The following is a 1,153,433-nucleotide window of genomic DNA, read 5'->3' as shown; positions in this document are numbered from 1 at the left end:
TCTTAGTTTCTCTACTGATAAAATGAGGTAACTAGACTCTAAGGTCCCTTGCAGACCTGTGACCTTGAGGCATTTGCCAAGGGTACTCAAAGACAAAAACAGGCTGTGAAAGGGAATCTGTGGGCTCTTTCACGGGATACTATAACGCCATACTTCTCTCAGATATCTCCAGCAGCCAAATTCAGGAATGATATTGCAAAAAACATTAGATACACAAAATTTTAGAGTAAAAAAAGATTTGTGGAATGGCAAGTTTAGGGAACAGGACTAAATAAATTTCTCTACTCTAGAACCTCTCAAACCTAACATGCATAGGACTATCCAGAGGCGGGGGCTTCCAAAAGCAGGCTTTCAGATAAAGACTTGGGTACAGGTAGTTTATGTCAGAGACGGAAATAGGAAACACAATGAGACAGGGAAAAATGAGATAGGGAAATGGGAAACACCATGTAGTTCATGTTAATGAACAAGTTACTGCTCTGAGAAACTAGAGCTCAATTCTGCTGGAAACTCTCCACGAAACTATGGTGTGGCTTCAGAATTATTTAGAAGAGGGTGGGGTGGTTTCAGAATTTATCAAGTCCAACTTCCCAAAGACTGAGGGCTGTCCTGAGGGCATGAATACTCCCATGGCTTCTGGGTAGCACCTGGAGGGAGCCCAGAGAAGCTCCCAGAGTGCTGAAGAAAGCCCTCGGGCAAAGAAGAGAGCTGGGTTAAGGTAGGAAGCTATCAGCATGCCAGAAACATATACCATGGCTATATTCAGAGAGGTGTTGAAGAGATAAGGTGTGGCTGTCAACACATTGGCTACAGAGGTAATGGGGGGAGGAAAGGAATCAACATTTCCTAACCTCATGTGCCCTCAAAACACTTTCTTCCATAATTTGACTCCAGAACTCCTTTTTTCATGAAGCATCTGTCCTTAGAGAGATACCAGTTGAAGGTAAATAGAATAGTGCCAGCGACTGGGTAATCTCGGTAAAATTAGAAGATCTCTTCAGGCTCTATTTTCTAAAAATTGATATGACAAAGCATACACTAAATATCAATAAGCCTCTATCATCTCTGGGGCAGAATCTAGGCCAATACGTTTCACACAGTGCCAGGTATGAGATCAACTCCAACACAGAAAAAAAAAAAAAAAATAGCAAAGAACAATTCACCTCCAAATGAGGCTGCCATCTGAAGTGATGCATGTCGGAGGAGGGACAGAATGTTCAAAGTGTAGTTGGAACCATGACAAGGCATCACCATCTGCCATCTGAGTCCCATCTCCCTAGTCTTTAACCATCTGCACACCTGCTCAGGCATGTCACATTGGGGAAAGGACGGCCCTGCCATCATTAACGCAGTGGCAATAAAAACAAAAGCTGGAGAAATAGCTCCAAGGCCTCTGACAGCATTACTTCCTTAAATTTGGAATCTGCTTCCAAGAAGAAATCTATAGAAAAGAGATTCATAAGTCTAAAGTTTAAATCTACAGAGTTGAAATATCTGTGTGATCTGAATTTTTAGACTAACAGGTCATACACAGAAAATCAGCAAATTGTTAAAGGCATAACATAGCAAATGCTAAGTAGAACATAATCTGGAATACATTACACATTCTCATTTTGAACTTTGATCAACACAAGAATCACCTCTCTCTACCTTCATTCAGATTTCATCTCTAGATGCACTTTTCCCAGGAAAGCTAAAATAAATCCGTCTAAAACTAGTTATGGAGAAGTGCCTCTAAGCGCTCAAAGCAATCAGTTCTTTACAGTTTGACTGTTCCAGCTCCTTAGAGTCCGCACACCAGAGACTGGGTTTATGTAAATGTGGCACATCAAAAGAGGGGTAGACCTCATCCAGGATCCATTCTCTAAGGAATGCTATTTACTTGGTCTATCTTCTCTAGGCAACAGGATTTTGATTCTAAATGTTAGATAAGGTCCTCCCAGTTAAAGTGTCTTTCCTTAAAAATAACTGAAAATTCCAAATAACTAAAAAATAACTAACATTGTTTTAACTTGGTAATTAAAAAGACACCACAGGACTTCCCTGGTGGTGCAGTGGTTAAAAATCCATCTGCCAACGCAGGGGACATGGGTTCGAGCCCTGGTCCGGGAAGATCCCACATGCTGCGGAGCAACTAAGCCTGTGTGCCACAACTACTGAGCCCACGCACCTAGAGCCCGTGCTCCACAACAAGAGAAGCCACCGCAATGAGAAACCCACGCACCGCAATGAAGAGTAGCCCCGGCTCACTGCAACTAGGGAAAGCCCACACACAACAACGAAGGCCCAACACAGCCAAAAATAAATAAATAAATATATTTATTAAAAAAAAAAAAGATACCACCAAACACACCATTAATAAGAACTCACTGAATATATTCTATGCCGTGAAATGGATATACCCTTTTCTAATTACTTAGGTTAAGCATATGAACCTATGGGGAGGAAATACCAAATAGCAGTTAGACGAGCTCTGAGGTCAGACTGCATGGGTTCACTCTAGCTTCATCACTTACTAGCTGTGTGACCTGAGGCAAGTCATGGAAATTCTCTGAGAGTCAGTTTCTTTGTATATAAATGAGTAGCGATAATCCATATAGATGAAAATACATATAAAGTGTTTACCACGGTATCTAGAGCATAATAAGAGCTTTAAAATGTTAGCTATTTGTGGTACGCTGAAAAATGGTCCCCCAAAAGATATCTACATCCAAAAACCTGGAACCTGTAAATATTACCTTATGTGGAACAAGCATCTTCACAGATGTCATTAAGTTAAGGATCTTGAGATGGGGAGCTCATCTAGATTATCTGAGTGGGCCCCCAAATGCAACCACAGGTATCCTTATAAGGAAGCAGAGGGTGATTTCACACACATGTACACACACACATGCACACACTGAGGAAAAGCTAATATGAAGACTGAGCAGAGAGATTTAAAGGTGTTAGCCTTGAATACTGGAGTGATGTGGTCACAAGGCAAAGAATGTCAGCTGACACCAGAAGCCAGAAGAGGCAAGGATTCTCCCCTGGAGCCTCCAGAGAGACTGCAGCCCTGCCAACACCTTGATTTCAGCCCAGTGATAAAGATTTTGGACTCCTGGCCTCCAGAATTACGAGAGAACAAATTTCAGTTGTTATAAGGCCACCAAATTGGTGGTAACTTGTTAGAGCAGCCATAGGAAAGTAACAGTTGTTATATATTTATATTGATTCTCTATTGCTACATAACAAAACTTAGTGGCTGATTTATTTATTAAATAACATTTACTAAATAATATATTAATAACAAATTAATAATAAATTAAATAACATTTAATAAATATTTATTACCTCACAGTTTCTGTGAATGTGGAATATGGGTACAGCTTAGCTAGGTATCTCTGCTTCAGTCTCTCACGAAGCTATAATCAAGGTGTGAGCTGTGGTATCATCTTAAGGCTTGAATGAAAAAAAATCCAAGCAGGATTCAGTCCTTCACAAGGTACTAGACTGAGGGCCTCAGATTCTCACTGAATGATGGTCAGAGGCTGCCCTCAGTTCTCTGTCACATGTGCCTCTCCATAATGCAACTCACAACACGCAGCTGACTTCATCAGACTGAGCAAGAGAAAGATCAACAGGGAGGGAGATGGAAGTCGAACATCCTTGTTAACCTAATCTCAGAAGTGATATCCCATCACTTTTGCTGCATCGTCTTTGTTAAAAGTAATTCACTAGGTCTAAGATCATTCACTACCCAGAATGATTACTGCACATGGTAAATACACCCATGTGCCAGAAAGGTGACAACTCCAATTGCATGAGGACAGAAGCTCCTGTGCTGAGGACCCTTCTAGACCTTGCCTTGGGTACCTCTTCATCTGGCTGTTCTGGCTGTTCATTTGTATGCATTATAATGTCCTCTGTAATAAACACTGGTAATAGTAAAGTGCTTTCCTGAGTTCTGTGAGCCATTCTATCAAATTATTGAACCTGAGGAGAGGGCCATGGGAACCCCCAATTTATAGTCAGCTTGTCTAAAGTACAGGTAGCTCAGACTTGAGACTGGCATCTGAAGTGGGGGCAGTCTCATGGGTCTGAGCCTTTATCCTGTGGGGTCTGTGCTAACTCTGGGTAGTGTCAGAATTGAACTAAATTGTGGGACACCCAGTTGGTATCCACAGAAAACTGGAGAATTGCTTGGTGTGGAAAACCCACACATTTGGTGACAGAAGTGTTGTGGGTAAGAACAGCCCATTACTGGCTGTAACAAATTACCACAAACTTAGTGGTTTAAAATAACACAAATGTATTCACTTACAGTTCTGGAGGTCAGAAGTCTAAAATGAGTCTTCTGGGGTGCATTCCTTCTGTGGGCTCTATGGAAGAATCCATTCTTTTTTCTAGCTTCTAGAGATGTGCTACATTCCTTGGCTCCTGGCCTCCTCCTCTATTTTCTTTTTTTTTTTTTTTAATAGATCTTTATGGGAGTATAATTGCTTCACAATAGTGCGTTAGTTTCTGTTGCACAACGAAGTGAATCAGCCATATGCATACATATGTCCCCATATCCCCTCCTTCTTGAGCTCCCTCCCATCCTCCCTATCCCACTGCTCCAGGTCATCGCAAAGCACCGAGCTGATCTCCCTGTGCTATGCAGCTGCTTCCCACTAGCTAACTATTTTACATTCAGTAGTATATATATGTCGATGTTACTCTCACTTCGCCCCAGCTTCCCCCTCCCACCCCGTGTCCTCAAGTCCATTCTCTATATCTACATCTTTATTCCTGCCCTGCAACTAAGTTCATCAATACCATTTTTTTTTTTTAGATTCCATATATATGTGTTAATATACGATATTTGTTTTTCTCTTTCTGACTTACTTCACTCTGTATGACAGACTCTAGGTCCATCCACCTCACTACAAATAACTCAATTTTGTTTCTTTTTATGGCTGAGTAATATTCCATTGTATATATGTGCCACATCTTCTTTATCCATTCATCTGTTCATGGACATTTAGGTTGGTTCCACGTCCTGGCTATCAGTATTATCTTCTCCCTGACCTTGCTCTTGTCCTCACATTTTCTGTCTGACTTGTCCTTCCTGCCTCCCTTTTACAAGAACCCTTGTGATTACACTGGACCCACAAGGATAATCCAGAATACCTCCCTACCTAAATATCCTTAATCACATCTGCAAAGTCTCTTGCCATGAAAAGTAATATATTCACAAGTTCTAGAGATTAAGGTAGAGATCTTTGGGAGGCCATTATTTTTTGTATCATACAATCCTTCCTAAAATTAAAGTCTCTTGAATATTACCTAGTTTTTGCTTCATGTGTACTTTCTTATATAAAAGGATCTCAAAACCTACTTAACCAGTTTCCAAGATGCCAAAATGAGCCACCAGATACCCTTGGTTTCTCTTCAGCTCCCCTAATTTTAATCTACTTTCACCTCCTTGTAATTCTTTTTTATTAAATAACAGATGATACTTTAGCTTTTGAATTTACTAGACCTAATGACACAAGTTTCCTCACAGACCATTAATAACTCTACCACTCTCTCTACATTAACTTGAACTGTCTTCCAAGATTTAGAGGAATTTCTGGATTAATGAACAGTTGGAAATGGCCATTTGGCACACATACACACATACGAAGTCCTACCCCACAAGCCTAAAGTTGCTTACTTTATTTCCCTCTCTGTTCCAAGTACTCTTTACTGTCATTCTGCTTCTCAGTATATGTATGGCAGTAGAGAAAGTGGAATACATAATTAATTCTAGGGCATTGAAAGATTCTCAGGGCAAAGACAGCTTTCAACCAGAATGCAGAGTATCAAAATGGAATTAGGAAACAACAGTGAGATACCACTACATATGTATTAGATGGTCAGAATCCAAAACACTGACACACTGAACGCTGGTGAGGATGTGGAGCAACAAGTACTCTCATTCATTGTTGGTGGAAATACAAAATGGTACAGCCATTCCAGAAGACAGTTTGGCAGTTTCTTACAAAATTAAACATACTCCTATCAGATTATATGATAATCTACCTAGAAAACCCAAAGCACTAATTAGGATAGGTTAAGCTGCTGTAACAAACACCAAAATTTTAGTTACTTAAAGGATAATAAGTTTATTTATAGTTCAGAGGAAGTGCTGCAGGTCAACATGCAGCTCTCCATGATGTAATACAGGAACTTAGGATACTTTCACCCTAGGGCTTCAACATTCCCTGGGGACTTACTAGTATATGCATGGCAATGCTTGCAACATACATAAAAAGTGTTGGTTTCCAAAACATACAAAGAGTGGCTACAAATCAATAAAGCCTTTCCGATAGCTAAATGAAACCTCCTTGGAAAACAATTCGGAAATCACCTATTTCTCTAAAGTAATTTGGAGGTACACCCTCCACCTTAAGAATCTTACCAAATATTTTCCCATCAAAATAGTTGTTTTCAAGGGCTTTGGCAAGGGTTGGGGCAAGAATCACTCTAAGACATAGTTGATAGAAGTATAAATTAATTACATTAGTCACATTTAAAATGCACCTGGCCTTAGACACAGCTATAACACATTTAGGAGTCTATTTTACAGAAATATTAACCCAAGGATATAAAAAAAATCATTGCTGGATTGACTGAAACCCTCTGCTTGAAACACATTCTTTCCAGGTACCTGCTGCCTCTATCCCCTCACCTCCTTCTGTTCTTTGCTCAGACCTCATCTTCTCAGGAAAGTTTCCCTAGACCATCTTATTTAAAGTTGCAACACCCTTATGCCCCTTTCCTACTTTATTTTCTTTGTAGCACTTACCTTCATCTGACATTGTATATAATTTAATTTTTTTAATGGACAGACTCACCCCACTAGTACGTAAACTCCATTTTTGCTGTTGTTCATTGCTGTATTTCCAGTGACAAAACAATTCTTGGTGCCTCAATAAGAATGTGTTAAGTGAATGGATGAATTTCAACATTGTTTGTAATAGTGAAAAGAAAAAATTAGAAACAATCTTAATGCTCTTTAAATAAATAATGGTTAACACCATTGCTAAAAAAAATTATGCTCTCTTAAAATATGTTGTATATCTATGTATACCAACTAATAGACATATCCATGACATGTTTATGATAAAGGAAAGCAATTATTGAACAATATATGAAAACTTCTGGAAGAATATACCATCCATTTACAATGTTTACCTCTGGAGAATGAAACTAGAGAGGAGGAAGAAGGGTGAAGGGAGGTGTCCCTATCTTTTACCAGGTGCTGAGTTTCACTCAGGCCAAAAGACCTGAGGAACATCATTCTACCTTGACTTGAACCTAGTGCCACCCTTAGACCCACGCAAAATGGGTCCCCACCCTTAGTCCCTGCACTGTGCCTGTCATTTAAATGGCCCCTCTCTAACAACCATCATTGGGGCTGTGCCCCTTTTTAAAAGGCAAAGAGTTCATGGGGACATGCCAGTCTGGTGCCTATACCTCCCGATCTAGGCAAGAGTCTACGTACCCAGAACCTTTGAATTCCCTGCTAATAGCCCTGAGCTCATTTCTAGGGCCTGCCTGGACTTTGTACCAGGACATATCTCCTGAACAAGAACTGGGCCAATAATGTCCTCCCCACTGGGCCAGAATGGCAGGCAAAAGCAGTTGTCAGGATTTAGTGGACAAAGCTCAGATGTGTGGGCTGGGGATTCCCCAGGACACTACCTGGTGTACAGAAAAGCCAGGACTGAGAAGACAAGGGGGAGAACAAGGCTGGGGGCCTCAATTCGTCCTTTTGCTCCATGTCCCACAAATGTTAGGAGTGGCCGGTCTGAACTTAACCATATCAACCTTCTCTACCAAAGCCCAAGTGTTTCGAATGCTGGAAATTCTTTCCAATCTCACGTTGGCCTAACTGTGCTTCCCATCCTTTGGGTTGGGCTTTATTAAAACAGAAACCAACTGCTTTCTGAAGGCTACAGTCCACTGACCAGGACACAAACAACACATGTCATCCTGTCTCAGACAACACCAGGGCCTAATGGCTCTGCCAGTCTAAAAGCTGTTTGATGGCAGAAATCCAGTCAGCATCTTGGGGCCAGTTAATTCACCCATGCCTGTCACTGACTGTCATCCTTCACCACTACCCAAAATGCAAGCCCCTCCAGTCACATGTCCTTTCTTCTATGCTCACCCCCATTCAGTTCTGTGTCTCTGTCCCCAATATTCACCTATCATCCTCCCAATACTGACATAGCCATCAGCCCTTCTCATGTTATTCACTGGGATTCCCATTCTTTGTAAACTATCCCTGATTATCCACCTTTCTCCCAAACACTCCCTCTACCTGCCTGTTTCCACCTCCTAATCCTAGGTTGCTCCTTTTCTCACTATCCATATGATGAGGGGAGGGACACACATCACATTTTTCTTGCTCTACATTGCTGCCTTCAGATAACTAACTACCCCTCCTCCTTCATATAGAAACACTTCTATTGAGGATTATATCATCTGTCTATAGCCCCCACTGTTTCCCTTGTCATTGTTATTATTGACTTTATAGTGACTACTCACATTTAATACAGATTAGAGCACCTGGATCATACTTACTACCTTCCATTCTTCTCTAGTGCTGTCATCATTCTAGGTCCTAGGTGAATCTGATGTCCATGTGTACAAGGTATCTAGCATCATGGTTCCTTGACTCTCCCCTCTATCACAGCAATTTACTCTTATTCCAAATCCAGTTCTTTGCCATTTGCTAAATCTATTCCACCTCTTAAACTAAAATCCTGATATCCACTCCAAACTGATCTTCCCACATTCTCTTACTCTTCATTTTCTGTATCCCTATTTTAAACCTTATCAATACCTCTAAAATTTTAATTCTACATTTCCCCCAGTCTGCCTGCCCCTTTCTATTGATTGGACTGTGTTACTCTCCTACTTAAAATTCTTCAGAGGCTCTTTATAAGTTTCAGAAATTTCAAATTCCTTAAACAATGTTTTTTACAATTTGGCCTTGACTGACCACTCCAGCCTTATTCACTGCCCAACACACACCCTGCACTCCAGTTTTACTGGCCTAGTTTCAGTTCCATTTGTCCATCCACCTAGAATGCCCCTCTCTACTATCGCCTCTCAGCTAACCCAATCTTAAAAACAGTTTAATTTTTTAAACTAAACTTTTGACTTTAAGATAATTGTGGTTTCACATGCAGTTGTAAGACATAATACAGAGATAACCCATGTACCCTTTACCCACTTTCCCCCAATGCTAACATCTCGCAAAACTATAGTACAATATCAGAACCAAGATACTGGGTTGGCCAGAAAGTTTGTTCAGGTTTTCTGTAACATCTTACGAAAAACCCGAACAAACTTTTTGGCCAACCCAATATTAATGTCGATACAATCAAGATAGAGAAGCGTTCTACTGCCACAAGGATCCCTCAAAATGCCCTATGATAGTCACACTCACTTCCCTCCCACCCCTATACTCTTCTTAACCCCTTGCAATCACTAACCTGTTCTCCCTTTTTATAATTTTGTCATTTCAAGAACGCTATATAAATGATATCACAACGTATGTAACCTTTTGAGATTGGCTTATTTCACTCAGCATAATGCTCTGGAGAATCATCCGTGTTGTTGCGTGTATCAGTAGTTCATTCCTTTATTGCTGAATAGTATTACATGGAGTGGATATACCTGTTCATCCATCAGCCCATTTGTTCAATCACTGACCCATTAAAACCATCTGGGTTGTTTAAAGTTTTTTTTTTTTCTATTATGAATAAAGCTGCTATTAACATTTATGTAAAGGTTTTTGTGTGAACATAAGTTTTCATTTCTTTGGGATAAATATCCAGGAGTGTAATTGCTGGATCATATGGTTGTTGCATGTTTAATTTGTTTTTGTTTTTTAAGAAACTGCCAAAATATTTTCCAGAGTGGCTATGACATTTCACATTACCACCAGCAATGTATGAGTTATCCAGCTTCTCTGCATCCTCGCCAGCATTTAGTGGTGTTATTTTTTTTATTTTAGCCATTCTGACAGATGTAAGTGATACCTTATTGTGGTTATAATTTGCATTTCCCTAATGGCTAATGATGCTGAACATCTTTTCATGTGTTTACTTACCTGAATATCCTCTTTAGTAAAATGTCTCTTCATGGATTTTTTTCCCCAATTTTTTTAAAACTATTGAGTTTTAAGATATATATTCCAGATATTAGTCCTCTGTCAGATACGTGGTTTGCAAATACTTTCTCCCAGCCTATAACTTGCCTATTCGTTGTATTAACTGAGTCTCTCATGGAGAAAAAGGTTTTAATTTTGATTAATCCCAATTTATCAAACTTTCCTTTTATGGACTGCACTTTTACCATAAAGTCTAAGAACTCTTTATCTTATCTTAAATCCCAAAGATTTTTCTCCTACTTATTTATTTATTTTTATTTTTGGCTGCATTGGGTCTTCGTTGCTGCGCGCAGGCTTTCTCTAGCTGCAGCGAGCGGGGGCTACTCTTTGTTGCGGAGTGTGGTCTTCTCATCGCGGTGGCTTCTCTTGTTGAAGAGCATGGGCTCTAGGCGCACGGGCTTCAGTAGTTGTGGCATGAGGGCTCAGTAGTTGTGGCTCGCGGGCTCTAGCGCACAGGCTCAGTAGTTGTGGTGCATGGGCTTAGTTGTTCCACCGCATGTGGGATCTTCCCGGACTGGGGCTCAAACCCGTGTCCCCTGCATTGGCAGGCGGATTCTTCACCACTGCGCCACCAGGGAAGTCCCTCTCCTATTTTTTTTCCTTAAAGTTTTATAGTTTTACATTTTATATTTAACTCCATGACCCATTTTGAGGAAATTTTTGTATAAGGTATGAGATATCTTTCCTCCATTGAATTGATTTTTCACCTTTATCAAAAATAAACTGGACTTATTTGTGTATACTTATTTCTGGGTTCTCAATTCTGTTCCATTGATTTATGTGTCTATCCCTCCATCAGTACTGCACAATCTTGATTACTATAGCTAAATAATAAGTCTTGAAATCAGGAAGACTGATTCCGCCGACTTACGTTGTCTTTATCAAAATCATTTTATCTATTCTGGTTCTTCTGCTTTTCCATATACATTTTAGAATAATCCTGTCTATATCTACAAAAACATCTTGCTGGGATCTTGACAGAGAGTACATTAATTCTGCATATCAATTTACAGAGAATGACACCTGTACTTTGTTGAGTCTTCTAGTCCACAAAGAGAGTATGTCACTCCATGTAGTTAATTTCTGTGATTACTTTAAACAGCATTTTGTAGTTTTAGCAAACAAGTCCTACACAAGTTTTGTTAGATTTGCACCTTCAGTATTTTATTTTTTGATTGATTGTAAATAGTATAGTATTTTTAATTTTAGTGTTCACATGTTCATTGCTATTATACAGAAATACAATTGATTTTTTTACATAGATCTTGCACCTGCTACCTCACTGAATTCACTTATTAGTTCTAGAAGATTTTTTTTTTTTGTAGGTTCCTTAAAATTTTCTACATAGAAAATCAGGTTATCTTCAAATAGGGGCAGTTTTATTTCTTCCTTTCTGATCTGCATGCCTTTTTTTCTTGCCTTGTTGCACTGGTTAGAACTTCAATCACTATGCTGAATAAGAGTGGTGAGAGCAGACATCTTTGTCTTGCTCCTGATCTTTGAAAGAAAGCATTCAGTCATTCATCATTAAGTATAATGTTAGCTGTAGGTTTTTTTATAGATGTTCTTTAACAAGTTCAGAAAGTTACCCTCCAGTTCTATTTTTCTGAGGATTTTTATCTTGAATGAATGTTGAATTTTGTCAAATGATTTTTCTGCATTCGTTGATACAATTACATGATTTGTCTTTATCTTGTTAACATGGTGGATTATATTGATTTTTTTTAAATATTGGACCAATTTTGCATGCCTGGAATAGACCCTACCTGGAAATGGTATATAATTCTTTTATATATTATTCAATTCTATCTGCCAATATATTGTTAAGAATTTTGCATCTATATTCTTAAGGGACACTGGTCTGTAGTTTTCTTTTTTTACACTATCTTTGTCCAGTTTTGGAATCAGGGTAATTCTAGATTCATAAAATGAATTAAGAAATACTCCCTCTTCTTCTGTCTTTTGGAAAAGATGATAGAGAAATGGTGCTAATTCTTCTTTAAAAGTAAAATTCTCCAGCGAAAGCCTCTGGTTCTAGAAATTTTTGTTTGGAGAGCCTTTTCATTAAAAATTCCATTTCCTTGGGGCTTCCCTGGTGGCGCAGTGGTTAAGAATCTGCCTGCCAATGCAGGGGACACAGGTTTGAGCCCTGGTCCGGGAAGATCCCACATTCCGCAGAGCAACTAAGCCCATGTGCCACAACTACTGAGCCTGCACTCTAGAGCCCGCAAGCCACAACTGCTGAAGCCCACGCGCCTAGAGACCGTGCTCCGCAACAAGAGAAGCCACTGTGATGAGAAGCCCGCACACTGCAATGAAGAGTAGCCCCCCGCTCGCTGCAACTAGAGAAAGCCCGCGTGCAGCAACAAAGACCTAACACAGCCAAAAATAAATAAAAATAAAATAAATTTTTTTAAAAATTCCATTTCCTTAATAGTTATAGGCCACTGTAAGTAACTATTCCATAGTGAATGGAAGTTTTTGTTTTTTGAGGAATTGGTCCATTTCATATTAAGTTGTCAAATCTATGTTTATAGTTGTTCATAGTTTTCCCTTACTATCCTTTTGATATTTGCAGGATCTGTAGTAATATCACCTGTTTCATTCCTGATATTGGTAATTTAAGTCTTCTCTATTTCTTAATCAGTTTTGCTGGAGGTTTGTCAATTTTATGGATCTTTTCAAAGAACTAGCCTCTTTATTGAAATGGTTTTCTCCATTGTTTTCTGTTTTCAATTTCATTGAAATTGAACTTGTTTCTGCTCTTATTTTTATTAGTATTTCCTTCCTCTTGCTTGCTTTGGGTTTATTTTGCTCTTTTTCTCAGGTTCTTGAGGTGTAGGTTTGAATAAATTATGAGACCCATCCTCCTTTTCTAATGTAAACATTTAATGATATAAATTTCCTTCTTAGCATTGCTTCAGCTGTATTCCATAAATTTTTACTTGTTTTATTTCCATTTTCATTCAGTTCAATATTTACTTTTATTCAGTTCAAATTGGGGGCGGTTCCCCTATTATCTGTCATTTAATTGGTGCATTTGAACTTACAGTTAATGTAATTATTAGTATATTAGGGTTTAAATCTACCATGTCATTTTTTGTTTTCTGTTTGTTCTGGGTTTTTTTTCATTTGTTTTCTTTTTCTCACCTTCCTATGGATTACTTGAACTTTTTTTTAGAATTCCACTCTGATTTGTCTATAATATTTTTGAGTATATCTCTTTGTATAGCTTTTTAGTGTTTGCTCTATGTATTACATTATATGTATACATTATATACATAACATCATAGCCTACTAGTCTTTTTACCAGCTTAAGGAAGGTATAGAATCCTTACCACTCTTATATACTTTTACCCCCCTTTGTTTATAATTATCTTAAATAACTCCTCTATATACATTGGGAAGTGTTACAATTTTTGCTTCAACAATCAAATATAATTTAGAAAACTCCAGAGGAGGAGGAAACTCTATTGTACTTACCTATATTTTTGCTTACTGTGTTTTTTTCTTCCTTTCTGATGTTCTAAGATTCCTTCTTTTATTATTTCTATGATAGGAAGAAAGAAAAGATGGCTAAAATTCCTTAAGCTATTCTTTTACGTTAGGTCTACTGACAACAAATTCTTTTAGCTTTTCTTCATCCAAAAACATCTTGATTTCCCCTTCATTCCAGAAGGATATTTTGCTGGTTATAGGATTCTGGGCTGACAGTTCTTTTCTTTCAGCACTTGAAAAAACTGTTGTTATCAGTTCCTTCTGTCTCCATGGTTTCTGATCAATAACTGCTACCATTCAAATCATTCTTCCCCAAAGGTCAGGTGTCATTTCCCTCTCGCTGCTTTCAAGTTTTTTCTTTGTCTTTAGCTTTCACAAGTTTGACAATGATGTACCTTAGCATGTTTTTTGGTTTAAAGTTAGCTCAGCTTCTCGGATCTGTAAATATATTATTTTTTGCCACATTTAGAAGGTATTCAGCCCTTATTTCTTCAAGTCATTTTTAAACACTTCCCTCTTTCTCCTTCCCTTCCAGGACTCTGATGACACATTTGTTACAGTCCCACATGTCCCTAAGGCCCTGTTACTTTTTTTCAGTCTATATTCTCTCTGTTGTTCAGATTAGGTAATTCCTATTGTTCTATTTTCCAGTTCACTGATTCCGTCCTCTGTCCTCCTCCTTTCTTCAGTTGAGTCCATTAACTGAGTTTTCATTTCAATTATTATATTTTTTAGTTGCATAACTTCCATTTGGTTTTTCTTTACATTTTCTATTTCTGTCCTGAGATATTTTTTTTCACTTATTTCACGCACATTCATAATTGCTCATTGAAAGATTTTTATGACGGCTCCTTTATAGTCTTTAGCAGATCATTCTAATATTTGTGTCATCTCAGTATTTGTCTTTTTTCTATTCAAGATGTTAGTTCACAGCGTCTATTGATTGTCTTTTTTCATTCAGTAAGAGATATTCCTGGTTGTTGATATAAGTGATTTTCAATTAAAATCTGGATATTTGGGGTATGATCTTCTCGGACTCTGAATCTTAATTAAACTTTCTGTTTTACCTGGTTTCTTCTGACAACACTCCAGCAGGGGAAGCGGGGGTGGGGATAGGTATCACCAGCTCATTACTGCCAGGTGTACAACTACTCCATTGCCTTGGCAACAGTTTGGTGTTTAAAATATGTATTATTTTTTCAATCAGAGAAAGTAAAATATGTGCTTTGAAAGACTTAGTTCAATTATAAGTTCCTCCAGGAAGCCTTTCCTAATTCTTCAATCCCAGGTTGGGGACCCTTCCTCTATCTGTTCCCAGGTCCACCTATACTTGTCTATAGGTGTCTATAGGACTGTTAACAAATGTGTCTACTATTTTGTAGATGCCTACTTGTCTGTCTTCACTAAACTGCAAGCTTGGTGACAGTACAGATACTGTCTTCCTTGATATTGAATCCCTAGACTAGAATAGTGTCTGGCATGTAATTGTCACTCAATAAATATATTTTGGGAAGCTATCATTTTGCTGTTCAAAACCTTCAGGATCTTATTAGTAACTTTGAAAGGAAAGTTCACACTCAATTGGTTATTGAAGACTTTGCAGTCAGGCCTACTAACCTCCAGAAAGGAAGCTCCCACCACTACCCTATATCTTTCTTCGACCAAAATGTTCACCTTGTCTCCAGAAGCCTCCTACTAGCCTGCATTTCTACCTATCAGTCTGGAGGATAGTGTAGTAGAAGGATCTTATCTCATGTTTGTCACCTCCTTTTCTAGAATCCTTTTCTAACCACCCTGACCTACTTTTCATAGTATTTATGCATTGGAACTATCTTTGACATATTCTGACTCATTTTATTTCTTTCTGAGTATATCATTATTCCCAGGATCTTCACACCTACAAAGTCCATGCAAGTAGGAACTGTCTTTGGACCTTAACATATGGCACAGTATCATAAGCAGAGGTATCATATCATACCTCTCTTACAAAGAAGTACTCAATAAATATTTGTTGTTGAAGAAAAAGAAAAAGAAAAAGAAAATTTGGAGTATTTTAAGAGGATCTAATATTAAGCCACAATTTAAGAAAACTGGCTTCTCCATCTAACTCACTTCCTTACTCAGTGTAACATAGTACCTAGATCCAGTCACTTAACCCCCTATTCTTAACTTTCTTCATCAGTAAAATGGAACAAAACTTGATAATATGTAGACACCTTAAAAGATATTTGAAGTTTGTGAGCAAGTAGTGTTCAACAGAATTGTTTTTGTCTAAGTGTTTGTTAAACATAGCTCAAATAACCAGTTTTATAGGTAACAGGCTGAGGAAGTGAGCTCAAGAGTTTAGAAGTGAATTGCTAGCTTCACATTAATTCAGCCTGTTTCAAGCCTCTTTATATGACAGCTGCCACATGGGATAAGTCTCTGACTTGAGTGACTGGCTCAGCCAGTGCTGATGTTCCATTCAATAATTCTCAGCAAATGCATCTGCCTGTGCAAACTCACTTGTGCTTACAGGTTAATTTCTCTATGAATTGTCTCAAACACAAATATTTTGGAAGAGAGTACAGCACAGGATCTGTTTACAGAATCACTTTTGGGGAAAAAAGTAGTCAAGATAATTGTGGTTGTATAAATGGTTTCTTCCAAAAGGGCAGGGAGTCAAGCATTAACAATCAGTGGGGGACGGAATGTACAGAACAGCAATGAGAGGTGAGAGGCAAGGGGCAGGGCAGTAAACAGCTTAAGAAAACTGCTTTTGCTGCCTGGAAAGGGTCTCCAGCTCACTTGGTACAAAATAGTTAGTCCTACTGGACTCCAAAACTTCTTCCATAAGCTCACAGAATGGACCACAAAGGAATTCTTTGACACAAACAAGAAAGAAAAACAAGAAAGTCAGAAAAATCATCCGAAATAGAGACTTATCTTTGAGCCTATACTCACTGGAACCTAAAGGTGGAGCTTGAGATTCTAGAGAAATACTGTTATACTGTTCAACAGAAAATAATTTTAGCAGTTTCTGTAGGAGGAAAGGAGGAAAGAGAAGCAGATGAATCAGACTAGCTTGGGTGTATAAAAGGACTAGTGGGAGTAGTAATGATCTGGAATAAAGTGGAGAGAAGAGGGAGCCAAACGGAGAGTTATTTGGCTCTCTGTGTTTGACATAATTTTAAATCTTGACCCCCAATGCCAGTTAGGTCTCACTTAGGGTTGCTGTTATATACATAGTATCTACACACACACACACGCATAAACACACACACACACAAACACACACACACACACAGAGTGGTTGCCTGCTGATCGTTCAGTATTCCTAGAAGTGTAATTCAGGAAATCGGTATTGTAAAGTAGATTTCATCACTAATTCAATTCTCTCAGAACTGAGAAGTTTGAAAAGTACTGAATAACTGATGTGTATTTACAAACAAGAGGCTTTTATACCAGTAGGGGAAAAAATGAAGTTTCTTACCGGAGGCAAATTTGCTGCTATAGAACATTTTTGGTTAAATTATCTCAGGCAAGAATTGACTTTTCCTTTGCCACCATATAAAACCTCCTGGAACTCACTCCATTGTCTTCTGGGGTATATAAGAGTTCATACTGGTTTGCCCTTGAGTTGGAGGAAATCTTTATAACTCTTAGGAATTATTTTACTTCCTGTACTTCAACCTCCACAGTAAGGAGGAGCTACATTTGCAAGCTCCCCTCTTCCCAGGGTCTGTGACATAATTTTCAGAAGATTTAGAACAAAGTCAACCTTACCGATGATGTACTTCTACCCTTGTAGCTGAATCCCAGTAACTGGATCAAAGAGACCCAGCCCAGAACTTGTACCTCATTTCTGGTCATCATATCCCTTCCTGCCTTCTTTCGTGCCAGTCGGTCACAGACAATTAAGCCATGATCCTGGGCATTACCCTAAACTTCCTCTTCCCCACCTTCCAACTAATAATTATCAGATTCTAGCAACTTTACCTCCTAAATATCTCGAGTCCAGTTCTCACTGACCCCAATTTGGGCCACCATCAATTTGCATCTGTATTATTCTCATGGCTTCTAAATTCCTCTCCCAGCCTCCACATTCGCTGATTTCAAATTATTCACCATGTGGCAGCCAGAGTAATCTTTCTTAAGTGTGTATTTTCTCCCTAAAGCCCTTTAGTAACTTGCTCTTGCTCCCCAAATAAAGGCCAAACTCTTTAACAAGAATAAAGGGCTCATCCTGATACTGTACTGACTTTATGTTGCTCACCCCTCCACCCACACTCACCTCCAATCTAGACTCCAGACACACTGAATTACTTTCAGTTCCCCAAACACGCCATTCTCTTGATTATTTCCCAGCCTATGTCCATGCTTGGAACATTACCCTTTGCCTACTCATTCTTTAGGTCCCTGCTTAGATGGCACCTCCTCCAGAAGTCCTTTCCTGACTCTCCCGAATGAGTTATGTTCCCTTCTAATGCTCTCATAGAAACCTGCACTTTACCCTATTATAGAAGTTATTATGCTAAAGTGTAACTGCCCACTTATTAATTTCTATGTCCCCTTGAACTGTAAGCTGCAGGTCAGACTATGAGTAGGTCCTCTCACCTCTGCATTCTCACATCTGGTACATGTGGTAGCACATCCAGGCTCTCAGGTAAACATTGGCTGAATGAACTAATGCACACTCAGGCCCTAGGAATGAAGTCATGCCTCTACCTTGCCACTTCCTTACACTCTTCAGTGGCGAGACTTGTAGTCCTGTGGCTAGACTCTGCTTAAAACCCTTCCAAGTCTTCTCATTGTTCTTATAATAAAGTCTAAAACCCTAAATATGGCCTCTAGTCCATCTAGCCTTGTGGTAGCCAGCCTCCAAGATGACCCCAATGACCCTAGCCTCCTGGTATTCACATTCTTTTGTAGTCTACCACACACTGTATCAGTATTAGTTTGTGTGAACAGCATACATTAAAAGTGATGACATACCACTTTTGAGGCTAGATCATAAAAGTCATTGCATCTTCTGTCTCTCTTTCTTTTGTGGATTGCTTACTTTGGAGAAAGTTAGCTGCTGTGTTATGAGGAACCCTATGGAGAGACTTCACCCTTTGGTGAAGAAGCAAGGTTCTAAAGCCATGGAAGAACTGAAGGCTCCAGTCAATAGCCAAATATAAGAGCCTTTTGGAAGCAAATGCTCCAACCCCAGTCAATCCTTCAGATTACTACAGCCCCAACCAATATTTTGATTATAAACCCATGACAGACCCTGAGCCAGAATCACCATCTAAGCCACTCCTCAATACCTGACCCACAGAAACTATGAGACCATTAGATTTTGTTGTTTTAAGGCCCTAAGTTCTAGAGTAATTTGTTACCCAGCAATAGGCAACTAGTATAACACTCTAGCCCCACCATTGCCCACTGCCCCTTGCTAGACTTCCCTCACTTCCAGAACCATGACAGGCTCCCTCCTGCCTATAGGTCTTCTCACATGCTGTTCCCTTGCCTTTTTGTCACCATGACAACTGCTTTTTATATCAGCCTAAACAGCATTTCCTCAGGAGATTTCCCTGTCCCCACAGACCAGGTTAGGCCACCTTTTATATGCTTTCAGGACAGCAGCAATTTTTTCCTTCTTAGCCCTTTTAACATCTGTCATATCATTCAGTAACTATTGGGGGAATCACCAACTATTTGCCAAATGCTGTACTATGTAAGGGACTATGTAAGGGGCAAAACAAGCATTATCCTGCCCTCATAAAGTCCAAAATCTAGAGTAATTCTTCACTTAATTATTCACACATTTACTTGACTATATACATTTGATATTTACAACTACTTGTTAACTTCCATCTTTTCTGCTGGCATAAAATCCCATGGGGAAGTTGGTGCAGCCACTATGGAAAACCGTGTGGAGGTCCTCAGAAAACTAAAAATAGAATTACCATATGATCCAGCAATCCCACTTGGACAGACCACTGTGTGTGATTTACTTGACCAGATTCCTGAAGTGAACAGACCTGTATGTTTGAATCACAATGTATGTGTGATTGGATCTATGTATGTATATATAGATCCACTATGTGTGATTGGATCACTAAGTCAGGATCTCCCACCTCAAGAAATGTATACAATAATAAAACCATAATTCAAAAAGATACATGCATCCCTATGTTCACAGAAGCACTATTCACAATAGTCAAGACATGGAAACAACCCAAATGTCCATCTACAGATGAATGGATAAAGAAGATGTGGTACATATATACAATGGAATATTACTTAGCCATAAAAAAGAACGAAATAATGTCATTTGCAGCAACATGGATGTAACTAGAGATTATCATACTAAGTGAAGTAAGTCAGAAAGAGAAAGACAAATACCATATGATATCACTTATATGTGGAATCTAAAATAGGGCACAAATGAACCTATCTACAAAACAGAAGCAGACTCACAGACAGAGAGAACAGACTTGTGGTTGTCGGGGGTGGGGAAGGACTGGGAGCTTGGGATTAGCAGATGTAAACTATTATATATAGGATGGATAAACAACAAGGTCCTACTGTATAGCACAGTGAACTATATTCAACATCCTGTGAGAAACCATAATGGAAAAGAATATTAAAAAAAGAGTGTCTGTATATGTATAACTGAGTCACTATGCTCTACAGCAGAGACTGGCACAACATTGTAAATCAACTATACTTCAATTAAAAAAATAATAATAAAATTAAAAAAAAAGAAGTTTGGGGGGAAAAAATCCCATGGGGACTACACCTTGCTGTTCCCCAGAATTGCCCGAGTATCTAGCCATGCTTTCATTCATTCAAATCCTGATCAGAGCACTGCACAACAAACCGAGAGTAGAACTGTTAGGAAACCACATCACAAAACTCATTCGCCCTTACTTTCCTAACAGATTCTTTTGTCACGCTTTCATATGCTTATCTTTCTTTTCCTTCCTCCTTTTCTCCCTAAGGACATCAAGTATCCTTACTTATAGCACAAAGGGCTATGAATAGAAGTAGACTAAGTCAATGAACCTAGATTTCTGGTCTTTCTTTGCCACTAAATAGCTGTAAAATTTGGGGTAATTCTCTACGCTTTCTGCACCCTCTCTTTCTTTATTTGGAAAATGGATGAGTCATATTAGATGATCACTTAAGCTCTTCCAGAGCTCTAAGCTTCTATCTGATATTCTTCTACATTAAAGCATTAGAATCAGCCCAATACACTGCATCTGTATAGAACATTTAATTTTTATCAAAGGGCTTCCCTATCTATTATTTTACCGGACTCTTACAATAAACTAAGGATGATAGTATTAATCCTATATCACAGTGAAGGAAATGAACACCTAGAGACATATGAGGACTTGAGATCTGAGGAATTTCCCCCTCAGTCCCATAACATCCTTTGTCTAAATATATTAATGCTTCCAAAAGTCACTATGCTTCTCCCCAGGTAAGACTTTGTTTCACGTGGACATTGAACCCTAGAGTCCTCAGTCTCAGACAGCTTGGTGAGCATAATATGACCAGTGATATAATTAAGAGTCTACATACACAGGACATTGAGTGAGTACAGGAAGAGAACACTTTAACTCTATCTTGCTGCTTTAAGGATCAACTTATGTTTGCCTTTTAGCTTAGGAGAATAAAATTCCTCTAAAATGTCAAGACAAAACGCTCTGAGTCACTCCAAGAGGCTGCTGCTCCTTTGCCTCCTTCCCTGGCTCCACCTCCCAGCCGCCCCCGGGGTTCTGTTCTTAGACCTGCTTCTCTGCTCAGTCCACCTCATCTTCCTAGTTGAGTCCCTCTACTCCCACCATTCCAAGATGATCCATATGCTGCCAACTTCCAAATATTTATATCAAGCTCCAACTTCTCCAAGCTCCAGATCTATGTTACCAATCACCTACTAGACAGTTCCAGCAGGATGCCCCATGGCTGCACCATGCCTAAATGCTGCCAGAAAGGCCCCCTGAGCCCCAAGGTCTAACCAGCTCCAATGTGGCTTTCCTCTGAGTACGACCCTCACCACAACATGAGGATTCTCCAGGCCAGTGGGATGTGTCCACCAGAGCTCATGCCCCCACTTCTAAACAGTGCTCCAGGTAGCCGGGACCCACTCTCAGAGCCTTCAGTGTCCTCCTTCCCACACTGATCCTGCATTGCTTTGTACACATCCCTAGGTGTGAAGGTGGCTCTTTGTTGGAGGTGTGGGCAGAGCTTGCAGGCTGGAGTGTCCACACACGGTATGTGATAGAAAAAGAGGTTTGAAAGGGAAGTGGGGTAAGTGGTGGGCCTGGGCATTTTCACATAGCCACATTCCGGCACGGAACTCAGAGGAGTCCAAGAATTCAACATTCAAATACATACAGGTATGTGGGAGAATGTAACATTTTATTTAATAACGTGTTTGCTTGATTTATAACTTATATTTAGAAATATGAGACGTGAGCCTCCATTTGTAACCTTTAACCAAGCCCCAAATATAAGCAGAGGGTCCAGTCACCACAGACTTAATTCGTCTAAAGCCAAACCAATCTTTGCCTCTCCACCTATCTTAGCTTAGGTTGCTTGAAAAGTCATGCCTGAAATAAGAACTTAGTTGCAAGTAGTTTACTTGAGAGGTGATCCTAAGGAGCAGACTTGTAGGAGTGGAAAGGGTGAGACAAGGTAAAGGGAAAAGACAAGAAAAGCCAACATAAAAGTGCATTATTGAGGTTCCACAGTGAGCATCAAGGCTTGATTCTGACAGACATTCCTGAGAAGGTACAGAATGCATCTTGAGACTGACCACTCACAGGACAGAAGTGGGAGCATTTATCCTCTGGATCCCTTCTGCATTGATTGATGTTGTGCTGTGAGTGTTACCTCCCTCGAGGTATATGCTTGGACTCAGAGCCCCAAGACAGAAAGTGAAGACCTAGTGTGTACACACAGGAGGCAAGATGCTCTCAGCACAAGTGAATTGAAGCTGCCCTACAATGGTCGACCCCAGCCATGGTCAAAAACAGAGGGAAGGCCAAGAGGATATGAATTGGACACCAGATGATTGCTATACCACCCTACCTCCCTTCCTCCCAGCCTAAACTTATATCCTTCTCCTGTATTCTATTTTTATTAATAATGCCACCAGCCAATGAATCACCCAAGGAGAAAATTCTGGACTCACCCTCATTCCCCCTCCCTCATCCTTCTCATCCCATCAGTTACAATATCTTGAAAATTCTACCTCTGTAATTTTCTCAGCTGGAGCCCCTCCTCTGCATTTCTCTCCCTGTGACTGGGCTGAGTCCTAGCCCAATCCAAGCACCTCAAACCCAGATCTACTAATGGAGGGCTCCATGGCAGCTGCCTCCCGTAGGCAGCGTTAGATGTCTTTTTATGGAGCCTCCTTCTGACCCATCTCTCCCAACTGTACTCTCATCTATATACTTCTATTTGTTCTATCTTCCTATCATGTTACTATTCTGTTTTAGGACTTCCACTGTCCCCCACTGCTACACAACAAGCCAGAATTCCACACCCAGTCTACAACATCCTTCTCTCTCCCTAAGCTTCCCCACGCCCAGCTCATCTCTCAGAGCCCATCTCCTTCTCTCTCTCTCTTTCTCACACACACACCCTACACTCCAGTCACACCCAATTTCTCACTATTCTCCAAGCCAGCCGTGTCCTTTCATGTCTCTACATAGCTGTTCATGCTGTTTCCTCAATCTAGAAATCATTTCTGCAGCTGCCACCCCCACATAACTACACATCTGCTAAATTCTTATGCATCTGTCACCACCCAACTGCAACGTCACCTTCTCTGACTCCTCCAGGCTGATTCAGTGCTCCTAGCCCTGCTGGAGCACATAAATCCTGTCATAATGATGTGCTTATGTGACTCTCTCCATCTTTGGATGTCCTTCCAGGTCAGGGAATAATGTTTTATTTATCTTTATATTCTTAGTTCCCAGCACAGTGGTTGGCACAAAACAAACACAAAACAAAGTGACATGATTGTTAGATGAATTCAAGAATGAGTGCCTCTGAGTAAAACAAGAACAACTGGGGCATGTACTAATAACTTACACACTCCTAGTTTGAGACACTTGAGCAGAGACAGTTAAGAGGAGAATTCAGAAGGGAAACAGTGCTGAACAGAATCTGATGCCCGCAGAGGCTTGAGAGCTGAAGTAGATTGAAAACCAGCTAAGTCACTGGTGTTTCTTACGGAAGTAGCAAGGAGGTGTTAATGTGCTATTTAACATGAACAACAAGCAACAGCAAAGAATGAACTGGAGTAGGCAGGGCTAATGCTGTGAAAATTACCTAGCAAAGCCTATCTTTAGGAGGAAGAGAAAAACAACAAATGTTCAGCATCAGCTCTATCTCATTTTAATCCTTATGACAATGTATGCCCTTTACACTTATTTATTTAAAACCTTGCTTTTCAATTTATAATTGCAATGTAAAATTAGCTAATTTCTGTTTGGGTCCAAGTTAACAAGTATATACCTTTATTAAAAGGATCTGTGAAGCATTAGGAATTACAATTGCAGAGCTGGGGGTTGGCAGAGTGATATACCCAACTCAGGAGGGCCAAGGACGCAGACACTCGGAAAAGCAACCAAGACAGTACTTGTCATCCAGAAAAGTCCCACCAGCCGCCAAGAGGAGTAAGTGGACAACAGCAAGTAGAGACTCAAGGACTTCTATTGTGGAATTGGAGACATGGGCAATGGAATGGGGAACTAGGGCAACATGACATCATAAGGTCCCAGCAAATTGCCCGAAGTCAATGGAATCAGCTATGTAAATATAAACATCATCCCTATTGTTCCACAAGCACTTTTTAAAAATCAATATAGAAAATGAAAACAAAGAAAAATGATGAGAATCTATTCATGTAAGGCGCTACCCCTATCCTGTCCAAGTAATCTTTTCTTGTTTCCTAGCAAACTTCTTCTATGATGTACATCACCAAAAAAATGATTCCATCCATCTTATCTCTATTACCTATGACTGGAATATGGATGGCACTGTTGTGCAAATAAGGAGAAACAAAGTTGATTCCACTCTTAGCAAAACAATGTTTTGCTTTTTTTTAATGAGACAATTGGTATGAGACATAGGGAGATGTAATGCCAGCGATGACTGAATCTTCCACTCTACAGTACTAAGTTATCAGACATTCATTTTCCATCAGTTTCAATGGCTTTGTTCCCCAAGTACGAAACTTTCAAGTCATCTGAGGTAGTTATTTAGCTGTATGTTATAAGCAGCGTGACTTTTCATTTTAGTCACTGTACGTTGAGTCATCTATACAGAGCTTGAAATTAAAATCAGATCACAGTTGGAAATTAAAAGGTATTCCACATGTGTCTCTGTGCTACAGGATAAAATCCAGCTCACTCTCCTCACCTAAGTCAGTCAGGAATTAAATGTAACAAAACAAAATGATATGACAAAGGCAGTCAAAAGATTCACATAATCAGCTGTCCCCATCTGTTTGGGGGCAGGTATGAAAGAACACAGGCTTTCACTGAAGAATAAGGGATTTATGTGAGCTATAAGTTAAAATTTCTGAGTGTGAGAGGTGTTAAATATAGAAATGGATGACTAAGAAAGATGGAATAGTCCTAGGTGGGTTCTAAAAATAGAAGTGCTGTTCCCCATGCTGGGACTGTTTGGTTATTATGTGGCCAATGAAGTATAAGGGAAAGCTAGTATCAACTTCAAGCTTATGTCTGCGAAGAGGACTAGGCAAATTAGAACTACTGCATGACTCTATCAGGGCATGGCCTCAAGTTCATGCTTACCCTCTCATCCCTATGGTCTTATATAAATTACTATTACTCTGATTATTGTTTCTTCTTGGAATAGAGTTTGTAGAAATGTATGTGTTCCCTGTAAGTCAGGCAGGCAGAGTGGAACTCCATTTCTTACTTCTGCCATTCTCTTTTTCCCATACTAGAAATTATACCCCAGGTATGGATTACTTCACAGCCACCAAGCACATACCTGACTTATATGACAGTTTAACCTTTTATGATAATCACACTGATAAAGAGGATATTTGCCTTGACAAGGCAACTCGTGGCATCCAGCTCAGATTATATAATGGAAACAAATTCTAGACTTCTGAGTTAGTGTTCTAATGTTGCCTAACAAATTACCACACACTTAGCTGCATGAAACACCACATATTTATGAACTCAGTTTCCAGGGATCAGGGGTCTGGGCACAACTTAGCTGGGTCTTCTGCTTAGCGTCTCACAAGGCTGCAATCAAGGTATTAGCTGAGTGGCATTTCTCATCAAAGGCTTAACTGGGGAAGAATTTACTTCTCAGTTCATTCCCGTTGTTGGCAGAATTCATCTCCTTCCAGTTGTGTTACTCAGGCCCTATTATTTTGCTAACTGTGGTTCTCAGGTCCTAGGGGCCACCTACAGTTCCTTGATACATGGGTTTCTCAAACTTAGCTGCTTACATCATCAAGCCCTCAAGGAGAATCTCCAGTCTGCTAAAACGGAATCTTTCACAGTATAACATTATCACCAAAATGATATCCCATCATTGTCATATTCTATTGGTTAGAAGCGAGTCACAGGTCCCACCCAACTCAAAGAGAGAAAATTACACAAAGACATGAATACCAGGAGGCATGGATAACTAGGGGTCACCTTAGGGTCTGTCTGCCACAACTTCTGTAATGGTGTCTTGATGACGAGGACTACATAAGCACTGAAGAGCTCACCAGGCTACAGATTCTGGCGTTCTCTTGGAATCATAATCCTACTTCTCTCTGAGCAAATGGAGTTACTATATGACCCAGCAAGTCCACTGCTAGGTGTATTCCCAAGAGAAATAAAAACACATGTCCAGGGCTTCCCTGGTGGCACAGTGGTTAAGAATCTGCCTGCCAATGCAAGGGACACGGGTTCGAGACCTGGCCTGGGAAGACCCCATATGCCGCAGAGCAACTAAGTCTGTGCACCACAACTACTGAGCCTGTGCTCTAGAGCCCGCAAGCCACAACTACTGAAGCCTGCACACCTAGAGCCCGTGCTCCGCAACAAGAGAAGTCACCGCGGTGAGAAGCCCGCGCACTGCAACGAAGAGTAGCCCCCACTCACCGCAATTAAGAAAGCTCGTGCACAGCAACGAAGACCCAACACAGCCAAAAATAAATAAATTAATTAACTAATTAATTAAAAAAAAACATGTCCACACAAAATCTTATATGTGAATATTCATAGCAGCATTTTCATAATAGTCAAAAAGTGGAAACAACGCAAATGTCATTTGATGAATGGATAAATAAAACGTGGGATAGTCATACAATGGAATGCTATTTAGAAATAAAAAGGAGTGAAGTACTGAGACATGCTATAATATCCATGCTATATATGGATGAACCTCAAAAACATTATGCTTAGACAAAGAAGCTAGTCACAAAAGACCGCATACTGTATGATTCCATGCATGTGAAACAGGCAATTCTATAGAGAGAAGAAGTAGATCCATGTTTACCAGGGGCTAGAGGGAGGGGAGAATGGTGAATGACTGGTAATGGATTTCTTTACATGATAATAAAATGTTTTAAATTAAGATTGCAGTAATTGTTGCACAACTCTGTGACTATACTAAACAATTTATGTGGGTAAATATTATAGTATGTGAACTATATCTCAATAAAGCTGCTTTTTAAAAAAGGCCCAGAAGAGTGTTATAAAAAAAAAATCTAAAACATAATACTTAGATACTAAAACATAGAAGTATTTGCATTTCTCTGGCATTTAAATGATTTATAGGCACTATAAATATTCAAAATGGGGACCATTGCAGAAAAATCTATGCTATAATAAGATCTTTCCACAGTACAGACATAGAAAGGTAAAAGCAAGGCACATGCATGGCAAGTGTTTTCCCAACAGCCCAGCAAAAGTAAGTTAGGTTTTCCAGAGCATATGCCAGAATTCCTTTCTGCATATTCTTTGGTGAAGGTCTCCTCTTGCTCCTTTGTTAACTCAAATATTAAGTAGACACCAGTACAGTTTAAGAAAACTAGTAATTTCCCAAAAGATATTTCTCTGTGTTTCAGAATACAGAAATTCAACAGAGTATACATATATCAAAACATCAAGTTTTACAACAGTGGGGAGAAGGAAGTGGGGAGGGATAAGATAGGGGTAGGGGATTAAGAGATACAAACTAATAAATAAGCTACAAGGATATATTGTACAACACAGGGAATATAGCCAATATTTTTATAATAACTATAAATGGAGTATAACTTTTAAAAACTGTGAATCACTATGTTATACACCTGAAATTTATATAATATTGTACATCAACTATACCTCAGTAAAAAATAATAATTAAAAAACCACCTTTCTCTCAGGCTTGTTGAGAGAATTAAATGAGGTTTACAAAAAACAAACACAAAAAAATCAAGTTTTACATCTTAAATATATACAATTTTTATTTGTCAATAATATAGGAAAAAAGAAAATTCAAGAGAACAGTCAAGAAATAGTACTAAGGTTATCCTCTCCTCATTCAGAACAACAGGCACCAGCTCCAGATAGTACCTTTAAGGATAAAGTGTAACTAGTTTTCAAGGTGACAATTTCAGCAGGGATCCAGAGAACTAACAGTGCCAGAAACCTTAGTCAGCAAAGCACACCTGCTCATACCTGTTTAGAGACAAATTTAAACTGATACCAGTTTAGAGATGTATTTCCCACAATTATTGACTTGTACATTCATAAGCTCCCTCTCTATCCAACCTACCTCGTGCTTCCATCTGCCCTTTTGCCCAGATCCACATGTGGAAAAAGACCTAATCCTGAGAAACAGTACTTAACCAGAGGCTTTACATATCTGAGTGACCTAACTGCTGCAGATGTGCTCTACAAAACAGTGATATAGCCTGTAAATTCCTTAGTGCTCTAATTGATGCCTGCCCTCCCCCATCCCTTCCCTTATTATCTTTTGGGAAGCAGGAGAAAAATCAAAGTATGTTATAGACCTTGAAGCAATCTAGCCTTTCAAAGAAAACAGTACAGCTTTCCACGCAGAGCTGTTACCTATAAGACAACAACGGTGGCTTTCTAAGGTTGTTCCACAGAAAAAGATATACTTTTTTCTTAGCTGCAGAACATCTATTAGAAAACACCACCACTTTAAAAGAACATTTGTATCCAGAGGAAAAGGGAATGGGTTCAGCCTAAGTCAAGGCTCCAGCTCTTGACAACTCATAGCAGTCATCTAAACATGGAACTTCATCCATCTTTTTAGCACTTGGGGGAAAAATTCAAGGGTATGTCATTCTGTCTTCTGTCTCTAGCAAGGACTGCACCTTGGCCACCTCTGACATGCCTTGATTCATTTTCCAAGATATCTGTAACAAAGGGGATTTCTCCAGCCACATACCCATGATGCTATGTGTACATTTACCTTTCAGAATTGAGCCCTTGGGCTTGTCTCTCAAGCCCACCAAGTTCCCTTGGTGCCATCACTGAATGCGTGAAAAGTCTCCTCCAACCCCTAGATGGTCTTTAGACAGGTGGAAAGTGAAAGCATATTCTTTTCAGATTTCACAAAACAATCACTTGGAATTGTGACAATCTTCAAGTGTTTTTAAAATTCCTACAGATAAAACCAAATTTTTTATGGGATCCTCTTCATAATCTTATTGTAATAATCTTATTATTTAATCATACACATACACACACACACACACACACACACACAGATATTCTCCTGGTATAGACCATCTCCTCATTAGATGGGCCTGCTGCCCTAGGATTTGACCCATGGGAGGAAACGGTGGGGGGCAGGAGAGGAGCTAAGGCCCTGAGAAGGCATCCACCAGAGCCTAGAAATCAGAATTCCAAAACGCAGTTCAGCAGAGCCCCCCGAAGGGATCACTGCAACCCCCTGTATCTCTACAAGCGCCGCATTCCCATTCCTCAGTGGCCACAAGCCCCGGGGATGCTGGCATTACACAGTCTCAGGGAATCTCAGTCCCGACATGCTGTCTCCAGTTCCGCTTTATTGTGCCTCTCAGGCCGGCTGCTTACAAAATTATGTTTGTCCTCCCACTTCCTTTGTCAATACTTCCTCCAGGAGCCAAAACAAACATTCAGCAATACAGAAACAAACCAACCCCAGCACCAGAAAAAAAGAAAGAGAAAGGAAATGAAAACATCACAGCAAACAAGTGGCACAGGAATACAACAGCTCAGTTTCTGGGAGAAAAGAGACAACAGCTATGCTCTGTATCTTTTTTTTCTCCCCTTCTTCCCCACCTTCATCTTCCTTCTCCATATCACACAGATAAACCCAGAGGTTTCAGCCTGGGATCCTGGCCAGAGGGTCAAGGACACTAGATGTTCCAGGCTCACAGCCCTTCCGGCCCTGCTCCGCCAGTCACTTTTGTTCCGGTGGGGCTGGGCAGCTGGGCGGCAGGCTCAAGGTCGGCCACACTAGAGCCTGTGTATGTTCCGGTGTTGGAAGCATTGCAGTGGAGCTTCCAGGAGCCTCACCCTTCCAAGGTTTGACCTTTCCTCACAATGGCTCCACTGCCTGGGCTTAAGAAATGGTGATATGCTGCTTGAGAAGGGAACACTCCGTGCTAGGAAAAGGCCCTTCACTGGGAGGGAGTTGACCTCAATTATGGCCAGCCTCCTCCATCGCTGGGTCCCTCTTCACCCCAACCTGGGTGAGGCTGGGCAGATCATTTAAACCAGGAGGATTTTGTATAAATGCGGAAAGCAAATTCTGACCTGACTAAAAGGAAAGCCAGGGCTTCGTTACATCTTGAGGTCCTTCTGGCTTCAGCATCAATGATTCCTTCATAGTCTAGCCCAGGGATGGCAAACTCAATTGTCAAGGGGCAGGTGACACAAATAGGTGACACCAGCTGGAGAATGTATGCTGTGTCTAAAGGGGCAGCCACTATTTAGCTCCAGCCAAATTCTGGCATTCAAGAATGTAGGCTTAGTTTCACCAGAAATTCTGTATTTCAAGAGAAGGCAGAAATATGTTTTGTCCTACAAAACCTTCTGATTTTAAAATTTTGACACCTACTTTAAACTCACAATTCTGTGAAAGCCAAACAAAACATATGTTCTACCCATTCTACCTCCCACCATTTTGTAACCTCCTGTCTAGAAAGTGATTCTCAACTAGGTATGATCCAGCTGGGGGTGACGTGGGGGAGCCTTGTATAAAAATATCTGTGAGGGGCTTTTTCAACTAACGAAGCTCCCACTTACAATCTACCTTTAGGCTTATTCCCCCTCCACAATGCTCACTTTTGCTCTTGAAATTTATTGCATGACATGATGGGAGTATATTATGCATGTGAACGTTGTGACAACCGAAAAAGATTGACAATTACTAGAAGGGAAATGCTTATGCCCATTTGGACCATGCAGTTTTGCAAGTGTTTTCATGTACTTTTTCTCATCATCATCCCTTTAAAAAAAAAAGGGGGGGGGCGGGGGGAAAGAAAACAAAAATAGAAATTATAGCTCAGAGTAATTAAGTCACTTGCCCAAGGTCACATGGCTGACAAGTGATAAACATGGAATTCGATCCAAGGTCTTCCAACTTGGAACTCTTGAGAAGCCCTGAGTATCTACCTACAGACCTGTAAGTGACAGTTTCCTTCATGGACAGTTTCCTGGTCTATGTTTCCTTCTTCCAGACCCTGGCCTGGCCTTGCTCTACTCATGTTCTTCCCAACCCTGACGTGACTCCTCGTATTCCAGAACTTTTGGAGCTCATGACGCTATCAGCTTGACCACAGCTGACTGGAAGAATATGTACCATGGCCAGACCATTACCTTTAGAGAGCATAGTGGTTTCCCAAATGAAATTAATGTTCGCACTACTGATCATCCTGGGAAAGGAAAGGGGTTTAGGAGAGTAGGATCAAATTTTGGACATGGAGGAAGAGATCAAGGAAACCACCACTGGGGTGAGGTGGACTGGCCCTTTCAACATGACATGGCCAGAGCAGAGGCCAAAGGAAGACAATGAGAAACTCCTTGTAAAAGGCGTGGTCAATGGGCTCAGGAGCTGGGAAAGCTATTCTGAGGTTTTAAATTTGCATTTTATTCATTGTAAACCCCCCTGTTATCTTCAGGCTTTCAGTAAAATATTTTAAATGTCATAATCTCCTTACTTACATTACTTACATTTTAAAGAATTATAAGAGGGATACTGTCCACACTTAAAATGAAGTGATTCAGGGAAAATGGAAAACTTGACACTAGAGGTCTTCTGATTGCCCCTCCAGATCTGCTCTTCATCCTCCTCTACCCTCTGTGCTCTGTGAGGCTGAGCTGTACAGAATACAGCTATGGGCTTCCTTACTCCCAGGCTTCTGGTTGGGTTTGTCCAAGGAGCAGATCAGAGGGACAGAAGGATGAATCTGAGATTAGGGTATTTGTTCCCCCAGTTCCCTCATCATAGGGTTGAGATGTCCTGGCTACATCACTTGACCAAAGATCCCAGCTTCTGCTAAAATGGTCTTCGCCATTTGGCACATTTGGATCCATCACATCTTGCACATCACATTCTGGTAACTGCTCCCTTCCTTTGCCTCTTTCTTATAGGAGTGTTAATGGGACTTAGGTTCCAGTGCTAGGGTACTACACCTTACTGACCCTTTTTTTAAGTTGACCTTTTATTAAACTCTCTTCAAATTACCAAATTGAGTGTTCATCTGTTTCCCATTAGGACTGTGACTGCCATAATCACTTTGTTTTTGTTGTTTTGTTGTTATTGTTAACTAATCATATTAAGGAATAATTTCCATAGATGAAAAACACACAGATTTTAAGAGTCCACTTCCATAAATATTGACAATGTAACCAACACTCCAGTGAGGATAAATGAAACTTCCATCACCCAGAAAGTACCCTCATGTTCCTTTCAGGGCTACCTCCTCCAACTCCAAAGAGGCAACCACTGGGTGAAACCACTTTTCACAAAATGGAAGGAGAAAGACCAAGAACAAATTTTGGCAGATTAAAATTGACATGTAGGGCTTCCCTGGTGGCGCAGTGGTTAAGAATCCGCCTGCCAATGCAGGGGATACGGGTTCAATCCCTGGTCCGGCAAGATCCCACATGCCGCGGAGCAACTAAGCCCATGCACCACAACTACTGAGCCTGCGCTCTAGAGCCCGCGAGCCACAACTACTGAGCCCGAGTGCCACAACTACTGAAGCCCGCACGCTGAGAGCCCATGCTCCGCAGCAAGAGAAGCCACAACAATGAGAAGCCGGCGCACCACAACAAAGACTAGCTCCCACTCGCCGCAACTAGAGAAAGCCCACACACAGCAGTGAAGACCCAACACGGCCAAAAATAAAAACAAATAAATTAATTAATTTTTTAAAAAATTGACATGTAACAAATAGGAAGGATTCGTATCTGAAGAGTAAGTATTCTTCAGATGGGACCCAAAAAACTAGAGAGGAGAAGTTGATAAATGATTTGACTTCCTACGATCATCTGGAACACAAGGCTCAGACTTATTTTTAGTTGGGTATAACAGGTTAGGGTAAACCTGAAGGCTGGAGAACTTTAGGTTACTCGGCTTATACACAGAACATATTTTGTTTACCACAGGACTCTGTCATCCTGAAGATAGAAGACTGAACTAGAGAAAGGAGCCTGATACAAAGTGTGCATCTATATTTATCAGGGATCTATAGCCTGGCCTGGCATGGGGCCTCTAACCAATGAAGGCCCCTAATCATGGAAGGACCCTGGAAGGTCAACTAAAATATATATACTTTCATGGGGAATTCAAAAAGAAGACTTCAGAGCAATTCAGATAGCAGAAGAATACAGAGACTGTAAAACAGCAGAAGCTATTATGACTAAACAGAAGCCATGGAGTAGGTAGTAGAGAAAGAGATTATGAGGTAGAAGAGGAGAATTAGAAAACAGCTGAGTCACCACAGTGGTCACGTACTAGACTAAGAACATTGGATGCCTATTTCTAAGGAGATGAAATTCAGAAATCGCTGCAGAGTAACCCCAGCTACTGCTGGATTATTACAGCTACTGCTACGGATGTATCCCGAACAACACTTCCATTCTCTGTGAGGCCTGGGTAGGTGGGGGCGATAAAGTATTTCTTTCTTTTTTTCCATATAATAAACTCCCAATAATTTAGGAAACTTGATTTATCTCTATTCCTTACCAACTGAACTAGCAAACTGTAGGCAAGGTTTGTAATACAGAGAGATCATAAGACAGAGGCCCAGGAGTCATCAACTCCATGTGGGAGAAACTAGTTTTATTTCCCTAATGTCTTCAAATAGGTCTGGGTAGGGAGGAAACTCCAATGAAGAGGTTGCTGGGTCATTGGTCAGTTGTGGTTTCTAACCACAACCCCCTACCAAATAAGAACACTTGGCAGGCTTGGAAGGAGTTGCAGGAGGTTCACAGTGAGGGCCAGGATCTATGCCTGAGGCTGGAGTGTGGGCAGTGGTACCAATGATTTTAAACAGGGAAACACACTAGATTTTGAAAAGAAAAGGTGACACAGGTCAGAAATAAGATTTGAACGGGAGACATAATATATCTTGAAATAAAAGAAGTCATTTATTCAACAAATACAGTTGACCCTTGAACAACACGGGTTTGAACTGTGCAGGTCCACTTACATGCAGATTTTTTTTTCAATAAATATACAGTCTATATATATCATATATAATATCTGTGGATAGGGAATTCGTGGATATGGAGAACAACTATGGGACTTCTGCTCCCATGGGTTTTGGTATCCATGGTGAGTCCTGGAACCAATCCCCCAAGGATACTGAGGGACAACTATATTGATGAACACTGTACAATGGGATACGAAACAAAACCAAAAAAAAGAGAAGGGGGTGGTGCATGGTTCCTGCTCTTGGGGAGCTCATAGTACAATCTGACAATTCTGCACTGATTTTACTATCAGTAACCACTGCAGCAATAGGTAACCCGTGTGTGTCTGTGTGTGTGCTAAACACACATGGCACCTAAGTACTTAGTAGATGAGAGCAATTATTAATGTAATTATAATTCTACTATAAGACCATTTTGATTTTTGCTGTTCCTCTGTCCCCATCCCCTTGAGAGAATGCCCCTGTGACAAACATCACTGGCTGCCCGCCCAGTGGCCATCTCATTCTCTCTTCTGAGCTAACAGAAGCCAGATTTTGTTGGGGCAGCAGTATATTAAGATTAGTCTTCCAAAGCAAAGCCCTCATAGCCATTCTCTTCTCCTTTGCAACTTTTCCGTTTCCCAAGATCCACTGCAGCTAGGAGTTACCATGTGACCCAGATCTGGCCAATGAGATGTCAGGCCATGTCTGTCGGGGAAAATCCTTTTTCTTCTTGGATAAAAGGAGACTTGAGAGAACAAGACTTGGTCTTTCCCCTTCCAGGTATTAGGACGTGATATCAGAAGCTACTACAGGCATCTTATGACCATGAGATGACAAGCACAAAGAAAGAAAGTCAGTGTGCTGAGGAAGACACATGAGGTAAAAGGCTGGAAAGACCTGGATCTCTGATGACATTTTTAGTCCTCTGAACAACTCCCTACCTCCAGTAACCTTGTTAATTAAAAAAAAAAAAAAATGCCCCCACAGTTCAAGCCTTCTTTAATAAGTTATTCTGTCATTTATAGCTAATAACAAATATTCATGATTTTTAAGAGACAGTATCCTTGCAATGATATCTTCCATCTAGAGCTGCACTGTCCAATCCAGCAGGCACTAGACACATGTGGCTACTGAGCATTTGAAATGTACTTAGTCCAAACTGAGATGTTTTATAAGTATAAAACATATGCCTGGTTTCAAAGACTCAGTATAAAAAAAAAGGAGGGAGAGATGTAAAATACTTTGTTAATAATTTGATATTAATGAAATAATGTTTTGGATATATTGGATTAAATTAAATATTTTATTAAAGTTAATTTCACCTGTTTCTTTTTGCTTTTTTAATGTAGCTACTAGAAAAGTTAAAAACATGCATGCGGCTCATATTATATTTCTATTGGACAGCACTGTCTAGCATATAAACACAGGACCACAAGAGTGTTTAGCTGTGTTGGAAAAATAGAAGTAGAGGAAGGAACAGATTTTAGGACACGGGAGTGGTGGCTCGCTCCATCAGATGGCACTGGTGAAGTTTCTTAGTATTTTCTGTATTTCTAGATTGATTTTTATTTCTATGCATTGGGAGAACCAATAAAGTCAGAACTTGCACTTCATAATGTACCTAACTGATTTATCTCACTTTGGCCCTTTCTATCACATTACCAACAACTTAAGTAATTTTCCTCTCAATAGTTGAAAGGACATATGCCCACACCCCTTTGTAAATTCTCTGTCTTGATACTACGTTAAGCTTACAGTTCAGAACTACACCAAATCAGAAAGTGGAGAGTCTATTTATCTCTGCCTCCTTCACTCTCCTCCTTGTTCTCCTGATGCTCTCTGCATTCCTGAAGACCTGCGATGTCCTACCCTGGGCCTGACTCCACATCAAGTTCCAAGTTTATTTCATCAGAATGTTACATCTTTACTGCAGCTGATTTCAGTTAAGTATACAAAACAGATAATCAATCTGAGGTTGCTTTAAGGTACTAAATGTCCCTCATGCATGTTTGCATTTTGCATTTTTAAAACAGATCTCCAGCTAACCCAAATGATTTGCTCATTGTTCATGTCAGAGCTAAGGCAAATCTAGGCAGTAGGGTGGAAAGGGTTTGACACAGTAGTCACTTCCATCAGCTGAAAGGAGACTAAGTAAGCTTTTACCTACTGGACCTATGCATGATGCTGTTCCTGCTAATGAAAATGAGTGCATCCACTTAATTCCCCCCTGTCTTAGACCATTCAGGGTGCTATAACAATACCACAGACTGGGTGGCTTATAAACAACACACACTTATTTCTTACAATTCTGGAGGCTGGGAAAGTCCAAGAACAAGGTGCCAGCAGATTCAGTGTCTGGTGAAAGCCTACTTCCTAATTCATAGTTGGCTGTCTTCTTGCTGTTTCCTCACATGGAAGAAGAGCAAGGGAGCTCTCTCGGGGTCTCTTTTTAAGGGAACTAATCCGATTTGTGCAGGCCTCACCCTTATGACCTAATCCCATACCAAAGGCCCCATCTCCAAACAGCATCACTGTGGGGATTAGGTTTCAACACATGAATTTGAGGGGACAAGAACTTTAGTCTATAGCACCCTCCCAAACCACAAGCTAGTTTGATGAAAGAGTAAGTGCTGGCCCTTTTTATACCATCTGGATCGATTAACAATCTCCAACCCTGACCAATACACACAGAAAAAGAAGTTGATTAGATTTTATAAAATGTGGGACAAAATGAGAAGGAAGCGGAAAACTAGGTTCCAGCTCTGAATCTGAAAAACATAAAATTTAATATCTACCTAAGAAGGACCAGGAGGCATCAAATGGGAGGGAAATTCTTCCAAAGGACTAGAGAGATACAGATAATGTTCAGTTTTAGATGCTGTGCTGTTCCTATCAACAACATGAAATCCAGTTGACTATTTCAGCAGCATATACAATTCAGCTAATCAGAAAAATATGCAAGCAGTTGAGCAGCTGTCTTCTAGACACACTTTAATATATGGATCTGGAAATCATCCCAAATTCTGGGGCAAAACCAAATCCATCAAAAAGCCATTAGGGTTATCTTACCACATGTCAGCAAGGCAGTGCTATTTTCAAAAGTAACAGCTTTTGGATCCACAAGGAGGTCTCTTGAGTTTCCCTTTATTGCAAGAGAAAAGCCACGGGACCTGAAATCTTGACTTGGATCCATCTCACTAACTCCACTGGTCTTAAAAAAAAATCATTTCACCTTTCCAAAAGACCAGATATAGTCCAAGGTCTCATTTAACTCTAACATTTGATGACTTGATTTTCCTGATGAGTTTTTTAACTTGTGCTAATAGCTATTCATTTAAATTTGAGGAGCAATAAAGAAAAAGTGAGTTAACATTTTTATGTTTAGCCTATCAAAGATCTAGAAGTATCTATACCAAAATGTTTAAAGTGTTTCCATCAAGTTGGTGGGATTGAGGATGGATTTTTTTCCTTCACATATGTGAAGAAGTCTTTACTTAAGGATGGGATAACGAAAGGGATTTATATCTGTGTAGTAAAGAATTTGATCTTGCTCAAAGAAAACATCATCCTATGCCCTCAGCTTCTGAGAGGAAATCTCTGAGCCCTCCAGATAGGAGTGTCTTTGTATGGAAGCCTTGGGTCACACTGGACAGTTTAATAATGTGATTTAGGGGAAGGGCTGGCCACGCCATATAGTCTGGAGAAGGAGGGAGGAGTTGACAAAAAACTAACAATGTGAGTTAGGATGGGAACTTTGGGTTATGCAGGATCAGTCACCTGGAGACTGAGATCAACTATCTGGGCAACAATGAATCATGCCCATGTAATAAAGCCCCCATAAAAAACTCTGGACACCGAGGCTCAGATGTGCTTTTCTGGTTGGCAATACTTTGTGCATATTGCCACACACTGATGCCAGCAGAGGGAAGTGTACTGACTCCACAGGGAGAGGACAACAAAAGCTCCGTGTGTGGTACTTCTCCTGGACTCTACCATATGACCTTCTTTCCTTTACCAATTGTAATCTGTATCCTTTCCCTGTAATTAACCACAACCATGAGTGTAATAACTTTCAGTGAGTTCTATGAGTCTTTCTCACGAATTATCAAACCTGAGGATGGTTTTGGGGACCCCCTGAACTTGGAGTTGCTATCAGATGTAAGGACTATTCCCTCTATTTTGCTGTTGGCCTAAATAAAACTCTATGCACTACCACAGCAATGAAAAGATAATTTAATAGATATTCTTTGTAAAAATCCAGTAGCCTTTGACCATTTCCCACAAATCAGCCAACAGCCTCCCAACACGCTCTTTATTTATTCTTCCTCTTTCTCTTCTCTTTATCGCTCTCCCATGTGTGCACTCTTGTCCCCCAAGAAATGCTTATTTTTAATGCAAGTCATCTTTCCTATTTCTCTTTATTTTTGAATCCTACATATCCATTATGGAATTTCACTTTCCTATTAACAGTTATCTTTATTTATTTGAATTGTTTATGTGTATATTCAAAATTTTCTCTGTGAAAAAAATATATGTATGTGTATACATGTATGTATGTGCATATATATCTTGTTAGTAAAAAATAATATCCTCCAAACCAGGCCCACATATTTTACTATCTTGACACATATTCACATACAAAACTATAATTGTCCAGCAAAAACAATTAATTGAAAGCAATTTATATTTGACAGCTTTTAAATTCTCTCTTGCAATTTTCGACACTATGATATAGCTTACATTCCAGCTTCTAATCCCCCAAATTTTCTCTTCTCTTTCAAAATTTTCTTTAAACTTCTCCTGAGGACTTCCCTGGTGGCGTGGTGGTTAAGAATCCGCCTGCCAATGCAGGGGACACAGGTTCAAGCCCTGGTCCAGGAAGATCCCATCTGCTGCGGAGCAGCTAAGCCCGTGAGCCACAACTACTGAGCCCCTGTGCCACAACTACTGAAGCCCACATGCCTAGAGCCCGTGCTCCGCAACAAAAGAAGCCACCACAATGAGAAGCCTGCGCACCGCAACGAAGAGTAGCCCCCGCTTGCCACAACTAGAGAAAGCCCATGCGCAGCAACAAAGACCAAAAACAGCCAAAAATAAAAAAATAAAATAAATAAATTTATAAAAAAAAAAAAAAACTCTTGTCCTGAGCTCTTCAGTCTTGCCACCTCTTCCTCTTTTCTCTGCATCTACTGTCTTCTTCTCTACTAGTTATTCTCTAACCTTTTCTAAGAAAATCCTGATATCCTATTTACCTTTTCCTCTTATACTTACAGAATACCTCCACTGTATCTTATAAGTAAGAACCAAAACCATCTACACCCATACAGCTTACTAACCATATTAAAAAATCCTTATTATTCCACCGTGTTTCTCAATATAACTTTACTATTCCAAGAAACTTGCCCCCCCCCAAAATAAAAGTTACAAATAACTTTACTCTTAATTCCAGTGACTTTCTGAAAGGCCAATCAATTCTTCAATAGCAAGAGGGCAGATAGCAGAAGCAAGAAGAACTACAATCTTGCAGCCTGTGGAACAAAAACCACATTCACAGAAAGATAGACAAGATGAAAAGGCAGAGGGCTATGTACCAGATGAAGGAACAAGATAAAACCCCAGAAAAACAACTAAATGAAGTGGAGATAGGCAACCTTCCAGAAAAAGAATTCAGAATAATGATAGTGAAGATGATCCAGGACCTCGGAAACAGAATGGAGGCAAAGATCGAGAAGATGCAAGAAATGTTTAACAAAGATCTAGAAGAATTAAAGAACAAACAAACACAGATGAACAATACAATAACTGAAATGAAAAATACACTAGAAGGAATCAATAGCAGAATAACTGAGGCAGAAGAACGGATAAGTGACCTGGAAGACAGAAGGGTGGTAATGACTGCTGTGGAACAGAATAAAGAAAAAAAGAATGAAAAGAAATGAAGACAGCCTAAGAGACCTCTGGGAAAACATTAAACACAACAACATTCACATTACAGGGGTCCCAGAGGAGAAGACAGAGAGAAAGGACCTGAGAAAATATTTGAAGAGATTACAGTCGAAAACTTCCCTAACATGGGAAAGCAAATTGTCACCCAAGTCCAGGAAGCGCAGAGAGTCCCATACAGGATAAACTCAAGGAGAAACACGCTGAGACACATAGTAATCAAATTGGCAAAAATTAAAGTCAAAGAAAAATTACTGAAAGCAGCAAGGGAAAAACAACATACAAGGGAACTCCCATAAGGTTAACAGCTGATTTCTCAGCAGAAACTCTACAAGCCAGAAGGGAGTGGCATGATATACTTAAAGTGATGAAAGGGAAGAACCTACAACCAAGATTACTCTACCCAGCAAGGATCTCATTCAGATTCGATGGAGAAATCAAAAGCTTTACAGACAAGCAAAAGCTAAGAGAATTCAGCACCACCAAACCAGCTATACAACAAATGCTACAGGAACCTCTCTAAGTGGGAAACAGAAGAGGAGAAAAGGACCTACAAAAACAAACCCAAAACAATTAAGAAATAGTAATAAGAACATACATATCGATAATTACCTTAAATGTGAATGGATTAAATGCTCCAACCAAAAGACACAGGCTTGCTGAATGGATACAAATACAAGACCCATATATATGCTGTCTCCAAGAGACCTACTTCAGACCTAGGGACACATACAGACTGAAAGTGAGGGGATGGAAAAAGATCTTTCATGCAAATGGAAATCAAAAGAAAGCTGGAGTAGCAATACTCCTATCAGATAAAATAGACTTTAAAATAAAGAAGGTTACAAGAGACAAGGAAGGACACTACATAATGATCAAGGGATCAATCCAAGAAGAAGATATAACAAATATAAATACATATGCACCCAACATAGGAGCACCTCAATACATAAGGCAACTGCTAACAGCTCTAAAAGAGGAAATCAACAGTAACACAATAATAGTGGGGGACTTTAACACCTCACTTACACCAATGGACAGATCATCCAAACAGAAAATAAATAAGGAAACAGAAGCTTTAAATGATACAATAGACCAGATAGATTTAATTGATATTTATAGGACATTCCATCCAAAAACAGCAGATTACACTTTCTTCTCAAGTGCGCACGGAACATTCTCCAGGATAGATCACATTTTGGGTTACAAATCAAGCCTCAGTAAATTTAAGAAAATTGAAATCATATCAAGCATCTTTTCTGACCACAACGCTATGAGATTAGAAATCAATTACAGGGAAAAAAACGTAAAAAACACAAACCCATGGAGGCTAAACAATACGTTATTAAATAACCAAGAGATCACTGAAGAAATCAAAGAGGAAATCAAAAAATACCTAGAGACAAATGACAATGAAAACACGACGATCCAAAACCTATGGGATGCAGCAAAAGCAGTTCTAATAGGGAAGTTTATAGCTATACAAGCCTACCTCAAGGAAAAAGAAAAATCTCAAATAAACAATCTAACGTTACACCTAAAGGAACTAGAGAAAGAAGAACAAACAAAACCCAAAGTTAGCAGAAGGAAAGAAGTCATAAAGATCAGAGCAGAAATAAATGAAATAGAAACAAAGAAAACAATAGCAAAGATCAATAAAACTAAAAGCTGGTTCTCTGAGAAGATAAACAAAACTGATAAACCATTAGCCAGACTCCTGAAGAAAAAGAGGGAGAGGACTCAAATCAATAAAATTAGAAATGAAAAAGAAGAAGTTACAACAGACACCGCAGAAATACAAAGCATCCTAAGAGACTACTACAAGCAACTCTATGCCAATAAAATGGACAACCTGGAAGGAATGGACAAATTCTTAGAAAGGTATAACCTTCCAAGACTGAACCAGGAAGAAATAGAAAATATGAACAGACCAATCACAAGTAATGAAATTGAAACTGTGATTAAGAATCTTCCAACAAACAAAAGCCCAGGACCAGATGGTTTCACAGGTGAATTCTATCAAACATTTAGAGAAGAGCTAACACCCATCCTTCTCAAATTCTTCCACAAAATTGCAGAGGAACAAAAACTCCCAAGCTCATTCTAGGAGGCCACCATCACCCTGATACCAAAACCAGACAAAGATACTACAAAAAAGAAAATTACAGACCAATATCACTGATGAATATAGATGCAAAAATCCTCAACAAAATACTAGCAAACAGAATCCAACAACACATTAAAAGGATCATACACCATGATCAAGTGGGATTTACCCCAGAGATGCAAAGATTCTTCAATATACACGAATCAATCAGTGTGATACACCATAATAACAAATTGAAGAATAAAAACCATATGATCATCTCAATAGATGCAGAAAAAGCTTTTGACAAATTTCAACACCCATTTATGATAAAAACTCTCCAGAAAGTGGGCATAGAGGGAAGCTACTTCAACATAATAAAGGCCATATATGACAAACCCACAGCAAACATCATTCTCAATGGTGAAAAACTGAAAGCATTTCCTCTAAGATCAGGAACAAGACAAGGATGTCCACTCTCACCACTATCATTCAACATAGTTTTGGAAGTCCTAGCCACAGCAATCAGAGAAGAAAAAGAAATAAAAGGAATACAAATTGGAAAAGAAGAAGTAAAACCGTCACTGTCTGCAGATGACATGATACTACACATAGAGAATCCTAAAGATGCCACCAGAAAACTACTAGAGCTAATCAATGAATTTGGTAAAGTTGCAGGATACAAAATTAATGCACAGAAATCTTGCATTCCTATATACTAATGACGAAAAATCTGAAAGAGAAATTAAGGAAACACTCCCATTTACCATTGCAAGAAAAAGAATAAAATACTTAGGAATAAACCTACCCAGGGAGACAAAAGACCTGTATGCAGAAAACTATAAGACACTGATGAAAGAAATTAAAGATGATACCAACAGATGGAGAGATATACCATGTTCTTGGATTGGAAGAATCAATATTGTGAAAATGACTATACTACCAAAAGCAATCTACAAATTCAATGCAATCCCTATCAAATCACCAATGGCATTTTTTACAGAACTAAAACAAAAAAATCTTAAAATTTGTATGGAGACACAAAAGACCTCGAATAGCCAAAGCAGTCTTGAGGGAAAAAAAGCAGAGCTGGAGGAATCAGACTCCCTGACTTCAGACTATACTACAAAGCTACAGTAATCAATACAATATGGTACTGGCACAAAAACAGAAATATAGATCAATGGAACAAGACAGAATGCCCAGAGATAAACCCACGCACCTATGGTCAACTAATCTATGACAAAGGAGGCAAGGATATACAATGGAGAAAAGACAGTCTCTTCAATAAGTGGTGCTGGGAAAACTGGACAGCTACATGTAAAAGAATGAAATTAGAACACTCCCTAAAACCATACACAAAAATAAACTCAAAATGGATTAGAGACCTAAATGTAAGACCGGACACTATAAAACTCTTAGAGGAAAACATAAGAAGAACACTCTTCGACATAAATCACAGCAAGATCTTTTTTGATCCACCTCCTAGAGTAATGGAAATAAAAACAAAAATAAACAAATGGGACCTAATGAAACTTAAAAGCTTTTGCACAGCAAAGGAAACCATAAACAAGACGAAAAGACAACCCTCGGAATGGGAGAAAATATTTGCAAACAAATCATCGGACAAAGGATTAATCTCCAAAATATATAAACAGCTCATGCAGCTCAATATTAAAAAAACAAACAACTCAATCCAAAAATGGGCAGAAGACCTAAATAGACATTTCTCCAAAGAAGACATACAGATGGCCAAGAAGCACATGAAAAGCTGCTCAATATCACAAATTATTAGAGAAATGCAAATCAAAACTACAATGAGGTATCACCTCACACCAGTCAGAATGGGCATCATCAGAAAATCTACAAACAACAAATGCTGGAGAGGGTGCGGAGAAAAGGGAACCCTCTTGCACTGCTGGTGGGAATGTAAATTGATACAGCCACTATGGAGAACAGTATGGAGGTTCCTTAAAAAACTAAAAACAGGGCTTCCCTGGTGGTGCAGTGGTTGAGAATCTGCCTGCCAATGCAGGGGACACGGGTTCGGGCCCTGGTCTGGGAGGATCCCACATGCTGCGGAGCAACTGGGCCCGTGAGCCACAACTACTGAGCCTGCGCGTATGGAGCCTGTGCTCCGCAACAAGAGAGGCCGCGGTGGTGAGAGGTCCGCACACCGCGATGAAGAGTGGCCCCCACTTGCCGCAACTAGAGAAAGCCCTCGCACAGAAACGAAGACCCAACACAGCCATAAATAAATAAATAAATAAATAAATAAAAAATTAAAAAAAAACTTACTTAAAAAAAAAAAAAAAAACTAAAAACAGAATTACCATATGACCCAGCAACCCCACTACTGGGCATATACCCAGAGAAAACCATAATTCAGAATGACACATGCACCCCAGTGTTCATTGCAGCACTATTTACAATAGCCAGGTCATGGAAGCAACCTAAATGCCCATCGACAGATGAACGGATAAAGAAGATGTGGTACATATATACAATGGAATATTACTCAGCCATGAAAAGGAATGAAATTGGGTCATTTATAGAAATGTGGATGCATCTAGGGACTGTCATACAGAGTGAGGTAAGTCAGAAAGAGCAAAACAAATACTGTATATTAACACATATATGTGGAACTTAGAAAATGGTACAGATGAACCGGTTTGCAAGGCAGAAATTGAGACACAGAAGTAGAGAAAAAACATATGGACACCAAGGGGGGAAAGCAGCGGGGGTTGGGGGGGGGTGTGATGAATTGGGCGATTGGGATGTATACACTGATGTGTATAAAATGGATGACTAATAAGAACCTGCTGTATAAAAAAATAAAATTAAATTAAAAAAATATTCTTCAGTAGGAACTATTAAATGACAGTATACACACTAAAACGCTTGGACTCCCTCTTCAAAATCCTCACATTGTTACGTCCACAAATCCTAGACTATTATATCCAATCCTAAGCAAGCCCCTGCACTGAAAGACCCACCTTTATCTAGGTAGGTCTTCAAAATCTCAAAAGATATCCTGACTTTGCCCTTCCACTTCTGAGGTTCTATTAAGACTATATCAATGTTATGTTCTCCCTTACCATGGTAAGAACAAACTCAGCTTTGTGCTATCAAAGGGTAGTTTTGGTGACATTTTTGGGAGCTAGTATTTGACCTAAGGCCCAGGAGTGAAGATAAAGCAGCAAGCCATGGTTTTACTTTGTGATTGATTGTTTATACATGAACCTTTGGTGGAGGGGGCAGTAGGGAAATGTGTTGCAGGGTGGTAGGGAAGAGAAAGAAATGTACAGATGTATGTGACTTTAAAATTTATAAGAGACTTCCACAACCAATATCTCATTTGACCCTTATGATAATGCTTTGTAGTAGACAGGTCATATATTACCGTCCTTCTTTTAAAGAGAGAGACACTAGACTTATAGAGGTTAAGTGAGTTTAAGATTTGGGACACATAACATGAAACAGATAGAAGAAAATTCTACAGCAGAGGTCAGCAAACTGCATTCTGTAGGCCAAACCTGGCCCCATGGCCTGTTTATGTAAGGAAAATTGTGTTGGAACACAGCCATGTCCATTTCTTTGCATAATTGTCTATGGCTGCTTTAGTGCTACAACAGCATCACTGAATCGTTCTGACAGAGACCATAAGGCCCACAAAGCCTAGCATATTTACTATCTGGCTCTCTACAGAAAATGTTTACCAGCCTCTATTCTAAAGCAAGATGTCATAAAGTTAACTCTCAAATAAATGAGATAAAATGATTAAACACTAAAGGCTTGAAGCTATCAATCAGATAGTTCATCATCAGGCAAAGGGACATTTGATAATATGAAGTGATAAACTGCCAGGTTCTAAGGTTTCTATATCATAGGAAAGCGTCTTCCTGGGTAGTTCTCAACCCAGATACAGAGTGCGTAGATACTATGAATTGAAATTATGTTGGAAAAGAATGATCCATCAGCCAGATTGCAGGCATTCATGCAGCAGCAAGTAGGAACACAAATAGCTACAGTAATAAAAATATTGTTGATGAAACATGAACTTTAGAGAATTCGAGCATCAGAAAATATCAGGAGAATGTCCTATAATCACTGAATCAGCAACAGCTGAGAAAGGAAACCAGTGTGACATAAGCAGGCGTGAATTATCAGGAAATACAATAGCTTAGTGGATAATAGAGTCAGCTTTCCGGGAACTCACAAGAGTTATGTCTGCTTTTTTACTTTCCAGCTATAGCCTGAACTTCAGCCTCTGCACAGATCTCCCTGCTTCCAGGGTTGCTCCCCTATAGTCTACTCTCCAAACAAAATGGTCCTTTCTCAACGGCACTTAGATCATGTTACTGCTTGAAACCCTCCAATGGCTTCACATTTCACCAGAAGAAGATTTTCCTTGAAGCTAATAAAGCTGCAGATTCAGGCCCCTCACTTGCACAAGGACCTTTGGAGGCCCTGGCAATGTATTCACGTGGTCATTTTATTTTTAATTTGTTAATTGTGAGATATTTTAACCACCACTGTCTAATTTTGAATTTCCCTCTGTCACAATTCTCTTTGAGTCGAGTGGTGCTAATAGCCACAGACACTTTGGGATCTAGTTAAGGAGAAGTTGAGTTAGAAAAGCATTTAGTTTGAGTTAGTGGGATATACTATAGTAGTTCAAGGTTATTGCAATGTAAAGTTTATGCTTGGGGGTTTCCCTGGTGGTGAAGTGGTTGAGAATCTGCCTGCCAATGCAGGGGACACGGGTTCGAGCCCTGGGCTGGGAAGATTCCACATGCCGCGGAGCGACTAGGCCCGTGAGCCACAATTGCTGAGCCTGCGCGTCTGGAGCCTGTGCTCCGCAACAAGAGAGGCCGCGATAGTGAGAGGCCCGCGCACCGCGATGAAGAGTGGCCCCCGCTTGCCGCAACTGGAGAAAGCCCTTGCACAGAAACGAAGACCCAACACAGCCATAAATAAATAAATAAATAAATAAATAAATAAAATTTAAAATATAAAGTTTTTGCTGGTATAGGCATGCCTTCTAGGAATACTTCTACTATCCTCAGTGCCAGCATACATTGTGACATTAAAGATCAAAGCTAGAGGTCAAAAGATAGGAACTTGTCCTCATCACACAAGAAATAGTGGCTAGTGAAGGAGAAAAGGGGCTTGAAACATGGAGCCAGAAGCTAGTCTGTGGAAAATTCTTACAAATCTTATAGTTCATATAAAAAAGAAATCTGAGAGAAGCTTTCCCAAATTTTACAATAATCCTAGAAATGTACACAGAATTACCCATAATGAGTTGTGAAATCAAACTTTTCTACACTATGCATAAAAAATAAATAAGTTTTGATCAAATAAGGTAAAGGAAAGACTGAACTGTCTTTCTATTCTTCCTCTAGAAAATGGTATTACAAAATAATACGTAAAGAAGTAATCAAAGGGACTTCCCTGGTGGTGCAGTGGTTAAGAATCCCCCTGCCAATGCAGGGGACACGGGTTCGATCCCTCGTCCGGGAAGATTCCACACGCCACAGAGCAACTAAGACTGTGTGCCACAACTACTGAGTCCATGTGCCGCAACTACTGAAGCCCGCATGCCTAGAGCTCGTGCTCTGCAACAAGAGAAGCCACCACAATGAGAAGCCTGCACACTGCAACTAAGAGTAGACCCCACTCGCCACAACTAGAGAAAGCCTGCACACAGCAACAAAGACCCAACACAGACAAAAATAGAAAAAAATTTTTTAATTTAAAAAAATTTTTTAAATAAAGAGGTAATCAAAGAGATTTGAGCCAGAAATAATGAAATGGAATAAGGTAATACAGAGGGGTGTCTCAGTTAATTAGTAAAATTATTATGGGGTTTTTTTTTTATTTTGTGGTGTGTGTAGTGCAGGGGAGGAAAAAAACATTTTTTTTCCTCTACCCTCCCAGGTTCTGCATCTGGGGCCCTGAGAATTAAATTGACAAAAGACAGATTAACAAGGGGAAAATAAGCAGAGTTTATTAACAGGAGCAATACACAGACACACAGAAGAAACTAAGTAATGAGTAACTCAAAGGGGTAGTTAGAACTTGGGGCTTATATAGTATCTTACCAAAGGATAATAAATTTTTATAGAAGTGGCAAGACAAAAGAAAAGGGATTTGACATTAGGGGCAGCAAATGGGGAAAGTAAATATATGGGGGAAATGAATAGAAGATAAGGGTTGTTTTAGTAGTTTGTTATATAGATTCCTCTCTATCTCTGTACTGATAAGAGTCTCTAATGATTAGGTGTCCTTTTGCCCTTCCTCGTATGATAGTGGGGAAGGCAGGAGCTTTTTTTACATCTGCTGTTCCTCATTGTCTTCAGCTCAAAATAATCCTTATGCCAAAGTGGTATATTTGGGGGTGGCATATTCCTATCCCCTATATTGGTATTTGTCACTTTAAAAAAACTGGTGATTTCTTTTTTTTTTAATAAATTTATTTATTTATTTATTTTTGGCTGCATTGAGTCTTCAGTGCTGCGCACGGGCTTTCTCTAGTTGCGGCGAGCGGCGGCTGCGGTGCGCGGGCTTCTCATTGAGATGGCTTCTCTTGTGGAGCATGGGCTTTAGGCGTATGGGCTCAGTAGTTATGGCTCACGGGCTCTAGAGCACAGGCTCAGTAGTTGTGGTGCACAGGCTTAGTTGCTCTGCGGCATGTGGGATCTTCCCAGATCAGGGCTCGAACCTGTGTCCCCTACACTGGCAGGCAGATTCTTAACCACTTCGCCACCAGGGAAGCCCAAAATTGGTGATTTCTTGTGGGGTCTTTTTTTCCCATTCCAAATAAGTATTCAGGTTTGTCCCTAATTTTGTATTCCTTTACATATATTCAATACAAGGTCTCGAGGGCTAAAATTCCAAACCCCACAAATCCTGGATGCACTCTTAAATCTCAAAGTTAAATACAATGCCCTAATAATTAGCCTGGCAAGGCTTGCACGATGGGGCCCTGCTACTCTCTGACTCCTCTCCAACACTCCCACCTGCTGGCACTCCACTCAAGCTGCTATAGCAAGCTGTTCCTGAGTCGCACTCAGAACCTCCCCACCACAGGACTTTTGCACTGGTTGTTTCCTGTCTAAAATGCTCTTTCCCCAGCTACCACCATGACTTTTCTCTTACTTTCTTCAGATCTCTGTTAAAGTATTGCCTTAATGGAGCAGACTTCCTTGATTACCTTTCTAAAATAGCACTGCCCTCTAGCTCCCATCACTTTCTATTGTCTTTCCTTGCCTTAATTTCCTCCTTAACAATTAGCACCACTTTAAGCTCTAACTAGTTGTTTATTATCAATTTCCCCAAGTAGAGAGTAAGCCTCAAGGAGGCAGAGACTGTTGTTCATTGCTGTATCCCCAGGGCCTAGAGCAATTTCTGGCTCACAGTTGAGTCTTTCAAATTATTTGTTGAGAGAACAAACAAAAGAACAAATGAGTGAGCAGAATTATTAATACCTGAATTTAAAGGGATCAGTAGTAAATGCAAGACTAGGTTATAGCTGTACCTGATTTTATTTGCAATTTGCTATGTATATTATACAGTTTGATAAACTCTATCTGATTCATTGGAGAGCAGGAGTTTAAGCTCTTTTCAACTAGAACTTATGGTTGCATATAAAAGGCCAAAGTAAAGAACCTTTTCAAGTGTTACTGAGGACAAATAATTAAACTGTATGGACACAGTTATGACTCTTTCTGAGAAGGTAAACCAGGCGAACAATATTTTTACCAAACAGCACCTGTTGGAGGCCCATTCCTATTGGTTAATAACATTCCTTTCACGATATCTTAAACTTACAGTGCAAACTGCCTTTTCAAAATGTTTTTAAAACTGTGACTTATTTCTCATAAAATTAAACAGAGGACCTCATATCCTGCAAGCTGGAAGAAGTTTCAGAGATTACTGGGCCTGATGGTTCCCAAGCCAGCTACGTATTAGGAGGACCTGGGTAGTATGTTTCAAGGAAAGAAAAAAAAGAGAGAGAGAGAGATTACTGAGCCCCGGAGCTATATTTTTTTTAACAGGCTCTCCTCCGACCCAGCCTTCCTGACTCACAGTATCTGGGAGCTGCTGAACTTGTTTGCTCCTCTTGTTTACTGTGTCTCACCAAGTGTATATAAACCTTGAACAGGAAATAGAAAGAAAGAATCCAATACCACCTGAGATAGTGGTTCTCATTCTGACTAAACAAGTAGAGTCACCTGGAAAGCTTTCATCCCACTCGCTAGGCTCTGCCCCAGGCTAATTGTATCAGAATCTCTGGGTGGGACCTATAGTATTGCTGTTTTAAAAGCGTCACACAGTGAGTCTAATGTGTAGCCAGGAATACGGAACCCTGATCTAGAAGAAAATTTCAAGAAACAGAGAAACTATTCTTATTTTCTTCTTAGGCACTTTCTATTTCCTGAGTCTGAAAATCATACTGCCAAAAATCAACTTGGAGACAGCCCGTTCAACTGACATTTTTGTAGTTGAGAATCTTGGATTTTAGAGAGAAACTTGCCCAAGGTCAAATCATTAGTTAGAGGCTGATTTAGAACCTGAACCCAGGTATCTCATGTTGAAAGCTGGTATCACTTTTACTGCATCAAAATCTTCTGATCCACCGTACTTCATTCCATAAGCAAGCCTTGAGTAAGATTCTATCAGGTCACTCTATCTCCTGGTCATACTACGGCTTCATTTCTGCAGTGAGTCACAGACAGGGAACAGTTACAGATCAGATTAAATGGTAGGCTAGCTAAGCAGCTCCAGGACACCAATCTCTAACAGTATTTTTCAAACTTGCCTGGTCAAAAGACTTCATATGTAGGGAAATGGTTAATAAAACAGATTCTCAGGGCTCTCCACTGAAGAGTCAGCACAGGAACTTGGAATACGTAATTAACAAGGGTTGCAGTTCATTCATGTGCTGCGCAAGTTTGGAAAAGAATGTACTAAAATATATGATATTTTTATCCCACTTAATTCTGATTTCCACATATGACTTTTTTTTTTTTTTTTTTAAAACATCTTTATTGAAGTATAATTGCTCTACAATGGTGTGCTAGCTTCTGCTCTACAACAAAGTGAATCAGCTACACATATACACATGTTGCCATATCTCCTCCCTCCTGCATCTCCCTCCCTCCGACCCTCCCCACCCCACCCCTCCAGGTGGTCACAAAGCACCGAGCTGATCTCCCTGTGCTATGCGGCTGCTTCCCACTAGCTATCTATTTTACATTTGGTAGTGTATACATGTCCATGACACTCTCTCACCCTGTCACATCTCACCCCTCCCCCTCCCCATATCCTCAAGTCCATTCTCCAGTAGGTCTGTGTCTTTATTCCCATCTTGCCACTAGGTTCTTCATGACCTCTTTTTTTTTTTTTCCCTTAGATTCCATATATATGTGTTAGCATACTGTATTTGTTTTTCTCTTTCTGACTTACTTCACTCTGTATGACAGACTCTAACTCCATCCACCTCATTACAAACACCTCCATTTCATTTCTTTTTATGGCTGAGTAATATTCCATTGTATATATGTGCCACATCTTCTTTATCCATTCATCCGATGATGGACACCTAGGTTGCTTCCATGTCCTGGCTATTGTAAACAGAGCTGCAATGAATATTTTGGTACATGACTCTTTCTGAATTATGGTTTTCTCAGGGTATATGCCCAGTAGTGGGATTGCTGGGTCATATGGTAGTTCTATTTTTAGTTTTTTAAGGAACCTCCATACTGTTCTCCATAGTGGCTGTATCAATTTACATTCCCACCAACAGTGCAAGAGTGTTCCCTTTTCTCCACACCCTCTCCAGCATTTATTGTTTCTAGATTTTTTGATGATGGCCATTCTGACCGGTGTGAGATGATACCTCATTGTAGTTTTGATTTGCATTTCTCTAATGATTAATGATGTTGAGCATTCTTTCATGTGTCTGTTGGCAATCTGTATATCTTCTTTGGAGAAATGTCTATTTAGGTCTTCTGCCCATTTTTGGATTGGGTTGTTTGTTTTTTTGTTATTGAGCTGCATGAGCTGCTTGTAAATCTTGGAGATTAATCCTTTGTCCGTTGCTTCATTTGCAAATATTTTCTCCCATTCTGATATGACTTTTTACATGAGGAGTCAGCAAACTTTTTTCCATAAAGGGTCAGTTAGAAATAGTTTAGGCTTTGCAAGCCATGTGGTCTCATTTGCAACTGCTCAACTTGCCTTTATAATATGAAAGCAGCCATAGATAATATAAATGAATGGAGTGGCTATATTCCAATACGACTAATTACAAAAACAGATAGGGAGCTGGATTTGACCCATACACTATAATTTGGCAACCTCCTGGTTTAGATAACAACCAAAATATAAGTTTATAATTATATCATTTAGAAATATTTGCCTACAAGACATAAAAACAAACAAAAACTAACAGTGACTAAAACAAATGAGGGTTTCTTTTATCCCACATAACAAATTTAGACCCAAGTGTTTGCTAATGTTAGTTTAGCAATTTAATAATATCTTGGAAGTGGCAGCATCTGCCTCCAGAAACCTCTAGAAGACATCTCCTTATGTATCACTGGCTAGATTTGGATCATATACCTATATAAAGTTCATGACTAAGCTCACTATCTCTGAAACCAAGGGAATTCTACCGAAAATGTGTGTGTGCCGGGGAGGAAGGAGAGGGTACAGAGAACTATTAACAAGGAATAAAGCTGGATAAGTAGTGATTTTTGGTAGTCAACTAACAGTGTCCAGCACGGTCCACCCCTTTGGCAATCTAACTTCCACACACATATCCTTCTTCCTACACAGGCAGTTCATAGAGGTGTATTCACATCCTCCCCAAAGGAGATAAACCAGAGAGTCCCATCTAGCTACTACATCCAGGTCCAAATCTAGGATCTCTAGGTGATGCTCAATTTTCTTCATTTGGTCCAAAGATATCTACTTATAGATCTAGAAGTTTTCTCTAAAGAACAGGTTATCTGCTACCAACACATTTAATATACAATGGTGGGAAAAGACTAAATCAATAGTTAATATTTACTATCATATACTCCATCCAGTTAGAAAGGAATAGTGGAAAATGCCTGTCCTCTCAATGGAGAAAGTTCCTTGGTTAATCAATCTGACAGTTCCTATTTCTGCTTGTGAAAATCTATTTTTCTTCCATAGCCTTTGGTTCTTTCCTCTATAAGATATTCTTTAACCACTATTTTCAATACTTAAATCTGAGATGGGCATTCAGGAGAAAGTTCTTTTCTAATTTTAGCAACCTCTGCACCTTGGTACAAGTTTAGACACCTCGGGATTCCCTTTGAGGTTCAACAATTATATGCAGCTGTTGGCAAGGCTTGCTTCATCTTTAACAATGAAGTTCCTCTCAAAAATTTAGTAGATTCTGTCTATTGGTTCTGGTCAATTCCTTGTATTAGTAACCACAGCTAAAGATTTTGTCTAGACGTAGTCTTTGAGGCTAAGGACTCTTGTCTCCCTGCTGCTAGATCCTGTACTCTTCCAAATCCTCTGGCATTTAACACACATAATCAGTTCTTTGTGGTAAGAAGCCCCAGTTTTATCGGTCTTAAGGGTGCCACTTTCTCATCTCTGCTTGTTTTAACTTGGGGTACCAAAGACACCATCTATAACACTACAATGGTATAAATTATGGGACTCTGTTCATTTAGATTGGAGATCCTAGAGTACCTTTGCTTGCAAAGTCATACTTTGCTCTCTGCATGGAGATCAGCTATCTAGCTTAAGTTTGCCTCTCCTAGTAGGACTTCTTTGCTAACAGAGCCCCATCCAACATCTGAACCCAATTTAACCGCTACATTGGTCCTCACGTACATCCATGGAAACTGGAGAGAGCCTTGAAGCATAGCTTGAAAATCACAGATTGAAAACACACAACCATTTATGAAATTTGACCCCATATAAATTACTTATTTAGACTGGCAAGTGGGTAGTATGAGGGACAGATAGGAGTGTCTTGCCAAGGTCATCTCAGGTCCAATACTCCTTATCGTTTGCCCAAGAGACATGGATGCTGGGATATCAACCACGAGGGAACAGAGTAAGTGACCAGCACTTAGAAAGCCAATCGATATATTTAGCATAAATTTAAGAAAATCTGCAGTAGAAAACTTGAGTGATGTTTCTTTTTCAAGGCAAGTGAAGATAAATCCAAGAAGGAAAAAAGTGCAAACTTTCCCTGATGGCCTCATTTAGTTTTTTATACAGTTGAAAAATACATGTATATTTATAAATATGTATATATTTGCAAATTTTTTTTGGAAAGAGGTGAGAAACGTAGAGTAGGAAAGGAGGAGTTCCGGTTCAAAGTGGCGACATAAACGGGTCCTGAACGCAACTCCTCCCACAAACACACCAGATCTACAGCTATATATGGAACACGGTCCTCTGGAAAAAAAAAAACCTGAAAACTGGCTGAATAACTCCTATACATCAGGCCACTGAGAGAAAGCCCACATAGAAGCAGGTAGAGAGGCTGGGACAATCTCGTCATAAACCCCACACTCGGCGCAGCAACCCACAATGGGGTGGGAACTCAAAACCCGAGCTTCTCCCTGAGGAGCAAAGGGTTTGAACCCCACATGTAGCATACGCAGATTTTAAGACCTACACCTGAGAGACAGGCCTCCAAAACGTCCAGCGTTGAAAACCAACAGGGCCTGTGTCCACGAGACCCCCAAGTTATGAGGATCTGAAAATGGGCTCTTACAGAGCTCGTGCTCAGACTCACCTGACCAGGGCCCCGCACAGAAGCAGCAAACCAAGGACCGCCCAGAGCGTGTGGGAGAAGCTCATTTGCTTTGTGCTTGTTCTGGAGCCTCGGCCTGCGGGGCAGGCAGCTGGTTTGACACACACTTGGAGGCCTACAAGGCGCCCGCCGGGACGGAGACGACGGCGCCGTCTTCACGCTGCTGCGGCGCCCCACGCAGGGATCTCTGGGAGGAGATTTTTCGCGCGGCTGGTGAGCCAATCTCTGCAGCCGCTGCCCTGGGAACGCCCCTTGATCACGTGGCTCTGGGGACTGAGGGAGATGAGGGGGCTTCAGCGCCTTACGCTTGGGTCGCACAGGACTGTATAGAGTTGCTCACTTTAAAAAATGTTGCCTTCCAGTCAGCCTAAACCTAGGATCCTACCCCTTTGGGACGCTGACAGGTCTTGGCCCCGTCAACTCCTGGGGGCCATTAAAAAAAAAAAATAGGCTGCTTGGACACTCACAAATGTTTGAGAGACAACCAAGAGCTGGGGCAGAGTTGAGCGAGAAGTTTCTTCTCCTGCACGAGCCCACTCCTTCAAAACTGTGAGAGGTGAGTGACTTTTCTCTAATGCATAGAAACCAACACAGAGAGTCAAGCAAAAATGAAGAAACAGAGGGAAGGAGGGAGGAAAGACAGTGCAATGGCAAGATGGAAAAAGAAAAGCTATGTGTGATAAAACGGATAAAGATCCAGGGGTCAAAATGGATAAATTCAGCCACTCATTCACTATTCAAGAGTTATTAAATACTAACTTTGTTCTAGGGATCTCATGCCAGGTCCTGGGGGTACAAAGGTGGGAGTGCTGCCTTGGTGGTGCCTAAGAGCAGATGGAGACAGGGCTGTCGTGCTGCAGAATTTCAGAGAATGCCCTCTAGAGGCATACAGTGAGGTGGCCCTGGGTGGGCACACTAGGCTTGAACAATGAAATAAGTCCTACAGGAGTCATGAACTCTGAGAGCAAAGGGATAGTGACCAAGACCATCTGGATGAGTTAGGGACAGCCTTACGTAGAAGGTGACAGCTGAGCTGACTTAAGAAAATGAGTGGAGGGTTGCCAGGCAGAGAAAGGGGGAAGGGTCTGCCAGGCACTGGATAAGGTGACCATGTGTCAGAATTCTGATGCCTAAAATCTCTGTGCTCCATAGGATGCCTATATTCAAAACAAGCAACCTAGTGTGTAAGGAACTTTCTTAAAGTCACATAGTGGAACTACACGGAAAAATCAGTGAAAACTCACTTGAATCAAGACTTAAGAAAACAAAATATCCTGCTTTTTTGTTTCTGTAATAAGGACAACCAGCCTGGGAGCCCTCTCTGAACTGCTTGCCCCCTCTCACCATGTAGAAACATCAAATGCTGTGGGAAAACCCTATAAGTTTTCAGTTCCTGCATTTTACCCAACTTTTCTTCCCTTCTGAACAGTGCCAGGAAGGCCAAAGAAGTCACTAGGACAAGTCAGCAATTCTGTGGAATTTGAGGCAGGTTGCAGAGCCTCTGCTTCAGAATTTTTAAATCTAGAGGTAAGAAAGAGTTAGATAATAACTAGCCTCTGACTTACCTCAATGGTAAGGCATGAAATGCATAGCACTTGTGCTGCAAAAATGTCGTCCGGTTTACAAGCAAGCTCAGGATCCAGAATCTGCAGTTCTGCCTTCCCTGACAGAAGAACACTAGACAGAAGAAAGGTCACCTTCTTTATTAACTGCTCAGCATAAAAAGAAATTTGCCTTAAGACCAAAGCAACTTTAAAGACTGAACTTAAATTTAGACCTAAGGAAAAAGAAACATAAACTGAGGGCTCTAGACCCTGATGTTTTAACCCTTTTTAAGTTATTCAAACAATTGCAAAGCATGTTTCCACAGTGTAGCATTTTCTTAATTCCCATGATTTATTATCTGGAACAGATGATAAATATGCCAAATATGCTCAAAACATCAGTTTTATCATTTAAAAATGGTACAGATGAACCTATTTCCAGGGCAGGAATAGAGATGCAGATGTAGAGAACAGACATGTGGACACAGCGGGGGAAGGGGAGGTGGGACGAATTGGGAGATTAGGATTAACATATATACACTACCATGTGTAAAATAGATAGCTAGTGGGAACCTGCTGTATAGCACAGGGAGCTCAGCTCCGTGCTCTGTGATGACCTAGATAAGTGAGATGGGGGGTGGGAGTGGGATGGGGTGTGAGGGTGGGAGGGAAGTCCAAGAGGGAGGGAATATATGTATACATATAGCTGATTCACTTTGCTGTACAGCAGAAACTAACACAGCATTGTAAAGCAATTATACTCCAAGAAAAAAAAAAAAGCAGTAACTGGGGTTTCCCATGAGAAAATATATCATTGTTGCTAAACTTACGGTCTCTGAAATCTGACCTCCTTGGTTTAAATTCTAGCTTCACCGCACCTCCCTGTATAACTTTGGCAAATCACTATGTCTTTCTAAACCATAGTCCCCTCAACTGCAGAATGGGGCTAATGATAGTAGCCACCTCACCGGGTTGTAGTAAGGATTAAAGGAGATGATCTGTGCAAACAACCTACCGTATCTTAACTACTCAATAACTCCACTGTTTATCTCCTCATTTCATTCCTGATATTTTCCCTTTAAATTGTTGGTGGAAAGAGAAACTTATGAGAGTGCTTGGGGTTTTTTTTGTTGTTGCTTTTTTTGGTGCGGTTTTGGGGTTTAATTTTTTTATTGAGGTATTATTGATTTGCAATATTAGTTTCAGGTGTACAACGTAGTGATTCAAAATTTTTCTCGATTATACTCCATTTAAAGTCATTAGAGAGTGCTTGAGTTTTAACGCACTTGCACTCTGGATTTATTTTGAGCTGTCCGTGTTAAGAGCGAGAGAACATCTCTTTCTTCTTTTGCTCCTCGTATTAGAAAGCCTTAAGCAATGAACTACAGTAGAGACTGCAAGGATAAAGTGTGAATGTATGCAAGAATATTTGAGAGAAGGAATAAAAAAGGAAAATAAAGATCAAAGGGATTTACAAAATAATTAAAAAGTGGCAATTGTATTTAGGACAATCTTATCCATAAAGATCACTAGAGAAAGGAAAAAAGAATCAGCTGGCCAATACAGTCCCAGATCCCAGTCTCCCTGCCTCTCCACAGGTTTGGAATACACTGGAATCACAAATTGATGTGTACTGAAGTCACCTCTACCTGATCAGCACCAGGTTCTGAACCTCACCATCAGTGACATGGGCCTAAGTTCACTTGGCTCTCCACAAGGCCACCTAACTCACCTTGGCAGTCTGGATGAGTCTAGGCAGGGAATAGCTACATTAAGGGTTTTCTTGGTTTGTTTTTTGTTTGCTTATTTCTTTGTTTTTTTGTTAAAGGGGAGGTGTTAGTTGTTTGGGAGCAGAGGAGAACTCCTATTTCCAGCGAGCTACTGCTCACTGTCTTTGATTTTAACTTTTTTTCTTTGCTAGTAAGAAAAGTGTCCCCTGATGCAGAAATGACTTATGACATAGAAAAATGCTTGATTAGTAACCAATCTGTCTCCAGCTGTGTAGCAGACTCATCTTAAAAACCTTTGGGAGGTTCTACTTGAAGCTGTGGTTTCATTTCAAAGGAATCCAAAAAGTGGGGGTGGAAGAGTGAGATACTATATAGAAAAATCTCTTCCCTTTGTCTTCTGTACTCTTCTAGAAGGGGAGCACAAAAAGAAAATACACAAGTAAAGGAGGTTCAAACACAGTAAGAATCACAGTTTCTAAAGGATAGTGAGAGGTCAATGATTTGAGAGTCAAGAAATTCATGTCTAATGTTTACTTCAGCTGTGACTTATTATGAAACGTTGGCGAGGGTCACAGAAACCTCCAGCCCTCGGTTTCCCCATCTGTAAAATGAAGATTTGAATAACTGGCCAACCCACGTTACATCTGATGTGTTTTCAGAGACTCAGAATGAAAGTCATGAGCATGTATTAATACAAAGGCGAGAGGTTCGCTTCTGAGAGAGACCAGACTAGCAAAAAAAAATTCACATTTGGATGCTAATTGGATGTCCCAGATTAAAGTAATTGAGTAAAAATTAGTGGGAAGAAAAATCTGTGGTTTGGTGATAAAAAGAGAGGACTTCTATAAGAAGAGACAAGAAAAATCATAGAGGTTCAGTGACTCTCATTTACTTGGAAGAATTAAAATGCTTCCCCTTCATCCTATAAGGGAAATCCTTGAGAAGTTTGCAGACTGTCACCATCTGTTCAGCAAAACATGCATCAACATAATATTTTCCACATGTTACGTTTTTTAATTTTGAAAACATAAATTAATCTTTTCCTAGCCAAATGTTTTACTATAACCATTGCAAAGAAAATTAGGTAGAAGCTCTCTGTTTTGATCCCACTCCTCTCCCTACCCACACCCACCACCAAATCAATTCTTTGCATTTTCTATGGCAATGTATGGTTTAAAGCTAAGAAGAAGCTAGTAATTTGACTTTTTTTCAAAACATAATAAGTCTATATTTCCTAAGTCTGTAGAACTGCTCTGAAGCCCATCTTTCACGTAGTTGCAAAGTCCTATCTCTCCATTTTCTTCCTCAGAACATCATAGTGACTTCCATCAACAACTTGATCAAGGCCAAGTTAACTAACACCACTTGGGTATCCACTCTTGGCTATACCATGGCAGCCAACCACCCCTTTCCCTACTATCCTTCTCCCGCCACCACTCCTCTGACTGATGCACTCAGAAACCAGGCCTACAAGTCAAAGTAGTCAGCCAACTAGTGCTTACCAAGCCCCAGCTCTATGCCCAGTACCATGCAAGGGACAAAAGGACATGGACAAACAATGCTAGACGTACTTCCTACCCACAAAGAGCTCACAAACTTGTTGGGAAGAAGCTAGAACTACTAGAGGATAAGACAATAAAAAACATCCAATGTGACATGGTAAAAATGATGATGACAACAATGATGATGGTGATGATCATGGTGATCGGTCAGGATCTCAAAGTTAACTCCTTTATTTCATCTGTGCCTTCTCTTGCAAGTTTCTAGACATTGGTTGGCCAGAGGAAAATGAACTTTTAATCTTGTCTGGTTTAATGTCTAGCCTGATCCAATAATTTTGATAGTTCCTTTAAGTAAGACTCAGCTATGTATGCCCATTTTCCAAAATGGTAAAATCCTAGAAGACAGTTGTCCTGTCCATTTAGCTGGTTTTGTGTAGCTCTGAGCAAATCTTGGTCCATCTATGACCTTTGATAATATTGTCTCTCCAAAAACTAGATTTATTTCTACCTAACTGCAAGTCCCATAAAGAAAACAGAGTGATGTGCTTATAAAATACATGTAGAGCAGGCATCATTATTTTTAAACAAGTAAACTGAGGCACAATGAGTTCAGCAATACTTTAGAATAATTGATATGAGTTGAGTGTGTCACTCCAAATTCATATGTTAAAGTACTAACTCCCAGTACCTCAGAATGGGACTGTATTTGGAGATAGTCTTTAAAGAGGTAATTAAAATTAAGATGAGGTCATTCAGGTGGGCCTCAATCAGTATCAATGTGTCCTTCTAAGAACAGGAAATTTGAACACTGATGGGCTCAGCGGGAAGACCATGTTAAGAAACAGGGATATGGCAGGCCATCCACAAGAAGACAAACCTCAGAAGAAACTGACCCTGGCAACACCTTTATCTCAGATGTCTGGCCTCCAAAATTGTGTTTAAGCCACTTAGTCTGTGGTGCTTTGTCATGGCAGCCCTAGCAAACTAATACAATAGGCAGCCTCTAAAAACAGCCCTCTCTGATCAGCACAACAAAAAGATAGGTTTTTTAGTCTGTTTTTCCACTGGTATTAGCTCTTTTACATACTTCAACAGTGTCTGGCATAACAGATTTTAAATAACATTTGTTAAACTCATGAGTGAACATTATCCTTTTAGTTAATTCAAGATATAATTTTAATGCATTTTACCAACCAAAATAGAAAATTAAACTGCAAAAGTAACTTCCTCATTTTAAAAAATTCTACACTTATATGCTAGGTAATTTCTGATAATTGTTAAAAATTTTTCTTTTAAGGCCAAAATAGTAACAAGCCACAAAACTCATTATTTCCACAAATGTTAAGCGTTAACTTTCTTGGAATAAAAGCATCAAATTATGGAGAGGTGACTGATAAAAGTATTTATTTGAATTTTCATGTATGTTTCTATAGCCAGAGTCCTCCTAAGATTCAGTGCCCTGTTTGCTTTTTTTCCTGTCATCTCATTGATCTCTTCCAAGTCCTGGTAAAGTTGTCCGAAGTACAGTTTTCCCCATTTTATAAATGGAGAAAATAAACAGGCAAGTCAAGGAATGTTATTCAGTATTGCAAAGCAGGCTCAAAGGGACGGCAGTTAAACCAGATGAAAACAATGAAGCATATGCACTTGGGAGAGGGAGGGGCAAGGAGGGGAGGAAGGAAATGAGGAGGAACACAGTCTTTGTCCCCCCACTCCACCCATGAGTGCGATCATATCTAGAGCCCAACAATTTAGAATCCAAAAGGATTTGGTTCCAGAAGTATCTCCAGGATCTAATTAGAAGGCCTCGGCCTCTATGTAAGCAGCCCAATTCATTCATTCATTTATTCATTCATTCATTCAGTAACTACTCATTGAACACCTACTATGTGCCAGACACTCTTATAGGCTGTCTTGTACACTGTCTTGTAGTGAACAAAACAGACCAAAACATCCCTGCCCTCACAGGGCTTACATTCCAGGGGTGGAGACAGAAAAATAAAAATGATAAGTAAGTAAAACATATAACATGTTAGATAGTATTCAGTGCTAAAGAGAAAAAATAAAAGTGGGATGAAGGATATAAAATGTGAAGGATGGGTTGAAATATTAAGTTAGCCAAGAAAGGTCTCATGAAGATGAGTTAGGAGGCTGACTGCATGAGAAAACATTGAAACACTTTCTTATCTTCTCAAACAGTATCCTGAATTCTTAGATTCCAACAGCTTGGCTTCCATTCACAACTCCACTCTTTATTTACGTGTGAATTTGAGCAAATTTCCCAAGTTTTCTGGGTCTCAATTTCCTTATCTGTAAAATGAAAATTACACTTAACTTGCAGAATCATAAAGAGTTAAGGAAATATATATATATTGCATTATATGTAGATATAGATATAAATATATGCTTCTCAAGTGCCTAAAACAATGCCTGACATATAAGAACTCAATAAATATTAGGTTTTGTAATTCCTTTTTTTTTACTAGTGGTCTTCCTACGACTTGATTTCAACATTGTAAAAATGAGACTACATGCAGACCACCTCACTGGATTGTTGTGGAAATCAGATGAGATAAGACGTATAAAGAGCTCTTGGAGGCTGGATCACAGTAAGTGCTGAATATTTGCCTCTTGCTCTTGTTATGGTTGTAACCAGATAAAATTTTTATTTTCTTAACAACTGCAACAGCTTTCCTCTTGGAAAAATAGCCTTTGGGAATAGAAAGTGAGATCCTAAGGGCACGGATATGTGTGTACAATAATTTGAGCAAAAAAGAAAGGAGAGCTAGTTAAGCTGCTCTGCATTTGAAAACAAGACAGTGGGGGATTGGGAGAAAAATGGGAAGGAGGGAGGATCCAAGGAGCTGTTGTGAGGCTAGGGATTTTACAGGGTGAGGGAACTGGACATATTCTCTAAGGATACAATGGTGTAAAAACATTTTACACATAGGGATGCATGAAATTTAACTAGAAATTATTTGTTTTGTTGCAACATGAACCCTTCTTTGGCCTGCTCATGCCACCAAAATCTGTAGTAAAGCCAATTATACTTACAAGTGCTTTGTATGAATAAATAAGTCTTTTGTACAAATTGGGAAGGGTTTGGTGAGCCAGAAGTAATCATGAAAATATAAACTCCACAAGAATTTGGAGAAATCCTAGAAAGAACTTTGGGCTTCTATAGGGAATGGATGAGGCCTTTGGGACAATCCTGCCTAGTCTCTGACATCTGGATGACAATATTAATAATAACGACCACAGCATTAGAAGGGGGTGTGTGTGTGTGTGTGTGTGTGAATTTTGGTGGTGGAAGGGAGTGGACATTATAGGAACCTTACACAATGGTGGGGGCCGGTCAAACAATCTCTGTTAGTCTTTTGTCTGAGGCTGGAGCTTGAAGTCCACAGGGCAGGTCATCAGAATAAGAAGGTAAGATAGAACGTCGGGGTAAGCAAGTACAATCTGGGACCCACAAGGGCAGGGACAGACTGGAACCCGTGTCAGTCATAGCCGCCTCTAATCTTGATGATGTAGACATCCTGCCTGAAGAAGCCAGGGACCTTTGTCACAGAACTAAATACACATGTGGCCCAAGAGGCAGAGAACTTTACGGAGGATCCCCAGGAAGGTGGCTGCTGCCTGGTGCCAGTGAGGTAAGCCAACAGATAGCAACAATGCCTGCCAGTGTGAGCTACCAGAGTGCCTGCCCTGACATTCTGTTTCACTTTCAACCTCCAAACCTATCAAAAACATGTTTTTTGTGGCCCATCCCAACGAGACACATTCAGAGAAGGGATTTCTCAGAAACATAATTCAACCTAGCCACATTAACATATGACAAAGCTGCCACACTAATAATTCTCACTACAATCTGAGCTAGATACTTCATCCCCATTTTCAATTGAGAAAAATGAGATTTGGGTGAGGGTCCATAACTTGCCTGGAGTCACAGAACTAGCAAATGGCAGAGCCAAAATTCCAAATGCCTCTACATTGCCTAATTAGACATATTAAATAACAATGGTCCAAATGGGAATAGTGATTTAATAGGTATCCCAAAAGGAAGCCTCCAGTATTGTTAATTTTTATGATAATAATCCCTTACAAATGTAAAACACCGTACTTTTCAATATTGTTTCTTGTATACTTTTCCTCTGGATCCTCAGAACACCACTGTGAAAAAGGTAGGTGTTTATTACCTACATTATACAGATGAGCAAATTAATTCTTATTTAGATTTTCCTAAACCACACAGCCAGTGGCAGAGCCAACTCTGGAATCCAAGTCTCCTGACTTAACCCATAATTCCAGAGCCCCATTCAATTCAAAGTAACTGGCTGGAGTTGACAAATGAGACAAGAAGGAAAGGAAAGGAAAGATGATAAAAGACCATAAACAACAGTAGATCTCGTGGGAATTCTGTTAAAAAATTTTTAAACACTTGGCCCCAGACCTGCTCCTTGTCTAGCAAATGAGTTTACCCACTTCATCCTTAACCTCATCTCTATCCCAGTAATAGTGAGAACCAAACAATTCCCCATTACCTGACATGGTTTGCCATGTCCCAGCACTAGGTTCTGAGTCCTGCTGCATTCTGAGGATGGGAGGTGGGCACTGAGTCCATCCAATTTAGGGAGAATCAATGGTGTCATCTGTGAAAGGAGTCAAAATCCCATCTACATATTGCAAAAAAAAAACAAAACAAAACTGTAGTTCTCTCTTGTCCAGACTTCAGGAGAAATTCAGCTATGTTGAATGTTGTAGCTAGATATTATTCATTCCTTTTACAAACATCTGTGGAATTTCTATCATGGGTAAGCAGAGTGTAAGGCACTCCACGGGCACAACATGAATCAAACGTAGATTCCGCCCTCAAGGAACTTACAGGAAATAAATGGGTGAGACATGAGCATAAATCTATGTACCATTCAGATGCCATTAGAGAATCTGTAGATCAAGTGCTATGGGAGTTCAGTTAGAGATCGTTTCTTCTGGTTGGGGATAATAAAGGGAGCCTTTGTGGGGCTTGAAGATAGTGTCTAAAGAAAGCAGCTTCGAAAACATGGAGTCCTTTAGATTAGCGGGAGCATGGGCATGTGAGGATAAGTGGGAAACACTGTTTAGAAGGGAGGGTTGGGAGTAGTAGGAAATAAAGTTAGAAGGGTAAATTGGAGCCAGATTGTAGTGGGCCTTGAAAATCTAGATAAAGAATTTGAAATTTAGGTGTGGGACAACTGAAGTTCTCAAAGAGTTTTGGGAAAACTTGAAACACTTGGGTTAACTCTAGTTTGCAAAGTTTGAAGAAAAGCAAATCTCAACTTATTTACATTTAACAATTTTCTCTCCGAATTAAGTGTCATGGAATAAATAAAGATGATTAATTATTTTTAATCAAAGGTAATGTATTAACTTGGCAATTATCCCTTCTGATTAGTCCCTCATCCTCAATGATGAATGCCTAGGTTTGGACAGAGAAGTCAGAAGAGGCAAGGAAGGGAAAATGTCCTGTTGGTGACTAGATCCAATGCTCAGCTTAACTTGCTCAAACTCCAGGATAATACTGCTTTGTTGTCTTCAATTATTGTTTTCTATAAGCTGATGGCCCTTAATTGGAAGAGAAATTCCTAGTCCATCTGTAAGTTCTAGTACAGGGAAAATAAAAACAGACAAATCAGTACCTAATTTTCTGATGGAGAGAATTCATTACAAGGACGGTTGCCTCTGGAAGTATCTCAACAGGAATCACATCAAGTCTTTTAATTTCAATGACTAGGAAAAGGAACAAACCTAGGCGAGACAGCTCATGAAATTATCCATCCCTGCATCATCCAGCAGTCATATGATAATGTCCCAAGCTATGGTGACTGTATAATACTCATATGAAACTTCATTCTCATGGGAGAGAAGAAATCAAGTCATTACACTGTCACTGTTTCCTAATAAAGATTTCACCGTCTGAGACTGTGAAAGAATGGGGGAAACTTTTCATTGTTCCTTTAAATATACATTTCTTTTTAAATTTTTTTAAATTAATTAATTAATTTATTTTTGGCTGCATTGGATCTTCGTTGCTGCGCGTGGGCTTTCTCTAGTTGCAGCGAGCGGGGGCTACTCTTCATTGTGGTGCGTGGGCTTCTCATTGTGGTGGCTTCTGTTGTTGTGGAGCATGGGCCTTAGGCATGCGGGCTCAATAGTTGTGGCTCGCGGACTCTAGAGTGCAGGCTCAGTAGTTGTGGCATATGGGCTTAGTTGCGCCACTGCATGTGGGATCCTCCCGGACCAGGGCTCGAACCCGTGTCCCCTGCATTGGCAGGCGGATTCTTAACCACTGCACCACCAGGGAAGTCCTAAATATACATTTCTATGGGTATACAAATACACAAGTATATTAAACATATTCTTATGTTTTATTAAACATATTATATTAACATTGTATCAATTTAATAGTATTTTATTATATTATTTTTAATTAAAATAACAAACTTTCTTCATGAAAAGCAAAAATTACCCATTCCCACTAACACATTCCACAGACCAAAGAGCAAATATCCAGTTGTCCAAATTGCTCATTTTTCTAGAAAAAATAGTTTACGACAGTCAGTTACAATACAAATGATGATAATGACATATACATTTTCACACATTTAGTTATTAATTTTGGCTAAAACTACTTTATAACTACCATTGTCTTCTTTGACCGGCATGAAGAGGCAGGCAAAGAACCCCAAGTACTGGTAGCCTGGAAAATTCTCCAAGTGAGGAAGGAAAGGTGAAGAAGCAGAGGTGAGAACTCTGGACCAGCCAGACCAGCAACCAGAGAGTGACAGAGGGTTCCATCCTCCCCATTCCTCACCACCATTACTCCCCACGAGCAAACAAACCCCCTCTCAACTCACCTTTTAAGCTTTTACTTAGTCTTTACTATTATTCTCCTAATATGAATACTATTCTCTATCTAATGAATCCTTCTTATCATGCAAGTAAAACTAACTGAATTCAGAGAACAATCAAATGAAAACAGAAGTCTCCCTCCAGCAAAACTGTTGAAAACACATTCCTTTAAGGTTAAAATTAAACAGCTTCCTCTGACTTTTTTTACTCCATGGCAGCAAACACTGGGTCTGTCTCAAGCCTTCCCTGGCCACCCTGCACTTTTATACCAGCTCAGAGGCCTCCAAGAGGCAAGTAACAAGCAGAATTAAAAAGGAACAAATGATCCACAGCCCTAGTGCTTTGTTTCTAGGAGCAACTGGTGTCCACTTCCAGAATCTCTAAGGCTATAAATGATAGGGGAACTATGTGGTCCAGAAAAAAATACGTGTGGACCTGAACGGCTTGTCATTATTAAATTTCCCTACTGGGCTAACATACTGCCTCCTCGCAGTTTACCAAATTTTGCCTAACCTCATCCACATTTAAAAGTCTATGGAAAAACAGGAGGGCCTTTCAGGGGGAAATTCATTCATGTTTGGATTCAGGCAGACTGAGGAACCTTTAATAGCACTGTCATTATCCTGCAGGGCACACCACAGAGCAGCCAGCGAGCTCTCTCTCAATGGACTTGAAATTTCCTCTGGAATTTACAGAGCAGAAACCTTAAACACACATCGCCATAAGAACCAGATTACATAATGTCTCCATCACCCTTCTGACAGCTACAATTATGAGTCAATCCCTGGTTTAAATATGAAACCGGAAGCTCCATGTTTCCCCTCTGACTATGTGGCAGGCTAAGTGGAGCTTTCTGGGCCTGTCGGTATGGAGATCTGAGCTGCTCCCACAGTCACTAATTTAGCATGAGACCAAATGATGGGGTAATTAAAAGCAGTGCTGCAGAGACCCACTCCAGGACCAGATGTTCTCCTTGTTTAACCATTGCCCACATAAGGAACAGAAATAGTGCCCCCCCCCCTTTAATTTTTCCTTTTCTTTATCCTCCCCAGCTAATTTCCGGCTTCTGATCTTTCAATCCCACAAAATAAAATAAAAATAAAAGCCCCATTACCAAAAGATGACATGTTATTGAACACATGCCTGTAAGTTGTAATGTGCCCTGTAGTCTCCTCTTTGTACTTCTTGAAGCCTTCCAAGCTCAGAAGATTTAAGTTGCCCTGGCAACCGCACAGGACTAACAGCTCTAGAGAGCCCCACCTAGCTGCAAGGACGCGAATTTGAGTCAACACAGGCCACTGTGGCACTTAGTAGCCCAGAGACTAGTGAATAGCATTGCTTTTTGGTTTCTTAGGAGCCACAGACTGGCTGAATGAGGCATCCCCTCCCCTTTTATTGCCAAAAAAGCAGGACAAATAAAAGTCTCCACCCTAACTTCTAGAGTGCACTAGCTAAGAACGCCATGGATCATCTGGTAAATAAAGGAGAGGTCTTCTCTTCATTTTTCTGGCTGCTGGACAAATAACAGGACAGAAAAAAAGGGAAGTTGAGCTAATAATATAAATCTTTCAAAAATGGAAAGGCAGTATGTGATATAGCTACTCCAATCTAACAGATTAGATGAACTAGCTTTCATATGTCCTTTGGGATCCAGGATCTGGTCACTGTCTAAAGTGCAGGCTTCCCTAGCATTAAAACACCAGAGACTGTAATGACTATCTTGCAAATCAAGAGAACAGAGACACAATTGTAATTCCACAGTTTGTGACCATAGACAAGCCACTTTTACCTCTCTGAAATAATTTCTTAATCTGCACTAGGGAATGATAGTTTTTGCTTTCTTCCCTTCAGGTACTTAACTCTGCAAACTTTAACCTCACCAACTATTTCTAGGCATGTGCAGTTCTAGGTTTTTAAAATAAAAGGCATTACCAAATCCTGAGGATTTCCAAATAAATAGGTATAGTCCTTTAAAAACTAAATACATCTAAATGTATGAGACATGACTGTTCCCATGGCATTTTTGGCTCTATCAATGTAATCAGATAAGAACCTCCCATTCTGGCCTTCAGCATCCATTTGGATCATTAATTATCTGGTAGAGTCAGGTAGGTTGATCCAAGTCACTCCCTATTAATGACCCAATCTGAAATAAGGATAAAGCTGCTCTAAAAGAAATACTGTAAATCAGAAGGAAACAGAAATACTCAATAATTTGGAGAAAATTCAGGAGTTCTGTAAAGTGAGGGACACTGCTACTGATACTGTGTATAACTTTTGTTCTATCCGAGAATCATTTCATATGTGGGATTTGATGTGGGTTGTGCCCACCTGGCTAAATAGACAGTAAGGAACAGTCTGAAAAGAGTCTCATCTCTCAAGGATGATATCCACCTCAAGACAAAATGCAACCCAGAATAACAGCCAAGCAGGGCCACATAACAAGAAATAAAGTATGTTGGGCATACTGTACCCTGACACAAACAAGGAATCACTGAGTTTCCATCTTTAAACTGGACTTTATATTTCTCACTATCCTGATCGGGGTGTATGTGTGTGTTAAGGAAGTTTGGGGAGATGAGGGGAACATCCATTTGTTTCTGTCAATGTTACTTCAGTTGTACTTCCTGCAGATACCTGGAGATGTATTTGGAGTAGGATGTCCTCTACTGTCTCATTTATGAGCTTCCTCATTTGGATGCAAAAATGTACTGGTTTTTACTGAATGGGAAAAATATTCATGTATTCAAGCCCTCAGAGGGAAACACTCAAGTTAGAGGTCTAAAGAAGGCCCAACATAACAAGAACCATGGAGACATATTTAGATCAATACATTAGAAACAATGATGGCCATCACACATAGCCACTGTGTCTTACTGTCCCATATCCATGGGATGTTTAAAGAATGAATGATCAACTATGTACACCCCTTTGCAAATATAAAACGTGATTCAAGTTTGCCAGTATTAACTATCCACTCAGGGAAAAAGAATGACTCCTCCACATCAGTGCCCCACTCTGCCTTGGGTCATTTCAGAAAACATTTGCAGCATGTTTGTGAGCTCAGAATGTTTTCCTGCCCTTTCCTTCAAACTTCTACTTAGCCAAGGATCCCCAATACCCACTGAGCTCCTCCTATTTCTTGTTTACATTTTAAGTGACAGAAAACGGCAGCAAGTTAGTATTCTTTATATTCCACTTTGTTGCCCACTTACGATGGTCAGGGACTGCTCTGGGGACAGCGGATGCCAGAATAAAAGACAGTTCCTGTCCTCAAGAAGATATATTCTAGTGGAAACAGACGTTAGACTATTAACCCTAGTAATAAGTGGTACAAAGTCAACAAAACAGGAACTGTACGATATTTTTATATCGACGTTTACGGCAGTTCCAGTCCCATACATCTTCCACATGTGCCAGGAGATAAGGTGCTCACCTCCAATTTAGAAAGAATTCCACCAGCACCCAGAGCTTTATGGTATCAGTTATCTGGCCTTTTTATGTTCATTTTAACAGATGAAAAATATTAAACTCAGAGGGGCTATGTGGGTTTTCTGGGGCCACACAGTTGTCTCAATGGAGGAAGCAGGGAAATCTTAGAGAATAATCCTAGTATCAAATAACTGTCGCATCCAAGAATGTCAAAGTTTTCAGGCTACATCATTTTACTGTGATCAGTTCTGGACCTGCGACATAGCCCACTCCACCTCTGAGAAAATGGAAAACCAGGAGAAATGACCTCAGAAAAACTTCCTCCTCCAAACGCAATTTCTTGTCCGCCTAAATCTTTACAGCAGGGCAGGTGCTGTGAGTCGTACCAAAGAGCCTTTCAAAGCAGGAACTCCGGCCTGCAGGTCGGCCTGGATCTTGTCCAAATTGGGTTCCACCCACGGTGAAAACCAATCTGTTTATGGGTGCGCCTTTACGATGTTACAGAACGTCTGCGAGAGACGGGGCTCCAGTTCCCGCCTTCTCTCTGAGTCGCCCGCCCCACAAAGGTGCACACACAAACACGCTCGAGACAGAAAAAAAGCTGGACGGGCCTTCGCTCCTCCCAGGCCTGCAATGAAATGCGCTTTAATTGCATCAAAGGGCTCTTCTCAATGGGGTTTCAGAGCCGCGAGAGAAGCGTTCCCAGCGAGGGCTCCTTTCCGGCTTGCCAGCATTCCTCCGCTCAGCGAAGGGAAGGGGACGGGGCTCCTTCGGGAGGCCCGCAGGCTCATTTCCATTCCGCTCGCATACAGCCTCCGTTGTGCGGGCCGGGCCTGCCGAGGGCAGCCGCGGCTGCCGGCAAACAAAGCCCCATTCATCCCCGGGGCCGGCTTCCTCCCGGCCGCGCGGCCGCAGATGGGCTGGCCCCGGCAGGCCATCCAGAGACCCGGGCGCGCGGCCCGGCCGGGCGCGCACAAACCCCGATTCAGGAGGCCGGCTCTGGGCAGGGCCACACCGGCTTCTATTTCGGCAGGCTCCGCAAGGAGGATCCGCCGAACCCCGTTTTCATTTCAGGGCGTGGGATCTGCGGACACTGAGTCTTTTCAGGGTGGAAATCCTGAGTTTACTCACGGCTCGTTGAGAACCAAGATGTCAGTTTCCACGGCCCTCTCCCCGGCTCCGCCACCCCTGCCCCTCTGGATGGTACGTCCCAAAGTTCTCCGAGTTGTGAGAGGACTTTGTTTCTCGTCCGCGGCCTCTGAAATCCCGACGAAAGGGTCACTTCCTGACTTTTGTGTCTCTTCAATCCAGTGCCTTGAAAGTTCTTACCCTCTTGTTGTGACTAAGTACATAATTGCAAGCCTTCTCCGTTAATTTTTTTCAGAACTTAAACATTCCTCTAGGTTGAAGTTTGGGACTGTGGCTTCACAACAAAGACCACTGTTTTTCCTCCCCCATCTCACTCCTGGGAAAAAGAAAAACAGAAAAGAGAACGCACTTGTTCACCACCCCAGTTTACAGCCATCAAGCACATTTCCTCTGCCCCACATATTAGACCAACAACAGGTTAATGCCACAGAGAGCTCTAACGTCAAATAAAAGGGTTGCAGCCTCACTCAACTCCCAGGCAGCTGGAGGGGAGGGCGGGCAGGGAGCTGGGGCTTGACTCCTAGTCCACAATCTAAAGCAAAAACAGGCTCCAGATCCACATTCCTATGATGTAGATGAAACAGGGAATGGCAGAATCAAAGAACACCAGATATAGGAAGACTTATCAACCCTAATCCATTCATTTCACAGATAAGAAGCAGATAAGATCTGGGAGGGGAAATGACTTGCCCACCCTCAAAAGGAAGCTGGTTCATCTTAGTAAAAATTGCCCTCAAGCAAACTTGCAAAATAACCCTAAAAATAATTTTCAACAAGAAAAACTCCAAGAAAAATTATTGTTCAAAAAAATATATTTGATGTCTTCTTTTTTCCTCTTTGTCAGAAAGGGCCTCCCCTTGGGTTGGTGGGGGAAAGGTGAGAACCCAGGTTTGAAATGAGGATTGGAAGAGAATCTTCAAGTATTTTCGGAAAGAATACTCCCTGTGTTTCTTTTACTACCTGCATTTTGAACATTGCTGACCTCCCTCCTTAAAGTAAAATATTGCATCCTTGATGTGGTTAAAAAACACAACAAAATAAAAACTGGTTACTCACCACTTTAAAACTCCTTTCCTCTCGCTGGAGAAAACCTTCAGCATCTTCAAATGGTGATAGGGTTACTTTGCAGTGGTTGTTTGTGAAGGTACAAATGAATCAGTAAACAGAAAGAGAGCGTGCTGTGGCATCCCAGGCACTATTCTAAGCACTTGACATACATCACCTTATTTAATCCTCACAGTAACCTCTGAGGTTTACTATTAATCTTACTCTCATTTTACAGAAAAAGAAATCAAGGCTGAGAGAGGTTAACTATAACAAGATCACAAGGATGTTAAGTGGGCAAGCAGGGCAGTGTGATGCCTGGGCCTGATCTCTTACACACTAGGCTTTACTGAAACTTTATGCACAAACACACAAGATCACACCCTGGGCACAGACATCTGGAGTTGGAAGCCTGGGAAGCTCCAGCCAGACATAGGTCTTTGTGCTTCTGAAAGAGGCCACACTGGCAGGCCTGAGGGCTATAGGAGGAAGAAGGTGCTTCATCCAGTCCCACTTGGAAAGAAAGAGGGCCCTTTTGAGGATTTACTAATGTAACACTGAAACTCCCCTTTCAGAATGCAAAGTAGTGTAAGTTAATAGTCACTACCTATTGTGAGCGGCCTTGTGATTTTATCTTTTAAGCAGTGCTCTGTAAACTTACGACAGTGTCTCAGTGTGCCGTGTCAAACAAAACTTGGGTTCGAGTCCAGATCTGCTATTTCCAAGAGATGAGACTTTGGGAAATTTATTTAAGCACGATAAACCTCAGTTTCCTCATCTATAAACTGGAGAAAATAAGAACAGCTACCTCATTTGGTTGTTATGAGGATTAAATGAGATTTTCCATGTAAATTGTTCACTGTAGTCTTTATCCTACAGTCAGCATTTGTATGAATCCCTGTAGGCTAGGTTTAAAACAATCTTAATTCTAACAACATAGATTTATTTCTCGCTCACTCTATATATATATGTCCATTCCAAGTTAGCTGGAAGTTCTGTTCCATTTCTCTTCACTGGTGAAATATCTGCCATGTCAAACCTTGCCAGTTGTCATGGCACAGGGGACAAAAGAGCATTGGAAGGTAATTATTCTGGTAATAAAATGCTCAGCCTGGGAGTTACACACATCACTTTCCCTTATAACTCATCAGCCAGAACTCATACACTCCCTCCCATCTCACAACCCAGCTACAATAAGGCCAAGAAGTACAGTCCTACCATGTGCCTAGAATGGGGGAGGAGGGGGACTGAAAATACATGGTGACCAGCACTAATGACTTCACCACGCTCAATAAACAAATATTCTTCTTCCTTAGGGTAGCAAATACTAGTTCTTTTTTACAACTTCCAAATGTATAGGTAGTCTCTGCATTTTTTAAAAATAATTTTTATTGGAGTATAGTTGATTTACAATGTTGTGTTAGTTTCTGCTGTACAGCAAAGTGAATCAGTTATACATATACATATATACACTCTTTTTTAGATTCTTTTCCTTTATAGGTCATTACAGAGTATTGAATAGAGTTCCCTGTGCTATACAGTAGGTTCTTATTAGTTATCTATTTTATATATAGTAATGTATTTATGTCAATCCCAATTTATCCCTCCCCCCCTTTCCCCCTTGGTAACCATAAGTTTGTTTTCTACATCTGGGACTCTATTTCTATTTTATAAATAAGTTCATTTGTACCATTTTTTTAGATTCCGCATATAAGCAATATCATATGATATTTGTCTTTCTCTGTCTGACTTCGCTCAGTATGACGATCTCTAGGACCATCCGTGTCACTGCAAATGGCATTATTTCGTTCATTTTTATGGCTGAGAGTCTCTGCATTGAAGAGCTGCTTTAATGCAGAAGGCACTGTAATCTCAGGAGTCATGTTTTGATAAGATTCAACAGTAGCTTCTGGCTGCACCAGGGTGCAGAGGTGTTCTGCTTCTTAGGAGCTCCACCCTCTCATAAAAGGAAAAAAAAAAAAAAAAAAAAAAAAACAGTTAAAGTGCTCTGCTTTGACATACCCAACTTGGAGTTCATCGTGGGAGGGAGCAGAAAATATGCTATGTGAATAAGAGCAAACACAAGTTTTGACCACAAAACTAAGAGAGTATCTAGGAAAGATGCTGTAGTGACAAGGAGCATCATGGGTATTCTCTTTCTCGCCCACATCAGATTGGCCCAGCTGTGTCTTGTGGAAATGATTCTTAACCTCTACTCAACATTTCCCAAGTCATTTCAAATGAACTTGCCTTTTTTTCTGAACAATTCAAACCTCATCTGGAGTTAATTTAACACATGCCTTGCTGATTGACTGACCTACATGGAAATGTTCATCTACTTCTCTCTTTTTTGACTTCTGCATATATTCAGTCTCAGATTATCGTATTATATTCTTATTTGGCCATTCCTCTACTGCTGGGTATTTTAGATTGTTACTGATTTTTTAATGTTATAAATATTAAAAATAGCACTAAAATGAATATTATGATACATTAAATTCTATCTGCATATATAATTCTCTCTTGAGGCTGGAATAACTAGGTAAAATTGTGTGAATTTTGCTGCAGAAAAGCAATCTGACCCACGCGATAGCCTTTACCTCTACTTGTAGAAAACACAGAACATAGGGAGGAGCTGCTGTAGGAAACTGCCTAATTACTTGGCATCATGGGAATTCCCTGGCTCACCAGCCTCAGGGATGACAGTGGGACCAAATTCTTCATTGTAATGTATAAAGTGGCCTGGTTTAAAATAATGATTTATAGGATTGTGTAGCAACAGAGAAGAATGTTGCTACACAGCATTAAGCGAAAAAAGGAAACACTCCAATTACAACCATATTTTTTTAATGACTATGAAAAGGATTATTGAGGACTACATAAAAAGTATCCCTGTTGGGCTTCCCTGGTGGCGCAGTGGTTAAGAATCCGCCTGCCAATGCAGGGGACACGGGTTCGAGCCCTGGCCCGGGAAGATCCCACATGCCGTGGAGCAACCAAGCCCGTGCACCACAACTACTGAGCCTGCGCTCTAGCGCCCTCGAGCCACAACTACTGAGCCCACGTGCCACAACTACCTGCGTGCCTAGAGCCCGTGCTCCGCAACAAGGGAAGCCACCACAATGAGAAGCCCGCACACTGCAACGAAGAGTAGCCCCCGCTTGCTGCAACTAGAGAAAAGCAACGAAACAGCAACAAAGACCCAACGCAGCCAGAAACAATAAATAAAATAAAGTAATAAAATAAATAAATTTATATTAAAAAAAAGTATCCCTGTATGAAGACAAGAGGAACAATTTTTTCCTTTAATATTCCAGAATTTTAGACTATGGTTATATTGATTTATAATAATTTTAAAAACATAAGTAGAGCAAGGGACACATCTGATGAAAATGCTAGCTAGGAAAGCTGTGTAGCAACTGCTCTTTTAGAAGTTCCTGGCCATTGTTACACCGGAGCCAGCCCCAGTTGCCAGGATGTGGAGGCCACATTTGGGTTCCCCAGGGTTTTCTTGTAGCTGCTTCCTCCCCCTCAAAAGGGGAACCACCCAGGTGGCTAAGCAAACAATGCAATGTACATCACCGCCAGACCTAACCATGAGGCCTCCTGAAGGCCTGAGACCTCCGAGAGAGGGGACTGAACTTGCAGGAGGGTTTCAGAGCAAGAAACCATTTAAAAGAAACAGGAAATGAGTCCCTCAAACCCAAACCATGTGGGAAGACAGGCCACATCATTTAAACAAACCAACAGCAATACAAGTCTGTATGAATGCCCTGTTACTCCCACATTCCTGAAAATCATTTGCAGTCCAATAGGGAAAATCTGTTTATTTAACAAACATTTCTTAAGCACCTATGTGGATCAGGCACTGGGATCATCTCAAGGTTTCAGATTAAATGTCTTGGCCCTCCCAGGACATACATTCTGTGGAAAGAAACGTGCAAATAACTAATCAATCTGGCAGTGGGATAGATTTAATATGAGGCAGCACACACCTCTATGTTAAGAGTGAGGCAACTGAAAGGGCCCACTAGATTTGGCAATTGCAGAAAAAATTCCCAGGCTAAGGAATGAGAGATAGATGCAATGAGGTGGAGAGGTAAGATGGTATAGACTGAATAAAGACTTGTCTCTCCAGAAGCTTAGCCAACAGTAAAAGAGAAAAAAACAGGATAGTAGCTTAAATTGGAATTCAGGATCAAGGGAGGGTAATTTTGCAGGTAGGAGAGGCCTGAATATGTTTATAGATTAAAGGAAGAATTACACATAGAGGAAGAAATTGAAGACACAAGATAGGGGAGATGGGAGGGGATGGCATTTAGCACATATTTCACTACTGCTATCTCTTCCGCATGGAATTTTTAACACATCAACCATAAGTTGCCAAACATTCCTCCCTGTATAAAGAGCTCATAATTTCTAGCTCTTCTCCTTGCCTGTTTTCAGCAGGACATTAGGTCTAAGATTCTATCTTATGTGAATCCGGCACTTTTAAAATAACAATAATCTTTTAGAATTTATAGATTTTGTCTACTCTAAAAGGCATCAAATTAATAGCTATCTTATACTTCCCTTTGCCTTCTCTTCCTTCCTCAAGATCTTACCTAAGCATGACCTCAGGTGCCAAGAAACAAAGATGCACTGCAAATCACTGTGTTCAGAGAAACCCATTTATCATAAGTTAGAAGAAGAAAAAAGGAAAGCAGTTATCTTAGGGAATATTATATTTTTCTTTTTGAAGTGTTTTAGTCTTGAGTTATAGTTCCTTTTAACCCACTTTAAATTATTTACTCTTTCAAAACCCATTGGTTTATCACAGCTATACATCTGGAGACCAAACATGGGTAATATAAAAAGAATGAAAATATTAGTTGATAGAAATAATACTTTTTCTGTTAATTAACTACCTTTTTTTTTCTTCAGTTAATCTCACTCATGCTAATTTCTTAAAAATAGATCTTTAAGTAGAAAAGACAATAACAAGATGAAATAATCCTTTGCACGGAATTTTTCAAAATTTTTTTCAAATATGAAACTTTCTACAGAATTCTAGTGGTCAAAGGAAATTCTAGGAGACAGGGTCTAGTCAACTTGAATAGCAAATCTTATTTTATCTATTCTCCATCTTTTAGAGATAATGTTAGTCGAAAAACAAACACTTCTTGTTGCTGTGAGCAGTAGATAATCCTTTAGTGCTAACATGTAAGGTATTTATTATTTCACTTTCACTCAAAACCAGCACCCAAACTAGCACTGACAAACTAAGGGGCCATGAAGTCTGGTGTGGAAGCAGAGTAATACCATGTCTTTATTTATACCATAATGGTGTTTCTGAAGGGTAAATGGAAAATTAATATTTTCCTTTTAATTGCTTATTGCTTTAAAGTCATCTCTTATTAGATTGATCTTCAATTGACAGTCTCTTAATAATTTAGCCAGATTTTCTCTACCCAGCTTCCTCTTCCATCATTTAGCAAGAAACTGTCAATAAACAAATGTGTAGTACCAGAGAGGCACAAGAGAAGGACAGTATTTTTACAGAAACCCTGCAGGGAGTTGTTTTGCAAAGTAAGAATGCCCTTGTTAGGTGAATAACCATCCCATTATTTACTATTTTGTAAAATTTGTTCTTCTATATTATGTTTTTTTCAAACAAAACATTCCTGAATAGAAGAAGCCTACCAGAGTAACCTTCAGCTTTGCCACTTCTGAAAACATAAAAACCAAAATGCAAATTATCACAACAGTACAGTGTAAGGGATTTGGTCAAATTTAATCAAATTAGTCATAAGAAAGAAAATGGAGATACTTCTAGATATTTCTCTATTCATCAAATTTCAGACATTTACAGAAGTCCATTCCTTGACCTTTTTCTCTTTCGATTCTCAAATTTTGCAAGACTTTGTTTACTTTTTGGATCGTTAAGGTCTCCAAGTATATTTTCATAAGAACACATTATGTTATTATTTAAGGATTAAAAGGAGTTTTAGGAGGCTAATATCTAGAGCAAACTTAAGAAAAGAAAAGAAAAAGAGTTCCTCTTATACCAGTATATATCAAATGCAATGTATCAAATGCAGTGAGAACCATCTAGGCTTGTTATGGTATCGGAATTCCGTTGGGAAATAAATATAGAATTATGAGTATGCTGCTGAATGCTTAGTGATTAATCATTCCCAAACAAATGGATATCTCATGAAGTTGAAGACATAAGGCTTCTAGGAGGCTTCTAAGAAACATTCACTAAACATCTATTTTGTGCAAGGCACTGTGCTAGATGCCGTGTAGGATTCAAAGACAAAGAAGGCACAGATTGTGTTTTCTAACCACTCTTTCACCCAGAGCCTGGGTTTTTTTGTTTGTTTGTTTTGTTTCTTTTTGTCATTGTTTTGTTTTTGTTGTTTTCTTTTTTTTTGTTTTCTAAGGTAGCCAAAAGAATAAAAAGACCTTTCCAGAAAGAGGAAAAAGAGGGGTGCTAGTAGGGACAAATCTACTTTATCAAGTGTCATGTAAACAAAAGCATTACTTTTTTTATATAGCTTTTATTTTTTTAATATATTTATTTAATTTATTTATTTTCTTATTATTTTGGGCTGCATCGGGTCTTCGCTGTGGGATCTTCGTTGAGGTATGCGGGATCTTTCATTGCAACGTGGGCTCTTCATTGTGGCCCTTGGGCTTCTCTCTAGTTGTGGCGTGCAGATTTTCTCTCTCTAGTTGTGGCTCGTGGGATCCGGAGTGCATGGGCTCTGTAGTTTGTGGCACGCAGCCTCTCTAGTTGAGGTGCGCAGGCTCAGTAGTTGTGGCACGCGGGCTTAGTTGCCCTGCGGCATGTGGGATCTTAGTTCCCCGATGAGGGATCGAACCCATGTCCCCTGCATTGGAAGGCAGATTCTTTACCACTGGACCATCAGGGAAGTCCCCAGAAGCATTACTTTTGAATAGCTTGATGAGCAAGGATTTTTCAAGAGATAAAGACAAAACTTGAAAAGATTGAATGGTTGTTCCTACTGGTCAATCCTGGCATACTATAATCCAAAGGAAGGAATGATGAATTTAGCTGCCAAGATAGTGACATTTTTAGCCCCTGACACTTAGTAAAAAGACGAACAGTAACTCAATCCCATTTGGTTCTGTTTATCTCAAAATTCTACCCCAAAGCTCTTCCAAGAAACCAAAAGGTAACTTTACCTAGGTAGTTCTGTAAACTTACTGAGGAAAGAAACCACGCCCTGAGGTCCTTTTGGTGCCACTGGATTAATGGGAGTCTCTAGATTACTACGCCCTGTTACCCACATGTCAAGTTGAAATGATTTTGAGACTTGTGTTTCCCTGAGTTAAACTCCAGTAAGCATAGAGCCTAGGAACTCTAATTATAGTAGTTTTTATTGAAATACAAACAAGGTAGAGTTTTTAAACTTCCAATAAGTAAAGTGTTAATTCACATGTCTAGAACATTGAAGCCCTCTCTAGAAAACAGACCGCCTATCTCAGAAAAGGTATTTTACTCTCTGAAAGTGCTCAGCTCACCTGTTCCATTGAGGACAAATCACATTATAAAGTCAGCAGGATTGACAGTAAGGACTATTTATTTTGGATGAACAGAAGGCAGGTATCAGTTATTTCACCATCTGGAAGTAACTTGTCTAGAGCAGGATTGGTACACGACAGTCCCTGGGCCAAATCCAGCTTCCCACCTGCTTTTCTAAATAAAGTTTTATTGGAACCCAGCCACACTCATTCATTTATGTATTATCTCTGGCTGCTTTTGTGCTATGATGAGTTGGGTAGCTGCAACAGAGACCATATGCCTCAAAAACCTAAATATTTACGGTCTGGCCCTTTGCAGAAAAGGTTTGCTGACCCTGGTCTAAAGGAGTGTGAAGGCCTATGTCTATTTGAAATATTACATAAACAATTACACAATCTTTTTAACCTGTGGCTCAAAGAGTATTTGTACCTTTACCCAAAAGAAGAAAAACAATGCAAAACTTAGTCCAATAAACAGTTGTTTCTTAAACTTTTTAATTGTCTGTTCATGTCAGCTGTAGTAAAAACTGGTAACTCCTTTTCTAACACACTTCAAAAATTCCTCCAAATCACTCCTTAAAAAGCATGGTTAGCCTTCCCATACCACTCTAGAATTGGAAGAGCCTGATCTACTACTATATATACATATTTTGGTCAAAGTGGTTTCTTCCCACTCTTAGTGTTCAGTTCTACTTTTCAACATTTTTCCTTCTATATGAGCTTTTTCCCTCTGAACAATAGATAATATCTCAGCCCACTTAGCTATTATTTCTATCCTTGGATTCCTTTCAGTGTATTTGGGTTGGGTTTTTTCCTAGTGTGTCTCTGGAAATGTGCTTTTCTATATTTATTCTGCACATGACTGGTTCAGTGTGCTTCATTTTACTTCCTTCCTTAATAAGCTATTTTGTTAACAGTGTTTATTTTTTCCTCCCATCGTTTATCCTGTTGTGGTTATTTTCAAGGTGCTGCTGATACCCTGACACCCAAACTGCAAGATAAAGTATGTCAGATCTATTTCTCACAAGGCTTGGCCAAAGGTCACAGGAATCTTTGCTTTTCTTAAGATATTTTCCCGAAAAATCTGCCTTCTTATGAGTGGTGCTTTCTTACTAGATTCAAACTCCATGTTTTACTGAACATCTAATTAGATTACTTACATTTTTTTGGAAATATGTATGGGTATGTGTTGTTACACCAATAAAAATTCCAAGGGATGAAAAAAAGCAGCAAACCCACTTTATATTAAATCATCTAAGTTAAGTGTTATCATGTGCCATTATATGCAAATCAGAATGAAACAACCATCTTTTCTTTAAGATGGAAAATATGGTCTGGACAATGTTCATTTAATGTGCATACACAAACAGCTGAACAATTATGCCAAGAGAACATTGATTAATTATTTGATGTCAACCTGTTCCAAGGTTGTCATTACTAGTGACAGATCACAAGTTTCCATAATCAAAGCTGCCCTTTTCAACATTTTTATTCTGATTTAAATGAAAGCATCAGAGACTTGCTGGTTATACTGATGGCAAGTTGGAAGGGATACCTAATAGGGAAATAAGCACTATGCTGAAATAAACAAGATGAAATTAACAATGATAAATGTAAAATTCTATCTTTTAAGTTTTACAGAATCAATTGTTTAGTATCCTGTTAGGAATTTATGTTTGTGCATTAACTCATGCCAACAAATGTGTCACGACAGTGCAACTATATAAGCCAAAATTTTAATTTGGCTTAAAAAATTTAAAAACGATCTTTGTGTTCATCAATATTCTGACATTCCTATTAAGATTAGTTGTATTCTGTGATAGAGCAATTCACAAATGTTCCCCTCCCCACTCCCTGCTGCTTCTTCTGTCTCTCTCTTTCTGGGCAAGTGAAAGACATGCATTTTTCTGTCCTATTGAATTCAGTCCTGGTTCTATGATTTGCTTTGGCAAAAAAAAAATGTAAGCAGAAATAAGGTATGTCCCTTACTTATGCCAAGAGGGCAAGCCTCAGGCAGAAGATCTAGTATGAGTTTTACCATGTGTTCATTTCCTTCTGCCACTGTGGCCAGCAACCTGTGCTTAGTGGCTGCCCTATCTGCCTGGGTGCCAGAGCAAGGATGATAGTGACAACATGGAGTTCCTAGCCAATCCAAAATGGCCATGTGGAATGAGCCACTGAGATTTCAGTATTGTTGGTTATAGAATCATAACCTAGCCTATTTTCTATTAGCACAGTTGAGACCACTTCTGGAATATTATGTTCTCATGCTTTAAATCCAGAGGCTGATGTCTAAAATGATAAAAAGACTCCCTTGCGGAAGAAAAATTGGCTTACTGAAAAACACTCCAAAAAGCAGATATAGGTGAAAGTTTGAGTTTATTCAGTGGAGTAGATCTGCAACAAAATGTCTCTCCAAAGATGAAATGGACTGGTTTATCAAGTGGTGATAACAGTGCTAAACAACAGAAGTGTTTAAAGAGTAACTAAATGGCCAGAGATCTATGGAAAAAGCAAAAGCTTTAGTTTAGCTAAACTTCTAATGTCCCCAGATATTCTGAGATTATAAAACTGAAACAGATCTAACAATACTCATGTCACATTTCCAAGGCTGAAAAACTCATTCCCTACAGCCTTATAATATAATATACTGGATGGAAATAAGTACATATATAATTATTTCTTCTTAATAATCATTGCCAATAGCTCTCCCAATGGCTTTCAGAAACCTTGCCTTTCCCACATTAGGGAAAATCCCCAAATAATAGCTTTCAAGCACTGGATGGTTTTTATTGATTTATAGCTCCCTGCTGAGAGATATTTTTACAAAGATTTCTATCGCCTCCAAGGTTTTAGGAATGATGGCTTTGGTTTTGTCTCTGACAGATCCTGTAATTTGCAATTAAATACTGTACTTATTTGCTAAAGTCTCTTAGGTAATGAAGTTTCTTATTTCAGAGATTAGTAATAGTCTTAGAAAAAACTTGTCTGCCTCCTGATAAGGAAGCCTAGGGAATGCCCCCACATAGACCTTGAAACATCCTCCTGGTTTTCAAAATGAAAATTCTTGTGCTGATATAATAATTTCAACTTACCTCCTCCAATGCATTTCAGAAAGATGAACAATCCTAGCTTCTTTACATCCTCTAAGATTTTGATAGCAAAAAAGTGTTGGAAGACTGCATGATTTTTAGACCACAATTTATGTTACGAGTATTAGGTTCATTGAAAGCATTAAGACAGAAATAGTTAATATTTTGCTAAATCTGTCACTTGTATTGGCATAATTCCATTTACTTTACAATATCCTATTTGCTTCTGGTATTTAACAGTACTCTATAACTACTAAAAACAATAAAAGAAAACTACTGCAAAATTAATAGAAGTCTAAACTCTTTGTACTCTCTGCAATATCCTGGGATCATTTGTAAGACAAATTGCCTAAACACTTCATCTCAGTTTTCTCTTCATATGAAAATATCTCAAGTATCAAAGATTGATAATCTTTTCTTGAAGCAAGCAAAAGCCCCACAAGGAGCCAAGTGGAGGATAGGTCTATTTAAGGAAGCAGGAGGAGATAGACCTTAGATGTGGCCAGATTGACAAAGGTCATCACTAAAGCAATACAGGGCAAAGGTTAAGAACTAGACTCTATAATCAGGCCGACCTGGGTTTGCATCTGTGCTCCCTCATTACTAGCTATGTCAGCTTAGGCAAGTCATTTAACCTCTCTAAATGTCAGGTTCCTTATCTATAAGGTAGAGATAATAATAAGGTAGAGAGTTATCCTGTGAGTGAACTAAGACAATACATTAATCATCTCAGTGTCTCATAGTAACTGTATCAATTACTTATTGTTGTATAGCAAATCACTCCAAGACTTAGTGGATTAAAGTTTGTTTGTTTGCTCATGATTCTGTGGATTGGCAGTTTGGGCTGGACTCACCTGGGTAGTTTTTTTCCTCTCCATACAGCAATGGCTGGGCTCATTCATGCATTTACATCAGTTAACATGTTGGCTGGGGCTGGCTGGTCCTGGATGGCCTCACTCACATGTCTAGAGACTTAGGTGGGTTAATTGGAAAGGCCAGAATGGCTGAGATGGTCTCTCTCCAAGTGCTGTCTCCCTCCATATGGTATTGCATCCTAAAGGAGATTAGCCTGGGCTTGTTCACCAGCAGCAGTATTCCAAGAGGGTAAGGCTCAGTGCATAAATGCTTTATCAAGTCTCTTCTTGCATCATGTTTGCTGATGTCCTATTGGGCAAAGCAAGTCACATTGTCAACTTCAGAGTCATTGTAGGAGTATACCGTACAAGTTGTAGATACCAAGATTCATAACTCATTGGGCGCTATTCCTTTTTTAATGCTGCAAAAAATTAGTAAACTACTTTAACTTAGTAAATGATAGCTATCTTCATCATCATCATCACCATCACCATCTATTCAGGATGTATGAGTTATCTTTGAAGAAATAAAGAGTTTGAGATTTCCAAGTTCAGCAACTTGGCAATCAGACATACAATCCACAAGTGTTTATTGAGCACATATGTATATCTGCTTCTTTCCTTGAGGCTGGGGATACAGCAGTCACCAAGGCCCTGCCCTCAAGGAACATACGATATAGTGGGCAGAAAAGAAAACTTGAGAAAGAATGGTAAACATATGGAATGCTCAGGAAAAATGGACAATATTAGAATATTAGGGCTTTCATACTGGACTTCTGGTCCTACTGAGAAGTGTTCCCTATCAAATACTTCTTGAGGAAACTGCTAGTCTTAGCCAGGAGTAAAGGAGATAGAAGATTAGAAAATAGCACAGTGCATGATAACCTGTGTTCAGTAAGCCCTGACCACATCAGTGATCCATTTTACCCCTTTAGGGAACTTAATCCCCTTTAGCCTGGCATATGCCTTCAATTTTGGTATTTAAATAGAGAATCCCATTCTTAGGCTAGATTGGGGTTCAGAAGAAATATCCATGCTCCGGTCTAGAGCAATATAAGGGGATTAGCTCATAAAGCAATGCGATCAGATTCAGTATTCCTTGAAACTCCATCTAGGCAATGTCCCGAAATAAAGGATTAGAAGTCCACGGCCCTCAGTTAAAGATTTGATGAAAGTTCATAATAATGCAGTTGACAAGAAAATTAGTTATTTCTGAGATATACATTTTAAAGTAATAACTAGGATTATGACTTATAACATTATACCAGAACATATAAGATTTTTAGAAATTTCATGTAATGTCTGAAACATTAATATTAACATATTTCCATACAAATAACCCAATGAAAGTTTAGTATTAGTTGTTTTATTTGTTTGTTTTTTTATACTGCAGGTTCTTATTAGTCATCAATTTTATACACATCAGTGTATACATGTCAATCCCAATCGCCCAATTCAGCAATATTATGACACAGTATGAGTGTGTTTCATGTTTGGTAATTGCAATCATTGTTGCTTTTGTTGTGGTCATCCATGTACAATGCTTGGTGTCAGTCTATTTATCTCTTGTAAAAATAAAATACAGTGTGTGTGTGTGAAAAAAAAAAAAATTCACAACCTAAAAAAAAAAAAGAAGTCCACGGCCCTAAAATTCAGTGTGTCTTTGGACCATCACCCTGGAGTAAGTAGATTATCTGATTTAGAAGTAGTCTGAGAATCCCTGGAAATTATAAGGATATCCAAGGACCAACTTGTCATCTTAAGGAATTAAACCCACAGACTCAGGGCAATGAAGAGGCTTTAGCAGTGTGCCAGGTATCAGGAGGAGACAACAGAGCACCAGGAGCCCAGGATTCACTGATTATGTATAGAACTCTGACTGGAAGTGGAGAACCAAAATTTCCAACAAATAATTTACTGTTAATGTTAAAATTGAGGAGAAACATGGGATTAAATACAAAAAGGAAGGTCTCGCCTATACATAAAGGAATGAGATTGGAAGCTTACTGAAGCCATGAGCCTTAGTCATTTCAGCTAACATTGACTGGGGACCTATTATGTGTCCAGCACGTAATCCTGGCCTAGATTCTAGGAGTATACAGAAGAATCGAATAGGAATAGGATAGAGTCTTCAGGTGGACTGACCAACCAAAGGAAATGATCAGAAGCAAAAGTTGGGTCAGTCAGGAATCAGAATATAGGAACAAGTTGGTGTCATACCACAAAGTGTGTTGTTTTGGCATGGGGTGGAGTTAGTTCCTCCGCTTAAGCCTTCCTTGACCACAGGCAATTAGTCATTGCTTCCTCCATTCCTACAGTTCTCTGTTCTTACCTTTAATGTAGAATTTATCCTACCTCCTTATGTCAGGTTTTCCCTAGTTTATATCCCCACCTTCTAGCACAAGGTCTGGCACATAGCCGGCATCTAATAAGTGTGTTGTAATTATAGGTTCGATTAAATAAATAAAAGAGTGAAGCAACCTGCCTTGTTTGAAGCCTTTCTTTAAGGCTACAGGCCTTGCCCTGCTGGATTAGAAAAGGCTGTACTCAGAAACAGGTCTGCATTGAAGCGAAACACACCATGCACTCATCTTACAACATTCTCTTTCCATCTCTTCAATACATAACTTGATGCAACACTGCAGAACTTCATGACTAAATTGATAACTATTCCAATTTAAATAATTTTGATTATCAAGGAACCTATGGGAAATAAATCTTTTAATTATAGTAACAGTTCATTTGTTTACCAGATACTTCTTAAAGGCAATAGTAAAAAAGCATAGCTAAGAGAAAATAAAAGTTAAACATTTTAAGAAAACTAAAACACAGTGAGCCTCATCTTTCTATATGAGGGTTTTCATACCCACTTCAAGGATGGGATTTAGCTCTCGCGCACATACATACACACACACTGTGTTGCTTTAGTCTCATTAGCAGGTGCCTTTCAGCTACTTCCTTTTTCTAAAACAAGAAGCATTGAGTCAGTGATTTGGCCAGGGGGAAAGCTCCAAGCAATGACTATTAATAATGAAGACTTACTAATGTTGGCAAAATCTATTTCCCCTTTAGAAAACAGAGAGTAAGCTACTGAAAGTTAGTATCACTCATGGAGGCAAAAAGATTAGGGAAAAACTACTTCTAGAAGTCTTGGTTTAGTTAAAATTTGGACCACGTATTTTGGGACATGTCCCAGAGTTCTTTATGTTGACTATTAACAGAGGCAGTTTCCATTTCAGGGTAAAAACTAACAAAAAATTAAAATATATTAAGTATTTCTATTGCCCAAGTACTATGATAAGTTCTTGTATAAAGTTATTATTCATCCCCCCCCCCCGCAACAACCCTGAGAGTAAAGCTGGGAGTGGAGATATGGTCTTTCTGATTTAAAGGACATGTTCTTCTCTGTTACTTTATACTGTTGTCTACTGAAAAAAAAAAAAGCACAACCTAATAGTTTAGAATTATATTTTATTCGGCAGACTTTCTGAGGGCTTCAAGATGGGTTGCAGTCTCTTAAATATCTCTGAGGGACTGCTCCGAAGAGGTAAGGGAGGAGCCAGGATATATAGGAGTTTTGCAACAAAGACCAGGTAGTCAGAACATTGAAAGATTAATTAAAGAAAACCAGATATCTCAAGTTAAGGAATTTAGTGCTTTTCTATGTATGAGAAGATGCAAGAGTCTGTACTGACTGAAATCACTCCTTTGGTATATACCCTAGCTATTTAGGGCCAGTATCCTGTTCTTTCCCGTCCTGAGTTCCCTCAGGGTGCCCTGTCGGGCGGCTATAGTGGTTTGATGGATGCAACATCCTTTGATAACTGATACGGCAGGCAACATTTTTCATTCACACCGTATTCAGCTGATATCCCTAATTCAGTATAAATGTAGTTGAACGATGGATGGAGTGTCTATTCAGAAGAACCGTGTTCCACAAATTTCTCATTTCCCTTGCCAAGAGAGGCAGAGAAAGATTGTCAGTTTCCCCAGATGTCCCAGCAATAGGATTCAAGGTTTGGGACTGGATATCAGACAACCTATTACATATTTCCTCATTCTGCTTAAAATTTAAGGTGTTGGTTCATCTCTGAAAGACAAAGGCATTTAAAGTATCTCACTGACAGCCCATGTAGGCCAACCCACCACATCCACTTGACATAAGAAGTGTGTGCAGTGTCTCAGGGTGACCCAGTTACGAGCAGTCTCATTTAAAGCTATTAAGTGTGGTTTCTTTTTCAGTGAGGTCATCCTGTTTAATCCCTCCGGACTGAAAGAGCCTATAAAGCAGTCTGTCTAACAGCATATCTCAGTCCATTTCCTGGTGGACTACAGGGTTCAACTATGTAAGAGTGCTCTCTTCAAGTGAGAAGAAGGAGGAGGTTGGTAGTGAGGATGGGGATAGGAAAGAAGAAGGCAAGCAGTAAAGTGCCAGTCACATGGAGAAACTACTCCAAGGACTGCAAAAGAACACAGAAAGAGGTTGGGAGCATGTACAAGGAGGAAGTTTGAAGAGTCCTCACCCACTTCCTCACCATTCAGTAAATCTTCCCTTGTTTGGAACCAACTGTACAAAAGGGAAAATACAAGAAGGACCGCATTAAGAGCGTGTGTTCCTGTGTTCCACCACGGGAAAAACAAATAGCTGTAACTGCCCGGTGCAATTTCATCTGGTTTGTAAAGCATCATAGGAAACAAGCATAAAATAAAAAGGTACATTTCTTATGAAAGATTTCTCCATTGAGAAGTTTCTGAATCAGAATCTTTGGGTGGAGTGTAGAGGGTATGACCAGCAATCTTTGTTTTAAAAGCCCTCAGGTAAAGTTAGAGAACCGTGGCCTATAGGCCTTTGTCTCTCCCACACAACTCCAGCATGAAAAGATAATCAAAGCCATATGAGCTTTCCTCAATTCAGACTATGAGATGTTAAAAAGATATAATAGATCTATGTATACTCATTGCTAAAGTGAAAAATAAGGTGCAGAATACTATGAAGGACATGATATCATTTATATATATAGTAAAAAGTTTATCTATCTACTATCTGTCTATCCTGTCCATAAACAGAAAATTTCTGAAGGAGCAGTAAACAATAGTTACATCTAGGGATCAAGATACTTGGGATGGGTGAGAGGAGGGGGACATTTACTTTATATATTTATAGCCTTTTATAACTTTGTTTACCATAGGCATTCTTTCTTTTTATACTTTTATATTTTTAAGTTGATTCTGATGATCAGCTGGAATTAAAAACCACTGTAGAGAAATTGTTAGTTTCCATTAGTTTAGTAGTCATTAAGTGACTATTTAAACACGTGTTCGTTGACTCTGTGGATCCTCTCAAGCTCACTGCTTTCTGAAGCTTCTTCGAAGTCCTGCTCCAGAAAATACATATGTTTAAGATAGGACCGTCTTTGTGGTAACACCAGTCTCTGCAACACAGGATCTTCTCAAATCCGTTGAACAGGCAAGTCCAAGGTTCCCCACACTCACATGCAGCAGCAGTGTGGCCAGATTCAAGAAGATACTGAGAAATACAATTTGGTTTACATGGATGAATTCAATTAGCAAATATCAAAACCGTTTCCCTAAGAGGGTCCAGCTTGCTCCCTCTAGAGAGATCAGCATGCCCTGTTAGTATCCAGGAAGGAAAGTAATTTTCAAGAGCAGAACAAATCTGTGTCAGCATTCAAATAGGCTGTCCTTTCCATTCACCTAGAAGCAGGAAGAACCCCAGGCAAAATTGTTATGTACCCTAAACGAATCTTCAGATCTTACTACTCTCCTGTTTCTAAACCTCTCCCATTCACCTACTGCTGGGAGAAATCTGAACCTCCACGTCTGTTCCCTGCAGTCTTCAAAACTGATATCAGATGGTTCAGGAACTCGCCTGTAGCACCCACACATGCCAGCCCACCATAAAGCATCTTCAAAAGTATTCCTTTCCTCCTCCTGGCATCAAAATTTTACCTTCTTCCTCCCTTCCCCATCCCAATGTTTAATCTCCTAATATTCTAGTCTTATGTAGTTGTAACTGAAGAAAGAGATTCCAGAAAGTCACACTGAGTGTTACGTCAGTACTTCTCAACCCCTCAACACACCTGGGAATTTTGACATGTGATATAGTGGGGAAAAGGGGAGAGGTGAGGGACTATATCAGAATTTTAAGGAGGATGAAGCATGTGGTTTGAAAGAGCCCCTATAGTCCTTGAATGACTTCTCTTGAGAGTCACTGGGTTAGCTAGATATTAATTTCATAGTTAACTTCCCAGGGCTATTTATGTGTTAATGGGGCAATTCTTTAAAACAAAACTGAATCTCTAATTATGGAGCTACAGGTATGTTGCTGGTACAGAAGATATTTTGGGATAAGGGAGCCTTCCTGGGTTTCTCCCAAATACGTCATACCGATGGGTGCATATCTCACCTAAACACTGGACTTTCTCCCCTACTCAAAACTTTGCTAAAGACTTGCTAAAATCTTTTTCAAGTGATTAGGTCACTTGAAATTCCACTTAATAGGCCATGTCTGCCAAAGTAAGGCAAGAGAGGAAAACTATGCATTCTATCACCTCTTTATTTTTAATGTTATTGACTCTTGAAACCCAGAGGAATGCTAGCTTCCATCAGCTCCTCTCCACAGACTGATATTTTAAGTATGGAATGCTAGGAACCAACAACCTTCATTTTGCCCTTGTGGACAGGACATAGTTTACCTGACCTAGAATAGGCAGCTTTGTTTTTCTGATGGAAATCTTGGAAACCAACATGGAAAACATAATGAGGGTAGCCTCATAAAACAAGGAAATATCCACCCACAAATATTTTTTTAGAGCCCACAATATCACAGATGCTTTGCTTTCATTTTGAATGGCCACTTTACTTTCCCTACAACACCTCAAAATTACCCATTCCTGGAACCCCTCTGATTCCACTGAAGATATTGAACTCCACTCTCAGTCTTGGTCTACCCATCATCACCTGAACAAATCTCCAAGTATCTTTGCTATCACAAAAACTCAAAATGACACTGTTATTACAAAAGCAAACACCACTCCTATAAGGGACCTATTCCAAAGACGTTACTAAACAAATACTTTGGTTTAGCACAATTTGACTGGGATCATGTAGAATGCGACTAAAAAATAACCTTCCTTAGAGTGAAAAGATAATAGTCTAAAAGACAAATCAGATTTTTCATGAGATGCACAACAGAAAAGCTGAATGTTAATGATTCTAGTCATTAAAATTCCAGCCTGAGATCTAGAGGGTGGATCTAATGCCCTTTCACCAAGAAAAGCTGTAGTCATTTTTTAGAAGCCCAAATGTTGACCAAAGCCTCAGAGTGGAATTCAATTGAAATTCTGGCACTCAAAAACTGTAACCTTGAGCTGTCTAATAGGGATTTAACAAATATCTTAAAGCACAAGTCTCATTGGCTGCAAATAACAGAAGTCCGTTTGAACCACCTTAATTAAAAGGGGAAGAGGGAGTTATTATAAGACTATCTTATGGACCCCAAGTGTAGGGAGAAAAGGCCTTATAAGGACTAGTGTCAGACACCAGAAAATTCTCAGGAACTAAGTCAGTGATTCGATTCCCTGTTTTTTTTTTTCTCTCTCTCTCTGCCTCCTCCTGTCTGTCCCTCCCCACCTCTCTCCATCTTCCTTCTCTCTTCTCCTTCTCTTTTTCTTTTTCCCACTCTCCCCACGGTTTCTCATCTCTGCCTTTCTGAGGCTTTGCCTCCATCTTACCTCTCAGCACTTTCTTTGCTTCTCCTTACACCTCTCAATCAGCAGAGTCTGACCAAAAGCTCAATTGCAAATCCCAGGAGACAATCAGATTGGCCCAACATGGGTGAACTCTCTCTTTCTGATTAAGTCAGTGGAAATACAGAAGGGCAGAGTCTTATAGTATAAACATGACTCTGGGGCTCCACTCCCTGAGGGTGCTGGGAAGATATTAATTATTCCTCTCACTGAAAAATATTTTAAATGTAAAGGTCACAAATTGACAAACGGAAAAAACATTAGGCTAAACCTTTGGGAATTCTTTCTTTCCCTAGTTGGTTTCCACTAACGTAAGAATTTATAAAATATACTTTAATGTTCTTTCATGAGGAAAAAATACATATATACCAACAAGATAAATTTTTGTGTAGTCAAAAAATCAGTAGACTTGGAAGTTTCAGGACACTCAGGCTCCACCACTAACCAACAACATGTAAAGTTGCATGATTCACTGCTGCTCCCCAGTTCTTACCTGATGCCCAATCTCCAAAGCTCCTTCCATCTCTAACATGCTAATTCTCCTAAGAGGTTAACATCTACTCTTACAATAGCTACTTGGAGAAAAGAGCTATCTGACTTGTGTTGTGGCTTTGGGAGGAATATTCATTCAGGGAAGAGATCAAGCAGGTCTGCCTCTTGGTTTTGTAGTTTGCATAGTGTTTTTGTACTCTGGGGATTAGGATTCATGGGGTAAATTAGTTGCATATTAGTAGATTCATTCACTGTTTCAAGCTATTTGGGTGCCAATTATGTGAGTCTCTAAAGGAATTGGAATCTCAAAAGTGAGTTAGTTTACCTTATACTCACCAGCAAAATTAGTCTCCGGGGCATTCAAACACGCTCCTGCTAAATTGGGCATTTTTAGTGTCACTTAAATTCCAATGTGCATTCAAAATTATAACCCCAGTGACAATGCACATGGCCTTATTAAGCTCTGCTCTTAGAATTCATGCAAGAATGATAGTGGAAGAGCAGTAAACGTAGAGAGCATCCTGAAGCCTGCTAACTCATTTCCTTTGATGGAGATCAATAAGCTTTTGAGCATCAGCAATACTATCAAAAAGCAGATGCTCAGCAGACCTGCCACACCTTACATTTCACATCCTTTCCCATCTGAACGGCTGAGTGTGGCTTTTGAACTGAGGCCCGATCAATCAGGATATAACAGAAGATGTTTCTTGTCCTCTCTAGCACAAATTTCCGCTCTAAAAGGAAAATGGGTTCCTATTTTAAAAGGTTGATAATACAATAAATCGGGGAAGTGTTACATCTACTGTGCCAACCATACTTTTTTTCTTACATATATTCTACTTTGCGACTGAAGATATTTAGGATAATCAATTAGGGATTTTACTACTAGTCAATTGGGGATTTTACAAATGGTCTCTCACTCAAGGAAAGACTGTTAATACCAAGAAAAACATATTTCGGATGTATGTTCAATTGTAATGTACATAGTGAATTAAGCACAAATGCCTGGCACATAATAGGTGAGCAATAAATATATGTTTCCCTTCTTTTCCTGAGTTGAATCAAATGTGCAGAAAAAAAGAGAGAAAGAAATCTGGAATTTTTTCAAGAGTTTGTTCACAAAACTATAATATCTTATTTAATTTAATTGTAACTCTCCCCCTGCAATCTCAAAGTATTATCACATTTATCATTTATCTTTTGCAATCGCCACATGATGGAAACAGGGCTAAATATTATTAACTCCATCCTTAATGAAAACATTTAAGCATAGAAAGGACAAGAGACTTGTCCAAATTTTTAACGGCTCAATAATAGGGTAGAACTCAGAGTCCCTGACTCTGTTTTATTACCCAAGTTACAATGCCTCATTAAGAATCCAATTCCAACAAACCCTGTGTGACTGTAAAATGTTTTTCTTAAAGGACTAGATTATATTCTTTAGAAAGTAGGACACCCATATCACACAAATAAAAATTACTTGCCAAATTGTCTCTCTATTACATATATTTGTCTGTATATATAAACATACTTATATATACACATATACACTATCTGATCATATCCCAGAATTGCTTAAGAGAACTCCTGTTCTGAAAAAGGTGAGATAATACATTTAAAAATGAAAAATAAGAAAGATTCTACCATAGATGTGCCATTCATATTGCAGCCCCATCTCAAGACTGGAACCCTCATGATCCACTCTGTTGGAATACTTCAGCTTGAACAGAAATAATACAGAATTTTAATAGTTTGAAAGCTAATAAAGCAACATCAATAAGATGAAAAACTATCAAAGCTGCTAGTCATGTTCAGGGATCTTTTTGAGAACTTAGCAAGTCTTGAATAATGAGCAGGAGGCTGATTTTTACTCTGGTTGGTAACAGACTATTATCCTTATTATACATATTTTTGCCACACGTTCATCACATGAAATCTGATTCACAGCAGCATTCAGCACTGTTATCACGTTTCCCAGACACGCCATTAACCCATAACCCTACCTACTGCCAAAGCCCAAGTATGCATATGATAAGGATTTCAGTAAGAACCTCTCTGTTCCCGTTCAGACTTCCCTATTCTGTCCTTCCCTCAATGCAGTTTGCCTCAGAGACCTAGCCAGCATTCTCAATCTGTGATGAACTGGCACATACCTACGAACTTGAATTTGTCAAAACACACTGAGAGGAGAGGAAATTCATGTTTTGCCTTCAGCCATCCATGAGAACAGCCCTCTGGCCTCTTTCCCACTTCATTATATACCTATATGTGTTTGTTTGCCCTGTACTGCCATTTCGCTTGTTTTCTTTTTAAAATTTTGATTAAAAATTAAAAGTTAAAATTCTATTTTATCAAAAATAATGTATATTAAAAAAATAATGTATATATATCAGGTCATATAAAAGGTCAAGTAATACCAAAAGTCTTATAATTAAAAAATAGCAGTCTTCTGTGTTACCCCTTTCCAGAAGCAGTCACTTTCTCACTCTTTGAACTATTTCTTCTGCTTCTTACTTTATGTCTCTGAATAATTCTCTTACACTGGAATTTCTTAGCTCTTTTCCTTTATATATGATCTACTGGCTTCCTATTGGAGAAGATAGAATTTAACTCTTACATAAACCCCTTACCAAGTACACACACATATTTTCCACCCTTCCAATTTTGAGCTTTTATTAAATTGGTATTTATCAATAATTATTATAATTGTATAAATATCATTCATACATAAGGCATGTAATGTACTTGGACTGTATTTTCTTTCTTGTAAAACTTTTGTTTTTCTTACAGTTAGTAATTGTCACCATTTTGGTTTTCCACGTACTTATCACTAATCCATGCCTAACTCTCTGACAATTACAAAACTCCTCTCAATATAAACAAACACTTCAGCTAACCCATAAATCACGCCCCCGTCCCCCGCAAGGATCCGTTGCTTCTGAAGCCCCCTCCCCTCTTGCTCCAACCTGAACCATGTGTTCTCTAGGCCTCCTGTACAATTGTCATCTTGGGACCTTTTAATCACCATCGTTCTGGAAATTCCCTTATTTTTCTTCTGTACTGAGTCCGTTTTTCAGAATCCCATGTCTTTTTCCTCATGGGTTTATTCCCTCATTTTGATGGAACATGTTTTCCAATAAATTGCTCAGAAAGGCTGCATGAGAGGTAAATGACATGCATGGCTAAAATATCTTTGTTCTACTTACGTACTTGGTTGGTAGTTTGATTGGGTAAAGAAATCTAGTCTGGAAATAATTTTTATGAAGAAATTTAATAGATTGCTCCATTGCTTACTAGCTTCCAATGTTGCTGTTGAGAAGGCTGATGTTATTCTTATTCCCAATCATTTGTGGGGTTTTGTAGGGGGGGTTTGTTGGTGGTGGTGGTGTTTTTTTTTGCCTTCACTGGAAATTCTAGATTTGTTCTTTAATGATCAAGTTCAGAAATGTCATGATGATGAGGCTTGGTGTAGGTTTTTTTATATTCACTGTTCTAGGCACTTGGTAGACCCTTTCAACCTAGAGATTTATAGTCTTCAGTTCTGGAAAGTTCTTTTGTATTATTTCTTTGATAATTCCTTCCTCTTCATTTCCTCCATGCTCTCTTTGTGAAATTTATTTTGGTTGAGGCTGAATCTTGTGGATGAACTCTCTAATTATTTTATCTTTTCCCTCTCACTTTTTCATTTCTTTCTCTGGGAGATTTCTTCAACTTTATTTTCCAATTTTTATTTTGAATGCTTTTAGTTCTGCTCTCATATTTTTAATTTGCAAACAGTTTTCCTTGTTCTTTGTACATTTCACAGTGCAATTTATTCTTTTATCTTTCTGAAGAGACGGATTTTGGTTTTTCTGTTTGTTTTTGTTTGTATTTTTGAAATTTCTTTCTACTGGGAAGAGGCTGCATTGCCTTTTTTTTTTTAATGTCTCTTGGGTTCAGTCTCTTATTCCACATTAAAAGGATCTGGGGATCCTGCACTCTCTGTTCATATTTAAGCAAGGCACCTAAGAGTGGGTTAAAAGCATTTTGGGTAATTCATACTTTTGGTCGGGTTTCATAACTGGTGGGCCTTGCTGTAGTATGATTAGGAATATTTACTGGGTGTACCAAATGTCAAAGCCTGTAAGTCTTTTTTTCCTGGGCCAGATTTCCCAGAGAATAATCCCTTTATCTCCTGCCTGGCTGCTAGGATTCTGCATGTCCTGTGGGGACAGGAGGTTGGGGTCACACTCCTCGCAATGCAGATTGGCATTTATCTCCCAGTTTTTAATACTGCTTCTCACTCATATCCTCACACGTTCCTTGTGTTCCCTAATCCAAAGCCTTGCTGGCTGAACCTCTTTAGCTTTATTTGAGCCTTCTGCCAGAGGAGACGGAGTAGTCACAGTGGAACTGATTTGAGGAGTATCTGGGCATCTAATGCTTCTTTTGTAAACCCCAAGTTTTAGCTCCATCCACACCCACTTCCAGAGTAGCTTGCCTCCAATTCCTGAGTTTTTCTCAAATTCGTCAGCACAAACCCACTTGCTTCCTTTTATCCTACCTCCTGCAGGCACTTAGTTTTTGGCCTCCCTTCTTTACTAAGTTATAATATCTTCCAAAGTTTGATGACATTTCTCTGGCACTTTACATCCCTTTTCTCTGTCAGATGAACTTGAACTTTTGTCATTTCTTTCCTATCATTTTAGTGGAGTCTGAGGAGATGACTCATGTGTTCCACCTGACTACAGGTCCCTCACTCCTCTTTCCACCATGGTTGATTAATTTATTTGGCCAATATTATCTTAACACTGGTATATATTTGTGGAGAGTAAGAGATACAAGAAATTCTTAGCTCTAATGGAACTTATACACAAGTTGAGAGAAAAAATACAGATAGATGAGCAAATTCTAAAACAAATTAATACAAACTTTTAGAAATATGATAAAGTGCTAATGAAGTACTATATCTGATTATCTAACAGGAACTGATAAAGCTAATCACTGCAGGCATTGAGAATTGAAAACAATCTCCTTGGCCTAGAATTCAAGGGCAGGTTTCACCAAGCAGTACTTGAATTCCATAGAATTTGTAAAGTCATTGAGAATGAGGGAATTCCAAGTGAGAGAAACAGAGAAAGCATGGGGAATTGTGAATGCATTTGGCAAAAACAGAAGAGTCCTACAAGGAAACTATAAATAGGTTATCATCAATTCCACATTTTAGGTGAAAAAAATATGGTAAGAAAAACATGGATAACAACAACAATAATAATAAACCCACTGTATTCCAGGTTGTGGGCCTAGCTGCACCTTGGACTTGATGTACAGCGAGAGAGCGTCACTATACTGCCTCACCTCCAAGTTCCCATCTATAGCCTGTGAATTATACCTAACAAAACTGTTCTTTCTTCTTTATGGTGGAATTTCTGAGCACAACAATTAGCCTCTCCTAAAGAAATTAGTAGTTAAAGGAGCAGATCTGCAACATCTGCTTCCTGAACACTTTATAGAGAAGAAGCCAAGATGTGCTAGGCTAAAGGTTTTTAAAAAGGGGAGAGTGAGTGGGTGGATTACAGCTATAAAGGACGTGGTCGTGAATCTTCAGAAAGAGAAAAGGTGAACGTGGGATAAAAGATTCTCTGGGACAGCACACATGCTGAAGATGGTAGTTGCATAAGAGTTCAGAATATAACTTAACAGAGAGGTAATTCACATTATTCAAAAGAGGAGGAAGATGCAAGAGGGAACATTCAAACTGGAACACTGTGCACTTACAAGAAACTAAAGTGCAATTGATTTATGTTTGCAGAAATGTTTATGACTAATTGGTAACGGAAAAAAATTGTAAATATGTGACTATTATAAATATATGGCAGGCCAATATCTTCCATGATGAACTAAAATCTGGATAATCAAGCTGAGCACTAACAAGTTTTGTCCTTAATTTTTTTCTTTATTCTTCTCCCTCCCTCAAAACTGGTGCAGCCCTTTTTCCCACCCAGGACCCATCCAGGATCCTGCAGTGTTCACAGTTTAATATTCATTCTTCCATTTTCTTCTTTTAGTTTTCTTGTTTGTTTTGTTTTGAAAGGTAACAAGAAATCCTTTGTATCAAACTCTCTTGGCAACTGTCTAAATGGGTAGATACCTGCCTCTTCTCTGGAAATGCTGAGAGTAACCCGGTGTTTCTCTAGTGACCTTTCAAGGAAGCTGCCTTTTTCAAAGGGGAGTAAGAAGGAACCCTAGTCTGGGAGGTGACCTAGGGCTATGATCTTTGCCAGATACTTGCTCTAGGAGCACAGCTCGTCCGCTGACAGTAACAGATACAGTTTCCCAAAGTCAGGCTCTATACAATGCAGTAGCCAGAGTCAGGTCCAAGAAAGTCACGTCCATGTGCAGTCACTTCCCTCACATCCTAAGAAACACTGTGTTTCTAAGTTACATCTTTATTCACAGAAAAAGCCAACAGTCTGTAATTACTGTCAGTTCATTTTTCATATGTGTCATTATACTGGATACCCTCTGTCTCTCCAGGTCCTCTCTCCATTTTTCTCCATTCTGCTCTGCATCTTGCTCAGCTGTTCTACAAAAACCATGTCAGTGAGACTCCCATGACCTCTGGTTTCCCATTGGGTTTGGTCAATGAGAGCCTTGGCAGGAGATAAGAGGATGGGATGAGCGTGAGATCAGGGTGTGTATTCCCCTGGCTCCCTCCCTGGGAGGCAGCTTTGGTTGGACATGTCCTTTCAGCTGGGTCAGTGTGCCTTTCTAGGCGACTTTCTCCACTCAGCTTTTCTTTCTGGTCAGTAACTGTCCCCTTCCCTCATCCTTTCAGATCTAGGTGTAGTAACACTTCATCCACGGCTACTAGCCTCAAATTGCTGCATTATGTCTTGTGGTTCCCCTACACTCTACCCTCACCCTTAACACATACCTTTATAAACAGTCTCTTTGCTTCTCGCTCCCACTGCAGGGGGCACGGGTTTGACCCCTGGTACGGGAAGTTCCACATGCCACGCAGCGTGGCCAAAACAACAAAAACAAAAACAGTCTCTTTGTAAATAAATACTCCTGGAATCATCCTAATTCGGGTATGCCACCTGTTTCCTGCTAGGAACTGACAGAGGTCAAGAAATAAGTCATTTTTTAAAAAAGATTTTATCTTTTTTTAAAAGTCTATACTTGAAAAGAGGTGAAACTAATACAGCAAGTGAAAACATTCCAGCTCTGAAGTCAAAGAAAGTTTGGTTCAAGTTCCAGACCATCTTTTTATAAACTGTGTGTCCTTGGACAAGGTACTGAAACTTTCAGAGCAGTTGTTTAATCTTTAAAATGAAGATAATTATAGTACCTACATCACAGAACTGGTATGAAGGTTAAATGAAACAATTTTAAATGAGATTTTAAAGATTCAGAGAAGGCAAGTTCTTCACTCCTACTAGCTAATAAAAACAATCATCATAATATAAATATTTATTAGTTAATAACTATTTTTCTGAAAGGGGCTACATTAATCTTTAATTAGATCTTAAAGATTGGGTAGCTGAAATTTATGTTGGTAGGCTCAGGTAGGACTTACTCAAGATGCATTTCTTCACACAGGATATAGGAATTATTGCTTTCAACTTCACATCAGTGTTCTAATTCCAGACTTCTAAAAGGAAAGTTACCTTGAGATTTTGGCAGAGAATCAAGATCAGAAGTCACTTCATTTGTTGTCAAATATGGTGACCTCTTTGTCCAGAAATCCTCCTTAGGATGGTCATATACAGGTAGCAATGCATATATCTGTAACTTCATTCAAAAACAAAACAAGGGCCATCATTCCCCTATCAGTGCCATGAATTAATCACTAGCTTTAATTAAGAATCACATTCTAGAGGCTTCTGTAATTGGAGAGTTAATTTAATGAGCTATTGCAAGTTAAAGTAATTTCCACTTCCTTGAATTTAACTGTGGTGAATGGAGTTTTTTTCCGGAAATCTTCATTACCTGTCCGATTATCCTAAGCCTTCTACACCATCTACTTTTGACTGTGTTTGCTCCAATCCAGGGAGCACAATCCTGCAGGGGTTTGAAATCAGAAAGATGCTGACAGTACATGCATGAGGCAGATATACTTTTGTTGTACAGAGTTTACATATATTAATAGATTTAAATTGGTCTATGAACAAAGTCAATTGCCATTTCTTGATTATTTATATAAATTAAAGGACGGCTTAATTTCTACCATGTGTGCCCTCTGGCAACAAAAGTTACTGAAGATTTCAGTCCTTCTCTTTTCAATGGATTGGGGAAGCAAGACTACCTACTATCTGCCAATATTTAGCTATACTTCATAGGAGACAGTTTATTTTGGAGCCTGTAATGATCTAATCAAGAAAACCATGGATCTGATGTAACTTCCCCTACTCAGCTCCAGCACCTCTCCTACAAAAGACCATAAACAAACTGCAAACAAAAGAAATAAAACTGTATAGAATTTCACCACCAGGCACAGTCCCAAACCAAAACATGCAATTTTAAGGATCTTGACATCATGACCAAAATAGACAAAGCAGATGTGGTTAGCTTAGTTGACCATGGATTATTGGGATAAAATGGCAGCAGGATAAGTTAACCCCTGTACCCAGAATCAAGGAATGAGGTGCTTCAGTAGTCAAGAAAGACAGGTTTGTGCTTCTTTACCAGTATTGACATGTACATATTTGAAAACAAACATATTTATTGAACACTATAATTAAGTAGCTCTTTTCTGGCACCCTTTCAATAGAGGATCTCCAATATGAGAATTAATAGGAGAAAAAAGAAAGTTTTTCATTTATCTCATATACAGCTCTATCAAGAATGGGTTTCCACAATAAGAGTATGTAGGCTGTTAGGTTCTCGGCCTAGGTTTCCCAACTCAAGAAAGACATATTCTGGTTCCTTACTCTTTTTTTTTTTTTTTTTTTAATTTATTTATTTATTATTTATTTTTGGTTGCATTGGGTCTTGTGCTGAGCGCGGGCTTTCTCTAGTTGTGGCGAGCGGGGGCTACTCTTCGTTGCGGTTCACGGGCTTCTCATTGCGGTGGCTTCTCTTGTTGTGGAGCACAGGCTCTAGGTGCGTGGGCTTCAGTAGTTGTGGCACACGGGCTCAGTAGTTGTGGCTTGTGGGCTCTAGAGCACAGGCTCAGTAGTTGTGGCGCACGGGCTTAGTTGCTCATGGCATGTGGGATCTTCCCGGACCAGGGATCGAACCCGTGTCCCCTGCGCTAGCAGGCGGGTTCTTAACCACTGCGCCACCAGGGAAGCCCCTACTTACTCTTGTACTCCACCTTAATAATAGGTAGAGAGGGAGGACCATGTCATACCACCAGAACTAATTCTAACCCTATCTCTGCCTCTAACTCACTTTGTATTGGGGGGCAGGTATCATCATCTCTGAGTCTCAAAGTTCAAGTGACATTGTTCAGTGTGATGAGATAGTATACATACATAAATTTTAGAAATTCTAAAGTGCTCTACAAATGAGGGTTGAATGATGAAAAACTTAGTTGTGGTTGTGTTTTCATTTCTCAAAAGTGTCCAATTTCAACAGTTCAGTAGAAAAAGGAGTGCAAATTTTCTCATTGATATTCTTGCATTCAGTACAATAGGTAATGATAGGTACAAGCCAGTTATCCATTTTATATAATAAAATATTTTATGTAAAAATGTTGAAATGAAGCTTATAAACTTTTTCTGAATCACTTTCATGGAAGAAAAGTTCTTACCAACAGCTTAGATAAAATCAAGGGTGATAAATCCATGAGGGGTAACTATGAAAAATTGTGCTATAAGGTTATATACTTTACTTAAAAAAAATTTTTTTTTGTACCTGACTGCAAGAATAGCACATGCTCATTGGAGGACAATTGGAAATTATTTTTTAAAAATTATTGACATTTTTTAGTATTATGGTCCCTTTTATCCCCTAGTCAAATATACCTATGTACTACTTCTTATAAAACTTTCTCTCCTTTATGAAAGGTGAGACTATATGGGCAATCAAACCCTCCTAGTGCTAACTACCTGTGCCATAGTTAAAGTGAGAGTACTGGACTCAGCTGGCCAGGTCTATTCCTCTATAGCAGTTTTTTTTAAATAAGCTTATTTATTTTATTTATTTATTTTTGGCTGCACTGGGTCTGTTGCTGTGCGCAGGCTTTCTCTAGTTGTGACACGTGGGCTTATTGCAGTGGCTTCTCTTGTTGCAGAGCATGGGCCCTCGGAGTGCGGGCTTCAGTAGTTGCAGCATGCGGGCTCAGTAGTTATGGCTCATGGGCTCTAGAGCGCAGGCTCGGTAGTTATGGCACACAGGCTTTTTTGCTCCGCGGCATGTGGGATCTTCCCGGACCAGGGCTCGAACCCGTGTCCCCTGCATTGGCAGGCGGATTCTTAACCACTGCACCACCAGGGAAGTCCCAAGTTTTTTGGTTTTGTTTTTGTTTTTATACACTGTTTGACAAAGCAGAGAAAGGGGTGAAGTTAAGAGTTGTGGTAGGCAGAGTGTTAGGTGGCCCTCAAGATTCCCAGCCCCTGGTATAAACACATCTTCTCCCAGGTATCCAGTCAAACACTAATCCAGGTGCTGCTAAGAAGGAATTTGCAGATGTAATGAAGGTCACAAATCAGTTGATCTTAATATAGGGAGATTATCCTTAGTAGGCCTGATCTAATCAGGCAAACCCATAAAAGGGACAGGGTTCTTCCTAAAGAAAGAGATTTGAAGCATGAGAAGGAAACCTCTAAGAACTGGGAATAGCACCTGGCTGACAGTTAGCAAGTCAACAGGGATCTCAGTCCTACAACTGCAAGGAAGAGGATTCAGCCAATAACCTGAATGAGCTCAGAAGCAAATCCTTCTCCAGAGCCTCCAGAAGAGAACACAGCCCAGCCAACAACTTGATTTCAGCCTTCTAAGACCCTGAGCAGAGAAGCCAGTCATTCTGTGCTTGGACTTCTGACCTCCAGAACTGTGAGTTCTGTGGGTATTGCTTTAAGCTGCATTGTTTGTGGCAATTTGTTATATAGCAATAGAAAATGAATGTAAAAGTTCTGTTTGTAAAGGTGTCCAATTTGCTTGGATTAAGGAAAGCAGCTCTTTCCTCTGTATGGCTGCTGCAGTATTCTATTGCATAACTGCACCACCATTTGTTTATCCATTCCGCTGTTGAGGAACATTTGGGTTGTTTCCAGTTTGGGGCTATTCTGAATAACGATGCTATGAACATTGTGTACACATCTTTGGGGGGACATCTGGTGCTACTTTTATGTCCAGCACAGGAAACATATAGGGAACCATTAACTCGGGGATACTTCAGTTTAACATCTTCTGACCTGTTACTCCATCACCCTGTGTTTGAGTTCTGATCCTTGAGAATCAAGCACCCTGGCATAGAGCAGCCACCAAGTGCCCTGGCTGAGTCCCTCTGCCTACCTCTTCACCTAATTCCAGGCCATGCTCCATAATGCCTGCTTAGAACTTTTTGGCAATCCTATAAATATAAAAAGCTTAAAGATATCCAGAGACCACTGTAACTTACATTCAAACTGGCTAGCCGATAAAAAGGAAGCAATAAACAGAACAGAAACCGTCTGATGCCCACACCATGCTCTTCACCATGGATGCTAATTACAGGACATGCACATCCAATGCTCTTAGCAATGCTCTTGAGATCACCAGTTTTCACTGTATTTACCCACCCCTAAACAAGCATTAGAAAAGTATTTCATAGTCACAAACGCCATATGTCTCATTCACTGACAGGAGAGAATAACAATTTCATAGCCCGTTTTTTTGTTGTTGTTGTTGTTGTTGTTTTGTACAAAAGGTGGAGAAGAATAAGTTTGACCACTTACCTAGAAATTCAGTGAGTCAAGGATTGATCGAGTAAAAAATCAGGTGTCGGGAATTCCCATCAGGTACGCTCCACATCAACAGGTGGTCTTTTTCACTTGAAATAAGCCTGGAACCAGAGACACTAGAAATATTGATACATTCAATCACAATGAATACTTACCTAGTTTTTGCTTAAGCTTAATTTTTCGTGGTTTCTTTTGGGGGGGGGAGGAGTTAAATTTTTTAAAATATAGTTGGTCGTTTAATTGAATGTGATTTCTGTTTGCCAATGTGAAGAGCCACAGGAGACAAAATGGGAAAGGGGAGGAGATACCGACTCGGGTAACTGCCCTGAGATGCCTCCTTCCAAATTTATATTGCCTCAAAACCCTCCCTATGTTGATAAAAGGTTATCAAGTTTCAAATATAAACAGGTTTTAGAAATGCTAACTTCAAGAATGGTCATCAGTCATGTGAGCTAGTGCCTTGAGGTAACCAGAATTGGGGAAAGAGAAGTTGTTTATAGAAACTGGCAGGATGAGATGTATGATTTATTTGAGAATAGAGAGAAATTTATCCAGACAGATAGAAGTGGCCTGTGCAAGAAGAACATACTAAAAGAAGTCCTGGAGAAGAAAAAATTGTCTTTTTAGAGTCCAGCTAATTGTAGAACAAGCAGTTTTTACTTAACATCCATTTGACCTCCTCCCTGATTCTTGAAACCCTGGCTGACTGTGAAGTCCTTTCTTCTGTCTGAAGTCAACAAGCATGGTCACAACCTCTCAAAACTCCTGCCTTATTCCAGCATTCACGGTTCCTCAGTGACTTAGCTCATGCCCCTTCGCCCTTATTGCCTGTGTGTTCTCATGCTGCAGGATACCAGGCTTGTTCCCATTTATCTGGTACTGGTTCTTTACCCTGAACCTCTGAACCACTTCCCACCCTCAACCCCTTGAGTGGTGGCAACAGGATGTTCTTGGCAGGAGAACAATTTTCAGTGAGGGGTCCATGACTGCTTTAGCCCCTCTGATAAATCAGGAACATTCTAATTGAGTGGGACTCTGGCACTTCCATATTGGTGGTTAATATGATGAAAATCCAACCACACCCAAGCCCCAGGGAGTGACTGGTTTCCATTTGGGGATGATTCTGTCTCATGTTCCTTTGAGCTTACCCTCCCCACATTGTTATAATGCTTTTAGCATACATGAGATGTGAGTTACAGGTTGTAGAGACTTTATAGCCTAAGGGGCCAATGCCATGGTTTTGAGATTGTCCTTTATGCATTGTACAACTGTCTCACAAGTGATTTTAGGAAATACTACTCTTTGGTGTGCAGAGTTGGGGAGGGCTGGTGCATTTAATAATACCTGGGATTCCCAAGGCACTAACCCCTATACTCCACTGGAGCAAGCAACTGCCTCGGGCGTGTAGCTTTTATAAATTTCCCGCTAGAGCCAATGCCAGTCTGACTGGATTCAGCCTCACAGAGGGAGGTCAGTAATTGGTAGCACATGGCTGGGATGAAAGGATTCGGGTGTGTGTGGGTGTGTGTGTGTGCGCATCTAGGGGAAAGCAGCAGCTTCTCACAGGTAAGTTTCTCCCCCACAGTGAGACCTTGGAACCATTTTTCTTAATCTTTCTTTTCTGTTTGCAAGGGCTTCATAGTTTTCTAAAGGAAAGATCCCACTGAGAGAGTGATATATCATAATGAAAAGGGGAAGTCTCATTTCTAATCCCCCTCTATCCCCAAATAACTTTGTGACCTTGAGCTAATAACTTAATTCATTCGTCTGTAAAACGGGGAAGTCCCTCCTAGACCACGTGTTCTCATAAAGATTTGTAGCTCTATGATCTATCTACCTCCCATATATGCCTAAATATGTGACAAACCTAAGAAAACTCTCTTTTGGCCACTTTTAGGGATGTGGACAAATAAGTCAATGTCTACTCAAAATCTTTACTTAACTACTTAGTAATGCATACATATCCATACAAAATCATATTTATAAAATAATGTATTGATTTTTAAATACTAATATTTGTCCACTGTCACTTCATAAAACAAAATTATTCCTCACCAGTGTTATTTTGTGACTAATCCAACGGTTTTCCTAACACAGAATTGTTAGTTCCTTCTAAGTTTCTGAGAGCTAATACTCATTGAATTCATGTACAATGCTGTCTCCAGAAATGATATACCAAGTCACCCATGTGCATAGCACGTGGTCATTTTTTCATTTCCTATAGGTGCATATTTATTATCTCCATAACATATCGCTCACTGAATTTGTATTTTTGTGTGTTCTCTAAAAGATCTATTTAAAAACACATCTAACACTTACATTTCAGGGCTAATAACTTCAAGAACAATCACTAGACCAATGATAAATTTCTTTTCCTCTTTTTTTTTTTAACCAGTTCTGGTAGATGACCTCCATAAGCCTCCGAAACAGGCATTAACTTAGACCATTTCACCCCGATGCATCTTCCCCTAACAGTAGTCTGTTGTTCCAAAATCAGATATTGAGCAGGCACCAGAGGATGACTTCATTAGGATGTGTATTGAAGGTGACTTCCTTCTTTCTGGGAAATAATTTTGGAGACAAAAAATTTACCTTTTATGGGGGCAAATGGGGGTGTATATAAAGCCGTTCAAATTAATTCCAGAATTTTAGAAGTAGCTTATGCTTTGCTTTTCTTTCTTCATTTGGCTTTGGAACCCAAGGTCACAACACTCTACGTAGAAGATTTTCTTTAAAATTTAAGGAAGGATCAGAATTTAATATATATGCTTAACCAACAAGGCTCACTCTGAACCGCAAGAAAACTAAAAGGAAGCCCTTTAAAAAATAACCACCCCACTGGTTTATCACATGCAGCCCAACACTGACCAAGAAGATAGAAAAAGAAAAGTTCACACACAGCGCTTTATGCTTTTTCAGTTTTTCTTCTGAGGTCAAATTTCCAACAACAACCTGGACCTTGTCTTTCTCTTTTGACTTTGCCCTTTTCATGGAAGGGGGAAAATGCTGGTGCCTCTCTGTGACAGTTGCTGGTAGCTGCTACCTTCAGTTTGCTCTCCTGGTCACACAAGAGAGTGTTGCTACTCCCAAGCGGCCCTCCCCAAGATACTAGGGCATGCCTGCCAGGAGCTGACTATGGAAACTTTTTTTTCGATCAGGCAGGAAATGAAAAGAAACCTGTCCCTCCGTTTGGCTCAAAATAAGAATGAGTGTATATAGAAGAGTCCCAGAAAAAAAGGCAAGAAAAATAAACTCAGCTCTCCACCACCAACACCCTTTTTTTTTTGTCCCCAACAGAAACCTACAGTCAAGCTGTTCTCAGTGGATGTTAAATATCCAAAATTCTGGGAGGGAAGTGTTGCATGATTAAAGCAAAAAAAAAAAAAAAAAACCACACACACACACACAATAACAACAACAAAAAACAGGAGCAAAGCTGTTGTGATCTCTCGAACTCTGTTTCGTTGTCCAAACTTCTCCTTCATCTCCCTCAGCTGGGGCGGGACGGGGGCGGGGGAATGGGAAGAACTAAGAGGTTTGGCTTCAACCATAAATAAGTCAGTTCTAAAGAGACTGAGAGTCACCTTATTAGAGCCTAACTCATTTCCATGTGAATGGAAAGCTCTGTCTGAGGGAAGTGTATCCTCAGGGAGCCAGTCACTGGGATTCCTTCTTCCTAAGCCTTGGGAGTCCCAGGGGAAATCCCATTGATCGGATGCCCCGACCCCCTGTGAAACTGGCTGCTTGATTTCAACTGGCCTCTGTTCCCTGTTTCAGGAAAAAAAAAAAAAAAAAAAAGGAGGAAAACATTTCCTAGTATCCTTATTAGGAGAATTTTCAATAGAATTGTTTAAGGAGAGAGTTAATACTGATTTGGTGTTCAAGATGGCCAACTCCACCTCCATATGAAAATCTGAAAATAATTCTGATAAAAAGAGCAACTCTGCTTGTGAGCAAACCAGATGGCTACACACCCCTTCATCGAGTCTGTTAGTTTTCGCATCGCCACTTTGGAAGTTTCTCCCCAGGAAAACACATGGACATGAGACTTTTTGACTGAGTTAGGAATCTGTTTTAAAACAAGGTCCATCCACACTAACCCCTAGGTCTGCCCAACATAATTGCCTGTTTCATTTTCTTCAGGACATTTTCTCTAGCAGATTGACTACCCTTCTGGATAACTAAATATATCACTTACGGTCAACAAAGTGAAAACATTGAGGCTTCTTTGTGGAGAGTTCAGACCAAAACTTGGTGTTTGCCTGAATTCTCTGGATCCACGCAGTATTTTGGGGCTGGGTGTGCTCTGGAGGGTTGAAGCACTCATATTGGGAAAAGGTCTCAGATTCTCCTTGAAGGTTTATTTATGGAGCTGCTCATTAAAGCATAAGTAGAAAGAACCTCGGAGGCCACTTACTAAGGGAAGCTTCTTGTTTCATCGGGAAGTGGGGATTGAACACTTCATAATCCTACACAATCCCACTTCCCCTAAGTAGTTGTCATATCCCAGAGAGATATGATCATTAAAGTCCAATCTTGGAACTGACAAGAGTTGGTGTGAGGGTGGGTATCCATTGCCCAACATACTGTGTTGCGTGCATTAAAAATTTAGCATTTTGGCAAATGCAGAATTACTGACAAGAGCTTGAATTTACCAAAATGAACATTAGTATGGACTAAACTATTCTTTATATGGTCATGGAGTTCTCAGCATGGGGTGAAGAGTCCATGAATAGATTTCAGAGTGGTCCTCCTAAGAATGCTGTGGAAAAAAGTTGGCATCTGCATATGTGCCTTTTAGAAGGAGGGTTCATAGATATTTTTCATATTCTCAAAAGGGCACCTGATAAAAACTGTTAAGAACCAGAAGCATTAGTCTAGATTTATAAGCACTGTACATTAAGTAACATGCTATACCCTCATGACCTGGTTTTACCAATTCAGTCTTTGAAATGAATTTATTACCCTCTCTCCAAATCCTGATTCTACCACTTACAACCATGTGCTATAGTTCAAGTAATTTAGCTTCCAACTGTGTGAGATCTTGATAAGCAGATTTTCTTCTTAGTCTTTTTTAAAAAAATCTCTCCTTAATAATATCATATTTATTAACTACTAATGAGAATAAGATATATCTTGTGAAACAACTTTGAAAAGAAATGAATGCCAGTGATAGAGTTTGGTACCCTTCTCACTAGTTCTAATTTAACTTTAATCATCACTATGAACTATAATCTGGCTCATGAAAGGTCTAATCTTGTTTAGCATCAAAGCACTCTCAAATTTTGTATTATATGTGAAAACAAAGTTTAAAAAAAAAGTGTTAGTTACCCATTCTACCTGCTAGTTATAATCAAAGAGACCCACTGTATGGTTAAGATTTTTTTTAAAACTCTGGATTTAAATAAAACATCAGCATTTTCTCAAGTTTATCACTTGGTCACTGCTTAATTCAATTTTAACTTCTCTATCTTAGCATACTGGTGTACCAAAATTTTCACAGAAACCTCTCAAATATTTTATTTTTCAAGAACAGCTTAATTGAGATATAATTCACATACCGTAAAATCCACCATTTTAAAGTGTACAGTTCAGTGGGTTTTTTTTAGTATATTCACAAGGTTATGCAACCATCACAGCTATCTAACTTTAGAACATTTTCGTCACCTCAAAAAGAAACCTCATATCCATTAGCAATTGCTCTCCACCCCACCCCCTCCTCCAGCCCCTGGCAACCACTAAATTACTTTCTGTTTCTATTGATTTGCCTATTCTGAACATTTCATGTAAGTGGAATCATACAATATGTGGCCTTTGGTGTCTGGCTTTTTTTTTACTTAGCATAATGTTTTCAAGGTTCATCCATGATGTAGCATCTGTCAGTACTTCATTCTTAGAGGCTGCCTTCCAATATTTTAAATGAGGCGTGTTTGGGGTTTTGGCTATTACTAAGTATTTATAGTATTATAGTGATGTCTGTCAGATGTAATTTTGTTGGACGGGTCCTGTGACCCAGTGACTAGCACGGTATAGGAGTAAGAGGTATAGGCATGGTGCCACACCCATCCTAGAGGGGCCCAGAAAGAGCCCTAAGCCATGGGATCCGCTCACAGACTAGCAGAGAGCTGAAGCCAGTCAGGTGAGAAGAGAGTAGTCACTGGGGGACTTTTTAGGGCATCGAGACATGGCTCTTGGTCCTTCCATGTGTTTTATTTCCTTCGTGTGTGTGCTACCAAAATTCCAGTGTTCAAACATGTTCAGAGGACACAAAACATTGAGAACCTCTATTTTATTTACTCTGGTTTTCTCTGCTTGGCTAGGTGGAAATTGCCATCAACATACACTGAATCCTTTTTGGGGTGAAAACAAAATGTCCTTGATTTGGCTTAATATGAGGTTTGCTTATCTTTTAGCAGAAGGTCATGCTTTGCTGGGTCATGACCGCATGTGGTCCATTTGTCGTAGCTTTTGCTTTCTTTCTCCACAGGCAGAGGAGGAACAATCTATACAGTGCTGTGATGCCACTGAAACCATATAAGGGCTGCCTTCCTTTCTCCCTATCACAAAGAGATCCTTTTCCACTTAATTCTGTTTAAGCACCACACCACCCCCTTCTCTTCCTTATGATGCATCCGCCAGTCATAAGAGTTTCAATTGATTTACTTGGAGCCAGGTGTGATTTTGACTACAATTACAGGATTCTTGCCTATTTTAAGCACAGTCCTAGAGTAATGATTGCCATATGATCCATCTGACCACAGAGAAAGCTTATTAAAAATGCAGATGTCCTTGGTTTGATTCTGAGTAGGTAAACCTGGGGTGGAGCCCAGAAATTTGCATTTTAAGTAAGCACAATTTTCCTGTGTCGATGCAGGAGATTCATTAAGAGTCTGAGAAATACTGCCCTACTGCTTTGTTCAGAAACTGCCTCAGACACTATTTCAAAAATGTCTCTCTTGAATGTTTATGTATTCTATAAAACAAAAAAGTTGGGGAGGAGGACACAAATTTTAATTTTGTTATTGCATCTCACTTAGTATGCCCTTCTGATGCCAGTTTTCATCCATGTCTTTCTCCATCCACCGTGTGAAATCATGGTTATGTTACTGTTGCTTGATGGGAAGATGGAATAAGACCCTAGAGAGAGAAACCTAGTTCAAGAGCAGGAAAAGAAGGAAAGGCAAATTAGTGTGCTTGTACTTTGAGAAAAATTGACTGGTGCACTGAGGAAATGCTCTCTGGTATTTCTATTTTGAGGAAATAAATGTTATTTGCGGCAGGGAAATGCTTTTAGAGTGGGGACTGTGCAATAAGGACTATTTCCTTTTAGACTTTTGCAGAAAGCATTTTCAGAATACAAACTTAGAGTATGAAATGTGTGTGTCTGGAATATTCTACACCAATATTCCCGTTCCTAACCTTGCTGGCCCTTGATCTTTGGCCTTTGGTTCCTTCTTCAAATCAAATCTTCTATCTTGCCCATTGAGGAATTTTGAACAATATACCCACTATGGAACTCACAGCAGGTTTTGGCAACAGGTTTAAGGCATCTGGTGATAGAAACCTGACATCATCTTGCATGTTCACAGATCACTATTAATTTTGTTTAAAGCTAAGGGAATGCACATAACTGTCAACCAACATTTCCTACCTGAGTCTAAAGCATTCCTTTTTCATCAAAAGGCTATTCGTCCAAATGTAATAACCATTAATTGTCAAAGGTTTTTTAGAATATTTCTCTCCCAGAAGTTTTCTCTGGTTAAGGGAAAGCAGTATTTCCATATCTTGGGCTGTATCTTGAGTACCTAGCACTAAGTTCTATCTGCTGCCAAAATTCTAATTCCTAATTGAAACTGTGGAATATATGAGTGCACAAGGCAAAAGGCATGGAGACAGTATGTGAACAAGAGGCAGAAATATATCTAAGGCTAGAGACTTGACTTAGTCTGGTTCAGCAAGTCCAGAAGAAAACATAAATCAAAGGTCAAACTTAGCAGAGAGACAGGAACTAAACAAGGAAGCAGAAATCAGATTTTGTAAATATATGGGAAAACAAAAAGCTAACAAGGGCAAAAGTAGAGGGAAATTCAATACTTAGGGGACCGCTCAGGTAAGTGGTCAGTAACCAGGAGATCTGCCTGCCCAGAAAGCTAAGGCAGCTCAGTGTCAAAACAAATGGGGAGCATCAAATGCAAAAAAAAAAAAAAAAAAAAATCCATTCTGAACAGTAAGAAGCTGTCCTGGTCCAAAGTTTCTTAGGCATTTTCTGTCGAGACTGAACCCAGCATGTCACCTGGGAAGTTAACAAAAAGGAAGACATATGATTGGGAAATAAGAACAGATCATATCCTTAAAGCTAGTACTTATAAATTCAAATGTGGATGAGAGGGTGAGAAGTGATGTGGAAATGGAAAGCAAAAATTATAAAAGATTCCAGTCAGGCATCATGTTCTTAGAGAAGCCATCCTGGAATTCCCTGCCTGGGTCGGGGGGCCGCTCCTGCTGCTCTCAGAGCCTCCTTTTTTTTTTAACCTACTCTGGCATCTACCACACCCTGTGGTGATTGTCCATCTCCCCATCCAGGCTGCAACCACCTTGAAGGTAAGTCTTATGGTTTAATTATCTTTATATACCCTGTACATAGCGGTTTTGCAATAAACATTTATCAAATGTCAATAATTACCTTTGCCTTATCACACCGCAAGTTCCTTCTAGACAGGAAATGCACCTTTATGACACTTCTAGGCACAGTATTTTAGTTGATAAAGAAGATGAACATTTCATCTATTGGCCTTTACTCTCTTAAAACTCATTCAAGGGAATTCCCTGGTGGTCCAGTGGTTAGGGCTCTGTGCTTCCACTGCAGAGGGCACAGGTTTGATCCCTGGTCGGGGAACTAAGATTCCGCATGCTGCACGGCACGGCCAAAAAAATAATAAATAAATAAAATAAGATAAAAGGCTGGCCTGAAACCCACTGGGGAATTTGGACTTTTTAAAAAATAATAATAAAACTAATTCAAGTAGTATTTCATAGACAGGTACTCTACGGTCACAGCAAAGAACCCCTCCTACTCCTACAAGAAGCATATTCCTCTTACTGACTATTTTGTAGAAAGTGCTTGACTGAGTTAGTGGCTAAGTTTCAAGAGCCTGAGTCTTTTGAACACATTCCTGTCAACATTGTTTTCTATAAGGGCCCTTGATCATTTTTCAGAGAAGCAGTATCACATAGCATTTAAGAACACAGGCTCAAGAGACAGACTGCCAGAGTTGTATTCCAGCTCCTCCACTTATTATCTGGTGACCTAGGACAAATTATATAATCTTTCTGTGCCTCAGTTTTGCCATCTGTAAAATGAGGATAAAGGTTGTTGTAAGAATTAACTACATTACTGATAATTTTTTCAAGTATTTAAAACAGTGCCTGGCATATAGTAAGCTATATAAATTATATAAAAATTAACTACTATCATACTTTGCTTTGCCAGATACCACTGATTACTTTGATCAATAATTATACTACCCACAAGGTATATGGGTCCTTCCACAAAGCATTACTGCTCTCTTTATTTCGTATTTTCCCCTAGTTTTTGGTAAAAGATATTCTACTGTAAAAATAAGCAAATATGCTAAAAATGGAGAAGATAATAAGTTATATTATGACTTCACTTATCATAAAAATAAGTTATAATTTTCCGAATCTATATAAAATTCAGAAAATTTATCTGAAGAAACTAAGATGGGGTATTGAGGAAAGTGTGTATCTTTTGTCTTAATCATTTCCTAAGCAGTTACTAAACCTGACGTCATTATTTTTTATACAGGAAGAGAATCTGTTATACTTCTGGAAAATTTCAAAACTTTGCCAACATATTTTTTGATCACCCTTAGTTCCTGTGGTGGGGTTTACAAACCACACCAACTTTCATAACTGCTGAGATTTACAGAGTGAATCCTCACTTGATAATCTTGTAAAAATGAATAGTCAGTACTTCTCTTCCTTTTCTACTGCCACATATGTCCGCTTTTGCAGAATGTTAAAAAAAAAAAAAATTCCAACCAGCCCCAAGCCAGCTCCAAGCAGGTATGCATACTATTTCTCAACTCCATCTCCAGGGTAGCCCGGGAAATCCCTTTCTCCTCATCATCTCCCCTAGATCTCCCCTAGGTTAATCCAACCTAGAATCCGTTTTATAAAGAAAGAGAATTATCTTCAGCCTCCCGGCTTCCCTGGCTAGTGTCTCTGGTATCTAAATAAATTAAAAGTAGGAAAGAATAGACTAAAAAAAAAATAAAATTCATTTACCAAAAATGATCAAGAGCTGGGATGTAATTAAAAGTTATCATTAGTAGATTACCCAGATTAGCAATTTTCAAATATTTTTGAATAAAGGAAGATAGCATATGACACTAAAAATCACACTGGAACATGATTTTTCAAAGACACATGCTGTGCTTTATGATCATCCCCAGGAAGAGCATTCACTGTTTAATAGAATCAGAAAGTATTGACAATGGAACTATAAATAAGTCACTTGCAGAATCCTTCCAAAGTTGCTTTTTAAATCATTAATTTTTTTTTTTAAGCTTGTCATTCGTCTCAAGTTGAGGGGAGAAACAAATTCCACTTATTTGAGGTTTCTTTTTTTTTTTTATGTTGCTCATCTTGGCCTTTATAAAACATTTTTTAAAAATTTTATGCAGCTCATTTTGGCCTTTTTATATAGTACAACATGCTTAATTCCAGTTTAAATGTGTATTAATAGGCATAAGCAATCCAATGATATCTCCTTTGTAAATTAGCAAAAAATAACTGCTTTTTTGAAGTCCAACCAACTTCCACTATTAGAAGTATAGAGCACATTTGAGTCAAAGTCCTCTTCCTCAGAAACCCTGTTGTTACCATGGGAAAACTGTGAAATGCTCAAATGTGGGCAATGTTATAATTAGAACCAAACGTGGGCTTCGTAGGACCTGTCATGATGTTTCTAGGAAGCTAGCTCTGCGTTGGCTTCGTAAGACATCCTTTTCCTACAATCATGACTCACTGTGACTTCCAAGTCTCTCTCTTCCTCCTCCTCCCAACTCCCCCCCCCCCCACTTGTTCTGGGGTGGAAGACTGCCCCCACTCCAGAGAATGACGGACAAGTAGGCGGGTGTGCAGTCCACTAACAAGAATGCACTTCTAGGCATTGTGGAAGTAGGACAAAGGATTTTGCTGGGCATATTCAGAGCTAACGATGTGCTGGGTATATGTTAATCATACGTGGGGAGACTCATTGCTTTGGCAGCCCTAACCCACTCACTAGTCCAGCCAAGCCCTCCCATCCCTCCCTCCTTTCTTCCTTTCAGGAAAGCATGTGCAAGTTCTCCGCAAAACGATGAATCTCTTCTCCTCAGGGGAATGTACAAGTCAGAAATTTTTTTAAAAAGAAAAGAGGAGCCAAAGCCTTTGCATAAGTAGGCCAGCTGCAGAGCCTCAAGGGGGGTGTTGGGGGAGAAACCTCCTTGCGGCCATGGCCCCAAACCTCCCGGCCTCCACTTGTTTCCATTGTCTGCCCACAACCCCAGACAAGCCAGCCCACACCTCGGTAACTGCACCCACTGTCATTTGCAGGAAAAGAGATGTTCTGAGGCCATCTTGGCATTTCTGTGAAATCACAGAAATAATACATTGAATCACAGAACTGAAAGAGATGATCTAATCACTTGTATTTTTTAAAATGATGAAAATGCAATCAGGAAAGCCTATCTGACCTGCCCAAGCTCACACAGTTCTAGATACACACAGCCAGATCTAGAATCTGCCTCTTTTTATTCCCTGTCTTTTGCCTTTTTCACACGAGGCTTGTAATAGCAAACCGGATGGTAGAGATGCTTTCATCTCAGTTCTCTTGCTATGGTTTCCTTTATTGCTCTCTTGTCATTTGTGTAATGTGTAACCAGCATACAGTTGAACTGAGTCTGATTATGAAGACTTATCTGTAGTACTTGTTAAAAATAGAAATTCCTAGGACTTTCCTTGATAGATTCTGGGATGGGTCTCAGGAATCATTTAACAAGTTTCCCAAGTGAATCTTGGGATCAAGTCAGTTCAGGGAAAAACATGGTAGAGCAAAAGTAGAAAAAAATGTATGTTTGACAGGCAGGGTGTTCCAACAAGAATAGAACAGGGGAGTGGAGAGGACCAGGAATTTTGCCTCCTAGCTGCTTTTCTAGTGGGTTAACCACTAGACCACACTTCCTCTCTAGGAGAGGCAAGGAATTAAAATCCAAGGTTTACCACTGATTCATGCTGCCTGCTAATGCTGCTTATTGCGCCATGCTGTGACCCTACACGCTGGCTTGGAAACAGATGTGGGGAGTGAGCAGCCTGAGGTACCGAGGGGTGGGGGAGGTGGGGAGAAGGCAGACAGCCAGGAAAAGAACTTCCTCTGCCGCTAAATTTCAGGCAGGAGTGGAAGTCAGTCTAAATTGTTACCATGCAGATCTGGAATCATTTTTGCAATCGCCTGGCTCCAATTCCAGGTTTGTGCATTCTGCAACAAGGACTGAAAACTTGGTAATGCTCCTGACCTGACTTTTGCCTCTGCCCTCATCTGAATGCATATTATGAAGTTGCACATTTAGTTTGACAGTCATTTCATTAGGCAAAAGAGTTTGGTTACCCTCCTTGCCCTGCTCCCACCCTCCCCATACACACTTTTTAAAAGGAAGTATGGAAGGGTTAAGCAATTCGACTAAGCTTACACTAATCTCAGTATTGTGGTTGTTTGATTAAAAGTGCAACCAAGCCATTTCAACTAAGCTTTCCAGACTCCCTTCAATATATTCTTATCAGGCAACTGAAAAAAACTTGATTTATTTTCTCCCATAAAATGAATACTTAGGTGTGCCTTCAGACAAGCAGTTTACCATGTCAATGTTTATCAAAGACACATAGCTGTTGAGAGTTAACTATTGATTCTAGAAATAGTGTTTGTGACTTCTTTACTAAGCCAGAAGCTCCATGAGGGTGGGGCAGAAATTTCAGCTTTGGTTTTCACTAGACATTGCGATGTGGGAGTGCTTAACTGCCAGGAGGGATAGGAGCTAGATTTCAGGCCCACGGTGGTTAAGGTTCCCAGATTTAGCAAATAAAAATACAGGCCAGTTAAATTTGAATTTCAAATTTTTTTAAATATTAGTATAAGTATGTCCCATGCAATATTTGAGACATACTAAACGATCATTCATTATTTATGACCTTCAAATTTAACTGGTCATCCTGTTGACCAATCTGGCAACCCTAGCAAGGGGCCTCCCCATATTGATGGATAGAGAAGCCAGCAAGGGTTTTTCAGCTGAGTGGCATAATCATTTCTGTTTTTGAAAGATAATTCTGGTGACAGATTGGAGTGGGCAGAACTCGTAGGCAGGGAGACCAATTAGGAGTTTATTGAAATAGCCCAGGCAAGAAAAGATGAGCTTATTTCAACTAAGGCAGTGGTGGTGGAAATAGTGAGGGGAGCAAAAATTATAGAGACATCTAAGTGGTAGAATCAATACAACTTGGTAATTGATTGCATAAGGGCAGTAAGATAGGGGATGGAGTTAATGTAGTATAAGTCTCCAGATAAATAATGGGCATTATTTTTACTCTAATTTTCAATCTGTAGAAGGGACCAATACTACTTACTCTATTTATTTTGTAAGGCTTCTGTGAAAACCAGTTAAGATTATTTATGTGAATGCAGTTTGTCAAGTATAAAGAGATATAAAAATGTATTGCTGCTAACTGAATATGCATCTCTCTCAGTAGGCACTGAACTCTTTTAGGGCAGAGGTTACATTTTATTCATCTTTGGTATTTCCTAGCATACTGCCTTGAATGTATAGACAGCCAAAACATGTTTGGAGCATTAAATCAAATTTGAAATTCTACCGTGCCAAACAAAAATAATGAACACAGTTTGTTTTTTGTTTTTTGTTTTTTTTTACCATCTTGTTGGTGTGTGTCTGGAAGTATATAATGGATCTAGTGAAAATGCCAACAAAATCAGGGCCACAAGTTCTAGGAGAAATACCCACTTAAGTAATGCTGATGCTGAAGGAAATCCCTTTCTCTTCATTCACAGATATATCAAACACTTGGGCCATCTTAACAGTTAGCCCAGATACATTTCCCTCCTTACATTTCTCCCCTTATAAAGTATTTAAAATCCTAAAGGAATTATCTGCTTAATCTGCTTTAGACATCACCTTGGTAGTGTCTGGTAAGTACCACTAGACTCAGCTTAGTTTAGGTGGGGAACACTGTCCTGATCTCTGTATCCAGTATCTAGTACCATGCCTGTGTTGCGGTTGGTGCTTAATGGAATGTTTTAACTGAAAGAAGATGATAACTTCCAAATTGAGTAAGACTCAGACTTCGAATATCACTGAGTCTCTATTCTCAACCAAGCAAAATAAACTGTAATGCTGAATCTTATTACAAAATATGGGTACCACATTTTCAAATAATATATTCATCGGATTTTTCTCCTCCTAAAATAAGTCCATCTCCCTCACTCTTTTTCCTTCTTTTCCTTTTCCTCATTGATTTTGCGGTTTCTTAGGCTATTCTGATTCTAAGAATGATCTTCTTCTACTTCCCCATGACTGTTTTTCTCTCCATTTAGATTCAAAATAATATCCAGAGAGACTGCCATAAGCAGAAGTTTTCTGTTTCCATCTGGTAGAAATTATTATATTATTAGCATGATGATGATGATAATGATGTTATTAACTACTATTCATAGTTATCATTTATTAAGGACATATCATGGGTCATTTATTATACTAGAAGCTTTACCTAAATTATCTCATTTAAATCTTAGACAGTCCTATAAAAACAGCTCCTACTGTCCCCTTTTTATATATGAGGGACCTAAGGTTTTAAAAGTATTAATTACATTATTCCAGGTCAAAGAATTTGACAGAGGCAAAATTCAAAGTGGGTCTTGCTGAACTTGTCAGTCATTCCCTAGCTACTAAACCAATGTTTCTCAAATGTTAGCAGGCAACAGAATCCCCAGGAGTGCTTTTTTTTTTTTTCTAACATCTTTATTGGAGTATAATTGCTTTACAATGGTGTGTTAGTTTCTGCTGTATAACAAAGTGAATCAGCTATACGTATACATATATCCCCATATCCCCTCCCTCTTGTGTCTCCCTCCCACCCTCCCTATCCCACCCCTCTAGGTGGACACAAAGCACAGAGCTGATCTCCCCCAGGAGTGCTTCTTAACCATAGGTTGCTGGGTCTTACCTCCAGAGCAATGCAGAGTGATTCAATAAAGCTGAATGGGACATAGAATTTATAGCTCTAACTAGTTCCCAGGTGATACTGATGTTGCTGATCCAGCGAGCACACTTTGAGAACTACCAGACTAAACAACACTGCCTAATATTGGCCCATTATTATACTCCAACTCTCTGACAGTCATTGACCTGAGCAGTGAGGATACAAAGATGAATCAGGCACTTTTTGCACTTAGGAGTTTACAGTCTAGTTGAGGAAACAGATCAGTAAACAAAATATCAATATTACAAATATGATAAGTTCTGTAAAGTTATATGCATAGAGTGCTATGGAAACACTGAGTAGCAAGTCCCAACCAAGTGGGGGTGGCCAAAGAAGGCATACTGGAAAAAGTTATTCTTAAGCCAAATTTTAAAGAATGACAAGGAACAAGAAAAAAGGAGAAGAGAAGGGTATTTTTTTGGTCTTGGAAACAGCATGTATAAAAACACAAAGATTTTACATTTTTGTTGTAGTAAGAAAATTACAAGCAGTCTGTTATGACTGGAGCCTAAGCAATTGTAGAATGTTAGAGGGTGTCTTACATGTGACCCTGAGTTTGGATTTTATCCTTGAGGAAAGACTGTCCCGTTGAAATATGGGAAGATTCAAAGTGTGAGCTAGAGTTACAGTAAGAAATAAGGGATCAACTAAAAAAGAGTGGACATATGTATATGTATAACTCATTCACTTTGCTGTACACCTGAAACTAACACAACATTGTGTAAATGAACTATACCCCAATAAAATTTTTTTTAAATAAAATAAATAAATACATTAACAAATAAAAAGACATGAGGGATCAAGAAGGCTTTTCAGTATCATAATAATTATCTGTGAGATCAGTCAAAAAAATATATGAAACTCTAGCCAAATTAACCAGGATAAAAATAGAGAAGTATTAATATCAGGATTGAGAGAGGGGATATCCAATAAATTTGACTGCTTAGATGAAATAGATATATTTTTGAAAGACACATTACTATTAAAACTCATTCTAAAAATAGATACTGAATAGTTCAATATTTATTAAAACACTTAAGTTTGTTAAGAGCCTTCCCATAAAGAAAACTCTAAGCCAAGATAACTTTTCTAAGCAGCTCTACCAAATACTTAAGAAAAAATAATACTTCTCAAGTCATTCTATGAGGCCAGCGTTACCCGACACCAAAATGAGACAAAGGTAAATAAGAAAATTTCTTTCAATATTTTGCATAAAGATTGATTCAAAATTTTTAAGAATTTAAAAAATTAAGTCCAACAATATATTAAAAATAATACATCCCAGGAATGCAAGGTTTGTTTAACATTTGAAACTCAATCAATGTGATTACCCATAGTAGCATAATTTTTTTTTAAGTCCTCCCCAATACGTGTGTAAAAACACTTCACAAACTTTAATATCCATACCTGATAAAAAGTCTCAGAAAATTAGGAATAGAGGAAATTTTTTCAACCTGAAATGACAGCGACAATAAACATACAGCTAACATCATACTTAATGTAAAGGCTGAATGCTTTCCCTATAAGACTGGGAATAAGGCAAGGATGAACACTTTCATGACTACTATTCAATATTGTACTGTAATTCTAGTCAGTGCAATGAGGAAAGAGAAAAAAGATATCCAGATTGAAAAGGAAGAAACAGAATTGTCTTTATTAACAGACAATATGATTTCCTATCAATAAAATCCTGCAGAATCTATAAAAATGCTACTAAATAGTGTGTATATTACCAAATGGCATGTAATAGATGAGTTTAGCAAAACTGTAGCACACAAGATTAATCTACAGAAATATATTTCTATATAATAGCAATGAAAAATTGAAAATTGAAATTTAAAAAATACAATTTACAATAGCATCACAAATACTTCAGGATAAAACTGGAAAAGAAGATGTATATGATGTGTACATTGAAAATCACAAAACATTGCTGAAAGAAATGAAAGAAGACATGAATAAATAAAGAGAAATACCACATTAATGTACCAAAAGATTCATTTGTTAATGTAAACTCTCTTCAAATTGATCTATAGTTTCAGTACAATCTCAATCAAACTCCTGGCAGGCATTTTTGGCACTACGAGTTCTAAAATTCATATGGAAATGTAATGGACCTAGAATAGTCAAAATAACTTTTAAAAAGAAGAACAAATTTCAAGGACTTACATTATCTTTCAAGACTTATCCTAAAGCTATGGTAATCAAGATTGTATGATATTGATGTAGAAATAAATAAATACATCAATGGAACAGAATAGAGAAAACAGAAACAGAGCCACACCTGTAAGACAACTGATTTTTGACAAAGTGTAAAGGCAATTCATTAAAGAGGGGACAGTGTTTTTGACAAATGGTGCGTGAACAATTGGATATCCATATATAAAAAATAAAAATAAAATACCTTCAGTCAATACCTCCCACTATATATTAAAAAATAACTAAAACTCAAAGATCAGAGACATAAATGTAAAACCTAACACTGTAAAACTTATAGAAGAAAACATAGAAGAAAATCTTTGTCACCTTGAATTAGGTAAAGATTTCTTAGATACAACAACAGAAGCACAATCCATAAAGGAAAAAAATGGGTAAGTTTGACTTTATCAAAATTAAAAACTTCTGCTCTTTGAAGGACACTGTTAAGAGGATGGAAACCCAAGTCACATATCTGATAAAGCCCTTGTATCCTTGAATATATAAATAACCCTCAAAACTCAATACTATAGAAACAAACAACCCAATTGAAAAATTGGACAAAAGATTTGAACAGACACTTTCCCCAAAAGATATACAGGTAGCAGATAAGCACATGAAAAGATCACTACTCGATATCATCAGCTATTAGAAAATTAAATTTAAATAGAATAAAAGAAGACCACAGTGAGATATGGCTACATACCTATTAGAATGGCTAATATTTTTAAAGACTGACCATACCAAGTATGTGGAGCAACTGGAACTCTCCTGCCTCACAGGTGGGAATGTAAAGTAAGACCACCACTTTAAAAAAAGATTTAGCAGTTTCTTAAAAAGTTAATCATATATTTACTGTAGGATTCTCCTTCCATTCCAACCATTCTTCTTCTAGGTATATAACCAAGAGAAATGCCCATACAGAGACTTGCACACAAATGTTCAAAACAGCTTTATTTGTAGTAGTCAAAAAACTGAAAATAACTCAAACGGCCACCAACATATGAATGGATATGTGAACATATGAACCTCAAAGTTACTATGCTGAGAGAAAGCAGCCAGAGAAGAAAACCAGTACATACTCTATGATTCTGTTTATATAAATTCCTATATTATAAACTAATATATAGTGACAGAAATCAGAGCAGTTGTTGCCTTGGAATGGGGAGGATGTGGGGAAGGTTGAGAGGGGATTACAAGGTGCACAAGAAAATTTTGGGGTGTAATAAATATGCTTATTATCTTGATTGTCATAATGATTTCACAGGTGAATACTTATTTCAAAAGCTATCAAATGTAAATGTTAATGTTTATCTTATGTCAATTTTATTTTATACCAGTTTATTTTATGTCAATTATTCTTCATTAATTCTTATTGAAGAACTTATCTGTGTTGCGTGCTTCCCGTGTCTAGAACAAGAGAGGATAGAACTCTATATTTCACATAGTATGTAATTTCTAGATATTATTTATGGAGAAGAATTTTTCAATATTATACACATATGTCCGTAAATCACAACATCATGGTCTCTTACTATAATCATCTCACAGAAAGGTCTAGCATGAGTCAAAAGGCTATGATTCTAGCTCTGACTCTGCCATTGCCTGACGGGTGGCCTCAGAAATCACAATCCCTCTGGGCCTAGTTTCTGCATTCCTAAAATGAAGGCTTTGTACTGCATGAAGGGGCGTCATATTATGTTGTTACTCAGGAGGTAGAGAGAGGGAGGATGGTAAGAGGAGGCAGGCTGGCAAAGCTCCAGAACCCCTTCTCCTTCCAAAGGACTAAATATTTTTGTCCCCTCTCCCCCGCTGCAATTCATATCTTGAAGCCTTAATCCCCACTGTGATGGTATTTGGAAGTGGGGCCTTTGGGAGGCAATTAGGTTTAGATGAGGTCATGAGGGTAGAGCCCCCATGTTGGAATTGGTCCCCTTATAAGGAGAGGAAGAGACCAGAGCTTGTGCTCTCCCTCCATCATGTGAGGATACAGCAAGAACGAGACTAACTACAAGCCAGGAAAAGAGTCTTCACCAGAAGCTGATCATGCTGTACTCTAATCTTGGACCTCCCAGTCTCCAGAACTGTGAGAAATAAATGTCTGTGGTTTAAGCCACACAGTCTATGGTATTTTGTTATAGCAGCGCATGCTGACGACGTCCTCCAACCAAAGTTGTTCTGCTTCCATCAGTTCTATGTAGTAAGTTTGTCCATAAGACTTATTTTGAAAAACTGGTTTTCACGGACTTCAAGAGAAAATTTGTAACTACTGTAAATGTTAGAACGGATGACCTCTAAAATCTCCTCAGAGATTCCATAATTCTAATTTCTAAAATTAAATCTGCTTCATAGACTATTAAGGAACTCTCAGCAATCCTCCAGAAGTGTCCTACCCAAATCCTTTTGCTATTTTATTCTGATCCAAACAGAAGTGATGCTCTTCCCTGTGTTTATCGGCAGTGTGCTCCTGAGGGTCTGTGTCTGTGCACAGAGGGCCTCGAGATGTGGAGCAGACACTTCCTATTCCTCCGCGTGCAGAATTCAGCTTCTGTCCCAATGGCTCCTCTAGTCACATTGCTCCTCTCCACTCTCATGGTGGTTCTCAGAGCCTCTAGAAGTTTCCATCAGCGAGTCTAAGTAATTCAGAAAATCAGTCTCTCATAAGCCTTTAGACAGTCATGCACCCAGATCTGCTGGTTTGTGTGGGAGTCATGTTTTCCAAGAGACCCCATCTGCCTTGCAGCCTCACAGTTCTTCCTACTGGCTTCTTTTTCCCCTGAGATTTTTGTACATTGTGCCTGTGTTGTTTTTTATTCCCCTAATTGTAGTGACTCAGTTTGTTTTTCTAGTGCCCACATCCTTTCCCCACAAACTTAGAGGATTGAAAATATGGTATAGTGGAAAGGAAACCTAGACTCTAATTCTGGCTTTGCCATTCAACTTCCTGTGTGATTTGGGGGGACTTAAGTCATTCTTCTGGGCCTCAGTTTTCTCATCTTAAAATGGGAGAGTTAGATTCATTTTTTCTAAAGTATTTGACCTACCATTGCTGATGTAGGAGATGATTTTATATTGTCCATAACGTATACTTAATAAGTATGTATTTATTTTAATATATGTTAGAAAAATATATAATTGTTACATCAAGACAGCTTAAATTAGATTTTAGTCTAATTAGGAGATTATCTAATGATAATTAGATTTTTTCAGTGAATTGACTTAAAGTAAAATATTAAGCAGATTCAAGGGGTAACTGGATATGGAAGATGGTACATAATAGTGACCTGGAAGCAGTATTATGTTTTGCCTCCATGTTTCACAGGGAAACTACATTTCCCAGCTTCCTTGGGTTGGAGTCATGTGCCTATGTTCTAGACAATGAAATATGAACACAAGTCATGTGTCTTTTCTGGGAGAAGCCAGTGTGCCCTCTCCCTCTTTTTATTCTCTTGCCACAGCAACTTTGGAAGCTGTGGCATTGTGATATTAAAAGAGCTTAGAACCTTGAATAATCAGATGTATGAAAGTGCCAACCCAAATTAGACATGTGTGGCTAAGAAATAAACTTTTGTTGTGTTAAGCCACAGAGATTTCTGGGTTTATTATCTCAGTATAGTTTATCATATCCTGGTAAACACAAAGCATGATAAGATTATTAGGTTCCATCTAGCTCTAAAATTCTGCACTCTCTTCTTTAGTCTGTTCCCTTCTTATTCAGGTTTAACCTATACTTTTTTCTGGCCCTGTAACTTCAAAGAAGTCCCTTCTAAACTAATTTGCTTATGTTTTGCCCTTCCAACTATCTCTATTTTTAGAAGTGGCATTTATCTTAATGATGGCTGTAGTTCTGGATAACTACATAGAACCCTCCTCGCATCCAAAGAGGACATGGCAATTAGTGTTGTTGCCTGTCTGTGGTGCCTTTCTGAATAGCCTTTGGTGACCATGAGCTCTTTCAGATTACTCACACATAAATATGACACTTTCTGCAGAGCCTTGTTTACTATTGGTATCACCACTTCCAACAGTTATGAGCCTGTGTCCTTGTTTTGAGAAGGTCACTTCTCTTACTGTCTTGTGTCAGATGAGCCATCCTCTAGCTACTGGTTCCCAAAGTCCATTAGCGAAATACATTGTTAGAAGTTGTGCTGTAGGAAGCTCATCTATCAACCCTGCTCGTAGTACCAACCCTTTCCAAGTCCCAAACAGATGAAAGAGCCTGCTTTCTTCCGTCTTCATCATATGCCAGAAGAGCCAAACTACACGATGAAAATCATCATTTTAATCCTTGGAAGTGATTACATTTTGAAACTGTGTTGGCTTATGTTATCTGGTTTTATCATTTAATGAATGGTCGTAGATATTTGTTTAAAAAACAGTATTTTTCAAGAAGCTTCAGGTCTGGATCAAATCACAGCCTCTTAGTTCTAATCACTGCCACTGCACTATATACCTTTTAATTTATATGGTCTACCAAGTTTTTGTCTGCCTGTTCTCCAAAGGACGTTAAATTTAAAAAAAAATTTTTTTTTTTGGCTGCGTTGAGTCTTCATTGCTGCGCACGGGCTTTCTCTAGTTGCGGCGAGCGGGGGCTACTCTTCATTGCGGTGTGCGGGCTTCTCCTTGGGGTGGCTTCTCTTGTTGCGGAGCATGGGCTCTAGGCATGCGGGCTTCAGGAGTTGCAGCGTGTGGGCTTCAGTAGTTGTGGCTCGCAGGCTCTAGAGCTCAGGCTCAGTAGTTGTGACGCACGGGATTAGTTGCTCCGCGGCATGTGGGATCTTTCTGGACCAGGGATCGAACCCGTGTCCCTTGCATTGGCAGGCGGATTCTTAACCACTGTGCCACCAGGGAAGTCCCAGGACATTAAATTTTGATTCAATTCTATTCCCTAGTGCTTGATCAATCAGTATAATCAGTATATTGAATGTGCTGCTCAGGCAGTGGAACTAAGACAGTTTTTAACAATGTAAGCTGATGGAAAATTTTAAATTATGTATAGTGTTTTCTTTGCTCAAGATAATATAGAAACCTAGTTCTCAAGGCTCAATACATATACCAGTGGTGACTCTTCAAATGGTCCAGGAAAGCAGTGGTTTTTACTCTGTGAGTTTACAAATGGAATAATCTTTGGTTTGTTATTTATACCCTAGAAACTTTCCAAACTAATTTGAAGATTATCTTAGAACTGTTTAAAATCATTAGCCATTAAAAATACAGTATGTATGACAATATTGATGTTCATTGGTAATCACAAAACTGTGGAATTATAGAACAGTAGAAATGGAAGAAAACAACCATCCATGTGACTCAGCTCCTTATTTAACAGAAATGAGAAAAGTGGGACACAAAAGATGACATGTTGTTACTTAATTTTTTTAGTAACAAGTTTATTGAGATATAATTCATCCACTATATAATTTACCAATTTTAAGTGTACAGTTCAATGAGTCTTAGTGTATTTGAAAAGTTATGCCATCATCATTACAATCAAATTTGGAACATTTTCATCACCCAAAAAGAAACCACATGCCCATTTAGCAGTCACTACCCATTTGCCCTCAACTCCCCTAGCCCTAGGCAAACACTGATCTACTTGCTATCTCTATTTGCCTATTCCCAACACTTTATTTAAATGGAGCCATGCAATATGTGGTCTTTTGTGATGACTTGTCTCACTTAACAAATGTTGTTGAGTTTTATCCATGTTGTACCATGCATCACCACTTCATTTTTTTAAATTGCTGAATAATATATCATTGTATTGCTATCTCACATTTTGTTTATCTATTTGTTTGTTGAGGGACATTTGGGTTGTTTCCACCTTTTGGCTATTATGAACAATACAACTATGAAAATTCATGTATAATTTTTTTTGTGGACATAAGTTTTCATTTCTCTTGGGTATATACCTAGGAATGGAATTGCTGGATAATGTGGCAACTCTATGCTACCTTGTTAGGAACTGACAGACTGTTTTCCAAACCAGCTACACTATTTTACGTTCCCACCAGCAGCGTAAGAGGGTTCCAATTACTACACATCTTCACCAAAATTTATTATTACCTTTTTAAAAAGATGATTATAGCCATTCTAGTGAGTGTGAAGTGGTATCTTATTGTGGTTTTCATTTGCATTTCCCTGATGGCTAATGATGTTGAGAATATTCTCATATACTTATTAGCCATTTGTATATTTTCTATAAAGAAACATCTATTCAGATCCTTTGCCCATTTTTAAATTGGTTTATTTGTCTTTTTATTATTGAGTTGTAAGTGTCATTTATATATTCTAGATACAAGTCCCATATCAAATATATGATTTTAAAATATTTTCTCCCATTCCATTAGTTTTCTTTTTGCTTTCTTGATGGTGTCCTTTGAAGCACAAAAATTTTTAATTTTACTGAAGTCCCATTTGTCTGTTTCTTTTCCTTTTGTGGCTTATACTTTTGGTGTCTTATCCAAGAAACCATTGCCTAATCCAAGGTCACATTGCTTTATGCCTATGCTTTCTTCTAAGAGTTTTTATAAAGCTTTAATTTTTCTTTTTAAAATTTTTTTTAAAGTTTTATTTTCCAAATTTAGGTATTTGTTTTATTTCTTACAAGTAGGTCTTTGATCCATGTTGACTTGATTTTGTATATTGTGTGAGGTAGGGGTCCAACTTCATTCTTTCACATGTAGATACCCAGTTGTCCCAGCACCATTTGTTAAAAAGACTATTCTTTCCCCCAGTGAATTGTCTTAGCAACCCTATCAAATATCAATTGATTGTAAATATGACAGTTATTTCTGTATATGATTTTATTGATCTATAGTTTTATCATTATGGCAGTACCACATTGTCTTGATTACTGTAGCTTTGTAGTAATTTTTGAAATCAAGAAGTGTGAGACTTCCAACTGCATTCTTTTTCAAGATTGTTTTGGCTATTCTGGATCATTTATGCTTCTATGTGAATTTTAAGAGCAGCTTGTAAATGTCTGTACAGAAGGTAGCTGGGATTTTGATAGAGATTTCATTGAATCTGTATATTGCTTTGAGTACTAATGTCATTTTAGCAATATTAAGTCTTCCAATCGATGAACGTGGAATATCTTTCATTGTATTTAGGCCTTCATTCTTATCTAGGTGTTTAATTTCTTTCAACAATGATTTGTAGTTTTCAGTGCATGTTTTACACTACATCGTTAAATCAATTCCTAAATATTTTATTCTTTTAAATACAATTATAAATGGAATTGTTTCCTTGATTTCATTTTTGGGTTATTCATTGCTAGTATATAGAAATATAATTGTTTTTTGTGTATTGATCTTATTCTATCCTGACATCTTGCTGAGCTCATTTATTAGTTCTAAGGGTTTGTTTAGGATTTTCTATATACAAGATCATGTCTTCTGCAAAAAGAGAAAGTTCTACCTTCTTCTTTCCAATCTAAATCTTTTTATTTCCTTTTCTTTTCTAATTTCCTTGCCTAGAAACTTGGTGCAATGTTAGATGGAAGTGGCAGAGCAGACATTCTTGTCATTTTCCTGATCTTAAAGAGAAACATTCAGTTTTCACCATTAAGTATAATATTAGCTGTGGGTTTTTCCTAGATGTCCTTTGTCAGGTTGAGGAAGATGCCTTCTATTCCTAATTTGTTGTTTTAGTTTTTATCATGAAGGAGTGGTGAATTTTGTCAAATGCTTTTACTGAATCTATTGGCTTGATCAAGTAATTTTTCTCCTTTATTTTTGCATCTATATTCATAAGAGCTGTTGATCTATAGTTTTCTTTCCCTGCAACGTTTTGTCTGGTTTTGATATCAGGACTCATAGATGGCACATTATTTTTTTTTTAAGTAAATGTATTTATTTATTTATTTATTTATTTATTTATTTATTTTTGGCTACGTTGGGTCTTTGTTGCTGCACGTGGGCTTTCTCTAGTTGCAGCGAGCAGGGGCTACTCTTCGTTGCAGTGCGCGGGCTTCTCATTGCGGTGGCTTCTCTTGCTGCAGAGCACAGGCTCTAGGCACGCGGGCTTCAGTAGTTGTGGCTCACAGGCTCTAGAGCGTAGGCTCAGTAGTTGTGGCACACGGGCTTAGTTGCTCCGCGGCATGTGGGATCTTCCCGGACCAGGGCTCAAACCTGTGTCCCCTGCATTGGCAGGTGGATTCTTAACCACTGCGCCACCAGGGAAGCCGGGCATATTATTTTTAAAGTATGAAAATTCCTTTAAAAAGTTCATACAGTAGGGAAGACTGAAAGTTGAAAAGTATAACTCCTTTGCCCTGTCCCAAGTTCACTGTGAATAGAATTAATGTGTGTGTGTGTGTGTACATGAATATATATACAAATTCTATTCAAGTGGACTTACATGTATACATGTGTGTGTGTGTGTGTGTTATTTTAGATGTTTGTGGTTAATGAATGAAAAGTGATTATCTGAGATCACTTTTTTGAAAATTAATACAATCATTTCAGATTCTTGATGTTCTGACTACCAATCAGATGAACCTCACAGGCTTGGGAGTCAATGCATTTTTGGAGATTTTCCAATCCCTTGCGATACATTCAAGCAAGGCTCTACAAAATAGATTAAATTCAATTAGGTTATTGATGGTGAATATTGGATCATCAAGTTTGCTATTAATTTGAATATCAGTATACCATGACAAGCAATACCACTCTACTTTTTATTTTAATGTATTTCTCAGCATAGCCAAACACTCTTTCTCTCTCTCTCTCCCCTCCTCTTTCATATATATATATATATATATATATAAAGCCAAATTTCTTATATCTCATCATAAATTATTGTATTAGATAAAGTGACATGGGTTGGTGGCAGGTCTTCCTAATTAGATGCCAGCTCTCCTCTAAACAGGAGGTCAGGCACTCAGGCTCCTTCCATCTTATAACTCTGCCATCATCAGCACATGGTTTTCAAGACATCTTCAACATATAACTTGCAAAGTTGTCATACTTATCTGCATAGAGCTACAGAGGGAAAGGAGTATGGAAGATCACATGTGGGAGATTTATATGTACCACAAATGAAAGTGATACACATCATGTCACTTGCATCTATTGCCAGACATATGGCAATGCTTAATTGCAAGGAAAATTGGGAATTGTAGTCTCACTGTGAGCCCAGAAAAAAGACGAAACAGGTTTGGTGACCATCTAGCCAGTCTCTGCCACAATTATCATTCTTCTCTATGATAAAGTTGCAGAATCAGAAATTTTTACTCTAAAACCTTTCTACCCAAATTGAATGTCTAATATCTCTCACAAATCTCAATCTTCCCTTGACCTAAATTTAGAAAACTAGAATTTTAGATTCAAAATTCTTTTAGTCATCCTTTATGCATTTTTGAAAAATGCATAACAATTATTTTTATATCAAAATTTAATTGTTCACCATATATGTTGGCAAAGTTTGTGCATATGTATAAATATTTCTAATGTATGTATCTTTACCTATATGTCTTATTTAATTAGACTCGGAATTTCATGAGGGAAGGAAAAAACATGTCTTAGCTTTGTATCCCTGGCACTTAGCATGATATCTAGAACATCATACTCATTCATTTATTCAGCAAATATTTGTTAAGAGGCTACTATGTAACATTTAATGTGCTAGGTATTGGAGCTATCCTCCAAAAGCTTACAGTCAAGAATTCCATATCAACCAACAAGGAGACCTAGAGATCCTGAAACTCTACCCCTACATAGCATCTGGCAATGCCTCATAAAATATTAAAACCACTATTGTGGTGGCTTTGTAATATGTCGATTTGGCTAGGCTGACCCATGTTTTCCAGAAATCCCTTTCCTGTATGACTCCAGTTAGGGGTGGGCCACGAGAGAGGTTTGGAGAGGGGGAGTGAGTCAGCAACAATTTTGTAACTCATACATGTTGCTTCTCTGCTGGATTACCCTATTGGCTTGAGGAAATAACTACAGTAACTGCTCCACCTTAGCTCTTCCTAAATCTTCCTTCAGCTTCTCTGACTCCTGGGCCAGGTGTGTGTGTTTAGCTCTGTGACAAAGGACCATCTTCAGAATACCCATATCACCAATGTCAGAGACCAAAAGAACTGACATGGTCTTCACTCTGTCCTCATGGGTTCTCTCTCATGCTTGTGAGTTCCAAATTATTATTGCTCTCTACCTCTTTATAGCCATCTTTCCCTGCCTGCCCTATGGACTTCAAGCCCTAGCAAAGACAAGAGCCTTACAGAGGCCTCTTAATCAGCTTCTACAATTGCTTAAGGTCAAATCCTTGTAAAACAAAAACAAATCTCTCTCTCTCGCTCTCTCCATCTACCTCTCTTGCTTTCTATTTACCTATATTCTGCTTCTCTGAGCGAACCCTAAACCCTGACTGATACAACTATTTTAAATGAATAGCTGAGCCTGCAATGAAGTAAGAAAAATTTGCGGAGGCCAAAAATTAAACGCAAGTCAAGGAAGCTAAGCAAGAACTGAAGTTTTCCAACCACACAAACATCATATATGAATGCCAACAAAGTGGACTTGCTAGGTGCCAGGCATTTTTCTAAGTACTTTACATGTGTTAATTCATCCTTGTTAACTTCATGAGGTATGTGCTATAATTATCCCAGTTTTGTGGATGAGAAAATTAAGATGGTAAAGGTCACAAAATTAAGGTCACAAAGCTAGCAAGTAGCAAAGCCAAAATTGGAATCTAGGCAGTCTCCTGCAGAGCCTGTGTTTTAACTCTGTACTGTGAGCCCTGTGGCCAAGTACTTCAGTACATATTAGGACTAGGAACAATCTTTAATATTGTGAGGAAAGAATTATAGACTGAAGGCAATTCTATATAAAACCTGGACTCATATGACCATCAATTTAGATGGAAATTCCAAAATTAAGATCTCTCTGAAGACTGCATAACCTGGAGAAATCAAGTCTTCACTTGATCATGAAGCCTATAAGCTTAGAACTGTAATTTAAAGGGCTATAAAGTCCATAGGGCCCTGCAGCATCTATCTAGCAGAAGCAATTAATAGCCCTCTTTGGGAGAATTAGGCCTCAGACAACTTCTATGCATAAGAGAAATAACAGAAATTAATTCATAATTTTTAAATGCACTATACCTACAAGAAAACAAGCCACCATGAACAAAAAATCTCAGAAACAAACACACAAAAAATTTAAAATATACCTGCAACCATTTCAGGTATTGGAATTATCAGATATAGACTATAAAAGATATATGCTCAATATGTTTTTTAAAATTTTAAGGGAATGGGAATATGAAAAAGAGCAAAAGACTATAAAAAAGTAAAAGTCAATTAAAAAAACAAGTATATCTAAGATATAAAAAGTGTAATTCACATTCAGTGATTACCTGTGATCTCACCAATGATCATCTATGTCTTGGTTTCTAATACCATTCTCCAGTAAAGGAAATCAGGGGTCCTTGGAGAAATGGCTGATTCTAGGACTTGAGAAGGAAATATACAAAATGAGATTATAGTGCCAGAAAGTAAGAAAGTGCAAAACAAAAACAAAAACAAAAACAACGATACAGGGACACTGGAGCCAATTGAAAGTGCTCCCAATGGCCAAAGCTGAAACAATTTGAGCAACAAAATAAATAAAATAGTATTGGACTATATATAACTCAAAGTGTAAAATAAATAGTCATGAGTCTATACTGACTTAAAAAAATGGTTGAACCAATAAATAAATGGAGAAGAGACAAATCTCCCATGAAGAAGAATTCCAAATAATTTATTATATATTCCATCATCAAGGAGGTAGAGCATAACTCCCAACACCTCAGGTGTGGGCTGTACGTAGTGACTTCCTTCCAAAGAGGACAGTATGAAAAGTGGATTGTGTGGGGAGAAACTTTATAGTGGAGAAGTCTGACGAACACTACCTCAGCCAGGTGATCAAAGTCAACATGAACAATGATAAGTCCTGTCAATAGTATATACCCTTGATATGATATGATGAGAAATGGCACTTTTACCTCTGTGGTCAGAAAAGTCCTAGTAGAGGGACATCTGCAAAACACATGACCAGTACTCCTTAAAACTGTTACAGTCATCACCAAGCAAGGAAAGTCTGAGAAACTGTCACAAGCTGTGACATGACAACTAAAGGAAATATGGGATCCTGGAACAGAAAGAGAAAGAGGGTATTAGGAAAAAAACTAAGGAAATATAAATAAACATGAACTTCAATTGATAACAGTGTATCAATATCAGTTCCTTAGTTGCAATAACTATACTAATGATAATAGTGTATCAATATCAGTTCCTTAATTACAATAAATGCACTATACTAATGTACTACACTAAATGTTAATAGGGGAAACTGGATTCAGAGTTTATGGGAATTCTCTGTACTATCTTTTTAATTTTTCTGTAAATCTAAAACTGTTCTATATTAAAGTTGATTTTGTTTGTTTTTAAAAGTCTCACTGGATGGATTAAACAGTGGTTTGGACATAGCTGAAGAGAGATTTATTTTTTTGGAAAATAGATCCAAAGATACTACTCAGAATTCAGCTCAGAAATACAAAAGGAGGTTTAGAGACTAGGAAGATATAGCAAGAAGCTCCAACATATGTCTAATTGAAGTTCAGAAAAAAGAATAAGGAGAGTGGATGAATGATGAAAGTGAAAGACAAAAAGTCTGAGAGTTTTCCAGTATTAATGAGAAATACAATTCCTTAGACTCAAGAAGTCCAATAAATATCAAGTAGAAAAAAAAATCCGTACATCAAGACAGATTGTATGCAAAAAGAGAATCTTAAAAGCAGTCAGGGGGGGAAAAAAAAGCCTAATTGCCTGTAGGGTAACATGAATTAGACTAAAAATTGACTTCTCAATCAGAAGATAGTGTAATAATATCTTCAAAGTTGTGAGAAGAAATAATTTCATACTTAGAATTTTATATCTGAAAAAATTATTGAAGAATAAGAATAAAATAAAGATATTTGGAAAAACAAAAATATAACATAAAATATATTGTATGACAGAGGTGGTGTTAAACACGCTGTCCATTATTGGCTATTTAAACCCTCATTTATCAGTGCTACTAGAAGTCCTGACTTGAACAGCAAAAAATGAAACATATCAAACTTAAATATGTCATCCATATTTCAGCAGCCTCGCCAGCCTATGACTGTAAAATAAAGACACTGTTCATATCCAAACTATATTACACATACCCCAACTGGCCTATTTTTGGAAAACAGCCTACTTAGAGCTTCCCCCAGGTATTTCTAAGAGTTTCTCAGAGTACTGCCTCACATAAACTCTGAAAACAAGAACCCCATTTTCTTCCACACCAGCTTTCTAACATTACACTTCATTTCTGCTGTGGATGAACTTATGTACTCACCACTTCAGTAAACATGTCTATCCGCTGCTGGTGAACTACCAATGAGTTCCCCCTACTCTGACCTCAGGAAGTAAGCATTCTTCTCCCTGATTCCCCACATTATAGCTGAGACCAGTCTGTGACTTTCAGCAATATTTCACTGAAGGCTTAATAATGTAACTATAACACAAAGTGGCTATCAGAACATCTGATCATATCCAAAGAAGATATAACCAACAGATATATGGCCAACAAATGGCCAGTGGGCACATGAAAAGATGCTCAACATCATTAATCATCAGGGAAATGCCAATCAAAGCCACAATGAGATACTGCCTCATACCTGTTAAGATGGCTATTATCAAAAAACAAGAGACAGGGCTTCCCTGGTGGCGCAGTGGTTGAGAATCTGCCTGCCAATGCAAGGGACACGGGTTTGAGCCCTGGTCTGGGAAGATCCCACATGCTGCGGAGCAACTGGGCCCGTGAGCCACAACTACTGAGCCTGCGCATCTGGAGCCTGTGCTCCGCAACGGGAGAGGCCGCGACAGTGAGAGGCCCACGCACCGCGATGAAGAGTGGCCCCCGCTTGCCACAACTGGAGAAAGCCCTCGCACAGAAACGAAGACCCAACACAGCTAAAACAAATAAATAAATAAATTTATTTAAAAAAAAAAAAAAAAAAAAACAAGAGACAGCAAGCATTGGTGAGGTTGTGGAGAAATTAGAACCCTAGTATACTATTGGTAGGAATGCAAAATGTTACAATCCACTCTTGAAAACAGTATAGAGGTTCCTCAAAAAATTAAAAATAGAACTACCATATGATCCAGCAATCCAACTTCTGGGTATTTATCCAAAAGAACCAAAATCAAGATCTTGGAAAGGTACTAACACTCCCATGTTTATTGTGGCACTGTTCACAATAGCCAAGATGTAGAAACAACCTAAATGTCCATGACGGATGAATGGATTTAAAAAATGTGATATAAACATGCAATGGAATCAGCCTTAAAAAAGGAAATCCTGAAATATGTGACAATATGGATAAAACTTGAGAACATTATGCTAAGTGAAATAAGCTAATCACAGGAGGACAGATACTACATGATTCCACTTACATGAGGTATCTAAAATAGTCAAACTCATAGAAGCAAAGAATAAAGTGATGGTTACAAGGGGCTGGGCAGAAGGAGAAGGGGAAAGTTGACAATGGGTATAAAATTTCAGGTATGTAAGCTGAATAAGTTCTAGAGATCCGCTGTATAACATTGTGCCTGTAGATAACAATACTAGATTGTGTACTTAAAATTCTGTTGAGAGAGTAGATCTCATGTTCAGTGTTCTTACCACAAAAAAAATAAAAATTTAAAATGCATATATATAGTCATGGAACCCCAAAAGGCTAAACTCAGTCTAAAAACTCAGGCCTCCCTATGGCTTTGTCAGACTCAACAGCCACTAACAAAAATCTTCAGGCCTTTCCACCCTACAAACCCAAGCCTAACTAAACCCCAGCTCTCCTAACCTAAGATTCACTCTCTTTCCCACGCCTGGGTGATCAATAGTCAAACCATAGATTCCCTTGAAAAAGATTCTACTCCATACCCACGAAGTATGGTTCACCCTCAGAGAACAGAGAAGTGAATCAATGATAATATTCTGAAAACTTATTTCCTAATACCTGAATTATTCTGTCTCAAAAATGCCATGTATGAGCTATCAGTGGTTCAACCCATGTTCTGCTGCACCAGATCGATGTCAGTTCCTTTTCACAGTCTCTCCTCACATATTAAGTGAAGAGATGAGCCTATACATGTATGTGGTAGAAGTCCAGTTCCCCAGTGTGCTATGAAGAAGTGCTTAGACAAGAACACTGTATGAATTAGGGTCAGATGAGCTGCTGTAACAAATAAGATAAAAAATTTCAACAAATATACTTTATTTTCCATTCATTTAATGATCAATTATAGCATTCCAGATCTGCAGGTAAGGTTCCTCTCAATTCAGGGACCCAGGCTTCTTTCATCTTGGGGCCCTGCCACTCTCTAGATGCTTTGTCAACTGAATCCATCAAGGGAAAGGAGAAAGAGAGCACGGAGAAGTCCTATACACGTCTTAACAGCCTTGACCTGGAAGCGACACACATCACGTCCACTTACATATTTTTGACAATGAACCAATCACAAGGTCACAACTAATTGTAAGGAAGGGTAAGAAATAATACTCTAGCTCTGTGCCCAGGCAAAAAAAAAAGAGGAAACAGTTTATAAACAGCAGAGTTGTTTGCAAACACACTCACACACAAATAATCAATGAAAAATCAACTTCTGTCCATTAGGCAACCTCCATTCAGATTTCAAGGGAAAAATTATCCAATTCTGCTGGAGTACAGTTGTGCTAGTACACTCGATTTACTTAACAAATTATTTTACAATGCAGTCTGAAGCAAGTACATTTACATTACTTCATTTCATTCAGAGCTCCCCAAACAGTAGGTGGGGAGGCCCATGATTTAAATCTACATGACTAAAAGCAAAACAATCCCTTCCAAGATGAGGAAAAAGGTTTCCCTAGAGACTAATTCCTACCTCTCACTTTATAAGCCAAAACTGAATTCAACTTCAAAATAGCAGTACTCCATCTTCAAAATTTTCAAATTCAGTCTCCACTGGCTCCCTGTTACAATTAAATTGTAAAGTCTTTGGGAATTCTTCATCTTCATATGTCACATGATGACTCACACAATACATTTGACAAACCAGGCTGTCAATAAACATTTGTGGAATTGAACTGATTTGATGTCGAGAACTTTTTTTTTTTAATTTTTATTGGAATATAGTTGATTTACAGTGTTAGTTTCTGCTGTACAGCAAAGTCAGTCAGTTATACATATACATATATCAACTCTTTTTTTAGATTCTTTCTCCATATAGGTCATTACAGAGCATTGAGTAGAGTTCCCTGTGCTATACAGTAGGTTTTTATTAATTAACTATTTTATATATAGTAGTGTGTATATGTCAATCCTAATCTCCCAATTTATCCCTCCCTTCCTTACACGCTGGTAACCGTAAGTTTGTTTTCTACGTCTGTAACTCTATTTCTGTTTTGTAAATAAGTTCATTTGTACTCTTTTTTTAGATTCCACATATAAGCGTTATCATATGATATTTGTCTTTCTTGTCTGACTTACTTCACTCAGTATGAGAATCTCTATGTCCCTCCATGTTGCTACAAATGGCATTATTTCATTCTTTCTTATGGCTAATATTCCATTATATATATGTAGCACATCTTCTTTATCCACTCCTCTGTTGATGGACATTTAGGTTGCTTCCATGTTTGAGGACCTTCTTTATCAGGTATTTTTGAAGTGGAGAACAAGCCCCAGATAGTGACTTACCAAGACTCTTTAATCTTTGTTTTCACTCTGTAATACAGGAGAGCAGCTGTGGGAAAGGCTGATGATTTTCTCTAGGAGGCTGGAACAGGAGCACATGTGCATACAGAGAGGTTACCAAAACTAACTGTAGCATAGCCTCTGTTTAAAAGTAATAATGACTGTACAGGTCTTGGATTCAAACAAGCTAGCTAACCCAAGCCATTTGCATAGGAACTTTGAAGACTTTTGTAATTCTGTTGTGTTAAGTAGGTGTGCCTTCCCACACATATTTGTGAATAGTGTTGATTACTTGTTATAAGCCCATAGTCTATATGTTGCACCAGGCTTTTTGGCTTCACTAGACTCCTATACTTATTTCTTCAAAAATCCTGTACCCAAGGAAGGCCTGCATGCACGGATTCAACATAGTCTCAGCATTTATTAAATAGAACTTCTTGGCATTTAGTCACACATTCTCATGTGACACCTTTTTTCCTCCTGATTCTAAAGTCTAAGTCAGCAGCTATCATATTTTCAGCCTACAATATATTCTCTACATACCAATTAAGTTTAAAAAAAAAAAAACCTAAACCTACAGCTGACACAATTTATGAGGCCTCCAATAAGTCCACTGCATGAAAAAATTGTTTAAAAACTTAAACTGGGAGTAGAAGAAAATTCCTTAAACTGATAAAGCACATCTATCAAAAAGACCTCAAAAATACTTAATGGCAAAACAATAGAAGCATCCCAAGTTTAGTCAGAAACAAGATACGGATGCCTGTTTTCCTGGCTTTATTCAGCATTTTATTGGACTATCTATACAGTACAACAAAACAAGAAAATGAAGTAAAATGTAAGGATAGGAAAAGGAGAAACAAAATTACTGGAATTAATAAAAGTATGTTTCTAGATAGGCAATACACTATACAAAAAATTTGCAATGGTTCCATGTGCTAGCAGTAATCAATTAGAAAATATAAGATCAGTTTTTTAAAAATCTCATTCACTATAGGAATAAAAATCCTAAGTGTACATCTAACCAAATATGCTTAGGATATTTATATGGAAGATTTTAATAATATCTTAAAGGGCATAAGAGAAGCCCTAAATAAATGAAAAATATATGATATTTTGTGGAGAAAATTTAATATCACAAAAGTGGTGATTCTTCTCAAGTTAACCTATAACTTCAATGCAATCAAAATCCCAACAGCATTATTATAAAGCTGATTCTGAGTTTCATGTGGAAAGATAAAAGGCTAAGACAACTAAGATAATTTTGTATAAAAGGAGAAGAGAAGGAGGAATGATAATGTCCCACCAACTGTCAAGACTTACTATAAATCTTTAGTTTAAAAGCCGTGTGGTATATGCAGGGATAAACAGACTACTGGAACAGAATAAAGAGCCCAGGAAAATATCCACATATATAGGAAAACGTGGTATTTGACAGAAGGTAAAAATAATAGACCATTAAATAAACAGTACAAGAACAATGACTTATCCACACGGAAAAATGTAAAATTCGAATTATCTTTATACTATGCTCAAAATATGTTGCAGATGGATTAAAGACTTAAGAAAAGCAAAGTTTTAACTCCTTTAGAAGAAAATATTGGCAAACATAATAAAGTTTTTTGCAAATAAGGCAAATAAAGGATAAGGCTTTTTTAAAAGATCGATAATGAATTTGGTAAAGTAGCAGGATACAAAATTAATGCACAGAAATCTCTTGCATTCCTGTATACTAATGATGAAAAATCTGAAAGTGAAATTAAGAAAACACTCCCGTTTACCATTGCAACAAAAAGAATAAAATACCTAGGAATAAACCTACCTAAGGAGACAAAAGACCTGTATGCAGAAAATTATAGGACACTGATGAAAGAAATTAAAGATGATACAAATAGATGGAGAGATATACCATGTTCTTGGATTGGAAGAATAAACATTGTGAAAATGACTCTGCTACCCAAAGCAATCTACAGATTCAATGCAATCCCTATCAAACTACCACTGGCATTTTTCACAGAACTAGAACAAAAAATTTCACAATTTGTATGGAAACACAAAAGACCCCGAATAGCCAAAGCAATCTTGAGAACGAAAAATGGAGCTGGAGGAATCAGGCTCCCTGACTTCAGACTATATTACAAAGCTACAGTAATCAAGACAGTTTGGTACTGGCACAAAAACAGAAATATAGATCAATGGAACAGGATAGAAAGCCCAGAGATAAGCCCACGCACATATGGTCACCTTATCTTTGATAAAGGAGGCAAGCATATACAGTGGAGAAAAGACAGCCTCTTCAATAAGTGGTGCTGGGAAAATTGGACAGGTACATGTAAAAGTATGAAATTAGAACACTCCCTAACACCATACACAAAAATAAACTCAAAATGGATTAAAGACCTAAGTGTAAGGCCAGACACTATCAAACTCTTAGAGGAAAACATAGGCAGAACACTGTATGACATAAGTCACAGCAAGATCCTTTTTGACCCAGGTCCTAGAGAAATGGAAATAAAAACACAAATAAACAAATGGGACCTAATGAAACTTAAAAGCTTTTGCACAGCAAAGGAAACCATAAACAAGACCAAAAGACAACCCTCAGAATGGGAGAAAATATTTGCAAATGAAGCAACGGACAAAGGATTAATCTCCAAGATTTACAAGCAGCTCATGCAGCTCAATAACAAAAAAACAAACAACCCAATCCAAAAATGGGCAGAAGACCTAAATAGACATTTCTCCAAAGAAGAGATACAGATTGCCAACAGACACATGAAAGAATGCTCAACATCATTAATCATTAGAGAAATGCAAATCAAAACTACAATGAGGTATCATCTCACACCGGTCAGAATGGCCATCATCAAAAAATCTAGAAACAATAAATGCTGGAGAGGGTGTGGAGAAAAGGGAACACTCTTGCACTGTTGGTGGGAATGTAAATTGATACAGCCACTATGGAGAACAGTATGGAGGTTCCTTAAAAAACTAAAAATAGAACTACCATATGACCCAGCAATCCCACTACTGGGCATATACCCTGAGAAAACCATAATTCAGAAAGAGTCATGTACCAAAATATTCATTGCAGCTCTGTTTACAATAGCCAGGACATGGAAGCAACCTAGGTGTCCATCATCGGATGAATGGATAAAGAAGATGTGGCACATATATACAATGGAATATTACTCAGCCATAAAAAGAAATGAAATGGAGGTGTTTGTAATGAGGTGGATGGAGTTAGAGTCTGTCATACAGAGTGAAGTAAGTCAGAAAGAGAAAAACAAATACAGTATGCTAACACATATATATGGAATCTAAGGGAAAAAAAAAAAAAAAAAAGAGGTCATGAAGAACCTAGTGGCAAGATGGGAATAAAGACACAGACCTACTAGAGAATGGACTTGAGGATATGGGGAGGGGGAGAGGTGAGATGTGACAGGGTGAGAGAGTGTCATGGACATATATACACTACCAAATGTAAAATAGATAACTAGTGGGAAGCAGCCGCATAGCACAGGGAGATCAGCTCGGTGCTTTGTGACCACCTAGAGGGGTGGGATAGGGAGGGTGGGAGGGAGGGAGATGCAAGAGGGAAGAGATATGGCAACATATGTATATGTGTAACTGATTCACTTTGTTGTAAAGCAGAAGCTAGCACACCATTGTAAAGCAATTATACTTCAATAAAGATGTTTAAAAATAAATAAATAAATAAAAAAAAATAAAAGATCGATACATTTGACTTCATTAACATTTAAAATTTTTGTTTTTCAGAAGGTATCATAAACAAACAAAAAAAGATATACCATGCACTGGGAAAATGTACTTGAAACATATATAACAGATAAAGAATAGGTACCCAGAATATATAAACAACGTTGACAAGTCAGTTTAAAAACAACAACTCAGTAGAAAATTGAGGAAAGCTATGACCAGGCAAGTCAAATACATAGGAAGAAAGCCAAATGCAATAAAGCATATAAAAATATCATCTATTACATCAGTAACAAAAGAAATGCAAGTTAAAACTGTGACATACCACTTCACTCTCATTAAGACTGATAAATATTTTGAAGTTTTAATTCCAAGGATATATGAGGATGGGGGAAACAGGAGCTCTCATATGTGCTGGTGGGAGGGAAAATTAGTACAATTGAGCAATATCTGATAAAACTGAAGAAGGAATTTTGAGCCAGCCTTCTACTTCTAGTTATATATCCTAGTACTCCATGTGTACTAAGAACAGTATATAAGAATGTTAATTACAGAACTGCTTGTGAAAGCAGAAATAAATTGGAAAAAAACCCTACATATTATCTTTGGAGAATAGAAAAATAAATAATACAATTGAATACTACATTATAATTTTTTTACATTATACTTACATGTATATTAACACGATATTAACATAGATAAAACTAAAAGCCATAATTTGAAACATTTATTAAATCTGGTGGTAGAAATATGAGTATCTATTAGATTTTTATCTAATCTTTTTGTATGCATGAAATATTTTATAATTTAAAGTAATACAAATTACTGTTTTACACAATATTAAGCAGAATCGACTAAACCCAGGAATGTCCCAGATGATTTTCCTCTTGTAAATTAGCCAGTGTGGACAACATTTCATAACAAACTGATCAGTAAATTACTTCACTGAATTTTTACTGATATTTTGTTGTTGTTCAACATTAGGATGTATCCCCAATTAAAATAGTATTTGTTAAATGTTGAAATAATAAAACAACTTTTTTGCCTAAATAGTAAAATGATCACCCTCCTTTGGACACGTTATGAAGAGCTCTAAAATGACAACCCGCAAATTATCTAGGTTTCAGGCCAAATCTCTTTGTTGCTAATGAGTCCTGAGGATTTGGAAAAGTTATATTTCCTCTTTGACCCTCAGTGTCATCTTCTATGTAATGGAAGTTTGGACTAGGGGATTCCTAGGAATACTAATACTCATAACTCAGCGACCTACAATTTGACTTGAGAACAAAAAAGTAAATTTAACTTCAAGCATCCCAAGCTCAAGAGAAAAAGAAAAAAAAAAAAAACCTTTTTGATTACTAATAATTCCTGAAGAAGAGAACAGTTCCTAATTAAGTGATTAAATAGGTGATTAAATTGAGAATTTAAACCTCATCATAAATGCATAGCATAATCTATTGATCTTCTGGTTTTTGAAGGTCAGTGGCTGGTTGAGAAACTTAAGCAAATGAATTTAGAATATTTGCAAATATCCAACTTTCAAAAACCCTGGCTCTTTTTGAAGTCAGATAGCCACGGGCAAACAAAACATAGCTTCGATTTAACTTCAAGATGTGTCCACAACAACTGATTACCCCAAATCCTTCTATTTTTCTCTCCCAATGGCAAAATGCAAAAGTTTTAAATACCTCTATAATTATGGTAAACATAGACAACAATCTCTAAAATTACAGCATACTATTTGGTGTTCCTAACCTATGGGCTGTCTATAAAGAGCTAGATTAAAAGAGGCCATCTGGGAAGTGGAATCAAACACCAGATTCCAGTTGTTTGAGAGGCAGTGCAAAGGCATTTCCTTCTTTTCAGTATTAAATGAAAATGGTTTTCATATAAGCTATTTTCTAGCTTATATACAGAAAATCTGGAAATCTGTCTGAGATTATGTTGTAAACAATCCCCAACTCCCACAAGAAATCTAGAGTAATCCAAAACTCTATAAAATAGGACCCATGATTAAAATAATTTATGTTCAGCAATCATTAATCTTTATACTTTTATTTAGTCTTATTTCATTCATCTTTTTCTGTTTTTTTGTTTAGTGGCCTTCCCCCCACCCCCTTTTCTGTTTTCAGTTAGAATGTAAAGTTTTTCTCTGTTGGTGTGGAAGTTATAGGTTATATTTCTATTCTTCTAGTGGTTCTAGTGGTTTCCCTGAACATATGTACTTACTATATGTTTTTCTAACAAAGTCTAAATTATTCAGTATCTCTCTTCCAAACAAACAAGACCCTAGAACATGTGAACACTTCCCACCCCCATAAAGTTATTACTATCTAGCTTTGGTTTCTTACTTTTTCACACAAGATGACATTATTTTTAACAGTGCAATTGTTCTTTTTAAATTTACCAATATCTTTAACTTCTGTGCTCACTGTTGTTTGTTACATTCCTCCTATCCCCTCTGAATATTCTCACCTGTGTGGTATAGTTGCTGTTTTAGGAAGGATGTGTGGGTGGATGTATGCCTGAAAATATCTTTAGTTTATCCTTACCCTTGAATAACAATTTAGCTGGGAATAGGATTGTAGCTTGTCCATTATTTTTTCTCAGGACTTTTGAAGATGTTCACTTCATTGTCCTCTGAAATCTATAATTACAGATGAGAAATCTACTGGAAATCTAGTTTTCTTGATAGGCAATCTTTCTTTGGGATTAGATAGTCTGTGAGATTTTCTCCTTATCCTTGATATTCTATAGTTCACTCTGAGGTGGATTTATTTTATTTAAGTTACTCGAAACTTGAAATGCACTTTCCATCTAAGGATTCATGTTTCTCTTTAACTCAGGAAAATTCTCGGCCAGTTTCCCTTCAAATATTGCCTCTCCAAGACTGCCTTCTGTCTCATCTTTTATACAAACTAGATTCTCTAAATCTAACCTCCATATACTTTCAGGGTATATGACTTTGGGTAAACTCCTTTAAAATTCTCAGGCTCAGATAATATGGGAAAAATTCTAAAACATGTGTCTTCAAATGGATAGGGCCTATAGATTGCCTGGAAAATGACTTTACAAAGTTCTATAGCAAGGTCTATCATAGTGAAATTATGGGAAAATGGAGATAAAGAAAAGTCTCTAAAATATTTCCTTCACAATAGTACTGGAAACATAGGAACCATAAAATGTTTACTCTAAAGGAAACTTCATTTTTCAAAAGATAAACTTGAGACATAGAAAGATTAAGGATGATTTCATTTTCATTTCAAGCTATTGTCAGATTCACTACTAAACCCCAAATCTGCAGAATTTCAGTATTCTTAATGTCATTCCACATTCCCTTGCCAAAATATTAGAAATATCTTAGCTATCACATCAATTCCTGCTCAGCTCGTTTTCTAATCCAACAGTGGAGGATCATGAATATCAGGGATCCATGGAGCACCAATGGAATAACAAGGGGTTACCCCAGTCACCCAGCAACATGAATAAATTAGCCCTCCAACACTGAGCCCTGCCCAAGCAGCCAAACCAGAGTGATTCACTCAAAGAAAAACTACTGGAAATATTGTGAATTAAAAGGCCTGTTTTGTTGAGGAACTGAGTATTTGCTCACTGTATAAGCAAACCCATACTGATTTTTCTGTGGGTGGCTGCAAAAATAAAGTTTCTACCAATTTCTTAAGAACTGTATTATAAGAGCTAATTGGTGGGAACTGATTTAACTAGAAGAGCGCTTTCGTGGGCTAAAGAGTTTCTAATCATAAGTACCAGAGAAAACTAATGATTGATTAAAGAAAAAAAGAAAGGTAGGGCTTCCCTGGTGGTGCAGTGGTTGGGAACCCGCCTGCCAATGAAGGGGACACGGGTTCTAGCCCTGGTCCCGGGGGATCCCACATGCCGCAGAGCGACTGGGCCGGTGCGCGTGCCATGGCTGCTGGGGCCCGCATGCCTGGAGCCTGTGCTCCACAACGGGAGAGGCCACTGCAATGAGAGGATCACGCACTGCGGCAGAGAGGGGCCCCCGCTCGCCGCAGCTGCAGAGGGCCCATGTGCAGCAACAAAGACCCAATGCGGACATACATACATACATACAAACATACATACATGAATAAAAGAAAGAAAGGTAAATCAGGCATGGAGGTAATTAGGCAGGCAAGATGATCTATGCCAGGAGCATGATGGTTACTTGAAAAGTGGAGCTGAACAAGAGTCATGTACTCCTTTAATTTATCAATTGATGAATAATTTCAGTATTTCAGTTTGTGTTATATGTCCAGCATGCTACTACAGGTACCATGGGGAAAAGGTCAAAAATTAGTAGCAGCTCAGTTAATAAATACCCTACCTTGTGTTTCCTCTCCCTCTTCACAGCAAAGTGAAAAGGAGAGCTTGCAGAAGGGAAGAGATCCCGTTTTGTCAATTCTGGGTGAGGCAAAACAGGATGTAATTGGACTTTGCCCACAAGTATATAAAGAAACAATTCTAAGTCAAATACAGATCCTCAATCTGGTTAAGGAGTTCAGAAAGAACCATTCATAAGCAAGAGAAGAGAAAGGGTATTTCTTAGCTGAGCCTGGAAGGAAGAATCAAATGAAGATAAAGAAACGTGAATATGTTAAGATGAAGATAAAAATAGCCTAATCTTGCTGAAGAAGTACGAGATTGTCAGTATTTCTCTACCATTGTCTGCAGTGGTAAAGAAAGCAAGCTTGGAGGTTTACAGAGAAAGAAATGTATTTGAAACAACCATCAGGGGATGGAGTTAGGCAGGTAATAGAGGAAGAACAAACAACGGAGTTATGTACAATGGCCAAGGAGGAAATATAAGATTTTGCGGGCCATTTGGATTTAATTATGAGTCTTTCTTTAGCAGCTTTTGTGGTTAGGAGCAGTAGACAAAAGAGGTGCCTCTGAAGGCAGGAGAATCTGATTAACATGACAGAAAAGTCAAACAGGCTGAAAAGATCACCCTGAAGTTGTTGAAATTTTAGTCCTTGGTGAGGAGGGAGTCTAACGCGGACAGGGGAAATAAACTATCAAGACTGACAAAACTTTCAGTGAATTGGCGAGGAAGGGGTAAGAGTCCAGAATGGATTGTCCCAAAATGTATGGCTAGCTCCAAAGGAAGCTGGCCAGTAGTGCCAATTATGTTATCCCAAGGGATCTAGAAAACACAAGTCAGATCTGAGGTAGTACCAATATCTATCGGCCTGTGTGAGCATAGGGAACCCCAGGAGGCGTCATCAGGCAGTAACACATAGTCAAAGCAATTAGAGGCCCAAGGAGGTGAGAACCTCCAATTTAAGTAGCAACTCAGGCAACAATGTTAGATGCACTGAGCAGGGTCCGATCCCCAGGGGAAGAAGATGACAAGGAATCAACTCCTCGATCAAGGGATCAGGCATTAGGATTATGCTTGAAATCCAGCATAGACTAGAGTACAGATCAGAAGTCAGGGCAGAAGCCAGTCATAGAGCCTAGGTCTGTGTAGTGGGACCTGGGAGAAAATGCTGAAATAGGAAGGGCACTCAGAGTTCATCCAAGGCATTTTAAACACATAGGCCGTAGACCATTTCTCAATTCTAACATGAATCCTAGGGAATAAAAATATTTTTCTGACTCTAAATATATATATTCAGGCTTGGTCCTTATCAGCTCAGAGGTTGAGCAGAGCTAGCCTCAGGTTGTGAGATTTCAATTTCTATAGCTCAGTGGTTCTCAAACAGGGGCAATTTTGTACCCCAGGTAACATTCAACAATGTATGGAAGCATTTTTGATTGTTATGACTGGGAGGACTGCTACTGGCCTCTTGTTAATAGAGGCCTGGGATGCTGCTAAACCTCCTACAGTACACAAGACAGCCACCACAGCAAAGAAAGATCTGGCCCAAAATATCAATGGCATGGAGTTTGAGAAACTCTGCTCTGGATAGGTATGGGTCTGGCAGGGATTGGCACCAACAATTAAAGATCAGGTGGGAAAACTGCTATTACATTGTAAGTGTTCATTCATTCATTCAATCAACCTTTCAGCAAATATTTAGCATTTATTATGTGCTAAAGACAGTACTGGGCACTGGGGATATATTGATGATTAAGAAATGGTCCCTGCCCTCAAGAAATTGTTAGTCTAAAAGGAAGATCTCAACTTTGCAGCCTTCATTCAGTTTTATCAAAATGCCAAGGAGCCAATAATAAATTATTGTTTCCTTCTAGTCTATCCTTTGTAGAATAATTTAAATTATTCCAATTATTTAAATTTCCAGTAGAAATTATTCCTATTAAATAGGCCAACTGGGTTTGGGCTTAAAATCATAGTGGGATGCCTTCAAAAGATATGTAATATGTCTAACATTTCCAAAGCATGAATTTCAGTGTCCTCATGAAGGAAAAGGCCAAGAATAAGAATGCGGTTAAGAAAAGTGATAGATGGGGCCACCTCCATCAAGAAGACTCCTGAATAGCCTCCACAGTTTGATCACCAACCAGGAAGAGAGTCACTTTTTAAAATGCAGCTTAGAAATATTTTGGAAGACGTGCACTGCTGTTTGCAACTCAGGTTGAAACGCATCAAAATATAATATAGATTGAGGTTGGATAGAAAGATGATAGTTGGGGACTTCCCTGATGGCGCAGTGGTTAAGAATCCTCCTGCCAATGCAGGGGACCCGGGTTCGAGCCCTGGTCCAGGAAGATCCCACATGCCGCAGAGCAACTAAGCCCGTGCGCCACAACTACTGAGCCTGTGCTCTAGAGCACCCGAGCCACAACTACTGAAACCCGAGCGCCTAGAGCCTGTGGTCTGCAACAAGGGAAGCCACCGCAATGAGAAGCCTGCACACCGCAACGAAGAGTAACCCCTGCCCGCCACAACTAGAGAAAACCTGCGTGCAGCAATGAAGACCCAATGCAGCCAAAACCAAAATTAATTAATTAATTAATTAAAATTAATTAATTAATTATTTTTTAAAAAGAAAGATGATAGTTGGATTGAAATGTGAAAAGCAAGAGTTGTACCATGTTAATGGTGTAGTCTAGGTGGTGGGTTCAGTATAAAAATCTTTCAACTTTTCTTTTTGTTTGAAAATTTTTATAATAAAATTTTGAAAAAAGTGCAGCCTACTCCCTTCTCCTTGAAAAACAATGTAAGGCTAAATCATATGTATTTAAGTAGACTATCAAAAAGGTTCTGGCAAAGCTGAGTTAACTTTTGCTTCAGGAGCACAGCTACAGTATAGTACTTGGAATGTGGGCCATGGACCTGAGTCACTGGCATCATCTGAGATCTTCCCAGAAATGTGCAATCTCAGAATTCAAGACATTCTCAATCAAATTTGGATTCTAACCAGATCTCCAGGTGATTCATACGCACATTAAAATTTGAGAAGTGCTGGAGTAATATAAACGTCAATAATCTAGCAGACCCAAGTTCTACTTTTCATTCATTCATAAATTTTAAAAATACATTTATTAAGTCCTTTTATTTTCCTGGCACTATTTTAAATGCTGGAGACATAGCAACGATGAAGATAAATTTTTAGTTAAATTCTAGTAAAAGAGACAGTCAATAAACAAGGAAACAATATTTCAGAAAATGTATGTACAATAAAGCAGGTAAAGATATTTAGAAAAATTGGTCAGAAGCTATTTTAATTAGGGAATTCAATAAATCCTGAGCAGCATCCTGAATAATGAGGTGACAAGCAAAGCAGAGGTAGGGAGACAGAGGGAACAGCAAGTGTAAAAGCCCTGAGGCAGGAACCAGAAGATGCACCACTTCACTTGTCTGGAACAGAGATTCCTCATCGCTAAAATAAAGCTGTCGGACCAAAAGACCCCTGAACTCTTTCTAATGCTCTGATTTCATGGCTATTTTTAAGATGACTATTCATGAGTGTCCCAGGAAGGATAGAGAATCGTATTTTTTTTTTAAATAAATTTATTCATTTATTTATTTTATTTTGGCTGTGTTGGGTCTTCATTTGTGTGCGAGGGCTTTCCCTAGTTGTGGCGAGCGGGGGCCACTCCTCATCGCGGTGCGCGGGCCTCTCACCATCGCGGCCTCTCTTGCTGCGGAGCACAGGCTCCAGACGCGCAGGCTCAGTAGTTGTGGCTCACGGGCCCAGCTGCTCCGCGGGATGTGGGATCCTCCCAGACCAGGGCTCGAACCCGTGTCCCCTGCATTGGCAGGCGGATTCTCAACCACTGCACCACCAGGGAAGCCCAAGAATTGTATTTTTAATGGAAACAAACCCATGGCTATGTTTTTAAGGTAGCAAGGGTTAAAATGGCCACATGTCCAGTGGTTCTAATCATTATTTAAGTTGCTCATCATTCAAAGATTTATTCTTCTGGTATTTTTTTGCCTCCTCATCCCTCAACTCATACAGACAAGTCAAAGATAATTGATAATTATCAGTTACCAGCTAAGTGCTCAGGAAGCCCTTGTATCTAGGAGCTGTTCCCATCATGGTCCCCCTCATCTTCCATTTATTAGTTGATACATTAAACAGTGGATTCCATCTGCCAAGGATGCCAACATCCCAGGAGTTGAGACCTGAGTTGAGGTTCTGATATTTAGCAAGTGGGCCGAGGAATACCTGAATCTTGCCCCATCAAGCATCCCTCGAGTTTCCTTTGGAAACTATTCACACTTGAAACAATAGCAGAATGGGAAACAAGGAATCATTTTACACACCCCTCTTGGCAAGTTTCTGTTAAAGCAGATGACTTGGGCCCAAAATCTGCAGGGAGTTATACCTTCCTCTCGATCCTAAATCCACACCTTACCAGCATCAAGCTGCTGAAAGGAAGACAATAGGTATCCTGCCGACTTCATCTCCAGCTACTTCTCCTGCTACATTCAGATACATTAAAATGAGTTTAATTCCTCAAACCCACTCCACTCTCTCTTATGTCTAAGCCTTAAAATATGCTATTCCCTCTGCCTAGAACACTCTTTGCACCCACAATTCTCTTCATCTGACTGAATTCTGCTCATCCTTTGGATCTCTGAGTCCCTTCCTATGCAGCCTCAAACTTCTACTATCAGGGCCTTTATCACACTGTATTGTAATGATGTGTTTACTTGTCTGCAGCCCCCTAGGCTGTTAAGGAATGAGAGGAGTCAGGTACATCTTGTTCAGCTTTGTTAGCTCAGAATTGTATCTACAATCCCTGGAACACAATAGGTGTGTAATGATTATTTATTGAATGAATGAATGTAATTTCCATTTGTCCTCTTTTTAATTTTTTAACCTTGCTAACCACCTTTAGATCTGTGTTCTTTTCAACAAACTTTTCTAATCTTTTTGACCAAGGAAACGTTTCAGAATTGAGAACTTGCTCCCCTGACATCTTAATGTCCAAAAAAGAATTTCTTTTCAAAAGTCCCTAGAAAGGGAACCGCAGTATTTTTTAAAATACAGGATAATTTTTTTTTTTTAATCCAAGAATCCATGACTCCTATGACAGCGGAAATAAATATACTGTCTTAGTCATCACTATTCTCTTAAACCAGTTTGAGGAAACGTGTTTTGCTTTTTGTTTTAAACAGGAACAGATTGCTCAGGGTTTGGGAGAGCCAGACACGAATCAGAAAGCCCTTCCTCTTTCATTTTACAAGTCCTTGCTCTCTGCCCAGCCCTGAAATATTTACTGAACTGCAGATGAAACAACCTTCTTTCTGCTCTCCTGGCAGCCTTGTGTGGTGTTGAAGAGGGAAAGAAATCGTGAGTTCTTCTCCAGCTGCCAGACTCGGGAGCTTAGCACAGGAGGAAGGCCATGAATTCTGCTCACCCTGGACACAGGAAACTCTGAACCCAAGTGGCCTGAGTCTAAACTTGGAGAGGGAATTGGGGTTGAAAATTAACTCTTCAGATGCTGGACAAACTCAGCAAGTCGTGGAATAATACTACTTACCAGGTCAAAGGAGGAGCAAGCAACTGGTATCTGCTCCAAAAGTCCTTCTAGCATTTTCCCTCTGGCTCTGGACCAACCTGTTCTTTTTAACTTTTTAGAAGTACGTAGAGGGAAACCAACATTTACTGAGTTCTTTTTATGTGCCAGGCACTGTGCTAAGTGCTCTACATGCATTGTCTTATTTACTCATCCATACAGTCAAGTGAGGTATCTATTTTTATCCTCATTGTGGAAAGAAATTGATGTTCAGAGAAAACAAGTACGTTGGCCACTTAATTAATAAACAGTAGAGCCTAGGTTCAGATCCAAATCTAATAAATTCGAAGCCCTGTATTTTTTCCTTCTGCATCTGGGGATTTGTACCTTGAAATCATAGAAATTTGTCCAGCCCTTTGGAGGTAGCACAAAATTTTAAAAGGTTCTACACAGCTCATAACATCATAACAATAACCATTCTGTAGGTGACCAGTAGTTGATCATAGCCAGAACATTGTCTCTTGCTGTATTGATATGACTTTTCTGAAGGACCATTTTGACAAAGGTTAGTTATTTATCCAAATAATCCAGCTTCCCATTACAATTGAGGATGATTCTGACATCCAGAAATTAAGTATTCCCATCTTAAACAATAGCCCTAAGCACTTAGAGTTTTCCTTAACATTATATATCTATGTTTTATAGCCTCTATCCAGGTATATTATAATGATTTATATATCTTCCCCATTGCAGTATGAGCTCCTAAACGACAGAGGAGGTAGAGAGAATGATTCACTTTTGTGTTGCACTCGTGGCCACTCATTAAATGTTTGTTGGATTGATCTGGCAGAGACGATGATTGTGAACACAACTGGTTATAATGCAATTTGATAAGAACTGCCATTAAAATAGGTTCAAGATGAGGTGTAAGCATGTAAAAACAATCAATTCTGTTTAGAGGAAGGATTGTTTGGGACAATTGCACAGTGTAATGAGTTCACCAGGTGGAGAAGGAATAAGAAGAAAGGCATTGCAAAGATAGAAAGCATAAGCAAAGGCAAGATGGCAGGAAATATGGCAAGTAGCTGGAAGAAGCATTCATGGATTTGTTTTCTTGAACTTTTGAGGGAGGCAGAGGAAAAGCAACAAGAGTCAAAAGAGTTAAGAATTTTGTCAGCAATATAAAGGGTACCTACTTATTTTCTTACATTTTGTGCTTAGTATATGATGGAAGGTGTGGCTGTAGTTCACAGGCTATGAAGCCTGGAGCATGCTTATACATAGGCCATCTTCTTAGACTGCTTACTCCAAATATCACTTGTAGGACTTCAGGGGGATGTGAGGTCGAGTGACCTATAAGGGCAAAGGTCATCAATACTGAGGAAACCTTTTTGGAAGATAGAGACAATCTCTTCCTACTAAGAGTGAGAAATGAAGTGCTTCCCATAGTATTTGCACATCAACATATCCCTGAACTAGTTCTTTCAGGGAGCCCCATGGCCAAGGGCAATGAAGGGAAGTGACATTGAAATCATCAGGCTCCCTTCCCACACACTAAGGAGCCCTAGAACAGTGGCTCCAAACCTTGCCTACCTACTAGGATCACTTAGGGAACTTCCAAATACCCTGATGCTCAGGCCACACCACTGACCAATTGACTCAGAATCTCCATAGATGGAACTAGGCATCATTATGCTTTAAAACTCCTTGAGTGATTCCAATATGCAGTTAAGTTTGAGAACTGCTGCTTCAAAGAGTAGACACATTGGTGGTGGGTAGCTGGGATGGTGAGGTTGTGATGTAGTAGATCTGGGATGAGGGAAACCTTTTTCCAAGGTTGAATTTAATATTTCCTTAGTAGTGCTTAAACAATTGACATTAGTGTAGGATATTTACAGAATTCTCAGTCAGGTGGACTGTGGATCATACTAGGGAAAACCCTGGTAGAGCAAATTGGCCTCTGTTAGCTCTATAGTGAGGACCACAGAGCTAAAGTCCATTTGGAGCTTGGTAACCATGTGTGAAAACCACTGTGTAGTAATGGATCATTGTTACATAACAGCAAACTCTAATCTATTCTTATTCCCAAGGACAATAATGCAGATATCCTTCTAGAAGAGCCAGGGCACTATGTCAGAACATGGAGTACGAAATGTGATATAGCACACAATTGCAATTTCACAGACTGCTTGTCTATTTAATCGTATGATTTCTCCTGAATGTTTTGCTGAACAACAGCACGTATTGGTCAAAATAATAAGACTGTGGAGGGAACCTTACTGATTTCAAAAGAAAATGCACCTTTAGGGCAAAGGCAAATACTTTTAAATAAATAGGTGTGTACAAATATGCTTGTGACAGCCAAATAAGAAATACAAGCAGTTTCTTTTCTCCTACTCGGAAGAAGGAAACCTTTTTCCAAGGTTGAGTCAAATGTTTCTTTAATAGTGCTTATGCAATTGATATTAGTGTAGGATATTTACAGAATTCTATAAATCTATAGATTAGGAAAGCAGCATTAGGTTTTAACACATTTAAAGGAAGGTGTGTTATGTTTGTGATTTTCTAAAAGTAGTAAAGATGTTCTTTTACTATCTATCTACCTCTTGAAAGGCAGTGGTCTTCCTGAATATGTTCATGAACTGGTAAGTATTTGATACTTGATCAACAAAGCTGCATTGTAGGTAATTATCTCAAGTATTGGGGTCAGGGGCCAGATCCTTTTAGAAATGGCATGGGACTTCCCTGGTGGTCCAGTGGGTAAGACTCCGTGCTCTCAATGCAGGGGGCCTGGGTTTGATCCCTGGTCGGGGAACTAGATCCCACATGCATGCCACAGCAAAGGGGCCACAGCAAAGGGTTCACATGCTGCAACTAAAGAGTCTGCATGCCGCAACTAAGACGCCCACATGCTGCAACTAGTATCCCGTGTGCTGCAACTAAGACCCAGCGCAGCCGGAAGGAAGGGAGAGAGAGAGAGAGAGAGGGAGGGAGGGAGGGAGGTAGGGAGAGAGAGAGAGAGAAGAAAGAAAGAAAGAAAGGAAGGAAGGAAGGAAGGAAGAAAAGAAAGAGTGAAAGAAAGAAAAGAAAGAGAGAAAGAAAGAAAGAAAACAAAGAAGGAAAGAAAGAGAAGAAAGAAATGGCATGCCAGCTCTTCTTGTGTCTTCCCCATCACTAGAGAAATGAGAGTCCAGGAAGGCAAAAAGATTTCCCAGAGGTGCATAGTGTTGTATTGCAGCAACTTTTCCTATACACCAATATACTGAGGTGAGTCTTTTATACCTTCGGTATTCCCTTTTACAATGCAACCCCCCACCCCCGATAATTCACTAGGCTGCAGCATTTCTGAAGAGAGCAAATGTTTGCTGCCTGTTCATGCAGCACCTCCTGTGTAGAGCCTATTAACCAACAGACCCTTCTTCTGCCAAGAACTGCAGTGGGTTTCGGAATGAAACTTGGGAAGCTATGGATGGTTGAATTGAGTCTAATTCATGGAACCAGGTGGACCCAGCATCTGGCTTACTGAACTATTTTATCACTATGCTTTATAGGAATGTCATGATAAAAGCCATGTACAAATTAGGTAAGTTACATACAAACAGATTTCTCAATGCAATTAATTTGATAGATTCAAGCACTACTCAGTCCATGCTAGTTACCCCTGGCTTCCTATCATCATTTCTAAACAGCTGGCTCTATCTGTAGCGGTAACTATCCTTTATTTATTCTTTCTACTTCTAACCCCAATCCAATGGTAAGGTACTTCCCTTGGTTCTCTCTGTCCCTAGGAAAGCAAAGTCTTTTTCTGTCCATGCCCTTGATAGACTTTTTGGTTTTAGGTCTTCCCGGTCACCAGATCCTCATCGCATAGGTTCTCTGAGCTCCAGCAACTAAGTCACCTTGCAGATGTCCATGGGCTGTGCCCTTTCAATGTCAGTCATCTGAGCCTCTCTGAATTCTAACGATTTTCTCTTGTACTAGTTTTATTAACTGCCCCTATCACCTTCAAATCATTCTAAGCTCTCTCCCCAAGGTTCTATGAGTTCCCTTCTATATCTTAATCAAGCCTTTCTTCCCTTCTCTTCTCTTCCTTTATTGTTGGTTCCAAGGAAAAAAGTCCCATGCACACCTGACAAACATAATGGAGGTTTTATGGAAAGATCTCAGGTAATGAAATCCAATAGTTTCCTCAGGGATGGGGAACTGCGAAATGCAAAGAAGGGGAAATTTTCGTCTCTGGCACTCTTTAATACCTCTTCCCCCTCCTCTTTGCTTTCTTCGACTTCTTTATTGTCTTCCTGGAAAATTACAATCACAGCCATACCACAGCTCCCAAGTATACATCAACTCAGTTCAAATCCCAGAGTCTAGAACCTAAGAACCCACATTTAAAACAGCCAAACTTCCATGAGCTCTTCACTCTTGGTTCAATAAGTGATGGCGTGATCAGGTGGGGAATCATGGTTTCTGGGGCAGCACGTCTATGGAAGCGGATCGTTTTCAAAGGAGAGATCATATGGATACGTATTATGCTTAAGTATTATCCCTTACATTTCTCCGTAATTTCTTTGGCCCTACCGAAATTTAGGTTTTTAATCCAAATCTTTTTAATGGATGCATCTTATCCCAGATGATGTTTTCCAAACATTTTAAAAACAAGGGACCATTTTTTTTCAGTAAAATATTTCACTGTAACCCAAGATGTAAAACAGATAAAAAGCAGAGTTGTTCCAGTTGAATGGAAGAGGGTGGGGAGAAGAGGCCACCTCCTCTGTACATTTTGCCCCCTGAAGCCCTGCTTCAACCCCTAGGGAAGCCACTGCTCTTGTGTTTATAACCAAAGATAGTCACTTCCATCACCACAAAAAATGTTATACTTCTGTGTCTTGACTTGTCGACTTTAGACAGTATTTTTGGCTGTCTACCATAAAAGATAAAGCACTTTAACTCAATTCTACTTCCTCCCCCTCCTTTCCTAGTTTGTAGAGTTAACTTATTTGTAGTCCTTTTCTTCATTACTGTTAGAACTTCAAATATTATACTTAAGGAGTATTATTTTTTTCTTTTGACTTTAGATAATATCTCATCTCTCCACCAACTAAAATAGCACCCTTACACTGCCCTCCAGTCCTCACCCATTCCAATACACACACACACACATATATATGTATACACACATACCCATATATATATCACTTTTAACATCTGAATGCAGAATAATTAATAGGCTTTCTAACCATCATTTCCATTCCTTGAACCCCTCTGTTGCATAGTGTACTTATTCTCTCACTGGTCTGTGAATACAAAGTTCATTTTAGAGCATAAGCTCCTAGGAAGTAATGGAAGAGCTGGTTTATATGCTTTTAAATGGCACCACTCACAGGAGAAAAAGCAGACAGATGTGGAGTGATGGTGGAGGTGGTGGAATTCATCATCACTGGTTTCAAGAAGCTTAAAATCTAATTTTGAGACACTCTGGGGAGAGGGAGAAGAGGAATGGTTTCCTGCAGAAACTCAAGCGTCCCTTAGATTTCATGGTCCATTTTCTTACACAAATACCCCTATTTTTTTTTTTTTTTTAATTCTATACAGTACCACAGAGCAATGCCACATTCAAGCACTGCTAGAATACTTTTCAACTAGCAGCAGCCAGTTTTCCACCGGTTTTGTCAGGGAGATCCCACGCCATAACTACAAACAGATATTGTATTGTCTGTGAGATGCTCATACTGTTTTCCTTGTTTTTGACAAGAAAAGTCATTCCTCGGTCTCTTCCTCACACTCTGTTCTGCTTTCCCAGCCCTTCTATGAGAAGAATGAAGATATTTTTTCAATCAACCTTCTCCATCGACATTCGCTCCCTATGTAAATGATTTTCTTAGTAATTCACTGACTCTCTTGGGCTCACTTCAGTTTCCAAGTAATTGGCCAGCAATTCAACACTCATGTTGGAGAAGGTGCTGAAGAACTGATGAGGGAAGAAAACTTTCTTTGCTGCTAAGTTGTCAATGGCTTTTCTAAGCGGTGATAAACATTAAGAATACTCAGGCAGAACAGATTATCCTGGCAGTGTTAGAAAAAGGAAGGGGCCACTGGGGATTCGGTGGAATAGCCTTCTCTGGAGTTTTCTTCTTCTTCAATTGTTCTTATTTGGCTATGGGTTTAGGATGGCTCAGTCCATGGGCAAAAGGGAAAGGTTTTATGAGCTTTCAAAGTACCATCTAGTCAAGGTACATTAATCATCAAGTACTTAATTGATTTTGAATGTGTACTGGAATTTAGGAACATTTTCAAGTGTGCGATCTTATTTGATCTTCCTAACCATACTGTGAAGTCAAAAAGGCAGATAGTATGTATTCACTTTATTTTACAGATTAGGAAACAGTGATTTGTAGAAATTAGGTGTGTTTTACAAGATCACATAGCTAAAATGTAGCAGAAGTCTCTTTATACCAAACCATGTTGCCTTTTCCACTTACTGACCAGGGTTGCACCAGCAGTTCCTCTGGGAATGACAAAGTTTAACCACTAGTTTACCGAACAGGATTCATGGGGTATAATCACCAAGCAACTTTATATTGTCTCACACTTTAAAGGTTAATCAATCAGGAACATTCTTCTTCTGAGTGGGATGAAAACTGAAAAGTCCTATTATTCTTCTTATCACTCACGTAATTAAAAAAAACCCAACTGTCCTTTCAAGTTGCAAATACAGTTTCAAATTCATAATTGAGTATCTAATTACATGTAATAATCAAAACTTCAAACTGGATATAGAATTAAAACTCCTCCCTCCCTCCTCCTGTAAGGCTTTTGATGGGTAGGAGGTCAGGAAAGTGGTTGGGTAGAGGAGGGGGAGTCCTTCTTCCTTGTATCTCCCCTTCTCCATTTTGCTAACCTAGTTGTGATCCCTTCTTCCAAGGCCAAAGGGTATGAGAAGAGAGAGGAGAGACTGGGAAGAGCAGGAAAACTCTCACCTAATTAGTACTATCATAAAATGGTTTTGCACTCTGGTGAATAACACTGACTCTTACGAGCTATTTAGCAGATTCTTAGAAAGAGCCCTATCACTGAGGATTTCTCATCTGAGATTCCCTTGATATGAGTCATGCACACTCCTCCAATTCATCCATCTAAAGCAAACCAGGCTGATGCCTTTTAGATTTCTCAAACAGGAGGAAAACTCTGGTCTTCTCTCTATCCTAATTTCCTATCAAGTTCAGTAAGGATTGCTAATAAGACCTTTGCACTGAGCTTAAGATAAGGTGAAGGTACCTCATCCTGCCCCCTTGGGGAAAGTTAGAATCCCAGCCCAGATCTCTCCAGAGAAATTTTCTTTAAAATTCTTCTTCAGGCTTATTCTTTTGATCCTCAATGTAGGTAAGTGTTGTAAGTCATGTGATCTGTTTTGAGACATATCCTTTGAAACTTTACCTCTTTATCTGGAACCTCTCCAGGAAATGTATCTATTGACTCTAGGTACCTTAGTCAAAATTTTCAAATGTTACATCCTAATATATTAAGTGAGTATAAAATGTGACCTCTGCTCTTTAGGAGTTTCCTTTCTAATTGGGAAGACAACCAATATATGAAACTACATGAGGGTAGAAACAGCATTAACCACAACTGCTGCAGATATTCAGTAAAACTGAGAATCACCATGGGCTAGAACAATATATTCTATAAGTCTTATATTAAAACAAGCAAAAATCTAGAACAAAGCAGGCATTCCAGAGGGAAAAAAATCACCATTAAAAAAAGAAGAGTATATGATACAAATGATCATGATATTTTAACTAACTCCCCGAATTGTCTCTTCTCTCCATTTCTATCACTGTAGTCTTAGTTCAGGCCACCATCATCACTCACCTTGATTAATGCAATAGCGTCTTGGTTGGTCTGCCTAAGTTTAATATTCCTCTTCCCTGCCACCTTCTCCAAGTCCATTCTCATCATCTGGGTGATCCTTCCAGAAACATCTTTTGTTGTTTTTCCTTTCCAGCCATCCCAGAAATTCCCCAAATCTCTGTGTTATTTTGCCTCCCTTTGATGTACTAATCTCTCCATCTGACCCTCCTACTCCCACCTCATCTTCCCCTTGTATATGTTTTCCTTCCAGTTTTATTGAGATATAATGGTCATACAACACTGTATAAGTTTAAGGTGTACAGCACAATGATTTGATATGACTTGACTTATATATTGACATATTTGACATGACTTGACAATAGATCATGAAATGATTACCACAATAAGTTTAGTGACTATCCATTATCTCATATAGATACAAAATAAAATAAATAGAAAAAAATTTTTCCTTGTGATAAGAACTCTTAGGATTTACTCTCTTAACAAATTTCATATATAACATATAGCAAAGTTAATTATATGTATCACCTGGTATTACATCCCTAGTACTTATTTATCTTATAACTAGAGGTTTGTACCTTTGACTACCTTCATCCAATTCCCCCTCCTCCTACCCACCCCCCTGCCACCTCTGGCCACGATACTGATCTCTTTGTCTAAGAGTTTTTTTGTTTTTGAAGTATAGTTGACCTACAACACTCTGTTAGTTCCTGGTGCACAACATAGTGATTTGATACTTCTATACATTTCAAAATTATCATCACGATAAGTCTAGTTACCATCTGTCACCATAAAAAGATACTATGTAATTATTGACTATATTCTCCACACTGTACATTTCACACCCATGACTCATTTATTTTGTAACTAGAAGTTTGTACCTTTTAATCTCCCTTAGTTATTTCTCTTATCACCCCCCCCAACCAGGCTCCTCCCCTCTGGCAACCACCTGTTTGTTCTCTGTATCTATGACTGTGTTTCTGTTTTATTATGTTTGTCCATTTGTTTTATTTTTTAGATTCCACATATAAGTGATATTGTACAGTATGTGTCTTTCTCTGACTTATTTCATTTAGCATAATACCCTCCAGGTCCATCCATGTTGCTGCAAATGGCAAGATTTCATTCTTTTTTATGGCTGCATAGTATTCCATTGTATATAAATATATATAAAAATATATTTATATACATAAATATATATATTTTTTGGCTGCGTTGGGTCTTTGTTGCTGCACATGGGCTTTCTCTAGTTGTGGCAAGCGGGGGCTACTCTTCGTTGTGGTACACGGGCTTCTCATTGTGGTGGCTTCTCTTGTTGTGGAGCACGGGCTCTAGGCACACGGGCTTCAGTAGTTGGAACACGTGGGCTCGGTAGTTGCAGTGCACAGGCTCTAGGGCGCATGGGCTCAGTAGTTGTGGCTCACAGGCTCTAGAGTACAGGTTCAGTAGTTGTGGCACATGGGCTTAGTTGCTCCACGGCCTGTGGGGTCTTCCCAGACCAGTGATCGAACCCATGTCCCCTGCATTGGCAGGTGGATTCTTAACCACTGCGCCACCGGGGAAGTCCCCCCTTATCAGATATATTGACTGCAAATATCTTCTCCCATTCAGTAGGCAGGTTTTTCATTTTGTTGATAGTTTCATTCACTGTGCAGAAGCTTTTTAGTTTGATGTAGTCCCATTTGTTTGTTTTTTCTTTTGTGTCCCTTGCCTAAAGAAGCATATCCAAAAAAAATATTGTTAGAACCAATGTCAAAGAGTATACTGCCTATGTTTTCTTCTAGAAGTTTTACAGTTTCAGGTCTTACATTTAAGTCTTTAATCTATTTTAAGTTTATTTCTGTATATGGTGTGAGAAAGTCATCCAGTTTGATTCTTTTGCATGTGGCTGTCCAGTTTTCTCAAGACCATTTATTGAAGAGGCTATCTTTTCCCCATTGTATATTCTTCTTCCTTTGTTGTAGATTAATTCACCATATAAGTGTGGGTTCATTTCTGGACTCTCAGTTCTGTTTCATTGATCTATGTGTGTGTTTTTGTGCTAGTGCCATACTGTTTTGATTACTGTAGCTTTCTAGGAGAGTGTGAGGTCAGGGAGTGTGATTCCTCCAGCTCTGTTCTTTCTCAAAATGGTCTTGGCTATTTTGGGTCTTTTGTGGTTCCATACAAATTTTACAATTATTTATTCTAGTTTTGTGGAAAATGCCATTGGTATTCTGATAAGGATTGCACTGAATCTGTAGATTGCCTTGGGTGGCATGGTCATTTTAACAATATTAGTTTTTCCAATCCATGAACAAAGTATATCTTTCCATCTATTTGTGTCATCTTCAGTTTCCTTCATCAGCGTCTTACAGTTTTCTGAGTACAGGTCTTTTACCTCCTTACTTAGATTTATTCCTAGGTATTTTATTCTTTTTGATGCAGTCGTAAATAGGGTTGTTTTCTTAAATTCTCTTTCTGATCATTTGTTGTTAGTGTACAGGAATGATGCAGATTTCTGTATATTCATTTTCTATGCTGCAATTTTACCAAATTCATTGATGAGTACTTTTGGGTGGCATCTTTAGACTTTTCCATATATAATATCATGTCATCTTCAAACAATGACAGTTTTACTTCTTCCTTTCCAATTTGAATTTCTTTTGTTTCTTTTTATTGTCTGATTGCTGTGACCAGACTTCCAATACTATGTTGAATAAAACTGGTGAGAGCAGGCATCCTTGTCTTGTTCCTGATCTTAGAGGAAATGCGTTAATCTCTTTACCACTGAGTATGATGTTAGCTGTGGGTTTGCCATATATGGCATATCTGTTGAGGAATATTCCCTCTATACCCACTTCATGGAGAGTTTTTTATCATAAATCAATATTTAATTTTGTCAAAAGCTTTTTCTGCATCTATTCAGCTGATTTTTCTTCTTCAATTTGTTAATGTGTTGTATAACCTTGATTGATTTGCAGATTCTGAAAAATCTTTGCATCCCTGGGATAAGTCCTACTTGGTCATGGTGTATGATCCTTTAATGTATTGTTGGATTCAGTTTGCTAATATTTTGTTGAGGATTTTTGCCTCTATGTTCATCAGTGATATTGGCCTGTGATTTTCTTTTTGTGGTATCTTTGTCTGATTTTGGTTTCAGGGTGATGCTGGCCTTGTAGAATGAGTTCAGAGGTGTTCCTTCCTCTGCAATTTTTTGCAATAGTTTGAGAAGAATAGGTGTTAACTCTTCTTTAAATGTTTGGTAGAATTCACTTGTGATGCTCTCTGGTCCTGAACTTTTGTTTGCTGAGAGTTTTTTGATTACTGGTTCAATTTTATTACTGGTAATTGGTCTGTTCATATTTTCTATTTCTTCCTGATTCAGTCTTGGAGATTGTACTTTTCTAGGATTTGTCCATTTCTTCTAGGTTGTCCATTTTATTGGCATATAACCATAGTAATCTCTTATGATCCGTTGTATTTCCGTGGTGTCGGTTGTAACTTCTCCTTTTCATTTCTGATTTTATTGATTTGGGCCCTCTCTCTTTTTTTTTCATGAGTCTGGCTAAAGGTTTACAAATTTTGCTTATCCTTTCAAAGAACCAGATCTTAGTTTAATTGATCTTTTCTAATTTTTTTTTGCCTCTATTTCATTTATCTGCTCTGATTTTTATAATTTCTTTTCTACTGATAATTTTGGGGTTTGTTTTTCTTTATCTAGTTCCTTTAGGTGTAAGGTTAGGTTGTTTATTTGAGATTTTTCTTGCTTCCTGAAGTATACTTGTATCACTAAAAACTTTCCTCTTAGAGCTGCTTTTGCTGCATCCCATAGATTTTGACTTGTTGTGTTTTCATTTTCATTTGTCTCCAGGTACTTTTTGATTTCCTCTCATTTCTTTAGTGATCCATTCGTTATTTAGTAGCATATTGTTTAGCCTCCACATGTTTGTGGGTTTTGCAGTTTTTTCCTTGTAGTTGATTTCTAGTCTTATAGCATTGTGGTTGCAAAAATTCTTGATATGTTTTCAATCTTCTTAAATTTACTGAGACTTGTTTTGTGGCCTAGCATGTGATCTATCCTGGAGAATGTTTCATGTGCACTTTGAAAGAATGTGTACTCTGCTGCTTTTGAATAGAATGTTATGTAGATACATACATACATACATACATATTATATATCCATGTGGTCCAACATGCTCTTTAGGGCCAGTGTTTCCTTATCGATTTTCTGTCTGGATAATCTGTCCATTGTTGTAAGTGGGGTGTTAAAGTCCCCTATTATTACTGTGTTACTGTCAATTTCTCCCTTTAAGACTGTTACATTTGCTTTATGTATTTAGGTGCTCCTATGTTGGGTGCATATATATTTACAATTGTTATGCCTTCTTCTTGGCTTGATTTCTTTATCATTATATAATGTCCTTCCTTGTCTCTTGTCTTCTTTGTCTTTGTTTAAAGTCTATTTTGTCTGATGTAAGTATTGCTACCCCAGCTTTCTTTTTGTTTCCATTTGCATGAAATAACTTTCCATCCCCTCACTTTTAGTCAATATGTGTCTTTAGATCTGAAGTGACTCTCTTGTAGGCAGCATATATATGGGTTTTGTTTTTATATCCATTCTGCCACTCTATGTCTTTGGATTGCAGCATTTAGTCCATTTACATTTATTGATAGATATATACTTATTGCCATTTTGTTCATTGTTTTGGGGTTGTTTTTGTAGTTCTTTTTGTTCCTTTCTTCTACTTTTGTTCTCTTCCCTTGTGATTTGATGACTGTCTTTAGTGTTGTGTTTGGAATCCTTTCTCTTTTTTTGTGTGTGTTTCTATTATAGATGTTGGTTTGTGGTTACCTTGAGGTTTATGATTATGATTGTTTTAAGTTGCTGATCTCTTAAGTTCAAATGCATTTTATTTAAGAATCCTGCAGTTTTACTTCCCCCGCACATTTACTGTTTTTGATACCGTATTTTACATCTCTTTGTTTTTTGTTTTGTCCGTTAACTACTTATGTGGATATAGATGATTTTACTATTTTTGTCTTTAGACCTTCCTACTAGCTTTATACATGGTTGATCTATTACCTTTACTGTATATTTGCTTCTACCAATGAGATTTTTCCTTTTGTAATTTTCATATTTCTAGTTGTGGCCTTTTCTTTTCATCTTTTTTTTTTTTAATAAATTTATTTATTTTTTGGCTGCATTGGGCCTTCGTTGCTGCATGCAGGCTTTCTCTAGTTGTGGCAAGCAGGGGCTACTCTTCGTTGTGGTGCGCGGGCTTCTCCTCACAGTGGCTTCTCTTGTTGCGGAGCACGGGCTCTAGGTGCATAGGCTTCAGTAGTTGTGACACGCGGGCTCAGTAGTTGTGGTACATGGGCTTACTTGCTCCGTGGCATGTGGGATCTTCCCGGACCAGGGCTCAAACTCATGTCCCCTGCACTGGCAGGCTGATTCTTAACCACTGCACCACCAGGGAAGTCCTCTTTTCATCTTAAAGAAGTCCCTTTAACATTTCTTGTAATGCTGGTTTCACGGGGCTGAAATCTTTTAGCTTTTGCTTGTCTGTAAAACCCTTGATCTCTCCTTAAAATCTGAATGGTAGCCTTGCCAGGTAGAGTATCCTTGGTTGTAGGTTTTTCCCTTTCATCACTTTAAATATATATTGCCACTCCCTTCTGGCCTGCAGAGTTTCTGCTGAAAAGTCAGTTGATAACCTTATGGGAGTTCCTTGTATGTAACTTGTTGCTTTTCCCTTGCTGTTTTTAATATTCTCTCTTTATCTTTAATTTTTTCCATTTTAATTACAGTGTGTCGGTGTGTTCCTCTTTGGGTTGATCTTTTTCGGAACTCTCTGTACTTCCTGGACCTTGATGTCTGTTTTCTTTCCCAGGTTAGGGAAGTTTTCAGCTATTATGTCTTCAAATATGTTATTCAAAACCAAACATTCTGGGGGCTCAGCTTTCCACTGCAGGCTGGGGAGCTCCATATGGGGCTCAAACCCTTTCCTCCTTGGGAAAAACCTCTGCAGTTGTGATAATCCTCCCATTTGTGGGTTACCCACCCAGGGAAGTGGGTCTTAACTATACCATATCTCTGCCCCTCCTACCCATCTCATTGTGGGTCCTTCTTTATTTTATTTTATTTTTTTATAAACATTTGTTTATTTATTTATGGCTGCATTGGGTCATCGTTGCTGCACATGGGCTTTCTCTGGTTACAGCAAGCGGGGGCTACTCTTCATTGCGGTGTGCAGACTTCTCATTGCAGTGGCTTCTCTTGTTGCAGAGCACAGGCTCTAGGCATGCAGGCTTGAGTAGTTGTGGCACACAGGCTCAGTAGTTGTGGCTCGCAGGCTCTAGAGTGCAGGCTCAGTAGTTGTGGCTCGCAGGCTCTAGAGTGCAGGCTCAGTAGTTGTGGCGCAAGGGCTTAGTTGCTCCGCGGCATGTGGGATCTTCCTGGACTAGGGCTCGAACCCTTGTCCCCTGCATTGGCAGGCGGATTCTTAACCACTGCGCAACTAGGGAAGTTCCATTGTGGGTCCTTCTTTAAATCTTTAGTTGTAGAAGATCTTTTCTGCTAGTCTTCAGGTTGTTCTCATTGATAGTCCTCTGTAAATAGTTGTAATTTTGGTGTGCCTGTGGGAGGAGATGAGCTCAGGGTCTTCCTACTTCTCCATCTTAGCCATTGCCCTCCCCTGGTATGTTCGATGATTGATCTGCATTCTGCATTTATTCCCACCTCTTCCTAGTGTACCTTCCTTTGTTTAGCAAAGCCTAGAAAGCTAAAAATCACATTTCCCAGCCTCCCCTACAGCAAGAGTTTGGCAGGGGTGGGGGTGGGTGAATTAGTTTACATCAATCAGATGCAATAACTCAAAGATCAGAAGGTGGAAATGAATGAGAAGCCATATTCCAGCAGTGTTTATTTTCTATGGGCAAGGAAAGTTGTGCAGATATGGCTATTGCTGCATTCCAGTACAGTTTCCAGCCTCACAGATATTGTTGGCAGCAATGGCTTCCTGATTCCAGCTTCCTGATGCCTGGGTCTCAATCACAGTATTATGTTTTTGAAATCAATAGATCCAGCAGATCTCTTAATTCCCACCTCCTGAATGTGGCAAGATAGTAGCTCCCATAATAGGTGGTATTTGGTGAGGCATTACTGGAGGCTCAGGCTAGAGCTCATTCTTCTAGCTCTTCCAGTAATTTCACAAGAACATAAATCCCTATGTTTAATCCCTTTCTGCTTAAAATACTTATGGTGCTTTCTTTTTTTATATGTAAAACTTGTTTGGTTCACCCTCTAATGTCAAGTCATTCCATAGGCCCCAATTCAAATGTCCCTTCAGCTAGGAAATCTGAGTCATCACAAAACAGACAAAAACAAGCAGGAGGGTATTCCACATGGAAGTTTACATTTTCTCCTACAGACTTTCACAGTACCCTGTACATACTGCTATCATTGTATATATCACATACTATAAGATTTTCCTAATATTTATCTTTCTTCCTTGCTAGACTTCCCTACTTCTCTTTTAGAAGGAGAAACTTTATCATAATCATTTTTGTACCCCAACCTCCTAGCACAGTCCCTAGTACTTGATGAAACTTCAATATATGTTAAATGAATTAATGACTGAATGAATGGATGGATGAGTGGAGTGTAAATAGACACTCAAACTGAAGTAAATGATAATCTTGAATGAATAACTTCTTTTCTGTTTACACATAGCTTATAATGTTTTTGTCTTCATAAATAGAAAATTTTTAGAATATCTCCTATTAACTCATGGAAGTCAAATAGTGAGACTTTTGTTTTCCTTCAGCTGCACCCCACAGCGTACAGGATTTTAGTTCCCCAACCAGGGATCGAACCCAGGCTCCCCGGCAGTGGAAGCACAGAGTCCTAACCACTGGATCACCAGGGAATTCCTTCAAATAGTGGGACTTTCTTTTTTTTTTTTTTTCAATCTTTTTAAAAATTATTTATTTATTTGTTTATTTTTGGCTGCATTGCGTCTTAGTTGTGGCTCACGGGCTCTTTACTGTGGTGCACAGGCTTCTCTCTAGTTGTGGCACGTGGGCTCCAGAGCACATGGGCTCTGTAGTTGCGGCACGTGGGCTCAGCTGTTGTGGCGCGCGGGCTTAGTTGCCCCATGGCATGTGGGATCTTAGTTCCCTGACCAGGGATCAAACCGGCGTCCCCTGCATTGCAGAGGGATTCTTAACCACTGGACCACCAGGGAAATCCCAGTGGGGCTTTCTTAATGTTTCTTTCTGAAGCAGTGTTACAAAGAAGGACGTGTACAATTACATGAATATTTTCCCCAGATTTAGTTTCATAATGAGGGACCAGAAACTCAAACAGAAGTAGAGAAATGTTTTCTTCCTACCTTAATATAAATGACATTATCATATAATAAGGACTACATTGGAATAGCATTTATTTGCAATAAAAATGAGAAAAAACTATAAGAAGATAGATTGCGCAATTGTGTATCTATTAAATACAATAGTTAATGGTACAGTTGTCCCTTGGTATCTGCAGGGGTTTGGTACTAAGACCCCCATGGATACCAAAATCCACAGATGCTCAAGTTTCTTATATAAAATAGTATAGTATAGTCAGCTTTCCATATCCACAGTTCCACAGCTGTGGATACAGAGGACCAACTGTAGTAGTAACTATTATATATATATCCATTTTATAGTCAGGAAATTGAGCTTTAACTAATAAAGGGCAGAAGAATTGAGAGTCAAATCTGACTTTGATGAGAGACACACCTTAAATGTGAAGACTCAGAAAGGTTAAAGTAAAAAGTTAGAAAAGATATACCATGTCAACTTTACACAAAAGAGAATTGATATAACTATAATAATATCTGATTAAGAAGACTCTAAGGCAAGTAGTATGACTAGAAATAAAGAGGGATATTTTATATTGATACAAGTGTCAATTCCACAGAAGTCATAAATTTCTATGCTTTTAATAACATAGCTTCAATGTATGTGTGTATATGTGTATATATAAAACAAAATGGTCAAATTTATAATGATAATTAAATAGTTTAATATATCTCTTTCAGTAACTGATAAAATAGGCAGATAAAAAGATTAGTAGGATGTATGACATTTTAACAATATGATTAAAAATGATATAATTTATACATATATAACACTATACTCAACAACGTTTTTTATAAATGTACATGGAACACTTGCTAACATAGATCATAAGGAAAGTATCAACAAATTTCAAAGAATACAATCACACAGAGTAAATTATTGGACCATAGTAGAATTAACCTAAAAATAAATAACAAAAAAGTAACTAAAATATCCCAAAATATTTTAAATTAAGCAATATACTTCTAAATAACCCATGCATCAAAGAGTAAATTACAATGGAAATTTGAACGTATTTTTAACTAAATGATAATGAACACTTGAAATATCAATACTTGTGGTCTGCAGCTAAAGCTGTGCTGAGAAAGAAATATATAACTTTAAATGCATATGTTAAAAAGAAAGAAAGGTTAAATATCAAAACTTTAAGCTTCCTTCTCAAGAAACTAGGCTGAAAAAAATACATCAAATTAAACCCAAAGGAAATAAGAGCAGAAATCAATAAGATAGAAAGCAAATATACACTAGAGAAAATTAATATAGGCAAAAAAAAGATGATTCTTTGAAAACAGATTTAAAAATTGATAAACCCCAAGAAAGATTAATCAAGGGAAAAAAAGAAAGAAAATACAACTTGCTAATACCAACTATAAAAATGGCAACTTCACTACGAAGTCACAGACATTAAAAAGATAATAAATAAACAGATAATAAATAAATGTGAGTTTAAATGAAATGGACATATTCCTTGAAAAACACAATTTACAAAAAAATGACTAAAAAACCCCAGAAAATCTCAATAGTCCTGTATCTTTTAAAGAAATTGAATCCATAATTAAAACAATAAAAACTCCTGGCCCAGATGCTTCATCGGTAAATTCTTCCAAACATTTAAGGAAATAAGAATAATCTTATACAAACTCATCCTGAAAATGAAAAAGAAGGACTATGTCCCATCTTATTTTATAAGGCCAGCGTAAGTTTGATACCAAACTTGACATTAACATTACAAGGACGGAAAATTACAGGCCAGTGGTTCTCATGGATCTAATGCAAAAACCACAAATAAAATATGAGCAAATTGAATCTATGTATACATCATCATCATCATCATAACAATAACTACATGTCAATCAAGTAGGGCTTATTACAAGAATGCAACGTTAATAAAGATTTGAAAATAATGATAATGAATAAAGGAGAAAATCCATATGATTATTTCAATAGAAAAAGTAATTGAACATCATTGCATGAATAAGAAATGCATTCAGCTAAAAATAAAAGAAAATAATAAAACTTAGTAAAGGGACTTCCCTGGTGGCGCAGTGGTTAAGAATCCTCCTGCCAATGCAGGGGACCGGGGTTCGAGCCCTGGTCCAGGAAGATCCCACATGCCGCGGAGCAACTAAGCCCATGCACCACAACTACTGAGCCTGCATTCTATAGCCCGCGAACCACAACTACTGAGCTCACGTGCCACAACTACTGAGGCCCGTGCGCCTAGAGCCTGTGCTCCGCAACAAGAGAAGCCACCGCTCGCTGCAACTAGAGAAAGCCCACGCACAGCAACAAAGACCCAAGGCAGCCAAAAATAAATAAATATATTTAAAAAACAAACAAACAAACTTAGTAAAGGTAGCTTAAAGAAAAGGGTGTTCATGAAGTTTGGAGGTAAGCAGTTAAAGCTGTTTCAATGTTTAATGATGCCATCTGGGATCTAGACTCTTTTTATCCCTCTGCTCTGCCGCTTTTTGAAGCATCTATAATAGTGCCTGGCACTATAGTAGGTGTTCAGTAAATATTTGCTGAATGACAGAATCAATTTATTCTTCACCCTGAAGCTTATTATCTAGTGACTGTTAGACTAGCCTAATAATGGCCTTCAGGTCCATGTTCCAGGTGCAAAGAAGAACAAAGCTGAAAGGACTATGATGCCTATATCCAGAAAGCCAGAAAGCCTCAGCTTTTAACTCCTTGTACAGAACTGACCCATTTGGCAAGGGAATTTGGAGAGTAAGTATTTTTAGCTGGGCACATTATCACCCTGAAAAAACAGGAGTTGTGTTACTCAAAACAAAGAAAGAATAGGTACTGGGTCCCTCTTTATAGAAGGCACAATGATAAGCACTGTTAAATCCACAGTATGAGTAAGAAAAGTCTTCATCTCTAAGGAGATTGAAGTTTAGCAAGGAGATAAGAGAAGTTGAAAATAGCCATAATACAGGGAACGGTAAGATAACAACCCTGCAAGAGGTTCAAACAAAGTATTCTGGGAAATCAAAGGCAGAAAAGATGACATCTATTAGTGACAACTGAACAGCTTCATAGAATAAAACTTTTGAGAACTTTTAAAGATGGTGAAGATTTTCACATGTAACAATGAGTAGTGGTATATTTTAGCTGTAAAAGAACCAGGGAAAGCAATTAGGCAATATATCTGGTATCTGAGGGACAATAAATATATGCTGCAGTATCAGATATTCACAAGGGTGTACTTGAGATAAAACTAGAAACATATATTTGGACTATATCATAGGAACACTGAATGCTGGGTGAAGAATTAAAACTTAATCCTTTGACAAAGAAGAGACAGTGAAGGATTTGGGACAAGTCAATGACAAGATAGATGTGATACTTTTTCCCTCCAGGTTTATTGAGATAAGACTCTATGATACTATGATTTATAGTAAGAAACATATATTTAGTCTTTCTTCATCCCCATTTCTGGCACAGAGATCCTAAAACCCTTGGAATTTCCTCAGTGGTGAGAGTAACAAAGGTGTCTTTTGTGATGTTTCTGAGGTGACTTTTGGACCGCAGGGAAGGAAGGACTGTGGCTGGTTGCCAAGGGAACCAACCCTGTGATTAGAGGGTTGAAACTTTCAGTTCCACCCCTGACCTCTGGGGAGGAGAGAGGGGCTGGAGGTTGAATCAATCACCAATGGCTAATGACTTAATCAACCATGCCTATGTAATAAGGCCTCCATAAAAACCCAAAGGATGGGGTTCATAGAGCTTCCCAGGTTGGGGAACAGGTGGGGATTTGGGGAGAGTAGAGAACCTGGAGAGGGCATGGCAGCTCTGCACCATGGAAGCTCCAGGCCCTTTCCCCACACCTTGCCCTATGCATTTCTTTTACCTGGCTGTCCCTGAGATATGTTCTTTTATCAATATAATAAACCTGTAATCTATTGAGTAGACTATTGCTCTGAGTTCTGCGGGTGGCTCTAGCAAATTATTCAAATCTGAGAAGATCATTGGAACCTCCAATCTATAGGCAAGTCAATCAGAGGCCCAGGTGACAACTTGGACTTTCAACTGGAGTCTGAAATGTGGGGAAGGACAGTCTTGTAAAACTGAGCCCATAACCTGTGTGACCTGACGCTATCTCCAGGTAGATAATGTCAGAATTGAATTGAATAGTAGGACACCCAGCTGACATCAGAGAATTGCTTGATGGTGTGGGGAATCACCTCTCCCCACCCCAGGTTGGAATTGGTACTAAGAGCCTTACATTTTCAGGTAACATTATATTAGTTTAAGGTGTACAACATAATGATTTGATATACAGTTGATCCTTGAAAAATGCAGGAGTTAGGGGCACTAACACCTGCATGGTCAAAAATCTTTGTATAACTTATAGTTGGCCCTTTGCATAACTTATAGTTGGCCCTTTGCATAAGCAGTTTGTTTCCTCCACATTCGAGGGTGCGCATCTGTGGGTCTAATCAACCAGGAACTGTGTAGTACTGTAGTATTTACTACTGAAAAAAAATCCGCGTATAACTAGACCCATGCAACTCAAAACAACTCTGTGTATATATTGCGAAATGATTATAGATGTGGTACGATTGAAAGTTTATTCCAGTATGTAAAATATTTGGAACAGGGAGACAAATTTCCAGGATACTGTGATTGTTTAGGGGAGAGGCCCACATTCTACGCATGAAGAAGAACAAAGCAGAAAATTCTTAGTGCTATAATGGTTTCAATTAAGTGATAGGGTGAGCAAGGAAAGGAAAGGCTGAATGAGAGAGACCTTGAAGAGGAAGAGCCATTTGGATGTGGCAATTGGCTGGACGCTGAGAATAGAGACAAGGTGGTTACAGTCTTAGACTCTGAAAGACATCAGTGACGTCATTAACAGGAGAAGGGCAGGACGTCTAAGTGAATTGGTTCAGCCAACCCAAAGATGCAGCTTAAGGATTCATCCACATGGACAGGAAGAATTTCTCTGAAGGAACATGCCTAGGGAGAGAGAACCCAGGGCAAACTCTTGGAAGGAGTTTGGTAAGTGGAAAATTTAATAGGAGCCAGTGAAAAAGAGAGAGAGGAGATGTAAGGAGGAGTTAGAACCCTGAACATCAGCAGGAAGGGTCCAGGGCCTTCCTGGCATCAAAAACAGAAGCAACAGATTTTTGTGAAGTACTTGCTTATTACTTATGTGCCTCCCCTGCTCCTAAATTCCTTAAAAATAAGAAGGGTCTAATTCATTCTTGTGTTTCCAGTGCATAGCACAATGCCTGCCACTGAATAGTCAAGTAATGCAGAGGGAGAGAGGGAGATTGGAAGAAAAAATAGGGAGTTAGGAGGAAAGGAGGAAGATACTTTAAAAAGTCGGATTAGTGATTAGGAGGGCATTTTCAGTAGAATGGTAGCAACAGAAGCCAGAAAGCAAGTAGTTAAAGGTGTGACTAACACAGAATGAAGGCAATGAATACAGAAAGGTTGATGGTGGTGAAGAGAACGGGGGGGGGGGGGGGGTGAGTTTGGGAAAATCCAAGACTGGTTTTTGTTTGTTTGCTTTTGTTTTGTTTACTGTGATGGGAATCCCATTTGAGATATTATTCTACGAGTTTTTCCTTCTGATATTTAAAGCATTCAGTCAGCTCTCTCCTTGCTCAAAAGTCCTGGCTTTTTTTTTTTTGAATTTTATTTTATTTTTTTATACAGCAGGTTCTTATTAGTTGTCCATTTTATACATATTAGTGTATATATGTCAATCCCAATCTCCCCATTCATCACACCACCACCCCCCGCCACTTTCCCCCCTTGGTGTCCATACGTTTGTTCTCTGCATCTGTGTCTCTATTTCTGCCCTGCAAACCCGTTCATGTGTACCATTTTTCTAGGTTCCACATATATGTGTTAATATATGATATTTGTTTTTCTCTTTCTGACTTACTTCACTCTGTATGACAGTCTCTAGATCCATCCATGTCTCTACAAATGACCCAATTTCATTCATTTTTATGGCTGAGTAATATTCCATTGTGTATATGTACCACATCTTCTTTCTTTTTTTTTAATTTATTTATCTATTATTTATGGCTGTGTTGGGTCTTCGTTTCTGTGCGAGGGCTTTCTCTCTAGTTGTGGCAAGTGGGGGCCACTCTTCATCGCGGTGCGCGGGCCTCTCCTTATTGCGGCCTCTCTTGTTGCAGAGCACAGGCTCCAGACGCGCAGGCTCAGTAATTGTGGCTCACGGGCCTAGTTGCTCCGCGGCATATGGGATCTTCCCAGACCAGGGCTCGAACCCGTGTCCCCTGCATTGTCAGGCAGATTCTCAACCACTGCGCCACCAGGGAAGCCCCCACATCTTCTTTATCCATTCATCTGTCGATGGGCATTTAGGTTGCTTCCATGACCTGGCTATTGTAAATAGTGCTGCAATGAACGTTGGGGTGCATGTGTCTTTTTGAATTATGGTTTTCTCTGTGTATATGCCCAGTAGTGGGATTGCTGGGTCATATGGTAATTCTATTTTTAGTGTTTTAAGGAACTCCATACTGTTCTCCATAGTGGCTGTATCAATTTACATTCCCACCAACAATGCAAGAGAGTTCCCTTTTCTCCACACCCTCTCCAGCATTTATTGTTTGTAGATTTTTTGATAATGGCCATTCTGACCCGTGTGAGGTGATACCTCATTGTAGTTTTGATTTGCATTTCTCTAATGATTAGTGATGTTGAGCATCTTTTCATGTGTTTGTTGGCAATCTGTATATCTTCTGTGGAGAAATGTCTATGTAGGTCTTCTGCCCATTTTTGGATTGGGTTGTTTGCTTTTTGATATTGAGCTGCATGAGCTGCTTGTATATATTGAAGATTAATCCTTTGTCAGTTGCTTTGTTTGCAAATATTTTCTCCCATTCTGAGGGTTGTCTTTTCGTCTTGTTTATGGTTTCCTTTGCTGTGCAAAAGCTTTTAAGTTTCATTAGGTCCCATTTGTTTATTTTTGTTTTTATTTCCATTTCTCTAGGAGGTGGGTCAAAAAAGATCTTGCTGTGATTTGTGTCATAGAGTGTTCTGCCTATGTTTTCTGAGGGTTGTCTTTTCATCTTGTAGTCCTGGCTTTTTTTGTTGTTGTTCTCCCAAACTCTTAAGCTCTTAGGAGAAATTAGGGAATTTGTGGTTAAAGAACAAGTTTCTTGAAGGAAAATGAAGGGAGACATATTTCCCCTAGACTGGAGTTTTCCACAGTCAGGGCAGGAGGAGTAAATAGAGAGAAAGCCGGCTGTGGATTCCCAGAGCAGAGATATGGGGCCCTGCAGCCCCTCAGAAGGAGGTAAAACCTGTGAGACAGAGGGCTGTGTGATCTGTCTAGAAATACGGGATCCCAGGCAAGCTCAGGGGTGACGCCCACGTGCCAGGGAGAGTGGAAACACACTTCTCAATGGTGACCTGGGAGAGCAGTGACCAAGTGAACAACGGCTGCCCTCTTCATTCTCCCCCCATTCTCAAGCCTTCCTACTGCAGAAGCTCCACTGGGGAGAAAGCATAAGCCCTAAGAAGGAAAGAAGTTAATATATTTTTAACCACATCGGCAGAATGGGGCTTACAGTCAGAAATTAAGTTGCATTATAAGGACAGAGAGGTAGGTAGTTAACTGAGTTTGTGGGCTGAGCTCCACTGGAGCAGGTTTGTAAGCAGAGCAGCAGGGGCCTCGAGACTGCAAAGTACAGTTGGAGGCAGCCCACACACACCATGATAGGGGCAGAACCCCGCACATGTCCAGCTGGGCTGCCCTGAAAGAGAGGCTGGGATGGGAGAGATAGAAGTTAAGGAAAAACTCCTTAGATGGTATCTATTTTTTAAGTAAATGTTGGAACCAATTCACTAAAAGAAAGAACGGGAAAGGTTTAGAACGGCAATCCTGAGGAGCTGTATGAAAAGATAAACCAATATGTATGTAGGTGAGCAGCAAGAAGCACACAGTGACCTTTGGAGAGCGTGCAGTCTGCAATATGTGTGTATGCATTTATGCGCTGATCTGCGTTGTGTATTTATATTCTGCCTTGTTCAACAAAGCATAAAAGTTGCTTTCAGGGCATACATGAGAACAGTAAAGTAAAAAGTAAATCAGAAGCAGAGAAAATACATAAATATAGGCTAGAATTGACAAGGAGGATGCTCTAGGCCACACAGTTCTGTGTGTTTCTCCAGCCAACACTCAGCCACCTGTACAAAGGATCAGGGAATGTTAATAGCTGGGCTGTTCCGTGGGAACAGTGCAGGAACAAAGAAGAAAGCAGGGAAGTGAAGCCATTAGCTGCTTATGGCTCTGAGCTTTGTCAGAAGCGTGAAATCAAAACAGGATGGATAGACTGAAATAACTGGGGGGAGTAGACTACAGAATACAATTAAGACAATAATAGGAAGAGATGGAAGAAGAAACAGAAGCTTGTGATCAAAGACTGCGTGGTACAGACCATATGCTTAGATGCTAGCCAATCAGAGTCTACTTCGGAGACCACTGTGGACTAGTTAGTGATGGCATACTCTACCCTGAAATCCGACCCTTCCCAGCTAGATAATGACAGAATACTCAAGCCAATCCTGTGCTTTTAGCCGTTGAGTCAATAGATATTTATTGATCATCAACTATGTAATAGGCTAAGAACAGGATAAAAATAAATAAGACAAGCCCCTTGAGGTACTCAATGGGGAAGTCAAGTTAAGCAAAGCAAGGGAAGCCAGGCACAGTGATGAGGGCTGTAGTGAGATATGGGCGGTGCTGCAGGACTACAGCCCATGTGGGCGCCATGCACAACTCACCCTGGGAAGTCAGCATCACCAAAGGGGACTTTTGCCCGGTGTCTTGAAAGAAGAATTGGAGTTTCAGGGAGGAAACATGCAGAGTGAAAATGTGTCAAGTCTTGGAGGCACGAATGAGCACTGTATGTTTTGTAAGTAAAAAGACATTCTATGTGGCTTTGTCAGAGTACTTAGAGGTGGGTGCTCAGTGAGGCTGGGGCAGACTGGGAGGGGCCTTGTGTGCTGCCATGGAACCCATGGGACTGAGGAAGATCAGAGATTTTTATTAGGGAAGTGACAAGGTCAGTGGTTGGAAAGTTATGTCTGGCAGCACTATGGAGAATAGCTCAGTGGTGGGAAAGAGAGTAGTCAGGGATACTGCTTAGGAGCTTAACAGAATAGCTCATTTAAGACCAAACTGGAGTGAAGCAATCACAGGCAAAGTGTGTGGATAGGTGCTATGAAGACAGAATTCTCAAGGATGAAGCAAAATCGACCACATTGCTTACTTCTAGGGGGACTGCAAATAAGCATGATCTTCCAGGAGGGCAGCTGCAATATGTACATATAACTTTAAAAATGTTTGTACCTTTTGATCCCATAATTCCTTTTCTAGGGATCTACCTTAGGAAAATAATCAGGACTACAAAAAAGATTTGTGTTCAAGGATGCTCACTACAGTGTTTTCTAAAATTCATAAACATATTAAATGTGCAGTAATGGAGGAACTGTTTAAAAATTTATAGCACATTTACACAATACACTACTATTTAATCATTAAAAATTTTGTTTTTAAAGACTATGTGATAGAATGAGAGAAGCTCACGATAAACTAAGTTAAAATATTAACTTTTATATTAAGTATAAAATAATATACAGTTTGAAACCAATTTTCTAAATAAACATGTATGAATTTGAATATTAGATTAAAATTCACCTCACCTCACAGTGGTAAGACAGTAGATAATTTTTATTTTCTTCTCTCTACCTTTCCATATTTTCCAAATTATATTCAGTGAACATACATCGATTATATAACCAGTTATTTAAAAAAATAAGCGAATAATGTAAAGCAAATTCACAAGTATAAGAAGTTTGAGCTAGGACTTCCCTGGTGGCGCAGTGGTTAAGAATCCACCTGCCAATGCAGGGGACACAGGTTCAATCCCTGCTCTAGGAAGATCCCACATGCCACAGAGCAACTAAGCCCATGCACCACAACTACTGAACCTGTGCTCTAGAGCCTGCGAGCCACAACTACCGAACCCACGTGCCACAACTACTGAAGCCTGCGGGCCTAGAGCCCGTGCTCCGCAACAAGAGGAGCCACTGCAATGAGAAGCCCATGCGCCGCAATGAAGAGTAGCCCCTGCTCGCCGCAACTGGAGAAAAAGCCCGCGTGCAGCAACAAGGACCCAATGCAGCCAAAATGAATAAATAAATTAATTAAATAAAAAACGTTATTGTGTTAAAAAAAAAAAGTTTGAGCTACTAGAAAACACAAGTAACCAAGAGAGAAGTAAGTCCGTCTTGCAACAGTCAAAGATGGAGTGAGTCTGGATTATCACACGCTCACTGACATTGGCATTGCTATTGCCATTGCCAGAGATTCTGAATCTAATTATGTTATCTTTGTCACTTCACTATCCAAGAAAAAGGCAATTGAGAGGAGTGAAAAAAAAAAATTCTGCAATGCTATCATAGGTACAATCAAGACAGAGATTTCTATGAGGATATTCTTATTTAGCGACATCGCTTTTCATTTTCATATCTTTTTAAAAATTCTTGATATAATGTATTCAGATTCCAAACTGCCAGAAAATTCAAATAACCAGATTTTTCCCTAGAATATACAGTAGTCATTACTTTTCATAACAATGACACTAAACCCCTGTGAGATATTTAGACACATTATTATTATTATTATTTGGCCACTTTTTATTTTATTTATTTATTTATTTTTTAACATCTTTATTGGAGTATAATTGCTTTACAATGGTGTGTTAGTTTCTGCTTTATAACAAAGTGAATCAGTTATACATATACGTATGTCCCCATATCTCTTCCCTCTTGCATCTCCCTCCCTCCCACCCTCCCTATCCCACCCCTCTAGGTGATCACAAAACACCGAGCTAATCTTCCTGTTTAGACACTTATTATTATCCCAAAACCATTTGCAGAAATGTTACTCTTGATCAGAGTAACTGAATGGAGGTAGAAGAAACATCCATCCACGCTGACCAGTCTCCCTTTAATTTCATGACATCCACAACTATTAATTTCAAGTGTGCCCTTCATGCTGCCCAGCAATCATAGTGCATTTCCCTAGTCCTAATCCTAGGAAGATGATGCTGTATTTTCTTCTCAAACTTCCAGCACCTCCTCTGCCATCTTCTTTCTCAGCCCTTGACCTTGATTGCTATTTCACTGAGAAAATAGAAACAATCAGAAGAGAACTTCCACAAGTTCCCACCCACACCTCCACCCACCCACCAGCATCTGGACCCTAAACGCTGCCTTCTCTCCTGTTACCAGGGATGAACTCTCCACGTTCCTATCTAAGGCTGAACTCTCCACTTGTTCACTAGATCCCAAACCTTTTAAATATCCAAGAACATTGCTCCAGAAGTCCCTCCTCTTTCCTTCTCCTGCATTATCTTTTTTCCCCTCTTGACTGGATCATTCCATCAGCATACAAACATGATGTTATTTCTCTCATCTATGTGGCCTTCCAGCTAGAAGCTCATATTTCCATTCTTCTTTACAGCAGTTCCTCTGAAGATTTACCTATACTCCTATCTCTAAACCCCATTCTACCATTATCTCTAGAACCCCCTTTAATCAAGCTTTTACCTCTTCTGAGCACCCAAACTGCTCTCCACCACTGGTGCCCACATTGTTAATCCAACAGGCAATTCCTTTATTTGACTCCTCAGTAATGTTTAACACCATTGTTCGCTCCCTCCTTCTGGAAATACTTTATTAACTTGTCTTCCAGGACATTACACTCTCTTGGTTTTCCTCCTACTTCCAGGTCCTTGCTCATTTCTCCTTATTTCATCAACCTCTTAACATGGGGTACCCCAGGATTCAGCCCTTGGCCCTCTTCTCTCTTTCATGTGCATTCACTCCTTAGTGATTGCGTTTGTCATCATGGCTTAAAATTCTACCTATATACTGACTACTCCTAAATTTATATCTCTAGTCCAGACCTCTCCCCTGCCTCCAGACCTGGATGCCCAACTGCCTAATCAACATCTCTACTTGGATGTCTAGTGGGCATCTCTAACTTAACGCTTGATCTCCCCCATAGAAGACTTGCTCCTCATTTCAGTCTTCCTCTTTTTGTTTAGACCAAGGAGTCAACCTTGACTCTTCTTTTGTCTTACACCTTGATCCATCAGCAACATCTGTCATCTCGGTCTTCAAGATGTATCCAGAACCTAATGACTTCTCACCTTTTCTACCACTTCCTCCCTGACCCAAGGCATCATTATCTCTCTCCTGAATTATTTCAAAAACGCTTGCTCCCCTGTGGTCTATTCTCTTAGGAGCCAGAGAGACCCAAGTCTTTACAATGGCCTACAAGGTCTTGCACAATCTACTTCACCCCAAACCTTCCCTCTCTGACATCATTTCCTATGATTTCCCTCCAGTCACACTGGTTTTCCTGTGGTTTGTCCAACATAGCAGGCACACTCCCTCCTAAAGACCTTTCACTATAATTCCCTCTGCTCTTCCCCAGCTATCTCCATGACTCACCCCCTTGCCTCCTTCAGATCTTTGCACAGATGTCACCTGTTCAGTGAGGCATTTCCTGACCATCCTATTTAAAACTACAACCCGCCCTCTCCACCAACACACCCTATCCCTTTTACCTGCTTTATTTTTCTTCTCAGCACTTATCACCATCTGCCATGTTATCTGTTTTGTTTATCTGGCTAGGGGTTAGGCTGTGTTTATTGTTTGCTGTAGCTATGGGTGTCAGAGATTAAATATTCCTGTGGTGTTCTTATTTTTGTCTCCCTTGTCTTTGAGTTCCCCTAGAAGTGTCTTAACTATCATCTGAGATGCACAGTTCTTTCAGTTGTTATTATAAAGGAGCCCTGTGGATGTGGTGGTCAGGTGTGGGGGGAGAGGAAGTGTTCTATAATCCTGTGATTAGGTCTCAGTCTTTCAGTGAGCTTGTGTCCCTGGGCTGTGACCTTCACAGGTGCTTCTGATTTTTTTCACCCCTTAGGACAGACAGGAAGGCTAAAGGATGCTGGAGCTGGGTATTTCCCTTCCCTTAGGTCAGTTCGTAAAACCTGGCAGGTCAGGCTCTGGTAAAATAGTTTCTCTTAAGGGCAGGCCTTGTTAAAAAGAACAGAATGCCCTGGGCATATTTCACAATGGCTGCTTTCCCCTCCACTGCCAGAAACACAAGGGGATTTTTCTCTGATCTTTACTGTGAGAACCTGATAGGGCTCCTGGAGGTGAAACTCACAAAAGTGTGGGGTGCTTCCCTAAGACTGAGCCCCTCTGGAGTTGTTATCTCTCACACTTGTCCACACCGAACCTCCAGCAATTTGTCAACTAGGTTTTCCAACTCTGGCACTGGTTCCCAAGGAGTTTTCTGCTCCTGGGCTTCGGAGTCTCTGTATCTACCTGTTTGTTACTCCAATTTTCACAGCAGTGGTTTGTCCTATGACCTCAGTTCTCTGACGGATCTAAGAAGAGTTGTTGGTTGTCAGTTTGTTTAGCTTTTTGTTGTTGTTGTGTGTGGAGGAGAGAGACAACGTCCAAGCTCTTTACTTGCTGGACCAGAAACCGGAAGTCCATATTACATATTTTATTCGTTTATTTTTGTCTGTTGTCTTTCTCACCCACTAGAATGCAAGCTCTGTGAGTGCAGGGATGTCTGTCTGATATGTTCACCACAGTATCCTCAGTGCTTACAACAGTGCCTGATGCACAGTAGGCACTTGGATATTTCCTTGAAGAAATTGAATAAATGAAAAAACGTATCCCGGTAGTTTCTAGCACAGAAACTTCTTAGTGGACCACTGCACAAGGGCCTTCACCTATACTGTCCCTCTGCCTGGAAAGCTCTTTTTCATCCTCCACTTTACTCTTTACCTGGTTAACTCCTAACTCCTAAGCATTCACTGAGCTTAAATGTCAGTTCCTCAGGGAAAACTTTCCTCACCTTCAGGTTGAGGATCATAAGCCCTCATAACCCTGCTATTTCCTCTCACACTTATTGTAGTTAAATAATTATATAATCATTTATTTGATATTTATATGTATCACAAGTTTATACATTCTTTAAGGGGAGGAATTATGTCTCTCCAATTCACTTTAGTATCCCTGGCACCTAACAGACTGCTTGACACATATTAGATGCTCAGTAAATATTTGTCGTATGAATAAAGACAACAGTTATCTTGTTTTGGTAAGAAAAAGGTATTATTGCTACTTAACAAATTGCCCCAAAACTTAGTGCCTTAAAAATAACAATAATCATGTATTATATCTCACATCTTCATAGACCTTCTATGGGTCAGGAGTTTGAAAGTGGCTTAGCTGAGTGGTCTGGCTGGAGGTCTCTCATGAGGTTACTGTCAAGACATCAGCCAGAGCTGCGACTATGTGAAGGCTTGTCTGGGGCTGAAGGATGGACTTCCATGGTGGATCTTTCATGTGGCTGGCAAGTTTGCAGTGGCCATTGGCAGGAGGTCTCTGTTCCTTCTCATGGCGGCCTCTTTCAAGGCTATGTGGATACTCTTACAATATGTCAATTAGCCTCCCCCAGAGTGGGCAATCTAAGAGAGATCCAATGGAAATGTAAAAAATTTTTTATGATATAGCCTCAGAAGTCACAAGTCATGACTTCTGTCACATTCTGTTTGTGAAAAGGAAGTTCCTACATCTGGCCCCATTTAAAGGGAGAGTTTAGACTCCCCACATTTGCAAGAAATTGTGTCAAAGAATTTGTGGACGTAAATTAACAAATTAATGGATAAAAGAATGTAGTGACTCAAAATCAGTTTTCCTAATTTTGGAAGAGAGAAGGAAAAATAACTCTGCAGTCGTTTAAGAGCAACAAAATAAAGAATCAAACAGTAGATTAATATCTGGAGAGATTACTTTTTTAATATCAACATGGTTGCAGAGGTATAATGTTCATAAATGCTTTTCTACATTAGAATATCTTAGGGGAAAGAAATAACAAATGCTAGAAGGTCAAAGACCAACAGCCAACACAGCTATGCAAAAAAAAAAAAATATATATATATATATATATCATCAGTGTATAAGGTAATGAATGGTAGTTGCAAAATAATTGCTCTTTCCATCCTTGCAGGGGTTATAATACCCCTATAAATATCTGAAAAAATCTTCTTCAGTCTCTCCACACATTTTTGGGATTGTGGGTGGAGGACAAGGAGTACATAGAATTACTTTTTCTTTTTTTTTTTCATATTTATTGGAGTATAATTGCTTTACAATGTTGTGTTAGTTTCTGCTGTACAACAAAGTGAATCAGCTATATGCATACATATATCCCCATATCCCCCCCCTCTTGCGTCTCCCTCCCACCCTCCTTATCCCACCCCTCTAGGTGGTCGTAAAGCACCGAGCTGATCTCCCTGTGCTATGCAGCTGCTTCCTACTAGCTATCTATTTTACATTTGGTAGTGTATATATGTCAATGTTACTCTCTCACTTCGTCCCAGCTTACCCTTCCTCCTCCCTGTGTCCTCAAGTCCATTCTCTATGTCTGTGTCTTTATCCCTGCCCTGCCACTAGGTTCATCAGTACCATTTTTTTTTAATGAATTTATTTATTTATTTATTTTTGGCTGTGTTGGGCTTTCTCTAGTTGCAGCAAGTGGGAGCTACTCTTTGTTGCGGTGCACGGGCTTCTCATTGTGATGGCTTCTCTTGTTGCGGAGCACAGGCTCTAGGCGCGCAGGCTTCAGTAGTTGTGGCATGTGGGCTCAGTAGTTGTGGCTCACGAGTTCTAGAGTGCAGGCTCAGTAATTGTGGTGCACGGGCTTAGTTGCTCCGTGGCCTGTGGGATCTTTCCAGACCAGGGCTCAAGCCTGTGTCCCCTGCATTGGCAGACAGATTCTTAACCACTGCACCACCGGGGAAGTCCCAGTACCGTTTTTATAGATTCATATATATGCGTTAGCATACAGTATTTGTTTTTCTCTTTCTGACTTACTTCACTCTGTATGACAAACTCTAGGTCCATCCACCTCATTACAAATAACTCAATTTTGTTCCTTTTTATGGCTGAGTAATATTCCATTGTATATATGTGCCACATCTAGAATTACTTTTTCTACTGATTCCTATCAGCCAAATATCCGATCCTAGGATTAGAGAATTAAGCAGATAAAGTACAAAGTTAGAATTTGAAAAGGCATAAATTATATAATCTATTGTAATAGTACCACCATATATATTGCCAAGCAGAACTTTAGCACAAGCCAAGATCCTTAACCCACTTTTCGTGGAGGAGAAGTTAGCCTCAGTGTCTTAGGTCTCCAGTTTGGGTGTATACTATCTGTCTGATAAAAATCCTTCTCTAGTTTTAATCGACCGCTGCCATCTCTTTTCCTTCCTTTCCTGGGCCATTTTGAGCATGGAAGAATGGCTTGTAAATTACTTAATAATAAATAGCCCACACCACATAAGAAATATGTGAATATAAGAAATGGTGGTAATTCCTAGGGGATGAAAAGTCCAGTTTAAGAAAATACATGTGTGTGTATGTGCATCTCTCTGTGTATATTCCTTTTTCATCTGACTTCCTACTAAATGAAGATTTCACATAAGTGACTTTTTCATATAACAAAAACTCCTTCAGGTACTCAACATTGTTATTTTAATGTAATCACCATTAACAGACTATAGTAAAATACTATAGTCTCTTTAGTAAAATAAATTTAGTAAAATACTATAGATTTTTCTATATTTTTAAACACAGTATGCTAAACTTTAACATTTGCTTGATGATTGCAGATTATGATTAAGGATTGTTCTATATTTTTACAAGGCAACCTAGTGCAACAGAAAGATTATTAGATTAAGAATCACAACGACTTCATCAAGTTCTTCAACCTCTCTGACACACATTCCTCATCTGTAAAATGGGAACAATATCTTCCCTGGATTTCTCAATGTTTATGATAAATGTTAAATTATATAACATATGTAAATGTTATCAATCAACTATTGAATCAAAGAATATAGATACTAAAATAAAGGACTTTTTAGACCAAGAAGTATTATGCAACTCTGATTTTGATGTTTTTGTGTTTATTGTCTATAAATCATGATTCCCCAAAACAGATTATGTTTAAAGTTACAGTAAATAGATTCTGAGTAAATGGACTCTCCTATGGAAAAAAATATTTACTTTTGATCAATGGTTTTTATAATACCCATATTCAGTATATGGGTTCTCTTTTTGCTTATTTTTTCCTTCTTTGCTCTATCTCTCTGGTTAGTTGAGTTTGCTAGATGAGGGAACTCTGAATAACTGAAGTTTTATATTCTGTATATCTTTTCTTAGCACGAAAGCAAATGTCATGAATGCTTTACTTAATACAATATTCTCATGTTGATTGTCTCTGAAAATATCAATAGCTGTAAAAATATGGCCAATACTGAGCGACACAGAGTGGTCAGCATGGGCACTGATCATAGCCATCATGGTTAAGTTTCCCAAGTATTTGGGAAAAGTACTACATCAATACATTTCTAATATTATCATCAGGCTTTACTACCCTGATTTCTAAGAAAACATAGTTCAACCAGCCACATTACTAAACAGGGTGGATAGTACTGGGGGCATTCTCTCTCCAGAGCTGTTGTGTAAAGCAGTGTGTCTCTCCTCCAGAGAAAACTTTCAACCTCACCTTCCCAATTCCATCACAGAACAAAAAGAACAACCGAGCTATGGAGGCTACAGGCTCCAAATTTGACAGAGATTTTTTTTTTAATAAAATTTATTTTTTAAAAACTTTAGATTTACAGAAAAAATGTGACGATGGTACAGGGAGTTCTCATATACCCACACCCAGTCTCCCCTGTTACAGACACTTTACCTTACTATGGTATGTTTATTACAATTAGTGAATCAATATGGATATCTTATTGTAAGTTCATACCTGATTCCCATCTTTTCAGTTTTTACCCACTGTCCTTTTCCTGTTCCAGGATCCCATCCAGCTCTCCACACTACATTTTGGGGTCATGCCTCTTTGGCCTCTCGTGGCTGTGGCAGTTTGTCAGACGTTCCTTATATTTGATGACCTTGACAGTTTGCTGAGTACTGGTCAAATATTTTGTAGAGTGAGTCTGACAGAGATTTTGAAAGTCATTTCAGGGCAACACTTAAGGTAGTAGTTTCTAAACAGTGAACTGTGGCCCAGGGCATCAGAATCAGCTGGAAAACTTATTGCTCGTTCTGACCTCATACTATTGAAGATGAAGCGTAGGTGTTTGTACTTTGAACAAAACATCCAAGTGGTTTTCCTGAGCAGGTCATTTTTGAGAATCACTGGTCAAAATTGGATGCCTGAGGGTGCCCACCACTCTGCATAATCTCACTGTTGATAGAATGTTCCACAGAGAGGCCCAGGATTCTGCCATTCTCCCACCCCAACCTAGAGGGGTGGGATAGGGAGGGTGAGAGGGAGACGCAAGAGGGAGGGGATATGAGGATATATGTATATGTATAGCTGATTCACTTTGTTATAAAGCAGAAATTAACACACCATTGTAAAGCAATTATACTCCAATAAAGATATTAAAAAAAAAAAAAAAGAACTAGTGCTCTGATTTTCATCCCTTCAGCAAGTATATACCAAGCTCCTACCACACGCAATGTGGTGGTGCCAGCTTTACAGCAGAATAAAGCAGATATGGCCTCTGCCATCACTAAGCTTAAAATCCTGTGGTAGGAGGAGGGGAGGCAGTATATGAAGCAAATAATCAGTCAGATCTCTATATATCATGGGTGTTATAAAGGAAAACAGGCTGTTTGAGACAGTATAACTAGTGCTTCAATACTGATGAGTATGGGAGTGGTCAGAGAAGCCCTCTGTTGAGAAATGACATTCAATTTGAGATTTAAATAATGGGTACCAATCAGTGGTTTGGGCAATCCAAGAGCTATTAACACGAAACCTACAGGAGCAAGGAGTTTCACTTCTTGGACATGATTGTTCTCAAACTGTAGTTTCAGGTCCACTGAGCAGTGTGCCTTAAAGCAGCTTAGGAAAATAACAGTCAAAATCAGGAGGGAGTCCTCATGACTGGTGGGGGTCCATTAGGAAATCCTATTCCTGCTTGTCTGTTTATTTATTACCTGTTTTCAATCTGGGGTTCTAGTAATCAGCTTTTACATAGTTTGACCTAAAACGGTGGTTCTTAATCTTGGCGGTACATTGGATCCTCCTGGGGAGCTTAAAAAACAAACAAACAAAAAACCAATGGCTTGGCGTCACTCCTAGAAATTCTGATTTAATTGGTCTGGAGTATAGTCTGAACATGAGGATTTTCTAAAGCTCCCCAGATGATTCTAACATGTAAACAATTTTGAGAATCATTATTTCAAGAAGAAAAAAAGCTGAATTGATCAATGAGGAAAGTCAATGAAATAGTTAAAAATAATCTGTGTGTTTTGCATCTCCCTGTTGGAAAACAAAGAACAGCTGGTAAAATCGAACCATAGGTAACTAAGGTTAAGGATAGCCTCACTGGCTCTCTACTTCACATATAGATGACCCTCTTTGGCACTCGATTTGTTTGTATGATGCAATCCTTTACGCCTAGGGCTTAGTGTGCTGGGCTGAGGAAAAAGATGTAAGTGCAGGCTAAGAATATCTTGTCCCTCAGAAAATTTGAAGTCCACTGGAAATATATAACTAATATCCACAAAATAATAAAATAAGAGTGTAGGAATTAACTGAGACAACAGAAGTTCAAGAGGTGGAAACAAGCTACACTGAGGCTGGGCAGATTGAAAGAGACAAGAGGATGTGGGTCTTAAGTGATCTTGGGAGCAGGAAAAGGAGTAAACCCAGGCAAGGAAGAAGGAATAACAATCATAGAAGAAAGAGAATAGGGAAGAGACCTGCCTTGTTGCCCCCAGGGCGGGAGTCGGGAGTAGGAAGAAATCAGCTCTCTCTCTAGTTGAAGTTGGCCAGTAACCAGTAGCCATTATTACATCTTGTTTTTCAGAGAACACTTATTCTTGGGCATCTCTCCTCATAGTGAAGAGGACTGATTCTGTTTTTTCCATTTTCCTCCATCAGAAAAGGGACTAATCTTTTTTTTTTTTTTTTAATTTATTTATTTATTTTTGGCTGTGTTGGGTCTTCGTTTCTGTGCGAGGGCTTTCTCCAGTTGCGGCAAGCGGGGGCCACTCTTCATCGCGGTGCGCGGGCCTCTCACTGTCGCGGCCTCTCTTGTTGCGGAGCACAGGCTCCAGACGCGCAGGCTCAGTAGTTGTGGCTCACGGGCCCAGTTGCTCCACGGCATGTGGGATTTTCCCAGACCAGGGCTCGAACCTGTGTCCCCTGCATTGGCAGGCAGACTCTCAACCACTGCGCCACCAGGGAAGCCCGGGACTAATTTTTGATTTCTGAATGCTTTGATGTGAACTGACAGATTTCACAAATTTTAGTTCCTCCCAGGTCCTTCAGTCCTCCTGTCATAGGTAGATAAAATAGCGTTTCATATTTTAATGGTATATTTTTATCACTCAGGTACAAGTGTATCTAAAGAGAAATCAAATCACAGCTATATCGTATTATGTCTTTACTAAGTGCCAGGCATGGTGAGAAGCACTGCACATACAGTATTTTATTTAATTTTCACAACATTTCATTAGGAAACTATTATCCCCCTTTTTTCAGATGAAAATCATAAAGTTCAGAGAAGGTAAGTAATTTGCCCAAGTTCACACAGTAAGTGGTAGAGTCTAGACTTGTGCCATGTCTACCTTATTCTAAAGTTTAACTTGTAGGTACTGCCTTTTACAAAGTTTATAACAGACAAGAAATTAAGATTCTTGATATTACTTTACTACACTTAAGACCTCATGATTACTGTGCAGCAGAACCACCTGTGATACATTTTTAAACTGTAGAGCTTGGATCCCACCTTGCAACTACTGAATGAGAATATCCAGGGCAGAGCCTGGAAATCTGTAATATTCTCTAAGCCCCACAGGTGTTTATGATGTGCATCCTGGATGGAGAACAATGATCCTATTTAGTGGCAAGAGCTGGGAAACGTGTGTGGCCTAGATGCTACTTCCTTTGGTTATATGCAGGTCTGCATAAGGCTCCTCACCTAGAAATAAGTGTAGCATCTTTCTATTCAAACCACTAGAAACAACCATAATAAGGAAAACAGTGATGATGATAATTAATAGAAGCAAGTTTGAGAAGACACTGTACCTTGGAGGAGCTCAACCAATCCCAAATTCAGGGAAATTATGAAATGTCACTATTTCTAGTCAGCAATGGGATTGTTGCATTCTTCCAAAAAATATATTAAAACATACTATACTAGCACTGTTGTTTATGGTTTGCAGATGTGCTTCTGGAGCTGAAGGCTGTTTAAGGTGAATCCAGTTGCTGGCTTTGGTCATTTCAGCATATATTTTTGGCATCCTTAGATATTATTTTATTTAAGTACTAAGAAAGGTCAGATTTGAGCATCATCAAATAATGGCAGTCTTGTTAATCGTGATCTCAATGGCTTTAGTTGTTTTTACAACCAGCATGTGGTTACTTTAGGCAAAGGGGTTTGGGATAACCACAGCAGGCTACAAGAACCAAAGTGGAGAGTATTTGGAAATAAAGTGGGATACATAAGTTTGGGTCAATCCTTCATCCTTTTGGAGAGCAGCAACAATTAATATCCATGTTATTCAGAGAACCATTCTGAAATAATTATGCTTAAAACTAAATTTTCTTTCTTTGGGGGCAAAAGACTATCACTCAAGTGCTGTCTATGTGAAATGAGACCTGTAAAGGAAACTCAGCATTCTTTCATCATCCTTAAGAACTGAGGCACAAAGTAGAAGGCAAAAATGAAACTAAGCTTCATAAGATTTATAAAGCATCTATCAATCATTTGCTTGATTGTGGCATATTTGAAGCTCTGTACTAATACGTTGTTTCATAAGCAATTGAAAACTACCAAGAAATATTTTTGTGTTGAGTTGTTTGACATTCGCTAGGTCTAAATGCAAGAGAATATAAGTGATAAGTCAACTTCTGGAGGTAGGAGGTTTACCTATCATTAGATCTTATGTAACAACTTATAACTGCCTAGGCTTTCAAAAATAGGCAAGGACATAGCAATTAAAGAGCAGTTTTGGAATGCATAAACTCACTCCAAGCAATAAAATTAAGGCCATAAATTTATTTGCCTACCAGCTCCTGCATGTTCATTTGTTGTTACAAATGGTTTAATATAAACAGGGAGGACAAACTACCTAACATCCCCACATTCTGTGATTCCCTAGGAAGTGGCAATTATCAGTGGAAATTAACAGAGAGAGAAAGTGGAAGAGAGCAATTAACATCATAATTTCTCTTGCTTTATCAAATCCGAATTGCAACAGATTTTTTTAGTGGCTAGTTTTATACAATTAGAACCCTCTGCCGTTTGATGAGAACACATTGTTGGAACTTACTCTTAGAGCAGTCTCACCTAGCAGAAACATCTCCAAAGCATCAACTGAAAAATAGACATGTACTTAGCAGAGAAAAACCTAGAATAGCAAGGTATGTAGAACAGTTTTACATAAATACCTTTGAAATCATAGGTTTACAGTTATCTACCAAATACTGATGGCAATTCTGAAAGCACCACTGCTGGATAGAGGATCCGCCGCTTCAAACATCATTACACCAAGACCCACTCTTCTCAGCAGTGATTCTTTGCTCTCAGTAAGTAGAACAGACTCACTTTGCAAAGGTGAAGAAAGGTAGAAGGCCAAGTGACATAACATTTTTTAAAGTGAATTCCACATTTTACATCTTAGTTCTAGATTTATAGAATCATAAAACATTCCATCTGGAAAGAACCTTGAAGATCATCCAGCAACCCGTTCATTTTACAGGTGAGGAAACTCAGACCCAGAGGACTTAAGTGGCTAGTTCAAGGCCATATTCCTAGTTCACTGCTGAACCACTAGGTATATCATCAGTGCCCCAGCTTATTAGAGAGAAAGAGACAGATTTCCCTCTCACATTCTACCAACTAGAAATTCTTTGAGGTTAACAACTAGTTCTTTTTTTTTTTTTGGAAGGCATTCTAAACCCATTGGTCATTCCCATATTAATGCCTTGAGTGCTTTAGACAGGCAACATCTAGATGTTTCCATGAAAGTGTGAAAGGGAGGTTTGTTTGCAACTATGTGGAGGGGAGCAGAGAGACTCTATCCCACAGGAATGTAGGAGGTTTGCTGAACTTGCCATCACATTTTAAAATGTCTATCCCTAGGTCCTAACTTACAACTTGTATGACCTTAAGAAAGTTACTTGATGTCCCTATGCCTCAATTTTCTCATTTAACCAGGATAATAACAATTACTTCCAAGGTTGGTATAAAATTAGATTTCAGGTTGTTAATTATGAAAATACCAAGGAAAATGCCTGGCATTTAGTAGGTGCTCATTAAACATTAGTTCTCTTTATTTTTCTTTTCATTCACCATTACCCCTGCCAGAAAGGTCTAATAAAATCAAAGTGGTTTTTAGATCCCTGGGCTTAAATTTCCTTATCCATAAAATAGAGATAAGATAGCCTACTTCATGGGGTCCTTGTGAAGATAGAACATGATAATGTCTATGAATGTGCTTTGTAAAGTATACACTATTATACACATAGGGGATTGAGGCTGTAATTGTTATGATCCACACCCCAGTACTCCAGACTCAACGCTATGTTTTCCAGTCGGCTTCAAACACCTTCATCTCTCCCCTCCAAGTACCTGACACTCTTCCTTCAGTTCCTAACTTGCCTTCTTCTCTGGTCAAATGAACAGTTGCTCAGTCTTTGCTGTATGCTGGGATGCATAACAAAGCCCAGACTCTCTACTCTACCCAACTCCTTTTCAGTGTATGTGTATTATCTCATTTGGCACTTAACACACATTGTTAGCCATTTTTTGCTCTTACATATTTGGATTCCTCTACTAGATTTCTGTGCTCTTCAAGGAAAAATAATACGTTTTGTTTGGGTTTTTTTTTTTGCAAACTCACAAGTCTAGCAGAGTACTTTGATCTGAGAAGGTTTCACAATACCTATCTGTTGAGTGATCAACAGATTACAATATTGAATTTGGTCAATAACTTTGTTTTAGTTACTCTACTTATATTAAAAATTACCAGAGGAAATTCCCTGGTGGTTCAGTGGTTCGGACTCTGCACTCTCACTGCTGGGGCCCAGGTTTGATCCCTGGTGGGGGAACTAAGATCCCGCTAGCTACGCGGTATGGACAAAAATAAAAATAAAAATAGTTAAAAAAAAAAAAAAACAGAAAACTTAGTGGAGTAAAACAACCATTTATTATGCTTGTGGATTCTGTAGGTCAGGAATTTGGAGAGGGCACAGAGGGAATGGTTCGTCTCTGTTCCTAGGTGGCTGACACTAAAAGGCTTAAAGGCTGGAGGCTATAATCATCTGAAGATTATTTGCTCACAATTAATGGTAGCTGTCCCTGGGAACTTAATAGGAACTACTGACTGGAACACATATACATGGTCTCTTCACATGACCTGAGCTTCTTCACAATATTGTGCCTGCAAAAAAGAGTCAGGCAGAAGCTGTGTCTTTCATACCACCCAGCTTCAGAAGTCACACAGCATCACTTCTGTCATATTCTACTGGTCAGAGAAGTCACCAGTGCACCTAGGTTCAAGAGGAGGGGAAGGTTCACCTCTAGTCTGGTTCTAAAGGAACATGTAAGAGTAGAAATGCCACTGTACCCATTTTTGGGGGAAATGTAATCTGACACAAACCTTTATTATTCTAATGAACTAACACCAAGTTTTTCTGTGTTTTAAATTTAAGGGGCTGTCTTACTTAAGTCTCTAAATAGATGACCGGAAATCTAGAGGTCATTTGTTTTACAAATTGCGAAAGCAAGGCATGGAAAAGACGTGAGCACAGTGAGCATGGGTCCAAACAGCCCTCTCCATTGCTGATCAACTGGATATTCAGGGCAACAGAATCATTAGTTACTATTTAGGTAATACATAAGTAGTCCCATATTTGGCATTGGGTTTGAGCTTCTTTTTCTCCCCCAAAAGATGCCTTATCCTTGTTGATACCACAAAGTTGGCTCCCTGATTGATTTCCCTGCCCTGAGAGCTGACTCTTTCCTTGGCTGAAATAACAATCTATTTCTGATGCTGTCATACTCAATAGCTTACCTGTGATTGCATGGCTAAGGGAGAGTAGAAGACTGTTTTTCAAGTTTATATGTTCTTTACTTTTCTGTAAGAGGTTCAGGGCTCCCTATTATCAACACTTATCCACCCCTAACCACCAAAAAACAAAGAAAAACAAACAAACGTGGATAATGTGGCAAATAAAGGCATTACAGTCCACAGAGTATGAAAAACTAACCTGCAGACATCTATTATCATAACAGTGAAGCAGGCTTCTCTAAGAAAGGTGCACAGTAGAAGTTCTCCATGATCAGTTTAGTACAGAAGACTTGTTCTCTTCCAAGACATGCAGCAGGCAAAACTATGAGACAGTAAAGTTTGTATTTTGCGCTTCCTCCCCATGCATTTACACACACACACACACACACACACACATACACACACACACACACACACACATACACACACACACCTCCTGTTAGTGCTCGTTCCTGCTCTGTCCACACTTAACAGCACAGACTACCATGATAGCTACTCACCCTGTTCTTCTGGTCTGCTAAGAAGGTTTCTTTAATATTCTCCATATAAAAAAACTACATGATCTTCCAGGTTGTTCACCACCCTTCTCAGAGTCCTGAAGCCAATTTGTTCTACTGGTCATGATTAATTGGTTAATTAGTTATTCCTTCCAGTTAAACTATTTGTTATTAAGATCTTCTGGGGACATAGATCCTTGGACTGCAAAAAACAGTAACAAGAATCAGCACTACTTAGCAAAAGCATTAAAAGAGTGAAAATCTTTTGACCTGCCAATTAGACTTCTGGGAATATATGCCAGGTAAATAATTGAACTCAAAGATGTGTGTAATGTAGATGTTTACCACCATGTTACTTATCATAATGAAAATTTAGAAATAATCTGAATATCCAAAAGTAGGGGAATGGTTAAATACAGTAGAGTATATCCAATTAGTGAAATAATGGCAAGGAATTCACATAATGGGATAATATACAAATCTTTAATAAATTAAATATATATTTATTGGTGTGGAAATTCTTTGATAATATATTATGAAATATAAAAAGTAGGTTATATAGGTTATATAGCATAATATAGCCATCTGGTCTTTGTAAATATATTTTTCATATGCATATTCTTCTAGGAAAACCCTGGAAGGACATCCACCAAAATGTGTTATAAAGCCTCTGGCAGATGTTTTGAGATTATTTTAATTTTTATCATTTTTGCTTATTTGAATTTTCTACTTTTACCCAATGATGAGTAATACTTATATTTCTTTTACAGTTAAATAAGTTAAAAATTAGAGGTAAGTCAGTAGAAAATGTATTTTAACCAAATAGGGTTTTCCATTTTCCGTCAAATATAGCATGTACACATTGCTGTATTTAAAATTGATAACTAACAAGGACCTACTGTGTAGCACAGGGAACTCTGCTCAATATTCTGTAATAGCCTAAATGGGAAAAGAATTTGAAAAAGAATAGATACATGTACACGTATCTGTAACTGAATCACTTTGCTGTACACCTGAAACTAACACAACATTGCTAATCAACTATACTCCAATATAAAATAAAAATTTTCTAAAAATTTTATTCCATAATCAGCCATCCATTCTTTCCATGGGTAGTCTAATTTTTAAGGGGCAGTAGGTAATTATTTTATCAAAGTATATCAAGGACACAAATCTTATAGCTCAATACATGTATTACAGTAGGTAATTATCTTAAAATGAAAATGGAGATCAATATCTGTACCTATAACAAAGGATAAATAAGAAGTAGAAATTCAGGTGTCAAGGTGATGTCTCTCCATTCCCCAAGTTCAATCAAAGTCACATGAAGGGACTGCCAGCCAGGGAGTCAACACACTAGGGAGCAATCAACCTTTGCTGCTAAGTAATGAGTGGGAGAACATTGTACTTACAGAAATTTTCTCAGGAAGAGTGAAATATGTGGCTTAAAGAAATACTTGGATAAGGCAAGCACTAGGATGCGGTGTGAGGCCTCCCAAGGGGAATGTTTAAGGCCCATTTTCTAAGGAGGTGGGTCAAGTTAACTTCGGGGTGTCTGATTGCTGAATGGTGTATGTGAATTCAGGGACAGCACTAAAGTGCTTGGACCTTAAAAGAATAGGCCGAGCTCTGCTTCCAGTGGTCTTTCTTCTATACTTTCCCCCTGTAGTGCTCAGACTCTCCTGCACATAAATATTTAAATATTTAAAGAAAGTTGATTTGTAGGGGTGCCAAAGTTTTAGTCTGCCCGGGACACTCATATGCTTCATTCCAATTCTGAATCCAGCATATAAATTCTCAGGACTCAAGTCTCACCAACAGTACTGGAGCTTCTGCCTCCAAATGGCATCTTCATAGGATTAAATTTATAGCCGTTAAGAGATGTGCTATAAAAACGCCTTAAAGATAAACAACAAGGACCTACTGTATAGCACAGGGAACTATATTCAGTATCTTATAATAACCTATAATGGAAAAGAATCTGAAAAATAATATATATATATACACATATATATGTAACTGAATCACTTTACATCTGAAACACTGTAAATCAACTATACTTCAAGAAAAAATAAATAACAACAACAGAACTTTTAAAGAATTCTCATTAATAAGACTTTTGATACCAGAGTGTAAGAGGATATGCTATATTCTCTCATCTTGTATTATATTCTCCCCTCTTGTTTCTTTGAATTGTCCAAATTATTTGCCCTTAATATTTAGGTTCTATATAAATAAAATTTAGGTAATATTATTAGAATTACTAGAAATATTCCCCTTTGGAAATGGTGCAGTACTCCGTACATTCATTGGTTGAACGTATTCTACATGAGTTCAAAGGAGTTATAGACAAGTCAGTTGATGACAGCCTGTCTGGTAGGTATAGTGGCAGAAAGATACATGGCACATGGCGTGTCGTGGGAAGAGAGCATGACCACCTGAAACACCGGAGAACGTGCACGTTAAAAGAAGAGGTGACCACTAGACAAAAGAGGGGGGAAGATCATGTCCCACAGCAACATCTACTTGAGCAATTTCCCAAAGTTTGTTCTACAGAGTAGCAGTTCAAAGGGATGCTAATAGGTAATCATCAATAAAAGGGTCTGTGAAAAAACGTTTAAAAAACACTGGGTTAAGCATCAGACCAACCCTAAATGAAGAATGTACTATTAAAAATAAAGGAGAGGGAAGACCACTGGTCAAAAATGTCAATGCCATAAAAGACAAAAAAAGGCGGTCGTGGCAGTCAGAGCGATGTGCCCATCAGATCTCCTGTCAAGAAAGAACCTTCTGCAAGGAATGGAGTTGGCTTTCAGCCTCCAGCGGCCACAGCTCTGAATCAGCCCTAATGTTTATGCTGAGACCACACTCCCTATAGGCTGTTCCCAGTAATGATTGAGCAAGGAAGGAGAACTATAGCTGGACCAGTTCTGCCCAGTGTAGGACTCCTCTAATGGGAAACCTTTGCTCTGGAGCTGCCAATGGGCCTTGTGACAGATATTTTATCTCGTATCTTTTTTTTTTTTTTTTAGTTTATTTAAAATTTATTTTATTGAAGTATAGTTGATTTACAATGTTGTGTTAATTTCTGCTGTACAGCAAAATGATTCAGTTACACATATATATACATTCTTTTTCATATTCTTTTCCATTATGGTTTATCACAGGATATTGAATATAGTTCCCTGTGCTACACAGTAGGACCTTGTCGTTTATCCATCCTATATATAATAGTTTGTATCTGCAAATCCCAAACTCCCAATCTATCCCTCCCCCACTGCCCTCCCCCTTGGCAACTACCAGTCTATTCTCTATGTCTGTAAGTCTGTTTCTGTTTCATAGATAAGTTCGTGTCATATTTTATAATAGATTCCATATATAAGTGTTATCATGTGGTATTTATCTTTCTCTGTCTGACTTACTTCACTTAGTATAATAATCTGTAGGTCCATCCATTATTTCATTCTTTTTTATGGTTTAGTATTCCATTGTATATATTACCACATCTTCTTTATCCATTCATCTGTTGATGGACATTTAGGTTGTTCCCATGTCTTGGCTATTGTGAATAGTGCTGCTGTGAATATTGGGGTCCATGTATCTTTTCAAATTATAGTTTTGTCCAGATATACACCCAGGAGTGGGATTGCTGGATCATATGGCAACTCTATTTTTAGTTTTTTGAGGAATCTCCAGACTGTTTTCCATCGTGGCTGCACCAATTTACATTCCCACCAACAATATAGGAAGGTTCCCTTATCTCCACACCCTCTCCAGCATTTGTTATTTGTAGATTTTTTAATGATGGCCATTCTGACCGGTGTGTCCTCTTGTATCTTCTGTATCTTAACTATGGTGATGGCTACACCAATCCATACATGTGATAAAATTGTATAGAGCTAGACACACATACACAAATAAGTATATGTGAAACTGGAGAAATCTGAATAAGGTCTGCAGATTGTATCAATGTCCATTTCCTGGTTGTGCTATTGTGCAGGTTATGGGTGAAGGGTATACAGGATCTCTCTGTATTATTTCTTCCAACTGCATGCAAAACTGCAATTATCTCAGAATTAAAAGTTCACATACACACACTCTAATCTTTCCTAATGTGTTAACATTTACCTTTCCCAAGGAATAGATATGTATTTTAATGGCATCTAATGGAGGCAATGCCTTTATCCAGAAAAGCAGTTCCAATAGCTGGCTGCCTTTAAGTATCTAGGATAGACCCAGGGGAAAGATATTTTTATGCAGGCAAGTCTTTCGGTAATGTTCACATCTCACGACATCGGTAGCTGCCTACTCCACCTACTCCATCTCCCTTCAGTGGATTGAAACTAAAAGTTCGTTCTTATTCATGAGGAGCTGTGCTTAGCCTTGTTCAACTAGATAACTATCTATGTACATTTCTCTGGGTTATAGCGCAAAACTTAAGAACACTGTTTTATTCTCACTTCTTCCCTTTTTGAAGGTGAAAGAAGAGGTCTATTCTTGAAATGTATGTCTAGGACCTCAAAGCATGAGAAATTAAAAAGCCAAACTCAGATAGGTATATAAAAGCTTCCTCCCTCACCCTCCTCTCAGCCACTATGGAGGAGTAAAAGCCTTTTTTTTCCTGTTGACCATCAATCAACAAATATTTATTTACAACCTTTTCAACAAGCTTTTTCAACCATTACTAGATCATTAGAGAAGACTTCAAACTCCCTGGCCCTTTAAAGGCTTTAGGGATTTAGCTGCAGAAAGATGAAACCATACACAGTTAATGGAGCTCCCACTCTGCTCCATACTTCAACCGCAGGTAGCTTTTAAGAATCAATTTGTGGTTCTGGATAAACGGGCTGCACTAGAATGGGAACCCCGAAAAGAAGCAACTGAAAAGGAGATAAGCAATTAGAAAATTGTAGTTATTGTTAGAATACTACTCAATTATATTAGACCTCTTTAAATGAAAAAAAAAGTATGTTAAGCTATAAAATAAACATTCTTCACTACTTGTGCTTTGTATTTGAATAACTGAAAATGCTCTGCAATTAGGACATTTAGTAATTTGCCTTTGTAAATAACCTGTGGGCCAAGATGATAAATGATCTACTTAGAATGCTGATTTTATTCACTTCCCTGCATGTCTTTCAAAGCCTCAGCAGGTTAGAAATGTTGTACTTACTTGCAAGATTGCATTTATTCTTTCAGCAAATCATGAATTACAAAATTGAGCACTTCCAACCTCACAGAGTAGGGGGAGGTGGTATATGGCAGCTCTCTGTACTAGCTACTCAATTTTCTGTAAACTTAAAACTTTTCTGAAAAATAAAATCTGTTAATTAAAAACAGAACAAAAACCTCATAAGGAACCAGAGTTAAGGTTAAAAATATATCTGAATAATTTCCTTATGTTGTGTACTGATATTCTGGATTCCTCCCCTTTCAAGCAAATGTAACAAAAGCCACCTGCCTCCATCTCCCTTCCCCAAAGGGAAGAAAGGACGGCAGACCTGCTTGGTTCTTAGGGACCTCACTCCTCAGGAGGAGAGCTGGGTGGGAGTAGCTGACGTGGGAGGCAAGAAGAGAAGAATCCCTAAGAGAGGCCCTTGCCCGGAGGGTCAGTCATCCTCCGCGCCTTCTGTAGCAGAGAAAATGGCCACATCTGCTGGAAATAAAAAAGAGAAAAGCGTTCTGTGTTAGCACATGGAATGTTTAGGCATGCGAGACGGGGCAGACAAGACTGGCATACAGTCTGTGGCCAGTGGCTGGGTCAGGAGACACTGGCGTTGCGAGACACAGAGATGAAATGGTAGGAGAGCCTGCAGGTCCTAAGGCACTCATTCCCCAGGGATTCCCCTCCACTGTCTGAGCAGAGGATCGGACTGAGTTGGTAGTTCCCACAGGGCACGGGCAAGGGGAACAGAAAATCAATTTGCTGCAGTAGGACATCCCAGCTCTATCCCATGACTGGTATGGCTGGAGGGAAATCCCTGTTATGTAAGTAATCTCTGAAATGATTCACTAAATCATGCAGTGTTGTTAAAATGCTGCATCCTTTGTAATAACAATTCCCATTAATTTTTTTTTAAAGTACACTTACTTTAAGAGAGTCAGATGATGCCACCCATTTCAGAAAGTAAAAAATGGGAAGGCTCTGCCATGTTGCAGTTTCCTCACTTTCCAATCCCAAAAAGACTTTTCAGAAACATCAAACCAATTAGACTTAAAATCCTGAGACTCCTGCCTCGGCTATACACACTTTACATGGCCTTGGGCAAGAAGGTTCACTCCAAAGTCTCCTTTTTAAGCCTATAAAATGAGGATAATATCTTCCCAGGAGCAGCCACCACATCTAAAGTGCCACTGGTGACACTTTATCAACTCTGTCAATACATACAGAATGCTAAACTGCATAGGGTACAACTTAGGATGTGAGATGCCAGGAACTAATACGAAACCTCAGACTTTTAGAATGCTTCACATGGACTTCTCAGAAATGTCAGTTAATTCCCTTTCCCCAATCCTAAAAAGCCTAGAAGGGTATATAGCATGGTAATTTCCTATCATGGGTCAACATGGAGGAAGCAACACCTGGGGGTTTCCACAGCTCTTTTACAGTTCAAGGGTGTAGAGATAACACTGGAATTCCCAGCAGCAGCCTCAGTAGTAGAGTTTCAGGATTATAGACGGTGCATGTGCAGAATTGCCATAAACCTTCGAGGTATAAGAAGGGTTTCCAGATCCAGACATAGCAGTCTGGATTGCTAGTCTCTATTGTACTTTCCCAGATAAAATTAGGATAACAAATAATGCCAAAGTTGTAGACCAAACTCCAAGCTTCACTCTTCTCAGTACTCCCTGCTGTGCCCAAGAGATGGATTATGGCTTCCAAATAGTCTTGTCCTGGTGCCTTTCAATGAACCCAGCTCGCCCACACAAATACATGCTACAATCACATGGAACACCTGCCAGCCACAGGAATTTGGAATTTGTCTAGACCATTTCCCTTAAAGAGATGAAGAAATTTCCCCAAGGTCACACAACCAGGAACAGGCAAAACTGGGATTCAAATTAAGTTTACCGAACTGTAGAGATGGTGACCACTGCTACCCGCGGCTCTAAGTGCTTCTTTAAAGGAAAAACAATGCTGCCAATTTGGTTTGACAGGTGACCTGGTCCAGGGTAAGAGCACTAGTGTTCAAGAGGCTAATAACAAAACACACAAAGAATCTCAGGCTCAGGTGGCTCTGTCAATTTCAAGTGTTGTCATTATTTTATCTGCCAGGATTCATCTCTGCCCACATCTCATGTTGTACAGGTCGCCAGTTCCTAAACAGTATTGAAGTCAGTTAATGTGTATTTTGCGTTTGCTATGTTCACTGCAGTTTACTGAGTACTATGTGGAATTAAAAGAGGAATGAAACATCTTTCTGGTCCTCTAGCAACTCAACTGGGGACTGGGGGTGGGAGTGCAGATACGGAGAATAAAGCAAAAACGCAAATGTCTGTTATTCAGCCCACAGTAAGATAAATGCCAAGAGAGAAAAACCAAGTCCTGTGGAAGCACAGGTATTACCAAAATGATTTTTCTTAGAGTACCTGAAGTTCTTTGCCATCAAGTTAACCCTAAACTCACCTAATAATGTGTCTATCAGTTTACTTTGCCTCAGTAGAAGTTGCCTGAAAAAGTCTTAACTTGCTGTTGCCATAAGTCCCTCCTTCTATTTTTATAATAGAGAAGCAAAATTCTCCACTGTTGTTGGGTTTTTTTTCCCCTGAGCATTCTTAACATGTTAGGACTTAGTTCTGATCTTTTTGAGAGCAGCATAATTGGTAGGAATGTGATCAAGGGCCCTATTCACTAGGAATGTACACACAATTTACATGGCCAAATTATGTCAGTTTCGGGGACATGTTCTCAAGTCACGTAGAAGCAGCTTGAAGATTAATGCACACCTAGGGAGGGTGGGAGGGAGGTGCAAGAGGGAGGGGATATGGGGATATATGTATACATATAACTGATTCACTTTGTTATACAGCAGAAATTAACACATTGTAAAGCAATTATACTCCAATAAAGATGTTAAAAAAAAAAGATTAATGCACACCAAAAAAATATTCTTTTTTTTCCCCCTCAGATTGTTGCAGCAATATAGTGAGGCCATTCTCTGCCGGGCTTGTGTCAGCACTTCCCATCTAACTCTGTTTTTTCAAGTCTTTCAGACTTGGCTGTGAAACTGCCCTGTGGGTCTGAAATTCAGGAGACAGTATTGTAAGGCCGTTTTGATTAGATTTTTGCAAGTCTCCCTGTCTGAGCTGTCTGCTTATTACATGATAACCAAGGAAGGTTGCACAATTCTTAAGCTGTTGTTTCTAAAATGAAATGGGATTATCTACCTGACAACCAGGACTGAGTTTAGTATTGCTATTCAGGAACCAATTAAAATCAATTGCTTTGATCCTTTAGAATTATATCTAAAACACTTTAGATATAATTCTAAAACACTTGAGCTGCGTAAAAATTTGAGATATGTGATTTTAATCTCCATTTTTATGAAACATGAAGATATTATACATTTTGTCTGATTCTCTCCTTCATGCGATTTTTTTCACCCTCTAAAATCTGGAACTAAAGAAATTCTTCACATGCTTACTCTCACCTTCAAGTGATATGCTTCACTCTGATGCCTGATTATTGAGAGGCAATAGGTACCCCGATTTCCAGACAATTACTCTGTTTGTTTTCAATCTAAAACACACAGATTTCTCATTTCTCTTAGTGGTGTCAAGAATTGGGGTGTGTTTTTAGAGATGAAGCAATAAGGGAAGTTCACAGATCGGAGTGTTTCCTTTAAATCATTTTGCCCTTGGTTTCTGCAGGCTGCTGAGAAAGGCAGATTGGTGTGGTGGAAAGTGCATGGGCTCTGAGTCAACAGACCTAGGGTGGAATATCAGTCTTACCACTGTGTGACCAAGGGCATATTAATGGGCCTTAGTCCCCTCAACTACTAATCTGTGAAAATAACACTTCATTTATAAGGGGTTCAAGTGGTTAGGATTCACTCATATATTCAATAAATACTGGGGGCGGGGGGTGTTTTCTATGTGCCAAGCACATAAGCATTGGAACTGCAGATACAGTCCCCACCCTGGTGAAGTCTACAGTCAGGTAGACAAGCTTTAATCTGATAATGACCTAAATAAAAGTAAAAAGGTAGAGTTACCAAATGATAAGTGCTAGAAAGGAAAAGTACATGCTGCTTTGAGAGCATATCAACCTCATCCAGGGAACCAGGGAGGCTTCCTTAAGTGAGTGATGTTGAGTGAAGTCTGAAGGATGAGGAAGCATTAGTTAAGCAGAGCTGGGGGTACTTGGGGGGAGTTGTGTTCCAGGCAGAGAGATCAACATGTGCAAAGGCCTTGCAACGAGAGAGAGAGAGAAAGAGAGAGACAGAGTGAAAGAGATTTTAAATAATTGGTTCATACAATTGTGGAAGCTTGGCAAATCCAAAATCTGTAGGGAAGGCCCAGAGTAGAGTTGCTGTTTGAGTCCAAAGGCCACCTGTTGACAGAATTCCCTCTTCTTTGGGGAGGTTAGTGTTTTTTTCTATTAAGGCCTTCAACTGATTGGATGAGGCCCACCCACATTATGGAGGGTGATCTGCTTTATTCAACATCTACAGACTTAAATGTTGATCTCATCTAAAAAGCATCTTCACAGAAACATCTGAAATAATTTTTGAGCAAATATCTGGGTACCATGGCCTAGTCAAGTTGACACATAAAATTAACCATCAAAAGTGCCTACTGGTACAGGTGAATGAGTGAGGTTTTGACCCTTCTGGTTTTTGAAGAGTAAAATGCTTAATCCTAGTATCCTTGGGATCTACTCCCAAGTGTATTTATTTCCGTAGATTCTCATGGCATCTCTGTGCTAGGGTGCCAGCTCAATCGAGACAGTTTCTGAACAGACAAAGCAAAGTTTTACAAGAGACACAATGGGCTTTGTGTTCCCCAGGATTCCCACCTACCACAGGCCCCAAATGTCCCATGTTCCAGAGTGGGGTGGTGAGATGTTCCAGGAAGAGGTATAGCTGAGGGACCTCCCCTCTTAAGAGTTTCCCACCTTGGAAGATTAAGGCAAGAACTGTTTAGTTTGTCAAGGAAATTTCCTAAGGAAAATATTAACTTTAAAACTTCACAGTTTCGACAAGGAAGTTATAAAGACCAACATCTAAGAGCTGAAACTCTTCCCCCACATTCTCATTAAAAAAGAAAAGGAAGGAAAAAAAAAAGACTTCTCATAAGTAGCTTCCCTGTGATACTTTCGTGCTTGTGTGAAGAAATTGGAGTTACGCATTATAGTTTAACCACACTGACTGTGTTTGTGATACCAAGTCATAATTTCCCCATGGCATTAGCATTTGACTTTTTAATTCACAAAACCCCTCCCTTCTGCTCGTGAGGAAAAAAATGGCAGGCTCTGTTTTTTTGTTCATATATCCCCTTATTCAAGAAGTAAACAAGAGGTAAAAGTCAGAGAATTCAGAGGGTATTAGGGACTCTCTGAAGACATTCCATCTAATGCCACACCCATTTTTTGTTTTCTTTTTTTCTTTCTTTGTCTTTTTATAATTCAAAGAGGGGCAGCATATTTAATAAAGGGAAGAGAAAGTTTTCAGTGTTAAGAATCATTCTGCAGACCAGCTGATTTTTTAGTTTCACTCTAGATAGAACAAAAGACAATAGGCTTAGACGTAGCCTAAGTGATTGGAGTTATGGGGATCTGTATGATATTGAGAGAAATGCAAACGAAAAGGGGTGTCTGAGACAGATTGTGGACTCTGCTTCCTGAAAAGATCAGAGTGATGATAGACCAGGATTTTCCACACCAGTAATATGAGGACACACCGGTGTGTTAAACATCTTATCAGTGTGTCTCAGGAAGGATTTTTGCCTCACATACCCCAGGAACCAGTGGCCCCAGATCTGTTACTGTTCAGAACCCCCAAACTCTTTCCTTCTTTCTATTACCCTCTCAGTTCAAAACACAGCCAGAACTTTGAAGAAACAAAAATGGTTTGGACGGCCTGCTCTGAGGTGTGTCCTCACCCCAACAGCCAGCACCACTAGTGTCACTTAGATTTCCTTTCTATAACATACATGATAACAAAACACAAAGACTCATCTATGTTGACACATACCATATAACTACACACACCAACTTAAAGATATATATAAATGGCAAATTGTTCTAAATAATGTTCTATAACTTTTTTCTCTATGTGTAAAAATATACTGATTTTCTTTTACCAAACAAAGTGATAAATTGCTCTTTTAGAGAGCTACAGTATTTCCACCAGATTAGCCGGTTATTTAGAAGTTGAGACAACCTGAAATTTGCAGAGTCTTCGTCACCAAGTACCATCTTTACTTTAGGAACTAGCTAACGCCAACTTAGACCACTGTAGACAGCAAATCTCTGTTCTTCTATAGAGGTAGAACTGAGCAGAAGCAAAGAAACCAATCAGACTTAAGGGAGTAGAAAGGCAGAGGAAGAGAAAAGGGAGGTGAACTGCTTATGGGACCTCGTTTTTTCAATCCCGTGATTTATCACAGTAAATACTTGTCAAAGGACAAACATTTCATTCACCCCCATCCCTCCCCCATCACAGCTTTCCTTTCTTTCCTTCCCTTAATGAAACACCTCCAATCAATTTTTATCCATGACTGTCAGCTCTTATTTCCACACCCTCCTCACGTTGTAGAAGTAAACCCCGGTCACTTCAGAAATGTGTAAATTCAACATAGAATGATTATGTATGATACAGACCACGTCTTACTAGGATGATGTGATGTTGCTCTACCTGAAGTTTGGATAGGATGCTCTAATTGTAAATAATCTGTCAAGGTCCTCGTATGTGTATAGTTTAAACTGAGTTCGATTTAAAAGATATTTCCGAATCCTGGCATATTTGTTTTAACAAGTTTACACTTGTTTGTAAGAATTGAGAAAATTTTATTACCTTGTATTATGTGAGAAAAGGACTTTTTTCCTACCACAGAGGGTCCGACTTTTGTTTTTTGACATGATGGATCAGGAATCAATGCTAAGTCCAGGTTCCAAGGGGGAGAAGCTATTATGATCTGAATTGTATCTCCCCCAGACTCATATGTTGAAGCCCTGTATCTGTAGATATAGCCTTTAGGGAGGTAATAAAGGTTAAGTGAGGTCCTAGGTATGATGCCCTAATCCTCTGGAATTGGTGCCCTTATAAGAAGAACAGACAACAGAAATCTCTCTCTGTGTATGCACATAAAAAGAGGCCATGTGAGCACACAGAGATGGTGACCACCTATAAACCAAGAGAAGAGGCCTCAGAATGAAACCTATCAAGCCAGCACCTTGATGTTGGACTTCCCAGCCTCCAGAACTGTGAGATACAAATGTCTGTTGTTGAAGCCACCCACTCTGTTGAATTTTGTTATGGCAGCCCTAGCAGAGGCAGACAGAGATCACATTCCTAATTGGGAGGACGAGGAGATGGGCCAGGACTCGAAACCTAGTGAGCAATCTGAATAGCTAGAATGCCCCACGGTTGAGAAAACACAAGGGAAGCACCAGTGTACATAGAAATGCGGCCTGCATTTATAGTGAGCTCTGAGAACCAGAGGATCAGCGAGTGCAGAGATTATTGGTTTAGAGCAGAACTGGATTTGAATCCCGGGTCTTCCCAGCTGTGTGACCTTTAGCGACTTTTTCTGAGTTTCAGTCTTCTCGTTTGTGAAATGAGGACAAAGATGGTAACTATTCATTATGAAGATTAAATAAAGTATATAGGTAAAGAGCTTGGTACAGGACCTGCCTCATAGGAAGCACTTACTTAAATTATCCAAAGCAAGAAAGAGTCAGAGCAGATAGGCCAAGGTTGCCACTTAACAGCTAGCATGGCCAGAGGATGGAGGCAAAGCACAGCTCAGAGTGACAGTTCAACGTGGGGGCCTGGGAAGCACATCTCCAAAGGGAGGACGACTACCAGGAACCCACAGCACTCTAAGATATAACTGTTTGGACCCAGATCAGGGGCTGGCTGCTTGCTATCTGTTCTAAGCCGACTTGCTGTTATGGACAGAGGTAACGTCATCATTTTAGAAGAAAACAAAGAGTGTAAAAGACAGAGTAATTGTAGTCAAGGAAAATCAACAAAGGACAGTGAAGCATCTCTGGGCCAGCAAGAGAAGGACACCACCAGCAACCCTAGGCCAGGTCAGGGAGTGGTTGCAGGATCCCAGTGAGATGTGTATTGTAGGAAAGGGTCCCAACAGGAGTGGTGGCCTTTTCTAGAAGAACACGGCCAATGATAACCAGAGGCCTGGCAGGAAGGATGATGGGAAATAGGTAGGTCCACCTCTCTTTCCTGCTGCCCTCTTCCTCCTTTGCCAGTGCCTCCCATCAGCCAAACCCAGAAGGAAGCCAGAGGCAAGGGAGCCCAGGTGGGTTAGTCCATAGACATCAGACTCACAGGGCTCAGTGTGGAGAAGAGTGGGGTGTAAATGTGAAGGGGCACACAGACTATACAGTGCAATGAAACAGGGATAAAAGGAGTGTACCTTTCCTCTAAATAAGAAGAGGGTCTGAAGACATTGTTCTTAGAATTGAGACTAAGTCCTCTTAGGAAACCTCCTCAGTGTAACCACAGACTCATCAAGGCAGAAAGGAGCTAAGAAATCCCTCTGTCTCCTCAGGGACACGAAGGCACCTCCCTAGCTCCATCATCCAACACACATCTCCTCCTCTGACTATATTCCCTCATGTGTGTTTCAGAATCTTCAACACCTGGTTTCTGCCTGGGTGGCTCCTCTTCTCTCCTTCAGCTTCCTGGAAGCTTAAAATTCTTTCTAGAAATTCTGTTTCCAAGTGAGCTCTGATGACCCTATCCTACTATACCTGGGGATAAGTTTGACTTCAAATGTTTTAGAATCTGGTGCATATCTGAACACAATTCAGGGGGAAAAATTTTTTTAATCTTTTGCTTCTTCTTTAACTTGTGTCCTGAATGCTCTTTGTTTTCTGTTAGTCATTGACGACTAATGGGACTTCAGTCATTTTCATCTTGGACTGTATTGCAAAGATGTTGACTTTGGGATCTAGTCCCCTTGCCTCCACCCCACTGGATATGCACTCATAAGTCTTGTTGACATTAATGAATAGTTGTGTGTGCACAGTGCGAGGATAAGAGAGACAACCAAGGGGCCAGAGTGGCAATTTCTTTCCTAGAAGCAAGAGCAATAAACTTTGTCCAACCAAGGAACCAGTGGAGTAGCAACACAGGCTATTCTTTTTTCTTTATTCTATAGGGAAACATTATAAGTTCTCCTAATTGATAGAATCTTTTGTGCATCACATTCAGAAGAGCTTTTCCCTTTCAAGAAGGAATCTAACAGCACAGAAAACATATGCATTTTTGGCTGCTTTTCAAGCCATATTTATTACCTAAGTGCTAGGGTGGAGGATGGTTTTCTTGCCAACAGGATTCATAGGACACAGCACTTGAAAGCACGTCAAGGAATGAACCATTTCTGTGACAAGCACAATCGCTGCCTGTAACTCCAACTGAGCTGGTGCTGTCAGCACTGACCACACAAACCACAGACTAACTGAAGAACTTCAGGCACCTGGGATTAAACACAGTCTCCCAGTATTATGAGGTGCTGAGGCCAATCCCCAGAGCCACTTGAATTTAGAGAAAATAGCAGCTGGTCAGACAGAGACCATTTCCGACTTCTCCCCACCATTTTGGACACAGTGATCTTCCTGGGGCTGAACTCTCCCATATCCTGTTGCTGGAAAGGAGTATCCTATTCACCAGAGGGCCTAGACTACTCCACACACCCTTTGCAAAACAACATTTCTGGAAGAAATCCAATGACCTATGAAACTAAAGCAGGGAATCTGCCAGATACTTAAGACACAGGCAGGTTTTCTTTGGTGCCTCCCCCCTCTTCTGCCCACCTTCTCTCTAGTCTCTTCCAACTTCCAAAGTCAGAAATTCTCCTTCCCTCAGAGGCAGCCTGAGAAGATGAGGTTGGAATAAAAGGTAGTTACAGAGTTCATGCAAGGTGACAAAGCTGGCACACACTAAACACTTAGCATTATACAGCCACCCCCTAAGAGTGCTCTAAATCCATCAGTCATCATGGAAAAATTAGAAGCTTTACTGGATTCCTGCCTCTCCAAACAGATCTTCTGAATTTCTTAATGGACTCTATAATTCAGCATTTGAGCATAGAGCTTCAGACCAGCAAGACTGTCTCTGTAACACTCTGTCAGGCAACTTGGAACAGGCAGAGGAGAACAAGTCAAAACAATCAGCTATTTCATTAAGGGGATAAGATTAACCTTGAATAATGCCCAAGGCTGACTCACATTGTCAAATATTATATATGATCTCTATGAGCAGGCCATTTTCCCAATTCACTGAAACATCTGCACATTTCAATGAGCTAAGCTTTACCCTGTCCACTGCCCTCTGGCTGCTTTTGTTGTGGATTATATAATTTAGTGAATGATGCAATCAGAAGAATGCTTTCTACCTGTGCTTTGTACATGAGGTCTGTTGATTACTACAACAGGCTAGATGGCTCGGAACCTTGGATTTCAACACCCTGAATTGCTCTGTGACCTTGGGCCTGTTACCTCCCCTCTCCTGGCATCCACTGTAAAAATGGGGAGGAGCAAATATTCTTATCTCTCTTACCACTGGATTTGAAAATACATTGTAACTGCCATGAAAATAATCACTAGTCCAAGAGACCAATGCCCAAAGAAGTCAGGCTAAGAATCCTAGAAAGTAGGCAGTAGGCAGAATTTAAAGCAAAAATGTTTTTGCCTTTTTTTTTTTTCACCTGTGTTGGGTCTTTGTTGCTGTGCACGGGCTTTCTCTAGTTGTGGCGAGCAGGGGCTACTCTTCATTGTGGTGCGCGGGCTTCTCTTGTTGCAGAGCACAGGCTCTAGTCACGTGGGCTTCAGTAGTTGTGGCACGTGGGGTCAGTAGTTGTGGCTCACGGGCTTAGCTGCTCTGCGGCATGTGGGATCTTCCCGGACCAGGGCTCGAACCCGTGTGCAGTCAGATTCTTAACCACTGCACCACCAGGGAAGTCCTGTTTTTGCCTTTTTAATTTGCCTTTGTGTTTAACTATGTGAGAAGCTCTGTGTTTAAAAGAGGACTCTGAGTATAACTTAGATTTTCATTCAGTGACGTGAATAAGAGAAAGAGAAGTTAGAAAAGTCTAGGAAGTAAAAAGTTTGCTTTGTTAGATGTAAAAATGCTCACACTTTACCCCAAAATATATTCCACAAGGATCAATAATTTAAATGTAAAAAAATGATGCTATGAAAATACTAAAAGAAAATGGGTGAATATTTTTAGTATATGTGCTGCCGAAGCGAGCACAAAATGGGTGAATATTTTTAGAACTTTGGAGCCTTTCTAAGGATGTTGTGAAATCCAGATGCCACAAAGGAAAAAACTGATGGAATTACTACATAAAATTGGAAAACTTCTTTACAGGAAAAAATTAAAGATACACACAGGGTCAATGTATCAAAGAAGAACAGGAGGGAATGTTTCATTTCACATGTCAGAACAAGGCAAATGTCCTCAACATACCAGGTCCTCTTTAAAAAACCAGTATGAAAATTATGAATACAAAAATGTGCAAAGGAAATGAACAGGCAACTCAAGAAAAAAGATTCAAAAGACCAATAAATGTACAAAGATGTTCCACCATGCTCATAACTAAAGAAATATAAACCAAAATCATACATATATATGTATGTATATATATGTATATATATATAAATATAATACATACATTTGGCATTCCACATTCTAATAGAGTGAAAACTGATAAAAAGTTGGCAAATTGGCAACATATATTCAAAAAAATTTTCAAATAAATTTATTTATTTATTTTTGGCTGCATTGGGTCTTTGTTGCTGTGCACGGGCTTTTCTCTAGTTGCGGCGAGCAGGGGCTACTCTTTATTGTGGTGCGCAGGCTTCTCATTGCGGTGGCTTCTCTTGTTGCAGAGCACAGGCTCAGTGGTGTGGCTCACGGGCTTAGTTGCTCCACGGCATGTGGGACCTTCCCGGACCAGGACTCGAACCTGTGTCCCCTGCATTGGCAGGCAGATTCTTAACCACTGCGCCACCAGGGAAGCCCTATATTCAAATTTTACTTTTGAATTCAAAGTGATTCTTCTTCTAGGAATTTATTCTGCAGATATGCTCCCAAAAGTATACAAAGACTCTGCTTTAGTATTGTTTGTCGTAACAGAAATCTGGCAATAGTCATGTGATGCAATACTCTAGTGAGTTGTACTGACAATACAAGTTGTCGAAGATTTATTCTTAAGAAAACAAGCTCTAGAACAATAAACATAGTATACTTCCATTTGAGGTTAAGAAAGGATCTATAGTATTTAGAAATGTGTGTGTGTGTATATGTGTGTGTGTGTTGCTTAAATGTACTTCCTGTTGTATCAGAATCTGGGCTGAGGTTTCAACATTAATAATAGTAAGCAACATGTTCCCCCATATTTTAAATAGAGATATATTATTACTCATTCAGAACTTGCTAAAAGGTAAACAAAACCTTATACTTCAACTCTTAGCTCATCACCCACCTTCAGTCTCAGAAAGGATGTTAGAGGATGATCAGAGTGAGGAAGAAAAGGATGTGCCATTGGCCTGATAACATTACAGTTCCATGAGGTTCCCTCCCTCATGAGGAGGCTGAATGGAGCGCCAAGAAGAGAGAAAGAAAGAGAAAACCTAAGAAAGAATGGGAGGCTCACCAGAGTGAGAAAAAGCATCTCCCCCACCTTATTGCTTGCCAATCTGCAAAAATTCAGAGGGATCCCTCCATGCTGTTCTTGCAACAGAATGCGGTGAGAGAGCTCTTGGGTGAACTTAATCTGTGTTCCCTGGAACTCAGGGGCACAGAATGGGGTGCCTGCCTCCTGCCTTGAGAAGGCTAAAAGCCAGAGGTTGCCTGGAATGACCTGTAATAGCAGAGCAATGACAGCGGGCTGCAGTGGGAGTGGCCATTTTTCCAGGGTTTAGTGGGGCAACAATGCCAAATTTTCCCATGGGCTAAGCCATCTGGAAGTTAGCCAGGCTAGTGCCATCTTGGAAAGACCTTGCCCCGGAGCTCTGCCGGCTGGGGCAAGATAACCCCAGCAGAAACCTTGGGAGAAAGGAGAGGAATCCTAAGACTGCTCTTGAAGGAGAGTTGTGAGAGGCGAGGCTGAGAGAGAGCATCTCCCACAACAGGAACAGTTCAGAGAGCAGAGAGCAGAGTCCCTGATTGGGCAGAGGGAGTCTCTGAAAAACTCACAGAACCACCCCATGTAAAAAAAGCCAGCACTAGGTATCCACCACCCGGAGGGCTTAGATTTCTGATTACAAAGCACGCGTTGAGCAAGGCCTGTCCTTTACCTCTGATCCACCTCTGCGGTCCGGTGCTAGAGGGGCCAGGGCAGCAGGGTTCAGTGCCGGATCCAGAGGAGTGGAAAAGCACAGCGCAGGAGGGTGAAAAGCCACATTGCACACTCCTCTTTCTCCCTGCAGGTTTCTGAACCAGGCTCAGGCCTAAGCCCCAGGAAGGGCGAGAGATTTTAAACTAGATATAAGAAGGAACTTTTGATTTTGATCAGATTGCCCTTTTAAATACATTTTAAAAATAACAGACTGTTTTTAACATCTAGACATATTTGGAAAAGCTACAGGATCTGCCTGATGTATTGTCCAAGGGCTGTGCAGAAAGATCTGTAGAGTGAGTTTGAAGGGCTTGGCTTAGGGGAAGAAGAAAGCTACTTTTTTTGATTTCACCCCATTTAGTCTAGCCCATTCGATACACCAGTTATCCATGCATTAAACACTCCTGAAAAGATAAACAAGAAACTCCTAGCTGTGCTTACTCAAGGTGTGGGAATAGGGTGTCACACAGGTGGGGGCTGTACTGTCATTCATCTGTACTTTTTGCATTGTTTACAATAAAGACAAGTCACTCTGAAAATTTAAGATGTTTTAAATATGGAGCTAACACACACTTTGAAGCCAGATGAATTTATGACAACTCTCTGCCCTGGGGCATTTATAGTATCTTTCTCAGAATCCTCTCCTTCACCTTTAACACAGTTACCTACTGCCTACTTGGCCTAATCAGCTAGGATTGGGTGGAGTTCCCTGGCCACCTACTTGGCCCCATAGTGCACCAGAACCTTCTGGCGTCTATCCACGGAAGTGTGCTAGAGAACAAATAGCCCCCAAAAGGAGGCTCCAGACAGCCGATGCTGCCGCCAGTCAGTCTCACGGAACTAGGTGCATCCCCAGGTGAATTCCTTAAGCCTTTAAAGATGCTGTCAGGGCTCCCAATACGTATATAAGGTACCAAAAGGAGTTCCCAGCATGAACAATCTCAGGTCTCGAGAGTTTCACATCTTTCACTGAGATGCTCATTCATCCACCCATCAAGCCTTCATTCAATGTATTCTGACACCTAATATTATGATTGACCACAATGTACCATACTGTGAGAAAACAAATTGCTGACAATGCTGAGAAAAGGAAAGAGAAATTTTACTCAATGGCCCTTTTTCCTAAGAATTATTTTGTTTATATCACAGTAATCCTCTCATGTCAATTCAATGGTGTATTTGGTCTACAACCTCACAAATACCCAAGAATATGGTAAGGTAGTTTCTTGCCTTCAGATTAAATGGCCTGTGAGTGGGCTGCTCACCTCGTGACTCCATCAAAGAGATAGAAGGAATCTGGGAAAGACCTTGCTCTAAGGCCTGAGCAAGGGCCTCATGCCTTTGAGTGACAGTAGCAAAAAAAGACAGCCTCTCTCACCTTTGTCTTGCCTTTCCATGGAGGGAAAGTTTGTGTATGTCACTGTATTTACTCTTCTAAAAACTGATTAGAGAGCTAATCCTTCAGGCTCAGGGAGAAACAACCAAGGACCTCTTTCCATTTGCTCTGGAAAATGCTGAGGAGGCAGTGAAGGAAAGGGGCACAGCAGGGGCTGTGCTGCCACCTTGCCCAGCCCCAGACCTGCCGAGTCCTCTTGACATCCGAGCCAATCTGGGGTACCTGCGTATTGGCTCTTCTCAGCAACTGTCACTCATTCCTGTGGGTTACAGAGCAAGAACCTCATAAATCCAAGGCCAGGTGAGAACCATGGATGAGGAGGGTCAGACACTGGGAAGTGAGCAGTGCAGGGAAAGAGGCAAAAATCAGGAATCATTTCTGGTGGTAGAATCCAGACCTGTGGCCATGAGCCAGGATGATGTAGGTACCTGAGGTCAATGCAAAGCAGCAGAAGGAAAAAAGGGGATGAGGGAGGGTAGAGGAAAGAGTATGTCAAGAACTTGATTTTTAAAAAAACAACAGCAACAAAAAAGCAGAGGTAAAGAAGAAAGTTGAAGCAGAGGCAAATTCAGTGTAGGGCTGGCAGCCCGTTTTCTCTTTCAGTATGTTCTCCTCTGCTGAAGACACGTGATCTGCTGGGTCATGCTACGACCGCTCCCCGCCCCCCGCCTCCCCAGTAGTTGGCTGTACTAGGGAAATAGCTAACAGGATCATTAACCTGGATTTCAGAATCTGAGTATGAAGATAAAGGTAGATCCTAACACAGCTCTCTCTGGCTAGTTGTGTATTACGACAAGACTGCTGGGAAAGGAAGTTGCCCAAGGCTGAAATATAACAATTAATTAACAATGCAAAAGAACAGGCTCTGAAAGGTAAGGACAGGAAGCACTCCGTAGTCCTATAAATTATTCCTGTTTATTGAGTGCTAAAAGCACAAGTTCCAGACATATATAAATAATATATTTGTATAAATAATTGAAAACACAAGGAAAATTACATAAGCAAGAACGAAATCTAAATTTAGCAAGGCCCCTGGCTTTAAGAACCCTTATAAACTATGCTTTTCACTGAGCCCCATCACCTCATCCAGGAGAAAATCAAGATGAGAAATATTTTACTGTAGTGTATGGAACTGACCATAGCATTTCCTTTCTTTTTTCAGTTTTCAGTTTCCACACCTAAAAAAACAAAAAAAAAAGAGGAGTGTGAATAAATGAGCTCTAAAATCCCTTCCAGCTCTGTTACCATATTATTTCCTTTAAAAATTACTATAATACTCATTAATTAGGATCCTGTTTATACTTCTATAGTTCAGGATAATAACTTGTTTCAGACTTGATTTTCTGTCTTTATTGCAAAATCCCCTATGTAAATCCTAACATCTCTGAGCATCCCAATCATCTCTGAATTTCAATTTTATAATTTATGGTTTGACTTATCCTTAAACAGCACTTTCTCTAGTAACCTTGGTAATCTTGGTGTTAATTAAGCTAACAAATTACTCTCTTTGGCTAAAAGTGTATACTGTAACTACAACCTTAGTTCATGAATTGGCTAAATTGTTTCTTTCTCTTTGGGATATTAGCTTGTTGGCTGTTTCCTCCAGAGGAAGACTTTATACCAAAAGCTCTGGTGTAAATTAAATAAATCGGCTTCCTTTTCCAAGTTGTATAAAAGGAGCATGTACTCCCTGGTCTTCTTTCCTTTAGAAATGGTTACACTTGATTCTAGGGACAAGTTATCAAGTAGCCAACCGGAAGCCCTGGTTAATGAGAAAAGGAAAAGTCAGGTACTCTCTGAGTTAGACATAGCATTCAGCATTCTTCCTTGATGACTCTGTTTAAACTCAGAGATAACAGTTAAATCAAACTGTCATTTATTGAATAGTGACCATGTGGCAGGCACACATTATCTCTAATCTTATGACAATTTGGGAAAGAAGATAATATTATCTATACCATTAGATACTAGTACTATAGATATCAGTAACTATAGATACTTATAGATACTATAGTACTATAGACACTATAGTATAGATATTAGTGTCTATACTACTAACCTTTGAGTCTCAAAGGTTAAATACCTTGTCTGTGGCCACATAAGAGACAGAAGTAAGATTTAAGCCTGGGTGTCCTCTGACTCCAGTATTCTCACACTATTTCTTAGACCCTTTTCAAGCAACATACCTCAGGGTTGAAGCCTATTGGCCTTAGAAACAATACCTGGTTTCGAATCCTGGATCTAGAATTTACTAGCTCTGAGGTCTTGCACAAGTTTCTTAGCTTCTTTGAGCCCTTCTTCTCTCATCTGTTGATAGTAATAGTACTGAGTAGGGTTGAATGATGCAATATTGCAGTAATACAGTAATGCAAGTACATGCACTTGGCACATTGCTTGGAAGTAATAAGCACTCAGCACATGATGGTGGTTACAGTTGCTATTGTTATATTGGGCTCCACCAGACGCAGAATTGATTCTGCTTGGAATAAGTTATGCAATGGAACAAGGCCCTTGCCACAGTATCCACCAACAGTAGGTCCCTAATAAACGTTTGTTAATGATCTCTGTGGTGGGCTTAATAATGTATTTTTGTCTGGGTAAGGGGGTACGTGTGCATTTATTTTACTTTTATTTACATTTCCTACACTGGAATGAATATCTTTTTTTTTTTTACCTTATACGTGTATGTGCACACGTGCATATACATATATATGTGTGTACATGCTATATATGCAGGGTCCCAGTTTGTCACAATGCCACAGAAATGGTTTATTTTAGAGTTTATCATATGGTATGAAAGAGCATATCTGCATCTGAAATTCCTTATTGACTATTTGGTATCAATACAACACATGTACTTTGAAGAATACCAAAGAATAGAGTTATTTTTTCTTCATTTTCTATTTTTTAAAGATGTTATGAAATGTTTATTTATAATTCAAAAAGACACATGCACCCCAATGTTCATTGCAGCACTATTTACAATAGCCAGGTCATGAAGCAACCTAAATGCCCATCGACAGATGAATGGATAAAGATGTGGTACATATATACAATGGAATATTACTCAGCCATAAAAAGGGATGAAATTGGATCATTTGTAGAGATGTGGATGAATCTAGAGACTGTCATACAGAGTGAAGTAAGTCAGAAAGAGAAAAACAAATATCGTATATTAACACATCTATGTGGAACCTAGAAAAATGGTACAGATGAACCGGTTTGCAGGGCAGAAATTGAGACACAGATGTAGAGAACAAACATATGGACACCAAGGAGGAAAAGCGGTGGGGTGGAGGGTTGGGGGGGTGATGAATTGGGAGATTGGGATTGACATATATACACTAATATACATAAAATGGATAACTAATAAGACCCTGCTGTATAAAAAAATATAATAAAATTCAAAAATTCAAAAAAAAAAAAAGAAATGTTTATTTATCTCTCTCAAATTTTACCTGGAAGCCACTTATATCTTCAAAGAATAGGTTTTGGAGCAAAATGTCACATAGTGAAAATGTGTGTGTGTGTGTGTGCGCCTGTGTGTCTGTGTGTCTGTGTGTCCCATACCATTCGTTTACTATGTAGTTATGATGCTGTCAAATTCATCAGTTCAATTTCTGGGGAGGCAACAATTATTCTTACCGTACATTCATCTTATAGTTGATAAATACAGATGGTTAGCAACAATTGTTCCCTCCCAAGCTGTTTAGTCTAACAGAAAAAAAATTAATACCCGTAATTGAGTTGGTTCCCTATGCTATACATGTTCAAGGAGGCAGGCGAGAGCCATAAAATATGGCCAAGACTGGTCATAGTCACTTTCTGAGCCAAAAATCACAGATGTTTGAGGCATTAGGGGTTATGAACCTTGAATAGAAAGCTGGGAAAAGGTGTCTCTCTCTCCCAGTCCCATAAAGTGGAATACAATATCCTCTCCATGAGTAGAATGCCATTCTCCTTGGATAAAGAAGACAGTGAGGCTTGTGAAAATACTGACCTTAGGACCTTTGCACTGACTGTTCCCTCTTCCTAGAAATGCTCTTCCCATAGAAGCTGCGTGTCTGGCTCTCACTTCCTTTGAGTCTTTGCTCACATGTTACCTTCTCAATGAGGCCTAGCCTGATCACTCTGTTTAAGATTGCAACACTCTCCCCCCAGCACTCCTGATTCCCTTTACCCTGCTGTATTGCTTTATTTTTCCATACTATATACTTCTTTATCAAGTTTGGTACTTATTGTCAGTCATCTCACACTAAAATGTAAATTCCATGAGGTCAGGCATCTCTATTTTGTTCATCATTGTATCCCAAGACCCAAGAGAAGCACCTAGAACATAATAGGTCCTCAACAAATATTTGTTGAATGACCGTTCTGCAGATGATATTGATGACAGTTATTTCCACAGGCAGACATTGCTCCATGCAGACAGGTATTTTCCTAAAAAATACAAAATTTCCATATTCAAACAATGACCCATTATAAAAACAAAATTCTTTGGGGAAAGAAAAAGAATAAAAAATAAAATCTATTATTGTATACATTTCTTTCTTTCTTTTAACTGAAGTATAGTTGATTTACAATGTTGTGTTAACTTCTGTTGTATAGCAAAGTGATTCAGTCATACATATATATATACACATTCCTTTTTATATTCTTTTCCATTATGGTTTATCACAGGATAGTGAATATAGTTCCCTGTGCTATACAGTAGGACCTTGTTGTTTATCCATCTTATATATACTAGTTTGCATCTGCTAATCCCAAACTCCCAATCCTTCCCTCCCCCAGCCTCTCCCCCTTGGTAACCACAAGTCTGTTCTCTATGTCTGTGAGTCTGTTTCTGTTTTGTAGATAGGTTCATTTGTGTCATATTTTAGATTCCACATATATGTGATATCATATGGTATTTGTCTTTCTCTTTCTGACTTACTTCACTTAGTATGGTAATCTCTAGTTGCATCCATGTTGCTGCAAATGGCATTATTTCATTCTTTTTTTTGGCTGAGTAGTATTCCATTGCATATATGTACCACATCTTTTTTATCCATTCATCTGTTGATGGACATTTAGGTTGTTTCCATGTCTTGGCTATTGTGAATAGTGCTGCTATGAACATAAGGATGCATGTATCTTTTTGAATTATGGTTTTATTATTGTATACATTTCTTGAGGTGGGAGATCCTGACATAGTGATCCAATCACACATAGTGGATCTATATACATAGATCTACTCACACATACATCGTGATTCAAACATACAAGTCTGTTCATTTCAGGATCTGGTCAACTAAATCACACACAGTGGTCTGTCCAATTCTTTCCCCAAGTAATATCTATTCATTTTGGGGTGATGCAGGCTAATCTTCATACAATTACATCTATCTGAAATTGTATCACAATTCCCCAGGCCTTTTTTCAATGGCTTTTGCAATCTGCCTCATACAGAATCCTAGTATTCCATGTTGAGGTGCTGTAAAAGCATTTCACAGCAAGAGCATATCAAGTACAATGTGAAAGAGTTGCTCCCCTACCTCCAATATTTGAAGTTTGTGTGAAGGTATAATTTCAGAATCCAGCACCTTTCTCTGTTATTGTTTCCAAGTTATCCTCATCCTTACCCTGTAGGACAGCAGTTCTACCCAACCAAAATTAAGGATGATGCCTCTGGTGACACCAGAGTATCCCCACCTTGTGTCTCCACCTGATTAACTGATATTATAAAAAGAGAAAAAAATAATAAATAATTGTAACCACCACAACTTCCCACCCTTATTTGTCCTTCCTCAATTTTTTACACCTTCCCCTTAAAGTTGACCAATAGTTACAAATTTATATCTTTATTATCATTTGTCATGTACATTTATAATAATTAATAATTAGATTGAGAGATATAAAAGTTAAATGCTTGATCATTTTTCAACAAAGTATACATGTTGTGAATTTCAAAGCATTTGAGAACTTCTGATTTAAGAATTCGCTTGGAAATTAATTTTCCCTAGATTGAATTGGATCTAGCCTGGGATGGATGTTAAAATCAAAGTGTCTTCAAAAAGTGGATCTAGGGACTTCCCTGGTGGTCCAGTGGTTAAGACTCCACACTCCCAATGCAGGGGACCCGGGTTCGATCCCTGGTCAGGGAACTAGATCCCAAGTGCCACAACTAAGACCCGGCACAGCCAAATAAATAAATAAATATTTTAAAAAGGGGGATCTAATTCAAGTGAGAGTAGGCATATATACCCTTACCAAGCATGGATCTAAAATCACTGGAAATGCTGAATGGTTGTTACAATATTTGGAGCTCTCCCTTAGTATAGAATCACTTGCAGTGTTGAACAGAGTATTACTAGGATAAAAATTTTTTAAATCTCATGCAAAAGTAACAGGATTAAATGTGTCTTTGATGAATGATATTTAAAGAAAAAAATTCTTTAACAAAAAAATCTCAACTCATATAAAACCATCCAATCCCAATTGGCCATCGTCACTGTGATTTCCTGATCTGTGACTTCTTTGTCTCCAACTCCATGCTCTGATTGCAACTGTCACTGAGTCACACAGCCTGCTCTAGGCATGGAGCCAATTTGATTACAACAACTGCTTGTGTGACAGAGAAAGGTGGTTTTCAGGGCCCTAGCAAATGGCTCACCCAAGCTTCTGACTCTGGGGCATAAATTTTGACTGTCATTCACAAGATGGAAAATAAAGATCCGCCTAACCTAGTAAACCAGCAACCTGGAAAATACATATGGACACAGAGTTCTACAACCAGGATACGGTAGGAATGATCAGATTGATCCCACTCTAGCCTTGTAATAAGCACAAAAAAGCACAACCACATTCCTCAAAAGCACAATTTCCATGTATACTTAATACGTTTGCAATCATTTTTATTTTCCAAGGTTACAGGTGTGGCTTGCTCACGTTTTAATCCCAGGTGCCTCATACATGGCATATGCATAAAAACAGTTATTTTCATTCTAAGTGACTTGTTATTTCATAATATTTAAAATATTAACAAGTCACTTAGAGGCAGAAAGGTACCTGCTAGGTAGCCTCATCCACCCCAAAACCTGCTAATTCCGGGGGAGGAATCTAAGTATTCTTTTAATCTTTAAGACTGAACTGAATTGTTCTGTTTTAAATTAGTTTTTTTAGTTTCATGGAAACCAAGCCCTGTTTTGTTTTTGGTTTTTTTACTTATCAAATAATATGGTATTCTACTAGTATAGTTAATACAATCAAAAATTATTTATTTAGGGAATTCCCGGTCCAGTGGTTAGGACTCTGCACCTCCACTGCTAGGGGCCTGGGTTCCATCCCTGGTTGGGGAACTAAGATCCCACAAGCTGCGCGGTGAGGCCAAAAGAAAAATTATTTATGTAAATAAGATATCTTAACCATGATGACAACTATGAAGGGTATCATTTTGTATTTATTTTCATGTCTCTATGTTTCTTTTCCTGGTTTTCTATTTTATTTATTTATTTTTGGCTGCGTTGGGTCTTTGTTGCTGCATGCGGGCTTTCTCTAGTTGTGGCGAGCGGGGGCTACTCTTTGTTGCGGTGCGCAGGCTTCTCATTGCAGTGGCTTCTCTTGTTGCGGAGCACAGGCTCTAGGTGTGCGGGCTTCAGTAGTTGTGGCATGCAGTCTCAGTAGTTGTGGCTCATGGGCTCTATAGCACAGGCTCAGTAGTTGTGGCTCATGGGCTTAGTTGCTCTGCGGCATGTGGGATCTTCCCGGGCCAGTGATCGAACCCGTGTCCCCTGCATTGGCAGGTGGATTCTTAACCACTGCACCACCGGGGAAGTCCCTTCTGGTTTTCTAGAACATGAAAACTCTTCAAACCCCTGGAAAGAAGTAAGCCTTTTATTATAATATATCTTTTGCCCTGACTAATGGTATATTTTTTTTCATTCACATAGTTCACCTGACAAAACCTTCCTAAACTGAGTACTTAGGCATTTGTGGGAGAAAGAAAAATAGACTGAAAAATAATCATTGGAGCTACCATATAATGAATAGTTCTTGGGCTCCACTCCTGTGCTAGTGCTTTACATGTATTATCTCAAACAAACCTACATGGCTGTTACTATTCTTATGCCCACTTTCCAAATGAAGAAAGTTAGAGAAGTTAAATAATTTGCCCAAGGTGATCTAATAAGTAGGGAGCTGAAGTTCAACCCAGGGCTCTTTGACCCCAAAGCACAGTTCTTTCCTGTTTACATACAGAGTTAGAACCGAAGGAAAAGATGCATTTTGCTATTCCAACCAGCAATTTGGATGGCAAATGAGACACATGTGCCTGAAACAACTTAAATGATTCTATAGGAATACAAAAGGTAATATAAGATGGTCTACGCGAAGGACCACTTTCTAGTAAAATAAACCAACTACACAAGCAAAGTAGAACTTGGGAAAGTTAATCCCAGACTGGAAAGAATCTGCAATTTTTAGTCATCCCCATTCTTCCTCCCTCTAGAACATTCACCTCCCAGCTCAGCCAGCTTTTTTTGTGCTTTTGTTTTGCAGCTGGGGTGTCCCTCAGGGTATTCAGCTTTCCATAGATTTCTGGCCACAGTAGAAACTTATTCTTCTTTCCTTTTAGCTGAATCAAAGCTGGAAGTTACCAAAAAGTATTCTACTAAGAAACAAAGAGAAAAATGAACAGGGAGGAGAAAGAAGAGGAGGAGAGAAAGTTTAAAAAAAAAAATGAAGAGAGAAGTAAGAAGAACATTTGAAATTACAGAAATTAATGTTTACAAATGCCAGATATTTTTAAGTTTTTGTTTTGTTGCTTTGTTTTGTTTTCCATTCCTAAGGAAAGTCTACTCAGAGCTCTGGCTTTTCAATTTAGTTAATTCAAAGATCTCAAGTTTCTTTGTTTGCCTTTCACAGGGGGTGGGGGTAGGTGGCAGCTAAGGTTTCTCTGTGAATAAAGTGCGTCCATTATCTTATTTCACTAGAGGGACGCAATGAATGTGGTATTATCATCAGCTTTTTACAGAATAGGAAACTGAGGTTCAGAAAAATGAAATACCTTTTCCAAGGGAGCAGAATTTCTGACCCTTCTCCTCTCACAGTTCCACTTTACAGCCTTCAGAACTCTCCCTTTTTTTGGCCCTGAGGCACTTGGTCCTACCACTTTGCATTCTCTCCTCCACCCATAGGTTCTCCAGTAGTGGAAGCAAAAGTCAGCCGTAGGTAGTACACCTAAGACTGGGGCTTAGAGGTTGCATGCAAAGACTCTCAGAATGCTTGGGTTCAAATCCTTGTGGATTATGTGTGTGTGACTGTGTGACCTTGGGCAAGTGCCTCAACCTTCCTGGGGTGAGATTTCTTCATCTGTAAAATGGGGATGAATCGTGGTGCTACCACCTTACGGGTGAGAACTAAATATGTAAATACCTCGGTGAAGTGATTAGAGCAGTGCCTAGCGCAGATAAGCATCACATAATTGTAAAATGCTGCTATTAGGGAAGTTGTTGTGTGGGAAGGAATAAGAAATTAGGACTTTAACACTCTTCCTAAAACTATCGGCACTCACTGAGTGATGATGGGTCAGCTCCATGGCTTGGAACAATAATGATAAACAGCAAGGAATATCTCCGAAAATAGGAATACCTTGGAATTGCCAGTGTTAATACAATCTATTATATTGATCTTTGAAGTAATGGTTCACAAGGAAAAAAACACATCCTGTTGTTGAAAGATAAACAGAGGCATATCACATTTTTAAGAGTTTGAGCAAAAACTGATTCAAATCAGGCAGAGACAAACCGGAAGTGGTTAGGAGTGCTTCACCAAAAGAGCTAGTGGAAAGACTTTTCTAGAGAAAAGGCAGAAGCAAAGTAAAGAAATTATTTGATTGGCTGTAACTTAAGTGTTTGCCTTATTTGGGAAAGCCAAGTTGGCTGTTTGTGGTTGGTCGTCCTTAGGTTTCCTTTTCTTAACCTTGAGGCATTTCAGCTTAAGTTTTGGTTTGCTTACAGGAGTTACTAAGGCATTAAAGCCACCTCAGGGACTTCCCTGGTGGTCCAGTGGTTAAGACTCCACGCTTCCACTGCAGGGGGCATGGGTTCGATCCCTGGTTGGGGAACTAAGATGCTACATGCACAGCGAGACCAAAAAAGAAAAAAGAAAGACACCTCAGTCTAATGGCCTTGTTTAATTAGTTTAACACTGTTGGCCATTTTCTTACTGTGTGTATTTCTTTGAGCAAAAAAGGAACTATAGATAAACAGTTGTTTATCTTGGGGCTGGAGCAACCTTCAGAGGTGATATTTAAATGCTTTCATATTCAACCACAGCCTTCCAACTACCTTTCATTCCAATACAGATGTTATGAAAACACACACAGAGAAGGCAGATTCAAAGACAGCCCCAGATATGAAATTCTTTCCCAAATGGACTGTTCCTCTTGAAGGAAAATGTTATTCATTTATTAAAGAGATATCTATCTATCTATCTATCTATCTAGAAAGAGGATTACATAATTTGGAGGACTGGAGAAAAGACATTTTATAGTGATGCCCATTTAAAGAAAACTTCATTGAATGAGATATAGCTTCAAGTCAGGCCTGTTTTCAATGACCTGAAGGATTTAAATGGGTCCTTTAAAAACAGATGTATTATTTGTGCAATAGACTGGTTAAGAAAAGTCTCCAAGTCTTTGACATAAATAATAATGCTTTAAGCAAAATTAATATTCCTGCTATAAAACTAACTTCTGTCTTACCTATTGAAGCCTAACTTCTGTCTTACCTATTGAAGTTTCCAGTTATTCTTAGAATAGTTTAGATGGGACCTGGGAAACTTTATTTTTAACAGGTTCCTTGGGCAATTCTGATACACACCAAAATTTGGAACCCACTGACATACTTTTTAAAGGCTGCCAAGTAGTATATTATGTAGACATGATACCATTTATTTCATCAATCTCCTTGTCTTGTGCATTTAGGTTTAATCTAAGTTTCTACCATTATAAATCATGCTGTGATAACTTTCTTTATAATAACAGCTAACATTTATTGCTTGTTTCCTATGTATCAGCCACTGCACTACACACTTATTTCCTTAGGACAAATTCTTAAGAGGTAGAGTTACTCAGATAAGTTTTGTGTATTTTTAAGGTTTTTGATGCCCATTGCCAAGATGACACTCCAGAAGGTTTGCTCTGTGGTCACTTTTGAGTGGGAAAACACTGACGGTTATGTTCCATGAAGACTAGTATTCAGCTATCAGCTCAGTAAGCACCGACAAACAGTGGCTCATTCAAGAGACTTAGAAAAGATACAGCACAGTGTTCTGACTCGTTCATCATATCTTAGCTGCTATTGTTGCTAAAAGTAGCACTCCTGAGTGGTTGCTTCCAGGAATGCCTATCCAGAATCCGGCCACAGAGACTGTATGCTGTTTCTGGGAACTGGCACATTTCACATGCTGTCCCTTCCGGGGCCCATCAAGGCACAGCCATCTCTGGTAGTCAAGGGAATGCAAGGCAGTGTGGAAATGCTGGATTCATTTTTTTAAATAGCATTTAATAAGAAAATGTTCTGATATCAGACCAAAAAATATGTACTGACCTATGTGTCCAGGTAATAAAGAAATTAAAGCAGGCCTAAAAAAACTAATCAGGTAGGCATACTGGAGACATCCAGTGAACAAAAATGAAATGCCTTTCCTCTCCATTGCTCTTTTCTTAGATTTTCATGGAATGAAATGTGTGGAGAACTCTGTGGTATGAATTATATATTCATACCACATCCTAGCCTTCTAACGTGGGAAGGGGCAAAAGAAATCATTTGGAGGGATAGTATTTTTCCGTGTAACACCAGTGTGAGATGTTTTTGGCTACCTAAATAGATATTTTTAAAATCACAGCAGCAATCCATTATAATGCTAGCACTGGGAAACAAAGTCATCTTGTTTTCAAATAAATCTGGCTGATTTAATTAACATAAATTAGATCATTTAGGATCTGTGTAGAAACGGTAAAATGCAAGCACTATTTCACCTTTTCAAAGCAGAGGGAGACCACTTGCTATCGTGAAAGTGTGGAATTTTGAAATTGGAATGGATTTTATTTTTCATTGTCTTCTCCAGTCTTTTTCAGAACATAGTAAGAATAGAAATTATAAATAATTTCAATAGAGATTATCTAGTCCCCGTTCTTATTTTATAAATCAGAAAACTAAGGCACAGAGAAGTTAAGTGAACTTCTGAAGGTCACAGAGCTGGCAAATGGAAAGTGTGATGTCTGACTACAAACCAAGACTCGACGTACTGTCTATTTCTATATATTCTTTCCCTCTTGGCATTCCCAAAGAATTTGCAATTGTACATATAAATGTTCCTCCCTTGAGGAAAAGTAGTACATGGGGCATTGTAACTACTAGCTAAAGGTGTTTATTTTTTTTCTCTCTACTTACAATGTGCCTGCTATATGATGAAAACATCTACCCCTTTGAAAGCCTTGTGTAGGTTAAATATGTATCTTATGACTGGGTGTGTCTCAGAGCAATCACTCTTTGTGTGGATTTTAGAAAAGCTGATACCAGAATCAATTGGCATGTAGGAAAGCAATGACGAGGCAGAGAGAAATGGGATATTTTCTTGAGTTTTCAATCAGGAAGATTAGGGGCAGTGATTTTAAAAAAGCAAAAACAAAAAACTAGGCTCTTTAGAAGAAGGGTGATCAGAAGACAATCTGTTTGATCTAAAGAGTGAGGACAAGAACTTCCATGGCTGTTCACTGTTGTAACCACCCTGATCACCTGAAAGCAGCAGTTCTGGCATGTAGTGAATGCTCGGTAAATGTCTGTTGAATAAGAGAACACAAGCCTGGCACTCAGGAAACCTGGAATCCACTTCTAGCTCTCTTACTAGCCTTGATCCACCTACTTTTCTGAGCCTTATTTTCATCATCTTACATTTTCATCATATAAGGCTTGGATTAAAGTATTTCATGGTAGATAACAGACACTTTATTCTGCCACACACCCTCTTCAACTCCATCATCTATATGGTTACAATGGCACCACACTACTAATCACCAAATTCATAAACCCCAACCCTGCCCATGGATAATGTTGATTGATCCAGTGGGGCCCTTATTAGTTTTTTTTCACAAGGAATTTCAGAACTGGAACCAAAAAATTAATATCAGCCTCCTTTTGGTGGCCGAAAATGATGCAATTGAGAGTATACAAACCTACATCTGGTTTGTGGCCACCTTCCTCAATTTGATATGAGTGGTAGAAATAGCCAATAGATAGAAAAAAGAAGCAGACACAGAAGTAGAGCAGAGGGGCTTCCCTGGTGGCGCAGTGGTTAAGAATCTGCCTGCCAATGCAGGGGACACGGGTTCGAGCCCTGGTCTGGGAAGATCCCACATGCTGCGGAGCAACTAGGCCCGTGAGCCACAACTACTGAGCCTGCGCGTCTGGAGCCTGTGCTCCACAGCAAGAGAGGCCGCGATAGTGAGAGGCCCGCGCACCGCGATGAAGAGTGGCCCCTGCTCGCCGCAACTAGAGAAAGCCCTCGCACAGAAACGAAGACCCAACACAGCCAAAAATAAATAAATAAATTAATTAAAAAAAAAAAAAAAGTAGAGCAGAATGACAGAAACAACTTTTAAATCCATGACCCTGAGGCCCAATGCATTCTTGTCCTTTATGTAATTAGATGCCTGAGAATTCTCACATTAAATTCCCCATTTTTAAAAATTAAATAGGACACGTAGCCATTAAATCATCTATTAATTGAGATGAAAAATTATATCCAATATATTCTAATATCTCTTCCATTTCTAAAAGTTGAAGATTCTAAGGACTATGACGCCTGCAGCATAGCCAGATAGGAACATTATACTTTGACAGGAAGCAATTTAACCAGAGCAGACTTGAAAACAAGAAGATGTTCTGCTGATGGGAGATTTCCTGGAGTGGGGATCAAAGGAATATTTTCACTCAGACATCAGGGAATTAAATGAAGTCTTGTCTTGCCTAAATGTGAAGGTAAGTCATGGAGAAACAAGACAGAATGGATGTTATTTCCACAATCCCAAGAAAGCTATAAAACAAACTTCTCTGTGATAATTTAAAATTTTGATGTTTTGTTCACCTGACCTTAATCCCAGGCCTAATACAGAGTTCTGTGTGCACAAAGTGTAGAAGCACGGGTATTGTTAAGAAGTGAAAGTGGAGAAAATTATAGACGCTTTAGTGACATCTTAAGTCAAATTAAATAAAGTAACTAAATGGTATGTTTAGAATTTGCCTTCTTGCATATAATTCATGTCCCCAAGATTTCCTTCCTCTGTAGTAGAATAGTTTTACATTTTCACTGAGTGACCCTAGTATGTACTTTATTGAGTGATTACTATGGAAGAAGCACTGGAGAGGAACTATAAGCATATTTCCTTGGGACTCTGAGATAAAGGTCTTCGTTATGAAGTGTTGGGAAGCTTTTGATCTGTGTGCTGTGGATCTGCTTTGCCATACTCACTCTCTCTCTCTGTCTCCATATATATATATATATTTTTTTAATTGAAGTACAGTTGATGTACAATATTATATAATTTACAGGTGTACAATATAGTGATTCACAATTTTTAAAGATTATACTCCATTTATAGTTATTATAAAATATGGGCTATATTCCCCGTATTGTTCAAAATATCCTTGTAGCTTATTTTATGCTGAATAGTTTGTACCTCTTAGTCCCCTGCTCCTATATTGCCTCTCCCTCCTTCCCTCTCCCCACTGGTATCCACAAGTTTGCTCTCTGTATCTGTGAGCCTGCTTCTTTTTTGTTATATTCACTAGCTTGTTGTATTTTTTAGATTCCACCTATAAGTGCTAACATTCAGTATTTGTCTTTCTCTGTCTGACTTATTTCACTGAGCAAAATGCCCTCCAAGTCCATCCATGTTGCCACAAATGGCAAAATTTCATTCCTTTTTTTATGGCTAAGTAATATTCCATTGTGTATGTGTGTGTGTGTATGTGTATACATATATATATGACATATATATGTCATATGATACATATATATGACATATATGTCATATATATGACATTTTCTTTATCCATTTATCTGTTGATAGACACTTAGGTTACTTCCATGTCTTGGCTATTATAAATAAGCTGCTATGAACACTGGGGTGCATGTATCTTTTCAAATTAGTGTTTTTGTTTTTTTCAGATATATACCCAGGAGTGGAATTGCTGGATCATATGGTAGCTCTATTTTTAGTTTTTTGAGAAACCTCCAGACGGTTTTCCACAGCGGCTGCACCAATTTACATTTCCACCAACAGTTCACACTGTACTTTTATCTTGGTGATGATAATGGGGCAGAAGTCCCCTTCCCGCCATACTCTTCATGTTCTTTTCTCATGAATGAACGTACTATTTTCCTGTTATTTTCAAGTTGTGTCACTTGGTTTTAAATGTAGATCTGAACTGGGTTTGGTATCTAATATTGATCTGACAAAAAGTCATTTCTAAATGGAGTCTCTGAAGACGCACTAATAGACCAGGTCTCTTAGTTAACACATATAGCAAAGAAGAACTGACCCCATTGCTCTAGTGGTCTCCAAAGTGGTGGGAAAACCCCAGGAAGTATACAAATGATGATCCATTGGGGTACAGGAATACAATTTTATAACTGTTACTTTCACTTGTTTTTTATCTCATTTATTTTTAAAATTTTATTTTGGAGTGTTTTATAATGAACATAACATATATATATATATATATATATATATATATATACACATACACACACACACACACACACACACACATATATATATACACACACACACATATATATAATTTTTACATTGATTTATTTGATGCTGTATTTAAACATTACCAATAGGGCTATAGTTCATTCTTTGAATGATCTTGGGAGCAGGGATAATGAGATAAGGAGAATCATGTTGTAAAATAATGCTAGATTTGGTTGGAGTCAGAGAACATGAATTCAAATTCTGATATACTTCTTACTAGCTGTAAGTTTGGGCAGATAAGTTCACCTTTTTGAGACTTCAGTTTCTACATCTGCTAAATGGGTATATGAGGTTTACATGAGGCAATGTACATAGGTTTAAGCAGAGTATCTGGTACATAAAATTTTAAATAGCATATAAATCTCAAATATATTATTAAATACTCATTTTCTTAGACTCTCTAAATATATCACATTATCATTAATCAACACATAGAAAGGGACTATTCAAACCTGTAAAGTATGTTATCTTAAGATAAGGAATATCCATCCAAATATCCTAGTATTTGGGTAATACTAATTACTGAGTAATAATTATTCCTTAGATAGATTCAGTAGAATAAAGGTTTTCCTTTCTTTTCTTCTTTTATTATCCCAACAATACCTGCTCAGTTTCATTTAAATCCATGGCTTTATAAAGAAACACCCAAATAACATCATTCACAAAATCCTTCTGCAAAATATTTCATGACCTGAGGTGGAAAACTCTGGCAAGAAATTGCACCCAAATATTTTGGCTTGGACCTTTATACTATTTCTGTTTTGCACCAATTTTTTTTTTTCATGAATGGCCTGGCCTTAGGCCAGACAGGAAGGAGTTGGAAGGAAAAGAAAGATAGAGTTTGGCTGGAAAGAAAAGTTCCAATTACCTCTGTATTTTCCTTAGGGGACAAATTCCCATGCCGCCAGAGAGGAATTTTAACCTGACCTGGGTAGTGTTGCCTTACCTACCAGGGGCTCTCAACATTGGTACTGTTGACATTTTGAGCTGGATAGTTCTTCAATGCAAGGGGCTGTAGCATCCCTGGCCTCTTCCCACTAGATGTCAGTGGTATAATCCCTTCCCCCACCCCCATCCCAGTTGTGATAACCAAAAATGTGTCTGGACATCACCAAATGTTCTCTGGGCGGGGGGAAAACCACCCCTAGATGAGAACCACTGTCAGAGAATAATCCCCATTATCTTTTCTACTGTGCTCAAGATTGAGTCTAATGAATTAGGGAGAACGTGAAATCAAAATCCAAATTTCACAATGTTTTTTCTAGAATTTTTTAAGGGCACACTTTGTAAATATTTGGCCACCAGCTTGTGTTATGCCTAAAAACACAAATCATATGATGGGCTACAGTCAATCCCATCTTTCTTTATAAGAATCCACATCTCTACAGTTTTTGTGAATCTTTGAAGCACAGCAAGGGAGATGCCAGGACAGTGTTCCCAAGATGGAAGAAGTATGTCTGGATGTGGGTGGAAAGAGTGGCTGAGCCAAAGGCTAGAGAGCATGAGGAACACCAAGCCCACAATGCAGTGCATTTCATTGGTGCTGATGTGAGCCCCATTTAGTTGGCCACTGGGTTGATGGCATGAGAGGGTCAGAGGGCAATTTTCCCCATTTCTTTCTTTCCTATCTCCTTCTTGTTTTTGTCCTTCAGCTTTATTATTTTTTTTTTCTTGTCCTCTTACCCTTCACTTCCTTCTTTTCTCTCCTTGTCCATGTCCTTCTTCCTATAGTTCCTTTCCCATGTTACTATTTTAACCAAACACTGTTCATGTAAGCCCAGCAGTGTGGCTGTGAGTAGGGCTCTTGAACCAGTTAGCCTGAGTTTGAATCAAGGCTCTGCCACTTTCTTGCTGTAAGACCTACTCAAGCAAGTTATTTAACTTATGTGGTTTCATTTCCTCATCACTAAAATGGAGATGATAACTACCTATCTCATGATGAAATTTGTATTAACACATGTGAAGCACATGGAACAGAGCCTGGCATGCAGTAAGCACCCAATATATGTTAGCTATTATGATTATCTTCATGTCCTCTACCAAGGAAGAATGTATCACACTTTTTTTTAAATTGAAGTATAGTTGATTAACAATATTGTGTTAATTTCAGGTGAACGGCAAAGTGATTCAGTTGGGTTTTTTTTTTCAGATTATATTCCAGAATAGGTTATTACAAGATACTGCATATAATTTCCTGTGCTATACAGTAAATCCTTGTTGCTTATCTACTTTATGTATAGTAGTTTTTATCTGTTAATCCCATACTCCTATTTGTCCCTCCCTCCCTCCCTCTCCCCTTTAGTAACTGTAAGTTTGTTTTCTGTGTCTGTGAGTCTGTTTCTGTTTTGTATATAGAGTCATTTGTATTATTTTTAGATTCCATGTATAAGTGATACCATACAGTATAATAATCTCTAGGTTCATTCATGTTGCTGCAAATGGCAATATTTCATTCTTTTTTATGGCTGAGTAATATTCCATTGTGTATATATATACATCACATCTTCTTATGCCAGTCACCTGGGTTTTTTTGTTCTTGTTTTTGTTTTTTTAAGTTTATCTTTTGGATAACTTTTTTTTTTAATTTATTTATTTTTGGCTGCATTGGGTCTTCGTTGCAGTGCGTGGGCTTCTCATTGCGGTGGCCTCTCTTGTTGCGGAGCACGGGCTCTAGGCGCGCGGGCTTCAGTAGCTGTGGTGCGAGGGCTCAGTAGTTGTGGCTCATGGACTCTAGAGCACAGCCTCAGTAGTTGTGGTGCACGGGTTTAGTTGCTCCACAGCATGTGGGATCTTCCTGGACTAGGGCCCAAACCCGTGTCCCCTGCATTGGCAGATGGATTCTTAACCACTGCACCACCAGCGAAGCCCCCAATCACCTGTTGATGGGCACTTGGATTGTTTCCATGTCCTGGCTATTATAAATAATGCTGCTATGAACAATGGGGTGCATGTATCTTTTTGAATTAGAGTTTTCATCTTTTCTGGATATATGCCTTGGAGGGGGATTACTGGATCACATGGTAGCTCTATTTTTAGTTTTTTAAGGAACCTCCATACTGTTTTCCATAGGGGTTGCATCAATTTACATTCCCATTAACAGTATAGGAGGATTCCCTTTTCTCCACACCCTCTCTAGCATTTATTATTTGTAGACTTTTTGATGATGGCCATTCTGACTGATGTGAGGTGATATTTCACTGTGGTTTTGATTTGCATTTCTCTAATAATTAGTGATGTAATTGAGCATCTGTTCATATGCCCGTTGGCCATGTGTATGTCCTCTTTGGAGAAACATCTATTTAGGTCTTCTGCCAATTTTTTTTTTTTTTTTATTTTTTATTTTTGGCTGTGTTGTGTCTTCGTTTCTGTGCGAGGGCTTTCTCTAGTTGTGGCAAGCGGGGGCCACTCTTCATCGCGGTGCGCGGGCCTCTCACTATCGCGGCCGCTCTTGTTGCGGAGCACAGGCTCCAGACGCGCAGGCTCAGTAGTTGTGGCTTACGGGCCTAGTTGCTCCACGGCATGTGGGATCTTCCTAGACCAGGGCTCAAACCCGTGTCCCCTGCATTAGCAGGCAGATTCTCAACCACTGTGCCACCAGGGAAGCCCCAATTTTTTGATTAGGTTGTTTGTTTGTTTGTTTTTATATTGAGTTGTATGAGCTGTTTGTATATTTTGGAAATTAAGCCCTTGTCGGTTGCATCATTTGCAAATATTTTTTCTCATTCTGTAGGTTGTCTTTTTGTTTTGTTGATGATTTCCTTTGCTGTGAAAAACCTTTTAAGTTTGATTGGGTTCCATTTGTTTATTTTTGCTTTTATTTCTTTTGCCTTGGGAGACTGATCAAAAAAATATTACTACTATTTATGTCCGAGAATGTTTTGCCTGTGTTCTCTTCTAGGAGTTTTATGGTGTCATGTCTTATATTTAGGTCTTTAAACCATTTTGAGTTTATTTTTGTATATGGTGTGAGAGATTGTTCTAATTTCATTGAATTACATGAGGCTGTCCAGCTTTCCCAACACCACTTGCTTTCTCCATTTTATATTATTGCTTCCTTTGTTATAGATTAATTGACCATAGGTGCGTGGGTTTATTTCTGTGCTCTCTATTCTGTTCCATTGATCTCTAAGTCTGTTTTTGTGCCAATACCACAGTGTTTTGATTACTGTAGCTTTGTAATATAGTCTGAAGTCTGGAAGGGTTATGCCCCAGCTTTGTTCTTTTTCCTCAGGATTGCTTTGGCAATTCTGGGCCATATAAATAGTACCACACTTTTATGTAAGATTCCAGGAACATCTGCCCATATGTATTTATTGAGAGGGTTATGCTATATTACTGGTCTAATATAGAGGATAAAGTTACGTTTCTGTCTCATAACACCTTTTGAAATAATGCTGGTTTTATTTAATACCTTTGTGCTGGGGAAACTGTGCTAGGGGAACACTATGGACAAAGGTACATTTTATAGTAATAGAACATATGTAGTTCCACTGAATTTCTCCCTGAAGTATATGTATTGTTATTGCTAGTTGAAATACAATGTATACAGTGTTGCTGTGTGACTGGAGAAAAAGCAAATTTTAAAAGTACATAAACAAAAATAGAATATCAAATACAGGAGTGAAAATTTTGAAAAGCCCTAGTTGATCCTTGAACAACACAGGTTTGAACTGTGTCAGTCCACTTATAAGTGGATTTTTTAAAATAATAAATACTACAGTACTACACAATCAGGTTGACTGAATCTGTGGATGCGGAACTTTCAATATGGAGGCCCGACTGTGAAGTTATACACAGGTTTTCTACTGAGTGGGTTGGTGTCCCTAACCCCAGCGTTTTTCAAGAGTCAGCTGTATTTTTATTTTTTTATCTATTATTTTTCTTAGAAAAGATAGCGACCCACGCAGAAGAATGTTTAATAAATGAGTATTTTCATAACAGTTACTTCACAACAATATTCAGCTAAGGGGAACAGCTAAGGAAATTGAGGCATATAGAAATTAATGAGAAACAGTTGGATTAGGAAATTTACTGAAGAAACATGAATAAAAGTAAACCTAATGATTAGAGAAAGGCAAAATAAAACAGCAATAAGATACCATGTTGGGTGGTACTAGACTGGCAAAAATTAAAAGAGATTTTTTTTTTTAAACATCTTTATTGGAGTATAACTGCTTTGCAATGTTGTGTCAGTTTCTGCTGTATAACAAAGTGAATCAGCTATATGTATACATATATCCCCATATCCACTCCCTCTTGCGCTTCCCTCCCACCCTCCTTATCCCACCCCTCTAGGTAGTCACAAAGCACTGAGCTAATCTAAAAGAGATTGTTAATATCCACTTTGAGTGAGGGTATAGAGAAAAGGGCACTCTCATACACTATTGGTAAGAAAATAATTAATTAAAAAAATGGAAGAGCATTTTTGGAAGACAATTTGGTATTATCTTTCATTATTTAAAATATTTGTTCTCTTTGACCTTGTAATTTCATTAATATAAATCTTTCCAAGAGAACTCTTCACTTTTAAGCTCAAAGATAAGTGTACAAAGATATTCATTAAAGCATTGTTTCTAGCAGAAAAATCAAAATCTGCAAACAATGACTGATATCCATTTATAGAGAGAAACAGATAAATTATAGTATACTCACATTATAAAATACCATATAATCATTTACAAGAATGAACTCTACTGTCGAAAATGTACTTGGCATGTTAAAAAGGAAGTAGAATAATATGTAAAACTTGTGTTCATTATATGTGTATGTCTATAAATACATAGAAAAGGATCTGAAATTATATATTCTAAACTGTTAATAGTGGTCACCTTTAGGCAAGCGAGATTGGAGTCCTCACTTTTACTCTGTACTATTTTTCTACAGAGTTCTAAGTTTTTACAGGAGCACTTGTTTTAATTAATTTAAAACTGAACCAAAAAAGGCAATTTAGTAGCACTTGAGGATTACTGTGGTGATATATGGAAAAGGCCATGTAAATGTTCAACTCTGATATATCTGATTTGAGGTAGCTGATTAAGTCTTGGGATTTCTTCATCTTGATATCATTTTGTGCCTTTTAAATTTATAGTTCTGAATTGCACAAGGTACGTGATGACCCAGCTTCACATGAGCTTCCTTCAAATTTTAGAGAGGCAACAGGTAACTTCTGTCAACACTGTTGAGGGTACAATACTAGACATTTTGAGAAGATAAAAGAAATCTTAGAAAGTAAAGCCCCCATTCCCTTAATGTGATATACAGTAGGAATCTAAGAACATTTTTTGGAATAAAATAAATACAACAAAAAATATGTCAGTATAGAATTTTTGCATGCATTCAGAAGAGATGAGAGAAATGGAAGGCTCAGTGAAAACTACCTTGGGGTGGATGACATGAGAAGCAGCCTTGGGCATTTAGTACACAAAAAGCAGCCACAGACAGTTCTTGAGTTGGGAATCAAAACAAAGTGCATTATGTAAAAGATTATTTTCTCAGAGTATTTAGGTACTAATTAGTAGACTGCTGAAATAAACCAAAATTGCCTATATAATAAATAACTGCCAGAAAACATAATTGAAAACAAGCAAGCCACCTACATAGACATCTATTAGGTCACTGGGTGGTATCAAACAGACATTCTCCCAGGGAAAGTGAAGGTAGGTATTAGTGAAAAGGGTGAAATATTTAAATAGGCTGAAGTTTGGGGAGTGGCTGTAAGAGCTTTATCCTCATGGGGCTTCATCTTCAGCATTCTGACCTTATTGTTATATAAAAATGTACAAAAAAGAACAATTTATCAAATCTCTCTTAGCTCCAATTGTCCCTTTGGAGGTAGAAGTTATACAAATAAAAACCATCAGCATTTTTTTTTTCTTTTCACACTCTCCTTGAACACATGGGTAATGACATTTTCAAGGATGGTTTTCCATTTCTTTGTTCTTGCCTATGTTTCTTCACAATAATGTTTTACAGTAACTCAATGTGAAATAATAGGGAAAAAAAGATAGATAGATAGATGGATAGATAGATAGATAGACAGATATATCTATATATATTAGATATATATTGGTCTCTGCCCCTGGTTCCTGGCCCAGAGTGCATAAAACCCTTGTAATTTCCTAAATGATAAGAACACTAGGACCATCTCTTGTTCTAGTATTTGTCTTTGACCCCCATCCCTGACATAGAGCTCCTGAAACTCTTGTAATTTCCTAAACGATAAGACCACCTCTTGTTCTAGTATTTGCCTTTGACCCCCATCCCTGACATAGAGCGCCTTAAACTCTTGTAATTTCCTAAATGACAAGAACACTAGGACCAGGGCGGAGTCAAGATGGCATACTAGGAGGACGCGGAATTCACGTCTCCTCGCAACTAGGGCACCTACCAGGCACTGGTGGGGGACCATGGACACCTAAGGGGAGGGGAGGAACCCCCAGTGACCGGGTAGGACGTGGGGCATGCGGGGAGTGAAGGGGGAGGAGAAGTGGAGGAGGGACAGGACTGGCGCCCCTGAGGGGAGGCTGGGGGAGGGGAAGGGATCCCATACCCGAGGGGGGAAATTGGGGAACCACTGGGAGGGCAGAGGGTCAAAAGGGAGCATGGCCAGGCTTCTCCTGCCCACTTGGGCCCCTGGGAGCCTGCTGAGATCCCGGGCCTGATCCTCTGCCCACTGAGGCCCCCTCCAGCTGCGCAGTCCTGAGGGAGTGGGAGGGAGGGAAGGGGGAGCAAAACTAAAGGCTGGACCTCCAGGACCAGCACCCCTGAGGGGTGGCTGGGGGAGGGGAGGAGTTCCCAAACCCAGTGGGACCCACCCACGTTTAGGGGTCCAGTGGCGACGGGGGAGACCCTGGGGGAGATGGTGGGGGAGGGGCGCAAAGGAACAGAAGGGAACACGGCCAGTGCCTTCCCTGTCCACTTAGGCACCGGGAAGCCTGTTGGGCTTCCTCTGCCCTCGGAGCCTCCCTCCTGCTGCACAGAACCCAAGCCCCACCCCTACACCCCCACCCAGGGCCCTACCTCTACACTCGGAGACCCACTCCAACGGCGCTGGGCCTAAACCCCACCCACACACCCTCACTCAGGCCCCTACCTCCAAACTCTGGAACTCCACACTCCAGAGGCCCTCCTTTCCACATGCTGCCTCTCCCCTTCTGTGCAGGTCCTAAGCAGAGGCCCCACCCCACGCTTGAATGTCACCCAGCCTAGGCCCTGCCCCCAGGGCCTTTTGTGGCTACATGGGTCCTGAGCCTACGCTCCGCCCCATGCTCAAACTTCACCCCCCCCACCTGCCTAGGTCCCACCCCACCCTAAACCCTGCCCCTGCCTAAGTTCCACCCCTGCCCATAGCCAAGGCTTTTTTTTTTTTTCTTCTTTTTTCCTCTTTTAGATTGGGATCCTGTTTTACCTTGTTGATTCATTGTTGTTGATTCTTTTATATCTTTATTTTTCCTAATAAATCTTTTATTTTTCTAATTCTATTTTATTCTTATACGTTATTATTGTTCTCTCCTTTTGGCTTGTTCCCTCCCTTTTTTTCTCTCTTTTTATTTTCCTGTTGTGGTTTTATTTTACCTTGTTGCAGTTGTTTCAATTATAGTTTTATTTTTCCTAATATATTTTTTATCTTTCTAATTTTATTTTGATTTTATTCTTCGACATTGTACTGCTTTCTTTCTTTCTTTCTTTCTCTCTTTTCTTTTCTTTTATTTTTTCTGCACCACGAAGCTTGCGGGATCTTGGTTCCCAGGCTGGAGGTCAGGCCCAAGCTCCTGTGGCGGAAGCTCCAAGTCCAAACTACTGGACTAAAAGAGAACCTCAGACCCCAGGGAATATTAATCAGAGTGAGGCCAGCCGGAGGTTCTCATCTCAGCACCAAGACCCGGCTCTATCCAACTGCCTTCAAAATCCAGTGCTGGACGTCTCAGGTCAAATAACCAGTAAAACAGGAATACAGCACCACGCATCCAAAAGAAAAAGAAAAAAGAAACGACGAAAAATGAAGGCAAAATAGGCAACCTACCTGAAAAAGAATTCAGAGTAATGATAGTAAAGATGATCCAAAATCTCGGAAACAGAATGGAGAAAATACAAGAAACATTTAACAAGGATCTAGAAGAACTAAAGAGAAAACAGTGATGAACAACACAGTTACTGAAACTAAAGATACTCTCGAAGGAATCAATAGCAGAATAACTGAGGCAGAAGAACGGATAAGTGACCTGGAAGATAAAATGGTGGAAATAACTACCGCAGAGCAGAATAAAGAAAAAAGAATGAAAAGAATTGAGGACAGTCTCAGAGACCTCTGGGACAACATTAAATGCACAAGCATTCAAATTATAGGGGTCCCAGAAGAAAACGAGAAAAAGAAAGGGTCTGAGAAAATATTTGAAGAGACTATAGTCAAAAGCTTCCCTAACATGGGAAAGGAAATACTCAATCAAGTCCAGGAAGCACAGAGAGTACCATACAGGATAAACCCAAAGAGAAACACACCAAGACACATATTAATCAAACTATCAAAAATTAAATACAAAGAAAAAATATTTAACGCAGCAAGGGAGGGCTTCCTTGGTGGTGCAGTGGTTGAGAATCTGCCTGCCAATGCAGGGGACATGGGTTCGAGCCCTGGTCTGGGAAGATCCCACATGCTGTGGAGCAAATGGGCCCGTGAGCCACAACTACTGAGCCTGCGCGTCTGGAGCCTGTGCTCCGCAACAAGAGAGGCCACGATAGTGAGAGGCCCGCGCACCGTGATGAAGAGTGGCCCCCGCTTGCTGCAACTAGAGAAAGCCCTCGCACAGAAAACGAAGACCCAACACAGCCATAAATAAATAAATAAATAAATAAATAAATAATTTTAAAAAAAAGCAGCAAGGGAAAAGCAACAAATAACATACAAGGGAATCCCCATTAGGTTAACAGCTGATCTTTCAGCAGGAACTCAGCAAGCCAGAAGGGAGTGGCAGGACATATTTAAAGTGATGAAAGGGAAAAACCTACAACCAAGATTACTCTACCCAGCAAGGATCTCATTCAGACTCGATAGAGAAATTAAAACCTTTACAGACAAGCAAAAGCTGAGAGAATTCAGCACTACCAAACCAGCTTTACAACAAATGCTAAAGGAACTTCTCTAGGCAGGAAACACAAGAGAAGGAAAAGACCTACAAAAACAAACCCAAAACAATTAAGAAAATGGTAATAGGAACATACATATTGATAATTACCTTAAATGTAAATGGATTAAATGCTCCAACCAAAAGACATAGACTGGCTGAATGAATACAAAAACAAGACCTGTATATACACTGTCTACAAGAGACCCACTTCAGACCTAGGGACACATACAGACTGAAAGTGAAGGGATGGAAAAAGATATTCCATGCAAATGGAAATCAAAGGAAAGCTGGAGTAGCAATACTCATATCAGACAAAATAGACTTTAAAATAAAGACTATTACAAGAGACAAAGAAGCACACTACATAATGATCAAAGGATCAATCCAAGAAGAAGATATAACAATTGTAAATATTTATGCACCCAACATAGGAGCACCTCAATACATAAGGCAAATGCTAACAGCCATAAAAGGGGAAATTGACAGTAACACAATCATAGTAGGGGACTTTTAACACCCCACTTTCACCAATGGACAGATCATCCAAAATGAAAATAAATAAGGAAACACAAGTTTTAAATGACACATTAAACAAGATGGACTTAATTGATATTTATAGGACATTCCATCCAAAAACAACAGAATAAACTTTCTTCTTAAGTGCTTATGGAACATTCTCCAGGATAAATCATATCTTGGGTCACAAATCAATCCTTGGTGAATTTAAGAAACTGAAATTGTAGCAAGTATCTTTTCCGACCACAATGCTATGAGACGAGATATCAATTACAGGAAAAAAACTGTAAAAATACAAACACATGGAGGCTAAACAATATGCTACTAAACAACTAAGAGATCACTGAAGAAATCAAAGAGGAAATCAAAAAATACCTAGAGACAAATGACAATGAAAACACGACGATCCAAAAGCTATGGGATGCAGCAAAAGCAGTTCTAAGAGGGAAGTTTATAGCTATACAAGCCTACCTCAAGAAACAAGAAAAATCTCACGTAAACAATCTAACCTTACACCTAAAGGAACCAGAGAAAGAAGAACAAACAAAACCCAAAGTTAGCAGAAGGAAAGAAATCATAAAGATCAGAGCAGAAATAAATGAAATAGAAACAAAGAAAACAACAGCAAAGATCAATAAAACTAAAAGCTGGTTCTTTGAGAAGATAAACAAAATTGATAAACCATTAGCCAGACTCATCAAGAAAAAGAGGCAGAGGATTCAAATCAATAAAATTAGAAATGAAAAAGGAGAAGTTACAACAGACACTGCAGAAATACAAGGCATCCTAAGAGACTACTACAAGCAACTCTATGCCAATAAAATGGACAACCTGGAAGAAATGGATAAATTCTTAGAAAAGCACAACCTTCTGAGACTGAACCAGGAAGAAATAGAAAATATGAAGAGACCAATCACAAGTACTGAAGTTGAAACTGTGATTAAGGATCTTCCAACAAACAAAAGCCCATGACCAGATGGCTTCACAGGTGAATTCTATCAAACATTTAGAGAAGACCTAACACCTATCCTTCTCAAACTCTTCCAAGATATAGCAGAGGTAGGAACACTCCCAAATGCATCCTATGAGGCCACCATCACCCTGATACCAAAACCAGACAAAGATGTCACAAAAAAGAAAACTACAGGCCAATATCTCTGAAGAAGATAGATGCAAAAATCCTCAAGAAAATACTAGCAAACAGAATCCAACAGCAAATTAAAAGGATCATACACCATGATCAAGTGGGGTTTATCCCAGGAATGCAAGGATTCTTCAATATATGCAGATCAATCAATGTGATACACCATATTAACAAATTGAAGGAGAAAAACCATATGATCATCTCAATACATGAAGAAAAAGCTTTCAACAAAATTCAACACCCAATTATGATTAAAAACTCTCCAGAAAGTGGGCATAGAGGGAACCTACCTCAACATAATAAAGGCCATATATGACAAACCCACAGCCAACATTGTTGTCAATGGTGAAAAACTGAAACCATTTCCTCTAAGATCAGGAACAAGACAAGCTTGCCCACTCTCACCTGTATTATTCAACACAGTTTTGGAAGTTTTAGCCATAGCAATCAGAGAAGAAAAAGAAATAAAAGGACTCAAAATTGGAAAAGAAGAAGTAAAACTGTCACTGTTTGCAGATGACATGATACTATACATAGAGAATCCTAAAGATGCTACCAGAAAACTACTAGAGGTAATCAATGAATTTGGTAGAGTAGCAGGATACAAAATTAATGCACAGAAATTTCTTGCATTCCTATACACTAATGATGAAAAATCTGAAAGAGAAATTAAGGACACACTCCCATTTACCATTGCAACAAAAAGAATAAAATACCTAGGAATAAACCTGCCTAAGGAGACAAAAGACCTGTATGCAGAAAACTATAAGACACTGATGAAAGAAATTAAAGATGAAAGAAGCAGATGGAGAGATATACCATGTTCTTCGATTGGAAGAATCAATATTGTGAAAATGACTATACTACCCAAAGCAATCTATAGATTCAATGCAATCCCTATCAAATTACCAATGGCATTTTTTACAGAACTAGAACAAATCATCTTAAAATTTGTATGGAGACACAAAAGACCCTGAATAGCCAAAGCAGTCTTGAGGGAAAAAAAGCAGAGCTGGAGGAATCAGACTCCCTGACTTCAGACTATACTACAAAGCTACAGTAATCCAGACAATATGGTACTGGCCCAAAAACAGAAATATAGATCAATGGAACAAGATAGAAAGCCCAGAGATAAACCCATGCACATATGGTCACCTTATCTTTGATAAAGGAGGCAAGAGTACACAGTGGAGAAAAGACAGCCTCTTCAATAAGTGGTGCTGGGAAAACTGGACAGCTACATGTAAAAGAATGAAATTAGAACACTTCCTAACACCATACACAAAAATAAACTCAAAATGGAGTAAAGACCTAAGTGTAAGGCCAGACACTATCAAACTCTTAGAGGAAAACATAGGCAGAACACTCTAGGACACAAATCACAGCAAGATCCTTTTTGACCCACCTCCTAGAGAAATGGAAATAAAAACAAAAATAAACAAATGGGACCTAATGAAACTGAAAAGCTTTTGCACAGCAAAGGAAACCATAAACAAGACGAAAAGACAACCCTCAGAATGGGAGAAAATATTTGCAAACAAAGCAACTGACAAAGGATTAATCTTCAATATATACAAGCAGCTCATGCAGCTCAATATTAAAAAACAAACAACCCAATCCCAAAATGGGCAGAAGACCTAAATAGACATTTCTCCACAGAAGATATACAGATTGCCAACAAACACATGAAAAGATGCTCAACATCACTAATCATTAGAGAAATGCAAATCAAAACTACAATGAGGTATCACCTCACACAGGTCAGAATGGCCATCATCAAAAAGTCTACAAACAATAAATGCTGGAGAGGGTGTGGAGAAAAGGGAACCCTCTTGCATTGTTGGTGGGAATGTAAATTGATACAGCCACTATGGAGAACAGTATGGAGGTTCCTTAAAAAACTAAAAATAGAACTACCATATGACCCAGCAATCCCACTACTGGGCATATACCCTGAGAAAACCATATCAAAGAGTCATGTACCACAATGTTCATTGTAGCACTATTTACAATAGCCAGGACATGGAAGCAACCTAAATGTCCATGGACAGATGAATGGATAAAGAAGATGTGGCATATATATACAATGGAATATTACTCAGCCATAAAAAGAAACAAAATTGAGTTATTTGTAGTGAGGTGGATGGACCTAGAGTCTGTCATACAGAGCGAAGTTAAGTCAGAAAGAGAAAAACAAATACCGTATGCTAACACATTTATATGGAATCTAAAAAAAATGGTTCTGAAGAACCTAGGGGCAGGACAGGAATAAAGATGCAGACATAGAGAATGGACTTGAGGACATGGGGAGGGGGAAGGGTAAGCTGGGACAAAGTGAGAGAGTAACACTGACATATATACACTACCAAATGTAATATAGATAGCTAGTGGGAAGCAGCTGCATGGCACAGGGAGATCAGCTGGGTGCTTTGCGACCACCTAGAGGGGTGGTATAAGGAGGGTGGGAGGGGGCTTCCCTGGTGGCGCAGTGGATAAGAATCTGCCTGCCAATGCAGGGGACATGGGTTCAATCCCTGGCCCAGGAAGATCCCACATGCCACAGAGCAACTAAGCCCACGCGCCACAATTACTTCTCCTGAGCTCTAGAGCCCACGAGCCACAACTACAGAAGTCCATGCGCCTGGAGCCCGTGCTCTGCAACAAGAGAAGCCACTGCAATGAGAAGCCCGCGCACAGCAACGAGGAGTAGCCCCTGCTCGCCGCAACTAGAGAAAGCCTGTGTGCAGCAATGAAGACCCAACAGAGCCAAAAAAAAAAAAAAATTAAAAAGGCGGGTGGGAGGGAGACACAAGAGGGAAGGGATATGGGGATATACGTATACGTATAGGCGATTCACTTTGCTATATAGCAGAAACTAGCACAACATTGTAAAGCAATATTACTCCAATAAAGATCTTTAAAAAAAAAAAAAAGAAAGAAGAACACTAGGACCATCTCTTGTTCTAGTATTTGTCTTTGACCCCAATCCCTGACACAGAGCTCCTAAAACTCTTGTAAATTCCTAAGTGATAAGAGAGCTGGGAGCATCTTTTGTTCTAATGAGGTGACTCTGGGTGGGCTTCTGAATGGGGGACAAGCCATGATCAGAAGCTTGGAATTTTCGGCCCCATCCCTTATCTTCCGGAGAGGGGAGAGGGAAGTAGAAACTGAGTTAATAATTGATCATGCCTATGTGAGGAAGCCTCCATAAAATGCCAATATTAGGCGGTTCAGAGAGCTTCTGGGTTGGTGAACACATGGAATCTCTACCCCTTTCCCCATACCTTGCCCTACACATTGCTTCTATCTAGAGGTTCATCTTTATCCTTTATCATATCCTTTTATAGTAAACTGGTAAACATGAGTAAATACTTCCCTAATTTGGTGAGCCGCTCTAGCAAATTAAACCTGAGGAGGGGCCTTTGGAACCTCCCATCTATAGCCTATTGGTCAGAAGCCTAGGTGATAACCTGGGCTTGTAACTGGCATATGAAGTTGGGGGGCAGTCTTATGGGACTGTGGCCTTAACCTATGAAATTTGATGCTACCTCCAGGTAGATGGTGGCAGAATTGAGTTAAATTGTAGGACATACACCTGGCATCGCTTGGTGTGGGGGGGGGGGAAAACCTCTACATGTTTGTTAATCAAAAGTGAAGTGTTTTGTGTAAAAGTAACAGAGACACACAGGAGAGAAACATAGTAGGGAAGAACTGATTTTTCCCTACACGAAAGGAAGAAAACTGATTTTTCCCCCCTAAGTACTCACCTACTGTCAATCCTCTATTTTAAGCGAAGCAAAATCAGTTGTTCCTGTAGCACTTTATTTGTAACTCTTATAGCACTTACCATGGTGATTTACCAACTTACATCTTCACCAGACATGAGTTCTTTGAAATCAAGTACTGCTTTAATTTCATCTCTAGTACTTTGCCTGGCATATAAAATAATCAATCAATTAATTAATACTTCTGGTATAGATAGCTTTTGTGTGTTTGTTAAAGATGGATCTTTTGAGAGGTGGACGTAACACCACTCTGCAATGAATTCTGATGATAGTTTTTCTGAAGCTTCTCTCTATCCTTTACTGAGTACTTTTGGTTTTATAAAAGAAGATCAATATCAGAAGTGAAGGTGATGAAAAAGAATAAAAAACCAAGAAATAATTATTGTTAGAATTAAATGAGCTACATTCAAGTGATTTCCAAGGAAATTTGACATTGTAGATATATGAAAAGTATAAAATAAACTGGAATCATACATAAATAGAATTTATGAATTTGAGTGAAAGCTTGGCATAGTCTCTAATATCATTTATACATTTGAATGAATAGGAGCTCCAGAGACAGCTGTCTGACCTATCAGCTCACTTTATAAGTTATTATACAAAAGTAATTTGATACACATGAATACTGAGGTTTTATAAAAACTTGGAAACGATGAATAACTAAATATAGACATTAAACAAATACGTAAGTAACAATAATGTCATGGGACTGTCAAGAGTAACTCATTTCTAAGGTGTAGACTAGACCAAATAGTGTAGGGCTGTAGAAAACAATTTCATTTTACCAAATCAATTCTAAATGCTCTATGGAAACTAGCAGGGGATGTACTTCAAATAAGCCAGGACAATAAGTTAGTAAAGAGAAACTGTTCAAAGTACTTGGCACAGCTTGGCAGGGGACCCAGAAGGAAGACTGGGATGATCCAACCAAGGAAGCCAACTTGAAATAAACAAAGATTGGCTAAGACCCAGAAGATAATAAGGGTGTGAAGTGTTTTAGGGCTTCCTGATAAAGAGCTTTAGAGCTGAGGGTGGCATTCTCTAGTATGAAGGAAAGTCTGTGTCTTCTTAGGATTTTAATTCTTATGGAGAATGAAAGCATCTCTTTCTGGTGATGTAAGGACTGGCCAGATGTCACTGGAACTGAAGTTTTCAGTATCTAATAATTTTTAAACACAGCACATGGTGTATACTTTAGATTTTATCATACAAAGATACTAAAGATATTATCATAGGATTCCAAAAGGGATATATTTGGGGATGCTAATAAGATTATTGTCATTAGAGGGAAACAACAGCAGTTATTTTTACTACTTGCCACGACATTTGTTCATATAACATCTTGTATTTCCTAAATGCTTCCTTTTGGTTTTCCATGTCTTCCTAGCTAGACTGTAAGTTTCTGAAAAGCAGGTTCGCTCCCAGAACCTAAAGTAGTCCTGAATATTCTGTAACCAACATGTATTGCTATTTGTATCCATTCTCTTCTCTCTAGCCCCTGACCAGTGCCCTAATTTTTTTCTTATGTAGACCATTGCAACAGCCTTTTTACTGCTCTCCAAAATCTCACAATATATCTAGGAAGACATGGAAAACCAAAAGGAAACACTTAGATAACACAAGATGTTATACAAAGCAGATAAAAATAACTGCTATCTTTTCCCTCTAAGACTGACATTTCCTCTATAGCTCTCCTTCCTTCTATCACTATCGCCTAAACTTCTATACTCTTTGAATTATAACTATTAAACTATATATTATATATGTGTGTACACATACACACACACGCACACACACACACACACATTGCCAACATAGATGGAGGGCTGGAAGGGCCAATGTTATATGTAAACACAGGGTCTTAAGTTTGTTTTTAGATTATAGTAGAGCAAATAGAAGTTAGGACATGCAAAGTTTTAAGACTCCCTGAGTGGGTTGTGTAGAACCAGCAGGGTTCACTCATGCCTAATAAAGTGTAATAAATTCCAATTAAAGTGTGATGTTGCTGAGTGGGGAAAGGAGGGAACCTTCAGCTTAGAAACAGAGAGTACCCCAACTTGCCTAAAAAAAGAATGTTTTTTAGGAAAGTAGGAAGATTTGAGAGAAAAGAGGGAAACAGGGAGGGGGGGAGGAAAGGGGCAGACCTCAAGGGCACAGTCAGTCCTCTGGCAGGGTCCCCGGACTGCAAGGAGCTCAGAGTGCATAGTAGGCTTAATCCAGATAGAAGCGGAGATAAGGTGCTGGGCGGTCTAAATCCTAGACCAGAAAGAAGAGGCTAAAAGAAAACAGGAACAAAAATCCTCTTTGGGGGGCCAGGTAAAAGGGCTGGAAATAATGGGGGGAATATTTTACTTTTATAAAAGGAATATTTTACTTTTATACAAAATCCTGAAGAACAACAGACCTAGTCAAGGTTAGGAAAGTCCCATAATTAGAAAGAAATCTTCAGCAGGACTTCTTAAGCTTTAGTGTGCAGATGAATTACCTGGGGATCTTGTTAAAATGCAAATTAGAATTCAGTAGGGCTGGGGTGGAGCCCAAGAGTCTGCATTTCTAACAAGTTCCCAGGTGAAGCTATGCTGCTTTGAGTAGCAAGGATTTATGGTATTAAACATGAGCATTTAAAGCATTTTTATAAAAGAAATAGATCAATGAATCAGTATAGAGATCTTCCCAATATAGAGAGATCCCAATATAGAGATCTTCTGTGGGTTTATCAAAGACTTTAATTATGGAATTATCCTCCCTTTTACCTTTAGTTGAGGGCAATGAAGACATTTTTTTTTTATTGGAGTATAATTGCTTTACAATGTGTTAGTTTCTGCTGTAAATGAAGGCATATTAAGATGAAAAGAGAGAATACAGTGCCTCAGTTCAAACCAATAATAACATATTTGATAACATAATTATTGCTAGATGTCTATATTAATAACAAGATAACTACCTGTGTTGGTTACAGCTAGTACATCTGCATGTTAAAGTGCCCCAAAGAACTTTCTGTGATGACAGAAATGTTCTCTATCTGAACTGTCCAATATAGTAGCCACTAACCATCTGTGGCAATTGAGTACTTGAAATGTAGCTAGTATAACTGAGGAGTAAATTTTTAATCTTATTGAATTTAATTAATTTAAATTGAAACAGCCACGTATGGCTAGTAGCTTCCATGATCATCAAAGCTGCTGGGATCACCAAAAGACAATCAGATGTTTTTGCCTTCTGATGGAAGTAGTCTTCCTATCAAGGCTCTAGAATTACCTACCAATCTGCAAAGGAGACCCCAGAAGTGTTCAGATCACATTCTGAGAACTGATAGTATAAGAGAATTTACTACCTGACGCCCACAGAAGGCAGTTGATAAAACAGCCAGGGAATTCAATACTCCCTTTATCTAAAGGAGAGTTCTCCTGCCAGGTCATCATCTACAGTAATACTGACTTGAAATAGAAAGAATATCCCACGAAGGATTCTGCCTTTGAAAAGTTCCATATAATACACACAAACACACACATATGCGGGCTTTTGAAGGAGAAATTTTTTTTTTTTTTTAGTTTTTGGCCATGCCAGATGGCATGTGGGATCTCAGTTCCCCGACCATGGATGGAACCCGCATCCCCTGCATTGGAAGCTCAGAGTCTTAACCACTGAACATCCAGAGAAGTCCCATGAAGGAGAAAATTTGAGTTTCACCTCTAGCTACATCCTCACTAATGTGTGACCTCTGGCAAGTCACCTAACCTCTCTGATCTTCAGTTCTAATTCTCTCTGTAAATTGGAGTTGATAATACATAGTGGGCAAGGGTGTTAGGAAGGTAAGTTCCTGAAGGACACTGTAAGTTTTAAAGTCCTATGCAATGGCTAATTATTTATTACTCACTAAAAGGGAAGTGAAATGCCATATTTAAAACAGAATCCAAGGAACTGCTCAGACTCTTCTGTTGTACTGAACTTGTGTTGCATGCACATGACCTTGGAAATGTTATGTAACGCATATTCAGTCCTTCATTTTTGTTGTAACGGGATATAACCTTCAAGGAACGAGCATTCCAAAGCCATTTGGGAGAATGATGGTAAGGGAGGAGTGCTTTATTTAGTAGTGTGGGGCCTGGTAAGCATCCTCCCTGCTAAGATTATACTGAAAAGAAAGGAAATCGCAGACGGCTCATTTCCCTTGTACTGGTTGTAATCTTGTGGAAACTTCCTGTAAAAGGCAGTTATAGCATTAAACGTAAACTGATTTCACACTCACCGGATACTACCAGGGCAACAATTGCGGTCCTTCAGGAGAAAAATAGAATAGCATACTTATCCTTTATACTTTGTATTAGTTTGGAAGAACATAGAAACCCTAGTGATGGAGAAACAGACTCATGCCAGAGGCAAGGAAACTATTTAGAAACATGGTTACCATTTAGTAATTCCACTGAGAAGCAGAGCTCATTAGCCAAGAGACTGGTTACACTAAAAAAAAAAAACACAAAAAACAAAAAACAAAAAAACCCCAAAACATTCATTAAACAAAGCACAGCATGAAAAAAGAGTCCCCTTTGATCTAGGTACACATTAACTACAGTCTTAAAATACAAAATACAAAATTTTAATAACATCTGCTAAGGGGTAACGTTAAGAGTAAGTTTAGAAATGGAAATGTGTACATATATTTTATGTACTGTTAGAACCTCAAATGTTGGCATGGCTGCCTCCTTTTGGCTTTCCAAGAATACAAATATCTGCTGAGAGCTTATTAGTGCAAGGGACAGAGTGTGTGAAATGCTGAACTGCAGCAGTGTTGAAGTCACAATAGGAAGCCAGAAGGGACTCCTGATTTCCATCACAGTGTCAGTCAACACAGCATCATTTTCATACATACATAAGGCCTTTGCATAATATTTGAAAAGCCTCCATTACTTGAAACCACTGCTAAAGAGAACAGCAAAAAATATGAAATGCAGCCTCTGCCTTCAAGCCACTTAAAAGAAACATGAACTCAAAAAAGTTGATTAGGAAGAGAGAGAGAGAGAGAGAGAGGATTATCAATACAAGTATAAAACAGTGAAGGCAAAACAAAAAAAGAATTTGTGAAGACAAATTCTGAGTACGTAAGAAAGATAATCAGTATGGACCAAGTGGTCTGGAAAGAGGGAGAAAGCCTTGGAGTGCTACATGCTGTCTGTCAGTGCCTCCATGAAGACAGGCTACCTTTGCTATGCTTATGAACCCTGGTCTGACACACACATGGAACCCAGAACACAGTTGTACCTTAATTTTCATGGCATCCTATACTGGCAACTAGTTGGCAATTGTGCTGTTGGTTCATGCATGCTTTTGATAATTAATCATCTATAACAGGTTAAGTGGCTGTGGCTAATTCCTAAAGCTGAGGACAATAGTACTGAGAGCCACCTGTGAGCACCAGCAATTGTGACCAGCCTCTTTCCTAAGACCCACCTGAGAAAACACAACTGAGCAAATACAAGTGTCCCCTGCCCTGCTGACCCCTGACATGGCCATAGATTCCTTCTTGACTAGTGCTCACTGGTAGCTATACCAGCTGAATGAAGTTGGAACTTGGGTGAAATTGTGATCTATATCTTCTCACGTGGCTTATCCAGTCTTATTGGATCTACCTTCCCTAGCTAAACCAGCCCTTTGGCCTTGACCAGTACCTACCTTAGTCTGTGATATACTTTGGACTGCACTTTTTTGTGTTCTGCTGGAATGAGCTCTCAGGGATGTGTTCAGAGATGGGATGACACAAATACTTGCAAGGAAAGAGGGAGAAGCCTGTGAAGGGCTAAGAAGGATCTAGTACCTAGCATGCTTCTGAAAAAGCAGATTTCTTGGTCCCATTGCTGATCTGCTGATCACAATCTCTGGTGTGGTGCCTAGGAATCTGCATTAAAGCAGTACTTGCAGTGTACTTAAAAAACCTTTTTATTATGGAAACTTTTAAATATATAAAATAGTACAGAATAACGAATCTTGTTTCATCTAAATCCCTACCTACTTCTCTCCACTCCTGACCCCACTGGATTATTTTGAAGCAAATCTTAGATATTATGTCATTCATTTGTAAATATTTCAGTATGTATTTCTGAAAGATAAGGACTTTCACAACACCACAACACCAATTCTTTATAATCATCAATTTCCACTTAGTGTTTGTTTTTCGAATTATCTCAAATTTCTTTTTTTTTTTTAAGTAAGATAGATTTTTTTTCCTTTTTTTCTTTTTTTTTTAATTGGGGTAGAGTTGTTTTACAGTGTTGTGTTAGTTTCTACTGTACAGCAAAGTGAAGTAGAGTTTTCTGTGCTATACAGCAGGTTCTTATTAGTTATCTATTTTATACATATTAGTGTAAATATGTCGATCCCAATCTCCCAATTCATCCCACCTCCTCCCACCCCGCTTTCCCCCCGTGGTGTCCATATGTGTTTTCTCTACATCTGTGTCTCTATTTCTGCCTTGCAAACCGATTCATCTGTACCAACTTTCTAAATTCCACATATATGTGTTAATATATGATATTTGTTTTTCTTTCTTTTTACTTATTTTTCTCTTTTCTTTTTACTTCACTCTATATAACAGTCTCTAGGTCCATCCATGTCTCTACAAATGACCCAATTTTGTTCCTTTTTAGAAATATTCCATTGTATATATGTACCACATCTTCTTTATCCATTCATCTGTCAATGGGCATTTAGGTTGCTTCCATGACCTGGCTGTTGTAAATAGTGCTGCAGTGAACATTGGGGTGCATGTGTCTTTTTGAATTATGGTTTTTTCTGGGTATATGCCCAGTAGTGGGATTGCTGGATCATATGGTAATTCTATTTTTAGTTTTTTAAGGAACCGCCATACTGTTCTTCATAGTGGCTGTACCAATTTACATTCCCACCAACAATGCAAGAGGGTTCCCTTTTCTCCACACCCTCTCCAGCATTTATTTGTAGATTTTCTGATGATGCCCATTCTAACCGGTGTGACGTGATACCTCATTGTAGTTTTGCTTTGCATTTCTCTAATAACTAGTGATGTTGAGCACCTTTTCATGTGCCTCTTGGCCATATGTATGTCTTCTTTGGAGAAATGTCTATTTAGGTCTTCTGCCCATTTTTTGATGGGGTTGTTTCTTTTTTTGATATTGAGCTGCATGAACTGTTTATATATTTTGGAGATTAATCCTTTGTCCATTGATTTGTGTGCAAATATTTTCTCCCATTCTGAGGGTTGCCTTTTCTTCTTGTTTATAGTTTCCTTTGCTGTGCAAAAGCTTTTAAGTTTCATTAGGTCCCATTTACTTATTTTTGTTTTTATTTCCATTACCCTAGGAAGTGGGTCAAAAAAGATCTTGTGGTGATTTATGTCAAAGAGTGTTCTTCCTATGTTTTCCTCTAAGAGTTTTATAGTGTCCAGTCTTACGTTTAGGTCTTTAATCCATTTTGAGTTTGTTTTTGTGTATGGTGTTAGGGAGTATTCTAATATCATTCTTTTACATGTAGCTGTCCAGTTTTCCCAGCGCCACTTATTGAAGAGAGTGTCTTTTCTCCATTGTATATCCTTGCCTCCTTTGTCATAGATTAGTTGACCATAGGTGTGTGGGTTTATCTCTGGGCTTTCTATCCTGTTCCATTGATCTATATTTCTGTTTTTGTGCCAGTACCATATTGTCTTGATTACTATAGCTTTGTAGTATAGTCTGAAGTCAGGGAGTCTGATTCCGCCTCAAATTTTAAAATACTTGTTTAAATCAGGATCCAAATAAGACATAACACACATTGCATTGTTGTTATGTCTCTTGTACCTCTTAAGGTCCAGACACTGGGATAGACCAGGGCAGCTGCTGATAGAAAGTCAGACTAGAAGACCCCTGGGCTCTGAGCTTCATTGTAGGACCATTTCTGATGGTTTCAGGGTAGAAGACTAAGAGCTCTGGCCATTCAAAGACAATTTTTCTTTTAAAGTTGGTAAGATCTTCAACAACTGGGTGAGAGGAGAGAGCTACAAATTCACCCTTTAAAGAAGGGCACAAAATTGTCCTGAGAATGGCCTGGGGAACACCAAAGGCAGTGAATGGATGGTGACTGTGTCTTGGTCATGGGACTGGGAGCAATTTGGAAAGCATCAATTGGAGCTGTTGATCATACCTTGTCCCTTTAGGTAAGCAATGTGTGTACAAGTAGCCAGCACAGTGCCTTGCACATGACAGCCAAGATGGTTTTCATATCTTCTCTCAAAGTTTGTAATTGATACTTTTCCTGATGCACTTGAACCTCAAACAAATATGAATTTTCTTCAAAAGAAAAGGAGCCCTTTGCAAGTGACCCAACTTTCCTTGTACTTACTTACCCATAATAACTCTGAGAGCTATGATTTATTGATGGCTTACTAGGGACCAGGCCATGTGTCTAGCAAAAGTGGTACATGGAAGAAAACTGATGGTTATTTGTTGAATGGATGAACAAGGCTACTGAATACTTTACATTGAAACTTCAGAGCAACTGCCACCACCTTGTCATGGAGTTTACTATTATCTCCGTTTTACCAAATCATGGTAAGAGCGAGACACTGAGCTCCTAGTCTGTTCTAAGTGCTTTCTGTATATTATCACCTCGTTAATCAGTACAGCAGTTCTAGGAGTTAGGTACTATTATCCCCATTTACACAGGCACAGAGTTTAAGTAACTTGCCTGGAACACAAATTGTCTAGAACACAAATTACAACTGATGGAACATGATTCAAATCTGAGCAGGCAAAGTCGTGAGTACTGGAAGGAGAGCAGGGTAGTACCAACACTCCCAGTTACAAGTTCTTTGCAGGAACAAGACCAAAAATGCAGCTTCAGTGGTAACAGAGGTAACCTCTGACTATGGAGGATCCCCTTACCTCTTCCTTTCACCAACACTGCCCCTTCCTTGCTCTCAAAAAGGATAATTCTGCTGCGAGGCAGGAAGCAAGAGTTACATAAAGAAACCTCGGAAATCAACGGGACGGTTTTTTGGGCAGACTGACTAAATTCCTTCATTTATTCCTCAAACATTTATTAAACACCTATTATGTCCAAAACACTGTTAACAAGCTAGTGTAGGGCTCCCAAGAACAGCAATCCTGAAACTTTCTGGAGATGGCAAAAGAGGAGTGCTGGCTCGTTCGGGAGTTCTCCCACTTTCTTCTTCCTCAGGAATTGTTCTACCCCTCAAGGTGGCAGGAGCAGGAACCTTCATTCTCAGGTCTCACAAACCTGAGAGTGAAGAGAAAGCACTGCACACAGAGCTAGACTGATATCTCGGGAGATGCGTCAGAAACCTGGGACTCAGTCCGCCAGGCCTGATGATGTATAGGCTGGCTTTCTAGGTAGAGAAGAGATAATAGAATTTGCAGAGACAGGAGCTCTGAGTCTTCTGGTCCCGCAAACCCTAGACTCCGGCGCGCAACCCCAGCAGGTTTCTGTACAAAAACCTTTTGAACTGAATGCATACATTGTCCTCTAACAATGCAAACGCAGCAGCTGCCTATTGAATAATCGTCCCGCCTCCGTTTAGAGCAGTTCGTGCGTGCCACAGAGGCATCTTCTGCGCTATAGTTATGCAACCTCACTCGCAGCGGGAGTTATTTCCTGTGCTTCTGGCTGCGCCAGATTCATGTAACACGCCTACCCAGGGCTCAATGGAAGTCGTTCTCCATTAACAACCAGTCTAGCTTTCAGAGATGAATGCCCCGCACAGCATACCCCTTGCGCGGTAAGAATCCAAGGGATTAAAACTCTTTCTCGCTCTCCAACACACACACACACACACACACACACACACACACACATGCACTCTCTCTCTCTCTCTCCCTCTCTCTCTCTTTCCGTGTGCACGCAGCTAGGAGACTGCAGCAGTGCAACCAGAGGGACAGCAGGCGGAGCTCTCTTTGTACAGTCCCTCTCTCCAACCCCCACCAACTAAAGATGAACTCATGCCAGTTCCATTCTTTGCAAGGAAAACACACACACACACACCCAGAACAGAGCAGCCTCCAGTTTCCTCCTGGAGCACACTGTCATTCTAGCCTCTCCGTTCAAACAACCCGGATATTCCAAAGCGAGTAACGGGGAGCATCGCGCCGCAACAATGCAACCTTCCGAGCTGCTCCCCGTGCAGCTCCCACCCCCGCCCCCTTTCGCGGCGTGCCAAGAGTTTGGAGCGCGCGCACGCACATGAGCGCGGTGCCTGCGTATCCCTCCGCCTCCCTCCTCCTCTCCCCGCTCGGAGGCTCGACAACGATTTGGGAAATGAAGGGAGGAGGGAACTACTTTCCTGAAACTTGCTATGCTGCACACGACTTCGAGTTGCAGTGATTCGCCCGGAGGCCGAAGCTTTTAGTCCTCCTACCCACACGCCCTCTCAGTCCGGGCACCCGGCTCGGCAAGCCCAGCCCGTACCCGCTCTGGCCCTCCGGGAAGCCGGCGTCCCGGAGAAATCACCAGGGACTACTTTGCCTCCTTCTCCCGCGGGCGCCCCCCGGTTCGGGCAGCGGCGGCGGCGGAAGGAGCGGGCGGCGTGAGCGCTTCCGCCGCCCCCCTAGCGGCTCCCCTCTGGCGAGCGTGAGGAGCTGGCCCGCCGAGCTGCTGGTGGGCACTGGCTGGTGGGGGGCTCGCGGCTGCTCTCCTCGCTCTCTCGCCTCTTCTCGGGACCCTGCCCCTCGGGCGCGCCGCTCTTCTCCGGCCCGGGGGCGGACGATTGGTTCGCTCGCCCCTGCCTCACACGCGCCCTGCCGCCCCCTCCTCCCCCCTCTGGAGTCGTTCGGGCCGGAGCGTGTCTGGAGGAATCCGCCGCCGTGAGGCCCCTCGCCCGCTTCTGCTAGTACCGAAGGACCGGCCCGGTCGCCGCCGGGGGCTGAGCGGGCAGCCGGCGGCGAGGCGGGAGATGGTGGGGTGGGCTCCGGCAGGACCGCGCCGCCGCCGCCCGGAGCCTGGGCTCGGCACCCCCCCGCCGGCCCCCACCGAGCGGAGCCCTGCTTCCTCCTCGCCGCATCCCTGAGGGAAGCGCCGCCTCTGCTCCCGGGTTCTCCGCCCGCCCGCCCGCTCGCTCCTTCCTGGCCGGACCCCGCCGCGCTCCACCCCAGTGGCCGGAGGAGCCGCTCTCCAGTCTGCCTTCACAGCCCCCTTCCTTTTTTCCTTTGCTCCCAATCCTCCCCGGCCTCATCGGATCTCTTGGTTGGGCGCTGAGGCGGGGGAAGAGGCTGGGGTCGCCACGGCGGAGGTTGTCGCCGCCACCCCCCTGCGGGGGTGGCCGGGGTTCCCGGCTGGGGGGGCACCGTTCCGGGTGAGGCATCCACCATGGTGAGGCCCCTGAGCCGCTGCCCCCGCGCCCCCCCGGCCGCCGCTGCCTCCTGCCCCTCGGTGCCGCTGCTGCTCCTCCGCCTGCTGTTGCTCCTCCATCTCCAGATCGGATCACGGTGAGGGAAAGATGAGCGAGGAGACGGCGACTTCTGACAACGAGTAAGCACCTCACAGATCTACATTACTTCCCCCCCACCCCCCATTCTTCCTCGGCACCTCCCCAGACCCCCTCGGAGACTTGGGTGCTTGCAGTCCTGGAGAGTTGAGTGCATTCTGTTCTGGAGAAAACATTTGATTTCCTTAGCCATTTTATTTAATGGCAGCAACCCCCGACCCCCACCCCCACCCCCAGTATTTAGTTGCTTGCTTCTGGGAGAAGGTATTGAATGTTGGGCTGGAGTTGGGCTGGAATGGCAATTGTATGTCCATGAGATGGAATAATGTAGACGGATGGAGACGGGGTAGAAATTACCCCAGTGCCTGGAAGACCTCTGACCTGTCCTTTTTCACTTTAGCACACCAGTCAACATACCTTGAATATCCGTCCAGGCTCCTTTATAGCTATTTCACTTGGAAACTTATGTGTGGGAGCACCTCCTGCAGCAAACTGCTCTTGAATCTTAATTCGATGAGTCAGTGACTCTTAAATACCGATTAAGCCTCCCCCCCTCCCCCCCCGCCCTTTTTAAACTTATGACCTGTAAGATTCTTGTAAAAAATGGGGCGAGGGAAACATTTTTATAATTTAATAGCATTAAGGACACCTGGAGTGTGGGAGATGTTGAACTATTCTATTTTGCCTTTGCGAATACTGGATTTGTCTTTATCAGGAGCATAAAAGAATTTTGTAGGCTAATTTTTATCTTTCAGCTATATTGAAACACCGTTTACGTTGATTTAACACTGTTTACATTGCTGAACATGTTGATGACTTCATTCATTAACTTGTAGAGCGTCCCGGCTTAAGTTTTTGTTTATTTGGGCTGTCCTTATGTTTTCCAAACGAAATACTTTGGCTTTTAAATATTTTGCTTTAACATAACAGCTGACTGGAGGAATAATGATGCGGCAACAGTTTCCTATTGAGACGGGGTTTAATTGCATGCGAATATTTGTGTCCTTTTTCTTGTAATTAAATTCAAGTTTTGTCTTCGGAGGGTTGGAAATAGTTAAGTGAGTTAGGACTAGTCCTAGGACGCATTCCTTTAAGTAAAGTGCATTCCTCGAATCAGACCTTTCTGAGAAAACTTTAAAGTCCAAGGCCTAGGCTTGTTTAACATAAAATAGCTTGAGAAATGCCAAGCAGCGTCCCCCCACCCCTCAACACACTCTTCTGATGAGCGGGGGTGGGAGAAGGTGGATTGCTGCAGTGTCGGTGCAGTCTAGAAGCAGAAGTGGCCGCCATGTTCTCTCTCTTTTTGTGAATCGCCCTCATTTGCATAGCACACTCTTCATTCATAAAAAAATAATTAAACATCCATCACCTTGGACATCTTGAAAGGATTTCCCAAGAAAAAAATTCGAAGCTGAACTGTCTGTCTTCATGTAGATTTTTGAGTTCAGAAAGTAAGGAGAATTCGAAGTTATAGGTTAAATTCAAAAATAGACGCCCACACAAACAACTACCCCTGTTCTCAGAATGTTGACACAGTTATGTGGGAAATATCAGTTCGGGGAGGTGCTGGGATCACGTGATCGCCTCCATTCATAAAATACCTGGCTGTCCATTCACAGTGCAGTACACTGTCTCACTGCCTTCCGCAGATTAGACCTACTTTGAGAGAGATCAAGAAGTATCTCAGCGCTTAGTTAGGAGAAAAACTGCTAAAAATCCGAACAGAATGACGATAATTTTTGCTGCTGTCTTCTTTTAAGAAAGTAGCCTGGATTAAAATGTCAAGTTCTATTTTGGAGATGGGAGAAGACTAATTACTATATTTAAAGTAAAATATTGAATACCTCCTTTTTGGGTGCAGCTAATTAGAAACGCTAATATGGGAATGTGAATTGACACACCTGTGAAATACAGTTTTTAAGTGAGCTCTTTTTCAAATACTTGTCATGGACAAATTGAGAGTACAGGTTTTTTGGTGTAGTGATTATCAGTGGATGATACCACTTTTACACTAAAAATGAATAAATATTTCCGGTGGTTTAATTCCAAAGATTTTGATACTTGAAACACCTAAGGGCAGTATTTACTGGTAGGATTGCCTTTTTAAAAAAAAATTTTTTTTTTAAATGTATTTAGTATGGGACAATTTAGAAATTATCTCACTCACCCAGACTTTTAGAATTCTGTTTTCACAAATTTATCCTGGTTTATTCGTAAATTTTTCCCTGCTAGGGGCTTTGTTATGTTAATTTTGATAGGACAAGAATAATATGTTTTAGCGTGTAATTTTTTGCCATGAGATGTTAACTCTTCATGGGGACAAACTCTTGGAGGTGTTACTTTAAAATTTTTTTTATTTTAGAAAGTGATGTGTTCATCTGATAATCAGTTTTATTATAGCCCGCATTGTTTGTGTAATAGCTAAACCACAAAGAGTGAACTTCTTCGGAATGTAGACTTTATTCCGATAACTTACATATTTCATCTTTCATATATATAGTAATGTTTTGAAATGGCAATTTATTATATACAATCATACATATTATGAAGAAACAAGAGATATATTATTGTAGATGCCCTTAAAGCCTTAGCATAGTTTAAAACTGCCCTGTAATATGGATTTTATTTGGGCCTTATGTTTATTTTTTCCTTTTGCTTTTCTCTCTTTTTTTAAATCCACAATCAATAAGTATTTACTTAAAGTAGAGACTCTTCTTAACACTCGAATGTTTTTCCACCTGATTTCGACCTTTAAAAAGAGTGAAAATCACCAATATCTTGGCAAACTGTTAACCTTTTCTAGATAGCCATTGTGGTAAAATCTAGTAAGGCCTTTAGAGGCCTCATTTTGAAATCCTCTAGTACATGCTTATTTGAAATTAGAGTTCTGTGTAGAGAGAGAAATAGTTCTCAGAGGTTGACTGTGGGTATATAATTAATCAAGAATTACTGAAGGATCATATTATAAGTCTATAACACTCTGTCTTAGCAGTGCCAAACTTGGGGAAGGGCTGGTGAAAGTCTGCTTTTCTTCTCTAACCTTCAGTAGGAACTGGAACTGCATTAAAAGTGCCATTAAAAAAAAAAAAAAAATCCCTCCATGCAAGAGTAATAGTTCATTTCAAATAATGTACAAAATGGTCTTTAAAGTGAGTAATAATTTATTAAACAAATATTTATTTAATAAGTCTTAACATTTGATATATAATCAAACTTTACCTTTTCTGTGATGTTGATGATGAATCATATTCATTTATTGGATTTTTACTATGTGCCAAGAATAAAAATATGTGATAAATGCTTTACACATGTATTATGTAATTTATGTATATACATGTAGCTTCAACAGAGTAGAATTGCATAGTAGGTACTATTATACCTTAATATATTGTGAACATTTTCCTGTGTCATTAAATATTTCCTAAAACATAATTTTTAACGCCTACATTATATTCACTGTATAACATATATTAGTTTTAATCAGTCTACTATATCTCTTATTTCTGAACAATGCTGCATTTGATCCTGAGTTCTGTCTTCATCCAAATTTATTACTTTTTCCTTGAAATAATCTAGGAGTGGAGTAAAAGATGCAAATTTTAAGTTGTTTTATTTTTTCTGCTAAATTGCCCTCTAGAAAAGAAACAGTGTCTGAGAGTGCTTATGCCTTGAAATGTCTGTCCAGTTCTCTTTGAAAAAAATTTTGCCAAGTTTGAAGGTGGAAGTGAGATCATGTTCCTACTTTTAAAATGTGATGGATAATAAACTTGATTTTTCAAAAAACTTGTTAGGTGGTTTTGGGGCAATTGGACTGTTTTTAAATATAAGCAGAATTAAAATGATCATACAAAAGGCATCTGCAGATAATTTATTTAACTCTTACCAACTTTTATGCAGTATGGTATAATATAAAGAACATTGGACTTGGAATTGGGAGATGCATTTCTGTCCTCACTGTCACTAATTTATTCTATGATTCTGGGCAAGTGACAGCCTTTGTGGCCCTTAGTTTGCTCACTTGTAAATCAAGGAATTTGAACTAAGCATCATTATGGGCCCTTGTGCTAAATTACCCTAAAGTAATACAGCGATAGACACATTGCAAGTCACTAGACTTGTAACATACATATTTGTTAATTGGTCAATTTTATTAGATTGTTGATTTTGACATATTTAAGCAAATGAAAGACTTCCAGTAGAGATCTTGTAGTATTATGAAGTAGAAGCATGAATTTTGAAGAAACAAGATAAATTTGGAAGCAGTTGGTGCATTCATAATCTTTTAAGACTTTCTCATTTTGACCTTAATTTAATAGCCATGTGTCTTTGATAATATATATACATCACAGATGGAGAACTTTGTAGTGCTCTTTTTTTTTTTTCTTTTAAATAAATATGGTCTCTGGATAAATAAGTGAACAAAAGGCTATTGGGCTTAAACATCAACTTGAGTAGTTCTAAGAGGAATATATTAAGATACCAGCCCTCATGCTTTACTTACTGGCCTAGAAGTGTCCAAGTAAATCTTCTCATTTGGTTATTCATACAAATCATGTTAATCTAATACTAAAGGATAATTTCACATTTATTCAGTGTAACAAATTAACTCAGACAATGAATTTTTTCATTCTTTAACATTTAAGTTTAATTCGCTGTTTATCTCAAGTTGTATGTCATAGCTGCATCTCATTTTAGAGTCCAGTACCAAAGTTATTACAAATCCCCAAGATGTTGTTTTTGTGGCACTCAGAATGGTTTGAAATGGAAAACAAACAAACAAACCTATTGGTGTATTTTTGTTTAAACATAGTTCATTATTTTTGCTAAAACATAGTTCATTAGTAGTGGATCTCAGACTGAGGTGTTAAATTGATTTAGACATAGAGTCTTAGAATTCAGAGTGTTTTTACTAATCTCTAACTGAAACTTGTTTACTTTCATAATTGAAGAAAATACCAGCAAAGCATAGCAGCATCAGAGGTACTTGTGACAGCAACTGTATTAGTTTCCTAGGGCTGCCGTAACAAAGTACCACATGAGTGTCATGCCCATCTTCTCATAAGGACACTACTGGATTAGGAGCACACTCAACTCCAGTATGACCTTCTCTTAACTAATTACATCTGCAGTGACCCTCTTTCCAAATAAGGTCACATTCTGTGGTACTGGGGGTTAGGACCCAACATCTTTTTTGGAGAGATTCAATTCAACCCGTAATACCAATAGAAATCAGATTTTTTTTTTTTCTTACAGTACAATTGCTGTTCAGTTGTTACAGATATCTTGAAATAGCACGGTCATCACTAGTTTGAAATTATTATAGTTATTAAGACATTGCTAGAGCTTGTATTTTAATATGTTAGTACAAAAACATTACTATATCAAAATTAATATTTTAGTATATGTGCTGCCAAAGCAAGCACCAAAATTAAAAATATTTTGATAATTATTTCAATATAATTGATTTCTTTTGTAATTTTATGTATTTTGTTTTAAGCCTTTAATATTCTGAGAAAGGGGGCCATTGGCTTCACCAGACTGCCGAAGAGGTCCATGGCACAAAAAGCTAAAGTCTCCTGCTATGACTGAGGCCCTAAAGACTGAACCCAAAGATAGAGATTATAAAATAGGAAGATTAAGAAACATGAACGATAAGATGAACAAGTCCAAGTTACAGCTAATGGTTGCAAAAGAAGAGGTAATGGGGGAGAGGAAATATTGAGAGATACTGGCTGAGAATTTTCAAAAAGTAGCAAATTAAACCCAATTCAGTGAACTAAAAACAACAAAGCCTCACAGTAAAACCGAGTTTATCGTGAGATTGCAAGAATGTCAACATGAGAAAATCAATGTAGTTTATCACATTTGAAGATTAAGGAAGAGAAATGATAAAATCTTAAATACCAGATTGTCATTCAGTCTCTGCTTATAATATGGAAGTGAATGTCCATAATTTATAGATTTATAATTGTTCATAAATATGGATTTATATTATTTTTCTGCTTCCTAGAAGATTTAGACTTTTAATTTTTCTGATTTAAAATGAGAGTGTTGGATTTGATCAACTTTCAGTGTTGCTTTTAGTTCAAGAATCCTAAGTGATTTTCTTTGTACTTCTGAAATCCACATTTAATCATTCATGTAGCTCATAAATACAGGATTGACTACATAAATTACTTTGTATCTGAAATTTTAAAATTACCTTGGAAGGCATTTTCTTTCTATATTTAGGGTATGAAGAATAAGCTTTGGTAAATTTAAGAGTAATTGGAAATTAAATTTTAATCTAATATCAGTTTTATTATTTTATTTCTAAATGTTATCTGTAAAACAGGGAGTATAGTTTAGATAAAGGCCATTATGACTTGGAATGCAGAATGTAATTGTTCTCCTGGTAGTATATAATGGTACTGTTTCTTATGATTAGACACATTTTGTTTGTCTATTCCCTTGGTTAGAGATTACTTTCACAAATACACCGTATTTGTTAATGTGTTGGTATCCAGTAGTTGCATTACCGAAATTTAGATGGAATTTAGTAAAATGTGACTTTGATGCCACTTTTTCAAAGTTATTGTAACTTTTACCACATCAGAATGTTAATGATTAACTTTGGCATAAAATCACCAAACAGTTTTTACTGTTCTGTTGTGAATTACATTGATATTCTGAGATTGGGATTAGGGATCAATTCTGGGTTTGCCCCCTTAGTAATATGTAAAAACATTTCAGAATTTTAGTTGCTGAATTATATATATGGATTTCTTAGTTTTTCTGGATTTTCTTCAAGAATTTCAGTTCAGTGACATTTGAGTGCCTACTGGGCACTTGACTTTTCTTTAGCCCCGGAGATACAAAGGTAAGTAAAACCTGATAACTGCTTTCACTATCCAGCAAGGGAACTAGATCCCTCTGAAATGTGGTGAGTGCTCTGCGTATGAAGTTCTTCAAGGCTTAAGAAGAAAGTAATTCTACCTTTGGTGGATGGCAGAGTGGGAGTTGTGTGAAGGAAGCCTTCAGAAAAGAGATGGCATTTAGGAGTCAGCCAGAGAAGAGGGCAATGGAAAGAGGAAGGGCATTCCAAGAAGACGGAAAAAAAACCCCAAACAAGCATAAAAGTTATTTCAGTGGTCTAAACCAAACCTGCAGTATCTCCCAAGTATGCCTGTAGTTGAAGTGGAAAATTGACCAAGGAGAGTATTAAATAGTAATAGAAAAATGAATAGGGAGAATCAGGAGTGTTTTTAAGGGAGAGTAAGAAGAGACAACAAAAGAAAAGTCTTGAGAGGTAGGAGAGAAAGTATTGAAGACAAAATGGGAAGTGATGAAGTGGAGACAGCAAAAAGTAAGATTACATAAATTTAGGGGGAAGTGTTAATAGTTGAGATTATTTGTTGGATGAGATGATGTCAGTAATGGAGAGGAAGAGAAAAAAAGATTTAAGGAAAGGTGGGTAATTGGGAGAGCAAGGCCCAGGAAAGAGGAGTCTTGCAAACTGTTTTACTCCTTGTGTCAGATACTGTCCTAGATTTAATCCTTCTAATGACCATGTGAGCTAAGTGTTATCCATAGTTTACAGATGAGATAACTGAGACTTAAGAGAGGTTTAGTAACTTGCCCACAGCCACGCAAGGGAGTGTTAGAACTGAGATTCAAATTGCACTGTATTTATACTACACTATATCTCATATATTTAATGGCCAGACTAGATTTTGAAGAAAATAAGTTTGAAGTGATAGGTAGACGAGTAGAAGTGACAGCTGTTTTGAGGGACTACAAGTTTTGGTAAAGTTAAAGAGCATGTAGAGTGGAAGTGGGGAAAATCGAAAGATAGATTTTGATCAAAGAACACAGACTCCAGAGTGATAACATATGAGGGAAGATTAAAGTAGAAACAGGTTGTTAGAAGTAGAGGAACCAGGATCTGTTAGGATATTTAAAAAGGTCACCACTGTGGCTGTTCAAGTTGCTGGGTTGGTATCAGAAGTTGAGGCGGAGAGGAATCCTGAGCCAGCGCCAGTGTATTTTATAAGTGTGTAGGATGAGCTGCTTAGAGTGGGAGTATGAATATTGACATCTGCCACTGCAATTTAAAGAGACAGGAGTAAGGGTTTTGGGATTGGAAATTGAAAAGGAGTATGCCAAGGGGAGGAGGATAAGAAAAGGGAAGGGCTTAGCCTGGAGGAGGTGAGAGTATTGGAAATGAATAGGATCTCATGTAATAATGGTCCTACCAAGAATGAGGGGTGTTGGGAATTAGGGAATAGAGAGGAAGACAGACATATGAATAAATTATCCAGATTTGGATTTTATTAAGAACTTTGTTTTCTGAGAGGCTGATCAAGATGTTGACTGATTTTGTAGGGCTTTATCCAAATAAATTATATTGTCTTTGACAGAATGTTTTGTATTTTTTGTGTACTCCAATCCTAATGTGGTTAGAAAGGCCTTTTCAAAACAAAATTCACTAATTAAATTTCTACAATTAACATGGTGTTCATAATTAACATGATCCTGTGGTTACTACTGACTGTCCCATTAAGACTTTGGCAAATCATGTAACCTGTCTTTGTGCTTGATTCTCCATCTGTAAAACCAGGATAACATGGCCCTACTTCAGAGCCATGTTAAGATAACATGTAACCTCCCCTCCCCTCCCAATAACATTTTTTGATTAGAGATAAGAGAATATTAAAGAGAACTTTTAGTTCTTGAGAAGAAAGGTACTATGTTCATGAAATAATCAGTGCTCATTTTCATTTAGCCTGAAGGTAAGGTTACTTTTTAAAAAGGATTATTGATCTGCTGGAAAACTTGTATTTCAGTTTAAATGTTAAAAAGCTGCTTTTCAGAAAAACTTAAAATTTAAATATTCCAACAAGCAAAAAAATAATTTAAATCTATATTGTGAACATTTTTAAAGCAATTTTAATACCTGAGCACATTTTGGAAGTACATATGAGTAGATTTGATGTCTCTCCATCAATTTCAGGGAAAAGCCATCTTTCTCAGAGTCGAATGAAGGAGCTTTCAAATTATATGGAGGGAAAAAAAATCTACTTTCATGGGGAGAGGAATTTTTTTTTCAGGTTATTAAAGATTTAGACATTTAATTTTTTGCAACTATCATCAACGAGGATCCCTGTTAGTGGGTGAGATAGGCTAGATCTGCTAGCTAGAAGTTCATTGCTTGTGGTTTAGTGCCGACTTTAATTTGGACAGCTAAAGGTCTGTAAGCTTATGTTTAGTTCATTTTATAGTCATCAACAGCTAAAGGAAAAATTTGTTTATATTTTGATTTAGCCTGATGTTTAGCATTATTATTCTGAAACTATCATTAATTCAAAAATAACAGCCTTAGATACATAATTACTGAAACTTGGTTTACGAATGAATTTTAAGTTATCTACAAATCAAGATTTTGAATGAATGTAAATCAGGAACTTAAAAATACGATGATGAAAAATGTATATGCTTTTTCTCTTGAGAATTATTTGATCTAAAAAACCAAACTTAATTAACTTAGTAAAGGTTAAGAAAATACAGCAAATAACTTTAATAAGTAGCATATCAAATTAAGATATTCTTCAACTCTGCATTATGATTTTTTCAAAAAGGAAGGGGAGAGACAGGAGATGAATGAATAAGACAAGGTGGCCTCTCTAATCATCTTAGTTTTCCTTAGCAGTTTTTCATCTTGATACTTCTGGAGAGAGCCAGACTTAGCTTCTAAGTGAGCCAAAAGAAAAAGAATGTATCTGATGTTATATAGACCCTATTATTGTTGAGTCAAGCTGTGTAATTTGTACTAGGCCCCAGCATACATCAAATAAAAGTCGTTTGATTATGGCTAACTTCTAGTCGTCCCATTTTTGCATTTACGCCGTTTCAGATAGATTTAGCTAGGTACTTAGGAGGAGGAAAACTGAGCTGAATCCTTTTAACTGACTCTTATTGTCTGAATGTTTGTTTGCCCACCAAACTCATATGTTGAAATCCTAACCTCCAAAGACAATGGTATAAAGAGGTGGGGCCTTTAGGAGGTGCTTAAATCATGAGGATGGAGGTTCCACAGAGATCCCTAGCCCCTTGCACCATGTGAAAAGTCCCTAGCTATGAACCAGGAAGAAGGCCCGTACCCAGCCATGCTGGCACCTCGATCTTGAACTTGTCAGCCTCCAGAACTGTTAAAAATAAATTTCTGTTGTTTATTCGCTACCCAGTCTGTCGTATTTTGTTATTGCAACCTGAATGAACTAAGATGCTGACTTTTCTTTGTTTTGGGGAGGACAAGGAGCAATAATTACATCAAAGAAAGAACAAAATCAATTAAAAACCCAACATAGTTTTCAGTTGCTTCTGGTTCCATACAAATATATTTTACTTGTTTTAATAGTGTATGTATGACTATTTATTATTTATTTTCACTGGATATACTTAAAGAATTTCTATGCTTATACATAGTTTTTTAGTAATAATTATTTTAATGCCTATAATAGTTCATCAAGTTGTACCATAAGTTTACGTAACTGTTTTCTTCTTAGTGAACACTTCAGGTGTCCAGCTCTTATAAGTAACATTGTAATGGGCATCTTTTCTGCATATAATTATTTTTTTTCCTGTTCAATTAATTTCTTAGGATGAATTTACAGGAGTGAAATAATTATGTCAAAGAATATAAGTGGCTTTTTAAAAATTCTGGTTATGAAATGCTGCTTCCAAAAATTTGTATTTTTTCTGTTGTGGATTATTTATAAATGACATTCTCATATTTCTTAGATTCCATTTTTGTTCTTTAGTACCTTGCGGGTTTTTTTACATAGCTCCCAGTATGTAATTAAATGATAGCTGATATTTGAGTTATTACCAGCGTTGTCTTAAAATCATTTGATAGATTTAGTCTTCATAACAACTATTTTAAATGTTATTACTATTATTACCACCATTTACAAAGATGAGGAAGCTGGGGCTTAGGGAAGTTGAATAGCTTGGCAAAGATTACATAGCTGGTGAAGACTCCAAAGCCTGTACCCTAAAACAGTAGCTTTTAAACTCTCGACTGTAATAGTAACAAATACTTTATACTGTTTGACACAGTGTACATACATACATACATGCATTCATACACACACACACAAAACCTTTTGTAAAACAACTTAGACTTACTGTGATGACACAGGCTGACTTCTGTATTCTATAGACTAGAATTATATATTACAGAATATTTTATCTATTCTGTGCAAGAAGTTAATGCTGGTAAAGACCCTTGTAGTTAAAAGTACCCAGTTCTGAACTACAGTGCATTATATGGGATATTGTCCTCTAAGGATGTATCTCCTTATTGGTACTAAAGATTTACATTTATGTTCAGCTTATTATTTCATGAAAGAAAGAGATAATATGAAAAGGTATAGGATTCTCAGGGGAGTGCATTTCAAGGTTGAGTTGTGAGGCATTGTAGGGGAATTCAGATTTGAATTGCTGTAACTAGATTATAGATAATAAGCCTTATGTCATTGCTTCTCAGATTTCTTTCACTGAAGTGCCCCGAATGTTAAGGGAGTGTATCCCAAAGCAGCCTGTAAAATTGTATAATTATTTTGAAATCTAGTAAACTATCACAAAGATATCATGTGAATATTGCAGTTTAATCAATAATAGAGTTGTATTTTCAGTATGAAATGTTTTTAGTCATTTATATTAGGAAAAAAAAGAAGAACTCTTAACCATGCAGTCTTTACGTATTTATATCCTATGGCATTATATGTCTCTAACTTGTATGACACATTCCTGGGAGAATGTGTACTCTGGTGAGAGGCAGCATTTGGGGTACGTTAGGGTGTTGCTCAAGGGTAAGTCATGATTGTGCACTGTAATTATAGCAGCTGCCATTTTCAAACAAAAAGTAGGAATGTATGAATCCAGCAAACATTAATAGAAACTTTTTGAAGTACAAAAACAATATAATCACATTGTAGGAAACTTGGAAGACAACTGGAAATTACCCATAGAAGAAATTTTCTTTTTTGCACTCTTATTAAAAGTTTTTTTTTTTTTAATTATTATTTATTTATTTATTTATTTATTTATTTATTTATTGGCTGTGTTGGGTCTTCGTTTCTGTGCGAGGGCTTCCTCTAGTTGCGGCAAGCGGGGGCCACTCTTCATCGCCGTGCGCGGGCCTCTCACTATTGTGGCCTCTCCTGTTGCGGAGCACAGGCTCCAGACACGCAGGCTCAGTAGTTGTGGCTCACGGGCCTAGTTGCTCCGCGGCATGTGGGATCTTCCCAGACCAGGGCTCGAACCCGTGTCCCCCACATTAGCAGGCAGATTCTCAACCACTGCGCCACCAGGGAAGCCCCCCTTATTAAAAGTTTTATAAAGGCAAGAAATATATAGGAAGGATTTGAAATTTAAAATTTGTTGTTTCTCTAAAAACTTCATGTAGATAATATGATTTATATAGATAGTGAATTACCTGGGTCAGAAAGAATAGAATTATGCTAATTGGCACACTAAGAAATCTGCAAAGCTGTGTAGAAAAGAAAGAAAAACTCAGGTTCTAGTCTCAGTTTTGCCATTTACTTATGTGACTTAGAGCAAATCTTTTAGTGTCTGAGCATCTGTGCTAATGAAGACACTAATCTTTTCTCATCCATAAATTACTTTTTGCCTGAAAATTGTATAAAAATGGATTTATGTATGTATGAGTTTTGATTTACTCACAGGGAAAGGTAGTGTTTTCTAGAGGATTCGGGGGAAAAAAAGAGAGGTAAGGCAGAAGACAGAAAAAGAAAAGGTTCTTGCAAAACCTTAGGGAGAGGAGGAAAGCTGAGGAAAATGAACCTAAGCCTTAGAATTGAAATGTCTGGGCCTGCTTGGGGAATTAAAGCGGATTGTACATATAAGGAATATAGCTAAGTTAAAGATTATATAACCTCCATATTGAGAAGTAATGCAAAATATCTACATAGGTTATGTAACCTATATATCGAGAAGCTTTGCGAAATATCTACATAGTTAAAATCAAATTGTGTATTAAATGCACTGGAAAATGCCCTTTTAAAATATTGTTTTCAATAAAACAAGTTCACAAGAATGTTGAGAACCTGAAGTGGGATGGGGGAGATCCTAAACGCTTTAAAGTGATCAGGGGATGGTAAATGAGAATTCGTTATACAAGACCCACTATTTTTGAAAGATAGTTACTGTTGATATTCTGTCCATTATTTGAGCATGCTTTCCTTATTTCTTTATTAATGAAGGTAAGGTAATTATAAGAGTTTTCATAAGCTCATATATTAAAGCAGTGTTTGGTACACAATAAGCACTGTTTGCCAGTATGCCTTCAGATATGACTGCAGTCTCTTACCTTATTTTTGTTCTAAGTATTTAAGTCTTTTCCTCAGTTGCAGTAATAACCTTACCATCTTAGTTGGGGAGGGATTCCTGCCAGCTTTTGTACATCTCCAGCCTTTGAAATCATTATAAAGCAATTGTAGAAAATACATTTTTACCACTAGGTTTTATTTCACTGTCTCTCAGTTCTTTCCAAATGTTTCTATTACTTTATTGAAATACTTTTTTTTTCTCTGCTGAAATTTTCCTTATTTCCATTTGCTACCATTTGGGCCTTATCAGAGTTCTTTGAGAATCTAAAGCAGTGTTTCCGATAGAAGTTTCTGTGGTGAAGGAAATGTTCTGTGTGTGCTATACAGTATGATGCTCCTGTGTGGCTGTTTGGCTTATGAGTACTTGAAATGTGGCTTGAAGGACTGAGGAACTAAAATTTTAATTTAAATTGCCACATGCTAATGATTCCTTTATCAGATAGTGCAGATCCTGAGTGTTTCTAACCCTTCAGTCCCAGCAAATTTTTGAAACCAATGACATGGTCTCTATTCAATCTTAGCCAGTTTGTTGAAGAAAATTCTAATCTTTTAAGTAGGGGGATAGCTAGAGGAAGTGCAGCATTTTCCAGAGTATGGAACTTGCCCCTGGTATGTAAGGTAATTTCAGTTGTTTCACAGATGTGGCATTAAATTGACAAGTTACTCCTTTCTCAATACTTTTTGCATCTTAATTAAATTAAAATTTATTTTTTGTATGTTGTTGTTTTTTAATAAGGAAGGAGTGATGTCAACCTCAGTCTCTGGTAGATAAGGCAATACTGTTTGGCTTTTACTATATTAAATTTTATGGTTACCATCTATGGCTTGTGGTAGTTTTTTTTTTTTTTAATTGGCTGTTGTGATTAAAACCTTTCCTTTTAGGAACAACATTTTTTGGATAATATATATGGTACATATATAAAGCAAAAATGTAATGAAGGTCATGACTATCAAAACAAAATTGAGTTTGTGACATACTGATCTAGTGGAAGGAGAATTGGATTGGTAGGGGATCAGGAGCCCTGCTGTGCCACTAGTTTGCTGAGCAGGTCTGTCTTTTTTAGGGATGGTTTCTGCTTTAGGAGGTGGGAAAGAGGTTGGTTTAGAGTGAGAAGAGATTTTAAATCTTAAAATGTGTTTTATTCTATAATAAATCATACCATTTTAGATAGTAGCTAATGTGTATTAAGCATTTTGCTGCGTGTCAAACATGAATTATGTCATTTGACCCTTCATTCCAAAGCAGGTTACAATTAACTCTCAATTCTTTTTTAAAAAACCTTTGGTGCACAGAATTAGACTAATCATTATCTTGGTTCATACTGTCATCATTGGTCTATATATGGACCTCTGTAGTCTACTATTTTTACTTTTTTATTTAATTGACAAATACCCACTCACAGTACAATCCAAGAATCAGGACAGTGATGATTACTAAAATCTATCTAATGTGCTTCTGTTATATTCCTTTTATCTCGTCTGAGAGGTTACTCTATCCTGAGTTGTGTATTTACCATTTATTTCCTATTAAAAAAAACTTTATCATATATATTTGAACCCTATAAAAGGAATATACTTATGTAAATATCAACTCCTGAACTTGATTTTTTTTTTACACTCAGTAATAGTAAGATGTGTCCATTCTTTTTGCTATAGTTTTTTGCTCATTTGCCCTGACGTATAATATTCCATTGTGTGACATTACCACAATATAGACAATCTGTTGTCTAAGGATATTTGAGTTATTTTCAGTTATTTTGTATCATGAACATTACCACTGTGAACATTTTTGTAATATGCTTCTGATGCATATATGCTAAAGGTTCTCTTTAATATATATTTAGGAGTAAAGTAGTTGGATTTAAGTTATGTTGTAAATTTTCAAGTTTATAAGGTAATGCCAAACTATGTCCCCACATAGTTCCAATTTGTACTCCTACTGGCAATGTAAGAGAATGGGTATAAAAACTGCATTTTTATAGCAGATAATGATATTTGCTAAAATTTTTTGATTGCTGACTATGTGCCAGACACTGTTCTCAGTGCTTATATGAATTATTAAATTCTTAAAATCCCACAACCACTCTATTGGGTACTGTTACATCCATTTTATAGATGAGGAAATTGAGGCATGATGAGGTTAGTTAGTAAATGACTGTTAGGATTCAAACTTGGTTAGGTCGGGCTGCAGAGTCCAGCCTCTGAACTGTTGTGATATTTCACCTCTCCAAATGCATATCTGTGCATTCACCTTCTCTTTCCTTTTTCCCCTATCCCCATCAATTTCTTGGCCTTTATGTGCTTGTGATAGTGAGTGTTGGTTATTCTTTCCTTATATTATTGTGTGTTAGCATTGTCCATTGTATAGTCTTCCTTTAAAAAGCAATTTCTTAGAAAACCTGAGTTTCCTAGAACAAGTAAGATGGCTCAGATGATATCTAGCATTTTTGGCTCTAGTATTTTGTAATTTGACATAATCTCCTATATATTTCATAATTTCAGGGTAATCTTATTCACATTTTCTCTTTTTAAATATTAAAATGTGAAACAGTTTAGTGTACTTTATTTCATTGTATAATTTTATTTAAAGTTAATTATTTTTTAATAGAATCTTTTTAATCTATTAAGTAGTTAAAAAAAATTCTGGCGTGGACATGAATGTATACTCATCTCCACATAGGCTTTTGTATGTACATCTCTTGAACTGAATGAAATTTTTTCCTTTAACATTTGTAGGTATTGTTCTTGAGGTAGTTTGTTTATTAAGCCAATCATCTTTGTAATCTGCTAGATGCTTGGTAGATGTTTTGTTTTTTGTTTTACCTTTTAGGTACTGAGTTAAGATGAAGTGTTATTTTAAAATTCTAATTGTAGTGATAGATGAGAATTTATTTGCTTAACGTTGAATGACAAAATTCTAGACCCAATAATATACACCTAATTATCCATATTTCTTGCCAAAGTAGGGTATCATCTAAACCTCAGATGTTAAAGTGTTTAGGTTCTGTAAAAATAGTATTTAGAACTGTTTCAGTAAAGAAAAGTCTGTTAATTCAAATCCGCTATGTGTATGCTGCACATTTAGTGGTAGTTAAATGTTTTCGGTGCAGTGGGCCCTAAAGGATCAATCACATGTGTGTTGGAGCGGTAGGCTGATAGAAGCAGCCAAACAGATGGAGATCAGGATGTTGCAGCATTTCTTATTAGTCAAATTTAGTCCTTCTTCTGGATTTTACATTGCTCTTAGGTTTGGCACAGTCATTAGTGTTGATACTGAATGAAACAGCTACAATAAACGTTTATTGAGCCTTTCTTATATGCCAGAGAAAGGATTGGAAACTAACATTTTTGAGATTCCAGGTGTTAAGCCTATAGGCTTTGGGGATGTAGATGAGTAAAATCTGGGTCTTTGCCTTCACAGAGTTCTCAGTCTGCTTTTAGAAATACATGATTGGTTCTTTGGTAATGAAGGACTTGATTCTCTGCTAGGAGAAAATACAGTTGTCCCAGAAGAGTGAGGAAAAACATTGAAAGTAAAAATTACTTCATTTTGAAGAGACATGTTTACATGTTATGTGTAGCTTTGTGTATAGTTCAGTAGTCTTGTGATCTGACAAAGTAGCTATAGTCTTGTCTTTCAGTTCACTTTGAAGTAGGATAGATTGTGTAAGAAAGGCAAAAGATTTAGTGTCTTAACAACTTAGAGCTAAGGGTAGATGATTACTGTGAACTTAGTCTTTTTATAACTTCACACATTATGTATTATAAAGTTCTATATATTAATGTTTATTTATAGGATGTGAATGACTTTAGTCTTTCCTTTTTAAAAAATCATGTCTGACTAGCAAGAGCTTTGAAATGAGTAATTTGTAATTGTTTAGCCCAGTTGGGTCAGGCTTTAGTGTAAGAGCATGAGATATGTCATTCAAAGACAGATAAATGGTTCAGACAGCCTAAATTTCTGATAGGAAGACTAAGGGGCATTTTAGGTGAAGTACACAGTTGTGGTTCCAAACTCCTCACATAACTTGTCATGAACCTACTGAACCTACTGTAATTTTTCTCTGTTTCCTCTTAATTATTTGTATTAAAAATTGGAGATTTTATGGGCAGAGATGTCACGGTAGAAGCACTGAAGGGATTACATGAACATGTAGGTCTGTCATTGCCTCTTACCAGCGTACATAATCTTGAGAATTTTTTCACTATTATATACTAAAGAGCTGCTCAAAGATATGTGGCAGTTATTGGTAAAACAAGTATAAGCTAGTCTTCCTCATATTGCTGTGTTTCTTCAGAAATTCATGTGTGTTTATATAATCTCACTTTGAAATAATTTTAGACCTACAAAATAATTTTTTCCTACAAAAAAGTAGGAAAAAATATACAAAGAATATCCATATATTCTTCAACTGGCTTCCCAAAATTTTAGTATCTTACATAGCCAAATCAGGAAATTAACATCGATGTAATATTATCTACTGACCTTATTTCAAGTTTCATCAGTTCCATAATGTCCTTTTTTCTAGTTCAGGATACAATCCAACATTGCATATTGTATTAAGTATTCATGTCTCCTTAGCCTCCTTTAATCTGGAATAGCTCTTCGGTGTTTCTTTCATAATTTTGAAACTTTTTTGAAGAGTACTGGCTAGGTATTTTGTGGAATATTCTTCAGTTTAATTAAATTGAAGTTAAACATTTTGGGCAACAATACTATAGAGTGAAGGTGTCTTCATGCTTTAGGAGGTCTGTGATGGTGATGTATCCCATACTGATGATATGAACTTTGATCATTTGGTTAAGATGATGCCTGCCAGTTTCTCAAATGGTAGATCCTTTGTGTAATAAGCATCTTCTGGGGGGTGATACTTTGAGATTATGTAAATATCCTGTTTCCTATTATACACTTGCTCACTATTTTTAATGTCTGTTTATGAGTCTTGTCTGTAACAAATATTGTGATGTTTGCCAAATTGGTGATTTTGTTTCCATTATTCCTTTCACCTTTATTAATTGGAATTCTATAGACAAGCTTTCTCTTCTCCCCACCATTTATTTATTTATTATTTATTTCTATTAGTATGGACAATAATCCATTGCTGTCATTATTTTGATACTCTGTTGTCCCAGATTTGGCCATTGGGAGCCCCATCAAGTTGGCTTCAAGTTGGCCTTTTGACATGTTCCTTCATTTTTTGAGCGCTTCCTTTTTGTTTTCTTTTGTTTGTTTAAAAAATTTTTTTTGTTTTTTGACAGGGAAGTAGGATTTATTGGTGGGCATGAGCAAGGAGGGGACACTGTTAAGGCTGTCATGAATGCAGGGCCCACCATTTGTCCAGGGGCCACAATTAGGCATGTATTTGACCCCACACCCATCCGGGATGAGCCACTTTTCTGCTACCCTGTTTTCAAATTCATCTGCATTCAACTTAGTAAATCCCCACTTCTTGGAGATATGGATCTTCTGGCAGCCAGGGAACTTGAACTTGGCCCTGCAGAAGGCCTCAATCACATGCTCCTTGCTCTGCAGCTTGGTGCGGATGGACACTATGACTTGGCCAATGTGGACCCTGGCCACTGTGCCCTGGGGCTTTCCAAAGGCACCATGAACACCTGTCTGGAGCCTAGATTGGGACAGCATGCCAGTCATGAATGGCCACTGGAAAGGGCTGTCTCCAAGGTCCCTTAGGGCAACCCATAGAGGCAACAGGCTGCATACACTACCGAGGAGGCTGCTGTTTGCAGCCATTGCACACGGGGCCCCCATGGGGAAAAGGGCGCGGTAGACTTAATTGACTGCAGATGAGCACTTCCTTTTTGGCTTCACAAGATGTTCTAGGCTCATTTCGTATTTTCCCTGCCACAGCTGTAGAGTCATCCTATTTATCCAAGGAACTCTGGTTTCTTTTATTGAAGAATTATATTTAGAAACTATTATCTGAGTGGTAGGTGTACTTATTGGCATTAGGGTGATGCTGGTGGTACTAACCCCATTTTACAGATGAAGAAAACTAAGCTGAAAGTTAGAAGTCTTGTTCATAACAGCCAGGTAAAAGTGATACAGTTGGGACATAAACTCAGGCCTTCTCTGTCCAAAGTCCGGGTTCTTTCCACTTACTCTCCTATATCACTGTAATTCCTTCCTTACACTTGTCTTTTCCGTTAATTTGTTATTTGTCTTTCCTGGCACGGACAGGGCACACTTTAGTTCGTAATATTCAAGAAAATTATTAAACATTATAATAGGTATAGCTGTTTCAAAACAGAAAATAGTCATTACAGTCCCAAAAATATTATATTCTTGCTATGGTTAAGGCAGTATGCTAGACATTGGTAGTATTTGAATATATGTTTTGGGAGGACATTGGGCTGAGAATGTTTTTTTGTTTGTTTACTATGTGGCATTTTTTTTCCCCCTCAGTAGTTAAGGGGTTGAGGTAGGTGGTATGGCTATTGTAAATTGATTCATTATCCATGGCTCTCGGCCTTAGCGCCATCTTCTGAGAAACCTCCGCCCCATGAGAGCGAAGTGGAGGAAGAAGCGCATGTGCAGGCTGAAGCGCAAAAGAAGAAAGGTGAGGCAGAGGTCCAAGTAAACTCGTACCCGTGGAGACCACGGGAGCAGAAACAAAGGGCAGCCAGGGGCCAGGCAAGCTGGTGCAAACTGTCAGACTGCCTGCCTCCTGTCTAGAAGTTGTCTCAACGAATCTGGAACATCCATGGCCATTACGATCACCTCAGCCAACTTCGAGAGACCCACCTTGCTCGTATCAAAACGGTCCCCTTTGGTCCTTTGCCCTGGACCTGTGATATTCTGGACTAGTTCTGTTCTCAGTTGTGGCTGAGAATGTAACATGTGTACAATAAATCATCTCTTTTGCTGTCTTAGCTGAAGAAAAATAAAATAAGTTGATTCATTATCCATGAATCCAAATGGCTTAGAGATTTATATGTTATATATAAATTATGCTAAATGAATATATAGTATTTAGATTAATATATAATATTTATGTGCCTCCTTTTAATACATTGCCACTTAATTTAGTAATATTATGCAACCATATATGATATCTGTTTGCTAAGCACACTTACGTAAGCACTTTATGTTGTTGCTTTTAATTCTTACAGTATCTTCTTGAGTCGATACTATTTTTCCCATATTCCATGTGAGCAAAGAGACTTAAGTGATTTGCCTAAGATCATAAAGTTTAATAAATATCATAAAGTGGTTTTAAAGCCAAGTTTTCTACTGCCTACTGTGTGAAGTACTGTTTCTGTTATATATGTATTCACGCTTTCAGAGTGTCTGTTAGTTGTCATGTTGAGGGTTTGAGGAACGAGTTTATTCTGTATACCTCCATGGGGGATTTTGAGTTCATTCTGCCAAGGTTGGAAGCCCAGTTCTGTCACTTACCAGTTTTGTGATCTTGGACTTTTGTAAATCATGTCTGTAAAATGAGGATAATAATTATATGTTTTGGAAGAATATTGTGAGGATTAAATGTAATCCATGTAAAACATTGAACTGTGTAAATAGCAAGTACTGAAGTGTTAGCTGCTATTAATAGTAGTAGTAGTAGAAGTAACTAATTCGTTGCAAAGAAACTTTAAAAGTTCATACTGTAGAATAAATACTAAGTATTAATTGACAAATATTTATGATGGACTACCTAGGATAGTTTTACAAGTCTTGGATAGTTCATGGAATCAAAGAAATTTAGAATGAGAAAAGATTTCGATTAAATAGCATCTTGTCTAAGTTTTTTGGATGAGGGTATTAAGGCCTGGAATGATAAAATAATTTGCCCAAAATGTTACAGTTGCATTGTATCAATCTCAGTGGAAACTGATTTTTGACTGTTAATTCTGTGTTTTTTCCACTGTAGATTTTTTCCCCAATATCTGTTAAGGGAAATAATTTATTTAGGGATGTCATCCTCTTCTTTATTTTTAGGAATCATTGATACCAGTAATCAACAATAATGCCTAAAATATAGCTAATGTAAGTTGGAAGAGAAATATCTGATTTGCCTTTTTAAAGGGATTTTAAAGGGATTTTAATCAGAATCCCTTCATTAATAGGAACAACAGGTAAATGAAAAAGCATCTCTGAAAGCACAGTTCAGCTCCTCATGCTAGTCAGCAGGATCTTGGCAAGAAATAGTTTATTTAGCTTGTGGGTGGGTAGTTTATTTAATTTTTAGAAAAGTAAAAGATGCAAAGAAGGTAACGGTCATGTAGATTCTTATCATCCAAAGTTAATCACGGTTAATCAACTGTCTTTATCCCAGGTTTTTAAAAAAAATCCATTATTGTTTTTGTGATGGTAATTATAATTGAGTTAGGCTACTAAATCTATTTTATGTAAAAATAGATGAGATGGGGCTTCCCTGGTGGCGCAGTGGTTGAGAATCTGCCTGCCAGTGCAGGGGACACGGGTTCGAGCCCTGGTCTGGGAAGATCCGACATGCCGCGGAGCAACTGGGCCCGTGAGCCACAATTACTGAGCCTGTGCGTCTGGAGCCTGTGCTCCGCAACAAGAGAGGCCGCAATAGTGAGAGGCCCGCGCACCGCTATGAAGAGTGGCCCCCGCTTGCCGCAACTAGAGAAAGCCCTCGCACAGAAACAAAGACCCAACACAGCCAAAAATTAAAAAAAAAAAAAAAATAGATGAGATGAAAAATGTGATGTTTTAGCCTCAATTATTTAGGACATTTGGTTGGGCACTGTATTCAGGAAGTTAATGAGTCTGTATGTGGACCAGCAAACTACATTTTCTTTTGTAAGCAAAACCAACTGTTTGCAAAACCAAACGAGAACGAGTAAGTGCAAATTATTTAGCATCTCTTATAACTAAAAGGACTACTTAGAATGTGAACTCTTGACCATCATTCAGGAATGTGGCTGTAAAATGGATGGCACATTAAAGGAGAAAGCAGTGAACTGCTTTGCCTAGTGAGTGAGCTTAGCCCATCACCTAACATCCATATCTAAAAAGTTGTTATTTATTCTTTTCCCCCACACACATAGCCATTGTGACAAATTCATAATCTACCAGTATGATGAGATATTTCAAAACTAGGTTAGATGAGGAAGAGTCATAGGAACTTGTCATGTTGAGCTTGGGAAGAGTTGATCAGCAAAAAATGTTAGCTATCTCCAGATAATTAAAAACCTCATAAAATATTTGGAGTAAACTTAGATTCTCTTATTCCTGAGAATAAAACCAGATGGAGGTTAAAGGGTGGGGATATAAATTTTTGTTTTATGAAGAAGACAACTTCCTAATGATGTGAGTTGGCTAATAATGGAAAGGACTGTCTCGTGAAGTTGGGAGTTTCTCAACTTGTTATTTTCAAACTGAGTTAAAAAGAATTATGATCATCAATGTAGATCTTTTCAAAATGGATCTTTTCTTTAACCTGTGTTGTGTGTTGTATTAGTCTATGTCTTTCAGGTTCCTTATAACTGCTTAAGTTCTATGCTTTTTAATTTTTATACACTTAGTACACCACTCTGATTTGAAGTTTCCACCTTCTGAAAAATGCACATTTTTCTGTATAAAAATAAAATGCATACCTTTGGAGAAGTACCTCACAGTTTGAGATGTATGGATGAAGAAAAAATCATCTGTTAATCTTTTGGTTTAAAGGAAAGCACACATATTCAATTCATGTTCACTTATAGGAAGTTCCTGAAAATTTTAAATGTAAATTTCCTACCCATTTCAACATACCTTCCTCTTTAGTAGATGCTATGAGCTCTTATAGGGCAAAGAAAGTATGTTTTTGTGGCTGTTTTAAATTTATCTGTGGAATGAAAAAGCTTTCACTCCTTGATGTTTTCGCCAGCATTACTGAGATCATACATGTTCCCATGTATACATATTTTTGGAAATAGGTGTGATTTTACTATATGTTCATTAAGCATTCCTTATTCTGCTCAAGAAACCATGGATGGTATGTTTGATTCATTCCAGCTGTGTCTGATATAAAAGCTGCTGACCTAGATAGATAAGTGGTATTAGACTGGTTTGAGTTTTTGGATATTAGAAACACTTGAAAATTCTTATCTATGCCTATTTCCTAATACTAATGGGAAATATATTCTCTATATCTTAACTATAATCTTTTACTTATTACAGATTTTAAAATGAAAGTTTATAGATTATAACTTGTTTGATGATTAAAATTTGGCGATGGTTGTTTAACTTGATGATTAAAGTTTGGCAATGGTTGTTTTATTTCACCATTCCCTGTTTTTAATTTCTCATGAGGACCGTGGCTTGTAGGTTAGTAGGAGCCTTACTGGCATGCTGTTTTTGTTTTGTTTTTTAAACTACTGTGTATGAGGACCACGATGCTGATTTAAATCCAATGTTGCTCATAATTGAAAAGCATCTCCTAAGTTTTAGTGGATTTCCATGAGGTATACTAGGTTGCTGAACATTTTTGGGGTCAGGGGATGGAGTGGTATTGGGCTTTATATAAAGGGTATGTTGTCAGGGTGGACATGTTTACTTTGTGAAATTAGGATTACGGATTTGAGACTTGTTTCTCTGCAGAAGGGGGAGTCACGATTGTGGAATCATTTTTTTAAGTAGATGCTCTGACCTTATATTTAGACTTATAAAATTGTAGAAAAATGGAAAATATAATTGATAAAGAATATTTATTCCAAATACTATTCTTACTTTTACATAAATGAAGCTGGGAGTAAAGAGCGACTTTTTTTTTTACTTTCTAGTCACAGCTATAAGTTGTGGAGCAGAACTAGAACAGCATGGGTTTTAAATCCTTGCTCAGTCACTTGCAAGTGACGTAAGTTACTTAACCTCTTGAAACTTTAGTTTCCTTATCTGTAATATAGAATAACACCATTTTGCAGGGTTATCATCAGAATTAAAGGTAAGTCCCAAATTAGGCATATGGTAAGAGCTACGTAAATGTTTGCTATTAAATATTTGTTATTAGACCTTGGATTGCTTTGTTTCATTTTGGTACTTTTATTGTTTTTGTGATTATAAAACAAGAGAATAAAGGTAACCTCTAACTCTGCTACTGAGGGATAGCCATGATGACATCATGTTGTGAAGTTTTCCAGGTTTTTTTTTTAAGGTGTATTATTCACATTTTATCTTTTTATTTCTCTAAAACTGAATCTTAGGGCTTAGCCTCTTACCATGAATGAAATATGTAGCTCTTGCAGGGTTTTGAGCAAGAGTCATGTGACCTGACTTATGTTTTTAAAAGATCACTCAAATGTTCTTGGCTTCTAAATATACTTAGACACTTTTTTTTTTGTTACCTTCTTTTTCCCCCAAAAAATCCACTGATATTTTAAACTGAATTTCCAACAAATAAATAGAATTTAGATAGAATTACCATCTTTAAAAAACATACAATAAAATGTCCTTTTATTCATTCAGGTCCTTTATACTCTTCATTAAAGTTTTACAGATTTCTTTATATTGATCCTACACATTTTAGTTTAGTAATTTTATATTTTTTTATTGTAGATTGGCTCTTTTTGTATTGTAATTTCTTAATTCACTGGTAAATAAGAAAGCCAGTTAATTTTTTAATTATTTCTTATATCCAACTGCTACACTGCACTTTTTTTTTTTTTTAAACAGACTTTATTTTTGTAGAGAAGTTTTAGGTTCACAGCAAAATTGAGTGGAAGGTACAGATTTCCCACATACTGCCTGTGCAAACACATGCCTATCTGCTACCATTGTCAACATCCCCCACTAGAATGGTACATTTGTTACAATTGATGAATCTATGTTGATACATCATCATTACTCAGAGTCCATAGTTTACATTAGGGATTACTCTTGATGGTGTAGCATATTAATCACAGTTGTTTTAAATTCTTGGTTTGATAATGCCAACATCTCTGTCATATCTGAGTCTGGTTCTGATGCTCTGTCTCTTTAAATTGTGTTTGTTACCTTTTAGTATGCCTTGTAATTTTTTCTTGATAGCCGGACATGATGTATTGGCTGAAAGGAACTGCTGTAAATAGGCCTTTAATAATGTGGTGGTAAAATGTGAGGGGGGTAGGGAAGTGTTTTATAGTTCTATTATTAGGTCTTCTTTTCCTCCAGCTTTAATGAGTTATAATTGACAAATAAAAATTGGTTATACTTAAGATGTACAGTTTGGTGTTTTGATATTCATATATATTATGAAATAATCACCACAGTCAGTGTAATTAACATATTTATCACAGCATATAGTTATCTTTTTTATATTTCTTTCTTTTTTCTTTTTGGTGGTAAAAACAGTTAAGATGTACCCTGTTAGCAAACTTCAAGTATATAATACAGTATTGTTAATTACAATAACATTGCTGAACATTTGGTCTCCAGAACTTAGTCTTTTGTGATGCTATGTCTCTGGACTGTGAACTTCTCAAATGCTTCTTTGTTTCTCCCTCTCCCCTCTTAGGTAGGACAAGATGGCTGGAGTGGGCTGTAGCTGGGTATTTATTTACCTTCCCTTAGGTCAGTTAGGTTCTGATACAACTTTAGGAGGTTAGACTCTGGTTAAATAATTTCTCCCGAGGGCAAACTTTGTTAAGAACAGTGTGCTCCATGTATTTCAGAATGCTTCCTTTCCCCCTTCTGGAAATACGAGGGGATTTTTCTCTGATATTCACTGTGAGGACTTGGTAGAGTGCCAAGAGGTAAAACTCACAAAAATGGGGGGCATTTCGATGACTGGGTCCCCTTGGAGTTTTTAATCTCAGAATTTTCCACACTGAGCCTCCAGCAATTCATCAATTATACCTCAGGTTCCCCTCCCCCAGCACTGTTTCCCAAAGAGCTCTCTGCTCTTGCGTTTCTGTTACAATAAATTGTCATTCTCTGTATTCATCTGCCTGGCTCTCCAAGTTTGGGGGCAGTGGTTTGCCCTGTGACCTCACTTCTCTTATGGATCTAAGAACTGTTGTTGATTTTTAAGTTTGTTCAGCTTTTTACTTGTTGTTAGCATAGATTGGTGGCTTCCAAGCTTCTTATGGGCTGGTCTGGAAACAGAAAGTCTTCCTTATTTTTCTAATAAATTTGCTTGTTTTTTTGGGGGGGTGGGCTGTGTCGGGTCTTATTTGAGACACGTGAGATCTTCATTGTGGCATGTGGGATCTTTCATTGTGGCATGAGAGCTCTTCGTTGTGGTGTGCTGGCTTCTCTGTAGTTGTGGCGCTCAGGCTTCTCTCTAGTTGTGGCATGTGGGCTCTGTAGTTTGCGGCACGCGGGCTCTCTAGTTGTGGTGCGTGGGCTTAGTTGCCCCACAGCATGTGGGATCTTAGTTCCCCAACCAGGGATCGAACCCACGTCCCCTGCATTGGAAGGTGGATTCTTTACCACTGGACCACCAGGGAAGTCCCTGCTTGTGTTTTTTTAGATAAGCAATCATATAATCTACAAATAAGGATAATTTTTAAATCAATATTTGTATTTCATTTCTCTTTTCCTTCCTCACTCCTCTTTAATCATATAACTGCAATTTTAATTTTTTTAACTTCCTCAGTAATGTCCTATAACTGGCTATAATAGAAGCATCTCAGGTGTTTCACTTAGAGGTATGTGATAATCATTGAGTTTATAATAGCTTTTACCATGTTAGGGAAGTATTTTTCTAATATTTCTAAGAATTAATGTTGAATTAAAAAAAAATTTTTTAAAGCATCGTTCAAGGTAGTAAAGTTTTTCTGAAACAGTGTTTCTTAATTCCCAGATTAGTTCCCTTTTCAGCATTTGAATCTTGGGCTGCAAACTATGTAAAAATAGTATCATCCTACTTTATTAAATTTATCAAATTTATATTTAAAACTCTGCTCCTCTGTTTCTGTGTATTTTTATTTATGGTACACATTATTATGTTGCTATTTGTATTGTCTATCATGCTATTTAATAATGCAATTTAGATGGTGAACTCCTTGAGAAAAAAGTACCCTTTGCATAAAGTAGTCTTCTATCAGGAAAACCACTCTATTCCTTCCTTCACTGTTCCCCTTCTTTCTAATTTACTTATGTTCATCCTTCAGCTCTCATCGGATCCAGAGTGCACTTATTTCCTGGGTAGACAAATCACTCTGAGATCTGAGGTAGTCTTCCCTGAATGACACATAGTTGAGACAAATTTTGTATCTTCTGGGTTTTGCTAGGATTGTAAGAATGTACTTGCTTGCAACTCTCAGTGTCATTAGAGTTGGTTTTGGAGGCTCTTAGGCTTACCTGCCCCAAGTCAAAATTACTTGACCACAAGGGCACAGGGGAATGACTGTTTCTGGAGGAAGGGAGCTCAGAGGAGGAAGGTAGAGGAAGCTAGGGGAAATTTCCTATTTTAATCTTGCTTAGTACTAAAAATTGTATAAAACATTTTATTGTCGTCATAGAGGTTTATCAATGTGCACATTTAAGTTAGAAGTAAAATTGGGGGGCTTTGTATGTTTTTCTGTTCATTTATTCAACAATTACATACATATTGAGCACTTACTATATCTCAGATAACATTCTAGTGAACAAGGAAAACAGTGTCCCTGCTCACATGGAACATAAGTCCTATTAATAGGAGACAGAAAATAAATACCTAAAGAAATAAGTAAATAAGGGACTTCCCTGGCAGTCCAGTGGTTAAGACTTTGCCTTCCAATGCAAGGGGTTCAGGTTCGATCCCTGGTCGGGGAGCTAAGATTCCACATCCCTCGGGGCCAAAAAACCAAAACATAAAACAGAAGTAATATGTAGCAAATTCAATGAAGACTTTAAAAATGGTCCACGTGAAAAAAAATCTTTAAAAAAAAGAAAGAAAGAAGTAAATAAGATAATTTCAGATAGTCATAAGCATTATGAGGAAAAGAAAACCAGCAAAAGAAATAGAGTATAATAGATAAGGGTGGAGGGAAGCTGGATGTTGGGGCTAGTTTAGATTGTGTGAATCTAATTTGAGGAGGATTCATGTTATCTAATGCTTAAGGAGGAAGCCAATAGCATATCTCAGGGTAGTCTCCAAGTAAGTGCAGAGGACCTGGGGTAGAGGGAGACTGTTTAAAGCGTGGAAAGAATGCTGTTATGGTTGGAGAGAGGTAGTCAGAGAGGTGTTGTTTTGTAAGTCATGCTAAGGAGCTATTAAAGGACTTTAGATTGCCAAGCTATTTTAAATGAGTATTTTAGTTCTGACTGTTGAATTCTTGAGTTAGTGCTTTCCTTTGGAACTTTAATTTTTAAGATTATCTAAGGCCTAACACTAGAGTAACCTGTCCGACTATATTGCCTGAAGTGATAGGAAATAAATTATTCTAAGTAGAATTTATAGTGACAGATTTTCAGTTCTAATGTATTCAAAATTAAGATTAGTTTTACAGTTTATTAATATTCTGAATAAGTAGTTATTCCTAAATACAGCTACACATCAGGACTCTTTAAGAAATTTAAAATACAGCTTTCCTAAGCCTCATCCTTTAGGAATCAAGGGAGTAGACCAGTAGACCTTGGCAGCCTGTGTTTTTTTAAAGTTCTCCGGATAATACTCACAGAATGAGCCAACCCTTGGACATGAGTTTAGGAACCTCTGAACCAGTGGAATTTTTATCTGGAGCAAGTTTGGCCATGATTCCTGGTCACTCATGTGGTCATTATTAAATGAATTTGTTGGGATTTTACATGTTTTGTGTTTCGTGTTTAAGAGCAAAGTGTATTCAGCACTTTGAAATGAAAAAATGTATTAAAGTGACATTTAGTTTAGGGAATTAAGGATAAAGTACTAATTGGTTAATTGCTGTTTCTTATTTCTTGCATTGTGTAGGAGATGCCAAATGCTATGTTTATTGCATAGTGTTTTAGTTAAAAAGAGAGATGAATGCAGTGGTTAAAGTGTATAAAAACAATTTTTATTTCGGTTGAACTAAAGATTCATTATTTATTTAGAACAGAAGATGAAAACTGCAGGTGAAACCAGTCCGCATATAAATGAGCCAGTACTTAAGAAGTCAGGGGACTTCATATAGGCAGGATTTCCAGGTTCTCTAAAAAGATCAAAACATTCTCGTAATACTGAGCTTGCATTCCTGCAAGGCAGCTGCTAGAATGGAGTGTTACATATTCCCTTTAGATGGCCACAGTCCCCACCACTACAAGTATTATAAGCACTTTACTATTTTTGTTCATTTATGTTTGTTTTTGGCCTTTGCGTTAAGACCTAAGATACTATTAGACGTATCTTTATAGGCTGAATCTGAGTCTTCTGTGAAATGAGAAGAGATAGAAAATTCAAACTTTGATTTATAGCTATTAATTCCTTTCTAACAGACAGTCTTACTTAAAATGATTTGTTTAACAAAAAGATACTAACAGAATCTGAATTATTACTTTATTCTCTATTGCTGGAGAAATGAGTGTTCTACATTTATTGTATCAATCCATTAGTACTTTTGCTTTCAAATCATGTTTCCAATAAACTAGGCTTCTCTTTTGCATTTTAAGACAAACCATTGTCTTGGTTTTCATTACACTGTATTCCTCAAATTTTCCCACTGATCTTAAGTACTCTGACCCCTATCACTGACTCCTCTCTTCCTCCTTCAAAGAAAGAGTATTTCTCCCAAAGCTCAGTCTCAGTATATTCTACTTTTCTTTTTTTTACAGGCTTCTGTTTCATTTTTGAAGCTTCCATTACCAGAATTAATGGTAATTTAAAAAAATTATTGCCCTTATTACTTATTCAAGTTAGTTGTATTGTGATTTCTTTGAGAACAGGGACTGTGTCTTACTCATCTTTGGATACTTTCTGTTTAATATGATATTTGGCTTGTAAAAGACATCCAATCCATTCATCCATATATCTGATTTTTTATCAAATATCTATTATGTGCTAGGGACTGTTGAATTACTTATGCTCCCCATGGCTTTTTAGTTAATTCCTTTGAGTGTTCTTACCACAATCGATGACAACTCTTATTCTAGATAACGACAGATTCTTTTCTGCATCATTTACACCCTGTGTACTACCACTGGACTGAATCTTTACAAGCTTACAGTATTGGAGGTTATCTTTGACTACTGTATTTTTTGTATACTCTCCTTATTTTCATAATATTTGTTCTGTTTGTGAGTTTTGTTTAAAAGAATAGATTGAGGATTCTACCTTGAACTTCATTCTGTAAAGATACTGCCGCTTTCCCAGGTTTCATTATTGAAATAGCATTTGGATTCAAATAACATCTTCCTAGCTGCCTTTCTCGCTCTGCTTCCTGAATATTCCGAGGTTTCCTGATCCTATTTTTCAATATAATTACTCTTAGATATTAATTTAATTACATCCTCCCTACACAGAAGCTTAGAATAGTTCCCTTTTGAAAACGCAAGGCCTTCACCAGTAGGATTCCTATTTAGTGTAATTCATTTTTGTTGTCTTCAGTAATCTTCTAACTCAAGCAAGAATAACTTTCATTGCATACTTGTATGTCCTCTTTCATGATGTGTAGCCCATTTTGATTAATTTTTTACCTTATCTTGAATTCAAGCCCATGTTACCTTCTTCAATATTGTAACGGTCATCTATTGTTTTAGTATGCCAAGTATACCTTGATTATTCTTCTGTTAAAAGGTCCAAGTAAAAAGTACCAAGAAAAGGTACTTTTCTTGGCGGAAGTCATTCCTTCACTTTTAGGCCTTTTGGTTTGAGTGGGTTGACCCTCCATGGGTGTGATTAGTTCAGGGCAGACAAATCAGAGACATGAGACTCAATTCCACGACTTTTGAACTATGAGAAGAGGCATTCTCTGCTTCAAGTATAAGGATTTTGCATACCTAGAGCTAATTGGGTTGGGGGAGATAAATAAGGAACCTTAACCAGAGTCAACTTTAAAATGAAGTCAGTTTTGTTTAAAATTAAAACCCTTTCGGTTTGAAGCCTTGTCAGTACACTTCAAACAACTCAATAGCAGGGATCCTGCTAAATTTACCACATTGACATTTGTATGTCATGTCCACATACGGGCAGGGGTGTGTGTGTGTGTGTGTGCGCGCACGTGTGCATGTACACGTGCAAAAGAGATTACTTTTTAACTTACTCTACAAGAATCTAACAGCTTCTTGGAACTGTGGAGAAAGATCAAAAAATTTTATTTTTGAGTAAATGAATACATATAAACGTGAATGCCAGAATATCAGTGAGTTATATCAACCATGCATTTGCTTGGTTGTAACAGTGATAAAAAGCATAGGCTTTCTATTCAGACCTTTGTTTGAATCTTTGCTCTGTCACTTACCATCTGTGTAATTGGGTATGGAAAAATTGAGGAGTTAAAGAAATCTCACTGTAAGAAAAAAAAAACTAGTTCTGAAATTGAATCTTAGTTATTTTAGTCTAACTGGAGAAATGTTATCAAGAGAATGTCTTTGTTTTGATCCCCAAAGGGATCCCTTTTCCTTTGGTTAATTGGCAGCTGCCAGACTTTCTTCTCAGAAGGCTTGATTCGGAGGAGCATATGTCCTGTCTTCCCACTTTTAAAATCTACTCTGCCAGCACAGATTGGCTGGCGGTTCTTATAAACTTCCTCACCTGCTCTCTGTCCCCACAACTCCGGATACATATCTGATGCTATTTCTAAATGTTCTGTCACAGTCCACTTTTTAAATAAGGTGTGACTAGAATATTTTTCTGCCTCTGTCAGTGACATTTTAGCTGAGATGTTGTTGGAGGATATTTTACTTGTTGAAAGCAGCAATGTTTTCATCTTTACAACTCATCATTAAAAATACATACATAAGAAACTTTAGTCTTAAACCGAATATTATTACAATGAATAAGTTACATATAATTAGGTAATATCCATAGTCTGATTGTTGATATTAATAAACTGAATTACATTGAGCGAGCACCTCCTTATGTATGTCTGTAAATGTGTCCCCATCTACTTAGCAGTTACTCTGTTTTACATAATAAAGACCTAACCAAATCTGTTCTCCTTTATGGAAAATGACTTTGGGTTAAGCTCTGGTCGTCTGGAATCCTGATGAAGATAGAATGTCAGTTGTGTTAGTAGGCAACATTGCTGATTGGTAAACGGCATCTGCATGCGGAGGATTGTGAATGAACTAAATATATATACCTGGTGGAAAGCCAGAGCTTTGCTCTGCCCTGAACGTGGTGTATTTGTTTACCTGGGTATATCCCTTGTCAGGACTTCAAGGAGCTATGTCCATGGACTGTTTGTTACGAGATACTTTGACTCTTGTATGGAATGTGGGGCTTCTACGCCAGGAGTGTTTCCATGCATTCATGATTTCATGCACATGGGGTGTCAGTCCCTCATAACTGAACTATCAGTTAAGGAGCTAAAGAATAGCCCCTGAATTGCTACGAGGATGTTGCAGGTGTCCTTTTGGTATCATCATTACCTGCATATGAAATATTGTTTATTAGTTGTAGTAGGGAGAGAGTTATGATGGAACAGGAAAATGTTGAATGTTAAGTTCTTGCTGTATACGAGGCACTACATACAGGTGGGCAGGGAAGTTTAAGATGTGATAAATTGGAGAACTGGAAGTTAAATGATAGAAGATAATGTTAGAGGAATCATAAGGGTAATAACTGCCTGAAAGATATGTGATGAATACATTGAATTCACCAGAAGGAGAAGCCTTTATAGTCTCTAAAGGACAAGATGAGAGTTAAGTGATGGTCTTTTACCTAGCTGTAAAGACCATTCCAGGGGAGAAAATATGGTCGAAGGTAGGATTATGCATGTATTTATTTCTTTGGTGGCTACTTCAATTTATAAAAAAGAGAAAGTACTGGCGATTACCTACAAGTGTTGTAAGATAGAAAGTAAGTATTCCAGATTTTAAGAATGTCTTCTTTTAATATATGCTCACCTGACAACTTATTTTTGTAATCTTTTAATAAGATTCCCTGGACAGTATGGTAGCTGTTAGCTACATACGACTATTGAGCACTAATCAGAATTGACATATGCTATATTTGTAAAATGTGCACCAAATTTCAAAGACGTAGTATGAAAAAAATATAAAATACCTCATTGATTATTTTGTATTATCTATTTAAATATGTTGGATATAATGGATTAAAGTATACTATTAACATTAATTCCACCTGTGTTCACTTTTTAAAAATTAAGATGAAATTCACATATAACATAAATTTAACCATTTAAAGTGTACAATTTAGTGGCATTTAGTACATTCATATTGCTGTGCAACCCCCATCTCTGTGTAGTTCCAAAACTTTTCATCACCCTAAAAAAAACCGCAAACCCATGGGAATTCCCTGGCTGTCCAGTGGTTAGGACTCTGTGCTTTCACTGCTGTAGCCCTTGTTCAATCCCTGGTCAGGGAATTAAGATCGCACAAGCTGTGTAGTCCCCCCCCAAAAAAAAAACAACCAAACCCATATCCATTAAGCAGTTTTTCTCCTTTACCATACCCCTAATCCCCTGGCAACCACCTATCTATTTTCTGTCTGTAGATTTGCCTATTTTAGGTATTTCATATAAATGAAATCATGCAGTATGTGACCTTTTGTGTATGGCATTTTTTTTTTTTCATTTAGCATATTTGTGAGGTACCATGTTGCAGCATATCAGTACTTTATTCTTTTCTTATTAGATGATGTTGTATTCATTATTAAAAGTATGGTAGGTATTAAAGTCTCCAACTATTACTGTAGGTCTATTTCTCCCTTCAATTTTGTCAGTGTTTACTTCATATAGTTTGGGACTCTGCTGTTTGGTGCATATATGTTTATAAGTGTTACATCTTCATGAATTGACCCTTTTATCAATATATAATGACCTGTTTCTTATAATAATATTAATATATTCACCCCAACTCTCTTGTTTTATGGAATACTGTTCTCATCTTTTCATTTTCAACCTGTTTGTAGTTTTGGATGTAAAGTCAGTGTCTTATAGGCAGTATATAAGTTGATATAGTTTAAATTGATACTAGCTTAGCTTTAATAGCCTATAAAAGCTCTGCTTCTGTTCATCTCCACTCCCTTTTTTTTTTTTCCACTCCCTTTTATGTTGTTATTGTCACAGTTTACATCTTTATACATTAATGGGCCCATTAATATAGATTTATAATTACTGTAGACAAAAAGAGAAGTTAAAAACCAAAAATACAATAATAATAGCTTTATATTTACCTATGTAATAACCCTTACCAGAGTTCTTTATTTCTTCATATGGCTTTGAGTTACTATCTAGTGTCCTTTCATTTCATCCTGAAGGATAGAGGCAAACTCCCTCAGCCCTTTAGTTATCTGAGAATGTCTTAATTTCTCTTTCATTTTTGAAGGGTACTTCTGCTATGTATAGATTGGTTGACATTTTTTTTCTTTCAGCACCTTAAATATGTCATCCCACTGCCTCTGGCCTCCATTGTTTGCTATAAGTCGGCTGTTAATCTTATTGAGATTCCCTTGTATATGACGAGTAGCTTTTCTTTCACTGCTTTCAAGATTCTTTGTCTTTCAACAACTCCAGTTTCTATCTCTCTGTTTATCCATTTTGGAGTTTGACTTCTTGGATGTGTAGATTTATTATATTTTTATCAAATTTGGAAAGTTTTCTGGCCACTTCAGATATTCTTTCTGCCCCTTTCTCTTCTCTCCTGAACCTCCCCATTACGCATACATTGGTACATTTGATAGCATCCCACAGATTTCTTAGGCTATGCTCATTTTTTCTCATTCATTTTTCTTTCTGCACCTCAGATTGGGTCATTTCAGTTGACATATCTTTAAGCTCACTGATTCTTCTGCTTGCTCAAATCTGCTATTGAAACTTTTTAATGAAGTTTTCATTGCAGGTACTGTACTTATCAGCTCGCAAATTTCTATTTGGCTACTTTTTTTTTTTGAATTTTATTTTATTTTATTTTTTATATAGCAGGTTCTTATTAGTTATCCATTTTATACACATCAGTGTATACATGTCAATCCCAATCTCCCAATTCATCACACCACCGCCATCCCCACCACCCCCCGCTTTCCCCCCTTGGTGTCCATACGTTTGTTCTCTACATCTGTGTCTAAATCTGCCTTGCAAACCGGTTCATCTGTACCATTTTTCTCATATATGAGTTAATATACAATATTTGTTTTTCTCTTTCTGACTTACTTCACTCTGTATGACAGTCTCTAGGTCTATCCACATCTCTACAAATGACCCAATTTCATTCCTTTTTATGGCTGAGTAATATTGGCTCCTTTTTGTAATTTCTGTTTCTTTATTGATATTTTCTATTTGCTCATACATTGTTTTCCTGGTTTCCTTTACCTCTTTGAGTATATTTAAGACAGTTGACTTAAAGTGTTTGTGTAGTAAGTCCAGTATCTCTGCTTCATCAGGGGCAGCTTCCATTAACTTCATCTGTGAATGGGCCATACTTTCATGTTTCTTTTCATATTTCATAAATTTTTGTTGAAAATTGAGCAGTTTGAATATTTTAATGTGATAACTCTGGAACTTGTATTCTTCCCATTCTTCAGGGTTTGTTTTGTTGCTGGCTGTGGGCTGTGGTTGTTTGGTTGTTTTTCTAAACTATTTTTGTAAAGTCTTTATTCTTTGCCATGTGTGGTCTCTGAAGTCTCTGTTCCTGTTGCCTGTGATCCTTTTGTGTTTTGACAAAGATTTTCTTAAACACCAGGAGTTTAAAAAAAGAGAGAGGGAGGGAGGGAGGAAGGAAGGAAAACTCTCCCATTCTTTGCAGATTATCTCTGTATCATGGCACTCCTTTAATGCTTAGCCAAGCCGTTTACAACTCTGCCTTACCCATTACTTCCTGCTTGTGCTGAGCCTAGATGAAAACTTCGGGTCTTCCCACATCTTTTCTGAACATGTGTTCTGCCCTGGGTATGCATATGGCTTCTTAATTCCCTAGAAAAACTGTCTCCCCAGCTTTTCCTCCCAGGCTTTTGGTACATCTATTGTTGGCCTCATTGTGATATTTTGCCCCCAGCAGCAGCTGGTCGTTCATTTGTCTTACGATGTGTTTGAAGAATGCAAATGCCTTGTGTCAGTCCTTCACATAGCTCCAGACAGGATTCTTTGAGACTAAGGTCTGCTGTGCTCTCTCTGGAACCAGGGACCAGGACCCCATACTGAGAATGCAGACTGTCATCTTTAAGACCATTGCTGATGGAACTTCCCTGGTGGTGCAGTGGTTAAGAATCTGCCTGCCAATGCAGGGGACATGGGTTTGAGCCCTGGTCTGGGAAGATCCCACATGCTGCAGAGCAGCTAAGCCCATGTGCCACAACTACTGAGCCCGTGTGCCACAACTGCTGAAGCCTGTGTGCCTAGACCCCGTGCTCCACAACAGGAGAAGCCACCACAGTGAGAAGCCCACACACTGCAACGAAGAGTAGCCCCTGCTCGCCACAACTAGAGAAAGCCCACATGCAGCGACGAAGACCCAACACAGCCAAAAATAAATAAATAAATACATTTATTTATTTTTAAAAAAAAAGACCACTGCTGAGGCAGTGGTGGGAAGTGAGGTTAGACCACTGGCAAGTAAAAGTGCCACAAAGCTTTCCTACCATTTTAAAGTTGCCTTTTGATTTAGCATTTGCTTCATCACTGTAAACCTTTGTTTTCTAGAGTTCTGACAAGTTGCCTGGCAATTTTTGTTCTTTTCTTTTTTTAGTATTTGTGTTGTGGGATGGGCTTTTAGAGCTCCTTTTTCTACCATTTTCACGGCCAGCCTCTTTACTTTTTTACTCTAACTACTGGAAAGTTGAAGATTATGTATTTGGCTTGTGTTGTATTTCGATTGGACAACACTGCTGTAGGGTATTAAATTTTCAGTGAAAATTGAATCCATTTATGTTGAGTTTGGAAGGAAAAAAATGTTCAAAGGTCCCACAATTGCACGATTAGGATTAGCTATTTACCATTGTACTTTCTATTCCCAGACTAATATGGCATTTTCAGAGGAACTCTATAAACTTCCTTCTATAGGATAGTGTTATTAACATTGTGTATTTATGTACCTCCATCACTGAAGGCTCCTAAATTTTGACTCGATTGTCATTTGATTAAGTGTTCAAGCCACCTCGTGCTGTCTACTTCTCTCTTGATAGGTATTGTAAGAACCACTGAACACTCTTGATAGGTATTTATAAGAAGAGCTGAGAAGTCTTCATACTGCTTCATTGGATTTTATTTTTTATTTCTGGATTCAGTTGTACACATATTTATTAAATGCCTATTTTATGGAGGTACTCATAGGACTTATCTTCAAGTGTTAGCCATAACCCGTACTCTCAGATGTTGGTGATTTTTAATATTGAATGTGGAGATACTTTCTTTTTCTCAGGAGATTATTTTGCTGATTAATTTGGGTCCCTGCCACTGATTCCATATCTTTAGCATCCTCAGCTTGTGGCCTGACCCCTGAAGAATTGGCATCCTAGATTTGCAGGGTTGGCAGCTTACCCTTGTTATTCCTCTGTTCCTTGCCATTAAATGCCAAGATGTTATATGCATTCTTAGCATGGGCAAAGCTGCACTCTAAATACTTGCATGCAGGTGCATTTGAAAAAGTGAGCGCCCTTCACCTCTACTAAAAATAAGGTAACATGTACAGAACCATATAGATGGAGTTGGCAACATATTCAGAAGTTGTGGATATTAAATGTAAGGGATTCTTTTGGCTTCATTAGCGAAAGCCATCTTATATTGACAATGAAAGAATTCCCTCTTCAATACTGTCAATTGAATTTCCCTGAGTCTGTTCCCTGACCAGAGAGAGCAGTGATCTCTCACTGAATGTTCTTGCCATTGCCCTGATGCAGTCAAAAGATTATTACTTCATCTCAGGCATAAACCTACAATTGTTTCATTAATATCTCTGGTGGCACAGATAAAATCAGGCAGTATAAATTTACTAAAGACCCTGAGAAACTAGAGTAATAAACTACTGTGCCTTCTTCCTACTTGGTAAAAAGGAACTTCTCATATAACTACATAGCAGTACTCATGAGGATATAATGTTCCTCACCTAAATCAGAAAAAGAGAGCACTGTTTCCTTTTTGCTTTAAATAAGAATTATCAACCACAGCTAACCATCAGATATCAATTATTTGAGTCTCCTGCTCACACTTTACATGATGGAAGCATTTACAAAAGATATCTAGCCCAATGATAGGCATCAGGAAAGACTTTCTGGAGAGTAATAAATAAAACTAGGTAATTGTTATAATTTAGAGATTGTCCATGTTCACCTTGGCATCTGTAGGAATACCTCTCTGCTAAACATGTCTGCTTTCAAAGGGTAGAAATCATTTTTCTCCTACCACCCTGGAACCCCTCAAGCATACCTTTCGTTCTTGAAACCTTGTTCTAAGGTGTGAGAGGACTCTGGAATCCTTTCTCCTGACTGTCCACCTTCTGAGTTTGTATCTCCTCTCTTAGGACATGCCTATTTTTTGTACATCCAATATGAGAATATCCAGCTTTCTTCAGGTAAGACCTTATTTGCTATCTGCCCTTCTACAGAGCAACTACTTTAAGTGTAGTAAAATGAGCCCAACATCTTTCAAAGGAATACATGCATATGATATTATTTGTGGGATGTTCTGTAGAAGTATGTGGCGAGAGCTGGGATGCCAGTCCTTATGTTTGAACAAGTATGTGTGTATGACTGGAGAGAACTATAAATTGTGAACAGGTGGGAACAGAGCAGAGGTATTGCTTCTCTCAGGTTGGTGGTAGGACAGGGTTCGGCAGGTTTTGACATCAGGGAGGGGAACAAGGCTGTTCCAATCAATCTGCATTCTGCAAAATAGTCATCATTGTACTGTTAATGGCAAGTGCTAGCCCCTGTTAGACAGGAGATCATAGCCCTTCAGGGGGTGTGTGTGAAGACCCAACTCAGCCAAAAAAAAAAAGTTGCCAATACAGAAGGAGTATTTTAAGACCTTTATCTTTCTAATTAAACTAATTCCTTAATTTTCATATCTGTAAAATGAAGAAATAACCCATCTCATTGGGGTTGATGCAGTAAACTTCTGTTAAAACACAAATCAGAGTATTCTACTCCTTTGCTTTTGTCACTCTGTGGTCTCTTCATTGTGATAAATTAGAGTACTAACTTTGTTCATGGTGTGCAAGGCTTGATACAGTAAGGTCCAGTAAGTTAAGTATTATTTCATTTCTTACCCTTCTTCTGCTTATGCCTGCCATCCTCTTTTGAACTTAATATTCGTCCTTAAACATGACATACTTGTGTCATGCTCCCTCCATGGAGTGTCCTTTGCCTTTTTCTACCTGATATACTGCTATTCAAAATCCACATCAAATATGAATATTAGTCATTTCCTCTCCTGTACTCCCAATTTGTGTTAATATATCTTTGCCCACTAACTTATGAGCTTCTATAGGAAAGAACCATAACTTTTAAATTTTGTTTATGTGTGAAGCATATAAATAAATGCTTACTGGATAAGTGAATAGTCCTAATGTGGTTATCTTCTAAATATCATCTGCTTCTTTATAGCTTAGAAAGCAAGTAAGTACTTACACTGTGAAGTGCTATATCATAAATTACTTCTATTAAATGCTTCCTTTTTTTATACCCAGTCTCTGTAATAATGTTTAATATTTTGGATGGTAATGTTTACTTAAAATATACTGTAGAGAACATAGGATGTTTTGTCACTGTAAATACCCCTCTATGGGAAAATATCATAAATTCTCATTGTACTGAACAAATCTTAAGGAATTCTAAGTATCTTCTCTTTTTTGTTGTTGTTCTTTGAGGGTATTTTGGGCTATTTTGTTTTGGTACAGTTGTAGTTAGAAATGGAAAATAGTTATCTTTGCCTCCTGTATATGGATTGCTTTCATATCCTCAAGAAGGTTTTTCCCTCATCTTTTGTATTGTTTTCTGTTGCTACTGTAACAAATCACTACAAACTTAGTGGCTTAAAATAATACAAATTTATTATATTGTAGTCTGAAGGTCAGAAGTCCAAATGGATCTCAATGGGCTAAAATCAAGTTATTCGTAGAGCTGCATTCTTTCTGGAAAAATCTAGGGAAGAATTCATTTCCCTGCCTTTTCCGGCTTCTAGAAGCCCTTATTCTTGTCTCACGACCCCTTCTTCCATCTTCAAAGCCAAGTAGTGTAGCATTTTCAACTCTCTGAATCTGACCTCCTCTTCTGCCTCTCTTTTCTACTTTAATTGCTCTTATTTTGGTTTCATTTTCATTTTCTGAGTATTACTTAACATATTTCATTCACTTGGAAGTATAATTTTGTGGTCTACTTAAGAGAATGTGATGTAACTCTTCTTAACCAGCATTCAGGTAACACATTTGTAAGGAATTATCATCTTGATAAATCTGTAAATTATAGGACCTAAAAACCTATTGCAGAGCAACTTTGCCCTAGGGATTAAATGTTCTTAATCTCAGGTTTGTGAACCTCTTGGAAGGGAGTGTGAATTCCCAGAATTGTGTTCAAATGTAAGTTTTTAGCCATATATGTATTTTCTTCATAGGAGGTAGTCTGTGCTTTAATCACAGTTTCAGTAGCATCTAAAATACCTTTCTTTCCTTTGTTTTTCTTCCCTTTTCTCTCTGTTCTTCTTTCTTCTATATATATATATAGACACACACTGTATATATACTACATCTTCTTAATCCAGTCATACATTGACAGGCACACTTGGGTTGCTTCTGTGTCTTGGCTATTGTAAATAGTGCTGCTATGAACATTGGGCTGCATGTATCTTTTTGAGTAAGTGTTTTCATTTTTTCCAGGTATATACCCAGGAGTGGAATTGCTGGATTATATGGTAGTTCTATGTTTAGTTTTTTGAGGAACCTCCATACTGTTTTCCATCGTGGCTGCACCAGTTTACATCCCTACCAACAGTATACAAGGGTTCTTTCCCTTTTCTCCACATCCTCTTCGACTTTTTAGATAAATTACTGGGAACTAGTGCCTTTCAGCTATTTTAAAGAAGATCAAGAATGAAATGCTGAGTTTTTGACAATAAGAGTACATTGTCATTATACATAGCTGTTGTCTCAGAGACTAATAGATTGCAAACATGATACCCAGAGAGAGTAAAAAATCCTACAAATTCTTAAATTTTAATTCCATGATGGCAAATACTATTTTTCTTTATTTTCCACATTTACTAGAATGGGCATCTATTGTCCACATGATCAGGAAAAAACATTTGTTGTTATTTTAAGTAGGAAACTATGATTTCGTTCCTTGCTCTTAAGTCATTTTTATCTAAGTAGGGGATTACAATTACAGATTTTAATAATGCTACAAAGCAGAGTATAACAAAGTTTATAAGAGCTGCCACTAATGTCTTTGGGAGTGGTTGCATGTTTTTAGACAAGAGTTACTGTTTTTATTTGGGGAAAGAAGACATTTGAAGGCAAGGAGGTTATGAGATTAAAAGCACAGGTGAAAGGTTTAACCTTGGCAAGAAGGAAGGTCTTTCAAAAAAAAAAAACCCACATTAAACAACTTGAAAATTTTTGTGTTAAGTATTCTAGTCTTAGAGCTTAAAGTTGAAAGCTGAGTTGTTAAATTCTAAACTAATGAAGGCTGTGGTATAGGGAATACAAATTTATTTACATAAGCTTCTAGAATACCTTAAAGTTTAAAGGATCGACTTGAATAGTTAAGGGAAACAGTTATATATTTGGTATGGTTGAAAACACGAGATTCAAAAAACAGTTTATATAAATTATTGGCCAGCTTTAAAACCTCTTTTGTTGTATTAAGGTGAACAATGAATCAGGCAACCTTATTCTTCCAGTAAGGAAATCTTTATTTTATTCAATTTTCCTAAAAGGGCAGCACATCTCTTCTAGGTGGTACTTTAATAAAACAGAAAAAAAGAAATTGGAGTGGTGAGGAGAATTACATTAGGGATACTTTTGTTTAAAACATATTCCTGCACTGTTAAAAGTAACATTCTAAAATTTCTACAGTATTTTGAGTAAAGCCAAGATATAGTTAAAATGTGAGTTTTTAATTTATTTAAATTACTTTTATTTATAAATATTAATTATAAAATAATTTTTGGAGAAACTGAAAAATGAAGGGAAAATATTCTAATATCACCATCATAAAATAATTTTTTAAATTACTAGGGTTTTTGTGTATTTTCTAATAGTCTTGCTTAAGCACAGTTTTATATTTTTAAAATACAAAATATGCCTAAGAAGCATTATACAAATTGTAAATGAGAATTAGTAATATTCAAAGATGATAAAATAAAGAGTCCATATGCTCTGAAGAGGATAACTGCTGCTGCACTCTGAAGTTAAAATATACACTGAGCTTCTAAATGGGGTTATTTTACTCCTTGGGTCTCCCCAGTCTTGTAGAATCTAGTATAAAATTCTTAAATTTTCTAGTTTACTACATAATTAGGTGAGAAGGAAGAGTCAGGATCCTAGAGTAAAATAAACACTTAAATAATTATGGGGAACTGGAATTTTGGTGTTGACCGAAGTTCTACCTTACGACTTCGTAACTTCACTGAACTTCAAATGTGCTGAGCTTTACATGCATGAGTTCAATTCACACATATTTAATCTGAACCTAATATGTCTAAGTTATGTGCCATGTTTCTGGTATACCCTTAGACTTAAATTCTTAATAAACCGAATAACCTTCATTTACTGTTACTTCTATCCCTCCAAGATGGTTTCCACTGTAATAAGCTTCTCCAGCTTCTTGGGATGCATGTCATGTTTATTTATAGTAGAGGTACTTGTTCCAGCTCCTCCCGGAAGGAAGAATCCAATTTGATATCTACCTCAGCCCAGTTTTTATGCACCCATAACTCCTCTGGTCAGTTCTCTGAACTGAAGATTGGTAAGAATTGGCCCCAGGCAAGAATCAGAGCCTCTAAACAGCTGAATAATAAAAAGCTTAGACAGAATAGTCGTCTGTAAATCTAAAGACTTTCAGAACTTCTATACAAAGAATTATTTTGACCCTAGTAATAGAGAATTTTGTTTGACCTTGTAAATTTTATTTTTTCCCAGCTCCTCCCTGGCTTTGAATTACCAGTATGACAACTACTTCAATTTTAAATTCTTTGGTGTAGTAATAATTAACTTATAATAACACATATAGTGTTTTTTATGTGTCAGGCATTGTTTACGTTTATTAAAGGTAGGTATTGTAACTTTCTCAAGGACATGTAGGTAAGTTGCTGAGCTAGGATCCAACTTAATAAAGTTTGACTTTAGACTCCTTACTCAACCAGCAACACAGTGCAGCTTTAAAAGTATACAGCTCTCTGGCAGAAGACTTGTGTCGAGACTATATGAAGAACTTCTAAAAATCAATAATAAAAGACAGCACAATAAAAAATAAAAGACTGGGACTTCCCTGGCGGTATGGTGGTTAAGACTCTGCACTTCCACTGCAGGGAGCATGGGTTTGATCCCTGGTTGGGGAACTAAGATCCCGTGTGCCATGCGGTATAGCAGAGAAAAAAGAGACTTAAAAAGAAGGCATACAAATGTGACCAATCACATATGAAAAAAATGCACAACATCATGGAAAATGGATATAAAAAATCACAATGGGTTACCACTTACATACTTACTACAATGAGTAAAGTTTAAAAAACTGAAAACAACAAGTGTTGGCGCAGATGAGGAGTAACTGAAACTATCATACATTGTTGATGGGAATGTATAATGGTCCAATCACTTTGGAAAACAGTTTGTTAGTTTCTTATATAGTTAAACCTACTACCCTATGACTCATCAATTCCATTCCTAGGTAATTATTAAAGAGAAATGAAAACATATGTCTACAAAAGACTTATACAAGAATGTTTATAACAGCTTTATTCATAATAGCCAACAGCTAGGAACATTTCAAATGCCCATCAACATAAGAAAGAATAAATGAATTGTGATATATTTATTCAGTGAGAGGACTCTACTTAGTGGTAAAAAAGAATGAAGTACTAATACAACAGCGTAATTAGTGAAAGAAGTGAGACAAAAAGGGTACAAGTCGTGATTCTATTTGATTCCATTTATGTGAAGGCCCATAACAGGCAAAACTAATGTATATATTAGAAACCGGGGATAGCAATGTTACCTAGGTTACCTATTTGATGGGAGGGAGGCTTCAGGGAATTTTCTGGAGTTCTGTATCTTGATTATCACGTTGGTTGTACAGATGTGTAATTTGTCAGCATTTGTTGAATTTTATATTTAATATCAATATGCCTTATTATGTGTAGAGTAAAGTAGAAGAAAGCAAGGGGCAGATCTCAGACAAGCACTCTGACAACAGAAATGACAACTGGCAACCTAATACTTAGAACGTGCAGAGACACTAAGTAGCACATAATTGTTACATTGAACCTCAGTTGATAATAGTAATAACCAAGACATGTTTAAGTTATATTCAGTGTAATTTTCTAAGAAGTCACCAAGGTATACCACTTTTAGAAAGGATTTCATTAATAATTATTATATTAAAAGTTTTACAACTAAAATGCTGAGATGTCAGTTATCTAGAACATTAGTATATGAAACATTACTTAGATTTTATGTAAAAAATAGTTGTGGCTAATACTGGGAAATGATTCTAAATGGAACTAGAATATGGTCTCTTTTAAGAATAGTCTGCCAAAAAGAGGGCATGAAAGACCAATTTACTTGATACCTTACTAAAATAAAACATGTTTATATATATTTGTGATTTAGATTCCCAGGTGTTAGAAAAAATCAAAAATGTGTCTGAGCTAATAAGCATGTTTGTTTCAGCATTTTACTTATATTTCAAAAATGTTAGAAACATACAGATGTCACAATTAAATGTGCTAAGATACAGCAGTAATTTGTCCTGGTTATATTGTAGGAGGTGGACATATATTAGATAACTGTGATGGCAGACTGTGTAGTTTGACCGTGTTTGTCTCTGAGATCCTTTGTTACATGTTCCATGGCAATCACGTGTGCTTGAACTACTCAAATGATGAACTGAAATAAGAGATCTGTAGTCTTTTATTGTGAGATTGGTCTTCAAGATAAGTTAACCTTTAAGTCAGTTACTCTGTGGTTTTTGACCTTTTTCAATTAGGTTACTGTCTGTGGACTGTCATGGAAGTAGTAAACACTTAAGTTACTACACGTTAATTGATGTGGCCTTTGGTTTCTCAAGCAAGACTGACACCTTGGCTGTTTTTTGTTTATGGAAAAGCTAATTTCTAATCTTTGCATCTATTTTAGTAATAGTTATGCACGAGTGCGAGCTGTGGTGATGACCCGGGATGACTCAAGTGGTGGATGGTTACCACTTGGAGGGAGTGGACTAAGCTGCGTCACTGTCTTCAAAGTCCCTCACCAGGAAGAGAATGGCTGTGCTGACTTTTTTATCCGTGGAGAGCGACTCAGGGACAAAATGGTAATGAATAATGCATCTATTGCTATAATTTTAAAATTCTATAGAATGAATTTTCTGTTTAAAATTATGATTAATATACTATTATTTATGAAAATTATTTTTGTCCAGGATCAATGATTGTTTCTGTAGCTCTTTTAAAGTTAAAGACAACAAAATATGCCTGTTTCTTTGCAGCTGGGACTGACGTTAATGTGCATGTGTTAGAGGGGAGCTGCTTTTCTGTTAGGTTTAATGCAAGAACATTCATGAATAGTCCACCTAGTTATTAACCCAGGTGCACCATCTTCCCCTTCTCCCCACTGTTCCCTAGACTGGAGGTTGGCACTATAGTCCACAGGCCACATCCAGGCCTGTCATGTGTTTTCGTACAGCCCATGAGTTAAGAATGGTTTTTACATTTTTAAGTGACTGGAAAAAATCAAAGAGTAATAATTTTATGAACATGAAAATTATATGAAATTCAAATTTCTATGTCCATAAGTAAAGTTTTATTGGAACATAGCCAAGCTGATCTGTTTACATTTTGTCTCTGGCTGCTTTCACACTGCAGTGACAGAGTTGAGTAGTTGCAACAGAGACTGTAAATATCTGGCCCCTTACAGAAACATTTTGCTGGCCCCTACCCTAAACTCTTGTGTTCTCAGATTGTGTCTCTTCATCCCCTATCAATCTAGGCTCATCATATGACTACCTGGTGGCCATCCTAGGTTTTAACTCTACTATCTTCCACCCAGACAAGTGTTTTCTTACATTCATATATTTAAAAATTTGAATCTAACCTTTGATAATGTTAGACATCTACTCTCTCTTAATTAGTGTAGAAAGCTCTTTCTCTTTTATTTCATTCGTGAGCCAAAAAATAATCATATCTAAAAAGCTGAGTAATGTTAATGTCATTCCTGCATTAAGCAGAGAGCATACAACTTAGAAGCAAAAAGAGAATAAAGTGCCCAAAATTTCCAAGACTCTTGAAAATAACTGTTATTCCCTTTAACTATATATCTGTGGATTAGTTTGTGAGCTCATTCAGCATCTATAATATTATTTATATTGAAAATGTGTTTTAAGTGTTGAATAATTCTTTCATACATGAACATTTTGAATAAATCTACTTTTAATTTTGGTTCTTGGTTTCTGGATATTTTTTACTATTGAATTATTTCAGTAATTTTAAAAGTTGCCTAACTTGTCTATGCTCCAGTTTCTGTCTCAGTTAAGTGGAGAGTTTTCCTAAATTGTCTTGAAAGCCTTCTAACTCTAATTTTTTGTGAGTTTAGGATTTACTACTGTGTATCTCAATTAACCAGAATGTGGTTTTAGGACTAGGAAACCCCATTTGAAGTCAGAAGTATATATGATAAATTTAACATGTCATCTCTAAAAGTTTAAATATTTAAATGTGGTTCTGGCCTTGGATAACATGGTGGCTAGCATATACTGATGCTTATTTAAAATATGGCTTGTAGACTTCTAAGAGAGAGCCTATGGTGACCCGTCCTGGAGTGTAGTGCTTTTTGTCTGAGCTGTTGATAATTGGGGAGTGTTGTTGGAGAAGAAGTTGTAGATTTTAGAAACTGAGTAAAATACTGACAATCTAAGGCATTTTTTAATAGTAAAGATGGAAAAAGAGAAGAAAGAAGTCAAAGGTGGAGGAAGGGAGAAAAAAAAGCTTGCTAGAAAAAGCATAAGAACAAGGAAAAGATGACCTAGATGTGAAAAAGAGGAAAAAAAAAAATCAGACTGAAACAGAACACACAGTCGACCCTACGTATCCATGGGTTTCACATCTCTGGATTCAACCAACCACAGATGGAAAATATTTGGAAAAGAAATTACAGAAAGTTCCAAAAAGCAAAACCTGAATTCTCCTTGTGCTGCCAACTATTTACATAGCATTTACTTTGTATTAGGTATTATAAATAATTTAGAGATGACTTAAAGTATATGCGAGGGAGGATGCGTGGGTTATATACACATACTATGCCATTTTATATAAGGACTTGAGCATCTGCAGATTTTAGTATCAGTGGGGGCTGGGGGGCGGGTCCTGGAACCAATCCCCTGTGGATACCAAGGGACTACTCTATTGGCTATATTGATGAGCATGGACAGTTTACTTGAGGAAAATTAAATAAGGAACCAAATCTGTATCACTAGGAGTGAGGCTGGTCAGAGATAAGCTCAGATTAATGTTTTAGGTGGTTGCTCAGAGTGTGGCTTTGACATAAGCTTAGAGAGAGTAAGCCTGGGATTTGGACGTAATACAAACTTATTTCCTAATGTGGGACATAAAAAAGAGCCCTTAACTTAATCCTAAGGTGTAGAATCATAATAGACTAACAAGAAAATAGGTTCTTTTGATAGAAGCACTGACCTAGGAATCAAAACGGTTGTTTCACTTAACCATTTCTCCTTGAGGAAGCTTGTTATTTGTGAAACAGGAATGATAAATATATCTCAGTGTAGACATAAAGGAAACATTACTTTCAATTGGAGGATTGTCTTAATTCTTGTAGGGAATAGTTATAATAAAGCATTTTAGGTTATGGGGAATTGTATGATCAAAGGCAGAGGCAATGCATGGCCATAAATTGAAAATAGCAGTCTTGTGAAGTCTCAAGACAAATGGGACAGTGACATTGAAATAAGCAGATTAATTGGCCCCTTCTGCTGCATAATACACTTCTAAGATACTTCTGAAGCAATTACAGAATTGAAGTATTATTCTTTTACATTATCACCGCATTTTGGGGTCATTAATGTCCATTTCTATAGATATTTTTATTGATTGGCTTTATTTTAATCCATTTTTCTGGGTTCTAGTAATATGAAAAAGGTATACACTGTGACTGTTGAATCTATAAGTTTACAAAGTTAATGATAGTTTTCTTTAATATCCTTCTTGATGAGTAAACTGAATTTTAATATTGTTCCTATGTAATAGTTAATCATGTAAAAGATAGTGCTACAAACTGTGTTCTCTACCCATTTTGTCTGTGGGTCACATCTTAGAGTCCTCTACCTTGGATGAATTCTAGAAATGAAGTGAGATAGCTACCCCTCATACCTCAGGAAAAAACTTGTGTCCTTTAAGAAAGAATAGATAATTAGTAATGAGGTACCTATAGCCACTTGTGTAGCTAATAAAGAAATACTAGATAATATTTTAAAGACGGCTTATAATAGTCAAAATACTAGTAACAGTAGTGAAGATGAAAGGTGGCTTTTCTGAAGAGTGAATGAAGCATTTAGTAGAAGATTTTTCCAGTCTTAGATTTACAAGTACTTATACTAAAAATGTCTTGTTACACTTCCCAGAGGGTTATATTTCACTCTTTTTTTCTTTCTTTTTTTTTTTTTTTTTGATAAGAAAGGGAGCACAGATCAAGAGCAGGCTGATGAGGATTTTTCAAGAAGGTGGCATTTTGTATAATTTGCTCAGTATTCATTCATTCATTCATTCATTCAGAGTGACCTGAAATTATTTCCTATGATGCTTACCTATAACTTGCTTGTTTTTGTGATACTTACAAAGGTAGAGTTTATTTCCCAAGTTGCTAATCTAAATTAGAGCTTCCCAAGCTGTGTGCCATGAATAGGTAAAAGTGGCTGGAGCCTCCAAGTCTCTTTGCCTCTTAACCACTAGGCTCCTTCTCTTTTCTGGTTGCCTTATAATTGTCATTTTTCTGAGTATGCCTGAGGAATAAGTTGGAAAGCACTGCTTTATGTAATTGGCTTTTCATACTTTATTGATAATTCAGGAGAAATTTAAAAAACACCAGGCTTTGGTGTTGTAGCCCAAGATAATGAAAGTACTTTCTCCCAGATACTTAGGGATGTATGGAATGGTCTTTGACAAGGATAGCTTCGCAGAACCCCTTTTCTTGATATGTATGAGTTGTATCCTCCATTTCCTTCTAAATCTTTATAGCTTTGATTTCTCCCTTTAATTCTTTAATATAAATTAGTGTTATCTTGGATCACATTTTTTTAAATGCTAACTAAAACTTAACTGTTAATTTGTATAGATAATCTTTACTGTAGAGCTTCAGATTCCCCATGATAGAAACTTTCTCTTTTGCATTCATTTTTCTATAGTGGCTCTTCTCTATTGGTGTGACATTGCTATTTTATAGGCAAACATTTTATCAGCTTACCATATGTATATGTTAAATTATTTGATCATTTTTAGTTGAATTGTATGTGATAGGAAAATCTAAAATACTGACCTATAATACACTTTTAAAGTCTTTATAAGTACCTGAATAAACTTTCAGTAATGATATTAAATTTTTGCTAAAATATTTACTACTAAACAAAGTTTTTAATAACTGTGGGGATCTAAATTAGCCATTCTTAAGCTTTTCTTGTAGGACAATAAAATACTGTAAATTTACTAATTAATGCTATTGTGCTTTTTAAAGCATATTGTGTGCTAAGAGATGACAAAAATCGAGTGGGCTACATAGAAAGATACAGTAAGACTTACAACCTCTGTACTTAAGATGTTCTGTGGAAAATAGAAGAAGGCACTGTTCAATGTCAAAGCAAACTTACAGCTATCATAAACTTAGAGTTTATAATAAGTATAATAATTGAAACGAAGAAAGGAAAAAGCAGGAAATATCAAGTTTAGGAAGTTGCCAAAGAGATTAAGGAATTGTTGTTTTGGATTAATAAGTAATTAGGTTGTGGATAAAAGTGATCTATAAAAATTAAAATGCCTATGAGATAATAGTTCTATTGTTTAAAAAGATACATTTCTAAAATGGAGTTTCTTTACAGTTATTAGAGCCTAAAGCAAAATTCGAGTATTTTTAAAGAAGAAAATAAAATGATTATAACATAGCAGTAGCTTTATTAAAAATGAGACTCATCCTCCTTTCCACCATGGGAAACCCCAAAAGACCAGGGAAATATCCTTCTGCCTTGGATTGAACTTTATAAAGTACAGAACGACAGTTTTCTGCTTAGCCTTTCCCACTGTGCCTCTGTGATTTATTCCATTGTGAAACATCAGTCCTTCTACAGTACTCTTCCTCCACTAAAAAACCAATTCTATTAACTGGCATTCCCCTTAGGACTCAGCAGCTCTGTCTCTTGAAAGATACTGGTTCTCCTATTCACCATAATATCACAGAGTTGGAAAATAAGTGGGAGTGGGAGTAGAGGTAGTGTCAGCATTTTTGTTGTTCCTTATTCCCCTCACAGAATGTTACTATATAACCCACATATAGACTTTTTTTTACTGATACTCTGTACCATTCAGAACACCATCCTTTGGCTTTTATTTTCATCTACTGATCTTAGCAATTCCTTCTAAATGCCAACTTTTCTACATCTGAGCCTCATCATCATTCTTGGCTACTTTTCTTTGCGTGGTCTGACCTTCTGGTCTTCATTTCAGCAGGCTACTTTCCTGGATCTGGTTGTTACCAGAACTTTTCCACTTGAGGAATTTTACAATTTCCTGTCATTTCTATTTTATTTCCCATCCCTTGCTCTACAGTTTCATGCTTACTGTATTATCTGTGCCTCTCATTTCACTAGATTCCTTCTGGCTTCAGTATCTTTTATTATTTTCTTTTTAAATCCAATCTGAATTTTCCTTGTCAGTCATTTAAACCACTCTTTCATTGATATTTTAGTGGACAATATGTTGCTGAGTTTTTTAAATTTATTTGTTTTATTTATTTATTTTTGGCTGCATTGGATCTTCGTTGCTGCGCGCGGGCTTTCTGTAGTTGTGGTGAGTGGGGGCTACTCTTTGTTGTGGTGCGCGGGCTTCTCATTGCGGTGGCTTCCCTTGCTGCGGAGCACCGGCTCTAGGCGCACAGGCTTCAGTAGTTGTGGCATGTGGGCTCAGTAGTTGTGGCACATGGGCTTAGTTGCTCCGCGGCATGTGGGATCTTCCCAGACCAGGGATTGAACCCATGTCCCCTGCATTGGCAGGCGGATTCTTAACCGCTTTGCCACCAGGGAAGCCCCTGTTGCTGAGTTTTAATCTTACCTTACACTAAAGGAACTTTGTTGAATACACATTATTAAAAGGGACAATTCAGTATTTAAAGGTGTGTCTGTCATGCAACAAATATTTATTGAGCATCTACTATTTGCTAGATACTTGCTCTTCTAGGCACTGAGGATATGTAAATGAACAAAGACAGAAATCTCCGTTCCTAAGGGAACATACATTGTGGTGAGGGCCAGAGAAATACTACCGTAAATAAATAAGTAAATGAATATTATGCTAGACATAATATTAGTATTAAGTGCTGGGGGAAAAGGAGTGTAGGGGATTTTTTGTGGGGAGGTTAGTTAAAGTTTTACATAGAATAACCAAGGAAAGCCTTACTAGGCTTCTCTTCCCTGCGCCACCAGGGAAGCCCTTGAGTATTCTTAAAGTAGGATAAATCTATATTCTTACTTAAATTCTTATGCTACACTGTATAAGATCTTGGGCTTTTCATGGATTTGGTGAATGATATCAAAGTATGCATCAATAATAGTCATAAGGCTTCCATGGTAGCACAGTGGTTAAGAATCCGATTACCTGCCACTGCAGCGGACATGGGTTTGAGCCCTGGTCTGGGAAGATCCCACATGCCATGGAGCAGCTAAGCCCATGTGCCACAGCTACTGAACTTCCGCTCTGGAGCCCGTGAGCCACAACTACTGAAGCCCGTGTGCCGCAGCTACTGAAGCCTGTGCACTTAGAGCCCATGCTCCACAACAAGAGAAGCCACCGCAATGAGAATCCTGCGCACCGAAACAAAGACTAGCCCCGCTCACCACAACTAGAGAAAGCCCGCGCACAGCAACGAAGACCCAACGCAGTCATAAACAAATACGTAGATAGATAGATAGATAGAAAAAAATAGTCATAAACCTAGGTATTAGTGATTCCTCCATTTATTCAATCAGGTCTTATTTATTCTTGATTCTGTTTCATCCTTTTCATCTCGACCCCTCTTCAGTCTTGTCTGTATTATTGCAGATAAGGCTTCTAATATTTTTTCAAGGCCCAGTTTCACCTCTCTCTAACTTTTATATTGCTTACAATACTGAACTTTATGAAGCTTGGGTCTCATATTCCTTTAGTAGTTCCCCCAAAATTCCTAGATACAATTTCATCTCCTTAATTTCACCACAATAAACTCGTATAATCTGACCCTTACTTACTTCCTTGAATCTATCTGCCTGTTTCCCAAAGACAACACTTCCATGATGTTGCCCTACTGAGTTGCTCATGGTTCACTAAAAGCATGCATTGAACTTAGGGAAATGCTATCCCCTCTTTTACATTAACTAAATAACTATAAAGATAGTATACTACAAGTTGTATGTGGAATAAAGAATGTGTACATACAGCTTGCTAGTCCTGAGGAAATAATAATGGCAGGAACAATTTCCCTTTTATTGTCACAGGTAACTCACAGATGGACAAATAGGAAAATTGAGTTAGAGGAAGCACCTTGCGCAAACCAGTTTTGCTGTGAAGGACTATAATTGAAAGAAATGCTAATAATAATAACATTCATCTAGTTTAGAATAACCTGTTCATTTTAGGGTCAATCCATTGAAAAGATAATAAATTATACTATTAATTACTTTTCTGTACAACCATGAATTTTGTGACTTTCTCCCAGCAGTTATAAAATAGTTCATTCTTTAATACTACTAATATTCCTTGAAGGGGAAAAAACCTGCCCGCTGCATTTCTATTCTCTTTCTTTTGGAGCAAAAAATAGCTCTGTGTGTGGGGGGGGGGATGTTAGCGGTTTCCTGTGTTTGTGTGTGTGTGAGCGGTTTCCTGAAAATTAAGATTTAGAATGTAACCCATATTACCTTCCTGGTTGCTATTATTTCCTCTTTTTAGAAAATGTCAGCTTAATACTTATTATTCAGTTGTTTTGAACTAACATCATTTCATTCTTTAGTTATTGATTTATACTGGTTGATCTAGTCTATCAGGTTCATCATGATTATCTTGGCTTCATCTTTCCCTTTTATACCTGATTGTGATATATTTCACAACCTTTCCATTACATTCCCATTGCCATTAAACTATTATAATGGATAATAGCCTCCCTAATAGCTAAAGCCCAAAATCTTTGATCTCAAATTATTGACCTTACTTAATAGTTTTCTAAATATTTCCTTACTAAATTATAATCTGAATGTAGCATGCTTTTAGTTGATTGGTTGATTGATATTATTCTTTTAATTAATCAACAGCTGTTTGAGACCCTTCTGTGTACTAGGCTTCTTTTTTTTTAAGTTTAAGGTGTACACTATGATGGTATGATTTAGACTTCTTGTATCAGTCTGCTCAGGCTGCCATAACAAAACACAACAGACTGGCTGATTTAAACAGCAGAAATTTATTTTCTTACAGTTCTGGAGACTTGGAAGTCCTAGATCTGGGTGCTGACTTTTCTCTGGGATAGATGACCAAGAGTACAGTTGCTGGGTTGTATGGTAGTTTTATGCTGAGTTTCATAAGAAACTGCCAGACTTTCTTCCTGAGTGGCTGTACCATGTTAAATTTCCACCAGCAGTGTATGAGCAATCCAGTTTCTAGGCATTCTTGCCTGCATTTTGTGTAGTCAGTATTTTTTATTTTAGTCGTGTTGATAGGTGTGTAGTGGTAGCTCATTGTAGTTTTAATTTCCATTTCCCTAATGGCTAAGGTTGAATATCTTTTTATGTGCTTATTTGTATCTTCTTTGGTGAAATGTCTGTTTGTGTCCTTTTCCTGTTTTCTCATTAGATTGTTAGTTTTTTTTGCTGTTGAGTTTTGAAGGTTTTTTTTTTATTCTAGATACTAGTCCTTTTCAGGATATATGGTTTCTAAATATTGTCTCCCAGTCTACAGATTGTCTTTTTAACCTTCACGGGATATTTTGCAGAGCAGAATTTTAACTTGATGAAGTTCAATTTATCAGTTTTTCCTTTCATGGATCACGTTTTAGGTGTCAAGTTCGTGAACGCTTTCCCTAATCCTGCGTCCTGAAGATTTATCCTATTTTAAGTTTTATAGTTTTACATTTTATATTTAAGTCTGTGGTCCATTTTAAATAATTTTTATATAAGGTGTGATACTTAGGTCAAGGTTCAGTTCTTTTGCCTACAAATGTCCAATTTTTTCCAGAACCACTTGTTGAAAAAGTTGTCATTTCATTAAATTACTTTTGTACTCTTAAAAAATCAGTTAAGCATTTTTATGTAGGTTCTCCATTTTGTTCCATTACTCTGTCTATCCCACCATACGTATCACATACTGTTTTACTGTAGCTGTATTGTAAGCCCTAATAGTGGGTAAAGTGATTTCTCCCATTTTATTCTTCTTTTTCAATATTTTTTCAGCTATTCTAGGGTTTGTGCCTTTCCATATAAATTTTAGAATGATCTTGTCTATGTCTACAAAAATCTTCACTGGATTTTGACAAGAATTGTATTAAACCTGTTGGTCAATTTGGGGAGAATTGACATATTTACTGTGTTGAATCTTCCAGTCCATGAATGTGGTATGTCTCCAGTTTAGGTCTTTGAATTCTTTCATTAGCATTTTATAATTTTCAATGTATAGATCCTAAAGATATGTTTTGTTAAGTGTATACCTAACTGTTTAATTTTTCTTGGAGCAATTGTAGATAGTATTGCGTTTATAATTTTGGTTAGTGCATGCTCATTGTATGTGTATAAAAATTCAGTTACTTTTCGTGTGTTGATCTTGCATCCTGTTACCTTGCTGAACTGTGAGGTTTTGTGGTAGATTCCCTGGGATTTTTTAATGTAGACAATTATGTCATCTACAAATATGAACAGCTTTATTCCTTTTCAATCTGTATACCTTTTATTTCTATTTTTTTCCTTATTGCAGTGGCTAGAACTTTAAGTTCTGTGTTGAATAAGAATGGTCATAGTGGACATCCTTGCCTCATTCAGATTTTAACGGAAACATATTCAGTCTTTCACCCTTGAGTATGATGTTACCTATAGAGTTTTTTATAGATGATTTTTTTTGTTTGTTTTTTGGCTGCGTTGGGTCTTCGTTGTCGTGCACAGGCTTTCTCTAGTTGCGGCGAGCGGGGGCTACTCTTCATTGCAGTGCGCAGGCTTCTCATTGCGGTGGCTTCTCTTGTTGCAGAGCATGGGCTCTAGGTGCGCGGGCTTCAGTAGTTGTGGCTCGTGGGCTCTAGAGCGCAGGCTCAGTAGTTGTGGCACACAGGCTTAGTTGCTTCGCGGCATGTGGGATCTTTTCATACCAGGGATCGAACCCATGTCCCCTGCATTGGCAGGTGGATTCTTAACCACCGTGCCACCAGGGAAGTCCCTATAGATGATTTTTATTGAGTTGCTGATAATTTTTATTATGAATAGGTGTTGGAATTTGTCAAAGGTTTTTTCTGTGTCAATTGATATGGTCACATCTTTAGCTTGTTGATATCATAGATTACACTGATTGATTTTTTTTAATGTTGACCCAGCCTTGTATTCCTGGAATAAGTCCCACTTGGTCATGGTGTGTAATCTTTTTGTATATTGTTGGGTTTGATATGCTACTATTTTTGAGAAATTTTGTGTTTAAGTTCATGAGAGATACTGGTCTGTAGTTTTCTCTTTTTTTGGTACTGTCTTTGTATGGTGTTGGTATCAAGATATTGGTGGCCTCATAAAATGAATTGGGTAGTATTCCCTCCTCTTCTGTTTTCTGAAAGAGTTTGTGTAAAATTGATGTTAGTTCCTCTGAAAATATTTGGGAGAATTCTCCAGTGAAACCATCTCAGTATAGAGATATCTCTCTCTCTCTCTCTCTTTTTTTTTTTTTTTCTTTTTTTGGCCACGCCCTGCAGCTTGTGGAGTCTTAGTTCCCTGACCAGGGATCAAACCCGGGCCCTTGGCAGTGAAAGTGTGGAGTCTTAACCACTGGACTGCCAGGGAATTCCCAAGAGTGATCTCTTTTTGAGAGCTTTTAAATTACAAAATCAGCGTCTTTAATGGTTATAGAACTATTTAGGTTTATCTATTTTATCTTGGTTGAGTTTTGATTATAATGTGGTTTTCAAAGAATTGGTCCGTTTCTTCTAAGCTGTCTAATTTGAGTGTAAAGTTGTTTTTAGTATCTCAAGTACTATTTTAAAGGCTACAAGGATCTTTAGCAATATCCCGTCTCATTCCTAAAATTGGTGATTTGTGTATTCATTTTTAATTTGTCAATCTTACTAGAGATTTATCAATTTTATTGCTTTTTTTTAGACCAGCTTTTTGTTTCATTGAGTTTCCCCCCCCATCTATTTTCAATTTCTATTTCTATTGATTTCTATTATTTGATATTTTCTTCCTTCATCTTGCTTTGGGTTTATTTTGCTCTCCTTTTTCTAGTTTCTTGAGGTAGGAACTTCAATTATTGATTTGAGACCCTTCCTTGTTCCAACATCCGTAACCTTTTGAAAGACTTCAATTCACTGTAATATGAAGGTTTGAATTTATAAAGTTTAACCTTATTTACTAAATTATTCAAATCTTATGTATCCTTTTTGTGTGTGTGTTTGCTTCAATTTAAAGGCTGAAGATCTACAACTATCATTATGTTTTTGGATATTCTTGTGTTTCTAAATGGTTTTTTTGTTACATAGATATTGCTGTGTAAGTCAGTTAATAAAGGTTCATGACTGTTAAATTCTTAGATCACTGAGATTGATTCCATCAGAATTGTATGGGCCCCTCTCCAAATTATGCAGACCCAGTTGAGGGTGAAGAGAATTGTTTAAGCTTATTTAGTTTTATTCTAGCAATTCAGAGTTCTGACAGCCTGTGGGGACTTGGGAAAGAGCCAAGTAAAGAAGCAGGGACGTATTGCCTGTGCCTAAGAATTTGCCACCAGCAGTTAGAGCAGTATCCTAATTGTGACAGTTCCCTCCTCTGTTTTGTATCTCATCTCCTGTTACCTCATCTTGTCGCCTTTCACTATCATTTTCTACTGATCCAGTTTCTTTAATGGTTACAGGTTTCTAATGGTTTTCTATTTTCAGTCAGTTTTGGTAAGTTATAATTTTTCTAGGAAATTGCTATTTAGATTTTCGAATTTGAGGTCATAAAACCTTACATTGTATTGTATTCTTCGTTTTTTAATATTTATTTTATTATTTATTTATTTTGTCTGTGCCGGGTCTTAGTTGCGGCATGCGGGACCTTCATTATGGCATGTGGACTCTTACTTGCAGCATGCAGACTTCTTAGTTGCGGAATGTGAACTCTTAGTTGCAGCATGCATGTGGGATCTAGTTCCCCGACCAGAGGTCGAACCCGGACCCCCTGCATTGGGAGCACAGAGTCTTACCCACTGGACCACCAGGAAAGTCCCACACTGTACTCTTTATTACTTTCTAAATCTTTGCTCTGCCTTCAGTTTTGATTATGTAGTCACAGTATAATTATCCTATTTAGGAAATTTAACATAAATGTAGTACTTCAGTCTTTAGTCCATATTCCAGTTTCACCACCTGTTCCAATAATGTTCTTACAACATTTTTGTTCTCTCAGTACAAGATCATGTAGCGTTTAGCTGTCATGTGTCCTTATGCTCCTTTAATCTGGAGCAGTTCCTCAGTCTTTCTTTCATGACATAGACATATTTTTAAAATACTGGCTCCCTCCCTTCCTTTTGTGGTAGCTGAACTGTTATTATTTGAGAAGAAACACTACCACTGTTCCTTCTGTTACTTTTAAAATTTTTTCTAAAATCTTATTCATCTCAGAATCCAGCTTTGAACACAAATTTTTATTACTAGATAATTAGTAAAAATGTGTTATTTGATAACAATATAGTTTCATATTTCATAGAATGCACTGGTGTCCTTTATAAAGGATACTAGTTTTTTATGTCATCCAGAAAACTAAAGTTCATAATACAAGGCAACTATTTGAGATACCAATTACTGATTTTGGTTATCAAGTAATTTAACTTGAATATAGAGTTTTTATTTCAAAAATGAAATGCTTTTTCCTTGATTCAAAGGTATTTCAGAAAGTTACAAAAATAATTTGTCTAGTTACCAACTATTACTACATCTTAGATAATACTTTTTGTAAACATGTAATTATCTACTTGTAAGGTAGCATCTATAATAAAGTTACATAGTAGTTTGAAAGTACATTTTTAACTTTGCTCTCCCAAATTATTAGTTGTTATTAGTGAAACAGAAATGTACTTATACCCATTTTTGGCTTGGTCTATTTTAAATTCTTCTGGCAAACAGTCCAGTAATTTGCTCTATATTTCCCAAAATAACTTGGAATATATCTTCAGAAGTTTTGGTTATTTAGTGACTGTGGTGTCCCCTCCCCCACTTTTTTTCTCTGTAATATATCCTAGAATTTCTTTCAGAAGAAGGAAAAGCGTTGGAGATTATGTTTTCACTGTCTTTAGAATCAATTAACTTAAGCTTCACGGAATCTATTCACAAGCTCTTTGAGGTCCTGAGTACCTTTATTTATCATTCAAACTCCTCCCCCTCCCATACTCAAAAAAGTAAATACTGACCTCTCAGGCTTTCATAGCAACTGTACTATTATGGGCTAGTGGCATCACCTTGTGACCAAAATCACCATTGCTACTAGTATGTATTGAAGATCTACTCTGTTGTCAGACACTATTTGAGTTCTCTGTATGTATTGCCTTATTTAATTCTCAAGTCAGATGGGTAATGAGTGGAGGAGAGTGGATGGGACCCAGCTATTCTAAGCTGTAGAACCCACAAGCTTAATTAATTTCTATACCAAAATTCCTCTTACGCTTTAATAACATTTTTCTTCTTGGGAAGTGTATGTGTACTGTTCCGGTTCCTTCTGTTATTCATATCTTAATTATTTTATTTTGGAAATTTTTTACTCATGTGAAGAATATCCATTCTCATTAACCATCTTTCTTCTTTTCCTTTCTCTTTTAACTCTTAGCTTGGTGCTATAAGGAAACCACTTCTCTTCCCTGACTCCCTTCATCTATATCAGATTTTAATATATTTATGCTATAGTAGTTTTGCTTTCCTTAAATTCAGAGTTCACCTGTGCATCTGTTTGTTTGTTCTTTCATAATATCTATTTAACCTTTATAGAAGAAAGACAAAGAATATTCGTTCTTTTTGTTACCACTATCTCAAAAGACTTCAAGATCTTATTAAAATATTCATGGTTCCAAAAGTATTTATCTAGCTAGAAAAGACTTGTATGTCTTAAGCAACTTAGACCTATTTAGCGTCTATAATATTAAAATGCAAATCTGTTCTACCAAATACCCCTTAATATTCTCCCTTCAGTATAGTCCCCTTCCTAAAGGTGGTTCCAGTCAGTCTGTTTGCAGTGACTATATTCTACTCAAACCTAGTCAGGTATATTGGTATGTAAAAGTCTGAAGTTTTTTCTTTTAGAGGCGGTCAGTATAAAAACATTGAAGTGCTTTTGAATTTGTTGTTGCTTTTTCTAGTTAAATTTTGTTCTATTATACTTTTTTATAGTTTATAATAAATAGTGATTCTTTTCTAATCCCAGTATACTTGTAGATGATCCAAAAGTTCAAAATATTCTAGTACTGATTCTAAAACCTGACTCTTTAATTTCTTCTTCGTTAACTAGCCACGTGCTTAGTGGATCCATTAGGGGTTATTGATGTCAAGTTACTTTGGCAGCATATTCTTTTGTAGTTATTCTTGTTGAGTCACTCTTACACTTAATATTCACTTTACAGTTGTTATTTACACTCAATATCTTTTCTGCTTATTAATTTAATATATCACCTGTCTTCTTTAGGGTAGAAGTAAGGGCAGGGCCACTAATCTACTTTCAAATTTATCTTTCTCTAATTTATACATGTCCTTCATGGTTACTATGGAGGTCTGATGAAATTCACATCACTCCTTAACCCCAGAAAGAAGTATAGTCAACTAATAATTAGAATTAGCTAGAGATGTGTTTCAAGTTTGACAACTGTTTACAGACTATTTTTACGGTTATACTTTTAATGGCTTCTGGCAGTTGCTTTTAGGGTAGTCTTAACAGAACTTAAAATTATTCATTTCATTTTGTACTAGATCTTTTCTTGTAAAAAAGTTCTAAGAGTGAGTGCAGGTCATGTATTCTGGGAGAGATGTAACCACTTCAGGCCTGTAGAACACCTGTTACTTTACTTTATTGGTAATTAATAGATATAACTCCCTATTGGCCAGAAGTAATTTATCAGGGTACCTTATTTTTACAACAGCATAAATAATTCACCTGGCAGTGCTGGATTGGTTGATTGTAATCTCTTGGCAAAAATGTAATTGCCATTTTCTACAGTTTGTTTGCTAGTTATTCCAATCACAAATATGGTAAACTTTGAATCTGCTTCCTGTATGCCTATCACTGTTAATATTACTGTGATCTTAAGATACAGAATTAATACAGTGAAAACTGCAGTGAACTAAAGTCAGAGCACATTGTTCTGATATAGTTGAGAAGAGGCAGTGGAAGTGGGAGGCAGCATAATTCACTAACTTTTAAGAATTCTTCTAGCTCTTAAAATTATTTTTGTTTTTTCTGGAATGCAGATTTAGTATTGATCACATGGTAGGTAGAAGCCTTTTGAGACATTCTTTTAACTACTTTTTTTTTAAACACCTTTTTAACCTCATTGATCTTTTTTAAAAATTTGAGATGGACAGTTGTTATCCCTATTACTTAATAAAGGTGTGATTTATATTGTCCTTAGTGTGATGAGAATGCATTTATTTTTTAAATGCTACTTAAAGTCAGAAGCAAAACAACTTTTTAATATATTGTGTGACTTAGATGAGAAATTGTTATGCCTTAAATATGGAGGCTTTGATAATTATGTAAATGCTGAGTGATGCAGAATGTTCTAGGAAGCATAGTTTTTAAATTATCTACAAAGATGGTGAGTGGTTATGTCAGTAGATTACCTGCACTTTTCTTTCTCATTACCTATTCCTAAATTCAGAATAGCTACTGCCATAGTAGCCTTTTCCTAAATGATAGTTATTTTTATGGTACACTAAATACATACTATGAATAGTAAGATATATTTTATTTCCTAATATTACTTTTAGATAAAAGTTAATGACATAAATTGACATCTACTTCATAATTAGGTGGCATTTTGTTTTTGTACCAACATGATGTGTATGATGTGCAACCTCAGTATTTATATGACTTCTAGGTGGAACACATTCTTGCATAGGTACTTGTATGAGTCAAAGAACTAGTTTATTATCCTTACCATTTCCTCAGTGTATTTTAAAGCTCATTTTAAAAATTTATTTTTCTATGTGTTTTGGGAGCCTCTATAAAAAAATAGATGGCCATTTGTAAATAAGTGGTATAGATGAGTATAGATCACGTTGAAATTTTATTTATCTAACAGATAATAGTTGGAAAACAACTTTGGGAAGTTTCAGAGAGGAGCTAATTCAGCAATATTTTCATGTATTAAAGATTAATTTAGTGACATTTTCATGTAATGACTGTAGGACCAAACTCCATTTTTTATGTCCTTCTCTTTTTTAATAATTGCAATTTAACAGTTTTCTAAAATACATATCTCTTTCCCACTGTTTATGAATACAGTAAATATGTTGCAGTAATCCATAATGCCAATTTTAACTTCTTGAATTCCAAAACCTAATTTAATTATGAATTTTATTATTATTATTGCAAAATGGTTGTTGTAACAGATAGTTAAATCTTTGTCAAATGCCAAGTGCTAACACACTTTGCCTGTAAGCAAGCAGGACATTATTTTGTTACCTTCTTTGTTACTTATTGCAGAATAACAAGACTTACTATCAAAGATATTCAGTGACAGGCTGGTAAAATTTAACAATCAGCTTTTGGTGGGGGAGGGCGGGGGGATTGGAGAGAGGAAATGCTTTATAGCTTAACATACTTCCACCATGGCTGTTTTCAGTCAATATAACGTCACTGCATGTGGAGTTGGGAAGAAGTGATTAGTAGTGCACCATTATTTTTTCTTTTGTTACCTGTGCCTTTGGTGTCATATCCAAGAAAACAGTGCCAAGTCCACTGTCATGAAGTTTTTGTCCTATGTTTTCTTCTAGGAGTTTTATCGTTTTAGGTCTTCTTAGGGTCCTTGATACATTTTGAGTTAATTATTGCATGTGGTGTTAGGTAAGGGTCCAACTTCATTCTTTTGCCTGTACACGTTCAGTTTCCCAGTACCATTTGTTGAAAAGACTTTCCTTTCTTCCACTGAATGGTCTTGGCACTGTTGTCAAATATGTTGAGGTAGTTTCCTTCTAGTTCTTGTTTGTTAGGTATTTTTATCATGAAAAGATGTTGAATTTTGTTAAATGCTTTTTCTGCATCAATTGAGATGATCATGTGGATTTTTTTTTCCCCTTTATTCTGTTCAAGTAGGATATTACATTGATCAATTTTCATGTGTTTAACCATCTTTGCATTCATTTGTTGAGGATTTTTTGCATCAGTATTCATACAGGATATTGATACATAGTTTTCTTGTAATGTCTTTGGCTTTGGTATCAGCACAATGCTGTCCTCATAGAATGAGTTAGGAAGTGTTTACTCCTTCAGTCTTTTGGGAAAGTTTGAAGTATTGGTGTTAGTTCTTTAAATGTTTGATATAATTCACCGGTGAAGCCATCAGGTCCAGGGTTTTTCTTTATTGAGAGACATTTAATTACTGATCCAATCTACTTACTAGCTATATATCTATTCATATTTTCTATTTATTTCTGATTTAGTCTTGGTCTGTTTTATGTTTCTAGTAATTTGTCCATTAAATCTAGGTTATCTGACTTGTTGGTGTACAATTGTTCATAGTACTCTCTTATAATGCTTTTTATTTCTGTAGAATTGATGGTAATGTCTCCACTTTCATTTCTGATTTTTATAATTTGTGTCAATTTGCGTCTTCTCTCTTTTTCTTCTTAGTCCTTCTAGCTAAAGGACTTATTAAAATCTTTTTGAAGAACCAACTTTTGGATTCATTGATTTTCTCTATTATTTTTCTGTTCTCTAATTTGTTTCTGCTCTCATCATTATTATTTCCTTTCTTCTGCTAGGTTTGGGTTTAGTTTGTTCTTCTTTTCTAGTTCCTTAAATTGGAAAGTTATGTTGTTGATTTAAGATTTTTCTTTCTTTTTTTTTTTAATGCAGGTGTTTGTACATTTTCCCCTTAGTACTGCTTTCACTGTGTGCTATAAGTTTTGGTATGTTGTGTTGTTTTCGCCCTCTAAGTATTTTGTAATTTCCCTCGTGATTTCTTCTTTGATCAGTTGGTTAATTCCCAAAATTTTTTTAATTTTCCAGTTTTCCTTTTGTTATTGATTTTTAATTTCATCTTATTGTGGCCAAAGATACTTTGTATGATATCCATATTTTTTATTTTATTGAGATTAATTTGTGGCCTAACATATGGTCTGTCCTGAAAAATATCCCATGTGCACTTCAGAAAAATGTGTGTTCTGTTGCTGAGTAGAGTGTTTTGTATATGTCTGTTTGGTCTAGTTGGTTTACTATGTTAAATTCTCTATTTCTTTATATTCTGTCTGGTTCTTCTGTTGATTATGTGAGTGAGGTATTGACGTCTCCAACTATTACTGTAGAACTGTGTTTCTCCCTTCAGTTGTGTCAATTTTTGCTTTATATATCTTGATGTTCTGTTACTAGGTACCTAAATGTTTATTGTTGTATCTTTTTGCCCTATTGAACCGTTTATTAATATATAATATTTTTATTATAATGTTCTTTTTGATTTAAAGTCTATTTTGTCTGATATTAGTATAGCCACCCCTGCTCCCTTTTGGTTGCTCTTTGCATGGAATGTCTTTTTCCATCCTTTCACTTTCAACCTGTTTGTGTCTTTGGTTGTGCTTTTATTTGTTCTGCCAATCTCTGTCATTTGGTTGGACAGTTAAATCCATTTACATTTAAAGTAATTGCTGATGAGGAGAGACTTCTGTCATTTTGCTGTTTTTGTATGTCCCTAATAGCCTTTTCTCCCTCATTTCCTGCATTCCTATCTTCTTTTGTGTTTAGTTGATCGTAACAAAATGTTTAAATTCCTTTCTCATTTCTTTTTATTTATATTCTATAGCTATTTTCTTTGTGGTTACCATGGAGGTTGCATTTAACATCCTAAAGTTATAACACTCTAATTGGGATTTCAACTGGCTTAACTTCAATAACATACAAAAACTGTTTCTTTACAGCTTTGACCCCACCCCTTTCATTTGTTGATAAATTACATCTTTATACATTGTTTGCCCAGAAACATAAATTAATACTTCTTTTAAATGTATTAGTCTCTCAAATTTTGTAGAAAACAATATTTGGAGTTATACACCACAGTTACAGCAATACTTAGCTTTTACACTAATAATTCATTGTTTTCTTTAAATGTAATAGTCTCTCTTAAATTTTATAGAAAACATAAAGTGGAGTTTCAAACCAATGTTAAAAATATTGCTTTTATAATTGCCCTTGTATTTACCTTTATTTCTTTATATGGCTTCAAGTTACTTTCTTATGTCATTTTATTTCACCTTGTAGGTCTCCCTTGTGCATTTTTTGCAGGGCAGAGCTAGTGGAAACAAACTCCCTTAGCTTTTGTTTATCTGGAAATGGCTTAATTTCTTTGTTACTTTTGAAGGATATTTTTGCCAAATATAGAATTCTTGGTTGATAGTTTTTTCTTTCAGCACTTTGAATATGTCCATCCACTATCTTCTAGCCTCCAAAGTTTCTGAAGAGAAATCTGCTGACGTTCTTATTGAGGATTCCTCGTATGTGACAATTCATTTCTCTCTTGCTACTTTGAAGAATCTCTGTGTCTCTGTGTGGCCTGTTGAGTTCATCTTATTCAAAGTTTGTTGAGCCTCTTGGATGTTTATGTTCATGACTTTCATAAAATTTGGGGAGTTTTCAAGCATTCTTTCTTCACATATTCTCTCTGCCCCTTTCTTGCTCTTCTAGTTCCCACGATGTGTATGTTGGTCCTCTTGATGCTGCCCGTAGGTCTCTTAGACTCTGTTTGCGTTTCTTCAGTCTTTTTCCTTTCTGCTCCTCAGACTCTAATTTCCGTTGTCCTGTCTTCCAGTTCACTGTTTATTTTTTGTGCCTACTCAAATCTGCTTTTGAATCCCTCTAGTTGAAGTTTTCATTTTAGTTATTTACTTTTCAGCTTCAGAATTTTTTAGTTTCTTTTTAGATTTTCTATCTCTTTATTGTTATTTCCATTTTGTTCATACATTGTTTTATGTCATACTTTGCTATATCACCTACTGAGAAAAACAAAAAGAAATCAACAGAAAATGTCCCGAAAAAGACCCAATGGCAGATCATTAGACAAAGACTTATTAAAAAACTGTTGTAAAGATGCTCAAAGAACTAAATAAGATATGGAGAATCTTTGAATGCTTTGGGAGTTTTCTGTTGAACACTGGACATTTAAATCATAATATGGTAACTTGGAATATGGTAATATGGAAATCAGATTATTCCCTTCCCTGGAGTTTCCTAATTTTTGTTATTGTTTTTGTTTTCGTTTTTTTGATTGTTGTAGGTTGTCTCTGTGCCAAGGATCAGCCTGAGGTGTAAATTTAAGGTTTTTTCATGTCTTTTCTGAGCCTTTCCCTGGATATGCATAGTCACTTTCTGATTCTTCCTGTATATGTAGTTATTTTTGAATGTCCTAGTCTTCAATGTCTGGCTCCCATCATGGGAAAAAGTGATAAATGACAGATAAAAAAGGGAGCTGGCTTTTTAAATACCTTGGAAGTCACTTCATTCTAATGCAGAGGAACTTGCAACAATGAGGGAAGATACAACAGTGGCAAATGGCTACCCTCCTTTTTGTCTGCACCTCTGTGATCAGAAGCAGCGATTAGTGATGAGAGCACCCATCCCTGATACTTGGAGGATAAGGTCCTTTTTACCTACCATGGCTTCTGTAATTTGCATGTGCACAGCTCCCTGCCCTATGGCTGGGAGTTGGGATGAAGGAGGTGCTGCTACTGTGCTAATACCTGAAATTGACAAAATTAACTGCAATTTACTGTCCATGTCTTCCCTGGAAGTTACAAGCTTTCAACAGACTCTATAGAGTTCTATCATAGTCACAGCAGACAGATTCCTGGTGTTTATTGCCTCCTGCCATCTTCCCAGAATGGTGGGAAGATGGTGCCTCCTGCCATCTTCCCAGAATCTTCTTTAATCCCATCTTAATTTCTGTATTGAGTGACTTTGTGAGTAGATTAAGTAGCAAGACCTCTGTATTAATGGGGTGGGGGTGCTTTTATTAAAATATAACAGCTCTTTTCTCACCTACCTTTGTATTTAAGAGCTACATGCATTTGATATATGTATAGTAATTTTGGCATTTAACTTTTGGCAGGTGGTTTTGGAATGTATGCTTAAAAAAGACCTCATTTACAATAAGGTCACTCCAACATTTCACCACTGGAAGATTGATGACAAGAAATTTGGCCTTACCTTTCAAAGTCCTGCTGATGCTAGGGCTTTTGATAGAGGCATTCGAAGAGCTATAGAGGATATTTCTCAAGGTAGGTTATTTTGACTGTTTTCTTAATTTGTTTATCAGTTATATATAATAGAAGAGACTTCAAGCAAGTCAGCTTTTGTGATATGAGATCAGGCTTTGAAAGCTGACTAGGTGAAGATAAAATAATGGGCTCCTTAATCTGTTTTATGTTTGTCACATCACAGTATATACCAATTACATGTATTATCTTGAAGAGCCCATCAATAGCACACTTCAGATAATTTGAAAGTTTTAAAATAAAAGCTCAAAGAAGAGGGCAGCAGTCAGGTAGAACTTTGAAAATCCTCCGTGAGTATGTTACTCATATCCTTGTTTTGGTAATTATAAAGAGAAAATTTGTAATAATCAAATATATGTCAACTCCAGTTATTCTATGGCAAAACCTTCCTTACTGCTTTATCTGATTTCATGAATAAGGATTGGCAGAGACCTCAACCCAATCTATCCCTTTGTATATCTTACCAGTCTGTTAAGATCATTAACTCTAAAGCTTGCAGGTTTTAAAGGGAGGAAGAATATTTACACATTAAGACTGGCCTCTGCTTAATTAAACAAAAAGAAATCACGTTAAAACCCATTTCTTTCCCCCAAAGAAGTCATAACTAAGATTTGATTTGTTTTTCGTATTGAGAAGAAACATTATCTCTATTAGTAGAAATAACCTTCTTGTACAACATAACTGAATGAAAATGTGTTGACAACATTGTGGCTCATTTATTTTGAAGATGGCATTTTAGTAGGAAAATCAGAAGAAATAAACTAATTATGAGACAAACCATAGGCAAGAACATGGAAATGCTTAGTACAAATATGTATTGCTAAGTGTGTGAAACTGAAGTTAAATAATGTATTTAGCTACTTTAAAAGACTAGAATTTGGTAAACAAACAATCTTTGATTTCTGATTCAGAAAAAAATTCCATGAAATGGTAGCACTCATTTTTAGTACAAGAACCCATAACTTCTTCCTATATCAGGGTTCTCATTGTTCGCTGCACATTTGAATCACCTGGGAGCCTTTTGAAAAATAGCATAATTGGTCCCCACTCCAGCCCACTTGAATCAGACTGCCTGGGGAGTGGTGCTGAGGCATTCCTTTTTTTTTTAAGTTCTGTGCATTTCAAATGTGGTGAGGAATTGTCAAATGATTATATATCATGAATTGAGGGAGGGGCAAGATGAATATGGATCTTCAGATTCTCCAGTAGTAGTTGTGGTTCTCAAACCACTGCAAGAAACTTAAAAATAAAAAAATTTATGATGCCCAATGCCTCACCTCTCAGAGATTCTGACATTATTGGTTTGAGACTGTATTCTGGCATCATTATAATTTTTTTAAAGTTTCCCAGTTAATTCTGATATTTTGTTAGTGTTGAAGAACCAGTGCTTTAAAAAGAAAATCGTTATCCATGGTTGCTGGAATATTTAGTTTTGAATACTTTTATGCCCACATTCATACCCCCATAGGAACATACTTCTTTCACTAGGATCAGATAGATTGGGTTTAACCTTTTAAAAGAAAATTAATAAGGAGAAGCTTACAAACACCTAGCCAGGTAGAATAGACTACAGTACTCAGCCTGTCTCATTGTTTTTGAACATTTTTGAAAACATACTGGTTATAATTATTATCAGCCACTGTATAGGTTTTCAACAATCCCATTAAATTTTTCTTACTTAGCCTCCCATGACAGTAAGAATAAACTATGCACCCTTTCCATAGGGCAGCTTTCTCTTCATCTCCATGCTAGCTATGTCTCAAGGGTAGCATAAACTCAGAATACTTTGCTAAGGTAAATCCTTCCTTATTAATTTACTGGAACTAAAGGCACTCTTGAACGCCATGAAAACTTATATACAGGCATTGGTGCACAAAAGTCAATAGCAACAATTGGCTATTGACTATCAACAGTGGATTAAGGCTCATTTTTTTTCCTTACTAAAGCTACTAAAATCCTAGTTGGGGGTACTAAATACTGTTTCCTGGGTCAGAGTACTTAGAAAAATTGAATAAATCATGTGGGCATCACCTAAACACCAGAAGAGTGTGGTGCATATACTCTTCCTGGCAGTTTCAGTATTTCAGAGAAATCAGAGGCAGGGCTTGCCAGAGATAGCGTACTTTCACAGAAAACACCTCTTTAAGTAAGTAACTGGAAATTTACCTGTAGAAGAGGAAAACAATCACTTTATTCTCTGTTTGTCTAACAGAGGGGCAAGTATGAGTGACCAACATCTGACTGGTTGCCAGGCAGTCCAGAATGATCTCTGATTAGTCTTCTACAGTATCATAGTGATATTATCAATGAGTCAGCAATACTAAAATCTAAAACAAAAATTCTATGCTTAATTAACTTTTACCCATTTTCTTAGGATGCCCAGCATTTAAAAATGAAACTGAAGGAGCAGAAGACAACTTACAAGTAAGTAGTTTGGATTAAAAGGAATTTCTAGACATAAAGGATGTAGAGGAAATCACTAGCCTTAATAAATAAAAAAGTCATATATATTCTTAAGAAATTTCTGGACACTGTATTTGTCAGGAAATACAGGGAAACAAAACCAATAGAATGTGTGTATGTATATATATATATATATATATATATATATATACACATATATATGTATGTATTTATTAATATGTGTAAAGAGGACTTGGTTTTGTTCGGTTTGTTTGTTTAAGGAATTGGCTCATGTGACTGTGGGAACTGGCCAGTCCGAAATTCACAGGGTAGGCAGGTAGGCAGGCATCCCAGAAGTTCTGGCAGGAGTTGATGTTTTGCTCTTGAGTCAGAAGGCAGTCTCAAGGCAGACTTCCTTCCTCCTTGGGGGACCTCAGTCTTTTCTTTAAGTCTTTCCAGAATGAGTCCACCCACTTTATGGATGATAATCTCCTTTACTCTGAGTCTACTGATTTAGATGTTAGTCACATATGAACATTACCTTCACAGTAGTTAGACTGGTGTTTGACCAAACCACCATCGCCTAGCCAAGTTGACAGATAAAATTAACCATCACAGATACCCCACCGCATAGGCAAGGTACTTGTATTAAAAATTCGTAGAAAAGTAATTTCAAGTTATTAATAAGCATATGGACACCCTTCTGTTTTATATCACTAGTAACCAGCAGGTAGTATAAATTAACATTTATTAGTTATGAAATTATCAAGATTTAAAAATTAATATTACCCCAGACTGTGTCTTTCATGAGGTTGACAGATTGATGCTCTGCTAGAGAAAATATAGATTGGTAGATTCTTTGTAGAAAGCAGTTTGGTAATAATGTATTTAAAAGCTTTAAAAATAGAAACAGGACTTCCCTGGTGGTCCAATGGTTAAGACTTCCCCTTCCAGTGTTTCAGGTTCAATCCCTGGTCAGGGAGCTAAGATCCCACATACCTTGTGGCCAAAAAGCCAAAACATAAAGCAGAAGCAGTATTGTAACAAATTCAATAAAGGCTTTAAAATTGGTCCACATTTTTTTAAAAATCTTTAAAAAAAAAAAAAAGAAATATTCATACTTGTTGATCCAGTGAATCAATTTAAGGAAATAAGAGATACACAAAAAATTTGTGTACACAGATTTTTGGGGGTGTGTGTGTATGAAATATTCATAATAAAAAATAAGCTATCTAAATGGAATGAAAATGGTTGAATTAATTAAGGTATCTTTGTCATGCGACCACTAAAAATTTTATTATTAATTTACTTGCAGTGTATTGAGTAGTAAAAACAGATAATTATATGGTGTTGTCATCCATTGTTACTCAGCTAAAATGTTAAATAATTTTGTTACTTTTGGATTGTGGGATTCTGAGCTATATGGCTTTCTTTTTAGTACTTTTAATTTCCTAAAGTATTAATACTTTTAGGATAATAGTGAAAGAACCCAAATTTATATGTATACCTTGTATTAATAATCAATTATTCATATTATTGTAAAAATAGTCATCACCTAAAGGACATGGCAAAATGTTTTATGTACATTTATAATCAAAATAAAAATGGCTTTTATTTCTGAAAATTTGAGAAATATAGCAAAGTTCAAAAAATAAAACATAGATATGCTACCATCCATGATAACCATCATACATATTTTTTAAAATATTTATTTATTTATTTGGCTGCTCCAGGTCTTAGCTGCGTCACGCAAGATCTTTGTTGCCGCGTGTAGGATCTTCGTTGCTGCATGCAGGATCTTTAGTTGCGGCACATGGGATCTTTAGTTGCGGCGTGCAAACTCTTAGTTGTTGTAGCATGTGGGATCTAGCTCCCCGACCAGGGATTGAACCCGGGCCCCCTGCATTGGGAGCACAGAGTCTTAGCCACTGGACCACCAGCGAAGTCCCATACGTATTTATAAATATGGCCTCTGAGTTTTTTTCTGGACAAATAAATGGGTACACATGTGTTATTATATCATTATTCTGTAGCTTTTTTTTTCTTCACTTAAATACATAATGATATTTTGTGACCTTAAATATTTTTTCAAGTTTACAATTTTTAATCTTTTTTGTGTCTATCTAACTTGTTTTCAATAGGTGTATCCTAACCCATTATCCTTATTGTACATTTAAGAGTTCTTATTTGTGTTTTAATATATGAATCTGTTTATTTTATTGATGGTTAATTATTATTTTAAAAACTGAGTTTCAGTTAATTAGGTATAAGAAATAAGTAATAAAATGCAAAATAAGTATACTTTTTATAGTTAAGTGTTTCCTAAAGTTCTGTTCTGGTATCAATGAGAATATGGAGCTGGAAATGGGAATACATTTTCTGAATTGCTCCCTGTGAAGAGAGTAAATTTGGTTAAAATTCAACTTTAAAAAGTTTTTTAACATTCTGCTTTGGTTTTACTTCATTTCTATATATAGCACTGTATAGAGGAAAAACTTTTACAGGACTTAATTGTTTGCAAGACTTTGTGCATATTGCCATCAATGGCTAGTAAAGAGAATTACTGTATAACCAAAGCAACAAGAGTAGTTAATCTGTTGTTAGCTCCTTGGGAATCTCTGCTTCATAGTAAGTTCTCTCCACTGCCCCCAGTCCAACAGGTTATACACACACACACACTCTCTCTCTCTCCCACACGTACACACACACACACCTAAAAGAGTTATTTATATTTTAGCTTCCTTATATACTAAAGCACTTGCTTGGTTTTTATTTTCATAATAAAATAGAAAATGTGCATTGTCACTAGAGACTCTAAAATAGGCTTCCATGTAAATGTAATTTCACTAAGAGCAATTTTTATATCAAGTTTTAGTTCTTGGTTTTTGCTTACTGTGGTGTTTTTAAAATAGATTCTTAAATTATATTCCTTTTGGTGGAATCTTATTCTCCTCCCCTTGAGTGGGTGCTATACTTACTGGGTTGTTTCTTAATAAGGAGCATATGGTAGAAATGACAAGAGTATGGCTTCCAAAGGTAGGCCATAAAAGATATTGCAGCTTCTTTCTGGCTCTCTTAGATCCCCTGTACTGGAGGATGCCAACTGCCATGTCATGGGGACACTCAAGCAACTCTATGGAGATGTCCTTGTGGTGAGGAACTGAAGTTTTGTGACAATAAACATGTTAATGAGCCATCTTGGATGCAGGTCATTCACCCCCAAATGAGCCATCAGATGACTGCAGTCATGGTTGATGTCTTAAATGTAACTTCCCTAGGGTCTGTGAGCCGGAACCACCTTGTTAAGCTGTTCCTGAATTCATGACCTACAGAAACTGTAAAATAACAAATGTCATTTTAAGCCTCTAGGTTTGGGGTAATTGGTTACTAATAGAGATTTTGCTACCCATAATGCGGTGCTGCCATAACAAATACTTCAAAGTGTGGCATATAATTTGAACTTGGGGACAGTAGATGGAAGCTTAAAGTTAAAGCCTTTGAGGAGACTGCTGATGAGGTCTTAAATGAAAATGAAGAACACCATATTGGAAACTGAAAGAAAGGAAATCACTGTTATATAGTAGCAGAAAGTTTAGCAACACTGTCACCTGTAGTAATAAGTGAAGTAGAAAATGTACTACTTCTGGTTATGGTAAAGCAGTGGATGGGAGAAATAGGCTCAGGAAGGGCTCCTAAACAAACAAAAAGAACCAGGACTTGCTGGTTTTGAAAATTCTCATCCTCTCAATATGTCACACTATGCTAAAATTAGGAAATGGCTTCCAGGCAAAGATCATATCCAGGGCACTCTCAGAATAGGTTTGTCTAAAGATGAAGCCAGTGGTGTGACTATAAAATCCTTTGTTAAAACCTCAGAAAGATGTAATGTGAGCCTCAGAGAACCTTTCAATCAAAGTAAGAGGGCTTAAAGCAGATTAAGGGTGTCCTCAGCAGAAATTTAAAGTAGAGAAGAGTTTGTCTCAGAATTGTGACTGTGCTTTTTGTCTAACAGAGTGAATCCCAGTAAGATTCCCAAGAGACCCACAAAGTTTTCAAAAGAGTTAATTGGCAGAAATATTACCAGTCTGAGGAGCGGCCCCTTGGATCCCCAAAATTTTACTGGCAGGAAGCAGGTTGAAAAACATTTTACATGTAAACATGGACTTCCTTTCATAAAACGGAAAGATAACTCAGAAATAGAACCAAAATCTCAAAGGGCAGAGCCAAGAGCTATGGAGAATTATTCCCATATTCAAGGAACTTCTAACATGTTCCCACCTTGATTACAGAATTACTTTGGATCAGTGACTCCATTTTCTCTTATTCTGAACCAGAAGTTTTATAACAGTTATCCTCTGCCTGTCCTACCATTGTATTTTGGTTGTGTGTGGGGCAGATAATTTGTCTGTTTAGTTCATGGGTCCTCACAATGAGAGGAACTGTACTTAAGGAACACCATTCAGCTAAGTTGCTCCCAAATTTCTTACTCAAAGAAACTATGAGATAGTAAAAGTTCTTAGAAGCTGCAGTTTTGTGGTAATTTGTTATGTACCAACAGCTAACCAATACATAAGCAGAAAAGGAAGATGAGTAGAATGAAAGCTAACATTTATAGTCATGTTCATTTTATCTTGCTCCCATTCTCAGCTTTTTTAGATGATACATCTAGCTTAGGTTAAATTCCATTTTTCAGTAGAAGATTGTATTATATCTTGGTTTCATAGCCCCTTTACAACTAAAAGTATGTTCAGGTAGAAAAAAACACAGTTCTTATTAGTTTAAAAAATTCTGAGCCCGATTATGTATGTATAATATATTAACCTTAATTACACCAAAAGGGGCTGGGGGATACTGAGATGCTAGCAAAATGTGAAATTTTTTAAAAAAGAATCAACTTACAGAATTAAACTGCCAAAGAAAACTCTTAAGTTTACTTTAGTACCATTTATTTCATGATATGCTAAAGTTTTCACATACATCATTCTTATTTTGGAATGTATTGGAGGTTATAAAGTATTCTAATTCAGTTAACCACTTTATTAGGAACAAAGTACATTATTGTTTTGTAATCCACCTATGGGCTTGACATACATAAACATTTTGAAATTATTTTGAGTGCAAGTTGACTGTAGTTTATGATAGTGGTTATGTCAGGTTTACTTTATTAGTGATTATTTGCAAAGACAACTAAAATGGCTTTAAAAGAATAACCCATTCTCTAATTATTTTAACCCCAAGGAAGTAATGACTGTTAGTTAGATCATAAATGTCTTTAAGACTTTAAGTATCAGAGTGGAAATCCTCTCCATTTTGAGTACTTATTAATTCATTCAGTAAATATTTGAGCACCTGTTCTGTTCCAATAACTATGCTGAACATTTGATTATTTGCTGGTAGACAACTTTGAGCTTTCAGCAATTCAGTATCTTTATCGGTATCATAAATCATCAGAAAGGTATTTACCTTTTTATTTCATACCTGTCTTTGAAAGCTTTCATAACATCATTATTTGGATTTAAAATCATATCTTGCTCATCTTTTATCCCTGATGTTTAGTACAGTTTTGACCATATACATAGTTGGTAAGAAAGGTTTTTTGAAGAAAAATCTTCAAAATTAAGGAGTTTAAAAAAAAAAAACCCAAGCAGCAGTAAGGTATGAATGTTCTTTTCATTTGGTTTCTTTATTTAACTATTTTAATGAGCCGGTTAGGTGGGGTTTTTTGTTTGTTTTAATGTTAGCTTACATTTGCTTTAAGATTATTTTTACAGTGTTTTTCCAACCAGAGTTGTTAGTCGTAATAGTTCTTATTGTTCAGATAGACTAGATTGCTAACAAAACCCATAAAACTCACCTCACAATTGGTTTGTGATTATAAGAGGAAAAGATCTCAGATTCCATGCTTTGGGGCAGAAGAAAGGTGACACCTAATTGATCTGAAGTGAAAAGGTATCATATTTTCTCTTCGCCACTGAGAAATACTTGACTAACTTACTCTTTTTTAGAATTAAGGTCATTTTTGAGCCAAATGATTAAAAGGATTGTGATTTACATTTATTGTTCAAAGTCATTTGCTTTAGTCAAAGGGGCTATGAATTGTTCATGTACTCATTTTCAGAGGTGGTAACATTTTAATAAGGCTCTATATCTGAAAACTAAGTTAATGGATAGAACTTTATTTAGCTAGCAAAATGGATTTTATATTACCGTGATCTCTCACCATCCTACCTTATAGTTAAGTTCCTGTAACCTTTATATATTTTAGATTGAGTTTAATTATCTAATAAGGGAGTAAAAAAACTCTACATAATCTTTTTGCATAATATTTTGTTACTATTTAATTTTTCCTTGACTCTTAAACTAATCTTCATGTAGAATATTTGGATAGTTAGAAAATTATAAAGAAGAAATCAGGAATCATTTATCCCTACCTAGTGGTAATTGTTATTAAGATTTTGGGTTCTTCTGCTTAAGTTTTCCTTTGTTCTTGCATGTTATATTCAAATACATAGTTCTTTTTAAAAGTACCATCAGAATCAGTCTCTTCTCCATTTTGATTGTGTTTTTGATAGGATTTTTGTTTGTATTGGTAATGGTAGTGATAGTGGTGGTTGGAATTTAAGTAGTACAAATCATAAAATTTGAACCCACACAGTCTGATTTCAGAGTCTTTGAATTTTGCCATTATATTATGTAACTATACTACAGTTTATTTAACCATTCATGTTTCGTTGAACATTTACTTTATTTTCCACAGTCTTGTACATTAATTTTTGTTGGTACTTCTGAATGTGACCTTAGGATAAAATCCTAGGAGTAGATTTACCAATTAAAGGATTGTCTAAAGGTTTATATAGTTAGCAGGAACTATGCAACTATTGCCTGCCTATTAACTAAAAAACAGATTTACAGACAATAAACAATCCCTGAAAACCTAATACCACATTTAAGCCAAACTAACTTTTCATTTAAAGGGTAGTTTCTGTTGATTAATAAGGTGGAGGACTTGTTTTTCTTTTTTGTTTTTGCTGGACATTATATGTTGGTACTTTTCTCATATGCCTTCCATATTATTTCATCACTGATTACTGTGTTCAGGTTGCCTAAACAAAATACTATATATGCTATTAGTATTTTTAGACAAAGCTCATAGACATGCAAAATTGAAAATTCAAGGTTTAGTTTATTCTTAAACTAATAAAAAGTAACTAAAGAAATCTAGCAAACAGAATAGGAGACATTGGTGGTCAAATATAAAATGCATTGCTACTGGGTGCTACATCAAAGTGCAAATAGTGATTTTGTTGGGCTTGTAGAATTGTTAGTAATTTTTTTCCTTTTCTGTGCTTTCTAAGTTTGCATAATTTGACTGTATAGTTTTCAATACCAAAAGAATAGCTTTGATAGCATTTTTAACATATGCAATGCTAAAATATAAGATTTCTTTATCAAAGAACATCTAAAATTTTTTCATCATGCTAAAGTAAACTAATAATATAATTATTTAAAACTTCTCTTGTTGAATATGACCCAGTCACACGTTCAAACCTGAGATTCGTGATATACAACTACAAGAATGAAAGTTTGGAGCAACTGATAGACTGTGATATCACTTTTTTTCACACTATATTGTTTATTGGGAATCATAAATTTTAAAAAGTTTACAGAACAATACTGTTTTCTCTGCCTCAGAATTAATATAGAGAGAAGGGACAAAGGAAGGAGAAAAGCAAAATCTGTATTTATTTTCTCTACAGCTGTCATCTAGACTTATGTTCTGAAAGAGAACTACAGCTAGAATTATTTTATTACTTTATACTGCATCCTTTTGCCTCTACACACAAAATTGCTGTAATAGTCTTAGAGAAATAAAAAGCTAAACAACCTCTGAGCAACCATAGAAGAATAATTATTATACCAGCCTCTGAGAGTGGAACAGATTTCCACTGTACGTGAAATATTGGCATGGTTTACTTTTTAGGTAATACAGATGAGCCAATGCCAGCACAGTACTAAAAGCATTGAATGTGGATGTATATTACTGCTATAGACAACTTTTTAAAAGCTGGAGCTCATGCAAATGTATGTACATCCTTTGTGCATATCATACATTAGATTTTCTGCTCTTGTGGAAGAATTTTTGGCATTTTCCACCACCTAACTTGAGATTACACCCCTTTTCCCATAGTAATTGTTACCTTTAAAGAGTTGTAATCCAGTAAAAAACATTCAAGTTTGACTAAGCCAGAATACTTTTTACTCAGTCTGATCCAAGTTTTAAAAAATGTTTTGGCTACTATTAATTTTAATAATGGAAATGGTACAAATAATCTTTTTTATAAAATAACAATTAAAAATTTTTTCTTATATGAGTTTGGCAGAGATAGTTAAATGATAAGGCCCAGTGTGGGTAGAGATGTGAGGAAATAGTCTTTCTTGAGAGGTTTTCAAAGGGCACATAAGTTTGCTAGAGGGTAGCTTATACTCTCTAGTATTAATGGGAATTAATCCTAAGGAAATAATATTACCAGTGCACCAAGATATATTTATAAGGAGGTGTGTTGCAATGTATATGACCAAAAAATTGGAAGCTATTTAAATGCCCCTAATTCGAGTTTTGCCTACAGAATATATAACATATACAAATATTGAACTTCTTTGCAACCATTTTAAAGCACAGGGTACATCTTTATATATTGACACAGGGAGAGGTTCATGGTATGTTTTGTGGTAAAAGAAAACACTACATGGATAGCCCTAAATATATAAATGGAATCAAATTATATATAGACTATAAACATATATATATGTATTAAGAAGTTTAGAAAGATATATGTCAAATAATAATAGGTGCTATTCCATGCGGGGTGGGGGGGTGTGAAGAATTTTTTGTGTAATTTGAACTTTTAACAGTTATTAAAATTATTTCTTTTGTGGGTGAAGACTTTTCATTGTTGTTTAAGGAGTTCTTTTTCTACATTTTTTTCTATTGCCAAATTTACTCCCAAGGGTCTATATTAATATAATGTGATCTGACTTGTGGTTATTTGCATATCACTGATTATTTATAGGGTACTCACTATGTGTCAGGTATAGTTCTAAGCTCTAGGAGTAAAACAGAGGGAAAGTCTGTCATTACTGGCTCATGGGATAAATACAAATAAAAGAACACTTAGAATATAGGGTGATAGATATAAGTATTTTTGAGGAAGTTCAGAGGAGGGAGTAACTTTGGAGTGGATTAACAGACTTTTTGAGGAGTTTTTGACCGATGTTAAGGAGTTCTTTTTTTTTTAATTTTTATTTTATATTGGAGTATGGTTGATTTACGTTGTGTTAGTTTCAGGTGTACAGCAAAGTGATTCAGTTATACATATACATACATTCATTCTTTTTCAGATTCTTTTCCCATATAGGTTATTACGGAATATTGAGTAGAGGTCCCTGTGCTATATAGTAGGTCCTTGTTGATTATCTATTTTATATGTAGTAGTGTGTATATGTTAATCCCAAACTCTAAAAAGGAGTTTTTCTAGTGGAAAAATTGAAGATAGTCTTTGTGGGCAGAGGAAATGACATGTACAAAGAATCAGAAGTGTGAAATGTTAGACAGTACTAGAGAGAAACAGTACATCTGAAGCAAAAAGAGATGATGAAACAGTAGAGTAGGAGCCATGGTAAAGTAACAAACCTATGCATTCATTTGTTAGTTCTTTTGTTCATTCTCAAAATTTCTTGTTCATGAAAAGAAAATACTATGTAATTTTTAGTAAGGCTAGTCCATTATCATAGAAATTAAATAGCATATCCATAAATAAGAGTGAAAGTTGTGATAATGCCTAGTCTTAGTGAGAATGTAGAACATTGCTTGTGGATATGTGAATTGTTAAAACCACCTTGGAAAATAATTTTTATTTTATAAATCAGAGCATACGTGTATCTTATAATCTAGCATTTCCACCCCTGGATATGTACCAGAAAAATTCTTGTATATATGTATCATGAGGCCTGTAGAAGATTGTTCTTAACACCCTTGTTTGAAATAGCAAAAAATTAAGTGTTTTATCTTAGGCAAGTTACATAATGTCTTTGAGCTTTAGTTTCTTCCTGTGGAATAGAGAGATAATAATGCTAACTACCTCGAGGGGTTGTTGTGAGGATTAAATGAGTTAACCATGTAAAGTACTTGAGACAGTGTCTGCTACATAGAAAATGCTTAATAGGTGTTAGCTATCATCACTACAAAGAAGTGAAAATGAGTGAGCTATTGCTACATATGTCAACATGAATAAGTTTCATGAAAAAAAATGAGCAAAAAAAGCAAGTTCCAAAATGTCCCAAATAGCATGATATATCAGTCAAATAAAATTCAGAAGCATCTAGAACTAAATATTGTTTAGGAATAATACTTATGTGGTAAAACTGTAAAGAACAGTAAGAAATTGTAAAATAAACAGCTACTTGAAGATAATATTTACCTATCCAAGTGGTAGAGGTGGAGGATGCTATTATTTGTTGTCTTGATAATATTATATTTGTTGTCTTGGTTATTTTTCTTTCTTAAGTTGGGTGATAAGTATACACATACTCGCTTTATTACCTTTATATTATTATGTCTATAGTCCTTTATATAAAATATTTCCTAAGGCAAATATCAGTGGTTTGGTGTGTATCCTTACTTAAACTGGTAAAATTTTAAAATACCTATTCATCCATCCTATCAATTTGACAGATAGGATCATGTCATACTGACAGTTCTGTCCCTAGCTTTTTTTCATTTAGCAATATCTTGTTAGTACTGCATACAGATCTTTTTAATGGCTTTTAGAATTCTATCATATATGTATACCATAATTTTTTAACCAGTCCTGTGCTGATACAGCCATAGGATGTTTTCTCCTTTTCTTTTTTTGTTAAAAAGAGTGCTACGATGATTATTTGTGTGTGTATGTATCTGTATATACGATCACTTTCTCAAAGAAGAAATGCACTCCCACCAACAGTGCAAAATATCCTATTTCTCCATACCCTTGCCAGTATTGAGTATTATTATGTATATTTTCCATCTTTTCTAGTCTGTATAAAAAATTGGCATCACATTTTTAAGTCTTTAATTGAAGTCCAGCATCTTCTTTTCATGTATTTATTGTCTATTTCTTTTTCCTGTGAAATAAAATTGGGCTTTGTCTTGTACCTCAGTGCTTCTGGGGTGAGAGAGCCCATTTCTATGGATTGTGTAAATTATGTATCTTGAAAGCGTTCCTCAGACAATAATGATTCTCGGCCCTCTATTCTCCAGTGTGTACAGGGTTCCCCAATAGAGCTTTGATAATTGGATACCTTAGAAGGGTTCTGAGTAGAAAACCCAACAGATTTGCATGCCTAGCCTTTCACAAGACTGGAAACAAGGGGATCGCTTAGAAACCTACTAAAATAAGAGAGGCAAAAAAGATAATGAGAGCTTGCATTAAGAGAGTAGGTAAGTGGATATGGAGAAGAGAAAATGGATTTGAAAGACACTCAGAAGACTAGCTTGTTTAGAAAATTATTTTATTTTACTGACCAAAAGAGATATTCTGCATGAATCCAGAAGGGTTTAGGGCAAGGGCTGAACAATGTCTCAGTTTATTATCTCAGATACAGAGTGGCGGGGGGTGGAGGGAGGAATCTACTTATGCCAAAAAGCAAGTGACTGGTTCATTAGTCAGTTGAATTACTTGACTATTTTGATAGAATATAATTGTATTGTATTTTTAAATATTATGACTCTATATCAAAAGAAGGGGGGAAAGTATATACCTAGATTTTAAAAGAAATTGCCCTTAAAAAAGTAAATAAGCTCTAGAAAAATTGGAAAATCATTCATAATCATACCATCAAGGAATAGTATTAACATTCATTTTATATCCTTTTAACCTTTCATCTTTTTATGGTTATAATACTCTAAATAAAATTTTATATACTGATTTTTTAACATTAAACAATTCTCCACAAAGTAGGTATTATTCATAAACCTAATTTCAAATGACCACTCATTCCATTAAGTGGGCATACCATAATTTATATAACCATTCCCTTAATTTGGGACATTAAGGTCATTTCTTCATTTTTACTATTAAAAAAATTCTGAGAAAAAATATTTTGTGCCTAAAGCTCTTTCCATTTAGTACATTTTTTTCTTTACTAGACTGCATAAGTGGTCAAAATGTGTGAATGTTTTAAAAGCTTTTGATACATTTTACTAAAATTGCTTTTCAGAAATGGTTGGTCCGGATTTTACTCCTGTGTATAGAATAAGCAGTGAATGAGAATGACCATTTTCCTTATCACCACTTTTTTTAATACTTTGTCAACTTAATATACACCTAAATTTAAACTTGCTGAAAGAGACATAGTTAGGTAGTAGGAAAATGCTCTTTTCCTGTTTAGGATTCTCTAAAAATGTTAGTTTCTCACAATTCATGGATAATATGTCCCTTATTGTAGATTGTAGACTCTACATTTTCAAACAGTGAGAGTTTGTTTATTTTTACCGTATCAGACACCTGAAAGATGTTTTAGTTATTTTATTAGCTGAGACACATTTAGGTGTATAGTTATAAATTCACTGTGTAGTATGAAATATTTCTTTTTTTAAAAAATATTTGTTTATTTATTTATTTGGTGGCACCAGGTCTTAGTTGTGGCTCATGGGCTCCTTTGTTGTGGCATGGGAACTCTTAGTTGTGGCATGCATGTAGGATCTAGATTGAACCCGGGCCCTCTGCATTGGGAGCGCAGAGTCTTATCCACTGCGCCACCAGGGAAGTCCCAGTATTTCTAATTAATAGGTTAATTCCAGGTATTTTGGTAAGCATTTTTAAGTTGAACTAAATCATTTATTACCCAAATACTATACACATTTTATTTGTTTAATAATGAAACAATACTTTTGATATTTCCCTTTAAAAAATAATGTATTTATTTTTAATCAAAATGAAATTTATTACTGTTTAATGTAAGTAGAATTAACCTAAGTCAGTACAGTAGAACACTGGGTCATGTAAACATTTTGTATTTGTTCAGATACAGATTTTTAAGTAAGCTTTATTATATTTTACAATTCTTAAATGACTTCTCAGTTAGATTAGAATACAGTAAAGACAACCTAATCAAAATAGTTGTCACCATTAAAAGCATAATTACTTTATGATCACTACTAATACAGTTTATGCTTGTTTATAGTTTTTAATCTCTTGAGTATCTCAACTAACCCTGAGATTTTTAATACAAATACTATACCCAGTTTATAATAAAAAGGAGCTGTGATTTAGAGAAGTTAATTGCTTAAATTTCATACCCAAGTTGGATAAGACAAGGTTCCAACCTAGGCCCTTTCTCTAAACCTTTTTGTTGTTATTGTTGTTTTCTTCTATTCAGTTTGCTTATGATTTTTGACAATTACTTGGGTCATTTATTTTGAAAACTCTCTGGAACAAATAAATATGTTTCCTGAATTCTTTTTACTCTTCCCAATTTTGATCATGCATTTTGAAAGAATGTTTGCTGAATACCATTATTTAGCCACCTCCTTTCCAATAACTTAGCATTAACTGTGATAACACATTGATACAACTATTAGGAAAATTAGCAATTAACTGGGTTTGACATATGTAGTTTTAAGTGACAGTAGACTCTCAGATACATTTTTTAAAGTTTAATTGCTTCCTGATAAAATAACAGCTTTTAGTTTTCAGAGCATTTTCACATATATTATCATCTCACTAAATCCTTATGACAATCTATGTCATGAAACAGTATAGGTATTATAATTATTTAATTGAAAAAACTGAGTTCCAGAAAAATTAAATGTCACAAAGCTTCTTTGTTTCAGAGCAAAGACCAGAACATGCATTTATAAATTTATAATATCTTAGCCATAACTTTTATGAACTTTATTGCTTAATATTAGAAGTAATACCAAATTTTAATAACTTTTATGAACTTTATTGCTTAATATTAGAAGTAATACCAAATTTTAATGTTTTTTATTTTTATAAAAAAGCTTGTAAGGGTTTCTCCTTTTAAAATTATTAGCCCTATAATGATTACTCTAAATTACTTTAGAATGAGCCAGTAAAGGTATTTCTGTCATTTTAGTTGGCTGTCACTTTTTCTTCCCAAATAATGATATACTAACGGGAAAAATAATAGCAAATAGTTATCTCATTTCTTAAAAAAAAAAAAAAGAAACAAAACCTTTTCAGGACTTTCTGTTTTGTAATGTGCTGTTTCACTTATTCAAAATTTATTTCACAGAAATATTATTTATGAAATTCCAAAAGCATTTTGTTAGTGACTCTCATTGATTGAGCATATCTCCTTCACTGAGTCTTGTATATGATTTGAATCCTTCTAAATAATCAGTAAGTTCAGGCTAATTAATCCATTCACTCATTCAATTACTTTTAAAATTACGTGGACTACTGTCTTCCTTCTTCGATCCCTCGTATCACACAGCACAATCCTTGGTACTGTGTAAAAAGAAAAAAGTTCTTTAAAAAAAACTTGCAAAGTAACAATTTTATTGATTTGTATTTTCTTCCTCATAATTTCTTCACTTTCTGTGTACATATATCACTTTTAGTTATAATTAACAGCTTTATTGTAATTAGATATCTTTCTCACTTGGCATGGATAGCCTTCTAATCCTTCCTATGTTATTTTTTTTAAGAAAGTCCATTTTGCTTATAAAGTTGATTCTTTTTTTTTATTCATATTATTTTATTTTGACATGGCTTCCTAACGCACATTTGAGTTTGGGGAATTGCCATACACACTGATGGTGGTGGTACATACTTACTGATTTGCTAAATTCTTGTTAGAGTGAAGGTATCTTATTTTGTTGTTGTTTTTTACATTCTGGTAACTAATGAGTTGGGGATTGTTCCCATTAGGCAGCTGAAGAGGATACTTCCAGTTCTCTAGTGAAAGATCATCTTTTCCAGCAAGAGACAGTTATAACCAGTGAGCCTTACAGAAGCTCAAGACCTTCTCCTTTTGAAGATCTGAATGCCAGAAGAGTCTACCTGCAAAGCCAAGCCAATCAGGTGAGAAAATAAATATTTTTCAATATATTATTCATATGTATAGAAATCGGATGTGTTAGACGAGAACATTAGGACCATCTGCCCTTTACCAGTCAAAGAACAACAGAAACCCAGGAGAATAAGACTTATAATGAATCAAATCCGGAATGAGACAATACATATACGTCATAATGTCCTACACAGGTGTAATAATTGAGTCATAAATTTGACTTTAAATTTTTTGATGATAAAGGGGAAAAGGTGTTAGTTACATTTTCATTATCCAGTAGAGGGATACAAAGGAACATAAACCATAGTTTCTGTTCTAAAAGAGTTTATGATGGCGTAATAGATACGTGCTCATAGTGATGGGAGCACAGGATAGGGGTATTGAAGTCGTTGTGGAAGATGAGAGTTTGTGTTTTTTCTTAAGATACACCTGAACTTTTCAAGGATGAGAAAAATTGTTAACTAATTGAAGAGGATGGGGCTGGTGATGAAAATTGGGGGGAAAACACAGGAGGAGCGAGGGGATGAATGTTTTAAACAGAGGGAATTTTAGTCAGCATAGTCTGCCATAACAAAATACCATAAACTGGGTGGATTAAATAACAGTTTTTTTTCCTCACAGTTCTGAAGGCTTGGAAGTCCCAAGGTTAGGGTGCCAGCATGGTTGATTCCTAGTGAGGGCTCTCTTCTTGGATTACAGACAGCTGCTTTGTCTCAATGCCAGAGAACGCCCAAGTGAGCAAGCTCTCTGGTATCTCTTATAAAGGGCACTAATCCTATCATACCAGGACCACACCCTTCATGACCTAATTACCTCCTGAAGGCCCCATCTCCAAATAGCATCACCTTGGGGGTTTGGGTTTCATATAATTTGGTGGGGGGCAGGGGTGACACAAACATTTAGTCCATAGCAGGGAACAGTATGAGCAGAGGTATGCATGATCTAGGGGGAAAACAACATGGAGGGTGAAAAAGAGAGGCAAAGAGAACAAGAGCCAGACTGTCGGGGTTTTATGTCCTGCAAACCACCTTGGACTTAATCTTGTTTGTTGCTTCACAAACCTGGGTACACATTCATGTGCCAGAAGACACAGAAACCACAGGTTAAACACAGTGCATTTTCATGGAGTGTCACTTTTACTTAAAAACAAAAAAATCCAAAGTGGTGTACCAGGTTTACATTCCCACTAGTCGTGGGAATTTTCCTGAATACTTGGTATTGCGCCCCCCCTTCCCCCTTCCCCTTTTTTTTCCCAATTTAGTCACTTAGTGGAAGTAAAGTAGTATTTTATTGTGATTTTAGTTTATACTGTCCTGATTACTACTGCTGTTGAGCACCTTTTTTTATATGCTTATTGACCATTTAGAAATTCTGTTTTGTAAAGTACCTATTCAAGTATTTTGCACATCTAATATTGAGCTGTCTTTTTCTTATTGATTTATAGGCATTTTCTTTTTGTTTATTTTGGAAATAAGTCCTTTGTTGGATATATATATTGCAGATATCTTCTCTCTGGTGGTCTGTCTTTTCACTCTCTTAATAATGTCTTTTGCTGAATAAGAGTTCTTAATTTTAATAGAAGAGTGATTTAGTGATTGTTCCCTCTGTGGTTAGTGCTTTTTGTGTCATATATAAGAAATCTTTGAGTATCCTCACCAAACCATGAAGATATTTTATGTTGTCTTTCAGAAGCTTTATTATTTTTTCTTTCATGTTTGATTTTTATAAGTGGTATAAGATTAGGAGGTCAAGGGTTCCCTCCCTGCACCACAACCCCCAAATCTGGATAGCCAGTGATCCAGCACCATATAGTAAAAAATCTATGCTTTCTGAAACAGGTGCATTGCATTTTCAGCTTTGTCATGTGACTGTATGTGTGTGGATCTATTTCTATTCTCTGTTCTGTTCCCTTAGCCTATTTGTCTATTTTTGTACCAGTACCACACTTTTAAAATAACAGTAGTTATATAATATTTCTGGGATCTGGGAGTTATGTCCCCCAGCTTTGTCCTTTAAGATCTTGTTGTTCTTGACCTATGTAAATTTTAGAGTCAGCTTATCAATTTCCACAAAACGCCTAGAATTTTGATTGACATTGTATTGCATTCATAAATTAATTTGGAGAAAGTTAACATCTTGACAATACTGAATCTTCTAATCCATGAAATGGTAAATTCATTCATTTACCTTTTGTTAGATTTATTCTTAGGTATTTAATTTTTGTAAGTTTATTTATGTATTTAATTATTATAAGTATATTTTGTAAATTGATCTTATATCCAGAGACATTGTTAAATTAATTTATTAACTCTGTACTTAAAATCTGTAAATTTTTTAAATGTCTGTTTCTTGTCACACTGGCTAGGACTTTCTAGTGCAGGGGGGATTGACTTTCTTATTTTGTTCCTTATCTCAGGGGAAAGCTTTGTATATTCATTGCATTCATCATTAACTATGATATTTGCTGTATGTTTTCGTAGATCCTTGTAACAGATTAAGGTATCTATCTATTATTCCCACATTACTAAGTTTTTTATGACATGCTTCTTCTGCAGTAATTGAGATGATTCTAATTTTTTTCCTTGTTGATTTTGTTGATTGGTAAGTTGTAATAATTGGTTTGCAACCTTGCAGTCTTGGAATAAACCCATCTTGGTTGCCATATAATACTCATTATACATATACATATAAACATATGCACACATAAAATTGGGTTTAATAATATTTTATCTAGGATTCTTATGTCTGTGTTCATGAAAGAGATTGGCATATAATTTTCTTTTCCCATAAAATCCCAGGCAGGTGTTGTAATCAAGGTATGCTAACTCCATGAAACAAATTGGGCAGTGTTTCTTTTTGGCAGTTTGTGGAAAAGTTTAAAATTTGTTGTTTTTCTTAAATGTTTGGTAGAATTTCCTGGTGAAGCCATCTGAGCCCAGAATTTTCTTTATCAGATGATTTTGAGCTACAGATCGATTTCTTTAACAGGTACAGGACTATGCTGATTTTCTAATTCTTTTTAGAAAGGCTTTTTACAGGATTTTGGTTTTTATTCCTTTTTTATGGAAAATTTCAAACATACTAGAAGTTGAATGAATAGTGCAGTCAATTGCTGTGTACTACCCTGCTTCTGACATTAGTCATTGGCAAAATGATGATTTGCCATATTTTCATTATTATTTAGAAATGGATTGATTTTGAAACATTTGGGGTTTTCTACTTTTCTTTTTATTGCAGATATTCTAAGAATATACTCTGAATGATTTCATTCATTAACATTTGTTGAGGCTTGTTTAATGACTCAACATAAGATCTGTGTGCCATGTGCACTTGAAAAGACTTCATATTCTTAGATGTTGTGTGCAGTGTTCTTTCTATGTATTAGGTCAGGTTTGTTATCCTTATTAACTTTAAAAAAAATCTGCTTGTCAGTAACTGAGCAAGGTATGTTTAAAAATCTCCAACTTTGATTGTAGAATCATCTTGTTTTAATTCCATCAGTTATTTACTTTATATATTTTGAGGCTATTATATATTGCTTGTAATTTTATAATTGTCATACCTTTATGTTGAATTGACTCTCTTGTCATTATGAAATATCCTTCCTTATCTTTGGTAATACTTTTTGCCTAAAAGTCTACTATGTCTGATATTAGTATGGTTGCATCAATTTTCTTTTGGCTAACGTTTACACAGTGTGTGTTTTCCAAACCTTGTACTTTCAACATTTATGTGTCATATATAAGATGTCTCTTTTAAACCGTATGCAGTTGGGTTTTGTTTTTTTCTCAGGGTGTTTTTGTCTTTTAGAGTATTTTGTCTACTTACTTTTACTGCAATTATTGATATAGTATAAATCTACCATCTTACTTGTTTTCTGTTTGCCCCATTTTTCTCTGTTCATTATTTCCTCCACTTGGCTTGTTCAGGTATATTTAACTACTTAATTTTTCTTCTTTATTAGATAATTAATAATACAGTTCAGTGCTTTTATTGTAATCCTAGAGATCACAATACGCATTGTTAACTCCTTAGAATCTACCCTAAATTGGTTTTTTTTTAAACCACTTCTGGAAAATGCATGGATCCTGCAATACCTTAATGCCATTTATCTCTTCTTCATTTACCATTTGTGTTGTTGTTGTCATGAAATTCATTCTGTGTGTATGTATGTATAACCTCCCCAAATAATATTTTAAACAGTCAACATTGATTTCAGTTTATCCGTCTACTTATGCTTTTGGCTGTTCTTTAATCCCTTGTTTATTACCATACTACCATGTAGGATCATTGGCTGCTTATTGCTGTTGGTGAATCTTCGTTGTCGTCTTTCTGGAAACATCTTTTATTTCCTCCATATTTGAAGGATGTTTTGCTGACTGTCACATTCTAAGCTATCATTTATTTTCTTTCACCGCTTTAAAAGATGTCACACCATTGTCTACACTTTTCCATCATTGCTATTAAGAAATACTCTCTATCTTTGGCTTTTCGCTGTTTTATTATGCTATGCCTAGGTACTAGATTTTTTTTATTGGGTGTATAGAGCTTTTTGAATCTGGCTGATATCTTTGAACAGATTTAGAAATTTCTCCACCATTGTCTCTTCAAATATTGTTTCTAAATCTGAGGCTCAGGGAGAGATATGGACTGATCTTAAAGTTGGGAGTCATTATCTAATGATGGAAATTAAAACTATGAGAGAAGTTTGAATTAATTTGTAAGAAGAATAGTATTCAAAGCTGGAACACTGAGGATCACTAAATGTTAAAAGACAGGGTGTTGAAGAAGAAGAGTCACACAGATAGGAGAACTAGGAAAGGGCAATAATGTCTCAGAAGCCTGAGAAGGAGAGTTAAAAAGGTAAGTGACGGAGTAGTTAATTAATGTGCAATTACATGGTCCAATAAAGGACCTGGATGAATCCTGGATTCATCTCTGTAAAGGTAATTGATACCCCTAGCATAGTTTCAGTGGGATTAGGAGGCATTCATGACAGGAGAAGAAACAACTTTTTTTTTTTTTTTTTTTTTTTTTTGCCTGAGCTCCTTTCAAAAGTTTGACTACAGAGGCCTTCCTTTAGAAAGCAGATGGAGCTAGAAGGTGGAGGGCCAAGGAAATAAATATGTTTAAAATTTGAAGGGATAAAGAAAGTGAGAAGTTAAAGATTTGGGACAGAGAGAATAATTGATAAAGACCCAAAGGAGACTATCAAGGACACAGGAATTACACTGAAAGAGGAATTACTTCACTTTTCTAGACTGAAGAGAAGTTTAGGTAGAACTACAGATTTATTGAAAAGGAGGTAGAAGGTTAATGAAATTCAGACTTGATCAATTCAGCAGTGTGTGCCCTCGCATTCTTGGATAAACCTAAAATTTAATTGTTATTTTTATCTTAAAAACTTGAATATGGGGGCAGGGGGTAAAGAGAAAATAAAAAACCTTCTGGATCATCTGGGAATTTTTCTTCCAGCAAGTCCCAATACAGCCATACCACAGCAAATAAATATAGTTTGAAATATTCAAGTTAGACACAGATTGTAAAAGTTTCCCTGCTAATAGATCTGATTAATTAGGTTACTTAAGGTCACAAGAAACATATATTCTCAGGCTATGTAAGTTGGTGGGGACTTAATCGTAATGACCTGGGCAAGTACCAGGCTAACAGCATGTATTCATACAACCTCTCTGGTCCTCCCAAAATTGGAACTTCAGTTAGGATTATCCCCCTTCCTCCACTCTCATTAAGTCTAATGCCAGTGTTTCCCATATAAGTTAATGGTATATCACTTATACATTTGCTCAGGGCAGAAACTTGAAGCCATCCTGACTCATTCCTCTCTCAATCTCATACTGTAGATATCAGCAGTCAATCAACAATCCTGTAAGCACTACATTCAAAGTATATTTCTCAGACCGTCATCATTTCCTACTGCTATAGTCTTCTAATTTCCCTACTTCCACACTTATCCTTCCCACCCACTCCAATAATCTGTTCACACAGTAACCAAAGTGATCCTTTAAAAAGATACAAATCAAATGTGTTCAAAACTTTATAAAAGTCTAACATCCTATTTAGAACAACATACAGAGGTTTTACAGAGCTGTGCATGATTTTGTTCGTGGCTTCTACAGATTTATTTTCTATTCTTTCTCACTCACAAGCTCCTTAATACCTCGACCTCCTATGTTTTAAATATATTAAGAATATCTATGCCTCAAGAGCTTTGCATCTGCTCTTCTTTTTATCTGGAACACTCTTCCTCCAGATGTTCCCAGAGCTTGCTCCTTACTTCAGGTCACCTCTTCTGTGAAGCCTTCCCTGAGCACTCTAAATGAAATACCAATCCTTCCATCACTGTATCCTTATGCTATTTTATTTTTCTTAATAACACTTATTTCCTGATTACAGTGTCTCCTATTTGTACTTTTTTTGTTTGTTCACTGATACGTTCAGGAATCTAGAAGTTCCTAAGATAGAGTAAGCACCCAGTAAATATTTGTTGAATGAAAGAATAGATGAATAAATGCTAACAGCATCACCTTGGAAGCATCCTACATCAGAGGAATAGCCTTGCCAAAAGGACTAGACTACTTCCTTGCTGTCAAGAAATATGAAGAGTGTGAGATTTTACCCTAGCTAGCAAGTTATATGAATGCTGCCAGAAGACATAAGACTGCTAGGTCAGAGACAAAGGACTGTTACTCACAGCACAATAAAGTAGCATGAGCTTCATGTTTGTGTCGGTTCCCCTTGCTTCCCAAATCCCATGGGGGTGGTGCTAAGCTGCCCAGGTGAATATTGCACACTCAGTGGGTTTGCATCCCAATATTGGAACCCTGAGTTTTGGGGAACCCCAGTCTTTTATAATGGGCGATAATCCTGCCTGACTTTTGCCAGGGAGGGACACAGTGTCTTTGTTATACTCGTTAACTAAACAAACCTAACTTCAAAGGAGAGATACTATATCTTTCAAGGGTTTCCCTATTCACACATCTTTGAAAAGATAGTCTGAAGCAAAGGCAGATAGTACCTCTACTCACTGTATCTGCAGAAGTGAGACCCATGGAGAATTGTCACCTAACACTAGTTGAGGTTTTTCCCTCTAGCAGTGCTTAAACAGGTATTGTCAGTGTTTGTCTTTGGCTCATTTTCTATGCTTCCATGGACTACTTAAATCCTTTTGATGGATTAGGTACATTCTTTCAAACTGCTAGTGCTCTCAGTCAGGTTTTAGTTAAATCTAATAGGCCTGGAGGCCATTATAGTCCTTTTACTCAATTTCGCTTACTTTCAAGTTCCTGGAGGTCATTTCACTGCAGATGAATAAGACCACATGTATTATGGTCTTACGATCAAAGGTTTATGATGTATTTAATACATAGAAAATAATACATGTAATGATACCTGAGAAACCAAAAAACTTTTAAAAAAGAGCACCCCCAGTCCTGTTCCCTTGCCTTCATCCTAGAGGTGACCTTTACCTTGGACTGTGTTTGCTTATTAGCATTCTTATGCTTTTCTTGGTAATTCTACTACTTTTTCTTCTGCCAGTAGATATTTTAGTTGTTTCCATATTTTTGTTATTAGGCATACTGCTAGTACAAACTTTCTTGCCCCTCAGCTATTCTTGTGCAAGAGTTTCTTTAGGGTGTACAGAAATGGGCCTTTGATATTGATGTGCTATAAAAAGGCTCTTGGGCAAATTAGTCTATAGGATTCATGTGTTCTGTGACTATAAGAGATATATTTTGAGCATTTGAGAGGTTAGAGAAATAACGCTGAATATTCTGTTACAAACTAATTTTAACCATATACTCTTATATAACTTGTTATTGAGTAATAAAATTTTCAGTGACACTTCTTTTTGAATTTTATTTGTGGCCAGTATCTCCTAGTTTATGGTGGTTTTTCACTCTTTTTATGGTGTTTTGGTGAACAGATGTTCCAAAATTTAATACAGTTGAATTTATCATTCTTTTCGTGGTGGTGTTTTTAAAAACTCCTCCCCATCCTTATCTCAAAGATTTTTCTCTTGATTTTATTCTAAAAGTTTTGCAGTTTTGTCCGTAAAACAAACTGATTTTTGTTCCACTTTTATTTTTTCCATATGGATTACTGATTGTTAACAGCACCATTTATTGGATCCTTCCCCCTACTGATAGACAGTGCCGTATCTGTCACATATCAAGTTTCTATTTCTGGTCTCTCTTATCTGTTGGTCTGTTTGTCCTGGCACCAGTGCCATGTTGTCTTCTTTACTATAGAATGTTTTAACTCTATAGCAAGTCTTAATATCTGTAGAGCAAGTGCATCTACCACTTTTTTCTTCTTCTCTTTTTTGTTGGTGGGTGGGGGAGCTGTTTACTCTTCCACAGAATTTAGAATTAGCTTGGGACTTCCCCAGTGATCCAGTGGTTAAGACTCCACCTTCCAACGCAGGGGGTGTGGGTTCAATCTCTGGTTGGAACTAGGATCCCACATGCCATGGGGTGCGGCCAAAAACAAAAAATTAGAATTAGCTTATCAAGTTTGTTGAAAAATCCATTTGCAGTCTGTATTTGAATTGCACTGAATCTGTATATTAGTTTGGGGAAGAATTTGGCCTTCTTTTCCATGAATATATATCCTTCTATTTAGCTCGTCTATAGCACTCAATAAAGCTTTGCATTTTCTTCATGAAAAGATATCATATATCTTTTAAAAGAGTGGATATATGGGGCTTCCCTGGTGGCGCAGTGGTTAAGAATCCGCCTGCCAATGCAGGGAACACAGGTTCGAGCCCTGGTCCGGGAAGATCCCACATGCCTCAGAGCAGCTAAGCCTGTGCTCCACAACTACTGAGCCTGCACTCTAGAGCTTGTGAGCCACAACTACTGAGCCCACAGGCCACAACTACTGAAGCCTGCGCGCTCAGAGCCCGTGCTCCGTAACAAGAGAGGCCACCGCAATGAGAAGCCCACACACTGCAACTAAGAGTGGCCCCTGCTCGCTGCAACTAGAGAGAGCCTGCGCGCAGCAACAAAGACCCAAAATGAGTTAAAAAGTAAATAAAAAAAAAAAAGAGTGGATATATGTATATGTATAACTGATTCACTTTGCTGTACATGTGAAACTAACACACATTGTAAGTCAACTATACTCCAATAAAAATTAAAAAAAAATAAAACATTGAAGAGGTTATAATCATGCAAAAGTAATCCAGCCTGTGCCCTAGAGCCCGCGAGCCACAACTACTGAAGCCCGAGCGCCTAGAGCCTGTGCTCCGCAACAGGAGAAGCCACCACAATGAGAAGCCCGTGCACTGCAACGAAGAGTAGCACAAGCTCGCCACAACTAGAGGAAGTCTGCATGCAGCAATGAAGACCCAATGCAGCCAAAAATAAAGATCTTAAAAAAAAAAAGTAATCCAGAAATCTTACTTCATCCACATCAGTCCTTTAGTCCTACAACATAATTAAAACTGAAATACTTCTATTTCTCTTCATGTTCCTACCATGTGATTAAAGTGCTAATGAAAGTAAAATTCAAAACTGCAGGAAACAAGGCCAGGAATGAGATAACCCCTTCAGTCATTAACTATTTTTATTAAACTTCCTTTCCTGTTTAAGACACTACTAATAATGAGTAGGTGGTTCGAGTTGGATACATCCATTTAAATTGCTTTTTGAATTGAAGCATACGAACTTTTTAATCCAGCATTTTTACTTTTAGCAATTTCTGATACAGATATACTTGGACATGTGTATTAAAGATAAATATGTATAAGGATAATTTATGCAATATTGTTTGTAACAGCAAAAGGTGGGGAAAAGCCTATATATATATATAAATCAGACTAGTTAAATTAAGTCATCCATTCAATGGAATATTAAGCTGCTATTAAAAGAATTAGGTAAAGCTATGTGTATAAACACATATGCACACTTGCATGTGTGTGTAAATTAAATATGTGGCCAAAAAGTGGTAAGTACCACCTGAGTGGTACATTTGTTACAATTGGTGACCCTACATTGATACATCATATAATCACCCAAAGTTCATAGTTTACAGTAGGGTTCATTCTTGGTGTTGTGCATTCTGTGGATTTGGACAAATATATAATGATATGTATCCATCATTATAGTATCATATAGACATTTTTCACTGACCTAAAAATCCTCTGTTCTCTGCCTGTTCTTCCCTCCTTACCTCTCCCTTCTCCCAACCAAACACAGATCCTGGCAACCACTGATCTTTTTACTGTCTCCATAGTTTTACCTTTACCAGAATGTCATATAGTTGGAATCATACAGTATGTAGCCTTTCACTTAGTAATATGCACGTAAGGTTTTTTCATGTCCTTTTTTTTTTAGATACTGAGTAATATTCCATTGTCTGGATATACCACTGTTTGTGTATCCATTGAGCCTACTGAATAGATAAACAAACTTAGTTTCTTCCAAGTTTTAGCAATTATGCATAAGGCTGCTGTAAACATTTGTGTGCAGTTTTTTGTGTGGACATGTTTTTGAATCCCTTGGGTAAATACCAAGGAGTACAATTGCTGGATCATATGGGAAGAGTATGCTTAGTTTTATAAGAAACTGCCAAATTGTCTTCCAAAGTGGCCATACCATTTTGCATTCCCATCAGTAACGAATGAGGGTTCCTGTTGCTCCGTGTCCTCCCCAGCATTTGGTGTTGTCAGTGTTCTGGATATTGGCCATGCTACTGGGTGTGTAGTGGTATCTCGTATTTTTAACTTGCATTTCCCTGGTGACTTATGGCATAGAGCATCGTTTAATATGCTGATTTGCCATCTGTATATCTTCCTTGGGGAAGTGTCTGTTGAGGTCCTTGGCACATTTTTTAGTCAGGTTGTTTATTTTCTTATTGTTGATTTTTTAATAGTTCTTTGTACCTTTTATCTAAAGAAGAATCCTATTAATGAAAAATGTGACGCATATAAAGAAAAAAAGAGGTTTTTGTACATTTTAGGTATCAGTCCTTTATCAGGTATCTTTTACAATATTTTCTCTTACTCTGTGACTTGTCTTCTCATTCTCTTGACATTTTATTTTTCAGAGTAGATGTTTTTAATTTTAATGAGGCCCAGCTAATCAATGCTTTCTTTCATGAATCTTTGATATATCTTAAAAGTCACTGCCATAACCAAAGTCATCTATTCTGTTCCATTGACCTATTTTTTTTTTGCTGGTACCACACCATCTTTCTTAATGTAGCTTTATAAAAGATCTTGAAGTCAGGTAATGTCAGTCCTCTAACTTTTATTCTCCCTCAGTACTGTGTTGGGTATTCTGGGTCTTTTGCCTCTCTATGTAAACTTTAGAACCATTTTGTTAATATCCACAAAATAACTTGCTGGGATTTTAATTGGGATTGCATTGAATCTATAGACCAGCTGGGGAAAAACTGACATGTTGACAGCATTGAATCTTCCAATTTACAAACATGGAATATCTATATTTATTTCTTTGATTTTATTCTCAGAGTTTGATAGTTTTCCTCATACAGATCTTGTACGTATTTTGTTAGATTTATGCATTAAGTATTTCATTTTGGGGGATGCTAACGTAAATGGTTTTTAATTTCAAATTCCATTGCTGGTTTTTTTGTTTGTCTGTTTTTGCCGCACCGCATAGCATGTGGAATCTTAGTTCCCTGACCTTTGCCCCCTGCAGTGGAAGCACAGAGTCTTAACCCCTGGACCACCAGGGAAGTCCCTTGTTCATTGTTGGTTTATAGAAAAGTGATTGTCTTTTGTATATAAGCCTTGTATCCTGCAACTTTACTATAAATCATTTATTAGATGCAGGAGTTAGTTTGTTGATTTTTTCAAATTTTCTATATAGATGATCATGTCATCTGTGAACATGAACAGCTTTATTTCTTTCTTCTCAATCTGTATACTGTTTATGTCTTTTTCTGGTCTTACTGCATTAGCTAGAAATTCCAGTATGATGTTGAAAAGGAATGGTGAGAGAAGGGACATCCTTGCCTCCTTGTACTTGATCTTAGTGGGAAAACTTAAAGTTTCTCACCATTAATTATATTAGTTTCAGGGTTTCTGTAGATATTCTTTATAAGTTGAAGAAGTTCTCCACTGTTCCCAATTTACAGAGTTTTTATCATGAATGTGTGTTGGATTTTGTCAAATACTTTTTCTCAATATAGCGATAAGATCATGTGATTTGATGTGTTACATTAATAGATCTTTTAATGTTAAACCAGCCTTGCATAGTGGGGTTGAATCCACTTGGTCATGATGTATAATTCTTTCTATACATTGTTGGATTCAATGAGCTAATATTTTGTTGAGGATTTTTGCATCAGTGTTTATTTGAGATGTCTGTATTTTTGTTTTTTTTCCTTTTTGGTAATGTTTTTGTCTGGTTTTAGGATTAAGATAATGCTGACCTCTTGGAATGAGTTAGGAAGTATTTTCTGTTTTCTATCTTCTGAAAGAGATTGGAGAGAATTGGTATAATTTCTTCCTTAAATGTTTTGTGGTATTCACCAGTAAACCCCAGCTGGATCTGTGTGCTTTCTATTTTGGAAGGTTATTAATTACCAGTTCAACTTCTTTAATAGATATAGACCTATTCAGATTGTTTTCTTCTTCTTGTGTCAGTTTTGGCAGATTGTGCCTTTCAAGGAATAGATCCATTTCATCTAGATTATCAGATTTGTGGATGTAGAGTTGTTCATAGCATTCCTTTATTTTCCTTTTAAATGTTCATGGAATCTGTAGTGATACCTCCTCTTTCGTTTCTGATAGTGATTTGTGTCCTCTTTTTTTTTCTCTTAGTTGTCCTGACTAGAGGCTTATCAGTTTTGCGGATCTTTTTAAAGAACCAGCTTTTGGTTTAATTAATATTCTCTGTTGATTTTCTGCTTTCAGTTTCATTGATTTCTACTCTAATTCTTATTATTTCTTTTCCTTGCTGTGGATTGAATCTTTTCCTAGTTTTCTAAGGTAGAAACTTATATTATTGATTTTAGGTCTTCTTTCCTAATATATTTAATGCTGTGAATTTCCCTCTATGCACTACTATTGCTGTATCCCACAACATTTGATAAGTTGTGTTTTCATTTCTATTTAGTTGAAAATAATTTTTAATTTCTCTTGAGATTTCTTCTTTGACCCATGCGTTATTTAGAAGTGTGTTGTTTAACCTTCATTTATTTGGTGATTTTCCAGATATCCTTCTGTTACTGACTTCTATGTTAATTCCTTTGTAGTCTGAGAACGGACATTGTATGATTTCTACTCTTTTAAATTTGTTAAGGTTCATTTTATGTTCAAGAATATGGTCTATCTTGCTTAAGGTTCCATGTAAGCTTGAGAAAATGTGTATTCTGCTGTTGTTGGATGAAGTAGTCTTCAGATGTCAATTATATCCACTTGATTGAAGGTGTTGTTTAGTTCACCTGTGTCCTTACTGATTCTCTGCCTGCTGAATCTGTTCATTTCTTTATTGGTTTTTAGCATCTTTATTGGAGTATAATTGCTTTACAAGGTTGTGTTAGTTTCTGCTGTATAACAAAATGAATCAGTTATATGTATACATATATCCCCATATCCCCTCCCTCTTACACCTCCCTCCCACCCTCCCTATCCCACACCTCTAGGTGGTCACAGAGCACTGAGCTGATCTCCCTGTGCTATGCAGCTGCTTCCCACTAGCTTTCTATTTTACATTTGGTAGTGTATATATGTCAATGCTACTCTTTCACTTCATCCCAGCTTACCCTACCCACTCCCCGTGTCCTCAAGTCCATTCTCTACGTCTGTGTCTTTATTCCTGTCCTGCCCCTAGGTTCATCAGAAGCACTTTTCTTTTTTAGGTTCCATATATATGTGTTAGCATACGGTATTTGTTTTTCTCTTTCTGACTTACTTCACTCTGTATGACAGACTCTAGGTCCATCCACCTCACTGCAAATAACTCAATTTCATTTCTTTTTATAGCCAAGTAATACTCCTTTATATATATGTGCCACATATTCTTTATCCATTCATCTGTCAACGGACACTTAGGTTGCTTCCATTTCCTGGCTATTGTAAATAGTGCTGCAATGAACATTGTGGTACATGTCTCCTTTTGAATTATGGTTTTCTCAGGGTATATGCCCAGTAGTGGGATTGCTGGGTCATATGGTAATTCTATTTTTAGTTTTTTAAGGAACCTCCAAACTGTTCTCCATAGTGGCTGTATCAATTTGCATTCCCACCAACAGTGCAAGAGGGTTCCCATTTCTCCACACCCTCTCCAGCATTTATTGTTTGGAGATTTTTGGATGATGGCCATTCTCACCGGTGTGAGGTGATACCTCATTGTGGTTTTGATTTGCATTTCCCTAATGATTAGTGATGTTGAGCATCCTTTAATGTGTGTGTTGGCAATCTGTATATCTTCTTCGGAGAAATGTCTGTTTAGGTCTTCTGCCCATTTTTGGATTGGGTTGTTTGTTTTTTTGATATTGAACTGCATGAGCTCCTTGTATATTTTGGAGATTAATCCTTTGTCAGTTGCTTCGTTTGCAAATATTTTCTCCCATTCTGAGGGTTGTCTTTTCGTCTTGTTTATGGTTTCCTTTGCTGTGCAGAAGCTTTTAAGTTTCATTAGGTCCCATTTGTTTATTTTTGTTTTCATTTCCGTTTCTTTAGGAGGTGGGTCAAAAAGGATCTTGCTGTGATTTATGTCATAGAGTGTTCTGCCTATGTTTCCCTCTAAGAGTTTTATAGTGTCTGGCCTTACATTTAGGTCTTTAATCCATTTTGAGTTTATTTTTGTGTATGGTGTTAGGGAGTGTTCTAATTTCATTCTTTTACATGTAGCTGTCCAGTTTTCCCAGCACCACTTATTGAAGAGGCTGTCTTTTCTCCATTGTGTATCTTTGCCTCCTTTATCAAAGATAAGGTGACCATGTGTGCATGGGTTTCTCTGGGCTTTCTATCCTGTTCCATTGATCTATATTTCTGTTTTTGAGCCAGTACCAACCATACCGTCTTGATTACTGTACCTTTGTAGTATAGTGTGAAGTCAGGGAGCCTGATTCCTCCAGCTCCATTTTTCTTTCTCAGGATTGCTTTGGCTATTCGGGGTCTTTTGTGTTTCCATACATATTGTAAAATTTTTTGTTCTAGTTCTGTGAAAAATGGCATTGGTAGCTTGCTAGGGATTACATTGAATCTGTAGATTGCTTTGGGTAATAGTATAGTCATTTTCACAAGGTTGATTCTTCCAATCCAAGAACATGGTATATCTCTCCATCTGTTTGTATCATCTTTAATTTCTTTCATCAGTGTCTTACAGTTTTCTGCATACAGGTCTTTTGTCTCCTTAGGTAGGTTTATTCCTAGGTATTTTACTCTCTTTGTTGCAATGGTAAATGGGATTGTTTCCTTAATTTCTTTTTCAGATTTTTCATCATTAGTGTATAGGAATGCAAGAGATTTCTGTGCATTAATTTTGTATCCTGCTACTTTACCAAATTCAGTGATTATCTCTGGTAGTTTTCTGATAGCATCTTTAGGATTCTCTATGTATAGTATCATGTCATCTGCAAACAGTGACAGTTTTACTTCTTCTTTTCCAATTTGGATTCCTTTTATTTCTTTTTCTTTGATTGCTGTGGCTAATACTTCCAAAACCATGTTGAATAACAGTGGTGAGAGTAGGCAACCTTGTCTTGTTCCTGATCTTAGAGGAAATGGTTTCAGTTTTTCACCATTGAGAACGATGTTGGCTGTGGGTTTGTCATATATGGCCTTTATTATGTTGAGGTAGGTTCCCTCTATGCCCACTTTCTGGAGAGTTTTTATCATAAATTGGTGTTGAATTTTGTCAGAAGCTTTTTCTGCATCTATTGAGATAATCATATGGTTTTTATCCTTCAGTTTGTTAATATGGTGTATCACATTGATCGATTTGCGTATGTTGAAGAATCCTTGCGTTCCTGTGATAAACCCCACTTGATCATGGTGTATGGTCCTTTTAACGTGCTGTTGGATTCTGTTTGCTAGTATTTTGTTGAGGATTTTTGCATCTATGTTCATCAGTGATATTGGTCTGTAGTTTTCTTTCTTTGTGACATCTTTGTCTGGTTTGGTATCAGGGTGATGGTGGCCTTGTAGGATGAATTTGGGAGTGTTCCCCCCTCTGCTATATCTTGGAAGAGTGTGAGAAGGGTGGGTGTTAGCTCTTCTCTAAATGTTTAATAGAATTCACCTGTGAAGCCGTCTGGTCCTGGTCTTTTGTTTGTTGGAAGATTCTTAATCACAGTTTCAGTTTCAGTACTTGTGATTGGTCTCTTCATATTTTCTGTTTCTTCCTGGTTCAATTTCAGAAGCTTATGCTTTTCTAAGAATTTGTCCATTTCTTCCAGGTTGTCCATTTTATTGGCATATAGTTGCTTGTAGTAGTCTCTCATGATCCTTTGTATTTCTGCAGTTTCAGTTGTTACTTCTCCTTTTGCATTTCTAATTCTGTTGATTTGAGTTTTCTCTCTTTTTTTCTTGATGAATCTGGCTAATGGTTTATCAGTTTTGTTTATCTTCTCAAAGAACCAGCTTTTTTAGTTTTATTGATCTTTGCTATTGTTTCCTTCATTTCTTTTTCATTTATTTCTGATCTGATCTTTATGATTTCTTTCCTTCCACTAACTTTGAGGGGGTTTTTTGTTCTTCTTTCTCTAATTGCTTTAGGTGTAAGTTTAGGTTGTTTATTTGAGATTTTTATTGTTTCTTGAGGTAGGATTGTATTGTTATAAACTTCCGTCTTAGAACTGCTTTTGCTGCATCCCATAGGTTTTGGGCCATCTTGTTTTCATTGTCATTTGTTTCTAGGTATTTTTTGATTTCCTCTTTGATTTCTTCAGTGATTTCTTGGTTATTTAGTAGAATATTGTTTAGCCTCCATGTGTTTATATTTTTTACAGTTTTTTTCGTGTAATTGATATCTCGTCTCATAGCATTGTGGTCGGAAAAGATACTTGTTACTATTTCAGTTTTCTTAAATTTACCGAGGCTCGATTTGTGACCCAAGATATGATTTATCCTGGAGAATGTTCCATGAGCACTTAAGTAGAAAGTGTATTCTGTTGTTTTTGGATGGAATGTCCTATAAATATCAATTAAGTCTGTCTGGTCTAATGTGTCTTTTAAAGCTTGTGTTTCCTTTTTTATTTTCATTTTGGATGATCTGTCCTTTGGTGAAAGTGGGGTGGGTGTTAAAGTCCCCTACTATTATTGTTACTGTTGATTCCCCCTTTTATGGCTGTTAGCGTTTGCCTATGTATTGAGGTGCTCCTATGTTGGGTACATAAATATTCATAATTGTTATATCTTCTTCTTGGATCGATCCCTTGATCATTATATAGTGTCCTTCTTTGTCTCTTGTAATAGTCTTTATTTTAAAGTCTGTTTTGTCTGATATGAGTATTGCTACTTCAGCTTTCTTTTGATTTCCATTTGCATGGAATACCTTTTTCCATCCCCTCACTTTCAGTCTGTATGTGTCCCTAGGTCTGAAGTGGGTCTCTTGTAGACAGCATATATGCGGGTCTTGTTTTTGTATCCATTCAGCCAGTCTGTGTCTTTTGGTTGGAACATTTAATCCATTTACATTGAAGTTAATTATCAATATGTATGTTCCTATTACCATTTTCTTAATTGTTTTGGGTTTGTTTTTGTAGGTCTTTTCCTTCTCTTGTGTTTCCTGCCTAGAGAAGTTCCTTTAGCATTTGTTGTAAAGCTGGTTTGGTTGTGCTGAATTCTCTTAACTTTTGCTTGTCTGTAAAGGTTTTAATTTCTCTGCCGAATCTGAATGAGATTCTTGCTGGGTAGAGTAATCTTGGTTGTAGGTTTTTCCCTTTCATCACTTTAATATGTCCTACCACTCCCTTCTGGCTTGGAGAGTTTCTGCTGAAAGATCAGCTGTTAATCTTATGGGGTTTCCCTTGTATGTTATTTGTTGCTTTTCCCTTGCTGCTTTTAATATTTTTCTTTGAATTTATTTTTTGATAGTTTGATTAATATGTGTCTTGTCATGTTTCTCCTTGGCTTTATCCTGTATGGGACTCTCTGCACTTCTTGTACTTGATTGACTATTTCCTTTCCCATGTTGGGGTAGTTTTCAACTATAATCTTTTCAAATATTTTCTCAGACCCTTTCTTTTTCTCTTCTTCTTCTGAGACCCCTATAATCAAATGTTGGTTCATTTACTGTTGTCCCAGAGGTCTCTGAGACTGTCCTCAATTCTTTTCATTCTTTTTTCTTTATTCTGCTCTGCAGTAGTTATTTCCACTATTTTATCTTCCAGGGAACTTCTCCGTTCTTCTGCCTCAGTTATTCTGGTATTGATTCCTTCTAGAGAAGTTTTAATTTTACTTATTGTGTTGTTCATCATTCTTTGTTTGCTTTTTAGTTCTTCTAGGTCCTCGTCAAACATTTCTTGCATTTTGTCTATTCTATTTCCAAGATTTTGGATCATCTTTACTATCATTACTCTGAATTCTTTTTCAAGTAGACTGCCTATTTCCTCTTCATTTGTTTGGTCTGGTGGGTTTTTACCTTGCTCCTTCTTCTACTGCATATTTCTCTGTTTTCTCACTTTGTTTAACTTATTGTGTTTGGGGTCTCCTTTTCGCAGGCTGCAGGTTCATATTTCCTGTTACTTTTGGTGTCTGCCCCCAGTGGGTGAGGTTGGTTCAGTGGCTTGTGTAGGCTTCCTGGTGGAGGGGACTGGTGCCTGTGTTCTGGTGCATGGAGTTGTTTCTTGTCCTTCTGGTGGGCAGGGCTGCAGCCCGTGGTGTGTTTTGGAGTGTCCATGAACTTAGTATGACTTTAGGCAGCCTCTCTGCTCATGGGTGGGGTTGTGTTCCTGTCTTGGTAGTTGTTTGGCATGGGGCATCCAGCACTGGAGCTTGCTGGCCGTTGGGTGGAGCTGAGTCTTAGTGTTGAGATGAAGATCTCTGAGAGAGCTCTCGCTGATTGATATTATGTGGGGCCGGGAGGTTTCTGGTGGTCCAGTGTCCTGGACTCAGTACTCCCACCGCGGAGGCTCAGGCCCGACACCCAGCCGGAGTACCAAGACCCTCCCAGCCACATGACTCAGAAAGAAAGGAAGAAAGAAGAACAACAGCAACCAAAAAAATGAACAGACAGAACCCTAGGACACATGGTAAAAGCAAACCCCTGGTGAAATTTCAGACCCACAGAAAATTGGGTCTGCTTCATTCAGAAGATCCAGTAGTGAGCCAAAAGAAGCCAAGAAGGATGGATTCCAGGTATGCAGAGATTGTAAAGTTACTTTTGGTTCTCAAGACATCAGTCTGTTCATTTTTGATAGAGAGGGATGTTGAAGTTTCCAGCTATGATAATGGGTGTATCTGTTTCCTTGAGGTTCTATCAGTTTTTGCCTCACGTAATTTGATGCTGTGTTGCTAAACACATACACATTGATACACATTGAGGATTGTTATGTCTTCTTGGGGAATTAACCCCTTTATCATTATATAATACCATCTTTATCACTGATAACTTTCCTTGTTTTGAAGTCTGCTCTGTCTGAAATTAATATAGGAACTCCTGCTTTCTTTTGGTTAGTATTAACGTGGTGTAGTATTCTCCAGCCATTTACTTTTACTCTAACAACACTAAACCACTTTACAGTGAGTGGGAATACTTTATAATAACCATAATCCTAATTCCTCCTTCCACCCCTTGCATCATTGCTGTCAGTCATCTTATTTTATATACATATATATGCATATGTATGTAAATATGTGCATAATCATACATGATCAAATATATTGTTGCTGTTTGTTTTTGTTTTTGGCCACGCTGCTTGGCATGCAGGACCTTAGTTCCCTGACCAGGGATTGAACCCATGCCCCTTGCAGTGGAAGCATGGATTCTTAACCACTGTACCGCCGGGGAGGTCCCCCTCTGTTGCTTTTTTTTTTTTTTTTTTTTTTTTACAGTAGTGGGTAGAAGTGGGATTTACTCTTTTCTTTTTTTATATAAATTTATTTATTTATTTATTTTTGGCTGTGTTGGGTCTTCGTTTCTGTGCAAGGGCTTTCTCTAGTTGGGGTGAGTGGGTGCCACTCTTCATTGCGGTACGCGGGCCTCTCACTATCGCGGCCTCTCTTGTTGCGGAGCACAGGCTCCAGACGCGCAGGCTCAGCAGTTGTGGCTCACGGGCCCAGTTGCTCCGCGGCATGTAGGATCTTCCCAGACCAGGGTTCGAACCTGTGTCCCCTGCATTGGCAGGCAGATTCTCAACCACTGCGCCACCAGGGAAGCCCTGTTGCTATTTTTTGAACAAACTTCTGTTAGCTCAGTTAAGAATGAGAAAATTAAAAGTTTTATTTTATTTTCACTTATTTCTTCTTAAATGCTCTTCCATTCTCATGTAGATCCAAGTTTCTGACCTATATTATTTTCCTTCGCTCTAAAGAACCTCTGTTAACATTTCTTATAAGGCAGGTCTACCAGCAACAAATTTCCTCCATTTTTTTTTGCTTAAGAAAGTCTTTATGTCTTTCACATTTTTTTAATGTTTATTTTTTAATTTAATTTTTCTTTTACGTGATAGCTTGTCTCTCTTAATCCCCTACCCCCATGTTGCCCCTCCCCTCTTCCCTCTACCCACTGATAACCACTAATTTGTTCTATGTATCTGAGAGTCTATGTTTCTTTTTTGTTATATTCAATAGTTTGTTGTATTTTTTAGATTTTACATGCAAGTGGTATCATAGAGTATTTTTCTTTCTCTGTCTGACTTACTTCACTTAGTGAAATACCCTCCAAGTCCATCTATGTTGTTGGAAATGTCAAAATTTAATTCTTTTTTATGGATGAGTAATATTCCATTGTGTGTGTGTGTGTGTGGGCGCACGCGTGTGTGTGTGTATACACACCACGTCTTATCCATTCATCTGTTGATGGACACTTAGGTTGCTTCCATATCTTGGCAATTGTAAATAATGCTGCTATAAACATTGGGGTGCATGTATCTTTTCAAATTAGTGTTCATGTTTCTTTCAGATATATACCCAGAAGTGGAATTGCTGGGTCATATGGTAGTTCTATTTTTAGTTTTTTGAGAAACCTCCATACTCTTTTCCACAGTGGTTGCACCAATACATTCCCACCAGTCTCCTTCACTTCTGAAGGATAATTTTGCAGGGTACAGAATTCTGGGTTGGCGGACTTTTTCTCTTACCACTTTAACTATTTCACTTCACTCTTCTTGCTTGCATGGTTTCTGCAGAGAAGTCAGATGTTAATTACTCTTTATAAGTAAAATATTTTTTCCTCTGGCATCTTTCAGGATTTTTTTCTTTGATTTTTTATAGTTTGAAAATGATATGCTTAGGTGCTTTTTTTTTTTTTTTCCTTTTTCCTTCCCTCCATTTTCCTGCTTGCTGTTCTCTGAGCTTCTTGGATATGTGATTGGACATCTGACATTAATTTGGGTAAATTCTCAGTCATTATTATTTCATATATTTCTTTTGTTCCTTTCGCTCTTTCTTCATCTGTTCTTTCTGTTTTGTGTATGTTACACCTTTTGTAGTTGTCCCACAGTTCTTGAATAGTCTTTTTTTTTTTTTAGTCTTTATTATCTTTCCTTTCAATTTTGGAGATTTCTATTGCTTAATCCTCAAGCTCAGAGATTTTTTTCCTCAGCCATGTCCAGTCTACTAAGCTCATCAAAGGTATTCTTATTCTTAGTACTTTTGATCTCTAGATTTTTTTGGGGGGGGGGTGGTATTCTTTATTAGGATTTCTATTTCTCTGCTTTCATTGCTCATTTGTTCTTGTATGCTATCTACTTTAAACATTGGAGTCTTAGCATATTAATCATAGTTGTTTTAAATTCCTAGTCTGCTGAGTCCATTATCCCTGCCATATCTGGTTCTGATGCTTGTTCTGTCATTTCAAAATGTATTTTTGTCTTTTGGTATGTTTTTTATCATTTTTCTTGATTGCTAGACGTGATGTGCTGGGTAAAAGGAACTGCTGTAAATAAGCCTTTAGTGATGTAGTGGTAAAGTGTATAGGAAGAGGAAGTATTGTACAGTTGTGATTAGGTCTCAGTCTTTTAGTCTGAGCCTTTCCCTCAGGATTGTGAATATCACAATTATTTATCAGTTTTTTCTCTCCCTTTAGGTGCGTCAGATGGTTAGAGTTGACTAGTGTTGGGTATATCCCCTCCTCCAGATCAAATAGACTCTGATAATACCACAGTAGGTCAGACCCTCCTTAACTAGTTTTTCCTGAGGACAGGCCTTGTTAAGAACAGAGTGTTCTGGCACATTTCGTAATGGTTCCTTCTCCACTCCCCTGCTGGAAGCATGTACGGATTTTTCTGATACTTATTGTGGGAACCTGGTTGATCTCCTAGAGGTAAACTCACAAGAGTTTGGGGGCTTCACAATGACTGTCCCCACCCCCAACCAGGAGTTTTTTTTAACTCTCCCGAGTTGTCCATCCTGAGCCTCCAGCAATTTGTCAATTACAGTTGAGATTTTTTTTTTTTTTCCCCACCCTGGCACTGGTTTCCATGGTGGTTTTCACTCATGAGTCTCTGCTCTGGTAAGCAGTGACTCCCTTTTTTTTGCTGTCTCTCTCTGCAGTCTTAGGGGTGGGGTTTGCCCTGTGTCCTCCTCTCCATGGATCTAAGAGGAGTTGTCGATATTTTTTGTTGTTGTTCAGCTTTTTTACTTGTTGTTACAACAGAGTGGCAGCTTCCAAGCTCCTTATATGCCAAAATAGAAACCAGAAGTCTGTATTACTTTTTAAATTAAATTTTAAATGTATAAGGAAAGACCTAAGTTTAAATAATAAATAGGATGACTCAAGTAATGCTTTTTGTTAAAACCATTTTGAAAAACCTTACTGCTAATAGATTATGAAGTTTTGGAATACACATTATATATAGTTTTATTAAAAGTAAGGAATGCATTCTTTTGTCACTTAAGTAGAAATTGTTTGTATTTTAGATAATGTTCAGTCATCCAGGCCTGGACATTCAGGGCAGAAGTATAGAATATGTACAGCGGCAAATACCCAAGGAATGTGGAAGCCTAAAGTCCCAAAATAAGGTAAGTAATCTTAGTTTTATCTTCTGATTTGGAATGTAACTAATTAACATGTGAGTGAAATTTTCCAGTCTTTCTAATTCTCCATATAGTTGTACTAGAATTGTATTTTAGTGTATAAATTTTCTATTTGTTTATATATACTTCTAAACCCCATTACTTAAATTCCCTCCAAATTTCTGGTTTGAGTCTGGGGGATTGTCAGTATACTTATCACCAATAGGAATCGTATGTTGTAATTTAATGGTCTGCATCCACCACTCCACCTTTAGTCCAGACGTGGACTTTTTTTAGCCACAATTCCAAATATATGGGGAATAGAAGTCTGCCCCAATGTGGATCCATGTGCTTACTTACAGAGTAGTCACTGTGTCCAGGGACCGGCACTAGAAGGTACAAATGTGACTACTAGACGCCCACTTATATGGGTGAAGGGAAGCGTCATTTTGATTTATGCCTGAAAGATTTACTTTTCTCCCTGGCCTCAAGGAAACAGCCTACCCAGAAGGATGAGAGAGTGTGATGTGTTTTAAGTCATTTTCAGAGACTTGTATAGCCAACCTATGAACACGTATGTCTTTGTATTAGTTTGCCAGGGCTGTCATAACAAAATACCACAGACAGAGTGGCTTGAACAACAAAAATGTATTTGCTCACAGTTCTGGAAACTGGAAGTCCCAGTTCAAGGTGTTGATGCATTTGGTTTCTTCTGTGGCCTTTCTCCTTGGCTTGCCAATGGTCACCTTCTGGCTGTATTTTTTTTCCTCTGTGCACCCACATCTCTGGTCTCTCTCTCTCTCTCTTTCTGTCCAAATTTCTTCTTCTTATAAGGATACCAATCAAATTGGATTAAGGCCTACCCTAAGGGCCTTATATTTTAATCACCTTTTTAAAAGGTCCTATTTCCAAATGCAGTGACATTCTGATATACTGGGGATTGGGGCATCAACATATGGATTTGGGGGGACACAATTCAGCCCATAACGTTCCACCCTCTGGTCCCTCTTCTCACATGCAAAATACATTCACCCCATCACAACACCCCAAAAAACTTAACCCATTCTAGCATCACCTCTACGTCCCAAATCTCATCTAAATACCATCTAAGTCAAGTGTAAGTGAACTCAAAGTTTGATTCATCCTGAGGCAAAATTCCTCTGGGCTCATGAGGGAGGTGGCCCCACCCCCTTGGCCATCAGTGATAGCATCTTCCTGAGAATTTTCTTGCTCTTCAAATTCTGGTTCATTTTTGTTTCAAAAATTACTATTTCAATTAATCACTTTCTTCTCATATTGTAGTATAAGCAGCAAGGAGGAACTAGGCTGCACCCTCAGCACTTTGCTTGTAAATTTCTGCTAAACATCCAAGTCCATCACTCACAAATTCTACCTTCCACAAGAGACTAGAATACAATTCACCCACATTCTTTGCCACTTTATAACAAGGATCAACTTTCCTCTGGTGTCAACAGTATGTTCCTCATTTCCATCCAAGCACTCACCAGAAGCAGCTTTAATGTTCTTATTTCTACCAAGTCTCTTCAAAGCTACCTAGCCTTTTTATAACATGCACCTCAAAACTCTTTCAGCCCCTACCCATTACCCAGTTCCAAAGGCACTGCCACATTTTTAGATGTTTGTTAGCACAACATCCTACACCTTGGTACTAAAATCTGTATGAGTCAGGGTTCTCCAGAGAAACAGAACCAACAAGAGAGATATATATATAAAGAGAAAGAGATTTATTTTAAGGAATTGGCTCATGTGATGGTAGAGGTACATACTCAAAATCTGCAGGGTAGGCTGTCAGGCTTGAGACCCAGGGAAGAGCTGTAGTCTGTATCCAAAGGCAGACTGCTGGTAGAATTCCTTCTTGCTCCAGCAAGGTCAGTCTTTGTACTATTAAAGCCTTCAACTAATTGGATGAAAGCCACCTACGTCATGGAGGATAATCTGCTACACTTAACGGTCTACCCATTGAAATGTTTATCTCGTCCAAGAAACATCTTCACTTAAACATGTAAAATAATGTTTGCCAAATATCTGGGCACTGTGGCCCAGCCAAGTTGGCACATAAAATTAACCTTCACAGTCATTATTGCAATTTTCATCTCTTTCCTTTTTAGGTCCCTTTGAAATCAATCCGACATGTCAGCTTTCAAGATGAGGATGAGATTGTCAGAATAAACCCTCGCGATATCTTAATACGTCGCTATGCAGACTACAGACATCCTGACATGTGGAAAAGTGACTTGGAGAGAGATGATACTGACTCCAGTATTCAGTTTTCTAAACCAGACAGTAAAAAATCAGACTATCTATACTCTTGTGGGGATGAGACTAAGTTAAGTTCACTCAAAGACTCTGTGGTATTTAAGACACAGCCTTCCTCATTAAAATTTAAGAAGTCAAAACGAAGAAAAGAAGATGGTGAACGTTCTCGCTGCGTATACTGCCAAGAAAGGTTTAATCATGAAGAAAATGGCAGGGGAAAATGTCAGGATGCTCCAGACCCTATTAAAAGATGCATATATCAAGTTAGTTGCATGCTCTGTGCAGAGAGCATGTTGTATCATTGTATGTCAGACTCAGAGGGAGATTTTTCTGATCCCTGTTCATGTGACACTAGCGATGACAAGTTCTGCTTACGATGGTTAGCCCTAGTAGCTTTGTCTTTCATTGTACCATGTATGTGCTGCTACGTCCCTTTGAGAATGTGCCATCGTTGTGGTGAGGCGTGTGGGTGCTGTGGTGGGAAACATAAAGCTGCTGGATGAAAGCATCCAGTGCCAAAATGAGCTTAAAATCTTTGTGTCCAGGAATTAGCTAACTTGGATTTGTGGAAGCTTTTGGCAAGCATTATGAAATCTTGCCTGGTATCATTGGGGCCACACGTGGAGGAAGCAGAACTCATCAGTTCTTGGCATTTCACAAATGCTAGCCATGCCTAACTTTTTCCCTGGAGTGCATGGCATGTTTTGTTGCAGGTTCTAAAGAATATTTGCAAAAGGAAACCATTTCTGGTTATTGGCTATATAAAGTGAGCATAAATATGATCCAACTAAAAGGGATTAATTTTTTGGCATTTTTGTATATTTATGCATTAGGTGATGGGACTTTTAAAGGTTTGAATTCATTAAGATATAAACTTAAAGTGCACTAGGGGACAGTTGATTTCAATCTAAAAAAAGTTAACACTTGGGAACTGTAAGAAGTAAAACAAGTGCAACTAAATCATTTATTAGTTGTTTTTTGAAAGCAGTTTTATGTATAAATAACAAATGTTTATATTTAACTAAATATAAGGTACGAATTATTACATATTAAACTTTTCCTCCCCTTCCTAGTTCTGAAGTAGATGTACATATATCTACTGTCACATTCCATTATATTTTGAATATTTTACTTATCTAGTTAATGACATTTTTGTTCCATGTGAATGATTTGATATTTTCATTGTCATTTCCCTTTGGCTACAGTTTATATTGAGTTATATCTGTACATTCTGGTAATCTAAAATCCTTAAAAAATATTCTAATAGCCTTGAGTGACCAACTTTTTTTTAAAGCACAGATGTAATTGTCTAATGTTATGATGGGAACATAACACTTATTTTTATATGAAAAGAGACTGAGTAAACATTATAGAAAAAAGTAAGGTTTTGGGTTGTTGTTTTGTTTTTTGTGGTATTCAACCAGCAAGTTGTTTTCTTTCAGAGTTTCCTCCTTCAAAAAATTATACTGCATTTACAAATGTTTTACAAGGTGAAAAGTGTAACTGGATAGTTAGAGTAAGTAAAACAGTTTCCTCCTGAGATTTCCACTTATCATTCTGCTAAACCAGAATATGTTCAGCTGTGTTACTAACTTTTTAGCTTAATTCTCAGTGCTTATTATCACATAACAATGATAACTTTTCTCAGTTGCATTTTATTTTATTTAAACTGGCCAAAAGCAAAATTATTTTATGTAAAGGATGTGCTAAACTATCCCAAGAAAGTATTTAATCCAGCATTGTGAGTGAAATATCTTGTACGTATAAATTTATTTCTTTTGCAGAGCATTGTCTTACTGGATGTTTTATTTACAAAGTAGTTGGATAAATGTTCTAGCAAATTGTTTGAAGTACTTTGGGGTCAAATTGTCTTTTTTTTTTTTAAGTGTTACATTAAAACTCTAACCAAGTAAGGGGTTCCTTAAGAACATTCCCTTAAAAAAGTTGAGAAGTGTGCCTTTTTTTAATGGCTTGAAGTTTCAGAAGTGATAAAAATTAAAATCACACTACTGTTAGAAGCTCATTTTCTATGCAGGTTTTTAAATGTCATTTATGTAATCATTCTTTTTACATATCACACTTAAGCTTGTGTTAGCTTTCTTCTTTTGCCCCAGATCAAACTGAACAATGTATATAACACTATCTGTCTGTAAAATACTTTTTTTAAGAAAGCATTTATATTTATATGACAGCTTGAACTGACAACATTGTGTATATAGATCATCTTAAAGTATTATTTCACATTGAAAAGAAGAAAAATATATTGATAACTATAGATGTTATGAAGAAGAGGTTATTTCTAGTTTTGTACTAAAAATTAATTGGATGAACTAAGTCCAAAACATGACACCGTAGCAGCAGTTTTAAGTCTTATTTTTACTGTTTATATATTTGGAAGCTGCTACACCAGATGATCTTCATCCCTGAAGTTTTCAGCTAAACTTGGTTTCCTAGAATAGACTGTTAACTTTCAAAATTACTTTTTATTGGTAAAATGGAAATACTGGTTTTCCTTGTGAATGACTTTTCATATTTGTAAGTGCTGAGTTTATAATTCAGGTTTGATCAGGTGTGAACAACTGAAGAAAATAACTTGCTGGCTATATAGGAAAATGCTGTGGAAATGAACTGTGTATATACTTCTGGGAAGAACAAATTTAATCATTTCTTCTGTTGAGCACTAATCAGTATAGTGCAACTCCTGGTCCTGTACTGTATTTTATATGCAACATATATGCTTTAATATTTTAATGTTTGTGCATTAATATTTTCAATTTGTTTAACCACTTTGCTGCTAAGATTTTTCCGTCCCATCCCCATTTTTTCCTTTACAGTTTTAAACAAGTTTCTTCATTAAAAACTATGGTCATGAAATGGTTTTTATTTTACCTTGGATCTTTATAGTTTAACACACCCAGGTTCCAAATCAGTCTAGAAGACTAACTGATAATATAATGTTACCTGAATCCCTATGTGGAAATTTTCTCTTGAGTAAATTAGAATTCTTATGTGAATTCTTAGGTTAAATTTCTCATTCTTAAACGTGTATAGGTATATTCAGGAACATTTTCTCGTTCTGCATACAGATTTGGCACTGCCAATTGGCTTGTCCTCTAAAACCTTTCTCTTTGGTTTTAATCTGGTAGTAGAAGCAAATGGCTAAACAAAACTGCTTAAGTAATAGTAAATATTGAAAATGAAATCATCTAGATGGCATGACAAGAAAGACTTTCGTCTGATGGCTTGTTCAGAATTGATAATCCTTAAATGATTTGTCTCCTGACTTGACAGGGGAATCATTTGATTTCTGAAGAAATATGAGGTATGTAACTTCAGCACCACCTACTGGATGATTTATAGACCATACGTGAGGTGGCAATTGGGATCTGACAGGGTTCATCATTACTACCAGTAAAGGGCTATTTAAGTGGTGGCCACCTCCAAATGGAGAAAGCAGGAAGAGAAATATCTCAAAGGAACTGTAAAACCAGTCTTTTCCCTAATGTGTCTTGTTGAAAGATTTTAAGCACTTTTTTCTTACATATCCTGTTTTAAAATATTTATCAATATTTGGAACTGGCAATCAAACTTAATGTGCCGAAGCATTTATAGAACCAATTCTTTCAACTTGCAAAAGCCATTACCAAAATGGTATTCTTACTTTTCCTCCCATTACCAGTCAGGGAGAATTTTTTAGAAAAAATAAACATCACTGTATTTCATCATGACAACTTCAGAGAGTGTGTGTGTCTCTGGGATGATGTTGGGCAGGGGTTAAAATTTAAAGGGGGAAACTTAAAACTACCTATTTTCATTGGTTATTCAGCAGTGCCTAAAATGAACTTTTGAAGTAATACAAATGCACTTTCAATTCATGTGTATAGTGCCATCTGATATCTTGGGTAAGTCTTGTCTTTTCGTTTTCTCTCCCCAGCCCTCCCTTAAATGAACACTACAGAGATGTTTCTTAATACCTATATGTCTCCGAAATACAGGAAATACGTACTTTCCTCCAGATTTAAAGAATCTTAAGGATGTTTGTTTTGTTGAAATTTACTTTAGGTTTTGTGATACACTTTGGAATATGTGTTTAAGATTGGGTTTTTTATTTTAGCCTAAAGATATATTAAACAAGTGTAACATTTTTCTACATGAAACTTTGAAAACTTTAGTTACCTGGAAAACATAGATTCTTAACTAAATATTCTTATTCTTAATTTGATTTCCAAGATCACATTTCTAAGTATAAGGAGAAGCACTAGAAACTTGCATCATTGTTACACTAAAAAAAAAAAAAAATTGGTCTATACTCCACAATAATAGCACCATAAGGTGTTTTGCAGTAAGTCAAAACAAAGAAATCACAACCTGAGATAATTTATATAAACCAAAAAATAAGGTGGGGGGGGCTTTAAGTTATTAAGGTACTGTTTGCCTAGCAGCCAGGTGGTTATAAAACTTTGATATGCTTTGAAACACTGATGTTAGCCATTGTTCCTGAAAGCTCCTTAAATTGCATAAGTTGCTAGTTTTGAAATTTTTCAAGAATAATCTAGTTGAAAAGCCTTTGTATTAAAGATACACATAGAGATTTTTGTGAACATTGCCAGTATGTAGTATCATTTGCTTTCTATTTTCGACCTCAAAAGTGCCTCACTTGTATATTATTTCCATTAAAAGCTTGACTGCATCCTTTCCAATAAGCAATGAAAAATTGTTTAACTCATGTCATAATGTATCTCCTTAGATATAGTTGACTAGCTTGATAGTTTTGGATATATAATGTAAATACGCATATATAAGTTTGTAACTGTTTTTGTTACATCATACCCATGTAATTGGACATATCAGATGATATCATAAGAATTTGTTTTAATTACCTGATTAAACCTATCATGAAATATAAAAGGACTTTTTCTTACTCTTCTAGAGATAACAAACTATCACATAAGAGATAATAATTACTAAAGGAGAAAGCAGTAGTAGAAATGGAAGCTTTTGATCATAATTTTTTAAGGTGTATTTTTAACCAAAAGGTCATGTATAGTTCATTTTAATGACTTATTTATTCACCCTTGATTGTATCCAGATTTTTTTTTTATAGTTTGTTACCTGATACATTATTTGGTTTGGGAACATGTTACGACTAAGTCTGAATTAACCGCCTTAAATGATGTGTGGGAAATTTTTAACCCACTACTCTTACTCTTTTTTTTTTTGTATCATAGTTTCAGAGTTTCACTTAACTTGTAATATAAGCAAAATTAATCTAAATGAAAAATTATTAGGACAGTACTCAAAAATCATAATGTATTTCAACACCAGAATAACTTTTGAATTACTTATATTACAGTTGTATTTATTTGAAAAATCAAGAATTAACTGTTTATACCTTTACCATGAATTATGAAATGTTAGTCTTATGTGTTTATTTACAGGTTTTCAGAAATTTACTTTATGTTCTTCACATCAAGTTAATACCCACAAGTAAGTAGAATAGTTTTTACATGAGAGAAATTGAAACTAGGGTTTCTGCTTGGCTGTCAATATAGTGTCATGCACACAGTAGTCCTTAAAAAACATCAGCATTAATAATATGGAAGTTGGAGTCAACTTTAAAATCAACTACTCTAAGATTTGCAGTTTTAGAGGGATCCTTAAAATAATGGCTAAAAAATGTATAATAAAAGTCTAACAAAATCATAGTTGAAATGGTGTTTTCTTTTGTCTAGCAGTCTTTATTTTATGTTTTAAATGATCACTTATAGTCCTCAAATAACCATATAATGTAAGTATTATCCTCATTTTACTAAAGAAGAGGTTTAGGTTTCAAGAGGTTAAAAAATATCCCCAAGATCACATTAGAGGTACCGGGATTGAACCAAATTGTCTTACTGCAAAGCCCATGCTTTTAGTCACAATGCAGTTTTGTGTTTCGTTATAAGAGTCACAGATGTACTTCATAGAATAATCATATTGTTCTGTTAAAATGAAATTTTATTTAAGTTGAACAATATGATTATTCTGTGAAGTACAAAGCCTTTAAAGACAAAGCCTGTCTTTAAACCAGAGTTGCATTTAGTATCAGGGCTACTACTTACACACGTGTCAGAATGATGAGTTTACTGTCCCCTTTTCCCTCAAACTTAATTTTAACTTAGAAATAATACAAAGAGTCTGTGTACAATTTGGAAAGAAGTAGGACAGGAAGAATTCCAGAATTTCTAATACTGAAATAAGATTCTTTCTGGATGATAAAACTGAGACCTGTTTAGCTTTCATTTCCATTACTTATTAATTTTGCATTGTCAAATTGCAAGATACTTGCTTTTAAAAATGTGATACAGGAGATCTTATGGATATTACTTGTCAAACATAAACCCCTTTTGTGCTCTCAATATTTTTTTCTCTCCTGTTATAGGAATAATGTCTCCAACTTCTCCAAATCTATGAAGGGAAGAATTCATGGAGAAGAAATTTCAATAGTGTATTATAATTCATTTTTAAATTCTTGTATTCTTACCAAGAATGACCAGCAAGCTTAAATGTGTGTCTTTCATCAGTAGAGGAATCCACAGTGTTTCACTCTCTCTTAAAATTTAAGAGAAAACAAGGTTGTATGAATGTATAAGCTCCCAGCTAGTTAATAGTTCTTGTTAAATTATCAAAGTAAAGTATACAGATAGCATGAAACCCCAAAGTTCTAAGAAAGAAATAGGGATCCAAACCAAATTATTTAAGATTACTGAAAAAATTGAGTTCACTGACATTTTAGGACTGGAAGGCCCCTTAGAGATCAGTATAACACCCTTATTTTACAAATGTAGAAACAGGTCCAAAGAGGTTAAGATATTAGTGTAAGGTCATTAACTTACATAGAAACACAGCCTGTACTTTAAACCCATACATCCAACTTCCTACAGTGAATCTCTTGCATGCATCTCAAATTCAGTAAGCCCAAAACTTATTTCCCCCATTCCTTAAACCTTTTTTCTCTTCTCTGCCTTGTTAGATGGTGATACCACTGTACATCCAGTAGTCTAAGCCAGCAACCTGGTTATTATCCTTGGTTTCTCATTTTCCCTGAAGTCATCTCACACTACTGAAGTTGAGGCTTAGGCATTGAATCACTTGAACATCTTTATTTTTAACAAAAGATGGTAAATATGACTGGAAGGTGAAAGTAGTCTAGACTGCAACAAAATGGTGATAAATTGAGATCTTCAGGTTGAGATATCCCCAGATTTAGACAAAAGAAGTGGTTTGTGTGGGATTGAGGAATCGAATGATGGTGACTTGAAAGAATACTTCAGCACCTAGAACCAACTAGGGAGTTAAGAGCAACTTGAACTATCGAGTGCAAACATAGAGAAATGATAAATTTTAAACTATATTCCCCTTTCCTTACACCCATTCCCCTTTTTTCAGTAATATAAGCTTGTTGTCTATTGTTTCTTGTGATGGTTGTTTTCTGAGAGTTTGGGCGAAAGAAAAGTCTGTTACTGGAAACCTTTGGAATCTTATTGCTGATAATATAAGTAAATTAATAGCTCCATAATCAGGTGAGCCCATAGTCAAAAGGTTTTCTTTTTACAACTCATTTTTCCCTAAAGCAATGTCAGAAATAGCCATCGTGGTACAGATTTCTTCCTCTTTTGAATGTTACATCTCCAGGCAATGCCAACTCTTTAAAGGATGTTTGGGAGGTGCCATTTCATGTAGAGTAGTAAGGGAAGGCCATGTAAATTTTAAGTAGGAAAAGAACTATCCAGGTTGAAGGAAGAGCAAATGCAAAGGGTCTGAAGAGGAAGGAGTTTGGCTTGTTGAAAAGCAAGGAGGCTTGTTTGACTAGAGGTGGCAGAGTGAGGAAAGTCACAGAGTACCAGGCACCAGATCTCAGGGCCTTGTAAGGCAGGGGGAGGAGTTCAGATTTTATTCTGAGGGTGATAAAAATCCACTGGAAGGTTTTGAACAGAGACATTTCATGATCTGGCTGCTATGTGGCCTATTTTTTTAATGATTAATAGATTTATTTATTGCTTTATATCTACTATTCCTCTCTCTTTTCAAATGAGAGTTTTTATTATAATTAGCCCATTCTTGCTTCAGCATTGTATATTGGATGTGTTGGAGGGAGGGGCAGATCAATTGACTATTAGATATATGGAGAAGAAACATGTCTCAAAGAAGAGAAATACATAGGTCATTTGGAGATCCAGGACATTAAGCTGGATACAACACTAGGATGGTACTTTATGTTGTCTCACTTGGGAATGGATTGATTGTGTTCTTAGTGTGGATAGAAAAGATCAAAGGAATAACTGATGACCTGATTAAAGCAGAGATTGTTAGCACTGATCCAATATCCATGTGCTTCTCTACATCTCCAAGCTTCCCCTGGGGATAGGTTGAGGCCATAAGACTAATTCTAGCCAGATGATTTGAGGGGTAGTGAAGTGTTGGGGCAAGGCAATTAAGAACCAGTGTGCCTCCTTTGTCTCTTGCCCTGCTAAGGATTTCTTGGAAGTCATGTATAGCTAGTGTAACATGATGGAGGAGGACCACCTGAACGTCTCTGGACTTTACCCAAGTAAGGAATAAACCTTTAAGTCCATGGTGCTTTGGGGTTTTTGGTTTGTTTTGTTTTATTTTGTTTCAGCAACATAATTTAGCATTAACTAAATGTTAAGCATAATTTAGCTAAGTGATAAACATTTTCCTGAATCATTTTAGAGTGTTGATTCAACTTTAGCCAGTGAAAGCAATTACAAAGTGAATCACTTTCTATGTACAGTTTGTATCAGTAGACCATTAATCTGTCCCCATCCTCACTAAATAAATCCTAAACTTTAAAGCGTATCTATCTGAAGAAGCAGAACTTTGTTAGCTGTCTTAGGTTGTTTATGTGACTTTGTCTAACACTGAGTACAGGAAAGAGTCACGCCAAGATATGAAGCTGAAGATTCTAAGTTTACTGCCATATCCCCAGTGGCAGTCTCTGGGGATGAATGAAAGGTAATCAGACATTATATTATGAAGACTCATATGTCTTACCAGAAAGTTTAAACTTTATCCTGATGATTATAAAAATCCATTAACGGGAGGAGGATGCCATGATCAGATTTACATTTTGGAGTAATTATTAAATTACTCAACAAATATTTATTAAGGCGATTCCAGGATGAGCAAGACAGACAAGTTACCAGCTTTCATGGAGCCTATATTCTAGGTCGGGGAGAGTGTATTCAATAAACAACTAAATCAGAGAGTTAAAAGTTATATACCTGGGTGGCCAATGACAGCCTAAGAAAGTGGCTTTTGAGATGAAATCCAAGTGTCAATAGGGAGCCAGCCATGTGAAAATTAGAGGAAAGTGCATCCCAGGAAGAGGGAACAGTCCTGTGGTAGAGACTTTGGTATTCACATCTGACTTGTTTCTTCTTGGCACACGGGAGTACACACTTCCCCACTATCTTGCAGGTGGGTGGGCTTATGGACAAGTTCTGGAAAACGGACTGTGAGATGAAGTGATATAAATAATTTCCAGGCTAGTAGAAGACCCTCTAGTACCCTCTTCCTCTACCATAACAATCATGGGTAAGGCCACATATTGAGATGGTAGAACCTCAAGACTGAGGCAGCCTGAATTATTGAGTCTTCTCATGGACAACAGTTGTCTTAGAGAATGACCTAGCCCCTCGGGTTACTTTGTGTGATTTGGGGATTGTGTCTTACAGTAGCATAACCTATCCCCATCCTGTCTAATGCAGGCCCTGAGCTGGGAACAAGCTTTATGGGTTACAGGATGAGCTAGAAGAGCAGAACAGGAACAGAGTGAGCATGGGGAGAATGTCAGAAGCCAGATCACATAGGCTTTTTAAACCAAGGTAAGGAGTTTTTATTTTAAGTATGAGAGGAAATAATTGAAGGGTTTTAAGTGGGGGATGACATTTTATAATTTACAATTCTAAAAGATTACTCTGAGAACTGTACGGAGAACTGATTGGGGAGGAGGGAGGCAAAACAGAAAGGAGGAAGGCCAACTGGGAGACTGTTAGTCTTTGTGAGTTATTCTTTTCTTTTTTTTTTTTTTAACATCTTTATTGGCGTATAATTGCCTTACAATGGTGTGTTAGTTTCTGCTTTAGTTATTCTTGTTTGGATCAGGGTGGAGGTAGCAAGGATGAAAAGAAGTGGACAAAATTTACATATGTTTTGGAGGAGACATCAAAAGGATTTCCTAATGGATTAAATGGGGTGGGTGGGAGAAGGGAATCAGTAGAAGAGAATAATTTGGGGGCTTAAATCTGGAGAAATGTTGATATAGACAAGCCTGGGAAAGGAGCAAGTCTTGGGGGTGGGGGTGGGGAGGCTGTATCACATTTGCAGTGACTATTTGCAGTGGAGAAGTTGACTAGGGACTTAAATATATGAATATAGTTTTGAGGAGCAATCAGGTTTAGAGATGTAAAATTGGTATATAAATTATTTTGCCCTGACCTTTTATGGGGCTCATAGGATTAATTACATAATAAATAAGCTTCATCTAATGAATACATATTGTACCCCCAAATTGCAGAACATACTTTGTTTTCAAACACATTTAGAAAATTTATAAAAATTGACTATACATTGGGCCAGAAAACAAATTTGGTCAAAAACAGATCTCTGATCTCAATGAAGTTAGGAAACAGAAAGATAATTAGAAAAAATATATATAAGGAACATTAGAATCACACTTCTAAATAGCTTGTGGTTACTTAAAATAAAAATTTAAGATTCTTTAGACCAGAACAAAAATAAAAATAACAACTATCAAAGCATGAAAGATGCAGCTAAAGCAATACTTGGAGAGAAATTTATAGCTTTAAATTCTAATATTAGAAAAGAAGAAAGTTTTAAAACTAATGAGCTACTAAAAAGCCAATATGAAAAGTTAGAAAAATAATAGTATAATAAAGATGAAGAAAGTTTATAAAGGAAGAAAATAAGAAGAGTTGACCTGAGATAAATAGACTGCCAGATATTTCTCCAGCAAAAATGAGTTTATTTGGGATCGGCCGAGAATTGTAATTCAGGGTCTGGAACCATGGTTGGCCACATGCATGTCTTGCATGGCAAGGGAAGGAGAACAATGTTACAGAGAGGAAAAGGAAGTTGAGAGAGGTAGAGTCCATGCCTTTTCATTGGCTGAGTCCTTGCCCGGAAAGAAGAGGGTTCATTCTTCTTGTTGGGGTCTGCTCTCACCACAGGACATGAGAGTGCCCCCTTCTGGTCTCCTGACTCTCTTTAACTGAGGTTTCTGTTTATTAAAATTTTTACAGAAGATAAGGTTGGAATTTAATAAACTAGAAAACATGCAATATAGAAGATCAATAGAGCCAAAAGTTGGTTTTGAAAAAGCTAATAAAGTCGATAAACTTTTGGCAAAATTGGATCAAATAAACAAAGGACAAATAAACAAGATCAGCATTCTATATCCAACAAAAATATATTTCAAAAGCAAAGCTGAAATAAAGACGGTTCAGTTATATGAAAGCTGAAAGAATTCATTACTAGCAGACCTACACTGTAATAAATGCAAAAAGTCTTTCAGCCAGAATGAAAATGATACCAGATGGAAATCTGGGTATAAACAAAGGAATGAAGAGCACCAGAAGTAGTAACTACATGATCAAATAAATGCTTTACTCATATTTAATTCTTTTTACAAGAATATTGACGGTGTAACTAATAATAAAAACAATGTAGTGTGTGGTATATAACAGATGTAGAAATAAAATGTATGACAATAGCACAAAAGCTAGGAGGAGAGAAATGGAATTACAAAGTCCTTAGATTGTATGTGAAATGTTATCACATATTTATACTACAAATTCTAAGGTAACCTCTGAAATAGCAGAACAGAATTATGCAAAGATTTCCCCTATCCTTCAAGGAGATAGCCTTACATTATTAGACTGGAAACTATAGTTCTCCAGACTGGGCCCCAGGACCTAATTTGCAAAACAGAAACACTCATTAAGTTGTTTTCTTAAATAAAGGTGCCAACCTCCTGATCCTTGGCTGTCGGCACCACAAGCAAAGGGCTTTGAAATTACAGTTTCCTTAGGCTGGGCTTCTAGCTTCACCAATCTCAAAGGAAGGGGGGTCAATAGAAAATTTTATGTTTGCAATCCAGAGCCATCCTTTCAAGCACATGTGGAATCTTCACTAACAAAGTATAATTTCCACTGGGCAAAGACTGAACGCTATTTAAATGTTGTTTATACTTCAGCCCCACAGAGTACTCTTCATTTTGACTTGTATCTCTGCTTAGAAATTCGCTCAGTATTTGCCAAATAAATGAATGATTGGCTATGTGGAAACTGTATAAATGAATCACAGAAAGGTCCCTGAGGGTCCCCCCACCAACCCACACGTTCCCACCTCACCACGGTTAGAAATCTGTCCTCTCAGAGCTTGTCATGTGATTGGGCTGCTTTTGCCTTTCTTCTTTTGAGCTGCATCATGACACTACTACTTCTGCTTTTCTGTCACTTTTAACCTGGCCTCAATTCACAAAATTATCTGAACTCATTTCTAATACCTTGCTCATAGAATGTTATTGCGCGTCCTGCACAGACCTTTCATGTGCCAAGAGATCTATCATTCCCCGCCCCCCAACATTGAATAAAAAATACATTCATTACTTCAATTATTTACCCAGGGTTAAGGTCTCTTCTCTGAAGAAATTCTAAACAGATTCTTGAAAGACTAAAGAAGTGGAGAAAATGTAGTTAAGCAACTTTCAGTCTCTTTCCAAAAGGCTTCAATTTAGTGCCTCCTTTAAAGAAATTTATTTTCCTTCTCAGTCAGTAAGATGCAGATAATAATGTTTTCAAATACTAACCCATATGGTTAAATTTGTTGGTCTGTTTCTCTATTTGGTAAATTATTATGGTTCATAAAAATCTATTATGCCAGCTTTCTTTAAGAAAATCTTTAAAGTGCAGTAATGCCACCTAGTATTTAAATGACGTACGATTTCACAAATAAAGTTATTTTGTTTTGTGCATGAATGAATGGACGGAAAGGAGGGTGAAAAAATCTCCAATTTCAAGTGTTGTATGCCTTGTTCTCTACCTCTAACTTTGAGAGTAGTGCCTGGGGGTGGGGATTAGGGTTGGGAAAAGGGAAGGGAGGTGAGGACAAGAAGATTGAAATTTAGAGTAGAGGTAAAAGGTGAAACGGGGTCTGGGCTCTGGTCCGCCTCTGGCCTTTCTTCATTGGCTCCTCAAATCACCCCTTGATTGCTGTAGTCCCAAAGATTCCACCCTGACATAACTTGACTTCCCACTCAGTGCCCATTTCTGGGGAAATCCCATTGGTTTGGGGGGCTTCACCTGCCACCCTTGTGCAGATGACACCCAACTCTATAACTCTGGCTCAGACATTTCTCATGAGTACAAAACTTGTGTTTCCGACTGCTAGTGGACATACCCAACTGGATATCTCTCTGGTAGAGCAGGGGTTGGTAAACCATAGCCTGTGCAAGTCTGCCCTGATGCCTGTTCTTATACAGCCTGCAAGCTAAGGGTGTTCTTTACATTTTTAAATGGTTGAAAAAAAATCAAGAGAATAATATTTCACAACACGTGAAAATTATGTGAAATTCAGATTTCATTGTCCATAAATTGTGTTCTTGGAACATAGCCATGCTCATTTAATTGACTGTAGCTGCTTTCATGCTACAATGGCCAAGTTGAGTGGTTATGAGTAGTTGTGGCAGAGACCGTATGGCTCACAAAACCTAAAACATTTACTCTCTGGGCCTTTATAGAGAAAGTTTGTTGATCTCTACTCTGGTGTGATTCCCCAAGCTAGATCAAAAAAGATGATGCAGCTTTTGCACTGTTGACTGGAATACTCAACTTTGAAGCCTTCAGTTATCATATAAGCAGTCTGGGTGCCCTGGAGTCACCATGTTGTGAGAATGCACAAACCAACTGACATGGAGAGTCCATGGGAGAGCGCAGATCCAGTCTCCCGTCCCAGCCATCCCTCCGTCCCCAAACTCCCATTGCAAGTGCATCATAAACTCCCAAACCAGAACCGTCCAGCTGAGCCCTTCTTGAATTCTAGACCCACAGAAACCATGAGCAATACTAAAATGACTGTTGTGGCTACAGTCACCACTACATTTGGGGATGATTTGCTATGCAGCAGTAAGTAACTGAAACACTGCCATTACTTTTTCTTACTACAATAGCCTCTTCTTTGCTCCCTCTCAATCATTGTGGTATCATTTCCAATCATCTGTTCCCTCCCCTGGAAGAGAATTTTACATCATCATTCTTGTTATTGCCTTCCTATCGGCTGAGTATACTTCCCCATTCCTTTGTTTGGCTTGGCCACCTGGCTTGCTTGGGCCAATGGAGATGTGAGTGTGGGTTCTAAACAGAAGCTTTTAGAGATATGCCCTCTGCCATGAGAATAGTGCATCTCCTAGAGGGGCTGCTGGTCTACCAGAGTCCTAGAATGAGGAGATGTGGAGTTTGCACACAGTCCACCTGCAACCTGGGGTAGAACCTCAGAGCCACAGAGCTGCTGAACCCCAGCTGGTTCATTGCTGATATGTAACATGAATGACAAATCACCTTCATTGTTGCAAACCACTGAGAATTTGAAGTTTCTTGTTCCTCAGTGTGACTGTAGCAAAATGAGCTTCTACTATGTGCCAAGACCCTGAGCATATATAGACTACATTGCAGTGGATTGCTTCTGGTCCCTTATCTCCTACCATCACCTGACAGTTTCTCCCTAGCGCGTCCATGTTTCTATGCCCTTTGCACACTCTATTTCCTCTTCCTGGAATGCCCTTGGCTGCCTTTCAAGTTATATGTACTCCTCAAAACTTCACGTCATCTCCTTTGTGATGGTTCCCCCAACATTCCCCAACAATCTTTCCTAGTACCTTCTCCAGCACTTATCTTTGTATGGTGATATCTATTTCTGAGTCTTTGTCCCCTGCTAGACTGCCATCCCCTTAAGCACAGGGAGAGTATCTTTTCCATGTTTGTATCAAGTCCCCAGACCCTCGCACAATGCCTAGCACTGAGAGTACTTAAGGGACGTTTGTTGAAGAATGACCCAAGACAGAGGCAGTCCTGAGGGTGAGGGACTGGATTTAAGTTTGGGGCAAACCCTCTGTTTGGAAATCTCTCATTTCTTGCCTCCAGCATTTTCCTGCAGAACAAATCAGATTCAAATAAACATCAAGAGCAAGCTTGAAGGGTAAAAGAGTCACAGAAAAGTTTGGGGGTTGATTTTATATATGTGAAGCTTGGTTTGTTTGCTGGTTTGTTTATTTGAGTACCACCACACCACTCATCATCTCCTCTCCCTTTAGCAGTCTTCTTGTCCTCAAATCCCCCAACCAGTGAGTTCCAGGCAACCACCCAACTGACAATACCCTAGTGCGCCTTCAAAGAACTACCCTGGGCCTCTGCTAGAGCAGGCATTTCTGATTCACCGACTCCCGCTTTGGGGGCCTCTGTCAAAGCTGGGGCAGCTTTCTGAGGGAAGGCAGTTGAGAAAGTCTAGCACGTAGTATGGAGCACGACACCTTTCGCTGATTGATGAGGACTGCTTGTCAGCAGAACTGGGTTGTCCCGTGAGCGTGATGGGGACACATTTAGGTGAGTCTTGAGTTTTCCGTGTATAAAAACCCTATAAGAAAGTAATAATGTAACTATCAGTGACTGGGAGTATTACTTGTTATGTGTTTGTTTTATTTGACTATAACCCTGACTCTGCCTCTAGCTAGCTCTTTGAGCCTCAGCAAAATGAGTGGTTTAGAAGTAACTGAGAGCTAATGTTCCCTTAAACCTCTGAGAGTCTAAGATTTCATAATGGATTTAGCAGCTGCAGGTTTTTGATGATGTGCCCAGAAATACACACCACAATTGGATCAAGATTGTGAAAGCGCCGATCTTTAAATAAGGATGAGTAGGGGAACTGATGAGATTTTGGTGAGGATAAAATAAAATGCTGGATGTGAATGTGCTTTGGAAATGTCTATGCATTTTGTGAGAAGTGCGGCCCGCATTGAAGAGTGAAACACTGCATTCAGTAGCTTGCTATCTCCTTAACAGAATTGGTGATTATTTCATACTAATGAGAGTCCACAAAGGAGAGAAATGGCTGAAAGCAGGTTCTATTGAGAGATGGTATAAAGAACAGAATGATCCTCACATTGTTTATGGTCTTCTGCCCTTTGTTTGCTTCATGAATCAGTGATCATCACCATCTGACCAGTATGCAAGCTAGAAACTCAGCACTCTTCTGGACCCACCCTCTCCTGCATTCCCACTACCAGGGCTGCTGCTCAGCACCACCTCCTTGGTCCAAGCTGCCATTGCCTCTTGTCACCATTAGTCTGTTCCACCCATATCCATCTGTGCCCTGGCCCATCTCCCTCAGTCCCTTCCCTACTCTTCAAATCAGGTGGAGGGCCTCCCCTGCTCAGATCCCTTCCATGGCTCCCCATTGGCCCTAGGACAAAAGCACAGCCCCTTAATACTGCCATGTGCACTCTACAGCCCCCTTGGCCTCTAGGGCTCCAGACATTCAGGCTTTCTTTCAGTCCAAGCTCCCTCTCGCCACAAGGCCTTTGCTCAGGCATTCCTAAACCTGACAGCTCCCACAAGTCTCCTCCCCTGATGAATTCCTATTCATCTTTCAAGAAGCCCTGGCATCATTTCCTCAGGAAAGCTTTCCCCGGACTCCCTGACTGGTTACGCTCTCTCGTGGCTTCCTGCACGCACTTGACATTTATTTGTGCGATTGTTTGATAAATCATAAACTGTAATTCCCATGAGATCAGGAGCTGTGTTTATTTTTGTTCATCATTTGAATTTCTAGCACCTAGCAAAGTGAGAGCTCAATAAATATTTTTGAAATAAATGAATAGTATTAAGCATTGCCCTCTTCCCCTGGTCCTCCCCTGAGGCCCAAGTACCCCCGGACCAGAACACTCCAAGTTATTAGACCTGTTTTCCTTGTTGACAATAACCACCTAGAGGGGAACTGAGATCATTTCATACTTGGCATTGCAGGTAACTCAAGTGCAGAGTGAACACTGGGAGGGGAAATGAGAAGTGCTGTAGATGAGATAAGACACACCTGTGTCCCCTGGTGCCCAGGAGTGGTTCTGCATGTTTGTGTATGGAGGTCCTACATGGACAGAGGGCATCCACCCATTGGTGCCTGAGCTCTAAGGGCCCTTCCAGGTCTGAAAACCAACAGAAAGAAAATTCAGGAAGCCATGAGTAAGTCATTAATCTGAGAGTGACCAGAAAAATCATGGGCCTGGCTTAAACTGTATCTATGTTGGTGAAACAAAATCAGCCCACTCAAAAGAGTTATTAAGGCAACTGTGAGAAAGAGATTAAAGTTTGTTTTTGCTGTACCTTTAAAGTCCTGCTTATTCAACAGAATGATTACATTTGTGCTTGGTATTTCTTGTCCTTGTATCTCTATACGAAAGAGACTCCTTCTCAACCTCTCAGCTTCATTCAGGACACTAGACTGACCCTTCCTTCTTTCTTGAAACTTTTTTCCTTTAGCTCTAGGAATACTCCTTTCTGGTTTTTGCAGAAAGGAGTAGACTCTTGGTTCTCCTTTTCAGGCTCCTTTGCTAGCTCCTCCTCCTCTGCTAAGCGACTAAATTGTGTCCCTGGGCTTGGACCTTGGCCCTTTTATCTTCTCTGAGTGATCTCAGCCGGAAACATGGCTCTAATTACCATCTGTTAACTGAAGGGCTCCCAAATTTGTATCTCTGATTTCAACCTCTCCCCTAACTCCCAGACTTGCATAACCAAAAAAAAAAAAAAAAAAAAATGTTCTTAACCTCTCCATTTGGATGTGGTGCTGGATATTTTCCATTTCCCCTTCCAGCTTCACTCTCCTCCCATCTGTACTGAGCCCTGCAAAGCTGACCATTATGCACAGCATCACCAAGCTGTCTTTCCCAATGGGAGGCATCAGTGATAGATAGGAAGGAGAGGAGGTGGGGCAGGCATGGCCTTGTCTTCCTCTTTGCCTGTTCACCAGCTACCACTATCTTTTCTGGCTTCTGATAAGCCCGCCCTTCCTCCCCTTGTCCTGGTAGTCCTGGAGCAGGTCACAGTCACTATCTGTGCTGTGGCTTGTCCAGGGAGCTTCCCCACCACTTGTTGGTCTCCTTGCCCCTGCTCTTATAATCGTCCCTTTAGTCAACTCTCCTCAGTGCTCCAGTTTGAGTGTGTGTCTGCTTTTTGCCTGACTGATGGAAATGGATACCTACTAGACATCTCAAACTTAACACTGCCCAAATAAGACTCCTCTCCCTCCTAAACTTCACAGTTCTCCCATCACAGTACAGTGCATGGCACCAGCATGCATCCCCTTGCTCCAGCCACGACCCTGAGACTCGATTCTACTATAAAATGCTGGCATTTTGCTCGGTCCTCATGATTTCTATATGAAGGTTGTTCATCTGTGACTCTCCGTCTTTAACAACTACAATTGTAGTGGTAACACTTCAAAGTCTGGGGCTTGTCCTGAATGCTGTTTAGTCCATTTGCAATGAGAATTTCCTACCATTTCCCACTACCTTGTGAACCCTTCAATGACATAACCTTATTCATCTTTGTGTCATCACCCAGAACAGTATTTGAACTATAGTAGATGACCGAAATATGTATGTTGGATTTTTGAGTTAATTAATGTTTGCTAGATGTTGGCCTAGTTAAAGGGACACTTTTTGTTCTTGTATATTTAAACTTTTAAATAAAAGTGTAAAACTTTTTTCTGATTAGTAAGGTCTTAACTTACCTGAAGTAGTTCTTTCTCAGCCTTAGTATTCTACGACTTTTAGTTTGAATTATTCTAAAGTGCAAGGGATGCGGATTAAGCAGGAATGTTTTTGGCTTTGGGGTTGTTTTTGAGCCGAATAAAGTCCACAGAACTACTGGGAGGCTTCTACATGAACAGATGTTATGTGACCCTGTAGAAGGAAATGTGCATTTGAAAAAAAAAGACAGTATAAACAGTAAACATGCTGGGAGGTCAAACTGAGAATGGGAAGAGGAAGACTGGGAATAGGAGGGCTGAGACAAGGGACTGTTTCACACCAGCTCGGAAAGAGCTAAGCATTTTTCCTGATGTCTTTAAAAGAAGTTTTAGCCGTTTTTGGAGAAGAGCTGATTGTGGCTATTTATGAACATCACGTTGCTAGGTGACAGCATGGGATGAGCACCATGCTAACCTATCACTGATTTCCAGAACTAGCAATGAAGGGATATACGGGGGCGGGGGGCAGAATCCAGGAAGGAATGCAGAGGCATCAGGACAAGAAGGGTCTGGAGTCCATGAATCAGCTTTAGAAAAACCTTCATTTTTCTCTCTCCATTCCGGTAAAATGATCTGTGCAGGATCTTAGGTCCAACCTTTCCCCTGCTCTCTCATTCGGGGGCCCCTTTGTTGCCAGCAGCCTTTTCCTCTCTTATGACATTTGGCCTCCTCTGGGAGAAAAGCAGCTCTGCTTCCTGCAGAAGCCAAGTCGGGAAATCACCAGGGAGGAAACCCAGGAGTCAGGCTCCCCATGCGGCTCGTCTGAGAACCGGCATTTCTTCTCTCTGTGCACGCGCGGCGTGGGAACGTGTGGGAGGCCGCGGGCTGTGCTTGAGTGGAAGCGGGGGCGGCGAGAAGGATGCTGCGTGTGCTGCAACGTGATGAGGCTGCCTTCCAAGCAGCTGATCACCTGCAATTTAAATACATTTTTTAGCCATGGAAATCCTAGTGACTGAAGCAAAGCCAATCACCATTTTGAAAGGGACTCCTCATGTTTAGTTGCCTAATAACCTCGGGATATACAGGTTCACAGAGCTGGCCAGAATCAATGAATAGTCACCGGTGGGATATTAGCCAGCATCCTGGGGCTGTAAGAATTTCTGAATGCTTTGGGGCAGGGTGGGGTGTGCGCGCTTGTGTTCTGTAGGCCTGTGTTTCCTGAGGCTAACCCCCACCTTAGGGACACAGGCTTGAAGATAATTGCAAGGTGGATGCTTTGAGCCTCATCCAAAGCACTTACTGGAACTAAATGCCTTTTATCTCCTCCTGTCACTGAGGCTGCAGTGAGTCTTCTGCACCTCCTAGTGGCCATGAGTTTGCGCAAACTAGGTCCCCTTTTCCTCCTGATGCAGCTGCTGCTACTTGGAAAACTGGGGTTGGTGCTGTTCTCTCTCATCTGGTTTTCCCTGCTTCTGCTGGTGGTATCTGAGCTGCTCTTATAGCTCCATTGCAGTTCTCCAAATTCGAGGTTATCCTCAGTGATCCTAGCTCTTGAATGCAACCCCCAACGAGAGCCCTCTGATAGTTGCCTTTATGCACATTTTTAAAAGGATGATTTCTCGGGACTTTCCTGGTGGTCCAGTGGTTAATAAGACTTTGCCCTTCCAATGCAGGGGGCGCCTGTTAGATCCCTGGTTGGGGAACTAAGATCCCACATGTGGTGCAGTGCGACCAAAAAAAAAAAAAGATGATTTCTCATTATGAATACAAAATGGCTTCTAAGTGAAACATTAAAAAAATACACGTTCCTTCTTCCTGCTGATACCCCTGCCCTCCAAGGCAAATGGCTTGGCAAGAAAGGCCAGGGCTGGACTTCTGTCCCCATTTGTCCTCTTAGCCTGGTTGGTGCCCCATGAACAGCATATGTGGAGGCCTTGTATTTGAGACAGCACGCTAATTTTGGAAAAAAAGTTTTCTTATGAAAAATTTCAAACCTATATGAAGTAGATGGAATAAGAAGAATAAGATAAACATTCAATATACAAAATACCCATCTTCAACAATTTTCAGCTCAGAGCTAATCTTACCTATATATACCTTAACTTTCTCCCCCACATCAAGTATTCTAAAGAAAACTCTAAAAGGATTGGGTTGAATCTGTATCATTTCATCTGTAAACATTTCAGTATGTGTCTCTAAAAGATAAGGACTCCTATAAAAATATAAGTAATACCATTATCACAAACAGTTAAAAACAGTTAATAGTAATTCCTTAATACCAACAAATATCCAAGTTGATGTTCATATCTTCTTGTTTGTCTCATAATTTTAAGTTTGCTTGTTCAAATCAGGACCCAAATAAAGTCCATATGTTGTGATTAGTTGATATGTCTCTTAAGTCTCTTTTAATTTCTTTTCTTTTTTCTGCCTTGCAATTTTTTGTTGAAGAAATGAGGTTGTTTCGTAGTTTTCCACAGTCTGGATTTTACTGATCACTTCTCTGTGGTGATATAACATCTCCCAGTATATATTATTCTTGGTATTTTCTGTAAATTGGAAATTGAGTCAAGAGTCTTGGTCAGATGCAGGGTTTTGTTTTGCTGTTTGTTTTTGGTGAGATGACTTCATGGGTGGTGGCTTATGCTTCTGCTAGGAGATGTGTAATGTGTGGTTGTTTTTCTATCTTTTTGTGATATTATCAGCCAACAGTGTTCTGTCTGGTACCATTAATTCATTAGGGGCTGCAGAATGATGCTTTTCTAACTCCTTTGTTCCTTCTGCATTTATGAAGTGAGATTCTCCATAAAAGGGAAGTTCTCTCAGCAACTATTTGGTTGCTAGGTCATACAGGACAGGCAAGATAAATGCTTGATACTTTCATTTCACTTATCAGTTTTCAAAATAGTGAGGTGGTTTCTAGAATCCTTCAGAAGCAGTCAATGAGATTTTTTTGAGTATTTTTTAAATCCAGGAACTCCTGGATTTAACATATTTGACATGTTTTAATCCTTTACGCATCATTATCTTTATTGATGTTCCCATTGTCCTGTTCTTGGTCAGTAGAAACTCAAGTAGTTTGGCTTCCCCAATATTGTCCTTTTGTTGTTGTTGTTGGTGGTGGTGGTGGTGGTGGTATACTACCATTTATTTATTCATTCATCAAAGTCATCGGACTTTCCCCCACTGGTTTTAACATCCCTTTCTACATTGTTGACATTCCACCGTAAGGTGAAGCTTTCTCTTCCCCACATTTGTTTATTATTTATTTCATTATGTTAAGTGTGGACTCATGATTTTTCAAAGAGTTATGACACCTTATCATCATTTATTTTGATACTCTATTGTCCCAGATTTGGCCAGTGTGAGCCCTTTCACACTACCTTCTGTGCCTTTGACATGTCCCCATCAATTTTTGAGCACTTTTTTACTTTGTGGCACAACAGATGTTCCAGGCTCATCTTGTACTTTCCCTGTACCTGCCATTTCTCCACTAAGCTGTAGTACCTATTAGTGGAGGATGGTACTTAGAGATCAATATCTGGGCAGTAAGTGCTTCACTATTATTGAGGCGTTGCTCACAGACCTTCTCAGTGGACAGACTCAGGAATATATGTATCTATATGCATACGGAGATATACATTTACATCTATATTTCTGTATCTGATTATCTATCTATCTATCTATCTATCTACCAGGGCTCCTTCTCTGATTTTTGTTCCCCTAGTCCTGTGAATCTGTTAAAAGCTTATTTAGGCTTTCAGCCATTATTTTTTAGACTGGCAATTGTTTAGAGGGGAAAGGCAGCGCTAAATGCTGGGCTTACCTCTCTGGGCTCACCTCTCTCTTGGATCTTGGTCCACAATTTCCCACCACCTTAGTAGCTCTCTAATACTTTCAAACACATTTTTTTAAATTGAAGTATAGTTGATTTACAATGTTGTGTTAATTTCTGCTGTACAACAAAGTGATTCAGTTATATATAATACATTCTTTTTTGTAATATTGTTTTCCATTATGGTTTATCATAGGATATGGAATATAGTTCTCCATGCTATATAGTAAGACCTTGTTGTTTATCCATTTCATATCTAATAGCTTACATCTGCTAACCCCAACCTCCCACTCCATCCCTCCACCAACCTCTTTCCCCTTGGCAACCACAAGTCTGTTCTCTATGTCCGTGAGTCTGTTTCTGTTTTGTAGATAGGTTCATTTGTGTCATATTTTAGATTCCACATATAAGTGATATCATATGGTATTTGTCTTTCTCTTTCTGACTTACTTCACTTAGTATGATAATCTCTAGTTGCATCCATGTTGCTGCAAATGGCATTATTTTGTACTTTTTTATGGCTGAGTAGTATTCCATTGTATATATCTACCACATCTTCTTTATCCATTCATCTGTCGATGGACATTTAAGTTGTTTCCATGTCTTGGCTATTGTGAATAGTGCTGCTATGAACATGGGGGTGCATTTATCTTTTTGGATTAGAGTTTTGTCTGAATATATGCCCAGGAGTGGGACTGCTGGGTCATATGGTAGTTCTATTTTTAGTTTTCTGAGGAACCTCCATACTGTTTTCCATAGTGGCTGCACCAACTTACATTCCCACCAACAGTGTAGCAAACACATTTTAAAATATTTTTGTTTAATTTTTCTAGTTGTTATAAATGGGGAAGTAGTTCTGAAACAACCTAGTCCACCAAAACTGGAAGCAGAATTCCATTGAAAGGGAAATATGAAGTATGAGATTTGTTTTATGAAAGATGAAGTGTACCAAATTTGCTGATGTTTTCTCTGATGCCATATAGTTACTGATAGCATGCTCGCTAGCATATTTTTTTTTTAAATTAGCATTCTTGATCTATTCCTACAAGGTAAAAGGTGATATTTAACAGTAAGCAAAGAACCACTTTTCAAAAGAAATTTGTGCTATGGAGAATTGTGAAAAGGAATGTTTGAAAAACATTTCCATCATCTCAAGATTTTGTTGTTGCAAATGATATCAGGTCAACACTTCTAAAATCTCGCATTTGCACAGCCATTAAAAACTAGAACTCTTAGGGTTTTCTAACCTATTAAAATTTTTCTAGCCAAAAAAAATTTTCAGTGAGTCTTGAAGTCATTTGTTAAAAATACAAAAATGCAACATTTTCCAATTGTTTGCCCAACAGCAGCAGAAATGGAAATTTACTAACCAGATTTCCCTCCTCTCCCCCCAAAAAACCCTTTTGTAAACTGGTAGATGAAGTTTAAATAATACAAACCATAGTTTAATAAACATAGCCAATAATGTACTTCTTTCATTTGGATTTACATATCTTTGTAAATTTTTTTCTGAATATAGCTTCCATTAAATCGAGTATAAAAGCTGACTTTAGGGTCAGATATTCGAAGCATATTCAGTACCATTGCTCACATTAATAATGTCTTAATGAAATACAAAATGATTTTGTATTGTTTTAATAAATGTTATTTTAAAATATTATTTCATGTTTTTTAAGATGTTATTTAGAATGCACACAATATATAAATATTGTAGTATATATAACTTATAAATAAACTTACATATATTATTAGGGGAAATGCTCAAAAATATTTGCTGATGGGTATGTGAACAAAAAAGCTCGAATGCTACTGCTCTAGGGAATATATCAGAGGCAGTGCACATACTAAAAAATTCAGTGTTTATATTTCAAAGACAAAACAAACTGTTAAAAAGAAAAACAAACAGCTGGGTTAGCATTCCCTTGAATTGCAGAGCCAGGAGGAAGTTGGAATTTCTGCTTCAAATTACTTCTCCTCTTTGCTTTTAGAGAGGCAACATTGTTTCCACAAAGCTCTCCTGCAGTTGGAGAGATTCTCAGCCATTGTTGTGTGGTTTTTAGCAGCACAAGTTTTGAGTCCTGGTAAAATTGCATGAACTCAAGGAAGTTGTAGAAACTCTGCTCAACTAGTTATCTGCAGGAGGGGCCAACAATAGTATTTTATTTAATTATTTTTGCCACCTGACATCTGACCACCTCTCCTGTTTACAGTTGCCCCCCTGCCCATCCTGGGAATCTGTATGGCAGCCAAAGGGGCAGGTAGACATGAGTGTCTGTGGCAGAACTGAACACCTGGTGCTACCAGAGACTTCTATAGTATCAATTTTCCAGTCCTTGTTCTTTTTGCCCTTCCTGTCAATTCTGTGAGCCAATCAATAGTCTTCAAATTTAACCCTTTTCTGCCTAAGTTAGCGTGAGTCAATTCTGACACATCTAAGAAATGTGAGAGGTACACTGTCTCGCTGTGATTTACTTTGTTGTTGTTGATTCTGTTTTTTAAATTATCATGCAAAATTGTTTTTTGTTGTTGTCGGCTTTCTTTTTGGTGTACAGTGTTATGAATGTTAATACCGCCACAGATTTGTGTTACCACCACAATCAGGATACAGAACAGTTCCATAATGGGAAAAACTCCCTCCTGCTATTTCTTTATAGGCAGGCCTGCCCGCTCGCCGGCATGTGCACCACCTAGTAGTCAGTCTGCAACCTGGGCAGTGGTCTATTGTTAGTTCAGTTTTCCAAGCTTTTGGTATGCCCATTAGGATCAGACCCACGTAAGCACAAGAAGGTGAGCCCAGTAGTTCACAAAAAAACTTTATGGGTTCACTTTCCTGAGCTTATTCCTCTCTGCAATTTTCCTGTAGTTTTTGGTTCCCTGGGCTCCCCTCTTTGGTCCTCTGGCCAGAATGCTGTGGCTTTAGTTGCCCCACTGTATTGTCCACAGGGCCAAGTGGCGGAAGATTGGAGAAAGAGATAAAAGCACAGGCAACCAGGTTCGCCCCACTGTCTTGGGATCACAGCTCCACCCTGGACAGGAAGGGTCCCTTTTCTCAAAGTCTGGCTCCAGTTGAATTGCAGCCTCTGCGGTGCTGCCGCAGGATTGCAGACATAGGAAAATAGAGAGAAGGGAAATAGAGGGAGGGGGACCTCTGCATCCTCTCTGAGCTTTAGGAGTTCCCTTTCTGCTCCGGAGCCAGATCTAGAGGTCTTTTCCTGGAACTCTGTTCACACCAGTGTCCACTTCTGAGTTCCAGGCTGCCTTGAGTTCAGGCCCTGGGGATACCAGAGAGGGAAAAAAGTGGTAAACATCTCCAGTATGGTGGTCATTTTAATCTGGTTTTCTTCCTCAACCCACCTGCTACCATTTACCTTCCAGAGTCCTCAAATAGCTGCTCCATACATTCTGGGAGACTGAGATTTTGTCAAGATTCAATATGATATTACATGTTGTATCAGGATGCCTGTCTGGAACTTAAGGCTCATGAAATGTTGGATATTATTATCTTTACTAACTTTTATTTATATTGGTCGATTAATGTACTAACCAAGATTAATTGGAATATCAAATTTCTTCTGAAGTATGTAAAACCAAAAGACTGACTTAAGAACAATTCTGTCCAGGACAATGTGTGATAATGTCTTCTTTTGAAAAGAGTTTCCGAGAAACATCTTTCCTTCCTCCTGCTACCCCCTTTTCAACTTGACTTAGAGGTCATGTGTATTTACAGTTAGGTTGTGCTATGTTAATGGTATCTATGTCACAGAACAGAGTGATCTGAAGACACCACACCCCTATCATTTGTAGATCCAGATGGAGATGGATGGGGCAGGGAGGCTCTGGTTCATGGATGGTGCATTTCTTCCTTTTGAATCCTCGTTTTTGAGCACAAGCCAATTAGTGTGGAGACTTCCAGAGTTCATATATTTTTTAAATTTATTTGTAACTTAGCCCAGAGAACAGAGGACAGGATTTAGAGTCTAGAGAATTCAGTTCTTCTAGACCAGAGGTTGGCAAACTATAGCTTGTAAGCCAAACAAATCAGGCCCACCTACCACCTGTAAATACATACATACATAAAGTCATAAATAATGTAGTAAGTAAATAAAATTTTATTGGAATAGAGGCATGTTTGTTTCTTTACATATTGTCTACGGCTGCCTTCCTTTTTCTCCAGTTTTATTGAGAAATAATTGACATAGATCACTGTATAAGTTTAAGGTGTACAGCATGATGGTTGGATTTGCATATATGTTGAAATGTAGAGGTTGTCAATCCAGGACAGTTTGGAAACTGCACAGTGTCAGAGACCTGGCCTCCTTCTGTTCTGTTGCCCCACTGTGCATGCCTTCCATTCTCAATGGTCCTATGGCCCTAACTGATTGCTAAAACTGTAATCACTACATCAGAATTCTGAATTTTAGGATTATTTGTTCTAGTTCTGTGAAAAATGTCATGGGTAATTTGGTAGGGATTGCATTAAATCTGTAGGTTGCTTTGGGTAGTATTGCCTTCTTAACAATATTAATTCTTCCAATCTAAGAGCATGGGATATCTTTTCTGGTCACCACTTTTAAAGATTATAGCATGAGTTTGTATCCCTATATTTATCACTTGATTTTACTTATTTTTGGACCATTTTTCTTGGGTTTTGAGGGATAAAATTTAATACTTAGCTTCACCCTGTCACCCTATTCTAGAAGGCTTTATTATCCCTCAGGCTTTGGGAGAAAAAATGAACTATTCAACTGATTACTTCTCAAAGTCAGTGTCTCAATAAGACCTTACCAGTTCTGCATTAATATTAAAGCTAAGAAGCAGTGATAATAGCAATTAAGAAATAATAAAAGACCATGGAATCCATTAGTGCTTTTAGCCAATCGAAAATGATTCCAAGGTCAAGGACAAAACAAGATTAAACTTCCCAAGGTGGATGCTGATGAGTTGCAAAATAGCCTCAAGTCTACCACTCTTCACATGCTTGGGGTCAACCTATTCCTTTTTTTTTAATCATGGTAAAATCGACATAACATAAAATTTACCATCCTAACCATTTTAAAGGGTATAATTCAGTGGCATTAAGTCCATTCACATTATTGTGCAACCATCAGCACTATCCATCTCCAGAACTCTTTTCATCTTGCAAAACTGAAACTCTGTATCCATTAAAGAATAACTCCCCATTCGCCTTCGCCTCCAGCCTCTGGCAACCTCATTCTACTTTCTGTGTGTATGAATTTGTCTACTCTAGGTACCTCATGTAAGTGAAATTAGACAGTAATTGTCCCTTTTGTGGATGGTTTATTTCACTTAGCATGATGTCCTCAAGTTCATCTGTGTTGTAGCACTCCATTGTAAGTGTATATATACCATATTTTGTTTATCTATTCATCTGTCAATGGATACTTGGGGTTGCTTCCACCATTTGGCTTCTGTGAATAATGCAGCTATAAACATTGATGTACAAATATCTTTTCAAGACTCCGTAATTTTTTGGATATATATCCAGAAATAGAATGGCTAGATGACATGGTAATTCTGTTTAATTTCTTGAGGAATTACCATACTGTTTTATATCAATTTATGCCTCTTAACTTAAAATGAAATCTCGGGACTTCCCTGGTGGTCCAGTGGATAAGACACCACGCTTCCACGGCAGGGGACACAAGTTTGATCCCTGGTGGGGGAACTAAGATTGCTCATGCTGCACGGCATGGCCAAAAAAAAAAAGAAAAGTAAAAAAGAAATCTCATGCCAGGGAGCAGTTCACCCTGGATTGGGGTTTGCTTTTGAAGGACTACAGAAAACAAAGTCTAGAAGCTAGTAAGTAATTTAATGGTAGCCCCAAGTTGGAAAAACTGTATCACAGTTGCAACCAACCTAGCAAAGCAAAAGGGGAATAGAACATATGAAATAAATAACAAACAATGGATTTGGATATAATTATTCTTTCCCTACTTGGAACTGTGCTGTGTATAATGCTCACTATTTTCTATTTCAGGTGTCCCTGAAGAGGCTCTGGGTGATTAGCACTTGGCAGAGGCTGGGATGCTCTTTTCAGAGAAATACTTCCATGGGAGTGAGATGGAAACAGTTTAGAGTCTATTCACCATGGTTTGGTGCCCTGTGGATTTCACTGGAATGAATCACTAAACTGGGCTTCCAGAATGCTACCCTGAGATAAGTGGGCAGAGCTCTCTTTGAATTAAAAGCAAGGGTCTGGAATACATCTTGTGTTCCCCTGCCAGGCGGAAGGCTGTCTGTGGAGGAGGTTGAATCTGCAGGATGGTGGGCTTTCTTCCCACAGCTGCTAGGGGCCTTTTCTGGGAAATGAGAGAACATATTTGTAACTTTTCACAGGCTAGGTTAGGCCTGAGGTTGCCTGTTTTCAGGTTCTAGGCTAGTTTTTATTGACAAAATATAAATTCCAGCTTTAGAAGTTGGGGCTAGGGGTGGGAAAGAATGCTTTTAGAGGTTTATATTCAAAAAAGAAAGAAGGAGAAAGCACATCAAGCTTCTTAGACATCAAATGGCTCTAATAAAACTACATTTTGATGGGTTAAGTATAAATGATCCCAAAACATGTGGATTAAATTTTCCAAGAAGCACACATGGATTTAAAAATCAGAAGGAAGGAGATCTTGGCAATGTTAGTTTGGGGCCTTCCCAGACTCCCAATGCTTTCCTGTTCTTGGTGCCTGGTGGGTTTCCATAATCACACTCGTTTTTTTGTGATGGTGACTCACAGGATGGTTGACTGAATGGTTGTCTGAGAAATGAGGCATTGCCAATGGCCAAATTGAGCATTTCAGACTGAAAACTCTACTTGAGCTCTTATCATTCATGTTGGTTCTCTGTATCCCCAGATTCACCAATGACTCAGCCATTCCCATCCTCTTTATCACTGGGCACATCCATGTAAGGAGCACCAACAATTCTGCCACTATCCTCACCTCCCCACTCAAAGGACACTACCTGTGTGGAAGCACCCTCACCTACCTCCTGCTTCACTCAGGTGAAATGGTGAAGGATATGGTACGGAATAGAAAAAGAACACAGGCATTGGGTTCAAATCTCAGTGCCACCACTTCCTTGTTCTTCTTCCTTCAACTCTGTATCCTCATTCTTACCGTAGTATTGTGAGCATAAAAAGAGGGGATGCAGATGAAGTGTTAAAGAGTGCTGGGTACACAGGAGGTGACTAATAAATGGCATTTGGCGCTGGGAGGCGCTCCTGTTTCAGGTTTTTTTTTCCTTTTTGTTGTGCCATGCCCTGCTTCCAGAGGCTTCCTTAACCACTTTTTCCCTAGTGGTCTTGACATCTGCTCCATTCCCCAGACCAGAGTTAGAAAATGCAAGGGTGCATAAAAATTGCCTTGGGTGCTTTTTAAAAATGCAGATCCCAGGAGCTCCAGATTCTCAGGGCTGGAGCGGGAATCCGTGTCTCAAATAAGCGTGATGCTGGTGCAGGGCTGAGGACTGCACTTGGCACACAGGCGGCCTCTAGACGTGGGCCACGTGTCCTGTGAGCCACACACATGTGGTCACATACAATAATGGCTTAAATTCAGGCCTCTCTGGAAACGTATTAGCACTCGATTAATCAACAGGATGTCAATTTTGAAAGTGGTGTCTGTGTGGAAAAGGGGCTGGCTGGCGGCCCCAGAAGACGGAATTCCTGAGCGGGTCCTGCCATACCAGTGACTGCTCCCATTCATGGGGTTCCATTCTTCTTCATTAAATACGCTTGAATGGAGGGCTTTACTCTGGGGCTTTGAAATAATCCATGAGAGCAGTGGTCCTTAAAGAGTGGTCTCAGACCAGCAGGATCAGCAACACTAAGGAACTTGTTAAAATACAAAATATTGGGCCCCTCCCCAGAACTTACTGAGTTAGAAACTGGGGGTAGCACCAGCAGTCTGTGTTTTAATAAACTTGGCAGGTGATTCTGATACACGTTAAAGTTTGAAAATCACAGATTTAGAAGGACATAATCATTATTCTTGAAAGCAAATGTCTATGTTAAAGTTTGAAAATCACAAATTTACCTTTTTTTAAAAATTAATTAATTTATTTATTTTTGGCTGCATTGGGTCTTCGTTGCTGCACGTGGGCTTTTTCTAGTTGCAGTGAGCGGGGGCTACTCTTCGCTGCGGTGCACAGGCTTCTCACTGTAGTGGCTTCTCTTGTTGCTGAGCACGGGCTCTAGGTGTGCGGGCTTCAGTAGTTGTGACTCGCGGGCTTAGTAGTGGTGGCTCGCAGGCTCTAGAGTGCAGGCTCAGTAGTTGTGGCGCACAGGCTTAGTTGCTCCACGGCATGTGGGATCTTCCTGGACCAGGGATCGAACCCGTGTCCCCTGCATTGGCAGGCTGATTCTTAACCACTGTGCCACCAGGGAAGCCCGAAAATCACAAATTTAGAAGGACATAATCATTATTCTTGAAAGCAAATGTCTAACAATAACAACACGTGAATAACAACATGTGAATACATGTATAGAATGTTCGGAATACATGTATAGTGTTTAGAACTGTCTGTTCCAAAATGTGTTAAAATAATTATATGTAGTGCATACACACACATGCTGGCCCATGCAGAAATATATTCTGGAAGTTTGCATAGAACTTATTATAGGAGCTCTGAGAAGTGAGACTGGGAATGGGGGTGAAGAGAGAGAGAACTGAACTTTTCTTTCTTTCTTTTTTTTTTTTTTTTATAAATGTATTTATTTTATTTATTTTTATTTTTGGCTGCATTGGGTCTTCGTTGTTGCGCGCGGGCTTTCTCTAGTTGCAGCGAGCGGGGGCTACTCTTGGTTGCCGTGCGAGGGCTTCTCATTGCGGTGGCTTCTCTTGCTGCGGAGCACAGGCTCTAAGCGTGTGGGCTTAGTTGCTCCGCGGCATGTGGGATCTTCCCGGACCAGGGTTCAAACCTGTGTCCCCTGCATTGGCAGGCAGGTTCTTAACCACTGTGCCACCAGGGAAGCCCCTGAACTTTTCATATTACACCTTTCTGAACTGTTTGGTACATTTTCTTTAAATATGTGCATATGTTATTTTTATTTTAAAATGTTAACAAAATAACAACCACCGAAGAAATTAAAAATAACTGAAAGAAAATACATATAAATATTTATCTGATTATGAGAGGGAAGAGTAATCACAGAGAAAGAAAGATAGATTTACATAACAGAATAAAATTTTTGTAAATCAGTATGCTACCAACACAAACACACACATGTAAAAGCAAAGAGACTAAGAAAATGGATAGTCTCCTGGCAATTAAGGGAAAAAGAGAGATATCACAAGTTACTAACGGTAGGAATGAAAAAAAAGGAACATCAATACATGTAAATTAAAAAGGTAAAAAAGGATATTATAAATGTTTTTCTGGCAAATAATTTGAAATTTTAGATGAAGTGCACAAATTGCTAGAAAAACATAATTTACCAAAAGTGATAAAAAAGAATAAGATCTAAAAATCTATATCTAGTGAAGAAATTTAATCCATAATTATAAATATTTCCACAAAGAAAACTACAGGTCAATATAACATCACCAGTGAATTATACCAAACATTTAATAAAGAAATATATTTCTTCATAGAGAAAGAAATACTGATAAAGGATTAAAATGCTTATTAAATAAAGAGTTCCCTTAAAAGTCAGTGAAAAAAATGCTTCATTAAAAAACTTGAAAATCACAAATAGGTAACTCATAGAAAAAAGGAAAAGGAACTTAAATTACCAATAAACTTATTAAAACGTTCCTTCTCACTAATAATTACATTTAAAAAGTTATCATTTTTGTGCTATTGAAGGTGGTACAAACTGGTAAATGCTGTGAACTTTCTGGCAGGCAATTTGGCAATATGTAAGAAACATCATTTGACCTAACGCTTCCGCTTCCAGGAATTTATTTAAGAAAATGAACATAGATGAAGAGAAAAAGTTTATTTATTAGAATGTCCATCTCTGTGTTGATAGTAATAAAATAATTTTCAGAATTCTAAATGTCCAATGATAGGTTAAATAAAATAAATTTTGACATATCCATACAATGGCATATTATGCAGCCATCAGAAGTAATGTCAGAGAATAGTTTGCAACATGGAGAATGTGGAAAACAGTGAAAGAATAGGTTAGAAAATAGTATTAGCTTGCTTTTCTTCACACACACCCATACCTCCCCCAACCACACACTCATGGTAAGAAAATGGAAAAAACATGCAAAATGTCCAGGTGGTTCTTCTGGATGGTAGAAGTCTAGGTGATTTAATTTTTTTTTTCTTTTTGCTTGACAATATTTTCCAAATGTTATAAAATGAATACTCAATACTCAATAATTGCATAATAAAAATAAAAATTATTTGTTAATACCTATGCAGATAAAAATGAAAACTTAAAATAGCACTAAAAACAACAGTGCTAGGAGTATCTGCATTTACTCTATGACAGATGCTTAACCCAATTATTTCTGACAACATACTGATAGAGTGGATACTATATCATCCCCATTTTACAGATGAGGATAGCAGGCTTGGAGACACAAAGCATCTTTCCAAAGGTCAAAGAGCTGGTGAGTAGAGAAGCCGGGGGCAGACGGAAGCCTTTCTGACTCTAGAAGACTACTTTGAAAACCATCCCCAAACGTTGGTTGACCACTAGTCAACCCAGGGTCAGAATCTGAAAGATTTTTACAACAATTATAAAGCCCAAGAAGCTGATTTGGAAAAAATGACTGGTGATCTATTCCGTACTGTCCCAACCAGAACAAACATGGGTGGACCCACCTTTTTGTCTGTCATTCAGAATTAGAAGATTTGAACCAAATGACAAAAAATGGAGTCTTCCCTCTCCTATGTTGGCACTTTCCCTTGAAGCAGCCAGTGTTGTCCCGGTTTCCCATCTGTACCTCTTTTTTCTGTATTCAGCAGAATAAAACACTTTCAGGAAACAACTGGGCAGGAAGTAAGAGAGGACCGAATTTCATCCTGGGAGGTTTGATTCCCACAAGTAAAGTGCTGCGGTGGGAGCAGTCAGGAAGCATTGTCGGCGCATGGGGACTGTCGTGCTTTATAAACTCCATCTGTTCAGAGCATCTGAGAGTCATGCAATGGGGCAGGGCAAGAGCCTGTTTCATTCCAGCATATCCCTATTAGATGAAATCTAAAATGAATGCTAGAAACTGGGAACTAGCTGAAAACTGTGTGCATCAACTCATACACGGACACCAGATCTGAGAAGGTAACTCAAACCAACCCACTTGGAGTGGGGTCAGGTGGAAAACATGCATTCTATGTATGTATTAGCCAACACAAGATCTGAATGGAGCTCACCTCACTCTAGGATGAGAAGAGAGAGTAACATGTGGGACTCATGGAGAAAAGTATTGCCAAGAATCGATAAAAGGAAGAAAGCATCATTCTCAAGATTCAGAGAAAGGACAAACCTCTGAAAAATGATTTATCTTAAGAACCAGGAGAAAATCATTTGGTGTGCCCCTAGACTGCAGAAAGACATGCCTCTATGAAATGGGAACAAAAAGCTAGAGAGCGAATGTAGCTGACATGAAAAAACACTGGCACTAAATGAAAAGAAGTACATGAAAGGAGAAAAGAGAACAAACAGAAAAAGTAAAAATTCCATAGTAATCGTTCGTTATTTACTCAGGAAACATTTACTGTTCACATATGTGCCAAGCACACAAAAGAAGCAGGATGGAGCAGGTTAACATAGTAAAAATTGAATCAAAGACATGGAAAACAAATTTGAGAAGATTCTTGAAAATGCAGGGAGGACAAAGAGATGAAAATGAGAGAGAAGATGATTGACAGGACAGGAGTAGAGATCTATTCCTGCAGTAACAGAGGCTTCTGGTCACAAAACAAAAACAAAGATTAAAAAACAAGGACAATTGGAGTACAAACTTGATCAAAGATAAATTTCCTAAGCTTAAAAATTAAAAACAAATAAATATGATATGTACATGGAACTAGTTTACCACATTCCAGGCAAAATCAGTGAAAAGAGAATCATCTTTAGGCATAACCTGAATGTTTTAAAAAACGAACAATGCGGAACTTCCCTGGCGGTCCAGTGGTTAAGACTTCGCCTTCCAATGCAGGGGGTGTGGGTTCGATCCCTGGTCAGGGAGCTAAGATCCCACATGCCTTGCGGCCAAAAAACCAAAACATAAAACAGAAGCAATATTGTAACAAACTCAATAAAGACTTTAAAATTGGTCCACATTAAAAAAAACTCTTAAAAAACTAACAATGATTTTTTTAAATGATTTAAAAATGTTTACACAGCAGAAAAATTACCTACAGAGAAACAGCACCCAGGCTGGCCGCACAATTTTCACTTGTAAAACAAAATACCCGATGAAAATGTAGCAAAACTGCCAACATTTTGAAGCTAAATGGTTGTAAATGAGTAAGCTTATACAAAGCACAACTTTATATAAAAGTGCAAAAATAGTTTAAAATATGTTAGAGTTTGGAAAATATCATGAAAATTCCTATAACTATTCCAGCTTATTGAGGGTTTGGGGTAAATAGCACACATCTTATCTGCCCAAGTTCTGCACTGATTTAGAAATAATCAGAACTTGGGGAGATGGGCCAAAATATTTCCTTATGTTGTTGCTACAGTTCATATTGGAGGATGTGCCTTATCTCTATGGACTACTGGCTTTCCTAACTGAACCCTAGGACTAGATAGCTGTACCCACAGATGTCTTCCCAACGTGGGTGTCTGTCTTGTAAACATCCAGCGTGGAGGGGCTGAGCAGAACAGATGCTTCCTGAAGGCAGGCTTGGCTCAGAAAGGATGAGACAATCCCAAACATGACTGGTTTTTAGGCTCAACTTGCTGGACAGATAAGTCACTGCTCCACTCACCCGGGGGAAGTGAGTGAAGGGACGGGAAAGGAGCCAGGAGTGTTCCACCTGTGACATCAGGAGTAAGGGAGAGGCATCCGCCCTCCCCATTACATCAGTTCAGAGCTCTCCTTCCTGCATACCCCCCACCAACAAATGCAGCTGTCTGAGAAATAAGTGAAAACAAAAAAACTGCATATTGGGGAAGTTGTGATATAAATGGTCTGACATGTATGCTCTCTATTGGAATCTATATTAAGGAAAAAAAGGATAAAATTTATGTTATTTCAGCATTATCTACTATATAAAAATAGCTCTGTACTATTCATAATAGTAAAATATTATAAATAACTTAAATGATTATCTTTAGGAAATGGAAAAGTTACTCTGCCTTAAAACTAATGTTTTAAAAAGGTTTTTAACAACCTGGCAAAATGTAGGAGTCATAAGGATAAATAGTACAGAAATTGTATGTAGTTTTATGCTGTGTGTCAACTTGAATTGATTGTGAGTGGCTGTTTTTATTTTTGTTTTTGTGGGTTTTTTCCAGATAAACTTTGAGGCCACATCTGGGCTCAGTGGGAAAGAATGGTGTGAACAAAAGTGGACATGGGATGTTGTTGTTTGGGGTGGGATTGGTGTGATACCTGCCAAATATTTACCATCCATCTTATGGTATAATTTCAACTGTGTCAGAAGAAAAAGATGAGAGGAAGATACACCAAAATGTAAGTAGATGTGGCCTCAGGGAGTCAGGATCACGAGTGGTGTTTTTCCTGCTTCCTCTAAGTGTTGCTGTTGCGGGTCGAGAGCTGGTCTCCCTGGGACTGAAGCCCAGCTCTGCCACTTGCTAGCACATGTCAACCTCTCTGTGCCTCAGTTTCCTTTTCCAAAGAAATGATGATAATAACTGCACCTACCTCATAAGGTCAGGACTCAGGCAGATGGGCCAAAATTCAATGCATTAAAATATATAATGTTTGTAGGACAGTGTCTGGCACACAGGAAGTCCCATACAAGTTTTAGCCATTATTATTAATGGCAGTAGTAGTACAGTGAGCAAATATTATTTTTATAATGAGATAAGAAAAAACAGGAAAGACAATGCAGAAATATGAGAAAAATATTTGACAAAATTGTAAGTGGCCAGAGCCTTAATTATGATTTTACATTTAATTTGAATGCAATTATATAAAACTATGTATGTTACTGAACCAAATTTAGGTCTGCTCACCTGCACACAGTAAAGCCAACCTACTGACACCAGGTTGTGGTGAAGGAAAGTACAGCATTTATCACAAGGCCAAGCAAAGAGTAAGGGCGGCTCAGGCTCAAAAGACCAGAACTCCCCAGTGGCTTTCAGGGAAAGGTTTTTCATGACAGGGTTAAGGGAGAGGGTTGCAGGGTGCGTGATCAGCTCGTGGACATTCTTCTGATTGGTTAGAGGTGAGGTAATCAGGAGTCAACATAATCAACCTTCTGGTTCCAGCTGGTCTGGGAGTCTACGTGCTTGTGTTAACTTCTTCCACCTGGTGGAGGTTTCAGTATCTGCAAAACAGCTCAAGGTATGGCTCAGTATATCATCTATAGCCCTTGAGGAGGAACTAAAGGTCCTTGACGTTGTTTAATGGCTAAACTATTATTGTTTTGTCTTGCTTGACTGTTTTCCTTTGTTTTGGCATTTTCTCACTTCTTTGATTAAATTTGCTCTTTGGGACTTGGGGAAGACCTAGGAGGTTAAAGCTTTTCTACAAACAAGAAGCAGGCAGAGGACATGGGACTGACTGTCCTGGGAAGGCCCCATGGGGTCCTGCTCAGTTACATTTATACATGTGGGAAAATATTTGAAAGAAATATAAAAAAAGAAAAGACTTTTAAGAGATTGAAATTATGGGCTTTAAAAACCGTTTCCTTTTATGTCCACATTAAGTAATTTAGAAATACCATGTGATTAAAAAGATTCCACCCCCCATATCCTTACAGGCAAATAGCTTATCTACAGTAGATGTCTATAATTGTGTTTGCTTAGCATCTTTCTGCCCTTGTTCTGAGAAAAATAGCCCCCTTTTGCTGGGTGTCATCCTCCTCGGCAGCCATGGGGTTTGTACAAAAGCTCTTATAGCTGATTGACCCAACGGAGGGGAGTTGATCCAAGTTGAGCCAATTAGAATCCTTCCTTGGAGAATTTTGAATTTGGAACTGGGAGTATGAATCCACATCTGTCTCTGGTGCTGAGAGTCATGATTTGAGAGCACTGGCAGCCGTGTTACCCACCAAGGGGAGTGAGTCTTTCCTAGTGAGAAAGGGTAATACTGCACACAGAGGGAAGGAGAGATGAATGGAAGTTTTAATATACATGTATATATACATATGTGTATATATATGTACATGTATATGTTTGTGTGGACATATACATGTACATTCTATATCTATCAATGGTGTCCTGATTACAATTATGTCCTCGGTCTCAGTTATTCCGCTTATCCTGCCTTTTCTGCAGTTTCATTGTTTAACCCTTATGTTATTTATGGAGAAACTCCAGTATCATTCCAATAAATTTCCCTTTTTGCCTGAGGTAGTTTTGAGTTGGTTGCAACCAAGAACAGTGACTAATTCATATAACAGCTTTACTAACAACAACAATAAAAAAATAGGGAACAATCTTAATCAACAATTTTAGGGAATGTTTAAATTATGCTGCATCCATACTATGGGAAATTATAGTCATTAAAACAAAACCTTCAAAGAATATTTGAGAACTCATTTGGGATATTATTAAATAAGAACAGGAGAGTACCTGACATTGGCAGAGGGATGGAGATGGAGAGCAATCCAGGAAGAAGGACCAGCAGAGGCCTTGAGGGCCGATGAACTTGGCTTGTGAAGGTATTGACGGGAGGCTACTGTACCTGGAACAAAGAAAGCAAGCGGGGAAATGGAATGAGGCGAAGATGGCAGGATCGGTGCTGTGGGCCACTGGGAGGCGTTCGCATTTTATCTCAGAGCAACGAAAAGTCATTGAAGGGTTTTGTAAAAGAGGAGTAACAGGAACGATTTACATTTTTTAGCTTCTGGGAAGAGAACCTACTGGAACTGGGCAAGAGTGGAGGCAGGGAAAATGGTCAGGAGGCAATTACGGGGGAAACCACATAATTCAAAATCTGGATGATTTTGAGAGTGAAAGGGAGACTTCTTATCATTACAGCAGGACCACAGGTTCAAGCCAGGACTTCCCTGGCCAAATCTGGACAGGTGCTATTATAGTAGTCCAGGCAGCAGACAGTGGTGACTTGAACGAGGGTGGGGAGATTGATAAGCATTCTGGCCATGGGGTGGGGGTGGGGGGGGCAGCTTAAGGATGAATCTCAGTTCCTGATTGGCTACATTTGGCATCATCCTCTCTTGATGTTCCTTGCTTTGCCTTACTATGTTCGATAGGTAGCTTTTCCTGGTGATTTCAATGCCTCTGTATCGATGGTTCTCAAATTTTAGTATGCGTCAAAACATTGTGGGCTTGCTAAGGCACAGATTCTTGGCCCTCACTCCTAGAACCTGTGATTCAGTAGGTCTGAGGTGGAGTCTGGGAATTTGCATTTGCAACAAGCTCCCAGGTACTGCTGGTGCTGCAGGGCTGGGTACCGTACTTGGAGAACCATTGCTTTAGATGTATGCTGATTGAGAATCTGACTCAGGATCTCTCTGTACTGGCTCTGTCCAGTTTCCATTATGTATGTTTTTAGACCTTTTCTGATGCAGGTTTCTTGTTTTTGCTTTTTAAATCTCTAATGTATCTCTGTTTCATTGCATTCATACAATCATGAATTGCTGTATCCAACTGAATGGGGTATCTCTGGATCTAGTCAGGAAAACTACGGTTATTCTTTTTACCTCTTGTACTTTGTTCTAAAATTGCACTGGGCTTAGTTTTTCTTTGATGGTGGTTGCTTTAGAGTTTCTCACCTCTAAATCATTTCTTACCCTCTTTTTTTTTTTTTTTTTTTGGTCATGCTGCAGTTTTCCTGTACTGGTCAATTGCTGACTAAGCTCACATGCTGCTCTTTGTCGCTTGAAGCTACACTCTTTATTCAGCCACAGTTCTTGTTGTCTTCAGCCCTCTCACATCTCAAGAACCTCATCCTTACCTTCCTGGCTGCAAACTCAGCAACCTCTCTGTTCCCAACTTCTTGCAGATCTCTGTGGACCATGGGGCTGCACTAAACACGAGCAGCACCCACTGCAGTACACCGTCTGTCTGTCACATCTCTCTGGCCTGCCGTGACTCTCTGCTTTGTCTCAAATCTCTCCTGGTCTCTGCTGACTTAGGGTCTTGTGAATCCTCTGGATTCATCACTCATGAATCCCGATAAGTCCACGTAGGAAGGCACAGCTTCTGAGAACAGTGTTGCCAAGGAGACTTCAGCCTAGAAATAGCAGCCACTTTTCTCAATAGTCTTTTCCTGTTCCCGCTTTCAAAATCATTCCCCTTTTTCACAGCTTCAGGGTTAGAGACAAAACAGCTGTGCTTTATGTTTGAAAACTGCAACTCACATTCAAAATGCTACAATCCTGGCGGAAAGCCTGTTTTCAGCACTTTTTTTTTTTTTTTTTGGAGAAGTAGGCAAAGCTTATTCTTTGATTTTAATATAAATTTGTGTGTATTTTAATTACACAAGTAATACTTTTTCATTGTTGAAAATGTGGATGATGCAGAAAGCAAAAATAGGAAAATAACCACTGATGATCCAAAAGAAAAAAAAAACCCATCCAGAGGTAACCTTTTCAAAACTTTTAAATCCTCTTATCCATATTTTTTAGCAGCAAAAACTTTCCTTCAAATACAATCATATTCAGAAGCCCAATATGGAAACAGATGAAGCTGCTTGGGTTGGAGAGGAGGCGGGAGACTTGGGGCCCAGCTGCTCCACTTGACCCTCGCTGCCCACGATAGACCAGCAGTCCCATCTGCTGGATACTTAGCCCTAGCCTCTCTAGGTCATTCCTGTGCAAAGCTTGGACCCTACAGATTCTCTGCCAAAGGCATTCTCTGCTTGGCACTCTGCTGCCTGGGGGCACGAGGAACAGATGCTATTTGGGGGGTGATGGGCCCTTCAGCTTCCATATATTTCATCTTTTCTCAGAGTCCATGTCACCTCCAGTCTAAAGCAGAGATTGTTAACCCGGGGCTCAAACATTCCCTGAAAAGTGTATATCCATAGCTTTAATTAGTGCAGGGTTCATGCAAATTCTTTTTTCCTTCATAAATGATATTTTTAACGATCTCAGCAATTTCCACTTCAGCAATACAATCGAAATCTTTGCATTTCAACAGCTAATGGTTGAAGTGCTAAATATTTAGGAACAAAGGAGAAAACAGTTTGAGTAGAAATTTTGTTCCCATGGCTTTTAAGTCTGACCTTAACGTGTCCATCGTGTTTTTTAAACAACTGATTGGCATTTTCCTCCTTAAATTTAAATTCTTACATCTCATATTTGAATACCACCATTATGAGATAATTACATAGCACATAAAACTAAACTTAGAATAAAAATTAATGGTAATGATTTCTTATAAAGATTATGCTTTTTCCCCCCTGTTACTAGGATAATTCAGTATGCCATAAGGTATGTGAAAGGTATGCTTTAAAATTTTTGTAATTTCACCTATTTTAAATGCACTAAGCAGATTTCTTTCAAATGAAATCCCACAACAAGGTCATCCTTTTAAAAGGTGATAGTGCTTTTGTAATGTTAGCGCTTTTACAATGTGACTAGAGGTCTGTATTTTGTTGTTTTATAGTTTCCGTCTGATCTCACATTTATTTTGAATTTTCTGGAAGTTGGGTCCATTGTGTATTGGGTGTCCTCGGCTAAGTACTTGTCCCACACAGGAGAGGCAGGTCTCATTCTTGGACTGATGGAGACGCAGCTAATAGAAACAGCTCTCAGCTCTAAACATTCCCTTGGCCAGGCTGAGGAGTTTGCTGCATTTAAGGCATCTTCTGGGCGGGGCGGGGAAGCAGGGATGGGCGGTGACTGCCTCCACCACGATCCCGTCACCCCGCCTGAGCGTCTCCACCCCCTAACGACGTGCAGAATAGTCTATGCCCCATTTATCTCTTACTTCGTGCTCATGGGAAATTATGACAATTAAAAGGACAGATTGAGATGAGACCCTAAACTTCCTTTCCCTTCATAGAGGCCTCAATTAGCTCGTTTCATTTAATATCCTTTTATTTTCAATGATTGTTTCTAATGTATAAACGCAGCACTGAGTGCTCTCCTGTTAGTGGATGTTCAAGAGAAGAGGCAGAAATCCGTGGTTAAAAATTTTAAAGGACAAAATTAAGGCAAGAGGCAACATCGCTGTGGCTTCCTCGAGCGTGCGGGAGTCTCTCTCTGCTCCCTGGAGCTGAGGTCCCCCCTAGCGGCTCCGCAGCGATTTCTGCTTGTTAAGCTAGGCTGCGCTGCGTGCCAGCTGGTGGCTCCCGAGTGTTTGTCTGAGTTAGAGAATCACAGCAAGTTCTGCATCTCTTTGAAATCAGTTGCATTCAGGGCTTTTTGTTCCATGTTGCATGGCTTTACATGAAAAAAGGTCCCTGAAATATGGCAACAGCAGGTAATTGACATTCTTCATTTTCTTTTATGTTAGTTGCCTGCTCTCTTTAGATTAATCCTTCCCATGTTCTGCCCAAAAAAACACAAGTGCGGTCAGATGAACAGAGACATTAAAGGTGTGGATTCAGGGCACACGGTCCACCCCAGTGGTCCACTCCTGAGAATCCCAGCTCTTTCTGAACGCACCCCTGTTGATCTGTGGTCCAGGGCCCTTATGTTGCAAGAGGACTAAGGATTTCTTTTCACCTCTTGAGGCAATTTGGACGTATCTTAGAGGCCCCGGGGCCCTAGAAATTTTTCCGACTTGTAGACTAGCCCCCGAGTGCTGGACCCCTTTGTCTCTGAGCATAGAGTCTTGCACATCGTATGTGCTTCATATGTGTTGATTGAATAAAATAATGAATAGGTACTTCTGTGTATATGACACCCTGTCTCAACTCTGATTTCATACGGAAAATATATTATTTCCCCTGGCATACTCTCCCTTCAGAATCATTGAATACTTGAAAATCATCCCTGAAGAGATAAACACTGTGTCTAAGGACAAAGTATTTCTGTTTTTCACCCCTTCTCGGGGGAATAAATCTGTAGGTATAGACCATGCCTGCTCCTAGACTGTAACACTGTTTGTTTCAATCTAGAGGGCAGACCTGTGATTAGTAGTGATGTGGGGACATGGAGTCCATGCATTTGGAGTCGTATAGAGAGCCTACTAGCCTGACAATTTGATCTAACAATCAAAATGTGCTGCTATTTGAGGGAGTGACCTCCAAGGAGGGGCCATGTGAGCCTCTGCCAGGGATGGTATAAAGAAAAGTTTAACACAGGAAGTTAGTGGAGAATAGGTAAACTCTAAAGTCCCTGCCAGCTCTGCTATAGGAGTCTGTGATTCTTCCTCTAAATTTTAAAATATTCTGGTCTTAGGAGCCAATCATCTTAGCTTTTGTTTTTTCTTTAAAAAAAAATTAAATGGAGGACTATGAATCATTGCAACTAAGCAGTAGTCTCTGGCCCAGTCTCACGGAGGAAATGGTTCCCTTCTTGAGCTAGAGTATCTCAGGCATGCTCCTACATCCTCCTACCACCCCTTGGGTTTCTTTCCTCTTCTAATCCATCATGTGGCTCTCAGATCATTGCCAGGCACTGCTTTTCTTAGACAAGATGCCCCGCACCTAGGTTGGCACGATTCCCCAGGACCCTCTCCTCCTGCACCCGCCATCTGTTGCCCTGCATTCTCCTGATCTTCTGCTCCGCTCTGACTGCTACCTTGCCAAAGAGGGAGGAGAGCGGTGAGAATAGAAAGCATATCCCCTACTATCTAGTAAACTCTGTCACCAGGTCATAATACAGCCCTCCCTGAGTCTGTCTTCTGATACAGTTCTCTCATTTGGCCAGATAATGTAGTCTGTTGTTGCTTCTCAAAAACTGGGAAGCAGACTGAACTAGAAAGCAAAGCCCCAGGAAAGAAGGTGGAACAATGGGCATAAGGAGACCAAGGTCTCCTGGGGCAAAAGGAACTGATAGCTTAAACTCTATAGCCTGAAAGAGTCAAAGTTAGGCAGCCCTGTGGAGATGGACCCTGGCTAAGGGTCCTTTGAAATAAAGTTGCCCTAAAGCATCAGGGGAGTGCAATTAGTGGACAAGTCTGACACTGGTTTAGGAATGACATATGATCCAGGGCTTTGAGATGGTCCCAGCCCTCCTGGGAGTGGCCAAGTTGTGATCTGAAAGGGTTGGTCTCAAAGAGGCCTGTGAGAGTCTGAGCTTTCTCCATGCAGCAGAATGCTGGGAAGATCTTCCTCTTTCAAAGAGCCCTTATGAAATAATCAGGAGTGTGGTGTGTACTTCTGCAGCCGGAGTCTCTGCAGCCTAGCATGTGACTGAGCTAGGATTAAAACCACACCAAGTTCCTAAACCATTATGAATCCTAGAGCTGAGTGGCATCTGTGTTTTAATGCCTGACACAGGATGTCTGGTGGGATTCCAGAAATCAGCAAATGGGTGAGGATGACTTTGGGTGGGGGGCTGGAATAATGGGGTCTGCCTGGTGCTTCCAAAATCTACACAGGTAATCAGCAATTTAACATTCTCTGCTGGTGAAAAATTGAGCTTGACAGAGTCTGTATATAACAAGACTGAAAAACCTCTCCCAAATTCTTCTGTGATCTCACACCCACGTCCTTTCATTGTTTCTCCATCTTATTTGTGACTCCTGCTTTGCAGCAAACAACATCGCATGACCTCATCATTCCAAGCAATAGGGCCAACATCTATCTCATCATTTCAAGAAAATATAATCCTTGAAAATTTGTCACAAATTGTACAAAAAGAATGGACTAAGGAGACACCTGTGACATACTTATGCTTTTGCTTATTTCAGGTATAAAGATACTAATTCTGTTTTGAGAGATTACTTCATTTCCAACAGTACTAAATATCTAATTTTTTTAGCAAGCACTTTAGAATGACATGAAAATTACTTGGTTCTTAAAAAATAGCTTTACATAATAATTTACTAGACAAGGAATAATTTGATACTATGTCTTTGGGGAAAGAAAAAAGTATGTCTTTAAATATCACATACAGACTTCAGATAAAATTAACCTACTTTCAGAAATTTTTATTATGTTCCCTTCTAGTTTAATGATCATTAGATTTGTCTTGTAATCAATTTGAAATAAACCACGAAACACTAGTGAATAGAACTGGCTATAATTTAGGAAAAACCTGGCATCCCAAGTTAATAATAATAGGATTTATGAGAATGGGATGAAAAATGAGTCCTGCTGTCAACAGTATGATTTCCATAATACTTGGGCTATAGGGTATTGGAAGTTATAGGTAGGAGCTAAAGGACTCATGATAGAGGCATTCTTTCCTTTTAAATGCAGCTAAATATTATTCTCTAACATATACTCCTAAATTTAATGTTGATTTTATTACAGATTTTAGTTTCAGATAAATATTTATAGAATGATGTTTCCATTTGCTTTGGTTGGTTTCAAGCAGCAGAAACTAACTTAAGCTAAAAATAAATTATTAGAGAATTGGGGGTAGTCCATGGAATTGAAGGAAAAGCTGAAATACTATGCTGAAGTTTTAAGGGTCATATATAATACCCCATTCTTTCTCTTCAGAGTTTGGGAACAGGTGAGAGGTATATATAGGATTTATTAAAATGAAGACTGAAAAATCACCTTTATTTCCTAATAAAGCTGATTGCAGCTTTAAATCTGTAGCTAATCATGACCAACTATCAGTTATACTGTAATCTGATTCATGTCTTAGTTCTAGAGTTTGATTAGTATGTATCTTTATAACTTACTCTAAATTCTATCAGACCTTTCCCATCACTAGCACAGGCTCCAAATATTTTTTATCTAGCATAAAACTTTTAAAAAAATCCTTGCATTTTTCTTCTCTTCCTGAATTCAGTGGCAATTTCAATTGAGGGAGTGAAATTGTATATTTATTGCTAAAGTCAATCTTTTCTTCTGCATCTCACTAACTGGATAAGAAATGTTTGTTTAGATATGCTAAGCCTCCAAGAACACAAAATTTCCCTTATGATATCTTTCCAATCAGAAGTTTCACTTTGCTCTAAAAAGTGTGAAACATTCCTCCTCCCAAAAGGTATTTTCAGAAGTTACTGCTCGCTGGGAAGAATTTAAATCGATACATGATAGCATTTGCTTGTCTTTATTTTTGTTTTTAAGCAGTACTTCGAACTCAGACACTGCCGGCTTTACAGTTACAGATTAGAACTATCCAGTGAAATTTAAACAAAGTGCTTTTAATCAATTTGAATTGAGTTCACATGATTCCTAACTCAGGTTAGGAAACCTCATAACTCAAATCCCTCTTTCTTCACAAACCTACCTATAAGAAGGTCTTATCACTTATTTTATGCATGTGGAAATAGATTTTAACTGATGCACTTATTCACGGCTTAGATGTTTGCAGGGCTTCATTGATATCAGTGTGAAGAAATGTGTTTCAGATTGTAAAACTAATGTTTTGTCCCGATTTGTTTCAAAGTCTTCCAAAGGAATAAGGTTTATTTCCTTTAATATCATTCACCTGGAAGGGACACACCACTGTTTGGAAAAGCGAGGTAGGCTATTGAAAATAGCACTTAGGCGGCTGTTCCCAATCTGGCTGATTATCTGCAACACCTGAGTAGCCTATAAAAGCCGGGCTCACGCGGGCGGAGTCACTGGCTTGGGTAGCAAGGATGAGGCTCCATGACGGCGTGGTTGCTGAACAGTGGCTCAGACTGGAAGAAAACAGAAGAGGCAAAGGACTGGAGACATGACAGACACCTGCCCTGTGAATGGTGGCTTACAGGAACCGTGGATGTTAGAAGTTGCACGTGATGACCAATTGGTAAGAGAAGGATTTATACGTGCACATTTTGAGGAGAACTGAAAAAAACCGACGCATAATGCAAGGTACCTCATTGAATCTCCTTACCTTCCTCTCCTCCCCTCACACTTTTGGAATATATTTAAAATTTTTATTAATATTTTTAAAAGTACAACTGAAAAGGGGAAGTTAACTGGTTTATGCTATTGTTTAAATTCAAAATATACGTAAATATTTAGTACAAGAGTGGTTTCCAAACCTTACTGTTCAGTAGAATCATCTGAAAACCTTGAATATATATATATATATATTTCTAGGTCCCACCTCTTTTGCTGGATCAGAATCTCTGAGGACGGAGTCTGGATATGTCTTTGTGGAGCAAGTTCTCCATACGGTTCTGAGTGGCAGGCTTCCCTGCTTCTGGGCCGGCACCGGTGAATTAAGTCAAATACCTGTGTTTTCATATTTTTAATCGTAGAACACAGAAAAGCTAGGAACCAAAATGCAGCTGGAATGATGCCTTGCAGTAGTAGTTCTCAAAAAATGTTTAAGTTAGAAATCTTTGTTCAAAGAAATGTTAGCTTGGTCTGTAAACTGTGAGAACAAGTAGATAAGCTGGAATTACTCCAGCTGATGGTGGTATGGGGGCAGAGGTGGCTGAGATTAGCTGCGTTCTCCCCTTGGCTTAAAGGGGGCTGGCAGGAACCCCCAGGGCTCTTAAGGGAGCATTTATAAATTTGGCTTTCATTTTCTTTCTTTCCCTCTGCCTTGTCCACTGGAAATTTCCCAGTTTTTGTTAATATCACCGTCCTTCTTGTTCTCGGGAGTCAGAAGCCCAGGAGTCAGGAGGCTGCCTATTAGGGGACCCCTACAGTCTCTACCTTTTCTCCATCATTGTTTCTCAGGATATAAAGCCCGTGGTGCTCTAGACATTGTCTTTGTTCCCAGACAACAGGCCCCAGCTTGGATTTTTAACTCCTGATCTTTCCTGCTGAATGAAGCTGGACAAGCTAGAAAGCAGGTTGATGGTTCAAGCCTCTCCAGGCGTCATCCTCTTGAAATGCGCTTCTGAATGTCTTTTCTTCAAGCAGATGTCTCAGAGGGCCCAATCCTACCGGTTCTCGGATATTTATAGTCCCTTCACTCCTCCCATTAGAGGCTCCACTCCCTAATATCCTGATGGTTTTGTCTTAGAGATAGGGGTGGAGTGGTTAGATAGAATTTCCTGCATCCTCCCCTCCTCCCTGGGCTATTATCTCATCTACTTTGAGTGTATCAGTGATTATTATCCATACTGCTGTGCTCTGGGGCCTTCTTGGCCTTCTCTATCACTCTGTCCTATGGCAGTCCTTACTGATCACCATGCCTTCACCCAGAGGAGGTGGGAGCAAGGAGAAGAGGCTTGGGTTTTATGACAGCTGCTCAGCTCTGGTAGTGACTGGAGTCGCACTTGAGCCCGGGCAAGTCACTCAACTGCTCTGGGACTGACAGTTCACCTGTAAAATGGATGTAATTAGGTCATCCCAAGGGCTCTTTAGTTTAAGAAAATGTTATGACTTGATCTATGATTCTTCTTTCTTCCTTTTCCTCATATTTTATCAGTGGTAAGAGCATCTTTCCCCCCCTTTCAGTAAGTACACTAGCTGTCCCTGCCCTTCATTCCTTCTGCCCCAGGACTCATTCACAGCTTTATCACCTTAGGTCTAGACAACAGCAACAGCATCCAGTGTTCCCTGTTCTCTTCCCCAGCCCAAAACATCTTCCCTTTAGAAGCTTATTCCTTTACCATCCTGTTTATCAAACTAACTTAGCAGCTTAAAATATTTCATCATTTTTATGGATTCTATGGGTGAAGAATTCAGAAAGAGGGAATCCCCTGGCAGTCCAGTGGTTAGGACTCCACGCTTTCACTGCTGAGGGCCCGGGTTCGATCCTTGGTTGGGGAACTAAGATCCCACAAGCCATAGCACAGCCAAAAAAAAGAATTCAGAAAGAATATAGTCGGGATGGTTTATCTCTGCTTATCATATTTGGGGCCTCAGCTAAGATGACTCAGAAGCTGGGAGTTGATGCTGGCTGTCTGCTGGGATATCTGCTGAGGCTTGGGGCCAGGACACCCACAAGGGCCTCTTCAGGTAGGCTGTGCTTTCTCATAGCATGGTGGCCTTCAACTTTTTACATGGCAGACCAGAGAACCAAAGGCCACTGTCAAATAAAAACCAGTCATAAATTGTGTGGCCTTTGATCTAGCCTAAATTATAGCATCACTTCCATTGTGCACTACTGGTCTGGCAGTCACACACCCTCCCACATGCCAGGGAAAGGTATAGCCTCCACCTCTCAGTGGAAGTGGTGTCAAAGAATGTGTGGGCACGTTTTTAAACCACCACAATTAATGACTCAGATAATTCTCTTCTGCCCCCACCCCCATGTCTTTATATGCATCCCAGTGGGATCTACCATGTTAAATACACTATATAAATTATAATGGTGTAGTGGTGTCTCTCCAGGAATTTTTCTCTGGAACCCATTTCTCTCTCTTGGACATACAACTATATTTGTGAACGTTTATATATTTGGATAAAATTAAACTTGATAAGGCTGAGAAAAATATTCTGTCAAAGAGTTGAGTTTAATTTATACTAGTGTAACTGGGGATTGAAAAACAAAGGTGTGTCCAATAGAGCAATTTGAGTAATGGTGTTGGCTTCTGTTGTGAGAGAGAAGAGGAAAGTCTATCTTTGCTGTTAGAAAAGTACTAATTAACGAGAAAAGGCACTTACCTATCAGTAACTGTGTGTTTGAATATCCGGACAGTGGGAGAAGATTATTCAAAGGAGGGGTTTCGGGCTCTGATCACATAAGAAATAAAAGAACAGTAACTAGATCCTTTTTTTTTAATTTAATTTTTATTTTATGTTGGAGTATAGTTAATTTACAATGTTGTGTTAGTTTCAGGTGTACAGCTAAGTGACTCAGTTATACATATATCCATTCTTTTTCAGATTCTTTTCCCATATAGGTTATTACAGAATATTGAGTAGAGTTCCCTGTGCTATACGGTAGGTCCTTGTTGATTATCTATGTTACATATAGTAGTGTGTATATGTTAATCCAACTCCTAATTTATCCCTCCCCCCATGTTTCTCCTTTGGTAACCATACATTTGTTTTCAAAGTCTGTGAGTCTGTTTCTGTTTTGTAAATAAGTTCATTTGTATCATTTTTTAGCTCCCACATATGAGTGATATCATATGATATTTGCCTTAGTCTGACTTACTTCACTTAGATGGACCTAGAGATTATCATACTGTGTTGCTACAAATGGCGTTATTTCATTCTTGTTTTATGGCTGAGTAATATTCCATTGTATATATGTACCAAATCTTCTTTATCCACTCCTCTCTCAATGGAGATATAGGTTGCTTCCATGTCTTGACTATTGTAAATAGAGCTGCAATGAACATTGGGGTACATGTATCTTTTCGAATTATGGTTTTCTCCAGATATATGCCCAGGAGTGGGATTGCTGGATCATATGGTAGTTCTATATTTAGTTTTTAAAGGGACTTGCATACTGTTCTCCATAGTAGTTGTACCAATTTACATTTCCACCAACAGTGCAGGAGGGTTCCCTGTTCCCCACACCCTCTCCAGCATTTATTGTTTGTACATTTCTGATGATGGCCATTCTGACCAATGTGAGGTGATACCTCATTATAGTTTTGATTTGCATTTCTCTAATAATTAGTGATGTTGAGCATCTTTGCATGTGCTTTTCGGCCATCTGTATGTCTGCATTGGAGAAATGTCTATTTAGATCTTCTGCCCATTTTTTGATTGGGTTTTTTTTTTCTTTATATATATAGAGAGAGCTACATGAGTTGTTTGTATATTTTGGAGATTAGTCCCTTGTCAGTCACTTTGTTTGCAAATACTTTCTCCCATTCTGTGGATTGCCTTTTCATTTTGTTTATGGTTTCCTTTGCTGTGCAAAAGCTTTTCAGTTTAATGAGGTCCCATTTGTTTATTTTTGTTTTTATTTTCATTACTCTAGGAGGTGGATCAAAAAAGATATTGCTGCGATTTATGTCAAAGAGTGTTCTACCTATGTTTTCCTCTAAGAGTTTTATAGTATCTGGTCTTACATTTAGGTATTTAATCCATTTTGAGTTTACTTTTGTGTATGGTGTTAAAGAATGTTCTAATTTCATTTTTTTACTTGTAGCTGTCCAGTTTTCTCAGCACCATTGATTGAAGAGACTGTCTCTCCTCCATTGTACAGTCTTGCCTCCTTTGTCATAAAATAATTGACCATAAGTGCATGGGTTTATTTCTGGGCTTTCTATCCTGTTCCATTGATCTATATTTCTGTATTTGTGCCACTATCATACTGGTTTTTTTTTTAAATTTTATTTATTTATTTATGGCTGTGTTGGGTCTTCATTTCTGTGCGAGAGCTTTCTCTAGTTGCGGCGAGTGGGGGCCACTCTTCATCGCGGTGCGTGGGCCTCTCACTATTGCGGCCTCTCTTGTTGCGGAGCACAGGCTCCAGACATGCAGGCTCAGCAATTGTGGCTTATGGGCCTAGTCGCTCCACGGCATGTGGGATCTTCCCAGACCAGGGCTCGAACCCGTGTCCCCTGCATTGGCAGGCAGATTCTCAACCACTGCGCCACCAGGGAAGCCCTATCATACTGTTTTGATTATTGTAGCTTTGTAGTATAGTCTGAAGTCAGGGAGCCTGATTCCTCAAGCTCCGTTTTTCTTTCTCAGAATTGCTTTGGCTATTCGGGGTCTTTTGTGTTTCCATACAAATTTTAAAATTTTTTGTTCTAGTTCTGTGAAAAATGCCATTGGTAGTTTGATAGGGATTGCATTGAATCTGTAGATTGCCTTGGGTAGTATAGTCATTTTGACAATATTGATTCTTCCAAGCCAAGAACATAGTACATCTTTCCATCTGTTTGTTATCTTCAATTTCTTTCATCAACATCTTACAGTTTTCAGAGTACAGGTATTTTGCCTCCTTAGGTAGGCTTATTCCTAGGTATTTTATTCTTTTTGATGAGATGGTAAATGGGATTGTTTCCTTAATTTCTCTTTCTGATCTTTCATTTTAGTGTATAGAAATGCAAGAGATTTCTGTGTATTAATTTTGGGGGAGGATTTTTAAAAATACATTCATTTATTTATTTTTGGCTGCGTTGGGTCTTCATTGCTGCACGGGCTTTCTCTAGTTGCAGTGAGTTGGGGCTACTCTTTGCAGTGCACAGACTTCTCATTGTGTTGGCTTCTCTTGTTGTGGAGCACAGGCCTTAGGTGCGCGGGCTTCAGTAGTTGTGGCTCTTGGGCTCTAGAGTGCAGGCTCAGTAGTTGTGGAGCAAGAGCTTATTTGCTCCATGGCATGTGGGATCTTCCTGGACCAGGGATCAAACCCGGGTCCCCTGCATTGGCAGGTGGATTCTTAACCACTGCACCACCAGGGAAGTTCCTGTGTATTAAATTTATATCCTGCAACTTTACCAAATTTATTGATGAGCTCTAGTAGTTTTCTGGTAGAATCTTTAGGATTGTCTATATATAGTATCATGTCATCTGCAAAAGTGACAGTTTTACTTCTTCTTTTCCAATTTGGATTTCTTTTATTTCTTTTTCTTCTCTGATTGCTGCAGCTAGGACTTCCAAAACTATGTTGAATAAAAGGGGCAAGAGTGGACATCCTTGTCTTGTTCCTGATCTTAGAGGAAATGTTTTCAGTTTTTCATCATTGAGAATGATGTTTGCTGTGGGTTTGTCATACATGGCCTTTATTATGTTGAGGTAGGTTCCCTCTATGCCCACTTTCTGGAGAGTTTTTATCATAAGTGCGTGTTGAATTTTGTCAAAAGCTTTTTATGCATCTATTGAGATGATCATGTGGTTTTTATTCTTCAGTTTGTTAATGTGATGTATCACACTGATTGATTTGCAGATATTGAAGAATACTTGCATCCCTGGGATAAATCCTTCTTGACCATGGTGTATGGTCCTTTTAATATATTGTTGGATTTGGTTTACTAGTATTTTGTTGAGTATTTTTTACGTCTATGTTTATCAGTGATATTGGCCTGTAATTTTCTTTTTTTGTGGTATCTTTGTCTGGTTTTGATATCAGGGTGATGGTGGCCTCATAGAATGAGTTTTGGGAGTGTTCCTGCCTCTGCAATTTTTAGGAAGAGTTTCAGAAGGATAGGTGTTAACTCTTCTCTAAATGTTTGATAGAATTTGCCTGTGAAGCCACCTGGTCCTGGACTTCTGTTTGTTAGAAGTTTTAAAATCACAGTTTCAATTTCAGTACCTGTGATTGGTCTGTTCATATTTTCTATTTCTTCCTGGTTCAGTCTTGGAAGGTTGTACCTAAGAATTTGTCCATTTCTTCTAGATTGTCCATTTTAGTGGCATATAGTTCCTTGTAGTAGTCTCTTTTGATCCTTTTTATTTCTGTGGTGTCAGTGAAAACTTCTTTTTCATTTCTAATTTTATTGATTTGAGACTATTTTTTCTTGATGAGTCTGGCTAAAGGTTTATCAATTTTGTTTATCTTTTCAAAGAACCAGCTTTTAGTTTCATTGATCTTTTCTATTGTTTTCTTTTTTTTTTTTTTTTTTAAATATGAATGGCTTTTACATTTTTTTTTTTTTAGTTTTATTTATTTATTTATTTATGGCTGTGTTGGGTCTTCGTTTCTGTGCGAGGGCTTTCTCTAGTTGCGGCAAGTGGGGGCCACTCTTCATCGCGGTGCGCGGGCCTCTCACTATCGCGGCCTCTCTTGTTGCGGAACACAGGCTCCAGATGCGCAGGCTCAGCAATTGTGGCTCACGGGCCTAGTTGCTCCGCGGCACGTGGGATCCTCCCAGACCACGGCTCGAACCCGTGTCCCCTGCATTGGCAGGCAGATTCTCAACCACTGCGCCACCAGGGAAGCCCTATTGTTTTCTTCATCTCTAATTCATTTATTTCTGCTCTGATCTTTATGATTTCTTTCCTTCTACTAACTTTGGGTTTTGTTTGTTCCTTTTTCCCTAGTTGCTCTAGGTGTAAGGTTAGGTTGTTTATTTGAGATTTTTCTTGTTTCCTGAGGTAAGATTGTATTGCTATAAACTTCCCTCTTAGAACTGCTTTTTCTGTGTCCCATAGGTTTTGGATTGTCATGTTTTCTTTGTCATTTGTCTCTAGGTTTTTTTAAATTTCCTCTTTGATTTCTTCAGTGATCCATTGGTTGTTTAGTAACATATTGTTTAGACTCCACTTGTTTGTGTTTTACAGTTTTTTCTTGTGAATGATTTCTAATCTCATAGCGTTGTTGTTGGAAAAGATGTTTGATATGATTTCAATTTTCCTAAATTTACCGGGGCTTGCTTTGTAGCCCAGCATGTGATCTATCATGGAGAATGTTCCATGTGCACTTGAGAAGAATGTGTATTCTGCTGCTTTTGGATGGAATGTTCTATAAATATCAGTTAAGTCCATCTGGTCTAACCAATTTAAGGCCTGTGTTTTCTTATTGATTTTCTGTCTGGATGATTTGTCTATTGGTGTAAGTGGGGTGTTAAAGTCCCCCACTAACAGTAACTAGATTCTAGCACTGATAAATCACATTAATTCATTCTAGTATTCTAAGTATATTTATAATGTCAGTAGATTTTCTTTTAAAGAAAGGAACATGTAGTGAGCCTCCCAGCAAGTTTTCTTCAGGGAGAATCCACTTTAGTGGCAAAGGAATTTTTATTGGTCTTCATCCAAAACCTTTGAAAGCAAGCAAGGCTTTTGGATCCTTAGCATAAGGCTGAGAAGTTCGGAGGAGGGAAAAATGACAGACTTTTGTTTTCACAAAGACAACCAAATCATTTCCTTCTGGGAAAACAGACTTTATTAGATATAATATTTCATTTTTTAAAAATTTCTTATTTATTTATATATATATTTTTGGCTGCATTGGGTCTTTGTTGCTGCACATGGGCTTTCTCTGGTTGCGGTGAGCAGGGGCTACTCTTTGTTGCAGTGCACGGGCTTCTCATTGCAGTGGCTTCTCTTGTGGATCACGGGCTCTAGGCATTCGGGCTTCAGTAGTTGCAGCATGCAGGCTCAGTAGTTGTGGCATGGAGGCCCTAGAGTATATGGGCTTCAGTAGTTGCATGTGGGCTCAGTAGTTGTGGCTTGTGGGCTCTAGAGCTCAGGCTCAGTAGTTGTGGTGCACAGGCTTAGTTGCTGTCCAGCATGTGGGATCTTCCCAGGCCAGGGATTGACCCCATATTCCCTGCATTGGCAGGTGGATTATTAACCACTGTTATAATATTTCTGAATTTGTTTTCCTTTCTAATTGCTTGTTAGTGTTTCTCATAAAATAGGCATCACAATTCACCAAAGCTCCTAGTGGTATGGCAATCACACGACATTGTCTATGAAGATTTTCTACAGTTGAACCAACACAGGATAGAATACTATCCTCCATAAAAGGCAGCATTGAGATTTGGAACCCAAAAAGTTTATGTGCAGTAGGGTACAAAATATGCTGCAGGTGCTTGTAGTTCATGATCATGATCATAATCTTTCTCATCATAAATGCTTGAAATTGAAAAATATAAAGTCAAACTTAATCAATTAGGTATCTGATTTGGCATTTTGTAGCTGTAGGTTACCATGTCTACCATTTAAAAGAAGTTCCTAGCATTATGTATGCATCAAGAAAAGAGAGTGTTTGTAGTTTGAACTGGATAAAAATTACCAGTTAATAACTTACTACTATGTGAAATAAAACAGGGAAATGTCTACTTCTAACTTTATGATAATTCTTTTGTAATACTTTTTTTATACTTCAAAGAAATTCAAGATAATGTCATTAACAATTGTCTACATTTTCACTGAAAACTATGACATTGATGAGAGAAATTGAAGAAGGCACCAATAAATGGAAAGATATTCTGTGCTCATGGATTGGAAGAATTAATATTGTGAGGATGTCCATTCCACCAAAAGCAATCTGAAGATTAAGTGCAATCCCTATCAAAATTCCAATGGCATTTTTTACAGAAATAGAACAAATAATCCTAAAATTAGTGTGGAACAAAAGAGCCGAAGTAGCCAAAGCAATATCGAGAAAGAAAAGCGAAGATGGAGGCATCATGCTTCCTGATTTCAAACTTTATTACAAAGCTATAGTAATCAAAACAGTATGGTATTGGCATAAAAACAGATGCATAGGTCAATAAAACAGAATAGAGACCCCAGAAATAAACCCATGCATATATGTCAATTAATTTTCGACAGAAGAGCCAAGAATATACAATAGGGAAAGGATAGTCTCAGTAACTGCTGTTGGGAAAACTGGACCCTGTCTGACACCATAAACTAATATCAACTCAAAATGGATTAAAGACTTGAATGTACAGCCTGACACCATAAAACTCTAGAAGAAAAACATAGATGGAAGCTCCTTGACATCAATTTTGGCAATGATTTTTTTGGATTTGACACAAAAAGCAAAGGCAACAAAAGCAAAAATAAACAAGTGGAACTACATCAAACTAAACAGTTCTGCACAGCAAAGGAAACCAACAAAATGAAGACAACCTACAGAATGAGATGAAATATTCTGAAATCATGTATCTGATAAGTGGTCAATATCTGAAACATAAATAACTCATAAAATGTAATAGCAAAAAAAAACAAAAAAACAAAAAAAAACCCCAAACAATTTGATTTTAAAATGGGCAGAGGAACTGAATAGACATTTTTCCAAAAAAGACATACAAGTGGCCAAGAGGTCCATGAAAAAATGCTCAACATCACTAATCATCAGGGAAATGCAAATCAAAACCACAATGAGGGCGATTGGGATTGACATGTATACACTGATGTGTATAAAATTGATGACTGATTTAAAAAAAAAAAAACCACAATGAGGTATCACTTCATACCTGCTGGAATGGCTGTCATTAAAAGGCAAGAGATATACACCAATAACAATTTTTAAATATATTAGAAAAGACAAGAGGTAAGTGTTGGAGAGGATATGGAGAAAAGGGACCCCTTGTGTACTGTTGGTGGTGAGGTAAAATGATGCAACCATTGTGGAAAGTAATGTGTATGTTCCTCCAAAAATATAAAATACAGGGGTGAGGTGTTAGTAAAATGGGTGGAGGTAGTCAAAAGATATGAGCTTCTAGTTTTAAGAAAATAAATCCTGGGGATGAAATGTACAGCATGGTGACTACAGTTAATAATACTGTATTGTATATTTGAAAGTTGCTAAGATCTTTTCCCCCCAGTTTTATTGAGATATAATTGACATACAGCATTGTGTAAGTTTAAGGTGTACAGCATGATAACTTGACCTACATATATCATGAAATAATTACCACAATCAGTTTAACATCCATCATCTCATTTAGATACAAAAATGAAGAACAAGAATCTTTTCTTACTTGTGTTGAGAACTGATAGAACTTAGTCTCTTAGCAACTTTCAAATATACCATACAGCAGTGTTAACTATAATATTCAGGTTGTATATTACATCCCCAGTACTTATTTCTCTTTTGACTGGAAGTTTGTACCTTTTGACCATCCAGTCCCTGCCCCCCCACCCCCCCACCTCTGGTAACCACAAATCTGATTTCTATACGTTTAGTGGTTTTGTTTGTTTTCAGATTCCACAAATAAGTGAGCTCATAGAGTATTTGTCTTTCTCTGTCTGACTTATTTCACTTAGCATAATGCTTTCTAGGTCCATCCATGTTGTCACAACCACAGGATTTCCTTCTTTTTTATGGCTAAATAGTACATATATGGATAATATGTATATACATAAATTATATCTTCTTTATCCATTTATCCATTGATGGACACTTAAGTTTTTTTCATGTGTTGGATATTGTAAATAATGCTGCAATGAACAAGGCAGTGCAGATATGTTTTCGAGTTAGTGTTTTTGTTTCCTTTGGATGTATTCCCAGAAGTAGAATTGCTGGATCATGTGGTATTGCTATTTTTAATTTTTTTGAGGAAACTCCATACTGTTTTCCATAGTGACTGTATCAATTTAAAATCCTACCAACAGTACAGAAAAGGGTTCCCTTTTCTTCACATTCATACCAGCATTTGTTATCTCTTGTCTTTTTTTTTTTTAAATTTATTTATCTATTATTTATGGCTGTGTTGGGTCTTCGTTTCTGTGCGAGGGCTTTCTCCAGTTGCGGCAAGCGGGGGCCACTCTTCATCGCGGTGCGCGGGCCTCTCTCAGTCGCGGCCTCTCTTGTTGCGGAGCACAGGCTCCAGACGCGCAGGCTCAGTAATTGTGGCTCACGGGCCTAGTTGCTCCGCGGCATGTGAGATCCTCCCAGACCAGGGCTCGAACCCATGTCCCCTGCATTGGCAGGCAGATTCTCAACCACTGCGCCACCAGGGAAGCCCCTTAATGGTGTCTTTTGAAGAGCAAAATTTTTCATTTTGATGAAGTGCAATTTATCAAATTTTCCCTTTTTGGATTATGTATTTGGCATCACATCTCAGAAATCTTGGCCTACACTAAAGTCATGAAGATTTTCTCCTATGTTTACTTCTAAAGCTTTATATTGTTAGGATTTATATTTAGACCTCTGATCCATTTTAAGGTAAATTTTGTATATGATAAAAGATATAGATCAGTTATTTTTTTCTTTTTTATATGATTATTTAAATTTTTCCAGCACCATTTGTAAAATCAATCTATCCTTTCTCCACTGCATTGCCTTTGTACCTCGGTCAAAAGACAAATGTCCATATGTGTTTAGGTTTATTTATGTACGCTCTTCTCTGTTCTACTGATATATCCGTCTGTCTTTACAATAGAACCATGCTGTCTTCATAAAAGGAAGCGAAATTGAGTTGTTTGTAGTGAGGTGGATGGACCTAGAGTCTGTCATACAGAGTGAAGTCAGAAAGAGAAAAATACCGTATGTTAACATATATATATATGGAATCTAAAAAAAAGAAAAAGGTTCTGAAGAACCTAGGGGCAGGACAGGAATAAAGATGCAGACATAGAAAATGGACTTGAGGACACGGGGAGGGGGAAGCGTAAGCTGGGATGAAGTGAGAGAGTAACATTGACATATATATGCTATCAAATGTAAAATAGATAGCTAGTGGGAAACAGCCACATAGCACAGGGAGATCAGCTCGGTGCTTTGTGACCACCTAGAGGGGTGGGATAGGGAGGGTGAGAGGGAGGCGCAAGAGGGAAGGGATATTGTGATATATATATATACATGTAGCTGATTCACTTCGTTGTACAACAGAAACTGGCACACCATTGTAAAGCAATTATACTCCAATAAAGATGTTAAAAAAAAATTCTGTCTTAATTACTGCACCTTTATGGAAAATCTTGAAATAGTGTTAATTCTTCAACTCTGTTCTTCTTAATTTTCCAGTTTTATTGATATAATTGACATATATTACTATATAGGTTTAAGGTAGACAACATGATGGTTTGATTTACATGCATTGTGAAATGATTACCACAGTAGGTTTAGTTAACATCCATCATCTCATATAGATACAATAAAAAGAAAAGAAAAAAATTCTCCTTACGAGGAAAACTCTGAGGATTTACTCTCCTAACAACTTTCCTTTATATCATACGTCAGTATTGTAGTTATCATGTTGTACATTGCATACCTAGTGCTTATCTATCTTACACTGGAAGTCTGTATCTTTTGACCACCTTCCTCCAGTTCCCCCACCCCCACCCCCTGCCTCTAGTAACTACAAATCAGATCTATTTTTCTCTGAGTTTGGTGGGGTTTTGTTGTTGTTTTAGATTCCACATATAAGTGAGATCATACAGTATTTGTCTTTCTCTCTCTGACTTATTTCACTTAACATGATGACTTCAAGATCCAACCATGTTGTTGCAAGATATATATCTCACAACCTCTTCATCTTTTCATCCATTGATGGACACTTATGTTGTTTCCATGTCTAGGCTATTGTAAATAATCCTGTTATGAACATTGGGGGGGCAGGATACAGATATTTTTTCAAGTTAGTATTTTTGTTTTCTTTGTAAGTACCCAGAAGTGGAATTGTTGGATCATATGGTAGTTCTATTTTTAATATTTGAAGAACCTCCAAACTGTTTTCTACAGTGGCCGTACCAATTTACAATCCCACCAGCAGTGCACAAAGGTTCCCTTGTCTTTTTAATGACAACCATTCTAGTAGGTGAGGTGATATCTCATTGTGGTTTTAATTTGCATTTCTCTGATGATTAGTGATGTTTAGCACCTTTTCATGTGCCTGTTGGCCATCGGTACGTCTTCTTTGAAAAATGTCTATTCAGATCCTCTGCCCATTTTTTTAATTGGATTGTTTTTTGCTACTGAGTTGTAAGAGTTCTTTATATATATACGTGTGTGTGTGTGTGTGTGTGTGTATAGGATATTAACCCCTTATTAGTTATACAATTTGCAAATATTTTCTCCCATTCCATAGGTTGCCTTTTCATTTTGTTGATGGTTTGCTTTGCTATGCAGAAGCTTTTTAGTCTGTTGTAGTCCTGTTGTTTATTTTTGCTTTGGTTGCTCTTGCTTTTTGTGTCAAGATAGATACAATAAAAAGTATCTATCTATAGTATTGCCAAGATGTCAAGGGCATTAAGGAGCTTACCGTCTATTTTTTCTTCTAGGATTTTTATGGTTTCAGGTTTTATGTTAAAGATCTTGTTCCACTTTGTGTTGATATTTGTGTATGGTGTAAGTTTGGAGTCCATTTTTATGCTTTTGCATGTGGCTGTCCAGTTTTCCCAACAACAGTTATTGAAGAGACTATCCTTTCCCCATTGTGTATTCTTGGCTCCTTTGTCATAAATTAATTGATGATAGCTGTGTGGGTTTATATGTGGGTCTCTATTTTGTTACATTGATCTATGTGTTTGTTTTTATGCCAGTACCATACTGTTTTGATTAATATACCTTTGTAATAAAGTTTGAAATCAGGAAGTGTGATGAATTTAGCTATGTTTTTCTTTCTCAAGATTGCTTTACCTATTTGGGATCTTTTGTGGTTCCATACAAATCTTAGGATTGTTTGTTCTATTTTTGTGAAAAATGTCATTGGAATTTTGGAAGAGATTGTAAGGACTCTGTAGATTGATTTAGGTAATATGGACATTTTCACAATATTAATTCTTCCAATCCATGAGCACAGAATATCTTTCCATTATTGACATCTTCTTCAGTTTCTTTCATCAATGTCTTATAGTTTTCAGTGTACAAGTTTTTCGTCTTCTTGATTAAATTTATTCTCAAGTATTTTTTCTTTTTAATGCAGTTGTAAATGGGATTGTTTTCTTAATTTCTCTTCCTGCCAGTTTGTTATTATTGTATAGAAACACAACAGACTTTTGTATATAGATTTTGTATCCTGCAAGTTTACTGAATTCATTTATTCTAACAGTTTTTTTTTTTTTTTTTTTTTTGTAGAGTCTTTGGGGCTTTCTGCATATATTATCAGGTCATCTGTAAATAGAGACAGTTTTACTTCTTTGTTTCTGATTTGGATACCTTTTATTTCTTTTGCCTACCTGCTCTGTCTAGAACTTCCAATACTTTGTTGAAAAAAAGGGGTGAGAATGGGCAACCTTGTCTTATTTCTGATCTTAGAGGAAAAGCTTTCAGCTTTTCACTGTTGAGTGTGATATCAACTGTGGAGTTGTCTTATATGGCCTTTATTATGTTGAGGTATATTCCAGCTATATCCACTTTACTGAGTTTTTTTTTTAATCATAAATAGATATTGAAACATTATGTCAAATGCTTTTTCTGCATCTATTGAAATGATTATATGATTTTTATCCTTCATTTTGTTAATGTGGTGTATCATATCGATTGATTTGCAGGTGTTAAACAAGCCTTGCATTCCTGCAATAAATCCCACTTGATTGTGGTAGAGGATTCTTTTAACGTATTGCTGATTTAGGTTTGCTAATATCTTGTTGAGGATTTTTGCATTTCTGTTCAACAGGGATATTGGCCTGTTTTCCCTTTTGGTAGTGTCCTTGTCTGGTTTTGGTATCAGGGTAATGCTGGTCTCGTAAAATGAGTTTGGACGTGTTCCTTCCTCTTCTATTTTTTGAAAGAGTTTGGGAAGGATTGGTATTAATTCCTCTTCAAATATTTGGTTGAATTCACCAGTGTAGCTGTCTGATCCTGGGCTTTTGTTTGTTGGGAGGTTTTTGATTACTGGTTCAGTTCCATCACTAGTAATCAGTCTGTTCAGATTTTCTATTTCTTCATAATTCACTATTGGTAGGTTATATATTTCTAGGAGTTTATCCATTTCTTCTAGTTTGTCCAATTTGTTGGCATATAATTAAAATTGTTCGTAGTAGTCTCTTATGTTCCTTTGTATTTCTGTAGTGTCAGTTGTAGTTTCTCCTTTTTCATTTCTGATTTTATTTGAGTCCTCTCTTTTCTTCTTGGTGAGTCTAGCTAAATTTTGTTTATCTTTTCAAAAAATAAGCTCTGAGTTTCTTTGATCTTTTCTGTTGTCTTTTAGTCTCTGTTTCATCGATCTCTTCTGATCTTTATTATTTCCTTCCTTCAACTAACTTTGGGCTTAATTTGTTCTTCTTTTTTTAGCTTCTTGAGGTATAAAGTTAGGTTGTTTATTTGAGACCTGCCTTGTTTCTTAATTTAGACATTTACCACTATGTGTTTCCCTCTCAGAACTGCTTTTGCTGCATCCCTTAAGTTTTGGCATGTTGCATTTCCGTTTTCCTTTGCCTCAAGGTATTCTTTGTTTTCTCTTTTGAGTTCTTCTTTGACCCATTGTTGTTCAGTGCCATGTTATTTTATCTCCATGTATCTGAATTTTTTAGTTTTCTTCTTGTAAGTGATTTCTAGCTTCATACCGTTGTGATTGGAAAAGATGCTTGATATGATTTCAATCTTTTGAATTTATTAAGTTTTGTTTTATGGCTTAACATATGATTTATCCTGGAGAATGTTCCATGTGTGCCTGAGCAAAATGTGTTTTCTGTTGCTTTTGGATGGAATGTCCTATACATGTCTGTTAACATGTCTAGTCTAATGTGTCATTTAAGGCCAATGTTTCCTTATTGATTTTCTGTTTGGATGACCTATCAATTGATAAAAGTGGGATATTAAAATCCCCTAATGTTATTATATTGCTGTCTATTTCTCCCTTTAGGATTGTTAACATTTGCTTATCTACTTAGGTGCTCCTATATGGGGTGCATAACTATTTACAAATGTCATATCCTCTTGTTGGATAGATCCCCCCTGCTGTGTCTTATTGATGAATTTAGGTCACATTTTTATTCTCACAAGGAGAATGCGATAAAATTAGACCAAATAACCCTGCCTTTGGACCAAGGCTGTAACCAGCTAACTTTAAAGTGTATGGTTGTATGGGAAGGCTTTGCATGTCTACTGAGTTGAAGTTTTGTTAGGTAGGGTTAATGGAGAATGGATATCAGGGAGGCAACCATCTCTAATATACCTGATTAATTGGAGGATGACCAATCAGATGAAGTTCTAGTTTTATTTCCAGTGGTGGTGGGAAGCAAGCATTTCTTTGCCTTTGAATGTAAATGAAGAAGTATGTAGTTTTGATTGCTACTGGCACCTATCTTGTGACCATGAGGGGAGTCTTCTCGAGGATGAAGCCAACCATGGGGCCAGAGCTCAGGGATTCATAGAGAAATGGATAAGTAGATCTGGAGCTCTGACTACACTATGTGTTTGGCCTGGATTTTGAACGTTTTAGGTACGTAAACCAATGAATTATGTACCTAATTATTAGTTAAGCCAAACTGAGTTGAGTTTTTGTTGCTGATTTATTTTTATTTTTATTTTGTTTTTAGTACATTTCTAAACAACAGAATTCTGAGACCTAGAGGTTGATGCAAAGCAAAGGCCAGTATTACAGTCTCCAATGCTAGAAAAAATAGAACTTTCAGACAAGAGACAATAATGAGAGAGTTATGTCTAGCCAGCAAGTGGGATCAAGGGGATTCAGATACTCCCTGCCAGATGTTCCTAATTGGAGTAATAAGTCTTTTAGAAGAATATTGTGATAGAAAAAATTCAGTGGCTTCACCAACCATTTATTTTTTCTTCTATGCACTTGGGGAGACTATATTTCCCAGCTTCCCTGCAGATAGTTTGGGGTTAATGTGACTGAATTTTAATCTGTCCAATGTGGGCAGAAAGCGATGAGCTTTCTTCTAGATCTTACCATGAAACTCTTTGTATAAACTGCCATTCTCTCAGTTTCCTTTTTATGCTATGTGTCAAAAATAGCAGAGTCATGAGAAGAATACTAGGTCCCTGAATTATGACATGGAAGAATATTTTTCTGGTTACCAACTGCTGCATAACAAACAACCTCAAAACTTAGTGGTTTAAACAACAGTGTATTATTATCTCTTATGATTCTGTGAGTTTCCTGGGCTCAGCTAGTGGTTCTTACTTGAGATCTCTCATGCAATTGCAGGCAATTGTTGGCTAGGACTGCAGTCATCTGATGAATCAACTGATGGACCAAGAGGGTCCACTCACACTGGCAGCTGATGCAGGCTATCTTTTGGAAACCCACTGGGGCTGTCACCTGGCATGCCTCCATGTGGCATCTCCATGTAGCTTGAGTTTCTCTTAGCCTGGTGCCTGGGTTCCAATAGGAAGCATCTCATAAGTGTGCATTCTAAGAGGCAGGATGTGGAAGGAGCCAGATAGTTAAGGACTACACCTGGACTGGCACAGCATCATTTCCACCATATTCTATTGATGGAAGTTACCAGGCCTGCCTCGATTCAATGGAGAAATAAATTCTACCTCTTGATGGGAGAGTGGCAAAGTCACTTTGCGAAAGAGCATATGGTATTGATAACATTGTCATGATCATCTTTGGAAACACAATATGCCATACTCTCCCACCAAACACCTCTTGGACTATGACATGAACTAGATATACACTTATATTATCTTAATCCACTGAGATTTTGGGATTGTTATAGTGGTTACTTTGTCCTGAGTACCATACATAATACTGTATCAACTGAGGGGACCACCCTCTTGTCTCTCAGATTCACAGTAATGCCTCTTCCCGGCTTGCATAAGGAACCTTATCTTACAAATGAGGGATATCATCATTTCAAGCAGAATATTTAGTCCCAGGTGCAAGGAGGTACCTGTTATGTTTACTCACATGGCCATTTGGGTGCACCAAGTTCCAGCTGCCAAGTCAAAGGTCTGGCTCAAGTTCTACTGGGAAATAATCGCATTACAGGCAGAATCATGGAACAAGCACAACTGCCCACCTCCATACATCTGGTTGGTTCAGGTCAGGCATCCACCTCAAATAGTAGGTTCTAGTCTGCAAATCCAAGTATCTTATTTCAATTGCCAAGGTATTTTCCAAATGAACTTACCCCTAATTCCAAGGATATGTTCAAATGAATTTTACATATTGCATTATTTGTAAGCATTCTTCAAGAGATTCTTAGGGTCCTTGCTATACACCTCTTTGTGTAGGGCCTACTCCGAATCATTTGCCTGGTAACTACATATTGGTCAGAGGTATAGTCTTACACTTCTACTTTCCAAGAGTCTTGTTTATGTTGCTCAGGGGCCCAAAGAGCTGATAAAAAAAAAAAAGAGTGTATGGCTACTGATTGTTTTTTTCCAGTTTGTATGATGCCAGTAGAAACTCTCCTTGGATTTCCTACACATGTAATATAGTCTGGGAGGGCTCACCCCACCCCACCCCACCCCACCCCACCCATTCTTGGCAACTAGTAAGGTAGAGGTAGTTCCCTTAGTCAAGAAGATAAGTTTGAACACAGACCATTTTATGAATATATCAGTATGCACTGAGACCAGTCAGACAGGTTCTTGGGGTTGATGCAGAAGAGTACAGTTTTGCTGTACAGCCTCTGATAGTTCAATACTAGAATTCGTAAACTCCTCTGCCTTTTGGTGGGCTCAGGAGGGCCAGCTTCATGGGCATGTGACCTGTGCAGTTGCACTGAACCTACTTTTAGCAGAGCTCCATGCTTGGTTTAATGCCACGCTACGCAGGTTGTGGGATCTTTGTTCCCCAACCAGGGATTGAACCTGGGCCTTCGGCAGTGAGAGCACGGAGTTCTAACCTCTGGACCACCAGGAAATTCCCACCATCTTGAAATTATTCGTAAGTTTTTAACTTTTTAATTTTGCACTGGGACATACACATTATGTAGTTGGCCCTGGGTAAAGGACCATCATTCCTCTAATCAAACCAATCTGTCTAATGATGCTCCTGCACTATTACTGATGTCTTGAAGGTAAAATTAACCTGAATGAAATCTAGGAATTGCCACAGAAGTTAATACCTCCTGATAATAGATGATATTAAGGCCAGAAATTTTACAATATTCACAGAATCCAAAACAATGTATCTGTGGATACCGTGGTTCGGTTCTATTCTGTTCTATACTATTCTTTCTATTCCACAAATAGTTACTGAGTACACTCTGGGAGTGAGGGATGCAGCTCAACAGAGAAAGTGATCAGAGGCCAGTGAAGTGAACAACGTGGAGAGGTAAGCAACAGCCATATCAGGCATGGCCTTTTAGGCCATGTGTATATTGGACACAGATTTTATGTGCCTTCTTGGCTTTCCTCCTGGACTTGTAGCTGCTAGCTTTACCTCAGCTACCACTGCATCTGCCTGACTCCTCTTGGGCCTCTGTCTGAGGCCAACTAGTTTCTTGCCCTTAGAGTTCTAGGTTCTCTTCCTTTGCCATTGTCATGTTTCTTGGCCAACCAGCCATGCACATCTGGAGTTTCTGGCTCCTTCTGTACTTCTGCACTTGGAGGAAACCCAGACCACAGGACATGGGATTTTGGCACCTAGATAGAGTGTCAAAGGGGAAAAATGATGCAACCTTAAGTGCAGGAAATTTGGGACCAATGGGAAAGATATAGAAGGAGATGAGCTGGTAAATACCCTCCTTTTTCTCTAGCTCAGGGACTGTCTTAGAACAGTTTTTCCTTACAGTCCAGCATGTTGGAGGTATGGGTATTGACTCCTGGGAAAGCAAATGTCTTGACTGGAAAATTAGGAATAAAGGAGGTCTGGGGGAGAGATAATGTTTAGATCTAAGGGAGTGGGCCCGATGGAAATGGATCTTTGTGTCTCATCTTAAGGTTGATGGGAACATGTCTAGCACAAAAGATACACTCAACAATCAGGAGGACAGGATGTTCCATCCCATGGTTGTCAGCCAGACCCTATCCTCAGCCACCACAGTGCTTTCCTAAAGAGCCCATGAATGGAGCAGCCCTGGTAGCAAGGATGAGTTATGCATTGACCCAACAACTTGGGTTTCCCTTCATTAAGGCTGAGGAACTCAGTACTTGATTGTGTATGTGTTTTGCTTTTAATTTCTTTTAAAAGTTTAAAGATTAGTAAATTGGTAAAGTGTTTAAAACAGTGGCAGGTACATAGGAAGCACTTAATGCTATCAATTGTCTTAGTGTGGGTTCCCTAGAAAACACAGATGGAGGCAAAAGCTTAGGTACTAACACGTTATTAGTAAGTTCAATCCTAGGGAAGCAAGAATAATTGAAGAGGAAGGTAAGGCAGAAAAGGAGAGAAGATCTATAGAGTACCTCATTGCACTACTGAATGCTAACATGCAGGAAGCTAAGGCCTGAAGATGGTTTTTTCCTTAGGGATTCCACCCAGGCACCTGGTGGAAGGTTGGTTATATTCCATCTTAGAGAGGGTTTTGTTTCTGGATCAGACTTTGCCTTTTCTGGCTACAGTTTCTCTGCTGTCATCACCAATTGAGGACTCACAGAATGTTTTACCGATGACAATATTGTCTTGAAATAAGTTATCCATTTTATGACAGAGATGGTGAGACAATGGATGAAACACAAAAATGTTTAGAGGTGCTACCTACCATGTGCCCTCTGAGAAGCAGCTGTCCTGATAGAATGCTGAAATGGCCTATTGGATATTCAGGTTTGCTGATCATTTTAAAGTCTTTTGAGGAGGTTACAGAGCCTACCACCTTGACAGATTAGTCTTGTATCTCTCCTGTCAAGGAAGAAGGGAGGATATGTAATACATTACAAGTGAGTGCAAGTGGCTCTGAGTGAAGCAAGGGCTGAACTGACTGGACTTAGTTTAGGCATCACCCAGAGCCATGCATGTACATTGTGCTCTGGCCAGAGTGGCCCTAGCAATAGCTTGTGCTGTTAAGTGGCCTCCCTTGCTCCTACAGACTAAAGGCCTCATTGCCTTGCCTGCTCTGAAATCTTCAGGCCACTTGTGGGCACACTGTAGTGTTATTTCCATGTCATGTGCCTGGCATTTTTCTGCCCTGGGGACTCAATATAGCTGCTGAGGTGCACATGTAACCTGGATGTGTGGGGGAGTCATCCTCCTCTTGGAGCAAACTTTGACAGACAGAAACATGAGCTAGCTGATAAATTCTTCATCTTTCACCCAGAGGGATGATTGAGCAATTCAGTAGCTTCATAGCACATCAGTGAAAAGGCAGAGCAATGCAATTGTTGTTACCAAGCTGTGGCCAGCTTGGTGATGCCCTACCATATATTCGCTCCACTTTCCTGCCTCGCTTGCTTCTTCTATCCTTCTTGCTTCTCTAGGGTTGGACCTACCAATAACGTCTTACCACCTAAGCTTTTCCACAAACTCTGTTTTCTACTGAACCCAAGCTAATGGATACCATTTATTATGTGCTTACTGTGTACAGACACTATTTTGGGTACTTTACATTATTCATTTTTTTATTGTGACAATATATATATATAACATAAAAAATTTGCCATTTTAACCATTTTTAAGTGTACGTTATTAATTTATTTCTAAAGTAAACTTTAAAAAAATAAAGTAAAACATAAAAACAGACAAGTACAGAATTCCTAAGTATACAGCTCAATGAATGTCTGTAAATTGAACACATCTGCTCAAGATACAGAACATTACCAACACCAGAGAGCCCCTCCCTCGTACCTCTGCCAGTCATTCTCCCTTCCCAAAGAAGATCACAATTTTGACTTCTATCACCATTTGTCTGCTTTTAAGTCTTTTTAAAAGATTTAAAGAACTCTTGCAGTAGAAAGAACTCTTTTATGCCTGGATAATTCTGCTTAATGTTGTGTTTCTATGGTTCATTAATGTTGTACGTGGCAGTGGTTTGTCCATTTTCACTGCATATAGCATTCCATTGCATGATTACTCCTTAATTTATTTATCCATTCTACTGTAAACAGACACTTGGATTCTTTCCAGTCTTTGGCTGATATGAATAATGCTGCTGTAAACATTCTTGTACATGGCTTTTGGTGCTGAGCTATAGGGATTGTATAGGTTCAGCTGTAATGAACACTGCTTAATTTTTCCCCCTAAATTTTTTTATTTTTTATTTTATTTTTAGCTGTGTTGGGTCTTCGTTTCGTGCGAGGGCTTTCTCTAGTTGCGGCAGGCGGGGGCCACTCTTCATCGTGGTGCGGGAGCCACTCTTCATCGCGGTGCGCGGGCCTGTCACTAACGCGGCCCCTCCCGTTGCGGGGCACAGGCTCCAGACGCGCAGGCTCAGCAGTTGTGGCTCACGGGCCCAGTTGCTCCGCGGCATGTGGGATCCTCCCAGACCAGGGCTCGAACCCGTGTCCCCTGCATTAGCAGGCAGACTCTCAACCACTGCGCCACCAGGGAAGCCCTCCCCCTAAATTTATGTTCCCATTGATAGTGTGTAAGAGTACTAGTTTTACATTCTTGCTGACATTAGATATTGCGTTCTTTTGTAATTTTAGCCATTCTCTCTGTGTGTGTGTGTGTGTGTGTGTGTATGTGTCTATATATATGTAGTGGTATCTCAGTATTATTATTATTATTATTATTTATTTTTGGCTGTGTTGGGTCTTCCTTGCTGCGCGTGGGCTTTCTCTAGTTGTGGTGAGCAGGGGCTACTCTTTGCTCTGGTGTACAGGCTTCTCACTGTGGTGGCTTCTTTTGCTGTGGAGCATGGGCTCTAGATGCGCAGGCTTCAATAGTTGTGGCACATGGGCTCAGTAGTTGTGGCTCACGGGCTTAGTTGCTCCACAGCATGTTGGATCTTCCTGGACCAGGGATCGAACCCATGTCCCCTGCATTGGCAGGCAGATTCTTAACCACTGCGCCACCAGGGAAGTCTTCAGTATTACTTTAATTTGCATTTCTCTAATGGCAGTGAGGTTGAACACTTTCATACAGTTATTTACCATTTGAATACTCTCTTTTGTGAAGTGGCTATTTAAGTCTTTTGTCCAGTTTTTCCCCCTTTGACTTGTTTGACTTCTTTTTATTGATTTGAAGGATTTCTTTACATAGTCTGAATATGAACCCTTGTCAGATATATGTATTGTAGATATTTTCTCTCACTTGTTTAGCTTGCCTTCTCAATTTCTTAATGGGATCTTCTTATGAACTTAATTTTGATAAAGACCAAGTTGTCAATGTAATATAAAGTATCTATATGTCCTGAGGAATAGGCAAAATTTTCTTAAATAGGAGAGAAAAGCCCTAACTAATAGACTAAGTAACATCTGCCTATCCCGATTTCATGAATATATTTTATATTATCTTCTAGAAACTTTGTTTAATCTTGTAATTTACATCTATGGTCCCTCTGGAATTGATTTTTGTGTATAGTGATGATGTATTTAAGATCAATTAAAAATTAAAATGGAGTAACTGGGGTTCAGACATCCAAAATGGAGCCTGGTGGCCATTGTGGATGTGGTTTCAGACATGTTCTTGCATCACTGAGAACGTGAATTTTCTGAACTGTATCAAACTCAAGGATACCACCATTCATTTTCAAAACAGTATCTGCCAGAGGCTGCCAGCTGCAACCTTATGGTCTCAAGGTCTCCCATTGTAATGTGCAACCATTTTGGACACCAACTAACCTTGCTTAACAAGCATCCTTACTTCTTGCCAGCCCCAATCCTAGTTCTTGACAAACAACTTCTATAACTTTGTGGTTTTTCCTATATAAGCCTCCCCCGTTTTGTAGTCAGGTGAAACACAATTCAAGTGCTTCTTGAATCTGTGTCTCCCAGGCTATAGTCCTCAGCCTGGCTCACATAAAGCTGTCTTCTATTCCATAATATAGATTGTTTGTTAATTATTTGCATCAATATTGCTTGGTGTAGTTGGCAGGATATTAGATAAACCCACCTGAGGTTACCTGGAAACTACTTTGAACTGGCATATGGTACCAAGTCTGGGCCCCTGAGCCCCCTGGCTTTACAGAACTCTTCATGTGATTCGGTGAGTTCCTCCTCTGATATCAGGACCTCCTTATTTTAAATTGTTGGTCCTGACTTTTATTCAAGCTGTTAAGATCTTAAGATTAGGAGTCTTAAGGGGTCAGGGTTACTGGTACATTTCCTAGGTGAACAGGACCTAGGGGGAATTTCCTAGGCAAGGAAAGCCTAGGGGGAATTTTGGAATGAACTGGGTTGGCTGACCTCTTTTTACTTTGGATTAAAATTGGAAAGGTTTATCTATATATCTATATCTATATCGTTTTAACAAACTGTTTGACAGCAAAATGAGAGACTGAGTTCATTCAGCTTCAAAGAGAAGGGACACTAGCTCCTTCCAGGCTCAAGGTGTTCTTAGGTGACTGAGAACCTAGCAGAAGAGTCTGAGGATTGATCCTTGCGATGTGTAGTGGTCCCATAGGGAACCCCATCATGACACCTTAAGTAATTGATGGCTTACCAAGGGACACACACATAAGGATTGGTCATCCAGTGCTTCAAGCCCGCATGGTGGCTTTAGACTGCCAGCAGGAAAAACCAAGACACAAAAGAGGTGAACCAAGGGTGCCACCTTGAGAAGGTAAGCTCACAAGCAGCACACTTCTGACCCAATACACTGTCCTTAGAAATTGTTCAGACTTTGTAGTAAAATGAAACTAAAACAAAATGCAAAGTTGTGCTTTTAAAGCCTACCGGCTCCAGGATGGGCAGGCACCCACTGGAACTCTGGCTGGTTTTATGTACAACATGTAGGGAGCCAATAATTGCAAGTACTTGACAAATGGGAAGATTTAACAAAAAATAAGTTAGATCTTAAATGGCCAAAATGGGGCTCTTTTGACATTCCAAAACTGGTTCTTTGCATACACAGTGAGAAAGCCAGCTTGATGAAACGTCTTTTCAAAATTCTGACCCTAAGGGAACAAAAGTCCTTCTAGAGAAAGCTTACATTTTCTTTCTTTCTCCCTTAAAGTTATAAATCTTATGTCTTTGAAATGTAAACACAGCCCACATTGCCTGACACTACAACCTTGGCTTAATAAAGGAACCTAAAACTAAAAGGAAAAAAAAAAAGGAAACGAAGCCTTTTTAAACTCAAATGAGTAAAGTTAACTTATTCCATCTGTTATATATAGACTAGTGAGTTTTATATCGTAATACCTGATTCATGACTAAGTCTTAAAACGAAAACTGAGACCTCTGTCTGTGTCTGTCTGGATGTATGTATGTCTATGTATGTATATTATAAATATATGTCTCTACCTTCAGATGGCATTACCAAAATTAACTTGTAAAAGGGCTATATTTAATTGGCTTAAAGAAAATTAAACACTTGTATAAATTCTCAGAAATATAATGGAAACTACCCAAAGGAATTTCAGGTTCACATGATCTGGGAAATATTCAATATTAAATTAATATTGATTTTACTTTTATTTTTACTTTTTATTGAAATATAGTTGATTTACAATGTTGTCCTAATTTCTCCTGTACTGCAAAGTGACTCATTTATACACATATGTACATTCTTTTTTTATATTCTTTTCCATTATGGTTTATCCCAGGAGAATGGATATAGTTCCCTGTGCTATACAGTAGGACCTTTTGTTTATCCATTCTAAATGTAATAGTTTATATCTACTAACCCCAAACTCCTACTCCATCCCTCTCTCTCCCCCCATCCTTGGCAACCACAAGTCTATTCTCTACGTCTGCGAGTCTGTTTCTGTTTGGTAGGTAGGTTCATTTGTGCCATATGTTAGATTCCATATATAAGTGATATGGTATTTGCCTTTCTCTTTCTGACTTACTTCACTTAGTATGATAATCTCTAGGTCTATCCATGTCACTGCAAATGGCATTATTTCATTCTTTTTTATGAGTAGTATTACATTGTATATATGTACCACATCTTCTTTATCCATTCATCTGTAGATGGACATTTAGGTGGTTTCCATGTCTTGGCTATTGTGAATAGTGCTGCTGTGAACATAGGGGTGCCTGTATCTTTTTGAATTGTAGTTTTGTCCAGATAGATGCCCAGGAATGGGACTGCTGGATCCTATGGCAACTCTATTTTTAGTTTTTTGAGGAACCTCCATACTGTTCTCCATAGTGGCAGTACCAATTTACATTCCCACCAAAAGTGTAGGAGGGTTCCCTTTTCTCCACACACTCTCCAGCATTTGTTACTTGTAGACTTTTTTTAAAAATTTAATTAATTAATTAATTAATTTATTTATCTTGGTTGTGTTGGGTCTTTGTTGCTGCATGGGGGCTTTCTCTAGTTGCGGCAAGCGGGGGCTACTCTTCATTGTGGTGTGCGGGCTTCTCATTGCGGTGGTTTCTCTTGCTGTGGAGCATGGGCTATAGGTGCGTGGGCTTCAGTAGTTGTGACATGTGGGCTCAGTAGTTGTGGCGCATGGGCTTAGTTGCTCTGCGGCATGTGGGATCCTCCCAGACCAGGGATCGAACCTGTGTCCCTGCATTGGCAGGTGGATTCTTAACCACTGAGCCACCAGGGAAGTCCCACTTGTAGACTTTTTAAAGATAGCCATTCTGACTGGTGTGAGGTAGTTTTGATTTGCAATTTTTGAATAATTAGTGATGTTGAGCATCTTTTCATGTGCCTATTGGCCATTTGTATGTCTTCTTTGGAGAAATGTCTATCAAGGTCTTCTGCCCATTTTTCGATTGAGTTGTTTGTTTTTTTGTTGTTGAGTTGTATGAGCTGTTTGTATATTTTGGAGATTAAGCCCTTGTTGGTTGCATTGTTTGCAAATATTTTCTCCCATTCCATAGGTTGTCTTTTAATTTTTCTTTAATGGTTCCTCTGCTGTGCAAAAGCTTGTAAGTTTGATTAGGTCCCATTTGTTTAGTTTTGTTTTTATTTCTATTGCCTTGGGAGACCTAAGAAAACATTGGTATGATTTATGTCAGAGAATGTTTTGCCTATGCTCTCTTCTAGAAGTTTTATGGTGCCATGTCTTATGTTTAAGTCTTTAAGCCTTTTTGAGTTTATTTTTGTGCATGGTGAGAGGTGTGTTCAAATTTCATTGATTTACATTCAGCTGTCCAACTTTCCCAGCACCACTTGTTGAAGAGACTTTTTCTGATTTTATATTTTTGCCTCCTTTATCGAACATTAATTGACCATAATTGTGTGGGTTTACTTCTGGGCTCGCTATTCTGTTCCATTGATCCATATGTCTGTTTTTGTACCAATACCACGCTGTTTTGATTACTGTAGATTTTGTAGTATTGTCTGAAGTCTGGGAGAGTTATGCCTCCTGCTTTGTTTTTTTTTTGTCAGGATTGCTTTGGCAATTCTGGGTCTTTTGTGGTTCCATATAAATTTTTGGATTATTTGTTCTAGTTCTGTGAAAAATGTCATGGGTAATTTGATAGGGATTGCATTAAATCTGTAGATTGCTTTGGGTAGTATTGCCATTTTAACAATATGAATTATTCCAATCTAAGATCATGGGATATCTTTCCATTTCTTTGGATCCTCTTCAATTTCCTTTATTAATATTTTATAGTTCTCAGCATATAAGTCTTTCACCTCCTTGGTCAGATTTATTCCTACGTATTTTTTTTTTGGTGTGATTTTAAAAAGGATTGTTTGTTTACATTTCCTTACTGTTATTTCATTGTTAGTGTAAATAAATGAAACTGATTTCTGAATGTCGATCTTGTATCCTGCTACTTTGCTGAATTCATTTATTAGATCTAGTAGTTTTGTGTGGAGTCCTTAGGGTTATCTATATATATCAGTAGTATCATGTCATCTGCATATAGAGTTTTACCTCTTCCCTTCCAATTTGGATGCTTTTGTTTCTTTTTCTTGTCTGATTGCTAGAGCTAGGGCTTCCAGTGGTATGTTGAATAGAAGTGCCGAGAGTGGGCATCCTTGTCTTATTCCAGATCTTAGTGGGAACGCTTTTAGCTTTTCACCGCTGATTATTATATTGGCTATGGGTTTGTCATAAATGGCTTTTATTCTGTTGAGATATGTTCCCTCTATACCCACTGTGGTAAGAGTTTTTATCATGAATGGATGTCACATTTTGTCAAATGCTTTTTCTGCATCTATTGAGATGATCATGTGATTTTTGACTTTTCTTTGTTGATGTGGTGTATTGCATTGATTGATTTGCATATGTTGAACCATCCTTGTGAACTTGGGATGAATCCCACTTGGTCATTGTGTATGATCTTTTTTATGTGTTGTTGGATTCGGTTTGCTAATATTTTGTTGAGAATTTTTGCATCTATATTCATCAAAGATATTGGCCTGTAATTTTCTTTTTTTGATGGTGTCTTTGTCTGGTTTTGGTATCAGGGTGATGGTGGCTTCATAGAATGTCTTTGGGAGTGTTCCCTCCTCTTCAGTCTTTTGGAAGAGTTTGAGAAGGATCAGTATAAGTTCTTCTTTGTATGTTTGGTAGAATTTGCCTGTGAAGCCATCTGGTCCTGGACTTCTGTTTGTAGGGAGTTTTTTTTTTTTTTTTAATTACAGATTATATTTCCCTTCTAGTGATCAAGGTGTTCAAATTATCTATTTCTTCTTTTTTTTTTTAACATCTTTATTGGAGTATAACTGCTTTACAATGGTGTGTTAGTTTCTGCTTTATAACAAAGTGAATCAGTTATACATATACATATGTTCCCACATCTCTTCCCTCTTGCATCTCCCTCCCTCCCACCCTCCCTATCCCACCCCTCTAGGTGGTCACAAAGCACCGAGCTGATCTCCCTGTGCTATGCGGCTGCTTCCCACTAGCTATCTAATTTACGTTTGGTAGTGTATATATGTCCATGCCACTCTCTCACCCTGTCACATCTTACCTCTCCCCCTCCCCATATCCTCAAGTCCATTCTCTAGTAGGTCTGTGTCTTTATTCCCATCTTGCCACTAGGTTCTTCATGACCTTTTTTCTTTTTTCCTTAGATTCCATATATATGTGTTAGCATACTGTATTTGTTTTTCTCTTTCTGACTTACTTCACTCTGTATGACAGACTCTAACTCCATCCACCTCACTACAAATACCTCCATTTCGTTTCTTTTTATGGCTGAGTAATATTCCATTGTATATATGTGCCACATCTTCTTTATCCATTCATCCGTTGATGGACACTTAGGTTGCTTCCATGTCCTGGCTATTGTAAATAGAGCTGCAACGAACATTTTGGTACATGACTCTTTCTGAATTATGGTTTTCTCAGGGTATATGCCCAGTAGTGGGATTGCTGGGTTGTATGGTAGTTCTATTTTTAGTTTTTTAAGGAACCTCCATACTGTTCTCCATAGTGGCTGTATCAATTTACATTCCCACCAACAGTGCAAGAGTGTTCCCTTTTCTCCACACCCTCTCCAGCATTTATTGTTTATAAATTTTTTGATGATGGCCATTCTGACCGGTGTGAGATGATATCTCATTGTAGTTTTGATTTGCATTTCTCTAATGATTAATGATGTTGAGCATTCTTTCATGTGTCTGTTGGCAATCTGTATATCTTCCTTGGAGAAATGTCTATTTAGGTCTTCTGCCCATTTTTGGATTGGGTTGTTTGTTTTTTTGATATTGAGCTGCATGAGCTGCTTGTAAATCTTGGAGATTAATCCTTTGTCAGTTGCTTTATTTGCAAATATTTTCTCCCATTCTGAGGGTTGTCTTTTGGTCTTGTTTATGGTTTCCTTTGCTGTGCAAAAGCTTTGAAGTTTCATTAGGTCCCATTTGTTTATTTGTGTTTTTATTTCCATTTCTCTAGGAGTTGGGTCAAAAAGGATCTTGCTGTGATTTATGTCATAGAGTGTTCTGCCTATGTTTTCCTCTAAGAATTTGATAGTGTCTGGCCTTACATTTAGGTCTTTAATCCATTTTGAGTTTATTTTTGTGTATGGTGTTAGGGAGTGTTCTAATTTCATACTTTTACATGTACCTGTCCAGTTTTCCCAGAACCACTTATTGAAGAGGCTGTCTTTTCTCCACTGTATATGCTTGCCTCCTTTATCAAAGATAAGGTGACCATATGTGTGTGGGTTTATCTCTGGGCTTTCTATCCTGTTCCATTGATCTATATTTCTGTTTTTGTGCCAGTACCAAACTGTCTTGATTACTGTAGCTTTGTAATATAGTCTGAAGTCAGGGAGCCTGATTCCTCCAGCTCCATTTTTCGTTCTCAAGATTGCTTTGGCTATTTGGGGTCTTTTGTGTTTCCATACAAATTGTGAAATTTTTTGTTCTAGTTCTGTGAAAAATGCCAGTGGTAGTTTGATAGGGATTGCATTGCATCTGTAGATTGCTTTGGGTAGCAGAGTCATTTTCACAATGTTGATTCTTCCAACCCAAGAACATGGTATATCTCTCCATCTATTTGTATCATCTTTAATTTCTTTCATCAGTGTCTTATAATTTTCTGCATACAGGTCTTTTGTCTCCTTAGGTAGGTTTGTTCCTAGATATTTTATTCTTTTTGTTGCAATGGTAAATGGGAGTGTTTTCTTAATTTCACTTTCAGATTTTTCATCATTAGTGAATAGGAATGCAAGAGATTTCTGTGCATTAATTTTGTATCCTGCTACTTTACCAAATTCATTGATTAACTCTAGTAGTTTTCTGGTAGCATCTTTAGGATTCTCTATGTATAGTATCATGTCATCTGCAAACAGTGACAGCTTTACTTCTTTTTTTCCGATTTGGATTCCTTTTATTTCTTTTTCTTCTCTGATTGCTGTGGCTAACACTTCCAAAACTATGTTGAATAATAGTGGTGAGAGTGGGCAAACTTGTCTTGTTCCTGATCTTAGTGGAAATGGTTTCAGTTTTTCACCATTGAGGACAATGTTGGCTGTGGGTTTGTCATATATGGCCTTTATTATGTTGAGGAAAGTTCCCTCTATGCCTACTTTCTGCAGGGCTTTTATCATAAATGGGTGTGGAATTTTGTCGAAAGGTTTCTCTGCATCTATTGAGATGATCATATGGGTTTTCTCCTTCAGTTTGTTAATATGATGTATCACGTTGATTGATTTGCATATATTGAAGAATCCTTGCATTCCTGGAATAAACCCCACTTGATCATGGTGTATGATCCTTTTAATGTGCTGTTGGATTCTGTTTGCTAGTATTTTGTTGAGGATTTTTGCATCTATGTTCATCAGTGATATTGGCCTGTAGTTTTCTTTCTTTGTGACATCTTTGTCTGGTTTTGGTATCAGGGTGATGGTGGCCTGGTAGAATGAGTTGGGGAGTGTTCCTCCCTCTGCAATATTTTGGAAGAGTTTGAGAAGGATAGGTGTTAGCTCTTCTCTAAATGTTTGATAGAATTCACCTGTGAAGCCATCTGGTCCTGGGCTTTTGTTTGTTGGAAGATTTTTAATCACAGTTTCAATTTCAGTGCTTGTGATTGGTCTGTTCATATTTTCTCTTTCTTCCTGGTTCAGTCTCGGCAGGTTGTGCATTTCTAAGAATTTGTCCACTTCTTCCAGGTTGTCCATTTTATTGGCATAGAGTTGCTTGTAGTAATCTCTCATGATCGTTTGTATTTCTGCAGTGTCAGTGGTTACTTCTCCTTTTTCATTTCTAATTCTATTGATTTGAGTCTTCTCCCTTTTTGTCTTGATGAGTCTGGCTAATGGTTTATCAATTTTGTTTATCTTCTCAAAGAACCAGCTTTCAGTTTTATTGATCTTTGCTATTGTCTCCTTCATTTCTTTTTCATTTATTTCTGATCTGATCTTTATGATTTCTTTCCTTCTGCTAGCTTTGGGGTTTTTTTTGTTCTTCTTTCTCTAATTGCTTTAGGTGCAAGGTTAGGTTGTTTATTCGAGATGTTTTCTGTTTCTTGATGTAGGCTTGTATTGCTATAAACTTCCCTCTTAGAACTGCTTTTGCTGCATCTCATAGGTTTTGGGTCGTCTTGTCTCCATTGTCATTTGTTTCTAGGTATTTTTTGATTTCCCCTTTGATTTCTTCAGTGATCACTTCGTTATTAAGTAGTGTATTGTGTAGCCTCCATGTGTTTGTATTTTTTACAGATCTTTTCCTGTAATTGATATCTAGTCTCATAGCGTTGTGGTCGGAAAAGATACTTGATACGATTTCAATTTTCTTAAATTTACCAAGGCTTGATTTGTGACCCAAGATATGATCTATCCTGGAGAATGTTCCATGAGCACTTGAGAAAAATGTGTATTCTGTTGTTTTGGGGTGGAATGTCCTATAAATATCAATTAAGTCCATCTTGTTTAATGTATCATTTAAAGCTTGTGTTTCCTTATTTATTTTCATTTTGGATGATCTGTCCATTGGTGAAAGTGGGGTGTTAAAGTCCCCTACTATGATTGTGTTACTGTCGATTTCCCCTTTTATGGCTGTTAGTATTTGCCTTATGTATTGAGGTGCTCCTATGTTGGGTGCATAAATATTTACAATTGTTATACCTTCCTCTTGGATCGATCCCTTGATCATTATATAGTGTCCTTCTTTGTCTCTTGTAATAGTCTTTATTTTAAAGTCTATTTTGTCTGATATGAGAATTGCTACTCCAGCTTTCTTTTGATTTCCACTTGCATGGAATATCTTTTTCCATCCCCTCACTTTCAGTCTGTATGTGTCCCTAGGTCTGAAGTGGGTCTCTTGTAGACAGCATATATGTGGGTCTTGTTTTTGTATCCATTCAGCCAGTCTGTGTCTTCTGGTGGGAGCATTTAATCCATTTACATTTAAGGTAATTATCGATATGTATGTTCCTATTCCCCTTTTCTTAAATGTTTTGGGTTTGTTATTGTAGGTGTTTTCCTTCTCTTGTGTTTCTTGCCTAGAGAAGTTCCTTTAGCATTTGTTGTAAAGCTGGTTTGGTGGTGCTGAACTCTCTCAGCTTTTGCTTGTCTGTAAAGGTTTTAATTTCTCCATCAAATCTGAATGAGATCCTTGCTGGGTAGAGTAATCTTGGTTGTAGGTTTTTCTCCTTCATCACTTTAAGTATATTCTGCCACTCCCTTCTGGCTTGCAGAGTTTCTGCTGAAAGATCAGCTGTTAACCTCATGGGGATTCCCTTGTGTGTTATTTGTTGTTTTTCCCTTGCTGCTTTTAATATGTTTTCTTTATATTTAATTTTTGATAGTTTGATTAATATGTGTCTTGGCGTGTTTCTCCTTGGATTTATCCTGTATGGGACTCTCTGTGCTTCCAGGACTTGATTAACTATTTCCTTTCCCATATTAGGGAAGTTTTCAACTATAATCTCTTCAAATATTTTCTCAGTCCCTTTCTTTTTCTCTTCTTCTTCTGGGACGCCTATAATTTGAATGTTGGTGCGTTTAATGTTGTCCCAGAGGTCTCTGAGACTGTCCTCAATTCTTTTCATTCTTTTTTCTTTATTCTGCTCTGCAGTAGTTATTTCCACTATTTTATCTTCCAGGTCACTTACCCGTTCTTCTGCCTCAGTTATTCTGCTATTGATCCCTTCTAGAGTATTTTTAATTTCATTTATTGTGTTTTTCATCGTTGCTTGGTTCCTCTTTAGTTCTTCTACGTCCTTGTTAAATGTTTCTTGCATTTTGTCTATTCTATTTCCAAGATTTTGGATCATCTTTACTGTCATTATTCTGAATTCTTTTTCAGGTAGACTGCCTATTTCCTCTTCATTTGTTAGGTCTGGTGTGTTTTGACCCTGCTCCTTCATCTGCTGTGTGTTTTTCTGTCGTCTCATTTTGCTTATCTTACTGTGTTTGGGGTCTCCTTTTCACAGGCTGCAGGTTCGTAGTTCCCGTTGTTTTTGGTATCTGCCCCCAGTGGCTAAGGGTTGGTTCAGTGGATTGTGTAGGCTTCCTGGTGGAGGGAACTAGTGCCTGTGTTCTGGTGGATGAGGCTGGATCTTGTCTTTCTGGTGGGCACGTCCACGTCTGGTGGTGTGTTTTGGGGTGTCTGTGGCCTTATTACGATATTAGGCAGCCTCTCTGCTAATGTATGGGGCTGTGTTCCTGTCTTGCTAGTTGTTTGGCATAGGGTGTCCAGCACTGTAGCTTGCTGGTCGTTGAGTGAAGCTGAGTCTTGATGTTGAGATGGACATCTCTGAGAGGTTTTCGCCATTTGGTATTACGTGGAGCTGGGAGGTCTCTTGTGGACCAGTGTCCTGAAGTTGGCTCTCCCACCTCAGAGGCACAGCCCTGATGCCTGGCTGGAGCACCAAGAGCCTTTCATCCACACGGCTCAGAATAAAAGGGAGAAAAAATAGAAAGAAAGAAAGAAAGAAAGAGGATAAAATAAAAAATAATAAAATAAAGCTATTATAATGAAAAATAAAAAAATTAATAAGAAAAAAATTTATTAAGAAAAAAAATTTTTAATTTTTTAAAATAAAAAATAAGAAAAAAATTATTAAGAAAAAATTTTTCTTAAATTTTTTAAAATAGAAAATAAGGAAAAAATTATTAAGAAAAATTTTATTAAGAAAAAAAATTTTTTAAGTAAAAATAAAACAAAACAAAAAAACGGATGAACCGAACCCTAGGACAAATGGTGAAAGCAAAGCTATACAGACAAAATCTCACCCAGAAGCATACACATATACACTCACAAAAAAAGGAAAAGGGGAAAAATTAATATATCCTGCTCCCAAAGTCCACCTCCTGAATTTGGGATGAATCGTTGTCTATTCAGGTATTCAACAGATACAGGCACATCACGTTGTTTGTGGAGCTTTAATCTGCTGCTTCTGAGGCTGCTGGGAGAGATTTCCCTTTCTCTTCTTTGTTCGTACAGCTCCTGGGGTTCAGCTTTGGATGTGGACCCACCTCTGCGTGTAGGTCGCCTGAGGGCATCTGTTCTTCGCTCACACAGGACGGGGTTAAAGGAGCAGCTGCTGCCAGGGCTCTGGCTCACTTAGGCCGTGGGGAGGGAGGGGTACGGATGCGGGGCGAGCCTGCGGCAGCAGAGGCCGGCGTGACGTTGCAGCAGCCTGAGGTGCGCCGTGCGTTCTCCCGGGGAAGTTGTCCCTGGATCACGGGAGCCTGGCCGTGGCGGGCTGCACAGGCTCCCGGGAGGGGCGGTGTGGATAGTGACCTGTGCTCGCACACAGGCTTTTTGGTGGCGTCAGCAGCAGCCTTAGCGTCTCATGCCCGTCTCTGGGGTCTGCGCTGATAGCCGCGGCTCGCGCCCGTCTCTGGAGCTCGTTTAGGCGGCGCTCTGAATCCCCTCTCCTTGTGTGCCGCGAAACAAAGAGGCAAGAAAAAGTCTCTTGCCTCTTCGGCAGCTGCAGACTTTTTCCCGGACTCCCTCCCGGCTAGCTGTGGTGCGCTAACCCCTTCAGGCTGTGTTCACGCCACCAACCCCAGTCCTCTCCCTGCGATCCGACCGAAGCCCGAGCCTCAGCTCCCAGCCTCCGCCCGCCCAGGCAGGTGAGCAGACAAGCCTCTCGGGCTGGTGAGTGCTGGCCGGCACTGATCCTGTGTGCGGGAATCTCTCCGCTTTGCCCTCTGCACCCCTATTGCTGCGCTCTCCTCCGTGGCTCTGAAGCTTCCCCCCTCTGCCACCCGCAGTCTCCGCCCGCGAAGTGGCTTCCTAGTGTGTGGAAACCTTTCCTCCTTCACAGCTCCCTCCCACTGGGGCAGGTCCCGTCCCTATTCTTTTGTCTCTGTTATTTCTTTTTTCTTTTGCCCTACCCAAGTACGTGGGGAGTTTCTTGCCTTTTGGGAGGTCTGACGTCTTCTGCCAGCGTTCAGTGGGTGTTCTGTAGGAGCAGTTCCACGTGTAGATGTATTTCTAATGTATCTGTGGGAAGGAAGGTGATCTCCGCGTCTTACTCTTCCGCCATCTTGCCCAGACCCCCTCTATTTCTTCTTGATTCAGTTTTGGTGGGATGTATTTTTCTGGAAAGTTGTCCATTTCTTCTAGGTTGTCAAATTTTTTGGCATATAGTTGTTCATAGTATTCTCTTATGGTTTTTTAGTATTGCTGTGGTATCGGTTGAGATTTCTCCTTTTTCATTTCTTATTTTGTTTGTTTGGGTTCCCTCTCTTTTCTTTTCTTCTTGGTGAGCCTGGCCAGAGGTTTGTCAATTTTGATAACCCTTTCAAAGAACCAGGTCTCGGTTTTATTGATTTTCTTTCTATTGTTTTCTAATCTCTATTTTATATATTTCCTCCCTGATCTTTATTATTATTTTTTCCTTTTTCTGACTTTAGGTTTTGTTTGTTCCTCATTTTGTAATTCTTTTAGGTGGTATGTTAGGTTGTTTATTTGAGATTTTTCTTGTTTTTTGAGGAAGGCCTGTATTGCTATGAACATCCCTCGAAGACCTGCTTTTGCTGTATCACATAGATTTTGTATGGTTGTGTTTTCATTGTCATTTTTATCAAGGTATTTTTAAATTTTCTTTTTGATTTCCTTGTTAACCCATCGGTCTTTTAGTAGCACGTCGTTTAGTCTCTATGTCATCATTTTTTTCTTATTTCTTTTCCTGTGGTTGGTTTCTAGTTTCATGCCATTGTGGTCAGAGAAGATGCTTGAAATAATTTCTGTACTCTTAAATTTGTTGAGGTTAGTCTTGTGCCCTAGTATGTGGTCAAGCCTAGAGAATGTTCCATGTGCACTTGAAAAGAATGTGTATTCTGGGCTTTTTGGATGTAATGTCCTGAAAATATCAATTAAGTCTAACTGTTCCATTGTATCATTTAGGATCTTTTGCCTTACTGATTTTCTGTCTAGAAGATCTATCCATTGACTTAAGTGGGGTGTTAAAGTTTCCTACTATTATTGTATTCCCATCGATTTCTCCCTTTATGTCTGTTAGCATTTGTTTTATGTATTTGGGTGCTCCTATATTAGGTGCATATATGTTGATGGGTGTAAAATCCTCTTGTATTGATCCTTTTACCATTACATAGTGTCCTTCTTTATCTTTCTTTATGGCCTTTGTTTTAAAGTCTATTTTTGTCTGATATGAGTATTGCAACTCTTGCTTTCTTGTCATTTCCGTTTGCATGAAATATCTTTTTCCATCCCCTCACTTTCAATCTATGTGTGTCCTTTGCCCTAAGATGGATCTCTTGTAGGCAGCATATTGTAGGCTCTTGTTTTTTTAATCCTCTCTGCCACTCTGTCTTTTTTTAAAATATATAAATTTATTTATTTTATTTTATTTATTTTATTTTTGGCTGCATTGGGTCTTCGTTGCTGCACACGGTCTTTTCTCTGGTTGCAGTGAGCGGGGGCTACTCTTCATTGCGGTGCACAGGCTTCTCATTGTGGTGGCTTCTCTTGTTGGGAGCACGGGCTCTAGGCGTGCAGGCTTCAGTTGTTGTGGCACGCGGGCTCAGTAGTTGTGGCTCATGGGCTCTAGAGCGCAGGCTCAGTAGTTGTGGCACACAGGCTTAGTTGCTCCGTGGCATGTGGGATCTTCCCGGACCAGGGCTCGAACCCGTATCTCCTGCTTTGGCCGGCAGATTCTTAACCACTGCCCCACCAGGGAAGTCCCCACTCTATGTCTTTTGATTGGAGTATTCAGTCCATTGACACTTAAGGTAATTATTGATACATATGTATTTATTGCCATTTTAAACCTTGTTTTCCAGATGATTTGATCTTTCTTCTTTGTTCCTTTTTCTTTTTGTGATTTGATGATTTCCTTCTATTTTATGCTTGTGTTCTCTTATTTTTGGTCTTTGTGAATCTACTGTATGTTTTTGATTTGTGGTTGCCCTGTTTTTCAAGTATGTTAACCCCTTCCTAGATCTGCTTGCTTTAGACTGATAGTAATACAGGCTCAGGTACATTCTAAAAAAAAGATTCTACATTTTCTTACTCTCCTTCCCCACCTTTTATGATTTTGATGTCCTATTTCACTTCTTCATGTTTGTCCTTTTGCTGTTCCTTATGTTTATCATCACTTTCATAAATAGTTTTTTTTTCTTTCTTTCTCATCTGTTTACTAGCTAATTTAAGTGATTTACTTTCCAATTATGATTTCCTCCTTCCTGTATCTTCTTGCTTCTTTACTATTTAGAGAACACTTTCAATATTTCTTTTAGGATAGGTTTAGTATTGCTGTATTCTTTTCATTTTTGCTTGTCTGAGAAATTCTTTATTTCGCCTCCTATTCTAAATGGTAATCTTGCTGGGTAGAGTATTCTAGGTTGAAGTTTTTTTTTCCTTTCAAGACTTTGAGTATATTTTGCCACTCCCTTCTTGCCTGTAGAGAAATCAGCTGATAGCCTTATGGGGGTTCCCTTGTAATTAACTCTTTGTTTTTTTCTTGCTGCCTTCAGAATCCTCTTTAACTTTTGCCATTTTTATTATAATATGTCTTGGTGTAGGTCTGTTTGGGTTCATCTTGTTTGGGACCCTTTGTGCCTCCTATATCTGGATATCTGTTTCCTTCTTTAGGTTTGGGAAGTTTTCAGCCATAATTTCTTCAAATACATTTTCAGTCCTCTTTTCTCTTTCTTCTCCTTCTGGAATCCCTATTATGCATAGATTGACCCAGTTTATATTAGCCCATAGGTCTTTTATATTGCTTTCATTTTTTAAAATTTGGTTTCTGTCTGCCATTTTGATTGGGTAATTTGCATTATTCTTTCTTCCAGATCACTTATTCTTTCTTCTGCATTATTCATTCTACTATTCATTGCCTTTAGCTCAGTTATTGTCTTGGCAAATTAATTTTCTAATTTTTCTTGACTCCTCCTTAAAGTTTCTAATTCCTTTTTACAGTAATCTGCTTTTCTGTTGATAGCCTTTCTTAATTCCTTCAGTATTTTCATTACCTCCTTTTGAACATGGTGTCTATTAGACTGAAGAGGTCTGTTTCACTGTTTGTTCCTTCAGGGGAATTCTGTCGGTCTTTTAACTGGGAGTGGTTCCTCTGCTTCTTCACTTTGCTTATATTTCTCTAAGGAAAAACAATTATCTACTGTAGTCTTGGAGGCTATTTATATGTGGGAGTGGCCCTGTGTAGCTTGTGTGGGTATAATATTTTTTTGGTGTGAAGGCTGTTACTGGTTTGAATGCTTGCCGTCTCTTTCCTCAGTGTGTGCTGGCCGTTATCCCCTTGATAGGGTGTGTGCAGGTGCACAGCCCACACACACTCCCAGGAAGGTGGGGGCGGCAGTTGGCACCCTTTTGTGGGACCCTCAGCGGTGGCAGCAGTCTGCGCCCACCTCTGGAGTCTGAGATGGTAGTGGCAGCTCACGCCTGCCCCTGAAGTTCATGTAGGCAGTGCCCTGCCACCTGAGAGCTTGAGCGGAGAGAGAAGCTCCTATGGCAGTCCCTCCCCTCTTTTCACACCCCCCCCCCAACAATGGTGCCTTGCCTTTTTGGCAGGCCCAGGCTTCTTCCTCTATTCCCTGGGTTATGGTGCACCACACCCTTGCCCTCTCAGGCTGTCTCCACACAGCCAACCCCAGTCCTTTCCCCAGGTCTGACCTCCGAAGTGCGAGCCTCAGCCCCCAGCCCCCGCCCATCCCAGTGGAGGGGCATTTCAGGTTGGGGAGTGCCAGGTGGTGGCACCAATTGTGCAGGTCTCTCTGTGCTTTGCCCTCCGCAAAGCAAACCAGTTGCTGTGCTCTCCTCTGAGGCTCCAAAGCTTCCCCTTTGTCTCGGCTATCTCCCTGCCAGTGAGAGGACTTACAGTGTGTGGAAACCTTTGCTCATCTTATTTCTGTTACAAAATTTTGTCAACAAGAAAAATAACTTGGTATGATAAAATTTTTATAAGTAATGAAATAGATATAAATGATATGAGAGTTTTTAGCTAAAAGAAAAAATATGTTTTAGGGTATGTCTACTTAAAAATAATTTCCTCAAAACTTTTGGTAACTTAAACCTTAGAGTTTTGCTAAGTTAAATTAAATAATGGGAATTCATTGAATGTCTAGATAATTTTTAAATGAGATAAAATACTGAAACTTAATTGCTTAAGAAGTCTATTTTTATCTACTTTTGACCCCTTATTATAGAGAGACTAAATGTGTTTGAGACTATTAATAAATATATTTTGTGCTTTATTGAAATATTGTACTAAAATTATTAGAAATAATAAGATTAAAAAAAGTATGTGTAAAGTAGGATATATGTTGTCAGTAAGAGAAAGTATAAGGAATGGAAATGCATCTTGTTAAAGGAAAAGAAAATAATTTTGTCCTAAGAGAGGTTGAAAAAAAAGAGAAAGAGGGAAAGCATAGGACAAAATCTGAAGGTAAAAAAAGAAGTTATAGAAAGTTTGTGGAAAAGAAACCCTAAGAAAAGAATTTTGTATGTGATCAGGACTGGCTAAGATTGGAATGAATTTAATTAAGTAAATGAGTTTTAATATTAAATGTAAGGGTGGTACAAAACTAGAATCTGATTTTCTCTGTCTATTAAGAAGACAAAGTCTTCTTGGAATAATTATCTTGTTTTGATAAAACACTGTAAAGTTTCTTTAACCTTTTAAGGAATCTGTTGCAACTTTCTGTATTTGCCTTTGAAATCGTTTTCATTACCTTGGTTTAGAGAATAAGTATTGTTTCACAGTGACCTATGACCCCATTTGAGTAAGTGTTTTAAGACCTTTTTGGTATTTTTGACAAACTTCCTCCAAATCAAATTCTAATAAAGTCTTTTGACTTACAACTTTGGATGTCCTCTCTCCTTACAAAAAGAGAGACATTTAACTAATCATGTATATTTGATATGTTAAATTACATAAGAAGCATTATCAGATAAGAAGCAATGTTAAGCCTCCTTTATGTTGTGTCTGTACAGATATAAATGTTCCAGAATATTATGTGAAATTTCTAGAAGGCTTGTATGTCCTGAGGTAAAATGTTATCTGTCATCAAAATTGAAGCTCACACTAAGAGGACTGAACCCAAGTATCAGGGAAATGCCCAAACTGACTTTCATACAAAGGCAGAAACAATAAAAGAATCTGTAAAGAGTGTGACACATGTGGATAAAGCCCATTCCGCTTCTGCAAAAATTTGATCCCTCATTGCCAGACTTTTGCCATCCTGATGTCCTTGTAACATGGCAACAGTCTGCTCCTGAATCAGAGAATTTAAGATGAGTAAACAACAGCTATAAAGGAAACAAACAGCGCAGTGGGAAACCCAAGATGGTCACTTGGTTCTTCCCAGCTCCCTGGCAAACCTCCTTTTTCATGTGATGTGTGAAAGCCTCCTCTTGCCATGAGGCTGATGCCCTCACGATAGCAAAGAAACTGTTTAAAAAATGTGTTTTCCACTTGGGGTATACCTTTCACAATGTCTAGTGTTGAAGGCACCCACTTCACGAGGCAAATCGTGAAAGTGTTAAGAAAAACCTTGTGGAGACGTCCCTGGTGGTCCAGTGGTTAGGACTCTGCGCTTCCACTGCAGGGGGGCGTGGGTTTGTTCCGTGGTCAGGGAACTAAGATCCCACATGCCACACGGTGCGGCCAAAAGAGAAAAAAAGAGAAAAAGAAACCTTGCAAACCTCTTGAAATTATCACTGTCCCTATCACCTTCAATCATCAGGCAAGGTCAATGGAACTAATGGAAAAACTGGACTCAAGCAGAACAAGAATTAATTACATGGGGGACTTCCCTGGTGGTCCAGTGGTTAAGACTCCACGCTCCCAATGTAGGGGGCCCGGGGTTCGTTCCCTGGTCAGGGAACTAGATCCCGCATGCCACAACTAAAGATGCTGCAAGCCGCAACTAAAGACCCACATGCTGCAATGAAGATCCTGCATGCTGCAACTAAGACCCGGTGCAGCCAAATAAACAAACAAACAAATATTTTAAAACAAACAAAAAAAATCCTTTAAAAAAGAATTAATTACATGGCGGAGGGGTAGTGGTGGTGGGATGAATTGGGAGATTGGGATTGACGTATATACACTAAGATGTATAAAAGATAACTAATAACCTGTTGCATAAAAAATAAATAAAATTCAAAAATAAAATGAAAAAAGAATTACATAGGATTGAATGAACTGATAAATATGATTATAATTTTTTATCGTTTTGTCTAAAATACTACTGATTTTTAATCATTCGTTTTCCAGATAAAATTTTAAAGACTTAAAACAATTTGGTAAATTAAACATTTTTAAGCAGAATTGAAACACTTATCTTTTTCTCCCTATCTGATTTCTCCAGAATTCTCAAACTAAGCCCTTTTCCTGAAGCTAAATGACTTGATACAAACTTCAGAGAAATTGCCACAACAGCTCATATTTAAATAATCCTCATGCTTGTTTCTGTATGAGCCACTCAGAAAGTTTACTTGAACACCTGATGACATCATTAGAGACATTTCAAACTGCAAAAGATGCTTTGACCCTGACATCTAGAAATCTTGATTGACTGCCTCTTGGGCCCAGAACCTGGTTTAGAAGTTGCTCTAATTATTAACCTTTGTTTTTCTTTCATTTCTATGAAAGTCCTCTTATTAAATACCTGATTGCTTGCCCCATAGTCCCAGCTTTGGGAGCACACCTGTATCACCACCTCCTAAAATGAGATATAACTATTTAACTAAACTGAGCTGTTTTCAGAACTAAAAACTGGTTCAAAGAAATGGAAGACTCTACTAACCCATTCTCTTCACAGTTACCAGCTCAGCTTTTAATACGTGAAACTTCCAGAGACGTTTCAGAAGAGGAAACTATTGGGGCCCTAGGTAGGCCACCACAAAATGTGCCTCAATGGCATATTGATTATTTTGAATTAAAGTTACTTAAGAAACAGCCAATGCAAGGGGGACGCTCTCACCCTCCTTTCTGTCTCCCTGAAAGCAGGAAGTATATCTCCCATGTGAAAAGTGCACCCCCTGCATCTGGAAGTAGAAGGACACCCTTATCACCAGAGATAGGAAATTCAGGCCAAGATTCCTATATAAACAAATATTATTATATCTTTAAGTTACTATACCAAGCCCAAACTCTGTTAAATTAAAAGTAATTAAATTAAATATAATCAGGTGTAATTCTGGTTATTGTAACCAAGTTTCTTTATTGATTACTCTGTAACCAGATATTTAACAGTGCCTTTTAAGTCTTATTTATAGATAGTTATTATTGTACTCCGATGCTGTTGCAAAAGTGCTTCATCTTCAAGACGATTCATAAGAAGCCTATGGAAGCAGTTAACAACAGTTCCACATCAAGAGGATGGCTGTGCGAGGATTCCAGCCCACAATGACTTAAAACAAGGAGCTGTCCTGCAGCTAGAGCCCCTAAATAAGGCATCCAGAGATTTTTACTCCCTGACAGGCAGGGTCAATGCCCCTGCTCAACACTGAAGCAGCTACAGGAGACAGACCATCTATCGCCCCTCTGCTTCCCATACAATTATAGGGGTAAAATCTCTGAAGGGGGAATGGGGGGCGGGGAAGGGGCAGGGCACAACCATGAAAAGAATGACACAGTTGTTGAGGATATGACAAAAACTGGTTAGAACCAATTAGGCCCAACATGGAGGAAGATTCGACTTCCATTAGACCTTGAGCCTCATTTTATGCTCATTGTAATATAAATATGAGCATCTAAATGACACACCCAGAGGTGCCATGACAGTTCTGAGGCCAACCATAAAAGGCCAAAAAGTGGGTGGTGGCCCAATTCCTGGAAATCCCTGCCCCTTCCCCAAAATATTTGGAATAATCCTCCCAATTATGAGCCTATGGAGTTACCCACCCTATAAAAACTAACCACCGCCAGACCTTTGAGAGGGCCCACACTCTGTCTATGGAGCGTGTATCTCCCGGGGCTGCTTTCCACTTTTGAGACAGACACATATGGAACGTGTATCTCTCTAAATAAACCTGCTTTCCCACTTAGAGCCCCCTTGCCTGCCCACTTGTATCCTTCACAAGCATCCTATATTAATCTACTTCTTGCCTATCTTCTTTGCCTCTTGCAGAATTCCTTCTGTGCTGAGACATAAAGAACCTGAGCTTCATTAAGTCCTGAGACCAGGTATGTGATTTCAGCTGGGAGGTTGTGGGTTTGAGTCCCTTCCTAAGCCAGAGATTGTGGATTCAAGTCCCATCTGAAGTGCAAATGGGTTCGAGTCCCAATCTGAGGTGTGCAGTTTCAATTATATCCCTGAGGGATCAACTAACCTCGATTGTAATCAAAACGCGACCTGCCTGAGACCATACCCTGAAGTCTATCTGGGCTCAAATGTGACCCAGGCGTGTAGCATACTCTTCTTTTTCCTCCTCACAATGTGAATTTCCTGGGGCAAATCTACCCCAGCTCTGAGGAACTCAATGGATCTGGAGCAGGTTATTAGCCATTCCGGCGATGAAAGGGACATGAGACCAAAATTGATCATCAGTGCTTTCTAAAGGAAAGATTTCAATGATGACATATGTAAGATCAATTAAAAATTAAAATGGAGTAACTGGGGTTCACACATCCCAAATGGAGCCTGGTGGCCATTGTGGATATGGTTTCAGACATGTTTCTGCATCCCTGAGAACTTGAATTTTCTGAGCTGTATCAAACTCAAGGATACCACCATTCATTTTCAAAACAATATCTGCCAGCAGCTGCCAGCTGCAACCTTATGGTCTCAAGGTCTTCCTCTGTAACTGTGCAACTATTTTGGACATCAACTAACTTTGCTTAACAAGCATCCTTACTTCTTGCCAGCTCCAATCCTATTTCTTGACAAACAACTTCTGTAACTTTGTGGTTTTTGCCTATATAAGCCTCCCACATTTTGCAGTCAGGCAGAACACAGTTCAAGTGCTTCTTGAATCTGTGCTCCCTGGCTATAGTCCTCAGCTTGGCTTGAATAAAACTCTCTTCTATTCCTTAATATAGATTGTTTATTGATTATTTGTGTTGATAATAGCATGAGGTAGCACGATTTGGATGTCCCATTGACCCAGCACCATGTATTGAAAAGACCTGAACTACAATGGTGACTTTGTCATACTCAAGTGACTGTGTAAGTGCAGGTATCTGTTCATGAGAGGAATTGGTCAATAAATTCTTTTTAATAATGTCCTTATTGATGTTCGTTTTAAGGTAATATCCTCTTAAAAAGCATTGCAAAATGCTACTTGTTTTTCTAGTCTGTGGAAATGTTTGTATAAGATTGGTGTTCTTTCTTTCTTAAGGGTTTGGGGAAATTCATCAGGAAAACACTTTGGGCTTGGAGTGTTCTTTGTGGGTGATTTCTAATTTGTCATTCAATTTCTTTAATAGATGTAGAACTTTTCATATTTTAAATTTTCTTTGTATCATTTCTGTTAAATTGTGGTTCTCAAGGAATTTATCAATTTCATCTAAATTTTCAAATTTATTGGCATAAAATTATTCATAACATCCTCTTACTGTCTAATATCTGATAACCCGTACCAATGTCCCCCTTTTCATTCCTGATACTGGTTATTTGCTTCTTCTTTTGTACTTATTTTTTCTTGATCAGTTTGGCTAAAGGTTTGTCAATACTATTAGTCCTTGCAAAAAGACTCAAATTTGGCTTAATTTCTTTATTGTATTTTCCCTCATTTCATTGATGTCTACTCTTTATTATTTCTATCTTTTTGTTTCTTTGAATTTAATTGGTTTGCTTTTTGGCTTCTTGAGATTGATACTTAGATAATTAATTTTCAATCTTTTATCATTTCTAATATTTGTATTTAATGCTATATATTTTCTTTTAAGAATGGGTCTACCTGCATCCTTCACATGTTGATGTGGTATTTTTTTATCACCATTCAGTTCAAAAATATTTTCTTATATCCATTTGTTGTTTAGTTTAATCCCTAGTTTAATTCTAGTTTAATCTGATTATTTAGAAGTGCATTGCTTAAATTCCAAACATCAAATATTTGGGGACTTGTTTAGTTTTCTTTTTTTCTTAGTGATTCCTTGTTTAATTCTAATGTGGTCAGAGAACATACTTTTTATGATTTCAGTCTTTGAAAGTGATGAAACTTACTTTCAGGTACAGTATATAGTCAATTTTATAAATGACATATATGAACTTGAAAAAATTCATATTCTGAAGGTTTGGGGAGGAGTGATTCTTATATCAGATTTGTAAATCATGTTTTCCAAGTCTTGTGTATGTCTATTGATTTTTTTCTTTTTCTTTTTCTTTTTTTTTTTTTTTTAACTGATTATTACATCAGTTAATGTGTTTAAAATCTTCCTCTGTGATTGTGGATTTGCCTATTTCTCCTTCAAGTTTGTTAAGTTTTTTATTTATATATTTTGAGGCTGGTTATTAAGCAAGTAAACATTTAAGGTTGTTATAGCATTGTGTTGTCTTGACACATTTATCATTATGAAATGTCCTTATTGATGTCTCCTAAGGTTACTAAGAATAGTACTTTCTATGACTTCAACTCTTTGAGAGAGGCAATAACCACTTAGAACATACATTTTCTGTCTTTGGTTTAGAGATGAATTCAAATACATTAAGCTGCAAATAATTTTATACTTAAGCCTGGGTATATGGTAGAGGAGTCATTATTGATATTTGTTCAAATTTATGTGTAAGCTTCCCTCAGGGGATTTTACAAATTTATTGGTAAGCTTTTTATTTGTAACAGTGATTTGGGAGGTGAGAGCATTAGTGTCTTTAGCGCATTAGGGCCAGGGATGTTATGTATTCTGTGAGGCATGGGACAGTCGTTTACAAGGACCAATAGTTACTGTTTTGCACAACTTTCAATAGTTCATTTGGTTATTCATTTGGGTGATATAACTGTTAATGATTTTATGCTCTATGCTGACTCTTTTACATATGAACCCTAAAATATTTTTTGTATTCTTTAGATAGACACTGAATTCTCCGTAATTAGTACACAGAGGGACTACTGTGTTTTGTTTGTTTGGAGTTTTATGGAGAGTCAGTCACAATTTTGGAAAAGCACATCAGCTACCCTATTCTGCCCATGGAATTTTTGTTTTTTATATAAGTCGCCTATATTTTGTCAGCAGTGCAACACATAGTCTGTATGTGTGTTGAAGAGGATTCTATAGATAGATGCAAGCATCTGATCACTTCATTGATCTTCTACATTTCATAATGAAACAGTATTTTGTTATAAATTTCCTTCTCTATTTCTTCTTTAAAGTTGGAGCTTTGTTGTGTATATTCATTTAAAAATTATTTGTGTAGGTACATGATATTATGTACAACTTTAGCTCAAGATAATTAATATTTCATTTAAGGATTTTTGTTATAAAAAGAGAAAGCCGGAATCTGATCGGTTGAGAACTTGGTAGAATCACGATGTTTGCTAAGACAACTCAAAGAAGTCTTTTTTATTTCTACTATTTATTGTTATTATTATTTTTTAAAGTTAGCATTGTTACATAAATTGGTTTTAGGCCGGAGAGCCAATTGCCTCCGGGCCGGGAACGTTTTGTCCTCCAGGGCCAGAGGCACTCCTAGGCAGTCCAGGTTGAGACCCGGCCGGAACCTTGGCGCTGCGACGCCGGTTTCCGGCGGGCTCTTTAGAGCGCGGAACAGCTTTGGGCCGAAGGACCATGAGAGGGCCGGAACCGGGTCCCGAAGCTACGATGGAGGGGGACGTGCTTGACACTCTAGAGGCGCTGGGGTGAGTAGTCCTGGGGCCGCCTTTCCCCCGCAAACGTAAGCTGTCCCTCCGCTTGGCTGCCTCCGTCTCCTCCCCGTGGGCCTTCGCTGAGCTCTTGCCGCTCGGTGCAGGCCTCCGTCCCTGCCTCGCCGCCTCCGGCGCGGACAGAGTTAAGAGGGAGGCGGGAGAGAAATCCGCTTGGGGGGTGGAGCAGGCCCGGAGAGCTAGGGCGCTTGGCCCCCTCTTCCGAACTCCTTGCCTCGGAACTCCGCAGCCGGGACCCGCGGCGAAGGCGCGGAGGGGCCCGGCTGGCAGCACTCCTTTGGGGAATTAGTTGCTGCCCCGCGGGTGGTATTATTGTTGACGCGCCGGGGGCAAGGCGCTGGAAGCCGGAGTGCAGCTGTCGACTGTTGTCTCCTACCTTGTACAACCTGTGGCTTAATTAGGGCGCGGGAGCGAATCTTCTGCTTCCTTGACCCGAGAAAGGGGTTTCAGTTCAGTGCAAGTCCATTCATTTCACCGTTTCTTCCATTCATTAACAACGTATTAATTTGGTGTTAATCTGTATTCATTAATGCGTATTTATGTGCTAGGCCGAGGAAGAAGACAGTTTTCAGATTACTAGTAGGTTACCTAGTCGGGGACGATAAAGAGTCTACTGGTGTTTGCAATTCAGGGTGGTTAAGTGCTATGAGAGCTCCTGGAATGATGTTAATACCTGCAGGCATGGGTATCAATACATGCAAAGTAGTCTCTCCTTCAGCCTCATCCTGTTTTTCTTCACAGCCCTGGGGTCCCTATCCCAAATTACCTTGTCCTGAATATTTATTTATTGTCTCTTGAACATCCACCCTCCCCACCCTCCACCCCCTAATACACAAAAGTCAGCTCTAGGAGAACAGGTACCTTACCTGTCTTGTTCCCCAAAACATCCTACAACCAGATCTGCTACAATAAATAGTGGTTGGATGAATGGGTAAATGAATGAAGAAAAGTTCAAAGCAGAGAGTGCACAGAGGTAAGCATAGGGCCAGATAGTTGCAAGTCAAAAAAATACACATTAATTAAAGACATTGGAGCCATCTGTACAATTGTGTGCCCTGCCACATCTGGAATTTCTTGGATAGGATAGGCTGTGCCTTTGCAGTGCTATCGTGAAGCTCGAACCACCCCCTACCCCCCCTTTATTTTTCTTAAAACTACTTGCTCCTCTATCAGTTGCTTCTTTGGGACCCTGATAGTACCTACTTTGCAGCGACTCATTGTTACAGAGCCTTGCACTTACTAGATCCTGAATAAATATTTGTCAAGTGAAAGAACAGAGCCAGTGATTATTTAGGGGGCATTTTTACTTCTGTGAAATCCCGTGGAAATTTTCACGTAACTTGGTTAAGGAAGTAACCAACACAAAAAGTTAAAGTGTTTCGGACCCAAACAGTTTGAGCTCCCAAGTATTCCAGATAAGACTAGTAGGATTCTATAAATAGTTTTTGAAAAATGGAAAGTCAGTGCTTTTTAAAATTTCTTTCATTCTTTGAATTTGTTTATGTTATAGGTGTTTTGAAAAATGAAGTTTGGTATAATCTTGGCTTTTATCAAGGAAAATTAGTTTCAGATTATTCAATATAGAAAGTAAAACAGTTTACACACTTTAGAACTGATTTTTCCTGGAATAATTAAGGACAAGATTTTGAAGTTTGAATTTTCCTATAATGATAATGAAAAGTGAAAAAAGAGTAATTGTTTATTTACAATATGTGTTGTAACTGAACATGCGTTTCAAAGTCTCCATGTAGATTGTGAATAATGCATTTTCTGTTGTGATTAAAACATTTAGGATATCAGTGAAGGTACTTCAATTTATCAGATAAAATAGGGAATTAAAGGGAGGAATTAAAAGGGAAAATCTATGTGAAAGCACAGTTTAGTGATGTACTACATTATAAACGAAAACAGGGTAGTAATAACTTAGTTTCCTAATCTGTGAAAGGAGCAGGCTGGAACAGACTTCAGAAAGTCTCTTTCAGTTCTGACAGTCTATGATTTTGTAGAACAGTGTATCTCAACCCTGGTTATACATCAAAATCATGTTTGAAGCTTGTAAAAAAATGTTTCAGTCTGGTATATACCACCAGCTGAGTGAATCATGATCTTCAGGGGTGCAATATAAGCATGCATTTTTTTTTTTTTTAAACATCTTTATTGAAGTATAATTGCTTTACAATGGTGTGTTAGTTTCTGCTTTATAACAAAGTGAATCAGTTATACATATACATATGTTCCCATATCTCTTCCCTCTTGCATCTCCCTCCCTCCCACCCTCCCTATCCCACCCCTCTAGGTGGTCACAAAGCACCGAGCTGATCTCCCTGTGCTATGCGGCTGCTTCCCACTAGCTATCTATTTTACATTTGGTAGTGTATATATGTCCATGACACTCTCTCACCCTGTCACATCTCACCCCTCCCCCTCCCCATATCCTCAAGTCCATTCTCTAGTAGGTCTCTGTCTTTATTCCCGTCTTGCCACTAGGTTCTTCATGACCTATTTTTTTTTTTTCCTTAGATTCCATATATATGTGTTAGCATACTGTATTTCTTTTTCTCTTTCTGACTTACTTCACTCTGTATGACAGACTTTAATTCCATCCACCTCATTACAAATACCTCCATTTCATTTCTTTTTATGGCTGAGTAATATTCCATTGTATATATGTGCCACATCTTCTTTATCCATTCATCCGATGATGGACACCTAGGTTGCTTCCATGTCCTGGCTATTGTAAACAGAGCTGCAATGAATATTTTGGTACATGACTCTTTCTGAATTATGGTTTTCTCAGGGTATATGCCCAGTAGTGGGATTGCTGGGTCGTATGGTAGTTCTATTTTTAGTTTTTTAAGGAACCTCCATACTGTTCTCCATAGTGGCTGTATCAATTTACATTCCCACCAACAGTGCAAGAGTGTTCCCTTTTCTCCACACCCTCTCCAGCATTTATTGTTTCTAGATTTTTTGGTGATGGCCATTCTGACCGGTGTGAGATGATACCTCATTGTAGTTTTGATTTGCATTTCTCTAATGATTAATGATGTTGAGCATTCTTTCATATGTCTGTTGGCAATCTGTATATCTTCTTTGGGGAAATGTCTGTTTAGGTCTTCTGCCCATTTTTGGATTGGGTTGTTTGTTTTTTTGTTATTGAGCTGCATGAGCTGCTTGTAAATCTTGGAGATCAATCCTTTGTCAGTTGCTTCATTTGCAAATATTTTCTCCCATTCTGAGGGTTGTCTTTTCGTCTTGTTTATGGTTTCCTTTGCTGTGCAAAAGCTTTGAAGTTTCATTAGGTCCCATTTGTTTATTTGTGTTTTTATTTCCATTTCTCTAGGAGTTGGGTCAAAAAGGATCTTGCTGTGATTTATGTCATAGAGTGTTCTGCCTATGTTTTCCTCTAAGAGTTTGATAGTGTCTGACCTTACACTTAGGTCTTTAATCCATTTTGAGTTTATTTTTGTGTATGGTGTCAGGGAGTGTTCTAATTTCATACTTTTACATGTACCTGTCCAATTTTCCCAGCACCACTTATTGAAGAGGCTGTCTTTTCTCCACTGTATATGCTTGCCTCCTTTATCAAAGATAAGGTGACCATATGTGCGTGGGCTTATCTCTGGGCTTTCTATCCTGTTCCATTGATCTATATTTCTGTTTTTGTGCCAGTACCAAACTGTCTTGATTACTGTAGCTTTGTAATATAGTCTGAAGTCAGGGAGCCTGATTCCTCCAGCTCCATTTTTCGTTCTCAAGATAAGCATGCATATTTTTAAAAAGCTTCACAGCCTAGGTTGAGAACCACCATTGTGGAGGGAAATTTATTTCACATATTTACTGAACACAGCTCTGTATTGGATGCTGTTCTGAGAAGTCATTGGTGAGCAAAACAGACTTGGTTCCTGTCCCAATGGAGCTTACAGTCTGGTGGAGAAAAAGACATGATCACACAAATATTTATAAACTAAAATAAGTGTTTCAAAGGAAAAGAACAGGGTGACATAATGTGGCAGGAGGACCTATGTAGTCTTGGGTTAGTGACAGATTACTGAGGAAGTGACATTTGAGTTGAAATAGGAAGGGTGAGTAGGAGTTAACTAGGTGAAGTTGGCTGGGAAAGGAGGACAAAGGTGTCCTTACAGTGAGAACAGAATATGAAAGACCTTAAAGTGGAAAGGATCTGCCATATTAGGAGAACTGGAAGGAGGCTGATGTAGCCAGAGGGCAGAGAGCAAGGACCAGTGTTAGAAGATTGGATCAGCGAGGAACAGGGCGTGCAGCACCTTTTAGGCCATGTTGAGGATTTTGTTCTTTGTCATGACAGCAATGCGACATGATTGAAGAATTTTAAATAAAAAAGGGAGTGATTAGATCAGGGGTCCCCAACCCCCGGGCCGGGCCGTGGACCAGTACTGGTCTGAGGCCTGTTAGGAAGCAGGCTGCACAGCAGGAGGTGAGCAGTGGGTGAGCGTGGAGTGAGTGAAGCTTCATCTGCTGCTCCCCTCGGCTCACATTACCGCCTGAACCAACTCCCCTACCCCCCCCCCGCCCCCGTCTGTGGAAAAATTGTCTTCCACAAAACTGGTCCCTGGTGCCAAAAAGGTTGGGGACCGCTGGATTAGATGTCTAGTTTGAAAAGTTACCTCTGTCAGCAAGGTGGAAAATAGATTGGAGAATTAGTTAGTAGTCTAGGCAAGAAGTGATGGTTGCTTAGTGGCAGTGGATATAGAAAGAAGTATATTACTGGTCTTAGTGATTTGATTGGATGTTAGAGCTGAAGGAGATGACAGTATAAAGGATTCATTTCTTCAACAGGTATTTATTGAGCAACAAAATAAAATGATACACTTTGGAATCTCGATTGGACAGGGAAGAAAGTGAAGGCAGCCGGGAGCTAGGAAATACAGAGAATGCGGAGGGACCATAGGAACTGAGATAGAGATGATATTAAGTGTGGTCAAAAGAGCAAGCTGGAAGGATAGATAGTAGGCTATGGTCAGGGAGTGACATGTTGAAATTAGTGATTTCGGAAGTGACGTAGTTCCAGGTGATGGCATGATCTGGGCGTGGCTTACTTATGTGGAGTGGCAAAGGTTGGAAAAGAGGAGGTTAGGGAATTGAGAGCTCAGGGTATTGGAAAGGGTATACATATGGACTTTGAAGAAACTCAATATAATTGAAAAAAATAGGAATGGAGAGGAAAAACTGAGCACAGGGAATGTTCAAGAGTGTCCAAGAGATTGATAGATGAAAACCACGAGAGAAAGAGGGTGGCAAATCTGACTGGCCTGAGCGTGGAGAGAGCAGGAGATATTTATAAGATAATGAGGGGGTCGATCAAAAAATGGGCAGAAGATCTAAATAGAAATTTCTCCAAAGAAGACATACAGATGGCCAAAAAGCACATGAAAAGATGCTCAACATCTCTAATTATTAGAGAAATGCAAATCAAAACTACCATCACCTCACACTGGTCAGAATGACCATCTTCAAAAAGTCTACAAACAATAAATGCTGAAGAGGGTGTGGAGAAAAGGGAACCCTCCTACACTGTTGGTGGGAATGTAAATTGGTGCAGCCACTATGGAGAACAGTATGGAGGTTCCTTAAAAAACTAAAAGTAGAACTACAATATGAGCCTGCAGTCCCACTCCTGGGCATACATCTGGAGAAAACCATAATTTGAAAAAATACATGCACTCCAATGTTCATTGCAGCACTATTTATAATAGCCAAGACATGGAAGCATCCTAAATGTCCATCGACAGAGGAATGGATAAAGAAGATGTGGTGTATTTATACAATGGAATATTAGTCATAAAAAAGAATGAAATAATGCCATTTGCAGCAACATGGATGGACTTAGAGATTATCATACTAATTGAAGTAAGCAAGAGAAAGACAAATATCATATAATATCACTTATATGTGGAATCTAAAAAAAGAATGATACAAAAATGAACTTATATACAAAACAGAAATAGACCCACAGGACATAGAAAACAAACTTACGGTTACCAAAGGGGAAAGGGTGTGGGTGGGGAGGGGTAAATTAGGAGTTTGGGATTAACATATACATGCTACTGTATATAAAATAGGTAAACAGGGACCTACTGTATAGCTCAGGGAACTATACTCAATATTTTGTAATAACCTGTAAGGGAAAAGAGTCTGAAAAAAAATAGATATATATGTCCGTATAACTGAATCACTTTGCTGTGCATCTGAAACTAACACAACATTGTAAATCAACTATATTTCAATTTAAAAAAAAGGTAATGGGGGAGCAGTGATATATGGATGCTGTATTGGGAAGCAAGGAGGACAGAAACCCCACCATTTGACTGTCAGGCACTTAAGAGTAAAATACCCAAAGCTAGAGGTAGTGGGGATAAACCTTTCTGAGAAGACATTGACAGAATAGGAGAGTAGTTGTTTATGGATGGAACATATGGAAGAGTTTGGGAAGCAGGAAGAAGTGGAGAGCTGGATCAGAGGCAAGCCAGTAGGGTGGGTAAATGACAGGGGGAAAGAAAGGGTCTAATATTTTATATGTTGGCCGATGAAAATAGAAAACAGAGTAAATTAGACCCCAGCTGTGTCTTCATGAAGGTTTACCAATGGCCCTACTGGACTGAAGGTTTGGTTCAACCAGCTTAGAGCAGTGTCAGATCAGCAACTATGGTTCAAGTGTGCATGGCTCTGGGAGAGTCTAGGCTTAGGAGAGGTGTCCCCAGTTACTACTAAGTTATTACTCTTTGGAATAAGAGTAGCACTTTCCTAATTAAGAATTTATAGAACAAACTAAGCATGATAAAAATACCTATCTTATAGGATATTGTGACAATTAAATAAGGTAATATACATACAGCACATAGCACTGGCCTAAGATTAGTTTATAAATGTTAGTTGCTATATGATTATGATTGTTATTAGATATTCAGGTTTGTTAAATGCATTTATTTTTTCTTTTTACCTATTTTGATGAACTGAGGCATTAAAGCTTGTGTATTCAGGATTTAGTATTTTTGGTGATTTAGTAAATTTTTGTTGAATTTTATAATTGGCATTTCATTAAAAATAACTTACCAATAATATGAATTAGTTAAATTTTTTCAGGAGCTTATGATTATTGCTTTATTGCAGAAGTGAAAGCAAGTAGGGGGAAATAAGATGTTTACTATTAAGTCTCAATGAGAGGTGCTATAAGACATGGTAGAAAGGTAATACAGGGGAACCAGTCTTGGTTGGAGGAGCAGAGACTGGTCTAGTCCCAGCTGTCTTTACCTGGCTGCATTACCTGGCCAGGTTATTTACTTTGTTTTCTTATTAGTGTAGACAGAAGTTTGAGTTCACATGGAGCATTTGGGGTCAAATCTGAATTTAAATCAGAGTGTCGTCATTTATCTTCTGATATTATCTTCTGGTCCTACAGAATTAGGATAATAATAACTTCAAATCATTGCTGTAAAGAGTAGATGAATTGGAATATTCATCTGGCCTGCTACTTAAGGCAGGTATCCTAACCTTGTTGAGCCTTAATTTCTTATCTGCAAAATGGGGTTTTGAAAATACTCACCCTTCATGAAATATGACCAGAGAATTTAGAGAAAAAGAAACGCAAATGGCCTTTAAACATATCAAAAGATGTGCAGTTGTGCCGTAAGAGAAATGTAAATTAAAACTATACTGAGATACCAGATGGTCAAAAATCCAAATGTTTGACATGAGTCAAATGTTTGGTAAGTTATGGATAATGGATACTCTTCTACTTTAATGGTACAACCCCTGTATAGGCAAATTTAACATTATCCAGCAAAGTTACATAGCCATTTACCCTTTGATCCAGTGATCCCACCTCTAGAAATCTATCCCAGATATACACTGACAAAAAATTACCCAATTTTTTTAATAGCAAAGCATTACAAAAAACCAAAATGTCCTTCAGTGGGGGCATAGCAAATAAAATATGGTATATCCAGACAGTGGATACAACTATAAAAATGTTTGAATAGTATCTCGACAGGTCTCTAGTATATATAAATATGTGTCTGTGCGTGTGTATGTGTTTAAAAAAAGGAATAGAACAGTAGATAGTAGGCTGCCTTTTATCTAAAAAGGATACATTTATGTATATATATATTTTTTGTGTGTATATATATGTTTATATTTATATTTAAAAACATTATGGTTTGACAACCCCAAACTAATAAATACAGTTTCCTATGAGGAAGGGAGGAAACAGAGTACTAGATGGAACAGTATTAAGATTGCAAGCTAGAATTGTCTGAATATACCTTGTTTTGTTTTAGACTTTGAAACCGTATAAATGTTTTACATAATTGTAAAGCAAAATTAAAATGAAATCAAAACAGAAAAAGAGAGACAAATCCCTAAAAATTAAAAGCAAAATGAAAAAAATATCTATCAGTGTATTGAGTAGGAGGTTTAATCACATGGAAAGGAATTGTTTTTCTATACATCCTTACTGGAATATATTCTAAAGATAAAAATATAAATTTTTTTCATTAATTTTATTTTTAGTAATAATGCTGGTTTTTCTATTCTGAAACTGTATGTAATTTATGTTTATTTTTATATTTACTAGGATTCTGTAAATGTCATAAAAAACCAGCATTTTCATTGTAAGAGAAAAATAGATAAAAATGTAAAACAAAATAGGTAAAAACCCTATAATTCTAAATTTGAACTGGAAATAGCAGTGTGAACTCCTGATATAATTTCTTTTAAAAAGGTACAGATACAGTGACTAACCTTTACGACCAGATTGTGTATTCTAAATACCATTAAAGAGAATCAGGGCTTCTTGGAGAAATGGCTGATTACAGGTATAGGGGAGGAACATATTGTTATAGAAAACAAGGAAAATATTCAAAGAATAATGGGGACAAGTCAAAGGACTCATTGAGTAACATGAATGGGCTCCCACTAATCAGAGATAGGACAATTTGAGTATCAAAAGAAAAATAAATGCAGTGGATTAAAACCCATCAACTGTGCTAAAACTTATAAGTTTAATAATGTGAAAAAAAGAAAAGCTCAGTTACAGAAAGTACAGTAAAAGTAGAAAACTGGTATCAAATTCAATTAAGATAATATATAAAAATGGTTTGAAAATTTAAGGTTCTATTCAAATATACTTTGTAGCAGTGTTTAAAAGTATAAAATTATAAAAGAAATGGTTAAGGTTAAAATAATCTCATATGTCCTCAGTTTTAATTTTTTAAATTTAAATTTGCATCTGTTCTTTTTTCACTATATTACCTTTTTCTTATTCTTGTAACTAGTATAGTTATTAGACTCTATTCTATTTGACTTTGTTATATGTAATATTTATCTTAAAATTGGTTGATAATTTTACTAAAAAATTTTAAAACAAAGTCAAATGTTAATTATATAGAGCAGAAATCAGCAAACTATTTCAATAACAGACCAGATAGTAAAAATTTTAGGCTTTACTGGCCACACTGTCTCTGTCACAAATGCAGGAAAACAGCCAGAGTTTGTAAATGGGTACATTTGTTGGCTGTGTTCCAATATTTTATTTACAAAGACAGGCAGCAGACGTTGATTAAAAAGTATTAGGTGTATTAGGGTTTTGTTTGTTTGTTTGTTTTAACCTTTTATATCTTCCTTTCTAGGTATGAGGGACCACTGTTAGAAGAGCAAGCCCTTATGAAGGCAGCAGAGGGTGGACTATCTTCACCTGAATTTTCAGAGCTCTGTGTTTGGTTAGGCTCTCAAATAAAATCATTGTGCAACTTGGAAGAAAGTATCACTTCAGCTGGTATTGCTATTGAGTTTTATTTACTTTTCTGTTTACTAGTAAAATGAAATAATAGGTTATGATTTACAGTTTTATCTATAATGTGCTCACTGTACAAAGAAAAGTCATTACTACAAAGAACTTCAATATGTGATTTAAATATCTTTGGATTAAATTTTGTATTGATTAATCCAAAATTGGTTCTTAAACTTATATAAAATTATAAATAATTATTGTTTACCTGCTGTCTTGAACTTAGTATTGTTCTTTAGAAAAAGAAGAGTGAATTTGGTTATTTAAAAAGTTTAATTTTTGAATACTGCTTATTTTGAATTAAGGTGTTTTTTTCCCTAAAGTATCCATATATGTAATCCCTAGTTTAAGTTGTATTACCAAACCTATAACTCAGGACATGGATTCACATAGGAATACGTTTATAAAAAAACTCCTGTACTAGCTCACAAGGTTTATTTAATTCACTACTGTATTGGTAGCTGGAGTTCTTGTGGGTCTTTGATTGGTAGAATTTCAGACAGTGTAATAAAAGGAAAAATAAAATTTGGGGGGCATTTGCTAGGAGACCAGTAGCCTTCCCTTCTGATGCTGTCCTTACTTATAAATTGTTTTTTTCCTTGCCAACTCTAATAGAATTCACTTGAAGCTAAGTAAAATAAGCTGAATTCAGAACTTATGACACAAGTTCCCACATAATTAGATTATGAAAGAAAGATAAGCGCTGAGGCTTAATTTGATGATAGCATTTATTATCCAAATCCATAGAAATACAATAGAAATGGATCATTTGCTCTGAAGCCAATTAATAATTATAGCCATAATAATGCTTTTAATATTTCAGTTACTAACATAAAATATTTCCATTTTATCTGCTTTTATGGAAAGCCCATTGGAAGATATCAGATTTAAATATAAAAATATTTATAATTTCATGATTAGATACTTATGTTCTTGAATTAAGTGTTGCTTTCCATATGTAGAAATATGTTTTGGTTACTTTGACCTAAGCTTTTGGGGTCACACATTTAAGGATTTAATGTCAAAGTGAAAATTTGGAATTGAATATAAAATTAAAATCAACTAGTGGTAGATTTGATAGTATCAGATTACATGGTAAATATTTAGTAAATGTTTTATACCTTTTCTTGTTTAAAGGGAAAGATGATCTAGAAAGCTTCCAGCTTGAGATAAGTGGCTTTTTAAAAGAAATGGCATGTCCATATTCTGTACTCGTATCAGGAGATATTAAAGACCGTTTAAAAAAGAAGGATGACTGTTTGAAACTTCTATGTAAGTTTGTTTCTTTGAACAATTTAAATGCATGTGTTTAATCTGGTTTGCGTTATTTTCAAGTCAAGATTTATGAACTTTAATTAATGAAGCATTAGATATTTTGTGTATTAGAAAGTTTTTAATATTTGGCTTAAAATATGAAACTGACTCAGAGATTTTTATATAAATGTAGTATAAATTCTACTAATGTACTCTTTAAGATTTCTAACACTTATGATTTATTTGGCCAATATAGAATGCCCAGTGTTTGTGACTTGTATGGTACTTTAGTAATTTTTCCTTTACCTAATTCATCTCTTTACATTTATGACTAACTGGCTAAAGTGGTGATCTCCAAACTCCTATTTAATCTTAAAACTCTCTGAAACTAGGCTGCTAAGCAGATTATTAGATGATAGGCACTGAATGATGGTTCAAAAATATTTATTGATCACTTTCTACTGTACCAGAAACTGCTCTAAGCATTAGGGATGTATCAGTTTAAAAAAAAAATTGTGCCCTTGCGCCACTTGAATTTTAGTGAGTGTGGTCTATTTTCATCAGGGGTGAATTTGGAGTACAGATTACCTATATCTAAACGATTACTATAAATAACATCCATTTATTTATATTGGCTCCCTTAAAATTTTTTTTAATTCAGTTAGTTTAATTTCATGCTCTTTTGAAAGTTCTACAAGCGGTGACTATTTGAAAGAATTTTTCTAACATCTTCTGTTATTGAAGATTTCTATTATTTTAGGTTGTACCATTTATAAAAAGATGCATGTGATATATTCCTCTATGTTCTAGTGTTAAAATGTTAGTTTCATTAGAGCAGAAATCATGTTTATGTGTTTAACTAGTGGTGATGTTGGAAGTGTTGACATTTGAATTATCTTGTGTGTTTTGGGGAGGATAAAAATTATGTGCCCTTCCCCCCATTTCTTACACTATTTCCTTGTCTTCCTCCCATTCAGTGTAAGTCACTGATTTAATAAACCATTGTTATTAATGAGAGGTCACAGTAACCCTTAGGTGTATTGGGACAAAAAGGAAGGTAAGAAGCACTGGCCATGAGGAGCTTGCATATAGATATAGGTAATCCTTAGATTACCTTATCCTTACCTTAGATATAGGTAATCTGTAATTCTTTATGTTAGTCAGTGAGAACTGTGTAAATCATCATGTTTCCCTTTTTGCCTTTGCTTCTAAGAAGCTCAGCAATAATGGTAATATAAGTTTCTGGTCCAAATAAAAGTAAAGAGGAGATATAAGAGAGGTTGGTATAGTTTTTTCTGATTATAAAAATACATGCTCAGGAGGTGGGGTGAAATGGGGAATTGTTAAATGAGTACGAAGTTTCAGTTGAGGAAGATGAAAATGTTCTGGAGATGGATGGATGGATGGTGGTGATGGTTATACAACCGTGTGAATGTACTTAATGCCACTGTACACTTAAAAATAGAATGGTAAATTTTATGTTACATGTTGAAAAAATACATGCTCATCATAGAAATCTTACAAAGTAGATAAATATGAAAAGAAGAAAATAATTTATAATTTCACTCCCCAGAGAGGATCATGAATAACTTTTCAGTGTATTTCCTTTTCCTTCTCTTTTTCCTTTGTACACACGTATTTAAATAAGATTGAGATCTGTTACAGATGTAGTTCCTGCTCTTCCTCTTCTTCATTTAATGTATTGTGAGCATTTTCCCATCACTTAGTATTTTTTGAAAAAATAATTTAAATTGGCTACATAACATTCTATGCAATGGGCATTTTTACTTAATAGATTTCAAATTTGGGGGTATTTGGATTTTTCTAATTTATCTATCTATCTATCTATCTATTTATGGCTATGTTGGGTCTTTGTTGCTGCGTGCAGGCTTTCTCTAGTTGCGGTGAGTGGGGGCTACTCTTCGTTGCGGTGGCTTCTGTTGTTGCAGACCACGGGCTCTAGGTGCGTGGGCTCAGTAGTTGTGGCTCGCGGGCTCTAGAGCACAGACTCAGTAGTTGTGGTGCATGGGCTTAGTTGCTCCGCCGCATGTCGGATCTTCCCGGACCAGGGCTTGAACCCGTGTCCCCTGCATTGGCAGGCAGATTCTTAACCACTGCGCCACCAGGGAAGTCCCGATTTTTCTATTTTAAATTAATTTCTTTGTTCATATTTTTGGTTACTTAGACAAAGATCATGAACATTTAAAAAAATTCTCTGGTCTAGATATATTGCCATAATTTGCTCCGGAAAGGTTATACCAATTCACAATCTTACCAGCATCTATTTCATTTTTATCTTTAGTTTGACTACCTTTAAAACATACTGATATAATAAGCTTCTTCATGTTCTTTTAGAATTGTTTGCAACGTGTGTAAAATGAAAAGGGCCACATTCCTTACTATGTGGAGAGCTTTTATAGAGATAAAAACTCACTGGAAAAATATGTAAAGTACATAAAGCATGAAAAGGCATTCTACAGAAAAAAGTTAAAAAAAAAATTGCTTCTAAACATGAAAAGATGCACAGTTATCCCCCAGAGTTAAAGAGTTACAAAAAAAAAAAGACAGGATACCATTTTTCACTTACCAGGCTAGCAAATACCAGAAAAAAAAAAAGTCATAATACAAGTTTGGGGGGAGTAAGCATTCTCATATACTATAGGCATTGTAGTGTGGTGGGAGAATAATTGGTACAATCTTTTGGAAAGGCAAATTTTCAATAACACAATTAAAATTCACCTGTCTTTTGACTTGGCAATTCAATGACTAGGAGTTCATACTAACTGTACAAAGATATATGAAAAGAATGTTCATTATGGCATTGTTTGTAGTAGTTAAATAGAAATGGTACATCTTTGCAGTGATACCATTCTATAGCCATTAGAATGAGAGTAGATAAAATGTGTAAATATGGAATGATCTCTAAGATATATTGGCAAATAAAAAATATACAGAACATTTATCGTATGCTCTTGTTTCTATAAAAGAAATAAAAGTGCATAGGTGGTAGAGACATATATATACATATATATACACACACAAACACATATATGCCTAAAAATATGTCCAAGAAACTAGCACTGGTGATTGCCTCTGGGGAGGGGGAATCTGAGGATCTGTGGTGGGAAGAAGACTTTTCACTGTATTACTTTCCATCTGTGAGGATTAGCATTTTAAATACTAGACTGAACTCTTGTTTGTACTGTTACATACAGCATGTTTCCATAGAACAAAGACAGACTTCAGCCATGGTTCTGCACAAAATATAAATTTTTGAAGAACTGGTGATCTGCTTAATGAAGTTAAAAAATCAGAGGGACCTTGGCATAGTCCTCATACGCAAAGTTTGATACATGTTGGTCTTAACTTTTTGTGGGTTCTTTAGACTATCGTGTATAGATTACATGGAAAAATCTTAAATTAGTGGCTCTCAATCCTGCCTGCCCGTGAGAGTCATCTTGGGTCTAAAACCACACAGATTCCCAGATCCTACTTCAGACCTACTGGTTCAGAATCTCTGAGGGTGGGACCCTGGTACTTGTACTTTTAAACAATTTCTCAGATATTTTTTCTGCTCAGCTGAAGTCGAAACTGCTGTATTAAATTGTGTGTGTGTATAACTTCAAACAAATAAAAACAAACCCCAATATCTTAACTGTACTGTTGTGAAAGTTAATTTTAATTTTAAAGAAGACTATAATGATTTAAGATAATTTTTTGCTTTCCAAAATGATATATTTAATTTTTTTTTTAATTGAAATAGAGTTCACATAATATATTGTTAGTTTTAGGGTGTACCACATAGTGATTTGACATCTGCATACATTATGAAATGGTCACCATGGTAAATCTAGTAACCATCTGTCCCCATACAAAGTTATTACAGTATTATTGACTGTATTTTATATTGTGTGTTACACCCCCGTGGCTGATTCCTTTTCTAACTGGAGGTTTGTACCTCTTAAGCCCCTTCACCTGTCCTATCCCACCCCCACACCCCTTCTCTCCCATTTGTTCTCTGTGTATATGAGTCTGTTTCCATTTTGTTTTGTTTTGTTTTGTTTTTTCCATCTAAGATTTTTGAATGATTTTTAAAAATATGGCTGTTGAAAGGATGAAATAAAATGGTGACAGTGAAAGGACTTGTGAACAGCCTGGGGTGGTCTGTCTTAAAGGCAGTTTTTCAAATTGCTCTATCTGCTTATAGATCAGTTAAAGCTATACATTCTCCCCTGGCTTGAGCTGTGCATATCAGAGAGAGAATATTTTATCAGTCTTACACATTCTTAAGCATTTTAAAATTGTTGAGGTACAGGTGGGTCTCTCCTACTAAGCTTTAAACTCTTTGCAAGTAGGCACTATTTTAAAAAAAAATTTCCTTCTGCCCTCTTTATTATTATTTCTTTTTGTGATAAGAATACTTAATGTAAGATTTACCGTCTTAGCAAATTTTTAAGTATACAATATAGTATTGTTAACTATAGGCACTATGCTGTAAAGTAGATCTCTAGGACTTATTCATCTTATATAACCAGTATGTATCAAACTTTGCTTATGAGGACTATGCCGAGGTCCCTCTGATTTTTTAACTTATTTATTTTTTTTGGCTGCGTTAGGTCTTAGTTGCTGCGCGCGGGCTTTCTCTAGTTGCGGCGAGCGGGGACTACTCTTTGTTGTGGTGCGCGGGCTTCTCATTGCGGTGGGTTCTCTCGTTGTGGAGGACAGACTCTAGGCACATGGGCTTCGGTAGTTGTGGCTTGCAGGCTCTAGAGCGCAGGCTCAGTAGTTGTGGCGCATGGGCTTAGTTGCTCCGCGGCATGTGGGATCCTCCCAGACCAGGGATTGAACCTGTGTCCCCTGCATTGGCAGGCAGATTCTTAACCACTGTGCCACCAGGGAAGTCCCGGTCCCTCTGATTTTAAAACTTCAATAAAACAGATCACCAGTTCTTCAGAAATTTATATTTAACGAATATAAAATTTATATTTAACTAAACTCCTTGTTTCCTCCTTCCCCAGCCTGGCAATCACCATTCTACTTTCTACTTTAGGAGTTTGACTGTTTTAGAGTCCTCATAAAAGTGATATCATTAGTATTTGTCTTTCTGCGTCTGGCTTATTTCACTTTGCACAGTGTCCTCCGGGTTCATCCATGTTGTCACAAATGGCTGGATTTCCTTCTTTTTTAAAGCTGGATAATAATTCCATTGTATACATATACCACATTTTCTTTATCCATTCATCTGTTGAAGGACACTTAGGTTATTTCCAAATCTTGGCTATTATGAACAATACAGTAGTGAATATGGTAGTGAAGATCTCTTTGAGATCCTGATTTTAGCTCCTCTGCATGTATACCCAGAAGTGGGATCTTTAAAGCATTCTTGTGCATTTTAACATTATTTGTTTTTCCCTTTTCTTATTATAGTATTTTTAAGTACAGAGCTTCAAGCTTTACAGATATTACAGAACAAGAAACGTAAAAATTCTCAATTAGATAAAAATAGTGAAATTTATCAGGAAGTTCAAGCTATCTGCGATACCCTTGGTATTCCCAAGTCAGCAACTTCTGACATTCCACTTATGCTGAACCAAGTGGAATCAAAGGTATTGTATTTGTTTTATTTTTCATTTCCCCCAAATTCAATTAAATGCTGATATGTAAATGTTGAATTAAAAATGAAAATACAGTTGACCCTTGAAAAATGTGGGACTTAGGGGTGCTGACCCTCTGCAGAGTTGATAATTAACATACAACTTCACTGTTGTCCCTCTGTATCTGCGGTTTGCATTTGTAAATTCAACCGCCTGTGGATTGGATAGTACTGTAATTTTATTTAGTGAAAAAAATTCACATATAAGTGGACCAGCACGGTTCAAACCCATGTTGTTCAAGGGTCAACTGTATTTCCTTTAAGTACAAGATATACATTCTATTTAAAGAAACATTTATCTTCGTGTAAACTAAATTTTGGATTTGGAGTTAATATGCATGTGACCTAATTTGACTATAAGTAATATTCAAGAATCAGATCTTAATGAGTGAGTGCTAGGCTTTGTGAAGGTTTGCCCTGATAGAACTCCTTTTGCAAATTTAAGGGTCCCTTTTCTAAACAAGGTTGTATTACAGTATAATGAAAGAAGTAGAGTTATCCTATGAAGTCAAAGGCAAACTAAATTTCTTTTTAATGGATGTTGTTAATAGAATTGCAGTGTGGTTGTCTTTGGCAGTGAGCAAAGAAATGCACAATTTCTGGTGGATAAGTGTTTAGTAAATGTTTGTTGTATAGTGAATAAATGAATGAGTACCCTGATGGAGTAGTTAAAAACAACTAAAACCTGTACTTCTAGCTTTTTTTTTTTCCCAATTATTAAACTATCCTTGTTCCCAGTCAAGCCATAGATTAGAGAGAATGATACTCTCACAGACCAAATTCTGGCTTAATTCCTAGGTTTTGTAGGAGTCCTCTAGGGGAATAATACAAGATTCATTTTTAAGGAAAAGAAAATTCTCACCCTCAAGAATAGGTACTAAAACTCTGTTTTTAGACATGCTGTTTTAAACTAAATTCTTGAATAAAGTACTCTTTGCATTGATAATTTATGAACTGAAAAATAAAAAGATTTGTCTTACTGAATGTCAGAGAATTTTAGTATCATTAAGATGAAAACACAGTATAAAAACTTTTTTTGTTCCCCTAGAACTTGTAAACCAAAGAATAAGCCTATGAATCCCAGCTCAGAAACATTGGTGTAGAGTTAATAAATTGCTCTTCAGAATTTGTTTCTCTGGATTAAGAATGATCTGGGGTTGGCTAAAATATCTGGGGCTATTTCAAATTGAGACAGATTTCTAGACTCTTCCTAATCTCCCAGTGCTTCCACATATTGATCCCAGAGAGGTTTTTTTCCTTTTATGAGTTTCAGTTAGAATTTAAAAATACCCCCAAACCTCTTTTCCCTACTTAAAGCAGGCTGTAATGCCTGTGTTCAAGTGCTGGCAGGCTAATTATAAGGTAGTAGTTACTATGGCCATCATGGCTAAATATTTACCTATAATGACTTACTTCTCCATTCAGTTCCTATCAAAAGCAGAAATTTCCATATTTCCTTCTATGTACGATGTGTCCAGAAGACACTTCGTCACCATTGGGGAGGAAATTTATCATTATTTTTTAGCTCGAAGCTGTTCAAATGTAAATCTAAAGTAATTATAGTAATATTAACAGCACACATACAGCATTTACTGTGCTCAATGTTTATATGTAATAACTCATTGCATTCTTACATCACCTATAATGAAGTAGTAATATTATTATTTACAACAGCCATTTGAGAAAATTGAGGTACTGAAAGATTTAATAAATTAGACAAGCAAGTTTCTAAGTAGGAGTAGTGGTAGACTGGAGTTTCAAACCCAGGTGGTCAACCTCAGAGTCTGCTCTTAACTCCCTCTTTATCGCAAGTAATTCTCAAAGTTATTAAAACTGTTATCTAATGTTGAAATACAGGGAATGTGATTATATGTGAGAAACTTAAGCATGCATTCAGAGTCCCTCTTGAGTAAGGGGTTATGACTAAAACTTTTAGTAGTATATGAAATATCAAAATCGAAGGTATTTACAATAGTGAGGAATCTACAGAAATGGTATGTTTTAAGAAAATAATTCTTTTCAATGTGTTAAGAATAGTGTCAGTACTCACTGTTGTAGTGGTAGATTTACTGTGATGTAAAGCTTAAGCTTTGGGACCCCCTAATTTGCACAAGTTCTTCTAAGCTCATTTTTCAAAAATAGCTTTCTCAAGATATAATTTAAGTGCTATAAAATTCGCCCATTTAAAGTGTACAACTCAATGAATTTTAGTATATTTACAGAGTACAACATCATCAAAATCTAATTTTAGAACATTTCCATAATTCTCAGAAGAAACCATGTGCCCATTTACAGTCACTTCTCATTACCACCACCAGTTTCCAAGCTAATTTTGTGTTCATAATTTTTAATTCTTTTTAAAAGAGGTCCCCCAACGTTAAATAAGGTTCATACTCCTCAAAATGTGAACTCTTCCTGATTATTTTCTCTAGTTACTTTATAACTAAGCAACTGTAAATATTTCATTCTGTTTGAATGACCTGTGATATTGCTAAAGCAAAAGCGAATGTCTGAATCTTGTTCACCAAAATAAAAATGTTTCAAGTAATTCAAATCAGTGGCTTTGCAAAAGTAATGAAATGTGTATGTGGCGACTAATTGAGAGGGCTTGCTCTCCTGTGTTGTCTTGCTGAACAGTGGAATGTGTACAAAATATTTAATTGAGTAAAACCAACATACTCAGCAAAGGTTTTAGTATCCCTTTTGAGAATTTGTCAGCATGTAAGAGCGTGCCATCTTAAGAAGAAACTCTGAATTTATTTCACATAAAACATTATAGATTCTCATAATAAAACCTTTTAGTAGCTACTTCTTTAGTTGTCCATGTACGTTATCTCTTACTCTGGAAAAGGTGTGCTATAGCTTGAATTAATGTAACTAATGCTTCTTTGAGAAAGATACTCTGCATTGTAGTGATATTCTTTCCTAGTATGTGAAGGTATATTTTAACTATTTCTCTTTAACATTTTATTAATTCTCTAGCATTCAAAGCGTTTTAAGCAAGAATAAGATTGTTTTAAATTAGGGATATACATTTTCACAATCTTTTATGTTTAATTTTAGGTGAAAGATATTCTCTCACAAGTCCAGAAAAATCTTGTGGGAAAACCACTGCTAAAAATTGATTTAAGTCTGGAACAGGCGGTAAGTCACCCCCCCTTTTTTATTAGCTCTATGTAATTAAAGTAGTGAATATGACTTAATTTTATAGATGGACATCTAGACTTTACGGTGTGTAGCATGCATTTTCTATATTGGAGAATTAAAATGGAATGATATTCTAGAGCAGTAGGTCCTAACATTTCTTCACTAAGATTATTAATTAAAAAAAAAAAACAACCTGGCCAAAAGTATTTATAGTGCCCAATATGTTAGCATAGTTGTAATTTGAAAAGTGTAGTAGTTCAACACCAACAAGATGGGAAGTTGTTGGTATTTTCTTTCCTTATTGGTCCAGACTACTTTGCAAGTAGACGTTTTACTTAAATTAACATGTTTGATTGAAGATCAGGTAAACTGTACCAATTGTAGAGTTTAATTTGTATGTTTAATATCTTCCGAATATTTTAAATGTTCTATCAAATATCTTTATTATTTAAATAATTTACTGTAAAGTCTCATGGGATCAGAAAATGACCATCAAGTACCACCTTTTGAATTAATAGGAAGTATTGACCACAATTCTGAAATTTCTTTTCTGTGCATAATGAGTCTAAAGGTTATGATTTTTGTTTCCAAATTCTTTAGGAACAACTGGAAAGAATCAATGATGCCCTTTCCTGTGAATATGAGTGCCGTCGGCGGATGTTGATGAAACGATTAGATGTAACAGTGCAGTCCTTTGGATGGTCTGATAGAGCAAAGGTAAGGCTGTTTTTCCATTTGTGTCCTGTAGGTGGCACTCTGTGACAGCTCTTCAGGCTCTCTTGTCTGTTAGGTAGCGATGCCACATTTGTACTTTATCACTCTGTCTGAAGCTCCTGCCCAGGCCAACTGCTGGTCTTAAATAATGATCCTGGTCTTGTATAAGTCCCTGTTTGCAAATATCTTAATTTCTCCCCATATCTTTCGCATTTATTTAAAACTCATAGATGTTGTGATTTATGCAAGGATATACATTAAAAAAAGGCATCATATGTGATAGTGAGATAGATATAGTGAGCAACTGGTCAAGAAAGGATTTAGGAATGAGTCAGGTAGCACTGATGCCTGAACAAACCTTCTTAAAGGTGGCTTAAGGCTGTGGAGTGTGTTCCAGTTGAAGAGGGGGTTGGAGGGTGGGGGCATTCCCAAATATGAGTCTCTTCAGATAGTTTTCTAGAGAGCTGTCACCCATCATTCCCATTTTATGCGTGTAATCTGTACCCAGGCGTCGTCTGGGATCCTCCACTCCAGACTGTAAGCTGGGACAATTATAGGAAAACATTTGCTTCCCCTGTTTGAGGGATCATCGTGTCCTGTGCTCCTTGATGTCCAGTGTCTGAAAATCACTGGTTCACATGGGTTGTCCAGTTTTATAGTTGTTTCAGGTAGGAGGGTAAATCTGTGCCTGTTACTCTCAGATATTATTATTACATTCTTTGGATTAACTGGGCAGTTGTCCTGCCCCCATATTGTATCAACTGGGGTCATTTATGCAGCTTCATTCAACTGATACCTGGGCTGGGTTGGGCTGGAACATCCAAGACGGTTGTCTCACATGTCTGTGTTTTGCTAACTGTTTCTTGGGGTGCTTCACTTGTCATCTTGGCTCTTAGGTGGTCTCTCTCTCCATGTGGTGCCCCACATTGGTTTCCTATGGCTGCTGTAATAAATTACCACAAACTTCGTGGTTTAAATAATACACATTTATTTTCTTACAGATCTAGAGATCAGAAGTCCTAAAATGAAGGTATTGGCAGGGTTGCGTTCCTCCCGGACACTTCAGGGGAGAATCTGTTTCCTTGCATTTACTAGCTTCCAGATACCACCTGTGTACCTCGAGTCATGACCTCATCCTTCATCTTCAAAATCAATAGTGTAGGGTCTTCCAGACTTTCTCCTTCTGCTTCCATTGTCACATACCTTCTGCTGTCTCTCTCTTATCAGGAGCCTTATGATTACACTGGGCTTACCCAGATAATCCATCTCAAGATCCCTAACTTAACTCGCATCTATATCTTCACGGTGACATATTCACAGGTTCCAGGGATTAGGATGTGGAGATCTCGGGGGAGCCATTCTGTTTACCAGATGTCTTCTAATTGGAGTTTATTTTTTTCCTGCATTGTATTTCATTATCATATGCGGCTGCTGCTTTTTTCTTTTCTTTTTCTCTTTTTTAAATATACTTTTAAAACTCAAGTATTCTAATGAGTCCTCTTTTCTATACTTTCCCTCCTAAAAGCTTGTATCCTTCTACTGCAAATTGGGCTGTTTGCGTGCCTATATTTGGCTACTCCACTATTTCCTGGATCCCATGGCCTTCTCTTTCATTGTTTATTCCCTCAATCTGCCATAGTAAATCCACAAATAACTTCCTAACAAAGGATGCATAGGAGTGATTTTTCTGAAGCCTTGAATTCTGAAAATATGTTTATTCTGCTGCCACATTTGATTGATAGTTTGGGTAAATATAAAATTCTAGGTGGAAAACATTTTTCTCTAAGAATATTGAAGGCATTGCTTCATTGTTTTCTAGCATATAGTGCTGCTGTTGAGAAACCCAGTGCCATTCCCTGTCCTTTTGGATGACCTTTTATTTTTCTCTGGGAGCTTTTGGACCATCATCTTCTTTTTTTTTTTTTTTTTTTGAGAATTACATTTTATTTGACAGACTTGCTGAGGACTTAAGCCTGGAAGACAGCCTCTCAGATGACTCTGAGGGACTGCTCTGAAGAGGTAAGGGAGGAGCCAGGATATATAGGAGTTTTTGCAAGAAACCAGGTAGTAGGAACATCAAAAGATCATTGTTAAAAAGAAAAAAAGATCATTGTTAATTAAAGAAAAACAGGGACTTCCCTGGTGGTTGGACTCTCTTCTTTATCCTTGGAGTTCTGAAATTTCACAGCATATGTCAGTCTGGGTCTTCCTGAATTCATTGTGCTAAACATTAGGTGGGCATTTCAATCTGTAGACTCTTAGCTTTTATATTTCTCTTTATTAATTTCTTCCCTTTTGTTTTCTCTTTCTGAAACTCTTGTTATTCAGATATTAGACCCCCTGGATAGATCCATTTGAGTTGCTTTATTTTTTTTCTCATTTTCTGTCTCTTCCTTTTTGATTGACTTTCTTGGAAATGTCCTCAATTTTATTCTGTGCTTGGCACTAAATTTTTGTTTCTGCCGTCATTTTTTCATTTCCAGGAATTCTTTTTGCTTCTTGAGTTTTCCTTTTTCATGTTTTTTTTCTTTTTTTTCTTGTTTTATGAACGTGCTGTCTTCTTCAATGGGGATGAAAGATTTATTTAAAAAAAGGTTTTGTGTTTTTTTTTCCCTTTAATTATTTCTGTCTCTTCCAGGGCAATTTTTGGTTTGTTTTTCTTGGTCTCTCTCTCGTGGTGGCTTTCTTCAAATCATGATGGTCCTTTGTTGTCCATATTTAAGAGAAGACACTGAAAAACTGATTGGGAACTGTAGTCGTTGATCAGGATTGTTGATGTCAGACTTTGGAGCTGCCTCCTGTGCTGTGGAAATTCCTGATGCTCACTTGGAGAAGTCTTTTCTCTGTAGCTGCTCATTTTTTCAAGAAGGGAAGCCTCATTTTTTTCTATACATTATTCTCCTTTGGCCAGAGGAGGAGGAGTGGCAACATGGCACCAGGGGTTGGAAGAATAGACTATTCCACATATAGACAGTTAACCCCTATTTTTGGCTCCCAGTTTCATTTTCTGAGATGTTGGTTCCCTTCTGACCTGTATCCCCTTTTCCATTCTCTTTATTGTAGTATATGTGTATTTTTTTTTTTTTTTTTTAATAATTTAGTGTGTTTGAGAAGATACCTTTAGGAAATATCTTGATATTTTATCATCTCATCTTGGTCTTTTTTCATCATGTTTTAGGACAAGGAGGTTGTGTTTTTGTTGTTTTTTCCTTAGTCCGGAAGATTTTTAAAATATTTTTTTTCTCAGAGTATAGGTCAAATTTTGGCCTTTCATGCCATCCTTTTCAATTGATTATATGAGTATATACATTTATACCCTGAGTTTTCTTTTCTTGTTAAATTTAATATATCTTTATCTTATTCTCCCTATTTCATGTGTCTGATGTTGTTGAATGACTCATCAAATATTGTTCTACAGCATTTAAAATCTTTTGCATACAGATATACTCTATTGATTGACATTGAGTTTTCCTTTAATTTTGTCTCCTTTGACCCTGTAATGAAATTTTTGGCAGCTAAATTTTTGTTCATGTCCATGATATATTCCTAAAAGTGGAATTTCTTGATCAAAGAATATGCATTATAATGCTTTTGATGCACACTCTAGAGTTGCCCTTCAAAAAGATTATACATGTTTATTAATATGGTTAATCTGGTTTCTCTGTTATTTTGCGGGTATTGAAATAAGACTGAGTATACTTTTATAGTTTGCTTTTTTTTTTTTTTTACTGAATATATTGTGATCATTGTCCCATATCTCTAAAAGTTCTATTTCGGTGTCCTTTTTAAATTAATTTTTAATTTATTTCTTATTTTTTGAAATATAATTCACCATCTTAAAGTGTACAGTTCAGTGGTTTTTAGTATATTCACTGTATTCTGTGCCATTATCTAATTCCACAACGTTTCCCTCACCGCCAAAAGAAACATGCATCTATTAGTGGTCATTTGCAGTACCTTCACCTTCCTTCTCTGACACTCACTACTATAACCTACTTTCTGTCTCTTTGGATTTGCCTGTCTGGATATTTCATATATATAAGGATTCATACAATATGTGGCTTTTTATGTCTGGCTTCTTAGCGTAATGCTTTCAAGGTTCATCCGTGTTGTCCCATGTAACTGCACAATCAGCCCTCCATGTCTGCAGATGTGAAACCCCTGGATTCCTAGGGATTCCTAAATGGAAATTTACTGTGTGAAAGGTTATGACTCTTAATGCTCTTGATTCACATCACCAAATTGTTTTTTACAAAGTTTGTATGAATTTAAGTTCCTACAAGTAGGGTAAATGAAATTTTGCCTTCACTTTAGCTTCTTTAATATTTAGAATATTATCAATTTTATGGCTAACTTGATGGTTAAAAAAGACTAAATTGTTTTAATTTGTATATTTTTTATTAGTGGTACAGTTGAACTACTCTTTTTCATAAGCTTATTAGTCATTTGAATTTCCTCTTTTTTGAAATTTCTATTTGTGTGTTGTCTTTTTTTCCCCTTAAGGTCTTCCTGTTTTCCTTCTGATTGAGCTTTTTATATATTAAGGAAGTTAGCTAGTTGCTTTATTTGTTGAAAATATTTTCCCCAGTGGTCTTTTGTTTTATGTCTTTTGATGTGCAGAAATTTTAGTCTATAATATGGTTAAGTTTTTCGGTTTAAAATAAAACTTTAAACAGTGAACTCTTTAAAAATTTAGAATTAATTTTTTTATTGGAGTATAGTTGATTTACAATGTTGTGTGGGTTTCTGCTGTACAGTAAAGTGAGTCAGTTATACATATACCTATATCCACTCTTTTTTAGATTCTATTCCCATATAGGTCATTACAGAGTATTGAATAGAGTTCCCTGTGCTATAAAGTAGGTTCTTATTAGTTATTTATTTTATATATAGTAGTGTGTATATGTCAGTCCGAATCTCCCAATTTATCCCTCCCCCCTCCCTTTCCCCCGTGGTAACCATAAGTTTGTTTTCTACATCTGTGACTCAATTTCTGTTTTGTAAATAGGTTCTTTTGTACGATTTTTTTGGATTCCACATATAAGCGATATCATATGATACTTGTCTTTCTCTGTCTGACTTACTTAGTATGATAAACTCTAGGTCCATCCATGTTGCTGCAGATGGCATTATTTCATTCTTTTTTATGGCTGAGTAATATTTCATTGTATATATGTACCACATCTTCATTATCCATTCCTCTTTCGATGGACATTTAGGTTGCTTCCATGTCCTGGCTATTGTAAATAGTGCTGCAGTGAACATTGGGGTGCATGTACCCTTTCTAATTATGGTTTTCTCCAGATATATGCCTATGAGTGGGATTGCTAGATCATATGGTAGCTCTACTTTTAGTTTTTTAAGGAATCTCCATACTGTTCTCCATAGTGGCTGTACCAATTTACATTCCCACCAACAGTGTAGGAGGGTTCCCTTTTCTCCACTCCCTCTCCAACATTTATTGTTTGTAGATTTTTTGACGATGGCCATTCTAACAAGTGTGAGGTGATACCTCATTGTAGCTTTGATTTGCATTTCTCTAATAATTAGTGATATTGAGCATCTTTTCATGTGCTTTTTTTCTTTTTGTTTTGCATACAAATTCTTGACCTTATATATTCATTTTGTCATTCTTTTCCCTGCCTGTAATGAGTTTCTTAACACGAAGTCAATCCATGCCCAGGATTTCTTTTTTTTTTTGTTCATCAACATTAGAATATATTTTGCATTTATATAATAAAATATAGAAGACAGTAAAAATAAGTCAGTATTGCTATAAGCAACAACAGAAATAAAACTCGAGCAATATTCAGCAAAACAAGGCAGACATAAAATGATATACATTGTATGGTTTCTTTTTAAAAAATTCAAAACTGGGCAAAACAAATTTATGGTGAAGGTAATAGTTATTATGGGGGCAGAAAGCAGGGGTCATGACCAGGAAATAGTATAAAGAAGGCTTCCGAGGTGCTGGGAAAGTTCTGTTTCTTGATCTGAGTAGTGGTTATACTAGTGGGAGTTCAGATAACTCACATAAGTCATAAGTTTATAGTTAAACTTATGACTTAATGTACTTTTCTCTGTTATAACTTATTAAGAAAGCTAAGACAAAAGCCTGATTTAGTTCATTAAGATCAACAGTTGGCAAAGAATTACTGAATATTATTTTAGACACCTACAAAGTTCAAGGAACTGTCTTAGGTGATCAAAGATTCCAAGTCCATTCCACTATCAGATATTTTTTTTTTCTTATTAGTCATCCATTTTATACACATCAGTGTATACATGTCAATCCTAATCTCCCAATTCATCACACCACCCCCACCCCCCACCGCTTTCCCCCCTTGGTGTCCATATGTTTTTTCTCTACTTCTCTGTCTCAGTTTCTGCTCAGCAAACCGGTTCATCTGTACCATTTTCTAGGTTCCACATATATGCGTTAATATACAATATTTGTTTTTCTCTTTCTGACTTACTTCACTCTGTATGACAGTCTCTAGATCCATCCACGTCTCAACAAATGACCCAATATCGTTCCTTTTTATGGCTGAGTAATATTTCATTGTATATATGTACCACATCTTCTTTATCCATTTGTCTGTTGATGGGCATTTAGGTTGCTTCCATGACCTGGCTATTGTAAATAGTGCTGCAATGAACATTGGGGTGCATGTGTCTTTTTGAATTATGGTTTTCTCAGGGTATATGCCCAGTAGTGGGATTGCTGGGTCATATGGCAATTCTATTTTTAGTTTTTTGAGGAAACTCCATACTGTTCTCCATAGTGGCTGTATCAATTTGCATTCCCACCAACAGTGCAAAAGGGTTCCCTTTTCTCCACACCCTCTCCAGCATTTGTTGTATGTAGATTTTTTGATGATGGCCATTCTGACTAGTGTGAGGTGATACCTCATTGTAGTTTTGATTTGCATTCCTAATAATTAGTGATATTGAGCATCTTTTCATGTGCTTTTTAGCCATCTGTATGTCTTCTTTGGAGAAATGTCTATTTAGATCTGCCCATTTTTTGATTGGGTTGTTTGTTTGTTTGATATTAGGCTGCATGAGCGGTTTGTATATTTTAGAGATTATCCCTTGTCAGTCACTTTGTTTGCAAATATTTTCTCTCATTCTGTGGGTTTTCTTTTAGTTTTGTTGATGATTTCCTTTGCCGTGCAAAAGCTTTTAAGTTTCATTAGGTCCCATTTGTTTTTATTTTCATTGCTCTCGGAGGAGGATCAAAAAAGATCTTGCTGCAGTTTATGTCAGTGTTCTGCCTATGTTTTCCTCTAAGAGTTTTTTAGTATCTGGTCTTACATTTAGGTCTTTAATCCATTTTGAGTTTATTTTTGTGTATGGTGTTAGGGAATGTGCTAATTTCATTCTTTTACATGTAGCTGTCCAGTTTCCCCAGCACTACTTATTGAAGAGACTGTCTTTTCTCCAGTTTATAGTCTTGCCTCCTTTGTCATAGATTAGGTGACCATGGGTGTGTGGGTTTATCTCTGGGCTTTCTATACTGTTCCATTAATCTATATTTTTGTTTTTGTGCCAGTACCATACTGTTTTGATTACTGTAGCTTTGTAGTATAGTCTGAAGTCAGGGAGCCTGATTCCTCCAGCTTCGTTTTTCTTTCTCAAGATTGCCTTGGCTATTCAGGGTCTTTTATGTCTCCATACAAATTGTAAAATTTTTTTGTTCTAATTCTGTGGAAAATGCTATTGGTAATTTGATAGGGATTGCATCGAATCTGTGGATTACTTTGGGTAGTATAGTCATTTTGACAATATTGTTTCTTCCAGTCCAAGAACATGGTATATCTTTCCATCTGTTTGTGTCATCTTTGATTTCTTTCATCAGTATCTTATAGTTTTCTGAGTACAGGTCTTTTGCCTCCTGAGTACAGGTATTTTATTCTTTTTGATGCGATGGTAGATGGGATTGTTTCCCTAATTTCTCTTTCTGATCTTTTGTTGTTAATGTATAGGAATGCAAGAAATATCTGTGTATTAATTTTATATCCTACAACTTTACCAAATTCATTGATGAGCTCTAGTAGTTTTCTGGTATCATCTTTAGGATTTTCTATGTATAGTATCACGTCATGTGCAAACAGTGATAGTTTTACTTCTTTTCCTATCTGGATTCCTTTTATTTCTTTTTCTTCTCTGATTGCCATGGCTAGGACTTTCAAATCTATGTTGAATAAAAGTGGAGACAGTGGACATCATTGTCTTGTTCTTGATCTTAGAGGAAATGCTTTCAGTTTTTCACCATTGAGAATGATGTTTGCTGTGGGTTTGTTGTATATGGCCTTTACTATGTTGAGATATGCTTCCTCTGTGTCCACTTTCTGGAGAGTTTGTATCATAGATGGCTGTTGATTTTTGTCAGAAGCTTTTTCTGCATCTATTGAGATGCTCATATGGTTTTTATTCTTCAGTTTGTTAATGTCATGTATCACATTGATTGATTTATGTATGTTGAAGAATCCTTATATCCCTGGGATAAATCCCACTTGATCATGGTGTATGATCGTTTTAATGTGTTGTTGCATTTAGTTTACTAGTATTTTGTTGAGGATTTTTGCATCTATATTCATCAGTGATATTGGCCTGTAATTTTCTTTTTTTGTGATATCTTTGTCTGGTTTTGGTATCAGGGTGATGGTGGCCTTGTAGAATGAGCTTGGGGGTTGTTACTTTCTCTGCAAGTTTGAGAAGGATAGGTGTTAACTCTTCTCTAAATGTTTGACAGAATTCGCCTGTGAAGCCATCTGGTCCTGGACTTTTGTTTGTTGGAAGTTTTAAAATCACTGTTTTAATTTCAGTACTTGTGATTGGTCTGTTCATATTTTCTATTTCTTCCTGGTTCAGTCTTGGAAGCTTGTATCTTTCTGAGAATTTGTCCATTTCTTCTAGGTTGTCCATTTTATTGGCATATAGTTGCTTGTAGTTAAACAATGAACTCTTTATTATATTTGGAATCCCTTTAGTTATATGTTGATTATTATTATTATTATTATTTTACAAATAGACAACAGTTCATTGCAGCACCATTTAAAAAATCTATTTCTTTTCTCATTGCTCTTTTTTTTAATGTTTTAATATTCTTTATTTTTAGAGCAGTTAAAGGTTCATAGCAATATTGAACAGAAGGTTTTGAGATTTCCATTTACCTCCTGCCCCCACACACACATAACTCCCCCATCACCATCCCCCATGAGAGTAGTAAATTTTTGCAGCTGATGAACCTACATTGATACATCATTATTATCCAAAGTCCCATAGTTTATATTAGGTTTCACTCTTGGTGCTGCACATTCTGTGGTTTTGAAAAAATACACAAAGACACGTATCACCATTATAGTATCGTACAGAATATTTTCACTGCCCGAAAAATCTTCTCTGCTTTGCTTATTCTTCCCTGCCTCCGCACAACCCCTGGCAACCCATTTAATCTTTTTACTATCTCTATAGTTTTGCTTTTTCCAGAATGTCATATAGTTGAAGTCATACAGATTATTATTTTCAGATTAGCTTCTTTCACTTAATAATAGACATTTAAGTTTCCTCCATGTCTTTTTGTCTCACTGATCTTTGATGCCTCCTCTATCGTTTATTGCATTCATGCATTTATGAGGCCCTGAACCTCAATTGCCTCTTTTGTTTCATCAATCTATTCCCCCCACCAGTTCCATTTAATTAGTCTGAGGTAGGATAGTACGGTGTTATCTATACAACCACTCTAAAAGGATGTTTTGAAGATTAAAGATATGATGTTAGATGAAGAATAGCTTGGCTCATTTAACAAGTAGTCAATGAATGTTAACTGTTAAGGCAGTGATGATTTAGATATCCCCTACCTCCCTGCCCACAACTCCCCCCAAAAAAACATTCCAGTAGGACTGCAGTAAAGCTATAAGTTAATTTTGAGGGAAACCGACAATACTCAATGTCCCCATCCAGAAACTTGGTATTTCTGTTTATTCAAGTTTTACTTTTGTTTTTGTAGATTTACTAATGTTTTCTTCTTAAAGGTTCTTTGTGTGTTTTCGGTACAGCTATTTTTAGGTATTTTGCTTTTTGTTAATATGAATGGAATTTTTTTTTTCGGTTACTTTTTAAATGAGTTGTTACTGGTAGTTATATAGTCTTTTAGCATCTGTTGGGCTTTTTTTTTTTTCTCATTCTACTTACAGATTATCAGATATTTGAATGTTTTGCTCTTCTCTGTTTCTTTGCTTGTGTTATTATCTCCTTTTTTTCTTTCTGAAGATTATGATTGCCATCGCCCTTTTTTAAAAGTAATTAATTTGGCTGCATTGGGTCTTAGTTGTGGCACGCGGGATCTTTGTTGCAGCATGCAGGATCTTTAGTTGCGGCATGCGGGATCTTCATTGTACGTGGGATCTTTAGTTGTGGCATGCAGGATCTTTAGTTGTGGCATGCAGGATCTTTCGTTATTGCATGCAGGCTTCTCAGTAGTTGTGGTGCACGGGCTCTCTAGTTGCGGCGCGCAGGCTCTAGAGCGCGTGGGCTCAGTAGTTGGGGCGCGCAGGCTGAGTTGCCCCACGGCATGTGGGGTCTTAGTTCCCTGACCAAGGATCGAACCCACGTCCCCTGCATTGGAAGGTAGAGTCTTAACCACTGGACCACCAGGGAACTCCCGCCATTGCTGTTTCATTGAAATGTTCTTTAGTTCCTTTTTTCCCTGAATTTTGTCATTTAGATAAAAACAGATGACATAGCAAGAATTTACCAGCCTAAGCGTTACGCTTTGTCACCCAAGACAACAATAACCTTGGCACATCTACTTGCTGCCCGTGAAGATCTATCCAAGATCGTCAGGACTAGTAGTGGCTCCAGCCGGGAGAAGACAGCATGTGCCATTAATAAGGTTGGTTTTTCTTTCAGTAACAGTGGATAATGAATTTATAATATCCTTGTTTGATGTTTTTACAGATTTAATCCATTTTTCTTTTAATCCTAGTGAACTCCTAGAAAAGAGAGTGGTGGAGGGGCTTCAGTCAGTTTAGGCTTAGTAATGTTTTCTGTGTGCATGTTTGTTTGAATTTCTGTATTCATAAATTAAACCACAGTTTTATCTGAATTAGAGGAATTAAGAATTATTTTTATGAATAGCATTAGCAAGAATTATTTGCCTTCTTTACAATAATGTAATCATTTTTTGTCAGTAAAAATCTGTAGGAGTCATTTTGGGCACTCACATATTCCTTAGATCCTTGGTGTAAAGGGAAGAGTACATGCTTTGGGTTCACATCCTAGCTCTATCATTTACTTAGAGCAATCACCTTGGGCAAGTTGCGGAATCTCTTGGAGGTTCCATTTCCTGATTCAGAGTATAGATCCATTGCTCTGACAGTGGTCTTAAATAAGCTCAGAGTCTGAATTTTTTACTTTACGACAGCAGCAGCAACAATAAACTAATTTAGAATGTTTATATCAGCTTGATTAGCATATACTTACTCTTCATTTAGATAGATCACTCTATGACAAACTACTACAAAAGAGCAAGAAATCAGAAGTAAGGGATTTGGGTAATTTTAAAACATCATTTCTCACTCAATGCAGTGAGAAAGGTATCCTGTATCAAGGGATGGCTGTATGTAAAGTCAGTTTTGCTAATTATTGCTAAGTTAGGCACCAGTGTTTGGGCCTTCCTGCTTCCATTTTAGACCAACCTCCTCTCAAAGTGTTCTGTCTTTAAATATGTTACTTAATGTCTTGCATCAGGTTATAAGCTAATCTTGATGGATCAAGAGTTCTGTTTCTTTAAGTGATATTGCCCATCTCTTTTCTGAGTTTGTAATTTATAGTCTAATTATTTGAGGGCAATCTTATTATGAGATCTTGGAACAGCGTCCCTGTATATCCACCAGCATAGCATGTTTGGTGGAGAGATCAATGAAGATAACGACCAAGAAAAAAGCTACTGATATTTTTTGGATTTGGTAATTAGGATGTTATTGCTGACTTTTAAAAGAATGTTTGCTTCTTCGAACCTTGTCCCACAGTGAGGATGTTGTACTTTTTGTCTTTCATTTATGACATAAAGTAGTAAAACATGATTTTGATTAGAGAATCAAAGGAAGTAGAACACAACTGATTCATAGATCATTTTGGTTGAGGCAGTTCTGGTTTACCTTCTTTCCTGAAAGAGACTAGCAGGAAGCTATTTGCTTCCTGTTGGTCTCTGTACACGGGCATATAAAGTAGCTCCTTTCTACAGAAAGTTGGGGACTTAAAGCAAACTCTTCCTTGGTTTATCCTTCAAAACATTATAAAGCATGTTTAAGGAAGTGTATCAAGTCTCTCTTTTCTCTATAATATAGTAACTAGTATCATCATTGAAAGTTAGTGAGCTTAATTTCTCATAAAAAAGGAATAGTTTATTGAAAATCCTTGTATCTTTTTACAATGATAACGTTGGATTATAGCCATTATGTGGGTATAATGCAGTCAGAGATGAACATGTTATCATATATACTTCATACTCTGTTGAAATAAAATGTGCTCAGAAATAGTCTTTTATTGGATAATCTATTACCAAACCAATGGCAATAGAAAGTCCAGAGTTGTTGCATAAACGGATATGAAGTCAATTAATGTAAGGTATGTATTTTATGTATATTGTAAATGTTTTGCTAAAAAAATTTCTTAGTGTGATGGGTACTACATTTGTTATAAAATTTGCTAAACAAATTTAAACAAGTCCTTAAGTTTCAGAAATATTCCCCCACATTGCTTAAAAATAACAGCACATTGTGAGGAATTTCTCACACATCACATTTGTATTTTCAATATTAATTCATACTGCCGTGTCTGATACTTTCATGTCCTTAAATATTTGACTTCTGTTTCTTGATTAGAACAATAACTTCAATATTGCTTGTATCCTTTATGTAAATTTTAACTTTTAAAATATTGGAAACTGAAAGAAAATATTTCTTTACACAGGTGCTGATGGGACGGGTGCCTGACAGAGGAGGACGGCCGAATGAAATTGAACCACCACCCCCTGAAATGCCCCCGTGGCAAAAGAGACAAGAAGGCGGCGGAAGGGGTGGTTGGGGTGGTGGAGGTGGAGGTGGTGGTAGAGGAGGTGGTGGGAGTGGAAGAGGTGGTTGGGGAGGGGGAGGGGGGTGGAGTGGAGGTGGAGGAGGGGGTGGTAGAGGAGGAGGTTTCCAAGGCAGGGGAGATTATGGTGGAAGAGGGGGCTATGGAGGAAGAGGGGGCTATGGTGGAAGAGGTTATGGAGATCCATATGGAGGCGGTGGTGGTGGATATAGAAGATATTAAAAGCTACAGCATTTAGATAGCAGGCTTACTTCTTAATAGATACATTAGGCATAGTGTTCTAAATAACTACTTGAATGTCATCTTTGAAGTAAACACCCTGTTAGATTCCCTGATGATATCATTCTTGAATTGGGTTTAGTATGTAAAGAGCATTGTTTTATACTACTATTTGATCTCTTAGACAAAGTGATGATTTTTTCCATATTCTGTGTACTCTTGAGCATGTTATGTCTTTTTAAAAAACAAAAAAAAACCGAGCAAAAATTATTTTTAAAAGTGTAAATATATTATTACCATCAAACTTGGAAAATAGAAAGTATTTTATTGTCATGATTGAATTTAGATTGTTACCTGTATTTTATTCAGGTCCGAAACACATAAATGACCCCACTTGTAGTGGAAAGGAATATAGACTATTGCCTCATCTGTATTCCTGTGGCTGTGTTTTGTGTTTGTTAATACTACTTTACAAAATAGGGAAAGGGACTGATTGATAGTTGTGTTCAAGAGGAAGGTTTCTTGACTTTTTCTTTCTTTTATATGAGCAATTCCTCTAGCCAGGTTTGTGTTAAAATTCCATTAATTGAAGCTGAAGTCTGTTTTTTGCTATGCATATTTGATTTATTTTCCAACTGGATTTGAAATCTGTATAATTTTGTTTGACTGACAGCAGAATTAAAGACTGAGGTCAGAATTACTCTAAAGGGACAAAGACATGTACTAATTTTACATGATGGTGTGAAAAATATTTCTGTAAATTGGTTTCTTCATCATTTGTGCCATCACTGTAGGTCTCCGAATATTAAAAGGCAGGCTGCACTGTGCTACACAGGATTAGGACACTCATATCCAGTTTCAGTAGATCAGAAGTAGGGCCAGGGTATCCCGTGGTAGTTCTGATTCTCAGCTAGATTTGGGAAACAAAGGGTTGGGGAATGATTAAATGTGGTTTGGTGGTTGGAGCAGTCGAAGGCTTGGGAATCAGGAGTTGTGAATTCAAATCATGGCACTAGCCCAGGGGTGCTATGGGTTGAAATGGCCATAGCTCTCAAGGATTAATTTGTCCTCATTTGTCAAATAAGGAATGTGATACTTGTGCCTTCTCAGGTTGTTTTATAAAGACCTAAGTACAAGTCCAATTTGTTGAGAATTTATAAAGGCCTGTTGTGAATGGTTTAAGAGGTGGCCCAAGTAATGCGTTTTTCTCTTAGTGTAGAGAGAGAAAAAGATACAGTCACATAAATTTTTTCAATCCCACTTTAAAATCTGTAGGCTCCTGGTCAACTCTTGTGCGTAACAACTTTCTGTGGTCTAACCAGCTCAACAGATAGAAGGCTGAGTACCTGTGGACAAATGGTATTTGATATTTGGCAGTGTTATTCTTGTTGTCGTTTTGTTTTACAGTAAACCCTGTGGGGAAATCTAAAATAATGTTAAACCTTTACATATTGTGTACACTGCAGTCTTGGCCATGTATTTTTCAAGCTAACCCTTCGAGGAAGTTTGTTCAGGATGGGAAAACATAAATTTTTTTGGTTATTCGTAAGCTTAGATTTTTAAAAAATTTTATATGTAATGAAGAGATTTAATTTCATTTGTGATAGTTGAAGAAAAGGCTTTCCATATACGGAAACACTTTTATCAGTAGCTATGAACTCTGAAAAATAAATAATTTTAAAAAATATATACACAAAGACCACTGGAGTAAAATATTTCAAAAAAGTTATTACTTAAACTATTCATTTAAAACCTTTACATTTCTGCTTCATTTCTTTTCAGAAGCTTTAGTTGCTGATACAGGACGGGTTTACAACTACTTTCAGCTTCTTTTATTACTAAAGGTTTATGGTGAATAATGGTAGAAACATTAGTTTATTAATTTCTGTAAGATTTCTTTGTACCTTCATAGGAGTGCTGTTGGGTTATCTGCTACTCACTGTAAATCTTATCCAAGTTTAGCACTTGCTCCTGGAATCTTGTTGGAGCCGGAACCACTCTTATTTACACATTCCTATAAACTTCACTTGAATGAAAAGCTGAGTGGTCTAGAACCTAATATCTTACTCTTTCCTGTGAGGTAGGATTTTCATGAAAATCTTCTTTCAGTAAAAATTTCTTTCATAGAAAAGTTTGCTAAGCAATATATAGAATAGCAATAAGGCAATTTGGGGCCTTAATGTGAAAGGCCATAATGTGAAAATGCTTTATAAATTGAGTGCAATACAAATGCAGAGTATGATGAATGGCACTTCACTGCTTCCTAAAATCTAACACCTTCTTCTGTGCCACCTCTTCATCCTTTTTTGCCTAGTTCTTAATTTTATTTTTTCCTACTACCTCATTTTCCCTCCCCTTTTTTCTTCTCCCTGCCTTGGTCTATCCTGTGGTATCTAATAGCACCTATAGACATGATCTTACTGGGAGTTTCTGGATTAAAGAAGTAACTGACCTCTTACCTGGATTTGTCCATCCATACATAATTACCACAACATTACACATAAGCTCTCAGTAAAAGAAGAGATGAAGTATTTCCTTTTAACCTGTTCCCTTGTGTTCTGCAGATCAGGGAAATCTTGCCTCACTAAACAGAAAAAAACATTTTAAACCAAAAAACATTTAATTACCTTTATGTGTGTCAAAAGAAGGTATGATAACTCCCAAAATATTTGTGATGGAGAATGCTCCGAGCAATGATACTATCTATACCTTGTAAGGGGCACAGGGTAGAGATATTTGGAGTGGGAATTGTGGGTGGAGGAGGGGAGGTAGTTTAATCTCTCTTCTAGGGCCAAGTTGTCAGTGTGACTTCATTGTTTTGTATGAAGGACTATGAAATGCCAAAATGATAAATATACCACATCCAAGTGTACCAGAATACATTCCACCATGGAATTTGAGTGATTGGAATCTGTCCCCATTCTCCCCCCTGCCACCCCCCTTCATTGGTCTAGTTAAACAAAAGTTGGCTGATGATTAAGGAAAAATCACAGCTATCTCTAATCACTCTAAATAATCATGAGCCCAATGAATTGCTCTGGGTGATCTGTCCACTAGATTGAACCATCCTCTACCAATTCCATCCACAGCTTCAAAGTTTCTCTTCTTTACTTGCTAGTTTTCTTAGATAGAACTGTGGAATTAAAGCTGAAAGCCACAGGAATGACAGCCTCAGATTTGTCTCCTTCAGTGTTAAGTATTTGTAGACTTAATATTTGGGGATCACTGTAATTCATTATGCAATAAGATGGGAAAAGGTTGAATATTTCTGTATGTTACTACTTCATGTTATAGAAAGATTTAGAAAAATGTATACTGAATAATTAGTTGCTTTGCTTTTCCTTTCAGGAAGACTCAGTTTGGTTAACAGAAGTAGGGAGTGCTCTCAGCTGTCGATTATAGTAAAAATTCAGGTGAGGCTTCTGTATGTTCAAGAACTAGAAGAAACACAGGACACCTATGCCGTAGGGTTCCTAATGTCTTTTATCATACAAATATTACACAAAGAAAACTTACATTAGGTATCAAAAAAAACCCACCTTTACAATCTGTACATTTTGTTTTTTTCCTTGCAGTTCTTTTACATTATACATCTTTAAACAGAAATTCACATTTGGCCAGTAAAACAGCAAATCAATTACCAAAGAAAATAAGAAGTGACATTGTTGTTAACAAGATTTGTCCTTGTTTCAGTAGATAAATATATGCCCAAACTTATTTCAAGTTGATACAAGACACACAAATTTGTATCCTAGGCTTGACAAACAAAAAATTTGTTCCATATTATTTCTGTAGATTCCACTAATCCCATGTAGTTCAGAGCAAATAATATTAATTTATACACTGTACTTATTTGGTCCTTGCTGGACTGTAAAGACTTGTGAAACTACTGCTTCCTATCCATTTCAGTGATAAGTTCTGGAATGCTTGAGACTTTCTAGCCATGTTAATTTGGCTAGTTAAGAAGACTGTGACCTTTTGAATTCCTCTAGATCACAAATTATTTACATAGAAACTAACCTGGGCTCTGTATTTTGGATCCTGGGTAAGAAGAATGAAAAAAATTTAATTGTGTTTCATAACTATGCTTAAAGAAATTGAATTGTACCATCTTTGGACAGAGGAAAAGAATAGGTGAAGAATATGAATTTTAAGGATGATTATAAACTCATGTTTGTTCCACATAAGGTAAGTAAGTAGCAAAGTACTTCTTATAGGATTATATACCAAGTGGTGGACCTAAGCAGCCCTGCCATGGGGATTTCTGAGTTTGGATTTAGAAAAAGGTAGATTTGTGTGTAAAGTGATTCTTTAAAACACTAACTGAAAGCTAGTCACTAGCTTTTTCACTAAAGCTCAGTTCAGTACAAGGAGGTATGCAAATGGGAACTGGTCTTTCATCAAAGAAACTTCTTAAATGATCTGAATTCTCCAAGGAAGCTTATACTATATATATAATTTGTTTCTGATTAAGACTTGGTGTTGTTGGCTTTAGGTTTGGAACTTGTGGTTGTTGAGATTATATGCTTGGCAGTTGGTCAACTTGTGTATGAATTTTAAGTCAGCTTGGTGTCAGGCTTTCCAAGCATGGAAGGTAAGTTCTCCCCACCAAAAGAAAATGATCATATGAATTTTTTTTTAGAGAAATAAAGAGTTTGACAAAGAAGTTTGTGAATAGTTGCCCAGATAATTAAATGAGCCCATTTATCATTAACCTTCATTAACAGAAGACTCACAGGACTCTTGTGATTTTGCCAAACAATACAATTTACATTCAGAGCAATTTGTCTTGTAACAAACTGAACTTTGTGAATTTGTGTACATGACCAAAAGTCGTTTAACTCACACATTTTACTAAGGAAGAAACAGAATTCCAAGCCACATGCATGTCTGATGTTGTATATACATAATATGTACATATATACATGCTGTCAGCTATTATTGAAGCCTCTGATCCAATTAGCTTATTTCTAAATAGTATTAATAGTGAAGACAGTACAATCACAAATTCAGTTCAGAAACTTCAAGAAAAAAAAAATAGGATGGCATATGAGAGTTAAACATTTTTAAAAAGCCATAAATTCTTCATTCTATCCAGTGTAGATTATATGAGGGACAAACATGTTTGCGTTATGTTTGTTTTAGCTAATTAGCCAGCCATGTGTGAGGTGCTAATAGCCACATTTCCGGGTACTTAATTTGGCTACTTCTTTTATGACTCAGACTAAAACTATGAGTTGACCTGTAATTGGATGATGTCATGTTGTTTAATAGCCCCTTCCTGCTCTCCCCAAATTTATGGCTACATCTCTAGAAGTTCTCTTCTAGGTAGATATCCTCATGTGTGTAAGAACGTAGTGAGGAAGAAGGGGAAAAGGCAAATTGATTAGATCTGAGGTAGTGAAGTGGGAACCAGATTCATAAAGAATGCTGAAATACAGAGGAAGCGATTCTACTTTTGGAATGTATTTTTCCATTATAAGCAAGCTTTGGATGGAACAAAATAAATGCCTCAGGAAAAAACGGGAAGGAAACAAATTCATTTTCCAGGGATTTTAGTTCTAAGGAAGAAGCAGCTGGGCAGGCCACATAGATAGAAGAAGCTATCTTGTCAGAAAACTATAGTCATGTTTTTTATCATGCTTTTGATATTAGTCCCAGGGGAAAAAAAAATTTCTGGTATGAATGGCAAATATTTTGCATTCTTCAGCTTTCCTCCCTTTGATTCAACTGGCTGGAAGAGAAAACCATACCGCACAGTTGGAATCTTTTAAGTAACAAGAGTAACCAGCTTTCCTTCTTTAAAGTACCCTTTTGAAAGCCAGTCAGTCTAAGGTTTCCCAGGTCTTCGTGTTAAGAGGTTTAGGAAATGAGATCTCTGATACACTCTGCAGTTGGTGCTGCTTGAGTTTCTGGGCTAAGAACAGTCACCCTGCTCCATCTGTGCCAAGACATGATTGCTTCTTGCAAGCTGGAGGGTTTCTATCTTCTTCTGTGCATATTTCAGTTGGATCTTTAGAGCATTATTATCTGCTTTCAGGGTATTTATTTCCTTAAAAAAAAAAAAAAGAATGAGGTATGTTAATAAAGCAGCAATGAATGGCAAATCAGTTACAGTATTGGGAGTACTACACTTGACTGGCATCTATTCACTGTGGCTGAGAATTAAAAAGTGTTTTCAAGGCACGTATTTTGCCCTGAATAAAAAATAACACATTAAATATCAAATGAGCATGTGTAAACAACAATTAGTTTTGTTATATCAAAGATGTGAGTGGCTAGCAGGCAGAATAAACCATTCCTGGGCAATAGATGAATAATGAGAAAATCTTTGAATATTGTGTAGCAGACCTAAACTTGGCAGAAATAGTCTTGGTCAGGTCTGAGGTATGAAAGCAGTGACTTGGAATTCTATAATATGTGATATTATAGTTCACATGAGATATTACATATATAATCATATTACATATTTTCTCCTCCAAATCATTGAAAACTAACAGACTCTTGAGAAAGATAAGAATTTTATCCCATCCCCCTAAACTGGGATTTATTTAATTTGCAGTGATTTAGTTATAGAGGCAGCTGTTGATTTCCAGTGTTGCAAATGGCAGAATGTCATTCTTTGTTTATGGCTGAGTAATATTCCATTGCATGTATGTATATGTGTATATATATACATACATCTTCATTATCAATTCATCTGTTGATGGACACTTAAGTTGCTTCTGTATCTTGGCTGTTGTAAATAATGGTAACATTGGGGTGCGTGTATCTTTTTGAATTAGTGTTTTCATTTTCTTTGGATATATACCCAGGAGTGGAATTTTGCTGGATCATATAGTAGTTTTTTTCAGTCTTTTGAGAAATCTCCATAGTGTTTTCCATATTGGCTGCACCAATTTTCATTCCCCCCAGCAGTGCACAAGGGTTCCCTTTTCTGAACATCCACATGAGCACTTGTTATCTTGTGTTCTTGATGATAGCCATCCTAACAGGTGTGAGATGATATCTCATTGTGGTTTTGAATTGCACTTCTCTGATGATTAGTGATGTGGAGCATCTTTTCATGTACCTGTTGGCCATTTGTATGTTTTCTTTGGGAAAAAAGTCTATATAGTTCTTCTGTTTTGTAATCAGATTTTGTTGTTATTGAGTTGTATGAGTTCTTTACATATTTTAAAGAACTCCTTACCAGATATATCATTTGCAAATATCTTCCCCCATTCAGTTGATTGCCTTTTCATTTTATTGATGGTTTCCTTGCTGTGCAAAAGCTTTTTAGTTAATGTAGTCTCATTTGCTGATTTTTTGCTTTTGGTGTCATATCCAAAAATTCATTGCCAAAGACCAGTGACAAGGAGCTTCTTCCTTCGTTTTTTTCTAGGAGTTTCATAGTATCAGGTCTCAAACGTTTACCTCTTTGATCCATTTTGAGTGAATTTTTATCAGTGGTGTAAGATGGGGGTTGAATTTCATTGCTCTGCATGTGCTTATCCAGTTTTCCCAACACCATTTGTGAAGAGACTTTCCTTTCTGCTTGGGTGCTCTGGGCTCCCTTGTCGAATATATTAGTTGACTGTATATGCAGGGGTTTAATTCTGGGCTCTTTTCTGTTCCATTGGTTTGTGTGTCTGTTTTTGTGCCAGTACCATACTGTTTTTATTACTGTAGCTTTGTAGTATAATTTGAAATTAAATGTGGTACCTCCAGCTTTGTGCTCTTTCATCAGGATTACTTTGGTTATTCAGGATCTTTCATGGTTCCATACAAATTTTAGGACTGTTTTCTTCTATTTCTGTAAAGATTTCCATTGGTATTTTGATGAGGATTGCATTGAATCTATAGATTGCTTTGGATAATATGGATATTTTAACAGCCTTTTTGAAAAAATTTATTTTATTGAAGTCTAGTTGATTTACAATGTTGTGTTAGTTTCTGCTGTACAGCAAAGTAATTCAGTTATATGCACATATATATTTTTTCATATTCTTTTCCATTATGGTTTATCACAGGATATTGAATATAGTTCTCTGTGCTGTACAGTAGGACCTTGTTGTTTATCCATTCTGTATGTTAATAGTTTGCATCTGCTAATCCCAAATTCCCAATCCACCCCTCCCCCACCCCCCTCGGCAACCACAAGTCTGTTCTCTGTGTCTGTGAGTATGTTTCTGTTTCATGGATAAGTTCATTTAGGTCATATTTTAGATTCCACATGTAAGTGATATCATATGGTATTTTTCTGACTGACTTCACTTAGTATGATAATCTCTAGGTCCATCCATGTTGCTGCAAGTGGCATTATTTCATTCTTTTTTATGGCTGAGTAATATTGCATTGTATATATATACCACTAAATCCATACCACATCTTTATCCGTTTGTCTATTGATGGGCACTTAGTTTGCTTCCGTGTCTTGGCTGTTGTAAATAGTGCTGCTGTGAACAGCGGGGTTCATGTATCTTTCTGAATTATAGTTTTGTCCAGATACATGCCCAGGAATGGGATTGCTGGATCACATGGTAGTTCTACTTTTAGTTTTTTAAGGAACCTCCATACTGTTTTCCATAGTGGTTGCACCAATTTACATTCCCACCAACAGTGTAGGAGGGTTCCCTTTTCTCCACACCCTCTCCAGCATTTATTATTTGTAGACTTTTTAATGATGGCCATTCTGACCAGTGTGAGGTGGTACCTCATTGTAGTTCTGATTTTCATTTCTCTAATAATTAGTGATGATGAGCATCTTTTCATGAGCCTTTTGGCCACCTGTATGTCTTCTTTGGAAGGAAAGAATTCAGGTCTTATGCCAGACATTTTAGCAATCTTAATTCTTTTGATCCATGAACACAGGATGTCTTTCCATTTGTGTCTTCGATTTCTTTCTGCAAAGTCTTGTAGTTTTCATTGTAGAAATCTTTCATGTCCTTGATTAAATTTATTCCTATTGTTTCTGATGCTATTGTGAATGGGAAAGATTTCTTTTTCAGATGTTTCATCTTTAGTGTATATAGAAATGCAACTGATTCTATAAGTTGACTTTGTATACTGCAGTTTAACAGAAAATGTTTATTAGTTTCAACAGTTTTTTTTGCTTAATCTTTAGGTTTTACTATATACAGACTCATCATCTGCAAACAGTGACAGTTTTGCTACTTCTTTCCTGATTTGGATGCTTTTTTACTTTCTTGTCTTGCCTAATTGCTCTAGCTGAGACTGTCAGTACTTGACTAAGTGGTGAGAGTGGGCATCCTCGTCTTGTTCTTGGTGGAAAAGCTTTGAAATTTTCTCCACTGAGTATAATGTTAGCTGTGGGTTTGTCATATATGGCCCTTATTATGTTGAGGTATATTCCTTTTATCCAGTCTGAGCAGGGTTTTTATCATGAAAGGATGTTGTCTTTTGTCAGATGTTTTTCTGCATCTGTTGAGATGACCACATGATTTTTATCTTTCATTTTACTAATGTGATGATTACATTTATTGATTTGCCTATGTTGAACTGTCTTTGCATCCTAGGGATAAACCCCACTTTTCATAGTGTATAAAAATCTTTTTGATGTGTTCTTGAGTTCAGTTTGCTAATATTTTGTTGAGAATTTTTGCATGTATAGTCATCAGTGATACTGGTCTGTAGTTTGGTTTTCTTATAGTTTCCTTATCTGGCTTCGGTATCAGGGTGAAACTGCCCTTGCAGAATGAGTTTGCAAATATTCCCTCTATTTTTTGGAAGGTTTTAAGAAGGACTGGTGTTAATTCTTTGAGTATTGGGTAGAATTTGCCAGTGAAGCCGTCTGATCCTGGGGTCTTCTGTGTTGGGAGGATTTTGATTACTGATTCAATGTCTCTGTTATTGGTCTGTTCAGATTTTGTTTTTTCTTGATTCAGTCTTATTTGGTTGTGTATTTCTGTAAATTATTCATTTCTTCTAGGTTATCTAGTTTGTTGGCATATAATTATTCATAATAGTCTCTTATGGTCCTATGTATTTGTGTAGTAACAGTTGTAATGTCTCCTTGTGTCATTTTAATTTTACATATTTGAGCCTTCTCCCGCCCTCTCTTTCTGGCTGTGTCAGGTCTTAGTTGCAACACGCGGGATCTTCGTTGCGGCATGTGGGACCTTTCATTGCAGCACATGGGCTCCAGAGCACGTGGGCTTAGTTGCCCTGCGGCATGTGGGACTCTTAGTTCCCCGACCAGGGATTGAACCTGTGTCCCCTGCATTGGAAGGCAGATTCTTTACCACTGGACCACCAGGGAAGTCCCTCTTTTTTCTTAGTGTGAATAAAGGTTTGTCCATTTTGTTTATCTTTTGTCAGTGTACATGAAGCTTTGGTTTACTGTGGTGCAACTGGCCGTTTTAAGGGCAGTTACTGTTAAATGATTATTCACAATCGATTTTGTTGATCCTTTCTATTTTTTTTTCTGGTCTCTATTTTATTTATTTCCAGTCTGATCTTTTTCCTCCTGATAGCATCAAGTTGATGTGGGGCAGGCTCACCAACTCCCTTGGCTTCACAGCCCTCTCTGAGGTCCTATGAAGCTATTCTCTTCTCTGACGCACAGGTGGGTAGAAATCTACTGGGTGGTCTGGTGTAGAGTCACTTTTGTTTGTTTATGAACGACCAGTTTAGCTGTAAAGGGGAGAGAAAAAAAGGAGCAACACATGCCACCATGCTGCTGATGTTGCTGGTCTTCAAGACTTTGCATCTCGTGTTTTTACCTTACTTATACCATACTGATTACCCCCCAAAATATGGGGGGGTAATTTGGGATACATCAGTTGCTTCTCAACATAAATTACCTAGATAGCTGTCTATTAGCTACTGTGTAATATTGAGTATTTGCTATGTGCCAGGTACTGCGTTACATGATTAATAGAGGTGGATATAGTATCAGACTGGGGATTTGAACCTCAGAGGCTTTGCATTTTCTTTTGTTCTGTGCTGGTTTAGAGGTATACACATACTTAAAATAATGTATAATATTTATTATGAATATTACATATTATTTTAAATACTCTAAAACATGCATAGTGAATTCTGGTCCTTAGGTCCCAATGACAAGGATAAAAGTAAAGAGGGTTTACCAGCTCTGGTATTACTGGGTAGGAATGAATAGTGGACCTAACTAACTCACTCACCTGAAATGTTTCTACCACCCACTTCTTGCAGCAAGAAGTCATTGTTGCCAACAACTACATTGCTCCTTTTACATGGCATGTAAAATGTCAGGATCTGAAACAAGCTGTAGAGTGCATGGACTGTATTTTACAGAGGCCCAAACAGGTCCCAGAGTTTAACAGCAGGAGTAAGAAAGATCTGGGACTAGAAGCACAGATCTTTGTCCCCAAGACTGAAGTTCTTCCTACTCTATCAAGTTCACTTTTCAAGGTTTCTTTCTTTCATTGTTCTTGAAAGTTGATTGTGGCTGCTTCTACCCCTAGAGAGGGCTTTGTGTCACCCGCATCAGAAGATGTTCTGATTGATTCTTAAAGCATGTCTTAAAATATTCTGAGTACTTTTCATCCAGAAAATCTTCTTTTCTCAAGTGTTCCTCCTAATATTATGTTTTTGTTCTAGGCACCAAACCAAGAGTTTCACATACATTATCTAACTTGTTTCTTCAATTCAATTCCTGGGGGTCTGACAGGGAAGGTGCAACACTGAGGACCAGGTAGGGAATCCTGAGAACCTCTTGGGCAGTTTTACTAGGTAGTGTGTAGAATTATGTAAGGAATTCTAGCCAGTTAGATGTTGGTTTTGTGTTTGTACTGATTGATAGGCCTCCAAAAACACATTGCCAGCCTTGATGTTTTGGGGAAAAAAGGCAGACAGGCCTTACTTACCCTATCTTTGGTAAGAAACTACTGTCCCATGACAAGAGGTCTGTCTAAACCAGCTCTCACTCTGAGCTTTGTACTCTAAACAAACAAGTAATTAGTGATGACCCTATGGAATTGAGTATTTGGACAACTGCCTGTTGTCCCCAGTTGTCCTAGCTCCTACTTTCCTTTCTCTTTTTTTAACCTTATTATCCCCCTTCTTATCAAACCTTGGCATCATATTCTCCTTTTCTTGGTAAACCTTATTTTGTCTTTTCTAATACCTCCATTAGATAACATAATTAGGACATTGTGAGCCTAACAGAAAAAAAGCAACTCTGCTACCACAACTGTTACCATTTACATTATATTGCTATAGATGATAATCAATGGTGCATTTTCCAACTACTGTTGATGATTTAGCTCTGTGTGTGTATGTAAATCAGCACATCCCCTCATGTTTTAGAGAAGAGTTCCCTCATTCTGTATTAAGAAGGAGGCTTTTTCTGCAGTGAGCTAAATACTCTCTTCCGTTTTTTGATAGCACAGTGATCACCTCCCTTCTTTTAGGAAGATGTCCAGGCAACCATGAAGGCCCCCAAAGACGGGAGGGAGGATTTAGGCAGCTTGCTTTTAAGTCTAGAAAAAGGGTGTGGTGTCACCACAGTAAAGCTGATCAATAGAAACTGGTTTTTCTCAAGGAGCCTACTGTGAACAGAGCTTTGGGCCCTGGTACCAACACTTTGAGATTGTACCTTTATGGCAATAGGAGCCCTGTCTATCCTGTCCTAGTTATGTAATGTGAACCAGGGCCCCCACTGGTTTGAGACAAAGCACAATCTTTTTTTTTTTCCCCTTTATTGTTCTAATAATCAACCTGGTCTGAATCTTCAGTTTACATGTTCTTCCCTGGTTTAGCCCCACTTTTCTCAGAGTCTGAAAAAAAGGAAAAGGAAGGTACCTGTTCCAGCTCTTGGTAGGTTGGGAGTCTGAGGTGACGGAGCTCCTCCTCTGATTTTATGAGGGATTCTTTATTCTCCCACTTGACGAAAGCCTGCTTTCTGACCAAGACTGGGCTGGGGCATGGAGATGTAGTGCTGGGAAGTACATACAGAGTATCCTGGGCTGTCTTCCTTGGGGAAGATAGCACAAAGTGACTGGAAGGGCCCTCACTGCCAAGCCAAGACAGTGCTTCAGTCTGGGTGGCCTTGTGGGCAACAGTCCTCTTCAGCCGAACAGAAATCTTCTGTGAGGACACTCCCATGAGCATGATGGTCCGATCCTTACTCTCCTCATTGTGTTCCACAGCCTCCCCATTAGGGAATGTGAAATGTCCTTCCTCTGGTGCTGGAGGAAGGTACGTGACATGTTAGTACTTTGGCTCAGAAAAGCAGAGACTCAATATTGACACGTTAGTTTTAAATGAGACTCTTCTTATTGTTACAGGAGTTCCATAGGCCCAAAGTGGACTTATTTTCAAGCAGGCAGTTTAGGGGGTAAGGGGGCTGAAATCCAGGGGCCTTGCTGGCCAAGCTATGGCCACTGGTGTCAGGCTGCATCCACCCTGAGGAAAGGCCATCCTTAAAGGCTCCTTTTCTGTTGCTTTTTTCTATTTGCTTGCTTTCTTTTGCTCCCCAAAAGGTAGCGTGCCTAAGATTCCGTCCCAAGCTTTCTGTATGTCTAGGGTTTATATTTACCATTTAATAGATAACAGTGATAACCAGTAGTCAGTTTTTTCATTAAAAGCAGACCTTGCCAAATAGCACTTCTACAGCAATTTTCATTTGTTGCCCATGATAACACCTATGTTTAACCTACCTATTAGTCTACTTCCTGGCAGTTCTAGGAAAGCCTTCAGAAGTCCTCCTCTTGTCACTATTGGGCAAAGCTCTGGGGACTGGGGAGAGATGGTCTGGAGAAGAGAAACCTCTAGGTGCAGCCCCTTTCCAGGCTTCACTCTGAGGCCGCAGACCTTCAAGCTGCTCTCTGCCACTTCTCTCCCAAGAAAGTCTGCATTGTGTGTGACAGAATTGTGGTGCCCACAGGTGAAATGGAACTTTTAAAATGCAGGGTGCAAAATATACAGGCATGTCTTCCACAAGCAAGCATATTTGTGGTGGTTTTTATTACAAGTAGGAAGGATAAAGGTAATCTTTCCTCCCTGAAAACTGTATTCTTCCACCTTCACTTTCCAAGATGAATATTCCCAGTGCCTGCTTACCATGGAGCAGATCTTTGGCTCCCAACGAGCAAAGGCTGGACGCTGGCCCCACAGAGGTGCTGTTCTCTGTGGGAGCTGTTGAGTTCTTGGCTCGCTTCTTGCACTCGAACACAACCAGGTCTTTGCATTGTTTGTGGCAGTTCATCCCGCAGTCTGTGGACAAGACACCCTGATCAGGAAGTCTTTCACTTTCTCCTCCAGGGTCTCAAAACCACATGCATGCAGTGCTCTCGTCACACATGCCTGTCCTGTCTTCTGGAGCTAGGACACTTAACACTTCTATTGAACTTAGCATTCTTCTCACTGGGTCAACCCTGGATCTCACAACCTTGTCACAGCCCTTGTGAGTCTGGGAATCAGAAGTGGCATCCTGCTCTCCTAGACAGAACTGGTGTTTTTCTTGGTCATCCTGCACATACTGCCTACTCTAAGGAGCCCCTCTGGAGGCTCCCAGCTGTTAGGTCTTATTCTTTCTTCCTTGCAGTAAAAGGTCTTTTCTCCTTTACTCCTGAACTTTTCTAGTCATAAGGAAGGACAATTATCCTGAGATATCTACTGATAAAAGGAAAGCTGACAAGGGCCTTTGGTAATCACTTATCTTTTGTTTCAGAAGTGATTCTGTGCCTGTCTGTCTTTGGGGACCCATGACCATATGAGAGCATAATCTGCCAATCATCCCTATTTCCAGGGCAAACAAGATGAGGTGGTGAGGTGTGCTGAGAAGCTGTGGACTGAATGGACGACTACTATGGGTAGAACATGCTTTACAGGAAAGCCTCTCAGACCAGGGAGGACAACACACTGGACAAAGCTGGGCCTTACCTTTACACCGATACCCTTGTTTGATCACTCCCCAGAGCTGTGAGACAAAGAAGAGAGTTAGAATGCACCACAGGTCCTTCATCTACTGGGTAGGAGGCTAGACACTGACATCCATTCTTTATTTTCCCTCATTCTACTCTACCTCAAGTGGGAAGGAAACCTCATTTATCTCTCATGTGTCTTAATCCCGCCTGGCCTTAAACTGAAAACAGGAAAAGTTTGTGCTGATCAGAGGTAAATGTTCTCAAGAAGCTTACTACAGTGGATTTATGACCCAGGCCTGAAGTGGATGAATTACAGGACAAATAGGCTTCTTGAGACTCCAAACTAAAGAGCAAGTATACAGAATCCTGGGGTCAGGGACTGAGTTTAGGAGGAAACTGTTGGTCGGGGTGGGACAGAGGAGGGGCAGAGCCCAAGTGACTTCTTAAAAGGCAGTTCCTTTTGAAGGGGTGAGGATGTCTCATATTTCTCTTTTCTAACATCTGAAACAGCCGATGGATATAATACTTTAAAAGTATATCCCAAATTCAACATTTCCTCACCATTTATCCCAGGCCCTTCTACCAGAAGAGAAAAATCAGGAAGAAACGGGAAAAGATGAGTGCAAGTAAAACCCATGCCTTTGAGGACGAGGTTATTGTAGGTGTTTGCTTAGGCTCTAGGCAGGAAGAGTTGATAAAGGTGCACGAGGTCTGTACCTGGCTTAATCACTTAACCTGTCTCATACCCCTCCCCACGTTCAACCCGGAAGCACTCTGAGAACAACTCACAAATCCAGCACAGTTGTCACAGAAAGTGGGCTTCAGGTAGGTTGTCTCTTGGAAGCTGTGAGGAAAGCCCAGGCCCAGCTTGGAGTAGATAGAGCTGGCCCTCATGAAGTAGGCAGTGATCTCTTCTCTGCTGATGAGGCCTTCCCTGCCCACAAATGAGCGACAAGGATGTGAGCGGGGCTGGGTAGCAAGGCTGCTTCTAGCCTTAGAGACTCACTTTCTTTGTATCCTTGAGGGGTAGTACAGTATGTATTACCTGACAGTTACTTCCGTGAGCCCTCCTTTTAATAAGGATGCCTGGGTAGCATGTGTAAGGAGGTGAGATGGCATTACTCATTTCCACAGAGTCACTCTTTGGCTAAACCAGGTTTTCCTAACTAACTTAACCACTATCCACAAGACTTGAAAAAGAAGTGATGGAAATGTGGGTATAGGGAAATATCTTATGCTGAGGTTTCTGACTTTAGACAGCACCTACTATATAACTGGAACCCACCAACCAAACATTTGGTTTCACACAGAGAACCAACTTCTTGAGAAAAGTAAATATGCAAAATATTAGTAAATATTAGTTGTTCCTCCTAATCTGTAAGGACAAAGCAAGAAGGAAGACTAAACTTTTCCTTACTTGCAGTTGACAATTCCTAAACTGGCAGAATTATGGAGTCTTCAACTCTGAGGCATTTAAAACATGCATTTTTCATGGTCTGTTGTGGTCCAAACTGAAGCCGGAGAGGCATTTGCTTGATAATGGCTCTCTTTGCACCGAAATTCATTAAGTGACCACATCAGCAACACATCTGAGTTTACAAATTCTTCTAGTGACACACCCATAAAGCATTCTTACCAACAGGTTCATAGCCACATATTCCCACACACAAACCCTCACCTGTCTTTGTCCATCACACAGAAGGAAAATGGAAAACTCGCAGCAATCTTTTCAAATTCTTCCTGGGAAATGTATCCATCCTGGTCATGATCATAGTTCTTGAAGACAGACTGTGAAAAAGGAGTTTCTTTGGTGATTACCAAAGAGAAGCCAATTATAGTCAAATGACACAGGGGCCCGAACACCTCAGTCTGAGAGGAACAAGGAAACCTGCTCCCTAAGCTGCTGCTGAGATTCAGTGGGTCACATCCCAGGTCTCTGCAGGTACCAGCATCTGGAGGGTGGCCAGATGCTTTCAATTCCATTAGCATGTCAATATGCACTCACCCCAGCTGCTCTGTACTCCTAGCTCACTGCACTGAGGGACGTTCCTCCTTCACTCTGCCCTTTCTTCACTGCACAGCTCAGATTGCCACTTCTCTGTGTAGCTTCTACTCACAGCCCAGTCGGAAGTGCTCCCTACCCCCTCTTAATCCTCTACCAATTGTTCTGTCACTTGCTGGCTCGTACTTTTCTTGTTACACTGGAATGGTTCACAGGATAAATGTAGAAATATGAAGGTATGTACCCCTCCTCAGCATTTAGCACAGTGAATTGAATCAAGCAGTGCCACACTTTTCAATTTTAGATTCTCCTTATCACCCTTACTTACACTCAAACCTTTCCCAACCTCTCTCCACCCCCAAATCAACTGACAACCTTTAAATATATGCTCTCTTGCTAGGCCTTTAAGAGGTACACCTGCCCCCATAAGAGGCCAAAGTGTGTTGGCAAAATGTAACTTCTGAACTGTTCTGCAGCCACAATATGAGAAGTAACAGGTTCCCTGTGCTCACATAGGAACGAGTTTCAAATTTCTTACCTTTGCGTTTCTACCACTGTGCTCCCCTCTCCCCACACACAGAACCAAGCCAGGCAGTGCCTTGCTTTTCGTCTGTGGAAACACAGCTGTACTTACATCCACCATCCTCTGAACATGTTTGCTTATGGTCTTTGGATCAGGTTTGGGAGATACTCCAGAGGCCCAGTCCACTACTACTGGTGGCTTTGAAGGTGTTAGTGGCTAAAATGAAATATTCAGAGAAATCTCCATGACTATAATGCAATGCTATAACCTTCAGCTCCTTCCTTTCCCATTACCTGGTAGCTGCATCTCTGGACAACCCTCAACTATGTGCAGTGGCAAGGAGCAGAGGGCCCACACGTAATTGAAATCTAGAACAGTAACCTTGGCTAACACAAGTATTGTGCTTTACAGTTTACAAAGAGCTCCTCACATACACTGTCTCCATCTAAGATAATTTAAAATTCTCAATATGCCTAGAGTTTCACTTCCCTCTCCATTAAACCTTTTGTTGAAGCTCTTGACAAAGAGTAAAGTAGATCATTTAAATTTTCTCTCTCTAAAGCAACTACAGAAAGAAGAACAAACAAAACCCAAAGTTAGTATAAGGAAAGAAATCATAAAGATCAGAGCAGAAATAAATGAAATAGAGATGAAGAAAACAATAGCAAAGATCAATGAAACTAAAAGCTGGTTCTTTGAAAAGATAAACAAAATTGATAAACCTTCAGCCAGACTCATCAAGAAAAAGAGGGAGAGGGCTCAAATCAATAAAATTATAAATGAAAAAGAAGTTGCAACTGACACCACAGAAATACAGACTACTACAAACAACTCTGTGCCAATAAAATGGACAACCTAGAAGAAATGGACAAATTCTTAGAAAGATACAAGCTTCCAGGACTGAACCAGGAAGAAATAGAAAATATGAACAGACCAATTACAAGTACTGAAACAGTGATTTAAAAACTTCCAACAAACAAAAGTCCAGGACCAGATGGCTTCACAGGTGAATTGTATCAAACATTTAGAGAAGTGTTAACACCTGTCCTTCTCAAACTCTTCCAAAATATTGCAGTGGAAGGAACACTCCCAAGCTCATTCTAGGAGGCCACCATCACCCTGATACCAAAACCAGACAAAGATACCGCCCCCCCCCCCAAAAAAGAAAGAAATTACAGGCCAGTATCACTGATGAACATAGATGCAAAAATACTCAACAAAATATCAATACTAGCAAACCGAATCTAACAATACATTAAAAGGATCATACGCCATGATCAAATAGGATTTATCCAGGGATGCAAGGATTTTTCAATATCCGCAAATCAATCAGTGTGATACACCACATTAACAAACTAAAGAGTAAAAAATCATATGATCATTTCAATAGATGCAGTTAAAAGCTTTTGACAAAATTCAACACCCATTTATGATAAAAACTCTCCAGAAAGTGGGCATAGAGGGGACCTACCTCAACATAATAAAGGCCATATATGACAAACCCACAGCTACCATCATTCTCAATAGTGAAAAGCTGAAAGCATTCCCTCTAAAATCAGGAACAAGACAAGGATGTCCACTGTCTCCAATTTTATTCAACATAGTTTTGAAAGTCCTAGCCATGGCATTCAGAAAATAAAAAGAAATAAAAGGAATCCAAATTGGAAAAGAAGTAAAACTATCACTGTTTGCAGATGACATGATAACTATACACAGAATATCCTAAAGATTCTACCAGAAAACTACTAGATCTCATCAGTGCATTTGGTAGTTTCAGGATACAAAATTAATACACAGAAATCTCTTGCATTCCTACACACTAACAATGAAAGATCAGAATGAGAAATAAAGGAAACAACCTAATTTACCATCGCATCAAAAGAATACCTAGGAATAAACCTACCTAAGGAGACAAAACACCTGTACTCCGAAAACTATAAGACACTGATGAAAGCAACTGAGGATGACACAAACGGAAAGATATACCATGTTCTTGGATTGGAAGAATAAATATTGTCAAAATGACTATACTACCCAAAGTAATCTACAGATTCAATGTAATCCCTATCAAATTACCAATGGCATTTTTCACTAGAACATTTTTATGTTCACTAGAACATTTTTCACTAGAACTAGAACAAAAAATTTTAAAATTTGTATGGAAACACAAAAGACCCCAAATAGCCAAAGCATCCTGAGAAAGAAAAATGGAGCTGGAGGAATCAGGCCCCCTGACTTCAGACTATACTACAAAGCTACAGTAATCAAAACAGTATGGTATTGGTGCAAAAACAGAAATATAGATCAATGGAACAGGATAGAAAACCCAGAAATAAACCTACACACCTATGGTCAATTAATCTATGATAAAGGAGACAAGAATATACAGTGGAGGAAGGACAGTCTCTTCAATAAGTGGTGCTGGGAAAGCTGGACAGCTATGTGTAAGAGAATGAAATTAGAACATTCTCTAACACCATACACAAAAATAAACTCAAAACAGATCAAGACCTAAATGTAAGGCCGACACTATAAAACTCTTAGAAGGAAACATAGGCAGAACACTCTTTGACATAAATCGCAGCAAGATCTTTTTTGATCCACCTCCTAGAGTAATGAAAATAAAAACAAAAACAACTGGGACCTAATTAAACTTAAAGGCTTTTGCACAGCAAAGGAAACCATAAAAAACAAAAAGACAACCCACAGAATGGGAGAAAATATTTGCAAATGAAGTGGCCGACAAAGGATTAATCTCCAAAATAAACAACTCATGCAGCTCTATATCAAAAAAAAAAACAACCCAATCAAAAAATGGGCAGAAGATCTAAATAGACATTTCTCCAAAGAAGACATACAGATGGCCAAAATTCACATGAAAAGATGGTCAACATCACTAATTATCAGAGAAATGCAAATAAAAACCACCATGAGGTATCACCTCACACTGGTCAGAATGGCCATCATCAAAATGTCTACAAACAATAAATGCTGGAGAGGGTGTGGAGAAAAGGGAACCCTCCTACACTGTTGGTGGGAATGTAAATTGGTACAACCACTATGGAGAACAGTTAAAAGCTAAAAATAGAGCTACCATATGATCCAGCAATCCCACTCCTGGGCATATATCTGGAGAAAACCATAATTCGAAAAGATACATGCACCCCAGTGTTCACTGCAGCACTATTTACAATAGCCAGGACATGGAAGCAACCTAAATGTCCATCGACAGAAGAAAGGATAAAGAAGATGTACATATATACAATGGAATATTACTCAGCCATAAAAAAGAATGAAATAATGCCCTTTGCAACAACGTGGATAGACCTAGAGATTATCATACTAAGTAAGTCAAATATATGATATCACTCATATGTGGAATCTAATTTAAAAAATGATACGAATGAACTTATTTACAAAACAGAAACAGACTTACAGATATCAAAAACAAACTTATGGTTACCAAAGGGGAAATGTTGGGGGGAGGGATAAATCAGAAACTTGGGATTAACATACACACACTACTATATATAAAACAGATAACCAACAAGGACCTACTGTATAGCACAGGAAACTCTACTCAATATTCTGTGATAACCTATATGAGAAAAGAATCTGAAAAAGAATGAATATATGTATACGTATAACTGAATCACTTTGCTGTACACCTGAACAGCAGGTACACTCCAATAACATTAAAAAAAAATTTTCCTCTCTGTTCTCTACTTATTATTTAGTAGAGAGAAGGATGAGGAGAAAAATAGCTAAAAGGCAGGAAGACACACAAGGAAAAAAAAAAAGTGAGGCCTAGATGAGCTGAGATGGAATCTATTCCTAAGTATCTGAGACTTGGCCCAAATTAAAATCTCTTCAAAAAACGAAAGAAGGTCCCCTTTTCGTTGGAATGCCCTCTAACACCCTGAAACCTGCCGAATATGTTCAGTAAACATCTTTGGTTACAACAGGATGCTAGAACTTGATTCTTTCTGTATAGAAACAATGAAATTTAGCCATCTGAACAGATAAGCTGAATTTCTCACATACGGGCAACTCTCTACCCTTGAGTACCACTTGCTTTGGAGCTAGGGAGCTGCCCAGGAGACTGGTAATTATTGGATCTTCAGAAGGAAGACTGAAATTATTTCACCTGCCTGTAGGAAGCCAGGGCCAGATAACCTGTGATGTCCCTACTGTGCAGCCAGGACTGTGTACAATTTTGAGGACTTCTCATCAGAAGAGGTCAAAACACCCAGCAGACTGCTCTTCCTGACCCACGTGAATACAAGATGTGGGGGCTTTTCTATCTACCGAGTTGAAAGTCCTCTGAAGCTGAGCATCCGATTAATATACATATCATTATCATCAACAAATCATGAAGAGAAACAACTGCCTTGAGGACACTTTATAATTAATAGGAGGGAGAGGTCACTCCAGCCCACCATGCTATATCCCTTCTCTAACTAGTAAACCACTGGCCGATTCCCTCACTCCTCCTGACACTCGTGGCATGTAGTTATTTACTGTTCACATATTAGTCTTATCCCCTCGAGGAGTGTACAAGCTCTTTATGGTCAGGAACTATTCCTAATACATATGTTGAAGCTTTCCTTATTCCTAGCACAATGTTGGGCACATAGTAAAAACATAATATGCTTTTTAAACTGAACTAAAGTCCATTCCAAGATGGATGACCTTGATGAGAGGCTTGTAAAGCACCTGTTACACACGGGAGTCAATATGAAAAACTCACTGGGGCTTTGTGGTTCCTGGGTTCCCGGGCATAAGAAAGCTCGTAGATTTCATCTTCAGTGTAGTAGAGATCTAGGGATAACTGCAAATCAAAGGAGAACAGAGTTAATTGCTAGGATGCTGTTTGCCTTTCCCAGGGCCGATGTGTTTCTTTCTTGGTTCTTCCTCTCTAGTGGTTTACCCTTTTAGGCTGTAAGTCATTTGTTTTTAAAAATTCACAGAATTTTGGGGGTATAACATCTACTACTGCAGTAGGGCAAGTGTTAGTTCTTGTTAAAATATTTTTAAACTTTGGAGAAGTCTCAAGATGCCCACTTTTAAACTATGGTTTAATAGCTAAGCTTCTACGCAGAGCTTAGGCCAAAGGCCCTATCTAGTCAGATGGTCCACACCTCACGTGTTCTCTCCCAAAGCAGATGGATGATCTGAAAGGACAGTTTGCATGGCCTGATACCATTAAAATTTGATTCCAGCAACAGAACCCAGTTTAAATGATAACAGGTAATATCAAACAATATTAAGAGTTTTATATATCTTAGAACTATAAAATTTTAGAGGAGAGAGGTCTTAGAAATAATCTTGTTCTTAATCTGGATTCATATATGGATGGGCTTCAGGGGTTTCAGAACTCAAAAACATCCATATTTTTGAGTATATATGGCTTATGTATATTTTGGGGGGGAAATGCTTACAGTTTTCCTCACAGAATTTGTGAACCAAGAAAGTTAAGATTCAGTGCCTCTTTCCTCAGATGATGCTGTCTAAGGCTGAAACTAGCCAAGGTCACCTGGACAACTAGCAAAAGGGCTGGGATTAGACACCAGCTGGATGCAAAGCCTGAGGCACTATCAGAATAATCCTGTGAGGTACGAAGAGGCTACAGTGATTATTCCATTCTGCAAAAAAAGCAGATTAAAAATTGTCTAATTTTAGAACTGAAAGAGAAGGGAGAAGTCATCGCAGAGATGAATCCCTCTGATTTTACAGAGAAGGAAACAGAGAGTTAGAGTTATGTGCCCACAGTCAGTCACACAGCTATAACTATAGAATCACAGGTCTGGAAGGGAGTTCATCTGATCTCACCCCGCACCCAAAGTGCAAATCCTGGTCTCCCGCATCACTACAAGTGTTCGCCTGCCCTTGGCTTAAATGTCTCTGGGATCCAAGCCAGTGGTAGCAGGACCCAAATAATGAACCTATTTTTTTTTTTTTTTAAACTCAATGCCTTGTCCTTTTTTTTAATGAAAACCCACTGTCTCCAATCTCTTACCAAGCCTTGTATCCTGATATGCTATCAGCTCCTCCCAGAGAGCTTAGGACTGGCTTTTGTAGGGGGAGGGGAACACTCCTAGAGGTCCAAAGGGCATGGTGCTTAAGACCACAGCCCCGGAGTCCCACCACCCGGGTCTGAGCCCAGGATCTGCTGCTTAATAACGTGTGGCTTCTGGCAAGTTACGTCTTTGTGCCTCAGAATCCCCATCCATAAAATGGAGGTAATGATAGTATCCACTTCACAGAGTTCTTGTGAGGCTTAACTGAGCTGATCTTTGATAAGGTAGCGCTCAGTAATTTGTCTCCCATGGAGCCTCACCGTCAGCAGGTGCACCAGGTCCTTGTTGGCCTCCAGGGGTGGGGCCACCTCTTGCAGCTGGACCAGTTCGTTGATATGATTGTAAAGGGCCAGCAGCTTGTGGACGTTCACCTTCCCCTCCTCCAGATAGTCGGGCATGGCTTCATACAGGGAGATGAGGTCCTTAAGATGTACCCCCAGGATGGGAATCTTGAAGTGGGTGCACTCCCCGTAGGCACGCCGGTAGTTGTCATAGTTTCTGCAGGAGGATAGCAGCTCGGTCATCTCACCCAGAACCTACAAAGCAGAGGAAGAGACCCAGTCACAGGTACCATCCAGGCAGGCTGCGTTTTTGCAGCGGCCGCCTTTTACTCTCAGCTCCTACCATAATTTCACCCCGTCCCTGATTCGTCAGGCAGGGGGTGGTCCATCTAAAGGTGTAGATTCTGACTCCCCAGTTAAAACTCCAGCTTACGTCAAACATCGCAGAGTAGATTTAGAAAACGCAAGGTGTGCTTTACTACATAACTGGAAAATTCTAGATGAGGTTTTATTTACCATTTTTATGCTAAAATTGTTCTTTTAAAAAATAAATAAGCACATGATAAAAAAGATTTAAAAACTACAAGAGTATACAGTGCATAGTAAGTGTCTCTCTGACCTCTACCCCAAGCCATTCAGTCCCCTTCCCTAGTGTCTTCTGAATGATTCCAAAGACACCGCACCGCATAACACTTCAAGTGTGCTGCCCACGCAGCTGGCGTGGGGAAGCGTGTGTTTCCAGCGTGGCGCTTCAGTCACCTATCGCGTGTTGTTATTCCTTATGCTGCGCTCTGTGGGCCTTGGCTCGGTGAGTCTCAAGATGGGCCTATGCCTAGGAAGCAGGCGACATTCCACTCATGGACCGAAACCCTGGATAGGGAGACTGAACAGACTAGACCAACTCCCAGCAGCGGACCTGAGAGAGGACGAGGCGGAGGCCGTGGGGGGCTCTGCGTTAGAGCCTGTGCTCTGCCGCGGCCAGAGGGCGCGTGGCCGCTCCCAGCACAGCAAGGGCACAGCCAGGTCTGCTGTTCCTTCCAATGCGCCTGCTTTAAGTCAGCACGCAGTTCACAGAACCCCACCCCCATGTGTGGTGACCAGCCTTCTCAGAAGCAAAGACAGGAAGGAGAGACTGCCTGCCAGTCACGTCACAACACAAAACCACCATTTTAAACACTGTGCCGGAAATTCCTGTAATAGAATTGTGGCCTAAAGAAGTACCCTTTCTGCCCGATGAAGAGCTTGAGGTCTGGGAGTCAGCCCCCGGCAGTCATGTGGCTGGCAAGAGAGCCTCCTCACACACCCCTAGAAAATAGGGCAGGCGAGTGTGGAGTGTGGGAAATGCTCACAAGACGAGAGACTAGCAGCAAAGATGACAGAGATATTTTTGTTCCCCTTGGAAGGTGAAATAAACTACTGGAGGACACTAGCTTTAATTCTGGACTTAGGAATTCACTATGCAGACCACCCTGAAGGTCAAGCAGCTACAGACAGGAAGCACTGCTATGGAGGGGACCCCAAGCTGCAGAGCAGCAAGCTACATCTTGTAAACGAAATGACACGAAGGCACTTTAAATTCTGTGATTCTCTCCCTCTGAGACACAGGCAATCTTTTCAGTTGTTCTGCCTGCTCCCAGCCAGCACTATCAGGGAATTATAAGGTGACCAGACCACTGGGAGGTGGGGGTGGAGCGGTGTCCCCAGACCCCAGCATTGTCAGAGCAAGGATGATTAATAAGAGGCTTTCCGAAAGGAGGCCGAACACCTGGGAAAACTGATGGGGCAACGAGGCTCAGACATCTCTCCCTAAGAAGAGAGCTCGCGGGGGGACTGGGGTTTGAGTTTAGTAAGGGAGGCCAAATGAGATGAAATACTCAGAGCAGTTGTTATCAAACCCATACCATAAGTAGCTGCATTCATATCTGTACTATATCATAGTGGTTTCCATGTGTGGTAACAGCCGCATGTATAAAGGATTAAAGTCCTTTCTATAAAATCTAATTAATAACGTAGGAAAGTGCATAGGACACTTAAGAAAAATGTTCCTCAATAAAATACCATCTATTAAAAAATGGTACCTGAAAAGCTCATTTCCAACCATCTGGGAAAATTCAGCTCTCCATAATGTCACTCTCCCAGGGTTCCAGCTAGCTAGGTTTCTAACGTGTCACTAAATAACCTCACTTGAAATGCAGACTGAACTATGGTCACTGAACCACTTTTCCTTGCTAGAGCAAGGGAGTTGGTACTAAAGATGGTGACTCCGGATACTCAGTGGCATACGAACATGGGAAAGACACACACATTGTTTCAAATCACCAGCGGGAATAGGTGCAGTAACACTGCGGCCAGACTGAGTCACAGTCACTCTCAAATCTGTGACATCCCCGTTCCTGTCCTGTGGGTTTTCTTAGGGGTTGCTTCCTTGGTATTTTGCCTGGTTGAAAAGGGATGGTGTGGTTCGGAGATGCTCTCTGGGCTGCCCCTCAAGGAGGAAACGCTGACACTGGTCCTAGGAATGCTGCTAAGGGGCCCGGGAGGAGACAGGAGCACTGACCTTATTGATTTCATGCGGGACATGTGAACTTGTCTCCTTGAGCCTGGAGATTGAGCTGTGACAGAGCCCTCCTATCACAGCCATCAACGTATTGAAGTTCTGTAGTTGGTGGAGCTTCTGTGACACAGAAAACAGAGTCACTGTACATGTCAGTTACATTGGAGCTTAGATGCTGCCTCTCATCTCTGTGTTATGAGTCTTCCTAATTCTGGCCAAAGGCTAGCGATCAGGTATTGCAATTTTCTGTCCATTTCTTTCCTAAGGCATAATTCCAGACCAGGAGGTCCCAAATCTAGCAAAGCGTCATGTCTTCCTCCTTTAGTTTCAGCTGGTCTGTGGACCACCCTCTACAGCAGTGGCTTCTAACACCCAAAGTACTTGTTTAACACAAAGATTTCTGGACCCAAGTGCAGGTGTTCTGATTCCCTGGATCTGGGGTTGAGCTTAGGGATCTGTGCTGTTAAAGTACCTTTAGTTAACATCAGAGCAGGTGGTCCATGTACCACACTTTAAGAAACACTGGTCTAGAACATCTAGAGCTGAAAAAATATATTGTTCAGCATAATCCTTTATATCCTTCACCCCAAAGTAGCCAGACTTTTATTTCTGAGGGCAACGCCAGTGCCTATATAGGACAGTAACTGGGACAGAGACGCTAGAATCTCTTGTGAAATTTCAAATACGTGTTCACAGTATCTGCTTTTCTCTTTATCAGATGCCTAAACTCTGCCCCTCAAACACTAAACCCAGCCATTCAACACAACATGGGCTCACAGACCTAAATCAGGCTGGTCCAGCTCCACTAAAACCTGAAATTGCCCTTTCCTTTGCCATGTGGGCCACATTTGGTAAAACAATATAGGCTGGTAAGCATCTTCTGAAAAATGTTAAAGATCTAAAGAGATCTAACCATATCCTGACCTTGAAGATGGCCTGTAGGGCCCTCTCCATACTGCCCTTGTGTGGGATGTATTAGAGTCACCGTATCTAGATCTGGGGACAGGTAAAGGTGCACAAACCCCACCAGGAGGTTCATGAGGAGAAAGCAGCTCTAATGGATAGACTAGGCTGGGGGAAGAGGGGATAATTTACCTCTTAGCCCAGGCCTAAAGTCTTAATCCAGTCACTCACCTGAGCCACCTGGATGAACTTGATGAAGACTTCAGCTCGGAGCTGGGGGGTGGGGCGGCTGAGAACCATCAGTTGTACCCACTGGGAGATGCCGTTACACAGGGCAATGGACCGCTCCATGGTAGGGTTCTCCTTCACGCAGCTATTCACAAGGTAATTCTGATAATCGGAGAACTGGGGAAAAAGAAACTCATCAGGAGTGCCGCTCTGGTATTCTGGGAGACCCAAGGGGCATATTAACCTCTGCTGAGTTGATGGCTAGAATCTGCTAAGGGACAGAGGAGCTCTTGGCCTTCCTCTCCTGCAGACAAGGATGGTAGGAAGGACATCTTTCTTATTCTACCCACAGCATGGTCCCTCTACATCAAAAGTCATTAGGCCTAAATGGATGTGTACACATACAAGTTAACCCAAATATTATGTTGAGTAGATAGGGATAGTGTCCCTTCTAAATTCTAAAGAATACAGTGTACAAGAAAAATCTCAGGGGCTTCCCTGGTGGCGCAGTGGTTAAGAATCTGCCTGCCAATGCAGAGGACAAAGGTTCGAGCCCTGGTTGAGGAAGATCCCACATGCCACGGAGCAACTAAGCCCGTGAGCCAGAACTACTGAGCCTGTGCGTCTAGAGCCTGTGCTCCACAACAAGAGAAGCCACGACAATGAGAAGCCCGCGCACCACAATGAAGAGTAGCCCCCGCTCGCCGCAACTAGAGAAAGCCTGCGCACAGAAACGAAGACCCAACACAGCCAAAAATAAATAAATAAATTTATAAAAAAAAAGAAAAATCTCCGTACTAGTTCCAGCTCTGGTGCTGAAGGTAAGGGGGAAAAAAAAAAGATAATCTCACGAAATCTACTGTGTCACACTCTCTTTTTCTCTCTCTCCTAGCTGTCTTCTTAACTTAAAAATGGGATAACATCTGTCCTATTTAGGACATGGAATTGTTATTAAGATCAAACATGATAACCTGTGAAAGCACTTTAACTTTTCAAAGTGCTACGTAAGTGTGAGGTGGTGCTAACAGGATATTATTAACCTCATGATCAAACAGACCTGTTTGGATTTCCCTCTATTCACCAACTCGAGCAGGGGTGAAGCGAGTGGGGTACATGACACTGGTTAGCTATTATTTGGGGACCACAGCTTCCCATTCACCTGGGCAATGGCATTCACTATGGCTGACAATGAAACAAACAGCAGATGTGAAGCTGGAAATGTCCCTGAAGATCACTGTATAAGTCATGACTGTAGCTACTGTGTCCCTGTCACAAACAATTCTTCTGCTCAAATAGTATAACAGAGGGAGGAGAGTTTGCTCTGCTCCAATGCTCCCATGGGAGTTTTCGGTGCTGTTCCCCAGCTATTTCCAGCTCTCCATTTCTCAACTCTGCCCTTTGAGATCAGGTGTGACCACATGACACAGTTTAGCCAGGAGAATGTCAGTGGAAGTGACGTGATGACTTTTTTTTTTTTTTTCAGAAACAAGGAAACTGTTTTAATATTGATGTTTATATTAGTAATAGGCACATTCCAGAAATAAAGAAAAATCCTCTCGCTGGGATTGTATTGGAACGAATGCTTTTCAGGGAAATTCTTTTAGGAAGTTGAGCACACTATCATTTCACACACTAAAGATCTTTAGATATTTAGGAGTTGCTGAGAGACGTGATGACTTTTGAGATAGAAGAGCCAGTGAATGATTGGCTATGTTGCCTTTCCAGGCTGCAGAGATCGTGAAGATCCATGTCAAGATGAAGCCTCCCACACCCAGGCTCTGAACACCTGTGGTCAGCTGAGGCCCCTGGTCAGATGTGTAGCAGGAGTGAAAAATAAACTTTTGCTTTGTTAGGCCACTGAGATTGGGTGGGAAGGGTTGAGGGGGTTGTTATCAGTGTACATACCTTAGTCCTGCCTGACTAGTAATACGCTGATGAGAAGATCTCATAACTTAAATAAAACGAATGCAAATTAACTGAGCCCCACTTTTCTGTGCTGTGTTTGCTGATAGGTGGAAAAATATGAGTAGACCAAACCTACTCCTTAAGAGAGACATGTGCAGCACAAATCTTACTGGTTCTAAGAAAAAGTTCCCCCGATTCATTCCAGTGGATACATTTATATACCCCTCCCATTCTAAATGTAACATATTGAATCCACTTGTTTTTTAAAAGAATTATCTCAGTATAATTCTTCCCCCCTCCAAAGTATTATAATAATAAGCAGAAAATATCAAATGCCACTCAATTCATAGCAGAGATAAATTTCCCTCCCACCCTACGTGGGGAAAGCTGTTTAGAAAACAGCTGTTTGTAGGGAAAACAAAAAGATCCCCCCAAAAGTCTTCTTCTATGGGGCGACCGTGACCTTCAAAAGAAATAAGGTTCAAGCTGACGTCTTCATTTGCAGCTAGAACCCTGCACCGACACTGGGGGAGCACTGGCGCAGAGGCCTGGTTCTGCACTGACTCTTCCCTTCCACCTCCACTGATCTGAGCCCTGGCAGGGAGCAGACATCCCACAGGCCTGACAGAGCAGTCCTACCAATTGGGCCCCAGTACAGCTCAGATTTCCAGTGTGATAAATGGCTCTTTTCAGTGTCCTTCCCCCGTGACAGGAGAGGCACTGCCAAATGGAAACCCCCCAGGGGGAGCGTTCCAATTGGGCCCTGTGGTTCTGTCTGAGGGGAGCCAGTGAGGAGACTGGAGGTCCCCGTGCAGATGAATGCTTGGAGACGTATTTCCAAATTGGGCTGGAGGGGGCGGGGAGGTTCCTGGCTGATTGGCAAAATAGCTGTGTGAAAACAGGGAGGCTGTCAACATTATGGGAGAAAAGCTATAATAACCCCTGTAACCTGGTTTGCAGCTCTCCTTCCAAACACAAGCAGCCTCAATAAATTGGTGCTGAGTGACCGAGAGAGGCTTGTGTTCCTGGTCTCAGCTCTGACTCTAATAAACTGTGTGACCTGGTCCAAGCCACCCCTGGGCCTCCATCACCTCATCAGGGAACAGGTGCATCTAAGAAATGCATCCAGCAACTAGTAGTCTCTACTTTTAGAGCAAAGCTGAAAACTCTATCTTTCCATAGCGGTGGGGGCTAAGTGGAGTCATTTCTCAGGAAATCGTATCGGCCAGTGAGGCTCTGTTGGCAAGTTCTCTTGTATGGAGCCGGTGTTCTTTGGTATCACATATGGAGTTTCAGTGAGCAAGGTTTGGGTCAGCAGAGTTTCTCTCTAGAATCAGGGGTGACTGCTGGACCATGTCAGCACCACCTCAAGGGTTTAGGTAAATTCTGGGCTGGACCAGTAGCATCTGATTTATTTTGAGATTTCCCACAGCCATCCAAAGCCTATTCTAGAATGAATGCAAGTCCTCTTACAGGACTTACCCTCATTTTTTTGGAGGAAAATTAAAAAAAACCATTCTGGAAGCCTAATGATTATCAGGAGTAAAATGTGTGTGTGTGTGTATGCACATGCATGCTGTGTATACACTCATGTGTGCAGGGTATCGTGTGCCCACAGTATTGCCACTTGAGCGAGTGGTGGGTTGGGTGAGGTGGGCTTGGAGGATGGGAGCGTGGAGCAGAGCTGGAGCAGCAAATAAGGCAGCGTGTCCTGACTTTCCCAATGACACAAAGTCTGATGGGAAAGCCTACCAGCGCTGAGGGGGCTTCTAGGGTTAGGAGGTGGATGGCCTGTTGAATTCCTCTGCTTATTTTCAGAGATATCCCAGGGAAGCTTTTCTCCGGCCCCTCGAGTACATACAGATATCCTCCGGAAGGACTTGAACTCCAGGTAGGTAAGGTGCTCCGAGAGCTCTTCTGGTTCCAGATGGTCAAAGAGCAGGGAGACTTTCCGTTTCTTGCTGGTGTTCGATTTTATCCTTTGAGTCAGTTTCCTGGACCAGTCACGGGCATTGCTTTTGTGGGTAAAAATGAAAGGGAGAAGACAGGGAAAAAGAATAAATCAAAATTGCTTTTTAATGCAAATAAATCCATTAACGCTTCCCACAAGACTACGCAAAGCACCGTTACCTAACTTTCCTTGGTCAGAACAATGCATTAACAGTTTCCCCACATCAGTTTTTCCTATGGTGGCGACTAGGAAGCTTTGATGGTTTTCCTTGAGCCTTCTGAACGTGCCATGGGAACTGGGTAAAATGCATTTGTCTTAAGTCTGCAGGAAGGACAGAGTCTCGGGCATTGTTCACAGTGTCCTGGCTCCTCTGTGTAGCCCTGGCAGGTCTGCTCTCTCCATGCCTTCTGTGTGTTCCCTCATCTCATGAGGGTGACGGGGACTCTATGTGGTTGGAAATCTCAAGGGACTGGGGCAGTTTTCATGCCAGAACAGCACAGAGAACCACAGAGAGGAGATGCCATGCTGGGGAGTCATGTGTAGGAACAGGTGGTCACTCTGGGCAGACTTGTGGCATTTTCCTCAAATGTCCCCAGCCACTGAGATGACCAAGGAAGCCTAGCTAACCCTAGAGTTAGCCCCACACACGTTTTCTTGTAATCAATCCATGTGTTTCTTATTCAGTTTCAATTTCCTACACTAAGGAAGCAAAGAGAAAGGTAGCAGGTTGCAGATCTGTGTTTCCCAAACCTGTATTCCTGAGAACCTTGTCTCTTGACAAAAGGGTTCTGTGGTCAAATGAGTTTGGGAAATGCTACAAATTCTGCAGCCTCCTTAGCCAAAGAGCATATTACAGACTCTGAGATGCACTGCAAAAAGGAAGTTCAACTCTCTCTTTCTCAAGTATATCTGGTCGGGCAATATCCCACTGACTAATTCCTAAAGAATATACTGTGGAAAATACTGGTAGAGGAAAGTCAGCTAGGGGTGTATTGGGATAAGGAAATCAGGGTTTGAGAACTGCCCTGGGCCCTGTGTGCTGCATTTAAAAAATGAAGACATTGTTACTGCAGAACCTTCTTTTATCTCTCAAGTTATTATAATTCTAAGCAAAGAAGTACAGAGAGTCCAACCTGCTATGTAGATTTGACTGCGAGTCTGACATGTGATTTGGAAATCATGTCCCCACGGCCACGGCACAGGGCACCGAGGGCTCTCCCAGTCCAGATTCTGCTCTGCCGTTAACTCAGCTAGCTGTGTGACCCCAGACAAGCAAGCCTTGCTGAGCCTCAGTTTCCCAGGACGTTGGATAAAATCATCTTGAAAATATGTTTCAGTCCTAGAATTCTACGTCCTAGGGATCTGTATTATTCTAAAACAAAGGGGCCACATTGTGGAAACCTTAGCATATGATGAGTGTACTCTCCTCTCCCCAGATTAGGACAGGCGTTCATTTTTCCAGAGTGGGACCATCTCATAAAGAAGAAATCCAAGGAATAATATGCAACACTCCTGAGATCCTTTCCATCTCTGCATAGGTCTAAGTGTCTCTTGCAGAACTTTCTGGCCTACCGAATATGTTATAAACCCTCTGCTCGATCCATTTTCCAGCAGTCCCTTCCCCATTTATAAGTGCAGGGGCCCTCTGGGCATTAGCTGCTGAAGAGGCACCAATTTAGTCACCACACTTTCAGTTTCTTGGGACTTATATAAATTTTAGTCATTATCTGGCTAGCTGATTTCTTTTTCACTGAGACTTCTTTTTTCCTACTCTTGGATAGTAGTCACGTACAGCGTTATCACCAGGGGGCTTCTCTGCTTTCCTGCTACATGTCAGGCTTTTCTCTTTCATGAGGCCATTCGAACCTGCCTGAGGGCTTCCTGGGGTGGGTAGAGCAGACGTCACAGCGGGACACAGAGCCTTGCTGAGCGGCCTGGGTTGTGTTACAGGAGGGAGGTGGTTTTGAAAGAGGCGTCAAAACCACGACACTCACATTTGAGTTGTGTCAATCAGGCGGCAGTGCAGCTCCTGGCCGTTAGCTTTCACCAGTTCCTGAAACTCTTCCATAGTGCTTGCCAAGCTGGCATCCATTTTAAACATGATCCAGAATTCTGTTATCCAATACCTACATGGTGGGATTTAAAAAACACAAGCCAAAACTGAAGCCGAGGACTCACATTGTGGTGGGTTCTTCCCGCAAAAAGGATTCAGAGAAAGACAGGGGCTGGTTTGTTCTATGTTCCTGGGAATATAGAATCTATATTCTCTATACAGAATATAAGGAGCTGGAGTGGGGGTGGGGGGAAAGAGAAGAAAACCACCCACTGACAATCCTCTGCGCCCCACATATTAAATGCTATGCTATGATGAGGTGAATCATAATGAAAGAAGCCACTGCAAAGATTTAGGCACAACCATGTGTATCAGAGAGAATGATAAATAAGACAATGGCAGACAAACCAAACGTCCAAAGATTGGACAATGCATCTTTAAATTACACTTTATTATACCTCAGGATATTATATGGCCATTAAAAATGTTTACAAAAAGTTTTTAATGACTAGAGAAGATTCCTATGATTTAAAGTGAAAACTATAGGATACAAAACTTTGTATGTATTTTGATCTCTACTATGTTAAAAAACCTACTTGGAAAGAGACAAGGGAAATATACCAAAATAGGTAGTTGGATATAAGTGATTATTACTATAGTTATATTCTTCCCTATATTTTCAAAGTGCTCTAATATGAGCTACATTACTTTTATACTTAGGAATAAAAACAAACAAAATAACCTTTCCCTTATGTCACTTGATACCAAAATGCTGTAAGGTTGACAAAAACATTGGTATAAAATATTAAGCTCAGGCACATCAGAAAAAACTGACTATGCTCTTCGAGGAATTTCCAGTACTAACAATTGCCCTTTCTGGTCTGCCCAGAGGTGTTGTACAGATGGTCAGGAAGGGAAAGGCAGGGAGGACAAGGAAAGAGCTAGAGTCTCTGGCTCTTTCATTTCACCCCACTCCACAAGGTCCCAAATGCATGCAGAAATGTTACCTTACAAAATAGCAGATCTTCAGGCAAAGCCCTGGTGAATTCTTTGCCAAGGCATCCTTATAGGTATGGCTGTGGTTAAGGGAAATGGAAACCTCTGTTATAGAAACAAAACAACTTTTCATCTTTGCAAGTATTGCTAAAACTACCCTCCTCCAGCCCCGCAAATAGTTTCTTTTAATGTTTCTTCTCTCCCTGGCCATAGGATAAAACCAACTCAATGTGTGCAGCTGTATGCTTATGAAGGGCAAAGATGGTGACTTTAGCCCATGCTGAAGTCGCTTATGGAAGAAGGCCACAGCATCTCCTCTGCAGATGTAGGAAGTCAACAGCACAGCAATGCCCCCACATAGGTAACCTGTAAGAAGTAAAGAAGGGGCAAGTGACCTCTGCCCATGCCCAAGACTAGGAGTCTGCTGGAGACAAGCTAAAAAGAAGAGCTTGTTCTTATCTTTTCAGCAACTGATAAAAAATCTGTGCATTGAATTAGAAGAAAGGGAAGGAATAAATACTCAGATACATTGTAATGATAATCAAGGCAATAATACGAAAATGATAATATATGCCTAGAAAATGTCAGTAGATTGATCTTACAGGTTATAATAGCAAGTCAGAAAAAGCCATGTGAATGATCCAAATACAACTGGAGAGCACATTAAGGATCAATATCATTTGGAATATTCCACGAGAATGATGCCATTCTAAGAACAAGAAAGAATAGCAAAGTTCCACCAAGTTCACGCATCTCTAGAGATATATGGAAAGAATAAGTGTTTACTGTAAAGGTCATAGAAATGCAAATCCAATCCAGTGATGAACCTGGGTGGTCCTACCCTCTTCCATCAACATACTGAGGAATCAGGCTATGTGGGCTGTGTGCCCCGCAAGACACTGCCCTCTTTCTCCTCTAAAAACCATGTCAAATTAACCACAATCCAGGGCTCCGTGAATTTCGGCAGGGCCCCTGAGAGGAATCCACTGAGCAGCCAGCAGATGTCTCAGTTAACTGGGGCTGTGCAGTCTTCTTTCAGTGGCTATGCATATTTTAACCCTTGGAAAACTCAGACTTAAATATAGCAAAGTAAAAAACAGTCCAAATCATATTACTGATTTTTTTATTAGGAAGGGATCTGTGCCTTTTGAAATCTTATATACCTGTAATGTTTAAGAGCATATTAGAACGAGAGTCTTGAAACTTCAATCTGGAATATACAATTAAGGGATTTACACTTGTGATTTTAAATTCAAATCTTATTAAGTTTATGCATAGCTTTGGAACATCTAAGGTAATGTTAGCTTTACTGTTTATAATTTTAATTTACTGAAGTTATAAAAACTATTTAGAATTCAGAAAAGCCTCTGAAGTATTTAAAAAATCTAAAATATAAGATTTAAAATTACAAGTACATACCTATCAATAATTACTTTAAATGTAAATGGACTAAATGCTTCAATCAAAAGACATGGAGTGGCTGAATGGATACAAAACCAAGATCCATATGTATGCTTCCTACAAGAGATGCACTTCAGATCTAAATAGTTAGACTCTTCAAGAAAAAAAACGGGAGAGGGCCCAAATCAATAAAATCAGAAATAAAAAAGAAGTTACAATCAATACCACAGAAATACAAAAGAACGTAAGAGATTACTACAAACAGTTACATGCCAATAAAATGGACAACCCAGAAGAAAGGTACAAATTCCTAGACATGTACAATCTTCCAAGACTGAGCCGGGAAGAAATAGAAAATATGAGCAGACCAATTACCAATAATGAAATTGAATCAGTAATTAAAAAAAAAAACAAAACTCTCAGCAAACAAAAGTCCAGGACCAGATGGCTTCACAGGTGAATTCTACCAAACATTTAGAAAAGAGTAAACACCTATCAAACTATTCTAAAAAACTGCAGAAGAAGGAACACTTCCTAACTCATTCTACGAGGCCAGCATCACCCTGATACTAAAACCAGTCAAAGACATCACAAAAAAAGAAAATTACAGGCTAATATCAGTGATAAAAATATGATGAACATAAGATTCAAAAATTCTCAACAAAATATTAGCAAACCAAATACAACAATATATTAAAAGAATTATACACCATGATCAAGTGGAATTTATCCAATGAATGCAAGGATAGTTCAATATCCACAAATCAGTCAGTGGGATATACCTCATTGACAAATTGAAGAATAAAATATATAAATAAAGAATAAAAATCATATGATCATCTCAATAGATACAGAAAAAGGATTTGAGAAAATTCAACAACAATTTATGATTAAAAAAAACTTTCCATGAAGATGTATAGAGGGAACATACCTCAACATAGTAAAGGCCATATATTATAAGCTCACAGCTAACAACATACTCAATGGTGAAAAGCTGAAAGAATTTCTTCTACGATCAGGAACAAGACAAGGATGCCCACTCTCACCACTTTTATTCCTAGCCAGAGCAATCAGACAAGAAAAAGAAATGAATCCAAATTGGAAAGGAAGAAGTAAAACTGTTACTGTTTGAAGATGACATGATACTATACATAGAAAATCCTAAAGATACCACCAAAATACTACCAGAGTTCATCAAAATTCGGTAAAGTTGCAGGGTACAAAATTAATATATAAAAATCTGTTGCATTTCTATATACTAACAAGGAACTATCAGAAAGAGAAATTAAGAAAACAATCCCATTTAAATCACATCGAAAAGGATAGAATATCCAGGAATAAATCCAACTATGTAAGTAAAAGACCCAGTGTCTTAAGAAAACTTTAAGACACTGATGAAAAAAACTGAAGTGTCTTAAGAAAACTTTAAGACACTGATGAAAAAAATTGAAGATGACAGAACAGATGGAAAGATATGCCATATTCATGGATTAGAAGAATATTGTTAAAATGACCATACTACCCAAGGCAACCTACAGATTCAATGCAATCCTATTAAAATACCAATGGCATTTTTCACAGAACTAAAACAAATAATTCTAAAATTCTATCAAAAGAAAAGTCCCCAAATAGCCAAAACAATCTTGAGAAAGAAGAACAGAGCTGGAGGTATCACACTCCCGGACTTCAGACTATACTACAAAGCTACAGTCATCAAAACTGTATGGTTCTGGCATCCAAAACAAACAAGTAGATCAATGGAACAGAATAAAGAGCCCAGAAATTAACCCACACACTTATGGTTAATTAATCTAAAACAAAGGAGGCAAGAATATACAATGGAGAAAAGACAGTCTCTTAAATAAATGGTATTGTGGAAACTGGACAGTTACATGCAAAAGAATCAAACTGGACTATGCTGTCACACTATGCACAAATTCAAAACTGATTACTAACGTGAATGTAAGACCTGAAACCATAAAACTTATAGAAGAAAACATAGGCATATGATCTTTGACATCAGTCTTCATAACACTGTTTTTGGATGTCTCCTCAGGCAAGGGAAACAAAAGCAAAAATAAACAAATGGGACTAGGGCTTCCCTGATGGCACAGTGGTTAAGAATCTGCCTGCCAGTGCAGGGGACACAGGTTCGAGCCCTGGGCCAGGAAGATCCCACATGCTGTGGAGAAACTAAGCCTGTGCGCCACAACTACTGAGCCTGCACTCTAGAGCCCACGAGCCACAACTACTGAGCCCGCGTGCCACAACTACTGAAGTCTGCTCACCTAGAGCCCATGCTCCACAACAAGAGAAGCCACCGTAATGAGAAGCCTGCACACTGCAACGAAGAGAAGCCCCGCTCACTGCAACTAGAGAAAGCCTGTGCGCAGCAACGAAGACCCAACGCAGCCAAAAATAAATAAATAAATAAATAAATTTATTAAAAAAACCAAATGGGACTATATCAAACTAAAGCTTTCGCACAGTGAAGGAAAAGAAACCATCAACAAAATGAAAAGGCCACCTACTAAATGGTGAAGATATCTGCAAATGATATACCCAATAAGGGGTTAATATCCAAAACATAGAAAGAACTCATACAACTCAACATCAAAAAACCAACCTGATTAAAAAACTGGCAGAGGATCTGCATATACATTTTCCCCAAGGAAGACAAATGGCCAAAAGCCACATGAGAAGATGCTCAACATTACTAATCATCAGGAAAATGCAAATCAAAACCACAACGAGGTATCACCTCACACTTGTTAGAATGGCTGTTATCAAAAAGACAACAAATGACAAGTGTTGGTGAAGATGTGGAGAAAACAGAACCCTTGCACGCTGTTGCTGGGAACATAAATTGATACAGCCACTATGGAAAACAGTATGGAGGTTCCTCAAAAAATTAAAAATAGAACTACCATATGGTTCAGAATTTCCACTCCTGCGTATTTATCTGAAGAAAACAAAAACACTAATTAGAAGAGATATATGCAGCCATGTGTTCAATGCAGCATTATTCACAATAGCTAAGATATGGAAGCAACCTAAGTGTCCATCAAGAGACGAAAGGATAAAGAAGATGTGGTACACACACACACACACACACACACACACACACACACACACAAATGGAATATTACTCAGCCATAAAAAAGAATGAAATCTTGCCATTTGAGACAACATGGATAGACCCAGAGGGTACATGCTAAGTGAAGTCAGACAGAGAAAGACAAATACTGTATGATTTTATTTATATGTGGAATCTAAAAAAACAAATGCACAAACATAACAAAACAGAGTTATAGGTACAGAGAACAAACAGGTGTTTGCCAGAGGGGAGGGAAGTAGGGGGAAGAAAGAAATAAGTGAGGAAGATTAAGAGGTACAAACTTCCATTTGCAAAATAAATGAGACATGGGTAAGAAATGCACCGTATGGGGAATACAGTTAATAATTATGTAATATCTTTGTAGGGTGACATATCCGTAACTAGACTTATTGTGGTGACCAGTTTGACATGTATAGACATATCAAATCACTGTTATGTAACAGAAACTAACATAGTGTTGTAGGTCAATTATACTTCAAAAACGGGCAAAGAAACAACAAACATAGAAAAATAGATCAGATTTGTGGTTACCAGAGGCAGGGGATGGGAAAAGGGGGGACTGTATGAAGGCAGTCAAAAGATACAAACTTATAAGATCAATAAGTACTAGGGATGTAATATACAACATGATAAAAATATAATTAACACTGCTCGACGTTATACATGAAAGTTGCTAAGAGGGAAAATTCTAAGTTCTCATCACAAGAAAAGAAATTTAAATTTCTTTAATTTTGTATCTATATGAGATAATAGATGTTCACTAAACTTATCATGAATCACGCTTCAAACCTTAAACTTACACAGTATTTTATGTCGGTTATATCTCAATAAAACTGGAAGAAGAAATAAAATTCATAATTGTAGTTTAAAACCATTATTCCAATTAACCAAACATTTTTCAAGGCTCCTTAAAAGTGCTTGGTGGGACATTCTAGACTTATAGGAAGAACAGTAAGATTTGCAAGCTAAACTTGAACCCCTAAAGAAAAACTATGGCTGCGAAATTTGTACGTTTCATAAAATTACTTTAACTTAAAAAACCTAAATTTTGATAGATTTACTGTTATAAAATCTGTCCCTGAGAGCACCAAAATCAAACAGAAACACAAAACACAAAACCACACACGCACACACACACACACACAACAACAAAGGTAATCAATCCAAAAAATAAGCCCAGGCAACTGGCAAATTTCATGAAGTGAATGGTTCCAATGCCTGCCTTTCTTTGGACATAAAAGGGAGGAGTGAGAATGACAGGAATTTACATTTCTTTATGCCACATGGGTAAGAAAATGCATCCCTTCGGTGCAAAGAGATTCAAGCATAAGGCACATTCTAGATAAATACGTCTTAGAGTCTATATTTTTATTATTTGATCTAGCTGTTGAAATTTTTAACTTCTTCCTTATTAATGAGGAAGGCACAAAAAAAAAAACCCCACTTTTCTTTTAAAACAACTGGGTGGACATAAGAATCAACACGGTGCCTTTTATCGTGGAGTTTATCTTCCTTCTGTTTGCTCCCTCTCCTTCTCTTCACATGTCCGTTCCCCAGTGCACAGTGCCAGATGCCATGTGTGGGGCAGGATCTGTGAACCCACTGAGTCTCCATATGAGGGCTGAGCCTGTGGGCACGCAGATGCCATCCAGGAGGGCAGAGCCTCCCAAGGTCGCAGAGCCCTTGTGCCACAGCGGAGGCAGCCTCGAGCGAGGCAGGCACTGCTTCCTCACGTGAGGAGATGAAGCAAACAGCAGCACACGCAGGCCAGTAATCAGGAGCGCAGGCATCTGCTGACCTGGGGTAATCGTCATTGTTTGCTGGAAGCTTCAGGCTCCACATCTTCATAGGCAGTGCTGTGGCCATGAAGTACCAGGACAGTTCTGGCTGTACTTCTCAGGCATCTGAACTATTCAAAGCATGTTGTTAACTTTTTTTCTCTCTCTCTTTTAACAATGGAAAAACAGGAAACAAAAGGAAGCCATCCGAGCTTCTTTAACTGACAGGTAAAAGGAGCCAGTCCAGTCTGGTATGTTGAGACGTTCACCGTGGAGGGGAAAGGGTTTCTGAGAGAGCTGAGGATGGAGCAGGAGGGGCACACTGGGCCAGCCTGTGGAGGGCCATTTCCTGGCAACCGAGGATCTGCCATTACCCTCTATTTGCAGAGGCTCTGGAGCATGGCCTGCCTGATTCGCTTCTCAGGAAAGTAACTGCAGAGGTGGATAAATGAGGGAGAGGGTGGCTGTGCAGATGAGAAGCCCAGGATGGGACAGAGGCTGGGCAGAGAGACCGTGAGGGCCCACACGAAGGCAGAGGCATGGGAATGGAGAGAAGAGAAAGAGTCACTTCTGACGCAGGAACCCTGAGATTGGGTGACGGACTCTGTAGGAGGTGAAAGGCAGGGAGGATTGTGAGTGCTTTGATGTTGCCGCTTTAAGACCATCCCATTGGCAGCAATACCATGAACTGAAACTGAAAATACAGGTGTCAAAGCAGAACTCATAGTAGTAGTAGTTGAGGTGGTGAGTTAATGAGTTACGTTTTAAGCATATTAAGATTGCAGTGTCTGCAGGACAAAGTGGTCCGAACGTTAAAAGAAAAAAAAAATGGTTTGGGTTAGAGAAATATGGACTTGAAAGACCTCAGAGGAATGGTGGTGGAAATCCTGGTGGGGAATCACCCAGGGGAAGTGCAGTGAGAAGAAACCAGGATGTTATCCCCATCTCGAGGAGGTACGCAAAGAAGAGGCTGGATGGAGAGGTGGAGGAAGGCAGCCCAGGAGGAGGGAGAGCCGGGAAGGTGCAGTTCCTGGGGCCCCCGGAGGGAGTCTGGAGAGGCAGGGGGTGTCAACAATGCCTCTACATGGAGATCGCTGTAAACAAGGGTGGAAACAAAAGCCACCAGGCTTGGCAGCTAGGAGGTCACTGGTGACATCAGAGGAAAGTCTGAGTACAGGGGTGGAGGCCGCAGTCGGGTTAAGGACTGAGTGGGAGTTGAGCGATGGGAGATAGTGAGTGCGGACTATTTTAAGAAGTCTGTGCATCACATTTCTAACCCTATCAATGGAATGAAGGGGAGGCAGGGTTGAGAGTTTATTTTTAGGTTGGGGAGACTTGAATGTGTTTTAGGCTGAGGGGCAGGTGCCCCTGAAGAGGCAGGGTTTAAAAGGACAGGAGAGAGGGGAGATAACCGAAAGAGAAAGATTCTGTGAGAGTGGGAGGGAGGACGGGGAGGGAGAGGGCTCTGGTTCCACCGTGGGGGCAGGTACCCGGCGGGGCACCAAGACGGGCACCCCAGGTACAGCTCAGTCCTTAGAGCAACAAAATTTTTTCAGCAAGGAGTATTTAATCACTGACCTTGTTTAGAACTGCTGGTACGTGGAGTTAATAAAAAGTAGACGAACTCTTGAGTCTGCTTTATTATGGTTTTAAAATTCTCTGCAGACCAGACATCCAATTATTACCTGCACCTCTCATCACGTGGACCCCTCCCAAGGCTGCACCCTTGGAATGCCACTGAAAACATGTCCTCTGAGATGAGAGGTAAAGGTTTACGAGTCGCTTTAGGGAAGAGATTCAGTCTTTACGGCTTTTATTTTTTTTCTGTGTGCCATGAGATGAAAAGGGATGGCTGAGGAGAGTGGTAAAGGACGAGAACAGCTACAAAGCATGACTCAGTGCCAGGGACCTGGGCTTCAAGGTGCTAAACAGTCTCAGCCCACTTACAGCCCACAGTGTCATCCGTCATCAGGGAGAGGGAGAAGGCAGCCGTTTTCTCCACCCAACTCCATTCACACCCCCAAAAGAAGGTTAGAATCCAGCAGGGTTTGCTTGGCACGTAGCCAGTGCCTCTGCCTGAAGCAAAAAGGCACCAGCAGACTCTCCAGATGCTCTGGCATCAGGAAGCTCTCTTCAGAACCTGGGGAAGGCTGAAGAATTGCACAGGAAAGCCAGAATGCAGTTTATCACTTGAGTCATGCTTGCACCCTTGTCAATTTGCATGGGATGAATATGAATTTTGATTAATCTACAGGAAAAGTATTTTTCACTAGCAAGAACTAAGAAGACTGTGTTTGCATGTTGATTTCTTTGGCCTCTTCCCAGAGCAATCAGCATCAATAACATTGCCTCGCCCAACAGAAGATACACACACATACATATGCGTACATACATATGTACACACACACATGCACACAGACACGCACACCATTCCCTGAAAGGACGTATGAACCCATTAACCACTCACGGTTATGCCAAACCAACCAAAGTGAAAGCATCCTTCAGATTTCAAGATATTGCTGAACGAATCCCATTTGGGGACTGCCAGGCACTGTGCTAAAGGATATAGAGTGATAACTTTCTGGAGCAGTTCAGCAGAGGAAATGAGAATTCGGTGCATGGTCAGCATGACTTGCAACAGTTGGTTACTTCGACACAGGTTTCCGTCTGCATCTGAAAACATAAAGAGCAGCTTCTGAGCGAGGCCCCAGAGAGGAATTAGTTACCTGGTGGGACACCTGCCAGCCCCCCATCACTCCCGGTGGAAGACCAGAGTGCGGGCTCTGCAGGCCCAGCGCCCCGCCCCCACTGACTCTGGCACCACACATCCCTCCGTTCTTTGCTTCTCTTTATCCTCCTGCTGCATTCTCCCCACCCCCAAGTGTCCATTTTGAGGCTCATTAACCACGCTGCCAGAAAGGTGGTAGAATCGTGGGGAAAGGATAACATTTGCACCGGTACATGCAAGTCTCTGTTGAAAGCAGAAGCAGATCCAGGCTTTGTGATGCCTGAAAGGCATATAACGGGGGAAGGAGGAAGTCCTTTCTGGGGTCAGAGGGAAAAAAGTTATAGTCTTAACAGATTACAGTTAAAATACCTTATTCTTGCTAGTTTTACAAAAACATATGACCATATGAATACATTTCTAGGGCTGCCCCATGGTCTTGGAAGGGGGCTCATGCAAATGAGGGGCCCTGAAACGTAAGCTTCCCTAGTTTTATGGGCAATGCGCTCTGGATGGGAATAAAGGAGGAAGACTATGGGCAAACATGACTTTTGGAGATTATGGGTGGGTTACAAGTACCCATGATGATTTGTATCAGAGATCATGGTTAGCTCCTTACTTGGGTTTTCCAAATCCTGCTGGTACCAAATAACAAGATGCATTCCATACAATGGCATTGGGTGCAAAGATTCCCCCTGGAGTGGTTTTCAAAATCTTTTAACATTTACGGCATGAAGTGTTAGGGGCTGTGCTGGTTTTTCAGTGCAGATCTAGTCTCTGTCCTTCACCATGGACTGCACCAGGCTCCTTGCTAGCCAGCTTCCAGTTGGGTTCAGCCATTGGGATGCATCGGCAAGAGATGGGAGGAGAGAGAAGTAGGTATTTCTTTCTCCTTCCTGCTCTGCTTTGGCACTACTTCCCTGTAGCTGCAGGTCTCTTCAATGAGTGATCACGCTGCTTGGTCCCTCTTTGAGGGCTCTAGCTCTCACTGGGATCTAATACTATATACTAATCTCCCTTGACCCTTTGCTCCTGAGGGTGGTAATGACTTCTGGCTGTTGATAGTCTCTGGGTGCAGCATCTCTTAATTCCACTCTCATTTCTGTAAGTAGTCCCCCATCATTAAAGTGTCTTCATTTAAACAAACCATGTGAATTCTGTTCCCTGCTGGGAACTTGAATGATTCAGGGGAAAATATCAAATGAAAGAATATACATGAATTGTTTTATCATTTGCTAGCTCTTTAAAGCACATTATACAAAAGGGGTTATCATTTTCATTCTTTCCAAGTGTACCAAACGGTAAATGAAGGACATAGTGCATTTGGGCTCAGGATTCAGAAGTTCTGGCTCACTCGCAAATAATGAGTTAAAGTCATAGTTCATTGAGAAAATATAAGCAAACGTGACAAGATCGCTCACCTTCCCACCACCAAATCCACCAATTTACCCGCATTCTATTACTCTTACTGCCTGCCTTCCTCTATTACCATGGAAGGCACTTCACAGGTCAATGCTTCCACTGAGCTCTGGGTCTCCTTTTTCTCAAGGACACTGACACTGTCTTTGTCCACGTTCTCTCCTCCAGTATCAACTTTCCTCTTTCTCTCTCCTGGTTTACTTCCACTGGCATTTAAACACACCCCAGAAACTCCTATTTAAAACGAAATGAAATAAAACAAAACCTGAAACTCTAGGCACCTCTCCATTCTGTTCCCCTTTTCAGCAAAACCTCAGTCATCAATTTCTCATCTCCCATTCCCTTTCATCCATACCATTTTTGACTCCTACCTCTCTTATTCCACAAAATCTTTTATTTTCAAGGTCTCCAATCTTTTATTTTCAAGGTCCACATTGCCAAATCCAAGGGTTCATGCCTCTGTCCTCATCTTACTTTATGACTTGAGTTGCATTCAACCCAACCCAACCCAAGCTGACAACTCTCTCCTCCTTCCTGGAGCACTTTCTTCGCTTGGCTTCCACAACATCACACTCTCTCAGTTTCCCTCTCCAGCTCTTGTTCTGTCTCCTCTTCCTTTGCTGAGCTTTTAAATGTCACTGTGCTCTGTGGCTTAGTCCTCCCACTTCTTTTTTTCTAACAATTTTTAAAGTCTAAAACTTTTTAAGCTTTAAATTTAAAAAATTTAATTTCTTTCTTCTAGGTAGGGGAATTCATCTAGTCCTTTGGCGAAAATACCATTGATATGCTCATGACTGCCCAACAGATATCTTCAGCCCTGAGTACCGAATTCGTATGTCCCACATCCTACTTGGCGAATCCACGTAGATGTGTAATTTCTGACTTAACTCATCCAAACAAAATTCATGACCTCTCCCTCCCCTAATTCACTTCTCCTCCATTTTTCCTCATCTCAGGAAATGGCACCACCAGCCATCCTCTCAGTTACCCAAACAAAAAACCTAGGGGTCATCCTTCATCTCTCACTTTTCCTCGCATCCAATCCATTAGCAAGTCTTGATTCTACTTTCAAAATATGCCTCAAACTTCTCCATGTTTCCCCATCCTTGCCATCATGCTAGTTGTAGCCATTACCATGATGACCTAATTGACCTCCCTGTTTTCACTCTTATCCACCTACCCACAAACTGCTCTTCACACAGCAGCCAGGAGTGAGCTCCTAAAACCCATAAATCAGGTCATGTGCTTAATACGCTTCAATGGGTTCCATTATACTTGTAATAAAACATGGACTCCTTGCTACAGCCAACAGAGCTCTACATGTTCTGGCCCCTGTTAGTCTTCCACTTCATTTCATACCATATTACTCCTCTCTATACCACTGTTTATACCTTGAACCCTCCAAGCTTATTCCTACTTCGCGTTTGTTATTTCCGTCAATGTGGCCTTTCTTCCCTTGGCCCATTCATGTCATTTATGTCTCAGTTTCAACGTCACATCATCAGAAAGGTCTTCCTTAAACTACCTAAGGTAGCCATGATCCTGCCTGAGTTTCTTCACGACACTTATCAGTGATCTCAAGTTACCTTTTTTTATTTGATTTTTATTTTCTGAGTCTCTGCTAGAATATAAGCTTCATGAGACCTGACCTTGTCTGTTTTTTCCACAACCATATCTCTAGGGTCTAGAACAGTGCTGATACATGACAGTTACTCATTAAACACTTCTTGAGTAAATGAGTGAACTACACCAAATAGGAGACCCCTTAACTTTTCATGTATCTTTGGATATTGAGTTTGCTTTTTTCATTAGCTATTTCATTAATGATATATAATATACACACATTTTCTTCTTGGCCACAGTTTATAAAAGGAACAAAGTTACAATTTGATAAATCATTTTTAAGAAGTATTCATCTAGCCTTTTATAGTTTTATAAATCTTTCATTACTTATTCTAAGCTTACACTCTGGTGAGGTGGGGTTAGTACTGCTATCTGTTTTCTGGCCCACATAATTTCTGTAATATTTTTCTCCTGCCACAAAAATTCTGCATAACAAAACACCCCAAAATTCAGTGACTGAAACAGTAATCTTTTTTTTTTTTTTCCTCAAGTGTCTGTAAGTTGGCTAGGGGTTGGCTGATACAGGCTGGGCTTTGCTAGGGCTCCTATCCTACATGCCTCCCCAACTTCCCTGGACCAGTGGGCTAGCCGGGGTATGCTCTTCTCATGGTGATGGCAGGGCGCTGTAGGGCAACTGGAAATATCCAAGGCCTCTTAGGCCTAGGCTTAGAACTGGCACGCTGTCACTTCTGCTTTATTCTGTTGGCCAAAGAAAGTCACTGCTGAATCTCAAGTCAAAGGGCAGGAACCTCAAAGTCATATGGAAAAGATCACTGACACAGAGAAGGTAAAATTGGGCGAGGGGGCAATAACACAATCAAATCTACCACAATTATACAGATGTAAGTTTTCAAGTCAGCATCTGACAATATAGTTTTGATAATGCACCTTTCCTCACAGAATTATATAGTCGTGCTCCTATTCCCGTACGTTATGGTACAAAGCAGGAGAAACTGAAATATATTTGTAGGGTATGCATTAGAATGTTCCTGGAGTTATGGACACAGTCGCAGACTTATTCAGTATGAATAGAATCTAAGACTTGCTATCTCAATTGTTCTTTGTGGCTGGCTAGCATCCTTCCATGGATGCTCATATATTAGGGAAAGGGGCTTAGTAGTATCCTGGGTGAGATGAAAACCAAGTCACATATAGAAGGATTCAAGGACCCAAATAGGTTTACCATGGAGAAGACTCAGTAGAAATATTAAAATTATCTTCAAATATTTGTAACGTTAACTGTGGGAGAATGTTTAGACTTGTTCTGTGGGGCCAGAGAGGATGAATAGAAAAAGTTATGGGAAAGAGAACTGGGCACAACACGTGGCAGAAAATTCTAACCATTAAGCCTGCCCAACAACGGAAGCATTCGCACCATAGACCTCTGTATTCAAGAGGAGGCTGGGGAGGGACATTTAATTCAATTTTTGTAATTGGCATTGCACCTATTATTTACTGAAGTCCTACTCAATACCAGGGGCTACGCTCAGCACTTTAACGACGTTATTTCTAATTCTCACAGCACCTCTGCAGTGTTGGTACTGCTCACAATTTATAGCTGAGGAAATCAAAGCACAGAGAGATTAGGTCATTTGTTTTAGGTCAAAGAGACTATGGGTGGAGGAGCTCAGGATCTGGCTCCTGGTCCGTTTGATTCCAGATCCCCAGCTTTTTCCAAGACACTGCATGACCATTTGTCAGGATAGGGAATTCAAGTATTAAATGGGGGGAGGGGGCTAGAGTAGATGAGTTTTAAGATCTCTTCCAGTCCCTATAGGGCTACAAGTCTAAGAGATGCCACTGGAATATTGGATTGGAACCAATTAATGCACATTTCAAAGGATAGCTTTTTGCATCTGATGATTTCTGAAAAACTCTCACATGCCTTGGTGGATTGATAGTGATCATTCAAGTTGGCTTTAAAATAAGAAGGGTGCTGTGCCTAAGATTCACAGTCACGGTCATTCTCCACTTTTGCCTTGCACCCCCTCTTCCACAGAGTTCTGTGATGGTCCCCCACTATGGCGTGTTAATCCCCACATGCTCTGTGGGAGGGCAGGCTGGCATATGGTAAGGCCAGGAGGGCACCTCTCGGCACCTTGGTTCACAACCCCCTCCTCGGTGCCCCTTCTTCCACAGGAGAACTTCCTGGCATGTTCACTTGCCCTCATTCCCGCCACCACCTCTCCCCAACTCGACCATCGACCTCCCTACAACCTCATCAAGGATGCACTCCCCTCCCGCCCTCATCTCACGGAGCAGCGCTTCTCCCTTCTTCAGGGGAAGAGCCTCCCTTTGAAAGTCAGATTTCAAAGTGGCTGGTCAAGGGGAATCTACCTTCCAGACTGCTGGATTTTATTTTGATAATCTGATATAATTGCTGTAAGCTGATTTAAACATTTCAGTGAATAATTTAATTTTGTTTGCAGCTTTAGGCTTTTGAAAAATGTAGGGTGTCATACTAAAAATTCTAATAAGTAAAATGTGCAATGCATAATAAAATGTGCATATTTTCTCATTACCATCTGCTTCTCCTTCTACTCAGGGGGAGACTTCTTTAAAGGGCTGAAACCTCTGTGGGACATAAAATGCCCATTTTACATACTCCATCACTCAACCTGGGGAACAATGTGTGCTGCTAGGGAAGTATGCTAGTCAAAGATCCACCCGACCTGTGGACCATTTGCTCCACAGAGCAAACAGAAAAGCCATGTGGAGAGTCATTTCTCTGTGAGCCAGCAACTGGTTTTCCATCATTAGACTCAGTGCTGGCGTTAGCTATGCTTCATGGAATCACAGACTCTCACGGTGGAAAAGACTTTAGCTGTCTTCCACCTCAACCTTCTAGCCGTTGCATTACTTCCTCCTAAAGGCATCACAGGTAACTGGCTGACTAGGCTCTACTTACACCCTTCCAACGAGAGGATACAGCTCTCTAACTACTCTATAGAGCAACTTTCATTCTACTTCAACTAAAAACATTTTATAATTAATCGACTCTGTGCAAGGCACTGTCCTCAGTACCAAAGGAGATATGAAGAGCTATAAGAAAACTCTTGTCTAGTTGGAGAATAAGACACACACCCAACATACTTCATAATATCAGGCAGTCAATGTTAGAAGTGAAACCCGTGGAGATCATGCTGAATGGTGGCAAAGTTCAGGGGAAGGAGAGATCCTATCCAGTCGTGGGGATTCAGGAAGCATCTCTTGCCATCTGCAGTGAGGTGACCCAAAGCTTCAGGATTCAAGAGGCCATCTGGTCTAGCCCTCTGTCTCTCAACCTGCCCATAGACTCTTTTCTTCCTTTCTGTGGTTTAATCTTAAATAAGCTGCTTGCCTCCTAGAGTGATGCCCTGCACCCTGATGATATGACTCCTGTGAGAACAAACTTGCAAACGGCTGCATTCGAGGCACTGCTTCTTGCTGACAAGGGGTGGGGGCAACTTTCCTACAGTGAAGGCTTGTCTGGGGGATAAGGCAGGAATGACTCGCTGCAAAATGGACATAAAACATGTCCAACACCAAAGAAACTCCAGTACAGAGTCCTTTCTTCCCCTTTGTTTCGGTTTCCATGGAAATCCCTTGATGTGCGAAGGGATTTTGTATGTACCAAAGACAGAATGTCAGAAATTGGTATCTTGAGGGTAAGCAAGCTATCAGCACTGGGAGGGAATCACACAAAAGAACAGGTGTGTTGAAACCAGGGGCCAGAAAATGGTAATGGAAAGCTAGTATCAGAAAGCCACGGGGCAGGTTTGGATCCAGAGCCTAGAGCAGGGCTGCAGCTGCTAATGCAGGTCAGTATCTCCAGTAACAGGAGAGGCTGGATCCAGGCAGAACCTGACAGATACACACAGAGTTCTGAATGGATTACAACACGATAAATGTTCCAAAGAAATAAACCCTACTTGACAGCAAGACTATTACACTCATTAGATCCTGTTTGGAGAGTGCAGAAAAATTGACAAGCTGAAAATAAGTTCACTGGTTTGTTGTTTGTTTGTTGGTCTGGTTTTTTAGGGCCAACAGCTGCAGCTGGGGTAGGAAGTGCACGTGAAGAAAGAATGTGGTGACGCACACATACTTTGAACTCTCAGAGCTTCTACTACCTGAGCAGCTTACAACATGTATCGGCAGCACCTTAATCTTTTTTCCAACCAGGAGAAAGCAAGTGATTTGCTAAGGACGGAGTCTCGCTTCACAGGGCAAGCGTGAGAACCTGCGTGGCTGCCACTGGGGATGCACTGGTAAGAGTTTAAACAACAGCTCTCCTGGGGGGGTGAGAGGGACCCTGATTTGTAGTGTTTGCAGATTTCTGTGGTATTAATACTCCCACTGGGGTCAATTCCAAGCCACCAATATGAAGTCAGACGGTGGAGCTGGGAGGAGATGCTTGCAGTCAGCTCTCAGCACCACGCTGCCAGTCCCGGGGTCGGAAGGGCGGTGCCTGCTCAGCTTCCATCCTACCTGGCACCTCGTTCCCAGGTGCTCCCAAACCCGCTTTCCTCCTCACCTCACTCCTGATCTCACGCCCCCTGGGCCTTGCCTGGTGACTGACTGACCAGTTAATCCTGGTGATCACGTTCCTCGGGAGGAGGGGAGGACGCACGGGTGAATCCTCTCAGATGTCTGCATAACCCTAACCCTAACTTCTTGGAGTACTTGGTGCTCTAACCCAAGGAAGAATGTTTTAACGTAGGGTGAGAATTTGGGAGAAGGGAAGCTCCCAGCCCTCATAAATCTAAGCCCCGCTCTGGTTCCCTCTGGGATAACCTGGTATGTCATACCCAGACCCATGGCGGGGAGCCTGCCACGTGAGTGAGAAAATGGAGGTCTAGCTGGAGTATTTTCTGTTCCTTGGCACGGCACACTGTCCAGGAGCTCTGAATATCTTGGTGACAATTAGCTTTTAATTACTTATTTGCACCGGCTGGGGGACACCATGACTGGGACAACATGCAGCCTCAGTTTAACCGTGAGCTGCAATTTCAAACTTCTGCAACAGGCCTTTAAGCAGCGTCTGCCCCAAGTGGGTTAGGGCTGGGCGGGCTCACCTCTTCTCTCTGAGGGTGCTGACAGCCAAAGCCAGGGACACAGAGAACAGAAAAACCTGCTAATCAACCCCTACGTAAAGGGGATTTGGTCTAATCAGGCTTCTCTCAACTCCTGTCCCAGAGAGGCTGACCTGGAGGCACTTAGTGAAGGGAAGGAACTGCATTTGCTCCCGTTGTGCTATTGGATTTATTCACCATCCTGCTGGGCCAGGGTGGTGGAGCGGGAGGTGGGGCAGGCATTCAAGTTGCCCGGCATCTAGATACACACAAGCGTGCACACGCACAAAACGTGCGCGTGCACGCACAGCTGTCCTGGAAGCCCCCGGCAGCTGGAGAGCCACTGCTCTCCCTGGACGGGAACGCCTGAGAGCAAGACTTTGTTTTCACAGCACTGAGGCTCAACGGACAGAATCACCTGTGCTGGGCACCTGAGTCGTACCGCTCTGCAGGCACCGTGGGCACAATTTTAAAGAGGAGGACTGAGGTGTCGTGTGTTGGCCACGGTCTAGGGCTGGCGAGTGGAAGGTCCTGGACAGGATCGGCCCTCTGGCCCCCAGCCCAGGGCTCCTTCCTTGGCATCTACCTCTCCTCGGGGGATTGCTGGGAAGTCAGTGGGGTAAGGCCTAGGCGTACTGGGAAGAGCTCTGACTTCCAGCCGTGCATGCTACAAGGCTAAACCTCTTACACCCATATCTCTTTTTTCTCCCCAAAAAGCCCTACACCCACATACCAACCCTGCCCTTCTCGCTGCAGTCACGGTACAGACTAAAAATCTTCCTGGAGACCCGAACCCTTAAACCCACCACTTCTCATGACATCAACACGAAGGCTGTTACTGGCACCATTCAGCTAGGACGACTAGACCCCAGAGAGCCTGTGGCCACGTGGGTGAAAACACCCAGTGCCCTGAGAGCTCACAGCCCCCTGAGCGGCCCACCTCCCCCTCTTCCTGCAACAGAAGCTCCACTCCCTCAGCCAAACCAGAGGGCAATGGGGACGGTCCTCCCTGCGCACGGCTTTGCTTCCGAAGCGTGAAGCTCTATGTAAAGGATGACCTAGATTTTTTGGATGAGCGACTGCAATCTATAAATGTCTAACCATGCGCACGAATTGCCTAAAGTGAAAAAGAGCTTTCAGCTCTATTGCCTCTGCTGAGCAAGGCCGTGGCCTTCCTTGCGGACTGCAGCCTCCATCCGGACCTGTCACGTCTCAAGAATCAGGGGTCTGAGAAGTCGTGAGGGAAGCTGTCCTCTTCAGTTCTGCAAATTGGACACAGTCCCGAGTGTGGAGGTCGGGGGGCTGGGCCGGCACTGAAAGACAAGGGGCGGGAGGGGGCGCGACGGGTGTGGGGTAGGCCCGGTGATGGACTCTGCGACCCGGTGATGGACTCTGGGACGAAGCCATGACCTCAAATTCTAAGAGCCGTTGTTGGAAGGCGGCACCAACTGAACACCCCGGGCAGGTGGCCGCTTCTCCGGGGCCCACCTAAGTCCCTGGGAACAATCGAATTGTCCAGCTGGGTAGAGAAGCTGTGATTTGAGTCCTTGGTGAGCTGCTGTCAGCGCAGCCTACTTGGCTCACACAGTGACCGTCCCGCGCACAGCACCACAAGGGTGTGCCCGGCGGGGGGCGGGCGGGCAGCAGGGCCGCGGCTCAGCTTCCTGAGGACATAGAGAGCTGCCCGCAGGTGGCTGGTGGGAGGCCAGCACAGAGGGAGCGGACCCAAGACAAAGACACAACACAACAGGGAAGGGAATCTGGGGCAGCGCTCGCTCCGCTCTCTCCTTGCTTACTGGAGCGCGTTCCTATCGCTTCCATCTTGTCTGTTAAATCCTGGGCCTTTTTTTGAGTATTTGTTGACAGGCTGGATAGGAATTAAGAAGCAACTCAGGGAACTTTCCAAACCCTGACCTAGTGAAATAACACAAGGCCTGTCTGAGACTTACTGGTTAGCCACGAACTCAGCCTTCTTCAGAAAGTTTTTCTCAATATTGATTTGATCCTAACAGACCTAGACGCCTAGATAATCTCGTTCCGGTGCACAACAGGGCTGAAGCAATTGGTGTACGTTGCCATAAAATGGCACTGCCCCCAACAGTGTCTCACCACAAACTGTGCTTTCACCGTACAAACTGTCCTTGGCTCATAATTCTCTGCAATGAACAGGCCTGGACAAAAGACATCACACCATCATGTATGGCAAAAGGACTGAGTAAAATCTTTTGTAATCAGACAGGAGTTATTCTGAACGCCTCCTCGCCCCTTCTTTGGTTGTAGTTAGGATTAGATTACCTTTGATTAAAGACAGAAAAACGCTTAGTAAACTGGGAAGCACCGTCACAGGGGTGAACTGTTCTTATTACTCTTGCTGGATTTGGAACACTATTTTGCTCCTGCTAGGCTTTGGTTATTCCAGAGTGGAACAATGATTTTTCATGAAATACTTCATTATAACCACAACTCAGAGACGGGCTCTCCACGCTGGTCTGTCACACTGTCCGTGCCAATGAGATCAGATGTGGCTTCCTGCAAGCATGGCTCCAATCCATGGCAGAGTAAGTAGGGGCCTTCCAAACTTCTTTCCAGTTCTAGGTTCTAAGTGCAACCCGCCCCTCAGGTCCTCAAGACAGAAGGATTTCTCAGGGTTTACTGAGGTGCTAGGGAGAAATCTGCATGAGGACCCAGGAATGACTCTGAAAGAGAGAACTTCACAGGTGGGTGAGGAATCTCTTATTAACTGAAGGAAAGAAAAAACTGCCCTCTACTCAGGAGCCAAGAGCCAAATAAGAAGGGGTTTCAAAACAGTCCAAGTCATGAACTGGTGCTGTGTCACCGTCTTACAGAAATAGCCAAAATGCAACTGAAACTCACAAAGTGGATACCAATCGGAAGATGGGAAGGCCGGGAGCACCATTTGGTGTTCTGCCGGAGGAAATACAGCATCTGACTGGAACAAGGGAACTACATTCAAAGTCCAGCCTGACTTTCTCTCCCTCTCCCGCTGGCGGTCTCTGTTGCTCTCCTGCTGTTAAACATACATGGAGTGCAGTACCAGGCCCTGTTCCAAGAGGGTCTTCACATGTATTAACTCTACGAGGTAGGTGGTATTGTCATGATAGATGAAGAAACCGAGGTTAAAAAGGGGGTAAGGCAACGTGCCCAAGTTTAGCTAGTAAATGGCAGTCCTGGGATCTGAACCCAGGCTGCCAAGCCCTGGGATAGCTCTGTCATTTCCGACCCTCAATTTGCTCATTTGCCAAATAAAAGTTTGATAATATCTTGCCTCCATCCCTCCCAGCAGAGAGATAATCAGGAGATCAAAGCACTTTGATATTTTTTGGGGAGAACAAGGTCCTGCACTAAGTCCAAACCACTGTGATATCTGGTTGACTGGCGGGTCCCAAAGATCTAGGCTGCCTGACAGTACAGTAGTCACGTAGCACACGAAACCTCGCGCCACCGCTGAAGTACTAACAACACGCATTTATTAGGGCCTTCGCTCCTCGCACGTTAGCTTATTTGAACCTCACACCAACTCTGCAGGATGGGTGCTATTTTAATTATTTTACAGACGAGGTAACGGAGTAAGGTGAGGTGAGCTGCCTAAAGTCACATGCGTGGTGAGTGCCTGACCTGAGTCCAGGTCTTTAACTCAAGCCCGGCCCTTTCCACCGTATCCCACCGCTGCTCCTTCTGGGTTGAGAAGATTAAAGGCACATCCTTTCCATCTCAGCTCTGGAGGGTTTCTGGTGCCAGCCTACCTGGGAAGGTGCTGAGCATCCCTGGCGCTTGGGTGGGCTAGGCTATTGTGGTGATAGTTGTATTTGTTTTTTCTGTTTTGTAGCGCAAGGGCCTGACCTAAGCTTTGATTGCTGAGGCATCCATTTCAAAGAGGCATCCTTCAAAGACCGCTATTTTTCAAATAAACACACGGCCAGCCACAAGACTAGATAAAGGGCCAGGCCACCTCCCCACACTGAGGCTCCTTGGTTTTAGACATCGTGGTTGATTTCAATAACTGACCATTGGGCTACTTGTCTTTTCCTCTCCTCATGCTTTAAACTCCTGCCCTTATGTTTTAAATTCACCGATAAAGACTGAGCCCATCAAACATTAGACCCACCCTCGAGCCCAATATATTCAGAACCCCTGGCCTGCGTGCCCTTTCTCTTTCTTTCTCGTTCTTTCTCTCCTCTCTCCCTCCCCCCACCCCAACCTTGCTGTGTGGCCCTAGGTATGCTGTGTAATTTCCAGGTCTTGTAAGCAATAAACTTTTATTTTTCCAAAGTTTCCTGATGGTTATTGCTGAACAGTGTCTTGTAATCATAATAAGAACCATCTCCTTTTGAGACGGGCACAAAAGAGCCCTGCTATAGGCATTCTAATTTTCGCCACAGCTCTGCAGGGTAGACTCTGCTGTTTCACACATGAAGAAACAGACTCAAGGGAGGTAAAATAACTCATCGTTACCACTCATTTGTAGTCCCACAGCTAGGAAGTGGCAGGAAGGGACTACAAATTATTGTGCTGGTTATTTTCTCATTCTGAGTCCAGGGCTGTAGTCTCTGGCAGTCCTGCACTGCCTTCTAAATGGGGATCCTCCGAGGATAAGGACACGAGTTTGCTGACTTCCTGTCAGTTCCCTGCAGTCTCCCGTCCCCTGCTGTGCACATTACAATGGGGCCATTTCTTTCACCCAAATCACAGGACAGTAGTCCCCCCCCTTATCCACGGGGGGTACATTCCAACACCCCCCTGCACTTTGGATGCCTGCAACCAAAGATAGTACCAAGCCCTATACTATATACACCATGTATGTTTTTTCCTATACCAACGAGTGGGTAGAGTCTACAGTGTGGATCTGCTGGACAAAGGGATGATTCATGTCCTGGGCAGGATGAAGCAGGATGGTGTGAGATTTCATCATCGTACTCGGAATGCCGTGCAATTGAAAAACTAAAAATAGAGTTACCATATGATCCTGCAATCCCACTACATATATCTAGAGAAAACTCTAATTCGAAAAGATACATGCAACTCATTGTTCATAGCAGCACTATTTACAATAGCCAAGACATGGAAGCAACCTAGATGTCCATTGACAGATGAATGGATAAAGAGGATGTGGGGGCTGTGTGTGTGTACACACACACACACACACACACACGTACACACACACACACACCCCGGAATATTACTTGGCCATAAAAAGAATGAAATGATGCCATTTGCAGCAACATGGATGGACCTGGAGATTATCATACTAAGTGAAGTTAAGCCAGACAAAGACAAATATCCTATGATATCACTTATACGTGGAATCTAAAAAATAGTACAAATGAACTTATTTACAAAACAGAAACAGTCTCACAGACATAGAAAACAAACTTATGGTTACCAAAGGGGAAAGGGAAGGAGGGATAAATTAGGAATTTGGGATTAACAGATACACACCACTATATATAAAATAGATAAACAATGAGGATTTACTGTATAGCACAGGGAACTGTACTGAATATTTTGTAATAACCTATAAGGGAAAAGAATCTGAAAAAGAATATATATATATATACACACACACACATACATATATATATATCTGAATCACTTTGCTGTACACCTGAAACTAACATGATATTGTAAATCAACTCTACTTCAATTAAAAAAAATTTAAAAACACAAATTTAAAAATATCCTATAAAAAAATAAGAAAATAAAACCTATGAATTATTTACTTCTGGAATTTTCAATTTAATATTTTCAGACTGCAGTTGACCTTGGGTAACAAACTTCAGAAAGCAAAGCCTCAGATAAGGGGAGATTGCTCTGTATAAGAACAGATACTGACTAGTAGCCAATGATAAACACAAAGCAGTAGCTGTGCACTTATTGAAAGAGTTATATGTCTTTGGAAGAAAGATGTATGTAGAAAGGATTTTTATGCTTGAGATGTGAGGGGATGCAGGGAGGTGATGGTAAGGGAATAATCACAGTTTTTAAGAAGAAAGGGTAAAAAGACGAATCAAGAAACTGTAAGGACAAAAAGCAGGACCTAATGTTCAGGCTCTTCTTTCAATCTGTGTTAATGCCACTGGCATTTAATTCCATTTACAGATCTAGACAGAGCATCCCCTTGACACGGTGACAATCAGAGATTCCCAGATATCTTTAAGGGTCCTGAAATTTAATGTCATTGTGCAATAGAACAATTCTCCTCAAGTGAGAAAAGCTTAGACTACAGTTCAAAAAGCCTTCCTGGGCTTGCGATCTAGATAAGAATTGCCAAAATATATCCACTGAAAAACTGACATTTTCAGGACTGAAAGGGTAAAGGGAGATGCCTGAAGAAGCTGATATCCTGAGTTTCTGTGGGATCTAATAGGCTGATGCCAAGATTTCTTCGACTTGTGTCCTCAACTGATCAGCAAGTCCTTGGTCAGCCCTGGAGCCTGCTCTGAGCAGAGCAGAGTAGGAGGGGATGCCGAGGGCAGGGCCACCAACCCCACACGGCACTGAAAATACCACTAAACAGCTGGACACGCCTGAGCACAGCACTTTTCACCTTACACAGTACTTCCACATGCTTGGTCTCATTTGACCATCACATCCACCTTGTGAGGTGGGTAGGGACACAGTCACTTTGCAGATGAGAAAGGCACAAAAACAGGGCTGATGTTCAATCTGTCCAAGTGGCATCTGTGTGGACTGATGGGGCCTGTGCCGTACCAGTTACTAAGTATTTTGAATATCACCCTGGATGAACAACTGGCCCGTGGATGATACCACCACCAGTGGCAGGGATGGTGTTCCAGGCTTGGATGTTCTCATAACAAGTCCAGGGTCTTTGTTCTAAGAGAGCTGTGCCTAGTAGTGTGGGGAATGCAGAGAAAACCAGGGTCCTGTCCCAGCAACTGTCCAGAAGCTGCCGGCTATAATATGGTACAGAACACAGAAGGGCCTGGAGGGAGGTACAAACAAAACACTAAGGCAGTGTGGGGAAAGGGGACGGCTAGATTTGACTAGAAGAAATGGCTCAACCTTTATGAAGAGGTGGCATGAGGTGGGTCTTGAAGGAGGGGTCAAATATTGACAGACTAAGATGGAGGTAAAGACATTGTGGGTGAGGGAAGAAATGGTTTCTACTCTTGGAGATTAGAGAGTTAAAAGTATATTCAGGAAAGGATGCGAAGTCCAGTTTGGTTTAATTAGAAAGCATTTGTAGATAGGAAGTATGAAAATGTGGATAAGGGTCACAGTGTTGGGGACCTCATATACCAAACTGGGGAGTTGCCCTTACTCTGATCTTTACTTTAAAATTCTGCAAAAGCAGATGGTCTGTCTACAGAAAGAGGAAAGCAGCACCCTCTCACCTAGCAATCTTTTAAAACTGGTTATACCTTACAACCCGAGCCCTAAAAGCTCTTTTCAAGGTGGATCATTTCTAAAGAACCTAGTACCTTATTTTAATTTCTACTTGCATCTTTTCCCTAACTGCATAGCTACTAAGGGAAGGTTACAGAGTGTGTGAGTGTGTGTGTGTATGTGGGCATGTGTGTACACTTACTGCTACAGTGAGATCATATCAGGGCATGAAATAAAGGTTGGTTTTTGCCTAACACGACTAGTTTTGCTGTTATTCAGGAAGCTCAGTTACTTGAATTGATTATTTTTCCTCCCACACTTGGTCAGCATTAGTATCTTAACTCTCAATTTCCCTCCCTGTCAACATCCTTCCCAGACTGCTTTAAAAGCCAAGGAACCATACAGATGGCCATCTATGATTACAAGAGAGCAATGACTCTAGGGCTTCCCCCATCTGTCACAGGGATGCTGGATCATCCACTTCCAAACAAATTCAGACCCCCAAATGTACAAGAAGTCAGCAAGGATGGGGCTGAAAGTTGGCAAGGCTTTGGCTTCAGCTGGTTGCTCAGAGTTTGGTCACAGTGGGTCAATATCATTATTTCATCTTTGGCCTCTCATGTGCACCAGCTGGCACATGTGTCCCTGATCCATGCTAGTGATTCAGGTAAAATGAGGATGCTGTAGCCAGTCTGAATAGGTATAGAGCAGGCTGTGTAGTAGGAAGCACTTCAATACTTTCCCCATTTGGTGTGTTTTCCCCCTTTACCTCTCACCTTTCCACACACCTGGTCACCTGTGGAAACCATAGGAAAGATCTTCCTGTGTTAAGGTGTTAGAGACTTCAGTATTCCTCTGGTCATATTTGTATAATAATTGTCACTCTGAGAGGAGATAACATAATGAAAAAAAATTCACAATTGGTAAATTTTGGGGCTTTAGTGGGTGATTTTTTTTTTCTTTTTCTAGTGAGGTGGTCTTAATTTAATGGAGAGTTTCAGGAGAAAAAAATCAGAGGTTTTCTATCCTAGGGTGCATATGTTCAGGCTTACCCAGAAGTAAATGAATATATTAAACCTGACTGCCTTTTCAAGACCTCCTGGTTAGCTTAAAAATAAGATGAGACAAAAAATAAACCAAACGACATCCCCCCAAATAGATCCCAAGGCCTTATCTTCATACCTATTGCATCAAAATATTCAGGGATGGACATAGAATTTGTATTTTTAAAAATCTCTCCAATGATATGATGGTCAGTCAAGTTTGATTAGACTGCTTTAGACCACTTAGTTTATTCCGTGCCCTGGGGTAGGTCTATAAGCTACTAAGTGACCTCATGAAGACATTTCCAATTTCAGAAATCAGTGATGAGGTCTTTCAGTCGTTTTCAGGGCTAGACACAAGGGAAGTACTTAACAAATAGGTGATTTGGTGCCAGCGTTACAGACTCCTGGGTGGGGACTCATGAAGCACATCAGAAATCAATGTGGGGTGAGCCAGAGGACCATGATCAAAGGTAACTGATCTGGGCCACAGGCAGTTTCCCGCTGTATATCAGTAAAGCTCCCCTCTCCCTCGGGCCTGCACAGCCATATTCTGAGGGGATATTTTATCCCTGAAGCCGGAGACCAGGGTCCTTCACACTCTCCAACATAAAGATGTCAGTTCTCCTGGGGCCTTCACAGGCTCTGCTGATTAAGGGTCTTTGCCTGTGGTGTCTGGGCAGTCTTCTCTCTCTCCTCTTCCCTGGAACCCTGGGAAGTGTCCACTGGGGTCTATCACTTTCCAGGCATTAATGAAGGGGCACCGAAAGCTCAATCCCAGGGATGACCCTCCTGTACTTTGTCTGGCCAGGGGCATTTTATCCAGGATATGAAAACATATCATTTTCCCTTTCCCACCATCCAACTCTTGGGCCTTTTACCACTCACAATATTTCTGCCACAGAGAGGACCCATAAGGGGATTGAACATTAGTCATTCTATAGTATTTCAGCAACTCTGGTAAAACAACTGGAACAGACTCACAAGTATGATTAAAATGAAATGTGTGGGTTCTTGGTAAATTTCAATGAACCCCTCTTCTACACTGGCATGGTCTCATGAATTAACTTTCAAGTAGTCTGCCATTTCACCTCTGTAGTTCGTGGGGTGTTCCAAAGAGTATTTCACTAGCAGCAGGTCAACTGATTAAATAAGGATGTTCTTGGCAGGGTTTTATTTATCTCCCCACCCCTGCCCAGTGATCATCAGAAGGGGGGTCTGGTTTCTGAGTCACTAGACATTTGTCCCTCAGATCTTGGCCCTCACATATTTGATCACACACAATCGTAGAGGAACCCAAAGGATTAAACCAGAGATGAAACAAAAGTTAGTCATCTTCACTTGCTATCTGGTAGGCCTTGAAAATCTTGGCTTTGCCTTCTAGCAAGCTCTACCACATGGGAATAGATTGTGAAAAGACGTCCTCTCACTTAAAGTTCCTACAGAAGAAATTCCTACCAGTTTTCTGCTAGCCAGTTTTGGTGTTTGTTTTTTGAAAAAAATTTTTCTATCTTACTGAGGTACAGTGGAAAGCACAAATTTTAACATATAGTTTGATGTCTTCTGACAAATACATACATCCTTATAACCCAAACCTTCTCAAGATCTAGCATATTTCTATGACCCAGTAAGTTCCCTTATCTTCCCAGTCAGTTCCTCCAACTCAGTCCGCCATAAAGCCATTTTTCTTATTTTTTTTAAATCATAAATTAGTTTTACCTATTTTAGAACTTCATATATTGGAATCATACAGTATGTATTTTTGTGTGTAATGCTTCTTTCATGAAGCAAAACATTTTTGAGATTAACCAATGTTGACTACATCAGCAGTGCATTCCTTTTTATTGATGAGTAGGTATTCCATTGTATACATAGAGTATTGTTTATTCTTTCTGATGTTGAGTGATATCTGGGTTGTTTCCAGTTTTGGATTTTTATGGCAAAAGCTGCTATGGACATTCTTGTATAAGTCATATCATGGGCATGTTTTCCTTCCTCTTGTATAAGTGCCTAGGAGTACAACTGATGGGTCATAGGGGAGGTGTATATTTATAAGAAACTGCTAAACAGTTTTCCAAAGTGATTGTATCATTTTGCATCCCATTCATAATGTTTAAGAGTTCAAGATGCTCCACATCCTCACCAACAGCTGGTGCTGTCAGTTTTCTGATTTTATTGTTTCCATTTATCTGCTGAGTTACTCTTCTGTTTACCTTACTCTGAGTCCTTCAACATATTTATAACAGCTGTTTTAAATTCCTTAGTTACTAATTCCAACATCTGTGTCAACTCTGAGTCTACTTCTCTTAACTTTTTTTCCTTCTGGTTATGGGTCACATTTTCCTGCTTTTTAAAATGTCTTGTAATTTTATATTACATGCTGGGCATTGTGGATACAATGTTTAGAATTTGGATCGTGTTAATTTATAGACACATTTAATTTACTGGAGCTTTAAACTCATCCTGTCAAGGCCTGGATTTAGGCTTTGTTAGGGTGGCTCAAGAGTAGCTCTTATTCTAGGGCTCTAGTACTCCTATCCCTGTGGTGTGGTCTTTTCCATGTCTCAGCTGAATGCCTCAGGTGTTATATCTCTCCATGCTGGCTGGTTCCAAACTGCAATATTTCCCAGACTGTAAGACTTCCTCTGACTCACAGACCCCCAGTAACAATTTGGTGGCATGGAGTCTTACCATATTTGTACACAGTTTAGCACTTGGCCAAGGACAAAAGAGATTCCTTCTTTCCAATACCCTACTCCACAAATTCCAGCCATCCCAGAAGCCCTGAACACAAACTCTGTTTCCTCTGCCAGGCAAGATGCTGCTCTCTGAGTTCTAGTCCTCTGTACAACAATTTGTATAGTGCCAGGAGAAAGCCAAGATAAGTTTTGAGGTTACCTTGTATCTTTTCATTTTATCCATAATCACAAGTCTGTCCTGTTTTCTAATACCTAAAAATAGTTGCTTCAGACTTCCCTGGTGGTCCAGTGGGTAAGACTCTGCACTCCCAATGCAGGGGGCCCGGGTTTGATCCCTGGTGGGGGAACGAGATCCCACATGCATGCTGCAACTAAGAAGTCCACATGCCACAACTAAGAGTCCACATGCCGCAACTAAGAAATCCGAAAGCTGCAACTAAGAAGTCCGCATGCCCCAACTAAAGATCCCACACGCCGCAACTAAGCCCGGCTCAACCAAAATAAATAAATAAATAAACAAATAAATTTTAAAAATGCGTGTTAAAAAAAAAATAGCTGCTTCACATGTTAGGTCCAGTTTTATAGTTGTTTACAGCAGAAAAATAATTCCAATACCCAATAATCTATCTTGGCTAGAACCGGGAGTTCGTGTTTTGATATTTAATATGTGTATAAATGGGAAGTCCATTTACTCTGTATCTGTCCTCTGGGAGGACATATACATACTAACTCTTCTATGCATAACATTATCAAGACATACATATGCTTAACACTGTTAAGACTAAGAAGAAAGAAAAAACCACTAATTTGTCTTCTTTTCAGGTGCTGCCATCTTATATCCTCATAGATTTTATTTCTATATCATTCCTTAACTATTTATCTCCTCTGTACTCTTTCTAGCCTTCCATTCCTGTCTTAAAACCCAGAGACTAAACCTAAATTTAATAATGCCCTGCACTCTAGTGCAGGTATCTCCTGATGGTGTTCTAGTCCCTAATTTCAGATGTTTCCAAGGCCTACAGGTATCTTGTACTCCTTCTGTGCTTCAGTTATATGAAATACCTGTATTCCTTCAATAAATTCCGTAAGATAGTTCATGTTGGATTTCTGTCATTGTCCTAATATTTTGAAAAATGAGGGAATTACGTTTTGGGGTCTTATTCACTAAACACCTATTAATATAGCTCATATTCATGTAAAATTTAAAATTATAGTACTACGTACTAGGTTCATATCTGCCTGTGTCTATTATGACAACATCCGGTAATTTTTTTGACACAGCCATTTCAACCAGATATCTCCATCCTGTATCTCCAAGATGCAATTATGCACCCTTTGGCAGTTTGCATTATTAATCTGGGAGGATGATACACTAACATTCAAGTCTATGACCTAACCCTAAACCCTAAATCCTAACCCTAACATTCTGATTATCTACTATTTTTGATTTATCTATTTTTGATTATCTACTATAATGGTATTTTGATAAAATTTTACATAAATGATTTCTTTCTACTAAGATATCCACTTCACAACAACATAGAGGATATGTATTAACTTTCATGTTGATAGAAACTGAGTCTCAGAAACATTAAGAAACTCGCTAAGGGCAAAAAGTTCTAGCATTATGAGTAGACCTCATAATTCAATCAGGGTATTAGTCCCTTAACCTGGAAAGTCTATTTCTATTAAGGCAATCCCAGATTACTTTAACTTTTTGAGAAGTCACATGGCACTATAGGCTCATATTGAATTTAAAATCTACTAATATCCTTTGGTATTTTTCATAAGGTGACAATTACCCTAGTTTTTCTCCATCCAGAATATATATAAAGCAATATTATTACATTTCAGCACAAGACATTTATTCCTATTGAAGTGCTGTCCAAGTTCTTTGCTCTTCCTTATTGATCTTCCTGAACTTTGATTTTCATCTAATGTACTTATTTCCATCAGTGTGTCTAACAAAAACATAGATTGTGTTTAAGTCTGATGAAAATGTCCAGAGCCACTCATAAGTGTTTACACCTGCAGAACGACATCCATCCATACCCAAGTCTGTATGTATACACCTTGAGTATGATTATTAACCAGCTCTGAATCTGTCTATCTGGATCTATATGTAGCCTATATTTGCCCATCCAACATTTACTGAGCATTTACTTTGTAGCAGAGCCGTCAGTATCCCACCCACATACTCTCAGGCCCTCCCATTATAGTGTATGCCCGCCCAACTTCAACCTGCCTGAGGGCTTCCTTTGGAGGTCCTTCCCATCCCCACCTGTACGCAAGGTAGCCCAGACATGCTGGAGAAAACATGCTGGAGAATTAACACCTAGAAGCAGCCCTTAACCAACGACTGGAGGTACTTGCCATATAAATACCCCAGCTCCTTTGCCTTTGGTAGGATAGTTCTCAAGTCTTCTACCTTGATTCTAGAGTAATAACCCACTTGACAATGCATCCTTTACAAGCTGCCTTCCCAGTTTTTTCCTAGGATCATCTTCCGAAGTAAACTATTTGTATTCAAATCCTTGTCTCAGGATCTGCTTCTGAGGAAACCTAAGACAAACATTTAATTTTCACCCAAACTAAAATGACCTTTAAAACCTTTCACCATTATTATCTGTTTTGAAGATGAGAAAACTGCAGTAAAATAACTTGCCTAAGGCCAACATTTGGTAAATGGTAGAGTCAGGAGTGGATTCCAAAGACTACCATGCTGCGTGGCCTCCCATGGCCTCCTCTGTAATCTGCTCACTGCCTTCTTGGGATCAGGCTCTACCACGACCATGGCATTTCCCTAATCAAAACTCGTGTGTGTGTGTGTGTGTGTGTGTGTGCGCGTGTGTGTGCGTGTGTGCGCGCGCGCGCATGAGGTGGGGTGGGGAGGAGAGTATTACATTCTCTCAGTCACTTAACTCCAAGTCCTGCCTCTGATAGGGTTGAAGATTAAAGTCTGCAGTTTTTTTGTTTTGTTTTGGTCTTTCTGGATACTGGGAATTCAACATCTCAGTGCTGAAGCAGGGAGTGGGCTGAATGTGATGTGGGATGTCAAGTACAGGACACGAATAAGGTATTTCAGTGCTGTGCAACCAAAGTACCCTATGTTTATTCTTGACTTTCCTCTTCCCTCTTTAAGACAGACATAGCACTCTATTTCATCACCCAAGAAAATCAGACTAGATTCCTTTGAATTTTCTGGAATTCTTAATCATCTATTTTTCTTAGGTTTGAGAATACTTTTCTTTTTAAGATCTCAATATGGAAAATTATAAGCATATACCATAGTAGGCAAAAGCAATGTAAGGGACCTCTATGGACCTATCTGCCTTCCATAATGATCAGAACATGGCCAGTTCACCTATACTCCACTCACTTCTCCCTCCCATATTATTTAAAAGCAAATCCCAAACATGATATTTCATCAGTAACTATTTCAGTATATATTTTAAAAAATAAGAACTCCTAAGAAAAAAAAAACCCAATGCGTCATTAACATGTTTCAAATAAAATCGATAGTAATTCCTTAATATCATTAAATATCCATTCAGCATACAAATTTCCAAGTACATATAATTATATAATAATTATGAGTATGTGTGTGTGTGTACATTTAGAAAACAGGTTCACATGTTATGACTGGTTGAAATGTCCCTTAAATCTCTTTTAGTCCAGAGAATCCTCCTCTATCTTTCTAGCAATTTTCAGGGCACACTTTCTCAGTTAACTGAAGCTAATCCATCTCGGGCAGATGTTGGTGGTTGCTGACCGGGTAACAGGACTCTAAGCCACTGAGGGCAGAGACGGTGGGGGAACCACAGGCACCGTAACTGCGGGGAATAGGTCCTTCCGGGTCTATTTAAAGCAGCGTCAAACAGTCAGGAGAACCCCAGTCACCACGCGCTCGGCTCGTACTTGGCAATAACTGAAGACAAAGTCCAGCAGCCAGGAGTGTGGGAACTACAGCTGTCTTCTGGAAAGCAACACATCAGAAGCCGGAGTGACTCACTGTGTGTCTTGAACTACCTGGGAGTGGAGGGAAATGGTGAACCCACCAAAGGAGGTTTGGGTGGAGTAAATCTGGAACCCAGGATGCAAGTGAGCTGGGGAGGAAGAAGGGGGGAAGGGAGCATGAAAACATCCCTACGCATCTGGCATTAAATAAGTGAATGCAAAATTAACCAAAAGGATTAACTGCTCACCAGACTTAAGGATGCTCTGTAGGCTGTAACTACATTCTAACAAGATAGACTCATAAATCATAATGCTGGGACATTTCTTGGCTTCCTAAATGTCCTGGGTGCCTCCTTTAAATGGGGCTCTTCGCAAGATTACAAAAACAAGTCCTGGGGGGACAGCGGTTCACAGACATCAGTGAAGGGAAGCCAGACAAAGCTACCTTTGCTCCCCTACCCCAGAAACTCCCAAGTGACTTCATCCTTGACTGCCTTACTACTCTGATTATTCCACTCTCTCCTTCACTATAAAACTGTCAATCTCTGCTTCCCCTTCCCCCTCAAGAACAGTACCTCTGGTCCCTACTCCCTTTGTTCATTTCAATTAATTGCTGGTGTCCCTCTAATCCAAGGTCCATCCTGGCAGCATCTTCTGCCTGAATATTTTGGTAAGAACCTCAGCAGTCGCCCCAGAGCCCTTGACCACTCTTTGGAGAAAACCAAAGCAGACAACATGTCCTCCCTCACACCACTGCCCACCATCTCCGCAGAAGAATCACAAACGTACCAAATTGTAGCATCTTTGTGCTTCTACTATGTATCTTTCCCGTTGCTACTTCTTAAGATTCTCTTAGAAAGTTAACAGAGACACAAGATTTTTCCACTGTTTCTGTTTCCCTTCAGCAAAACCCTGCTGACTTTCCCTATACATAAAAGAAAAAAAAAAAAAAAGCTCACCCCTAGACTTTTAAGTTAATGGGAGCATTTTTTGTTTCCTTCATTTATTACAACTATAATCGGTCATGGTTATCATAATTAGCATTTAGCATTGGAAAGAAATGAGTAACTACTTTTCTTGTAATGTCTTTAAGTCCTCATTAGAATCATTTTAGTTGCCAAGCAACCTTCATTTTTATGCCTCACATGTGAAGAGATTATGCCAGAATTATTTTTTAAAATCAATTTTAGGATGGAATAGCAACTTTGTGTGCTAGCACACCTCTTTATAAATACTAATACTGATTTTAAGATCATAATTGTTTAAAATGTGAATTATGAAAAGCAAAGAGGTAATTGTAGTCAATCTACCATAAAAAAGTTAGTAGGATTGCAGTACATAAACATGCATAGAAGAGAATCTAGAAGATATACCCAACTGTGTCGATAGTGCTTATCTTGCTTTTGGTGGTAGAATGGATGAATGCAATTTTCTTCTTTTTGCTAGTCTGTATTTTCTAAGCTTTCTATAGTGAACATAAATAATTTAAAAAGTGATTAAAATTTTAGCAATTATACTCCAATAAAGATGTTAAAAAAAAGTTATTAAAAATTTAAAAGACAGGAGAGCTGAGTTACAATTAGATCTTTGTAAATACAAATATGAGAAGATGGATGTTAGCTGAACTTATTGTGGTAATCATTTCACAATATATGTCAATCAAACCATTATGCTGTACACCTTAAACTTATACAGTGATGTATGTCAATTATGTCTCAAAAAAAAAAAGAAACTGGAAAAAAAGTAAGTATGTGAGCTGAGTTATAGTCAGATCTTTGTAAATACAAGAACTTACAAAGTAGTGGGAATTAAATGAGAATATGTATATAAAAATATTACTATAAACACTGTGTTGTTCATAGTAAATACTCAAAAGGTAACTATTACTAGAAAAAATTTTAAAGTCTATGTACGTGGTAAATTTTATGTTATGTACATTTTACCACAATAAAAAAGTCTATGTAAGTACAACATCGATTCAGTCTATATTAATAATTTAGGGAAAAAATCGATTTAAATTTGGTTGGTCTTTTAAGTCTTCACCCTAAGGATACTGGCTCTTCTAATAATCAAAAGTACTTTCTTTAAAAACAGACAAATTCCCAAAGGACTTACAAGTTCACAGTCAACATCATGATTGAGACCCCATTACGCCTTCTCCCAGACATTTTCAGTCTCAGAAATCATTTCAGGAGTATGACGGTGAGGGGAAATTGAGGCTCTGAGTTACAAAGTGACAGTCCAAGTGCCCTGGGTTTAAGCCAATGACAACCTCAAAAACAAGACTGGGGGCTTCCCTGGTGGCGCAGTGGTTGAGAATCTGCCTGCCAATGCGGGGGACACGGGTTCGAGCCCTGGTCTGGGAGGATCCCACATGCCGCGGAGCAACTGGGCCCGTGAGCCACAATTGCTGAGCCTGCGCGTCTGGAGCCTGTGCTCCGCAGCAAGAGAGACCACGACAGTGAGAGGCCCGCGCACCGCGATGAAGAGTGGCCCCCGCTTGCCGCAACTGGAGAAAGCCCTCGCACAGAAACGAAGACCCAACACAGCCAAAAATAAATAATAAATAAATAAACTCCTATCTCTAAAAAAAAAAAACAAGACTGAAGGCTTCTTTTTTTTTCAGCAAAAACTATTGACAAAGTTCTACTGATCATCCACAATAGTGGAATATGGAATTACATCATACAATGGATTTAATAAAACTCTTATTAAAATGACAATGGAATAGTCATGAAATCTTTGGAATAGGGATTTTTTTTTCAAGTTTCGAGTTAATAAAGGAAAGGATAAAGAAAACATGAAAAATTTAACTACATAAAAATGTAATATTTCATTAATGTCCCCAAAACAACATAAAAACTGAAATGAGAGTGAGGAAAAAAATGCCTGTAGCAAATGCCAATCAAAGAGTTAACAGGCTTTTTTTTTTTTTTTTTTTTTTTACCATAAAAAGCTTTCATAACCTCTAATAATAAAAACATTAAACAAGTGATAAATACGCAAAGATATGGACAGCTCACAAAATTAGAAATATAGTTAGCAAACAAACTTATGAAAACACACTCAACAAAAGCTTGGTTTTATGTATCAATAGTGCCTGTTACCACATAGAGAGAAATGAAGGCAAACGATTAAACAGATGGAATCAGAAATGAAGAGAGACAGCATATAATGCTAGCATTAATGCATTAATGAAGAACAGAAGTCACAAAATTGAGGTTTAGTTGATCAGAAATAAGGGAAAGTTTAATCATGGAGAATTTTTAGAGGAGGTAAACTAAAAAAACAAAAACACAGAATAATTTCGACTCTAAAATGAGAATCTCTCAGTCTTAAATTTCCACTGTGACAGTTTTTTCTTTTTACTGTTACATAAGTTTCAGGTGTATAAAACTATAATTCAATATTTGTATATACACTACACAGTGATCACCCCCAAAAGTCTACTTACCATCTGTCGCCATACAATTGACCCTCTTCACCCCTTTCACCCACCCCCAGCCCCCTTCCCCTCTTGTGACCACAGATCTGTCACTTCAAAAAAATTTCTCAACTTCACTGATATGTGACTCCTTATCTGTAAGATATATGGTTCCTTTTCTTTGAAGAACACATGGAGAGTTGTTTTATAAGATACTTAGATGAAAGAAGCAAAACAACGGCAAATAATACTTTCTCCTAAACAGGTAACACAAAGTAAAATTTCCAGTTTTCAGCTTGCCGCCTTTTCCCTTTGCCGTGTAAGCATCCTCTGTAGCTGGGGGAAGGTGCTGGTAAATGCTTAACGATGGCCTCTCCAGGGGTGGGGTCGAGACGAACCGATTGGTAGTGTTTGCCCATTTCCCTGGAATAAATACTCCCAACACAGGGAACGTCAAGCTCCTGGCGTGACTTCACGGACCACGGAGCTGGGAAGAGACGCAGCTATCTCCACACCACTATATGTCTATGTATGATACGTATGTGCTATACATGTATAGCATATCACTATATAGCATTTGTACCATACAGACACAATGGCCATCTCAAGAAGATGGATGACAGTAAAATATGGTAATATACTAGGAAATGATGAGTTTTGAGGGTTTATTTTTATTTTTAATATAACTGTAAGTTTATATAATTTAATTTTTATTGATGCCTGTATTTAGCAATTGGCCTGCTAAACTCCTGATGATGTAACAACCTGCTCTCACAGAGTAAGACTTTCAAGACTGTGACAGCATCCAGTCAAGTGTGGTGCCCTGTGCATCTGCATAGGACGTGCGTAGCTGACCCTGCTTCTTCTCTGGCTCTTTCCCTGCTGTCTTCCTCATAACCACTCTAGGACAACCCCAACTAGCTGGTAGCCCAAACTACCTGCAGACCAAGGCACCGAGTCCAGCAGCTGTAACAGCTCCAGGCAGAAGCAGGCAGGTCCTACCAACAGGAGGTGGGCCAGGGGTGGGTCTGCACTTCAGATAACCTTCCCCGGTGGTCTCACTGCCAACCACAGCCAACAACTGAACACACCGTTTTTGCTTTCACGTTATTTCCTAATGTGTTTCCATCATGGACTTAACAACCTTCATGTCAATATAGGGCCTTAAAAAGTCTGCTGCAAAAGCAGCACTTTTGAAGAAGTACTCAGAGGAGCACCTCTCCAGTCCCCTCAGCTAAGCCACTACTTCTGGGTCTCTGACCCACGGGGAACTGGCATACACTAGGGAGCCAGGCCCCCAGCACCACAGTAAACTGGTCCGAGTGTGCCTTAAAGGTGGAAATGCGCATTGGGAATGCTGCCTTTGAGTGCAAGGAAGCAAATCATAGTAATCATAGACCACCACTTTCCGTTTATTTCCACGGCCAAAAGACTGACAGGCGGGAAGTTTTCAAGAGTTCCTGCATTTGAAAAGGGATAGAAGTGCAGGAAAATCTGACAGAAGTGGGCCCAGAGTTGCAAACCTGCTCAAAGGCAGGCCTCTCTCTAGTTAGATCTGGACTGATTGCTTTAGAGATGGCCAGGACACTGGCTTCGCCTCGTGATTGTCTAGTTCATATAGTTGAAAACCTATTTGCTCTAACGTTTTTCAGAGGATTTGTATTCTTCAAGTTTTCCGTGTTTCCCTAGAAAGCCTGAGAAAATGCTCTGGGATGTCCAAGAAGCAAGTGTGCTGTAGGATGGTATTTCTCAAAATCAGTTTGTGGGGTCACCTCCTTCAAAACCACGACTGAATGAAAAGCTCTGGAGTTGACCCTCAGGAACCTGAATGTTGAACACACCCCACAATGACTGTTTATGCTGAAGCTGGAGAACCTCTGGTAGAGTGGAGAGAACAGGAGTGCCAGAGTTCAGATCTCAGCGGCTCTCCCACTAATGAGTTTGGCCACTTTCCACAGGTTACTAACATTCCTGAGCTTCAATTACCTGTTAATTAAAAGAGCAAAATAATATCCACCTCACAGAGTTGTTGTGAAGATGAATGGGGCCAATTCAGGTAAAGGCCCAGCCCGCCAGGCCTAAGAAAGGAGGAGATGGGAAATTCCCTCTAGTCACTATACCTCACACCTGGAGAGGGTAGACATGCCAGCCTATCAAAGATACAGCAAGGAGGCTCCTTGCAATATACAGCATCCCAATCATAGAATACGAATTCACTCCAGAGGGCTAAGAACAGTCATGCCCGGGAGCTGCTCTGATGCCCAGGAGCCTCAGGACGTGGGTGCCCCAAGGACCATCCTATACATACGAAATCTTACAACCATGATTCCCAGAGATGGGAGATTCCACTGAGGAGGCTACTGGGACAGCTGTGGTCTTCTTCACAAAGGGCCTGTCCTCACAATGGCCAGCCTTCCTGACCCTACACTTGGCTTTGTTCCTTGAAGTTGCTGGTTCCTGAGTCCGATTGCCCTTCAACATCACGGCCCTTGGCGTCTGGTCTTGTGCTTTTGTTGCCTCTGGGCACAGACTAAGTTGCAGAGTGGTGAGGAACACTGAATCTTCCCTCTGCCATGGAGGGAACAATAGTCCCAACAAGTATGTGTTTGCCTTTTTTGGATCTAACTTTAAAAATAGATGTAGTGTTTTACCCTTAATAAGCTGAGGTCTATACAACGCTTTTAACATCCAACTGCAGGAAATACATCTATTAGTGGTACGGGAAATATACCTATTAGTCTGGAGGTTTTTCTCGTTTGGGAGATACAATGCACACACTAATTTTAATTAATTCAGAATTTGTTTGAGAGAATTTCAAGCAGATATCTGGCATATAGATGGGGTCCAATAAATGTTTCCTACATTGAATGGAGTTTTATTTCTAATCTGGGAGACACCAGGCCTGCAGACTGTGGGCACAGAGTGCAGACTTGTCCTGTGGGGCATGCAGGTCTCCCCCGAGTGGAGGGAGCTTGCCCTAGGAGAAGGACCTAAGCATGGCCCAGCTCAGCTTTCAAGAGGCTTCTGGGAGCGTGTTTTCTCTTTAGACTGGGCTGGGGGGCTGGGGGCATGAGGCAAGTTGTTTCAGTTCTCACAGGCTCCACTTATTGTCTCCTCTGTCCATAGAGACACTAATACCTGACCTATTTCAGAGTTGTTTTGAGTTTAAAAGAAAATCAATACATATAGCCCTCCAAGAAAGAAATGAACAACACACCATAAATAAGATACTAGCTAAGCTGTGTTTCCTTTCTCGCTGTCAGGTAAGACAAAGATGTTGAGTTTCTTCCCACACTCGACCTGGGAGCAGGAGGGCTGTTTGCTGAGGGTCCCTTGCTGGGACATGTTTGCAGTTTTCTTTCTGAGGCTGTCAGAAGTTGTCTTGCATTCAGAGGGGGGCAGAATTGGGACATCTGAAGCCTTCCATTTGGCCCTCAAAGCTGGCAGCCCTCTTACAAAGTGAAAACATTATAAAAAGCCCAGATGATCTCATAGGTCTTTCCTACCTCTGAAACAGATGGTGTGATTCACATACATTTGACATAAACGTACCAGGGTTGTGATGATTTGCCTCATTATGTTCAGTGGAAGAGTGGATTAATAAGCAATAATATGGTGACAATGTAAAGCATGACCTCTGATTAAAACAGAAGGTGGGAGTGGGTTGTTTCATGGTGAAAGCAACGCACTGTGACTCAAGGCTCTGAATTTCTAATCACAGATCTGTAACCTTGTATGTGGCATCGGGACGCTTGCTAGAGGCTTGCTAGAGGCCTTAATTTGTACGTGCTGGCCACCCATACCTAACAGCCTTGTAATAAGTCCTTCCTCTGAGAACAGTGTGGGTGGTAATTAATGGTTAATAATACTAAAGAGAGAGCCATCAGTAAAGACTGCCAAATGCCCAGGATGCCTTAGACAGTATTCAGACTATTAGCTGGAGCTGCTAGAAAAATGCAAATCCCACACTGCTTTTCCCCTTCCGGTCAACCATCTACCCAGGCCAGTGCTATCCAATGGACTTTCTGCAAAGAAGGGAGTATTTTCTATTTACTCTGTCCAGCAGCAGGTACCACTTGTGGCTACTGAGCACTTGAACTATGGCTGGTGAAGCTTAGGAACTAAATTTTACATTTGATTTAATTTTAATTAATTAAAATGTCTACATAAATAGCCACAGGTGGGTAGTGGCTGCCATACTGGACAGCACAGCTGTAGCCAGTTCAAACCTCTTCAAAGCATCTGCACCAAGGTGAGGTTGAGACAGTAGTAAAAAGTAAATGGACTAGTCAGTCTTTGTGTTCAAAAGAGGTTTTATTTCCTCCCCCCTTTTTTTTTCTTTTTCAAGTTGTTGGGAGGAGTGGCTGAAACCTGAGTCTGAAGGGAGGGATGACCCCCGCCCCACTCCCCCTGATAAAAAAACTTTCCCCGTACTTCGGTGGTGTTATTTCCCTCTCTTTCCATGGGTATTCAAATGAGAAGACTTCTAAACTCATGAACAAAAAATTAAGCTAGACTGTTTTACTCTAAAGCAAAAACTCTTCTATACTAACCAGAGAAAATAACCAGTAAGGTAAGTTTCAAGATAAACATCAGCTTCGCTCTTTACTATTCTCGGATCACCTCCAAGGAGACCTACAGAAGCACAAGCAATGTCCTACCGTGGATGGCTGCCTGTCACAATCCGGCTTTGGCCTCCCCGGCCCCCAGCTCTAGCTCCACACCCCTGCCCCACTAGACGCGTCAACTGATAACCAGAGTGGAATTCACAGACAAAAGTGTCATCTCCCACTCCCTCCAGACATAGGGTGTCTTTTCTTTTTTGCCTCTTTCATGTAAATTCTGTGGCAGGAAACCCTGCAGGACCTCAGGTGCAAAGTCTTGCCTTGTGATGGCTCCTTGCTGCCTTTCGGCAGCATTCCCACGCCCTGCACGAGAGGGGTTTGAACAGACCGTGGCTGCTCTCCCTAGTCTATGCCCTCACCCTTGGAGTGAACTCACTCAGAGCCTACATGGTTTAAAGAATTTATTCTTCCTGCACACCTTACCTTATCATTGCCCTGTCTTTGGTACATTTTTTTCTTTCCCCGAATGGTGCACTCCTCAGGTATTCTAAGCTTGAATAATGGAATAGGGGTTCGGTCACTGTAATTCTCTCATGCAAGGCCCAGCCGAATGTCAGATGCAATTAGGGGCTTAATTAGGGGCTGTTGATACCTCATGATAATGGATAAAAGACTATTAGACTCAATGGGTATTTTTTTTTTAATAGCTTTGGGATTTTAAGGTACTTTTCAGTTCAGCATAATCCAGGAAACAGTATCTTTAGCCCTGCTAGGATCCACTTAGGGGAGTGGGTCAGGCTTGGTTATTTTTTATTTTGCAGGACCTGAGAATCGGTCATGTATTTTTCAGGTTGACGTCATGATGATTTGAAGGTTAGGGCAACAGCCTTGAACTGAGCGGGCAGGGGAGGAAGAAAGATGGCATGATAAAGATATTGTTGGACCTTGTTTCCTCGACAGTGAAATGGAAAGAGAACAGAAATGCTTATTCATGAAATAGTCACAGTGCCCTGCTAAAGACCAGTAAATAAGACTATCACGACTGTGTGAGGAACTTTGCAGCTTATCAAGCTGGGAACCAGGTGAAAGTAAAGTGCATGATGAATAATGGCTCATTACAGCCATGCTTCCACCCATCCCCCCCATCTTCTAGCTTATCTCCATGGATGGATATTTTCCAAAGAGATTATTTTGAAATAGAAAACCATTCATTCTGCTCCCAAATTCATCCTCAGCTGAAAGACTAAAGTGTAACTAAATAGAAATTTAATTAAAATTTAATGCTAAACTAGTAAAAATACTCCCTCTTTTCCAAGTTAAAAAATCTAAAATAAACAATAAAGCAGTGATTCTCAACGTGAGGTTCTTGGATCAGCTGCAGCAGCATCACCTGGGAAGTTGATAGAAATGTAAATTCTTGGGCCCCACCCCAGACCTGCTAGAGCAGCCAGCCTGCGGGTGGGACCCAGCAATCTGTTTTACAAAAAACCTCCATGTGATTTTGCAGGAACATTTGAGAACGGCTGCTTTAAACCAAATGGTGGAATCACCAAAACTATTCTTTTTTTTTTTTTAACATCTTTATTGGAGTATAATTGCTTTACAATGGTGTGTTAATTTCTGCTTTATAACAAAGTGAATCAGCTATACGTAGACATATGTCCCCCACCAAAACTATTCTTTTCAATGTTTTGCTAAATTGTACTAAATGAGAATCTCCAAAATGTCAATTTTTCTGAATTCTACAAACAAGGTTTGACTGAGCACTAGACAGGTCCAGCCAATGAATAATCCCTAGCTCTAACAGTCCTGCACGTTGTGCTACCTGGGATCTGATCAAGCCTCCCCTATGCTCCCTGGGAGGCGCCGGGGCAGGGCGGGCTGGCGCTTCTGAGCTGAGACACACATGCTTATCTGCTTCCCGGTGGGAGATGGAGGGGTTTCTAAAGGGGCAAGGAGGGGGGCCAGTGATATTGAAACTCTATGAATTTTCCATCATTTCTTTTTTGGAACGGGAACAAACATTTAGTACTTTTCAATCACTACTTCACATATAACAATCAAAAGAAAGACAGTGCCTACAAATAGGGCATCTTTGTCGATAATTGCTTGTCAGCTGCACTAAGTTGCTCATCCCTCACTGTGAGTACGGGTGATGACAGAGTGCACGCCTAGATAACTCCCCGCCCATGTGTCTGTCTGCTCATTTTATAGATCTTCAATCCTCAATCACACCGCTCATTTGCCAGTACCTTTCAGGCACAGACATCTGGCTTTGCCTGGTCCTCTCCTATTCCTCCACAACCACCCTCAAGATTGTGAGGGGAATTATTAAGACTTTATTGTCCAAATGATCCAAAGGCTTTCGAATTTCTATTTGATAACAGCGTTTGCTCAGGTAACCTAGTCTTTGTGTGCCCCAAGAACACAAGGACAGAAAAGCACCAGATGTACCACTGCATTTTATCATATTTTTCACCACAAGAAAAACCTCCATCCTGAGAAAATTGGAAATGCAAACTCTCCTCAGTAACTTTTCTTGCTTTAAATCGCACTTCTCATCACGACCTATTACACCCACATAGTCATGTGCCATAGGCACTGCACAGTCTCCAACATTTCAAAGGCTCAAGAGCTATTTTTAAACCCCAAATGCAATCTAGGTTGCTATTCTATAACGCACTTTTTAAGGAAGAACAAAGTAAGAGAGCGATTTTTATGCATGTGGGCAGTTCGCCAACTCACCGAAAGATTGAACACAGCTGTCGATGAGATCGTCCAGGCTGGCTCCTTTGGCTAAATGTCCCAGAGACACCATCATTCGGAACTGGGTGATCTGGGCCGGGCTGGGATGGGAGGGGAGGGGGCTGCTGGAGGGCTTCCCCTCTAGTCTGGCTTTAGAGGCTGCTCTGCAGCCATGAGGTTTCCTGGGGAAAGAGAAAAGGCGGGGAGAGTACAGCGCCCAGGGGATGACCACACTGCTCTGCAGGCAGACTGAAGAGGAAAGGAGTAGAGATAAGACAATTAATCCCAGGAGTTGGGCTGATAAGACATACCCCTCCCACTTGGTAAAGGCACCAAACGGACTGGTTAGCTGTTAAAGAGACATCTCTCACACTAATAGCAAGGTGAGACTTCAGGGTTGCAAACAGGGCTCCTCAGCCTGGGGTTAGGATTGCTTTGGCCTGCTTTCTCCAGTTCCCGAAAGGAAGAGGCAGACGCAAGACTATTCTTGGCAGTTTTTAGCTCCTAGCAATAAATTTTTATTTTAGCCCTGAGACCACTGACTTGGGTCTTAAGAATTGTTTAAGTTTGGTCTCATCTTCAGCTAAATTCATTCCTCTTGAGCAACACCAGAGTTACTGGAGAAAGTCAGGTGGCCTCTGAAACATCTTTAAGGATTTTGAGGGAGAAGGCAAAGACCGAGGACCCGCGTGCAGGGGGTGAGGGTTATGGGGGCGGTGTTTAGATTTTAAGCTAGCCCTGTCTTTTTCACAAATCTTGGTTGGTTCTAAGATTCTGTTTTTCATTACTGATAATCATTCTGAGTCATTTTTATCATTAAACATTATCCTATCAAGTCCTTACTTATTATGAGAGCTTTATTCCAGAAGTGAATACAAAAGGACAAGTCTGAATCTGGAAATGGCTTTACAGCCCAACAGGTCACCTTCCTCCACTTTCACTTAGCTTTACCTTTGGTCATGACCTCATCAGTGTAAGTCAAGTTGTTTGCAAAATGATATCAGTAGGTTAATTAAGCATTTTATTTTTCCTTCCATTAAAAAAATAAACATAACATACAGAGACATATCTATCATCTTTGAAGGTTTACTAGTGATAGGTGTTGTTGCTGATAACTCCTTTGAGTATATTCTCCTCTCCTTACTGTGGCTTTGGCTATTTCATGTTTATTACCAAAGAGGAGATGAAGAAAAGAAATATACCGGAGATCCATAACTTTAACTAACCACTATATATTTGATAAACACATGATGGCATTAATTAATCATAAGTACTTATCCTATGAGCAACACATGTGTGATAGGCCAGAGAGGACCAGTGAGATAGTCTGTGAAGGTACTTTGCAAACTGTAAAACATACTCATTTTATGTTAGTTGTTGTAGTATGAAGGTGATCTGGAAGTTCCTTAATACAAAAATCTAGTTGAAGAATCAGAACCAGACCAAGAAAAGATAACTCTATAAATCTTAAATAACTGTCCTGTGAGTGTCAAGGGCAAGACGTGTGATGTTCTCAGAGGAGGGAAAACCAGTTCTAAGTGGAGTGTTGAGGAAAGCTTCTCGACAAGATGTAACCTCACCCAAAAGGAGCTGAAGAAGTACTCAGATCAAAATAAAATGCTAGGGCACACATGGATTTTGGGAAACCACCCTGTTAAAAAGACAGTGGGACCACTTAGTACAAAGCCAGACTCGTGAAGGGAACACCCTGACCTTCGAGTTCCCTTTCAAAGTAGCTCCAGAATGCTGGTCTGGCATTGGCTGCTGCCATCTGTTCCAACCTAGGATGGGCTCAGTGAAATCCAATCAGAAACTGGCTCTTGGGAATCTGCTAAGCCAAGGCAGTGATTTCTGAAAGATCAGGTTGGTGTTACAGGACTTGATCAAGTTTCTGGACATTACTGATTTTTACCCAGGCCCTGTGATAGCCCCAAGATCAGATCAGCATCTGAAAATGAAAGAAAATAATGGCCACCCTGAGTTGAGTACCTTTGATATGGCAGGCTCTGGGCTGGGGATTTACATGGTCTTTAAAGCTTACAGCCCAGAGAGATGTTATCTCCATTTCACGATGTTGAAACTGAGTCTAAAAGAGGCTAAATGACATAGACAAGGTTGTAGAACTCATATGTACTTGACCTGGGATTTGTACTTGGCACCTCTCTGGTTTGGTTTAATAAATATTTACTGTGCCTGGGACTACGCACCTTTCACTACATCAGAATTAGCAAGAGGAGCTGAAAAGGTCAATTCAACTTAAGACAAAAGTAAAATCCTCCAAAAGCATAGCTGATAACATAAAGGCTGAATCTTGGGTCCTACTTCTTTTTCAGGTCCCCAAAAGTCCTCAGACCCCAGAGCTGGATGGCCCCTCCAAGGTCATTCTCCAAGCCCTTCCCCATGCATGTGGAGGTCTGGGCTCGGAAGGGCAATGTGACCGGGCACCAGTGCAGAGCCAGGTAGAAGCCAAGCCTCCTGTGTCCATGCCATGCTCCCTTCCCTCCGCAGAAGTAGTGATGACTCTCTAAACCTGGCACTGGTTGTCCAGTGTTGGGATAAGTCAGCTTTTGGCCTTAGCTGCTGCCTCTTCACCATTAAGACCTCTACCCAAGGCAGACTTGGGAAAGATGAAAACAAAGTCCTTCTTGTTAGAAGCCTCTTTTTCTCTTAGGCCTTCCATATTACTTCTCCTTAGCCCCAAGAGAAGAGGCCACGGCAACTGGAGGCTGTCTCCACACACAGCTCTTCCCGCTGGGACTGGGATGTGGGTGTCTACCTCTGTCTCTCATCTGGCCAATCCAGGGAAAATTCCATTTTCTCCCTCAGTTGGTAGAATCAACTATTCAGGACTCCAAAAACTGCCCTGGCTCTAAGTCTGGCAATGTTTCCTAGTGTCACCTGTAGGGGAAACCACTTTGGTGCAGGAGGTGATTCTCAGAGGTAGATGCTTTTATCAGAACTAGGAGGGACTGGTAAAATACAAGCAGAAAGAATGAACTTGAAGGGAGTATTTAGGGGACGGGGAAGGGAGGGTGAGATGCAGTCGGGGGGGAGGCCGCTGAGACTCAGAGGGCTTGGGCAGGAGAAACCAGGGAGAAGAGAAACTGCTAAAACCCAAATGGCATCCTGAGAGGTCAGGAAGATGGGGGTTATGTGCACCATAAACTAGGAAGCTGGGCAATTTTGCTGTGGAGTCTCTTGACTGGCTGCTATGTGACAAACCTTCAAATCGTTCTCTTCTGGTGAAATGGCTGTAGATAAGGATTTATAAAATGCTTTATTTTAGACATAGAATGAATTCACCTCTAAGTCTGCAAAGGCATATGTATTTTTAAAGGCAAGCAGGCAAACGTCTCCTCACCAGCTCCCTCAAGTATTAGGAAAAAAAAAAAAAAAAAAAGCGCCCTAGAGAAACAACTTGAAAGTGTTTCCTGAGGCTAAAACTTGCTAAGGCCCCATCCAGTTTGCTGAAGGAGACTGTCAAAACTCTGAAGTGGTTCAGGTGCAATCCACTCCAGCCTCAGGTATCTCAGTGGAGGTCACAATTTCGGGTTGAACTTTTCATGAAATTCAGCCCAGAAGAGTAAGGGATGAAATGGACAAGGAGAACGAACGGAAGCTTCCACAACTTTCTTTGCAGTGGAAGATGGCTTTTATTGGCTTCTAGTGAGGATTTCTTCCAGTCCTGTCCTCTCCCCGTTCCCATAATACAGACTCAGTTGAATGTACTGAAGCTCCTCCTCTCAGTCCGGTGCAAGGCAAAGTGCTGGACCTTCACGGTACAGGACGGGGTGGGGGAGGGCATAAAGGACCAAGAACTTTTAGATCCATAAGGTCCAGCAGGGCAACGCTTCCTGCCTCGACTGGGCACGGCCAGGAGCAACAGAGTCTGCGTGGATGGAGGTGGGAAGAGCACAGCTTTCCCGGCCCTATGCTGAGCCCAGGCCGTTGCCAGGCAGTTGTCCAGTTCCGGCTCTTTGGGGGACAAGCTCAAAGTTGCCTGGCCCCTCCAGGCCTCCTTCTCCTGCCAATAGCTTTTTCACTCACGGTCACTTTTCCTTCATCTTCTGTCACCCCCAAGACCCTCCTAAAACACGTCTCTAGGATCACGGTGGGTGGAGGCGAGTGCAGGTTTCCACCCAGGTGGTTATGTGGCTCACTGACCCCTGTGCACTCCTGGCAAAGGCAGCTGGCCTTCTGGGTCCGGCCCGACGTTCGCAGGGCCGGACGGGCCGCCAGGTGGCGCTGCCGGAGCTGCGGCAGGTGCAGGGGGCGCGGAAAGTCCGCGAGTGGGAGTTCCAGGGGCCCGGCGCCGGGGGACCAGGTCGGTAAGCGCGATTCCGGGGCTCGCCGGGCCAACTCTGGCCGCGCGTCCGCACAACCCGGCTCCCTCCCCAGTCCGTCGGGCGAGGCGCGCAGGGCGCTCCGGGCTCGTCCGTCCCTCGCGCCCGTCTCCCCCGACTTCGGCCGAGACCCCGACCGGCCGCCGCCGCCCGCACCCCGGGCCCGCAACTTCCCGGAGGAGGCGGCTCCGTGCCGCCCCCCCACCCACTTCCCATCCCGGCGAGGTCCTGGGGCCGCGCGCGCTGTGGCCCCCGCCCCAAGAAAGGAAACGGACGCCCCTACTCACCGCGGAGCTTCTCTCGCTTTGCCCAGGGTGCCCATGGCCGCGGCCGCGCTCCAGGAGCCGCCTCACCCAGCGCGGCGGGACGGGCTCGGCGGGGTGCGGCGCATCGCCACCACCGCCTGCCGGGCCCCTCCGCCCCGGCCTCCTCGCCCAGGACGCCCGACCGCAACGAACCCGCAGGCACAAACTTTGTGTGAGCGCGCCCCCTCGCCCTCCTCCTTGCGCGCGCGCGCACACACACGCCCGCTCCAACCACCTGACAAACGCTGATGTTATCGCCGAGGAAATGTGTGGCGCTGTTCAGCTCTTCCCCGAAACCTGCCCCCATTACTCGGTAGTCCCCGGAGGCCTGCGCCTCCCTCCAATCTCGCCTTTCACCCCTGGCGGCTACTTCTCCCGGCCCGTGGCTGAAGACGGAAGCGGAGCTGGAAGGGCGGGGAGGCTCCAGGTGCCGTGGATATCACCAAACCAGCGCCAGGAGAGGGGTTGGGAGCCGGGGGAAACCGGCTTCACCTGGCGGCTCTCGGGGCAACAGCCGCCCCCCACTCTGCTCCCGCCTTCCCGAATTTCAGTCCAGTCTCCCGAAGACCCCTCGTGCCCTCGCAGGCCTCTCTGGTATATATCAGAGCGCAGAGTCGGGGGTGGGGTAAAGAACGAATACACGGTTATGGGTCCGCCTTAGCCTGTGCCTTTGGGAGTCTTGTTGGTAGCAATTAACAAGACTGGTCTGGAGATACGTGCTTGGCACCCTGCGGGAGGCAGCGAGTGTGCAGGTGCGCTGCAGGTCAGGCGGGACACAGCTGCCTGGCGTCTGTGGATATGGGAGAGAGGGGGTCAGGGCTGGGGAGGACTTTCTGACGGCAGATCTGGTCAGAAATGGCTGCCTACCCCTGCTTGCCGAAAAGATAGTGGTGACAGCAATAACTAATGTTGACTGAGTGCCTTGTGCTAAGTGCTTTCTGTACATTCCTCATGTACGCCGTCTCCCCCAAATACCAAGAGGTCACTGTTTTAAAGACGAAATAAATGAAGGGTTAGAGAATAATATGCTTCCCATCACACAACTAGTACACAGCAGAGAGAACCACGACCTGGGCTGAGATCTGGCTGACTCCCTGTAATCGCTGTGGGATTGTCCTAATAACATACCCATTATCAGTGTCACATGCTCTAACTCTAGTCACATTAATAAGTCCCTTCCCAGCCATAATGTTCTGGACCTTAAAGCCTCATACGTATATGCCACCTTATCCTAAACACAACAAACAAACAAACAGTCCAAGATAGCTTACAAAGGTGTGTAACTCACGAAGTGTATGAAAAGTGAAAATTAAAGTACATAAAATGGAGCCAGAAATGAATTTTTTTTTTAATGCATTCCATAGAGTCCAAAACACTTGCTACACGTGGGACCAAAGACTTGTCTCCTGGATTTCTAGCAGTCATGTTCAAAAGGGAAGCCTTGTCTAAAATTCAATTTCTGTCACATGCAAGACAAAAAAAAAAAAAATTGCTCAAGAGAAGATCAACTCTTTTGATCCTGAGAGCGGTAAGAAATTTCTCCAGAGAATCCTCATGAACATTGTGTAATAGAACCAAGTCCTCGGTCACAGCCATACACATAGAAGGAACATTTGGATATTTAATAAATATTAAATTATGACACTCTTCCAGACTTACACTGTATATGCATATGTATACATGCCAAATGGATAAACACGTACCTTTATATAAATGCATAAATATATGTAACTGTGTTTAGATAGGCTACTGGGTGTATACACACAATACTGAACACAGTTGCAGGCGGTTGTATGCAGCTATACACCTGCAGTTCATTATGTAATAAGTATAGAAATGATTAGCTATTCGTTCATTCGAGAAACAAGTCTTGTGAGTCTTGCCGAGTTTTCTAAAGAAAGAGGCCTGCTTCTACCTAGGAAGCTTCTTCCTCTCAGGCTTCCTGAGAGCTCTGCATTCCACTTGCACCTGATTGGGTTTCTGGGCCCAGCTGAACTCTTTGAAGAGGCTTATCTGGCTGTTCCTACTTGAGCGATTTGTCTTTTCCAAACACCTAAAAAATTAGAAGTTAGCTCCAACTCTTTCTTCATCTTCTGCCATGTGGTTAGTCTCCATGGTGCTGAGACACCTCTGACCTCAGGAACAAAGTGCTGCTTCTTTTCTCTTCTTCTCTTATCCTCTTTTCTGCTTCTCCAAACTCTTTGATAGGCAGTAGTCAATGTCTCTATAACAGGTGAGAAAGGCTGGGGACCACTGTCATCTTCTGCTCACCCTTTGGGTAAGGTCATTCCTTGGGACCCCTTCTCTGTTATTCTTTCTTCTTTCAACCAGGGGCTCTTAACTGATATCCCCAGACCTTTTACTTGGCTTTTTGATGAGTATCTGCGAAGCCTCTGCAACTAAAAATACCTGTTTTCATCAGATTTTCTAAATGATCCACTACTCAAATCCGGTGGGTTTTTTTTTTCAAATTAGGTATTTTTAATTTCTTCCATGACTTCAACAGGACCCAAATGACTCCCATGTCTGAATATCTAACCTTGATATCTAACATCCCAAAGCATATTTCCAACTGATCGCCTCCCCGAATTGTCCCCCAGGGCTTCCTCTCCATCTCCACAGCCACGTCTTGGCCCCAGTTATCTCTGACCCTGAACATGTGTCATAGCCTCATAAAGGCCTCCCGAGTTGTAGAACCTCCTCTTCTCTGATCCTTTTTTCACGTTGTTTTCAGAATTACCTGATCATGTCATTTCTTTGCTTCCAAACTGCCAAGGAATTCTCCAGTTGCCTACAGAATAAACTACAAACTTCTTAATGTTGCTCACCTTCACAACTAACCTTACCTGTCCAGCCTGGCCTCCAGCCATGCCCTTCCAGGCACCTGACCTGTTAGGTTGTGACTTGGTCACTGCTGGTAATTGCTGTGCCCTGTGCCCTCACAAGCCTCAGTGCTCTTGCTCGTGTATTTCCTTCCGCCTGCCATCTCTTTTCACCTAGATGCACACAGGCACAGTTATACCAAACGCATAGCAGACTGGCAAGTCTCCCCAGAGGGCACACGCAAGGCTGCCTTCCAGGGGCAGGGGGTGCAAACCCACCTTGCAGAATCTGCCTGATGGCTGGTTATGCTTGGAGTACCTATTGGCCACCACAGCTTCCACTCTGTGGTCTAACATTTTTTCACCCATTTGAGATACATTTGCTGGGTCCCTACTTAGTGTCACATGCTGTCCTTGGCATTGAGAATCTGACAGAGAACATGACAGACAAGAGACTTGTTCACATGAGCTTACGTGTCTAATAAACAGACGAGTCCAAATATGCTAGGATGTTATACCCTGACTTCCAGGAGCTGCCACCGCAGAGTTGGGTTACCCCCGCTCTCATGGGGACACCATGGGGTATTCCGGTTGAGGCACACATATGGGCCAATGAGGACAGAGCTGCCACATTTAGGGACACACAGCTCCACGGGAGAGTGAAGAGAGATGGAGAGAGAAAAGGAGGGAGGGGATGTGGCACCATCCTTTCCTCTCCTGCTGAGTGCCGCTCCTGTTTCTGAGACAGGGAGAACTGGCCTCATTATTTTATCATTGTGACTGGCCATCCCACATTGAACACCGTACATCCCTGCTGCCGCTCACTGTGGACCAAAGCTAGAGAAATTGCCCACGTGAGAAGTAGCCACTTTTGCTCTGGGCCTGTAGTTTGGGGGCTTATGGTTGGACTCCTGCATGTTTCTTTGTCCTCGGCATCTTCTTACGGAGGCAGCCCATGCCTCTTTGGGAGTCTCTCTGTCCATGGGCCAGCTCTTCTGGAGAGCGTTCTACCTCCTTAAGGTACCCCCAGGATTCTCTAAAGGGAATTTGATGAATGTCATATAAATGGTATTTTAAGATATCCATTCTTGTTTTCAGCTGAAGGATGCTGCTCGTCTCTGTTGAAGCCCCTTCTCAGGGACCCTCTCTCCGCCACAGGTCATATTTCTTTACATCATGGAGCCCATATGTTTTATTTGATTTTGGAATTGTTTTAGGATATTAACAAACAAACAGAAATACATGTTGTCTCATGGCTTTTGCTCTCAGTGAGATGGGGGGTCCCTGGAAGACTTTGAACAGAGTAGGGAAGGGATCTGACTTCTGCTTTACAGGGTCCGGCTGCTGAGTTCCAAAGTGACTCATGGGAAGTAAGGGCGGGAGGTTCTCTGTGGAAGCGGCCTTCATAATGTCCAACTTCTGGGTCTGCCCGGTCGGTGGCTTTCCAACAGTTTTGAATATTACTCCGTGGTGAGAAGTGTAACATCACATTTTACACTCTGTGACTCAGATGTACATGTCAAACTGAAACACAAGCTGTGTGAAACATGATCCTTTCAAATCTTTTTTTTTTTTAATGACATTAAAAAACAAATGTTGGTCAGGACCCTCAAAATTGATCCATTAGTAGGTTGGGATCATAGTTTACAAAATACAGCTCTAGGGCTACCTCTCATGATGATAATAGATCTCAGTAGTTATCTCTGGAAAAGGGGAACTAGGTGGCTCTGAGTAGGGGAATCTTGCTTTTCATTGTTTCCCCTTTTGTAACTTTTATTTTTGTATTGTGTGCAAGCATTTAGTCCATCAATGAATCCTATTTTGAATCATTCTGGCACAGAACTTCTTGCTTTCTGATTCTGGCCCGAATAGCTTTAAAAAACCAGAAGCTGGGGCTAGAAAAGGTAAGTTGTCAGTGAATCTGCTTTGTTCAAGTTTATCAAAAAATGTCAAACAATATGTTTTTCACAAATATTTGGGAGGCAGAATGGCACAGTAGTTCAAAGTGTGAGCTCTGGAGTTAGACTGATTTTGAATTTCAGCCCTCATGCTTCCTAGTAATGTGACCCTGAGCAAGTTAGCTTTTCTAAGCCTCAGTTTCCATGTCTGTAAAAATGGGTACAAACAAGGCCTACCTCATGCAACTTTGCTAATGATTATATGACATGGTCTATGCCTAGCACGTAGCAACCACTGCGGACGCATTAATGTTTTGAGTGCCAGGTTGTGGGCACACGAGGTCAATGTTTTGGTAACCTAGCAAGTGCTATGCAATCACATCCAAGGGACACCTGCCCTAGTCTTGGTTGATGGGGAGCCGACTTCTCAGAGGAAGTGAGGTGTGGGTTAAGATGTAAAGGATGAGATGCACAGCTCACTAGCCAAAGAGGAGTGAGGGAAGAGGAGAGGCGAGGCCCGTGTTTCAGAGACGAGGAAGATGCAGAGGTAAAGAAGAAGCAGAGCAGAGTGCTTTGCTGAACTACACACAGGAACTTTGATTCTCCCCACCCTCTGCCAATACATAAATAAGGTTCTCAAGTCTGACTTAATCTTAGTTTGCCTTTGCAGAATCTGAGACGCTTCTCACTTTGAAGGGTTCCCCCATGAGCACCTTGAGTCCCTCGCTCCACTTTAGATGTGATTCAATTAACGTCACTTCCCAAGATAGCCTCTGGGTGCTTGAGCTGAGCGCTGCTGGAGAGAGGGCTGAGTTAATTACCATTCAACACTGAGCTTTTCAAACGGCTGCGTTGCAATCAGAACAGCAACAATTTAAAAGCTAAAACTAGTTTAGTAATGCAACCGCTATTTTTAAAACTCCTATTGTGCACCTAGCACCACCCTAGCACTAATACTACTTAATCATTTAACACCTACAAAGACACGGGTAAAAGCTCGAAAAAAAACCCAGTTAATAGAAAGATTCAAGTGGCCTGGACCAGTCAAAGGATGTGGTTTTCTGAGTACAAAAACTGTTTAATATGCATTCAAAAAAGTACTGTGATAAGCATAGTATTAAAATGAAAACTCCTGAGTATTAATAAAGACACTTGCATGTGAGCGATGGAGAAAATCATTGTAAATTAATATGGGTGGGTGCTTCTCACACCGGGATCACCAGCAGTCACATCCTTAAGGGTCTAGAAGAAATTTTTTTCCCCTTTAAAAGGGGTCATATTTTACTCATATTTAAGAAATACTGAAGTAGGCCATTTCATACACAACTTACAAGCATTTTACTTCTTGATTTGACAGTGGAGTTCTAACACCCCAGCCCACTCCCCTGTGCCAAAGCCCAGGTTTCCACCCCACATGGGACGTTAAGTATCTTTTTCTTCACTCTGATTCTTTGTGGTGGGAATAGAGCGTGAAACTCTCATGGACAGATAGCAGGCTTAGGAAAGGATACATTGGGATGGAATAGTCTGTCTTGCCTGTTCCTCTGGATTTGGAGGTGGGAAGTGAGCCCGACTAAAAAGGGTGTGACTTAACCCTGTAGGTAGCTGTGTTCCCTTGGTACAGAGACTGTGTTTCACCAATAATAGTCACACCCAAGACAGCATCATGAAAATCAGAAATTCACTGATTCAAAAACAAAGCTGAAGGCTTAAATTTCCTGCAAGTATTGATCAAGATTGATCTGCCTCCCTGTCTAACTGGTAACAGACTCAACACATTTTGGTTGAAGAAATTTCTTGGCATTCGTCCAGATAGCCAGAATTTACTGTAAAAGAAAACTGTCTTTTTTGTCTTGTATTGTTTTGTTTTGTTTCTGCACCTTGCATCAAACTGAGAAAACTTGCCTCTGTACAAAGTGTACAGCTGGAGTAGTCTACATGATGGCTTCATAAGTATGGATGGAGACCCAACCGTCAACCAAGTGTGCAGCTTAATTGATTTTTCAACTAAATCAATCAGTGGAAAGTATCGCCATATGTTGTGATAAATCCAATCAGTGCCCATTTATGTGTGATTTTCAAGTGCCCCAGAAATGAGGCTTTGTTTCCTGAGGAAGGTCACCTCATGCTGGCTCTTAATTTGGCTCATGCAGGTGTGATCCTGATGTTGTGTTAGTGCTTTGGCATCGTTTGTATTTGGGTAGAGGTGTGAAGAAGTCTGGGTTAGACATATGATGGAAACAGACAAGTTCTATACAATCAGTGTTGGCAGTTGTTTAAAAAATCCTCTTTTTTAGAAAACTGAAGTATAGTTGATTTACAATGTTGTGTTAGTTTCAGGTATACAGCAAGGTGATTCGGTTATACATATATATGATTCGGTTATATGTATATATATATATATATATATTTTTTTTTTTTCAGATTCTTTTCCCTTACAGGTTATTACAAAATACTGAGTACAGTTCCCTGTGCTATATAAAAAATCCTCTTAAAAATCTGAGTCGCTGTGACTTTTTGTCCTGTACCAGACAGAGGAAATAAATGGGTCACGTAGGAGGCAGGGTCCAGGTGGGTGAGTTTGCCTCAGGTTCGCCCCACTTAGGACCACTCTCAACTCAGCAGGAGTGGCAGGGCCACAGTGTATTTGTGAGCCCCTTCCTCCATAAAAATATATTTTAAAGTATATTTTACGATTGTGTTGGCATAAAGATGAATAGAATCCGGAATGGATTCAATGATTATACATACGTTCTTATCACCTTCATTTTCTTCTTTGGTTTTAAAAAGAAATTAGAACCTCTTTGCGGGCCCCTCTAGGTACTGTGGGCTCTTGGCCCCGTGCCTCCTGAGTCCGCCCTCACGGTGAGTCTGGCTCCTTCAAGAAAGACTAAGTGCTCTTTTCTGGCTCTGAGAGAGTTCTGGTTTCTGGCTATTGAGAAATGTTGGTATAAATATAAGGGGAAAGGTGAGTTTCAAGGAGGGGCTCCCTCTGTCCCTTTTGAACACCCGGTAGGGAGGCATATGAAAGATGACCTGGAGGGCAGTGAGGTGAGAAATTGCATGAAAAGTGGAGGTTTGCCTGGGGAGGCGAGATAAAACTAGGGGCGCTGGAGGGTCATTCAAGGCCAGAGGGCCCAGCTTGGAGGAGCCAAGAAAGCAATACTTACTGACCAACTGGCTGTCGGTGCAGGGAATAAGGAATACTAGCTCTGTGCCAGGGAGTGAGTAAGTACCTACTGCTTCCGTGGCAGACTTGAACTTGAAACTATAGTACCCAGAGGCCTAGCCAGAAAAGACCTGGCAGCCCCTGGGCTATTGCAGAAAGTAGGCTAGACTATTGGGCGCAGTTGGTAGGCAGCAAAAACAACCAACCAAACAAACAAAAAAGGGCCGACTTACATGTTAGGCTATGCTGAGCTAGATTCTACAATCAAACAGAATACTTTTTACTTTTTTGTCTGTATTTTCTGTTTACCCTAGATTCCTCACGATGATTCTATAAGCTGACATATTGAGCACTTCCTACATGTCAAGCACTGTGCCAAGAAATAAGTACACATTATTTCATGTCATCCTTACAAAAAGACTTTATGATGATCTACCCTTGTTGTCCTCTCTTTATAGATGGTGGGGTTTAAGGCTCAAAAAGGTTAAGTGACTCATGCAAGGACACACAGCTAGTGAAATGTGAAGCTGGGTTTCAATTCAGTGTGATTCTGGAGCCCAAGCTTATCACCATTTTGTTACACCTCCCACTCATAATATATTAGATTTTGTACCCAAAACAGTTGATCTCATTGGCTATAGCCTATTAGAAAATTCTGGGTGAAGTAAAGAGGATCAGTAACCAGCACTAACCATATTGTTGATGGTCTCAATGAAGTGCTGAGCTTTTAGCTGTCTTATCAACCACAGCCAGAGCATCAGAGGGTCAGAATTTTGGTCTAGTTACACTGATAGTCAGCCCAGCTCAAACTAGAATTGCCTCTGAAAAGACTTGGCCATTGGTTGGGGGAGGGAGAGCCACTGACAAGATTTCTTTAGGTCCAAGTTTTCACTTTCAGTTATTTGAAAAGTGAAAGTATAACTGTTGTCAATGTGCTATTAATACGTTGGTTGGGGCCTTGTTACCTTATTATGTCACTTCTCATATAACATGTACCATACCTCTCGTGTGTGTGTGTGTGTGTGTGTGTGTGTGTGTGTGTGTGCCTACACCTGTGAATGTTTCCTTAGCAGATTGGGCTAAATATGCAGTTCCTACTGTAATTTCTTCTCCATGATTCCTTTTTTAGGGGCTTTGGTCTTCTCTTTAAAAATGGGGAATTATTATATCAAGTGATTCAAGCCTTATTCCTTAGGGCTTCTTTACTACAACCCAAGAGTGTTGCTTTGTTTGCGTGTTTATTCATTTGTGTGAAGAGAGTTTTAGCTCATCATTATACTTCAAAAAAATTCTCATGACTGTACTCCAATCTTAAAATCTACCCTCAATAGGTGTGAATATTTTTCTGAGGTGCCAATGTAAGTTCAGTCTTTTGGTCTAACCTGGTCAAATTAGGAGTTAAGTCTGATTTTGACTTCTGATGTTTAGATTATTTTGCCTAGTCCCTCAATTTCCCATTTGGACCATCCTTTCCTGGAACATCCCAGAAACCCAGTGTTCTCAGTATCCCCCTACCTTGTGGTCCCACCCAACGTGCTTACAGCTTCTGATACAGATCTGGGCACTGAAGAAAAAGGGTCCCTCACTTGCCTTGCTTTCAACACAGAGCAAATCTACATGCTGGGAAGTTCCTGACTCAGCGGTGCTGCTTCTCTTCCTGGTTCCCAGCCTCTCTAAAAGACTCACAGATGACACGTCAACTTCCATTTCTTGCTATTTCCATCAGTGTCTCACCTTTCCTTTTTCTCTTCCAGGACATTTGAGGACCACTTTTTATTTTATCTTCTGTTTAATGTGATGTCTGGCATCTCTGCCAGCCCCAAGAGTGCATGACAAAACCTGTCCTTACAGACACTGGAATACATGAAGGAAGGGTAAGAGGGCCAACTATCCAAGATGCCTATAAAATGGGGGGCTAGAGATAAGGAAATACGTGGATATGCAGTAAGTAGGAAGGCTTGCCTACTTTCTAGCTTCTGCTACAGAGAAGCACGATAGGTCCAGGTTCCTGAGCACTTAACTATGTCCCATCCTATTTCATCCTCTGGGAAAGATTTTTTTCCTTTGAACAGTCTTGTGTTTTTTGCCCTCGTCACCTGGAGGCAGGGGCTTGGGCTGCCTGAGATTGACAACAGTCTTAATATTTGTTGCACCGTAACTTTACTAAGGTTGTGGATATCCCAAACCTAGGCTAGGCTTCTGAGAGTCAGGGATAGCTTTTGATTCAGACTCTCAAGACCCAAAACTTTTGGCAGATGGAGCTCCTTGTGAACAGTAAGTCATTGTTGAGTGACATGAATAGGACCAGAGCTAAAGGAATTTAGGCTTTCAAAAGATTGTCTAAAACAAAAGTCCTTTCAGTCTCTGGTATTCCTGATTTCATCCCTGACTGAACCAAGGTTGCTCATTTTTGCAGGGAGAAAGCACATGAAACTGTGCAGTCTGGAATCCAAGCACACTTTGATTGGCAGGTCAGTCGCCATTTACAGATAGGAAGTGCTCATTGCTTGGCATAAGTGTCATCTGGAAGAGGAAGAAATAGCTAACCCTTTCCTGTCCTATCTATACTTATTCTCATCTTGTATTTCATGAGGGGCATGGCTGTCATTACAGGTACGAAGCAAACAGAAAACACCATCATTCCAGTAGATAATAGAACTCAGGGAAATGGTTGCCAGTTTGCCAGGTTCCTTCTTCCCTATGTCTTTTTTTTTTTATTTCCCCCCACACTTTTCTTGAAAGCTGCTGAGGTCTTAGTTGTTCCCTAAGGAGGTTTAACTCAGATCTCAGCCAGTGCTGATCTAGAGGACTCAGGAAGGTCTTATCAATTGTGGTGTCGAACTTAGAAAGCAAATCCTGTTCTGGGCATGACTAGGAGGACCCAGAACTCTGAGACCTGCAAGAACCCTATTTATGGACACTTAACGATGGACTTGTTTGCTGAGGGAGAGTTAGGGTTGTGAGAGTCCCCTGGAAACATGCCAGACTGAGACTTCATGACTGGGGACTCTCTAAAAGAGTCTAGACTTTCAGGGCTGAGGGGTGGGGAACTGCAAACCTTCCTGAGTTTTTCCTGAGATTTTGGTAGACAGATGGTTCCTCTTAGTTCACAGAGGACTTTCCATCCCTGTTCTTTGCTCATTATTCACAAGAGTCTGTGCCGTGGCACAGAGGTAAGTGACTTGGTTTGGGCCACAAGGTGAACCATTAACTAATTGAGAATTGCATCATGTCTTCAAAGTCTAGCTTGGCCTCTTGACCAAAACAGCACCGAGTCTTTCTAGAAAAGATTATTTCACAGGTGGTAAGGCATTTGTCTTTGCCTTTCTTCATCTCATTTCTGTTTCCTGGTTTCTAGCAGGTATTATCTGAAGAGTCTGGTTAGCTTCATAATATATATTATATTGATTCATATTATACAATTTGATTTTTATATGCTCCCCCTCTGTTGAGTTCTTTTGTTTCATTAAAAAGGGGAGAAATCTATGTAATAAAAACAATAAACTGGTATGTCAAAATTGTCTCTGTCCCCGAAATCATCTCCATTGCGACACTTGCTCTGTGCTGCACCTGGTCTTGTAGTTTAGGGAAGCAAGTACTCAGCTCAATCCCTAAAAGCAGTTTTAGTCTTGACCTTAAATATGTCATTTTTGGTTTTTAATCAGGGACTTGTACATGTAAACTGAAAATATGCATATATTTTACTATGAATATAAATGTTAAAAATCTTCTGAATTTCATAGCTTGTTTTCCTGAGAAAAAAAATTTCCTAAGAATGTCAATCAGAAAAATGATAAATTTCTGGAGGGGCCAAGATGGTCTCAGAGGTTTACTCTCCTCTTCTCTCCTTCTCAGGAGCTGGCCCAGCCAGGATGCCCCTGAACTAGTTTCAAAAGGGGTAGGGCCTGGAAAGGGGTCAGGGGCCATCAGCCTTTGAGTTTTGCAGAGTTTTCCTCAGCTTTTAAGTAAACATTAATGTTAGTTCAATTTTTCATTTCTTTGCTTAACTCACTAGACAAGTCACTTACTTCTAAAGTCTTGGTTTTCCCAGTGGTACTCCAGTTGGAGTATCTGTGATAATTTTCACCTCAATTTACTTTGACTGAATTCCACGCTCTTCAATTAGATAAGTGATACAGTAAAACATCATTAATCCAGACTCTGTACTTTCAGAGATTAGTAATTCCAGAGGTATGAGATGAACTTTACTATTTTAAAAATATGTCTATGAAGAAAGTGTTTATTAAGCCTAAGTAAAAAACAAACAAACAAACAAAAACAAAACAAGACATTGGCCTTTTTCATATCAGCTGGTCCAAACTTGAGAAGTATAACTAGCTGTTATAATGTTTTAAGGTTTGGAGCAACTGATTGGACTAAGACTTTTTGAGGGCAATCTAAGAACTCTGGGATTTAAGTGTGGTCTTCAAGTATGTGAGTCTGTCTAGGTGCATGTGTTTGTTATGTGTCTGAGTGTGTGCACCCATGCAGGTGTGTGTGCTATGAGGGTAAATTTTCAGTGTTGAGATTGTTTAAGGAAGCAAACCTGTGAAAGTGAGCAGGGCAGTAGAAGTTACCTATATGGAAAAGGGAAAGAAATCATCTCAGAACTCTGAAGTTCAGTAAAAGCAAGGAAGAGAGACCTCACAGCATAAAAAACAAAGGGGGAAGTAAGAGGTCAGAATAACTTCATCACAAATATTAAGATCTTTGCCAGACTAAGAAATGGAACCCACCAGAATAGGATTTCTGAGGTAGATGGTTATCTGTATAGTGTCTATGTTTGGGGATAATAAATGAGTTTTGAGGTTTGTGTCTTAGAACAAGAGACCTGTACTCTATTCCTGACTCTGGCAGTGAGTAAAAAAAGTCAATCCAATTCAACCAATGTTTAAGGAGAACACGGGCATGCAAAGCCCCTCCAGGAGCTTTTATTCTAGTTAGTAGAGTCTTCCTAACTCAGCCCTTTGGTGCTAGTTAGACAAAATGTCCAATTCCTCTGAGGCCGAGTTTAAAATGACAGATGTGGATGCACATGTCTGCTTTCTCTTCATCTTACACTGACTGTGGTGCTCCAAGGATGCATGGATATGATTCCAAAACAAATATTTTTGTGGATGTCAAGTGTTCTCCGTCCATGGGGATGACTCCTTCTCACATAATTTGGATTTTTCTACTTCCAGATATTATTTGGGATTTCATAGTTTCAAAGTCATTTCCAGCTGTCACTCAACCGAGCCTGCCCATCTGTCCCTTGCTGGTGGTTCTGTTTGTCAACTCTGGAGCAGTGGTGCTGACACCTGCACAGGGCAAAGGCTTCCTCATCACAGCTCAGGAGTGTGTGGCCAGGGACAGAGGCTTTGGAGAGCCTTTCTCTTTCCAGGTGGACAGATAACAAAATGATATCATCAGGGTTCATTCAACAAAAACTGCTTCCTCACTCGCTGGCTCCTTGGCTTGAGATTCCCGTAGAGTCTTTACCATTCAAAGTTCCCTTTAAAAGGCCATACTAGATGTCCTTTGTGTAACAATTTAAGGCTATAGTCTGTCTGATTATCTATCTATCTATCATCTATCTTAATATTATTTTATAGTAATAATAATTATATAAAATACATATAATTATAAATTTATATATATTACATATATTATATATTATTAATGTGTGATATAATATTTATATATAAAATATTTTATATAATTATATGTAATAAGGGAATTGAAGCTTTCTAAGACAGGGCTACTCAAGTTATATAACTAGTAAATGGAATCTTGATCTTTTGTCTTCAAATTTTGTGTTCTTACTACTAACAATGTTGCTTCCTCTATAAAATATTCTACCATAAAAAATATTTTAACACAATTAGTTCAGCAGATTAAGAGCCTCCAACAGATAAATTTTCCCTGTTTGGAATGGAGTCTAGGGCAGGAGTGTGTGTGTGTGTGTGTGTGTGTGTGTGTGTCTTTTACCTAAGTTTTTATTATCAATTTCAAACATAGAGGGAAGTTGAAAAAATAGTACATAGGACATCCATCTGCCTTCAACCTAGATTCAATAATGATTAACAGTTTGCCATATTTGCTTTCTTTCAAGAACATTTTTTCAAGAATAATTTTCAGACATCATGACACTTTATCCCTGAATACTTCAGCCTAAATCTCCTAAGTATAAGGACACTCTCTCACATACCCATAGTATTTCACTTATAACTAATAATAGTTCTAATAGTATCTAATAACTAGTCCACAATTTTTTTTCCATTTGTCCAGTCCCTATTCAAATGTTCTCAATTGCCCTAAGAATGTCTTTTATAGAACTAGAATCCAGATTACAATTACCCACTGATTTTGGTCATTGGGTCACTTAATTTCTTTTAATAGAGAACCACACTGTCCTGTGCCATAGCTACTAGCCAGATGTGGCTATTGGGCACTTGAAGTGTGGCTACTCCAAATTGAGATGTGCTTTAAGTGCAAAATATACGTCAGATTCTGAAGACTTAGCATGAAATAAAGAGCATAAAATATCTCATCAATGTAATTTTAATATTGACTACATGTTGAAATAATATTTTGGCTATATTGAGTTAAATAAAGTATATTATAAAAATTAGTTTCATCTGTTTCTTTTTATTGTTTTTTTTTTTAATGTGACCACTCAAGGATTAAAAATGACATATGTAGCTTGCATTGTCTACCAGACAGAGCTATTCTAGAAGGAGCCTCCTTCCTTTTTTCCCCCATGACATTGACTGAATTAAGTGTATATGACAGTTATCTTTAGAATGAGTCAGGTATATTTTGGTGGGAAAAAAGGGGGCTAGGAAAAATCTGCAGGAAGGGCTGCTTCCTGGGAGGAACCCTAAAGAACCTGCTGGAAGGCTGCTATAAACCTCCACTGTCACATGTCTGCTCAGTGTGGGCCAGCCTGTTGAGCTTTGCTCTGTCTGCCTCCTTCATACAGATTTGTAAAGTGTCTGAGGATTCCCCTTCATGTTAATATTTTGATTTTTCCTTTTTTGCCTAAAGCATTTTTTCTCATTTTTTCCCCTTCTTCTTCTCGTGCCTGCTCACTTCTCAATTCATTCTCTCAGTTCAATTTGGGGGAAGCCCGGTGTTCCTGAGTGCTACTCTACCCATCCCTCAAGAGTCCCTGGACATTATCACCCTGGGTAAATTAATGGGTATTAGAGACATTCCAGACCACATGCTGTATCTCCCGTTGACTCCGGTTGACCCTTCCCCTCCCACTAAGCTGCAGATGCCTGACTCCTAGCTGGCTCTCTTTTAGGACTTTGATGAAATGTCCTAAAACTCAAGAAGAGTTCTCTTCTTGAAAATAATAACTTCTCATTTTTATTACAAAAGTTATACGTGTTCAATTAGGTAAAGATAAGAAACATAGATAAGCAAAAAAATTCTTACCCCCACCCCCAACCATTATACAATAGGATCGTTCAGCTGCTCCGAGCACAACAGCAATATTCCCACCCTCCTCTATTCGTTTCCTAGTTCTACTGTAACAATTACTCTGAATTTACTGACTTAACACAACACAAATATATAACCTCACTGTTCAGCAAGTCAGAAGTCTGAAAGGATACCCAAACCAGACAAAGACACTACTAAAAAAGAAAATTACAGGCCAGTATCTCTGATGAATATAGATGCAAAAATTCTCAACAAAATATTAGCAAAGAGAATTCAACAACACATAAAAAAGATCATACACCATGACCAAGTTGGATTCATCCCAGGGACACAAGCATGATTCAACATACACAAATCAATCAATGTGATACACCACATCAACAAAAGAAAAGACAAAAACTATATGATCATCTCAATAGATGCAGAAAAAGCATTTGATAAAATTCAACATCCATTCATGATAAAAACTCATACCAAGGTGGGTATAGAGGGAACATATCTCAACATAATAAAAGCTATTTATGACAAACCCACAGCCAATATAATACTCAATGGTGAAAAACTGAAAGCCGTCCTGCTAAAATCTGGAACAAGACAAGGATGCCCATTCTCACCACTTCTCTTCAACACAGTATGGGAAGTCTTAGCCACAGCAATCAGATAGGAAAAAGAAATAAGATGTATTCAAATTGGTAGGGAAGAGGTAAAGTTGTCATTAAATGAAGAAGACATGACACTATATATATAAAACCCTAAAGACTCCACACAAAAACTACTAGAACTTATAAATGAATTCAGCAAGGTAGCAGGATACAAGATTAACACACAGAAATCAGTTGCATTTCTTTACACTAACAATGAAATACCAGAAAGGGAATGTAAAAAAAAATCCCTTTTATAATCACATAGAAAAAATACTTTGGAATAAACCTCACCAAGGAGGTGAATGACTTATATGCTGAGAAAGAAATGGAAAGAAATCCCATGCTCTTGGATTGGAAGAATTAATATTGTTAAAATGGCCACACTACTTAAAGCAATCTATAGATTTAATGTGATCCCTATCAAATTACCCATGACATTTTTCACAGAACCAGAACAAGTAATCCTAAAATTTACATGGTAACCCTCTGCCGAAAACTGGGAAGTGAATGAATCGGAGGTGAACCCACTCTGGTGAGAAGGGGCCCATCTGTTGCTGCCTCCCCGCCCCTCAGCTGCCAGGGGCACTGAGGGACCTCCAGGTCCCTGAGGCACACAGTTTGCAAACCACAGGGTGAGGTGACCTCACATTCCCTCCCACTGACATCTCACTATCAGGTGCTTTGCTATCAATGAACTGCTGGCTGTCTAGATGGGTCTGAGATCACTATTGCTGGGGCCCGCCATGCCTGCTCCCTAAGTGGTCAGTAGGTCCTTGTTAGTCTTAGATAACAGCCGTTTCACAACAGGTTTGAGGCAGGAAGGACTCTGCAGGCCAAGCTGAATGGGAAGAAACTGGGCCACACCCACTTGGGGGAGATGAGTCTGGAGCCTAGATGAGACAGATTAATTAGGGGAATTCCTGTGACTCTGAACTTGGGGAATGTAGATAGTATATAATAAACATATCATCTTAAATATACAGGTGACTCTGAATATTGACTCTAACCTCCTCTTTTTATAGATGAGAAAATGGAACCAGAGAAGGTAAAGGTCTCACCCCAGGGCACACAGCAACTTAGTGGCATAATCAGGCATCCTAAAAACCACACACAGGTTCTTTTGCTTTTACTACATTTGAACATTCCTCCCTACCCCCTATAAAGGGTAAAGGACAGAAGGGAGGAAGAAACTAACATTTAAAACACCAATTATATGCCAGACAATGATCTAGATGCCCTCCTTATACTTTGCTCACCGTCGGGATGGGGAAATGTACTGTTGTGCGTGTGTGGTCTTTGCTTCACAAAGACCTGGGGTCCAGAGGCACCCAGCGGTGAGTGACCATGCTGCGAATTGAACTCAATCTCTCACTCCAAAGACTAACCTTTCCCAACTTGGATCTATTTTATTAACCTAGAAAGGTACCTGTTGCCTAAATATCAGATTGCAGAGGAATTTGGGAAGTAATTTTAAGACTAAATAAGGTAAAAGGTGATAAACAAGAAACTGATAATAGGTAAGACTCTAAATAGGATGTAGACACAGTGATTTGATTCAAAAACATCGACTTAGGATAACATGACCTGAAACCCTGCCCAGAACATGTCCTTGAGGGGGCGTTTCTTGGCATGAAGGTTGGTGCTGCAGGAAGTGGTGTAAGATATAGAGAGAAATCCTCTCCCTTGAGTCAGATTCCTCTGGGAAATTCCATCTAGAGGATGGAATTCCATCAACATTCTAATGTCCTCTCTGCCTGGAAAACTTAGGGTACTCTTCATAAGAACATGAGGTTTGGATGTAGATCTCTAGTCTCTCAGAAGGCTTGGGTACCCAAAATGCAGGCACAGGGATTAATCCTTGGGGAGATGAGGGGCTGTGGAGGCCAGGATAGGTGCACAACTACCTTAAGTTTGAACTCTAGCACCACCTTTGGTCCAGCCCAAGTCTACAGCAGATATTGTGGCTGGAGGCCTGCTCTGCTTCTCCATCTCCGAAGAGTGGATTCCAAAGCCACTGCCCTTTGCCCAAGTCATGTAAGAGTGGCCTTTTATTCCTGAAAACTCCAAGCTGCTACAGCAGTCTGGAATGCTCTCCATTGCCTCTCAAACTCACACCTCCATGGAGGCCCATCCCCTGTTGCCTTCCTGGCAGCATCACCCCCTACTGTCTTCCCTATGTACATTGGTTACATCTTTCCTCTCTTAAACCACAGAGATTGTCACTAGCTGCTATACTGTATTGCTCTCTGATTTTTCATGTGTACGAATCCCATCGAACTCAAAATTTACACATTTCTTGAGATTAAGGCAGAGATGGGGTAATGAATTTGACTACCATTTCAGTGCAGTAAATCTTAGAGAATGAATGCATGAGAGCAGGACTTTAAGTCAGAGTGCCTGAGTTTAAATGCAGACTCTGCCTTGATCAAGTTACTTAACTGACCTGTGCTCCAGTCTCCTCATCCATAAAATGGGCATAATAATGGCACCTACCTCACAGGGTACTAATTAAATCAGAGAATTCATATAAAGTGCCTGGCACATTATAAGTACTCAAAAATGTCAGCTATTATTATTCCCATGTGCCAAGCATTGCGTGAGCCATTTTCATTCACCGTCTCATCTGTTCATCACAAGAATTTCATGGGGTGGTGTAGTAAACACCATTGGTTGCTGCATTAGCCACCTACTGCTTCTTCCTCGTCCACAAAGTCCTGCTATTATTTAGGTTTTTGTCCTCCTATCATCCTGTCTTTGGGGAAGCTGATTCTGCCCTCAGCCTAGGGGTAAGTGCTGAATACTTTAAACCAATCGTGGCATCTGTCACCAGTGATTGGGTCACAGGTGGTCATGTGAACCATTCAAGCCAGTGAGGTATGAGGGAAGCCTGGCTGGTGGGGGTGGGAGTTTGGGAAGGCTTCCTCATTGATGAAAAAGTGGCATTTAGGAAGAGATATCCCTTCTCCCTGCTCTGGACCTTGTGGTGTCTGGATGTTTGCCTGGCACTTCTATGTAAAGGAAGCCAACACAGATGGAGGAGGCCAGAGGCAAGCAAAGCAGAGGCAGGCCCCAGCTCCTGGCATACCTGTGCACTTGCTGATACGTGAGATGGGACTGACCATTATTGTTAAAGTACTTGAGTCATGCTTTTTCTGTAACTTACACCCCCGAAAAAGCATCCTAACTAATACACTTAAGTATTTTGCTCCCTGTGTCTCAGACAAGGAAACTGAAGTTCAAAGGGATTTGCATTATTTACTCAGAGTCAGACAGACAGCAAGTGGTCCTGCAGAGCAGTGTCCTATGTCCCCTGTAGCCTCCAGTGCCCAGGGCATCACAGGACAAATAATTGTTGTTTAATAAGTAGGTAGCATCTCAGAGACTCCTGATGCTCTTACCTGCCTTACCTGCAGGTGTTCTAAGACTTCTGTGGCCAGGAGTGCTGAACGTGACATGCTTCAGCGGTTTTAATGACTTTCCAATGCAGTGTGCACAGCGAGTCTCATGAATTCTCTTAAAAGCAAGAAGAGTCATTATCTAAAGTGATTCTTGTTTCCAGGGCATACTTCAACACACTCAGCTCTGTCATAAGTAATGCTTGCTCTTTATTTAAATGACAGACTTTGGTTTGGTAGTTACCACTTCTTAACGTCATCTTCTTTTAAAGAGACAAGATTCATGCTATAAATGCTTAGGATATCTAGTTCTCCTTTTCTTCTGCAAATTGTGCTGAATTGATCTTGACGTTTATCTCTGCTCTAAGAGTCTTCTAACTGGGGGCCTGGTAGGAAAGCTTGGGGTGGGGTATATGAGAACAAGATCCAGTCGGGGTGGGAAGGGGATGTCTCACATTTTTCTTATCTGAGGAGCCTGTGTCATGTCTTAATAGATGCCTCTGACTTTTGTCAGGGGATAGAACACCAAAATACACCTTTAATTCTATGGGAAGCTCACCAAGGGAAAGTAACTACCAGTGACATACTGCATAGTCTCAGAGGCAATGACTGGGTTCCCCTTTGTGTCCCTGCCTCATGCCAAGGTCTAACCAAGCTCAGTTCCCACTGAACACGCACCTGGGCAGAACTTCAAGGACAGTGACCTTGACTGATAGGGCCAAATGAGGGAGTTATGGGCCAGTGGGCTAAGGTTGTAGCTGGGAAATTGCCTCAGTATTATACCCATGATAGATAAATTAATTGTTAAACCCTCCTCCTACCTGAAGACATAATCATAGGAGAGAAGCCAAGAGTAATAAGGGTGACAGTTAATACTTACTGAACACTTAACACACATCAAGCTCTATTTTAAACTCTATACATATGTTGATTTTTTTTTTAAACAACAGAAAATTATTTTCTCACAGCACTGGAGGCCAGGAGTCTAAGATCAAGGTGGCAGCAGATCCAGTTTCTGACAAGGCTCTCTTCCTGGCTTGCAGATGGCCACCTTTTCCCTGGGTCCTCACGTGGCCTTTTCTCTGCTTGTGCTGGGGAGGGAGTCATATGTATATATATATATATATATATATATATATATATATATATATATATATATATATATATATATATATACACATACATATTTATATATGTAGTAATTTTTAAAATATTTATTTTATATTGGAGCATAGTTGATTAACAACGTTGTGTTAGTTTCAGCAAAGTGATTCAGTTATACATATACATGTATCTATTCTTTTTCAAATTATTTTCCCATTTAGGTTATTATAGAATATTGAGCAGCATTCCCTGTGCTATACAGTATCACAGTGGTTATATACAGTGGTTATATATTTTAAACACTGCAGTGTGTACATGTCAATGCCAAACTCCCAATCTATCCCTCCCCCCGACCCTTCCCCCTGGTAACCATAAATTTGTTCTCTAAGTCTGTGGGTCTGTTTCTGTTTTGTAAATAAGTTCATTTGTACCATTTCTTTTTAGATTCTGCATATAAGCAATATCATATGATATTTGTCTTTCTCTGTCTGGCTTACTTCACTTAGTATGATAATTTCTAGGTCCATCAATGTTGTTGCAAATGGCATTATTTCATTCTTTTTAATGGCTGAGTAATATTCCATTGTATATTTGTACCACATCTTCCTTATCCATTCCTCTGTCGATGAACATTTAGACTGCTTCCATGTCTTGGCTGTTGTAAACAGGACTGCAATGAACATTGGGGTGCACGTATCCTTCTGGGCCATGTTTTTCTTTGGGTATATGCCCAGGAGTGGAATTGCTGGATCATATGGTAGCTCTATATTTTTTTCCTTAAGGAACCTCCATACTGTTCTCCATAGTGGCTGTACCAATTTACATTCCCACTAACAGTGCAAAAGGGTTCCCTTTTCTCCACACCCTCTCCAGCATTTATTGCTTATAGATTTTTCGATGATGGCCATTCTGACTAGTGTGAGGTAATATCTCATTGTAGTTTTGATTTGCATTTCTCTGATAATTAGTGATGTTGAGCATCTTTTCATGTGCTTTTTGGCCATCTGTATTTCTTCTTTGGAGAAATGTCTGTTTAGGTCTTCTGCCCATTTTTTGATTGGGTTGTTTGTGTTTTTTATATTGAGCCCCATGAACTGTTTGTAAATTTTGGAGACTAATCCCTTGTCGGTCACATTGTTTGCAAATATTTTCTCCCATTCTGTGAGTCGTCTTTTCATTTTGTTTATGGTTTCCTTTTCTGTGCAGAAGGTTTTGAGTTTAATTAGGTCTCATTTGTTTATTTTTGTTTTTATTTCCATTACTCCAGGAGACGGCTCAGAAAATATCTTGCTGCGATGTATGTCAAAGAGTGTTGTGCCTATGTTTTCCTCTAAGAGTTTTATAGTATCTGGTCTTACATTTAGGTCTTTAATCCATTTTGAGTTTATTTTTGTGTATGTGTTAAAAATGGTCACATTTCATTTTTTTACATGTAGCTGTCCAGTTTTCCCCACACCATTTATTGAAGAGACTGTCTTTCCTCCATTGTACAGTCTTGCCTCCTTTGTCATAAATTAATTGACCATAGGTATGTGGGTTCATTTCTGGGCTTTCTATCCTGTTGCATTGATATATGTCTGTCTTTGTGCCAGTACCATACTGTTTTGATGACTGTAGCTTTGTAGTACAGTCTGAAGTCAGGGAGCCTGATTCCTCCACCTCTGTGTTTTTTCCTCAAGATTGCTTTGGCTATTTGGGGTCTTTTGTGTCTCCATACAAATTTTAAGATTTTTTTGTTCTAGTTCTGTGAGAAATGCCATTGGTAATTTGATGGGGATTGCACTGAATTTGTAGATTGCCTTGGGTAGTTTTGACAATATTGACAATATTGTCATTTTGACATATTGTCATTTTGACAATATTGATTCTTCCAATCCAAGAACATGGTATATCTTTTCATCTCTTTGTGTCACCTTTGATTTCTTTCATCAGCATCTTATAGTTTTCGGAGTACAGGTCTTTTGTCTCCTTAGGTAGGTTTATTCCTAGTTATTTTATTCTTTTTGATATGATGGTAAATGGGATTGTTTCTTTAATTTCTCTTTCTGATCTTTTGTTGTTAGTGTATAGAAATGCAACAGATTTCTGTGTGTTAATTTTGTATCCTGCAACTTTACTGAATTCATTGATGAGTTCTTTGTATATTGTAATTTGAATTCATATAACCTGTGTTAGTTAAACTGTCACAGCTTGTGTTAATTAGGATACCTCTCACAACAGTAATAGTAGATACCACTATTATAGATGAGAAAACTGAGCCACTGAGACATGAAGTAACTTACCCAGGGTTTCAAAGCTAGGAAGTGGCAAAGTCAGAATTTAAATCCTGGTCCAGAATCCAGCTCTACTCACCACCCTCTAGTGCCTTAATAGTCAAGATAGTTCATGAGAAGGAACAGATGGTTTGAAAATGGTAAGCAGATGGGGAAGAGAAAAACACTTTGATCAAGCCCATTTTATTTCTCCACCTTAACTGTGCCTGAGAGGCAGTGGGGCAGTGGGGAGAGCCTGCATGTCGAGATATCTGGAGCCCAGTTTGAATTCTGCCCTGACTGGTGTTTAAGGCCCACAGAGGATAAGCACCATCCTCCCCTCTTTTTGTTATTTCGACTGAAATGTAATGACTTACAAACTTTGAAGCATACTCAAATCACCACTGGTTCACAATCTTTAGGATGGGGAAAACGCATCTGCATTTCTAGTAAGTTCTCCTGGTGATTCAGATGCAGGTGGGCTTTGGATCAGGCCTGGAAACCAGCTGATTCTTGGGGCTCGTTCTGTACCTTATTTAGTGACAGCAGGCTCCTTGCCCTGCTGGTTATGTTTCTGGTCTGCTTTTGTCTGCAGAGGGGATCAGGGGCAGTGGGAAAAGCAAGGCTGGGGAGTCAGCAGTTTGTGACTGCGGCCCCTGCCTTGCCAGCGCACGGATTCTTCTGAACTAAGATTCACAATGCAGGGGGCGAACGTCCTGGTGCTGTTGTTGTTGTCGTTTAGGTTCTAATTCGTCCCCTCTCCGGTCCTGGTTACTGTACTCAGTAGATTTAGATGGCATGGACTTGAAATAAAGCACCCTTGTGTTTAAAAAAAAAAAAAAGGCCACTGTTCACTGCCTCCAACCTTATTTTTTTTCACGTAAAGTAGGATAAAGGAGACCAAAAATCAGGAGCATGGAATGAAACAGCTGCTCGGTAATGTCGGCGGCCACCCCCTGATCATTACAGCCACATTCTGGTCTATGTTGCCAGGTCTGAATTAAGAACACTGCAGAGAAAAGTTGGAATCTAAACAGTCACTAATTCTTTTTTTTTGAGTTTGTTACTTTTGATTGATTGTGGTAAGAACACTTAACATGAGATCTACCCTCTTAACAAAATTTGTAAGTGTACAGTACAGTATTGCTGACTATAGGCACAGTGGTGTACAGTGGATCTCTAGAACTTATCTTGTATAACTGAAACTTTATACTCACTGTACGGTAACCCTATTTTTCCTCCCCCCTAGCCCCTGGCAACCATTTTACTCTGTTTCTACGATGATTTTAGACACTTCATATAAGTGGAATCATGCTGTATTTGTCCTGCTGTGACTGACTTATTTCACTTAGTATAACGTCCTCCAGGTTCATCCATGTTGTCACCATGTGGCAGGATTTCCTTCTTTGAAAAAACTGAATAATATTCCACTGATCTTGACAATGATTTCTTATATATGACACCAAAAGCACAAGCAATTAAAGCAAGAATAGGTAAGTGGGGCTATAAAAATAAACTAAAGAAACCCCAATTCTTAAGTAACTTAAGTAATACAAGTTAGAACTCTCTTTTGCTCTCTTCATCTTAGTTTTCTGCATCCCTCTCTTTAAGAAGATTCTGTCCAGGCTCCCCTAGTGTGGGTCTAGTGTACACATGGTGTACCGGCAGACATACCTCTCATGTCCTTTCTTTTGCACTGATACTGCTAGTTGATATTTTCCTGTTGGCCCAGGTGCATCTCAATGCTCCAGGAAGTCTCTGCCAATGAATTAAAGATGCTGTATGAGTCCTAGTCCTCAGGGTGGGGGAGGGATGGTTTGGGAGTTTGGGGTTAGTAGATGCAAACTATTGCATATAGAATGAATAAACAAAAAGGTCCTACTGTATAGCACAGGGAACTATATTCAATATTCTGAGATAAACCATAATGGAAAAGAATATAAAAAAGAATGTATGTATATGTATAGCTTAGTCACTTTGCTGTACAGCAGAGATTAACACAACATTGTAAATCAACTATACTTTAATGCAAAAATAATTAAGTCCTAGTCCCCTTGCAAGGAACCTTTTAAAACTTTATTTATTTACTTTTAAAGCTGTCTCTTTTTGAAAGTCAGCATGATCTGGCATCTGGTCTAATCTTAAGGTCACACCCTAGAAGAGTAAGAAAGGATTTTTATTGCTAGCTATCAAATTGTGGAATCTCTACTGTCAGAGAATAATTTTTTTAAAAGGTAAAATTGTGACTCTCATACAAATTGAATACAAATCAAATATTCACTCATGAATATTGAGAGAACTAGTAAGATATTACAACTAGTTCAAAGGCAAAGCTAAAGTCCAGTTCTTTATATAGGCAATCAAAAATGCTGACTTAAATTTGCTACTAGATGCAAAAACAGCCTGTCCCACAGGGTGGAAATCAGTTTTATTTTCCACAGGACAAAATTTGTTTGGTTTTTCATGAACAGGAATCATTTGCATCGCTCTCAGCTCTCCATGAGTTAAAGTCTGTCTCTACAGAGTTGCAAAATTGTTGAAGACCAAGAAAGGCACAGACCGCTAATGAATCAGACAATCCTGGGAGGGTCCTCCAGACAGTATCTTGCATTTCACTGAAAGGATACTCGATAATCTTTTTGCTCATTTCAAAGTTTTTTGCCGTTTTTCTTGACCCTGCTTTGTGCTTAAATCTGCAGGGATGCTAAACATCCTTTGAAATCATGGCAGGAAATCCTTGGTGGCACTGCTTTCCCCTCTTGCCACATTATTATGTAGTTGAAAACCAGTTAAAATGAGCATTAAGTCCTCCTTGAAACTGGTACTTGCTCTGACTCTCCTGCCTCTTCTCCACCTGACCCGGCCACTGAGACCTAGTGTTAGTGACTGGACCCCAGGAGATGGTTCTGTCTTGCTTTCCCCCACCATCCAGGACCTTCTCAGGGAGTTCGTGAAAGAGAGCTCAAGGATGAAGAGGGAGAACAAGGCGGAACTCGAGTCTTGATTAGAACTCAAGTCTTCTGATCCCTAACTTGGCCCAATTTCTTAGAAAAGAAGTAGCACTAGGGGGAATGCAGGAGGGCAAACCTGGTGTGTGTGTGTGTGTGTGTGTGTGTGTGTGTGTGTGTGTGTGTGTGTTGACAAAGACTCTCTCTTTGACCAAACTTTCGTCAGGTATCTCTCTCTGAGCCCCTTTCTCGAGGAAGTGTTGACCTTGTCCTGTCTTGGACCTATTTGGTGCAATTTTAGCAAGAATCCTGCTGAGTCAGTTGAGCAAGAACGCCCCCCCTACCCTTGATATCTGATCAAGTGCCTCGTCCCCCATCTTTGATGTCTAAGTCTTTGGCCTGCCTTCGCAGGTAAGAATCTTGTTAGACCAGTTTAGCAAGAATACCCCTACCTTTGATGTCTCCTCTTAGTAATTTTCCATCCACTGGACCCTCCTGGACTCAGTCCCCACTGGCCCTGAGCACAACAGAACCCAGCAGCCCATTTCACCCTACTGAGAATGCAGGGGGAGGAGGCAGGGTAGCTCCCAACCAGGTTCATGCTCCATTTCTAGGTGGCATCTCAGCTTCCCAGCCCTGCTCTCTTCCCTTCATCTCCATGAGGGGGACACCAGGACAGAGTCCAGGAGGAAAAGGTAACACCAGCTCTGCCACTCACTACACTAGCTGAATAGGGAATTTACTTTACCTTTCTCTTCCTCAGTTTTCTAGTCTGTAAAATGGACATAATAAGAGTACCTATCTCATAACATTGTCAAGTGAGTTTATTAATATTGTATTTATGAAATATAAACATTAATATTTATAAAGCAGTTATGTACATTTCACATATATGTTTGATTTTGTTATTATTTACATAACTATTTATTAGGTAAAAGTGTTACCTTAACCTTTAAGAGAAGTGTCATTTCTAATCTAGGTAGAGTGATATAAATGGTAAAAAGGGCATTACAAGCAGCTGAGAAGGGGAATCATTTGAGTAGGGGTGCTTTTTTTCTGCTCTGGGTGGTTAAATTCCGCAAGAAAGCATCCTTCACTCTGCAATGTCTAGCAAGTTAACTTTGCTCTTGCTCTGAGCAAGTGAGAAAGAGATAAAAGAGATGGTAACAGGCTGGACTTCCCAGAAAGGTGACTCAGCAGTGCTCAGGGTTGGCCGTAGAGTATCAGCCAAACAACGGAGGGGGCAGCCCTCAGTCAGCCGGTTCCCCAAGAGGAACCATTCAGGAACGTACTGTCTTGTTGGGGAACATCGGCTTCAGGGTCCTGGAGATAGTGGAGGCATGGAAGGTGGAAGTGGTGGCTGGGAATCCTCTCTCCATCTCCCAGTGGGCGCTCAGGAAGGCGCTAACTCATCTCACTCTTGAGAAGCCCTCCTGGAAGGAATACATTCCCTGTTTCTGGAGGGCAGGCTGGACTACTGAGGAAGTGATGTCCGCAGCCTGTGGGCCAGAGAAGGGGCTGCTCTCTGGGGCACGTTGTCTTAAACACTGAGGCTGTTTCCTGGAAGAACCGCTCTGATAGTACAGAAGAAACCTTAGAGATAAGAACATGAGTCGGAGAAAAGTTCTGGGAGCACCAGGCCATTTTGGATCATGTGAGAAGGAAAATACGTTACAGAAAGTGGCCAGTCTCCTAAACCCTCCCTCGGCCCCAGGTGAGGACAAAGACTAGAAAAAACATCTTAAAACATGACTGCTTTTGGGAATGGCCACAGGCGAGGAAGCTCGTGCGTTTCCCCAAGTGGGAAATGTGTTCAGTAAATTGGTAACTTGGATCAATGATTTAATCCGGATGTAAAAGGGGTAGGGCCAAGAAGTCTCAAAATTAATTCTTTCAAGGGAAGTTGCTTTGGTAGATAACTGGGGAGCTCCGGCCACTGATAAGAAGGTGTGAGAAAGTAGTTTAATAACGAAAGGCTCATTCTGTGCAGTGGATGTTGGTTGCTTAATTAACAGTCCCTTTCTCCTTAATGCTGCCATCATTGTTCCCAGCAACCACAGGGTGGTTGCTTTCATCTTCATAGAAGATGTTGATCTCCAGAAAGACAATTTTCCCAGGGGATTAGAGAAAGTTCTCTTTAGGGGGAAAGCCACAAGATGAGGAAGGAAAGGAGAACCATCTCACTCCTCACAGCCCTGAAACTGACTTAGATAAATGAAAAGTATGTAGGGGGAGAGAAAAAATGAAGAGAGAAGGCTACCTGGAGTTTCCGTAGGCCACCTGAAGTTGGAGATAGAAACTCTATTTCTATATTAATCTGCCCTCTTAATGCCTACTTCAAATCTTGCAAGTTTCATCTCCCTTTATATGCCTCCTAACAGCACACTGCATGTCCAAAAAGCTTCCTTAGAATTAGTATCACTTCTAGAAATTTGTTTGGGCCTAAGAAACTGAGGATCAAGCAAAACAGAATGAGGCATAATTTTTTAGTTAATTTACTTATGTCACTGAACGATTGTTTTTAACATAGTCTAAAACATTCTCCAAAGAATATTCCACTGTATGATATTAATAAATAACATACCCAAAAAGAGTTTGATGGTCAAATAGGTTTGAGGATTACAGGGTTAATAATGAATTATATAGATTTCTTTGTGTACACTTGCTCCGAGCCTTTAATAAACTAATGTATATTATATATCAAGATGGGCTACTTGGTGAGCAGTAATTCCCAAGCATATTCTCAAAGCATAATGACACAATAGTGATTTAAGGAACACATTTTAAGAGATGCCGATTATTTCTCAGCCAGGTGATTTCACTATTTGGAAGGTTCCTTCTATAGTTTTCACCATGAGCACACCACAGGGAGACATCATGGGGCAGTGAAATGACACGTCAGTCAGGAGACCTGGATTCTAGTCCTCCTAGCTCTTCTTTTTTTTTTTTTAAAGCTTATTTATTTATTTATTTATTCATTTATTGATTGATTGATTGATTGCTGTGTTGGGTCTTCGTTTCTGTGCCAGGGCTTTTTCCAGTTGCGGCGAGCAGGGGCCACTCTTCATCGCGGTGCGCGGGCCTCTCACTATCGCGGCCTCTCTTGTTGCGGAGCACAGGCTCCAGACGCGCAGGCTCAGTAGTTGTGGCTCACGGGCCTAGTTGCTCTGTGGCATGTGGGATCTTCCCAGACCAGGGCCCGAACCCGTGTCCCCTGCATTGGCAGGCAGATTCTCAACCACTGCGCCACCAGGGAAGCCCCCTCCTAGCTCTTCTTACTAGCAGTGGCAATAGTAGTAATTTGCTAGGCCTCAATCTTATCATCTGGAAAATTGGAGAATAGAGGCTTTACTATGTTTGCAGGGCAACAGTTGGGAATCAAATGAAAATTTTGAAATAACACAAATATAAGTTGGTGGCTGTTGTGATGCCTGGGCTGAGAAATACCTTATCTTGTTTGTTTGGATGATGCCTCAGGGCAGCACCGCCTCCTTTTGTTCTTTATCTACTCTTTACAGAAACAACAAAAGTCAGAATGCCTGTTTTGTATAAGGCACTGTTTACATTGATTCTAGAAGAACTATGCTGAGGTTCATAGCAATCCTCTGGAAATGCTTAAATTCCCTAGCTAGGTATGGTGCCATCACTTAGGGATATCGTGTAAATGCATAACTCACTTTGGCTGTCTGGACAAGCTCAGTCTGACAGTCCTTTTTGCCTCTTATTTATGCTCATTAATGAATGATTTCCTTGTTAAATGGGCCAGTGGAGCAAAATCTATGCCTTCAGGAGCAGAATTTGCTGTCGGGCATATCTGCCTATTGCTTCTGTGAATTCTACTTTCTTCCTTTAAGACCTGGTTTTGTAACTACCTTCCCAAAGATAAGAGCTAGCATTGGTTTGGGTCACTTTAGAATAGCCCTGGACATTTTCAGACTGGGAATTATCCACCTTTGTTGTCTAAGGGTGTTATCAAACCAACACCGGAAGAGGATGTGTTTCCAGAGACATTTGAGTTTGGCAATTGTTGAAGCATATGTTTTTTGGTTTTTTAAAAATAAATGTATTTACTATTTATTTATTTTTGGCTGTGTTGGGTCTTCGTTGCTGCACGCGGGCTTTCTCTAGTTGTGGTGAGCGGGGGCTACTCTTTGTTGCGGTGCGTGGGCTTTTCATTGCAGTGGCTTCTCTTGTTGCAGAGCACTGGCTCTAGGCGCATGGGCTTCAGTAGTTGTGGCTCGCAGGCTCTAGAGCGCAGGCTCAGTAGTTGTGGTGCACGGGCTTAGTTGCTCCGTGGCATGTGGGATCTTCCTGGACCAGGGCTCGAACCTGTGTCCCCTGCATTGGCAGGCAGATTCTTAACCACTGCGCCGCCAAGGAAGTCCCGAAGCATATGTTCTTGAAAGAGGTGGGTCAGGCAAACAAACTAAGTTGGGAGTCAAGGGCATAGCATACTAGAATACCAGAGCAAACATGGTTGTAGTACAGCTTGAATAATAAGGCCATTCATAGCAATTACTCTGTACCAGGCACAGAGTAATGCACTATACACTTCCCATGGATTAACTCCTTTAAATCTCATCATAGCACGATGGGGATGTGCCATTATTAGCCTGATTCTACATAGGAGGCAAGCAGCAAATTTACGATGCCTACTCCAGGTTTCTGTTTCCAAGGATAGTAAGTGATGTCCCGATATAATGTACATATCTGGCAATTTATCTATACTACCCATAGTTCTGGGGTGACCCTCCTGGCTATAGTTGATTGGTTCCTGGATAGATACCTGACTCAAATGCAGCCAATTCATTGGATAGTCATATACTCTCAAGAATCTGAATTGGGAGTCATAGAGATATGAGTCTCTATAAAAGCTCTAGGGATGAGGCAGCCATTTTGCATCACGTGCCAGTAGGTGAGAAAGTAGAAGGAGCTCTTCTACTGAGCGAGGCAGAGAAGAAAAGAGCCACGTGATGCTAAGAAATGAAAAGACTGGTTAAACACTCCAACTCTGGGGTCTGACAGGCTAGGGTTCTAATCTGGACTCTGTTATTTGTGAACATGGACAAATTACCTAACTGCTCTAGGACTCAATTTCCTCATCTTTAAGGTAGTAGGATGGTATCGCCATCAGGTGAATTGCCCAGCACAGTGCCTGGCACAGGATAAGCACTCACAAAAGAATAGCTATTATCATTACTATTACTATTTCTGATGGCTTTTCAGTGCTCCTAAGTCTTGACTTTACTTAATCCCCTTTTCTAAGATGCCATCATCTCTGTGTCCTTATCATAACCCTCCTTTTACTAGAATGAGACTTGATGGAAACGCATGAGTTGTCACGCAGCACAGTGATAACTAACCCTCTCCTTCACTTTTTAAAAATAGACTTTATTTTTACAGCAAATTTGAGCAGAAGGTATGGAGATTTCCCATATACTCCCACCCCACACGTGCACAGCCTCCCCCATTACCAACCTCCTCCGAAGTGGGACATTTGTTACAATTGATGAACCACTGTCAACACATCATTATTGCCCAAAGTCCATAGTTTACATTAAGGTTCACTCTTGGTGTTTTTCATTCTATGGGTTTGGACAAATTAGTAATGACATGTATCCATCATTATAGTATCATACAGAGTAGTTTCACTGCTCTAAAACCCTCTGTGCTCCATCTATTCATCCCTCCCTCCCCACAACCCCTTGCAGCCCCTGATCTTTTTACTGTCTTTATGGTTTTGCCTTTTCCAAAATGTCATATAGTTGGAATCACATAGTATGAAGCCTTTTCAGATTGGTTTCTTTCACTTAGTAATATGCTTTTGAGCTTCCTCCATGTCTTTTCATGGCTTAATATCTTATTTCTTTTTAGCACTGAATAATATTCCATTGTTCAGATGTACCATGGTTTAGTTACCCATTCACCTACTGAAGGGCATCTTGGTTGCTTCCAAGATTCGGTAATTATGAATAAAGCGGATATAAATATCCATGATTGGGTTTTTGTGTGGCCATAAATTTTCAGCTTATTTCAGTAAATACCAAGTAGTACCACTGCTGGATCGTGTGCTAAGAGTATGTTTAGTTTTGTAGGAAATTTCCAAACTGTCTCCCGAAGTGGCTGTACCATTTTGCATTCCCACCAGCACTGAATGAGAGTTCCTGTTAATTTATATCTTCATTTGGCATTGTCAGTGCTCTGGATTTAGCCACAACCCTTCCCTTTTAAGACCAGCTCTTTACAGCATGGTCCGGGGCATGTATAGGATTTGTTCTTCATAGAATCACAACAAAAGGAAGACGTATAAGACAATATAAATCATTCACTTTCCCACCATTCCATTTCCTTCTCTCCTCATCAGGTGTGGCAATCTAGCATCAACAATTTATTATATCTTCACTGTGTACTGCACTGAACTGTGTGTGTGTGTGTGTGTGTGTGTGTGTGTGAGTGAGTGGGGAGCCCTGCTCCTGGACAGAGGAGCTGATGGATTGGTAGGAAAAAAAAGGTAGCAAACTCCAAACAGTAAAAACCCTTACGACAGTATATATCAAATACGATATGGTTCTTTAGAGACTAGTGACTCTTAAATGAGGGTCTACAGGCATATAAAAAAACAAACAAACCCAAACCGAAAACAAAAACAAAAAGACAGATTTCCCATCCTGACTCCCAAAATTTCAAGTTCAGACAGTCTGAGGATGGTGATGGTAAATATTTAAAGAGCTCCTCAGAGAGTTTTGTTTTGCCCCAGATTTCAGAACCACCCTACGGATTACAAGTACAGTTAGGATTTCTGGAGTTCAGAGTTGTCAAGGATGCCTTGATAGGAGGTTGAAAGTTAGAGCTGAATCTTAGAAGGTATGAGATAGAGAAACAAAAGGGGGAAACATTCCAGACAAGGAGGAGCATATGCAGGGAATTTGGAATCTCCATGGTATCCGTTAAGGGGTGGGAGGTGGGTGAAGTAACAAGACCTATGAAACAGGAGCAGTAGGTCCAAAAGGGAGAACCACTGAGGCGAAGTATCATGCTTACATTCTGCATCTACATTTGCAGAGTGAACATCAGCTTGGCCTATTTTTGCAGCAGTCTTTCGCAAGGTGGGTGGAGCAGTACTCCTGCTGGTCCTGGTGGTAAAGCTAGGTAGCCTCTAGTTAGCTCTGAGGAGGTCTCATTTCTACTCCTAGTCTCCGCTGTTAGTGCCATAAAGCATAACCAGTCCCAAGTGAGAGGAGAGGACCGGTGGTGTTTGCTGAAGTGCCACCTCATCTTTGCAGGGAAGTTCTGGATCGGCTGGTTCAAGACACCTGGAAAAGTCACTTCAGTCCAACATGAGCCCAGCCTCGGGCTTGGTGATGGTCTCCAGGAAGTTGGCAGCTCAGCTGACTCATGACTTGGTTATGTGACTGAACCCTCTTCTACAGGAAAGGTTTATGGAGGATAGAGGAGTCTTAGCTCAGGAAGGCTTCTGAGAAACTAGAATGACGTTAACAGAAATATTGGCCATGTGTCTTTGTTATACATAGCTCCACAGTGAACACAGGCCTGCCAGCTTCCTTCTTCCCAGGAACCAGCAACCTGTACACTGATCTGATGTGGAGTCTGTCTTTTCTGAGGGATCTCTTCCTCTGGGACCTGGCCTCCCACAACTTTGCCCCATGTGCTCTTCTCTGTGTTACCCCCGAGTCTGGACATGGTCTGTCAACTTTTCCCTTGTCAGGTCTTGCCTATCCTGTGTCCTTTGATGTCAAGCCCAGACTGAATCTATGCAGAGTGAATCCTACAGCAAATATAGCAAAAGCTATAGCAAATTCCATAGTGTTTGGGGCTGTGACTGCTCTCTGAATCAAAATATTGAGGGCCCAAGGACTTACATTGTCAACCATGATTGGAATTTCTGATACCCACTGCCCTTTGTGGCCATCTGAACACAGAGCTTCTAGAGACATCCTACCTCAGCTGAAGTCCCATGGTGAAAATTTCTTGTTTTGTGGTATGGAGGGAGGGGAGAAATGGTTTTTGAGTAGAGGGCCTTCCAGGCCCTATAGCCCTTAGGTCATCCTCTGTGAGGAGACTCTTGTTGTCAATGAGTTTGATGTGTAGTGTTTGCCAGCACTGACAGATTCAGACTCAGGTATTCTTCATCTCCAATGTTCAGGTACGATCTGCCTCATTGTTACTGTCCTCCCCACCTCACACAATCCTCACACAAAGGACTGCAACAGACAGTAGTCCTATAATCCAGAACTTCAGTGAGCCATACTCTCTTATTAGAAGTGAAGACAAGAACATTTGCTATGTGAGCACTGTTTTTTTCTCCCGCTCTGTGTGCACAGACCTGATGTCATTGCTGGGGAGCCCTGGGCTGGGTGTGTACTCAGGTGACTCATGAGGAAGAAACTTTCCTCTGGGGAGCATCATCTTTCTCACAAAGCATAAAGTAGTCACTAGTATTAGACTTACAGGACACTTACCAGGCCTTTTTTGAATAAACTGTGTCACTGAACGAGTGAGTCCACATTAGTGGAACAAGTCAGAGTTCTCCAGAAGTATTTGTGGTAACTGTTTAGAAGTGTGATGGACCTCCATGCTAAGTAGTGAAGAATCTCACTGTGCCAGTTCACTGGGCCACATCTCTGAGGGGCCCAGCACAGATGGGACCTCTGAGGGGTATTCCATGAGGCGCTACAAAGGCATATGAGTTCCTTGAAGTGCCATGAAGGTGAAGGCCTCAACTGTCTTGTTCATCATGGTGTCCTCGGTGCCTGTAGTGGTTGCTCAATAAATCCATGTTGGATGAATGAATTGATTGTCTTTGATGGACCAAGTATGGCGCTAGTAGTGTGAGTTGGCTAAGATATGGGTGCTGTCCTTGAAGAGTTCTCAGGCTACTATGTATGGCAAATAGTAGGAGAAAAAACCAATATATAATGTAGTAATTGATGTATATAAAGGTCCCAAGGGAGTCCAAGGAGGGAGTTAATTGTGTTGGGGGGCATGCAGGTGGATCAGGGCTTTATGCAAGAGGCAGACTTGACAGGGACATGTGAAAAAGGTTGAGAAACATTAAACAGTCAGAAAGACTTCATGCTTCACCAAAGGAATGGGAGATGAGATGGATCTTGAAGGATGTGTGGGGGAGAGAAGAACAACGCAAGCATGATTTCTATTGCTGAGGAACTCTCTGTAAAAGGGAGGGGCAAATCTCTGTGAAGGGACATTAGAAAGCATGTGTTACAGGATGTTACAATGGGACCATTCTTGCCTCTGTTTTGACTGAGGTACCAACTTGATAATTATCAGCTGCCAAAGGGAGTAAGAAACAAAATCTGCCACCTGCACACCCTCTGTAGATTTATGGAAGAAATAACTCTGAGGATGTGTTTCATGTCTCCCAACCCCCTCAGCCAGATCAAGGACTTTTCAGGGCAAGGCTGCCGTAAATGTCGCCCCATGTCCTGTGGACTAGACGAAGGCCACTTGGGAGAGAGATGAGATGGAGCCATCTTGGCTCCTGTCCAAAAGAGGTACTGTCTTGAGAGGAGAGGAGAAACTCCATCAAAAGGGGCCAGAGATGCATTGCCCAATGCCCAGGGGATGAGGAAGGAGCTGTAAGAGGTTACCAAGAATACAGATGTATTCACCAGGTCAAAGGGGCTGCGGGGGAGATGAGCCTAGCAGGAGACCCATGAAGAGCTACAAAAACACTTTATGAGAGAAAGAGTTCACCTGCCCAGGGACACCAACACTAGCAAGTGCCAGGCCCAGAGAGCACAGCTATCCAGACAAGGAAGTACTGTCCAATCCCCACCGCTCTCCCCACTCCTCCTCTCTTTTAGGTATGATGGTGAGGGAGTGAGGAAGATCATGAAGTGGTAGGCTGAAGTGTCAACCCTCCTCCCCCACTGTGGACTCCCAGCCTGAGACAGACCTGAGGAGAGGGGATTCAATACTAAGTTGAGTTCAGCCTCTTGATTATTACACAGGACTGGACATTATCATGACCAAAGTGAGAATGTCTTTGTGGCTTAAAGTGGCTCTAATACTATTCTATTACCTAGGAGTGAGCAAAAATGCCACAATACTTGCCAAGGTTTTTAACTAGGGGCAGGAAAAGTTAACCCCCTGAAAAATCGTTACCGGACAATGGGAAACACCTACACTGTCGGTGGGAATGTAAATTGGTGCAGTCACTATGGAGAACAGTATGAAGATTCCTTAAAAAACTAAAAATAGAACTATCATATGATCCAGCAATCCCACTCCTAGGCATATATCTGAACAAAACTCTTAATTCGAAAAGATACGTACACCCCAATGTTCATAGCAGCGCAATTTACAAGAGCCAAGACATGGAAACAACCTAAATGTCCATCAACAGATGAATGGATAAAGAAGATGTGGTATATATACACAATGGAATATTACACAGCCATAAAAAAGAACGAAAAAATGCCATTTGTAGCAACATGGATGGACCTAGAGATTATCATGCTAAGTGAAGTAAGTCAGATAAAGACAAATATCATGTGATTATCACTTATATGTGGAATCTAAAAAAATGATACAAATGAACTTACTTACAAAACAGAAACAGACTCACAGACATAGAAAACAAACTTATGGTTACCAAAGGGGAAAGGAGGTGGAAGGGATAAATTAGGAGTCTGGGATAAGTAGACACAAACTACTGTATATAAAATAGATAAACAACAAGGTCCTACTGTATAGCACAGGGAACTATATTCAATATCTTATAATAACCTATAATGGAAAAGAATCTGCAAAATTATGTATCTATATCTGTACATATCTGAATCACTTTGCTCTACACCAGAAACTAACATAATGTTGTAAATCAACTATACTTCAACAACAACAACAAAAAAAAAAAAGAGAGAGAGAGAGACAATGGGAGACAAAACCAATTCCGAATACATTATGAGTCATACTTATTCAATATGCCAATTACATATGCAAATGGTGTTTGGCACACAGCAAGTGTTCAATAAATACCTTTTTACTGAGTAATGTCCGCAAGGTTTAATGATTGCACCAGAACTCTCTACGTGGAGACATAGAAGTCACAAGAGCACCAAAAGTCAAACCTAGACGTTGTACTTCGGGTTGCTATGAACTCTTTAAGGGTGGTTAACTACTTGACCTCACACAAAAAGTCACGATTACAGAGGGACATCAGTGACCTCATGGCACTCTGAATGGAGTATCCAGGGAGCCAAAGTCCATAGATGATGTCCCTTTGTAGAAGACAACTAAAGACCAATGACTCCTGCTTTTCTTTGTCCATAGAAAACACACAAAAGTTGTTTTAAATCTCTTCACAAGTGAGGATGCAATGCTACCTTAGGATTGGCTTGAACATGCTTACTTTGCAATTGATAGAAGATAAGAGGATAAGACCTTCTCCGAGGTTTCAGCAAAGGAGAACATGGCGACATGGCTCATCAATTCGTTCTGCCCTCCTCCCACATTGCCTTCTTCTATCCTGCAGAGGCTGGAAGTCTAAAAACTACATTTTCTCAACTCCCTGCAAGCTAGGCTTCCTGAAGTGATTCTAATTTGACCAATTAGTGGCACTCATGTAGATCTGGAGTACAGACATGGGTCATGAGCCATGCTTCTGCTGCTTCTGAGGGCCAAAAAGCATGTGGAGGCAATTGGCCTTTCCAGAGTCTATTACTTACATGGGTGATGAGAGGCAGAGTGTGGGGCATTCATCCATACTGTAGCAGGTGTGTTGTGATCTGGAGCTGGCAGCAGTGGAGGATTCCATGTCTTGGCACCTTCCTGGTTGCTGTGGCAGTGGTGTAGTTCTGGTGGAGGTAGCTTCCTCGTTGTAGAAGAGGCAGCAGCTCCCTTGATGGGCCGGTTCTGCAGTGTGCTTCAGGAATCTTTCCTGACAGCTCAACCTAGAGTCTGTTCCTTCCCGTCCCAGTGATTCTATAAGGCATTTAATAAATCCCTTCCTACTTAAACTAGTTAGAAAGGATTATGTTCTCTACCACTGAACCCCAATGGATGCAGCATGGCATGTAAAGAAAAATACAGAAAACAAAATCAAAATATGTCTGAGAAGATAAACACAGGGAGGAATAAGTGTAAGAAAGAACTGTTTTATCTAGAGGTGGTGGGTAACATTTATCTCTTCATCCATTTATTCATTCATTCCATATTTTTTGAGGGCTTCCATATCCCAGACACTGGGAGCAGCAAGCCATTCACTGAGGGGGAAAAAAATGGGATCCTGTATTCATGGTGCTCAAGGTCTCATGGATTCTTCTTCTTTTTCTCCCCTATTCTCTCTCTCTATCTAGCTGAGAACATTGACTTATACTTCTTTTCATTTAGTGATCAGATAGTTGAGTGACTTGCTTAACCAAAGAATTTGGCTCCTAGAGAGCTAAGAGCTCCAGGAGCAAAGCTTTACCCTCAACTGTCCAGCCATAAACAGTAGCGACTGAGTTTTTCCTATCAGGTACACCAGTAATTAACTAACAAATAGAACCTACAATTAATCTGTTATCTTAAGATCAGGGTTTACTCCCCACACATGGAGAACAAGTTTCTACCATCTATCAGGACAGTAGATTCTCCTCTAAGTTCTTTTACGTCAGGATGATGTGAGTGTTTGGCAGCTGTGGAGATGTATTGCTCAGATCTCCCTTTAAGAGAGAACCTGCCATGAGGCATGCTTTTAGGGCAGGTTCCTTTGGGATCTGCCTCAGCTTTGGAACCCATTAAGCACCGCCCAGGTGGCCCCGGCCATGACTGAGCTCAGGGGGACAAGGGCCAGTCATTTCTTCTCTGTCAGCAATCTTTGCCCCCGAACATTCTACCCAATCCTCTCTTCTGTTCCTTTCCTGTCGGGTGTCAGACCTCCATCATTGTCTGAAGACTTTCCCTACCTACTCCTGCCCTCTTTCCTCTTTCTCTTTCACAGGTCTTACCTCCAGTAAATCTCCTGGACTCTTAACTCTGTCTAGGCATCTGCTTCCTGGAGTACACAACCAGCCCACTGTGCAAAAATACCTTTTCTTTTCGGAGGTTTACCCATCTACTTCTCACTGAAGAGCTTTCCCACTTGCTTTTGTCTCTCTTTTTCTCTGAATGAAGGCTTCCATATCTGAGGCTCTGGTTATTCTAATGTAGGCCCACCTCAATCCCAGCAGTAAAGGAGGTGATAAGGGACCTTTGGAAGTAATCAGAGTAAAACAAGTAAATTAGAGGAAATATTGGGTAACTGGCATTTGGCTCAAAAACATCCCTGACCCTGGTACAGCTTGGGAGAGTCCTGGGCTGCCCGTCATGGAGCCGGATCTTCTGTTGTGACGAGAACAGTCCCCAGTGGGCACGGGTGTACAGCCTCCCCTCCAGCATGTGCTACTGGACTTGTTTGCACAGTGAAAATAAATGACCGAGTGGGAACGCCCTGCCCAACATCAGTACCCTTAGCGAGCTGCTTATTCTTAAAGGTCCAACTCATCGGTCTCCTTTGTGAAGATTTTTCTGCTCTTCCAGGGAGCACGGCCCAGTCCTTAGGTGCTCCTACTGCCAGGTGGACGCAGTTCCCGCAGTGCATGGGGATTAATTGAACACGGGACTCCTCTCTGGCTAGGCTGGGAATCTTAAGGGAGGGATGGTGTCTGTCTCAGGCATCTTAATATCCCCCTCACAGGTGTGGACCCAACACTTTGTAGGCGTCCAATAAGTGCTGGGTGAGTGGAAGGTGCCTGCCTGTCTGGAATAAGGCAATGGGCTAGACACTTGCTAGGAAGTTCTTTGGCCTGTGATTTCAGTCCCAGGCTCAGCCCCAGGGTGTTCCTGTACATCTGGCTGGTTCAGGAGTATTGGCCCTTGTTCACAGCATGGGGAACAGTAAAGAGAAAAGGTAGGAGGCCAGGCTCGGCTCCTCGCTGGGCTTCAGTTTCCTTATTTATAAAGCAGGAGATCTGGTTAGATAGCCGGTAAAGACTTTCTAGCACCATGGCTCCAGGTTTCTGTGTCTGAGGACACATAGCTATGTCATCTGCCAGCCTGTTTGCTTCCAAGGAGGATGTGTCTGAGCTGGAGATGACACCTCCCTCACTGTGACGTGAATATCCTCCATAACTGCTTGCTCAGACCAGGGAGGGAGAGGCTCTTCTGCCTATAGCAAGGAGCTGTCACTTGTGTTCAGAATGAAGGGTCATAAAGAGGAAGAACAAACATGTGTTGGGCACCTACTACGCCTGCTGCTTTCACAAATGTTATCTAGTTTTAGCTCAGTTTACAACAACTCTGCGAAGTTAATAAGATCCCTCATTTTTTTTTTTTAAAGATTGCTTTTATTAATTAATTAATTAATTTTTAATTTAATGGCCGTGTTGGGTCTTCGTTTCTGTGCGAGGGCTTTCTCCAGTTGCGGCAAGCGGGGGCCACTTCATCGCGGTGCGCGGGCCTCTTACTATCGCGGCCTCTCTTGTTGCGGAGCACAGGCTCCAGACGCGCAGGCTCAGTAATTGTGGCTCACGGGCCTAGTCGCTCCGCGGCATGTGGAATCTTCCCAGACCAGGGCTCGAACCCGTGTCCCCTGCATTGGCAGGCAGACTCTCAACCACTGCGCCACCAGGGAAGCCCAAGATCCCTCATTTTAAAGGTGGAGAAATGAGACTCAGTGGTTTAAACAAAATTGCCTTAGATCACACAGCTAGTGAACTAGTAGAGGTGGGATTCCAAGCCAGGTGTCCAGACCTCTAGTCTGCTCCTCCTCCTGCTGGGATTCCAGGCAGATGGCAGATGCGAAGAAAGGTCCCACACTGGAAAGGCATGGAGAGTGTTGGGGAATTAGGGAGTGGTGCAGGTGGAGGCTGGAAAGCGAAGGGTTTAGAGGGGAATGGGGTGAGACAAGGCTGGCATGCTAGAGTGGGCATGCACATCAGCCAGGGACGGTGAACTTGCTGTAACTGTGTGCACCAGGGAACCATGGACAGTTCTGAGGACAGATATGGCATACACAGAATTGTGTATTATGAAGGTTAACCTGGCTTTGGAGTAAAGTATGGATTGAATGGGGAAAGATGAGAGGCTTCTTAGAGAGCCTATGGAAACAGCCTTCCTCCATGATCAGTCATTCAACAGACAGAGTGCCTCTATGTACAAACCCCTGAGCTCCACACTGAAAGATACAGAGATGAAATAGATGTGAGGCCTGCCCTGAAGGAACTTATTATCTCATAGAAGTGATATATTACCAAGAGGACTATGTGGTCTTAACAGATGTTAGTGCTAAGGACTGGCTTTGCAGAGTTTCCCATTAGATGAACCCCCTCATTTTAAAGGGGTCAGAAGTGAGTTTTTGGATAGCTCTGTGTACCAAAAAAGTGGGTTTCCTTTCCTCCTGTTTGCTTGGATGTCTGAGTGTCCACCTCTCAGTATAAAAACAAATTGTGACTCACTGACTTTTCTTCTTCTCCTTTAAGCCTCCACTCTCCTTCTTGTGTGGGTTAGGGTGTCAGAGACTGCGCTCTGCTCAGTGTTTGGACTGCGGTGCAGAGCCCCCTTCCCTCCCATCTCCACCTGGAATTAAGGATCCTCCTTACTGGTTCCTCCTCCCCTGCTCCACCGAGGCCAGCACTTCTTAAATGTCCAGGTGCCCTTAGCTCACTACTGGCCTTGAATCCCTTGATCTCAGGAGATGTGGAGTGGCTCTTACTTGTGTTTTGCCTTTGGCTTAACTCATCTAATGTCTGCTACTTCGCAGGTGGCCCCCGCATTACAGCTGGACCTCACCTTCAGTCACCCTCTGGGTGCTTAACTAACAGTTCTTGGATGTTTAAATAACAGTTTTAGGAGGGACACTCCTAACTTTTAAATAGATCTCCTTTGAGTGGGACATAAAGGCAATAGAGGAAGTGACACGTTATTCTTTTATTTTTCACTTTTTCTTCTTCTCCTTTTGTATGTTTTATCCTTTCCTCTGTGCCCAGGAGAGCTGAGAGATGGAGCAGGAGTCAGGGGTGTTTATTTGCTCATCAAAATTTTATAGAACGCCCTATGCCAGACATTTTCCTCCTTGGGATTCCAGCTCCTCAGCCAGGAGCTGCCACTGGTTAGACTGGTGCCCATGCCATTAGCCCTGAGCGGCTGAGAATCATTCTTTCTTTTTCTTTAGAAGTCTCCCTCTTTTCCCAACAGCCAACTGCATCTCACACAGCAGCTACTAGGGAGGAAACCCCATGGAAAATGAACTCTGAAGCAGAGAGGAATTCCAAACTAAAAATAAACAACAGATCTTTACCCGGCTCTATACCCTGGCTGTTGCCCTTGTCGTTGACTTTTCCTTACTGAAAACTACTCAGGGACCTGAGGAAACATTTGTGCTAATACTGATATGATTGCACTTATCACTACCTGGCTCAGCGTCATTAAATATTTACAGAGTTCCACAGAGTGCGAGGTGCTCTGTTGCACTTAGTTCTATGTGGAGACTTTCACAAAATCCTGAAAATCACAATGTGGAGGAGGAAGAGCTCTGAGAATGACAAGAGCTGGGCTCTGGTCCCACTTGTGCCACTTTGCCTCAGTCTCTATGTTTTCAGAAGGGGTTGGAAAACTGAGTTTGTACTTCTGGTTTGAGATTCGGTGATCCTGACCTCACCACTTTCTTTTCACATTCTATTATCACTGTTTTTTCCTTCTTTATTTAACCATCTTTTCTCCTTGTCTCCCTTCTCTCTCCCTCCCCCATCCCCTTATCAGCCCAGCTTACCATCAACCCTGTTGCCTTAGTTTATAAGGAACAGCTTCTGGAATACAGTCTTACAAAAACACAACTGTTATTCCAAGCTCTGGAACTGAGTCCCTTTTCTCTTACCAGTACCTGAGCAAGTGGGCATTAGCACTGAGCCCCCAATCTACTTGTTTTCCTCTTAGCTGTGAACTTTGAAAAAGGATTTGGGGGAAATAAATGAAGGCAGAAATAAGCTATGTTTTGCTAGATCTTTCTGTTCTCCAGGCCTCTCTCCTTGTCATGTAGTTTACCTGGGCTGTTTGTTACAACTTCTACCCAACAGAGTAGAAAGATAAGCTTGTGATGACCAAAGGTCATTTATTAAGTTTTTAATTGATTTCTAATCAATTGGACCAATTGGGGTTTAGGGTCAGGACCCTGGAAGATTAAGGAAGGAAATGGAATGTCTCACAATACCTATTCCTAGGTATAAAAGAACCTCCAGGAAAATTTTATTCTAACAAGACAGACATCCAGGGCAATAGTCTACTCTGTGAAGGCTTCAATTAAGATGTATTTGTTTGGAGTGGAACCACAGGGGCTGGGAGGATGTCGGCTGTACTTCCCTGATGCTAGGAGGATAGCAAGGACAGGGCCACTCCACAGGGCCCTGCAGCACTAACAGCTCACCGAGTGCTAACTGCCATTTCCTCTCGCCCAGATTGCCGCATTAGCCTCCTAAACCTGTCTCCCTGGTTCTGCTCTTCTCTCCAATCTGTTTCTCACACAGCAGCCAGAGCCTTCCTGTAAAAATGCAAATCAAGTTGTGTCACCTCCGGCATGAAACTGTCCAGTGGCTTTCCACTGCATTTAGGATATAATGTGAGCACATCACATTCTTACTCTGGTCTGGTTCTTATATTCCTACTCTGTGTACAGAGCCCTTTGAAGCCTTGGTCTTCACCCACCTCTCCAGCCTCATCTCGGGCTCCCGTTCCCTTATGCAATGTGCTCCAGGCACAATGGCCTTTCTTCTGTCCCTTGAGCATGTAGAGCATGTCCCTGCCTCAGGGCCTTTGTACTTGCATCCTTTGCCACTCTGACCTCATTTCTTTGAATGGCTGCTTCCTTCCCAACCTTCTGGTCTCAGCTTAATGACACACCCACTCTGAGACCTTCTCTGACCTTATTGCTTCCTAAAATTATTGTGTTTATTTAATGATTCACTAATTTATCAACTGTTTCCTAACACTAGACTGGAAGCTTCAGAGAGTAGGCTTGTAGCTGCACGGTACACTGATATATATGCAGATATAAGTTCCTGGAACATAGTAGGTCCAGAATAAATAGTTTTGGTTGGTGTTGATAAATAATGAGACTTAACCCATTCTCCTACCCCTCCCCTCGTATTGACATGCTCTGTGGATGGGACATACCTTTCCTTTGTAAAGTGGGTTGAAGTGTCTGTTGACCTTGGAGGAAGGGCCAGTCCAGGACACACATTAGCGCACTTTTCAAGCACTTAGTTTTAGGCAGGGCTCATGCACAGCATCTAATATCATCCAAGAGGGGCAGTATGATGGCCTCCAAAGATGACCACCACCAATTCCTTCTCTCCTTGTATATACATGCCACTTCACTCATCAAGAGGTGGAAACCATTTCCCCACTCCTTGAATCTAATCAGTCTCATGATTTGTTTTGACTAATAAATAGAATGCAGCAGAAGTGATATTCTGGGACTTTTAAGCCCAGGCCCTAATAGAATTGGCAGCATCTTTTTCTTCCTTTTTGGAAGCCAGCTTCCATGTAAGAAGGCCAATACCCTGAGAATTCAATGCTTTGAGAAAGCCTGATCTATCCATGTAGAGAAGCCCCAGGGAAGAGCACCGAGGCACCAGATATATGAGTGAAAACTTGGACCTTGCAGTCCAGTCCGTGAAGGCAGCCCACGGCACTTGAAGCAGAATCTACCAACTAAGCCAAGTCAACCTACGGAATCATGAGAAATAAATCATTAGTGTTTCAAGACACAGTAAATTTGGGGGAGGTTTTTTTATGGCGCAGACAGCTAATGTTAGCTAAATCCTGAGACTTGAAGAAATTTTGAGCTTCTCAAGCTTTAATCTGCAAATAAATCATGAGGGCACATTGTTAAAAGGCCGGTTCTGATTCCGTAGGTCTGGGGTGGGGTGAAGATTCCACATTTCTCACTAGCTCCTAAATGATGCCCATACCAATGACAGAGTGCATGGACTATACTTTGAGTGGCAAGGCCAGTTCCCAGCCTCCAGGAAGTTCCATACTTAAATCATCTTAGAAAACCCCAGGTTTTCCCCATGCATATTTGAGCAAAGACCATTATGAAAAGGGTTCTGGTCAAATAAGTTCGGGGACCACCACCTACTCCATTCTGCCACTAGAGACTCACAACATATATTAGCTGTTCAAAGCTCTTAGAGCTCCTCCAGTAGAGAAATCTGTTCAAATCCATTTAGCACAATATTTTCTGAGTATTGATGATACCTGTTAATGTCTTAGAGAACTAGTGTCCTGTGGGACATACTTGGAGAAGCACAAAACCACCCTATGTTTTTGTTTTTGTTTTTTTAAATTAACTCAGCCGGTTTCTCATTGTCCCTCAATAATGAATACTTACGTTACATAGCTTTGCAATCTGGAATCTTTTTTCCTTAGATCTAACCTAATTCCTTACCTCTTGCTGCAGTGTAAGACGTCTCTATTCATTTCTCATAGAACAAGTGGACAACGCATGTCCCTGTTATGTAGCCCCTTCTGTCCTTGAAGGTCTCTCCTCATTGTCAAAGCCCCTGATCTTCCAGTTCTTTCAGTTTTTCTTTCCATTTCCCAGCACTTTTTCCAAGTTCCACCTCTTCACCAGTGGAGTGACCTTAGATTAGTTTCTTGGTATCTCAAAGTATAAATATGCCCATTTGAAGTTACATCTAGTTCGGGGGTGAGTATCAAATGAATCAATCTCTGGGAAGCACTTAGCATAAGGCCTGCAAGTCTTAATCACTCCATAAATGTCAGCTCTTGTCATCACTGTTCTGGGTCTGAGCCTCATCTCTTATAGCCCTAACTCTCCAGTGCTATGGGTATTCATGTCCCACTGAGGCTGGGAGGAGGTAAGAGACTGGGGGGACATGTGGTTGATTGAAACTCATCTAATTCCATAGTCTGATTTGAGCTGCTATTCTTAGCTGCCTTCACACTAAATCTTTCCCCTGGTACTGCTGAGCAGCTTTGGAAAGTTCAGGCTAAAGTTAGATTTTGAATCTGTGTCTCTGGAAGTCCACCCACTCCTCATCTCTGGAAGCTGTTCTTTGAGGCTGACACTGGCATTTCAAGGGTTATCTGCTATTTTTACATTTTAATCATCTCTTTGCTGAAACAAGTCACAAATCGCCCTCCAGAAGCCAGTCTCGATACTGGTAGGTTTTGCACTGAAACGTGGTTCTGAACAACATCACCTCTCCCGTTTACCCGTTTATTCCAGAGATTCCCTGTAAATAGGGTTGAATTCCTTGCTTCTCTTGTTCCTCACTTGCTTAGGAGAGAGCAGGCAGCTTTTCATCCATATTAAAAACCTATGGCACTTTTCTTTTCATTGGCTACTCTCTCCTGACATTTGCAGACCCCACTAAGAGCATCACACTGTAAGTCTCTGCTCCTGTAAAAGATGCACAGGGTAACTCAAGCTGTCCTTAGTTCTCTCTTCCTTGGCCTTAAAAGGAAGTAGCTCTGGTCACAAGACAAACTTCCTTTTCCATGAAGTAGGAGAAAAACCTGTTGGATTTTGTTTGCGTTCAAGCCTGATATGATTTCTTAGTACGTGCAGATATGACGTAGCTATTACTGTATTTCTTTGCGGCCACCAGTTGCTGTCCTTCACATAGGCTAGAACCCAAGCCAGGACAGAGGACAGCATGTGCTGTACTTGAATGCAGTGATTCAGCTTTTCTCTGTAAGGGACATCAAGGCTAGTGTTTCCATTTAACTTAGAGATGGAGGAGAACCCGACACAATAACAGCTAGGGTTTAATGTTACTCATGTGCCATGCACCGTGCTAACCAAACACTTGGCCTGTAATCTCTTCTGTTTTCTTTTTTACAGAAGATATCTAGGAATCTAAGGCTTAAAGCAAGTGACATGACTTGTCCTAGGTCACAGAGCCGCTCAGTGAAAGAGCAGAGATTCAAACCAGAGCTTGGGGAGCTCCAGAGCCTCACTTCTGTCCACTGCAAATGGGAAGTTCCCTTGGAAAGCCAGTTGGGGCTGTTCCAGAGGGGCAGTGCAGAGTTACGGACTTGGGCCGTAGGGCTGCAGGGCCCTCTTGAGGCCACTTAGCCCATTTACATGACTCCAACGAGCATATCACGTGGCCAGTCCACTAAGACATGGTGGCTCTTTTTTGTAAATAGCTGTGAGTTAAGTCATTCCACAGCCGAGCCTGACAGATCTGCTGGGTTTCATGACCCTTAGAAAGGAAACGTCAGCCTGAGGTTTCTGACTATTGGCATCGGAAAAAAAAATCTGTGTGCTGAAACTCGAACCACTGTTATTTTCTCTTTAGCTTCCCACGGATAGGAAATGAATCCAAAGAAGTTGCAACTTGAAACTGAGTGCACATATGGTGCTAGTCTTAGGACTATTGTGGATCCAAAGAAACTTTTTATTACCAGTCTTATTATAAATTTTGCTTATTACATGGATTATAAAGTAAAAAGTAGCAATGACTTTGATTTGAAGGTGGTTTAGTCCTGTTGCTGCTGTTATTATTATTATTAATGGCCTTGCTCCTTAAAGTGTGTCTCAAGGACCAGCAGCAGCACCTGGGAGCTTGTTATCAATGCAGACTCTCAGCCCCCCCGCCCACCCAGAACTATGGAATCAGAATCTGCATTTTGTTTTTAACATCTTTTTTGGAGTATAATTGCTTTACAATGGTGTGCCAGTTTCTGCTTTATAACAAAGTGAATCAGCTATACATATACACACACCTCCATATCTCCTCCCTCTTACGTCTCCCCTCCATCCTCCCTATCCCATCCCTCTAGGTGGTCACAAAGCACCGAGCTGATCTCCCTGTGCTATGCGGCTGCTTCCCACTAGCTATCTATTTTACATTTGATAGTGTATATATGTCCATGCCACTCTCTCACTTCAGATGCCAGCTTACCCTTCCCACTCCCCGTGTCCTCAAGTCCATTCTCTACGTCTGCATCTTTATTCCTGTCCTGCCCCTAGGTTCTTCAGAACCATTTTTTTTTTTTTTAGATTCCATATATATGTGTTAGCATACAGTATTTGTTTTTCTCTTCTTACTTCACTCTGTATGACAGACTCTAGGTCCATCCACCTCACTGCAAATAACTCAATTTCATTTCTTTTTATGGCTGAGTAATATTCCATTGTATATATGTGCCACATCTTCTTTATGCATTCATCTGTCAATGGACACTTAGGTTGCTTCCATGTCCTGGCTATTGTAAATAGAGCTGCAATGAACATTGTGGTACATGACTCTTTTTGAATTATGGTTTTCTCAGGGTATATGCCCAGTAGTGGGATTGCTGGGTCGTATGGTAATTCTATTTTTAGTTTTTGAAGGAACCTCCATACTGTTCTCCAGAGTGCTGTATCAATTTACATTCCCACCAACAGTGCAAGAGGGTTCCCTCTTCTCCACACCCTCTCCAGCATTTATTGTTTGTAGATTTTTTGATGATGGCCATTCTGACCGGTGTGAGATGATACCTCATTGTAGTTTTGATTTGCATTTCTCTAATGATTAGTGATGTTAAGCATCCTTTCATGTGTTTGTTGGCAATCTGTATATCTTCTTTGGAGAAATGTCTATTTAGGTCTTCTGCCCATTTTTGGATTGGGTTTTTTGTTTTTTTGTTATTGAGCTGCATGAGCTGCTTGTAAATTTTGGAGATTAATCCTTTGTCAGTTGCTTCATTTGCATATATTTTCTCCCATTCTGAGGGTTGTCTTTTCTTCTTGTTTATGTTTTCCTTTGCTGTGCAAAAGCTTTTAAGTTTCATTAGCTTCGGCTGCTGCCGCCCCCATCTCAGCGTCACCCCCTCCCGAAAAAGCCAGAATCTGCATTTTAACAGCATCCCGAGCTTATCCATCTGCATAGAAAGTTCGAGAGGCACTACTTTATGGGACTTAAAGCTTGAAGACAGGGTACAGATGGCTTAGGTGTTACGGCAATTGTTCACAGCGTTGGCTGCACCTTAGAGTCACCTGGGGAACTTTAGAACGTGTTAAAGACTGGGCCTCACTGCTCGAGATTCTGCCATCACTTTATCTGGGGTGGGTCTGGGCATGGGCATATTGTAAAGTTTTCTGGGTGATTCTAGTGTGTCATCAGGGCTCAGCACCACTGCCCGTGGAAAAGCAGAGTCCTGGCTCTGTGTCCGCCATTATGAAGGCGTGGATTGGTATGAGGACAGGGGGTCTCTCTTCTGGACTCTGTAACTAAGGCAGCGTGGTTGTAGACGAGGCTCAAGGAAGGACAACAGAATAAATATTGAAGCACACAATCAAGCCCTATCACGTGTAGATATTTTTTTGAGAAGGCCATGAAAGGGGAGCCACGGGGACTATGTTCAGACAGAATCAGGGTTTGGAAAAATGCACGTCTAACTCAGTGGAAAGACGTTCACGGAGAAGATTTAATGTCCTTCATCCAAGATTCTAGCATCTTTCATTCAGCACGTGTGCCTGTTTTAAAGTTGCCAGATTTAGCAAATATAAGATACAGGATACTCACTTAAATTTGAATCTCAGCTGAGCAAAGAGTTATTGTTTAGTATAATTTTCTAGTATGCAATATTTGGGACATACTTACATTAAAAAATTATTCACTGTTTATCTGCAACTCAAACTTAACTGGGGTCCTGTATTTTATCTGGCAACACTAGCCTGTTTAGAACAGGGAATCTCAACACTTCAGGACACCATGCATATCAAAAAAGATGTCCTTGGTGATTGTGAGGGTGAGCATCTCTGTGTGTGTGTGTGTGTGTGTGCACGTGTGTGTAAAGGGTACTGAAGGGCTGGGGTTGCTTGCTGTTGGGAGTGAGGAGAGAAAGACAAAAGTTTCAATAACAGTAAGGAGAACAAGAAGAATTCTCCCAGCATGTCAGGAAAACATTCACCCAGAAGTTACAGACTAAAAAAAAACTGAAGAAGGCTTCACAAAGGAAACTTTTTCCCATGAGAAATAGAGATTTCGGTGTGTAAAATTATCGAAGAGATACATGCTTGTTGAATTTTCCAATGGTTTAGACAGGTGTGGAAAGGAAAACAAAAATATCGCAGCCCCTCGATATCACCCCTAGAAGTTATCGCTCTTAACTTTGACTTCTGTGCCTCCCAGAAATTTCTCGGGCATGGATTAACATCTGTGTACATGAATTATTTAATTTCAAAGAAAATTTAAAATTTTACACACTTCTGCAAGTTGCTCTTATTTTCACTTAGCAGTACATCTTAGATATCTTTTCATATCTGCATATATACACTTACCTCATTTTTTTAAAGAACTATATTATAATTTATTTAATATTAGAAATATTTAAATTTATTATTTATTTAAAGGACACTTAAAAGTACTTTCTCTCTGCAGAGCTTGGCATAAGTGGTTGCTTCCCCTCACTCACTATTTAATTCATCATCATTACTTGGTATCAGTTCAAATATCATCTGCCCAGAGAGGGGCCTCCCCTGCTGCCCTGTAGCAAAAATAGCTTTGTGCCTACCCACACCCTCAGTTTTCCTAACAAATTACCCTGGGTTGTTTTTTTTTTTTTAGTGGTGTTTTTCTCAATCGGAAACGACCTTATATTTTGGTTTGTTGGTTTGTCTATTTCGATCTGTCTTTCCTCACTATCCTATAAGCCTGAGAGCAGATATTGTCTAGTTTGTGGCTGTCTCCCCACCACTGACAACGTCGCAAAATATACAGCAGGTGCACAAAACGCATCTGTTAGTGGATAAACGATTGAATGATTGATGAGCATACTGTGGCCTATGTAGAGCTAAAAAAGGGATAGCCAAGAAGCATATGATTTATGGAATAGGGGGCAACAGATGGCAAGAGCTGTAACTCAAGGATGCTGTTTTTAAGAGAGAGATAAAATCAACTCTGTGGGAGCCCACTGAAGGGAGCAAATCATATACAGTAGGCAGACAGGAAAGGTGTCTTTGGGAAGGTGAGTCTGAAGTGACAGTTTAAGGATGAGAATGACCGGCAGGCAGGGACTGTGGGCCTGGCCCTGCAGGGCAGAGAACACGTGTAGACAAAGTTTGGAGGCAGTAACTGCCTGGCATGTTTGGGGACGGGCACCTTGGCACCATGGTGGGAGCTCAGGATGCCTGTGGGAAGGCAGAGTGGATTGTGGAGGGTTTGAAGGCTGTATGGAGGAATTTGTATTTTTTGCTCTAAGCATTGGGGAGCTATTAGAGGGTTGTTTTTTTTTTCTAATTTTTATTTATTTATTTATTTATTTTTGGCTCTGTTGGGTCTTCGTTTCTGTGCGAGGGCTTTCTCTAGTTGTGGCAAGCGGGGGCCACTCCTCATCGCGGTGCGCGGGCCTCTCACTATCGCGGCCTCTCTTGTTGCGGGGCACAGGCTCCAGACACGCAGGCTCAGTAATTGTGGCTCACGGGCCTAGTTGCTCCGCGGCATGTGGGATCTTCCCAGACCAGGGCTGGAACCCGTGTCCCCTGCATTGGCAGGCAGACCCTCAACCACTGCGCCACCAGGGAAGCCCTATTAGAGGGTTTTGAGGCAGGAGTGATGGGTTCATGATACAGTCAGTCCTTGAACAACACAGGTTTGAACTCTGCGGGCCCACTTACAAGCAGATTTTTTTCAATAGTAAATACTATAGTACTATTGGACCAGCGGTGGGCTGGATCCAGGGGTATGCAGGGGGTTAGCATTCTTAAACCCCGTGTTGTTCAAGGGTTGATTGTGTATTCTAAGAGGATAATATTGTCAGCAATGGAAAATATATGTTGGAGAAGGGAAAGACTGGGTTCAGAAGAGGCATTAATAGAGAAGATGAGGACCTGAACTAGGGCAGGGGTCAGACAGATTTGAGGGAGCGGCCTTTTTCAGATGGGGAGAATTAGCTGTGTTTGATGTTTTCCATCAAGATCAGGAGTCAGAAGACTGTGGCCTGTGGGCCAATTCCTGCCCACTAACCAATTTTTGTGAGTAAAGTTTTATTTGGAGACAGATACACCGTTCTTTTATGTATTGTCTAGGGCTGCTTTGGTACTCCCTTATGGCATGAAAAGCCTGAAATATTTACTAGCTCACTCTTCACAGAAGAAGTTAGCTGATTCTTGGTCAAGATTGACAGTATCTATATATCTTAGATATAGGTCTTACATGCTCAGTTCAGAGCCATCTTAAAAGAGAGCAGGGTCTGTCCCCATGGTCTGGGAACCAAGGGTCACAGTCTTCCCATCAACCAGCTGCTGCTCTTTGCCTTGAGCTTTGTCCTAAATTCTAGTGAAGCTGGCAGCCATAGAGCCAGCACCACGAGATACAGCTCTGAAAGGCTGACTGGGAAGGAGACTGTTGTCTCTGACCAATGACCAAACAGCTCAACCTCCTCAAGAACCAACCTTTGCCTTTGCAGAGCCCACCGGCTTGCCCCTTTCAGGACACTGCCCCCTTCAACCTCAGAGCTGCTTGCAACCCAGTCTCTTGCCCCAGACTGTACTTCCTCCCAAGGACACGTCAAAGTTTTCTGATTTTCCTTAGCAAAAAGGAGGGCAGCAGTGACATGACAGCCTTTCGCAATGCTGATGGTCTCTGTATACACAGGCACGTGGAAACCTATCTCCAACAGAGTGAAGAGCCCCACGTTCACAGCAGACAGCCTTTTACCAGCATCCCTGTTGCTAGGATACGTGCCATCTGATTGATGTTTTCAAGATCCTGTATGAAATCCCTTTGTTTCCTTTGTCTTAAGGATGTGTCTTCAGGTTTTGTGTTTTAAATGGAGTCTGTGGTTGAGGCAAACAAAGTGGGCTGACGCTTTCAACAAGCTGAAAACTCACCGAAACATCATTCCTCCATTAGTAACAGTGATGCAGACTTTCCATTTTGGCAAATGGCACTACAGTTCCTTACTTCAAGGTACTGGGTGAATGGGAGTTTCCTTGCTGACTTTTTTCAGCTTGTTTTTCCCTTTGACCTACCCACTTGAAAATCATCTCTTGCCTATAAATAGCTCACACTTACTTCTAGAGTCAAGAGTTTGTTTGTAGGTTGTTTACTGGGATGTCATCCACCAAACTGCAGTGTCAGGCCACTCAGGGGAAAGCTAATTTCCTTTTGAAAATTGCAATTCTGAAAGGTGCACATATTTTATCTCCATCATCAATAGGAACAAAAGTACACATACTTCATGCTGAGTGATACGCCAGCAGGCTAAATATCAATAAAAATAATCCTACTCTTGCAACTAAAAATAGATAACATTGGTGTGAACTGACCCCACTGTGGCACACATAAAATTAACTTTCGGGATCTCTGAGCCATCATCCTTCAACAAGAGGCCAGGGTGGCTGCCAATCAAGAGAAGCAAGCCATAAGCAGTATGACTCTGAAGAGAGGAAAGAAGCAGTAGTTTCAAATAAGTTCCAAATTGAAAGTGACAAGGACAGATGCTTCAATTTACGGGCAATGATTTGCAAATAAGCTATTTCACACACAGGCAACTCTAGGTAGTATGCTTCAGGGCACATAGCCTAGGGCAGTGCTTTCTCAACTGCGATGGTTTTGCGCCCTCCTGCCCTCACACCCCACCCCCACCAGGGAACATTTGATAATGTTTGGAGCCGTTTTCGGTTGTCATTATTGGAAATGGGGATGCTACTGGCATTTAAAGAGGCCAGGGATTCTGCTAAACATCTTACATTGCACAGGACAGCCTTCTACAACAAAGAATTATCCAACTGTCAATTGTCAAATTAAATCTAGGGATTTAATTCTTTAATGGTGATTAGATATCCTCCTGCGCAGCGCCTAGGTGGCCAGATATTACATGTGTATTTGTAGTAAACTGTCTGTTACTGCAGAAACTTGTCATTGATGGGTAGTACATAGTGAGACCTGTGAAACCCACGCCAGTGGGTCCCACTTGGAGGAAGAGGTGGAACTTCAGGAGTCCTGAGGGTGATGGAAGGGAAAGCCTGTGGAGAGCCAGAGGAGGGGCTGGGCTTTCCATGCCCAGGTTTGTGGAATGAGAAGTTTGGTTTGGGATGAACTGAAGAAGAGTTTGCTAGAAAGTAAGTGATCCTGTAAAGAAGGGAAGGGGAGCAGCTGGTGACTTGGTGACAGGCGGAGAGTTCCCTACTAGAGCACAGATGGCTTCATGTTCACGGAGGCCAGAGCCTCTGCTCTCACTCCTGCTTACAGTGTGACACTCCTTAAAGGAATCCCTTCTCTTATGGAGGGAGCACGACTTCCACCACTCCTGGTGGTCCCTCTGCTTGCCGTTTGAGTCTCCCTTCTATATGAACCTACAGGGAAGCAGGAACATGCTGTTCCCTGGGAAATTCCTGGGCAGCTCTCAGCAAATGAAGACGACTTGGGAAATGAGGTCTTAGACAGTGAAAAAAATCCTTTTCCAAAATGATACAAGCTTGCTAAAACCTTTCCAGTTAGAATCAGAAACAAGTGGGATTGCCTTCCATCAATATTATTATTAAGTATTGGCTTAGAATTCTAGTGAGTGCAATGATATTTTTAAAAATGAAATGATTTGTAAAAACTTTGGGAAAAGAAGAAAAAAATAATCTCTTCTGATGGATATGCAATTGTATACTTAGAAAATTAGAAGATCAAGTTAAAAAAATACTAGAATTAATAAAAGAATTAAGTAGGTGGTTATCTATACGATAAATGCATATAAATCATTAACTTTTCTCCATATTACCATAAGCACCTAAAATGAACATAGAGAAAATATTTCACTTCCAATAGCAATAACGATTATAAAAGATATGTAAAGACATACTTTGTTCTTATAAAAAAGCTTAGAATTGTAAATAAATCTTCCTCAAACTAATGTAAAAATCTGATTAAACTTCAATGAGAATCTCAATAGACTTTCCCCTTGGAATTGGATAAAACAATCTTAAATATCACATAGGAGAATAAATGTCCAAGAATAGCTAGAAAAAGGGGAATAAAAAGAAGGGGGGATTTTCTTGAGTTGGTTTTGCTTTACCAGATATCAGAACATTTTGTAATCATAAAAGAATAATGTTGTTTTAGGAATAGAGAAATAGATTAGCATAACAGAATAAAGAAACTAGAAAACAATTGAAGCATGTAAAGGATTTAATATACTTCTAAGGTGATTCAGTGAGGAAATGATGGATTTTTAAATAAATGGTGTTGGCACAACTGTTTCTTCATCTTCATCTGGATAAAGATAAAATTAGCTCTATCTTACAGAAAGTCAAATAAATTTCAGATGACTAAAGATGTACATGCAAAAAAATTAATGCAACAAAATACAATAAAATCTAGGAAACTTCATGAATAATCTCGGATAGAGAACATTTTCTTAACTAAGACAGGAAAACCAGAGACTATAAAAGAATAGATAAAAGAGTATAAGAATATATATACAGGGCTTCCCTGGTGGTGCAGTGGTTGAGAGTCCGCCTGCCAATGCAGGGGACACGGGTTCGAGCCCTGGTCTGGGAGGATCCCACATGCCGCGGAGCAGCTGGGCCCGTGGGCCACAACTGCTGAGCCTGTGCGTCTGGAGCCTATGCTCCACAACAAGAGAGGCCGTGATAGTGAGAGGCCCGTGCACCGCGATGAAGAGTGGCTCCCACTCGCCGCAACTGGAGAAGGCCCTCGCGCAGAAACGAAGACCCAACACAGCCAAAAATAATAAATAAATAAATTTATTAAAAAAAAAAAAAGAATATATATACATACGTACACACATACAAACACACATACATACACACACACACACACACACAGAAATGACAAGGAGAAGTCGAAGGAGACCATAAACAACATCAAGAAACAAATGATAAATATGGAAAAATATCATTCCAATGTAGAAGATTTTCTCTATAATATGTGAAGAGCTCTCATAAATTAATAAAAGACAAATTATCTAACAAAAATAAGGCAAAGGATATAGAAAAAACAATTCATTAGGGAAAAACCAAAATGGTAACAAACACCTGAAGAAAAGCTTACAATCACTAGTAGCAAGAGAAATGCACCGTAAGTAACAATAAGCTATCTCTTCAGTCCCATCAGACTGGAAACAATTTCTAAGAGCCAGCAATCGCTTTTCTGAGCATACAGCCCACAGAAATAAAACACCAAAATGTGGAGCTCTACATTCAGCCTTGTTTGTAAAAAAAAAAAAAAATCTGGAGACAAGTAAGTGCTCATTAAGATGGGAGTGGACTAAAAAAAAATTGTGGGCCAAGGTCATATCATAAGATATTATGTAACTTTAAAAAGAAGAATTTGGAACTGCACCATTTGACTTGGGGGAATTTCTATGACATACTCTTGACTGAAAAATGCATGATGCTGAAAAGCTTGTATAAATTGGTTCCCATTATTGTTAAATAAGTAATGACCCATTATTGAATATGTATGAGTATGTGCATGGAGAAAAAGATACAGAAGGATACCTACTAGGTTTTTAGCGCTCTGGAGGCAGGAGGTGTGGTGGAGGAGGAGGCCAGCAAAAAAGAAAAAAGAAAGAAAAGACAGCAATACACTCCCCTCTCATATCTATGACTTGATTCAATTTATAATTTAAAAAAATTAGTATTATATTTATTTATGTATTATGTGTGTGTTTATTTAAAAATTTTTATATGTGTGTATCCATATGTGCCCAAGTTAACTGGCTGGGAAAAAAAGAAATTAACGTAAATAATGGTTTTCAAAAATATGCTAATGCTATTTTGAATTTATGCCGCAGTTTTCTCTCAAAGAATTCTTAATACTTTCATGTATGCCATTCATTTCATCCTCTCAACTTCCTAGAAGATGTGACCTTTAAATGTCAGAGCCTGCAGGGTTCTCTGCCTGGCTCCAGGGATGGACATGTGCAGTGAGATGCCTGGGGCAGCTCGCTTCCTCTGTGTGAGCGGATCCAGGGAGCTGGAGTTGGCTGCTGGGCGCCTCCTGCCTGCAGGGCTCTGGGTTTCTCCAGGCTCCTCTGTAGTGTGTCTACTCCTCCAGACACAACTCATCCTCTTAGGTGAAAGGGAGATCTCCCAGGCTTTACCCAGCTGGGGGTTCTGGAACCCGAATCAAATCACAGGTGAAGAGTGAAGGAATATTCTCAGAAATGACTTTTAGCGACTGATGTGGGAGGATCACTGAGAGAGAGAACTCATTCTAGGAAGTAGTAGGTACACTGTTCAGTATAGTAAAAGCAAGGGGCCTCTTCCCTACAGAGGCTGAAAGGGGTGGTGTGAAGAGTGTGAGCTTAGAATGCAAGAATCAAGGATGAAATCCTGGTTTTACCACTTCCTTGGAAAATTATTTAACTTTTCTGAGCTTGATAAGCAAACCCTCCCCAAATCATTCTTATTTATTAGATTATTGCAAGGATTTCATGAGATGATGACTATGAAAGCATCTAATACTGCCTGACACATCGGAGAAGCTTAACTAGCAGATGGTAGGAAACCAGTGTAATGAAATCCTGTTAAGATTAGGCCCTATCTTCTATTTCTCCTGTCTTCCTTCTCATGCTTTCTTCAAACATTTATTGAGTTGCTATTATGCCAAATATTGGGCCCTGGAAGCCTCACAGTCTAATGAAGGAGACTGAGAAGAATATAAATACTCTGTGATTGGTTAAGGGTTTTTCACTGAGGTACGTCCAAAAAGCTGTGGAGACATAGGAGGATACCGTCCGAGGTGAGCAGTAGTCAGGAAAGGCTTAACAGAAAGAGTGATATTTGAGAACTCATCTGTGCGACTGGTGAATGCAGAATAAGTGGTAATGAGTATGTGCTGGTTGGAAGAAAACGTATGCACAGGCAGACAGATATGTAAAAAAAAAAAAAAAAAAAAAGCCCAAAGGTGAAAAACCATTGATATTTATAGTACTATTTTTGGTATAAAAATTAACATGATTTGACAAAAAAATCTGTACAAATGCTATTGCCCTGGGTTAGCTGTAATGGTTTGAACCCAGTAATACTACAGTGTGGAAACAGTTCAGCGGATTATGGGGATAACTAAATAAGGTATTTTAAATCACAACTGTGATAGCCAACCTATCACAGCCTATTACAACCTATCACAGCCAAGATGGCCCCCAATGATCCCTGCCTTCTGGTTTCCAAACCCTTGTATAGTCTCCTTTCACACAGCAGAGTTGGTCTGTGGGACCAATAGAATATGAAAGATGTGATGTATGTCACTTCTGAGATGAAGTGACAAAACTTAGTGGCTGTCTTGGGTTCTCTTTTTTTTTCCTCTCTCTCTCGGATCACTCATTCAGCGGGGAGCTGGCTACCAAGTCATGGGGTACTCAGGCAGCCTTTGGAGACGTCCATGTGGAGAAGAACAGGTCTGCCAACAACCATGGCAGTGAGCTTGGAAACAGAGCCTTCAGCCATCAAGCCTCTGACCCATGGAAGCCGTGAGATAATAAATACTTGCTGTTTTAAAGATAATGTATTATGCAGCAATAGATATTTGTTCTCAACTTTTTACCTTTCTCTGCATCAATGTCCTTTGCTATATGATATTGCAGTTTCTTCTACTAGAGGTAGAATATATTTCTCTGCCCCACTGATGTTGAGCTTGGTCATGTAATGTGCTTTGGCCAATGAAATGTGGGCAATTGTAAAAGTATGTTCATTCGTAGTTATCTACCCTTAAGATGTATCATGTATTTCTGCCCATCTTTCATTGGTTGAAAGGGTTGAACTAACTTGATTAAATTTCCAGGCAGATCTCATTATTCACTCCTCTTGGATCTAAGGAATAAGTACAAGTTAGTCCATAGGAGGTTAGGCAAATCCACTCCCCAAATGCCTGCCAGGGTACATCTGAACCTACGGTGGGTATTCAAGGGTCCACCCTGCTCAAGAGAACATTCCCTTTGTATACATGTAGGTCATGTCCCTCCTCTCTTTGACCCAACTCCACTCATTTCCTCCAAAGTTAGAGGAGTATAGATTAGCTGTGGGTTTCTTTGGTAAATGTACTCTCAGATGAAGTTCAGAGGTTGCCCAAGAGAAAGTTGGTTGGAGTAGGGCCAAAGGCTTCCTGAGAAACTTTTCTAGTTTCTACCACTGGATATGAATTAAAATGAGTATTCCAAATAGGACAGCTTTGGGAGACTTTCCTCTTCACTCTTAAGTCACGAGTTGGGCTAGCAAAGTTTGGATCCATCTGATATCTTCTACACATTAACCTACTAGCTGGGAGGAGTCTTATGTTACCGCCTAAGAGTGGGAGATCCCATAGGCTGATTGTGATGATCATTCCTATGTGTTGGAACAAAGATGTACGTTTCTCATAAGTGGGATTATGCTAAACAAAGCCCAATAAATATTGTTAATATGAAATGTTCATAGAATCAGCTTGGCTTAGTCCATATCTGTCTGACAGAATCATAAGCTTATGTTCTTAACAGTGAAGATGGAGTTTGGGAAATTTGTAAATGGATCAGGGATTTCCAAATGTGAGAGACTTAGAGCCACGGGAGAGAGTATCATGTCACTTTGGTGTCTTGTGATCTAGTCTCAGGCCAACTTGTGATGTAGTAAAGGGTAGTTCATAGGCTCCCTGTCTCAGTTTTGTCATATGGAAAACTGTTTCCCACAGAAATTTCCCTACTGGTCTGTTGAGAGAATTAATCAGCATTGGCAAAGAATTTACAAAGACCCTTGACAACGGGACAGCAGCTAAAGGGTGCACTGTAGCAGCCATTTCCTCCAAGTTAGGGGGAATGGGTTACCTTTGGACCTCTTTGCTAAATGAACTCTGGAGCCAGAGATGGAAGAGATTAGGAACAGCAATAATTTTTGGTGTGGTGTGAAGTAGCAGGTCTTAGAACTGTTGGAAAGATTCGGGGCTTTTCTCGTCCAGGAGACTGCTATGACTTGAAGACAAGTTTGAGTAAGGAAGAGGTGAAGTACAAAGACCCACTCTGAAACCACAAACACCTGTTACCTTGAACATCACAGCAACCATGGCTTAGCAGTAATCTTCTTTGGAAACAGTGCCGTTAAATCAACAAGGGCTGCCAATGCCAGTGATGGCAAAGACCTCTCGAGTCATGTGCACATTAGCCTCAGTGATAAGACTGGATGTGGTTGTTCTAAGGGTTAAACACCACACCTCTACTCACATGCCACTTGCTGGGATTAAAAACAAAATTTCTGTTGCACTTCTTATCTAGATCAGAGGCTCTGCCAGGGGACATTGCACAGTATTGAAAAGCAGGAAAGGTGCTCTGAGGAGTCTCATTTGGGGGATGAAGAGTGAGGACAAGGGGTGAAGTTACTGCCCAAAGTCATACAGCTTATCTGTGGTCAAGCTGGAGCCCAGCACCAGGTCTTCAAATTTCTAATCTATCATTTTTACTGTTTTACCACTTCTGTTCTTGACTTCTTGAAATTGATCATATCCCACTCTGACTCCTAGAAAGAGGCCACCTGCCTCCTTCAAATGAAGTAGATAAACCTGCCCCCAGCTTCCTTTCTCCCTCCCGAGGAGCTGCTTGGATGTCTCCCTGACTCATCTACCTGGGCTTCTCTTCCATCAACCTCATTGGACCTGACCTTTCTCCTCCACACACTTTCCCTTCCCTCCAAACTCCCCCCGCCCCCAGTAACCGCAAATCTTTTACACTTGTATTTGATGTTACCCTTGTCAAGGAATATTTGAATTTTACCAGCTCCTTTTAATATAAGAACCCAAGGGGTGATTAATGGGAGAAAGCAGGTACTTAGAGAATCCAATAAGGGAATTAAGACAAGTTGATTTTCTTGCACTCCTGAAAATCACACCTTATAGCTGGCCCCTTAGCACACAGCTAAACTTGAACTCTACTTTGTCTTAAAGGAAAAGGTGACTAATAGTTTGGGGTATGCTTTGATAAAAAGTAAATTAGTAGTAGTATAGTGATAACCCATTCTGTGAGATACTAAGCCGAGAAGTAGAAATAGAGACAGGCAACCATGAACATGCTGGCTAAATTGTAGTTAGCCTATAGCAAAATGTAAATAAAGTTAGAACATAATTTTTAACATCCTACCACCTACTTGCAAATGTCTGTTAGTTAAATGGGTCATGACACCCTGTCTGAAATATAATCACATTTTTTACATGTCATCACACCAGAGAATAATAACTGGGCACTTTCTAATACAGTAAGTTCCCTACATATGAACCTTCAAGTTGCGAACGTGCATTCACATGTCCAATCACATAAGTTAGTTCACGTGTCTGGCGTACATTGTCACATGCGTGCATCCTCTACAAATGGTTGTGCTTTTGTGTACTTTACTGTACAGTACTGTATAGAGTACAGTAGTACAGTATCTTTATTTCAAGCCCAGGATGTTTGGAAGTGAGTGTAAAAGCAGTGGTGATGTAGCTGGTACTACTGTACTTTTCAAGGTACTGTACTGTAAGATTAAAAATATTTTCTTTATTTTTTGTGTTTGTTTTTTATGTATTATTTGTGTGAAAAGTATTATAAACCTATTACAGTACAGTACTATGTAGTCAATTGTGTTAGTTGGGCACGTAGGCTAACTTTGTTGGACTTACGAACAAATTGGACGTACAAATGCACTGTCGGAATGGAGCTCGTTCGTATGTAGGGGACTTACTATGTTATCCTTTGTGACTTTGGACAAGTAAATTGTCTTTCCCTTATCCTTCAGTATCAGTATCTGTAAATAAGGCTAATGCCTTATTGCATTTAAAAATCAGGCCCTTTGAATTTAATCTCCCCTAAATTTTCTTAGATCAATTATATCAGTTATCTGTTGCCACACTAATGTTGAATAATAAACAACCACAAAAATCTCCGTGGCGTACAATGATGATCTTGTCCGAAGTTAGGTATCCGCTGTGACTACCATGAACCAGACTTGAGTCAAAACTCCCTTCGTCACCCAACCTCCATTAGGACTACTACTACTACCGACTAGTTGACACAGTGGTGTTTTGGATCTCCAGAAATTAGTGAACGTCCAATAATCCTTGAAAAGTCTGATTATTTTTCCTTCTCCAATGCACAGTCACTTTGATAAATGGCCATAGGTGCCTTTGGGGAAAGTTAGGAGGATTTGCAATACAATTTTTTAGTCTGTGCAGCAGGGTCCTTACTCAAGAGGGTCCTTATTCTTAATTCAAGGGGTTCTTTGAACTAGCTCAAGTCTGGGAACTGGCTGTTACTGAGATTTCTTTTGATGTAAAGTGGCAAAATAATCCAACTTTTTTGGTGTTTATTGTACCTCCTCATGAGTCACACTTTGTACCTTGTCTTTTTGGATTTTCTGGGACTCAAGTCTAGGTATAGGAGCAGTAAAGGCTGGTGGGAAGGAAGGAAGATCACCAATTCCTTGCAATGCAAAATATCTCAGGGAAGCTGATTACAGGTTCTTCAGGCAAAAGGACACTAACCTCCTTGGACAGGGAAGGAAGAACTGCTTCTACTGGCAAAGTAGGCTTAGTAGAGTTTCGGAGTTCAAGTTGTCCAGCTTCATTGGAATTTACCCATAAAGCCCCATCCCAATATTCAAGGCCCCACTCTTTGACAATTATTACTCTAACTTTAACTTGGGAAACTATAAGGTAGGGAAGTCAATTTGCATTGTAATTCAGCCACCTGCAAGAGTAGACTTTGGGTGTAATTTTGGAAATCTGGACCCTAAGGCTGTAGGAGATAAAGGTTTCTATTAGGGAAGTTGTGTATTTTAGGCCTCTTCTACAGATTTTGAGTTGGGAATTTAAAGCTCTGAGCTCATTATTTCTTTTTCCAACCCCTCCAGTACATTTAGAAGCAATCGACCAAATCACTCCCAGTATCAAATTTTGTATTAGTCAAGGTTCAATCAGAGAAGCAGAAACCACTATGAGCAATTCTATATCATTATATTATAACAAGGTGTTTCTTATAGAAATTTGGCCTTAAGCAATTGTGGGAGTTTATGTGCAATTGTTGCAGTTATGTATAAATACTTTATATATAAATACATATATATATATATATATATATATATATGTATATATAAATATGTAGACTACATAGAAAACAGAGAAGATTAGAGTATATAGAAAACATATACAAACACATATATGTATATATAAATATATGCATATACACACACACTACATAGAAAATCTATGGCTTCTGGCAAAAGAGTAGACTAAGAGAACCTGAAACTCTCCCACTACAAATTCTGAGAAAAGCTAAATAAAATGTTGAAAAATTCTTTGAAATTTATAGTTGAGTTTACAAGGGAAAAAAAGGGAAATCCCTAGATCCCAGAAATGAAAAAGAAACTGAAAACAAGATCAGTAAGCTTGTAAACGGACCCTGGCTGCCATTGGTATGGGGGTTATGGGTTCCTGCAACAAGGGCCGTGGGCTTTGAGGACCATAGTATGTGAAATAAGGAGCTAGAATTTGCATAATGTGGGGAGTGAACCTGAGGTGTCTGCAAAAGTCAGGACATTCAGAGGCTGAGGCTGTACTCTCAGTGAAAGGACAAAAGAGAAAAAAATCTACACCTTGGCCCAAGACTCAAAAACGAAACTTCTCTGTTTCTGTATGGCTCTTGGTGAAAAATAAAGAGTCTGATCTGAGAAAATGCAATCACAGACCTATGCCTTGCATGGGCTTGCTATCCAAAATTATACTGCCTACAAGGTCTGGGAATTCAAAGTGCATAATATTTGATATGAAACAGTGAGAAATTGATAAGGAGTGATATAGACAATAACAATAATAGCACCAACAAAATGAAGAGTATCGTGGGGATGTAATTTCAAAGTGAAATTAAAGTAGGAAAAAACAATAACATGTAGGATAGGAGAGAGCTTACCGAATTTTAAAAGTTCTAGTGTTTTTCTATTATGTGTGAGGAAGTTGGGAATATTGATTAAATTTACATTTTGTTCATTAATCTGGTATGTAGAATTTAAGAGTTATCCTCAAAATATAGAAATAAAAAATATAACTTCAAAACCAGAAGAAAGCAAAAGAGAAAGTAGGAGATGTGATAAATCCAACAGAATTTAAGAAAAAGCAGCAATGAGAAAGAAGGGGAAATAGAAAGCATAAAATAAAACTATGGAATTAGATCCAGCCAAATAGATCAGTAATCATGATAAATGTAATTGGGCTAAATTCACTGGTTCAAATACAGTGGCTCTGGTTTCCTTCTTTTTTTTTTTAAACTCACAATCTTATAGTCTAGATATATGATGGCTTCAAAATACATAAAGTATAATTCACAAAAAGCTGAAAATAAAATGCTGATAAAAGAGATACCATGAAAACACTTAACAAAGAAAGCTGGGATAACTACCTTAATATAAAATGAAACTGACTTTAAAATAAAAAACTACGTTATTATAATGTATAATAATATATCACATTATGTAGGGATTACGTATTACAGTAGAATTGTTTAAACAATGGTTTTGTTTAACAGCACAGTCTCTGATAATACCTCATAATTGGCTTGACCTTAGCAATGTGATGGGCAATTCTCAAAGTCCATTTGTGACGTTTCTCTCTCCTCTGGGCAGAGCTGGATGAACAGAGTCTGTATTTGACTTGGTGAAAATCACTTTTTAGGCTTTCAAGGCTGAACAAAACCTCTCTTCCCTCCACCCCCAAATATCTTTAGATTAGTTAATAGATGTTCCAGTTGGCTAGGGCTTGAGACATTCTGCTCTTTATGGAAACTTTCCATTTCTCAGCTTTGATCTAATTTGGGTTGATTTCACAATTTTTCTCTAAGTACCATCTTGTTCTCTTATTTCCGAAGAAGTTAAGAAGGAACAATGGACTGTATGCCCCAAGAGAGGACACACTGACCATAGTACTTTCCTGCTTTAAACATTCCAATACTTCCCTTTCTCCTGGGCTAAGGTTCAAGCTCCCTGCAACGGCACGATCTGGCTTCTGCCTACATCTACAGTCTGCCTCTTGTCCCTTCTGGCCTAGCACTTAACACTCAGCTATGTTGCAATGATACTCTGCTTCTCGTTCTACATACGTTGTACTATCTCTTGCCTCTGCCTTGGTTCCAGCTGCTGGAGGGTAAACCTATTATTCACTATTCACTCAGCTATTCCCTTCATTGGACAGCCTTTGCTACCCTCCACACCTCCCATCTTGAACTCACCACCCTCCCTCTGTGCTCCCATAGCCACCTTTGCAGACTTCAGTCTGCACTTACCACACAATATTTGAAATTTTCTGTTTATGTATCTGTCTCTCCAACTGGATTGATTGCTCCAGCAAAGACAAGAAGCATGTCATTTAAATTGTCTATCCTGTAATGTCCTTGATGCTGGTCACTGACTATTTCTAACTCTCTGCTTCTGGGCATGTGGTAGGATTGTACTTCTTGACCCCCCTAAAGCCATATGACTAGTTCTGACCAATGAGTTATGTTGAAAGTGATTTGTGTCCATCCTGGGCCACTGAAGTTATTTGCCAGTGGCAGACCCTTTAGACTCTGGCTGTTCCTTTGCCTGACTGGCCAGGTAGTTATTGGTCTGTCAACCTAGGACCCAGAGTGAGAATGATGAAGATGGTGAGCCGATCCCTATCCAACCCATGGTGCACATTTAATGTGAGTACAAAATAAACTTTCTTTGTTTTAAATCACTATGATGTGGGGTTGTTTGTTACTACAGCATAAGAAAGTCCAACCTGACTGATACACATTCCCAGTACTTGGCCTGGTACTAAAAAAACCAAAAAAAAAACAAAACCAAAAAAAACCACTACTCCAGAAGAAAATGAAATAAAGTAGTGTTTGTGAAAAGTACCAGACATCTAGAAGGCACTCATTAAATATTAATTGAATCTAAGAAGACATTTGTATTTTAGGTTTCCTTTTAAATACTTTCTTCAATTGTGTGTGAGAATAAGTGTCTGCTGGAATGAAAATTAAATTACTAAGTTAAAAATAGTCAACCAGAAGAAGAGAAATGTCATGTATAGCCAAAGATAAAAAGTGATTAGGGAACACGTTTCTCAAGCAGAATATTTAGTCTCCCAAATTAAACAGGCATTCTATGAAGAAAAAGCTAGCATTTGAAATTTTGTCCTAGGTCTCTTATGCTCCTGGCAGGTTGTATTAATTCATTTGAGAATTATTCATTTAGCTCTTCACTGCCCTTTCCAGATTTTACAGGTTTTCCTAAGGTAGGGAAAGACTCATTTACTATCAGCAGTGGGGGGCATGAGGGGTGGGGCTGGTAAAGCATGAAAAATGTTTAGTTTGAATAGTTTTCTTGGCTTCTCTAATTGTTGTTACCACCTGCAATAGTGGCATGGCAGCTGAAATAGGATTTCGTAATAGTGGAACTCCAAGGAAAGTTAATTAATAAACAAGCCGCCACTAATGTTTATTAAGTATGTGATAACGTTCCAAGAATTTACAGAGCGTGCAAAAGATAAATACAACTCTCACAAGAAACTTATAAAGTACCTGGACAAGAAGTACTTTGCACAAGAAGGTGCTTGCAAATGTATGAGGGATTATTATCCATCCGTATTGGGCAAAGACCAGGTACGTGTGTTAGCATGTGTGAACATGTATTTCCTTTATGTGTAGAAAATGAATTGCCTCTTATGTGACTGTGCTAAATGCAGTGGTTGTGTGTGTTAATTGGTAACATTCACACTGCTTTTCTCCTCCAGGAAGAAGAGCTGTCAGGTCCCAGGAGAATAAGAACGGTGCTCCCAATCTCAGAGGCCAAGGTAGAGAATGGGCAGTGAATGGTAGGAGAGAGCCAGTGCTAACGTTGTAAAGTGAGAAAGATAGAGTGAAAATAATTAATGCAATGGGGGGAAACAAATAAACCAGCAAAAAATAGAACTGAGCCACAGGCAAGAGTGGAAGCCAGTTGAAACCCAAGCTCCTAACCCTAACCTAGGAAAGCCTATGTAACCTGGCCCCTGCTGTCAACCTCACCCACCACACTTGTCCCTTCACTCATGGTTCTCCACCTATACTCGTGTTCCTTAAACATTTCAAACTTTTTCTCTTTGAATGACTTAGCGTTTGATGTTCCCTTTGCCTGGAAATCCATTCCCTAGATCTTCATTCACAATGGCTGGCCTCTCTTTTTAGGTCTTAGTTCAGATATTACCACCTCAGTGAGACCTTGCCTGACTGTTACACTCTAACTGGAAGGTGTCCAGAAGTGTTTGTTGAATAAATGAACTTGACATAAATGGAAACAGTGTGCTCTGCTAGGTGTTTTGCAGAAATGGAAACCAAAGGCAACAAGTGTTGAGGTGATGTATTGTGGATTATCCAGGCAGATCTGGAATCTGGCGTCTGACTCTAAATGTGCTGTCATCCAAAGTCTGACATGGAGAACCAGAGTCCAGAGATATACCTCTTGTGATTAACTACTGTTAACCTATGTTTTGTTATCCATGAAATGTGCAGTCTTTTTTTTCCTGGCCTTTAGGAGCTTCTTTTTTTTTTTATTTATAAATTATTCATTTTATTTATTTATTTTTGGCTGCTTTGGTTCTCCTTTGCTGTGCGTGGTTTTCTCTAGTTGCGGCAAGCGGGGGCTACTCTTCATTGTGGTGCGCGGGCTTCTCATTGCGGTGGCTTCTCCTGTTGCAGAGCACGGGCTCTAGGCATGCGGGCTTCAGTAGTTGTGGCATACGGGCCTCAGTAGTTGTGGCTCGCGGGCTGTAGAGCGCAGGCTCAGTAGCTGTGGCACACGGGCTTAGTTGCTCCGCGGCATGTGGGATCTTCCCGGACCAGGGCTCGAACCCGTGTCCCCTGCATTGGCAGACGGATTCTTTTTTTTTTTTTTTTAAACATCTTTATTGAAGTATAATTGCTTTACAATGGTGTGTTACTTTCTGCTTTATAACAAAGTGAATCAGTTATACATATACATATGTTCCCATATCTTTTCCCTCTTGCATCTCCCTCCCTCCCACCCTCCCTATCCCACCCCTCTAGGTGGTCACAAAGCACCGAGCTGATCTCCCTGTGCTATGCGGCTGCTTCCCACTAGCTATCTATTTTACATTTGGTAGTGTATATATGTCCATGACACTCTCTCACCCAGTCACATCTCACCCCTCCCCCTCCCCATATCCTCAAGTCCATTCTCTAGTAGGTCTGTGTCTTTATTCCCGTCTTGCCACTAGGTTCTTCATGACCTTTTTTTTTTCTTTTTTTTCCCTTAGATTCCATATATATGTGTTAGCATACTGTATTTCTTTTTCTCTTTCTGACTTACTTCACTCTGTATGACAGACTCTAACTCCATCCACCTCATTACAAATACCTCCATTTCATTTCTTTTTATGGCTGAGTAATATTCCATTGTATATATGTGCCACATCTTCTTTATCCATTCATCCGATGATGGACACCTAGGTTGCTTCCATGTCCTGGCTATTGTAAATAGAGCTGCAATGAATATTTTGGTACATGACTCTTTCTGAATTATGGTTTCTCAGGGTATATGCCCAGTAGTGGGATTGCTGGGTCGTATGGTAGTTCTATTTTTAGTTTTTTAAGGAACCTCCATACTGTTCTCCATAGTGGCTGTATCAATTTACATTCCCACCAACAGTGCAAGAGTGTTCCCTTTTCTCCACACCCTCTCCAGCATTTATTGTTTCTAGATTTTTTGATGATGGCCATTCTGACCGGTGTGAGATGATACCTCATTGTAGTTTTGATTTGCATTTCTCTAATGATTAATGATGTTGAGCATTCTTTCATGTGTCTGTTGGCAATCTGTATATCTTCCTTGGAGAAATGTCTATTTAGGTCTTCTGCCCATTTTTGGATTGGGTTGTTTGTTTTTTTGTTATTGAGCTGCATGAGCTGCTTGTAAATCTTGGAGATTAATCCTTTGTCAGTTGCTTCATTTGCAAATATTTTCTCCCATTCTGAGGGTTGTCTTTTGGTCTTGTTTATGGTTTCCTTTGCTGTGCAAAAGCTTTTAAGTTTCATTAGGCCCCATTTGTTTATTTGTGTTTTTATTTCCATTTCTCTAGGAGCTGGGTCAAAAAGGATTTTGCTGTGATTTATGTCATAGAGTGTTCTGCCTATGTTTTCCTCTAAGAGTTTGATAGTGTCTGGCCTTACACTTAGGTCTTTAATCCATTTTGAGTTTATTTTTGTGTATGGTGTTAAGGAGTGTTCTAATTTCATACTTTTACATTACCTGTCCAATTTTCCCAGCACCACTTATTGAAGAGGCTGTCTTTTCTCCACTGTATATGCTTGCCTCCTTTATCAAAGATAAGGTGACCATATGTGCGTGGGCTTATCTCTGGGCTTTCTATCCTGTTCCATTGATCTATATTTCTGTTTTGGTGCCAGTACCAAACTGGGCAGATGGATTCTTAACCACTGCGCCACCAGGGAAGCCCTAGGAGCTTCTTTAACTCTTTTGTGTTTTAGTGTTTTTGTATGAGGGTATCAAAATATATGTTTAAAAAGGGTTATTAGATCTAGAAAGAAATATTTGCAACTTAGATAGCAAGGAGCTAATACTGCAATGTAAAAGAGTTTCTGAAAACATAGAAAATAATACACCAATACACCTATGAAAAACGGGCTGGAAATATGAGCAGAAGATTCACAGAAAAACAAAGGAAGATGGTTCTTAAACATATGAAAAGATGCTTGACCTCACAATAACAGAAATACACATGAAAACTTCACTGAGATATAATTTTGTCACCTGTCAGATCAGCAAAAATCTGAAATATTGATAACATATTTTGTTGGTGAGGCTGTGGAGAAATAGACAATCTCATACATTGCTAGTTTGGACAGCAAAATGGTACAGACACAATGGATGGTTGACACATCTAGTAAAATTATATACGCACTTCTCCTTTGGGAAGGAGATATGTTGTAAAAGAAAAATATGTTGTAAAAGAACAACAACAACAAAAAGACTTTTATATATGACTATACATTACAGAATTGTTTTTATAGCAAAAAATTGGAAATTAGTTGAATAAACTATGGAACATCCTTTCAGTAGAATACTATGCAGCTATAAACAGGAAGGCTAGTTTTTTTTATTTGTTTGTTTTTGTTTTTTATAAGCACTCAGTGATTGTTAACTAATATTAACCAGGCTCTGGTTAAATTTGTTCTTTTTCTCCTAAGTGTGCTTTGCTTTCTTTCTTTCTTTTTTTTTTTTTTTAAAGGAATTCCTCTATTTTTATTATTTCTTTCTTTCTTTCTTTCTTTTTGGCTGTGTTGGGTCTTCGTTTCTGTGCAAGGGTTTTCTCCAGTTGTGGCAAGCGGGGGCCACTCTTCATCGCGGTGCGCGGGCCTCTCACTATCACGGCCTCTCTTATTGCGGAGCACAGGCTCCAGACGCGCAGGCTCAGTAGTTGTGGCTCACGGGCCCAGCTGCTCCGCGGCATGTGGGATCTTCCCAGACCAGGGCTCGAACCCATTTCCCCTGCATTGGCAGGCAGATTCTCAACCACTGCGCCACCAGGGAAGCCCCAAGAAGGCTATTTTTATACATGGCCACGGAGTGATCAGCTCAATAAGATGTTTTAGTGGAAAAAGTGAAGATAAAAAAGTGTATATATCAATAGTATTTTAAGATTTATCTCAGGAAGGGTGATATGAGTGTATGGATGACATTTAAAGAACCATAAAATAAATAAAACAATTACTTAAAGGAATAAGAATAGGGAAGGTAAAGAGAATAGAGATGGAAGCTAGACTTTTCTGAATGTACCTTGTTTTGTAGATATAACATTGATACAAATGTAAATGTCTTATATAATTATTTAAGAATTAAATCAAAGTTAATGAAGCAATTCCTAAAAATAGAAAACAAGATTTAAGACAGTCATGTGACGGTACAATCCTAATGTGGTAAACTGTGAAGATAAAAAGAACTGCAAAAGAAACCAAACAATAACAATAGCAATAACAACAAACATACAAAAAAACTTGCTGATGGTATTGTTTGTATCATTACCTGCAATGGTTACATATATTGTAGTATAAAATAAAAGATTATGTTAAAGAGATTAGAAACTTTGATCTTTCATGTAAGACAAAAAAGGATACAAAATCACCAAAGCAAAACCCTGTAATCCTATTAAATTAAAATATCAGTATGAGCCTATGATGTATTTTTTTTTTAATACTTCTTTTCTGGTTCCCTCCATAAAAGAGGTCAACCCATTAGCAATAAGCACCCCTGTGGCTAGATTGTAGCATCTAAATAACATTTTCCAGTAAAAGGAACCAGGGATTTTTGGAGAAATGGATGTTCCAGGTCTGAAGGCAGACAACAGACAAGAGGAGTTTGGATATCCTGTCATACCAGTTTGCAAGGAAGTTATCAAAGACTATTGGGCTTGTGTCGAATTTCCCAAGAACCAACTTGAACTTCACACTGGCCGAAGATAGAGCCATTTGAGCATCAGAAAAGCTAAAAATCACAATGAGTTAAAATATATCAGGTATGTTAAAACCCATGAATTCATAAAGATACTAAAAAAAATGCTAACTGGTCATCTTTGGAGGATGTTGGAGGACCAACTCATTATCCTGAATTATTCGTAAGTAGAGGGAAAAGGTCAAGCATTTATCTTTCTTTTCATGTGAGAATTCCATCTCAGGGTAACCAAATAGTTAAAAATTTTCTCTCTATAGGAGTATTCCAGTAAACAAGGAAGAGCGACAGAACTGGGATAACACTATTTTGCAACTCCTAATTGAAATAATGGATCTAGGTAATGACCATCAATGGCTGCTAATATCACCAAAAGAGAGACAGACATCATATGCCTCCTGATGGATGCACACACCACCACCTATGAAGTATTCTTCTAAAAAAGATTAAATCTGAGTCAAACTAGGCTTCTAGATCAAACATCAATTTGCATAGGAAGTTGAATAGACAAAACCGAAACAAAACTGTGAGGATGCAATCAGCCAAATCCAGAAGGTGAGAATCTCTGCAAGTCAAGCAAACCAGTTTATTCAACAAATAAATCTCAAAAAACCCCATAACGATTAAAATAGACAAGGTCAATCACAGCCAAATGCCAATGTACCCTGTTTAGATCCTGATTTGAACAAATCAACTCTAAAATTAAAAATTATATGCAAAGGCAGTTAGTGTTCAAATTTTCCTGGTCATCTCATGAGAGTGAACATGGTCTGGACGTTTGATGATTTTAAAGAATTAATGTTAATTTGGGGAGGTGTAATGCTGTTATTGTGGTTACGTTTAAAAACTTAGTCATTATGTTTTATACATTTATATTGAAGTTTTTATGGATAAAATGATATGATGTCTGTGATTTCCTTCAGAATAATCCCAAGTATGTGTATGTTCAGGCGTGGAGGTGGCAGAGTTTGACAGTGGTCGGGGTTAGAGATGCAATAAGGGCCAATGAGTTAACCACTGCGGTAGCTGAGTACTTATGGGGTTATTCTTCGTAGTATTGAGTATATCTGGATCTTATTTGTTTGAGACAGTGCCTGGCATATAGTAAGCACTCAACAGATGGGTCCCTCAGGGAATCTGGGGCTTGAACATTCTGGAAGCTCTGGGAAACAATATAGAATACATCCTCTTTTGTGGATTTCCGAAAATCTATGTGTGTAAAAAAGGAAGATTATTTTACACTAGTAGCAGACTATCATCATTCTGTACCTTACTTTTTATCACTTAATAGTATCTCTTGGTGATTGTTCCATATCAGTGCCCAGAGAGCTTCCTCATTCTTTTTTTTTTTTTGCAACTGTTCAGTTTCCCACTTATGGTTACGCCCTATTATATTTAACCTAGGCTTTATTGATGTCTGTTCCCATTTGTTTTTTCATTTTGACCGCAGTAATTAAGAACTCGTTCTTATAGAACACGGAAAGGATTTTATGTCCTGCGAAGAGCCCCATGGCTCCATAACTTGTCAGAGACAAATCAAGACACTCTCCTGACATTGGAAACCCACGTTAAAGGAGTGCCCTCCACAACTCTCTCACAACAACAATTAAATCAACTGATCTTTGAGTGAGTACCTCCCGGGACACACCCCTCCAGTGTGGGTTTAGGTTGGTCGGATTGGGGTGGGTGTCAGGTGGGTGGAGCAGGATGAATACTTCACTATTGTTTGTCATGGTTGAATGCAGATCTTCTTCCCTAGCTGGGGCCAGAGTCTTCAAGCTTCTAACAGGCATTTCTAGAGCCCCTGAAACCTTCAGAGGGAACTGATATCAAAACTCTCAGCAGGTATAAGAGTGTCAGAGGAAGTACCTTTATGCAGGGCTGCTTGGAAATGGGGTAAGCTGCTAGATAAAAAAGTGCAAAAGCAGAAAAGGGCCCCGGGGTATTTTTAAACCTCTTACAAATAGGAGCAAGTCCAAATTTAACACGGGCTGGTTGTTTAATGTGGCTTTCTCTTTCACCCACCTTCCCTTCAAAGGGATAGTTTTTTCCCCCCTCTCTGCCTAAATACATGGGCTCGGGGAGCAAATACTCAGCTCTCAGAAGCAGAGCAAGTTAACACTTGTGAGAGCTGCACCCAAGTAGCAAAGGAAGCTGAAGTTAAGTAAAACCACACCTCCTTCCCCTCCAGGTGACAAAGATAACCCTCCCTGGTCTGGCCTTGATGCTCCAGCACCGAGCAAGCTGAAGTTAAGGGCCGTTGGACAAGAAAGAGGAAGCAGAACCAGGTCATCCCCATGCCCAGTCCTTACTTCTCACTCCCTGCCTCTCCCATCCCCATCCCCGTACAGATCTGGCCCCGTGCAGAGATGTGAGGGAGGGAAACTTTTCTTTTTCTAAAATACTTTCTCAGGCAACCTTAAACTTCTTCTCCCAAAACATGATGGTATAGAAGATACTATAGAATCATCTATAATGTAGATGATTAATGAGCTTTGATGTATCATCCCTTCTGAGGATATTCTTACCCTTAAGCCAAATTACTTAGTGGGCCATTTCAGGAATTAGTGGCTCATGAATGGGAGATAGTGTGGGTAGAGGGTAAGCTCTGGATTCTAAGATCAGAGAATATGAATGGCAAAAACATTAAACACACTTAAATACATGTGTAAAACACTCATGTGTTACTTGACCTGTGTTCCTACACTCCTCTGCAGAAAAGCAAAGGCCCTTTGATATGAGTGAAACTTGCACTTCTGAGCAGTGATCAAGGCCCAGGCAGGCCAGCCCCTCAATCCACAGCATGCTGGGTAGCTCTGGCCTCTAAGCCTTGAGGTTTAAGTAGTATGAAGTCAGCTCAGAGAGCTGAGGTCAGAAGCTTGGTGTGACCGCTTAACACAAACTCTTCATCCACTTCTTTATTCACATTCAATGTTTTATTTGGTCTAAAGCCCAGTGTAACCGGTTTGGATTTGAATCTCTACCCTGTGTCAGCCTCTGTATTCTGGGACTCCCAGAATTGGGACAGAGATGATGCAAGGTGCATGCAGGTCTTTCCTCTGACTACTTCATAAAATAGATGACTCCCTGACTTTAATCTCTGAAACGAATTAACTTCAAGGTTTGGAATGAGAAGGAAATCAAACTGAAAACCTATGCAAAGCAGGATGCAGATTAGAAGAACCATCAGATTAAAAGTGAGGAGACTTGCAGGGCCCCTCGTGCATTCTCCTTTACCCTTGTCTGCAAGCCACTTTCTTGTAACCCAGCTTTGTGTAGCTGTCAAAACCCCAAACTTAAAGCTATTGGTTCAGTGATTAGACTCTGGGTTTTGGGGTCAGGAAGTTAGGTTGGGGAGGGGGTGGAGTTTTCCTGTGGCTGTCTGAGCAACTACAGAAGAATTGTTTGGTCTTTGCAGGCTCCAAAAATGATAACCAGCTTCAGTAAGACTTTGGGTGATAGGTCACGGTGGGGGGACCTTTTACCTGTCTTTGAAGAATGTGAGACTGGGTCAGCTATTTGACATTCAGAGGGGCGGTTCTGAAAGGGAACCAAGCACCAAAGGCCAGATAAATAGCTGATGCAAAGGAGGGTAAGGAAAGGAGTCCAGGCCTCATCATGCTAGCGCTTCCCCAGGCTCTGGCAGATTCTGTAAGCTTGTCCTAATGACCTGGCTTTAAACCATCCAAAATGCTTTAAACTTTCACCGAGAAGAGCAAGAGACTGTAAGAGCCTCAGGAGAAATCTGTGGACAGGTGCTGAATGATGTCACTGTAAGCAAGGTTGTCCAACAGAAGTCTTGTACTCTCTAACTGGCCATTCTGACAGGGGCAATGTATCCAGGAGAAACCTCTTCTCTCAGACCTCATTCAAGGAAAACAATAGATTAAGTCAAACCTCTTCACCTTCTCTGTGCACCCCATCCTTCAAATCCAAGTTCTATGGATACACCCCACTCTCCTGTGTATTCTCTCCTAATTGAACCTCAGCTACCTGAAAATTTCTCTTTCTGGGCCTTCCCCTCCACAAAAGCACAAATGCACAGGCAGCATTTTTTTTTTTTTTAACAAAACAGGCATGGCCCAGCCTCTTTAATGAAGCTCAGCATGGTACTCCATTCTGGTCCCTGTATATAAATTTGAGTCAACTACACAACAACTAGCCAAGGTCAGAAAGACAGTGAGACAGTCAGAAGTCCCATTCACTAGTTTTCCACATCTCTGTGTGCCTTTTGGGTACATTGTAGAATTGTACTTCCTGGTCCCTTTGGGATTTGGTGTAGCCATGAAACTGGTTCTAGCCAATGAAAGGAAGTGACTCATGTCACTTCTGGGTCCATCATTTATTTAGTTATGAGACTGTCCAGAGTGCTCTTCTGCTCTACCTTGGTGGCCAGCAATATTCCAGGTAGTAACTGCTTTGTCAGATTGGATCAGGAGGAAGGATGCAGAGAGAATCTCCCCATCTCCCCAAATCCCCCATTCACCAACCCAGGTCAGATATGTAGCACATGTGAAAAATAAACTTTCATTGGGTAAAGCACCAACATTTTGGGATTCTTTGTTCCTGAAGCAAAACCTAGTCTATCCTGACTGATAAAGACAGCTACTATCATTTCTGACCCTCTCCCACACACATTCTTACAATCTCCTGAAGGATACAGTCTGTCCACCTTGGAAATCACAATCCCACACACATGGTTGTTCAAGCATGAACAACCTCAGCTCTCTGAGCTGACTTCATACTACTTAAACCTGTTCATTTTACCTGTAGGTTTATTTATTGATTTTCTTAAATTTAGATGTCCTTGCTCCTCTATGTCAGGGATCATTGTGTGTTTTTTCCACTGATGTTCCCTGATCAGTGCCTGGCACGTGGCAGGTGCTTAATAAATATCTGCTGAATGGATAACTGCTCTTAGTTCTCTAAAAAGATATAAAATGTAGCTCTTAGAACAATAAAGAGATACTAGGTGAACAGCTCTCTCTACTTGGTTGAAATGCAAAGAGGTATGGATGCTTGAAGATGGAGATGGGTGAAGAGGTTCTTTTAGGCTGATGACATGTATGGACTTGTGGAATCTGAGGAGTCGCGGGGATTTGAGGAGATATCGAACAGGTACCTGGAAAAGTCAGCCTAGAGATGAAGATATGTTTGTGGTGCCACCTTCAGAGGATGTAGCTGAGGTTACGGAAAGGCGGAGTTGAGGGAAAGAGGGCAGGATGAGAGTGGAAGAAGTAAAAGTCAGGGAAACTTGCTGACTCCCTGTTACTAGTAAGCACGTGTGTCTCAAACTGAGCTGTTAAGCCTTTATTCCTCCCCACTGCCAAGCCCTCAGAAGTCAGGTCTGTTCTCTAGCATCCTTTTTTTATGCCATTCTTGACACCTTTTTCTTTCATCTGGACTCACCTTCTCTGTGCACCCCATCCTTCAAATCCAAGTTCTATGAAAATCTCCCTGACCTCAGCTTTTACTGATTTATCTCCCTCTGAATTTCCACTGTTCACTCTTAAACCAGTGATCTTTGCTTTTCTGATTGCATATCCCTACCAGCAGAGCATTTTTGAGCTATTTCCCAATATACGTATTTACTGATTCTTTAAAGTGTATACATACAACTGCTCTTAAACATTATGTAGAAAAGAGGGAAATTTTAAAAGCTGAGATAAAAAGGAAATAAACAATATTTAAAAATATCATGCTAATTATGATGTCTTCATGATATTATTAGTTTATATCTCAAGGAAAAATACTCACTTAGCGACATGGTTCATTGTTAATAACAGTGGATGTAAGTCTATGTTTCAAATGCTTTTTCTTTTTTGATAATTTCAAAACTCTGTTGACACCCTGACATATTTGAAAAGATCATCCTTGTGTTTACCTTATATTGAAGCTGATGAGGAGCTTGTTCCAGGAGAGGTAGAAATGTCAGCCCGGCCACTTTCTTGTAGTTAATTTGTACTAAAGTCATTAATATTATTTTCAACGCATGGATAATTTACCAAAAAAATTCATGGCATTTGTCCATTTTGTGGGAGCTATATTATCTAGTCTTTGCTAACTAATTGATAAATTCATTCAAGCAGGGACAGACAAATCCATTTGTCACAATTATTGGAAATAGAGCAGACACTGTCAACTCTTCCTCCTTGTAAATACTCTATTCTTCCCTCAGGACACGTGACTACCTGACATACAGTCCAGGTGAAGATTCCAGTGTCTCCTTTTGGGGTATATGCACCCTCTATTGGAGAACTGTGGTCCCACGCATAGTCCAAAGCACTTGATTACTTACTTACTGGCTTGAGTTGTTCTGTTTCATATGTGCTTCTCTTTACCTTCTCAAGTTGTTAATAACACTTTAAAAGTCGAGATGACCATGTTGTTGGTCTCTGCTGATGGACTGGTAACATATTTTAGCTCTTTCCTCCTCCTTTATTCATGTCATTTTTTCATGAAGTTTGAGTTAAGGGGAAGCTAAGGTCCAAAGATGAATTGCGTGGCCAGCATTTCCAGTGTGATGTATGCAAACAAACCACAAGAATGGAGTCCAGTTCCTATACCAATATCTATGGTTGTTTCTATGTGGATTTCCCAATTTACATCTCTTTTCAAGGAAGGGTACTCTCCCCTAAAAGCCCTGCACAGTTCTCACTTTATAGCTGTTAATTAGAATGTTCTATTCTTGTACTCTGTCAGTCTCCCCTCCTCCCTTCTCTCCCTCTACTCCCGGCTCCTTCTGCAGCACAGAATATCTCACCTGATGAAGTGTACAAAAAAAAAAAAAAAAAAAAAAAAAAAAAAACCAACAAGAAGACCCCAAACCCACAAAACAACTTGGGACATTACATTTTGTTAAGCACTTTCACGTCTTGTGTGAGATTGAGGCAGACTCACCTGAGCCCTTTACTGTGTACAGTAAAGTCATTGATAATGACTGACATGGATGGAAAGACCCCTCACTGTGGTGACATGGGGTCTTGTCCAGGTTCCTTCTATTCATAGTGGTGGATAAGTCACTTCATTGGTCTGTATATTTCAATGTAGATAAAAATCGTACCCACTTCATAAGCTTGTTTTCAGGATTACTGAGGATTAGTACAGTAAACATACTTTGAAAAACATACATCTGTGAACAGTATCCATTTGTCCAAACCCATAAAACGTATTAACACTAAGAGTGAACCCTAATGGAAACCGTGGTCTTTGGGTGATGATGTTTTGTCACCATAGGTTCATCAGTTATAATGAATGTACCACTCAGGTGGGGGATGCTAATAATGAGGGAGACTATGCTTGTGTGGGGAAAGGGGGAATGTGGGAATTTCTGTACCTTCCTCTCAATTGTGCTGTGAACCTAAAACTGCTCTAAAAAATAAAGTCTGTTGAAAAAAAGTATAAGGTGTTATACAAATGTAAGATGTCGTAACGAATTTCCTCTCTTCTGCAAGTATTCTCCATTCTTCTGCTCTTGTAACCCTGGGCAATAGGCCAATACCCAGGGAGAATGAGATGCATAGGGAAATTATTTCTTTTTAATCAGTGCTTAGAGAGTGGGTTACTGCACAGGAATATCAGTGGTTGCTTAGACTGGTTTGAGGATGGTAGGGGTAGGGGTGGGGATGGGAGCTCCCTAAATTTTTGTTTTCTTATTTATCCTTCATCTATTAGCCCATTCTTTAACAGTTTCCATGTGCTCACTTACACAGCATATTGGCATTCAGGCTAAGGAAATGGTATTACACCATACCGAAGATATCCACCTGATTAATTCTTTATTCATTAGTTAATTCAGCAGCATGTATTAAATACTAATCTGTGCTAGAAATTATTTAAGGTGCTGGGGAGAAAAATACCCATAAAAATACCCATATATAAGAAATATTCTCTGTCCTCCAGAAGCCCTAATTCATGACTTTTGCTGTCCTTCAATACTGAATATGCACACTAAATCATTTTCCCCTAAATAAATGCTGGACTCCTGCAGAAGTCAAGTTATCAGGCTGAATGTCTTATTGAGGTCGGGGTTGTAGTGTGTGTGATGGAGTTAAATTTATTCAGATACCCCGGGAAATAAACCCTCTTGTAAACTGTCTCAGTTCTTACTTCTTCTTCTCCTTTCATGGTGTCCACATCAACCTAGCTAAGAACCTTCCCCAAGAAATCCCCATTGCATCACTCAGTTAGGAAGCAATCCGCATGTAGACTAACCTAAAACAAGCAATGTTTTTCTAGATTGGGACTAGCAAGCGGGGTGCGGGTGTTGCTTGAGGGCCTCTGATTTGTGCTTTTTAGGAGGAAATTATTTGCACCCCATAGAGTTCTATCTTATAAAATATGGTGCTTCTATTTTCAAAGCATTTATTCTAGTCTTGAAATCATCCTATGACAGGGGCAGGACAATTATTATTCTTATTTTTACCGTGGAGAAATTGAAGCCAAGTTGAAGTAAATGACAATCCATTGTCTGAGATTCCTAAGTGGTAGAGTTAAGACTAAAATTCTTCCATAGAAATTATCCTGTGATAACATTCTGCTTCTCATCATTTGTTGCCTGCATTTCATGCTATGTTATTCCATGTCATCTCATGTCATGGCATGTCATGCTGATTAATTTCCTTTCATTTTTAAAATTTACAAGTATTTATAGAGTACCATTTTGTGCAAGGCAATGTTTTAATGGAGAGATGAATGTGGTATGTTCCTTTGGTTCAAAGAACTTGCAGTCTATTGCTTATGTTTCTACTGATGCTTCCAACTTTTACTTGCATTCAGCAAAGGCACCTACTCCTGATGGCACAGTTGGGGTTATTCACATGTTGGAGAATCCAGGGTCCAGCAGCAATTTTAACGGTGAGTGTCCAGCGACACTAGATCCAGGTGGCATCAGCAAAGCAGCATAGATAGCATGACTTACTTATATTTTCTGAGTCTGGTTCTCATCTTTTCTGTCAGTTCACTGTTGTACCCAGTATCCTTCCAAAAATTTATTTTTCTTTTCTTCTTTTTTTTTTTTAATCAGTCTTCAATTTTATACACATCACTGTATACATGTCAATCCCAATTGCCCAATTCAGCACACCACAATCCCCACCCCACTGCAGTTTTCCCCCCTTGGTGTCCATACGTTTGTTCTCTACATCTGTGTCTCAACTTCTGCCCTGCAAACTGGTTCTATTTTTCTTTTTAAATTAATATTAGTTTCTGTTGAATTTGACCAAGCACCCTGATATATTTTCCCCAGTTTATACATACATGTGTGTATATGTATATATGTATATGTACATATATACAACTTTTATTTATATAACTTATAAATATACAAAATTTATATAAATTTATATATTATATATAAGGTAAAAATATAAATTTATATATATATTTCATATGTGTGTGTGTGCATGTAGAAAGAAATATTTATGTAAAGAAATTATATTCCAAAGAAAGATTCTAGTACAAGATTTAAAGTCTAGCTTTCCATGGTCACTCATACATAGAATGCCCCCCATGGGTCACCATTCCATGCTGCTGCCCCTCGTCCTCAGCACTGTCCTCCTTGCCCTCTGTGCCCACCTGATCTCAGAGTCTCCCATCCTGCACTCAGTGCAGACTCAGTTGCAGAATCAAGGTAGAGAAGGAAGTGCTACTGAAAGCAGCAACTGTTATCACATGAGCTTATGCCCTTCTTGAAGCAAAAGGTTGCCTATCTAGTTATAAAACCTAGGCTTTGGGAAGGGATGCATTACATCCATTACCAATACATCCGGCTAGCGCATGCCTATTTTGCAAAAGGAGTTCCAGGGCCACTGTGAATGGGAAGAGCTTGTGGTCAATCTGGGAAAAGATTTTGACAAGAGACTGTCTTAGAAAACCACAGAATGAAGTAGAAAGGTAGCACTTGCTACAGACAAACCAGAGTGCATTGTCTGTATAAGAAAATGGTCCCAGATTTGAAGTAACTAAATTCTGGAATTTTCTATGGACCTTAGAATCATCTACTGCCATCTACAGGTCTTGGTATAGACACCTTTGGTTTTATGTCCCACATGGGGCCTATTTACACATTCAGAACTTTAGACCAAATTAATAGGCAAAACGGATTTTAACTGAAGTTTCTACAGAATGATCTTGTTATACTATCTATAACAAGGATTCTCACTCATGGCTGCACATCAGAAACATTGAGGGAGCTTTCCTAAAAACTGATGCCCAGACTTAGAAATTCTGATATAATTGGTCTTTTTTTTGCTGTTGTTGTTGTTTTTAAGATTCCCCAGGGGATTCTAATATGAGGCCAGGTTGGGAGCCATTGATATATAAGAACAAAAACATTAACAACAAAAACTGTTGATTCAGTCAAAGTTTAAGGCAAGGAAGAGAAAAATGGGATCACCTAAGGTAGGAATTTGAAACTCAGAACAACACTTAAAAATAATACCTTTGTAAATCATGACTCTCTTATTACAGGCATGGCAAGAGCCAGTAGCTAAAATCATAGACCTTCTTAATTCTACAGATAAGAAAAGTCTTTGCTTTCTTGTACTTCCCAAAATGTCCAGCATAGTGCTGTGCTCAGAGAGCTATACAGATAACAGCAATACATTGTACTTTCTCATACTTTGATCCCTTTGCTTCCAGCATTCTTTTCTGTTCACTCTAGGAACACACTCAATCTCTTGTTCCTCAACTAGTTTCATCTGGGGGTGGGCAGACAGCTTAGGACACATAAACTCAAACCACACATCTTCAGGAAGCCTGGAGTGTCTTTAGATGTGTTGAACTGAAAGCTCCAGTTCTTTTCCCTCAAGGATTCGTCCATAAGGGCAATGCTTGCATGTACATTTAGATAGTTTTTTTTCCTTTTTCTTCTTCTTCTTCTTTTATTGTGGGGGAAAGGATACCAGAGCTCTGCATGAACGCTTATAGCCCCGTGGTTTGCCTCAATATGTATGCGCACACATGAACACCTCAAATGTTCGTGAATCTCCATCAGAACAGTACTATTTAAAAATTGTAATGCTCTCCATTGACACCTCCAGCTGAAGAGCAATTTTACAGCATAATTATAATGTATTGCATAATTTGCAAAAGCTTTTGTTCTCATTGCGATTATCCTCGGAGAGCTCCTTTTTCACCTCCCCCTTCCCACATTGACTGACTTAAGAATATCCGACCCTTAAAGGCTGTTTTGCCTTCATAGAATAAAAACGAAGCTTTAAGATGAAGTGCATAAAGTGATGGGTGGGAGAGAAATTTTGGTACATGATTCACTGCTTTATTGTGGTGAAGGTAATTTACTGTTCTTAAGAACTTTCTTCCCAGGATTTCACTAGGGAAAAAGGACCCATGGGAAAGAATTGTAGGCATCAAAAGCCCCCTGAAAGAGGGGCTCCTAGTTTGTTCATGGCCTTGGGCAAGTCTCAGGGCCCCTTGAGGCCCCAGTTTGCTCATCTTCAAACTAAGGGAACTAGACCAGATGACCCTTAAAATAAATTCTTAAATACTAGAATTCTATCATTTGAGAATACAATATGGGAGGGAGCGAAGAAAATGATTAGAAATCAAACATCGGATCAACTTTTTGTAGACCTTGAAAATGAAACATCCTGGTTCCCTTTGGGATTAATGTTTTAACGGTCAGGACAAAGCATTTCAGAATGGTATTATTTCCAAGTCCCCTGGAAATGCTGATTTTTCTGTAAATGAAAGTGCCGACTTTTACTGTTTGACCACAACCCATAGCCCTTAAAAAGGGAAAAAAGAGTGAAGGCTTCAAAATGTACTATCAGTCATGAGGCACCCTATACTGGAACTTGTTTAGCATGAATGAGATGTAAAGAACACCGGAATCTCCTCTTTTTCTTACTAAGTCCTGAATTTTGAAGGAGTTATTGTTCTCCCCCAGCCATACCAAGCACGGATCGTTTAAATGTTCTTCCTCCATCAAATGTTCTGGCCAGGCCTTGCACAGGGTTTCCTTGCTTGCCCCTCCGCTGTTGATGCCCATTCACCACTCCCTCCAAGACACTAGTTTAAATGTCCTCATCCTTGAACAGCTTAACTCAAATTTAAAAGGCGGCCATCCTTCAGTCATTCTTACTCCATACATTCACAATGCTAATGTAATATTACTTTTTATGGGCTTACCTATATCCTTTATAATGGTGTCTGTGCTGGTCCTAACTTCTTCACCCGATCAACTAATTGAGGGCAGACATGATGTTATTTCCAATCTTCCATAAAAGCTTATGCAGATGGAACTCTGCAGTGGAAGTGTGCTCACTACATGCTGCTGATTAAAATAACTAAAGAGACATATTCCCGTCCCCCAAATTACTGTTGACAGTTTTTTTTTTTTTTTTTTTAAACATCTTTATTGAAGTATAATTGCTTTACAATGGTGTGCTAGCTTCTGCTTTAGTTGACAGTTTTGAACTGTCAGTGCCAAGTCACAGTTCTGAAAAAAAAAAAAAAAAAGAGATTCTTTCCAGCCTGGAAGAACACTTCTGTTCACCTTGAGAGAGTGTTAATTAACTGCTGTCTAGTGTGTCTGCAGCATCCCTTGAGAGTTACCACCTTTCCTGGCAATAAACCAAATGGGTTGGCATTAAGCCTTGCAAGGAGTAGATAAAGGCTAGGTGTACTCCATACATTTTTTTGGATGTGGACTTGGTTTCTGTGTTGTCTGGTATAAGGTCTGATGATTCTTGGTTTCGTTTCTTTTTTTAAATAAATTTATTTATTTATTTATTTATTTATTTTTGGCTGCGTTGGGTCTTCGTTGCAGTGCGCGGGCTTCTCATTGCAGTGGATTTTCTTGTTGTGGATGGAGCACGGGCTCTAGGTGTGCGGGCTTCAGTAGTTGTGGCGCATGGGCTTAGCTGCTCTGCAGCATGTGGGGTCTTCCCGGCCCAGGGCTCGAACCCGTGTCCCCTGCGTTGGCAGGCGGATTCTAAACCACTGTGCCACCAGGAAAGCCCTGATGGTTCTTGGCTTCTGATTGATCTTTTGATCTGGGTGGATGAAAGTGAGGAGCACACATTGGAGGTGTTCTTGAGAGAGAAGGAAAAGGGCTGTGCAACCTTGACGTGGTTCTATCTTCACCATGGTAACATGGTAGGGGGGAAACTAAAGATACTGAACTACTGGAAGGTTAGGAATCTTCGTCTGGGATGCAGGATAGGCATAACACATTCAAATCAGCTTGGTAAAACTGGCTTTCCAATCTTCTGATTGTTTTATTCATTAGCTCTTATTCACTTTTTGATGAGGCTTGTTACGAAGAACTGAAAGCACTACGAAGTCTCCAATGCCTTTTAAAAATCATCACGTAAAAATTCAATTCAATTCAACATCGTCCTAAGTTTTTGAACAGTGGCAACCTATTTGGCTAACAGAAAGCATCCCATTTCCTGACTAGGGCAGGTCATACATTTTATTTATAAACTCAGAAAGGAAGTTGTTCCTCCTCCACTCTCTACATTTCATCTGCTGTTTGTGGGTCAGCCAAGTGATGAAGATTTCCAACTGCTCTGTGGTGACCCCACATCAGCACGCCTTTAACTGTGGCCTCACTCTGGCCCACCATTACAACAGGTTCTCAGTTCAAAGGGGTGGGGGTAGAAGTGGGCTGGGTGCTCTGTATTCATGGTAATAGGGGAGCCCCTGGCCACCACTGCTCCACCATGACTGAAAGCAATGCCCATGCACTGAATGGAATTCTATGGGGCAAATAAATATTGGCTCTATATACTATTTTAGTATTTTTTGGGGGGGGGCAGGGGGAGTGGTGGTAAAAGCAGGGGCTTGCCTAGGGTTTAGCCAGCGTAACTATAACTACCAGCCACATAAAAGGGATGTGGTTATCTCCAGCAGAGGGGCTCCTGAAAATCCACGCAGTATTTTTCCAGAGTCCACGACTGCCTATTCAAGAACATTTTCCAGTAAGTGTTCTGTGGGAGGTGGCCACGGTATAGGCTTACTACTGCCTCGGGAAAACTGAGCACATCTCCTTTAACAGTGAAGAGCTGGTCTTCAGCTCTGATGGAGGAAGAAGCATTCCTAATATGGACTCGCAGAGGTGGAAATTGGTATTTATTGGCTTCTAATTTGCTGTCTGTCTACCTTAACACTTATCTGAAATACAAACATGACGGAGGAAGAACTGGTCTCTGCAAAGGCTATTTGGCTTTCGCTCTCAAACCCTGAGACAGCATGACAATGGGGAGGCCATTTCCCTCTCAGCTGGCCATCGGGTCCTCTGTCTAGGCGGCTGCGAAAGGCTTCACCCTGAGGGTGTTAACTGATCAATGCCTTCGGCTGTACGCCTGCTCTGTTCCCACATTGATTGCCCAGATGCCTTAAAAATAATCCTTTCTTTTCACGTGGAGTGCATTTGCAGGTCTGGAGTCTGCAAAGCCAATTTTCATTTTTAATCCGGTTTGAGCTGATCTCATTAGTCAGTCAAGGCCTCCTTTTCATGCTTGCCTTGAGACACAAAGGGAAGCCAGTTATGAGCTGTTAATTAGCTATTAGGGGACTGGGAAACTTCCAATGGGTCATTATTCACACTGTCTGAGGCTAATACTTATTTAATTAGAACTATTCCTTTCCCGTCATAAATCCCTAGTTAAAATGAATTTAGCTCAAAATTTCAGTTCGGCTTAAAAAGAACTGGTGGCTATTTCCAATTCTACTGACTTTTTATGGGACAAATGCTTGAATAACTGCTGTCCTGCCAAGCATAAAGACTAGAAACTGGCCAGAACTCACACTTAGTGGATGTACGTGTGTGCATGTAGATGGAGAACGCTCACGAGACCAAAGAAGTGGGCTCCCCTTGGGTGCATATCATTCTCCCACACATTTTCTTTAGTCTTTTGAAAACTCTGATGAGAACCCAAGATCTGATGACGGTAGAGGTGAGCAGGAGTAGAACAACATCATCCTTACATTCACCTGCTACGTGTCCCCATCGTACTATGTGGTCATACATTCTTAAATCCAGGATTAGCTGAGGCACTGGGGGAATGGAGTGTGCTGACTAATGAAGTTTCTAGATAGACAAGGGTTCAGCAGAAAGCTTTTTGTTTCTGTTACTGAAGCTTGCGAAAAGAGAGTTTCTATATTTTCTTCTCGTTTCAGTTATCTATGGCTGTACAATAAACCACCACAAAACTCCGTGGCTTAAAATAACAATCTTCATTTATTTTTATTTGTGAGTCATGAATTTGCATAGGGCTCAGCTGAGTGTTTCTTAGCTCTCTATGGAGTCTGCTGGGGTTCACTTGGCTGCATTCAAGAAGGTTTTATCATGTCTGGCACCTCAGTGCTACTCCACAGGGTCTGTCTGCCTGTCTGTCTCTTTCTCTCTTATGGTTAGCTTGGGCTTCTTCATGGCAAGATGGTCACAGGATAGGTGGATGTTTTACAGGGTCACTGTGTTCTAAGAGGGAGTGTTCCAAGTGGCATGATGAAAGTTGCAAGTCTCTTAAGGCCCAGCCTCAGAAGTTATCCAATGTCACTTTCACTGCATTGTGTTAGTCAGAAGAGGCCATATGGCCAGCCCAGACTCAAGGGAAGGGAAAACTGACTTCATCTTTCAGCGGCTGCCCAATGACAAAAAATTTGTTCCATCTTTAAGGTACCACACAAAACTTGCCACATCCAAAACCTGGCTTTTGTTTGTTGATTGAGGGTTGTATGGGGTCTCTCAACCATCATTCAAAATGTGAATGATAAGTACACAGTCACGTGGATGCTGGAGATGTGACAGATCCCAGCATCAGTTAAAGATGCTTTCAGCTGTGAAGAACAAACAACCTAAATCAAATCTGTTAACATCGTGTAAAAATGTATTTGCTTATTAGGCATAAAATCCAGAGGTGGGGGCTTCCCTGGTGGTGCAGTGGTTGAGAATCTGCCTGCTAATGCAGGGGACACGGGTTCGAGCCCTGGTCTGGGAAGATCCCACATGCCGCGGAGCAACTGGGCCTGTGAGCCACAACTACTGAGCCTGCGCATCTGGAGCCTGTGCTCTGCAGCAAGAGAGGCCGCGATAGTGAGAGGCCCGTGCATGGCGATGAAGAGTGGTCTCCGCTTGCCGCAACTAGAGGAAGCCCTCGCGCAGAAACGAAGACCCAACACAGCCAAAAATAAATATAAAAAATAAATAAATTAATTAATTAAAAAAAAAAAATCCAGAGGTGGAAGGTTGCCTTCAGGGTTGGTTTATCCAGTACTTTAGTGATATCAGTGAGTGATGTCATATTATTCTCATCTCTCTTCTGTGACATTCCCCATATTGGCTTTATCCTAAGCTCCTCTTCTTATGACTGGGTGGCTGCCAGTAGTGATTGTGGCTGTTTGCTTCCTTGTTCACATACAGTGGGAAAGAGAGAGACACTATTTCTGTTTTTTTTTTTAAGAGCAAAAAAGAAACTTTCAGAAGACCCCATCAAACTTCTCCTCATGTCTTATTGGTCAGAATTGGGTCACATGCTCATTTCTAAGACAATTAGAAATTGTTTTAGACAAGAGGTATGGGATTATTCTTATACCAGTCTGTCCCATCCTGAACCTGAAGTGGAGTTAGTTTCCCTAAGAGATATTGGCTATGTAGAATAAAAAACAGAGTTGGGGTTATATTAAGAAGAAGGAAGATGGCAATTGTTGGATAGGCAGCCAAGAATATTATTGCCTTGCTTCAAAGATAAATCCATGGCATCAATTTATTTTCTTAAGATAGAAAATAAAAATTCCTCTTGAGACACAAGACCCCGAACAGCGAAAGCAATCTTGAGAAAGAAAAACGGAGCTGGAAGAATCAGGCTCCCTGACTTCAGACTATGCTACAAAGCTACAGTCATCAAAACAGTATGGTACTGGCACAAAAACAGAAATATAGATCAATGGAACAGTATAGAAAGCCCAGAAATAAACCCATGCACCTATGGTCAATTAATCTACAACAAAGGAGGCAAGACTATACAATGGACAAAAGATAATCTCTTCAATAAATGGTGCTGGGAAAACTGGACAGCTATATGTAAAAGAATGAAATTAGAACATTCTTTAACACCATACACAAAAATAAACTCAGAATGGATTAAAGACCTAAATGTAAGACTAGATACTATAAAACTCGTAGAGGAAAACATAGGCAGAACACTCTTTGACATACATTGCAGCAAGATGTTTTCTGAGCCGTCTCCTAGAGTAATGGAAATAAAAACAAAAATAAAGAAATGGGACCTAATTAAACTCAAAAGCTTTTGCACAGCAAAGGAAACCATAAACAAAACAAAAAGACAAACCACAGAATGGGAGAAAATATTCCCCAAAACGATGTAACCAACAGGGATTAACCTCGAAAATTTACAAACAGCTCATGAAGCTCAATATCAAAAAACAAAACAAAACCAGTCAAAAAATGGGGAGAAGACCTAAATAGACATTTCTCCAAATAAGACATACAGATGGCCAAGAGGCATATGAAAAGATGCTCACCATCACTAATTATTAGAGAAATGCAAATCAAAATTACAATGAGATACCACCTCACACCAGTCAAAATGGCCATCATCAAAAAGTCTACAAACAATAAATGCTGGAGAGGGTGTGGAGAAAAGGGAACCCTCTACACTGTTGGTGGGAATGTAAATTGGTACAGCTACTATGGAGAACAGTAAGGAGGTTCCTTAAAAAATTAAAAATAGAGTTACCATATGATCCAGTAATCCCACTCCTGGGCATATATCCAGAGAAAACCATGGTTCAAAAGGAAACATGCACCCCAGTGTTCACTGCAGCACTGTTTACAACAGCCAAGACATGGAAGCAACCTAAATGTCCATTGACAGATGAATGGATAAAGAAGATGTGGTACATATAAACAATGGAATATTACTCAGCCATAAAAAAAGAATGAAACAATGCCATTTGTAGCAACATGCATGGACATAGAGATTATCATACTAGGTGAAGTAAGCCAGACAGAGAAAGGCAAATATTATATGATATCACTTATACGTGGAATCTAAAACAAAAAGGATACAAATGAACTTATTTACAAAACAGAAGCAGACTCACAGACTTAGAAAACAAACTTATGGTTACCAAAGGGGAAAGGTGGGGGGAAGGATAAATTGGTAGTTTGGGATTGACATATACACACTACTACATTTAAAATTGATAACCAACAAGGACCTACTGTATAGCACAGGGAACTCTGCTAGATATTCCATAATAACCTAAATGGGAAAAGAATTTGAAAAAGAATAGATACATGTATATGTATAACTGAATCACTTTGCTGTACAACTAAAACTTACACAACATTGTTAATCAACTATACTCCAATATAAAATAAAATTTTCTAAAATTTCCTTTTAATTGAGGATTAAGTTTAGGGAGAAATTATTATAGAATGGGTAACATTATGGAGACAAACCCGTTGAGAATCCTGTTTCTGTACCGAGAGAGTAATCTTCTCTCCAAAGATTCTGTTTTCCTTCTCTAAAATTAGGATAATACTACATGCTTCTTAGGGTCAGGATTAAAAAGTGACAATGTATGTAGGATGCTGAGACAAAGTAAACAGCCCTATGACTGAGACCACAAAAATAGGGGTCCTCTTGAGCAGACAGCAGGGTATTTCTGAAGGACCTGGAAGAGAGGGGATGTGGGCACAGTAGCTTTTCAAGGCAGAATATAAACATATTTGAAAGCCCAGAAGGTAAACTTTCACAATGAGAACCATCTGGAGTGGGGAGGGATGGTGATACAGAGCTGGGGCAGATTCCTCTGGGTGTTTCCTCCTCCACAACATGTTTTTTAGAAGTGAAATCAGGTTATGAAGAGCATCAAGGAAGCTCTGAAGAGGAAGTCATAAAAGGACAGGCTACAGCTTGGGGACATGAGTGTGTGCTGTGTGCTCCTTGGGGAAGGAGGTGGGGGAGAGCAGGCCCAACTCCTTGACCTTCCCTGATGGCATATTAAGTCATTAAGGACGGCCTCACCTTCTCCACACCTCCTGCCTCTCTGACTCACCACTTAGTCCGGGAACCGGTGGGATCATCCCAAACCCAGCCTAGGCTCCAGGCCCATTCTCCCCACCCGAATGATGACTGCAATCCCTCTGACTCCCACTATTTCCTGCCTCCTATCAACAAAGCACAGTTCTCTCTCTCTCTCTAATTCTCCACCCCCCCCCCCCCTTTTCTCCCCACCTTCCTCTCTCAATACTGGCAGGACCTTTATGCTCTGTAAGAGTATTTGGAAACTGAAGAAAGAGATTCTCAGGGAGAAGTTTCCATCCAGGTATCACTCAGTCAGAATTGGTTTCTCATGTGCACTACCTCTAGCCAACATGTCAATGTGTCTGATGTCCCATAAGATGTAAAATTATGAGGCAATATCTTCTTCAAAGGTGAAAAATAAGCCCCAGATGTTTCCAACAGCAGTTAAGAGCCACAAAACACTTTAGAAAATTTCCTCTAACTTTGACTCTAGCCCAGATGATCTAGATGAATAACTTAAAAAAAATTCACCTTAAACTGTAGTATTTTGATGTTGCATGTAGAGTTAGCTAAAGCTTCATATTTTAAATATTTGAGGCAATTTTGAGTATGTTTTGGGGGTGACATTAAACCTGAAATGAATGCCAGAGTCTGGCTAAATGACAGCAAAAGACACAGAAATCTTTACATGGTGAATGTCAAGAAGCACAGGCAATGTGCATGTCCTTTTCCTCCTGTACAGAAGCTGTAAGGGAGGTATTACCGTCCCATTTCACAGATGAGAAAACAGGTTCACAGAGTCAAGGTCAGACATGTAATTTCCCAAGTCAATTCCAGTTCTTCGTGTGTTACACCAGCTTCCCGCTGACGCAATAACCTATCTTATCCATGTTTTAGCTCCTTGCATAAGGTAAGTCATGCCCAAACTGAGAAATGTGGGTTCCTGCCCTAGTCCTGCCTAGTTCTGTTTTTTGTTTTGTTTTGTTTTGTTTTGAATTTCAGCATTAGTTTATTTTCCACCTCATGTGAGGAGCTCCCCTTCCCTCTCCTGCTCTAGTCTTAGGAAGGACATTGGGGTCACAGAAGGAACAGTGCTGGCGGCAGAGAAGGGAGGGAGGTGAAAGAGCCCATGGGCTGCTGATGGGGTGGGGAGGGATGGCGGGGCAGGGGGATGGCGGGTGGAGGAGATGCTGAGCTGGCAAATCCCCCTGGCTTCCTCGAACTGCCCAAATTAGATTTATTTTCCTTCTTAGAGGTTAGAAACCAGGAGACTTTCCTTTCAATGTTTCCACTACCGAGATTGTGCCTCTTACCCCCAAAGCACGTAGAAGTTGGCTCCCTGCCCCATCTGGATCAGCACTATGGTCATTCTATGGCCCTGAGGACTGGCCTTGGCTCTGACTCTGGTTGACCAGGTTGGGAGTGTGTCAGAGGTTACCTGGGCCCTCGCTGACATACTCTTCAAGTCTAGGACTTTACTGTGTTGGTTTGGTATTTAAAAAAAAAAAAAGGGAGAGAGCATGAGAGAGCTAGCAGAGAAGAGAAAAAAAATCTCCTGGAGATGGGGGGCCATTTGCAGGCTGCACCTTAAATACTCGCACTGCCCCGAGAATTCTGGCTGCGCTCTGGGGCCAACAGGTTTTCCTTGGCTGCTCTCAAGGCAGCTTTGTGTTTTTGAGGGGTTAAAGGAGCCCCCAGCTCCTGCCTGTGAGGATAACTGTCCAGCCCTCTGTGGCTCACTCTTTTCTTGCCCATGTGCTGCCTGCCTGCCAGGGTCTGCTGGGTGGCTTGGCCCCGGGCCCTGGGCCAACATTTCCCCAACAACTACATTTTGTCTCTCTTTCTTCCTCTCTCTCGTGTGTTGGGTGGTTTCATCCTATCCTGGGCTTTGCTTCTCCATTAACAGGGAGGAGTTGGAGAAGCCACTTCCCCTCTCTGAGTTAGTGGGCCGGCTAGATGGTCTCTGAAAGCAGAATCAGCTTGGAAGGGCTGAGGTTGCTTTAGCCATTTTGTGTGCCCACCTGAATGCTTAGTTAGCCTAATCCTGCCCATTAGCTCTCCTCAAGGCATGTGACCAGGGCAGAGCCTCACACAAATGTCTTGGGAGGAAGGAGTAGCTATAAAAATCAGATCTTTCTTGGCCCAGAGAGCCACCACCGGGCACGCCTTCTCTGCAGGCGGCATTGGAAGTGTGCTCTTGGTGAACAAATTGGGCTGCAATGTGCTTTCACCCCAACATCGCATTGTCAAGTGTCCGCAGATTGAAAAGTCAAGGAGGTGTTCCTTGAGTCATTATTAGGAAACCTTATGTGTATCTGTAAAAATGACTTGCCTGTGCCCTAAGGCAATATATGAATGAGGTCACACTGGCATGCCGGGCTGTTTACAAGCTGTGAGAGGTGGAGTCAGGGAGTGAAGCAGGTGGGTGAGATTCACTGGCAGGCTGCTCAGAGATGGGCGGTTTTGAGAAAAAAGGGAGGGGCAGACCCAGGCACCGTACAGAAGTGGTTTCCTGATGGATGGGAACTTGAAAAGTAGCTGGGGGAGGCAAAAGGGAAAAGACAAGCTACGAGGACAAAGAAGATGCTTGTTAGAACTGGGATCTGTAGAAGGTGATAAGAGGTCAATTTGGGATCTGCTGGATGATGATCAACTGATTCCCTCTGCTTTCTTTTCTTCTAGGACAGTTGCTTGGGGTGGAGCCAGCATTCAGTTATCCACAGCAGGTGGCTGCCCCTCGGCTTACTGGCAGCGGGCTGGGAGACTGGGGAGGAAGGGTGTGTGCAGATGTTGAAGGCAGATTAAGGAGACCTTTCAGCTCCCTGGAGGACAGCCGCCTTCTCTTATAAATATTTCCTCTCTTTTCATCACCCCTTTTCTGTATTTATCCAGCTCACTGATGGCAGCTCATAAAAGATTTGCAGAGCCCTAATTTTTCATTTTAGTTGCAAGCTGGACCTTGAAGGAGGATAAGGCAGACTCTTCAGTAGCATTTGCCTTTGTGGATGCTGTATTCTTGTTTATCAGGGATGAAGACCTCATACTGCCTGTGGCTATCCAGTAGGGTGCCTGGAGAACAAGGCTGAGAAGGACCCTTTCTGGTAAAGAACGCATTGAAAGTAAGAACACAAAATCCACTCTGGGCCCTCAATACTCAGCCTTAGAAAGTTTTCATGTCAGCAGCTGGTTCTGAGATGCTTGGAGTGAAAACCACATGACCTTGTTGCCAACGTGAAATATACGAGGTAAAAAACCACACTAACCAACTAGTATAAAGTGGAGGTAAAGCCCAGCTTTGTCTAAATTGAAAACCACAGAGTCATAGGAAGATGTCCTCTCCCACCTAATGGGATGTCCTTTAACAGCATCCAAGATAAACAGCTATGAGCCTCTTCTTCAACATCCTCTGTGATGAGAAACTCAACTGCTATTCAAGGTACCCCAATGACCTGTTGTTGAAAGATGTTCCTCTTTATATAGAGCTGAAAAACTGCCTCCCAGTAATTTCCACCCACAGGTTCTAATTCTGGAACTACATACACAAAATCTATTTCCTCTTTCAGATGACAGCCCTTCTAATATTGTGCGACCATTATCTTGTCCCCCTTTTCCTTCTCTATTCTTCCTCATAAAAGTCTGTTTTCTACGTCTGAATTCTCTCAACTGTTCCTTGGTCTTAACTGACTTCCAGACCCTTCTTCTGGAGATGCCCTAGATTGTCAGCGTCTCAACTAAAGAGAATTATCCGAGAGGAATAAATATTACAGATGGGGCTGCCCTGCATAGAGCCTAGCAGGGCTATGATTTCCCTTGATCTGGGCTGAATTGCTATTACGGCTAATCTCAAAATATGTTAAATGAAAGAAGCTAAACATAAAAAATTACATACAGTATGATTGCATTTATATGAAGTCTAAGCAAAACAAACCCCTGATGGAAATCAGAAAGTGGTCCCTCTGTCAAGGGGGACGGGTGAATCCACTGGAAAGAAGCACAAGGGAACTTTCTGGGGTGACGGAAAAGCTCCTTGCTTTGTCTGGGGTAGTGGAAAATAGTTGTCAAAACTCATCAAATCGATCACTGATCTGTGTACTTTACTGTATATAAGTTATACCTCAATACAAAGAAAACTCAAATTTTTCATATAGTAAACCACCTTTTTTTTCCCCTCAAATTTTCCGTCTATTTGTTCAGTTTGAGGTGTTTATAAGACAGCAAAATGTCACAAATGTACATCAAGAAGAGCAGCTGCCAGCTTTTCTATTGTTAGTCAATTAAACATGCACAAATTTGCTTTCTTCATCATGTGATTGCACTTTTATGTATTGAAAGAAAAAAAAAACTAAATCTCAAGCACAAGTAATATTTCAATGCCAATTACCTTCATAAAAACTAATTGCTCCTTGGTATTTTATTAAAATACAAGGATTATAAAGCGATTAGAAAAACATCTTTATTGAGCTGAAATAAGACTTAGGCACCCTTGTGATGGGGGAGGTGGTACCACTCAAACAAATGCTAATTAAATAAAAGCTAATGGTAATTACTAGGTTTCTTTATAGGCTTGGCAGTGCAAAGAGTATGTCTTTTTTGAAAGCAAATATTCCAATACTTTTGCTTCTACTATTTCTGACTCCACTCAGAATTTGAATATTAGCTCAACCCACTAAAGCAGCAGGAAGCTGAGGTTTTCCGGAGATCAGAAAGTGCTCTCTTCAGCCAGTGATCGGGATCATTTTCAAAGTTATCCAAAACAGGATAAAAAAGCCAAGGAAGTCCCATAACCTCAGTCTTACCACGAGGAAACTATCAGACAAATTCCAGTACACAGGGGCATCCTACGATATACCTGACCACCACTCCTCAAAACTGTCAAGGTCATCGAGAACAAGGAAAGTCTAAAACTACCACAGTCAAGAAGAGCCTAAGGAGACATGACAGCCAAGTGTAATGGGGTGTCCTGGATGGGATCCTGGAACAGAAAAAAGGACATTAGGGAAAAACTAAGGAGACTGAGTAAAACATGAACTTTAGTTAATAATAATGTATAAATGTTGGTTCATTAATGATAACAAATGTGGCCTACTAATGTAAGATGTTAATAATAGGGAAACCGGGTGAGGGGTATATGGGAACACTCTATACTATCTTCTTGATTTTCCTGTAAATCTAAAATTAAGTCTACTTAATTTTATACAGCTTAATTACAGCTTGCAGAGCATGGAAAAAATCCAGAAAAGTTACACATTGAAAAGTTTTCAGAGGTTATATATTTTCACAGTGGAATTAAAGGTTTAAAATTTTTTTTAAAAAGCCATGAAAGAAAGGATTCACAACCTGAACCCTTTACATCCTTCTTTGGGTCTGGGGGAGGGACGCGTTAGCTTCTGATCATGCGCTTTGACTACACTAGGTCTACTACCTGATGATTATGAGATTGAGTTTGGATCCCCAAATCAAATGCTCCGCATTTTGTTCAACATTTGGTAATGCCAGTCTTTCATGCCAGGTAATAGCCATTTTAATGGGTGTGAAATGGTGTCTCATCTTGGTTTTAATTTGCATGTTTCTGAAGACAACTGGTATCAGCAGGTTTCCATGAATTGTTACTGGCCATTTGTAGATTTTCTTCTGCAAAGTCCTTCCTTCTGGGAACCCTGCCTTTCCTTCCACCATTGGCTCTAATCTAAAACCTGGGTTAAGTCCAATAACTGGGCAAGTGATCTTGGATTTTTATTGGGGCAATTGCCCTCAGCTTCTTGATCATCCGTTTTTGGTTTATTCTGATGGTAAGTCAGAGAGTAGCTTTGTTGAATCCCATCTATTTTGCCCCGAGGGATGCTGTGTTCTATTAACTATTTCTATAACTGTCTTGGCGAAACCCTCTTGGCTATTACTGCAACCTTGCCACTCATGATAATGAGATTCATTCTGAGAGTTAAACATCATTATCTGGCCTCTATTTTTAAGATGTGGGGTGGGGTTCCTGTTATCTCTATTACTATCAGGTAGCTTAGTTCTGTAATCGCTTTCTTACCATCACCAGCAGTCTACAAAGGAGAGCCACCACTGAACTTCTTAGTGATGCTGGTGTGCCTTGCACCAGTGTACTTATGTCTTCCTGTGAAATACAATTCTGGCATTTTTCTCTCATTTACCAGGAGCCATTGCTTTTTCGTGTATCTAGAATACAGCCTAGTAGCAAGTATGTACCATTTCTTGGGGTCCTTACCAGGATGTTAAAATCTGTATTTCAGAAAAATACTTCCAACTCAATGAACTGCCTCTTATTCAGTGCTATGTTCCAGCCTCCTTGATCAAGTGCCCTCAGAATCCAATCTCACGTGTGTACCTGCTAGGTAGGGCCTGGTGCTCTGTTGGGGGTGCAGTCCCTTTTTTCCTTCCCAGGCCCAGCATGTCTACAGCTGGGTGAGCTGCAACTTAATCCTAGTTGTAAGCAAAGTGGCCAGTAGCTGGGGTGAGTAGAGGCCTCTGCATTGTCTTTAAGTGAGAGAGCGGATCATTTCTTCAGGTTCAGAGGTTTTAGAGGAGTTTGGGAATTAATTCACGTGTTTGGGAGAAATCAACCCAGATATTCCATCCCATGGGTCAGGATTCATTTCCCCCAACCAACTTCCTGACTTTGGTATAACAAACCTGCCTTGACTGGGAGTTTTAACCTTCACTGGAGTTTGGGCTATACTTCCTATTAAGGTCTGGGCCTCAACTTTCCTTGTCCTCCATCTTCAGGTGAGGAAACCCTCTTCATTTGCTTTTATGGAGAGCCTCTGGCTTTGTCACTTGGTTTTCAACTGACTGTTAAATGCTCTCAGCCATACTCTGAGCTATATTCTTTTTGTGGAACTTCAACACAGTGTAGCAACAGGCATCCTCTTTCACTGCCCTCAAGGTTACTCTTTCCCCAATACTTTTCTAACACCAAATACATAACATGAGCTCTTGCATTCCCATCCATCTATGCACTAGCGTTTTTCACCACAGGACAGTTTTAGTGATTGCATCAGGGGCCATCTGTAGTCCAGCCACCCCAGCTGGATGGTGAGTGATCCAGCTCCTACACATAATTCCATTGCCTGCTTCCTTGGGCCACTCTTGGCACCAATTTTTCCAGGCTGGGTTCTCTGGGAAGCTGACACTAAGATGGAGTTTAGTGTGCAGGATGTTTATTAAGGAGTGCCCCTGGGACCGATATCCATAGAAGGAAAGAGAAGAAGGCAGGATTGGGTAGTGGAAGAAGTCATTTAAAATTTTATACTACGAGAATTACACTATCATTGTAGAAAACAGAAAATAAAGAGAAGAAACATGAAGCAAAAATCTACCACAATCCTAACACTGCTAATCTTTTGTTAGAGGAATATGTTTCATACATTCTTAGCTAAATGCATACATAATTCCTAATTTAAAGTGATTTTCACACTGTACATAATATCTCATAATCTGCTTTTTCTCCATCATCTATTATGAACAATTTTCCGTGACAGTGAATATAAATATATTGTCATCTTACTGGCGGCAGAGAGAGGCTTACACACCCTGTGTGAGGTTGGACGATGCATGTCGTAAGAGGGCAGATTCGGGCCAGCCTGCCAGGGTGCCAAGGTTAGCTCCACATTCAGCAGCTTTATGACCCGGGATGAGTTAGTGAGCCTCTCTGCACTTGAATTTCATCATCTGTAAAATGCTGACAGTAATTGTAGTGCCTATTCGTTGGGAGGATTAGATGAGTTAATATATGCAAAGTGTTGAGAACAGAGTCTGGCATTCGGTAAGTGCAATGTAGGTGGTGTTAGTGCTTTGTACGAAACACCATTGTTTATTTCACCAAAGTCCCTACTTTTTGACATTTACTCGGATAAAAATGATGTCCTGATGAATACCTTTCTGTTCAGGGGAGGGTCAGGGGCACCTAGTTGCCTATTTCCCTCAGATAAATTCCTAGAATTAAAATTGCTATATTAAGAGACAAGTGCATTTAAAAAAATTGATTTTTGTTGCCAGATAAGCCAATCAGAAAGTTGCAGTAATTTCCAGAACCAGCACTAGTGTATGAGAGTGTCCATTTCCTCAGACTGTCTCCATTACAAATATTACCACCCATGGAAAGCTTGGTCCGTCTGTTCGGTGGAAAATGAGGTTTCAATTTATATTTAATTACTAGAGAGGTTGAATTTTTTTCATAGTTCTATTTGCCAATTCTACTTCTCTTGTAACTGTCTACTTACAGCCTTTGCCTATTTTTCCAAAGAGTTTTACTTTTTCTTTATGAGTTTGAAAGAACTCTTTACCTCTTAAGGATACTCTGCAAATTTTATAAGTCTTAAATATAAAACTGGTTTATGAAACTAGAATGTTAACACTGAAGTTTGAGTTAGGCATTAAAGCTATGTTTGGTATGAAAGAGATCAGTTGGTTTCTAGAAACCCTTCTGAGGTGGACTAGTGAATCTGGGCAAAAGGGCAAATGAGTGTTCTTTCCACTCTTTTTAGATTTTTTTTTTTCTGTAAGTATGAAATTATATCAGAATAAGAAGTTCCCCCAGGGGCTTCCCCGGTGGCACAGTGGTTAAGAATCCGCCCACCAATGCAGGGGACATGGGTTCGAGCCCTGGTCCGAGAAGATCCCACATGCTGCAGAGCAACTAAACCCGTGCGCCACAGCTACTGAGCCTGCGCTCTAGAGCCCACGAGCCACAACTACTGAGCCCACGTGCCACAACTACTAAAGCCCATGCGCCTAGAGCCCATGCTCCGCAACAAGAGAAGCCACCGCAATGAGAAGCCCACGCACCGCAACAAAGAGTAGCCTGTGCTTGCTGCAACTAGAGAAAGCCCGTGCGCAGCAATGAAAAACCCAATGCAGCCAAAAAAAAAAAAAACCAAAACAATAAATAAATAAATAAATTAATTAATTAAAAAAAAAAAAAAAAGAAGTTCCCCCCAAATACATAACTGAAAAGAAAGCTGGCTGGGGGGTCACTGGTGCCTGGTTTAGCCCAACCACGAAATATCTGACTGCTCTCCTTCATTATGTGTGTGGCAGCTATAAAAAGACCGCATGGTCATCTCTGCGGCCAGCCTGAGACAATAGAATGTGAGTTGGTCCTGCTGAGATCAGCTGCCTGCAGCTCTGCCCTTCCCTGGCCTGACCTGGGTCTGCTGGAAAAATCATACCCTCTGCTCTGTTGTCACGTGCTCAGTACCTGGCTTGGAATGGTAAGAAAAGCTAACCTCCCCTAGCCTCTTGGGTTAGGGAGTCTCCCTTTCTCCCCACTGGTCTCAGGAGGATTGGAGATGGCAATGCAGCTTGCTTGTGCTTTCTCTATCCTCACAAGTCTGTGCTTCTCATGCAAGGCCCACTTACTTAGAGGAAAAGGATCTCACTTACTTCCATCCCTGCAACTAGAAAGCATGGTTATGGTCCTCAGTCAGACGAACATATGTTCTAGGTTATACTGCAGAAACAAATTATTGCGCCCCCCCATCTCTATGGCTTAATTCAATAAAGATTCATGCTACCTACCCACCGTGAGCAGTGAAGGTTTGGGGTGAAGCATGGGGATTAGTGAGGGCTCTGCTCCACAGAGTCACTCAGGGAGTTCAGGTTAACAAAGGCTCGAGCATCTGTCATGTCACCAGCTACCACAGCAAAGGGAGAGAGAAGCATGGAAAAATTACACTCGCTTTTCTCTGCTTTGGCTGTAAAGCGTCACATATGGTTTCCACTCACATCCCATTGCCCTGAACCAGTCACAAGGCCCCACCAACCTGCAAAGTGGCCGGAGCATGTGCAAAAACCCATAGAACATGGGGTGAGCTTTCTGTCTCCGCCCACTCCCAGCATTAGCCTCTTGACGCTTCCTCCCAGCATTGCAATTTAACTATTTATAATATTTTGTTCAATGTCTGTCTTGCTAGACTTGGAGTTTTTTTGGGGGGTTGGCACTCTGTCTTTTTTGTTCACCGCTGCATTCTTCATGCCCAGCCAGGTAGCCCGCACGAAGAACAGCAATAGAACTGGGACCTTTGATGCCATCTAGTGGCAGCACACATATATTACAGGAGTTGTTACTTCGATGTACAGACAAGAACTCTGCCTTCAATTCTTTTTCGGGGAGCCGGGTGCGGTGCAAGCGGCAGTGTGGGGAGGTGGAACAAGAGTGTTAGAAAAGGAGAGATGTGTTAAGATTTCAGTAGACAAATGCTCTAGAATGAGAATCTCCAGACGTCATCTGGTAGTTACCCTATCAGCTCTGACCCCATCCCAGTTTTACCCCATCCCCAGTTTGGCTGGTAAAAGAGCTTTTGGGTTTCAGAGTTGGAAGGCGACAAAATGAGTTAAAATTCCATAAAATACGTAATTCTTTTTACAAATAAAAAAGTTAAAACCTACCTATAGCTGCTAAATCAGTTGCAAAATAAACTGGTTTACTGGTCTATCTCAATGCTGGCCTGACCATCTTCAGCACCTGGGACGGAAAACAGACAAAGCTAGTGACCTTTTCCCCGCCCTCTGGTACATCACTTCTTCAGGATCCATGTTCCAGTGGCTTCTGTCAAAGCTGAAAACGTTCAAGGTAAAGAGCCATGTTAAGGTTTCTAAAAAATTATCTGGCTCCAATTATCTGGCTTCTCGAGGTTTCTGAGAAGTGTCAGGGCTAGCTCTGGCTGCCAACTGCTGCGCTGGATGAAAGCTAATGACCCCGGGGAAGGGGCAGACAAAGGGTTTAAAAAGCAAAGCTTAATTGAAGTTAATCATGGAAGACAGGAAAACTTGGAGGACAGTGATGGAAGGAGTGCATTCGTGTGGTTTCTGTGCTGTCACCCTTTATCCAGAGACTCCGGGCTCTTCTGTGTAAGTGGCCCCTTGCTCTCTGGAATCCATTATCTCCCTAGGATGCTCCATTATATGCTTGGTGAGATGGAAACCATGGTGCCCTGCTGCTGGCTCTGGGGAGGAGGAACCTGGGGCCGACAGCATTTCCCAGAAAATAAGAAACAAAACTAAACTTAGTTAACAATGAAGCAAGAAAGAGGAGGCAGGGTATCCTTTTTTTTTTGATTGCACCGGGTCTTAGTTGTGGCTCACGGGCTCCTGAGTTGTGGCATGTGAACACTCAGTTGCGGCACGTGTGTGGGAATCTAGTTCCCTGACCAGGGATCGAACCTGGGCCCCCTGCATTGGGAGCGCGAAGTCTTAGCCACTGTACCACCAGGGAAGTCCCCAGGGTGTCCTTTTGACCGTAGAGCAGGCTGGGAGGTTTGCTTTGTTTATAAGAAACTGATTAACTGAACGTGGATAAGGTGATGAAGGAAGAATTAAAATATATATACTTAACAAATGCCATTTGTAGACATAATAAAGAAAAAACAATGAGAGAAAGTTCACAAAAGTGACAGACTTTCTTTATGAAGGACGATCTTGAATTTTTAATTAATAATAACATATTAATTGGGCACTTTGTAGGTGCCAGGTACCAGGCGAAGTGCTTCTATGTGGTTTATCCCTCAATTCTCACGGGTACTCTGTGAGGTAGATGTTGCTATGATCTCCGTCTTACAGAGGAGAAATGGGCTCAACAAGGTTCCATAACTTGCCCCAAATCACACAGTTAGACCAGCATTCCACTCTCTCTCCAGAGCCCTGGCTTTTGCAGCAGGTGTATACAGCTGCCACTCTGTCCTTTTCTGTCCCCTGAATCCTAGCTCCTAGCATCACTAGTATTCCTACTGACTCATTTTGTCCCTCAATGCTGCCTTTCCTGCATGACCTCCTTTCTTCCTTGCCTAAGGAAGAGCCATAATCAACATCATCAAAATACATTTATTCTGCTGTGCTGGGGGCAGGGGATGTAGCCATGTGTTGGGCCTCCACATCCACAAGGAGGGGCCCTCTGTCCCCAGAAGTGATATATTTGTCAGACCAAGGTTTTGCACGGCTGGTTCTTCTGTCCCTTGATTGCCCCCCTCCCCCCTCCCTTCCCCCCAACCATCTTTTCTTGGTCCCACCCAGACTTCAAAACTCTGAGCTCAGAGGAACCCAGAGAGAACAGCCAGAGGCCCCAGAGCCGCTCTTTCCTGTGAGAGGGTTCTTAGAATTCTTCAAAGGGTTTACCCAGGGTTACAGGGTTACAAGTATCACTGAGGAGCTAAACACCACACTGAAGTGTATCTTCTTCAATGAAATGCTTTAAACTGGTTGAAACTCAGTTTTCTGAAGATTAATTATTCTTTTTTGATCTGATGTGGACAGGGGAAGTATCAAAGGCAGAGTGAAAAAGGTCAGCTGGGCTCTGAATTTTCTTTCTTGATGTTTGAATAAATGTTTGCACCTACAAATATAAGACCGACCAAAGGTGGCAGGAAATTCTCTGCAAAACTGTGGGAGAGTGTGCAGTGTGAGGCAGTGCAGCGTGAGGGGGCCCTGAGCAGGGCCATGGTGGGTGGGGGCGGCTCAGAGGTCTCTGTATTTTTTAGTACAGGTAAGTGCGCCTGGCTGGCTGTCTTCTTGGACTCAAAATTGGGTCACTGTTAGGGACAGAGTTCAGGACCAGGAGCTGGAAGATTAGGGCGCAGGTTTTGCTTTGTCACTGATGACCTAAGATCCTAAGCATGCCATTTAACTTCTCTGCTTGAGTTTCCTTACCACTACAATGGGGGTGATAGCACTATTATCCTGTTTCATGGGTTTTGTTAATTAACTAAAATCAACCAAAAGTAGTAAATTATTTTGAAATACTCTGGTTAAAGGTCTAAGTAATAAGTAGATCTGATCACATGGAAACTCTGTTTAAAAATCTACTGTGTTCTTGGATTGGAAGAATCCATATTGTTAAAATGACCATACTACCCAAGGTAGTCTATAGATTCAATGCAATCCCTATCAAATTACCAATGGCAGTTTCCACAGAACTAGAACAAATAGTTTTAAAATTTCCATGGAAACACGAAAGCCTTGAATAGCCAAAACAATTTTGAGAAAGGAGACTGGAGCTGGAAGAATCAGGGTCCCTGACTTCCAACTATACTACAAAGCTACAGTCATCAAAACAGTATGGTACTGCCACAAAAACAGACACATAGATCAATGGAACAGAATTTAAAGCCCATAAATAAACCCATGCACTTACTATCAATTAATCTATGACAAAGGAGGCAAGAATATACAATGGAGAAAAGACAGTCTCTTCAATAAGTGGTGCTGGGAAAACTGGACAGCTACATGTAAAAGAATAATGTTAGAACATTCTCTAACACCATATACAAAAATAAACTCAAAATGGATTAAAGACCTAAATGTAAGACCTGATACTATAAAACTCTTAAAGGAAAACATAGGCAGAACACTCTTTGACATAAATCGCAGCAATATTTTTTTTGGATCTGTCTTCTAGAGTAATGGAAACAAAAGCAAAAATAAACAAATGGGACCTAATTAAACTTAAAAGCTTTTGCACAGAAAAGGAAACTATAAACAAAGTGAAAAGACAACCTATGGACTGGGAGAAAATATCTGCAAACGATGTGGCCGACAAGGGATTAATTTCCATAATATACAAACAACTCATACAACTCAATATCAAAAAACAAACAACCCAATCATAAAATGGGCAGAAGACCTAAATAGACATTTCTCTAAGGAAGATATACAGATGGCCAAAAAGCACATGAAAAGATGTTCAATATTGCTAATTATTAGAGAAATTTGAATTAAAACTACAATGAGATATCACCTCATGCCATTCAGAATGGCCATCATCAAAAAGTCTATAAATAATAAATGCTGGAGAGGGTGTGGAGAAAAGGGACCCCTCCTACATGGTTGGTGGGAATGTAAATTGGTGCAGCCACTACGGAGAACAGTATGGAGGTTGCTTAAAAAACTAAAAATAGAGTTACCATATGATCCAGCAATCCCACTCCTGAGCATATATCTGGAAAAAGCGAAAATCCTAATTTGAAAAGATACATGCACCCCAGTGTTCAATGCAGCACTAATAATAGCCAAGACATGGAAACAACCTACATGTCCATTGACAGATGAATGTATAAAGATGTGGTATATATACACACATATATATATACACACATATATATATAGAGAGAGACGAAGATGGGGGGGAGAGAGAGAGAGAGAGGGAGAGGGAGGGAAGGGGAGAGAGAGAGAGGGAATGGAATATTACTCAGCCATAAAAAAGAATTAAATAATGCCATTTGCAGCAACATGGTTGGACCTAGAAATTATCATACTAAGTAAGTCAGACATATATCATATGTCTGACAAATACAAATATTTGTACTTGTATACAAAGACAAATATCATATGACATCACTTACATGTGGAATCTAAAAAGTAATACAAATGAACTTATTTACAAAACAGAAATAGCCTCACAGACATTGAAAACAAACTTATGGTCACCAAAGGGGAAAGAGGAGGAGGGATTAATTTGGAATTAACATATACATACTACTATATGTAAAACAGATAAACAACAAGGACATACTGTATAGCACAGGGAACTATATTCAATATCTTGTAATAACCTATAATTGAAAAGAATCTGAAAAACAATATATATAAACTGAATCACTGTGCTGTACACCTGAAACTAATACAACATTTTACAATCAACTATAATTCAATTAAAAAAAAAAAACCTGGGGCTTCCCTGGTGGCGCAGTGGTTAAGAATCCGCCTCCCAATGCAGGGGACAAGGGTTCAAGCCCTGGTCCGGGAAGTTCCCACACGCCGCGGAGCAACGAAGCCCGTGCACCACAACTACTGAGCCTGCGCTCTAGAGCCCGCGAGGCACAACTACGGATGCCCGCGTGCCTAGAGCCCGTGCTCCGCAACAAGAGAAGCCACCGCAATGAGAAGCCCACGCACTGCAACTAAGAGTAGCCCCCGCTCGCCGCAACTGGAGAAAGCACGTACGCAGCAAGGAAGAGCCAACGCAGCCAAAAATAAATAAATTAAAAAAAAAAAAAAATCTGTGGCTCACAGGAGAGTGCCGTCTTTCAGCTTGGCAGACCAGTCCCTCCACTCCCTATATGGCTGTCCCTCGGTATCCATGGGGGATTGGTCCCAGGAGCCCCACGGATACCAAAATCTGTGGATGCTCAAGTCTCTTATAAAAATGGTGTAGTATTTGCATATAAACCTAAGCACACCCTCCTGTGTACTTTAAATCATCTCTAGATTGCTTATCATACCTAATACAATGTAAATGCCATGTAAATAGTGCCAGTGCAGTGCAAACTCAAGTTTGCTTTTTGGAAGTTTCTGGAATTGTTTTTTCAAATATCTTCAATTCTAGTTGGTTGAATACACGCATGCAAAACTTGTGGATGTGGAGGCCCAACTGTACTCCCACTACACACACCTGTCTGGAGATCTTAATCAAACACGCTTCTTTGTACTTCTGTCCAGGCCATTTCCTTTGCCTATGATGCCCTAACTTTTCTTGTTTGCTCTGGAGCTTGACATTAACCAATGTCCACGCATACCTCCCTCCCCAGACACCAGAATTCTTCCTTTATAAGCTGAATGAACTTGCACAAATTACTTAGCTTATCTGAGCTTCAGTTTCCTCATCTCCAAATTGGGACTAATAATAATTCCTAGTGGTGTAGCTAGAGGTCCTGGGGGAAGTGAGGGGAAGCACCATTGTTACCCCAGATATGACTGTTGTTGAGACTTGGATGAGAGGCCGTTAGAGGAAGCAGTGGGAAAGCTGGGTCTGTTCAAGTGCATTTGAAACATCTGTGGTCAGAACAAGAGACAAAAAGAGAAGATGGTCCAAAGACAGGGCCTTTTAAAAAACGTGTTCTTTCTCCTGGATGGTAGCACCTGCCCGTGCTTCTGATGTAATTTCCAGACCAGCTGGTGGGAGGGCTAAGGAAAGTTCATGCAGCATCTGGCACAGGGCTGGACATACAGAGTTCCAGAAACATTCGTTATGACTATTATTTAATTGTTTCATCAATGCTCCCATGGTGCTTTACGCATAAATTACATCGTTTATTTGGGGGGAACTGCTGACCTGCTTTGCACCTCAGCGTCCTCACCTGTAAGATGGGAATGGGAATAGTGCTCGCCTTTGGTGGTGAGAAGACAACCTGAGATAATATGTGAAAGCTCTCTGAACATTAAGCACCCAAAAGATACAGCTGTTATAGTCATTTGTTGTTAGGAAGTCGAGCAACACGTAAGAGTAGCTGGGCCTCATAAACATCAGGTAAATTCAGGTGTGTTTCGGAAGAACAAATATGTTAGGTCTCCCTCTAGTGAGGATCTGGAGAAGTGCAGCCAGCGCCCCACCCTGGCCTGTGATTTGTGGGCATCCACTGGATTGCTGATTTAGGGCACAGCTCCAAGGGGCCTTTGAGCTGGGGGTCTCCCAGGCTTTGCTTACCTCCTGGGTTGGACTAGATTTATGGAGAGACAGGAGGATTTCAAATGTAAAGGTCGTGAAAAACTTTATACATCATATGCCCTGGGACAGGCCAGGGGTTGTGCTAGCTTCCCCTCTTATTGTGAAACTGCTTGTGGAGGGGAGACTCTGGGAAAGATTCCTTTCCCAAAGACCATCCCAAGTAAGAGTGAAGGTGTGGATCACTGTATTCAGTCAAACCCCTTCAATGACCCAGAGTTAGTCTGGGTAACAAATACTGGTCAGAAAGAAGAGATGTCAGGGATTGTGTTGACCTCTAACTTAAAATATACGTGTGGATTGAGGGAATGGGCTGAGGATTGGGGGGAATGCAAGCCTCAACCAAAGCCCTTTTTGGTTCTCAGGCCCCCTCTGTGGCTCACCACCTTTCCACAAGTCTGCCCTTTGATGTCCCTCTTTTTGAACCACTTCCCTCCGGAAGCAACCCTGGTAGGATGACTAACCCTGGGAGAAGGAAAGCCAAAGAGGCAGGTGGAGAAAGTCAGGCCAGGCCATCAGGCTGCAGAGTGGAGAGAAGATAAAGGGCAGATCTTCTTCCTTCTCGCAGGAAGCTGTGGCTCTAGGAGCCGTGGAGGCGGTAAGGCTGGACCCATGCTTACTGGCAATCGTCTCTATCAGTCTCCATCTTGGCCACCTTTCTGCATCCGCAGTCCAGCCCAGGCAAGGGCCTGAAGGGAGAAGGGGTCACAAGGAATTTTCTTCTCAGACGTGGGATGGGGTGCTCTAAGTAAGAAGGTAAACTCTGATTTCTTCCTCCAAAGAGCTCAGTAGGATTTGACCTGATTTTCAAGGGTACACGCAAAGAACCAGAGCAACCTTACCTCAGAGTTTGGGACATTCTAAACACAGGGGGAGGCACCGTGGGAGATCAATTCCATGCTGGTCTTGGTCCAAGGTGGGAAAGTGCTGGGGCATGGGGATGTTTCATATCATGGGGTGATATGGAACCAAGAAGGGAGGTAGGAGGTCTGTTACTGCCAAAGCAAGCGAAGAGAAAGAAGTTTCTACTCTAGAAGCAGGTTACTCTCCGAGGAGGCAAGGACACACTTCGATAGGGTTTCACATGAGGATGCAGGCTGGAGAAGCAGGGCAGAAAATGCAAACTTGGTTGCCTTGCGGTATTGTTTAGATGAGTGTGTCTTGCACTTTGGAGCTTCACAAACCCCGTATCAGGGAAAGCCACTGCAAGGGGAGGCTGTAAGACTTTCCATCAGGCAGCAACTTCAACACCCAGCAAAGTGTAAAAAGCACGCAGCAGCCTCCCCTTATCCACGGGGATATGTTCCAAGACCCCCAGTGGATGCCTGAAACCACGCATAGCACCAAACCCTATACGCGTACCTATGATAAAGTTTAATTTATAAATTAGGCACAGTAAGAGATTAACAACAATAATAAAATACAATTAAAACAAAATACTGTAATAAAAGTTACGTGAACGTGGTCTCTCTCTCTCTAAATACCTTACTGTACAAATGTTAACACGTTTTCCATCTTAACTAAGCACTTATCACACACCGTGGCTGTAATTTTTGCAGTCTGAGGTGCGACAGCAAAACTAGCACGAATTTCTTCTTCCTTCTTCACAACTTTATGGATAGAAGATTCATTCTTGCTGTAGGTCAACCTTAGCATATGACTTTTTTTTTCTTTCCTTATTAAACCAAGGACTTTCAACTTTTCTCTTAAAGGAAGCACTTTACAGCTTCTCTTTGGCTTATCCGAATTGCCAGCATCACTCCTCTTGCATTTTGGGGCTGTTATTAAGCAAAATAAGGGTGACTTGAACACAAGCCCCATGATACCAGGACAGTCAGATAACGCAGGCAGCTACCATGTCACTAATGGGCGGGATGCGCTGACATCCCTGGCAGGACCGAGGAGGGTGGCACAAGATTTCATCACGCTACTCAGAATGTTGCACAATTGAAAACTTATGAGTTGTTTGTTTCTGAAACTTTCCATTTAATATTTTTGGACTGTGGTTGACCACGGGTAGCTGAAACTGCAGAAAGGGAAACCATGGATAATGGGGGACTATGGTATTTTACTCATGTGAATGTACATGTGAAACCACTGTGGGAAAATTATGTGTGAGAAAATAGCATGCACCAAGTGGATGTGTTCTAAAGTCAAGAAGAGTGGACTGGTTAACTGCAGACCAAAGAGCTTTGTCCCCTCGGGAGCCTGAACACGAATGCAGGCGTTGTTCCCGCTCCAGACACCCTTGTCCCTGAGCATCAGAGCTTCAGAGCATTTACACCACTTGCATAGAGTGTGCTCATCTTGACAGAGCCTCCAAATTACACCTTCTGTAATTTTGTTATTCTTTTTGTGCCACCAAGTCTTATGCTCTGCAGTAACCTAAGGCAATTAGCTTTATCAGGAAGAAAAGAAAGACTAGCCTTGACTCTTCTCTTTTCAGATGCTGAAATTGCCTGATCAGATGCTCTGCTCCTATCACCCTTCGGGCAGTTGCTTAGTACTGTTGTGGAAATTTCTAGCCATCTCAACTCTGCAGGTGAGCGGAAACAACCCCCCCTCCTTACGCTGCCTGTAGGGATAGGGTCCAAGAACCACCCCAGAAACACTTGTATATCTGGCGACCGCTTTTCACTGGAGCTTTGATTATTTTATAGTGACCAAATAGTAAAAGGCCTTTCTAATGTTTAACTTGGGTGCCCTGAATGGAAAATTACTGGAGACTCGATTCAGTTGAAAACCTGGTTAGACTCATTAGTCACTGAGGTTATTGGCTAGATGAGTAGATTTACTAGATATTAACCAAAATCCAAGACAATCCAGATTTCTTATTTTAGCTATGAATTTCAAGAATTTTCCAAACTTCAAACCTTGTGAAGGCAGGGGGTCAAATAACCTTGTGCCTTCCTGGTCATAAGCAGCAGCCGAGTTCTCTGTTATACTTGGTTCTGAAAGCTCAGTGTGCCTGTGATGAGAGACACTGATTATTCTGGCCCTTGTAATGGTGCTATTTGGGGGAGGGAAGATGCGAGAGGAAAGCTTTCTCCCAGGCTTAGCTGGTGGCCAATGTCCTTAAACAGAAACCCAGGGGCATTTGGAATTAACAAGAGATGCTACAGAGTAATTCAGGACTGGGGTGGGGTAGGGGCTCTTTAGAGTAAGACTTGCCTTTCAGGCCACAGAGCTGTCGTCTGGAGTAGTAATCGCTGACAAGTTTCCTCCCTGCTACCAACTGGTTTTGTATCACTCAGGGCAATCGCCAGTGACTTAGCCCTGAAGAGGGGTGCAGAAAAGATAAAACGAGGAATGTTATATTTGTGAGGGCATCACCCCCTAAAGGTCTCCCCTGCTAGCAGGTTTTAAGTGGTAGGGGCAGAAGTGACCACCACTGGCATTTTGGGTTTTGTGGTATGAAGAGCCTTTCAAATGAGAGGTACTGAACATCCCTTCCTGGAAGCCATTCCTGCCACTGGAAGCCTGGTTGGCCAGAATGTGGGGACGTGAGGTGGATGCTATCTGCAGGATGCTAGTTGTCAGGGCCTGGCTCCCAGATATGAACTCTAGAGGAGAGAGGAAGGCAGAACGCCCTACCAACTCCCTCCGATCTCCAGTTTGGCCGGAAGCAAAGAGCCTGAGGTGCTATTGGCCAAATGCCAGCCTGTGCTTGTTGGAGCCGGCTGATGACTTCTTTTCTGGTTTATCCGTCACCTTCACCTTTCATACTGTGGCTTTGGAAGCCCTGCACCCAGCTGGATGCACGGCTGCTCAGGTGTGCCCCCAGGGGGCCAGCCAGCCTGGGGAGGCCCCGGCCTGGAAGGAACACGGCGGCAGGACCACAGGGATGGGCTGATCAGGGGGCCGCTCCACCTGGGGCTCTGCTAGGGGCTGTGGCCTCCCAGCTGACAACTAACCACTGTGCTGACTCACCATGATTGTGGTTGAGAAAAACCCAGCAAGTTGGTGGCTCCCATGAGCTCAGGGGCTGTAAAATATAGGCCAGGGAGCCTCAGCCGGAAAGGGCTTCAATAAGTGAGAAACCAACCTTTTTTCTGCCCTCTCCCCATGTCTCTCTTATGCTATGGAGTTACAAGGGGCCCTAGAGCACCCTGGGCATTTCCTTCTCTAGTCCCCTGGGGGACTGTGAACCAGGTCTGGAAATGGGCTAAAGGGCAGGGGCAGCATCCAGGCCTGTGTCCAAGGCTCTCGGGACTTGTCGTTCTTTCTGCTGTGGCCGAACCTGGATCTAGCAGGTTCCTCCATCTCAGTCCTTTGGCGAGCTCCTTAGCTTCCCAGAGAATTGGAATGACCCTCTCCAGAGACCTCCAGCAAACTCCAGACCAGGCTGCAGGCTGCATGATTCAGGGGCGAGGGCCGGGGAGCCAAGGAGGTGAATGGGGTAGGGGTAGGGGTACAGTTCATATTGCATTTTATGTAAATGGTGCTCCCTAGGTGCTGCAGAGGAGCCGTCAGACAGATGTCCCCCTGTGCTGCCCCCACCTCAGCTTTCTCCCTAGCCCGAAGCCCCTGATGCTGGCATCTGAAACCAGCCACCTAGTACTGTGCCTGGTCCATTAAGGCACTAAATCAAATCTTGTTGAATATATAATGGTATGGTAGACAGCATAATGGCTCCCCAAAGACATTCACATCCTAATCCCCAGGACCTGCGAATATGTTACCTGACTTGGCAAAAAAGGGGTTTTGCAGGTGTGATTAGCGTTGTGGACCTTGAGATGGAGAGATTATCCTGGATTATCCAGTGGGCCCATTCTAATCACAGGAGTCCTTAAAAGCAGACGACCTTTCCTGGGTATGCCCAGAGAGAGAATTGCGAGTGCGGAAGAAGGTCAAAGAGAGGGCAATGTGAGAAGGACTTGACGCCCCATTGGTTCTGAGATGTCTGGGGCCACGTGAATGAACATAGAGAGCCCTCTAGGAGCTAAGGGTGACCCCAGCTGACAGCCAGCAAGGAAATGGGGACCTCAGTCCCACAACCCCATGGAACTGCCAACACCCGAAAAAGTAAAGAAATGGGCTCTCCCTTAGAGCCTCCACAAAGGAACAGCCCTGCTGATGCCTCGATTTTAGCCCCGGGAGCCTCATGGGACTTCTGGCCCACAGAACTATGACATAATATGTTTGTGCTTTAAGCTGTTTAAGTTATGGTAATTTGTTATAGCAGCAACAGAAAACTCATACGAATGGCTACAGAGTGGAATATGTTTTATAAATGAATATAATTTTCTTGCCTTTGGCACCGCAATTTCCTTGGTAGCAGCCAGTGTTAGAGAAGTCCCTTTGCATGGCTGGCCATGTGCCGGTGGTAGGGAGGGCATCCTTCCTTCTGGTCCTGTACCTTTCTTGGCACATCTGAGTTTACTTCTCTGCTGGTATTGTTGCTGGCATTGCCACCTGCCTGGCCCCTGGGAGAGATGTTGCTAGAGGCTGGCCTTTTCAGGAAGCACATAGGACCTCCTACTGCTTCTCGTTCTCTCTGCTGCTTCACAGAGGCAGCCCCTGGCCCCTTACTCCAGGCTGATGGCCCTCACACAGCCCCCACGAGCCTCTTCTTTCCTTCAAGGGTCCTCCCAGGGCTGGCAAGTTGTCTCAGTTTGTAGCTAAGGCCTCCAGATCACGCTGTGTCCAAGCAAACTCATGGCTCTCCTCCATTACACTTCACTCCAGGGAAGCCCGGAAATTACCTCCGGCCCCTCCCACCTGACCACACCTTGCCCTCTCCCCACCTCCTCCCTCCTCATGATCCAGTGGCAGATGTGTCTATTGTGGCTGCTGCTTAGGGAATTCCAGCTGGGGTGGGGGGGGGGGAACATACGATCTCTCCTCTTAGATGCTTTGTGGGGAGTCCTGCTTATTTCCTCCCTTCCCCCCACCCCACTCGGGACAGGGCCTGAAGGTTGCTGGTGGTGGTGGTGGTGGTGGTGGTGGTGAGGATGGCAGGGGAGAAGCTACAGGCCCCTTGCTATTAGCTCTTCTTTCAAACCTTTCTCTCCCTCTCCTCCTTAGCCTCTTTTCCAGCTCACACTCCGGCAGGGGGAAAAGTAGAGAAGCTACTCCTGTTCACATAGCCTGTAATCCCCGGTGGTTATTAACTCACAGCTGCAGCAGTGCCCTCTGAATCTAGCAGTTTGGTCTAGCCTCGACCGTCTTCCTTCTGAGCAGTCTTTGTGGGGTTGGGAGCAGAGAAAGAGAAAGAATGAGTAATTTGATTTCTCAGGTTCTTTGTGGTGTCTTAACGTCAGCAGGGCAGCTGCCCAGGGCCTCTGTCTCCTCAGGCCCATCTAAGGTCTCAAGGCCTTGCTTCCTATGGGCCTCAGTTTCCCTATTCTAGGCCAGAAGGAATTTGTGGTATAAAAGAAGTCCAGTCCTGACAGAAGATGGTTGAGACTTTCAGCCTTCAGTCTCCTCCAAGCTCATTATTCAGTCAGTTTCCTCAGGTCCATGGTGGCCTGTGGGGATGGACCCGTGAGATGCCTGGACTTGCTGTTCCAGGAGCCTCCTTAGGGTTCTGTGGAGACAAGCCCTGGCTCTGATTTACACTTTGGGCCTGTAAAGACTCTTATCAAACTTAGAATTAGAACTAGAAAGACTAAACAGAGCCCCTCAAGGTTCCTTTTGTGGTTACCCAGAAGAGGGGAACCAGCCAGTCTTGGGTTACAGACAACGGAGGGCAGTTATTCCAGGTCAGTCACTTCCCCCTGGCCCAGTTCCCCTCCAGCAGGACCTCTGAGAGGTTCCTCTTTGGGTGGTGAGAATGTCACTTTTAGGTGAGATCAACACGGGCGAAATAGTGAGGTCTGTCTCCAGGCCGCTGTCTTTTCTGGGGTCCAGAGAAAATGGCTGCAGCTTCCAGCTTGGAGGGCCTTGATGAGGAAGGACCTTGCGCCTCTGGTGACCTCCGTTTACTGGTACTGACTGTGCCCCAGACATGGTGCTGGGCTCTCTATGAGCACCATCTCCCTTCATCCCACAGCAATCTGAGGAGGGAGATGCTCTCATCATTCCCAGGAGAGGAAGGTGGGATTTCTTGGGAATCAGCCTGGGGTTATGGTATCAGTCAGAGTGCTGGGTTTCAATCCCCAACCTCTCTGTGGTTTTGGATAAGATATATACTTGCTCTGAAATTCAGCTTTCTTATCTGTAAAATGGGATAACGGTTACCTGATTCATAAAGTTGTAAGGATTAAATGAAATAAAAGTTGCTTGTACTGAATAGGTGATTAATACATGGCCTCTGTCCCCCCACCTCAAACACAGAGCAAAGTTTTGGCATGGGATGCACATAATCTCAGGGATGACAACAGACTCAACCAAAAACAGTTGGCTAGAGTCCCATCCAATGATGTCTAAAGGCTCTAAACAGGAGAATTTACGAACATTACCAGGGGCTCAGTCCTACCAGCGAGTACCCTATCTCCCCTCCCCCACCCCAAGGGACTGGTCTCCATCAGGGGAGGGCCAACAAGAGACTCCTTTGCCTTTCAACACCGTCTGACCTGTCTCTGTGATTGTACATCTTTCTCACTAATTTTTGGATGTGGTCAATTTAGTTTTTGCTAACCTTTCAGTGAAACAACGTCTAATGGCATTCCTTTCCATTTTCCACATGCTGTATTCCCCGTAACTCCATTTTCTTCAGGGATGATTTTTGGCCTTTACTTTTCCACCAACAGGCCTAGTTAAGCAAGTTTCATCCCATGGCTCATCCTGCACCCTCAGACTACTTGGACAGTGCAAGACCGTGTCACGCTGGTCATAGTGAGAGTGAAGCTGCCACCTAGTGGTCACTGGAGGTGTGACTGCCTTGCCATGAGCTCCCCTGTGACTGGTAATTGAAAAAAATGTAGTTAATAGTTTTCTTTTAAACTAACCTAGAAGCTGTGGAGTGAATCAGACCAAGCAATGTATCTGTTTCAAAGCCTTATTGGAAAGAGGTTGAGTGTATATGAATATTTTCAAATCAAAATGATTCGTGAAACAAAAATCAGATTGACAGGTTTTGACCAGAGGGCCAAACTAAGATACAACATTTTTTCTTTGACTAAACATAAACCCCAAATGAAGTCCCACAAAGACAAAACAAGCAAACCAGCCAACAAAGCACCTAAACCAAACAACTCAACAACAGCAAAAGGAATAACTTTTTTTTTTCCCTCAGTAATCCAATATACATCCACCACGTGCTGGGGTGGCTCTGGTCAGCACCCAGAAGTTTAGTGGGCACTGAAGCAGCTCATAACAATACACTGTGGTGACTTAAAACCAGCTGAAGGAGAATGCAGTGGGAGACCACAAGGAAGAACTACCAACTCTACAGAGCAGTGAAATTTGAGTTGAGTCGTCAAGGAATATTCGATTTTGTCAGGTAGGAGGGATAGAGGCAGGAAGGGATTCCACCCGACGGAAGGAAGGGCACATGCAAGGCCCAGAGGGGTGGAAGAGAAGGGCGCGTTCAGGTGTTGGTGGGATGAGTAGTGTGGCTGAAAAATATAATTCAGCCTAAAGCCTTGTGCCAACCATGCATCTGTTGACTGCCTATTTTATGTATTTATTGGCTACCTAATTTGTTTTCAAAGTAGACAAACAAAAGTATGAGACACTGAGAAATTTAAGACGACATGGAAGCATGTTGTAAAGATGTCAATTCTCCCCACTTTTAGTTTTTAGATTTAAAACAAACCCAATAAAAATCCTATCAGGTTTTTTATTGTTTTTTTTTGTTTTTGGTACAAATGGACAAGCTACTTCTAAATTTCATTTAGAAATGCAAGGGGCCGAGGATAGCCAAGACCATCTTGAAAAAGAAGGACAAACTGCAAGCCTTATATTACCAGATAAAGACTTAATAAAGCTAAATAAATGAATCATTAGAAAACTAGCAGTATCTACTAAAAATGAACATACACGCACCTTCTGATCCAGCAATTCCACTCCCAGGTATGTGCCCAAACAAAAATGCATAGATATTTAACAGAAATTTATACTAGATCATTCAAAGCAGCACTATTCATAATAGCTCTAGACTGTGACTGTTCAAATGCCCATCAACATTGTGATGTCTTTGCAATACGGAATTCTATTTAGCAACAAGAATGAATGATTTACAAGTACACACAACCCTACGGATGCATTTCACAAACATTAACAAAGAAGCCAGAACACACATTGTACAATTCCCATTAATAAAGTACAAAAATGGTCAAAACTAACTGTGGCGTTTGATTGCATTACTAGCTCTGATTCTTCATCTTTCCTGATATCCTTGCCCTTTGCCATGTGACCGCAGCTCCTCTCACTAAGGATGTGGTGCACATTTCCCCAACAGGGCCAGGACAAGGGTGAGACAAGTAAGGCATTTAATTACCCTGGACACAAAATTTAAGGGGTCCCCAACACCCTCAGTAATCAAGAAAAAGATTTTAATGAAATGTTTTTTAAATAAAACAAAATTAATGCAAAAAAAACCCCCATGGTGAACAAAATATCAACATTTCCAATCAAGAAATTGACCCCCCCCCCCCCTTGGGCTTCCCTGGTGGCGCAGTGGTTGAGAATCTGCCTGCCAATGCAGGGAACACGGGTTCGAGCCCTGGTCTGGGAAGATCCCACATGCCGCGGAGCAACTCGGCCCGTGAGCCACAATTACTGAGCCTGCGCGTCTGGAGCCTGTGCTCGGCAACGAGAGGCCGCGATAGTGAGAGGCCCGCGCACGGCGATGAAGAGTGGCCCCCGCTTGCCACAACTAGAGAAAGCCCTTGCACAGAAACGAAGACCCAACACAGCCATACATACATACATAAAAAGAATGTAAGCAGACAAGAATAGCATTAAAAAAATTAAAAAAAAAAAAAAAAGAAATTGACCCCCTGCACCTGTAACAACTACTAGAGTATTCAGAAAATCTGTGTAGTTATTTATTTTGAACTCTACCCACGATTGTATATAAGAAAACACTTAGCATTATTTGGATCATTATTTTTAAACTCTATTAGGCCCAGACAAAATCAAAACATAAGGATATTTTCTGAACCAGCATTTCATTTGTTTTGAGTTTTTGCTAAAGTCATCTTTACAGTTAGCTTTAAACTGGCCTCATTTCAATGAAAAGAATATTTTTTATGATCATTGTTTTTTCAACCATAAGTTTACTGCTAACAAGTGTAAGATCAGAAAGCATGACTTTTCTATGCACAGAAATTAGATACAATTATCATTCAGCATTGATTGTTTGAGGAGCAATTCGTTATCCAGCTGTCAACCAACTCTCTATCATCTACTGACCCACCATCTATCGTTCTTCATTCCGGATGGGAAGAAACTCAGCAACTAATTAGAAATGTGACTGCTATGGTTTTCCTGCTGTGGAAACTCCCTTCCCCTTTTAGCTGGGTAGGACTGATTCTGAGTTGGGTGGGAAGATCTTGTCATCAATTTGATGTCAGAGAAAGTAAGGTTGAGATAAAATGGAAAGGTATGTATCTAAATAATAGCACTTGTGATTTCTTCCTGCAGCTCCCAAAGGGATAACATCTATTTGCTTTTCAAAAAGATGTACATATGTTGTGTTCTTTCTGGAGAAAATAAATTTCTCTTTAGTGTCAAATTTTCTACCTGGTCCAGGTGCCCCCCGCCTCACCTGGCCCTGACAGTGGTGTGCCACACTTTCTACAGCAGAGGAGGGCTGGGCACAGTGCCAAGAACTGTATCATATCTTCTTTTTACAAATGAAGACACTGAAGCAAAGAGATGTTGTCTCACTTGCCCAAAGTCACACAGCGAGAAACGAGCAGAGCTCACATTGAACCCAGCTGTCAGACTCTGGAACATGTGCTCTTAATCACCAAAAGTTGCTTTCAAATTGTATCATAAGCTCACAATTTCAAAGGAGCTGTGACAAATCCTCTTTTACAGTGAGTAATTATTTTATAAACAGGGCTACCTCTCCCTAATTTATGGCTAGTGTAAATCCATATTTTTATATATATCAGGTTTGCTTAATGTGGGGAGGGGCATACCTATAGTATGAATTTATAATAAATGGGCTCATTCTGAAACTAATGACTTAGAGCATGTGCTTGTAGAGTGATTAACGGGACTAAAGTCAATGTCTCATAGCTTAGCAGAGACTCTGGAGAGAAATGGAATAAAATGAAAATAGCGTTCTGTGAAACTGACTACTGGTACATACGTAAGCTACTCAAATGTTTTCACTGATGGGAAAAACAACAATGGTATTTCTGGTTATAAAGCTTCTTTCTGTTTGGCCCCTTCTGTACTTCCTGTTTGTAGTAGACTTCCTCCTCCTCTTGTCCTCCCCCACCAGCGTGAACAAGAGCAGAACTGTAGAAGGTTTTAGTAGATCATTCAACAGACCCCCGTCCCTGAGCTTCTTTGACTGTCAAAACACTTTAGCTTTCAGGAGGCCATGATCTTCAGTACCTGTTTTGAAGTCTATCCCACTCTCCTCCCTGGGAACCTCACAGAGCCCCCCCCATCTACAAACAGCCTTTCCTTTTTCACTGTCAGAAGGGTTAGTTGTGAGATTTCCGGGATATGGTGGGAAATCTAGAGGTTTCCTCAAGTCCCATAATTCCTGCTCTGCTTCCTGCCCACTTGAGAAGGTATTTCTGCGGAGACCATCCTGGGCTCACATTCCTCCCTCGGTCACGACAAAGAGGTCAGGGCCAAAAGGGTTCTTTGAGTGCACTTGACACCCCTGCTGAGGCTGTCTATTCTCTCTTTTGTAATTTCTATCCTTAGGAATTGCAGTTTCTGTTTTAAACAAAGTGCTGGTTCTAATCACCGATGGTGGCAACACACCCTTGCTCCTTAACCAAATCGGTCAATATTTATGAGTTTCCATTGTGGGCAAAGTACTATTCTAGGTGCATCAGGGCATGAAAAGGTGAGAATGCAGGTCTGTCCTCTGGGCAGACTGCAATCTGTCAGATGGGGAATTAGAACACACACCGCCCAATCGACTCCAATACTATGATATGTGGGCTCTGATGAGGGATGTGAGAGTGGGATAAACTCAAAAGGTGTGACAGGCGAATTCTGATGAGGGGATACAGGGTGGCCTTTTCTTGGAAGTGGGATTCATGGGCCACTTTGAAGAAAACATGCCTCCTTTCAATCCCCATCTTAGTTCTGGCATTTATTAATTCGCTCCATATTTGCCACAAGTGCATTTAATTAATCTTCCAACCGCCAGCCTTACTCCACTAGCTCATTGCCACAGTTAATGTTCCAGAGTCACCCAGACAGTTCTTGGACCAGAAGGATTTCCTTCTTGGGTAACTGTGCACCCCACTCCCCAACATCCAAGACATTTTTCTTCCTGGACTTAGATTTTGGTGAATATTAAAATGATCTTAACTTTCACAGTTCATAGAGAAAAGATTTGGGAAGAAAGCAGTCATAGATTATATACAAATTGCGTTATTTCTTCATTTGAAAATAGTCTGCCCCAAAGAAACTCAGTTAAGTATTAGCAAACTTTTGTAGTAAAGCACGCTTACCTTTGACGATCTGGAGCTGAAGCTACATTTCTTGAAAGCAGCGCAGGACTGACAAGGCAGGGATTTTATCGAGTCTGTGTTCCCTTCTCAATCAGATACAGCTGTGACCCTCCAGGGGTCACAATTGTGAGCTTGTGAGCTGGTTACTTTTAGAATCACCTGGGCAGCATTTTGAACCTGCAATTTCTTGAGTTCCAGACCGAGAGTTTCTGTTGCAGTAGATCTGGGAATAAGGATGAGAAATTAATTTTTAAAAAGCTCTCCGAGGTTTTCTGTATAAGCCAGGTTTGGAAGTGACTGTTGTAGGGACTGTGTGATTGGCATGTTAAATTCCTGGTGATTAGTGATACTGGATTAATGCTCTCCCATGATTCCAGTTTCACGGGTCCTTACACACATGATCTACAGCTGATTTAGGAGAGAAAAAGAATGGTTTGTTGGGCAAGGTTGATAGTGGTCACTATGTGTGAGTTGGCTGCACTTGGTTTTTTTCCATATGGGAGAACGTATCCTGTGAGTATGATACACCATCACAAAGTGAGGTTGTACATACAAAACATAATATTAAGTGACACTAGAAAAATAAATCAATCATTTGTTGCCATCTTTATACATCCCACTTTTCACTTTGCCACATTCCTTTCTTTTTATATGCTTGTGATCATAATTGATACTCTTTTATCCTCCTGTTAGTATCTTCCTGGAAGTTTTCTCACATTGTTACAGAGGCTTTTTTCATTTTTCCTTTTAACACTTGTATGTTCTTGCCCGCTTTTAGCGTATCTGAGTGTACACCACATTGGTTATTTTTAATACTTGCACCAATCAATGTCCTGGAGATTTCTGAGAAGGCCATGCTCACACTTTCATATTTTGGGGATTGTTCATCGACACCACTGTTGGCTTGATGTACTTTAATGTCCGGAAAGTCACTATTAGAAGTGCTCAGCTGTTCCCTGACGCCTCTCACTCTCAGTGTACGCATGAGACGGACCAGGAGATGGCGCTGTGGGTCAACTTTTCCCTCACATCCTGCACTGCAGGTGGTTTTCCTAGAGAACCCAGGCGAACTATCCCGAGATAAAGCTTTCATTCTCTTCCTACTGGGGCTAATGAACTGTTCAAATCTGCAAGCTAAATGAAATCTTTAAAATAAAAAAAATTTAACTTTTAGCTGGCCATGAAAGATGACAATGGACTGACTTGGAAACCTGCTCTAAAGACATCAGATCTGAACTTCACACTGAACTTGAACTAGGAGGAAGTAGTGAGTTGAGTGTTTACTGGTAGCTTCCAGTTGTTAAGAAACAGGTCAGAGAAAACTTTTGAGGAAGGCTAGAGGCCAATCTGGGGCTTCCTGCTGCCCTAAGAGAAGCACAGAGAAATGACTGCAATATAAAGGGAGCTCTAAAAAATACATGTATTTTATGCTTTCCTTGGTTTAACCCTGAAAATGTTGTGCAAAAGTTGCTATCTACAAAATTAGCATAAGGAAAACATCTGATGCCAAGGGCCATAGGAATTTGCCCAAGCCCTTTGTAACCACTAAAGCAGTTGGCTCACATTCCTAGGCATTCTGAGAAAATGCTAACAGGGTGTTTGGCTTTCCTCTTGTGTATTTATAACTTCTTCTGGTATTTGTAGTTAGAATGTGGCCTGCTGGAATGGATTTTCCTTTCCTATTTGCATGTAAATAACATGACCATGACCCTGTAAATTTCCCACAGGCCATTTTAGACATAGGGTGTTGTGATCCCAGAGGTGGGGGTCTCTGCATCATCCCTAAGAGTGTCTAAGCCAATTAGCTCAGTTGGTTTGAGCATGGCTGTAAGACATCCAAGGTCACAGGAATCATCTGTGGCAAGACCAGCCAAGTTAGAGAAGAGAGAGCCTGTGTATTCCCGGCACCAAGAGCAATGTGCTCTAACCCAGGCACAATGTGAGTTATTGGTAACATGGAAAAATATAATGCGCATGGCTCAGTGTCCCTTGATGGTTAACAGAACAGGCACTCAACTCAGTGATGTCATCATCAACAGCAGAGCCCTTTTTATCTATACAGGGCAACCACCTTCCTAAGAATAAAGTTGTTTGAGCCAGTGGTTCCGGACTCAGAGTTTTTATTTTGCAACTCTTTACACAACTCCCTATGTCTCCTAAATTTTTTACCCTCACACACAATTAGGAAGAAATGGAAAGATAACTCTGCTTGTGGATAGAATCAGGAAACAGTTTAACAGAGGGGATGATTCTTCCACTCGAGGGCCCCCACCAGCTGCGCAATTTTAGGGAAACCGTGCAAAACAGGTTTCTCATCATTTTTGCCTGCTTTCTGCTGTGTCTCTCTGTTAGCCACTATGAGCCAGATGTGTACTTGAGATGTGTAGCTGTTTTCTTGGGAAGCAAAATCTCATCTGAAACAGGAAATGGATTTTTCAGATAAAGGATAAATATTTGTGGTCGAGATGGAGAAGAAAGTCTTTCTGAGCTGAGTTTCTCCTGCTGGCTGGTTGAATGTCTGGCACATAGTAATAGCTCACATTCATTACTAAGGGACAGGCTCTGTACTAAGCACAATATCAGTTCTGCTTCTTTTAATCCTCACAAAACCTTGTGAAGTAGGTACTGTTATGATCTGCATTTTTAAGGATGAGGAAATAGGCTCTTAAAGATGAGATGAATTCCCTGGGGTTCCCTGTTAGTAAATGGCAGAGCCATAATTTGAACCCAGGCCATATAATTCCAAGGGCATACATGTTCTTAAATACTATCCTATCCTATTTGGTCTATAGCTTATCAGAGACAATCTAATTACAATCTGAATCCTATTTTTTTTTTCCCAAACAGGATGACATTCTTGTAATTCTGTACTTGGGAAGGAGGCCCAACTTCTGTGTTCATATATGCCTCCCTCCATATGTCTCTTCAATAGGCTGCAGGTATGTAGTGAGGTTAGGAATCCCAGGGTCAGTGTGCCTGATTTTTATTAAGTCCTGTGTGTGTTTAACATCTCTCCTTGGAACGGGAGTCTACCTTTCCTCTACTGTTCTCAGCTTGGGACTGTGTCAAAAACTTTGACAACAAGAAAAGACTCATTCGGTATCCTGTTACAGTGGAATACTCCACTCATTTTAGTGCTCAACAAAATGAAAGTCCTATAGTTAATAGGAAATACCCTCCTGACTGGGCATGTAAGTCATCCATCTATTGTTACTTGAGCATATTCTCTGGCATTTCATCCATTCGAAGTATTTCCTTTATCTCTGGCAATACATACACTATTCTTGCAAAGGAAAATTCTTCCATAATTAATTATCAAGAGGATAAAAATGTCTGCCTACCATTTAGACATGCAACTTTAAAGCAAAACATAGACAAGAATTGGTTTTTAATGTTTACCTCGAACACATGCTTTTAAAAGTTTAGAACCTTGGAGGTTCATTGTTATTTCCCTGCAGAGGCCTTCCTCTCTAGGAGTATCTGCTTTGGGAAGACAGCGTGGCACTTTGCTACAGGGGCTTGGATAAAGGGCATGCCATCATAGATAGAGGAGGTTTCCTAGAAGTTGGATTTGAGTTGGACCTTGAAGGAAGTGCAGAATTTGGACTGATAAGGAGGTAGGGTTCATCATGTGGAGAAAAAAGTAGGATGAGCCAAGATTAAGTGTGGAACTGAGCCTAGTGGTATAGATTAGGAAGCCTGATAGAAGTAGAAGGTAACTTGTCTATATGCTGTGGGGTGGGGACATAGTTTGAATGGATGAGGAATGCGAAATTAATGAAGGATTCAGTGGAGTTGGCAGGATACTAATGGCAATATTTTAGTGTGGACATATTTTTGGAAACCACCTACTCCAAACCTGGCATCTTACTGACGGAGCAATGGAGATTCAAGGTGGTGAGGCAAACTTCCCAGAGTCTCACAGGGTATCAGTGGCACAGGGGTCATTCAGCGCTTGCTCCTTAGTCCATTCCTGCTTCTGTGCTTGGTCTGAGCATAAACGTGAAGCCATTGTAGGCTAGGAAGTAAAGAAGCTCTTCCATGGTACAGTACTAGTTTGTTGGATGTGTGGAACAGGGAGAAAATCAGAAGGAGAACTATTATTATATCGAAAGTGTTTATGGAAAAGACAACAAATAACAAGTGTTGGCGAGGATGTGGAGAAAAGAGAACCCTCGTACGCTGTTGGTAGGAATGTAAATTGATGCAGCCACTATGGAGAACAGTATGGAAACTCCTCAAAAATTTAAACATAGAACTATCACCTGATCCAGTAATTCCACTCCTGGGTATTTATCAGAAGAAAACAAAAACACTCATTAGAAAAGACATATGCATGCCTATGTTCACTACAGATTATTTACAACAGCCAAGATATGGAAGCAGCCTAAGTGTGCATCAACAGATGAATGGATAAAGAAGATATACAATGAACTATTACTCAGCCATAAAAAAGAATGAAACCTTGCCATTGGCAACAACATGGATGGACTTTGGGGGTATTATGCTAGGTGAAATAAGTCAGACAGAGAAAGACAAATACTATGAGATTTCACTCATATGTGACATCTAAAAAAACAAAGCAAATGAACAAACGTAACAAAACAGCAACAAAGATATAGATACAGAGAACAAACGGGTGTTTGCCAGAGGGGAGGAATATGAGGGGAGGAAAGAAATAGGTGAGGGAGATTAAGAGGTACACACTTCCAGTTAAAAGATAAATAAGTGCTTGGTATGTAATTTACAACACGGTAAATATAATTAACACCGCTGTATGTTATATTAACATATCAAAGTTGTTAAGAGAGTGAATCCTAAGAGTTCTCATCACAAGGAAAAAATTTTTTTTCTATTTTTAAAAATCTTGTACCTATATGAGTTGATGGATGTTCACTAAACTTACTGTGATAGTCACTTCATAATGTATGTAAATAAAATTATTATGCTGTATACCTTGAACTTACACACCTTGAACTTATACACAGCTCTATGTCAATTATTTCTCAATAAAACTGGAAAAAAAAATTATACCTCAAAAAAAAAAAAAAAAGCTTGAGGTGTGTACTGTGGCCTTAACTGTTGGCCCGGGGACAAAGGAGATACTCAGATATATCAAAGGAGAAGTTGGTAGGACCCAATATAGGGCCCAAAGAAGAGAAACATAAGCTGATTGCAAGTTTCAAATTCGGGTTTCTTGCAGAATAGTGTCAGGAGGGCAAGAGGGGGAGATTCTGAGTTTGAGTCTGGATATGTTTGGTGAACAGACTTGGTGACAGACTACTGGAAATAACCATTCATTCATCCATTCATTCATTCATCCAATGAATACTTATTGAATGTGTACTCTGAGCTACTGTGCTAGGTGCTGGGTAATAAGATGTGCTTGGACTGGGACCTTCTGAAGCTTTCATTCTAGTGTTTTCTGATGGGGAAACATGGGCTTTGGTGAGAGGCGTGGCTGGTAGCCATCAACAGCGTGGTGCTTGGCGGGTGACCTCTAGCAGGCAGTGAGTACGGCAGGGGGCTGAGGACAGAGACTGTGGACTCCCAATCATTTCAGGAAAGATGCCATCATTACTGTTGACTGAAAAAAAAATGCACAACTTGAGAGCTGTGAGTTTCAGATTTATTTGGGGACTTACTGAGGACTATAGCCTGGGAGACAGCGTCTCAGGTAGCTCTGAGGACCTGCTCCGAAGAGGAAGGAGAGGCCAGTATGTATGTGATTTTGGCTATGGAGTACGTGCAATCCAGCATACATCTTGGTAGGTTAGTGCTAGTCATGAGGAACAGGTATTTCAGTTAATCATTTTAATGCTTTTCTAAGTATGGGAAGATGCAAGAACCCAGGTTCATAAAAAATTTTCTCCTGAAACATATCTAACTAAGGGCCTGTTTTGCCCATTTTCCCAGAGCACAGAGTGTCTCATCCTGTTCTTCATCCTGAATTCCTTCCAGGGTGTCCTGTAGTCAGTGACTGCAGTGCTGGTGACTTAATCTTTGTAGAACCAGATGGTGAACGACATTCTTTGTTTTACAGTATCAACAGATTATGAGTTTTAAATACATTGTCCGAAGAGTTTTAAAACCATTTCCCCTCTCATGTCTTTTATTTAAATGAATTATTTGAGCTTGTCCCCACCAAAGAATTCTCAAACATTCAAGTGAATAGAGTGAATGATTAAATGGGCTGCCAATGGGGTGAATATGTCCACTGACCCAAGATAAAAGGTGACAGACTCTAATTATATGTAAAAAAATTCCCCTGGCCCACTGAGCCGGCACCAGCCCCTTTTGTTGGTTTCATTTGCCAGGATTCTTCAAGCTTGGCCCTGCTCCACCAGGTGATGGTAAGTGCTAAACCCTCTCTTTTTTTTCTACCTAGTTTTAACCCAAGCTTGGACTGGCCTTTGGGTAGATAAGGACAATGGGCTCCTAAAAGATTTAAGAGGTTAAGGACAGGCCAGGGAGCACCCCACAATCTCCTGATTAAATAGCAAAGGTAGTTGTTGGAGGTTAAGAGAAAATCTTTTTGAATGTTAGTACATACTAAAATTAGCACTGATTTACATTTTCAAAGCCTTATTTACTACTTCATTATATTATGATTAATTTTGTTAAATTTGAAACCTCTTAAAGACTCCCAGAAGCAATCATAATGTAGATCTTACAGGTGAAAGATCAACTGTTAAAATAGAATCTGTAACCAAAAATAAAAAAATGGAGAAATTGTCTTAATAACTGAAGTTTTTAATAGTCTTTTCCAGAAATGTCTTCTTAGAGTGAGATGTGTATTGAGAAGAATTGTAGAAGTTCACTCTTTGAAAGACTGCAATGACTGGTGATCTGAAGAAATTTCTAGATTCCTAAAGGGCAGCCATTCTCCATACCTTTCTTTGTTCTGCCAACTTTCCATTCTTCTCCTTCCTGTGTAATTGTGTGTGTCTGTGTGTGTGATCTTTCCCTTTTTGTCTGTGGAAATGCTAGGTACCCCGGCACCTCCTCTTCAGTCTCTTTAACTGTATATCTCTCTAGTCTTCCTCTCACTTTTCTTTCCCAGGACACAGAGACTCTCAGAATTTTACTTCTACCTGCTCTGACCCATTATGATTTTATTTTTGACACTCAGAATGTCATTATTTTATGTTGTAGCTCCTGTTGGGAGTGGGCAAAAGTGTCCCACTGTGTCCCCCATGCCTAGACAATAATAATCTCTGTGCCTAGAACAGCTGGCAAGGTCAGCTCTGGGAACTGTGGATCTTAAGTCATAGCAGCACGTCTCAATCTTTTCTGAAGTGCCTTGTGAATAATTTTCAACCATTAATAATCTTAGCACCCAAGTATGTGAGTGACAATTCTCAGAAAATAAAATCAGAGAGGATTGCAAGTTATCCCTAAAATCACTCATCCTCACCCTTTGCATTCCAGTGTGTTCTGGCATAGAAGAGAAAGCCACAAAGTTGCAGAAGTGAATCAGAAAGGAATATAACCACAGTCAAACTGGGTACCTACAAGCACTGTGTTCACATGTATTTTTTTTAATTTATTATTTTTAGGGGTGGGAGGTGGGAAATGCATCATGGACCTATTTGGGGAAAACAAATCCAGATTTTATTTAATAATGAATCAAGCAACCCTGAGGTCCACATCCCTTCCCTCATGAATATTCAAGTTTCTCTGAGTGACAGAGAATGAAAAGGAATTTCTACCATAGTGTAGTCACATCAAAATGTATACACTGAACACGATTCATAATTAACTGTACAAATTTAACTTCATTACACACAGTTTGCTCTTCAGAGACCTGCCCGGACATTTTGGCCCTGCCCATTAATGGCCAGCACTTACTGCTTCTCTCTCTACTTGTCTCTGTTTCTCTCTTTTTGCTTTCCTGCTCCCCTTCTTTCCCTCCCTGCCTCACTTACACCCTCACCAGACCCCATCTTTCCTCTTCTCTCAACAGAGAGCCTGTCTTCCTACAGTGTGGCTCTCTGCCAGGAATAATGGAAATGGTGAAAAGTTTCTTGTGGTTAGAGGTGAAGCCAACAGTGAGTGAGGCTTGTCCTTCTCTCTCCTCCCCTCCAGACACCCTCCTCCCCTGGTATGCATTCAGGATGGGGGCAGGGAGCACAGGGCTGGTGGCCAGCAGAGCCAAGGGATTCTTGTTGCCTCTTGCTGCCTGCTGTGTGCTCTGAAGCAGGGATTAAGAACATTTTCTGGAGGTGCTGGGAGGATGGGAGAGTGCCAAGCAAACACGGCTCTTCCTCAGAGAGGAAGAAAGGCCCCCAAATTCCATGAGGGGCCCCCTCCTGGACTCCCAGGACACACAGGGGCCCAATGGAGTGAATACCAACATGCATTCTGGGCCCATCTGGCCCTGTTAAAACCTTGCCCCTGTGTGTTTGGGTTAGTCCATGAGAGAATTTCCAGGACTCTTGAAATGCTTGTGGGTAACCTGGAATTTCCTGAGAGACCTGGATGCTGAGATCACTAGCCAGTTTCAGGGATCCATGCCTTCTGTGAGCGACAAAGACATTTGTGTAAAAGTGAGTCGCAGAAAATCCTTAGAAAATTTTGAGCCTTAAATTCCCTGTAAGGCACAAACACACCAACTGTAAAAGTTCTAGGCTACGGCAGAGAAGGCCTAACTCTCAATCAAGCCAGAGATATATAGGCAGCTATCACGTGTCTTTGGCTCACTCTAAAAGCCAGCTTTTTAATATTTGTGGATATAGGCCATGTGAGTACAAGATCAACAACCATTTTCTTAGTTCTCTTTGAAGTTGAAAGGTAAAGGCCTTATGGGGCTCACTGGAATTCCCAAGGTCTCCTGGGCCAAGACACAGAACAGTGGTTGAACAGTTGATGTTCTGAATAGAGACTTAACTGAATTTCCTAGCCAATGCTAGACCTAAATTCCTCCAAGGGAAAGCTCAGAAATGGCCATCTGTGCTTTCCTTTTGGGATGGATCAGAAAGGTCACTCTTATTTAAGCCTCCATCAAGCATATACATGCATACACAAAAACCCTTTTGGGGGCCACCACTTCCCTTAACGTTCAGTAGCATCAGCATATTCCTTTCTTGTAAGATCACATCATTCTGTCATTTTTGAGTCACTTAACATATTATTCACTCATGTGCCAGATCCTTTATTAGGTAGTGGGGAAATAATCACGAGCGAGACAGTCCCAGGTCCTTGCCCCTTCAAAGTATAAAATCCCCACAAAGCAGGACAGAAGGTTCCTCTGATGCCACACCGATGGGCACAGGCTCCAGAGCCCGGACAATACTACTTCTCTCGTCCATCCCTCCCTCTAGATCAGGGGTCCCCATCCGCCAGGGCGCAGACCAGTGCTGGTCCGAGGCGGCCTGTTAGAAACCGGGCCGCACAGGAGAATGTGAGTGGTGGGCGAGCGAGTGAAGCTTCATCTGCAGCTGCTCCCCATTGCTCCCATTACTGCCTGAACCGTCCTCCCACGGCCCCCTCACCCCTATCCGTGGAAAAACTGTCTTCCGCGAAACCAGTCCCTGGTGCCAAAAATGGTTGGGGACCACTGCCCTGGATACTGTGGCTTCAGGATGTGAAGGAAAAGTGTCGCCTGCCATATCAGTAAACAAAGGATGTTGTAGTCATTAAGCCACTACAGCGGGCCCCACACTCCCACGGTGAGCCCCGAGGGAACTCAGGATGGAGACAAAGGGGCTGCCTGCTGCCAAGCCCTCAGCCACTGCAACGACCTCCAACGGTGCCCCCTGAGGGGACTCAGGATGGGAAAGAACAGGACACTGGCCCCAGAGAGCTGAGGTGCACATCAAAGGAATGATTTCAGTGAACCCACACTCTTGCATGTTCCATACATAGAAAAGTGCTAAATTCCTCAACTTGAGATGTCTGGTTTTCTTCAATTAACAGTAATCTTTCCAACTACTTGGTCTTTGTTGCAGAAACTCCTCTATATCCTGGCTCCTCCCTCACCTCTTGGGAGCTGTCCCTCACAGCTAGCTGAGAGGCTGCATCCCGGCTTAAGTCCTCGGTTTTGTCCGCCGAATAAAACATCATTCTCAACTTTTAGGTTGCGCACTTTTTTCTTTTTTCAGTCGACAAGGATTAGCTACATCAGCCCCAACCTTGGCTCCAGTCCTTCCATTTTTGGCTTTACTAAGGGAGATGTTTGGGAAGGACAAAGAACCTGCTTCCAAAACCAGAATGTGATGCTGTAGGCCACCCGCTTTTGACTGCCATTTGATGATGTTTTCCTAATGGTAATTGTTTCTGCAAAGCCTACAAGACTTAGATTTCCTCCTAGAAGCAAAATAAACGTGTAAATGCTATCACTGTGCTCTGACAAAGTCCCAATTTTTCACTTTCCTTCTAATCATTGTAATTCAATCTACTAAGGATCCTGTGCCCGAGGAGTTGACTATCAGGTCAAGGAAACAACAAACATGAAAGCATCTTGGGGGAGGGCCACGCGGGGCAACAGGAGTCAGACAAGAGGTTATTCATTTGGGCTAAAATAACCAGTGACTGCTTCCCAAAGGGGATGACATGGGGTTTGGAGCATGAAAGAGAGCTGAAATGTGGCTGAGGGAGGCACGTCCAACAGAGGAAAAATATGTGTACAGGTGTAGAGAAGGAAGTATTTGTGGCATGCGAGGTGGCAAGGAGGAGACTGGCCCACCTGGAGCTCCGAGTTTTGTTTGGATAGAAACCCAGCTACTCTGTCCAGAGATGCCACCCAGGGATCCCCATGGTTCAGAGGGAACTTTCCATGTGGAGAGAGTAACTCATGTGGCCTTTTGCCCATCACTGCCACCACCATAAAGCCATCAAGGACAGAAATTAGGAGAAAACAGCTCATTTCCTCATCCTTTGCTTAAAGCATCCATTTTCCAGGGGCAATTTTGTAAATGAAGAATTTTCCTGTTCTAACGGATAGGTGAGTTTCTTTAATAAACAACAGGTTGAAGGAAATGATCACACATTCATACTCAATTCTCCCAGTATTCCATGGCACCCTTCACGCATCAGAATGGAAAAGCAGAGTTCCCCTAATGGTCACAGCCACATTACATGTCTGCAAAGAAAAAGACGTAAACTGCCAAGAACGACCATAAAAGGTACATTCTCTTTCGAGGTGATGCAGTCAGTACAAAGGTGTTCTGTCTGAGATTTGTAAAGCTGCTTGTGCATGAGTTGGATTGTGAATTTGACTGGCAGCCAATTGTAAGCCAGCAGTGAGGAAAACCTGTTCTAGATAGATTTCCACGCCAACATGTATGCACGGCATCACTGTGGACAAAGCTGGTAATCAAGAGCGTCCTGGGTGAGGACAATTGCATCATAGAATCAATACTGGACTCAAATACCACCACAGTCTAAGACCTTTCCAAAGGAAGCTTTCAATATTCATCACCATGAGCATTAGACAGGGCTCTATTTGTGCTGCCTGAGGTTTTCTCTTCCACAAAGATGCAGGGAAGTCTTCTTGGGTGAAATATAGTTAATTCCCAGGTTCTGGAAACCTTAGGTTCATTTTTCCTCCATGCGGTCAGAGAGAAGAGCGAACCGAAGGGGTGAACCTGCTAGGGCGTGTCCAATCTAGCCCCAACCTACAAAAGGAGTTACAGAACATGGCTTTCACTGTGCCTCTTTCTGAAAAATAAGGGCTTCCCCCCACCTTTCATCCCTTTCCAAACCTCTGTCTGTCTCGTTACTTCCCCAAGTAAATCTTCCTTGGCAAGGTGCTCAAATCACGTTTCCCAGGACACGCTGTCAGCCTTCTGGCCTCATAGCTTTCTGCCTGCCATTCCCCTTGGCCTGGAGTTCCCTTTCCATTCTCCCTGGTTACCTAAATCAAACCCAGCTTTCAAAATTCATCTTAAATATCTCTTCCTCAGAGCAACTTCCCTGATCACCACAGTCTAGTTGAAAGTCTCCTGCCCTTTAGCCACTATAGCTCGCTGAGTGACATTAAGTAACGACTTTAGCACTGTGTGTGACACGCTGCCTTGTGTAATTATTATCTGTGAGTTAACCCCCTAACTAACTCAAAAGCTTACGGAGAGGTAGAGAGGATGGGCCATGTATGACTCATTTTTTATGGCCTAATATCCAAATTTCTTTGTGTTTAATTTTTAGATACACATTGGTTCCCCAAATCAATATAGACACATTTAAGAGGCAGGTTTTTTGGAGTTTGAAGGATTCATTGAAAAAATCAGCTAGAACCAAAATAATACTCCCCCAGACCTCAAGGAAACATGCCTAGCCTTTATGCATGAAAAGTTCTTTTGATTTCTTATGGAACCCAAGATGTATTTAAATCGTCATTCAGAGCTTGTGCACTGCACATCTGAAGCCTAAACAGATGTTGCCATTGACTGATATGGTAATGGATGCAAACTGGTAAAGAGAAGAAAGAAGCATATTCCCAGAGCGGGGGGAGGGATGGAGGCCATCATAGACTACTACTGTAGTGACCAGTCTGGACATTGATTTGGGGTCTGTCTAGATTTAGTCCACGGAGGTATGGGGGAAAATCTTTAATCAAGATGAGGAATCGAGGAAACACCAATCTGTTTCAATCTAAACTTCTTGTAGCCTCAGCTAATCTTCCTCTGGGTGACTCTTGCTGTTCATACTTAAAGCCATCCACAGTGGACTTGATTACTTCCTTGTTTGGGGGCCCTTACACTGTACTAACACAAAATTCACTTTCTGTATCGAGATATAATCTTATTTTATTTATTTAATTTTTTTGGCTGTGTTGAGTCTTCGTTGCTGCGCGTGGGCTTTCTCTAGTTGTGGCGAGCGGGGGCTACTCTTTGTTGCGGTGCATGGGCTTCTCATTGTGGTGGCTTCTCTTGTTGTGGAGCACGTGCTCCAGGCGTACGGGCTTCAGTAATTGTGGTGCGTGGGCTCAGTAGTTGTAGCACACGGGCTTAGTTGCTCTGTGGCATGTGGGATCTTCCTGGACCGGGGCTCGAACCTGGGTCCCCTGCACTGGCAGGCGGATTCTTAACCACTGTGCCACCAGGGAAGCTGTGTATTAAGATATAATCCACATGCTATGAAATACATCTGTTTTAATAGTACAATTCAATGGTTCTTAGTGTATTCACGAAGTTGTACAGCTATTACTGTTAATTACAGAATAATTTTCATTAGCCTGCAAAGAAATTTCATATCCATCAGCAATCAGGCCCTATCCTTTTGTTCCCTCAGCTATGGGAAACCATGAATCTACTTTCTATCTCTAAGGAGCTGTCTGTTCTGGACATTTCATTTAAAAGGAATGATACCATGAAACTGCCAATGGCATTTTTCATAGAACAAGGACAAAAAATTTCACAACACAAAAGACCCCGAATAGCCAAATCAATCTTGAGAAAGAAAAACAGAGCTGGAGGAATCAGGCCCCCAGACTTCACACTATACTACAAAGCTACAGTAATCAAGACAATATGGTACTGGCACAAAAACAGAAATATAGATCAACGGAACAGGATAGAAAGCCCAGAGATAAACCCACGCACATATGGTCACCTTATTTTTGATAAAGGAGGCAAGAATATATAATGGAGAAAAGACACCCTCTTTAATAAGTGGTGCTGGGAAAACTGGACAGCTACGTGTAAAAGAATGAAATTAGAACACTCCCTAACACCATACACAAAATTAAACTCAAAATGGATTAAAGACCTAAATGTAAGGCCAGACACTATCAAACTCTTAGAGGAAAACATAGGCAGAACACTCTATGACATAAATCACAGCAAGATCCTTTTTGACCCACCTCCTAGAGAAATGGAAATAAAAACAAAAATGATCAAATGGGACCTAATGAAACTTAAAAGCTTTTGCACAGCAAAGGAAACCATAAACAAGACGAAAAGACAACCCTCAGAATGGGAGAAAATATTTGCAAATGAAGCAACTGACAAAGGATTAATCTCCAAAATTTACAAGCAGCTCATGCAGCTCAATATCAAAAATACAAACAACCCAATACAAAAATGGGCAGAAGACCTAGACATTGCTCCAAAGAAGATATACAGATTGCCAACAAACACATGAAAGGATGCTCAATGTCACTATCATTAGAGAAATGCAAATCAAAACTACAATGAGGTATCACCTCACACCAGTCCGAATGGCCATCAGCAAAAATCTACAAACAATAAATGCTGGAGAGGGTGTGAAGAAGAGGGAACCCTCTTGCACTGTTGGTGGGAATGTAAATTGATACAGCCACTACGGAGAACAGTATGGAGGTTCCTTAAAAACTAAAAATAGAACTACCATACGACCCAGCAATCCCACTACTGGGCATATACCCAGAGAAAACCATAATTCAAAAAGAGTCATGTACCACAATGTTCATTGCAGCTCTATTTACAATAGCCAGGACATGGAAGCAACCTAAGTGTCCATCGACAGATGAATGGATAAAGAAGATGTGGCACACATATATAATGGAATATTACTCACCCATAAAAAGAAATGAAATAGTTATTTGTAGTGAGGTGGATGGACCTAGAGTCTGTCTTACAGAGTGAAGTAAGTCAGAAAGAGAAAAACAAATACCGTGTGCTAACACATATATATGGAATCTAAAAAAGAAAAAGAAAAAAAATGGTTCTGAAGAACCTAGGGGCAGGACAAGAATAAAGACACAGACGTACAGAATGGACTTGAGGACGTGGGGAGGGGGAAGGGTAAGCTGGGACGAAGTGAGAGAGTGGCACGGACATATATACACTACCAAATGTAAAATAGATAGCTAGTGGGAAGCAGCTGCATATCACAGGGAGATCAGCTCAGTACTTTGTGACCACCTAGAGGGGTGAGATAGGGAGGGTGGGAAGAAGACACAAGAGGGAGGCGATATGGGGATATATGTATATGTATAGCTGATTCACTTTGTTATAACACACCATTTTAAAGCAATTATACTCCAATAAAGGTGTTAAAAAAAAAAAAAGGAATGATACAATTTGCAACCTTTTACATTTGGCTCCTTTCACTTAGGATAATGTTTTCAAGGTTCATCCATATTGCAGCATGAATCAGTACTTCATTCCTTTTTATGGCTGAATAATATTTTACTGTATGGATATTCCACATTTTTTTAATCCATTCATCAGTTGATGGATATCTGGATTGTTTCCACTTTTTGGCTATTATGAATTCTGCTGCTATAAAAACTATACAAGTTTTTTCCTTTTTCTTTTTTTTTTTTGTGGACATATGTTTTAAATTTTCTTGGGTATATACCTGTGAGTGGAATTGCCAGGTCAAGTGATAACTCAGTGTTAACTTTCTAGGGAACTGTTTTCCAAGGTGACTGCAACATTTTACATTCCCACCACCAGTGCATAAGTGTTCCTATTTCTCCATAGTCTCACCAATACTTCTAATTTGTCTGTCTTTTTGATCATAGCCATCCTAGTGTGTGTGAGTGGTGTTTCATTGTGGTTTTGATTTGCATTTCCCTAATAATGTTGAGTGTTTTTTCCTATGTTTATTGACCATTTGTATATCTTCTTTGGAGAGATGTCTATTCAAATTTTTTGGCCCATTTTAAAATTGGGTTATTTTTCTTCTATTATTGAGTTGCAAGAGTTCTATGTATAGTCTCAAAATTCACTTTCAATTGCAGGTTAGTCAACTGATTCCCACAGCAGTTTCTTCTTACAATACAATCCTCAGCATGCTGATGTCCTGCACTGCTTTTTAACTTAAAAATAGTTTTGTCTTGCTTGACCATACAGCTTTCTCTTTTAGTACTCTCTCCTATATCTGTGCTCTCACCTGGCTCTGATTTCTACATCTGTGTAATAAAAAGGACGGCAGGCCACTGTGGGGAGAGAAAAGAGCCATTTCCTAATTGGATCTGTATTAGTTTTTATTGGTGCATAACAAATTACCACAAATACTGAGCCTTAAAATAATATATATTTATTATCTTACAGTTTCCAAGGATCAGGAGTCTGGGCATGGCTAAGCTGCGTCCTCTGCCCAGACTCACACAGGACTGCAGTTGGTTGTGTAATGTTCTCAACAGAGGCTCAACTTGGGAAAGATCCATGTTCACACTCCCTCAGCCTGGCATGAGGAATGGCAGAATTGATTTCCTTGCAGCTACAGGACTCACAGCCTCTCACTTCTTCAAAGCCAGCAGAAGAGAGTTTCTTCCACCTCAGGGAGGGCTCACATCTCTCTTTTAAGGGCTTTCACTTGATTAGGTCAGGCCCACCATGGTGCTCTCCCTTTTAATTAACGCAAGTCAACTGATTAGGGACTTTAATTACATTGCAAAACTCCTTCACCTTTGCTATATTCTGTTGGCTACAAGCAAGTCACAGGTCCCATCCACACTCAAGGGAAGGGGGTCATAAAAGGGCATGAGCCACTGGGAGCTTCCTTAAGGTGTGTCTGCTACAGGATACTAGCTGAAAAAGGGTTGTCTACTAAGCAAAAAGAAACACCATGAGTTCTTTTTAAGATAATGCCATTAAATCACTTTCCTAGCTACAGAGGCTCCAAAGTTGTTCCTGTTTCACCATTTTCCACCATTCTTCAGTGACATAAAGGCTACAAAACAAATGTGCATAAATGACCATGTAGGGCATCATGAAATTCTTTTCAATACATAACAGTCATAAGTCTCGCAATGACTGGCTTTCATTAGACGGCCTATATTTTCCATAATCACATATTAATAATGATAAAGAGAGTTAATGCATGTATAGTGTTTTCTGTGGTCTCGTACTTTATGCATATTGGCATTTAATCTCCATAATCAGTCTTAGAAGTGGGTATTGTTGTTTTATCATCCTGTGTTACAGATGAGGGAACTGGACACAGAGAAACTGTTACCAGAGGGAGCTGGTGAAGTGGAACTGTTACCAGTTTCTTATGGTGCATCCCATAAGAAGCAGAGCTTGGACTGAACCTAGGGAAGCTGCACTCAGACCCACCATGCCCTTTGCCACTCCAAGAGCCGAAGAGTCACCCAGTGGAGGAAGTGCACATCTGGGTGTCATCAAGGCCCTCACTTCACACAGAGCCTCAAGTGAAAACACATCCGCTAGCTCACTGTCGTCTACAGAAATGGGTCAGCAGAGGGTCTCTTGGGTCATTATAAAAACTGTTGACTAATACACACAAAGCCAAAGAGAAGAAAGTAGTTTAAAATCCTAAGAAAGCACCTCATATGCTTTCTCCATTTTGTAAGTCACCTTTGGTCAGAGGAGAGTACCATTTACTCAAACTGCACTAAAACAGCTCATATTCTGCACGTACCGGTACATGAAGCATCAAAGCACTCATCTAACATATTTTTAAGAGCCAAGTATGTGTCAGGCGCTGTGCTATGCACTAGGGACTCAGCAGAGGAAAAGTGTCACGATTCCTCTTCCAGGGAGATAACCTTCCAGTGGTGGGAGGACACAGTAAAGAAACAAATACAAATACAATATCAGGGTAGCCGTAGGTGTTACGCTGAGAATAAGACAAGATGATGGTTGAGACTAGCACCCATGGTTACCCCTTCTCTGGATTAAAAAATAGAAGCGTGTAAATCCGTCAAGAGCCGTAATGAGTGCTTTTAATTTTAAGAGAAGAAACACCAACAAGTAAACTAATTGAGGGAAAAAATGGCAGATGGAGCAGCCTCCAGCTGGAGGCTGAACTCAACCAGGCCCTTGTGCACCTTCATGCCTCTCCCAGTCCCAGCTTCCACCTTTTCCTGGCTGCTTCCATCCACAGTCATCTTGCTCCTGACCACACCTCAGTCCAAATAACTGCCAGCTCCCAGAGTGAACACACTGCGCCTTCTGGGTTCCCACGTTCTGCCTCGCCAGTTACCCATTCCAGGAGCCCAGGGAGCCCAGTTCTATGCATTCCTGCTTGGACTGGTCCTGGGGTGTGAACAATACAGGGGTTACTTCATGGATACTGCACATGAACTGCTGTGTGCTCTAAATCAGGGATTAAGAACATTTTCTGGAGGTGCTGCAGTGTCTAGCCTTATTCAGATCCTGCTGGCTTTGCCCCTTGCTGCTGGCCCCTTGGAATTGACAACAGGTTTTGGCTTCCTGGAGATAAACCTTCACCACCTCTTCCTCCTCCAGACTCACCCCAACCGACTCCAGTCCTGAGAGCCCAGGTCTCCTCCTCTGACACTAAACCAAGGGTTCAGACTTACAAGTGAGTCTTAAAGCCAGGCCCCCCGAAACAGCATCTCCCTCTCCATTCAAGCTCCTTCATCAGTAGGTAATTAGATCTAAGCTCAGGTCCGGTCATCCACGGGGTGGTCAGAGCTTTGGTAAGTTTCAACTACACACAGCAACGCTGGCTCCCCTCCCCTCCCTCCCCTCTCCCTGCCCTCCCTCCCCTTCCCCTCCTCTCCTCCTCCCCTCCCTCCCCTCCCCTCCCCTCCCCTTCCCCTCCCCTCCCCTTCCCCTCCCCTCCCCTCCCCCTCCCCTCCCCCTCCCCTCCCCTTCCCCTCCCCTCCCCTTCCCCTCCCCTCCCCTTCCCCTCCCCTCCCCTCCCCTTCCCCTCCCCTCCCCTCCCCTTCCCCTCCCCTCCCCTTCCCCTCCCCTCCCCTCCCCTCCCCTCCCCTCCCCTTCCCCTCCCCTCCCCTCCACACCACCACGCCCTGGACCACCAGGCCCCACCCCACTCCCCACAGTCACATCCTAGGGGGCACCAAGCCCTGCGTCATTAACAAGCTCCTCAGGTGATTCTGATCTGCTGTCATGCTGAGAATTACTGTGATTAAAAGAAGATGGAAAGAGATCTGAAAACAAAACCCCCCAAAACTCAAGTGGTTTCCTACTGCAACAAAAAGCATGTTCTGCAATTATGCCATTTCAGCGTATATTTTTGGAATAATTCTCCTGGATAATCCACACAGAGGATAAAAGATGTTCCCAGGAATCTGCACAGCTATTCTCATACTTTCTTTGGTGATTCTGGTCAGCAGTCATAAGACCTTGATTTCTGGCTTAGCTTTTCAAACTGAAGGGCTGTTCAAAACAAGATGATGAACTTTCAGGGAAAGTAGGCCTCTGACTGCTCTATAATAAGAAAGGAGGGGAGGGCTCCTGTTTTCTTCAGAATTCCTCCTGCTGAAGGCCTCATCAACACAGAGCGCTTCAGTGGGGTCTCAGGCAGGACTTTCCAAACAGAGCAATTTCCGAAGTTATAAACATGCTGCCTGTTTTGGAAAGTGTGAGAATCTCTGGTCATCATCAGTTTGTAATTGTTGAAGTTTTACAAGTGAGGTTAAAAGGAAGAATTTTGGTAACGAATTTCTCAAATCAAAATAACAAGGACAAAATTACCCCAAATTTGTTATTCTCGATGACATAAATAGAACATGTTATTTGACAGAAATACTTTTTCACTCTCTTATTTTCTTCTAAAGAATTGTCTGGATTTTTTTTGACAGATGAAATCTATTTTGTTAAAATAAAATAAATTAAAAGAAGGCATATAATAAAAACAAAAGTGAAAAAAAAAATACAGTTTGGGTAGCTCACTCCATAGCAGATGCCTGATGGCTGGAATGTTACTTGCTTCCTCCAGACCCCTATCTCACAATGCACTTTACCTCAGCCAACCCCGACGGACACGGGAATGGGCCGAGAACGCGTCAGGAAAGGAGAAAGACGGGGGAGCCCTAGAATGAGGTCAACTCCCACCTCTACATAGGCCTCCCGGAAGGATCACCCATCTTCCAAGCCCACTCCACCTTGGTCTCTGCAACTGTCAGAAGCAACCATTTTACAACCAGCTCTTCTGTCCTTAAGGTGCTTCAAAAGTTTCCTGCCCAATGAATATCTGGTTCGTGGATTATTTGGTCTCAGACATATCCATTTGCATTTTCCCATGATGATTCGCAGTTTTGTCCCTGCCTTTCCCATTTTCCTAATTCCTTTAGGTTATTCCTTTGCTTATGCTGGTGTTTATTACATTTCTCCATTCAGAATCATCTGTGAATTTCATTTTCAAGCCCCTTCTCACTCCCTAAGGTTAATAAAGACAGGTCTGAGTGAGATGGGAGGAAAGGCCAGCTTCCTCTGGCACCCCCCGAATCCCACCCTCTGGAGCTAGCCCAGCGTCCTGAGGGCCGTTTCCTTCCACCCGGCACATTTTTCCATCCATGTGACAGGATGGGCAGCCAAGATGATCTGCCTTCACTTATGCCACATCTCAGGACCCTTTATTAACTGCCAAAGTTCAGAATTCACGGATGGAACATCTGTTCCTGTCAGTTTTTATGCTGGGGCTACACCCCAAAGGAAAGGGTTTGCCTTCTCCTCAAGAGCCACATGGCAAATTGTTGTCAGTTTAATATGTGCAGTATGGAAACACAATCCTCTCTCTCCTACCCTCTGGGAAATTACGTTTCCCTTCCATACCCCCGAATTGTTCTGAGGGTACCCTTCACTCTTCCTTTTATTGTTGTATAGAACAAGCAATCTCCCTTCAGGAGAGTCAGTGGGGAACCAAAGCCATTCAGTCCTTCTAAAATTACTTGGAAATTGGTCTGCAGTGTTTTCCGCCACCACTGAGCCCCTGAATTCTCACTTTGTGCAATCAGAGTTCTGCTGATCAAGGCAAGACTTTGCCAACTGGCAAAGCCTAGTTCCATGTAGGTCTTGGAAAGCAGGAGAAGGGTTGAAATCAGGATGCTCAAGAAAGATGCAAATTAGATTTAAAAATGATATTTGCTGACAGGAGGAGCCCTAGAGGAAGTTCTTCTTTGCCTGAACTGGCTTCTGATACGAACTAGCTCTGTGGGCCTGGCCAATTGTTCCATCTGCCGGAGCCAATTTTCTGTCTTAGGATAAGAGATGGGAACTAGATAGTCTAAGGCCACATCCAGCTATAGATCTATGAGTCAGAATTGCACACAGTCCAGAAAAGAGCGCGTCCTTCCCAACAGATGTTCTCACTGCAAGAGGGAATGACTGTAGGGTGGAGAGCTGGGGGCCCTTAAGAATTGCAGAGCTTGCTTTAAGATCTCAAAAGTCTGTATGAATCATGTTTACTATGGGACTTTTTTTTTTTTTTTAACATCTTTATTGGAGTATAATTGCTTTACAATGGTGTGTTAGTTTCTGCTGTATAACAAAGTGAATCAGCTATACATATACATATATCCCCATATCTCCTCCCTCTTGCGTCTCCCTCCCACCCTCTCTATCCCACCCCTCTAGGTGGTCACAAAGCACCGAGCTGATCTCCCTGTGCTATGTGGCTGCTTCCCACTATCTATCTATTTTACATTTGGTAGTGTATATATGTCCATGCCACTCTCTCACTTCGTCCCAGCTTACCCTTCCCACTCCCCGTGTCCTCAAGTCCATTCTCTATGCCTGCGTCTTTATTCCTGTCCTGCCCCTAGCTTCTTCAGAACCATTTTTTTTTTTTTAGATTCCGTATATATGTGTTAGCACACGGTATTTGTTTTTCTCTTTCTGACTTATTTCACTCTGTATGACAGACTCTAGATCCATCCACCTCACTACAAATAATTCAATTTCATTTCTTTTTATGGCTGCATAATATTCCATTGTATATATGTGCCACATCTTCTTTATCCATTCATCTGTCAGTGGACACTTAGGTTGCTTCCATGTCCTGGCTATTGTAAATAGAGCTGCAGTGAACATTGTGGTACAAGACTCTTTTTGAATTATGGTTTTCTCAGGGTATATGCCCAGTAGTGGGATTGCTGGGACTTCTTTTTATAGCATCATGAAGGAGATAGGCTCAAAGCCAGGACTGGCCAAAAACTGTGAAGCACACAGACTTTGTCTCTGTTTCTTTACACAACAGCTTTTGAAAGGACTTGCTCACGTAGTTCTCACACTCTTTCTCCTTGGGGAGGTGGGGGTGGGGTTGGGGGGGCATCTATCCTATGATGTAGTCCTGAGCCCTTCATTCAGGTGCTCATAAGAGACACAAAATGTCACCTCCCCAAGGTACTTTCATTAATTTGAATACTCAAACAAGACTCCTTCGGGTACCATTGTATCCATTCATTCCTGAATATTAAGTGCCAGGCACAGTGATAAAAACTGGGTACACAAAGATGAATAAGATAAAGTTCCTGCCCTCAAAGAGTTCACTCTTTATTTAGCAAGGAAATCAAGTAAGTGAACAGACAACGGTAACATATTTACAAGAGTGGCTCGTAAGAGTTTTCGATGGGATGATCACATAGCTTATGGTACAAACCAGGATATTTTTTAGAGTAAAGGGCCATGGTATTAATTAATATGCCTAAAGAAATGCACATGCCAGGTCCATCACAGGCAAACCAGCCTATATGGTCATCCCAACTAATGAGAAAGTGTGGCCCCTTATGTCACCACTGAGACAGGGCCACACATGACTCAGGTAAGATCTCCACCCCAGAGAATTAGGTGATGCCTGATTCAAAATCAGCAGCAGTCTGCAATTCTATTTCAGATGACTGGTGACGATTTTTTGTAAACTATGTTCCCTTCCTTCCTCCCCTCCTCCCTCCCTCCCTTCCTTCCCAGTGGCTCCCCAGTAGAAGTAGTTATTATGAGAACCGTAACATAAAAAGCATGAGCATTCTAGGTGTCTTTTCTATGAGGGAATAACTTGCCCAGTCCTTTACAAGACTTCTGTCCTCAGAATCCATTGGCCTGACCTCTCTTCTGGTAATTTTAATGCACTTCACTGTAAAGTCCCTAAAACACCACCCATGGACTCAATCCCTGAAAACTGGATTACAGGTGAAATTGTTTCATAATAAACTTCTTTCCTCCAAGTCTTCTGTACCATATTGACTTTAATACTATATCCTCTCATGATGAGTTTTTACTGTAGAAAATTACTTTTCTGCACCATTAACCCCAGTCCAAGTATTTTTTTTTTCTTTTTTTGTTTTTGTTTTAGTTTTGGCCAGGTAGTTAGGTCCATGAATTTTTTTAAATGTTGGATTTAAGTTTATTTGTAATCAAGATGCTCTTTTTCCTACACCTCATTGCTAAAGATGCTAGATCTCTTGAAAGGGTTTACTCCTTAGCCCTATGACTCAACATATATTATAAAAATAATCATACTCTGGCACTCCCTGAAATCTACTCTCTAAAATAACTGAAGCCTGGTGGCCTGGATGGGCCCAAGGCGGCCAGTTTTCTACCAGGCTAAGCCCTCCACAAAAACAGTCACTCCCATCTTCCATCTAGAGGTGTACTTAGAACTTGGGGACAAAACAGATTGCTGTTGCTTGTGATCTACGTTCTTTCATAGTTACATCATTCAGAAAAATATCTCCTCTGTGGTAAGGAATATCATAGTGTGGGTCCCATCTGTCCTGATATTTACTACCCCAAGTCACAAATGTAAGAACCAAATCAACAACTGCTTAGCTGATAAATAACTCCACAACTTGAAAAGTCATATGTATGCCTATAGGACTCACCCTCTACCATGAACAACTGTCGAGAAAGAGCAGAAGGGACCATCATAGGCTTAGAATGTTTTAAAAGACTCCCAGGCAAAAACCTACAGTAAATCACATACTTAAGGATGGAACAATAAAAGAGGGTCCACTGGAACCAGGAAAATGACAAGCATCTCCTGCTCACCCTGTCTACTCATCGTTGTATGAGAGATCCCAGCCAGCGTAAAAGACAAGTAGAAAAAATGAGAAGTACAAGATATGGGAAGGGAAAAAACTTTCATTATTGACAGATGGTATTATTTTCTAAGTAGAAAATTCAAAAGATTCTATAGACAAAAATGTTAGCATGGATAGAGAACAACAAATTTGCAAGTTAAGAATCTATATACAAAAAAATCAGTAACATTCCTCTACTCCAACAGCAGCAAATTGGACATTTTAATTTTAGAAAATAAAATTAGGAAGTGTAATTTTAGTAAAAGATCCTATGTACAACAGCAACAAAAATTATTAGGTAAACAGAATATATTAACAAAAGGTGGACAAAACTTTAGGGAAAGTTGTATAACATTTTAAAAACAAGGATAAAGCTCTAAATAAAGAGATATGCTAGACACATAGTAGGGAAGTTTTAATATCATTAGGATAATAATTTTATTCAAGTCTACCTACAAATTCAACACAATTCCAAACACTATCTTGATATTTTTTGTGGAAATTGGCAAGCTGATTGTATAGCTCATATGAATAGCCAAGACAATTTTGAAGAAAAAGAATAAAAACAATTCGTATTGTACTAGCTGTCAAGAATTGCTCTAAAACTACAGTAATTAAAACAGAGTTAGCTCAGCACACCAATGGAATAGACCCACATCTATATAGAAAGTTTGCGAATGACAGTGGTGGCAATACCAGTCAATGGAGAAAGAATAAGCTATTTAACAAATAATGCCAGGACAATTAGCTATTTCTATAGAATAAAATAATTAAAAGTTAGTTTCCTATGCAAAAATAAATCCAATATGGATTAAAAACCTAGGTGTTGAAACAGAGTAATGCTGTAAAACTTTTAGAAGAATATAAAAAATATCGTATAACTTTGGAGAAAGGAAGAACTTCTTGTACAAGTCACAGGAAGTACCAACCATAGAGGGAAAAATTGATAAATTTAGCTATAATAAAGTTAAAAACTTTGGGGTAAAAAAACAAACATAACAATTAAAGCACAAGCCACAAATTAGCAGAAGATATTTCTTACTCTTAAAACCAAAAAAAGAACTAGTATTCAGAATACAAAAATTGATATATATATATATATATATAATATAAAATTGACATATAAATATTGATCCTTCAAATCAGTAAGAAAAACAAAGAAGAAAAAATATAAGCAAAAGCTACAAACAGAAAATTTACAAAGAAGACAACTGAATAGCCAGTAAATACATGAAAACATCAAGAAAATATTATTTCATACCCATCAGATTTGAAAAAATCTAAGAGTCTTACAACACACATGTTGGCAAGGATGTGGGAAAACAAGACGTCATATAATATTGGTGAAAGTATAAATATCTACAAGCGCTTTGGAAAGCAATTTCACATTATAGAAAAGCTGAAAATAAACATACCCTGCCACCAAGTAATTTTACTTCTAGGTAATTACCCTAGGTAAACTCTCACACATGTGCTCAAGGAGACTTCTACACGGTTGGTTGTTGCAATGTTATTTTTAATAGCAAAATGTTGGAAACTATTTAAAAGACCATCAACAGGGAATGTCTAAACTGTGGTATATTTATATAATGGAATACTAAGCCACTGTTAAAATAAGTGAATGAATAATTCCATAGATGGTAACATAACTAAATCTGGAAAATACAAAGTTCAGCAAAAATAAGGAAATTTACAGTATACTATTTATGTACATTTAAAAAACTCAAAACAATACTATATATTGAAAATACATATTAATTTAAAGACAGTGGTTATTTCTGGGGAAGGAAGAAATGGGAGTTTATTATCTATAAAATTTCATTTCATTTAAAGAAAAAATCTGAATCAAATACATCAAGGTATTAACATCTGTTAAATCTGAATGGTAGATGCATAAATATTTGTAATTTTTTGTTTTTTGTGTGTAATAAACATTTTCATAACTTAAACAAAATATTTAAAAATTAAACATTAAATAAAGGAATAGATCAATATGTGAATAAATTAATGATGAATGAACACCCCAGATATTGGGGCATATTACACAAACAGTGGTAGAATATTACTGCTGCAAGCACCATTAGCAAGTATGTAATCTTACTCCATATTTGAAATGTGTGGAAACTGACACCTAGAGAAATTAAGTGACATCAAAGCCACACTAGTAGTCAGATTTGGAATCCAGGCTTTCCAACTTGCAGTCCAGGACTCACTGCCACCTTCATTAGAAGACGCAAAGATTTACAAGTATCAGGAATGGTATGGAGAAGCCCTACTGTCCTCAATAACCCAAGAGTCATTCTCTAAAGGTCTCTCAATGTAAAGAGTAACATTTATAAACATTCTGAGAAAACTACATAGTTTATTTATGTCATGGCTTCATCTCAAACCCTAGGATAACCTCTTCCAATTGTCCATTATGAGCAAACATAGAGAGAAAAATACATATCTCAAGGAAGAGTTGACTGGGGCTATAAGAACCCTGCTTACACCCTGGTTGGTAGAAGAGAGCACTATTCATCTCATTCACCTTTCTGAAGTTGAGGTCTCCTCTGGACCCCACCAGGTCAATAACATCCAATATCCTTTCTCAAATCACCATGAATTCTGGTGTCTTGAGCAACCTTCAGATGCCCTGATGCAGGCAATTCCCTGTCAGAGTCTGAAGAGAGTGAGCTTTCTCATTTATTCTTGTCATCCTCTCCCCGTCCACTTTATTCATGGTTATCCATGGCTTCATTCATAAAGTCCACATTATCTGAATTGAAGACTGGGTTTCAAAGTCCTTTCCACTGCCTGGTGCTTTATTGTAATTAACAACAATAGCTAATTTTATTGAATGCTCACTCAGGGCTAGACATTGTTCTATGCACTTTTTGATTGTTAACTCATTTAATCATCACAAAAACCTTGTGAGGTGGATACAATAATTACCATCATTTTAAAGGCAAGGACTCACAATCATAAGACTTAAGAACATTTTGCAAGATCATGCTAATGAAGTCATGGAAGAGGATTCAAACCTAGACAGTTTTTGTTCCTGAGCCTAAACCATCACACACTACACCAAATTTACTTCATTCTTTGGGTACTTACTCATTTTTGGAAAAAATTTAAAAAGAAATGGAGACAGTTTGAAGTCAGGAGGTGTGAAACCTCCAGCTTTGCTCCTCTTGCTCAGGGTTTCTGAGTGATTGATTTGTGTAGTGGGCCTCGCTACTGGACGGGAACCAGGGCTGGAGTGGAGTAGGCTGCTTTTGTGTAATTTTCTTTGCCTATTATCCTGTAATTCTGCAAATTTTCATAGCCAGTTTTGAGAAGTCTTTTTACCTTCATTTGGACCAATGTCAAAATAAGAATAATCTTAGGATAAAGGATCTTAGGTTAGAGTCAACTCATAGATGAACTAATGTAAGTAGTGGAGACAGATACTGTCTCTCTCTCTTCCCCACCATCTCTATAATGTATATACCACATTTTATTTATCCATTCATCTGTTGATGGACACATAGTTTGTTTCCATATCTTGGACATAGTGGTGCAGATACCTCTTTAACATAGTGATTTCATTTCCTTTGAATATATACCCAGAAATGGAAATGCTGCATCATATAGTAGTTCTACTTTTAATTTTTAAGGAACTTCTATACTGTTTTCCATAATGGTTATACCAATTTACATTTACACCAACAGTGCACAAGAGTTCCATTTTCTCCATATCCTTACCAACACTTGTTATCTTTTGACTTTTTGATGATAGTTATCCTAACAGGTGTGAAGTAATATCTCATTGTGGTTTTGATTTGCATTTCTTGCCTAATAGCTCTGGCGAGGACTTCCAGTACTTTACTGAATAAAAATGGTGAAAGTGGGCATCCTTGTCTTGTTCCTGATCTTAGAAAAAAGCTGTCACCTTTTCAACATTGAGTATGATGTTAGCTACATTGAGATGTAGGCCTGTCATATATAGCTTTTATTATGTTGAGGTACATTTATTATATACTTTGTTGAGAGTTTTATCATGAAAAGATGTTGAACTTTGTCAAATGTTTTCCCTCATCCCTATAATGTACCTCTGACCATATATGTAAAGAGAAACCCACTTAGGGAGAAAATACTTGCAGATGTACATCCAATCAAGTTTCCATTATCCTTTTCTCTTTTATCTTTCATATATGTAGTCCAACTTGTCTATTTTTTCCTTTGTCTAATCCTAAAATCCAGGGCTACAAGGATGTAAGAGACCATCACTTCCTTCAGTGACTCAAAAATCACCTTATTAGAGGGGTCTTCCTGACCATCCCATAAAAAATTACACCACCCCCTCTCTACTCTACACCTTGGCTATTCCCTCCCCACTTAGCCTCCTTTGTTTGCCTACATATACCTTCTACTGCCTGCTATGTTATATATTTGTTTATTGTCTCTCTTCCCTAGAATGTAAGTTCTATAAAGACGGGGCTTTATTCTGTTTGCTCATGTATCTTCAGTGTCTACAGTAGTGTCAGAAACTAAACTTGGCTCTGCATCTAATAGGTATTTCAAAAATCGAGTACCAGAGTTGGGGAATTTGCTTTTTCTTTTATTCTCTCTAGTCCTCACTGCTTGGAAGCTCTCTCTGGTGTCTTGTAATAGATGACTTTTTCTGTAGCTAATCAGTGGGAATTTTGGCCTGCTAAAAATCATTCTATTCTGTCTCTGCTTCCCTCTGCCCCCACCCAGTGCCAATTCCATCAGTTCAACCCAGTCTTCTTGTTTTCTGGAACCTCAGTGAATTAGAAAGGTCAAGGCAGCATTCTCTGCTGTTTGACCCCAGGATGTTATGCGCCCAGAGCCTGGGAATAAAATTTCTGCTCATGCCTTTTCCTGTTCCTCACAGCAGCTTCAGCTCATTGGCTAAAGGTTTCTAATTCATTATGTCATTTAAGGGAAACCTGACAAGGTCCTTTGGGTGTCCTGATGTAATGGAGTCTTGTTTAAATTTAAAGCTTGGTTATTTACTCTCCTTCAAAAATTAATGGAGGACATTTCTTATCATTTTCTACTATATTTGACTAACCTGTTATATAGGTGTGATATGGCAATGATTGGTAACTTCATGATTTGGCTGTTAGTTGAATTAAAGCACTATAACTTTTTATATTTTTTAAACATCTTTATTGGAGTATAATTGCTTTACAATGGTGTGTTAGTTTCTGCTGTATAACAAAGTGAATCAGCTATACGTATACATATATCCCCATATCCCCTCCCTCTTGCGTCTCCCTCCCACCCTCCCTATCCCACCCCTCTAGGTGGTCACAAAGCACTGAGCTGATCTCCCTGTGCTATGTGGCTGCTTCCCACTAGCTATCTATTTTACATTTAGTAGTGTATATATGTCCATGCCACTCTCTCACTTCGTCCCAGCTTACCCTTCCCCCTCCCCGTGTCCTCAAGTCCATTCTCTACATCTGTGTCTTTATTCCTGTCCTGCCCCTAGGTTCTTCAGAACCATTTTTTTTTTTTAGGTTCCATATATATGTATTAGCATATGGTATTTGTTTTTCTCTTTCTGACTTACTTCACTCTGTATGACAGACTCTAGGTCCATCCACCTCACTACAAAAAACTCAGGTTCGTTTCCTTTTATGGCTGAGTAATATTCCATTGTATATGTGTGCCACATCTTCTTTATCCATTCATCTGTTGATGGACGCTTAGGTTGCTTCCATGTCCTGGCTATTGTGAATAGTGCTGCAATGAACGTTGTGGTACATGACACTTTTTTTTTTTAAAGGAATTCCTTTATTTTTATTATTTATTTATTTTTGGCTGTGTTGGGTCCTCGTTTCTGTGCAAGGGCTTTCTCCAGTTGCGGCAAGCGGGGGCCACTCTTCATCGCGGTGCGCGGGCCTCTCACTATCACGGCCTCTCCCGTTGCGGAGCACAGGCTCCAGACGCACAGAGCTCAGCAGTTGTGGCTCACGGGCCCAGTCGCTCCGCGGCATGTAGGATCTTCCCAGAGCAGGGCTCGAACCCGAGTCCCCTGCATTGGCAGGCAGATTCTCAACCACTGTGCCACCAGGGAAGCCCTGACACTTTTTGAATTATGGTTATCTCAGGGTATATGCCCAGTAGTGGAAGTGCTGGGTTGTATGGTAGTTCTAGTTTTAGTTTTTTAAGGAACTTCCATACTGCTCTCCATAGTGGCTGTATCAATTTACACTCCCACCAACAGAAAGCACTATAACTTTCTTATTCATAAACTATGAATATGACACAAAACTTTGTTGAGTATGTTGGATAATGGAATCAAAGTTTTAAAAAAAGATTCTATGGTGATGGACTGAAACTGGTAGAATAAAATAGAACATGGATATAAATATAAAATCTTACATTTAGACAACGAACAAACAAACAAAAAAAGCAAACCTTGGCTAAGGATAAGGTAGAGGAACATAGCTTAAAAGCAGATCATAGTGTTTATTTACCAAAAACCATAAGTGAACCCTAACTGTGTGACAGAGTTGCTAAAAATAAGGTAGAAGAACTATTTTAGGTTTTTCCAGTACTAGTGTGGTATCCAGGTTAGTTCTACTTTTCTTGGTCACACCACATCTAAATTATTCCAGTTTTGGCCTTACTTTTTAAAGTGGACATGGATAAACAAGGACCCATGTAAAGAACAGTGAAGAACTTAAATGCAAATTTCAGACTTGAGAGACTCTTTTTTTTTCACTCAAGACTTACTCTTTAACAATGGAATTTAAATATTCAGTTATTAATAAATGGAAGCAGTGCCATACAGATTTGCTTTGTACATGTTCAGAAGACTCAAGTCATACAGAGGTATAATTTGGGACTATGTAACTTCAGGTATTTTAAAGATTAGAGCTGTTGAATGATAAGGGCTACTCTTGTGTGAGCGAGAAAACTCCTTGTTCTTGGAGGTGCTCAAACAAAGGATGGTTGTCCCTCTATGAGGAATACTGTAACAAAATGGAAAATTATAGGAGATGACCATTAGGTTGCTTCAACTTTGAGATGCTCAGCTTCAGTGTAATTTTGCAACTCCACCTCTATGCTGTGAAAGGCACTGAAATAGGGAGAGAAAAGAATCATGGGATTGCTCTTAGATAGCCTCAACCACCAGAGGGCAGACAGCAGAAGCAAGAAAAACTACAATCCTGCAGCTTGTGGAACAAAAACCACATTCACAGAAAGATAGACAAGATGAAAAGGCAGAGGGCTATATACCAGATGAAGGAACAAGATAAAACCCCAGAAAAACAACTAAATGAAGTGGAGATAGGCAACCTACCAGAAAAAGAATTCAGAATAATGATAGTGAAGATGATCCAGGACCTCGGAAAAAGAATGGAGGCAAAGATCGAGAAGATGCAAGAAATGTTTAACAAAGACCTAGAAGAATTAAAGAACAAACAGAGATGAACAATACAATAACTGAAATGAAAACTTCACTAGAAGGAATCAATAACAGAATAACTGAGGCAGAAGAACGGATAAGTGACCTGGAAGACAGAACGGTAGAATTCACTGCTGCAGAACAGACTACAGAAAAAAGAATGAAAAGAAATGAATACAGCCTAAGAGACCTCTGGGACAACATTAAACGCAACAACATTCGCATTATAGGGGTCCCAGAAGGAGAAGAGAGAGAGGAAGGACCCGAGAAAATATTTGAAGAGATTATAGTCAAAAACTTCCCTAACATGGGAAAGGAAATAGCCACCCAAGTCCAGGAAGCGCAGAGAGCCCCATACAGGATAAACTCAAGGAGAAACGTGCTGAGACACATAGTAATCAAATGGGCAAAAATTAAAGACAAAGAAAAATTACTGAAAGCAGCAAGGGAAAAACAACAAATAACATACAAGGGAACTCCCATAAGGTTAACAGCTGATTTCTCAGCAGAAACTCTACAAGCCAGAAGGGCATAATATACTTAAAGTTATGAAAGGGAAGAACCTACAACCAAGATTATTCTACCTGGCAAGGATCTCATTCAGATTTGATGGAGAAATCAAAAGCTTTACAGACAAGCAAAAGCTAAGAGAATTCAGCACCACCAAACCAGCTCTACAACAAATGCTAAAGGAACTTCTCTAAGTGGGAAACACAAGAGAAGAAAAGGACCTACAAAAACAAACCCAAAACAATTAAGAAAATGGTCACAGGAACATACATATCAATAATTACCTTAAACGTGAATGGATTAAATGCTCCAACCAAAAGACCCTGGCTTGCTGAATGGATACAAAAACAAGACCCATACATATGCTGTCTACAAGAGACCCACTTCAGACTTAGGGACACATACAGACTGAAAGTGAGGGGATGGAAAAAGATATTCCATGCAAATGGAAATCAAAAGAAAGCTGGAGTAGAAATACTCATATCAGATAAAATAGACTTTAAAATAAAGAATGTTACAAGAGACAAGGAAGGACACTACATAATGATCAAGGGATCAATCCAAGAAGAAGATATAACAATTATAAATATATATGCACCCAACATAGGAGCACCTCAATACACATAGCTAACAGCTATAAAAGAGGAAATTGACAGTAACACAAAAATAGTGGGGGACTTTAACACCTCACTTACACCAATGGACAGATCATCCAAAATGAAAATAAATAAGGAAATAGAAGCTTTAAATGACACAATAGACCAGATAGATTTAATTGATATTTATAGGACATTCCATCCAAAAACAGCAGATTACACTTTCTTCTCAAGTGTGCACGGAACATTCTCCAGGATAGATCACATCTTGGGTCACAAATCAAGCCTCAGTAAATTTAAGAAAATTGAAATCATATCAAGCATCTTTTCTGACCACAATGCTATGAGATTAGAAATCAGTTACAGGGGAAAAAATGTAAAAAACACAAACACATGGAGGCCAAATAATACGTTACTAAATAACCAAGAGATCACTGAAGAAATCAAAGAGGAAATCAAAAAATACCAAGAGACAAATGACAATGAAAACACGACGATCCAAAACCTATGGGATGCAGCAAAAGCAGTTCTAAGAGGGAAGTTTATAACTATACAAGCCTACCTAAAGAAACAAGAAAAATCTCAAGTAAATAATCTAACCTTACACCTAAAGGAACTAGAGAAAGAAGAACAAACAAAACCCAAAGTTAGCAGACGGAAAGAAATCATAAAGATCAGAGCAGAAATAAATGAAATAGAAACAAAGAAAACAATAGGAAAGATCAGTAAAACTAAAAGCTGTTTCTTTGAGAAGATAAACAAAATTGATAAGCCATTAGCCAGACTCATCAAGAAAAAGAGGGAGAGGACTCAAATCAATAAAATTAGAAATGAAAAAGGAGAAGTTACAACAGACACCACAGAAATACAAAGCATCCTAAGAGATTACTACAAGCAACTCTATGCCAATAAAATGGACAACCTGGAAGAAATGGACAAATTCTTAGAAAGGTATAACCTTCCAAGACTGAACCAGGAAGAAACAGAAAATATGAATAGACCAATCACAAGTAATGGAATTGAACTGTGATTAAAAATCTTCCAACAAACAGAAGTCCAGGACCAGATGGCTTCACAGGTGAATTCTATCAAACATTTAGAGAAGAGCTAACACCCATCCTTCTAAAACTCTTCCAAAAACCTGCAGAGGAAGGAACACCCCCAAACTCATTCTATGAGGCCACCATCACCCTGATACCAAAACCAGACAAAGATACTACAAAAAAAGAAAATTACAGACCAATATCACTGATGAATATAGATGCAAAAATCCTCAACAAAATATTAGCAAACAGAATCCAACAACACATTAAAAGGATCATACACCACGATCAAGTGGGATTTATCCCAGGGATGCAAGGATTCTTCAATATAGGCAAATCAATCAACGTGATACACCATATTAACAAATTGAAGAATAAAAACCATATGATCATCTCAATAGATGCAGAAAAAGCTTTTGACAAAATTCAACACCCATTTATGATAAAAACTCTCCAGAAAGTGGGCATAGAGGGAACTTTCCTTAACATAATAAAGGCCATATACGACAAACCCACAGCAAACATCATTCTCAATGGTGAAAAAATGAAAGCATTTCCTCTAAGATCAGGAACGAGACAAGGATGTCCACTCTCACCACTATTATTCAACATAGTTTTGGAAGTCCTAGCCATGGCAATCAGAGAAGAAAAAGAAATAAAAGGAATACAAATTGGAAAAGAAGAAGTAAAACTGTCACTGTTTGCAGATGACATGATACTACACACAGAGAACCCTAAAGATGCTACCAGAAAACTACTAGGGCTAATCAATTAATTTGGTAAAGTTGCAGGATACAAAATTAATGCACAGAAATCTCTTGCATTCCTATACACTAATGATGAAAAATCTGAAAGAGAAATTAAGGAAACACTCCCATTTACCATGGCAACAAAAAGAATAAAATACCTAGGAATAAACCTACCTAAGGAGACAAAAGACCTGTATGCAGAAAAGTATAAGACACTGATGAAAGAAGTTAAAGACGATACCAACAGATGGAGAGATATACCATGTTCTTGGATTGGAAGAATCAACATTGTGAAAATGACTATACTACCCAAAGCAATCTACAGATTCAATGCAATCCCTATCAAATTACCAATGGCATTTTTTACGGAACTAGAACAAATCATCTTAAAATTTGTATGGAGACACAAAAGACCCCGAATATCCAAAGAAGTCTTGAGGGAAAAAAACGGAGCTGGAGGAATCAGACTCCTTGACTTCAGACTATACTACAAAGCTACAGTAATCAAGACAATATGGTACTGGCACAGAAACAGAAACATAGATCAATGGAACAAGATAGAAAGCCCAGATATAAACCCACGTACCTATGGTCAACTAATCTATGACAAAGGAGGCAAAGATATACAATGGAGAAAAGACAGTCTCTTCAATAAGTGGTGCTGGGGAAACTGGACAGCTACATGTAAAAGAATGAAATTAGAATACTCCCTAACACCATACACAAAAATAAACTCAAAATGGATTAGAGACCTAAATGTAAGACCGGACACTATAAAACTCTTAGAGGAAAAGATAGGAAGAACACTCTTTGACATAAATCACAGCAAGATCGTTTTTGATCCACCTCCTAGAGTAATGGAAATAAAAACAAAAATAAACAAATGGGACCTAATGAAACTTCAAAGCTTTTGCACAGCAAAGGAAACCAAAAACAAGACGAAAAGACAACCCTCAGAATGGGAGAAAATATTTGCAAACGAATCAACGGACAAAGGATTAATCTCCAAAATATATAAACAGCTCATGCAGCTCAATATTAAAGAAACAAACAACCCAATCCAAAAATGGGCAGAAGACCTAAATAGACGTTTCTCTAAAGAAGACATACAGATGGCCAAGAAGCACATGAAAAGATGCTCAACATCACTAATTATTAGAGAAATGCAAATCAAAACTACAATGAGGTATCACCTCACACCAGTTAGAATGGGCATCATCAGAAAATCTACAAACAACAAATGCTGGAGAGAGTGTGGAGAAAAGGGAACCCTCTTGCACTGTTGGTGGGAATGTAAATTGATACAGCCACTATGGGGAACAATATGGAGGTTCCTTAGAAAACTAAAAATAGAATTACCATATGATCCAGCAATCCCACTACTGGGCATATACCCAGAGAAAACCATAATTCAAAAAGACACATGCAACCCAATGTTCATTGCAGCACTATTTACAATAGCCAGGTCATGGAAGCAACCTAAATGCCCATCGACAGATGAATGGATAAAGAAGATGTGGTACATATATACAATGGAATATTACTCAGCCATAAAAAGGAATGAAACTGAGTCATTTGTTGAGATGTGGATGGATCTAGAGACTGTCATACAGAGTGAAGTCAGAAAGAGAAAAACAAATATCGTATATTAACGCATGTATGTGGAACCTAGAAAAATGGTACAGATGAACCGGTTTGTAGGGCAGAAGTTGAGACACAGATGTAGAGAACAAATGTATGGACACCAAGGGGGGAAAACTGCGGTGGGGTGGGGATGGTGGTGTGCTGAATTGGGCGATTGGGATTGACATGTATACACTGATGTGTATAAAATTGATGACTAATAAGAACCTGCAGAACAAACAAACAAACAAACAAACAAAAAGAATCATGGGATTGTCTTTAGCCCTTAGGAAACACCAAACCTTAAGGAGACTATGTGGATCAAAGAGAAGAGAGAGGAGCGGTGGTTCTCATTTCTTTTTTAAGTAACAGACTCCTCCATCCTGCCTTTAAAAATTTAAATGCTATACAGAACCCAACTGGGAAACAAAGAGCTAATTTGAGTGGACAAGACTGGGGGTAGCCACAGACCTGGATCCCTACCCACTCAGCTCCTTCACCCTCAAAGAGGTCCCTGTGCTATTTCTTTGGAAGTTGTATGTGTTAATTTCCAGATTTCTGTCTAGGACCTGAGGGTTTCAATTTCTCAATGAAGTAGTTGGTGAGGCTATCAGAGATAATCCAAGAATTTTCCTGAATCTATGAAAGGCTTAATCTTCAGATAGTAGAATTATATTGACGTCTTGGGTATGTGTGTGTAGCTCTAAAAAATAATCAAGGTGAAAAGACAGAAGAAAGCATGGTTAATCCAATGTAAGTCAGGAGAGGAGTAAGAAGAAGCAAAGAGATATATACAGAGGGGAGTGGTCAAGATGGTAAAGCAGGAAGACCCTGAGGTTACCTCTTCCCATGAGCACACCAAAATTACAACTATGTACAGAGCAACTATTAATGAGAAAGACTGGAACACTAGCGGAAAGGATCTTCTACAACAAAAGATATAAAGAAAGAACCACAATGGTAGGAGGGGCAGAGACACGGTATAGTCAAGACCCATATGCCCTAGGTGGGTGACTCACAAACAGGAGAATAATTACAACTGCAGAGGTTTTGCCCGAGGAGTGAGGGATCCAGGATCCCAGGCTAGAGTGTGGCACCGAGAAGATGAGTCCCCAGAATGTTTGGCTTTGAAGGCTAGTGGGGCTTATTTTTGGGGAGAGCCAGAGAGCTGTGGGAAACAGAGACCCCATTCTTAAAGGGCACACATAAAACTTCATGTGCTCCAAGACCCAGGGCAGACGCAGTAATTTGAGAGGAGCCTGGGTCAGATTCACCTGCTGATCTTGAAGAGCCTCCTGGAGAGGCAGAAGGCAACTGGAGCTTACCCTGAGGACACAGACACTGGTGGCAGCCATTTGGGGCAGTTTTTTCTACCATGTGGACACTGGTGCTAACAAGCACCATTCTCGAACCCTTCCACTAGGTAATTAGCCCCGGCCCCGCCCACCAGCCTGTCAGCACCAATACTGGGATGTCTCAAGCCAAACATCTAGTTGGATGGGGACACAGCCCCACCCACGCAGGCCAGCTGCTTAGGACCCCTTGAGTCCACAGCCACCATGGGATCGGGCCCTGTCAACCAAGGGCTGAGGACCTGGCCCTGCATACGTATACTGGCACTAGCCCCGTGACTCCCAGGGCCCTGCAGCCAGAGACCCTGGGACCCAGCTCCACCTACCAGTGGGCTGGCACTATCCCCAGGACCAGCCTCACCTACCAGTGGGCAGGTACCACATGGGGATATGCTGGGCCCAGGACACACTCACCAGCAGGCACACACCAATTCTAGGACTAATGCAGTCCCAAAGCCTGCTGTGTCAGGACCCAGCCCACCCACCAGCAGGCCAGCAACTGCCCTGGGACTGCCTAGGCTCCAGCCCCGCACACCAGCAAGCTGACACCAGCTTTGGGACACCCCAGATCCCAGAGCCAGCCACTTTGGAATCCAGCTCCACTAACCAGCAGGTCAACACCAGCCCTGGGACCCCCAGGGCCCTGCAGCCAGAGACCCTGGGACCTAGATCCACACATCAGCAGCTGGCACTAGCTCAGTGACCCTCTGGGCCCCAGCCCTGCCCACCAGCAGGCCAAAACCAGCTCTAAGATACCTCAGACCTCTCATCCAGCTGCCCTGGGATCCAGCCCCACTCACCAGTGGGCCAGCAGTAGCCCCAGGATCCTCTGGGGCCCTGCAGTCAGCTACCCTCATAACCCAGCCCTGCCCACCACTTACCAGCAGCCTCCACACAAGGCAAGGTCTGGCGACCAACTGAACTGGAGGCCAGCCACACCTACCAGACTGCCCATAGTAGTCAGCCTGCCACAACAGAAGGACCCATACAGCCCACATAGGGGGAAACCCTAGAGCATATAGCTCTGATGACCAGAAGGAAGTGTGCTGCTGGGATGCATAGCATGTCTCCTACAAAAGGCCACTTCTCCAAAGTCTGGAAACATAACCAGCCTACAAAATACAAAGAAATAAAAGCAGAAAATTATGCAAAATGAGGTGACAGAGGAATATGTTCCAAATGAAGGAACAAGAAAAAAACCCAGAAGAACTAAGTGAAGTGGATATAAGCAATCTACCTGATAAAGAGGTTCAAGGTAATAATCATAAAGATGTTCAAAGAACTAAAGAAAGACTGGATGAACAGAGTGAGAAGTTAGAAGTTTTTAGCAAAGAGTTAGAAAATATAAAGAAGGACCAAACAGAGATGAAGAATATAATAACTAAGATAAAAAAAAATTAGAAGGAATCAATAGTAGATTAAATTATACAAAGGAATGGATCAGTGAGCTGGAAGACAGATCAGTGGAAATCACTGAAGCTGAACAGAAAAAAAGGAAAAAGAATAAAAAGAAATGAGGACAGCTTAAGAGACCTCTGGGACAACATCAAGCATACTAGCATTCACATTAAAGGGTTCCTAGAAGGAAAAGAGAGAGAGAAAGGGGCAGGGAATATATTTGAAGACATAATACCTGAAAACTTCCCTAACTTGGGAAAAGAAACAGACATCCAGGGCTAGGAAGCACAGACATTCCCAAACAGGATTAACCCAAAGAGGACCACACCAAGACACACTGTAATTAAAAAGGCAAAAGATAACAATAAAGAGAGAATATTAAAAGCAGAAGGGGAAAAGCAACAATTTATCTATTCCCATAAGGCTGTCAGCTGACTTTTCAGCAGAAACTCTGCATGCCAGAAGGGAGGGGGTCAAGATATATTTAAAGTGATGAAAGATAAAAATCAACAACCAAGAATACCCTACCTGGCAAGGCTTTCATTCAGATTTCATGGGAGAAAAAGTTTTACAGAAAAGCAAAAGCTAAAAGAGTTCAGCAGCACCAAACCAGCTTTACAAAAAATGTTAAAGGGACTTCTCTAAGGGGGAAAAAAAAAAGGCCACAACTAGAAACTAGAAATATGAAAATTACAAAAGGAAAAATCTCACTGGTAAATGTAGTAAATCAAACCACATATAAAGCTAGTAGGAAGGCTAAAAGACAAAAGCAGTAAAATCAGTCTATATCCACAATAAGTTAAGGGATACACAAAACAAAAAGATGTAAAATATGATGTCAAAACAGTAAATGCTGGAAGAGGAAGTAAAATGCAGGGTTGTTAAAATGTGTCTGAACTTAAGAGGTCAGCAACTTAAAATAATCATGTATAATATATAGATTGCTATATATAAACTCCATGGTAATCACAAACCAAAAATCTATAATAGATAACACACACACAGAAAGAGAAAGGAATCCAAACATAACACTAAAGATAGTTATCAAATAACAAGGGAAGAAAGCAAATGAAGAAGAAAGGAATAAAAAACCCTATAAAACAACACCAAAACAACCAAAACAATTAACAATATGGCAATAAGTACATATCTATCAATAACTACTTTAAACATAAATGGATTAAATGCTCCAATTGAAAGACATAGAATGGCTGACAGATACAAAAACCAGACCCACATATATGCTGCTTACAAAAGACATATAGACTGAAAGTGAGGGGACAGAAAAAAGTATTCCATGCAAATGGAAATGAAAAGAAAGCTGAGGTAACAATACTTATATCAGACAAAACAGAACTTAAAGACTGTAACAAGACAGGAAGGACATTATGTGATGATCAAGGGAATAATCCAAGAAAATATAACAACTGTAAATGTATATGCACCTAACATAGGAGTACCTAAATACATAAAGCAAAACTTAACAGACATAAAGGGAGAAACTGACAGTAACAAAATTATTAGTAGGAGACTAACAGTTCACTTACATCAGTGAAAGATCATCCAGACAAAAAATCAAGGAAACACTGGCCTTAAATGACACATTAAACCAGATGAACCTAATAGATCTATATAGAACATTTCAATCCCAAAGCAGCAGATTACACATTCTTTTCAAGTGCACATGGAACATTCTCCAGGATAGATCACATGTTACTGAGACAAAAAATGTCTCAGTAAATCTACGAAAACTGAAATCATATCAAGCATCTTTCCCAACCACAATGCTATGAGACTAGAAATAAACTACAAAAAAAAAAAACCTCTGCAAAAAACACAAATACGTGGAGACTAAACAGTATACACCTAACAACCATGGATCACTGAAGAAGTCAGAGAAGAAATAAAAAATACCTGGAGACAAATGAAAATGAAAACATACCCATCCAAAATCTATGGGATGTAGCAAAAGCGTTCTAAGAGGGAAATTTATAGTGATACAAGCCTACCTCAGAAAATAAGAAAAATATCAAATAAACAACCTAACCTTATACCTAAAGGAGACAGAAAAAGAAAAACAAGCAAAACCCAAAGTTAGTAGAAGGAAAGAAATCATAAAGATATGAGCAGAAATAAATGAAACAGAGATTAAAAACAATAGAAAAGATCAATGAAACTAAAAGCTGGTTCTTTGAAAAGATAAACAAAATTGATAAATCTTTAGCCAGACTCAAGAAAAAAAAAGAGAGGGCTCAAATCAATAAAAGTAGAAATGAAAAAGGAGAAGTTACAACCAACAGGACAGAAATACAAAGGATCATAAGAGATTACTACAATCGAATGCATGTCCATAAAACAGACAATCTAGGAGAAATAGACAAATTCTTAGAAAGGTACAATCTCTCAAGACTGAGCCAGGAAGAAATAGAAAATATGAACAGACCAATAACCAGTAATGAAATTGAATCAGTAATTAAAAGAAAAAAACAGACTCCAACAACAGTGTCATTATATAATGATGCAAAAATCAGCTCATTAAGAATATTTTATATTTTAAACATGCATGCATCAAGCATATATAAACTCTCAATTAACAAAATAAGAGAGTAATTGACAAATATATAATCATAACAGTTTTAACACACCTGTCTCAGAAACTAATATATTAAGTAAATAAGAAGCTGGTAAGAAAAAGGAAAATTTTAACAACATAGTTAAAAAGTCATATTTGTGAGCTTAGGAGAGGTGATTTGCAGTAACATTTTAACCACAAAATTTTAATGACTTAAGAGTCACAATTTATTTCTCACTCATATTTTGTCCTAAAGAGTCTGGGGTTGTATCTCTACAGAGGATAATGGAGGCTTATGATCTTTTAGCTCCACCATATTGGACAAGTGGCCTGCTTCATTCATTGCAGAAGAGCAAAGAGAGATCAGAAAATTATGCATGGCTTTTCATTTCTTTAGCCTGGAAGAGACTCATGAAGCTTCCACTCACATTCCATTGACTAGACCTACTTACATGGTCCTAACTAGGAAAAACAAACGTAGAGAAAGGGGTAGGAATAGATGCCTGATTATTAAGGACTACTGTCTGTTACAAAAGCTCGATCTAATGGAAACAAATACAATCCTGTACCTATATTGCACAAATTGGACATACTGGAATTTTGTTTTTCAAAATGAACCACATGTTAGACCATGAAAAAGATAAGACAAATACTCTAGAATTAATTATTCTGATTAATATTCTTCTGATTTTATACTTTGAAAAATAAATAGCACACAAATGATTCATGGGTGATAGAAGACGCCATAATGAAAATCATAAAATATTTAGCACTGAATAATAAACAATTTATAACTATCTGTAGCATTCAGTTAAAGTGGTACACACAGGGACATTTATAACTTTAAACGCATATATTAGAGAAGAAGAAAAACTAAAAAATAATTAGTTACTTATTTAATTCAAAAAATTAAGGGAAAACAACAAATGTAAATCCAAAAAAGTGGATGAAAGTAAATACCAGTGATGGGAGCAGAAACTGATCAACTAGAAATCCAGGAAAACAATAAAGAAGATGAACAAGGACAAAAGCTGGTTCTTAAAAAGACTACTAAAATAGACAACGTCTGGAAAAATTCATCAAGAATAAAATAACATAGAGATTATATAAAATGAAAAGCTGAACATACTATAGATAGTGTACAGGACTAAAATAATAGTAAGACTGGCTACCCTTAATGCCAATAATTTGAAAATGTAGACAGTATGCATGCTTTTATAGGAAAATATAATTTATATAATTTATTAACCTTGACTCAAGGAATAGGTAATCTGAAGAAACCTATAAATCATTTTTTTTTTCTGGAGCTCATCTATGAATTTGGTAAAGTTGCATAATACAAAGTTAATATATAGAAATCTGTTGCATTCCTATACACTAACAACAAATTATCAGATCAGAAAGAGAAATTAAGAAGACAATCCCATTTACAATTGCATCAAAAAGAATAAAATACCTAGGAATAAATCTAACAAAGGAGGTAAAAGACCTATACTTGGAAAACTACAAGACACTGATGAAAAAAGTTGAAGATGACACAAACAGATGGAAAGACATACCTTGTTCATGGATTGGAAGAAGTAATATTGTCAAAATGATGGTACTCTCCAAGGCAATCTTAAACCATTACCTTTAAAGAAGTTGAGTCATTCCTAAGGACTTCCAACGAACACCACATGTAAGTGACTGTTAGAGACATTCTCTTTAAAGTCAGGAACATGACAAAATTACTTTCTACCAGTGCTTCTATTCAAAATTTTATTGGAGGTTCAAGACAGTACAGTGAGATGAAAAAAAAGAAAAGAGGTATAAAGATTGATATGGAAGAACCAATTGTATTATTCGGAGACTTTATAAGAGTTTACATTCAAAATTCAACAGAACTGGGACTTCCCTGGCAGTCCAGTGGTTAAGACTCCATGCTTCCACTGCAGGGGACACAGGTTCAATCCCTGGTCGGGGAACTGAGGATCCTGCATGTTGCATGGCAGAGGCCAAAAAGAAAAAAAAGAAAAAAAAATTCAGGAGAACCTATAAACTATTACCACTGAGAAGTTTGCGTCATTCCTATAAATTATTGGATGTCAATTTAAAAACTGTAGGAACTCATTCAAAATAACCATAAAATCTACAAGGCTTGTAAAATTTTGGAAGCCAATTAGATGTGAACCAATAGACAATAATTAAATATTTGTATAGCATACCCTTGAATACAATTCAACAGTTAATGAGAAAGAATTGAACTACCTCTGTCAACATTGGAAAAAATTATCTGGAAAAAATTCTGAGTAAAAAATATCAGGTTTCAGAATATCTGTAGTATAAGTCTATTTTTGTAAATTAAAAAAATGCACAAAATAAAGCGACCTATTGCAAGTGGACATATACATAGGCTGTGAAAGTATAAAACACAGATGGAAAAGATACTATACCAACTTCAGGATAGAGGTTACCTCTTGGGAGGGAGAGAGAGGAACAGATTGAGAATTGAAGGATTCAACAGTAATATCTTATTTCCTTTAAAAAGGATCTGAAGCAAATTATGTAAAATGATACATTTTTCTAGATCTGGAGAGTAGGAAGCTGGGTGTCTGTTTTATCAGTCTCATATGTTTAATTTATTGCATAACTAAGTAATTTTTAAAAATTTAAAAAGTGAATAGGTGAAGAAGGGCACATAAAGTACATTGTGAGCACTCTGAGGAAGTTTGGCCACGAACAAGAGCAGAGAAATGTTGAGCTTTCTAAATGGAGAGGTGCTGGAAGAGGAAGCTGATGTACAGGTCCCTCACTTACCAGGGCTTTCCCGGACTTCTCGTGACTGCTTTATTGTAGGGGCAGGGATGACCTGGCTGCAAAATCTCTCAGCTGCTTTTAATCATCAGGGTGATGGATTCTGCCCATTTATCCAAAATGCACACACAATGAGGAAATGCAAGTAGCTACATTTTCCTTTGAGACATTATAAAATAACAAAAATATTTTCTGAATCATTTCAGAACTATTAAATCATGATTGGTAGAACAAGTGTTGATTACTGTATCGTAATTCTTCAAAAGTTAATTCCTTAGTCATTCCCAGAACAGAGCTATTTTCTTAACACTTAAGTTTACTGTAATGTCATCTTGTTTCAAGGGACTTGAGGATAGTTTCTGTGTTTGCTTTTGTTTCAATTATTGTCTTGATGATCTCCAAATCAGACTAATCAGGAGGAATCTGGGAGAAAGCCCTCATTCTAAATCTGAAAAGGAAATTTTTCCTATGATAACAGGCTTATGCTATTGATTGGAGAGTTAACACAATCTTTTTGGCAAGATAATTAGGCAGGGCCGATTAAAAATTAAAATGTAGATGACATTTAACCATTTCTATTTCTAGAAATCTAACCTTCAGAGATACTTTCATATGTGCACAAAGCTATGTATGAAAGGAAATTCCTTACAAAAGATGTTCATTATAACACTGTAGCAAATATCCTTGATCATATAGTTGTTTGTACACTCAATAACTTGGAATTAGGGCCAAATGTACATCAACAAGGGAATGGATGTTATGACACATCTCTGCTATGTAATAATATGGCAGTATTATTGCATAAATGAGGTAGATCTTGCTATATAGAGATTCAAGTTCAACTTCTAAGATACATCGTTAAGTGAGAAAAGAGGTTATGGAGCAATACATATAATATGATCCAATTAATGTTAGAAATCCCAAACCCATATATGTGCAAATATAAAACATACACATACATAAACTTACGGAAAAGTTTTTAGCTCAAACTGTTAACAGTGATTACTGTTAACTGGTAACAGTCCAGCAAAGAGGCCCTGTCCTTGGTCCTATCAGATAAGCAGGATAGAAAATCCAAGGAAAAAGGAGTCCTATGGACAAGACCCTCAGATCTTAAGATTCATGGAAGGGAGGCTCTAGTGGAGTTTATTTGGCATTAGAAGAAATGTGAGGAGTCCTGAGGCACAAGACAAATACTGAAGGACCATTTGCATGTGTGAGAAGTGAAATCTTTTCCAAAGGTTCATTAAATCACACAGCTTGCCTTAGAGAGGATCTCCATGTAGAATATGGCTTTCCTTTTTCCAGGCCAATAAGCAGAGGAAGGGCTGCAGAGGCCCTGGCTGGGGTCACCCAGGCTGAAACGGAAGTGCACCGTTTCCAGCAGAGGTCCCTGTGCCTCCTGCCCACAGGCCCAGGCACAGGAATTCCTTCCCCAGTCTCAGCTGGCGAGGGCTTGAGGTTTCTCTTTTTCTTGGACTCAGTGCAGATTGAAACAACAAAGGCAATGGAAGCCTACAGTCCTTTACGGATAGTCTGAATGGAAACCACTGGAAATTCAAGGGCTTTGGCAAAAACGCTGCTTTGTTTTTCATGTCCCTAAGTTGATCTGGCCAATGCCTTGGGTGACAAACAGTGAACAGCACTGGGTTCAGCTGGCGTTCACTGTACACTGGGTGTGCTGTAATTAGGTTGGTGGGTTGGATTGGAGCTTCTGTGGCACTAGACCCACCCCATCTGCTATTCTTGCATTTATTCTGTGGCTTCATCACACGATCTGGGGGCTCCCTGGTTAGGCTGATTTTATTAAAAGAAAAATAAGCTCATCACTACTTGTCACTAGAACGTTTGGATATTTTCTTTTTCTGATCCACATTTGCCAAGCCACACATTCTGTGATAAATAGAGCCTACCTAACTCTCTGCTGACTGTGGTTTTTCCTGGATCACTCTTCCATCTCTTACTAAAATGCCTCTGGGGCAGCTCATTTGATCAATCATTCATTCTTCTGTTTGTTCATTCACTTGTTCATTCAATACACATTTATTAAGCATCTGTGTGAATATACTTTTCCTGAGGCACTGGGCTTGAGAATACAATGAAGAATAAAAACAGATCTAGCCCTGCTCTGATAAAGCTGTATTAAAAACTAGGCTAAGTGCTCTGATGGAAACAAACCATCACAAGAGAACATGGGACATGATGTCTGGAATCCCAACAGTTCCCTGGCGGGTCATAGGCAAGCAGGCATCACTGAACTCACCTGCAGCTTGACAGGGAGGCCTGGAGTCTGAGGTGTGAAGCGGGGATTCCTTTCCTTGTGGTCTTCAGGGGTCAGTGGTGATAGATTTGCCAGAGCTTATCAGGTTAGAGCAGGTTAGATATTTTCAGTATACAGGTGTTGCATTTAGCTATGTTACTGTGAAGGAATGAATAAAATGGAGCCTGTCATGCCAACAGAGCACTAAAATGGAGCCAGGAGGCCACGGGGGAAGTAGAGCCTATGCACGTCTCCATCTAATGGAACGTGAACTTTGACCTGGGCCATCACATCCTGAAAGAACATTTACACAGTGAATTCTCACATAGTAACAGCCCTAGCAACCAATCACATATAGACAAGAATGGCTCCTTTAATTCTATTATTCCCGTAATAATGATTTGTTCCCCCTTCTAGCATCTTGCCCTCTCACTATACTATTATTTGTATTATCACTTTAATGGCCTGAGAGCTCAGCATATCCATGTGCGCATTCAATGTTCTATGTACCCTTGGCCAATAAACATACAGATATAAAAGAAGCAAGGCTGACATCAGCCCTAGCAGTGCAGCCAAAATTGGTGAAAGCTATAGCCTGTATCAATTGTTGATCTAAGATATGAGAAGGTAGAGACGTAAGAGGCTTAGACTTGATAAAAATGGATTTTCTCTAGCCCCTCATAATTAATAAGCTTTTAGAAAAGCATCAAGAGGTGCCAATGCCAGGCAGAAGCAGAAATGATGAAGTGAGTTTGGAAAAGTTTGAGCTTGCTTAGTGATAAACATTCAATAATTCATTATTTCATCAAATGTCACCCCACCCCCTTTTTGCAAGTCTACTTTATGGGGGACAGGGCAAAGCATAGAATAGGACAGAGAACATAACTTTATATCTGTTGTCAGGGTCTTAGGGTTTAACAACTCTAAATTGATAATCTGTACATGTGAGGATTAAGCAAAATAGATTGAAATTGAGAAGTTTTAAAAAATTGGGCCTGAAGCCTTGGCCAATCTTTTGAGGCTGCATAGCCTGTGGTATTTATGTGTTTCCAGATGAGATAGTTGTTCCTGATAGTTGGGGGGCTATCAACTATCAGTGACAATCTACTGCGAAATTGATAACTGATACCATGCTGGTGTTGTTTGTCCTTTTTGTAGGGCGTAGATGCCTCCCTCTTTCATATCTCGCAACCTGATATCAACCCATCTTCCTCCAGTCAAGAGGAAAATGAACAACAGAAGCTGGCCACAGAATGAGCTTCCTGTGCACAGGAGTATAAACCACAGAGAGGATAACTAGGGAAAGTATTTCCTGAAATAAAAGGACAAAACCACAGAGCACTTTAACAGTCACCCAAACTCACAGACTTAACACAATCCACATAAGAACTTAATCAGGACACGTGCTTGTGTATTTAGAGTAACAGAAAGTATGACAGACAAACAAAGTTGGGCAGATTATTAATGCATTTACAAACTATTACAAACCAAACTAGAAAGACACGCTTGCTGCCTGAGATTTTAATATTGAAAGAGTTCTTGGTGTTAGCAAAGTTAAAAAAAAATCTTGAAAATACCTGCTTACCTTGACTCCTGGTGATGACAGCAACTGATGGATCAACAGGAGTCAAGTTGGGCTGGGCAGGAGGTGTGCTTGGACTTAGGGAAACTGGTGACTCAGAACAGTGGATGAATTCATGCTACATGCCACCTGTAATGCTGGCAGATAGGTTAGTGCTGAGATGGGAGACCTCACTATGGCTTAAACAGGCCAAATGACCCACTCTTTTGTCTGCCATCTGCACCCACCTCTGCCCTTACTTCTTTACAACACTAGAAGAATTAATGGTAAGAACTGTTGTGCCGAACTTAGGATCAAGGGGTGATGACTGTGTGGCTAGAATGCCATTCAGCTAGAGCCGCTGATGCATTTTAGAAGTCAGGACCTGGAATATAGTTTTATATATAGATTGCCCAATCCACATCTCAGTTGGGTGTAGTATGGCTGTCCCCTACCCAGATTTGCCCATCCCTCATAGTTTATTTCCCTCTTGTACTACCTCTGTCTTGAACATTGTAGGTGCTGCAGGAATGTGTCTGTAGCAGCAAGTCATCATTCAGTGACCTTTACATAGTGAAGAGGCTCCCCTGGTTATCAGCTCCAGGGCTCAGGGGAATAAGCCTATTCTTGGAGCCAAACTTTTTCCTCTGGAAGTCGGGAAATAGGGTTCTAGTTTCCATCTTGGTTACATATAACTGCATGACTTTCTGGATTTCTGTTTCCTTCTCGTAGGATGTAAGGTTGAGTTGAATTGAGAATCTCCTCCCAGATCCAACATTCTATGAACTTTAAGCACTTACAATCCCATTTGGAAATATATAAACCCCTCCACAAATCTCTTATTTGACAACGACAAAGATGATCCAGAGCGAGAAGGGGTTGAGTCCTGGTTCAGCATCTCCATGCAGAATTATTTCTGAGGTTATCTCCTTGACTTTTCCATGAGTTGTCCAGTTGTCTTTCCCAGGGAGCCAGCCAAGGTGCCAGCTGGAGGCAGTTATGGGAAAAGAGATGATACAGATGTTAATAATGTAGTTAAAATCATCATGTTTGACAGCCCCATTCTAAGGGCAAAAACAAGGAGGGATGGGAAGTTGAGTGTTTGGGCTGTTTTTGATCCTTGTGATAAAATGTTTTTGATCCTTGTCTCATTATCTCTTGAAAAATAAAGTGGAAGAGGTACTCAATAGCTCTCTCCAATTGGAGGTAGACTTTTAGCTTGTACTAGACCGTAACCTCTTAAACAGAGGGTTTAATCATATGTTAAAGGAAAATACTTATTCATCATTCTCAGTGTTATTGGCCATCATATACCACTGGTAACACATTATAATACTAGACTTGGCCTTGGCTACTAACCAAATTGCTCAAGACAGCCTTTTTTTAAGAACATAGGTGAATATTGGCTATTGAATTTTGTCTTTTGTTTCCTAATGAAAATTCTCCTGGCCAGTTGTTGGTTCTCTGAAAAACTGTGATGCAGGCTAAGGTTAACTTGACTGATTTTCCCTCGTAGTTCCTTAGCTCTCTTGTTATGATTACATTCTTGTGATGCTTTTCCTTTTTTCTTTAAATAAATAACCTTTTTATTTTAGAATAGTTTTAGATTTACAGACAAGTTGTGTTGATAGTTGAGAGAGTTTCCATATACCTTAGATCCAGCCTCCTGTATTGTTAACATTCTGCATTAGTATGGTACATGTGTCACAATTTTAACGAACCAATTTTGATACATTATTATTTACAATAGCCCATTTTTCATTCAGATTATCCTCAAATGTCTTCATCTGTTCCAGGATCCCATCCAGGGAACCACACTACATTTACTCATCATGTCTCTTTAGGCTCCTCTTGATTATGAGAGTTTCTCAAACTCTCCTTGTTTTTGATGACAGTTTTGAGAAGTACTGTAAACATGGATGATGACAACACCAATAACATCTTTGTGGCCTTGTACTGTGCTGAGCAATGTGCAAAGTCATTTAGATATATCCACTCATTTAATGCCCACAATATCCATATAGGTACGTCCTCTTATTATCCCCTTCTTATAGCTGAGGAAACTGAATCTTAAAGTATTTAAGCAATTTACATAAGATTACATAGTATAAGTGGCAAAGCAGGGAGACCAATCCAGGCTTGATTACTGAGGCCACATTCTTTTTATGTTGAAGTATAATTGATTTACAATGCTGTGTTAGTTTCAGGTGTACAGCATATGTATGTTTCTGAATATACATATCAGAAATCTTTCTCTCTCTATATATATATGTATATATACATTCTTTTTCAGATTGTTTTCCATTATAGGTTATTACAAGGTATTGAACATAGTCCCCTGTGCTATACAGTAGAACCGTGTTGTTTATCTATTTTATATATAGTAGTTTGTATCTGTTAATCCCAAACTCCTAATTTATCTCTCCCCCCACCTTTCCCCTTTGGTAACCAGAAGTTTGTTTTCTGTGAGCCTATTTCTGTTTTGTAAATAAGTTCATTTGTGTCATATTTTAAGATTCCACATATAAGTGACATCACATGATATTTGTCATTCTTTGTCTGACTTACTCCACTTAGTATGATAATCTCTAAGTCCAACCATGTTGCTGCAAATGGCATTATTTCATTCTTTTTTATAGCTGAGGAGTATTCCACTGTATACCACATGTTCTTTACCCATTCATCTGTCAATGGACATTTACTTTGCTTCCATGTCTTGGCTACTGTAAACAGTGCTGCTATGAACATTGGGGTGCATGTAACTTTTCAAATTAGGGTCTTCTCCAGATATATATGCCCAGGAGTGGGATTGCTGGATCATATGGTAGCTCTATTTTTAGTTTTTTAAGGAACCTCCATACTGTTCTCCATAGTGGCTGCACCAATTTACATTCCCACCAACAGTGTAGGAGGGTTCACTGAGGCTACATTCTTAACTACCATGCTTGGTAATGAGAATGATGAAAAATTCCTTAGATCCGTACATTTCTTTACAGAGCACTTTCACGTATATCACAGTCACATCCTAATGACCCTGGTGATCAGGGTGATTGGGGCAGATGCTACCATTCCTGGAGGCCCAACCACTTGGTGTGGGCTTCTGCTACAGCCTGATCATAGTCAGGCCAGTGTTTCAATTACTTAAGTAGGTAGCAGCCTTGCCTGTAGGCCTGTCATACTCTGGAGGGCAGAGCCCATATCTTCTCTACTGTTATCTTCCCTGTGATGTCATATCTTTTACATGGTAATCTCTTAATGAGTACTTGTTGAATTGGATTCCTCTTTTACAGTTGAAGAAAGTGAACATTAGAAAATTAATGAAAGCCAAAAAAAAAATATTTTCCATGTAAACTGTGAGGCTTTAAACTCTTTTTTTAAAGTCCATTTTTCTGCAGGGATCTACCTTATTGACAGTCTCCATACTTTTTAAAAGCCTCTCAATAGTCTAATTTGATGAAGGATGCAAGAACAGGGATTAATAAAATTCAGATGACTTTAAAATGGAATTTTTTTCAACAGATTCCTTCCTGGTGGTAGTGCCAGCGTGATCTTTATTTTGATTCCCTTTTGGCTGAGCTCTTACCAGACATAGTTTATAGAATCACAGCATTTCAGTTGATTTCTTTGGCTTTAATTTGTATGTCACTGGAAGAGATGTTAAAAGTAAGGAAAATGATTCAAAGTGCAGAGAAGAAATAAAAGAACAAATTGGTGAATGGAAAACTGCCAACCTCTGCATCCATTCTCCTCCAGGAGGTAATAGAGAGGATTACTCTATGCTTCCTTCACCCAGAGAGAGGCCCAGAACCATCAGTTGTGCTAGAGAATGGCTATTTAAAAAAAAAAAAATTTATTTATATTTGGCTGTGTTGGGTCTTTGTTGCTGCGTGCGGGCTTTCTCTAGCTGTGGCGAGCGGGGGCTACTCTTCCCCGCGGTGTGCGGGCTTCTCACTGCGGTGGCTTCTCTTTGTTGCGGAGCAGGGGCTCTAGGCGCATGGGCTTCACTAGTTGTGGCTCACGGGCTCTAGAGCGCAGGCTCAGTAGTTGTGGCGCATGGGCTTAGTTGCTCCGTGGCATGTGGGATCTTCCCGGACCAGGGCTCGAACCCGTGTCCCCTGCACTGGCAGGCGGATTCTTAACCACTGCACCACCAGGGAAGTCTGAGAATTGCTACTGTCCTGCGAAGCAAGCTGGGTAAATCCTCATGATGTCAGGAGTGGTGACCATGATTACTCTTTCCATGGGCTTAGCAATGAGAGGCCCAATGGACAGAGCGTGACCTGAACTTGCTTCATAGAGAAATATTGTATCTGGGCTCCAATACTAGCAACTTACTACTATGTGAACTTGTCAAGTTCTGCTACCACTTGAACCTCATTTTCTGTATCTTTAAAATGGGCTTAATAATAAATGTGATCCCGGAGCTGCTGTGAAGTTTAGAAATAAATGTGTAAACAATATATTCAAAGTCCAATGGATGGCAAACGGCTTACGTTCAATACATGTAGGTATTAATAACCTGTGCATTTTCCAGCTTAAGGACTGAGGTAGATGGCTGCTTCAGTCACATTCTAGCCCCGGACTCCATACGCCTCTCACTTAATATTCCCAAAATGAAAGTCAAAGTTATTGGAAAAAAATAAACTCTCCTGGGACTCAGGGAAGCCAGCTTCTGGATTTAGTCTGACTCCCAGAGCGCCTCTGCTTCCAGCACGGCCCCAGGAGAAGGATGCCATCTACTCCCCGCATCTTCAAGTCTAGGGCACATCAGGGCAAGTCCAGGAGCGTGGCATCTGCCAAACCTCTTCTGTCCCCTAACCCCAGCCTGTGACTCCTGCCCCACCCTGCCCTCTGGGCTAGTCTGACCTCTGTTTTCCACTCCACATCCTATTTGGCATTTTTATCACAGAACTTGGACAACTAGGCAAAGCCTTTGGGCCAGAACTAGGCACTGTTTCCGAGGAGTTCCCCTTGGTGAACTGCTTGACGCTCTGCTGGGTATGAGTGGGTGTTTTTGACAGCTGCAGGGAGAGGTGCTGAGTCCTGGGGTGGGATGGGTGATGAACACACCATAAATCCCCTGTCTGCCTAGAGCATACATCTGAGGGCTGCACAAGTTCTGAGGCAAGGAAACTGGAACTCTGGAGCCAGGTAAACAGACCTGAGTCAACAGGAGCAGAGAAACAGCTTTGTGGCCCCTCCATCCACAGCCTTGGGCTGGGTTTGCAGAGTCCGATGGCTGGCTTCTTGGGAGTCATCTTTGATTTTCATGGTTTTGTGAGGTTTGGGAAAGAAAATAAATGCAGGGCAAGGTTGGGGCTCCTTCTTGCAGTGGCCGGGCAACTGCTTACAGCGCCATGGCACCTAGCAGAGTTTCCAGGACCGCTCAGAGCTGTTGGCTGCTTCTCCCTCCAGGGAGGTGAGGAAAAGGCCACACAGCTGCCCCGTGGGTCACTGACGGGCAGGTCCTCCGGGGGAAACATAGGGCCGTGAGTTAGAGCACCCGGATCCAGGCCCCGATTTGCCACTAACCTGCGACATGATTTTAGGCCTCCTGACTTCTCTGGATTTTTACAAAATGGACACAATATTCATATCCTATCTACCTCAGAGGATCAAATAAGATGAGAGATGTCAAAGTTTTGGAAGCCCCTTACCGTACAGAACTGTCAGACTGTGTGTGAACATTTATTGTTGATAAGTAAATGATAGCTGTCGATCGCTAAGCACTGTTTAATACTTGGCACAGTGCTAGGTGATCTACAGGACTGGCTAAACAATTTGCGGGGCTCAGCACAAAATAAAAATGTGAGGCTCCTTGTTCAAAAAGAAGGAAAAAGTGCCATTAAGGTCATTAAAATATAAAACAATAGTTAACAATACTGTATTGCCTATATGAACGTTGTTAAGAGAGTAGATCTTAAAAGTTCTCATCACAAGAAAACAGTCTGTAACTATGTGTGGTGATGGATGTTAATTAAACTTATTGTGGTGATCACTTCACAATATATACATATATCAAATCATTATGTGGTACACCTCAAACTAGAATGTTGCATGTCAATTACATCTTAAATTTAAAAACTAATAAAAATTTTCCTTCCATCCACAGGCTCTCTACCTATCAGTGTGGTTCTTCATTTGCTATTTAATGTTGCATTCCCTTAAGCATAAGAAAACCTTTAGAGTAAGTGCAGACCCTCATAAGCTCCTAGGATCCCTCTCTACCACATGTGTGTGTGGTGTCTACCCACTGCTAGGCTGACATGCACACCCTGCCTGGGGGTGGGAGAAGTGTCAGGCATCTCCCCTTCCTCAGCCCATGCTGGACAGGTGAGCTGGGTGGGTGGGTGAAAGGCTGGACCCTGCTGAGTTGCCTGATAAACACGCCCTGGTACTGCTAGCCTGGGGCCGAGATGGCGTTGCCACGAGCTCCTCTTGAACTCTGGCCCTGACCCACCCTGTGCCAGCACACAGGACCCTGCTAGGGGCATGGGGGAGGGTGACAGCAGTTGTTGGGTGGCAATGGGGGGAGGGGATCAGGCAAGGGCCAGGGCACCAGAGAGTGGGGAGGCAGAACCACAGCCGAACCAAGTCTCCAAGCTTCCAGTGCATGTGCTGTTGATCTGTTGGATTTCACTTATAAAACTCAGATTCTGGGACTGTGACTGCAGAGCACTGAACCTCAAGTGTGGGATCCCCCCTGGAGCGCCAGGCCCCATGTGGCTCTGCAGGTCCCGTGTCCTGGAGCCAGCCCAGGTGATTATCTCATGAGGCTTAAGGATAATACTAATATAAGGGAGCTACTCTTACTCTCATTCGGCAGAAGAGGAAACTGAGACCTTTAGCAGCTTGCATCAAGCCCTGGGAAAGCAGAGGTAACATTTGAACCTGGGCGTAATTGAAACGCATCCAGTCGAATCTCTCTGGAATCAATGAATGTGTGAATTGGGCTGTTGAACCATACCCTCATCTGGTCTAGATTAGTAAACTAATACTCCCTCAAGAGAGTACTGAGAGCTAACTAGCTCTTGAGAGCTAACTCCCTCAAGAGAAAAGTCACGAGACATCCTCCCTCCAACAAAGAACATTATTCCAGCAATATTATTGAGTCTTCATTATTTGATGAGGAATCTAACACCCAAGATGGTTAATGAATCTTTTCTCAGCCATTTATATTCAACTGAACCATTCAGCAAAAATATTACTGAGTACCTGTCATAAGCAAGAATTCTGCTTGCATTTTTTGGGGAATATAAATGTGATACAATCTGACCTCTCTCCTCTAGGAATTTATCTGTGCCAGAAAACTGGCCAACACTATCCTTAATGCAAGGTCAGTAATGAAAAGGTTCTAAGGGAGAAACAACTGGGGAGAAGTGGCACGTTCAAAGAAGAGAGGCCTCTTGGAGGTGATGGAACAAAGCCTCTTGGTCGGGTGCTATTTAAGATGGCCTTGGAGAATGGGTAGGGCTTTGCATATGATGGTTGTGGGGAGAGAACAGCAAGGGCAAATCCATAGTGGTTGGAAAAGCATGCAGCCTGTTCCAGGAACTGTCTCTCTCCCAATTAAAAAATGTGTTTCCACGTCCTTCTCTGACCCTGCTCCTTGGCCACAACTGACTGATCTAGAGGTATGCTTCTCTGGGATCCATTTTCCACCCCCTCTTTTCCTTTTTTCCAAACAGATTCTAAGAACGAGGTGCCTGTTTGGGTTGTAGAAGCTGTGGGCTGGCACTCCTGGGCACCTTAGCTGGTAGTGCTTCTTGATGTGTAGGGGATGCCATATCCATGAAGAGAATGAAGGTGACAGGCAGAGAAGCAGAGACAGGTGGGAGGTGTGGGAAGGAGCATTTCCCTTCTCATTTCCAGGTTTTCCCATGGCCCAAAGGTAACATCAGCCTGCTGTTGGTGAGTGTCCCAGTGACTTTCCAGTCAAGCTCTCTGTTGCCTAGGCTACTTGGAGGTTAGTTTGTGTCTCTTGAGATCCAGAGACTTCTTTCAGAGATATGAGTTATTGGAATGGTCTAGGCGAGGACTCAGGACAACTTGCTGCAGAGCGGGGGGAGGAATGAAGGGAAAGGGGTGGATGAAGGAAACTTTGTGAAGATGCACGCAGTGGGACTGAATTGTGAGGATGTGGTGGTTGGTGGATGCTCAGAGAGAGGCAGAGATGATGGACAACCTCATGGGATCACTGGCACAGAGGAAGGGTCATTAACAGGGGGCTTCAGGGAAAAGGATTCATTTAGTTTTATGCTCTAAGAGTTAAGAGCTGCCTAAGCACCCACAACTATATCCCTACAGCAGCCAGAAATGTCAGCCCTGTGCCATAGGTGGGAAGGGGTTACAAGTTCAGCCTCCCCTGAATATGGATGGCTCCTGCTCAGCTGCCCACTGTCTGTGCAACCCTGGATGCAACAATGCAACTCCAGTTCCCTAAGCCCCATTTTATTATAACCTGGTATAATATCTAACTGAGGATTTTCACATAGATTAAATGAGAAAAGGCACTAGAGCCTAGAACAAAGAAAATTCTCAGTTAATGTTAGCACAAATCAAAACCAAATGAAAACAAAAACTTACAGATCGCTAGGTTAAGAATTTATCTTCTTCTGGGAAATCCTATTCTTTATATCCTATTAACAAAAGGAAACTGAGGAAATTAATCCTTATTTGTACTTAGGTTTTTTTTTTTTTGATTAAAATTGAGATTGTATTGGTTTGTGTTTGAGGATCAGGGAATGGATATGAACAATTTGTATGGAATGTAAATTCCACTAATTAATGATTAACATCATACACCCTGCACCCCCTACCTACTCCTAATTTCAGTCTCTCACAGCACATTAACAAAGTTATTAGGAAAAAAAGGATGACCATGACAAAAGATGTCACAGAGAGCACACAATTCTGACAGGGAGAGCCAGGATCAGGAGCAGTTTTCTTTAGGAAGCAACTCTGCTAAAACCCAACATGGGTAAAGAAATAATTTAAAATGTTTAAGACAGATTAAAAACATGTCTGTGACTCTAAGTCGCCATTTATTGATAGTATGCTTTGTATGATAGGATATAAAACCGTGAGCGCAACTTAGGGAAGGTTGACAGCTAACAGTCAAGCCTTGCCTTGATTCAGTACCCCGCTACTTTCTGATTGTACAGAAACATAAATAATCAGCATAAGGTTTACATCTTAAAGAAAAGTATTTGCACTTACCTAAATATGTTTTAAAAAGTAGGATGAGGTGGAATTGCCTCCTTCTGAAAAATGGGTTTCTCAAATTACTAAAATACTTGCATTTACCAAATTGTTGATTAAAATATTCCTCTGGATGGTCCAAGAAGAGAGGCAGGGGCCACTCACAAGACATGGTCTACGTTAGTCCTCAGACGTGGCTCCTTTCTCTCCTGCCTCGTCAGAGGTTGGACTCTTCACTTTCTCCAATTTCTGCAGGTAAATCTTTTGTTTCTTTTTATTTTTAAATTTTTATTTAATTTTTTATTTTTTGATGCACTATAGAGATCTGATTCAAAAACCTTTTGTTTCTTGATTAGTCACTTGACCCTGTTTACCTTGCTCTTCTTTTGTTTGTACTTTTATTTTTTCTGAAGATTTTTCTTGTTGCCCTGCTGCCCTTTTTGGGATTAGTTTCCACTTAGTAGGAGCAGGCTTAGTGACAAACTTGCTGATCTCTCAGGCATCTTCTTCCCTCCCCTGTGGCTGAATGAACCTCTGTGAGATCTAAGTTTCCAGGAAGAGTGATGCTATAGCAATTCACACTTATGGGAACACCAGAAAAACAGGGAGGGCAAATAATGGCTTCAAATATTTTGATAATCCCGTACATTTGTTTGTATAGTGGACTGTGGATTTCCAAGAATGCGGTAGAGGAGGAAAAGGAGGTAAAATTTAATGGGCCAATTGTAGGAAATAAAATTCAAAAGCTAAGAAATACGATCTAGAGGCTTTAACAAGACACACACGGGCTGATACTATAAGGAGCTGTGGCCGCATGTGGAGTTCATCAAGTCAGAGGAGTGGTTCGGGCACCTTGGAAGGGGTCTGCAGGGGCAGGCTCACTCCCGATGCGCCCTTTCACTCAGACTTAACAGATGTCAAAAGTTTCCGAGGGCTCTGTTCTCTGTGTCTGCCGCACAGGAAAGTGTGGCCACGCCTCGCCTGCTGCCTTGGCATGGCTCAGAGTGACCACAACTTGAGAACAAATGCCCGGTCTGTTGATAGATCTAACAGAGGGATTTGGAATTGGGATTGGTGAATTTGCCAAATGAATTTTTGTTCTCTGCTCTTCCTCATAGACATCTCTGCATTCCTCATAATGTCATGCTAAAGTTGGTAGCTGTATATCAAAGAGCAATTAAAATCTCATTTCTGACGTTGAATGCCAAAAAAGCAACATTTCTGGTATTAGCCCGGCCCCAAAGGGGAGAACATACAAGTCTTCTTACTCATCCGTATTTTTTCTTTGAAACCCAGCTAACTTATTATCTCTTCAGTTTTAGAGTCTTCTCTGAATTTCTTAATCCACCTCATCTTTCCCTTTTTTTGAAATCTTTTGGTCTATATCTCTTGTACTGTGGAAAGGAAATGGCATTTCATAGACTAGAGTTCACATGTTACGTTATCTTGAATAAATTCCAGCTACCATTTAGACAAGGATTAGTAAATGACTGGTGATTGCTACATTACCTTTATATTTTAATCTTCTCTGCAACTAACAGGACTTCTTATTACCTTGACATTTTATGGATGGGGAAATAGAAGTTCAGGGAAAAGAACTTGCCTGAGATCACATGGCTTGTAGGCGACAATGCTGTCAGAATTGAACCTGAATTTCCTACTTATTGTGCTGTACTGACTCCAGGTTAACTTTTCTGAGCCTTAGTTCCGTCATCTTTGAACTAGAAATAGTTGGGTAATTGCAATGATTCAATGAGAAAGAAAGCCTGAAGTGCTGGGTTCAAAACATGTGTATATGTAATCCCTTCCCCCACTCCTTCATTAATTAGGAGTTTTATCATGTGCTATCATTTCTCTTCTCATATTTAACAACTGCATTTCCACCCAGATCCTGAATTTTCTGGATATGGTGGCTCTATCTTATGCAGATTCTATAGGCATCAAACAGCACATACAGATGGTGGGATGACTTGATTTTGATAAGTATGTTGTCTCTTTCTCTCCTTTTGGGTATGTCTATTAGCCTGGCATCATGATACACTGTCAATCCTGTGAAACTGAGGAGGTTTAAGCCTTGTTTACCACAAATAGAAGCTCGTAACTATAAGATCACCACTCCTGGAAATTAAGTCCAAGGAATAATCAAACAAGTTTCCAAACTATCGATATTCGGATATTTTCTTCAAAGATGCTTGGGACTTTAATCTTTCTGTCAGCTATACAAAAGTATATACAAAAATTATTATAAAATAGGCAAGAGTGGGGACATATCCAGATGTAGGTAAGGTATTTTTTGCCTCTCTGAGCTACTTGCCTTTAATAATTTTTGAGTGTTGCTTTCCAGTGAAGTGTTTTAGTAAAAGAGAGAGATGTGGGAACTAAAAGATGGAAAAAGGGAAATGTTCAAGGAGAAGGGTAATTGGTATTTGGTCCTTCATTAATTTCCAGTGGCTTGGGATATTAGATGGTGGGAGAATGTGTGTCTATGGTATGAGTGAGTCAACGGGTATGGGCCCGTGATTCTCCATCCTGGCCACACATGAAAATAACCTGGGGAGAATTAAAAAATGCCAATGCCCAGGACCAAGCCCAGACCAAGTGAATCAGAATCTCTTGGAATGGTGCCTAGGGAATATTTTTTAAAAATCCTTCAGGTCATTCTCATGTGTATCCGAGGTTGAAACAACCAACCTTGAGAGTTAGCCAGACCAGGCCCAGAAACAAGCTGTTTTCCTGGCAACGTCTCTGGGAGAAGTGATACAAGACTACAGTTAATCTTGAAATAAAGGATGGTGGACAATTTCAGGGACCCCAAGAATGTGCATTCTGTGTACTTTTTTGACAGACTACCAATTATGTGTGTTGACAACAAACTGATTTCCTGTTAGAACCACAGGTGAAAGACCTGGGGCAAACATCTCCATGTCTAGAAGTATTAAAGAAGTGTAGACAGGATAGAGTAAGTGTATTAGAAATAAGCCTTCTTTCTTTATCCTTTACAAATACATACCTCCAGAATACCCTTCATCTTTGGCCTCTCTTTTTTGATCTTGAAAATAAGAATGCCCATCATTTCAGTCCTCTCCCTCCTCCTATGAACCCTACTCCTGTTCCATTGTGAAGAGGAGTTTACGTTTTCAATTTTTCCTTTGAAAGTTATTTCTACCTGTTCATTGTAGCTGTAAATGGCACCATTATCATTTTCTTTGAAAGTCTCTTCAGTTGAAAGATAGTGAGATGTTGTGGAAAGAACATGGGTAGGGATCAAACAGAACTGTTTGAATCTGTCATCTGTTAATGAATTCTGTGACTCTTGGCAAGTTTCTTAATCTGAGTCTCAGTTTCATATTCTATAAAATGGGAACAGTAACCCTTACCTTGAAAGGCTGTTCTTGAGAGGTTATGAAAATAAATGTAGGTTAAACATGTGTCAGGAACATAATAGTTGTCTGCTAGGTGTTGATAGTGCTGTCTTTTTTTTTTTCCTTTAGTACATTTCCTCAATTTCAGAGAGGAATAACAATGTTAAATTGCTACAGGAAGAAGTTAGACTAAAACGCCACACACTTAAAGAATTCCTATTCACAACAAGAGATCAAACACAAATCATACCAACTCTATATATAACTTAAATAATGGTGGTAAAAACTACTGGTTCTCTAGGAATAAACCTACCTAAGGAGACAAAAGACCTGTATGCAGAAAATTATAAGACACTGATGAAAGAAATTAAAGATGATACAAATAGATGGAGAGATATACCACGTTCTTGGATTGGAAGAATCAACATTGTGAAAATGACTCTACTACCCAAAGCAATCTACAGATTCAATGCAATCCCTATCAAACTACCATTGGCATGTTTCACAGAACTAGAACAAAAAATTTCACAATTTGTATGGAAACACAAAAGACTCCAAACAGCCAAAGCAATCTTGAGAAAGAAAAACGGAGCTGGAGGAATCAGGCTCCCTGACTTCAGACTATACTACAAAGCTACAGTCATCAAGACAGTATGGTACTGGCACAAAAACAGAAATATAGATCAATGGAACAGGATAGAAAGTCCAGAGATAAACCCACACACATATGGTCACCTTATCTTTGATAAAGGAGGCAAGAATATACAGTGGAGAAAAGACAGCCTCTTCAATAAGTGGTGCTGGGAAAACTGGACAGCTACATGTAAAAGAATGAAATTAGAACACTCCCTAACACCATACACAAAAATAAACTCAAAATGGATTAAAGACCTAAATGTAAGGTCAGATACTATCAAACTCTTAGAGGAAAACATAGGCAGAACAGTCTATGACATAAATCACAGCAAGATCCTTTTTGACCCACCTCCTAGAGAAATGGAAATAAAAACAAAAATAAACAAATGGGACTTAATGAAACTTAAAAGCTTTTGCACAGCAAAGGAAACCATAAACAAGACGAAAAGACAACCCTCAGAATGGGAGAAAATATTTGCAAATGAAGCAACAGACAAAGGATTAATCTCCAAAACATACAAGCAACTCGTGCAGCTCAATATCAAAAAAACAAACAACCCAATCCAAAAATGAGCAGAAGACCTAAATAGACATTTCTCCAAAGAAGATATACAGATTGCCAACAAACTCATGCAAGAATGTTCAACATTATTAATCGTTAGAGAAATGCAAATCAAAACTACAATGAGATATCATCTCACACCAGTCAGAATGGCCATCATCAAAAAATCTACAAACCATAAATGCTGGAGAGGGTGTGGAGAAAAGCGAACCCTCTTGCACTGTTGGTGGGAATGTAAATTGATACAGCCACTATGGAGAACAGTATGGAGGTTCCTTAAAAAACTAAAAATAGAACTACCATACGACCCAGCAATCCCACTACTGGGCATGTACCCTAAGAAAACCATAATTCAAAAAGAGGCATGTACCAAAATGTTCATTGCAGCTCTATTTACAATAGCCAGGACATGGAACCAACCTAAGTGTCCATCAACAGATGAATGGATAAAGAAGATGTGGCACATATATACAATGGAATATTACTCAGCCATAAAAAGGAACAAAACTGCGTTATTTGTAGTGAGGTGGATGGACCTAGAGACTGTCATACAGAGTGAAGTAAGTCAGAAAGAGAAAAACAAATACCATATGCTAACACATATATATGGAATCTAAAAAAAAAAAAAGAAAAAAAATGGTCAGAAGAACCTAGGGGCAAGACGGGAATAAAGATGCAGACATAGAGAATGGACTTGAGGATACAGGGAGGGGGAAGGGTAAGCTGGGACAAAGTGAGAGAGTGGCATGGACATATATACACTACCAAATGTAAAATAGATAGCTAATGGGAAGCAGCCGCATAGCACAGGGAGATCAGCTCGGTGCTTTGTGACCACCTAGAGGGGTGGGCTCGGGAGGGTGGGAGGGAGGGAGATGCAAGAGGGAAGAGATATGGGGACATATGTATATGTATAACTGATTCACTTTGTTAGAAAGCAGAAACTAACACACCATTGTAAAGCAATTATACTCCAATAAAGATGTTAAAAAAACAAATAAACTACTGGTTCAGGGTTTGGAACACAGTAGGCAGGTAATAAATGCTACTTTTTTCCTATTCTTACTCCTATTTTTAGGAAATTTTCCAGGCAAGAAAGGGGATGCATATACAATATTATATGTTAATAGAACATTGTAATAATCTCCATTTTTGCTTTTAAACTTTTGTCACACTGTAACTTTCAGCACTCTTTCTGCATTAGGACTTCATATCTTAATATCTCACCCTCTCACCAATTCCCAGATAATTCCACCTTGATTTTGAGCCTCGAGTTTAGTCCTCCCCTCTATTCCATCTACTGCCATTATTCTCGGGGATTTCAGCAAACATTCTGACCTTCCAATATGCTGGCATTATAACTCTTTGTCCCTTATTTCTTTTTATTCCAGTATATCTGCTTAAATGCATAACCATTATTAGAAATATCTCCACTGCTAATATCTTAATCCTATGATCCTCCTTTCTGAACAGAGCTACCTTCTATTCTTCCACTTTCCCATCCCTAATGTATACTAGACCTGTTTGGACACACAATTCCAGGTGTGGTACACAGTCTTTGACATGGATACATACGGAAATTGTCAAGGGTCATATTAAGCCAGAGAAATCAAGTTGGTTCTAGTGCCAAGCTATTTTAGCTTGTTTTGAGGACCTAAAATAAGAATTCTTACTATGAGTGTTAACTAATATTTGTACACACACAAATGGTATTGAGCTATAGATTGTATTAGATGGGTTCACACAATACTACAGCAGCAATTTCTAGAGACGCCAATCCTTCCACTGGCTTCTGTCTATAATCTTGCTGTTGACTATGATGTAGCACCATCTTCAACATTGTCCTGTCTCTGATTTGATCTAGATCAAATAGATCTAAGTAACTTTCATATGTTGGAAACACCGGGGTTAAACTAAACTGACCTTGGGGGAATAGAGCAGAAAAAGAGTTAGTAGAATGGAATCATCCTTCTGTCACATTTCTTGAGCCCTTACTATGTGTTAGGCACATAGGTTCTGGGTGTGGAGGCTAAGGATGATGAAGAGCTGACCATCTAGTAAGCAAGACAGTAGGCAGACACAGATGGCTGTCCAAAGAGGTATTTCTAGCTGCTTCCTGGCTCACAGTTTTGCAGAGATATTCATTGTGCATGGTTACAGTGGGTGGGGTTGTGATTGGCCATAAGGGCTGCCAATTTAGAATGTTCTCCGGCACCTTTTATACACAAAGAACAAAGATGTCTGGAGACACTCTAAATGAGTTTTCAATTTGTGAGCTGCTTGGCATCAGGTTAGAGTAGGTGGCAGATAGAGTTTGGTGTCAGGTCAATAACCCAGATTTATATGCACATATATTTGGAATTTCCTTAGGGATCATTCCTGGAAAGGACATCTACCCTGGGAGAATTATAATGCAGGTGAGCTTAAGTCATTAGATGTCCCATTGTTATCTGTCTTTAAGTTAGCCATTGAAAATGAAAGAAATGTACATACACAAAATGCTGGTGTCTGACCCTTCAATAAGAGATTTGGGAAAAAAGGAGGCAGCCTTGAGCACCCCCCAAAAGTGATAAGGACAGTATTCAAACTTATTTGATCTCTCCAACTCCTGGGGTTCACCCAAGGGAAACTTTTTCCAAGGGTCTTTGGAAACAGAACTCATTCTCCCTGTAGTTGTTTCTAAGGAGGAAGTCATTAAGCAACCTTCAATCTCTTAACCTTTTTGGTACTCAACAAATCCTCAGTGAGAAACAAGAATGTACTTTTTGGATGCCCTTTAGTGTGGGGAGGGGAGTTACCACAGACCATGTTTAAAGAAAAAACCTCCTGTTAAGGTTAGGTCTGGTGGTCTCTTCCCTAGAGCTCCTTGCCAATGGGCTTATTTGTAGAGTTACCAAGAGGACCCTCTAGACCCCTAAAGTACTGACCACATGTGCAAGCTAGTCTATTCTGGAACTAAAAGCAGGAACTTTAAAAATAATCCATGTATGTTTGTTTTATCCATTAAATAATTTTCGGATTGTTTTTGTGGAAGGCAACCATGCTTTCTCACGCAATGCTCTTTGTAAATTTCTACTCCCCTTTAAGCTTCAACTCAAATATCACCTCCTTTGTAAAGCCTTCTCTGACCCAAACCCAGCACTCTTATTTGTTGCTGCATCTGCTCTCTCTGACCCTTTCGGGTGTTCATCATGACAATGATGACCCTGCATTGCAGTGGTTTGGTATGAGTCTATCTTCTCACTTGACTTGTATCTCCTTTAAGTAAGGCTATCTATAGTACATAGCAGGTGCTCGATAAATTTATGAGGAAAGAAGTATTCTTGGGGTCATTTTTTGATCTAATAGATGGGCCACGGGGCTGACCCAGTATGGCATTTCTTAATGTTTTTGAGTAGAGAAATATTATAAAGGTAGAGATGGATTTAGATTGTATAGGTTCAGTCATTCACTTGACACCTTCACGATTTTATTGCATCTGTTACCACATATACTATTAATCTTTCTTTTTCTTTAGGTCAACTCATTTCTTTTTCTTGAAAGAAAAAATTTAAGAAAATTTGGAACATGTGTATAACTTGCCATAAATAGAGGAAAAACACCCAAATGCATTGAAATATGAGTGCTTATCTATATGACTAGTGATGAGCGGACCACTCTTTAGGAAACATGGCTCCAGAGCTTTCACGAACCACCATTTTCCTTCCTCTAAAGTATCCTTACTACTAAGCATGTTGTCAATATTTTGGGTATGTCTCCACTACAGTACTTTACATGGCAGAAGGGAGTAGACATGCTCTCCAGCCTTCCCCCAAACCCCTACAATCATCTCCCTCCCTCAAGCAAGAGTGGGCATGCCACTCAGGGTGTTCTGGTGCATAGCCTCAAAGTGGCCCATTATAAATTTCTCTGAAATATTTATTTTTGTCTTAACAGTCATAAACATTTTGTTTCCACACCAAAGTATATATTTGTAATTATATTCATACAAAAATAAATGTTCTTCCAAATATTTGAGTAAATTGATAACCTTGGATACTGTTTATTTGGTGATTTTGAGTATAACCAATTATGTACTACACACTTTGAGAAACATGGTCTTGAGTAAAACACAATATTAGATGGTCTTCATCTTAGTACTAAGATGTGGTTTGGTAAGAGATTTCTCATTGAATGACATTGAAACTGAAATCCAAGGAGACTGATATTTGTAGAAAACTCCAGAAAGAATTTATCTACTGATAAACAGTAAGAAGTGAAAAACAGAGGTGGTTATTTAGATCATTCTGGACCAGACTTAAAAATTATTTACTGAAAATTAATTCTGGAGGTAGTTGATAACTAGTTTTTATCTGAATGGCAGAGGCTGAAGAGTCCCTCTTCATTTTATACAAAGATGTTATTTATTCTCATTAGCTTTGGTCACTCTCACCCAGGCCCCATTGATGGCATACAGTAGGACAGGGTGGGAGTGGTTGCGTGCCATTAAACTATACATTCTTCCCATTGAAAACACCCATAGATTTTGTGAATAGTGTGCCACAGTAGTCAGTGACTATGTAGAGGTTTTCCATTTGTCAGTTGACTTCAGTATAACAGCTGGGAGCTCTGATCTAGACTTTTTCTATATGGCTAAACTTACTGAATAACTACTAAGTGTTGCAAGTACATTCTGAATTAGGGCAGAGCTGGGACTTGGACTTTGACTCATAGATGTTTATTTTTTGGCCAATCTGGTTCTCATTTCTAAATTTAGAAAAAGGAAAGAGAAGCTCTTGGCTTTAATTTAGTATTCTGTTTCTGTACTTACTGCTAGTGGAGTTGGCTGGCAGGTTGATTAAACCATCTTCATTTAGCTGGTAGGAGACCTGTAAAATTGCCTAGAAGAATAAGCCCCCCAGGGGAAAGCAAACACTGGATGGGAGTCAGTTTTAATGTTTCAGACTTGGCTTCAAATGAAACTGTCTGCATGGTCATTCTTATTTAACAGGAATTTCAGGGGTTTTAGTAGTTTTAGAGGACAGGATCAAGAAAGCTTTAATTATTTCAATGTAGCATGCCTAATCTTATGTCATGGTGTGTGTGTGTGTGTGTGTGTGTGTGTGTGTGTAGAAGGGAAATGATGGCCATTTAGAATAGTTTTTGTCAGTGGCAGCATTGCTGGCCAAGTCCCAGGGAGTAAGATTTTGTGGCGACTGACCTTTGGGCTGAAGAAAATTAACCCATGTGCTATTTCCTAGTCTTATTGGCCTCAAAAACCATCAGTAGCTTACCCTCAAAAGCAACAGAAACTGGGTCCCCTCTCTCCCGTGGTGAGGGTTGATTTGTCTACTCCTCATTCGATGACCAGAGACACCAGTGAGAGATAAAGTCAGGATCTCTGCTCTGACCCTCCATCAGGCCTATGGCCCACTTCTTTAAATCTACAGTTAGATCTTGGGAACCCAAGAACACAGCCACCACTGATCCACTGTCAATCTGCCTTTGAGTAAAAACAGATGCTACACCTATACTGAGTTTTGTTTCTTGACAATCTTTTATCTGTAATCTTTAGCAAATGCCCACAACTGCCAGAGATGCCTCTCCTTTGCCTCTTCTCCCAGTGGTCTAAGGCAGGTATGAGGGTGAAAAGCTGAAGTCTCTGTAGCCCACCCTGTTTTTCAATGAATCCTTTCTCCATCTGGCTCAGGGGAAAGAAGAGGAGCCATATGGGAGACAGCATGCTCTGCCACCCTGTACAAGCCTCCTCAAAAGCCAGAGAGAGGAGGAGTCGGTTAGGATTTGGAATTGGCAGACACTTCCGTATCTCTGACAAGGGGTGGATCAGACAGCTAACAGGAAACTGAACTCCTCCTACAACTGCCTAGACACAACACACGTCCCTGCTTCTATTTACCTAGGCCTTTGTCAGGCTGGTGCGTGCATCGGGAACATGGTAGGCTGGCTTCTGAGCTCTGCTCCGCGCTGGCTGTGTGACCCCTGGCACTCACAGAGGCTCACCTCTCTTAGCCTGTTTCCTCATAAAAGAAGGTGTTGGATAGTTTTCTAAGGACACTTTTAACTCAAATTCTATGATGTGGTTAAATTGTGAGACGGGGAAAGGAAAGTTCCCATAGGTGGAGGACCTTGGAATGAAAATACAAATTTCTAAGGAGTGTTCAGGTCTCTTCATTTTTACCTTTGATTACATTCGGCACCTCCATCACTTCCTAGAATTTCTACTTCTTTGCTCTGTGAACTTCGGCAAATTGCTTAGCACCTCTACAACTCTGTTACCTCTTCTAGAAATTGGGAGCAATGACACCACCCAAACAGGGTTGTGGATTTTGGTATCTTTATTTTGAGGACTAAGTGCTTATATATTTAAAGTGCCTAGCATGGCGCATGCTCATGGAGGAGTGCTCAATAAACGTGAATTTTCTTCACTTTCCCAACACCATACACAAAAATAAACTCAAAATGGATTAAAGACCTAAATGTAAGACTGGATACTATAAAACTCCTAGAGGAAAACATAGGCAGAACACTCTGACATAAATTGCAGCAATATCTTTTTGGATTCGACTCCTACAGTAATGGAAATAAAAAAAATAAACAAATGGGACCTAATTAAACTTACAAGCTTTTGCACAGCCAAGGAAACCATAAGCAAAATGAAAAGACAACGTACAGAATGGGAGAAAATATTTGCAGATGATGTGACCGACAAGGGATTAATCTCCAAAATATACAAACAGCTATACAGCTCAATATCAAAAAACCAAACAACTCAATCAAAAAATGGGCGGAAGATCTAAATAGACATTTCTCCAAAGAAGACATACAGATGGCCAAAAGGCACATGAAAAGATGCTCAACATCACCAATTATTAGAGAAATGCAAATCAAAACTACAATGAGGTATCACTTTATACCAGTCAGAATGGCCATCATCAAAAAGTCTACAAAACATACATGCTGGAGAGTGTGGAGGAAAGGGAACCCTTCTACACGGTTGGTGGGAATGTAAACTGGTACAGCTATTACGGAGAATAGTATAGGTTCCTTAAAAAACTAAAAATAGAGTTACCATATGATCCAGCAATCCCACTCCTGGGCATATACCCAGAGAAAACCATAATTCAAAAATACATGCACCCCAATGTTCATTGCAGCACTATTTACAAAAGCCAAGACATAGAAGCAACCTAAATTGTCCACCGACAGATGAATGGATAAAGATGTGGTACATAAATACAATGGAACTTCACTCAGCCATAAAAAAGAATGAAATAATACCATTTGCAGCAACATGGATGGACCTAGAGATTATCATACTAAGTCAAGTAAGCCAGATAGAGAAAAACAAATATCATGTGATATCACTTATATGTGGAATCTAAAAAAAAAAAGATACAAATGAACTTATATACAAAACAGACCCACAGACATAGGAAACAAACTTATGGTTACCAAAGTGAAAAGGGGGGGGCAAGGAGGGACAAATTAGGAGTTTGGGATTAACATATATACACTACTATATATAAAATAGATAAACAACAAGGACCTACTGTATAGCACAGGGAACTATACTCAATGTTTTGTAATAACCTATAAGGGAAAAGAATCTGATTTATATATATATATCACTTTGCTGTATACCTGAAACTAACACAATATTGTAAATCAACTATACTCCAATAATTAAAAAAAAAAGAAGAACATTACTGATTCTCCTCAGAGCAGGAATACGCCAAAGCAGAGATTTTCTGCATGTTCTTCATGCTCCCTAAAGCTGTGTAGGTGAGAGAGAGGAAGACACTGCAAACTGGTGCAATTGTGCCCTCTTTGCCACCCACCTCCTCCAGGGCTCTCCCTACCTCCTGAATCTTATACCCTCCTTCAGAAGCTGGCTCCCTGGTCCCCACCTCTGTGGATGCTTCCCTGGTTACTCTCACCAAAAGAACCTTCTTCCATGTCTGGAGTCCTGTCACCTTTACTCTCTGAGCCTACTTTTCACTTACATTGTGAAATATCTTTTGTATTTCAAATTGCCATTGGTATTTATATATCCTTTTGCTATTAACATTGTACCTTTCTCTGGCCTCTTTAGGCCAGATTTCTTGAGGGCAGGAAGCTTGTGTTTTTACAGCTCCCTAAACATAGCAAATATTCCACTGTGGGCAGAACCCATGGTAAGACATAATTTTACATTTTTCATCTCTTCCCATAGCAGTGTTGTCTCCTCACATCCTTACTATTCTTAATTAATATTCAATTTTCTCTACAGTCACTCTGCTTCTTTTCATCACAGCATAGATGAGCCTCCTAAATTTGCACTTGTGTTACATTTAGAAAGATTATTTTCCTTTTCTCTTCTCTTTACATGTAAAAATGAGACCATGCTTTTGTTTTCTTTGCCTTCTAGATGTCTCTCTGAAGTCTCAAAGATCTAGTCCTAAACTCTCCTCCAAGACTTTTAAAGGTGGGTAATACATTAGTCTTCCAATAACGAGACCTTTTCTTTAAACTGAATGTCATAAATGTCCTTTCCATACACTGGGCTTCATTATCATATTTCAAGTATTCCTGAAAATTGAAAATATCAGTCTCACAAATCAATCTCCAGTTTGACCTATTCTCCACAGTCAAATCCAAACGCCTCCCTTAAAAGTTCTGCATTCCTTTGAAGCTAAATGATACAAAAAAAAGTCAGAAACACCCTTGCGTTTGAATTACCACAGTCTCTCTCTGCTCCTATGGGCTGATTGAGCAGATTGGCTCCTGGTGGAGAGCACTGGTTTCCCAGCTAGTCTCCGGCCTATTTAAAACAGACAGAGGCATCTCCAAGGCGGCTTTGTCAAAGGCCAAGGACATTTTTTCGGCATAGACTCTGAGCTTCTTGCCACATAAACAAATAGAAGGATTTCACTTTAGCTTCCCCAGGTTTTTGGATTGACAGCAAATGGTAGGAGGGATACGGAAGCCAATAAGGCAGCCCAGGGCAGCTAGAAGCCCAGAAGGAAGACGGGAATTATTGGCTCTGGCTTCCTGCTCAGGGTGAGGCTGTGAGCAAGCCTCAGCCATGAAAGAACGTCTGGAAAACCTCTCGGCTGGACATTCCACCCGTAGACTCAGAGGCTGGATGATGTAGGAATGAAGAGAATCTGCCTTGGATTCCTTACATTCAGTGAGTATGTCTCACCTCTCTCTACACAGTGAAATCACCTGTGAGGTTGTTAAAAGCTGCCAGTGCCCGGGCCGCACCCCAAGCATGGTTGTTTCTGAAAAGACCTCTAGGGGATTCGTACATGCAGCCGGGATGGAGAACCACTGATTGGTGATAGTGAAAAGTCAGATTTTCTTTTGAATATCTTGACTGAGTTTTTTTTCTTTCACTTCTATAGAAGACTTTTTGGGGTACATTTTAACTGTTTATAACATACACTCTCTATTATTTCCCTAACTCCTATGCTTAGATAGCCCCCCTTCGGGAGTTAAAATAGTGATCTCTCTATTTCTATCTATCTATCTACATACACACACACACAAACACACATATATCTGAAACTTATGTATAACCTGTGTAGTTTTCACCAGCAAATGGCTTACCTTGAATTCAATAAACCATCTTTTCTATCTTGGATAGTTCAGGAGTTAGTGGTTGCAGTATGTTGGATTACATACTGGAAACCAAGTGTCATCAGACTTGGGTCTAATCTGAACTCTATTATGTGATTTTGGGTAAGTCTTGTATATTCCCTTTGAGCCACAGTTTCCTTACCTGTGAAATGAGGGAGTCAGAGCAGGTGTCCTCCAAGGTGATTTTCGGCTCTAGTGTCCATTGGTAACATTCGTATTCACTGCTAAACATCACAGAGCAAGACCTACAGAAGAAAAGGAAGCTCTTTTTTCACATATGGCTGGAACTAACCTCTTGCCTAATCTTTAGGAACTGTCTTCATGGCCTATGGCATTAAGAGAAGATCAAAGCCTACCTTTGAACTTCCTGGATGCTTGTCCCAGCTCTACCTATAAACTTTCTGGGGAAGACTAATTTTTAAATTTTTTATCCATATAAAATGAGGAATCTGTCTTTAGAATGCTAGGGCTTTGTTTCCCAGTGTGTGTCCTCTGGAACACTAGTCTCACAAGATAGGCCTTGATAAAAAGGTAATGGAGATCAATAAATCTGAGAAATGAGGCACAATCTAACCCTCCTCTTAGTGATTCATGATACATAATTAGTGTTATAAGTGTTGTACCAGCACTTAGTAAAGAAATCTGCTTAATGTTGTTCAACACAGTTTGCTAAGGAAGTAATCATACTTGTTTGAGCAACCAATTAATATCCTAGGTTCAAGGAACACATGCAGGGAAATGTAGCTTGCTGCTCTGTGGCTTACAAGAAGCCTTGGGTATTCCTATCATCAGTGATATTTTCGATATGGTGACTCCCACCCACCCCATTCTCCTTGGGATGCTGTTGCTACTGAAGTCTACATCACACCTTCTGTGGGTCTATCACTCTTAGCCTCAAAACCCAAAGCTTATGAACCTCTCTGGTTGGTTGAGCAGATTGGGGGAGGTCATAGATCACCTGGGAAAAAGAATGGAGGGAGAGGATGCACTCTATGTAGAATTCACTTGGTAATGCATGGCAGAAGAGAAGAGAAAACTTCCATGGTCCAAGATAGCTGAGAAGGCAGGTAGACCAGGGACAGTAAGACCACAGTGAAGGCAAAATTAGTTCCCTTTCTCTGTTAATCATGATCTTTGATTAAACATATTGATATAGACACTTTATTTTGAGGATATAGTTTTTCCTCTTTTTGATGGGTTTTTCTTAAAGAATAAGGGTAGGGTAGATCTAGGAGGGATCTTAGAGATCGCTGGGTCCAAATATGGCAAACAGGTGTAATGTATGGTGCCAGCTCTGACTAATAGAGGCTGCCTGGAGCACTGGGTGGAGAAGGACATTGGGGCTATATCCTGACTTGACAGATTAAAATTTTGTGCAACTCCTAATGATAACTGCCATTTGTAAGGTGGTGGTACAGTGTCATGTGAGTGGGGTGTTTTTTTGTTTTTGTTTTTAATGGCAAGGGTGTCGTGGGTTCTTTTTTTTTTTAAATATATTTATTTATTTTTGGCTGCGTTGGCTCTTCGTTGCTGTGCACGGGCTTTCTCTAGTTGTCACAAGTGGGGGCTGCTCTTCGTTGTGGTGCACAGGCTTCTCATTGTGGTAGCTTCTCTTGTTGCAGAGCACGGGCTCTAGGCACTTGGGCTTCAGCAGTTGTGGCGTGTGGGCTCAGTAGTTGTGGCTCGCAGGCTCTCTCTGCGAGCCTCAACTACTCTCTCTCAACCACTGCGCCACCAGGGAAGTCCCATGAGTGGGGTGTTTGCCATTCCTTATGACGATGAAGAAATCACTTGCAAAGGGAATATACTTGCCCAAACTCATACCAACTGACCTTTTTTTTTGTTTTGTTTTGTTTTTTTGCCTCCCTTCTCATTTATTGAGCATGAACAACATTCTTGATATTTAACAGGTAAAATGTATGGACTATATTCTTTGAGGTTGTCTCAACCCAGTCAATGTATGCATTCATTCACTAAATATGAATAAATAGTGAGAGCAAATTGGGATCATTTATACCCCAATTCAGGCCAACTGCTTCCACTTATCTTTGCCTTTATTTGTCTATGCAAACATGGCCAGTGTTTGTGAACAAGTCTGGGGCACTAAGTCAGTGGTTTAAAAACATTTGGATTTTGTCGCTTTCACATTTTGAAACCTGGGAAAAGGCTAACACAAACTGGCATTTGGGAGCCAACTGCTCCAGCTTCCCAGAGGCCTCTTAGGCCTGACCTCCAGGTGCTTTCTAGTCCTGACGTGTGCTTTTAGAGAAATATAGTAGATGATGGGAGCCTCTAGAGAGGAAAGTGCTTCCGTTCACTACATTTGTGCCCCCAAACACAGCCACAAATGTGGCTCTCTGATGGGGGCCAGTACCCCACTTCAGGACCCTGGTTTCTAGCTCCTTGACTTCTGGCTGCTAGCCTTGGGGGAATGACTTCACTCACCCCTCTAGTTCTGTTCCAAATATTCCCCCTATCTTCTACCTCCAGGCACGCCTCAGCTTTTATCTTCCTCTTTGGCAGATCTTTACGCCAAGATAAAATCTTGAGATCTTACATGCAACACACAGAAATGAATTGCCTGCTGAGATCAGGAAAGCTTTCAAATCAGGCCTCCTGTCCAACTACGAAGAACGTGTCCCAAAGAGCCAGTCTCCTTAACTGAGCCCAATGAATATTTTCCTTAAAGATTATCAACATCCAGTTCAGTTGCTCATTACAACATATGTAGCTCTCTACTCTGCAAACTGATAGAAAGCTGGAATAAGCTCTTTTCCTTTAAAAAAGCTATTCCAATATACGTATATTTATATCTTCACAGAAAATAGTCTAGAAGATGATGCACCACACTTTAATTATGGTTCACTTGGAGAATGGGAGTGGGGGAGGGGCTTGAGGTGGGTTTCATTTTCTACTTTATACACATCAGTTTTTTAAACAGAGCATATTTTCTAATTGGAAAATAAAAATATTAAGCAAATTTAGAAAAATGAAAAAAGGATTCACAAAATCTTAGAGATGAAGAGAACCCAAAGTTCACTGAGCACTTTGATTCAAAATCTGGTGTGAATCTTTGTCAAATAATTTTGCATGCATCTGTGTGTGTCTGTGTGTGCGCGCGCACTGGTGTAAGGTTGCCAACTGTCCTTTCTTAGAAAGAACTGTTCTTTATTCTGAATTATGTTTCTCTTACATTTTTGGTGTTTAAATGTCCTTTTGTTTATGAAATAATAGTAACAGTGAATGATGATTTTTTTATATCCTTACTTGGTATAATAAATAATTGGAGATTCAATGTGAGTTCTCAAAACTTTAGACACTTATGAGTTTATTATAGTTATACTCTTGAAACTACTCATATTAGCAAGTTTCCCATTTTATAGATGAGGGCATTGATATTCAGGGATGTTGTGAAGTGCTCGTGATAACTGAGTTGTGTTTTCTCAAACATACCATGCTCTCAATTTAAAAAAAATTATTCATTATTCACATAATACTTGCTTACTGAGCATATAACATTTACTGGACTAGGTGTTAGGAATAAATAAACAGATATATCCTCTTGGAGCTTATAATGTAATATAATGGCTAAAGCAGCATTAGTTTACATACCATGTGTAAATCATTAAAATAATTTTCCTCTTCAGTACATAAATGAGCCTTATAGCATCTTATTTATTACATATCATCATTTCTTTATCTATAGTTTATTACTATTCTTTGCTTTGTCCATAATATTGGCGTCTTGTCTTGTAGGCAGAATGGGTGTGTGTGTTCATTGTAAAATATTTAACCAATATTTAAATATACAGAGAAAGAAGTGAGAGTCTGTTTCCATTTCTCACAGCCCTCCAATCCCACTCTGGTCTCTGGAATTAACCATTGTTAATAGTTTTGTGGATATCCTTCCAGAGCATCTTCCTTAGAGTATACGCATAGATTTGAGGTTACTTCTCTTTGTTAAGTAGCTTTCCTCATATAATTATCTATTTCTTGTACTGTAAACTTGCTTTATCCCAGTTACAGTGATCCTATCATTTCTGAAAACAGGATCATCAACCACCCCTTCACAATTTTGCCTAAATATAGGTCGTTCTCAACTTGAAAATAAGTTGTGTTCTAAAGGCTTTTGTTTTATAAGCTGATTGGAATGTGTTCGCTCATAAAATGATCTACAAATACGTTTTACACAGTGGTTGCAACAGCACAAGAAAAAGGTCAATATGGAAAAGAACATTTAAAGACTACATGCGAGAGAGACCTTCAAGATGGCGGAGGAGTAAGACGTGGAGATCACCTTCCTTCCCACAAATACATCATAAATACATCTACATGTGGAACAACTCCTACAGAACACCTACTGAACGCTGGCAGAAGACCTCAGACTTCCCAAAAGGCAAGAAACTCCCCACGTACCTGGGTAGGGCAAAAGAAAAAGGAAAAAACAGAGACAAAAGAATAGGGACAGGACCTGCACCTCTGGGAGGGAGCTGTGGAGGAGGAAAGGTTTCCACACACTAGGAAGTCCCTTCACTGGCGGAGACGGGGCGGGGGGCAGGTCGCGGTGGGGGAAGCTTCGGAGCCATGGAGGAGAGCACAGCAACAGTGGTGCAGAGGGCAAAGTGGAGAGATTCCCGCACAGGGGGTCGGTGCCGACCAGCACTCACCAGCCCGAGAGGCTTGTCTGCTCACCCGCCGGCAGGGATGGGTGGGGTCTGGGAGCTGAGGCTCGGGCTTTGGAGGTCAGACCCCAAGGAGAGGACTGGGGTTGGCTGCGTGAACACAGCCTGAAGGGGCTAGTGCGCCACAGCTAGCTGGGAGGGAGTCTGGGAAAAAGTCTGGACCTGCCTAAGAGGCAAGAGATCATTGTTTAGGGGTGCGCAAGGAGAGGGGATTCAGAGCACCGCCTAAACGAGCTCCAGAGACAGCGCGAGCCACGGCTATCAGCGTGGACCCCAGAGACGGGCATGAAACGCTAAGGCTGCTGCTGCAGCCACCAAGAATCCTGTGTACAAGCACAGGTCACTATCCACACCTCCCCTCCTGGGAGCCTATGCAGCCCGCCACCCCCAGGGTCCCGTGATCCAGGGACAACTTCCCCGGGAGATCACACGGCGCGCCTCAGGCTGTTGCAATGTCACGCTGGGCTCTGCCGCCGCACGCTCGCCCCGCACTTGGTATCCCTCCCTCCCCCTGGCCTGAGTGAGCCAGAACCCCCTAATCAGCTGCTCCTTTAACCCTGTCCTGTCTGAGCGAAGAACAGATGCCCTCAGGCGATCTACATGCAAGGCTGGGCCAAATCCAAAGCTGAATCCCCCAAAGGAGGTGTGCAAACAAAGAGAAAGGGAAATCTCTCCCAGCAGCCTCAGGAGCAGTGGATTAAATCCCCCAAATCAACTTGATGTACCCTGCATCTGTGGAATATCGGAAGAGACAACGAATCATCCCAATATTGAGGTGGTGGACTTTGGGAGCAACTGTAGACTTGGGGTTTGCTTTCTGCATCTAATTTGTTTTTGGTTTTATATTTATCTTAGTTTAGTATTTAGAGTTTATTATCATTGGTAGATTTGTTTATTAATTTGGTTGCTCTCTTCCTTTTTTTAATATATAGATATATATATATTTTTCCTTCTTCTCTTTTTGTGAGTGTGTATGTGTATGCTTCTTTGTGTGATTTTGTCTGTATAGCTTTCGCTTTTACCATTTGTCCTAGGGTTCTGTCCTTTTTTTTTTTTTTTTTTTAGTATAGTTTTTAGCGCTGGTTATCACTGGTGGATTTGTTTTTTGGTTTGGTTACTCTCTTCTTTCTTTTTATTACTTTTTAATTTTTTTAATTTTTAATAATTTAAAAAACGTTTTACTTTAATAACTTTATTGTATTTTATTATTTTTTTTCTTTCTTTCTTTTTTTCTCCCTTTTCTTCTGAGCTGAGTGGCTGACAGGGGCTTGGTGCTCCGGCTGGGTGTCAGGCCTGTGCCTCTGAGGTGGGAGAGCCGAGTTCAGGATACTGGTCCACCAGAGGCCTCCCAGCTCCACGTAATATCAAATGGCGAAAGCTCTCCCAGAGATATCCATCTCAACACTAAGACCCAGCTCCACTCAACGACCAGCAAGCTACAGTGCTGGACACCCTATGCTAAACAACTAGCAAGACAGGAACACAACCCCACTCATTAGCAGAGAGGCTGCCTAAAATCATAATAAGGTCACAGACACCCCAAAACACACCATCGGATGCGGTCCTGCCCACCAGAAAGACAAAATCCAGCCTCATCCACCAGAACACAGGCACCAGCAACCTCCACCAGGAAGCCTACACAACCCAATGAACCAACCTTAGCCACTGGGGGCAGACACCAAAAACAACAGGAACTACGAACCTGCAGCCTGCGAAAAGGAGACCCCAAACATAGTAAGTTAAGCAAAATGAGAAGTAGAGAAACACACAGCAGATGAAGGAGCAAGGTAAAAACCCACCAGACCAAACAAATGAAGAGGAAATAGGTAGTCTACCGGAAAAAGAATTCACAGTAATGACAGTAAAGATGATCTAAAATCTTGGAAACAGAATGGAGAAAATACAAGAAACGTTTAACAAGGACCTAGAAGAATTAAAGAGCAAACAAACAGTGATGAACAACACAATAAATGAAATTAAAAATTCTCTAGAAGGGATCAATAGTAGAATAACTGAGGCAGAAGAACAGATAAGTGACCTGGAATATAAAATAGTGGAAATAACTATCACAGAGCAGAATAAAGAAAAAAGAATGAAAAGAATTGAGGTCTGTTGTCTCAGACCTCTGGGACAACATTAAATGCACCAACAGATCCCGAGGGGCAAGATGGCGGAAGAGTAAGACGCGGAGATCACCTTCCTCCCCACAGATACATGAGAAATACATCTACACGTGGAACTGCTCCTACAGAACACCCACTGAACGCTGGCAGAAGACGTCAGACCTCCCAAAAGGCAAGAAAATCCCCACGTACTTGGGTAGGGCAAAAGAAAAAAGAAATAACAGAGACAAAAGAATAGGGACGGGACCTGCACCAGTGGGAGGGAACTGTGAAGGAGGAAAGGTTTCCACACACTAGGAAGCCCCTTCGTGGGCAGAGACTGCGGGTAGCAGAGGGGGGAAGCTTCGGAGCCACGGAGGAGAGCGCAGCCACATTGGTGCGGAGGGCAAAGCGGAGATTCCCGCACAGAGGAGCGGTGCCGACCAGCACTCACCAGCCCGAGAGGCTTGTCTGCTCAGCCGCCGGGGCGGGCGGGGCCTGGGAGCTGGGGCTCGGGCTTCGGTGCTAGCCGGGAGGGAGTCCGGGAAAAAGACTGCAGCTGCCAAAGAGGCAAGAGAATTTTTCTTGCCTCTTTGTTTCGCGGCGCGCAAGGAGAGGGGATTCAGAGCGCCGCCTAAACGAGCTCCAGAGACGGGCGCGAGCCGCGGCTATCAGCGCGGATCCCACAGCAACAGGGACGCAGAGGGAAAAACGGAGAGATTCCCGCACAGAGGCTCGGCGCCGAGCAGCACTCACCAGCCCGAGAGGCTTGTCTGCTCACCCGCCGGGGCGGGCGGGGGCTGGGAGCTGAGGCGCGGGCTTCGGTCGGATCCCAGGGAGAGGACTGGGGTTGGCTGCGTGAACACAGCCTGAAGGGTCTAGCGCACCACAACTAGCCGGGAGGGTGCACGAGAAAAAGTCTGCAGCTGCCGAAGAGGCAGGAGACTTTTTCTTGCCTCTGTTTCGCGGCGTGCAAGGAGAGGGGATTCAGAGCGCCACTTAAACGAACTCCAGAGACGGGCGCGAGCCGCGGCTATCAGCGCGGACCCCAGAGACGGGCATGAGACGCTAAGGCTGCTGCTGCCGCCACCAAACAGCCTGTGGGCGAGCACAGGTCATTCTCCACACCGCCCCTCCCGGGAGCCTGTGCAGCCCGCCACGGCCAGGCTCCCGTAATCTGGGGACAACTTCCCCGGGAGAGCGCACGGCGCGCCTCAGGCTGCTGCAACGTCACGCCGGCTTCTGCCGCCGCAGGCTCGCCCCGCCTCCTCCGTACCGCTCCCTCCCCCCGGCCTGACTGAGCCAGAGCCCCCGAATCAGCTGCTCCTTTAACCCCGTTCTGTCTGGGCGGGGAACAGACGCCCTCGGGGGACCTACATGCAGAGGCGGGTCCAAATCCAAAGCTGAACCCCGGGAGCTGTACGAACAAAGAAGAGAAAGGGAAATCTCTCCCAGCAGCCTCAGAAGCAGCGGATTAAAGCTCCACAAACAACTTGATGTGCCTGCATCTGTTGAATACCTGAATAGACAACGAATCATCCCAAATTTAGGAGATGGACTTTGGGAGCAGGATATATTAACTTTTCCCCTTTTCCTTTTTTTTTGTGAGTGTAGAAGTGTATGCTTCTGGGTGAGATTTTGTCTGTATAGCTTTGCTCTCACCGTTAGTCCTAGGGTTAGGTCCGTCCGTTTTTTCTTTTTTTTTTTGGCTTAAAAAATTTTTTTTCTTCCCTAATAAATGTTTTCTTAATAATTTTTTCCTTATTTTCTATTTTTAAAAAAAATTTTTAATAAGTTTTTTCATATTTTTTATTAAAAAAATTTTTTTTCTTAATAAATTTTTTCTAAATAATTTTTTTCTTATTTTTAGTATAAAAAATTAATAAATCTATTTTTAAAAATTAAAAAAAATTTTTTTTCTTAATAAATTTACTCTTAATAATTTTTTTTCTTATTTTTTATTATAATTGCTTTATTTTATTTTATTTTATCCTCTTTTTTTCTTTCTTTCCATTTTTTCTCCCTTTTATTCTGAGCCGTGTGGATGAAAGGCTCTTGGTGCTCCAGCCAGGCATCAGGGCTGTGCCTCTGAGGTGGGAGAGCCAACTTCAGGACACTGGTCCACAAGAGACCTCCCAGCTCCACGTAATACCAAACGGCGAAAATCTCTCACAGATCTCCATCTCAACATCAAGACCCAGCTTCACTCAACGACCAGCAAGCTACACTGCTGGACACCCTATGCCAAACAACTAGCAAGAGAGGAACACAGCCCCATCCATTAACAGAGAGGCTGCCTAAAATCATAATAAGGCCACAGACACCCCAAAACACACCACCAGACGTGGACGAACCCACCAGAAAGACAACATCCAGCCTCATCCACCAGAACACAGGCACTAGTTCCCTCCACCAGGAAACCTACACAACCCACTGAACCAACCTTAGCCACTGGGGACAGATACCAAAAACAACGGGAACTACGAACCTGCAGCCTGTGAAAAGGAGACCCCAAACACAGTAAGATAAGCAAAATGAGAAGACAGAAAAACACACAGCAGATGAAGGAGCAGGGTCAAAACACACCAGACCTAACAAATGAAGAGGAAATAGGTAGTCTACCTGAAAAAGAATTCAGAATAATGATAGTAAGGATGATCCAAAGCCTTGGAAATAGAATAGACAAAATGCAAGAAACATTTAACAAGGACGTAGAAGAACTAAAGAGGAACCAAGAAACGATGACAAGCACAATAAATGAAATTAAAAATACTCTAGATGGGATCAATAGCAGAATAACTGAGGCAGAAGAACGGATAAGTGACCTGGAAGATAAAATGGTGGAAATAACTACTGCAGACCAGAATAAAGAAAAAAGAATGAAAAGAACTGAGGACAGTCTCAGAGACCTCTGGGACAACATTAAACGCACCAACATTCGAATTATAGGGGTCCCAGAAGAAGAAGAGAAAAAGAAAGGGACTGAGAAAATATTTGAAGAGATTATAGTTGAAAACTTCCCTAATATGGGAAAGGAAATAGTTAATCAAGTCCTGGAAGCACAGAGAGTCCCATACAGGATAAATCCAAGGAGAAACACACCAAGACACATATTAATCAAACTATCAAAAATTAAATATAAAGAAAACATATTAAAAGCAGCAAGGGAAAAACAACAGATAACACACAAGGGCATCCCCATAAGGTTAACAGCTGATCTTTCAGCAGAAACGCTGCAAGCCAGAAGGGAGTGGCAGGATATACTTAAAGTGATGAAGGAGAAAAACCTACAACCAAGATTACTCTACCCAGCAAGGATCTCATTCAGATTTGATGGAGAAATTAAAACCTTTACAGACAAGCAAAAGCGGAGAGAGTTCAGCACCACCAAACCAGCTTTACAACAAATGCTAAAGGAACTTCTCTAGGCAAGAAACACAAGAGAAGGAAAACACCTACAATAACAAACCCAAAACATTTAAGAAAATGGGAATAGGAACATACATATCGATAATTACCTTAAATGTAAATGGATTAAATGCTCCCACCAAAAGACACAGACTGGCTGAATGGATACAAAAACAAGACCCATATATATGCTGTCTACAAGAGACCCACCTCAGACCTAGAGACACATACAGACTGAAAGTGAGGGGATGGAAAAAGATATTCCATGCAAATGGAAATCAAAAGAAAGCTGGAGTAGCAATTCTCATATCACACAAAATAGACTTTAAAATAAAGACAATTACAAGAGACAAAGACGGACACTATATAATGATCAAGGGATCGATCCAAGAGGAAGGTATAACAATTGTAAATATTTATGCACCCAACATAGGAGCACCTCAATACATAAGGGAAATACTAACAGCCATAAAAGGGGAAATCGACAGTAACACAATCATAGTAGGGGACTTTAACACCCCACTTTCACCAATGGACAGATCATCCAAAATGAAAATAAATAAGGAAACACAAGCTTTAAATGATACATTAAACAACATGGACTTAATTGATATTTATAGGACATTCCACCCAAAAACAACAGAATACACATTTTTCTCAAGTGCTCATGGAACATTCTCCAGGATAGATCATATCTTGGGTCACAAATCAAGCCTTGGTAAATTTTAAAAAATTGAAATCGTATCAAGTATCTTTTCCGACCACAACGCTATGAGACTAGATATCAATTACAGGAAAAGATCTGTAAAAAATACAAACACATGGAGGCTACACAATACACTACTTAATAACGAAGTGATCACTGAAGAAATCAAAGGGGAAATCAAAAAATACCTAGAAACAAATGACAATGGAGACACGACGACCCAAAACCTATGGGATGCAGCAAAAGCAGTTCTAAGAGGGAAGTTTATAGCAATACAAGCCTACATCAAGAAACAGGAAACATCTCGAATAAACAACCTAACCTTGCACCTAAAGCAATTAGAGAAAGAAGAACAAAAAAACCCCAAAGCTAGCAGAAGGAAAGAAATCATAAAGATCAGATCAGAAATAAATGAAAAAGAAATGAAGGAAACAATAGCAAAAATCAATGAAACTAAAAGCTGGTTCTTTGAGAAGATAAACAAAATTGATAAACCATTAGCCAGACTCATCAAGAGAAAAAAGGAGAAGACTCAAATTAATAGAATTAGAAATGAAAAAGGAGAAGTAACCACTGACACTGCAGAAATACAAACGATCATAAGAGATTACTACAAGCAACTCTATGCTAATAAAATGGACAACCTGGAAGAAATGGACAGATTCTTAGAAATGCACAACCTGCCGAGACTGAACCAGGAAGAAATAGAAAATATGAACAGACCAATCACAAGCACTGAAATTGAAACTGTGATTAAAAATCTTCCAACACACAAAAGCCCAGGACCAGATGGCTTCACAGGCGAATTCTATCAAACATTTAGAGAAGAGCTAACACCTATCCTTCTCAAACTCTTCCAAAATATTGCAGAGGGAGGAACACTCCCCAACTCATTCTACGAGGCCACCATCACCCTGATACCAAAACCAGGCAAAGATGTCACAAAGAAAGAAAACTACAGGCCAATATCACTGATGAACATAGATGCAAAAATCCTCAACAAAATACTAGCAAACAGAATCCAACAGCACATTAAAAGGATCATACACCATGATCAAGTGGGGTTTATTCCAGGAATGCAAGGATTCTTCAATATACGCAAATCAATCAACGTGATACATCATATTAACAAATTGAAGGAGAAAAACCATATGATCATCTCAATAGATGCAGAGAAAGCTTTCGACAAAATTCAACACCCATTTATGATAAAAGTCCTGCAGAAAGTAGGCATAGAGGGAACTTTCCTCAACATAATAAAGGCCGTATATGACAAACCCACAGCCAACATTGTCCTCAATGGTGAAAAACTGAAACCATTTCCACTAAGATCAGGAACAAGACAAGGTTGCCCACTCTCACCACTATTATTCAACATAGTTTTGGAAGTGTTAGCCACAGCAATCAGAGACGAAAAAGAAATAAAAGGACTCCAAATCGGAAAAGAAGAAGTAAAGCTGTCACTGTTTGCAGATGACATGATACTATACATAGAGAATCCAAAAGATGCTACCAGAAAACTACTAGAGCTAATCAATGAATTTGGTAAAGTAGCAGGATACAAAATTAATGCACAGAAATCTCTTGCATTCCTGTATACTAATGATGAAAAATCTGAAAGTGAAATTAAGAAAACACTCCCGTTTACCATTGCAACAAAAAGAATAAAATACCTAGGAATAAACCTACCTAAGGAGACAAAAGACCTGTATGCAGAAAATTATAGGACACTGATGAAAGAAATTAAAGATGATACAAATAGATGGAGAGATATACCATGTTCTTGGATTGGAAGAATAAACATTGTGAAAATGACTCTGCTACCCAAAGCAATCTACAGATTCAATGCAATCCCTATCAAACTACCACTGGCATTTTTCACAGAACTAGAACAAAAAATTTCACAATTTGTATGGAAACACAAAAGACCCCGAATAGCCAAAGCAATCTTGAGAACGAAAAATGGAGCTGGAGGAATCAGGCTCCCTGACTTCAGACTATATTACAAAGCTACAGTAATCAAGACAGTTTGGTACTGGCACAAAAACAGAAATATAGATCAATGGAACAGGATAGAAAGCCCAGAGATAAGCCCACGCACATATGGTCACCTTATCTTTGATAAAGGAGGCAAGCATATACAGTGGAGAAAAGACAGCCTCTTCAATAAGTGGTGCTGGGAAAATTGGACAGGTACATGTAAAAGTATGAAATTAGAACACTCCCTAACACCATACACAAAAATAAACTCAAAATGGATTAAAGACCTAAGTGTAAGGCCAGACACTATCAAACTCTTAGAGGAAAACATAGGCAGAACACTGTATGACATAAGTCACAGCAAGATCCTTTTTGACCCAGGTCCTAGAGAAATGGAAATAAAAACACAAATAAACAAATGGGACCTAATGAAACTTAAAAGCTTTTGCACAGCAAAGGAAACCATAAACAAGACCAAAAGACAACCCTCAGAATGGGAGAAAATATTTGCAAATGAAGCAACGGACAAAGGATTAATCTCCAAGATTTACAAGCAGCTCATGCAGCTCAATAACAAGAAAACAAACAACCCAATCCAAAAATGGGCAGAAGACCTAAATAGACATTTCTCCAAAGAAGAGATACAGATTGCCAACAGACACATGAAAGAATGCTCAACATCACTAATCATTAGAGAAATGCAAATCAAAACTACAATGAGGTATCATCTCACACCAGTCAGAATGGCCATCATCAAAAAATCTAGAAACAATAAATGCTGGAGAGGGTGTGGAGAAAAGGGAACACTCTTGCACTGTTGGTGGGAATGTAAATTGATACAGCCACTATGGAGAACAGTATGGAGGTTCCTTAAAAAACTAAAAATAGAACTACCATATGACCCAGCAATCCCACTACTGGGCATATACCCTGAGAAAACCATAACTGAGAAAGAGTCATGTACCAAAATATTCATTGCAGCTCTGTTTACAATAGCCAGGACATGGAAGCAACCTAGGTGTCCATCATCGGATGAATGGATAAAGAAGATGTGGCACATATATACAATGGAATATTACTCAGCCATAAAAAGAAATGAAATGGAGGTGTTTGTAATGAGGTGGATGGAGTTAGAGTCTGTCATACAGAGTGAAGTAAGTCAGAAAGAGAAAAACAAATACAGTATGCTAACACATATATATGGAATCTAAGGGGAAAAAAAAAAAAAAAAAAAAAAAAAAGAGGTCATGTAGAACCTAGTGGCAAGATGGGAATAAAGACACAGACCTACTAGAGAATGGACTTGAGGATATGGGGAGGGGGAGGGGTGAGATGTGACAGGGTGAGAGAGTGTCATGGACATATATACAATACCAAATGTAAAATAGATAACTAGTGGGAAGCAGCCGCATAGCACAGGGAGATCAGCTCGGTGCTTTGTGACCACCTAGAGGGGTGGGATAGGGAGGGTGGGAGGGAGGGAGATGCAAGAGGGAAGAGATATGGCAACATATGTATATGTGTAACTGATTCACTTTGTTGTAAAGCAGAAGCTAGCACACCATTGTAAAGCAATTATACTTCAATAAAGATGTTTAAAAAAAAAAAAAAATGCACCAACATTCGAATTATAGGGGTCCCAGAAGAAGAAGAGAAAAAGAAAGGGACTGAGAAAATATTTCAAGAGATTATAGTTGAAAACTTCCCTAATATGGGAAAGGAAATAGTCAATGAAGTCCAGGAAGCACAGAGTCCCATACAGGATAAATCCAAGGAGAAACACGCCAACACACATGTAAATCAAACTATCAAAAACTAAATACAAAGAAAAAATATTAAAAGCAGCAAGGGAAAAACAACAAATAACATACAAGGGAATCCCCACAAGGTTAACAGCTGATCTTTCAGCAGAAACTCTGCAAGCCAGAAGGGAGTGGCAGGACATATTTAAAGTGATGAAAGGGGAAAACCTACAACCAAGATTACTCTACCCAGCAAGGATCTCATTCAGATTTGACGGTGAAATTAAAAGCTTTACAGATAAGCAAAAGCTAAGAGAATTCAGCACCACCAAACTAGCTTTACAACAAACACTAAAGGAACTTCTCTAGGCAGGAAACACAAGAGAAGGAAAAGACCTACAATAACAAACCCAAAAGAATTAAGAAAATGGTAATAGGAACATACATATCAAAACCTACCTTAAATGTAAATGTATTAAATGCTCCAACCAAAAGACACAGACGGGCTGAATGGATACAAAAACAAGACCCATATATATGCTGTCTAGAAGACCCACTTCAGACCTAGGCACACATACAGACTGAAAGTGAGGGGATGGAAAAAGATACTCCATGCATATAGAAATCAAAAGAAAGCTGGAGTAGCAATTCCCATATCAGACAAAACAGACTTTAAAATAAAGACTATTACAAGAGACAAAGAAGGACACTACATAATGATCAACAGATCAATCCAAGAAAAACACATAACAACTGAAAATATTTATGCACCCAATATAGGAGCACCTCAATACAGAAGGCAAATGCTACCAGCCATGAAACGGGAAACAGACAGTAACACAATCATAGTAGGGGACTTTAACACCCCACTTTCACCAATGGACAGATCATCCAAAATGAAAATAAATAAGGAAACACAAGCTTTAAATGATACATTAAACAAGATGGACTTAATTGATGTTTATAGGACATTCCATCAAAAAACAACAGAATACACTTTCTTCTCAAGTGCTCATGGAACATTCTCCAGGGTAGATCATATCTTGGGTCACAAATCAAGCTTTGGTAAATTTAAGAATATTGAAATCATATCAAGTATCTTTTCCAACCACAACGCTATGAGACTAGATATCAATTACAGGAAAGAATCTGTAAAAAAAATACAAACATGTGGAGGCTAAACAATACCCTACTAAATAATCAAGAGATCACTGAAGAAATCAAAGAGGAAATCAAAAAATAACTAGAAACAAATGACAATGAAAACACTACGACCCAAAACCTATGGGATGCAGCAAAAACAGTTCTAAGAGGGAAGTTTATAGCAATACAATCCTACCTCAAGAAAGAAGAAACATCTCAAGTAGACAACCTAACCTTACACGTAAAGCAGTTAGACAAAGAAGAACTAGAAAATCCCAAAGTTAGCAGAAGGAAAGAAATCATAAAGGTCAGATCAGAAATAAATGAAAAAGAAATGAAGGAAACAGTAGCAAAGATCAATAAAACCAAAAGCTGGTTCTTTGAGAATATAAACAAAATTGATAAACCATTAGCCAGACTCATCAAGAAAAAAAGGGAGAAGACTCACATCAATAGAATTAGAAATGAAAAAGGAGAAGTAACAACTGACACTGCAGAAATACAAAGGATCATGAGAGATTACTACAAGCAACTCTATGCCAATAAAATGGACAACCTGGAAGAAATGGACAAATTCTTAGAAAAGCACAACCTTCTGAGACTGAACCAGGAAGAAATAGAAAATATAAACTGACAAATCACAAGCACTGAAATTGAGATTATGGTTAAAAATCTTCCAACAAACAAAAGCCCAGGATCAGATGACTTCACAGACGAATTCTATCAAACATTTCGAGAAGAGCTAACACCTATCCTTCTCAAACTCTTCCAAAATACAGCAGAGGGAGGAACACTTCCCAACTCATTCTACAAGGCCACCATCACCCTGATATCAAAACCAGACAAAGATGTCACAAAGAAAGAAAACTACAGGCCAATATCACTGATGAACATAGATGCAAAAATCCTCAACAAAATACTAGCAAACAGAATCCAACAGCACATTAAAAGGATCATACACCATGATCAAGCGGGGTTTATCCCAGGAATGCAAGGATTCTTCAATACACACAAATCAATCAATGTGATAAACCGTATTAACAAATTGAAGGAGAAAAACCAAATGATCATCTCAATAGATGCAGAAAAAGCTTTTGACAAAATTCAACACTCATTTATGATAAAAACCTGCCAGAAAGTAGGCATAGAGGGAACTTTCCTCAACATAATAAAGGCCATATATGACAAACTCACAGCCAACATTGTTCTCAATGGTGAAAAACTGAAACCATTTCCTCTAAGATCAGGAACAAGACAAGGTTGTCCACTCTCACCACTATTATTCAACATAGTTTTGGAAGTTTTAGCCGCAGCAATCAGAGAAGAAAAAGAAATAAAAGGAATCCAAATAGGAAAAGAAGAGGTAAAGCTGTCACTGTCTGCAGATGACATGATACTATACATAGAGAATCCTAAAGATGCTCCCAGAAAACTACTAGAGCTAATCAATGAATTTGGTAAAGTAGCAGGATACAAAATTAATGCACAGAAATCTCTTGCATTCCTATACACTAATGAAAAATCTGAAAGAGAAATTAAGGAAACACTCCCATTTACCATGGCAACAAAAAGAATAAAATATCTAGGAATAAACCTACCTAAGGAGACAAAAAACCTGTATGCAGAAAACTATAAGACACTGATGAAAGAAATTAAAGAAGATACAAACAGATGGAGAAATATACCATGTTCTTGGATTGGAAGAATCAACATTGTGAAAATGACTGTACTACCCAAAGCAACCTTCAGAGTCAATGCAATCCCTATCAAACTACCACTGGCATTTTTCACAGAAATAGAACAAAAAATTTCACAATTTGTATGGAAACACAAAAGACCCCAAATAGCCCTGACTTCAGACTATACTACAAAGCTACAGTCATCAAGACAGTATGGTACTGGCACAAAAACAGAAATATAGATCAATGGAACAGGATAGAAAGCCCAGAGATAAACCCTCGCACATATGGTCACCTTATTTTTGATAAAGGAGGCAAGAATATACAATGGAAAAAAGACAGCATCTTCAATAAGTGGTGCTGGGAAAACTGGACAGCTACATGTATAAGAATGAAATTAGAATACTCCCTAAGACCACACACAAAAATAAACTAAAAATGGATTAAAGACCTAATTGTAAGCCCAGATACTATAAAACTCTTAGAGGAAAATATAGGTAGAACACTCTATGACACAGATCACAGCAAGATCCTTTTTGACCCACCTCCTAGAGAAATGGAAATAAAACCAAAAATAAACAAATGGGACCTAATGAAACTTAAAAGCTTTTGCACAGCAAAGGAAACCATAAAGAAGACGAAAAGACAACCCTCAGAATGGGAGAAAATATTTGCAAATGAAGCAACTGACAAAGGATTAATCTCCAAGATTTACAAGCAGCTCATGCAGCTCAATATCAAAAAAACAAACAACCCAGTCCAAAAATGGGCAGAAGACCTAAATAGACATTTCTCTGAAGAAGATTACAGATTGCCAACAAACAAATGAAAGGATGCTCAACATCACTAATCATTAGAGAAATGCAAATCAAAACTACAGTGAGGTATCACCTCACACTGGTCAGAATGGGCATCATCAAAAAATCTACAAACAATAAATGCTGGAGAGGGTGTGGAGAAAATGGAACCCTCTTGCACTGTTGGTGGGAATGTAAATTGATATAGCCACTATGGAGAACAGTATGGAGGTTCCTTAAAAACTAAAAATAGAACTACCATACGACCCAGCAATCCCACTACTGGGCATATACCCTGAGAAAACCATAATTCAAAAAGAGTCATGTACCACAATGTTCACTGCAGCTCTATTTACAATAGCCAGGACATGGAAGCAACCTAAGTGTCCATCGACAGATGAATGGATAAAGAAGATGTGGCACATGTATACAATGGAATTGTACTCAGCCATAAAAAGAAACGAAATTGAGTTATTTGTAGTGAGGTAGATGGACCTAGAGTCTGTCATACAGAGTGAAGTCATTCAGAAAGAGAAAAACAAATACTGTATGCTAACACATATATATGGAATCTAAAAAAAAAAATGGTTCTGAAAAACCTTGGGGCAGGACAGGAATAAAGATGCAGACGTAGAGAAAGGACTTGAGGACACGGGGAGGGTTAAGGGTAAGCTGGGACGAAGTGAGAGAGTGGCATGGACATATATACACTACTAAATGTAAAATAGCTAGCTAGTGGGAAGCAGCCACATAGCACAGGGAGATCAGCTCGGTACTTTGTGACCACCTAGAGGGGTGGGATAGGGAGGGTGGGAGGGAGACGCAAGAGGGAGGGGATATGGGGATATATGTATATGTATAGCTGATTCACTTTGTTATAAAGCAGAAACTAACACACCATTGTAAAGCAATTATACTCCAATAAAGATGTTAAAAAAAAATTAATCCCCCCCAAAATAAAATAAAATAAAGAGTATTTGCCATGTGTGAAAAGTCCTATTAGTAACTTCCTATTTTTTCATTTACTCCTTGAAATAATTTTGTTGGGGTGGTTATTATTCCAAATTATATAGATGGAGCACCTGACGTTCAAGGTAACTAACTTGCCCATTGTCATGCAGGCTGTAAATGTCAGAGCTGAAAGTCAGGTGCCCTCCTAAGCCCATGCACATTCAAGCCCTTAGAAGTCAGTTTAATAGAGGAAAGGTGCAAACATAGACATAGACTCAGCCGCTGGAAGGCTAGACGCTCTGGTTCCACCATACCTTACTCATATCCGAATCGATGAATACGTCAGTCCAGGGGAACTGACTTGTTGGCTCTTGCTGTAGAGATTTTTTTGGCTCCCTAAGCCAGGCAGCAAACATACTACTGATTCAGAAGTCACACTTCTGGCTTCTGATTGGGTTTGTCCAGTGGGAGGCATCAGCAGGAGATTGGTAGGTGTGAGGAAAGAAAATGCCAGGGCACTTAGCTTCCTGGCTCCTTTCCTGTCCCAGCTGCTTTGCAGTGGCTGGATTCCTATACCAAAAGCCACAGCTCCTGCTGGATGGCTTTCTCTACATCTTCCGCTCTCTGTACATTACAGCGAATAATTCCTCCCTTGGTACCTTTGAGCCTAGGGGTGGTAACAGCATTCTACTCTTACTAGCCAGGTACTTTACCATTTCTTGTGGTTTAACATAACCTCGCCCACTCTCTTGTAAATGTCCCTTCATTAAACTCTAAATATTCCTTTTGACTCTATCATCTGTTTGCTGTTAGGAACCTGGCTGATCCAGTAAATGAAACAAGGATTTGTTCCTGAAAACAGATCCTCAAAATGGGATTCTGTGATTAGGTTGCTCACATATTTGATGAAGGCAGAGATAATCCCTTTGCCAAGGTGAAATGGATATTAGTACGTGGTAGAATAATAGTTACTCAAATTATCAACAGCTGTTGTGTGGGGTGGTGTGCAGGTGAATGGCAGAGATTGTGTGACTGTGGCATGAGGTGTTTTGTCAGGTGATTTAGATTATATAGATCGTGCCATGGGCTGACTACTTATAAAACCCAGATAGATAGCATAAACAGAGAAAACAAATTATTATTAGCCTTGAAAGCCCAACTCAGGGCATAGGTGAAAAACCGAATAACCTCTTTGGAAGTGTTTAGAGACTCTTTTACCTTTTGTAGCTGCAGGGCAAATAGATCTAACTCAGGATAGTTCTTAAAGAATCTTTTATCTCCTATAGCTGCAGGGGAAATATGACTGAAGATCATCTGTGGCTAAACACATGTACTATCTCCATCCACCTTTCCCCCATTAAATAGATTTCTAGGAACTTGCAACCTGGGGAAAGAGGAGAAGGTGCACATGCTGAGGCTTCAAATCTACCTGGGAGTGACTCTCAGCTTTGGCAGGAACCAGCTATACAGCATTGGGCAAATTGCTTAATCACTGAGAGACAAGTTGCTTTATCAGTAAATGTGCAACACTGCTTATTCTTGTATGAGATAAGGCATAAGTGGAAAAAGAGTGGATTCCTGAGATGTAAGATGAGGAACGTCTGAGGCAGATACAGAGAAGATTAAGAACTGAAACCTCCCAATTCCCCTGATCTTTCATCCCTTAATGAGGAAGCTCCTACTCCCCAAGCCCCATCTGGGGCAACCAGCTCTCCCCTCTTATCTTAGCAAGCCCCAGTAGGAGAATCAGTGTAGACCTCTAATGTTTTGGAGTGTAGCCATGGCTCCTTCTGTAGATAACCTAACCCTAACCCTTTAAATAGCTTCTGCCTTGCTACGGGCCCTAGTAGAAACCAAATGCCTGACCACATAAGTTTTCTGTGGCTGCAGTAGCAAATTACCACAAACTTATTGCCTTAAAACAATAGAAATTTGTTCTTTCACTGTTCTGGAGGCTAGAAGTCTGAAATAAGGTGTCAGCAGGGCCACGGTCCCTCTAAAGGTTCCAGAACAGAATTTTTCCTTTCCTAGTCCAGCTTCTGTTGTTCCAGGAATTCCTTGGCTTGTGACTGTGTCACTCCAATCTCTCCCTTCATCTTCACATGGCCTTCTCCTCTGTGTCTCCTCCTCTTCTGTCTCTAAGAACACTTGTTATTGGATTTAGGGCACACCCCAGTAATTCAGGATAATCTCACCTCAAAATCCTTAGCTTAATTCTGTCTGCAAAAATGCTTTTTCCAAGTTAAGTTCACATTCACAAGTTCTAAGAGACGTACCTTTTTGAAGGGCCACCCTTCAAACCATTACACTGACTATGGAAAATCAAGTGACCATGTGACTTGAGCTGCTCCTAATGAACTGGGTGTTATCTGACCCACCGTCCACAAAATTGGGAACGTGCAAAAGCAATCCGGCAAGTGGAAATGATATTTAAAAATGGGCTTCAATATGAGCAAGTGGCTCACTCTTTGATCACCACTTCTGGTGCATTGCCTCTTCTAGCTCAATTCATATCTATAACCTTATATGGAGTTCCTTATAACCATGTGACTAGGGAAGAAAAGACTTGGGCCTGACTTTATGATATGTGGGCACAAGCTAGAAGTGCGCAGCCACTGCACTCTAGTCTCAGTTAGGGTGGCTCTGCAAGACCACGGTGAAGGGAAATTACTCCAATTAGGAGAGCATTAAACAGTATATTTGGTTGTTTACTTAGGTCACCATAAGATGGCTTAAGGTTTATATCTACATGCGAAGTGACTAAAAACTTAACCAGCTGGTCAGGCACTTTAGAAGAACATGACAAGGGGAAATGTATGAGGACAGATTTCTCATAATGGGCGCAGAATATTCTTTCACCATGTAAATGCTCACCAGAGAGTATTTCACTGTGGAGAGGCTCTTGATAATCAGGCGGACAAGATGAACTCACCCTGTGGCTATCAGTCAGAATATATCTCAGCCAACCTGATGCTTGTTCAATGGGCCCCTTAAGCACAGTTGCTATGGCAGCAGAGATTGAGGCTTATCAGTGTGGTCTCCCTCATCAAGACTGACCTGGCTACCGCCACTGCTCAGCATCTCACCTCTGTATCTCCATATCTCTCACAGCAGAGACCAATGCTGAGATAGCATTATTCTGAGATAGCATTATTTCCTAGGGGAGCCAACTTATTACCATGTTGTTGGACCCCTTCCATCACGGAGGCAGTGGCCATTTTTCCTCAAAGGAATAGCTATATATTCCAAACAGGTATTTTCTTCCTTGCCCCCATTCTTCTGCCAGCACTACCATTCCTAGACTTACAGGATTTTTTTTATCCTTATTTTATCCCTTCACATAATTCACTGAATGGCAAATAGAGTATGGAAATGGGTTCTTATCCACTAAATTCACTACTCCGTCATTCATATACTTGTGGAATGAACTACAGACTCAGCTGCAATTACAGAACCGTGAACTGTGCAGTTAGGGTATATGCCTCAAACCAGAGGTCAAAATATAGTGCCATCTCCCTGACAGCCAGAATTCATGGATCTGGGACTCAAGATGTCGAGGTAGAAGAGGTTCTTCTCACTCTTATATCTAATAATGCACTTAAAGAATTTTTGTTTCATGTTTCCACCATCTTGGGACTGGTGGTTTTGGAGGTTCTAGTACCCAAAGGCAGACTGCCTCTGAGAGGGTACCAGTCATGGTTTCACTAAATCGGAAACTGGGACTGACTGGCTTCACATGCTGCTAAACCACCAGGCAAAGATGGGACCACTCCACTGGCCTGGGTGATTGAACTTGCTTGTAAAGGAAAACATGGATTGCTGATACCAGATGGGAGGGACGAGGGCCATGACTGAAGCCCAGAGAATTTACTAGAGCTCCTTTTAGTATTTCTCTACCACCCTGGCCTATGAAAAATTACAGCACCCCAATAAATACAAGACTACCATAAAATCAGATTTTGCATAAGTAAGGTTTCATCTTCACCACCAGGTAAAGACTTTATCCAGCCAAGGAACTTATAGAGGGTAAGAGGCATAGGGAAAGGGTAGTAGAAGGAGGAAGCTCTGGTTATCAAATTAGGCCTGAGACCAAGAACAAAAGCTGGGACTATAGAAGCTATGCTTTGTGTCATCCCCCCCGACCCCATGTTTTTTATCCTGTGTTATGGTTATGTTATATGGAGAGCACTGATGTTGGCCTACATTTTGTGTTTCCTGTGGAAGTATGAGTGAATTCACAGCACCTCCCAATGATACATCTGTTGATAGGAACTGTGTTTCCTATATTGGGGACACATGCTTTTCAACCAGACAGAGGGAAAAAGTAGATACTGAGGCACAAAAAGGTGTTAGATATTCTCCATCCCTCTAGATCTGTTTTCCACCCTTTTCTACCCAGCTCTACGCATGGAGAGGTTGACCTCCATAAATTGCTTTAACCAGGCTCCCATGCCCTGTGGATTTTAGTTGCAATGGCAATGGCAGATGAGAGTACTGGGGGAAGGAAAGACCAAGCCGTGCCTTCCTTGGCCCGCTCCTGCCTGGACCACAGTTTAGTAGTGGCCACCCTCTTCTTTCCAGGGCCAGGGATCCTCTTGAGTAGTCCTTCCCCATAACTATAAGTATTGTCAGGTCTCAGCAAGCCCTCTCTCTCCTTGTGTCTTCAGTCTCTAAGTTAAAGGCTCCCAACATCATCCCTTGTTGGTTTCCCTTAACTCTGTCCTCTCTTTAAAAATAGCCCTTTCATGAAACACTCTGGTCACCCATTTGAATGAGCTATCACTTTCTCACCAGGATTCTGACTAGCTCAACACCCAAGGCCACACTCTTCTGTTTAGGCTAGGGAATCCCTCCTTCTCCACCCCGACCCAGCTCATATGCTCATATATCAAGAGTGGTTTATCCATGGTTCTATGTGCATCTGCTGAGAGCAGGACAGATCCAAAGAAAGCTTCTCCTCCTTGGGCTATGGTCACTTCCATAACAACCATTACAGGAGGGAAGAGGAATGTCTCTCTCTTTTAGGTTAGGAAATTTTGGCCCCTGCCTCATCTGTGTGCCAAATCCCCTGAACTTGGAAAAGAGTGCATTGTTCATTCTGTTAGCATTATAGTAGCAAAATAAATTTACCATAATATTCTAGTGGTCACGAGGACAATAGTTCATTACTAAGCTACAAGCTTGCTTCATTCATTCATTTACTCAACAAACATTTAGTGAACACTTACTTTGTTCTCAGCTCTGAAAATATAGAACTAGACAAAGACTTTACCATCATGGAGCTTACAACTTTTAAAAAAATTTTTATTGGAGTACAGTTGCTTTACAATGTTGCTTACACTCTCTTTTGTGTTATGGTTATGTTATATGGAGACCACTGATATTGGCCTACATTTTGTGTTTCCTGTGGAAGTATGAGTGAATTCACAGCACCTCCCAATGATTAGAAAAAAGACAAAAATATAGGTAAATTACAGTTACACAGCATTTCCCCATAGTTAGTTCAATACAGTTCAATTCCGAAGTCTGAGTGTGGTCTTTGCAACACTGGCAGGTCTCTTCCCTGAACCACTTTGCACTTGAAAATTTGTGAAAACTCAACGAGGTTTTGCTAGATTCCTCTCGTTTCCATGTCAAACATCTTGAAGCATCACGATACCAGTCTAACTGTTGCTGCTACAGAATCTGTCCCATGGTCTTTCCTGGGGAAGCCCACATCCCTTGCCCTACTGCTCTAGATATTTCTGCTGGGACAGGTTCTGTTCAGATGCCTGGACTCCTTAGCCTTCCACATCTCAGCTGCTTCTCAACCTACTTCAGCCTCAGTTCAACAGGACTCCCTTCCTCTGAGGCTTCTCTCTAGATTCACTTCATCCTTCCCTCCGGCCCATGCCTTTTTCTTTCTAACCTCGGCTCCCTTCCTCCACTTCTTAGACTATTGTCCTGATGTCTGTCAATCAACTCTGGCCCATCACGCTGCTACCATCAGCCCACTGGGAGTCCTGTTGATGGACAGCTAGATGACATGTCAACAGACCCCTTTTGTAAAATGGAAATTGGAAGAAACCTACAACAACAGAGTAGGAGAAGGAAAGCGAAGTCATTTATTCCAGATGTACCTTGTTCCCAGTAGGTCTCTGCAATGGTGTTTCCTCCTTATACTGTTTTTTTTCTTTTTTTGCAGTGCAAGGTCAAATTTTAAAATGTGCATGCTGACACTCACAGTTGTGCCATTTCATTTTCAGGGTGGCTGGTGTGTGGTCAGGGTTTTTCATCTCTTTGTAGTTTTGTGTGAAAACTCACTGTGACATGGGGTAGGGGAAATGACCCGTAAGGGAAAAATCTTGCTCACACAAGAGAGCTGAAATCAAAGGAATGCTTGAGGCTGTGAAAAACGGCCTCCCGTTTCCTGGCTCCAGACTGTGAGCACTCAGGCCCTGCAAAAGGTAATCTGGAAAAAGTGAGGTGTGGGGAGGATGGGGATTTTCACATTGCAACAGAGGATATCCATCGTTTCTTTTCAGGTTTAATTGCACGTGGATGGTGTACGATTATAAGTGCTCATAAATTGTCTACCCCAATATTGAATTCAGCCCCCTCCATATATGTCAGCATGAGCTGAGCTGAAGCCAGTGGAATGGGCCAAAATACACTAAAACTGCAGCCAGACTGATGACAGAGGGTTTGAAAAGTCAGCTAGAGAGACCTGTGGACCCAGTTATTAGAGTAATAGATTTCTTGTCCTGAGCCTCTACACAGATGCTATTCTCCTCTTTGGGGTGGGATATGAAAGGAGAAGGTACTGATGGAGAAACGGACTTTCTTCTCTAGCTGAAAAAGTAGCACTTAGTAACTTAGAAAAGTATTTAGAAATTTTAGTTAAAACCCATCGTGTGGCATTTCATAGGATGTTCCAATTGTTTATTGTAAGATACATATTCCCTGTTTTACCCTGTTTTTTGGAGAATGCAAACATTACTAGAAACGGCATTATTAATTTTCAGTAGATTGAAACAAGTTGATTTCCAACATCTATAAAATACCAATGAGGGAAAAAAGTGCTTTGAACCTCCAAAGGGAAAGTAGAAAAGTGTTATGCAAATATTTCCTACCACTGCCTACCAGTTACTTTTTACAGGTGGCTACTTTGATTGATTGATTGAGTTGTATTCAGTAGAGAAATTGTGTTGGATGTTTTAAAAGTGAAGCATTTTTGAGTTTGGGAAGAGTGAAAGAGGTTAAGAAATAACTGCCATTTGAAAGTTGGGCAAATACAAATTAAACAGCTTGGATATAGCTCAGATGTTCTCTTTATGCCTCCTATAATGTTTATCGATGATATCCTATTATGCAAAATGTATTGAGTGACAAGTGTCTAAGAAGACTCTTGCAAGGAAATAACCATTTGGGACTTCTGGTTGGTCCAGGGACAAAGATTCTTTAATGAAACATTCTTGACCCTCTGAGCAATGACCAAATAGGGCAGGTAATTAAAGTCACAACAAGGTGATAAAGTGGCCCAGTTTGGATTCAGTTCAAGGATTCATATATGGGTCTGGAGTGAAGACTCTTGGATGTGAAATTATTTCGTGCCATTTAAAATGTTACTCCACTAAGTACTCAGGAAAATTATCATAAGTTTTTTTTTAATGGGCAAAAAGGAAGATGTTTTAGAAAAGAATGGAATAGTTGAAACATGAGTCATTTAAGAGAACTGATGCTAAGACCCTTCTCTTTCAGAGTTAACAGGTTTAATCTTGTTAGTGAGAGGGTCCTTCTTGCTTCATCAAGAGCAATGGGACCAGGAGACAAGGCATGGTGAGTCATGGTGGCAACAACAATGAATGCCATGAGATGAGGAAGCCGAGAGCTGCAACCAGGAGATATTAACAGGTACTAAGAAGAGTCTGTAAATCAGTTAGAAGAAGGGAGAAACTGAAGCTTTCAGATATCCCATTAGCAATGTGTCTGGAACACAGTAGGTGCTCAATAAATGTGTTGAATGAATGAATGTGAGGAAAACTAAGAGCTGGGTGTGGGGAGGAGCCACATCAAAGTATCTAAAGATCTCATCCTGTGGGTTTTGAGGAAGCAGGTGGATTTTTTCAGAAGATGCTAACAGAGATAATACAGAGTCAAATTTCTGGTCTTAGGTTGGGTGTTAATGGTGCCAGTGAGGAAATCAGTCGGTAAGTGTTCTGGGTAGAGTTTCAGGGAAAATAGACCTCAGGCAATAAAGTGGTGCACTGGACTGGCAGGGACTGTGGGTGACTGGGGATAAGGAAGCAGGACGAGCTCAGCTGCTGAGCCAGGCTGCTCCTTGCTCTGCAGAAGCTGTGGCCCAAGAAGGGCTCCATATGAACTGTCCTTCTAACAGTAGGCAGTCCAAAGCCAGCTGTCTACTTGCCCCAGGCCAAAAACATGCTTGGGCTTATAACACTGGAGAAAAAAGAACTTGTATTTCCAAAGCATGAAACATTTTTACACTCGTGAAAGTGATTCCCTTGCAGAATAAACTGCTTTAGGACAGTGGTTCTGATATATTAAGAGGAAGAGATTTCTCCTGAATCCCTACTACTGACATCAATTGTTTTTAGGATAATGTTACTTAAATACGTATGTACAATTATAAAACTAGGAACAAACTCTTTATGTTTAAAAAACTTACACAACCAAATTCAATTTCAAATTAAATTCAGACTCATTGAATTTGGCATGCACGTACTTTGTTACGATGTGCTATGTGATGACACAATTTTCCCACTACTTTCCTCTATTTTAACTCCCAATACATTTTGTACAATGTACTGTGAAGTCATGGGGTCTTTGGCTTGTTTTAATGCATCATTTATGAGTTATATCTACCTCTCTTCTTTTCTTGTTTCATCAGTGGTAATTAATGTACCACATAATGTCAGATCAAATCACAATTTATTAAATAACTTAAGACACTAAAGTCTTATTCTATAAAAACATCTTTTAATTACAAATGCCCAATGTAAGTTTTGACTTCCTAATGAATGAAATAATTCAGCATGAGTAAGTATGGTAGTTGTGGGGTAATTAATGCCATTTTGACATTAGGACATCAATTTAACAGCAATCAGATATGCTTATTTGTACATTGAAGGTTAACACTACAACTTAGGTGATCTCTTGGCACCAACATGGTCATAAATATAACTCAGCCATAGGCAATGAATAAGTGGCAGTACACAGTTCCCAGGTGACTGAGAATATGCTAATATTAATTTTTAATTTTTAAATTTTTACTCAGGATATATTTCAAATATGGATATATTTCAAATATGGTAAAGTGTAGAAAATAGTTGAAAGACTTATATGTCCATCAAGTAAATTATAAAGATGGTAATATTTTACAATTATTAGTTCCTTTAGGTATTTTTTGGTTATCATTTTATTTAAAAATTTATATACAGTAAAATACTTTGTTGTTGTACAACTCTATGAGTTTTAACACATGCATAGACTTGTGTAACCACTACTAGAAAAAAACCAGTTTCATCATCCCCCCAAATTCCCTTGTGCTGTCCTTTGTAGTCAAACCTTTCCCCTACCTCTACTACTCATTTTTTCTCTGCCCTGATAGTTTTGCCTTTTCCAGAATGTCAAATATATGGAATCCTACAATAGGTGATCGTTGGAGACTGACTTCTTTCACTTTATATGATGTCTGCTGTGTACATTAATATGCCATTTTCTTTTTAATGCTGAGTGCATTCCATTGTATGGAATATATTTTACTCAGTGAAGGACGTTTGATTTGCTTTTAATATGTGGCATTTATGAATAATGCTGTGATAAATATTTGTGTACAGGTATTTTTGGGAACATAGTTCTCATTTCTCTAGCAGAAATCCCTAGAAGTAAGATTGCTGGGTCATATTATAAGTGTACATTTAGCTCCCCAAGAACTACCAAATTGATTTCTACAACGTCTGAACTATTTTGCATTCCCAGTGGCAATGTATAAGAGTTCTAGTTGTTCCCCTTCCTCACCAGCCTTTAGTATGTCAGGTTAAAAATTATTTTAGCCACTCTAATAGGTTATGTAGCCATCTTAGTAGGTATACAGAAGCCATTGCTAGTTTTGAGCAGAGAAATGTCATGATCTGATCAATTTTTTCAGAGGATGTTGTGCTAACACAGACTGTAGGAAGGCAAGTTAGAAGAAAGGAGACCTAACAGAAGGCTATTGAAATAACACAGACAAAGGGAAAGGTGGCTTAGGCCAGGTTAGTAGCCATACAGGGGGTGAGAAGGTTTGAGTTTCTTCGCTAATTAACTGGATGTGGCATAAGAAAGGAAGAGGGAAGTCAAGGATGATTATAAGATTTTGGGGCTGAGCAATTAGAAAAAATAGAATTGACATTTACTAAAATGTGGATGATAGGAACAGTTTTGGGGGAAAGGTCAGAAACTCAGTCTTGGATATCTTAGTTTGAGATCCCTATTATTCATCCAAGAAGAGATGTCAAGTAGATGGCTGGATATGTGAAACTAGAATTCATGCCTGGGCTAGAGATAGAAATGAGGAAGTTATCAGTCTAAGGTAGTTACAGGCATAAGTCTGGATGAGATCTCCAAGGGAGTCAGGGTAGATAAAAGTAAAGAAGTCCAGTGGCTGGGCCCTGAGGAAATCTAACACTTAAGGGGGGATACAAAAGGGAACCAGCACAGGATTCTGTGCAAAATGTCTTCTCAATAACTAATCAGACCAAAGAATGAAATAATGCCATTTGCAACAACATGGATGGAACTGGAGATTATCAAACTGCGTGAAGTAAGTCAGACAGAGAAAGACAAATATCGTATGATATCGCTTATATGTGGAATCTAAAAAAAATGATATAAATGAACTTATATACAAAACAGAAACAGACTCACAGACTTAAAAAACAAACTTATGGTTATCAAAGGGGAAAGGTGGGCAGGAGGGATAAAATGGGAGTTTGGGGTTGACATTTACATACTACTATATTTAAAACAGATAACCAACAAGGTCCTACTATATAGCACAGGGAACTCTGCTAAATATTCTGTAATAACCTAAATGGGAAAAGAATTTGAAAAAGAATAGATACATGTACATGTAGAACTGAATCACTTTGCTATACACTTGAAACTAACACAACATTGTTAATCAATTATACTCCAATATAAAATATTTTAAAAAAAGCAACTAATCAGACCATGGCAGAAACTAAGCATATGATATGAAAGCCTATCAAGCTCATCCCCACACATTTTAATGCAATAATTAAAATAGTTTGTTAAAAAATAAAACATCTGGAACAAATGTGAAACTGAACAGAATATTGGGACAGTGTACATAAACCAGGAGTGTCCTGGGCAAACTAGAATGTATATTCATTCTGTCTCTGGGAGATCTCTCCATTGTCATGGCTTCAACTACCATTTATTTGTGGCTGAACTCATTACCTTGACTCCTTGTCTCTTGGAACGTGATTTTTCTTCCAGCAGTTATTTCCTGTCTGAGCACATGTTAGTACTATATAACTTATTACTCACATAAAAACCCCATGGACCACCCTAGCCTTCTTCCTTACCTCTTATCTATCACATCCAATCTATGACCACATTTCCTCCATTCCTCTCCCTAAAGAGCACATAAATCCATCTACCCACTTTTCTTCATGTCCACTGCTACCATCTCAGTTCAGATACCAGCATCTCTCACCTGGACTACTCCATAGTCTCACAACTCATCTCCCAGCATCACCCTTACTCCGCTGCAAGCTATTCTCCACATTGTGACCAAGACGAGTTTTTAAAAATGCAAATTTAGTCATGTTACTTCCCTACTTAAAACCTGCAAACGGCATCTTACTGTTCTTAAACTAAGTTCCTTATCATAGCCTACTGTGTACTGCTTGATCCAGCTGTCTCTCTCCATTCTAACCTTTCACCAACTTCACTCTCATTTTCTACACTCTAGTTTTTCAACCTTTGTTAGCTGTATGTTTGTCTGTGCCCCTCAAATTATGCTGAAACCCTAATCCCCAATGTAATGATCTTTGGAGATGGGGCCTTTGGGAGGTACTTAGATCGTGAGTGTAGAGCCCCCAAGATGGGATTAGCTTTCCAACATATGAGGTTACAGGAAGAAGGTGGTCATCTGCAAACCAGGAAGACAGCTCTCACCAGACACTGAATTTGCAGGCACTTTCATCTTGGACTTCCTAGACTCCAGAACTGTGAGAAATAATTTTTTGTTGTTTAAGTCACCCAGTCTAAGGTATTTTGTTATAACAGCCCAAACTAAGACAGTCCCTAAGACATGCTATATTCTTGCTTCTATAGGCCACTAGTGCTAGGAACACTTTCTCACTCAATGACTTCTTTGCCACCTAACTCCTGCCTTTCCCTTAAGTCTCATTTAAGCGTCTAATTCTGGAAGTTATTTTCCCAGGCAGGCCCTCCCCAGCTCCTCAGACCAGGATATAACCTGTATTAGGCATTCCAGTGCAGCCTACTTCCCCTTTTTGTAGCGCTTGTCACATATAGATTGAAAATCTCTAAAGTGCATAACTGCAAGTACCACGAGGACAGGAACCATGTCTGTTACTCAGTATCCAGTTTCTGGCTCATACTGTGCTCAGTAAATGACTGCTGAATCTGAAAAGACATTGCTTAACTTCATTTTCTGAAGAGTAAATTGAATCTTAACTATCCCCCAAACCTGTCTTAAAAAGTCAATCACTAAAGAACAACAAAATATAAAGTCCTGAACTCTTGTCATGTGCCTCTCGGTGTCATATTGAGTAAGAAGACCTACATACTCAGAGTGTTTGGGGTTTCTCCAGAAGAATCCATGTTTCTTGTTGATTAGATGAGGACTGGTCTTTTTGGTCCTACCTCGGTGAGGTCTTCTACCTTGGGGGCTTGATTTCTATCATTTTTATCTGAGATCTGGGATCAGAGTAGCAGGGACTTTGGGGGTGGCATATCTAATGCATACTCTTGCCTTTAGGCAAGACTCCATTGAACTAATTCAGATTAAAGATTTCTAAATTGTATAGAGTATAAGAAAACATTTTCTAATGCCCCCCAATACAGGAGGTCTATTTTGGTGTACACTTGTCATAAGAGTAATTTTCCTAACATTTGATCTTAATTTTTCCAGTTTGGACCTGAATACATCTTGTCTTGCCTCCAGGAAAAGGGGAAAGTGGTTGGCTCCTTTTCTCTGTGCAAAGATTTCCTAGCCATATGAACAGTTTATAAATCAATGCTTAGCATCTGGAAGGCAAAGTCAGGAAAGCTCCTCTGGGAAATAAGCTCCCTTCCCTAAGATGGGTTTCTACTGAGAAGTCAAGCTCTGTAAGATTAAAAATGCACCATGCTTAGGGAATTTGAAGTCTTCTTTCCATTTAAAAAATGCATAAAAACCAACTGCAATCTAAGTCATGTTTCAGCTATGTCCTGGAAGACTGAGAAGTGTTGTTTTCATGGAAAATTACTTATTACAGGAAAGATTTTATAGCCATATTATAATTTGTGGTACATAGATGTTTCCTATTTAAGACTGCAATCATGGATGAAACTCTGATATCGTGGTGACTCTCTAGAGCATGAGCTTTATTTCCAAGATGCCCAGTCTTCTAATTCTGTTTCCAGAATGATTTCAATGGCTGGTATAGAGTTTTAACTGTAAGGAGGAAGGAAGGAGCAGAGAAAGAGGCATGTAGGGGAGGGAAGGGGAAAGATTTGAAGCCAGATCTATTAACTATCTCTGTCTGACTCCTTGTCTCTTTCTCTCTCAAATTTAATCAACTTCAATAGGTCCCAGACACCCTGAACACAAGGTGGGGCCTAAGCAAAACATTGTCTGTGTCCAGGAAGCTACTAAAATAGCCTCTGTGAGTCCTGTAAAGGGCATTTAGTGAAACACAAAGTAAACAGGCCATGATGAAAGGCTGATGGTGGCTATGCTGATGAAAAGGCCAGAGAGAAAGGAGCAAGTTCATTCCAATCAAGATTCAGCTTCAAAGGCTGACCTCCTTCTATACAAACCAGCCTGTGGCTCTCTGGGTACTGCAACTTCTCCCAAACCCCTGTGGATGTAGCTGCTGAACCTCTAGGGGCTTCAGCTTCATCAGTAAAACGAGGAGACTGCACCAGTGCACCTCTCAACACTAACTCTCTGGGATTCTCATGTACAGGTGGACCCTACATAGAAGAAGTGAAGATAAGAATAAAAATATATGTAATGGAACCATTAGGAGGTGAATTTCAGCTTTGGTTTTTGTGTTCTATTAATCACTTAGTCCTTTTTTACTCAAACTTAAAAACATTAATTGAGAAATTTCCAGTGCTGCTTAACTTGCATAGTATATTGCACCTGCTCTTTGGAGGAGGGTGTAGACTGAAGCAACATGAATTAAGGCCTTCATCTCCTTCCTGCATGACACTGGCACCTACTGTGAGATAATATGTACCCTGGGTTGGGCCACTGGTAGCAGCTGTAACCATGGCCCCAGGTCTAACAGTAATCCACTACTGAGTGTTAGATCTATGTTAATGTTACTAGGTAGAAGCTGGGGAGTTTAGAGAACATATACAGAGAAGAGTGTATAGTATTATTCTCTTTACCTAGCACATCATTTCTGAATATTTACACATACCTGTGTGTACACACAGGCACACATATACCCTCCTCATGTATATACAATCAGATGAGCACACTTGCCCGCTCAGGCCCATCAGATGCCAGTGGAGAGGAGGTGAACAGGGCACTGGGATGTGAAATGGGAGTGAAGATGTGATGGGAGTGCCAAGGGAAAAATATAAATGGGGATGTGTGGCCTCTTGCACTGACACTAGTCTTCTCTGCTTTTGGCATCCAGGGGCTTTGCCTGGGAAGGCAGGGAGCCCAGCTTTACTCCACTGTCCTTTCTGGTCCCCCTTCTCTGTTGTGAGTCATCATTTGGCTTGAGACACTGCAATGACTTTACAAAACCCTCTGCTGTGCCAGCAAATTCAAGATATGAACGGTTTACATGTAGGCAAGTTATAGGTACACTGTCGAGGTGGAATCCAACTCATTCAATTTGATTCAAAAGCCATGCTTCTCAGAACAGACTTCCCCTTTTGTTCGAACCCCTAGGCTCTTTTGGACTGGATAGGTTATACCATGTGAAATCTCAACCCCTAAAAATCAGAAGCCTAAAATAGCAAGCCGTATTTCTTGCTCACACTACGCATCCATTAGGGATTGGCCAAAGGACTGTACATTGTAGCCACTTGGGATCCTGCACACGGAAACTAAACCAAACACAGACTTCCATGATTCCAAAGTCAGGCACGTGAGAACATGGCGAACTCTACACTTGCTCTTAAAACTGCTGCCTGGCGATAACACACAGCAGTTCCACTCATGTATCTTTGGCTAAAGCAAGTCACATGCCCAAATCTAATGTTAAAGAAGCAATCATACTCTTCCCCCAGGGTTGGGTAACAGATATCAGTCAAAAGTAGTCCTTTACCACCCTCTCTCAATGCTGGCTCACCTTTCATCCATCCCCACCCCTTCTCTCTGTTCAGAAACGTCTATAACCTCCAAGTTGGCTGTTCCCCTTTCAAGGTCCTACATCCTGAATTTCTTGAACTTTTTGATTTTGAGCACATTTTGCTTATCCAGATTCCCCAGAAGGCTAGAAATATGACATCTTGGAGATTATTATAAATGAAACTTTACCTTAACCTTTGAAGAACTATTCCCAATTTGACCCATATTAGAAAGTCTGGTAACCTTAGAGTAAATTTTACAGATTTCACTTTGAATGCATGTCACAATGCTGGATCATTCTTACCAAAAAATGTACTCTTGTTACAAGCACAAGAATAAGCTTCTCTAAAGGGTATGGCACCAGTACTCCTGATTAGCTGCATGACCCTGCAAAGACACCTGATGTCTTGGGGAATATTTTTCCATGAGTAGAATAAAGGATGGTACCAGATTTCCAAGAGCCTTCCAGATCTATAATTTCTTGATTCTATTATTTCTGTTTATAACCTCCCAGAAAGTGCATTAGTCTCCAGCACGTGCTGGGGACAGTGACAGTTTTACAGATCAGGGTATGCTCATTACTGAGCATGCTCTATGGTAGGCTCATGCAGAACTGCATGTACAGGTATGGGAAGCATCTGATTCCAGATGCTTGAGTGGAAAGTCAGAAAAGTAAAAACAAGTATACAGTCCACACCCACGAGGGAGCTAATGAGTTACCTGTGGAGGAGAAATACACCCACCAGAATTCTTCTGTGTTTGACACAGGTCAGATTATCTTCTTTGTGGACTCCCATCATTAGGACTGAGAGGCAGTGATCAAAATAATTTGATTATAGCATCTTGCTAGTTACATGGCCTAAGTTATGTTTATTCTTCTTTCCTTTGGCATTCCAGACATAACAATGCCAGTGACTGTACATGGACTGTTTCTTTTGATCCCTCTCCAAGACCACTGGTTTCCTTTCTAGGACTTCAGTCTTGATATACCTTTAAGTAGCAAGAGACTGAACTGGAAATTGCTTTGGAATCCACTTGTGGATCCTTCAATCAAACAAGTCAGTAACCTCAGTGTGCTCTCTAACTTTCATTCACTTATCCACTCATTCAATCAGCATTCACTGAGCACCTCCTATGTACCAGGTTCTGTGCTGGGCACTGAAGACCCAAACACCAAGAAGGCACAGGAGAATAAGCCCTGAACCCAGAGGCCCTCACAATCTTGTCGGGATATAGAGGAAGAGGGCAAGTTAGTATTAGAGGTGCATGGCCAGTGCTATAGTAAACAGGAGTCAGTGACTGATTTCCTGAGTCAAAAAAAAAAAAAAGCTACAGCAGGGAGGGCATGTGTGAGTGGGATCTTCAATTGAGTGGGGTTTTGCCAGGTGGAGAAATTCAAGAAGGGATTCAAGATTCAGGCAGAGGGATGGACATAAATACACTACCAAATGTAAAACAGATAGCTAGTGGGAAGCAGCCGCATAGCACAGGGAGATCAGCTCTGTGCTTTGTGACCACCTAAAGGGGTGGGATAGGGAGGGTGGGAGGGAGATGCAAGAGGGAGGGTATATAGGGATGTATGTATATGTATAGCTGATTCACTTTGTTATAAAGCAGAAACTAACTGTATAGCTGATTCACTTTGTTGTAAAGCAGAAACTAACACACCATTGTAATGCAATTATACTCCAATAAAGATGTTAAAAAAAAAAAAAAAGATGCAGGCAGAGGGAACAGAATGGGCAAAGGAACAAAAGCGAGTATAGGCAGACCTCCAAGACATTGCAAGTTCAGTTCCAGATCACTGCAATAAAGGGAGTCACATGAATGTTTTGGTTTTCCAGTGCATATAAAAGTTACATTTACCCTATGCTGTAGTCCATTAAGTGTGCAACACCGTTATGTCTAAAGAAACAATGTATATACATTAAAAAATACAAAACAAAAAGTAATTACAATAGTAACAAAGATCACTGATCACCGTAACAAATATAATAAGGGAAATGTTTGAAATATGGTGAGAATTTCCAAAATGGGAAACAGAGACATGAAGTGAGAAAATGCTGTTGGAAACATGGTGCCAATAGACTTGCTTGATGCAGGGTTGCCACAACCTTCAGTTTGTCAAAAAAAAAAAAAAAAAAAACCATAAAAAACACAATCAAATTGTTGTCAAGTTCATTCACTTATATAAGGCATAAAAAAATGGAAACTTTAGTTTCCCCATGTACAAAATAGGATTTAGAACACCTAACATTACAGTGCCATCATAAGAATTAACTAAAATAATTGATGTGGAAGAATCTCATGAAGTACCAAAATAATACTGAGTAATATGGAAGTAGTAAGACAACGTACAATTCTTATTTCTGACGTTTATTCCCTGCCCTAGACCCTAGTTCTATCCTCCCTTTGTGCTCTTCATGACCTTCTAGATTTTTCTCGATACCTGGGCTCGTGCTAATTCTAGTACCTGACAGACACCTGAGGCTGGAGTTTACTAACCTGCTGATTGTTAGCACTTTTCATCTTGTGCTCCTGCTGGTCAGTACCAATTGCCTTAAGCATCTAAGGAGAAGACTGAGAATCAGAGCAGCAAGGGCTCAAAGCAGCTACTCAGGAGACTTATCGCCTGCAGAGATGGGAAAATCGGGACCTGCCAAGGCAGCTCACTAGAACCACGCCAGAGGGAAGGTCTTGGTTTTGTGGACAGGCTGAAATCAAACAGGGCCAGTATGATGATAAAGAGGTGAAGAGGGAGAGAGTTTGGCTTATTCAAGAGGGGAGCAGGGTGCTGAGTGCCACCTGCAGCTCATTTTTGTGCTTCATCATCCATCACTGTCTCTTTCTCTTTGAAAATATCTCTTGGGGGGAGGTCCCTTGGCAAGAGGGAAGCTAGGCATGCCTCTCATCTTTCCCTTTATCCTCATTCCAGTTGGAAACAAATAACTCAAAGCTGGTTGACTTCCCAGCAGATCCAATTTGTTTCAAACTCTATTTTCAGTCCACTTCATAGGCAGTCTTCCAGGAATGCTAAAATTATTCCGTGGAAACAGTTGCGGGGGTATGGCTTGTGGACAGAGATAGTTGAGGTTATTGTCTTATAACACATCAGCTTGAGAAAGGACCAAGAGGTCAGGTACCCCCTCTCTTTTTACAGAAGTGGACACTGAGGCCAGAGTGGGCAAGTGACTTGCCCAGGGTCTCACTGCCAAGTGCCCTGCCTTCCTAAGTCTCCCAAAAGGAGAGAGGAGTATAAAAGACCCACTGTATCAGGGAAAGGACTGAGGAGTGACCGAGGCAGCACTGGCTAGCTGGAACTGATCTTGTCAAAGGTTATGCTGGGAGAGTGAGCAAGACAGATTTCTCAGAAATAGAGAAACAAGAGTAAAAACCAAACTGGGACTTGGAGCAAAGAAGTCAAAATCAAGAGCCAGTACTAGATGGGGACAAAGTGACACTAAAAACATCTGAGAATGACTTAGGGTCAGCGTGGTGAAAAACAAGTTGTTTTCAAGTTGATAAAGTCAAGCAGGAGTTCTATAAAATGAACACAATACCTGGATTCTCTAAAGGTTCCCCACTGTTGGGGAGGCCCCACGATCTGGCCCAGTCTCTTTCTCCCTTGTTCTTCCTTGACCCAAGCAAATGCAACACAAAGCTCACATTCATGTCTGGTATTCACTATCTCCAGGGCTTTCCTCAGGCTGTTCTCTGCCCAGAATGCTGTTCCCTCTCCTAACACCCTTCTCAGGTCTAACCAAATTCCATGTGTCCTTCTAACAACTCTGGTCACCAATTCCAATGTGTCGGGGGTTTCCCCACACCACCAAGCAACTCTCCCACACCAGGTGCATGTCCTACAATTCAACTCAATTCTGTCATTATCGATGTGGATTTAGCATCAGATCCCACAGGTTAAAGGCTCAGTCCTACAAAACTGACCTCCCCCCTTCCCCACCTACTTCAGACACCAGCCCAAGTCCAGCTTGTCACCCATGCTTCTGACCAACTGGCCACAATTTGGAGGTTCCAACAGCCTCCTCCTCGGGTTTGACTGATTTGTTAAAGCAGTTCACAGAACTCAGAGAAACACTGTACTTACTGGATTATCAATGTATCATAAAAGGATGTAACTCAGGAACAGTCAGATGGAAGAGATACAGAGGGTAAGGTACGTGGGAAGGGGCACAGAGCTTCCATGTCCTCTAAGCCACCACTCTCCTTGAACTTCCATGTGCTCACCAAACCAGAAGCTCTCTGAACGCTCTACTTTTTGGGTTTTTATAGAGGCTTCATTACATAGTCATGATTGATTGAATCATTGGCCATCGGCAACTGACTCAACCTCCAACCCCTCCCCCTCCAAGGAGGTTGGGGGTGGGACTGAAAGTCCCACCCTCCAATCACATAGTTGGTTCTCCTGGCAACCAGCCCCCATCATTAGGTGCTCCAAAAGTCACCTCATTAACATAACAAGAAACACCTTGATCACTCTCACCACAGACAATTCCAAGGATTTCAGGAACTCTGTGCTGGAAAAGGGGTCAAAGACCAAATATGTGTTTCTTATTATAAAGCACAATATCACACCTTCAAAGGCCAGTTCAGTGCCCACTGTCTATAGCAAGCCTTATACATGCCCAGGCTGATAGTATTCTCTCCCTTTGTGGACCTCTGGTGGCCTGTACCTATCTCATTCACTATTAGAGTGATCTATGTGCAGGCATTGTAGCATTACCTCCTCTCTCTTTTTGGAAAAGTCCATGAGTAATTCATCTTCAATCCCACACAGGTCTTACCTGTGTGCCTTACATGTAGTAGGTGCTTGGAAAATTTCTGCCAAAGGAGTGGTCATCTGGAGAGACTACTTCCCATATCATGATGCATCATGATATTGGAAGCATCATACTTGGCTTTGGCTAAATCCTTACTCAGAGCATCTCATGTCCCCAAGTAAAGAGAAATGTTGAGAAGTTGAGAGCATTCATAGGAAAGCCACAGAGATAATAAATAAATTTAAAAGTAGGCTAAAGAAAGTCAATTTAAAGGAGAACAAGACGTGGGACCTTTCCAGAGAAGTGAGGCACACTCACTGATCTTTTTCCAGGCCCACAGAGAACTTTTACCCAGAGAATTGACAGCAGCTGCTTTTCATCTCCATCAAGACAGATCAGTAGGAAATTAACCTAAACAGAAGCATCATTGAGATCACAAATAGGGAAAATATTTCTGAGAGACAGTGATTAAACTCTCAGATGAGTTATCAGAGAGATTTGTAGACTTTAGGTCTCCAAAAGACTATTAAAAAACAGATTCTTGTGTGTCGAGGCCAGTTTCGAGGCTCCCTCTGGAATAAATGCCGTGGAATGAACTTGACAATCTGTTCCCTCACCCCGTCCTGGCTAGGCGTCTGCCTTACGTGGCTCAGCAGTCAGTTCCAGGCTGGTTCCAGCAGGTGGTGGCCATGAGCAGCGAAAGCCCAGAGGCGTAGGCAGCCAGAAGGGTTGGTTAGTTTAATTAAAGCACAGTTAATTTACAATGTGGTGTTAGTTTCAGGTGTACAGCAAAGTGATTCGGTTACACATACATATATAACTATATATCTATCTATATCTATTCTTTTTCAGATTCTTTTCCCTTATAGGTTATTACAAAATATTGAGTAGAGTTCCCTGTGCTATATGGTAGGTCCTTGTTGATTATCTATTTTATATAGAGCAGCATGTATATGTTAATCCAACCTCCTAATTTATCCCTCCCCACCCCCTTCCCCCTTTGGTAACCATAAGTTTGTTTTTTCTGTCTGTGGGTCTATTAGCCAGAATGGTTTGACAAAGCAAGTCTACCAGGTTTGGGAGCACACACAGACCCATGCAGGGCATGTAAAAGTCCCACAGGAGAGCCCAGGAAGCCTCCACCAGAGAGCCTTTCACTTCCTCCACTCCCGCTCCATCAGGTTCCTGGCTGTTAAAAGTACACGCGGCAACTTGGAAAACCCTCCCACCAAACAGGGCATTATGGCACAGTCATTTCCAGAAAGTCCCCAGACCCTGTGCTAGGAGAATCACACTCTTTCTGATCTGCTCCTATAAACCCAAACATAGTGAATAACACTGTACCAAAAACAAAGTGAAATGCAACAAAACAAAACATGTTTGGTGGAGAGGGACAATGGCACAGATAATTCAGGACTGCAGTAAATCACTTATATTTGCCTTTAAAGCTACACGCATGCAGGGTATCCACATGGCTGCTGTGTTCACCAGCCTCCTTCTAAGGAATGCTGCCCTAGGAGCATTGAGTTTGCTCGTGCTGTGTCTTGGGAACTCACCGGCCTGGGGCTGGGGACTCAGCCCTGTGGTGCACTGAGGGCTGCCCCTGCCCGTGAATTGATCAGGTCTAATGGCGCCTCCCACAGGGAAGCTCCAGATTAAATGAGACGATCGACCAAGCATATCAGATGCTCTCTGGGGAAGTACCTGTGTGTGCAAGATCCACCCAGTAAGGCAGTAAGGAGTTGCTGCCAGCTCCCTGAAGAAATAAGGCCTACTTTTTACCTAGTCATGGAACTGTTGGGTCCCAGAGTGGCCTAGTCTGCTGAGAAGGCTATCTTTGTGCCCTCACTTGGCCTCCTGACTCTACAGCATCTTTCCCTTGCCTGCAGGACCCAAGCGCATCTCTCCACATGACGTGAAGTGTATAATAAACACCACAAGACCCCCCGGCCCCGCCACACTCACCACCGGACAGAGCAGGCTTTCGGTTCTGTTTTAATTTTGCATCCCCTGAAGCAAGAATTGAGCTCAGAAACCTAGGTGGCTGGCCCTCAAGAAATCAAGTGTCAACGGGATGCGACAAGCATGGGCCCCATGGTGCAGGAAGAATTGCTGCACGTCTCATGCTGCTCCTGTGAGGCATGGAGCCAGGCTGAGCTTGAATTCCAGTTCTAGCCTTTGCAAAAGGGACCTCAGGGCTGTAAGGCTCCTTTTCCTCATTTGCAAAACAGGGCTTCTAGTACCTACCTCAGGAGGTTGTATTATTGATAAAATGAGATCATGTATGTAGAGCACTTGGAATAGCTCCTTCCCAGCACAGAAAATGTCAGATAAATGAGACGTATTGATAGTAACTGATTCTTTGTCTCCTCCACCAGACTCTGCTATCCTATGAACATTTATATCTCTGCCAGTACCAATCTGTGATCAATCAGTGTGCATTGAATGAACGTGGGAAAGAGATGTAGGAAACAAATGAAGAGGACTTCGAGACAAGATATTTCAGCTAAGTTTGAGTAAAATTTTCTTTTGCTTTTCTGGTTTTCTATATTAACTACTCTGCTCTCTTTGTGCGTCATAAAATCACTTTTTCATTGTTGTTGTTGTTTGTTTGTTTTTTTAATGTCTTCAAGCCCAGTACGTTGTGACATCCTTTAGTTTAGGAATCATAACATCTTGAATTGGTTTATTATCTTATAGGGAGGGCCCACTAGGTTCAATCAACTGAAATCTGGTGGCATTATTCCCGCTCAGGGAGAAGATTGACTTAGCTGTCTTTTTTGTAAAAGACACGGGGTTTTTAACTCTGGGGTTGAACCCAAGAGGTTGATAGGTTAGAAGATGGAGGTGGGATGATGGAACACAGCCAGGGGTGGATATCCTCCCTGTAGTCCCAGCTTTGAAAAGGCAGTGCTTTCTTTGGACTTATTTCAGATGTCAAACACAGCAGGGTTGACATCAATACACAGCAGGCCATGGATTACGGTTGCCTCTAATGACTGTGTTCCACTGTGTTTATTGTTCTGGATGTTAATCTATAGAGTAAATGATAGCCCTTTAATTGAAGGTTGGAAATGCCCCATACTAAGGCACTCGGGTGACATCACCATTAACCACTCAAGTGAAACCCAAGACACTTGCTGGCCAGGAAATTACAGCCTTGGAGACCATCTTCCTATTTGTGTATGTGGTATGTATGAGGAAGAGGGGGCCCAGCAGCTGGTTTGCACCTTATTGGCAGTTCTTGATTTTACTGGGAGGAATGTGCCATTATTTGGAAACTAGCAAGAACACATGAGCTCCGTAGGAAATCTTAGCTAGTCAGAACCTTAATGGAACATGGTCCTACAGGATAGGACCCTGGGAGAGGAGAGAGGAGTTGGCTGTCTTTCTTCTTTAGCAATCTGAAGAGGCTCTTCAAAGGCTTTCCTCAGTTTATTTGTGGGAACTATTTGTAATGTCTCCATAATTGCACTCCTTATAATTATTTGGGCTGTAGTGTCTAAGCTATGAAGAGTCTTGCAAGTTATTGGACCATGAACTGCTCCTAATTGTTTCTATGGGAAGGTATGTTAGTTTCCTGTTGTGCTGTAACAAACACTACAAACTTGCTGGTTCAAAACAACACAAATGTCTTACCTTACATTCCTGGAGGTCAGAAGTCTAAAATGAATCTCACTGGGCTAAAACTTAACATACTTTCTTGGAGATTCTAGGTGAGAATCTGTTTCCTGGCCTTTTCTAGCTTCCAGAGGCTGCCTGCATTCTATGGCTTGGAGCCCCCTTCTAGCAATGGTATCATTCTCATCTCTGCTTCTGTTGTCACATCTCCTTCTCTGACTCTCCTGCCTTCCTCTTTTGATTATAAAGACCCCTGGGATTGCACTGGATGTTTTCAGGACCCCAACCTGGATGCTTCAGCATAATTTCCCCATCTCTAGGTCAGCTGAGTAGCAAACTCCATCTGCCATCCTAATTCCCCAATACCTTGTAACACAACATATTCGCAGGTTCTGGGGATGAAGACATGGACATCTTTGGGTTGAGGGCATTATTCTGTTCAGCATAGAAGGCGCTAGGTTAGGTAGGGCCCATGGAATTGATATCTAGGCTGGGAGTTAAGGACTATTGATAGGAAAGTGCAACAATGATAAAAGGCTGTTCCATATGTCCTGAGAGTAAAATAATTGGCTAAATCAAGGACATTATAGCTTACTGGCTAAGAACACATGCTTTGGGCTCAGAGAGACCTGGAGTCTCATCTTAACTGTGCTGCTTGCTGGCTGTGGGATTTTAGACGGAGTACTCAGTCATGCTGCTGAGTTTCCATTACTTTAAAATGGAGGCAGTAATATGTACCACATAGGGCAATTGTAAGATTTAAGTGAGATAATACAAATGAAATGTCCAGGGTGGTACCTGGTACTTGGTGAGTGTTCAGTAAAGGGTAGTTGCATGTCAGGAAGAGTTCTGGTTCTTTTTCCTCTGAGTCCTTGTGAGGCATGGCAGGGATGGTGAGGGTCTATGGTTTTTCCTTAAATCTAATACCCCAAATTAAGGGAATAAGACTTTTATTTAAAAGGAAGGAGAGCCAACATGTTACACTGTCTTGGGAGAGAGCTGCTTAATTGAATCCATCTTTATGTAGTATTATTATCACCTGCAGGCACGTGTGTCTGGCACTGTGCTGGATGCTGAGAGGGGACACACCAGGGCCCTTGGTCTCCAGGCTAGTATGCAACCAGTTATGCAGATGCCACAGCCAACAGCTACGGGAGCTCTAAGGGCTTGAGACAAGAGAGACAGAAGACAGAGGTGACCTGGGCAGGGGCAGCAGGAGGAGGTTGCAGAGGAGTTAGGACTTAGGTTGGGCCCTCGAAGGGAGGCAAAGAGTTACAGAAGCTGGGAAAAGCAGGGAGGGCATTTTAGGCAGCAGGGTTTGGGGAGCAGTGACATAAGCAAAAATGCTAATATAGGAGTTCCATGTCTCAGGGACAGGGCAGATGTCTTAGGTAGATAAGTTGCGGAGGTACTTATCTTAGGTAGATAAGAATCTGCAGGGGTAGAACAGGGCTAGACTAAAGAGGGCCTCTGTCACTCCCAGGAGACTTAAGCTTCTCTATCTTATTTAACTTGGTATGACACATAGTGGATACCCAGTATCATTTGTTGTTGTTGTTATTGTTTTGTCCTGACCTGAAGTAAGATATTTGGGCCTAATTCTGTGGATAGTGAGAGACCACAGAAATAACAAGGTAAAATATTAAGAGACTAATTAGAACCCTATTTCCAGTGTCTATCACAGGAAATGAAGGTTGATGACAGTGAGGATGGAAAGGAAAGATAGGTAAGATTAAACAGAAGTTTCAGACATATTAACAGTAAAATTCAGAAATGATCTGGATGTATCTGCAGAGCCCATCGGCAGGTTTGCAACGTGGTGATTGTTCAGCTTGTGGTTGGAACAACTGCATTAATTCCTGCTATCCAAGAAGAAACAGAGTGTCCAAAAACCTAAGGATGGGTATATCAGTTACCTATTGCTGTGTAACAAACCAACCCATAAATCACTGCCTTAAAACAACCATTTATCTAGCTCATGTTTCTGTGGGTTGGAAATCTGGGCTGGATGGTCTTGGCTGGACTTACTCCTGTATCTGTGGTCAGCTGCCAAATCAGTCGGAGGCCACTGGCCTGGGATGCCTCAACTTGTCATCTCAGATTTTCTACCCAGTCTCTCATTATCCAACAGTAAAGCCTAGGATTATTTTCATGATGGAGACAGGGTTCCAAAAGAGCTAGCAGAAACACACAAGGCCCCTAAGCCTAGGCTTAGAACTGGAATGCCAACACTTTCACCTCATTCTATTAGACAAACCAAGTCACATTGCTAAGCCTGAAGTCAAGGAGTAGGGAGATAGATCTCATGGTGTCTCATGCCCCAGAACTGGGAGAGGGAAGAAGAACAGCAGACGGACACCTCTGGAGTCTGCAGGTGTCTGGGGTGGAGTGGTGGTCCCATTAGGTCTGGTTCTGGTGTTAAAGCAGCTGCCAGGGCAAAAGATTCCTGCTACTGGAGAGCCAGAGTCCAGGAGGATCCAGGATTCTACTCCCTATCCCAGACCCACTCCTCTCCCTGGGTCTTGGCTCTGCAGGTTGGTGAGAAGCAATGTTGCTGAAGGGTAGGAAGGAGGAGGAGCAGGGAGGACGGTGGGGCAGCTGGGGTAGTCAGGGCATTTGGCAGCCTGACAATGAGCTGGATGAGTTCAGCCCAACCCAGGTGGCCCTGGTCTAGGAAGGGAAGTCAGGAACTTGAAGCACAATGCCAGTGTCTCTCAGGTCTGTTTTCTTTCTCCTCTCACTACCACTGATATATTTGAGCCCAAACCCTCAGTCCTGCAAATAGACCTTCCTTATTTTCCTCCCTAAAGTCTTGAAATGGAACTGCTTAGTGATTGACAAGGTCAGCTAAACAAGAGATGGGGAAAGTTGTCCATTTTTGTGCATCTTAGATATCATTGACCCTCAGCCAGGAATGGTTCCTTCTATTAACCCTCTGCCCTTGACCACTGTGCATGAATCGATTCTTAAATGCATCTTGTATGTTGCACCTCCATGTCTCTGCTCAGATGCCTAGAATGCTCTCTCTTTTCCTGTCTGTTGGCCCAAATTCTACATACTCTTCAAGTTCCATGGTGCTCAGGATGACTTTCCTACTTATTTTATTTCTTAATTTTTATTTTTAAAATTTCTCCTTTATTTATTTATTTATTTATTTATTTATTTATGGCTGTGCCAGGTCTTAGTTGTGTCGCACAGGCTCCTCTCTAGTTGTGGCGTGCCAGCTCCAGAGCACGTGGGCTCAGTAGTTGTGGCACGCGAGCTTAGTTGTCCCACAGCATGTGGGATCCTAGTTCCCCGACCAGGGATCGAACCTGCGTCCCCTGCATTGGAAGGTGGATTCTTAACCACTGGACCACCAGGGAAGTCCCTCCTACTTATTTTAGATTTGATCATCTTTCCATTCTCTGAATTTCATATGCCTTATTATCTGCACCTACACATGATATATGTGACTTATTGTTACTGACCTTTCTCGTGTTTGGGTCTCATATTCCGTGTGAATCTTATGCTTCCCTATATCTCCGATAGAACTGAGCCCCCTACCTTGCACACAGTAGACTTAATAAGTGTTTGATGTTTATGGTACTTCAAACGTCATCATCTCCTCTCTAAATTCACTGTTCGTGCTCTTTGTGAACACTGATCATTTTGTGGCTGCCCATCTTCCATTCCAATTTCTGAGTGGTACCTGGATTTCGACTGGGGCTAATTACCTCTCACTCATGGTATATCTCCTTGTAAGTAGGTAATACCAGGTGCCTGCATCCCATTGTGGAATCCAAGAATCCAAGATCTTTTCTCTTCTTGCTCATTTCCCAAAGTGGATCTCTGGTGTGTGACCTAAGCTTGGCCAAGTAGCTGCTCTGTCCCAGGTCTTTGAAACTTGAGTGAGGAGTTGGACAACAGAGGAGTGTCTGGAGGCCACTCATGCAGGGTAGGCCACCACCCCACCCCAATCAGATTGATTCTACTACATGAGGGCTTCTCTTCCTCCTGACCACTAGACTCTTGGAGCTTTTGGTTACGATACATTCTCCAGTTGCTCTCCAGTCTCTTGGCAGTCATGTGAGCCCACCAAATCCTTGCAGTGAAGACTCTTCTGAAGTAGCCAAAGGGTCTGAATGTCTATTTTTGTTTATGTTGCTTGAAACCATGGAATCATAACTAATGCCTAATTTCCAACCCTATCAACACTCTCTTGGAATACTGCAGTAGTCTTCTTATTGGGCTCCTTATCTTCCATTTTACCCTCCTTCCATAAGTTCTCTACATCCTTTCCAGAGTGTTATACATAAGATAAAAAGTCTAAAGTAAATGCTGACTTATTCTTGCTTTTAAGATAAAATTCAAACCGCTAAGCATTTCTCATTTTCTCATGCCCTGTGCCTATGCTCCAGAACTGGGGCGGTGTGGTGCAGTGGAAAGAGCATGGTGTTTGACCCTAGATCTAGGCTTGAATCATGTGACACTGGCCAGTTTGTGAAACCCTTTTCACCATTAGTTTCCTCACATGTAAAACGGAGTAAATGTTATCTGCTGGGTGACCATGAAGATTCGATGGGACGATACGCCTGCAGCTCTGGCAGCTTGTCAGGTTAGCTTCTCAGGAGAGGTTCATTCTTTTCCCTCCACACTCCCTCCCGAGTTGAGCTTGTTGGTCCCTGATGGATCTTGACAAACCTTGCATGAACTTGGATGTCCTGAAGCTCCTTTAGGTTCAAAGGTTGGATGCAACAGTGGAGATTGCTGGTGCTCTGTTTTATGGCGAGATAGCCCTGTGTGTCATTCTAGAAAAATAAGAGGGCCTAGAGGAAGACTCTGGCATGGTATATTGAAGCAAAAGGTTTACATCTGTGATGTGTTAAAAACAGTTCTGATTATGCTGGTGGCAGAACAGGACCCCTTATTATGATGCAGTCAATCTCTTCGGCAAGTGTTCTTATTTTAAATATGGCTGCAATTCAGAGCCAGGTGCCATGTCTGTTTCACGGTTCTCCGCCTATTCTCAGATAAAAAGTGACAAGATGCACACTCTGTGTAGTGTGTGGAAGTAAACTTCTCCACCAACAGCCACGTCCTCCCACACGTGTTCTTTTTTAAAGTCTCCAGATTTGAAATGGTCTATTTGTTACTGCTGCCAAAGATGGAAAGCAATGTGAGCTAATTATATAGGGAGTTTCCCTAACAGAAGGGCTTTTCGCTAGCAGCTGAAGGGGGTTGCTTCCCTTTGGCACAGTGATAGCTTGATGGGATTGAAAAAGTACATAGTAGCCGCTAAAAATTTCTAACTTGGACTCACACAAGAAAGAACATAATGAAGAGGGATTGAGATTGCAAGGTAGGGTGGGAACATCCGTGTTGGATGATGTGCTCAGCCAGCTAAATGGATGTCATCTGGACAATATGGACATGTAAATAACAGAACATACTCACAGAAGCAGTATCACCCTTTGAGATATCAGGATTCCCAGGGCCAACTCAATAGGTGAGGGCAGCTTGCACCAGAGTGACCTGCTCTAGCAATGAAGCGGTACATTACCAGCATTACCATCAGCCAGTAGGACATGGTGGCAAAGCAGAGGATGTGGGGGGAGGAGGGTATTGTTACATCGCATGATTGCATGCAGTCAGGGGAGGTTTCTGTACAGCAGCAATGTGATGCTTTGTCTTTTGGGCTTTCCTTTCAAGACTTTTTTGTTGGTTTTTTTTTTAAACACCTCTAATCTGAGATCGTGCTGGTTTTCCTAGGAACTGCGTCTGCCTCTTCAACCCCTCTACACCTCCCTTAATTGTTCCCCATCTAAAGAAGCCCTAGATCTCAGTTGTGAAGTGCTCAGAGACACAAGTCCTGACTCCAATGAAGCTCTGTCTGACACCATCACAACACCACAAGCGCAGAGGAGCCAGGGTCTTTCTAGGGATTTGCCCTCAAACTGGAAGCCAGCGGATCTCAGGGCTGAAAGTCCTTGTTTGTTGAGCTGAAAAGCAAGCGGGGTCATAGTCTCGTCCCCTAGGTGGTCACAGAACAGCTTTGGACCCAAAAATGTCTCAAGTGGAAGTAGTATGCATGCCGACTAGGAAATGCAATTACAGTTTTCCTCTGCCCTTGGGAGCAGGAATCCCATTGTTTGACCCCCATGTGACCTAAACCTCCCTCTGAATGCCTTTGGTAGCCACTAATAGCTGTGACTATTCAGTGGTGGGAAGGCGACGACATGGATTTCCCCTCAGCCAAAGCCTCAGAGGGGCATTCCGGAGGGGAACTGGATGACTCCAGCATGAACTCTTTTTCTGCTTACCTATCAGGGATGAGAGAATTGCAGCTTAACACCAGGGGCAGGAGCCTTCATTCCTTTTCTCTACCAGACCTCAGGGAAGGTCTCGAAGCCCCAGATCATTGAGTGTTATTTTATAAGACACAATATAAATGCTCCTCTTTTCAGTTGAAATGTGGAGGACCGGAAGGGGAGGTGACCACCTCGTTCCTCTGGCTACTAGCCAACTTGGATTAAAGCAACAAAAAAGAAAACAACAACATCAATAGAATTTCCTTTGAGTTTTTCCAAAGTCTGTGTTTCCAGCACATAAAAAGCATCTGTATACCAGGATGATTCTGTTGTCTGTTTGCAGGAGAGTTTGGGAGGATTTGCCCCAATCTGAACACTGGTTCATCCAGTCTCTGTTTTATACATTTACCCCCAGCCAGTGACATACTGCTATAAGTTCATTTGCCTGTTAGGGTATCTAGCCTATGGCTGTGAACCTGAATTTTACTCTGTGTAGAGATCTGGGTTCTCCATTTTATTAAAAGATGGAAGATGATATAGGGGAAAGGAGGTAGGACTGACCAGAGTACATGGCTTTTGCCCCTAGTTCTGCCACCTTGTGTGTGTGTGTGTGTGTGTGTGTGTGTATATATATATATATAAATATAAAATTTTATATATATATAAAATTCCTATTACACATCTTCATTTAAAGAATCAGATGAAATAATGCATTGTAAGTGCTTTGTACACTGAAAAGCCTATACAAGCCTATCACCAACACCACTTCTAAACAACCTGAAGAATACAACTCCTGTTAGTATAGACACGGCCAGAAGCAATCCTTAAAGATGGATCTAAATTTTGAAGCAATCAAAAGAATTTGAAAAAGAATAGATACAGGTATAACTGAATCACTTTGCTGTACACCTGAGACTAACACAGCATTGTTAATCAACTGTACTCCAATATAAAATATAAATTTAAAAAAAAGTGACTCAACCTTAAATAACCTTTCATATTACTTTTATTTGAACATTTCTAAGGACTGAAATGGTTGTTTCATTATTAGAAACTCATACAGTAAATCAAAGTGTTCTTGGTGCCAAGTGATAGAGTGACTGGGGGGGTGTTATTTCCTGACAGATTTCCTACTGTCTGCTGAACTCATGTTTTTCTTGGCTTGACTCTTCTCCCGAAATCTCTGTGATTTCCTGTTATTGGGAACTGTGGAAACAGTCTTCTCTTCTGTAAAGTGGGATAATACCTCCTAAGGTTTTTGAAAGGTTTATAATGACTTATTGCCTGTAAAGCACTTATGGTAAAACAATGCCCACAATAGATATGTAATAAATATTAGCCATCTCTATTACTGCCATTATTACATTTATTATAATTATCACTAAAATCACTATAATGATTTATTATAATCATTTATTATAATTTGTGAATCACACATTGCAATGGTCACATTTCTCCCTTTGGCCAGCTATTGAATAAATTAAGTTTCAAGTACTTTTGCAAAGAAGTGTATAAGAGATAACTAAGAAAGTTGATATGATTTTAATTTTAACAGTAGGGTGATTGATCTTTGAATGTTATTCTCCTCCTTTGTATGAGTGACAAATGCCAGCTCCCTTGTAAAGGTGGGAAAGCCCAGATGAAGCAGCAGGTTCATCGTATTCTGCTTTCCAGCCACCTGTTCTGGACAAAAGACTCCAATTCTTTACAATTGCCTCCTTCCAAGTTCAAATGGGGCAGTCCCTGCCCCTGTGGCACCGCAGTGGGGCAGTGGGTGCCAGTGCCACCTCTCCTGGGCTATGGTGAATTAACTTCAGGGCACAAGCCAATTCTTGGTGTGTATCGAAACATGACTACAGAGGATAATGGTTAAAATGTATTAAACACTCCCCGTTTGCCAGATACTTCTCTACACACTTGATAAACATTAACTCATTTAATCATCACAAAAACGCTATGAGGTAGGTACAGTTAGCATCTTTTTCCAGAGGAGGAAACTGAGGCACCGCAGATAGTAAATGCTAGCTCCAGGATTAAAGCACAGGCACCTTCACTCTTACACATTACACTCTGAAGAAAGGGCTACATCAGAGGACTGTGGGGTGCAGCTCTGGAACACTGCAAAGTTGGGCAGGAAACATGCTCCTTAGGAAACGTGGTAGGTCTACCTGTGCTGAGGTAGAGATGAACAGAGAAAGCCTCTAAGTGTGGACCTGAATCTTCTCTCTAGGTCTTTTGTTGACAGGGTGCAGTTGTTTTGTGTACGAAGCCAACCCTCATTGCCAGTGGCTGCCATCTTTTATTTCAGGCCATACGTCTGGCTTGGTGGTCAAAATAATGGAAGACAATAAAGTATATTCACATGAATTTCTCTTTGCCCCAACTCTGTGAAATAATTCTAATTAGACAGATTTTCTTAGGTGAGGAAAGAGTCTCAGAGGGTGAAGAGACTTGCCTAAGGTTACACAGCTAGTCAGTGGTGTAACTGGGGTCTGAACCCCTGTGTCAAGCTCCTAGCCCTATACTGTAGGGAACAACTCCTTGTCAGCCCTGGGGGCCTGCAACCAGATTAAAAGAAGGAAAAGCTGTCTCTCAGGTCAGACTAGTATTGACCCTTTTGGTAGAGAGAGAACAGAGAAGGGAGAGATGGGGCTACTGTCACAGGACAGAAGCGTGTCACTAAAAGACACGCTGAGGAAAGTAGTGACCTCTGATGGACCAAGGCCAGCTTGATCCCCCTGCACATAGTAGGCTTACCTTAACATGCCTCACTTGGCATTTCCTACTGATTTTTTAGGTATCTGTATAAATGTTACTTCCTCAGGAAAGCCTGTCCTTCACTCCTCCTTGCCCCAGGCATACATAGGGTCCAACTTTGCATTCCCAAGCATCCTGTCCTTCTCCATTTATAGCACTAATTCATTCATTCACTCATTCACAAATATCTACTGAGCCCTCATGTGTCAGCTAACGTTTAGGGGCTGGAAATACACCAGTAAAAAACCAATGTCTTTGTTCTCACAGGGTGAGATGAAGAAGTGATATGAATAAAGCAGAATAAAGGAGTTGATAGTGACAGTGGTCCTGGAAGGGCTGAAAGTATGAGAGGGCGGGCAGCACTGCAGGTGTCTGTGGGAAGAGCTTTGCTAGTCTGGAATCAGTCAGCACGAAGGGCTCCATTTGGCAACTTGGGGGACTTTTTCAGATGCTAGTGTTACGGTTTAATGAAGCAATAACACCAAACTTCCTCAGAGGTAGGGGACTCGCTCTCCCCACCCCCCCACTGTGTCCCTGATGCCTAGCGCAGCTCTGGGCACATGGAAGGGCTGTCACGGTTTGGTAACTGAACGAATGAATCTGAGGGATAGGAATAGGAAATGAAGACTGATCTCACTTGATAAGACAAAGCCCAGGGACCGAGCCTTTTCTGGGACTATCTAAGTATCTACAGCTTGGATGTTAAGGCTTTTCTTTTTCTCTTCTTTCATTTTTCCTTCTTTTCCTTTTTCTTTCCTTTTCAATTTTTGTACAGACAGAATTTAAAATATAATAAGCAAATATTTTCTACACTTGAGTCTTTAAGTGTGTGTGATAACGTCTATGATTTAGCTCAAATTCATAGACAAGAACCTATAAGTTACTGGCCTTTCAGAAAAGGTTTTTGAAAGCAGTGTTATTTTGAAATAGCTCAAACTTACAGAAAGGTTGTACAAAGCTTAGTACAAGACCTTTTTTCCCCCTAAACCATCTGAGGGAAAATTGTTTTCACACTGTCCTAACATGTTTGCTCTCCAGCTGAGATGACCTGCCCCAGGTGCCGCTATGGAGAAGCCCCCTCGCCCTGCTCAGACTCTGACACCCTGCTCTGAGCCAGTGTGACTATGTTACTTCTTGACTTAAAACTCTTCAAAGCTCCACACTACCTATAGAGAAAGTCAAAGCTTTTTGGGCATGACTTACAAAGTCTTCCATGTTCTTTTCCTGCTATGCCCTCCCTACCATACATGTCCTGCAAGTAATGCTGCCTCACTTGTAATTGTTCCCACAGTACAGCCATTTCATGCTTCTGGGATTTATCGTGCTGCTTTCACAGTTGGGTGGACTTCTTCCCTCTTTTCTTGCCTGGTGAACATCCCTTCAAGATTTCAGATCAGTTCTTTTCCTCAGGACACTTTTCTAGAGCTTCTTGGCAGGGGTGAGGTCCCCTGTTTTGTGCTCATATAGTGTCCCCTGCATACTCCCATCATTGCTTTTAATGCATCTCATTCATTCACTCATTCATCAAGTTTACTTTTAAACACCTACTGTGTGCCACACATTGCCTTAAAACCAGATCGTGTCCTTTATGGAGGAGATGTGTGTTAGAAAATATTTACACAAATAAATTCTTAAGTGACAAATGTGAAAAGTGCTATGAAATAGAAACACAGACAGACGAAGCTCAGCGAATGAGGTCAAGGGAGCTTTCTGCTGATGAGGTGACACGTAAGCTGTACCCGGAAGGTCAAGCTGGACTTACCCGGGGGAGAGAGAAGGGAAAGAATGATTATTGAAATCCTTGTTTACACACCTGTTGCCTCATGTAGAATATAAGTCACGCGAGGAGGGGTACTGGATATAATTCATGATTGTATCACCGGAAGCTAGTGTGGTACCCAGAACATGTCTCTGTCTGCTGAACTGAACAAAGCTGTTGAAGGATTGTCCAAAGCCTGAGGTCTTCTCGGTGAGTACCAGAAAGCCTGGCTATTTGAAGCCCCTGTAACAAGGGAGAGGGACTCCCATCCTTCCTTTACTTCCTGTAGCCCTCTTGGGTTTCCTTTATTCAAATTGTGGCTTTTCCTATCCTTTCTTACTACACTGATTTCTCAGAAGATCTTCCAAAACTCTTCCCACAATTACCATGGGACAACAGAAAATAGTCTGCAATTTCCAAGGGCTCAGCATCCTTTATTCCTAAAAACAGCTGTATATTGACCTACTGCCACCCAACTGTGGTGTGATGAAATCTGAGGGCCTCAACTGTGAGTGAAGTGCCTTAAAATGCTAGGTTTCAAGAACTGGCCTGAATTTATTTTACTGTCTGTTCATAACAATGGTGAAAGAGGATGGAAACTAGTGTTTCTCCAGGTCAGCTCTACAGCTCAGGCTGGGAGCTATTTGCTCAGGACAGTGAAACTCCCAAATCCCATCCAGAGAAAGGTCCCAATTGTTAGAATTAGCCAGGGAGCTGGTGGGAGGGGCGTCTGCCTATCTCGGCTCAGGGTCCTTGTTATTTTTTTACTTGTTTCTGAAACTCGGCAGTGGCAATAGTAGGAGTATTTCTCAGGGTTAGCAGAAGAGAAAATTGAAAAGTCCTTCAGTTTATCTTCTTAAGTTGAGAAATGACTGAAGAGAAAAGAATACAGATATCTATTTTTCTAAATAACGAAGGGGAAATTTATCGTTAACATCATTAAAAGGCTGACAAGTTAAAGTAAGAAAGTTCTTGCTTATTTTTAGGCTGTTTTCAGCTAAAAGTTAATCCATTACTTTTGCCTGGTGCTCAAAGAAAATGTACAACTTGTGATTATCATCCTTGTCGTAACTCTCTATGCAGCCTTGGACACGGTTTCCTCAACAAGTAAATCAAAATCATCCCTGTTCTTTACACATTTTCTCCAACCCAATGTAGCCCTTTCATCTTAGTCCCTAATCTAAAAAAAAGTACCTTAAAAAAAGTAGGTTAAGTTTCAAAATTGACCACAGGTCAAGTTGAGAATGAGATGCTCAGAAAAGCATATGTCTCAGAAGTCCTAAGTAGCTTGCTAACTTGTTCTTTCAGGCTGACAGGAAGCATTTTGGGTTGAAGCCATGGACTGGTACAAACACTTCTGGAGAAATATACACAATGACCTGTACACTTTGGAAGAACAATAATTGTGTTCTTCCCATAGCATCTAATCTCAAATTCTTCTCTCTAAGAGGAAAAAAGGCATAAGCCTTCCCATTTGGCAGTGGCTGGGTCAGTTTTTTTGGGTCAGTTTGATGCTGGAAAACTGCTGCAGACGGTGGATGGGTCACTCTAAAGTGATGAAACCACAACAAAGATCCAAAATAGTAATTGCACTTAAAAATAAGACCCTGTCGATTGAGCTGCCTTCCAGGGTTTCAGTGGTTTGGTTATTTGGATCTCCATTACTTCTCCATGTTGGATACAGAGATACCAGAGACCCTGAGATCAGTAAAATATTTCATGGTAGAAAAGAAGAAATAAAACAGGTGTTGAAATTACTGAGGCAGAACAGATCCAAACTTTTTAAAATTCATGTCAGCAGGAAAACATTGTGACCAATAAAGAAAAAAAGATAGAGCTGTAACTTGTGTTTGGAAAAGGGGTGGTACAAATGCACTGTTTGGTGTGATGGATAGATTGAGAACACACTCACTCTAAATGAGTCTAATTTGAATCTCTTACAAAGTTTCTGTCTATAAAAAAGATGTTTAGTGTCATTAACACTTTACTGAATTTAATCTCATATTGATACGTACTGCTTAATTTTTTTCTACACTCTAAATGATTACAGCAGAGGACAGTAAAAGCAAGTTTTCCACTTTCAGTTTTTAGCTTTGCCACTGAGTGCATGCCTTAATTAACACAATTGTTTTGATCCCTGAACTAGATTCCACATCATTCACCTTTTCCAATAAAATGAGGTAAAAACAAGGATATATAAACAACTCGAAACTTAATTGCTCATGTTAGGATGGAAAATATCTTACTTAACACTCATTAGGGGAAAAGCAGAGTTTGAATAGTGAGCGCGGCTATAATTAATGAGCAGAGAGAATTCCATTACAGGAACAGGCCCTCTCACACACAAGGCACACTGCCGATGACCCTGCCCATCCCTGCCTCCTCTGTCTGCCGCCCCAGCCCCGACGCAAATGCACAAACCCCAAGAGCATCCATACATACACACAACTTGTAAGCAAAGCTCACATCAGTTAAATGCCAGATTCTGTTGTGAAAGGTAGCTGGCTGGAGGAATTATGTATCTCTAAGGTACTGGGGAGGGGGCGAGAATGTTGTTAAAAATAAAAGGCAAGATAAAGGCATCATCAGAAGGTGTGAGACCTACAAAGTTATGGATTTCCCAGCCAACTTATGTCACTGCCCCAGGTTTTAAGAAGGGTTCAAGTGGACACTGGTGGCAACTTTATTCTTAATAGGCCAAATCAAACCCGTGGTCTAGGGATCATAGCAAAAAAAAGTATGACCATTAGCATACAGCTATGTGCTCAGGAAATTAGGATCCTGATAAACACAGGAACCAAGTGAAATTCCAATCTGCTTATTCTTAGGTCAACATTGTTCTTTTCCTTTATTGAGGTTTTCTCTTGCACAGAATTATACAGATGCCACCTATCCCATCTGGGTCAGTGAAGAAACATTGTGAATGTTCAAGTGTTGGCAGGAATGCCAGGGGTAATCACTAGCCTCCTGTTTTTCCTACCGCAGGGCTCTTAAACAAGATACCTCTGTGAGTGGATCACACCTGTTGAACTGATTGTTCTATTGTGGTGCGGTACCTTTGCAATTCGTACTCTGTGCTCTCATCCCCCTCGTGACCAGTGGTGTGAACATACAGGGCAGCTGGTAAGGGGATTCTCCCAGACACTCAGCCTGTGATTACCAACCAGTTAGGCATTAATAGAATGGCCTATAAGAGTCATCCTAACCTCCTACGAGGCAGGTCCCAGTGAGATTGCTCAAAGAGAAGATTTAGGTTCCACTATACTGTCTTATTTGAGAATTAAATAGTAGTCATTTGATGACTTCAGAAAGTAATGGAGCAAATTGGACTCTGGTCCTTTGGGTGGTTACTTTCTCATATAGATTAGTCTGCTTTTTCTGCCATGGATTTATTTTTTTAATTGACTTATTTATGAGATTCTTGTTTACCTTATCAATGGCCCCAAGCCAACAGTCTGTTTCATTGGAAGACACTATAAAAGCCAGCAGGGAAACAAGAATGCTACCTCCTGTCTTCCCACAGGATTGGTGATAGATCTTTCTTTACTCATTTTGTCTTCAAATAACAGCAGGAATCATGAAGTGGCCTGATTTCAAAAGAATTAGCCCCAAAAGCTGGTTCTTTGAGAAGATAAACAAAATTGATAAACCATTAGCCAGACTTATCAAGAAAAAAAGGGAGAAGACTCACATCAATAGAATTAGAAATGAAAAAGGAGAAGTAACAACTGACACTGCAGAAATACAAAGGATCATGAGAGATTACTACAAGCAACTATATGCCAATAAAATGGACAACCTGGAAGAAATGGACAGATTCTTAGAAATGCACAACATTCTGAGACTGAACCAGGAAGAAACAGAAAATATGAACAGACCAATCACAAGCACTGAAATTGAAACTGTGATTAAAAATCTTCCAACGAACAAAAACCCAGGACCAGATGGCTTCACAGGTGAATTCTACCAAACATTTAGAGAAGAGCTAACACATATCCCTCTCAAACTCTTCCAAAATATAGCAGAGGGAGGAACACTCCCAAACTCATTCTATGAGGCCACCATCACCCTGATGCCAAAACCAGACAAAGATGTCACAAAGAAAGAAAACTACAGGCCAATATCACTGATGAACATAGACGCAAAAATCCTCAACAAAATACTAGCAAACAGAATCCAACAGCACATTAAAAGGATCATACACCATGATCAAGTGGGGTTTATCCCAGGAATGCAAGGATTCTTCAATATACGCAAATCAATCAACGTGATAAACCATATTAACAAACTGAAGGAGAAAAAGCATATGATCATCTCAATCGATGCAGAAAAAGCTTTCGACAAAATTCAACACCCGTTTATGATAAAAACCTGCCAGCAAGTAGGCATAGAGGGAACTTTCCTCAACATAATAAAGGCCATATATGACAAACCCACAGCCAACATCATCCTCAATGGTGAAAAACTGAAACCATTTCCTCTAAGATCAGGAACAAGATAAGGTTGCCCACTTTCACCACTATTATTCAACATAGTTTTGGAAGTTTTAGCCACAGCAATCAGAGAAGAAAAGGAAATAAAAGGAATCCAAACTGTAAAAGAAGAAGTAAAGCTGTCACTGTTTGCAGATGACATGATACTATACATAGAGAATCCTAAAGATGCTCCCAGAAAACTACTAGAGCTAATCAGTGAATTTGGTAAAGTACCAGGATACAAAATTAATGCACAGAAATCTCTTGCATTTCTATACACTAATGATGAAAAATCTGAAAGTGAAATTAAGAAAACACTCCCATTTACCATTGCAACAAAAAGAATAAAATACCTAGGAATAAACCTACCTAAGGAGACAAAAGACCTGTATGCAGAAAACTATAAGACACTGATGAAAGAAATTAAAGAGAATACAAACAGATGGAGAGATATACCATGTTCTTGGATTGGAAGAATCAACATTGTGAAAATGACTCTACTACCCAAAGCAATCTACAGATTCAATGCAATCCCTATCAAACTACCACTGGCATGTTTCACAGAACTAGAACAAAAAATTTCACAATTTGTAAGGAAACACAAAAGACCCCGAATAGCCAAAGCAATCTTGAGAACGAAAAATGGAGCTGGAGGAATCAGGCTCCTTGACTTCACACTATACTACAAAGCTACAGTAATCAAGACAGTATGGTACTGGCACAAAAACAGAAATATAGATCAATGGAACAGGATAGAAAGCCCAGAGATAAATCCACGCACATATGGTCACCTTATCTTTGATGAAGGAGGCAAGAATATACAGTGGAGAAAAGACAGCCTCTTCAATAAGTGATGCTGGGAAAACTGGACAGCTACATGTAAAAGAATGAAATTAGAACACTCCCTAACACCATACATAAGGCCAGACACCATCAAACTCTTAGAGGAAAACATAGGCAGAATACTCTATGACATAGATCACAGCAAGATCCTTTTTGACCCACCTCCTAGAGAAATGGAAATAAAAACAAAAATAAACAAATGGGACCTAATGAAACTTCAAAGCTTTTGCACAGCAAAGGAAACCATAAACAAGACGAAAAGACAACCCTCAGAATGGGAGAAAATATTTGCAAATGAAGCAACAGACAAAGGATTAATCTCCAAAATTTACAAGCAGCTCATGCAGCTCAATATCAAAAAAACAAACAACCCAATCCAAAAATGGGCAGAAGACCTAAATAGACATTTCTCCAAAGAAGATATACAGATTGCCAACAAACACATGAAAGGATGCTCAACATCATTAATAATTAGAGAAATGCAAATCAAAACTACAATGAGATATTATCTCACACCAGTCAGAATGGCCATCATCAAAAAATCTACAAACAATAAATGCTGGAGAGGGTGTGGAGAAAAGGGAACCCTCTTGCACTGTTGGTGGGAATGTAAATTGATACAGCCACTATGGAGAACAGTATGGAGGTTCCTTAAAAACTAAAAATAGAACTACCATACGACCCAGCAATCCCACTACTGGGCATATACCCTGAGAAAACCATAATTCAAAAAGACACATGCACCCCAATGTTCATTGCAGCACTATTTACAATAGCCAGGTCATGGAAGCAACCTAAATGCCCATCGACAGACGAATGGATAAAGAAGATGTGGCACATATATACAACGGAATATTACTCAGCCATAAAAAGAAACGAAATTGAGTTATTTGTAGTGAGGTGGATGGACCTAGAGACTGTCATACAGAGTGAAGTAAGTCAGAAAGAGAAAAACAAATACCGTATGCTAACACATATATATGGAATCTAAAAAGAAAAAAGAAAAAAAAATGGTCAGAAGAACCTAGGGGGAAGATGGGAATAAAGATTCAGACCTACTAGGGAATGGACTTGAGGATACGGGGAGGGGGAAGGGTAAGCTGGGACAAAGTGAGAGAGTGGCATGGACATATATACACTACCAAATGTAAAATAGATAGCTAGTGGGAAGCAGCCGCATAGCACAGGGAGATCAGCTCGGTGCTTTGTGACCACCTAGAGGGGTGGGCTAGGGAGGGTGGGAGGGAGGGAGATGCAAGAGGGAAGAGATATGGGGACATATGTATATGTATAACTGATCCACTTTGTTATAAAGCAGAAACTGACACGCCATTGTAAAGCAATTATACTCTAATAAAGATGTAAAAAAAAAAAGAATTAGCCCAGCTCTGGCAGAGGGCAACACATATTTGGAGATCTCCTTTACGTCATGAAACGTTTCCTGCTAAACTGGATTCAGTTGACTTGGATGAAAACAAGTTCACAGGGCTTGAAAATTTGGCCAGGAAGCTGTAAACAGTGGGAAGCACCAAGTGGAATCCATGCTTCCAAACTTGGGGGTGTTGGCTTGTGTGGCGCCAGTGGGGTGAGGGAAGGGTCATGTCCATTTAAAGGAATCACGGAGGTTCTGGAAGCGGCTGCTGGTGTCATTTACTAATTTCATTGCAAGCACCGCCTTGTGCCAGTACCAGCTAATGCCAAGGAAACATGCACAGAGGGGCTGGAGAGCACGGGATGCCAAGTAGGTGCTCAGAGGGAATTTGGGCCCCGGCTCAGGCTCCTTCCCAGGGGCAGCCATCCACAATGGTGGATAGAGCCTGCTGGAGAAGCGCCAAGGGAAAATGAGGCCACTGGGCAGGCACTTGTCACAGCATTAAAAAGGAACAAAGGAGCCAAGTTTAATGGCATTATTACCCCAGACAGACAGAGTTTGGGCATTCCCTTCCTGAAGAATATGTGCAGCATTTTGGTGGTAACTCTGAAATGGCACCAGAGGACAGAGTTTTGTGGATGATACATTAAAAAAAGAAGTTGTTGTAATTGAAAACCAAAAGTTCCATCCCCAAATTGAAAAATATCACTCTGCTCTATTCTTATAGCAAGTGTATAGAGAACCTAGGATGATGTGAATTCAGAATTTGAGTGATGGAAGGGAAGCATTAGAAAATTAACTGACTGTTCTAAACAATTCTGATGAATGAAAAATGAGAATGGTCTTAATAAGGAGTCTTCTCCGTAGGGTCTAACATAGAGCCTCACACAAAACAGGCATCGACAAATCATTGTATATGGTCAATGTACTTTTTAACAAATAACTGCATGGATAAAAGGCCTCAGTTTGGGGAGGCTCTCTCTTTAGGAGCTGGTTTTCTCCCTCCTCTAAAGGGATATATGAGCAAGAGGAATGCAGAATGACGGATATATAGGTTAGTTCATTCATTCATTAACACACATTTATTAAACACCGATTGTATACTTGGCACCATTCTAGTCACTGAAGATAAAGAGATGAACACCAAAATGTCCCTGACCTCACAGAATATGCATTCTAGTGAGAAAAACAAGTAATTTTCAAAAAAGCACATATCTAACATATGTTGGCCAGCTTTAAGGGTTTAGAGAAAAAATAAGGTTGAGTCTGGAGATAATGAGTGATTAGCATGGAGAGGCATTTTCATGGGGTGAACAGGAAAGGTGGTGATCAGTTGGGATTAGGATCAGGAGGTGACATTTGAGGAAAAAATCAAAATGAGGACGTGACCACGGAGAGATCTGGGGAAACAGTGTTCCCAGCAGAGGAAACATCAAGGTACAGGCCAAGTGGCAGGACCAAGCTTGGCATGTTCCCTACAAGAGCTCTGGGCTGGCTGAGTGGAGTGTGGGAGGGAGAGGGTGGAGGAGGTGAAGCTGGAGAGGCCAGCCGGGACCGACCCTGCAAAGGCAGGGCTGGCTACAAAATTTAGGGGGCCCAGTGCAAAATGCAAATGCAGGGTCCTTTATTTGAAGAGCAGTAAAAAAACCCGATTTTATAAGCACTAAAATATAAACCTTTTTCCTTTCTTTCACAGTCTTTCTCAACCCCTCATGGTGATTTTATTTGCTATTTATATTCCACTTTCTTGGCTATGGCGATCCTCAGGGGTGACTGCAGACCCTCATGGGTGCCTGGGGTTGCTGCCCTGCTACTCAGTATGCACAAGGCCCACTGGCTGTAGGGTTCCTTCTCCTGCCAACCATGGGACTACCAATATGCCCTATCCTGGCTGGGGGAGGGGAAGTCAGAAGTCAGTCTCCCCTTCCCATGGAACCGCTCCATGGTGGACGGGTGGCCCCAAAGTTTGGCAACTGCTGTTTTGGAACATGCCTGGTACCTGAATAAGGGGTGAGTGAGAGGCTTGCCCCACTGCCCACCACCCCCCATCACCACCTATCATCTGTCAAAGTGCTGTGGATGCTTGCCCAGTCCAGGACTTGCTGGGGGGTGTCGAGGGTCATGGCACAACGCGGGACTCTCACTGTCAAGCCTGACACCTGACCTGGTCACCACCCTGGGTGTAAGGCATCAGCGGTCATGTGTCAGGGGCGGGAGTAGGAGGCCAGTGGGGCCTGGGACACCAGGGAATAGGGACTGGGCAGCCAAAACCAATCCTGGCGGGGCAGGGAAGTGATGGGAGGTAGGATTCTGCATGAGCTGAGGCTCCCAGCCCTGAGCACAAGTTCCACTGTCTCACTGATCCTCACTTACAAAATTCAAATTCAAAGATAAAATTATTACTATTTCAAGACATCAACAGCAGAGCATTGAATCCCAAGTGTAGGACCTAAATAGACATTTCTCCAAAGAAGACAGGCAGATGGCCAAGAGGCACATGAAAAGCTGCTCAACATCACTAATTATTAGAGAAATGCAAATCAAAACTACAATGAGATACCACCTCACACCAGTCAGAATGGCCATCATTAAGAAGTCTACAAACAACAAATGCTGGAGAGGGTGTGGAGAAAAGGGAACCCTCCTACACTGTTGGTGGGAATGTAAACTGGTGCAGCCACTATGGAGAACAGTATGGAGGTTCCTTAAAAAACTAAAAATAGGGCTTCCCTGGTGGCGCAGTGGTTAGGAATCCGCCTGCCAATGCAGGGGACACGGGTTCGTGCCCCAGTCTGGGAAGATCCCACATGCCGCGGAGCGGCTAGGCCCATGAGCCACAACTACTGAGCCTGCACGTCTGGAGCCTGTGCTCCGCAACGGGAGAGGCCACGACAGTGAGAGGCCCGCGCACCGCGATGAAGAGTGGCCCCCGCTCGCCGCAACTGGAGAAAGCCCTTGCACAGAAACGAAGATCCAACACAGCCAAAAATAAAATAAATAAATAAATAATTTATTTAAAAAAAAAAAAAACTAAAAAAAACCCTAAAAAATAGAGTTACCATATAATCTAGCAATCCCACTCCTGGGCATATATCTGAAGAAAATTATAATTCAAAAAGATACATGCACCCCTATGTTCATAGCAACACTATTCACAATAGCCAAGGCATGGAAACAACCTAAATGTCCATCGACAGATGAATGGATAAAGAAGATGTTGTACATATATACAATGGAATATTACTCAGCCATAAAAAGGAATGAAATAATGCCATTTGCAGCAACATGGATGGACCTAGAGATTATCATACTAAGTGAAGTTAAGTCAGAAAGAGAAAGACAAATACCATATGATATCACTTATATGTGGAATCTAAAATATGACACAAATGAACTTATCTATGAAACAGAAACAGACTCACAAACAGAGAGAACACACATGTGGTTGCCAAGGTGTGGAGGAGGGTTGGGGGAAGGATGGAGGGGGAGTTTGGGATTAGCAGATGCAAACTAGTATATATAGAATGCATAAATAAAAAGGTCCTGGGCTTCCCTGGTGGCGCAGTGGTTGAGAATCTGCCTGCCAATGCAGGGGACACGGGTTCAAGCCCTGGTCTGGGAGGATCCCACATGCCGTGGAGCAACTGAGCCCGTGAGCCACAACTACTGAGCCTGCGCGTCTGGAGCCTGTGTTCCGCAACAAGAGAGGCCGTGACAGTGAGAGGCCCGCGCACCGCGATGAAGAGTGGCCCCCACTCGCCACAACTAGAGAAAGCCCTCGCACAGAAACGAAGACCCAACACAGCCAAAAATAAATAAATAAATAAATAAATAAATAAATTTATTAAAAAAAAAAAAAAGTCCTACTGCATAGAACAGGGAACTATATTTAATATCCTGTGATAAACCATAATGGAAAAGAAAATAAAAATGAATATATATACTGGGTTGGCCAAAAAGTTTGTTTGGTTAGTGAATATGTTGTTCAACAAAGTTCTTGGTGAAAATGAAAAGTGTGTCTTTTATTTTTACCTAAAACCGACTGCACTTTTTGGCCCATCCAACATATGTGTATAACTGACTCACTCTGCTGTACAGCAGAAATTAACACAACATTGTAAATCAACTATATTTTCAATTAAAAAAAATCCCAAGTGCAGGACCTGTGTACCACGGTAAAGATGCCGATCTTTATTCTGAATGAGATAGACTGGCTGGAAGTGGGTGGTTGGCAGCAGTGGCAGGAAATATCCCACTAATGTTTTAAAGAGACTGTTCCAGGGGGGAGGGAGGGGCAAGATGGCGGAAGAGTAAGACGCGGAGATCACCTTCCTCCCCACAGATACATGAGAAATACATCTACACGTGGAACTGCTCCTACAGAACACCCACTGAACGCTGGCAGAAGACGTCAGACCTCCCAAAAGGCAAGAAAATCCCCACGTACTTGGGTAGGGCAAAAGAAAAAAGAAATAACAGAGACAAAAGAATAGGGACGGGACCTGCACCAGTGGGAGGGAGCTGTGAAGGAGGAAAGGTTTCCACACACTAGGAAACCCCTTCGTGGGCAGAGACTGCGGGTAGCAGAGGGGGGAAGCTTCGGAGCCACGGAGGAGAGTGCAGCCACATTGGTGCGGAGGGCAAAGCGGAGATTCCCGCACAGAGGAGCGGCGCTGAGCAGCACTCACCAGCCCGAGAGGCTTGTCTGCTCAGCCGCCGGGGCGGGCGGGGCCTGGGAGCTGGGGCTCGGGCTTCGGTGCTAGCCGGGAGGGAGTCCGGGAAAAAGACTGCAGCTGCCAAAGAGGCAAGAGAATTTTTCTTGCCTCTTTGTTTCGCGGCGCGCAAGGAGAGGGGATTCAGAGCGCCACCTAAACGAGCTCCAGAGACGGGCACGAGCCGCGGCTATCAGCGCGGATCCCACAGCAACAGGGACGCAGAGGGAAAAACGGAGAGATTCCCGCACAGAGGCTCGGCGCCGAGCAGCACTCACCAGCCCGAGAGGCTTGTCTGCTCACCCGCCGGGGCGGGCGGGGGCTGGGAGCTGAGGCGCGGGCTTCGGTCGGATCCCAGGGAGAGGACTGGGGTTGGCTGCGTGAACACAGCCTGAAGGGTCTAGCGCAACACAACTAGCCGGGAGGGTGCACGAGAAAAAGTCTGCAGCTGCCGAAGAGGCAGGAGACTTTTTCTTGCCTCTTTGTTTCGCGGCGTGCAAGGAGAGGGGATTCAGAGCGCCACTTAAACGAACTCCAGAGACGGGCGCGAGCCGCGGCTATCAGCGCGGACCCCAGAGACGGGCATGAGACGCTAAGGCTGCTGCTGCCGCCACCAAACAGCCTGTGGGCGAGCACAGGTCATTCTCCACACCGCCCCTCCCGGGAGCCTGTGCAGCCTGCCACGGCCAGGCTCCCGTAACCCGGGGACAACTTCCCCGGGAGAGCGCACGGCGCGCCTCAGGCTGCTGCAACGTCACGCCGGCTTCTGCCGCCGCAGGCTCGCCCCGCCTCCTCCGTACCGCTCCCTCCCCCCGGCCTGACTGAGCCGGAGCCCCCGAATCAGCTGCTCCTTTAACCCCGTTCTGTCTGGGCGGGGAGCAGACGCCCTCAGGGGACCTACAGGCAGAGGCGGGTCCAAATCCAAAGCTGAACCCCGGGAGCTGTACGAACAAAGAAGAGAAAGGGAAATCTCTCCCAGCAGCCTCAGAAGCAGCGGATTAAAGCTCCACAAACAACTTGATGTGCCTGCATCTGTTGAATACCTGAATAGACAACGAATCATCCCAAATTTAGGAGATGGACTTTGGGAGCAGGATATATTAACTTTTCCCCTTTTCCTTTTTTTTGTGAGTGTAGATGTGTATGCTTCTGGGTGAGATTTTGTCTGTATAGCTTTGCTCTCACCGTTAGTCCTAGGGTTAGGTCCGTCCGTTTTTTTTTTTTTTTTGGCTTAAAAATTTTTTTTTTTCCCCTAATAAATGTTTTCTTAATAATTTTTTCCTTATTTTCTATTTTTAAAAAAATTTTTAATAAGTTTTTTCATATTTTTTATTTTAAAAAATTAAAAAATTTTTTTTCTTAATAAATTTTTTCTAAATAATTTTTTTCTTATTTTTAGTATGAAAAATTAATAAATCTATTTTTAAAAATTAAAAAAAATTTTTTTTCTTAATAAATTTACTCTTAATAATTTTTTTTCTTATTTTTTATTATAATTGCTTTATTTTATTTTATTTTATCCTCTTTTTTTCTTTCTTTCCATTTTTTCTCCCTTTTATTCTGAGCCGTGTGGATGAAAGGCTCTTGGTGCTCCAGCCAGGCATCAGGGCTGTGCCTCTGAGGTGGGAGAGCCAACTTCAGGACACTGGTCCACAAGAGACCTCCCAGCTCCACGTAATACCAAACGGCGAAAATCTCTCACAGATCTCCATCTCAACATCAAGACCCAGCTTCACTCAACGACCAGCAAGCTACAGTGCTGGACACCCTATGCCAAACAACTAGCAAGAGAGGAACACAGCCCCATCCATTAACAGAGAGGCTGCCTAAAATCATAATAAGGCCACAGACACCCCAAAACACACCACCAGACGTGGACGAACCCACCAGAAAGACAACATCCAGCCTCATCCACCAGAACACAGGCACTAGTTCCCTCCACCAGGAAACCTACACAACCCACTGAACCAACCTTAGCCACTGGGGACAGATACCAAAAACAACGGGAACTACGAACCTGCAGCCTGTGAAAAGGAGACCCCAAACACAGTAAGATAAGCAAAATGAGAAGACAGAAAAACACACAGCAGATGAAGGAGCAGGGTCAAAACACACCAGACCTAACAAATGAAGAGGAAATAGGTAGTCTACCTGAAAAAGAATTCAGAATAATGATAGTAAGGATGATCCAAAGTCTTGGAAATAGAATAGACAAAATGCAAGAAACATTTAACAAGGACGTAGAAGAACTAAAGAGGAACCAAGAAACGATGACAAGCACAATAAATGAAATTAAAAATACTCTAGATGGGATCAATAGCAGAATAACTGAGGCAGAAGAACGGATAAGTGACCTGGAAGACAAAATGGTGGAAATAACTACTGCAGACCAGAATAAAGAAAAAAGAATGAAAAGAACTGAGGACAGTCTCAGAGACCTCTGGGACAACATTAAACGCACCAACATTCGAATTATAGGGGTCCCAGAAGAAGAAGAGAAAAAGAAAGGGACTGAGAAAATATTTGAAGAGATTATAGTTGAAAACTTCCCTAATATGGGAAAGGAAATAGTTAATCAAGTCCTGGAAGCACAGAGAGTCCCATACAGGATAAATCCAAGGAGAAACACACCAAGACACATATTAATCAAACTATCAAAAATTAAATATAAAGAAAACATATTAAAAGCAGCAAGGGAAAAACAACAGATAACACACAAGGGCATCCCCATAAGGTTAACAGCTGATCTTTCAGCAGAAACGCTGCAAGCCAGAAGGGAGTGGCAGGATATACTTAAAGTGATGAAGGAGAAAAACCTACAACCAAGATTACTCTACCCAGCAAGGATCTCATTCAGATTTGATGGAGAAATTAAAACCTTTACAGACAAGCAAAAGCTGAGAGAGTTCAGCACCACCAAACCAGCTTTACAACAAATGCTAAAGGAACTTCTCTAGGCAAGAAACACAAGAGAAGGAAAACACCTACAATAACAAACCCAAAACATTTAAGAAAATGGGAATAGGAACATACATATCGATAATTACCTTAAATGTAAATGGATTAAATGCTTCCACCAAAAGACACAGACTGGCTGAATGGATACAAAAACAAGACCCATATATATGCTGTCTACAAGAGACCCACTTCAGACCTAGAGACACATACAGACTGAAAGTGAGGGGATGGAAAAAGATATTCCATGCAAATGGAAATCAAAAGAAAGCTGGAGTAGCAATTCTCATATCAGACAAAATAGACTTTAAAATAAAGACAATTACAAGAGACAAAGACGGACACTATATAATGATCAAGGGATCGATCCAAGAGGAAGGTATAACAATTGTAAATATTTATGCACCCAACATAGGAGCACCTCAATACAGAAGGCAAATACTAACAGCCATAAAAGGGGAAATCGACAGTAACACAATCATAGTAGGGGACTTTAACACCCCACTTTCACCAATGGACAGATCATCCAAAATGAAAATAAATAAGGAAACACAAGCTTTAAATGATACATTAAACAAGATGGACTTAATTGATATTTATAGGACATTCCACCCAAAAACAACAGAATACACATTTTTCTCAAGTGCTCATGGAACATTCTCCAGGATAGATCATATCTTGGGTCACAAATCAAGCCTTGGTAAATTTAAAAAAATTGAAATCGTATCAAGTATCTTTTCCGACCACAACGCTATGAGACTAGATATCAATTACAGGAAAAGATCTGTAAAAAATACAAACACATGGAGGCTACACAATACACTACTTAATAACGAAGTGATCACTGAAGAAATCAAAGGGGAAATCAAAAAATACCTAGAAACAAATGACAATGGAGACACGACGATCCAAAACCTATGGGATGCAGCAAAAGCAGTTCTAAGAGGGAAGTTTATAGCAATACAAGCCTACATCAAGAAACAGGAAACATCTCGAATAAACAACCTAACCTTGCACCTAAAGCAATTAGAGAAAGAAGAACAAAAAAACCCCAAAGCTAGCAGAAGGAAAGAAATCATAAAGATCAGATCAGAAATAAATGAAAAAGAAATGAAGGAAACAATAGCAAAAATCAATGAAACTAAAAGCTGGTTCTTTGAGAAGATAAACAAAATTGATAAACCATTAGCCAGACTCATCAAGAGAAAAAAGGAGAAGACTCAAATTAATAGAATTAGAAATGAAAAAGGAGAAGTAACCACTGACACTGCAGAAATACAAACGATCATAAGAGATTACTACAAGCAACTCTATGCTAATAAAATGGACAACCTGGAAGAAATGGACAGATTCTTAGAAATGCACAACCTGCCGAGACTGAACCAGGAAGAAATAGAAAATATGAACAGACCAATCACAAGCACTGAAATTGAAACTGTGATTAAAAATCTTCCAACACACAAAAGCCCAGGACCAGATGGCTTCACAGGCGAATTCTATCAAACATTTAGAGAAGAGCTAACACCTATCCTTCTCAAACTCTTCCAAAATATTGCAGAGGGAGGAACACTCCCCAACTCATTCTACGAGGCCACCATCACCCTGATACCAAAACCAGGCAAAGATGTCACAAAGAAAGAAAACTACAGGCCAATATCACTGATGAACATAGATGCAAAAATCCTCAACAAAATACTAGCAAACAGAATCCAACAGCACATTAAAAGGATCATACACCATGATCAAGTGGGGTTTATTCCAGGAATGCAAGGATTCTTCAATATACGCAAATCAATCAACGTGATACATCATATTAACAAATTGAAGGAGAAAAACCATATGATCATCTCAATAGATGCAGAGAAAGCTTTCGACAAAATTCAACACCCATTTATGATAAAAGTCCTGCAGAAAGTAGGCATAGAGGGAACTTTCCTCAACATAATAAAGGCCGTATATGACAAACCCACAGCCAACATTGTCCTCAATGGTGAAAAACTGAAACCATTTCCACTAAGATCAGGAACAAGACAAGGTTGCCCACTCTCACCACTATTATTCAACATAGTTTTGGAAGTGTTAGCCACAGCAATCAGAGAAGAAAAAGAAATAAAAGGAATCCAAATCGGAAAAGAAGAAGTAAAGCTGTCACTGTTTGCAGATGACATGATACTATACATAGAGAATCCAAAAGATGCTACCAGAAAACTACTAGAGCTAATCAATGAATTTGGTAAAGTAGCAGGATACAAAATTAATGCACAGAAATCTCTTGCATTCCTGTATACTAATGATGAAAAATCTGAAAGTGAAATTAAGAAAACACTCCCGTTTACCATTGCAACAAAAAGAATAAAATACCTAGGAATAAACCTACCTAAGGAGACAAAAGACCTGTATGCAGAAAATTATAGGACACTGATGAAAGAAATTAAAGATGATACAAATAGATGGAGAGATATACCATGTTCTTGGATTGGAAGAATCAACATTGTGAAAATGACTCTGCTACCCAAAGCAATCTACAGATTCAATGCAATCCCTATCAAACTACCACTGGCATTTTTCACAGAACCTGAACAAAAAATTTCACAATTTGTATGGAAACACAAAAGACCCCGAATAGCCAAAGCAATCTTGAGAACGAAAAATGGAGCTGGAGGAATCAGGCTCCCTGACTTCAGACTATATTACAAAGCTACAGTAATCAAGACAGTTTGGTACTGGCACAAAAACAGAAATATAGATCAATGGAACAGGATAGAAAGCCCAGAGATAAGCCCACGCACATATGGTCACCTTATCTTTGATAAAGGAGGCAAGCATATACAGTGGAGAAAAGACAGCCTCTTCAATAAGTGGTGCTGGGAAAATTGGACAGGTACATGTAAAAGTATGAAATTAGAACACTCCCTAACACCATACACAAAAAGAAACTCAAAATGGATTAAAGACCTAAGTGTAAGGCCAGACACTATCAAACTCTTAGAGGAAAACATAGGCAGAACACTCTATGACATAAGTCACAGCAAGATCCTTTTTGACCCAGGTCCTAGAGAAATGGAAATAAAAACACAAATAAACAAATGGGACCTAATGAAACTTAAAAGCTTTTGCACAGCAAAGGAAACCATAAACAAGACCAAAAGACAACCCTCAGAATGGGAGAAAATATTTGCAAATGAAGCAACGGACAAAGGATTAATCTCCAAGATTTACAAGCAGCTCATGCAGCTCAATAACAAAAAAACAAACAACCCAATCCAAAAATGGGCAGAAGACCTAAATAGACATTTCTCCAAAGAAGAGATACAGATTGCCAACAGACACATGAAAGAATGCTCAACATCATTAATCATTAGAGAAATGCAAATCAAAACTACAATGAGGTATCATCTCACACCGGTCAGAATGGCCATCATCAAAAAATCTAGAAACAATAACTGCTGGAGAGGGTGTGGAGAAAAGGGAACACTCTTGCACTGTTGGTGGGAATGTAAATTGATACAGCCACTATGGAGAACAGTATGGAGGTTCCTTAAAAAACTAAAAATAGAACTACCATATGACCCAGCAATCCCACTACTGGGCATATACCCTGAGAAAACCATAATTCAGAAAGAGTCATGTACCAAAATATTCATTGCAGCTCTGTTTACAATAGCCAGGACATGGAAGCAACCTAGGTGTCCATCATCGGATGAATGGATAAAGAAGATGTGGCACATATATACAATGGAATATTACTCAGCCATAAAAAGAAATGAAATGGAGGTGTTTGTAATGAGGTGGATGGAGTTAGAGTCTGTCATACAGAGTGAAGTAAGTCAGAAAGAGAAAAACAAATACAGTATGCTAACACATATATATGGAATCTAAGGGAAAAAAAAAAAAAAGAGGTCATGAAGAACCTAGTGGCAAGATGGGAATAAAGACACAGACCTACTAGAGAATGGACTTGAGGATATGGGGAGGGGGAGGGGTGAGATGTGACAGGGTGAGAGAGTGTCATGGACATATATACACTACCAAATGTAAAATAGATAACTAGTGGGAAGCAGCCGCATAGCACAGGGAGATCAGCTCGGTGCTTTGTGACCACCTAGAGGGGTGGGATAGGGAGGGTGGGAGGGAGGGAGATGCAAGAGGGAAGAGATATGGCAACATATGTATATGTGTAACTGATTCACTTTGTTGTAAAGCAGAAGCTAGCACACCATTGTAAAGCAATTATACTTCAATAAAGATGTTTAAAAAAAAAAAAAAAAAAAAAAAGAGACTGTTCCAGCAGCCCTGTGAAGGAAGAAAGGCACAGAGGGAAACGGGGAACAGGAGGCGAGGTGGCTTGATTCCAACAGCACTGCTGGAGGTAGTGAGAGGTAGTCACATTCCAGATGTATTTTGTAGGGAGAGCAACTTTTAGGTTAGTTTTAAGGAAACTTTTGGATAAACTGCTAGATTTGGGGGAGTATTTATTATAGACTTGAGGGCAGGAACCACTGATTAATACTTCCATATGTACAGCCATGATGCAGAATAATCAAATCTTTTCCAAATTGAAAACCCTACAAAATAGAGTCATGGTACAAAGAAGACAATTATTTCAAAATAGCAAATTTAGAATATTTTCGTTATGTTCATTACTAAATAAGTAAGTGATCATAAGCACTCAGATCACGTGCTATATGTAAAGCACAACTTCAGGATGAAAGTAACAAGTAAATTAAAACAAAAAGAAAAATAACCTGATCCCAGTCTCACGGCTCAAGGAGAAAGTGTTTTTGGTGGATGTTAACCAGGATGGGTGGTACCCAGTTCTTCAATCTTATGCCAGGATCTCTGAGCACTTGGGCAGGAAACGTGTACTCATTAGTTTCGGTCTGGGGCATCCCAGCCTGAAATCCCAGCTCTGTCCCAGCTATGTCTCTGATCCCTGGTGGAACTGTTGTTGAGATGCTGATCTTTGCACAAATAGTACCCCAGAATGCTGAGACTATGCCTGTGCCAGCTCCCTGTAGGAGCCTTCTCTTCTGTCTGGTTTTGACTCTTTGTAGGACGTCCTCCTTTCTGTCTCATAATTGCCTTCCCTTACTCCTCAAGCTGAAAGTGATCACTTGGGCTTCCATTTTCTGGGACATGATAATAATCAATTCATATTTTTGAAGGTACTTTCACAAATATGATTTAATTCCCATTAACATTTCCCATTAATGTGAACTCTCCTGACATAATGGGCTATCTTGGTCACTTTTTTTGGAGAGGGGGATGGGGGTGAATATTGGAAGGGGATTCAGTTGCCTTTCTTTTTTTTTTTTTTTAGTTTATTTATTATTTATTTTTGGCTGCATTGGGTCTTCGTTGTTGCGCATGGGCTTTCTCTAGGTGTGGCGAGTGGGGGCTACTCTTCATTGCGGTGCACAGGCTTCTCATCGCGGTGGCTTCTCTTGTTGTGGAGCATGGGCTCTAGGTGCACGGGCTTCACTAGTTGTGGCACGCAGGCTCAGTAGTTGCGGCTCGCAGGCTCTAGAGTGCAGGCTCAATAGTTGTGGCACACGGGCTTAGTTGCTCCACAGCATGTGGGATCTTCCCAGACCAGGGCTCGAACCCATGTCCCCTGCATTGGCAGGCGGCCAGTTGCCTTTCAAAATCTCACATGGCCAAAGTTATTACATGATAGTTAATGAGAAAAGAGTCAATTTTTTTTTTTAAAAAAAAGGAGGTGGTAAGAAACACCATCATAGACAAAGTTTGTATGCTTCGGCTTGTTCACCTAAATAATCAGAACTATAGAGTCAAAAATGTGTTCTTCATTTCCAAGTCAAGGATGCTAAGATATAAATGGTGCACTGTGGTGGCAGAGAGATGGTTTCCACTATTTCTTCTCTTTGCAAGAAAATATTTGAGGTGGTACAAGAGGCCAACCATACATTCTGTAGACCCAGATCTGTCAGGTCCTGTATTTGTCATTTTTCAACTTCTCTTCAGGGGGTATAATATGGGTCTGCAAAGGTACTATTTATTTCTTTTCTCAAATGTTAAATCCCAGGTTTTGTACTTTGGGTCTTTTCAAAACTTGACATTACTGAATTAATATTTCTTTTCCTGGTGTTAGAATAATGAGTGTTAGTGTAGTTTCAACCCACCCGCTTGTTTTCCTTGTGATGCCCCTGAGGAGAGGCGTCGTGGGAGCTGCCTGTGGTCTGTGGTCACAGTCAAATCTGTACAAAGTAGCATATTGTCTGAGTGTGTGGATAAATCCAAACTCAGGACTTGCCCTGTCAGCCTGCAGAGACGTGATCGGCATCACAGCCTGGTATCTTTCTACTGAGCTCAGACTAGTTTCCATGGCAAAGGAGCTGTGTCATTAACTGCTAGGGTGTTCCTACATTACTAACATTTTCATATATGTAAAAAGCACTGAAGCATTTTGTATTTTTTTAAAGGGATTATCCACTGGTTATTTTAGTGTAGAAAAGTCAATATATCTGAAAATAACCATTATGACTTGTGTTATTAATGGAAGATAACGTCTTCTTGCATTAAGAAGATGGATCTCTAATTGCCAAGTATGAAAGGCTCAGAGGGGATTTGGACAATGCAATCTTTCTCAATACATCTTACACTGACATCAGAATAAGATGTCATTGGCTACTGAAGAACAGTCACTTAGGAAGTGGAATCCCACTTCTCTGTCAGCATAAAGAGATTACAGAAGATGATGATCCAATGCAAAATTCTAGAGAAGGTGTTCCCTGTCCTGATCTTGGGTAGTAGGAGGCTTGGGGATTCTTCCAGAGCCTCTTTGCTGAGATTCCCCTAGCCTCCTAACACAACCATGCTATATTGGCGGGGTACGGGGGAAATATAGGACCTTGTTCACTTTCCCAGGACCCACCCAGGAAGCAAACACAGGTTCTGAATCTGGACTTTCAAACCAGTGTTGTCTTGGGGAGAGGATGGAGCGCAGGCCCCTCTCCCTAGGGACATACTATGTCCAAACACTGCCTCTTCATCTCTTTCCTTCCTGTCCACTCTGAGGAACCCCTATCAAGTCTAGAACAAGAAAGAAAGCTCTTCTATTATCATGCGTTCTTTTTTCTTTTTTTAATATAAGTACAATTTGATTTTATTGTTCTATTTCTTTTTTTTTTTAAACATCTTTATTGGAGTATAATTGCTTTACAATGGTGTGTTAGTTTCTGCTTTATAACAAAGTGAATCAGTTATACATATACGTATGTCCCCATATCTCTTCCCTCTTGCATCTCCCTCCCTCCCACCCTCCCTATCCCACCCCTCTAGGTGGTCACAAAGCACCGAGCTGATCTCCCTGTGCTATGCGGCTGTTTCCCACCAGCTATCTATTTTACGTTTGGTAGTGTATATGTGTCCATGCCACTCTCTCACTTTGTCCCAGCTTACCCTTCCCCCTCCCCGTATCCTCAAGTCCATTCTCTAGTAGGTCTGTGTCTTTATTCCTGTCTTGCCCCTAGGTTCTTCATGACCTTTTTTTTTTAGATTCCATATATATGTGTTAGCATATGGTATTTGTTTTTCTCTTTCTGACTTACTTCACTCTGTATGACAGACTCTAGGTCCATCCACCTCACTACAAATAACTCAACTTCGTTTCTTTTTATGGCTGAGTAATATTCCATTGTATATATGTGCCACATCTTCTTTATCCATTCATCTGTTGATGGACACTTAGGTTGCTTCCATGTCCTGGCTATTGTAAATAGAGCTGCAATGAACATTTTGGTACATGACTCTTTTTGAATTGTATCATGTGTTCTTTAGAAATCTATTCAATCTGTGTTTTCCGTTGAGGATTTCAAAGCCTATTTTGAAACTTAAAAGCTAACAGATGACTCTCTTATTCTTCTGAGACCTTACTGACATAGCTGACATCTAAAACATGGGTGAAAATGATGTAGGAAAAAGAAAATACAGAGAAAGAAGAAAACAGGAAATAGTCTATGATTACCCCATTAGATACACAAGATGCCCATGCACTTCTAGGAGACGCAGCACCACAGAATATGTGAACACAACTTGTACCTGTACAGCTAATTACTCACAGCATCATTTCTTCCCATTTGGTCTGATCTCATGTAATTATAGATGTTTTAGAGCTCAAAGAGCCTTTAAGGGTTTATCTAGGCCACACTGCTTTTCTTTTCTTTTTCAACAGATAGAAAACTGAAGATATAGAGGATAAGTGTAACAGGCACATGGTCACACACACACATTTGGAGGCAGAGTCCACAGGAGAAGCCAGGTCCCTACACTTCTCTTAGTGGCTCTTTCACAAAATGGTGCAATTGTGTCTTCCAGTGCCTCTGCATCTCTCCTCATGGGTTCCTCCCTTGGGAGGGGCTGTAAGGTGGAAGCAAACTGAGACAAAAAACCCCGTGTATGAGGAAAGGTTCTCCACGCCCAGGGGATGGCCTCAGTTAAAGAATGTTTAGGAAAGAGAAAGCCATTGGTTGGGATCAGTTGGAATTTGCTGTAAAAGGACAATCCAGTTAAACTGATAGGACAGTGAGGCTTTGGGCTGGTCTGAGAATCTAGGAAAAGCTACGGATCCTTCCCCAGACAAATGTATGTTTGCACAAAGTTTTGTAGATACATTCAGGTAGTTTTCAGATCCCCTAAAACACACCCCCTGAATCAAGGTTAAGAATCCTACTATAGAGGCAAGATTCTCCTTTGAGGTAGCAGGTAATGCCTAGGAAAACACCAGGAAGGTCACTTTCCCCAGAGAACTACCCTGGGAGTTGTAGGGACAGGAATAGAAAGGGGTTGGTCCAGGGGTCAGCCCAGAGGGTGGGGAGTGGCAACTTTTGGATTTTAAATATTTTAGGAGGGTGAGCTTTGATAAAAAATTGCACTTACCTCTCAATCGAAGTCACCCTTGGAGGGGGGAGGGCTATAATCAGCCCGTTGAGAGCAAGGCTAATAAGGGCTGAAAAAGAGCAATGACTGTGCAATTAAACAAAGACAATCTTGCTGGCTCCTGGGTTCTATTTGAGCTAATAAGCCACTTGGGAGGGGGTCCTTTTGGGAGAAGAGAGCTGAAACTCCCTTAACTTGGCAGAAAAGAAGGAGAAACTGCTGATTTCCAAATTCTCTGGTCCTTAGAGACTTCATCCAGTAGTAGCAACAACAATAAAAACAATTAAGAAGCAGGATCTTGGAATTTATATTTCTCATTACTTTGAATCTGAGTTCCCTTAGCAGAGGCTTGGGTGGCGGCTGGGGTCCTATAGTTGGGAAACAATTTCTCTCATTCACTATGTAATCAGTAAATGTTTATTCAGCACCTTTGACATGACAAGCACTATGCTATACGTTGGGAATAAAGGATGCAATGAGGGACATGGCCTCTGACTTCATGAGGTACAAATTCTAGTTAGAGAGGTTGACAAGTGAACTGACCGTTAGTGTGATACAGGGGAACCCCATGGGGAGTCATCCTAACCAAGTTTGTGGAGATACTTCCTGGAGGAAATGGAGACCTGAAGGATGGGCTGAGGTTAACAGGAGAAGAGGGAGGACCAGAGCATTCCAGGAGGAGGAGACTGCCCATGTGACCGGGCTGGTGCTTCAGAGAAACTGAGTGAAGGTGAGGTGAGGGAGGGAGACATGAGAGATGAGATACTACTTGTAGACAGGTTCTGGGCCACAGGGTGAGGCTTTGTAGGATATTATGAGGTTAGAACTTAAACCCGAGGACAAGAAAGAGCATTGAAAGGCTGGTGGGGAGGGATGACCCAATGCTCCATTCAGCCCGAGATGACAGCACCAGGAAGAGAGAGCTGGACAGATGCCTCAGGTTAATATGCTATTTGCCACATACTCATGCCTTTTAGGCTCTTAAGGACAGAAGAAACCAGAACTACTCTGTCCCATGTACCTGTCCAGGCCCACACACAGGTGCATGATACCCTGTGGTTCTGGATATGGACTTGAGAAATGAATCAACCCTTACACATTTTTGTTTCTCGATGCATCCCAGTGTTATTCATCTGATGCAACTGAGGATGGTACTGCTACTTGGAGGTTCTTTAGAGACAATGCTTACGTCCCACCCCGTGGAGGACACAGAAGCATGGGAGATATAATTGTGGGCTCTTTCCTCTCTTGCCTCATTCATTAACCAACTACCATAAGAAGAGTCTCATCTGATTGGTGAGCTAGAGAAGCAGCGCTGAACATATGTGGCATCCTGTCTATGGGGAGCCACTTCTTGTCAGGGTCCCACTGCTCTGCCCATACCTTTGGAGCTTACCAGGGCATGCTCTGCCTCTGCAGTGGGGAGACCTGTGCTTCACACTGCAGATTCTACTTACAGGAGACTCAACAAGATCTCATATTCTGGTTGTAGATCAAGCTGTGTTCTAAAATTCAGCTAGCCCAGTAATAAAGCTGATGTCTGACTCCTGTATCCATCTCTCATTTGGCTCTGAACTCAAGAGGGGAAGAAACAAATGTTATCACTTAATCCCTGGAAACCTTAGAAGTGACAGAATCACTGACTTTTCCTTATCCACACTTGGATTGCTGGTTTTTCGTCTTGTCTTTGCTAATGTCTGGTTGTGACGGAAGACATCCTTATGGATCCAATTTACTTATTAACCCTTATGACACGGCTGTCTATATAGTGGGAGGAATCTGGACAGGAAGGAAGTTTGAGACCCCTCCCCTTCCACACACACACAGCTAGCACTTAATTTCTATCCCTTCCCCCAGGAAGAAAATGAGACAACTGGCCAGCTTAGGGATGGGAGCTTGGTGTTGTGGCTTTATGCTCCAGCCACAGCATTTGGAGAACTGATGGGGAGATGAGACAATGGTAGGAGGTGGGAGGAAAAAGCTGGAGAGCTTTCTTATCCTCCTATGTGTCTAGGGAATTAGTTTTTGGATATTAACCTCATTCCTAGATCCATCTTATTTTGCCTAACCTTATTTTCCCTTTCTCTTATTTTCTTAGTTATTTAAACTTATTTTATCTTACTTCACTGTATGCATCTTTATAAATTTCTTAAATCGTTTTAGCCACAGGGTAGGGGATAGATAAATAAATAGTATTCTCCCCAAATATTCAAGTCCTTTTAGATCTGCTTGGCTGCACGATCTGCTTTGACACATAGAGTTTTATAATTTAGAAACACTCTGGTTCATGCAATCAATGAAAACATGGCAAAGTCCAACATAAATGATTTTAAAATATTATTTGTATCACTGCCATCCTCTACTAATACTGATTTTTTTAGATCTGTTTTTATTTTCAATTTATATTTAAATTAATTCAATAATTTTTAATGGCTACTTTATCTCTGAAACATATTCAGAGACTAGCTTCTACTGATCCTTGAGCCTCAAGGTTCAACCTAATTAGTATTCTCTTCCTAACTCTGGGCAAAATCTAAACACTCCTTGTTAATTGGTTCAGGGCTTCACTGAAGTGTTTCTCTAGATTTTGAAGAATAATGTTAGATAATCATGCTTTGCTTGGGGAAGGGATGGAGCAAGCAGACCCTTCTGAGTATTTCACTGCTGCAAAAACCAATCAACAGAGTAGTCTGAGAAAGAATGATGGACTTATGGAGGTGGTGGTAGCTCGGATTTCACTGAGGTCAGAAACCTATATTTCTTCAGAGGCATCATCCGTTCTGCATTTAAAAATCATTCAGGAAATAATGCCATTTTCAGCAACATGGATGGACCTAGAGATTATCATGCTAAGTAAGTCAGAAAGAGAAAGACAAATACCACATGATATCACTTATATGTGGAATCTGAAATCTGACACAAATGAACTCACTTATGAAACAGAATCAGACCCACAGACAATAGAAAACAAACTTTTGGTTACCCAAGTGGAGAGGGAGGGAGTGAAGGGATAAATTAGGAGTATGGGATTAACAGATATAAACTGCTATACATAAAATAGATAAACAACAAGGACCTACTATATAGCACAGGGAACTATATTCAATATATTATAATAACCTATAATGGAAAAGAATCTGAAAAAGTATATATATATGTGTGTGTGTGTGTATATATATATATATATATATATATATATATATATATATACATATATATAAAACTGAATCACCTTGCTGTACACCTGAAACACTGTAAATCAACTATACTTCATGAGAAAAAATCATTCAGTCCCACAGTGATATTTGTTTGAAGCCTATCTCTATCTGTTCTAAAAGGCGTTTTGTGACTTCACCTTTAGCAAGCCTTTGTTCAGTGACTACTGTGTTAGGTGCAGTCACACCTCCCAGAGTTCTGGCTCTGGTTCTAGTTCCTTCATAGAGGTTTACGAGGAGGGAAATTCACAGCCTGACTCTATGGTCTGATATTTCAGTTTACTGCTTCTTTAGTCCAATGACCCTGTCTTCTATATGACTGCCTCTTTAGTACCAAATTCACAGTCTCATGTCTGCAAATGTTTCAGTCAACCCACTTTTTAAATTTCTGACTGTATTCTCCTTACAGTCCAGAACACATGAGACCGTGTGTTAATTAAATAAGCATTCTGTTCCTTGGTCATTCCCATTTCCATCTTTTTTCTTGCTTACATTTCTACTACTGCCTGTAAGTGTATGTGTGTGTGGCATGCACATATCTGTGTGCATCTGCTGAGTTGGCAGACTGGCAAGTCCAGTGTGTATCGGGACATAGAAGATACCACTCGGTAATAACAAATTTGGTAGGAAAACTTTCTCTTCCTTAAGAGTAAAAAGGAGGAACCGTGCTCCATATTAAAAGGATGGTACATATAATTATCCCAGCTGTAAATAAAAATACTCCACCGTGGTTAGGAGAAGGAGTCTCACAGCCCTGGGCCTCCAAAAGAAACAACTCAGTGGTATCAGATACCCTTTGTCTTCTGTGTTCAGGGGCCACAGAAACTGAAGCTTGACCTTAGGGGCTCATGGCCATTTCTTCTGTTGACCGTGATCATCTGAACCAATAGTCCAAGACAGTGATTCTCCTATCAGACTGTCACCCAGAAGCAGGGGGCTTCCATACAAAAGCAAAAGCACCTAGAAGCCATATTCTCTATGACCTTGCCTGCTTCCTTTCAGCCAATGCCGTATCGAGCTATTCCTGAAATGACTCCAAGCGTGACTGCCAATTGTGATTGCATCTCCTCCTATCTTCAGCTCACACAGTCCCCAGCAGGGGTGTGACGGTGCTGACATCCAATCCTCCACACCTTGGTAATCGCAGGTGTGTAATCTGTCCTCTAGACCTCCATGCCCAGCCTTCACAACACCAGTTCACTTGAGTTGTGGAATTCTGTAGGCAAGGAAAGGATGTGCATCACCAGCTGGTCTTTTTCTGGCAACTGAATTCAAAATAATTATGACCACCTGTTATGTTCTGGGAACTATGCTGGATGCTGGAGAGACCATATGGAAAGAGGAAGCTATAAGAAATCCATTCATTCATTCACTCATTTAGCACAAACTTCTTGCCTGCTTACCATGCACCAGACAATGTTCTAGTTGCTGAAAAATACAGCAGTAAACAAAAAATGTGGTGTCCTCATGGAAATTACATTTCAGTGAGTAAAGAGAGACAATAAATAATAAATAAGTAAACAAGTAAAAGATATCAGGTTGTGATAGTCTTTGAAATGTGTGGACTTGGGCAGACTATATTCCCAATTACCAAATCAAACACTAATCCGGATGCTGCTGTGAATGTATTTTGTAGATATAATTAAGGTCCATGATCTGTTGATTTTAAGAGAGATTATCCTAGAGAACCTGGGCAGGCCTGTTTCAATCAGCTGGAAGGCCTTAAAAGCAGGGCTGAGGCTCCCCTGAGAGAAGAAGAAATTCTTTTGTGGACGGCAGTTTTAGCCCCTGTCCTTCCTGTAGACCTGTCCTATAAATACTGGACTTATTTAAGCAGTCCCCACAGTTGTGTAAGCCAATTCCTTGCAGTAAACCCCTTCATATTATTTTCTATTGATTCTGTTTCTCTGGCTGAAACCTGAAAGATAAAATTCTATGAAGAAAAATGAAGCAGGAAAGGGAGATAAGCCTGGTTGGGGACATGGATAGATAGATAATTAAAATGGAATTTATACCTGCTATCATAGAGTTATGGGTAAAGAACTAGAGTAATACAGTAAAAGTAGTGATCTTACTTGTAGAGAAAATTTTGCTTTGGAGAAAGGAGTACAGCTCAAATACTGTGGGATAGAAAGCAGGTTACTTTCTTTTTCTGAAACTTTTTCAATTTTTTAATGTCTAAAATAGTAATGCAACTTCTTACGAATATCACGCAAATAAGATAAGACTGTCATACATAAAGCACCTAGCACTATACCTGGCACATAATAAACTCTATTTTCTTTTATTTTTTAAAAAAATGTCCTCCTCACTAATACCAACAGACATATCTGAGGTGTAAATCATGGCAATTCAGCATCATCTTGACTTCGTATGTTTTCCCACGCACCTGTGGCCAACCCATGCTTGAGGCAGACAAGTAATGAAGCCTGCTCAATGCATGTACTGGGTTGGCCAAAAAGTTCGTTCAGGTTTTTCCATAACATCTCAAAATCCGACCGAGCTTTTTGGCCAACCCAATATTTAGTGGGATAATGCAGGTTGATGAGCCAGAGAAGAGAATGAATGGGAATTACATACATATGGATGGAGGAGGATTAGGCTTATCTGCAAAAAACCAGTCTACTCCATTTTCCCCTATTATCTTAAAACTTTTCCCAACTCTCTATTAAGTCTTCAGAGAAACATCTGGTATATTCTAGTTGCTCTTAAAATATGTTCCAAATACAGTGATGCATCAATGAATGAGCTCAATTCTTTAAAGGCTTCAACTACAATCTTCTGGTGCATGGCTTCTTATTGTCAAAGAACTTCTGACAGTTGATGGGGAGAAAAGAAATGTAGAGGAATGTTCTGTAGAATATATTTCAAATGGTAGTTTCTGGGTAAGGGAAATTACTGTCATTTTTTTATACACTGGCAGTGAGAAAAAGCATGGGAGAGCAATATTCTGCTAGGAAGAGTTCACATTATTATCTACACTCGTCCTTACTCTGGTTAACTGAACAGGAAAACACATTTCCAGGGTTGTTCTGCTCCTGAGAGAGGTGGTGCAGTACTCATGCCTGTGGTTCGTTTGGAATAGGATGAACCTCCAGTCTTCTGGGGTGCATGAGGTCGTGTCTTTCAGGGGTGCCTTAAATCTAAAGTGGCATCTGAGACAACTGTTGCTGCTTCTTGTTCAGCGTTATCACTGGATGGCAAGGGGTTACCTTCCCACACCTCCTTCAACTAGACAAAGGCTAGAATGAATCTTCAGTCCAAGCATTTTTTCCGTGTCTACCATGTGCTAACCATAGGTCTAGGGGGTAGAGACCCATCAATGAACAAGACAGGCACGTTCCTGTTTTCATGTTGGTCACTTTAGTAGTGAAATGTCTAAATGGGACACCTAATATTTATTAAGCACTAAGTCTATGCAAGCCCTCTGTCTAGGTAATGGAATGTGGGGCAGCCCAAAGGGTCACCAGTGATGCTCCGGCAGATGGGAGGAGGGCTTGGAATGGGAAACTGGACACAAGGGGAAGGAGAGGACACTGCAGTCCAGCTGGTGGTGTCAGCAGAGGCCTGACAGATGTGGTGCGAGTCCCGGACAGACTGGGGTTCACAGTGAAAAGGGGTGGGTGACAGCAAGCCTTTGAGGAGCTAGGGTTTGGATAGAAGATTGAGGCAGACATCAGTCTCGGGGAAACAGGACTCAGGTACCTGCATCAGGTGCCTAAGGAGTTGGACAGATGACTAGAACTGTGGGACTAAATCTAGTGCCTGGTACATAATAAGAGCTCAATAAATATTTACTAAATGAATAAAAGGACAGAAGGAATGCCATTGACACTTGTATCAGAACCACTGGACCAGAGTTCCTCTCATTAGAGTCAGGATTTCTTCCAGGGCTTTGGGGAGACCTGTGCTCTGAAACAAAAGTCACCTGACCCCGTTGTGGAGACTGGTGAGGTCTGCAGGAAGGCTGCTAGTTTTGCCTTGTGTGCTGTCTGGCCTGCTCTCTGATTTAACACGGATGATCACTGCTACCCTACCTGGATTTACCTGAGTACCACTCCCAGTGGGGTTGGACATTTTGATGGGAGGTCAGGACCATCTGCTATTACTTCTTCTACATCAGGGGTCCCCAACCCCCAACCACCGGGCCAGGGACCGATACTGGTCCTCGGCCTGTTAGGAACCAAGCCACACAGCAGGAGGTGAGCGGAGGGCGAGCAAGTGAAGCTTCATCTGCCGCTCCCCATTGCTCCCCATCGCTCCCATTACTGCCTGAACCATCTCCCCCGCCCTCTCCCACCCCTGTCCATGGAAAAACTGTCTTCCACGAAACCGGTCCCTGGTGCCAAAAAAGGTTGGGGACCGCTGTTCTCCATTATAAGATAACCCCAGATAAACTGGAGAATATTTGGAGGGAGATTTTTGGATAAAGCTAGAGTCTGCTGGAGCCTCATTCAGCTTCGGTATTGACTGTGTTAATCGGGTCAACTTTTTCTTACCAAATGTCTGTGTCAAAGCTATTACTTCTCCTGCCCACCACTGAGAAATCTATTCAACTTTGCGTGAGGAAAAAACACAGACATACATATATATAATATACATGTATATCTTATAGATGAATATTACAGATACATATTGTATGTATATTTAGTATTATCAGATGAATATGAGGACCTGACTCTAGAGAGAATCAATGGGAAGAGCAGGGTGAGCAGCTGACAGTAAAGGTGAGCTCAGAAGCCAGGGCAGAGACGGTGATCTCTGCCATCATTCACACTGTCCCTTAGTGTGGGTAGCCCCAGGTCAGTGAATCTCACATAAAGACAGAAGGAATAAGAAGGTGAACTCTGTACCAGATGGGGGCTGAGAAAGAGGTGTTGGCACTGTCATGAGTTCCTCACTGGGCAGGCAGTTAGCACGGGCTGGGGTAAAGGGAATAACACCTATGGCAGTCATCCTTAATTGAGGACTTCCTTTGTATCACCCCTGTGCCATAGGCTTTATATACACTATCTCACATTTTCCTCACATAGCCCTGGGAAGTATGTATTATTATCCCCATTTTTCAGATGAGGAAACTGAGGCTTACCAAGATCAGCTAACTGGTCTAAAGAGTCTGCCTGCTATGTGGTATGCACTCCATAAATATTTCTTAAATGAATAAATGAATGAATAAGGCCACACAGCTGGTAAGAGGCAGATCTGGGATTTGTGCTTAGGCTATCTCAAAGACTGGTCCCTTACTGCTGTTTTTCCTCAAGGATTTTATTTTTACAGACAGCAAGGAGGCTACTGGAGTCATGTTTAGCAGCTCTGTGTCTGAGCAGGGGAATGTCTGTCTTTTCCCTTAAGTAAACCCAGCTGCCAGAATACACTGGTGGAGTTATGTTACCAACCAGGAGTAGCCAGCTGCCTACTGGTTATGTACATGAAGGAATGCTGTTTTGCTCTTTCCCTCCGACTGATACTGAAATTGAAACAGGGAAGGACTCCAAGTACAACATATCGTGCAGAGGGATGGGGTACCCTTGTGGGATCACACTGAGAACCTGCTGAGAACACACTGAAATCATTATTCTGATGGATCTGGAATACTTTCTCACCCAAAGCCAGCAGCCACGTCTGCTGGGCACTCAGCACGGTCAGCCTGAGCTGGCTTCTTCCATAGCATGGGCCCACATTAGGAGGCCGAGAGCCACTCCCGCTGGGAAGGCAGAGTCATTTGTACGCATAAGATGAACTTTACAAAAGTTAAGAGGCAAGGACTCCTGGCTAGAGATGTGCCTTTAAAGACATTCTCCTAAAAGGTCTTCTGTACATGAGCACTGTGACTCTAGAAACAGAAAGCACGTACCATGCCCTTCACCCCTAGGCTTAAGGCCACTGTGTGTTCAGAGCCTGGGTCAAGTGCTTCCTGCATGCTGACTGATGCAGCTGTGAGGGTAAGAATCAGTCTTTCAGGGAGATCATGTCCTGCAGTCAGGGCAGTGAGTCAAAATGAAGAGGTAAATCTTTTATAGGTTCCTCCCATTTCCCCTAGAAAGTACATTCTGTGAAAAGAGGGATTGCTTTTTCTGGTTTCAACAGATTGTCGTCCTGGTTTAGAAAATCGGGACCTGAGACTGATGAGCCATTTCTCTGGAATGAGGCGCAGACAGACCTGCCTGAAAAGGAACCCTCTCTCTTACACAGGGGATCTGGAAGATGGGGAAAGCAGAGGGTCCCGCTGAGGGGGCCTTGGGAAGCCTAAGCAGACAGACAAGAGTTCCAAGTGGCCAAGGGACATCCCAGCAAGGACATGGGACCTGAGAGAACAGGCACTACTCTTTCAAAGATGTACCTGATGGTCTAACTTGGGGCATGTATGGTTTCAAGAGGCACACTGACCATCCGTCTGTCCCTTATGCTCACAGCCAGGGAGTGGGGATCCACAAACTCAGAGCAGAGTTCTCCTTGTTTCATCTCAGTCATTTTGTCTGAACTCGTTCTGAGACACTGATCAAGCTTCTTTCAAGGACTGAGAAAATCATCCCCCTACCCCCATACCCTCACAGTATTCAAATATCTGAAGTTGTGCTTGCTGTCTGCTATCTCCTGGGCCCTCTGGTCTATATCATCTGCTTGCAGGGCCTTCATATTCAAATGTCTTTCCAATCTGAATCTCTAGACCAGATCTTGAAATGTCTGCTCCTAAATGTATCACCAACGCCTCAAACTTGATGTGTGCTATTCATGCTCACGGTCTCCCAGAACACACGGTCTCCCATGTTCCCTCCCTCAGTGAATGGTACCACTTGCCTAGCACTCAAGTCTGAAATGAACCATCCTGGACTTCTCCTTCTCCCTCACTCCCACATCTGGCCAGCCACTAAGGCATGATCAATTTTGACTCATTAATGTCTCCTGAGCTGTCTCCTCATGTCCAATCCTATGACTACTACCTCAGTTCAAGCCCTCATAATTAAAAAAAATTGGGACCTGGACTAGTATAGTAGTTTCCTAAATGGCTCCTCTCCAGTTCTTCCACGTGGCCAGCCAGGATGCGTTTCCTGAATCTCAGACCTCATGGTATTCCTCTGGTTACTGATCTGCTCTCCTGCATAGCATTTGAAGTCTGTCATGCTCCAAGTCCCTGATGATTTCTCAGATTATTTTCCTGCCTCTCCCCAGTGGGTTCCCATGACACATACTCCTGATTCACCCTACTAACTCTTTTCCCCATGTTGACAAGCTCTCAGATACCTCCATGCCTTTCCAAACTTGGTCGCTTTTCTGTTGGCACAAATCAATTCATTCTTGAGGACTGACCTCATTGATAGCCTTCCTGATTCTCACCTCCAGGCACAAGTAAGTGTGTCCTTCTATGAACTGTTTCCAACACCACAACACTTCAGACACCAAATGTGTGGGATTCTTTTCCCATATCAACATGTTCTCCACCTCTCCAGACACCAACTGACCATCCTATAAGTCAATTCAATTCTGACACTAACTACCTAGAGTTACTGCAGACCCCACAGGTTAAGGGCTCAGTCCTATAAGACTGCCCCCACTTCAGACGCCAACTGCAAGTTACCAGCCTCCTGTACTTCTGATCAACCAGCTATAAATCAGGAGTTCACAAGGCCCCCTCTTTGGGTTTGATAACTTGCTAGAATGGCTTAAAGACTCAGGGATAATTTACCTACTGTTACTGGTTTATTAGAAAGGATACAACTTAGGAATAGCCAAATGGAAGAGATGCATAGGGCAAGGTACGGGGAGAGGGCCACAGAGCTCCCACGCCCTCTCTGGGTATGCTCAAGAAATGCGTACTGGGACTTCCCTGGTGGTGCAGTGGTTAAGAATCCGCCTGCCAGTGCAGGGCACACGGGTTCGATCCCTGGTCCGGGAAGATCTCACATGCCATGAAGCAACTAAGCCCGTGCGCCACAACTACTGAGCCTGCATGCCACAACTACTGAAGCCCACATGCCTAGAGCCTGTGCTCCACAACAAGGAGAAGCCACTGCAATGAGAAGCCTGCGCTCTGCAACGAAGAGTAGACCCTGCTCGCCGCAACTAGAGAAAGCCCACGCACAGCAACGAAGACCCAATGCACCCCCCCAAAAAAAAAGAAAAAAAAAGAAATGCATACTGAATGAGTGCAGGAGTGAAAAAACTCTCTCTACTGGCCAGTTTGAAAAGAGTGGCCTTTTCTTTTTTACATTTTTGCATTTATCTTGAAAAAACCCTGACCAAATAACACTATGAACTTTCTGACTTTGAAAATCAACCTTTGCTCCTTCCTGCCAGTGTTTCTGCTTCAAAGCCAACCCTTTGACGTAGTCGCTGGTGAATATGGAATCAGAATCTTTCATAGCTATAGCAGAGCACATACATGCTGAATATTTAGTGACAAAGTTTTCTTTTACAAGAGCAAAGGACCCATGTTTTGAAAAGACATTCATTGGATTGCCTGCCTCACCCAACAAACCATCTCCCACCCCGTTAGTCTACGTTGCAGGAAAGTTCGAAAGACAATATTGTGGGAGTAAAAGAGATGGGAAAAACACCAGCCTTCTGTCATATCCACATAGTCTTTATCACAGTAGCTTGTTTTTAGAGATTTCTGGGAAAGAAGATGCTGGAGGGAGGGATGTGCTTAATGGTAAGCATGAAAGGCCAGATCCTTTCCTCTGGTACTATTTGTTGGAAATCTGGAAACTAGTGGGCATTATTACAACCTCGAAACACGGGAAAATTATTTTAAGTATTAAATACCTACAAAGCCACTGCAAAGTGGCTTGTTTACAGGTTGATTATAATAATGAAGGCTTTTGAGAAGGATTAGAACTTCCTGCACTGCAAAAAGCAAAGTAGTACTACATCTAGGGCCCTGTGGTATGACATGGAGCTGGTGGGGAAGTTATTAAGTTGAGGTGGTCCTTCTTCCCTGAGTCCGTTCTCTTCATAATTCTTTAAGGAGAACCCGAGCGCAGAGATTTTGATTCTTTCTGTGCCTCAGTGAACAAACACAATTGGGAAAGGGCCCCAGGCCGAGCAGAAGAATACTCAGCAGACGTGAAGGAAACAATCCACATCCATGGTTGGACTGATCCCACGTGACAGCCATGTGACTGAGCCAAGACAAAAGAAGAAATTGCTCTTTTGTTCTTTTTTTTTTTTTTTTTTTTTAAAAGACGTCTGTAAATTCTGTCAGAAAACAATCTTCTCTTCTACTTGGCGCCCGCTGCTGCTGCTTCTGTGTTCTTCTATGGCTTCCTCCTATTTTGCTGTTTGTAACTCTTTTCCTAAACGCCTCCTACTCTGCTCATGCTGGGCTCTACTGATGCCCTCACTTACATAAGTCTGGTAATTTCTGGTCTGAAAACTCCCCTTCAAAAGTGGGGTGTGCCCCCATCTGCCTGCAGTTATCCAAGAGTCTGCCACAAGGGAACGTTACCTAGTCTGAGAAGACAAAATAAAAAACACTTGGCTCAGGGTTGGATACTGAAGGAAATAGCTGGGCTGGGTGACTCAAAGAGTTTGCATTTTCTGGCCACTGCTTTCATAACAAAAGCACCATTTTAGCCACCTGAACTTAGCTGACTTCAGTTTGGTATTAAGAAGGCTTATGGGGCTTAAGCAGCAAAGAAGGGCTCATCTGTGTTTGCTCAGATGAAAGAGTAATGTGCACCCTGGTAGATCCAGTCCAGGGTCAACCATTATGTGGAGTAACAGGAAATCGTACCCTTACTGAACATCTGCAAACCCAGGTACCCAAACTCGAGACAGTCACCAGTCAAGTGGCACTACTGTGCCCTGACATTCCTACTTGATTGAAGAATATTATATTTCACATTCTTTTACTCACTAAAACATCTCAGAATAATCTCCTTTATTTCCCCAACAGCCATCAACATTGGAATACCTTAGTGCTTTCCAAATATTCAGCATCTCTGAATCACTTAAACAATTATTGCATTACTAACTTATGAATTTTAAGCAAATTTGTTAAAATATGAACATTTACAAATAATAAAAATAAAATATCTTTAAAATTAAAAAAAAAATTGTTCTATTTTATAATCTTTTAACAAGGAATTTTTGTCCAGCTTAAAGATATATATCTTGAGTCTTAGGTCTTCCTGATGTTTTCAAGTGAGTCTTATGGGACGATTTCTCACTGGGTCCTTCAGATCATGGATTGGTAAGGATATCACCCTTCAAAGCTGGAAGGTAGACTGATTCCACCTGAGAAATAGAGGCGATGGATTTGGAATACACTGCTTGCTTGTGTTTGCCCCGGAAATTGCCACCATCCGCTGCAGCATTTGGATGTGGTGTTTAAAAGGTCCAGTTGAGCCATCGAGTATGTTTTCTGAAGAGTGAAAGAAATCTTCAGGCTCTGTGCAAGAGTCATTGTGCAATCAAGTCCTTGCCCTCGTGGTCGGCCTTCTTAAGAAATCCCAACTACTTGTCTTCAATCTTAATCCTGACACTTTGGTTTTGAAAGATGGATTTAGATGGTTCATTCTACTGAGTATATTACTGGGATATGTTATTTCTATACGTTCCTTGAAAACAGTATTATTCTTCATTGACATAATAGTCATGAAGCAATATTTTTATCTCATTCTTCATTTCAAAAATGTATATGAAATAAGGAATGAGATTTCTCCCCAACAGCAGAATATTTAAGTGTGGAAAAGGCAAAGTTTATATCTGGCATTCATTTCTTTGAACAATGCTCTCAAAGTGAGTACACTCAGGGCCTGAAAGTTGATAGTATTAATTATCCTCACCATTTCTGTCAACACTAAATGAAGATCAGGAGTTTTTTTTTTCTTGGCCAGTGATTTTTCTCTGTGAGTAAACAACATGCAGGCAGATGTTCAGAAGCCACTTCCTTTCTTCAAGTAGCTATATCCTTTCTCATTTACATATCGATATATAAATCACATAAAACATAAATCACATAAAACAAGAGTCAATTAAGCAAAAAAAATTTCCAATTCTGTAGCCCGGTTTTTCAATGATTAAAAATACAGAAATTTGTCAAGCACTTTTCCTTCATATGAGAATCCTATTTAATGCTGTGAATTCATATTTATCATGTCTGTTTTTTATATAATGCTAATATACACCAGGAATTAAGTATTTTTCTACAATGTATGGTGAGGACATTAGGCAACAGGTAATAGAGTCATTTGCAAAAGGGATTTTTTTCAATAGTTCATTCTGATTTATTTCTGAACATATAATAGCCATTATCTTTCTGGCTGGCTTTACACATTTCTTACCAATAGTGTCAGTTCTATTTACTTTTGCTGTCAGGTGTGCAACTGTGAAAGTCATATCTGTACTTTTATTCTCTCCATGCCTTTAGTGAGTAAGTTAATTTTGAAACGGAGAGTATTATTTTATATTTTTTGTTGGAAGAATTCCATTGATTTTATAAAGAAGTTGTTGTGCTTTATTTGAAAAATGTTACAAAAGCTTTGATGCTTTTATGTCCACTGTTTGCCTGAGACTCATGACGAAAAATGCAAATGGGACAAATGGATTCACAAGTCTACTAAAATTAAATGTCTGTAAATTCACTGTCATTTTTCCTGCTCGTACTTTTCTTGCTTGAATGCTTGTCTAAATCATCACCCTCATAGCTTAATTTTATTAACAGCTTTAATCTTCTATTTACAAAGTCTTATTCACTAATTTATTTTACAAAGTAATTCTAAGATATACTTTTGTTACTTTTCATCACTATCTTTAAACTTCATGTAAATCATTAATCCAAATGTGTGTGGGTGTGAATTGAGGATATAACAACATAATAATGATGTTTAAAAAACCACACACATAAATACTGTGTGTCTACACAAAGACTTATACATGAATGTTTATAGCAGCTTTATTTGAAATAGGCACTGGGAAAAATCCAAATGTCCACCAATGTGCTAATGGATAAGCAAATGTAGTTACAACTTAGCAACTACCACTTAGCAACAAAAAAAGCACAAACTACTAATACATACAACATGGATAAATCTCAAAATCATTATGCTGAATGAAAGAACCTAAACAAAAAAAGAATACATATTGTATGATTCCATATATATGGAACCCTAGAAAATGTGAAGTAACGTATAATGACAGAAAGCAGATCAGTAGTTGCCTGGGTACAGGGGCAGGAGAGATGGACTGCAAAGGGGAACCAGGACACTTTTGGAGGTGATAAAAATAAGATAGGGACAAGGCAATTTGTGTAGTGATGTTTCTTTGCATTCTTTCAGTTACCTGCATCATTTTTTTGTTTGTTTGGTTTTTTTGCTCAGATAGAAATTTGTCCATGAAGTTTCCATAACTCTATTTGGTTTTGTTTATGTTTATAGTTTCCTTTCCTTTCAAAGGTTATTTTAAAACTTAAGTTCTATTGGTTCAGAATAGCATTTCCTGACATTTTAGTTGACATACTAAATTCCAAAGAATAATTGATTACTTAACAAAAACAAACATGTTAAACAATTGTCAAAAGATAAAATTTAGGGCACACAAGCAAAATTCGATAAACCAATTACTACTTACTATGAAAAAATGTTTGATTTGTTTGAGTTCTTTATTATTTTTTCACTGTTTACTGTTTAAGTTTTAATCTTTAAAAATTTAAAAAATTTATTGAAATATAGCTGTCTTACAATATTATATTAGTTTCAGGAGTACAGCATAGTGATTTGATATTTTTATAGATATACACCATACAAAGTTATTTTAAAATATTGACTATTTTCCCTGTGTTGTACACTACATTCCTGTAACTTATTTATTTTATAACTGGCAGTTTATACCTCTTAATTACCTTCACCTATTTTGTGCCTTCCCCTAGCCCTCTCCCCTGTGGTAACCACTAGTTTGTTCTCTGTATCTATGAGTCTGTTTTTGTTTTGTTTTGTTTGTTCATTTGTTTTGGTTTTTGGATTCCACATATAAGTGAAAATATACAGTATTAATTATTCTGACTTATTTCACTAAACAAATGCCCTCCAAGTCCATCCATGCTGTCACAAATGGCAAAGGTTCACTCTTTTTTTATGACCGAGTAATATTCTACCATGTGTGTGTGTCTGTGTTTATATATGCATACATACCACATCTTTTTATCCATTCATCAGTCAATGGGCACTTGAGTTATTTCCACAGCTTGTCTATTGTAAATAACGCTGCCATGAACGTAGGGGTGCATATATCTTTTTGAGTTAGTGTTTTTGTTTTCTTTGGATAATACTCAGTAGTGAATTTGCTGAATTGTATGGTAGTTCTATTTTTTCCATAGTGGCTGCACCAATTTACATTCCCACCAACAGTGCACAGGGGTTCCTTTTTCTTCACATCCTCGCCAACACTTGTGATTTCTTGTCTTTTTAACAATAGCCATTCTGACAGGTGTGAGGTGGTATCTCATTGCAGTTTTGATTTGCATTTCCCTGATGATCAAAGATGTTGAGCATCTTTTTCCTGTGCCTATTGGCCATCTGTATATCCTTTTTGGAAAAATGTCTATTTTGGTCCTCTGCCCATTTTTTAATTGGGTTGCTTGTCTTTTTATATTTAGCTGTATGAGTTCTTTATATATTTTTGGATATTAACCCCTTATCAGACATATTGTTTGCAAATATATTCTCCCATTCAGTAGGTTGCCTTTTCATTTTTTTGATAACTTCCTTTTGTGTGCCAAAGCTTTTTAGTTTGACTAGGTTCCATTTGTTTATTTTTGCTTTTGTTCCCCTTGCCTGAGGAGACAGATCTAAAAACATGTGAGTAATGGTGCTTTTGGATTCCTAAAGGAATCACATCTTTATCAGAAGTTATATGCAGTGCAATCTCAGAATATCACTTAGCATTGTCTTGGATGGAGACAAAAATGATAATAAATCAGGCAAAGGTCAGTCCAAAAAATATATACCCATTGGTTTTTCTAATAAAGGATGTTTAATATAGGGAATTGAAGGACTGAAAACGTGAAGGAGGAACACAGAGGTATCATGGAGGTAGCAATCCCAGGAAGCAACCACTACCCTGGGGCTGAGGGAACAAAGGGTAGAGGATATGGTCATTAGGATCTGGAAGCTTGGAGGATGGCCCTGCAGAGATGGAACCCAAACCAGGAGGGGTGCTGCCTGGCTGGCTGGAGCAGGCTTCTTGGGAACTCAGAGGAGGGACCCTCAGAGCAGGGAATGGACAGCTGGGGAAGGGGTGCAACTGGCAGATGCTATCACTGGAATGAGCTGAAGTTGGTTCTGGGAGTGAAGAGAAAAACTGGTACTAGCTGCTGCTGGGGTGATGCTGACAGGACCAGCAAGAAAATAGGAAGGAGCAAACCCCTGCAATCCCTTCCTGCCTTCCAGTATATCTCTAGTGCCCCCTACTGACAGACCCTAATGGCAATCCAGCTGGCAAAGCAGAAATGTAGTTTGTAGAGGCCCAGCCCCAGTGTCACAAGGCCAAGAATGAAGGGTGACTTTGGAGTTTAGAGCTGAAGTAGCTTAATAATCAACACATAAAGTAAACATATGTTTGATCCCTTTTTTTAAATCCTAAACACCAACTCATTGCAGCTAAAAGACTCAATGGAAGGCCTGGGCCAGAGAAGTGAGATCCAGTATTGGCAGGTCTGAAAATGCTTCCATTTTGGTAACTGTAAATTAAGGGATCACCCCTTTACTACCATCAGAAACTCTGTGGAGCCTTTTTTTTTGGTCATGACTGAGTAAGAAGATAGTCTGGGTTCCCAGTTCTTGCTGCCAGTAGCTGGAAAATTCCCTGGAGGCATTTGCACTCGGGACACTGGGATGAACAGTCCTACAATTGTCTTGGTTCCCCCAGGGAATCCAGAGGGACTTTACATTTCAAGTTCTGAATCATCAAATTCTGCTAAAAAGCCAAGGTAGTCATCACCCATTCTTCCTTCTCTTCCTTTGCACCCCTTCCCTCATTTCTTATTTCTATCCATTTCTTTTCCTTTTTTTTTTTATTCTTCCCCTTTCTCTTTTTTCCACCCCTTTACTTTCTCTTCCGTCACTTACTCTTCCGGGGAGGACAGAGTAGTGTGGCTGAAGGAGCATGAACTCCTGCATGAGGAAGGCCAAGCATTAAATCCTAATTCTGATATTTACTTGCTTTATGATCTTAGGCAAGTTATTTTTAGTTTTCATTTTTTCAAAAATGGAAATGACAACAGCTAGGATATATGTATTTTGTACGATATACATGAAAGAATGTGTATGTAGTGCCTGATAGATAATAGGTGCTTGATAAATATTTGTTTCCATCTCCCCTTTATTTATCAAATGCCCCTTTAAGAGTACCTTTAAAAAACAACTTAATACTTAGCTTATGTCCACTGAAGGCCCTGGGCTAATCACTTACCTTAGACTCGGGTTGAATTCTTTTCCTGCAATAATACTGAATTGGTTATTTTAATCCGACCATATTTTACTGAACTCATTCTCTATCTTAATTATTTGGAAACCTAAGAGGTTCAAAATTCAGTGTGTGGCTGTCAGAATTACTGAGCTGGCATAGTATTTTAGACTAAAATAAGGGAAAGTTTACAGGATAAGGGAAAGAAAAGACAGATTTGGACTCCCTTGGCTGGAATCAGTGGCAGGAATCACTAATGATTCAGATGGAAGATTCAAGCCCTAAACTATCATCTGCTCACATTCTGTGCCAGGATCAGCTGTCAGATACCACTCATCGTCATGTGCAAACTTGCCCTGGAGCAGGAAAAGAGCCACCAAGGGCACAGGGAGTGGAAATAACTTTCTCCTCTGTCCTCGGTGTTAGGACATCTTGCAGGTTATTCACCTTCTAGTCTCTTGGAACTCTTAACTAAAAGTAGTTGCAAAGTTAGCCAGCCAGCAAGCTAATTGTCTTCTGGGCCAAGTAATATTGGAGAATTTATAAGTTGTTTTCTCTCCTATCCACTGAGTGCTGGCCATGGTGAGCCTAGCCTTGCATCTTGAAACAGGCTTCTCCTCATCGGTCCAGTTAGCTGTCAGCAACCAAGAGAGTCAGTGGCATCTCCACTGAGAAGAGGTCAGGTTCTGGAGTCCCTCATCTTTCCCCCGAAGGAGTGCAGTGGTACATTTGGCCATGGCTAAATGAGAGGCCTGAGGTGTTCCATGTATTCTCATGAGCCTTGCAGGCATGATAGAAAGAGACAAGCTCTAGGAACCAAAGGGGAATTTTCTACTTGCAGTGTCTTTGTGGTTTCAGAGTCCTGGACTTCAGTGAGGTTTTAGGGAATGCTCATTCTCAAGCTGAGGGGCAATTTATATGTGGGGACATTTCCTGCTGGTGAGGGAAAGGATATTACTTGGAGCTTATTAGCCAGTATGCATAAAAATGAAGTTTAAATATTAGAGGATTTTATTGATTTAAAAAGGAGAAAGAATGAGGTAGAAGATCCAGCATTGGTTCAGCAACTCAATAATATCATTAAAACCCAGGCCTTTTCCATCATTTTGTTCTTCCTTCCTCAGGTGTGTCACCTCATGGTTGCAAAATGGCTGCCACCACATGTCAAGAATCATGTCTTCACATAACTGCCACCATGACAGAAGCTTAAATTCAGACTTGTTTGATGTTATGCATGCCCCATGGGGAAATCCATTTGATTCAGGTTCATGAGGGGCATGATTGCTGGGACTATCCCTCTTGTACTTGAGGTATGACAAGATTTATTTCCTGTCAACGCCCTGCCCTCAATCATAATAATATCTAATATTCATGGAGCACTTATTACATTCCAAGCCAAACAATTTTACAATATATGAACATTTTCATCAATCTTCACAACAACTCCGTGAGAAAGATAATATTTTTGTTATCCTCATTTTACAGACGAAGAAATGAAAGCTTAGAGCTTTTCAAAAGGTGGGTCTCAATCCATTAGTAGACCATGAAATTGACTGAGCCAGCCATGACTAGCATTTATAAAAATATATATAGAGGGACTTCCCTGGTGGTACAGTGGTTAAGAATCCATCTGCCAATGCAGGGGACATGGATTCGAGCCCTGGTCCGGGAAGATCCCACATGCCGCGGAGCAACTAAGCCCGTGCGCCACAACTACTGAGCCTGCGCTCTAGGGCCTGCGAGCCACAACTATTGAAGTCCGCGCACCTAGAGCCTGTGCTCCGCAACAAGAGAAGCCACCGCAATGAGAAGCCCGCGCACTGCAATGAAGAGTAGTCCCTGCTCACCGCAACTAGAGAAAGCCCACGCGCAGCAACAAAGACCCAACGCAGCCAAAAATGAAATAAATAAATTTATATAAAAAAATATATATATAGAGAGAGAATAGAATCAATCAAACAAGTGCTAAGTACTTAGAACAGATCAAAAATAAGTATTGTTTTATTAAACTTGTTTCAATTTATATGAATGTGTATGTTACTGCACTATATTAAATACATTTCTTACTGTAAATTGCAGTTTAGAAACACTTGAAAGCCTATACTTTAGAGAGTTTAAGTAACTTGCCCAAGATCACATGGTAAATTATGAAACTGTAATTTGGATCTGTGCAGTCTGAGACCAGAAGCTGGCCCCCAATCACTCTGCCTTGCTCCCAAGTTAACTTAGAACATGGTGAGCCCAGGATGGGGTGAGTGAAGAGAGGGAAGGAAATGGGTGAAAAGCAGCTGGAGAATGGAGGAAAGGTACTGGACACAGAACTTTCCTGGTTCCTCTTTTACTGAACCCTTGGGTGCAAAAGATTTAGTAGGAGAAAGGGCCACTGGTGCTCTCTGGGCAGTCCCCAGTGTGGGGCACTGAGGACTGCAATAGCTAGGGGTCCTGGTTCCCCAGCACAGTCTTGGCTGATGCCAGGCATAATTATTAGTAGCTACCCTTGTATTCATACATCTCTTCTGGTTTAAGCAAAAAATGTATCTGCTTACTCTATCGATGCCACTTCTGTTCAGAGTTTTAGGGCCAGAAGGGACCTAAGTCCAAATCCTGAGCGTTTTGGATGAGGAAAGTGAAACCCAAAGAATGAAGTGACATGGCAAGGTCACCAAGGAAGTGATGGTGGACCTGAACGAGAGCCCAGACCTCTGGCTCTTAGGCCCATGCTTTCCACTAATGTCACTTGATCCTGACTGTGGGCCTTGCAGAACGTGGTAGATTGCAGGCAGGAATGGTATACATGTGCCTCTCCCTAGAGGAAACCTTGGAAACCCAGGAGAAGATGTCCCACTTCTTTAGCATCTCCAGAGGGCTTCCAGGTGGGGTGAGACTGTCTCAGGGAACTAAGATTAGAGAGAAAGAGGCTGCATTGCTCCGGGCTTATTTTTCTAAGCACGAGATGAAACTTTCTTCCAGGCAACCTTTTTTTACAAAAATAATTTGAGACTGTTTTCCAGAGCAGAATATACTGTGCAGTCTTTGTGCCCACAGCACCTGTAGGAGGGGGTTGAATTGAAGTTTTGTTCCAGGTCCTGAAAGTTTATGGTCCATTTAGCTGTGCAGCAGAGCTTAATGTTGGCAAACGTTGGTGTTTGTTTTAGTTTCTGAAAGTTGCTAACCATTCTCCCTTTCTTGGAGAGAAGAGCAGGCCTGGGGGGAAAGGCAGGGCCACAAAAGGGACAGGGTGACTGTGGTGGGCAGTGTTCCGGTGTCAAGGCATAATGGGCCAGTGGACATTTCTGCCTGGTGCCGTTAGCAGGACGGTGATTTAGCCTGGAATCCTGGCATGTGGAGCTAGGCCCACGGAGGCCGAGGAACTCAAGGTGTCGTCTGACACCAAGCGTGGATTTTAATGGACAGCCACAGCCCCCAGAGCCAAATACACATTCCTGCAGAAAAGAAACATTTGTCCATTGGCTCAGCCCTGCTATCCTCACTATGTTACTGTCTAAACCAGATCCACCGCGTCCTCAATGAATTTGGCAGGAGAGGAAGGCAGATGGCCTTAGACAGCCTGGCTAAACTGATCCCATTGCTGAAGCTCTGACAGTAGTAACTGTGGGCCTCCCCCAGTTATGTGTAAGACCCTGGACAAAAGCTTAATGTGAATCACCTGTCCTGTTCTGGGCATCAAGCAGTGACGTTTCCTTGAGTATGGAGTACCAGCTGGCTTCACTTTGGAATTCTGGAAGCAAACTGCCTGTCAGAAACACATAAATCTAAGATTTCATAGACACATTACTATAATAGCTATAATAACTATAGCATAGTAGTACAGTAACAATAGTATAGTAACTGTAATAATGTGTCGGGGTGAGTCTCATGCTCCCACTCACGTCAATTACTTTGTCTTTCCCTTAACCCCCATGCTCACCAGGGACATCCAGGTGAGAGGTCTGAAAGTTGCTAACCATTGGTCATCCAGGACCTCAATGCCTCATGCCTAGATTATGGCAAGACTCTCCACCTCATCTCCTTGCCTCTATTGACTCTTTCTACTCTTTATGCAAATCCACCTTACACTTGGCTACTGTAGGGCACATTCTTCTCTCTCCTTAGTGGGTTTTGTTCAGTATGGACACTCCAGCACCCAGTACACAGATGCCCAACTGATATTTGTTAAAAAAAAAAAAAAAGAATGCATAACTCAGGTGCTCTAGTGATGAGTTTATACATGTGCAATGCTTCTGTACATTCATTTCTAACCTGTCTCTATAAGGAAGGGAGTGGGGCTCAGGGAAGGAGCTCTAACCCATGAGTCAGAAGACTTGGCTTTGAGAGTCAGCTGTACCTCCTTATGCTACTTGTTACGCTAAGGGCTTTGCATTCATTAGACTATTTATATTAGGAATAAACTGTGATACAGATATTATTCTCATTCCACTTTAAAGAAGAGTTAACTGAGACATAGTGACTTTAAGGGACCTGCCCAAGGCACACAGCTTAAGTTCCCAGGCACTGTGAGTCTGAAGCCTGTTTGCTTAACCACTCTGCTAAACTGCCATGTAACCCTGGTCAAATTCATAATCTCTGGACTCAGCCTCCTCCTGCATAAAATGAGAACCTTGAATTCTGGCAATTCTCTTTAAATCCTGCCCAGCTATTCTGTGACTCTATGCTTCTTGATCCCAAACATCCACAGAAACATATTAGGAAACTGCAGTGAACTGTGACCTGTGCTGAGTTGAGGGTAGGTCAGAGAACTGTAGCATTCCATCGGGAAGTGGCACACATTTGCAGCCAACAGTTGAAATCCAAACTCCCGGCACAGGGCTCACCCTGCCCTCGTTCCTGAGGCACAGTTCCCTGGGGAGTCCATTTGGCCCATTCCTGAATCTTCAACCTCTGGTAACATCCCCATTAGGAATGACAGTAGGCAGGCCCAACTCACTTCTAGATCAGGTGGTTGTTCACCTATGGGGTATAATTTAAGGGAAGTAAAGGTCCATGTGCCCAAGATGGTTGGAAGGCATTGTTAAAATGGCCACGTGTTATAAACTGGGGGTGCTGATGCTGTCTCAAAACTGCACTCATGTGATTCTTCTTCTGTGACTGGCACTTTTTCTCGGTCATCATCTTTGAATTCACTTTTTCTTCGTACACTTTAAATGTTGGATGTGTCCAGGGTGCAGTTCTCAGCTTTTTTCTCTGCCAGGGTAGCCACATTCATGCTCATATCCAGACCTGACTTTCTCTTAAAATCTTTATTTGAATTTCTAGACATCACTACTTGCTATGTCTCTGAACCCCTTCCCCGCTCCCCGGCCACCAAGAGCTAGAGTTCAGTATTTCTAAGCTGAACCACCCAGGGGTAGAATACAGAAATAAGTAAAATATTTGTGGAATAAATAAAACCTGAAATATGAATTAATGCATTAGTATAGGTTTAGATGTTCACATGTTCCTTGGGAAATTGAACTATTTTAGTTCCTGAGAACAAGGAGCATATCTAATTTATTGTACTTTGGACTCTAGTATGGTACCTGGATGATAGTAGGTGACCAAAAAAATCATGCTGAAATTAACAAACAAAGCAAGGGAAACCCAACACTTGTAAGTTTTGAGAGGAGGAAATAAGAGGTCCAGAACTTGAAGTGCTGCCTAGAGAAGGCAGACCAATGTGGGATGATGCAATAAGGGACTTGGCTTGTAGGATCAACATGGGGACACTGGACCCCATGATAAAAAGAACAATGGAGGAGGGGCCAGCTCATAGTAAACAATCAGACTCTGCTTATTTCACTCAATTGGTTAGGGCCATCACAGGCTCTTAAGACAATGCCTTTGCCTTAGAGGCTGGAGAGTAATTTATATACTTCGACAAATGTCTAACTCTTGGTACAGATCCAAGGTGATACTTCCATGAAGGCTCAGCCGGTCTCCATAATTTTCTTTTACCTTTTCATACCGTCAGTTTCTCCGGAGAGCCAGTCATTGAGGTGGTCCCAGATGGTTTTTATGGCTCCTCATGTCCTGAGTACTCAGAAGAACAAGCAAGGGCAGCTATCCATGTGAACACTTAGAAACGTTTTTGGAAAATATGTTTTTCCCTCTCATAACTGGTCCTGATGAGCTGGCAGCTGGCTTGCAGACACACAAGGTGAGATATTCCAACTCTAAAGATAACCAGTTGAGTCACCTGTGGTGTACTGCATCTGCATCCCCGGATGTGTGATCAGAAGTCTTTATCCCAGGCAAATATCTCATATCTGAAGAATCAGTTCTCTTGAAAGCAGTGGGATGCTCTGGGACTAGGGTAGGGCAGACTGAGTTTTGGGATCTATGAGTTCTACCACTGCTGCCTTGGACAACTGTCTCAGAGATGCAGCCTCTCCTTTTGGCTTAAATGTATTCCTCCTCAAAGCAAGTCCTCCCTTTGACAGAAAGTTCCTCCATGAGTAATGAGGCATTTGGAACAGTTAAGAGGGTCCATGTGGTATACGCTGGCAGCAAAAGAAGGAGACAGGCTTTAGCTCTAGGCATTTGGTAGGTGGGGCAGTGGGCCCCAGGAGGGCTTAGCTACCAATACTAGAAGCTGGTCAGAACTACAGAGTGGTGGGGTGAGGTGGTGGTAGAGGGAAAGGTGGTCTCTGATTTAGAGGTAGGGCTGGTTGGGTCCTGGGTCTGAGCAGTGGAGGGGACTTTAAGAAGCCAAATAAAAACCCATTGGTAAATGTAAAATGGATGGCTAGTGGGAAGCTGCTGCATAGCACAGGCAGATCAGCTCAGTGCTTTGTGACCACCTAGAGGGGTGGGATAGGGAGGGTGGGAGGGAGGCTCAAGAGGGAGGGGATATATGTATTCATATAGCTGATTCACTTTGTTGTACAGCAGAAACTAACACAACATTGTAAAGCAACTATACTCCAATAAAGATGTGAAAAAAAACCACATTGGTTATGGCTGAGTAAGTGGTTGAAGTCTAAGCCTTGAGGGATGGCGGAGTTGAGGTTAACTCTTTTCTGCCCTTGCTAGAATTACTGCAGAAACTGCCATGAATTGATGTTCCTTTGGTGTGTACTGGGGCTGTAAGCTGTGAGAAGTTAGGAAATGCAGAGGAAGACTTGAGTAAAGGGTTGACCAATCCCTGCTGGATTTATTTTCCATCTAATCATATTCAGCCTATCATCTGTCCATTTCTCTTTGGTTGTTCCTTGAAAGTCATCTCTTTCAGTTCTCAGTGGCTGTGCTCATGGTCTAGGTCTTGCTTCCTTAATTTGGATTCTCAAGGACATCTCTATGTCTTCTCAACTGCTACCAAGGTACATCTATATTTCTTTCTCTAACTCTCCTTTGTCTCTAATACATTGCCTTTTGGAACACAAGCTGTTCGATCTTACCAAAAGGAGGGAGAGAAACATTTCTATTGTATCCATGACCCTACTGTAGAATAGTTTCTAACATAAGCTAGAATTATGGCCTATTTCAATTTTTCCTTAGTCTCTTGATTCAACTATATTGAACACTGGAACCCAGACACATTATCATACAGAAATGTGTGAAATTTCTGTATAATTATAGTGAATTCAAATATTTCCCTTTCAATGCATTATCCATCTTATTTAGAAAAATATTCTGTATCTCAGTGTCATAAAAATGATCTTTTAGATTTTCCAAAATACATTTAAAAACTTTCTTTTTACATTTAAGTCCTTATGTGGATGTTTTTATGTATGGTATAATGTGGAAAATTAATTTAAATTTTCTTTTCATCTGGATAGCTAGCTGTCTCAGCACTATTTTTTGAACTGTGTCTTCCTTTCTCCAGTGATCTGCTATAAATTAAAAATCCATATATGTCTGTGTTTGGTTTTGAACGTTCTCTTTTATTCTGTTAATCTATTTTTCTATCCCTGGGCCAGAACCACATCCTTTTAACTATTATACCATGAAAATAAATCTTCACTTCTGATAGGGTCTATCCTTTGCCTTTTCACCAACAACATCTCTTTACAGGGATTTATTTAGCATTACACTGAATTTACACATCAACTTAGAGGTGAACTGACTTCTTTACGATAATGATTCTTCCTATTCATGGATATGTTATGTCACTCCCTTTACTTAGGTCTTCTCTAATATCATTCAATAAAGTTTTATATTTTTCCATAAAAATCTATACTTTTGTCAGATTTATTGCAAGGTTTTATATATATATATAGTTTTTGTTTTGTTCAATGGGATATTATATAAAATAACATTTCCCATCTTTTTGCTGTTAGTGTACAGAAATGCATTGACTTTTTTTTTTTTTTTTTAAACATTTGGGTTTTTTCCAGTTTTGGGCTATTATGAATAATGCTGCTATGAACATTTGTGTGTAAGTTTTTTTTTTTTTAACTGCCATTCTATTTATTTATTATTTTTATTTTATTTAGTTTTAGCTGCCATTCTATTTATTTATTTATTTATTTATTTTGGCTGCTTTGGGTCTTCATTGCTGTGCACGGGCTTTCTCCAGTTGTGGCGAGCGGGGGTTACCCTTCGTTGCGGTGCGCGGGCTTCTTCTTGCAGTGGCTTCTTTTGCTGCACAGCATGGGCTCTAGGTGCACGGGCTTCAGTAGCTGTGGCAATGCAGGCTGAGTAGTTGTGGCTCTCGGGCTCTAGAGTGCAGGATCAGTAGTTGTGGTGCACAGACTTAGTTGCTCCGCGGCATGTGGGATCTTCCCGGACCAGGGCTCGAACCTGTGTCCCCTGCATTGGCAGGAGGATTCTTAACCACTGTGCCACCATGGAAGTCCCGCAATTGACTTTTATATATTGATGTTGTAATCTATTTTGGGTTTTCTATAGGAATAATCATATTATCTGTAAGTAATGAGAGTTTTGTTTCTTCCCTCTTTATCCTTAGACCTCTTTTTTAAAAACTGCACAAGCTGGGGCCTCTAGTAAATAATCTTTAAATTCATGACCATGAACCTCAGATGGGCTTAAATGCAATTACAGTATATCCCATTTACTCTCCCATTCTCCTAGAAGACTATTTCATACCTTTTTCCCTTCTCAAATCTCCAAGAGTTTCTCCTCCAACTGCATGTTTACCCAACAACATTTTGCCCTAATTCACCAGAAAAAAGTTGAAGCACTCAGAAGAGAACTTCCACAGACTCCCAACACCAAATACCCTACCTCCCTGCATCTGTATCCATATATTTTGCTTTCCTGCAGGTTACCACAGAGGATATATTCCTAGGATAAACCCAACTTGATCATGGCACACAGTCCTTTTTATATTTGGATTTGGTTGGCTAATATTTTGTTTAAGAATTTTCCATCTCTGTTCATGAGAAGGATTGGCTTGTCAAATGCTGGCATCAACGTTTTTTAGCTTCATAAAATGAGGAATGGCCCGTCCCCCCTTTTCTATTCTCTGGAAGAATTTAAGGTTGAAATTACTTGTTTATTGAACAGTTGACAGAACTTGCTGGTAAAACCATTTGATGATTTTTTTGGTCAAAAAAATTGTAACTGCTGATTTATTTTTTTAATAGACTATCTTTCTTGAATCAGCTTTGGTGAGATATATTTTTTCTAGAAATTTGTCTATTTCAAGTCAGTTTTCAGATATGTTGTCATAAAATTACTTATAATACTCTATCTTTTAAATATCTGTAGTATTTTTAGTTATATCCAATTATCCATTCCTAATATTAATTATTAGTGCTTTCTTTCTTTTTTCTTGTTCAATCTTCGTAGAGGCTATTTTCAAGTTAAAGTTCAAAACCATAAAACAAACCAACTTTGGGATTGTTGATCCTCTCTTTTATATGTTTATTTATATTGCATTAACTTCTGCTATAATTTCTTTTTCTACTTTTTCTTAAGTGGGTGCTTACCACCACATTAAGTTTTATTTCTTTTTCCCCCAATATATGTACTTAAGACTATAAATTTCTCTTTAAGTGCTGCTTTAGCTGCATCCAACACATTTTGAAGCATAGTATTATACACCATTTAGTTCTGTATTTTATAATTTAAATTATGATATCTACCTTGGCCCAACAGGCATGATTACTATTCCCATTTAATCAGGTTTTTTATTTTTGTCTTTTTCTAATTTTCTCCAACAATCTTACACATCTTTTATTACTTGCACTTCTAGGTTCCTTAGAGTACTTGTCACTATTGGGTATATTATCTTGATACCATTTTCTAATTGTTGGTAATGAATAGCAATACTGCTGACTTTTTTATTGAACATAATTGACATATGACATTACATTAGTTTCAAGTATCCAACATAATGATTCAGTATTTGTATATATTGTGAAACGATCACCACAATAAGTCTACTTAAAAATACTAGTTTAAAAAACTGTTGATTTTTATGTGTTGATATATATCTAGCAATTCTGCTGCATTCTCTTATTACTTGTACTTGTTTGTAGTTGGATTTTCTATGCTCACTATCACGGCATCTGAAAATGGGGCCAGTCTTTTCTGTTCCTTTCTAAATCATATATATCTTTTATTACTATTGTTATCATTATTTTGGCTTATCTTCTGGTACAATGGCACTAAAAGTGGTGAAAGTGGCACCTCTATCTTTTGCCTGACTGTAGTGGAAATGTTTCTAAAGTTTTACTGGTGTTTAACATCCATTTCACTTTCCTTCAAAAATGTGTGTGTGTGTGTGTGTGTGTGTGTGTGTGTGTGTGTGTGACTTCAGAACCTATAGGACCCAAAATGACCTTTTCTTGGATGCCTTCCATTCTGGATGTGATTTTTAGTTTGGATGACTGGATGTGCCTGCATGCATTTAGAGAAAGCATACAGGTTTTCCTTAAAGCTGCAGACAAAAACAGAATTCCAAGCCACACCCTGGTGCTAGCACAAAGAATCTGACCTGCAGCCTGAGCCCACCAAGGGTATATTGGTCCTGACTACATTTATTAAAGCCAGCTATTTCTCACCCTTCTTAAGCACACTGCCTCTTCCTGAGCTAGGAGAATGCAGGTATCAGTTCACAAGCAGTCATATTCCAAGTTTCCTCTTAGAAAAGTACAAAATAAAGTGCAAAAGAGTAAATGTTTCTCTCTTTATGATACCAATATTATCGTCCAAATAATATATTTTCATTGCTTAAAAATAAAATATAGATTAGCAAAATGAAGGAAATAAAAGCTATTGATAACCCTTCCTCCCAGGGACAATCCACCATTAAACTCCTCATTCTTTTCTGTGTATATTGTTAAATTAATTACACAAGGAGGCCATCAGACTGATGTGGCTCTAATGGTGTGGCAACCTACATACGTGAACTAAAATCTAAGCCTATAAATGCCTCAAGGTTAAGAAATCAACACACTAAGGACAGCCAATCACAAACAGCCAACTAGTCTTTAAGCAACAGCTAATCAATAATTTTCTTACTTTGCTTTACCTTTTCTCTACAAAAGTCTCTCCCCAACTTTTGTTGGTGGAGCACTCTTAACTACTTCCAGTTGGCTGCCGCCAGATTCGAATCAATTTTTGTTCAAATAAACTCAAAAATTTTAAATGCTTCAGTTTATCATTTAACAGTTCATGGCATGAACATTTTTCTTAAGTCATCATCTGATTCTTATCAGCCCCGTGCAATGCAATCCTCAGGGTTTTTTAATAAGTAGTGTGTATCAGAGAAGATGCTGCTCAAGTTCAGCATGACTGCTGATAAAGCATCTGGAGGGAAATGGCTGTGTATCTAATTCTTTAGGAGAGACCCCTCAGTACTTTGGACTGCTTGGATTCTCTCTCAATCATTGGTGTCCCAAATCATCTATTATCAAATTGAAACACTTACTAAGAAACATAAAGAGAGATGGAGATACCTGGAGATAAATTTACATCTAACTTTCCCAGAGCTGGACTTAGATATAAACCATAGAAAACAGTCTCTGTGTGATAACCAAATGAAGAAGATGTGCGTGGAGAGAACAGCCATCTCACCAAATGAGAGTCTAATTCATGTTATTTTTCCTACCCCATTGACAATGGAATAAGTTTGCAAACACTTAAATAATGGGACAGGTCACTTTTTTTCCCATGGGAATGAAAAGGAAATAAAAGATATTTCCTTGTATTACTTTGCATGTTGTCACCCCAGGTTCACAATGGGAGCACTCAGAATTTGGTTTTCTTAGACAAAAAATCTCTCCCAAAGCCTGATGAACTTTAGCTGCAGCTCTGGCCAAGTCCTTAAGGCAAACCACTTTGTTGACTCCTGATGTTTGAGAGATGCCAACATATCAGGCTGAGTTGGCTCCCAGTGAGAATTCTGTCCAAGAATCTGAGTTCTCTGTCACTGAAAAAAATTGTTTTCTGAGGAGGATTTTATGTTTATAGACATTCTGTTAACCTGTTCATCATTTATTATGGTGTTAAGGACATGAAACTTATAGTAAACTGGATCAAGAGTAAATTTTACTGGCACTGCTTAGTAGTTATAAAAGCCCTGTGTCTTATTGAATCTTTTTTGTTTCCTCCCATCTTCTATCCCCAACAAGTGATATGCATGCTCTGTCATAGAAAAACTGAGTAAATGGTGGGCTCTGGGTAACAACCATTTTCTTCACAAGCCCAAATGCTCCCTGTTTTCATCTTTCTCTCTTTCATAAAATGGATGGTTTGCCTCTTGGAATAATATGTGCAATTCCAATTGTTCTCAAAGTAGAAGATACATGTCTGTTCCTTCCTTTGTCCAAAATAGGACGGCAGGCCAAATCATTTTTCATTAGTATTGAGCTGAATCTTGGATTCTGGTCCATAGTTTCTTTAAGTAAGAAGAGTAGTTCATCATTGACTTCTATGCTAAAGATCAGGAGATTTTTTTGACTTTCTCTCAGGAATGGCTCTTCTATATGGATTTTATGCTTCCAACCCCCTTCTCCCACCTCCACTCCCAACCACTTCCTCCCTACTAATAGTTTTAAGATGAGGCTTACAGAACATAGATATTTTTAAAATGTTATTCATAACCATACTTAGTTTCAAGAAAGCCGTAGAAATGCCTAGAAGAAAGGAAGAGGGTTTTCTGTAGAGCACTAAATGAAAATAATCGGATAAGAGCCAGATGAATCATTGGAAGATAGAAAATAATACACACCAAACTGCACCCAGGATGTACACTCATGTCATTGGCTACAGAAGAGAAATCTGCTTTCATAGGATGCATTAGTTAGGGTAGGCTAACTGACATATCAGACAACCCCAATATTAGAACAACAGACTCAAAACAATAGGAGATTATTTCTCACTCATGAAACTTTTGGGTATTTGGTAGAGAATATTCCAGTTGTAATTCAAGAACCCAGGCTTCTTCTGTCTCTGGATTTCAACCTCTTCTACATCCACAGAGTCTTCTCCATTCCTCTGATAATTGGGGAAAGAACTAGAGGATTGCAGTTGGGAGCATTTTATCAGCTGTGTCTGTAAGTGGTGCACATCACCTCTGCCAACATTCCACTGGTTAAAATTCCATCACATGGTCACATGTAACTACAAGGGAGGCTGGAAAATACAGTTTACTGTATTTACTGTCCAGGAGGAAAAGGAAATGAGTTTTGATGACACATGGCAGAGGATGAAGATGCTTTTTAGGATAATTGTAGAAAGAGTGCCAATAAGCTCACTATTTAAGCTCCACATCATTAGCACCTACTCCCATTTATTTCTCTTTTAGCTCTTGATTCTGATTCTACATGTCAACCCACTCTTCTACCTAGGAATGCATTTAATTCATCTCAGAGAAACATATGTGCCTTTCATAGATGGGATTTTCCTTTACAAAGTCCCCAGTATGGCTTATGGAAGATGTCACAGAGATACTTCACTGTCATATTTTGCTGCTAGAGACAGAAAAGCAGCAAAAGACTATTTCAGCTTTCAGTGTACCTATACAGTTTCTTTGATAAGGTGAATATACATGAAGCAAGTAGAGAATAGCCCATAACAGTAGATGACCAAGGTTTGGGGACTTGATAGTCTTTATGGTGTGGGCCATTCATCTTATCACAACTACAGTGTTACAACTTTCTTGTACAAAGATTCCTTGAGGAATCTTTATATACTTTTCTTTGAAACATGCCCAGCCCCGTGCAAGCTCTTGGCTGTGTGTCAGTGAAATAACTAAGCCATCCTAACCACTTCTTCCTGCCAACTAAATAAAATAAATTGGATTAACAATCTTGTGGCTGGATTGTTGTTCTTACAGCTAAGGAATCAAATCTTTTGCCTCCTCATGAAGACTATAAAGCAGGCAAAAGACTGGTGAAAAATAGAGCTGATTCAGGCCAATCAGTTGTGTGTATGTGTGTGCATACACACTTTAATGCACATGCTTTTATTTTTTTGTCAGGGAGAGGAGATTACTATTTTATTTTGATTTTCAAGTTTCCAAGAAACCCTCACTTTTCACAGGGATTCTTAGACAAACTTTAGGTGAAGAAAAGAAAAATTAAAAATATAAAGAGAATAAAAGAACCTAAAAGATAGACCATTGTCACCTGTCCCCTTCCTGCCCTCACTGAGAAATCCTTCCCTCCCTGAGGGTCAGGAAGGTGAGGAATAGGATGACCCTCAAGAACAAATGACTGCCTGCACTGCTGTGGTAACTGTGCCACTGAATGTTGCCCGAGACTCAGGATTCCTCAGGTTTGCCATCACAAGCAGGTGACTAAAGAGAATTCTTTGGCTTTGCATCGGCCTGGCTGAAGCTCTGTTGTTGGAAACTCTCTGAGGAGCTCATGCAGAAAAAGCGTTTTTTCATGATTTATGAGATCCCAAATGCCACCACTAGCAGTAGATGATTAAATTGGGACGTTTGTTTAAACTGCATCAACAGGGTTATATACTACCCTGAGGGCCTCGGGTGGACATTGCATGCCATTGCCATCATCGCTTGGACGTCACCAGCAGGAAATATCAGAAGACTCCCAAGACAGTCTGTACTCCTGAGCTTTCCAGAGAGGCCCTGGCAGACATGAGAAGTTGGCTTTGTCTGGATTGGTACCTGGGCCTGAAGTCTCAAAGCCCAGAGCCCTACCATGATGGAAAAGGGCTGGGTGAGTGCCCTGAGCTAGCATTAGTTAGAGCAGAATATCCACGCCTGTCGAGGCGACTGTGACTGCTGCCTCCTCATTGATCACATTAGCCAGGCACTCACTGGTGTTGAGTTGCAAACGTCTGGATTTTGCTTCCCCTGGCAGTAGCTCCTGGGATAGGAGAGAAAACAGCTTATAAATTCTTTAACGATTCTTGGAGCCAAGGGCAGCTTACAGACTGGATTTTCAAGCAATGCTATTTAAAAGATTCCAGGGGACATGAAGGTAAATAGCTTGAAAAATAGGGGGAAGGTGATTTCTTTCCTCCTCTGAGAACATTACACAGATTGAATTAACCCCTTGTGAGTTCTTCTTGTGATTATGAGACACAGCAGGGAGCGCTGTGCATGGCCATCCTGATCCGGCTTCCTGTACAGCCCCTACCTTGTCAGTGATGTTGGCCATTCAGTTTCACTGCCGGCTTCTCTTCTGAAGAAACATTTGGAAATCAGACTTTTAAAATTTCCTTCTTTCCTTCGTTCCTGCTTTTTTTCATCAGTATATGTCATTGCAGATTCTGAACATTAGCTATGAAACATCCTCAGGGGGTGTCTGAGGATGTCTGAAGATAAATGAGCAAAGAGTAATCTCCTCTGAAGATATTTAAGGAGAAGATGGGTACTCACTCACAAGGAAGATGAAAGCTGTAGTTGGAAGGATGGCTGAGTTAATATCCCTTCTAGTTCTAAAATTTTGTTATTTTATTTAGTTTATGTCTGTTTGAATATTTAGAGACTAGTGCATTGCCTTTTCAGTGGATGTGTAGATAGAGGATTAATTTTGTTGCCCATATTCCCCAGCAGAAGCCTGTTATAAGACTGGATCATTCTTTTATTGGTAGGGTGTCCATATTCCTGTATTTTATGGGACAGTTCTGATTTCAAACTTCTTCACTTTTTGTTTTGAGAGTCCACTTCTGCTTGACACACGACCTGTTCTGATTTGAGATTTAATGAGTATTGACAATTTACTGACAGGGGAAGGAGGTGTCAGTGATTAAGAGAGCAAGCCATTATGAATAGAGGCCATGCAAGAGAGATTCGATTTCCTAACATCTTGGACAATGTTGAATGCCACTGACTTGCAAATACTGCAGACCAAAAATACCCCTCTTCCTTCAATGTTTTCTGCTTTATGAAAAAAGTTCCACATCAAACTAAGTGATGACATGAATTTAACTACTAGTTGCCATTACTTGGGAGTGATTTTTCCAAGTCTCATGCCCACATGATGTAGCAAATTCTCAGGGCAGTTTCCAGGGTGTAGCAGTTCTCAGGGCTGTTGTGGGACCAGCCACGATGCTAGTTTCTGTAGGTGGAGGGATGGTGCTGGAATGAGCAGCAGATCAATGCCCTCTACCTCAACAATCTTTTGTGGCCCCGAGGTTGTGGGAGATTTTATGCTGCTGACTTCACTCTATTCCTAAGGAATTCTTTGATTTCCCCACTTCCATTTATTTATTTATTTTTTGATTGTCAACTAAAATCTGGATTTCTCAGTCTAACCTCGGCAATGGCACTTAATAGCAGAAGCCCCTGAAAAGGAAGACATGCCTTTCTCACTGTCCACTCAATAAGCAACTGCCCTTCTTGAGAGACGTGATGCAGCGAGTGAAATACTGAGGCTCACATGGATGAGAAGACTGACAGCTATTGCTGAAGAAAATTCATTTTTCAAAACAAATACTTAAAACACATTTATTAGAATAATTCTAATGAAGTTACAGATCTTTGGCTACTTTGCTCACGGATATATCCTAGGCACCTTAGACAATCAACATCTGTGTGTGACTACCAGGCCATGTCTTTAGGAAACACACTGTCTTCTATAGGAGGCAAATGGGGAGGGAGGAAACCTAGTTCAAAAGACTTTGTGGAGGTAAGTTTAAAATGCATTTGAAACACAGAGGAGAAGATGACTGGTTCTACCTTGCGAGGGCTGAGGCTGCTCCAGAGAGCAGGTGAAATTGGCAGTGGGTGTTTAAAGACAAGTCCCTTTTCAGGGAGTAGGGACATCACAGGCAGAGAGACCAACAGGAATGACAACAGAGAGGCATGCTGTGTTTCAAAATGGGCTGACTGCAATATGGGTTTCCTGAGCCTTCCTTTGTACCATTTGTCCACAACGTCCTATCTTTTTCATCCAACCATCTATTCATTCACACTAAAGTCAACAGGTATTTCTTAAGCATCAACCAGGTGTTAGAAATAATTCTAACCCCTGAGAACACAACAATGTGTGGGTGAAACAGACAAAGTCCCTTCCCTCAGGAGGCTTACATTCTACTGAGGGGAGACAGAAACAGCTAACGAGTAAATATGACAAGGGGTGATACGAGTTATAAAAAGATAAAATCGGGTAAGGAGATATAGACAAATTGGGGGGCTGTTTTAATCAGGGTGGTCAGGATAGGGCTGTATGTGGTGAAGACATTTCAGCAGAAGTCTAAATGAAGTGAGAATATGCAATTTGGGTGTGATTCTGGAGTTTTCCTTTAAATCCTGTAGATGCAGTTCTGTCAGTCTGGTAGAAGCATGAAAAGAGAGGGAATCCCTTCGGTGACCGATGTGGTCATTTCTAGGAAAGAGACACCCTTGAGCCTGCAGGCACAAATTGCGAACTGGAATTACCCACTGAGCTTTGTTAATGTCTCAATAATTGCTCCAGCTGTGGTCTAGCGGTTTGGTGGTGGACTGGGTCTGGGTTCAAGAGGGGGTACACAGACAACTCGGGACAGGTGGAAGGAACCTGCTTCTCTGGTTCCCAAAGAAAAAAACTTATTTTGTAGGAAAGGCTACTGCTGAAGCTCTTGGAGAGTATCTACCACTTGCTGAATGACAGATCCAAATAAGAAGTGGATTTTATATGCTCTTTGGGGACAGAAGTACAGCGCTGTCTACGAAAGTACTCTGGGTGGAGTGATGGTGAATGTCAGCTTGCCTCAGCCTGATCTGTAAAAGAGTAAAAAAGCCTTTGATGGTTGTCTTGCAGGTATTTATAGATTTTTTCTGGCTCTGTTTTCTGTTTCTTCTTGTTGCTGATGAAGTATGCTGTGAAGGGAGCCCTGTTAAATACAGTCAGTGCTTCAACTGGTCTAGAAGCCTGTCGCATATTCAATGTTTTATGACTGAATTTATTACACTCAAACTTCACAGAGACATTTATGAACCTTATTGCATTCTGACATGAAATAAGCCCAGAAAGGTATTTCTGCTTTTATGGGACTGGAACTTTTCATTGTATGGAACTTTCAAAAAGCTGTTGAATGCCAGAGTTCAAAGTGATTTTGCAAATGTTAATTTCTCTAGGGATCTTTGGGACCTTAAAAAAAAATTGCTGATGACTTCTACATCTTGCGTCTAATATATATTTTTTTCATTTGGAAAACATGTACAGCTGCCTCAGTAAGAGGAATGTGTGGAGTTTGTGGTTCATGCTGTACTCATGCCATGGTAAGAAGAGAGACCCTGTTTATTGCTACAGGAGACATATAAGGAAAATTAAGGGAGGGAAATATCGTTTAAGAGATAAACAGTCATGCCTAGCTTGATATTTTTCTAACCCCTTCAAGGACACACATTCCTAAAGTTCTGTGAGTCAGGTATTAGAATGTCTTTGTAAGATTAACTATTAACTGGCTTGAGTAAGGAGATTTTCTGCAATGTCAACCAACGGAAACATCAGCCTTTCTAAGTCTCGTTCACTTATATTAATTCATTCCATAGTTACTAAATTTTTTGTATCAGACACTGTTCTAGGTACAGGTCATAATCAGAAGAAAGACATAATTCTCAAGGAGTTTATGGTTCAGTCCCAGATGACTAAGCAAAGACACATGCATCTGATTACCGATGAAAAACTCTAACTTAGGGTGTGCTGTGTACATAGGATGTTCACACAGGGGAACATCAGCAAAGGCTTCTGGGAGGCAGCAACACCTGAAGTGGGTCTTAAGGATGAGTAAGAGGTAGAGAAACGTTAAGACTGTTACTTGCGCACATCACTAATGTAGGTGGGGGAAGAACACATACTCATTCTGAGAGCAGGAAGAAGTACACTGAAAGGACCACTTGGAATAGTAGAACTCAGAATGAGGGTCTCCTTCCCAGGCTATCAGCCATGCTAAGCTTGGTTCTTAAATACACAATCATCCTATTATGTCACTGTGCCTATTTTTTATCACTCTAAAAGTCTTCATATCTGCATGGTGTCTACAGTTTACACATTATTTTCATGTGTATTTAATGGTTTAATTTTTATAACAACCTGGTGAGAATGGTATTATTGCTAGTTATATATAAAGAAATGAATCAAAGAGACATCAAGTGACCTACTCAAGGTTACATAGTCAGAGCATGGCTTAGCTTGGGCCTTAAAGAGGTCCTTTCAACTCATATTCTGAACTTACCTATTGTATCTTAGGACCTTTAACAGTTTACTTTCATTGATTGATTTAATATATATTCATTCAATATTATACATATGTATGTATTTATTCAACACACATTAACTGGACACATACTATATGCTAGGCAGGCATTGTTCTAGGTTCTGGGATATAACTGAACAGATAATTTAAGATTGTGACAGATGCTATACAAATACACATGATGGTATGAGAGTGAGTGGAGATAGGGATGACATTTTAGATGGTTGCTTTTACTCCCCTGGTCCTCCAATATTTAGGATTTATTTCTCTCTGAGTGCTCACATGATGTATGTTGATCAGTGAAAGCTTACTAAGCACTTCATGTATAATATATGTCACCATGTGAAACTCTTCCATTATTTCTGTCAATATACATGAAATAAAGGGAACTTCTGTTTGTTGAGGGACCAGCAGCATGTGTCGGGCTCTTAGGCAGATACTTTATTAGTCTTAGGGGATGCTGGCAGAGTCCTTCAAGCACAAGGATCCTCTCCCAGCTGATTGTTTTATTTCCTGGAAGGCTTACTGACCACCTTCTTCCTCTCAGAGGCAGGAAACAAATCCCAGGATGGCTCTGTTCTTGTTTCTTGAACATCTTGCTAATAGCCATCCTTACCCAGAGCAACCAGCAAAGATGGCTGACTCACAGAAATATCTTTTCAAGGTTCTTTCTCTGTAGAGCCTGGTTCCTTCCCCAAACTTAAACACTGGTGAAAATACCTTACTACTTATTATTAAATATTTCACTGGGGATGATGATAAAATGTTCAACAACTAAGGTCTGTCACAACTAAGGTAGTCACACAAGATACTCTCCAAGCATTTTATAGGATCACCCTGGTCCCAAAGTATCATCAGCACCATCAGCCTGGAATCACACTGCCTTCCTCTCTAACACACCTGATACTCCAATATTAGAGTAAAATCCTGACCACACAACTGTGGTCAGGGCTCCTGGAGGAGCGTGACAGCGCCAGGTAGGGGGGTGGGGATGGCTCCCTTGCTCCATTGCAGCAATCTGCATGTCTTCATCCAAATCATCATCATTTATATACAATGGATGCATATGATTACATATACTATCAGGAAGAGAGGGACAGTGGCTAGGTGGTCCCAAGTATTTCTCATGGTTAAATTGTTTATTCAATGTGAGTTAAAACAGCTAACTTATAGACACAAACAACTAGGATAAAGATTTAGGACCACCTGATGGCTGTTTTTTGCCATTCCCCCAAGTTGTCATGATAAAACACGTGGTGAAATAGTTCCAGTTGATTTTTCAGAGAAATCCATAGCCACATTTGTGCAAAACAGGAAGTGCCAGGGGTTTTAACCACACAGCCTCTGAATTTACTGCTCTCACATCTTTAGGCAAAGGAAAGAACCTCACAAGTTGCAAAACTGTGGGACACAAATACCTTTTTTGGGGGTGAAGTGAGGTAGATGGGATCTGGTTCCCGTACCGTGGTAGTTAAGAAGCCAAGTTTGAGGGCAAGTTACATTCTGCTGTGGCTATTGTGTTTGGGTACTTTTCCTTGTGGCTGGGGCTGTGTTCTTTGAAGAGAAAACCCACAAGGACTGGTCAGTGATCCAAAGAGTCACATGTGTCATGGCCTTTTACTCATTTGCTGTCTCCCAGCCACTGTCATTTTCCAAGTGACTGATCTCACTGGCTTTGATGACCTTGTCCATCACCCAGACCAGTTTAACTTGACAGAACTCTTCAACAAAGCTTGACAATTGCGAGGTTTGGTTAAACATCCAAAATTGTTCAAAATTGACTCCATCATGGAAAATCCTTATTATTGAAAATCTTCTGGGGTGCACGATCTAGGAGGCAGTGCTGCTCCCCATCCCCTGTGATATGAAGCAGACAAGGGAGATTTGCTATTCCTGCTAGAGGTCTACAAACTATTCCAAGAATTTTCTGCTTATCTCTGTCGTGAAGTGATACAACTACTGTCCTTGGCTCATGAATCCATCCCACTGCTATTTGCTATAGCTTTCCTGATGACTTTCTTAGAAAAATAAGAGTCTTAAGAGCACTTTTGGAATGAACTTTCTTGGTTTTGCCTCTCATTGAAAAAAGCCAACACTGGTCTATGCTAACATGCTAGTATACTGTGGTGGTAAAGAACTTGGGTATCTGGAAGTAGCCCTGAGTTTAAATTCAAAATCCCCATATATTAACTGTATGAACTTAGACAAATTTCTTCAACATCCTAAGCCTTGTTTTTGACATTTATGAAATGGGGCATAATAATATTACCTCCTTCATAGGGTTGTTGAGGCATTTATAAACAATTAACGGTAGCTAATTGTCACATGAGAATATATTTAAAGGCAAGCCCTCCAGACATTCACGTGTGCTGTGAGAACTAAGGCAGTTGAATCGTTAAATTGAGGGTGTAAACTCGCACCCCATGAGGCAAAAAAATGATGTGGGACTGGACACTAGGATAAAGGAGTAATTGAATGGTTTTTTTGGAAAAAAATGAATATTTTGCAGTTGAAAAAATATTTCAGGAACTACATTGAAACTTCTCGCAGTTGATGTGAGCCAGCTCAGTTGAATGTCTGTTACTGGGGGCTAGACGGTGAGGGATGCCATACAAAGCTCCTCTGTGTCTGGGTTGAGTAACCGCCATATGATACTCCCAGACATACCTGCCCAAGCCACACAACACATTGCCATGCTAAGCACGGAGAGTCTGTATATTTCTCTTTCTTGTTACTACACATTCCATGTCGAATTCACACATAGAATGAGCATTTGAATGACCTATGTATTGAAAACTGAACCAAGTGAGGCAAGCTTTTAGGGACTCACTTTAATAAGACAGAGAATGAGAGAGGGAGAGAGGGAGAGAGGGAGAGAGGGAGGGAGCGAGCGCGGGAAGGGGAGAGGGAGGGAGAGAGAGACAGACAGACATGAAACCTGAACTATATATTTTTCTCTCCCCTGACCAGCATTCCCAGAAACAGATACTAAGCACCCATTGCCAGTGACAATGTACCACATGACAAACGCACTGCCATCCCAAGAACAGATAATGGTGTACGGATGTATACAAATAAATGGACATATCTGAATTCACATTTAGGACTCATTCAAGTGTACAAATTTGAAGCATGCATGAATTGCTGGAGAAAACTATTTGCTTGTATTGAGGTTTGTAGCGTGAAAGAATCTAAGGTTTTAAAGAAACTGTTTCTATAATAAAAGGCTTTGTAAATGAAGTAAGATGTCGACTGGAGTTTAAAGGATAGAATTGCTATGATTTGGCAGGAGTGGGGGGAAATGAAGTCCTTTCGAGATGCTGACAGAGTAAAATCCCCACTAAGGTAGCACTCTGAAGCTGACACAGATGTGAACAAAATTAGCTCGTGTAGATGGCTCCATGGGCAGTTCTGGAGGTAAGGGGCAGAGGTGGTAACTGTGGTGGGAGTGGGCAGGGGGTGGAGGGACATCATCATATGGATCAAAAGCCACAGAGCTAAGAGTGGAAAGGTGTGAGTGTGAAGTGTGGAGTACAAGGAATCTCAGAGGAAAAGGCAGAGTGTGGAAGGGGGGATTAAATGAGCGGGAGGGAGGACTTTATCGTACCTCCCTGGTAGTAAATTTCTTTTTTAATATCTTTACTGCAGTATAATTGCTTTACAATGGTGTGTTAGTTTCTGCTTTATAACAAAGTGAATCAGATATACATATACACACATCCACATATCTCCTTCCTTTTGCTTTTCCCTCCCATCCTCCCTATCCTACCCCTCTAGGTGGCCACAAAGCACCGAGCTGATCTCTCTGTGCTATGTGGCTGCTTCCCACTAGCTATTTTACATTTGGTGGTGTATATATGTCCATGCCACTCTTTCACTTCGTCCCAGCTTACCCTTCTCACTCCCCGTGTCCTCAAGTCCATTCTCTACATCTGTGTCTTTATTCCTGTCCTGCTCCTAGGTTCTTCAGAACCATTTTTTTAAAAATTCCATATATGTATGTGTTAGCATATGGTATTTGTTTTTCTCTTTCTGACTTACTTCACTCTGTATGACAGACTCTAGGTCCATCCACCTCACTATAAATAACTCAATTCTGTTTCTTTTTATGGCTGAGTAATATACCATTGTATATATGTGCCACATCTTCTTTATCCATTCAACTGTTGATGGACACTTAGGTTGCTTCCATGTCCTGGCTATTGTAAATAGAGCTGTAATGAACATTGTGGTACATGATTCTATTTGAGTTATGGCTTTCACAGGGTATATGCCCAGTAGTGGGATTGCTGGGTTGTATGGTAGTTCTATTTTTAGTTCTTTAAGGAATCTCCATACTGTTCTCCAGAGTGGCTGTATCAATTTACATTCCCACCAACAGTCGAAGAGGGCTCCCTTTTCTCCACACCCTCGCCAGCATTTATTGTTTGTAGATTTTTGATGATGGCCATTCTGCCTGGTGTGAGGTGATACCTCATTGCAGTTTTGATTTGCACTTCTCTAATGATTAGTGATGGTGAGCATCCTTTCATGTGTTTCCTGGCAATCTGTATATCTTCTTTGGAGCAATGTCCAGGTCTTCTGCCCATTTCTGGATTGGGTTGTTTGTTTTTTTGATATTGAGGTGCATGAGCTGCTTGTATATTTTGGAGATTAATCCTTTGTCATTTGCTTCGTTTGCAAATATTTTCTCCCATTCTGAGGGTTCTCTTTTCATCTTGTTTAAGTTTTCCTGTGCTGTGCAAAAGCTTTGAAGTTTCATTAGGTCCCATTTGTTTATTTTTGTTTTTATTTCCATTTCTCTAGGAGGTAGGTCAAAAAGGATCTTGCTGTGATTTATGTCATAGAGTGTTCTGCCTATGTTTTCCACTAAGAGTTTGAAAGTGCCTGGCCTTACATTTAGATCTTTAATCCATTTTGAGTTTATTTTTGTCTATGGTGTTAGGGAGTGTTCTAATTTCATTCTTTTACATGTAGCTGTCCAGTTTTCCCAGCACCACTTATTGAAGAGGCTGTCTTTTCTCCATTGTATATTCTTTCCTCCTTTGCCAAAGATAAGGTGACCATATGTGCGTGGGTTTATCTCTGGGCTTTCTATCCTGTTTCATTGATCGATATTTCTGTTTTTGTGCCAGTACCATACTGTCTTGATTACTGTAGCTTTGTAGTATAGTCTGAAATCCAGGAGGCTGATTCCTCCAGCTCCGTTTTTCTTTCTCAGGATTGCTTTGGCTATTCGGGGTCTTTTGTGTTTCCATACAAATTGTGAAATTTTTTGTTCTAGTTCTGTGAAAAATGCTATTGGTAGTTTGATAGGGATTGCATTGAATCTGTAGATTGCTTTGGGTATTATAGTCATTTTCACAATGTTGAGTCTTCCAATCCAAGAACATGGTATATCTCTCCATCTGTTTGCATCATCTTTAATTTCTTTCAACTGTGTCTTATAGTTTTCTGCATACAGGTCTTTTGTCTCCTTAGGTAGGTTTATTCCTAGGTATTTTATTCTTTTTGTTGCAGTGGTAAATGGGAGCGTTTCCTTATTTTCTCTTTCAGATTTTTCATCATTAGTGTATAGGAATGCAAGAGATTTCTGTGCATTAATTTTGTATCCTGCTACTTTACCAAATTCATTGATTAGCTCTAGTAGTTTTCTGGTAGCAACTTTACGATTCTCTATGTATAGTATCATGTCATCTGCAAACAGTGACAGCTTTACGTCTTCTTTTCCGATTTGGATTCCTTTTATTTCTTTTTCTTCTCTGATTGCTGTGGCTAAAACTTCCAAAACTATGTTGAATAACAGTGGTGAGAGTGGACAATCTTGTCTTGTTCCTGATCTTAGAGGAAATGGTTTCAGTTTTTCACCATTGAGAATGATGTTGGCTGTTGGTTTGTTATACATGGCCTTTATTATGTTGAGGTAAGTTCTCTCTATGCCTACTTTCTGGAGGGTTTTGATCATAAATGGGTGTTGAAGTTTGTCAAAAGCTTTTTCTGCATCTACTGAGATGATCATATGGCTTTTCTCCTTCAATTTGTTAATATGGTTTATCACATTGATTGATTTGAGTATATTGAAGAATCTTTGCATTCCTGGGATAAACCCCACTTGATCATGGTGTATGATCCTTTTAATGTGCTGTTGGATTCTGTTTGCTAGTATTTTGTTGAGGATTTTTGCATCTATGTTCATCAGTGATATTGGTCTGTAGTTTTCTTTCTTTGTGACATCTTTGTCTGGTTTTGGTATCAGGGTGATGGTGGCCTCGTAGAATGAGTTGGGAAGTGTTCCTCCCTCTGCTATATTTTGGAAGAGTTTGAGAAGGATAAGTGTTAGCTCTTCTCTAGATGTTTGATAGAATTCGCCTGTGAAGCCATCTGGTCCTGGGCTTTTTTTTGTTGGAAGATTTTTAATCACAGTCTCAATTTCAGTACTTGTGATTGGTCTGTTTATATTTTCTATTTCTTCTTGGTTCAGTCTCAGAAGGTTGTGCTTTTCTAAGAATTTGTCCACTTCTTCCAGGTTGTCCATTTTACTGGCATAGAGTTGCTTGTAGTAATCTCTCATGATCCTTTGTATTTCTGCAGTGTCAGTTGTTACTTCCCCTTTTTCATTTTTAATTCTATTGATGTGAGTCTTCTCCTTTTTCTTGATGAGTCTGGCTACTGGTTTATCAATTTTGTTTATCTTCTCAAAGAACCAGCTTTTGGTTTTATTGATCTTTGCTACTGTTTCCTTCATTTCTTTTTCATTTATTTCTGATCTGATCTTTACGATTTCTTTCCTTCTGCTAACTTTGGGGTTTTTTGGTTCTTCTTTGTCTAACTGCTTTACGTGTAAGGTTAGGTTGTTTATTTGAGATGTTTCTTGTTTCTTGAGGTAGGACTGTATTGCTAAAAACTTCCCTCTTAGAACTGCTTCTGCCGCATCCCATAGGTTTTGGGTCGTAGTGTTTTCATTGTCATTTGTTTCTAGGTACTTTTTGATGTCCTCTTTGATTTCTTCAGTGATCTCTTGGTTATTTAGTAGTGTATTGTTTAGTCTCCATGTGTTTGTATTTTTTACAGATTTTTTCCTGTAATTGATATCTAGTCTCATAGCATTGTGGTCGGAAAAGATACTTGATATGATTTCAGTTTTCTTAAATTTGCCAAGGCTTGATTTGTGACCCAAGATATGATCTATCCTGGAGAATGTTCCATGAGCACTTGAGAGAAAGTGGAATCTTCTGTTTTTGGATGGAATGTCCTATAAATATCAATTAAGTCCATCTTGTTTAATGTATCATTTAAAGCTTGTGTTTCCTTATTTATTTTCATTTGGGATGGTCTGTCCATTGGTGAAAGTGGGGTTTTAAAGTCCCCTACTATGATTATGTTACTGTCGATTTCCCCTTTTACGGCTGTTAGCATTTGCCTTCTGTATTGAGGTGCTCCTATGTTGGGTGCATAAATATTTACAATTGTTATATCTTCTTCTTGGATTGACCCCTTGATCATTATGTAGTGTCCTTCTTTGTCTCTTGTAATAGTCTTTTTAAAAAAATCTATTTTGTCTGATATGAGGATTGCTATTCCAGCTTTCTTTTGATTTCCATTTGCATGGAGTATCTTTTTCCATCCTCTCACTTTCAGTCTGTATGTGTCCCTAGGTCTGAAGTAGTTCGCTTGTAGACAGCATATATATGGGTCTTGTTTCTGTGTCCATTCAGCCAGTCTATGTCTTTTGGTTGGAGCATTTAATCCATTTACATTTGAGGTAATTATTGATATGTATGTTCCTATTACCATTTTGTTAATTGTTCTGAGTTTGTTATTATAGGTCTTTTCCTTCTGTGGTGTTTCCTGCCTAGAGAAGTTCCTTTAGCATTTGTTGTAAAGCTGGTTTGGTGGTGCTGAATTCTGTTAGCTTTTGCTTGTCTGTAAAGGTTTTAATTTCTCCATCAAATCTGAATGAGATCCTTGCTGGGTAGAGTAATCTTGGTTGTAGTTTTTCCCCTTTCATCACTTTAAATATGTCCTGGGCTTCCCTGGTGGCGCAGTGGTTGAGAATCTGCCTGCTAATGCAGGGGACACGGGTTCGAGCCCTGGTCTGGGAAGATCCCACATGCCACGGAGCAACTAAGCCCGTGAGCCACAATTACTGAGCCTGCGCGTCTGGAGCCTGTGCTCCGCAACAAGAGACGCCACGATAGTGAGAGGCCCGCGCACCGCGATGAAGAGCAGCCCCCGCTTGCCCCAACTAGAGAAAGCCCTCGCACAGAAACGAAGACCCAACACAGCCATAAATAAATAAATAAAAACAAATACTTAAAAAAACAAAAAAAATGTCCTGCCACTCCCTTCTGGCTTGCAGAGTTTCTGCTGAAAGATCAGCTCTTAACCTTATGGGGATTCCCTTGTATGTTATTTGTTGTTTTTCCCTTGCTGCTTTTAATATTTTTTCTTTGTATTTAATTTTTGATACTTTGATTAATATGTGTCTTGGCGTGTTTCTCCTTGGATTTATCCTGTATGGGTCTCTCTGCGCTTCCTGGACTTGACTATTTCCTTTCCCATATTACGGAAGTTTTCAACTATAATCTCTTCAAATATTTTCTCAGTCCCTTTCTTTTTCTCTTCTTCTTCTGGGACCCCTATAGTTCGAATGTTGGTGCGTTTTATGTTGTCCCAGAGGTCTGTGAGGCTGTCCTCAGTTCTTTTCATTCTTTTTTCTTTATTCTGCTCTGCTCTGTGGTAATTATTTCCACTATTTTATCTTCCAGGTCACTTATCTGTTCTTCTGACTCAGTTATCCTGCTATTGATTCCTTCTAGGGAATTTTAAATTTCATTTATTGTGTTGTTCATCATTGTTTATTTGCTCTTTAGTTCTTCTAGGTCCTTGTTAAATGTTTCTTGTATTTTCTCCATTCTATTTCCAAGATTTTGGATCATCTTTACTATCATTACTCTGAATTCTTTTTCAGGTAGACTGCCTATTTCGTCCTCGTTTGTTTGGTCTGATGGGATTTTACCTTGCTCCTTCATCTGCTGTGTTTTTCTCTGTCTTCTCATTTTGCTTAACTTACTGTGTTTGGGGTCTCCTTTTTGCATGCTGCAGGTTCGTAGTTCCCGTTGTTTTTGGTGTCTGCCCCCAGTGGCTAAGGTTGGTTCAGTGGGTTGTATAGGCTTCCTGGTGGAGGGTGCTGGTGCTTGTGTTCTGGTGTCTGAGGCTGGATCTTGCCTTTCTGGTGGGAAGGACCGCGTCTGGTTGTGTGTTTTGGGGTGTCTGTGACCTTATTATGATTTTAGGCAGCCTCTCTGCTAATGGGTGGGATTGTGTTCCTGTCTTGTTACTTGTTTGGCTTCAGGTGTCCAGCACTGTAGCTTGCTGGTCATTGAGTGGAGCTGCGTCTTAGCATTGAGATGGAGATCTCTGGGAGAGCTTTTGCCATTTGATATTACGTGGAGCTGGGAGGTCTCTGGTGGACCAGTGTCCTGAACTCGGCTCTCCCACCTCAGAGACACAGGCCTGACACCTGGCCGGAGCACCAAGACCCTGTCAGCCACACAGCCAGATTCGTGGGGAGTTTCTTGCCTTTTGGGAAGTCTGAGTCTTCTGCCAGCATTCAGTAGGTGTTCTGTAGGAGTTGTTCCACATGTAGATGTATTTCTGATGTATTTGTGGGGAGGAAGGTGATCTCCACGTCTTAGTCCTCCGCCATCTTGAAGGTCTCCGGTATAAAATTTCTTGACTGTCAGAATGTAGATGTAATGTAGTTTTCTATTTTTAAATGTAATATTGTAAGAGTGAATCAGTCAGGGTACTGGCAATAAAAAGATGAACCCTTAAAATGGATAACATAGGAGGGTTTAATGAAGAGATGATGCCCAAAGATTTGGGTAGAGTGCAGGGAAGCCACAGGGGGCCGTGGAGGGTGGGGAGCATTTGCCCCTCAGCCTCAAGGGACAAAGGGAGTGGGGAGTCACTAGAACCCCAGTGGGGAGCGTCAGGTGGAGGAGACAGGAGCTGTTACAGGTCATACAGGACACGGAGCAAGTGGAGGAGTGGATAGTCCATCTTTCCATTTCTCGTGAATACAGGGATTCTCTCTGCTTGTGATACTATGTTGACTTCCTCTTTTGTAACCGATGATTTGACATCAGTATGATTACTGTTTAAGAGCTCAGGCATTAGAATCAGCTAGCCCTGTATTTGAGCCGTGTGTCTCTCACTAACTGTGCAATTGTGGGCAAGGAACTGAATGTTCCCAAATGTTTCAAGAGACAGAGCACATCAATCACCATCAACTGTTGCTGTGAAACTGGTGTTAGGAAGTACCTTTAGTCCTAAATTTTCAGTTCTTGGCCTTAACTCGTTCTAGGAAAGGCGCACAAACAGGAAAATAAGCAGCATGTGGAGTAACAGACACAGAGACAGACTCACACACACGCACGCATGCACACACACCCTATCAATGAGTCTTCCCTTGGAGATGAAGCAGAGGAAGAAGAAGAAAAGACCACTCCTGTGTATGTTTTCAGCCTCTCCAGGTGAAAACTGGGATGTATTTGGATGAAGTCAGGACAGTATCTGAGAGGTGGAGATTAACTGAGTATTAGGGAAAGGACCAGTACTTCTTACCATCTGTGTGTCTGCTTTATTTACAGTCCCTTCTTTTGCATGCTTTAGGAGTGTCCACTGAAACCACACATCCTGAAATACACCTAATCATTTTTGCCTTAACTATGGACTGTGAGAAAAAGCCACTCAAAAGAAGCAGAAACTTCCAGACTGCCTCTCACTCAGCTAGGGGAGCTTGTCTCAGCAATTTTGACTGAATTCTCTTATTCTTGGTGAATTCTAAAAAGAATAGGGATAGGAAGCAGCTCTCACTGTATCTCAAAATATATAAACAAGATTGAGACAAACAAGACCCTTTCATTTCAGTTGAGTGTGTGGTGGGAAAGAGGTGGTGGTTTGCAAAAGTGTGGTACTGAAGCCAGACTGATGTAGGTTTAATTGTTGGTTCTGCCGCTGGTTATGTGATGTAGACAGTAGTGAGTTACTCCATCTCACTAAAAATCATAGTTTCCATCAATAAAACTGAGTTGTTTTGAGAATTCAATACAACATTTAAAGTGCTTAGCATGTTATCTGGCACACACCAAGTACTCAATAAATATTGCCCGTTCTTATGGTTGTAAGTCATCTCCTGTATCAATATCTACTTAAGAAATATTTGCCTTTTTAATTTAGATTTAAAAGTTGTAAAACTTCTCCGTCCCCAATCCCAATACATGTACTGGCATTCTTTCCATGGTTCCGTGATGGTCCCGCCACCCTCCCTTCCAAACTCCTGTTCCCTTTCCTCCTCCCAGGTATTCCACAGGGAGCTGTGGACTTCTCTGAAAAATGGTTTGATGGCCCTACCAGCTGCATGCCAAACAGTAAGCAACTGCTATTTGGCTTGGCTGTTTGCTTGACACCAACCGACTGCTAGTGGATGCCTATGCTTTTAAACAGAAAGATCTTTCCAAATGATAAACTTCCAATTACACATTTGGTGCCTTAAATTTATTAGGCCTGTGGCAATGAACAAAGGGTCCTTGGTACTTGTTTCCAAGAGCAACTATAGTTTAAAAAGAAATAAAATTTCTGTTCACTTTTAATATTTGTTTTTCATTTTACATTTAAGGGAAAAATGCATAAGCCCTCCTTTCCTAAAAAGGCTGTTGCTCCAATTATTACCACTGAGGTTTTTTGCCTTGCCTCCAACTTCCCTAAGTGGTATCAATGGTGTTGACCCCTGACTCTTCTGCCCTGTCCCCAGGAAAACCAATCACAATATATCCAAGCAGACAATGGTTTGTTATGTCATCTTTGGGGCAAGTATGTGTTTAATTGCAAAGCAAATTTTCTTTTCTAAGTCTGAGGAATCTTGAGATTTGTTTCCCATTCTGGATCTATATTCTTCTTTCTTTAGCTCTTTAGTATTTTTTAACTTTTCCATATCTTTGACTCCATCTCTTTCTCTTTCATAGAGCCTGATCTTTGCCTAACTTCCTAAAATAGAAAAAAAGTCCTTGTTTGTCCCCTTCATCTTTAATGCGGGAAGGAAACAACAAAAACAAAATGAAACATGCAGACATCGGTGTTGAAAGGAGAGCTGGCCTTGGGGTTAAAGGAGTTGCTGGTCACTCAGATTCAGCCCTTGGAACAGCGTGGGGCTTGGCCTTGGCAAGCTGATAGAGATCAGCCATGCCTGGCGTTCCTGTTGACATGTGTTTCAGGCAAGGGGGAAGTTTTTATCTCTCCCACTAAAGATCTGTGGCAGGACTCAGATGTTTACTCTGACTTGGGTCTTCAAGGTCTTTCTTCCATACTCTTCTAAGTAATGGGAAACTCAGTCTTTGTCATTACTTAGATTCCCTATTCCTTCTCAGTTCTCTTCTCTCCAGAATCAGACCCTGGTAGTAGAGAAATCTGTCTCCTTCTGTTGGGGTGTCAGGAGACAGGAGTAAATATTGCTCCTTCCCCTCTCTAAAGAGAGAACTTCATTGCCCCGGCACCACCTAACTCTCGAATTCTCCTGGTCTCTATCTCCAAATGCTCCCCTCCTTTTCTTGATTTGGAAGATACATACATATTGGTTGTAGAACTGTAGAATTGGTTGTAGAAAAGTCTAGGTGGGGATCTTTAGGATGAAAGGTGATGGGAGCACTCTGGCATATTTATTCCCACTCAGAAGAATGAGAGCAGAAATAAAGTCACATTCTTGACCACGGCAAGATGTTCATGTGCTCAGTGAAAACTTCCCTGTCTCCATCACCCCCAAGATAGATAACTTGGTCTGTGTCATCCAGAGTTTCCTTTCTCAGCTCTGCCTCCTTTTCTAGGTGCGCTTCCTGTCCCTCCAATGGAAGTGTTTCCTAAGGACTAAGCTCTCTTGATATATCTCTTGTGGAATCATCTATTCTCAGAATTCTCATATTTTACTTCATTTCATGTGACTTTTTATGTCTGTTATCTCTCACTTTGAATTCCAGTCCCACATTTCCAAATGACTTATGTGTACGTGGACAGTACACTGTCAATAGAAACTCAGCATGTCTAAGGTAGAACTCTTCAACTTTTCCTCATGTTGTCCTCCTCCCACACCCTTAATTTGTCAAGGGCACCACCATATTTTTAGGCTTCCAGCTTCAAAACTTTAGAAACATTTTAGTCTCTTTCCCTTAACTCCCACTTATCCATTCATTAACTTAATCTTGTATATCATTTCATTATAATCACTTTCATATATGTTCTTATATTTATTTTTAAAATACCTTTTAAAGACTTTTTTCTTATTTTAAAAGCTATTTTCAGGTATGGTACAGGAAACAACAAAACTGAAAAATGCAGAAAAGTGCAAAGAAGAAAATGATGCCATCTATGCTTATACCACACAGAGATAATTGCTATTTATGCATTTTCAGTCTTGGTTTCCTATGTGTTGATCTATATGTACATATAGTAAAAATATGGATTCATATTGTTTGCATTTACTATATTATTAGCAAGAAATTATAAACATTTTTAATGTTACTAAATAATTCTTGTTTGCTGCATGGCTTTCAATCAGGTAGATATATCACAATTTATGTCTGTCTAAAGCTGTGCATTTATTATCATTTTTTTTGCTGTCAAAATAATTTCACATGAACCAATAAGACACACAGCAAAGAACTGACAGATTTTACTACATACAAATTAAAACTGTAATATGGATAATGACATGAATAAAATTAAAACAAAATGATAAACTGGGATAAAATATAAATAACCTGTATAACAGAAAAGAGACAATAAATATATAGAGCGTGCCTTCAAATTAGTTTGAAAAAGGCCAACAATCCAGTATAAAAAGGGAAAACTACTATAGAAGATAACTCAAAAAGAGGAAACAAATGATCAATAAACAAGAAAATAGGATAGGTGAAAAATGGTGTCTCCTTGTTTTAAATTGCACTAATGCTTTATAACAATTCAAATTATAAAAGTAATATATGTTCATCTTAAAACATTTAGTTAATACAAAGATGCATGAAAATTGTATCTGAAATCTAAATAGTCAGAGATGATCACTGCTAATATTTTGTTTGTCTTCTCTATATTTATCTAATAATTAAAACAAGATCCTTTGTTTCTCTTCAAAACCATTCCTTTGACTATTCTAAATATTTTCTGTAGTTACAACTATAGCAACAAAATAGAATATAAAAGAGAAACTTGAAGAGCAGATTTAAAAATTATAAATTAATGATGACTGGAAAAAATAAAGGAGCATTAGTAAAATGATTGTCACATAAAGTAGAATTTAGGACAAGAAATAAAAGCATTAAACAAAATTTAAATTATTTTCTTTTGAAAAAGACACAATCTGCATGACATCATCTCTAATATCTAAAATCACTTTCACTTACTTATCCTTATTTGCTTAACTATTTCTCATTACAACTGCTCCTATTTTTAAGATATTTCAATTCATCAAGAGTGATATTAAGCGCACATTTTTCAGAAAAGGTACTTTTTGATGACTCTCTCTTCATCAAGAGTCATATCTTGCTAACCATTCCTTTTTCTCCTTCATATCTTGCTAACCATTCCTTTTTCTCCTTCCTAGATTTATCTTCCTCTACCCAGCCTTTAAACTTTGGGTTTTTGTAAACTCAATCCTAGACTTTGTTCTGTTTCTATTCTATCCTCTCTCCCTGGGTGATTTGAACCACATCTAGTTTATTAACCAGTATATTTTACTTTCAGATTTTCCTATGTGTACAATCATGTTGTCTGTGAATAAAGACAATTTTGTCTTTTCCTTTGCAATTTGTATGCCTTTTATTTATTTTTAACTTGTCTTATTGCAGCGGCTAGTACATACAGTACAATGTTGAATACATGTGATAAGAACGGACATTCTTGCCTTCTTCCTGATCTTAGGGAGTGAAAGCAATTAGTGTTTCATCATTACATATAATGATAGCTGCAGATATTTTGTAGATGTTCTTTATCAGGTTGAGAAATTTCCCTTCTTCTAGTTTATCAGAGTTTTATTTATTTTTAAAATCACGAATGGTTCTTGAAGTTTGCTTTTTCTGCATATAAGGAGATCTCATATTATTTTTTTTCAAGATATTGATATGAAGATATGAACTGATTAATTTTTGAAAACTGAAGTGATCTCACATTCCTGAATAAACTCTACTAATTCATAATATATTACCTATTTTATATATTGATGGTTGCAATTTGCTGGTACGTTGTTAAGGTTTTTTGTATCTAAGTTCATGAAGGATACTGATCTACAGTTTATTTTCTTATAATGTCTACAGTTTTGGTATCAGGTAATACTGACCTCAAAAAATGAGCTGAGAAATACTTCCTTTTCTTCTATTTTCTGAAGCGTTGGTGTAGATATTTTTTTCCCTAAGTGTTTGGTAGAACTCACCAGTGAAGACCCCTGGGCTTAGAGTTTTATTTTAGTTTTTGTCTGTTTTGATGTACAATATACAGTACATATCTAATATGAGAAGATTTGTTCCTACGATTTCTTTAATAGATATGGGGCTCTTTAGGGTATCCTTTTTTTTCCTGATTAAGTTTTATAACTGTTGGTGGAAATGTAAGTTGGTGCAGCCACTGTGGAAAACAGTATGGAGGTTCCTCAGAAAACTAAAAATGAATTACCATATGATCCAGCAATCCCATTCCTAGGTATATATCCAGACAAAACTATAATTCAAAAAGATACATGCACCCCTATGTTCATAGCAGCACTATTCACAATAGTCAAGACATGGAAACAACCTAAATGTCCATCAACAAATGAATGGATAAAGAAGATGTGGTGTATACACACACACACAGTGGAATACTACTCAGCCATTAAGAAAAAAGAAGTAATGCCATTTGCAGCGACATGGATGCAACTAGAGATTATCATAGTGAAGTAACTCAGAAAGAGAAAGACAAATGCCATATGATATCACTTATATGTGGAATCTACAGTATGACACAAATGAACCTATCTATGAAACAAACAAAATCATGGACGTAGAGAACAGACTGGTGGTTGTCAAGGGGGAGGAGGCTGGGCAAGGGATGGAGTGGGAGGTTAGGGTTAGCAGATATAAGCTTTTGTGTATAGAATGGATAAACAACAAGGTCCTACTGTATAGCACAGAGGACTATATTCAATATCCTATGGTAAACCATAATGGAAAAAAATATTTTAAAAAATGTATATATATGTATAACTGAATCACTTTGCCATGCAGCAGTAATTAACACATTATATATCAGCTATACTTCAATTTTAAAAAGTTTTATAGTTTGTGCTTTCTAAGATTTTGTCCATTTCATCTAAGTTGTCAAATGTATTGGCATAAACTACTGCATAATACTTTCTTATTATCCTTTTAATCTCTTTAAAATCCATGGTGATTCCTCCTATTTTAATAGCTGATATTGGTAATTTGTGTCTTCTGTCATTTTTTTCTTGATCAATCTGACTAGAGCATTTTATCTTTTATCTGAACCAGCTCATTTCACAAATGAGCTATGCTCAAAATGTATTTGACTGTTAAAATGACTTCGAAGGACAGGAAAAGAACACATATTTTAAATGAGGCTTTGTAACAAAAACAACACAGAAAGAAATAATTTCCTTTGCTGAAGAAATATGGCAAATCCACACATATATTTTTGTATACAAATGAATTACTCACAATGGCAAATTTCAGATTCTTCTCACATTAAATCAAAGATAGTATCAATGAAATTGTCACCTCTGCAGTTTCCTATACTTTACCAAAGACACTGTTATCGTGGATCTGGGGCAATAGGAGAGTAATTCAATATCACATTAAACCCAATTCTATTTTATGTTTTAGACTCTGCCTCTCAACTAATTTCATACATTTACAAATTGAATTTTTTCATCTTGAAGTAAAATTGAAGCAAATATGAATTATGCCAATTATAGTCATACTGGTTAAATAATATGGCATATAATATTTACCTATAGGATTAGCAAAGATAAAAATATTATAACTCTCAATTTTTGTGAGGATAGGGTAAAACTGGAACTCTTATATATAATCAAGAAGAACATAAATTGCTACAACCTCTTTGCAAGGAATTTCAAAATAGGTAATAAGAGCCTCCATGGTTTTCATACTTTCTAAATCAATTCTTTCTTTTCTTGGAAATTATTCTGAGGAAAAGGTTAAATACGTGAACAAATACAAATATGTTCAGAAATGTTCGTAGGTCAGTTATTTAACATTTTAAAAGCTAGACATGATGTCCAATGATTGGGGAACAAATTTAAGCAAATTTTACTAGGTTGAACCATGTCAAACTGCCGTTTTTTGTAGGTTAAAAAGATTAAAGGTCAACAATTTCTCCTAGTAGGAGAAACATACAATGGAATATTTTGGGGCTACTAAATATCACTCATACAGACTGTTTTTAATGATGTGTGTAAATGCTCATACATTGGTACAATATATGGGTTCAAAAATCATATTTTCAGGATGCCTTTGAATATGCATGTGTGCACAGACACACACACACAGGCGCGTACACACACACCCCTGACGACCTGTAGTTGTCTTTGGGTGGTGAGATGTTTTTTCCTTTTTTATGTATAACAACAAGATGGTGTTACTTTTGCAATCAGGAACAGGTTACATTAAATAGAAACACAGAAGCTACCATTTTCCCAAATAAAGCAGAAGTACCTGTCTCATAATCTCCAATCTCAAAGAACTTCCAAAGTTAACTAATTCTTGACTTTTTAAAATCAGTTGAAAGGAAAAAGAACAAGCAGGATATATGGAGGGATTTAGTAGTATGTCTGGAAAGGAGGGAATTCACAGATTTCCAATGATTCGAGGTGACAAACCTCCCTCAGGAAACATTTTGACCTCTGTCTCCCAAGGTGCTAACAGACAGTGAGATGGAGAACACCATGATGAATGCTACAGGTAGTCCTAAGCATGCAAGCTGGGCAGGTTTGTGTTAGGGAATAGTCTTCCTACAGCACTTTTTATAGAAATGTCTATCAAATCACTAAGGTACATTTGGAGAAATGGCTAGCTAAGGCTACTTCCCTTACTTGACAGTCAAAATGATTACACTGGAAAGCTAGTACCCAACTTTAACTGCTAAGAAAAACTAAATGATAGTAAGGAAGAAAGGCTCACTAAATAGAGAGAAACAACATCCCTTCCATGGAAAGTATTCCATTGTCAGCCTACTTCTGGTTTGTCCATTCTCTTCTCCCAAATGCTTTGAAAAGAGTCAAGAACTACATCAACTGTAGGTGATTTATGCCCTTTTATTCAGATATTTTCTTCCTCTACACTTCCTGGGCTCACTCAGGAAAGCCAAAGCCAGCTGTATATGGTGTTTTGACACTTGTGTGCTGCTAATGGCCATAGTCACCATTCCAGTCATTTTAAGATACCTTTCAGGCATTGAGATGTATTTTTAGGAAAACACCATAAAGGATTTGAATTATTGAATTAAGATTTCTAAAACTTTTATTTAAACAAACTGCCAAAAATATTTTCAAAACCAAATCTCTCTACTTATTTTTGAGCTGGAAACAAATATTTTTGAACCCTACAATGCTGGAAGTTTAGAAGAGATTCTAAATAATGCTGAGTTTACAATATGAGAAAAAGCATCCACTTATTTCTTTTAGAGGAGGTGTAAAGTAGGGGCTACCATTGCTGACTTTTTGGCACATTGAGAACTAATAACAAAGTTTGTTCCTTGAAAGGAGATTTTTTTTACACTGGTGAGCCTTAGAGAAAAATAATATTTATTTTCAATTTACGTGGCTTAAGGTTTCCTTCCTTTACTTTCAGCCTTTAAACACAACATAACAATCATCTCCTCCTGCAATGGGGGCTGCAGCATGTTAGGACAAGGTGTTTGTATTGGACTTAAATATAGCCTTTTTGCTTAGCAATTTAGAAAGTTATGTAAATGAGTCCAAAGTCATATATTTAGTTCATTCATGGAGCTTCACTCTTCTCCATTACTTTTCTTTGAAGAACACCCCAAAGGGAGTGAAAACTAGACAAATAAAATCTGATAGGAGAAGGAAGTCTTAAAAGTCAAAGTTAAAAGCTGTTGCCTTGAGTGTGACCTGGTGGTAGGAAGACCTGTGTGGGCCAGGGACAGCACAATGGTGGCTGAAGAAGGTGTCAGAAGAGGAGAGATGAACCACCAAGGCAATGGGTAGGGGCATACTGACAGCGTGATATTTGCCTAGGGTGTTTGCTGTGGCTGGATCAGAACAAACCCATTCTAGTTACTAAGTAAACAACTCAGAGGGTGGCAGGGCAAGGGCATCAGCTTGAGATTCAGTTTTGATTTGTTATACAGCAAGATTGTTGGGTGGGAAGACCAGAAATCAAATTCTTATCATGCGACCCAAGTTACTACGACACTTTGGGGAAAAAAACAGAGTGTGGAATCAACCTCTGGGGTTACAATCACAGTATCATGTTGTCATTCATTTGGCTCTGGGTATGCAATACAAAGCATCTGCAACTTAATATTCATTCATTTAGGCCAGAGTTACTCCAGGGCCCTTTTACTATGCCCAGTCCATAAGGAAGGATTATACATGTTTTAAATCTTGTTCAAGAGAACACATTTTTAACATTAATATTAAAAACAAATATTTTTTGTAATATTAAAAACAAAAAAGGAAACATCCTCTCATTGTCATTTCACAATCTTTGTTCAAGCATCTTAACAACTTTCATCTCATGAATGTGGGAATGGAAATTATCACGAGAGTGAAAAAGAAGGTACCTTCTGCAGGAATTTTGTACTCTTCTCTGCTGTCAGATTCCATCTTCTTGGCAATGTATCTGGATGCTGCTGGGCTCCCTGACTCCTGAATCCTTTTCCTAATCTTTAAGCATGAGTTTCTGGCCCAGCAATGCTCTGTCCTCAAGCCTAATATTGACTCCCAGGTTATGGCACTCTCCTTTGAACCCAGCCCTACCCAGACTTGTATACTTCCCTGTATGGGTCAACTGGACACTAAGCTTGCTCCTAACACATCACCAAGCTTCCTAGGAATGATGGGAGTCACCATGGCTCACTGGCTATTTACAGGGCTATGCCAGGAAGACAGAGGTAATAATGAAGTCATGATGCCTACGAGTCAGTATTCATGTCAACAGAAGTTAATGCCTCCTCCCACTGCCATTCATAATCCTCTTCAACCACCTAAACAGTCCATGCATACCTCATGATGAGGTGCAGGAGTGAAACAAGAGAAACAGGACAGTGTACCTGTCTGAGGAATCTTGCCGCCCATTCAGAGATGTTCTCCTTGGATGTCTTTAATATTATTTTGGTCCGGTGGGCTTTTGGCATCCTGTGACACAAAGCATAAATTCATGAATCAGAGGTGTACAGGTGCTTCCTTGACAGTTTGACATCAGAGAAACTGCATTTGCAGCACTTGTATCAGTAGATCAGAAAAATACCAACAATTTTGTAAGTCTTACATATTACCTAGGTGAAGGTAAAACATTATAAGTCACAAGGGTATACAAGTTATCATTGAAAAGACCTAACTAATAGATAAAAAAATTAAGAACGATAAAAATATCTATTCATCAGAGAGAGAAGAAGTATTATTAACCAAATCAAATTTAACTCTAGGTATTCATACCCTCTTCAAAAAAGAACTAACTAGTCACATGATTGTTATACTTGTTCCCATCTCCCAATGAAATATTGTATCTGTGAAGAGACAATAATAGCAATGGTCAATTGAAAAGGAAAGATCTACCTATAACTTAGTAAAACAACTTAAATTTCATAGAAGGAGTTAAACAAAGAGACAGAGAAAGAGAAGTGTATAACAATACACTTTTAATGAATTACCTTAAAGCTGTCCCTGAGGCGTGGCCAAGGTGGTGGAGCAGGAAGCCCCTGAGCTTATCTCCTCCAACAGGCACAGCAAAATCACAACTATTAATAGAGCAACTATCTAGGAGAATGAACTGAAGACTAGCAGAAAAGATTTTCCGCAACTAAAGATAAAAGAAGGAACCACAACGAGATGGATAGGAGGGGCAGAGACACAGTAGAGTCAGGGCCCATACCCCTCGGTAAGTGACCCACAAATGGGAGGATAATCACAGTTGCAGAGGTTCTCCCCATAGAGCTAGGAGTCCGAGCTCCACATCGGGCTCCCCAGCTCAGGAGCTCTGCACGGAGCTTCCAGAATGTCTGATTTTGAAGGCCAGTGGGGCTTGTGTACAGGAGAGCTGGAGGGCTGTAGGAAACAGAGACTCCACTCTTAAAGGACAGGAACAAAATCTCACATGGTCCAAATCCCAGTGCAGAGGCAGTACTTTGAAAGGAGCCTGGATCACACCCATTGGCTGATCTTGGAGAACCTCTGATAGAGGCAGGAGGCAACTGGGATGCCCCTTGGGGACACAGATACTGTTGGCAGCCAGTTTAGGGAGTTGTTCTACCAAAGGACACTGGTGCTGGCAAGCACCATTTTAGAGCCCTCTCTCTAGCGTATTAGCACTGGAGGCATGCCCACCCACCAGTGGGCCAGCACCAGTCCTGGGACCCCCTGGGCCAGGCAGCCAGCTGCCCTGGGACCCAGCCTTGCCTACCAGTGGGCCAGCACCAGTTCTGGGACCTCCCAGGCTGCAGAGCCAGCCATGCCAGACCTGGCCTCACCCACCAGTGGGCCAGCAGCCATTGCACAAGGCAGAGCTTGGCAGCCAAATGGGCCAGAGGCCAGCACTGTCAACCAGTGTACCTGCAGTAGTTGGCCCACCACCCTAGAAAGGCCCATGCATCCCACATAGGAGGCACGCCTAAAGCATATAGGTCTGGTGACCAGAGGGGAGCATGCTGTTGTGCCATATAAGACATCTCCTACATAAGGCCACTTCCTCAAGCTCGGGAAACATAACCAACCTACCTAATACATAGAAAACAAACACAGAGAGTTAGGCAAAACCAAGAGACAGAGGAATATGTTCCAAATGACGGAACAAGACAAAACCTCAGAAAAAGAACTAAACAAAGTAGAGATAAACAATCTACTTGATAGAGTTTAAGGTAGGGTTTCCCTGGTGGCACAGTGGTTAAGAATCTGCCTGCCAGTGCAGGGGACACAGGTTCGAGCCCTGGTCTGGGAAGATCCCATGTGCCGTGGAGCAACAAAGCCGTGCACACAACTACTGAGCCTGCACTCTGGAGACCTTGAGCCATAACTACTGAGCCCACATGCCATGGTTACTGAGGCCCATGCACCTACAGCCCGTGCTCTGCAACAAGAGAGGCCACCGCAATGAGAAGCCAGCGCACCGCAACAAAGAGTAGCCCCTGCTCACTGCAACTAGAGAAAGCCCATGCGCAGCAACAAAGACCCAATGCAGCCAAAAATAAATTAATTAATTAATTAAAAAAAAAAGAGTTTAAGGTAATAATCATAAAGATGCTCCACAAACTTGGGAGAATGAACACTGAGAATTTTATCAGAGGGTGAGAAACCAAAAAATACACTAGAAAGAATCAACAGTAGACTAGATGATACAGAGGAATGGATCAGCGATCTGGAAGGCAGAGTAGTGAAAATCACCCAAGCTGAACAGAAAAAAATAATCAAAAAAAATGAAAATAGTTTAAGAGACCCCTGGATCAACATCAAGTGTGCTAACATTCACATTATAGGGGTCCCAGAAAGTGATGAGAGAGAAAAAAAGCAGATAATTTATTTTAAGAAATAATAGCTGAAAACTTCCCTAACCTGGGAAAGGAAACAGACATCCAGGTCCAGGAAGCACAGAGTCCCAAATGAGATGAACTCAAAGAGGTCCACAAGATACATTATAATTAAAATAGTAAAAATGAAAGATAAAGAGAGAATAATAAAAAGCAGCAAGAGAAAAGCAACTAGTTACATACAAGGGAACTTCCATAAGATTCTCAATTGACTTTCAGGTGAAACTAGCAGGCCAGAAGGGAGTGGCACAATATATTCAAAGTGATGTAAGAAAAAAATCATATAACCAAGAATACTCTACAAAGCAAACATATCATTCAGGTTTGAAGGAGAGATAAAGAGTTTTACAGACAAGCAAAATCTAAAAGACATCAGCACCACTAAACCAGCATTCAAGAAATGTTAAAGGGACTTCTCTAAGTGGAAAATTAAAGACCACAACTACAAATACAGAAAATTATGAAAGGAAAAAATCTCATTGGTAAAGACAAACATACAGTAAAGTATCAATCACTTATAAAGCTGGTAGGAAGATCAAAAGACAAAAGTAATAAAATAATTCATATCCATGATAAGTAGTTAAGGGATACAAAAAGCAAAAAGATGTAAAATATGATGTAAAAACATTAAGCATCAGGGAGTGGGGAGAGTAAAGATGCAGGGTTGTTAGGATGTATTTGTGCTTAAGAGATCATCAGTTTAAAATAATCATATACATATACAAATACATATAAATATATATGTTGTTATATGTGAACTTCCTGATAACTATAAACTGAAAACCTATAAAAGATACACACACAAAAATGAGAAAAAAATCCAAGCATAACACTAAAAATAGTCATCAAATCACAGGAAAAAAGAGCAAAAGAAGAAAAGAACAAAAAAAAACCCTACAAAAACATCAAGAAAACAATTAACAAAATGGCAGTAAGTACATACCTATCAATTATTACTTTTAATGTAAAAGGACTAAATGCTCCTATCAAAAGACATAGGGTGGCTGACTGGATAAAAATTTTAAAAAACCCATATATATGCTGCCTACAAGAGACTTATTTCAGACCTAAAGAGATACACAGACTGAAAGTGAGGGGATGGAAAAAGGTATTCCATACAAATGGAAACAAAAAGAAAGCTGAGATAGCGATAAATATATCAGACAAAATAGACTTTAAAACAAAACTGTAATGAGACAAAGAAGAACATTACATAATGATAAAGAGACCAATCCAACAAGAATATATAACAATTGTAAATATATATGATATGCACCCAACATAGGAGCACCTAAATACATAAAGCCAATATTAATAGACATAAAGGAAGAAATTGAAAGTAACACAATAATAGTAGGGGACTTTTAACACTCCACGTACATCAATGGACAGATCTTCCAGACAGAAAATCAAAGAGGAAACACCGGCCTTAAATGATAAATTAGACCAGATAGACTTAATATATATCTATAGAACATTCAATCCAAAAGCAGCAGAACACAAATTTTAAGTGCACATGGAACATTCTCCAGGATAGATCACATGCTGGGCCACAAAACAAGTCTCAGTAAATTTAAGAAGATTAAAATCATATCAAGCATCTTTTCTGACCACCATGCTATGAGACTAGAAATCAACTACCAAAAAAATGCAAAAACCACAAACATGTGGAGGCTAAACCATATGCTATTAACCAAGTCACCGAAGAAGTCAAAGAGGAAACTAAAAATATACTTGGAATCAAATGAATGGAAACACAACTTTCCATAATCCATGGTACACAGCAAAAGCAGCTCTAAGAGGGAAGTTTAGAGTGATACAAGCCTACCTCAGGAAACAAGAAAAATCTCAAATAAACAAACTAATCTTACATCTAAAGGAACTAGAAAAAGAACAAAACTGAAAGTTAGTAGAAGGAAAAACATTAATAAAGATCAAAGCAGAAATAAGTGAAGTAGAGACTAAAAAACAATAGAAAAGATCAATGAAACTAAGAACTGGTTCTTTGAAAAGATAAACAAAATTTGATAACCTTTAGCCAGACTCATAAAGAAGAAAGAGAAAGGTCCCGAATTATTAAAATCTGAAATGAAAGAGAAGTTACAACTGACACCACAGAAATACAAAGGATCATAAAATATTACTATGAACAATTATACACCAATAACATGGACAACCTAGAAGAAATGGGTAAATTCCAAGAAACATATACTCTCCCAATATTGAATCAGGAAGAAACAGAAAATATGAACAGGCTGGTTACCAGTAATGAAATTAAATCCATTATTTTAAAAAAAAAAAGAAAACTCCCAAAAACAAAAGTCCAGGACCATATAGCTTCACAGGAGAATTCTACCACATTTAAAATACAGTTAACATCTATCCTTCTCAAATGATTCCAAAAAAGTGAAGAGGAAGGAACACTTTTGAACTCATCCTCTGAGGCTAGCATCACTCTGATTCCAAAACCAGACAAAGCACAAAAACAGAAAATTATAGATTAATAACACTAATGAACATAGATGCAAAATGCTCAACAAAGTATCAGCAAACTAAATTGAACAATATGTTAAAAGCATCATGCACCATGATCAAGTGGGATTCATTCCAGGGATTATAAGTATGGTTCAATAGCTGCAAATCAATCAATGTGATATATCACAATAACAAATTGAATAAAGATAATCATATGATCATTTCAATAGATGCAGAAAAAGCTTTTGCCAAAATTCAATATCAATTTATGATAAAAATTCTCAACAAAGTGGATATAGAGGGAGCATACTTCAATGTATAAAGGGAGCATACTTCAACAAAATAAAGGTCATATATGACAAACCCACAGCCAAGGTCATACTCAACAGTGAAAAGCTGAAAGCATTTCCTCTAAGATCAGAACAAGACAAGGATGCCCACTCTCACCGCTTATATTCAACATAGTATTGGAAGTTCTTGCCACAGCAATCAGACAGAAAAAGAAGTAAAAGGAATACAAATTAGAAAAAAGTAAAACAGTCATTGTTTGTAGATGGCATGGTGCTACATAGAGAAAATCCTAAAGATGCCACCAAAAAAATATGAGAGCTCATCAGTGAATTCAGTAAAGTTGCAGGATATAAAATTGTTGTACAAAAATCTGTTGCATTTCTATACACTAGCAACAAACTATCAGAAAGAGAAGTTAAGAAAACAATCTCAGTTACATTTGCATCAAAATGAATAAAACACCTAGGAATAAATCTAACCAAGGAGGTAAAAGACTGATCCTTGGCAAACTTTAAGCATTGATGAAAGAAATTCAAGACAACAAAAACAAATGGAAAGATGTACTGTGTTCATGGATTGGAAGAATTAATATTGTTAAAATGACCATACTCCCTCAAGGCAATCTACAGATTCAATGAAATCCCTATCAAAATACCAATGGCATTTCTTTCTCACAGAACTAGAACAAATAATTCTAAAATTTATATGAAAACACAAAGACCCTGAATAGCCAGAACAATCGTGAGAAAGAAAACAAAGCTGGAAGTATCAAACGCCCTGATTTCAAACTATACTACAAAGCTACAATAATCAAAACAGTATGGTACTGGCACCAAAACAGACATACAGATCAATGGAAGCAAATAGAGATCCCAGAAATAATCCCATGCTTTATATGGTCAATTAATCTATGATAAAGGAGGCAAGACTATGCAGGGAAAAAGTGTTATTGGGAAAACTGGACAGTAATATGCAAAAGAATCAAACTAGACTACTTTCTCATACCATATACAAAAATAAATTCAAACTGGATTAAAGACTTAAATGTAAGTCCTGAATCCATAAAACTCCTAGAAGAAAATATAGGCAGCTCACTGTTTGACATCAGTCTCAGCAATATTTTTTTGGATATGTCTCCTCAAGCAAGGGAGACAAAAGCAAAAATAAACAAATGGGACTACATCAAACTTAAAAGCTTTTGCACAGCAAAGGAAACTATCAACAAAACAAAAAGAGTACTAACTGAATGGGAGAAGATATCTGCAAATGATATATTTAATAAGAGTTTAATATCCAAAATATACAAAGAACTCATATAACTCAACTTAAAAAAATAAACAACCCAATTAAAAAATGGGCAGAGGGGCTGAATAGTTATTTTTCCAAATAAGACATACAGATGACCAACAGACTCATGAAAAGACACTCAACATCACTAATTATCAGGGTAATGCAAATCAAAACCACAATGAGGTACCACCTCACACTTGTCAAAATGACTATCATCAAAAAGACAACAAAATCGTAAGTGTTGGTGAGGATGTGGAGAAAAGGGAACCCTTGTACACTGTTGGTGGGATTGTAAATTGGGGCAGCCACTATGGAAAACAGTATGGAGGTTCTTCAAAAAGTTAAAAATAGAACTGCCATATGATTCAGCACTTTCACTTCTGGGTATTTACTCAAAGAAAACAAAACACTAATTCAGAAAGATATATGCACTCCAATGTTCATTGCAGCATTATTTACAACAACCAAGATATGGAAAAAACCTAAGTGTCCATCGATAGATGAATGGATAAAGAAGGTGTGGTATGTGTATGTATAAACACACACACACACACACACATATATAACACAATGGAATATTATTCAACCATTAAAAAGGAAATCTTGCCATTTGTGACAACATAGATGGATCTAGAGGGAATTATGCTAAATGTATTAAGTTAGAGAAAGACAAATACCATATGATCTCACTTATATGTGGAACCCAAAAAAACAAAACAAAGAAACAAAACAAAATGAAAACAGACTCATAGATACAGAGAACAAATGGGTGGTTACCAGGAGAGAGGTGGGTAGATGGTGGGGGAAATAGGTGAAGATGATTATGAGGTAAAAACCTCCAGTTACATAATTAATAAGTCACAGCAATATAATATAAAACATAAGAAATATGGTCAATAATATTGTAATAACTTTGTATGGGGACAGATGGTTACTTGACTGATCGTGGTGATCATTTCATTATGTATGTAAATGTCAAATCATTCTGGTATATACCTGAAACTAACATAATATTGTAAGTGAACTATATTTCAATAAAAAATGAAGCAAAATAAATTTGGTAACATTTACAGATTAAAAAAACGATTCCTTTAAGTCAAATCACAAGCTATTTTTTTTTTACCTGACAGCACCGTAATTGCACAATACTGTAAAATACATTTGATTTCACTTTATTTATTAGATGCATTTCTGAATATTATCAGCAAAGGGAATTTATGTATAATAATTTGAATCAAATAGTTGTGTCCCTTTTATATGTGTTTTAATTTAGAAAACATAGTCTTACAGAAATTATATCTACCTCAGCATGTATTATAATAAAAATCACACTTAACATTGATTCTGAAAAACTTTCTGAATTTTTCTCCTTGTTGTGTAGGAGAGTACCATAAACTCTGCACAAAGAAAGTACTCCACAGTAGGTTAAAGCCACGATGCACCAATGCATATTAAAACATACCACGTATATAGTAAATTTCCTCAGACTTCTCATTCCTTTGAAGATGCTTAATTGTGAGGCCATCAGAGTAGTGAGTCCATTCTCTTAGGGATAGAGCAGTACTTGCTCAATGGACATTTTTCTCTTCTCTCAAAAAACAATTTTTTGTTTCTGCCTGTTGGTTTTAGAAAGTGTTGCTCACCTACTACCAGAGAAATATTTTAAAGTAGCAGCTATAAATCTAAATTAATTCAATACGATTTCTTCCGGAAAGCCAGTTAGAAATGATTTGAAGAAGTTCACCTGGATGTTTACAAAGTGATCTTTTATTTTTGTTTCTTTGTGTACCACCATCAGCGAGAAACACAGCAGACTCTCGATAGAGATGCAATGCAGGCTGGAGCCCCAAAGTCAGAGAAGGGGCAGCCCTGACATTCATATATTTAAATCAAGCCGCCACTATGAATCATAAAACACAGAAAAACAAAGTCATTCTAGAAGGATATGTACTCAAGGTAATATATATTTACACATATTTTCTGTGAATGCCTACAAGTATGTGTTTTCTGGAAAACATAAATTTTACCAAGAATTTGGAAAATTATCTCCAATTAGTTGGCACTAAGGAATTTAAGCATTGGATTGGTAATTTAGCTACCTATGATTCCAACCCTGTGACTCTATGTTCTATGAAACCTTCTGAAAAACTAAAAGGTATTTTTAAAGCTCTTATTTGTTTTGTAATTTTGAAAACACCATCTTAGGACAAAAGACTTCTTGATACAGTCTAGATAAGCAAGAACCCTAATTAATAAAATTACCTCTGACTATAATATTTCTCATCCTATTTGTCCTCATCATTTTGAAAGAATGGACGCCAGCATTAAAAAGCCAATGTAAATACCAGAAGTCAATGGAGTTATTCAGAGAGAACTTCTGGTCACTTCTAAAGATGCAGCATTTTTTAAAGATTCCATTTAGTCTGCCTGTTACAAGCAATTTAAAACTTTCTTATTCTTCTTTATGTGGAGTTACAATTTCTGACTAAACATTTTTTTTTAAAAAAAACCCAATATTTTATTTAGTTATTGGGCAGTTTAATCCAAAATACAGCTCCACAGTATGTTTATGAACCACTAGACAGGAATGATATAGTCCAGTTTAGGAAGAAAACATTTGTCTAGCCTTTAAAGATTTTATGTCTTTTTTATTAAAAACAATTAAGACAGGTTGAAGATTTCACTTATTTTTGTGTACATTTTATACATAATATATATGCATAGATTCAATCCATTAAAAATGTTTGCTACATTACCTCACACTAATTATTAATATTGAAGTACAGATCTTAGATCTTCTCCATAAAGTCTAATGCATAAGTTTTTCCTATGCTTAAAGTGATAAAATGAAAGGAACAATTCAAATAAAATTATCAACTATTCTTTATTCATAATAACTCTATTTTAATATCTTTTTAAATCTTGCAAAAATGGTAAATTAGAAGATGATTAGTTGCACTTGCACCTTGAAGCTGTATTAAGGCAGTGGATTCAAGTTTTCTGATGGAAACTTCTAACCTTAATACCCTAAAACCAAAGCAAAACAAAGTGTCCAAAATTTGCAGTTTTCATGTAATCTACTTTCATAACGGAAACACTGGTGGCTAAGGAAAGAAACAGAAAATTCTCATGAGGAGCAGAGCATTATAGCAGAGTGAAGCTCTGCCCTTATTCCTAGAAGCAGTGCTGGCGAGTGAAAAAAACCTCTAGAATTCTAATACCCCAGATGTAAGGAAAAGCAAATTCAATGAATAAGCCTATCCTTTCCCTCTTCTGACTGGACCCACCAAAAATGGCTCCTTGGTGAAAATACATGAAATGGAATAAGTGGACCAAAAGATGATACTCTCTGATGGAGAAGGAGGGTCCATAGATAAGCACTGAGCTGCAGGTATACACATTAATATTTGGCATAATCAATCTACGTAGCTATCATCTATCTACCTTTCTAAATTATATATTATACAATATATTTACATGTTATTTTATAATAATATCAATATAATATATAATGTAATTATATTAGATATTAATCTTTCTTATATATTTAATATAATTGATAATATCTGTATTATATAATCAATATTACTATATAATATATATCATACCTTATATACATATCTTAAATATGGGTATGTGTATATGTATAATATATATAATACATAATATATTTAATTCAGAGAATAATAAAGAACTATTAGAAATGAAGAATTAATAGTAGAAATGAATAATTCAATAGAAGATTTAGAAAATAAAGTTAAGGAAATCCAGAAGCTAGAATTTTTTGAAAAGAGTAGAAAATAAGAGGGAAATAATTTAAAAATTAGAGCATTTTAAGAATGTGATGTGCCATCTGACTAAAAGGAGTTTCATAAAGAGAAAACAGAGGTGAGGAATTATCAAATGAATAATAAAATACAATTTCCTAGAACTGAAGGAGAAAAGTCCATAGATTAAAAGGGCCCAGTAAGTGTTCAGAATAATAAATTAGAAAAAAAAAAAAGACCCACCAGACTGATGACACAGTTATGCTAACATGAGATTCTCTGTTTTGTAACCAACACTCTTTTTTTTTTTTTTTGTAATCCATAGTGAAATAAGTGACAAATCTGACTTGCTATTTTTTCCAATCTTCAAAACTGAACCAAACTCTATGATGTGGGTCAGACTTTATGAATTAGAAGTTAGAAATTTTAGAACACTGGCATAAAAATAATATGTATTTGCATCCAGAGAAATAAAGCACATCAAATAAATAGGTCAGTATCAGAATGGCACAGAATTCTCAAAGCAGCACCAGGAGCTAAAAGAAACTAAAGTAATACCTTCAAAATTTGAAGGGAAATGATTTCTATACCTAGACAAACTGCTAGTCAAATATAAGAAAATGAATACATTTCCAATATAAAAAATCTAAAATACTGACCACCCTGTCTATACCTTTTCTGAGGAAGAAGTTCTACTCCACTATTATAAGAGTTAAGGTAAAAAAGATAGACATGCAACCTAAGAGGTCCAATGTAGGCAAAAAGCAAAAGGAACTCCCAATCTCCAAGGTTTGGAGTTGGGTGGGGAAGGAGTGAGGATGGAAAGTTCCAGGAGGAGTAGCATAGCCAAATCCAGGTTGATTTCCCCCAGTGAACTCCTAGGATAACAGCTGCCCAGCAGACCCAGAGTCACTATGCCATATAAGAAGAGTTTTAAAGTTCTAACAGGGGGCTTCCCAGGGGGCTTCCCAGGGGGCTTCCCTGGGGGCTTCCCTGGGAGCACACTGGTTGAGAATCTGCCTGCCAATGCAGGGGACACGGGTTCGAGCCCTGGTCAGGGAAGATCCCACATGCCGCAGAGCAACTGGACCCGTGAGCCACAACTACTGAGCCTGCGCGTCTGGAGCCTGTGCTCCGCAACAAGAGAGGCCGCGATGGTGAGAGGCCCGCGCACCTCAATGAAGAGTGGCCCCCGCTTGCCGCAACTAGAGAAAGCCCTCACACAGAAACGAAGACCCAACACAGCCAAAAATAAATAAAGAAAGAAAGAAAGAAAGAAAGAAAGTTCTAACATAAGTTTGGGAATAAATTAGTAATAGGGCCATAAAAACAAAACTACTAAAATCGAGGCAGCTAATTACTTCAGAGGAGAAAAATTAGCAAAAAGAAAACGTAATTATAGTATACTACTTGGCTCAGCTGCAAACAATGAAAGCATAACGTATTGGTCATAAAATTAGAGCAATGAATATTGGTTTTGTTTCTTAAGTGATTTAACCAAGTAACAATAGCAATATTTAAGTTTGGTTAGTGACAGGTTAGTCTTTGGTGGGCTCCATTTTCCTCCATTCATTCAGTGAGATTTACTTAAACAGAAACATGCATGGCCATGCTGAGAAGTAGAAAACAATATTTTTTATCCAACTGCCATACCCAATGCCAACTCTTGGCTTTTCTGACTGGCTTGGCTCACCGGCCAGATTTCTTAATTGCAAAAGTGAGTCATTAAAGTTGAAATTAAGATAGCTTCTTCATTGTCACAGTTGGACATGGATGCCTGTGGGAAATCAACCTGCGTTTGGCTATGTTACTCCTCCTGGAACTTTCCATCCTCATTCCTTCCCCACCCAACTCCAAACCTTGGTAATCCATGCTGTATTTCTTGCTCTTTTAATTCTAATGCTCTTCTATTTCCTCTCCTTCTTCAAGAGCAATGGTCACAAAATGATGCTCAGAGACCCATGTTTTGTTTGGCCTGAAAAGGGTTTTAATTTATTGTAAGCATTAACAAAATTGGGGGATTCACATAAAAACCCCAATTTCTGTATTTTCTTGAAAAATTGTAAGATCAAACACGCTGGTCATCCATTCTGACATGACTGCAATTAGCAAAAGCTGAGTACTGACATGCATATTCTTTCTAATTCACCACAGTTCAACACTCTTTGATGTCTCTTACCCTCAGCCTATTTAGTTCCCTTATGCAATTTCCCATTCTTGCAGACATTTGGGTTTACAATTCCTGTTCTAAATTCTGGTTTCTGCACTACAGCTCTACTGGTGCAGCTTGCTTAAAGGTTAATAAAGGCTTCTTTTTTGCTATCACTGGTGGCCTTTGGGCAGAAGTCTTCCTTCTTATATTTCTGTGCTGGTTGAATTTAGGGCCACTTAAATGAGATTCCTGTTCTCTGAGAGAGAATGTACCTCCTATTATCCCTGGACCATCATCCCATGAACTTCTATGCCAAAGCAGTTGTGGTTGTGCACCCTTTTGCTTGCCAGTGAACTTGAGCCAAGAATGTTAATTTTGCCGTATGTAAATGTTTGATTTTGTAGCTCTGTTTAAACAGTGGTTTGTGGCTCTTCCTTGATTTCACTTCGAGTTCCATTAAGGATCTGGACTGTTACCAGTTACACAGGGATGTGGAGTGTGTGACGGAGGAGACACTGAGTTGGTGCTTGGGAGACATGAGTGCTGGTTCTCTCCTTCTCTACTCAGTAGATGTGTGATTTTGAAAATGTCACAATCTTTCTGAGATGTAGAACTAGGGAAAATAATTTCTTCATGGGTTTAAGGCTTCATAATTTTCAGTGAAATTTTCTGTATGTAATCTCATTTGATGTCTATGTTTTACAAATGGGGAACATTAAGGAAGAAGTGATTTGCCTTGTATCACAGGACTAGTCCGTGAATGAGCTAGGACTGGGATCTAGTCTTCTAGTTTCCAGGTAAGTCTTTATTCCACTACACAACAGGGCATTCCCCAAAAGGCCCTGCCTTTTTTTGAGGTACACTTTTTACCATTCTCTGTTTTTAAAACTCATGATCTCTTTTGTGTCAGCCTCAATCTATTCCCAAAACAGCATTCACAATCTGAATGGAAAACATTGTGAGGAGAGGGCCTGCATTCATCGAAATTTTGCTCCTTCCATTTTCCATGGTCAATGTCATAGGCTGGACCTTAACAGGGGTCACTCTTTCAACACTGGTTGAACACTGAGTTAATGACACAGGCATACTCTAATCTCTGAATTAATTATACATAGGGCGAGCACAAAATTTATCATCTAAACCTGGACCCTTTGGAGAAAGGAAGTGGCATAATTTTTTACTCTTAACATGTATTAATTGGGATAATCATTCTCACATAAAGCATCTGCATAGTGCCTGGCACACAGCAGGTATTCAATAAATGGTAACTTTTAAAAAGAACCTTACCAAAAGAGGTGAAAAGAGTTGATAATTTACTAAAGAGTATACTCAAGAATTGTTCCCTTAAAAAGTAGCCCAGAGCAATGGGTTTATGGTGGGAAAAAAATGTTTTATTTCTTGTACCTAATGTGGAATTTGAAGTCTATTAGACTTTCCACCTAGGAACCAACTGCAAGGGTGAAGAACCTCTGTAGGCAAACTTAGAGGTGAAGATAATTTCTAAGAAGAAGAACTTGGAAGACAAAGAGTCAGGGCCACAGAAACAATCATTATAAAATCAGGGATATTGGAAATAATATTTTATAACAAAATGCTAGAGCTCAGAGATTCTACTTGTTTTTCAGTTTACCTCAAAATATTTGTTATTGTTCAGTTTTATTTTCTGGAGGAAGAGATCAAATTGAGACTATTTTTAAAGCAGTTTGTCCCTGTGACTCTCCCAGGGTTAGAAGACAATACTCCCAATTTCCAACGCCACATCCCAAGGAACACACAACTTACTTTCTCACTGGTGTTCCATGGGATTATCTGTAATGCCGGGCTGCCTTTGTAGGCTATCCTTTTCCTGGGGAGCAGGCGTGCTGAGAGGCAATCCATCTTATTCCCTTCCTTCCAACTTGAGACTTGCCCCTTGATTTCTGAGGTCTGATCGCTAACGTTTCAGCACCAGCTGCAACCTAATCCTTCAGCGAGTACAGCTGAGCTAAATTAACCTAATTTTTTTAGCCTTTGCACCCTAGATATCAATCTCCTGGGCAGTTAGCGCTCCCTGAGCCAGGAATGGATTCCAGAGCCCCTTATAACTGCCCGCTTTGTGCTCCAGCCCCCAAGCTGCAAACGGCCCTGTGGGCACCACAGAGCTACACAAACATTTGTTCCCACAGCCGACTGGCTTCCTTAGGCCAGTGCGCCTAATAAGCTGGTCGTTACCCGTAAATCAAGTCGAGCATACACAGTTCGGGCTTTCATCAGGTGAGCCCCATTCAGCAATGCCTTTGAAGGAGGGGCCCCCGTGGGCTGCAGAGGCTGTGCGCTGCCCAGATAAACACCCCATCTCAAAGATGTTGTTCTGTTTTGCAGACTGGCTTGTCGTTAGTGGGAGGAAGCGTGCGGGGTTGCCAAGTACCAGGAGCGGACTGATGTGACTTGGGAGCCAAGGAAAAGAAACACACACACACATACACACACACACACTCCCAAAGATCCCAGCTGGAGACATGAGGAAAACAGAAGGCATGAAAGGCTCACATCCCATCCTCTCACCCACGGATGTGCCATCACCAGGCAGTCAGCAGAGATGTGGCACGTGTGGCTTCAATGAGATCTGGCATGAGGACCTCTAGCAGTGCTCTAGACAGCTTGATCGCCAGCCTGGGGACCCTCATCCAGTGCCTTCCCATCCTTTCCTTGCTGAAGCTTTCCCAGTCTCCTCTGCCTGTTTTATGCCTTCTCTGCACTCCTCCTGTAGTTAGAGTCTAGAATGTTCCACTAATTAACTTCCAATCAGAAAGCAAGACAGAAACAGCATATGACGATTTCTTACGCTTTAGTTTTCTTTACCCATCTAGGGCAAACTATTTTTCACATTGGTTTAGAATCTCTCTCCACTTAGTACTTAGCAAATGCTTGGTAAATTTTATATTGCATTGCTTTTTTCAAAATTCTTTTACAATTACTCTATTTTATTCATTCGTTAATAATAATAACATTAAGTAAATACTTACCCAGTACCCAAGATCAGACCTATTCTAGGGGCTTGGGGATACAGTGCTGAACAAGAGTGACAAACACCTGTATTCTATGGAGAGAAGACAGACAATGAGAAAACAAATACAGGATGAAATTTCAGATAGTAATAAGCGCTATAAATACAATTTAAGTGGGAGAGGGGATAAAGAGCGGTGGTAGGGGTGATGGCTGTGGGGTGTTTTCAACAAAGCATCAGTCAAGGCCTCTCTGAAGAGCTCAAGTTTAAACGGAAGCTTATTTGAAATAAGGAAGCAAGAAACCGGAAGATGTGGGGAAAGAGTATCCCAGCCAGAAAAGAATGCAAATGTCCCAAGGTGGGATGAGAAGGTGACTTGAGGGACAGGGGAAAGAGGGAGGCTGAATCACAGGGAGAGGAGCTTAGTGTAGGAGATGGGGTCAGAGAGGTGGGAAGGAGCTATACCTGACATGAGTGCTACGAGGAGGGACTAGGTGTGGTATACGTCACGTCCAAGTATGAGCATCATACAAGTTATCTCACTTCCTCAGATAAACAACCCCATTATTATCCTCTTTGCAGGCTAGGGCTCAAAGTGGCCAGATGACTTGCTAGAGTTTGCACAGATGCTAAGTGACAGAACCAGGATTTGAAGGCAGAGCTCAATCCTAAACTCCTGCTTTATCCACCATAGCTTCTTTGCTTATACTGTCCTCATTTCTACGATTCCCTCCTAATCAGCTCTAACTCTCAAATGCCACCCACATTTTAAGGCCCATTCCAACTACCATCTCTTCCATAATACATTCATATGGATTCAGATGGATGCAGGGATATCATCTCTGCAGGCTTCACCTCGTATCAAATTTCACTAAGTGTTATAAAGCAGATTTTCAAAATGAGTGAAAGGAGGTCAGTTTGTTCATACGTTAGTTCTCCTCTCATGACTCTGCTGTTACATGGTGGGTGGTGTATTATCCTTCTCTGGATCCCTCATAAGACCTAATGGAGCATTTGTAACAAGAATTTGAATAGCTGTGTTCTATTTTGTTTTGACTAAGAGAGAAGTCAATGGTTGGGTAAAATTTCACTGAGGAACTGGAGAAAGTCACTGGCTTCATTACTAATTCTCCTGAGAAAAGAGAAGAAAGGGATTTTACTGGCCTCTGTTTCACTGCTCCATTAATCACCTTCACTGTCAAATATCATTTCCTTTTGTCAAATTTGCAGGGACTCTCATTAGAGACTTTCTTATGACAACTCCTTCTTCGTATATATCTCTTATGACCATGAAATCCTCAATAATAATAAACAAGTACATATTTTACTTTCTTGAGATTGTTACCTCTGTGAAGAGACTCATAGAAGTAACACACATTCACTAGTAAGGAAAACAACTGCCTGTGTTTCTCTGAAGTGTGCCGGAGCCTGGATGGGTGCATGTGACCTTCAGATGTCCTTGCCATGTGCCAATGACACTGAGATGAGAACAGACTGGCAAGTATGGAGGCTGATATGAAGAGATCCAGTGAGTATATGCTGCCTGAATCACTTTATCAGAGGCTGGTATAGATTTGGTTTCTCTTAATAATCTTCTAGGATTGAAACAGGGAGTTCAAGAAATATGAAGGTTACTTCTATATTAAAAAAGAAAGCATGAAAAACACAGTCTAATAATTATGGAATATGTTTAAGAAACTTTATTTAACAACTCAATTCTTAATCAAAAATTACATGAATTGCACTAGTCATAATATGCATAAATGCATAGGGGCATGATTATTATCACTGGAGTCAATGATAAGAAAGATCTGCTGTATGTACCAAGTGTGATACTGAAATAGGTGTGACTTTACTTATCATTGTACCTATTAGATAAAAAGCTCTTTTGGAATTTTAGAGGAAATGCATGGAAGCACACTTAGCAAAATGTTCTCTCATTACAAAAATTGGCCCCTTGATTGGCTGGAATGTTGTGGAAACCACTGTAGCCCTTGGCTAGAAGCTGAGGTGTCAAGAGGCTTCTGTGACCTGTCATTGTACTCTTCCAAGCCCTGTCCTCCTCCCTGTCAGCACTTCCCTTCCATTCCAGTCCTGGATGTTTGCTTGTCCCCTGAAAAGTGATTTTCTTTGCCAGAGCCAGTGATTGTCTTTGCCACAGTCACTGGGTGCCTTCAGACAGAATCGCTTTCTGCCACCCTGCCCCCACCCTCATGGGCATGTGGCACTTCTGGCGCCAACCAGCTCCAACAGTTCTTGCTCAGACCTTCTGGGAGCCTGTCAAAGACCATTTGTGACAGGACTTGAGAAAAATAACAAAGCAGCTCTCCCCTCAAACCCTCTGAGGAATGTGAAAACCGGAGTGGGGACACATTGGCTCTTTGTAACCTCAGGTATGCTGTGTCAGCTGCCTTCTCTGGCCGGCGGGGCTAAGTGACAGAACACAATGAAATGCTCAATTGGGCTGCATCGGGCTAGTCAGGACAGAGGATGCATTTTATTAAAGAACGTAACATTGTGCCTCCTGCCAAACTGAGGTAATTTCCTCCCCTTTTCTATACTTCCTAGCATTCTAGATTTATACATTTTAATGGTGTTTGTCAGAGCTCACCTGAAGAAAGCAATTCTCCAATAAAAAACTTAAAGAAATATTTTTGTTCATGGCCCAGACCCATAAAGAATAACTACCATAGGCTTAAAAAATCCCAACCTAATTTTACAACTAATTACTTAAATAAACAAAATAAACAGACCAGTTTTGTCTCACTGAAAAGAAGGCCGTTAAGTATATAACCTGTCCTGGAGTTCGATGGATTCAAATTCGAAAATGCCTCCACCCCACCCCATCTTCCCACTGGCCTCACATTTAGGCAATTATTTTGTCTCTGAAACTGAGATGATGGTGTAGTTTCACATATGTATGTTTATTCACCAAACAAAAAAAGTGATCCATTTTCAATTACTAGAACTGTTAAGGATGTGTTTAGATAAAGTCAGATCTTTCTTGTTAATGAGCCAACACGGACTTTAATTTGTTTCTGGACATTCTCGTAAGACCCAGTAAGAAAACACACTCGTTTCAGGTAAACTGCCTGTCCAAGAACTCAAATTGGCCAAGTGATAACTCTCAACTTTTGGAATGGAGGAGTTAGCATTTCTCCTGGAATTACTTCAGTGGTGCAGTCACCAACTCATGATTGCAATTAATACAGGAAACAAAGGGACAGGGGAGTTACGCTTATTATATCTATTGTGTATAGAGCCCTCGGATGGGACTTTAACATACGTATTCTCACTTAGTCCTCTTCACACTCAATAAGACTAGCTCAGATGACAGGTTAGGAAACTGAGGCTGAAAGAAATTAAGTAGCTAGCCCCAAATTCCCAAAGCTAAATAAAAAGTGGTCCAATAGGTAGTAATACTATTGTCTCTTCCATCAATCAATTAAAAAAATGTTCAAAATCATGAGTTGTCAGCATGCATTCACTTTGGTAATCCCTGGGGCCTAACACATGTGATTCTCTCTCATGAGAAATCACAGAGTTTTGAAGTTCATTCCTTTATCCACACATCCTACAGTGCTATAATTAATGATAAATCTGAATTCTAGTGTGAAGCTATTTCTACGCTGGTGCAGAAGAGAATGATTCATTCTACACTGGGTAAAAGGTGTTCGTGGTGATTTTTAAAGCAGTGGCCCCAATTTTTCAATGTAAAGATCTCTTCTATTTGCCAAAAGATTTGGCTGGCCCCTTTTCTCCATGATAGCACCTATATGTTTAACATCGTTTAATTGAGAAAATACATATCCACCATAATATTTGATATAAATTTTTTATTCCAATAACCTCATTCACTAATGTTAGAAAAACTTTAAGGCATATATAGGATATTACACAGTGCCTTAGAAGGAGTCCAGACATGTGGTCATAATAGCATTCTTGGCCGAAGCACCCATGACAGTGCCCATTGTTCCAAAGACTGAGAAAAAAAGAAAACATGTGGAATAAAGGGGGCACTGCAGATCAGAGAGGAGTAGCTTTAAGGAGATAATTGCTTTAAAAAAAAAAAAAGGACAAAGGAGACTGGCTTGGGATTGATTTAGAAAAGTTATTTCAGGGAAATATGGATTAAAAAACAAGATCCATCTGTATGCTGCCTACAAGAGGCTCACTTCAGAGCTAAAGACACACACAGACTGAAAGCAAAGGGATGGAAAAATATTTCATGCAAATGGAAACAACAGGAAAACAGGAGTAGCAATACTCATATCAGACAAAACAGACTTTAAAACAAAGGCTATAACATACAACAAAGACAAAGAAGGGATCAGTATAGAAAGAGGATATTACACTTAAAACATATATGCACCCAATACATCAATACATCAATAACACCCCTCTTACATCAATAGGAAGATCATTCAGACAGAAAATTAATAAGGAAACAGTGGTCTTAAATGAAACAATACACCAGTTAGACTTCATAGATATCTATAGGACAACAATCCAAAAAGCGCAGAACATACATTCTTTTCAAGTGCACATGGAAAGTTCTTAGCATAGATCACATGTGGGGCCACAAAACAAGTCTCAACAATTTAAGAGATTAGAAATTATATCAGTCATTTTTTCCAACCACAACAGTATGAAACTAGAAATCAATTACAGAAAGACAAATGGGAAAAGGGCAAAACATGGAGACTAAACAACATACTACTAAAAAACCAATAGGTCAATGAAGAAATCAAAGAAGAAATCAGAAGATACCTTGAAACAAATAAAAATGGAAACACAACATTCCAAAATCTATGGGATGTAGCAAAAGCAGTTCTAAGAGGGAAATATACAGTGATACAGGCCTACCTCAAGAAACAAGAAAAATATCAAACAACCTAACCTAAACAACCATCTAAAGGAATTAGAAAAAGAAGAACAACAACAACAATAATAAAAAGCCCAAAGTAAGCAGAAGGAAGGAAATAATAAAGATCAGAGAGGAAAGAAATAAACACCAAAAAAGTAATAGTAAAATCAATGAATCCAAATGCTTGTTTTTTGAAAGGATAAACAAAATTGATAAATCCTTACCCAGGCTCAACAGGAAGAGAGAGGACCAAATAACAAAATAAGAAATGAAAGAGGAGAAGTAACAAATACCACAGAGACACAAAAAAATCATAAGAGAATAATACAAATAGTTACATGCCAACAAATTGGACAATGTAGAAGAAATGGACAATTTCTAGAAACATACAATCTGCCAATCAAATCAGGAAGAAACAGTTTGAACAGACTGATCACAAGTAGTGAAATTGAATTTGTAATTTAAAAAACTCCCAGCAAACAAAAGTCCATGACTGATGGCTTCACAGACAAATTCTACCAAACATATAAAGAAGAGCTACTATCTATTCTCCTTAAAGTACTCCAAAAAATTGAAGAAAACAGAACACTCCCAAGGCATTCTATGAAGCCATCATTACCCTGACAACAAAACCAGACAGAGACACTACAAAAAAAAAGAAAATTACAGGTCAATAAGTTTGATAAATATAGATGCAGAAATAAGCAGCAAAATATTAGCAGACAGAATCCAACACTATATAAAAAGGATCAGACACCATGATAAAGAGGTATTTATTCCAGGGATACAAGTATAGTTCAATATTCTCAAATCAATCAATGTTATATGCCACATTAACAAAAGGAAGGATAAAAATCACATGATCATTTCAATAGATACAATAAAAGCTTTTTCAACATCCATTCATAATAAAAATTCTCATCAAAGTGGGTATGTAGGGAACATATCTCAACATAATAAAGGCCATCTATGACAAACTTCACACTCGATGGCAAAAAGCTAAAAGCCTTTCCTCTAAATTCAGGAAAAAGACAAGGATGCCTATTCTGGTCACTTCTTTTATACATAGTACTGGAAGTCCTAGCCACAGCAACCAGGCATGAAAAAGAAATAAAAGGCATCCAAATGGGAAGGGAAGAAGTAAATCTGTAACTATTTGCAGATGACATGATACTATACATAGAAAATCCTAAAGTCTCTGCCAAAAAACTTCTAAAACTAATAAATAAATTCAGTGAAGTTGCATGATACAGGATTAAATAGAGGAATCTGTTGCTTTTCTATACACTAATAATGAACTATCAGAAAGAGAAAGCAAGAAAACAATCCCATTTGTAATTGCACCAAAAAGAATAAAATACCTAGGAATAAACTCAACCAAGGCAGTGAAAAACCTACATGCTGAAAACTATAAAACTTTGATGAAGGAAATTGAAGATGATACAAAAAATAGAAAGATATCCCCTGCTCTCTGATCAGAAGAATTAATATTGTTAAAATGTCCATACTACCCAAAGTAATCTACCAATTTAATGCAATCCCTGTCAAAATACCAATGACATTTTTCACACAACTAGAGCAAATAATCCAAAAATTCATATGGAACCACAAAAGACCCTAAATTGCCAAAGCAATGTTGAGCAAAAAGAACAAAGCTGAAGATATTATGCTCCTTGACTACCGACTATACTACAAAGCTACAGTAATCAAAACAGCATGTTACTGGCACAAAAAACAGACACATAGATCAATGGAACAGAATAGAGAGCCCAGAAATAAACCCACACACTTATGGTAAATTAAACTACGACAAAAAAGGCAAGAGTATACAATGGAGAAAATATCATCTCTTCAACAAGTGGTGCTGGGAAAACTGGACAGCTACATGTAAAACAATGAAATTAGAACATTTCACCATGTCATATACTAAAATAAACCCCAAATGGATTAAAGACCTGAATGTAAGATCTGAATCCATAAAACTCCTAAAAGAGAACATAGGCAGAACACCCTTTGACATAAATCACAGCAATATTGTTTTGGGTATGTCTCTTAAAGTGGAAGAAATAAAAGCAAAAATAAACAAATGGGACCTAATTAAATATAAAGTCTTTTGCACAGCAAAGGAAACCACTGACAGAATGAAAAGACAACCCTGAATGGCAGAAAATATTTGCAAAATATATCACCAACAACAGGTTAATATCCAAAATATATAAACAGCTCATACAACTCAATATCAAAAAAACAAACAACCCGACTAAAAACTGGGCAGAAGACCTGAATAAACATTTTTCCAAAGAAGACATACTGACGGCTAACAAGCACATGAAAATATGCTCATCATCTCTAATTATTAGAGAAATGCAAGTCAAAACAACGAGACATCACTTTACACCTGACAGAATGGCTATCAAAAAAATGTCTATGAAAAACAAGTGTTGGTGAGGATGTCAAGAAAAGAGAACACTTGTACACTCCTGGTGGGAATGCAAATTGGTTCAGCTACCATGTAAAATAGTATGGAGTTTCCTCAAAAGACAAAAAAAACTACCATATAATCCAGCAATTCCTCTCTTGGGTATATATTCAAAAAAGTGAAAACACTAATTCAAAAAGAAACATGCACCCCCATGCTGGAAGCAACTTACATGTCCATCCACAGATGAATGGATAAAGAAGATATGGTATGTATGTGTATACACACACATACATATACACACAAACACAATGAAATACAACTCTGACATAAAAATGAATGAAATTCTGCCATTTGCAACAATGTAGATGGACCTAGAGAGAATTATACTTAATGAAATAAGTCAGACAGAGAATGAAAAATACTGTGTGTTATCATTTTCGTGTAGAATCTAAAAAATAAAAAAAAACAAATGTATCTAACAAAACAGAAATAGACTCACAGATACAGAAAACAAACTAGTACATACCTGTGGTGGGGGTGGAGGCAAGATAGGGGTATGAGATTAAGAGATACAAACTACTATATATAATATAGATAAGCAACAAAGATATACTGTACAGCACAGGGAATTATAGCTATTAATTTGTAATAAATTTAAATGGAGTATAACCTATGAAAATATTCAATCACTATTTTGTACACCTGAAACTAATATAATATTGTAAATCAACTATACTCCAATACAGAAAAGTATAGAGTCTCAGAAACTTGTGCGACAATACCAACATGTCTAACGTTCATGTTATCAGAGTTTCAGAAAAAGAGGATAAAGAATGTGGTTCAAAAAAGTATTTTAAAAAATAATGACTGAAAACTTTCAAAAATTGGTGAAATATATAGACTTACAGGTTCAAGAAGCTCAGCAAATCTCAAACTGGATAAACTTAAAGAAATCCACCAGAGATACATCATAATCAAACAATTGAAAACCAACACAAAGAAAAAATCTTTGAATTATAAAGTGGAACAGCTATACAACCACGAACCATTTCAAGAAATAGGTTTCTGCTCTTCCAGAACCCATCATATCTTTTCTCACTCACACCTCTTTCTCTTCCCTTAGAGGTTAACACTAACATGATTTTATGATAAAACTTCTTTGCTTCTCTTTGTATCTTTATACATTTACCAAATGCATAAAGTACACATTCCTAGGTTGGTGTATTTTAAATTTTAAATAAATGCAATTATATAGTTAAAAAAAAAATAAGGCTTAAAAAATATAAAACATTTTGCTGCAGACAACACAGCTGTTGAGTCACAGAGCTGGGATTAAAGCCCAGACCATACAACCTTGAAAGTATTAAACTATCTGGCTTCTGGGAATAATAGTTACTGGGATTTTGATACTTGGTTTGTTCCAAGCAATGTACACATATTTTCTCTCATTCTTTACCTTATTCTCTTTACATATTTATATGCATATGGCCTGACTTTACGTACAACTCCCATTTAATTTTTTGACTTAATTTACACAGTAGAAGTTTCAACTCTCATTTCACTGACACAGAAATAATTCTTTCCAATCCTCGTAAGTCTGGCAATGTTGGGGATAAATGACAATATGAGACTACCATTTAGTAGCACAGTATAACAAACTAACACTCCAGTGCTTGTTTTTCTATTCACTTTTCCTTCGCTCTCCTGACATTTCCCACATGGTGGCAAATATAGCTTATCTCACACTGAACCCAGAGGAAGTGTGCGGTAACTGAGTACTGACTAAAAAAAAATTGACAAAAACATGCTATAGGGATACAAAACATGCATTATATCAAGATGCCATTATTTTATTTAAATTTAAATTTCTTTTGTATATAGCATGTATTCTTTCACTGTACTGATAACTAATATACATTAAAAGTAAGAATCGAGAATGTTGTTCTGGTACATTTTCCCAAAGGTATAAACACATACACACACATATACATCTGTATATACATATACAATTTGTAATTAAGATATTACATGATAATATAATTCATATATCTTAATATAATAAATAGATAATGTATGTTATATATACTGTATACTAACAATATGATTTATTATAATACTTTTTAATTCAATATATTTTTTGACAAATATTAGATTATGAACGTTTCTTCATGTCTCTGATTTTTTAAGAACTGTGTAAATGACTGAATAACATTTCCTTTTATATAATCATTATTTATTTATTTTCCTATTGCTGAGCATTTAGGCCAGTTTTTTCCTCTTATGTACAATGCAGAAGAAGAAATTTTTTGTCTCTGATTATTTCCTCAGCACAGATTCTCTATTTCCTCATCATAGAGTCTGATAAATAGATCTACTGCACCAAAAGTTAATAATCATTTTATACCAGAAAATTATTAGAGCTCATCAATGAATTCAGTCAAGTTGCAGGATATAAAATTAATATACAGAAATCTGTTGCATTTCTATACACCAACAACAAACTATCAGAGACAGAAATTAAGGAAACAATCCCATTTACCATTACATCAAAAAGAATAAAGCACCCAGGAATAAACCTACCTAAGGAGGTAAAAGACCTGTACTCAGAAAAGTATAAGACACTGATGAAAGAATTTGAAGACAACACACACAGATGGAAAGATATACCTGTTCTTGGAATGGAAGAATTAGTATTGTTAAAATGATCATACTACCCAAGGCAATCTACAGATTCAGTGCAATCCCTATCAAAATACCAATGGCATTTTTCACAGAACCAGAACAAATAATCCTAAAATTTATGTGGAAGCACAAAAGACTCTGAATAGCCAAAATAATTTTGAGAAAGAAGAATAGAGCTGGAGGAATCACACTCCCTGACTTCAGGCTATACTACAAAGCTACAGTAATCAAACCAGCATGTTACTGGCACAAAAAATAGATACAGAGATCAGTGGAACAGAATAGAGAGCCCAGAAATAAACCCATGCACCTATGGTCAATTATTCTATGACAAAGGAGGCAAGAATATACACTAGAGAAAAAACAATCTTCAATAAATGGTGCTGGGAAAACTGGACAGCCTCAAGTAAAAGAATGAAATTAAAACATTCTTTAGCTCCATATACAAAAATAAACTCAAAATGCATGAAATGTAAGACCTGAAACCACAAAACTCCTAGAGGAAAACACAGGCAGAACACTATTTCACATAAATCATAGCGATATTTTTTTGGATCTGTCTTCTAAAGGAAAGGAAATAAAAGCAAAAATAGACAAATGGGACCTAGTTAGACTTAAAAGCTTTTGCACAGCAAGGGAAACCACTGACAAAATGAAAAGACAATGTACAGAATATGAGAAAATATTTGCAAAATACATGACCAATGATAGGTTAATACCAAGATATATAAACAGCTCATACACCTCAACATCAAAAAAAGACAACCTGTTAAACATATACATATATCCACTCTTTTTTAAGATCTTTTCCCATATAGGTCATTACGGAGTATTGAGTATAGTTCCCTGTGTTATACAGTAGGTACTTGTAAGTTATCTATTTTATATATAGCAGTATGTGTATGTCGATCCCAATCTCCCATTTATCCCTCCCCCCTTCCCCCTCGGTGACCATGAGATTGTTTCCCACATCTTTAACTCTATTTCTCTTTTGGAAATAAGTTCATTTGTACTTTGCTGTACAGCATAAAGTAACACAACATTGTAAATCAACTACAGTCCAATAAAAATTTTTAAAAACCCAATTAAAAAATGTGCAGAAGACCTGAATAAACATTTTTCCAAAGAAGACATGCAGATGGCCAACAGTCACATGAAAAGATGCTCAATATTGCTAATCATCAGGGAAATGCAAATCAAAACCACAATGAGATATCATCTTACACCTGTTAGAATGGCTATCATCAAAAATAAGACAGGAGGGAGGGGCAAGATGGCGGAAGAGTAAGACGCGGAGATCACCTTCCTCCCCACAGATACATGAGAAATACATCTACACGTGGAACTGCTCCTACAGAACACCCACTGAACGCTGGCAGAAGACGTCAGACCTCCCAAAAGGGAACAGACGCCCTCAGGGGACCTACATGCAGAGGCGGGTCCAAATCCAAAGCTGAACCCCGGGAGCTGTACGAAGAAAGAAGAGAAAGGGAAATCTCTCCCAGCAGCCTCAGAAGCAGCGGATTAAAGCTCCACAAACAACTTGATGTGCCTGCATCTGTTGAATACCTGAATAGACAACGAATCATCCCAAATTTAGGAGATGGACTTTGGGAGCAGGATATATTAACTTTTCCCCTTTTCCTTTTTTTTGTGAGTGTAGATGTGTATGCTTCTGGGTGAGATTTTGTCTGTATAGCTTTGCTCTCACCGTTAGTCCTAGGGTTAGGTCCGTCCGTTTTTTTTTTTTTTTTTTGGCTTAAAATTTTTTTTTTCTTCCCTAATAAATGTTTTCTTAATAATTTTTTTCCTTATTTTCTATTTTTAAAAAAAATTTTTAATAAGTTTTTTCATATTTTTTATTTTAAAAAATTAAAAAATTTTTTTTCTTAAATTTTTTCTAAATAATTTTTTTCTTATTTTTAGTATAAAAAATTAATAAATCTATTTTTAAAAATTAAAAAAAATTTTTTTTTCTTAATAAATTTACTCTTAATAATTTTTTTCTTATTTTTTATTATAATTGCTTTATTTTATTTTATTTTATCCTCTTTTTTTCTTTCTTTCCATTTTTTCTCCCTTTTATTCTGAGCCGTGTGGATGAAAGGCTCTTGGCGCTCCAGCCAGGCATCAGGGCTGTGCCTCTGAGGTGGGAGAGCCAACTTCAGGACACTGGTCCACAAGAGACCTCCCAGCTCCACGTAATACCAAACGGCGAAAATCTCTCAGAGATCTCCATCTCAACATCAAGACCCAGCTTCACTCAACGACCAGCAAGCTACAGTGCTGGACACCCTATGCCAAACAACTAGCAAGAGAGGAACACAGCCCCATCCATTAACAGAGAGGCTGCCTAAAATCATAATAAGGCCACAGACACCCCAAAACACACCACCAGACGTGGACGAACCCACCAGAAAGACAACATCCAGCCTCATCCACCAGAACACAGGCACTAGTTCCCTCCACCAGGAAACCTACACAACCCACTGAACCAACCTTAGCCACTGGGGACAGATACCAAAAACAACGGGAACTACGAACCTGCAGCCTGTGAAAAGGAGACCCCAAACACAGTAAGATAAGCAAAATGAGAAGACAGAAAAACACACAGCAGATGAAGGAGCAGGGTCAAAACACACCAGACCTAACAAATGAAGAGGAAATAGGTAGTCTACCTGAAAAAGAATTCAGAATAATGATAGTAAGGATGATCCAAAGTCTTGGAAATAGAATAGACAAAATGCAAGAAACATTTAACAAGGACGTAGAAGAACTAAAGAGGAACCAAGCAACGATGACAAGCACAATAAATGAAATTAAAAATACTCTAGATGGGATCAATAGCAGAATAACTGAGGCAGAAGAACGGATAAGTGACCTGGAAGATAAAATGGTGGAAATAACTACTGCAGACCAGAATAAAGAAAAAAGAATGAAAAGAACTGAGGACAGTCTCAGAGACCTCTGGGACAACATTAAACGCACCAACATTCGAATTATAGGGGTCCCAGAAGAAGAAGAGAAAAAGAAAGGGACTGAGAAAATATTTGAAGAGATTATAGTTGAAAACTTCCCTAATATGGGAAAGGAAATAGTTAATCAAGTCCTGGAAGCACAGAGAGTCCCATACAGGATAAATCCAAGGAGAAACACACCAAGACACATATTAATCAAACTATCAAAAATTAAATATAAAGAAAGCATATTAAAAGCAGCAAGGGAAAAACAACAGATAACACACAAGGGCATCCCCATAAGGTTAACAGCTGATCTTTCAGCAGAAACGCTGCAAGCCAGAAGGGAGTGGCAGGATATACTTAAAGTGATGAAGGAGAAAAACCTACAACCAAGATTACTCTACCCAGCAAGGATCTCATTCAGATTTGATGGAGAAATTAAAACCTTTACAGACAAGCAAAAGCTGAGAGAGTTCAGCACCACCAAACCAGCTTTACAACAAATGCTAAAGGAACTTCTCTAGGCAAGAAACACAAGAGAAGGAAAACACCTACAATAACAAACCTAAAACATTTAAGAAAATGGGAATAGGAACATACATATCGATAATTACCTTAAATGTAAATGGATTAAATGCTCCCACCAAAAGACACAGACTGGCTGAATGGATACAAAAACAAGACCCATATATATGCTGTCTACAAGAGACCCACTTCAGACCTAGAGACACATACAGACTGAAAGTGAGGGGATGGAAAAAGATATTCCATGCAAATGGAAATCAAAAGAAAGCTGGAGTAGCAATTCTCATATCAGACAAAATAGACTTTAAAATAAAGACAATTACAAGAGACAAAGAAGGACACTATATAATGATCAAGGGATCGATCCAAGAGGAAGGTATAACAATTGTAAATATTTATGCACCCAACATAGGAGCACCTCAATACAGAAGGCAAATACTAACAGCCATAAAAGGGGAAATCGACAGTAACACAATCATAGTAGGGGACTTTAACACCCCACTTTCACCAATGGACAGATCATCCAAAATGAAAATAAATAAGGAAACACAAGCTTTAAATGATACATTAAACAAGATGGACTTAATTGATATTTATAGGACATTCCACCCAAAAACAACAGAATACACATTTTTCTCAAGTGCTCATGGAACATTCTCCAGGATAGATCATATCTTGGGTCACAAATCAAGCCTTGGTAAATTTAAAAAAATTGAAATCGTATCAAGTATCTTTTCCGACCACAACGCTATGAGACTAGATATCAATTACAGGAAAAGATCTGTAAAAAATACAAACACATGGAGGCTACTCAATACACTACTTAATAACGAAGTGATCACTGAAGAAATCAAAGGGGAAATAAAAAAATACCTAGAAACAAATGACAATGGAGACACGACGATCCAAAACCTATGGGATGCAGCAAAAGCAGTTCTAAGAGGGAAGTTTATAGCAATACAAGCCTACATCAAGAAACAGGAAACATCTCGAATAAACAACCTAACCTTGCACCTAAAGCAATTAGAGAAAGAAGAACAAAAAAACCCCAAAGCTAGCAGAAGGAAAGAAATCCTAAAGATCAGACCAGAAATAAATGAAAAAGAAATGAAGGAAACAATAGCAAAAATCAATGAAACTAAAAGCTGGTTCTTTGAGAAGATAAACAAAATTGATAAACCATTAGCCAGACTCATCAAGAGAAAAAAGGAGAAGACTCAAATTAATAGAATTAGAAATGAAAAAGGAGAAGTAACCACTGACACTGCAGAAATACAAACGATCATAAGAGATTACTACAAGCAACTCTATGCTAATAAAATGGACAACCTGGAAGAAATGGACAGATTCTTAGAAATGCACAACCTGCCGAGACTGAACCAGGAAGAAATAGAAAATATGAACAGACCAATCACAAGCACTGAAATTGAAACTGTGATTAAAAATCTTCCAACACACAAAAGCCCAGGACCAGATGGCTTCACAGGCGAATTCTATCAAACATTTAGAGAAGAGCTAACACCTATCCTTCTCAAACTCTTCCAAAATATTGCAGAGGGAGGAACACTCCCCAACTCATTCTACGAGGCCACCATCACCCTGATACCAAAACCAGGCAAAGATGTCACAAAGAAAGAAAACTACAGGCCAATATCACTGATGAACATAGATGCAAAAATCCTCAACAAAATACTAGCAAACAGAATCCAACAGCACATTAAAAGGATCATACACCATGATCAAGTGGGGTTTATTACAGGAATGCAAGGATTCTTCAATATACGCAAATCAATCAACGTGATACATCATATTAACAAATTGAAGGAGAAAAACCATATGATCATCTCAATAGATGCAGAGAAAGCTTTCGACAAAATTCAACACCCATTTATGATAAAAGCCCTGCAGAAAGTAGGCATAGAGGGAACTTTCCTCAACATAATAAAGGCCGTATATGACAAACCCACAGCCAACATTGTCCTCAATGGTGAAAAACTGAAACCATTTCCACTAAGATCAGGAACAAGACAAGGTTGCCCACTCTCACCACTATTATTCAACATAGTTTTGGAAGTGTTAGCCACAGCAATCAGAGACGAAAAAGAAATAAAAGGAATCCAAATCGGAAAAGAAGAAGTAAAGCTGTCACTGTTTGCAGATGACATGATACTATACATAGAGAATCCAAAAGATGCTACCAGAAAACTACTAGAGCTAATCAATGAATTTGGTAAAGTAGCAGGATACAAAATTAATGCACAGAAATCTCTTGCATTCCTGTATACTAATGATGAAAAATCTGAAAGTGAAATTAAGAAAACACTCCCGTTTACCATTGCAACAAAAAGAATAAAATACCTAGGAATAAACCTACCTAAGGAGACAAAAGACCTGTATGCAGAAAATTATAGGACACTGATGAAAGAAATTAAAGATGATACAAATAGATGGAGAGATATACCATGTTCTTGGATTGGAAGAATAAACATTGTGAAAATGACTCTGCTACCCAAAGCAATCTACAGATTCAATGCAATCCCTATCAAACTACCACTGGCATTTTTCACAGAACTAGAACAAAAAATTTCACAATTTGTATGGAAACACAAAAGACCCCGAATAGCCAAAGCAATCTTGAGAACGAAAAATGGAGCTGGAGGAATCAGGCTCCCTGACTTCAGACTATATTACAAAGCTACAGTAATCAAGACAGTTTGGTACTGGCACAAAAACAGAAATATAGATCAATGGAACAGGATAGAAAGCCCAGAGATAAGCCCACGCACATATGGTCACCTTATCTTTGATAAAGGAGGCAAGCATATACAGTGGAGAAAAGACAGCCTCTTCAATAAGTGGTGCTGGGAAAATTGGACAGGTACATGTAAAAGTATGAAATTAGAACACTCCCTAACACCATACACAAAAATAAACTCAAAATGGATTAAAGACCTAAGTGTAAGGCCAGACACTATCAAACTCTTAGAGGAAAACATAGGCAGAACACTCTATGACATAAGTCACAGCAAGATCCTTTTTGACCCAGGTCCTAGAGAAATGGAAATAAAAACACAAATAAACAAATGGGACCTAATGAAACTTAAAAGCTTTTGCACAGCAAAGGAAACCATAAACAAGACCAAAAGACAACCCTCAGAATGGGAGAAAATATTTGCAAATGAAGCAACGGACAAAGGATTAATCTCCAAGATTTACAAGCAGCTCATGCAGCTCAATAACAAAAAAACAAACAACCCAATCCAAAAATGGGCAGAAGACCTAAATAGACATTTCTCCAAAGAAGAGATACAGATTGCCAACAGACACATGAAAGAATGCTCAACATCATTAATCATTAGAGAAATGCAAATCAAAACTACAATGAGGTATCATCTCACACCGGTCAGAATGGCCATCATCAAAAAATCTAGAAACAATAAATGCTGGAGAGGGTGTGGAGAAAAGGGAACACTCTTGCACTGTTGGTGGGAATGTAAATTGATACAGCCACTATGGAGAACAGTATGGAGGTTCCTTAAAAAACTAAAAATAGAACTACCATATGACCCAGCAATCCCACTACTGGGCATATACCCTGAGAAAACCATAATTCAGAAAGAGTCATGTACCAAAATATTCATTGCAGCTCTGTTTACAATAGCCAGGACATGGAAGCAACCTAGGTGTCCATCATCGGATGAATGGATAAAGAAGATGTGGCACATATATACAATGGAATATTACTCAGCCATAAAAAGAAATGAAATGGAGGTGTTTGTAATGAGGTGGATGGAGTTAGAGTCTGTCATACAGAGTGAAGTAAGTCAGAAAGAGAAAAACAAATACAGTATGCTAACACATATATATGGAATCTAAGGGAAAAAAAAAAAAAAAAAAAGAGGTCATGAAGAACCTAGTGGCAAGATGGGAATAAAGACACAGACCTACTAGAGAATGGACTTGAGGATATGGGGAGGGGGAGGGGTGAGATGTGACAGGGTGAGAGAGTGTCATGGACATATATACACTACCAAATGTAAAATAGATAACTAGTGGGAAGCAGCCGCATAGCACAGGGAGATCAGCTCGGTGCTTTGTGACCACCTAGAGGGGTGGGATAGGGAGGGTGGGAGGGAGGGAGATGCAAGAGGGAAGAGATATGGCAACATATGTATATGTGTAACTGATTCACTTTGTTGTAAAGCAATTATACTTCAATAAAGATGTTTAAAAAAAAAAAAAAAAAAAAAAAAAAATAAGACAAATAGAGCCGAAGCAAGAAGAACTAGAATCCCGCAGCCTGTGGAACAAAAACCACATTCACAGAAGGATAGACAAGATGAAAAGGCAGAGGGCTATGTACCAGATGAAGGAACAAGATAAAACCCCAGAAAAACAACTAAATGAAGTGGAGATAGGCAACCTACCAGAAAAAGAATTCAGAATAATCACAGTGAAGATGATCCAGGACCTCGGAAAAAGAATGGAAGCAAAGATCGAGAAGATGCAAGAAATGATTAACAAAGATCGAGAAGAATTAAAGAACAAACAAACAGAGATGAACAATACAATAACTGAAATGAAAAATACACTAGAAGGAATCAATAGCAGAATAACTGAGGCAGAAGAACAGATAAGTGACCTGGAAGATGAAATGGTGGAATTCACTGCTGAGGAACAGAATAAAGAAAAAAGAATGAAAAGAAATGAAGACAGCCTAAGAGACCTCTGGGACAACATTAAACGCAACAACATTCGCATTATAGGGGTCCCAGAAGGAGAAGAGAGAGAGAAAGGACCCGAGAAAATATTTGAAGAGATTATAGTCGAAAACTTCCCTAACATGGGAAAGGAAATAGCCACCCAAGTCCAGGAAGCGCAGAGAGTCCCATACAGGATAAACTCAAGGAGAAACATGCTGAGACACATAGTAATCAAATTGGAAAAAATTAAAGACAAAGAAAGCAGCAAGGGAAAAACGACAAATAACATACAAGGGAATCCCCATAAGGTTAACAGCTGATTTCTCAGAATAAACTCTACAAGACAGAAGGGAGTGGCATGATATACTTAAAGTGAGGAAAGGAAAGAACCTACAACCAAGATTACTCTACCCAGCAAGGATCTCATTCATATACGATGGAGAAATCAAAAGCTTTGGAGACAAGCAAAAGCTAAGAGGATTCAGCACCACCAAACCAGCTCTACAATAAATGCTAAAGGAACTTCTCTAAGTGGGAAACACAAGAGAAGAAAAGGACCTAGAAAAACAAACCCAAAACAATTAAGAAAATGGTAATAGGAACATACATATCGATAATTACCTTAAACGTGAATGGATTAAATGCTCCAAGCAACAGACCCAGGCTTGCTGAATGGATACAAAAACAAGACCTGTATATATGTTGTCTAAAAGAGATGCACTTCAGACCTAGGGACACATACAGACTGAAAGTGAGGGGATGGAAAAAGATACTCCATGCAAATGGAAATCAAAAGAAAGCTAGAGTAGCAATACTCATATCAGGTAAAATAGACTTTAAAATAAGGAATGTTACAAGAGACAAGGAACGACATTACGTAATGATCAAGGGATCAATCCAAGAAGAAGATATAACAATTATAAATATATATGCACCCAACATAGGAGCACGTCTGTACATAAGGTTAACTGCTAACAGCTCTAAAAGAGGAAATCGACAGTAACACAATAATAGTGGGGGACTTTAACACCTCACTTACACCAATGGACAGATCATCCAAACAGAAAATTAATAAGGAAACAGAAGCTTTAAATGACACAATAGACCAGATAGATTTAATTGATATTTACAGGACATTCCATCCAAAAACAGCAGATCACACTTTCTTCTCAAGTGCGCACAGAACATTCTCCAGGATAGATCACGTCTTCGGTCACAAATCAAGCCACAGTAAATTTAAGAAAACTGAAATCATATCAAGCATCTTTTCTGACCACAACGCTATGAGATTAGAAATCAATTACAGGGAAAAAAAGTAAAAAACACAAACACATCAAGGCTAAACAATACGTTACTAAATAACCAAGAGATCACTGAAGAAATCAAAGAGGAAATCAAAAAATACCTAGAGATGAATGACAATGAAAACACGATGATCCAAAACCTATGGGATTCAGCAAAAGCAGTTCTAAGAGGGAAGTTTATAGCTATACAAGTCTACTACAAGAAACAAGAAAAATCTCAAATAAACAATCTAACATGACACCTAAAGGAACTACAGAAAGAAGAACAAACAAAACCCAAAGTTAGCAGAAAGAAAGAAATCATAAAGATCAGAGCAGAAATAAATGAAATAGAAACAAAGAAAACAACAGCAAAGATCAATAAAACTAAAAGCTGGTTCTTTGAGAAGATAAACAAAATTGATAAACCATTAGCCAGACTCATCAAGACAAAAAGGGAGAAGACTCAAATCAATAGAATTAGAAATGAAAAAGGAGAAGTAACCACTGACACTGCAGAAATACAAACGATCATGAGAGATTACTACAAGCAACTCTATGCCAATAAAATGGACAACCTGGAAGAAATGGACAGATTCTTAGAAATGCACAACCTGCTGAGACTGAACCAGGAAGAAATAGAAAATATGAACAGACCAATCACAAGCACTGAAATTGAAACTGTGATTAAAAATCTTCCAACACACAAAAGCCCAGGACCAGATGGCTTCACAGGCGAATTCTATCAAACATTTAGAGAAGAACTAACACCTATCCTTCTCAAACTCTTCCACAATATTGCAGAGGAAGGAACACACCCCAACTCATTCTACGAGGCCACCATCACCCTGATACCAAAACCAGACAAAGATGTCACAAAGAAAGAAAACTACAAGCCAATATCACTGATGAACATAGATGCAAAAATCCTCAACAAAATACTAGCAAACAGAATCCAAAAACACATTAAAAGGATCATACACCATGATCAAGTGGGGTTTATTCCAGGAATGCAAGGATTCTTCAATATACGCAAATCAATCAACGTGATACATCATATTAACAAATTGAAGGAGAAAAACCATATGATCATCTCAATAGATGCAGAGAAAGCTTTCGACAAAATTCAACACTCATTTATGATAAAAACTCCCCAGAAAGTGGGCAAAGAGGGAACCTACTTCAACATAATAAAGGCCATATATAACAAACCCACAGCAAACATCATTCTCAATGGTGAAAAACTGAAACCATTTCCTCTAAGATCAGGAACAAGACAAGGATGTCCACTCTCACCACTGCTATTCAACATAGTTTTGGAAGTCCTAGCCACGGCAATCAGAGAAGAAAAAGAAATAAAAGAAATACAAATTGGAAAAGAAGAAGTAAAACTGTCACTGTTTGCAGATGACATGATACTATACATAGAGAATCCTAAAGATGCCAGCAGAAAACTACTAGAGCTAATCAATGAATTTGGTAAAGTAGCAGGATACAAGATTAATGCACAGAAATCTCTTGCATTCCTATATACTAATGATGAACAATCTGAAAGAGAAATTAAGGAAACACTCTCATTTACCATTGTACCAAAAAGAATAAAATACCTAGGAATAAACCTACCTAGGGAGACAAAAGACCTGTATGCAGAAAACTATAAGACACTGATGAAAGAAATTAAAGATGATACCAACAGATGGAGAGATATACCATGTTCTTGGATTGGAAGAATCAATATTGTGAAAATGAGTATACTACCCAAAGCAATCTACAGATTCAATGCAATCCCTATCAAATTACCAATGGCATTTTTTACGGAACTAGAACAAAAAATCTTAAAATTTGTATGGAGACACAAAAGACCCCAAATAGCCAAAGCAGTCTTGAGGGGAAAAAAACGGAGCTGGAGGAATCAGATTCCCTGACTACAGACTATACTACAAAGCTACAGTAATCAAGACAATATGGTACTGGCACAAAAACAGAAATATAGATCAATGGAACAAGATAGAAAGCCCAGAGATAAACCCATGCACCTATGGTCAACTAATCTATGACAAAGGAGGCAAGGATATACAATAGAGAAAAGACAGTCTCTTCAATAAGTGGTGCTGGGAAAACTGGACAGCTACATGTAAAAGAATGAAATTAGTACACTCCCTAACACCATACACAAAAATAAACTCAAAATGGATTAGAGACCTAAATGTTAAGACTGGGCACTATAAAACTCTTAGAGGAAAACATAGGAAGAACACCCTTTGACATAAATCACAGCAAGATATTTTTTGACCTACCTCCTAGAGTAATGGAAATAAAAACAAAAATAAACAAATGGGACCTAATGAAGCTTAAAAGCTTTTGCACAGCAAAGGAAACCATAAACAAGATGAAAAGACAACCCTCAGAATGGGAGAAAATATTTGCAAATGAATCATCGGACAAAGGATTAATCTCCAAAATATATAAACAGCTCATGCAGCTCAATATTAAAAAAACAAACAACCCAATCCAAAAATAGGCAGAAGACCTAAATAGACATTTCTCCAAAGAAGGCATACAGATAGCCAAGAAGCACATGAAAAGTTGCTCAACATCACTAATTATTAGAGAAATGCAAATCAAAACTACAATGAGGTATCACCTCACACCAGTTTGAATGGGCATCATCAGAAAATCTACAAACAAATGCTGGAGAGGGTGTGGAGAAAAGGGAACCCTCTTGCACTGTTGGTGGGAATGTACATTGTTACAGCCACTATGGAGAACAGTAAGGAGGTGCCTTAAAAAACTAAAAATAGCATTACCATATGACCCAGCAATCCCACTACTGGGAATATACCCAGAGAACACCATAATTCAAAAAGCCACATGGACCCTAATGTTCACTGCAGCACTATTTACAATAGCCAGGTCATGGAAGCAACCTAAATGCCCATCGACAGACTAATGGATAAAGAAGATGTGGTACATATATACAATGGAATATTACTCACCCATAAAAAGGAACGAAATTGGGTCATTTGTAGAGACGTGGATACATCTAGAGACTGTCACACAGAGTGAAGTAAGTCAGAAAGAGAAAAACAAATATCGTATATTAACACATATATGTGGAACCTAGGAAATGGTACAGATGAACCGGTTTGCAGAGCAGAAACTGAGACACAGATGTAGAGAACAAACGTATGGACACCAAGGGGGAATGCGGCAGGGGGTGGGGATGGTGGTGTGATGAATTGGGAGATTGGGATTGACATGTATACACTGATATGTATAAAATGGATGACTAATAAGAAAAAATAAAAATAAAAATAAATAAATAAATAAATATAAGACAAATAAATGTTGGTGAGGAAACCCTTGCACACTATTGATGGGAATGTAAATTGATGCAGCCACCATGGAAAACAGTATGGAGTTTTCTCAGAAAACTAAAAATAGAAGTACCATATAACCCAGCAATTCTCCTCCTGGGTATATATCCAATTCAAAAAGATACATGCATACCAATGTTCATAGCAGAGTTATTTACAACTGCCAAGATATGAAGCAACCTAAGTGTCCATCAGCAGATGAATGAATAAAGAAGATGTGGTATGTATGTATGTGTATACACACACACACACACACACACACACACAAACATATACACAATGGAATACTACTCAGCCATAAAAAATGAAATTTTGTTATTTTGCAACAACATGGATGGACTTGCAGGATATTATGCTAAGTGAAATAAGTCAAAGACAAATACTGTACGATATCACTTATATGTGGAATCTAAAAAATACAACAAACTAGTGAATATAACAAAAAAGGAAACAGACTCACAGATACAGAAAACGAACTACTGGTTACCAGTCAGGAGATGAAAGGGGGAAGGCGCAAAATATGGGTAGGGGATTAAGAGGTATAAAGTATTATACATAAAATAAACAAGCAACAAGGATATACTGTACAGCACAGGGATTATGGCCAATATTTTATGACAACTATAAAGGGAGTATAACCTTTAAAAATTGTGAATCACTAAATTGTACACTTGTAACTTATATAATATTGTACATCAACTATACTTCAGTAATTAGGTTAATAATCATTTTAATGCTCTTAATTAAAACTGCATACTTGCTTTCCAGAAACAGTTTATCAATTTACACTTCTAGCAGTTCTTATCTTCCAAGTCCTTGCATGAAGAATTATCTTTTTTTAAAAAAGTGCTTGCTGCTTTTGTAAGAAGGAAATGATACTAAGTTTTAGTTGACAGTTTTATTATTACTGTGGAAGGATGTTTTTTAAAGAACTATTATTTTAGTCTTTTGCATGCTCCCTACTGTCATTTGCTCATGTTCTTTGTGACATTTTCTACTGGAATCTAAGTGTCTTATCAATTTGAATTCTCTCTCTCTCCTCAGTAGACAGGCAGAGTGCTGTTTTAATACATAAATGTGATTTTCACATGGAAAAAAATCCTCCATTTTTCCACGATGATAAAATAATTGCCTGCAATTTATTTGATTTTTTCATAACATTTTATACGAAAACATCTCATGAATGATGGAGGCCCCAAAGAACAGTACCATGATATAGACTGCTGTTGATAATTTGAGAAATACAATAATAAAATGACAAGTAGCTTAGCCATCTTGAATTCATTCTGAAACAGTGTAAATTAACATTTCCTCCAAACGAATTAATCCCAAATATTTTCTAATATTTCAGCCATTTCTTTAAAAAAATAAATTATAGAATATTTGGAGATGGTTATTTAATGGGAGAACATTACCCTAAGTGTTCTTCTATGCATTTACCCTAAAATTCCAGATGAGCCATTTACCTTCTAAGTATGGTGATAAGGAATGTCACCCCCATATTAGTGCCATATTTGGTATATGCCGTAAATCTTTCTTACCAATGTTGCTGATTATTGTAATTTTGCACCCTGTGTACTTTCCAAGTACAAGTCTCAAGCTTCCATCTACATTCAGGTATGAGGCCCTGGCAGTGGGACAAGCTGGTTCCATCAGCCTGGGTTACCCATTACTCCCTAGCTCCTCCCCATGTTTATAAGTCTGTCTTTTGCAACGGAGTCCGCTAAGGCATGGACATGGCAGCATAATATCAATATATGAAATCTCCTTTTAGGCTAACTATCTCCATTTCTCAGGGATAGCAAGGAATTGAACAAAGACTGGATGGAGGTTTTCAGTATAGAACAAACGGAGAACCTAAGACAGCATCTGGAACAGAATGAAACTAACAAAATACTGGGAAGTTCCGAACAATAGATTCCACTGCGGGGTCACAGGGCACAGAGGTACAGAAAACAGATCACATACAGGGAACAGGGAATCATGACTGGGAACTGGCAAACAAAGGAGCTGCTCTTTGTGGGTAGATTAGGGAAGATCCAGGGGGAGGAACTCCCTGAGGCACAGCTCCATGGAGTCTGCTCCATTTTTATAGGGGTTCAGTTTCCACTATGGCTGAGCTGGTTAGTAAATATGACAATTGGTTGTGATGGTGACTTTGAGACTGTAAAATACTGAAGTGCTTTTTGGATCATTACAAATATATTACTATAATTTATATTATGACACGTGAAGACTGTATTTTCATTCTAATTCTTTAAACATACATGGACTCTTGATCACAATATTTGATTGTCTAGAACTCCTTACCAACCATGAGGGATAACAGATTTTACTGTATCACTTCTGTCTCTTACTTAGATTTTAATCAATCTGAGAGGAAGGGACAGATTTTTCTACTTCCTTTGGTCTCCCAGCAGGCTGCAATTGAAAATGGATTCTTGGAAAAGTTAATCCATCTCTGAAAGGTATTGGAGACCAGCTCACTAAGCAGGGGCTGGCTGGCCCAGTGTTTCAAATCCTGTGAGGAGAGACTCGGTCTTGACTTGGTGCACCTTGAACTAAGCATACCTTTGGCACTAGTCTTAGTAACAGTACTTATCAATCAAGCCTTTGTTTAGTTGAGTCAATGATTTGACATGTTAAATGAATAATTACGGATTGGCTGATCTGGAGCCCATTTCAGGAGCCAAACTTCAACTTACTAATAGCCCCAGGATCAAGCGTCATACTGCACCCTGATATATGTTTGCAGACAATAAAAGATTCCATTATCCTTTGGTTTGGTATGATATATATGATTGATCTTAGTTAACCCTGTGGTGAGAATGTGTTTGATGTCCTCTCATTTGTTTTCCATCTATTTTAGGTATACAAGTTGCTAAGACTCCTCAATCATAGCCTAAATCTTGGTCAATTACATGTTTTCTTTAAAACAAACCTGGATACAATTTTTAAGAGTTCATTCATCAGACTTTGTGATCCTTTAAAACAATCTCCACTTTACATTAAAAATGCCAGCTTTTTAAAAGCGATAATATTTTTTCAAGAAATACTTCGCTTTTAATAAAATGTGTTTGTCTTGACTTTTAAGAGTCAAGGTGACTTTTGATAGTGGATTTGCACCTAAAATATTGAAAATAAAACCAGGCTTATATCGTAGTAAGTAAGGCTTGAACTGGGAAAAGGGGAGTCCTTTCTGGAGTATCCTTAGCATTCTCATACCTTTTAAACCATCTCCCAAGGAATATGCTTAAGAACTTGCTCATAATATTTCTTTCATTACTTATGAAAATATTTTCATGGAAATTTCACCATATGACATTACACTTAACTAAAAAATCTTATTTTTGTCTTGTAACATTTCCCTTTCAGACATGAGCATTTCTGGGGAATTATGGTATAGAGAGAAAACTTACTCTTTTATTTAATAATTAGTATGAACAATTCAGTAGGCAAAAGAAATACTTTGAGGTTAATTTTGAAAGTAGACAGAAAAACCCTACTCACCTTATTATAACTGGAAAATTATACACATGATGGTATTTATAATCTGGGTCTCATTTCAAGTTAAATTAAAATAGGTCATTTGTTCACTCAACTTATATTTAATGCTAAAGAAAAACTTCTGATATTTTATTAAGCAAAATATTTGTGTTGTCATAATATATGTCTACATGCTGTTAAAATTACTTGAAGTCAAAATTACTTTTTTAAAAAACGTGATATTGAACAGCTAGGGTGATAGACAATATCAAATTCGACACTGTCAAATTCAGACAAAACAAATTCAATAGTCTTATTGAATTGAAGAAAACATTTCAATTTAAAAAATATATATGGGGTATGAAATTAACCCAGGCAACAAACAATTAAAGTTATATAAATATATACATATATTTTTAAAAACTGAGGTATAATTGACATATAATATTACATTATTTTCCGGTATACAACATAATGATTCGATATTTTTATATATTGTAAACTGATCACCACAATAAGTCTAGCTACTCTATAAACTTTTAAAAATAAATACTCCAAGATTGCAAAGTAAAGGTTTCCTTATACTTAGAAATTGGAAAGTAAAATCTTTTCTAATTACTTATAAAATATTACAACTTAAATGTTAAACTGGTATCAGTTCATTATCCTTTTGATCATTTACAATACTTCCTAGAATCCTTTCCATATTTTCTCAAAACTATACCTAGCTCAGGAGAAAGGGAACTTGATACCAATTACTTCAGGGTAATGTTGTCTAACTAACTTACATAGACTCTAAAGTAGCATAAGGAAAAGTAGAGGGGGCAATATTAAGCATAATCAAAATTTTAATCATAGATTAAACTGAAACAACTGAAATAATGCTGAAATAGCCTTTGAACATTCTTTACTACACAGTTCTGGACTATGGGAAATCCAGTGACATAGAGATCAACCTGGGGCATAGGAGTAAAGGAAAGACATGATGGCCTTAGGTATTGAGAGAAGCACAGCATATATTGTTATAAAGTTCTTATATGGGAAACTGTATAATATTACTTAGAGGTAGACTGTGATAAATTAAAGATGTATACTATAAACCCTAAGGCAATGGCTAAAATAAGCCAAAACCAAAGAGTTATAGCTAATAAGCCAACAATGGGAAAAAATAGGGAACAAAACCTATGCAACTAATCTAAAAGAACACAGAAAACAATAGCAAGATGATAAATTAAACCCAACCTTATCAATAATCACATTAAATGCAAATGGTTTTAAGACCCCAATTAAAAGGCAGAGGTTGTCAGATTGTACTAAAAGAGACAATTATATGCTGCCCATAAGAAACTCATTTTAAATATAAAGACACATAGGTTTAAAGTAAAAGGATGGAGGAACATCTGCAACTCCTATATATTGCTGGTCAGAATAAGAAATGTTACAGCCACTTCAAAAACAATGTTGCAATTTTTTATAAAGTTAAACATACATCAAGAGGGAGGGGATATGGGGATATATGTATACATATAGCTGATTCACTTTGTTGTACAGCAGAAACTAACACAACATTGTAAAGCAATTATACTCCAATAAAGATTTTTTTAAAAAGTTAAATATACAATTACCACATGACACATTAATCGCACCCCTAGGTATTTATCAAGAGAAATAAAAACTCATGTTCACAAAAAATAATAAGCGTATAGCAATTATAGAAAATTATACATAAATGTTGCAAGAAATAAATAAAATGTCCTCTAGCAGAAATGGATGAGCAGTTGTATATCCATATGACAGAATGCTTGCTACTCAGCAGTAAAAAGGTACAAAAGATTGAGAAATGCAAATTAAATCTACAATGGGATATTATTATATACCTATTAAAACTGCTAAAGTTATAGAACTGTAGGCTCACATAGTTGTGAACATTTTAAAATAATATACAGAAAAGCAATTGAATTAAGTAAGAGTTAGCAGGGTTGATGGATATAATTCAAAGTTAAAAAATATCAATTATATTCACATTACCAGTAACCATCAGTGAGAATGTTAAAATTAAAATTTTAAAATGCCATTTACATGAAAAACTATATAGAAAACTGTTCAATAAAGATGTGAGAGATCTCTACACAAACTGATTCTACAATTATATGAAAATTCAAAGAATCAAAAATTTCCAAGACAATCTGAAAGAAGAATAAACTTGGTGGCCTCCACTACCAGAAATCAAGAATTAAAGATAGAGTAATTATAGCAGGTGACATTTTGTGAGGATAGACAAATAGAAGAGAATATAGAGTCCAGAAAGAGATTCACACCTGTGGACATTTGATTTATGGCAAGGATGGCACTTCAGAGCAATGGATAAAGAAATGTCCCTTTAATAAATGTGCTAGGTCAATTGGTATCCCATATGAAAAAATGATATTGTTGGTCAGGAATTAAGGCAGAGTTCATCTGAGAAATTTTTCTGTCCCATGTAGCATCAGCTGGGGTAAATCACCTGTAATTAGTTGACACACTTCCAAGATTACTCATTCAGCAATATGGATGGACCTATACATATTTGTTCCTTTTTAGATTCTTTTACTTTATAGGTTATCACAAGATATTGAGTATAGTTCCCTGTGCTATACAGTAGGTCCCTGTTGTTTATCTATTTCATATGTAGTAGTGTGTATCGGTTAATCCCAAACTCCTAATTTACCCATCCCCCTCTTCCCCCTTTTGTAACTATAAATTTGTTTTCTATGTCTATTTCTGGTTTGTAAATAAGTTCAGTTGTATCATATTTTAAGATTCCACATATAAGTGATATCACGGGATATTTGTCTTTCTTTGTCTGACTTACTTCACTTAGTATGATAATCTCTAGGTCCATGCTGCTGCAAATGGCAATATTTCATTCATTTTATGGCTGAGCAATATTCCATGGTATATATGTACCACATATTCTTTATCAATCCCTCTGTTGGTGGACATTTAGGTTGCTTCCATGTATTGGCTGTTGTCAATAGTGCTGCAATGAACCCTGTGGTGCATGTAACTTTTCAAATTAGAGTTTTCGTCCTTTCTGGATATATTCCCAGGAGTGGAATTGCTGGATCATACGGTAGCTCTACTTTTAGTTTTTTAAGGAACCTCCAAACTGTTCTCCATAGTGGCTGCACCCTTTTATACACCCCCTCTCCAGCTTTTATTATTTGTAGACTTTTTGATAATGGCCATTCTGCCCAGTGTGAGGTGATACCTCATTGTAGTTTTGATTTGCATTTCTCTAATAATTAGCAATGCTGTGCATCTTTTCATGTGCCTGTTGGCCATCTGTATGTCTTCTTTGGAGAAATGTCTATTCAGGTCTTCTGTCCATTTTTTTTATTGGGTTGTTTGTTTTTTTGACATTGAGCTGCATGAGCAGCTTGTATATTTTGGAGATTAATCCTTTGTCAGTTGCTTCGTTTGCAAATATTTTCTCCCATTCTGAGGGTTGTCTTTTCATCTTGTTTATGGTTTCCTTTGCTGTGCAAAAGCTTTTAAGTTTAATTAGGTCCATTTATTTATTTTTTATGATGGGTTTTTTAAGCTATAATTTTGTAGCTTATCTGGCTTATTCTCATGGTTAGAGTGACAGTGATAATCTCATGAATTTATACATTCCAACGATGAGCAGAAATTTCCCCCAAATTCTTGATTTGTTTATGTAATTTCTATGTTTTTTTTTTTTTCTGGTTTGCTCTAGAAGTCTTTACAACCATAAATTCTCTTCAATGTAAAGCTATGAAAGTTTCCCATAATAATTATTATATTCTCTGCATCATTTTTCTTTTATAGTGGATTAATCAATACAGGTTAGAATGAATGATCACTCTATCAGTAGTTCAGGAGGCTTTCTCTAACATCTTAATTTTATTTGTTCTTCGTATTTATAAAACATACCATATATTTTTTCAAAATTTTAGTTCTACATAGCTATATAACTCATGCTGGTTTGGGGTTTCACTCTGAAATAAAATTAAAATTATTTTTGTAGCTTTACTATGAATCCAGAACCATATTTTGTCTTTTAAGTCATCCTCTTTTTCATAAATTGTTTCTCACCTATCTCTTTCTCTTAAGTCTTCACTTACTTATAATCTCACTTATAATCACTATAAAAATTGGAATGCCTACAAAGACAGGGCCTTATAAAATTTAGGATAGGTATAAAGAGCAAGTATATATTTTCATAAAGCTTGTTCATGGGTAGTAAAATATTTGTGGAATATTTCCTAGAGTTTTTAATACTTCCTTTCACCAGTGGGTATCTATAAAAACCATTTGCATGGTTGACATATGTCTTAGCATGTGATTTCATTTTCTTTTTAAATTATGGTAAGATCAAGGATTGTTTCTACCTATTCTCTCTCTTCCATATTAGTTGAAGTAATTTTGCAGATTGGAGGTGACTTTTGCTACATCATTAAATGTACAATTATACTGCTGTGATTATATTTTCAAATGGAGTTAAGAAAAGAAGGCTTAAAAGAAGTGTGATTCATCATTTCAAAAGTTAGAGAGTGGTTTATCCCTATAATAATCTTTTTGGAAAATAACCTACCACAATATAGAAATAACTCAGAAATGAACATTCCAGCTTCTTTTCTCTTAACCAACAAAGGGTTCCTCTAAATGTGCTAAAGTTTCCAAATAAGACTACTCCGTGACCAGCCAAGGAAAGAAAGAGTCATGCCAACATCTGGTTCACTGCTGAAGAAACAACAGAAAACCTCACGTTTTACCTAATGAGTGATGCTGGTGTTTCTACTCTTACTACTACGGATAGTGTTGAAGGACCGAAGGCAGGCCAAGTCCTGGTTCACAGAAGTCTTCTTTCAGAACATAGCTGCTAGCATCTTCCATTACAAGCAGGTGCCAAATGGACAGCATTTTTATTTTGTCCCAAGCTGAAAAGGAACTTTTTGGTAAACTTTCCCCTGTGTTGATGTTTGAAGAGAAGTTATGCCTGTGGAAGAATCCAAGGGATGAAAAGTTTGTCTTCACTAGTTTTTACGATTCTGCTTTTCAGTAAGGACTATTATTTGTGAGAAGCTCTTGCAAATTACTGAATTAATTTTGATGTAAAAGTAGATATTATAGCCAGTCATACACTTTTGCTAAAAATCTTCTTTCAAGGTAAGAACATATGTGTGTGTGTGTGTGTGTGTGTGTGTGTGTGTCTGTACATACACAAAGTTGAGAGGTATTGAGTTATGGGAATGGTTGGGATGGTGCAGAGCAGGTAAAAGGAAGAAACAGAATGGGATACCATAGTTCTTTAGTAGCATTCTACCTGTGTCTAGTATTCAACTCTGTCCCAAATTCTACTGACTTTTCAAGTGCAGCTCAAGATCCACCTCAAACCGAACTCTTCCCTTTCTGCCACTGGCAAATGGCCTGATGTCTGAATTCCTATAACACATTTACATTCCATACTTAGGTTAGCATTCAGTACATACCACTCAAAATTGTATGGTCTTTTAAAAATGTGGTTTAAGATTGCACTTTTTGTTTTTCCTCAGATAATCCTAATCTTAGGGGAGTTCTTTGCCTTTTCCCCCCCATGATTCCATGATGAAAAGGATAAAAAGAAAGACTATATAAACATAGCCAAGCCTGGACCTAGACACATGGGTGTCTCCAGACTAATAATTTGGTTCCATTTCAAAATGAATTTTTAGATATTTATTCAACATTTAAAGGGGTAGGAAGATTCTGATTTCCCATTAATAAAAGATGTATACAGAGATAAATTCATTTGTTGATTCACTTTGCTGCCCAAAGCAGAGTCAAAAGTCTGAAAAAAAGAGCAGACAAAAGTTTCCTGCTTTCCTATAGCTCTTATTCTCTCTTCTGTTCTTTTGTGATTATTCAAACCAGACAACTTCTTGGCAAGCTCATTAAAGATTTAGATAATGAAGAAAATTCCTCAGTCCTGTGAACAGCCTTGTGCTGTGCAAACTTTTGATCTCAGAGCTTCAGCTGCCAGCTACTGCTGTCTTTTGGCTGACTGCAATTGCATGTGCATGTTGCAAAATTATTCAGTAGAGGCATGTTCGTGCTAGTGAGGACTAGCTTACATTTCCATCTGAAGCTCTATCTTCTTCAGCTGCATTTGTACAAATTTGCATCTCCATAGTAACATAAAAAGCTACTTGAGAAAATCTAACTCAGCAAGCACCTCATTTCTAATTTATTCCATGGATATTTTAATGCCCCCATGTCAGTTCTTTAAGCAGCAGTCAAGCTGGCCTACCCCTTAGTCAGATTCTGTACCTACCATTTAGCAACTCTTCTTCCTGGTGACTATCTTCCTCCCAAAACCAGTCTTTCTGGCTGCTATATTATAAATTTATTTTGCCTTTTAAAAATGGACTTTTTATTTTCCTCTTGTTATGATATATAAGAAGCAAAGAAATTCATTATAAAAAGTATAAGTTAAGGGATCAGATGTAGCAGCACATTCTAAATTTGCCACTCCCTGTGCCTAAGAATCCTGACAAATCTTTAGCTCCCCGACCTCAATTTTTATCATTTGTAAACTACAGATAATAATATCCTCTTTGCAGAGTTGCTGAGAACATCAGCAGCAATTAATCTCCCTGATACTCTTTGTCAATGATAGCCAATTTTGTTGCTAACAGGTACTATGATATTTTTAGTTCAGCCTTTGACACACATTGAACTGTATAAAGAGGACCTGAAGTTATTAAAAACTCAAATGGTTAATATTATTTGGAAAATCATCATTTATCTATTAATTCATGTATTCAACAAAAATACACTGGGTTCCATTAGGTGCTAGACATTTTAATTTTTGCCAAAACTTAGCTTTAAAAAAACATGCATAAATGTAACATGAGTTTCTGAAACCATGCATGTATCTGTGTGTGTGCACATGTGTAGGTGTAATATGTGTTCAGGATTGACTGGATAGAAAGATGAAAAGCTGGAAGTAAACATCCCCCTTTTATTAGGCTGACTTTCAAAGGTAACTACTATTAATAGTTTTTTGCTCATTATTCAAATTTTTTCATATGTATCACTTCATTCATTGAATTAATATTTTCTGAGTACCTTTTGTGTACTAACCATTCTTCTAGTTTCTTGGGATGCAGTAAGGAAAAAAAATAAACCAACAAAATTTTTTTTCTCTTCTATCCCCTCCTTGGGATGTGCCGTGTATAAACATTTGTCCTTTATATATTGAGGTGTAATTTATATGTAGATGAATGCATGTATCATAAGTTCAATGAGTTCTGATAAATACATACATCTGTGTATCCCCACAAATGAATCAAGATATGGAATATTACTACCCCAGGAAGTTCCATCATGCTTCTTCCAGTAAATTCCTGCTCTAGCCCCACATCACAGGCCACCATCCTCTGAATTCTAATACCAAATCCTTACCTGTTGTAGGGTTTCAAAAAAAATGGAATCATACAGTATCTTTTTCATAAAGTATCCTTTACGTCTGGCTTCATTTGCCTAACAAAATGTTTTTGAAATCTGTCCATTTTCTTGCATGCATCAGTGGCTCATTACTTTTTATTGCTCCATCGTATGAATATACCACAATTTATTTATTCATTTCCTTCTTGATGGATATTTGGATTGTTTTTGGTTTGTGATATGAACATTCATAGACAAGTATTTTTTGCCAACATATGTCTTTGTCCCTGGAGTGAAATTGCTGGTCCAAGGGTATGTATTTTAACTTTATAAGAAACTGCTGGTTTTCCAAAATGTCTGTATCATTTTACACTCCCACTAACAATGTATGAGAAATTCAGTTGCTCCATATCTTCACCAACATTTAGAGCTTCTATTGTGTATGAAGTGATATATAATTTTGGTTTTAATTTGCATTTTCCTGATGATGAATAATTTTGATTACTTTTTCACGTGTTTAGTGGTTATCTTGCACATTCTTTTGTGAAGTGTCTATTCAATTATTTTGAGCACTTTTTAATCAGGTTGTCTTTTCATTATTAAGTTGTAAGAGTTTTTTATATTTTCTGGACACAAGTCATTTTTTCCGTTATATGTATTATAAACATTTTCCTCTAGGTTATGGCTTGCCTTTTCATTTTTTAACATTGTCTTCTTATGAGCAGAATTTTTTAATGTTAAGGAAGTATAATTTATCTTGTTTTCATGGTGCTTTCTCTGTCCTGTCTAAAAAGCTTTGACTACTCCAAGTTTGCAAAGATAGATTCGTCTGTGTTCTTCTGGAAGTTTTAGCTTTTATATTTATGTTTATGATCCATCTCAAATTAAGTTTTGAGTGTGCTGTGAGATAGAGGGCAAAGTTCATTTTTAAAATACGTCATCCAGTTTTCCAGCATGACATTCTGAAAAGACTTTTCTTTCTCTTTGAATTACTTTGGTGCCTTTTTAAAAACAGTGATCATACACTGGTGCTATTTTTAGACTATTGATTTGGTTCCATTAATCTGTATGTCTATACCTTTATGCCAGTATCACATTGTCTCAATTATCATAACTTTATAGTACATCTTGCAATCATGTAATGTAAGTCCTCTAACTTTGTTCTTCTTTTGGAAGATTGTTTGGCTAAGTCCTTTCAAATTCGGTATACATTTCAGAATCAGTCTGTCAAAATTTCTTCAAAAAGGCCTGCTGGAATAGTTTTCATTGTAGAGCCCTTAAATACCTTTTGTTAAATTTATTCTGAAATATTATGTATTTATTGATTCTACTGTAAATGGTATTTTTAATATCTTATGTCTTTTGATTATTTATTGCTTACATAAAATACAATTTATTTTTGTATTTTGACTTGTTTCCAATGACTTTGCTAAATTCACTTATTAGGTTTAGGAGTCCTACTGTACATTCCTTAGGGCTTTTTATGTACATCACCATGTAATCTGCAAATAAAGACAGTATTCTTTTACTTTCCGATCTTTATGTTAGGTATTTATTTATTTAGCTGATTGTGCTAGCGAGAACCTCCAGCACAAAGCTGAATAGAAATGGTGAGAGTGGACATCCCTGCCCTATTTCCCCTTTTAGGGGGAAAGTATTCAATGCTTTGCTATTTTGATCTTTTTCTGTAGGCTTTTGAAAAATTGACTTTACTCTCTAGAGCACTTTTTATTTTACAGAAAAATTGAGCAGAAAGTACAGAGAGTTCCCATATGCTCTCCTTCCCGCACTCCCAGTTTCCCCTATTCTTAATATCTTGCACTAGTGCAGTAGATCTGATGTTTATGTTACAATTGATAAATGATTATTGACATATTATTATTAACCAAAGTCCATATTTACATTAGAGTTCACTCTTTCTGTTGTACACTTTATGGATTTTGGCAAATGTATGTCCTGTATCCACCATTATAGTATCATACGGAACAGTTTTACTGCCCTAAAATTCCCTGTGTTCTGCTGTAGGTTTTTTTTACAGATAACACTTGATCAGGTTGAGAAAGTTCCCTTTATTTTTAGTTTTCTGATGATTTTTATCGTGAATGGGTGTTTAATTTTGTTAAATGCTTTTTCTGCATTTATAAAAATGATTATGCAGGATATTTTTGGCCTTCATTCTGTTAATATGGTCTATACTGATTGATCTCCAAATGGTAAACCAATATTGCATTCCAGGTAAACCTCACTTGGTCATGATGCATTATGATTTTGATATATTGCTGAATTTAACTTGCTAACATTTTGTTAAGAATTTTTATGATTTATGCATGAGGAATATTTTTCTATCGTTTTTTTTCTTCTTCTTATGTTTTTCTCTAAATTGGATACTAGTGTAATATTGGCCCATAAAACAAGTTGGGAAATATTTCCTCCTCCATTAGATTCTGAGACTTTCTGTAGAATTGATATTATGGGTACAAACCAGTTCATAATATTACTTTATCCTTTCAAAATATTTACAATCTCTATGATGTCCCCTCTTTCATATACATATTCAATATTTTCCACTTTGTTATTTTTAACTGTCTGAATATAGGTGAATCTTGCTTGTTTATACAGACAACCTTTGCCTTTTAATCAGTGTTTACTCCATTTACATTTATGTAATCATTGATATTACTGTGTTTAATTCTACCATCTTGCTATTTTTCTTATTCTTTTGTTTTTCCTCTTTTTCTGTCATCTTTTAATCAAGTATTTATTATTGTTCCATTTCTTTGGTTTTTTTTTTCAGCTGTCACTGTTTTCATTTTCAGTGGTTGGTCATGCAGTTACATGAATTATCAACTTATAACAGTCTTATTTATTTATTTTATACAGCATGTTCTTATTAGTTATCTATTTTATACAAAAGTGTATATATGTCAACCCCAATCTTCCAATTCACCCCAGCACCACCCTCCCCCACTCGTTTCCCCCCTTGGTGTCCATATGTTTGTTCTCTACATCTGTGTCTCTATTTCTGCCTTGCAAACTGGTTCATCTGTACCATTTTTCTAGATTCCAAAAATATGCGTTAATATGTTTTTCTCTTTCTGACTTACTTCACTCTGTATGACAGTCTCTAAGTCCAACCACGTCTCTACAAATGACCCAATTTCGTTCCTTTTTATGGCTGAGTAATATTCCATTGTACATATGTACCACATCTTTATCCATTTGTCTGTCGATGGGCATTTAGGTTGCTTCCATGACCTGGCTATTGTAAATAGTGTTGCAATGAACATTGGGGTGCATGTGTCTTTTTGCATTATGGTTTCCTCTGGGTGTATGCCCAGTAGTGGGATTGCTGGGTCATACGGTAATTCTATTTTTAGTTTTTTAAGGAACCTCCATACTGTTCTCCATAGTGGCTGTATCAATTTACATTCCCACCGAAGTGCAAGAGGGTTCCCTTTTCTCCACACCCTCTCCAGCACTTGTTGTTTGTAGATCTTCTGATGACGCCCATTCTGACTGGTGTGAGGTCATACCTCATTGTAGTTTTGATTTGCATTTCTCTAATAATTAGTGATGTTGAGCAGCTTTTCATGTGCCTCTTGGCCATCTGTATGTCTTCTGTGGAGAAATGTCTATTTAGGTCTTCTGCCCATTTTTTGATTAGGTTGTTTGTTTTTAAAATATTGAGCTGCATGAGCTGTTTATATATTTTGGAGATTAATCCTTTGTCCGATGATTCATTTGCAAATATTTTCTCCCATTCTGAGGGTTGTCTTTTTGTCTTGTTTATAGTTTCCTTTGCTGTGCAAAAGCTTTTAAGTTTCATTAGGTCCCATTTGTTTATTTTTGTTTTTATTTCCATTACTCTAGGAGGTAGGTCAAAAAAGATTTTGCTGTGACTTATGTCAAAGAGTGTTCTTCCTGTGTTTTCCTCTAAGAGTTTTATACTGTCTGGTTATAACAGTCTAATTTAAATTAGACTTTTATCTCTTCACATACAATGTAAGAACCTTAAAACATTTATCCTCTATCCTTTGTGCTTCTTGTCACACGTTTTACTTTTATCTGTGTTAAAACTAAACACCTCATGGTCATTTTTCCCTTTAAATAGTCTTATAAATTAAGATACTAAATGAAGAAGTCTGTAATATTTTTCCATATATTTACTATATTTGGCACTCTTCACTTCCTTGCTAATACCTGAGTTCCTTTTAGTATCAGTTATCCTCTAGATTGAAGACCTTCTTTGAACACTTTTTCTTTGGTAGTGTAGTTATCCTAGTTATGAATGTTGTCATTGTCAGCTATTCTTTACTTGAAAGTAACTTTATTTTGCCTTCATTTTTGCAGAATACTTTTGCAGACTGTGAAATTTCAGGTGGAAGGGTTGTTTTTTTACCCCAACATTTAAAAGATGCCATTTCCATTGTTTTATAGCTTGCATTGTTTGTGCAGAGTCCATGTTTATTGTCTTTCCCCTGAATGTGTTGTGTCCGTCTCTCGTCTTCAACAATTTTCTCGTCTTAAATTTTTATCAATTAACAATTTTCTCATCTTGGATTTTTATCAATTATGATGTACCTAGATGCAGGCTTTTGTTGTTGTTTATTTTGCTTTGGTTTTGTCAATGTTTTAAATTTTGTGGGTTGATATGTTAAAATTTGTAAAACTTTTTAGTCATTAGTTTTTCAAAAATTTTTTTCTTTTGTGTCAATCTATCACTCCTCTCTCTGGACTCCAATTACACACGTTAGAGGTTGCTCTATACTGTCTCACAAGTCATTGTGTGCCTATTTTTTTCAGTCTTTTTTTTTTTTCCCCTCTGTACTTTATTTTATAGCTTATATTGAACAATTTTCAAGGACATCGATACTTTTTCCTGGAGTTTCTGATCTTTTATTCAGTTCATGTACTGTATTTTTCATTTCAGATATTGTATTTTTTGGTTATAATAGTTTTTTTTTTGGTATATGTCTTTCTCCTCTTTGCTGAAATGTTCCACCTATTCTCTCTTTAGATCTATATTTTCATTTTCTTTTTTTAAAAAAATATTCTTCTCCTAAATTTGACATCTGTATCATCACTGGGCCATTTCTATTTACTGTTCTCAGTTCCTGGTTATGGGTCATATTTTCATACTTTTTCAAATGTCTAGTAATTTATTTGAATATATATTGAATATTAGGATGCTATATTCTTGAAGTCTTTTTCTTTCTTTCTTTGAATAGTGCTATATTTTATTTTGGAAATTTATTATAATAATAATTATAAAGTAATAATAAAATAATTTATTGCAGGATCAGTTTAATATCAGCAAAGCTTGGTTTGTTGAGCTACTCTAGGACCACCTTTATGCAAAGTTGCAGTAGCCCTATTCCATGGTATGTCCTTTGTAAGGTCTCAACTGAATACACAGGGTATTCATCAAGGTCTCTTCATTCTGGTTGGTCGGAATTCCAACATATCTCAGTATTGTGCAAGCTCCAGAATCTCCATCTAGCTCACAACCTATCAGTAGCTATTATCCCAGAATATTCACTGGGTATGCATAGCTTAGCATTCAAGGGTAATCTATATCTATATCTATATACATGTGCCATAGTTGGTACAGTTCCCTGATATAGAAAGCCCTGGTGAATGTGGAGCACATGTCACATGTTTCCCTCATCTCAAAGATCACAGGCAGCTCTTCACTGTCAAGCTTCAAATTTGTGAACACAGTTGCCTTAAAATGCTTTGTTCATTTTTACAGTGATCTAGGACAGAGAAGGTAAATCCGATGTTCTTTGACCTATTACTTTTACATTATGGTTGGAGATGAAAGTCTTTATAAAGCATTTTAAAAAATATAAATGATATCTCAAAAGTTTGCTATAAATTATTTTTAAAGCAACACATCTTAGAAATATTTCCACATCCACACATATGGATCTGTCTCATTTAAAAAAATAGTTGCATTGTATTTCATTGAATGTCTTTATTATATGTTGTCTACATATTACCGTTAATAGATATTTGTTTATTTTTGCTATTAGAGGCAATGCCACAATAAAAATTCTTACACATTTAGCCTATTTGTATGACGATACCAATAGACTACATTTATGGCAGTAGAGTTGATGGTTCAGAAGTAGAAATATTTGAGATTTTGATAGATAATCACAAAGTACCCTGAAAATGCCATTCTACACTCCTACCAGGAGGAAAGCTTTTGTTTCCAATACCCTCCTCTATACACATATGACAATGTCTGAAAAAGAGGTAAAATGATGCATATAATTTGTACCAATGGAAACTTCCCAGTGATATGTCAAACTGATATTTTAAGCTGAATCATTTTTGTGGTTTCCCCAGTATATACTTTCAATGTCTGAGGCATAGGAATTTAGTGAGCAATTACTGAATAAATGGGAATGGACATAGTGGATTCTTATACTTTTTTTAAAAAAGGCAAGTCAGAACATTTACATTATTAGGAAGGCTGAGAAAATAAAGAGCTCTGACACTAAAATGGTTAACAGAAATTAAGAAACACACACCACTGACAAGAGCAGCTCTGGATGGGGTTCCAAGGAGGAACCGCCAGACCAACTAGCTGAAGTTTTATAAATCTAAACCCTGGTCTATATTTAACCACTTTCCCTGATTATTTACTCCCTTCCACTGCAGTGGTCTGGACTCCTGAGAAGCATGTTTTCACAACTGGCTGGAAATGAAAGATTAGGTGGGTTAGATCAAACACCTCTTCCCTGTGATCAAGGGAAGGAAACTGAGACCTTTTCAAAACATACTCACTAGATTAGCCATACAGTTTGGGACTTGTTCTAGGCGGAGAGCACAACACCTCCTTTATATACTCTCTTATGTCTACTCAGAGCCTTTAAGAAATTAAGTACAGAAATAGAAAAGGAAAAGAAGAAAGTAAAAGAAGACAGACAAGGAGGGTCACAGAATCTAAATAATTTCTGCAAATAACTCTAATACACCTGAAGCCAATGTCCAAGATTGTCCTTTACATCTACTTACCACAAAATCCAAAAAGATTTATAAGCAGAATTACTTTAAACAAGTATCAAAGAGAAAAACACTCATGGAGAACATATGAAGAAAAGGTGTGCATCATTTGGCCACATCATCACACTTCTTTGAGTCTTTTATTCCTTCTTTGGTTGACAAAAAAAAAAAGAAGCTGCACAGAAGAGGTAGATTTTGAGCTGATTCATGAGGGATGAATAAAATTTGCTAGTTAAACAAGAAAGGAAGGATATTGCAGGCAGGAAAGAGTAACTCTTTCAGGAGGCTCCGCTGTCCTTTACTTCCTCAGAGTTAGTATCTCCTTCCTCTGGGCTTCTGTTGTACTGTGTATTTATTTCTACTACGAGGATCTATTTGTTTGCATATGCCTGTATCTCCAATGTTTAACCCTGGGCCAGGCACAGGGGGTTAGTCACTGAACATTTCATAAATAAAGTCATGGAATGGTGAAATGGAAGGGTGTGCTTGGGGAAAGCTATATCTGCTATTGTTTTGGCACAGTACTGGATGGTATAGGGCCAATATTAAGTATTTAGGATGTGTAGGGGTACCCTAAAACATATGATACAATTAATACCACTCAGTGCCCTAAGGCAGAATTATCCTCCAGCTGTTGGCACAATAGGGACTGAGACAGGAAAAACTGGTTTGGGGGAATCACAGAAGGCTCTGTGGAAAAGGTGGACACCAAATAGACTCAGAAGGATGGATAACTTGTGTGGAAAGAGGGAGGGAAGAAGGTTTGGAAGGACCAGAAGTAAAAAAGTGTATGGAGCATGAAGGAGACAGGTAGGAGTGTAGATTGTTGCATGAAATGAGGCATCTCAGGGAATTAAGGGAAATAAGGTGGACAGATGGAGTCTTTCCAAATAGGAAAGACCACAAAAGTCAGGCAAAAGCATTTGTACTTAATCCCATATAATGGAGGAGAGTGACACAATGGCAGAGATGTTTAAGAATATCTGGTACCAGTACAGCGGTAGCAGCCAAGAGATTCTGAGAAACTTGATGTTAGAGACTGAGTATTGCTTATTATGGTGTTATTTCTGTGACTAGTATATAGTATTTGACACATAGCACATTTGTAATAAAATTTTAAGTTGTCCTTCTGCCTATAATTTCCCTGTCTGTTGAACAAGGAATGGAAGAGGCTATAGCAGTAACTCAGGCAAAAGGTGACTACAACCATGACTATAGGGTCCCTGTGTAAATGGATAAAAGGGCAAATCTCAATGACATTTCAAAGAAATTAAAAATAGATCCTATTGACAGATTTGAAATGGTGGGTGAAGAGTTTCAAAATGCTGTTTGGGTTTCTTGCCTGAAGCAATGATGTATGTAATGGGATGAAAAGGGAAGGATGGAGAGATAGAGAGTTTGGGTGATGGAAACATTGAAATCGGTGGGGCAACCAGACATCCAAGTTTCTTACAGGCGTTGGAAATTTGAAACTGGAACATAAGTGAGAAGTCAAGACTGAAGATTGTTTCAAAGAGTAAAAATGGGAATGGAGAAGAAGAAATAAAGTGAGGCTTCTGAAGAAGTGAGTTAAAGCCTAGAAATACAAGTCACAGAATACAACCAGGACCCTCATTGGAAAAATGTTCTTGTTCCTGTGATTGTTCTACTATTGTGAAGGTTTAACGGCTTATAATGTGTGTTCTACAAGAGTTGGTGGGATAACTGAGGTTAGAAAGGAAGTACATTAAGAAAGGTTCACTGGACTCTCCTTCTTTGGGTTTCCACAAAATGGACATTTATTACAAATAGGAAACTTAGTGGCAATGCTCATAATGCATCATGGGTTTTACTGTCTTTTTTATGCCATTAAAGAGACTTACACATTTCCCTATTGCTTAGGAGACACACATATTAAGATTCTCTTGGAGGCCACTCATTTTGTGTGGCAATGTGTGTAAAGGACAGACTGGAATTTTCTAGATGAAACATTGCAATGTTTTGTGTTCACACCTGCTCTCATGCTATTTGCTGATTTCCTTGGCTTCCCTACTCACACCTCCAAAACAAAGCTTTAGCCCATTTGAAATGTTCCTGAGGGTAGAGAAGATTGATAGCTCTGTTTTCTCTCAAAATCATTTAGCAATTCCAGAAATCTTTATTTCTGACATGACACAGCACACCTCATCTGGCTTTTCATATAAAAGATACCACAAATACTTCTTATACAACTTTTGGCTGCAGGGGAATGATAAAAATGGGAATTAGCCTTTGCTTTAGACAAAAATAGGATATTTATACATAAGACAGGAAAATGTTCAGAAATGTTTGCAAATGCCCATTGCTAACAAGAAAAAGTAATTGAAGATTTCTACAGAGGCGTGGTTTTCAAACATTACTGAGGATAATCCAGAGAAAGAAGTGCATTTTACATCATGACCCAGATGTAACACACACACATATACATACACACACCCCACATACAACTAAGACAAAGTTTGAAGAAATAATACTTATCCTTGCTTGCTACCTGGGGGATATATATTTTTAGAATTTAAAAAAATTCTATTCTATTCTTTTGTTTTCTATTCTATTCTATTCTATCCTATCCCATCCCATCCCATCCCATCCCAGTATAAATAATGCTGGTTGTGACTTACTAAAATGATTTTATACCTGAAGGCTGAAAAATATTGCTAAACCATTTTGAGGCCCATATGAGCAAACTTATTTTTCTGGACTTGGAAATATGCTATAATTTTTCATCCTTGGGCACGTTATAGATCATCTTTACATCTCTTCTTCCCAGGTCAGCAATTAGCCTTATTCAGAGAAGAAACAGGCACTTGGATGGGGGCAGTTCATTCCCACAGCCATCTTCAAGTTGTCACTCACAGCAATGCATCCTCTCTGTCCTGGATCCCCTCTCGCCACCATGGGAAGTTAAGGAGGGGCTGTACCTTGCTACTCCACACAACCCTCACACACATCACAGAACAATGTTCCTATAAAGACTGTGCCAAATGATGGACTGGTGTTTATTTTTCCAGCCACTTAGTCAAACAGTTCCAGTGATTCAAGAAGCAGAGGAATCTAAGAAAGATGGGATGAGAGCAGTGGTGGCTCCAGATTTTCTATTAGGAAGATGTCAGCGTCAGCCATCTGGTTGGAGGTTGCCTAGGGGACCTGTCCTAACCTGTCTTTGTAGAACCAGATGACATATTTATCTGAGGAGGCCTGCTGTGTTGGGAGGCTGGGAGGCTAGGTCCTCTCAAGCTACCCTATGGCAGAGTCAAGAAACTAAGTGAAGTCTTTGTGGAGAAACAATTCTGAATTAGAATCTTTTTTTCCTTCCAGTTTTATTGAGATACAATTGACATACAGCACTGTGTAAGTTTAAGGTGTACAGCATAGTGATTTGACTTACATACATCATGAAATGATTATCACAATGAGTTTAATGAACATCCATCAACTCATATAGACACAAAATTAAAGAAATAGAAAAAAAAGTTTTTCCTTGTGATGAGAACTCTCAGGATTTACTCTCTTAACAACTTTGATATATAACATAGAGTAGTGTTAATTACATTTAACATGTTGTAAATTACATCTCTAGTACTTATTTTTCTTATAACTGGAAGTCTGCACCTTGTGACTACCTTCATACAAGCCCCCCTGCCACTCCCCATCTTTGGTAATCACAAATCTGATTTCTTTTTCTATGAGTTTGTTTGTTTGTTTTTAAAGTATAACTGACCTACAACACTACGTTAGTTCCTGTTACACAATATAGTGATTCGATATTTCTGTGCATTTCAAAATGATCACAATAAGTCTAGTTAAGATCTGTCACCACACAACGATATCGCATAGTTATTGACTGACTCTATTCCAACACTGTACATTTCATACCCATGACTCACTATTTTGCAACTTGACCCTCTTAATCTCCCTCACCAATTTCTTTCTTCCTCTCACCCCCTCCCCTCTGGCAACCTGTTGTTCTCTGTATCTATGACTCTGTTTCTAAAGAAATGCTTTCTCGGAAAAAAATCACTTGGTTTGCAACATTCTAGCAAAGAGAAATCGCTCAGGGATCTCTTTTAGTGAGTACATAAAAATGATATAAAAATGTATGATTTCAAAGATTTATATGAAGAGTAAAAAAAAGTGAACAGGGCAATTCCACTCCCAGGTATATACCCAAGAGAACAAAAAAAAATATGTCCATACACAAACTTGGACACAATTTTTTGGAGCAGCATTAGTCATAACAGCCTAAAAATATAAACAACCCAAGTGTCCATCAGATGATGAATAAACAAAATGGGGCATATCCATACAAAGGAATAGTATTCATCTATAAAAACAAAGTACTGATATACACTATAACAAGGATGAACCTTGAGAACATGTTAAGTGAAAGAAGCCAGACATGAAAGGACACTATTGTATGATTCCACCTACATGAAACGTCACGTAGGCAAATCTATAGAGATATAAAGTAGATTAGTGGCTTCTAGGGGACATTGGGGCTAACTGCTAATGAGTGTGGAGTTTCTTTTTGGGAAAATGGAAAAATTCTGGAATCAGATATAGTGCTGGCGGTTGCACAACACAGTGATTATACTAAAATCCACCGATGTGTACACTTAAAAATGGTGAATTTTATGTTATGTGAAGTACCTCTCAATAAAGAAATACTATCAAGAAAAAAAAATAGGTAAATTCAGTTTATCTACCTTCCACATTATCACAATGGTTGTTATGTGACTAAGTGTCTCTAAAGAGCTTAAAATGATTTTTTTAATGTAGGTTAAATTTATGAAAAATATATTTTTGCAATTCTTTAATTTGTCAAACTCTTTTATGTTATATGTATTACCACAAATTCTAAATTAGACAATTTTAAATGTAAATTTTATGGTTGGATACAACTTATCTACTCTAAGCAGTATGTGAGGGTGCTTTTACCATCATCATTTATTGAACAACTGGTCCTTGCATGATATTGTGCTAAGTGCTCAAGAAACAAAGAGGTCACTAAATCTTGATCTCTGTTCTAAAGAGCCATTCAGCTCATCTGGGAGACAGAACATGGCACAGAAGTACCCACTTCAGTAGGAAGACCAAGGGCCACGCCAAGTGGGAGCTCCAATGGTGAACATCACAGGCATTCAGAAGAAGGGGGGATATAAAGCTTCCTGGAGGAGATGGGTCTTTGCATGTAAAAGAGGAAGACATCTGGGCAAAGGAAAGAAGAGCAAAGACTAAGGACAGGAAGGCTGTGGAGAGCTTGCTTAGCACCTGGCTTCTGTGGAGATCAAGGCAATTTCCTCTCACCATCATTTTCTTTCTACCCTCCCACTAGGGTCTGAGAGTATTCATCCTGTTTTAGAGTTAGGACAACAACGAAGGCACCGGGATTTCAAGAAGGGCTCAGTTAAAAGAAAAATAAACTATAGTACGTTGAAGAGTTTTTTGAAAGAAGGATCTGTGGTTTTCCTTGGAAAAGATATTCTCTTGCCTCCCAGGCTCCAGCCAGCTTTTGGTAAGATATGTCACTAAAAGGAAAATTTAAGTCGTTTTTAAAGCATCAAATTTTCATTAGAACTTGTCCAAACTGCAATACTATGAAGAAAGAGGAAATTTGGAACCTGTAGACATCTTTCTTTCCAGTGCAGTGAGAAAGATTGGAGTTCTAAGCAAATTCCAATCAAACTTAATTTAGGAAGTTAAATAATAATTCAGGAAAATATACGTTTAAGAACATTTCCTGCTTTCTCAAACCATGAAAATGTGAAATGGCGTATATCAGAGATGTGAATCCAAATGTAGAAATTAAAAAGCTCTGTGTGCTAGAGTATAGAAGAGTGGTGGTTTTACCTTATTTGGTGGCCCCAGTAGAGAATACAACTGGTTTGGGAGCCTGAAAACTAGATGATTCTTATCCTGTATCTGTTTATCACTTTCTCCTTCACCTAGCCTTAGCACCTGACTGTTAAGCCAACAGTACTTACCTACTATATGTGAGGTATTATTCTGGACACAGAAGGGGGAGAGAGAGATGAGTAAGGCATAGTCCATGATATCAAACTTCTTATTCTACAGATCCACATTTCCCAAAGTTTGCTCCATGAAACAATGCCCTGGAACTTCGTCGACAAAGAAAAGTTTGATGTCTAAACTAGTTTGGGAAACTCCTAGATCCCAGAGCCTCCTCTTAGTGACTGATAGTAAAAAATGGAAGGAAAGAAAACCTTAACTCAGAACTCCCTGTACACTATCCTCTATTAAGAACCTGGACCTAGTGACCTGTATTAGACACCAAGACAAGTTGCTTTAGTTCAGTGCTGTTCAATAGAACTCTCTGCAGTGTTGGAAATGTTTTATGTCTGTGCCATCCAATATGGTAGCTACTAGCCACACTGCATTGCCATGCAATATGGTAGCTAGTAGTCATAGAGCATCTAAATGTGGCTAGTGCAACTGAAGTACATAATTTTTCAACTTTATTAATTTTGATGAATTCAAATAGCCACACATGGCCAGTGGCTACCATACTGAGCTGTGCAGCTCCATATCATGAAACATAAATGTTTTAAAAATCCTTTTAATGGAAATTTAAAATTTTCAACATTTTGCACAAACAGGAAAGTGACAGACACTTTGGGAGGTTTTGAAAGAGTTGAAAAGATTCCATTTTTACCCTGACTTTTGAAATCCTGTCACCTGAAAATGCTTTTCCAAAATCTTTGCTGATATATTAGCCCTCTAAATCCTGACTAGGACCACTTTTTAATTTCCACATTTAGATCCATCTCAACATTGTACAACTCTTAGGAAGAAATGCACCTCTGCTGCTCTGGGTAATTTGTCTGTCCTGTCTGACCTTCAGGCGTGATGCAGAAACACACAAACCTGAAGATGAACTTCACATGTGACAGTCTGAAGGTTCCTGGGATTTACTGTCAGATCTAGTCAGGCAAAAGACATTGTCAAACAGGTTGATATAATTCTAAAATATTCATTATCAAAGGTTTCCTTCCTCAAAAGGTTTACTTTTCTTTTTTACATTTATTTTGTTTTTCAAAACATGTCTTCTTTATTTTTGTAGTTATGAATAACATTAATCCAATGAAATATTTTCAGGTTAAATGCAATTGGTAGTAATCCTGAGAAGGCTATAAAAATGGCAGCTTTTATTTCTTTATTCCTTTTCTTGTGATACTTGGCTTTTGATGTCTTGAGAGGGCTTCAGAACGCCTCCCAATTCTTCACACATTGGCTCATTTTCAACTTCTTCTGCAGACGTCCGGAGCCCACGATGCCTGCCTCCACAGGCTTCATGCTTTTGTGGCTCCAGCTTCACTTCCTGCTCACAAAGCCTTTCTGTCTGTCCTGGAGATGGACAGGCTCTGGAAGCAGCCCATTCCCAGAAAGAGAAGAGCAGTGTCTTCCACGCTGATAACAGCCAAGGCTCCTACCTTCTCCAGTAAAAGTGCCTCAGGAACAGTCGGCTGTGTGGCACAGAAGCTGGGTATTTTATGAGTCAATTATCTTGAATAACCTCAGGAGGGGAGCTGTAGATTTTCTCCATTCCACAAATATAAACAAATTATTAACAGAAATTGATAAGAAACCTGCAGCCTTCAATGAAAAAATCCTATGGAAGTCTATGTATTTATCAGATATTATTTTATTTACTCTGTGGTTTAGGTCAGGAAGGTCAGCTGTCTTCAGAAATAACACAAACTCTTGCCAGGTTGAATGAGAATTTTTGTTGGGCAACCACAAACGGGAAAGCTGGATTGCCTTCACCAGGTTTAGCTGGTTAGACTCTGGTATGCCTGGGCTAAGTAGAGTGTTCCACTGCCTTGATCCTTAGGTTGGATCACATATCGGATCCATATATGAGTTCAGTCAGATACTACTCCTCATTACTGTTAGCAAACCATTCTCCATTTTCCTCCTGATAAGAATATGTTTACTATTCCATAAATTAAAATCTGGCATTATGGTGGCGGGGGCAGCAGAAACAAAATAGCTCAGTTTAGTTTGGAGTCTGAGTCAGGATTTTCACTCATTAGCTTAATGGATATAAAATCTGGTCTCAGTCCATTAACTACCTGTGTAAGTAGGACGGTGGAAAGTAAGACGGCCTATATTGTATGTACTCTGATAAACGTTTGGCTTTATTTAGATAAGACTTAGCCCTAGAAAGTAACTCATGAGGCGAGGTAAACATGAATTTCAGTGCTGCTAAAGCAATAGGGACCAGCATCATTAGCATTTTCCCAAATCCCTGCTAACCTTTTAGGTAGCAGCTCTCCTGGCTGCTACAGATGATCAGGATTTGGGTAGCTATGGATTCTTATCTTCATATGAACTTAAACCATTTTAGGCCTGCTCCATAGTCGAAATGGTCAATAATTTTTTCTATATTTCTTTGACTATAAAATCCAGGAACTGGTGTTGGTTGATACCAGTCTGAAAACACTCATTGTGTTACCCAAATTCCTGGGTAGTCTGCTAAAGGTATACCATCTGTGAATTTATTTCAACCTTTTATATTTTAGTAATTTTATATATTTACCTCTTACTGTTTAGTGATCATTCATTACTCATGTATTCATCCAATTAGAGGTAACTGCCATGGTCCACAAGAAACACTGTGGTGGTCTGATCTGACCTGGTGGAAATGGAGATGGAGAAAAGTGTTGGGTTGTAAACACATTAGTAAGCCAAATTTGCAGTATTTGTCGTGACTGTCTGTGAGAGTAAAGAAGAAGCTGACTGCAAGGCAACTTGCAGGTTCTGACGTAGGTAACTGACCAGTGGACTAGAAATAGGACTTTCTACAATAGAAACAGATTTGGGGTTAAAAATGAGGATTTACTTATTTATTTGAGATAGCTGATGTACAATATTATGTAAGTTACAGGTGTACAACATAGTGATTCACAATTTTTAAAGGTTATATCCTTTTTATAGTTATAAAATATTGGCTATACTCCTTGTGTTGTACAACATATCCTTGTAGCTTATTTATTTTATACATAATACTTTGTATCTCTTAATCCCCTACCCCTATATTGCCCCTTCTCCCTTACCTCTCCCCGCTGGTAATGACTAGTTTGTTCTCTATATCTTGAGTCTGTTTCCTTTTTGTTGTTTTATTTTTTAGATTCCTCATATAAGTGATATAATACAGTATTTGGCTCTCTCTGTCTGACTTATTTCACTTAGCACAATACTCTCCACGACCATCCATGTTGTTGAAAATGGCAAAATCTCATTCTTGTTTATGGCTTAGTAGTATTCCACTGTATGTATGTATGTGTGTGCGTATATATATATTTGTGTGTTGTATATGTATTTATGTATATATAGCATCTTCTTTATCCATTCATCTGTTGATGGACACTTAGGTTGCTTCCATATCTTGGCAATTGTAAATAATTATGCTATGAACACTGGGCTGTATCTTTTCGAATTAGTGTTTTTAGTTTTTTTGGGATACATACCCAGGAGTGGAATTGCTGGGTCATATGTTATCTCTGTTTTTTAGTTTTTTGAGAAACCACCATAATATTTTCCACAGTGGCTGCACCAATTTACCTTCGCACCAACGGTTTATGAGGGTTCCCTTTCCTCCACATCCTCACTGACATTTGTTGTTAATATTTGTCTTCTTTTTGATGACAGCCATTTTGACAGGTGTGTCAAAAATCACATTGTGATTAAAACCACATCTCATTGTGGTTTTAATTTGCATTTCTCTAATGATTAATGATGTTGAGCATCTTTTCATGTGCCTGTTAGCCATCTGTATGTCTTCTTGGGAAAAACGTCTATTCAGGTCTTCTGCCCATTTTTTAATCTGGTTATTTGCTTTTTTGATGTTCAGTTGTATGAGCTGTTTATATATTTTGGATATCAACCCCTTATCAGTGATATCATCATTTGTAAATATCTTCTCCCATTTAGTAGGTTGTCTTTTCATTTTGTTGATGGTTTCCTTTGCTGTGCAAAAGCTTTTAAGTCTAAATAAGTCCCATTTGTTTATTTTTGCTTTTATTTCCTTTGCTTTAGGAGACATAGCTAAACAATTGCTACAATTTACATCAAAAAGTGTCTTGACTGTTTTCTTCCAGGAGTTTTATGGTTTCCAGTCTCACATTTAGGTCTTTAATCCATTTTATTTTCATATATGGTGTTACGGAATGTTCTAATTTCATTCTTTTCCATGTAGCTGTCCAGTTTTCCCCGCACCACTTACTGAAGAGACTGTTTTCTCCCCATCATTTATTCTTGCCTCCTTTGTCATAGAATAATTGACCATAAGTGCATGAGTTTATTTATGGGCTCTCTATTCTGTTCCATTGATCTATGTATCTGTTTTTGTGCCAGTATCATGCCGTTTTGATTACTGTTTTTGTGCCAGTACCATGTTGTTTTGATTAGTTAGTCTGAAGTCAGGGAGCGTGACTCCTCCAGTTCTGTTCTTCCTTCTCAAAATTATTTTGGCTATTCAGGGTCTTTTGTGTTTTCATACAAATTTTAAGATTATTTGTTCTAATTCTGTGAAAAATGTCTTTGGTATTTTGATAAGAGATTGCATTGAATCCGTAGACTGCCTTGGGTAGTATGGTCATTTTAACAATATTAATTCTTACAATCCATGAACACAGTATATCTTTCGATCCGTTTCTGTCATCTTCAATTTCTTTCACAGTGTCTTACAGTTTTCCAAGTACAGATCTTTTACCTCCTTAGGTAGGTTTATTCCTAGGTATTTTATTCTTTTTGATATGATTATTAATAGAACTGTTTCCTTAATTTCTCTTTCTGATAGTTCATTGTTAGTGTATAGAAATGCAAAACATTTCTACATATAATTTTGTATCCTGCAACTTTATCAAATTCATTGATGAGCTCTAGTAGTGTTCTGATGGTGTCTTTTCTATACATAGGATTTTTTTTTATATACATAAAATCCTATACATAGGATTTTCTATGTATAGTATCATGTCATCTGCAAACAGTGACAGTTTTACTTCTTCCTTTCCAATTTGGATTCCTTTTATTTCTTTTTCTTGTCTGACTGCTGTGGCTAGGACTTCCAATATCATGTTGAATAAAAGTGGCAAGAGTGGGCATCCTTGTTTTGTTCTTGATCTTAGAGGAAATGTTTTCAGCTTTTCACCATTGAGTATAATGTTAGCTATGGAAGGAATTCATCTTTGAACATGTGTTGTAGGAATTAACTTTGAAACATCTATGTGGGAACATCCAGTGGACCAGTGTCTTTCCAATGTTTTGACCATAGCCCAGATAAAGAAATATGTTTAACATCATAATCCCATGCTCCCACACAAATGAAAAAAAGTTTCATGAAATATAATTATTCAATATAAATTTGAAGTACTCTGATATTCTCTATTCTATTCCATATTTCATTTTTAACATGCTGGTCTCTATTCAGTCAACTGATTTCAAACCCACTAATTTCCAGTTCGGAAAACACTGTAGTACACAGTTTTATTTATTTGTCTATATATAGGAGACATATCTGGGTTTGAGGTATAGGTGTAAATGAGAAATCAGCATATAGGTGGTAAGTGGATCTACAGATGTGGATGAAATGGCCTAGGAAGACAGTGCACAGTGAGAAGAGTAGAAGACCAAAGATCTAATTCTGAGATATGGGGAAATGGCATAAGGAAGACCAGGAGAATGTGCTCTACAGAGGCCAACACAAGAGGCTGTTTTGATGAAAAAGGAAGAATGTTCAAATCAGTTCAATGCTGCTAGGAGATGGAACTAATCACTGAAAAGTCTCCATTAGATTTAGAGATGACTGGGTCTCTGGTCACCTTTATGAAAGAAATCTCAGGGTATGAAAGGAAAGAAGTAGATTTCTGTAAGTTGAAGGAGTGAGAAGTAAGGAAAGAGAAATCGAGTTACGTATCTCCTTCAAAAAGTTTGTCTTTGAAATAAAAAAAGTGCAATCAGTAGCAAGTGGAAAAGAAAATCAGTGACCAGATAGAAATAGTACTGTACTTTCTCTTATGTGTCATATAACTCTTCATTTCAAGGTCAAGGCAGTTACCTGGGGCCAGCTCTAGGATAAATGAATAAATACATATTTGCCTTATACATGCTTTTTTGTGTGGTTGTGTAGTATTTCATTCTGGGTACGTTTGTATGATTACATATGTAAACTATAAATATATATAAATATTATTTATGTAAATTATATATATATTATACATATATTTGTATATTTATGTATAAGTGTGTATATGTGTTATATATATATATATATATATATACACACACACACATCTATATATGTGTGTGTGTGTGTGTGTATCCTAGTTTGAAAAGAACACATTTAGGTGGGTATATGGGTATATCAGCAAAGTTTCTAACTTGTTCCTTATGCAGAATCCCCAAGGTGTCCATGGGATACCTTCAACTATCACAGAACGGTAGAACTTTTATTGGAGAATGCCCTAGTAAAAGACATATAATACCATCAAGGGCTGCCAGTCTTCCTTCTGGTATAATTCAAAGAATGGGTTGTACATTTTTTTTTTCCCCAGTGGCAGAGAAGTATTTCAAGGCTTTATTTGAACATGCCTTGAATTTCAGCTTCAGAAAGCAGAGAGTAAGAGAGTGATTAAATTTCAGCCTCAATATCAATCCAATTATCAACTATGTCAAGACATGTAACTGCCCCATATTTGAGTGACTGCCAATGATTAGTAATAACCTACAATCTCCTTGACATTTCTCTCAAAAATATCCTATGGTTTCTAAATTGAAATCTGCCAACCTTAAGAAACATAGGTAAAGAAGATACTATAATAAGTAATAAGGTCTCATTGGAAAGACAGTTTGCTTTAGAACCCAGTTTCTCAGCCATCTGGGCAGAATAACTATGTTAAATCCTCTCTTAACGGCCTTTGGTTAAAGATGGAGTATTTATAAATCACTTTGGATTTAAGGAGAACTGTATTGATTCTAAACTATAGATTGTTATAAACCATGATCTTCATTTTGCATTTCTTAATTAAAAGAATGTGAGGGATTTAAGAGAACTAGGTGGTTGCAGCTATTGAAAGTAAACTCTGAATGTTTCCTAATTTCTTCCCTGATTATTCCAAAATATTTATACTTCTTTTTATCTGGAAAGACATTCCATACACAAATAAGAAACTACGTCAGACAATGAGCCTGGTGACTCAACTTATTGGCTTTTCCTGGAAATCAAAGATACTTCTTTTTCAGGACTGGGAACCTAGAGGTGTCACACAGTCAAAAATGCTTCCATCTACTGGTCAAAGTCAGGAATACACTAAGTGTTCCTCTGCCTAAAGTCACTAGTGGAGAAGACAGAATACCCACACCGAGCAGAGCTTGGCTTCAAGGCTCAGATGCTCAAAATAGTGGGTTCTTGCTGATGATGAAGGTAAATTCTAATCAAAAAGCAGCCTATTCAGATAGATCAGCAGTGGAGCAGAGGGGTAAGATTAGAACTCAAATACCCTGAGGCTCTGCTGTGTATTCTCTTGCCAACCTAGAAATAGGCAATAGGTTGTGACTGCTTCAAAATATTCAGTGGCAAAGTGCTCTGCCTCTTGCATTACCAGACTTAGTAGGCTCTGGAAGTCTGAGTCTGAAACCAGTATATGAAGTGGCTTAAGAGGTCAACTGACCCTTTTTCTCAATGCTTAGTTGGGTCAGTGGCTCCCTCAGAGTTATTTTAATTCATTCCTGTGGGTGAAAATACGTGACTATTTTCCTTTCCTACAGTCATACGGAGTTAATTTGCCATGGTGAGCAGTTGCCAAATAGGACAGTGGAATTTGTCTCACTCCTGTGGTGACTTTAGATATGAAATGCCAGGCTGCTGGCCTGGGGGAAGGTGCTGTAAGTTGCAGGCACAAAGCCAAGCCTCCCCAGCACCCTTTGCTCCCTTTGACAGCCACCCTCCTAGGCTGCGATCTGGTCGAATTAATTCACAGCTGCCAGATATCAGGACTTTATCTGCATTGTTAGCATTCCTCCTACCCTTCAGCCTCTATTCATTTAACGGTTATCTGATGGGGACTGATATTAGATGAAGAAGAATGTTCAAATCATGCTGGCTTTGGCAAGTGGGAGCTAAAATAGCAGAACTCCAGTTTCGAAGAGAATATTTGCTCACCGATATGAGAGTTTTGCTAGGACTCTGGAATAGGAGGGAAGGTGATTCTAAGAAAATATTCTGGCAAAGGGGACATAGTTCTTTAACGATGTTCCATGTACTTTATTTATTCGGCCACAAGAGGAAAAGAAAGCTACAAGAGAAGCAAAGAACAGGTATGATAGGAACACGCTTCTTCATGTTATTTTTGACCATTTTTTTAGGCAAACATTCTTTCTTTGTAATCTCAATGTTATACTGAGTTGAACAATTTATTTGCATTGAACTAAGTTGAGCAAGAAGTATTAAGATATTTTAGAAGACAGCTTTCAAGGAGCAGTTTTCTTAAAGGATATATTCTTAAAGCATGTTTCTGAACTCATGGCGTTTCCCTCTAGAATCTCAGGCAGATGAGAGTCTCTGAAAAAAATTGTATGGAAAGGGACAAAGCACAAGGCAGAACATTTTGCAATGAAATAAATGCAGTTATTGTAACTAAAGCTGAACTTTCTTTAAAATGGCATACTGCATGAGCATATCGACTCAAAAGTAGCCTTTTCTGTTTAGGGCCTGCAGCAGACTCACAGGGGAGTAAGCAAGGCAAAAATGAAACCCAGAGGGATGATGAGATTTCCAAGGGCAAGACTTGTAAGCATCCTTCTGGGAGGGGTCAATTTCACCAAGACTCAAAATATATTTATATTACACTAAGCTGACAGGGGAAGCATTTTGTGTTTCATCCTTTCAGAGAGCATATAACTATGGAAAGGCCTCGAGTATGTTTTCAACTTAAAAACGCAAAATGCACTTGAAATACCCTGACAGTAATAATTAATGCCCATTTTTAAGCAAGTCTAATATCTGTGCTGGGAAAATTGGATACTAACATGCAAAACAATGAAACTGAATTCCTATTTTATACCACTCACAGAAAAACTCGAAATGGATTAAAGACTTAAGTGCAAAACCTGAAGCCATAAATTTCTTAGAAGAAAATACAAGGAAAAAGCTCTGACATTGATCTTGGCAATTATTCTGTCAATATGACACTCTAAGCACAAGCGACAAAAGCAAAAATAAACAAGTAGAATTACATCAAATTAAAAAGCTTCTGCACAGCAAAAGAAATGATCAACAAAATGAAAAGGCAACCTATGGAATGGGAGGAAATACTTGTAAACCACATATCCAGTAAGGGGTAAATTTCCAAAATAAATAAAGAACTCATACAACTCAACAGCAAACCCCCCAAATTATCCAAATAAAAAGTAGACAGAGGTCTGGGCAAGATGGCGGAAGAGTAAGACGTGGAGATCACCTTCCTTCCCACAGATACAGTAGAAATACATCTACACGTGGAACTGCTCCTACAGAACACCCACTGAACGCTGGCAGAAGACGTCAGACCTCCCAAAAGGCAAGAAAATCCCCACGTACTTGGGTAGGGCAAAAGAAAAAAGAAATAACAGAGACAAAAGAATAGGGACGGGACCTGCACCAGTGGGAGGGAGCTGTGAAGGAGGAAAGGTTTCCACACACTAGGAAGCCCCTTCCTGGGCAGAGACTGCGGGTGGCAGAGGGGGGAAGCTTCAGAGCCACGGAGGAGAGCGCAGCCACAGGGGTGCGGAGGGCAAAGCGGAGAGATTCCCGCACAGAGGAGCGGTGCCGAGCAGCACTCACCAGCCCGAGAGGCTTGTCTGCTCAGCCGCCGGGGCGGGCGGGGCTGGGAGCTGAGGCTCGGGCTTCGGTGCTAGCCGGGAGGGAGTCCTGGAAAAAGTCTGCAGCTGCCGAAGAGGCAAGAGACTTTTTCTTGCCTCTTTGTTTCGCGGCGCGCAAGGAGAGGGGATTCAGAGTGCCACCTAAACGAACTCCAGAGACGGGCGCGAGCCGCGGCTATCAGCGCGGATCCCACAGCAACAGGGGCACAGAGGGAAAAATGGAGAGATTCCCGCACAGAGGCTCGGCGCTGAGCAGCACTCACCAGCCCGAGAGGCTTGTCTGCTCACCCGCCGGGGCGGGCGGGGGCTGGGAGCTGAGGCGCGGGCTTCGGTCGGATCGCAGGGAGAGGACTGCGGTTGGCGGCGTGAACACAGCCTGAAGGGGCTAGCGCACCACAGCTAGCCGGGAGGGAGCCCGAGAAAAAGTGTGCAGCTGCCGAAGAGGCAAGAGACTTTTTCTTCCCTTTTTGTTTCGCGGCACGCAAGGAGAGGAGATTCAGAGCGCCGCCTAAACGAGCTCCAGAGACGGGCGCGAGCCGCGGTTATCAGCGCAGACCCCAGAGACGGGCATGAGATGCTAAGGCTGCTGCTGCCGCCACCAAAAAGCCTGTGGGCGAGCACAGGTCACTCTCCACACCGCCCTCCCAGGAGCCTGTGCAGCCCGCCACGGCCAGGCTCCCGTGATCCAGGGACAACTTCCCCGGGAGAGCGCACGGCGCGCCTCAGGCTGCTGCAACGTCACGCCGGATTCTGCCACCGCAGGCTCGCCCCACCTCCTCCGTACCGCTCCCTCCCCCCAGCCTGACTGAGCCAGAGCCCCCGAATCAGCTGCTCCTTTAACCCCGTTCTGTCTGGGCGGGGAACAGACGCCCTCAGGCGACCTACATGCAGAGGCGGGTCCAAATCCAAAGCTGAACCCCAGGAGCTGTACGAACAAAGAAGAGAAAGGGAAATCTCTCCCAGCAGCCTCAGAAGCAGTGGATTAAAGCTCCACAAACAACTTGATGTGCCTGCATCTGTTGAATACCTGAATAGACAACGAATCATCCCAAATTTAGGAGGTGGACTTTGGGAGCAGGATATATTAATTTTTCCCCTTTTCCTTTTTTTGTGAGTGTATATGTGTATGCTTCTGGGTGAGATTTTGTCTGTATACCTTTGCTCTCACCATTAGTCCTAGGGTTAGGTCCGTCTGTTTTTTTTTTTTTTTTACTTAAAAAAAATTTTTTCCCTAATAAATGTTTTCTTAATAATTTTTTCCTTATTTTCTATTTTTAAAAATTAAAAAAAAATTTTTAAATAATTTTTTCATATTTATTTATTTTAAAAAATTAAAAATTTTTTAAATAAATTTTTTTCCTATTTTTATTATAAAAATTAATAAATCTATTTTTAAAAATTAAAAAAATTTCTTAATAAATTTATTCTTAATAATTTTTTTTCTTATTTTTTATTATAATAGCTTTATTTTATTTTATTTTATCCTCTTTCTTTCTATTTTTTCTCCCTTTTATTCTGAGCCGTGTGGATGAAAGGCTCTTGGTGCTCCAGCCAGGCATCAGGGCTATGCCTCTGAGGTGGGAGAGCCAACTTCAGGACACTGGTCCACAAGAGACCTCCCAGCTCCACGTAATACCAAACGGCGAAAATCTCTCAGAGATCTCCATCTCAACATCAAGACCCAGCTTCACTCAACGACCAGCGAGACACCCTATGTCTTGGACACCCTATGCCAAACAACTAGCAAGACAGGAACACAGCCCCATCCATTAACAGAGAGGCTGCCTAAAATCATAATAAGGCCACAGAGACCCCAAAACACACCACCAGATGTGGACGTGCCCACCAGAAAGACAAGATCCAACCTCATCCACCAGAACACAGGCACTAGTCCCCTCCACCAGGAAGCCTACACAACCCACTGAAAGAACCTTAGCCACTGGGGACAGATACCAAAAACAACAGGAACTACGAACCTGCAGCCTGTGAAAAGGAGACCCCAAACACAGTAAGATAAGCAAAATGAGAAGACAAAAAAACACACAGCAGGTGAAGGAGCAGGGTCAAAACACGCCAGACCTAACAAATGAAGAGGAAATAGGCAGTCTACCTGAAAAAGAGTTCAGAATAATGATAGTAAAGATGATCCAAAATCTTGGAAATAGAATAGACAAAATGCAAGAAACATTTAACAAGGACGTAGAAGAACTAAAGAGGAACCAAGCAACGATGAAAAACACAATAAATGAAATTAAAAATACTCTAGACGGGATCAATAGCAGAATAACTGAGGCAGAAGAACGGATAAGTGACCTGGAAGATAAAATAGTGGAAATAACTACTGCAGAGCAGAATAAAGAAAAAAGAATGAAAAGAACTGAGGACAGTCTCAGAGACCTCTGGGACAACATTAAACACACCAACATTCGAATTATAGGGGTCCCAGAAGAAGAAGAGAAAAAGAAAGGGACTGAGAAAATATTTGAAGAGATTATAGTTGAAAACTTCCCTAATATGGGAAAGGAAATAGTTAATCAAGTCCTGGAAGCACAGAGAGTCCCATACAGGATAAATCCAAGGAGAAACACACCAAGACACATATTAATCAAACTATCAAAAATTAAATATAAAGAAAACATATTAAAAGCAGCAAGGGAAAAACAACAAATAACACACAAGGGCATCCCCATAAGGTTAACAGCTGATCATTCAGCAGAAACTCTGCAAGCCAGAAGGGAGTGGCAGGATATACTTAAAGTGATGAAGGAGAAAAACCTACAACCAAGATTACTCTACCCAGCAAGGATCTCATTCAGATTTGATGGAGAAATTAAAACCTTTACAGACAAGCAAAAGCTGAGAGAGTTCAGCACCACCAAACCAGCTTTACAACAAATGCTAAAGGAACTTCTCTAGGCAAGAAACACAAGAGAAGGAAAACACCTACAATAACAAACCCAAAACATTTAAGAAAATGGGAATAGGAAAATACATATCGATAATTACCTTAAATGTAAATGGATTAAATGCTCCCACCAAAAGACACAGACTGGCTGAATGGATACAAAAACAAGACCCATATATATGCTGTCTACAAGAGACCCACTTCAGACCTAGAGACACATACAGACTGAAAGTGAGGGGATGGAAAAAGATATTCCATGCAAATGGAAATCAAAAGAAAGCTGGAGTAGCAATTCTCATATCAGACAAAATAGACTTTAAAATAAAGACTATTACAAGAGACAAAGAAGGACACTATAATGATCAAGGGATCGATCCAAGAGGAAGGTATAACAATTGTAAATATTTATGCACCCAACATAGGAGCACCTCAATACATAAGGCAAATACTAACAGCCATAAAAGGGGAAATCGACAGTAACACAATCATAGTAGGGGACTTTAACACCTCACTTTCACCAATGGACAGATCATCCAAAATGAAAATAAATAAGGAAACACAAGCTTTAAATGATACATTAAACAAGATGGACTTAATTGATATTTATAGGACATTCCACCCAAAAACAACAGAATACACATTTTTCTCAAGTGCTCATGGAACATTCTCCATGATAGATCATATCTTGGGTCACAAATCAAGCCTTGGTAAATTTAAAAAATTGAAATCATATCAATTATCTTTTCCGACCACAACGCTATGAGACTAGATATTAATTACAGGAAAAGATCTGTAAAAAATACAAACACATGGAGGCTACACAATACACTACTTAATAACGAAGTGATCACTGAAGAAATCAAAGGGGAAATCAAAAAATACCTGGAAACAAATGACAATGGAGACACGACGATCCAAAACCTATGGGATGCAGCAAAAGCAGTTCTAAGAGGGAAGTTTATAGCAATACAAGCCTACATCAAGAATCAGGAAACATCTCGAATAAACAACCTAACCTTGCACCTAAAGCAATTAGAGAAAGAAGAACAAAAAAACCCCAAAGCTAGCAGAAGGAAAGAAATCATAAAGATCAGATCAGAAATGAATGAAAAAGAAATGAAGGAAACAATAGCAAAAATCAATGAAACTAAAAGCTGGTTCTTTGAGAAGATAAACAAAATTGATAAACCATTAGCCAGACTCATCACGACAAAAAGGGAGAAGACTCAAATCAATAGAATTAGAAATGAAAAAGGAGACGTAACCACTGACACTGCAGAAATACAAACGATCATGAGAGATTACTACAAGCAACTCTATGCCAATAAAATGGACAACCTGGAAGAAATGGACAGATTCTTAGAAATGCACAACATTCTGAGACTGAACCAGGAAGAAATAGAAAATATGAACAGACCAATCACAAGCACTGAAATTGAAACTGTGATTAAAAATCTTCCAACACACAAAAGCCCAGGACCAGATGGCTTCACAGGCGAATTCTATCAAACATTTAGAGAAGAGCTAACACCTATCCTTCTCAAACTCTTCCAAAATATTGCAGAGGGAGGAACACTCCCCAACTCATTCTACGAGGCCACCATCACCCTGATACCAAAACCAGACAAAGATGTCACAAAGAAAGAAAACTACAGGCCAATATCACTGATAAACATAGATGCAAAAATCCTCAACAAAATACTAGCAAACAGAATCCAACAGCACATTAAAAGGATCATACACCATGATCAAGTGGGGTTTATTCCAGGAATGCAAGGATTCTTCAATATACGCAAATCAATCAACGTGATACATCATATTAACAAATTGAAGGAGAAAAACCATATGATCATCTCAATAGATGCAGAGAAAGCTTTCGACAAAATTCAACACCCATTTATGATAAAAGCCCTGCAGAAAGTAGGCATAGAGGGAACTTTCCTCAACATAATAAAGGCCATATATGACAAACCCACAGCCAATATTGTCCTCAATGGTGAAAAACTGAAACCATTTCCACTAAGATCAGGAACGAGACCAGGTTGCCCATTCTCACCACTATTATTCAACATAGTTTTGGAAGTGTTAGCCACAGCAATCAGAGAAGAAAAAGAAATAAAAGGAATCCAAATCGGAAAAGAAGAAGTAAAGCTGTCACTGTTTGCAGATGACATGATACTATACATAGAGAATCCTAAAGATGCTACCAGAAAACTACTAGAGCTAATCAATGAATTTGGTAAAGTAGCAGGATACAAAATTAATGCACAGAAATCTCTTGCATTCCTATATACTAATGATGAAAAATCTGAAAGTGAAATTAAGAAAACACTCCCGTTTACCATTGCAACAAAAAGAATAAAATATCTAGGAATAAACCTACCTAAGGAGACAAAAGACCTGTATGCAGAAAATTATAGGACACTGATGAAAGAAATTAAAGATGATGCAAATAGATGGAGAGATATACCATGTTCTTGGATTGGAAGAATCAACATTGTGAAAATGACTCTGCTACCCAAAGCAATCTACAGATTCAATGCAATCCCTATCAAACTACCACTGGCATTTTTCACAGAACTAGAACAAAAAATTTCACAATTTGTATGGAAACACAAAAGACCCCGAATAGCCAAAGCAATCTTGAGAACGAAAAATGGAGCTGGAGGAATCAGGCTCCCTGACTTCAGACTATATTACAAAGCTACAGTAATCAAGACAGTTTGGTACTGGCACCAAAACAGAAATATAGATCAATGGAACAGGATAGAAAGCCCAGAGATAAGCCCACGCACATATGGTCACCTTATCTTTGATAAAGGAGGCAAGCATATACAGTGGAGAAAAGACAGCCTCTTCAATAAGTGGTGCTGGGAAAATTGGACAGGTACATGTAAAAGTATGAAATTAGAACACTCCCTGACACCATACACAAAAATAAACTCAAAATGGATTAAAGACCTAAGTGTAAGGCCAGACACTATCAAACTCTTAGAGGGAAACATCGGCAGAACACTCTATGACATAAATCACAGCAAGATCCTTTTTGACCCACCTCCTAGAGAAATGGAAATAAAAACACAAATAAACAAATGGGACCTAATGAAACTTAAAAGCTTTTGCACAGCAAAGGAAACCATAAACAAGACGAAAAGACAACCCTCAGAATGGGAGAAAATATTTGCAAATGAAGCAACTGACAAAGGATTAATCTCCAAGATTTACAAGCAGCTCATGCAGCTCAATAACAAAAAAACAAACAACCCAATGCAAAAATGGGCAGAAGACCTAAATAGACATTTCTCCAAAGAAGATATACAGATTGCCAACAGACACATGAAAGAATGCTCAACATCATTAATCATTAGAGAAATGCAAATCAAAACTACAATGAGGTATCATCTCACACCGGTCGGAATGGCCATCATCAAAAAATCTAGAAACAATAAATGCTGGAGAGGGTGTGGAGAAAAGGGAACACTCTTGCACTGTTGGTGGGAATGTAAATTGATACAGCCACTATGGAGAACAGTATGGAGGTTCCTTAAAAACTAAAAATAGAACTACCATACGACCCAGCAATCCCACTACTGGGCATATACCCTGAGAAAACCATAATTCAGAAAGAGTCATGTACCAAAATATCCATTGCAGCTCTGTTTACAATAGCCAGGACATGGAAGCAACCTAGGTGTCCATCATCGGAAGAATGGATAAAGAAGATGTGGCACATATATACAATAGAATACTACTCAGCCAGAAAAAGAAATGAAATGGAGGTATTTGTAATGAGCTGGATGGAGTTAGAGTCTGTCATACAGAGTGAAGTAAGTCAGAAAAAGAAAAAGAAATACAGTATGCTAACACATATATATGGAATCTAAGGAAAAAAAAAAAAAAGGTCATGAAGAACCTAGTGGCAAGACGGGAATAAAGACACAGAGAATGGACTTGAGGATATGGGGAGGGGGAGGGGTGAGATGTGACAGGGTGAGAGAGTGTCATGGACATATATACACTACCAAATGTAAAATAGATAGCTAGTGGGAAGCAGCTGCATAGCACAGGGAGATCAGCTCGGTGCTTTGTGACCACCTAGAGGGGTGGGATACGGAGGGTGGGAGGGAGGGAGATGCAAGAGGGAAGAGATATGGGAACATATGTATATGTATAACTGATTCACTTTGTTATAAAGCAGAAACTAACACACCATTGTAAAGCAATTATACTTCAATAAAGATGTTTAAAAAAAAAAAAAAACGTAGACAAAGAATGTGAATTAGGGAAATGCAACCATTAGGGAAATGCAAATCAAAACCACAATAAGATATCACCTCACACCTGTCAGAATGGGTATTATCAAAAAGACAACAAATAACAAGTGTTGGCTAGGATGTAGAGAAAAGGGAACCCTTGTGCACTGCTGGTGGGAATGTAAATTGGTACAGCCACTATGAAAAACAGTATGAAGATTCCTCAAAAAATTAAAAATAGAACTACCATATTATCCAGAAATCCTACTTCTGGGTAGGTATGTGAAGGAAATGAAATCATTATCTCAAAGACTTATCTTCATTCGTATGTTTCTTGCAGCATTATTTACAATTCTTTACAATAGACAATACATGGAAACAAACTAAGTGTACATAGACAGATGAATGGCTAAAGAAAATGATGGAATATCATTCAGTCACAAAACAGGGAAATCCTGCCCTTTACAACATGGATAAATCTTGAGGGCATTATGCTAAGAGAAATAAGTCAGGGAGTTCCTTGGTGGTGCAGTTGTTAAGAATCCGCCTGCCAATGCAGGGGACACGGGTTCAAGCCCTGGTCCGGGAAGATCCCACATGCCGTGGAGCAACTAAGCCCATGTGCCACAACTACTGAGCCTGTGCTCTAGAGCCCACAAGCCACAACTACTGAGCCTATGTGCCACAACTACTGAAGCCTGCACGCCTAGAGCTCGTGCTCCGCAACAAGAGACGCTACTGCAATGAGAAGTCCACGCACCGCAACGAAGAGGAGCCCCCACTCACCGCAACTAGAGAAAGCCTATGCGCAGCAACGAAGACCCAAAGCAGACAAAAATAAATAAATAAATAAATAAGTCAGACAGAAAGACAAATACTGTATGATCTCACACATATGTGGAAACTAAAAAAACCAAACTCATAGAAACAGACAGCAGACTGGTGACTGCCAAAGGCAGCGGTGAGGAGTGGGGGAAATGGGTGAAGGTGGTCAAAGGGTACAAACCTCCAGGTATAAGATAAATTAGTATTGGGGATGTAATGTACAGCATGGTGACTACAGTTAGCAATACTGTATTATATATTTGAAAGTTGCTAAGAGGGTAAATCTTAAAAGTTCTCATCACAAGAAAAAGAGCTGTAACTATGTGAAGCGATGGAAGTTAACTAATCTTATCATGGTGATCATTTTGCAATATATACATATGTCAAATCATTACATCGTACACCTTAAGCTTACACAATGTTATATGTCAATTACATCATTAAAAAGGTGGAAATAAATATATAAACAAAATGAATTTTTTTAAAAAAAGAAAGAAAATCTAGCACTTGTAACCAAAAAACTGTTGGTTCTTTGAGTGCTTCCAGTGGCTTCTGGGGCCAAACCAAGTGGAAAACTGACACTTCCTAGCTACATGGCAATGTTGCTCAGCCTCCCCGTGCCTCAGTTTCCTCTTTAATAAAATGGTACCACCTCATGGGGCTACTGTGTGGATTAAAGGTATTAAAGCATGTAAAGTGATTAGAACACTGTCTAGAGCATGATAAGAGCTTTGTAAACATTACTCTTTTTGTTTTTTAATATTTTTAAAATTAATTTATTTTATTTATTCATTTTTTTTTGGCTGTGTTGGGTCTTCATTGCTGTGCACGGGCTTTCTCTAGTTGAGGCGAGCGGGGGCTACTCTTCATTGCGGTGCGCGGGCTTCTTGCTGCGGTGGCTTCTCTTGTTGCAGAGCACGGGCTCTAGGCGCATGGGCTTCAGTAGTTGTGGCACACGGGCTCAGCAGTTATGTCGTGGGCTCTAGAGCACAGGCTTAGTAGTTGTGGCACATGGGCTTAGCTGCTCCGCAGCATGTGGGATCTACCCAGATCAGGGCTTGAACCCGTGTCCCCTGCATTGGCAGGTGGATTCTTAACCACTGCGCCACCAGGGAAGGTCTGTAAACATTACTCTTTGTTCCTTGCTGCCTGAGAGTACAAGGAGTTTCAGTTTGGCTCCCAAGGCTACCCGTCCCAGTGTTACTTCTCTGGCTTCCATGTGCCATTCCTTCAGAGCCTCTGCCACTCCTCAAAGCACTTCATATGTACAAAATGTTTCATAGTATAGTGGGGAGAGGGCTGGACTACTCAGTACATGCCATGGCTGATGGTCTCCCTGCTAGCCCCCCACCAACCTAAGTACACAGTTCTCCTCGAGATCAGAAAAACCAGTACCTCTTCCAAAGGGGAGGCCAGTTCTGCATCCCCACTGCCAACATCAGCCTCACTTTTTTGACCTTGACTCCCAAAACAAAAGACTGGTCATTTATTTTCTATGGGGAGGGAGACAGTCTTCAGAAAACCATGCATCACATTTATTAAAAATTGGAGAACTCAGACACTGGTAAAGCTTCTTTGAGTAGAAGGAAAAATACTTCTCTTTCTTTTCATTCTTCTTTGGGAATGAGGGAAAAGGCACATTAATGTGAGAATAATTTGGCCTGCTAAGTTTGGTCTCCCCCACTAGAAGCTCCTCAAAGGCCTTGATCTTCATTTTTTCTGCATTTCACATTTATTAAATGAATAGATAAATAAATGTGAGTAGGGGTTTTACTTGGTAGCTGTGAAAATTTATTCTTTCTACTCTCTCACCTTTTCCCTTGGAACATAAAAACAGGCAACTGCATGCTGGTAAATGTTTAATAATTAGCTCTCCAAAGAGGTGGGGGAAGCCCTGATTTGTAGCATTTGCCAATTTCTGTGGTGTAAATAAATATTCCCACCAACCATAGGTCATTTCAAGCTACCAACAAGCTCACAAAATTCCTGGTGAGTTAACAATAGGCTCTTGGAAACAGGTACCCACTGGCTCCAGCTCGCTACTGAAAATAGGTATTAGATTAATTTAAATTAGAAAATTTAAAAAGGAAAACCTAGTATTATTTAACATGGATTGAAACTAGAATACAAAACCAAAAGTCACTCTTCTTCCAAGATATATAAATACATGTATAAACAAATAAATGGATAGACTTGCAGAAATGAGTTAATGTAGATGGCTGTCCATAAACCGACCTGCTTGTCAGGTTGGCCATTGGCTGGCAACCAGGAATTGGATTTTGAGAGGGTTCCCCCAATTGCCAGAACTGATAATAGTGGCTCACTGTGCCTAAACCATTTACACAAACTTGGTCTATGGTGAACACCTGTTTTTATGCCGGGAATCTGAAATTTTCATACTTGCTAGGCAGAGGGTGCCTATGTGACTATTCCCCAGTAAAAACCCTAGAGCCTCCAATCAGCTTCCCTGGTAGATAACATCTCACATGTATTGTCACAACTCATTGCTGGAGGAATTGAGCACATCCTATGTGACTTAGCTGGGAGAGGACCCTTGGAAGCTTGTGCTTGGTTTTCTATGGACTTCACCCACTGTGTCTTTTCCCTTTGCCAATTTTGCTTTGTATCCTTTCACTGTAATAAATTTTTGCCCTGAATATGACTCTATGCTGAATCCTGCGAATCCTCCCAATGAATTACAGAACCTGAGGGTGGACCTGGGAACCCCTAACATGGTAGGAAAATAAATAACTTGATGAGTGCTAGATGCAACTAAGGTCACAACTGTTCAACAGTGCTCAAAAAAAGTCTACAGGGAATCTGCTCTCTTCTCCTCTGTACTCCCATAGCATACTGTATAGGCTTTTGTTCTGGCACTTAATACATTACAGTATAAGACCAAGTCCTCTCAGAAACCCCCACTCTCATCTCTACTCCAAGGCAAGGATCTCCCTGAAGGCAGGGACTATTGCTGTTCTACTCATGTTTGTAATGGGAAATATAAAGCCCAGCACTTAGTAGAGCACTGGGATTCTCTAAATAAATAGATTGTATTGCATCGGGCTGGGAAATTTTGGGGTTGGGGAGGAGTTGACTATGGGGTGAGGGATTACTTAGTTGGAGGGCCAATTTTGAAGCTCTGATGATGGGGAGACCAAAAGAGATAGCCCTGATAGACTCCAGCCTCTTCTCCACACTGTTTCAGTGAATGGGTAATGGGACATCCTGTGTGTTCTTTCTTGTGTTCCCAATGTCTACAGTACCATAGATCTATAAAGGACCTCCAGTGTTCTCACTCTGAATTACCTCCCCAGGTGCCTGGCCAATTGTCCCAATTCCCATCTCACATAAGGCAGCAGAATGGATGGGTTGAGGCAGAGACACTGCTAATTAAAAGGCATTGTAGAAGGGGTTCCTTCACTAGGAGATGACTTCAGAGATCAATAAGGAAGACACAGAGTGCCTAGTTCTGTGAAACACCAGATTTTCCCCTTATTGGCTATTCTATCCCTATGCTTCATTAAAACTGGCATCAAAACTTTCCAATACTAGTGGGAAGCAGCCACATAACACAGGGAGATGAGCTCGGGGCTTTGCGACCACCTAGAGGGGTGGGATAGGGAGGGTGGGAGGCAGACGCAAGAGGGAGGAGATATTGGGATATATGTATATGTATAGATGATTCACTATGTTATAAAGCAGAAACTAACACACCACTGTAAAGCAATTATACGCCAATAAAGATGTTAAAAAAAAAAAACTTTCCAATAACATGGAATTGAAAGGTATGTCTTCCATTTTCATTCAGTCAGTCGTACTTGACATTTTACTAGTAGACTGAAAGAATGCAAACCCAAACAGGACAGATGATTGGAACAACTTGGAATCATGCCTGACATTTTTTTTTTCCTCTTAGCTCATGCACAGGAGTATTCACTTCCATTAAGTATAGTTAGTAGCAAGGAATAGAGAGGTTAAGCACCCAGGGAGATAACTAATATAAAATGGTATAAAAATTACGGGTTACTCATTGAATTTTTTACTTCCCAATGATGAACAATCATTTCATTTTTTTTTTTTTTTTGCTCTGCAGTGGATATAAAATAAGCACAAATTAATTTAGTGGGAGAAAGTTTTATGACCTTTATTATTTGGCCCAAGTTCACAACGATGTCTGAAAAGATTGCCAGGAAATTTCTGTTTAGACTAATCAGCAAAGGAATCACAACTTAAAGAAAAGTATAGCTGTGTATTTTCTTTATTGGATTCTTCTCTTGCACATAAGCATAATATTGTCTATTAATCTATTAACATGTGTAATTAAACCTGCTGTCCATCAGATTAAAACGTGAAACACAACTTCTCTGTGGCTTACGTGGAGTACTGACCATATGACAGACTCTGCACTAAAAACCTGGGTATATGTCTTTCTCTGTCTGATTTATTTCGCTTAGCATAATACCCTCAAAGTCCAGTATGACTTTACTCATATGTGGAATACAAAAAATTAATAAAAACAAAAAATAAATACACAAAAACAAAAAATAAATAAACAGCCAAATTGAATAAAAACAAACACATAGATACAGAGAACAAAGTAGTGGTTATCAGAGGGGGAGGGTGAAATTGGTAAAGGATTAACTGTATGGCCACAGATGGAAACTAAATTTTTTGTGGTAAGCACTGCTGCAGGGTATACAGAAGTAGAAATATAATGTTGCACACATGAAACTTACATAATGTTATAAATCAATGTTACCTCAATAGAAAAAATTAAAACTGAAAACATAGGGTACACAGCGGTTAACAAAGCAGACTTGGTCATTGCCCTTGTGCAGCTTACAGTCTTGTGGGAGAGAGAAAGTATGCATATAACAATCAAACATTTAGTCACAAGTTATGATATCTTATAAAGGCAGAGGGTGCTAGGAGAGAGAACTTATACTGGGTGGTGAGAAAAGACCTCTCTAAAGGGAAGTACATTTAATCTGAGGCCTCAAGGATAAAACTGAGTCAGCTGGGAACAGCATGGGTCTATTTGTAGGGAAAGACAAGATGGAGGGGGGCGGTTAGGTGGAGTGAACAGTATGCATGTAGGTCTTAGGCAGAAAGACCTTGCTGAGATTAGGAACTGAAACAAAGTCAATATGGCTGGATCACAGTGAAGGAAAGGCGAGTGGTGTATGACGTCCACTAGGGTGCCTAGCACAGTTCCATGGGCACATTAGAGCTCAATACATTTTCACTGAAATTAAATAAATCTTCTAAAAAGTTTTTTTCATGAGGTTAACTTGGACCCTAAATTTTTATTTCACCCCAAATAGCCATTCTAATGTTTCCAAGAATAGAAACTATTGTGGGGAGGGCACACAGTCCCCAGGGATAGTCAGAGACTAATGTGGAGATCGTAAATTTTATGTAGTGGAAATAAAATACTGCCAGTGAATTGGTCCATTGGATTAACCAATTTAGTTCAATGGAGTTTAACTGGGGCAGACGGTTTGGAGACAGTTGGCATGGCAGAGTCTGAGGATTTAGAAAAGAACTACAAAGATCTCAGCACTCTTTCTGCCATGGCCTCATCAATAACCGTGTCCCTCAGGTTAAATCCAAAGCAAATGGGGCTAGTAGGGTGGAAAAAACTATTTTTCACTCTGTTAGTATTAGGGTGGACCTAAGTCACTGACATTTTCCTGTCATGTAAACTTTCAAGCAGGAAAGATAAGTCCAACCTCATTTTCAGTGCTGCCAAGGCACTCTGAACTCAGACTGCCTTTCAGCTATAGACAAACTGAAGAATGACTTAGACTATAGAGGAAACAAGTAGCACAGAGCATACTGCCACAACTCGTTTCAGATGAAATTGATAATGACGCAGAGGGAAATAATCAAGCCAACTACTGAACTTATTTTAACTCTCTGAGATTGGAGGTACTCCAGTCAAGTATATACAACCAACAAAAATAAATAAATACATAAAAATCTTTAAAAATCATTAACACAATCTTCGACCCTCTTGAGCATTATTTTATCATCTTGGAGACCCAGCTGAATGAGTTGAATCGATGTAAATTAGAAACATATGAATTAAAATCTCTCAAAATCACCACATGTGATTGAGGTTTTCACAAACTCATGGAAAAGTATCTGGAAATGTTTTCAGAACCCAAGAACCACCAGGTTGGCCCATCTCTAAAAAGTGAAGTAATGACCCTGTGAACATTATGATACTCCTCATGTTTTAATGTTTAACAAAATAATTCCTGTCATCGCTGCTCACAATATATAAATTATTGGGGATAAGATTAAACACGCTGATGTGAAAATGGTGGAAGGAATTCTAACCTGGAATATTCTAAGTTTCCATGGGAGACGGTAAGTCTGAAAGTCAGAGTGTCATTCCTAACAGAGTTCTCCGGAAAACAGAATTGATTCTAGTTAGTTGAAGCAGAAAATAAATTTGTTAAGGAAATTAGGAAGCTCACCTGTTTCCTTAGATGACTAGCGTCAAACGGACGCTCTGCGGCTAGAAAGAGAGCCCAGACCACACTCGCCGGGCTGCACTCCGAGGGCCGAGGTATTTTAGCCTCAAGAATCTTTGCCGCAAGCAGTTTCGTCGCACAACTAATTGGCCGTAAAGCAAGTTTGCCGTAAAAGATAAAATAACTGATTGACAGTTTGGTTTGACAGTTTGGTTAAATTTATCACGCAATATTAGAAGCTAGAGGGAAAAGAAGAATCAAACTCTTCCTATCTCCCCAAAAGACATAGTTATGTCATTCCTGATGAGTATAACTTTCTTGAAAATGGTGAACATTTTTTGCTATTGGATAGTGGAGAACATGATGTAGACAGAATCTGCTTACATAATTTGGTGAAATATAAGGACTGAGCACGTGCTGGAACATTTAAATGTCTGGATATGTACTATCAGTTGTATGCATTATATATATTGATAAGAAATAGCAGCATTCCTCCTCTGTTCATTGAACTTCCAGGGAAATCTCAGAGTAACCATGAATCTACACACATTTTAAATGTATTCAAATATCAATGTTTTTTGTGTTTTTATTTTTCACAATAAAATTTTATTAATTTTTCTTGCTTGATTATGTCCTATTAAATGTCCCTATTTTATTTGTTTTGTTTTGTTTTTATCTTTTACTGCAAAATTAGTTGTGTGGCGAAACTGCTTTCAGAGAAACTGCTTGCAGCAAAGACGTTTAAGAGAAAATACCCCACAGGGCTCCAGGACATTTGCTTCTGCCATTCAGCCCAAATTTCCAGACTGCAATGATGATACTGCTGACTATGACAGAAGCGTTTTAATTCTTTGCACCAAAAGGCAGGCGCCTCTTCTGCCACACTCACTGAAAGATGGATTTTGCATACTCTTTACTTGGGTCAATTACAAATCAAAGACTTCCATGGATGTGTCTGATTGGTCGAACCCAAGCTACCTGCTGTGCCCCTCCTAAAAGGGAATCTAGTGGAGAGTTCTGGCTTCTACCTTGGAGAAGAGGGACACCAAGGGGGGAGTTACTCTAATCATAACAAGGGTGTTCTTAAGACTATGGGGGCCCACAACATAGTGGATGTCCTTTACAATTTAGATTGTGCAGTACCCCCTAGTTACCAATGACATTTCATAATCTTGTTTCGCTGTGCAACTAATATTTATTACATATATACGTATATATGCTTCTTAATTTTCTTCATGGCTATTTTTCTTATTAATTATATTAAAGATTCATTTACTCGACATTTAGTAATCCAACAAATTGTCTACCCTGGCACACAAGTAAAAACCAGAAAACAAGCACCCCTAAAATTGGAGTGGGATGGGATTGAGCCTGCATGAAACATTATGCATTTGTTTTACATGAGTATGCTGTAGGCATTCAACTCAGAGCCTATTGATCTTTTATTATTATTTTCTTGAGAATTTATTTTGTATTTTTCCCCCCATGGGAAAGTTGCAAGACTCATTCAGTAAATACCCATATATCTTTCACCTAGATTCATCAATCTCTCCTGCTTTGAAGATTCCAAACCAGTTGTTTTTCAGAATGCTCCTCAATTTGAATTTATATGGTTATTTCCTTAAGACTAGATTTAGATTAATGCATTTTGTAGAAATGCTACATAGATGATGATGTACTCTCATTTAGAATTTAGAACTCTTAAAATAAGGCACATTAAATTCGTTTGTGCCTTTACTAAAGTTGAATCACTTGGTTAAGTTGGTAGACCCGTTTTTTTTTTTAATAGGTATCTCTCTGTGTGTAATTAAAAAGTGATACTCTGGGACTGTGAAATCTTGCTTACAGACAATCTTTTAGCCAATGAATTTAGCATCTGTTGATGATTCTTTCCTGAAGAATGATGCAGAATGAAGATTTTCATTCTATCATATCTTCTACATTATTACTTGGCATTATTCTGTAAAAGAGGGTTTTCCCTTCCTGTTCATCACATTCATTCACTCATTCATTTGTTCTTCCTTATAATAAGTGACATTAATTCATTTTGTTATTCAATGTGTTATATTAATGACAGTTTTCACTTTGATGCTCAAAATTATCCAATTTGGCCAGTAGGAATCACCTTCAAGCTGGTTTCTATGTCATTTTGACACGGCCCCTTTAGATTTTGAGCATTCCCTTAATTTATGGCACAACAAGAAATTTCTATAACACCTAAAGCTTCTCCTGAGTCAAGGCTAGAATCAGCATTTCTCCAAGGTTTACTAGTTCCTTTTAGAGAAAAATGAAACGGTGTTTAAATGCCGGGATCTAGATGCTGGTATGCTCATTTCTTTGATTATTACTGCCTCTAGTTCCTTGCAGCTGACAAAGCTGGGAAATATTTATATCTATATCTGTATCTATATATCTTGATACCTTTGATTCAATCCAACACTATAGGATTTTTCTTTTCCTCCTCTCATTCCATTATTTTGTGTGTTTTCTCCCCACCCCCCCCTTTCTATGCTTCAGCACAGACAAAATAAACTAGTTTCTCCACAGAGGCTTATCACAGCTCAAGGTTGGGTGGAGAAACTATATCTCTGATGCCACTAGCTCTGCAGCATCATCCCCGGTTGGGTGATCATCTCAGGCTTGTGCCCTCAAAGCCAGTCTTAACTCCTCCCCTACTCAGGGTCCTCCATCTGTGATCATTCTTCAGCTTTTCTTGATTTAGTAATTGCAGACAATTTTTCCTGATTCTGGTCCTTATTTCCTCCTGTCTGGACTATGTTAATAGATTTCCATCTTATATTCTTGTCCGCATGCCTTCTTCATTCTAACACATAATTGCCATGTAATTCCATAGGCAAGTTGATTTCCTTTAAGTCATAAATAATCACTCACTTTTCTAAAAGATTTACATTCACACCAAGTTTAGTATTAAAAGTTGTTATTCTACTCTATTCCAACCCCAGCTCCTCTTAGTACATCCTGTGTTTCAGCTAAAATTAACGTCTTTCTTCCCATGCACACGTCCCGTTTTTCTTGAGTTTATCTTCTTCTGTCTGGGTTGGCACAATTTAATTTTTAGAAGTATAATTTCCATGCTATTATCCCACTGCTCAGAAACCTTCCTTGACTTCTTATAGCTTAACAAAACCATTTATCTGTTGAAGTCATATTCACTCCTAAGGTTCACTTCAAATGCAATTCCCTCCCTCTCACTCCAACAGTCTTTACTGAAATCCAACTTGTAACTCATCGTGAACTTTACTGAATGTCCTTAGCACTTGTTTTGCATCAAATTTATATAGTACCATATTCTACTCACTTACAGCATATAGAATTAGGTTTTCCAAAATATAACCGTGGTTTAAAATTTTTAAGTTTATTTTTCTCTCATAAAAATTCAGTGAGCAGTGCAGGGCTAGATATGGCAGCTTATCTCCTCAGACACCTCAGGAATTCATGCTCCATCCTTGCATGACTCTCATCCTTATGTTATAAGATGGCAGCTATTGCTTCAGTCATTATCTATGAATTCTAGGCAATAGGATGGAGGAAGATACAACAAAATAAGGGAAAAAGAATGCATAGGAGATATATTTTTAAATAAACTCTGTAGAGGTATTATATGCATACAAGAAAATAAAAGCATCCGAAGTTTACAGTTAGCTGAATTTTGACAAATACTCACCAGTAACACAATCAAGATCTAGAAATTTTCTGTCAACCAGAAAGTTCCCTTTTTCTCTTTTGTACTCAAGCACCTCAACCCTGGCTCATATTAACAGACTAAATTTAAAAAAACTAAGATCACCTCAATATACATTAAAAATTATTTGATAAAATTCAACACCCTTTTCAATAAAATTCTTATCAAATTAGGAAGAGAAGGGAACTTCCTTAACCTGATAAAGGGCATCTGTGAAAAACCTATAGCTAGCATCATACTTGATCATGTGAGAAAATACTTTCCCCCTACAATCAGGAAAAAGGCAAGGATGTTCACTAACACCACTTTTATTCAACAGTGCAATAAAGCAAGAAAAAAAGAAATGAAAGGCAAACAGATTGGAAACTAAAAAATGGTCTTTATTTGCAGACAACACGATCATTTATATAGAAATTCATTTGGAATTTATTTTAAAAAGGTTTTGGACTAATAAGTGAGTTTAGATAGAAGTTAAGATAAAGGTCAATATACAGAAATAGGTTTTGGACTAATAAGTGAGTTTAGATAGAAGTTAAGATAAAAGTCAATATACAGAAATAAACTATAGCTCTACAAACCATTATCAAACAATCAGAAATTAAAATTATAAATTTTTTGTCATTATTTACTGAGAAAAATTTTATGCACTTTTTTCCACTCCTTTTTTGGGAAAAAAATATCATATATGTTAGATGTTTGAGGTTGTCCCACAGGTCACTGAGTCTCTTCAATTTTTCTTCTTTTTTTCCTCTCTATGCTTCAATTTAGATAGTTTCTATTGCTGTGTCTTCATGTTCACTGATCTTTTCTTCTGAAGCATTAATCTGCTATTATTCTATAAAGCAAAATTTTATTTCAGAAGTATTTTTCATCTCTAGAAGTTCTTTTTTATTATTGACTTATTTCTTTATTATGACCATGTTGTTCTTTAGGAACTATTGATCACATTTATAATAGCTGATTTTAAATTGTTCTCTTTTAATTTCATCAACAATGTCATTTCTCATTCTGCTTATATTTTCTCCTATTTTGTGGCAACAATTTGCTGTTTCTTTTCTTTCCTAGAAATTTTTTATGAATATCATATTATAAATGTTACAATATTGAGTGTTTCCTATGTTTACTTCCTTTAAAGAGTGTTGAATTAATCTTGTTAGGCAAAGCTTGTATTTTAAAACTTGTTTTTAAGCTTTGTTGAGGTTGGTCTAGAGTAACCTTTACTCCAAGGCTAATTTGGCCATATTACCAAGCCATGACCTTCTATGTTCTCTTGTTGAATTTCCTGAGGGTTTAATGAGGTTTCTCTGCTCTTGATGGAAGGATTTTTGAATATCTCTCAACCTTGTTCAAGCTCTAGTTGTTGTTCAGCTTATAGCTCCTCAGTAGTTATTTTCCCAGCAATTGCTTTTTCTGGAGTTTCACTGTATACATGCATAATTAAAGGGACATTTATGCATGTTTCTCTGCTCAGATTACTCCTCTTCAGTACTCTGTCCCACGGATTCTGACTGCCTCAGCATCCCCAAAATCCAGCTGTCTTTTCAGCTCAGCAAGCTCTCATGTGCTCTGCTTGGGATCTTCCCCCTGGGCCACCTTTTACAGGCAGAAAGAAAGGCTAATCGTAGGCTTCCCCTTTTCTCAGTCATCACAGTCCTGCTCTGCCTATTGTCTCAATGTCTGAAAGAGTTGTTTAATATATTTTATCTGGTTTTCTAATTGTTTATGGCAAGTAGACTGGTCCTGTACTAGTCAGAGGCAGAAACCAACTAAAGATGGATTTTTAAGAAAGAGTTATTTCTCTTCTTTTTACCACTCATTGGCCAGAACTCCTTATCTTCAAAGGAGACTGGAAACGTCACTTTTTTTCTGGGTGGTCATATGGTCAGTGAAAAAATCAGGGAAGAGTGGATTTTGAGTAAGAGTGAGCATTATCTGCCATAATTGTAGAGTTGTTAGGTCACTTACCAGTATAGTACCTCCCTGAGTGGAGGGTCAGAGCCTTCCTCATTTCAACAGCCTATGAAGAGCCTGGTGCTCATGCAGGGCTCAGGAAAAATAAAATTAAAAAGAACATAGTCCTGAACATTGAACTCATAATTATCCAAACCACTGAAGAGAAAATTAGGGATGAGAAAAGAAGACAATGTATGCTGGGAGGGGAAAGCCTTGGAGAAAAAGATGTAAATTGTCTTGGAGCTCCAAATGAATTAACCTATAGATTATTTTAAAACTCAGTTGAGGAGTTGGAGACTACAGAAGCCTTGTTGCTCCCCTTACCTCAAATGTCCTTTTCCTGTCACCCATATCACTTCTTTCAAAGCTCAGATCATAAACCAGAAAGAGAAAGACAAATACCATATGATATCACTTATATGTGGAATCTAAAATTTGATACAAATGAACTTATTTACAAAACAGAAACAGACTCACAGATATAGAAAACAAACTTATGATTACCAAAGGGGAAAAGGGGTGGGGGAAGGATAAATTAGGAATTTGGGATTAGCAGATACAAACTACTATATATAAAATAAATAAATAACGAGGTCCTACTGTATATAGCACAGGGAACTATATTCAATATCCCATAATAAACCATAATGGAAAAGAATATATCTATATCTATATCTGTATCTATATATATATATATCTGTATCTATATATATCTGAACCAGTTTGCTGTACACCAGAAAACTGACACAACATTGTAAATCAACTATACTTCAATTAAAAAAAGAATCAACAGAAAAACAAAAACAAACAAACAAAAAAACATAAGCAAGCTACTAAATGAAGACTTTTCTGACTATCCAGCCTACGGCAAACAACTCTTTTATGGCATAATTTGTGTCAAGTCCTTAAAGTATTTGATTACTCATATGGTTTCTTTCTACCCTCAAGAAGGGGGAATCAATTTGAAGTGGCAAAATAAATAAAAAATTGTATTTTATTTCTGTTACTTTGTTGCTTTCCTCATAGTGCCTGCCACAGTGAGCACAGAATATGTTAAATAAGAACACTGTTCCTTGATCATGTGTCCAGTATCTGGCTGGGAGTTGTTTGATGGTCAGTTAAGACTTCAAAAAGAACAAGCATGTGACATCACTTGTCTTCTGACTATTGGGGGTGATGGGGCTGCTTTCTTGGAGAGGCAGTCTTGGACTACTCTTTCGAAGCAGGCAAACACACAATATCACTACAACCCTTCCTTGTTTTATTTTTTCCCTTAACCTATCACCAGAAAATATATAATATATTATAAGCATTTATTTTCTTTATTGACTATCTCTTTTTTCATTCAAATAAGTGCTGGAATTTTTGCTCTTTTTTTGCCACGCTATATTCCTAGTGCATAAACATTTGTGGAATGAAAGAATGGAAGAAGATAACGAAAGAAGTTAAGTGAGGGCTTCCCTGGTGGCACAGTGGTTGAGAATCTGCCTGCCAATGCAGGGGACACGGGTTCGAGCCCTGGTCTGGGAGGATCCCACATGCCGCGGAGCAACTAGGCCCGTGAGCCACAACTACTGAGCCTGCGCGTCTGGAGCCTGTGCTCCGCAACAAGAGAGGCCTCGACAGTGAGAGGCCCGCGCACCACGATGAAGAGCGGCCCCCGCTTGCCGCAACTGAAGAAAGCTCTCGCACAGAAACGAAGACCCAACACAGCCAAAAATAAATAAATAAATTAATTAATTTAAAAAAAAAAAAGAAAACTTAAAAAAAAAAAAGAAGTTAAGTGAGAGGATAACATGGAAGAAATGGAGATGAGATGTGAAAGTGTGGTGGGACATTGGCTACCCTCTAAGTGACAAAGGGGGTTATATCTGATGATGAGAGGATTTGGGTAGCTCTTTAGGGGTCATGTAAAAGAGATGGTGAAATATGAAGGGGTAGGTGAAAGAGTTTTTCTCTATCCTCTTTGAATACTTCAGCCAATTCTTATTTTGAGTTTGTAGGAGAATCTTTTAATAGTCCAAGTGGAAAATGAGCAAATCACAGAAAATTTTATGATGAAGTAAGACAAGAATGGATTTGTAATTCAAAAGTAACACAAGAAAACAGAAATGCATGCTGTAATTTTTATTTAGTTTCCAATCAATGAATGTAGTTGTCTTTTATATATAAAGTAAACTTTTAGTTGCCACGAGTCCTATAAAAACAATATTTTTAATGACTGGTTCCTGCCCCTGTTTTTTCCTGCCTCATGATTTGAAAATGGGTGTTTTATTTTCTTCTCCTTTTCACGTTTAATCTGGAATCCCTTCTCCATTCCCTGGCCTCCATTTCAGCATCAAGGGGCTCATTATTGCAAAGTTAAAAAGCCATAAACAAGGGAAGTTCATAAAGCAAACTGCAACAGAAGAGCAGTTATCATCTTACCATCGTAACCACTCTGAATTGCTGGGTGGCACCAGAAAGCTCACTGGCACCTTAGCATATGGCAGTGGGAACCTGGTAATTTGGATAGATTAAAAGTTGGTATGGAATTGCCATTAGGCTTTCATCCAGTTCTGGGATGTGTGTGTGTGTGTGTGTGTGTGTTATGTGTGGTGTGTGGTGTGTGGTGTGCAAGGGCAGGAAAGGGGAAGGAAGTAAGAGAAGAGGAGAAGAGAGAAGCATGGTAAATCAATCCTAGGCTCTGCTAAGTTCATGTTTTAGTTATAAATGACCTGGAGGGGTCACGGCTCCACCTCTATGACTTTTCTCTTTCTGTGGTTCTCAGTATTTTGTTGGCAGCTCCCTTTTCCTGAAACCCACCAAACTGATTGGTTGACTGGCTTTCCCCACTCTACTTCTTTATAAAAGGAGTATAAAAATCCCAGCAGAAAGAGTGGGATTCAAACTCCACTATGCATACAGCTTTCAAACATCCAAAGACAAGAAAAGAATGAGCAAAGGAGAAGTGGAGGTTGGAGTCAGGGGGAAAGAGGTGTCAAAGAGGTGGTAGACCTTTCCTTCATTGTGACTTTGATTTAGATGTGTGCCCTGCATGCTTTTGGTTTGATACAAGAATCTTAGCATGTAACAATATCCTTAGAGTGTGTGGTTATCTAGGGCAAGATGTCAACCAATTTGACTACACTGAACTGCTCCTGAAGAAGGCACGGGTTGACAGTGTCAGAAAACATGGTAACCAACTTTCTCTTAACAGAGTCCTCAGCTGTAGGTTCAGATTAGGTGTCTGAGCTTGTAGCCAGGTCTCAGGGCAACTGAACTCATTTACCCATCTGAATGTTGTCTGTGAAATGAAAAGCTGAAATTTATAGAGCGCAGTGAGCTGAAAATTATAGGGCACTGTGCCACACAGGAGACTTAGTTTCATGTTTATTTTGGGATTTGCAATTTCAAATTTAGTGAAGAATAAAAGATTCTTTACAAGATCATAGTGATTTGTTCCTTTCACACTCTTGGTGACAAATTTCTCATGGTTGGCAAATCCATTAACCCTTTGTGACTTAGATACAGAAACCTATGAACCAGATGGAAGGGGTGTTAACAACAACATACACCCACCCAGCAACTCCCAACACAAAGAGGCAGGGATATTTCATCTTTGCAAGGCATACATGAAGGTCCACAAGCAAAGAGTCCTAGATTGCGCAAACTCAATGGCTTTCCTCCTACCTGCCTCATGTCCCTGGGATAGGGTAGAGAAGGGACTTTTTTTTCTTGGTCCCTTCTGACCTCAGCTGTGGAAGCCTCTGATGTCTTTTCCTGGCCTACTTCCTCTTCCATCTGGGTCTATCACTGCATTTTTGCATGCCACTTCAATGACTCCATCGTGCCTGCAATAACACTCAACCACTTCTCTCCATTACTTCTCTTGTATTTGAAAACAAGAAAGAGCTCAACCTAATCTGGGCTTGGGCAATAAAAACATTTTAGCACTGCAAATGAATTATCTAAATGTGTTAGGAGATATTTTACTTCCTAGCTAAATGTTAAGGATTGTACCACATGGAAGTGAAATGTGCATGGCCAGGGAGGTTAGAAAAATAACCCCAAAGGACAGGGCGACAGAAGGGAGGGTGGTGGTGGTTACCATGCACAAGGCACTGGCTCTGGGTGATACCTGCTATGCTCTGCCATCAACATGGGGCTCCAGGAGAAAGGAGATCCTTTAGATAGCCTTAGCAACCATGCTCTCTGTCCTCAAGATCAATGAGGATGAGTAAGAGTTTATCTAACCCCGAGTCTTAATGATGAACCCATCAGACATATTCTAAACTGCAACGGGTTATGCCATTTGCACTAACAAACCTGAGCCTCGGTGTCCATCCACACTGATAAAATAAGAAAGATTATCTTTTCCTTTTTTCCTCTTCCCCTGCTCCTCCTCTGCTTCCTCTCAGAGCTCTCCCTCTCACAACCTGCTCTATTCACTTCATGGGCCGCTGGAAGGATTGGGAGCAGGGAGTGATAATGAGAATAACAGCAATTGCTGCCTTTTATTGTGTACATTTTGTGTGCTAGACACTAATACTTCCACTTCAATCCTCAAACATGCTTGGGATGAGAGCATGTTATCTTCACTTACTCATAAGGAAATCAAGAATGAGAAGAGTTGGGGCTTCCCTGGTGGCGCAGTGGTTGAGAATCTGCCTGCCAATGCAGGGGACATGGGCTCGAGCCCTGGTCTGGGAAGATCCCACATGCCGTGGAGCAACTGCACCCGTGAGCCACAATTACTGAGCCTGCGCGTCTGGAGCCTGTGCTCTGCAACAAGAGAGGCCGCGATAGTGAGAGGCCCGTGCACCGCGATGAAGAGTGGCCCCCACTTGCCACAACTAGAGAAAGCCCTCGCACAGAAACGAAGACCCAACACAGCAAGCAAGCAAGCAAGCAAGCAAGCAAGCAAGCAAGAAAGCAAGAAAGAAAGAAAGAAAGAAAGAAATAATATCCAGGAGAAATATTTAAAAAAAAAAAAAAAAGAATGAGAAGAGTTAAAAAACTACCAAGAAAATAAAGCTAGCAGTGGTGGGCACCTCTAAAGGCCATGCCTTTACTAACTAAGCTACATTACATCTTCTCATTCGTAAAGCATTATATAGATGGTTGGTATTGGTTACAGTTCTTAAGCCCTTTGCAACCCTAATCCTGTAGTTGTAAATTTTCCTTGATGCCCTAAGATATACCTGAGCCCGGATGTTTAGGAAAGACACCTGATAGGTTAGATGACAGGCCATTCATAGATCCCCTTTGACAGGGACCTATGAATCTCTTCCTTTAGCTCCCCTGACTTCCAAATTTCCAGTGGAATTTAAAGAGAAAGAGAGGTGCTGAATAACACTTGTTAATTCTCCTGTTCACACTTTCTGGTGTCTCAATCTCTCTGATGGCAAGTATTTTGGCTCAAATAGTAATACATAAATTTTATATATAGGACAGAGTTTACAAAGGTCTTTCATATCCACATTTCAACTTCCCTCCAACTTGCAAGATAATAATTATTATGCCAGTTTTACAAACGAGAAAATTAATCTGCTCAAGGGGCAATAAGTTGTATCCCAAAAGTCTGTAAGTATTTTCCAATGATAAACATCTCCCATAATTAGGGTGCCTTATATGCCCCAGTTTGCCTGGTTGGACCAGCATAATTCTCTCTCAAATGTGTCTTAGTTTGAGGGATAAGTTATACTATAAACCTATCCTAAAGCATAGAATTAAATCAGAATTTCACTTGCAACTAGCAAATTTTGATAACATGGTGAGTTATACCTTGGGCTATAAGGGATACAGTGTGCTTCTCTTGCATAAGAGTAATTCCTTAAGCAAGGTGGATATTTGGGGCACCAATAACTTTTTAAAAACTCTTTCCACCTGTAAGTGAAAGCTTCCCTAGGTCAACCACTCAATGTTTCTTTCTCAGCCTCAGCTGTACGTTAGAATCACTTGGTAAGCCTTTTAAAATCAGGGCTGCCTCAGTTTCACCCAGGACCAGTTAATCTAGGACTTCAGGGGTGAAGCCTGGGAAATGGCATTTTCCAAAAGTTCTCCAGACAGAGCTTTTGACAGCACAGCCAGAAGTGATGGTTGGCGCATGTGAACAAACACAAATACAATGGTGAAATATGTCAGACCCATGGGGAGGGCACCACAAGAGAGATCAGAGTCAGGAGGGAGATGCTGTCAAGAAGGGGAAAAGAAAGATATTGTTGGCTACCTTTTCTATATTATGAAACTTTTATATGTTTATCTTGACTTAATGAAGTGCTGTTGTTAAAAAAGTATTCTGTTTTGTTGAATAAGTATTGTCTGGTCTTCAATTTCAATACTTGTCTCTTTCCCACTTTATTTAGATCTGTTGCAACCTCTTATTTACTATGTATGTGTGTTGGGGAGTTACAATGGGGTAGGATTATTTAGAAGGAATTGTGTATGAAAGTAAAGCTTATATCTATTAGCATCATGTCTTCTAAGGGATAAAACCTGTTTTATTATTTTACTTATTTCAGATTATGCTCACTGAGAAAGGAGAGAAGTACCCTATTGTGCAGAGAAAGACATGGGGTCACAGAGAGGTTAGGGCTGAGCCGTGGGTCAGGCAGTGAGGCAATCCAGACCCTGAATTAGCAGTCAAATCTTCTAAGCATTTATCTAATGCTATGTGAAAATTCAGGCATGATGAAAAAGAAGTTTCACTATTTTCACGATTCACAAGAGTATTTTTAAAGTAGAGTATTATTAGGCCTATCTTATGGCTATTTATTTCAATAAATGTTTATTTTCCTTTGAAATGCGCTAAATCATATCCTAATGTTTTTGCTATAATTTTTTGATGAAAAGAAATAACATTTCAGTTGATGTAATTTCAATATGCTGGGGGCTCAGTCTCCTGTTTCAGGCCCGGTCCAGAACCGGTGCCTGGAGATGCAAGAGGCCAGGGACTTGTTCTTTCTTGGTGAAGATCACTACAGTGTAGAATGGCTGAATTCTTTACTGACAACTCCAACTAACTTAAATTCTTTCCTTTAGTGTTTTTTTGTGTGTAAATAATATTTAGTCCATCCTAAGATTCTCTTCCAAGAGGTCATTTCTCAGCATTTCCCCAGGCTGTAACCCTCTCCAAACTCCAATTTTAAGTCTAATTCTTCAGTCTCTCCTCCTTCTTCCCTGATGATTTGCCCTCATTTTCTCTGGGGAGAGGAGGACACATAGAAACGAGCAAGGAACTTTAAATACTACATACCCAGTAGATGCTTTACCCCAAATCCTAACTCACTATACCAGCCATTGGTGGGTTTAGGAGAAGGGAGGGAGACATAATATGTCCAGGCAAAAACTTTTACTGGTCTTCAATCAGTTATGGTTAAGAGTGGAGAAAATAAGTGAGGAATAGGACTCCTGGGTTCCTTCTTTCATGGCACTGATTATTCAGGTACATGTAAAGAATTAAGTTCAGGGCCATTCCTTAGAGCCAGAATCTGGGGTCTCAGCCTATATAAAATAATAATGTATAATATTATTTCAAGCAGGGGTAGGAAAATAGCCCTCAGAATTTTGTTCCCTCAGACTGCCAAACCAGCAGAAATAAAAACTAAATCTAGAGAGGGTCTTTAATAGCCACAATTCCTGCCCATGTTTCTCTCTAGGAATCTTTAGTGGTCTCACACTGGATAGCAGAAGAGGTAATTCCTCCTCAGATATCCATCACAGAGATCTTGCCATGCTACTGGGAATAAGTCCCGAACCGCTTGATAGCAGATCTAAGTCACTGAAAGTTCCAAATGGTATAAGAAGTCTGGGAAAATTAGACCAGGTGCTGATATCCTCATGAAATTGAACATAACCTCAAAAATTATTGGACATAAAATAATGTTGGTTTAAAAAATGGGAAATGGAAGTAGGGTGGGGATTGGAGTCTGGGAAAGAAGGCTGAAAAAGGAAGTAATTGTAAAGTTTGCTGTGAAATGTTCCCTGGTCCTCCTGGTAAATCCAGATGGGTGTCCTGAAGGAGGAGGGCTAGATGAGTATTTTTGAGCTACCTTTCAAATCATAGGATGATCTTCAAGTGAACAAGAAATGAAAGACTCTAGACCTGAGAATAACTGAGGAAGTATGCAGAAGTGAAAGAGCAGAGGGCCATCAGCATACCAGATTTAAGCTGATGGAGATTTATTCTTCTTCACATGTGTACCTGTCTCATTTATAAGCCTCTCAAGGGCTGTGACTGTTCACCTTTATGCTTGACACATAACAGAAGTTTAATAAACAGTTGTTTAATAAAAAAATACATGATTAGACAAATGGTTGAGGGTATGAATGAAGTCATAAATGGAGGCGTTTACTATAAGTGGCCTTACGAGCAGCCTTGGCCATGAGTTTAGGACTGTTGTTTGTGACCTCTCAGCTTCCTCTGCCCAACCATATAGCTCAGGATAACATTTCAGAGCATTCTGCCACCAGCAAATGATGCTTGCCTTTGGTCTTTTGAAGGAAGACTGCAGTGAACAGTTATACTGACTTTAAATTTAGCAGCACTGGGCAAGAATAGAAATGTTCTAATCCTGTCTCCTCCAACGGAATGTGAATTGTGGTCAGAGTAATATGTTTTTGCCTCCTGTGATTTAGATCAAATTTCATAGGCCAGACAGGGCGTAGGGAGCCAGGCTGCAGCAGCCGTTCTCCCTGGTAAACAGTATCACACCTCTGTTGGATGGCCCAGGGCACCATGTGTGCCCTGGCATTAGAGATGCCTTGCCAGGGTTGTCTGTTCTCCCTGCCTTGTTTCTCTGCCCAGTGTTCATGTGGCGCTTGGCTTCCTATTCTTAGAACTGAGCAGTGATGGGCAGGTGTGAGAGGCATACACACATGTGCACAGAGAAGGCTGCCCCAGAAAAACACACCCAGGGCCTGGATGTGACTCGGAGTTTTATGTCTCCACTTCTCATAAGAAAAAAGTTCACTAGCTCTAAAACTTCCACTGGGGAAGGCTAAGTTGGCCTACCAGGGCAATACTATCTGGTGGGCCATTCTATCTCTATAAAGCAGACTAGGGAAGATGTCGGAATGGCTTGTCTGTAGGCAGAAGCCAGCAGGAAAATCTGCCTTCTTTCATAGGCCACTAAGGAAATAGTTACCCTGTTGCTACTGGATTGAACACTGTTATCTCTCTGCCGCCATATGGGCTCAACATCTTGGCTTTGAAACAGATGGGTCATTTCACCTGTTGTGCTTCAGTCATAGAATTCTATGTCAAATGAGGTAGTAAAGGGTTTTTATATTCAGAGAAAAATATCATGGATTTTTCAATCTTCCAGAGGGCTCTCCTCCAATTTCACCTTCCCACTTACCTTGACAGCACTATTTAAAGATATGATAACTGGCTAATTAAATGCCTTTTGGGAACAGGAATTAGTATATAGACCTAGAAAAGTACATTTCAGAAGAAAGGAGAAAAGAATGCAAATGGGAATTTTAAGAGGGAGCAAAAATAAAATTTAAGTGATCTATATCAGTTTTGTTGAACTGAGATTATGCATTTCAAGGAATGCTGACAAGAATAAGATAAGGATTCTTCACTAATTTCCTTTTTATCCATGTAACAATCCATATCAGGGAAAAAAACACCTCGATTTTCTAAGTCACAGATATTCAGCCTATGAAAATATTAAGATCTTATCAAAGTTTAGCTGAAGTTCATCAAGGAAAACAAAGAACCATCCCCCACTTAGGTTCTCTTGATGGTACACTTAACAGTAGCTTAACATATTGAGTCTAAAATTGCCTGACCAAAAATTCTATTCTTGACTGTATTATTAACAAACATGTGCTGAGAATATTCATCAGATGACCAGATTAATTCAGACAGTGGGGAAGTTAATGCCTAGACTCTATATACAATATTTAAAGTAAGAGTCACATCATATGTTAGCTTTCTCTTTTGTGCTCAATCCTTGAATCTTCTGATTTATTATTAAATTAGGCTAATCCTTTATTAATTATCTTTAGTTGGTAAGATTTCTTAGTTTGCAAATTTAAAATATTTTGATTTAACTAACTGAATAAGCATTTAAAAACTAGCTCTCGTAATTGATCATGGGTTCTGAATTGTTCCTTCTCTTTATTTTTTCTTTGAGTTCCTTTTCCTTATCGAATGTTTTTCCTCCAAAACAGGTGGATTTTTTGGTTGTTGTTGATGTTTTTCTCTTTAAATATTCTGTGAGGCTTATTTTCTAATACTTTCTAAGTCTGACTATCTCTCATATTGGTAAACTACATATAGTAGATGAGGTATATGATATCTGCTAATAACTTTCTGTTCTACTGTTCAGTGAAAACATTGTACTTGCTTTAATCAAGAATTATCCCACAGTTAGAGCTCTCAGAAAGCAATTTGTTTACTGCAGAATAAGACATGTGGTTTGTACTATCAGCAAAATATTCTAAGTGGTTAATGGTACTGGTGAAAAAATAACAGAGTCCTTTTTGCAAAGGCCTTCAGAACTTTTTTTAATTAAAAATTTTTTTATTGAAGTATATTTGATTTACAATATCATGTTAGTTTCAAGTGTATGGCACAGAGGTCTTTGGAACTTTAACATCTCATACGATCAGTTAAACTCTTAAATGTGAATCCGGAAGATTAGGTGCGTTGACCTCTTGGCTGTTGTTTATTGGGGTGTTAAAAAGAGCCTTGCCACCCAAACAGAATCTTATTTTCTCTGTCAGTAAGAACAGTCACTGCAGCCACTCCCTATGGCGAGCCCTGAGGAAACTCAGGATGTGAAAACACGGGATACTGGCCCCAGATAGGCTAAGGTGCATATCAAAGGAATGATTTCAGTGAGCCTAGACTCTTGCATCTTCCCATATACAGAAAAGCTCTAAATTCCTTAAATTGAGATATCTGGCTTTCCTTTAATTAACAATAATCTTTTTACGCATAGACTACCTGCCCTTTGTTGCAAAAGTTCTATATAACCTGGCTCCCCCCTTCACCGCCTCAGAGCAGTTCTCTCAGGGTTACTTGAGATGCTGCCTCCTGGGCTTAAAGTTCTAAAAGTCCTAAAAGTTCCCACTGAATAAAACATAACCCTCAAGTGCATGCTTCTGTGTGTGATTCTGTCTGTATAGCTTTGCATTTACCATTTGTACTAGGGTTCTGTCTGTCTGTATTTTTTTTTTTAATTTAAAAATTTTTTTTCGTGATAATTATTTTAATAACTTTATTTTATTTTATTTTATTTTATCTTCTTTCTTTCTTTCTTTCTATTTTTCCTCCCTTTTATTCTGAGCTGTGTGGATGAAAGGATCTTGGTGCTCCAGCCAGGCATCAGGGCTGTGCCTCTGAGGTGGGAGAGCCAACTTCAGGACACTGGTCCACAAGAGACCTCCCAGATCCACGTAATATCAAATGGTGAAAATCTCCCAGAGATCTCCATCTCAACGCTAAGACGCAGCTCCACTCAATGACCAGCAAGCTACAGTGCTGGACACCTGAAGCCAAACAAGTAACAAGACAGGAACACAACCCCACCCATTAGCAGAGTGGCTGCCTAAAATCATAATAAGGTCACAGACACCCCAAAACACACCACCAGACGTGGACGTGCCCACCAGAAAGACAAGATCCAGCCTCATCTGCCAGAACACAGGCACTATCCCCTCCACCAGGAAGCCTACACAACACACTGAACCAACCTTAGCCACTGGGGACAGACAACAAAAACAACGGGAACTACAAACCTGCAGCCTGCGAAAAGGAGACCCCAAACACAGTAAGTAAAGCGAAATGAGAACACAGAGAAACACACAGCAGATGAAGGAGCAAGGCAAAAACCCACCAGACCTAACAAATGAAGAGGAAATAGGCAGTCTACCTGAAAAAGAATTCAGAACAATGATAGTAAAGATGATCCAAAATCTTGGAAATAGACTAGAGAAAATACAAGAAACGTTTAACAAGGACCTAGAAGAACTAAAGAGCAAACAAACAATGATGAACAACACAATAAATGAAATTAAAAATTCTCTAGAAGGGTTCAATAGCAGAATAACTGAGGCAGAAGAACAGATAAGTGACATGGAAGATAAAATAGTGGAAATAACTACTGCAGAGCAGAATAAAGAAAAAAGAATGAAAAGAACTGAGGACAGTCTCAGAGACCTCTGGGACAACATTAAATGCACGAGCATTCGAATTATAGGGGTCTCAGAAGAAGAAGAGAAAAAGAAAGGGTCTGAGAAAATATTTGAAGAGATTATAGTTGAAAACTTCCCTAATATGGGAAAGGAAATAGTTAATCAAGTCCAGGAAGCACAGAGAGTCCCATACAGGATTCCTCCAAGGAGAAACATGCCAAGACACATATTAATCAAACTATCAAAAATTAAATACAAAGAAAAAAGATTAAAAGCAGCAAGGCAAAAACAACAAATAACACACAACAGAATCCCCATAACGTTAACAGCTGATCTTTCAGCAGAAACTCTGCAAGCCAGAAGGGAGTGGCAGGACATATTTAAAGTGATGAAGGAGAAAAACCTACAACCAAGATTACTCTACCCAGCAAGGATCTCATTCAGATTTGATGGAGAAATTAAAACCTTTACAGACAAGCAAAAGCTAAGAGAATTCAGCACCACAAAACCAGCTTTACAACAAATGCTAAAGGAACTTCTCTAGGCAGGAAACAAAAGAGAAGGAAAAGACCTACAATAACAAACCCAGAACAGTTAAGAAAATGGGAATAGGAACATACATATCAATAATTACCTTAAATGTAAATGGATTAAATGCTCCAACCAAAAGACACAGACTGGCTGAATGGATACAAAAACAAGACCCATATATATGCTGTCTACAAGAGACCCACTTCAGACCTAGGGACACATACAGACTGAAAGTGAGGAGATGGAAAAAGATATTCCATGCAAATGGAAATCAAAAGAAAGCTGGAGTAGCAATCCTCATATCAGACAAAATAGACTTTAAAAAAAAGACTATTACAAGAGACAAAGAAGGACACTACATAATGATCAAGGAATCAATCCAAGAAGAAGATATAACAAATATAAATATTTATGCACCCAACATAGGAGCACCTCAATACATAAGGCAAATACTAACAACCATAAAAAGGGAAATCGACAGTAACACAATCATAGTAGGGGACTTTAACACCCCACTTTCACCAATAGACAGATCATCCAAAATGAAAATAAATAAGGAAACACAAGCATTAAATGATATATTAAGCAAGATGGACTTAATAGATATTTATAGGCTATTCCATCCAAAAACAACAGAATACACATTCTTCTCAAGTGCTCGTGGAACACTATCCAGGATAGATCATATCTTGGGTCACAAATCAAGCCTTGGTAAATTTAAGACAATTGAAATCATATCAAGTATCTTTTCCAACCACAATTCTATGAGACTAGGTATCAATTACAGGAAAAAATCTGTAAAAAATACAAACACATGGAGGCTAAACAATACACTACTTAATAACCAAGAGATCACTGAAGAAATCAAAGAGGAAATCAAAAAATATCTAGAAACAAATGACAATGAAAACACGACGACCAAAAACCTATGGGATGCAGCAAAAGCAGTTCTAAGAGGGAAGCTTATAGCATTACAATCCTACCACAAGAAACAAGAAACATCTTAAATAAACAACCTAACCTTACACCTAAAGCAATTAGAGAAAGAAGAATAAAATAATCCCAAAGTTAGCAGAAGGAAAGAAATCATAAAGATCAGATCAGAAATAAATCAAAAAGAAGTGAAGGAAACAATAGCAAAGATCAATAAAACTAAAAGCTGGTCTTTGAGAAGATAAACAAAATTGATAAACCATTAGCCAGACTCATCAAGACGAAAAGGGAGAAGACTCAAATCAATAGGGTTAGAAATGAAAAATGAGAAGTAACAACTGACACTGCAGAAACACAAAGGATCATGACAGATTACTACAAGCAACTCTATGCCAATAAAATGGACAACCTGGAAGAAATGGACAAATTCTTAGAAATGCACAACCTGCTGAGACTGAACCAGGAAGAAATAGAAAATATGAACAGACCAATCACAAGCACTGAAATTGAAACTGTGATTAAAAATCTTCAAACAAACAAAACGCAGGACCAGATGGCTTCACAGGCGAATTCTATCAAACATTTAGAGAAGAGCTAACACCTATCCTTCTCAAACTCTTCCAAAATATTGCAGAGGGAGGAACACTCCCCAACTCATTCTACGAGGCCACCATCACCCTGATACCAAAACCAGACAAAGATGTCACAAAGAAAGAAAACTACAGGCCAATATCACTGATGAACATAGATGCAAAAATCCTCAACAAAATACTAGCAAACAGAATCCAACAGCACATTAAAAGGATCATACACCATGATCAAGTGGGGTTTATTCCAGGAATGCAAGGATTCTTCAATATACGCAAGTCAATCAACGTGATACATCATATTAACAAATTGAAGGAGAAAAACCATATGATCATCTCAATAGATGCAGAGAAAGCTTTCAACATAATTCAACACCAATTTATGATAAATACCCACCAGAAAGTAGGCATTGAGGGAACTTTCCTCAACATAATAAAGACCATATATGACAAACCCCCAGCCAACATTGTCCTCAATGGTGAAAAACTGAAACCATTTCCCCTAAGATCAGGAACAAGACAAGGTTGCCCACTTTCACCACTATTATTCAACATAGTTTTGAAGTTTTAGCCACAGCAATCAGAGAAGAAAAAAGAAATAAAAGGAATCCAAATTGGAAAAGAAGAAATAAAGCTGTCACTGTTGGCAGATGACATGATACTTTACATAGAGAATCATAAAGATGCTACCAGAAAACTACTAGAGCTAATCAATGAATTTGGTAAAGTTGCAGGATACAAAATTAATGCACAGAAATCTCTTGCATTCCTATACACTAATGATGAAAAATCTGAAAGTGAAATTAAGGAAACACTCCCATTTACCATTGCAACAAAAAGAATAAAATATCTAGGAATAAACCTACCTAAGGAGACAAAAGACCTGTATGCAGGAAACTATAAGACACTGATGAAAGAAACTGAAGATGATACAAACAGATGGAGAGATATATCATGTTCTTGGATTGGAAGAATCAATATTGTGAAAATGACTATACTACGTAAAGCAATCTACAGATTCAATGCAATCCCTATCAAACTACCACCGGCATTTTTCACAGAACTAGAACAAAAAATTTCACAATTTGTATGGAAACACAAAAGACCCTGAATAGCCAGAGCAATCTTGAGAAAGAAAAACGGAGCTGGAGGAATCAGCCTCCGTGATTTCAGACTATACTACAAAGCTACAGTAATCAAGACAGTATGGTATTGGCACAAAAACAGAAATATAGATCAATGGAACAGGATAGAAAGCCCAGAGATAAACCCACACACATATGGTCACCTTATCTTTGATAAAGGAGGCAAGAACATACAGTGGAGGAGAGACAGCCTCTTCAATAAGTGGTGCTGGGAAAACTGGACAGCTACGTGTAAAAGAATGAAATTAGAACACTCCCTAACACCATACACAAAAATAAACTCAAAATGGATTAAAGACCTAAATGTAAGGCCAGACACTATCAAACTCTTAGAGGAAAGAGTTTAGGCAGTACATAGGCAGAACACTCTATGACATCAATCACAGCAAGATCCTTTTTGACCCACCTCCTAGAGAAATGGTAATAAAACCAAAAATAAACAAATGCAACCTGATGAAACTTAAAAGCTTTTGCACAGCAAAGGAAACCATAAACAGGACGAAAAGACAACCCTCAGAATGGGAGAAAATATTTGCAAATGAAGCAACAGACAAAGGATTAATCTCCAAAATTTACAAGCAGCTCATGCAGCTCAATATCAAAAAAACAAACAACCCAATCCAAAAATGGGCAGAAGACCTAAATAGACATTTCTCCAAAGAAGATATACAGATTGCTAATGAACACATGAAAGAATGCTCAACATCATTAATCATCAGAGAAATGCAAATCAAAACTACAATGAGATATCATCTCACACCAGTCAGAATGGCCATCATCAAAAAATCTACAAACAATAAATGCTGGAGAAGGTGTGGAGAAAAGGGAACCCTCTTGCAGTGTTGGTGGGAATGTAAATTGATACAGCCACTATGGAGAACAGTATGGAGGTTCCTTAAAAAACTAAAAATAGAACTACCATACGACCCAGCAATCCCACTACTGGGCATGTACCCTGAGAAAACCATAATTCAAAAAGACACATGCACCCCAATGTTCATTGCAGTACTATTTACAATAGCCAGGTCATGGAAGCAACCTAAATGCCCATCGACAGACGAATGGATAAAGAAGATGTGGCACATATATACACTGGAATATTACTCAGCCGTAAAAAGAAACGAAATTGAGTTATTTGTAGTGAGGTGGATGGACCTAGAGTCTGTCATACAGAGTGAAGTAAGTCAGAAAGAGAAAAACAAATACCGTATGCTAACACATATATATGGAATCTAAGAAAGAAAGAAAAAAGTAGGTCATGAAGAACCTGGGGGCAAGACGGGAATAAAGACACAGACCTACTAGAGAATGGACTTGAGGATATGGGGAGGCGGAAGGGTAAGCTGTGACAAAGTGAGAGAGTGGCATGGACATATATACACTACCAAATGTAAAATAGATAGCTAGTGGGAAGCAGCCGCATAGCACAGGGAGATCAGCTCGGTGCTTTGTGACCACCTAGAGGGGTGGGATAGGGAGGATGGGAGGGAGACGCAAGAGGGAGGAGATATGGGGATATATGTATATGTATAACTGATTCACTTTGTTGTAAAGCAGAAACTAACACACCATTGTAAAGCAATTATACTCCAATAAAGATGTTAAAAAAACAAACAACAAAAAAAATAACCCTCAAAAAAAAAAAATAGAACAGTCAAAATACTTCCGTGAATGTGTGTGTCATTAACAGAAGCTTTTCAGATGTCTAATGAGAGAGTCAGAGGGATATTCTCTCTGGATTACCCTGCACTACCCCCACACACTAGATTATATTGTGAGGACATGTGGCTTGGGTCAAGTATGGGAATTACTCTTAGAATCAATTCCAAATGCCGTTTATTGACTTGGATCTATAAGGCTGATTTAATGCAATCCATGGTCATTCTAATGTGGCAGATATAAACACTCCTGGAAGATGCTCACATTATTAGAGTTATGTACTATATAGGCAAGTCTGAGGTTCACAGCAGTCAGGAGATACTTAAGGTGACAGATATAGATACCTGAGGTCGCTCTAGTGTCATCAGCGTTTGTAAAATCATCAGCTTTATCATAATTTGAAAACAGGTTTAAGGAGATATACACACACACACGTACATCTTGTAGGTATCCACTAAAGAAAAACAGACCAAGGCCAATGAAATTAATCCATCGTCATCCTGTTGGCTAGCCCTACCTGCTACAGAAGCTGAGATTCTTTTCCTCAGCTGGGCTGCCAATGGGTTTACGCCCCAGGAGATCTATGACTGCACCATGATTCATTGACTCTACAGAAGACAGACTGGCTCCTTCATCTCTGTCCTGAGGCTTCAGCTCAGGATCTTGGTCTCTCTTCCTTCTTAGCAAGGACAAAAGGGCAACAATAAGCATGAGGAGTCAGATAAAAATAGCACGTTTTAACATTACCATCAAACTTAAACAAAGACTCGTTAAGAATTTCAATATTTGAACTAAAGATTTGAAAAAAAAATGGGCAGGAGAAGGCACATGAGCAAAGGAGAATGTTTCCAAATAGAGGTTATAGGGTTTATTTTAATGAGACCTCAATGATCTTCTGAAAATTTAATAGGAAACTTTATTCTAATTGGTTTAATTGAGCTGTGTTTTGAGAAGTCTGGAAACTGGGAATTAATGAACAGGAAAATAAAATCTACTCAAAACTTTGGAACTTATGAAATTATTTTTCTATTTACAGGAAAATAACTGTTTTGAATAATATGTAACAGAATTTGGGGAATATTTTTGTCTTGCTGTGTTCCTTTTTAAGACATCCTGCTTATCCCCAGGAGAAGAGGCTGGTGAGCTTCTCTACTGTGGACATTAAAAGCTTTTACTTACTATGTGTGAAAAATAAGGAGTGGTCTCTATTCTCTCAAGAGCTTATCAGGGAGATAGACCTATAGAAATAAAGGAGTGAAAGGAAGAAATGTGAGTATTAGTGGGGGTCAAAGCAGGGGTGGGAAGGAGGGCTCTAGGTAATTTTATCTAAAAGCTATTTACCAACAATCAGCTTTCCAAATGACAATTTCACTCAGTTTACTTTTCTTCTATTTCCTTGTGGTAAGTCAGGTTTATTTTACCTTCCTAATTGACATTTAAGGAATATTGCTCTGGTCTCTGTTCCCAGATCTATGTTACAGTTGAATACTGAAGGGTGGAGAGAGGGGGCAAATTGAGTGGCATACAGAGATATATTAATAAGCATAAAGTTTTGAATATGAATAATTTATATTAATATTTTCTTCATTAATTTGTTCAGTTTTAAAGAGAAATATATTCATAAGAATTTTCATATTCAAGAACATGATTTCCAGAAATATATTCTTACTGAGTATATCATATCTGTTAAATAAATATTGGTCCAAGGGAACCATGATACAAATTAGGCTAATCAGAGTTCTTCCCTGGGAACAACTGAAGGTCAATAGCCCAGGGCTGTGGAGTTCAGAGAACAGATTTGGCAATGACGAAAGCTGTCTTGCTTCTCTGTCTATAGACTAAAGCAGAATAGGAATAGGCAGAAATGGATGAGGTATTGCCATTCAGGCTGCTATAACAGAATACCATAGACAGAGGAGCTTATAAGCAATAGAAATTTATTCCTCACAGTTTTGGAAGCTGGGAAGTGCAAAATCAAGGTGCCAGCAGATTTGGTGTCTGGCGGGGGGTTGTTTGTTTCCTGATTCATAGACAGCCATTTTTATTGTGCCCTCATATGGCAGAATGGCAGGGGAGCTCTCTTGAGCCTCTTTTATAAGGGACTAATCCCAGTCATAAGGGCTCTGCCCTCATGACCTACTTGCTTCCTAAAGATCCCATCTTCAAATACCCTCATATTCGGGATTAGGTCTTAACATATGAATTTGGAGGAGATATAAGCAGTTAGCCCATAGCAGATATGGAGAGAAAGGTGGACCTAGAGGGGATAAATTTGAGACCCTACTTCCAGTAGTTAGTCTCTAATTTGATTCTTTGAGTTGATAAGAACTGTGAAAGATCTGAAATTGTACCCTATTTGCAAGCTAACAATTTGGCCTGCCATAGTCTCATGGATGCTAAGTAGAAGACATGAAACTCTTGGTTCAGAGACGAAGGACTATTAGTCACACCCACAACAGTAGCCAGAATATCAGCATTTCCTTGTGCTCATTCCTCGAGTTCCATTTCCCATTTGGTGATGTGAAGAGGACAAAGTAACACTTGCACACACAGTGAGTTGCATTATGGAAGAGAAACCCTGAGCTTAGGGAACTCAGACCTTTTATAGTGGGGAGTAAGCCTGCTTGCCCTTTGTTCCAGAGTGAGACACTAGCTCTTCACTATATAAACATCCTTGAAAAAGTCCAGCAAAAAGATGCTCACTGCCTCTGCTTACAAGACATGCAGAAACCTGAGATAACAATGAAGAATTGTCGCCCATCAGAGATAGCCCTGTATCCTTTTCAGCTCCGTGAGTTTACACCTTTACCTTAAGCTAGCTACACTGTGTTTATGTCACTAACACACAGTGTGACAGTAGGGATCCCCCTTTTTAGTGGTCCCTCCCACTCTACTATGAAATCAGAGTGATATAGGTTTATTGTAAAATAAATATTTGAACATACTTTTCAAATGAAAATTATTTGAAAGTATAAAAGTATAAGATAAGCAATACATTTAAAATTATACATGGGATATTACCTGGATCTAAGTTTGGGATCAGTTTTCATTTCACAACAGTTGACTAGACTCTTCATATTTCTTTTTTTATGGGGTGACAAAACAAAGCACATATTTTGGGTGATAGAAAATATTTTTAGTGGTATCAACTGTAGTTCTCAACTGACTTGGGGTCTTGTAGACAGGAAACTATGAAACTGGTACTGGTGTTTGCTAGGATCCTCTGCCTTCTCCTTCTAATGGACCTCCATTGCTTATGTGTTCCTACTCATAAGACCTCACTCTAAGTTAACTGCTAACTGATCTCATTAATACATTATCTGTATAAAAGATTTAAGACAAATATCCTGCCATGGAAAAGTACTTATATTGTAATATAAAATTCTATAGGAATGCAAAGTCTTTAGGAAGGAATCAAAAGAAGCACTAACAGTGGCATCATAAGAGATGTCAGGTGGCTAGTTAAGGATTAGAGAAAGCTAAGAATCATCTAAATCATACCATTTCAGATAGCTATTTTAAGGCCACCAGATATGGTTTACCCCTAGGGGAAATAGGTTCTACTTCTGTTCCTGGTGATTAGACTTCTCTTTCTGGTGGACTCTTAAAGTCTCTGATCCATGTCTATATTTCAAGCACCTAACACAGTGTCTGACACATAGAAAGTGTTTAGTAAGCACTGTCTAAGAAATGAAAATAAGTCACTACAGGCAAACATACCGAAATAAGGTGGTAGTCAGCTCATCAAGGTCATGTGCTTACTCATCCAGTTTCTCAGGAAACTGAACGAATCCACACAGGCAACAACTCACAAATAATCAAGATAATCATGCTTGAATTAATGTTCATGCAAATCATCATCTAAAGGAAAACTTTGGCTAAAGAATTTACTTAAGGGAGATTTTCTTGCTCCCAGCTGAATTTCCTAGCAACGAATGAGAGTCCTTTTCCCTTCATTTGCATGTACATGTGTGCATGCTGTATTTGCAGGACAGGGAGAAGATGGGGGGAGTGGAGAGGACATCCAACAACCTCCATGGCTTCTCCCCTCTAAGGAAAGCTGTTTTCTCCATCAACGGCTGGTGGCAGACTTCTCCATATCCATTTGCCGTGGAAGGGCGAGCGGCTGGAATGTCAAGCCCGGACTTAGTCTGAGAAAATAAACTCCCATCTAAGGACAGATGTGAGGTTTCTAGTCCTTAACTGCCCTGGAAACATCATATCACCCTGTGTTTGCCTTTGTGTTTAGAAATGTGGAGGAATGTATACATCAAACTGTTGCTTGTTGTGGGCATTTTTCCTCCTCTTCCCTGCTTAGACTAAGTATACGAGGTCAAAGAGAGAGAGCTACGGGTAAATTCAGGATTATTCTATAAAGTCATATAGATAATTCATAAAAGCATCATTTTGTCTATATTGTGGATAAGAGTCAGTGTTCTCATTGTTGGGAAATGAAACTACAATTGCGAAAAGGGTAAGGCTGGAAAGAACCCTGTGGTATTGGATTGGAATTGGAGTTACCATTATGAACCCATAATTTTATATATAGAAATAGATATACATGGATTTCTAGCTATATCTGCTGAGAGGGCATAGCAGCAAAAACAATAAGTATACCTAATGGTCATATTTTGTTTTCTAAATATCATTCTTCACTAAAAGGAACAGGGTCCTTGAGAAATGTTTGATTCCAGGCTTGTGGCATGGAAAGTATAACATGAGCAGGGAATAGTGTATTGTGTTAAAAAAGAAGAAGTGCTCAAAGAATGATGGAAGAACATCAGAAGGACATAGGATCCAGCTTGCAGGGGCTCCCACTGACCAAATCTGGGACAACTGTAGCACCAATATGAAAGAGAGAGAGAGAGAGAGAGACAAAGAGGGAAGGAGAGAGGGAGAGAAGGAGTGAGGAAAGGAGGGAGGGAGAGAGGGAGAGGAAATTAAAGTAAACATGGCAAAATGTTAACATTTGGGAAATTTGGTGGAAGGGTATATAGAAAATTTTGGTATTATTTTTGCAATTTTTCTGTAAGTCTGAAACTATTTCAAAAGACAAAGGTTAAACACATGTAAAAATAGTTGTAGGAGGAGATAAATGAAACAAGATTAGCAAAATATTGATAACTGTTGAAGTTGGATATTAGGAACCTGGGAAGTCATTGTACTACTTTCTCTATTGTTATGTATGATTGAATCATTTCCATAATAAAAAGTGAAAAAAAATAATGAAAAACACCCATGTGATTTTACTTTAAGACGGCCTCTCCTGTTTCCAATCCCACAGTTCCATGATATCCAGGCCCCTGTGCATGACACCTGATAGTAACATCAATTTGTTTTCTCTTTTCTGGTCTCGAGTTGTCCTACCCACTGTGGTCCACCCTCCCCACTACCAACCAGAGGAGTAGTCTTTCTGAAATATATCTTTTAATATTTTATCCCCCCCCCCTCTAGCTCACAAATCTTTCACTCCCTTCCCATGCCAAGAGGAGAAACTCTGAGCTGTCATTTCTAAGCTCTCAAGGTGCTCTATAATTAGGTCCTGACCTACTTCTACAACCTCATCTTCCAAATTTCTCACATGAATATTCTTCTTCATTAAACACTGTTTTCCTTGTCTTGTCCCTAGGGCTCTTTGGATGTTCTTACCTCTGTACATGGCAGGTCTGAAAATATGTCCACAACTTTCTTTTAAAAAAAAAAAAATTTACTCTCCATTTAGGATGACTGATGGGGATAATGGGGGTTAGGGGTTTTTTCAAAGGGATGGGCTATGACCATTCCCCACCAGAACTGGTTATTTATTTTGTGGGATTCTAGCCTGGGAATGGGCTCTCTGAGCCTGCTGGAGTTCTGGGTAAAGGGTGGACTAGGTTTTCTGGAGGGCATGTTTATTTTCTCATCATGAATTTTTTAGAGTCTAAGTCATGTGTTGGTCTATAGTGAGTCTGAAGGCAAGTTTCACTAACTCCAAAACAACCCATCTGTTCTTCCCCTATTCTCTTGGTCTTGACTCAAATTTGTCTGGTCTTCCCAGGTCTCTTCCAAGACTCTTAGACATATTCTTTCATTGGTTAGATTGGACATTGTTAGCATGTAAATTTGGGGAGTACCCTCTGTCCTCCCTTTATCTCATAGTCTGTGATACATTCTTTCTATCTTTAGCAACAATCTGAATGATAGAGAAGTTAATTATTGACACAAAGACTTCTATTATAGTGATTTTCACATGTCTCAGAGCAAATGCTTGTACAAATAGTTGTTCAGTTATTTACTCACTGATCTGCAGAAACCAGATCATTTATTCATAAATGTTCCAATCACATTGCCCTACTGCAAGAGAACTTAGAGACCTTGAAAGCAAGTAAGTGAAGGGAAACAGATAGAACCCTGAATAGGGGCTCACTTATCTCTCTCCACATGTTTGACAATTTCTAAATGCCTGAACATCATGCTCTTTTCAGCATCTCAATATTTTCTTCCTATGCTAATTCCAAGCACCTTTACACTTCAATTATGGTTGGACTACTTTCAGAGTATGTGGATTCTACAACTTTGGATAACCGCAAACTCCTTCACTTCCCACTCCATGATACATTTGGTAGTTAAGCATACACAACTGACAACTGGTCAACCTCTTAACACAACTATCACCCATGGTGCGGTCGTCTTTTAACAGCTCCTTGGAAGTCTTCTAAACTCTAATAATCATTTGTTTTAGATCCTTAGGGAACACTTATCCTATCATAAGAACAGATGATCTTTCTTGGTCCATTCCGGCCTCTGATAATACATCATCTTAGAATGCCCTAATAATAATAATAACCAACATTTATATATGCTTATCATGTGCAAGACCCTATTCTAAATGCTTAACCTGCATGAATTCATTTAAGTCCATTTAAATTTTCTAGTCTTTCATCTGACCAGCCTCTGAGATAAACCTCCTCAGAAATATTTTGGGCAGTCCTATGACACTCATTTGCCAGAAATTCTAGCACAAGCTAGAATTGGAAATATAACGAGCCAAGTCTGTGGTTTGGTATGGCAGCCTTTGGCGATTAAAAAAAGAAAAAAAATTAAAGAAATGCTATTTCTATTATAAAAACAATATTTTCTAAAGTTCCAAAGAGACAAACAATTATGAAACTCCCAACATATTTTGGTGGTTGGAAAGTAGAAAGTAGAAAATGGCTTTTAAAAAATGGGCAAAATACATCTTGCAACCATATTACCAGTGGCTTTAAATGGAAAGGATGACAGGCCAACCTGGGTACAGGGCTAGCATTTCATCTCAAGAACTTTTTCACTTCTGTGGTCTCAAAACAGCTCCAGAAAAAGCATTCTCAGAACATGGTCTAATACTAAATAAATACTACACATTTTATGGTTTCAGATCTAGGGCCCAGGAAACACAAGATTAAGCAATGGCAGAAATCTTGTGGGCTGGGAGCTCTGGATTCACTAGCTCTAAGCACGTCAAGCCATAGCTCCCAATGCCCACCATTAAAAGACAGGATTAATTGAATGCAGTCCTCTTAAACTGCTCTCCTGAGGCCTCTCCAGCCTCTTATGTTTCTCAATCAGTGAGGTCTTTGCCTTCCTTTTCTCCTTAGATTTCTAAGACCCCATATTGTCCTGGATCTTCCTCCTTTCTAACAGCTCTGAGCCTGTATCTACTTGCTCCACTTCTTCCACATCCCCAAGAATTGAGTTTGAGGCCTCTACTTTCTTAACACACGTATAAGTTCCAGGAAAGCATGGAAAGCTTCATTCACAATTTCTACTATCCCCTCTGTGCAAATGACTTTTAAATCATCATTCCAACTCCCAATTCTCTGCTGAGTGCCAATCCTATATACCTAACAGGGGTTATACCTTTTCTCTTGGATTTCATGCAATCACTCTACATCATGATTAACAGGGTACCACATCTTTTACCATGAACCAGGAATTATGCTAAGCACTTTCTTTCTCTTCTCATTACTGTTTTTATTTCTATTAATGGATGCTTTGGCTACAGATTCCTATTTTACTTTTAAATATGAGAAAGTTGTGAAAAAATACAAACAGTTACTTCAAACAGCTTTACCCTTTTCCACACATTATTTATGAATTAAAAATTCTTTATACACTGTCATTGATCATAAGTCTGGAATAAATATTAACTCATTTGCCTGATTTCAGTGGTATGAATTCTCTGAGCCCTGGTGACAGTCCTGCTGTTGCCATCTCTCAGAGAGCGGGGATTCTAGAAGTGGTTAAATGTAAAGGGGAAGTTTCTCCCCCAGAAGTATGGAAGCAAAGGAGGTGGCACGTAGGAAACTGGATCTTTCTAGGGGTGGGGGTTACGGTACTATGGGGAAATGGGGAGATTTTTACATCTTCAGCTTCTCTAGGAATCATGAGGATGGGCTGATCCTGGCCAGGAGTGTTTATCTCTTTGAGGGCAGCCAGGGTTAGCAGAGCCAGTGGCCTCTCCAGGCTGTGTCTAGTAATCACAACATGAAATTCTGTCCTGTTACTGAGGAGACTTGTTCACCTTGGCCAGTTGTCTGCTTCCCTCAGGTGGTTGTGGAATCCATGATCTTTACTGCAGGTACCTCCATAGAGGTGGGAAGCTAGTCTCATCTGCTGTTTCTGTAGCTTCTCAGCTAGACACGAGCACCCAGGCAAATCCCTCCCCGGCTCCATTCAGCATGCTATGTGTCTCCATTTTTCCTTCCACCCAACAAGACACCCTCAGCCTCACTGACCAAAACTTTTTCCTAACCAGTCTTCTTAACCTCAGCCTCCCCTCCCTTCTAAATGATTTTATGTACCAGAGTCAGATTAATTTCCTTTCTTCATTCCAATTCCCATCCCCAAAGTCCTTAGAGGCTCCCCATTAAGATAAAGCACAGATCCTTAGTCTGGCATCATTTGGAATATTTTCCAAATCACTATCTTTACATTTTTAAACAGTTATTTTCCCACCTTTGTTTCAATCACACTGGTGAACTCATTGCTCCTAGATAAGCAATATTCCCCCCGATCTACTAGTACCTACTTCAGGTGCTAGTGGGATAAAAGAATGTCTTTGAAAATACCCAGTTTGCTCTGTCATACTGAGCCCTGTTAAATGGGCAATGCCCTTGAACCTCATACCCTATGGATTGAAGGTGAAGCTCAGTTATTTAACAAGCTTTTAGGACAGCCATCCTCTTTGCACAACCATGTTGGGTCTCCCACCTCTGCTCTCGGGAGAGATGAGAGCTACTTAAACTGCCCTCTACGCTTCCTCTTTGTCATTGTAACTGGTCTGTTCTAAGCGGTCATCTGTAGCATCAAATTCCCAAAGCTGTGCCCATCATGAGTAAGGAAACAATTATTTCCTCAGACTTGAGTTTCTCCCACATTTGGTAACTTTTATTCCAGTGTTAAAAGTTCACATTTGCACTTTTGTTTTTGCAGACAGTTTGTAGGATCTTTTGATGCAGACCCAGCGGCTATTAGATATCCTTCTAACCGAGGGCCGTTTCTATTTCCTGATCTTATTTCCTTAGTTGCCGGGCACACGGCACGGATATACAGTCAGCCCTATCCTAAATCCTGGCTATTCAGCACTGGCCTCATCACTGCTATTGCCTTCCTTAAATGAACTTCCATCCAAATGTTCTTCCAGAAGCAGTTATTCCCCTTAAAATAGCTAAGGGACCAAATGAGGAGAACAGATCACTGTATACTTTGCTCGCTATGTTGAGCTTCTCCCTTCTGTGGTTCATGATGAATTCCAAGACCAGACTATTTGATAAGGGTTTAGGGAAAAATCATGTACCATTACTTTTATTCATAGAAAATAGATGCCCCAGGCTGGTCGGGGATTATAAAGGCCTTTGTCAGAGCTCTGCTAGATTTAGCTTAAGGAGATCAATTTGCTTTCACTTCCAGTCCCATATAAATGTCTCTCAGCCTCTCTCAAGAGCACTGTTTAGACATTAGGAATTGTAGGCAAGGCTATGACTTCATAGGATATCAAAACTGGAAGGAATAATACAATTTACCCTACCATGTATGGTATTATTCAGCTGTCTATTTCAATTTTTATGACTGATACTTCAGAGCAGGGAAACCAAGTCTGAGAATATCAATTCTGAGTACATAGAAGTCTGCCCAGGAAGTGGACAAACATTTGCTTTTATTTCCTCCTTTGAGCCTAATTATCCTACCATGATCAGAGATGGGGAAACTAAGAGATTAGGTAAAATTTCCCCATGGAAACAACTCTAGTAAGTGATAGAGCCCAGATTGGGATCTGTTCTCTTCTTTAGCAGCTCCTTGAAAGCCCTTAGCCTAGGACGGACTGTTTGGCGACTATGAAAGTCTAGCTTCCTTATCTCTAATCAAGACAAACTCTGAGGTGTTGCACCCTCTGAGCACCCCGTGGGGTCTGGAGGAGGCCGGGACTTTGCCTGAGATCACAGCCTCGGCTTCTACCCTGCAGTGCTGATGAGTGGCAGGGCTGGCACTGTCACACTGGTCTCTCCTTCCAAGTCCAGAGTTCTCCCCATCAAAGGGGCTAACCACATCTGTTATTTCCAACTTCAAAACATACCTAAAGAGTGACACAAATGTAAATGTCTGAGGCACTTTCCAAGTCTCTCCTGACACGTTTCTGGTCTTCTAATCTACAAATGGTTGGTTGGTTAAGCTGTCAAATCCCAGTTACACAGTGGCAGGCTGTAGGCTGTTTATTCTATCACAGATTCATGCCTCATTTACTAAACTCCTATGTATCACTGACATCACTTGGGGCAGACTGGGAAAGAGAGGATCTTGCTTGACGTTGCTCTTTTCACATAATGAGTTTTCCCCCCGCCCCGGCACAGCCTTACTTGGATGAGGCAGTAGGTAGTACAGGAGATATGAGCCCTGGAGGGAAGAAAGCACCACCCAGGCTCCACAGCAACATTGCAAGGGGGCGAAGAGGTGTTTTCAGTTACTCTCGATAGTACTTTTAGCAAATATCAATCTATTTCTCACACTCTCCAAGTCATAAGCACTGTTCATTTCTCCCCAAATCAGTATAAAACTATGAATGATTGACAGCAGCTTTATGGGTATTTCTCCTAAATATCAAGGACTCCAGAATCAGACAGGTTTGGGTTCAAATCCTTGATCCATCATTTACTCACTGAGGGTCCTTAAGACTAAATTACCTCCACTCTAGAAAAGAGACAGGACCTACCTAACTGAGAGGTAAGAATGAAATAAGTGGCAAATATAGATTCTGATGGGCTCCAAACAGGTCCTGGCACAAAGTACGTCTTCACATGTTAGTTCCTTCCACTCCCCATCTTTCTTTCTGTCCAAGAGTTATTTGCATAGCAATTGTAACCTTAAGCAGCAAAAGGAAAGCTCTGAGGGTTGAGTTTCAGGAATCACTTATTAGTCAAGGACGATATTGGGGGAGGGGTGGGCTCAATACTCCCACAGTCACAATGACGTATTTACTTCATTCACAGGTGAGACCAGCCAGGGTGTGACTGTCAAAGCTGAACCAGGCAGCCTGTGTCTTGGTCCTCATGGGTGGGTTGGTTTATATTCCCCTGAGACCCTGATGGTGAGAAGAAAGAGAACCAGGCTAACCTCTCTCCTCAGGTCCTCATAGTGATAGAAGGATCATATGAAACCCCAAAGCCTCAGACAGCCAAGAGAAGATCAATTTTTAGACACCCTTCCCAGTATGTGTGCATCTCCGGTTGACCACATAGTAAATGTGGCGACCTCCCTCTCCCAGGCAAAGATTGTGAACAGAAACAGAAGCAGGCAATCAGAGCTCATAGTGACTCACAGGCCATTTAACTTGTTTCTGGTTTTGACATTCATGAACCGAGGCAAAAAGGAAGTTTTATTCTTTTCATTCTGTTCCATTACAATAACGACTCTGTGAAAACACTTTTAGAAGTTTCATTTGAAGTCTGGGGCACTTCCTGGATGATGAGGATCCAGATATGCTATGCTTGGTTTTCTAAAATAAACCCAGAATAGGATTAGTAGGTCACTAATTCTCAGGAGGTGACGCTCTGGCAGGTCAATAACTTGGAGAAGGAAGCAGGCATCACCGTCATGGATATTCTCTGAATCTAACATAACATAAAGAAACTATGGGGGGATGGGGAGGGGGGTGATTGAAAATAAATTCAAGTCAATGTGTGGAATCAATCAATGAAGAGAATGAAAGCAGCTTCAGTCAAGTGCAGTGCTGAGTTAGAGGGATTGGTAATTACTTGTTAGTTACAATTCTCAACACAGACATCCTTTCCCAATTATCTATTTATGAGTGTTTTTTGAGGTGACACAGATGAGAGGGTGAGAGAGAAAAGGCTGAAGAGGCAAGTGACCTTGAATTCCTTAATTAATTTCTTCTTCCTATAAGAAAAAGAGGACAAGGAGAAGCAGTTTCTCCTCTTCCAATTGTACGTAAGTTCAATCTCATTCCTTATAGATAGCCTCAATCTAGGAGAAGGGTCCAAGAACATTTTGGTTCAGAAACATTTTGAAAATGTTCATTGGTGGGTCTGACATAGGTCTTCCTTGTGGACAATCTGGTCATGCACAACTTTATGTTTGTCCTAGTAGCTGTCAAAGAAATGTGGGATGAGTGAGGATTATCCTCTTAGTAAAAAAGGGAGTCTCAGACCAGTCTTCCATGTATATGGATATTTGTCATTTAGATATTTTTTAACTAATAAGGAGAAATGGTCATAAAACTCTTCTGGATGCTTGCCTGCCCTAAAACAAAAAGGAACTCTGACTCTTATGCATAAAAATTTCCTTTGAAGCAGATACATCAAGTTACTCAGAGTCAGCATCAGGTAATCAAAAATCCCCGTCCAGTGGCTGCAACCAGGGCTATTTAGGGGCAGGTCTTGGACACCTGCAGAGGGGTCTGTGAGCCTCCCTAGATTCTTAGGCTCTCTTCAGGCAATGCTTGGAGGCTTTCTCAAAAGTTTTAGCCAATCCATATAGGTTCCTTCTCACCAATGAGAAACCTAGACTAATATTCATCATTTTATCAAAGAGATAGTAACTCCTATGTTAAAAAAAAATCTTATAAACACAAACATGCCAATAGGAAATCAGCAAAACTTTGTTAAAAAAGGGAAATTTATTGAGTAAATCAGGAAGCCAAGAAGTATACAAAAAGCATTTTGCCTCTCTATAATTATGAGTGAGGTTAAGTAAAATAAGGTGCTATTTTGATCTATTCTATTGGTAAATAACATTGTGTATATTTTGCCATGAGGAACTGAATTCACTAATACACTTGAGTGGGATAGCAGTTGTTATAAACATTATGAAGTTTATCAATTTGTATTAAAGTATTATATACTTTTTTTGACAAAAACATTCCACTTCCAAACATTTATCCTCAGTAGAGAATTAAAGAGGCTGGATATGAGAGTAAACCTATTTCTAGTGAAAACTGAAAAACATGGAGAATAAAGCAAATTAAAATCAGAGAAAAAAATTGATGGAGAAATCCAAATTCACAGTGAAGAAAATCAGGCTAAGAGTCTAGAGAAAGACTTAGATGAACTCTTATACCTCAGCTCTGCTATTTACTAAATGCCAGATTGTGAGCAAGTTACTTGGCCTCTCTGGTCCTAAGTTTTCTCATCTAGAGACAAAGGTGTGAACCCAGCGTCGACTTAGCTGGGCTGGAGGCCTAGGCATGTATCCCCTTCTCTCTATGGAGAAGAATGTAATCTCAATGGACTCAAGTGGATTTCCTCATGTTGATACCCTGTTAAGACCTCCAGTTCCCTCCTACGTAAAAGGAGGGGGTTGGGCTTCCCTGGTGGCGCAGTGGTTGAGAATCTGCCTGCCGATGCAGGGGACACGGGTTCGTGCCCTGGTCTGGGAAGATCCCACATGCCGCGGAGCAACTGGGCCCGTGAGCCACAACTACTGAGCCTGCGCGTCCGGAGCCTGTGCTCCGCAACAAGAGAGGCCACGATAGTGAGAGGCCCGCGCACCACAATGAAGAGTGGCCCCCACTTGCCGCAACTAGAGAAAGCCCTCGCACAGAAACGAAGACCCAACACAGCCATAAATAAATAAATAATAATTTAAAAAAAAAACACACAAAAAACGAGGGGGTTGAATTACATCATCTCTAAGCCCCACATGCTCCACCACTGATTTTGCTATCTGGAGCAAATTATTTAATTTCTCCAGAACTCAGTTCCTCAGTTATAAAATGGGAGAAATAGTTACCTATTTCATAGGGTTGTTATAAGGATACATTTGTGTTTGGAAAATGAAAGAATACTTGGCACATAGAAACCAGTTCATAAAGGCTATTCATATTACTATTAGCATTACTATTTTTATTATTATTAAATACTTCAGATTTATGGTGAATTGAGCCCTACATTATACTTTCAAGTATGGGCTTTAAAACCATTTTTAAAAACCCATTTATTATTTTCATCCTTTTTAAAAAAATAAAATCCTTACTCATTTAAAAGAAAGACCAAGAGGCAAAAGATGTTGCTTAGAGTCTTAAAGAGTTGGAGCCACGTCTCCAATTTTGTATCTAAAGCTGGGCTTTTAGCCAACTTCTTGGCTGGGAAGAGAACTGGACTCTATTTCCACGATATCAAAGCAAGAGGTTAGTTCAGCCAGTTTCATCAAACAACCAGCCAGTTCTGTGAAACAATGGTCCAACTGGAGGCTCATCCTCAGTGGAGCCAAGCTGCCTCTAGTGCCAGCACAAACAACCACTCAAAGAGAGGCTACATGTCCCACTCAGAGAGCTGGGTGTCGAGTTATAACTCATCAGAAGATTATGAAGGATTTTGATGTTGACTGCTTCCAGCTCTTAATAAAACTGATAAAACTTAATAAAAGTTGAGATCTAAGCCACAGATTGGTGAAGACATTCCAGACATAAAGACCACAAAATGGTCTGTGCAAATGAAGCTTCACCCTGAAGCACTTTTCTTCCCCCCCCGCCGACCCGGTGTGGTATTACTAATGTCTGTTTTCTTTAGATCCAGCCCTTTTCTCAAAGAAGGCGTGGGAACTTTAGGCCCATCTCTGTCACCATTTCTGGGTGTTCCTTTCAGTTATTTGGAGGAGAGGAGGGAAGAAAAGGAGGGCTGAATGGCGCAGGCTGGAGAAGTATGGCTCTCATGCAACTTCCTGTGTTTCCTCTGAGGAGAGCACAGCTATCTCTGTACTCTACAGATAACCAGTCTGATTCTTTACAAAATGACAGTGAACATTTTCATGGAACTCTGGTGAGAAAAAGAACAATCCTTAGAGATCTGTGCATAGGCCACTGTAAACACTTCAGTGCATCCCCTATATCATATGGTCTCTCATTAAGGATTAACTATCAGTCCTGTATTAACAACTGATTTTTTAAATACATGCTTTTTAATGAAAGATTTCAGCCATACAGAAAATTACAGGAAATAGTATAATGAACATTCATATACCCACCACTTAGATTTCATATGTTAATATTTTGTCCCTGCTTTTATTTTTAAAACTGTGAAGTAGTTCCACCACACTGAAAAGTACAAGGTAAAGATTTAATGAGTAGCTTTGCAAATAAAAAGTAACGTGCTTAGAACAGTGTCTGGACCATAGCAAACTCTAAGTGAGCTACTATTCTTGTTGCTGTTACCCATACCAAGCTTTAAAAGGTTTTAACATTTTGCCATATTTGTCTCAGATTCTTTTTAAGAAATCAAAATACGAAGACACTCCAGACCCCCTGTTTATCCCCCCTTCATATCTTTCCCTTCTTCCCTTTCTCACTCCTTCTCACTACCCTCTTTCAATGCTTTGCTTCCTCAGTCTCTTACTCCCACTCTTTGCAGAGAATACCACTGCCCTGAATTTTACGTTGATTTTCCCAATTTTTATACTTTGGCATCATATTGTCTGGATTACTGTATTCTCAAGCAATATTTAGTATAGTTTTCTTATTTATAAGTATGTATGTATTGTATAATTTGCTTTGCACTCAACAGGTTTTTCAGGTTTATTTGTGTTGATGTATATAACTCTAGTTCATTCATTTTAACTTCTGTATAATATTTACTACATAAATATTTATTAACTATATTTTGATGATCATTGAGGTTGTTTCTAGTTTCTTTGTGCAATAAACAAATACAGGTTTTCTTGTATACATATGAAAGGGTTTAATTTAAGGTAGTGCATAATACATACATGTACCCATGTACAAACATACACTTAGATGATACTGAAACCAGTTTCACAGACCAACCTTTTATTATTTTACTATTTTTTACTATTTACTCTTCATTCTATTCTATTTTATTCCATTCCATTCCATTTTTGTCCATACCTGTCTCATCTATCCTATTCTGAAAAAAGCAAATGTGAGTTGTGATTCCCCAAACTGATTTTTCATTTCACTAATCAGTCTAAACGCATGATTTGAATTATACTGCTTTAGGTTTTATATGTGAAGATGGAAATCCTGAGTGATATACCATAAGAATCTTCAACTTTACTAGTATCAGCTCCCGTGAAATATACCCCCCCCCCCACCAAAAGAAAAAAACACCGTTGATCAAGGAAAGCTAAGTTTCTTAGGCCTACTGTATTATGGAAGAACCACTATCATGGCAGAGTCTTAATCGTGCCCCCAGGTGGAGAAATTAGAAGATGGTATTTGCATGGGTTTAGGACCTGGGCTAGGTGATTTTAACGTATGTCTTGCATTGCAGGGGACTAGTTTGGATTGGGCAGAGTTTGTGACATAGCAGCTTTGAATTGATAGGTACCATGAGGCAAGTCTCTTGAAGTAAGCCTTGATGAGCAAGGTATTAGTCTTGATACATAAGTTATTTTTGTAGCTTCATGGTCTTAACTTCCAGGAGAAAATATTTCCTGGAGCAAGTAGCTAAGTATTGCTTAACAAAGAGACAGAAAACCATGCCTGTCAGACTTGTCTAATACAGGGACAGAAAAGTATGTTTGGTACCAGTGTTGTTCAACACCAGGACAGGGAATTATGTTGAATTCAGTTCTCACTAGACAATACCAAATATTCTCCAAAGTAGTTGTGTTCATTTACAGTCCCACCATAATTATATGAGTCCATCATTCCACATTTTCACCAAGATTTAGTATTGTCTAATTTTTAATTTTTCCAATCTAATAAATATGAAATGATGCCTCACTGTCATTTTATTTCATATTTCCTTGACTACCAGTGAGATTTAACATCTTTGCATGTGACTATTGGATTTATTCTTCTGTGAATATTCATATTATTTGTCCATTTTTCTATTGTTTTTGTACCTTTTCCTTACTGTCCTATTCCTATATATATTCTGGACAATAATATTTTGATGAGCACAAGCAAAAAGCATTTCAAATAACTTCTCCCAGTCTGTGCCTTGTAATTTATCTTAATATTTGATGTGTTTTGTTAAACAGATTTTAAAAATTAAATGTAGGAAAATTAATCAATAATTTTTGGGCTTTTGGTTTATTCTTCAAGACATTCTTAGAATTTTTTCCTTTATTTTTGCTTAGATATTTAAATTTTTTTCATTTTATATTTAGATCTTTAAACTGTCTCAAATTTATTTTTCTGTGCAGCAAGAGAATATTTTAGTCAAGTAGTGCCACAAGTAACACTTCCTTTTAAAAATCCACAAATCAGTGGATTACAGCAAAAAGCAATTATTTACATATCATGCATTGTTGGGTTCATTATAGTTTGGCTAATCTCAGCTAGGCTTAGCTGGGTTTGGTTCCAGACTGTGAGTTCAGGTCAAGCTTGCCTCACACACATGTTACATTATTCTGGGACCAGTAGGCTATCCAAGGCAATGATGAAAGTGAAAAAGAGCAAGCCCAACCTCACTAGAACATTTCTAGTCCCTGATCACTTGACATCTGCTAACATCCAAACGGTCAAAGCAAAATACATGGCCAAGGTCAGAATCAGTGGGATGGGGGATGTACTCTGCCTCTAGTGGGAAGAACTGCAAAGTCTCATGACAATGGGTTTAGACACAGGGGTAGGGTGAAAAATTGGGAATAATAATGAAACCTACCACAGGCTACCCTCTTGGTTACAATTATTACATTTCTCCCACACACAAACTTCACTCAGCCCTTCACTGTTACACCCCCAAAGATTCATCCAATCAAGGCATCAGGCTCTAAATCCAGGATCTTATTACCTATGTCACATCTGGTTGTAACTCTAGAACTAAAAGGACAAGTTATCTGCCTCCCACACACCCAAAATACAGTGATGAATCAGAGACAAGATAACTGCAACAAACTCTCTCATTCAAAGGAAGAAAAGAAGTGGAGACACATAGCAGTCAGTGGTCCATAGCCATTTGAATCCTATGGGCAAATGTTGCCAGGTTCCTTTTCCTTAAGGCTAGGGAATGTATCTTGATTAGGTCCCAGTTTAAAATCCTGGGAATGGCTCCCTAGTCCATTTTTTTTCCCCCTATGGTGCTTGGCTGTGCTGTCTCCTGTGTCTTTTTCCACTATCTTCTTTGATCACTTCCGCAGAGGCCCTTGGAGAATATTTCATTCTTGGCAACTGAGCGGCTTTATCAGCTTGCTTCCTGCCTGTAGAATGTTGGGGTCCATGGGTATTTTTTCACATCTCAATTAGTCTCAGTCTTTTTTACTCAAGGCTGATGACATTCTTTCCAAAGCAACTCTCTCATAAAATCTATGGTTCTCTATGTGTTTTATTCTAGTCAGTCTCATGTGCTAAAAGCCGTAACCACAGTTCCTTTTGAGACTTGCTTCTCTCTATCCAGACTAAATTACAGAGAGCTTGGGCACATCAGGCTTCTGTGGGACCATGCTCTTAATATTTCTAGAACAGCTATTGTCTGGTAGAGAAGAATTTTGTCACAGGTCTTAACAAAGTGTCTAGCAGCCAAAATTTTAATATGCCTTTTACCTTGAAACCATGCTTTTTTTTAAACCAGTCTATTGTTACCATTACCCACATAATTTATCAATTTCTATCCTATTGTGTTTTGTATCATGTGGTTTCTCTAGTGTCACTTTTATTCTTGTTTAAGTTTATCCTTTAATAGTACTTTTAGTGAGGGCTATGGATGATAAACTCTTGGCTTCGTACAAATGAAAATGTCTTTATTTTGATGCTATTATTTTGCCTCTGTTCTTAAATGATAGTTCATTTCTATATATTGATACAATTCTAGATTGCCAGTTATTTTCCTTCTGCATTTTGAAGCTATTATCCTATTGTACTTTGGCTTCTATCATTGTCAGTAAAGAAATCTGTTTTACGTGCAAAGGTTATCCCTTTATACGTAATCTGCCTTTTCTTCTCTAGTAACTTTTAAGCGTCCCTCTCTCTACCCTTGTTATTCTGCAGTTTCACAGTAATGTACCTCAACGTGGATCTATTTTATCCATCTTGGTACTTAGAGTATACTTTCAATCTAAAGATTCATATTTCTCTTTGGTTCTGAAAAAAATTTCAGCTTTTACCTCTTCAAATATTACTTCACTTCCATTTATTTTATTATTTTCTTTTGGAAGATCTATTAGATGTATGCTTGAGCTTCTTCATCTAGCTTTTCCTTACATCTGTCTTTGCTTCTTTTCTGCTCGTTCATATTCTTCATCTTTTTTTCCACTCATCTTCATTCTTAGGGATGTCCTCAGTACTAACTTATTCTATGTATACAGTCTGGAGTTTAACCAGTTATTTGAGTGCTTTTAAATCAATGGCTGTACTTTTTCATCCCAAGATTTCTAATTAGTTCTTCTTACACTCACCTTGTTTAATTTCTGTTTCTTTTTGACTCAAACTATTGCTCATTTTAAAAGGAAATACTTCTTTCACCTAAAATGCAGAGCACTCTATATCCTTATTTTAAAGTCTTTGTCAAATTGTTACATAAAATTAATTTCAACCAAAGTGAATTAATATGGTTTTGATGGTTAATTTTGTTTGTTGGTTTTTTTTAACACTGGGTTTCTTAATGTTTTAGAATTTTGCTGTTAGTTTAAATTTGAAAGGAAATTTGTGTATATGTCTTTTTATATTCTATCTTCTGGCTAAACTCCAGAGTGGATACAGAGAATAAGTTATTACTGAGGACATGGCTACCCCTATTTAGAGAGTCTGCAGTTGCCTCTGCTCATCCCATGGGCTTGCCATAAGGGCACTGGGGCCATTGTGAGTGTATCTCCATGGTGTGGATTGTGAGGATACTTCAGATCCAGTCACTAAGCGGTGGGCACCTGTTTCAGTCTCAGTATTGTTGGACTCTGTCCATATCTTCCAGCAGTGATGGCCTACAGCCTGCTAAAAGCTGTAGACTCAAGTCGGTCTAATATTTTTTCCACCTTCTTTTATGAGGGCAGGGTGGTTTCAGCAGCTTAGCTTCAGTGCTCCCTTGTCCCACATGGAACAATTTTAGTCCTCTGAAGCCTACAGAAGCTGAGTTCCTACTATCACTGCTTGTTTCTGTACTCAAAGGCCAGCGTGTGTGTGGCTTCAGTCTTGCTCATGGCTTTGTATTTCAGTTCTGTTCCTGGTCCCCAGAGGTGCCTTTCTTGTTTCTGAGTCTGTCTATATTGTTTTGGTTTACTATTTTGCATATATTATTGCTGTGTGTTTGGAGTGGAAGGGAAATGTTATGCTTTAAATTCAGTGCAGAAAATTTGACCAGAGGTTCATAACATTTGGTTTTTATGGGAAAATTATAGCATTTAATTTATTTTTTAAAATTCAATTGTCTTTGTTAAAGGCTGCAAACTGTCCAACTTGTCTGAATATGGTTTGGGGGAATTTTTTTTTAAAAAAGACAAAAGGAAAACAAAAACAAGTTGAGAATATGTAGAGCAGTAAGTTTGCAACTGGCAGTAAAAGTAATCTGATAACTCGTGTGCTTAATATTTTCTCTAGGACATTGGGGTCTATTCACAGGTGCACTCCAGGAAATCCTATTATCTCTGGAGCCTGCCAGTTGGAACATTAACATGATAAACACCATAACATAACATCTACTGTTTTTCCTTAATTGCCTGTCTTTGAAGGAACTAGAACACTATGGGAAGATCACTGTTTATTCCTCCAGCACATAGATGGAATGGCTTAACTCTGTTCCATATTCTAAGAATTCTTTAATAGGATTTCACACCCTCCAGCTGTGTATCTGATGTCCTACTCTTATTAGTTAGGTCAGTGTGTGTGCCCTGGGTGAGTTTCAGGCCCTGAACTGAACTAGATGTGTTGTCCTTGAATCATTGCTAGATTAAGGGTCAAAACACTGTACACAAGTATGACAATACCATGAATTTAATGTATGTAACAACTTTTGGCTATATCAAGGATCTTCACTCCATAAATATTCTGTTCTGTTTCTTTTTTCCCTTTCACTGCTGTCTTCCCACCTTCTCTTTTTAGACTTTGATCACTTGATTGTCTACTAATTGCAAAGAAAAAACATTATCTATCCCCTGAACTATTACAAAATCCCCATAAGTAGTCTGCCTACTTAAATTCTTATCTCTGTCAATTTATTTCCTCAAAAGAAACTAGAATGATTTCTTAATAAAACAGCTTTAAAAGTAAAGTGATATATGCAAATGATTAAAAATGAAACAGCACCAACAGATATACAAGTAAAGCCAATATTCTCCAGGCCCACTTCTCCCCTCTCTCAGTACAGGAATGATTTCTATTTTCAGTGCTTATACTGGTTATCTCAATGATGCTAAATATAGTGCTTTGTCAGAATATAACATTATTGACTAGGCATTGTCACTTTACTATTGACATTATTGACTTGATTGATGAAGATGAAACCACCTTCCTGTCTCACCTTCTTTCATTCTAGTTACATCACAAGTCTCAGTTCTACCTTTGACTGCCTCTGCTACTTCAAACAACATTCTTAAATCATTACTTCTTTATCTGCTCACTATAGACCAGAACTGTCCAATAGAACTTTCTGTGATAATAGAAATGTTCATATCTATTCTGTTCACCATGGTAGCCACTACTCATGGGTGAATGCTGAGCACTTGAAATATGGCTACTGCAACCAAGGAAAAACAGAATTTTAAATTGTATTTAATTTTAAATAATGTAAAATTGAACAGCTATATGGTAACTATATTGAAAAGGGAAGCTACAGATAATATTTTTAAAATAACTACAGTTTTGTAGGATCAGGATATTAACCCTCATTTCTTTTTTAAAAAATTTATTTATTTATTTATTTATTTTTGGCTGTGCTGGGTCTTCGTTGCTGCGCACGGGCTTTCTATAGTTGTGTTGAGCAGGGGCTACTCTGCTGCGGGGCATGGGCTTCTCATTGCAGTGGCTTCTCTTGTTGCAGAGCACAGGCTCTAGGTGCACAGACTTCAGTAGTTGTGGCGCATGGGCTCAGTAGTTGTGGCTCATGGGTTCTAGAGCGCAGGCTCAGTAGTTGTGGCGCACGGGCTTAGTTGCTCTACCGCATGTGGGATCTTCCCGGACCAGGGCTTGAACTGTGTGCCCTGCATTGGCAGGTGGATTCTTAACCACTGCGCCACCAGGGAAGTCCCTAGCCCTCATTTCTTTCCACCTCCCATCCTGCTTCCATCTCACAACCTCAGTTATCTGTAGCTTTATATTTATGTTGCCAAAATCAGTAATATTGACAAGTTATTTGTAAGTATAGTTAAGTCTTTCACGAGATATCTAAGGTGAATCCTAATGCTGAAAATCTAACAATTATATTTACATTACTGTGATTCAGCTTCCTTCATAGATCTCTTCACAATGTTATTTTTGTTGTTGTTGATTTATTTGTTTGCTGTCGGTCTCTTTTGCTGAACTATAACCCTGATGAAGGAGTGACTCTTGCCTATCTTGTTCAATATTATAATTCCAGAAGATAACAAAGTAACTGACAGAGAACCTAATAGATGTCTCATAGATATTGAGTGGATGGTCACATTTTATTCATCGTTGTTCAGGTATTTTGGCATCCTCTAATAGAAAAGAAGATCAGCAAATGCTCCTTGAAGGGATAAGTATTGATAAACAACATTTTCATTGTCATTTGGGGCTATTATTACCTCATGAAACATTTTAATTTTTTTCTTCTACATACTTAATCTATGATGATGTTTCCAAACCTTCTTTGATTTGAAAATTCCTCTATTAGTAACATATACTAGTAAAATAATCTAAAGAATTAAAAAATCACGTTGTTACTTTGGTATGGTACATGGTGATGTGACTTTAAATAAGTATATTTTATTTTTATCAGTAGACCATTAACTATTATATCATAAAGCTCATTTTAATAACTGCTTAGTGATAGACATAATATAAGATTGTTTCACTTAAACAAGTGATGCATGTTCTTTAAATCACTTATGTAAGATAAAATATGATTTGATAGTATATGATTTAAAAAAATAACATATAATAGATTATTTGAATTTGGGTCAAATGTACTCAAATATAAATTGAAATTTGGGGGGTGATTTAAGAAGTTGGCATAGGAAGAGGCTGAACCTACTTCTTCCCACAGATACAACAAATATACAACTACATACAGATCAATTCTGTCTGAAAAGAACCTAAGAACTAGCTGAACACCTGCTGTATACCAAGAAATAAAAAGGACCATATAAAGATGGGTCAGAGAGGAAGAGAAACACTCTTGCCAAAAATCTCACCTGGTATGGCAACACACAATAGGGCAGGATCTCGACAGACAGGTGCTTCCCCCAGAGGAGTGAGGGGTTGGTGCTCCATGCAGGCCCCTTGGCCCCTGGGATCTACATCCAAAGAGAGGAGCTCCCAAAACATCTGGCTTAGAAAACCAATGGGGCTGATGTTCAAGGGTCCCAAAGTGCTACAGGAAACTTCTTAAGGGGCTCATGTGTGGTCTCAGTTGCCCCAAGACCCAGTAAAATAACAGATATTTGAAAAATACCAAGACTATAGGCACAGAAGAGTCATTTGAGAATCTAAGAGCATCAGCTGGAGGGGAGGTGACAGAAATGCTCCCTGGAGACAAAGGCCCTGACAGATGCCATTGTTGCACTCCCCACCTGACCTACTAGCACAGGCAGGCAAGCCTGGACATGGGGGCAAGCAATCCTTGAATGTGAGCAATCACGGCATTCTCCCACCCCCAGCTAAAGCCTACACAAGTATACAGGCAAGGCACTCTCATGGTGCATTGCTGAAGCTCATGGGCACACACAGTCAAATCACTGTTCAATGGCTTTCCTGAAGCAAGTGAGAAAGCTCTGTTCCCTATGATCTCCAGATGCCTAGCTACAGCCAGCAGGCCTGTACAATCCATACAAGGGACACCTGTTTATCACCTGGACATTGTGGCCAAGAGAGCTGGTGTTCCTGAGGTCCACAGGACGATAACAATTGGAAAGACAGTTCTTGGCAGGCCACCACCTCCAGGCACTGAAACAAAACCCCAGTCTTCCTGTGAAAAAGGCCTATTCCTTAACCTGGATCTGCACTCTGGGGGACAGGCTTCAGGTTTCCCCCACATCTAGAGGCTAAGGAGGTGTTACTGGGGAACATAAGCAAGGAGACACCATTTTAGTACACCTCCTTGGCCTTGCTACAGATTGACAAGACTCCCTGGAAAGGAGTCCCAATTTTTACAACTGTCACCAAGAGGCCACCTCCGGGTCTCCTGATTTTGAGGCCAGTAGGGATTACAATTGCAGCCCTACAGGACTGTATATACCTACATGCTTTAAAAGCTCTTGCCTAAGGGTCTTGCATCCAATCAGCCTGAAACTAGGTGCTAAATGAGATTCCTCTCCTTGGAACACTGATGGGCCTTGGCACACCCTCAACAACAGGAGCATATCAAAAATAAATCAGGCAGTATAGACAACCACAAAGATTCTAGAGACCACCAAGAGCTAGGCAGGGCTGAATAAGAAGGATCATCACCTACACAGTGACATTCCTTAAAGACCAAGAGAGGTAGCAGTTTTGCCTAATACATAGAAACAAACACAGAGAGCCAAGCAAAATGAGATGAAGAAATACGTCCCAAGTGAAAGAACAAGACAAACCTCAGAAACACACTTTAATGATATAAAACTAATAAGCTGCCTGATAAAGAATTCAAAGTAATGTTCACAAAGATGCTCACTGAACTTGGAGAAGAATGGAGGGACACAGTAAGAACTTCAACAAAGAGTTAGAAAATATAAAAAAGAACCAATCAGAGCTGAAGAATACAATAACTGAAATGAAAAATACACTAGAGGAAATCAATATCAGATTAGAAGATACAGAAGAACGAATCAGTAATCTGGAAGATAGGGTAGTGGAAATCACCCAATCAGAACAGATAAATAAAAAATAAAATTTTATTTGAAAAATATTTAAATGAGGATAGTTTAAGGGACCTCTGAAACAGCATCAGGTGTACTAATATTCACATTGTAGTTTCTGCTGCAAAATGAAGCAAAGTGAGAGCTTATCTGAGTACTAGAGGATGGAAAACAATACATTTGCCAAATTCTCTACCATGCACCTATGAAGCATTTTTTTTTTTACTGTCTTTGTGGAGAGAAGTGTTAGAGGTTATTGGGCCATCCCCACTCTTTGGCTCCTACCTCATAGGACTGGGACACCATGTGGCAGCAGTCACTCCACCTACCAAGTATAGTCATTCTAATTATGCATTAAGTGACTGAGAACTGACTTTCTCTGGGACTCCAGTTACTAACCGGAATCTACTACCCAGAGTAGAGCCCCCAACTCTAACAGAGAGGCCAAGATTATGCTTTTGATTTCTGGTTGTCAATGTCAACTCAAATTCTAACCTTCATGAGGGGCAGAGTCAAGAAGGCGGAGTAAGAGGACTCAGAGTTCGTGTCTCCTCACAACTAGGGCACCTACCAGGTGTTGGTGGGGTACCTTGGACACCTAAGGGGACGGGAAGAACCCCCGAGTGACTAGGATCTTGGTTCACTGGTCAGGGGTCAGGCCTGAGATCTTCTGGTGGGAGTGCCTAGTCCAAACTGCTGGACTAACAGAGAACCTCAGACCCCAGGCAATATTAATCAGAGTGAGCTCTCCTGGAGGTGCTCATCTCGGCACCAAGACCCAGCTCTACCCAACGGCCTGCAAACTCCAGTGCTGGAAGCCTCAGGCCAAACAACCAGTAAGACAGGAACACAGCCCAACCCATCAAAAAAATGAGATGACAAAAAAATATGTTACAGATGAAGGAGCAAGGTAAAAACCTACAAGACCAAATAAATGAAGAGGAAATAGGCAACCTACCTGAAAAAGAATTCAGAGTAATGATAGTAAAGATGATCCAAAATCTCAGAAATAGAATGGGAGCATGGATCAAGAAAATACAAGAAACGTTTAACAAAGACCTAGAAGACCTAAAGAACAAACAAACAGTGATGAATGACACAAAAACTGAAATGAAAAATACACTAAAGGAATCGATAGCAGAATAACTGAGGCTGAAGAATGAATAAGTGAGCTGGAAGACAGAATGGTGGAAATAACTGCCAAGGAACAGAATAAAGAAAAAAGAATGAAAAGAATTGAGGACAGTCTCAGAGACCTCTGGGACATTAAGCACAACAACATTTGAATTACAGAGGTCCCAGAAGACGAGGAGAAAGAGAAAGAGTATGAGAAAATATTTGAAGACTTCATAGTTGAAAACTTCCTTAACATGGGAAAGGAAATAGCCACCCAAGTCCAGGAAGCACAGAGAGTGCTTCCATACAGGATAAACCGTAGGAGAAACATACCAAGACACTACTAATCAAACTAACAAAAATTAAATTCAAACAAAAAAAGTTAAATCAGAAAGGGAAAAGCAACAAATAACATACAAGGAAATCCTCATAAGATTATCAGCTGATTTTGAAGCAGAAACTCTGCAGGCCAGAAGGGAGTGACAGGATATATTTAAAGTGATGAAAGGGAAAAACCTACAACCAAGATTACTCTACCCGGCAAGAATCTCATTCAGATTCAACAGAGAAATCAAAGTTTCACAGACAGGCAAAAGCTAAGAGAATTCAGCACCACCACACCAGCTCTACAACCAATGCTAAAGGAACTTCTCTAGGAAACACAAGAGATGAAAAAGACCCACAAAAACAAACCCAAAACAATTAACAAAATGGTAATAGGAATATACATATCAATAATTACCTTGAATGTAAATGGATTAAATGCTCCAACCAAAAGACACAGACTGGCTGAATGGATACAAAAACAAGACCCATATATATGCTGTCTATAAGAGACCCACTTCAGACCTAGGGACACATACAGACTGAAAGTGAGGGGATGGAAAAAGATATTCCATGCAAATGGAAATCAAAAGAAAGCTGGAGTAGCAATACTCATATCAGATAAAATAGACTTTAAAATAAAGAATGTTACAAGAGACAGGGAAGGACACTACATAATGATCAAGGGATCAATCCAAGGAGAAGATATAACAATTATAAATCTTTATGTACCCAACATAGGAGCATCTCAATACATAACACAAATGCTAACAGCCATAAAAGGGGAGATCAACAGTAACACAATAATAGTGGGGGACTTTAACACCCACTTTCACTAATGAACAGATCATCCAGACAGAAAATAAATAAGGAAACATAAGTTTTAAATGACACAATAGACCAGATAGACTTAACTGATACTTATAGGATAGTAAACCTGAAAGCAGCAGAATACACTTTCTTCTCAAGTGCACACGGAACATTCTCCAAGATAAATAAAATTTTGGGCCACAAATCAAGCCTCAGAAAATTTAAGAAAATTGAAATCGTATCAAGCATCTTTTCTGACCACATGGTAGGGGTCCCAGAAGAGAAGAAAGGTGCAGAAAACTTATTTGAAGAAACAATGGCTGAAAACTTCTCTAATCTCGGGAAGGAAACAGACATCCAGGCCCAGGAAGCACACAGAGTCCCAAATAAAATAAAACCAAAGAGATCTACATCAAGACACGTTATGATTAAAGTGTCAGAAGTTAAAGATAAAGATTGAATTTTAAAAGCAGCAAGAGAAAAAACAAGTAGTTACATAAGGGAACCTCCAAAAGATTATCAATGGATTTTCCAGCGTAAATTTTGCAGGTCAGAAGGGAGTGGCATGATATATCCAAAGTGCTGAAAGAAAAAAACTTATAAACAAAAATACTCTATCTGGCAAGGTTATCATTCAGAATTGAAGGAGAGATAAAGAGTTTCCCAGAAAAGCAAAAACTAAAGGAGTTTATCACCACTAAAGCCTTATAAGAAATGTTAAAGAGACTTCTCTAAGTGGAAAAGAACAGGCCATAACTAGATATAAGAAAATATATGAAAGAAAAATATCTCACCAGGAATGGCAAACATATACAAAAAGTATTGGATCAACCACTCATAAAACTAATATGAAGTTAAAGGATAAAAGTAGTAAAAGCAACTATAACTATTATAAGTGGTTAAGGAATACACAAAATAAAAAGATGTTAAATATGACGTAAAAAATAAAACATGGAAGAGGGAGTGGTAATGTAGTGCTTTAGAATGTGTTCAAGCAACTATCAACTTAAAATAGACTGCTTTATATATTGATTGTTATACATGAACCTCATGTTAACTACAAATCAAAAACCTATAATAGATACACAAAAAAATAAAGTCAAAGAAATCCAAATATAACACTAAAGAAAATCATCAAAACACAAGGGAAGAGAACAAGAGAGGAATAAAGGAACATACAAAAACTACAAAAACAACCAGAAAACAATCAACAAAATGTCAATAAGTGCATACTTATCAATAATTACTTTAAATGTAAATGAACTAAATGCTCCAGTAAAAGACATAGGGTGGGGGCTTCCCTGGTGGCACAGTGGTTGAGAATCTGCCTGCCAATGCAGGGGACACAGATTCGAGCCCTGGTCTGGGAAGATCCCACATGCCGCAGAGCAACTAGGCCCGTGAGCCACAACTACTGAGCCTGCGCATCTGGAGCCTGTGCTCCGCAACAAGAGAGGCCGCAATAGTGAGAGGCCCACGCACTGCGATGAAGAGTGGCCCCCGCTTGCTGCAACTGGAGAAAAGCCCTCGCACAGAAACGAAGACCCAACACAGCCATAAATAAATAAATAAATAAATAAATAAATAAATAATTTAAAGAAAAAAAGAAAAAGACATAGGGTGGTTGAATGGATTACAAACAAAAACAAGACCTATCTATATGCTGTCTGCAAAAGACTCACATTGGATCTAAAGACATGCAGACTGAAAGTGAAGGAATGGAAAAAGATATCCAGGCAAATGGAAATGAAAAAAAAGCTGAGGTAACAATATTTAATCAGATAAAATAGATTTTAAAACAAATACTGTACAAAAGACAAAGAAGTGCATTACATAATGATAAATAGATCAATACAAGAAGAGGATATTACTCATTAACATATATGCACCAAATACATGAGCACCTAAATATATAAAGCAAACATAAACAGACATGAAGGGTAAAATTGACAATAATCAAATAAGAACAGGGGACTTTAACACCCACTTACATCAATGGACAGATCATCCAAACAGAAAATCTATTGAAACAGTGGTCTTAAATGACATATTAGATCATTTGAACTTAATAGATATTTACAGGACATTCCATCCAAAAATAGCAGAATACACAGTCTTTTCAAGTGCACATAGAACGTTCTCCAGTTTAGATCATATGATAGGCCACAAAACAAGTCTCAAATTTAAGAGAACAGAAATTGTATCAAGCATTTTTCCTGACCACAAAGGTATGAAACTATAAATCAATTACAGGAAGAAAAATGGGAAAATCACAAACACAGGAGACTAAACAACATGCTAATAAAAAACCAATGATTCAATGAACAAATGAAAGAGGAAATCAGAAAATACCTTGAGACATATGAAAATGGAAGCAAAGCTTTCCAAAGTCCATGGATATATCAAAAGCAGTTCTAAGAGGGAATTTTACAGCAATACAGGCCTACTTCAAGAAACAAGAAAAATCTCAAAGAAACTACCTAACCTACCATCTAAAGGAATTAGAAAAAACAAAGCCCAAGGTAGGAGAACAAATAAAATCATAAAGATCAGAGAGAAAATAAATAATATAGAGACACCCCTCCAAAATAGATCAATGAAACCAAGAGATGGAATTTGAAAAGATAAACAAAATTGATAACCATTTAGCCAGGCTCATCATGAAAAAAAGAGAGAGGACCCAAATAAACAAAATAAGAAATGAAAGAAAAAATGACAACCAATATCACAGAGATAAAAAAATCATAAGAGAATACTATGAACAGTTATATGCCAACAAAATGGACAACCTAGAAAAACTGGACAAATTTTTAGAAACATACAACCTTCCAAGACTGGAACAGATAAAACTCTCATCAAAGTGGGTATAGGGGGAACATATCTCAACATAATAAAGGCCATCTATGACAAATCCACAGCTAACATCATATTCAGTGGTAAAAGGCTGAAAGCCTTTCCTCTAAATTCAGGAACAAGACAAGGAATGCCTACTCTCACCACTTCTATTTAACATAGTATTGGAAGTCCTGGCCACAGTATGGAGGTTCCTCAAAAAACTAAAAATAGAACTACCATATGATCCAGCAATCCCACTTATGGGTAACTGTCCAAAGAAAACAAAAACACTAATTTGAAAAGATACAATCACTCCAATGTTCATAGCAGCATTATTTACAAAAGCTAAGATATAGAAGCAACCTAAGTGTTCATCAACAGATGAATGGATGAAGTAGATGTGGTATACATACACAATGGAATATTACTCAGCCATAAAAAAGAATGAAATTCTGCCATTTGCAATAATGCGGATGGACCTAGAGGGTATTATGTTCAGTGAAATAAGTCAGACAGAGAAAGACATATACTCTATGTTATCATTTATATGTGGAATATATAATATAATATGTGAATATATGTGAAGGTAAATAACAAAACAGAAACAGACTCAAAAATATACAGAACAAACTAGTGGTTACCAGTGGAGAGAGGGAACATGGGAGGAGCAATACAGAGGTAAGGGATTAAGAGATACAAACTACTATGTATAAAAAAAATAAGCAACAAGGATATATTGTACAGCACAGAGAAATACAGCCATCATTTTGTAATAACTTTAAATGGAGTATAATCTATTAAAATATTAAATCACTATGTTGTACACCTGAAATTAATACAGTATTGTAAATCAACTATACTTCAATTAAAAAACACAATAGTACAAAATAGAGGAGAAGCAAAATATGCAAGTGACCAATAAACACATGAAAATATGGTCAACATCATTACTCAATAGTGTGATGTAAATTAAAACCACCATGAGATAGCACTACACACCTACTAGATGGTCTAAATTAAAAAATTTACCAATACCAAGTGCTGGCCAGGATAGAACAATTATAACTATCATAAAGTGATTTGGGCAATATAAATTAAACAATTACCTAATCACTTAAATTAATAACAGTCACTATAAAATAAACAAAAATAAAATAGACAAGTATTTTGGAAAATAGTTTGTTTCTTACAAAGTTAAGCATACATTTATAATGTGATTTAGACACCGTTGACAAACTTTGAAAACCCTGTTTTAGATAGTGTGGTTAAATATGTGACATAATTTTGCCCTTATAATAAAGTCTACATTTCCTAAAATCATGTGGTAACACTGCCTTTGAAACTGACATGTAATGAGTTCCTCTGGAAGGTTAATAGCAAAATTCCTTTATGTTTGGTCCATGATGGGCTTTTCCACTCTATTAAGAGTAAACAACATCAGAGCAAACATTTTTTTTTAGGAATGGGTGGGATGGCAAGGATAAGTGACAATAATGATGATTCTTTGACAGATGAACACCCTTCAATTTAAAACGTCATGAAAAATTTTGTAACAATACTGTCGAGTCAAAGCTACCTTCAAGGTCCAGCCCAGACATAGCAATAGCCATGAAATTCATATCTGGTCACAAATTCTGGTCACCACTGCTCTTGACATGTATTGAAGAGCAGATGCAGAGAAAGGATGGCTTGATTCCAATAATTGTTTGGGACTAATCCTACTGATTTGACTTGCTATTGGATTTTTATTGGGCAGTGGTAAATATCTGGTAAAGAAAGATTCTCTCAGTCTTGACATTTACTAAAATGGCAGAAAACCTGCCAATTTTCTCTCTCTGCTAAAACGTAACTGTTCAGTGCCTTTGTCACCTTTTCTTCCAATATGTGTCGCAACCTCAATACACTTACCTGGAGAATATAGTCAGCCATAAAGTTTTCATTTTTTAATCTGGGATTAGTTCTCTACAATTACCTATGTATTGTGGGAGTTGTCTTTTATGAGATACTAGTTCAGAGACAAGTTTATCTTTGCATAAAAACAGTCATGCATTTAACCTTACTTCAATACTACTGGGAAATAACTTCTTTTGACTTAATTGATGAAAGATATACAGCTATAATAACTGGAAGGCAAACCACAAAGTGACCAGAGTGATTTAAAAGGACAATCTGGATACCACACCCAGGAGAAATCACATGGGAATATGAACCCCAGGGCCCCAACCCAACAACCACACAACTCTTTTGACTCTTCTGTCTTGCTGAGCTATAAGGACCTAAGTCTGATTTACATTCCTAGGCCTACCTTCATATTGTGGGGAATATTATCAGAATGTTAGGGCAATTTTCAATGCACAGCTCCTGCTTCACAAAAGGAGGGAACATTTAAATGTGTCCTACAGAAGAAAACTGGTAAAGGATAGGCATCAACTCTGCTTCCTCTCTCCTAGAATCTATTTCTTTCTCTTTCTCTCTATCTCTTTTTTTCCCCTATAAATTCATCTTCTGCTTGGTAAATCTGAGAAATCCCCAGAGAAAAGCCATGGTTTCTGATGATGGCAGGGGATCTTATAGATGTGTGAAGGTCATAAGATATAGTCATTGACCATTGTAGTGGACTGAATAGTGTTCCCCCCAAATTCATGTCCACCTGGAACTTCAAAATGTGACCTTATTTGAAAACAGATTCATTGCAGATGTAATTAATTAAGAATGGAGATGAGATTGTATTGGATTAGGGTGCGCTCTAAATCCAATGACTGGTATCCTCACAAGAAGAGAAGAAAACATAAAGATACACAAAGAGAAGAAGGCCATGTGAAGCCAGAGGAGACTGGAATGATGCAGCTACAAGAAACACTACGGATTGCTGGAAAGCCACTAGAAGAGGCAAGGAAGGATTCTTCCCAAGAGTCTGTAGAGGAAGCAGAGCCCTACCCATACCTTGATTTCAGACGTCTAGCCTTCAGAATTCTTAAAGAATAAATTTCTATCGTTTTAAGTTTGTTGTAATTTGTTAATGGCAATCCTAGGAAACTAAAACTCTCATCTAACTCCCTTCTCTGGAGTTTTGGACACTGCTCTCATTCAACTTTCTACCTGTCTCTCCAACCACACTTCACTCTCTTCTGTCACCCTTTTCCTCTGTCTACAGCTTACATTATGGCATTCCCCAGAATTCTGTCACTGGCCATTTTCTCACTTTACATTCTCTGGGCAATCTTATCCAATTTCATGGTTTTAACGCCACTTCTCTGCTAATAAGTCACATACAGACGCTCTAGTCAGACTTCTCTCTTGAGATTTACTTTTAATGTCCTATTAGACATCAAAAATGGACATCAAGAAGCACATGTTCAAAACCGAACTCATTTCTTAAACCCCCTTCCCATACTTTATGCTCCGCCTTCATCTCTTCTTCTATTCTTCATTCTTTATTCTCTGTTTATTTTCATGTAACATATTTGATCCAATGATAAAAGCCAGAAACCTTGAGTCATCCAAGAACGCCCACACTCCCTTACTCCCAATAGCTAATGTTTTAGCAATCTGTTTGTTTTATCACTTTAAGTTTCCGTGAATTAACTCTTTTCCTAGATCAGGTCCTTATCAACTTTAGTCTTATCTGCTTGAGTAGTTTTCTGTCAATCTCATTGCTCTTCAAACCATCCCATAATACTGCAGTTATCACAGTACCTCTTATATCTAACTACGATAGCATCACTCATCTCCTTAGAATTCTTCAAGTGTTCTCAATTGCCAAAAGGCACAAGCTCTTTAAAATGGCTTGACTCTCTTTTTGTCCCATTATTTCCCCAAACTCCTAACCTGACTTCAGCCACACTGAACAACCTGCCATTCTCTGAATACATGCTACATCTTCAAATATTTCCATGCCTTTGTCCATTCTGTTCTATCTTTTGAAATGCCCTTCCTCCTTCCCATATTTATATAGCTCACTGGGAGACACTTGATGTCTCCCAAAATGCTTCTCTGAGTACCAATATGTTTTATATGTTCCTTCCCTGGGTTACCACAGCTCACTATAGAAGCACTTACAGCACTTTCTCATTATTTTTTTTTAAGCTATCTTTTCTTTTTCTTTTTTAAATTAAATTTAATTTATTTAATACAGCAGGTAATTATCAGTTATCTATTTTATACATATTAGTGTATATATGTCAATTCCAATCTCCCAATTCATTCCACCACCACCACCCCCTTCTCACTCTGGTGTCCATATGTTTGTTCTCTACATCTGTGTCTCTATTTCTGCCTTGCAAACCGGTTCATCTATACCATTTTTCTAGATTCCACATATATGCGTTAACATACGATATTTGTTATTCTCTTTCTGACTTACCTCACTCCGTATGACAGTCTCTAGGTCCATCCACATCTCTACAAATGACCCAGTTTCATTCCTTTTTAGGGCTGAGTAATATTCCATTGTATATATGTACAACATCTTTATCCATTCATCTGTCGATGGACACTTAGGTTGCTTCCATGTCCTGGCTATTGTAAATAGAGCTGCACTGAACATTGTGGTACATGACTCTTTTTGAATTATGGTTTTCTCAGGGTATACGCCCAGTACTGGGATTGCTGGGTCGTATGGTAGTTCTATTTTTAGTTTTTTAAGGAACCTCCATACTGCTCTCCAGAGTGGCTGTATCAATTTACATTCCCACCAACAGTGCAAGAGGCTTCCCTTTTCTCCACACCCTCTCCAGCATTTACTGTTTCTAGATTTTTTGATGATGGTCATTTTGACTGGTGTGAGGTGATACCTCATTGTGGTTTTGATTTGCATTTCTCTAATGATTAGTGATGTTGAGCAGCTTTTCATGTGCCTCTTGGTCATCTGTATGTCTTGTGTGGAGAAATATCTAATTCTCCACACAAGACATACAGAAATATCTAGATTGGGTTGTTTTTTTAATATTGAGCTGCATAAGCTGTTTATATATTTTGCAGATTAACCCTTTGTCCGTTGATTTGTTTGCAAATATTTTCTCCCATTCTGAGGGCTGTCTTTTTGTCTTGTTTATAGTTTCCTTTGCTGTGCAAAAGCTTTTAAGTTTCATTAGGTCCCATTTGTTTATTTTTGGTTTTATTTCCACTACTCTAGGAGGTGGGTCAAAAAAGATCTTGCTGTAACTTATGTCAAAGAGTGTACTTCCTATGTTTTCCTCTAAGAGTTTTATAGTGTCCAGTCTTACCTTTAGGTCTTTAATCCATTTTGAGTTTATTTCTGTGTATGGTGTTAGGGAGTGTTCTAATTTCATTCTTTTACATGTAGCTGTCCACTTTTCCCAGCACCACTTATTGAAGAGACTGTCTTTTCTCCATTGTATACCCTCGCCTCCTTTGTCATAGATTAGTTGACCATAGGTGCGTGGGTTTTTCTCTGGGCTTTCTATCCTGTTCCACTGATCTATATTTCTGTTTTTGTGCAATTACCACATTGTCTTGATTACTGTCACTTTGTAGTATAGTCTGAAGTCAGGGAGTCTGATTCCTCCAGCTCCGTTTTTTTCCCTCAAGACTCCTTTGGCTATTCGGGGTCTTTTGTGTCTCCATACAAATTTTAAGATTTTTTTGTTCTAGTTCTGTAAAAAATGCCATTGGTAATTTGATAGGGATTGCATTGAATCCGTAGAGCTTTGGGCAGTATAGTCATTTTCAGAATATTGATTCTTCCAATCCAAGAACATGGTATATCTCTCCATCTGTTTGAGTCATCGTTGATTTCTTTCATTGGTGTCTTATAGTTTTCTGAGTACAGGTCTTTTGTCTCCTTAGGTAGGTTTATTCCTAGGTATTTTATTCATTGTGTTGCAATGGTGAATGAGGTTGTTTCCTTAATTTCTCTTTCTGATCTTTCATTGTTAGTGTATAGGTATGCAAGTGGTTTCTGTGCATTAATTTTGTATCCTGTAACTTTACCAAATCCATTGATTAGCACTAGTAGTTCTCTGGTGGCATCTTTAGGATTATCTATGTACAGCATCATGTCATCTGCAAACAGTGACAGCTTTACTTCTTTTTATCCAATTTGTATTTCTTTTTCTTCTCTGACTGCCATGGCTAAGACTTCCAAAACTACGTTGAGTAATAATGGTGAGCATGGACATCCTTGTCTTTTCCTGACCTTAGAGGAAATGCTTTCAGTTTTTCACCATTGAGAATTATGTTTGCTGTGGGTTTGTTGTGTATGGCCTTCATTATGTTGAGGTAGCTTCCCTCTATGCCCACTTTCTGCAGAGTTTTTATCATAAATGGGTGTTGAATTTTGTCAAAAGCTTTTTCTGCATCTATTGAGATGATCATATGGTTTTTATTCTTCAATTTGTTAATATGGTGTATCACATTGATTGATTTGCATATACTGAAGAATCCTTGCATCCCTGGGATAAATCCTACTTGATCATGGTGTACGATCCTTTTAATGTGTTGTTGGATTCTGTTTGCTAGTATTTTGTTGAGGATTTTTGCATCTACATTCATCAGTGATATTGGTCTGTAATTTTCTTTTCTGTAGTATCTTTGTCTGGTTTTGGTATCAGGGTGATGGTGGCCTCATAGAATGAGTTTGGGAGTGTTCCTTCCTCTGCAATTTTCTGGAAGAGTTTGAGAAGGGTGGGTGTTAGCTCTTCTCTAAATGTTTGATAGAATTCACCTGTGAAGCCATCTGGTCCTGGACTTCTGTTTGTTGGAAGATTTTTAATCACAGTTTCAATTTCATTACATGTGATTGGTCTGTTCATATTTTCTGTTTCTTCCTGGTTCAGTATTGGAAGGTTATACCTTTCTAAGAATTTGTCCATTTCTTCCAGGTTGTCCATTTTATTGGCATAGAGCTGCTTGTAGTAGTCTCTTAGGATGCTTTGTATTTCTGCGGTGTCCATTGTAACTTCTCCTTTTTCATTTCTAATTTTATTGATTTGAGTCCTCTCCCTCTTTTTCTTGATGAGTCTGGCTAAAGTTTTATCAATTTCATTTATCTTCCCAAAGAACCAGCTTTTAGTTTTATTGATCTTTGCTATTGTTTTCTTTGTTTCTATTTCATTTAATTCCTCTCTGATCTTTATGATTTCTTTCCTTCTACTAACTTTGGGTTTCGTTTGCTCTTTTTTCTGTAGTTCCTTTAGGTGTAGGGTTAGATTGTTTATTTGAGATTTTTCTTGTTTCTTGAGGTAGGATTGTATTGCTATAAACTTCCCTCCTAGAACTGCTTTTGCTGCATCCCAGTGCTTTTGGATAGTCGTGTTTTCATTGTCATTTGTCTCTAGGTATATTTTGATTTCCTCTTTGATTTATTCAGTGATCTCTTGGTTATTTAGTAATGTATTGTTTAGCCTTCACGTGTTTGTGTTTTTTACGTTTTTTTCCCCATCTCTAATCTCATAGCGTTGTGGTCAGAAAAGATGCTTGATATGATTTCTATTTTCTTAAATTTACCAAGGTTTGATTTGTGACCCAAGATGTGATCTGCCCTGGAGAATGTTCCATGTGCACTTGACAAGAAAGTGTAATCTGCTATTGTTGGATGGAATGTCCTATAAATATTAATTAAATCTATCTGTTCTCTTGTGTCATTTAAAGCTTGTGTTTCTTTATTAATTTTCTGTCTGGATGATCTGTCCATTGGTGTTAGTGAGGTGTTAAAGTCCCCCACTATTATTGTGTTACTGTCGATTTCCTCTTTTATAGCTGTTAACATTTGCCTTATGTATTTAGGTGCTCCTATGTTGGGTGCATATATATTTATAATTGTTATATCTTCTTCTTGGATTGATCCCTTGATCATTATGTAGTGTCCTTCCTTGTCTCTTGTAACATTCTTTATTTTAAAGTCTATTTTATCTGATATGAGTATTGCTACTCCAGCTTTCTTTTGATTTCCATTTGCATGGAATATCTTTTTCCATCCCCTCACTTTCAGTCTGTATGTGTCCCTGAGTCTGAAGTGGGTGTCTTGTAGACAGCATATATATGGATCTTGTTTTTGTATCCATTCAGCCAGTCTGTGTCTTTTGGTTGGAGCATTTAATCCATTCACATCTAAGGTAATTATCGATATGTATGTTCCTATTACCATTTTCTTAATTGTTTTGGGTTTGTTTTTGTAGGTCCTTTTCTTCTCTTGTGTTTCCCACTTAGAGAAGTTCCTTTAGCATTTGTTGTGGAGCTGGTTTGGTGGTGCTGAATTCTCTTAGCTTTTGCTTGTCTGCAAAGCTTTTGATTTCTCCATTGAATCTGAATGAGATCCTTGCCGGGTAGAATAATCTTGGCTGTAGGTTCTTCCCTTTCATCACTTTAAATATATCATGCCACTCCCTTCTGGCTTGTAGATTTTCTGCTGAGAAATCAGCTGTTAACCTTATGGGAGTTCCCTTGTATGTTATTTGTCATTTTTTCCTTGTTGCTTTTAATAAATGTTCTTTGTCTTTAAAGTTTGTCAGTTTGATTACTATGTGTCTCAGCGTGTTTATCCTTGGGTTTATCCTGCCTGGGACTCTCTGCGCTTCCTGGACTTGGGTGGCTATTTCCTTGCCCATGTTAGGGAAGTTTTTGACTATGATCTCTTCAAGTATTTTCTCATACCCTTTCTCTCTTCGCCCTCTGGGACCCCTATAATATGAATGTTGGTGCGTTTAATGTTGTCCCAGAGGTCTCTTAGGCTATCTTCATTTCTTTTCACTCTTTTTTCTTTATCCTGTTCTGTGGCAGCGAATTCCACCATTCTGTCTTCTAGGTCCCTTATCCGTTCTTCTGCCTCTGTTATGCTGCTATTGATTCCTTTTAGTGTATTTTTCATTTGTTATTGTATTGTTCATCTCTGTTTGTTCTTTAATTCTTCTAGGTGTTTGTTCTTTAATTCTTCTAGGTCTTTGTTAAACATTTCTTGCATCTTCTCAATCTTTGCCTCCATTCTTTTTCCAAGGTCCTGGATCATCTTCACTATCATTATTCTGAATTCTTTTTCTGGAAGGTTGCCTATCTCCACTTCATTTAGTTGTTTTTCTGGGGTTTTATCTTGTTCCTTCATCTGGTACATAGTCCTCTGCCTTTTTATTTTGTCTATTTTTCTGTGAATGTGGTTTTCGTTCCACAGGCTGCAGGACTGTAGTTCTTCTTGCTTCTGCTGTCTGCCCTCTGGTGGATGAGGCTATCTGAGAGCCTTGTGCAAGCTTCCTGATGGGAGGCACTGGTTGTGGGTAGAGCTGGGTGTTGCTGTGGTCAACAGAGCTCAGTATAACTTTAATCCACTTGTCTGCTGATGGGTGGGGCTGAGTTCCCTCCCTGTTGGTTGTTTGGCCTGAGGTGACCCAGCACTAGAGGTTCCAGGCTCTTTGGTGGGGCTAATGTCTGACTCTGGGAGGGCTCACGCCAAGGAGTACTTCCCAGAACTTCTGCTGCCAGTGTCCTTGTCCCCATGGTGAACCACAGCCACCCCCTGCCTCTGCAGCAGACCCTCCAACACTAGTAGGTAGGCCTGGTTCAGTCTCCTATGGGGTCACTGCTCCTTCCCCTGCGTCCTGATGCACACACTACTTTGTGTGTGCTCTCCAAGAGTGGAGTCTCTGTTTCCCCCAGTCCTGTTGAAATCCTGCAATCAAATCCCGCTAGCCTTCAAAGTCTGATTCTTTGGGAATTTCCCTTCCCATTGCCAGACCCCCAGGTTGGGAAGCCTGACATGGGGCTCAGAACCTTCACTCCACTGGGTGTACTTCTATGGTATAATTGTTCTCCAGTTTGTGAGTCACGAACCCAGCAGTTATGGGATTTGATTTTATTGTGATTGTGCCCCTCCTACCATCTCACTGTGGCCTATCCTTTGTCTTTGGATGTGGGGTATTTTTTTTGGTGAGTTCCAGTGTCTTCCTGTCGATGATTGTTCAGCAGTTAGTTGTGATTTTGGTGCTCTCACAAGAGGGAGTGAGTGCACATCCTTCTACTCTGCCATCTTGAACCAATCTCACACTTTCTCATTATTGATCATTTCATCTAAAAGCTTTACTAGACAATATGGTCCATGAGATAGGGACAGTGCTACATTAATAGCCAATAAATATTTTAGAAATAATGAAAAATGAAGTAGATATATTAAAAGATTTAACAAATATGCAGTAGCCTATGTGTGTCAATGGATTTTTTTTATAATACATTGAGTTTAAATGAAGCAGCTGTTATCAAATTTGTTGTGATTGGGACAAATACTGTGAAATGACGAGACATGTGGAAGGCCTTGAAGAAACAGTAGGTGTTATATAATTAGTCTGTGATATTCTGGACAAAATAAAAAGCAAGGACAAATTTGGCATTAGGATTCAAGAAGGTGATGGATTCAAACAAGTTGGCAGTTAGTTTCTTTACCTTGACACTGGTGGCTTTGACTGGTTCTATTGAAGTGCCAGGCTGGCATAGGCTAATGTAGTTGCCCAGTCCATGAACGGAACTGTTGTCCCTGGAGTACTTCTGGTTACAGAAGACGTCTAAAAAATAATAAAATAAGAAAACTATCTTCCCAGTAACCTGGACAATGTTGGAATGAGTTAGAATCCTAGATCTTGGTTTCAAATGAAACAGGAAGATGTATGGAACATTCAAGTTACTCCTTAGCATGTTAAATTGCTTCCTCCAGGAACCATGGGAAATGAAAGCCAATTAGTATCAGCTGGGAAAAGGACTTGGGAATTTCCTCTTATGGTTTTACACAGGTCTGAAAATAGCACTACTGCAGGTTTGAGCATCCAATTTCATACTTTACTTTCTACACTAAGCCTCAAAAGGGGAAAAATTTCAATGTCTTTGGACAAAACTGACCAAAACATCCAGCTGTTTGTTGTTGCTTCTCTTGTAAAAAAAAAGCTGCATTTGAGAGCAAACTTGTCAAAAGGACTCTGTTGACTGGCCTATCACATGCCTCTGAAAGATGGGTATTATTAAAAATAGGAAATTATCTTGGACTCCCCTCCAGAAACTATATGATTTAATTATACTTAGTTTTACCTAATAGAGTCCCTTAGCCAAGATTCTGAGGATTTAAGATATGAACAAAGATGAAAGAATTTATCACACAATTTACATTTTATATAACATAGACTCAAATGACTACATGTTAAATTACTAAGAGAAGTTGATAGGATTGAAATAAGTTAATTCCCCAGTCAATACACTTTGTAAGGATTTCCATGAATGGGCCAATGGACATAGCTTTCAACAAGGAGGATACAGGCTGAGGAGCGAAGCAGAAAGAAAATGTGCTTCATTTTCCTTTTAATTCCTTTTCTGCCTGGAAAACAACTGAGTTGTTTTTTAGGGCAACATGCAGATTATCTATATAAAAATTAAGCCAATAGTTCTCATTCTTACTGTAAATATTATGATCTACAAGAATTTAGTCTTGTCCATTAGCCAATTTGGTAAGTCATCTTCATCCTCGATTTTCTAATAAGTACCAGCTGCAAACCAATCCACTTGGTCCTAAAGGAAATATCCAACAGACTTTGATCTGATGGGATTTGGGGAGAAATATTTGATATGTCCCAAGGGAATTATCAGGAAGAGCTAATTTCAGCTACCCAGATATAAAATGTTTTGTGCCAACCATTTTTCCCCTGGTGAAAGACTCTTCTCAAAGTTAAGTTCAAAACGTCTACCTCTATGGGTAATTGTTATTTTATGGTTTTGGAATGTTTCTCCCTAATTTATGAGTGTCAAATCTCACCAGTCTTCATTGACTCTCAGGTACCACCTCCTTGAAGCCTTTATCTAATACTACGTCAACACTCTTCTCATCCTTTCATTCTATTGATTATCTGTACCACACTTTTCAGTATAATCTAGGATGCACAGTTCTCTAACCACTTATGTTGCTCTACTTCACCCATCATTATTCCCATTTTACAAAAAAAGAAACTGATTTTAAACATCTCTCTACTTTAAGCCAGAAAAGAAAAGGCTGAAGAAACGAGGACTTCTAGTGGTCACACTCTTAAGTCATGAGGACTTTGATATTTCCCCCCCAGTTTTATAAAATTATCGAATTGTTTAAATCCGCATAATATCAGAAAAATCAAAGGATGACATGTTCACTGTTCTAGAGGCTTTTGTTCTTATGCAGAAAATTCGTTTTCCACTGGATCATGTGGGAGAAAGGTCAATGGCTAGCAAAGCCCAGGTTGTTGCCAATACCTTGGGTTCTGATTATTTTTAATCACTGGGAGTGGGTGGGAGAAATTCAGTGTAGGCATCAAAAAGGACAGATCAGACTACAAATATTCGGCTGCTGTAATTGTTTTCATTAGAAGAAAGTCAGAACACAGTGTGGTGCAAAGAAACAGGGACTTAAATTCTCGAGGGGAGAAGGTAGAAAAAATAGCTCTAAAAAAAAAAAGGTTATAAATACATAAAGCTTTAGTTTCTGTTTATTTTTCTTCTCTGGAAACATAAGGGACATGTAATAAATGTTTGCTAAGCTGATTCATACAAGCAATTACCTGAGACAAATAAGTATCTCCTACAATGCCAGCTCCTTGTTGCTTTAAAACATCATATGATGATGTGTATTCATTCAACAAATACATTTTCAGGACTTGCCATTTTTCAGACCCTGCATAGGTAAAGATTCTGCTAAAATGGTAGTGGAGTGAAGATAGGAAGGAAAGCCCCAGACACAAATGGACACATAAAGTTTGTATAAATTCATAAGCTCAGAGATGAAATTTTTTTTAAAAATCAGTTTTACTTTTGGATAGGTTGTGTAATGGAAGACAAATAAATTTGGGAAAGAAATATTGGAGAAGGCATGAAAAATTGGAATTGAATATATTGACCACCTTATGTAGATGAAGTCATTTTTGTTGGTTGAAGATAACAAAAGTGTTATCCGATTGGCTCATAAATGATCATACTCTGTGAAGGTACAGAATAAGACTTGTTTATGCAGAGAACTCTGACTTACTCAGATGAAAGATTCCAGTGCAAGACAATTTTATGCTCTGCCAGGAAATGAAGCAAGTATGTGGGACACAGGATGAGTCAAGGTGGAAGGATCAACTTTAGTGCTTTTCCTTTCAAATGTTGAAGTGCTGCTTCTGTCGGGAGTTTATTTTCCTCTCTCCTGGTGTGGTAACATCAAGGTTTGACTAAGGTTAAGAAACAATGCTCTAATCAGTACCAACCTTTTCTTTCCTGCCTCCTGTAATACAATTTCCTAGGACAATATCAAAGATGTACAGCCTACACAGGAGCCGAAGAAAGAGAGACAGGCTTGGAAACTGAATTTTAGACTTTGAGCAGAAAGCTCCTCTAGAAATAAGCACTTTGATCCCTGGCTTCACTACTGTCTACAACAGTCATGTTTCTGCCATTGTAGGACATTTCCTATTTGCTAACACTCTTTGAAAATTACACTATGAAATTTAGAATTTCTTTTCATTTCCATCAAGTATGAGGGGGAAAAGTTCACCCCTCCCACATCTTCTGTAAGGAAATATTTCTTTTTACACAATTCAGCTAAGAACTATGTGCTAGGGAGTGGAGCTATGCATAAGATGAAGGAACTCCACGAGAAAGATCCTAGGGAAAAGGCCCAAGAGGTGGATGGGGATGCAGGGGGATGCTTAGGATGACCCAGCCCCTTTTAGGTTCCTAGGGGGACGTGAAGATCTAGCGACCAGATCTAAAGCAGAATAAAGAAGAATCCATGGCGCTACCAACCACTTTGATCCTAGATCCTGAAAAGTTGCCTAGTGCTCATTTTTCCCATTTTAGAACTGGAAAGGCATGAATACTTCAATGACTTCGGTTTCCCAACATTTCTCCTTTCTGAAGAAGGAGCCAGGAAGCTACTGACTAGGTCCAATGACCTACAAGACTGCAATCTTTTTTTAGAGCCCTTTAAAAGGGTACAGAGAATTAAAGGTTACCAAAAGCACAGATTATAAATGCCAAAGTGGAATCACTCTCCTGATTGCATGAAAAGTGGAGCCTATAAAGTGGGCATGCCAAGAGGCCAGACCCCAGGTGTGAAATGATTTCCCCAGAGCATTGGGGAGCCTCTTAGGGAAGAGTTTTGTCTGCATTTGGAGACATGGAGACTAGAACTCCAAATGTGTCTAGATTCTGGAGACCTTAGGGGTATATACACTGTAAAATGTAACTTCCTGTTTCTATAGGAAAGAAACTCTTTTAACAGGGCTAATAAAATGAGCTCCTAATGAGGCCTCTCAGACATCAAATAGGCAGAGCAAAACACACTTTGATGAGGTAAGCGTAAGGGGATCAGAAACATCCCCCCGCCCCTAAAAGGCTTTCCTTTCAAAGCCAGGTGGGATAAAAATTTAAGGATGCTCCATACTTTGCTCAAGGCAGGATATCTGGAGCAAGACTTTGAAGATATCAAAGGATTAATGAGGACCTAATTAGGAACCAGCCGGTAGTCACCCAGCCTGTGTGTCATCCTCTACTGCTGCCTGGCCTGATTATATGTAGCGTTTCAACCCCATCTACCGTCACACCCCACCTTGTTCAGTAAACCTCAATTTTAAAAAGAGCTGTTCTGAAACACCTCTCATATGAGACAGCAATTGTGAGTAAATTTTAACTCTTAAAATTTGTGGAGTCACATAATCCTTTTGAATCTCCCTGTAATAGTAAGTACACAATTACGCATTCAGAATTTATGCTGCTTAGTTAGGAGCTATGGGTTTAAGATAATTGAAGAAGACTTTATCTCAATGTTAGGAAGAATTTCTAGCAAGCAGTTGTTTTTAGGGAGATGAGAGGCAAGTTGTTTCAGAAGGTAGTGAGTGGTCTAGCCCTGGAACTGAGGCTGAGCAACACCTGAAAGGAATAACACAGGCCTTATATTATGATATGATGTCATATATAAGACGTGATATGATATGGTATTCAAATAAATTGGCAGTTATATTCGACAACCTCTACAATTACTTCCTACTCTGAGATTCTATCATAAATAAGTGTGGACATAGCAGACCACTTGCAATGGTTAATAACAAGGGATTCCCTCTTAAGGAAGGCATTTCGATATTATTGGGGTCTTTGTACAGCACCGTTCATAGGGTCAGGGAATCAGTTTCTCTCTATGCAGACCTACTACCTGGTCTAGTCTTTGAAACAGTAGATAGATTCTGTTCCAAACCAATAATCTCCCTTGAGAAGACTTGAAATTTCATTTATAGGTTCAATTTGTTTGTGACTTGAAGATTGCTCTCTGAAGTCTTTTTTAAAGTGCAGATACCCCTTGGAAGCATCAAAGATTCCTAGGTAAATTCCTAGGTAGATTATGGACCAGGAGACACTTAGTGAGCCTGTAGAACAAGGTTTCTCAACCTTGGCACTATTGCCATTTTGTCATGGAGGCTTTCCTGCAAATTGTAGTGTGTTCAGCAGCATCCCTGGCCTCTACCCACTTGATACTACTAGCATCCCACTCACTTGTGATAACCACAAATATCTCCAAATGTGACCAAATGTCTCCTGTGGGGTAAAAATGTTCCTAGTTGAGAATTACTGCTGCTGTCAAGAGTTAGAAAATAAGAGGCTTAGGAATCTGGTAGAAGAAGACCTGTGATCTGGGAGGTGAGGCCATGAAAGGGAGGTGTAACCAAATTCACAATTTTTCCTAGAGTTAGACCTGCTTTCAGAGAATAGTTTTCCATCACTCACATTTCCTATATCTTCTGTACCAGAGAGAACAAGAAGCCCTTTTAGATATGTCAGAAACTTCTTGGTGTTTGTAACAATCATATATATATATGTTACATAACTGTGGCTTTCCCTTTAACTTGCTGCCTAGGCAAATCCAAAATCCCTAGGGTAGGCTGTCAGGAAGGGCAGACTGAAGCTCTTTGTGAGTCAAACCTGCAGTCCCTGGGAGGAATTTCTTCTTCAAGGGACCCTCACTTCTGTTCTTAAAGCCTTTCAATTGATTAAATCATGCCCACCCAGCTTCTCTAAGGTAATCTCCTTTACATCTCCTTGAAACGACTGTAGATGTTAATTACACCTACAAAATACCTCCACAGTGACACCTAGGTTAGTGTTTGATTGAATAATTAAGGTCTGCAGCCTAGTTAGAGGCATAATGCTTACCATCACAGTGTTCTAGAAGCTATTCCTCAGGCTTTGATATTTTGTCCATGAGCACATTCTCCCATTCACCTCATTTCAGCTGTGCTGGAGGCCCTGATCATTCACAGGTCCTGTTACTGGCATGCATTTCATGATGCTGCTGTGCTGTGGCCAGGCACAGAGTCTAAACTCAGCATTAGAATTTTCATGGACTTAAGAGTATCTTTAAAAGGATCTAAAGAGACTTTTTCCAAAGAAATGCAAATGGCCAAAAAGCCAATAAAAAGATGCTTAACATCATTAGCCATTGGAGAAATGCAAATAAAGACCACAATGAGATACCGCTTCACACACACTAGAATGATTATAATAAAAAAAGACAGAGGGAGAGACCTTCAAGATGGCGGAGGAGATCACTGTCCTCCCCACAAATACATCAGAAACACATCTACATGTGGAACAACTCCTACAGAACACCTACTGAACGCTGGCAGAAGACCTCAGACTTCCCAAAAGGCAAGAAACTCCCCATGTACCTGGGTAGGGCAAAATAAAAAAGACAAAACAGAGACAAAAAAATAGGGACGGGACCTGCACCAGTGGGAGGGAGCTGTGAAGGAGGAAAGGTTTCCACACACTAGGAAGCCCCTTCGCGGGCGGAGACTGCGGGTGGCGGAGGGGGGAAGCTTCGGAGCCACGGAGGAGAGCGCAGCCACAGGGGTGCGGAGAGCAAAGTGGAGAGATTCCTGCACGGAGGATCGGTGCCGACCAGCACTCACCAGCCCGAGGCTTGTCTGCTCACCTGCTGGGGCGGGTGGGGGCTGGGAGCTGAGGCTCTGGCTTCGGAGGTCGGATCGCAGGGAGAGGACTGGGGTTGGCGGCGTGAACACAGCCTGAAGGGGTTAGTGCGCCACGGCTAGACGGGAGGGAGTCCGGGAAAAAGTCTGGAGCTGCCAAAGAGGCAAAAGACCATTGTTTCGGGGTGCGCAAGGAAAGGGGATTCACAGCACCGTCTAAACAGGCTCCAGAGATGGGTGCGAGCCGCGGCTACCAGCACGGACCCCAGAGACGTGCATGAAATGCTAAGGCTGCTGCTGCCACCACCAAGAAGCCTGTGTGCGAGCACAGGTCACTCTCCACACCTCGCCTCCCGGGAGCCTGTGCAGCCCTCCACTGCCAGGGTCCCGTGATCCAGGAACAACTTCGCCGGGAGAATGCACGGCGCGCCTCAGGCTGGTGCAACGTCATGCCGGCCTCTGCCGCTGCAGGCTCACCCCGCATCCGTACCCCTCCCTCCCCCCGGCCTGAGTGAGCCAGAGCCCCCTAATCAGCCGCTGCTTTAACCCTGTCCTGTCTGAGCGAAGAACAGACGCCCTCAGGCGACCTACACTCAGAGACAGGGCCACATCCAAAGCTGAACCCCAGGAGCTGTGCGAACAAAGAAGACAAAGGGAAATCTCTCCCAGCAGCCTCAGGAGCAGCGGATTAAATCTCCACAATCAACTTGATGTACCCTGCATCTGTGGAATACCTGAATAGACAACGAATCATCCTAAAACTGAGGCGGTGGACTTTGGAAGCAACGATATATAGATTTTTTTCCTTTTTCTCTTTTTGTGAGTGTGTATATGTATGCTTGTTTGTGTGATTTTGTCTGTATAGCTTTGCTTTAACCATTTGCCCTAGGGTTCTGTCAGTCTGGTTTTTTTGGTTTTGTTTTTTTCTAGTATAGTTTTCAGCACTTGTTATCATTGGTGGATTTGTTTTTTGGTTTGGTTGCTCTCTCTTTCTTTCTTTTTTCTTAATTACTTTTAAATTTTTTTAATTTTTAATAATTATTTTTTATTTTCATAAATTCATTTTATTTCATTTTATTTTCTTTATTTGTTTCTTTCTCTTGTTCTCCCTTTCCTTCTGAGCCGTGAGGCTGAGAGGGTCTTGGTGCTCCGGCCGGGTGTCAGGCCTGTGCCTCTGAGGGGGGAGACCCAAGTTCAGGACATTGGTCTACCAGAGACCTCCCGGCTCCACATAACACCAAACAGCAAAAGATCTCCCAGAGATCTCCATCTCAACGTTAAGACCCAGCTCCACTCAACGACCAGCAGCTACAGTGCTAGACACCCTATGCCAAACAACTAGCAAGACAGGAACACAGCCCCATCCATTAGCAGAGAGGCTGCCTAAAATCATAATAAGGCCACAGACACCCCAAAATACACCACCAGACGTGGACCTGCCCACCAGAAAGACAAGATCCAACCTCATCCACCAGAACACAGGCACTAGTCCCTTCACCAGGCAGCCTACACAACCCACTGAATCAACCTTAGCCACTGGGCAGACACCAGAAACAATGGGAACTATGAAAATGCAGCCTGTGAAAAGGAGACCCCAAACACAGTAAGTAAAGCAAAATGAGAAGACAGAGAAACACACAGCAGATGAAGGAGCAAGGTAAAAACCCACCAGATCAAACAAATGAAGAGGAAATAGGCAGTCTACCTGAAAAAGTATTCAGAGAAATGATAGTAAAGATGATCCAAAATCTTGGAAATAGAATGGAGAAAATACAAGAAACGTTTAACAAGAACCTAGAAGAACTAAAGAGCAAACAAACAGTGATGAGCAACACAATAAATGAAATTAAAAATTCTGTAGAAGGAATCAATAGCAGAATAACTGAGGCAGAAGAACAGATAAGCAACCTGGAAGATAAAGTAGTGGAAATAACTACTGCAGAGCAGAATAAAGAAAAAAGAATGAAAAGAATTGAGGATTGAGGACAGTCTCAGAGGCTTCTGTTATGACATTAAATGCACCAACATTCAAATTATAGGGGTCCCAGAAGAAGAAGAGAAAAAGAAAGAGACTGAGAAAATATTTCAAGAGATTATAGTTGAAAACTTCCCTAATATGGGAAAGGAAATAGTCAATCAAGTCCAGGAAGCACAGAGAGTCCCATACAGGATAAATCTAAGGAGAAATATGCCAAGACACATATTAGTCAAACTATCAAGAATTAAACACAAAGAAAAAATATTTAAAGCAGCAAGGGAAAAACAACAAATAACATAAAAGGGAATCCCCACAAAGGATAACAGCTGATATTTCAGCAGAAACTCTGCAAGCCAGAAGGGAGTGGCAGGACATATTTAAAGTGATGAAAGGGAAAAACCTACAACCAAGATTACTCTACCCAGCAAGGATCTCATTCAGATTTGTCGGAGAAATTAAAATCTTTACAGACAAGAAAAAGCTAAGAGAATTCAGCACCACCAAACCAGCTTTACAACAAATGCTAAAGGAACTTCTCTAGGCAGGAAACAAAAGAGAAGGAAAAGACCTTCAATAACAAACCCAAAACAATTAAGAAAATGGTAATAGGAACATACATATAATTACCTTAAATGTAAATGGATTAAATGCGCCAACCAAAAGACATAGAATGGCTGAATGGATACAAAAACAAGACCTGTATATATGCTGTCTACAAGAGACCCACTTCAGACCTAGGGACACATACAGACTGAAAGTGAGGGGATGGAAAAAGATGTTCCATGCAAATGGAAATCAAAAGAAAGCTGGAGTAGCAATACTCATATCAGACAAAAAGACTTTAAAATAAAGACTGTTACAAGAGACAAAGAGGACACTACATAATGATCAAGGGGTCAATCCAAGAAGAAGATATAACAGTTGTAAATATTTATGCACCCAACATAGGAGCACCTCAATACAGAAGGCAAATGCTAACAGCCATAAAAGGTGAAATTGACAATAACACAATCATAGTAGTGGACTTTAACACCCCACTTCCACCAATGGACAGATCATCCAAAATAAAAATAAATAAGGAAACACAAGCTTTAAATGATACATTAAACAAGATGGACTTAGTTGATATTTATAGGACATTCCATCCAAAAACAACAGAATACACTTTCTTCTCAAGTGCTCATGGAACACCCTCCAGGATAGATCATATCTTGGGTCACAAATCAAGCCTTGGTAAATTTAAGAAAATTGAAATCGTATCAAGTATCTTTTCCAACCACAACGCTATGAGACCAGATATCAATTACAGGAAAAGATGTGTAAAAAATACAAACACATGGAGGCTAAACAATGCACTACTTAATAACCAAGAGATCACTGAAGAAATCAAAGAGGAATTCAAAAAAATACCTAGAAACAAATGACAATGAAAACACAATGATCCAAAACCTATGGGATGCAGCAAAAGCAGTTCTAAGAGGGAAGTTTATAGCAATAAAATCCTACCTCAAGAAACAAGAAACATCTGAAGTAAACAACCTAACATTACACCTAAAGCAATTAGAGAAAGAAGAAAAAAAAAAAAAACCCCAAAATTAGCAGGAGGAAAGAAATCATAAAGATCAGGTCAAAAAGAAATGAAGGAAACAATAACAGAGATCAATAAAACCAAAAGCTGGTTCTTTGAGAAGATAAACAAAATTGATAAACCATTAGCCAGACTCATCAAGAAGAAAAGGGAGAAGACTCAAATCAACAGAATTAGAAATGAAAATGGAGAAGTAACAACTGTCACTGCAGAAATACAAATGATCATGAGAGATTACTACAAGCAACTCTATGCCAATAAAATGGACAACCTGGAAGAAATGGACAAATTCTTAGAAAAGCACAACCTTCCAAGACTGAACCAGGAAGAAATAGAATATATAAACGGACGAATCACAAGGACTGAAATTGAGACTGTGGTTAAAAATCTTCCAACACACAAAAGCCCAGGACCAGATGGTTTCGCAGGCAAATTCTATCAAACATTTAGACAAGAGTTAACACCTATCCTTCTCAAACTCTTCCAAAATATAGCAGAGGTAGGAACACTCCCAAACTCATTCTATGAGTCCACCATCACCCTGATACCAAAACCAGACAAAGATGTCACAAAGGAAGAAAACTACAGGCCAATATCACTGATGAACATAGATGCAAAAATCCTCAACAAAATACTAACAAACAGAATCCACCAGCACATTAAAAGGATCATACACCATGATCAAGTGGAGTTTATCCCAAGAATGCAAGGATTCTTCAATATATGCAATTCAATCAATGTGATACACCATATTAACAAATTGAAGGAGAAAAACCATATGATCATCTCAATCAATGCAGAAAAAGCTTTGGAAAAATTCAACTCCCATTTATGATAAAAAACCCTCCAGAAAGTAGGCATAAAAGGAACCTACCTCAACATAATAAGGGCCATATATGACAAACCCACAGCCAACATCATTCTCAATGGTGAAAAACTGAAACCATTTCCTCTAAGATCAGGAACAAGACAAGGTTGTCCACTCTCACCATTATTATTCAACATAGGCTTGGAAGTTTTAGCCAGAGCAATCAGAGAAGAAAAAGAAATAAAAGGAATCCAAATCAGAAAAGAAGAAGTAAAGCTGTCACTGTTTGCAGATGACATGATACTATACATAGAGAATCCTAAAGACTCTACCAGAAAACTACTAGAGCTAATCAATGAATGTGGTAAAGTAGCAGGATACAAAACTAATGCACAGAATTCTCTTGTATTTCTACACACTAATGATGAAAAATCTGAAAGAGAAATTAAGGAAACACTCCCATTTATCATTGCAACAAAAAGAATAAAATATCTAGGAATAAACCTACCTAAGGAGACAAAAGACCTGTATGCAGAAAACTATAAGACACTGATGAAAGAAATCAAAGAAGATACAAACAGATGGAGAGATATACGATGTTCTTGAATTAGAAGAATCAACATTGTGAAAATGACTATACTACGTAAAGCAATCTACAGATTCAATGCAATCCCTATCAAACTACCAATGGCATTTTTCACAGAACTAGAACAAAAAATTTCACAATTTGTATGGAACCACAAAAGACCCGAATAGCCAAAGCAATCTTGAGAAAGAAAAACGAAGCTGGAGGAATCAGGTTCCCAGACTTCAGACTATACTACAAAGCTACAGTAATTAAGACAGTATGGTAGTGGCACAAAAACAGAATTATAGATCAATGGAATGGGATAGAAAGCCCAGAGATAAACCCATGCACATATGGTTACCTTATCTTTGATAAAGGAGGCAAGAATATACAATGGAGAAAAGACAGCCTCTTCAATAAGTGGTGCTAGGAAAACTGGACAGGTACATTGAAAAGAATGAAATTAGAACACTCCCTAACACCATACACAAAAATAAACTCAAAACGGATTAAAGACCTAAACATAAGGCCAAACTGTATAAAACTTTTAGAGGAAAACATAGGCAGAACACTCTATGACATAAATCACAGCAAGATCCTTTTTGACCCACCTCCTAGAGACATGGAAATAAAACCAAAAATAAACAAATGCAACCTGATGAAACTTAAAAGCTTTTGCACAGCAAAGGAAACCATAAACAAGATGAAAAGACAACCCTCAGAATGGGAGAAAATATTTGCAAATGAAGCAAGTGACAAAGGATTAATCTCCAAAATTTACAAGAAGCTCATGCAGCTCAATATCATAAAAACAAACAACCCAATACATAAATGGGCAGAAGACCTAAATAGACATTTCTCCGAAGAAGATGTACAGATTGCCAACAAACACATGAAAGAATGCTCAACATCACTAATCATTAGAGAAATGCAAATCAAAACTGGCCATCAGAATGGCCATCATCAAGAAATCTACAAACAATAAATGCTGGAGAGGGTGTGGAGAAAAGGGAACCCTCTTGTACTATTGGTGGGAATGTAAATTTATACAGTCACTATGGAGGGTCCTTAAAAAACTAAAAATAGAACTTTCATGTGACCCAGCAATCCCACTACTGGGCATATACCCTGAGAAAACCATAATTCAAAAAGAGTCATGAACCACAATGTTCATTGCAGCTCTATTTACAATAGCCAGGACAAGGAAGCAACCTAAGTGTCCATCGACAGATGAATGGATAAAGAAGATGTGGCACATATATACAATGGAATATTACTGAGCCATAAAAAGAAATGAAATTGAGTTATTTGTAGTGAGGTGGATGGACCTAGAGTCTGTCATACAGAGTGAAGTAAGTCAGAAAGAGAAAAACAAATACTGTATGCTAACACATATATATGGAATCTAAAAAAAAAAAAAAGGTTATTAAGAACTTAGGGGCAGGACAGGAATAAAGATGCAGATGTAGAGAATGGACTTGAGGACACGGGGAGGGGGAAGGGTAAGCTGGGACGAAGTGAGAGAGTGGCATGGACTTATATACACTACCAAATGTAAAATAGGTAGCTAGTGGGAAGCAGCCGCATAGCACAAGGACATCAGCTCAGTGCTTTTTGACCACCTAGAGGGGTGGGATAGGGTGGGAGGGAGGGAGACGCAAGAGGGAGGAGATATAGGGATATATGTATATGTATAGCTGATTTACTTTGTTATAAAGCAGAAACTAACATACCACTGTAAAGCAATTTTCCTCCAATAAAGATGTTAAAAAATGCAAAAAATAAAAAAGATAACAAGTGTTAGTGATAATGTGAAGAAATTATAGCTCTGATATACTGCTGAGAGAAATGTAAAATGCTGCAGCTGCTTTGGAAAATGGTCTGGCAGTTCTTCAAAAGAGTAAACGTTGAGTTACCATACAACCTAACAATTCCACTCCTCGGAATACTGCCAAGAGAAATGAAAACATACGTCCACATAAACACTTGTAAACAAGTGCTCATATCAGCATTATTTATAGTATCCAAAAAGTGGAAATAATCCAAATGTCTATCAATTGATGAATGGATAAATAAAATGTGGTATATTCATAGACTGGAATATTATTTATTCAAAAAAAAGAATAAAGTACTGATACATACATTGATAAACCCTGAAAACATTATGATACCGAAAGAAGTAAGTCACAAAGTATACCACATATTGTGTGATATCACATGTTGTATGATTCTTATGAAATGTCTGGAATAGGTAAATGCATAAGGACAGAAAGTAGATTAGTGGTTACCAGGAGCTGGAAGGGTTCAAGGGAAAGGAAAAGTGACTGGTAACAGGTATGGGGTTTCCTTCTGGGGTGATGAAAATGTTCTAAAGTTGTGGTAATAGTTGCACAGCTCTGCGAATATACTGTTCTAAAAAACATTAAATTGTAAACAGATGAATTGTACAGTATATAAATTATATCTCAATAGATACACACACACACACACACAATAAAGAGTATCTTTGGAAAGCCTGGCTGCAGAAGAATTTAGCAAACCTGTCGGGGCAAGGCTCTCTCAGACTGATGAACAGCCAATGCCCACATCATCCGCTGGCTTCAGGCCATCAGGAAGCCATCAGAGGAAAGAAGGAGTCAGTGAGATGTTTGTTGTGTACTATTTGCCACTCATACTAATCAAACTGGAAGAAGGAATCTCAGCATCTCCCTTCCTGTGCCACTCTCTGAAAACAGTTGTGTAGTCTGCCAACTAAAGCAGGCTGATGAGAGTGGAACCCATCCAAGAGAAAACTCAAACGCTTGCCTAGACAGAGTGTTAGCTCAGAAACTGTTCTTTTACCTCAGTGGCTTAAGAATTTTGATTCATTTGGTAACAGTTTATCTTTGATGATATATGAATGCATGACTCATTTTGTGGCTTTTAGCACCTCGATGTTGGGAACTTACTAAAGTCTATTTTACTTATTCCAGAGAGAGCCCTGGACTTCTGTCCAACCTTCCTCCTTGATCCTGGCTCCCATAATAGGGAGTTTCTTTTATGTTGGCCTCTCAGGAGAGGCGCTCAGGACAAATGGTGTCATTCCACTGTTACAGCTCTAGATCTTTGAGAGCTTTTCTCTTTTGTATCTTCTATTAAAGTATACATATTAATTATCGGATAATAGCTTTAGCTAGGATTTTCAAAAATGGGACATAGGTTGAAAAAGATAATACAATTTTTCTTCAGGCTTGACCTTGCTAAGATCAGAGTGAGGGCAATGGATTTTTCTAGCAGGAACACACCAAGTAGTTGACCGCCACTATGTTGGGTCTGGTGCCATGGGTCCAGAACTTCATGCAACCAAACTGTGGGCAAAAATAATTTACACTGACATTATGACTCAAATTCTGCAGTCTTGTTGCCTTCACTCATAGAACTGTAAGAACTTGGTCCCTTGAAAAGTCCCCCCAAGGTATTTCTGGGTTTCCCCATGGAAGCCTCACATGTGTTCAAGCAGGACCTTTACATGCTGCTGTTCTCCCTGGGCCTCTGCTCATGATATCCCACCTCATCTGGGCAACTGCTGTATCTATGAGCTCTCACTCTATCTACCATCTACAACTTACCGAAGGCTGTCTAGCCCTGGGGGCTGTTTCCCATTGCTTAAAGCACCAACAGAGCCCTGCATTTCTTTTAGCTCTTAAAATGGCCCACTTGACAGTGTTTATCCAACCCTTGCTAGGGTGTTCAAAAACCATTCCCAAAACACTATGAGGTACCAGATTATACCTCTCCCACTGACCTCCCAAGTATCTGTGCGCAAACTTTCTTGCAGGTACCTTCAGGCAAAGTAAGCCAAAACCCAATTCAGACCCAACAATTCCAAGTCATGGTCAGACATCCCTACAAAATTCTCAATATTCTTTAGGCTAAGCCAGAGTCAACTTATCTTATACTCAAGTTTGATAGGTGTTGATCAAATCTAAGGGGACTTGAGTATAAAAAGCCACATTTTCAATTTATTAATTTATATGGAAAAAGTGTTACCAAGTTAGTGTTATCTCTCTATATATCTCTTAATAGAAAAATGTAGTTGGTTGGCCAAGCTTTTAGAAGAATCATTGGTAAAAGGCCTAAGAGCGAAGAATTATATAATATGAATGGCCACCATCAATAAATTATAGCAGCTTTTGTTCATGGAATTTAAATTAGATTTTTCATGCTTCCATCAGCCATGTGTTTACAAACCAGGAGTGTAGATCTCATCCTTTAAATTTAGTTGACTTCTACTAATCTCAGTTGCAAAGAAATCCTCAAATTCTACTGTACCTTAGCTTTCTACCCCTTTTAAATCATAACCCTCCCTTGGTTTAGGACTTGGAATAGACAACAGTTTAGAATTTACCAATTAAGGCTTTGATAATCCCTTATTAATTAGGATCAGTCTGACTGTAGATTGCTGTGTAACAAGACTTTATAGGAGTTACCACTTTTATCTATATTCATGTAACAGGATGTCAAATTGGGACTCTTGGTTTCCCAGCTTTTTATGTGATACAAAGACCAAGAATGATACAAGAAGTGCCAGGTACTTGACTATCTATGCAGAGCAAGCTAAGAGATTCTAAAAACAGTCCTGCCAACATTTACCTATCAACTACCTCTTACCTACACGAGAAGTTGAAGCAGTTGGTAGAGAAGAATGTCACGGGAAGATTTCCGGTATGCTGTGATGTCCATCCGCTCCTGTGGGGAAGGGAAGGAGAGTTCTTCCCCTTATCTCAAGTCAACTGAAGAGAAACTTGAAGAGAACCACGTGTAGAACTTGACATGTATCCCTTGGAGTTTGAGAACATAGGAACTGCATCCAACTCCTACTTGGGAAAATCTAAATGGGAGAGCTGGGGGCCATGGCTAGCCTTGCATGGTAGCAGGAGAAGTGGCTGCCATGGGAAGAGCCTGTCCTCCTAGTTTGATATGTGTCAGATGTGGACTCTTGAGAAGAGGAGATGAATGGGGTCACAGAGAGAGAGTGAGGCCAAGAAGTTTTCCCAGATAGTGAAGACACCCCAACAGAGGAGGGACTGGTCAAAAACCAGGAATGGAGAGCAGCTTACAAATAACCACTGCAGGAGGCATTGCTTGAATCAAGGGAACTGTGGTTAGAGTGATGAGGTAGGGTCTTTATAAAATCCACATACACACCAATGACAAAGACAGACTTGGACATCTGCCAAAACAGGAGTTACCAGAAAATATAAGAAACCTGTCCAAGGTTTCATCCAGGGTGGGGAGAACAAGTTGAGAGAGTAGTTGGAATAGGCAATAATGAGAAATAATAATGGTCATTATTATTTAGTCACTCAACACAGTGGTCACTATGTTTAAAAAGCTTTACATATATTAATCCATAAAATTGGTTTTGACTTGCTCTCTACCAATGTTCAATATACCAGTTACACTTATCTTTCCTATCATTTCCACATCTAACAAATATATATTAAGTACCTATAATGTGCAACTCAATGCCGAAAATACAGCAGTGAACGAGACAGATATTTTAATGAGAGGGACAATATCCAAGCAGACAAATAAGATAAGAACAAATTGTGGTAAGCGTAGTAACACAATTAACATGGTGCTGCAATAGAGTAATTGGAGAAAGTCAATCGAGGCCACTGTCTAGAGAAACTTGTGAACACCCACGTGTGATTCAGCTTGAATTACCTCATTGAGTTAGCCTCAGAGTTCCATCGAGGGAGGGGCAAGATGGCGGAAGAGTAAGACGCGGAGATCACCTTCCTTCCCACAGATACATTAGAAATACATCTACGCGTGGAACTGCTCCTACAGAACACCCACTGAACGCTGGCAGAAGACGTCAGACCTCCCAAAAGGCAAGAAAATCCCCACGTACTCGGGTAGGGCAAAAGAAAAAAGAAAGAACAGAGACAAAAGAATAGGGATGGGACCTGCACCAGTGGGAGGGAGCTGTGAAGGAGGAAAGGTTTCCACACACTAGGAAGCCCCTTCGTGGGCAGAGACTGCGGGTGGCAGAGGGGGGAAGCTTCGGAGCCACGGAGGAGAGCGCAGCCACAGGGGTGCGGAGGGCAAAGCGGAGAGATTCCCGCACAGAGGATCGTCGCCGAGCAGCACTCACCAGCCCGAGAGGCTTGTCTGCTCAGCCGCTGGGGCGGGCGGGGGCTGGGAGCTGAGGCTCGGGCTTCGGTGCTAGCCGGGAGGGAGTCCGGGAAAAAGACTGCAGCTGCCGAAGAGGCAAGAGACTTTTTCTTGCCTCTTTGTTTCGCGGCGCGCAAGGAGAGGGGATTCAGAGCGCCGCCTAAACGAGCTCCAGAGACGGGCGCGAGCCGCGGCTATCAGCGCGGACCCCAGAGACGGGCATGAGACGCTAAGGCTGCTGCTGCCGCCACCAAAAAGCCTGTGTGCGAGCACAGGTCACTTTCCACACCGCCCCTCCCGGGAGCCAGTGCAGCCCGCCACGGCCAGGCTCCCGTGATCCCGGGACAACTTCCCCGGGAGAGCTCATGGCGCGCCTCAGGCTGCTGCAACGTCACGCTGGCTTCTGCCGCCGCAGGCTCACCCCGCCTCCTCCGTACCGCTCCCTTCCCCCGGCCTGACTAAGCCAGAGCCCCTGAATCAGCTGCTCCTTTAACCCTGTTCTGTCTGGGCGGGGAACAGACGCCCTCAGGCGACCTACATGCAGAGGCGGGTCCAAATCCAAAGCTGAACCCCGGGAGCTGTACGAACAAAGAAGAGAAAGGGAAATCTCTCCCAGCAGCCTCAGAAGCAGCGGATTAAAGCTCCACAAACAATTTGATGTGCCTGCATCTGTTGAATACCTGAATAGACAACGAATCATCCCAAATTTAGGAGGTGGACTTTGGGAACAGGATATATTAATCTTTCCCCTTTTCCTTTTTTTGTGAGTGTATATGTGTATGCTTCTGGGTGAGATTTTGTCTGTATAGCTTTGCTCTCACCATTAGTCCTAGGGTTAGGTCCGTCCGTTTTTTTTTTTTTTTTTAACTTACAAATTTTTTTCCCCCTCATAAATGTTTTCTTAATAATTTTTTCCTTATTTTCTATTTTTGAAAAATTACAATTTTTTAAATAAGTTTTTTCATATTTTTTATTTTAAAAAATTAAAAAATTTTTTTTCTAAATAAATTTTATTTATAATTTTTTCTTATTTTTTATTATAAAAAATTAATACATCTATTTTTAAAAAATTAAAAATTTTTTTTCTTAATAAATTTATTCTTAATAATTTTTTCTTATTTTTTATTATAATAGCTTTATTTTATTTTATTTTATTCTCTTTCTTTCTTTCTTTCTATTTTTTCTCCCTTTTATTCTGAGCCGTGTGGATGAAAGGCTCTTGGTGCTCCAGCCAGGCATCAGGGCTATGCCTCTGAGGTGGGAGAGCCAACTTCAGCACACTGGTACACAAGAGACCTCCCAGCTCCACGTAATACCAAACGGCGAAAATCTCTCAGAGATCTCCATCTCAACATCAAGACCCAGCTTCACTCAACGACCAGCAAGCTACAGTGCTGGACACCCTATGCCAAACAACTAGCAAGACAGGAACACAGCCCCATCCATTAACAGAGAGGCTGCCTAAAATCATAATAAGGCCACAGACACCCCAAAACACACCACCAGATGTGGACGTGCCCACCAGAAAGACAAGATCCAACCTCATCCACCAGAACACAGGCACTAGTTCCCTCCACCAGGAAGCCTACACAACCCACTGAACCAACCTTAGCCACTGGGGACAGATACCAAAAACAATGGGAACTACGAACCTGCAGCCTGTGAAAAGGAGACCCCAAACACAGTAAGATAAGCAAAATGAGAAGACAGAAAAACACACAGCAGATGAAGGAGCAGGGTCAAAACACACCAGACCTAACAAATGAAGAGGAAATAGGTAGTCTACCTGAAAAAGAATTCAGAATAATGATAGTAAGGATGATCCAAAATCTTGGAAATAGAATAGACAAAATGCAAGAAACATTTAACAAGGACGTAGAAGAACTAAAGAGGAACCAAGGAACGATGAAAAGCACAATAAATGAAATTAAAAATACTCTAGATGGGATCAATAGCAGAATAACTGAGGCAGAAGAACGGATAAGTGACCTGGAAGATAAAATGGTGGAAATAACTACTGCAGAGCAGAATAAAGAAAAAAGAATGAAAAGAACTGAGGACAGTCTCAGAGACCTCTGGGACAACATTAAACACACCAACATTCGAATTATAGGGGTCCCAGAAGAAGAAGAGAAAAAGAAAGGGACTGAGAAAATATTTGAAGAGATTATAGTTGAAAACTTCCCTAATATGGGAAAGGAAATAGTTAATCAAGTCCTGGAAGCACAGAGAGTCCCATACAGGATAAATCCAAGGAGAAACACACCAAGACACATATTAATCAAACTATCAAAAATTAAATATAAAGAAAACATATTAAAAGCAGCAAGGGAAAAACAACAAATAACACACAAGGGCATCCCCATAAGGTTAACAGCTGATCTTTCAGCAGAAACTCTGCAAGCCAGAAGGGAGTGGCAGGATATACTTAAAGTGATGAAGGAGAAAAACCTACAACCAAGATTACTCTACCCAGCAAGGATCTCATTCAGATTTGATGGAGAAATTAAAACCTTTACAGACAAGCAAAAGCTGAGAGAGTTCAGCACCACCAAACCAGCTTTACAACAAATGCTAAAGGAACTTCTCTAGGCAAGAAACACAAGAGAAGGAAAACACCTACAATAACAAACCCAAAACATTTAAGAAAATGGGAATAGGAACATACATATCAATAATTACCTTAAATGTAAATGGGTTAAATGCTCCCACCAAAAGACACAGATTGGCTGAATGGATACAAAAACAAGACCCATATATATGCTGTCTACAAGAGACCCACTTCAGACCTAGAGACACAGACTGAAAGTGAGGGGATGGAAAAAGATATTCCATGCAAATGGAAATCAAAAGAAAGCTGGAGTAGCAATTCTCATATCACACAAAATAGACTTTAAAATAAAGACTATTACAAGAGACAAAGAAGGACACTATATAATGATCAAGGGATCGATGCAAGAGGAAGGTATAACAATTGTAAATATTTATGCACCCAACATAGGAGCACCTCAATACAGAAGGCAAATACTAACAGCCATAAAAGGGGAAATCGACAGTAACACAATCATAGTAGGGGACTTTAACACCCCACTTTCACCAATGGACAGATCATCCAAAATGAAAATAAATAAGGAAACAAAAGCTCTAAATGATATATTAAACAAGATGGACTTAATTGATATTTATAGGACATTCCACCCAAAAACAACAGAATACACATTTTTCTCAAGTGCTCATGGAACATTCTCCAGGATAGATCATATCTTGGGTCACAAATCAAGCCTTAGTAAATTTAAAAAAATTGAAATCGTATCAAGTATCTTTTCCGACCACAACACTATGAGACTAGATATCAATTACAGGAAAAGATCTGTAAAAAATACAAACACATGGAGGCTACACAATACACTACTTAATAACGAAGTGATCACTGAAGAAATCAAAGGGGAAATCAAAAAATACCTAGAAACAAATGACAATGGAGACACGACGACCCAAAACCTATGGGATGCAGCAAAAGCAGTTCTAAGACGGAAGTTTATAGCAATACAAGCCTACATCAAGAAACAGGAAACATCTCGAATAAACAACCTAACCTTGCACCCAAAGCAATTAGAGAAAGAAGAACAAAAATACCCCAAAGCTAGCAGAAGGAAAGAAATCATAAAGATCAGATCAGAAATAAATGAAAAAGAAATGAAGGAAACAATAGCAAAAATCAATGAAACTAAAAGCTGGTTCTTTGAGAAGATAAACAAAATTGATAAACCATTAGCCAGACTCATCAAGAGAAAAAGGGAGAAGACTCAAATCAATAGAATTAGAAATGAAAAAGGAGAAGTAACCACTGACACTGCAGAAATACAAACGATCATGAGAGATTACTACAAGCAACTCTATGCCAATAAAATGGACAACCTGGAAGAAATGGACAGATTCTTAGAAATGCACAACCTGCCGAGACTGAACCAGGAAGAAATAGAAAATATGAAGAGACCAATCACAAGCACTGAAATTGAAACTGTGATTAAAAATCTTCCAACACACAAAAGCCCAGGACCAGATGGCTTCACAGGCGAATTCTATCAAACATTTAGAGAAGAGCTAACACCTATCCTTCTCAAACTCTTCCAAAATATTGCAGAGGGAGGAACACTCCCCAACTCATTCTACCAGGCCACCATCACCCTGATACCAAAACCAGACAAAGATGTCACAAAGAAAGAAAACTACAGGCCAATATCACTGATGAACATAGATGCAAAAATCCTCAACAAAATACTAGCAAACAGAATCCAACAGCACATTAAAAGGATTATACACCATGATCAAGTGGGGTTTATTCCAGGAACGCAAGGATTCTTCAATATACGCAAATCAATCAACGTGATACATCATATTAACAAATTGAAGGAGAAAAACCATATGATCATCTCAATAGATGCAGAGAAAGCTTTCGACAAAATTCAACACCCATTTATGATAAAAGCCCAGCAGAAAGTAGGCATAGAGGGAACTTTCCTCAACATAATAAAGGCCATATATATGACAAACCCACAGCCAACATTGTCCTCAATGGTGAAAAACTGAAACCATTTCCACTAAGATCAGGAACAAGACAAGGTTGCCCACTCTCACCACTATTATTCAACATAGTTTTGGAAGTGTTAGCCACAGCAATCAGAGAAGAAAAAGAAATAAAAGGAATCCAAATCGGAAAAGAAGAAGTAAAGCTGTCACTGTTTGCAGATGACATGATACTATACATAGAGAATCCTAATGATGCTACCAGAAAACTACTAGAGCTAATCAATGAATTTGGTAAAGTAGCAGGATACAAAATTAATGCACAGAAATCTCTTGCATTCCTATATACTAATGATGAAAAATCTGAAAGTGAAATTAAGAAAACACTCCTGTTTACCATTGCAACAAAAAGAATAAAATATCTAGGAATAAACCTACCTAAGGAGACAAAAGACCTGTATGCAGAAAATTATAGGACACTGATGAAAGAAATTAAAGATGATACAAATAGATGGAGAGATATACCATGTTCTTGGATTGGAAGAATCAACATTGTGAAAATGACTCTGCTACCCAAAGCAATCTACAGATTCAATGCAATCCCTATCAAACTACCACTGGCATTTTTCACAGAACTAGAACAAAAAATTTCACAATTTGTATGGAAACACAAAAGACCCCGAATAGCCAAAGCGATCTTGAGAACGAAAAATGGAGCTGGAGGAATCAGGCTCCCTGACTTCAGACTATATTACAAAGCTACAGTAATCAAGACAGTTTGGTACTGGCACAAAAACAGAAATATAGATCAATGGAACAGGATAGAAAGCCCAGAGATAAACCCACGCACATATGGTCACCTTATCTTTGATAAAGGAGGCAAGCATATACAGTGGAGAAAAGACAGCCTCTTCAATAAGTGGTGCTGGGAAAATTGGACAGGTACATGTACAAGTATGAAATTAGAACACTCCCTAACACCATACACAAAAATAAACTCAAAATGGATTAAAGACCTAAGTGTAAGGCCAGACACTATCAAACTCTTAGAGGAAAACATAGGCAGAACACTCTATGACATAAATCACAGCAAGATCCTTTTTGACCCAGCTCCTAGAGAAATGGAAATAAAAACAGAAATAAACAAATGGGACCTGATGAAACTTAAAAGCTTTTGCACAGCAAAGGAAACCATAAACAAGACCAAAAGACAACCCTCAGAATGGGAGAAAATATTTGCAAATGAAGCAACTGACAAAGGATTAATCTCCAAGATTTACAAGCAACTCATGCAGCTAAATAACAAAAAAACGAACAACCCAATCCAAAAATGGGCAGAAGACCTAAACAGACATTTCTCCAAAGAAGATATACAGATTGGCAACAGACACATGAAAGAATGCTCAACATCATTAATCATTAGAGAAATGCAAATCAAAACTACAATGAGATATCATCTCACACCGGTCAGAATGGCCATCATCAAAAAATCTAGAAACAATAAATGCTAGAGAGGGTGTGGAGAAAAGGGAACACTCTTGCACTGTTGGTGGGAATGTAAATTGATATAGCCACTATGGAGAACAGTATGGAGGTTCCTTAAAAAACTAAAAATAGAACTACCATACAACCCAGCAATCCCACTACTGGGCATATACCCTGAGAAAACCATAATTCAGAAAGAGTCATGTACCAAAATATTCATTGCAGCTCTGTTTACAATAGCCAGGACATGGAAGCAACCTAGGTGTCCATCATCGGATGAATGGATAAAGAAGATGTGGCACATATATACAATGGAATATTACTCAGCCATAAAAAGAAATGAAATGGAGGTGTTTGTAATGAGGTGGATGGAGTTAGAGTCTGTCATACAGAGTGAAGTAAGTCAGAAAGTGAAAAAGAAATACAGTATGGTAACACATATATATGGAATCTAAGGAAAATAAAAAAGGTCATGAAGAACCTAGTGGCAAGATGGGAATAAATACAGAGACCTACTAGAGAATGGACTTGAGGATATGGGGAGGGGGAGGGGTGAGATGTGACAGGGTGAGAGAGTGTCATGGACATATATACACTACCAAATGTAAAATAGATAGCTAGTGGGAAGCAGCCGCATAGCACAGGGAGATCAGCTCGGTGCTTTGTGACCAACTAGAGGGGTGGGAGGGAGGGAGATGCAAGAGGGAAGAGATATGGGAACATATGTATATGTATAACTGATTCACTTTGTTATAAAGCAGAAGCTAACACACCATTGTAAAGCAATTATACTTCAATAAAGATGTTTAAAAAAAAAAAAAAAGAGTTCCATCAACTATCAATCACAGAGCTCATTTGGGCCAAAAGATTCTGTCATCATACATTTTGACATACCTGAAAGTCCATTTTCCAACCTATCATTGGCCAACCATTGCAGAGGGGACCATTCTTTAAAGTTCAGTCTTTGTTTCTTCACTGGGATTGAATCCAGCTGTGAACTTCAACTTTATGCTCTTTTTATCAATCAGAATACCCAGAGAACCACCAGCATTCAATTGTTTTTTGTAATGAGAGATGAGGCTGGGCATAGGAGTCTACCATTCTCAAAGATCCCCCAAATCTTTTGAGAATATGAATCTCAGAATCTTGCTAAGAAGCAAAAGAGACTTAGTAAAGTTTACCTTCTCCCCTGTTCTCCTAGGGGTCTTTGTTTCAAAAATCCACTGGAGGAACTTCAAGGCTAAGAACTGTTGTGAGGACTTGGAAACCTGTTATTATTGCCTCTCTTCCCTCTAAGGCCCATGTGGCCAGTGTCCCTCTGCGTATACATTTCCTCTTTTTTTTTTTCTACACTGGCCAGCTTCCTTTACCTACTCATACCTTCTTCTCACTGATATTTTGGCCTACTCTCCACTGTGGTCCTGACTATCCCAAAGAATTTCTCATGTCCTTGAAGCTTCAGTTCCCACTTCTAGTTACTACATCACCGTGGTTCAAAGACATTATTGATTATATAATGTACCATCATTTTAATACGACCTAGTAGGAGAAGGAAATATAATTACAATAAATACCCACAGAGACTGTATGACATCCATCCTGATTCCAGGTATGTAAAATACCACAAAGGAGGTGTTCACCTTAGAATAAAAGAAGTAGAGTGATTGGTAATTTGGACACAGAGGATTAGGGCTGTTCATCTTCTATATCAACCAGATGATAAAATGCTGGACAGCCTTGGGCTGCTGGCTTTGGTGTTCCCCTCTGATCCAGTCAAGATACAGCTTAGGGGCTCCCCTGGTGGCGCAGTGGTTGAGAATCTGCTTGCCAATGCAGGGGACAGGGGTTCGAGCCCTGGTCTGGGAAGATCCCACATGCCGCGGAGCAGCTGGGCCCGTGAGCCACAATTGCTGAGCCTGCGCGTCTGGAGCCTGTGCTCCGCAACAAGAGAGGCCGCGATAGTGAGAGGCCCGTGCACCGCGATGAAGAGTGGCCCCCACTTGCCGCAACTAGAGAAAGCCCTTGCACAGAAACGAAGACCCAACACAGCCAAAAATAAATAAATAAATAAATAAAAAATAAAAATAAAGGAATTCCTAAAAAAAGAAAAAAGTTTAAGATACAGCTTACCTCTGACTATATCTTGAGGCTGAAAAGCACTAAACACAGTGGCCTGGGCTGCTGTTCCCAGGTGAGCTGTGGCATGGCAGCTCCACTGAAAGATTCTGGAAGTAGGTAAGAATTGACTTACCAAGTGCCATTAAGAAAGAAGAATGGTCAACCCCTTGTCGTGTACTTTAGTATTTTTTCTAACTTAACAATATGATGCTGATTCCAAACTATAAAATTATAGCCAGAAATTACATGGGAAATCATGCCCACATTTGGTCAGTTCTTGTCCCTTAGATCATTTGTTTAGCTTAGTGTCTTTGAAGCCTAAACTAGTATGGAAAAACAAACAAACAAACAAAAAAAAAACGCCTGAATAATCCATACCAGATGGTTTAAAATTTCTGGGGAACATTTAACTCTCCTTGAGTTGTGAAGTCAAGTGACACTGATGTTATTTTCAAGCATTGACTCAGAAGACCTGAATGTGTCAAAATGGGAAGGATTCAAGAAGGTCTTTCCCCTGCTGCCATTCAATGAGCAATTCCCATTTCCCTTTAGAAAAAGCTTTCCTCAGACTGCCAAGAAGCTGCTGGCAGATGAAGTTTAAATTAAACAGATGGTCATCTGTAATTAAATGCTTGTCCATGGCTGGGCTCACTGCATTACAAATGCTGTGGGAGGATGTGCTAGTAGTTACCAAGTGTGGATCACTTCCAGGATGAGGGTCAAGGAAGAGAAAGTGTTATGTGGCCTTTCACATGAGATCATTAGAGAGACGGATAGAATTCAACCTATTGATTGCTGACAAAACCCAAGGAGAGGACTACTGAATTACTCAAGCCCTTAGTGGACTGAGAAGTGGGGAGATCCTTCGCCTGGGTAAGCAGGAGAGGTAAACACCCAAGGTGTGTGTTTGGGTTCATACACAGAACACACAATTTGAAGTGGAATAATACTGGTGTCCACACATATATACTGCATTGATATAACTAAATTTTTAAAGTAAATTTAGAATTATCAGGGACTTGGGTTTCTTTCCATTTATGTACAACCAAATAGCTCATAGGTACAACTAAACATTTCCTTTTTCAGCTGAAAATTCAGAAACATTTAGAGACAGCTTTAAAATTTTTGATTCTAGATAAATATCTTTTGTTTTTCATGTTAGCTGAGCTGCTATGAAGAACAGGGGTTTCCTCAGGTCCCAGTTATGAGAAGATATGAGTAGAATCCACAGCTTGTGTCTTAGCTCCAGCCCTCTGATAAATTATAGCATAATGGCTATTAATTATATAGAATCCATAAATTAGGGTGCAAGTCTGTGTATATAATATATAAATATTGAATGCAAAAGTTACTTTTGTAGTTAGGGGGCCCAAAATGGACTATAGAGACAATTAAATATGTTCCCATATGTCCAACATGAGAAATCAGAGCTAAGGTCAGTTGCCAGATCTGTCCACAGTGATATGGCCCGCCTTGAGAGTCCCAGCTAACAGTCTACCTTCAGCTAGGCCAAGTGAGAAAAGGTCCTGTCCCCTTGGAGTGCCAGCAGGGGCGCTGTGAGCCAGCCCTGGTGTGCTGGTGTTCATGTGGCTAACCCCCTGCTGCAGGATGACCGTCTCCTGCCTGTTCATTGGCCTGTAGATGGCAGCCTGTGTGACCTGGAACGGCTTTCTGCCTGGGCATCATGCCTCGCTGCCTAGCCTCATAGCATCATGTGGGTTAAACTGAGTTGCTGTTAAAAATGCTTGCATCTAAGCAAACACAGAAGTGACTCTGAACTACATGTTTCTATTAATAATGTTTGTTCTAACCCTCCTCCTCAGCAGAGGGGACAAAGCATCTGGAGACAAAAACTCAGTGAGGTTTGGGAGGCAATGGCAACACAGGGGGCAACAGCCCTGGCTACTGGGCAGGCTGGCCCCTAAAAGCTTCTTGGAAAATGTGCTTGACAAATGAAAACCAAAGTGGGGAGAATCTCCAAGCTAACTGCTACTCATTGCTCTCCTGTTCACCTTTCTTTCTTGTTTACACCAAATCAAAGGTCAAATTGAAGTTATGAAACAGCAGTTTATTTTTTTTTTAATCTTCTTTGGGAAAAAGAATGAGATAACTCAGCCGGTTAGAAAAGACTAAAAACACTCACTCCCACTATTCCTGGCATCCATACCAATGTGTTAATAGAGATGGCTTTCCAGTGAGGTCTACAAACAAACAGGGTCTGTACCCCTGAGCTAGTGGGTGCTTTTCAGTCCAGGATTCTGGAAAGGCCCAAAGGAGGAGATGAGACGTAAGCAGATGGTGATGAAAATGCTGTTGGAGGAGCCAGGCCCTGGAAATGTCCCAGGGACAGAAGGACCCTAATATAGCCTGAAGTCCAGGGACTCTGAAAGCAAAGCAAACTCACCAGAGCACTGTGTCCTCTGAGGACTTCAACTGGAAAAGTAAACCGAACTTTGGCAGGTCAAACACGTTTGGGACAGGATATTTATACACGGCTATTCCTGTAACTGGAATTGATCAGACATGGGTATTCTGGGTTAGCTCAGTTACTGTTCCCTCAGGCACACACAGCCATCACACGTATTTATGTGTTCTGGGGTGTGTGTGTGTGTGTGTTGGGGGTGGGTGGTAGTATATGGACAGAGAAGCCATTCTGATTTTCCTTCCTAGCATTTCATCATGTCTCCTTCAGGGTCCACTTATTAATTCCTAAACCATTAGGATTGGTGTTTGAATGGTTCCATAAGAATTCTCTCTGGCAACAAGTTAAAATAAACATTTTCAGGTCCCACCTGAAGGTTCAGAGTTAGGGCTAGGGTATACCCTGGGAATCTGTATTTTTAAGATCTCCCCAGGTGATACCAATGTCAGGTTTAGAAAGCACTGATTTTACAACAAAGAGTCTGCGAAGTGAAAAGTATATAAGGAGAAGTAAATTGGAAATATTTATTTTGTGGTTTCCTCTGAATAGAGACAAGAATTCTAAATAGCTACATTTAGTCAAAAGAATGGTATCACATAACTAGCAGGGTCAGATTTCAAAATTCAAAGGATCAAAAGTCTCTTCTTTTAGACTTTTCTCCTGATTCTGATATTCTTCTCCAGGCAATTATGTTTCTAAAGCAGCTTAGATATTTCTTTTAAGCTATTATAAAGAGCCTTGGTGGACTATATACTATAAATGATAATGGTTTTACACAAGCAGAGATCCACCTGGTATTCATTCCACCAACTGGTATTTTGTTTGGTTTTTACTAAGCATCTACATGTCATTTTACAGTACAAACTTTCTATTTATCTTTGCTCCTAGGGGCCTTTCCAAGCAGATTAGATGTTTTTGCATGGACATATATACACTACCAAACGTAAAATAGATAGCTAGTGGGAAGCAACCGCATAGCACAGGGAGATCAGCTCTGTGCTTTGTGACCACCTAGAGGGGTGGGAGGGAGGGAGATGCAAGAGGGAAGAGATATGGGAACATATGTATATGTATAACTGATTCACTTTGTTATAAAGCAGAAACTAACACACCATTGTAAAGCAATTATACTCCAATAAAGATGTTGAAAAAAAAAAAAGAGCCTTCTAAGGAGTCATACTATAACTGTTTTCAAGACAAAACAAAACTGTTTTCAAGACAAAACATTAAAAAGAATCCATCACACCCAATCCATAGACATATATGTATATAATATCTAATAGTTTACTAGTTTTATTGGAGAAAAATTACAGAACCAAACATTATAATGGAAATCTCCAGATAATCATGAAAACAAAGGAAATGAAGATCTATCCAGTAAGACTCCATAACTGGACCTATGAAAATGGATTCACAGGAGAGTAGATGCAGGCAACTAGTGCGTCCAGGGCAATATAACAGCCTGCAGTTACACACAAGTGGGTGAGAATTTTTAAAAGTAAATTGTGATCTTCCTGAGAGATTTTCTTTTGGTGAAATAATTCATAATTGAGTAATGTAACTGCTTAGTCTCTCCATTGCTTCATACTAGATATTGTTCCAGTACCTTTTTTTTCTCTCCACTCTGTCCTTCTCCAATTGTATCTCTTCATTGAAGTGTGTGTGTGTGTGTGTGTGTGTGAGTGTGTGTGGTGAAGTATAAGGAAAGAAAACACTTTAAAGTCATTGACCAGACCTTATGACAAAAACAGTTCATGAGCCAAATACTAGAAACAAGATAAGATGATGCCTTGCTCACTATACTGACCACACAGGAAAAAAAACAAAAAGATTACCAGATTGCTAATAACAGGTGCTGGCTACAAAAGCCACACAGCATTAGCACAAAAGCAGGAGGGGGCAGTGATGTGAAGTGGGGAGAAGGAGGGGATGAATACTATAGGAAGAAAAGTGAAGAAGAGAGAGAGAAAGGGCAGTCAGAAAACGAGAGTGGTGAATATTAGAAGATTAGAAAAGAAGAGAGGCAAGGGACCACAGAAACTTTAACAATAATGGGATGAGACAGAGGAGATAACCAATAATTTGTACTGGATGCAGGGTTGGGTGGGGGACATGGGGCGGTGGGACTTGCAGGAGGAGAACTGAAGTTTAGGAGAGTTCCATTCAGAGAGGCCAGCCAGCACTCTGTACTGTCTTTGTGTCCTACTAAATGTACGGCTGAGTTAGGGATGGGATGGAGGAAGGCAATGATTAGGAATTGGATTTATGGTGAATTTAGAATTCAAAAAAAAGGCGTACTTCTGTCTTCTCTACTGTATTATATTATACTGTATTAAATTTTAACACAGTATAATAACTCAAAACAAGTTAATTGAATATATTAGTGTAGTAAGCATTTAAAAGGTGTGATCTATGTGAATAAGGGCCTATCGTTAACAATACTGTATCATATACTTCAAAATTTGCTAAGAGGGTGGATCTTACGTTAATTGTTCTTATCGCAGAAAACATTAATAATAAATGAAGAGAGTGGGAGGGAATGGACATGTTCATGGCATAGAATGTGATGATGATTTCATGGGTATATCTTATCTCTGAACTCAGTAAGTTGTATACATTAAATATGAACAACTTTTTGTCCATTATAACTCAATAAAGTGGCTTGAAAATTAAAAATAGAAAATAAAATGAAGTGTAGTGACTGATGGAATGGAAGGTTACAAAAGTGGCAGAGTTATTGATGTTTTCTGGAAATCAGAAAATCTCTTGCTCCTTTTATGGCCATGCCTTTAAAATGTGGATCTATAAAATGCAAAGAATTCTTCCTAAAAATACTCCTATATGACACTATAGAGGCCACAGATACAGTCCTTGAGTCTTCTGTTCCATTAATAAGATAGCATGCTTACCTGGAATTCTTGAAGGACTAAACTGAAAGTTGATATCCTGAACCAGTAAACTCTGAGATCCCAAATTATGTGGCGACATCTCACCGGGCTGGGTTGATGTTTTAGGGACTTTATCTACTAGGGTTCAATTACTGTGGGTTTTATTTTAAAGTTTAGAATTTGGCCAACTCTCTCCTTTCAAAATTATGTGAATTCTGTTTTCTCAATTTGTTTTTTCTTTTTGCCCACCACCTATCACTTAAACTAGGACAGATTTATCGTTTTTAACTAAAATGATAGTTATTTCAACAGGACTACTATATGTGTCAGCAGAGATGGGTTATAGCTTGTAATATCTTTGGATTGTTAGTGTCTTGCACTAATCCATCCTACTCTTTTTTTTTTTTTTTACAAATATATTTTTTTAAGTATTTGTTTTTTAATTAATTAATTAATTAATTTATGGCTGTGTTGGGGTCTTCGATTCTGTGCGAGGGCTTTCTCTAGTTGTGGCAAGTGGGGGCCACTCTTCATCGCGGTGCGCAGGCCTCTCACTGTCACGGCCTCTCTTGTTGCGGAGCACAGGCTCCAGATGCGCAGGCTCAGCAATTGTGGCTCACGGGCCCAGTTGCTCCACGGCATGTGGGATCTTCCCAGACCAGGGCTCGAACCCGTGTCCCCTGCATTGGCAGGCAGATTCTCAACCACTGCGCCACCAGGGAAGCCCCATCCTATTCTTGCTCTTAAAATTTATGTATTGATGAATCTGTATTCCCTAATCCCCACCATACAACCAAAACAAGGAGCTGGTAGCCAGTGCTGTGAGGGAGAAGTGCCATGTGAATCTTTAAGGGGGAGGGGGAGGTATTTCTGCAGAACTGGAATGCTGTGACAGAAAATAACACATGAATTACTCTTCCATTTGTCTCAAGCAATAAGGCAGTGGTGAAAGAAATGATATGCTGACTGTGCTCCTCTGAGAGTTCTTCATTTATATGCATGCCTTCCTCAGGTAGATAAGGGTAAGAATTTGCACTATTGTGAAGAATCATTCCAGGGGAAGAACCAGTAAAGTATACTTCAAAAAGATTCAATGATCTCCTCATCTCATGCACTGTAATTTGTCACTCACCTTTGTTTCTGACAATGAGTTTGCATTTACTTTATATGTGTAAACACATCCTCATCTGAGTTGCCTGCCACTCGCACTTATGACCCTCAAACAAAATACAAACATGGTGAAGACCATTTGCTTTTTCTTAGAAGCAAACTGGAAAATCTTGATTTTCTCATGAAATAGTATACACTAATAGTATGCGTAAATAAAATGACTTCTTCCAGGCATAGATGAAGATATCTAGGAGACAAGATTATAGTCTGAACTTTTTTCATATCTACCATTTGTTTATTTAATGGGAATCAATTTTTCCTTTTTTAATAATATGGAGCTAATTAAAGAGGATTGTTCACATTATAAATGAAGTCTTGGGCCATGCAAAATCCAGAGTGCAGATTAACCATGGGACTATTCCCTACCATGTTCACCAAGTATGGAGGAATTCCTTCAAGGGTATGAGTTTAGGGATTTTTCTTACAGGGTCCCTGGCATTAATTCAGCTATGTTTTCTGAAGACTCAGAGTTATCAAGTAATGCATTCTTTAAGAAGAAGAAATGTGTTTACTTTGTTTCCACATCCCTTGAATTTTTAAAAATCATTTGTCATATAATGAATAAATAGATGATAGGGGTGAATAAGTGAGCAAGAAACAATGATTCTTTTCTTTTTCTTTTTTTTGGCTGCGCTGCACGGCTTGAGGGATCTTAGTTCCTCCACCAGGGATGGAACCGTGCCCCCTGCAGTGGAAGCGCAAAGTCCTAATCACTGGACCGCCAGGGAATTCCACAATGATTCTTTTCCAATCACTGCTAATAAGGAGTCAAGTGGTATTTGACCCCCTGCAGAGATTAAATCCACAGAGATAAGACAGATGATAGATAGATTGATAGCTAGATAGACAGACAGACAGACAGATACTGATTTAGTAGGTCTGGGCTGTGAAACCATATATTCAAAATTTCCCTAGCTCTTCTAAATTACAAGCAGGTAGAGAACAATTGCATTAATATACCTCGGAGACAGAGAAGGTCCACTACTGGTGAATAAGCTATTATGTTATTAATTTGTTAATCCGTTTTATACTTATATAAATATATAATTTATGTTCATAATTTATATATACACACACGTAAAGTACCTGTTTTTATTTATAGTCTCACCTTATTCCAAAAGAATTTAAAAGTTAACAGAATGTTACATATAATACCAGGTTAAAAAAGTAAGTGAGATTAAAAAAGCAAAAGAAATATACAGGTAAAAGGGTATCAGTCAGGACTGAGGCCGAAAGATTGTGCTGGCTAGGAGGAGCAAGAAACCATGGGGATCGGTGCTAGTGGTGGTGTTTACTCTGAGTATTTAGTGTTGCCTTCTGCAGTGATTCAGGGTAAGGTGATCTCAGAGTCACTTTCTCCCTGCTTACAGTTTGTTATTGCTTTTCTTTTCCCTTGCCTGTGTCCTTTGAGCCAGCAACACTTTGATAAAAGAGAAAATATTTTTATTGTTAGTGATTCTTTCCAGAAAGCTCACCCTTACCTAGCTTATTCATCTCATTAATATCATCTCTTAAAAATTTTTAAAAAGAACGTACTCTCCAGCTGCCATCTAAGCATAAAGCTGGGAATGATTAAAGATACTTCTAGCGATAAGAAATTCTTTTAACTGTCTGGTGATGTTAATCCGAAAGGGACAATAATCCCCCCAAAAGACTTGTTCACCTTGGCACCCAGAGGCCCCTAAAACTGAAGCCATTCTTACAACTCAAAGGACTGGGTGCTGGGTGAAATTTGGGGGTAGAGAGGACGGTACTGGGGAAGTTCAGGCAGGAGCCGAGAGCAGAGGATGCAAAGTCTTTCAAACATCTTGAATCTGTAGGAATCAAATTGGGGGTCCCTAGTTCAGCTTCTGTGCATGACCTTGAACAGCTCAGTCTGAATTCAGGATGAAATGGAACACTTGTGGGTCTCCCCAGGCTGGGTTTCCTTTCACTGCTTCTGCTTAGCTGCCCTGGAGGCACCAGGCAGCTGCCCTTTGCAAACATACCCCTGGATCCACTGCCTACTTTGATGGTGGGAAGTAGAAAGTGAGAAATCTCTCTGGGCTTATTCACCTTAAACTGGTCAGACCAGTACGGGGAAAGCGAGGGAGTTTTCCTTGTCTCCCACCCCTCCCTTGTGACCAAGCAGTTGAACAGAAAACAAATCCCACTGATTCACAAATATCCAAAGCAAAAGGCAGACCAGAGCTCATGTCAGTTCTACAGGACATGGTAACAAAGACTGTTATCACAAGAGCATGGGATCCAGGCCCCAGTCAGCATGGTGGGTGGAAATGCCAGACAGGGCTCCTGCTCTCCACGCTGTGACCACTCTAAAATGCTGTAACAACTCTAAGATGGCAAAAGGTTTCTTTTAAGATCTCAGGACACTGGAAACTCTGAAAACACTACCTGATGGAAGCATTTTATTCCCAAAGGGAAAGCGCAAACCTTAACTTCCTCTAAAGCGTATTCGAGAAAATTAGCAAAATGTTGAATTTCCAGAGAGTTTGATGAACTTCAAAACAATCTGAGTGTACAGTGTCCAGATCTGGTTCCAGAGGTGTGTAGAAGGGGTGCTTGTGCCCTGGGAAGCCATGTGGGGCCCTGAGAAGACTCGAGGCTTTGGACCAATGTTTCATGTCAGCCAGTCCTTAATTCTAATCATACCACTGGCAAGTCCTCTTACCACTCAGAGTCTCAATGCCCTCTTCTTTAAAGCGAGGACAGAGTTGCTGAGAGCATTAACTGTGAAAATGTAGGTTATAGGGACTTCCTTGGTGGTCCAGTGGGTAAGACTCCATGCTCTCAATGCAGGGGGACAGGGTTAGATCCCTGGTCGGGGAACTAGATCCCACGTGCATGTTGCAACTAAGAGTTTGCATGTCACAACTAAGAAGTCCGCATGCCGCAACTAAAGATCCCGCATGCCGCAACTAAACATGCTGCAGCAAAGATCCCACATGCCGCAACTAAGACCTGGCGCAGCCTAAATAAATTAAATAACTAACTAACTAAATAAATAAATAAATATTTTTTTTTAAAAAAGTAGGTTATAATGTCCTGCAAATTTCTTGGCGCCCATTTGCTCAGATGAATCTGAAGCAGACAATCTGAGTCAGAGGTAACCTAGTGGACCACTTGGTCTTCACTTCAAATAATCCCAGGAGACCATGAAATCAACCCAGCCTGTCCTTCCACAATTGGAGGCTGCTTTTTCCAACTCCAGCTCCTTTAGAAGGGAGGGGTCAGGGGTCTGACAGTGAACTCACTGACACTTAACAATGGAAGGGATGCGGTGTAGCTAGGTTGGTTCTGAAACCCAGGGACCTTTACTACAACATGCCTTCTGCTGTGGGTACCAAAAATCACGATTACACTCATTGAGTCCTTCTCCTCAAGAATATTTATCAGTGAGTTGTTTCAGCGCTTGTAAGACAGAGCTCCTAAGGTTCATCCTAGCTTGACAATGACTTTCTAGTTTCATGATTAGACAGTAAAACATGGTGGTGACAAGCATATGTTTTAAAGCCAAACATACCAGAGTCTAGAAATGAAAACTTGGTTAAGTTGATTAATTTTTGTAAGACCTTTTCATCTGTAAAATGGAAATAATAAAAGAACTTACTGAATAGGGTTTTAGTGAGGATTCTGGAGGTTAATAAATTTCAGTTGCTAGGCACTGCGCCTGGCACATAGTGATTGGTCAAAGAAGATTGACAGCTATTAACACTATAGAGATTGACGGCTGTGTGGTTGGAATTATGATTAGGTATGAGCACATATAGCAAAAATGTGATGAACTAAAATTTTCTAAAATTGGTTGCAAAGGTGTTTGTAATAGGACAACAAAATGTGATTACATATTACCTAAAATTCAGTATTGATAATTATACAATAAGAGCTATGATTTTCTTCAATTATCAAACTTGCAAAGTAAGCTTAAAATGAGAGACCAGACTCCAGATATTTCTATATTCTTGAATTTTGCTTTAACTTAATTGGAAACTCATTTGTATTTTAATGCAAGATAATGTATATGACTCTTTCCCCAATGAATAAATCAAAAGATTTAGTAATAGGAAAGAAATAAACAACACAAAACAACTTCAACTAGGTTATAATCATCAATAGGCAGAGGCTGCATCATTTTTATATTTGGGCACTTAATAAATTCCATTATTTGATGACAACAGTAAAAGTCAGAACAGTATTAACTGTTGAGTGCAGGAAGGGACCACAGCAATCACCTATGACTATACTATGTTAATCACTTATACTATACTCATGGTATTTTGAGGACTAGAATAGGAAAAATGGGTCATTTTCAAAAATGGCAAGGCCATCATTGATATTAGAGGAAGAAACTGTCTAGTGATGGATCAGGACGAATAGCAAAGGCAAAGAATATCCTGTGTAAATGGTCACCAATAAGAAACGCTGGAGGGGCCTGCTGTAATCACCCCTGTGGCCATCCAGAAGCACCAGTGTGCAAAGCCTTGAGTGGCACATAGCAAGCCAGGTCTGCCTTCATGGTGAAAGCCATTCCCATGAAAATGTTACTGGGAATCTTTGTGAAGAACCCGAGGGGCATCATAGCACAAGCTGCTGGGCCTTTAAGCAGAAGTTGGTATCATGGTGCTCCCTAAGACACTCCTGTTGTTAAGAGGGTCCCAAGAAACCCCTTGTTTCAACACTTGTCCTTCAAAGTGAGGAAAGGGCATGCCAGGAAGGTTCTAGACAATTTTCACTCAGAGCAGACGAACTGGTAACCAAGTAGTCTGACAAATACTGTTACCTATTCTACTTTTCCTCTCCTAAAACATGAGGAGAGAACATAACGTTATATTTAGCAAAGTTGGTCAACACAGGTTCTGACTAATAATGGTAGAACAGGCTGACAGTAAACGATAACAAAATCTCCAACTTCAAAAGGAATGGCCCAAGATACAGCCATGCGGTCTTTCACTGTCTTCCTCTCACTCCCAAGGTATCCATCCAGCTATGGTGAGTCATCAAATGGAAATTTTGTCCCACTTCCCACCTTACTGGAAAAAGAGGAATGAGGATCTTTCAGAAGGAATATTTTTCCTTACACTTGGAAGGATGGAGATGGTGGGAAGGTGGAGAAGAGTCTTCTCTGTGTTTCTATTTGTTATCACAGCAGAACCAAGAATTACCCTGGCTTATACGTCTTCCATACTCATTTCATCACATTATTTAAATTACCCAAATCTATTGTTCCTATTCAGAAATCTCTTTCAAATCCACCTTCTCTTTTCTATCTCCAATCACACTTCCTTATTTCAGTTGCACATCATTTCTTACTTTTATTACTATAAAACTCCCTTAATTGGGGATTCTATTGTTTTTCCCCATTATAGCTCATCTCTCACACTGCTATCAAAATTCTCTTTCTATAACAAAATCTCATCATGTCACTTCTTTACTTAAAAATTTGTTCCCTATTGTTTCAAAGCTTCTGATTTTAGTACTGGATGTGACCTTAAAAATTATACTAAAAATAAAAAATCCACAGTTAATTCTGACCTACAGCTATTACTGAGAACCACTGTTTTAAACTTTTCTGTGTAAAGGGAAGCAAAATAGGCATGAGGTTGCTCTAATGATACACATTAAAATTCTTATCTAGGGAAAACAAAGGAAGAGGGACTAGTCTTGTTTTTCTAGTAGATGTCATATAATTAGAAAAATGCCAAATTAAATAAATCCACCATGGAGAGCAGATATAGTAGCATTTGTTATCTTCTCTCTTTAATACAGTTTTCATTTACATGAAAGATCCATCAGCACCATCAAGTTCCAAGTCTGATGGATTTATCCAAATAAGACCTGGCTATCCTATGATAATTACCTACTCCGCCCCTCTACCACCTCTTCCAGATCATTAGAAGTTCTACAAGAACTCTTCCTTCATTATTCATTAAGAACATTGAGATGGGGGAAAGAGAAAGAATCAGAGTAGACAGAAAGATTATCCCAGGCAATTCAGCACTGGGAAGAATTAGTTAGAAAACATATCTTCATACCCCCTTTATTTTTTCTTTTGGAAAGAGAGAAACATACAAAATCAAAGAAAAGAGGTAATAAATGTTCATGTACCCATTATCCAGCTTCAAAATTATCAACTCATCTCCAACTTTGCTTCATCAATACTCCCCCCATATACGCTCTTTCCATCTCACACACTGGATTATTTTGTAGCAAATCTAAGACACTGTTTTATTCCTCTATAAATATTGTACTATGAACCTGTAAAAGATAAAAACTTTAAAAACAGAGCCACAATACACTTATTGCATTGTATTATTTTCCTATCGCTGCTGTAACGAATTACCACAAACTTAGTGGTTTATGAAAACATAAATTTATTCTCTTATAGTTTGAAGGTCAGAAGTTGGAAATGAGTCTCAAAGGGGCAGAAATCAAGGTGTCATCACGCAGAGTTGTTCCTTTTCAAGTCTCCATAGGAGAGTCCATTCCTCTCCTCTTCCAACTTCTAAGGCTAATGACATTTCTTGACTGCTGGCTGCATCACTCCAACCTCTGCTTCAGTCACATTTTCTTCATTGACCTTCTTGCTTCCCTTTTCTAGAGACCCTTGTGATTACATTTAGGGTCTACCCAGATAGTTCAGGATAATCCTTAATCATATCTGCAAAGTCCCTTTTGTCATATAAGTTAACATATTGACAAGTACCAAAACCTAGGGCATGGACATTTTTGGGGACCATTAATCAGCCTACCACACACTTAAAAATTAACGGTAGTTCCTTAGTATCATCATACAGAGTTCAAACCCCTCTGATCATCTCATAGATTCTTTTGTTTGATTTTGTTTCCAGATGGTTTGTTTAAATCAGTACCCAAAGTCCATACACTATAATTGATTACATCTCTTTTAATTAATAGGGTTTTTCTTGCAATTTAATTTGTTGAAGAAACTGGATCGTTTGAGCTGTTAAATATCCCACACACAAGATTATGCCTATGTAGTTATTTAATACATACTTTTGTCCCCATTTTTCCTATAAACTGATAGTTCAAGAAGCTTGATCAGTTCCAGATTGTATTTTTTGGCAAAAAGATTTCATAATGCCTCTCATTCCATTTAAGCATGATTCTTTACATTCTTCTTTCCTTGATCAAAACCTTTCTCTCTGAAAAGGTTTTATTACATCCTGGTAGTCATTATGCTTTATTATGAATTAATAGGCTCTGGATGATGAATTATTATTATGAATTAATTTAAAGGTTCCAGTACATCCCTTCAACACAGATTCTGACTTTAGTTCTGTTCTACTCAGCAGTACCAAGAGTAAAATCCTAGAGGTATCAGTCATTCGAATCATATCACCAAGTCGACACTGTTCCTGACTAGCTTGATTCAAATTTGCAGGCAGAACAGTTCTAGAAGGATTCACCCATTAATTGTATAGACTCAGCCTAAGTTTGAAGAATGACCTTAGGTCCTAGGATAACTCATGTGTCACATCCTCAGAGAATCAATGAGTGAGACCACATTTACAACAAATTCAGGCCACAGTGTAATATCAGGAAGCAGAGCATGTGGCCTCCTTGATAGAGGAAGGAGATTCAGAAATGAAGATATCAGGAAGAACCAATCCTTGGTCAATGTTGACCTCTCTGTCTTTCTGTCTAAGTTCTCACAATCAGACAGCTGATCTCAAGGATGGGATAGAACAGGAGACAATTATAAGACAGAGAAAAGTGCTCATAGCTCATTTGGGAGCAGAATGGGAAGACCAAGACTTACAACTGCTTCTACCTTGCTGATTAAAAAGAAGAAGTATTTTTCTTCTGATTTAAAAAGACAAGCAGAATTTGACAGCCATATAATGTGGTATAAGGATTGAATGAGCTGTCCTGGGTTTGGCTGCAAACTCTACTGCTAACTAGCTATGTGATTTGGGGGCAAACCTTTAAGTGTTCTGGATTATTGGTCATCTTTAAAATGCAGGCGAAAGTCCCTTGCACAGATTTTTTTCTAGTGCATGTCATTGCTAATGTTAAACACAGCATAAAATGTACATTCATCCCCTGATCTCGTGCACTTCATAGAATTTTAATGATTAGAAGATTTTAAAATATGCCTTTGCATAGCACTTCAGCGAGATAACTGACTCCTGCAATCGTGCAGCCTTCCCCAACAGGCTCCACCCAAGAGTAGGCTGGAAACTTGTTAAAATACCTTAACATAGGTATATTGTTCTTGTCACTCATCCCTGCCCCCTAACTGGTGCATAATTGGTATAAACAAGAGCTGCAAGTACACTGTCAATACATTCATACTAAAACACAAATTACCGGTACTTGAGAAAATGGAGTTCAATGAAACAATAAGGATTCATTCATACTATCATATTTGGTGATATGATAGTATGAATTACTACTAATTTTGCTAGAGTGAGAGAAGAATGGAAATGGAAGTATTCCATTTAAAGCAATGTCTTTTATGATCCCAGAGAGGCATTAAAAATAGGTATGTTTGCATTCCTGCCAATCAATTCAATAAAATCTCTTGGTGTCACTTGGGCAAAGGGAAGTGTTGACTGGCAGTAGTAGTAATCACTGTTCAACTCGGGCAATTCAGGTACAACATGATAAGAACTCAGGAAGACAGGCTGTTACAAGCATAACTCCTTCACTGACAGCACCTGTACAATGGGTAAATAGATCTTTAGGTAGGTGGATCAGTAAGGAAGTTAAACCCAATACATTTATTTTAAAATAACCATTTGGGGCAGACATAAATAGCCTCTCCACTCTTCATAGTACAGTACATGCATTATGCTCTATATGAAATAAAGATCAGCTGGTTATTGAAAACATGTGAATCCCTCACAAAGTGGTTAGAGTAACATATGGTTTCAATAACCAAGTAAGATTTGCTTAACATACAGTGACTTTATTATTAAATGCGGTACAATTATTTAATTTAAATGTCAAATATTGAAACCAGCCTGGCTAAAGATTAACAGCTAATACCTACTTAATGTTAAATATTCAACAAATGCTTTTTAATGTGGAATTAGTATTTAACTACTTCAGTCCTGGAGATTTTCTTTTAATTTACCTTATTATCCCACAACCCCTATGTGTTAGAACCTTAGAATCACACAGCCTTAGCACTACAATGTCCTTACAGAGCTTCCAGTCTGTGCCTTTGTCCTTATCTGTAGATGAGGAAAAGGAGACCCAGAAAGGCAAGATAACTTATTAGAAGTTTCATGAACAGAGTTCTATTTTCCAATTCAGCACTTTCCATGACACCATACTGCTTTTCTCATAAAAGAATGAATACAGGATGATCAGAGACCCAATAATTTCTGAAATAAATCTCTATAAAACCAGTACATGGCCAGTACAGAGCGATTTATCCTTCCTTATCTATACCCTTCCCTTAACCCCCACCTCTCCTCACCCGCAAATCTTTCCTCCTAGTGGGTCCAGCAACTCTCGCTGGCTCAAGGCCTAGGACGTGAATTCTATTCTGCAGTCCTGGAGCTAAAGAAGAAAGTTCATACTCCAGATCTCCAGTACAGCTACAGAAAGAATGGAACTGAACCCAACTTACAGAGGAAGGATGACTGCCAAGTATTGAAAATCCAAGGAGAGGAGCAAAACAATGGCAGGCGAAGCCATGAGTCCCTAACCTAATAGCAGGTCAGGATAAAGCAGTGAAGCTTTTATGTAACTGGGTGTAACTGTGATTTGTGTGGATTAGGCCAAGGGTGGAGGGGCCCACTAAAACTTGAACTGAGCCAAATATTTGAAGAATCTGGTATTCTATAAACATGAGTCCCCCAACCCTTCTCTCTCACTCTTACCCTCTTTGCTAAATTGGCTGTAGAAACAAGGCTTAATCAAGCACTTTTTCGAGTCCACAACCAAAATGGCAAGCTACTTGACGGTTTATCAAGTCACATGAAAAATATGTTTAATAATTGAGCTTATTTTGCCTAGAGAAAACATAGATCATGGTTTGAGTGTGTGTGTGTGTGTGCGTGCGTGTGTGTGTGTGTGTGTGTGTGCGTGCGTGCAGAGGGAGGAGGTGGGAAGGGAGGGGAAGGGATGACAGGAAGGGAGTTGTTGCTTTAGGACTATCTTTACATGTTTTCTCTGCTCTGTGGAATTAGAAACAGACTATTTCAGTATAACTCCAAACAGAAGAATTAGTCCCAGCAGTCAGAAAAACAGGGAGGTGATTTATGCTAATAATCAGAAATACTTTTTTTAACCATCAGAGTTGCCCAGTGATAAAATGATGGAACTAGCCGAAGTTGTGAGCTCCTAGTTTTTGAGAATTTTTGAGCGCTTCAGTGAAGTAAGCTCTGATGCCTTCTCTGTTCAACTCAAGATTCCATGGACCTGCTATATAAGCCTTGGATTCATTTTTCACGAAGTAACATTTCACTGCAGATCCCTTGGGTGTGATTTTCTTTGGGAAAGAAAGGTAAAGCCAAGAGACATACAAGGGAGATGGAGAAAAGGAAGAGCAGGGGCCTCTGAGAAAGAGGAATTGGCCTAGAACAAGCAAGTAAAGAACAGACCTCCTCAGTTACCATAATGATTAAACAGGTAGGTCACCGTTCCTATACTGAAATGAGAGAGCTAGGATGAGTGCATTGGATGAGGGCATAAATCAGAGGTAGGAAGGGTAGAGCTCTTTGTAACTCAAATGTCAGCTGGGGCATCCTGGCACCGTGGAGATCTTACTAAACTTGAACCCAACTGCAATTCCCACAGCTCTTACCCTGATTTCTGGACATTCCCATGTGACTTGGGAAACAAGAGCCCAACTTGATCTGATCTCTGTTGACCTTTTCTGGACAAATATCATGAGTTACAGGTAAACAACTTTTTTCTCCATGGGAAGATTTTCCTAACAGAGCAGTATGGAGACAGAATAGATAACTGATGGCCAGAGTGAGGGTTCCATCCTAGTGCAGGGAATGTTGAGGGGAGAGATATGATTACTTTGTCCAACCAGGCCACTAACAGGCCACAACCCAGGCTTCTAAACTATTGGCAATGGTCCTAAGAACACCTGCAGGAATAATGGAGAAGACTGTAACACTTATTCCAGGAAACTTAGGAGATATTTCTTATAAGACTCTCAGAAAATAATCTATGAATTGGAGATTTTTAATATATCGCCTCTCCCCCATATTTGTGGTTATATAATATCTTTTCCGCCATCAAATGTAGTCAGTGGACCCTTATTATTATTATTTTTTAACCAGTGCCAGCTATGTTGTAGCTATTAAAGACCTTTATTCAAAATGCAAAACACCAGACTGACATGTCTCATCAGTTGGGAGGCATGCTGCCTCTACATTTGTTGTCGGTGTAGTTTCATTTCTAATAGGCTATGATGGCAGGATGCAGCTAAATATAAACCAGACCTGTGGACTCCTCATCAAGGAAATGTCTCACGCTGAGAGCGAGGGCTCCTTTACCTCTGCTATGTTTATACACGTCTCCTCTTGGGCTCAGAGATCTGTCCCTAAACGTGGTGAAATGGAGCAGAACTTTCCTGACTGGCTGGTATCTAAGCATTGAATGTCAAGCAGTGATTTCAAGGTCATGGCACTCTGCTTTGGTTGCTCCCATGTCCCTCCAACACCACCCCCAAGAATGGGGAAGAATTATCAACACCTTTCCTTCCTTCAGCACAAAAAGAACATTGTTTCTTATCTTCTTACCATGGAAGAAAGGATGCTTTCCCCACCATCAAGATTAACTCACAGTGAATGATTTAAATCGCACATGCCCTAATCTCTTCCAGTTCATACCAGCTTCCTGCTCTGATTTCTAAGACCATAAACTCTTGAGATTGAACTGGAATGCTTATTACTTTTTAAGGGCCAGATTCACATATACTTTCCTTGTGGGAAAAACTTGCATTACAGACTATGAGCACTCAGCCTACTCTCCCAAATCCAAACCAAAGATCCAGGGTGGGTTATTGCCCACTGGACTCACTGTTCCCATCTTGCCGCCCTCATGTAAGCTCACACATGCCACCAATTAAAGGAAGTTTACCTTGCAAAAAAAAAGTGTCTTGGTATAGTTTTCTTTCTATTCCTCTTATGAGGCTCCTTTATTTTGTTCATCTTTGGGTCACATACATTTTGAAGACTTGGAAAACTTTTTTGTGAAAACCAAGAATAGAATTCTGAAAGTGCTCCAAAAAATAATATATGAGGAACAGTTGAAGAAATTGGGGATGGTTTTTTTAGAGACCAAAAATTTTGATGGGGTCAGGGTAGCTAACTGACTTCACAAGGCTAAAGAATTGTTTGCTGTGACTCTGGAGGGCATGGTTAAACCAATGGATAGAAGTTCCAGGTGGGTTGAGGACAATTTTAGCTTGCTATGAAAATTTTATAACAACATAGTAACACTTATGGATGTTCGAAGACGTAATAAGCTTCCCCAGAAGATAGTGCATTCCATGTCCCTGTAGGTACAGTTTTCAAGCAGGTGGTTTCAAAAAGAAACAAGAGGCCAACTGTTTATGTTTAGACATTTCAAGCTGTATGCTTAAAAATCAAAGAAAATGAAGAAGATTTTGTGACATGAAGACCACTGGTGGCATGGTAGGGGTGGAAGCCAGTCTGGGTTGGAATGAATGGGGTTGAACAATTTTATTTCAGGATCTGACCTTGTCTCGTATCTCTGTACTTAGATTCCTAGAAACAGAAGTGAAAGCAAAAACTCACGTGTTGCCCCTTTGTTGAATAGTGTGGGGGAAACAGGGAGAGTGACATAGAAAAAAGAAGAGCAAAGGTGAGGATGTGCATTAGCCCCCTGGCTGCTGTTGGTGGGAAGCATAGCTGACTGCTCATTGGGCAGAGAGATCATATGAGAACAGACTGTTCCAGAGGCAGAAGAGAGGAGAGTCTACTGCACTCCCTACCATCAAAGTTGGTCAAAGTTGGCTTCATGGAACCCCAGCACTCTCAGGCAGCATCTCTGGGCTCTCTGGGAAGCAGCCAAGGAAGCCAGGTCCCACAAAGGCAATTTGTGAGCATGAAGGAGCAGCATTGCTGTTTGCCATGCAGTGGGCCCAGGTGGCACTGATGACCTGGCCCTACAGCTGTAGAACCAGCATGCGGGCCACTCTGGCCAAAGCCAGGCAATTATAAAGATGGAGGACAGGGAGATGGGGGCACAAGAGCTCTGTCCAGCATAACTCCCCACTCTGGATCCACGGCACTTCTGGGAAACATGGATTTGGTCTTTGGTCAGGTCTACTCAGCCCTATGTGTGCTGCAGCTATGGATATTCATGTCTGAGGAATGGGTCTTTTTTCTAAGACAGAGATGCCCGGATACACCAGAACAGATAGTGGATGACAGGTCATCCATACCAATCACACCTCCATTGATGAGGGAAGACTTCCCTTCTCAGAAATAATTCTATTGCCTCCAGACCCCTAAGAAGGCTGACTCAGAAATTATACTTTCTAACATCCTATTGCAGGAGGTACTTCCTAAGACCCCTAAACAATTTTTCCTGGGGCTAGTTTGCAGAGAAACTGTATTCTGGGCAAGGCTCATTTTAAGAGATGCTTATGTCATTTTGCAGACACATTATCCTGCCCTCTTCATACTTATTACAATCTAAGTTTTTCGACTGCAGAAGAAACAGCTTAGCATGGAAGGAAGGGAACTTGTTGTGGAGTTTGAGGACGAGGTGAGTTCTGGGCCTCCCCCTTATTCACAGATTCTGGTCAAATTTCATAAACCCTGAGGCTGATTTTCCATCTGCCTCTAACTTTTACAACTTCAGGTAACTGTTGCGTGAAATTTCCATGTACATTATTATTATTAGGACCTCCCAAATGTGACAGCTGCAGCAGTAGCACGTGGAAATATATCCTTGGAAAGATAAATGGCAGTGACATGGAGAGTCTGACTAAAATGGCCGTGAAAGGAAAGCCCTGCAAGTTCGTAAAGGCAGGTTTATGGCTTTAAAGAAGACACCAAATGGTATCAATGTGGTACAGCATGTTCCTTGACCCTGGTTCTATCTAATAGGAAAAGACACTTAGAGGTTGGAAGAAGGAATATTTAGGAGAGGAAGGATTGAGATTATTAGAGAAAGACATGGAGACAACTATAAGGTATGGGGGCCATTTTGCTGAGGAAATTTCAATGTAAGTTATAACTAAGAAGAGAATCTTTCTTTTCACTAAAACTTCATTCAGTTAACAAGCATTGTGGGGGGCACCCTTTGTATGTCTAGTATTGGTAGGTAGTGCTGTGTAGTATACAGAGAGAGTAAAAGATGTGATTCTTTTTCCCAAAGTGCACGAAAGCCAGCTGCTATTTTAAGGCACCAAACCTGGAGCAATAAAGGAGAAAAGCAATACAAAATAAAATGCATGTGTAAATGAAGTGAAAATAGGCAGTATAGGGTATCCAATATAAAACAGGGCCTTCTTACTGGGCAATGAAACAAAGAGGATAATGATAATAATAGGTAATATTTATGGGGAGGTTACTGTGTAATAGGGTCCATTCTAAGCCCTTTCATGCACTAGCTCATTTAATCCTCATAATAATCATAAAATGAAGAAAGTGAGGCACAGAAAGGTTAGGTAACTTGCGCAATGCCACACAGCTATTGAATGGCAGAGAGAGGAACCAAATACAGCAAGTCTGAAGAAGAAATCCACATAGTGAGAGACAAGAAACTTGAGGTTTGCTAGAAATAAGTTACTACAGGTCTTCCTTATGTTCCCAGGTCGGGCACCTGCTAGTGGGTGAATGGTTACCTGATGAAATGAAATGAGCTGAAGTGAATGAGCAGGGAAGAGGTAGGAAAGAAGCATAAAGATCATCATAGTCAGCGGAACAGCAGAAGCACGAATGAACACAACTCTGCCTTTGTCCCCGGGGCAAAGCCCAGATTCCATTCAGGGAAGACTTCCAGGGGCACGGTACAGCCTTATGATCCTACAGAGACGAGGGCAGAGCAGCAGAAAGCTGGAGCACAGACCGGGACTCCACAATTCTCACAACCAAGAGAAGAGTGCATTCCTGGGTCATAATGATGCCATAAGCAACAGACATGCTCTGATTTGGAGACTGGTCTCTGCTCTGCAAATACAATAAAATATGCTACTGTAACGACTAAAAATGTATCTTGGACTCGCAGTTCAAATGGCTAAGTCGTGTGGACGCCAGTGTTTCCCAGGAACTCCTGCCATGTTTAGACAAACCAAGAGAATAACTGAGTAACACTCTGAGATTTGGCACGCCGAGAGACACCAGCAGCCGGTGATGCTGAGCATCTGTCTGACCGCATCTGCCAGTTGAGAGTGTCAGCACAGCACACCACAATGGCTGAGAAAAATCCTCCACCCGTCTTTTCAAGGGCATTCAACTCTTCAACCTCCTCACATGACCCTTTCTGACCCTTTCTGATCTGACTGTTTTTTACTCCTCACCCTCCCACCACTTCACAGAGCCCATTTTACTTTCCATCTTGTGCACACCCCAGTGAAAGAAGCCAACATTCTTTCCAACCGAGAGACTGGAACTGGCCATCGGGATAAACTTTTTTCATCTAGTAAACGTTCATCTGCTATTATAACATTTTAGTCATATCAAATGGCTGCAGCAGCCAATGCCCTCGGGGCAATAGGCCATATTGATACAATTAGCCTACATACTCTTCCGTTCCTGGAAGTGCCTTTCCTTTACTATCCTTGAATATCAACAGTTCTTAATTTCCAAAGACAAAGCATGTAATCTAACTCCCAAATCCCACAAGGAGGAGAAAATCTGGCCCCCACCCATTCTCATATTCCCAGCAACAATCCCACAGACTCTGTTTCTTTACAGTTACACTGGGACTGAACTTCTCAATCAATTATATGCTTAGTTGGAGCCAACAACATTTGTTTCTACCATATCATGTTTTTAGTAATTAGAAAGTAACTCTCTGGGGCAGAGAATACTTCAGGCTTGCCAGGAGTGAGCTCTGTTGCTGACTTCTGAGCACTATGAATGATTTCGCTGCGACCTCCTTTACAAAAGAGATCACTTGCCTGACTACAGAGACAGGCCATTCTTTCAACTTGGACAAGCATTTTGCCTAGCATTCTCCTAAAAGAATTTCCCTTTGAAAACTGGAATTTTTTATAAGGTTTATAGTCAGATTTGAATTAGCTAGAGGTAACTAAGGCTTTTCTGACATTTTCTAAATTTCAAATATTGGAATCAGTGAAGTAGGGTGAGCACATTTTGCTTATGAGATGGTGTGACAGGTCACGAAAGAGGATCAAACAATTCTCCAGGTGGACAAACAATGGCTTTCCCGGCTCAGACAAGGATCATTTGTCAATTCCAGATATTACATTAGGGTGAGCGTATGATTGTTGTCAATGTATATAGGTAACCAGTGTTAGATTCACATAGAATTATAAAATCAAGCAAAGCTGGCCTTCAGTGTATCTTCCTTCTTATATTGAATGTTTCCCCCCCAACTTTCTGGTATCCTTTCAACTTTCATTTTGAGATTATATCCGAAGGCTTTCTTCTCCACCCCTTAGGAAAAGTGCTTTCAGAAAATATAAGAGAATATTAAGGACTGACATTCTATAAGAAAGTAGTTTTAAGCTAACGGGATTTTCAAAGGTCTGTGGATGGAATTCTAAGCACCAGCCATCAGGGGGAGTAGTTGTGGTTTTGTGTGGTGACACCTTCCTGGTAGCTGTGGAATCACAATTTACAGTTTCCTACAACTTAGTGTCCTACATTGCCAAAATGTAGACCTGGCTCACTGGTTACCTGAAGAAGGACAAGGGTGCAACCACTTCTCTTTAATGCTGATATGGAATGTCTCATTGTCCTTTGTAGTTAAGAATGATTTTCCCTGATAATGATTTCTCTTATGTTCTGGCAATTTTCAGGCCTATAAGTCCTGAAAGTTAGTAATAGTCACTGGATAGTACTTGTAGATCTCTGGGGTCAAATAGTAAATAAGGAAGCGGTGGAGACTAAATTATTCAAAATATGAGTAATATTTGGGAAGTTCAGAGTATATGGCATATATAACCTTAACATGTAATTATTTAATTGTGCATTGATATAAATTTTAGTTATAAGGAATACAAAATATATTACAGATGTTATTAAATCAGGTAATATAGGCTCATAGTATCTAAGATTTATTGAGTACTTCCTATGGGCCAGAAACTATAAGTACTTTACATATGTTAACTCATTTAATCCTCATGGAAACCCGAAGAAAAGGATACTATTATTACTGCTAATTAATAAATGAGAGAACTGAAACACAGAGAAATTAAGCAATTTGCCCAAGATCACAGGCAAGAATTTGAACCCCACAAGTCTGACTCCAGAGCCTGAGGTCTCAGAAGTAGCTCCAAAGGTCATTTTACTTGTTTTGAAAAGGATCAGCTTAGGAATTTATTGAAAAATGTAAGTGGTCAAGTTGGGATGAAAAACTAGTTTTTTTAATTCCCAATCTATCACATATTTTACTAGCCTATCCCACTGAAATCTAGCCAGGTATTTCTCCTTAAGAGAACAATAGAATCACTTTCTAAAATGGGATAAGAATGCCAATCAGCAGTGGATCTAGGATCATGTCAAAGTAGGCGGGGAGGCCATGGAGAGGGTGACACGATGAACCATGTACCTTGGAGAACACAGAGGACATGCCCAGACACAGCCAAGGCTTTCAGGCCCAAGTTCTTCTCCCACTGGGCTCTGCTCCACTAGCCCTCTCCCCTTTTAACCTGTGACCCTGAACTTTGGATGCTGCTTACAGATTTTGATATAGACACAACAACCTGACCTTGCTTATTTTTCACTGACTCTATGTCTACTTCGTCTGTCCTTCACAGACCTTAATATGGAACCTTATTTTTAAAATCCTCTCCCTTTATTTAATGCTTTAGGGAATACATTCTTGACACTGGACCAAACCTCACTATTATTAACTCAGAACTGAGACACGTCCTCTGGTATGTAACATTATTTAATAGATTTCAAATACTCAAAATTAGAATACCTTAAACCTAGTAATGAATCAGGATCATGAAGCTTTTTAAAAATATGGATTCTGAAGAAAACATAACCTTGGGATAGGCAAATATTTCTAAAATAGGAATCATAAAGTATTAAATATAAAGGTAAAATAGGTAAGTTGGACAACATAAAAATTAAGAGCTTCTGTCAATCAAAAGTCACCATTAGGGAATAAAAAATAAGTCACAGTGTGGAAGAAGATTTTTTCAATGCAAATATAATCAAAAGATTCATACAAGTCAGTAAGAAGAGAGACACCAATAGAAAAATAGGCAAAAGATTTGATCAGGGTCTTTACAAAGGAAAGATAACCAAACGATAAAAACAATAAAAAATTCTCAACATTCATGAGGGAAACTCAAATTAAAACCATAATGAGATACCACTAATACCCACCAAGATAGTTAATATTAAAAAGACTCATGTTATCAAGTATTAGTAAGGATGTGGAGCAACTGGACTCTTGCTTATTGTTGGGAGTATAAACTGGTAGAACCACTTGGAAAACTATTTGGCGGTATCTGCTAAAACTGAACATATGCATACCATCTGACCCAGCAATTCTACTCAAAGGAAAAGAACCAACAGAAATACATACATAATTTTACCAAAAGGCATGCTAGGAATGTTCATAGCACTACTATCATAATAGACAAAAATTTTTTAAGTTAACAACCACAAAATGGATTAATAAATAATGGTACACTCATAAAATACTATTTAAAAAATGAGAATGAACAAACTATCACCACAGGAAAAAAGACTTATGAATCTTGCAAACACAATGTTGAACAAAAGAAGTCAGGGACAATACACACTGCATGAATCCATTTATATAAAGGTCACAAACTGACAAAGCTAAACCATGGGGGTGGAAATCAGGATTGTGATTACTTTGGAGAGGATAATGCCTGGAATGGGGCAAAGGGAGAGCTAGACTGAATCAGAGAGACTAAGACTGAATCAGGAAAAAATAGAAAATATGAACAGACCAATTATCAGCAATGAAATTAAATCAGTAATTAAAAAAACTCCCAACAAACAAAACTACAGGACTAGACAACTTCACAGGTGAATTCGACCAAACATTTAAATAAGAATTAATGCTCATCCTTCTCAAATTATATCAAAAAATTGAAAAGGAAGAAATACTTCCAAACTCATTCTATAAGGCAAGCATCACTCTGATACCAAAATCAGACAAAGACAGTACAAAAAGAGAAAATTACAGGCCGATATGACTGATGAACATAGATGCAAAAATCCTCAACAAAATATTAGCAAACTGACTTCAACAATACATTGAAAGAATTATATACCATGATCAAGTGGGATTTATCCGAGGGATGCAATTATAGTTCAATATCCACAAATCAGTCAATGTGACACACCACATTAACAAGTTGAAGAATCAAAATCATATGATCATTTCAATAGATGCAGAAAAAGCATTTGAAAAAATTCAACATCCATTTATAATAAAAACTCTCAACATTATAGAGGTCATGTATGACAAAATTACTGCCAACATCATACTTAACAGTAAAAAGATGAAAGCATTTCCTCTAAGATCAGGAGCAAGACAAGGATGGCCACTCTCACCACATTTATGCAACTATTGGAAGTCCTAGCCGCAACAATCATAGAAGAAAAAGGAATAAAAGACATCCAAATTGAAAAGAAAACATTAAAACTGTCACTGTTTGCAGGTGACATATTATATATATAACATATATATATACATTAAATATATATACATCATATATATAACAATTAAAACTAATAAATGAATTCAGTAAAGATGCAGGATACAAAGTTAATACACAGAAATCTGTTGCAGTTCTATACACGAACAATGAACTATCAGAAAGAGAAATTATGAAAACAATCCCATTTATACTTGCATCAAAAACAATAAAGTACCTAAGGATAAATCTAACTAAGGAGGTAAAAGAGACCTGTAATCTGAAAACTGTAAGACACTGATAAAATAAGTTGAAGATGGCACAAATGGAACAATAAACTGTGTTCATGGATTGGAAGAATTAACATTGTTAAAATGATCATACTCCCAAGGCAATCTACAAATTTAATGTAATCTCTATCAAAATACCAATAATATTTTCTACAGAACTCGAACAAATAATTCTAAAATTTATAGGGAAACATAAAAGTCTCTGAATAGCCAAAACAATCTTGAGAAAGGAGAATAAATCTGGAAGTATCACACCCCCTCATTTTAAACTACAGTTATCAAAATAGTATGGTACTGGCACAAAAACAGACACATAGATCAATGGAATAGAATAAAAAGCCCAGAAATAACCATACACTTGTATGGTCAATTAATCTACAATAAAGGAGGCAAGAATATACAATGTGGAAAAGACACTCTCTCTCATAAATGGTCTTGGGAAAACTGGAAACTACATGCAAAAGAATGAAACTGGACTACTGTCTCACACCATGTATAAAAATAAACACAAAATGAATTAAAGACTTAAATGTAAGACTTGAAACCATAAAACTCCTAGAAGGAAAAACAGGGAGTACACTCTTTGACATTGGTCTTAGTGATATATTTTTGGATATGTCTTCTCAGACAAGGGAAACAGAAGCAAAAATAAACAAATGTGACTATGTAAAACTAAAAAGTTTTGCACAGCAAAGGAAACTATAAACAAAACAAAAAGCCTTCCTACTGAACGGGAGAAGATGCTTGCAAAAGATATATCTGTTAAGGGGTTAATCTCCAAAATATAGAAAGAACTCATACAACTCAACACTAAGAAAACAAACAACCCAATTAAAAAACAGGCAGAGGACCTGAAAAAACATTTTTCCAAAGAAGACATACAAATGGCCAACAGACACATGAAAAGATGCTCAACATCACTAATTATCAGGGAAATGCAAGTCAAAATCATAGTGAAATACCACCTCACACTTGTCAGAATGGCTAATGTCAAAAAGACAATACATAACAAGTGCTGGCAAGGATGTGGAGAAAGGGAACCCTCGAGCACTGTTGGTGGGAATGTAAACTGGTGCAGCCACTATGCAAAACAGTACGGAGGTTCCTCAAAAATTTAAAAACTAGAACTACCGTGCAATCCAGCAATTCCAATTCTGGGTATTTTTCCAAAGAAAATGAAAACACTAACTCAAAAAGATATTTGCACCCCTATGTTCATAGCAGCATTATTCACAATAGCCAATATATGCAAGTAACCTAAGTGCCTATTGATAGATGAATGGATAAAGAAGATGTGGTGTGTGTGTGTGTGTGTGTGTGTATACATATATATATATATATGTATATACACACATATATATATACATATACATAAATACAATGTAATATTACTCAATGTAATATTACATGAAAACAAATAAAATCTTGCCATTTGTGACAACATGGGGTAAGTGAAGTAAAGTCAGACGGAGGAAGACAAATACCATATAATTTCACTTATATGTGGAATCTGAGAAACAAATAAAATGAACATAAACAAAACAAATGAACAAACATAACAAAACAGAAATAGAGTCATAGATATGGAGAGCAAATAAGTATAGCTGCCAGAGGGGAGGGTAGTGGGGGAATGAGGGAAATAGATGTGGGAGATTAAGAGATAAAACTTCCAGTTACAAAATAAGTGAGTCATGGGGATGAAACGTACATTGTAAAGAACAGTCAATAATAATGTAATTTCTTTATAAGGTGATTAGACTTGTAATCATTTTCTAAAAAAAGAAAAAAAAATGTTCCCCGTTATTCTAATAAGCAATTAGTTTGGGAAATGACTCCTGGGGAAGCAAAATACTAAATTAAAAATTCTAATGTCAAGAGGCTTATTTCACACTGAGCAAGATATTCTAGAAAACAAGTAGACCAAGGAAGAACGCATTTCAGTCACATAAAGTCACATGCGCCCCTGCCTGGGCTATCAGACAGAGAATACGGATTCAGTCCAGCAAGAGCCACCTGCCCTCTTTCAAGTGCAGGCCACAGCTGAAGAGACAATAGCACAGCTGTGGAATGTCATCAGAGAGTGCCTTTACCCACATTCTTGTCCTAATGAGTCACTCAGTAAATATAGTATGTAACCTTTGTGTGCTGAATCTCAGCCTCTGAAATCATGCAGCAAATCAACTCACTTCAGAGAAGGGGGGAAATCTCTCCCTCCCACCTTCTGTAGTGGAGGTAACCCAGTCCGTGGCTCCTTGACGTCTCCCCATGCCAAGTGAGCAGGCTATGGGGTTTCTGGTAAAGAGAAGTTGGCTTGTTTGGATCAAGCTAGACTGATGTGAATTTTGAAAAGGCCAAACAACTTTGTAATGCTCTCTGCTTAACAATGCTATACTATGTTATCCTGACAAAGGGCTCTGCAAAGGCTTAAAATAAAATCAACGAGTCTCAATTCTTCTAGTAAAGGTTCTTTGGAGATCTCTGATCTAGCTTACTCAGTTAAACCATTGTTAGCAAAATCAGTTAGGATTTTGTCTTGTATTTGTCTTGTCACCTTGAGGGTTTATTCTTCATTCTTAAAAATGAGTATTTTGAAGAATATTGCCTGGTGAAACATCTTAATTACTGACTTTTAGACTTTATATTGATGAATTCACCATTTGCTTCTCCAACCTAAACCTCTTCCCTGAAATCCAAACTGATTTATTTATTTTTTTATTGAGAAGCTGTTGCCTACTCAACAGCTTCATTTGGATGGCTAATAGGCATCTCAAACTTAATATGTCCTATACTAAATTCCTGAGTTCTTGTCCTGTTACCCATTTCCAAACTTGCACTTCCCCGCATCTTTTCATCTCACGAATAGTCCCACTATTCACCATGATGCTTAGGTAAAAAACCTGGGAGTTTTTCTTAACTTCTCTCTTTCTCTCACACTCAACATACACTTCATCGAGCCATTGTTTTCTCTTACCTAGTATAGTTGATGCTATTCTGCACTGCTCAGATAGCTCCCTTTAGGACCAAAGTGTGCATTACACATTATTTCAAAGGAAGTACTGGGCAGAGGATATCAGCCATCCCATCATTGGTCACCCCAAAGCCGGCACAATGGGTGTATTAATGGAATAGCCATGGTCACAAGAATGGAGACTATGCTTGGGCCCAACAGTACAGGATTCCATTCATCAAGGCTGCTTTGCCTATTGCTGCCACTGAATTTCCAATGTTAAGAATAAAGACCAAACCTGAGTCCCTAATATGGCACTATCCCTTGATGAGACAAATCAGTCACATTTTGGCAATTTAACTATATTGGTTCCCTTCCATCCAGAAATGGGTATGATTCACTTGACTGGAATTAACTCATATTCTGGTTATAGGTTTGCCTTCTCTGCCTGCAGGGCCTCAGCCAGTATCATTATTCAAAGAACTAGAGTTTGATCCACCAACATGGGATCCAGTATCACATAGCAACAAATTAGGGAATCCATTTTATAGGACAGAGGTCAAACAGTGACAAAATGACCATGAAATGTGCTTTACTGTTGAGCTGAACTGGATTAAATTCCAGCACTGCTAATTACTACACTTGGGACCACAGGCTCTACCAGATCTACCATATGCCACAGCACCCAGAAACATCTGACTTGATAGAGCTATGAACTGTCCCTGTGAAGGTGCAACTCTGGTGCCAGCTTAGAGATGAGGAAGAAGTAGTTACCTTAAATAAATGGTCATTATATGGTGTCGTATTACCAAAAAGGAAAACACATGGATTTGGGAAATAGATGGTGGAAGTAAGAGCAACTCTGCTTCCCTCTACTTTCAGTGATGCACTTGAGGAATTTGTGCTTCCCGTCACTACAACTTTAGGTTTTGTGGGTCTAGAGGTCTTGTCCCAGATAAGGAACATTTCCACCAGGGAACACAAGAGTTTTATTAAACCTTAAGGTAGAGTTGCTACTCAGTCACTTTGGGCTCCTTGGTCAAGAGACCAGCAGGCAAGGAAAGGAATCACCATCCTAGTAAAGGTAAGTGGACCTGATGGCTAAGAAAAAGTAGGGCTGCTCTACCACAGTGGAGTCAGGGAAGAATACATTTGGCACCTCCATCATCCATAGGGCATCTCTTTTTTCTCCTCTGCTTCATTTTGACAGTAAATGGACAAGAACAGCAGAAGGGCATGGTGACCAGGGCTCACATCTCTTAGAGATGAGGTCTGGGTCACTCCACCACATAAACTACCAGTACCAGCCAAGTGTGGAGAATCTAGAATGGGGAGTAAGGAAGGTGAGTTTCAGTTGTGGCCATGAGACAAGTCTTTTCCCCAGAAAAATAGATAGATCAGCATCCTGGAGAAACTGTTGCCAGATGGGCTGAAATAAGAAGTAAATGGGTGCAGGTGACACAAGGGGTGGATCGTTGTAGACATCCAGATGCCCCCGTTGTGTCTGAATGAAGTGTGCATTTCCACAACTATTGGAAGTGTTGCTTACTGATGGCTCACAACTTAGTCCCTTTTCAGAAACTGACTTGTCAGCAAAGGGAGCTGCCTCACTCAAGGTGACATCCACTCCCCAGGGGCATTCAACATCTAATAATTGTTTGATGAGAGGATACAAAGGCCTGAGCCCCTTTGCCTCAGTTACCTGAAGGTATAAACCTGCCGCTTGCGGGACTGGCTGAGGCCTCTGCTGCGAGTGAATCATGGTTCAAACTCTCCTCTGCCCAGTCCTGCCTCCCTCTCTCCCTTACATATGCTACTCCTGAACACACTTCCAGACAAACCACCTGCCCTCAATCTTTCTCTCAAAGTCTATTTCCTGTCTGATACCAAGCTTATTGCAATAATCTCATGCGTGGTTTCTTTCCCTCTACTCTCAGTCCCTAAAGTTTCTCCTCCACTCAGAAGTCAGAATGATCCTCAAATGTAAGTCAGATAATGTCACTCCACTTCATGGTTTCTCATCACTCTTAAAATCGCAGGTAGTGGCCAAGGCTCCCAGGGCCCTACATGGGCTAGCCCCCTTCTCTACAGCCTCATCGCCTACCGCTCTTCCCTTTGGTCACACAACTCCTGATCTCCCTGCTGACCTACCCAGCAAGCACTTTCCCAACTCACGGCCTTGGCCCTTGCTGTTCCCTCTGGCTGGAGTGCTCTTCCCCGAATATATGCATGGTTGGCAGCTTTCCTTCAACTGGATCTTTGGTCAAATGTCACCTTATCAGAGGGGTCTTCTATGTCCATCCTAACAAAACTGTACTCCATCCCTATCTGCTTGATTTTTCTCCATAGCCCCTACCACTATCTGACAATCTATTATTGATGGATTGCTTTTTTTGTTATTGATGGATGATTATTTTGTTTGTCTTTCCCATTATACGGTAACATCCATGTAGGCAAGGATTTTTCCATTTCTGTCCAGTACCTAGAATAGTATCTGGTTATATTAGGAGGCATTCAGCAAATAACTATTTTATACACACACACACACACACACACACACACACACATATCCAAGTATACAGGTTTTCTGAACAAAAGAGAAAGACAATTTGAAAATACTGACAATGATCCTGTCTGGTAGGCACTCTTACTCCAAACATGGACTGAATCGTATTCATAGGAGTGGCCCACTGAGAACTCAAATCTTTTGATGATCCTCAAAGGCTAATGAAGAGTCCAAATGGTTCGGTCAAAACACAAAAGTCTTTTAATGTGTCTGGTGCCTTATTTCTGCAAAGTTTTGTGAACGGAGGGATTGGAGTTTGATGCTTATTGTTGCTTGGGTTTTGTTTTTCCTGTTGTTTCTTATCACAATACCCATCACTTGCCTACACCTAGTAGCCAATAAATATGGCAAGAGCCATTTTGTCTAAAGTCTCCAGCTTCTACAGCAATGAAGTAAAAGACACTGAAAGAGCTCAGACAGATGTTGTACCACTCAAGGTTCAATGCTAAATCACTGGAAATGGCTCGAGGTATTTAAGCAAATGAAATTTCATAGAGAGTAACTGGTGCCTGCAAAATCCTTGGAAGGGCCTGAGGAGCAGAGGACACTTGCTCCAAGGTAGTATCACCATAACAATGCTGAGATCTGGAAAGAGTTAACTGTTGCTGCTTCCACTGTTGCTGCTGCCATAATTGCCTGACACTCATTCACAGATCAGTCACCTGGTCCTGGAATGCAGAATCCAGCCCCCAAAAATGTTCTTCCTCTCCTGATCTTACCTGATATCCCCCGGGCATCAGGAGGCTGACCACTTTGTGCTGTCCCTATACTGAGTCCATTTCATTGGTAGAGCTATGTCATACCCAGAACCTAGTTGTGTAGTAAAGGGTGAAATATCATTTTTAGCCTTCCAGATACAAGCAGGTAAAAGAAAGAGTAGAAATGGATGTCAAGGGCAATAAACATCCTGCAGAGGTGCCAGTAGTGAGAAACTATAAGTGGGAAAGTTTCTTTGTTCTGCAAGAATCTAGTTCAGTATTGGGATGTCTTTTTTGGAAGGCAAAAGAGAGTTCCATGTAATTCGTGCTTACTTTGTGTTTGGCACCATGTAAAGCACTTAATATTCATCATATCATTTACCCATCTCAGCAACTCCGTAAAGCCAGTACTAACATTATGCCCATTTTACAGATGAGAAAATCAAAACTTAGAAAGTTTCAGAGGTGTGCCTAGGTGAAAAGCAGAGCTGGGATATAAACTCAAAGCCAAAGTTCTTACCCTCTAAGTAGTACCACTCCCATCACCAGTTTACACCACTTATTCCATCAACATAGAAAACTCTTTACCATCTGTAGCCTCCTCCCTCTCTCTCTCTCCCTACAACCCCTTGCACTGGCTTTCTAGCTTTCTCACTCTCACTTTTGCTCTAGCCTTAAACAAGCAACCCCTTATGTATACATGTATCTACACATCTATGTATTCACTATCATCATGGTGCTCATATTAAAATCCATGCATATCAAGTTTCAGCACTATAAACAGATTAGTTCATTTCCAAAAACAGCCACTAGAAGAAGGTTTGAAAAATCCTCTGAGAAAAGGCACAACTCTTTGGATGATAGAAGTGGGTTGCTGGGAAAATATCTGTATCCCTAGTAGGCAAACTTAAAAAGACATTTCAAAATTCTCTTAGTCATGCATCAAGGACTCTTGAGAAAGACCAGTCACTCTGGTTATTTTTATTACTAAGAAAATTTAAACACTCCTATATTTGTTTTGTGGTTTCCTAGGTTATCTTTTCCAGAGGTCACTCTGGATCGTAATTAAGAGAGGAAGAGCTACAGGGGAGCACAGATGAAGCAGAATAACTAGCATATTCTCTTTTGGCTGAGAAATCCCTGGGTCATTATAGAAAGCAAAATGGAAGGGCCCAGCATTGTTGTATTGAATGTTGCATTGAATGTCTTTGTAGCGTAGACTCTTCTATGCAACTATCTAATTTCATCCTTGCAAAAATCCTGTTAAGTAGATAGTGTTGATGCTGTTTAGTAATGGACTAAACCAAGGTTTAGTAACTTGTCCATATTCACACTGACACTAGGTGACAGAGCCAGGGTTTGAACCCATATCTTGGTGTTCTTCTTACTGAATCACCTACACCCCTACTCTCTAGATTCTAGAGTTTCTTTTGTTAATTTCTATTTCTTGTTCTTTTTAGACTCTCAGTTTTAAAATAGCCTTGGACCAATTATTTTTATATGTCTGTTTGGAACATATTAAGAATAAAATAGAAGATCAATACTATTGTGATTGGATCAAAATTGGAGGTCTTGTTTCCCAAAGGAGGAACACTTCTATAAGGGGACAAACACAGCAAAAGATTTATTAAACCTTAAGGTATGGCTGTCACCCAGTCCGTTCAGGTTCCTTGGCCAAGAGACCAGCAGTCAAGGAAAGGATTCACCACCCTAGTAGGAGTAAATGAACCTGATAGTTGGAAGGAGAAAGGGCTACTCTACTACTGTGGAGTCAGGGAAAAATACATTTGATACCTATGTGACCCACAGGGCATCACTTGGTTTCCCCCTGCTCCATTTTGAGAGTAAATAGACAAGGACAGCAGAATGGCATGGTGACCAGGATCTCAACATTGTGTTGCCTAAGATAAAATGTGTAAAATTGTGGGTAATTAGTAGCAGTTAGAACAGACCATGACTGGGCACAAGAAAGTGCCACAGGAAGGGATGGATGCAATAGGACAACCCATAAGTAGCAACTTAGGAATGATTCCTTCTGACTGTGGCTACCTTTGAGGGGTTCCTGTGGGCATTTAACCATCAGCACGAACCTTGTTTATACTCCCTGAATTTTGGTCATATAGGTGAGAAGAGGCTGTCAACTCAGAATTGTTTCTGGTGTCCCTTGTGATCAGCCTCAAAAACCAGAACAAATGAGACCTCATTGTGTAGGTCTGTGCTCTCGCATCACCTGAACTCCCCCATCTAAATGTGGTCCACACTTTTCCCACATTTCAGATTCAGTTACCTATTGTAGGAACCTAAAAAGAAGCTTGAGGATTTCATTTTCTCTTCTTGACTGTTAAGGTGACAACTGAGGGGCAATGTGAAGCCAGACCTTCCGCCAAACACTTTTTCTATCGTGCATCTTAATAGGATAGCTTACATTTTTTCAAACGAATGAGTGAATAAATAAATGAAGACTTGTGCTCTCATACCTAGCCAAGAATTCCATTTCTCAAGTCTCTGAGTTATAAAACAATGCAGGGGGGACTCATCATTTCCAGAGGGCCCCTATTAAATATTTTAATGTATTGATTTATTCAATAATTGATTCATTCCTTCATATGCAATAAATGTCTGGTATTTGTCAAGCATTGTGCTACAGGCTAGGGGTCAAATATAAATATTCCATAATTGCACTCTTGAGAAATTGAAAATTGAGTAAAACCATGGAATGTAATATTTATAGAATAATTGCTATAGCAGAAGAATACACAAAATTCTTATTTCTGAATAGGATAGGTATTTTATGTAGTATCTTACATAAAATACGTGATTGCTGGGTGAAAATGAGGAGGAAGGGCATTCCAAGAGAAGAAGCAAAGCATGACAGTTGTAGCTGTGAAGCAGCTAGTAGTCTGATGTGGTTAGAGCAGAAGGGTCATGAGTATGGATGAGTGGTTAAAGGTGAAGATAGAAAACTGGAAGGGGTCATTTAGTGAAGGGCCTTGGATACCAATTTTGGTATGTACTGTTTATATTCCGTAGGCAATGGGGAGCCATTAGATGCTTTAAAAAGGAGAGTGATTTAACAATATGTGTTGTTTAACCTCTAATGGTTCTCTCCCTATCATACTAGCACATTACTACTTTACTATTTATGTTTTTCTTAATGTAGCTTAATTGTGGGCATTGCCCAAAGTTGACGCTACTTCTTTCTCTCTCCTTTCCTGATGAACAATTCCTGTCTCATAAATCCAACTGGCACCTCTCTGCCAATAACTCAAATCCTTATTACCTTTCTGCATCTTTCATTCATTTTCAGTCTATTTTTCTCATAATGTATAGGTCATCTCTACTGGAATGTAGGATGGCTTGGTGAGATGTGAACTTGGCTAGGATGAGCTGCATTCCCCAGACTCCTCTCTAATATGTTTCTTTTTTTTTTTTTTAACATTTTAATTTTTCATTTTACTTTCAGTCACTTTCATGCACATTCATATTTTCCCAAAGTAACAGTTACGGCATATGCAAAATTGGGGGTATTAATGAAATCTTTCCCAGGGCTGGCTAAAAAATGTCATAGTATTTTAGGGCCTGGGACTTCAGAATAACACAAACCTGAGTTCAAACTATGATTTTCACTTCTCAGCTTGTGATATTAGGCAAGTTATGTTTCTGATTAGGGTAGGCCACAAGGAGAGCTGGAGGGCAGGCAGGAGGCAGCAGCCATTCTGTTGCATGCATACATACCTTCTCCCAGTTATTCAATCACACTATAGTCTAGGTATGATGAGGGGATTTTCAGATGTAATTCAAGCCTCTAATCAGTTGATTTTGTGTTTGCCAAAAGGGAGATTATCCTAGGGGTGGGGGGGGAGGGGGGAGGGGGAGGGGGAGGGGGAGGGAGGCTCACTTAATCCAGGGAATAGGTCTTCCCTGAAGATCAGACACACCAAGCAGGCCAGCATGCTTTTCCTTCCCCCACACCTGCTCTTCCTGTGGACTTCAAGCTTCTGCTGGAACTCATAGGATTCCTGCCAGTTTGTGATCATCCCTTCCTGAACGCCTGCTCTCTGGAAGTCAGGCTTGCCTAGCCAGCCTCCACAACTGTGTAAGCCAATTCCACATAACAAGTAAATAAATGCATATAATATGTATATGATATATATCTATGAAATTCATATGAATATGTCATATTTATATGTATATGTTTATGTGTATATATAACATACATGTATATAAATATGTGATCTAGATCTCTCCCCTACTGGTTCTACTCCTCCGGATGAATGGTTGAATCCTGACTTATACAGAATGTTCCACTCTCACCTTCAATTCAATTATCCATAATTAAACTCACTATATTTTTCCTTTTTTATCTAACTCATGAGACACTATTTTCTGGAATTTGAAAAACAGGGCCAGTTTTGTCACTTCTTTCTTCTCAATTATAGTAGTAGTAACCCCGAGGTCCAAACAGTTTCCCTTTGAAGTCTCTCTCTTCTGCTATTCCAAACCAGGCTCTCCTTGACTCAAGCTGAGATGATTTTTCTTCTTCCTGAGGTTTTTCCCTCTCTCAATTCACACTCTCTCAAGAGCGTTGACCTAAAGACCTTCTTACATCTTACCACTTATTGCTCTGTTTACAATGGGCACGCCATTGCCTAAGGTTAAAATCTAACTTTTTTTTAAGGTGGCATTTAAGGCTCTCTAAAATATTGTCTCATAAGTAACAGAGTAAAAATGATAGTCATAATACCGCAAGCACTTCTATGCAAGGCACTCTGAGAAGTAAATTTTACAAATTATCTCATTTAACACTCACCAAAAACCACAAAGGGGGTACAATTATTTTCCTCATTTTATGGGTGAAAGCACAGAGGCAGAGAGAGGTTAATTCACCTCCTACTTCATACATCTAGTAAGTGGGACATCTGGGATTTTAATCCAGGCCATCGACCCTACAGCTCACCACTCTCACATTCTCCATATGAATTTCATACTCTAGACTAGCCTGGATTCTCACTGTTCTTGAATACGTGATGCTCATTTTCTCACCTACCCATCTATTTTCCCTTTGAAGGACACACTTCCTCCTTGCTCTTTACCTATCCAACTCTTGGGCCTGATTCAAGTTCTACCTTCTCCAAATTGCATCCACCCACTGTTACGAGTCATACATACATCACACTTTTCTCAATACCTACTGCATTGTTTTATGTGAATACCTCTTTTCTCCATTTAGATTATAAAGGATCACGTATACATTTCTTTTATACAGTTAAGAACCCCTCCACAAATAGATATTTTGTTAGGACAGTTTTGAGGGAGGAAACAGACACACACAAACACTGTTACCTCTGGATTACGAACATCATATTTGTCAGGTATATACAAGGTAATATGGGTCTCATTAATCTAATTTTTAGTGTGAACACTGAAAATTTCTTCATAACAAGTCAGAAGCAAATTTTGCTCATTTAATTAAATGATCTAAGCATGTGCGTTCTGACTGATTTGATGGTCATGTGGAAGTGCTGGAGGTAAAGTACAAAAGTTCTCTCAGTGGGTCAGATTCATTAGTGGGGACCTTGCTGAATAATTTCACAATTCTTTGACCTTAGAAAATCATTCCAATCCAAATAGGGCTCTACCACCCTTTACGTTTCTCCATGACCTATGTCAGCATTTTACATTTCTCTGTTTATGTGTGTTTGGTCTGGTTTTATTCTGATGGAAAGAATTGAGCAGAGAAAAAGGAAAATTGTCTCTGCCAGAGAATCTTGAGCTAGACGTATCCTAACACATTTGTGTTTCTCTAGTACTTGGCATATTGAACAGAGCTACAAATATTAGTTTACTGAGTATTTTTCTTCTACTGGTTCTTTGTATGTCCCTCTATTATAGTATTTATTGAAATACCATTGGTTATTTATATCTCTCTCTTTAAAGGACCATGTGTCTTTTTCAGTATCTAGCATAATCTCCCAAAATGGTCATCAGATGGATTTAAGGGAAAGAAAATCAGCTGTTTAATTTCATTTCCCATGAAAGAGTAATAATCACTGGTTTATAAGACCAGAATGTGGTTGGGTTTTTTTTCACTCTTTTTATAGTACCTCAGTTACAAATATTCCCCTGAACCACTCAGTGAGGAATGTTACTTTGATATGAGTAATATGAAAGAGATCCTTGTGGTGATGGGACTGTTCTATATTTTGACTGTGGAGCTGGATTCACAAACCTACACATGATGGAATTCCATAGGACTAAATACATGCATAAATGAATATAAGTAAAACTAGAGAAATCTGAATATCTGAGTGAGATCAGTGGGTTGTGTCAATGTCAATATCCTGGTTGATATTTAACTGCAGTTTTGCAGAGATAACATTTCTAAGATGTTATCATTGGGGGAACTCTCTGTGTTATTCGTACAACTGCATGTGAATCTACAATTATCTCAAAATAAAAACTTTTTTAAAATTACCAATTTCTTTACCAGTGGTTTCATAATGCCCTGGGGTTAGTGCAATTGCTATTAGCAGGATTAATCAGACACTGTTAACCTTCCAGGATGTGTTTTGGATACACAATTTGAAAAAAATGCCCCAAACCCCAAGTGGGACAGAGGGAAAGCTACAATGAAATGAACTTTGGCTGGAGTTTTGCTCTTGGAGCTTCCTGCCACTTTCTCTTTTCCACATTTAACTGAGTTGCATTGCTGTACACCTTAAGGAAAGTGGGATCTTCAAATCTGATTCTATATTCAGTCTCTGTAAGGTTGTAGAGATGTTACTGGAGTTTTCCTTTGCCTTTTGTCAATGCATAAGAAATATGTCTCCAAATCAGATGTTACAATTCCAGGAGAATGCTTGAAATATGGGGTGGTGCTGATTCCATTTGTATACTAATAGCAGTAGTCCTTTGTGTTGTCAATATTGTTACTGTACCAAGGGTTTTCCACACTGTCTGGAACTGGGCAGTTTGTGGAGCCAGAAGCTTTGGTAGTCAAAGAAACTCTTCTGTGAATTGTCTCCATTAGCATCAAAAAACTCCACTACATTGGGAATGGCCAGGAGAAACCCCAGGAGGATAAAGTCAGGCTGATGAGACAACTATTCTGCTTTCCCAGTGGTGATAAAGGCACAGCTCTGGGAAAGCCAGTTCATCTGCTGGGAGTCACCAAGTGCTAACAGGGTGATGATGGGAAAATATCAGGAAAAAAGTCCCTTCTGAGATGGTCTCAGAAGGCTTCACGAGAAAGTGGACCACCAAAGAGCACAGGCTCTTTTCTATAGAAAAAGGAAGTCTGTACTTATGCTCCTGTTTGCTTCTCTCTGACCTAGTTGGTTCCTATCAAAACAAAAATCCTTTCCTTTGAATTTGAGCTGACTTGAACCTGGGCTGTATCTCACTTACGGTATTTGTGGGGACTCCAGAAAGATACTCCTTTTTCCAATGGAGGTCCATATAAGGCAATGGCATCTGGCCTTAAAGGATTGTGGTCAAGGGCAGATGCAGGCTTCCTGGACTTGACACTGGCCATCATTAATCATGAATCAAGCCTTCATCTCCTAAGTGCACTGGCCTTTTCTATATCTAGATTGTTTAACCACAGCTATACTTATCCCCTGGGGAAGAGGAGTTGCTTAGAGAGCATTGACTTCTCTTTCTGGATTGACTCCTAATTATTAAGCTTTGGAAGAAGCAAGTTATTTTCATGACACATTTCCATAAAATTGAATATATATCTATATCTATATCTATATCTATGGATATATATATATATCTCCACATGTTTTAATTCTATTTTTCCATTCACCACTATATTCCTGACTTTTTTCCCCCTTCTTTCATATTAATTCAATGACACAACCTATTGGATTCTCTTTATTGCTCTCTCTTCCTTCTGTATCACTCACACACATTTGTTCCCAGGTATCCTCTGGCTTATATACTTCTTCATCAAAGCTTCTTATTTAAAAAATCTCATGGTACTTTCTCTCAGTTACATTTTCTTGCACTTATCCTCTCACTCAACATCTCTCTCTCTCTCTCTCTCTCTCTCTCACACACACACACTCATGTCAGCTCACCAGATCTCAGTTCACTCTTGGTTCCCTGGGCTGGCATTTAGTCTCCAGTGAGTGTGGTCACTGATTTTCTTGCTACCAATAGCCACAGGCATAACACAAAAGTGGGCTGGGGCTAGATGGAATAGACTAGACTGTGGTAGGACTAATTGACAGAACATTGGGAGGAAGGACATCTCCTAAGCATCTTCAGTTGGGGGCTAAGGATGTGCTGAGGCAGCAGGAGAGTATGAAAAAGCACGTCCAATGTCAGCAGCCTGAGCTAGTGATCAGGATATGGAAAACCACTGTCAAGGTGGGCAGGGTATGTGGATGTGTTACAGTCGGGAGGGTGTTGGAAGGAAGCGGAAGTAAGAAAAGTTAGAAAGAAACTATCATGAATTGGGTACTTATGGGTTAGGCACTGTGCTCTAATAGTTTCCAATATTTCTTGCTGAATTTTTACAACAAATCTCTGAAGGAGATGATTGTTATTGTGCAGAAGAAGAAACTGAGGTTTAGAGTAGTTAATAATTAACCATATTTGCACATAGTAAGTAGAGGATTTAGGCCCACTTCTTGGAGCAGCCATTTGAATATATTTGTTTTCATTTTGTATATTCTTGTTCCCATTCCTATTTGGTATGGACTGGAGAAGATGGGAGAAGAGAAATACTGTGCATTGTTCTTAGGAGGTGGTACTTGGCTTCAGGAGAAGCTTCAAAGCCTCTCTAGTTGAGAATGGAGGCTGAATGGAAACTCAGGGGCAGAGCTGATACCCCTTCGTAAGCAAGGATTGCTCAGTTTTGCTCCTGCCTTCCAGATACATACTTCCTCAAAAGCAAAGCACTGTTTAAAAAACAAACAAACACAAAGCCTTGAGACGAGGTTTTTGTCCATGTTTAGTCATGACTTCTGGGGATGGCAATGACCTGGAGGTTGGAGTGGGGATGTGCAGAATGACAGTGAAACTGGAATATGGAGGAAAGTGTAAGTTAGTGACTCTCTACACTCCTGTGAGGAAGGAAATACAAACATTGCATTGCGGCTATCCTTAGTAGGATGCCAACTCAATCAATGGAAAAGCTACCAAACAATTATAATTTGTCCATGTGATATCAAGGAACTGAATCAAATTGTTTTAGACTCAACCTGTCAAAGAAATCCACTGTTCTGGCATCAGAAACTACTCCATCATTAAGCTATTTATCTGCACGTGTGTGAGTGTGTGTGTGTGAGTGTGTGTGTGTTTAAAGCCTACTTTTAAGGTGAATTTCTGAGCCTAAAGTTCAAAACATTGAAAAATGACAGGACTGCACATGACCTAGAGTTTGAGCTAGATACAGTGGCTGAATAGAAATTTGTGTTGTTTCCCTTGGGGAGAGAATTAGTGTTTTTGGTATAGGAAGAGTTAGTATTTGATGAACAAGAAGGATAAACTCTGTAAAAGAATGCTTTGTGTCCACCAGATGGTCCTCTTCCTCCAAGGGCCACAAATAGACTACAACTGAATTCAAAGTCATGGAAGTATAAGCCTCAAGCCTTTTCCTTTCCAGCTTGATAAAGATGAGCACTGTGACCTTGGAAGCCATGTGTTATAGAGAGAGAAGCCACAAGAAGGAAGGAGCCATGATCCCTGAATCACCACCTGAAAAAGAGCCTGCCATCAATTGAAAACTCTTGTTTTGGATTTTGAGTAAAAAATAGACTTCTATCATGTTTGAGCCATTTCTTTAGAGTGGAGGTATTTATGTGTTTTATGTCAGACCTTCATATAGAGATTAAGCTCTCAAGTTTAATGTGAGTCCTGGAAAGAAGAAGTCTACAGCAGGAACACCATCTACAGCACACTTAACCGGTTTTACAGAGTTCTACTCTCATTCAGAGGAGTTGTTCTGCCTCACCCAGGATCCATCATAGAAAGCTGCTACTTAGAGCTCTAGGGCATTCATCACTGCTCTTTATATTCTTGTGCTCTGTGGATACTGCCTTGCTTTGAACACACAGTAACAGAAAAATGGGATCAAAACTCCTCTAGGACACACAGCCTGCTCTCCTTAGGAAATCACAGCTCTTGAAAGCCACAGCCAGTTCCCTCGGCAGCTCTGTGTTCAACTGTGTTCTCAGGCCACATGTGTTGGAAAGGTAAACCCAGTAAACCTCAGATTAAAGAAAACAAATGAGAATTTGTTCTGCATTTTTGGAAGATGCCTTTCTCTTCCAATACTCCCCTAAAGCTAAGGCCTCCTGGGAAGGTAATATGAAAAGAATTCATTTCTATCTAGACTAGAGCTGTCCAGTAGAAATATAAAGTGAGCCACAAATGTAATTTTACATTTTATAGCAGTAACATGTATAAAGTAAACATGTGAAATTAATTTAAATAATATACTCTATTTAATCCAGTGCATCCAAAATATCATCATTTCTACATGTTATCTATATACCTGTCTACCTGTCTATCTATCGGTCTTTTTCCAGGCATTTTTGATGTAACTTCTGCAAAGAAGTTGGAAGGCTAGCAAAGTATGGTTGGACAATATTTGGTGTCAGATATCCTAGCTATGCCCACCTAACTATAGAGTGCCTTTGGGAAACCTCTCTGAGTCTCTGTTTTCTCAACTCTAAACTGAAGATAGTGCTATTATTCTCTAAGGATTTTGTGAGGAATGACAGGAGATAGTCTCTATGACGGGCCTAGTATAATGCCTGGCACAGAAAGGCTCTCATATGCCATATTAAGAAATTTCAATTTTATCTTGAAGGCAACAGGGAGCCAGTGAGGACTGAAAATAAAGAATGATAGGATCAGATCTTCCATATATAAGGCAATTACTGGGGAAAAAAAGCTAAAAACATTTCATTTTTCTTATAGCCAAGCTTTGTCCCAAAAAGAAGTGTTTGCTTCCAAATCTTTGCGTAAAAAAAGAAAAGAATCTTGGCTAAACTTCAGACTGAATTTTTTTTTGTATACCCAGAGGTATCTCTGAATGAATAAAATTTAACATATCATTAGGCACTTCTACCTCTTGTATTTAGGAATATAAACTTGTCTTAGGATAATGCACACAATAATATTACAGACATTAGTTAAAATATAACTTTATTACTCTTTCTGGTGTTGCTTTACCTCCACTGGGTTTCAATATATCCTCCTGGACCTCTTTAATGAGAGAAATGATGACTCTAGACCAGATGGTTCTAGACCAAATGGTTCTAATGGTCTTGTCCTTTCAGTTCCATAGTCTCTCTGGCAAACAGTGAGAAATTCAATTGAAAGATAATTGAAAAAAATTGAACTTTATAACTGAAAGATATCAATTGAATGGATTCATTTTCAGAATGATCACACCAAGAAAACTCTAGTTGAAACTCTTATTTGCCCTTTAGCAAAAATCGTAACAAATGAGTATGTCTTCTCATTTGACAGAGCTTATTCTTTTTAAGACCTTAATCTTGGAGAAGTTTACCAGCTCCAGTGGCAAATGTCATAAAGTGCTGGGGGAATCTGACTCTGGACCTACCCTATACTGTTTGCAGCAACAAGGGACATCCCAAGCCTATAAGCCAAGGATATACACAATCTGCTCAATTTATTGACCCTGTTAGGTACAGAGTGTATGCCGATCCAGGGGGAATAGAAAATGTGACAGTGTCACTATAAACTAGCTGGAGAGACAGCCCTCACGCATTAATTTACAGACTAATTAAGAACCTGCAACGTAATGATTACTGAGTACACTACGTATAGCTTTTGTAACTTGTGTGCTTAAACCAATTAGATAAATTTAACGGGATCTTGGAAAACATTATCCAAATCTGAAATGTCTGCGCATAGAAAATCAATGAACCCCAGCCAAAGATGTATGAGGGCTAAGACAGATCACTAAGATTTTAACCATTCAAATTGAGATTAGGCATGTAAAAGAAATGTAAATGTATAAATTATTATTTAAACTAGAGGGGTTACTATTAAATAACTCCTTTAATGACAGTACCTTGCAATGAATGCTTTCCTATGAGAGAATATTGAACCATCTGACATTTTGCATAGTAAACTTCAGCAGAATCTGAGAGCTGGCCAGACCCAAGAAGCCACAAACCATCATACAACTCCAACATTTGTTTATAATCGTAAAAGTTTTTCCTCCATTCTTCTCGGTCAAGGTCAGGTTAAAACATGGAAGTATACCATCTCTATGTATTTTAAGCTTCAGAACCCAAAGTTCTTCAGAAAATGAGAGGACTCACTCTGCTACAGTTAACTCTTGAAAAGTAATTTGAGATTGTTCCAAGCACAGAAATGTTCCTGTATTCAAAGAGGTAGTTTAATGAAAATAATGATTTCACTTGCCAACATTATGAATAAACGATGTTTCCTTATTGCCAGTAGAGGTTTATGAAAATCTTCATGTACTTTCTGAAAATGGGATTTCTGATGGAGTCGTCATGCTGTCTTGACTCCCAAGAATATTCCCAATGTGAGCATAATGCATATTCATGGTCCCTTTGCCTAGAGCATGAGAGAAATCACTCTGGAACTAAAATAAGTTGTCTTTTATTCAAAATGGAAATTAGTAACAAAATCTTTACATAATAATGCCTATTGCCAATAATTAACCAATTAAAAACTCTAAACTTCTATGTATAAGATGCTGTCCTTGACACCAAAGAACTGACCACAAAATATTTGTATTTTCTAGGCCATCCTACCTGAAAGATAAACATGAGGAAACACCGCTACTTCTCTGGTTCTGACCTCTAACATTTTGGGGGAACTTCAAACATCTCTCAAATTCCTCCCAGACATATCTGGAAGTCCTTACAGGTGACTGGCAGGTGCTTTGTGTATTGAGCATCTGGGCTACCATGTGATGTCTGTTCTTCTCCTCCTCTCCAGAGCCGAGCCACAGAGCCAGGGTCCCCCATCTCCACCTGTGCCTAAGGCCTGCACAGAGACTACTAGTACCCAATATTACAGGAGGCATGCCCAGATTCTAGCACTCATGTTACCAAAACCTGGAACCCTCAACATACTTAAGAGATGTCAGTAAAACAACTCCTTGTGGTTTTAGCTTGCTTTTATTTTTTAAATCAAATTTATCCTAAATCTCAAACAAAAGCCTGGAGTTGCTGAGAATCTATGGTTCAGTTACAGTGCTCAGAATCATCACTGCTCTTGGCATGAACTGGGTATATCTTAGTTCCTTCTTTTCTTAGGGCAAGTTCTTTCCCAAGGGTCCTCTTGGTCACTTATGCAAACAGACAGCTGAGGAGCCTTGACATTTTGTTCTCTAAGCAGGCCTGATTTCTAAGGAGAGCACGGCTTCAGATCTGGCTTGGCCCTGATTAACAGTACAATCCTACCTGCCTTCAAAGGCCATATAGTCTAGATGTGATAGGCACATAGATTGACCAATTATTCCAATGTACTGTGCTAAGTGATAAGTGAAATTATAACATAGGAGTCATTTAACTAAACTTGGAGATTCCCAATGGACTTCAAAGGCCATATAGTCTAGATGTGATAGGCACATAGATTGACCAATTATTCCAATGTACTGTGCTAAGTGATAAGTGAAATTATAACATAGGAGTCATTTAACTAAACTTGGAGATTCCCAATGGACTTCCTGGGAGACAGGGTGTGCAGTTTGATACTTAAAGCATGAACACGTTATATTTTCATTCCATTTTCAATGATGCCAAATTCTCCTTCCCAATCAAGATGAATTAGAGAAATGTGAGAAATTAAAATAGAGCCCCAGAGCCACAGGGGCTCCAGTTCCTGGAAATGGGTTGTGATAGCCATGTAATGGCCTGGGAAAGGCAGATAAAGTCACTTCAGGACAAACTTCTAGTAGCTGCTGTGGAGACAATTACCTCAAGTCTTCAGCTGAACAATTCAGGCCTATCTTGAAGTTTAGTGGTCCTCTCTGGACCACTGGCAAACTGCCCTGAGCAGGATGCCCATGAGATGTGTGGAGCTTGGTTAGTAGGACCTCCATGAGTGAGGGGTAATGGAGGACAACAGGAATGTCACATATTTTCTCTCCCTAATTTCTGAATAAATTTCAAGTCACATATTTTCTATGAGTGCATCTGCCAAATTTTGTCTCTAATATTTCCCCAAGACTTGCTTCCACAGTTGATTCAATAGTTAGCAATGAACTCAAAGCTCAAGTAGTTTTATTTGGGAATCCTTTATAGTTTTCTAAATTCTAAAAGAAATTATATAGCCTAAAGGAGACAGTTGCTGGTATTCTGATGGAGCTGATCTTTATTTCAAAGGTGAGCCAGTTAAAAACAAACAGTACTGTGACCCATTTGTACCCAAATAAAATGTAGCAGATTTTATTTTTAACGTAAAACTATGGACTATTTTCATATTTTTCTATGAACAATTCTAAAGTGAATCTTCTCAAACATTTTGGCTTCTGGGAGGATTAGACTGAGTTTTGGTTCTATCCACATAGGACTGAGGAGGAAGGTTTGAAGTATGGAGTTCAGGCTTGGTCTAAGGCATTAACATATGGCATCATCTCCAAAACTCAGTATGAAATGCTCGTGGAGGAGACTCTTCAGAAGCAAAAGTAAGGAATGAAGCACCTCTGACCCCTTTATACATCTCCAAACTGAGCTTTACCCAGTTGCCATTAGGGTTCTGGTTCTTCTTTTTTTTTACCTTCTTAAAATCACACAAACACAGACACACACATACACACACATGCACAATATCATTCACACAGAGCCTGGCAGAGCAGTGAGCAACGTCTAGTCTCTGAAAGACATTTTGTTAGGAACAGGCAGAGGGAACCCAACTCGGGAAACAGCATATAGAGAAGTTGCTGTGTTAGCCGACTCAGCCTGCTGGGAGTGTTTCCATTGCCCAGAAGGAGGTCCAGAGAAAGGAGAGGGTTCCCACAAGATGGAAGGCTTGTTATTTTATTTTATTTTTTTATTTTTGCAAGATCATCACTCTCAGTGTTGCAAGAGTATGGTTTGAAGTGAGCTGCCCATCCATTAGTCACCTCCTGTCAGCTGTCACCCAACTCACGGAATGGAAAGAACACTAGGGCATTGGGTCTAATTTGGCCGAGGGATAGGAAACACGGAATGGTCCTAAATGGAAAGTATTCAGGTTCAAAACAAGTTTCTAGGGGGAAACCATACAGGAATCCATGTGAGGCAGCCTAGAAATGTTTACATAAAAAGCAGCAAAAGTTGGGGAGAAAGAAGCACCAAAAGAAGAAAGAAGTCCAAACTCATGGATGTCCTCAAATCTAAAGAGGAATTTCAGCAGTTAAATGTTCAGCAAGTGTCTGGGAGCCAGGAGCGGGAAGTTTTGTAGTACCAGTTAGGAGATACATATAAAGGACTTCTAATCTGGAGAATGAAAAACTAAAATTGAAATACATGGTAAGGTTGTGTTAAACAAGAGATTTTGAACTTATTTTAAAAGGAGCAAATCAAAATAAAGCATAACAACAGCAACAAAGTGTTTCTTTAAACTAAGACCCTGTGGTTTCATTCCTGTTTCCTTTATTTTACCCCTGAAATCAAAGGGATAAGTCTTTTGCTTTCTTGATTTTTCTTCCCAAATCAGAAAGAAACAAAGATAAATATTAGAGAAATACGTGAGAGAGAAAATGTGCTGTGGAGAAGTTTTTAGAAACAGGGCAAAGGAACAGAAAACTCTCTACTAATAAATTGCTCTAAAGAAATGTCATCTTAATATTTGCTAGTTATTTTAATAAATATATACTTAAAGTTCCAGATTGGAATAATTAGTATAATGGGTAACATTTGAATTGTCAAAACAAACTAAAAGTGTAAGTACTATTTTTGTCCCCTTTCACAAGGAGGAAACTGAAGTTAAGCAACCTTCTTGGGATCACACAGTTTATGTAGAAGCAGCTGGGGCTTGAACCCTGGTCTGTCTCATGTGAAAGTGCATGTAATTAACCATGAGCATAAATATTCACTCAAAGTCAGTGTCTCTTAGTTTCATTTAAACTGTCCTGAACTTGTCTTAGCAATGACATACTCACATTTTTGGAAACACAATGAAGAAAAGTTTTTGCTGAAATTGCAAAACAACCTTCCTACGGAAGATAACATTAAACCTTCGAGGCACTGGCTGCTAGAAGTGATATCATTGACGAGTGATGGGTGGGACACTAAGCCAGCCATGCAAATGCCACTCTACTGCCTGATACCCCCATGCTTCTCTGTGACAACACTTGTAACCCTCATTCCAAGTCCTGACACAGCATGGGCTGCATAGTAGATGTACAATACACACTTTGCATTCATTCAGTAGTTATTTCTGAACTGAAGTGAACATCTTCCATCAAATATTGGCTCAAGGGTCACCTGACCTCCTTGAAGCCAACTATGGTAGTCATGACAGTCACACCTGTCTCAATTCATTCTAGGCTCTTTTCCATTTGGCCCTTTGCTAGCTCTAACTTATGTCACAAAGCTTAACTAAGGATTACATGAGATTCATGTAATTAAAAATATTCTGGAAAATATAAATTTCTATGTGGATATTAAGCATTATTATCATTGTATATACTGCCATACCCTTGGTAGTCATGCTTATGAATCTGTGTTTGTATTTCACATACATTGAAGCATACTGTAGGCCAAACAACTAACACTTGATTTAATCTCACAACAACTTTCATAGGTAGTTAACTTGGCCCTGCTTTTACCAGTTAAGAATGTAAGGAGTAGAGAAGTTGTGAAAGGTTAGCTGCAATATAACAAACCCCGAAGTCTCTGGTTGTTAACAAGACCTACTTATGAAAATAGGTTTCACAAGCAAGATTTCCTCCTGTGGATCGCCCTTGGTACTGGTCTTTCTGTGTATCCTATTTAGTAAGTCTCCTCTAACTCTATGGTAGAGTCCCCAGATCCTTGAAGTTAGGTGTGGCTAAGTGGCCAATGAAACCAACAGGTACCAGGACAGGCAGGGGCACAAAGTGAGTGGAAGAGACATGTGTCATATCAGGTGGAAGCCTTAAAGAGCCACTGTGCGAATTTCCACAATGCCAACCACTGCCACCATGACTGATGATGCTCCACAGTATGGAGCTACCATGAGCCTGTGCCCCTGAGAAATGGCAGGTAGAGAAGAGCTCCCAGTTGACCCATGATGATAATAAAGCATAACTGAGGAATAAGTCTTGGTTGTTAATAACCAGAGACTTGGGGGTTTGTTACCTTGCAGCTAACTTAGTCTCTCCTGACTGATATAAAAATCCAGCTCTTTTCTGGACACGGTCACTGTTGGAATGGAGGAATAGGAAACCAGAAGGGTGGTTGGATCTCATTAGGGGCCGTAAGCTTTTCTCAAGCTTCCCTTAGGACTATTGCGTTAAAGGAAAATGAGTAGCCTTCAGGAAACCTGAATGCATAATGCAAACAAGGATACACAAGTGCTTTACAAATTATAAATCACTCTGCAAATACTAGTTATAACAACATTTAGGTCTCACCCGCAATTGTAGCCATGATTACATGTTTTCCTATTTTGTAAGTCCATAATGTTTACTCAGCTCCCACTAAAGAAATGTACTTATTTACAGTGTTTGTGGACAAGTCAAAGAGATCAGAGACAACTTTCCTAATCTATGTAGCAAACCAAATATACATGAGGAAGACTAAGGCCACTTGGTAGAATACATAAAATTTAAAATGAGTGCCTCTCTGTTACCCTTTTTCTTATTCATAAACTCCAGAGATACTACAGGAGAGATAAGCTCTTCTCCCTCCACACCATGAACACAGAAAGTGGAGCACAGCATGGGGCTAGTAGTTTGCTTAGGAAGGGACAGGGATGCCACTACGGGACTCTCACTGCCTCTTCCCTTTGCTCCTCTTGGCACCATGACAGGCAGAGGTGCACAGACTCTGTAATTGTTTTGTTTATGCCAACCCTTTTATAAGGAATAAACTTGAGGCTTAACAATATATCGTTAGGTTGGAAGGTGCCATTATTAAAACTTCCTAATCCCCACGCCTACAAGATGAGCTATTAAGAGCATATTTTTCTAAATGGCAATGGAAGTATATTAAAGCTTACTAATAAATATGTAAGTCCCTAAAATTCGAGAAAAGACAAGCAATGATAATATAAACTCTTCTTCTTACTGCTTAGAGGGGAAAGGCTTGCTCAGCGTAGCTGGCCTCAGTTAGAAAGAACAGCCACATTAGATAGAATGTGTGGTTCTCACCTATGGTTTCTGGGGGGAAAAAAAAAGTCTAGACTTAGTCTCTAGAGGCAGATATTGGAACTTGGTCTTTTAGCTTCTGGTTAGTTCTATTGCTACCAAACAAGGAAAAAGCAAGATTTCTCCTGTGGATTGCCCTTGGGATTGGTCTTTCTGTTTATCCTATTTAGTGAGTCTCCTCTATGAGTTTTCAGAGCTTCATGCACGCTGTGAGCTGTTTCTCAAACAAGAACCCCTTTCCTAGAGGGCACGAAGCAGAGGCCCCCCATATAAGGTACAGCCACACCACATGCTGCTCAGAGTCTAGGCTTGTCAAACTTCAAATGGTACCCCTGGCTGAGTCTCATCTCAGGCCTGTACCACTTTCTCATAGTCACTCATCCTCCAGGAGGAAAGTGCTCTCCCTGATTTCCAACCATTTTCTTCCTGACAGTCAACCTCCACAGACAACACCCACCCTCTCCCGTTTCTTATCCAAGTCACCCCTTCCTTCCTTTACTTTTCTCTGGTTCTTGCTTGAGATGGTTTTACTTCACTCTACCCCATTCCATCACATACCCGGATTCACACACCAAGTAAATGTCCATGTGGACAAAGTGACTGCATTTCTGTAAGTAACGCCAACCAAAAAGTTCTACCTAGAATGGGTAGAATTAGGAAAGAAATTATGCAGACATACTACACCCCTTTCCTGAGATGGACTAATGATTCTTGGAAATATTTTATTTACTTATACCCTCCTTTGTTCCCAAAAGGATTCAGGGCAGCATCTCTGAAAATAAAACTCATGCCTTCTTTGAAGTCTAGGGTAGCATACTTTGCTGATGTTTGTCAAAAAAAGTAGCAGTTCTTACATGAGTAAGGCACCCTTCCATTCTTATGTTAATACACAGCAGAGAATTAATATTTAACTTCAAACTGCTCCTGAAACCTTGTGTGAATAACCTTGTCTAGAAAAATGATCTATATCTCAATTTATATGGTTTTGAGAATTATCACATGTAAAGTCTAAGTAAAATAAGAAAAGGAAGATTCTGGAGAGACGCAGATGGGAGAGAGAGACAGCATAACTGCCACAGAAAATGCACTTTGTCTAGGGTTGTCTGGGGTCCTGGATTATCAAGATTGTCTGAATTCTGGTTGTGTCCCTGCCACTGCAGCTTGGAAAGGCTTGTCGAGATGTCCACTGTTCCACATTGGATAAATATGTCCCATGGCTGGACCATTTGAGTTCAGTGAGGCCAGGAACTTAAGTGTGTGGCCTTCAACTGTTTAATGAATAAAAAGCAATGAAACTGCTTGAGGGTAAAGATCACTGGGATGGGTTTTTCTTGTTCCTTTGGGAGAAATAAACCAAAATGTTCAACAAAACCACAACTGACTGACTTTCTCACGGGTTTAGAACATGGATACCTCATTCCCAGAGCTCACTCAGTCATCCCTCAGATTGGACATAATGTTTGATTTTGCAAGGTCATTTTGCCACCATGAATTTCTTCTAAACTCTTAAGTAGAGACAACATCAGCAGGGAAAGTGCTGCAAGACCCTTGTCAGCACTGGGAGGGATTTGGGAGTTTTTACCGTTGCCTCTTTCTCTTCCTCACATGTGATCACTGACTAGAGGTGAACTAAGTCCTTCTCAGGGTGGGGCAAGAGGCATGTCTAAGGATGCGTTTCCCTATGATTTTGTCTTTCATTTACTTTTTATAGTTCTGCAGCCAGCTCAGAGGACTCCAGGGACCTTGAGACTAGAGCACAAGATCTTGACGTACTGCAAATAAAGGCAAAGGCAGTGAGCAATCTCAGCTCAGCACAGCTGAGAAGGCAGGGGTCAGGCCTGGAAGTCATCAGATGAAAAACTCAGAGCAAAAGTTAACATGAAAATATTGGCAGCTGGTATACCACCAAAACCTCAGCAATTCATTCCTTGCATCCTCCCTGCCTTTCCAGACCATTAGCTCTCACTCTGAATTCAAAGTTAGGAAAGGATCCTCCTCTTTGCAGAGATCTTATACTCGCTAAAGTAGAGTGTCATTCACTCTGATCCACCTTCTCTTTAGGGTACAGGTTGATTCCTTGCAAGCCCTAGTGATGCCTCGGTCTAGCCTACACAGGTCACAGACCAAGGAATCAGACTCACTTACGTCCCTCAAAAATCTCACTTAAGGGCTGAATACTTACAACATATAAATATCAAACAGCCATTCATCAGCTCTACGTACAAATAAGTCACCATCCAGAGAGAGGCTATTTCAATGAGAACCGATAAGGGAGGTTGGTTAAGCTGTCTCCAAAAAGTCAGTGAAGTTTGAGCAAGGATAAAGGGAGGTTTCCCTGTGAGGAAATGGAGAGAAAAAGGAAAATTCCCTAAATAAGAAAAAAATTAGGACAAGGCCACCCAAGTAGAGACACCCCTAAAAAGACTGGTCAGTGTGAGTTGACACTGGAGCAGATGCTAAAAGAAATGGCAAACTCTCTTTCCCAGAGGTCAGCTGGCACCTGAGGCCCAGCATTGGGGTTATTAGGCCATAGCTGAAGCCTTCCTGGCTCAACTTCTCTCCCTGAAGGTCTCTTGCTACCCAATAGGCCAACAGCTGCTAAATCTAACTGAACAAGATAAATTATGTAATCTTTCTCTCTGGGGATTTTATGATTAGGGGAGATTTGTAGAGACCTCAGAAGCGCCAGTCTCAAATTAGACACTAGATTAACATCCACTCCTTCATAATTTTATACTCTATCTCCTAGGTAGAGTTCACCTGATTTTCAGTGAAAAGAGAGGTGGCCTGAAAAATACTCAAAGACATGCTGTAGTTAAATAAGAGCTGAAAGTTTCAGCCTACACGTTCCTTTTTAAATGAAGATCCTAGTGCAACTGAAATAGGATGATTCTATTCTAACACATGTAAAGATATTTATCATAGTTGGCAGAACAGAATCATTTCTTCTCAGTGAAATTATTTTGTTCCTCTCTCAATGTTTATAAAAGTAGAATCTTTAAAAGGCTAAACTATAAAATATTGTCCCACAGCTGGGCGCCAAAAATAAGTCATCAAAATTCAAATGGAAACACATTGCCCTGGCTTGTTGATCATAGTGAATAAAGATATAACTAGCTGAAGCTGATGATATCTGACACTAAAAAATGACCCAGCTAATGCATGGCATCAATGGGGTACTGGCTAGCACCACCTTGCAGGAGCTGATTATGTGTGTCTCTTCCCAATTTTATATTCAGTGATCCTACTTAGCAGCTTGAAATTGGCCATAATCAGAGTTTTTAGACAAGGAAATTGGCAAAATGCATAAATCACAACTTTTCTGTTTATACCCCCCACCCCCAGCCAGTTATTAAACATTTACCAACACGCCATGGCACAGACTTCTACTTTAATCATAGCTGAGCCTAATTTTTAAAAAAGCAATCACATTTATCTGTTGTATGTTATTATACCAACTCATAGGTTCATCAAGAAGATAGCAACAAGATTTCAATGCAGAGATGGGTATGCAGACAGACAAGAGTCTCTCATGACCCCAGGGTTATCTCTCAGTTAACTGACAGCAGCGAGCTGGTACCCGAGACTCACCAGCCAGCAAGTGGGAGGCTATGCCCAAACTCAACTTCTCCCAGATCTGAGGGTCCCAAGATCTCCAGATGGTGGCAGCTGGCATTTCCCAGAACTCCCCTTTAAACAGCTGGCACCTAAGCTCAGGTTCTCAGAGGCTGAAGCCCAGATCCTAGTGTGTCCAACTGTGCTCCAGTCCAAGCATCTCTTTTCTATAGGAAGCCAAGAGGACAGGGACCCATGCATGCACTGGCCCTTCCAGCAGCCTGTGTCAAATAAGGCTGCTCACCCAGAGTGTTTGCATAATGATGGGGAAACAGACACAAGGGTCCTGCAAAACCACTATTCATCCACTGAGTCTACATGGTCTCTGCGGATGGCATCTACCTTCCTATTTACCTAGAAACCTACTCACAAAGAAACCACCTATAAACATAGCCTTCTTTTAAATTCTATTTGCCACCCTTTTTACTCCCCAACCTAGCAGTGCCTACAGCATTGTTAACCAAAGTGAACTCTCTCTAATGAGAGAGTAAGTGAACATTTTTTATGACAGTTTTCAACAAGCAAAAGGAAACATTTAGTATAGGGCCTTTGGGTTGAAACAAGCAAACAAAAAAGAAATGGATTCTAGTATTTGCCTGCAACACATTATGAACTGGCAGAGGACAGACAACATTTTCTGTTCATGCAAAATAAGCATAATGAAGAATCTCTTTGTAAGTGAAGACCAAAGTAATCTAGGCATTTGGTGCTACCAACACATCCTTCATTTTGCTGCAAACAGTACAACCACACTCCCCCTGACACACACACCACAAATTCACATGCACAATTAAAAGATTTAAAAAATGATGCAGATTTGAATGATCACATCAGTTCTTTTGTACGCAAAAGTCTATATTTGAAAAGGGAGATGAAAAAGAAAAATAAAAAACAAAATTAATAAGCTCCTGGAGTTCAGCCATGAAATATGATTGAGATTAGGAGAAGGGTGAAACTGTGGTCAAGCTCTTGATGCAAAAGCCCTGCTTGCCTGTAACCAGATGTAAATCATAACATCTCCATGGAGATGAGCGGGCAGATGCCCAGTGGTATTTTCATGTCCACATTTAGAGGGTGAGAATTTCAGTGGTTTATGGATTCCAAGTCTTTGGGGCCAAACAAGGAATTTTATCTAACATGAAACTCTTCTGGACTCTCTAAACAATGCAGCCTGATTTTTATGGGCTGATCTCAAAAGGCTCCTTTTTTCTCTATAGCAGATGCTTCCCTGGTCTTCTCGTCACTGTGAAGCTACCTCAGGAAGTGAGACATATAACTCTAACCCTAAAAGCTAGCTTGCTATGCCCAGTGTTTTGACATGGACCATCTCTTGTCCCACTGATTTTATGTCATAGTTATTGTTACTTTTCTTCATTTACAGGCACTCAATTGGGAGTGAGATGATTGCATTTGACAACCTTTTAAATTTTATTTTATTATTTATGCGAAAGTAAATGCGACCAGGAATATTATTAGCATTAACGCTTAATACCAAGTAAAACTTGGTGACAGGCAAGAAAAATGTTCCAAGAAATCCAAAGACAAAACCTCAAAACCCTAGCATGACATATCTGGGTCTTGAGTGTCCTCTGATTTAAGACATATCATCAAGATAATGCGATGATTATAAGGAACATGGGAGTTGATATTTTAAGGAAATCATGAGGATCTGTGAGCAAGGGTGGAATCGATTTTGATGCTAATAGGGCTAAAGCCATGAAATCCTTCACAGGAAAAGAAGCTACCCTCTCTTTTCTCCTCCATTTTTCTAAATATTTGCAGCCATGACTTCCATATGTGACGAACTCCACAGAAATGTTCAAGATTTTGTTAAGGGGTATGTTGAGATGGGCATTCTCATGTAATGCTCATGAGAGCATAAATTGGTACTTTGAAGGGAGGCAATTTGGCAAAATAAACCAAGAGCCTTACAAATGCTCAATTCTTTGTCCCAGTATTCCTCTACTAAGAATTAGATATGATAGCAAACAAACAAAACACCATAAATTCCCAAGTATAAGGGAATGATTAAGTAAATAAAAACATATCAATAGGAATAAAATAGTGCATTGTTATTAAAAATGTTTTTTACAGAATACTGAACGTGTTGAGGATATAAGTTATAATATTCTATCAAGTGAAAAAAAGACTGTTACAAAATTGCATATACATTATGTCCTCAATGTACACATATACACATAAATACACACAGACAGATATAGTAGACAAAACACTGGGAAGAACTATGTCAGAGTATTTAAAGTGGTTATTTCAGGATGGAAGAGTGGAATAATGATGAATTGTATTTATTTTTATTTATACTGTGTTATACTTTCCAGTGGTTTACATTGAACACTGGTTACTCAATTTTTTCCAGACTTACATTTATAATTGCAAAAATGATATAGAAATACTATAGAAACATCAAGAATTATAAAAATGTATGAAGTAAACGATGGAAGTACTCTCCCTACTCATTCTCCAGATGTCCCCACTTTAACAGCAGGAAAAGTTTAGAGTTTATCTTTCCAGACTGTTTATGTCTATGTGTGTATACACAAGTACATCCTACTTTGGATATATTTGTGTGTTATTATAGAGAAATATATCATTTTTAATTTACTTTAATTTTTAGAGCTGTTTTAGATTTGCAGCAAAATTGAGTAGAAAGTGCCGAGAGTTCCCACGTACCATATCTCTGCCCGCTCCCCTACCCCAGACAGCCTCCCCCACTACCAACGCTGCACACCAAAGTGGTATGTTTGTTACAATCAATGAACCTACATTGACACATCACCATCCAAAGTCCACAGTTCACATTAGGGTTCACTCTTGGTACTGTGCATTCTATGGATTTTGACAAATATATAATGATACACATCCACCTTTATAGTATCACACAGAACAGTTTCACTGCCCTAAAAGGTTTTTTGTGCTCCATCTATTCATCTTTTCCCCCAACCCCTAGCAACCACTGATTTTTTTATTGTGTCCATTGTTTTGCCTTTTCCAAGATGTCATATAGTTGAAATAATACAGTATGTAGCCTTTTCAGATTGGCTTCTTTCACTTAGAAATGTGAATCTAAGTTTCTTCCATGTTTTTTCATGGCTTCATAGAATATTCCATGTGTACGTGAGAAGAATGTGCAGTCTGCTGTTGTTGGGTGGAGTGTTTTGTGTATGTCTGTTAGGTCTAGTGGTCTATAGTGTTGTTCAATTTCCTTATTGATCTACTATCTGTTGTTCCATCCATTATTGAAAGTGAAGTATTTAAGTCTCCTACTATCATTGTGTTCCTATCCATCCCTTCAATGGATAGAGAAGATGTGGTATATATATACAATGGAATATTACTCAGTCATAAAAAGGAATGAAATTATGCCATTTACAGCAACATGGATGGACATAGAGCTTACCATACTAAGTAAAGTAAGCCAGACAAAGACAAATATCACATGATATCACTTATATGAGGATTCTAATTTTAAAAAATGATACAAATGAACTTATTTACAAAACAGAAATAGACTCACAGACACAGAAAACAAACTTACGGTTACCAAAAGGGAAATGGGGTGAGGGAGGGATAAATTAGGATTTTGGGATTAACATATACATGCTACTATGTATAAAATAGATAAACAACAAGGACCTACTGTATGGCACAGGAAATTGTACTCAGTATCTTGTAATGATCTATAAGGGAAAAGAATCTGAAAAAGAATATATATATTCTTATATATACATATATATACACATACATATATATGTATGTATATACATACATACATATATACATATATAAATAAAACTGAATCACTTTGCTGTACACCTGAAACTAACACAACGCTGTAAATCAACTATAGTTCAATTAAAAAAAAAAAAGTCTATTAGTTTAATCAAAGATGTTAGCATGTCAGGTATTTGTTCCCCTGTGGCTTCTAGGTGATTTCTGAGAGATGGGGAAATGTCCAATATTAACCTGTCATTTTAAAACCAGACATGAGTGGCTTTTCAAAAATTCTGTAGCCCCTTGTATTTTTACATTTATTAATTATATGTTCATATCCTTGATCATTTCTTTTTTACTTTAGGTATGTTCTTTTAGTAATCAAAAAAAAAAATTGAAAATTAATAAAATATTTTATCCAAGAAGGGTGGCAGTGACCATGATGTGAGTAGCAAAGTCAGAGCTGATAGGAAGATGCAGCCTTTAGTCTGATGGGATTTAGTCTTTGAAATGTCCCCATCAGGGTCCATGACCTAAGAAGTCTTCTTTGGTGAGAACTCAGTGGGCTCATTCCTGAGCCTAGCTCATCATCTGGTTATTTTAGGTGCCATTTGAGAAGTATAATGAGAGAGTGAGACATGGGAAAGGTAAGCTTCCCTGAGTGACCTTGAAATTTCTTTTGTAACATCTGTTTTCTTCTCTTTCCCTTGCTGTCTTCCCATCATCAACAGGACTGTCAGGGGCCACTTGCTTTGTCATAAGAATTTGAAGAAAATAACTGAATAAAATTTATTTTATTTGGAATGACTTGAAACTTAGATACACTCAGAGCTAGGGTTTAATCTCTTTCTTGCTCAATTATTCAGCATATAGAAAAGGCAAAGCAAGACAAAACAAAACAAAAATGCACTCCTAATTCATACATGCACAGATACCAATGAGCTGAGGTGAAATGATGTCACTTTTCTCTTTCTACTTTTATAACTTCCAAGTCATTTTGGTCAAAATTAAATAAGTCAAATCTCTGATCACAATATAGACATATTACAAATTGTTTTGTATGTCTACATACATGGGGCTGAGTCCAACTTTCCTCTTGATCATTATAGATTAGGAAGAAGTCATAAATTGGGTATAAATTGGGGAGAAGGCATTTAAATAGTTAAATTTAATATTAATATAAATAATATATAATTATATAAATTAAAAAACTAAATATGTAAATTTAAATATTGTGGATTATCCAAAACTCTCTAACTATATTCCCTCAGATAGACTATAATAAGACAAGACTAGTTACAGGACTGTTATTTTTCACAACTACCAAAATGCCATCAATTACTGAAGTATTTATGCGCAAACAGAAAAGCACAAAGTTGTAATTTTACAATTTCAAGATCTTGAAAACAGACAGTAGACAATATTATCAGTCACTTCCAGGTGGTGAGAAGGGAATGAGGAAAAGAAAAATAGGATAGAATAATAATTCTCAAAAGCTTAAAAGGTAGATTAATCACATTATTTCCTTCTTAAAATGTTTGTTCTGGATACAAGTACCCAGTTTACACATGGTTAACACACCATGAAAAGACAATCTATAACCTAAACTATTGCAGATCCTGCCTACATGACTCATATTGCCAGACATTCACTGATTTTGAAGTAGCTGGATTTTCCTCTCTAATTTCAAAATCAGTTTGGCAAAAATTGGAAAAATGTAATGAAAAGCAGAGGAAGATACTCCCAAAACTACATAAATATGCATTTGGAAGTTAGCTTGGGTTATTCACAATAAAAGCTGCAGAAAAATTAGCCTTTGCACTATGAAAAACACTTGGAAAATATTTTTGAAATTTTGGTGACACCCCGTTCTCTGTGAAGAAAATTAATCATAGTAGAAAACACAAGGGAATTTTCAATGAAATGTTTTCTTTCTTTTTTACTGATGCAATATTTGAAATGGGAGCACAGGGCATTTTTCTGAGCAAAGCAGTTGTCAGCAAGCATGACTCTTTTCAGCAAATCAGCTGTGGTCTTCTTTTTGGTTTTTTAATAAATTTATCTATCCATCTATCTATCTATTTATCTATCTATTTATTTATTTGGCTGTTTTGGGTCTCATTGCTGCACGCAGGCTTTCTCTAGTTGCGGCAAGTGAGGGCTACTCTTCGTTGTGCGCGGGCTTCTCATTGCGGTGGCTTCTCTTGTTGCAGAGCATGAGCTCTAGGCATGCAGGCTTCAATAGTCATGGCATGTGGGCTCAGTAGTTGTGGCTTGTGGGCTCTAGAGCGCAGGCTCAATAGTTGTGGCGCACGGGCTTAGTTGCTCTGTGGCATGTGGGATCTTCCCAGAGCAGGGATTGAACCCATGTCCCCTGCACTGGCAGGTGGATTCTTAATCACTACGCCACCAGGGAAGTCCCATCACCTGTGGTCTTCTGAACAAATAATTATGGACAGCAAATTAAAAGACATGAACTCAGTCTCTGTTTCCAATTGAACTGCAGTCTTTATTATTGAGTAAATAATTTATAAGTCTTTTGCATGTTCTTCATGTGTCCTTCCTCTTTTCCAACAAACACACTTATTTCCAGTAAAGAGGTAAAAGCCTTTGTTGGAATCACATGGAGTCCGGATCAGAGTTGGGACCAGAGCCCAGAGCATCTCCCCTGCTGGCTCAGAGGTTACCTCCTGGTCATGTTACCTGACTTGTTTTTCTTAAGATCTCTGCACCTTAACTTGGTAGCATGGAAAAACTGTTCTGGTTATCACAGCTGGAAAAAGCAACTCACTGCTGTGTGATAGGATCTTGGCCAAGCAGAAGCTAAAGCATGTCGATGACTTCTATCCAAAGGTAATGACTGTTGGCTGTGACCCAAGAATTCCTACCCTCTGGCCTAGGCACTTTACATTTGAGGTTCCCCTGGGTCTACTGGGCTTGTAAGACAGAATCTCTGTGGAAACAGAAGCAACACAGCCAAGAGGACTTAGGCAAATATTATGTACAAATCGAGCAACACTCCTACTGGTCATGCTATCAGTGACTAATATACCCAAATCAGTGTGGGTGCTTCAAAATCATCCATCAGAGCAACATAAAGGGATTTCTTATTCCCTATTCCTTCCCATTAGTTATTTCTATGACCCTTTCTCTGATGTTCACCAATACATGACAAATCATGCCAATTTGTTCACCAATACATGACAAATCATGCCAATTTGTGGAAAATGACACATAGAGGGGGAGTGAATATTCAAATTGGCTGTTTCAGCTATGGAAATGAGTTAGAACCAAAGGGAATAATTTCAAGTCAAAAACTGTCCTTAATCTTTAAGTTCAATTTTTTTCTTTTGTGCCAGTAATACACGTCCTTCAGGAAACAGAAGAAAAAGAAAGGTTCACCACCCCCCACGATTGACACCCTTCTTCTTGCATACAGCCATTTTTCCCTTTCTCTTGCACTCTCCCCACCTTCTTTCCTCCCTTTTTTCCTTTCTCATCCACTCTCCCCACCTTCTTTCCTCCCTTTTCTTCGTCTTTCTCATCCACTCTCTCCATTCATTTATTCACTCATCCTTTCAACAAATAGTCATTCAGTGCCAGATGATATTCTAGGAGCTTGAATTCATCAGTGATCAAAGTAGACAGAAATCCCTGCCTTCATGAAGTTTGCATTCTCCTTTTTCCTGCATGTTTCATTAGCAGTGCTGATATAGTTCAAGGACTCCTAGAAGCACCTGTTCTGTTGCTTTGGTCCACAGGTGCTGTCCCTCTTCCATGACACCTGTATTTTCTCTGCTTGGAGGTGAGGAGCACACACAGGGGAAAAGAAGAGCTACCCCTAGGCACTGCAGAACCAAGGGATAAAAAATTCTCAATCCTGTGAAGAAACAGCACAACCAAACTGAACCCAAGTGCAGCATCACAGCCCATGTAGGCTTTCTAGTCCTCTAGACTGGAGGTTAAGTCAGAGGTTATTGGTATAATTCTATCTGGCATTAGAGAAAAGGGTAGGATTCAGAGTCACACAGACCAGGGGATGCATTTTAGTTCTGCGGTCTGTGGGTAGGTCAAAAGACCTCTTTAGGTCTCAGTATCTTCAACTCTTAAATGAGTTTAACATCATTTACCCTGTGGGTTCTATCATTATTTTATTCATTCATCAATTCATTCATTCAATGAGTATTTATTAAGCCCCTACTGTGTACTAACACTGCTGTAAATACTAGAGATATAACATGAAGAGACAAAAATTCTTGCCTTCATGGAGCTTACATGGAGAGAATACGGTCTATTACATAGGTAACTTAGATTCACCTTATCTTTCGGTAACAATAACTGAAGCAATAAATGTTCAGAACTATTCTTAAAGCAGAATCAAAATTAGCATGCACCCAGCATATACATCTTCATTATGTTCTACCTTGAACTTGCTACGCAGATGAGCTCAGCCAGGCCAAGTGCAGCAGGGAAAAGAGCTTTAGTTAGTGATGTTTTTCATACACTATGGGTAAAATCACCTACTCCTGCCGGAAAAGATGCCACATAAGTGTAAGTAAGAGATAACAAAGTACTAACTACTTAACAACGGTTCCTGTTGGGTATTCAATGAAGCAGATTATCTGAGAGACAAAGGAGCCTGAGGAAGGCTTTGGGGGCTGGGTGACAGCTGAACCACCCAAGGCAGCAAGAAGCCATCCTGTGCCCAGGACATCTGATTCCTCCACCGAGGGATGAGGGATATTGTCTTCCACAGCCCCTTCCTTTAGTACCTGATGTTTTCAATTTCTCTTTGAAGTTTATTCCCATTTTCCAAGGCTTAAAAACCATGCCCAGTAGAACACCGGCTATGAAATTAATGAATGTGTGTCTCTATTTGTTCTGCCAGGTCATTGAAAATCTCTTGACATAATTTTGAGTTCGAGTAAAATTAAAATTTTTTCTTGATCATTGAGTAACACAGAAAGAAAGAAATGGAATTAGTCTGAAAAGATTAGTTTTCACAAGGCCATTTCAGTAACTACCAGAATGTTTTTAGAATCTTCTCTAGTTCCTAAGTAGACAATATGCATTATCTTTTGCTTTTTAAAAATGGATTTTCTGGTTATATTCTACTTTAAATTCCCTTAGGAAGTAGATAAGGTAGATGTTATAAATAAATAAATAAATATTATATGAAATTATAGTTACTTTGGGATTTATATAAATTCTAAGAATAATGAATCTCATTTGTTGGCTAAGATTTAATGTGTCATGGGACTCTACTGATTTGAATGCATAGTATTTATCCTATGTCCTTTTTCATACACTATTCTCCTACTTTATTAGACCTCTTTTTTTTTAATCCAAATAATACTCTCTCTAGGTCTCTGAAGATTTAAGAGCTCCATGAAAGCAAGGATTTTTGTTGTTTTGTTCACTGCTGTATCTCCAGAGCCTAAAACAGTGCCTAGTATATAGTACATGGTCAATATTCATTGACTGCTGAATGAGTTTAGGTCTTTAATTTTAGATGATGATAGCTAATATATAGCACTTAGTATGTGTCAACCACTTTTCTAGGAACTTTACACATACTAATTTATTTAATCCTCAAAATATAACCCTCAGAGACACCGAGTGGATACAAATTTGTCCAAGTTTGGTGACAGAAGCAGAATTTGAACTCAGGTGGTCTGGCCCAGAGTCTGTGCAATTAACTACCGTGCTATTACTGACTCTCTATGTTAGGGTAGTTTTTTAAATTAATTAATTCTTAATTTTATATTTTTAAAATCATTTTATTATTAAATTAATTTTAGTCTTTTATGCATTTAATAGATATTACATTTACATATTTATAAAAACCAAAAGGTCCAGAGAAGCATAAACCTGAACGTCTCCCTCCTCATTGTCCTTGAGCCAACCAGAGGCAGCCAACAGACAGCTTCAGTCTATTGTGGCTCTGCCCTCTCTAGACAAGTAACTTTGGGCAAACTACTTAATCTTTCTGTGCCTCACTTCTTGTATGAAAAACGGGCATAATAATGATAGCTCCTTCATAGACTTTTTATGAGGATTAAATGAATTAATTTCTGTAACATGTTTAGAATAGTTCTGGTCACCAAGTAGGTGCCAATAAGTGTTTGCTATTATTACTTTTATTAGTTTTGTGTATCCTTCCAGGTATTTTATTCATACACAAGATATGCACATATATGCACCCACATATACACTTTCTCTCCCTCTTTTTTTTCTTTTTTAAATAGTATTCTGTACCTTGCTTTTCTCACATCACAGTCTCAAAACTTTAATTAAAAGATAAGTCCATGAATACATTTTCTTTTGGAGTAACCCATTCTCAGCCTTTCCAATATATCACTTCTTTGCTCACAGAAAGTTATCTATGGCTTCCTGATACTGTTCTATCATTTCTCATTTTGGGGGTAGAAATTAAGGAAGAATAGCCATTCTGGGGGTAACATGGGGTTGACAGGCGTTAGCAAAGTCAGTTCGTGGAAAATGAGTGATGGTACAGATTCTGACTTTCTGAAACGCGCTCTGATGTCAGTGGCGGTGGCAGCACCATGAGTTTCTGCATCAAGAGGTTGGGTGGTAGGGAAGGTGGGGCCAGGGGCGAGGTCTCAGAGCATACTTGCACAGTAACCCCCCTGTTTTCACCTAGATCTAATATCTACTTAGGGTGGGACCGTTTGCTGATGAAAGTTACAGGGGAGAAGCGCCAAGCCCTGCCCTCTCCCCTTTCCATGAAGGCAATCCTTGGCACTTCCCCTGCTGGCTGGCTGGTACCCCCGCACCTGGCTCTACCATTTGGAAAAACAAACTGAAATAAAACAAACAACAACAAAACAGAGAATCATAAGACTGACTTGCCTTCCTGTAAAAGAGGAGCTGCAGCTATGGCCCAGGTGAGAGAGAATTACCACCCCAGGGAGTAAGCTACTGGGAGAAGGAGCACGTGAGGGGTTAGTTTCCAGCGTGATTGAATTTACAGGGTAATTGACTCTTAAACAGGCAGGAGAAGTGCTTCAGAGAGTGGGAGTGTCTAGACACTGACTGTGGACCAAATCTCCTCTGAGTTGTTTTCTCTGGGACATGGAATCAGGGTGAGAGACCTGAACAGGATTACAGAGGCATCCTGTTCCAAGGAGCAAAAAAGACTGCAGCTGCCAGCAGAGAGCACCATAGACACTAAAATGTAAGGCCTGTGCCTCCTGCAGGAACAGTAGTGAGGGGGGTGGTGAAAGAGAATAAAAAGCTGCAACCACAGATGTGTCTGGCCCCTCTCAGACACCATCCTTAGTCTTACAAACAAAAGGAAACCTGCAGGGGCTTCCCTGGTGGCGCAGTGATTGAGAATCTGTCTGCCAATGCAGGGGACCCGGGTTCGAGCCCTGGTCTGGGAAGATCCCACATGCCGCAGAGCAACTGGGCCCGTGAGCCACAACTACTGAGCCTGCGCGTCTGGAGCCTGTGCTCCGCAAAAAGAGAGGCCGCCATAGTGAGAGGCCCGCGCACCGCGATGAAGAGTGGCCCCCGCTTGCCGCAACTACAGAAAGCCCTCGCACAGAAACGAAGACCCAACACAGCCAAAAATAAATAAATAAACAAATGTGGGGTTTAAAATGCTCTGATATGAAAAGAGTACTTTAAGGGATTTTTGTCTTTGAGACCTTCCCTAGAACCTTATACAAGAAAAACACTCTTCCTCTGCATCTTTATAAAAAAAAAAAAAAAAAAAAAAGGAAACCTGCAGGACAGCTCAGCACCGCCTTGAGTCTCTGCACTAAAGTCAGGGGACCCTGTGGACTGCACAGAGATTTTAGGCCAGGAAAAATGTGACTCTCCAGACAGTTTGAATGGCTTGTAGGTCACAAGTTACTCAAGGATGTCAGGGAAACTTGGCAGCTACACACTGACTCTCTGATGATGAAACTTCAGTGCTGTAGGACGTCCCACTTTTGTAAGCTAGAGGTCACAGAGTAACCCCAGACCCCTGCTTCCCAGCCTTTCAATCCTCAGGAGCTTCTGAAGCCTTGAAGAGACTTCATCCCAAACTCAGCCGAGCTGGCACTGAAAGGCTTCCTGTGCAACAGGAAGTCCCCAGGCAATGGCAGAATTGGCCTGGCCCATATCACCTTCAAGGGCTACCTCTCCGCTGGCTCTGTGTGCACAGAGCTTTCTTCTGGAATGCGGACACTGCATGGTTTCTTAGCTGTTTCAGCTGCTCTGAACAAACAAGTTCCCATCCTCGGGGAATTGAAACTACACAGTTTCACTCTGTCCTGTTGTGTTGGCAGCTGCCTTTCAGCATTGCCTTGTCCCCACGAAAACCTCAACACAGATCCCTTGCTTGCATGGTATATAATAGGACCTTTCATTCCTGCTTTGGCACATGCACCCCTGGGTTAAGAGTGCCATGGAATAGAGAAAGCATTTCGCAGAATGTGGTGCTGGGGACCCCATCCCATGCAACAGCTGAGCAGAGGCAAGTAGAAGTAATATGCATGCTTGCAGGGAAAGGAGGAGGATGAACCTTGGGAGAACCATTCCTGCAACCAGCCTGCGTGCTCTGAACATCTACTGGATTTGTACTGTGCCAGGCACTGAGAGCAGCACCCAATCTTTGTCCTTAACGTGTTTGGAGCTCCCAGGGGGAAAGAGACCACAGAACCAAATGTACCAGTCAAGGTTCTTGGTTACAAGCTGCTGAATCCATCTTTAATGAGACAGCTGGCTCTGTCTGGGAGCCAGGCTCTAAGGTCTCCATTCTGTCTTTATCAGTTACTAGCTGGAGGACCTGCATAAGTTACTTAACCACTCTATGTTTTAGACTCTCATTTGTCAAACGAGGGCTACATTAGTATGTACCACTTGTAAGGATTAAAATGCTGAATCCATGGGAACTAATCAGGGCATTGCCTGACTCATATTTAACCTTCGGGAGATGTTAGCCATCATTATCATCAATTTATCCTCAATCAAAAAGCCATGGAAGCAGATTCAGAAAATGGCCAGGCACCAAGAGAGGTTGAGAAGCAGGATCCATAGAAAAGTTTATGCCACAGGCACAGCCTGATTAGAATGCTGCTCTGGCACCACTGCCACCACTCACGTTAGGCAGCACTGCCACCCCGGCTGGTCACTCCAATGGCCACCACTGAACGCTGCTATCATGCAATCAACTCTAAGTTCATTGTTTGCTACCTGCTCCAAATTCAAAGTCCTGTATGGAAGCAAATAAGTGCCAAAGCTCAGTTTCCCTGTTTGAGACTTAGATGGCAGGGTTAGGCAGAAGTCACATCTGGTCTACTCTCTTTTCTGTACTGGGAGGTTGTGCTCGGTCTCCTATCAAGGCTCTCACATTGGTGGACTGCTCCACTGTAGTAAGGGCAACACTGACAACGCCAACAGCATCAACAACCAAAACGGCAACAACAATAGCAACTGACAAACATCCATACAAAGCGAGGGTTCAGTAGTAGAACTATGAAGTTAGGGCCATAGCAGTCACTACTTATTATTTTTTTATTGAAGTATAGTTGAGTTACAATGTTGTGTTTCTGGTGTACAGCAAAGTGATTCAGATATATATATATATATACCTTCCATATGCTTTTCCATTATAGGTTATTACAAGATATTGCATATAGCTCCCTGGGCTATAGAGTAGGACCTTGTTTATCTATTTTATATAGTAGTTTGTATCTGCTAATCTCCAAGTCCTAACTTATCCCTCCCCCCCTTTCCCCTTTGGTAACCATAAGTTTGTCTTCTATATCTGTGAGTCAGTTTCTGTTTTGTAAATAAGTCCATTTGTATCATATTTTAGATTCCAAACATAAGGAGGTGCACAATTTAGAATCCCAGGTGTCATCCTTGATACCTGCCTCTTCCTTACCCACACTTCCAGTACATCACCTTTCAGTTTCATTGCTTACCCATCACTTAAATCCACCCACTTAACTGCAATTTCCTAATCCCAGCCACCACCACTGTGCTGTTAGACTATTATATCATCCTCATGGTTGATTCCCCTCCATGGACCCCAGACTCTGTTTAGTCTATTCCCACAGAGCAGCCACAGTGATCTTTCCAAATTGCAGATATGAGACTCGATCATCCCTCCAGTTTTTAATGGCATCATAAATCTCTTAGGTTAAGGACAAAGCTCACAGGGTCCTGCCTGTCTTGGGATCTGCCTCCCCTCTAAATCCACGTGTGCTCTGCTCTGGTTTCCCTTCCTCATTCCACTCCAGCCACAGTGCTCTCTGTCCAGTCCCGATGAGCCAGATGCTCTCTCTTGCCACAAAGCCTTTGCCCATGTTTGGCACTTTTCCCCCCTCTTCTCTTTTGAGCCCTATCATTATTCAGTGCTACTTCCTCATGGGGGGCCTTCTCTGACCTCCCTGACCAGGACAAATCCTCTCATTACAGACTCTCACAGCATCCTGAATCTCTCCTAAAATGGCATCACAATTGCCATTTTTCATTTGTGTGATTATATATATGTCACATGAAAATACGGACTATGTATGATTCCATTCACCATTGCCTAGCATCTCCCATTTGTTGAGTAGACTGACTGAATGAATGAGTTGAAAAATGGCTTCTCACTGGAGGTTAATATATCCTTGATGTTTCAGGAATGAGTGAGAATTCGTTGGAAGCAGGAGAGGAGGAATAAAAGCATTCCAGGAGAGGAAATAGGGAAATCAAAAGTCACAGGACATGCGAGGGAAGGGTGTGCTCAGAGAAAGTTTAGCATGGCCAGTGTGTGAGTGACGGGAGATGGATGAGGGAGAGAAGAAAAGCAGCAAATAAGGCTGGTGAGGGTTGGGTCTTGGTTGCAAAAGTCCTTGAATGCATGCTAAGGAATTTAGACCAGCATTTCTCTGTGGATGTGGAGAGAATCTGATTAAGCAGAGAAATTAAGCATCAGAAATGCAGAATGAGGGTTGAAGCAAGAACATACCTTCTGTCTTTAAAATTTTTAATATCAAATTAGTAACTATTTGTACTTCCACAGCAAAGTTCTAGTTATTCATTGTATAATTAAAGAAAGTTATTTCAAAAATGCCTTAAACTATGCTTAGATGTCTGTTTTAAGTAAGTGCAATCAGACTTTTTTTTTATTCCCTACTTCCAATAATTGTCTCCCAAGTGATTATTATTCACATTCCAATGAACAGATGTCACATAACCAGCTGGAAAAAATCAGTTACATATAACATAATCAATAGAGGGCCTCTGATTTCAGCTCAATACAAGTTATTCCTATTAGGTTGATGATAATAGCTGTGGTAGAATTTAGTTCTAACTGGTTTTTAAAATAAAACCATGCCTCTCAAATTTTTTGGACTTGGGACCCTTTACAATCTGAAAAATTATTAAAAACGTCAAAGAACTTTTGTTTATGTGGGTTACATCTGTGAATATTTACTATACTAGAAACTAAAACTTAAATTTTTAAAAATATTTATTAATATATTTTAAAATAACAATAATAAACTAATTAACATACTTAACATATTTTGTGAAAATAACTATTTTCTAAAAGAAAAATTCTCGTAGAAGACAGCTGGTTCTCATATCAGTGTAATCTGGTATTTAATCTATTTAATAGTTCATCTGCATTTAATCTGTTGTGTTGTTTTGGTTGAAACCTATGAATAAAATCCTGACTTATGCAGATATGTAGTTGGAAAAGAGTGTTTTGATGCCTTTTTTCAGATAATCATGACACTATATATCAACTTGAAAAGTAGTAGTTTCTTAAAGATCAGTTGCAATATGGAATATAAAACCATATCAATGAAACTTGTGTGCTCTGAAGCACTAAAATTCATCAGTCTCTTTTGCCCTTTGAATGGAACTTTTACTCCTGCATGATTGAGTAACACAATGCATTGGTCATTTGGAAAATAACCTTTCACTGCGTTGGGTAGGTTTTCCAAATTTTGACACATTTTATTATACCATATCAAAAAAATCACATTCATACAATAACTATAAATGGAATACAACCTTTAAAAATTGTGAATCACTATGTTGTACACCTAAAACTTACATAATATTATACATCGACTATATCTCAATAAAATAAGTTTTTTAAAAAGGAAAAAACATCACCACTAATCTTATCAAGAAAGATTTTTAATATTGAGAAGCTGCCAAGCTCCTGGTGACAAGTATAAGTTTTCAAAAATTTAATTTTACCTGAATGCTTAGATTCTATCACTGGCAACAAATTCCACAGTTGTTTTTCTTGAAGTGACACTGACTTTATTAATTTCAAGAAAATGTCTGCCAAATACCCAAGTCTGAAGAGCTATAACTTGTCATTCTTTCAATAAAAATGGTGTTCCATTAAAAACACGTCTAATTTAGCTTGAACTCAAATAAATGCACCACATGCTTTCTTTTTTAGGCAACCACCATACTTCAATACGCAACAGAAGTGCTTTATGTGTTACTTCTCATTTTGTCACAGAGGTAGTAAAAAAAAAAAGTACTCAAAGATCAGGACAATAAAATTAATAATTCTTCCTGCTACATTAGAACAAGTTTGTGTGAAACAGAATTATTTTCTACTGCAAGCCTGCAGTTAAGAATACAATGACTGCTAACATGGTTTGGTATCATGATTTGGTGTCTTGATTTCTGCTTGGGCGCCAGCAGTTTTACCCACATCCTTGCTTTCACACAGTCAGCAGAAATGTCCACAGAGTCAAAAAGGCAAATAATATGTAAATATGATTATAAAAAAGAGTTTTGACCTCCTGAACCACTCAGAAGAATCTTGGGACATCCAGGGATTTGTGAACAAAACACTGAGTACCACTAAAATAGAAGTTAACTTAGAGACCTAGTGGTTTGCTTACAGTGAAATAAGGGGCTCAGCCCACAGCCTAAACCAATTCATGATTTCACTGTTTTTAAAAAGCCCACCTTTGCATGTTTTCACTACTTCAAGAGCAGTGTGCTATCTCTAAAAGAAATGATCGCAAGTCAAATGAATTTTGTTTTTTAAAGCATTCTGGTGACTCATCAGTTCTGGTCACTGCAAAGGTTACCTACATAGTGTTAGTAAAGAAAGGAGTCATTTATCCTAAGTATGTGGTGGTTGTCACTAAATGATCCATTTAGTGACTCTCTCAGCAACCAAGACCAGCCAACGACAGAGAGTAAGTAATTTTAGAAAAGTTTGTCAAGTGTCATTTTGCTAAACAGCTTTTCAGATAATCAAAGCTAAAGAGGAGTGTAAGGGGGTGAGGCAGGTCTTCCCCTCATTAAGTAAATAAGTACTACTTCAAACGACAATACTATTCAGGATGATTTTCTCCTCTAGTGATTCACTTCATAGCACATGTTAACTCTGAATGAGCAGGGAAGTCTCCAAGTTCTCACCTAACACCTCATCAGACTGCCATGCGAAAAAGTCAGACCTAGGCTTTTCAAAGGAATTGCCCAGCCCATGCTGAAAGCTATAGTGAAAAATAACTGATTCATCCCGAGCCTTTTTGAACTTGCCAACAAGCAGAGCATGTGGAAGGCCATTTGAGCATGACTCTGCCAACCAGGCAGGCACAAGCCATGTTGACTTTTGTGATTTCTCCAATTCATGTTGGGGCAAGAGCTCCACTCTCAGTTTCTCACACTGGGTGGGCTTCTATGAGTTATGCCTATTGTGTGAGTGTCACAAGGTCATCCTATTTATCCACAGTTACAAAGAAAGGAAAGGAAGAAGTATTTTTCTATTTCAATGGCATAAGGGCTTAGAAACTATGCTTTGGTCATGCAACCTTAGTGGATTTTCAATGACAAAGCATAAGCATGCTGTCCTGGTGGAGAGAGGAGCACTTCCTATCGTTATTTTTTCAGAATCATCTTATTTCCCTTATGTTTGAGGTTGTTTGAGGTTGTAGATGTGCAGAGATGAAGGATTAATGTTAGGCTCTTGGGTACTTGCCTTCACCTCTTTCTCAGCACAGCTGCAACCCTGTGAGCTGCTCATTACAATGGATACATCCCAGAAAGTCAAGTTATTTAGTCAAACCAGCACCATGTGAGTCAGTGTGATCATCCTAAGAAACATCAAACCATAAAACCCCAACCATTTCAAAAACAACCCAGTTCAGGAGCCTGGCTCCCATAACCAACACCTTGTCATCCTCTGTAACTGCATATCCCTTCACTTACTCACATATATCATAGACTTAAGAGGCATGGATATGCCTGCAGTATCTTGAATGCCTTCTTAAACATTCCCCTCCTCCTTCTTTCCGCATGCTATTCTCTCTACCTGGAATGCCCTCTCTTATTTTCTGGTAGACCTGTGTGCTGTAACACTCAGTCAGAGCTGGGTATCAGCCTTCTAGTCCCATAGCATTTCATGCTAGCCTCTCATGCTACCTTGTCACTTCACTTGCTCATGTGTCTTCTCCATTACTTGGGATTCCTTTAGGGCAGAGATTTTTGTCGTTAATTTCCAAGCGTCTAGCAAAAAAACAGCATGTGGTAATGTCTCAAGGGATGCTGGCTGGGCACATGTACTGTACTACAACCATCCCTTTTACATGCGTCTTAAGTAATCAATTTGAATTTCTCACCGTAATTGAGTCGTATCCTAAAATGTAACTTTATCCATAGTCTCAAACTACAATCTCCTTTTACTTTCTCCGTCAGGGCTCTCTCTCTTCATTTCCAGCATTAAAAGATCTCTCTTCACTTCCTCCCACTGCACTTAAACATTTCACTGGTCATCTTCTGCCATCTCAAGATGTAAAAAAAATAATCGAGGTTACCTCATTCATGGATATGTAAAGTCTCGACAAATCGCTGGACATTTAAAATATCGTTTCTCCTTAATTATCTCAGTACCATCATCAAGGCAAGCTGTGGATTGGGGTCAGGGGAGGCAGGCACCGGGAGGAGGAGGTAAGTCGGCTTGCCTTCTAGGCAGTCTGATGAGTCTGGACAAGGTTAGGCTGCCATCACAGTCCTAGCCTTGACTTTGGGCAGGTCTTTGGCAGCCTCTGTTCTCTGACTTTCCCTCAGTGAATCCCTCTTTGCCCAATTAGATGGGCTTTGCTTGGGTCCAAAGAAGCACTGAGTAAACACCAGTTGAGGCAGCTCGCCCTAATGATGGCCATTATGACTTTGATTTTCCTCGTAATCTATGGAAGCACTAAATGTTACGGATGGAAGGGACTCAAGAATATTTTTTGAGGAAGAAACTGAGGCCCTGAGAGGTGAAGTGAATGGTTTGACTATAAGTTCTCCTTGAGCAGGAGAGGAAAGGAGTAAACCAAAAAAAAAACAGGAGAAAAGGCTAGTATGGCAATGAGCGACCTGAACACATTTAGCTGCTTGCACTTCTCCGAGCCATAAGGAGGAAGGATGAGAAATCTGCCTCTACACCACTTCTTCCTAAAGCTGCCCAAATGTTAGTATTTTGTAAGTAAAGAGCAATAAATGTTTTCTCATTCAAGTTCTCACATTCATTGAGTTAGTAATCTAAATTATAAGAATATTCATTTTTTTCACAGAATTGAACATCTTTATTGGAGTATAATTGCTTTACAATGTTTTGTTAGTTTCTGCTGTATAACAAAGTGAATCAGTTACATGCATACGTATATCCCCATATTGCCTCCCTCCTGCATCTCCCTCCCACCCTCCCTATCCCACCCCTCTAGGTGGTCAAAAACCACCGAGCTGATCTCCCTGCGCTATGTAGCTGTTTCCCACTAGCTATCTGTTTTATATTTGGTAGTGTATATATGTCAATGCTACTCTCTCACTTCGTCCCAGCTTACCCTCCTCCCTCCCCGTGTCCTCAAGTCCATTCTCTACATCTGCATCTTTATTCCTGTCCTGCCCCTAGGTTCTTCAGAACCTTTTTTTTTTAGATTCCATATATATGTGTTAGCGTACGATATTTGTTTTTCTCTCCTTGACTTACTTTACTCTGTATGACAGACTCTAGGTCCGTCCACCTCACTACAAATAACTCAGTTTCGTTTCTTTTTATGGCTGAGTAATATTCCATTGTATATATGTGCCACTCCTTCTTTATCCATTCATCTATTGATGGACACTTAGGTT

At 39.3% G+C, this 1,153,433-nt stretch overlaps 3 protein-coding genes and 1 non-coding gene across 9 annotated transcripts; 2 read left to right on the top strand and 2 right to left on the bottom strand.

Annotated features, from left to right (window-relative positions):
- The first annotated feature begins 255,564 nt into the window (after positions 1-255,564).
- Positions 255,565-369,910, top strand: SPRED1 (sprouty related EVH1 domain containing 1). Its single transcript, XM_061182263.1, has 7 exons — positions 255,565-256,761; positions 302,396-302,570; positions 324,007-324,175; positions 326,547-326,596; positions 341,512-341,664; positions 364,677-364,778; positions 366,902-369,910. Exons 1-7 carry the CDS (start codon positions 256,730-256,732, stop codon positions 367,550-367,552), a joined length of 1,332 nt encoding a protein of 443 aa, XP_061038246.1. The 5' UTR covers positions 255,565-256,729; the 3' UTR covers positions 367,553-369,910.
- On the bottom strand, positions 275,779-275,913 carry LOC133085970 (small nucleolar RNA SNORA70). Its single transcript, XR_009699765.1, has one exon. It is a non-coding gene; the product is annotated as a small nucleolar RNA SNORA70 (small nucleolar RNA).
- A 91,481-nt stretch (positions 369,911-461,391) lies between the features above and the next one.
- On the top strand, positions 461,392-497,008 carry FAM98B (family with sequence similarity 98 member B). Its single transcript, XM_061182262.1, has 8 exons — positions 461,392-461,491; positions 471,181-471,326; positions 472,476-472,610; positions 478,020-478,198; positions 481,309-481,389; positions 481,993-482,109; positions 492,839-493,006; positions 495,088-497,008. Exons 1-8 carry the CDS (start codon positions 461,421-461,423, stop codon positions 495,427-495,429), a joined length of 1,239 nt encoding a protein of 412 aa, XP_061038245.1. The 5' UTR covers positions 461,392-461,420; the 3' UTR covers positions 495,430-497,008.
- Positions 497,009-501,010: 4,002 nt separating this feature from the next.
- RASGRP1 (RAS guanyl releasing protein 1) lies at positions 501,011-989,773 on the bottom strand. Of its 6 annotated transcripts, XM_061180532.1 has the most exons (21): positions 989,666-989,773; positions 903,121-903,205; positions 767,525-767,627; positions 696,453-696,675; positions 596,681-596,795; positions 572,671-572,852; positions 538,619-538,724; positions 529,766-529,828; positions 528,700-528,831; positions 526,616-526,769; positions 522,853-523,026; positions 521,722-521,838; positions 519,144-519,419; positions 517,554-517,634; positions 512,915-513,019; positions 511,957-512,066; positions 511,068-511,212; positions 510,295-510,331; positions 509,473-509,625; positions 508,213-508,598; positions 501,011-501,478 (listed from the first exon to the last, which is right to left on the bottom strand). In XM_061180532.1, exons 6-21 carry the CDS (start codon positions 572,744-572,746, stop codon positions 501,344-501,346), a joined length of 2,250 nt encoding a protein of 749 aa, XP_061036515.1. In that variant the 5' UTR covers positions 572,747-572,852; positions 596,681-596,795; positions 696,453-696,675; positions 767,525-767,627; positions 903,121-903,205; positions 989,666-989,773; the 3' UTR covers positions 501,011-501,343. The 6 variants fall into 6 exon arrangements, with proteins under 6 accessions (XP_061036515.1, XP_061036517.1, XP_061036513.1 ...); XM_061180534.1 differs by lacking the exons at positions 572,671-572,852; positions 596,681-596,795; XM_061180530.1 differs by lacking the exons at positions 572,671-572,852; positions 696,453-696,675; positions 767,525-767,627; positions 903,121-903,205; positions 989,666-989,773 and adding exons at positions 597,644-597,768; positions 614,693-614,970.
- Between the last annotated feature and the right edge of the window lie 163,660 nt (positions 989,774-1,153,433).

This window comes from Eubalaena glacialis, chromosome 2, assembly GCF_028564815.1.
Source record: "Eubalaena glacialis isolate mEubGla1 chromosome 2, mEubGla1.1.hap2.+ XY, whole genome shotgun sequence".
Lineage (NCBI taxonomy): Eukaryota > Metazoa > Chordata > Mammalia > Artiodactyla > Balaenidae > Eubalaena > Eubalaena glacialis.
This window is presented reverse-complemented; position numbering and strand designations above follow the sequence as displayed.

Coding starts and splice junctions, on each gene's coding strand:
- RASGRP1 (XM_061180530.1), bottom strand. CDS start 614,726: ATGAATGCCCCACACTCTGCCTCTCATCACCCAT. Junction 526,770..528,699: donor CTGATTGACACAACTCAAAT/GTGAGTGTCGTG, acceptor TACCCACAAAAG/CAATGCCCGTGACTGGTCCA. Junction 511,213..511,956: donor TGTGTGATGGACAAAGACAG/GTGAGGGTTTGT, acceptor ATTTGTGGGCAG/GGAAGGCCTCATCAGCAGAG.
- SPRED1 (XM_061182263.1), top strand. CDS start 256,730: ATGAGCGAGGAGACGGCGACTTCTGACAACGA. Junction 256,762..302,395: donor ACGGCGACTTCTGACAACGA/GTAAGCACCTCA, acceptor CATCTATTTTAG/TAATAGTTATGCACGAGTGC. Junction 302,571..324,006: donor AGCGACTCAGGGACAAAATG/GTAATGAATAAT, acceptor AACTTTTGGCAG/GTGGTTTTGGAATGTATGCT.
- FAM98B (XM_061182262.1), top strand. CDS start 461,421: ATGAGAGGGCCGGAACCGGGTCCCGAAGCTACGATGGAGGGGGACGTG. Junction 481,390..481,992: donor ATTTAAGTCTGGAACAGGCG/GTAAGTCACCCC, acceptor CAAATTCTTTAG/GAACAACTGGAAAGAATCAA. Junction 493,007..495,087: donor CAGCATGTGCCATTAATAAG/GTTGGTTTTTCT, acceptor TTCTTTACACAG/GTGCTGATGGGACGGGTGCC.